Source organism: Triturus cristatus, chromosome 9, assembly GCF_964204655.1.
Source record: "Triturus cristatus chromosome 9, aTriCri1.1, whole genome shotgun sequence".
NCBI lineage: Eukaryota > Metazoa > Chordata > Amphibia > Caudata > Salamandridae > Triturus > Triturus cristatus.
Window position 1 is genome coordinate 779356186 of NC_140592.1, and position 1153433 is coordinate 780509618.

General features: G+C 44.5%; 1 protein-coding gene and 1 long non-coding RNA gene across 2 annotated transcripts; one reads left to right on the plus strand and one right to left on the minus strand.

Moving 5' to 3' along the window:
* The first annotated feature begins 53445 nt into the window (after positions 1–53445).
* On the plus strand, positions 53446–651264 carry LRRC9 (leucine rich repeat containing 9). The gene is made up of 33 exons (XM_085626156.1): positions 53446–53491; positions 142047–142132; positions 167828–168046; positions 179722–179862; positions 196542–196605; positions 206918–206988; positions 212939–213121; positions 230618–230773; positions 239596–239822; positions 247955–248086; positions 267175–267351; positions 280796–280913; positions 281018–281150; positions 295776–295922; positions 298549–298670; positions 309047–309259; positions 309349–309468; positions 340995–341186; positions 369680–369805; positions 399734–399874; positions 403718–403895; positions 416396–416616; positions 442796–442918; positions 467243–467373; positions 510258–510366; positions 544459–544598; positions 589808–589944; positions 607340–607557; positions 621064–621132; positions 627069–627194; positions 629920–630100; positions 643852–644032; positions 647889–651264. The coding sequence occupies exons 2-33, from the start codon at positions 142085–142087 to the stop codon at positions 647920–647922; spliced, it is 4578 nt and encodes a 1525-aa protein (XP_085482282.1). The 5' UTR covers positions 53446–53491; positions 142047–142084; the 3' UTR covers positions 647923–651264.
* Positions 651265–699494: 48230 nt separating this feature from the next.
* On the minus strand, positions 699495–817842 carry LOC146798838 (uncharacterized). The gene is made up of 3 exons (XR_014969205.1): positions 817585–817842; positions 753030–753175; positions 699495–699820 (listed from the first exon to the last, which is right to left on the minus strand). It is a non-coding gene; the product is annotated as an uncharacterized LOC146798838 (long non-coding RNA).
* Between the last annotated feature and the right edge of the window lie 335591 nt (positions 817843–1153433).

Here is a 1153433-nt window from a genome sequence, read left to right on the forward strand (position 1 = left end):
ATCACTCGAAACTGGTAGTGGCCCTCGGGGGTGGAGAACGCCGTCTTCTCCCTTGCTCCGTCGGCCATGGCAATCTGCCAATATCCGGATGTCAGATCAATGGTGCTGAGGTACCGGGCTGCTCCCAGCTGGTCCGCCAGCTCGTCTGCACGTGGGATGGGGTGAGCATCTGTCTTCGTGACAGAGTTCAACCCCCGGTAGTCCACACAGAACCGAAGCTCCGGTGTCGTACCCGGTGGGGCCGCTTTCGGCACCAACACCACTGGACTAGCCCACGGGCTGCTGGAAGGTTCTATCACCCCCAGCTCCAGCATCTTTGCCACCTCACGCTGGATGCTATCCTTCACTCGGTCAGAGAGCCGGTAAGACTTGTTCTTCACCGGGGGGCTGTCCCCTGTGTCCACATCATGGCTACACAAATGAGTGATTCCAGGCGTGAGGGAGAACAACGAGGCGAACTGTCCCAGGACACGGTGACAGTCCCTCTGTTGCTCTGGGGTCAAGGATGGGGAGAGGACTACACCTTCCACCGAACCATCCTTTTCTTGCACCGCTAGAAGGTCAGGAAGAGCCTCACTCTCTTCTTCTTCGCTCCCATCCGTCACCATAAGGAGAGCAAGCTCTGATCGCTCATGGTGCGGCTTCAGGCGGTTGGCGTGGACCACCCTGAGGGGCTGACGGGGGGTTTTCATATCGACTACATACGTGGTCTGGCCTCGCCGCTCCACAATGTCGAATGGGCCAGTCCACCGGTCCTGGAGGGCACAAAGCTCCCCAGGTTCCATAACCCACACCTTCTGTCCAACGTCTAACTCAACCGTCCGAGCGTTGCAGTCATACCACTCCTTCATCACGGTCTGGCTAGCCTCCAGGTTCTCTGTGGCTGCCTTCCACAGCTTGGCCATCTGGCTGCGGAATGCCAGCATGTAGCTGACAATGTCACGGGGAAGCTTCTGTGAAGTCTTCTCCCACCCCTCTTTCACTAAACTGAGGGGACCCCTAACGGGATGGCCATAGAGCAACTCAAACGAGCTGAACCCGACTCCCTTCTGCGGTACCTCTCGGTAGGAGAATAACAAGCAGGGGAGGAGGACGTCCCATTTACGCCTCAAGCCCTCTGGTAGGCTTCGGATCATCCCCTTCAATGTCTTATTGAAGCGCTCTACAAGTCAGTTAGTCTTGGGATGGTAAGGAGTGGAGAACCGGTAGGTCACCCCACACTCCTTCCACATGGCCTGCATGTAGGCCAACATGAAATTGGTGCCCCTGTCCGACACCACGACCTTGCGGAATCCCACTCGGGTAAAAATCCCCAACAGTGCCCGTGCCACCACCGGTGCAGTGATGGTCCTCAGAGGAATAGCCTCTGGGTACCTTGTGGCGTGGTCCACCAAAACCAAGATGAACCGGTGTCCTGCTGCGGTCGGAGGGTCCAATGGCCCAACAATATCGATACCGACCCTCTCAAAAGGGGTTCCAACCACGGGGAGCGGTTCCAACGGGACCTTCAACTTAGTACCAGTCTTGCCACTGGCCTGACAAGACTTGCAGGTCTTACAAAAGGTGTCTGAGGCAATCCTCATCCTGGGCCAATAAAAATGGGGGACCAACCGTGCAAAGGTTTTGTCCTGACCCAGGTGTCCGGCTAAGGGTATCTCATGCGCTAACTCCAGCAGGAAGGCCCGGTAACATTGGGGGACCACTATGGCCCTCGAAGATCCATGTACCGGCACCCTGGGCTCACTGTATAGGAGACCATCCTCCCAATACACGTGATAACCTCCCAGTTCCTGACTGGCCACTTGGGCTTCGGCCTACCGCCGCATGCCTTCAAGCGTGGGGCACGCCCTTTGTGCCTGACAAAATTCTTCCCGGGTTGGCCCTCCTTCCACATGCCAGTCAGCAAGGGTCGGCAAGTCCTCCACAGGAACGACATCTACCTCCGCGGACTCCGGGGGCACCTCTGCGGCCTCCCCATCCGTCTCACGGGGCATGTTCTCTACCACCTTCTTCTTTCCATGTTTGGCTGTGGGTTGGGCCATTATTCCAGGCTCCAACCCAGGGTGAGTTCCATGCCGGGCAGCCATGGACCGCGTGCTTACGCAAGTCCACCCTGGTAATCCCAGCATCTCGGTGTGAGCGTGAAACTCGACATCTTTCCACTTGGTGTGCTCCAGGTCGTTCCCTAGCAAACACCCGACAGGCAAGGCAGGGCTCACAGCAACTCTCAGTAGGCCTCTGACTCCTCCCCACTCAAATGGAACACGAGCCACTGGATAGTGACTCATACTGCCGTCAGCCAATACGGCCGGATGGAACTCCTCGGGGACTACTTGGTCTGGGGACACCAGCCGCCGCACGACAGTGGTCATGCTGGCCCCTGTGTCCCTCAGAGCTTCCACCTCCTCCCCATTAATTCTCACCCTCTGCTGATATTTAGCAGTGTTCGGGGCAGGGACACTATGGGGACCACCTCTCTATCCCCGAGTGAAACCAGCGTCAGGCCTGTCCACTCCCCTTCCCTATCTAAGGGCAGCTCCACCCCAAGCGCTATACTACTCACCCCAGGACTTTTCCCGCCCGTTGGGGCTGGTGGTCGCTTGCGACACTTGGGATCTCCCCTGTAGTGTCCAATCTCCCCACACTCGTAGCACCGCACAATCCTTGGCTGCTGACTCCTGTCAGGGTAAGTGGGTCTTGTGGAATTGGACGGGGGTGGGGTTCCTACTCCCTTCCCAAACTTATTTTGGGGACCTTTCGAGAACTCCACCTTTTTATCTCCCCCCTCTTTCTTCTGGGGGAAACCCTGTCCGCCTTTCGAGCCATCTCCCCCGGGGCCCTTGTGAGACACCCGGGTGCTCACCCAAATATCTGCCTCCTCCGCAAGCTCACGGGGATCCATCAACTTGCGGTCCACCAGATGTTGGCGCAGCTCCGGAAAGCTCTTATCCAAGAGGTGCTCCCTTAAAAAAAGATCGTACAACCCTTGGTAGTCCTGCACCTCGCTGCCACGCACCCAACCATCTAGTGCCTTCCTCGCATAATCAAAAAAATCTACCCATGTCTGGGTGGACAGCTTATGGCTGCCACGAAACTTCTGCCTGTACCTCTCGGGGTTGAGACCAAACTTTTTTAACAAGGCCTCTTTCATGGGGGCATACCTTACCTGATCCGCCTTGGCCAAATATAGTAGGGTGTCCCTAACATTGGGAGGTATATACCGGTATAAACCACCTCCCCAATTACTCTCGGGTACCCCATGGGCCGTCAAGGCTACCTCGTATGCCTCCAACCATTTCATGATGTCGTCCCCCACTGTGTAATTGGCAATTACCTCTTTGGGTAGGTAGAACTTTGATTCTTGAGGTTCCTTAGGTATGCTGCCACCATTGTCCTTATTGGACGCGTTCAATTGAAGGGCGCGTAGCTCCAGCTCTTTTAGCTGAAGCTCGTGCGCCAGCTTCTTCTCCTCCATTGCCCATTTCTTGTTCTCTCTTTCCCTTTCTCTTTCATGTTCTAATTTCGCTAGCTCCCATTTTAATTGCCTCTCTTCCCTCCTGTCCTCGTACTCCTCTGGAGACGCGCTCCTTCTAGACCCTGTCCTACTACTGGCCCCAGAACGTCTCCCTGGGGGCACATTTTCCGACATATCTACATTTAAGATGTCTAGTACTTCCTGGGCGCTCTCCTCCTGAGGTGCATCTGGCGCCTCCTGTTCCTCATCCTCTTTCCCTTCTGGGTGGGCCTCTACCCATGCCCTAATGGCGGTGCGGAGTTCCGGTCCTTTGGCCCTCCGTACCCCAGGCACCCCCATCCCCTGCCCGAACTCCCTTAGTTGCTTCACACTGTACCCCTCGAGGTCAGCTAACCGGAATTCTATTCTGGCAGGTGGGGACCTAGACACTAAGGAAAAAAAAATTCCTAGGGGATAGGCAACAGTTCTCAGCTAACCAGGCTTCTTGTACTTTCAACCTGGACAGTGGAAATAACAATGCAGCAATCAATGGTTTTAGAGCTCTGGAACAATTAGGCGTTTAATTGTGGCGCCCTCCGTCTCACGGAAGGGTGCTGTATGGTCACAGGTCCTAAGGATCCCACCGCTCGCCAACAATGTAGGACCTGGGGTCTCCAGGCCCTATGGGGGGCGGTAACGTGACACGAGCGGTCGGGCCACCAAAGGTCTGTGTGTAAAGCAACCATACAACACGCACCTCACATGGGACGAGGAACACACACAATAAGTGACGCCACACTGGAGGAGTTATGTAAAGACTCAAGTTTATCCAAGTAGATCACGTTAGATGCAGTTCATGAGGTAGCAGTACATTTCATAAGCTGATAACACAATTCCTAGCGATATACCTGTCAGTCAGGGGCTATAAAGGTTGGTCACCCCCTAAATGCAATTCATAGAATATCAGTACTGCCTGAGATACAATTACAATTCACATATATGTACTCGCGCGCTTCACTTTCCTGTAGCGCCTTAGGGGGGTGATTATAGCGCTAGGCGCGCTAATCGGTGACGACCTCAGAACGGGGCATCTAGCACAGAGAGCTACTCGTGATCAAGGACATTTAGCACTTCAATATGGAACATGAATAACAGAGCGCTACTCGTAATCAATAGCACGTAGCACTTCAATATGGAACATGAATAACAGAGCGCTACTCGTAATCAATAGCACGTAGCACTTCAATATGGAACATGAATAACAGTGCGCTACTCGTAATCAATAGCACGTAGCACTTCAATATGGCACATGAATAACAGAGCGCTACTCGTAATCACTAGCACGTAGCACTTCAATATGGCACATGAATAACAGAGCGCTACTCGTGAGCAATGACATTCAGCATTTCACTACGGAGCATAGATAACATAGCGCTATTCGTGAACAATGACATTCAGCATTTCACTACGGAGCATAGATAACATAGCGCTATTCGTGAGTTCGGGTGTCTAGCACTTCAAGTCAGAACCGGGCTATCAGAGCGCTACTCGTACTCCGGGCAGTCAATGCTTCACATGGGGGCTGTCCGCAGGGAGCGCACGGGACTTGCAGAGCGAGTCTCCCAGCTCCGGTGCAGTTCGTAGGGCACCACGCTTCAGTACTGTTCAAGGGGGCACAAGGAGAGGATCCCTCGGCGGGGTCTCTCCGTCGCGATGACAGGGGGGGAACTCCCACGGAGAGGGGACCCGGGCTGAGGGTGCGGTGTGGCTCCCAACCAGTTGGGGGCGCACCAGGGGCAATCCCAGCCTCCGGGCTTACCTCGTTCTCGGCGTCAGCAGGCGTCCGCTCCAGCGACGATGGGGAAACTCGGCCCCAGGCCTCGCGCACCTTCTCACACAGCTGCGACGGCAGCGGCGGGGCCCCGGGCTTCTCACGGGCCTCGCGACTTCTGCAGGGCACTTCTTCCGGCCTCCGGGCCGCGGCGGTGAGCGCGCTGGCTCCCACGTCACAGGGGGGTGCTCAAGTTAAGGATGGGGGTTCCGCGCTCAGCGGAGCACGCTGCCGGGGGTCCCAGACCAGGTCAGGGAGCGCAGGGGTCACAGCGCTAATACCTGGTCGATCCCCGGTGGCTCTTCAATCTGCTTTGCATACGGCTTCAGGGGTCAGTCTGGACACGCAGTCTCAGCGCTTGGCATATAAGTTTTAGAGTTCAATCTGGACACGCAGTCTCAGTGCTTGGCATATAAGTTTTAGAGTTCAATCTGGACACGCAGTCTCAGTGCTCGGCATATAAGTCTCTGTTCTCAGATGTTAGATGAAGTCTTGTTGGCGCAGATGTATCTGGCGCCCTTAAAGGGGTTCTGTTACAGGGGGGTAGGGATGGAGAAGGCGACTAGGTCCTTCCTAGTCAGGCTGGGCAGAGGTTCTCTGGGTCCTCCTACTGCTGGGCAAGATCAGTGGGTTTCACAGGGTCCCTCACTCACTTAAGAGGCAGCACCTAAATCCTGTCACTCTCAGAGGCATAAGTCCCTGGCTAGGCCCTACCGCCTACACTCCTGGTGGATTCTTCCAGCTCTGCTTCACCCCACTGGCCAACTCACCACAAAAAGTTCCCTCCCTCACTTAAGTAGCCCTAGGTCAGGTGACCTCTGGCCAAGACGGCAAAAGAAAAACCACACCTCCCTTCTAGAAGGTTCCAGCACATTCCAGGAGCTTCCCCACTCTACCTATGGGACAAAAAGGCGGGCTGGAGTCGCAACATTGTTGTGGGGTTCCAGCCAGCTCCTGGCAGCTAGGGTGCTACTATGAAAGACCACTCTGCAGTAGCAGGGGCCTGTGGCAGCCATCTTGGGAGAAGGGAGCACCTGCACCTTAACACTGATTGGCAATGAAAAGGCGCCCGGAGACCTAGTCCAACATAAAAATGAGGGTGGAAAAAATGAGGCACGATCAAAAATAGACGGGGAGACCACCCTAGGGCTGACAGGTCCAACAGGTACATACCCAAGTCTATCCTCTACACCGCTGAGATGGGAGCGCTTTACACGTGCGTGTTAAGGTGAATGGGAAGCTAGTAAAGGCCCTGTTAGATTCCGGGTGTAGACAGTCCGTGATACAGGGGTCCTTCTCCAACCCTCCCAGATCGTACCTGACACCATAGTCCACATTAGGTGTGTGCATGGGGACGTTAAGCCTTACCCCGTGGCTTCGGTGTCCCTTGCCCTACCAAATGGTAGGTCTTATCATGTCAAAGTGGGTGTTTTGGAAAGCCTACCTGAGGAGTTGATAATTGGGACAGACAACCCAGAATTCCAGGAGCTGTTCTTGCAAACCATGCATACCCAGAGAACAAAGGTGGGGTCAGAGAGGCACACAGACACCCCAATTCCTGCCCTTATAACACCCGAACCGTGGTTGTTGGATAGAAACTTCAAATTTGCGCAGGCAAATGATGGAACACTTCTCAATGCTTGGGAGCAGGCACGCAGAGACCAATCCTACCCCTACCTTTTCCCGGTTCATTATGAAAGAGGATCTATTGTATCGTCAGGGTTCTGCCAACGACCCCCAACAACTACTGGTTCCCCTTTCTTTTAGAGACCAGATACTCTTTTTCTCCCACTCTCATCTTACTGCTGGAAACACGAGGCGGAAAAAACAACCCAAAATGTGCTACGCCATTTCTTTTGGCCTGGGGTGTATAAAGACATAAAAACACACTGCCAAACATGTGTGATATGTCAGAAAAAGAACACACACCACCCCCCTGCCATACCTTTGCAACCACTTCCTATAGTAGGTGTATCTTTTGAGAGAATAGAGATGGACCTAATAGGGCTACTACCAAAAACCCAAAAAGGAAACCAGTATGGTTTAGTAATAGTCGACTATGCCACTCGTTACCCAGAGGCATTTCCCCTGAGAACACCCACCACTCGGTGTATCACAGAGAAACTCTTAAAACTGTTTACCGGGGAGGATTAACCAAAGAGATCCTAATCGATCAGGGTACCCCGTTTGTGTCTCGGCTCATGAGAGAGGTGTGCCGAACCTTGAATCTGCGTCACATCAGAACTTTGGTATATCACCCTCAAACGTACAGTCTCGTTGAGAGATATAATGGGACCCTAAAGACCATCCTGAAGAAAATTATTGCAGTAAACGGCAAAGAATGGGACCAGCTTTTGCCTCTGGCGTTGTATGTCATCAGAGGACAAGTACAGAGCAGCCTGGGCTGCTCGTCCTTTGAAATGTTGTATGGGCGACAACCCCGAACATTACTAGAAATTGCATAAGAGACCTGGGAAAGGGAGGAGACAAAAAACTAAGGGATTTTGCATATTCCAACCTAGAGAAGAGACAGGGGAAACAGAAAGTCTTCTACGACAAGGGTAAGAGGTGGTGGAGGCTGGAGCTCCACGATTGGGTGCTGGTGTTGTTACCCTCTTCCACAGAGAAGATCCAGTCGGAATGGATGTGACTCTACAAGATCGTCGGGACCATCGGGAGGACTACCTATCGGGTACAGATAACACCTAGGAGAAGCCAGACGTACCACGTCAATCTACTAAAAAAATGTCTGGGTCCCCCACCTAAAACTGCACATCTCACCCTACCAACCAATCCCCCTACCGCCTGCACCTTTGACCAATTGGTGGTCAACGAAGGTTTGAGTACAGAAAAAGGCATCTTTCTCAGAGCGACCCTTGTCCCCTTTTCCTCTCTGTTTTCGGACAGCCCTGGAAGGACGACCTTAGCAGAGCATTGCATCGAGACGACACCCGGCAAAACCATAAAACAGCGTCCATACAGAATACCAGCTGCCAAAAGAGCTACCGTCCAGAAGGAAGTCCAAGATATGCTATGAATGGGAGTCATACGGCCCTCAAAAAGCGAATGGTCCTTGCCAATTGTTATGGTCCCCAAACCTGATGGCTCCACGAGATTTTGTATGGACTTCAGGGCCCTCAATGCAATCTCCTCTTTTGATGCCTATCCCATTCCCCGTATCGATGAGTTGATCGAGAAGTTGGGGGAAGCCAAGTACATCACAACACTCGGCCTCACCAAAGGTTACTGGCAAGTGCCCCTAAGGGAAGAAGACCGGAAGAAAACAGCCTTCGCAACACCTGATGGCCTGTATGAATTTACAGTGCTCCCCTTTGGGCTACATGGCGCACCAGCAACATTCCAACACCTTATGAACACAGTGCCTAGGGAACACCAGTCTTTTTCCTCCGCCTATATCAACGATATAGTGGTCTTAAGCCCCGAATGGAAAATCCATCTGAAAATCCTACATACAGGCCTTACACAATGCGGGTCTGCACATTAACTCCAGGAAGTCCCGGGTGGGGTATCAGAAAGTGAAGTATTTAGGCTATGTGTTAGGGCATGGTATGATCGTCCCCCAGAGGGAAAAAGTCAGGGACATAGCCGAAACCCCGTTTTCCCAGTACAAAGAAAGACATGAGGGCGTTCCTAGGGTTAATAGGTTACTATAGGTGCTTCATACCACAGTTCTCCGAGGTAGCCGCCCCACTAACTGACACACTACGGAAAGAAGTGAAACCTCAGTGCCTCTTACAACCCACCGAACTGATGATGAGCGCATTCTTTTCCTTGAAGAAAACCATCACCACTAGCCCCGTACTGTCCTCCCCTGATTTCACACGACCCTTCATCCTACACACCGATGCCTCTGATTGTGGGGTAGGAGCCGTCCTGTCACAATGCACACCTGAGGGGGTAGAGCATCCCGTGCTATACATCAGCCGGAAGCTGTTTCCCAGGGAGTTGAAATACTCCACAGTTGAGAAAGAGTGTCTAGCTATAAAATGGGCGGTCGACAAACTTAGATATTATCTAGAGGGCCGTCCCTTCACCTTATACACGGACCACACTCCCCTCCAGTGGATTAGCTGGAACATTGCTCATAACCCCAGGGTGCTGCGCTGGTTCTTGTTGCTACATCCCTTCTCTTTTTCAGTCAAACACCGCAAAGGCTCAGACAATGGTAGTGCTGATTTCCTATCCAGTGTGTTCCCTCTCCACGACCGGGAGAATCCAGGGGGGGGGACGTGTGTCATGGGGTGAGGGAGATCAGGGAGGACAATGGACATACGAGGGACTGGTGGAACGTGACATCCCCCTATTCCCATCTTGTTTCTCAACAGCAAAGTGACTGGAATCGATCCCTTGAAGACACTCAGGCAGGTGATGACGGAAATTGGTACTGCTCCTTTAACTGGGAGGCAGCACCCGAGGAGCACTCCCCCAGCGGTCACATCATGGAGTTCCTCCCAACAAGAACGCACAGAATCCGGAAGGAGGCGTGTGGTATCACCGGAGTAGGAGTGGAAGGCAAGTTGGAGAAGGAAGTACGAGGAGAAGTGTGGACGCGATCGAGCCAGGGAGGAGAAGCGGTGTTGCAGAGTGGAGCACGAAAGCCAGGAGGCCAACGACACCACGAGTTGCCCAGCCACGCTACTGGAGGAACGTAGCTCTCGCAGGTACGCGAGCGGTTCATGGGTTGGGTGGGGAGGAGGCAGAGACCTGATGCTTAGGACATAAGCCGCCTGCTGGGATTCCCCCCTGGTAACCTTTTCCCGAACACCTCCCTCTTGTAGATAGTCGCTGCACTTCTTAAGTGGTCCTTCACCCCCTTCCTGATTTTGTGTGCTAATTCCCCACACTTACACCGCCCTTTCTTTTTTTTGTTTCACGACCCTTGTTTCGCCGAAAACCAACGACCCCACGAGATTTCAACCAGAACGGATGAGAAGGTGGAGATCGTCAGAGGACGCGGAGGACGGGATAAAAAGACATTTCCCCCACCGTGTCTAAAAGGACAGGCTACCAGGCGAAGACGTGTGTTACACCTAATAAGACCATCCTTATCACGATCTAGTCTCCTGCCCCGTCATTCCACCCCACTACAATGAGTCAACTGCAACAGGTTGTAAACCTACAGAGTCAATTGCCACCTGCCCCTTTGCCAAATTTTGTGAGTCAAGCCAAGTTCAGTGCGGACACCGGATTTCAAGAAGAAAGTGGTAAAAAAATTACCTAATATCACAGTTTCTTTTGCAGGATTCATATTTCGAAGATCAAGATCAATGACGGTGCCTGAGAGGGGAGGATAAGGAGTGCGTGCTTGGCTCATCCTTACTGGTAGATCAGTCAGGTCCTTATATTGATGGAAAGGTAGAAGGAAATGACATTACCTTTTTGTTGGACACTGGTGCTACCCGTTCTACTGTGAGAACAGCAGACATCCCAAACCTACCCCTCTCGGGAGAAGCGATCCAAGTAGTGGGCATCTCTAATAAACAAATTAGGACCCCTATTACAAAACCAATGGAGGTGTGCATTGGTAACTTTAAAGAGATGCACATGTTCATAGTATGTGACTTGAGTCCTGTGAATTTATTAGGGAGGGACGTGTTGTGCAAAATGAATTACACCATCTTTTGCACACCAGACGGTGTTGCCATTCAAACCCCAGATGAAGATGGAATATACAAAATCATGTTAGCTAAACAAGGAGCAGAAGTAAATGAATTGTTTTCTATGATAACCCAAAATGACCTACCAGAAGAGGTCAAAACGACAGTAGATCCTGAAATGTGGGATTTTACGGAAAAAGAAGTAGGGTTGATGACACATGTAGACCCTATTAAAGTGACAGTGAAAGAAGGTGCAGTCTACCCGAATACTCGACACTACAAGATGAGTCCCGAAGTAAAAGCTGGTGTTGCAGCAGAAATAAAGAAATTATGAGTAGTCCCTGTAATTCACCTATAATTGGCATTAAGAAACCAAATGGAAAGTATAGGGTCGTTCAAGATTTAAGAAAGATAAACAAGATTGTTGTGCCCGGTAGTGCCCAATCCTGCAGTGATTTTGTGCCAAATACCATGGAATGCAAGGTGGTTTACCGTAATTGATTTATGCCATGCCTTTTTCTCAATCCCATTGCATCCCGATAGTCAGTTTTTATTTTCTTTCAAATTTGAGGATCGTGTTTATGTTTGGAATCTCGTTCCTCAAGGGTACACAAAAAGTCCTTCGATCTTTAACCACATTTTGAAAAAATGTCTTGAGACATTAGTGATGCCCAGGGAGTCAGTCCTGGCGCATTATATTGATGACCTTCTGGTCGCATCCAAAACAAAGAGTGACTGTGTAACTGATGCCATTACCTTGTTGAACCATTTAGCCAAAGGTGGACATAAAGTGTCCCCTGAGAAACTACAATTTTGCAGAAAAGAAGTAAACTATCTGGGACACCAGATAGAACGAGAAGAAAGGAGAGTGACCACAGAGAGAATAAAAATAATAAAACAAATGAAGCTACCGCAAACCCAAAAGGAAATAAGAATGTTCCTTGGTGTTGTGGGGTATTGCAGGCAATGGATTGTGGGGTTTTCTCTACTGGCAAAACCCTTGATACAAATGACAAAGAAATGAGCAAAAGACCCGATAGAGTGGGATGATCAGATCATGAAATCCTTTTTTGAATTGCGAAAATGTTTGTGTGAAGCACCTGCCCTAGGTATGCCAGATTATTCGAAAGAATTTGCATTATTCTGCTGTGAGAGAGATAACTGTGCCCTCTCAGTCCTAACACAGAGACATGGCCTAATGCGACGTCCTGCGGCATATTTTTCTGGTACCTTAGATCCTGTAGCATCCGCCTTGCCGGAATGCCTAAAAGCTGTGGCTGCCACGTGTGTGAGTCTGGAACAAAGCGAGTCAATTGTGATGGGACACCCAGTAAAGGTGTATGTTCTACATGCAGTTGTTATTCACTTAACAAGAACTCAAACTCAGTATCTTACTCCAAGCAGATTAACAAAATATGAGAGGATCATACTAGGAGCACAAAATGTGACCATAATCATATGTACTGTTCTTACCCCAGCTACTTTGTTACCAGATCCATACAATGAAGAAGTGAAAGATGAAGCTGAACACGAATGTCGTGACGTAACAGAACTCAGTACTAAACCCCGTCCAGACATACAGGATGAGCCCTTAAAAGATGCTGAGCATGAGTTTTTTGCAGTTGGTTCATGCATGCGCCACGAGGAGGGAGGTTTGAGTGCTGCTTATGCTGTGTGTACATTGGCTGGAATAGTCGAAGCATCCTATTTACCAGGAGTCAGTTCTGCACAAGTAACCGAATTGATTGCTTTAATTAAAGCTTGCAAAAAGGGGAAAAATTGGCGAGTAACCATTTACACTGACAGTATGGTTACGGGGTTGTGCATGACTTTGGCCAGCTTTGGATCCAGCGAGACTTCCTGACTTCTTCAGGGTCTCCCATAAAAAATTGACAATTTGTTAAAAAATTGCTTGAAGCAATACAATTACCAAAAGAAGCAGCAGTGGTCAAATGTGCCGCACACCAGTCAGGAAATGACCGTGTGACTGCAGGTAATCGTTATTCTGACCAGGTTGGCCAACACTGAGCAAAATTTCAAATAGCAGTAAACAGGAAAGTTGAAAATTGTGGAATCAGCTGCCAACTTATGCTATTGTTAGGTTTGCAAACATGGAGAGAAGTAAGAGAACTACAAGATGAAGCAGAGACAAAAGAGAAAGAAGAGTGGGTGAAAATTGGTTGTACGAGAAGGGCAGAAGATGGTGTATGGGTTTACTTAGATGACAGACCTGTATTGCCAGACTGTATGCTTGCACCAATGGCTAGACAGTTATCATGGAGACACCCACATAGGCAGAGATGCAATGATCAGACTTTTCAGATGAGATTTGGTTTAATCCAAGGTTTAGGAATATTGCAGAAAGCCTTTGCCAAAGGTGTTTGACATGCCAACAAATGAATCCAGGCAAGAAAACAATAGTCTGTATGGGGAGAATTGGAAAGGCTGAAGGTCCCTTTATAAGACTTCAAATTGATTTCATTCAGTTGTCTGTTTGTCGAGGATTGAAATATGTACTTGTCATTGTTTGTTTATTTTCAAAGTGGGTGGAGGCATACCCCACCAGAAGAAATGACAGCTTGACAGTGGCCAAACTCCTATTGAGAGAACTTATACCAGGCTTCGGTTTTCCAGTAACTATTGAATCAGACCGAGGGTCTCATTTTAATAATGAAATAATTCGATTAATTTGTGAAACATTTAAAATTAAACAAAGGCTGCACTGGGCATACCGCCCAGAGGCATCTGGAGTTTTAGAACAATTGAATGGCACGATTAAGTCAAGGCTGGGAAAGGTGTGTGCATCCACTCCACTGGACTGGCCTGATGCTTTACCTCTTGTTTTGATGGGACTTAGAAGTATTCCAGACAAGAATACCGGATTGAGTCCCCATGAAATAATCATGGGAAGAACAATGAGACAGGCATGTATACCAGGACACAAGCTGTTGAATATAACTCATGATTTGGTACTGGAATATTGCAAAGAGTTGGCTGACCAAGTGCGTTCTATATCTCACCAGGTTGGAGAAGACGCAGTTCCCAGGCAGCCGAACCAAGCGCATGATCTGAATCTCGGTGACTGGGTTGTAGTGAAGAATCACACTTGAGAATCGTGCCTAGCACCAAGGTGGGACAAACCACATCAGGTTATATTGGTTACAACAACAGCAGTAAAGTGTGCAGGTTTGCCTAATTGGATTCATGCAAACCATACTAAAAGAGTACCAGCACCTGACGAGGAGGAACCTCAACTGACTCAAGCAGTTGAGGGGGTTGAAGGTTGCACAGCTGAAGGATCCCAAATAACAGATCCTGAAGTAGCTGACCAAGAACAACCGAGCACCAGTCAGGATGATTGGATCCCAATAGAAGAAATACCAGAAGTGATTGTAAGAACCAGAAGTCAAACTAGACTAGCTAGTCAGGAAAAGAGTGAGGACCAGATAGGTACAGAAGAACGCGCTCGGGAAATAGAAAACACGATTGTTGGGAACCTGAGCAGGATCAGATAAGGAAAGCGCCATTTACTCAGACAGAAGAAATCGAAGTCACAGGCCCAGAGTCTGAGGAGGGACAGTTCGGTTTTAGAGAACACATTCAGGCAGAAGAAAATCAAGAGACAGAAAGACCTAAGCAGGACCAGATAGGAAAAGTCAAACAAGTTTGGGTGAAAGAAGAAGAAAGACCAATCAAAACTGAACCTGAACAGGGTCAGGCTAGGGAAGAAGACCGCATCCAGGCAAGGGACATTAAAATAATAAGCCCTGGACAAGGTCAGATAGAGAGAGATTTTGAGGACGAAAATAACCAAGTTGTGCAACAACCTAACGAGAACAAACGAACACTTGAAGAAAGTGAAAGTGCAGTGCAAGCTAAAAGAATCAGAAAAGGTGATAATCGGCCAGTTGTTATCAAGAGATTGAAATATCACCTTAAAACCATAACAGAGGAACCAGAGCAGGTGGACGAAGTATCCAGTCGATCTGGACCATCAACTGAAAAACTAAAACGAAGAAGCCCAAGAGCAAAATTTATAAATAATAAATTCAAAGGTCCTGAGTGGACATACGTAATTCTCGAAGATTTCGAGAATTTGAAAATAATTGAAGAGGAAATTGAAAATTTAAATGCAGAGCAAGTTGACGAAGAAGTGAGACCAACCTGAAACAAATTTCCCTTTTTATATTCTGTCACAAAGTTGAAACACTAAAGTAAAGAAGAGAAATCTTCGTATCCCATTTGAAAATGGCTGACAATAGAGCTACTGGCAAACCGAAATGTTTAAAGAAATGTTGTAGAATATGTATATGTAGCATATTTTTAGTACTCGTAATATGGTTAGCACTAACAGTGGCCATTCCCTATTTGATGGTTACGAATGTACAGAATAGCACTGGTACACATGAAAAGGTAGCTACCATCAAAGGAGATAGAGTTGAATTAGAAGCACCAGATGAGTTAGATTTACATCACACTGTGAATAAAAATGATACTGATTTAAATGTTTTTACAAACCTGTTAGTACAATATGTAGAAACTATGGAGGTTAGTGATTGTTATGTCTGTATGAAATGACCAGCATCTGTAGCAGAAGGAGTGACCTATCATCATTTGCCATTAACGTATGGTATTTCCTGTAGTGTTTTAGCAAGTTTTTTTTATAGAACAGGGAAATTGCAATATTATTATTCTAATATAGATGTGGTTTTCTTCCGAGGTTCCTATGCGAAAGAGCATGAACACTGTTCTTAGTACGAGAGACTCAGAATTTATGGGTGAATATTTCTTAACTATGAAAGCAATAGATATGGCCGAAGCACATAAGCACAATTTAACCTGTAAATTGCATGAAGAGGAGAAAATATTTTTTAATTTAGTTGAACAAAGGAGACAGGATTTCCAAAGAAGAGCTTCTGAACCTAAACCTCAGATACCTAAATGGGCTGAGGAAGAAGAGCATTATGCAAATAGCAAGACTCATGCTGCTATGTCCTTGGATTTTGAAAAGAAAGGGAAAATATGTCTCCATAGGTTAAAAACAGAGTATAACAATGTATTTATTGGTTCCAGTGAATGTGAACATAATTTCTTAGTAATTGGGGGATGGGGACTAAAAGGAGGGACAGATCCAGTATTTCCTGGAATCTATTATGTGTGTGGCAATAAAGCTTATTTTAGGCTGCCAGACCATTGGTATGGGAGTTGCTATTTTGGAAGTTTATCATATAAAAAGAATCACTGGAATCAATGAAGACAATGATGGACTAACACGTGTAAAAAGAGCTAGTTTTACAGAAATTGTAGGTGACATTTTTGGTGCATTGATACCTTCAGTGGGAGTTCTTCTAAATTCACGAAACATTTGCCAGTTGTCTACAGTAGTTGATCGGTTATCTACTGACACTGCTGGAGGATTTCTTCTGATTAACACTGAATTAGTTGCGGTTGGATCTATGGTTATGCAAAATCGACTTGCTCTTGACATATCGGCAAAAGAGGGCGGAGTCTGTAAATTATTGAAAACGCAACATTGTTGCACGTATATTCCTGACAAAAGTGTTGAGATTGGATGATATATTAAAAATATTACGAAATTAGAAGAAGAGTTAAAACCACTGGAAGCTGAAAGTGTATGGAAGAAATTGACAAATAGCATTTCTAACATAGATAGTTGGTTTTCCAACTTAGATAAAGGTCTTGTAGGTCAAATAATACTGCCCATATTGGGAATAACACTAATAGTATTAGCAATGATGTTTTGGCACAAATGCTGCAAAAGGAGAAAGAAATATGAAGTTAATGAAAGGGGAAAGAAAAGAACATTTGAAGAAATACAGTTAGAAGAATTAAAAGCAGACTTTTACTAGAGAATGAGAGGCTTACAATGCAAAAAGGAAAAATAAAGAAATGAAAGGGTTGAAGAAGAAATTGAGATGTGCTAAAGTTGGCATCTGATTCGGTAGAAATTAGTGATGGCAATAAATGCCATCAGAGAGGGGATTGATGGAGCAAGGTTTCGTATAAAAGAAACTTGCTTAAATGCAAGCCTCTCAAATAACATGTAACCACGTAACCAACAAGTTTGTTAATACTAATATCACATTACACACAAAATACTGTACCTAGGGGAAGCTCTTCTATGTGAAATTACTAACAAGTAACCCGAGTGTCTAAAAATGGCCGCCAAAAACGCGGGAATTTTACTGCGCGTGCGTCTACTGCATATACGTAGTATGATGCCGTCTATGCTTTTGGGGGACAACTTTGCAGCTGCGCAATTGCACTAAATATGGCCGCTTGAAACTCACATGTTAACACATATGCTACTGCTTAAACTAAACCTTGTAAGTTCTATTAAACACTAATGCAAAAGATTAAATCAAGTAAATGGGGCTAGAGTACAGATAAGTGGTATACAGTGAAATCATTTGTTTCCGCATTCTAATGTGTCTTTTTCTGACTTTATTATTAGTTTATATTTGGACCTCGGAGGGTGACTGAAATCCCTACCCCACCTGATGTCCACGCAGGTGCACAGGAACCTGCTGAAAACCCATGATGGCATAATTGAAACTCAGCCAAGACCACACTGGACTAAAACGCCTGGGAACTCGAACTACTGACCCGGACGAAGGAAGAACATATATATATTGTATCAAATATGTATTGATCATAACGTGAAATGCGGGTGGGAATACAGCTTGGAGAAAATGAATTAAGAGGCGGGAACATAGAACAAGGGACCCTCATGAAATGATAACATCTAGTATGGTGTGATGACCTCCTCCCCTTGCCTTGCCCAATCAGAACTAGGAGTTTTCACGAAACTGAAACATTGGGGGGTGGAACATACACGTAGAATAGTATAATTGAGGTAAGTTTAGTTAGTTGCGCAGAGAGAGAGAGGGAGAGAGAGACGCTTGATAGATGACTGATGACACTTTCATCAGACGCAGGGGATAGCTACAGACTTTATGCTGACTCCAGAAACCCTGCTTGAGAGAACGACATACTGATCGAAAGCCCATCATCTAGAAGGGGAGTTGCAGAAGAACTATTTGAGGAGAGTAGTGCCATAGAGGGGTGCGACGCAGGAGTTGCACTTATAAGAGGTCACCTTACCGGTCCTGAACCTGTCTTGATCTTCATCTCCCGTCCTGTTTGGGAGACCTTCACCAGACTCCTAGGCCAGGGGATCAGTCATCGCATTCTCCTAGCTAAATATAAATCTGTGTAGTATGTCCATGAACTGCTCTCTGTTTTCTCCCTTTTCAGGTGCCGTCATCATTGATCTATTATTGTGACTTTGCTTGTACTTGATTTTAATCTTCCTGAATGAAAAGGTGGTTACTGTAATTGATTCTGACTCACAAAATTATTGATTTAGATAAAGGTTTTAAAACTTCTTGAGTTTGAGGTTATTTGAAGGTAAAGTTAATGTCATTTCTATCTTAAACTAACTCAGCAACCTGATTCATTGAGTAAAGGAAATGTATTTACAAGAAGACCGAGTTGGTAAGATTGGTAAAAGGTGAATATCAACTTACAGGTGAACCCAAAAATTGATGCCAGTGGGGTTTTTAACTAGCTTACTTGTGTGAATGCTATGGGCCCAGGTGAGTATATGGTATGTGTGATTAACCCAAGCTGGTAACCCGCTCCATCAATAGTACACTATGAGCCATATGGCATTGTTAAATCTCATGTCAGCTTTTTATTAGCATAAAATACTCTTAATAACATTTTCTTGTTTTTCTTGTGTTCATTGAGATACAACTGTCTTATACTGTATGTCTTGGATCAGAGTTAGAGCTGCGTCAAACTTAATCTGGGTACAAATGGAATGGTCACTGTGCTGATGAATAACCGTAGCCAGTAGTCGTTCGAAATAGCCTTTACTAAATCCTATTTAATCTTAGTCAGGCATTCCCTGCTTACATTAATCTTGAACTTCTGAGGGGATAATGGAAATCTTTGGATTGTAATTCAAACTTTTTCCAGCAATACATCTGCCTTCCTGTACACAACTCACACTTGTCCCTGTGTATAAGGAAGTTAACTTACAAATAAAGTTTGCTTCAACCCTTCTCTAGGTAGTCAATGAATCTCTCATCACAAACAGCCTCTTAAAGTCATCTCCTCATACATCTTGTCTTACCTGCTGATGTCCTGCCAGCCTCAGGTACCACCTCCTCCACTGTCACTCAAAAGGGAACCTTGTGGGTCACATGTAACCCTGAGTACAAAGTCTGATTGTTGTCAGCCTCAGAGCCAAGCTGTACTAAGGGTTTGGCCTCGCTTAAACTGATTATGATTTTGTGAGCATGGGACCGCTTGCAGTGTAAGGCTCTACAGCGGCCCCAGATATTGCTGTAAAATATGAACTACCCTGGAGATTAAATGTCTGAATGCTTTTGCAGGAACTCTGGTGAGAAGAAACCCCTGACCTCTCACCCTCCTGATTCACTCACTTCTTACCTCCCAACTGTCACACACTCAACTCTCTATCACTAGTCCTAATATTCTATGCTGACATCACAGGCTCTCCATAGTTCTGGAGGAGACTAGCAACTTCCTTGCATGGCACGGTTTTCACAGATTGTCACACAGAGAACACAACAAACCCTCAGTTAAATGCACTCTCAGAGGAAACACAGACGGCTGCTCTGAAAACATTCAGACCGAGATGAAACCAATAACCCTGCATCGAGGGCCCAGGTCCCACTTCGGCCATGCAGCTTCCAAATCAAATAGTCTAACTGTAAGCCTGCCAGAAGTTACACCTCTCACATTAATTTTCATATGAGTGTGCATGCTTGTGGATCTATTCTCGAGATGTTACATTTAATTAATCAATGTTGCAGGTGCTTTAATGTGGCATTTTGTTTGACTTATAACTAAAATGCATAAGATCCTTATTAAAGGTTAAGGTCCTGTCAGGCCTCACAATTTATTCCTGGACGTCCCATCATGGGAAATGTATCAACTCTGAATATGTCAGCTGAATGCCAGTCAGTTGGAACCCTGTAGGAAATGCTGACATGTTCATGCATTAGTGTATTTCCACTTAACATTGTTGGAATCTGAACTAGAAAAATACTTAAAGAATCTAGTACTGAGACTGTACAGAAGCATCGTTGGTTCACGTGGGAACAGATGTATTTTTTGTTGCAAAACTATTTAGCCTGAAAGAGATATGGTGCCCATCCTGAAAGAGTGATAAGATAACCATGTTTTATGCAAGGATTTTGTGCATCTTTTAAAAACTTTACATAAACAACAGCGATAAGTGGACTGATGTTCATGCTTATGAGGATGCAAAAGTTACATCAGTTGTGCATTTTTAATCTGAAACTGGTGGTCAGTCTCTGTTTCCATACTAAGGGGCATCCTATGGTTCTGAAGCTAGTGGGAGGAAGTGAGAATTATATTATTTTCAATATGGAGAACATAGAATGGGTGTAAACTGTGTAGACATGGTGTTATATCAGGATGGGTGCACTTTCAAAAAGTCATAAACTGAAACATTTGCCTTGAGCTTGATGGGATTGGACATTTCTGGGAAAGTCACAATTCTAAAACTGGTGGGCTAGTTATGGTTTCATAATCCTCTCAATATTCTATAATTTTCTGAGTTGTTTGGGAATTCTAAAACTAGTGTACATTCAATGATTTTGGAACTGGTGTATATGCCATGTTATGTTATGTTAATATATTTATTAAGCGCACGAATACCCAAAGGTGTCTTGGCGCTGAGGTCTGGAGTAGCAAGTTCATGTAATGCACAGGTCACTATTTACTGAACAACCACGTTTTCAGGGCCTTCCTAAAAGCAAGCAAAGTTGGAAGTGTTCTAATGGAGAAAGGAAGTTCATTCCAAAGGTTAGGGGCCGCCACCCTAAAGCTTCTCCACCCCAACTGGCTTTAGAAAATCTCGGAGGTACTAGCAATTTAACTCCTTCTGAGCGCAGGTGCCTTTTTGGGACATACCAATATAAAAGGCGTCTCAGGGGCTTGGGACCAGAGTCGTGGAGTGCTTTGTAGGTAGTGCAGATGACCTGAAAGATGATTGGGCTCCTAACTGGGAGCCAATGCAGCTTTTGCAAGTGTTTCCGAACTGAATGATGTTTAGGAATTCCCAGCAGAAGCCTGGCAGCCACATTCTGGATCATTTGCAGCTATTAAGTTGTTTTTCTGGTACTCCAAGATAGAGACAATTAAAATAGTCTAATTTAGCAAGAATCAGTGAGGTTATCACCGTTTTCCTGCTGTCTATGGGGATAAAAGGTAGTATTATTTTGACTATTTTAAGCAAAAAGAAACTGAATGAGGAAAAGGCATTAATTTGTTCCTCAAAGTTCAGTTTATTGTCAATTATCACGCCAAGGTTCTTTGCCTTGGCGGCTGGAACTGGTGCCGTCCCAAATTCAACTGGCCACCAGTTCTGTGACCAGTTTGGCAAAAAATTGCCAGAGATGACTACTTGAGTTTTATCTGAATTCAATCTAAGGTAGTGAGAGCTGACAGCCCGCATGCAGTTCTTAAAATTTTGCATCAGTGGTAAAGAATTTTTTGACACAGACAAAGACAATTTGTGTATCGTCTGCATAAGACGTCAAACCCAGTCTGAAGGATCTAATAAGTGTTGCCAACTCGGAAACATAAACATTAAAAATGTGTTTAGAGAAGTAGGAGCACTTCTCTACATTATCAGATTTTGTATATTCCGCCAATAAGGGCTTCTAAATGGCGAGTTGGTGGATATTATAATTAGTTCTCCAGCGTCTCTCCTGATGCCGACACTCCTGTTTTTTGGCTCTAAGTGTTTCCGAGAACCAAGGAGCCGAGGGCGAATGTCTTTTTATTGAGGCTTTTTTAACAGGGGCTATCTTATCAGCCGTGTGTGAGAGCCAATTGTTAAATTGATGTGAAGCTACTTCCATGTCATCCGGAAATTTAATTTGAGTATTAGACAGTTGATCATTAAGTATGTAGCTGTTGACCTGTTTCCAACTACGGTAGGTCCTAATGGGTTGCTTTGGGCCGGTGATCTTGTCCTTGAGAAGATCATGCAACTCAGTGATCTGTCAATATTAGAGGCAGAATTTCCTTGATCATGATTAGTTTGTTATTAGTGAATATACCATCAAGGGTATGACTGGCTTGGTGAGTAGGGCCTGTAACTATTTGGTTAAACCCTGCATAGTCATGAGATCAGTTAGTGCGTCGGCGTGGGCATACCATGATTCTGGTACTAGTAACATTTTAGGATTTTTAAACCTGAGCACACACCACAGCAAATAAGTAAAACATTTAAAATATTGTTTTAAAATATGCTCCCCCTTCTTCCCTTCAAACAGGCATTGCTATTTGACATTTGTTGCGAGGAAGGCCAAACTGTGGCCTGCGTCCGCTGCATAACGCCAACGGTTAAGTGCTGCAGAGTTTTACTTTGGTTATGGGTCAAAGCATATAATTAAAAACCAAAAACTCTATCAGAAAACTTCATTGAAGGGACATAATGGGATTTCCAGCAATGAAAAATTGGCTTGTATTATTAAAAAACTAGAAAGGAGAAGTACAAATTCCCCTACAATATTTATGTTGGTCGAATATTATGGTTTTAATGTAAAATACGTACAAATAAAAATAAACTGTAAACATAGGTAGCAACGAATGAGACTGTATCTGAAATCATTTCTTTCCGAACTTAGGGATGGTGAATAATGTGCACTAGAATTTCCTCAATGCATTGGCATGGGATTATCTAAGAAGTAACTGGAGTGTTTCAAGGTTTTTGGTTGGATTTACCGTCCTTTTTCTGTGGCACATTCCACAATCCATAAGAGGGTAAGTGGTCAATTTGGTAACTGAAGATAAAGGTGCCTTAGTCTGAACGCATGCAAACCAGCTATTCCTGAGGTCACCAGGTCACCGTGGCTAGGGATGTAGCTACTGCAGGGGGAGGTCTTTGGAATATCCACCCCCTAATGAATACATTCTCCCCCAGGTAGTTTGGTCCAGGGACACTTGGTTGGGTGGGGTAGAGTATGTGCCATGATTCAGCTGGGTTCAGAAGCACTGGGGGTGGAGAATCTTGTCTCTCTGAACTTTTGAAGTATTAACATGGGTGTACCACTTACAGATATTGGAACCCTGTGACCTCAAGGTTACACACAGATCACTGAAAATGAGACTCAAACTTTTGAGCTATTTCATTGGATTGGTGTCTGTAACCTACTGCCTAGGCACAGGCCTAAATCTAACTACCACTCTGCCATTCCTTCACCAAGGCCACCTATAGTAATTGCCTTTGTTTACAGGTAGCTGGCCCATGGTAGGAGAATGGCAGAGCAGTGGTCCACATCAGCATGACAGTTCAAGCACCACAGTACCAATGGCATTGTTTTTTGCCACAGCCATTATGGCTTGCCTGGTGAATCAGCACCTGGTGGATATCCCCAATCCCTGGAGAATATCTGGCATGCATTGGAAATCCTGGAAGTTTACCAGGGTCCAGGAGTCTCAAGACACCATGTTATCTCAAGGATTACTTTCCTTGAAGTGCGCAGGCACACCTATTGACAAAAGAGAAATTGCCCCTCATTGATACCAATCATGCACAGGTAGTCTAAAAGGAAGTGAGAATGTAATCATGCTATTACCATGGTGTCTTGGAGTGTCTGAGTTATGGTGCTGTACCTAAGAGAATCTGATTCTTGGGATGACCATGGTGTCAGGAATGATGGGGGCTGATTCATCCTCCTGGGGGCTCAGAAATCCTGGTGATTCCACTGGCCTACAGTGGTGTGGGTGAGAAATGCGGTAGATGCAACCTCTGATCTGGGGTAGGTCCAACTGTCAACATTCTGCCTCACCAGACCATGGAACAATTGATCCCTACATAGTGGATGTTGGTGGTATTTTGGTGGTGGCAGAGGCAAAGATATTGCTATCTGGTTGGCAATTCTTCTGCCTTTACGTTGTAAGTGGTGTGTGGGTGGTGATGACTGGTACCTTGGTGAAGTACGGCTGCTGTTACTCTACGGCAAACGTAAAACTTGGGCTAATGTTCCAATACCAGATTATGTCGTTTCACAAGATCTTTTTCTATGGTACGTGGATGCCACTCAGAGTTAGGATAGGTTTGACGGTCTTCAAGAGTGCAGTTGCATTTTCAAAATACTGTTTTTCCACCCACTGATACCTCTAAAGCATCCAATCTGCTCCCATCCCCAACTCCTAATAAACCACCCTTCCCATTGTGTGTTGCATTGTATTTTTTATTAAGGTACACCACAGTGTTGTTGGGAAATCAATAATTTACATGACGAAAATGATAGCATAGAAAGAGTAATTTAATGTGGATAAGGTGTTCTCCATCCAGCGTTCAGTAACTCTTGTAAAGTGACCTTGGCAGAGCCACTGAGGGATTATTTCTTTAGGTGGTGGTAAATGAGGAAATACTTAATTTCCTTTTGTTTCAACCCTACTGTCCACATCAATGGGTGAATTCAGGGGAACTTTGTAAATCGTTTTCAGTATTTACATGCTCATTTGCTTCCAGTGTGGGCTTAGCCTGTGCGTTGCAGAGATAATCATTCTATGACATGACTCGAGACAAGGATTATGCTTTCTCTTTCCAAAGCTTTATTGATAGGAGTCTGTTAAAACAGAAAATTACAGCTCCCAAGAGTAACAATGCCACCAACTCCAAATCATATGATCAAATGCCACCAATTAACGACACAGTTCTTAACATCCTTTGTTGCTGACATTTCCTGTTTTCCTTGTTGCTTTGTGTTACTTAAGTACTGCTGCAACACACATATGATGTGGCTCTTTAGATCTATGTGAGGTCAATGTGGAAATGACGCTCACCGACGGCGGTCTGTCTTTACTGTAGTTAATAGTGGCCATTTTAAGTTTGGCTCGGCACATTGGGTGGCGCTCGCAGGCTTTGACTCTGTTCATTACCGGCTGGGCTCTTTTTGAGGACCTGATCCACGGCTGCTGAGGACGCCACGCTGTTTTAAGAGGAAACGCTGTTTTTACTTCGAACCTCCCACATTCGGGACTGCGAGGACCAGGGTGCCTTGTGAACTACTAACCTGCTGCACCTGGTTCCTCTTCCCGACTCCTCCCCCGCCAGCTACTTCACGCCTCGCGGCCCCCGCTTCGCGGGAGCTGCTCGCAGGCTTTGATCTGTTTATTACCGGCTGGGCTCTTTTTGAGGACCTGATCCACGGCTGCTGAGGATGCCACGCTGTTTTGAGAGGAAACGCAGCTTTTACTTCGAACCTCCCACATTCGGGACTGCGAGGACCAGGGTGCCTTGCGAACTACTAACCTGCTGCACCTGGTTCCTCTTCCCGACTCCTCCCCCGCCAGCTACTTCACGCCTCGCGGCCCCCGCTTTGCGGGTGCCGCTCGCAGGCTTTGACTCTGTTCATTACCGGCTGGGCTCTTTTTGAGGACCTGATCCACGGCTGCTGAGGACGCCACGCGGTTTTAAGAGGAAACGCTGTTTTTACTTCGAACCTCCCACATTCGGGACTGCGAGGACCAGGGTGCCTTGCGAACTACTAACCTGCTGCACCTGGTTCCTCTTCCCGACTCCTCCCTCCATCTATTTAACCCACACGTAGTCTCGCGTAAGCGGGACGTAGACCGGGGCGAAGCCCGAGCAAAGGGCGGGCCTGTCTGAGCCCGTCCGAGTACGGTAGAGGACGGGACGGGGCGCTACTCTTGGCTTTTTGGTTTCGTGGGACCTCATTTGGTGCATTGTGCCATCGAAGGATCTCCTTAGAGTGGATCCCTCTTGTTATTGTGTGTAAGGCCGCTAGGCACCTTGTGTGTGTCTGCTTGTCTACATCATACTATTACTGGTAATGGCTACTGCAGGCTTGGGGAAGGGGAGGAAGTCTCTCACTGGGTCAGGAGGGGCTGGTACACTGGATAATTTCATCATTAGGGCCACCTCCGTCCTCCAGAGGGAAATTGAGCTAACGGAAAAAAGGCTCTCGCTTGGCCAAGAGTTTACTAAACGGTCCTCTTTGGGCACTATTGCTTTAGCGAAGTCACCTGTAAATCATTGTCTTGCCAATCCAGCCCTAGCCCCTAATCTCCATTCTGGCAGGGCTGAAGGTAACCTACCTACAGTTGTAAATCCCAATGCCCGCAGTTCGTTTGGGCATGGTGACTCTATTGGTCAAGATCCCTCCATACCCGTAACCAATGTTGGAACAACTAGATCTGGTTTGCCAATTCGTATGGAGGATTCTAATGGCAAAATGACAGATCGGGTTGTTAGACGTAAGCGGGGAGGCACAGTTTTGCCCAATAAAAGATCAAAAATTCAAAAACGGGCAAAACCAGGAAGTTCAGATTCTGCAGTGATAACAGACTCTGACCACCTGGTGACACAAAGCATTGAGCGCACAACGGGTATGGAAATCGGAGGAGAATTTTGGATCAAAATGGAACAGTTACTCACTGCGATTTGCCTCCCTATGTGTAACAGACTTGATTCAATTGAAAAACGACTTTCTAATTTTGAATTAATGTTTGCTGCTTTGCCGGGGGTTAATGAGACAAGTGATGGGGAGGGTCCTAACGTTGATTCAGTTCTACTTATTGCAGATTCAGGGTCAAATGGTACCGCCCCCAAACCAGCTAATACACCGATAGATTTAATAGACCAACCCACCTTGCAGCGGGATAGATCAGGAATCACTGCCCAAATAGCATCAAATGGCCCAACTCCATTGGCTTTATCAGGGAAGACAAGGAGTAAGGTAAAACATGTAATTGTTAATCCTCCAGAGTTGATTTTAGTAAACTTAAAAATAAGTGTATGCATTGGTTGAATTGCAACAAACCCCTTCCCAACCAGTGTAGGAGTGAAATACTGTTTGCAAGACGGTTAGATTGGGTAGGACCTAGAACTAAGGACATACAGGGTGACTGCGTTGTAATTCATTTTAGAGATCCTAGAACAGTTAGATATATCTGCACTACGCAGTCACGTAGCCATGGTAGTCCTGAACCAACTATAAAAGCTCTCCCACTCACTTATTTTTATTCGGGTCCCTCTTTTCATGGGTGTGAAGTTCCTCGGGGGGGATGGACGGATGGTTTGGGAAAGACACAGGATGGTCTTTTTCCCTACCCACCCAATGGAATCCAAGTCCACAACCAATTTTGCCCGCCCCTACTTGAAGCATTCCACCATAACAACAGATACAGTGTTTTGGATCAGGTGGATTGACGTTTGGGTCCCAGTGTCGTCACCACCTTGACTGGAGACCAGAAAGGGCCACATAACATCAAGGTTGGTCCTAAGGATAGGGGGAATAATTTCTCGCAGCATGTGTCATCTGATCCACTGTCTAGTTCCAATGTCAAAGAAGATCTATCATTGAAATATCCCAGTGGATCACTGGAAGAACCACCTGCATTGACACTGTTGGGTGGGATGGAGTATGAACATGACCAGGAAAGTTTGGGTAGGGCAACCATTTCCCCCAGTGACCTGTCTACCAAAGGAGAGCCTAAGATAGATATCAACCTGCTTTCCTGGAATGTAGCAGGCTTAAAGAACAAATTGATTTGTGAAGAGTGGGGCAATTTTATAGACACCTTTGACATTTGTTTAATGCAAGAGACATGGGCTCTGGAAAATTACCAACGGGCTGGTTTTGTTTCTTATAACATTCTTGCACTATCAAGTGGTAGGGGGAGAACCTCAGGAGGCCTTAGCACCTGGGTGGCTATCCACCTGGGTGTTACAGCAAGGCAGCTCCAAACGGGCTCAGATGATATCCAATGTGTTCTACTCGATCTGCCTGGAAACAAACATTTAGCTCTCTTGAACGTCTATTCTTGACCCTCACCGAGTGGCCGGGAATCCAAGGTCATACTACATTTGAATGACTATATCTTGACTTTGAACTCTGAATATTTTGTGATAGTGGGTGGCGATTTTAATTGCCAATTTGAGCCACTAAGCCTGTTGGATTTGGAAGACCCAATGGCGGAAGACGCACAATGGAATATCCCTGAGCCCTTGATTCCTATGGTCAAAGCTTGGACCCCATTAGTGTTACAAATCCTCGCTCTCACTCTTTCTTTATCCCTGAGGGCTTGTAATGGCAGATTCAAATCTGACTGCCCTGGACAAGCCACCTTTAATAGAGTGGGACAAACATCGATTTTAGATTACATCCTCATTGAAACAAGATCCTGGGACAAGGTACTTGATTTTAGGGTGATAGTTCGAGATGATAGTGATCATAACGCTCTTACTATGAAACTAAAATCAGGAAGTTGGGGATTCACAAGTTATGATATTGTGGCGTCTATACCACCCCAACCCCTAATTCTGCATAATAACAGATGCAGAGTTAGGTGGCCCTGTATCTTTGCCTGCCCAAATAAAATGGCAGAAACTTACAGACTGGCACTGCCCTGTCTTAATGATATGGCCGAAGCAGCGTTTAACTGCATCTCTACCGAGAGAAAATCCAGGCCTGTTAAAATCCATAGCCAGTTAGTAACTCAATTTTTGGATGTCTTCTGTCCGGTTGGGACTAGGAGGGTCCACTCGGCTAATAGACTAATGTGGTATACTGCCGAGTGCAGGAAATTAAAGAGTGAACTGATTTTGGCAATTAAAGCCAAGGATAAAACCAGGACCAAATTATTACGGGCACAATATAAGCAATTGATCCAAAGGGCAAGAAAGTCGTGGGAAGACGACAAGTAGGAAGAGCTAAGACTAGCTCTGCAGAATAAAGACTTTAAAGTCTTTTGGGCCATTGTTATTAATGGCAGGAAAGAACCTGAGACTACTACTTGTTCTAACAGAGCCCCTGCAGCCTGGAAAGACCACTTTGGGGGTCTATACTCAGATATAATCTGTAATACACCCTCTTTAACTGCCTCCCCTCCAAACATAGATTGCCGAGCCGAGGATATCCCGATGATCACGATCAAGGAGGTTGAAAATGCCATTCATATGCTCATACCCAACAAAGCGCCGGGTCTGGATAAAATTCCAGGAGACCTTTTTAGGTCGGAACCTAAGGTATGGGCACCGTATCTGTGTGTTCTGTTTAATTCCATCTTGTTTGGCGCAGAACCCCCAGAAACCTGGCGAGGTGCTGAGATTGTGCCAATACATAAAAAAGGCTGTCCACTGCAGCCCTCGAATTATAGGCCCATTAGCTTAATTGACACGACTCAAAAGTTATTTGGGCGCATAGTCCTGGATAGATTGCAGATGTGGGAGGCAGAAAACAACATTTTAAGTACCCTACAGACGGGCTTCAGAAAGGGTATTTCAACCCTCGATCAGATCTTCTGACTCCAGGTTTTATATTGGAAGACTGTGAGTGTGGAGGGTGGCAGCCTCTACCTCATTTTTGTCGACTTGAGATCAGCGTTTGACCTGGTTCCGCGTGAAAACCTGTGGAGAGTTCTTCAGGCACTCAATGTTCCTACTTATCTTTTGAGTGTCCTAAGAAGCCTCCACACGGGTAATTTCGCACAGGTCAGATGCGGGAAATATGGAGAGCTATCTGAACGCTTTCCTGTTAACCGAGGAGTCCGTCAAGGATGTGTGTTAGCGCCCACGTTGTTCTGCCTATACATCAATGGGCTTATAAAACACCTCGAAGGCATCAAGGACACTGACATCCCTAGACTTGCCTCGGGTAAGGTACCAGCTTTAATGTTTGCTGACGATACCTTGTTGTTGTCTCGTACCCCCATGGGAATCCAGCGTATTTTAGATGGTTTTGTAGACTTCTGTGGGGAAAGGGGTCTTGAGATTAATTTATTAAAAACGAAATTTATGATCCTTAATCCTCCTAAACATACACGTCCGAATCCAGCACTGAATGGTATTCCCCTTGAGCGGGTAAAGACGTTTGGATACTTGGGGATCACACTTCAAGAAGACCTAGGATGGGGGGGCAAGTTGCTAATTCCGCTTTAAAGTTGACCCAAATCACAGGGGGAATGGCTAGATTGTTCAAAGGATCGGTCTTTAAGCCAGCTGCACCAGTAATAGAAATTTTTAAATCACAAGCAAGATCTGCTATTACTTATGGAGCAGAACTTTGGGGCCACTCTAAAACCGATAGTTTAGCAAGGATTGAAAATTCCTTTATAAGGAACTTGCTGAGTCTACCATCTAGTACCCCGCTGGTTCCTATCAGGTTTGATTTGGGATTGTTGCCCATGAAAGACGTGGTGGCCCTGCGGCCAGTGTCCTACTGGAAGAGACTCTGGTCTAACCCGGACCTGGAATCCTACAGAGATGAATTTATGGGGGTTTGGCCTATAATTAAAAATAAGAACATCCCTTGGTTAATGTATGTCAGGGACACTTGTGTTAAGATTGGCTTTGCAGATCTATGGGGTACCCCGGAAATCTCATGCTTGGCTGTTTCCAAAGCCAATCTGGCTGAACAGTTTAGATACTTTCACCTTTTGCGCCAGCACATGAACCCAGATGTTGGTAGGTTGACCGCCCAGTTTCTCCAGATCAAACCGAATTACGGGAGGGAGGTATTTTTAGACCTGATCTTCCCCCCTGCTGCTAGGAAGCTGTATTTTCAGCTGAGAATGGGCAGTCTACCGCTTAGGTCTTTTACCTCAAGATGGGACCCTAACAAAAATACTACCTGCCCTGCCTGTGGATATAAAATGGAGGATGAAAATCATGTTTTTTTCTTTTGCCCAACGTATTATCTGCAAAGAAAACGCTGGGTAAAACCCATCTGCAGAAACCTTGGTTTTAGAGAGTGCGATAAAGCTCTGCGAGTTTTGAAATATGACACCCATCCCCCAATTGTTTTTGCAGTTTCACGTTTTTTAAATGCTATGTGGTTTAAACGTAGGAAATTCTGCACTAACTATTAATTATCTGGTTTAAGCATAATTTTTAACTTTTGCTTTGATTTCGGCAGTTCTTATATTTGTGACTTGATCTTGATGTGTTTTTTTTACTTTTTTCATTATTAATTCTGTTTGTAAAAATGTTGTCACTTTTATGGCCCTAGTGGCCGAAATAAAGTTTATGATGATGATGATGATGATGATGATGATGATGATTATGCTTTCTCTTTCCAAAGCTTTATTGATAGGAGTCTGTTAAAACAGAAAATTACAGCTCCCAAGAGTAACAATGCCACCAACTCCAAATCATATGATCAAATGCCACCAATTAACAACACAGTTCTTAACATCCTTTGTTGCTGACATTTCCTGTTTTCCTTGTTGCTTTGTGTTACTTAAGTACTGCTGCAACACACATATGATGTGGCTCTTTAGATCTATGTGAGGTCAATGTGGAAATGACGCTCACCGAAGGTGGTCTGTCTTTACTGTAGTTAATAGTGGCCATTTTAAGTTTGGCTCGGCACATTGGTGCGCTGCATTGAGAAGCCGGATGCAGACCTGCTAATTTCTTTGCCAATGTAACACCTAAAATGCCCCTATACCTCCTACTTAGTCCTGATAAACTGGTTGTAAACTTCTTCAGCAGCTCTGCTACAGGGTATTGGTTGAACGTACTCCTCCAGATAGGTGTGCCCAGTCAGATCTCGGTCCACAGCCATCCCTTGTTGGATTCCATAAAAACGTGCTTCTCTAGGAACACGCCTCTTGACAAGGTGGGTTGCTGTGTACCATTTAAAAATATCTTTAGCAGGGCAATATTGGCACAGCCAGAGGCCATCCATTGTTTAATCTAAACCAATATAATAGCTTAACAAAAGAGTCCAGAATCAGAGGAACCTGTTTTTTTCCTTGACTTAGGATACAGTCTGTCCCAAATAATTAATGCCGCTGTCCATGATACACTCCAACAAACAATGATCTTGGCTCTACAACCCATAAAGAAGTTTTTAATAGAGGTTACGGAACTTGCATGGATTTTGAGGACTCTGCGAGTAGTGCACATAAGCAGGACCCTATCCCAAAGGGAGACCCACTTTACTAAAGCCCTTTAGAAGATCATAAAGCAGCATTCCTGGCCAAAGGACAAGTGATGAGGACAAAGACATGAGACCTCTTGTTCTAACCACCTGAGCCAGCTCCTGACTTCCTCCCTCTAATGAGAAAGACACCAACTGAACCAGATCAATCTTTGGACCCACTTTCCGACCACTTTAGCACCCGAAAAAAGGCTCTATGTGGAATGTTTTTTCCAGATGATCTTGTTCACCACAGATCATCTAAATGGGTCGTACTCTCAGAACTTCCGCTTACATCCAGACTATGTTATAAAAGCCATAGGAAATTTTTCAGTCAGGGAATTTTTTAAAGGCCCAGCCAGGACAGAGGACATGAAGCTGGCACCTCAACTAGCAAGCTCCTGCGAGTCAGAGAAATTCCGGAGCCCAGACCCATTTTGCATCCTTTTTCTGCACAGAGGCTAGAGACAGCAGAACATACAGAGGGGGATTCAGGGGTGCTGGTGTGTACCAGGCAGACTGTCCGGTAAGGATCGTTCCAATATATCAGGTACCTCTGATGGACAAGAACCATGAAATTAATCCCGGCCTGGAATGTGATCAAAGTGTGATGGGTACAACAAACCATTCTGGAATTGCAGTTGCAGTTTTATTCTACACCTGTTTAAACAGCGCGGCCATGATGCATAGTATTTTCACATTAGGTCATAAAGCAGTTGTCCTCAAACATAGACCTGATAAAAAAAAGGGCCGTTATGCCTGTCCAATTCCAGCACAATTGATTTATCCTCACTATTTAATTTGAAAGAAAGACCAGAGGTTCCGCCTTGTGGTAAACCAGAGGGAGCTGAATCCATTTTACCCGCAAAGTAGAGGAAGGTCACCTTCCTGTAAGATGTACTGCTGCAAAGAGACCAGATGGTCCGATTGTATTTTAAAGATAACTATCTCACCATCCCAGTATTTAAGCCCCACTACAGATTCTACAGTTGCTCTGGAGCAAACAGATGTACAAGTTCATAGCCCTCAGCTTTGGCTTTTTCTTCACCCCGTTGGTGTTTTACTCAGGTATGGAGACCTGTGTTAGCTGATATCTCAAGGAATTCTTCAGTTAATCTTGTACATTGACAACATGATTCTTAAGTCACCGTCAAGACAGATGCTTCTTCATCATCAATGACGGTAGTCTTGTTATAAGATCTTTGATTTTTATTATCAACAAACTCAAATCAGCCCTCCTACACTCTCAGTACCTAGAGTTCTTCGGTTTCAAAACTGACTCAATGGCAGCAATGCTGATGCTGTAATCTCAAAGTTAAAAGGCTATTAAGAGGGACTTATGAAGGATTCTGCCTCACAAGATTAGCTCACTCAGACATCAAGCGAGATTAGTGAGCCTGTTATTGGCTTCTGTCCAAGATATTTTCTCCAGACCTCTTCAAATGCTGACGATTATGCATCTGAAAGGACGTTTATCATACGAACATCCATTAACTCTGTCCCCATATGCTAGGCTAGATATGAAATGGTAGCTAACACACATGGATTCCTGAAATGGCATAGCCATATTTGGGTCTTCTCCAGATCTCATCACTGAGTCTGACGCCAGCAAGTCGTATGAAATGGGGGGCCTGCAAGTTAAATCTTTTTGCCTCATGGCTAAGCCACAAGTTGTCAAAATTCTTCAGTTGGTGTCTAGATCCAGAGATTCTGGCCACAGATGCATTTCTTCTGAACTGGTGGGAACACCTTCTTCATACCTTCCTATCCTTTTCATGATGTCACAGGAGGTAGCCCAAATAAAACCACCATGAGCCGAACTGGTTCTAGTTGCCCGATTGTTGAGCTTCCAGGTTTGGTTTCTGGTATTGCTGGAAATGACAGTGGCACTTTTGGCGCTTCTAGTGACATTGTAGCGATCACCCACCTGGCTGTTCACCGCGACACACAGAAGCTAGCTCCCGGGCTTAAATCACGAAAAGGCTCCATGAACTACAGTTCCCAACAGGCAGTGGGGCTAGTTACAGGGCAGGCCAGATATAAGCACCTCCTCCGTAGGCGGAAGGTGCTTGACAATCGTTGTGGAGAATTATCATGATGGCGGATGGTGCTCCTCGCCGGATTCCAGCGTGAAGCCTTTTCAGCATCGTTTCCAGCGTCTTCCCGAGGCCCGTTTCTGTTCCCGTTCAGCATACCCGTGCATTGGAGTACCGTGGATTGCCCTGGAAACAGTTCCATCAGCTATACAAGTATTATGGGAAGAAAAGCCGGTGCGCTTCCTTCCTGTACCGATTCCTCTTGCATTTCAGTTGTTCGGAGTCGCGAAGGAAAAACGCTGGGGCGTTTTTCCTCGCTACCGCAACTCTTGTTAAGTTACATTTCTTTGCCCAGCATTGCTTGGAAAAACGTCAGAGCGCGTTTCTGTAGCACCGCGACCTTTTTGGCTGTTCTTGGTCGCTGGTGCCACTGTCTACCTTTGTTTATTGGATTTGTGGGAACGAGGACAAGACTAGATTCCTGCACACATTAACACTTGGAGTGCTGTATGATTTATATCGTTTGGCTTTTCAGCGACTGACATTACCGCTTTGTACCACAAGAGTGCAGTGTTTAGCTAAGAATGATTACTAACACGCATTGCCTTCTTGACTTCCTCCTGCAATGCCGATTTAGAATTATCAGGAGAAATCACCGTGGACTTATTAGGGATCGTAGTAGTATCTCTAGACGGTGTGCCTTGGTGGAATCCTTTAGGTAGTTTGTATTACCACATTTTTGTAATCCACCCCATTGTTTTTGAGGAACGCGTTATCCTGCGCCAGGTTCCTATACAGTGGTGATTTAGTGGAGTATCCTAGCTGCTGCACTTCTGGTGGGTAGGTGTAACGATGAGTAATTATACCTTCAAGTAGTAGTGTGAGCTCCCATACATCTGTTGTGCCTTTTTCTCTCTCCTGTCCTGCAGGGTTACATCCATACAGGTATTTTACAGTCTCCCAGACCAGACCCTGAAGAGACCAGAGGACCTGCAGCATTTTTGTTATTTTATCCCCTTCCCTTTTTCCCCTGGGCACAACCTCACGCAGAAGGGTTTCTTTTCCTCTGCTGGAGGTTACGTTCAAGGGAATTGGGGGAATGATCGACTACCATCGTCTCTGCTGGTCTCGAGAGTAAGGTTAGTGGCGTTTTATATTTTCTTGTGCTACTGATAGCCTGACAGATTGGACAGATTGTCAATCCCAAGTTTAATGCCCAGCCCGAACGACGGATACCAACGCGATGTTGACCTCGCTGTTAGAGAGCCTGACTGCTCTACAACAGGAGGTTCAAACCTCTTGTTTAGAAAACCAGAACATACAGAGAGAGATGAGCACGTTGCGTAGAGAGGCGTCTCCCGCAAGGGTCATGGGGACGGTTCTTACATCAGACCAGCTACCTTACCCCCCTCCTGTTCCTACTGCACACCCCCCTTCCCCTGTCACCCAAGGGGGTGGATTTTTAGCTGCTGCTCCTTTTCCCCCCACGACAACAGACACTGTTCCCACCGTTCATGTGCTAAATAACACAGGTATTCCCTTAGCACCCCATGAACGTTTTTATGGGGACCCAAAAAAGTTTGAGACCTTCCTGAATCAATGCCGGCTTCATTTTTTATGCAAACCAGCCGTATTCCAGCAAAAACGGATTTTATATTGTCATATATGGGGGGTAATGCAGCCAGTTGGACCATCCCACTGATGGAAGGAACGATCCAGTCCTGCATCATTTTTCAGATTTTTGCTTAGCACTGAGGAAATGATTTGATAGAAAATCACACATGATGACTTTGGACCGAGAACTACTCACCTTACGACAAGGGTCCCAAGATTTGCTGTCATACATTACGACATTTACTTGACTAGTGGTTGAAACGGATTGGCCCTATGAGAAAAGAATAACCCTATTTTACCAATGGCTACGAGGAGAATCAAAAGATGTCCTTTCCCAGGTTGTTCAGTTACCACAGACATGTGAAGAGCTAATAGATCTAAGCGTACAATTGGACCATAGACTCCAGGAATGAAGAGGGGACAAGACCAGAGGAGAAAACGGTTTTCGTATACGAGACCAAAAAGTTCAGTGGAAGAACACTCCAAATCCGTAGAGGGACCCGAACCGATGCAATTGGGAGGGATTAGAGGTCACCTTACCCCTGAGTAGAGGGACAAACACCGGAGAATGAAACTGTGCCTGTACTGTGGCAAAGGAGCCCACTTCATTAGAGAGTGCCGTGCTCGGAATACTGTCACTGGCAGAACCTCCGTTCCTTGGGTACAAGCAACCATGAGACAAGGAGAACCGGCGGAAAACTGAAGAGCCCGAGTCAGGATGAGGTCTCTGATTTGGGTAAACCCTATCACAATGATCTCGTCGGTACTAGCAAACACCCAGCAACCTGCCGTTGCGCACTTGAACGTCGGTGTATCCCTGTGGCTCACATCAAAGGATGTATTGGAGGTAGATGCCCTGCTAGACTCTGGAGCAACAGGTAATTACATCGACCAGGAGTTCGCCCTGAAACTAGGGGTTCCCTGTGAAAAGAAAGAAACCCCAGAACACGTGAAAGCAGTGGATGGGACTGCCCTATCTTCTGTTCCTGTGACGTACCGCACCCTTTCCCTTCGGATGAAGTTTGCTCCTGATCACTCTGAGTATATCCAATTCGACCTTATAGATGCTCCACAGTTCCGTCTAATCCTAGGAATGCCTTGGTTGACGCTTCATGATCCTGTGGTTAGTTAGGCGGCCTGCACAGTTACCATGGCTTCTGTCTCCTGCCAAGAACATTGCAGACAAGAGGAACAACATCATATGGCCCATGAGGAAACACCCTCTACGTACCTGGCAACGGCCTGTGCCCAAGACAGTTATTGCTGTTCCACCGTCCTGCCTGACACTTACAGCGAATACCAACCCCTTTTTGACAAACAAAAGGCGACTCGGTTACCACCCCATCGGGTGTATGATTGTCGTATCGAGTTGATGCCAGGAGCTAACATACCATGCAGCCGAGTGTATGCCTTGACTGAACCAGAGACAAAATACTTGAAGACATACCTTGAAGAAAATCTTGCATCTGGTTTTATTAGACACTCCTCCTCACCAGCGTCCTATCCTCTTTTCTTCATTCCGAAGAAAGATTGCGAAGAATTGAGATCATGCATTGATTATCGAGCCATAAACCGAGTGACGATAAAAAACCGATACCCTCTGCCTTTAATACCGGTGCTTTTGGACCAATTAAAGGGCGCTAGATATTTTACAAAGCTCGACCTCGGAGGAGCCTATCACCTAGTGCGAGTCCAGAAAGGCGATGAGTGGAAGACTGCCTTCAGACCCAAGTTCGGTCTTTTCGAGTATAGGGTGATGCCTTTTGGGCTCTGCAACGCCCCCGCGGCCTTTCAGTTTTTTATGGACGAGGTACTGCGAGGTTACTTGGAAACATTCTGTGTGGTCTATATTGATGACATTTTAATCTATTCACCTACCCTCCGGGAACATGTGGCCCATGTAGATAGGCTCCAACAGCATTCGTTATATGCCAAACTCGAGAAATGCCTTTTTCATATCCAAGAAGTTGCCTTTTTAGGTTACATCATTAATGCCCAGGGGTTTCAGATGGATTTGAGCAAGGTTGAGGCAATCACCCAATGGCAGACCCCCCAGAACATCAAATCGGTGCAAAGCTTCCTCTGCTTTGCCAATTACTATCGGCGCTTCATTAAGGATTTCTCAAGAATAATACATCCTATCTCCAGTCTACTACGAAAAAATGTCCCTTTCGTATGGGGAGAAGAGGCAGCTCGGTCTTTTCAGCTGTTGAAAGACAAGTTCACTCAGGCTCCTATCCTGCGCCATCCTGATCCGCAACTCCCTTTTATCCTCGAAACAGACGCCTCGCAACATGCAGTGGGAGGAGTGCTGTCCCAACAACATCCAGAAAACGGACAGCTACACCCTGTGGCATATTACTCTAAGAATCTCACTCCCAGCGAAGTCAATTATACCATTTTGGACAAGGAGTTACTGGCTATAAAAAGGGCTTGCGAAGAATGGTGACACTATCTTTTGGGAGCACTGCATACGGTGGAGATCTACACGAACCATAGAAACCGACTGTTCCTAAAAACCGCAAAAGCCCTGACACCCCGTCAGTTACGTTGGACTCTGTTCTTTTACGATTATGATTTTGTAATAAAGTACCGACCAGGACCACAAAATGGGAAAGCAGATACCCTTTCCCGTATGGTAGAATCGGAAAACGCGGCATCGAAAAACCAGCCAGAACCACCATTTATTCTAACCGAAGCAGACCCTCCCAAGCAAACCATAGCGCTACTCACCTCCCAGGACTTTCTTGAGGATGTGCGAGTGTCACTGGCGAATCCGCATGTACAAGCCTGGATTAAAGAAGAACCAGAACACCGCTCAGAAGTCGAGGAGTTAGCCTACCATCACCATGCGTTGTATATACCTCACAAGACACTGCAACAACAAGTATTGACATGGGCTCATGACTCAGTATTGGGAGGACACATGGGAATATACAAGACTTTCGCCTGTGTGGAACGCTCCTTTTGGTGGCCCGGGTTACGAAAAGACGTCCAAGAATACATCAAAAACTGTGCAGTATGCGTACAGGGGAAAGCCTGTCATGCTATACCCGTAGGCCTACTCCGATCCTTGCCTACTCCCCACGACCTTAGCACACCATATCGATGGACTTCATCATGGAAATGCCCCCCTGTGAAGGAAAGACCGTAGTACTGGTGATAGTTGATCATCTAACGAAGATGGGACATTTTATTCCGTTGGTGGGCCTACCCACATCCTCAGAGCTCGCCTTGGTTTTTCTCCAGCACGTAGTCCGAGCCCATGGGATCCCTTGAGTTTTGATCACTGATCGGGGTACTCAGTTCACTTCTCGCTTCTGGAAGGCCCTCTGCAAAACATTGAACATTGAGGCTCGACTCTCCTCTAGCTACCATCCGCAAACAGATGGTAAAACGGAACGTCTGAATCAGACTTTGGATCAGTACCTCCGTTGTTTCACCATACAAAACACCCTAAACTGGCCTACGTTGTTATGGATGGCAGAGTTCGCCTATAACAATGCTACACATACCACACTAGGCTGTTCTCCTTTTTTCTGTGTCTATGGTCATCATCCCAATATGCTCCCGTTTGAATGGCCGGTCCAATCCCCATTGCCCAGCATACACGAACACCATGCTCATCTTAGGGCTGTATTGATAGAGGCCAAACTGAGCCTTGCCACTGCTCAATTCGCACAGAAACACTTTGCAGATAAAAAGAGAACAAAAGAACCCAAGTACCAGGTGGGGGATAAGGTATGGCACTGAGGAGAGCGGTCCCGCCCTGGGCCTTTCCTAGTTCTCACAGGCCCTTCCACATCACACCTGGACAGGCGGCGGCTCCCTTGCTTCACTCCTCCTTGGTCGCCCTGCGAAAACCTGCCTATATGGTCACCGCCGGGGGCATGCCGGCCCTCATACCGGCCCTTAAAAGCCCTACTGCCTAACCTGTGGCATATCCAGAGCCTGCTAACTTCCACACCGTGGCCTGCCTACAATCGGACCCAGAGAGGAGTGAGTTGGTCTGCGCCTTAAGCTGCCCACCTTTGGCCCACATACCATACAGGTACCTGTGCCATGTGCTCTATAGCCCCGGCAGGAAATGGGTCCTTCGCGACAAGATAGCGTGAAAGAGAGGCCGACGAAAGGGCCTAACCTTCATGGCTTCCAGGGGTCAAAGCGACCGCAGCCTTCTCCTCCTCTGCATCATGAGCCCCGGCGACAATCTGGACTCTAGCACTGCTCTCTGGCTTCTCTCCACGGAAACCAGGGGGGCACCTCACAACAGGCTGCGCACAACTCCACCCCGACCTCTAGGGACAACTCCTTTACAACCGTCCCTGACCCGGAGGAGGTCAACCTCTAACCACTGCTTCCTAGGCCTTCTCCTCATGCAGGCTCCAGGTACAACGGCACAGTAGAGTAGAGCACCACTCTTCAACTGCAGAGAATGTCAGCTGGCAAGCACACATACAAGGCCTCAAGACAGCTCTTATTCATGGAGGAGCTAAAGTAGCTACGCATCATGGCCACGAAGGGTAACACTCCCTCCATGAGCAACCCATCCCAGCCCTCCACTGCCTCTACACAGGGTGAGACCATGGATCGAATCCTGCAGGAAATCTCGGCAGTGAGCCGTCGGTTGGAAGACATGGATACCAACATCTCCACACTAGCAGAGGAGGCAAAGTCAATAAGATCGGATATAGCGGTATTTCACACACGAGTGGATGGATTGGACCAAAGGATGACAACGGTGGAGGGCCGGTATGATTCGGTACTGGACAGGGATCGAGAGCTCCTCTTCCTATGTAGTAAGTTGATTGACTTGGAAGACCGCAGCAGGAGAGACAATGTCCATTTTTTTGGTTTCCCAGAAACAATAGAAGGGTCAAATACCAAAGCATTTCTCAGGGACACCCTCCCGGGACTTACAGGCATCACCTTTGACTTCCCGCTGGAGATGCAGCTCACGCACGGCATCGTCCCTCCACGCAAGAATTCCGCAACGCGCCCTCGACGCCTCATCGCTTGTTGCCTGCATCATGAACAGTTGCGGCAACTGCTGTCAGTAGCACGTACACAAGGACCATTCACATATGAAGGACACCAAATCCGCGGGGCAGTGGACTTCTCTAGGGAGACCAACGATCGCCGCAAGGCTTTTCTTTCTCTACGACCCGACTACGCCTAATGGATATTAAATATGGTCTCTTTGAGCCTACACCCTTCCGGATCACCAATGATGGCATATCCAAGGATTTCTACGACCCAGAGGATTTGCGCCTGTTTCTGGACAACATAGGACCGCAGGACATGGGCATCCCTTGTATCACGTCAGGACAAGCGCACAACAACGAATCCCCCCCGCCCCACGCAGCAGGCGGCGTATACCCAGCGGGTCACCGAACCGTCGTAGAGATCAAGAGAGGTTTGCCCGCACCCATGAGGACAAGGCCCTGGCCCTTCAAACTGTAGATTCTTTCATCCATAAGCAAAAACCAGACAAATTTTGCTCTCCTTTAAAGCCCACCTCAAAAGCAGAATGATGGGGTGAGGACTTATGCTTTTGCCCCACATCAGAAACATTCCAAGGTGCTGATACCACACTGAGGGACTTGACGGCTACCAGACTTCGGACAGCTGAGTATCACTCTCACTGTATTGGTTGCTTGTATAGTTGTCCACGCTGCCCGATGTTGATTGTTGATAATGACAATGTAATAACAATTTAATGGGTTTTGTTGTTCTAATTGAAATAGCTGTTTGTTTCATGTTAAGTACCCCACAAATTTGCTCATGCCCCCACTTACCCTCCTCCCTTCCTGGTGGCAACGGCGCCACCATACCGCCTTAGCCCTATCACCACCCCGGCATATTGCATTATGCCCCCTGGATCCTCCATCCCTCCCCCCCACTCCCTCTCCCCTCCTGATCACTAGCCCAGAGCTCTAAGTATGGCCCCCCGCACCTGGACACATACAGGGCCGGAGAGATAGAAGACCCGTGGTATTCTGGACTCCCCGGAGACCGCGTATGTTGGAAAGCATGGCCCCTCCACCTCCTCTTCTCCTCTCCCCCTCTCCGACCCTGGCTATGCTACTATTTCACCCCACCCATTCTGAACGCTACTATATGGCCAAAGTCTACTCTCCTGTACCCCCCTCCCTCCATCTCCAGTGCCCCCAGACCACCCAGATAACCTATAGCCCCACCTCAGGCAACGTCCTGGCTCCCCAGAAGGGCTCCCCTCGGAGCGATGCGTAGCGTGTTTAGACCTGCTGTAAAAAGTCCAGAGCCCCTAGTACTGCGCATTAGATAGCAGCCACCTTCCCCCCTACTCTCCCTCGCCTATCCTACCCTTGTCTATCCCCTCTCTCTTCTCCTCTTTGACCGTCACTCTTACCATCTATCACATCACAAGGACTTGAGCCCGCCTACCACAGACACCGGCCACCTCCCCAGCACATCTCACACGTGTGTTCCAGGGGTCGCCCCCAAATCCCCATCCATCCCCTACACCTGTATAACCTCCCTATACCCCAGACCCAAACCCCACCTCCTCTTGAAGCCCTTTATCTCCCTCTCTACAGTGTTTACTTCTGATCTCCATTTTCTCAAATCTCCAACTTCTCCCTCATGCTTATATCCTCAGACAACACCCTCCCTCCACCTCCACTGCGCATGAGCTCTGCTCTTACCATACCTCATCGCGCTCAATCAACTTGAGAGGCTCTAACAGAATCAAACAAGAGCTCACATCTTTTCAGCCACTTCAGATCCCAACATGTGTGCCACACACCCCTTGTGTGCTATATCCTGGAATGTGAATGGACTCATATACTACATCAAAAGAAATAAATACTCTCTTACCTCCAATCCAAATGGGTAGACGTGACCCTACTACAGGAGACCTACTTGGACACCCTGGAGTCTGACAAACTACTTCGAGACTGGGTGGGAAGGGTGATTCGCAATAGCGCGCACAGCGAAGGCGCCCCAGACGGAGCCCCCGCCCTCCCGTAAATGTGGCGTGGCGATCCTCCTTCGCAAAATCCTACCGGCTACTGTAACAAAGATGTGGTCGGACCTGGGTGAAAAATATGCGTTCGCTAAACTGCGTATGGGAGACAATTCTATATGCGTAGGGTTGGTCTGTGTCCCGACGGGGGAAAAATGGTAATTCTTCCTTCATTTGAATCGTCTCTTGGTAGAAATAGTTGCCCAGCAATATCTCATTGGCGGAAACAGGACCTCTTGACAAAGGTAGTGACGCAGACAGAGCTTTGATGGAGGATGTGAAGTCGGATAACGGGTTGGTGGACCACTGGCGCCTTAGTCACCCGACAGACACAGAATTTACTTTTACCTCCCTGGTCCATGGCACACTCTCCAGGCTGGATTACTTTCTGGTCTCCCACAGGACGGTAGCGCTCATCCAAGATGTTCAAATACTGGAGCCAGCCCTCTCTGACCACTCCCCGGTTCTCATATCTTTGGAGGTAGGGCTGGCCCAACCGGGACATAAGCCTTGGCACATGAAAATACAGCGCCATCGGACCCCTCAGGGAAAATCCCAACTAAAGGTTAATCTCACTGAATATCTTTCTGATAACCAAGGGTCAGTGACCTCTCACAGGACCCTTTGGGCCGCAGCGAAGGCCACCATCAGTGGCCAACTCATGAGGAATGCAGCACAGGCCATCAGGCAGACAACCACCCAACAGAAAGAACTGGAAACTGACATCTTGTCCTATACCCGCCTCTACTCCACCCACCCTACTCTGCAGCACCGCAGGTCCCTAGAGCAGGCTGAAAGGCCCTAAATAGCCTTTTCACCTCCAAAGCAGAGTATGCCCTGCAACAGAAGAAAGGGAGACACTATGAGCAGGAGGAAAAAAGCAGGATGACTACTAGCAGCACTGCTCCGCCAGTGAGAAGCAACAATGGCCATCCCTGCTATAATATCAGCAAGAGGTGAGACTGCCCAGGTCAATGGTGGGGGCTTCTTATCAGAACCTTTCCTTATTCGTCGAGGTACACGTCAGGGCTGTCCCCTCTCCCCGCTCCCCTTTCTATTGGCCATGGACCCCCTGGCTTCTACCATATGCAACGCGGCCAGAAGAATTAGGTGCATTTCCCTCTCCACTGGCAACTCCAAACTATATCTTTACACAGATGATATTCAACTTACTCTCACAGACTTGCACTGCTCCTTACCGTCTCTGCTTGACATCATTGCTGATTTCTCGTCACTCTCTGGATATAAAATAAACTGGGATAAGAGCAAAGCTCTTCCCATCTCGCCAGGCACCACTAAAGCAGCCATACACAGATATCCCTTTCGTTGGCAACCCTCCCGTCTTAAGTATCTGAGGATCCTGGTGAATAAAGGCAAGGTGAGGATGGTCCCGGGTAATCTGAACCCACTGCTCGCCCAGATGAAACGTGACTTCGGGAAATGGGATGTGTTGGGTTTTTCAATGTGGGGCAGAGTACAAGCTGTGCGAATAGTAACACTCCCACGCTTTATACACCCTCGGAATTCTCCCCATCCAGGTACCCCTCACCATGCTTCGTCTCATTGATTCCAGGTTAAGATCCTTTGTATGGGGCTCTTCGAAACCCAGCTTAGCTGCATCCAAATTGAAGGCCCGCCCTACCAACAGAGGCCTCTGCCTCCCATCTGTGGAACACTATGCCCTTGCCCTCCAGCTCTCTCAATTGGCATATATACTGCCGGGGGTCCTAGATCCGCCACAGTGGGTACATATCGAAAGACACTTGCTATCAGCGGACACAGGCCTCTCTGCTTTGTCCGAGGCAGGGACATGCCAGCATGACCCAAATCACCCGGTGATACAAGCCATGCATAAGGCCTGGCAACGCACACATCGCTTACTAGGGACACACCCTTGGATTCACGGGAAAGCCCCCCTGTGGCGAAATGCCGGCATATACATCAATGGACGGATACTATCCTGGCCCAGATGTAAGTCAGCGGGCATACACACTCGACCAGCTCCTCGATAATGGAGACCTCAAATTGTTTGAACAGCTAAGGGAGGAGTTTGGCCTCTGCACCACAATCCTGGTGATACATCCAACTGCAACATTCTCTTTGGGGATGCTTGGGCCCATTCCCGTGGACACTGCTGGCTTCGCCGGTCACGTCATATCTCTACATGTGGGGGCGATATCAGGACTATACAGTACACTCTCCTCTTACCTCTTCTCACAACCTCTATCGCGAGCTCTCTATACCAGATGGCAAGCCGGACTACTAGTCTCCTATGAAGAGGATGAGTGGACAGATGCTTTAGAAGCACTGGACAGCGGTACCAGAAAGACACAACTGAAGTTTTGCCTTTTTACGACACTGCATGCCTGGCCTTGGACCCCAATGAAACGAAGCAGAGCAGGCTTACTCCTGCATGCAAATTGCTGGAGATGTACGAACACTCGCTGCGACACAACACACATCATATGTGAATGCCCATCGATACTACCCTTCTGGTCCTATGTAGGACAGGTCCTGAGCGGCTCCATGCCCCTCCACTTACTGCTCACCCCCTCAGTTATTCTGCTTCATGGTTTACGGCACTCACCGGAGCTATTGAAACCACAACGCTGCCTCTTCTACATGGCTTTGGCTACACCCAAGATCTGTATCCTCCGACAGTGGAGGTCCCAGACACCCCCGTCACAGTAGGCTTGGCTAGTTGTCATGATCCACACCGCTTCTCACGAACGTGTCATTTACAATCTACAAGACCAGTCAGATCTGTTCCTCCAGACATGGGCACCCTTCTTATGCAAAGAGAGCGACGGTTGAAACCCTACCTCTGGCGGCCTAGGGCCCCCCCACCTCTCTAACCTGCCCCAAACCCCCCTCACAGTAATTGTCATAGATATATAGACCAAAATGGGCAACATCACTTTACACAACAGCCTGACCCCCCCATACAGCCAGTTCACATACTTCTTTGGAACCCCCCCTTTTTTCCGGCACGCCCCGTGCCACTCATGCACTCAAACTTTCCTCTATTTAACCACTCGTTGCTTCTTCTGTTGCCCTATCCCACTCAGCCACATCTCTCCCTCTTCGCTTCTCCGCTCCCCTCCCATAACTCTAAATATGACCAACCCCTCCCCCTTACAACCCCTCCCGCTACCACCCCCTCCCCCCTTTTCCCCCTCTTCATCCCTCTACCAACACCCTTGTCACGCAGATCGACAACCGCTCAGTTAAAGGAACCCCCTTTTTTCCCACCCTTATGGCAACTGAAGAAGACCACCGACACAGATGGATAGAACCACACATACCCTGACCTCCACCACCGTCCCCACCCGTAGCCCGCACTCATTTCGGCGGTGGAACATACCCATACCAATAATAGCAGTCACGGTGGATATGGTCGCTATTCACCACTAACCCCCCTCCTTATAACTCACATGCTCCTTTACCCACCAAGCTCTCACACTCCACGGGAAACAGCGTTTACAATGCTGTCATAACATCGCAGTGCTTTCACAACATGGTCGTTACAACGACCGCGTTGTTAGTACGCGATACCTTTACATTGCAAATCATTCGAACGACATGCTGTCGGGGGCACTAAGGTATTGGATATGAAATCCAACACCTTCCCTGCTGTTGCGCAAACTGATGTAGGAATAGTAAATAATATTATACGTATGTCCAGCGCGCCCCCTACAGCAAGTCGTTCTAATGACTGGCGATGTAAAGGTATCACGTACTAACAACAACCGCGTTGTAAAAGCACGGGATGTAATAGCATGCGTTGTAACATGCTATATTCACACTCCACATATGCATGAAACTGCACGGCCTCAACCGCACCACAAATGCCCTCCACATCCACGCTAAAAAAAAGACATCCTACAGCAGTGTTTCCCAAACTGTGGGTTGCAACTAGAGCCGATTTTTCGTGGGTCACGAAAGTCTAAGCAATAAATAAAGATGTCTTTAAATTCTGCATTATCTTGACACATTTGCTGCGCTTCAAAGACATGAGGTCAAATGTCAGACCTTCTAGGATTTTGTGATTTGCAAAATTCACAAAATATAGACTTTTGTAAAAATGCTGGGATTTTTACAAAAGCCCCCGCAAAATCTTAACTCCTTTTTTAACTCTCTTTTAATTTACCCTGTGCTACTGGGCTGGGCCAGTAAATGGAGGGTTAGCAGGAGAGAGGCGTGTTCAAACTCTCTCCTTGCTGCATGTTGAATATGCAGCACTTGCCTCCGTAGCCAGGGGCAAAACAAAAGACAGCAGGAAACTGAGACTAAACAGGTATATTAATGTCCCATCCTCCTTTGGCAGTCTTTGGCACCAGCACCCCTCACCGTCAATGTTCCCTCCAGGGTGCACGCCTGCGCGTGCGCACACTACTACCCTGAAGTGTCCAAAGTCTTTCATGGAATGCGCACGTCGCATCAGCAACCAGCTTGGTGGGCTACACTGCAAAAACGATCAAAGAACTCAGCAGTTAAGGAGGTCGGAAGTGTAATTAGCCTGAAGGAGAGAGATTGAAAAGACAGCTCTCGCTAACCTCGCTTCATTCACAAATAGCCTTAAGATACTTTACTGATGTTTGTCTTCCATTTGCCCATCGACCTCCCAGCAAACCCGAGGTGTGAGGTGTTGTTATAACCTTGCCATAAACTAGCACACATTTAAGTGAACAATGCATAGAGAGTGAAAACAGGCAGGCATTTGGTAAAGCGAGATGTTGAGAAAGGCCAATCCTGAAGGGCCGTTCGAAGTAAAATGTATTTTTTCCTGCTGCCCAAAGCTTCCTGGTTTCGGATAGTCATATTAGAGACATATCCATCAAAAGGAATAGTTTTAAAACTTGAACTTTGACACATTCAGTCCTCAGGATCCGGCAACAATGCAAGAGGCAAGTCAGTGTCACTTGTACCCACCTTATGGTGTAGGTTAAGTGAAAAAGTGTAGTTATATAAATATGTATTTATTATAAACACACAATGGCACATTGCAATATCTCCTACCCGGAGATATAACCACAATACACACAATACTTTGAAAATAGAACACATAAGTAGCACAAATACACAGTGGTCTCCAGGGGGAGACCAAACCATATACTAAAATAGTGGAATGCGAACCATGACTTAAGTTGACTGGACCCAGAAGATGTAGAAGAGTCGGGGACCCAAGGAATCACCCGAGGTAAGTACCCAGGAACCCGACTGAGGCCGTGTGCAGAGTGGGAACACGACATCGTGTTCAATACAAGTCAATGGGTAAGTCGTGGTTGCAGTTTCAAAGAAGGAGAACCCTTTCCAGCACACCCTGAAGAAACCCCATAAAAGAGAGAAGGTTGGAGTGTCACCCCACCCGTGGATACCCCAGGAACCAGGATATCTACACCAGGGAAGCTGGGTGCATAGGTGCGAAGTGACGTCGGAAACCGCTGTAGACCACAATGGAGAACTTCAGTGAAGATGCCGCTGGCGAAGAAAGTAAAATAGTCCAGTGGAACCCAAAGGCGGATTTAAGATGAGAGGTACCTGCAAGCAGAGGGGACAGAGTCTATGTCACTCAGGAGTGACCAGGAGGCATGGAAGAGGAATGCCCACCGATATCAGGGATGCAGAAGAGTTGACAGCTCACCAGAGGATGATGGCTCACGGTGCAGTGGATGCAGTGCAGGCAAAGATCTTGGCTGCAGGAGATGCTTGAGGCTGACGCTTCTTGGAGCCCGAAGATCTCTGGTGAAGAGAGTCGACAAGCCTTGGCAATGGTAAGGGATACTGGCTTCAAACTTGCTGGGAAGATAGTGCAGGCCTTGAGGGAGTTGCAGAATCACCACCTGTGTTGCTGAACCTTTCAGAGTCTGTAGGAGCTCAGGAACAGCAGTTTCATTGCGGTGCCTGCAGATGCAGGGAAGTGACTCCTTCACTTCAAGGGAGATTCCTTCAGGTGTCTTGGATGACCACAGGCCTTGTGAAGAACCTGTATGGAGACAGGCAGGAAGACGAGACCAGGAGCAGCAGGAGTCTTCCCAGTTGCTGTCTCGGTTCCCAAAGCGAAATCCAGAGTGCCCAGATGGGCGAAGTTGAAGTGGTTTCGGATCTGAATCTTGTCCCATGACGAATCTAAGGAACCACCCACAGGAAGGCCCTCAAGTACCTAAGGAAAGGGTTGGGACGTTTCAGGGGTCCCTCCCACAGGAGGGGCTGGACAGTGGGGAGGATACTCCCATGTCCTTTGTCCAGTTTGCACCAGAGCGGGAGCCAACTGCTCCCTGAACTGGTTTCATCTGGAGTATGAAAGGAGGGCACCAAATGTGCCCTTCAAAGCAGTCTAGTGGCGCTGGTAAGCACCCCCACCCTGTCCCAATACACTAATTCCTGTCTGGGAGATGATCACACCTCCCTGAGACGGGAAACCTATTTTCCTGCCTTTCCCTGCTCGAGCTTGGTTCAGCATCAGGAGGGCAGAATCGTGTCTCTGGTCAGCAGCAGCCGTAGTTTGCTGTCTGTGTCTAGAAGACTGGTACCGGGAGCACTGAGGACCTCCAGGAGGAGCTTTACAGTGCATGGAATCATACCTCCAACACCCTTTACGGTGTTGGGGTATGATTCCAACATGTTTGATACGAAACACGACAGGGTTCGTTACAGCCAGGTTAGAGATAGCCATCGCGTAATGACGCATGGCCATTCTAGGTATCGCAATGGCTGATGCACTTACAACCCAGAAGGATAGACTCTGTGGATTGTAGGGTTGTCCTGCTCATGCAGGGGCATCCTCACACTTATAACCTGTCTTCAGGATTGAAAGGCCTGCCTTGGGGGTGACTTATAGGTTTTAAGTCAGTGACCTCAGATATAGGGAAACTTATTTCTGTTGTAAGCGGTGCTAGCACCAGCTTACGCAGGCTGCAATGGCAGGCCTGTAGTTTCAATTTGAGTAGCCTCCCATGGGTGGCATAATACATGCTTCAGCCCATGGGGGACCCCTGGTGTACCAATGCCCTGGGTACCTTAGTACCATACACTAGGGACTTACAAGGGTACATCAGTAGCCAATCTGGGGGGTACCCAAGTACCTGCCATGTCCAATTTAGGGAAGAAGCACAAAGACTGGGGTCCTGATTAGCAGGATCCCAGTCAGACTAGTCAGTAAAACATAATGACACCAGCAAAATGTGGGGGTGACCATAAAAGCAGATCCTACTTTCCTACAGGAGGCAAGTAAGTTGTCATGTGTACCTTAAACATGGATCACAATCTTATTATAAATAGAGCAACATTTTAGGTTATTACATCAAATTCATTGAGGTTTTTGTTCAGAGCTCATCCTGAATGGACTTATTCAAAGGTGCTCTCCTATATTATAATGAACAAAAAGGAGGTTTGGTGAAATAAAATATTTACCTTTGACCACACAATTTGGTCGAGCAGGGAAGCTGGGATTGATTCCAGATTTTGCAGAATCACACTGCAATTAGACCAATAGATGGGTATCTCTGACATCAAAGGTTAATGCTTTGTTCGTAATTCTTGGAGGATGAGAATTGAGAGTAGGTGACAACCAGAATTAACATTTTAGTTTTGGTTCATACAGTTCACACCGCAAACCTTACCCAAGGACATAAGAGCTCTTCACAACAGAAACCGGCTGCTAAACATTTTTTTGGCAGCTCAGTCAGATTTGAACCCTGTTTCTTAATGACATGGTCGGCAGTTATAGCTACGAGTCCACATTGTCTCCTGCGAAAGTTCGGCTCATTTTGGGCTTGAGAGTCCAAGGGGACCTTGAGCTGAGCCAGAGCTAGGCACTTGGCTCGAGCTTTCAGTGGCTCGCCCACCTCTAGAGCAAACTTATAGTCTATTAAAACAAATACAGCAGGATTTTGTCCAGAGCACACTCACATATTTGAACGTGCTGTCATCTGTAATAATGAAGAAAACGGAGGCTCAATGAAGTAAAATATTTGCATAGAATCACATGATTTGGTGACATAGGGGAGCTGGGATTGAGCCCAGGCTTTCTAGATTCACATTGTGCAGTTCAGCCACAAGATGGGTGTATCTTCCTCTTGCTTGCTTTACATCAGAGTACTGCGTTGTTTCTTAACTCTTTGTGTATGAGGTTAGAGCATATTGTTAGGCAAAAACCTCATGAAAGCTTTGCTCTTTTTGGGCACCAGGGTCCAAGAGGTCCTTGAGCTGAACCAAAGCCAGTCATCTGGCTTGAGCTTTCATGGCTCATACACCTCTGCATCAGATCACAAAGTGCTAACCTACCGCAGTCCACTGAGAGGAGTCAGGCTGTGTTCACATGCACTTCACCTCAGGGCCAGAGAATTATGAAGCCCACAGAGAAGGGGTTTCTTAAGTGAAGGAGAGGAAGCACAGAGAGATGCCTGTGTTTATGCTTTCTTTTCCAGGATGCGCTGTTGTATTTGGTATCATGGAGACCTATTAGTAGGCTAGTGCCTTTCCTAAGCCAATTGTTATGGTTGGGATACATCAGTACCAGGTAAGATACAGTATGAGGCATAGTCTCACATGTGACTGACTCATCCTTAGCACTATTGTTATTTAAAACATGTGTTTGGTGCACGCAACCTTGGCTGTGGTGCACGGAGATATTTTATTGCCGCACACAGAGGAATACAATTAGAGGGGACATTGCTCACCGTGGCACTTAAATTTCTACTCCCACCCCAGCCTCCTGCTCCTCCCCCTTATCCCCCTACCACTAGTCATCTTCCTTTTCGCTCCCACTCCCATGGCTCCCATCACTCACAATCAGTAGTGTGAAATACACAGTGCAGGAGAGGAGCAGTTCCTTTCGTGCTCTCTCCGCCCTCTTATCACCTTAATTTTAAGGTGGGCTGAGGGGGCTAAAGTAACATCTCTCTTCAGCATCATGTTTTTGAGGCTGGGAAACAAGACGGCGGGTGGTGACAGAGAGAGAGAGTGAAGCTTAAACATTTAAATGTGCAGTCTCTCTGGCACCAAACACTTGCCTTCCCACCTCGATCATGCTGTGCAGTGCTAGTTTGCTGGCCCTACATCTGGGCCATTGTACTTTTGTGACAGGCACATTTTGTGCCTGTCACAAAAATACAGCAAATTTTGCTTTTTTGGGCCACAATTACTTTTTCTTGAGGTCACAAAATTTGCCAAAACTGACTTCAAAATACTGAGGGGTCTGAATGTCAGGCTATGTCTTCTGACAAACAGCTATTTTATTTTTTTAACATGGGGTTTGGTGTTTACAAACTCCTTTCACTTTGCAGTCAGAGAAAGAAAAGTAAAGTGAATTATGTGACACCAGAGGCTCAACTGGAGCCACATTTCGGGGGGGGGGGGGGGGCTAATTCTTCCAGCGATAGTCAGAGTGGAGATGCAGGGGCTCAAGAAGGGGAGAAAAAACAACAAAGCCTTGTTAGCAAGTAAATGGTCTTTTAAAGACCTGTGAAGTACTCTGGTGCGGCTGTGTGTGTGCCCGGGAAGCTGTCTCAGCCCGAGCTGACACACACGACGGGGGGGCTGAAGTCCTTTCAGCCCAATGGGAGTTGCGCACCTGTGTGACACTGTTGCTGGGGTACAAAGAGTATGAAAGAAAATGAAGTAGGATGTCATTTTTGTAACACACAACAAAATGTAAATACCTGTAAATGAACTGTACACATTCAGCAGTTAGGAAAGCAAAAATGCATTTATATTTGGCAATTCTGAAGTGTGATGTAAACAAAGATTTTAATAGGATCAAAACAAATTAAGGCACTTTACTTTGTGATGCACAAATGATAAATATTCGCCAAAATACACTTTCCACACATTATCATTTGTGTGCGATATAGTATGATCAGTAAAACTGTATGTCTGTGCAAATTTAATGGCCATTTCAATAGAAAATTGGCTGTTTGTAAATGACAGTGCAGTACACTATGCGTACGTTACATTAAAAAAACACCCAACTCATGTCCATTAAAGTTGGGTGGGTCACAAAAGTTTGTCATTATAAAAATTGGACCCTGGTACTAAAAAGTTTGGAAAGCACAGTCCTAAGGTCATTCTTTCACAGCACCAAGATTGCCACATAGTTCACTTAAGTCCTCTCCCTCTGCAGATAAAGAAAAGTGAAAATCATTGTCTATGATAAAAGAGTAAGTAGCAATTGGCTAGAACACATAACTTGACATTGACCTCTCTTCTCTAAATGTACAGCAAATGTCTCAAGTTAAAAATATTTAAAGGGATCTTTATGGCTTTATCTTGAGGGTGCTCTAGCACCCGTACTTCCAAGTCTTATGGACTGCGATGTTTTCTTACGGATTTGCGTATCGCTTGCGCGTCAGCTGTCTTTAGAAGTGTATTGTATGGCTGGATAGCTCAGTCAACTCTAGTATATCCCCGCTTTTACTATAAGATGCGTACGCAACAGACAAAAGCAGCCGCGCTCTGACGGCATTAAGTCATCAAAACTAAGCAAGCCCGCTAGCCGCCATCTTCGAACGGAGCGTGGAACAGAGCATTTACTTCCGTTATTAAATATGGCATAAACTCAATTGTGAAAACGAGTAAGAACGATAACATTAGTGAAGGTATTAGTTTAAATGATGGGGACACACCGGTGGGCACAAATAACGGTACTACTTTATGCCGTGACATATCGGGATTTTGAAATGACAGTCTGGTTCTATTTTTCTTACTTCATCTGGAAAGAAATCATTCGTAATTCATTTTATTGCATAGCTTTCAAGCCAATAGATGGTTGTTTATAATTTTCCAAACATCTTTTTTGTGTGTTTTGGGGGTTGGGCTTGTTTTGCATTTTTTTCAGAGGAGGTTGTGCACGTTTTCGATTTCAACCTGGCAACGCTGTTTGGTTAGATACGAACGCCAAGCAGCGAGTCCCGGGTTTTTAAACATCTCGGTCGGGAGGTGGGAGGTAAGGCACACATTTGGGAACCTCTCGCATGAGTAGTACGTGTTTGCTTGTTTCGCTTGCGTAAAATTGTTAATTTGTAACACACACAATAAAGGCTTTTGTAAGATATGATGTGTATGGACGTAGTTCTTAAGACAGAAACAAATAGTTGAAAAATACGGGTCCCAGATGTATGATGTATATTTTATAATTTCCGTCTGTATTAACTCCTTTTATTATTTTGCTCAATTATTCGTTTTTAGGCATATTTATTTTATACTCTGTTAAAACAAATTGCAACTAGTGTATCTCCACACTTATTTAACCGATAAACGTGCGTTCACAATTGGATGCCTGTTGGGTCTTATCCCAATGAGGCGCCATACATATTGCAACACTAGATTTAAAGATGGGCGTTATTGTATTATAGTTTGGATTTATACAGTGCGTACTACCCCTGATGAAGTGTTGAAGTGCTTTATGGCGAGTAACCCATGGTTAGTGGTTACTTTAGTGATTACAGTATAGGCACCTTCACTACTGCAGTTATTTGTGAACATTTGACCCCTTTTTGATAATTCCAGGTCCTATCAATGAGGCCTAGGTGGTGAACTCCGCTGAGTTTGCAGAGTTGCAGGAGGGCGCTGGTCCCTTCGCGGAGTTCCCTATGCGGAACTCTGCGAACTCCGCCCAGGTCTACTATCAATACTGACAGACAGTGGCCTGGAAAATGGCATACTTTATCCAATCACTAATTGTGGAGATGGAAGTGTTACTGCCTTCGTGGCCTTGAGTAAAAGCAACAAAAAAAGAATCTTATTTACCGTAAGATAAAGTACTAGAAATGTAAATCCAAATCATGTGGCCCACATGCACAATGCAATTTTTACAATGACAAACTTTTGTGACCCACCTAACTTTAATGGACATGAGACAGCTGATTTTTTTAATGTAACTAATGCTTTATGTGGTAGTCCATGGCAGTCCAATCAGAATCATCTAAACGACAAGTGTTATACCCCAACTCCTGGACCAAATTAAAATATGGTAAAATCTTAGGATGCAGAGGGGCAAAACACCAAACCATCAGGAAGAAATCTCAGATAAGAAACTGTACATAGACTGGCTGCTACTTCACCCTAGCAGAGGTAACAGCAACCAGGATCGTCAACCTTGGGGTAAGAAATTTCAACCCGACTGGTTACAAGGGTTAAATAGTAGCTGTTCTAAAGGCACTAAGTAGAAGGTGCAGATCTGAGGAGGAAAGAACAGAATGAACTAGAGTCTAGCTGTTGGATCAACAACGCATCTTGGTGGAATCAAAATGTAGCAATCAGAATCACTGAGGCCACCACCTGATATATTTTTAGAAGAATCTTCAAGAGTAGAGGAAAGGGGGTAATGCATACTCTAGACTTCTCAGCCATGAGAAGGGCATGCCATCCACCTCTAGGCATCCTTTGACCTACCACTAGAGCAAAAAGCATGGAGTAGTGAATATTGTTTGGTTCCAGAGAATCAATGTCAGTTAAAAAATAATGCTTTAAACTAACAAAACCACCGAAATTCACCTGTTATAGTTATTGCAAGTAAACATAAATTGTGCCCTGAAGTAACTATAACTCGCACCTCCACCATTCAGTGTTATAAATGTAATTTAAGATGTTGCAGTGATGTTATCAATGATGTCATGGAAGATATATTGAGTGATGTAATATGCAAGTAAAAATCACCTTAAAAAGTTGTCCCCATACAAGTATCCTTTGGCTTTTTCTGCGAAATCGTTTCTGCCATTTCAGTCAATGTTATGTCAATTCTCATTAGCAAAGACTTAAACTGCTCTGCTGAGATTGCTGCATTTGCATTGCCCAAAAGGCAAATGGCTAGTTGGTTGTGCCCTTATAAAACAGGTAAATAAAGAGGCTGCTTATTCTCGTGAGCTCCAGAATGTGTGTTAAAGAATCGAACATATCCACAAGTTTCTCTTGGCAAGCTCATAGGGCCTTGTCTATCCCTTTCTTGAGATCTTTCCTCTTCTTAGGTAGGAAAGTTATCATAAAGATATCAGTGCATTGTAAAGTGCAGCTATCAATAAATAACACGTCAGACAACTTACTTGGAAGGATTGTCTTTTGCATTCACTTCAGTATCTGTTCTTGTATGGTTTTTCGCCTGCAAGATTTACGTCATTCTCCACAGAGGACTCTCTGATCATCTCTTCCACAATTAATGTAGACTAAGCAAGTTTGAACATCTTCGAACCACTCCTATCGGTATCCCCTCTTAAGGTGAATCAATGAAAAAAATGTGAATCACTATAGAATCCCTTTACAGTAATCACTTTCAAACACCATTTTATGTACTAAAGATTGACAGGGATTCATTTTTATGAAGACCCATAAAAAATTAACAGCCTGCCCACAATCACTGGAACCTGCAAAGCTGCCTTTATAGTATGCAGGCGAATTAATAGAACAATTTAAAATACAAATTCTTCTTTTCCACTTTTTAAACTGTACTAATAAATAAAAGGGAAAACCTCAAACGAAAGGAACCCAAAGGTAAAAACACCCTGACTTAGAAGGGTTAAATGTATCTTAAGAGAAAACAATTTTAAGAAACAATGTAGCATACCTGATGCAATGTGCCAGTGAGGAAAGTATACATCTCACACCAAGCTCAGCCGCTGGCTATAGAAAACAAGGGAAATATTACAAGCTACCCTCTGCAAAACTTCAAATTGAAATGCCCAGGTTTGTGAGAGGATGATCAATAATGTGTCTACATACTTCTATATGTGCCCCCTTCCCATTCTTAAAACACTGAATACAACACAAAGCTGCTTCTCTGGGGCTAAACCCTGCCAGTGCAGCATCGGTTCTGAAGATGCTCTTGCACCCCCTATCCCTGCTCGATACGCAGTTTGCAGTGAGCTAAACACCTCTTACGCACCCATCACCAACCTAAACATATATCCAGCCATATCTCATTTATGGAAGTATGGTTATTTCACTTGAGATACAAGATATTTGGCTGTCTAAAACACTTAAGAAGATGATGGCACAGAGAAGGCTGGAGCTTTAATGGAGGAGACTATTGCTGCAGCAGGAATCAGTGTACATGAACTCGGTTCACTATCACACTACCAGAGTTGATCCATGCTTGTTGAATTTCAGCACAGTCAGCCGATGCACCTTTGCTGTTGTAGCTGAAAAAGTTAGGAGCTGTAACAATATATACAATAGCATATACAATTTCTACTCTAAGTAAAATCAATAATGAGAGTTAATTTTTAGTTCCAGAACCTTTTTTTCCTAAATGTAATAAGTTATTCCTTATTAGGCATCAATTTCATCTCATTACAGAATTGGTAAGAAAAAATGGTTAAGTCAAACATATATAATGCATTTAGCATGTTCCATAAAGGAAAGAAATCCCTATTCTACGGAAAGGTACCGAAATAAGGTGTTAGTCAAACTCATAGAGTCAGAATTGAAAAAGAGTGAAATCAAGCATAAAGCACAAATCTCAATATAAATATTATCAATGTTGATCATAAAGAGAGTTCCAAGAAGCTCAGTAGAGTCTCCGAAAAGCAAAGACACAAGGTATATCGAGAATGCAGCCGCTGTAGTAAAATGCGAAAACAGGAAAGGCATGGGTCAGGGAAATGGTGGATAAAGAAATGGCGATGGTGGGAATATTAAATTACTGTAGGAACATGTATACTTATAAACAAAATGTTGCAGTCTATGTTACATCTTCTCCTCCTCTGGTCCAATCATCATTTGAAGTTTTCCTGGGAAACAGGACTTCTCTGGCGTCTAGACAATATCCCTTCCCACTGTAATCTCCAAGAATGTAACTTTATCTGCTTTATATTGAACTACATATAAGCTTTATGTTGACAATGTCCTTTGTCACAGATGAGACTACAGCTTTAAACTTCTAAATAATGCAATTGTGTGTAGCTAACAATGACTATTCAGAGAAATGAGGCCTACAACAGTGTGAGAACATTACTCAGTAATTGAATCACCCTTCGAAATATTAAAACAAAATATGTTAAAAGGAGGTCAAATACAGGGTAATACATCATTCTCTACATGACTTTCCTCCTTAGTTCTGTTAAACAACGTCTCAAGAGGCCCCCACTATATTTTAAATCATGGAAACATATTAAGACTCTTCAAATCAATCCCGGACTTGAGCCCCCTGCAGTCCAACGACATAATCGCCATTCAATTCATTCCATCACTAGGAACCAAAGTGGGAGAAACAACCCAATTAATATTGGCAACTCCAGCAATTAGAGAATTGGTCCAGTCAAAAGCCGATCAATTTAAAAATTGGGGCATAATAATATCATCATTTAGTGCCCCTTGTTATCCATGAATTTTGGAGATCAATCAGGCCCAGGTTCCCAGTGCAAGTCCGGCCCCCTTCTCTGTATTAAAAACAGCAAGAAGCCGCTCTCCGACAGCAACTCTGAAGCACAAACCGAGTCAGCAAAACTTGGCAACAGTAGACTGGTCCTGGCTCCCAGGGGCCCTAGCTGGAAGCCAGAATGATTGAAATATTCCCAATCCAGGTATATCAATATGTTCTTAGAACATCAATGGCCTAAGGCAAAAAATTCAATCAGCAGCTACTAGCGGCTTCCTAAAGGAGCACAATATTATTCTACTGCAGGAAACCTGGACAGTAGACAATATACCCATAGAAGGCTATCTTGAATTTGCGTCTTTTGCAACAAGACAGTCCAAGTTTGGTAGGCCAAGTGGTGGCTTAGCTACTTACGTGTCAACCAAACTATCTCAGCATACTAAGCAGCTGAAATTTAAGGAAGATTGGCTCAGTGGAATACTCCTGGGAAGCGGACAGACCGAAAGTCAGCTGCTTCTTCTTAACGTTTATATATCTCCGCGTACCACTGAGAAAAAGTCCAAACTGGATAGCCTGACCAACAACGTATGCTAACATGCTTAACGAGTATGGCAGTATACCAAGTATTATCACAGGTGATTTCAACATCAACCTTTACTGCAATCCTTTTGAGGATTCAGAGACCACTCCGCAAATGGTTCCATTACACTTAGCTATACAGTCAATTCCCACCGATAACAGACCATCAAAATTGGGGGAGTATGCAGTCACCCAGCTCACCAGTATTGGTTATACCGTACTGAATGGTCGTTTCCCTACGAATACACCCCCAGCCTGGACACGATCTGACGGCCGAACTTTCTTTTTTTTGGATTTTTCCCTAGGGAGCATAGAAATTCCCCCATTGATTGAGAATTATTACATTGCATCACAAGGCGAGAGTGATCATCGGCCTCAAATAATAACAATTCTCGCGAAAATCCCGCGCCACCAGGAGCTAGCCTACACCCACGCAGGCACCCACACAGAGAATTTCAAACGATTTAAATGGTCTGTTGATATGGCCCCCTCCCTGATGGAAAAATGCAGAGCATTGTTAAATCAACAATCAGACATCGACACCCCAGCTATTAGTAGCTGGGCAAATCTTATCAAACAATTGTTACACGCAGTGCCACCAAAGAGGAAAACCGAGCAGCAGGCATTTCGATCATATACTTCAACTGCAATAAAAAAACTAAAGCTTCACAGAAATCGAGCCCTTCGGCAATCAAGGAAGAGCCCAGACAACAAAATTAAATTTCTCAATTAATTTATAAGCAAGCTCAAGCAGCCTTCAAGTTTGTCGTTCGTAGAGAAAAACGAGAGGCCGCTCATCACTTTTGGCTGAAGCTCTTCCATGAAAGTAAGAAATAAAATTCAAAGCAATTCTGGTCTCTGGTAAACAGGGGCCAGCGAGGCGGAAACAGCCACTGCAGTGCAAACATCAGTGCTGATGAATGGATTCACTTCTTATCCTCCCATTTTAAGATCGCCCATCACAAAGATAATTGTCCAATCTCATCAAGCATAAACAATGTACCAATACTTTTACCGAAGGCCACGAATCCAACATGGTTACGCCCCAGCCTTTTATCCATTAGCACACTTGAAGAGCCCGCATATACAAGCAGGAATAACATCGACTCACCTACTGATAAGACTATAGTGACACCTGAAGGAATAAAACACAGGATCCTACGCTCCATAAAGAAAGCTAGGGCTGACTGCGCACCCGGGCCAAACAGTCTCCCCCAGGCAATGTTTAAATCAGAACCCGAATTTTGGTCAAATCACTTGACCCCCCTATTTCTTGAATGTCAATTAAACAACAAAGTTCCTGAGTCCTGGAGAGGAGCTATCATCCATCCCATTTACAAAAGTGGGAAGAGAAATAACCCCAGTGACTACCGAATGATAGCCCTCCTCGACGTAGAGAGCAAATACTATGCCAGCACTCTATTGGAAGATCTTCTGACCTGGGCTAATAAAACAAAGCACCTTCCATTCAATCAAACAGGTTTCGTGGCCAAATCTGGCACAACAACCAATCTACTAACAGTATCCATTTTAATAGAGAAAGCAACTGTCAAACAAACTAACTCAGTTGCACTGTTGCTTTGTGGTTTTCAAGGCAGCCTTCGACCGTGTGCCTCGGGACCTATTGTGGCAAAAACTAAAGGGCTGGGGAGTTCCTCAGTCCTTGTTACTAGCAATAGTTCAACTCCACTCCAAAACATGGATAAGAATCAAGCTGGGTGAAGGCTCTCATGTTTCCAGGAAGATTGAGTCCAGCAGTGGAGTAAAACAAGGTTGCGTGCTGGCCCCTCTCCTTTTCAACTTGTTTATATCGGACCTTTCGCCAATTAGACGGAGTGCATATCAGCAACCTCCTATACGCCGACGATCTGGTGTTGCTCAGTCACACGAAGGTGGGCTTACAGAGGCTACTTGACGAACTGCTCCCCTATACTAAAAATATCCTCTTAGAGCTGAACCTATCAAAAACAAAATCAATCACCTTTGGGAAATCTAAGAAGACGCGTGGAGGGTGGCATTTTAATAACGTAAAAATTGACTCAACCCCTCACTATAAATATTTGGGAATATTTTTAGACTCCAGAAGCTCATTTGCCAAGCAATAAGAAGCACTGAGGACTAACACACTGGCTTTAGAGGCTGCAGCAACAAAACTGTCATAAAAACTACTTGGTCCCAACTTAATCCCATTGTAAAAAGTGATGAAGGCAAAAATATCTAACTCACTGATGTACGGCCAAGAGATCATGAAGGGAACCACAAACATTCTTCTAAAGAAATTGACAATTAAAATCTTTAAACGTGCATTCCATCTGCCAAATTCAGCATCACCGGCACAAGTCCGTCTCGAATTTGGCTTACTTGACCACCACGGCGTAGAGGCTGGGGCCTTTATAAAGTTTTGTAACAGATTGCGTCAAGCCCGGGATGACACACTGGAGGTCAGACTTTGACTAGAAATTCAGAAAAGTCACGCCAGCCACAAATATCGGCTCCACCTGGATTATAGTCTACAATTACTCGGAATTAAGGAATTTTGGGGAACAAATCCGCCCCCCGTCGGCATTAAAGCTAGTTATCAAGAAGAGTGTCAGGTTGTGGTCCTTTCACTCAGACAGGGCAATACTGTCAAAAAGGAAACACGCCTGGGCGGTAATCACCAACTTTAATCCAGGAGTTAAATCCCTTCATTTATCAAGTACCTCGGCACTTTATTTAAAACGAAAGTTCCTGGCGCTGAGGTTGGGTGAATGGCCTTTCTTGAAAATTTTTCCTGAATGGCGCCGGAAAGACAGTCGCATTCAATGTAGGTGGTGCGGCTACCACACCGAAGGAATGGAACATATAGTTTGCCTATGCCCAGCAATGCTTATTTTTAGACGTTCATTACTGCAAGAAGAATGGATAAGACTTGGATTCCGATCCTGCCGCCAAGCCATAATAGCAGCCTTCGACCCGGACAACACGAAGCTGAATATGGGGTTAACAAAACTTGTTATTAAGGCATTAGACCAGTTGGAAGCTATCGGAGCCGCTAATCCTGTCCAATTATAGCTGCGCGATATCCCTCCACTGGACATATCAACGGCTTGTTGATCATCAACAAACTGTTGATTTGAACCTGGTCCTCGAGTTTAATAACAGCAGCTATGAAGCCAAGTAGAGTTTTAACCAAAAAGTTAATCATCATCCCGACAATTTTAATCAATATGTGTATATATATATATTTTTTTTTTTAGAAAATGACGTCAGTGCTTTTTTATTGTAAGGGTTTTTAATTTACCAACCATAAAGATCTTATTACCACTACTATAAACAAACCAAAAACAAAATGTTGCAGTCTATGTTGCATCTTCTCCTCCTCTGGTCCAATCATCATTTGAAGTCTTCCTAGGAAACAGGACTTCTCTGGCGTCCAGACAATATCCCTTCCGACTGTAATCTCCAAGAATGTAACTTTATCTGCTTTATATCGAACTACATATAAGCTTTATGTTGACAATGTCCTTTGTCACAGATGAGACTACAGCTTTAACCTTCTAAATAATGCAATTGTGTATAGCTAACATTGACTATTCAGAGAAATGAGGCCTACAACAGTGTGAAAACATTACTCAGTAATTGAATAAGCCTTCGAAATATTAAAACAAAATATGTTAAAAGGAGGTCAAATACAGGGTAATACATCATTCTCTACATGGCTATCCTCCTTAGTTCTGTTAAACAATGGATTCCTATGCTGACTTCAGCTATTTTCCAAGCACATAGAGAGATTCTGCAAAACAATATGTAACTTTCTTTTAGTAAAACATGATCATAGAAAAATTCAAGAGTTTGGCTTTTGTGCTTACTCATCATCTTTATTTTAACTATTCATAAACAATGCTGCATTAATATTTTGAGGCATAGTATGAGTAGTTATCAATACTTGGTTCATTTGCGTTCTTTTCAGCCCTTTAACTATTCACTTAGATTACACGTTAAAGTTACACATTTTTATATTCGCTAAGTTAAGTTTGCAGTCTTTTCTAAAACTTTTTCACTGTGAAGGTTTTCACGAGTGACATTTTAATTTATTTTATTGATCTATACTTTTTGTTGGTTTTCATGTGGAATGAGTGTTTGTATTTCTTTGGCTCTTGAGATTTTCAGTAAAGAAGGTAGTTGTAATTGAGACTGCAGCCTGAAAGATAATTCTTTCCACCTGCATGAAGCACACTGTTTTACCTTGGAATCATTGCACCACAAAATGTTGATAATATAAATCTGAGTGACTGATTTCCTTGCCTGGACTCTACAGATATGCAACCACAGGACTTCAAAGGCTAGAGGAATCTAATAAAAAAAAACACACACACACCCGAAAGTGTGATGAACCCCCCCAGGAGACAGTGCAGCTGGGTGACTTACACATGTTCTGGGGGAAAATCTCATACAAAACAGTAGATTAGAGTCAAAGTGCAGAAGCGATGGGCAATGCAAAGAAAGTCGTCCACCGAAAGAAGGTCTGATACAGTACAGTGCATATGGATGTTCACTTCCAAAGTCATTTTAAATAGCTTGGGCTGAGATGACTTGATCAATGGCAGACATTTTAAGAGAGATTCACAAGTGCGACAACCAAAACAACACCAATGACATGACTTCTAAGTCCTGTCTACTGCAACAAGAAGCCACTAAGAAGAATACAATGCTGGAGTATCAGCAGCCCCAAAGAAAATGTGAAGATTTTAGCAAACCATTCCAGCAGCCAGTATCTATTAGCCTAACCTATAAACAAAGGAGCCTTAAAAAAGAAACCCATGGAATGTTTATAAACTTGCTTCAAAGATCTATTTAGAGAATTGTGGAATGGGGTACATTGTCACAGAGAGAGAGGTCATATGATGTGTCATCTTTATAATGAAAACATTTGTAAGTCATGGACAGTAAAAATGTCCTCTTAAACAAAAAGAAAGATCCTGCGAACTGCACGATCACAAGCTCCATCATGCTGTGTGGATTCAGACATAGAATGGCACGCTTGTGCTTCTTAAGACTTAAACACTACATGGTCTCACAGAAGAGCTGATTTTCATGTGGGCCACAAATCCATTTCAGGAACAGATACCACACTTGCCACTCTTGAGGAATGACATAATATAAGGCAGATTCCAACAAAAGAGAATCCTATCTCACTGCAGTACCAAGTAAAACAGACCCACCTTCCGAGGAGTGAAAATAAGTTGTAAAAGGTTGGAAGGTCCCCAGTGATCTGTAGAAGTAAAAAGCATTAGAAGAATGGACTAACATTGAAAAAAGCAGGTGACTTCATAACACCCAAAGTGAATATTAGTCCCTTATTGTGTATTGATGTGCACTTTGAATCATGATTCAGTTGCTTTCCTGTTTAATTCGATTTCATAACATCTTTGCACAAAGCAAACATATAAATCTAATTAGTAAGATTAGTTTGTGAGACCTAGCCCTAGCTACAAAAAATAAAAACCTCGTGGTCAAAGGCAGTGATCGTGCCTGTGTTCAAGAAGTGGAGGAAAGACAATCCCCAGTGTTACCTCTCCATTTCTTTGATAGCTGCGGTAGTGAAGGTCCTTGGGGGGGGGGGGGGGGGGGATAATCCTTAACGGCTTGATGAGGTGGTCTAATGCTAATGACATCCTGTCTGATGTCCAAGATGGCATCTGTCCAGGTAGGTCAACATCTGACCAATGTTTGAATCTCTATTTGAGTATTAATAAGTACACTGTAGCCCGACCCGAATCCCCCACCTGGCATTCATGGACCTCACATCCACATTTGATAGGGTTAGTCACGCAAAAAATTGTGGGCTCTGCTTCTTGCGATAGGGGTGGACCCGAACATGGTGGCTCTTTTAGCCAACCTACTCTCTGACACCTCCGCATCTGTCTGCTTTTCGCTAGGTGCATTCTTGCACCTTTTCTGTTCATCCTATATATTAATGGGCTTGAGCAAGCTCTCCTTTTGGCACAGACAGACTGCCCAAGGGTAGGAGTGAGATGGCTTTTAGTATTGGTATATGCTGACGATGCGGTTGTCATGTCCCGTACGGCCAGTGGGTTGCAGCTGCTTTTGGATACGTTTATTGCCTTTATGTGGAGACTGGATCTGGCCGTAAATTTTACTAAATCTTTTGTCATGGTTGTTGGCCTGGGTTGTACCAGTTCTAAGACCTTTAAAGTGGCCACCCGCTCCTTAGGAGAAGTCACGGAATGTCCCTATTGAGGGGTACTATTTGATGTGAAAAATAACTGAAAGCTGTTGCTCAAGGAATGAATGAATGAATGAAAGAAAATTTATAAACGCGCAACTAAGCCCGAAGGCATCAAGGCGCCTAACCAAATAAAATCATAAAAGGCAGATCCAAAACTAAGGGTAGGCTTTGGCAAATAGCCACGTCTTAAGGGCCCTCCTAAAGGCTGGCTTTGAGGGAAGGGATTTAATTTCCGCTGGCAGAGTGTTCCACAACTTGGGAACCAAAGTTGAGTAAGCTCTGCCACCCCACTTGGCTCTACGAGCCCGGGGGACTGATAGCAAGGATTTATTAGCGGAACGCAGAGTTCTGGAAGGGGTATAAGGGGCCAACAGGTCCCTTAGGCCTCCAGATCTATTATTAGCCAAAGCCCCATAAATCAAACACAGGGATTTAAAAGAAATCCTGGCCTCAATTGGGAGCCAGTGCAGTGTCTTTCTGGCAGCCGACGCAGAAGCCCGCCTAGGCAAATCTAATATAAACTTAGCGGCGGCATTCTGCACCATTTGAAGTCGCATTAACAGGCCCTTATTAATGCCTAAGTATAAGGCATTATAGTAATCAAGTCTTGAGCCTATTAGTGCAATAACAATTTGTTTTCTGGCTTGATGGGACAGATAGTGCTTAATCTTCCGTAAGATGTTTATTAAACTCCAGCAAGTGGAAATAGTCCTCTTTACTTGCTGACCCATCCCCAGGGTAGAGTCAATCATGACTCCTAGATTTCTGGCCAGGGTAGTAGGTATCGGGCACACACCCAGCGAAGTGGGCCACCAATCCGCCGACCAAAAGTCCTCCTTTCCTCCGAACACCAGAATTTCTGTCTTTTCGCCATTAAGCTTCAATGAATTGCAAATCATCCATTGAGCAACTGCCTCCATACAGTGTCTAAAATTGGAGGCAGCAGAGATGGCAGGTTGGGCGAAAGACATCAATATCTGCGTGTCGTTGGCATAGGAGATTGTCTCCATCCCATAGGATCTAATAAGCCTGGCAAGAGGGGTCACATAGATGTTAAAGAGGGTCGGACTTAGTGCCGACCCCTGAGGGACCCCACAATGCACAGGAAGGGATGGAGATAAAAAGTCCCCCAGCTTAACTCTCTGTTCCCTCTGGCTAAGAAAGGAGGCCAGCAAACTGAGTGCGGGCCCCTCCACCCCTATATCCCTCAGCCTAGATGTTAAAACTGAAGGAGACAGGGTATCAAATGCAGCCGTAAGATCAAGCAGGATAAGGAGAGTGGTCTGACCCTTATCTACTCTGGTGCGGATGTTATCGAGTACAATGGTAAGGGCAGACTCCGTACTATGCTCTCTCCTAAATCCATGCTGCGAGTGATCTAGCAGGCCAGAGGTTTCCAGAAAGGCTGCAAGATGCTGATTAAGATGGGTTTCCAGCATCTTTGCAGGGGCTGGAAGCAGCGAAATGGGGCGAAAGTTTTTAGAACCCCCGGATCTAAAGTAGGTTTTTTTAGCAGAGGTTTGACCACCGCTTTCTTCCACTGAGAGGGGAAAGTCCCATCCCTCATTGTCCTGTTCATAATATCCTATAACGGAGGCAGAAGACTCTCCTTACATTGTTTAAGGAGCTTCAGGGGGCAAGGGTCTAGAGGGGACCCCGACCTAGTCTTAGTCAGGAGGACTTCAAGTTCCTGGAGGGAAAGGGGTTGAAAGCTGGACAGACACCCTGAAAGCACCTCCTCGGGTAATGTAGACGATGTAACAGGAGAGCATGTAGAGGTAGATAGTATTAACCTCTGACACTCTAGGGCCGAATAAATGTCAACAATTTTAGATTGGAAAAATTGAGCAACATCATTGCAAAGCTGCTGTGAACTAACAACAGGATCAGGCACCTTCAATGATGTGAGCGTGTCTACGATTTTAAACAGCTCTTTCGGCGAGGAGAGAGAGGAGGTAAGAGAGGTGAAATACTCTTGCTTAGTTCTTATCACCTCCATCTTATAGTTCTTTAGGAGGGTTTTATGACTATCCCTCTCACGTAAGTCCCAGCTAGTCCTCCAGAGACGTTCCTGTCTCCGTAGTCCCTGCCTAAGAAATCTTAGTGATTCAGAGAACCACGGGGCCGAAGGACTTTTCCTCGCACAGTAGCGCAATGAGGCAGGAGCCAATTCATCAATAGCTGTTTTAATGACACTCTCCATCCTCACTACTGCAGAGCTTACGTCCTCCTCTGGGGAAATCGCTCGATTAGGTAGTCTAGGGGCGAGCGCGTCATTGGTTATATTTTTTAAGTTACGTCTCAGTTCCATCTTACTTGGCTCGTTCCCCTTGCTACTAATAAAAGCAGTCCTTAGTTCTATAGGGATCGCATAGTGATCGGACCAAGAGAGAGGGATGGGAGTCTCAATGGTCAGCCGAGTATCATTGGAAAAGACCCCATCAAGCGTATGACCCGCCTGATGGGTGGGACCCTTGACTAGCTGTTTCAACCCACAACCAGAGAAAATATCCAATAAGGATAAAGTTTCGGTAGACTCCAGATTTTCCAAATGGAAATTCAGGTCCCCAAGAACAGTAAAGTGCTCACAACCAAAATGTGACTCTAAAATGTTGAGCATTTGATGGCCAAAATCAGTTCTGGTCCCCGGAGGTCTATCGATAAGCAAGCCAGTAAACAGCACTGCATATGATCCATTAATGGAAAACTGAAGGGCCTGAAAAGTATCTTGAAATTCATCTAGTGGGGTAATATGGCAGAAAAGGCAGTCTCTATAGAGAATACCAAGCCCTCCCCCCATACGAGCCACTCTGTCCATCCTCACCAACGTGTAGCCCTCTGGTACTGCCTCAACCAAATCAGGGCCCGAGGAGTCCTTAGCCCAGGTTTCCGTAATAAAGACCCAGGCGGGTCTTCTAGCCAATACGAAATCCTTGAAAGCAAGATTGTTCTTAATTAATGACCTCGCATTTACGAGAAACCCCTTATCACTCCTCAGGCTAGTTCCTGACTTGAGACTCAGATCTGAAGATGAGACATCAGCAACAGGAGCCAACATCAAGGAAGAGGACCGGAAACAGTGGCAGCCAGGGGAGGTCTGAAACGCCTCCGGTGCAAACCCATGATGACAAGGGAGCTTTGGAGGCTTTAGAGTGATCAAGTCCTGCCAGGAATAACCAATTCTTGTGGTAGCACGGTCGGTATGTCGTGTCTCCCAGCCATCCAGCCCGTCCTTAGCGCGGACAGGCGCAGACGGGCTGGACTCTGGCGTGACTCCGGCGTTACTGCGGCACACACGCCGCGCGCACACGCTGCGCGCCTGCATGTGAAGCCTATATAGGGCTCTAGTGAGTCTACCTGACTGCAAGAGCGCTACCTGGCCTAGCGTCCTGTCAGCGTCCCCTACCCAAGATGGCGCCAAGATTCACCAAAGAGCGCGAAACGCGCTAGTAAGGACCCGCTGAAGCCGCGGTGAGGGCACAATTTATGATGCAAGTAAGTGTGACTTTTTTAAAAGCAGGGGGAAATAGATAAAATAAATTTAACAAAAGGACAAAAGCGGGTAATTTTAAAATTAAGCACAGCACCTAAATGCCACATCGCAGCGCTCAGTAATGTACAGCCTTAACCGGCACACCTACCTTCCAATGCCCCTTAAATACTTTTCGCTGGTAATTGCCTCTAGCCAGTCCACCTGACTGCTAGAGCGCTACCTGGCCTAGCGTCCTGTCAGCGTCCCCTACCCAAGATGGCGCCGAGATTCACCAAAGAGCGCGAAACGCGCTAGTAAGGACCCGCTGAAGCCGCGGTGAGGGCACAATTTATGATGCAAGTAAGTGTGACTTTTTTAAAAGCAGGGGGAAATAGATAAAATAAATTTAACAAAAGGACAAAAGCGAGTAATTTTAAAATTAAGCACAGCACCTAAATACCACAGCGCAGCGCTCAGTAATGTACAGCCTTAACCGGCACACCTACCTTCCAATGCCCCTTAAATACTTTTCGCTGGTAATTGCCTCTAGCCAGTCCACCTAACTGCTAGAGCGCTACCTGGCCTAGCGTCCTGTCAGCGTCCCCTACCCAAGATGGCGCCAAGATTCACCAAAGAGCACGAAACGCGCTAGTAAGGACCCGCTGAAGCCGCGGTGAGGGCACAATTTATGATGCAAGTAAGTGTGACTTTTTTTAAAGCAGGGGGAAATAGATAAAATAAATTTAACAAAAGGACAAAAGCGGGTAATTTTAAAATTAAGCACAGCACCTAAATGCCACAGCGCAGCGCTCAGTAATGTACAGCCTTAACCGGCACACCTACCTTCCAATGCCCCTTAAATACTTTTCGCTGGTAATTGCCTCTAGCCAGTCCACCTGACTGCTAGAGCGCTACCTGGCCTAGCGTCCTGTCAGCGTCCCCTACCCAAGATGACGCCGAGATTCACCAAAGAGCGCGAAACGCGCTAGTAAGGACACACTGAAGCCGCGGGGAGGGCACAATTTATGATGCAAGTAAGTGTGACTTTTTTAAAAGCAGGGGGAAATAGATAAAATAAATTTAACAAAAGGACAAAAGCGGGTAATTTTAAAATTAAGCACAGCACCTAAATGCCACAGCGCAGCGCTCAGTAATGTACAGCCTTAACCGGCACACCTACCTTCCAATGCCCCTTAAATACTTTTCGCTGGTAATTGCCTCTAGCCAGTCCACCTGACTGCTAGAGCGCTACCTGGCCTAGCGTCCTGTCAGCGTCCCCTACCCAAAATGGCGCTGAGATTCACCAAAGAGCGCGAAACGCGCTAGTAAGGACCCGCTGAAGCCGCGGTGAGGGCACAATTTATGATGCAAGTAAGTGTGACTTTTTTAAAAGCAGGGGGAAATAGATAAAATAAATTTAACAAAAGGACAAAAGCGGGTAATTTTAAAAGTAAGCACAGCACCTAAATGCCACAGCGCAGCGCTCAGTAATGTACAGCCTGATCCGAGATTGTTAAAACCACGGGGTCAGTGGCGAACTTCACACTTAGGTTGGGTTCTTTGTCACCGAGTGTCCTACTGAAGATTTACATTTCAAATGTGCGTCCCAGATCGGGTATAGCAGTGAGGTTTGGGGATATGCAAAAATTCATAAAAACCAGGAGACAGAAAATCAGTTTTTGATATGACTTGTGTATGTCCGTCAATGTACCTCGGCCATCTCAGTTCACGAGGAGCTTGGAATAAGTTATCTAGCTGACACGGTTGCCCTTAGCTCACTGCTGGGTTGGGTTAAGATCTGGACCAAGGAGGTTCTGAGACGTAACAGACTGATTCTCGCAGACTGTCTGTCTCTTGGCCTGGCACATCGAATCCCCTTGGATTGCTCATGTGAATGGAGCTTTCGCCTCTCTAGGGAGAGCAGATATTTATTCTGATCCCCATTCAGTGACGCCCCAAGAATTTAAAGGAGTAAAGGTCCTGTTCCTTGAGCGGTATTTGGTAACCAGAGAACAGGCTGAGTTGCTGAAACCTTTGGTGAGGGGATAGATACTTTTAAAGACCGTTCAGGGTATGGGGCATTACTTGGTGCAGGTATGCAACATGCGTGATAGGTTTTTATTCGTCGGGTCCAGATTTAACTTACAACAAAACTTTAGTTAATAAAAACCATAAAAGCAGACATATGACAAATACACAACCGTAAAAATACATTAACACACAAAAGTTAAAAGCGCATAAAAATTCATGAAAAAACGGATATACAAATTCATAGCCTGTGCACATAGCATAAAATCATCATATCAGCCAGGCAGCCTCTTCCTGATTCAGAGAGCCCCTATCAATAAGCTTGCTAATTTAAAACTTATTGAAGGACTTGTCAACATTTGTAAGTATACCAGCGCTGGACTCACTTGCTCAAAGAGCTGCTTCTTAAATAAAGGCAGTATATAATGATTCTACAAGGCTCTGTAGTGGTCACAGAAAAAGATAAAGTGCAAATTGTCTTGCTGAGAGAAATTGTCACACGAACAAGGACCTCTCTCTTCCACCTTATGTCTACCTTGCGGGACTGCCAAGGTCCAATGTAAGAGGTTTTGTCTGAATCTAGTCAACATAATTAAATATGGCTCCACTGAGGGGCAAGTTTTTAACATTATATAGGGCCGAACTGTAGGTTTAATGAGTTCCTGCGCCTCCCTTTCTGATCCCATCATGCGGACGAAGTGCTCCTTCGCCCAAATCGTCGAACAAGGACCTCTCTCTTCCACCTTATGTCTACCTTGAGGGACTGCCAAGGTCCAATGTAAGAGGTTTTGTCTGAATCTAGTCAAAAGGTATCAGTGTTGGGATAATGTTACTATAATTAAATATGGCTCCACTGAGGGGCAAGTTTTTAACATGATATAGGACCGAACTGTAGGTTTAATGAGTTCCTGCGCCTCCCTTTCTGATCCTATCATGCGGACGAAGTGCTCCTTCGCCCAAACCAAATCCCTCTTTGTGATACCATACGGGTTCTCAAATGAATAAAGGCGACACAATTTGAATTTAACATCCTTGATATATTTGATCCATGGGATGTATAACGCCCTGTGCTAGCACCGTGTTACACAATACCCTAATCCATGTAAGCAAGGGCGCAAGTGCTAATTGGTCACCTATATACCCCAACCCCAGCTCTTCATGTATTATATATGCGGGTACTGACTGTGGGAAAGCCAACAATTTTCTTAAAAATGTTCTTTCAACAGTCTGGAGATCTCTCAAGTCCAAGTTAACCCAAATATCACAACCTTAGCTGGCAATTGAAATACATTTGGCCTGATATACTTTGATGAGTGCCTGCACTGGTTTAGCCCCCAACCTTTTAGCAAAATCAAAGGTCGCGGATGCATCTTTCAAAAATGAATTCCTTTTTGTCTTCCTTTGGTGGTCCATGAACCTCTTTCGTCGAAAAGGACCCCGTGATATGAAAAGGTTGGTACCCTTGCCAACTCTATTTCCCCTCCAAAGCGTTTTTTTCTAGTGTTTCCTGAAGCCAACAACCATAGTAAGTGATTTGGAATAGTTAGTGCTCAAATCTAATGCACTAATAAAGCCACGAAAGAATCAACCAGCTGTTGCAAACCTACTGTGGTCCTAGAAATTAGAACAGCGTCATTGGCATAAAGAAGGGCGGTCACTAACTGTGAGCCGAAATTCAGGGTATCTTTACAAGGTGCAAACAATACCCAGCCCAGCTCATTCATATATAAAATAAATAAAAACAGGGCTAGGATATAGCCTTGTCTGACCCCCCCATGCATATTCACAAACTCAGACAAGCTCCCTGTCTGATTTTACCTTATTGAGGGAGCGAGATCCAGGTGTACTTCACATAGGAAATTCACTATATAATATATATATATATTCTCCATGACGTTCCTTCCCCAGCTAAAGCGACTACATATACAGGGTGAACATGGACAGCGTTTACCGGTGGACTGGTAGGCTACTAGGTCTCCAGCTTTGGGACTGGCGGTGAGAAGTAAGTTGACGCAGGGTTGCTATCCCACTATGAACCTTATAGCCTAACCGATACCTGTACTGCAGTTTTAAATGCTTCCTAACCTTTGCAGTCCCGTTGTATTTTTATCCCCTTTTATCCCTTTTACAGCTTTCCTGCCCCTCTCTCCCTCCTCTTAACGAAGAAGCCTTATCCCACCCTGGCAATGGTAGGACATACGATATTGTAACCACCGATTCAGTTGTATCGTTTCACCAGCGTTATTTTTTGTGTGGTTCTTTATTTGACGCCCCTTTACTGCTCTGTTGTTGGGTCCCGCACCACACGACACACCGGGCTCTGCCTTTAACCATCTCCCGCCCCCGTTGCCAATACTCTATCAACAGATGTATCGGTTACCCCCACCTAGGCAATGATTTAGCGCTCCTATTATCAAGCGCCTTGCACATTAACGTTCACTTCTCCTGATTGTGGACTCTGTACCTGTCACGTTCCGTCCCCAGTCCAGTACTCCTCAGGATTCGAGCGATGCTATATGGTATCCACCTCTGGATATCCCCAACTCCTGCACTAATGGCACGGAGGATTTAGGGCGATCAAGCGAGGGAAGGGAAGGAAGGGAACAGCGGGGAGTAGAACCTGTAAAGAAAAATACACAAAACAAACAAACCCTATAGGCACATCATGCTACTCTCATGAATTCTCGCTAACCTCAGACCCGTCTATGGGCTATACATCTTGAAGGGTACTCTGTCCTCCACAATATTCCATCATAAGCTTACAGACAAAGAACTCATGAATACACCCAGATACATCATTCATTCATGACATGAGACATAGCATTGGCAAGAGGGTGACAACATTCATTCATGGCATGAGAACATAGCATTGGCAAGAGGGGACTAATTCTGATGGGCTGATCAGTGTTCTAGCAGAGTCTCTATTTAATATCCCTTACGGAAATCTCTCTAAACGTGGTATGTACCGCTCGTATTTAACAGTCTATCAAAGTAATCAAACACGCCGGGCAAATTCCCCCCCTTGATAGCGGGAATTTGGCGTGAGGGTTTCAGGCGGGTTCTCTGCCCTCTTGGACAGCTCAACAGCTCTCAAGTAACGGCTCTCTCTGTTGCGCTACAGAACGCCGTAGTACCTAAACTAACATGCTCCCATGATTCGGAGCCGGGGCTATGGGTCTGAGACAGTCCTCCCCCGTCAGGGAGGATGGTGCACTTATCTTTCACTCCAATATGAAGTCCTCCGATACTTTCTCGGTCGTTAGGGAAAAGCCAGCCTGCCTGCCGCCTAGAAGCCCACTGACTCGTTGCCTCGAGCTGCTACGGAACCAACGGATCCCGTTCTCCTCTCGGCGGTAGAACGCCAGTGTTGGGACGCTTCCTCTTCAGGCTCGACGACGGACGTGCTTCCGGGAATTACGCACAGCGTCACGGATGCGTCTCGTCGTTTTTGTACTCGTGACTCCTCCCCCTCTGGACCTCGGGCATGCTGGGGGTTGTAGGCAATGCAGGCGCGCGATCCCTGCTTCCTGACAGTACCATCAGACTATCACTGGTTTTTAATGGTTACATCAGCGCTAGCTTCGTTGCTCGATCATCTCTCTCATGCACCCTGCTACTCGCCCAGTTGGGACGGCGTTTACTAACCAGACCTATCAGATTCCTCACATGAGGTAGATCTCTTAATTTCGATTCTTGCAAGGACGTTTGTCTGACATCGGGGTCTCCACCACGACCCAGAACTCCTTAGCAACAAGTTGGGCACACACATTCGTATTAGAGTGAGTGCAAAAATGTTTTTGAGTAAGCACCCTTATTTACCACTACATATGCCAACATTCATATATCCATTACAGGGGACGTCATTGACAATCCTATATCTCCATGTTGCCGCTAATGTATTTCTGCATTTTTTACTTTAACTTTGCCAATGACATTAGATTTGTCTTTGTGTTTTCCCCTCCCTTCTTTTTCCCTCCACTAGGTTTGAAACAGAGTATACGTATAACCCGTTACTCATTACCTATCCAGGTATACGCTACCTCATCTACAGGTTTTTTGTAGCATTACAGGGTGTCTTACCCTGACTCTACTTTCCTTCACAATTTCCTGACAGTCCTGATGAAGCGCTGCGGGATCCATTAGGGACCCATGTAGAGCGCGAAACATGTCGACCACCTTTTATTGACAACTTCACTAGAACACCACTACACAGGTCGAGAGTAGAGGGACCATATTTGCTGAACCCTCTCTTTAACCAGCATAAAGTGCAGCTCCATCCCCGCCCTGTGTTTTTTAACCTAACTCAGAGGACCCACCAATAAATCGACATGGTACCGACGGGTTATTTTAATCACACGCACTATCACTAATTGGCCCCCACACCCTCATGCACAACTGCGGCTACTCCTTAAAAAATCTCCGACAGAGAGCCCTCCAGTAGGGCCCGTGAGGGACTGCAGCACCACCCCCACGAGGAGCAGGTTCCAATGATGACGCTCTACACCTGTATAGGTGTGTGAGGGTACGACATACTTTGGAGTACCACTCCCTACTTGCACCCTTCTCATCCCTTGTGGAACAACACCCTACCTTCCTTTCCCTGTGCCCACTGCAACCGCAATAGGCTACTGCCCCTTTGTTACTTCCCTTTAGGAACTGGTACCACCTACATTTTTGTTATATGTATCCTTTGGAGCATTGGTCCAGGACCTCTTTCTAAGGCTCCTTGTCCCTTTTCTTGATTTGTGATTACATATCTTTCCTGTAAACAGCATTACCTACCTGGGTTAGGATTTAAATAAATTTGGGGGCACCCCATCAAGGCCCGGAGCCTTCACATTGGGTATTGTTACAATGGCATCAAAAATCTCCCCCTCAGTTAGACCTAATGTATAAACCCTGCTCCATTCAACCAGATCCAAAGTTTGTGTCTTGACCGTAGCGTTATCATAAATTCCCTGGCAGTGCGAGACCCACATATCTGGGGCGATGATACAGTCCATCGCATCATTTCTGTATTCCTTAAAAAATGGCCTGTTGACCCCCTCCCAGAACCTCACACTATAATTCAGGACGCTATCCTGCAGGAGATCATCCCAGGCTCTCTGTCATTTTTAGTTTCTTTTTTTCGTAGCAGTCAGGGATTGTTTGTATGCTTTCCTCCTCATTGCTATCTCATTTCTGCCCCTAGGGATATGGCTCATTGCCCTCATCAGGCCCTGGTAGGCCTTAGAATAGATTTGAAGAAACCATCTCTCCCCCTCTATGATCCTCTTGCCCGCAGGCTTGCTGAGGTCTTTAGCAACCTGCCCGCAAATCCTGTGAAAAGCGGACAGAACCTCCTCGTCATTCTTGTCCATGCCTAGACAGACATTAAAATCAGATTCACATATACTATGAAGATTATTGACAAAGATCTCCGGTATAATTGTATCCCTCTTTATCCGACGGCCCTGATCTTTAGTCGATATCTTCCTGCCCCATTCCCTCACATTTGGCCTAACAACTGCCCCTACATCCCAAACTAATTTGAGCACAAGGGGATTATGATCACTGAATTGACTCATCTTAATCTCAAAGTGCTTAACCCTTTGGATCATGGGAGCAGAAATTAAAATATAATCAAGTATTGAATTACAACCCCTCCCAGTGAAGGATGGGATGGAGTCCACTACCCGCTAATTAAATAAGATACTGCAGATTGCCATCCACAAGGATGGTCTCTAATAGTTCCCCTTATGGCATGTGTTCAAAATAAGTGTTTCTAAATTCTCAAAAGATGGGTCATCATTAGTTACACAACCCAGCGGGCACATACGCACTTTAAAATCAACTAGGATAAGCACCGAGTATGAAGAGTTCTGCCCTTCATCATACAAGTCAAGAAAGTTTTTAAGACTATACATGTGCTCATTAACATTAGCCTGCACAAAAGAATTGTAGAAGTTTAGGACTACTAAACCGTGTTGCTTTCTTAAAGTCTAACTTGACCTCTAACAAATGTTTAGAGCCATATTCTATTAAGCAAGAGGAGCATAAGATATCCAAGACGAGGGTAATTCCCCCCCCCCAGCTGTTCCATGATTCAAAGGTATAGCCGCAACAAAAAAAAATGAATACCCATCCATAAAAACCAAATTGTCCATGTAGGACTTGGCCCTTTTTCCCTCAGTTGTTTTCATTTTTCGTGTTGCTACAGATTCAGGGAGCCATGTTATCTACCCCTGAAACTTCTGTCTGAGGGCCTGGAGCACAAAATGGTGGCCACCTGTGACATCACCAGCATCCACTGGAACCTACCAGCACCTTCCAGAACATTCCAGGAGATTCCAGAACCCTGTGACCGTTGGAGGCGGTTTAGAATGTTGGGAGGATAAGAGAGGCAGTTGGCAGTTGGAGCTGGCAGTTGGCACCTGACTGGTGAAGAGAGAGGAGCACAACAGTGAAGGAGGAAGGAGTGAAGCAGCAGGGGTGGAAACTTGTGCCTGGAGTGGGGTCCATAAACCCACCCTTGATACTTGTCCCTACTGATGGATCCCAGCCTATAGCCCTGTGTGGGAAGAAGACAGAGGAAACTTATCCTAAGGACCTGGACAGCAGGAACAGGCCTTAGAACCAAGAAAACAGCAAGATCCTGACCTGAGAACTGGTTCCCCTGGAGTCCGGCGTCGAGTAGCCTGAAGACCTGGAGCCCGAGGTGGAGAAGCGGCGCTGACTGAAGTAGCAGACGTCGTACCCGGAGCCGCCTGAGGTCGTGAGAGGGCGCCGACGGAGGTCGTGAGGAATACCAGAGGTCGAGGAGGAAGTGAACCGAGGTCGAGCGAGCGGCGTCATCGGAGGAGTGAAGTCCGCCCTCCGGAGTCATCGGAGACCGAGGTAGAGGAGCACCGGAGGTCGGGAGTGAGGATCGCACTCCGGAGTCGCCCGGAGCCTGTGAGGAGGAGCACCGGAGGTCGGGGGTGAGGATCGCACCCCGGAGTCGCCGGAAGTCGACATCGAGGCCAGGCCGGCCGACGTCATCGGAGCCGAGAGCGCCATCGGACCGGAGCCGCCCGAAGTCGACATCGTGAAGAGACTGCCCGACGCCGTCGAATCGGAGGTCGAGATCGAACCGAGGCCACCGACATCGGACCGGAACCGCCTGCCGGCGTCGTCAAAGAACTGACATTGTGCCGAGGCCGCCGAGACCGAACCGGAACCGCCTCACGGCGTCGACACGACTCCAGCGGCGTCGGAACATCAGAAAAAGGGCAGTAAGTGGAGTAGAGGGCGCCTAAGGCCCTGTGGAGACCTGAGAGACTACTCTAAGGGGCTAGGGAGGTGCTGAAACCCACCTGACTGTGCCTGGGGTGAACTGGGTCTAACCTAGAGAGGTTGTGTGGAGAGAGAAAGCCAGGGCACTGGTATACCCCCCTTGGATCTACCTCAGATTAGGCCTCAGCCTTGTCCCAGCCAGGGAGTAGCCCCCCCTCAAGCCTTCCACAACCCTACAAGCTGTGCCTGGGCCATATCAGCCCTTAAGAATTGAAGTGTCATCTGATTATATGAGGGTTGCTGTATACTTTTAATTATTTATTGGGGATACTGTATTTATTGAGTTTTTTTACCTATTTATTGCTGCACTATATTTATAGGTCCACAGGACTTGATGGTGTACAATATTTATTGGTACAGTATTTATTGCCTCAAAGTATTTAATTGTCTGTATATATTGCACTTGTATTTATGCCCTGTTATTTATGATCACCCCTATTTATTTCATCAAACAGCCAATATTTATTTGACCTGCACTAATTGAAACTTGTATATTGTGATTGACCTATTTATTTTTCCAATCAGCAACTAAGAGAAAAAGATAAAGAGAGATATTTTCATAATTTTTACGGTGTAGAGTCGTTTTTGGAACGGATGCACGCATGGTTATTGTATGGGTATATTGTATGCTTAGCACTGCGCCTGTTTCCTGACCACTCGAGCCAAGCTACCACAGTGTGTCCGGAAGACCACCACCACCCTTTCTAGTGTGGGAGTGGTTTTCCAACATAAATTGGTGTTCAGTGGTGGGATAGAGCTGTGCCTACATATACTCAACAATAACTGTGGGTAGTCCATAGGCCTACACCGGGAGTTTTCTCACAGCGGCCTTCCTAATTGTGGGTTTTTGTTTTTTCCAAATTTACTCTGGTGGTGGGAGGAGGTATTACTAAAAGGTACCCCCCTGCATTGTTACTGCACAAAACCTGTCCTCTAACCTGAGTGGGCAAGATGGAGTTTGTACTAGAAAATCTAAAAACGTACACTGTGGCCCAAGTCAGGAAGTTAACAGACCGGAGGGAGAAAAGACAGCTCGCATGGGACTTAGCAAGGCTGGAGAAAGAGATGGAGGAGAAAAGGATGGCGCACGAGCTTTGGATGAAGGAGATGAAGCTGCGTGCCCTCCAGATGAGTGTGTCCAGCGAGGACACTGGTGGCAGCATACCAGAAGCTTCACAGGAGCTAGAAGTTTATTTACCCCAGGATGACATCACCAGGGTGTCTGAGGAGGCATTGGGGTGTGAACCTGAAGGGGGTAGTGCAGGGATCTCCCAACCCAGCGAGGTGAGAGAAGTGGCAGCTAGCCCAGCTAGGTCCCAGGGAGAGAGGGTTGTAGGGCCTTACGACCTATCTGTAGGAAGGCGTGAGACGGGGAGGTGTCCCGAGGTGCCCCAACCGAAGTCTCAGGGCCTGGAGAGTTCCGCAAGGGAGCCCCAGGTTGGGAGCCTAGGCTGTCCCGATGTGCCCTCCAGTGCAGGGGAGCCCCTAGTGTCAGGAGGACCCAGGGCGACTGTAACCAGCGCCCCTGAGGTTCTGGGGTTGGCCCAGTTTCAGGGTTTAGGTCCTGGGCTGGGATGCCAGGCTCGGGGGTTGCCTGACCTGGCGGGTGGGGCCTCTGTTAACAGGGTCCCCCCGAAATTGACTTCCAGGGGTACTTTTCCCGTTAGGAGGGTGCTGAAATCTGGAAGGGGGTGCAGAGGGAGGAAGGTCTCGCCTCGGGCACCGACTCAGCCTAAGGGTTTAGACCCTAGGTTGAAGGATCAGTTGAGGGGTCAAGGCCCTAGACTAAGGAGGAAGTGTTGGTCTGAGGGTGTCTTGCAGGCTAGGGTGAGGAACCCCAGAAGGAGAGTTAGGGGGAGGAGAGCCTCGCCCCTGAAGGCTGGTCAGCCTAAGGGTGTGAACCCCAGGAGGAAGGACCAGAGGCAGTTTAGGACTGCAAGGAGGAGGACCGGAGTGGTCAACAGGCACTACAGGCCTGGGGCTACTGCCCCCCACTCCGCGAGATCACCCGGGCCAGAGACATCTGGATGGCCCAGGGGCCGGTCCTGGCCACAACTAGCTAGGGAGCCCCCGTGGGGTGGTTTTGTTGGTCCAGGGAGGTTTGTTAGGGAGCCATTGGGTTCCAGAGCGGAGGAGAACTTGCGGGTGCTCCTGCCGTTGCGGGCCTGCGTCCACCTTTTCTCGCCCCAAGCAGGGAAGACCATCAAGGCATTGATCGGTCTACCCTGGCTTTTGGCTGGAAGGGGGTTATGTAGGACTTGGCCCTTTTTCCCTCAGTTGTTTTCATTTTTCGTGTTGCTACAGATTCAGGGAGCCATGTTATCTACCCCTGAAACTTCTGTCTGAGGGCCTGGAGCACAAAATGGTGGCCACCTGTGACATCACCAGCATCCACTGGAACCTACCAGCACCTTCCAGAACATTCCAGGAGATTCCAGAACCCTGTGACCGTTGGAGGCGGTTTAGAATGTTGGGAGGATAAGAGAGGCAGTTGGCAGTTGGAGCTGGCAGTTGGCACCTGACTGGTGAAGAGAGAGGAGCACAACAGTGAAGGAGGAAGGAGTGAAGCAGCAGGGGTGGAAACTTGTGCCTGGAGTGGGGTCCATAAACCCACCCTTGATACTTGTCCCTACTGATGGATCCCAGCCTATAGCCCTGTGTGGGAAGAAGACAGAGGAAACTTATCCTAAGGACCTGGACAGCAGGAACAGGCCTTAGAACCAAGAAAACAGCAAGATCCTGACCTGAGAACTGGTTCCCCTGGAGTCCGGCGTCGAGTAGCCTGAAGACCTGGAGCCCGAGGTGGAGAAGCGGCGCTGACTGAAGTAGCAGACGTCGTACCCGGAGCCGCCTGAGGTCGTGAGAGGGCGCCGACGGAGGTCGTGAGGAATACCAGAGGTCGAGGAGGAAGTGAACCGAGGTCGAGCGAGCGGCGTCATCGGAGGAGTGAAGTCCGCCCTCCGGAGTCGTCGGAGACCGAGGTAGAGGAGCACCGGAGGTCGGGAGTGAGGATCGCACTCCGGAGTCGCCCGGAGCCTGTGAGGAGGAGCACCGGAGGTCGGGGGTGAGGATCGCACCCCGGAGTCGCCGGAAGTCGACATCGAGGCCAGGCCGGCCGACGTCATCGGAGCCGAGAGCGCCATCGGACCGGAGCCGCCCGAAGTCGACATCGTGAAGAGACTGCCCGACGCCGTCGAATCGGAGGTCGAGATCGAACCGAGGCCACCGACATCGGACCGGAACCGCCTGCCGGCGTCGTCAAAGAACTGACATTGTGCCGAGGCCGCCGAGACCGAACCGGAACCGCCTCACGGCGTCGACACGACTCCAGCGGCGTCGGAACATCAGAAAAAGGGCAGTAAGTGGAGTAGAGGGCGCCTAAGGCCCTGTGGAGACCTGAGAGACTACTCTAAGGGGCTAGGGAGGTGCTGAAACCCACCTGACTGTGCCTGGGGTGAACTGGGTCTAACCTAGAGAGGTTGTGTGGAGAGAGAAAGCCAGGGCACTGGTATACCCCCCTTGGATCTACCTCAGATTAGGCCTCAGCCTTGTCCCAGCCAGGGAGTAGCCCCCCCTCAAGCCTTCCACAACCCTACAAGCTGTGCCTGGGCCATATCAGCCCTTAAGAATTGAAGTGTCATCTGATTATATGAGGGTTGCTGTATACTTTTAATTATTTATTGGGGATACTGTATTTATTGAGTTTTTTTACCTATTTATTGCTGCACTATATTTATAGGTCCACAGGACTTGATGGTGTACAATATTTATTGGTACAGTATTTATTGCCTCAAAGTATTTAATTGTCTGTATATATTGCACTTGTATTTATGCCCTGTTATTTATGATCACCCCTATTTATTTCATCAAACAGCCAATATTTATTTGACCTGCACTAATTGAAACTTGTATATTGTGATTGACCTATTTATTTTTCCAATCAGCAACTAAGAGAAAAAGATAAAGAGAGATATTTTCATAATTTTTACGGTGTAGAGTCGTTTTTGGAACGGATGCACGCATGGTTATTGTATGGGTATATTGTATGCTTAGCACTGCGCCTGTTTCCTGACCACTCGAGCCAAGCTACCACAGTGTGTCCGGAAGACCACCACCACCCTTTCTAGTGTGGGAGTGGTTTTCCAACAGTCCACGTTCCAGGTTTCCTGATAGACTATAATGTGGTGACCACCTAAATAGTCATCTTTTGTGTTGTTAAGGTCAGCTATATTCCAACACACTACTTTGACAATAGCACTGAGGGTAATTTCAGTCTCCGGCTGGGGACAAACCTTAACAACCTCCCTACTTTCGTCTGTCTGAATCAACCCATCACAGCTGGAATTCAGTCTTTCGATAGAATCCAGACCACTTAAAAAGGTTGAAACCTGTTGGTGAGACAGAATCCAGATCACTCAAAGGTTGAAACCTGTTGGTGAGACAGATCAGCCTGGGATAGTCCCTTCTCCCCCCTCCCCACCCCCACCCCACCATTTGAGCTGAGCCTGCTATCTATAGGGAGGGGTCTACTGTGAGGGTAGAAGTATCCCAAGGGAAAAACTCTAAGGCCTGTGGCCGACCTATTACCACTTGGCCTATGTTGCAATATACTCCTCGCGAGACCCTGATGTCTAAAATCTAAAACAATACAGTTCCCATCAAGGTCTTTTTCCCTAGCCAACCCACTCTTCTGGCCATTATTTTGTGTGGGGAGACTTGCTACCCCTGCACCATAAAGTTGTCACACCAGTGCCTCACCTTGCACATCAGTTCAGTAGAGGGTTCTTCCATCCCACCTTTCAACTTTGTGACACCCCCCAGGATGAACATTAATGGTGTCGACTCCGGAGGGAGCAGCAGCTTCGTCGAATTACCAGCTGGACCTTTGTTTTTAATGGAAAATTGACTTCTAGGCTTCTTATGATCCCTATGGGCCTAGGAGCTCACCTCTCCTATACACTGGGACTTATGAAGGACAGGCCCTTGATCCACCACCTGTTTCACGGTTTGGATTTGTAAGTTACAGTGTTCTCTGAGCGCTTATCCCTGCCCGCCCCCCTCCTCCACCAACGTTCCCATCTTCCATGGAACGAGTGTCAGCAGAGCCCAAACCAGAGCGGGTAGAGTAGGTTGGAGAACAAGGTTAATTTAAAAGACCCCAGTGTACTCTGCTCACTAGGGGACAGTTTTGCACCCCACTTCTTATAACCAGGGCTTTCAGTTTACCCACAGATGATTCAATAGCCCCTAACTTTGTATACAAGCCCTCCATGGAGCCTGATAAGATTTGACCAATATCATCGCAGAGAGCTTTAAGCGCGGACTCCTGAATAGATTTTAAATATAATTCAAGAGCATTCAAGTCCGCTAAAGTGGTGCTAGGGGCGACAGTCGCTATGTCAATACCTGAGCCTGGGTCTATGTTACACATCAAAGAAGAAGCAGCCAGAGCACCTTGATTTCAAGGACTTCTCCCTTTCTTATGACCCCCAGAGGTCTGACCACCCTTTTGGATTCCATCACTCAATTGATCCTATTCTCAAGTCTGTACTGGAAACTGTCCTGTCCCCATGAAGTCGGTCGTCGCCAGGTTACAGCACACCTCAGTCGGTGGTAAATTATTTCCCTCTTCCTCAGTCCTCGCACCATTGTGAGAGTCAAATGGGCTGGGGTTTTAGGGCAGTTGTTTACGGCACAACACAATCTCTGTTCAGTATGTTGAATTCTCGGTCAAAGCCTCCACTGCTGAGGTAATCTAAGAAATGGTGGATGAGCACTTAATTGGGTTTCTTGAAAGATCCAAATCTGTGTCCTGGGAGCTTGTTGACTTTCTCTTGCTCATCACAGCACCCTCAAAGCAAAATTAAGGGGGGTGGCCCTGCCTCTTTCTGGTGCTGTTGGGCACAAGATGGGCCCGGCCTTTGTCCAGGCTTTGCCTGGGTGCTTCTCATGCAGCGGGACTGCCACATGCTTAAGTAGCGCTGATGAGCCACAGGTGATAATCTAGGAGGGGATTCTGGGACATGTAGTCCGCAACAGCACCCCTTTAACTGTAGCAAGTGATCGAGATGGCCAAAAGAGCGTCCCCCAGCGATGGCACACAGGAGGAAAATGTAGTGGTCGCCCCAGCAACCGGATGTGGCAAGATGAGAGAAAGTAAGCACCAGCACAGCCTTAAGGTTTAACTTGTTACACAATCTCCTGGCATCATCTAGTGAATTGGTAAAACCTGGTCTTAGGTTGGCCTGCAGTTGTGACAATAGGTCTCCTCAGGACACTTTACATTTTGTAATGTTATGCAGTTATTTTAGCAGGCCTAGAAAGCAATTTTTAACCCCTCTGTTGAAATCACTGAACTTCATTCAAGTACGCCCTGCTATTGTGTATCTGCAGATGCTCCCCAATGAGCATGTTTTATTTGCTGTTTCCTATTTTTTTATGAGGAGCATTGATTACCAGGCGATCAAGACCTGCCTGATTATTGTATCGCTGCACACAGGGTGCTTCTTATCTGTTTTTACTGTTATCTGGCTTTTAAAATATATGTATTTTATGTTCATGTGTTCTATAAGTATGATTTTATGCAATGTTCTCTGTGCTCTTTTATGGTGGTTGTTGTCAACCCATTAAAGATTTTATGATGATGATAAAAACAAATTAGTGACAGTGCCACTGCAATATCTTGATTAACCACAATATTAATCTAATTTAAAATTTCAGTCAGTTTGCTAATAAGCATTTGCAATGCAATCGGTCTCGCCTTAGGTACCTTATATGTATTTAGCTACGCAGCACATTAGCCTGGGCGCTCAAACATCTATTGTTCTTTAACATGGAGGGAAAGTAAGCACCAAACTGCGTGACACGCCAGGTATGGAAACACATGGAGAGAAATATTGCCTTTCAGCTGGAAATGGTATAGTCCTAAGCTCTGTTTTTAATATAAAATCGGGGCTTTCGGTGGTCATATCACTGAAAATACAAGATTTGAAAAAAATATTATTGTCTACGGGTGCTTGTGGAAGACAATTTCTATGGACTGGAATCTAGAGAATGCTAAAATGATTCTGGTATTTTACTGACCTCTGCTGGTCGTTTTCTATCAAGAAAGTTAAATAGAAGCAGTTGCCAGAAAAAAAGAAGTCTGTCTCTTAGCAGAGAGCAATTCTGGTATTTTACTGACCTCTGCTCGTCGTTTTCTATCAAGACCGTTAAATAGAGGCTGGTGAACAGAAAAAAAGTCCCTAAGTGGAGGCAGACAAGTCCTAAGGCTGATCTCCAGATTTCAGGTCTTGATCCCAGAGCAGTAGCAAGACCAGTATCCTGAGGAGCGAAGACAGTGTCCCAACTCTCCCACAAGGTACATTAACCAGTCTGTACAGTAAATACCCCAGACTAGAAACTGATACCCCCAAGGAGAGAGGAGACCACCACAGGACTACGATATCTTGAAAATAGCAGACGTGTTATTATCTCAAGAAAAGGGAGTAGGAGGAGGCTCGATTTTCTGGACTGTAGCAGACAAAATAATAAACAGGAGAAAAAGAGACAAGGGCAGTGTTAATTATAGGTGCGGTAAATGTGGTTGCAGGGTATAACCTCAGTGATAGCCAAGGTTGTGTACTCTCTCATACTTACACAAGTGCAAAATGTGAGACTCCTTTTATGCAAGGTCTCCTCTTGAAAGTAACTTCGTAAGAAATAATAAAAAGGCTCCTGTAGTATCAGGCTAGGAGAAGTACTCAGGCACCAAAGGCATCCGTCTGCCTATCACAAAAATAATGCAGCCAAATAAATGAATCCAAGTTTAGAGGAATGTTATTTTGTGTGTTTCTCTCAACAGTTATCAATAAAGGTTTTGTCCGTTGAACACCAGATGTTCTCCAAAACTAACACAGGGCAGGCGCTAGTCTCTACTATTATCATGGGCTTTTGTAGTCCTCTCACAGAAGCGGGTGCTGTGCCAGTATACAAAAGATATCTCTAGCATTCAAGAAGGTCGAGCATTTTCCAAAGCCTACGAGCCTTGGTGAATTTAATTAACGTCAGTCCCAAGCAGAGTGTTTGAAACGACAAATCAAATCTGTGAGTCAGGTAATTTACTGGTGACCTCGCGTCATGGAGGAAACGTTGGTAATACAAAAAAAAGGAAAAATAAGTTGCTTACGTTCTGTTGTTGATATCCACGAAAAGAATCAGGAGCGAGCTCGAGCTACACCCGCGGGCGAGGTCCGTGAAGTTCTGGGAGTGAGCACGTACAAAGCAGCTGAGTCTCGGAGCAGGCGGGGTCCGGGAGCTCCGGAGAGTCATGAGTGAACGCACTCCACGTGACAAGGGTTCTAGGCAGGCATGGTCCAGGAAGCTCCGGGGATGTGGAGTGAGAGCGCCCCGTGCGGCAGGGAATTCAGAGGAGACGAAGTCCTGGAAGCTCCGGGAAGTTCCGGGGAAGGACGGGGAGCCCTTCGGTATCTTCCTTTAAAGAAGCAAAATGAAGCAGCAAAAACAGGAAGGTATTCAGGCAAAACAAGTTCCCAAACTGCAACAGAGAGCGCAAGGTAATCCAAGGAGTCCAATACACCGCGTGGTCCACCGCAGCTCAGTAAGCCAAGCACCGGCCATAGAGAGTGCGCCCAGTTTAAACCTTCGTCGCATGGCAGCATGGGAAAGCACACAACCCCTCCCCCAGAAACAGATCTTTATGGTAAATGTAGTGTACCCATACGGGAAAGTGACAGGAAGCTGGACGGGTAACACCAGAGCCCACAAAGTACATACACATATAAGTATATAAAGAGGTCTTGAATGCTCGACCTAAAATGGTTAACAGTCAGAGCTACTGGGATGAATTCCATCATAAATAGAAAATGAAAAGCATTTTGAATTGAGCTCTTATTACTTTGCTTTCATATTACTGGTTTTAAAAATTATTTTTGAGGATTATCTTTTCTGGGCAATTTAACAAAACATTGCCTTAATCTTTCCAGAAGTGACATGCAGATTGACAAAAAAAACCTTTGCCATCCCAAAATCCCAAATTAGCTTTGCAAATGCTCTGGATCTGCCCCACCTTCAATAACAACAAGCAGACTATTCAAGATTTTCATTTTGCAGTACGTAAATGTGACTATAGTTGTGTTACTCATTCTACAAAATACTGTTCACAAACCCATGGGTGGAGCCCTCCGCCTCTCCTATCTTTCTGTGTTGAGATCTCTACCAAGGTCACAGAGATTTCCACACATGCAGGTATACTATATAGTAGTACATGTCATAGGGACCAGGGAAGGGATGGTAAAATGGGAAATAGCTACTATTAAATGGGAGGGGGGTTAGAGGAAATTAAGGAGGGGTTTATGTAGGCACATGACAAGGGACCAGACAAACACACGTCCATAAAAGAGTAACACCATGGTATTCACAAACTACACTTCTAGAGTTACTACAGCCTTATAGGTGACAGAACAGACTGAAATGCACTCCAGCCCAAGTTTTGAGTAAGTGAAGTACCACACATGGGTGAACCATTGGTACTGCAACACAGCAACACATTCCCTTAAAAACAACGGAAGCAGGAAAATAAAATAATACCCCATAGGAAGTAATGTGAAATTAGCTGAAATTATTTCAGCATTTTAAATTATATGATATATATTTTAGTGATACAATTACATATAATTATGAATTATTTCATTGTTTTAAATTTAGTAACCATAACAAATAAATTAAACCGTTATTAAAAAAATAAATAATTTAAATTAATTCAACGATTTTTTAAACAAAATGTAGTAAATATGAAATAAAAATAATATTAGTGGGTGTAGGGATTGTTTTTTATAAATTGCATTACAATTATTTATAAAATACATTAATATACTTTAAGTAATTAATTAGTCAATACACAATTCTAAAAGTTATTTCCTGTAACATTGTATTAGTTCTAGGTTAATATTTACAGTAAATTAATTTACATTTATTATACATTAAAACATTTTTGATATTGTTTTCCTAAAAAAAAATACACTGTACCAATTTTCCCCATACTTTCCCATAGGTTGATCCAGTAGTATCTTTATTCTCATAAATACTGTTGTACGAGACTCCACCCTCTCTGATTTGTTAGGGTGAAGACATGTAAGTCTACAACTAGTTGTAAATCTATACTCGGAAAAGGTACATTACAAAAAAGTGTCGATTTATACGTTTGCAATAGTAAATATACACAAGAATCCTGGCCAATTTGTCTTCTATCTGGGGAAGAAATATAAATCGAATAATTAATAATATCTACCTGTGTTTTTAAATGATATAGTTGTGTCAGTAAAGTATTCCTAGCAATATTCTCCAAATAATTTCTACATCAATATTCAAAAGATTTACTTCTAATGTATGCTTTTTAGGTCTCTCCTGGCGTTGCAGCGCAAAGCGCTGCTCTCTGGGCGAGAGATTTTGTAGGAGAGTAGATTTGAGATGGGGACTTGAAGCCCCGCCCCTTATTTTCATTGGCTGGTGTCACCGTTTATGCTAAACGGTGGCCTGCCATTGGAAATGAGGGTTTTTTGTTGGCGCCCTTTCGCCTCCGATCCGGCCTGGGTCGCCTGCTTTGCTGCTGTCGCAAAGCACTTTCTTATCTTTATGGGGCCATATGTTTCTAATTAGCGTGGAGGAGCGCACTGCCCCCGACCTCTCAAAGGAAAAAAATCTTGGTTTCGTCAATGCGCGCCTCCACGCTAATTAGAAACACATGGCCCCATAAAGCTAAGAGATCAATGCTTGTTTTAGAGAGAGGATTCCGTCCTCTGAGGCCCAAGGAGGCAAAGAGGCGTCACCTTGTGTCCCAGCACTGCAGCTGCGTGTATTTGCAAACACAATGGATTGGTGTGAAATCTTTAATCCCCTTTCCCACTGGCGGCATCCTCTTTATTCGTGAGTCCGTGAACCTCTCCTCTGAGAAGATAGCCACGCCATTAACCCTTCTATCGCCTATTCAACTTCAAATGCGTTTGTGTGCTTGGAAGCAGGATGAAGAACGTCAGCAGAAAACGAACACACATTCATTTAATAGCAAGTCGTACTGCACCAAAAATACACCTAGCCAACTCATCAAGTTGTTACTCTTTGAACGCAGTTTAAGTATGTCCTTGCAAGTTCCACGCCTCTGTTTTAAAATAGTGCTTCTTTCAGCTGTTTCTGCACTCTATTACACAATGATATGTAGAAAGTATTCATGTTATTCACAAAAAAAGTAAAACGGGCCGAAACAAGCAAAAAAGGGCTTTTTTCAAGTGACTGCGTGGCTATGTTAACTTGCTTTTGTCAAATAGACAAGCTCTATTTTATCAAAGGAATATTATAAATCACAACAGCATCATTTCTTCCCGAGACGTCATTGTAAACCACATGTGCTAATTATACCCCACCCCCACACTTTTTAACCTGATCTTCAGAGCAGATCTTTAGAGCTAGCAATGTGTGGTGCTTCCTGTCGCAGCCACAGAACGTTGCATATAATCCATAGTAAAATGCTGTTTATCGCGGCGGCGGATGAAAGGCCAGCAAGTCCCCCCTCGATTCAAACTGGTAACCCACATGGGACCCACAGCAGCATTATACATTTCGCACCAGTTTATTGTTTTGAAAAGTTTGGAGTATCCAACAGGCCGCTGAAGCATGGGGCTGCAAGCACGCCTCAGGATGGAGGTTTCTTGAAGAGACCTCAGGAATTGTGTAAATGAGTTCTAAAGTTCTGTTTGGAATTGTATGATCCGGGCTTATGTGTTTGTATAGCGCTGTTAGCGATAGTACAAGATCCCAGTTTATGCTCTGTTCCTGCTCAGTACCTCTGAGACCCTGGGTAGCAAGAGCAACGTCATAAGCAAGTGCCATGGGGCAAGCCAGGCGTAGCAGCTACCCCTTGTCATTCATTTTCTTGGCACTACTGTCTTTTTGTGGCTGTGTTTCTTTCCTGCTTTGATGTAATCCAAGGAATTTACATTGCTGAAACACATCAGTAGCACTGATCCTCTTGGACCTTACTGCGGCTTTCGACACTGTGTCTCACAGCAAACTACTACAAATTCTGCACGAAAAAGGACTTTGTTCAAAAGCTCTAGCATGGTTCGCGTCTTTCCTTAAAAACCAAACCCAGATAAATCAAATGGGTCCTTACTCCCCAAAATCACAAAAGCGTACGAAAATGTGGCACGCCGTCATGATTAATGCAATGAGTTTCACTGACGGAATTAAAATGTGCCAAACATGATACAAGTGTCACAATAAAAAGAAGCATTTGCAATGCAATAGGTCTCGCATTTACGCGAGTTTGAGCTATTGACATTGCAAATAACAATGCCTTTTATTTTTGTTTTTGTTTTAAAAACATAAATAAAAGGCATTGTCATTTACAATGCCAATAGCTTAAACTCACGTAACTGCGAGACCTATTTCATTGCAAATGCTTGTTATTTAATGATACCTCGTCACTGCCTGCCATCCAAGTTTCAAGTTAGGGTCCTACGTCATGTTTTGCAAATAATTATTGAATAAACTTTTTGGAAAGCCTTGCCTGTGAATGGTCTAAAGACATCTGGTCTTAGAAATAATCTGTGGCAATATAATCCCCTGTTCTCCCAGTTAACCTTACACAAATGTTTACATTTAAAGTTTGGACCGAGAAAATACAGTCCCACTGCCTTGTATATTAAAAGCACTTGTCTTCTATAATTTGTAACTCTATAGTTCTTTATTCCAAGGCAAGGGCTACATCTCCATATAACAAAAGTGGTGAATTCTTTGGTGCATAGACTTTAAACAATGGTCTCAAAGACATGACTCCACGCAATATTGAATCGGGTAATTCCCACCATCGCAGCAAGAGCATTGGCCGATACATTTTGCAGGTGTGGTTTCTAATTCAAGCTACTAGGACTGTACCATTGTTTAATATCAATTAGCCATCAAGTATAGTTAACATTCCATCTGCCGAATCTCATTATTTGTTTTCTGTCACTATTAATAAAGTTAATTCAGTTCAGAATATAAACTCGGGGCATCTAGTTGACATTGTAGACCAATCAGAGTATGATCTAAGTTGACTAAATCATCAGCGTGCAATGTCACGGGTTTCTGATTCTCCTCAGGATCAGGGCGATGCTCAAAGGGGTCCACCTCCCGACATCCCCAAACTCTGATGCAAGATATCCAGAGTATTGAGGCGATCAGGCGAGGGAAGGATAGGGTAGGGGCAGCGTGGGAAGGGACACCTGAAAAACAAAGCACGTATGTTAAGAACCTCTCACATGCTCTCTACTCTCATAGGGTCTCACTAGTTCTTCCTCATACCTGCCAAGGCGTCTCCCTGACGATAGTCCCTCTAGCGGATACCAGTCGTCTCTCAGCGACTGCTGGGCCTAATCTGTACCAAAACCAAAAGCACAACAAGGTTAACCCGGGATACCCTAACGATTCACTCCCCACTATAATACCACACTCCCTCGTTCACATACGTACCAAACTCCTACCCCCCACTCTCTTTTTATCCAGAGTCTGAGAAAAGCAGGAGAGGTGCAAAGAAAGAAGACGAGAGAACCCTTTTAGTCAGGGCTCCTCCAATTGCCAGTTGAGGAATCACTTGCGGTTCCTTACGTAAGTTCCCAATGTCTGCCTCACTCGTAGAATGTCTCGTACCCTTTTCCGTTTGGGGCCCGGCTCCACCTCCTTGGCTGCCAGAGGGCCGATGAACTCAAACTCCCAAAAGAAAATAACTGGCCGGCTCCACCCACATGGCTGCCAGATGGCCGTTAACAAGACTCCAGTTTTAACAAAAACTGATAACAAAACAAACGTAGGCAATGACACCTGCCACCATCGGGGCCACTGTGCAATCCCTCACGGCTTGCTTGCCACTGTTTGCTGGTGTCATGCGCAATGCTGCGCCTGCAGCGGGGTCGCGGTGATTCTTGCCACTCACCGGCTTCTTTACCTCGCTAGCGCTGTCCTGTAGTCCGCTCCGCAGACGCGACCTGCTCTGCGGCGCTGCCTTTGAAAACTCCTGCCGATCACCCTCGGCAGAAACGGGAACGGGTATCCTCTTCTCGAGGCTCTCCTCCCCAATACCAGAAGCGCGGAATGATGAACAGCCACACGAAAACCTTCGGCTGCTCTCAGGTTCCAGAATCACGAACAACGTTCTGACGCGTTGTTCGTGATTATAACGTCTTTCGCCCCTCCCCTCGTCTGGGGTTGCTGGGATATGTAGTTCCGCTAGATATCCGCGCAACTACGTAGGCGCCCTGGCCCTCAAACCCTGACATGCAAAGAGACATGAGTTCACCCTCGTTGTAGAGAGTACAATGTTTTTATTTTTTGAAATTTGTGATTTCGTGGGTTAGATGGAAGTGCAAATCACATTTACTTCTGCCCTGAGAGAAGCATGAACCACATGTGTTTTACTATTGTATACAGCACTGTGCAGTGTGCAACGCTTTTTAATATGGGCTTATTTCACTATGGAGAAATATTTATGGAAAATGATGTTATGAAGAAACTGCTAAGAAGTCAAGTAAGAAGTAAGTAAGTAAGAAGAAACTTGAGTTTATTCAGTTTGATAAAAATAACATTAAAACAGGTTTATTGCCACTATCAATAAAAAGTCTGCCAGAATGGGTTAAGGGTGTACAAAAGGGTGAAAGTTAGGTTTTTAGGATTAAAGTTAGTGTGGGGCCCCAATTACAAGTCGGACGGAGCAGTATCCCCCTGGTGGGAAACCTCCTAACATGATGACATCTGTCCCTGTATTCCTACATCTGCAGAAACACTGGGTCTCATTTTATCATCCTGAAATATAAGTTGGTAAAATTACAGGAGGAGTGGACAGGGACTGCATGCACATGTCCCTTTTGGCCCCTGCCCGTCTTGATCCTATGGAAGGTGGAGCATAGATGACTCTGCCCTGCTTAGCTCCATCCTTCCTGGCCACTCTCCGCACCAACCACCTTTCCCATTTACTACCTGCTCATAGCATTTACCATCTGCTGTTGGAAAACTCATTCCTATCACACTTACTACCTTGAAACAGCGTCTGCTGTGAGGTTACACAAACTTAATTGAATATTGGGCACGAGAAGACCCTTTTGCCCACAAACTGTGCTCCATACTCACAACTAGACATTTCCCTAAGCGCATTTATAGAAAAAGAAATAAAATCATCCACAGGTAAGATAATGTTAGCTGATGACATTAATTTTATTCTAAATCCAGCTTTAGACAGATCCAGTGGTGGCAAATAATTGAGTAATTACTGATAATACACACAAACATAAATCCAGACCCCTTGACTTGTAGAATATTTGGAAAGCCCCAGGCGTTCACCTAATAAACTTCTCTCTTTTTCTCCTATGCACATTGCACCTACCTGCAGAAATTGCATATCTATTGTATTTTTTTGGTGTGAAGGATTTTTATAGTGCTTTATGCCCCTGAAGATAATGCAGAACTTCCCAATTTGCATTGAGCTCCTTTTTTTCTTTCGGGGTGACAAGTTGATGGATGTAGTTTGGCCTATGCAGGATGTGGTGGGTGAAGTGATTAATGTTCAAAGATATCTTTCAGACACGGCGTGGAGAATGTCGTTCTATATAACCATTAGGTGTTGAGGAAAGTGTGATAGTAAATTCAGTCAAATATACTTCCCATTTTTAGGTCTCGCCGAAAAAGACCTTTAGCCATCGGCACAGCTTTGCGGGCAAAAACGTGCACGCGTTGCATTGCTTCCAATGGCAACACGTGCATGTCTGGCGATTCCCTTGCGGGAGCGAGCTTTCAAACCATATGTTTGTAATTAGCTCGCTCGCTCCCGCAAGGGAAATAGGCCCAGGCTCCCTCCTCTGTCCCCTCCCCCTGCTGCGGCTTGAACGATCGAGTTTGCAGAGAGGAATCGCTGTCTAAACAGACCTCGTTCGCTCATTTCAAAAACCCGAATTGCATTATTTCCAAGAACAGCGCGTTGCCAATTGATATGCTTTTACTTCCAAACAGATCTCAGTAAAATCATATTAGCAACAAGTAACTATTTTTCGCAGGCGGACAATTGTAATGTTCAACGACCCCTGCGCTGTCAGTGAAAAAACACAGAAAGGAGATTTGCAGATAACGATATAAGCAAAGGTTTGCTTACGTTGAGAGGGGGGAGTCTTCCGGGTGTACTGGACTCTTGCACCAGCAGCAGAGTAAGTTGACAAGGGAAGGCATCCAGCCCCGGAATCTCCTGCGGTTTAGATACAACAATACCGTGACGGTGCAAAAAGCAGGATACTTCCAGTTCCAGGTGAAGAGCAACTGTAGCATGTTCCGGGGCCTCTGAGCTATGGCGGAGATTATAGTGAGATTAACGCCGCAGGTTACTGCCCCAATATCGGAGCCGCCTGTCATCTGAAAGCCGCTGCGTCCGACTTCTCCCAGTAACGGGGCTTTCAGTTTCATTTTGACTTGGACTTGCTGGGGCGGTCGGAGGACTGGACTTGCTGGGGTGGTCGGAGGCCAGGGCTTTCAGTTTCATTTTGAATTGGACTTGCTGGGCGCTCGGAGGACAGGTCGGGGCAGAGTGCATGGCAGAGATAGCGACTCGGAAGAGGATTGTGTGCCCTAGACATTATTAGAGAGATGGACAGGCCGGTAAATTCTTAGAGCAGTGTTTCCCAAACGGGGGGCGCGAGACTATTTTTGGTAGGTCGCGCAGGTCCAAACAATAAAGATGCCTTTACATTCAGGAAGCGGGAAGGATTGTGAGATGAGTTCCGCTCCGGCTTCTGTTTTGTTCACCTTAAAATGCTGCATGTTAAACAGCCAGATTGGTTGAGCTCCCATCTTCAAGCTGTCTGAGTGAGTAATTGACAGCCAGGCACTGAATACAGCCCGGAGCTCGCGTTCATGCGCTGCCAGGGGCAGTATTCCCTTTACTCCATCTTCAGGCAGTTTTTCGACCTTCCCTGAACGCCTGCCAGGTCACCTGTACCCGTGCCAGGTCATCTGTGCACCTGCCAAGTCACCTATGCGCGTGCTAGTTGACGACATACGGAAGTAAAGTGAAAAGATGTGGCTTAATGGCTAGAACGCCCGACCTTGATCTTGGGGGAGCTGGGTCGAGTCTCGGCGAGGGACTCAACAGACTGTGATTCTGGGCAAATGACTTAACTTAATCACTTATGCCTAAAAATGAATGTGCCCATATGGAATGCAAATAGTGCTTGTGTAAAGCACTCCGATACTTTCGGGTAGAGTTTGCGCTATATAAATTTGCGAAAAACATATACATCTATAATTGTAATTTTCAAAGGTAACTGATACAATGTATGAGGTCTCCAAAGTTGACCGGCAGTAAGATATACATGGTATACAATTGCGGGCAAAATGCTATAAGGTCCTAGACCTCTTTCTGTTTCAAAGCAGAGTGTTGTGTAGTGCACCAGGCTCTGTGCGTGGGATGTACTATTCCAAAGAGGCATGAGCAGAGTCCCACTATGGCTTCGAGCAGGTCATTTTTGGCAGATACCGGACACGGAGAGCAGGAGCTGGATACCAACTCAGCACTGATGGAGTTATCACCAGTGTCATGTGGAGGTATGTTTGTTGTGTTCAAGACTACCCTAGTTTTTGTAGGGGTATTTGCAGTTACTCTGTGTATGTTTGGCGTTCTCCCACTTGAGTTCCACTGTATTCTCACTGCATACATGATGTGGCTGTGTGGATGTATTTTTTACCAATCACTTTACATTTCCTCTACAAAGGACGGTTGGAGAGTATTCATCCCTTCTTTTGGGATAGCGTCATGGGCTTGATTTGCCCATTTTCTTAGTTTAGCCTGGGTTCCTCTTACGTGAGGGAGTTCCCAGTGTCCTAGTGGGTGGTCTTCACCAATTTCTTGGTCATACGTTACACACCCTCACATTAGGGTGGTCTTAATGTTTTATTGGGTAGCATAGCCAATAGGTCTCGCCTTTGGGACCTTTTAATTATTTAATTATGCAGCACAATATCCTTGGTGCATGGCTAAACACTTATAATGTCCCAAAGGCGAGACCTATTGGCTATGCCAATGCTTGTTTTGTTTAGTTATTTGTACCATGCTGTAATGTGGTTTGAAGAGCCAGGTTTAGAGGGATCTGTGAAATGATAGATTATTGTTCTTAATATTCTTGCAGGAAGTGGGTGCCAGAGCTTAGGTGTCTGAACAAACCATTAGGTGTTGAGGAAAGTGTGAGAGGAAATGCGGTCACATATTCCTCTCATTTTTTTGTTTAGGTATTTGTACCCTGTAGTTATGTGGATTGAAGAGACAGGTTTTGAGTGATCTTTGAAATGATAGATAATTGCTCTTAATATTCTTGCAGGAAGTGGATTCCAGAGCTTATGTGTCTGAACAAAGAAGGAACTTCCACCAGTTCCTGATATCTGAAAGGAGGAATGGTCAAAAGGGGAGCTAACCTAGTTTATAGTGGTCATATCTAGTGACGGGTGTGGAGTTTGTTGATTTCACTAAAGAGTGGTCCCATACAATACTTTGTGATGCACCTTAATTTAAGGGTGACCAACAGCCTTTCCAAAAATCTGAGAGCTGGGGTGATGCGAGTCTGAACTGGTAGATTGAGGAATTCTCTGGTGGCTGCATTCTAAATTATGTGTAGCTTGTGAAGTAAGAAGGTAGGGACTCTAAGGTGTAACCCGTTGGCATATTTTAGGTGATAGAGCACTAAGGCAATTAATGGTCACTTGATATTTTTGTGGGATGCTTGGATATGAGAAAAATTCGGTGCAAGCACCTCATCACATAGAAGGTCGCTTTATTTGTGATCTTGGTATTTTTGTGGGATGCTTAGGGATGAGAAAATTCAGTGCACACACCTCATCACATTGAAGCTTGTTTTATTTGCGAACTAAGGGAAAGGTTGGAGTCCATAATTATCCCAGAAGTCCTTGCACCCTCTGATTGTAATGGTAGTGGACCTAGTTATTATGCCCAGATGATCTAAGGATGATATTCAATCTATTAATATCTCATTTTCAACATGTTTACCTGAGTGTGGTTCACTAGCATCCAGTGATAAACACTTGTAGCCATTGTCTGGTGATACAGAAATTAAGATATGATGGATTTTCAAACTTTGACATTTGTTTGTCATCAGTGAATTTGTACCTGTTGAGAGTAAGGAGGTCAGATAGAGGACTATGGTAAGCACTGATGAGGAGAAGGGCACCATCTGTGAAAATGAATGGTGCCAAGTAGTAGAGAGAGAGTAAACTGTTGATGGATTTGTCAGTGAGGAAAGAGGCAATCCATTTCACAACAGTTCTATAAATTCCTAATTGAGAATCGAAAAGATCAGCGCAAACAGTACACTATTACATTATCGTCTTCCCTTCATCCCTTGACACCCAAAAAAATCTCTTTTGCGAAAAATAGGGGAAGGTCTAGTGTCCGCATAATAATAGAACCGTAGCACATCAAAGACCTGACATATATTAAACTTACATAAGAAATTATATCATTGAAAAACAATATAATTTTAAAGGCTCTATCTAGGCGCATGGAAAGGACAGCTGAATTAACAAAGTACAAGAGCAGAAATGTTGTTTCTAAAATTCAAACAGAATTTCTTTGAAAGTAGCAGCCATGCAGTTCAGCTGCTACCCTTTATGTTATGGGTTAAAATAACACTCAGTATAGTGCTCTCTCTCTATCTTGAATCCACTGTGTTAACGTACTACTACATTGGTTGTAAACACTCCATAGAAAACAATACTACTGAGAATGCATATGAGTTACGGTAAGGGATCGGGCTAGGTTTAGCATCAAGATTAGTGAAGGACTAGGTTTAAGGTTAAAGTGGTAGGGTTTGATTTAGGGATAGGTTTATGGTTTGGGCAGGAGTGCAGGGCAGGGGGTAGACATTGGGTTAGGGTAAGAGATTACTGAAAATATATACCATCTTACTGAGAGACTGGCCAATCTCCTGCTACCCAATGGGTACCATAGCATATTTTGTGGCCTCTCTCTATGTAAGGATTGTCCATCTACTCGATCTGCCCCAGAGACCTATCTTACAGAACTGACATGAAATCACTTGAATACCATGTGACAATAAAATGCTTAAGATCTGTCATGATACACTACACTCATGTTTGTTCTAGAATCTTACTTAATCTCATTGTAAAGTTGTCCGAAGGCAGTATGCAGTTCTTTTCCAAACTGCTAAAATATATGAGACACTTGGTTAAGCACCCAACCAATAGAGAGGAGGTAGAGAAGCATTTGTCAACTTTAAGAAACAAATTGTTATCCTGGGACAAAAACTAGTGACTCATTTTAAATTGAAGTGCAAGAATGAAACAAAATTTGGAGACAAGGGGGATTTTTTTCTACAATTTCAAACTGGTATTATACTCATGCAGAAGGAACAAGATATACCCTAATGCATGCTGGAGAGATTGTAGGAAGAGAGGAATCTCATTGCATATGTGCTGGCCTTGTTCCAAGGTGAGATTTTTCTGGAAGGAGATGCCACGTGGTGTAAGGGGGCTTATAGAGTACTCCAGCTCTGAGGACATGACTGTGCTGATGCTAGGCCTGAGGGACCTTAAATTGGTCAAAATGAGTAGGGCATGACATAAGTTTGGTAGTCACAATAACACTTGCTGCAAAAATATTAATAGCAACACCAACAGCATACAAGGAAGATGATCCACCTGCACACCTGATGACAGTACTTAAATCTAGGAACATCCTAATGATGGAACTGATTTTTGTTGCTGTTCATTATTGATAGTTTGCTAAAAAATGCAATTTCTTAGGGGAAGTTATCAATATGGTCCATTAACAGTTATCATGCCAGCAGACTGCTTCACACTCCATATATTTGATCAATATGTGAACCACAGCAGGATTTGTTTCTTACAATACAAAGGAATTGTAATATAGTATTGGGTATGAAGCTCTCAAGTTAGGTATATCAAGTAGAGCACTAAGAAATAATTTGGGATGGGTTTGTTGAAGATGGGTGAGTTGGAAGGATTAATATTTGGACTCTTCTTTTTTGTTTTCTTGATTTCACATTAACAGGATTCTTCTGATCCTTCCCTTTAGTTTAGTATCTGATCATTGTTCCAGTGGGATCAATTTTCAAGATCCTCATAAATTTCCGTGAGGATTTTTGTTTAAGCTTCAAGGGGCAGATCGTAGTAGGTTTAGTTGGTTCTCATTGGACACACTCTGCAATTGTCTTTAAACTGATTATGGTCAAATGGTGATATTCTAGATATGTAACTTAATTTCATCAAATGTTTTGGTGATGTCATATCTTAATTTGGCAAGGTTGTCCACCTGGGTTTTCTCAAAGTCTGATTTTAGGTCTATGAGGCATAGTTTTAAGTCTTCCTTTGTGGGGACACCCCCTGTTGTTGTTACTCTCTCTTTATCAGAAGAATGCTCCACTTGGCTGTGCTTCTTCATGGGCTGAAAGAAGGCCTTACCTTTAGGTATTACCTTTTTTATTATTGGTCAGTGGTTGCTACATAGAGGGCAACTGCCTAGTGCAGCCTCAGTCACACCTGATCTTCTCTCAGTTGTGGCATGTACAGGCCCCTCCCTCTCACAGTTGACATATTTGTCTGCCTCCCCTGCAGTTCACTAACAATAGGCACCCAGTTTCTACTATTTATATTGATTGCTTCTACCATCTGGGGCACATAGCCTACTGTGGGTCCCTGCAAAATATTAGGTTGACAGTCATATAACTTCTCCCAGCATTTGGTTAGGTTATTCAAGTTGGGGTCAGAGGTTACTTTATGATAGATACGCTTATTTTGTACTGACCCAGCTGAGGGCAGCTCACAACTTCATAGTGTTCACACGAAGGGCCCCATCCAAATTAATGTTTTTTCCATACCCATGACATGGGGCACCAAAGAAGCATACGTTGCTGCGTTGCGCGTTTTATGGGTATTTTCGGATCATCAAGCGTCAGATCTCAGCCAGCCTGTGGGTGAGGACTTCCCTCCAATTTCATATACGCTCAGCATTCCATAACTATGTAAAGAAACTTAGCCTTTGGACTCATTCCTCTATATGGTCATTGAACACTTTGGTGACTTGCAGTATTCTTATAATGTATGGCAGGGGGTACATTATCACATATATAATGTGAAAATCACGTTGCTGTGCCCCTAATACTTGGCAGAAAAAACACGTCAGCCAATTATATTGTTAGCCCCTGACTGAGAGAAATCTTTTGAACAGGTTGAGGGACATATATTTGGGTAGCTCAGATAGGTTTGGTACACCCCCTACGTTTATCACCTACATTATAGAACTTCATCAGTCTTCCTAAGCTACCTTATCAGAAATGGTTCCCTGTCCACAACCTTTTCCGTTCAATGTGATATGCACCATGGGTGCTAAGTCGCCTGGGTTCTTTATGCTCTGTTTATGGAGTCAATTTTATTTCAGCATGCCTTAGCCATAAGCGCAATACAGTTTGAAAATGTATGTCCTGGTTATGGGGACAGTTTTTGGATCTCTTCGTCTAACCCTAGCATCACCACCAGCGAGACTGAAACCTGCTTTCCAATTCAGTCTCTATACTGTGCTGGCTAAAATTTAGATTCTTTTAGTGGGAGACATGTACATTCAGGATACCATGGCAATAGACCATTTTGGATATCTAGAGTTACAATTACAGACCATATATTCAGAAATGTTGCTCTAAAAATGATCCCTTTAAATGCGTAAAAAGCATTAAAACTTTCAGAAAGTGAGGTCACCACTTACTCTTTTCTGGGATGAGTCAACCTCAATGGCACTGTTAAGTTCTTAAGATTTAATACGTATAAAGGGCTCTCTTTTTCTATGTTCTTCCATCATTTGTTTGCAAACTTAGCAGATTTATATCATGCTTTATCTGGGGTTTTTGCATACTCTCATTTTCAACTTTACCATTTGGCTACTATGCGACACAGGATCATGCTTCTAATATAACTAGCATCTCTATTAACCACATTTGTTGATATCTTTTGCCATCCTAGTACCAAACAGGGTGACCACATTTTCACCCTCCAATTTGCTTGCCAGCTTTTTCGACATAGGGAATGTTATTTATTTGATGAGTTTTATATAGTGCTGGCTAGACCCGGAGGTATCGGAGCGCTTTACATGAGGTTCTGCAAAATTACAAAATTACATTAGTTACAAGTTACATCAGTTGCTAGAAAAACATTACAGGAGCATAGAAGACGAAATAAGGGAAGTGTAGAGGGGAAGGGGGGAAGGGTAAAGGGGTAGGAGGGAGAATATGACGGAGAGACGAAGGAAAGTCTGCCCAACGTCCGGCTTGGTAGGAGACGGTCGAGGGGAAGTCCAAAACCCTTCCTCCTCTATAGCTATCAGGTAGCTCCACCTGGCATCGGCCAAATAGCTAGGTCTCAACGGGAAAACATTTAAAGAACATAGAGGACAAAATAAATGGAGCATAGAGGGGTAATGGGGTAGGGTAAAGGGGTATGAGGGAGAATACGACAGAGAGACGAAGAAAAGTCTGCCCAACGTCCGGCTTGGTAGGTGACGGCCGAGGGGGAAGTCCAATAGCCTCTCACCTCTTTAGCAATCAGGTAGCTCCACCGGGCATCAGCCAGAAAGCTAGGTCTCCACAGTCAGGGGTAAGTTCACAGATTCAATGTCCTGTTAGGTAGGCAGAATGGGGGAAAGGTTTGAGGTCTGGTCGATGTCAAGTTTGTCCCATAGTAGTAACACCACGTGGAAGGGGCAACTGTGGCAGCCATCTTGGGGTCAGGTAAGGGGTTCTGACCTTGGTGTTACTTTTAGCCGGTCCCCATCTTTATCTTTCGTTCAATAAGGGGGGGAGTTTGTTGTGCAGAGGAGCAGCTTGAGGGCAGAGCCAGTGTCCGCTTGCCTCCCGAGGAGGAGAGAATTTTCGAGTTATAGCTGCCAAGGTGAGAGATGGCTGCCATTTTAGGATCAGGCGGGGCGCCTCCAGTGTCTCTCTTGGTTTATCATAGAGCTGATCGTGGTCTTCCCTAGAGGCCGGAGCTGCTATTACCATCTACTTTGCGGCCACTACGCTGTATGTGCTAAAGGAGGCCTCTCTTGAGGTGTTTCTTTTTAGACCCCTGACGATGATCTTCTGCAGGCACCATTTTGGGGTTAGGCCCGTTAAATAAAGGCTCTCGAATAGAACTGAATCCTTTGCCCTAAAAGACTAAGGAGGAAAGTGTTGGGAGCCCCCAGCCTCGCGGGCTCACCTTCGGGTATCCCGGCGCTCCCGGCGATGTCCCCGCTCACCGTCTTTCGTCGTGCGGTGAGTGTCTGCAATGGCGGGTGGGATCCTCATGGGATCGGTGTTCTCTTCCCCGTGTTGTGTTAAATCCTTCAGTGATCTTTAAGCCACGTTTGCAGTTCAGTGACAAAAAGTGTTTCGCTGCCTACAGCTTAGGGAATACTTGACATAAATCTAAGCGAGTAACATGGTCGGAGATCATATTAGTCTGTATTAGTTGTTCTCTGGTGCTCCGAAGAGAGATAACTTTTTATCAATTCTTTCCCCACTGTGCAGAGGATGGTATGGAAGACTTGGCAGCCAAATGGGCTGTATGGTTGAAACCCCAGATAACATACAGCATGTTTCTCTGATAAGTTTCCATGATGTTTGAGTTTGATTTTTCATTCTAGATCTCTCTTTTTGATTTTTACTTTATGTCATAGAGAGTACATCAGTGACATTTCAGGGTTGACCACTCATCAAGCTGTCCACAGTGAGGCTCTCTTGTGGTAGTGCTTAATGTTCTTTTCAATCCTGGAGGCACACATGGTAGAACCATGCCACTCTAAGGATCATAATCCACTGACCCGAAAAGAATGTCACATCCAGATTCTAGTTTCTTACCATATGAGAAATTAATGGGACCGGCACACACAACGTCACACTGTTTGTGGTAAGTGTGGGTTAAGTTTGGCCTAGAGGTTCCCTAGGCACAGGAAAAATATGTTCTTTACCTATGCGGAAATATAGACACATTTGGATTAACAGAAATACCTGTTTTGCATGCACTAGATCTTTATCAATGTAACAAAATTGAATCTTGGATCCATTATTTATGTTTACATTTTTTATTGTTGCCGCAAGAAGACCTCAAAATATATTCCTGATTCGGCGTCAACATTCCCCCTTGTCAGGTGCATTGCAACATTTTCATATAACCAAATAAACTTGTGAAAGATAACGAACCCCCTCCACCTGCCCTAACTCTCACCTCTCTCTTCCCCCCCGATCTCCCCCTGGGTGCCTGCCCGTTTCGGATTCAAAGGAGATTTAAGTATCGTCCGCTGCTTTTCATTCACTGGGGGTGATTTCTAATTGAGGGGTTCCCGTCTGCCGCAACATTCTAAGGTATCGGGGGCATGTGATCTCATTGAATTCCTGTGATAGAAGGGCAACGAACTGTCCCCATATGTCCCTAAATGTATCGTCCCCTGGACTCAATGCTGAGGACAGGTGTTCCGTACCCAGTAGACCCCAGATCCTATGTAGCCAGTCTAACCTATGTAGTATTCTATCAGTGCCCCAACACGCTAGAATCGCTTGATGTGCTGCTCGGAGTGCTAATGTGAATTGTCTACCTTGTCAGGATCGGAGTGGATAGGTGAGTGGATTTGGGAGTCCTAACACAGTGTATGATGGAAATCTAGGTAACTGTGTGGATAAGTATGTATCAATGTCCGTGAGTGCCTCCTCCCAGAACCGTGACAGCTTTGTGCAATCCCACAGTATATGTGTGAGTGTGCTACTCTCTGTGAGGCATATCCAGCATTTACCTTCTCGTGCAGGATCTATTTGATGGAGGCGGGCTGGGATCAAGTACCATTATGTGGCTATTTTCACCGCCGTTCCTGCTATTGCTGTGTTAGGTCTTGTACGCCTAGCCCTGTGGTAGATTACCCCCCACTCCTTTGAAGTTAGTTCTCTGCCCAGCTCTCGCTTCCATCTCCGTTGAGATGCAGACTTGCCCCCCGACCCAGGGCCTAGTAGCATTTTGTAGAGGTCTGACACTAATCGTTTGTCCGAGGTTCTGCTAAGGAGCCACTTCTCATATGCAGTGAGGTGTCGTTGCGCTGCTTCTCTAATCCCGCGACTCAGGACCCAGTGCCTGACTTGGGAATATCGGAATCTCTCTTTTTCTGGTAGTATCCCCTCCATCCTCAGGGAGCTAAATGGAATGGGACCATTTGCTTCAAAAAGATGTCCTATGGATCTGCACCCCTCCTGTTGCTGTATTCCAGGTGTAAAATCTAAGTTCCCTACAATAGGGTTCAGTGGAGACGGCTGCGTCGTAAGTCCCTTCTTCACCCCACTAAGTCCCAAACCCTGAGAGTAGTAGCCGCCACAGCAGATGAATATAGACTAGGCACGCAGATCATTCTATTCAGAAAGGGGACCTTCCACACAGAGGTACCGGCCAGAGCCCTGTCCATAAACCGCCAAGTCTTCTCCGATTCCGGTCTGGACCATTCGACCAAGAATCGTAGCTGTGCCGCTTGAAAGTAAGTGGCTATAGATGGAATCCCTCCATGGGGTCCCTAATACTAAGCATTCGGACAAAGGAGTGGAACGCCCTCTGGAGCTCCTGCAACACCCCAGGCAAGGGCCAGAGAGCAAAGTTAAAAATACATGCAGTATCTTGGGGAGGGCAGTCATTTTCAGGGCTGCAACCCGCCCCAGCCTCGAGAGCGCATAAGGGTTCCATCTGGCCAAGTCCGCCTTAATGCAACTAATGGCATAATTAATTTTTGTGGTTTCTGGAATGGTTGGAGCTAAATGGGTCCCTAAGAATGTGATGTCTGGCCGCCATGCAATGGAGAATGTATGAGAAAGATAAGCCTGAGTCTCTGGGGTGACCGATAAGCTCAGTGCCTGAGATTTGGAGATATTAATGCGAAAGGCGGACACCTCGCCAAACTGCTCGATTTCCGCCAAAAGGGGGGCAACGTCGTCCTCGGATCGTCCAACGAGGCAATGGCATCATCTGCATACAGGGTAATGCTATGTTCTGTAGTAGGGGGTCTCTGTGTATAGTCATAATCTAGTGAATAGTCCCGCCCATGTGCGCGGACCCCGGAGCAATAAAAATAATCTCTTAAATTGTCAAGCCATGCAGACCTGCATCTACACTTAAGAGAGAATTTCAAAGACAGATAATGCAGCCTATATCCACAGGCTACACTGTCCAGTACTTCAACTAGAAAGAATTCCACCAGCAGCCACCAACAGCACTGCCTGTCCAGCTTTTTCCATAAAGAAAAACCTGCCTCTTCCAGCAAAAGCCTCTGGAATGATAGAGAGGAAGGAATGGACAGACAAGCCCCATAGGCTGCCATTATGTGGCTCAGAACCGGATACTGTGCCTTTAAGAAAACTTTCCAGAACTTTTCCAGTATCCCAGAATGCACAGCAGGTCCCTTTTACAGTTTTTTCCGGCTCCTGCTAGCAGGACCCTGGAGCATTGAGCTCTCCCTTTTCAAGGGTTTATTGGATTTTTGTCAATTTTTCAAGTGTTTTAGTGTTGGGACTTCCTTCTGGTGCTGTCAACATGCCTAGCTTGTTCGACAAGTGCCCAGAGTGCGACAGGAAGAAGGCTAAGTCAGACCCTCACAAGGTGTGTATAGGCTGCCTTCCCCAGTCCCATGTGCCTGAAGAGTGTGATATCTGCCACTCGTTCTCAGCCAGGACCCTGAGGGAAAGAATGAAGATCAGACTCCAAGTCCTGGAGGACAGAAGGCTGAAGGTGGGTCAGGAGGGGCTGATTCTGCCCATGCTGAGGCCTCTGGGGGGCTCCCCAGGGGCACGAAGACCGGCAAACGCCCCCACTCTCCACCGGCGTCGATGCCGTCGACTAAGGCGTCGAGAGGGATGACCACGGTGTGTTCACCGTCCCCCCAGGGCTCTGGGGAGAAGCGACGTCGATGTTCGACGTCGAGGGATCCGCCGTCGACGACTTCGGCATCATCTGCGTCGACGCCGTCAACGTCGCCATCGAGGCATCGACGTCGAGATCAGGCCCGGCATCGGCACTCGCCGTCGAGGGGAGGCCGCCGTTCGCCGTCGGCAAAGAGGAGGGGTTCGCCGTCGAGGCGGCACATGCCGTCGAGGCGGCACTCGCCGTCGACGTCGAGGAGGCGATCGAGGTCAAGGAGGCGATCGACGTCAAGGAGGCGATCGACGTCAAGGAGGCGATCGACGTCCGGAGGCGATCGACGTCACGGAGGCGGTCGCTGTGACGGAGGCGGTCGACGTCGAGGAGGGATTCATCGACGTCGAGGAGGTGCAGGGAGTCCCCGGGCTCGGGGTACTCAGTGCTATATACGCCGCCTCCTCCTCCGCCACCGCCACTAACACCACCACCACCGCCAACTCCTCCTCCTCCTCCTGCTATTCCGCCTCGCAGGCCTTCGGGCCCACCACCGGTTCCGACACGATCGGTCTCGTTGCCCAGGTATCCGACGCCGCCGCAGGGAACGCCTAGGCCGCGGCACCAGGCTAATCCACCGTCGCCGGGCCCGGCGAGGCCGGCGGACAGACCGAAGCCGAGAAGATCGCGCTCCCGCTCCAGACGGAGAGGGAGATCGCGTGGGCGTTCATCGTCTACATCGAGATGGCGCCACAGGAGGCGCAGATCCAGATCGCGCACTCGATCATCTGCCAGGGACTTCTCACCAACGCTGTCGGACTCGCCCGGGACGAGGGTGTCGCCGGTTGACGATCTGGTCTCCTTCCAGGAGGTACTGCTGAGAGGTGCAGCCAAGTTGGGAATCACGGTGATGGTACCGACACCTACGACGTCCGTGATATTCGAGACGCTGCACAAGAAGCACCTGCCTCGCCCCCTGCTGCCTCTCGTGCCGGGACTGGTGGAGCCCGCGATGGAGTTGTTCCTCACTCCGGTAGTGACAAAATCCGCCCCCTCCCGGCTTATGAAGAAGTATCGGGCCCCGGACTCGGACCCGACCTTTTTGAGGACGGACCCTAAATCGGATTCAGTCATTGTGACGGCGGCGAGGAAGCAGCATGCTACCACCCCTTCATCGACAGTTCCGCCCGACAAGGAGAGCCGCTGGCTGGATTCGGCGGGCAGGAAGGTCTGTGGGATGGCTGCCACCACCATGAAGGTGGCGAGTGCCGGGGCTCTGTTAGGGCGTTACGACCGTGCCCTGTGGGAGTCCCTCCAGCAGTATGCGGAGCTGCTGCCTCGCGACAAGAGGGAAGACTTCTTGGAGACGTTGCGCGAGGGGATGCTGGTCTCAAACCAGGTGATCAGTGCGGCAGCGGATGTGTCCCTGCTGGCGGTGCATGGGTACTGTCATGGCGTCCACCAATGACGGCACGCGTGGCTTCGCCTTACCTCGCTCAAGCCGGAGGCTCAGCATAGAGTGGCCAATCTGCCTTTCTGGGGGGAAACCCTGTTCGGCCAGCATGCGGACGACGAGATGGCCCGCATGAAGACGGAGGCGGAGACCCTGACGGCTGTCGGGTTGGAGAAGCCAGAAAAGAAGAAACGCCTCTTCCAGAGACGGTTCGGGTCTGCGGGCAGAGGGCGTGGGCAGGCCTCAGGACAGCAGCAAAACCAGCAGCAACAGTTCCGTAAACCCTTCCAGAAACGCCAGAAACGCCAGAAGGGTAGAGGGGGCCAGCAGTCCGCTACTGCTACCAAGGGCCCGGCTGGGTCGCGGCCCTGAGCATTTACTTCCCCTGCAACCGTTACCCACTCCAGTGAGGGGAAGCATTCAATTTTTTCCGGCAGAGTGGAGAAAAATTACTCCGGAGAAGTGGGTGCTGAATATTGTTTGCAATGGATACAGTCTTCGATTCATCAGGCCGCCTCCAGCGATTCCGACGGTAAGCTCGCGGTATCAACTGCGAGAGCTCCAGGCGGAGGCAGACATCCTGTTACGGAAAAAGGCGGTGGAAGACGTACCTCTGTCTCAAAGGGGAAGATGTCTGTACTCTCGTTTCTTCCTGGTTCGCAAGAAGGACAAGAACGAGTTCAGGCCAATTCTGGATTTGCGTCAAGCAAACAAATGGATTCGCAGAGAGAAGTTTTGCATGCTGTCGTTGCATCAGATTTACCCTCAGCTGCAACAGGGAGACTGGGTCTGTGCCATAGACCTACAGGATGCGTACTTCCATGTGCACATTGCACGGAAACACAGGAAGTTCCTGCGATTCCAAGTCGGCGCCAATCATTATCAATACACAGTACTGCCATTCGGGCTAAAGTCTGCTCCAAGGACCTTCTCAAAGTGCATGGCAGTGGTAGCGGCGCACCTGCGAAGGAACAAGGTGTTTGTCTAGCCGTACCTGGACGACTGGTTGATCAAGGCCTCATCTTTTTCGGAAGCGCAGGCGCACTTCCGGAGGACGTGCGTCCTCTTGAACAAGCTGGGGTTACACGTCAACATGTCCAAATCTGTCCCGACTCCGGTCCAGTGCATACAGTACCTGGGGGCCTCCATCGATACACGGTCAGCAAGCGTGTCTCCTTCGGAGGAGAGACGGTTATCGCTCCTTCGGAAGGCTCAGGACCTCATGGCCGCTCCATCGGCGACGGTGAGGAAGGTGTCTTCGCTGCTGGGGTCGATGGCCTCCTGTATCTTCCTCACACCGCATGCACGGCTGCACATGAGACCACTGCAGGAGTGCTTGGAGGATCAATGGGAACAGAGAACAGGTTCTTGGGACGACAAGATCCGGCTGTCTCTACATGCTCTTCAGTCTCTGAAATGGTGGTATTCGGCGGAGAATCTCCTCAAGGGGGTTCCCTTCCACAAGGACATTCCCGAGACGACTATTGTGACGGATGCGTCTCTCCAAGGTTGGGGAGCGCACTCCGGAGACTTACAGATACAAGGAAAGTGGTCCCCGTTGGAGTCGACGTACCACATCAATTTCCTGGCACTCAGAGCAGTGTACCTGGCATTGAAGGCCTTCCATCCGTCCTTCCAGACCACCTCGTTGCTGATACAGACGGACAATACAACCACGATGTATTACCTCAACAAGCAAGGGGGGTCGAGATCGCGCACTCTGTCGCAGGAGGCGCAGGCCATCTGGCGCTGGCTTCTGGCCCACGGACTGATGATCACGGCCACACATCTGCCGGGGGTGCAGAATGTTCAGGCGGACGCGCTGAGCAGGCTGCTTCAGGAGAACCACGAATGGGTCATAAACTACGAGATACTAGGAGAAGTCTTCGCAAGGTGGGGGACTCCAGACGTAGATCTGTTCACCACCGCCGAAAACAGCAAATGCCGAGACTTCGCATCCAGGTACTACCAGAAGGGGACGCTGGGGAATGCGCTATGGATCGACTGGTCGAACAGCTTTCTGTACGCTTTTCCACCCATTCCCCTGATTCCGGCAGTGCTCATCAAACTGTCCAGGTCCGGGGCGCGGATGATCCTGATTGCTCCGGAATGGCCCAGGCAGTGGTGGTTCACGGACCTGCTTCACCGGTCTCTCCTTCCTCACATGCGGCTGCCGTGCAGGCTGGACCTTCTCACGAAGTTCGGGGGGCGGATGGTGCATCCCAACCTCTCGTCTTTGAGTTTGGCGGCATGGCTCCTGAGATAGTGCAATATGGCCATTTGAATCTGCCAGAAGATTGTATGGGCATACTGAAGGAGGCTAAACGTCTTTCCACTAGGACTTCCTATGCTTACAAGTGGAAGAGATTCTGTATCTGGTGCAAATCCAAGAACTTTGACTCGACAACCTGTAAGGAAGATGTCATCCTTCCATATCTTTTACATTTGGCACAGTCTGGCCTTAATTTCCACTCCATTAAGGTTCATCTCGCTGCTTTGACTGCTTACAGGAAATGCCCTTCACAGACTTCCTTCTTTCAGATCCCTGTGGTCAAGGATTTTTTGGAAGGCTTGAAGAAGGTGTTCCCTCCGGTCAGACTTCCCTCTCCTTCCTGGGAATTGAATGTGGTGCTGTCCAGATTGATGAAGGAGCCTTCTGAACCTATTCACAATGCTTCGTTGCAGCACCTGTCCTGGAAGGCGGCGTTCCTAGTGGCCATTACATCGGCCCGCAGGGTGAGTGAACTTCAGGCGTTGTGTTGCCGAGAACCTTATACTGTATTTCATGCTGCTAAGGTTGTTATGCGTACTCACCCTAAATTTCTTCCTAAGGTTATATCTGATTTTCATGTCAACCAGACCATAAATTTACCTACGTTTTTTCAGAATCCTTCTTCTCCAGCGGAACGGTCTCTACATTCCCTGGACGTTAGGAGGGTGTTGAAGTTTTATCTTGATAAGACCAAAGATATTCGTAGGTCAGACCAATTGTTTATCAATTATGGATCAGTCAGGACCGGTCTTGCTACCTCCAAACAGTCCATCTCTCGGTGGATTGTGTCCTGTATACAGTTGTGTTACCAAAAGGCTAATAAGACCTTAGGGGGTAAACCTAAGGCTCATTCCACCAGGGGCAAAGCTGCCACGACTGCTTTGCTGCGTAATGTTGCGATTGCAGAAATCTGCAAGGCGGCCACTTGAAAGTCGGTCCATACCTTTGCTGCGCATTACTGTCTGGACGCGGATGCCAGGGCAGATGCTCAGTTTGGGCAGGCTTCGCTGCGAAATTTGTTCGCACAGTAGTGGTCTTATTTTGTACTCTTCTCCACCGCTCTTTTTGTGTGGGGATGGGCTTGCCATTCTATTCACTAGATTATGACTATACACAGAGATCCCCTACTACAGAAGGAGTAGTTTCTTTTCTGTAACTCCAGTTCTGTAGTAGGGGTATCTCTGTTATAGTCATAAGTGCCCGCCCTCCTCCCCGGTGGAGAGATGAATGTTAATATAAGGAATGCTACAGGTCTGGCGTGCTACGCCTTCAAAAAGAACTGAAAGTAAAAGGGACCTGCTGTGCATTCTGGGATACTGGAAAAGTTCTGGAAAGTTTTCTTAAAGGCACAGTATCCTGTTCTGAGCCACATAATGGCAGCCTATGGGGCTTGTCTGTCCATTCCTTCCTCTCTATCATTCCAGAGGCTTTTGCTGGAAGAGGCAGGTTTTTCTTTATGGAAAAAGCTGGACAGGCAGTGCTGTTGGTGGCTGGTGGTGGAATTCTTTCTAGTTGAAGTACTGGACAGTGTAGCCTGTGGATATAGGCTGCATTATCTGTCTTTGAAATTCTCTCTTAAGTGTAGATGCAGGTCTGCATGGCTTGACAATTTAAGAGATTATTTTTATTGCTCCGGGGTCCGCGCACATGGGCGGGACTATTCACTAGATTATGACTATAACAGAGATACCCCTACTACAGAACTGGAGTTACAGAAAAGAAACTACTCCATCTTCCCCCCCCCCCCCGAAGCTCATTCCTCTCACCGCTGGATTATCGCGGATGCGCTGAGCAAAGGGCTCCATATACAAGGCAAATAACAACGGGGAGAGGGGACATCCCTGCCTTGTACCTCTCCTGATGGGGGAAGTGTTCGATGCCCTGCCATTAACCCTAACCGAAGCTGTAGATAGGTCATAGCCACTCAGCACCCACAAGCAGAACCTGTCCCCAACCCAAAGTGCTTGAGCACTGCTCAAAGGTATGACCAGTGCACCCTGTCGAATGACTTCTCGGCATCGATTGCTAACAACATCCCTTCCTGCTGTTTACGCGTTGCCTTGTCAATCAAATGGAGGAGGCGTTTGGTGTTATCTGCGCATTGTCGATTGAGGACGAAGCCCGACTGGTCCGGTTCAATTAATCCTGGCATGAGAGGGGCGAGGCGGGTTGCTAGAATCTCAGTGAGTAGTAACTTACCTTCTACATTTAACAATGAAATGGGTCTATAAGACCCGCATGCCATTTTATCTTTACCCGGTTTCGGTATAACCGTGATAGAGGCCTGAAGCATAGAAGGTGGGAGTTGGCCTGCGCTTACTACTGCGTTAAAGACTTTGGTCAGGAGAGGAGCCAGAACTGTGCAGTATGTTTTATAAAATAATGCAGAAAACCCATCTGGGCCCGGGGACTTATCGAGTTTCAGCTTAGAAATGGCAGTTATTACCTCTTCTATTTGAATCGACGATCCAAAGAGGCCGCCTGTTCGGATGTTAACCTAGCCATGTTACCAGTTTACAGATAGGAGTCTATGGAAAGGAAGGGTACGTCCTGTGCCGTATATAAATCTCTATAAAAGGTACCAAACCTATGTGCAATGCCTCTGTCTTTGGTAATTGTTCCCCCCGTCCAGCTTCAGCTCTTCAACCATGTTGGCTTGTCGCTGTCCCCTTAATTTGGAGGCTAGGAGCTGCCCACTTCTATTTCCCCCCCAAGTAATAAGCTTGCTTAAGCCTCAATAGAGAGTATTCCGCGTAGTCTAGGTCTAGAACTGCTAATTGCTTTCTCGTGACTTCCATTTGTCTCCACACCCGGGGCGCTGCAGTGTGGTTTTGTATGCGCTCCAATTCCCTGACTCTAGTCTGTAATCCCTTGCGCTTCTCCCATCTAATCTTGTTATCTGCCGCTGAGATACCTATGAGAACCCCCCTAACAACAGCCTTTAGAGCGTCCCAGACAACAGATGGGGTCATATCTGGGTGATCATTAAACTCTAGATATTCTGCAATGGCTTTCCCTACTTGCTGAACTGTCTCCGGGCGACGGAGCATGAATTCCCTTAATCGCCAAACCCTGGGAGGTTTCTGGGTGGGGGAGGCTCAGGTCTACCTGTGCCGCCGAGTGATCCAATAACGACCGAGGCTCTATGGTTATCGCCTCTACCACTTGTTGTGTCTCTCTGGTGCCTAAAAAGTGATCCAGCCTCGCATAGGTTCTATGTGCATGCGAGTAGAAGGTATAGTCTCTCGACCTAGGATGGGCCTCGCGCCACAGATCACGAATGCCTACATCGCCTAACCACTGGGCCCCCTCCTCGCTAATCGACCCCACCACTCCCTGTCTCTGCACCGACCGATCCAAGGCATTATCAAATATTATATTCCAGTCCCCTCCAACCAGTATCCGGTTACTCTGAGCCTCTGTGGATCCATTATTTGACAAAATGAACAAGTCTTCAATGATTGTATTGGTACATATTGTAACATAAATTCATTAGCAGCCTATCTTACTGGTAAAGTGAAATACATTATTTTTGTATATTCTAACAGAGTCACTATGTTTGGGGATCCACTTAGAACATGCATTGAAACTTCCACAATCAAACAAATAAACTTTCTACCACAGACACCTAAAGAAAAGCAGACCCAGTAACACGCCCACAGTGATATATGCACCAAAGATGCATGCTTTGCTTTGTTTAGCAATAAGCTATCACGAGTACTTGGTAAGGCCATGTATCTGTTGTCTCTACTCCCAAGAGACTCGCCTATCCCAGTGGCATGTACCTGTGTGAAGCACTTTAAAAAACAAAAACAAATTCCAGCCACAATACAGGAGCAAAAAGGTCTACCATCAACAGATTGATTAGGTGGAGTAGAAGAAATCAGAACGTAGAAAAACAAATAAAACTTGCCACAGCACTACCATGAATAAACATGTATTCAATAATGGAGATTGCTAGCCACACTATATTATGCCATTAACTAAATTGTTTACAGAAAAATGATGGTAGAGGCAATTGTTTACTTGCAGGCCAGTACCTGAATCTAAATGGAAACCAAAAATTTCTGGTATTCCAACAACGAGGAGACTCTAGAAAAAAAAATGTGGCCCTACCCTCACCAATATATTCTTGAAATAGAAAAGTCTTACAAGTTTCAACTAACTGAGCATTGCTTGCTTAAATGTAGGGACTGCATTGCCCATGTGGGATTATAACAATCCAGCCAAGAGGATTGTTATCTCACATTTACTAGTAGTTATTTATTTGGCTACTGTCCTTGGGTTGCAAATGGTTATAAAAACAATGGCTGCTCTTCTCAGTTGTGAGTATGCTGTGCTCTCTCACCAAGGAAAACTTGCAGTAGTCTCCTGTGCTCTGAGAGCAAAAAACATCCTGCTTGCTGTTGTACTGAAATGACTAGATCCCTCAAGAAAGATTTTCTGGAAATAGGGAGTGATATTACACCTCTGGGAATATGAATGCTGTCATTTTAAGTTTGCAGGTCTTAAACGTGTCCACTCATATTCTTAGTTCATGTTTTTTTGTATACATCATCTTCGTGTTTCTCCCCCCCATCCCCTTCCATGTTCTTTATAGTTATATTCCTTTATCATGTCTCACTAGGAGGCATTACCCTTGACCAAATCCTGTCCCTTGCCATACTGACTGTACCGATTTAGTTATACTAACACTCTCTCCCCCCCCCCCCCCCCCCCAACCCACCCTAGTCGTGTCTCGGTCTCGAAAATCGTGTTGACCTCTCGGCAGGCTATTATTTACACAGCCTCTTCCCTATCCTGTCTCTTCACCTGACTTCCCCTTCTTCATCTGTCTCATCCTTTCCCTCCCCATTCGCCTCCGCAGTAGAGGTGGGTGGGTCCCTTGCGTCCACCATCATGAGTCACCAGGCTAGTGCATCTTCATCTTACTTTTCGTCTTTCCTGGTCAGTTTCATTCGAACTAATTCTGCGGGCGCCCATTCACTGAGATCTTTCAGCCATCCCTCCATTGTCGGGGATTGGAACTTAACCATCTGATTGCTATTCGCCTCTTTGCTAGCACTAGCCCCAGTAGCACGAACCCTCTACTAAGTTTTTTAGATTTGTGCATAAGGAGCAGTCCCAATGTTACTACCTGAATTGTTTTAGGAATTTTCCACCCTGTGGCAATTTGTAGTCGATCTACTATATTTTCCCAGTATTGCGCAAGTGCTGAACATTCCCATATCACGTGGATGAAATGTGCTTCTGTTTGACCACATCTGGGGCATGAGTTTGTGCGTTCCGGGTAAATTTTGCTTATAGTCCGCAGAGTCAAATAAGTCTGGTGTATGATGTTGTTTTGTATAACTTTAAATCGTGCATTGGAACTCACCCTTTTAACTTCCTTGTGTATTTTTGTCCACTCCCTGTCCGTCAGGGGCTCGTCTATTGCCTCGTCCCATATTCCGGAAGATCGTCCTGTAATGCTCTATATATATATGCGAAACTAATCAGTGGCTCCCAGTCAGGCTCTTGTGGAAAAGAGGGCCACCGTTTGCCAGCCACCGCTGATATATTTCCATATTGTAAGAACTGTCCTCTTCCCAGTTCAATTGTGTGTTCATCCTCCTCTCGAGTTATAAATTGTCCATTGCTGTATAGGATTCCCATTGAGTGGCAACCTTTCCTCCACCGATTGTTTGATAGACATTGAGTCTGCTAGCTTTTTAAAGGGTTTCACCACCTATAATGGCATATCTGCGACATAGACAACCTTCTAGACTGCTCACTCCCAAACCACAGCTACACGTTGAATGATATACGGGTAAGACCGGGGCACCCCGGCCTCAAGCATGAGGAGTTACAGTAGGGAGGCATCTCCATGCGTACCTGCCAAAAGTAGTTTCTCCCAATTATCATCCTTATCCTGCCAGTGAACTGCATGCTGGAGTTGTGAGGCCATATAATACAGTTCTAATTATGGCACCTTCATTTCTCCCGCCTCCCATGTTCGTTTTGCCCATTTTCGTTTCTTTCTCCATAACAGTACAACCAGCAGGCTATCTAACTTTGTGAAATATTGATTTGGAATTCTATATAGAGAGTGCTAGAGGGCATATAGATACCTCGCAGAATAAACATTTTTATTAGTGCTATCCTTCCCATCAGGGAAAGTGGGAGCTCCCTCCAGAGTTTTATAGAATTACCAATACCCACTACCTTCCCTATGTTATTCTCTAGATAGGTGGTGGATGTGTGTGTCAGACGTATTCCTAGGTACCCGATGCCGCCAGGCACTCATGGAAGGCCCATGTTGGGCAAGTCATTTTCCGGCTTGCCGCCAGCCTCACCCTAAGGGAACAGTTTTGATTTCCCGGGGTTGAGATGAAGACCAGACAATGCCCTGAATTCCTTTAACTCTCTCAGGAGAACCGGGACTGCTCTATCTGGACGACGCATATACACCAGTGTATCGTCTGCATATAGTGAGACCACATGGTTCGTGTTCCCCACTTGAATTCCCTATCTCCCCTGTTTTTTCCTTAATGTTGCAGCCAAGGGTTCCATTGCGATCACAAATATAACTGGAAAAGGAGGCAACCCTGGTGAGTGCCCCTAGTCAGTATAAATTGTTCAAATGCCTGTCCACGTAGTCTCACACTAGCTGTTGGATTGGTATATATTAATTGAACCCAAAGAATAAACCCCTGTCCCAAACCCATCTTTCGTAGAGTTCGCCATATGTATTCCAACTCTACGGAGTCAAACAATTGTCTGATGTCTAGCATTCCTAGTGACTAATCATCAAAGTAGGAGTAGCTCCTCATAAGCAAAGGGGTCACAAGGTGGCGAAGCCACAAGGCTGGCCAATATCATTGTAAGGGAACCATAAGGCCAGATCTTAATGCTCTCACACACCTGTAGGGGTGTTAGGTTTCATCATTGGGCGCTCCTTGTCTCACCGGCACTGCAATGCCTGATGGGCCTGGGGGCTCTTTGTCGCAGATCTTTTGATCCAAAAACGCCGTTTGGGTGAATGCATGAGAGGGGACAGTTCAGAACTGTGTCTAGTAATAAGTGAAGTGTCTAACATAGACTCTGGTGCCCTAAAGCAATTTGTTATGGGGTGAGGGTACCAGGACTAAATAAAAACAGTGTGCTATCATATGGTCACAATGTACCTAGACAGCCATCAACAAAGTGAGGTCTACATGTTTCATGCCTTGATTGCCCAAAGGGCCAGTTGGCATTTCATCAGGACCAAAAAATTTTAGATTATTGTCCCCTGAAGGGCAGGAGACCCCCTTTCTAGTAAAGGATGGCCACTCAATAAATACAAACCTGCACCTGAATAGTTGCAGCACAATGATTCCACCTAAGGGAGAAAGAAAAACACAGGTGGAAAAGAACATCAATCAGAATTAGTATGGGAACCTATAACCTCAATGCAGTAGTACAGATTCTTTTGTTCATTAACATGTGCACTCATCAATAATGGTGCGTCTTCACAATTAACAGGTGAGACGAAAGTTTAAAAAATCTCAAAGCAAGCACTCGTGTTAAAACTCTGCGACACATGAAGGTGAAATAATAGGCGCAGATTAGACATATTCACGTGGTGTAATTTATAAATACTTCCAACTGTTGTATAAACTTACCCCAAGGTGAGTGGGAAATAACCCCTTTGGCAAGCCGGAGGATCCCAGAGAAACTACGAAACACCTTAACGAGAAGGAAAGAGAGAGGCACAAACACAGCCATATATATAAGAAATCCTAGATAACCACACACAGACGTGTACTTGAGGACAACCCCTGTTACTGAGATTCACAGCCCAAGAGTGCACATTAGTGAAGCTGGCACACATTTACTTAACAAGGTCCGGGAATTTGTCAAAGATAAACACACACAGACGTGTACTTGGGGGTTTGAAACAACCCCCATTGCTAAGGGCCCAGGAGTGCGCATTAGTGAAACTGGCTCACACTTACTTTGCGGGGTCCAGGACATTGTTATGGATAAATAAAAACACGTAAACGTGTACATAAAGATTTTAGACAAACCCCATTACGAAGACTCGCCGCCCAAGAGTGCACATTGATAACGCTGGTGCGCACCTACTTATCGGGATACAGGAGATTGTCATAGGAACACACGGACGTGTATTAAAGGATTTAAAACCAATCCCGATACTTGGACTCATAGCTCAAGGATGCTCACAGATCAAGCTGGCGCACACTTAGTGGGGTCCAGGACATTGCCGCTTGACCTACCCTCCTCCGAACTGTCTGGAAACGTCAGGGTAGCGTGAGTTGGCACGTAGTATAGTGCAGGTCACGTAACATCTTGTGGACGGGTCCTCATAAAGGCCAGAATAGTATGCGAGGCAGGTAGTCACTGTTTCTCAAAGGCTCTGAGCCATCTTGGTGGCCATAGTCTAATTTGAGCGGACGGGCCTCATTCGAATGAACAGATCAGACTCTCTGATCACTCGCAGTCTATTGTTAAATATAGAAGGCCAGTTGTAAAGTGGAGCGGTATTTTATAAAGAGTGTTGAGAAAGACATAGATGCTCAGTGTGTAGTTGGGCACCATAGGTAGACATAATGCAAGTACTCTAAATTCAGAATTGGTTGATCAAGGGGACAGACCCGAAGAGTCACTGTGTAAAAAGCTGAAAACCCATATGATGTATGAGGTATATAGTCCAATACCCGCTATAGCACCCACTATGAAGCTGGTAAAGCAGTCATTGCAGATCACACACCAGACAAGTCCAATGTTAATGGGTATATCTCACAGCCAACCTTCTAGATGGTTTACAGAAGATGTCTGTGTGTAGGGAAAATTATCAGAAGTGTTAGTCTACTGGTTCAGTTCATGCCACGGAATTTCATTGTTCAAGCCATTGGTCTGTATAGAAACACGAAAGATCCAACGTTGCTCCATTTCAAAAAGTTTTCTTTTATGCCATGAGGTGTTGGTTTCCAGAATGGTCCAACGCATGTCATCTGGGGTATGGTGTTGTTCGATGAAGTGCACACTCATTTTGGTTGTATTTCTCTGGCATTGAATGTTGTTCCGGTGTTCGATTATCCGTGTTTTGACCGATCTTGAAGTCATGACAATGTTTCTGAGTGGGCACGGACATTCAATGAGAAATATGCAATTTCTTATATTGCTGTTTATATGGATTCTCTGAGTCCAAATCTGGTCGTTATTCAGGGTGACTTCTTTGGATAGTTCCGTCAAATGGCACACACCGCACTGGTCACAAGGAAAGTGACCTGTGACGGGTGTCATATTCCATAATGTTGTCTGAGATGGTCTGAATTTGGCTCTTGGACGTGTATGGACCAACATGTCGCGGAGGTTGCTAGTACACTTGAAGGCAAATCGTGGCATAGGGATGTTCAGGGTTCCTGATTGTTCAATCCTCCAGTATTTACGTTTCGCCTTCTGGATCCGATTGGAGTTAGGAGTAAATGTCGTAACGCAGGTGATCATATCTTCCTTTTCTTTGGTCCTCAGTTCGAGAAGAGCGTCTCTATTGGTAATTCTAGCTCTCTTCTGTGACTTATTAAGCACATGTTGGATAGTTCTGGGCCTCTAAGTTCCTGCTGAGAAGTTCTGCCTCTCTGTCAAAGTTGAATGCTGAGCTACAATTTCTGCGTGGGCGTAAAATCTGTCTGAAGGGTAGGTTGTCCCAAAGGGCCTTAGGATGATGACTGTCATAGGGCAGGAAGTTGTTACAATCTGTTGGCCGTTCCTTAGTGAGATCGTCAGGTCTAAGAAGTTGTTCGAGACAGTGTGTGTAAACTTCAGGAATGGGTTGATTCAATTGATCCATTCGTAAAAGGAGTCACAGGTCTCTTCATCTCCATGCCAAAAGATGATGATGTCATCGATGGAACAACGCCATGTCTTGATGTTGGTCAAGTAGGGGTTTGTCGTTGTGGATGTAGAGGCGTTCAAATTCAGTCATGTAAAGAAATGCCAGACTTGGGGCAAATGTACTGCCCATGGAAGTCCCCTGGATCTCGTGGTAGAGGGTATTCTGGAATAAGAAGGAATTTCCTACATGGCTATTGTGGCATATTCTATGGTAACATGCACACAGGTTTGCGAGGTCCACTTCTCAGCCAACAGGCATGTCTCCACTATAATTAAAGTGGCTTCCTGAGGGATGTTGGTGTATAAAGCCTCTACGTCTAAAGCGATCAGATGGGTAATCTCGTTGTTCCTGTCTCTGTCAACGATCAGATTGAGAACATCTGTCATGTCCTATAGATAGAATGGAATTGTTTTCACAGGAGGTTGAAGGAAGTGATCGCAGAATTTGCTCAGCGGTTTCAAGAGAGATCCTATGCCTGAAACGATGGCTCAAACCAGAGGCGGGAGGATCCCCTTATGAATTTTGGGTAAGATGCAGAAGTAAGGAACCCTTGGATCCATATTGATCAGGAACCCCGCTTCGTTTGAAGATATCCAGCCCTGTGATTCAGCCGAATTCACAAGGGACTTTATGCTGGTCGAAAGAGTGTCAGTAGGGTCAGTAGCAAGGCGTCTGTAGTATCTATCTTCAGACAGTTTGCATAGGCATTCATTATCATAGTCTGTTGTCTGGAGAATCACAATGGCACCCCCTTTATCGGCTGGTTTATTGGAAACATCATCAGCCAATTCCCTGATAGCTAATGCGCATCTTTCAGTTGCCAGACATGGGGCATGCCACACATGCGCCAGTCTCCATAGGTTATGTGTAGTGTTCCGCCTTGGTATAAACCTGGCTTGGCCAGGGTGTATAAGCTGGGACACGTATGGCATTAGCCAGGCCGCTAGTATTCCACTGAATATTTTTGCATCTAAATTTAGGAGGGAAATCGGCCTATAGGAGTTTGGTAATAAAGGGTTCTTATCCGGTTTTAGAATCATAGTCACCACCGCCTCCTGCAAAGTCACAGGTGGGGACCCATTTTTTAGTGTCGCGTGGTATACTTCCAATAGGCGGTCAGTCAGCCATGGGGCAAACCTCTGGTAGAATTCCGCCGGAAATCCGGCGCATCCAGGGTATTTCTTCGGTTTAAGTGTTCCAGTAGCTGCCAGTATTTCTGTTTTGGCAATCAGCACCCCGAGGGTGCTGCGGCCTCCCGCTCTTGTCTGGGTAGGTCTGAGTTATCCAAAAAGTTCCGTAATGCTTGTTCGGGTGGGGAGAGATTATTTTTGCATACCTCTTCTAAGTGCCTGGCTAGTCCTCCTAGAATCACCCTCTGGATGCACACGGTGTCTCTGTCTTTATTTTTTAATTGGAGTGTCGTCCATTCCCCTTCCATATGGAGTCATCTGTATGCTGTGTATGTACATTTTTCTAAGCTACGCCATGATTCTATTAGTTCCTCCCGGGCTGTGTTCCATTTAGCCACATGTTGGGGCGTGATGTGGACTGTCTCTTCCAGCTTCTTCAGCTGTCGTTCTTGAGTTTGTATATCTCTTTCTAATTGTTGTTGTACCCCATATGTTGTCCTCATGCACATCCCCGTATGACCAACTTCATAGCTTCCCACTTCGTGGATCTATTAGACGTTTTTTCCCTGTTATCCTCAAAGGAGTGTTTTATGGCCTCTGAAACTACTGCAGCATAGGGTAGGTTTGTGAGCACCTCAGCCCGGAGGTGCCATAATGGTATCGCCGAACGGCCCTCACTACTTTTCAAGGTCAGCAGGAGTGGCGAATGATCAGACAGACACCGGGGTAGATAAGACACTCCATCCACCGCAGCAGATAAGACAACAGTGATCTATACGGCTAAACGTGGTAGTCGCTGGGGTGTGGTAACTCTCTTCTTCTCTTTTTAATGGGTTGCGAGCCCTCCATTCATCTCGGAGATGCATGCCCTGCTTTATAGTCATCAAGGATGCTAGCATTCAAGGTTTTGTGTTATTTCTAGGGGGTTCCCTATCCAGTGTTGCAACAATAACACAGTTAAAATCCCCAGTGAGGATAACCTCTGCATCAATGTATGGTGTTGCTACTTTTATGAGCACCGGGAAGAAATCGGGGCAATCCAAATAAAAAAACAAAAACATTTTATTGGCATTTTGTCATGTAAGATTCAAGACATTAATGGGTAATTCCACAGTACATACAGTTAATAACATATATATCAGTGACCACTAGTACGTCTTTACATTAAACAATATGTTGCATCTTACATTTAGCGTTTTTTTATCTATTTTGTGTTGCGTCCCTAACCCTGATTGCCCCATTTTTATCAGCTAATCACTATCTTCCGACATCTGCCCCTCTTGAGGGGGTTCGCAAATGTTACCACGAAATGCGTACCACTTTCCCCACACCCAGGCTCATTTTTTGGGCCAACCTCTATGAACATAAACAGACTTTTCGGCTGCCATTATTCCGTCCATATCTGTGCACCATTTTCGATAGGCCGGAGCCGTCCCTGAACCCCAATGTTGTGCTATATTGCGTTTCGCCAACACCATTCCTAGAGCCACCCAATCTTGATCTGCGTATTTGAGATCTGTGGGTTCCCAAATGTTAAGCAAACATCTCTTTAGTTCTGGTGGGACCTCTACTCTAGTCACCTGTGAATATGCATGATTGCCTCCCAATAGCGTGTAATTGCCGGGCATTCCCAAAGTGTGTGCCAGAAGGTGCCTATCGCGCTGCATTGCCTGAGACAGAGTGAAGTGTCTGCCCTTCCTAGCTTACGGAGCAGGGTTTGTGTGTAATACACGCGGTGTAGGATTTTCAATTGTATTAGTTTAAGTGTGGAAGGTATAGCTACTACTTTAGGAGACTCCAGGGCCACTCGCGAGTCTTCCTCAACTAAATCGCCTACGTCTGCTTCCCATCTTTCCTTAATGGCCATCGTGGGGTCCAGCTGATTGTTGATTATCTTCTGGTATGTTAGGGAGATGGCTTTTTTGCTTAGGTGTTCTGCAAGCAGTCTGTCCTCCAGAGGAGTGATTTCGCCCAGTTGATAGTATAACCTAAGGCCCTGCCGTATGCCGCGCAGATATCAAGTAAGCAATTAATAGAGCGTGCTGGGGACGTCAAATATAGAAATATATCATCTGCGTACAGTGATATTCGATTTTCCCACTCCATAGTCCACTTCATCCCTCGAATGACCGGGTCTTGGCGTACCCAGGCCGCCAGCGGTTCCAGCACTATGGCAAACAGGAGCGGTGAGAAGGGGCAACCTTGCCTCGTCCCCTTACCGAGGGGGAAGTCTGTCGAGATGCGGCCATTGGCTACGACTTGTGCCAGGGGTTTGTTGTAGAGTAGGCGTACCCAGTCGCAGAATTTGGGGCTGAAGCTCATATGTTGTAGGACAGCGAAGAGGAAGACCCACTTGACCATATCGAATGCCATGCGCGCATCTAGGGAAAGTATAACTGCGTTTTCCACAATAGCGGACCTTGGTGCCATAACACCATGGAGCCTCCGGAGGTTTGAGGCTATGTTCCGGTTTAGCATAAAGCCTGATTGATCATGATGGATCATTGTTGTGAGATAGGGCTGTAATCTCATCGCCAGTGTTTTAGCCAGTATCTTTGCTTCTGCATTTATCAGATATATGGGCCTATAGGACATATATTCCTGTGGAGGCTTACCTGGCTTGGGAATCACTACTATCTTTGCAAGGCGCTGATCTCTGGGCAATTCTCCAACATGTAGACTTGTCTCATACATGTTAAGTAGGTGTGGTGTAAGGCAAGTAGCTGCTCTCTTTTAGAATTCCATTGGGATACCATTACGCCCCAGGGCTTTTCCAATGTGCAGTACGCTTATAGCTAATGTAAGCTCATCTGTGGTCAAATCAGTGTTGAGCGCCTTGGCCGCGTACTGTGATAACTTGGGCATACGAATATCTTTCAGGAAGGCTAGATTATCCTCTACGGTGTTATTGGCTGTGGGCTTGTGTATAGTTTCGTAATGCGAGGCCAACGCGTCGACTATTCGCTGAGGGTCTGATGTCATATCTCCGTTTTCCAACCGAAGTTGGGCTATCCATCGGCTAGCTTTGTCCTTCTTATCTAACCAGGCAAGAAGCTTACCTGCTTTGTCGCCCAGCTCGTAGACAGCATGTTTAGTAGTTGTGAGCTTGGCCTTAGCTTCCTCCCATGCAAATGTCTTGTATTCCTTCTGCGCTAGATTTAGCCCATGTGTTGTGCCATCGTTAATGTCTAGTGCATTATCCGCCTCTGCCTCGGCTACTCCCTGTTTTAATGCCTTCATCTGTTGTTTTTGTGTCTTTTTATGTCCAGCGATTAATGAGATTGCCTGGCCTCGTAGTACTGTTTTGTATGCCTCCCACAATGTCAGAGGGGAGACCACTGACCGTTCGTTCTCGGCAAAATATTGCTTTGTGGTTTTAAGAAGCCCCTTTCCTATCTGTCGATTTTTAAGATATCCTGGATATATTGGGAACATTCTACGTCGAGTGGAACTGTGGGTTGTGTAGGTCATGTACACTGGGGAATGGTCTGAGATGCCCCGGGGTAAGTGTTGGATCTCTGATATCCCGTCTAGCCCTGTCGCTAATGCGAATACATAATCTATTCTTGATAGGCTATTGTGTACCCCTGAGTGAAACGTGTATTGTCGATCCCGCGGGTGCTTAGCTCTCCATACGGCAATGAGACCCAAAGCTTCCACAAAATCTACCAATTTGAGGCTTGCGCCGCTAGAGACCCTAGGTGGTTTTCCGTCTATGGATCCATCGATTGTGGCATTAAAGTCCCCACCTATAATAGTTTCTGCCTGTGGAAGGGAGAGTAGAAATTTCTCCAACGCTGGGAGGGTTGTTTGCTGTAGTGTTGGTGGGATATAGACTAAAACTATGTTGTATGAACGCCCCTCCCATTGACAGGTCAGCGCTGCAAACCCTCCCTGGTCATCTATCCGTGAACCCCATACAAATCAAAGGAGGAAGCGGAGAGAGAGATCGTGTCCACATGGAACCAGGGGGCGGATTCAGTCTCCCCAATTACAGTTAAAGAACACAGAGAATCCACCCACGCATGATAGGCGAAGGAGAAAGGGAACCGGTTCTAGAATGGCAGGCGTATCCTACAATGGTGGGAAGCACTTAGTGTTTTTTAAATAACCCTCACACACCAAAAGGGCCCTTGGTGTCATGCTTCATCATAGGGGTCTTTGCGTCCCTCTACGGAACGCGGCGTGCTACTAACTAACGAATACGCGGGAGCACTGATGTAATCACTATGTGTGGTGTGTGAGGTTGGTGAGTGGTAGGGTCAGATGTGAATGGATTAGTGAGTGTTAAAAAATACCTGGCAGGTGAGGACTAAAAAACGTTTAATATGCCTCCGTGCTGGTATTGTTGAAAAGGTGTGATGGAGGTTTTATGTGTATTTAATGTACATAACCTCCTGTGTGTGCGTTGACATGTTTCGAAGCGTAAAGCTTCTTCTTCAGGACGGGTGCACAGATCCCTACCTTACTCACATGTGACAGACTTATGCTGTCTTAACATAAACAATATTATGTGTGGAAAATAGCCAAATGTGCCTATTATGGTAGAAATGGCCTGAAACAAGGTACTGCCTTCAGTGTCCATCTGAAAAAGAACACAGTGGTGCAAAAGGGTATTGAAAACAGACATTCCTGGTGTGGAAATCATGACCTGTAATGGTGAAAGTTACACAGTGTGATGGTTGACCTATCAATATCCGTGTAGTGCTCTGTAAAAAAGACACATACAAAACAGACCAAACACTTAACATAAAACACACTCTCAATATAAATTCCAGCGTTTGCCGTAGTCCTCCCCTAATGAGATCAGAACTAAATAAAAACCATGTGAGGGGAAGAGAGGGATGCATACTTGCTAAGATGAAGTCAAAGGCATCGAGGACGTTGTGCTGACTAGCACTCTGCAAGGGTAAAAAGAGTACAACATTTAGCATCAAAGGAGGTACTCACTCGATCGTAGCGGTGATGATCCTGCGGCCCTGACATCGGCTATGCCGTACTTACAAATGTAGAGGTACTCCCTGCTACCAACGATCCTATGTAAATCCGTGGTGTAAATGGAGTCTGCAATAGTCGCTTTTTATCCTGCCACCGATTGAAACGAATTCCCGCCTAGCAAAGAGGATGTGCCAAACATCGTGTCCGTATCGGGTCAGGGCTTGACTATGTTCACTGCGTCAGGGAAGACAGAGTACTTTGCTGGTCATGCGCATTACTAAGGAGGTCCTGCGGTAACAGAAAGCTGTACCGCTAACTCATTGCTGATCTGTGGATGACACTGCGTCGGTGCAGAGAGAGGAGCTTGCCATTATAGGAGAAAAATGCTGATTTGTGACAGCCCGTTTCAATATTAAAGTCGCTATGTATTTGGCAAATGAATAAAGCTAAACAAAAAAACGGGAGAGGCTTAATTAAACAGTTATGAAGAAAAGTGCAGATCAAACACTCCTAAGTATTTACAATATCGTTGATGAAAGGCTCCATAAGCTGGCTGCAAGGGTATTTACAATGAAAACGTTGGTAAAGTGGGTGCCAAATTCCAATATGGTTATAAGTAATAGTTATAAAGAAGGGGGGTACATACCCGCTACTGAAAAAACGACATTATTTCTAAAACGAGGTTCAAAAAGCAGGTGGGGGTGTGTGGGGGGGGCGCTCAGGAGAAAAGTGTAGTGGAGCCCATTGGTTAAAACAGAAGCCACTTCAAACCACTGTTGGCAGGCTGGTTGTATGCCCCAAGAGATTCATTCTGTTTAGAGTCTCTAATGCTCTTAATATCCTAGACCATTTCAAGTGAATTGATTCCAGGGGATATTGTCGTTAAGCCCTGTAACACTCGTCCCCAGACGGAATACCCAACGCTGTTCTTTTTCCAGTAAACCAGTCTCTGATGGCAGTTGTTCAACGATCGTCCAATGTTGATCATTCACTGTGTGCGTTTCGTTTAGGAAACGGGAAGCCATTTTAGTGGTGCTCTTCTTACATCAAACGTTGCTTTTATGTTCACCTATTCGAATTTTGACTGGCCTTGATGTCATGTCTATGTATTCGAGCCCACAGGGGCACGTGATCATGTATATGACGTTGCAGCTGTTACAGTTGGGGAATTTCCTCTGCTCCCATTTACTCCCGTTCCCGAACTCCACCCATCTGCTTTTCTTGGTAAGGTGGCACGTGCTGCAGTTGCCACAAGGGTGGTGGCCCTGGACAGGGTGTACAGATGGGTTGTTGGTAGGTGTGGTTTGACCTGTGCGAGGGCGTGTATGGACCAGCATGTCCTTGAGGTTCCTGCCCCTCTTGTGAGCGAACAAAGGTTTTTCTAGATGGAGATCACCACAAGTGAGGGTTCTCCAATGTTTGTTCACAATCTTGGAAATCACATCTGAATGGGTGTTGTAGGTTGTTACACATATAGGTCTGGCCTCTGGATCTTTTTTAACCCTTTCTTCTAGCAAAGCCTCTCTGTGGTTATTGCGTGCCCTCTTCATTACCCTGTCTATGACTGGTGCCGGGTATTTGCGATGGGCGAGTTTTGTCTTGAGGTCAGTAGCTTGTTCTCTGTAATCAGTGAGATTGGTGCAGTTCCGCATGAGGCGGAGAAACTGCCCATATGGGAGATTGTCTCGTAGGTGGGGTGGATGAAAGCTGTAATATCTTAACAGGCAGTTTTTTTTATGTCGGTTTAAAGTGTGTGGTTGTCTTCAGTAATCCCCCCTCCGTGTAAATGTTGAGGTCTAGGAACACCAAATTCTCACGAGATGAAATGCTTGTAAATTTCAGGTAGGGGTTCTGTTGGTTGATCCAGTCCATGAAATTTTCAACGGATTGGGTATCCCCCTCCCAGATAACCAGCACATCGTCAATGTAGTGCTTCCAGGTAATGATGTTACACCTGAAAGGGTTATCTTAATGGATAATTTTACTGTGCTCCAGTTGGTGGACATAGAGACCAGCCAGGCTGGGAGCAAAGGTGCTCCCCATGCTGGTCCCATGTCTCTGCAAGTAGAGAGTTGTCTCGTAGAGGAAAACGTTTTTTGGTAAGTGCTAGGGTAATACACTCCATTTCAAGGTTTCTTGGTGTTTGGTACTTCCATGCGTTAGAGAAAAGGATTTCCTCAATTATCTCCAGGGTTTCATTATGGGGGAGGCTTGTATACAAGCTCTCTACGTCTAGGCTCATGAGTATCTGTGTCTCTGGGTTGAAGGTTAGATTTTGTAGTAGTTGTAATACTGCTTTAGTATCTTTTAAGTAGGTGTCAGTTGTCTGAACCAGAGGGCGTAGAAAGGCGTCCGCAAATTTAGAAAGAGGTTCTAAAATCAAGCCTATGCCGGAGACTATTTGTCTCCCTTGTGGGTGTTCAAGGTCTTTGTGTATCTTGGGAATGGTGTAAAAAATAAGGCTTCCTTGGTGATTTTTGGACAAGGAACTCTGCTTCCTTCTTTAACACCCACTCGTGTGCTACAGCCTCTTCCGCCATTCCCATAATCTGGATCCGTAATGATTCAGTTGGATCCTCTTGTAGGATGGCGTAGTTCCTCATATCTGACAGACGTCTTCTGCATTTCTGGTCGTAGGCTGTTGATGTCTGTATCACTATTGCCCCTCCCTTGGGTTTTATAGTGATCTCCTTATTGTTTGATAGTTCCTGGATGGCTGTTTTTTCCAATCTGGTGGTATTGTGAAAGGTGGGATGGTTTTCTGTCGTCAATTGTCCCAGGTCACCCATTACCGCTTTTTCGAAAGCCAACAATTCGACTGGTATGGTGGAATCCGGTGGTGTGAACATGGATTTCAATCTTAGGCCTGTATCTGTAGACCCTGGGTTTTCTTTGTTTTGAAAGAATGCCTGGAGTTTAAATTTCCTTATGAATTTATGTATCTCCACGTGGATCTTGAATGTATCCAGTCTATTTTTAGGCACAAAGCCAAGTCCCTTTTCAAGGACATGTTTCTGGGTTTCCGTTAATTTGTGTGATGTTATGTTTACCACTAGGTGCCCCTCTTGCTCGTGGATGCCTGGTTGTTGAGTGAGCCTGTCATGCTCCTCGTCGCGACCCGGAGGTCTTCGGTCTCTCCCATTGGCCAGTGGACATTGTTGCCTCTCCTGTTCCTGCTTCGTCGGAGTCCAGGGCATAATCCTAAAAAAGGCGGTGGGCCGTAAAAGTTGTAATCATAATCGTGAGCCCATTGTTGAAAAGGGTCTCCCATGGGAGCGGGTCGATATTGGTATTGTTGAAAAGCTGCAGGCCCTGGTATCCACCCCATCCTCTCTGTCTGGGATTGTATGGTCTTCGGTATTGTGGGCCTCCCCTCTGGTTCCTGAAGGAATTCATCCTACTGGAATTGGATCTGTTTGAACTGTTGTCAGAGAAATCGCTGTCCTGGTCACTGTTATAATGCTTTTGTATGTAGTCATCTCTCGTGTAGGGGTAAGCCCTCTCGTGGGTAAAGCGTTCCTTGTCCTTTTTGAGTTTATTGAATTTACTTTGCTTGAGAGTAACTTTGAATTCTGTCATTTGTTGGTTTAGTTCCTCAAGGCGTTTCTTTAGGACAGCGTGGGATTGGTAGGATTTCAGTTGTATCTCTAATTTTTTAATGTCAATTTTTAACTCTTGTGCTATCCTCGTGGCAGTTTTTATGATTAAAACTAACCAATCCCTGGTACAGTGCCACGAGATGAGTGACCAGTCCTTTTTGAATACCTTATCGTTCTGAAAGATGAAAGGTTCGTTCCGAACAATCAACCCCTGTGGTGACGCATTGGCCCGCAGGTACTCGGTCATGAACAAGCCATGTAGTGCTATTTTGATCTGTGTTCTCCTTAGATTGGTGAGTTCATCCCAATCTGAGCTACTAGGGCCCGGGTCGGAGTTGCTCAAGCCCTCGAAAGGATTGATTGCTGCCAGGATCCTGTCAATTTCTTCTTCCCCAAACGTGAGGCCAGTTTCGTCGGTCATGTTTCAGAAGGCGTGTGGTGTGATAGATCAAGGGTAAAGTGTGTACTATGTGTCAAAGAAAGTTAGTGTGTTATTGTTTAAAAAGGTTAGGGAAATGGGTAACTAGCTCTGATCAAAGCGGCACAGTGTCTACTCAAGGTCAGTGTGCTAGTTGAGGTAGTAAATATACAATGTATTACTAAGAAACCAGTAATTCTGGCTAAACTCCCACAGCTGTGCGCTGTCTGGATACCATACAAATCAAAGGAGGGAGCGGAGAGAGATCATGTCCACATGGACCCTGGGGGCAGATTCAGTCTCCCCAGTTACAGTTAAAGAACACAGAGAATTCCCCTACGAATGATAGGCGAAGGAGAAAGGGAACAGGTTCTAGAATGGCAGGTGTTTCATACAATGGTTGGAAGCACTTAGTGTTTTTTAAATACCCCTCACACACCAAAAGGGCCCTTGTTGTCATGCTTCATCATAGGGGTCTTCGCGTCCCTCTACGGAACGCGGCATGCTACTAACCAACGAATACGCGGGAGCTCTGATGTAATCACTATGTGTGGTGTGTGAGGTTGGTGAGTGGTAGGGTCAGATGTGAATGGATTAGTGAGTGTTAAAAAATACCTGGCAGGTGAGGAGTAAAAAACTTTTAATATGCCTCCGTGCTGGTATTGTTAAAAAGGTGTGATGGAGGTTTTATGTGTATTTAACGTACATAACCTCCTGTGTGTGCGTCAACATGTTTCGAAGCATAAAGCTTCATCTGCAGGACCGGTGCACAGATCCCTACCTGACTGTCACATGTGAGTAGCGAACCTTTCATCTTCAGGAACCAGAGGGGAGGCCCACAATACCGAAGACCATACAATCCCAGACAAAGAGGATGAGGTGGATACCAGGGCTCGCAGCTTTTCAACAATACCAATATGGACCCGCACCCATGGGAGGCCCTTTTCAACAATGGGCTCACGATTACGATTACAATTTTTATGGGCCACCGCCTTTTTTAGGATTATGCCCTGGACCCCGACGAGGCAGGAACAGGAGAGGCAACAATGTCCACTGGCCAATGGGAGAGACAGAAGACCCCCGGGTCGCGACAAGGAGCATGACAGGCTCACTCAACAACCAGGCATCCACGAGCAAGAGGGGCACCTAGTGGTAAACATAACATCACACAAATTACCGAAAACCCAGAAACATGTCCTTGAAAAGGTACTTGGCTTTGTGCCTACCAATAGACTGGATACATTCAAGATCCACGTGATGATACATAAATTCATAAGGAAATTTAAACTCCAGGCATTCTTTCAAAACAAGGAAAACCCAGGGTCTACAGATACAGGCCTAAGATTGAAATCCATGTTCACACCACCGGATTCCACCATACCAGTCGAATTGTTGGCTTTCGAAAAAGCGGTAATGGGTGACCTGGGACAACTGACGACAGAAAACCATCCCACCTTTCACAATACCACCAGATTGGAAAAAACAGCCATCCAGGAACTATCAAACAATAAGGAGATCACTATAAAACCCGTCAACAAGGGAGGGGCAATAGTGATACAGACATCAACAGCCTACCACCAGGAATGAGGAAGACGTTTGTCAGATAGGAGGAACTACGCCATCCTACAAGAGGATCCAACTGAATCATTACGGATCCAGATCATGGGAATGGTGAAAGAGGCTGTAGCACACGAGTGGGTGTCAAAGAAGGAAGCAGAGTTCCTTGTCCAAAAATCATCAAGGACGCCTTATTTTTACACCATTCCCAAGATACACAAAGACCTCGAACACCCACCAGGGAGACCAATAGTCTCCGGCATAGGCTCAATTTTAGAACCCCTTTCTAAATTTGCGGACGCCTTTCTACGCCCTCTGGTTCAGACAACCGACACCTACTTAAAAGATACTAAAGCAGGATTACAACTACTACAAAATCTAACCTTCAACCCAGAGACACAGTTACTCATGAGCCTAGACTTAGAGAGCTTGTATACAAGCCTCCCCATAATGAAACCCTTGAGATAATTGAGGAAGTCCTTTTCTCTAACTCATCGGAGTACCAAACACCCAGAAACCTTGTAATGGAGTGTATTACCCTAGCACTTACCAAAAACTTTTTCTTCTACGAGACAACTTTCTACTTGCAGAGACAAGGGACCGGCATTGGGAGCACCTTTGCTCCCAGCCTGGCTGGTCTCTATGTCCACCATCTGGAGCACAATTAAATTCTCCATCAAGATAACCCTTTCAGGTGTAACATCATTACTTGGAAGCGTTACATTGACGATGTGCTGGTTATCTGGGAGGGGGATACCAATCCGTTGAAAATTTCATGGACTGGATCAACCAACAGAACCCCTACCTGAAATTTACAAGCATTTCATCTCGTGAGCATTTGGTGTTCCTAGACCTCAACATTTACCCGGAGGGGGGATTACTGAAGACAACCACACACTTTAAACCAACATCAAAAAACTGCCTGTTAAGATAGGACAGCTTTCATCCACGCCGCCTACGAGACAATCTCCCATATGGGCAGTTTCTCCGCCTCAGGCGGAACTGCACCAATCTCACTGATTACAGAGAACAAGCTACTGACCTCAAGACAAAACTCGCCCATCGCAAATACCCGGCACCCGTCATAGACAGGGCCATGAAGAGGGCACGCAATAACCACAGAGAGGCTTTGCTAGAAGAAAGGGTTCAAAAAGATCCAGAGGACAGGCCTATATGTGTAACAACCTGCAACACCCATTCAGATGTGATTTCCAAGATTGTGAACAAACATTGGAGAACCCTCACTTGTGGTGATCTCCATCTAGAAAAACCTTTGTTCGCTCACAAGAGGGGCAGGAACCTCAAGGACATGCTGGTCCATACACGCCCTTGCACAGGTCAAACCACGCCTACCAACAACCCATCTGTACACCCTGTCCAGGGCCACCACCCTTGTGGCAACTGCAGCACGTGCCACCTTACCAAGAAAAGCAGATGGGTGGAGTTCAGGAATGGGAGTAAATGGGAGCAGATGAAATTCACCAACTGTAAGAGCCACAACGTCATATACATGATCACGTGCCCCTGTGGGCTCGAATACATAGGCATGATGTCAAGGCCAGTCAAAATTCGAATAGGTGAACATAAAAGCAACGTTCGATGTAAGAAGAGCACCACTAAAATGGCTTCCCATTTCCTAAACGAAACGCACACAGTGAATAATCTACATTGGACGATCGTTGAACAACTGCCATCAGAGACTGGTTTACTGGAAAAAGAACAGCGTTGGGTATGCTGTCTGGGGACGAGTGTAACAGGGCTTAACGGCAATATCCCCTGGAATCAATTCACTTGAAATGGTCTATGATATTAAGAGCATTAGAGGCTCTAAACAGAATGAATCTCTTGGGGCATACAACCAGCCTGCCAACAGTGGTTTGCATTGGCGTCTGTTTTAACCAATGGGCTCCTCCTACAAAGGCCACTACACTTTTCTCCTGAGCGCCCCCCCCACACCACCCCACCTGCTTTTTGAACCTCCTTTTAGAAATAATGTTGTTTTTTCAGAAGCGGGTATGTACCCCCCTTTTTTATAACAATTACTTATAACCATATTGGAATTTGGCACCCACTTTACCAACGTTTTTATTGTAAATACCCTTGCAGCCAGCTTATGGAGCTTTTCATCAACGATATTGTAAATACTTAGGAGTGTTTGATCAGCACCTTTCTTCATAATTGTTTAATTAAGCCTCTCCCGTTTTTTTGTTTAGCTTTATTCATTTGCCAAATACGTAGTGACTTTAATATTGAAACGCGCTGTCACAAATCGGCATTTTTCTCCTATAATGGCAAGCTCCTCTCTCTGCGCAGATGCGGTGTCATCCACAGATCAGCAATGAGTTAGCGGTACAGCTTTCTGTTACCGCGGGACCACCTTAGTAATGCGCATGACCAGCAAAGTACTCTGCCTTCCCTAGCGCAGTCGCAGTGAACATAGTCAAGCCCTGCCCCGATACGGATGGGGTGTTTGGCACGTCCTCCTTGCTAGGCGGGAATTCGTTTCAATCAGTGGCAGGATAAAAAGCGACTATTGCGGACTCCATTTACACCACGGAGCCGCGATAGGATCGTTGGTAGCAGGGAGCACCTCTACATTTGTGAGTACGGCATAGCCGATGTCAGGGCCGCAGGATCATCACCGCTACAATCGAATGAGTACCTCCTTTGATGCTGAATGTTGTATTCTTTTTACCCTTGCAGAGTGCTAGTCAGCACAACGTTCTCGCAGGCTCATGATGCCTTTGACTTCATCTTAGCAAGTATGCATCCCTCTCTTCCCCTCACATGGTTTTTATTTATTTCTGATCTCATTAGGGGAGGACTACGGCAAATGCTGGAATTGATATAGAGAGTTTGTTTTATATTAAGTGTTTGGTCTGTTTTGTATGTCTTTTTTACAGAGCACTACACGGATATTGATAGGTCAACCATCACACTGTGTAACTTTCACCTTTACAGGTCATGATTTCCACACCAGGAATGTCTGTTTTTAATACCCTTTGGCACCCCTGTGTTCTTTTTCAGATTGACACTGAAGGCAGTACCTTGTTTCAGGCCATTTCTACCATAATAGGCACATTTGGCTATTTTCCACACATAATATTATTTATGTTAAGACAGCATAAGTCTGTCACATGTGAGTAAGGTAGGGATCTGTGCACCCGTCCTGAAGAAGAAGCTTTACGCTTCAAAACATGTCGATGCACACACAGGGGGTTATGTACATTAAATACACATAAAACCTCCATCACACCTTTTTAACAATACCAGCACGGAGGCATATTAAAAGATTTTTAGTCCTCACCTGCCAGGTATTTTTTAACACTCACTAATCCATTCACATCACCCCCTACCACTCACCAACCTCACACACCACACATAGTGATTACATCAGTGCTCCCGCGTATTCGTTGGTTAGTAGCACGCCGCGGCCCTTTGGTGTGTGAGCATCTATCCGTGAACCCAGGAGTATCAGTGGGAAACATTTATTAATCAGGATTCCCACTCCTCGAGAGCCAGATGTAAATTGAGAGTGCACTGCCATCTTGTACTCCCATATATCTAGGGCCTTGCATGCTGTGCCCGTCAAATGGGATTCCTGTAGCAGTGCCACCGCCCGACCTTTACGTTTAATGTATTGGACGACCAGCCCCCTTTTAATCTTGTCCCCCAAGCCATTCACATTCCACGATAATACAGTACAAGGAGGGGACAGCCCTCTGGGGTTCAGGGGAGGGTCATCCGCAGCATCCCTTGGCGAGTCTAGATGCGCCATTTACGATATTGGCCATGTAAGGGCGTGATGTACTTTGTGTTACCCATTGTACTCTATCACATTGCATGCCTTTGAACAAAAACATCAATGCATACAAACTGAAAACTTTAAACTGTTCCTCGTTCCCTTCCCCCCTCCCTGCCTCCCTGCCCGGCCCTCGGGGGTCCTCCCTTGTCAGTCGACTGCAATGGCCAACCTTGTACTTGCAAATCCATAGTTCACAACCGCATAGGGCGGTGTACTTATCTTTGCATTCTAGACAAAGCAAGGCATAGACCTTGCACAGTGCAGCCCCGTGAGTTTAGTTCATTGGATTGTTTGTGCGATGCTTAAGGGACGTCCTAGTGTTGACTGAGTCCGTTATCATGCCCAGTGGTGTCAGCCGTGATGCTTGCCGTTTGTTAGTTTATTCTTCCTTTCCGCTGGAGTCAGTAGACCTGGACCTCTGTGAGGCATGTTGTCGATGTTGCTGCTGGCTTCTCGGCTTACCGGGTCTTGCTGTAGGGCGCCATCCCTCTCGGGCTTCTTCAGGTGTGGCAAAGAACCAGGTCATCCCTTCGGCCTCCACTCGTAGTTTCGATGGGAAGAGCATGGCGGGGCAATCCAAATTTGAGGTATAGACATTTAAAATGCATAATTCCCTTCCCTCCCATTTTTTGTGTAAGATGACGTATCTCCCTTCTGGGTCTAGAACGTGGTTTACATACAAGGTGGCAAAGAGCTGTCCCCTCCATCTCTTACGCACACTAGTGATCATGCCCCCCCCCCCCCCCAAATATGTGTCTCTTGCAAGCAGGCTATCGCCGCCCTGTCGTGTTTCAGGAAGGCATGTATCCGATTTTATTTTTTCTAATCCTGCTAATCCTTGTACATTCCAGTTAATGACCTTCATTATTTGTGCGGCCATTTGTCAAACATCTTCCACCGCACTCTACTCCCGCCCTCCTTGAGAATGCAAGTTTCCTCATTCCAGTCCCTCTGAGTTTGATTTTGAAACCAGGGTCTTAGACACAACAATGATAACTTCTCCCAACATTTTATAACGTAACCAACTAAACATTCCCTTCCTACCGCCTCCCCCTGGGCAGTAGTGTGAGTCCCGTTTCCGTTTTTGTAACCAAAACATTAACCAAAAAATGCCGCCCCATTGCCCACCCCCCCACCAAACATTTTCATCTTGAATCCGCATCATTAGTTGTTGAGTGCTATGCTCATCACATATGACTAACTTAGGGTCCCCTGTCTGTGTCTCTGGAAGTTGGTGCTGTGCCAGTGGTCTGGTATCCACCGGGGCGCGAGATAGCTCCTCAAGCTCCCCAATCGAAGCCCAGCCTCTGTTTGGGGGTGCACCTCCCCCAAGCCCGACTTCCATGCTAAGTATACTATCTTGTGCACATAGTGAGCTTCTCAGTCCCACTCTATCCTCATTCTCATACTTGTCCCACCCCTGTGAAGTCATAGTCGTTGGTCACTTATCCGTACGTTGTCTCTTTGCCCTTCCTCTCTCAGTCAATTATGTCTGCACCCTGAGCCGCCAGGTTCTGTTGTGTGTTCCTGTGACACCTCTTCGGACTCTGGTACCGTCTCCGAGTCCTACTATGTCTCATCGGGGCATACCCTGATCCGCCCAGGACTGCTGATTCTCCCTTGTTGCTGATATCACTTTTTTTTCCGTTGTTCCTGTGTTCCTTCCCCAGTCGCCGATATTCTTGTGGATCCCGTGGATGGTCCTTGCGTCGCCCCTAGTGTCCAGCCATTCACTCACTCCATTTGCCGAGGTAAAGAACATGGTGCGCCCTGCACTCTCCACTTGCAGCTTTGCTGGAAACATGGGACTGTATTTTAAGTTCAACTCACAGAGCCTACGCTTGACCATTATAAATGTTTTTCTTTGATTCTGGACTCATTGGATATATTCTGGGTATATTGAGATATTGAGATGGGATGACCCTCTTACAGGATCTGGACTCTAGTGCGGAAGGCTTGCAGGATCGCGTTGCGGTCCCTGTAGTTGAAGTACCTGGTGATAATGGCCCGAGGAGGTGCGCCCGGGGGGGGGGAGGCAGGGGGCAATACCCTATGTGCTCTTTCCACATTATAAAACTTGGATAGTCTCTTTGGGGCTAACTCCTTGACTATCTGGTCTTCCAAGAAGAGTTCCGTAGAGGGGCCCTCCACCTTTTCTGGAAAACCTATAAATCGCAGGTTATTCCGTCGCTAATGCCCTTTGAGTCCTCCGCCTTCTCATCCAGCTGTATTACTTTCTTTTTGAGATCAACTACAGTGGCATTGAGGTTCCGTATTTCCTTCTGTAATGCATCCACGTTATTCTCTGTGATGGTTACGCGGTCCGCCACCTTCCGCAGGTTTCATCGCAATAAGTTCACATCGATGGCTACTGCATCGATTCTATGGACCATGTCATCCCTTGTCGATTGGATCACTTGCATCACATCTGCCAGCATAGGGTAGTTTTCATTTCCCTGGTCTTTAGGGCCCTCACACCCATTTGTACCCTCCTCTCTGGCCTCCGGCCCTTGGGGCAGTGGTTGCGCATAATTCAATATTTTATTAGTTTGCGAGTTGGGTGCTTTGACTTTCACCATTGTGTTGGATTATGCCTCTCCCCGCGCCTGCAAGTTCCAAAATAGGGACTCTCCTCTTTGTCCCCTGTATTGCTGTTCTTTGTACAGTCTTTACGTTTTTGTGTTTTTGTTGCTGTTTCCCTACTTCTTCTCATAGGGACTTCCCGGTGTCTTCCCTGGGTCTCACCTTAGTTCTTATTGTCCACATTCGAGCCCCAAGCTCTGAAAGGTTTGAGTCTGATTTCCTCTACGGGCCTTCTGGATCCGCCTGTGTCATTCACAGCGTTCGGTCCAGGCACCTTCGTGCGGTACAAGCCACTCACCATTGCTTTTGTGTGTATGTGCCTCTGTGTTGGGACCGTCTCCCTGGTTATCTGGTAGGTTCCTGTATGCCTCTGCCCCACCAATCTCATCTCCTGGGTCGGTTCTTTGGTCTTCAGGAACGTTCTCCCCCCCCCCCCCCCACCCCCCGGTCCTGCTCGTCGATTCCACTTGTCGGTGTCTGCCGTCTCTTTGGTTTTGTTTGGGCCCTTACAACATTCATAGCCCACCTGCCTGAGTCATAGGCGAGCCCCTCAAGTCCCACAGCACCTCTCTGGATGCATCCAGGCTGTGGCGTTACCTCCCCCTGGCGTCCGGGCCTCCGGTCTGGATTGGCGTGGGTTCATCCTCGGCCTCCTTGGTCTCACACCAACCCTCTGGTCCGCAGGTGATTCTGGGCTCTTCCAGGGATGCCTCCGCTTCTTTTTCCAATTTGACCATTTCTCCGTCTCCCCCAGGCTTCCTCGTATATCCTGCTGTACTCAGTGTGGTCGGCACCTGTCTGGTATCTCTCTTCACTGGTGAGAGCAGGCGTTATTACCCTTCTCAGTCGGTCAGTTTTTTGGACCAAGATACTGTAGGATGCGGTCAAATTATCGGGCTGCCGGAGGGAGCTCCAACAAAAATGTCTATGCGGCGATCTTGTTAGGCCACTACCCCATTCCTAGTTCATGGGTGTTAAGGCTTGGGGTGGAAAGGAACAGCAAGCTGTTGCTTCATCTCTCTCCAATTAAGCTTTGGCTTCTCCCTAAAGGCTGCAAATGGCTGGGATGGGATTTTTAAAAAATCAGAAGCACCAATTTTTATGATTTTTCCTGAACTGGCCGGTCAACAAGGAGATGGAACATACCTAATGACAGACAGATCCCTTATAGCTTGGTCAATCTATATTTTTTGTTTTTGTTTTTCATTGATACTGAAGTTGATGTCTGTCATCAAAGAAGTAACCGTACGTCACCACTTTTCTTGTCCCGCCCAGCACCCCCCCTCCCCAGCTCCTTCTTAGCTTGTGACAAATCCTCTCTCCAGTACATGCACATATATCATTAACTACTAAACACACGCTGGCTCGTTCCGCCAAGGTGTTCCCTCGGACTGAGTTGAGCCATTTCTCTAGGAATTTGAACTATTAAGAGTATCACTACCCCACCCCCCCTTTTTTTTATGATCCTCTGTTGTTCCTCCCCCTCATACCATTATAAGGAATACTGATGCGAAGGACCAAGCTACATTTGACCTTTTCTATTACTCAATCTAATACTTTTATTAAAAACACTGCAATCCCTTTCGTCTATGCACCAGAACCTGATTTTCAGAGTGCTTTGTATTTGTATTTGTATTTATAATTAAATTTGTAAGGCGCACAGCTACCCGCAAGGGGTCTCCCGGCGCCAGTCGAGTTAGTGATTACGCATACTGTTGTTAGCGAGAGAATAGCCAGGTTTTAAGGTCTTTGCGAAATTTTAACAGAGATGGTTCGTGTTTCAGCGTGGTCGGGAGAGAATTCCATAGCTTGGGGGCGACGCAAGAGAAGGAGCGTCCGCCCATTCTCACCAGTTTAAAACGAGGAGTCCGGAAGTTGCCATGAGTGGATGACCTGAGGGGACGAGAAGGAGAGTATTGTTGAACAAGGGCCTTCAGATAGCCAGGAGCCGATTGTTTGATTTTATGCAGAAAGCAGAGGCCCTTAAATTTGACACGGCTATCGATACGAAGCCAATGAAGGTCTCTCAGAAAAGGCGAGATGGAGGATCGCCACGGGACCTTACAGAGAAGGCGGGCAGCAGAATTCTGTACGAGCTGAAGTTTCCTCTGAAGCTCTAGAGTAGCTCCCAGGTACAGCACGTTGCCGTAGTCCAGGCGAGAAGTGATTAAAGCCTGGACCACCGAGCGTCTGGTCGATATTGGGAGCATCCATAAGATTTTGCGAAGCCACCCTAGGATAGAGAAGCAAGTGGCTGCCACTTTAACCACTTGGTATCGCATGGAGAGCGAATCATCCAGGACAAAACCAAGATTACGAACCTGGGTCACTGGGATGGGTGGAGGGCCCGTTTCTGATGGCCAATGAGCAGGACTCCAGAGATGCTTTTGCTTGCCCAGAATGAGCACCTCCGTCTTGTCTCCGTTCAGTTTCAGGAGGTTCGCCTGCATCCACTCAGCTACTCGGCTGAGTCCTGATTTGAGAGCAGATGGAGCGTTTACTGCAGCCGAGGAGAGGGAGAAAAGGATCTGAGTATCATCGGCGTATGAGTAGAGGGAGAGACCAGAGTCTTCCACGATGGTAGCTAGGGGTCTCACATAGATATTGAAGAGCATAGGGCTCAGTGAGGACCCCTGCGGAACGCCGTACGCAGATGAACGAACGGAGGAAACCACCTGAAAAGTGCGATGATTTAAGAAGGAGGCCAGCCAGGCAAGAGCAGAGCCAGACACTCCCGCCGATCTCAGGGCTTTCATAAGGATGGGATGTGAGACCGTGTCGAATGCGGTGCTTAAATCTAAAAGAATAAGCGCCGTGGTCTCGCCATGATCAAGACGGGAGCGTAGATTCTCCGTGACCCCCAGAAGGTTGGTTTCAGTGGAGAAATGAGAGCGGAATCCCGATTGGGACGGATGTAGAAAGCCGATGGTCTCCATGTGAGATGTAAGATGTATGTTAACATGCCTTTCCAGGATTTTTGAAAACATGGGCAGCAAAGAGATGGGTCGAAAGTTGGCAAGCGTCTTAGGGTCTGCACCAGGTTTTTTTTAGAAGTGGCACTACCAAGGCTCTTTTCCATTCCTCCGGGACTAAAGATTCTCGCAATGAGGAGTTCAGGAGCTCCTGAATGATGAGTAGAGCATCAGGGGAAAGCAGGCGGAGGATGTTCATAGGAATCGGGTCGAGGGGGGCGTCTGAGTTGACCTTCATTAAGCAGGCAGACAGCGTGTTGGAGTCTAGCAAGGGCCATTCTGAGATCTGAAATGCCTGAGATTGCAAGCTCGGTGAGTCCAGAGTAGAAAGGTCGGAAGGGGGTTTGGAAGGGGGGGAAGCGCGAGATAGAGCACTATAGATGGTTTCGACCTTCGATATAAAAAAGTCAGCAATTTCGTTGCATTCTGCTTCCCCTAACGCAGGTGGAGTGGGAATGGTCTTTGAGCCGGCTAACTTTTTGACCATAGAAAAGAGGGCTTTTGGGCGATTGATGGCCTTTTCAATGGACTCAGAGACGAACCGGGCTTTAGCCTTTCGGCAGGCTTGATGGTATAGCTTAAGTGCTGAACGATAAATCAGTTTATCATTCAGAGCATAGGTTTTCCTCCAGGATCTCTCCAGATGTTTACATTTAGATTTAGATGCCTTCAAATCATCTGTGAACCATGGGGCAGGGGCGAGATGTGGGGTCGGTGGACTCAGACGCGACGGCAGATGGAGATTAATATTAGAAGTTAGCCAATCAGACACTTCCTGAGCTAGGGAGATGCACCCAAGATTGATGTCGGGGCAGGAATCCATAAGAGAGGCATTAAAAGCCGGAATGTTCAGCTTAGTCCAGGATCTATAGTTATTCCTGAAGCCAGGAAGGGTCATGCACTTTTTAGTGTCAGCGGGCAAAGTGAAATATATAGCAAAATGGTCGGACCAGTCTAGGGGAAGAGCAGGAGAGGAACAGTCGAACAGAATGTTAGAAATGACAGGATCAAGTAAGTGTCCTGCCTGATGGGTGGGGCCAATATTGCGTAGTATGAGGTTGATGGCCTCGCAATCGGAAAGAAACATTCTGCTAGAGCCGTTCTTTGAATCCTCTCTAGATGGAGATTTAGGTCTCCCAAGATGGTGAATTCGCTGCCTTCATAGCAAGGGGGGCCACAAGCTCAGCGAATGAGGTTAGCCACTGTGTAGGCTGATCAGGGGGACGGTAGATTAGAATACCCGATAGCGTCAGTCGAGGGGAAACTGCTAATTTAAACAGAGCGGCTTCGCAGTTCGGAAAAGGAACAGCATCCAAAGAGCAGGAATGGAATCTTTGAAAATAATCGCAATCCCTCCACCTTTCCCCGTGCTTCTATCTAGCCTGACTATTACGTATCCCGGTGGTAAGGCGCTTGCTACGTCAGGGCCAGAGCTTTCTACTCTTTAAATTTCCCTTTTACATTTGCAGAGTCTCATGGAGTGTTTTAACTGGATTCGCACCAGTGTGCAGTGCACACCTATATTTTGCAAAACATTTACCTTATTCTCAAGACCATGTGATCCCCAATGGAATATTAATTGATTATTTTATTATTTTTCCTTTTTGCTCTTTTCTTTTGTTGTTTTGGATGTAATTACATAATGCCACAGCCTTGAAAACACCTCAAAGCTATTATCCACAATGGGTGAAACACGTGTTATCTGTTTCTCGTACACCTCCTCCATCAGAATAAGAAAAAAAAGAAACACAAGAAAAGAAAGGAGTTAATCTGATTCTGATTATTAATAATCTTTACCCTATCTGTGATCATTTTGAATCTACAAACTTTGTGATAGATTTTATGGAATGTACTGACTTTTCCTGCATTATTCTTTAATAAATAAATATATAATGTATGTTTAACTTCATCCAACCTTTATAATAATGGCAGCAAACAGTTGTTAAGCATATAAAGAGTGCCGTTGCCTTCATTGCTGTTTATTTAATTCTGCAGGCAACGTTTGTGGTATTAACATCATTCACACTAAGAAAATGACCCCAAATGAAAACTATCAAACAGAAGAAATAATAAAAGAATTGGTAAGTGTTCCAAAAATTGATTCTAATCATTATTCATTGTTAATCAAATGACTTCACTGTTAAGCGTATTTTTAGAATTCTGTCAAACAATTTCCATTCTCCTTTAAAGATTTTTTTCAAAAAAGATCAAATTGAAAGAATAGAAATGTAACCTGGAGCATTGATGAACAACTCATATAAAGACTGGTAGGCAGCACCTGTTTTCTTTTCTTTTGACCACAGGCTAACTTTTTAATTGAGATATAGTAAAGCATTTTCTTCAAACTATGAAAAGCTGATACATTTGAAATTAAAATATGTGCTTATTTTGCCTGGTTTTCACACTTCAGTAGCAACATAGGCCATGGGTAGGGCTGTTTTTTTCCCAATATGCGAGTGCCTACTGAGCCTAGGGAACAAGGGGATAAAGCTTTTTAATGCTCACTGAGCATAAATAGGTGGTGTAGTAATGTCTCTGGGGAAATGCTGATGTGGTTGATCTTGAACTGTGAATGTTTTTCCTCAGGGAATGGGAGTGACTGGCACACAGGGCTAGATGCCTAAAGTTGTAGGTCTACAAGTGTTGAGGGTTATTTTTTTTTTTATATAAGCACATTTTATTATTTTAGTTAATGCATGTTAAGCCACAACTGTACATTGCACCCATTGCACCACACAGCTTCCATGGTCTGGGTCCTCCCATCACAGAGCAACCCCTCACCACCATCATCATTAATTATCCCGAAGAGTTCCACCAGCACCCCTATGTTTTCTCTTGTTTACTGATGGGGCAGCCCCTGGCTCTGTCTGTTTATGGCTTCTTCAGGCTTAGCACACTAGTCTATTGCAGCACTCCATGATGAGATGTTGGAGGCTGCCTTAGCATTCCTGTGGTGTGCTATATTTCTTTTAGCCAGCAGTGTGGTGATACCCACCGGGGCGCGGTCACCCCGGGAGCCACTCAGATCCTCCAGGATTCCCAGTAATGCCACCCTAGGGGAGAGCTGCACAGGCCTGTCCAGGACCTCAGTATCGTCTCCATGACTTTCCAATATGTTATCATCACTGGGCATGCCTAGAACACTTGGTAGACATTTGCATCAGGAGAGAAATAGCTGGGGCAGTTTGATGTGTCTCCCTTTCCCACTTTCCAAATCCGCTTGGGTGTAAGATAGGTTATGATAGTATAGCTGGATTAGTCTGAGGCTGGACAAAATTGGGGGCCATTGGTGCTTCTCTCCAGTCCGCCTCCTTCAGCTGTCCTATCCAGAATTTCAACTTCTGCTTAAGGGAGTAAAATGTGTTTGTGTAGTTAAGGATGAGTGACATATATTTGGAAGATACCCCCTGCCCTTGGGAGCCCTGAAGGAGTTTGGCCTCTAGGGGACTATATTCAGTTGGACCTATAATGCCCTCTTTACAGCAGGAGAGTACATGTCTCAGTTGTAGGTATTTGTGTAATTGGGTGTGGGAAAGGGTGAAGTGGGACTGGAGGTCTTGGAATGATTTCATGCAGGTACCGTGCAATACGTTGCCTAGGAGGGAGAGCCCAATTTTGTCCCATTTAGCAAACCCTTGAGAACTGGACAAGCCAGCATTCCTTTTGAAGCATAGTTTGTGGTGTGGGTCTCCTATCCCGGCCTGTCTTCCGCAGTGTAGCACGCCACACCTAGACCACCATGCTTGTGGGCTTTGGGAGTTGGTGGGTGAGAGTGCCCCCTTACAGGATATGTAGGATGTTATCTAATCTAATCTGAAATATTTCCAATCATTGTGTCTGGTCTCCACAGCCTCTGTTGAGCCAGTCATTAATACTAGAAGCTGGGAAACCCAATAATAAAGGCAAATGTCTTTCATGGCCATGCCACCACCATTCCAGTTGGCAGCACCTGTTGAGAGCTATGCAGGGGGGAATAGGAGGGTGTCCAGTCAATAGAAAGGTTTGAATCAGGGTAGGGATGGTCTGGAATCAGGATGCAGGGATCCCCAGTGGGAAGTTCTGTATGGTGTAGAGGAAGCAAGGTTGGATCATCATCTTGAACAATGCTATCCTGCTCAGAATATGTAGTGGGAGCTGTGCCCAGGTATGGAAGTCTGGTTTTATGTGAGCCAATACTTGAGGCAACTTGAGGGATCAGGTCAACTTGCGCATCACCGAAATAGGGATGCCGAAGTGCTGAAAGCTGAGCCTTCGGATGGTTTATCGTCGATTGCTACTCTATGACTTCCAGGCCCCCAGTGAGAGAAACTAGGAGAAAGTAAGCCCAGGTGATATGGCCATATGCCTCTTCATAAAGAGATAGTATCCACCAGTTTTCTGGTCCCCAAATCTTGTGGATTGCGAATGTAGAGGAGTACATCATCAGCATACAGTGAGATCCGATCCTCCAATTAGACGTCTAATGCAATGGCGTGCACTACGTCCTGGCATAAAGCCACATTGGTCGGGGTGAACCAGATCTGGCAGCACCCACAGGAGATAGGTCTGTAGAAATGGCAGTGGCCAGGGGGAAGTCCTGGTTTGTGAATATTGCTTATGGGTCCCATGTCTGATCCCTTAGGGAACTCTCCATTGGCCTAAGCCTCCAGGTACAGGTCAAGCAGACAGGGTGAGTGCATCTCCTGAAATTTCCGGTAGAATTTACTGAAGTAGCCATCTAGGTGTCTTGCCCGCATTCATTTCAGTTAATGCTTCCCCGATTTCCTCTAAACCGAGGAGGAAGTCTAAGTCCTCTCTTTGGGCAGGAGATATGGCTGACAGGCGGATGTCGAGTAATAGGGTGTTGCCTTTGGTGTTGCCTTTTTGCACGTGAGGTCGTGTGCAAGGAGTATATAGGGTGCAGTAATAGTCAGCAAAGGTTTTGGCTGTGACTGCGAGTCTCACCTTTGCCCAAACGGTCCAGGACCTCAGGCACTACTCTGGATGTCATGTCTCTGGTGGCCAGCCAATAGAGCAGTTTAGTTGATGTGTCTCCATGTTCATGGACTCAGCGAAGGGAGGCCAGCTAGCACTGTCAAGATTTGTCCAAAGCCAGCTGACGGAGTGAGGTTTTGTCTAGGTTTAACTGACGTTTGAGGGTGGGTGGGGGGATCGTGTATTGGAGCTCAAGTCAAAGGATGCGCAATTCTTATTCAGTTATCTGGTCCTGTTTCCCTCATGGTGGGTAAGTGATTTAACAGAGCCCCTGATCATTGCTTTGCTGCTAGCCCCAGAGGGGACTGAGCCATAATTGGTGTCGAAGTATGCCCTAATCTCCTTCTTCAGGTCATCTGCAGACTGGGAATCCGCTAAGCACTGAGCTGCCAGGGTGGCTGGCATGTGGTCCCAGGATCCCTAGATGCAGGAGAATTGGTGAATGGTCAGAGATACCCCATGGGAGAATCTCCAACACAGTGGTGTGTAACGCATCTGTCACAAGGAGCAGGAGAATGTCAATTCGGGATAAAGTCTTATGTGCATCAGAAGTGTGAATAAATTGTTTGCCTTTCGGGTGCAACACAGCAAATATCGCAAAGTCTCAAAGAGGACATCCAAGACGTTAAAGATCGAAAGGTGGTCACTCGACTTGCTGTTGGGATTCCTATGGAGTTTCCCAGTCAGGGACTGCATGAAAGTCACCACCTACTACTGTGGCTCCAGGGGAAACTCCCTGAATAATCGGTCGGCAGGCTTGCAGAGCCAATTTGGTACTAGGCTCCTTCCAGTGTGTCCTCCAGTCCTACACATCTGCCCATAGGCTCTAAGGTCATGGTGGTGACGACGAAGAGTACGCTTTTATGTAGGATTATGACAACACTCCTTGTACCCCTGGAGAAGCTGGCATAGACTGTTCTGTCATACCCATAGTGAATAAGGAAGGGGCATCTCGTGCCCATAAGGTGGGTTTTTTGAAGCATACGGACCGCTGGGAGCTTCCTTTTGGGATACTGAAGGATAGCCGTCCTCTTATTCAATCCAAAAGGTTTTAACATTCTGGGTACGTTTCGTGAAATTAGTCATGGCAGTCTGGTTGGCTAAGCAGCATTGAGGGTTAAATTGAGCCCTTCATTAGGGTATGCCACTTGTTCTGGTGATGGTGCCAATGGTGATAATATTTCATTGGGAAGTTCGACACAAGGGTCATGGTTAGTAGATATACCATAGTTATCTCCTTATATGTGGACAGTGTGTTGACCTACCTCACGGATGCAGAGAGGGACATAGGTCAATAATTGGGGCCTTAAGGAAGTTAACCCCTTCGCTGCGGCGGGAATTCCGCCGCAGCGCTGGGGGGGGGTTTGGGGGCAGCGCGGTGGCGCTGTGCTCATGACGGAGCCACTCCGTCATGAGCCACGGTTGAGCTGTGCTCATGACGGAGTGGTTCCGTCATGACTCCGCCCACTGCGCTAATCGCCCGCACAGGCGGGGAATCAGCGCAGCGTGGGAGGAGCGGCCGCCAACGGCCGCGGCATGACGGAACCACTCCGTCATGAGCACACGGCGACCGTGGCTCATGACGGAGTGGTTCCGTCATGAGCAGGGAAGGGGTTAAAGAAGATATCATTAAGGCCTATAAGTCAGTCTTTGGGACCCTAAGGTCTACTGGCCAAGCGGAAATAAGACTGGAGTTTGGTCTCCAAAGACAATCCATGGTGGCGCAAGGGTCATTTTTAAAATGTATGTATTCCCTATTCCTGTCTGATCGTGACTCTTTAGCAAATTATTGTTGCCGTGAAATAGCCCATTCTGCTTATGCATACGCTTGGCAGTCCCATATTTCATCGTGCCTTCAGAGTTTTGATTTGCGGACAGGGCTTACTGGCCAAGAGGTAAACATTTAAAAAAAAGAAAAGATCAGAGGTCATTCACATAGTGCGGATAAGGCAGCTTTAGTGGCAAAAGTTCATGCCTGGTCTGTGATTAATTCCTATCATTCCTAGCAAATCCAGCCATATTTAAATGCCAATTTTACGGCCCAAATGAAGGAAATATTTTTTAAATTAATACTTGGCATATACCCAACTAAAGAAGGTACACCAATATGGATACAACAATAGCCAAATATGGAATGTAGACTGTGCGGGTGGAACTTGAAACTTTGTTACATATTGAGTGTGTGTCCTAAACTGCTTAAAATATGCCGTGCATTATTGAAGCCTCTATACCTTAAGTCAGGGGTTAGATCGGCCTGCCAGGCTCTTATTTTATTTTTATCAGGTGAATCAATTCCACTACTATGTCAGATGATACATTTTTTATAATTTGCGGAAAGATTGCTGGTACCTGCAGTGAGTAAATGAGGACAAGGTACATTTTAGAAAATATATGGATGCTGTTGCCAGGTTATTCGCACTTTGAATGCGTTTGCAGTTGTATTTTATGATTGGGTCTTAGGTCATTTTTGTGACTAGCACCTAAAGAGCATATGAAAGCACCTATTTTTGGTTGTTGTTTTCATTGCTTATTTGCACAACGACTTACAATGTCTACAGTTTTTGCACTTTGACATTTGAATGAATGAATGAAAAATAATTTCTTGAGCGCGTAGCTACTCGAGGGCATCCTAGCACTAACAACAGCACATGAGAGAGAACTACTAGCAATATTAAGGAAAGAGCCATGTTTTGAGAGATTGTCGGAAAGCCAGATAGTTAGATTCAAGACGGAGATGGAGAGGGAGGGAATTACATAGCCTGGAAGCATTATAAGATAACAGACGGCCCTCACTTTTTGCCTTTCTGATTCTGAGGACTACAGCAAGGCGGCAGTTGTCCGAGCGCAGGCCTCTGTTCAAACAATAAGGTGAGATGATGGACCGATTAATAGGCGGTCCCTTCCTTACTAGTGTCTTGTGTGCAATACAGAGATACTTGAACTTAAATCTCTCCTGTATGGGGAGCCAGTGGAGAGTGGCAAGAGCTGGTTTCGCTGAATGCCGATTCGGGATCCCCAAGAGCATACACGCTGCGCAGTTTTGTACAGTCTGTAGCTTATTGGTGGTGGCACGCGGGGCTCCTAAGTAGAGAGCATAAGCATAGTCGAGGCGAGAGAGGATCAATGCCTGGATCATAAGTCGTCTGGAGGGAAAAGGTAGAAGAGGGAGAATTTTTCACAACATCCTGAGAATACCATAGCAGCTGGATGCAACTTTCAAGGCCTGCTGCTTAAAATTCAGGTTGCGATCAAGCCAGATGCCCAGACTTTTGATCTGGTCCTTAGGCGTGAGGGCAGGACCAAGACAAACTCACCATGGTACTCCTACGTTAACGGTGGAGGAGTTACCTAGGAGCATCAGCTCCGTCTTATCACCATTCAGTTTCAGATAAGACTGTTCTATCCAGATTGTGACCTTCTCCAAGCGAAGGCCTAAGCTCAGTGAAGAATTGGTTAAGGGCAACAACAAGTTTTGTGTCATCAGCGGAGGTGACAATTTGAACCCTGAATGGCCTCACTATCTCCGCTAGCGTGCTCATATAAACTTTAAATTGAGTGGGGCTCAGAGACGACCCTTGTGGAACACCGCAGCCAAGGTGCATATGTTTCGAAGTGGGGTCTCCTTCAAAGACCTGGAATGACCTGCCAAAGTCTCGGACTTGTTATGGGGTAAAGAACATGTTCTTTGCAGTGTTACTAATTTCACTCTTCTACGTCGATTACCCTATAACAAGTCTAAGACTATGGCATCCAATGTTTTAAAATAGTGTTGTGGTACCATATATATATATATATATATATAGAGTGTTGTGATGCATAGAGGCAGCGGGTAGGATGATCATTTTCACCAGAGCAATTCGCCCCATCAATGAGCATGGTAGCTTGTGCCAGAAGCGAACGGAACCTCTAATTCCCTTGATCACACTCCCAATATTTAAATCTAGGTAAGCTGAGGCTGTGTTTGCCAGCCTTATCCCCAGATAGCGTGTTCCCTCTCCTGCCCAAGGCAGCTCCACCTGCGGCAACTCCACCCATGCCAAGTTGACCAGTCATTCTCTGGGGGTCAATTTAGATTTCCCAGGGTTTATATGGAGACCCGAGGCCTCTCCAAACCTGCGCAACTCTTCAAGGAGGACCGGAACTAAGTGAGCTGGGCTTCTGAGATATATCAAGGTGTCATCTGCATATAGGGAGACAACATGGTTTGTCTCCCCCAGATGAATTCCACAAGGTTCCATTGTATTCCGAGGGGCGGCAGCTAAGGGCTCCATAGCCACTGCAAATAGCAGCAAAGACACAGGGCACCCCTGCCGGGTGCCTCAACACAAGGCGAGCTGATTGGATACAAACTTACAGAGTTTGACTCTCGCCATTGGGGATGAGTAGAGCAACTGGACCCACTTAAGAAATTTCCCACCCACCCCTACCTTCCGGAGAGCCTGCCACATATATTGCCAGTCTACAGAGTCAAAGGCCTGTTCTATATCAAATAGTGCCAGTGCACAGTCGTCCTCTGCCAGGTCCGGGGTGTGCCATTTATGTGCAATTCGCCGTACGTTATGGGCAGTGCTGCGTCCCGGTATAAACCCTGCCTGATCTATGTGAATGAGGTGTGTCATACTGGTAAGAAGGCGTGCTGCTAGTACACCGCTGAGTATTTTGACGTCGAGATTGAGTAATGAAATTGGTCTAAATGAGTTAGGAAATGAGGGGTCTCTATCAGGTTTTAAAATCATTGTAACTAGCGTCTCCCGCATAGATGGGGGCAAGTTCCCCAGTTGAATTGCCTCATTATATACCTCTAGTAGTCGATCGACCAATAGAGGGGCACGTTTCTGCTAAAATTCTGCTGGTAGCCCATCTTTGCCTGGACTCCTGGACGGTTTAAGTTGCTGAATAGCCAGCATCAGCTCCTCTCACATTATTGGGGCATCCAGGGCATCAGCTGTCTCTGGGTCCAATTGGGGGAGTGTTACTGAGTCCAAGATATCTTGAACTGTTTCCTGTCGTAGTGACGTTTTCCTCCCATATACCTCTCCGAGGTGTCCCGCCAAGGCAATCGCATTTTGGGAACACACCATCCTCCCACCCTTATCCGGAACTGAATAATAGGGTCAGCAGGGGTCTCTTAGCTTACCAAGCGTGCCAATAAGGCCAATAAGGCTCCTGTTTTATCGCCCTCTTTATGTAGTCTTTGGCGATAATTTGTATAAATGTGCTTCTCTAACCTGTGTAAGTCAGTCAAGAGGGCTTCCTTTGTATTGCACCACTCTGCCTTCATATGGGGGGCTGTGGGGATCTCTCCTTCCAACCTGTCCAATTTTACTTCTTGTGTAGCTACATCTTTTTCCAATTGCTGGCGGGCACCATACGATGTTTTAATACAGACCCCTCGAATTACCACCTTCATAGCTTCCCATTCCACCGCTCATGATGAGGGGTGCTCCAGTTCTCCTCAAGTACCGCTGTCACCTCAGCCACGAACAGGGGGTCCGTCAATGCCTCAGCTCTCAGGCGCCACAGGGGAATCCGCAATATAACCCTGGATCCCTCAAGACCAAGTAGTAACAGCGACTGATCAGGAAGGTATCTGGGTAAATATATTATCTCCTTCACCTCTGGCCCAATTTCTGTGGGTAGGAACCAATAATCTAAGTGGCTAAAGGTACCGGAGGCTGGAGAATGGCATGAGAATGTTTTGGATGTCGCTCTCCCCATATATCATGCAGCCGAATTCCCTTTAGTATATCATGTAATGCTCTTGTCATTTGGGGTTTGGTGTTCTGTAATGGGGGGGGGGTCCCGCTCTAATAGGCCATTCAGCACACAATTAACATCACCCGCCAATATCAGAGGAGCCCCCATGTAAGGTGATGCTGCTTCCATTAGAGCAGAGAAAAACAGGGGACAATTATCATTAGGGGCATATACATTAATGATATGTATTTCCTTGCCATCTAATTTACCATGAAGGATAATGTATCTTCCTTCCGGGTCAATGTTATGATGTATATGTTGAAATGGGAGACCCGGGGCCACCCAGATGAGAACTCCCCCTAGCATAACCGAATTATGAGGTGGCATATAGAAACCGGTCCCAGGATGCTTGTTTCCGGTCCAGGAAAGACATGGCTTGGCAGTTCGGGCTGGACTGTTCCCATGAGGCACATGGTCAGACTGATTTGCATATGGCCATGTCTGGACTAGGGTGGCGGAGTGATCTAAATAATGATGATGGATTAAACCCAGATCTGTAACTGGGGGTGAGTGTCTGAACAGTGTCAGCGCTCCGTCCATCATCTCCTTGTGTTTGTCATATATCTGACCTCTCCAGCGTTTTTGGAGAAACCGTAGAGTCTCCCCATACATGTGTCTCTTGGAGGCATGCCACAGCAACATTATACCTCTTCAGATAAGCAAACACTCTCCTTCGTTTTTTAAAGGCGGCCATACCACGGACATTCTACGTAATCATTTTAATCATGGTGACTGCCATGACATTCTAACACCATGCAGACCGCCAGTTTTCTCAGGCATTGGAGGCACTGCCACCTTCTTATAGCTTCATTTTAATCAATGACCCACTATATACGTACAGAGAACCCCACCCCACCCTTCCCCAAGCCAGATTCAACGCCCCCCCTCCCTCTGGGCAATAACGACCCCCCCCCCCCTCAGAGCCAGGGGAGGGATTACATGTCTGACCCCATTTCCCAATGAATGCCATAACTCAAGACAACAAAAAAACAAACACTCCTGACTGAACATGCACCTGCTCAAGTGGCTGGTCAGCCAGTGGGATGTGAGGGTGCGAGGACATGCCTCCAGCCTCCCACCTGGGTTCAAGCCACTCGGGGGCCCTACCCTTCCTCCAACTGATTAACTGGAGCGTAAAGACGACCCCCCTCCTTTGTTACACCCCGTTTCCTGGATTTTCAAGAGGGGTGCCCCGGTTTCAATCGATATCAAGAATAGTTGACACCAGGGGCGTGGCTACGGCACCAAGAGCTATGGCTGCACCGTTGTAGAGCTCCATAATTAACACAACAAGTAGAGTCTGCGGGTCTAAACCAATCTCTCAAAAGAAAAGAAGCGGCATGTCAGCACGTTCAAACATGAAAGAAGTCCTCATGAAGAGGGCCAAGTCCCATCACCCACCGAAGTGGCATGCTTCATCATCTGGGACCTCCCATAACTACACCTGGTGTAGTTATAGAGCTACAACTCCTTCGATTACTATAACAAGGAGGAGCTCAGGGATGTTTTGATTCCTGTAGTTGGGAGGACGAATTATCTCAGAATGAGAAAGACTGTCATGAGTGTGGTGAATCTAGATGCAGTGTGTGGAATAGAAAAGTGGTTTAAAATTGATTATCATTGGAAAATAAATTTTATTCTGTATCCAATGACACCAAACTAAAAACAGCACATTCATGTATTATTATTCTGTTTTGCCTCCAGGTGATTAAGTTACATCACTACGGTGCCACATATCCACAGATAAGTAGGTACTTTGGTAGGTTGTATTGTTCCCTTTTATCTCACTCATCACTTACTCACATTTTTGCAGTAGTGTTACCTTTTGGTCCTGACGAAAGCCACAGTCATTGGGTAGACACAGGTTGGCTGAAACATGTTGACCCACGAGGGAGCGGCCCTATAACGTTTGTGGACGCGTTCCCCTCATAATTTCTGCTGTTTTTAGTTTGGTGTCATTGGATACAGAATAAAATTTATTTTCCAATGATAATCAATTTTAAACCACTTTTCTATTCCACACACTGCATCTAGATTCACCACACTCATGACAGTCTTTCTCATTCTGAGATAATTCGTCCTCCCAACTACAGGAATCAAAACATCCCTGAGCTCCTCCTTGTTATAGTAATCGAAGGAGTTGTAGCTCTATAACTACACCAGGTGTAGTTATGGGAGGTCCCAGATGATGAAGCATGCCACTTCGGTGGGTGATGGGACTTGGCCCTCTTCATGAGGACTTCTTTCATGTTTGAACGTGCTGACATGTCGCTTCTTTTCTTTTGAGAGATTGGTTTAGACCCGCAGACTCTACTTGTTGTGTTAGTTCAAGTGATTTGGGGATTTGTCTGCGCAGGTCTTTAAAAATTCCCTTAGACCCTATGACCAGTTGTTTTGTATTGAGCTCCATAATTCCCTGGGCTTCTGCCCCTAATTAATTCGTCCAATCATCCATTAAAGTGACAGAATCGGGGCGCCTGTGCATCACGCCATCACGGAGAGCAGCGGGGAAGTGGCGACGCAAGGCGTTTGATACGAGCTGCGTGTCTTGGGAGTGCGGCCCAGCAGAGAAGAGACGCACCGGCCTCGATTTCCGGATGTGACCAGACTGAGCAGAAGTAGAGCCGGAGGCAGAGCAGCTAACCTCGAGCAGCTACTGGCCTGAGGCAAACCTAGCCTTCTTTGCTGCGGATCGCTGTTGGGTGGGGACTGAACATCACTACCACCTGAGACAGGAAGCCAGGTACGCTGCACACGCGGGATGCCTCCACCCTGTGAGTAGCGGCACCGGGTGGGCAGCGGGCCGCGGCGTGGGACTGAGAGAAATCGGGACAGCGTGGAGTGACCTCCTCCCCTAAGCTGCACATTGATAGTGCTCGAGGCCTGGCAGCAGCTCTGAGAGGTCGTGGTTTTCCGCAGTGCGTGCCCCAGAAGAATTTATAGAAAGGAGCCCTCGCTGGCGAAACTGGCACCGGGAGAATGTTGATCGGGAAAAACCAACTGGACGCCAGGTAGAGCGCCACGATAATGGTGCGGGCCGTCATCTGCCGAGTACGCGCATACTACTGTGGAGAGAAAACTGAGGTGTGATCTCTGACTAGAGTAGTGAAGGCAGTAACCAAGCGTGGGGGCAACCAGAAGAGCTGGGGGACAACCCACCCCCTGGGACACTCTATTATGAGAAGTGAGTGCTACCTCCCGGGAATTCCATACTGGCCCACGAGATGCCTATAGCCCAGTAACCAACTGCCCAATAGAACGTACCATCTCCAAAGGACATCTCGCATGTATCAACCCACAGGAACGCGGTCCCTGGCCCCACAGTGACTGGGATCAGACAGGGAAACAGAGTACTAGATTACAGCGGCCTTCTAGACGCAACAATAGATCACCAACGAAGTGCTAGAAAGCTTGTGATACGTGTAATCTATAAGACCAGACCCACCCTGCGAAAGCCAGCGACCAACACGTCGCAATGTCTGGTGGGAGAGGAGCGAAAGGAGCTCTCCAGACTCAACTCGACAAATTTGCCTCGCAGAAGCGGCTTGACTTAGAGGTTCCAAATAAAGGAGGTGAGGACATGACGAAAGGCCTGGAGAGTGACGATCCTTCCCTGAAGGATTTAATGGAGGCATTGGTCGGAACACGGACATCGCTGGAGACAAGAATGGATACGATAAGGACAGAAGTGACCCTGATGAGAGCCGCCCTCCACAACATTAGGGAGAAAGAAAGAAACGTGGAAGTGGTCACAGCGGAACTAAGTGGAGATAGTAAAAGGATGCAACGAGAAATAAAAGAACTTCAAGACACTAGCCAAAAACTGGAGCGACTTTTGGAAGATTATGAAGGGCGGTCATGGAGAAATATTGTAAGGATACTTGGGATTCCGGAAAATGCGGAGGGGCAAGCAGCTTACCTCTTTGTGGAAACACTTATTTGCGACTACCTCAAACCGAAGGCGCTATCAACCTTTTTTACTGTTGAGAGAGCGCTGAGGGTTCCCAGGGGTAGACCAAGGCCCGGGGCCCCGCATAGGCCGATGTTGGCCAGACTGTTAAACTTTAGAGATCAAGACAGTATATTGCAAACCACCCGCACGGCTCCACCAATACGGTTCGAAAATAGTGAAATTGCCTTTTTATCCAGACTTTACCATAGCGGTACAGAGAAGAAGGAGGTCTTTTCTTGAAATCAAACAGCGGCTACGAGAGAAAGGGATTAAATACTCCATGTTGTTTGCGGCGAAATTCAGGGTCGAGGTGGATGGTAAACTATGTTTTTTCGATACACCCTAATCAGCAGCAGACTGGCTGGAGGGCTGGTGACCGGCTAAGGACCACAGTGCCGGGAAAGGGAAGGGGCGCAATGGAGCTGCAAAGCCCCAACACCTCCTGACAGCGGCAAGACTCGGGGGCGACGGAGATCGAAGATGACGGTGTATATGGCTGAGCACGAGAGACACTCGGAATCGCCATGGACCTGAGACAAACTGAACAATAAGTGACTATATTTGTGCTGGTTCGATGCATGGGTGACCTTGGTTAAGGATGCTTTGAAGTGGGGTTTAGTGCTTTATGGATTTCAAGATGGGTGCATAATTACTGTTATATTTGAAGGCAGTGAGAATGACATAACATGAGCAACGCCCAACGGCTAAAATGAGGCCTATTGCACTCACCAATTTATTGAAATCCAGTAGATTATCTGGAAGAAGAAAAAACAAAAAACAAAAATGTACACCTATTAATAATCTGTGTTGAACTTCCACAATTAGTGACATCTATGAATATCTAGGCTAATATGATCTATTCCATTATACCAAGGGTTAAACATGATAACGTGTCCACCCCTGCATGGTGTGTCTGTGTATCTTATTACACCCGTGTTGCTATAATATAACTCAATTTCTCATTTCTGCTTCCAAACAGTCTTATCTTATCTATATGTAGATTCTTACATTCAATCTTTTGTCAACATGATTAACTGTTGTGGGTGCCCCGATGTCAACTATTTGTTAAGGGGTTCCATGTGGTGTGTTCTAGGTGGCATGCTCAGTGATGTTAAATTACACTCCCCTTTTATGTACATGCTCCTATATCTAACCCAATTAAAAGAGTTGATGATCCTTAGATACGCTAGCCTCACCTACTGGTCAGTGCTATTTTGCACCATGCGGGTCTCGTGACTCAGGGTGCCGTCTTGTAGTCACGCACTGGAAAAAATCAAAAAATTTATATAAACATAGGCATCCGTGGAAACCATATGCTCTTTTCCTGTCTATTTGATCTGATCTTTATATAGATTCAAAGTCTAGTTGGTAGTTTTGCTTTTTGATGTAATAGAGAAGTTACCTAAATTCTAGGCTATGCGTTCTTTTTTCTTTCGCGATAGTTGGTATATTTCCCTTGTGTCTGGTAGCAAGGATCAATACTTCTTGTGAAGTAGTACTTCGATTGTACGATACTCAAGAACATGCAAACACTCTACTCATCATTGCTTGTTCCTCTCCCTGGCCTCCGGTGCCTACTAGTTTTTTCAGTGTCCTTTAGTTGTTTTTATTAAAAAATAAGAAGTCACATCGCTATAATTCTATGTCCCATACAAACCATTTCGGGTACGTCTAGGTTGTTGTATGCGTCCCGACTATGGATTTTTAACTTGTTCTACTGAACTCTCTCAATCCTGCATGGCAGTTCTTAGGGATCTCAACCTTGCTGCTCTACACATCCGTGTTCGTCAATTTAAACCACACAGTCCCACTCTACTTTTTTTGAACTCGGACTGGAACACGCGCTGACAATTGTACAGACATCAGCGTGTGTTGCTCTATACCATTCATCCTGCGTTCCTTTATATCAACATACATGTTTAAGACCACCACTCTCTCTTTCTTTAGGCCCCAAAATGCCCTCGCCGGGCTTACTTCGTCAAAGATCGGTCACCGTGTCTCCACCTAGGTTTTTCACTGCCCGCCGCCGTATCGATCCGGTGGCAGGGCAGTGGTTTAAATAGTTCATTTCTACCGCGGCGTTGCAATGGGCTCTGAATCTAACGCGTCCTCTGATAGGAGGCGTGCGTGTGACGTCCTATTAGGGCGTCATGTAGACGACGTCCTTTAGGTTTTCTGGGAATTGTAGTGTGTTAATCAAGGAGGACTGCTATTACAAATAAAGTTCCCCACTTCTGCCATTATATTCCAAGCGTGTTTTTTTTTTTACCAAAGTATATTTGGTACTGTTCGCATGAATCAAAGAAGCTATATATGGGGGCAACGTTCTTATAGATAGAAACGGATATACTGTTGCTATGTGTATATGTGTTTTACTGTTGGCTCCCACCTCCTTGTTCAGGGGTTAATGTATACATTGCTGTAATCGTCACTTCGTGGTTCACTGCCTACAACATGAATCAAGCCCCATTTTAAAAGTGCCTGTTTGCAATCATTGATGTTATTGCAGTGTTTTTGAATATTGAATCATGTGATTCACCTTTCGGTTCACGAATTTTAACAATTATATAATCTACTTTGAAGCCTCATAATCAGATGTCTTTAATTTCTTAATAGTCTCTAAATGTTTCTGGTTTATGCGCACCAGAATTACAGCATTAATTACTAAGTTCGTACATGTACCAATGCTCATTTGACTGTTTGTTATGCAAAATGTATATGCTCACATGTAGATGATGGCTTAACCGACAGTAAACATTCTCTGTTTGATCACTGTTTGGGGGCAAACTCATGTTAACAATGACCATTGGATTTCTTCATTTAGCCCGTTTGTGACACTTGAGGTAGGATAAATCCAACGTTGTTCTAATTTCAAAAGTTGTTTTTCATTACAGTTGCTTGGTAGTCTCTCGATGATTGACCAAGAAAAGTCATTCTCATTGTGTCCTGTAGTTTGAAAGTGCCGCATCATTTTGGTGACCGTTTTGCCACACCGAAAGGTGCTCTGATGTTCATTTAATCGCATCTTAACTTTACGTGTGGTCATACCAATGTACACCAATTTACATTTACAGGTCATGATATATACCACATTGTGGCTGTTACAATTGGAGAATGTCCTCTGTTCCCATGGTGTTTTCAAACCCAGATCAATGTTTTTACTTGCTTTTGTTAGGCAGCATACATTGCAATTCCCGCATGGGACATGTCCCACCACCACAGGTAGATTCCAGAGCGTGTTAGTGTTGTCTCTGGTTCCTATTTGTTTTTTAGGATGGGTATGTACTACTGAGTCACGTAGGGATTTTCCACGTTTGAATGCAAAGAGTGGTTTTTCCATTTTAAGGGTTCCTGAGTTTAGAGTCTTCCAATGTCTAAGTATGATCCCCTTCAATTTGTTGGATTCTGTACCATTTGTGGTTACACATACCATTCTCTTATTGTCTGGTTATTGGTGTATCTCCAATAGTGCTTCTCTTGGGTTGTTGATTGTCCTTTTATATGCTTGTTTTATCAACCTTGGTGAATAAGATTTTGCATGTAATTTTCTTGACAGCTTTTTAGCATGGACCACGTAGGTTTCTTTTTCTGTGCAATTTCTACAAAGTCTTAGAAACTGTCCTACTGGCAAATTGTCTTTCAAGGTTTTTGGGTGAAAACTGTCATATCTCAATAAATTGTTCACGTCTGTAGGTTTGTAAAAGACTTCAGTTTTTAATTTTCCCTCGTCAGGCCAAATTTCCAGGTCCAAAAAAGTAATCCAGTCTTTTTTTATAGTCATTGTGAATTTGAGATATTGGTCTCTCGAGTTTTGCCAATTTAGGAAATCTTTAGCTTCTGTTTCGTTCCCTTTCCATATGAGGAAGATGTCGTCTATGAATCGCTTCTACACCGACATTTTGTTGTAAAAAGGGTTGTTGTCGGTTTAGATAAACTTCATTTCAAAATCATGGACATACTGGCAGGCTATGCTGGGCGCGCAGATCATGCCCATAGAAGTGCCATGGGTCTGTAAAAAGTATTCACCTTCATACTCAAAATAGTTTTTTGTTAATGCTAATCTAGCGCATTCAATTATTCACTTTATAGGAGTAATGGATGTCCATTGTTCATTTTTCAACAATGTTTCTATTACTTCTAAAGAGGCTTCTTGGGGAATGCTTGTATACAGCGCCTCCACGTCTAGAGTAATGAGGAGATCTGTGGATTCATTAAATGATAATGTTTGGAGTTTGATTAAGATATCTCAGGTATCTTTCAAGTATGATGGCATTCTTTGAACGATAGGTCTTAGAAAATGGTCTGTAAATTTGGACAGGGGTTCCAGAATCGATCCGATCCTGGATACGATTGGTCTCCCAGGAAGTGGATTAGTATTTTTATGAACTTTAGGTAAAATATAGAAGTAGGGAACCTTTGGATTTGTTTCTACCAAAAAGACTGCTTCTGTTGTCGTAATCCATCCCTCTTCAGCTGCTACATTTACCAAATTCACTATGTTTTGTTTCAGCATTTCCCTTGGATCTCTCTGTAAACGCTTGTAGTTGCGTGGATCTTCTAGTAATTTTCTACATTCCTTATGGTACATTTCCACTGGCATGACCACTGTAGTGCCCCTGGTCAGTCTTCTTGTTGGCATCGAAAAAGGGTATATTTGAATCAAATAGTTCATAACAACCCCATCAAAACATACGTTTTTTTATCTGATACCCCAGGTACCCCATGAATAAAGCAAAGCATTGGGGTATACCTGAAGGTATTTTTAAATTTATTACCAAACTGGTTCCCTGCATAACCAGAACATTTTTTATATAAGAACTCTCATAACATCTTTTGGTTGAGTCCGCCCAGGTAGTACCATCTTACCTGGGTGTGGAAAGACGCCTATGATGAAGCATGTCACTACCAAGTGAGTGAGTCGTCTTCTCCAATATCTGTGGATATCCAAACATTTAGAATGGTTATGTTTCAGGATAACATCTGTTACATAGGACTATCGGGACTAATTCAAAAATTGATTCCGGGGATCTATTGAACAACCTTTGGAAATAGATATCAGCAGTTGCATTTTGTGAAAATATATATATTTGGGAGATTGCAACTGTACTGCTTCTCTCACTCTCTCTAGTAATATAAAATAACATGAGCAACACCACTACCAACACTCATATACCCTCAGAGACATAGGTAACCACCAGTGGGGGGGAGGCAGTTACATAGTTCTCTTTTTTTTTCTTCTTTTTTTCAAATGAAAACTACAGTTATTGTACAGATATGTATCAAGCATCATGAGTGCTGAAAATCGTATTATGAACACTGCAGGTAATGTTTTCGAGATTAAAACTGTGTATGAAAAATACGTTTATCAGACCTTGCTGTCCGAATTGAACTATGCAGAGTGATAATATCTCATACTGCATGTGATTAAGAAACACCAATAAAGTTTGTACAAAAAAAATTTGAAGGCATGAGTTCCATGCCCCTACTGTTTAGACTGAGAAGGGGGTTCTTTCGATACAAGATTTATTGAAGGAAATAACAGATAGAGCGGAGCAAACCTAAATCGAGTAATTTTCGCTTAGTGGTAGTTACGAAGTTTTGATGGAGCAAGTGGGGAACTGAGCAATGCTCAATGTTCGATGCACATTGCTGTGAATACGATTTGTCTTGCTACAGGTAGCCAGTGTAAAAAAAAAGTGTTAAGGAATTTTCTTGCAGCTATCTGTTGGATTTTCGGTACTTCAGAATTGTTTGGTGGGATACTTCGAAGTAATCACGGTTGGTGTAATCAACAGAGAAAAGTATTACGTACATGGTGGCTTGTATGTAATGGTGAAATCCTAGGGAAGGGAAGATTCAATGTAGGCCTTTCACTATGTAATAGGATCTCCTTATAAATCCCCCTGAAAAATCAGGGAAAGGTTTGCATCCATGATTATACTAAGAAGCCTTTCTTGAAGTGATGTGTTAGGTGGTGTGCCAAGCTATTTTGCTTAGACGGTGGACAGGCGGAAGGTGCTCCATTTCCCACAGGCTAGCATTTCAGTTTGTGAAGTGTGTAGATGTCATCTGTTCATATCCAATGATCTGCTAATTAGAGGAATTTAACTCGGGACTTCGAAGTTGTGGTCTAATTTGTGTCATTTTGTATTATTTTAGCAGTAGAGCACGAAGGAGGAGATCATTTCAGTAGTGTACTAAGAAACTTGTTAAAGAGGAGGGAGGGATGGTGGAACCATAAAGGATTCTTCTAGTCGAAGGAAAAGGATCAGAGTAGAAGACAAGCAAAGTTAGGATGTTGAATCTTTTAATCAGGAATGAAGCGTGTCTGCGAAGGACACTGTTGTATCCTTATAGCGTGATTCTTTGGAGCAGAGTGGCATAATAGACCATATCAAAAGCAGTGGCAAGCACCTATACCAGAAGTACCACAGTTCCATTAACATGCATTGTAGTCTTAATGTTGTCCCATGTAGCAATAGGTGTCGATTCTGTGCTCCTACCTGGGCACAATCCTGTTTGGGTGTCAAAGAGAAGATTGTTCTTTTCCTTGAACGTCAATAATTGTACATAGGCAGCTCTCGTTAACAGTTTGCCTAGGACAGGACCATTGTAGATTGAATGTTTCAGTTCCTCGCCCTTATGATTTCTTGGAAGACTGGAGTGGCCTCATTGATTAGCCAAGATTCAGTGATGAAAAGTAAGGCACTGTCTGAGTCCGACAAGATATCTTGGATGTTAGTGGACTTCTTCTGCATAAAATCTCAGTTAAGGAGGACATTGCAGCGTTAATGAGTTGTCCTCAATTTAAAAAGAAATATTTTTATTGAGTTTTACAGCATTACAAAACATGAGTTCTACTGTGATTTGATACACTGGACAGTATTGCAACAGATACTCAGCAAGCAGTACATATATATCTCATTATGGAATAAGAACTCAGGGACTTTGTAAAAGTTTGAAAACACAGTAACCAAGAAACAACAACATTGAGCCTTTGCCCCTAATGTGGGTTAATGCATCATGGGAGTTTATTTTGATCTGCGGCCACCCTGGCGAGCGTACCGCTTCCTGGATTAGGGTGTTGGAGTGTTGCCTAGGGGAAGTTAATGTCTCATACAACACTATAGTCCTCACCGTGCCGGAGGCCTCACCAGTGGCTACTGTGGTCTGGAATCATTATCCAGGTCAGCTTGGAGCACATGAATGAGTTAGTCCCAAGCTGTTGCTATAGGGTGTCTGCATAAACCACGCATTTCCTCTTGTCTCAACACCGCAGATTCCACCATTGCCCATTTAGTCAAAACAGCATTCCAATAAGAAGCCCCAGGGAGTATCTCCGCTTTCCACCACATGTTGATCGCGTGTCAAGCCAAAAACATCACCAAACCAATTAAATGGGCCTTGGCCCCACTCATTCGTTCATTGACACTTGTAAAGACCCAAGACACAACTGTCAATGTAGTTTAGGTTCTGCTGACCCGTTATTCACAGGAGTGTCGAGCAGACTGTGTCCCAAGGGGCTCTTGCAACTCGACAGTCCCAAAACCTATGTAAAATGTCAGCATGAGGAGCTGGGCAATGAGGGTATTTGAGTGATACAGCAGGATTAATCCTGTGGAGCTTGGACAGTGTGTGATATGCTCTATGGAGGATATTATGTTGAATATATTGAAATTGGCCATTTTGGGACACCGTTTTTGGATGTATGAGTGCCCTTTGCCATTCCTTGGGAGTCAGTGGGTGCCCCTGGTCCTGCTCCTATTTGCGCTGCAAGCCATCAAAGGAGTCAGAGGTCCTGTCTGGGATGGTTCTTACTATCCAGAATACAAGCCGCTTTCCGTTGCTTAGTGAAAAAAGTGTTTGTGTTAGCAGGTGTATTGGGGTTCGCTTTTATTACTCTCCAAACTCATTTTAGTTTGAGGACAAGGTGTCTTTGTGTTAAAAACTGTCCTGTTGGGAGGCCGGTCCATTCTGACAATAAGTCAAAAGGTGTTAGTTTGCCTTCTTGAAATTAGTCACCCAGTGTACCCAGACACAGTGATTCCCACATCTTCACTCCCTCCTTGCCCACCGCTTCTCGAAACGTTGTTGGGGACCAAGGTGTTATTTCTGATGTAAAAGGTGTCACTCCTGGTCATGGTTGCTGGTAGCTGGCATGCGCCACCCAGAAAGTGTTTGAGGTTGCAGGCAATGATGTTTTAAGAAGGAAAAGCACTTAGATTTTGTTCAGCATAGCCTCACTGACAACAGTTGAAATTCAGTCAGATTGGGTCTCCCTAGCTAATGAGTCACCCATTAGAGTTGGGCTGCAAAATAGTAATGCTTGAAAATCGGTGCCCCCAGTCCATCTCTGTCTATAGGCAATTGTAACCTGGACAGAGCCACTGTGTCTGCCAGCACTCCATATCAGATCGCCAGCATTTAGTCCAACATTCAGAACACTTTACGAGGGATGGGGATGGGTAGGTTTGCGAAACAATATAGTAACCTCTGGATCATCACTATTTTAGACAGCCCAGCCCAGTACTGTGATAGGGAGTGATTTGTGAAGTGCGATTTGAGGCCGGAGGGCAGAGATAGCTCTTATCAAATTAGGAGATCAGGAGTCGAATGGTATATATTAATGCCTAAGTATCGGAACGCTTGAGGTTCCCACTGAATCTAGCGGCCGTTCACTATGATTGGGAGAACTAGGCAAACCTGATGCAGTTGAAATAAGCAGATTTTCGACCAATTAACCCTCTGACCTGAGGCAACCTTAAAGCTCCTGTGCTATAGCATCCACACCATTTCAGACATCTCAAATATATTTGAGTATGTCATTGTCGTACAATGATTCTGCATGGGTTACACCTCATAACGGAATACCCCATGCCCCTTCAGAGTGGCACAGCCGCTGAGCCAGGAGCTCCATAGCTAGGGCGAAGAGCAACGGTTACAATGTGCATACCTAGAGTGTTCTTCAGCCCATTGGAAATGGAGCAGATATCAACTGATCAATACTCACTCTGGCTACAAATTCTGTGTAGAGCAGTCTGACCAACTGCATCATCTTATCTCCCATGCCCCCACTGGAGCACTGCGAATATATAATCCCAGTCCAGTATATCAAACGCTTTCTTAGGATCAAAGACCAGGCAGACAGAGGAAAGCCAATGCAGTGGATCTTCCAGTAGGATCTGATGCAAGCACCTGACCTTAAGGGAAGCAGACCTGCCCGGTATGAACCGATTCTGGTCGGCATCGACCAAATGTGGCATACTTTCCAACAGCCGGGTTGCGAGAATTGCACTGAGTATTTTATAGTCTCATCCCCATCAAAGCAAGGAGGCAACTTCCAAGGGGTCTCTGCCTGGCTTGGGGAGGGAAACAAGCAGGGCTTCCCACATAGTGTGTAGCAAGATCCCCGCATCAGGATGAATTATACTCCCGCTAGGGAGTATAATTCAGCCAGTTTAAAGCAGTGGCAAGAACACAATTATTACCCCCCCCCCCCCCAATATCCAGGATAGGTGTGACCATTACAATAATTGGGCCAGCAGTGCAACCAAATGTATTTTGTCCATTATTAGGCAAGTAAACACTGCCCAATAATACTCCAATGCTGTCCAAGATTCCCTCAGCCAGAATATACCTTCCCTCATGGTCTTTCTCCACCACAACGTGGCAGAAGGCTCTGATGGTCAGATCCATATGAGCACTCCACGTGCGTGTCCAGAGTAGTCATTTTTGGAGTTTCATATCTTCACCCCTGGCAAGGTGAGTTTCTTGCAAAAACAAATGTGTGCTCCTCATCTCTTAATAACTGATACAGAGAGAACCAATTTTCAAAAAAAGGCAGTGGGGTTATTGACTTCTATGCCCTCTGGGAAGCCTATGATGCAGACATTTGTGCGTCTAGTCCATCAGATCATCCGACTTCCTCTCCAGGAGTTTAATTGAGTTTCAGCCGGAGTGCTGAGAGCTTGAGTTTTGGGTTGCAAATCATGTAGAGCAGACTTGGTGTGTTTTACCCTGCCTGAACGCATTTGCTGATCCTCCCTTAGGATGCCCATTTCCAGGGGCACCACTTCTACTCTGCCCCAAGGTCCAACCTGGTATCTGTACTGGATTGCAGAATGATGTCCAATTTCATGCTGAACCATTCCCAGTAATGCCTGGAGTTTCAATATTAGCACAAATTGTGCTTAAGGCTGGCCGAAAGTAAGTATCAATAACAGAGGCCTGCTACCCCCCAACTCTACTCTCCGGGTCTGCTAGATCTCAGGAGGCACAAGCAGCCCTGCGGTGTATATTGTGCTCTGCATGTCTCCAGGGACGAAGGGCACTGGAGGGTGCCCAAAGGTGTTCCCTAAGGGACGTGGGTCCATGGCATTGCCGTGGCCTCTTGCTGCAGCATCAGTTCCCACTTCACACTGATGGGGCGACAGGGCTCCCTCAGAGCCTCTGAACCCTCCTGATGTGTCCCGTAGCAGCAATGACCACAGTAGGCCCACCATCCCCAGCACCATATGCTCCTCCCAATGGGGTTTGAGAGGCACGAGCAGCCTTATGGCATGTCCTTTATATCACCCTGTACTCTAATTGCAGCAGTGAAGGTAAGGGGTGATGCAGGAGAAGTTCTCACAGTTTGTGGTATCCCCAATTCATGCCCCTCCTCAGTTGTGGGGGCCTAGGACTCTTTGCATTTTCAGTGCCCCCACCACGGCGGCCCCAGGGCTAGTCTTGCCCTTGCCGCCCAGGTCCTAGCAAGCAAACAGGCAGGCCCCCGATCCACCCCACTCTCCTCTGGCCTCAAGTCCAAGTTGTAACCAAATACCACCTTCCAGCCAGCACAAGACACAGGAGGACTCTGCAGGAGGGAGAGGAAAACATCCGTAGGTCTGCCGGGCTGACCACAGATTTCCTAGAAGGAGGACGGACCTCTTCACCAGCCATCCCGCCGCTGTCAGTGCTGGGGATTGCCCTACCGCAGACTCATGCAGTTCAACCATAGCAGGAATCGGCCTGACAGTTCTCTGCCAGTGTCAGGAGAAAGGGGGGGGAGCAGGTATGCTCCAATCATCCAGCCATGACTGCTTCTGGTGCGCACTAGCCTGCAGATTCAGTCGGCACGTCCTTTCTCTGCAGGTGTTAATTCAGCATCTCACCAGCTCTTCGCTATAGCTGCCCCATTAAGCACAGCGACTCCTTTGTCTCCTGTTAGCGAATGCTGCAGGCAGCCACCTGAATGAAGTGGATTTCAGCCCCATGTTGCAGAGACCTAAGCACCCATGTCCGCCATCTTGCTGCGCCAGGCCACACCTACATAAGCGATCTTCAGTGGTATTCGAACAAAAATCTTAGGGAAGGTAGTTAGTTGGGATTAGAGGGAAACTGTGGTATGGCCATTCTCAGAGTCAAGGATTGACATTTCAGGTTTAGTAGGGGTGAGGAGGAGGAGGAGGGGAGACTAAGAGGAAGGAAGGTTGAAAGAGTGTTGTTTGAATGAGAGAGGAGATATGTGTGGTCCACTACTAAAGCAAAGCGGCATGGGGTTGAAAGATAAGATAGGAGTAAGAGGGAAAAATTGAATGGAAGTGAGGTAGACCTGTTACAAGATCTGGAGGCGACAGAGGTGTAAAAGGTGGAAGAAAGAGTTTATTATAAAGCTTGAGAAAGGATTTACATGCAAGGAAAGAGTGAATGCCAGAGAGATGGGTAGATGAAGAGGAAATAAGAGAAGTGATTGTTTGAAAGTGAGCAGTAGTCAGATGGAGAATGAGGTCTCATGTGATTGCATGGACAGGTAACTCAAAGGAAGTTGAATGCTATTGGAGGTGGAGATTAGCAGAGAGTTTTAAAGTTGGTGTGAAAACGTTTCCATTTTTCCAACATAGTAGGCGGTATGTGTTAGCATATTTTATGCTGGATGGTGAACGTGGCTTCCAGTATACTCCATTGTCCACGGATATGCTTTGCCTAATTGGAAATAAGTGTCAATAGTAACTGTGGGTCACTTACCTACCCAATATACACAGGTGAAAGAGTGAATTACAAGTATAAAAATGTAATTCTCTAAAATTGTAAAACAAAATAAACAACATAACAGATGGAAACCAGGAGGATAAGCTGATAGCATGGCATACTAATACAATAGGACAAAGTAGGCCACCCAAGTGAGATAGAGGTAAACTCAGAGGCCGTTACAGAAAACTACATATAGTTATTTTGTGAGTTACTTCCATCATGTTTTCCCAACCCTTCCCCTTGACAAAGAGCAATTGGTTGGGGTCATGTTATCATTTTGATGCTGGGCGGTCATGGCAGAGGGTAGTTTCAGTTGCATGTTAGCCTGAAGTTTAGAATGCACATATTTCTACATTTCCATATAAGAAATGAGTGGATTGTTAGGCAAGAGTTATCCAAGATATTAAGGGGTACCTATTAAGTTTCTTGTTCTCCAAACAGATCCTACGGAAGATCAAAATTATACAAACCTCAGACACCGACTAGTAGATGACACCTAGCATACATTGTACCAAGAAAATCTAGATGTATGTATCCTTGTACAGCATGACCAGCCGTGAATTATTCCAGAAGCCATACAAGATGGGAACAAAGCAATTATTGAAAGCTATGTTGACACTATTGATGCTGAGGTGGACATGGAATGAATTAGATGGCAGCAAGAGTTTCTAACGGTGGAACGTTGGAGTGAGAATTATTAATTGAATAAATTTGATGTGCAACTCAATTGAAGTTGAGGGCTGGTATGTTAATTGGGGGCAGTTAAGAAGTATTCTGCTCTGACTGATTCAATTGGTCCATGTCATTACTCAGTTGAAAACCATTGTTTTTGTCTGATTTTATACAAGGGTAAATAACTGGCACATTACTTTATAACTGTTTCATTATATCTTTGACTGCAGTATAATTATACTGTGCCAGACACTAATGAGAGAGCGAAACAGGGGCAGAAAGAAAGGGGGGGGGCACAGGAGAATTGCACCGATTTGACTCCTGAGGGAATTAAAACTGCATAAAACTCTACTCGTCCCTACATGATATAAATACCTATATTCCAAACTAACATTGTTTTTTTTTCCAGTGCATGGGCAATGGCTTATGTTTTGAGAAAATAGAACAAGAAGGACCCAAAACTGCAGTGCTAGAAATGTTCTTCTCAGGATATCCTGGAATGGTTGGACTGTCATTCTTCCCAAATCTAACATCACTCATTCTTGTTGGGCAAAACATTCAGAAGATTGCCAGCCTGGAAGCATGCCCATCGCTGAGAGAGCTGTGGATTGCAGAATGCCACTTAACAGTAAGTCAACACGTCACTTCAGGTTTTTATGCATTTCCTTCATAGATTAATTACATATTAGATTGTACACTGCATGTGTGCCTTATAGAGGATACAGTTTGTGTAGAAGTTCCTACTTGGGGAGTGGATTCCCAGTTACGTGTTGGGTAATTCATCATCCTAAGTACTTTATTTCAGCGTACATGCTATTAAAGTTTTCACATCTTCAATATCCATGCAATGGTTAAAGCACATAACAATTAAAATCTAGGAACATGTATCATAATTAAAATTCAGAAGAAACATAACTATAAAAGCATGTCCTAAAGATTAAAAAGGCATAAGACCGTTTAAAAAGTAGGGATACATTTGTGTGCAATTGATACACAAATAATGTAAATAAGCAAATTTTAGACTTTGCAATTATCTCTTAGCTCCCCCCATAAATCCCTGGATTTTAGCAACAACACAACGCAACGGCCGAGATCACAACATAAGTTCACAGGACATAGGATACATGTGTTAAAAGCTTGTCCATGTGGTGAATGGGCACTGGATCATCTAAAAATATAGAAGGTGTAGTTAAACGATATATACTAGGATTAGCATACTCCAGACTTTTCAGCTTTTCTCCTGATACCCCACATATGTCCAAGGTTAGTGAATTTGATCTGGGGATCTATCTAGTTTGGAGGAGCTGTGGCGTCCTTAGAGTTGTAGTGTACTGGCATATTTGGTATTACAGTGGGTCTGTTGTGACCCCCTCTGTAATTCTTCCATGCACAGGAAGCACACAAACCAATGCAAAACCTTGTTTTAAATTCTGGTCCCAGTGTTCAGGCTCCAGCTTCATTATTATAATGCTGAATGCCTGTTTTAAATTCTGCTCCTAGTATTCATGCCCCATCTTCATTATTATAATCCTACTTAATGTGAGCAGTATATGCCTTTTGCGAAATGTTAAATGAGTTAAACAAGCGTCTAACGCTTCAATCTGAAGACAGTTACTAATTTGATTTACAGGAATGGCAAACATGCATTTAAGAAAACGATCTTTACATGCTCTCAATAGTCACAGGAGGACTAGTTGAAATCATTGAGCATGGGGCAAGGCTAAAGGAGTGGTGCAGTTCACAGCCGCTCCTGTGCCACAATTGCAGGTGCATATGTGTGTTCCACTGCTCCTCTGTGCACCGCAGCTTGTTGGAGAAGGGCACACTCTTTCACCCTTGGCAAGGCAAAGGTGCAAAATACTTTTGCCCCACCCTTGAGTATGTCAGGGATGTTCTAAAACGTATACAAAAATGCCCCATGGCTGTGGGCCAGGGATGGCAGGTGTTTGAAAAAGTTGTATACCCCACACCCTTGAATGATTTGGCAGGAATATACCCCCACACCTTTAGTCAGGGGTAGGGGATAGATTCACTGCTCCTCCATATGCAAGTTGAGAGTAGTGGGAAAATACAGAACCATCTGCCCCCTCTATCCTTGCCAAGACCTAGACAGATCTGATAAACAGCCACCCTCTAAACAAAACCAAAGGAAATTTGCCCTTTTACATGGCCAACTTAAATCCCACAGAATGAATTAGTCATAAAGATACTTGCTCCACCTACAACAGTGCTTATATGATATAGGAGATAAAGTAAGTACACTGTTAGAGCGCAAAATTAAGCTCAATAGAGGCAAAACCCACATCGCTCAGGTCAACACCCACAGCGACACCTGGGCATTAAAAGTGGTGACGACGCAATGTTCTTTTCATGACTTTTATCAAAACCTCTATAGTCAGGGTGACGAGAACACAATTGACATTGAGGTTTACCTACGTACTTGTGACTGGACACCTATCTCATCAGCATACAGAGAACCTTTGGAGGCCCGATAGAACTGGATGAAATATTCAAAGCTTTGAAAGGCATGCCAGTGGAAAGGTCCCGGGGCCCACTGCCCTCTCTGTAGATTGTTATGAAGCCTTCCCTCCCCCCCCGTTAAGGGATCAGCGTGTTGCATTGTCCAACTCCTTCAGTCAGTCCACAAGCCTAATCTCAACTATGTGCAAAGCTGAAATCATTCTGCTACTTGCACAGGGCAAAGTTCCATCTAACAACCTGTCTTACCATCTGATCGCATTTCTGAACACCAACACCAAACTCTTCTCTAAAATTCAGGTACAAAGGAGGGAAACCCTTCTCCCAAGCCTTGATCAGGTCAGCTTTATTCGCAATGCCAAGGAGCAGACAACATCCGACACATGTTGCATCTGGTAGAAAAGGAACATAGACGCAACATACCTTCTCTGCTCCCTTTGTTGGACGCAGAGAAGGCACTGTACCTAGTCTGTTGGGCTTTTCTTAAGGCAGTCTTGATTGCACTTGGGCCAAAGATGATTGACAAAATCATGGTAGCTTACTCCTACCGAACCGCCATCATTTGACTTAATGGCTAATAGATGGCCCCTATCAAAATCGAAAGGGGTCAAGACAGGGTTGCTGCACTGCCCTCTTCCCCTGCCTCACTTTTACTCAACCTAATGCCGTAACCCTTAGCCATTTAGGTTAGGAGTTCACCTAGGATATCTGAGATCCATTCGGATATCACCCCCCAGGGTGAACTTGTTTGTGGACTACCTCCTATTTACATTGACAAATCCTACTGAGTCCCTGCCAGAATGTTTTAGCTACTGTACTTGTTTGAACAGGTATTGGGCTTCAAGGTTAACAGAGATAAGTCACTGTCCCTCAACCTCGCGTTCCCAGACCACTCCATTGCTCACCTCCTCACCTTGCTTCCCTTTCGTTTGGCTATTTAAACCAAAAAGTGCATACATTGCACCCCCAACAAAAACCGTGGTCGATCTTTGGGATCAATTGGACTTAAAGAAGGGTTTTGCTATAAACCCCTCTCCCAACACCCTCTTGGTGAGCCACCCGGACTTTTCCGACTTGTAACCCCAAATCTTTCATATAATGTATAGAGAGTGACTATAGGACACTTAGCGACCATTTTCAAGTTACAGCCAATACATCTTTTGACCAATGCAAATGGGAATTTCGGTTTCCTCAGACTTCTCAGCAATATTGCAAACTTCGCCACTGGACTCTGCAACTTTCAAATGTTTTGGCCACTGACCCCCATTTGAAAAATTGGTTCAATCATTTGCGGGCATATAAGGACTAATCTCTAGGAACGACAGCACGATTAAAGAATATAAATGTTCTTCTACACATCTGTTTCAGTCTCACTGTGAAAGAGACACTGGGAAGTCAATCACTGATAAACAGTGGCAATTCCTATGGCCGTAAATCCCCAAAACAGATAGAGTAGTACTTCACATAGAGAATCGGCCAAAACGCGATGTTTCAATATACCTAAATCCGGTTAGGTTATTTTACATGTTTCCCATATCGTCCACATCTCAAAGGCAATGTACCCAAGCTACTGGCAAACTCATATATATATGGTGGTCCTGTGCAGTGATTCAAACATTTTGGAAAGAAATTCTGGGCCATATCGCAGGGACACTGAAATATTCGATTGAAGTTGACCCCACTTCCTGATAGTTGGGATAAAAACAATTGACATGGAAGGTATCGCTTCTATGGACTGGGTGCTGGTGCTGCTAAGCAGTTTATTGTGCTCTTCAGGAGAAAGACTGAACACCCCTCCACCCCAAAAGAAACATGCTTGAACAACCTGTGGCTAACATTTGCTATGGAATGATTCTGTAATTTGGACATTTTGTTTACTCCCAGTGTGATTGTTTTCACGCATAAAAGGATCTCCACCTCTTTGGGTCGCAGCCTTTTGTCATTGCTACATCCTCTGGGGTCCTGTCTCATAACCTTCAGACTTATCCATTTAATGTCACTTGCCGTGTTTTGTTTTTTATTCAGAAAGTGATTGACAAATAGAACACTTTCTATCTTGCACTTGATTCTCGATTTATTTTTTGCAATTCTCTTCCTAATTGCTTTTTTTTTCTTTTTCTGAATGTATACTTTTTGGCTGAGACAGATGATACTATTTCACGTTTTTGGTTTTATAGTTGACGCCTGGGTCCTAGAGTGAATGTTGGTATGTGAAAGTGACACGGCTAATGGTTAAGTCACAGCAGGAACAGTTGCTCTGTCATTGGTGTCCTACAAGATTTAGTTTTGTGGTTGCTTAATTTTGTGGTTGGTAGGTTAGCCCACCAGCTAACGATAAACAGCAGTTTATCCTGGATTGCCTCTAGTCTGCACAGTGTGTCTCAATTACTGTTAATGATTCTCATGAAATCATTGATATTTGGACAGAAAGTGATACACGCTAACAGACTAATTTCTTTTTTATATTTTCTGGATCATAGTATTTCTCGGGTAACAAAGCATGCTTTTTGACTTCACTGAACGAATGGCATTACACAAAGTGAGTGGAAGGCTGCTACTAAGCATGTTGCTTTGCTGAAAAGTGTGGGGCATTATTTGGTCATAGATTGGCCAAAGGTAATGTTGGAATCACCTTTACAAGTTTTTCTAGAAAATTTTGGATGAGCATTCTTAGAGTGGGAATATTTGATTGCATTGTGAAAAATGTATACCACCAGGGAATTTGAAGAAGAAGTTCATTGTAATAGCCCATCCGAAGTATTCAGGTGAAATTGTTTGGTGAAACAGGCATTGATGGGTATTTAATGGTTGTTAGTCATGTGCGGAGTTGTGCTGATTGCTAGTTATCCAATAAACGCTGGTGTTTTAGGAATCTCCCCATAGTTTTTGTCCTTTCCCAGTGCCCTTGAGAGTATGTAGGGGTGGACTTCCTTCGGTCATTTGATGTCTTGATAACATACAAAAACCATACAAATGCACTGATTGATAATTCTTCAAATTGAATTTCTGACATGTTTTTGAGTGCACGTACCGCAAATTATGGTGTGTGTTTTAACAAGATGCGTTTACCAGGTAAGCTATCATTGTTAATCACCTCAGACGATGTACAGTTTAAGATCTGTGACACAAATGTTTTGCTCATAACATTTTTGTCTATAATGGAGGATCTTTTAAATAGTAAAATGCACAGAGGTCAATTAAAGAGAGTAGATTATCTTGTGTGTGAAGGTTTAGAAAAACCTGGGATATGTGGACAGGTGTTACATCTCTGAGGAGCAGATGTAACACCTGCTCACAGACTTGCCAACAATGGTGTGTTTTTTCGGCATTGCAACTTGTGAAATGAAGACATCATATTTCTGATGCATGCACTAGGTTCAAAATGTGAAGTTTCCCATCACTTAGCTTTACCGATTTCAGTTTCTCCATGGTCACACTCCCTTTGTGGGCCATATAGATCCCTAGGTGCAGGAGACGATTGGTAAAATATGGTGACATAAGGGAATGTCAAAAAGGGATTCTTCCTTTGCAGGCAACTATTGGAAATGTCAGATTCCTAGAAGAGTACGTGCAGCTACGCATCTCCATGATGACTATCCCTCTTATGTTTGCTGTCTGAAAATCCCAAATCAAGATGGTCTCTACCTTTCTTCCTGTGATATCATTTCTTGTCTAGAGCATATGCAAGCAGTCTTGGCCTTGAAAAGGGTGTGTTCAACTAATTATATCCCTGATTATTCATTGCACTCATCGCTATTCATTTTTGTTGCAGACTTTGTGTTTTTTCAAACAGGTTTTTCTTGTGGGTTTGCCCTTTAGGAAGACCTTCGATGAGCTCTTTTTTAACCCTGATGCAGGGCTATTTGGTGCCTTGCTAATCAACCTTAGTCTTTGTCAATGAAGGTTTTGCTCTTGTGGCCTTTTCCTCCTAGCTGGGACCCGACCTTTAATGTATTATTAAAGTGCAGGATGGCACCGTAGCTGCTAGAAGTAGTCATCCACTCCTCAGGCAATTAGGAGGGAAAGTAGAGAGACCTTCTTTGTATTCAGCCCTATATAGTAGTGTGATGAGAGGTTTTTGAGGAAAAATATTTAATTCTATTATTGCACTCTCTAAGGAATCACTTGTTTTTCTCCATTCAAGATGTTACAGTGATGTGTACATTTAAATATACTAAAAGGAATCAGAAAATGTGAGCTGACGGCAGGAAATGAAAAGTTGGTGAAAGATAAATAGGTGAATTGAGATAGGATTTAGAAGCCTAGTTTGGTCGAATGATAATCATAGTGCCTAGTCACTGAAGTTTCTAAAAATGCCATTCATGTAGAATGAGTATAAAACATAGTCATCCTATGTTTTCTGGTAGAATTGGGATAGTATTAGTATGCATAAAATGCTTTTGACTGAGTCGGAAGTGAAACGTTAAGTCATTGTTCCTGTATAAACATATTTACACATACTTATTATTCCGATTGTGTTGTCTCAAAGTGCCCAAGTACAAGCACTTGTCTCAAATTTAAAGACAAAAAGGGATTACATACCCCGAGGAACTGTTGTGACTCGGCTTCCAAGTACAAGAATGTGAGTAGGACAAGGTACCAATGTCATTCGGCTTTAAAGTATTGAGACTTACTTTGAAGCTAAGGCATGGACAAGGGCACTGGAATTATTTGATTTTGTGGTTGCAGCGATTTCATCTTAAATATGGATTTGCCAAATAATCCGTCATCTGCTGCAAAACCTGCAAATTTCAGCCAAAAATGTTTGGTTTTAGATCTAACGTATCAAAGGTTACAAAAAACGCAATAACACACAGTGGGAACCCTTCGTAAAGATTGACTGTTGCTTATTTCTGTATTTGGGTATCAAAGTGGACTAATAAGGTGAAACATTTGTCCAAAAAGTGTCAACGAGTAAAAAAGGCAAAATAATGAGGTAATACTACAATAAAAGTGTTGCTTTACGTCGCATGATTTACCTTTTCTTGTTGCATTGTTTAGTCAACATTGCTACGTAATTTGGTCTTCCCCTGCTACATAATTCCAGAGGTGCATAATTTCTGAGGCCCTAGGTATAGAGACTTAACTTTGATGCTGTGCCACATATAGAAACCTTTCCTACAACTGACAATGTCAACTCTATCACTCATTAATGCAATACTCATTAATCCAACAAATTTCATTTGTACTGGCTATGAAAAGTATTGCCTTTATCTATCAGACGCTGTCACCAGCAAATTAGAGGCACAAAGAAAAAAACACTAGTGGACCTCATTGATGGAAGCTCCAACAGATGCAAACAGACTTTGATTGATAAGGATTTCACCTTGCCCTCAACCACTGTCAACAACTTTGCTGCCTCCCAACAACTCTGTGACAACCTATCTAACTTCTCTCACAGCAAACTTGCCTACATCTAAAGCAACTTCGCACATCAACCCAACGCCAGAGAACTCATCACTGACCTACCCACCACCAAGTAGGATGGCCACCTGATTGAATGGACAACACTCACCAGAAATGAAACAGCAGCAATAATGCGGACCATCCACTCAGGGGGCCCATCGGACCCATACACCAACCACATGTACAACCTGAGAACATCACCAATCAGCACCACCGTGACCCACAACATCAACACCTTCATCATGTTCGCCACTTTCCCGGATGAATGGAAACTTGCAGAAATCTCGCATTCCTCAAGAAGCCCACAGCCAACCCAAATCAACTGAGCAACTTGTGACCCATCTCCCTGCACCCCTATCCAGCCAAAGTGATTGAGAAGGCCATTAACAAGCAACTCACAACGCACCTTGAACTTCACCATCCTGTAGACAACATGCAATCAGGATTCAGAAAGAACCACAGCACAGAAACAGCACTCATCGCGGCCACTGACAACATTCAAAACATCATGGACCGAGGAGAAACAGCGACCCTCATCCTGCTCGACGTCTCTGCGACGTTCGACATGGTCTCCCTCAACACCCTTGTCTGAAGACTCCATGAGATTGGCATACAAGTATCTGCTCTCAAATGGATCTGTTCCTTCCTCACGGAAAGAACCCAAAGGGTCAGGCTTCCACCCTTCACATCAGAGACTAAGAAACTGATATGTGGTGACTCTCAGGTATCGTCCATCAGCCCCACTTTTGTCAACATATACATGACACAGCTCGCTAACACCATCCGATCACAAGACATCGCTGTCACTTCCTGAACATAACTGCTCCAGTTAACACAGTGTGCACCTCCTCCTTCCACACCCTGCTGTGAAAGATCTTCAAATGGTAGTCTCAGAATACCAGACGGCCTTTCACACAAGCACACATCACCAGCAGACTGGACTATGGCAACACTCTCTATGCTGGATTCTCCAAACAACTCCTACACTGACTACAGACCATACAAGGCTCATACTCGACCACTTAGGCCGCAACCACATCACATAGTATCTCAGGAAGCTTCACTGGCTCCCCATTCACAAGCACAGCCAATTCAAACTTCTCACACACACATACAAAGCTGTGCACAACACAGGACCAGAATACCTGAACAGCTACATACCTTTTCACGAACCCACCAGACACCTATGCTCTGCCTCACTCTCACTCGCACACATGCCCCGCATCTGCAAAAGCAAAACTGCTCATTCTCATACATCGCACCCAAGACAGGGTCTCGTGGCTTAGTTGAGTAATGCGTTCACTATGAGGACCTGTATTCGACATCATGGTCACAGGTATAAATTCCGGCAGGTCCACTCAGCCTTACATCCTTTTGATGTCGATAAAATAAGTACCATTGAGTTGGGTAGCAATAAACATCTGTTATACAGCACCAAGATACCCTTGGGTGAATGTGTGCATTACAAATACATATGTTATGTTATGCTATGTTATGTTAAATTGAACTCCTCCTCACGTATTGAGTTCCGCAAGAAGCTGAAGACCTGGCTCTTCATGTAAGTACCTTGGGACCACACACCAACACATCTTGCCCAAGCGCCTGATTAATCTCTTGGGTAATTAGTGCACTATACAAATCAACATAACATAACTAAACACTTAATTTCCAGAAATACCTAAATAGAGCCACACAGCCAACACATTTAAAAATGAGAATCCTCTTTCTCAAGGCTTACATTATACAGTACTTATACAGTCAAATACTTAGTATAATATCATGTTCCGGTGCATTTCAAGCTCCTGACGCACGTCTACAAAGCCCTCCAGACCCTAGGACCGACCTACTTGAACCACAGTCTACACTTACACTGTCCACCCAGGAACCTCTGTTTTGCACACCTCATCCCTCGTATACGCCGCTGCCGCGCCGCCAATGCCTTGAAAACTCCCCCTACGCACCTCAGCCTCGCTGATCGGCTTCAGGAAGGAGCTCAAGACCTGGCTCTTCGAATGAGACCTACAGCCGGGTCCTGGATACCCTCTCAGGTGACAAGCACCACTTCAGCCAAAGACCATGCTAGCAAGTATATCTAGGTCGGGCCCTCAGACAGCTTCTAACATCTTGTTGATGGACAGTACCAATACTTTTCGAGGGCTTTAGGCTAGTCCAGTATTTACCATTTGCTTGCTTCTTGACAATCTCATTTGCTTACTTCTTATTTAATAAGTTTGCTTCTTCTTGTGTTTGTCCCTCCCCTTGAATCATAGCCTTTTCATTATCCTTTTGAATGGTTAACTATCATCCTCCCAATGCTTACATTCAGGCGACTACTTATAATTTCTTTTTCAGCAGTCCATAGGGGTGCGTGCATTTTCTTGATATATCACTCATGTGCTGCTTCACTTCCCACATAGCCGCTCCCCTCTGAGTACACCATGTTGCTCCCAACTTCCCATCTCATCTGTTCCTTTCCCCACCACTTAAAGCTCCTCTGTTGCTCACTAGTCATTCCACTCTACATTGTTCACCCTGTGTTTCCACCACCGACTCCTCTGTTCTTCCACCTTCCTTCCTATCAAGTGCATACATTTGTTTTTATTTTCTGGAGGCCTTGGCAACTGCAATTTGCTCCTGGACTGCTATTTTGTTTAAGTATGAGCTTTCCTGCACATTTAACTTTTTTGCATCCGCAATCTTGGAGCAGTGAGTAAAGAAAAATGGCGGACGTTTCGACGCCATATGTGCACACATGGTGAAGCATGTTTGCTTATATGTCATCATGTCGATATAGATTCATGATTGATATGTGCACTTGAGGAATAAAGCAAGTGTGCGCATAGGTCATCACTCTTACTTATTTTGCTGACGGCAATATCGCCCAAAAATATTCAACTTCCACTACTGAGCATCATCGGCAAAAATCATTGCCGAAGCCAATCAGTCTGCTGAAGTCAAGACCTATTGACTTTGTCAATGCTTGTTTGTTATTGCATCTTTATTTCTGGGAACTGCGCTGCCTTAGCATTGGTGCCACTTCTGAAGGGCACTATTCCATCCTTTCATGGATAAGTTCTCAATTTGCCCTTTACTGTCAAGAATTAGTTCAGCCCCTTAATGGATGAAGTGTTGAAACAATACAAAACATGACTAGTTATGGCTTAATAACTACGTTCCATCCAGTTGGTACAAGCCAGACACCAAACCTCATTCTATGAAGACTTTCTGGTCCCCCAAACCCAGAGCCTTCTACTACTACTATCCTCCAGCCAGCTGCTTTTGTTCTGCCTCTCACCTTTCATTCCAAGAGGAAGTGCTTCTGGTGGTAAATCTTTTGCAGTCCTCAACTGCTGACTTTGAGCAGGGAATCTCATTGAGCCAGTTTCCCAGTTGCACACACACCATTCTTGTGAGGAGTAAACTTTCTTGTCACTGCAAATGGACCCAAAAAATAGACTCCTTGGTCCTCTGGTTTTTCCTTTGCAGCTCCTTCAAGTGCCACCATCAAGGCCACTCTTCTCACCTCAGGCCACCATAGAATTTAATGAATGTTCTTCTCTTCACACGTGGACCCCTCCTCTCCTTCCCCTCCAGGCGAGTGCATGGCTTTTAGGCACACCATTTCTTCATCCAATTTAAGAGAGAGATGGGCTCTTCGCAATTCTGAAGACAACGGGAATCCAGAATGCTTAATCTAGCTAAAGTACCAGGTGCTGTTTAGGCCAACAACTGGTTTGTGCTCTAGGGACCTACAGAACACATGCTTCTATGTTGACATATGGCAAGCCACAGAGTCTTCCTAATGTTCACCATGGCAACAGGCACTGCAGATGCAAAATGTTGCCATTTGGGCACAACCCAACTAAGTTTTACCAACATTCATGCCTACTAACACCACAACCTGGATAACGGTCTCCTGAGCACCTCTGCAACAGCCTTGGTTGTGAGCAGCTTTATTGTACCACTATGAATCCTCTACAACATCCGTTTGTCAAGTAACTACTCAAAATACTCTCCGATTACAGACATCGAGATTGAGTAATTAATAAGGGTAATTCTAGATTCAAAGCTGTCCAAGATGTTTCTTCCATCCAGAACAATTGTCTTCTCATCAGGGAGAAAGCAAAGCGGGTCCCTAAGCTCAACACCTTTGACCAGATTTTTATGAAAAGGGTATTGGAGAGGTGTGCTGGTTATGGGAAATTAACCCAGAAACGGACACTCATATTGATTGATTGTGTACAAAAGCATTTTTGAGTGCCTTGCTACTCTGTTTCTGTCCCTTCCACGTGGTGGTGATATATTTCACACACATTTGTGAATGCCCAGAGCTTGAGGATGGCAGTACGAAAGTTATCATGAGATGTTGCAGTTGTAGAAAATATGTTTATTAACCATCTTACCTTTGTTTTTGTACAGAAAATTGATGGTCTGCAACACTGTAAACATCTGGAAAAGCTTTATCTATATTGCAATGCAATTGATGTGATTGAAAATTTGGAAGAACTAACTCAGCTGGAAACCCTGTGGTTGAACAATAATCAGATCACATTTATAGAGGTGAGTACATTCAAACTGCTGTGCACTGAAATACACAAACATATTGCATTTCCTGTATGTATTTATAATTTTACTGCATGTATTATTTTTATTCCATGCTCGCCAATTTAAAAGGGGATTCGGGCATTGTATAAATCCTACAAAACCTAATTTCCTCAAGAAATACAAGAATTCCAGAAGTATAATGTACAGTACTCTTAAGTCCAGCCTCCCTACCATTTACATTTCTGGAATAGCCTTTGGATTAGAACCTTCAGTTTTGGATGTTCTGTCCATGGTCAGACAGGGGCTCAGACATCTAGTCCCACTTCTCCCTTCTAATTATCTTCAACATACTCATGGATGGTTCTCTTGTGGTTGGCAAATAGAACACCCAAGGGTTCTGTGTATAAGTTAAAGAATACTGGGAACAGGCTGAGTATTCTCAGATGCCATTTGTGAGGGTCAGTGGGGGGTGTTACAGGACCTGGATTTTATTTTATCTATGCATATTAAAAAATAATATTTGGCTGGTGGAGCACTGAGTTTCTTGCGCCAGTTTTTAGAAGCTTGCTTTTACATTACGAAGCTCACAATACAGTGATACTTAAAATTCATCATTGAGTGTGCCTTCGTATTTTGGAAAATTCTCTGGATGATAGTGACTCTGCACTTCCTTACCTTCTAAAATGGTCAAGCATGCTCTACCCCCTTTACCATGCCCGCCATATTGATCTGCACTTCAAGACGATTGCTGCTCAGGTCAGAAACTTTTCTGCAAGGAATATGGGGCCTGCATGGTTGCAGAGACTTGACACACACCACACTGTGATCCTCCGAGAAGGAAACAAGGAGTAGGAGCAGCTGTGCAGGGAGGTCACAAGGTCAAAAATCCTACCTGCTGCTTTATTTCTCCTAGCTATGTAGCTGCAGTTCACAGGCTGCTTGGCAGTTGTACATATCGCCCTGCACACATAAATGATCAGTGGAGCATAGAAACTCCAACCTTAGTCTCCACTGGCACTGTCACCAGCCCTAGCAAGTTTAACAAATAAGAAATTCAGGGAACCTTCCGGCAAATGCACATTAGGGAGCCTAGCCCTTAATTAAGGAGCTTGACTGCTGTTAATCTTGAACCTATCATGTGCTCAGTGCCCAGGTAGCAAGACAGTGTGTTGAGAAGGGCCTAGCACTCCATAGTGTCTAACAACGCGGACAGATGAACAGACGGAGCAAGGAGAATTAAGAACCCACATTTTTTGATGCAGAACTTTTCTTTGCTTACTTAGAATTTTGACATTAGGGTGCTCACTGTTGCACTGAATTCTGACTTGTACATTTAGGAAATGGTTGTGTTAGGTTAGTTTATGCCAGCCGGAGTCTTTTTCTTTTTAAACACCTTTTGTTGTGTTTCACTGTTAATGATTGTTGTACAGGTACATTACTTTTGAGTGTAAAAAACTATTGTACAGTCACTTGATTCTGGGTTTCGTTCAGTAGCAAGGACAAGATAGGGACTGCACATTTGCTTCGGTGTCATTACATGAATCACATGTTTAGCAACAAGCTGTTTTGTTAAATAACAGCATAAAACAACTTGATAGATATGTAGTCTATCCTACATATGATAAAATCACATAATCTTTGCAAAGATTCTGCTCAATTCTGCATGCCCCATTTTTTAGCCGTTCTCCACCTCAAGATATAATTGCAATTCAGGACGAAGGGTTGACGCGCATCTCCCACTCCAGTAGTAATTGGGGATACCCAGTTGCTATAGAGCAGGCGCAATTCCATCAGCAAGGGGACCATTGTCCCCACCTGTCTTCCTCCACAAACTCAGCTACAGATTCATACAATTTCTATTTCAATCCTTAAGTTTTCAAACATATACCCTCATTATATGGCAGTTTCCATTTTATTATACACACCCTTCAGGGCAATTTGTCGTTAAATGTATTGGCAAATGCAAATGTCAGTTCATCCCAGGACAAGGCTGCCTCTATTTTACCCCTACCCCCTCAGGGGGAAACTTAGTTACGTTAAGCTGTTTAGTTCAGTCCATTGTAGTTCTAGCTTTTTCTAGTGTTTGATGTCCAGAGGCCTTTTTGAGATTCAATCATGCATTCCTAGAAACCCTAGATTTCGATCTCAGCATCATGTACCCTTCCTCATTCCTGAGCTGGGTCCCCTGCCATTGTCAGTGGTCCCTTACTCTTGTACCTCTGTCAAGGGGCGCTGTGAACTTTTTCAGCAGGGCTTCATAGAGTCTTGTCATAGCCTTCCTTCCCATTCCTAATGGGAGCATTTCACTGAGCCGAGGATTCCAGATCCCTAGTTCCCCAAATGTTTTTCATCTCCTTTTTGTGCCCCAGTATCCTATATTAGCTTTTCAGAGTGGAAACACGTACATCTAGGATCATAAGTAGGTTACATTTTACAACTAGAGCAATAACACAGTACATGTCGCAATCTGTATGACTTTGAGTGCTCCCACAGTTCTCGTGGTTCCTGAGATATGTTGATAACCACACTATATTCCGGTAAATGCTCACTGGGTGGGGGCATCATATCATGGCTCACACATAATGCATCGCATATACTACAGCCTGTTACACTAATCTAAGAACAATGCAACCTCGCTCAAATGGGGCTTAATCTATAATGTCAGAGGTGTGCACTGTGAAGCGTTCATGATCATCCTTCTAGGGGCATTAGTTCGGTAGCTATCTTGGCATGTGTGAAGGATGGGTGTGGAGGTGAAGGACCCCCATTCTTGTAGGGTTGTTTGGAGACTGGACTACTGATTTCCTCTTGCGTGGAGGGGCCAAAGAGCGCGAAAGGGGAGGCCCGGGCTCAGCATTGTGCCTGGGCCCACCACAAGTGTGTTGCGCATTATTAATGCTTTACTCCTGCCTACTACCACTGAGTGCTCCGAGGGGTGCAGTTCAACCTATTTTGGATCTTAGGGTGGTCGTTCATCTGTCTTCGCTGCCAGTTTGCCTTTTTATGCATCCCATGCTGTCTTTTGTGCCATCTCCCCCAGCCCCCCCGCTGCAGTGGGAGCAAGCGCCAGACTGGGGTCTCAGCGGTGGCCCAATTGTGGATATCTCTTATCTACTGTGCTGGAGTGGGAAGGGGGTGGGAGGTGTTGGGACTGCAGATTTCCATGCCAGCGCTATACGGAGGTTTAACAGAATCAACGCCAAATCTGTACATTGCGTTGCATATATGTTCTTAGGAGTACGGGGAGTCATCCCAAGCAAACAATTAAGGGAGTCTGCACGCAGGGGTCATCCCATAATGTCCGTCAGTGTCATCAGTGCTTCTTTCTAATATTGCCCGATTCCTGGGCAAGCCCAAACTATATGGTAAAAGTCTGCTCTCGGACATGTGGTCCACGGTCACTTTATGTCCAGTCCAGGGTAGATACGGTGTAGCCTTGCAGGAGTGAGATATGTTTGATGGAGATAGTTTCATCGCATATAGTTCAGTTGTGAGATCCTGGAGATCTTCCGACTTCTAGTGCGAGGGACCACTGCCTGTCTGTGAGCTTCTGTCCGAGTGAGAGGGCCCATTTATCCCTCCGGGTGTGTAAATTCGGGCCTCTGGACTCTAATATTCCCCTGTATATCAGTTTGACCGCACGCCTGCCTCCTCATCGATAACTAGCGTTTTCTGAAGTTTTGAAAGGTCAACAGTGTTCTGTGTTAGTACAGGTTGCCTATGGTAAAATCAGCCGACTCCGTCCATGGTTGTGCATTATGGCAATCCGACACTGCGGAAAACTGTTTGTGCCCAACGTGGCAGGGCAGGAGCATATGGCGTGGGGTACTCCCTAGAATGTACAGACATATCAGCAAATATGGCTGTTGTGGCAAGGCGCCCCATTTCCTGGTGTCCATGATCCACTCCAGTGTGTCCTGGGGTGCCATAGTCTGTACTAAGAACACCCTTTCGGGGCTGTGCGCTGCCAACAACCAGCGGAAGGGCCGCTATAGCTGTGCTGCCGCATAGTACAGCTCATAATTTGGAGCTCCTAGGCCCCCTCTCTCCATAGAGGCATACGATTTGTGGAGGGCCACCCTCTTCCTTCCTTTACCCTGTATCAAGTCAGCAAGAACAGTTTGTAGTTCATTGAAAAAACGTTGGCGGAGGGGTATCAGAAGCTCCAAAAAATTGTAAAGCTGACGAGGTAGTATCAGCATTTTTGCTTTTGCTATTGCTCCTCTGTCCAACAGGGAGAGTGGCAGGGACAGCCAGAATGCTAGGGACTGACGCATACCAGCCGTCACCAACCCCAGGTTACCCTGTATGAGGTCATCATCCAAGTGTAGATGTTAATTTCCAAATAACAGAAGGAATCGTATTGCCAGGACAACCCCATTTGATGGGGTTCGTCCCTCTCCAATTCTGTGAGTTTTCTGAGAGCAAAGAAGCATGATTTAGTCCAGTTCTGTTTCATGCCCGAAACTGTTCCAAATTCATCAAACACTTCCATCATATGTGGTAGATCTCTATGGACCTCTCACAATTGCCTCCCATGTGTCTCCGCTCAGTGTCCCCCACTGTGGACCCTGTTGTTGGAACAAGCCAGCCAGTGCCTCCATCGTGATGGCAAATATGATTGGAGAAAGTGACAGCCCTGTCTGGTGCCCCTGCTCACCTGAAAGATTGTGGATATTTCCTTGCCCATGTGTGCCTGAGCATTCAAGTCCGTATTTAGAAGCTCCATCTATTTCAGTATCTTTGGACCTAAGCCCATTCTAAGCAGAAGTCCCTGGAGGTAAGACCAGTCCAGCGTATCAAAAGCTTTTTCAATGTCAAGGGAGATAACGACATGTGGAGGTAACCCTGGAGGATTTCCTCCATGAGCTTCAAAAGATGTTGAGAAACGTGTTCCTCCCAGGAACTAAGCCATTTTGGTTGTTTTGGACCAACACCATGAGGCAGGGCATTAGCTAGTTCACAATTATCTTACAGTCCAAGTTAAGTAGTGAGAGTGGTCTGCAGGATTGCACATTTAGTGGGTCTAAGCCTGGTTTAGGAAGGACCACTATTAGCACCTCTCTCAAGGATGCAGGCAGTATGCCCCTGTTTCGGGCAGACTCAAACAACTGTAATAATTGCGGCGCATGAGTGGCCTTATACGTCAAATAGAATTCAACAGGGAACCCATCTGTCGCCTGGGTTTTATTACGTGCCACCTGATGGATCGCTAGCTGGACCTCATCGATCGTTAATGGCTCAACAAGTGATTGGCGTTGCAAGGGATCTAGTTGTGGGATTGGCCAGCTATTTAGGTAATCCTGCAATGGTCGCCCCTTTTGTCTCTCCCTCGATACAGGGCTCTGTAGTAACTGAAGAAGGCTATGTTATGTCAATCTGTGTAGTAAGGATGACTCCAGTCTGGGTTTTAGTAGTGCTCAGTGGCCTTCTATCCCTTTCCGTGTGCATTAGCCAGGCCATTACCCTCCCTGCCCTTTACCCCTCTGCATGCTGCCTGGCAATATGTTCTGCGTAGTTCATTTTTCCCAGTCTGTCCACTAGTGCCCTATGTTCAGCCCTGAGGGCAGATAACTGTGCCCGCTCCTGCCTGTATCTCCATTTGGTGTCTAGTATCTTTCCTGTCTATAAGTGCACATCGTAATGTGAGCTTCACCCCATAGTCACTCTTAATGTACAAGCCCTGCATGACCACCATAAAGTAGTTCCACTCCACCTCTCTATCAGCTGTAGTTTTCAGCAAAGTACTAGGTGACTTGCATGCCCACAGTCTCACAAAATGTGTTGTCATGTAGGGCCCTGTGTGTGCAGGAATAGGCCACGTTACATCGCATGCGTTTACAACGCATGCCATTACAACGACCGAGTTGTTACATCGCATACCATTACAACGCAAGTCGTTACAACGACTTGCTGTAGGGGAGGCACTGGATGTTGGAATAGTATAATTTACTGTTTGAAATCCAGTCTGTGCAACAGTAGGGAATGTGTTGGATTTTAAATCCAACACCTTCTCTCCCCTACAGCAAGTCATTGTAACGACTTGCGTTGTAATGGTATGCGATGTAACAACGCAGTTGTTGTAATGACCACGTTGTAATGGCATGCGTTGTATCGCATGTGTGGTAAATTACGTTTAGCATATGCAGCCTCCAGGTGGGGAACAATGCATGCCGCCGACCCCAGTATATCATCATCTTAAGGGGTCTATGGTCAGAGGTCATGCTGCCTAAGTACTCGGTAGATGCGACGAATAGGACCATACTTGAGTTGCAGAGGAGGAGGTCTATTCTCGTGTGTAGTCGGTGGGCAGGGGGAAAAATGAATATTCCCTTGTGAGGAGATGCATGGAATGCCATATGCCATGAAGAGTTGGTGTTCCAACCAATCCGCAAACGTGCATACGCCGCGGACCACAGGGGCTCTACCCAGTTGGGGGTTGAGGGGTAGAGCTGCCCATAGTGGTGTTATGTACACAGTTAAAATCTCCACCGCATAAAGTTGATGCATTTAAGTCTTGTACCATTGTGAGGTTCAGGGCCTCTAGAAATTGTATTTGTCCATTATTATGGGCATACAGCACTACAAGTACAATGGGGGCGCCATCCAGCCTCTGCTCCACCAACACATAGAGCCCTTCGGTCCCACGATTTTGCGCATGATTGCCAGTGGAGCTATAGGTGCCACTGACTAAGAGTACCCTTCTAGTATAGGCCAAATAAGAGGTGCCAACAAGCTGGCCCCTCCACTGGTGGTGTTGCTTAAGGAGCTCCGTTGCTCTCATGCGCACTTCTTTTAAGCTGGCTAAATTAATTTGCCGACTTCCCAAGTAAGAGTACTCCTTTTTTTGGCGTCCCAGGTCAGTATGAAACTGGAACCCTGTGGATGCATAGACTCTGGCTGATTCCGTTTATAGAGAAAATCCACCCCATGATTTGTTGTTTCAAGAACAAGATTTCTGTAAAGGATGGTAACCACTGGTGAACTACGTCTTGGCTGGACAGTATAGTTGTGTGCCTTCTGTGTCTTTACAACTGTTTTCAAAATAACTCTGTGGAGACAGTGGCCGACATATGCTTGTTATTATTGAAGCTGCTCGGATTGACTTTTGTTCTGATTTTTCAGATGTTATGTTATGTTATGTGAATTTGTAGAGCGCTGCTAATCACCCGTGAGGGTATCCAGGCGCTGAGTAGGGCAGACCTGAGGGGTAGAGGAGATAATGATAGTTAAGTCTGGAAGAGCCATGTCTTGAGGTGGCCCATCTGTAAAATGCCAACATGTTACAAATGGGGTTTTGTTTGAAAGTAAGGACAGGGCAAACGCATTACAAGTGTGTATTGCATACTTTGGTAATAGTGGAAGCAGCCATATCTTTATAGGAATTTGATAAATCAGGCAGAGCAAAAGAAACAAATTAACACTTCTTTTAGTTCAAAAGATTTTTATTAGACAAATAAAGGTGTCAATACATAAGAAAAACTAAAACATAGCTTCAGTATGAGAGAGAGAGTAAAACATGGCGATGGAAATATACATTGAATTAGAAGATAACAAATAATTGAGGCTATATAACAAAAAGCAGTACTGGAAATATTATGCAATAAAATGGATTATAAAAAAAAAATGCAAAGGAACAAAAAGGTCAATCAAGGAGGCTTAGAGACCTCTTGCTGAATGGGAGGCAAATGAGAGGAACGTTTAGCACAAATATCTAGGTACAGGGTCACAGGAAGCCATAAGTCATGTCGCTTTGTAGCCAGACTAAGAGGGTATACGAAAACAGTATCTAGTCTATGATTGTGACATACATTGTACCACCATGCTCTGAAAGAAATATTAGTGAAATTTTTCCAATTAACAGTAATTTGCTGGAATGCAACAGCTAACAACAAGTCAACAATTTGCGTATTAAAATCAGTATCTGCCCAACAAGGAGAAAGACTCCCTAAAAAAATATTAACATAGGAGAAGGGGGATGCAATATGAAATATGGCATTAATTTGGGCCCAAACTTGTTTCCAAAAATTGTGCGTAACAGCACAAGAAAAAAGCATGTGAAAAAGAGTAGCCTTAGGTGTCGAACAAGACCAACAAAGATCAGGGACTGAAGAAAACCTCTTATTCAACATATGGGGTGAAAAGAGAAGTCTGTTATAAATAAAAAAAAGGATTTGTGTGAGAGAAGCAGCCCTAGATGACTTGCGGAGCTTGGTCCACAGTTTATCCCAAAGAGAAATGGGCCAAGAAATGGCAAAGTCAGACTCCCATTGTTCCTCTACCTTGGATTTTGGCCTAGGAGTGAGAGTCTTTTGAAATGAGTGGTAAATTGAGGAGGCTGTGGGATGGGTACGCAGCAAGGAATGGAGCTGCAAGGTAGGATTGGGAGGGTCAGGGTGGATGGGAGAATTAGAGAGATGGGCATAAGTGGACATAACTGCGATCTTAAGCGTGAGATATTTACGGGCAAAAGAAAGAGGAAGATTGAAATTTTGGCTAAGAACGGAGAAAGGTAAGAAATCGGAACCAGAAAAGAGTTGAGATACCCAGATCAAACCCTTTTGTCTCCAAGATTTCCAATAAAAGGGCTTGTGGTTGATGAGGATACTGTTATTATACCAAATAGTGGTATTGAGAAATTCGGCTACAGAGGAAGGAGGGCCTGGGGAAGTGGAAAGAAGTAGTTTGGTAGTAAACTTATGGATGGGAGTGGAGGTAAACTGGGGCTTTCGGGAAAAAGAGAGATATTCAGCGAAAGTAAAAGGGGATAAAGAAAGACGTTCAATGACAACCCATAAGGGGGAAGACTCAGCAGGGTCTCGCAACCAAAGGGAAGCTTGCTGCAAAAGGAATGCCTTGTGATAAGTGGGAAAATCTGGAAAGTTGACCCCACCCTCTGATTTGGGAAGTCGCAATCTGAGCAAGGACATGCGTGCTTTTTTGCCGGACCAAAGGAATAAAGAGAGAATAGTATTGATTTTCCTAAAAAATTTAGTAGGGATAGGAACTAGAATATTGGAGATGATGTAAAGGACTATTGGGGAGAGCATCATTTTAATCGTGTCGAGGCGACCCCACCAGGAAAGGTAAAGCGGGTGCCATCTAGAAGTGAGGTCGGACAGTTTCTGGGTACATTTATTAAGGCATAACGATACAGTATCAGGAAGGGAGGGAGTAATGTGCAAACCAAGATATTTGATATGTGCGGGACTCCAAGTAAAATTGGACGCCGCAAAATCAGGTTTAACAGTAAATTTTGTAAGGGGTAAAATTTCACATTTGTCATTGTTCAACTTATAACCAGAAATCTGGGAGTATTCATGAACTTCAGCCAGAAATGCGGGAATAGAAGTGACGGGATTGGACATAAAGAGTAGGATATCATCTGCATAAGCAGCAAGTTTGACGTTTGTTTGGGAAATTTGGAAGCCATGCAAGTTAGGATTCTGACGGAGTTTTGAGAGAAAGGGTTCTAAGGCCAGGTTAAAAAGGAAGGGGGAAAGGGGGCAGCCCTGACGAACTCCTCTGCCTAAATTAAAAAAAGAAGAGACTAGGCCATTAGCACAAACCGCCGCTCTGGGACTGGAATAAAGGAAGGAAATGAAGGAGATAAAATTAGGACCAAACCCAAACCATTTGAGGGCGGAAAAAAGGAAAGTCCATTCTACTCTATCAAACGCTTTTTCTGCGTCTAAAGCAATTGCTGCAAGCGAATCCTGGAACCGTGGGGATTTGGACAGGACATTAAACAGAAGTCTAGTATTATCTGTGATGAAACGGCCTTTAACAAATCCAGATTGTTCAGGGCCCAACAATTCAGGAAGAAAGGGGTCCAATCTTATGGCAAGGGATTTAGCATATATCTTGTAATCAATGTTAACCAAAGAGATTGGTCTATAGTTCTTACAATACTGGGTATCTTTCCCTTCTTTGGGTATAACACAAATGTGGGTGTCTGAGAATGTGCCAGAGGAAGTGCCACTAAGTATGAAAGAATCAATAAGGGAGTGCAGTCTGGGTAATAGTAATTTAGAAAAGTGCAGATAAAATTCAACTGTGAACCCGTCCGGGCCCGGGGCTTTGTCCTTCTTGAGTGACTGAAGTGCGGTATGTAATTCACAGCTAGAAATGGGTAATTCAAGAACGGATAGATCAACAGTGAAATTGGGAGGTGCCTGAATGCTGGAGAAAAAAGTAGCAAGAGAATGGGCAGTAGGGTGAGTTTCAGAAGAGTAGAGTGTGGAGTAAAAACTGGAAAATTCCTCTAAAATGTCAACATCCGTATGCTTTAAAACAGAATTAACATCATAAACAGACTCAATATTCAATTTATTTTGCTTGACTCTTAAGTAATTAGCTAAAACCTTCCCCGCTTTGTTCTTACCCCCATAACATTTTGAACTGGATTTCAACAAGTATAACGAAGCATCATCAGTGGATTGTTTGTTAAATTGCATCTTGGCATCAATGAGAGCAGTCAAACTTTCCTGCGAATGGGAAATATAAAAAGAATGTTCTAATTTTTTAATCGTAAGAAGAAGATCGCTAGTACGTTTGCGAGCAGTCTTACGTTTTCTAGCCACATGACCAATGATGAAACCCCTGGCTGCAGCCTTGTAAGCGTCCCAAATAGCGTGTTTGGGCAAAGTGGGTGTATCATTAATGGCAAAAAAATCTGTGGTGGATTTAACAAAGGAAGTGGTAAATTTGGGGTCAAGAACTAAAGTATTATTAAAACGCCACCTTTTTGGCCCAGTGGGCTTGGGTAAAATGTCAATGTTAATCAAAACAGGAGCGTGATCAGAAAACAAGATGGGGCCAATATCAGCATGGGTGAGGGATTGAGAAATATGATGGGAAAGAAAGATGTATTCGATGCGTGATTGTGATTGGTGGGTCGGGGAGTAAAAGGTAAACTCTTTAGAAGTAGGGTTACAGAGACGCCAAGCATCAATGAGTTTGTGTTGGAATATCGCTTGAGCAAAGAGCTTATGAGACTTATTAGGGATAAAAGATGCTTTAGAGTGTCTATCTAAAAATGGATCAAAGGGTAGATTGCAATCTCCTGCCATAATAAAATTATCATCAATGTATTCAGTAATACGAGAGGCCATTGTGCGCCAAAAGGTGGGGTCACCACCAGTAGGTGCGTAAATATTGAGAAGGGAGATGGGGATGCCCTTCGAGGAAAGTTTGACATACAACCATCTACCTTCGGGATCTGACTCAGAAATCAAGAGCGAGTGAGAGAGAGATTTGCGAACTAATACAACTACACCATTTCTCTTACCATCACCGGGAGCCGAAAACACAACACCTACCCATCCCCTTCTGAGCTTAGCAGCTTCAATATCAGACAAATGGGTTTCTTGCAAGAAGGCAATGTCTACATTCAGTTTGGCTAAGTGAGAGAGAATTTTTTGTCTCTTGATGGGAGAATGAAGACCTTTAACGTTCCAAGAAACAATACGCACTGACATTAAGGATTAAAAGAAGAGTAATGCAAAGAAAAAATAAAACAACAAGAGAAAGCCTCACGGAAAGTAAGAACGTAGGTAAAAGAAAAAAAGAAATGAGGATAGAGAAGAGGTAGAATGAACAAGAGAAAGAGAAGTAAAAGAAGACTCAGAGATGTCATAAAAATAGAAAAAAGCCAAGGAAATACTGAGAACGGTGAGAGAATACAGTAAAGTCCAGAGAGACTGGTAAGTAAGGTCCGAAGGGAAATAAAATATGTAAAGAGAAAGAAGCATGACCAAGGGAACCAATAAGCAATGGAGAGAAGAAAGGAGAAAAAGAGAGAAGAAGAAAAAAGCAGCGAAGAAGGTAATAACACCAATAAACCTGAAAATATTAAGGGAGAGAACAAAGTAAGGAAATACAAAACAAGGACAAACATGTCAAAAAAGGGATGGAGAGTACTTACGGAGGGTAGCAAAGGAAAAATACGATCAGGAACAAGGACAAGCGAAAACGTACGTGGAGGCGAGGGGAGGGAGGTAGGGCCAACTGGAGAAGGCAGGACACTCGGGGTCAGTGAGACGTCCAACCAGAGAAACAAGACGGAACGCAAAACATTGATCTGTGAAGGAAGAAAAATAACAAAGTTAGGCGACGGCATACGACAAAGGCACAAAACAAGCAAAGAATAGGATATACTAAGGAACCAAAACTTCAATAACAAAGGCTAAAATGGAAAACATAAGCTCGCCAAGAGAACATGAGAACTTAAGAGCAGTTGAACATGAAAAACAGCAAACATAACAAGCTGGAGTATCAAAGTACATCTTCAGAAAAAGTCACGGTGGGAGAGAAGAGGAAGGACCAGAGAGCTCCATATCAGCCTGGCCGCAGGAATTCAGGAAACTCCGAAGTCGTGTAGGATCCTCATATGTCGTAGTCTTATTATTGTAGGTGACTTTAAATAGGCAAGGATGGAAAAGACCATATCTGGCACCAATGGAGCGAAGGTCAGGTCTCATGTCCAAGAAGGCCTTGCGACGATTTGCAGTGGTTCTGGCGTAATCCTGTGCAAAGAACGAGGTGGAACCCGACCATGTAAGACGAGGAGAGGCTCTGGCTGCTGAGAGAACTTTCAACAAGTCTGTGTATTCTAGAAAATACATTATTACACCTCTGGCACGGAAAGAGAGGAGGAAGCTCGACCAAGCCTGTGAGCAAGTTGGATATTGAGTGAGGTATCTTCAGGCAAGTGCAAAAGCTTAGGAAGAAAAGACTTGAAGAAATTGATGGGATCACTCCCCTCACAACCTTCCACCAGGCCATAGAGGTGGAGATTATTGCGTCTGTTTCGGTTTTCAAGGTCCTCTACCTGCTTCTGGAGAGAAGAGATCTGCGCATGCATATGAGAGACCTTGGTTGCAGAGTCCTGAAGAGAGGAGACATCTCACTCCACCGATGACACTCTTTCATCCATCAAAGCCCAGTTGTCAGTGAGAATCTGCAACTTAGCATTGGTTTCTTCCATGTAGGGGCGCAAGACCCGTATCTCTTCAAGGAGTAACTCCATCGAAATGGCCGAAGAGGACTTAGGAGGTGAAGGTGGATCTTTTTTTAACCCCTTAGGAGTCATTTTTACTGAAGGCTGTGAAGAGGCTTCCATGTTCGGCGTCGTCTCAGTAGTAGGGAGAGATTGAGAGGCTTCCAAATGAGCCAGTGCCGTGAACAGCTTGGAGTTTTTAATATAGTTACGTTTTTGAACCTTACTGGAGCAGTCCGCCATCAACACGCCTGTGGAGCGCAAGCTCACTAAGAACACACTGCCAGACTGGAGATGAAAACGGGCACTTTACGAGATCCAGAAAACGTGGAGAATAAAAGAAGTGCAGTAAAAGAGCTTTGTATCAGAGGCGTTTTAACAGAAAAATATGCCAGGCCAAAACACAAGAGTCATAAATACCAATGAGCCAGGAGACATAGATTGGAGTCTTAAAATGGCCGCCAGGTTTGAGGAGAGCAGAAAATGCCAGTTAAATCTATGAAGAATGCCATAATGAATAGAAAAAAGTCACCTTGAAATGAAGGCCTGTTTCATCTGTGCCTCAGGGAGTGCTGGGAACACTGCAATATAAACGAGGCAGCCGGGAATCCAATGCGCGGTAAAACGCGCTGCTGAGGGGATCGCGGGCGAAAATAAACAAAATGGCGGTCGCGGCCGATGTAGAGCCGCGACCGGAGACATAAAAGGCTGCAGGATCCAAAATAACTTTGCCGCAGCGCCGGAAATGAACTCAAAACGCGCCCGGCATCCTCCGTCACCGAAGGCTTCCCTCCATTGCTCGGAGTAGAAGCGCGAACCGCCGGTGAGCTCTGGTGTAGACGGAGCTCCTACACCAACGCCGCCATCCTCCACGGGCGCCTAGCCACGCCCCGAAATTAACACTTCTTCACTATCATTATCACACGGGTACACAGCTTTCCTGGGTTATCTTTTTGATTTTGTTATGTCTCCAGCAAAAAGTTTAGCTAGTCAGTGGTAGAACTCTTAAGCTATACTGCTGTAATGAGTGTGCAGTGGCAGTGATTTAAGTAGTTCAATCCTAAATCCGTCGATGCATTATTTCTTGTACTTCCCAAATTTTCCTTTATCTCTTGCATGGTCTCCTTATTGAATAAATGTGGGTGTCCCCTAAATTCTCTATACCGAATCACCAGAGGCGTTTACTTTTAATAGAAAACCATAGTAACTTCAAGGCACCCAGGGTAGCTAGTATCAGCTATTGGGTCATTGTTGAGTACCAATGTAACTTGGCTCACAATTATATCCAATAATACACACTTTGGAGGAACCTGCTTTCTGTTACCTACAGCATTTGTAAGTTGTGCATTTATTTATTTTTTATTTATTGACCTAAAATTGTGTAAAGTTCACTTCACGTTTGAAAATTGCTTAAAAATCTATAAAGCTAACATTTACAATACCAGAGCATACAGTAAATTAAATGTTTCAGTTACAGTGGTTATGCTACTCTAAATGAACATTGTTTTTAATAGTAACGTCCTATGAATATGAAGAACAGGACACATAAAATCAATTTGTATCTAGTCAGTTGTGTCCGTGCTGGAAATTACTTAGTTGTTTACCCTTCCCACTCAAGGAATAAAGCATAGCTTAAACCTGGATAGATGCATTACTGTATGGTTTCAAAAACATGAACAATTACTAGTCTAAACAATATTGTTATAACGTTCTGTACCAGGGGGAATAGCTAAAAGTAACCTGGCTCTTTTAATGTTAGTTCAAGCTATTCTTGCTAGTCCATTAGTTCTCTAATGACAGAATATCATTGTCAGGGTAAAATGATCACTTTAAAAATCCACTTAACATACTTCGAAGAGTGCTTCGTATCTAGAAACATGAGTTTTCTTTAAGACGACTCGCTTACATGAGTAGTTGCCAGTCAACTGCTTCTGTTCTGTTTGAGTAATAAGGACCACGTCATAGGTGACCAGCAACTTTGGGCTAGACAGTCCTTTGAGCATGTAATCTTGTTTTATCAGCATCACATGCCGCTTATTATCATTAAGGGTTCAGTTCAATAAAGCATAACCTTATAGTTTGTTCTTCCCTCAAGATTACTAGGCATATGTTAGCTAGAATACCTTTTTTGGTTATGAGTAACGTTTAATGAAACCACTTTGCTGTATTGTACTAGCCTCAGTCTTTACCCACTTTAGCTTTCCACAATGGTGGCTTTAGCCTTTCTTTTCTGGTATAAATTATTTATTATTGGAATGACCATGAGGGCTCCATCTCTTCTAATTCTCCTCATTCAGCTCACTTGCAGAAAATAGGCTAAAGAGCTCAGTTTACTATAGAGTGTAATTTGAGTTTAGTAATATGAAAGACATCTGTATTTGCTCATAAAAAATTATTTATGGTGGTTTATTTTACACATAATGAAGGCACGTCTAAAGTTAGATGGCAATGGTCCATGGTGGGGGAGTCTGGGGCAGTGCACTCAGAGGTCGGAGACCTCTAGCTCCAGAATGGGGACCATGCTGAATTAACATCAACATCCCACAAGCCAATATGGCCACTGCTTACTCTCGGCATCTGCTTCAAGGTTTATGCTAGTTTTACAAGTGCTAAATTTGTTAGTGATGGAAAAAGTTTCTCCAAGATGTGTTACCATGTGCCTGAAATAATCGTCTGATTATTTTAGGATATGATTTCGACTTTGGCAGACACAGTAAAGGCACTCAAGATGCCCGAGGACCTTATGTCCACCACCCTGCCTTTACTCTGCCTGCCAGCCCTGTGGTGAACTTTCTGGGTTTGTATGAATTGCTGTCACAGTGGCTCATACAAAGCCATTTAAAAGTTTGATGTTTGTCTGTCATTGGTAACGGATACTCGCGCTAAACTTTAAAAAAGTTTTTTTATTGGCAGAACAAACTCCAAAAATGAGAGTTTGTTGATGGAAAATAAAAAAAACGAAAATGCCCGACAACATGGGAGCTTTCCCCAATGGTGTGGGGTTAATTTTTTTATTTTTACTATTCCTTACTTCCTGAAAATTCCTGGCGCTGACAGGCAGTAAAAAAACAGCCATCCGACTGCCCACTCTAAATAGGCATACGGTTGGACGGTTTACCTTAATTGCCCATACTCCCTTGGGTTGTGTGGAAAGGTTTACATTAATGGAGTAAGTTGTTTCCATCAGCGTAAACCTGGTGGTCTGTCTGACTCTAAACCGGCAGGCAGACCAAGAGATTGCCGACCTGGTTACTCCATCGCCATTACAATAGAGTAGGCCTATATATCTATATTGTAGACTCTAAGCTAACCTTCCTCTGCCAACTTTTTATAGATTTATAAGGACATAAGAGTAGCTTATCCCTTTTCTGCTAAGCCACTATTTTCTTTAGGAATGGCAGAAAATGTGCACATTTCAGCAAACTCCAAATGATCGGAGGACATATTGGCAGTGTAAGCCATCGTAGGATTTTCTGTTTCTGCAGAAATTACTATGTTTTATGGAACTTCAAGACCTCAACGTTTTGCCGTCTGAATAATTATATCGATTAATTAAATTGGTTACATTTGCAAGGAACTATTATGATTTCCCTTTAATTATTTTGTCACATCTAATACTGTTTGTTCAGGTAAATCAAACTTTTTTGTCCTAACCGAATATTTTTAATGTGTTTATTTTAATTTGTTTTATCAGGGGCTGCATACCCTGCAGAATTTAAAGGAATTAAATCTCGCTGGAAACGTAATAAGTATAATCGGTAAGTTATTGTAATGTAATATAAAATATTGTCAAATCTGCACATTGTTAAGAAATCTATGTGAACCCAGCCTAACGATTGCCAGTAGCCATCCTTATTCGGTTAGGTTTCAGAGGGTCTTGATGTTTTACTAAATATTTTCAGTTTTGTGCATAGGAATATTGATTAATAACAAATTAACGCTTGATACATATTAAGACTGAGAATCCTTGAATGTTTCCTTTATAGTGCAAAACATGATGTTACCTGTTACTGTGTGTTGGAAATGGCCCTTTTTGCAGGGTTATCCTCAGACTTTTTGCTTTTTCCTCCTATTTTTTTCCTGACCTTTTTGTGTTGGTTTTAGGACTCTGGGAACTTTACCACTGCTAATCAGTGCTAAAGTGCATATGCTCTCTGTGTAAATTGTGTTATGGATTGGTGTTTCCATGATTGTATGTTTGGTTTACTTGTCATTCCCTAGTAAAGTGCACTGAGTGTGCCAGGGCCTGTGAATCAAATGCTACTCGTGGGCCTGCAGCACGGATTGTGCCACCCACGTGAGTAGCCTGGAAAAGGTACCACAGACCTGCCATTGCAGAGTCTGCACGTAGTTTATAACTGCCGTGTCGACTTGGCCCGTGTACACACTGGTCAGTCCCTAACCTTTCCTTTTCTTACATGTCAGGCACCCCTAAGGTAGGCCCAAGGTACCCCTGTGTGCAGGGTGCAGTGTAAGCGAAAGGTAGGACATGCCCTGGTGTGTGTGGCATGTCCTGATAGTGAATTACAGTCAATTTCGTTTTTCACTATTGCAAGGCTTGAACACCAACAATTAGACCTAATCTGCTCAGACAAAAATCCTATATACTTCATGAGTGGAATTGGATTTTCTTCCTCAACAACAACCATTCACTTTTTTATAAGTATTGTCCCTACTCATAATTGCCTTATATTTTAATAATAAAAGAACCAACCTAGGAGTCAACAGTGTCTTAGGTTGGTTATTTTAATAATAAAATATAAGGCAATTATGAGTAGGGACAGTACTGAAAGTGAATGGTTGTTGTTGAGGAAGAAAATAAACTTCCAATCCCACTCATGAAGTAAATAGGATTTTTGCCTAAGCAGATTAGGTCTAATTGTTGGTGTTCATGACTTTGAGTGGAGGGCGACCTAATCTGATTGTTCCCTCTCTAGCTCCTTATTGTATAGAAGACTATTGCAAGGCTATCTGTTCCCCATAGGACAGAATGGGAAGTTTGTTTATAACATCTTATAAACATAACTGGCCCTAGGAACTAGGTAGGAAAATTAAGTTTATTCTGCCTGGACTCAGAATCTAAAGATGCATCTTTTAGGAAGGTTATTTGTACATTCTGTGTATGAAAATACCACTTTTAGAAAGTAGGTATTTTCTTGCTCAGTCATCCCGTGTGCCTCTGCTGGAATGTGGATTGCCTGTCTGGGTTTTGAATGACAGTAGGCTGGGGAGCAGGAGTGACTCCAGATAGTCTAGGTAGGGTCAGGAAAGGGCTTAATAGACCTGGGCTGTAATGGGGGAAGGGGGAGGAGATTTCCTTGCACCTCAAAGGGCCTGGTCTGCCTCTGACAATGCCATCTCCACCTCCTGCCAGGAACTCACGCCAGAGAAGGCAGAACTGGTTCTGGCTGGGCACAGACACTCTCTGCCTAAGAGATCAAAGGATTTTGGGATATACATATTGAGGCCCAGACCTTTAGAACTCTTTTGGATCAAGAAGACTGCCAAGAAGAAGAGCTGGAGAAGCTGTGAGGAGGAACTACCACTTTGCTGTGTGCTTTGCTGTGTTGGCCTGCAGTGGCTGCTTCTGTCTTGGGCAGTGTCAGGACTGGACTGGACTTTCTGCAGTCTACTTTTGTGAGTTTCTCCAAGGGCTTAAGGTAGAGCTTCCTCCCTGTTCAAGAAGTCTCAGGAACAGCAAAGACTTCAAGCTCTTCTGATCGCAGCACTGGGGACTGTGTGTTTTGTGCTGCAACAGAGGAAAAGCAACTCGATGACGTCTACGACGCCACTGCCGACTCCGTGTCCTGATGGCACCGCAGAGGGCGCTGCTGCAACGACGCACCGCGACCCTGGTCTCACCGATGACGCCTGCTGATGCCGCCACCGAGCCGCTGCTCGCACCGTGACCTGTGGGTACCGCACTCCACACCGACTTGCTTCACCACAACGCCTTGGCACCGCAGAGGGCACCGCTGCAACGCCGCACCATGACCCTGGTTTCACCGACGATGCCTGCTGACTCTGCCACCAAGTCACTGCTCGCACCGCGACCTGTGCGCACCGCACTCCGTACCGTCTCGCTTCACAACGATGCTTTGGCACCAGAGAGGGCACCGCGTCCACTCCGCACTGCGACCCTGGTCTCACCGACGCCGCCTGCTGATGCCGCCACAGAGCCGTTGCTCGCACCGCGACCTATGGGCACCGCACTCCGCACCGCCTCGCTTCTCAACGACACCTTGGCATCCCCGACGACGACGCTCCATGCCGAAATTGACGCCGCTGCTTGCACCGCGGTTCAAGGGCACCGCTCGTAACGTTACACGATGCACCGCCCTCATCCCGCACCACAGCCTTGGCCTACCGACGCCGGTGCCCTCGACTCCAGTTCGTCAGCCGACGACAGCACTTCAGCAACGACGACGACACTGCTTGCACCGTGACCTGCCAGCACCGTGACGAGCACCGCCTTCATCTCGCACCGTGACCCTGGTCTCACCGACGATGCCATCTGATGCCACCACCGAGCCGCTGCTCACACTGTGACCTGAGGACGCCGCACCGCTGCCCTTCGCACCACAGCACCCGACGCCTGCCGACGCCAGCGCTCCTGACTCCATCAGAGAGGAGGTCGACCTGCAACGCGTGTGACTTCGAGGACCCCGACGACTCCTGCACCGACCTCCGGATCCGATGCCTGCAGACGCCGTGTTTTCAGAAGCTCAGTGAGAGGTCATCAACGCCCTGCATTTCTAAAAGGTACTGTTTGCGGGTCTTCCCGGCACCGTAGCTGGCCCGCGACGCTGCGGTGAGCCAGAACTGTTTGGATTTGTTTCCTCACTACGCCGTGAAAGCCCCGGACGGAGCTATCGACATCAAGGGACTATTTTTAAAGCCTGTTTTGATAAGTGAAGATTTTGAAGTGCTGTATTGTGGATTTTTATCGTTTTTGGTCTTGTCTTAAGTATATCTAAATATTGGATATTTTTCTCAACTGTTATGGTGTCCTTTTGTAGTGTTTACACTGTATTACTGTTGGTTTTGTGCAAATGCTTTACACACTGCCTCTAAGATAAGCCTGACTGCTCGTGCCAAGCTACCAAGGGGGTGAGCAGGGGTTATTTTAGGAGTGTAACTCCCTTACCCTGACTAGAGTGGTGGTTTCTGCCTGGCTTTGGCACATGCCCTAGCCTGCTAAAAATCCCATTTCTAACACTGTGTTATAGCTATTCTTTCATTATGTTGTGTATAAGGGCACATGTTGCCATGCAAGCCAGCTATCGCCTCAGAATGACAAAAAAGCTACCCCCCTCAACACAACACCAATAATCTTCTTTTTCTCATTCCACTTTGCTGTTGTGTGTTTATTACAGTAGCTCTCCTATAGAACTCATAAAAAATCAACACGTGCTTCAAACAAGCATTGGCAAAACCAATAGGTCAGGCAATGGTCACCAGCCTTTTTGGCTTTTGCAGTTCTTGTTGTGTTCTGTCACAGTTTGTGCAAAATGTTTTTTCTGGGGAAGCAGCTGGCTCTCATCAATCTAAAAACATCATTGACTAAAGGCAAAAATATTACAAAGCTGCAACGTGCCTGTCTCAAAACAAACCCCAACCAATACAAACTTCGCCTACAGAAAATTAACGGATTGTACAAGTCGGCTATCAAAAAAGTGAAAAAAAATACTATTCTGACAAAATTCAAAATGCTAAATGTACAAATAAAGCATTCTAAAAAATTCTCAATGTATTTTGCAAACCAAATTGCCTAGAAGCAGCTCATCCCTTTACTCAAGAGTTCACAGACAAACTGGCAAATCATTACGGGGACAAAGCAGGCACGGTGGACTCCTACTTAAACCAGAGACAAAGCATCGGTGCTAACCCTTTTAAAAAGCTACAATCCAACAATACTCTAACCCAGCCTCTCCGTTCCTTCCAACACATTTCACACTATGAATTTATGGACCTGGTCAAAGCAAGCAGGCCTGCTGGCAGCCCTTCTGACCCATGTCCACCGCAAACCTTCAAGATAATTCTTCTAACAACCTCTGCTGCCACTCCAGTAAGGAGAATCATTAACAACTTCTTAACTACTGGAATATTTCCAGAAGAACTCAAAAAGCCATACATACGCCCATTACTGAACAAACTTGGAACAGCTGAACCCTGACAACTACAGACTGATTTCAAATGGTTCTTTCCTGGGCAAACTGATAGAAAGAGTAGCTTTCACCCAGATGTCACAATTCATTGAAGAGAATGCTATATTTTCAGACTTCCAAATGGGATTCTGTCCAGGAACAGGCACAGAATCTGCCCTCCTTGCCATCTGGGATGATCGGAAGAACACAGTTGACTGCAATGGGGTTGCTGCGCTACTTCTCTTGGAACTCTAGACTCCCTTTGACACAGTTGACTATGACACTCTGATACAAAGACTCCACAAAGCTGGCATAGAGAGGACTGCTCTAGACCCGATTACGTCCTACTTTTGCAACAGAACTAAGTCTTCCATACCCCACCTTTCTCGTTCATGCCAGACTTCACAAAAGCAGGGGTTGCTCAAGGCTCCATTATCTCACCCATGCTTTTCAACATCTACATGAAGTCATTACCGGCATTGATCAATCAATTTCACATCATGTGCTATAACTATGCAGATGACACGCAAATACTCATTCAACTGCAGTGGCCCAAAGATATTAGAAACCCCCCAATTTTCAGCTTCCCAATTGATGACGTGTAGCCATCTCAAATCGAATGCTTCCAAAATGGAAATACTCACGTGTGGCAATTGGAAAGATTATGACCCACTCGTTATGTGGCCTGATGATCTGGGAACACCGCCTAAAATATCGAAGAAAGTAAGAAACCTCGGAATGACCATAGACTCCAAGCTATCAATTAATGCCCATGTGAACAAACTAGCAAGATCAAGCTTTGTTGCTATAAAACCTCTGCGACAAATCTTTCCCCATTTACGCCAACAGCATCTACCATAGATCACCTTTAACGACCATGAAAAGACTACAATGGATTCAATACTCAGCTGCCAGACTCTTCTTACCTATAAAACCACGGCACCACATCTCCACTGCCTTGAAAGCCCTGCATTGGTTACCGGGTGCCAGAATATCCACATTCAAGCTGCTTTGTATTACTTACAAAGCGATACATAGAACGGGACTGCTCTTCATCAGGAATAAAATCACCAAACGCATTCAACAAAGGAACCTCCACTCTAGAGTGGCCCCTCGCCTCAAAATCCCAAGATACTAGAACAAAACAATTGGTGGCACATCATTCTCTGTTCAAGCAGTCAAACTACGGAACTCTTCACCCCCAACATAAGATCCACAGATAACCACCTTATCGTCAGAAAACTACTAAAGAATTGGCTCATCCCCACATAACCACCATAGGCAAACAGATACATATACTGCATATCTCTCTGTATATAAGCATTTATTTGTACTATAGATATGTACCTATATATGTGTATTGCTTTGTATAAATGTGTAGAATATGTATGTTTAAAAAAATTATTGTATATAGATGTTCATTAGTTCTGCTTAACAAATGTATATATTACTGATAGTTACATTATTCTGTTTTTAACATGTATATAAGTGACTGCATAAATAACTAAATCTTTTTATCATAACTGTTTATCTACAATTGCTTCACTATTGATCTTCAATACAAATATATATGTGTATATAAAAAAAAAAAATATATATATTTTTTTTTAAGTACAACAACACTTGAAAGCCAGAGTTTATTTAATGCATCTTTAATCTCATATACTATCTTCCTTTATGCACCTATATACTTTCCATATACTTATGGTTCTATATCTTTATCACTTTTGGATCTATATATTTATTACTTTAACTTATTTATTACTTTTCTTCTAACTCAGCATATCTAATGCACTACCCTATTTTCACCCTATACTGCTCTCAATATATCCTCCAGCTCAACTCTGACTAATCTCAAACCTCTTTCTACTACTCTTTCCAATGTACTAGCCTTTTTCTCACCCTATGCCTCTATCAATATATCCATTACCTCCACTCTCTCATTCATCGCAAAGCCCATACCACTACTATGATCCCCCAAATAACCCTTTTGAGACTCTTCCCTACTCCATCTCTCCTTGCATCATCTAATACCAATTTTCACTATTCCGATCCCCCAAAACAAGCCATTTAAAGCCCCCCCTCTGACTATTCCCCCTCAACTTCCCTTTTACTCATCCCCCTCCACCTCCGTTTAACTCACCCCAAGTCTCCTCCTACTGCTATGAGCTCCAAAACAAAAAGAAAACAACAAAAAAATCGAAATCTATCCCTCCACTACCCTTTTCATGCTCCATTGGCTGGATGCAAATTTTTGAAAGACACAAAAGACTAACAGATAGATAGATAGAATTTCATAGATAGATGGATAGATTGTATAGATGGGTATATAGAGATTTATAGATAGAATTGTATAGATAGTGTTGTGTGTATATATAGATAGATCAATATGGATAGTTAGATAGATAGGGCTGTATAGATAGATATATATTTAGGGCTGTATAGATAGATATTGTTCATTAGGTAGATTGGGGTGTATAGATAGATAGGGTTGCATAGATAGATAGATAGATAGATTTGCAAAATGGGGCCTGCTCAAGTAATGGGTCCGCATTTGAGCTCAAATTGGAACCAAACACCCCATTGTAGCACTTGACTCTCATAGGGTAGCGTTGCAGAGCAGTCCAAGGTTGACTCAAGGGAGGTGGTGTTGGCTAGTAATCACCATTCACAGATACACCGTAATAACACTCAATAAATGATTGTTGAATCTGTGCTTTTTCTTTTGAAAAAGGAAAAAGTACATTTATTACACACACTCACACATTACTCAATACTATGCAGCAGTTTACAAATATACACAAGCTGATGGAAATGCGTTTGGATGACATTGCATAATCATTCTTATCCCTCCCAAAGGGTGGTCTAGATCTACAAATCATGTCAGAACCTTCACTTGCATTAAAAATGCAATAATGGAGGAACACTTTGAATGAACACACTTACTATTGGCAATAAAACATGTTTACTGGACCTGAGTGGTTGTCAGCATCATTACTTCCTTTTTTTAAATTGAATTTTGAATCATAAACATGCAACAATCGCTTTTTCCTAGTCCATCAGTGGCATGATTAGCATGTTACATGTTTACACATCCCAGTGATGCAACACAGTTTTTTACGCAGAGAGGTGTAGCTGATAATTGCTGATACATCGATACCCTGTGATACAGTTTGAGCACATCTAACCCTCCGTACCTGCAAGTATTTCATCTTGGTTGCGTGGCATATACATATGTCACTTTAGGTCACAAGCGCATAAAATAATACATTTAATGGTCAGAGACGATCAGCCAGGTGAAGCATACAGCTCCTGTAATCACAGAGCAATGCCCTGCGGTCAAGGGCGTGCCGTGTTGCACAGGTTATTTCTATTGCACTTCACCATGCTGGGAGCGGAGCCAGCAAGTAAACGGAGACCAGATATCTTTTGGGTGGGATCCGACCTGCATGAGCTCCTAATAGCATGTCAGTTGTTCATTACAATATGCCACATCTTTTAACCAGGTTTTTATGTATGGGGTTGCCCCATTCCCCTAGTGCATAGCCACCTGTCGCTTTGCCATCAGGAGTAGCATCGCTATGAGCCCTCTTTTTGTCGTGGGAATGTCATGCACATATCCCAGTATCGCCACCAGTGGCGATCTCGGCAGCTGCTGACCAGGTATGTCCTCTGTGTCTGGTCACCTCCACCCAGAACTCGGGCACACGTGGGCAGTCCCACACTATATGTAGAAAGGTTGCTACAGGTGTTCCACATCGCCAGCATCTAGTGTCGGGCCGTAGTCCATGCGGTGTAATTGAACTGGGGTGCGATATATACGGTGTAGGAACTTAAAGTTTGTTAGTCTGAAGCGTTTGTTCGGGGAGAGCTGGTCGAGTTGGCCGCAGCAAAAAGTCCATTGAGTGTCTGGGATAGGAGACCCTAGCTCTTGGTTCCAGACGTTGCGTGATCTAGGGGTAAAATTGGATGCAGGCTGCAATGGCAGACCTGGGACATGTTTTAAGGGACTACTTAAATGGGTGGCACAGCACGTGCTGCAGGCCCACTATTAGTATTTAATTTACAGGCCCTAGGTATACGCTATAGCACTCGACAAGGGACTTAAAAGTAAATGAAATATGCAATTTAGGTGTAAGCCAATATTACAATTTTTAAAGGAGAGGACAAGCTCTTTACCACTGGCTAGCAGTAGTAAAGTGTATTGAGTTCAAATTCAGCTAAAATAGGAGGGGTGAAGACAACATGTTTGGGGGAAGACCACCCTATGGTTGTCACATGTCTAACACTGTGTATTATATATTAAATCCGATTTGTAGACTCTTATCCTCCAGATTTTTAATTCCCTGTCATCAGATTCTCCTAAGTGTCCATAAGCAGTAGAATGTCTTCAAGCATGTGCAGGTTCCCCAGAACACCATTTTTAAGAAACGATTTCCAATGAAAACACCCCTATACCTAATTTTCTTTGAGCAGTTTGTTTGACTGTGGCGACAACCCTCTGAACTTTTCTTAAAATACAGTGGTGACTAGTTATGCTAAAACTTATTGGTCTCTCTTTAATTGGTGGCCAAATAGGCTTTTTCTTTTGGATTTATTCTTAGTGCAGATTACACATGACTAAGTTTCTCAAATCTGCATTTAATATATTACATTCTATTACGGATGTGCACACCTTAATAAGGTCCAGTTTTTTGTGAGCATACTTCTACATTACGTAGCTTGGTTGGATCCATTTTTGGGTATGGCTATTGTAATAGGTAATGGATGTCAATATGCTGCCTCTTTTTACATGTCTTGATATTTTGGTATTTTGTGTCACGTCTTCCATATTTTTGGTAAAAGTATTTCGACAGGGCTACTGTGAAATTGTGTGTTTTAAAAAACGGAAAAATAAAGTAAAAAAAAAATATTTCAATGGAATTCCTTCATTTGTTAGAAAAATTGGGACCCAGGAGTGTTTGGCTCTGATATTTGGAAAAAACTGCAGCATGCAGGTTTGTTATACTTGATGATAACTACAGCCTGACTTCTTATCGTGATTGAGATTTGGACAGACCCAGATGCTAGAAGTGGTTGAGAATAGTCACTGCTAAATGTTTAAAAGACTGTTCAATCTTACGTTTCAGGAGTATTGGCAAACAGAAGGATGTATTTTGATTTAGCAAGGTTTAACAGAACTTCTTCTAAACACCAATCTCAACCCCTTCCGGAACTCAATGTTAGGGTTCTTCAAAAATGGCGCCTGTGTGCATTAACACAACTGTTAAAAACTGATTATCAAAATGATTTCTCCTGGATTCCAAGGGTACTGCCATTTTCTGTTTGTATGGACCTTTCAATGAATTGTTTCATTAGGCACACATTTGAAACGTTATAACAATGTAGGAGAAGTCATTTGCAATTTCTGCGCAGATTATTATTGAGTAACAAGCCTTGTTATAGTCCTGAAATATCCACCATAGTATACCATGTATGGCTGTCCATTTCCCCACTGCTTTCAACTAAAGTCCATACTACGTGCTTTGAAGGTACAGCATTTCTGGGCAAAATGTGCAACAACCCAGTAAATTAAATAATGAATTGCAGTTTTAAAACTATTCTTATTTTACATATTCACTATTATTCCAAAGTAGATGATTTTATTAAGCAATTCTAATAAAAGAAGCTAACAATCAGAGTGCAAATCAGAATGAAGTAAGCATGATAATTTAACACAGCACTGTCAATTGAAGTTAAGTTGTTGCTTTTCCAATATTTTATGTTTGATCCATGGCTAAGAATTTGAGAAGGAAAAAACACGTTCATTGTTATCTTGCGTTAGCTATACTTTGATTGTACTTGTGTTTTGTCCATACTTTGTTTGAGGTCATATTTTATTTAATATCTTGATGTTATACATCATGTGTTTTTTTTCTTTCAGGGAACTGCTTGGATCCAAACGTAGAATTACAGATATTAAACCTTTCGGGTAACAGACTATGTTCTTTTAAGGTATGCAGTTTGTAGTTTATGGCATTTGCGCATCAAATAACTTATCTAACCAGTTCATTCATAACTAATTAAAAAAGAATATTGGTCTGTAATTTCAAATATTTATCCATTGTAATGACGATCAAATCCGTTTTGCTGTGATTTTATTCAGGCCCTCCTCTTTGGTGGTTTTAAAAAACAACAGCCATTCAGCAGCCACAAAATATTGATTCTAAGTCAGATATGTGAAGCAATTCAATAGCTGTGCTTTAATCCAAATAATGGGATAAGGAGTGATGAATCTATAGTGGTTGTATAAAAGAAGTGCAAGACATGCTCTTAATATGATCTTTCTACACACAGATGTTTTTCATTTTAAATAGTTCAGTTTCCTCAAATTCGTTTAGCGAATAATGTCAACTTTCTTTCTTGCTAAACATTTAGGTTCAGTAATTCTGATGCCTCTTATTTAGTTTTTTCATCCTTGGATTATTTTCTTAGTTTCTGCTTTTGTCATAGCTAAGTATGGAATGTTGAAGGAACTGGAGCAGGGATTCCTAGAACTAAGGGACAGGGCACTATGTGCAGTGTACTCATGTGGTCAGTGTTGCAGCTGGTATTAAGCAGAGAAAGAATTAAATCAAAAGAAGGGAATGCTGAATTAATATTATTGGTCAAGTGTTGTCAGATTTTGGAGGAGGTATAATGAAGTCATAAATGCATTCGGAGGAACTTGTTGTAAATGCATACATTGGAGAAATGTGTGAATTGTAAAATAGGCCTAGGTGTAGAATAGTAGGATAGTGCTACCATTTGTATGGTCCTGAGGTGGTTTTCAAGTCTGAGCACCCATTCTGGTTCTAGGATTCTCTTCAATTGTATTCAGGGTGTTTAATTCCATTGTATTTTGTTGTCTTTGTTATGATTTAGTAGTGAAGTCAGGTTCCTTTTATTTGATTTTTTTTGCTTTAAACAAAAGCAAAAACAAATTGCAATAGGAGTTAGTTCAATTGCCAAATATAACTAAACTATTTCTAAACATTACAATTGTATTGCACACTCAAAACACATTTTTAAAAATGTTTAAACCTTAAGAGTCTGTGATTTTATGTTGCTGGTAGACACATTTCAGTACATCTCTAATTGTCTTTTTATTTACAACTTGAAATACTTTTAGGAGATAACATCACAGCAGATGTAAAAGCCCTGGGCAAATAAGAGCTATGTGAACAATATCCTATATAGCAGCCTCGCTCATTTCCATACATGTTTCTCGTTCTGTTAGCTGTCAAGATTAACTTGGAACAGTAATCCACATGTTCTCACATTTTTTTTTTAAAAGCCACAGGTAAGATTATTTCGAAATATATGTTCGTTCTAAACTCACAAACAGTGGAAACAACTGTTTCTAACCTCTCCTTTTTACTGTGTTTCAAATCCTCCTGAAACTATGAATCTTAGTCGTCACTTTAGATTCTGATTTGCAAGTGGCCTAATGTTCCAGGTGTCCAGAGAGTTCCCAAGTTGAAGCAAATTAATTAGGGATATATTGAACATTTTTCTTATATTTTAGCCATACTAGTTTGACTTACATAACTAGTTACACGTGTCTACTCCTATTGTATTCACCAATGAACATTTCAAAGTTTTCCCTCTTGTTATTTTGAAATAAATTGCCAGAGCGTTGCTAAATACCCCAGGTAGACCCACGTCTAACTGCAATCCTAAGTAGAGAGAAATCTTTCCAAGATGTCTGTATTATATTTCATTACATAGATCATAATTTCTGGGCATTGTATTTGGTTGTGATTAATTCTAGGTGGTTGGGCATAAATCCTGGGCCCAGCATAGAACAAACATGCCCTGTTTTTATTATACTTGTTTCTTTATTGCTTCAAGTTTAAAAAACAATGATAAGTCTGCATGTATTTCATTATTAAGAAAACAGAACTGTTTCTAGGCAAGTATGGAAGAAGCTCTCTATGTCACTTGCATTGTGAAGCCAATATGTATCAAAAAGATCCTAAAAATGATTCTGCAAGTCATTTCTTGTATCTTGAAAGAGAAATGGGAAGTTTTTTTAATTAGATTTATTCACATGATTTTAGTCTCTATAAAAGAGAGCTTAATTTTCCCAAGGCTGTGTTGAGAATGGGGAGCGTTAATCACTTCTGATGATAGTGAAAGGGGAGTGGTGGTGTTAACCACTAGAGAAAACCGATAGAAGGTGGCAGCCTTGGTAAACGGTTGAGTCCTGGAATTTCCTTGAGATCCAAGGAGTATGGAGGTATATTTTGGTGTTTATGAATTCAATCTTTAATTGCTCAAATTTTCTGATTGTTGTGTTTTGTTCTGTTTGGTTTTGTTTAGTAATGGATCATCATGGTAGTTGTACCAGCATATAAATGCTTGGGTAGAACTGAATTACGTATTGTTTCGTAATGGTTCATGTTGAATAGTGTCCAGCTAGATCCCACCATAGATCTGTGTTGTTCACTGTGTGTATGGATGTCTGATGAAGGAGTGTGCCACTCTGCTTTGGTGCGTTTTAGTACATTGCTGGGCTTATGGAGGTTTTGCATTCAGAAGGCAGCGCTCTATGGCATGCATGTGTATATGATATATTTAAGTTTACATGTTCTGAAGAGTTGATATGCAGGCGATGAGAGGATATTCATGTGCTGTTGATGGACAGTGTTTGGCCAGTGCTTTAGGTCTGCTTTGCGCACATGATAGTGTCTAGTTGAGTGTCTAATATGCTCTGTTGGTGAACATCAAAGCATGAGTACATCTTGCTATGATTGTTCTTGTGAGATAAGAACACCTTTCTCACTCATTGCTCTCATTTCCTAGTGTGCACATGATGCAAACATGTGTCTCTAATGTGTTCTGCATGTGTAATGGGAAATACTAAGATAGCTTGATGTTGATGTGCAGTCCAGATGTTTAGCCAAGTGTGGCTTTGGTACTATATTCTGTGCATGGTAATGCCTAGTGTTGTATCTAATTGTTCTTTTTGAGTGGGGTGAAATATAAATATATCTAGATGTGCTGTTTAGGTTGTTGAAACCTTAGCTGTTTAGGTGGATTATCGAAATTTGAAGGAACAGTATGTGGTTGCTGGGATTACAGTGAACTTCTCTCCCTGTGTTTGCAGTAGAAAACATGGTGGCTGCATATGGGGCCTCCTACACAACAGAGAAATACAGCTACCTAATTTGAATTTGAGGCAGGACAGAGACTGGAGTTTCGGGTAGCTACCAGAGCTGCAGCAAGTATGCAGCAGGGGGCAACTCAATAGAGCCTGCTGAGAGTTGTGAGAGTGAGAGGCCTTTGACAGAGTGGAATAGAAGGGAGGCAGTTACTCCTGAATACTCTGTATCACCACATATGGTAGGGATTTTCTTTTTCCTATGTTGAGTAAAATAATTTATGCGAATAAATTTGATTTATGTATATCACTTTGACTGGAAGATTTATGGAGACTGCTCACTTCTGAGCATCTACAAGTAAGTCACAAAGTTGTTTTTAATAAAAACCCATGTGCATTCCAAAGGGGACAGTAATATGATTGAGATTTTATTAATAATAGTTTTATGAGTACATTTTACTCGTATAAAAGCAGAATATTTTGTCCACATGTACAGAAAAATATTATTCCCTATCTATAGGAAACCTTCATTTTGAGAATTCATCTGTACAAGTAGCTTAAAATCAAGAGTAATAGCACTAAGCAGTTGCAAACAATTAATATGTTATGTGATCAAAAAGCTCCTGTTCTAGCTAATCAATCTGTTGAAATTATTATTTATAAATAAATTAATATTTCCAAGTAACTAAAATATTAGACACAGTAATGTCATACATACCTACATAGATGGCGTCTGCGGGGGATGAGAGCCACACTGATGACAAACATCATCTGTTACTCAGTTCTTACCATATCCCTCAGATAGGGTCCCATGTTTTAAATAAATGCCCAAGACTCTTACTGGGGCAGTGGCAAATAGGAGTTTGCACACTGGGCACAATTTTCTGACCAACTCTTAATGAGGGTCTGTACAGTAAGCCAATTTATTTATGACCATCACTTATCAATTTTATGAGGATTATTTTCTTAGCAACCATAATTTAGTAATGGCTTTACATACATTGGTATTCAAAATCTTAATACAAACATGTATTTAGTTGTTCCAATAGCTAAACATTTTGTGATTTTCTGACAGTATTAGCTAATTCACCTATATTTTGTCAGACAGATTGGACTGGACACAAACATGAATGAGATTTAGCGAAGAAGTGCAGCCTTACAGGAGTGTAGTAGTGATGGGGGATACATGTATAACATAGCTGTCCAAAGTTATTGTCATTCTACCTACTTCACTTATAAACAGAAGAAGCAAAATTATCACATATATCCAATTATCTACATAAAACCATACAATTACACTGCCAGCTCTTTCTGTGTATTCTTTCTTTTGTTATTTTATCTAAGGAATTTGTAACTTATTTTAACTGCTTCACCAACTTTCAGGTCTAGATGTTTGATACCCATAAACATAGACTGCAGTATCTCAAATACAGATGTGTGCTATCTGAAAATCCCTTTTTGATCTTTTCTATGCCAGATGGTGCCAAATAACGATTAGACCACACAATTATGTATTTCTTCTGACCTCCTTGTTTCTACTGTCCTTCTCCCTACCACTTGCACAAACATTTTCCCCTGCTTATGTTTGATGACCTGATCGCTCCCCTTTGTGGTGTGTGACCTTCCCTCCTTGTCTTGTCATTAATTATCTCTAGTGCATTTATTGGCGTTGTTCAAACTGCACATCACGTGTGTTAGAAGGCCTTCCCTCACATTTATTGCCTTTAACATTTTCATTGTGCAGGTCTGTATATTTCTTCTCATTCACATGTTAAATGGCCTTCTTTAATGCTTGTGAACTATGGCATTTCCATCTTACATGTGTCCACTTGTTTTACTCACACTCCTTCATGTATCCTTTAGAGACCTCCATTTCTGCCATGCTAGTTTCCCATTCTCTTCTTGATGTGCCAGAAGGCCTCTCTCCCCTTTTTACTTATGATGGGCTTTACCACCTAGAACCTAATTATGACTGCCCCAGTATTTTAGTGATGTAGTATTGTCCAGGGAAATAGTGATACCATAGAGTGCAGCATTTGCCCAGGTTGGTACTAGTGCACCATCCCAAGATGAGGAGATCGCAGTATTGGAGTTTGTGATCGCTATAACCACATGTGCAGCTCTTTCTGTCCTGTTTCCACATGCATATTGTAGCAGGTTTTTCATGGCAAAATAAACACTGAAAGAGCATTTTGGAAGAGGGGTAAATCCACAATACTTGTAATCACAATTCAGGAGCAAACGTTGTGCCTGAATGACTATTACCAGAGCACCTATAATGAGCCCCTCTAGTCATGTTGGTTAGGCTTCCTTCTTCCGACTTCAAACACTTTTTGCTATGGTGAAGTAAAACATCTTGTCATTAATTGGATACCTAAAACAATGTAAAGATAAATCTAGTATATGAAAGAAACCCTAATGCCTCCATCATCGAACCTTCTCTGGCCAAATTTTATAAAAAATATGTGCCACCACAAGCTCAACCATTATCTGTTTTAAAGACGGCTTTGAAGTTTGTGAGATTGAAGGAGGAGCTTATTTACAGGGAGACTCCATTTTTGGTGAGGTATCTGACTTTTTGAGTAAAATTGTGTATGTAATTTTAAATTTGGTATCTTCCCATGCTTATATATTTTAACTAATGCATCACCCTGAAAGATATTTCTTAAAACTATTTTTATTCCATGAGTGTAAAAAAAATTGTACTAGCTAATTATATTTCATGTATGAATAAATTTCAATTATTCATGGGTAGTTTGAGTGTCTGTATGTGTGTCCTGTTGTATTCTTAATTCATTAGATGTATTATATTTCTTTCAGGAGCTGACAAATTTAGCTAGGTTGCCAAACCTTAAGGATTTGGGTCTAAACGATCCACAATATAGCTCAAATCCTGTGTGCCTTCTCTGTAATTACGCTACACATGTTTTGTATCATATGCCTCATCTTCAGAGACTTGACACATTTGATGTGGACCATAAATCAATAAGGGATCTAGCAGAGGTAAGTACTGTGCCATATTTTAGCTTATGTTGTTATTGTTTTAGCTCCTCTTGCATCTGTTCTGAAAGTGTGAACCCTGTCACTTATTGGTAGTCTATAAAGAGGTTCAGAAGTAAAATAAAATGAGGGCAAGGCCAAATAGTGTAAGATGTTTCCTCATGACCGCTCTTTAAATCAGCTAAAACAGACATTTCAACAATACACCTTTTCTAATCTATTTAGCAATTCGTTAACAGTGACAGATTTAAAGCGTATGAAAATAGTATTGTAAATCATCTTGTGTATAGTAAAAAATGTGTCAGTTTTAAATGCTTGTGGTTGTGATATTGTTCAACAATGTGGGAACAGATATCAAGCAGAAAGTTATGTATATGACCACAAACGCAAGTGCCAGCTGAACTACAACAAAATGAGTGCCTTACTGTCCCTGCTCTGTGTTTGTTACAGTTGTCATAAAGTGATGGGCCTTCTAAGTACTGCCTTCCATTGGTTGTCCAGGACATTTGGAGGAGGGTGCATTATAAAACAGAGCACTAAGATTTGTGCATCAGGATCGATGGGGTACAGGGACACAAGACAACACACAAGTAAATTGCTATTCTCACTAGTGAAACTTTAACAGGAAGATTGTGAAAATAGCAAAATAAGCTACCGTACATTGAGGCTGCAACCAATGATAATTTAACAAGTATTGTCAAAGCTAATAGGTCTGGCATTGGCCGCCAGCCTTTTGGCAATTCTTGTTTTGTTTTGTCATGGTTTTTGCAAAAACTGTATAGTTCAGGAAGCTGACTAGCCCTCATCAAATCTAAAGAAGAAAACAAAAATGGCTAAAGGCAAAAGTGTTTTTCTGGTCTAAAAAAAGCACCGATTACCATGGTACACCTGGCTCTGATGGGAACTGCCCTGTATGTGGATGTGCCCCTTGTGAAAGGGCAGCATGCAGTAACTCATAGTGAAGCCAGTCAATGTCTGGAGTGGGCTAACATTGCCCTTTGATGCAGGCTGGAGTAGTTGGAAGACAAATGTGAATGACACATTCACAGACTAATGGATAAAGTCTGGCTGAACGCCCCTATAAGCAACTATGTTATAAATTATTCTAGTAAAAGCAAAAGGTCTCCGGCTAACGCATACATAAAAAAAGTAATTGTTCTGACATTGACTGCTAACCTCGCCTTTGAGAAAGAAGGCAAGAAAGAAGCGAAAGATGGAAAGAAAAAAGAAAGGAAAAAGGAAGGAAGGAAGGCAGACAAAAAAGGGAGGAAGATGGTCAAAAGGAATTCTGGAAGGCAAAAAGAAAGGAAGGAAGGGAGGTGTGCTAAACAGGGAAGGAAGGAAGGAAAAAAGAAAGTAGGGAATAAGGAAAGAAAAATGAAAGAAAGCAAAAAAGGAAAGACGACAAAAGAAATAATGAAATAAGGGAGGAAATATAGGAAGAAAGATGGCAAAAAGAAAGGAGGGAAGAAAGAAAAAGAAAACGGCAAAAAAGCTAGAAGGAAATAAGCTAAGAAATGCGAAAACTAAAGAAAAGTAGAAATAAAGAATGACAGAAGGAAAGGAAAAGAAAAGAAGGCAAAAAAGCAACAAAGGAAAGATGAAAAAAGGAAGAAGAAGGAAACAAAAAGGAAAGGAGGCAAAAAAGAAAGGAAAGCAGAAGAAATAAGGAAAGAAAGAAAAAGTAAAGAAGGCAAGAAAGAAATGAGCAAAAAAGGAAAGTAGCAATGAATGAAGAATTAAGGTAGAAAAGAAAGAAAACATAAGGAAATTGGGCAAAAAAGAACAAAGGAAAGAAAGAATAAAAGACAGCAAAAGAGAAAGAAAAAAGAAGGAAATGAGGAAAGAAGAAGGAAAAAATTAAGGAAAGAAAAAAGAAGGAATGAAAAATGAAAGGAGGCAAAAAAGAAAGCACAAGAAGGAAAGCGGAAGAATGGAAGAAGGAAAGAAGGTACAAAAGAAAGAAAAAAGAAAAGGTGAAGGTGAAAAAATGAATGAAAAAAGAAAGGAAAAGAGAAGGAAAGAAAAAGAAGGCAAGAAAGAAGAAAAGGAAAAACATGAAAGAAATTTGGAAAGAGAAAAGAAGGTAGGAAAGAGGGTTAATGGTTTAAAATATTAGATACTAAAGCCCAAATTACACCTCACCCATGTTTAAAAAAACTGTTAGAAGAGTTCTGCAAATTAAACACCGCACAGTTTGGTTTCCTCCTGGGAAAAGTTTATCAAAGAACCATTGGTGAAACTGAACACAATATGGTATGCTGTGAAATAGCAGCAGTCCACTTCAAAAGGAATTTACAACGGCATTGAAAGGAGACGAGAACTGATAAAGCTGGAATGTGCCCTGTACTAACTTCAGATGCATTCTGCTATCACATAAGACAACACTGGGACTAAAGGGAACTCCTTGTGTGTGGATGTGCGCCTTGTGAAAGAGCTAAATGCATTCACTCAAAGTGATGGTAACCAGAGGTTTAAGAAACCCACTGCCCCATGTTGTGTGCTGTAGTGGGATGCAAAACGGAAATGACACAGCAACAGACCAACGGGTGAATAGAGGTGGCTGAAAGTCCCTTTAAGTGTGTATTATAGTAAAATCAAATGTTCTTGGCTAACACCAGACTTAAAAAGTGCTGTCTTAATGGGCGTGGCCAATTGTGTTGCACTTTACAAGCTCGTACTTGCATTCAGCTTTTACTATTCGCAATCATAAGCTATGTGAACTGTAATTTTTTTGCCTCGACTGATATACTGTATACTTAGGATGACTGTTCTGCATCAAAATATTTCCATTCTGTTTCTGTTCTTACAGTAGTAGTTAACATAAAATGACTATAGAAAAACATTGTCTGTTTTCCTGAGATATTTGTGCTCTGCATACCTCCGGTCAGGGCTGCAGTGTGCAGCAAACAGGTTAAATATTTTTTTGCATTGCAACAAACTCTGATGGAAATATTATATTACTGGGGTTCCAAAATAAGGTATGCTATAGATTGCTACAGAAAACGTAAACATCTTGTCCCAAAACAGACACTGGTGAAACCAAAATGTTTTTTTAAAACATTCTGCTCCCGTTTGATGCTGCTAGATTTATTCTTTTGCTTAACAGGTTAATCTTGCATTAATTGGTGGCAATCAGTATTATTCACAAAAACATATAAAACGTAAATCTTTCAGCTTGCAACCGACTTGCGCGATCAGTCATACATTGCTTCGTAAGTGATGCATGCCTGAGGAGGGAAGAAGACATGAATTATAGACTTTTAATATTGTTATCAGTGCACCTATTAATAAAGTATATAGACTCAAAAAGTGAAGATGTGCGCTGGTAAATTGAAATTGTTCTTAACATATTTACAGAAAATGCTCAATATGCTACATTGTCATCCTTGCAGCGGAGCAAAAGAATAAAAAGAAACTGAAGAGATGCTCAAGATAAAAAACATTCAAACAAGACTGTAAATTTATAAAGTTGCAATATATAGGAAAAAAATTATCTATATCTGTCATAGCATGTAAGCTTACAGTATAAAACACCTTGAAACAGACATACCAACTGAATTAAAAAAAAATCAGTGTGATAAGGAAGCGGGGTCTTGGAGTGGGCAGTTACTCTTGCAGAGAAGTACCTAGGAGGCATTTCTCACCCCACCCCAAGCCCCCTTCTCCAAAAAAGTGAAAAAAAAAGCTTGCTGAGGCTGCTGCCGATGGCCTGGGGTGATTCACACCCCTTAATCGACATCGGCAGTTGAAAGTTTCCCAAAATTAGCTGAACATCCATTGTTTGTAGTGGTTTTCAGCTCGTTTTCCTTGCCGCCATGTGATATTGGCTCCTGACCAGGTGACCGTGTGACGATAGCCGATTCATGTGTCACAGGGTGTACTGAGTGTAATGAGGGTATACTGAGCTCGCAGCAGTAAACACATTTTTGGGAATATAGTGTAAGCTCATTTCCGCGGACCTTTCTGTTTCTGCCATTTGAGAAGCATGCGGCAACCTGATCCAATAAACAGGGAAATCATATATATTTTATATATATATATATATATATATTATATATGATTTCCCTGTTTATTGGATCTTTATTGGATATATATATATATATATATATATATATATAATATATATGATTTCCCTGTTTATTGGATCAGGTTGCCGCAGGAACACAGACGTGTTTCGGCAGTACAACTCCTAAAATTGTTTGCCACATTGGAGCTCCTTTTAAAATTAAACTACAATAAAAATAGCCAATATACCCTGCTAATAGCAGCACCTTTTCTTTAAAAACAAAATTTGGGACGACTTGCCACATATAATTATGAATACCGCACTATATTTTGCTTCAACAACTGTTGACCTTAAACTCTTGAGTAAGTCTTTTTTTTAAAGTCAAGTAAATACCGCTTTGTGCTTCTTCAATTGTCAATAAAACATTTGTTATTGCAGTGTTCCACAATACATCACATTGGTGTTTTCAAAAACTGGACTGGAATATATCACTAGTCCTGTGCTGCCTTCTACGAAATGAGCATTCAAAAAAGACTTTCATACCTGCCAAACCACCTTTCCTTTTTCTAGAGACTCATAATTGATTTATATGTTTATGATTTATATATATATATATATATATATATATATATATTCAATGAAAAACTCAAAGGTTAACGATAAGTTATAGTTGGGAAACCTTTATTTATTCTTTCTAAGCAAACACAAACATTACAAATTCTATAGTTCTAGTTATATCTTAATTTTATAAGTCACACACTTCTGTACACAGTCTGGTCACCTCACTCGCCACACTACATTAATTATAACTCTCAGTTAGAAATGGGGGTCTCTAGTTGGTAATAGTTTGCACCTTTGTCCAAGTAGGGACCCTTCTTCCTAGTCAGGGTAAGGGGGATACACTTCTAAAATAACCCCTGCTTACCCCCTTGGTAGCTTGACACGAGCAGACAGGCTTATCTCAGAGGCAGTGTGTAAAGCATTTGTGCATGCATACAGTAACACAGTAAAAACACTACAAATGGACACCACACGAGTTTAGAAAAATAAGTAAAACTTTATTTATACCAAACAAGACCAAAAATGACAAAAAAAATTCAACATACAATATTGTAACAATAGTTACTTTGCAAGATAACCTTTAAATTGTCAAAATAGCTGAAGAACACAGTTCCTCAGAGTCGAAGGCTCCGTCCTGGGCTACCGCGATGCTGAAAACGACAGAGTAGCAATTCCAGCTGACCTCGTCGGTGCGTGGTCAGCTAAAGCAAAGACAGACTCGAAAACAGTACCTTTCTTTTTACGGCCGACAAGATGGTACGAGCCAGTCGGGGTAACCGTCGCGGTTGCATTGCAAAAATGGAAGCGGTGCAGGGTGCGGTTTCCTCACAACGCAGTTCAGGCAATGGCTCGGTGATGATCATCCAGATGGGTTTGGTGAGGCCAAGGCTTACGGTACAGGGTGAGGCAGTGCTTGATGCGGTGCTGGCAGATTGGGGTGCAAGCGACATAGCCGGTTGATGTTCTGGTCGAGCAGCAACAGTTTCAGTGACGTCCATGCAGGGTGAAGCGAGGCGTTGCAGAATGCGCTGTCCACAGGACGCGGTGTGAGCAACGGCTTGGTGACGGACATCAAGATGGTGTTGGTGAGACCAAGGACACCCTGTGAAGTGCGGAGGTGCCTTCTACGGGGCCTTCAGGACCCGAAATCCTTCAACGGACTCGGTGACAGAGCAGATTGCCCTTTTCTTCTGCGGCGACTGAAACCAGTGGTTCCAGAGACAGTGCACAGAAGGATGGTGAGGTCTTTTCTGTTCCAGAGACATTGTGAACAGGGGCAAGCTCTACTTCCAAGCCCTTGTAGATACTGCTCAAGCAGGATAGACACACAGTTCCTCTCCTTGGCAAAAACAGCTACTACAGTCCAACCCCAGACAGCAGACAGTAAAGGGGAAGTACTCGTCCTCCAGTTTCTTCAAGCTCTGCTCCTTGGCAGAGGTTCCTCGTGAAGTCCAAAGTAATCTAAAGTTCAGGGGTCTGGGCTCCACCTTTTATAGTACAAAAGTCTTTGTTCTCTGAGGCAGAGAGTGTCTGTGCACAGCCAAAATCGGTTCTCTCCTCTCTGGTGTAGTTGCCTGGCAGGAGGTGGATACAGCATTGTCCAAGGCAGACCAGGCTCATTCAGGTGAGAAAGAAATCTCCTCCCCCTTACTCTAAATGCAACCCAGGCCTATTCGTCCCAGCCTTGACTCACCCTGGAAAGGCAGGACACTCCTCCATCCCCCCACCCCCACAAGTGGCTGTCTGATCAGAATGCACATCCTCAGCCCCTGCCACTCCAAAACCAGACAGTCAATACACAAACCTAGCAGAGTCACACAGGATAGCTACGCAAGAAAATACATATTTTCTAAAAGTGTTTTTTTCAAACACACAATATAAAAATCATCTTTACCAAAAGATGTATATTTATATTCTCAGTTCAGGCAAGTTAACTGCCCATTCTATCCTATGGGACAGATAGCCTTGTAACAGTGGAAAACAAAATTGGCAGTATTTCACTATCAGAGCATGCCAGACACATCAGGGCATGTCCTACCTTTCACATAAATTGCACCCTGTCCACAGGGGTACCTTGGGCCTACTTTAGAGGTGATTTGCATGTAAGAAAAGGAAAGGGAAGGTTAGGGCCTGGCAAGTGGGTGCACTTGCCAAGTCGACATGGCAGTACTAGACTGCACACAGACACTGCAGTGGCAGGTCTGAGTTACCTTTGAAAGGCTGCTTGTGTGGGTGGCACAAGCAGTGCTGCAAGCCCACTAGCAGCATTTTGTTTACAGGCCCTGGGCACACACTGTGCACTGTAATAGGGACGTAATAGTAAACCAGATATGCCAATCATGGAATCACCAATCCATAACAACAATTTACAGAGGGAGCACTTGTACTTTGGCACTGAACAGCAGTGGCAAAGTTCCCAAAGCATCTAGACCAGCAAAACGAAGTCCAACACACAGCAAAACACAGGAGGCAAAAGTCAAAAAATTGCATGGGAAACCCACGCTAATGATGCCAGGTCTATCACTCCCCACTCTACCATGTCCTATGTTCTCACAAATCATGTAATTTCAGATGTCATCTACATGTTTTGAATGCTATGATTTCACAAGCTAAACGTTATGTCAATCAATCAAATGATTCTTTATTTCGGCCAATTAGGCCATAAAAGATACAGATATACAATAGCATCATAAAACAGACACTTGTAATAAAAACCATGGATAATATTAATAAAAGCAATATATAAAAAATATCAGATTACAGGGGAAAATTTGAATTCCTTGCCACAAAACTCAAACTTTGAGTAGTTTAGACCTAATCTGCCACATAGCCATTAAAAATTTAGCAACTGCAAACACTATGTGGGGGGCAGTGCTCGTTTTCAGTATTCTAAACGAGTGCAAATGACTCCTTATGCCAAGGTTTCTACACAGTGGTACTATCCAGTATTTCCTAGGTCTATTATAGGCTGAGCAAAAAAACAAAATATGAGTTTCTTCCTCATTGTGGATACAACAACCTGGGCAGATTTTATCAGCCCTTTTTGACCAATTATAAGTAAAGGTTTTAATAGGGAGAGTCCCTAGCCTCCACTAACTGGCTAAAATAGGGAAGATGATATCCATAAACCCTTCAAACTGATAAAAATCCTTGAATTCCAAGAATCGATCAGTCAGAATACCTTTGTTGGAGGCAGAGACCAGGGAAGCAAAGCATTTCTCCCTATATATACCCACAAGGCCGTTTGCGTGAGACCCTGTGGCAGCCTTGTTCAGGGGACTCCCATAATTCAGGGAGCCCCAGCCGGTAAAATTCTTTCTTTATAGAGGCCAGCCACAGGATTTTATTGCAAAGGTTCAATTTCATAACATGAAGGAGCTCTTGACTATAATATATGAGGTCAGCAGTAGACCAGAGCCTGTGCCAGAATCTTAATGGCATTAGTTCCAAGTCATCTCTTATGGAGGGTAGACCCATATCTAATCTGAGGGGGAGAAGGGGTGTGCCATGAGGGAGGGCCAAAAGGCGCCTTAGAAAATTATTTTCTACGTTGGCAATTCCTACACCCGCTTTATACGCCCAGAGTTCTCCTCCATAAGTTGTAGCTGCTTTCGCTTGGGTTTTGTACATCTCAACTGCAGGGCTAATAGGTTTGTAAGTAGAGGAATTTGCCACCTTCAAAATTCCCCCTGTCAGTTGGGACAGCTTTAGCCGGCTTCTAATAACCTGGGGTTCCCAAGATAAATTCTCATGAAGAGTTACCCCCAAATACTGGAAAGTTTTCACCCTCTCCAGTCTTTCTGAGCTCAAAATTGGATTAGGTCTGGTTTTAGGTGATGGATTAAATATCATAAACTTGGTCTTCCCTGTGTTAATTTCTAAGCCATATTGCCTACAGAAAAGACCAAATCCATCTAAAATCCGTTGTATCCCCATCGGGGATTTGGACAGCAGGAGGGTGTCGTCCGCAAACATAATAGCGGGTATCCTCCTGCTTGCCAGAGATGGGGCATCATTGTCTTTGACAATGCCGAGATGTTCTATGACTTTGTTAACATAGAGGCAAAACAGGGTTGGCGCGAGGACACAACCCTGTCTGATCCCTCTAAGGACCGGAAATTTTGATGTCCGTGCTCCCAACCTCCCATACCTGACCTGCGCTAAGTTGTTCTCGTGGAGCCTGATGATGGCATTCAATAGATGGATCGGAACACCCAATTCCTTTAAAGTCTCCCATAATTTCTTCCTGGGAACCAGGTCAAAGGCTGACCTCAGATCCACGAACACCATGTACAGCCTTCCCCTCTCGATACTCACAGTTTTCCAGTAAAGGAGAACGAGACGGAAGATCTGGTCCATGGTGGACGTGTTTTTCCTGAAGCCAGCCTGAAGGGGACTAAGGATTTTATTTTCCTCCATCCACTGAGTAAGGTGGTTCAGGAGGAGGCGTGAATACATTTTTTGGGGGACGTCTATGAGACTTATCGGCCTGTAGTTGGCTGGGAGAAGAGGGGAGCCGTTATGTAATATGCAAGGATATAACCAGGGAATAGAGAAGTAGTGAGTTATAGTTAATGTAGTGTGGCAAGTGAAGTGACCAGATTGTGTACAGTGGTGCGCGACTTAAAGTAAATTAAAGTTGTTGCGTAAATTATAAAGGTAAGTTATAAATATGACAGTAATTTGAAGGTGGTGTGTATATTTGAAATGTAAGTTATAACTAAAACTTTAGAATTTCTAATGTTTGTGTAGTTTAAGTTAGGTATGTATAGAATGAAGAAATAAAGTGCTTGTGGTATGTGTGGCTTTAGATACACATGTTGTGCAAACTCCTGCCATCTTGTGCTAGGCCCGGATTTGTGCTAGTTATTTTTCGTTAAAGAATTCTTCTAGAGTCATGAGGTAATATGACTCCACTTCTTGCTTGTAATACGCATGCTCATCAGCTCCATTGTTAGTTTGTTATTTCTGCTGTTGGGCTCAGACGTGTGTTCCCGTGCTCGATATCGACGAAATTGTGGTGTTCTTTTCAGCGTTCACCGTTGCGTTCCCCTTGTCTCATATCGCATCGATGGCTATAGTTTTGTCCGGGGTAGCCCTCTGGTCGACTTCAGCCCCTTGTGGGGCCATGCCATTTGGGGCTTTTATTACCCTTCTAGTTAGTGCGCTCTCACAATGGTTCTCCTGTGATGAAATGGGTGCCCTTTCAATACTACCCTCGGTGTCATGTGAAATACCCTTGGCCAGACTCCCCCAGGTCTGTACCTTTTGCCTCTTAACCGCACAATCAGGTATCCTGCCACGCTTACAGATCCTTCTAGTCAAATAAGACTCTTCAAGACTGCCAGGCCCATCGACTTGAGATGTTGCGAATGAGCGGCAAAGTCACCACAGTCCTCTTCGGCACCCAAGACCTTCAGGGGGTACATCAGCCAGTCATCAACCACCGATGAGGAGACTTTCTTGCTCTATGCCAGCTCTGGGTCCGACTTCGAGATCAAAGACCTCCTGCCTGCTCATGCTCCTCACTCCCTCCACACCGCTCGCACTCCGCGTTTCAACATGGACAGGCCTCTGGGCAAACACTGTCTTTGGGACATGGTTGGCACTGATGCCCACTTTAAATCCCATGCCCAGCTTTGGCTCAGTGCCAAAAAAGATCCTAAAGCCAACCCTTTTTGCAGTGCCCGCTCCCTGTTAGTGCCCATACGACCTTCAGATCCGAAACCGTTGGAGGTGAAACTCAAATTGGCCCGTAACATTCAGTGGCAACAAAAAAATCGACAGTCTGGCCCATCGAACCGGTCCTCCATAAACTGTAGTATGAACTTGATGCTTATCAGAGACATATTCTCATCTATCCTGAGACTGGCCGAATTCTTAGACAGCCTCTGGCATCAGGCACTCAGCATTCAAAGACCCCTTGGAGCTCCCACCACCACCCAAGCAGTGGAAGAAGTAAGACTTGGCCACCAGTCCTCCTCCTGAGCCTCTACTGCCTGTTCCCTCCACCACTTCACCCAGGCCACCAGAATCACCATCCCTACCTTCTTAACTTGACCTGGACTAAAATGGCGGGGGAACTATATGACATACCTCCACAAGGAGACCCATGGGATTCCTATGATGAGGATCCCCCAGTGGATACAGATCCTGAACTACCCTCTCAGGTCCACCCCTCCAGACTACTCTACCTCTTACCAAGAGGTCCTAGGCAGGGCTGCTTCATACCATAGGGTGGTCATGCACAAGGTACCCGTTGAAGAAGACCTCCTCTTCTAAGCTCTTTACTCTGCACACCGTTCCACGCAGTGCTTGCCCATGTTAAAGGGAATGCTCAAATCCGCTCCTGACATTGTTAAACCTTGATTAATCTCCCAGAGTCGATAAGAAGTATATGGCTTCAGTTCAGTGTACACCCGCTGGCTTGGTCTTACAACATGCCTTGGCGTACCACACTTAATAAGGCCAATCACTTCCCACTTATCACTGAGCTACACCGCCATTTTAGTGACATAACCCTGAATGTGTTCACTGATTTTTTTGTACACTACCCCCCACTCCATCATGGCCACCCGATTCGCTAGGGAAACCACATGATCTACGGGCGGGTCCTACTTCCTGTTTGGGATCCTGTGGAACATACCCTGGGTGCTACTTAATGAGGAGGGACACGACCGGCTTTCCACTATCCGGACCCGGTGAGATGGGTAGGCTTGACTGGCCCTGACACGAGCAGTAGAAAGTAAGTGTACCGCCTTCTACACCAGCAGGGATTTCCAACCCATTATGACTAAAACCTCTTTACCGCGCTGCAGGGTCCTATTGCCTGACTATTTTCTAACTATTTTCCTGTTTTTCTTATAGCGGCCCTGGGAGGAACAAACAGCAGTTTTGAATTGTGCGCTTTTACAGCGACCAGGAATTAATATCCGCTTTTGACCAGTACTCACTGCGGCGCATTAGTGTCCCATGACTCGGGTCTAATTTTACTATATTTTTACTCTATCTTTGCAATATCTTTATAATACAACTACAATGGGAGCGTCTACCCATTGTTAGCTACCTAACATGTCCGCAAACCCAGCCCAGTCCACCATCTATTAACGGGTCATTACTGGCTGGATAGAGGAAATTTAGATTACTCCCACATAGTGCCATGTAGCGCCTCAAATACATACTACTTAGCCAATATTCCACCATTTGGCTTTCTACCCCGTAGACAGAACGTCTGCACCGAGGCAGCAGGATACATATGCGCCCAACATTTGAGTTTACCACTCATCTCAATACCATCCCACTTTTGTCCTTTTCTTCCCAGCCTGAAACTTTATGGCTTCTCCCTTGATGTCGGATCCACCAGGTACTGTTGACACCCTATAACTCTAACCCTTAGGTGAGTAACAGTATCACCGATTCCATGGGTGCGTGAAGTAGTTCAAATGGATACTGATGCTACCAGTTTTTAACTTGGTTTTAATCACATACTAGTCACTATCTGCACTAGTATGTCACTTCTTCACAGTGTGTTCACGGTCACTACAGGGTCACATGTTGTTACTTACCTGTGGTAATGTTCTCCTTTATCTTCACTTTCTAGGTAGGAGCAGTGTCATACAGGTAGTACAACGTATGTGCTGTATTTAAACTGATACTAATCATTAGGTCATGTTTTGTAGATTGTAGTTTTTTACTAGGTCCTGAAGAATCGCAGTCAATGTACTAGAAGCGAGAAACATGTTGACCACACCATTTGCACTCTAGCCCTGGTCCATTCCGGGAAACCATAGTCCCCATGAGCACCGGCTATCCTTGATTTTACTTGTGGCAGAGGACTACCAGAATAAAAATTGCTTTCCGGTACCTTAGGCCACATTTTATCCTCACCCACACTATCTACTCTGTCCTGGCCCCTCACCCCCACTTCACCCATAGGCAGTTGGATAAGAGATCTCCGATAAAGAGCCCCCCTTAGAGGTGAGCCCGTTGGGCATTGCACCGCCTGCCCAACGTGGAGCATTGCCGATGATGAAGCATGACACTCGCAAGGGTGTGTGAGGCCATTATATCCAACAAATTGGATACCCAGGGGTTGTCCTCCATTGAGCACTAACCCTTTTTTCCTAGTGATCCTTTCCTCTTTCCTTTCCTAAGGAACAGCCCAGTCATCTCTTTTTGTTGCTTTCACCATCAGACCACCTCTACATTAGGGGCTAACTCTTCCCAATTCCCTATTAGTGCATACCGCCCGCATTGTTTATCCGTCAGAATAAGAAAGCAAGTGCATAGATGTTGTTGGCAGCTGCATTGGTGCGCAGTCCGCCAATCATTGGGGCATCGCCAACTCCATCGGACTGCTCTCCAGGTCAACCGGGCCCACTGAACCTAGACGGAGGAGCTCCTTCAAAACCTTCCAGAATAGCACCATAAGAGAGGGCATGAGCTAGTCTCGGAGGGCATGCTTATCTCAAACACCACCATTAGATGTGCCTTAGATTATGCTGGCACGGCTGCCCAGGGCATTAAAATGAGCATGCTCCTCCACAGACATGCCTGGCTCAGTGTCTCCGGCTTCTAGACAGATGTTCAACAACCTCCCTTCAAACCTGCACTTTGACAGGGAACATCTCTATGGACCACAGGTTGAAGAGATGTTGGAGAAGATAAAGAAAGACATGGAAACATCAAAGGTTATGGGTGCCTTACAAACCCTGCCTCGTGTGTCCTTTTGCAGCTCAGCTTATCATGGAGGCTCCAAAACCTGAAGCCTCTACATCCTTTCACCATCAGCCAGCTCAGCAAACCTCCACCAAAGGCTACTTCAGAGGTGGCTACTGTGGTAACAACCCCAAAGGTAGAGGCAAAGGTGGCTTCTTCAAAGGAGCACCCTCAGCTAAGCAATGACTTGCCACTCCTCCCCCCCACATCACAACACCTGTCGAGAGGTCAGCTTCAGAGGTTCTTTCCTACCTTGCCGCACTTCCCCTGAGACCACTGGGTATTAGACCATCATTCAACATGGCCACTGTTTTGGAGCTCACTTCCACACCTCCCAGCACACCACCCCGCAGACAAGTCCCCTCACGAGAACACCAGCGCTTGCTTTGGGAAGAGATTCAAGCGCTCCACCTGGGAGGGGCGATAGAGCCTGTGCCACAACACCTACAGGGCTCAGTCCAAAGAAAGTAGAGTCCCTCAGGCCCATTCTGGACCTCAGACCCCTCAATGAGTACATCCTGTCACAAAACTTCCACATGGTCACTCTCCGGGATGTAATTCCGGTGACACAGCAAGAAAATTTCATGACTGCACTTGATCTCAAATATGCCTAGTTCCACATCCAAATTCACCTAGCACATCTGACCTGGGATTTGTGGTAAATGGCAAACACTATCAGTTCAAAGTGCTGCCTTTCTTGGTCATCACTACACCTCAAGCTTCCAGAAAATGCCTTGCAGTAGTGTGAAGACAGGCATCCATGTATTCCCATACCTGGATGATTGGCTAATAAAAAGTGCAGCACAATAGCAGTGTCGTGTACGCACCTAAGCCACTATAAATCAGCTTCACGAACTGGGTTTTACCATCAGCGCTGTAAGGTCTCATTTCCAACCCCTTCAAATCGAACACTATTTAGGGGTCATCCTCAATGCAGAGGTTGGCAGGGCCTATCCCAATCCGGCATGGGTCCAGTCCTTTCATGTATTTCTCCCTCTTTTTCAGCCAGATCACCAGGTCACAGTCCAGACAGTCATACTCCTTCACGGCATGATGGCCTCCTACATCGCCTTAGTTCCACACGCAAGCTTATACATGCGCCTGCTGCAGGAATTCCTAACGCATCAGTGGTCTCAAGTGGAGGGTCATTGAGAAGATCTATTTTTGATCAGCCGCCACCACTCTCTGCAGTTTTGGAACTCCAACAATTTGTTGCCTGGTCAGCCTTTTCTAGACCTAGTTCATTAGATTACCATTATAATGAATGCATCTCTCAGTGGGTGGGGGGTGCATTTACAAAACCTGACTGTTCAGGATCAGTGGGCTCCCAGTCACAGGGACCTCCACGTCAACTCTCTGGAGATGTTAAATATCCATCTATCGCTCAAGACCTTCCTTCACCACAGAGTAGGCAAGGGTGGTCCTCATACGGTTTGACAACATGACAACCATGCATTACCTACAGAAGCAGGGAAGCACTCGTGCTCACCAGATTTCTTAGCTAGACCAGGCCATTTGGCCTTGGACTCTTCAACACAGGATCTACCTGCTGGCGGGGTACCTTACGAGGATGGACAACGACTTTCCCGACTTCCTCAGCAGGATGCAGTAATGAGTCCACGAGTGACAGCTGTACCTGAGTGTCCTGCTTTCGGAAGTCTGGCGATGGGGGTTTCCAGATGTTGACCTTTCTGATACAGCAGAAAATACAAAATGCCTAAACTTCACCTCCAGATTCCCACACCCCCAGTCCATGGGCAATGCACAAAGGATTAATTGGTCAGGGATATTTGGCTACACTTTTCTGCCTCTCCACTACTACCATTTTTGATTCTGAGGTTGCAGCAAACCTCCCTCAACCTCATCCTAGTGGCTTCCACCTGGGCCAAACAGCCCTGGTTAACCACTCTCCTCTAGCTGTCAGTGGGTCTGCAAGAGAAACTCCCCAACAGGCTGGAGCTTCTCACGCAGAACCATAGAGAAATTAGGCACCCCAACCCTGGAGTCTTAACTTTACGATCTGGCTCCTAAAGTCCTTGAGTTTGGTTACCTCAATCTACCTCCCAAATGCATTAATATACTTATAGAGGCACGCAGGCCTACTACTCATGCCTGTTATGCCGCCAAATGGGAAATGGTTTGTCTGCTACCGACTCTAAAACCACATTGACTCTTTAGTGGCTAACGCCCAAAACATTGTTTTTTACCTATTACACCTACAAACCTGTTGACTAGCCTTCACATCCATTCAACTACATTTGACTGCTGTGGCCGCTTCTCTCCAAAATAGGCAACACGTTTCCCTCTTTAGCATACCAGTCATTATAGTTTTTATATAGGGACTCAAGGGGACCATTCCATCGTGGGTCCCAAATGGCACCGGTGTGGAATCTCAACATAGTCTTCACAAGACAAATGGGTCTTCCCTCTGAGCCCCTCCATTTCTGTCCCCTTCAGTTTCTCTCTTGTGGCTATCACAGCACTAAGACATGTCAGTGAGCTCCAAGCTTTAACATTGGAAGAACCTTTCTTTCAGGTTCATAAGGCTAGGGTTGTCTTCCCACTTACCCTAAATGTCTTCCTAAGGTAGTTACTCCTTTCCACCCTAACCACTCTATAGAACTCCCGGTTTTCTTTCCTCAGCCTGACTCAATTGCAAAACGGGCTTTTCGCACCTTAAATGTTAAACAAGCCGTAATGTCCTAGGTGGGTAGGATGAAACCCTTTCGTGAGACTCAACACCTTTTTATTGCTTTTTTCTGAACCGCGTAAGGGGAAGACTTTATCAAAACCAAATGTATCTAAACATGTTACTAAAAGCTAAAAGGGTTTTGCATATTTCTCAGATAGTCCACTCTACTAGTAAGAAAGGGGCTTCTGTGGCATTCCTGAGAAACATCACCATAGCTGACATCTGTAAAGCAAATCAGACATACTTTGAAATTTTCAACCATGAAGATATAATGACCAGCCTTCAACACACTGTCTTCCAGTTAGAGAAAAGTGAATGAAGTGTAGCTAGCTTCTCTTGCACCTTGCTTCCTCCCCCGCCTCAATCAGCTTGCAGGATACAGCTAGAGGGTGAGTCAAACAGAATAGACTGTTGTGGAGTCAGGTACATGCTTCAGCTGTGAGTAACTGAAGACCTGCAAAACCAAAGCAAGGAAGGAGGAATAGACAAAACCCTGCTTAATGAGGCCCATTGCCCGAGGACCTGATGAAAAGGAGAAAAAAACAAAAGTGCTGGGAAGGCATACAAGTGTGTACTGTAGCGAAGCGGAGCAGGCCCAGGCCCATCAACCACTGCCGTCCAGAGGGAAATACAGTCTCTTGTACTCTTTTAGCTCATGCTCTCCATTCTACTCCCAGTGATAAGTGATATTCGTGATCCCATACTCTGCTTTCATCGCCCGGAAGTATTATTTCTCGACACCAGTACCAATGAGCCTTTCTACTTTCCAGTTTACCGTCTGCCACAGTTTTCATGCCGGTGTATGTTTACCCCAATGACATAACTTTTTGTGGGAGACGGGTAAGTGTCTTCTGAATATGTAAAAAACCCTTATTTTGCTCCTCTAGGTGCAAAGTGACAGTTCAGCAAACTTGAGTATTATATTGATGTATCCTCAATACACTAGAACCAGTTTTGAAAACTTTAAAATTCTGCCTTTTTTGGCAATATAATGTCGACAAGTATATTATTACATTGATAATCTTGAAAATAGTGGCAGAAGGATAACAACATGGTCAAACCTGGTTTAGTGAAAGAACATAGAAGGGTACAGAAAACCTGCTTTATGGTGTCATGGAAGCACTGAGGGATGCAAGCATGATCCGTGAGTAGGTTTAGCCTACGCATTAACTTTGACTGCAGCAATGTGTTAAAAAGTCACAAATATATGAATTTTGGAAACGTCCATGTAGAAAAAGTGACACAAATAGCCGAGGTGCATGCGACCAATAGATATGAGAATGTGTCATTCGGTTCAGGTGTGCAAAGTTATTACAAATTACTGTTGCAATTTTGAAAGTGTGCAATGCGTTTGTGGATGGTAATCAATTTCATATATAGAATCTGTTGAATGGTGTATTTGCAGATAATTATCAAGGTGAAATAATGTGCAGTATTTGATCAATATATCAGGAATGCTTTAAAGTTAAAGAGTCAATTACATTTTTTTAAAGTATTTATTTTTGTACATTGTTTCCAGTCTACAGTTTTGAAAAAAATTATATACTATAGCATGCGTGTAAAGACCGTTCACAGGCAATTGAGTGAGAAACTTCGACATTTAGAAGAAGAGAAATGCAAACGACAACAGTTGCCAAAAGCCCAAATAAAAATCCTCAGCTTCATCATAAAAAGTGTAAGTTTCAATAATTTTTTATGTTTCACTTTAATTATGCCAGAGTTCTGATCACATCAGAGTTTTGGATAAATCATTGCCCTGATCATACCATTGCTCTCTTTCTTACTTTAACTTCTGTGGAAGTGCCTTGTGAATTGGTTTAACAAATTTGCATCCACTCAATATCACAAAATGTTACTGTAAATAAAACAAGATTATACTTGTGGTCCAGCGAGTAGGCTGGCAACAGATAATCAAAGAGACCACTAGCAATTTGACTTTCTCCACTTGAGACATTGTATAATTCTTAGGCAAATAACTTCATGTCACTCTGCAATTTTTTTCTAACCCGAAGATTTTCATGTGCAACCATTTAGTCACAGGCAGTGGATGCCAGTGGGAACACCATTCTCACTGGTTAAACTACAATGTGCATTGTGCAAACTCACAAATTTCCATGTTTAAGAGCATTCACCATTGACATCAAATACCCAAAATGCCACTGCTAGCAGAATTGACATCATGTGCTCTTTGGCCCTGAATGATTTCACAGGAAGTTAAGTCATAGGTCATTTACCCCAATAACATTAAATGACATCACAGTATGTGACGTCTTCTGAACGTATAGCATCATAAAATCACAGCAAGTAACATCATGGAAGTGGATGGTAAACCTCTTAATAGGACCAATTAGAAACTCCAAGTCCTGTTGAAAGCGCTCCACTTTTGTTGCCAGTGTCAAACAATGTAAAACGCTGCCGGGAAATGAAAAGGTGTGAAGGCTTTGATCAAATGTCTCACAGTCAGTTCAAGCCCTTAAATGACATGTGCAACAGCTCAGTATATGAAAATACATATACTTTTGTGAGGCAAGTGGGCAACATTTTGACTTCTGGACCCCGGGGTTGCTTCGGGTAACCACTGGCAATTATAACATATATTTGATATAGCTCATCATACTACAATTCTGATGATGCTAAATGCTACACATAAGTTTTGGTAATACCAAATTTAATTTTACTCGATTTTCTGACCTCAGGATGATGGATGGCTGAGTCTCACTGCTGGGATTCAAACTTTTCAAAATTGTGTCCTGAAGATTATGCATGGTTAACTATTAAACATTCAACTAAATGAGCTATACTGCCAGCTAATTATTATCAATGTAAAACAGAGAAAGAGATGAAGTTCGATTTGTCTATGGCAAAACCCAGGTAACTTATTCTGAATTTGACAAGATAGGTTAAATTCAGAAAAATTATATTGAGACTGAGCTGTTCAACACTTTCTTTAAATAGGCAGTTGACTGCACTATTATCTAGAACAATGGATCCCAAACCTTTTACAACCACAACCCACTTTTTAGAACAGCAAACATTTGTGACACGCCTACCTTTAATGGACGTGAGGTGGGCAATTTATTAATGTGGCTAAAGCATCGTGTGGTAACGCATTATCATTTACAGACAACACATTTTCCATTGAAATGGCCACTAAATTTGCACAGACATACAGTTTTATCGGCAAAGCTATGTTGCACACAAATGATGATGTCTGGAAATCGTGTTCCTGTGAATATTTATCATTTGTGCATCACCAAATAAGTGTCTTGATTTGTTCTGATCCTTTTGAAATCTCCGTTTCCAGCACACTTCAGAATTACAAGCAAGTGCTTCATTTTGCTTTCCTAACTGCTGGATGCATCTCACTTTACAGTCAGAGAAAGAAAAGTAAACACCAAACCCCATCTTAAAAGAATAAAGCAGCCTGACATTTGACCTCTATCTTTAAATCACAGCAAATGTGACAAGTTAACCTCTTTTGTGCCCATGACGAGATGGTCTCGTCATGGAGCACAGTCGCGCTGTGCCCATGACGAGACTATCTCGTCATGACACCCACCCACTAGGGAAGTGCCAGGCAAAGGAGGGGAAAAGGCCTGGCACCCAAGGGGTTAACACATAATTTAATGGCATCTTTATTTATTGCTCTGACTTTCTGTGGCCCACCAAAAATCATGTCTCAATCAACAGAATGGGGACCCCTGCTCTAGAACAAAAACAAGCTTTGCATTTGTGAATGACTCTAAGAATTAGTATCATCGCATGACCCACCAATATACCTCTTCCTACTTAATTATCTGTAACAGGCCCCTTAAGCCTTGCCTGTAAATGGAGAGTTCTGGTGAAACATGATTTAATAAGTATTTTAATTCAACTCCAAGGAGCTATGATTAATTTCAGATGCAGAGCAAGTGTGAAAGTGAGATGGGTCACGGTTTTGTGAAGTGATGGGACTATCATGATCAAAGAAGAACTTTGAATATATGTCAGGTACTAGGGACTGCATTGGCATGAAAGTAAATACTGATAATTCCAATGACATTTGCTGCGTGCCTTACATTTTTCTGGACATTTCATAACTCATTCAGAACTACTCTCTAAGTTATCTTCATTTTTAATATCTGTTGAAATGTACATTCAAAATAAGTTGTTTTTCCAAATTATGTATTTGTGAAAGCCAGGTGCAGCCTTTAAAATGAGGAAAGTTTAATGATTTGTGCACCACTCTACATATTGCTGGCAGTCCCCATATATCCAAACACCATATCCTATCTAAAATCGTGTAGATCGTTTTCCAGATAGATTTGATGATTAAACTTTAGTCTCTTGGTTACCTTCCTGTCCTTGGCATGACCCACATGTACATAGTATGCATGCAGCAGATAGTTGGGCTCAACACCTAAACTCATCTAAGTCTGTTTGCACGATTACAAGCTTCCCTTTTTGTTAGAGAACTGTGCTAATATGCCCTTATTGCCCACCGTAGCAGGCTATACCGTCCATTAAAGGCCTGTTCCATTCGTCTCAGGACTTTATCAAGGGAGCGGGACTTTAATGCTGGTATAGCCCAGCTGTGGAGGGCTATAAAGCTACTAGAACATTCCATCAGTAGAGGGCAGAATGTCCCAACAAATAAAACGAAGGCCTCACGGAGCCCGAGGGGATTGAAATCCCATGAGGCTCTGTGAGGCCTTTGTTCATAGCAACAGCCGGAAGGAAAACAATAGAATGTTGGAGCTCTTGGCTTCTGTCAGCCATTAGCAGCCCGGAGCTAATGGCCGATTGTTTTCAATGGAGCTTCCAACATTCCACTGTTTCAATGAGGTTATGAGGACGTGTGAGGTCGATAAGCAGCACAGCTTCTCTTTTCCCGAGATTATACAAGACCTGGGTGGAAAATAATTTGCATTGCCCTAACACGTTGTCAGCAGCCACTACCCCTGAGGCAGTACAGTAGACTGACTGCCTGTGAGAGTGACAGACTCTTCCCCTCTCCTCCCCTAACCCCCCACAAAGGTGAGAAGGTCTCTAGCAGAAATGTAGCTGAATAAATATGTAACAAGGAAAACGGAATCGGCTTCCACGTGCTGTTTTGGAACTGAAGAAAGTTTAACTGAGAACAGGAGACACAAGCAAACATACCAAGTGTCCCAAACTGACGATGGGGGTCGCAGCTTCGACCTCTGGTGACCCCTAAATGATGTCTGTGACATTCACCAATTCCTCTCAAACCCATTCCAATCCTAGAAAAAATTGTAAATGTGTTACTGATAAGGGCAGGAGTAAAACATTTTAGAAAGGAACTAAGAGTTTCTCTATGGGGCCAATGCTTTCTAACCTGTGAAGAAAGAAACAACAAGAGAATTTGCATTTATTATGCAAGTTTTCTTGAGAGAAAATATACAACTACATTTGCTCATGTTAAAATGGAATTCACAAACGTTTGCTAGGAGTATGGTTTTGAGCCCTAATTGTGTGAACTCTTGTAAATTCCTGAAAGTCATTAATCTGTACCAATGCAAAGTCATAGATCTGCAGGTGCATTTTTGTGACTTTCTTTAAGAATATGACTATTTTTAATGCTCCCCATAATAGTTTTTTGCATTGACTCTCCAATATTATTATTATTTTTTAAACAGCCTTGTGTCACGTTTTATTAAATGGTTTCTTTGAGAATTGCTATTTAAAGTTTTCCTTGAAAATTGCACATTAGTTAAGCAAAACAGCATTTCGTTCTTTTTTTTTCCAAATTGCAAATATTGTTTGGGCAAATTTTATTTTGAAAACAATCCCCAATCTTTTTGTGATCATTATGCATGTATGTTCATATAATCACGAAGAATACAGCAAGCCACAAAATATTACATTTTACAAACATGACGTCATGTTTTCATATCAAAACCATTGTCGGTAATGCAAGCTAAGCTAATGCCTCACTGTATTTCTTTAGAATGTGTACCCTAATAGTTAAGACTTTTCATTAATGCACCATATATTCGAAACTGAACATTGTGTATGTATATAAATGCATGTATTGCCTTTGCAACAGCAATCCTGTTTCTCACATCCACATTTCACAATATAAATTGGCTGCCAAAGGATTTGTGCCGTAGAATGTTGGGTTTGCTTGTCCAGTAGACAAAATACACATGAAAACCAATGTGTTGGGAGATAGAATTTACACCGTTGCATAAAGGATCTCATCCCATTCAAATTTTTAAAAAGATGTGCTAAAGAACAGTTGATGTATAACAAAAATAAATTTGGTGAATAATGAATTCCTTTATAAATACACAAGAAATATGCATAGTAAAAAGCTAAAGTTCATTACTGAAAGATGCAATTCCTTACCTCTCTCGCTCAATCAGTCAGAAAACCAAAAATTACAAACATCCTAAGAACCCTTATTCGTATTATTCTTATTGGATTCCAAAAATGGTCTGACATACGCAATCATAAATCCTATTTTGTGCCAGCATTTTACAGGGTTGTTTGCACAGACGTCTGCCCTTATTTTATCAGGCTGTGTATAGCCTTCTGAAAAATGTATGGGCAAAAAACTTTCTCTAACCATAAAGCCCTTCTGCAAAGACAACCAAAATATAGATATATTTGTTACTCTCGTGTTCTGCACTCCCACTTTTCCAACTGGTTGGGTATTGCGTGCCCTGTCAGGCAGGATAGCAAAAAAAAATTCTAAAAGAATGTAATCTTTTAAATAATGTTGGAGGCATCCTTGTGTGATCTTCCTTCTGCCCCCTTGTCAACAACTGTTACACTTACTTCCTGTGGCTCAAATTATCTTGCAGAATGTCAGTACTTCCTCTTTTTGGTAGAACTGCCTTCATCTTCATACTGTATGTCTTCTAGAAGAGATGTGTTTTCTAGTTCGTTGGATTGAAAAAGTATGCCTCTTTCTACCATGTTCAAAATAAATTGGGCAGCACATGGACACCTTGTATCCCCTATTCCTTAGTTAAACATGCAAAAGATTTCCAGAAGCCACGATATCTCAAATTATACTCTTTGTTTATTTTGTCATGCAATTTCAATAAATCGTGTAAATGTATTTCATGAAAGTGCTTTTTCAGTGTTACAAATTCAGTCTTAATGAGAGTGATTATCTTTCATATTTTGTGTTGTATTTTCTGTGCCATCAATTCATTCAAGGTTGTGCAAATGCTGTTTGTTGTTGATGTCCAACTCTACAGTTACTAAACCTTTACTTTGTAGCAGGACAATACTGTCACAGTTAGTTAAGTGACATTCTGTATTAGGCACTGTATCTGAAATGGCAGTGGTTGCTGGTGTCTTTGAACAGATTGATGATTCCTTTGGGACCTTTCACTGCCCATTCAGTGTGTGAATCTCTAGGAGCTTGCATTGTGAGTACCCCTTGGATGGGAAGCACCATGTCACAAGGATGGGTTCCTGTGACAGTGGTTCACTTGCTCATACCTGACCAAGCCAAAATAGTACTGCAGAAGGCTATTGATGCTTTGGAACTCTACAAACAGGTGTGAGCATCCTGTGAGTAAATCAGGTTACATCGACCACATCTATCAATCTCCCAGATCTCCTTGTCGGTGAAGAATGTCTCCATTCATGTACACCGTAGCAACATATCAGTAGTAGATGTACCTGCGACTCATGAATTTTACCAGATGATACTAAATCACATAACCCTACCCTTAAGCTGATTAAGGGTACATTAACGGATAAGAGAACAGGGTTTACAATAAAAAATGGCCCTTCTTTGGAGCTAAAACATGCATCAGAGACACTGTGTCATCTTACAATAATCCTAAGAAAGTGGATAAAAGGATAAGGAGAATAATAGGAATAAATCAGTGATGAAATTGATAGTGAAGGAAATAGAAACTCAAAGAAACTCCCTTCATTTCTCAGGAAACAGTCCCTTATGTGATCCCCAGACTCATTAATCACTTGTCACAGAGACAGTACACATTTCCGAGGATGAGAAGTTTGACTAAACTAGATACTTAATTCTCTTTAGGACCAGATGTAATGATCTATGTGGGGGAATTTTTAATTCTTCTCCTTCTTTGCATTTTTTGTCTACCAATGTGGAATCTTTTCATTTAAGGTGTACCTTTCAGAGCAAGAATTCAATTTTCCTTTGTATTGTCCACTTTGTCTTAATATGTGTCCGGTTCCATTTGTGATTTTCACCAAAGACTGCTTTGTAGCCCAGTTATATACTGTCCAAGAAGCATAGGTTTAATTTCTTGGTAAAAGCCTCTGCCTTTGTGCCTTCCACAGTTGTATATTCCTTCAAGAAGGCTTATCTCGTGTTGGTGTTGCAAGAAGATTTAATAATCATCTTGAAACATGAATGCTCACTAGGTGGACATCTAACATCCTTTTAGCAACAGTGGACCACTCAGGCCAGTTAGGAGTGCATATCATTAAAAAGAGTCATACTTGAACCGCTCTCAAGCCCCTGCCCCAAATCCTCTAATTTACTGGGTTCAAATCCAGATGTTTTGTAAGAGATTCAAACACGTCTTCTGGGTGTAACTGAGTTATTCCTAAAGAAGGAAAAGGACATAAGGTTTTATTTCAAGGGCTTTATTATTTCCCGGATGATCTACATTGGAATCTGAACTTCACAGGATAAACTATGTCTCCATGTTGGGGCTCTTCTATAAGGTCACTGCATCTCTCATATTCAAGGTTATGGGTGTAGGCGACTGGACAACATCTGTAAAACATTAAGGTGCATACTTGTACATCCTCAAGAAGGAAAAGGATCATCAGTTTCTTAGCTTCGCAATTGGGGACTAGCATTATCAATACAGATATCTAAATTGTGTCTAAATTCTATGATGAGTTACTCTGTGATTTAGCAGAGCAGAGCTTGAGCAGACAGTGTCCCATTTATCAAGTTCTCCTTTGACTTTGGCAAGGGATACCCAGGGGTTCCTCGGTCTAATGACCTTTTCTAGTTAGGTGTTATTATTTGACTTTGAATGTGAGTTCTTCAACTTCATCTCACCAGACACTGGACTTTGCCCCATACCTTACTGTCCTCAAACATCACAGTTCCCAGGCGGTATTCGGTGTTTCCTCAATCGTGATCGTTAGAATTCAACAAGTTGAAGTTAGGTCTAATTTAGAATCTGTCTTCTACAGCCAAAGGGTCCATGGACTTTCCTCACTATGGATGGGGACATCACTGTAGGCACTTGCAATTTCTAGCCTGTGAATGGCCCTCTTCACCTAGACTGTGTGATGCAAAGATGTGCTTTTCTATTCTAGTTTCAGAACAAAGTAGCTCATAAATAGTTTTAAAAAATTCTGTTTTGAAACATACATGTTTTATTCATTTTACAGTTTTTTTTTTTATTGAAGCAATGGTCCTTTCCCCCCTAAATCCTCCCTTGTAGTATGCCTTGAGATCAGTCCATAGTACTACAAGGTATCAAAATAATACTTTTTGACAGGATCCTTTTCGAGTTCTCCTTCCATACCTATCAGGTTGATTTCTTATACGGCATTGAAGGAGAATATTTCTGTGGGTGCCTTTTCTCAAATTAGGGCCTGATTACAATGCCCGTCCACTAGTCGGAATGCTTTCAGTAATCCCAAGCGTGGCTCTTTCCTCCCTTGGGATTACGATGTCGGGTTTCGCAGCCATTTTGTGCCGGCCTTTCTGACACAGAAAGGCTGTCGGAACTCGACTTTGGAGGCCCCCAGTAGGGCCCCCATGGGTGCACGGCCTCCAGATGGAGGTCGAGGGGGCATCTATGGTACACTTTTGTTGTTCCCTGCATCCCGTGGCAGGCACCTTGAGGTACTTGCCACGGTCTGTAGGGATAAACTGCACCTCCTATCTTACAATGGGTGCATGTATTCCGACCGTAATACATGCTCCCATTGTAAAGTATAGGAAGGCGACCAAACAGTGTGTGGTTGCATCGACCCTGCTCCAAGGGCGTGTGTTCACTCTCTCTCTTGCTTCGTGTGGTTGCATCCTAATTAGTCGGTCAGGACCACCGACAAGGTGTCGGTGGGTCCCTTGACCAAGACGATGTCAGGCAGAGGAAACTACACCCGGCATCGTAAAAGGGCCTATAAAGTTTGGGTGAAAAATACAAAGTTGTTGTACATATCATGAATCTCCCATTTGGCCTGGGGGCACGACATACAAAGGCTATAAACATGTTTGCAAAATACTATAAGCCCCTGCTTTATAACCTCTCCTTAAAAGGGTTTAAGCCTTTCTCGATTTGTTAGGCTTGCATGGTAAAGTTATTGCTTTGTTATTTGTGTGCAACTATTGTATTTAGCTCTAATCAGTTAAAATACGGTGATGTGCACCCAAAGGATTAATGTTGACAATCCGTATTTACATTTCTTATATGGTATATTATACATTTCCTGGTTAAAAAATATTTGCATATTGTAATCAATAGAAATACTACATTTATTTTGACTTTATTTAATGGAAATTTGTTATGATATTTTTTACAGCTAGAACGGGAAATGGAAGAACTGCGAACTACAGAAAAAAACGGAAACAATCTGTCAGGTGTTATTAGCCAGGATCAGTGTGACCCGGAAAAAGAAATTGATGGATCAGGAGATCATGTGAAAAGGATTGAAGACTTTACAGAAATCACAAGCTTAGAACAGCAGATCTGTAAAAAAATGAAACTCCTGAAGGAAAGGATTCAATTTTGGACCACAAAACTAGATGAGTATGTGAAACTGTCAAAATGTAACCACAAAAAATAATGTATAACAAAAGACAGCAGGTAAAAGCCCTTCTTTTTTTTGCAAGAAAAAATAAATCCTCAGCCCTTGCACTCTGTAGAAAAAGTTTGACCTAGATACTTAGAAGCTGCATCATTACTCATTGATTCGAAGAAAGGAATGATCTCGGAGACTGAGAACGGACTGAAGGAAGGGAACAGGCGGGTATTTCACACAGCAGCCGTTGCTGTCCTTGATGCATACAGAACAAAGGGTCCTCTGGGAGGCCTAGAAAATGTACACCCCACCCTACTAGACAGGGCTGGGCCCTGTGTGTCACAGTAAGGGAAGGTGAGGCCTCTAGGACATTGGCCTGCTTGACAAGGCCATTTGTGATAAACAAAGACTAAAAAAACATAACGGCTTCGTAGCACATTTCAAACAGTGCAAAGTAATATGAATTAAAAAAAACAAGGAAAGAAAGGAAACTAGATACAGAGTAGAATCCATAGTTAGTGCATGGTCTGTTTTAGGGAAAGAGACAACAGGACTTCCAGGTGAAATGTAATGTAAGGTGGATTTGTAGAGTGATGTGTGTCACCTGTGAAGGTATCCAGGCACTTAAGATTAGGTAGTCTATGTTCTCAGTTAAAGAGGAAAAGACTGAATGCTTTTGATAGCTTTAAAGGGCTGGCCTGTTTTCCTGTTGAAGGCTCACCCTCATATTGTACAGACTATGATGAAGAAGTGGGACCAAATGATAATGTATATCACATATGTCTGCACTGTTCAAAACGAATGGTGAGCAAGATTGAAAAGGCAAGTGAGTGGTCATGCAAAGTTCAGTCTGGTTGAAATTGATGACCTCAGAATATAACCATGACCCCGCTGTTGCAAAACTGGCATAGCAGTGTTTTTAGGACTGTGAGGTGACACAGAGTAAGTGGAAGTAGCAGAACGCCCATACGGTTGGTAGTAGTGAGAGGATTCCACTACATAGTTTGAGGAGGTGAATCTAGTGCCTCCCAAAGATGAGTCTGCAAAATGACATTATTGCTGCATGCTGCCTCCTGATACAAATCTCTTGGAAGAGATGAGGGTGGTGAGCCAGAGGAGCTCTTTGACAGTAGTGATTGGTTAAGAAGTGTCCTTGGTAAGGTTTTTGCTGAATCCATGTGTGCAGCATCTTAAACCCTCCAGACTGATCCTGGAAACACCACAGAGGTGCAGAAGATGAACTGGGGTCTGTCCACTCTGCCACAGAGGGTGTACATTTTTTACAGCTGTGGGTCTGTGATGAGGAATATTTGCAGAGCTTCAAGAAGGCCTCAGGTGTTAATCCCAAAGGTCTGTTCTAGATATATGAACTGACATACGGGTGCAACAACCTTTGTTGAAGTTATGATTAGCATGGCACCTCACTTTGAAACATGCCAAGTTTTTACAAAAAAAAAGTACGTCTGAAAATTCCTTAGGGACACTGTCCATTTAGATCACTATGCTTGCTCGCTCAAGCCATTCCATGGCTGTTCAGCACCCAACAGACCTGCTGATCAGGAACAACTTACACGTCTGTATGAGAACCTTGCATGAAGATCATACATCATGCATCAGCCCTTGGCAGTGCCAGCTCCTGACTGGCTTTTATTATATTTAGAGATTTTCATTGCAAGCTTGTATGCATTTAGCAAAAGTCCGAAATACAATGCCTAAATGCCTTTACACTCTGCCACTTTTACCTCACTAGTCACTTCATCACACAACTATGCCCCAGTGGTAGAACACTTGCTGGAGCAGCTAAAAGTGGTCATCCTCCACCACTACACTTGAAAATGTGTTGTTTTTTGAAACCTTTATTACAAAATGCAGTAGATATACAAGTATGGGCCTACAACCTTCAGGCCGGCCGCTAGCAAAACAGTGAGGTCATAAAACACAGTTATAAAACACAAGCGGCAAGTGGTAAAGGTCCCAGGAATCGAAAGAAGCGTTTGCGGCCACACTGCCCAGACCTCCCAAATGGCGGTTCCATTTTTAATGAAGAACTACAAACAAACCCACAAGGCGGCAAAAGTCTAAGCAACATTATGTGCTCCCCTCGGGAGGACACCACCGATCTACAGGAATAGGAGGGGGGACGGGCAGGGACAGAAACAAAGTGGGCACAATGACACAGAATCAAGGGAACGAGCAGACTAGGGAGACTGGGCCGCCGCCAAGTCAGGCGTCAATGGCGGGGTACAGATCCCGCCACGATAGGAGTTCCAGGGGCCCCACACTTTCACCCATTTCCCAGGCTTACCTCTCGCCACATACACTACCTTTTCCCGAAACATACACCAATCCATGTTGTCCTTCCATACCGAAACCGTTGGTGACCTCTGGGAGCCCCACAATTGTGCTATGTCACGCTTGGCCACCATATATCCCAGTGTCACCCACCACGTTTGCGTCACCGTGTACTCAGTCGGCTCCCACACATTCAACAAACATCTCCTAGCCTCGGGAAATAGCGTCACATGCGTGACCGCTTGCAACACCGCATGTACACCACGCCAGAATCGAGCCACCTCCGGACATTCCCACAAAGTATGGAAGAAGGTCCCTAACAAACCACACCTACGCTTACACATCCCATCCACGGCATATGCCATACGCATCAGACCCGGTCCCGTAACGTAGACCCTGTGGAGTATTTTGAGCTGGACGAAACGAAGGCGGGCCGGTATGGCCACCTCTTTCGGGGAGGCCACCGCAAATACCCAATCCTCGTCATCCAGCTCCAATCCGTCGGCAACCCATGCCTCACGAAGGCCAGCCAGCAGTCCCGATCGATCGTTGATGAGCTTTTTATAAATCAGTGAGATAGTGCCATCCGGTACATGCCCGTCTAGCACTCTATCTTTCAAAGGGGAGCACTCCGGGATGGACGCCACATCCGGGAATACGGAACACAGCGCGTGACGAACCTGTATATACCGGAAGTACTCCCTGTCCTGCAACTGGAATTCCGTTTGCAGCACATCAAACGTTTTAAATCCCCCCCTCGTCCAAAGATCGCCCACCCTGCTGATGCCAATCGTGTCCCACTTCTCAAAGCCTTTCGTAGTCCACAAGCAACCCAATCGCTCAGATGCATACAATGGCGTCGCCCGGGTCAACCGATCCTTCCACCCCATCGCCAAGTTTGCCGTGTGCCACACCCGTACCGCGACCCGTGTAGGACCCGTCAAACGTGCGTCGAGCGATCTAGAGTAGAGCGCACGATTGTAGTCGCCACCCGGCAACAACAATTTGTCCATTTCAAAAGCCGGGTTAAGGGCGGGCCCATAAAGCCCGTGGTTTATCGCAGCCAGCTGGGAGGCCCAGTAATATCGTTTGATGTCTGGGAGGGCGACCCCCCCGTCATACCACGGGAGCGTCAGCTTCGCGAGGGCGATACGCGGCCTCCCATCCCAAAACAGTTGGCGCTGCAGACCCTCCACCTCCCGAAAGTAGCGAGCCGGGACGACGTCCATCGTGTTTTGTAGAGCGTATAAGAACCGTGGCAACGACATCATCTTAAACAGCGCCGCCCGGCCGAGCGGCGAGAGCGGCAAGCGCCTCCAACGCGCCACATCCTCCTTCAGACGCTGGAGGGGGGGGAGTAGGTTCTGTTTATATCGGGCCGCAGCGTCCAGGGTGATAAAGATACCCAGATACTTAAATCCCTGTGGAGCAACCTGGATAGGACAACCCCGCGGAAGGATAGGAGCCTCCCCTGAGAGGACATATACACAGGATTTAGCCCAGTTGATGACTAGGCCGGAGTTGCGGCCAAATGAACACAGTACATCCACTAACACAATCAACGATTCACGTGGGGCAGCAAGGTACAAAAGAATGTCGTCCGCGTAAAGGGAGACGCGATCCTCATACTCAGGAGTCCATCGGAGACCACGGATCGAAGGGTGCCACCGCAGCCACTCCGCCAGGGGCTCCAAGGTGAGCGCAAAGAGGAGCGGCGACAGCGGGCAGCCCTGCCGCGTGCCCCTGCCCAATTCAAAAGGAGCCGATACTCTACCATTCACCACCACCTGCACCAGCGGTCCGGAATACAACAATTTCACCCAGCCAATGAATCCCGGGCCAAACCCAAACTTCGCCAGCGTCGCCCAGATATACGGCCTCTCGAGCGTGTCGAACGCCATAGTGGCGTCCAAGGACGCCAAAATGGCTGGCTCACGTATGAACGGGACCCTCGAGAGCACCCCATGCAGACGCCGCAAGTTAAGCGCGGTGTTGCGATGAGGGATAAAGCCGGACTGGTCCTGATGGATCAGATCGCACACCACGCTGACCAGCCGATTAGCCAGCACCTTGGCCAGAATTTTCGGCTCCGAATTCAACAGCGAAATGGGCCTGTAAGACGTGACCCGATCCCGCGGCCTCCCCTCCTTGTGAATAACCACAATAGTGGCTAGACGCTGGTCCAGCGGGAGGGAACCCGCCGAACGGGCCGCGAGGAACATATCACGGAGATGCGGAGCCAGTGTATCCGGCCGCAATTTGTACAATTCGATGGGAAGGCCATTAGGACCCATGGCCTTGCCAGAGGCGACTGAACGAATGGCGAGGGCAATCTCCTCAGATGTCGGAGCCGCGTCCATCAACAATTTATCCTCTTCCGAAAGGGAAGGCAGCGCAATATCTTTAAGCAGGTCGTGGGAATCCTCTTCCGAGCGGGAAGATACCAGGGAATACACCCCGCGGAAATACTCTGCGAAGCAATCAACAATTTCCTCCGGCTCAGTGACACACACACCATCCAGTCTCTCAACCGACGGGACAACTCGACCCGCTCTTTCCTTTTTATCCAGCCACGCAATCAGTTTTCCAGCCTTATCACCCACATCATACAGTCGCCCCTGTTGCTCCCTACTCAGGCCCGCCTCGGTGACTAAAGCCTTGTAGTCCACTTGTTTGAGTCTGAGAGCATGCAATTTGTCGTCCGTGACACCACAATCCAGATCACCCTCCAACTCAATTATCTCAGATTCGATACGGGTCACCTCCTCCCGCTCGCGCCTCTTGGAATGGGAAATGAGGGATAGGGCCTCCCCCCGGATTACCGTCTTGAACGCCTCCCACAGAGAAACAGCAGACAACACAGATCCCACATTATCTCCAAAATATTGCTCAAGGGATTTAATCAAATCTGCGCGAATTGTGGGGTTACGCAGGTACCAGGGGTTGATCGGGACCACCCTCCCCTCCCCCCTCGGGACAATATCGAAGTGTAACAAGAGCGGGGAGTGGTCTGAAATACCACGAGCAAGGTGTCGCACCTCCCCAACCCTCCCCGCCTGTGCTGCTGGCATCAGAACATAATCAAGCCTCGAAAGACTACCATGAGCCCCGGAATGAAAGGTGTATTGTACCTGCGCAGGGTGTTTCAGCCGCCAACAATCCACCAGTCCCAGGGTATCCAAGAGGCTAGACAACCAAGTTTGGGCGCGGGGGAGATCCCTGGGTGGGTGACGATCCTCAGTTCCGGAAATTACAGCGTTAAAATCCCCCCCAACCACTAGAGTCCCCTCTGGCAGCCCAAGAAGAAGGCGCCCCAAATCAGCGAAAGTAGTCATCTGCAACCCCGGCGGGACATAAACAGAAACCAAAACAATCACTTTACCCTCCCATCTACCCACTAGAGCCGTATACCGTCCCCTATCGTCATGGAGCACCTCATCAACCTCCAACGGGAGCGAGGTTTTAACCATAATGCCCACACCCCTCGAACCAGAGGTGAAGCCCGAATGAGCTACAAGACGATAGCCCCGCCTGTTCATAGCACGGAAGGAATTACCAATAAGGTGTGTTTCCTGCAGGAATACAATATCAGGTGAAATCCGTATTAAAAACTGCAGGACCACCCCCCGTTTTATCCTGTCCCCCAGTCCATTAACATTCCAGGAAAGAAGTCTCAATCCCCTACCCCCCATCACAGCCAGAACCGATCAGTCTCCCCCCAGAGAGCACTTTAGATACAGCACAACAATACTTCTGCCTTGTGGTACAAACAAATAATACCCAACCCCAACCCAACATCCCAAACAAAACTCCCCCCTCCCTGCACCCCTGCATGAGCCCAAACAGCCCCCCCAACTTGCATTGTGCCTGTCGCCCCTGTAAGAACTAAACTACAAAGACCCCCTAGAGGAGGAAAGAGAACCCCCTCGAGACACAGCACAACCTCCAATGGAGGGGGAACGAGACACGACAGTCAAGAAACCCTGAGCATGGCCGAAAAGTGGCATCATCAGGAATTAGCCCCAGTGTCAATACCTCAGACCCGGTCCGGTGGGCACTCTCCTCCCGCTGCCCCCATCCCCTCCCGATCATGTCCCCTAGACAAAGTGTCCAACCAGTCCCCGGCCGTCTCTGGACGGTCAAAGAAGTGAGTGCGACCGTCAGACTCCACACGCAGCCTGGCCGGGAAAAGCATGGCATATTTTAAGTTCATATCTCGAAGCCGCCGCTTGACGCCCATGAAACCCAGTCTCTGCTTCTGGACCGCCTGCGTGAAATCAGGATAAAAGTTCACCTCCATGTTCTCCAGCTTAAGCGGCCCCCGCAGTCTAGAAGCTTGTAAAATCGCATCCCAGTTGAAGATACGGGCAATAAGAGGCCGCGGGGGAGCTCCGACCTTCGGCTTGCCGCCAGGAACTCTATGGGCCCTCTCCACCGCAAAGAATTTACTCAGTCCTCGAGGCTGGAGATGAGTAGAGATCAGATCCTCCACAAAGAGATCCACCGCCGAATCCTCCAGTCCCTCAGGCACCCCGATAATGCGAACGTTATTCCTCCGGGCCCTGCTCTCGGAGTCCTCCAGTCGCCGATCTGTGAGCGCACTGGCCTGCCGGAGCCGACGTACCTCCGTCTGGAGGGCCGCCACCTCAGTCGTGAGGCCCGACGCGGTATGGGCCAAAGAGTCAACCCGGTCATTTGTCTTGGAGAGATCTGCTCTAACAAGGTTGACATCGATGAGAACCGCGTCGAGTTTGTGCGCCAGGGTGTCAAATTGTTGACCCACCGAGGTCTTCATCTCAGCTATGGCGCTCATGACGTCCTGCAAAGTCAGATCCGTCGGCAAATCCGGGGCATCCGCGGGGCACTCAGAAGACTTATGCGACTTGCCGGGAGAACCTTTCGGTAGGGTGTAGCGATCCATAATGTTGACTTGCAGTGCGGCGCCACGCCGGGTCGATTTGGCCTTCAGCCGATCTCCATCCTGCTTCGTGGCCATCGTCCTGTATCTCGCACCCCCACGAGTCATGCAGCAGAGAACGAGCAATCGAGGCCGAGGACCCCAGAGGTCACCTCAGGAAGGCTGAGCAGGTCCCCGCAGGCAGGCAGGATCCCCCAGCGAGGCAACCACCACACAAACAAGCGCCGTGATCCCACTCGCGATGGTGGCAAGGGGACTCAAAAGCGAAAGTGAAAGTGTGGGGTACGCGACTCGCCAGGCTCGTCCCGCCGTTGTTATTCACTTCTCCACTGGATCACCCCCCAACTCAAGTCCGGGGTCAGGAGAGGAGCAGGCCGCAAACTTCAGTCGATGCTCATCACGGCACACGGGGTCCGATTCAAAAACGGAAAACGGGTACCACCTCGGCTCAGGTTCACCCACACAGTCCCCTCAACCGAATCAGGATGAAGACAGGATAAACGTAGGAGGTCGCGGAGGTCCTCGGGAGCCTCGCACCTACGCGGCCATCTTGGTTGCGCGCTAGGCTCCTCCTGAAAATGTGTTTTAACTTGTTAAAATCTTCAGTGAAACCCAGATACATTTCCTTGAAGCCAAATGACTGATGCACACCTAGCGTTGCTTGTAACTCATTAACAGTCACATGACAGGATTAAAAGTTTGAAAAGAAGAGAATTTTGATAACGTTGTCAGGTTGGTTTTCCAAACATAAGTATGGATGTATTTCTGTTTTGAATAATAGTAATTGTAAGATTCATGCAACAGTAACAGTGCCTCTTGAAATGCCTTTAAGTCTGCTGATTTTGTTTTTATTTTCAGTTACATCAGAGCTTTATTTGATTCAGCTAGGTAACTTGTTATATTTTCTGCTATTTGTGTTTTTTTAACCAGAGCAGAGACGCTACACCAGAAGGATGTTACGAAGCATAAAGAAAGTACTGACATAATGTTCCAGTTCCTGCTGACTGAATTAGAAACAGTTGGAAATATTCGATTTGAAGAGGGCACACCATCAGATGCTTGGTATAATGGTTTCTTATATTCATTTCTGCCTAGCATGTTTTTGTCATTGTGGCAGGTACCTTGATTCATAGACCCCTGCATTGACTGTTTATGAACTTTAAATAATTTCTCTTTTTTTCTGGAAATCGTTCTAAAGCTTTCCTTCCATTAAAAGGGTATGCCACTCTAAAATCTCTCCACAGGCATACAGCTCTCTGTTGCATTTATGTTTCTGGAAATCAAATGTGCTTGTAAGAGGTAGTCAGCATTGTTTTTACACAAAGACGAATTACCCTTAGTGCACCCAAATGAAACAAAAAATTGAATAAAGACATTATCATTTCATTTTGGATAAAAAATGTAGGTTTCTTCGGTATGTTAATACGCTTCAATAACAGATTTATTTGTCAAATGTAAGTTTGCAAAACGTTTATTGAACCAAGATGACATTCTCAAAAAGATCTATCAGAAGAAAACTAAAAAACGTAGATTGTTGAAAAGAATATCATATAATTTCCGTGGGCTAGGAGGAATGAACTAGATCATTAGTATGGTTCAAATTTTAAGGTTTACAAATCATCTATACTGGTTTAAGTTGAAGGATACCAAACATGATTACCAACAGTTGCAAGGTTTTAAAAACACAAGCATAATTTTCAGATTAAGAAGCAAAGAATTTCAATGAGATAAACAACTCATAAGCTCACATGAAAACTGTTATGAGGCATGGCATGCATAAAATAATACATATTTTGGATAAAAGTTTAAAAAAACAAAAATCCCTCATGCTTTATAATGGTTATATTCACCATTCTAAATATTACCTTCTTTATAGCAGACCAACAGTTGTCAAATTTCGGCTTATGATTGTATGTACATACCTGAACATTGCCATTATCAATTTATCATTACAGTAATATTTGTCTCATTTTCAGATATTGATAAGAATTGGGTTTACCAGTAATAAATAATATCTCATACCTGACAAAATACACGGTAGATGACAGATTTAGTTTTTTCACATTATACTGATATTTCCATTTTTGGGTGGACTTGCACCTAAGGATACGTTAAGAGTATTTAGAAACATTCATCATGGTTAACATCCATTTTGGCAGAAGATAATTCTTATATCCTTGAACAGTGGGCCATTCGTCCTCTGTTCCAATTTATGTGAGGTTGAATGTCAGAGAAAATAACACCGTATCATGTTTAATTGTAGGATTAAAAAGAAATTGGAATAATTTGTACCCGTTACTATAGGCTCTGTATTCTTTAAAGTTCACTGATGACAACTGTGAGACCTCCTGACGATATGACCCTTGCAGTAAGCTAGTAACCATTGCTAATATGATTAAACAAGATAGTCTCTCGATCACAGATGTGCCGTAATAAGATGTGGACCAGCAGGTTATGAAACCTCTGGACTACATACCAGGTTCACCATCTTCTTGTGTTACAAAAGTTGCCATGCATACTTCACAACTCCATCAGTCTTTCTCCATGTTTTCTACTCAAAAGCATCCCCGAAATTTGCAGCTTCCATTTCTTATCTTTCAGTGTTTATATTCCCAAGTAGTTGACTGGAACACAAAATAGCATAGGAACACTACATTTCCTTTAGTAACATATCATTCACAAATGTAAAGTGTTGTGCATACCAGTGCATCTCCTCAGCTAGCCCACCTCCAGCTGCTTCCTAACCTATGTGTGTCCATCAAACAGTAGACACGAGGGCGCAATTTAATATACAATGCGACAATTACTTGTATCCTGAAGTACTAACGAGAGCATTTCTCTGCTTACAGCAACTAAAATATGTCTTCAAAACCCAGCAATCTGTGGTCACGTTGCACACAGTCCTGTTCTTGGTATGGCACTAGTCTATGCTTTTTATCATGCAAAATCTGCTACAAACAAAACGCTGTGTGAATTTTTAATCGAGCGTTTCAGTAAGGCCATTTAATTCTTTAAAGAGTAAATGTTCTTTGTTGTTCATGTGACTTGTTAAACAGCGTGGTGATAATATAATATATGGTGTATAAGAGTGGCAACCCCTGCTCCCTTTAGGCTAAATTGTTTCAGTTTACAAGAAAGTTAGTTTTGCTTGGGGAAGCAGCAACCAGCACAGATCATTTGGGGTTGTTTTTTCCCCATAGTGTTAGGAATTCTTTATTTTTATTTTATTCACAACGTTGGGACATCTTTGGATTTATTGGCAATACATTTTTGAATTTTTTTGATCATTGTTGATGTATGTGAATGGGAGTCTACCGCAGAGCTTGCCATGGAGTTGGACAGTCAGGGTTGATCAGATGAAGAAAAGGTGGTTTACATAAAATCCTGATTTATTAAGGGGTGGTGATTGTGGGAGGTCTGTGGCAGCGGCTGATGAAAATGTTTTTATATATCGCTAGACATCATCACACCTCTTGCAGTGCTGGTAAAATCTTTAAATCACATTCTGAAGACCATTGAAATTCAAGTTCTAGTTGCACCAACAATTAAGATGAGCACAGGTACACTTTATATATTTTGTTCTGAAGAGGACGAGATGTGGGTCCTGTGCTCACTGTGCCATGGGACATAAACTGCACCTCACTGATGAGGCCAAATAAGGCTGAAACTAGACTGAGGTTGCTTGTGGTCCTTGGAAATATAGCTTAACAGTGTAGGCTTAACTGTTCCTTTTGTAGCTTGATAAAGGTTGATTTGCATATGGTTGATCTCTGCCTGTAGCGCACAATGAGAGAAAATAGAGTGGACTGGAATGTGGTCCTCTTAATTACCAAATTAATTACCAATTGCCAGTGATTTACATACTCTAGCATTCCACCCATCAGGTTTATGTTTTTCTGGAGTAGGCACATGATTACATGGAAATAATGGCTTCTAGGGTACTGTGTAATGTTTAGAAACCTCCTAAATGTTGTTTTTGCAAAGACCCTATGAACATTGACTATACTACCTAAAATGTCTCATAAGAGAGTGTCATCAAAGGCACTTGTCTCATCAATATTGTGATAGATATCTCAAAGGTTTTAGAGAATGTGATGTGACTTGAAATAATCATTAATTGAAATAAATCTTTGTGTCAAAGCATTGCTCTATGTTGATTACCCCTTAGACATATGCCATTGAGAGCTTACCATTAATGGCAGTATTGACATTCCAATGTGTCACTATCTGATAGAGACATCTAGCTGCAGATTCCTTACCTTTGAATTTCCCAGGTGTCAGAGTGGATCTAGAAGATTTTTCGTGAGCAGTACCCCTGTGCGTCAGTAGATGGCATTGGTCTGCTCCGTGTGGCGTCACCTGCACCAGAAATTACGTCAGCGGCACATATATAGGCACCACCTTGGCGCACTGACGTCAGTTTTTTTCTTTCCACACCAGCCAGTGCTGATCCAAGAGGAGAGCTACCCCTTTGACATTTTGCCGTTCTTTTTTTGAGGTTTCCTCCTGGTGTATGGAGCATGTCACTGAGGAAGACAAGTTTTAACTCCTGTGGCACCTGTCACAGCGCCATGTGGGTGACGGACCCACACCTCATGTTTGTGGTGCTTGTAGTGCGACCACGACTCCAAGTTGTGCTCCGACTGCCGGGCCGTGGCACCAAAGGCTTTGAGGGTGTGGTCCCTGAAGCTGCTAGCAGTCTGTCAGGTGACTCCATGGATGTCATGGTCCCACTCAAGAGGAAGGTCTCAGGGCCATTCCAGGAATCTGAAGTCCTCTTTATCCCACTCTAAACCGTTGGGGGACTCAGATAAGAGGCACAAAAAACACTAGAAGTCGAAGCTTTCTTCGACATCTTGTCCATCGGCTGATGCGTTGATGAAACATCGGCATTCGAGGTCTGTTTCCTCGGAACCTGTGCCTGGGCTGACTCCGCACCTCCTCAACTTTCCGGAAGCCAGAGCAACCTCTGTTAAAATCAAAGAATACTATGAGGACACATGCCTCATTTTTGAGTGGTCGACCCAGCGCATCTTTTGGGCCCAACTTGGTTGGATGGGGCCCCACCTGGTTCTGCGGCGGCGGCTCTGGCTCCAGCTCTGAGGAGCCCCCATGGATCCGGACCAGCACCAGTCATGCCACTACAACCTTCCCTAGCACTGGCCCCAATGCCAATGCTCCAGTTTCCGGCAGCGCGAGCCCTATTCTAATCCAGACGACACGGAGCTGGAGCTCCGCTGACCAGTGGCAATTCTGGCACCGACAGGACCTCGTGTCCTAGGTCGGAGCCTTAGCCGAATTGTAAAGGGCTAGGCCTTGGGGAGGCATGGGAGGGGGTCACTGGACCCTTTCGAACACCAGTATGGGCAGGATATGGACCACTGTGAGAAACTAGATGTTGCCAGCGCTTAGGACACATCTCTAGATACTGGCATGCTTACTCCCCCTAACTTGGCTATGGAAGATGGAGCTACATATGCAATGGTGGAGTGGAGGGCGGCTGAGATCGTCGAACTTAGTTTGCCCTCGGTGGCAGTCAAGACTAACATCTGTCTCCTCCTCTGAACCCCTACTCCCGGTCAATGAGGCCCTCACCGACGTCCTTCTGGGGACCTGGTCCAAACCTAGCACAGGGGCTCCTATCAATCGGACGATTGCCGGCCGCCACCGCCCCACTCCAGGAGACTCAAATTGCGTCACCATACACCCTACCCCAGAGAGCTTGGTGGTCCTAGCCTCTACTTCCCATTGCGCGTTCCCTGCTGCTCCCCCTGACAGGGAATCCATGTGGTTCAATCGCCAGCCTTGCCTTGCAGTCAGTGAACACCGATTACTTATTGGGCCGCTATTTCCACACCCTGTGGGAAACAATTGTGCAAGTGCTGTCACCGGTCCTGGAGGACATTCTCTCATGCACTTGCAGATGGGAGAGAGATACAGCGAAATTCACTATACACAGTGCCTTGGATATGACCGTATTGCTGGACAGAGTGGTTTCACCGACGTTGGCCCTCATAGGCCCAGCTGAGAACATCTGGCTTTTAGGAGGATGCGCAGCTTCCCTCATGGACATGCCCTTCAATGGCACCCATCTCGTCAGAGACAAGGCAGATTCAGCGATGGAGCGCTTTCAAGACTCGTGGATTACGGCCAACTCCATGGGCCTCTCAGCTGCCCAACATCCCCAGTCTGCCTAACACTCCTTTCATGGCTACATAAAGGGGTTTCAACTGTGCCTACCTTTCCCAGCCACTGAGACATGCAAGCTTCCCAGCCTCTGTGTGGACAAGGGCATGGTTCCTACCAGTCTTGTGAGTCGGATAACCAGCGGTGTGGTCCAGCCACCACCCCCCGGCAGCCTCTAAACCTTCAAATCTTTTAGATCATGGGCTTCCAGTTGGTGGCAAGATCCACCATCACCTCCACCACTGGCAGTCACTAACATCAGACAGGTGGGTTCTGCAGATCGTCCAAAGGGGCTGCTCCATCCCCTTCGAGACTACCCCTTCCTCCTTGCCTCCATCTTACGACCGGCTGCCAGAGGATCATCTGCTCTGGGAGGAAGTCCTGGCTCTCTTGGTTAAAGGAGCCATAGAGAGTCTTCCTGTGCCAGAAGTAGGCTGCAGTTGCTATTTCTGCTTCATTCTGGTCCCGAAAAAGGATAAGGTTCTAAGTCCCATCCTAAATCTCCGAGCCCTCATCCACTTCCTCAAAAAGAAGAAATTCATGATGCTCACATTGGCTCAGGTCTTGTCTGCCCTGGACCCAGGAGACTGGATGGTACCATTAGACTGGCAGAACGCCTATTTTCACTTTCCAGTCTTGCCTGCCCATCGGCATTATCTGTGGTTTACGGTAGGCCACAAGCATTTTCAGTAAACATGCTTCCTTTTGGCCTTACCAGCGCCCCTCGAGTGTTCACCAATGTGATGGCGGAGGTTGCAGCTCATCTAGGCAGATTAGGGGTGCTATCTCAATGACTGGCTGTTGAAGGCACGCTCACACCAGGCTGTCGTCTCCCACCTTCAGAATACAGCGGACCTCCTGCATTCGCTGAGATTCAGTATCAACATGCCGAAGTCACACCTGACTCCCTCTCAGACACTTCATTTCATTGGAGTTGTTCTGGACACACTGAAGGTTCAGACTTCTCCTCCCGAGCAGCAAGTCCAGGATATTCAGGCGATGATAACATTGTTTTTGGCCTCTATCCTGGATTTCAGTGAGACTGACTCTGAGGCTGCTGGGCCTTATCGCCTCCTGCATCCTGCTAGTGTCACATGCCAGATGGCATATGCGGGTTCTGTAGTGGGACCTGAAGTTTCGGAACAGCACCAGAGGAATCTCCCCATCATGCTCCAGATCTCAGAGGGAACTGCAAAGGACCTGCAGTGGTGGCTAACGAAACATGATTGGGTCAGAGGTAGACCCCTGTCCCTTCTCCAACCAGATCTCACAGAAGGGACAGATGCGTCACACCTTGGATAAGGCGGCCATCTGGGAGAGGTGAAGATCAGAGGACTCTGGTCTCCGGCGAAATCCGGACTCCATATCAACCTGTTGGAGGTCCGAGTGATCCGATTGGCATTGGAAGTCTTTCTACCCTACATCAAAGAAAGGCTGGTACAAGTGTTCATGGACAACACTGCTACCATATGGTACTGCAGCAAACAGGGCGGTATGGGTTTGGTGACCCTTTGTCAAGAGGCCCTGCGCCTCTGAACATGGCTGGACAAGCAAGGCATTTTCCTGAACGCCAGGGCTGGCGACATCAGCCGCCGATGCCTAGCGGGTCAAGAATGGCGTCTTCACCCAGAGGTGGTGCAAGGTCTCTTTCAACAGTGGGGAGAGCCTTGGTTAGAACTGTTCGCCTCCACTGAGAACGTGCAATGTCAGCAGTTTTGTGCGCAGAAGTTTCCAAGGTGGCACTCGCTCAGAGACGCTTTTGTCTCGAATGGAGCTTAGGCCTCCCGTATACCTTTCCGCCCGTACCACTCCTGAGGAGAGTTCTCAAGAAGATCAGGAACGAATGGGCCCAAGTCATTCTTGCGGCTCCGGACTGGGCACGGAGGGTCTGGTATCCCAAGCTTCTGCAAATGAGCATCGATCCTCCGATCAGGCTGCCCCTTCGGGATTACCTTCTATCACAGCAGCAGGGGAGGGTCCTCCACCCGAAGCTGTCAATACTTCTTCTTCTTGTGTGGAGATTGAACAGCGGCAGTTGATAGCTTTCGACCCTCCTCTCAAAGTCTGTCATGTTATTCTGGCAGCCAGGCATCCCTCCATCAAGACTGTATATGCCTGCTGATGGAAAAAGTTTGTATCTAATTGTACAGAAAAGTCTATTGACCAGCTTTCTGTCTCTCTTTCTGATATTTTACTTTTTATTTTGACCTTTGCCCAGCAGGGCTCTGCTCTGTGCACTTTGAAAGGGTGTCTTTCTGCCTTGTCTGCCTTCCTGTGACTGCCTAAGCAACCCGCCTTATTTAAATCTCCCATTATAAATAGATTACTCAAAGGACATGTACATATGTTCCCACCTTCCCTTTTCATTGTGCCTCAGGGGGACCTTAATTTTGTTCCCACGTTTCTGATGTGTGCTCCCTTTGAACTTTTATACAATTTTCCCCTCAGGTTGCCCACCATCAATGCAGACTTTTTTAGGTCTCGGCTCGAAGGCTGCGCTTGCGCAGTCTCGATCCGAGATTTAATGACTTGGAGAAGAGGGGCTTGAACCCGCCCCTCTTCTCCTCTGTTCTCAATTGGCTGGCCTCTTGAATGCTGGCCAGCCATTGGAGAAGAGGTCCCGTCACTCCGATCATGCCCCGTCCTTTTCGGATCGGGGGGTGTGTTTTTTGCAGAAAGTCTAATTATCTCCTCCAGCAAAACACGCCCCCGAATCCGAAAAGGACGCTGCGTTTCTCCGAGGCATTTCTGCTCTGCCTCGGAGAAAGGCGGTGGTGTGCTTGTTCCCTCTTGTTTTTATTGCGTGAACTCGGGGGAAAAGCACTGGCGTGCTTTACATGAGAACCAGATTACGTTACACAAGGGCAGACACTTTTTGGACCCGGCGAGATTATGTGTTTTGCCCAGAATCACAGGATGTCGAAGCGATGGCCGATTTGGAACCTGGCGTTTTATTTTTGCAGTTTTATAAAGCACGAACTCGACCCGAAGGTAGTGGAGCTCTTTACATGAGCACCAGGACACGTTCATTGTTGCCATGAACCACACAGCTGTTGAGCCGACGTCCGAAACTCGAACCTGATTTCACGGTTCCAAAGTCACATTCCCTTTAATGCTGTGCTTTGGCTGTAACTGTTTGTATTCTGCTTCAAAAATTTCGTCGCTTCTGGTATTATTCCTGTCCGTCTATGAAGTAAGTCCTTCGTCTCTGTTTACTTTACGATTGAGTGTACTAGTCTTTCTTCGGATTTGTCCTGTGCTTTCTATGGAGTAGGACGTCATCCATGCGCCCAATGCAGTTGTTTACAAAAGTCTCTCTTCTGTTTCAGCAGCAACGGTCTGTAAAATATAGTCCCTCTTCGATTGCAAGGTCCCCAGAATGGCTCCTGTGGTGCGCATGCGCGGGTCCCTGGCTGTAGTAGCTGTATCCCTGAGAACTGGGGGTCTGCTGCAGCCAAAGGCTGAGTCTGAGCAGGGGAGGGGGCAGCAGGGAGCAGGGGAGACGGACAGAACAGCAGCAGCTGCAGGAGCAATCCAGCACTCACACAAGTGCCCCATCACTTAGGGTATATGGGATGGAAGCAGGACCCTCCACAGCAGGTAAGGGTGTATATGTTTCGCTGAGAGCTACTCATCTCAAAGGGGTGTGGAGGGGAGAAAGGAGTTTCAGAGCGCCCTAAAACACTCACAGGTGTCACATCAGCGCCCTTAAACACTCATAGGTGTCACATCAGTCAGGCTATACATGGGATGGAAGCAGGTGGTGGGGCGGAGGTATAGTGTGTACATCAAGAAGGTATCTGCTTCTGCCAAAGAGAAAAGGGCATCTGTGCATCCCCAGAGGAATGGAACGAGAGTGCACTAGTATCCAATCCGAGGAGGAAGGAAGCCCTGCGTATTGAGGTTGAGAGGCAAAGGCTAACTAAATGCTCCAATGGGTCACATTTGGAATGTGTGTACGACCACCAATGCAGTGTAAATGGGCAGGTGCAACTATTGTAAGCAGAGACACGTGCACCCTCAGTGATGGTACTGCATAATGGTTCAGTACCCTTCTGGAGTGACGACTGTGCATCCGATTTAAGGTCGGTATAAACGCGACATTCAGTAGGTTTTTGTTACATCTGTGCCCTAATTTGCTGTATCCTTGTTCGTGGACAAATGTGCAATAAGTACACCACCACTGGAGATGACGGCATTACTAATGGGCAGCCCTCTAGCACACCTTGGGCGAAGACGTCCGAATTTGTGTGGGTGGGCAATGGCGGTTAGAGAGAAGAACCTACCATTAATGTATAGATTCTTTGGATATTACGGATCTATATTCTGCTGAAACACGGGTTTAATGATGAAAACTATCCGAGAATGTGCGGCTGGCTTGGCGATAACCGCCTGTAATGGGGAGGGCACCTGTGGCAGGATCCTGGCATCTTAATGCCGGGCACCTCTGGAAGGTACTCTACCCCTGCCGTGAAGTGTGGAGTCACCGATGCAAACTAATTTCCTGTGAGTAAAATGCCGGTCTGCTTGCCAGCAAGACATTACATCCCTGATGCAACTCCAAACAAGCATTTACAATGCAACGGTCTCGGCATTGTTAAAGTTGGAGCTATTGGCATTGCTCATGACAATGCCGTTTCTTTAAATGTTTTAAAAACAAAAACATAAATAAAAATAATGTCATGAGCAATGCCAATAGCTCTAACTTTACCAATGCCGAGACCATTGCATTGTAAATGCTTGTTGTTATGATTAGATCGGCCAGGAGGGTGAGTGAGCTGCAGGCTTTAACATCCAACCCTTCTTTCCTACCAGCTTTTCCTAACAAACTGGTTGTTCACACTGGGACCTCTGTCCTGCAGAAAGTGGTGACACCATTTCATGTGGGGCAATCTGCTACCTTGTCTTGCTCCTCCGCATCCCTCTGAAGATGAGCGACTCCACTGTCTGGACCCAAAATGAGTGTTGTCGTTCTACCTTGACTGCACAAGAGAGTTCTGGGTGGACGACAAACTCTTTGTAGGCTATGTTGGTTCACAGAAAGATGGGCCCTTCTCTGCATCAAGATCTGCTATGAACTGGCCAAGAAGCAGCCTCCTGAAGGCTTAAGAGCTCATTCCACCAGAGCTAAGGCTGAGCTCACTGCGCTAGCCCGTGGAGTTCAAGTCCTGGACATCTGTTAGGTAGCAATGTGGGCGTCTCTGCGCACGTTTACCAAGCATTACTGATGGGACAGTCAGATCCGCAGGGATAGGCTCTTCGACCATTCAGTCCTGCCAGACTTCTTAGCCTAAATTTGTCAACATACCTATCACCAGGGATGGTATTGGTTGAATAGATATTCAAGGTAAGGAATCTGCGGCTAGATGTCTCTGTCAGATGAACAAGTTACTTACCTCCAGTAATGCCTTACCTGGTAGAGACAATATTCAGCCGCAGATTCCTTTCTGACCCACCCATCCTCCCCGCTCTGCAAACAGATATCTAGAGTCGGGGCTGATCAATTTCAGGGCCCTAGTGTGGACACGCCAGTGTCAGTGCACTTCATGTCTCCGCACTTTTGGCGTGGAAAATTGTGAAAAGTAACTTGTCAGCGTGCAGAGGTGGTGCCGGAATAGGTTACCCAGATGTCATTTCTTGCACGGATGATGCCGCGCGGAGCCGACAGACGCAGCCTACCAGCGCATAGGGCTACTGGTCTAAAAAAAAATCTTCAGAATCCAGTCTGACACCTGGGTAATTCAAAGGTAAGGAATCTGCGGCTACATATTGTCTCTTAACAGATAAGGCGTTACTGGAGGTAAGTAATTTGTTTGATGGCTCACGTTTGGAAATTAATTTTGAGGACGCTAGAAACAAAGGACTATTCAAAGAGGTATACAATCTATCTCCCTTTAGAAATTCAGAATTTGCAAATCCTGTAGGTCTAACTTTAATTTGCTATTCCATGCAAATACAGGGATGCATCCATGCATAGAGACTATTTGTGTGTTTCTCTATGCAACCTTCATTTTTCTGTGTCATGCTGTTTATTTCCCAGGGTTATGATGCTGTGTAGTTATTGCATATTTTAAGGCATTAAATCCAGACCATTTAGCTCTGTTTTTATTCTGTGTTATTTTCCTCATATATACTGTGAGTCCTCTGAGGTGCCCCTGCTCCATGGTTAAGATTGAGATAAACGGGTGCACAGACAGCTGGCACTCAGGTGTGCATTGGAGGGATTGGACGATGAAAGGCCTCCCGGGCCCTGATCCCTACAGCCCGCTAAGTAGGGATGTTTCCTGAACACCCTAATAACTTTGCCCCCCTTAAAGCACAGTACGAGGAATCAGTAAGCTTGGTGCTCATCTCAGCACAGTCTCAAGACTGGACCACCAATGGGTTCTGCATTTGTCAAGCAACTGTGTTGGAATTGGAATCCCTTAAGCGGTGGACAAAGGTGCATACTGTTGTAATTTCAAAAATAACATGCATGTTTAAAACCAATAGGTTTGGCGTTTATGCAGAAACACACAAAAACTGGTATTCACAAATGCCGCTGTTGTAGTAATGGTGTTCCTGATAATGATGGTGTTAATAGTGGGTGCGTGTAATGGTGGCAAAGGTAACGGTGTTTAATGGTGATGTTAGTAAAAGCTGCTCACACTAGAGCCCTGACAAAAACATTTAGAAAAGGTTATTGTAATAAAAGAAGAAATTCAAAGAAGAATTACTTTTTGTCTAAAATGTATGTAAGAGATATTGATGTAAAATAATCCCCATGCATTCAATGTAGCCACAAAATAGGGGATGGAATGATGCACCTAACATCCAGTAACATGAGCTGAGAGAGTAACACTCCTCTCAGTGGGACCAAATCTTATTCTATGTATATATATTAAAGAGTTGGTAACAGTGAGGTCAATTTACCAGGGCATTTATGAATATGTGAAGTAGCACTCCCATTGCACTTCTTCATGTACTCATATGCTTTTGTGAATTAACCCCAAAACATATAAAATACGAATATTTATGGAAAACTTACATACAGTTAGTAAAACAGAAAGGACTGTGACCTCTTTGCACTTTCACTAACAAGGTGCTGGACATTGCGGGCCCAAGTCATAAAGGCATGTAGGAATACATTAAGTAGTTCTCTTGTTAGTATTACTTTGCATTCTCATTACATGCCTTTGTTGATTGGTATCTATATATCTATGAGACAGCTGCGCAGACAGCCAGACCTAAATCGGAGAAAGGGAACAAATAAATTGGTATTATTCTCCAAACAGATATGAGACTTAATAGCTCTCTTCTTTGCTTGAGGGTGCATTGCTTCAGATTTGATAGGAATGCGGCAGATAAGGAGTAAACAAACCACATATGGTTGTTGTTTTACAACTTAGCATTCTATTAAACAAGGGTTATCTTCAGATATGTTTTTGTATTGTCTTAAACCATCACAATTCTCATGTACTGTTTTCTCTGTACCTTATTTGCTCTGTTGAGCAGACATCTGGAATAGATCTCTATTGAAAATTCACATTTACATTTTTAGACTGTTTTTAAATAATAAACATAAATTCTTCAAATCATACAGTCAACACAATAATTAGAAGATACTATTAGTGCACTGGGGACATTCTAAAGATACTTTAAGTACAGTATTTCATTATGTGAGACTTCATAGCTTTAAAGCAGTTAAACATTGCAAGAGCTTTATTTTTAGTGAACAAAAAAAGTTTGCTTGAGTTGGCTACTCATCTTTTCTCCTTGAGTACTGGTTCTTAACATTTTGACTTCTGTGGAACCCCACTGAATCACTAATGGAAGCCAGGGACAGCCTGATCATATCTCTGATTGGAACCTCAATACAACACAAAAACAAGTGTACACCAAACCATTACACAAATTATGAAATATTTTAATCACAAAAAAATATTAATCAGAAGTTTAATTTTTAATGGGAAGGTTGGAGCTTTTCACTATTTCTTTTCAGTTTTTAAAGATCAAATGATGTGCTAAACTCCAGCATATCATTTTGTCTTCTTTTCTGCTGAGGCTACCAATCGCCCATACTAGATTAAGTTGCTGTACTTGTGATGTTCCCACGAATCAAGCTAAGGAAACCAAATTAAGGTTTAACCTCTGATTTCTAATTCATTCACATTCATTGATTGTTTAAAATGTACATTTTTACATTTTTATTTTTTATGTATGTATACTGTATTAACCTGCTAAAGTTATTTAACTTTCTATACAGTTGTGGACCATGCGTGTGAGTATCTCAAACTCCTAGGGTTTTGCAGACCACAGGTTAATAATAACCGCTTGCTGTCGTAGAGCACAGCAAGGTTTGTATATCAGCCAAATCCCAAATAAGAGTTTTATCTTCTGACACCTGTGTGTGACAAATCTCCCCTATATTGATGGTGGTCGTATCATTCTGATACTGCCAAACATCATGAACAGATCAGAGATCTCCCCAACGCTTCAGACCTTCTTGGTTGAAGTGAAAACACATCACTATGCAATCCACAGGAACAAAGCAACATTCCTGCATTGTGTGTCTAATAAGTTTTCTAAACCTGGCACATAAAAATGGCTGATTAAAAGCATGTTTTCTGACCGATTTTATCCTTTGGTGCACTTTCATTTAAATATGTTATTTGGCTTTTCGGTAATTGGATATTGGGTTCTATTTGATCAATAGCACCTAATTGAGACCCTTCATGTGGCTCTGTGTTTAAAAAAACCCAGATTTTCTGGTGACCATTTATATAAATAATACACGAATGTCAGCTCATCATGAAAGCAAAAATACATTCTGCAGTTTGAAGTGAAATTTGTGAACCTGGCATGGAGCTCACCCCTTGGAAATCTCACCCTACCAGCATGTAAATGGCTTTCTGTGATACCTCTTCAGCTGAAAGGAAGGAGTGAGCCCTTTTTAGGTCTCGCCTAGCGATGCAGCACGAATGTGCTGCCATCGCTTTGCGAGGCCAGTCACACCGGTTGTCTCCAGACGTTTCCTTCTGAAACGTCTGGAGACAACCGGTGTGACTGGCCTCGCTCTTGCATGGTTCCAATCCTTTCTTAAGGATAGATCCTTCAAGGTCTCGGCTCCTCCTTTCCTCTCTAAACCCCACCCCATCGCTCAAGGTGTCCCCCAGGGCTCAGCGTTGAGTCCCTCCCTCTTTAACCTTTATGTTCAGCCACTTACGGACGTGGCTAGAGAGTGGGGACTCACGCTGGTCTCTTACGCTGATGACACCCAGCTGGTGGTCACCCTCTCGGAAAGCCCGTCTCTCGCGGCATCCAGGTTTAAAGAGGGTATGACTGCAGTGGCCCGCTGGATGACGGACAATTACCTCCAACTCAATGCCGGAAAAACCGAGGTACTCCTCCTAGGCCGGAATATCAGCCTCTGGAATGAGCACTGGTGGCCGTCATCCCTAGGCGCCACTCCACTCCCTAAAAATTGTGTTAAAAACCTGGGAGTCTGGGTGGATGCCAACCTAAGCTTCCAATCCCACACTAAAAAGGTAGCAGCCACCTGCATAGGCCTTTTAAGGAACCTCAGGCCCATACTTGGGCTCTTCGATTCTAAGGCCCGCCAGCTTATCGTCCAGGCCACCATTTTATCGCGCCTGGACTACGCTAACGTTCTCCTTCTGGGAGCCAACAAAGCGGAAACAGCAAGGTTCCAACGCATTCAAAACGCGGCAGCCAGAACGCTGGTTGGTCTCCCACGCAGATGCTCAGCCAGAGCTACCATCCGTAAACTCCACTGGCTGCCGGTGGAACACCGAGTTAAATTCAAGGCCTTAGTCACAATCTTTAAAATCGTCAAACAAGGAAACCCCCCTCTGCTTCGTAGCCTTGTCCAACCTTACGTCCCTGGCCGTGTTTTGCGCTCTACCAATCAACTCCTCCTCACAATCCCCAGGATTCGACTTTGTCGATCTGGAGGCCGCTCCTTTAGCGTCCTCGGCCCTAAATTATGGAATGATCTCCCCCTCAGCATTCGCTCCATTGATTCCCTCCCAGCCTTCCGTAAGGCAATCAAGACTCACCTTTTCCCCACTCCCTAGTTTTCTCCCCCTCTCTCCCCCCCCCCTTCTTTCCCTCTGTCTGCGCGCCTGTCTCTTAGCGCCGGGACACCTCTTTGCCGGGGTAGCTGTTGCGCTTCACCAAATCTAGAAAATAGAAATAGAAATAGGCATGCAGTATACACTGTAGTGTGGAAGCTTCGTGGAAGCTCCGCCCACTCTCTGCCCATTGGCTTTTGTCTAAAAAGCTGCCTTCTGATTGGTTTGAGGCTTTTTAGTCCCTCCTCAGTCATCATTTGTATCCTTACACGGCTATCAGCCCCTTTACTGCACAGACTACTTTTTACCATTCTCTCCCCCTCCCTCCATGACTTCTTGGTGGCCCCACCCCCCTTCAGGCACTCCCGGTAGTACTTGTGCCACTACGGGGCCCAGCCTTTGCCCCTGTCTGCAGGAGGGAAGCGGGAGCCCACCCCGCTGTTACGTGCCCGGTGTGTTAAATTACAGTCCTTCTGAGCGTGTGCACGTTGTGCTGCTAGTAGCTGTGTGGAGCTGCTCGTTGACGCTCTTCCCCCGTCTCCCGCAGTCTGTGACTTCTTGTCTGCCCCGCCCCCTTCCATGCACTCCCGGTCGTTCTTGTGCCACTACGGGGGCCCAGCCTTTGCCTTTTTTATATTATGTGCAGAGAATATATGGACAGAAGATAACATTCAAATATAATATTGTCTGCGCAGGTGAGGAGCGCGTTTACTTTTGCACTCTGAGAACCGTCGTATAGCTCCTTGCATAGACTAACATTGCGAGCCTCAAATCACTACACATTGGGACGCTGTAATCCGGGTAATGGTATTTCTTATTCAAACTTGGTTTTCAATAAATGCACATTAACGTATAATTCGAAATCTAATCTTTGTTAGAACACTAAAAAAAAATTGCTTTATTGTGAGGATACATCTACTCTGCATTCAGAAATGGCCGCCACGTCAACGTATTCCACAGTCGCACCTCCAGCGGGCACTCTAGTACGTTGTGGATCTCTATCATCCGTGACCTGGGCAAGGGGCGGAGTCGTCAAAGGGGAAGATGTCTGAGGTGGGGAGTATCTTTATCTCCGGCTTCGTAGCACGTATTGGTGGGGCTATGTCATACATGCCAACGTTTCAGAAGAGCAAAGTGGGAGAGCTAAAAAAATATAATCGGGAGAATGGGGCCTTGAATCGCGTTCCTGTCATGTATGGGACTTGGAAGTGTGCTCCTGCAGGTTTGGACATTTGATACGCAATTGCACGTTCTTTTCTTAGCTTTCAGAAGCATGGAGCGCAATGGTAGGCAGAGAGAGGGTGATGCACTGACTGGCCTGGTAGGTTGCTGGCACTGCATACACCCCTCCCCCCCGTGTGGTACCCCGGGCAGAAACAGCTTCACGGACGCACACACTGTAAACTTTGGTCAGGCAGATTTCCCCCTGAATACATACTGTGCAGTTCGTAGCCACCTACGCGCTCTACATAGTTTTGTGCAGCCCGACCCATGTATCCCTGCTATCTGTATCCTGGCTTCTGTGCTCGCCTCGCTCTATAATTTTATCCATGAGCACGCTGCTCAGTGTTACCTGTCCCAAATTGGTCACATTCAAACTCCGTATACACTACCGCTTGCCTCATCCACAAAACGCTAGGCATAGTGACCACACAAGCATGACCAGTGCAGCCATACCGTTCTTAGTTTAGTTTAGTTTAACTTATTTGTAGACACTGCCCTGTTTAGCTATCCAAATCTATATATTCGCTTGCCTGTGCAGCTTCATTCACGTGTGTATTGCACTCCGTGGTCTAATCCATATGCTCCCCACCCATCGCCGGCTGCTTCACATACTGAACACAGTGCCCGGTGTATTTATGAATTCGACACATTGACTGCTTCTGGTTTGTTTAATACTTCTTAGGTCAGCCTGCCTTATGCTCCATATCGTATGCACAGTTTCATCTTCAGCCTTTCTGCCCTAGGTGTACACTGCCCTTTACGTTTTGGCCCTTCTACTTAGATTCATATAAAGTGTGACCAATTTACAGGGCTTATCCTGTACAGCTTATTTTAATAAAGCCAGCCTGCTAAAAAAACACGTTGGCCTGAACAGTGTTTGCTTTTCGTGGCTCCTTACCCTCCCCCAGCCGCATACCCCACAGTCCTACAAACAAAAGTTCCCATGTTGCTTAATCAACAGGCCCCATAATTGTCTTACCGGGCATCCATGTACTGTGTGACGGTATTGTAAATATGCAAGCATAGCTGTTTATGTATTCAAAGCTTTACAGCAACTCCATGGCACTGCTTCCAGGTCAGTTAATTTCCCTCTGTCTTTCCCCAACAACACCTCCCTCCCCTTACAGCATGTTATATTACCAGTATGACTGTTTGTAATCATGCCACTACACCCATTTTCTGAAAAGCCCAGACTCCATTGCATAAAGAACAGAATGCTGTGCTGCAGGAGATAAATCAACTGATTGCACGCTCGGGAGGTTGAGCTGTGAATTCATATGAAGTCCAGAGTGAAACATATTACAGAGATCACGAGCAGAACAGCAGCGAGCTTTCCCACTCTACCTCCATGTGGTGACACATTATTATTCGGCAGCTTACAGGCGCTCCATACTGCACTGGCATAGCAATGGAAGCTTTCCATGCACTGGTACCTGTCCTGGTTTCAGTGACAACAAAGTGACAACTGCCTTAGCTGTACTGTACTCACACTGAGCTCCTTGCACTAAATGACCTCACATGGGCGCCACCCTCACTGCAATAAGAACCATCACTTCTCCCCATTAATATGCTCTCTCTTCTCTCACTTTAATTTGTCCACTCTTTCTCTTGTTGTATTTCTCCTCCCGCTGTTTAGCCCCTCCTCTCTCCTATTACACATCTGTTCCCCCAAAGCACGCCATCCTGCTCTAATAATGTCTGCCTTTCTCTTCCTGTGTGCACCTTAAACACTACATAGCATACCTGTTGATTTCCACAAACGTCTTTGTAGGCTCCACTTATATATACATTTATTTAAAGTGTATCAATAATTTAATGTATTCTTCAAACCACTCATAAGAGCTCAAATACAATATTCACTGCCAAAACTACTGCCACAGTTATAATCACTGCCACACAGTCCATTGCAGAAATATGCAATAATATACTGCATGGCTATACACTTATAAGGTCCCAAAGGCGAGACCGATTGCATTGCAAATGCTTGTTCCTGATAGCAGTCCTGGACGTGACACTTTCCCTGACAGTGTGTGAGCAGCTTCTTATTTTTCTGATGTGTTTATTTGCTGGTGCTAAAGAAAGAGACCACATTAAAGTAACCAAAGGTGATGTTTGGAATGCCTGCAAAGGTCTCAGTCACTGGTGACAACTGTGGCCACATACCAGCATACTTATTCTCTAATGCACCATTCCAGACTTGAACCAACCATATACAAATGAGTGTATGCCATGCTTCAGTAGGACCAGTCCAGGCCATACTGCGAGGCCACATCCACACTAAATGGGGACACAAGCAATCGGAGACCGGTTTCAGCTCTGATGGGCTTTATCAGTGAGGTGCAACTTAAATCCTGTGGCACAGTGAGCAATGGACCCGCTCCTGGGCATTCCCATCATACCGATAGTGTTGCATTACAACAAAACAGAAGCATCATTTGGGAAGCTAGACTGTGAAGGAAATATTTAAAAAAAGGAATGAAAAATACATTATCGGGACTTAAGAAAACAGAGCAAGATTATGCTGGTGATTGCCAGCAACATCAAAATGGCAGAAATTCATGTATTCTGTGTAACAATCTTTTCAAAATCTGAATTTGTTGTTGTACTACAATTTATTTACTATAGTTGTCAGTGTTTTGTTTATCTTACTTAAAAATTTTCTTGCAGGTTTAATTCCTGCTGTGATCTGATTTTGTCACGTTTTTGTGCTTTGGATTTTAAAGCATATGGCATCACTGGAGTGAAAATAAATCGTATTATTCGAGTTCACAATCGTATCCTGCGACAAAAATTTGATGAGAAATTTCAAATGTTTTTGGATAACGAAGATGATCGCTTTACAGAGTAAGTTCCCAAATACATTAGTACTAAAAACAGGAAATGCACAGTTTATTCTAATCTGGACTTTTAGTATATTGTATTGTACTGTGTTGTAGTTGCACTTGTATAGTGTTGTAGCCATCCAACTGTGCAGCTATGACTCAAACACGCTTAATTGTGCAATTGACCCTCTTAATCTAGGGTGTGGCAAAACACAGGTATCATGGTTTAAGTTGAAATGCATAGGAAGCAATGCTCCCTCTTATTATTTTCCTTTGTGTGCGGCAACGAAGGGTCTTTGTGCACTTCAGCCTATACTTTGTGCACCAAAGACATAAAATATTACAATGCAAGTGAGTGCATCACATGAGGTACTAAAAATAAGTGGTGTTTCTCCCTCCAAAGATTTATTTAAAAATCAAAGTAAAATGGTGCATTAAGGTTCAGTTTAGTTGCATGTAATAGTCACATATGATACATAAATAATTTCCCATCCAACATGATGCTAAAGATACTGCAGCAATGGAAAGCTTTACAATCTCTCTGTTATGGAAAAATGGGAGTTCACACAAAATACCTGAGTATTTCGACATCTGATCTAAGATATCTCCTCATTCACTTCCGTCTTTAGGTTCCATGCATTCATTGTATTGCACAGAATCTGTCTCCTAACGTTCACAAACATGTTATTAAAAGTAGTCTTAGATACAATCCTCAGAGCAAGAAGTTACTCAACTTCTGGTGGGTTGTGGACAACAAACTCACATGTCACTTCTAATCAACATTAGCTGTAGCTGGTATTTGCCTGACAACTATTATAGTTGTTTTTCTATTCCCGCCAATAATCGTCTGTCTTACTTTGGCCTATATACATTTAAAACCTTTATTAGAATCAAAACAACCTCAGCACATCCCCTTTTCTACAAAGGCTCCAACCAAACTACTAGTTATTGTAATTTACCTATTGAATCAGATGTGCTGTTATCTATAGTTTAGGTTTTGGAAGGCATGTTTTCCAGCAGACATGCCATCACCGATGAAGTTGAAACACATTGCTTTTGTACCTCAAAGTAAAATTGCTTTTGCCCTTGCAAGAGCACAAAACAATACCCAATGCAAACTACACACAAGCTTGCCATTTAATATTTGTCTGCAAACGACAGAAAGAGAAAAGAGGAACGTCATAGCATAATAGAATTTTGCTTAGCCTGTATGCAGTCTGTATGCTGCTTCCAAGTGCTATGTGAGAATAGAAATAGGAACGAAGTAAATGGAGAGAGCAAATATGAGGAGAGAGAACAGGGAATTGTTGGGGCATTCCCTTGGCTGCTTTCAAGGGAACAAGGGAAATTAAGAGGGAGGGTGGTTGAGGTATGTGGAGGAGGAGAACAATACAGCATGTTGGGTGCTTGTTTAATTGTTTTTCTGCCCCAAGACTACTTCCAAGTGCACAATGGGGAAAAGCACCTGGGAAAGGGATCATGATCGAGAGGTAGGTGAGGAAACATGGACTTATATTGTTTCATATATAGGATTACACTTCACCTTTCACTCTCTCTTATGAGTTCCCTAAGTAGCTTTTTGAAGCAGACTTAGGACCACATAGGAGTTGTTGAAGTACCCAATCAGCCAGAATGTTCCTCACTTTCCTCTTCCTCTGATTCTGTTCCCTTTCAGCACTTTAAAGAACCCTTAAGGTGGAATGTTATGTTATGTTATGTTATTGGGGTTGCTTATATAGCGCACGGCTACTCCAGGGAGTGTCCCGGCGCTTTCTGACCCCAAACTGAGAAAGAAGATGGAAGAAAACAGAAACATAACAAGTTACTGCTTGTAAAGCCAAGTTTTCAGGGCCTTTCTAAAGGCAAGCAGATTAGAAGTACGGCGCAGATCCACAGGCAAGGAGTTCCATAGTTTTGGGGCAAGATGTGTAAAGGAACGACCACCTATCCTGACCCTTCTAATGGGAGGAACCGTTGCCAGGCCAAGACATTCAGATCGGAGAGATCTGGTGGGTTTATAGAAAAGAAGCCGTTTTGTTCATACAAACAACTTGCTTATTCCTCCACTCATCTGTCCTGTACACTCCTTGAAATATCTGTTCTCATTCAGCTCTTTAAGGCATTCTTTTGATGTACATAACTATGTTTTATTACGTAATATAAAGATTGATATTTTTGACACCTCATCAGGGGTAGTAAGTGCTATATAAATGCAATTTAATTTAAACAAGCCTTCCTTGCAGCCAAAGGTAGAACCCTATTGGGCTTCAGGGGCTGTTGACTGCTTAAAGTTCCTTTTTAAATTTTTTCATTGTTAGTGATTATTGTGTTCATCAAGGAAAGTGATAGGTAAGCAGAACATTACCCCATCCATTCCAACAGTCTTAATTACTTCGAAGCTTGTGTAAAAAGAACACTCCCCCATGAAGTTTCTTCAGTTGTAGGCCTAGCATTTGTGTTGCTGCCCCTGGGGGAGGATCAGCGCATAATGATTAAAGATCCTGCTCCGTATCGCAAAGGGAGGTTGAAGTGGATTTTTTGAAATGTGCCTCATGGAAGGCAAAGATCATACCTGTCAGTAGAAAGTCTGGAGGAATAAAAATGCCTTCTACAGAAATGTTTGTGTTTAAATCTTGTCCATGATTTAAATACACGCATATTTCAAGAGAAGGAATTTTTATTTCTGCACTTTCTTACACACATGCATTTCAGGACAAGGCGTTTTCATTTCGGCAGACTTTCTATAGCGTGACCTTTGCCTTTCATGAGGCACATTTCAAAACATCTACTTCGTCCTCGTTTCAGATCGGGGGACGTGTGCGCTCCAGGAGAGACACTGGGCACTGGAAAAATTATGCTGCGCGCACGCCCATGCGTACAGCTTAATGGGAACATAGGTAGGATGTACCTTCTGTTGATGTCTTTTCTTAAACATATATGTCAACTCTGCTAACACGTTTCAGTTAAAGAGCATACAAAACTGATTTCCTCTTTTAACATGCTCATTAGCGGCCAGAAGAATATTTTTCTAATGGGTGCCTTCAATCTAAATCTGGCCCACATTCTAACGAACGAGCCATCCTTTGTCAATACAGACTCCATGCGGGACATTCCAGCAGTGACTCTTCCCCCTGCAAAGCTGGGATCCAGAGGGCAGCTTTTGTTCAGTTTTTTATGCTCTTTGAATGGCAGGTTTCCAGGTGACAGGCCCATGAAGTACTCAGATTCTCAAATCAGAAAAATGCAGCAAGAATTTTGGCTATTTCATCACCTTTTGATATTAATATAGGACTCAAGCGTGATCCCACTGCCTAACAGATACAGCTCATTGATATCAGCCCTACATGGATATAGGTAATCTAATGGTTGTCGCTAGTTAAGACATCCCTTGGGTCAGTAGATAAATTAAACAATTGACTGCCTGCAGAGGACTGCAGTGAACGAATCCAGATCGTCGGTTAACAAGGGCATCTCAATCTGGCTGCCGCACTGTTGGGAGGATAACATAAAGCTAATACTTAACTTGAACTTCGTCATCAAACCACAGCTCACATCTACAAGTCAGAGGAGCAGTTCAAAAGGGCTGGCTTAATCAAACTTTAGGTCATCAGAAAAAATAAATATATTTTTAAGAACAATTAGAAGCTTACAGGCGTAATTTACTGGCTAGGAAGAAATAGATATGGAGTAGAGATCTTGCTTGGATTAAATCTCATAATTGATGGCAATTCTTTGACTTTTCAAGAACTACTAGCTGGCAAGATGACAGTTATAAAACTTAGAAATAGAAATATCATCATAAAAAGATAAATAGCAGTGCAAGGATAATATCTTAAAGATAACCACGTTTTGTTACAATCATTTGATAAAAGGTTTTATTTATTTATTATGTATTACTGCATTGTATCATTGACCTCAGTTGAGAGCTAAATCAATTATTTAATAAACTTGAAACTAAAAGCTTTCCCATTTTTCCCTGCACTTATTCTAGGGGTTTGAAGTTTAAGGAATCAAGATAAACAGCAGCCTTGGGAAGCAAAGGGGGCCCACACAGAGAGTCAATGGCTAATAATAATTAACTTTAGCAGGTTAGGTTCTCCAAAGGAAATGTTGACAGTTTATTAACAGCCTTGACTCCCATTACTCAATTGAGCTGGGCAATTCAATCACTGAGCAAAGTTGAGGTGCTTACATTACCTAATATGTGGATGATTCAGTTAGAGGGGATCCTCCTATGGGGTCGATTTCAATGAGGGTCGGAAAGCATTCCAACCGAATTGGTCTCGGAATGCTTTCCAGCCGACTCGGATCTGAGGGTCCGACTGACCGACTACGATGCATCTGGATGCTTCTGGATACGATTTGGTCGGACTCCATTGAATTCAATGGGAGCCTGTGTTCCGAACAAATACACAGGCTTCCATTGAAGGTAGGTGTGGCTGTGGAAAAATCATACACCCTGTGGCGGGTACCCCATGGTTCCTGCCACACTGTTCATGGTCTGAAAGGGTGGCCACTCTTCACGGGGCCATTCGGAAGGCCCCGTGAAGGGTGGCCTGCTACGGGCCCCCAAAGTCGGATTCCGACAGGCGATCCGGGCTGGAACAACCGATTCGGAAGGGCTATTAGAATCTGACATCGTAATCATTTGGTCGGAAACATGGCCCGTAGACACACAAGTTTGGCCTCCGAACAGCTCTGACTTTCCGAATGCTGTCCAGTTCAGATTCGAAACCGATTAGGAAAATCCAAACATCGTAATGGGCTGTTGGGAAAGGTTTCCAAATCGGTCAGAAACAGGTCTTCCGAATCCGATTCGACAAACCCGCATCCAATTCTGAGCCCTTCCGAACGGCATCGTAATTGACCTGTTAGTCTTAACCCATGCAGCAGTTTATGTTAACCTCAGTCTAATTCTGAACATTATCAAATCTTCCAAATCTGATGGAGCGCCAGGCCTTAATGGTCTTCGTGATATACTCTACATGTCTAGTACCAACTTCCCTCCACTTCACACTACTTCACGTTTGGACCCAGATTGTACCATCTGACTGACAAGGATCCATTCTATACCTTTTATATAAAAAATACATGATCTCACGAGAGCAACAAACTGCGGAATGATTGCTGCGCTTGATGTGGAAGCCAAGTAATACCCTAGGATTTTGCCAAAAGTATCAGTGCTTTGGGCTGAATTAAACAGCTTTATTCCAGTAACAAAAGCAGGCGGTTTCAGTTGCAACAGCAACACTACAGATATTTATTTGTTTTATCGATTCTAATTTATGAGACTGTGATAGTTAAAATATTTGGTTTGTTTGTGTACTTCTCTGACTATCGGATGACCTTAGATGAAGTAGACCACTCTACTTTTTGGCCAAAGTTAGCTAGATGGGGGAATTTCTGCTTTGTTTTTAAGTGCCGCCCAGTCACTGTATTCGAACACATGGGCTCCGGTTAGATTAACAGAAAATGATGATATCTCAAGTAAGATATGGAACAACAGAGAGCTCAATCAGGGCTGCGTAGCGACGCACTACTTTTTATATATCAAACCTTGCAGGTCCCATTAAAGCTCATTGGATCTCACCCTCCAAAACTAGGTACTCTCTAGCTTCCATCACTGCAATACACAGACAGCATGATTATTCTAGATCACACAGCAACCAGTCTGAGAAGTCCATGGCTGCCCTGAACTAATACAACATTGACAACAAACTAAAAATCAACACAGATTGTGCAAAATGATGAGCAAGCACTTGGGTGACATTCTGGTTGAGAAACATAGGAAATGTTGTTACTTTGGAATACGGATTGATGATCGAGGTTTGCTGAATGAACAGTAGGTCTCTTTAATTTATGGCACTTGCTATCTTAACAATTTTCTGGAAGTGCCTTCGATTCACACACGCAAAATGACTTTCGTATTTTGACTAATGTTTTCATGCCTTCCACGGGAAGCTGGATCCCTGGCTAGACAGACTACAGTGCACTGTGCAATATTCAGGCACATTTTCCATTTATCCAATCCCACTAGCCAGCCAAATTAGACCAGATTTCAACCTGCAGCAAGCACCACTCTTATATAATGTAACATGCTAAGGAAAACTCTTTCAAATGTATAATCTGACAGATTCTTTCACTAATCCACTTCAGTCACCCCTTGGGTAAATTATTTTAAAAATGCTCTGCACACTCTATGGTTAGAAGCAGGTCTGGGGGATTTTAAACATTCTGGGCAAAAAAACTGTTAAAAGGTGTGTCGTTTGTAAGAGACACCAAGGAACGGTATACAAAAAAAAATCACCCAGGCTACATTTTCGGGAGCTGCTCGAAAATAATATCTCACGTTATATGCTAGGCCCCTTTGCTAAACCAACAAGTCACTTTACTCTATCATCCAACCCATTTCATTTTTTAACCTTACCTAGTGTTCCACTAATAAAGGTAGAATTTCCACGGGGACACAATGGTATTTTTAAAAAATGTATCTGGATCCCCTGTTATATGGTGTTGTCTAGTAAGATTTATGCAAGAACTCCCTCCTATCTAGTCATTCTTCAAGGAGGTCGAGTCTGCTCTGGTGGCATTGTCCTACTGGGGTGGGGAGAGGACTCCTATGATGAAGCATGACACTAACAAGTGTGTGAGGTTTCCTCTTCTATTAAGGACGACAGGAATCGAAGGTTTTAGTCCTGCAAAGTCTGCATATGTGCCAGAGCCAATAATTTTGGGATACTGAGTACATGGTTCTGTTTTTCACTGTCAGTGTACATTTACGTTGTGTTAGAGCATGTCATGGATCACAGCATTAATTAGGAAGGACGGATAAGACCTAGAGAGTGGTCAGGTTACATTAGCTGGCTGCTATAGGTTACTCTACAAGTCCAAAGTTGGGCTTATAGTGACTTCTAAAAAAAATTCAATCCACCTTCTGTGGTGGATACAGCATTTTGATCATCCACTTTCTAAATCTTGTAGGTCTAGAGGATAGGGAGGACAGAGATCTATTGGTAGTTGCCTGACATTATTCGTGGAGTGCATTGTACTGAGACCCTTTAAAGGAACACCTTTTTCCTAAAAAGTTTCTATTTCATTGTGTTTTTTTAAAAGATAGAAACCACTCATAATAGAAAGATATTGAATCATTTATTGTATATGGCAGCTTTGATCGGACAGCATAGCTTAATATTAATCATCATATACATTAACACAGACATCTCACCACCTGATTGTCCCATCAGTAGGAAATCCATATGACTTTTCCAGATATATCTGAAAGTTGACCTCCGGAGTGCTGGTGGTGGTTTTACAGTATGGGCATCAAGTCTTTAATAATTTTTCCAGCGACCCCATTTTTGTTAGTATTTTTATGGGCAGCCTCTGATTTTGTTTATTTTTCTCATGGGCCATGTATTGGTGCATGCCCCCACACCATCTCCTATTGTTAAGGCAAATATTATTAGAAAATTCCTGAGCGAGATCTCATTTTGCAATCATTCGTTTTAGGGAACATAGCGTAAGCTTGCTCCCAGGTAATTCAACATCATTATGCATGGCCACTGTGACAAAATGCGAGGTCTTTGGAACTAAAGTGTCTAACACTGCGGAGAGCTTGTCAACTATTTGATTCTACTGTGTTTGAATGATTCTATACTCCCAGATGTTATGGGCAAATGTACATTCACTTGAGTTACATTTCAAACATTTGTGTTTTGTGAGCAGGCCCATTTTGAATAGTCTGCTCCTGTTATAGTAAGCTTTGTGTATGAATTTTGGCTAGATCAATCACAAATCTGGTTTTATGCTCACTACTCTTGGATGCATCAGAGCAAGCCTCTCAGTCAATGTCCTTCATGGGAACTATATCCTTGTGAGCCTCTAAGATAGTACTCTGCATTCCAGGGGCATCAATCTGGTAGGTCAGACCAGTCTATTGTACTTGTCCTCAGTTGCATATATTTGAACGTTGAGCGGGCAGATTATGTTTGCACTGCATTTGGGCAAATATTTCTTTTCTCCCTCCTCCTGTTAGTCTCAGATTCTAGCCATACCTTTTGTGTCTCACCCATGGAAAACAGTCAGTTTTGGTCCCCTCATACAGTACCCGCCTACAGTGAAGTTTCTTTTGTGAGCCTACCATGCCAGCCAATTAATGTTGTGGCCTCGTTCCAGATTTTTAACACCACCTGTGTCACTGAGGTTAGTGTACATATCCTATTCCCTCCATAGAGGAAATGAGTAATTTCCTTCATAGCCAGTCTATCCAATTATATTGATGGGTTTTGTCTTGGGGAATGCATCCAGTCATTAAAGACAAGGATCTGGGAAGCTCAGTAGAATATATATACATTAGAAAGTCCAATGGCTCCTGGTTAATCAAGGGTATTTTGGCTAGCAATATCTGTGGGGTCCCAATGTCCCATAGCAGAAAGCATATTTCCATCTGTCTTCATTGGAAGAAGGCATCCGGGACAATCTAGAGAGAACTTTCCAAAACAACCTGGAGCTCGCTCAGTGTAATAATTTTAAAGATAGCAGAGCATCCCAGGAGTGAGATCAGCAATTTTTGCAATTTTTACATGTCTAATAAAAAAAGTAGATGTTACCACTTCCAGGTTGTGGGTGAGGAAGGTATCTTCGTCTCTGGCTACTTGGAGAGTCGCCCCACTGCTCTCAGAGCAGAAACAAATAATAGAATGATAATAACCTCGTTATTATCATTTTATTTTTCATTGCTACAGGGCTGGGTTAGGGTGGTGCGGGGCTGGTGGCAGAGGGGGAGGAGTGGTGTGCACACACTAAGTGCACATGACCCAGGCCTGGACACTGCGGTGAAACCACCCCACTCAGGAGCACTCCCAGAGAGGGGGTGGACCCCACTAAGGAGCACCCTGAGAGAGGTGATAAGGTATTCAATAGCAGTGGTGGGCTCCCTGTCCAAAGGTCAGCCAATCGCGGGCCCAGTTGGCAGCCCCTGGCTCGGGATCTTTCCAACATTTGAAGCCTCCTACATGCCACCCAGAGGGGCCCAGCGTGCCACGTGCCTACTCTCATCACCAAGGCCCCTGCAATCTCATCTGGAGCACCCAGCATCCTCCGCTCACCATCTTAGTCCCCACGGATTGCATGCCACAACCTTAACACTCACTCTGCGTTGGCCCTCAACGGGAATGGTCACTAGCTGCCACGTGTGGGACCAGGCTGCCCCTCCATGGCAACAGTATATTGAGTTTTGCTGCACCACCCTTCTCCTCTGCAGTATCATCAGGTGCAGCAACACGTTGGGTTCTAGTCACCTCTATTCTTGCCACCATTCCATTCCACTACATGGATAAATGCTGGATTGTCAATCGCGCTGGAGTAACCTCCCGCCTCGTGCATTTTATTAGTAATCGATCACAAGACTTAAATTACCAGAGACCATGGTGTTGAGTTAAATAAAGTTGACAACAGAACATGCTTAAAAGTGTGTTCTGCCTTCTGAGAGGACTGAGAAAGATTCAGAATCAAAAGTAGAACAGCTTCAACTATGAGAATAGTTGTAAAGTTTCCAAGGGCAATCCGACTTTAAAGAGATAAGATTCTGAATTAGGGCAAACCTAAGCAGATTAAGAGTGCACCATGTTGGGAAGTATCATTGGGTGCATGTCTATACAGCTGAGAAAGCAGTCATTCTAATCCTGTCACCAGTTTTATAGATGTTTGGATCCGAAAAGACATCAAGTTGTTCACATGGCTCTTGAGAACAATGCAAAGTCATAATGTAGAACGGAAAATATTTCAGTTCCTTAACCATCTGAAAAATATCTTTTCTCATGTCTTGGCTTCAAAAGTCCTAGGAGAAAAGTGCTTGTTTCTGGCATTAGTATAATTTTGAAAGGCGGACCAAGTCATCCGATGCCTCTCAGCAAGCCTACCAGAGAAGACGAGAGCGAGAACACAGGGAAGAATTGCCAATCTCAACGTGGCATTGTTCCCCAATTGGGCAATCCTGATTAAGGGGGATGTCAGTGAATCTGACATGAACATAGGCTTCATAATAGATGTTCACTGAAGCAAGTAGTGTGGTGCTGCTGAAGTTTGACTAAACAAATTTAAGTTTCTTGCAGTTCATAGACTGAGACACATAAAGACTGAAACACATATCTAGGAATGGTGGGTATAGCCATACAATAGGACACAATATTAAACTTGGAAAACTTGTGCAAACTGAATGTAAAACATCCTCAAAACTTCCTATATTTCTAGGTAGCGTAGTAGGAAAGAATGGCCTAAGGAAAATACTTTCATGAGGAGGAAACAATGTGAAGTTGCAGTTTCTAACCATAAATTGGCAAATGAGATTTCTATCTAGTGTATGGTTAAGTATATACATGGAAATCTACAATTCTAGCAGATTTACACATGTAACCCATTAGTTTTTCTGGAATCCCAACAAAAGAGTGTTTTTCTGATAATGGCGCCAATTGTGATTCCCAATTTCTTTTCTGGTACTTTTGAGCTGTAGCCCAACACTCCTTATCAAGGTGTATTCCATGGACACTACTAATACCTCTTAACAGGCCCTCGTGTTTACCTGGAAAGCATTAAAACCCTCTTAGCAGGTCTGCTATCAATTGATAATACCATCAATTTTCCATCTTGACTGCTATACTTTTATTGCACAGTGCCAACAGGGATACCATACCTTTATTGAAATGGTTGCATATAACAAGGCATGATCCTTGATAGCCCTCGGTTGTTAATGGTTTAGGTCAAATCCAGTAACGCTAAACCCAGTGAGCAAATCTCACTCAGCTGAGATCAACAGTGGATCTACTTGTAATGGGTCTAAATCTGACAAAGGATGATTCAGCATTTTATCCTTTGCAGATTGAATATGAAGTCAGAATTTTGCTTGTGATATAGCTCTATGTAAATGTTTCCTATGTTACACTTATTAAAAATGTACAACTACATAAACATATTATTATTGTTTCTTATGTTGATCAGATTTGATTTGATGAGATAAATGCTCGTTATCCATTCAGCCTTCATCAGCAACACAGCAAAATAACTTAGGCAGGCTAGTCTGCAATGTTCCATCTCTTAACTAGTGATTTTTCTCTCTACAAATGCAGCAGCATCTGAAACAATCAGTTGCCCCTCCAAAGGTGGTACGTTGCTCAAAGTTCTAATAGGGTGTGGATAGAGAAAAATTAGCAAACCTTTTCGATGTCATTTTATTCAGGGCCACTAGAATTATGCTGCAGGAAGGGACCAAATTATGCTGCCGGATTGACTACATTTTGCAGCAGGTTGACTAAATTATGCTGCAAGACAAGGTAGATTATGTGGCATAGTGTGGTATATTATGTAATTATAATATTTCGTTATTTTGTCTTTTCTACAAATGTTACGACTGTCTGGGAAAGGTTTCACCCTCATTACTATCAGTTTAACACTTAAATACAGCAATTGGCAACTGAAAGGTGCTCAGTTAACCTTTGCAAAAGGACTTCCACTGCGTGGCAGCGTTTTTAGTAAAAAGAATTGTTAAAATGTACAAATTATGCGGCATGTGATTGATTATATGGCAAGTGTGAAAAGCCCATAATTATGTGGAAAATTCCATACTCAAATGTTTGAGGTAAATCTACCAAGTTTATGGGATCCACAAATGATCCCAGGAAAACTCATGGAAATCTGCAAGAGTCATTGGTGTCATTTGTAGTCAAATGCATAGGATGTACACATGTAGATTTTCCATCCGGTGGTACGTTTTGTACATGCAACACACATAGAATCTTTTCCGTTGTTTGTCTTTATAAAAATGATTTTCCCTTTGTAGAGACCACCTGCGTTACTCCGATATTAAAGGTGGGGTGTGTCCCACCTTTGAAAGAAGTGTACTACTCCCCTTAAAAAGACTACATTTGCCTGCTCTTCTAAGGTGGGAAATTATTCCAGGAGGTATCTTAATACCCACAGTTTTCCAAGGGGGCCACCCAGAAACAATGGGCCACAAAACCACCCCAATACCAAATTTTTTAATAGGTTTTCAGAGGGGAAGTGTCAACCCAAAAAAAAACACTTCTAGCAGTAACAACTATTCTTGGCTGATGGCAGGTTTCTTAAGGCCAGATGTACGACACATTTTTGCATGGGCAAACGGGTTTGCAAACCCGTTTGCACATGCAAAAACATCATGGGTCATGTATAAATTTATTTGCAACTTGCTAAATAGGTTTTGCGACTTGCTATTTGGAAAGGGTGTTCCCTTCCAAATAGCGAGTCTCAACGCCATGTACTAATGTTTTGAAATTGCGGTCGCAAAACACTTGCGACCTACTACTTCAAGTAGGTGGTAATGCATTCGCAAATGCATGCAAAAATATTTTTTAAGGGCAGGCAGTGGTCCCAGGGACCACTGCCTGCCCTTAAAAAATGAAACGAAAACGTTTCATTTTCATTTTTTTTTTTTTTAATGCATCTCGTTTTCCTTTAATGAAAACGGGCTGCATTAAAAAAAAAAAGAAAAAGGTTTATTTCAAAGCAGTCCCAGACATGGTGGTCTACTGATCCTAGCAGGCCACCATCGCTGTGAGGGCATGTCATTCCCAATAGGCTTGCAAATTGCGAGAGGCTCATTAATATCAATGAGCCTCGCAATTTGCAACCCCATTGGGAATCGCTAACAGTGTTAAACACACTGTTGAAGAATTTTATTTTGCGACTCGCAATTTGCGACTTGCAATTAGTCGCAAATTGCGAGGCGCAAAATAAAATGGTCGTACATCCGGCCCTAAGAGCTGCCTCCTAGAATCATTAGATTTTTTAATTCTTGCTTTGCTTCAGCTATCCTTTCGGTTGATGTACGTGTACTGAAGGCATGATCATTCAAGAATCCATGGGCTACATATGCAACCGATTTTTTGTGGTGAGGAAATCATATTGACTTATCTTTTTAGATCATCAAATTCTAAAGTTAGGTCACCAATCAAAGAGGTTTGTGCCCTTCATAAATAGAAAAATGAGGGATTTAAGCAGGGGGGTAACTATATAGCAAACTGCCATTATGTTTTTTGAAGACTTATGCACCTACAAAGCCCAGTGATCTAATGGGGAACCAAGTGTGTTTTCTATAGATGAACTCTGATTTGCACCTTGCTTAGTAATAGGAAAAGAGGCAATATACCATTAGGAGTATTAGAATAGCATCGTCTTGGGCACAGGTTGGGCCCTCACAAGTAACATGGCTCGTATAGGATGCAAAACCCACAGCCTCTAGCACCAGTCACATTTTGGAAGTCTGCTGCAGCAGTGAGCAGTTAGCAAAATGCAAAATGGAAAAACTCTTTGGAAAATGTAATGTCTGTTGTCTGTTCTTCCCCTGGGTGACAAATGGTATAAAAGTGTGTAAATTAAGCTGTTTTTAAAACATCGGATCCATTTTAAATCAGATATCTCATCTTTTATACAAGAAACTATAGGAAAATGCTGGAATATCTGTTCTGCATATTTGACTCCAAATCACCAACTGGGAAAAAGGAGCTCTTAACAATAATTGAATATGGATTCCAAAAGACTGACAGTGGCATGGTAAGATACATTTGTTGTGGGAGTGAGTATTAATCGGGCATACATATGCGTTTTATGTACTTTTTAAAGCATGATATAATCATAAGTTGTTGTATTATTTGCAGTTCAGTGAGGAAGAAGAGGCTGTTTTGCTTTCCAACAGTTTAAGTCTCTGTGAAGACGCCAAAATAGAATTTTTGCAACAGCAAGCTAAAAAAGAAGGGAAAAACATAAATGATTGTGAGCCACCTAGAGACGGTAATATAATAATATATAAACCTAAAATATTGTAATAATTATACTTGTTACATTAAATTCCTTTTTTAGTAGGTAACATGTGATCTCTGGTATACGTTTTGCAATTTTATATCCATGTCATTTCATTTTCATACCATTTCTTTCAATATCTGCAACATGATAAAGTGTCGAGGTTGTTGATAGCAGCACTAGAGAAAGAAATCAGCCAGACGAATGTCAAAAAAAGAAATTATAACCAGGGCTGCAGCAATGATTAACAGGAAGTCAGAATGAAGACCAGGTTGTCCGAAACAGAAAGATTGGAATGTATGCCCTGGTACAGTGAAGTTAACGGGGAGTCGGATGTAAGGATGTTCTTAGCAGACAGTAGGACAACTACTGCCCTCCTGCACATGGGAACTAGAACACAGATTCAGATGTACAGCACGGCGACAAAAAAATAATTATAGTGAGCCAGGGATTGGTTGCTTGGAGTTTCTTTCTGAGAAGCTACCTCTAGGTCAGTTGCTGGAACCACATCCCCAAAAGTGGATTATCGACAGCAGCCAAAGTTGGGACACCAGTTGGATCCTCCGAGGAAGGTGGGAAAGGCGGAGGCTTTCTAGCTGGCGCAGATATTCTTCAAATGGGTCTTATTGTCTGAAAGGCTTTAATGAGCTTAAGAAATACCACTTAAATCAGTAAAGAGCAAGTAACTAACCTTTAATGTTTTGTATGGTCGAATAGTAAATGGGGTGTTAAAGATTACAGGCCAAAAAAGTGATAGCAAAAAAATCAATTCATGCAAAGGTTTCAAGAGAATATTTTTGTACAGTGAGAATGTTAGGTGAATTTATTTAAGCTTTTAAAGAATTAATTTAGGGGAAACAGTGTTGTTTCTCCAGTACACTGTCAGATGTGCTATGTAGTCTTTGTTTGATGAAATATTAGCATTCCTTAATGCATCGATAGTTCACCCCACGCTTGGGAAATGGAAAACCAATTCTCCTTATCCTCATACTGACAAATTTTGGTCGCTCTCAGGGATTGATTCAGATTCTCAGGACCGTGAATGCTAGTGCAGATGTGAACTTAGCTTAGTGCAAGTTAAATCTGTTTCTATGAAACTAAAACCTTCTAGCTGAGGAAAACCCACCCCAGCCACTAAATGTGTCGCCAGTTGCCACACAGGAATCCTCAGCTCCCAAGGAAGTGCGTAGGCCATCAACATTCTCTAGGTCTTCTGTACATTTGACCTATCTGAGAATGAAAATACCAATTACTTCGGTATGGAGAGGAATTACCGACTTGCACGAGGAGGGGGAAGAACTCTCTCTTTGTTTAACATGATCTTGAACAGGCCTTGGTTTCCAACATTTACAGCCATAGGGCATTTTACTTTACATGAAGGGATTTTAATACTGTACATTTTACCCTGTAAATGGCAATTCTCTTCAGAGTTATTCACTTAAAAAAATTGTAACAATGCATGTTTAATCAAATGATATCAAGGTCATTATTTTCCCCAAACATTTTTTGAAGTTGTAAATGCACCCACAGTATATTTTGTGTGGAATGATGTGAGAAAATAGGCAAAAGAGAATTATTTTGTTCAGACAATATGTGCTGTGCAAAATCTTATGTGAGTAAGGGACAGAGGTTTCTTGCAAAAAAGGCATTTTCACACGAAATAAAATGACTTTCTACTGAGCTTTCTTTTACCGGTTCAGTTAAAGAAGGAATACATTTTTCATCATAGTTTCATCATTTTTGGTCAATAGTTACTCATTTTGCAATTCAAATACCTCGGCATATATAAACTAGACATATAGAACTATTCCTTGAAATAAACTTGTACCACTTATTAGACAGATTTAAAAGAGACTTGAGGTACTGATGTGCACTACCAGTGTCACTACTGGGTAGACCAGCCTTGTTTAAGATGACCCTGCTCAGGGTTTTATATGGCCTACAGAACACACCCCATTCCGTATACCAGTAGCTTTCTTAAAATTGGAAGCTGAGCTACAGCTGTTGCTATGGGAAGGAGGCCGTCCACGCATAGCTCTACACAAGTTAACCAGGAGAGTATATGATGGAGGCGTAGTCTTAGGTACTATTGGGCCTGCTAGTTAGAGATAATAAATGACTGGGTGTTCGCACCGGTCAGGGTAGCTTAAATGTTTAATGGGAGCCTGGGGCTACCCAGCTATACTTTACAGTACTAGTCCCAGACGGGACCTACCAGTCCATAAGTGCACTGTTGAGTCGGTCTGGAGGGAGGCAACGGAGTACCTGGCATGGAAAGAAACTCTTATGGAACTAACTCCTCTATGGGACAGCAATACACTGTGAGAAGTGGGAAAACCGGAGTGGTTTACAAAATGGGACATGATTGGTATTTCCAAATTAGGAGATGTATGGACAGAAGGGAGATGTGATCCCAGTTGAGACCTCCAGCAACGAGTACTGACTAGCATAAACCAAAATATATTGATATCAGCTGCTTAGACATGCCTTGTCCTCACGCATTAAAAAGGGACATTGTTGTTAAAATCAGCACCCCTGGAGGACAGATTGTTAGCTGACCCCCGGATCAAAGGTGCAGTGTCAATAGTTTATAAAAAGATAAAGAACAGTTCTCCAGATGCCCTCCAGAAATTGAAGATGGACTAGACAAGAGATGTGGGAGAATTTGAGGAAGACGAATGGGATGAGGCATTGTGGGGTCCATGAGAAATCGCCCTAAGATCGGGTTTTCGACTTGTACAACTCCGTAATCTTCATAGGTCTTATTACTCTAGAATACTCCTGCATAAACTGGGAAGCTGTATCTCACAGATGTATGTGGGGAAGTGTAACCAGGAGGGCTTCCAAATCCATATCCGTTGGTCCTGTCCAAAATGCTTGCATCCTGGTCTGATAAGTAGCGAAACAAAATATTGCTAGATGACTGGGGACTAGGGAGATGCCGGACATCACTGACTGGGAAAAAGGACATGAAGTGGTGCATGCTGGCAGAGAAGAAGGTATATGATTGCAGGGGAAGCCCTAAGAAATGGGAGAAAATATGGGATGTATAGATGTCCAATTAAGGGTTATAGAGAGGCACATAAAGGACACAAGGCCGTCAACCAAATCTCATGCCCGCGACTGGTCAATAGATGAGACTGATAGGAAAGAAAGGTGTATGGGTTCTATGGGAGCCTATGGATGACTTGCATCTATATCGTTGGTTGAGAATGCAGCAATGTTGGTGCCTAAATGTTAGTTTTTCACTGTCTGTTTACAAAATCGCAAAATGACTACATTTTCATAGAGTAGACCAAACCCGTCTTGGCCACAGGTATCTCGCAAGTTGGTTTTTGCCTTTGGGATTATCAGATACTCAAGGAACACTTTCCATCCACACACACACTCCTGAAAACTACAGGCTTAGGCGAATCTAGTGAGATTGCTAATACTAGCTTTAACTTTTTTTCTCATAAAATTCCCTACCAACCTCAAACTACAATTATGTGCTGGAAAAGACCAAAATAAACTGCCAACAGTAAATTAATACCATCATTCGTTCCCATTATTCTCTGGATAAGAAAACCCTTTCTCTCTCATGATCCCACTATGTGGATGAGCATATCATATGGGAGAGTATTAAATCTATACCGCTACTATGTCAAGTATTTTTTTTTTTAATTTGCCATGTGGGTGACTGCAGCAGTTGGCCTCAGAGTTGCCCTATCAATCAGCGGCAATTTTGGATTCTTAGGATCCTAGGAGCCAGCGAGGCCGGACTTCCACAGATTGCTAAAGGTTTTTTATTTATGTCCATAATGATCAATTCTCATTGTTCTAAGACCCGTAGAGGCATGCAAATTGCACTCAGAACAGAGCCAAGGGGCAGGGAAATTGTCTGTTCATGCAGAAGGGCTCATATAAGGGAGATAAAAAAGAAAAAGAAAGCTTTAAGCGAGGTTCTCCAGTATTGGATCTTTTATAGATTCATATGCCTGAATCATTCCCTGTTGTCGAAGTGAAAGTCCCACTATATAATTTTAAAGCAGTACAGGATATACACATACGTACATTGTTGGACCCCAGACATTAACCCCTTCCGTGCTCAGGACGGCTCCCGGCCGTCATGAGTCACGGTAGTCGTGTGCTCATGACGGCCGGGAGCCGTCCGACCGTTGCCGCTCCACCCACGCACGGCGCATTCCCCGCCTGTGCGGGCGAATCAATTAGTGGGCGGAGTTCGGACGGCTCCCGGCCGTCATGAGCACACGCCCACCGTGATTTATGACGGCCGGGAGCCGTCCTAAGCACCTGAGCGCCACGCCCAGCCCCGCCCCCCTCGCACCGCGGCGGAATTTGCCCCGCATGGAAGTGGTTAAGAAGTCAACATTTAGGCTCAAGCGGGACATGTTTCTCTGTGATTGTCCCCACCACTGCCTCCCAGTACGGTACTATTTTTGTGCAGTCCCATAAGGTGTGATAGAATGTACCTATGTCACCACAAAGGCGCAGGCAAAATGGGTCAGAAATCCTTCCCATCTTGTGTAGAGTAACCCGTGTGTAGTAGGACCTATGCAATATTTTAAACTGCACCAGTCGTAGTCTAGAAGAGATTGCCACCTCTTTAGGCGAGGCCATCGCCTCTCGCCAGTCGGGGTCATCCATGTCTCCCACCACTGATTGCCAGTTCTCCCTAAGCCGGTCAAGTGGATCTGTCCGGTTGTTAATGATTTTTTTGTATGTCAGCGAAGTCGCTCGTTTGTGTAAATAGTCGGTTAGCAATCGGTCCTCTAAAGGGGATGATTCTGGGAGCGTCTCAGCTGTAGGAAGGACTGCTTCTATCGCATGTTTAATTTGCATATACCTGAACAGTTCACTCTGGGCCATTACGTAATGCTCTTGTAAGTAGGTGAAACTGACAACTTCTCCGTTTTTCCAGAGGTCCCCAAGTCGGGAGATGCCAATCAGGTCCCATTTTAGAAACCCTTTGCTATTACCCAGTTTTCCTAGTTTACTTGTGTCCCACAAGGGTGTATGTCGTGTAAGTCGGCCTGACCAGCCCAGGTGTTTATTCACCGTATGCCATATGCTGACAGTGTGCGTCGCTGGGCCTAGAAGTGTACGGGCTTTCCGATTATTATAAAGCGTTCTGCTCACACCATCTTTTCCTAGGGTCATTCTGTCAAGGTGGTAAGCAGGGTCCGTGTCCGGCACATGAAGCCACTGATTGATGACTGTGAGTTGTGTAGCCCAGTAATATGCTTTGATATCAGACAGGGCTATCCCGCCGTCGTACCAACTCCGTACCAATTTATTCGCTGCTACCCTTGCTGGTTTAGTTGCCTAAATTTTAACCACTGTACTGTTGGCATCTGATATTCTTTCTGTAGACAGTCAAAGGGGACAACCCCATTTGCATCCCACACCTCCGCCAGTGTGTTTATGCATATCCTGTCCCTGTCCCAGCCTAGGAATCCCTTCAAGTCAGCCACCATTCTCAATTGAGTGCCCTCCCTTAGGAGTGACCCACTTAATTTCCCTCAGTCAGCTGTTCCAGACGGCCCCCATAGAGCGCATGTATATAGCTATGATCTCCCATTCCTCACCTGTCCATTCAAACCATCGGGTCATCCTCGTCTGCATAGACCCAGTCATTGCACTGCCTCGTAATTCTTCCTGATGTTAGGCAGAGCAATGCCCCCATCATATTTAGATTGTTGTAGTGTGCACATTGCTATGTCCCCCCACCCCCCAGGAGCGGCACCCTCACTTGGGTGTCTGCTCATGAGAAGAATGTTTTTGGCAGTCAATAGGGACAGTCCTGCAACACATATAGCAATCAAGGCAATGCTATCATTTTGAACATAGCCGCTTTACCTAGCAACGACAGAAGCATTGTACTCCAATGCTTAATGTCCACCCGTAACAGGAATGACATTGGGCCCATCTATTTCCAGCCCGCCATAGGGAACAGTAATGACTTCTCTCAATTAATTGCAAACCCAAAAATTCTCCAAATATCTGGAAAATCTTGCGGATGCAAACCAGTGACTTATCTGTATGGGTCAGATAATGCAGAATATCCACCACATATAATAATACTCCTTCTTCCCATCCAGAAACCCTGGTCCAGCCCCATATCCGGGCGTCTACCCTCATGAGGGTTTCCCGGGGCTCTATCTTCAAAGTGAAGAGCATTCGTGAGAAGGGGGTCAATCCTGCCTCATGCCACGCCCTATAGAAAATTCCCTCAATAGGCAGACATTTACTTTTATTCGGGGTGCAGGGTTTCTGATAAAGTAGTCTGATCTAATTAATGTGCTGGGGTTCAAAGCCCATCCTCTCCAGGTGTAGGAACAGAAAAGGCCACTCAACCGAATTGAACGCCCAGGGATCTTCCCCAGAGTTGAGCTGCGCTAAGTTAATATGGAGTCTTCTCAGATTCAGTCTAGTCGAATGACAAGGTATAAAACCTGTCTGGTCCAGATTTACCAGATCTGCCACCACTTCACGGAGTCTGCCCGCCAACAATTTATCCAGGAATTTCACCTCAACGTTGACTTACAAGGTTGGTCTATACGAATTGCGCCTCAGTGCTGGTTTTCCTGCCTTAGGTATAAGGACAATGGTAGCCAAGCGCAGACCATCAGGCAAATGACCCTTTGTGCAGGGCATCCTTATACATAAGTAGCATTGGCTTGGTCACTTTGCCTGCCATTTTGCGTAAATACTTAAGAGGCAACCCACTATGGCCCAGGGCCTTCACCACCTGCATCTGCACCAGTGCCTCCGTTATTTCTGCATCAGTGAGGCTCTATTCTAGTCTTTCCTTCTCCTCCTAGGTCAGAGCTTTAATTGGGCAATCTTTCACAAACCTTATCTCCGACTCCAAACTCCTATCCCTGGGGGCATATAATGCCTCCATAAATGTTGCAAATGTCTCCACAGTCTGCTTACTGCCCCTCACCACCTGCCCGATTCTTTTTGCAGTTGGTTAACATGCACGGATTCCTTTTTTCTGCTGCCTATCCAAGCCAACAATTTACCTGCCTTACCTCTGGCGTTATACATGCGCTTCTGTTTGGCCAGGAAGGAAGTTTTCACTTCATGTCTAGCTACCGTTTTGTATTCCATGCATTTGCACTCTAGCGTCCCAGAAAGTGATGTCCTCAGATGTGGGGCCAGTTGTCACTCTAAATCTTTTATTTCGAGTTCCAACTTCTCAAGGGGCTGCCTTCTTTCCATTTTCCCTCTAATTTCCCCAGCAATCATCACCCCCCTAAGTTTGGCCTTGTATGCCTCCCAAATCACACTGGCGCTATCAACCGTGCTCGTGTTTGCAAGCCTCCAGGTGGCCATCCTCCGTGGGTGAGGTTCTCTCTCTCTAGTGATTTTTATAGTGACCTGTAGGGGAGCACAATTTGATATCCCTCTTGCTAAATATGTAGCCTCCAGGAACTTCCCTACACTATCTCTGGTTGGCAGGATATAATCCAATCTGGAGGAAATGTTATGTGAGACTGAATAAAATAAAAAGCCTCATTTCTGTCCATATAGATACCTCCATATATCCAGGAGTCCAAAAGGCCTGCAGGAAGCCATCCAGCCCGACCCTTGTAGTCTCCACTTCCAATCTGGTACTCATTCTGACTGAGCATATATAATGTACCAGATTAAAATCTCCTCCAATCATTGTAAAGGCCCTCGGGAAACTCGCTAAAAGCTACCCCACTTTTTGTAGTGTGAGTGATTGGAGACCCGGCAGTACATAAATGTTAAGGAGAATCAGCATTTTACCCTTCCATTCCCCCATTATCCCAGAGTAGCATCCCGCCGTATACGACCTGGTGCGGAGGAGATGAAAGATCAGAGTTTTATTTATTAAAATGACCACCCCTCTCAAACTTGAGGTATGCTGTGCAGAGGAAGGTACCTTATATCTGCCCCGCCCTAGGCTATTGTGTTGCGCGTCCATCAAGTGAGTCTCATGGAGGAGTATTATGCCAGCCTTCTATGTAGTGAATAGTGAAAGCTCGCGTCACCAAACCTCTCTTCAGTTTATTACCTAGCCTGTTTATATTCCACAAGACTAAGATTAAGTTATGTGACTGAGCCATAGCATGATCTCCTGTCCCATGCTTAAATGCATAAGGGGGTGCCACTGCTGCCGTGTATCTTGGTGTTGTGCCCATGCGCCAATCCCTGTGTGAACCATAACAACCCCTCCCTGCTCCCCCTGCCTTACCTTACTGTGCTGTAATCTAAAACTCAACGATCCTCCCAATTCATGGTATGTGTGATCCCTCAAACCGTGAAATATGTTAACCCTCCAAATGTATACACTTCTCATGCGTGAGGCGGTACCTCCACGCACTGAGTGAGATACAATGAAACAACCGTTCATAGTCTGTCATCCCTCCCAGTCCGGAGCAGCCGGGTCTCGCCAGTCTCGCCAGTCTCTTCACGCGCCCCTTGGGCCTTGTCGTGCAGCATGTACTTACAATTCATGTGCACAGTTGAGCACCGGTCAGATAATATGGTTCGACTACATCTAGGTAATCATCTGCAGGTGCTCACTGTCAGCCTCCATGCCAGAACCTGCAGAATCTATCCCCCCCAGCCCCTGCAAGGGGACTCCAGTTGTTGTTGATCAGGATGCCTTTACACTTCTTGACGGCGTTCACCTCCGGCAACTGTTCCGCCTTCATCTGCTCCTTTGTAGGGGAGGGTCTGCTGCCTGCATCTCTTAATTTCCTGATCTTCCATTGCTGCCATTCTGGATCGCCCCTTGATGAGACTTCGGGTTAGCATCCAAGTCCTTGGCCTCCAGCCATTGCTACGCCTCATTCACAGAGAGCAAAAAGTGCACCGTCTCTTAATACACCACTGTGAGAAAGCGGCTCTGTATATACTGTTCCCAAATAGGTACAGGGTGTACAGAGTCCACAGTCCCCAGAGGTTTGGCAGAGGCTAAAGTTAGATATAACCTTACTCTCTAAAGTGGTAGCTTGGTCGAGCAGTAAGGCAGTATTAGAGGACAGTGTAAAGCATTTGTTGCACACACTCAGCCAGCAAATGGTCTCAAACACTCAATAACTGAACTCTAGGCCAATGGTTTATATATAAAAAATATATGCTTGTTTTATTTTAGAACCAACAAAAGGTATTAAAATATACTTTCTCAGAATGAGATGCTTTGTATAAATACTTTTGCAATATGCTTTTTGTAGAAAGTTACAAGTGGTTGCAATAGGCAACACAATTCTAAACACAATAATGCATTGAGTTCAATGGAAGTTTCAAGTTATTTGCCACAGATTACTTTTAGGATTACTAAAACCACCACCACTTCGAGAGGTAAGTTGGGTAGTTGGAGGATAGGTAGGTACCCCGGGATTGGGCACAGGGGGCCGCGGGGCGCCGGGTGCAGGGGTGCCTTTTGGTGTTGGGAAATCTTACCCTCTGTTGATCGCGGTTGGGGGGGCACCTGGTTCTGAGGCTGCAGGCTTCTTCAGGAGTGTCGAGGGAGGTCCTTGGGTGCCGGACTCGGGGTCACAGTAGCCGTGGGGTCGTCCTCTTGGTCTTTGTTCACTCCGGCACAGGCCAGGCTTTGCGGGTGCAGAGTGTGCTGGTTTTGCGGGTCCGGGCTGCTGCCAGGGATTAGAAATAGTTTTTGAGTAGAGCCTCTAGTCATGGGAGTCCCAGGGGGCTTAGAGTCAAAAGGTAGCCAGGTCCTCCGGGGTTTGTGAGGTTGCTGGCCACAAGAGATGCCGGGTTGGAGCAGGAGCAGGTTTGAGGGTCGACAGGCTGGTAGGTCTGGGGCCAAAGCAGTTGGTGTCTTCCTCTTCTTAGCAGCTGCAGGGCAGGTCTTCTTTGTTCTAGCTCTTCTTCGGATTTTGGAATCTGGAATCTGGGGAAGGAAGGTTCAGGGTGCCCCTAAATACTAGATTTAGGGGCGTTACAGGTAGGTGAAGGGCAGGAACCAATGGGTCCCTGTCCTGGGGTGAGTACACCCCCTATCCTGCCTCTCTCCTGTGGGAGGGGGGCAGTAGCCTAGTCCTGATTGGGCAGGGCTTTCCATCTTCAAGATGGCGAGAGCCCGGAGATGTGCTTCACCTCGCCTCCCGCACCTAAGGGGTGGGGTTGGCAGGCTGGCACATCCCCTGTCCTTATTTGGGGTTTCCGGCCAAGCTTCCCGCCAGAGTGGGGGGTTGCAGTGGCCTGGGGAAGCTCACAGAGGTGGCATGCCTTTGAAGCTTCCCCCTGCCCATCCTGGGGGAGGAGATTTAGCATCTCGCCCAGGATGTGCATTGTTGCAGACCCAGGAGAGCAGGGGCTCTCCTACCCAGGGGTTCAGCAACATGTCTGCTGTGTGGCAGCCTAGGCAGCCTCAGAACAGACGTGGATTGTAGGTTAGGTTTCAGGGGGCATCTCTAAGATGCCCTCTGGGGTGCTTGGTAGATTAAATCCCACACTGGCATCAGTGTGGGTTTAATGTGCTGAGAAGTTTGATACCAAACTTCTCAGTCTTCAGTGTTGCCATTATGGTGCTGTGGAGTTCGTGTTTGACGAGCTCCCAGCACCATATACTCTTAAATGGCAGCACTGCACTTAGTGCCCAGGAATGGACCTGGGTACTGTAGGGGCACAGGGCTCCTGCTCCTGTGCCCACACCATTGGAATAGGGCACCCAGCTAGAGGGGTAGCTGATGTATGCCATGGCAGTGTAGGTGGTGGGCATGGCACACAGGGATGTGTGCCATGTCGACTCTTTGCTTTGTCTTGTATCCAGACACTCATCCTGCAAGGGCAGTGTGTGTGTGTAAGGGTACAGGGCCTCTAAGGGTGGCACAATGAGTGCTGCAGCCCTTAGAGGCCTTCCCTGGTCACAAGGCCCTGGGTACCTAGGGTACCATTTACCAGGGGCTGACATGTGGCCAGGGTTTGCCAACTTGGGTTTTGTGTTTTAGGGAAGGAACATAGGCCCTGGGCACCTGATTGGCAGGAGTCCAGGGCACACTCAGTCAAAGTACATTCAGCAATTCAGCAGAAAGTGGGGGCATACCATGCAAGAAAGATAGCACTTTCTCACACCACCCGCAGTTGTGCCGAGAAGATGAGGGCATATTTGAGGTCCAGCTGGTACAGTATCTTCTTGATGGGCGTGAATGCCTCCCTCTGCCTTTGGATTAGGTACGTGTAATCTGGGTAGACATTGACTTACTGTTCCTCCAGCATCCACGGGCTGTAACACCGAAAGAGTTGCAGGATATTGTCCCTATCCCTAAAGTTCATTAGGCGCGCAATTATTGGACGGGGTCTTGGGGCCGGGGCTGTTGCCGGCATGCTCTCTCCACCAAGTTAAAGCGCAAAGGCTTACTCTGCAACACTGTCTTCTCCAACCATTCCTCCCCAAAGAGTTCAATGTTCTGGTCCTTCACTTTCTCAGGGACCCCAACAAGCCTTACATTAGGCCTCCTAGATCTACCCTCCTCTTCTTCGAAATGATTCGTGAGAGTAGCCATGTCTTTCCCTGGTGTCTCACAGCGCTTTGTGAGTTCTTGAACCGCCGGGTGAGTCGTATCCAGTTTCAGTTCTGTGGCACGGACCCTCTCTGTTAATTTCTTATGGTCTGCCCAGAGTATGCCAACTTCATTTACTATTGATGCAATTTGCGCCTCCAAAGCCCGCATAGTGTCCCTGATTGCAGCAAGGATGATTGCGTTATGCACCGCAAGTGAGCCCTCCTCCGTGTCTGTAGACAAGCCCTCTCCTCCTTCATCCTCCACAGGCATGTCTGATGATTTGACCTTTGCAACCTTTGGCTTCCCCCTATTTTGCCAGGCGGTGGTATGGCACACAGGTAAGGGGGCTCTCGGTCTGTCCGCAGGGTCCGTTGAGTAACAGCACCTCGTGGTGAATATGTCTCTATTGTCCAGCTATGGATGTCACAGTGCGCTGCTCAGCTCCCTCCCCATTAATTCGTACCTCTAGCAGTGTGTTCCCTATTTCCCAGTCAGGCACGTAAGGAGATTACTGTACATCTGTGCCACCAATCGGTTATCCATGGAATGTGTGGGGGGAGGGCAGGTGTCTGTGCACTGCTCTATGCTGTACTCCAATCTCCAGCAGTGCTTGCTGCCATCCCCACGTAAATCAGGGCCTGTAGCTGCCCAGTATCACTGCCCAGCTGCACAGTATCCACATTCAGGACGGTGGGAGGGAAAAAAGACTGTAGAGCGCAACCTCCACCCGCCAGTTCTTTGGGCTCACTCCTAATGGTAGGGTACCCCCACCTCCAGTTTTTTTTTCTCCACAGTTTTAATAGCGCAAACTTGACCCAAATCCAATCAGGTATCAGAGTTCACATTCATTTTTTGTTGGGCACGGGGAGATTAAGTGATTTGCCCAGAATCACAGGATGTTCAGCGACATTACCGAGACTCGAACCCAGTTTCCCAGGTCCGAGGTCAAGCGCCCTAGCCGTCTATGCCACAAGGGGTTCCTCCACCCGAATATGTCCTCAGGTACTGGGCCCCAGAGAAAACTGAGCCAGCAGTCGCAGAACACCACTATTGTCAATATCTCAGGTCAAGGGAGGAGAAACCATCAAACACGACCTCCACCTGGCCAGGTCTTCAGGCCTGCTCCCATTAGTAGTGCGCCTCCATCTCTGGTTCTCCTCCGCTCTATGCCACTGAGTGTTCCACTACTCAAATATGTCCACAGGTGCTGGGCCTCAAAGATATCGAGGCTCACAGCCGCAGAATGCCGCTAGTCTCAATCAGGACGGGGAGGTAAAGAGGACTGCTGGCCATGAATCCTGCCTCTCGGACCCAGGCCAGTTCTGCGCCCGCGGCTCACCTCCGGGTGCCGCGCCTCCTCAGTTCACTTGCGCTGGGATCCGCCAGCTGCACAGATCCTCGGGTGCTTGGCCACTGTCCCCCTCGATCGCGGCTCTCCAAGCAAGCTGATCCGCAGTTGAGGCGATGTCTCCTCCATCACGACTGTCCAGGTGCCATTTTGGGTGTATCTCACCTGCCGTAGTCAGGTCTGTTATCAGGGATTATGAAGAGTTCGGCGGGTGGCGACCAGCCGTCAGCATGGCTTCGGCCGCCACCCCCCCATCCATTCCCTCCGACGCCTGCCCAACCAGCACTGCTGGTATCGCCTAGTGGGCAACAGAATAATCGTCTCCAGGGCCTCCCGGACGGCAGGAACTCAGCCAAGCACGTCCGCCTCCATTGCCTACCAGGCCACACCTCATCCCAGGAGAGTTGGCATTAGACAGCTAGCAAAAACATTCACTTGCCTGCAGTGTCTTTCGGTGTGGAGGCCAGTTTTTCAGACCTCCTCACCACTGGTGGGTTCCTATAATGGACCTTTTTGCCACTCTTCAAAACGCAAAATACCAAAACATATCCATCAGTTACCCACACCCATAACTCATGGGCAGTGCACCACGGACAAACTGGTCAGGAATATTTGCCTCTGCCTTTCCATCTCTTCCCATCATACTGTATGTGGTCACGAAGATGAGGCAACATCCCATGACTCTAATCCTAGTTTTGCCAACCTGGTAAGTTAGCCCTGGTATTTAATGGTTCTCAAGATGTCAGTAAGTCCTCTTGAGAAGCTTCCTGTCATGCTGGACTTTCACATTCAGCATCAAGGTAACTCACCTGGTTCCCAAACAGTTTAATCTTGCAATTTGGTACCTAAGATGCTAGAGTTTGGCTACCTTACCCTACTGTAGAAACCCACTACATGTGCTTGTTATGCAGGGAAGTGGAGAAGGTTCAAGCACTGCTGCATTTTTAAACAGGTGTACCCATTTACTGTCTCTGTGCAGGAGTTTGATTTCTATCTTCTACATCTTTTCAAGGCAGGCCTAACTTTAACTTGCATTCAACTACACCTATCTGCAATTGTAGCATATCTCCATAACATCACTAATCTGTTTTCATGGTCCTGGTCATTAATGCTTTTATGGAAGGTTTAAAAAGGGAATTTCCACCAAAGATACCTCCTGCCCCTGAATGGAACCTGAACGTAGTACTTATGTGATTTATGGGCCCACCTTTTGAGCTTCTCCCTCTATTTTCCTTACAGTTTTTGTCTATGAAAAGCACACTTTCTAATTGAAGTTATTTTTTCCTGTTGGTTTGTTGTAATTACGTTTTGTGGTTTTTGCTATGCAGTGTTTCTTAAGAGACCTAGAATGGACAACGTAACTTTGTTGACCCCCTTTACCTTTTTGTCCTTTCACGGAATAGAAGGAAATTTGGCATGCGGAACCTTAACCACTTGCATTTGGGCTGTCCAAAATGTCATACAGATTTGTCCAGCAATGCCAAGGTTATCCAAGAAATGTGTTTTCAACTAAAAGAGAAGCTGGATCATTACTACAGAGTAACTCTTGCTGAGATAGATAGATAGATAGATAGATAGATAGATAGATAGATAGATAGATAGATAGATAGATAGATAGATTGATATGACCACATTATTTGTAAATGTTATAACAAGATTTCAATTAAGTATGTTTTTTTGCTAAAACAAGTATATTGATGCATTTCAATACAATACTTTCTATAATTTTCTAAAACCTATAATTTTTGCTTTTTAATTTAGGGTGGCTTGTTGTTGCAAAAACATTTCTTGGTCGTTGTGTTAAGGCTTCTGATAAAAGGCCCATCACTCAATCAAACTATCGTCCTGCTAATTCGGTCTTCCGACCCCGAAGAAGTGCACAAAGTTCTACATCGCTCAACAAAAATGGTATTAAAGTAATCTTTTTTCATTAAACAAATTTCTGTAGCCTTTCTTCAAAAGAATACTTCTTTTTTCTTCTCTGTTAGTTTTATGTCAGCATCTAGCCTCTGCATATTTTAATGCCCTATTTCTTTAACAGTTAATGGAATTATGATTCCGTTTTTAATGTATGCAGCTTTAAGCTATATTATCATTGCAGTGGTAGTGTTGCAGATTGCTACTACAAGCGGAAGCTGTAGTGTGATGTTCGAAATGGTACTCTCTTTCAAATATTTTCTCTAGTCTTCCTTTTACCCTCTAACCTCCGACAAAAAAGTCATCAGAAATTGAAAATATTACATAAAACATGCCATTGATAGATTCTTTCAATCAAGGTGAATGCATCATTGAGTTTTCCCAAAGGGACGACCTAACTCCTGAAATTAAAAAGGGTCAGGAAACAGTTTTTCGATCTCGATTGCATGAACGAGGACTTAACACACCACAACTTCAAAATGGTGACTTTGGCCCACAGTTTGGTAGGAAGAGTGGATTGTGCCATTAGGCACACAAGGTTGTAAATACTTCACAGACAAACTATTGATATAATATGTCTTTTCACCATAGTGGTGAAATCGAGACCTAATATTATTTAATAGCGTTACGTAGAAAGGAAAGATACCTCTTTTTTAGTTGTATGTTGGCACAATATTAATATTATATTAGTCCTTTATTTATGGGACCTGTTTTTATCACTTTTTATGCTTTGTGGCTTGTACCTGAAATATACGCAAACTTCAATATTCATTGTAAACTATGGGTAAGCTTAATCTGGATAGAACAATGTAGCAATTATCTAAATGCATTCTTAATAAAATCTGAGTTGTGTCTAGTTTAACTGTGACCACGGTGGGATAAGCATGTGCTGGATGCTTTACATAGTCCCTACACATTAGTAAATGCATACCATTGCAAGTAGTGCACCAGACATATTTTTTGCAAATTGAATAATGTAGTGTCAGTGCATGTGTTGCTGTAAAACATAATAAAAGGCATTACTGTGCGGAATAGGGATGTATTTGTGTTGGCGATGTCAGGTACAGTGCTACAGAGGGAAGTATTTTGAAGCCTGTTTCTTATGATTGATGTTGTGGATGTAAATGTAAGGCTGATCAAGATTTCAAGGTATGTTATGGTAAAGGGAGGAAAGCAATATCAGCATAACCTTCCATGGAGCAGATGTTACCACTGCACCTTTCATTGCCTGAGGATGCACTGAAGTGTCAATTGGCCTAGGGCAGCAATAATCTGCAGAGCCACAGACTGAAGGAAGAGCCAGATCAGGCATTTGTACAGTTACCTAGGTCACAAATGAAAACACACTTCTCATTCTTAAAGCTAGGGGCCTATTCTCAAATGCATGTTGATATACATAAAGTAATACTCTTGTAGTACTCTTTTATGCCTTTGGTATTTGTGCCTAAAACATCTAAAATGGGAATTCTCATATTCAATCGGTACACATAGAAAGGATTGTGCCCTCTTTGCACTTTTAGTAATCGGGAGTTGGATGTGTGGGTCCGATTCACAATGGCATGTAGGAGTACGTAAAAAAAGCATTTCTATGGTACTACTTCCACACTCCCAAATCCTATTGTGAATCATCCCCATTGATTGGTGTTTAGCCTTAATCACCGGCATTCGAAACAGTAATCTACATGTTATGCAGACAGCCCTTCAGGAGGTGCTGTAACCCACTGAGAAGGATGAAACTTTTCAGGGTCAGATGTGATCTAACAGACCTTTTCATTCGTGGAAGAAGGACAACCAGTCACCAGGTTGAGAATGTAGTTCAATATCCTGTATGTTTTTGTTCATCTCTACCTATATTTAGAAGCTCTTATAATGCCGAAGTTGTACTATTCAGCAAAGTAAATACACTATCATATGTGATAGTTTGACTGAAATTCGTTATATGAAAACAACATTTGAAGGTTCAATTACAGTGGCAGCTCCATGACAAAAAGACTTTAAATTGGTAGAGGTAGCATTTGAGTTATGAATACGGACATGTGCAACCAAAATATTGCAGTTATGTGGTAAACCATCTTGTCATAAAGGTTGTTGCTTGATCCTGTCATAGTTTTGGTGCTACCTCGAATGGCTTCTTGTGTAAGGTTGCTGCAATGAAAAAAACAAAACCAATTGCTTTCTGTATATGATGAAATTCTGTGATTAAAGAATTCAGCATCTTATGATTTAGTGTACTTTTGAGATATAAAGTACCCTCTCATGCATTGCAGTGCGAGTGGTTCATTGGCGATAGAATTATACACCTAATAGTCATCAGAGGTGGAATGATATGCTGATTTTGGTGAGAGAGATATTTTTCAGTGGTTGGAGCCAAAGGTTAACTATGTGTAGTGTTTAAATAAATCTTAACAATAAATCTTGCACTCTGCTGTGCTGGTCAGGCCATACCTAGAAATTAAATGTTTAACCAGTATTAATGTACTTGGAGAATTATGCAGCAGAAGGAGACTACGATAATCGAAAAGATGACAGCATACTCCATTTAATAACTAGCAACCATTTCAATAGTTACGATTTTAACCTTCTAAGACTATATGATTGTATTGTCTTTCCCTTTCAGACACATGTTCTTCCTTGGAACTTGGGAAATGCGACTGCTCTCTGCGGCAGTGTGAGTGGTTTGTGTTTGACCATGAACTTGTCTTGCCCGAATACATCATTGAATTGGAGTACAGTACGCTGGTACGTTTCTTCTGTTTCAAGTGACAAATTATTTCACACTACAGAAAATAAAATAAACCGTTTCAATCTCCTACTACTCTTAAAACATTGACTGTTGATGCTCAGTATGCTGTTGTGGATGCCTCTAACATAAAAGTTCGGATGGATACTTCTGCCTGTGGATTCCTCACCTTATGAATACCCCCTGCGCCAGCATTCTGCGGAAATTCTTTCCTAGCTCTCCCACGTCGACGAGGACGTCACAATAGCACGGCTCCGCTCGCGACACCGTATGACGACATCGGAGCCATAAGAGGACCTTGTTGGCGTGCTGACGTCAGTACCCTTTTTTCCGTGCCGTCGATGCTTAACGGTTTTTCTAGGGGCTCTCCATTTTCTTTGAAGAAAACTTTGTATCTCTTGTTGTTTTCTTATGGCTACTTCCAGGAAGACCAACTTTAAACCCTGCAGAGAGTGTGGCGGGCATATGTCAATCACGGACCCGCATGAAGATTGCCTCTGGTGTTTATCTTCGGATCATGACGTCGAAGAATGTTGAAGCTGCAGGAAGATGAATCCCAAGGCTATTAAGGAACGTGAAGCTAAGTTGTTTATGGCCAAAGCCAAAAAGGAGAAGAGGGGTCGAAAGAGGGCGAAGTCTTCGTCTTCCCTTACAACGAAGTCGAAAAAACATAAGAAGTCCAAGAGGAGACATGGCTCTCGCACCGTTCTTCAAAGACCAGGGCCTCGAGGTCAAGGTCGCTGACTCCGGCTGAGCAGCCTCGAAGAAAGGACTTAGTTTCTCCATCTCCTCAGGTGACGCCGGTTCCATCTCTGGATCCGGTATCGCCGGCTTCGGAAAGTCTCTTCGCTGCATGAAGACTCTCCGGCTCCAGAGATGTCTCTGGTGCCTAGGGAGTCATCTCCAGGCCGGGTGGCTTCACCTGTGCGGGCGCCATCCCCGGCTCCGCAGCCTCCACCTCGACCTCAGGAAGTTACGGATCCATATCCTGCTTTTCCTGCTCCTGGGTCATATTCTTCACATTTACTTAATGCGATGTTTGGCATGTTTGCCAGGGCCTCTGCTCTATCCGGTGCGCCTTCGGGCCCCGTGGGTCCTTTGGCCTTTAACTTGGGTGTTCCTCAATTATTTCCCCAAGCACCCTTAAGGCTTTTCTTGCCGTCGACTCCGGCTTTGCATTTCCCGGCGCCGAGTCCTCCACTCTGGCAACTCGGACTCCTTCGGCTGTTGACTCGGCGCCACCTCGAGTTCGATCGACGTCGAGGTTCGAAGCTGAGGCTCCTCCGTCGATATCGTTGATGCCTTCACCGGCGTTGCGTGTGGCGACGCCGATTCCTAAGCAACACTCTAGGAGAGAGGCGTAGAGGCTCCTTGAAGAGGAGGAATATGCAGAGAATCAGGAGGAAGGAGAGATTGTTGATTCTATGGATGAGTTTGAAGGCCTTCGCAAGGCTAGTGGCTTGGATACTTCTCCTGAGTATAATCTCCCATCTGTTAATGCTGGTGTTGTGCAAGACATTGCTCCTTATCATGTGGTCATAAGGAAGGTGGCTGATTTGCTTGGTCTACAGCTTCCCTCAGCTGAGGTGAAATCTAATATTCTTACGGAGGTTCTTAATACTTCTTCTTCAAATTCTGAACCATTGCTTCCCTTTACGGTTGCTTTGACAGAACCAATAATGGAGGTGTGGCAGAAGCCTTTATCTGCTCCTGCGGTTTCTCGTTCCATCTCTAGAAGGTACAGGCCTGCTTCTGGTGATCCGGCTTTTTTATCTTCACATCCTACGCCGGAAAGTTTAGTTGTACAGGCTTCTTGTTCGAAGTAATCTTCTGGTTCTTTCTCTCCCATTCTTGGTGATAGGGATTCTAGAAAAAATGGAGCAGGCAGCAAAGAAGGTGTTCTCCTCTGCAAGTATGGCTCTTAAATCCACTAATGCAACCTGTCTTCTTGGAAGGTATATCCATGCTTTGATGGACTCAGTCATGCAGCTAGCTCCAAAGTTGCCTGAGGAGGATCGGGCCAATTTCTTGGAAGTCCTTTCTGATTCACAGGCTGCGGCACGTCAGGTTATTCAATCGGGCCTGGACACTGCTGACTCTGTAGCTCGTGTGATGGGGTCTTTTGTGGCTGCAAGGAGACAGGCTTGGCTTTGATCGTCTGGTTTCTCACCTGATGTTCAACCAACTTTGCTGGATTTGCCCTTTGATGGGTCAAAACTCTTTGGTTCAAAGGCGGACTTAGCCTTAGAGCGTTTTAAGGACAGCAGGGCTACTGCAAGGTCTCTAGGCCTCCAGGTGCAGTCCAGAGGATACGGCTACAAGCGGTATCGTGGATTTGGGAGATCTGCTTCCTTTCGTGGCTGCCAGCAATCTCAACAGGGTCAGCAACAGCAGAATTCCTTGTACAAGTCATACAGAGGGAAGAATAAAAGAGGCCTCAGGGGAGCAGCTCGACAACAATCCTCCTCCTCTTCCTCTACTTCCCCTCCCGCCACCATTGGTACATCAGGAAAGCAGTTCTAGATCCCTCATCTTAGAACATGTTGGTCCAGTTGGAGGTCGGGTGTCCCTCTTTCTACAAGAATGGAGACTGATCACGTCAGATCGTTGGGTCTTGAATCTTGTAGAGAATGGGTACGCCCTTCCCTTTTTGGAGTTTCCTCCTCCTTACCCTCCTCGCCAGGGTTGGTGCTCAGAGGACCACTTACTGCTTTTACTGCAGGAGGTTCTTACCTTGTTACAGAAAGGTGCGATAGAGGTGGTTCCGGAGCAGGAAAGGGGTCAGGGTTTCTACTTCCGGTATTTCCTGATCCCCAAAAAGGGCGGTCGCTTAAGGCCAATCCTGGACCTCAGGATTTTGAACCTTTACCTCAGACAGGAGAAGTTCAAAATGTTGACCTTGGATCAGGTTCTTCTTGCGCTGCAACAGGAAGACTGGATGGTGTCCATCGATCTACAGGATGCGTATTTTCATCTTTCCATCCTGAGGTCGCATCGGAAGTATCTACGGTTCACGGTAGGGTCGCAACATTATCAGTTTGTGGTTCTTCCGTTCGGTCTTACTTCCGCACCTCGAGTCTTTTCAAAGGTGATGGCGGTGGTAGCGGCTCATCTCAGAAGGTATGGGGTTCCTGTTTTCCCCTACCTGGACGACTGGCTGTTGAAAGCGGAGTCTCCAGAGTTGGTTTCACGCCACTTGTAGGTAACAGCTCATCTGTTCAAATTGGGTTTCTCGATAAATGTACCCAAATCTCACCTGGTGCCTTCTCAGCGCAGCCTGTACATAGGGGCAATACTGGATACTTCTGTGTGTCGAGCTTACCCTCCTCCGCAGAGGATTCTCGACATTCAGGAATTGATTCCTTTATTTCATGATGGAGCGGTTGTTCCAGTCCTGAAGGTTCTTCGCCTGCTCGGTCTGTTCACTTCCTGCATTCTGTTGATCAACCATGCACGCTGGCACATGAGGGCACTTCAGTGGTGCCTCCGCAGGCAGTGGTATCCGCACAACGGAGATCTTGGGGAGAAGATCAGAATCTCCAAAGAAGCTGCAGCTGAGCTGATTTGGTGGAGTGTGCAGGGCAACCTGTCTCAAGGAAAGCCCTTTCAGCCTCCTCCACCGGTGGCCACAGTGATCACGGATGCCTCCACTCTAGGGTGGGGTGCTCATCTGGGGAATCTGGAGGTCAAAGGTCTTTGGTCTCCAGAGGAAAGGTTGCTTCAAATCAACCTGCTGGAATTGCGGGCAATTCGTTTGGCACTAAAGGTCTTCCTCCCTTCCCTTCGCAGTCAGTCAGTTCAGGTCCTGACGGACAACACTACCGCGATGTGGTACATCAACAAACAGGGAGGTGTAGGGTAGAATCGTCTCTGTCGAGGGGTTCTGCGACTCTGGTCCTGGGTTCAGAACCATCAGATTTGTGTGTTTGCAAATCATCTAGCCGGTGTGCTGAATGTTCGTGCGGACAGTCTCAGTCAGCATTACTCGGCTGATCACGAGTGGCGGCTTCATCCAGAGGTGGTCCATCACATCTTTCAGATGTGTGGGTCTCCTTGGTTGGACCTGTTTGCCACCCACGAGAACGCGCACTGCCCGTTGTTCTGCAGTCTCCAGTCTCCAGTTTCCGATGCAGGGGGTGCTGGGGGACGCGTTGCAATTGGATTGGAGCTCGCTACTCCTTTATGCGTTTCCTCCCATACCCTTGATCCCTCGGGTTCTGAGGAAGATTCGCCAAGACCGGGCCCAAGTCATATTGATCGCCCCGGATGGGCCAAGAAGGGTGTGGTACAAAGATCTACTTCACCTCTCATCGCACCCTCCGCTCCGTCTACCTCTCAGGGCAGACCTCCTCTCGCAGTTGCAGGGGCAGGTTTTACACCCCCAGCTCCAGAGCCTGCACCCTCTTGCCTGGAGATTGAACGGGGCAACCTGAGTTCCTTTTCTCTCCCGCCGGATATAGGTGGATGTTATTTCATCGTCCAGGCGACACTCCACTAAGTCTGTTTACTCTTCCAAATGGTCCAGATTTGTTAGGTGGTGCGGAGAGAGAGACATTGACCCTTTGAAGACCCGTTTGTCTAATATTCTGGATTTTTCAGTTTCTTTGGCACAGCAGGGATGTACTGTAGCCACTGTTAAGGGTTATTTGTCGGCCTTGTCGGCTTTTCTGTGTTTGCTGGACCAGCCGTCTTTGTTTAAATCCCCCATTGTCATGAGGTTCATTAAGGGTCTTACAAATAAGTTTCCACCCACACGTTTCATTATGCCTCAGTGGGATTTGAATCTCATTCTTACCTTTTTAATGGGTTCTGCGTTTAAGCCTCTTCATACTTTCCCATTGAGGCTTCTTTCTTTTAAAACGGTTTTCTTGATTGCCATTACCTAGGCTAGGAAGGTAAGTGAGCTTCAGGCTCTTAGTTCGAAACCTCCTTTCTTGACCATTCATGCGGATAAGTTGGTTTTAAGAACCAGGGCTGCTTTCCTTCCCAAGGTGGTTACCCCTTTTCATTTGGGACAGTCCATTACTTTACCTACCTTTTATCCTCCCCCTCACCCTTCCAAGGAGGAGGAGAGACTGCATCGTTTGGACCCTAAGAGAGCTGTCTGCTTTTACTTGGATCAGACAAGAGATCTGAGGCTGGACGATCAGCACTCTGAGGGCTATGTTGGGAAGATGAAGGGCAAGGCTGTGCACAAGAGGACTCTCTCCAGGTGGATTATCTTGTGCATCAAGATTTGCTACGCCTTGGCCAAGAAGGACCCTCCTGAAGGTATCGGAGCTCATTCCACCAGAGCTGTCTACTTCTTCTGCTTTGGCTAGAGGTGTTCCTGTTGTTGACATTTGTAAGGCAGCAACTTGGGCCTCCCTCCACACCTTTGCGAAGCATTAACTGCTTGGACTCTGAGGTTAGGAGGGATGGCCATTTTGCTCGTTCTTTGGTCTAGTCAGGTGGACACCCTCCTCCAGGAGAGGTTCGGCCTTGGGAGTCTATTCATAAGATGAGGAATCCACAGGCAGAAGTATCCATCAGAAGAACAAGTTACTTACCTTCGGTAACGCTTTTTCTGGTGGATACAGTATCTGCCTGTGGATTCCTCACTGTCCCGCCCGCCTCCCCGTTGTCCACCTGTTTCTACCAAAAAATGTTTTATTTTAATATGTCTTAATCATGTTGATATTTTAATAATGAGAAATGCTTATTCAGTTGCTATTTCTCTATGTCTTTATTGATTAGCATTGGTGAGTTTATAAATGTGTAAAAATTTGGTATGCTATGTTTACATTTGAAAATGTGTCGGTCCGCCCGTTCGCCGCGGTGGCATGGCAGAAATGGGTGGAACTGACGTCAGCATGCCGACGAGGTCCTCTTACCGCTCCGATGACGTCATATGGTGTCGCGAGCGGAGCCGTGCTATTGTGACGTCCTCGTCAACGTGGGAGAGCTAGGAAAGAATTTCCGCGGAATGCTGGTGCAGGGGGTATTCATAAGGAGAGGAATCCACAGGCAGATACTGTTACCACCAGAAAAAGCGTTACTGAAGGTAAGTAACTTGTTCGTATGGTCTCTTGTATTACATTAATAAAAAACTTTAGGGAAAAGAACATAAAAAAACAGTGGACCACCTACTGAAAAATCCGGAGGCTGCAGTTGTGGTTAGTGTTCCCAGAGGATGGTACAGAGTCCATCTTATTTGCTAATGCAAACCCTTTTAACCAAAAAGTGGTGGCGTATTTGCCAAAGTGGGGAGGGCATATATTTACAGCTCATCAACAATTGATGATTTAAAATGATATCCTGGGAATAACAAAATTAAAATAGCTGAGCTTAGATAAAGGAGAAGAGGGTAAAATAAAGACACAGGTGTAGTAATAGATTATCGGCAGACTTTTCTATTTCTGTTGGTAAATTTTCCTATATTACGTGACCTCTCACTGAACACTCTTCTTCTCCTATTGTCAGCGTTACAGGGCATGTTAGATGCTTAGCAAAAGAATGATTTTAGCAAGCTAAACTTCTGTGTAATCTCGATAAGAAGCAAGGTGTATCCTGATTCCGCCAGAATTAGTCCAGCTGCCCTGAATAACAATACTTATGCTATCTGCTAGTCTGCAAGCTACATTGAAGTATATTTCTCAAGTCCCCCTAGATTTGTAAGGAATGCTCAAAGGTGAGTGTTACTAAGGGAAAGCAGTAAAACAGTTACTAGCAAGAATGTTGATAGAGATCAAAAGAAATAAAAGCCAGAGAAAAAATATGCACTAGGATATTAACAACTGAGTGCTCCATTTTACTATTTAAAGAGACCTTGCTACTACAGCCTACACATTCGAATGGTTTTCTTAACCATTGTTGTTATTACCTATTCTGTGAACCATCCCTTAGGGGCCTTTGTTATACCTACCTATTTGCCTCCATAATTGTTCTGAAAAGCTACATTACAGTTGCAATTCATGTTATCCAAAGGTGGCACAAGATGGAGAGCTTGTTGCATTTAATACTTTTTTACATAGGGCAAGGTATTTCCTTGTTGACCAGAAATCTTCAAATTGTGAAAGACGTTGAGTGCATTTCATTACAATTCTGAAAGCATCAGTCATCTTAGGGGGCATGCTTAATGAAGAACATGCCCCCTAAGATTACATTTGGATTGAAAACGATGCCAAATGGGAATAGGTAGAAACATTTTCTTCTATTCCCTGCATAATTGCAAAATGATCTTCTGATATAGGTCTCAGCACTTTGAAAGGACACTTTATTGCTGGAAAACATGCATTGAAGAAACACCTTTTCACTGTATCTCACTAGATTATTGAATTCTTAGGAAGTGTGCAAGATGTTGTGTAATTCCTGGCCTCTTGCCAGCTGGTTTGATGGAAGTGTTTGTGAGGAGATAAAATATCAAGGAGATGAAGAGGTTTTCTGGGGAGTTGCCCTGGCCAAGATTCAATAACTTCAGTTAGTGACTTAGGAGCGCCTAATTAAGTTTGAAAATAAATAGAAATTATAGTGCTAACTTCATCACTAGCTCCCGCTTCTCATGTGAGACCTAACTGTAAGGTATTGTCCAATGAGAAATGGGGTCAAGCAAGAAGTAGTCTACTTAAATAACACAAACATAACACAAACAATATTTACATTAAAGTATACATATAACAAAGAATGCTATAAATAATGTTGAATCTGAACTATTCTTTGGTCTCAGCTGGTTCAAACCAGCTACTTGGTGACCCTACTATAATTATTTTATTAAATTTTGATGTACTTTTTAATGAACTCTATTAAACCCCCGATCCTTCCCTTTGTAAACTTTTTGCAAGGTGGTCATCTAACTTAGGGTTATGAAGTTGCTTAATGACAGCGTTGCTTCTGGCCTAGTTGGAATCCTGAACGTAGTAATTAAGAAGGTGGCAGGATTTTGGGCTGCATTGTACGTACCTCTTTTTACAGAAATCACACAAACATGTGAAATTCGTTCCTCAGGGTTATGCTTATCAATAAGCTGATGTATGGAGAAAGTATTAAGAGTGAATCGCGGTTATACCAACTAATATCCCTGGTCGACACTGCTTCCACAATTTGTTTGGCAATACTTCTTCAGTGCAGAGAGGAGTTGAGTCCCCGTCTGCTCAAGCAGGCAGGATTTCACTGTGATTTTGCACAGACCACCAAATATTTGCTCAGTGGAGCGTGACTTGGAAGTCATTGATTGAGAGCAACTAGTTTGCCTGGTGGTTAATCTATGTTGATGCAGTATTCAGTAAAGTCCATTGGAGATGTTTGTGGCTTCATCTACATAATATTTGTCATTGTTATGCTTGGATGTAGAATTTCAATGATTGACATTGACAAAGAAGCAGCGAAATTCAAAGCAGAGCTATGACAAGTGGGATTAATATTAGAAGTTAATTGTATTTTTGCCCCCTTCTTTTTGTATTTTTTATAGCTCGCCCACCAGTGGCTCAGAAAAAAGCCATAGCATGTCACCCAAAAGCTTTAGAAAGGCACTTACGTGGTCTATTATATGCAGACAACATTGTTAATTTAACCCTATTGGTTATGACTTTAAAGAGACACCTCAATGAGTCTTCTATATACTGTAAGAAATATATCTTGGCTGTAGAGACGTTAAATTGGAAGCTGGGCAATTGTAATTATCATTTAATGAACATTGTAACTAATTGGATTGTTGTTAGAAGGACTTTGAGCTGGGAGTTCCACTGTGAAAAACAAAACTGGTTATGCAGATGCCGTCAAAAATGAGTTTCAACATTTTAATTGCATATATGGAGGCAAGTGTGTCAAGCCTTGGATTAATGCATATTAGCAAGAGACAATTGCTAGTGCTCTTTACGGACCTCCTTTGCTTATATAAGGAGCTCTTCTGGACTTTAAATTATTTTCAGGGTAAATGCTGGATTGAAGCCTTATACCTCCTTGTGACAGCCAGTATGTCTTGTGGCTCACGTTTCTTTGTAAACTGTTGAATAAAGCTAAGGGGCAGAAGTACTAACATTCAATTTGCAAAAATTGGTCACCATAGATTAGTTCACAAAATTCCAAATCAGATTGGATCTCAATCTGATCCACCTCATTAATCTTCTTGAGGTTGGTCGCAAATTGCGATTCACTGCGATTGGTGACCATCGAAGGGTTGGTGGCCTGCTAGAGTCAGCAGACCACCAAGTCTGTGATCAACTTTCAATAACGTGTTTTTTAATGCAGCCCATTTTTCTTAAAGGGAACAGGGCTGCCTTACATAGAAAAGTTTACTTGTTTGTAATTGCTTGTTTAGGGCTGTGGTCCCGTAAACCTCTACTTACTCTAAAACAAACATTTCTTTTACATTCACAAAGGGAAAGGGGCCCCAAAAGGACCCTTCTGTTTGGGATCATCTTACCACTCCAAATACGTTTTCAATTTTGCAAAACGTCAGTGAGATCATGCAGTGGTCACTGCCTATGCCAACTGAAGCTGTCTCACCGATTCCCAAAGTGAAAAGGGGTCCAAAGGCTATTCCTTCCCCTTTGGAAATCAATTACCACCCCAACTTGAGAGTTCGCAACAGATCAGATCAGAACCAGAACAATTATGATTGCAACTGCTGATACATACCTCACTGACTTGCACTTTGAAAGTAGGCCTTCAACGCAGCCTTTCTAAATAAAAGCCTTTGGTTGCTTGTGCTTTTATGCAATAAGTGGACTGCAGGAGTTAGTAAAAGCAACCCTTAAATTCTGCTCTTTAGCATTACTCCAGCAAATGTCCCTGTTGCTGTGCTTTAACAGACCTGTTCGAAGGGGTGGATGCAACACAGGTGGGGGAGTGGGATTAGCTAGAAAATATAGGCACTCTCTTGGAGTACTGAATAAAAAGTACCTTAAATGTCAGCAGTGAATAGCTACAAGTCAGCCAATTAAAACAACATTGAAAAGAGACTACACTCCAGGGCAGGAACAAGCACTGGAAGAGGAGGGTAAGTCATCAAATAGGAAGCAAGCAAATGAGAGCGACAATAAAGCCAACCCGTGGAAAATAATTGACAGGCTGTAAGTGCATTATAAGTTTACTATGTATTTTTCACAACCAAATTGCTTCCACTTACTTATAGTCGAGACCTAAAAAACCTCTTGACCAGCCCAAGATTATTGACTAACGATTTGTGCTTTTTAAACCGACTTTGTTTTGAGTGTGTCTTGTGAAGCTAGGTTTTAGCCACTATTTCTCTTGGGAAATAAAGAAAGGAGGGATCGTTCTCTTCATATAAAACTATTGTTTTTTTAGTTGCCATTTAGAAACTGTACAAAGGTAATAATTGTATTGGATATCAAATACAGGAACAATTCAATAATTGTACTTCTATTTTTTCCTCTAGGGAAAGTCTCAGTACTTGTTTTCAACAATGACTGTAATTAATGCTGATGAAGGAAATAGTGACGTAGAAGACGCAGCTATGTCATGTGAATTAAACCACGACAGCGATGTGATTAATATGGAGCCAGCAATAAAACCGAAACCTAAAATTATCTGCTTGGATGAACAGACAGTACTTTCCGTTGCAAAGGCCATTCTTCACAGCCAAATAGAAGTGTGTGGTATTCAGTTGTTTATTCACAAGATTTTGTCAATTCTTCCCTTGATATTGTTTTTTTAACTCTTAAAATTTGTCTAATGCAGGTGCTGAATTTGCATGGAAATGGTTTAAATAAGTTAAAGGACCTATCCAAATTTAAATGGATTCGAAAACTCATTATTAGCTTCAATGAATTCACTAGCTTGGAAGATGTGTCCTACTTGGTAAGATGTACTTTCCTTTACTGCAGTTTCAGTAACTAGTATTTGCTTGGGATACTACACTATACAGTAGCTATTAGCAGAATTGAAGAGCATGCTTGTTTCCCTGTTTTCTTGCCTTTAACCTTTTGTGTTTTTTCTAATGGCCCCAACACTAGGTGACCCCCATCAGAAGCTCTCAAAGTAAGAAACCTAATAGCCATCTTTGGCTCCACAGAATCATTAATTCCTGAAACGAATGCTGAGGTGAGGAACACACTCCTCCACCCTAATATGCTAACCAACGTTACTACACTGTTATGCTTTCATAACAAACTCAAACCTGCCCAGTCACTTAAACGTTCTCTTCATGAATATTGTAGCAGTATACACACATGTCCACAGAAGAAGAGCTAACATCAACTTTAGCTGGTCTAAAATCGAGCAAGAAAATTAGCCATAGGTGTAAAAGAACAGTGGATCACTCTTTCCCTTCAGCAGTGTGTAGCCTTCAAGCATTGCATCGTCCACACAGCATAATGTTCTCGGTGGCCAAATTCCTGGCTAAATTATTCCCCAACTACAAGCCACCTTGTAGCATGAATTTGGCATCAGGTAACAGAATCACCCCGCTTCAGTGGCATGACGCAAAATTGATGATGAATGCTTTGTGTGTTTTATGTTTACAGTTGCTAAAAGATTTTTGGTTCAAAAAGCATGTAAGTACAAACAATCTTTTTATTAGACATGGGAACCCAATTGAAAGAAAAAAACAATTGCTACAAAAAAAATCACATTTCTTACGGAAAGCTAAATTTATCTAGCTTTCTTTGCTATATTTTAGTAAAAACTCCTTTTTCGCACATTGTGGTGGACAAGGTTACCATGAACACACACTGTGTTCTAAATGGCATTGCAGTGAGTAATAATAAGGTCTGAAGTGCAGGCCATATCTGCATTAATTGAATAGGGAACTTTTTTATCTGAAAATATCTGCTGATGTGCATAAGATGGTTGTAGGTGGACGTGTGTGTCCCTTCTATCTTCATCAATCGCACTTTAAACTTTGGGTATTCCTGCTGGTTGTCTTCGGAAGGTGATGAAGAGGATTGTGTTGGTGTCCAAAAAATACACTTTTAATATTTTCTCTTAGGATATAGATGTGAAATTGCGTTCTCTTAAATAGGGAACATCTCCTTGGGCACAACAAGGCCCCCTGAGGGGTTTTCACAGCTTTTTGTTCTGTCTTAGTCGTTTTTATATGAAACGAAGGTTTTCAATCAATGTTCATATCTTCATATTTATTTTTTCTTATGAATTAAATCCAGTTTCAATCCTATACAACTTTAGCAATTCATGGTTGATCAACACTCCTCATGTTCCAATGTATTTCGGGTTGGACACCCTTCGTCAGGGAACAATACGCTGTGAATTAATGTATACCATAACTTAATACATGAGGGGGCTCATTATATATGTTAATAGGTGTTCGTGCTCGGTGCCTCTAAGTGACTATCATGCTGTGCAAAGAAAAATGTACTATACTTTTAATACGTGTTACAAGTTAATAAGTAGGTGCCGGTTTTGTGATGTTTAGCCGTTGTCTGTTGTATTGTGAGGCTTGTGTATTCACTCAGGTCTCCACCCTTGATAAATGTAAGGGGTCCGGTATATTTGTGCTTGGAAATTTAACGTGACTAAATCTCTAGCGAGTGATTCGCTAAGTCGTGCATGCTTATAAAATGAATCTAAAAGTACAATAAATGCTCCAAGTAAACTTACGGTATTAATCGTCCGTGGCGTGCCCGACGGATCAACTGTTAGTATGTTACCGCGCTGGTAAATGGGTGTTTAAGTGACATGCTCGAAAGTTGACATCAATGATGGACTAGGAGTCTACTCGTCTTTTTGGCGGTCATATTAGCATGGTCTGGAAAGACCGAAACATGATAATGCTGTTTGGTAGTGTTAGACCTGGCATCATTGGCATGAGTCTCTCCTCCATTTTTTTCCGTTTGCCTCCTCTGTTTACGATGTTTTTGCTGGAATATTGCTTTGGGCACTGTGCCACTGCTGATCAGTGCCACAGTGCAAGTGCTCCCTATGTTAAATTGATACATTGATTGGTGTTACCATAATTGGCTTGGTTGACTTACTGTTCAGACCCTAGTCTAGTGCGCTGCGTGTGCCAAGGGCGTGTAAGTTAACTGCTGCTGGTGGGCTTGCAGCACTGGTTGTGCCACCCACAGAAGCAGCGTGTAAAATGTGTCTCAGGCCTGCCATCGCAGAGCCTGTGTGCAGTCCCTGACTGCCATGTCGACTTGGCCAGGAAACCTACTTGCCAGTCTCTAAAACCTTCACTTTGCCACATTTCAGACACCTCGATGGTAGGCCCTAGGGCTGGGTGCATTGTGGGTAAAAGGTAGGTCATGCCCTGATGTGTGTGGCATGACCTAATAGTGAATTACAGCCATTTTTGTTTTTCACTATTGAAGGGCTACCTGCCTCCAATAGGCCAGACTGGGCAGACTGATTATTAACTCCATTATAATCTAACTGACTCAGGGAGCATGGTAGCAGGTCGAGTTTAGTATCCCTGAACTCAGAATTTAATAACACACCCTTGAGGATGGATGGTTTTTAAATTCTGTGTTTGAAAATAGCCCTTTTAGAAAGTGGCTATTTTCTTGTCCAACTATCCACCGGTCTCTGCTGGTTTGGTGTGTGTGTCAGGGGCTGGGTGGCTCCAGAGGTCTGAATGAGTCAGTGTGGGGTGAATGAGGCATCTACACTTAGAGTGGGGGAAGAGTAGTCCCTGATAGCCTGCCCTGCCTGACACAATGCTGGCTCCACCTCCTGCCGGGCGACTGATAGCCCTGCTCCTGCTAGTGACAATACTGACTCCGCCTCCTGCTGGGCGGCTGAGGACCCTGCCCTGCTCAGTGAATAGGCCAGGTGCCTCTGCCTGGCAACACCCACAACAAACCCAGGATGGGGGGAATTTCCCTGCCTGGACAAAGGGAACAAAGCAGAAAAGGGGTATAAGAGAAGGACCCCTGAACCAAGAACTCAGATCACTTCTGACAAGGAAACCTCTACCAAGGACAAGAAGCCTGCTGATCCAAGGACTTGCCTCCTCCTTCTGCCAATGTGCTGTTTGCTGGGGGGAACCTGAAGCTGCTTCTTTATTTTTGCCAAGGGACAAGGAGAGAGGAACTTAGTGTGTACTCTCAAGCCTGCAAGAAAATCTCCAAGGGCTGGAAGAGTGCCAGCCTCCTGTTGAAGTCAAAGGGCCAAAGGACTTCACCCTCTGCTGAATTGGTGGTTGCTGGAAAGTGTTATTTCCAGTGCACAGGGGAAATCTGCAGTCTCGACGTCGCCGATGCCGCCGAATCCAGCTCGACATCGTGAGTAACGGCTCCAGTGTTCCGAGCCTTCGACGCCGGCCGCTGGGCCCGATCGACGCCAGTAGCGACGCCAGGAGTAGTGAGTATTGGCTCCAGCTCCCAGTGACCCCGTCTTGACGCCGGTATCGACGCCAGTGAGTAGTGAGTTCGGCTCCAGCACTAAGCGACCCCGTCTCGACGCCGCTGCTGATCGCATTGACTCGACGCCCTTCTCGACGCCGTGAGCGCTGCTCCGGCCCGACACCTCTCGACGCCGCTGCGGATCGACCTGAATTCGAGGCACGCTCGACGCCGACCTCGACGCCGACATCTCAACGCCATGGATCATCGTTTTCTTCATTTCCAAAGGTACTGTGTTTGTGGGTTCTGCTGCAACTCCAGGCTCGACGTAGCGCTCCTCGCGGTTGACGCCGAACCTTGGGAATATCGTAAACTCGACGTCGTGTGACTCCTGTGGGGGTCACATTGTTGCCAAGAACTGTGTTTCAGAGGAATACTTACTTTTGTTGCTAAAGAACTATTTCCTAAGAAGAAACTTTACCTGAACTATTATTTTTCCTTCCAAAGAGTATTTATTTAGATTGTGGTATATTTTTGTCGTTATTTGGGCTTGTGCTAAGCCTTATATAAAAATACTATTTTTATAATAACTTCTGTGTTGTGTCCATTTGTAGTGTATTCACTTTATTACTGTATGTGGTCATAAATGCTTAACACACTGCCTCGGAGATAAGCCTGTCTGCTCTGCCAAGCTACCAAGGGGGTAGCAGGGGTTATCTGAGTGTGTAATCCCCTTGCCCTGACTAGAGTTGGTAGGTCCCTATTTGTCAGAAGTGTATACCTCTGCCAACTGGAGACTGCCGGTTCTAACATTGGTGGTCAGCGGTGAGGATTGAACTCTGCATTTATGACTCCTGTGCAGTGATTAGTGTACGCTACATAGTGAAAGCAGACCATAGCGCGGCCACAATCTGTTTTTGGTAGGATATTCTATTTTTGTTCTCCGCTTTCCTGGAGCTTATTTTTTAAACACTGCCAGTTTTGACCATGGAGGATGCCGGAGCTGCTACCCCTTCTCTTATTGTTGGGGAGGAATTTGATAAGAAATTGATAAATAAGTACAAGTTAAAGGAGCTACAGCAATATTGCAAGCAGTTCAAAGTTCCTACCACAGGTCTCAGATTGAGAGACGACTTCCTCAAAGCACTGAAGGCCTGGTTAGAGGCCAGAAATCCCTCTGATCCGGGGGTGGTACCGGAAGAGGAAGAGGAAGTGGAAGAGCCCATGAATAGGCACGTGGCATCTCCCGGCAGCAGTGTGTCCTCAAAGAGCCTTTCTCCTGAAGAGTTGGAAGACAGGGAGAAGGAGAGGGAATACAAGTTAGAGATTGCAAAACTTAAATTAGGAGGGCAGTTGGAATTAGAGAATGCAAGAAGCAAAAGGGAAGCTGAAATGGAGAGCCAAAGATTAGTTTTTGAAAGAGAGAAATTAGCGTTTGAACGTGAGAGGATGTTGAGGGAGATGGAGCTTAAAACTAAGAGTTTAGAGTTGAATTCCTCTGGTGGCAGCACTCCATCTGTGCCTGCAGAAAGTAGGTTTTATTTTCCCAAAGATGTGATAAATTATTACAGTAGAAATGAGGATTTTGGTCAATGGTTTAAAGGATATGAGTTAGCATTGTTGGCCCACCGGGTCCCTGAGAAAGATTGGGGAGCGGGGTTGTGGGGTCGCTTTGTCAATGAAGGGAGAGATAACTTGTTGGACATGCCTGCTGAGGAAAGGATGTCTTATACTCATATGAAAGATGCTTTAATGTTAAGGTATGGCATAACTCCAGAAAAGTACCGACAAGCCTTTAGAGAATGTAAGAAGTTGCCTGGTACTACGTGGGTTGAATATGTGTCCTTCTTTTGCAGAGCCATGGATGGTTGGATAATGGGTAGCAAGGTGGATAGTTATGATGCTCTTTATGATTTGTTTGCATGGGAGCACTTGTCTAATAACTGTTTTCCAGAGCTACGCCAGCACCTTATTGATAGCAAGATATCTAACCCTAGAAAACTTGCTGAGGAGGCGGACCGCTGGGTCAGTACCAGGGTCCACAAGGGTCCAGTGGGAGACTCAGCCAAAGGTGGGCAGGGTCCCCAGCAGAAGAGTGGGGGGGACAGGGGTAAACAGAGGGAGTTTCAGAAAGGGCCCCAAAGTAATCCCCAAGGGAACCAAGGGAAGGGTTCCCAGCCTCCCCCTGTAAAGAAGCCAGAGGTCCTGACAGGTAAACCTGTTCCCAGGGGCCCGATGACCTGCTACGTTTGTAAGCAGGTGGGACACTGTTATTATGATCCCCAGTGTCTCATGAAGGATTCGAATGCACCACCGCGTGCACCCCCCGTCAGGTAGTGAATGTAGCCCTGGGAGGGAGTGAGATGGGTGCCCCCGGTGGGTGGGGTCCCGCAGAAATTTCCCTGGTCTCTTTAGGAGACGTGGAAATGGTCCCTCCAACCCCTCTGCCTAGTAACACTAAGAAATATAGGCAGTGGGTGACCATTAATGGCCATAGGGTGGAAGCTCTCAGGGACACTGGAGCAAGTGTGACAGCTGTCAAGTGTCACTTGGTGTCCAGAGAGCAGGTGGTCCCTCATGCATTCTGCCCCGTTGTAGCTGCTGACAACTCACAGAGTAAGTGTGAGGTAGCTCAAGTTCCTTTTGAGTGGGGGGGGTCTCAGGTACTCTTCAGGTTGCTGTGAGGCCCGCCATGCCTGTTGATTGTCTCCTGGGCAATGATTTGGAGGACTCCCCTTGGGCTAAGGTGGAGCGAAAAGCGCATCTGGAAATGTTGGGTCTGCCGGAGTGGGTGTGTGCGACCACCCGGTCCATGTCAGCTAGTAAAGGTGTTGATGGGGTCCTGGAGCCTGAAAGTATGGCCCAGGTCCCAACCGTGAAGAGAAGAGGCAGGGGGCGCGGGAAACCGTCCTCCATCGTTCCCACGGTCCAGGAGGGAGCAGACCCTGAGGGGGATGCCCTGGAACCTACAGGGGAACAGGTGGCCGAACTGGGAGACCTGCCCGAGCTGACCCATTGGTAGCAGGATGGTGGTCCCTCCAGGGAGGAATTTTGTGCTGAACAGAAAGTGTGCCCTTCTCTTGTGGGTATGAGGCAGCAGGCCTCAGCCCAAACGACAGGTGATCAGTCAGGGTCACATTGGATTTACTGGGAGAACGATCTCCTGTATAGCGAGCCTAAGGCTGCTGAGCCTGGGTCAGCCCGTGTGCTGGTGGTACCCCAGCGCTTCAGAGCCTTCCTACTGGGGTTGGCTCATGACGTTCCGTTAGCTGGACATCTGGGACAGGACAAGACCTATGACAGGCTTGTCACCCATTTTTATTGGCCCCAGATGAGAAGGGATTCAGACATCCATTGTAGGACCTGCCAAACTTGCCAGGCAAGTGGGAAAAGTGGGCGGAAGCAGAAGGCTCCCCTCCAACCTTTTCCTGTGGTCAGTACCCCCTTTGAGCGAGTGGGGATTGACATTGTGGGGCCACTGGACCCCAAGACAGCCATGGGCAACAGGTTTATCCTGGTCTTGGTGGATCATGCCACCTGGTACCCGGAAGCCATCCCTCTCCGCACAGTGACGTCCCCCGTGGGGGCACGGGCACTGATGGGTGTTTTCTCCCGCATGGGGTTCCCCAGAGAGGTGGTGTCAGACCGGGGCACCAACTTCATTTCTAATTATATGAAGTCTCTGTGGAAGGAGTGTGGGGTAACCTACAAGTTTACCACTCCTTACCACCCTCAAGGTAATGGGCTGGTTGAGAGATTCAACCAGACCCTAAAAGGCATGATTATGGGTCTTGAAGAACCAATGAGGCGTAAATGGGACGTCCTCTTACCATGCCTGCTGTTTGCTTACCGTGAGGTGCCACAAAAGTCTCTTGGGTTCAGTCCCTTTGAGCTTTTGTATGGACACCCGGTAAGAGGGCCTTTGAGTCTGGTCAAAGAAGGCTGGGAGCAATCTCCCAGGAAACCTCCCCAGGATGTATACAGTTACATGCTGGCCTTTAGGAACCAGACTCGGCGCTTCAGAGATTTTGCTCAGGCAAATCTGGAGGCCAACCAGGACGAGATGAAGCGGTGGTACGACCAGAATGCCACTCTGGTTGAGCTTCAACCTGGTCAGAAAGTTTGGGTCATGGCCCCTGTAAAACCTTGTGCGCTCAAGGACAGGTGGACTGGACCATTTGAGGTTGTGGAGAAAAAGAGCGATGTCACCTACTTGGTGGACTTGAAGTCTCCCAGGAACCCCTTGAGGGTCCTGCATGTCAACCGGTTAAAGCCCCACTTAGAAAGGTCCGAAGTGGGCATGCTCCTAGCCACAGATGCTGGAATGGAGGAGGAGAGTGAGCCTCTTCCTGACCTCCTGTGTGCAAAAGAGCAAGATGGGTCAGTGGATGGTGTTGTCCTCTCTGACACACTGACCCCTGAGCAGCAGCAAGATTGTCGCCATCTGCTGGGACAATTCCCTGATCTGTTCTCCTTAATCCCTGGTGTCACTCAGTGGTGTGTCCACGATGTGGACACCGGGGACAGCACTCCTGTGAGGCACAAGGCCTACAGGGTGACTGACAAGGTCAGAGCATACATCAAGGAGGAGGTCTCCAAGCTGTTTGCCTTAGGGGTGGTTGAGTCCTCTAGCAGTCCTTGGGCCAGCCCAGTGGTCTTGGTCCCAAAGGCTGCAGCGCCTGGTGCTTTACCAGAACTTCGGTTCTGTGTGGATTACCGAGGACTCAATTCGGTCACCAAGACTGACGCGCACCCGATCCCCAGAGCTGATGAGCTCATAGATCGGTTGGGGGCTGCCCGGTACCTTAGCACGTTTGATCTAACGTCTGGGTACTGGCAGATCGCCTTGACCGATGGGGCAAAAGAGAGGTCTGCATTCTCCACACCAGATGGGCACTACCAGTTCCGGGTTATGCCCTTTGGGATGAAGAATGCCCCTGCCACATTCCAGAGGTTGGTCAACCAGGTATTGGCTGGACTGGAGGATTTCAGCGCCGCCTACCTGGACGACATAGCAGTGTTCAGCACCAGCTGGGAGGAACACTTGCACCACCTCCAGGAAGTGTTGTTGGCCCTGCGCAGAGGAGGCCTCACAATCAAGGCCAGTAAGTGCCAGATTGGGCAGGGTTCAGTGGTGTACTTGGGGCACCAAGTAGGGAGCGGCAAGGTGGCCCCCCTACAACCCAAGATAGATACCATCCTGGCTTGGGAACCGCCCAAAACCCAGACTCAGGTGAGAGCCTTCTTGGGTCTCACGGGTTACTACAGGAGGTTTGTCAAGGGGTATGGCAACATTGTGCACCCCTTGACCTCGCTGACTTCCAGGAAGCAGCCGAGACTTGTGATCTGGACTGACTCCCGTCAGAAAGCCTTTGACACCCTGAAAACTGCAATGTGTACAGCACCGGTCCTCCAGGCGCCCGACTTTTCAAAAGAGTTCATTGTCCAGACAGACGCTTCAGAGCATGGTGTGGGGGCTGTTCTAGCACAGATGAATGAAGAGGGCCGAGACTCACCTGTAGCCTTCATCAGCCGGAGGTTACTTCCCAGGGAACAGAGGTGGAGTGCGATAGAGCGTGAGGCATTTGCTGTGGTCTGGGCGCTGAAGAAGCTAAGACCCTACCTGTTTGGGACTCACTTCCGGGTTCAGACAGACCACAGGCCCCTCAGATGGTTAATGCAGATGAGGGGTGAAAACCCAAAACTGTTGAGGTGGTCCATTTCCCTACAGGGGATGGACTTTACGGTGGAACACCGCCCTGGTACAGATCACGCCAATGCTGATGGTCTGTCCAGATTTTTCCGCCTTAGTGATGAGGACTCCCTGGGTGAAGGGTAGTTCTCCCCACATTTCAGCTGGAGGGGACACGTGTTAGACCTGGCATCATTGGCATGAGTCTCTCCTCCATTTTTTTCTGTTTGCCTCCTCTGTTTACGATGTTTTTGCTGGAATATTGCTTTGGGCACTGTGCCACTGCTGATCAGTGCCACAGTGCAAGTGCTCCCTATGTTAAATTGATACATTGATTGGTGTTACCATAATTGGCTTGGTTGACTTACTGTTCAGACCCTAGTCTAGTGCACTGCGTGTGCCATGGGCGTGTAAGTTAACTGCTGCTGGTGGGCTTGCAGCACTGGTTGTGCCACCCACAGAAGCAGCGTGTAAAGTGTGTCTCAGGCCTGCCATCGCAGAGCCTGTGTGCAGTCCTTGACTGCCATGTCGACTTGGCAAGGAAACCTACTTGCCAGTCTCTAAAACCTTCACTTTGCCACATTTCAGACACCTCTATGGTAGGCCCTAGGGCTGGGTGCATTGTGGGTAAAAGGTAGGTCATGCCCTGATGTGTGTGGCATGACCTAATAGTGAATTACAGCCATTTTCGTTTTTCACTATTGAAGGGCTACCTGCCTCCAATAGGCCAGACTGGGAAGACTGATTATTAACTCCATTATAATCTAACTGACTCAGGGAGCATGGTAGCAGGTCGAGTTTAGTATCCCTGAACTCAGAATTTAATAACACACCCTTTAGGATGGATGGTTTTTAAATTCTGTGTTTGAAAATAGCCCTTTTAGAAAGTGGCTATTTTCTTGTCCAACTATTCACCGGTCTCTGCTGGTTTGGTGTGTGTGTCAGGGGCTGGGTGGCTCCAGAGGTCTGAATGAGTCAGTGTGGGGTGAATGAGGCATCTACACTTAGAGTGGGGGAAGAGTAGTTCCTGATAGCCTGCCCTGCCTGACACAATGCTGGCTCCACCTCCTGCCGGGCGACTGATAGCCCTGCTCCTGCCAGTGACAATACTGGCTCCGCCTCCTGCTGGGCGGCTGAGGACCCTGCCCTGCTCAGTGAATAGGCCAGGTGCCTCTGCCTGGCAACACCCACAACAAACCCAGGATGGTGGGAATTTCCCTGCCTGGACAAAGGGAACAAAGCAGAAAAGGGATATAAGAGAAGGACCCCTGAACCAAGAACTCAGATCACTTCTGACAAGGAAACCTCTACCAAGGACAAGAAGCCTGCAGATCCAAGGACTTGCCTCCCCCTTCTGCCAGTGTGCTGTTTGCTGGGGGGAACCTGAAGCTGCTTCTTTATTTTTGCCAAGGGACAAGGAGAGAGGAACTTAGTGTGTACTCTCAAGCCTGCAAGAAAATCTCCAAGGGCTGGAAGAGTGCCAGCCTCCTGTTGAAGTCACAGGGCCAAAGGACTTCTCCCTCTGCTGAATTGCTGGTTGCTGGAAAGTGTTATTTCCAGTGCACAGGGAAAATCTGCAGTCTCGACGCCGCCGACGCCGCCGAATCCAGCTCGACTTCGTGAGTAACGGCTCCAGTGTTCTGAGCCTTCGACGCCGGCCGCCGGGCCCGATCGACGCCAGTAGCGACGCCAGGAGTAGTGAGTATCGGCTCCAGCTCCCAGTGACCCCGTCTTGACGCCGGTATCGACGCCAGTGAGTAGTGAGTTCGGCTCCAGCTCTAAGTGACCCCGTCCCGACGCCGCTGCTGATCGCATCGACTCGACGCCCTTCTTGACGCCATGAGCGCTGCTCTGGCCCGACACCTCTCGACGCCACTGCGGATCGACCCGAATTCGAGGCACGCTCGACGCCGACCTCGACGCCGACATCTCAACGCCGTGGATCATCGTTTTCTTCATTTCCAAAGGTACTGTGTTTGTGGGTTCTGTTGCAACTCCAGGCTCGACATAGCGCTCCTCGCGGTCGACGCCGAACCTTGGGAATATCGTAAACTCGACGTCGTGTGACTCCTGTGGGGGTCACATTGTTGCCAAGAACTGTGTTTCAGAAGAATACTTACTTTTGTTGCTAAAGAACTATTTCCTAAGAAGAAACTTTACCTGATCTATTATTTTTCCTTCCAAAGAGTATTTATTTAGATTGTGGTATATTTTTGTCGTTATTTGGTCTTGTGCTAAGCCTTATATAAAAATACTATTTTTATAATGACTCCTGTGTTGTGTCCATTTGTAGTGTATTCACTTTATTACTGTATGTGGTCATAAATGCTTAACACACTGCCTCTGAGATAAGTCTGTCTGCTCTGCCAAGCTACCAAGGGGGTAGCAGGGGTTATCTGAGTGTGTAAACCCCTTGCCCTGACTAGAGTCGGTAGGTCCCTATTTGTCAGAAGTGTATACCTCTGCCAACTGGAGACCGCCGGTTCTAACAGGTAGCTAGTGAAAACTAATCTTAGATCCATATCGATTGTGCGGAATGTGTTGTTAGTACATACAGAAAGTGTAATCTAAGCCAAATAGTAAAGTTAGAATCCGACTTAATGTGAAATATAACTCGGAGCTACATAAAGGGGTACAAAGAGTGTATGTCTATCAATGGTGCCCTCCCAGTTAGTGTGTGCCTATATTTAATAATATACAAATGTAGCTGTAAGTAAACACTGTTGCAGTACTAGTTTAAAAAAAATAACATTTTAAAGGGAAATCAGAGTCTCTGCATATAAACGTGGATCATCCAGTAGCTAGTTTTAAAAATATTTCCTCGAGAAATCAGTCTCTCTGAATATAAACGTGGATCATCCAGTGGCTATTACAAGTAACACGTATATTCCATTCTGTCATTCATTCCGAATGGTTTCATAGTTTCCAGACGTTTTATCCAACAGTTTTCTCGTTGCAAGAGGATTTTGTTATTGTCACGACCCTCCTCTTTTGTAATTACTTCAAAAATTAAAAATTTGAGTTTACTGATGTTATGCTTGTCTTCTGTAAAATGACTGGCTACTGTGGATTTTGGATTCTTATTTCGTATGTTCGATTTGTGTTTGTTTTTTCTGATTTTGATCTTTCGTTCTGTTTTACCAACATATGCTTGCCCGCAGGGGTATTTCAGTAAGTAAATAACGTTCATTGTGTCACATGTAGCTGTGACTCGTAGTTTGATCTTATGACCTTTGCATGGATGTGTTATGGTGTTTTCCTCTGATTATTTTGTTGCAATTATTGCAGTTGTGACATGGTGCCGTACCCTTATGGACTGTACTTTCGTCTTTGTTTACATGTTTCAGTATTTCTCCTAGATTATGGTTTCTTTGGTACGCAAATAATGGTGTTTCATTGAAAAGACTGTTGAATTCATATTCCTGTGCTAAGATAGGCCAGTGCTGTCTGATTATTCGTTGGTATGCCTTACTCATGGTGGAAAACTTAGAAACTACAACCATGCGTGTGTTTTCCTTTTTCTTGGTTATTGCGAGTAATTCACTTCTGGATTTTTGAAGGCTGCGCAGTTTTGCTTGTTCCAATACTGTTTTAGAATAACCCCTGTTGATAAATCTTTGTTCCATTTCATTTATTTGTTCTATGGCTACATTGGGTTGGGACACTACTCTTTTGATTCATAACATTTGTGAATATGGCAGGTGTTGTTTTAGGGTTTCCTGGTGGAAACTGTTGTAATGCAAAGTATTGTTGCGATCCGTGGGTTTTCGATAGAGGTTTCAAATCCGATATCTGTTCTAGTAATTTCAACGTCTAAAAAGGTGATACGTTGTTCTAGTATTTCTGATGTGAATTGTATTCTCTCGTTTATGTTGTTAAGGTTATGGAGTGCTTCGATAAGCTCCGTTTTTGGTCCATGCCATAACAAAAAAATGTCATCAATATATCTGAGGATAAGATTACTATTCACATTCCATGGATGTTTAGTTAAAATGTGTTCTTCCTCGAATCTTTCCATAAACAGATTGGCATACGCCGGCGCGGCGGAATTGCCCATGGAAGTTCCTGATTGTTGAAGAAACCATTGTTCTTACCATTTAAAGTAACTTTGAAACAAAGTGAAATGCAATAGTTCTATCAAAAATATTTTCATATCCAGATCTATGTCAGTTTGTAACAATGTGTATTCCACTGCTTCAATACACAACTGATGAGGTATTGAGGTATATAAGGATTTTACATCCATAGTGCACAGTAAGATCGACTCTCCAGTTTAATATTTTGACTTGTTGTAATGTTGTCAAAACATCCGTCTTATCTTTTACATAGGTCTTCATTTTCATCACACTCGGTTGGAGATACTGATCCAAGAATTGTCCTATTGGTTGGTGTATGCTTCCCTTGGTGGATACTATTGGGCGGAATGGTGGGGGTTGTATATCCTTGTGAATTTTGGGTACCATGTACAAGATGGGACTTGTTCGATTTTGCTGTATAAGGAATTTCTTTGTTCTGTCATTGATGGTGCCATTTTCATAACTTTTATTGGTGATGGATTTCAACAAGTTGGAAAATGGTTCTATGGGATTGGTATCCAATTTCATATAGATTGTTTCACCTGAAACATGTTTATCCACTTCCCTTTCATAGTATATTGTTTTCAGAACCACTATGGCTCCTCCTTTATGAGCCTTCTGGCATATGATGTTCGGGTTATTGGCGATTTTGTTTAAGAATCCCAAGTTATTTTTGCGTGAGGTTGCTTTTAAGGCTTTTTGAATGGTTGAGTTTGTTTAAATCAATCTTGACCAGATTTTCAGGGTCTTATGACTGGCTGGTGGCATGTATGTACTTCGGGGTGTAAGGCCCCGCAGTTGATCCTGTTCTCCGCTGCGGCGTTCTTGCACAATATTTTCGAAGAAATGTCTAAGGCATAGTTTTCTCATAAATTTAAAAAAACTGATCTCAAGTTCTAGGTTGTTTGTGTGGGTCGTGGGAACGAATGACATACCTCTTTGTAAAGTCCTTAATTCTGTTTCTCCCAATGGTTGATTGGAAATGTTGATTCATTTCACTTATGTTTTCTTTCCTTTGTCATTCTTCATTCCAGCTGTAGTGCTCCTGGTATTTGGAACTTCTTTTTCCTTTGCCCCTCCTGGGTCTTCTTTTTCTTGTGGGCCTGATTCTAAAAAAGGCTCCCCTGAAGTATGAGGTTGTTCGGTGCTAGATGTAGTTGGATGTTTTTGAAACCGAGGTTTGTTGAATATATTACTTGGACTGTTAGATATATCACTACCTGAGGATGATGTCTCTGATTGTTGTGTATTTGGTTTATTTTGTCGGCAGCGTGCGTACACCTCTGCCCAGGTGTATACCTCTCCCAGCTGGTATTCGACTGTGTCCCGTCGGAACTTAAAGCTGTGAGAACCCCTCAGGGGGCCTTGTTGTGCCCAACGGGACGGTCCCTATATAAGAGAACGCAATTTCACATTTTAAATAGTGTACTGGACTGGAGTACACACCCAAGGAGCACATTGAACTTTTCATACTCATCACAAACCACAGAGGTTGTGCGCGAACAAACCTACATTAGCTCCTAGGATATTGCACATAAGTCCACTTGAATCCTATAAATGTATTATTTTTATGGCCTCTTATTAATTTGTCCTTGAAAAGCTTAACATTGCACTGTTTTTGTTTTCAGACAAAGCAGATGCAAATTGCGGAGAAAACCAGTAGCTAGCCTTCTTTTAACGGTCTTAACCTGCCTCCCAAGCAATTTATAATAACCTCCAAACGATAACTGTACACATTTCAATGTATAAAGTGAAAAGAATAATCACTATTGCTCATATACCTTCTAGAGAAACAGTTAATACAGTTGTCTGTATATGGCATGAGAATAGGGATGTAGAATGCCTATTTATTTATTTTATTTCAACATTTGTATAGCACTGAATGTGCCCTTTAGGTAACTTCAGAGAGCATAACCTAAATCAGCACTATGTTTAATCCTTACGATCCTTGTCTCGAATGCCCAGTGATCCTGATATAATGGATATCAGAGCCATGTAACTTGGTTTGGTGTTGGGATATGACCATTCATAGTGAGGTAAGATAGGCTCCGAAACAAAGAGGAAATCATTCTTAGTGTAATCATTGGTTTATTTATTGTGAAAGTTTAAAGCCCATCTAATAGGAGGGCTGCCTCAGATAGTACATAAGAACACTTGCAGCTGAGATGGTAACATGGAAGTGGAGACGTTCTCTATTTGCACTGAGGATCTGTAATAACGTTCCAACAATATAGGAAATGGCCCTTGCATCCTGCAATTCAGGAAGGAATTGATGACTCATCTTCAAAATGTGAAAAGTGAATTGTGTCCTTGGGCCCATGCCATCTGTTCAGTGCTTCATTACACCTGTAGTAGGCTTGCACTATGCAAATGCTATTGTATAAATACAAAGTGGATTGATGTAGAATTGTGGTTGAAAAGAGAGACATGGACATTAGGAAAACATTTTATATAAACTATACGCTTGCAGCTGTGTTGCATGGAGAAAAAGGGCAATTAAGTGATAGAAGTACTTGTAAAATAATTGAACTAAAATAGATATTTGAACAACAAAATAGCCATGTTACAAAGCATGGCTTTAGACAAGTCATTTAGTACTGTACATAGTACTTTCAATGTTTATAATTTCAGATGATGTAAAATGTTCATGAATATTCTGATTTTGTTTTTTAAATGCTGTGTGATTCTCTCCCAACTCCGTTGGGAGTGCTCTTTTGAGTGCCATGACTAGGTTTGATGAATGCCTGCCATTATTAAGAGTGTGAATATCCTGCTGTTAATTCCTCTTGAGCCTTTTAAGTGACATTTCCTTCACACGCTGCCGTGGCCGCAAGATAACAGGAGTTTCGGCTAACAACAGAAGGATGGCTTGATGGAATAGATGTGCAGAACCTGACTTCCAGTGTGCATAGGTTGATCACCAAGACCACATGGACGGATCGGCATGGCTGATGTCTGCCTGTGCCAGAATGGGCTGTGAAAGGGACTTCCGGCCTGATTTAGATCTTGGCAGACAGGTTACTCCATCACAACGGTGACAGATATCCTATCTGCCGAAATATTAATCCCATAGGATATAATGGGTATTATATTTAGCTGGACGTTGTGAAGGAGTAACCCATCCGGCAAGATCTAAATCAGGCCCTTATCCATGTGTTGAAGTTCCTTTAGAGGAGGTCACTAAATGGCAGAAGTCCTTTCTGGGACTAGGCCAGGACTCTGTGGGTAGTCCAAGAGTGGGACAGCTGAGCATTAAAACTGTGATGAGCTGCTTATATGGCTCTCCTGATTCTCTGCTAATCAGAATAACTACAGTGACTCATACTCATCAGCACAACAGCACCTCAGGTGCTGGAGGAAATACAGTATGTGGACAAACATAGTTTGTCACCACTATATGTTCACTATGTCTGGTGTCCCCTGTGATATTTTGGGTCTGTGTTGGCCCCTAGTCTTGGTACCATGCCTACTGTAAGGCTCAACAGATCGAGGTTTAGGAGTCTTTCCAGCTGGGCATTGTCATAAGATACTTTCCACAGAGCTGGAAAATGAGGATGAGCTCTATCTCAGTACAGACCCACAGTTCCTTTCCTGTCCAGCTTGCAAGGATTTTCTGTATGCCTCTTGCATCAGGAAGGCTTGATAGGAAATGTCCAACGGCCATATTAGTATGAGTGCCCCTCCATGAAAAAATCCAGTTTGGGCGTAGGAACATCCCTCTTCCACTACCATGTGTTCCACATGTGTTCAGTCCACCATGTATATTTATTGCACAATTTTTGACTGTTTTCAGGACTTCTTGGTGCCTCTCGTCCATGAATAAGGGATTCTCCATGCATGAGAATACAAGATGCCCCCATTCAGGAGACTAATTCCCTTAATTGCTCAATTTTAGGGTTATGCCTTACAACATGATTTGTTTACTAAGGACATTCAAGTTTATTAACATGTGTGGCTGCATTAACCTTTTATCTAATGGATATAAAGTACAACTTTTAGACCTGACATCCTTGGTGTGCTCTTCCCCCAAATTATTTGCTTTCACTCCACCTCTTTTCTGAATTCATTTTTGTTAGCATTGGGACTCTGTACACTTTGCCACTGATAACCAGTACTATTGTGCTTGGGGGCGCTACAGAGCCGGCAAGCAAGATGGCTGCACTTATGTGAGGCTTCTGCTGTCCGGGACATATTTCCGGCATAATCCTGTCTCAAATGACCACATCACACCATCACATCATAATATAAAACACCTAAACACTGCTGGGAGCTGTTTGCCAACAATCCAAGCAAAAACAAGGGAAATATCAATTACAGGCTTGTGACCCTGGCTGCCTGCTCAGGCGCTGCATGACTGTAATGGCGCCTGATTTGCAGCTGCATTGAGTGGCAAATTGGGTCGTCGTTGGGGACCCTAAAATGACACACTTGCTGGCCCTCCCCACATTGCTGGGGGACTATTCCCCCCATGTCCATCCTTGTGTGACACTGAATAAAGGGAGTACCTATGAGGCCTAGCTGGTGAAACTTTTGCCCCCTACAGTAGTGAATTCGTCCGAGAGACGCCACGCATACTGAAAAACCATGCTACAACCCACCCCTTTGGAAGATCCCGGGTCGCACCGCCTGATAACAGTATGGGAAAAACAGACAGCAGTCAGACCAAATTGCAATTTGATGTTTGCACATTTACTTGTGCCCCCGGTGGACTTCCACATTGAGGAATCGACCAATGCCGCTGATGTAAAATCATTGCTTCATGCTATGTTGAAAAGCTTCACCTCTATTTAATCCAAAATGGACACAATGTGTACCAGGATAAACTCTATAACACAAAAGTTGGAGAAAGAAGATGGCCGCATAACCGAAACAGAACACAGGATATCTTCGACTGAGGACACTGTCTCAAACAGAAGTGAACAACTTCTCAACATGGAGAAAAGTACTCAAAATATTCTCTGGCAAGAATGGGGACTTGGAGGCGAGATCCGGTAGGAATTACCTGTGAATGATGGAAAATCCCTAAATCCACCCATATGGCCCAAATGGAGGACTTTGTGGAATGCCTGCTTACTGCGTTGTTTGGTGTAGATTCCTTCAAGGCGGATCATTGCCATATCGCTAACCTCTCGAGATAGGGACACTGCTCTTAGGCTAGCAAGGGAGAAATGCACGTTACAATTTGAAGGCAACACAATTGCTATATATTCGGACATTGCCATTGAGGTTCAGAAAGCTCATAGGAAAGTAATGCCTATCGAACAGAAGCAAAAAACACCCAATTGATGGACGGAATTCAGAACAAATCAAAACATTCACCCCCAGTCAAGAGATCTGGGTTAAATCCATCATTCTTTTGCTCACCATGCCATCCCAGTTTGGACCTGACCATATGCAAATCAGTCTTGACCCTGTGCCTCATGGGAACAGTCCAGCCCGAACTGCCAATTCAGGTCCTCCCTGGACCAGAAGCAAGCATCCTAGGACCGGTTTCGGGGTTTTACCCTTCATCAGCCAGAATAGCTTGATTACAGTGGCACAGTGCGCCCGGGACCCACGTCCAGGCATACCCGGCGCACTTAGGGCGAGGAAGCTAAAGGCACACAATTGATGGACGGAATGCATGAACAAATCAAAACATTCACGCACAGTCAAGAGATCGGGGTTAAATCCATCAATTTTTTGGCTCACCATGCCACCCAGTTCATATGCAAATCAGTCTTGAGCCTGTGCCTCATGGGAACAGTCCCGACCGAACTGCCAAGCCAGGTCCTCCTTGGACCGGAAACAAGAAATACCTGGTCCTGATGGATCAGACACGCATTGGGATGAGGAGGTCCCTGGACATACTACATACGTACAATACACGCAATGGTCTCCTGGCTTATGCTGAAAAAACTTAAGTCCTGGTCTTTGGCCACAGAACCAAAAAACTCCAGCTTAAATGGCACCTCGGCCCACTAAAAATAGACACAGCTTCCAAATACAATTATCTTGGAGTTTGGCTGTTGGACTCGGGCAAACAAGACATTGCAGGCGAAGGCATTAGGAGGAAAAGCTGAAGAAAACTACGTATGTGCTGTCAAAGTTATATCGCAAATTAAACAGTCACTCTGTAGAGGCAATCCGAAGAGCCATTGGGGCCAAATTTATACTTACAATAAATTATGGCCACCTTACTTACCCAGGAAGGGTAATTCAGAAATTGGCGCGCTGTCACACAGTATCATACAAGAAAATATTCAGCCTGCCAAATAACACTCTGCACACGTTAATCTGGTTAGATTTCAATCTAGTAAGCATGGATATAGAGTGTAAAAAAGATATAATCAAACTCTACTTCCAGGTGATCTGGGCCGATTCTGAGTCACTGCGAGTGCCCTCAAGGATATGTTTTCAGATAAGAAAAGTGCTTGGGCGAAATACCTTGACTCAGCTAAATCAGCGCTAAATATGGAACCAGTGCACTTGATAGACCTCCCAATCACAAAAGCACAACTAAAGAATAAATTAAAAATACACGCCAGGACGGTCACAAGGGAATTGGACATGAATCAAGTAAAAAACATCAGAGGTGCGGAGGAGCTTGCAGCATCACATGAAGCCTTCCCCTGTCAACCATACTTAAGAGCAGCGATTGGAAAGTACACTTTCAAGAATATCTTAGCAGCTTGGCTCCTATAAATGCCCATAAGGGAATGCAGGGCACACTGGAAGACCTGGGCTCAGGGACAGGAGCAATGTAGGCTGTGTCATTACCACTCAGAATCGGTTGCCCACATTGTATGCTCCTGTGTTAGCTTAATACAACAGAGACGAAGATACTTAAAGCCAATCTTTGTGTAGCATGGAACAAGAACATGTAAGGAGGCCCTTTCGCTCATCTATACCTCAGTGACTCCAAAGGAACTAGCACAGTTTGGCAAATTCTTCTCTGATACCGGCAGACTCCTACGAGTGGTTGGACTAAGAACGAGGGCTGCCAGTCAGGGAACTACTACTATTTCTTAAATATTTTAAGGTTTTCTTTATTTGAATTGACCAAAGTACAGTTTCATTCATTTTAACGTAATTAATTTACATAGGTGCAGTTCGGTCCAGCTAAGATCATATAAGCGGAGAAAACGCTAGACTAGTTTACTGCCCCTCAAACTCAGCACAATATGAGGCCTCTTTATCTCATGTAATACAACATGGACTGAACTTACAATTAAATTCAGGCTATAGGTGCAGAGTTTCACATGGATGGTCCGTTCATTTGCTCATTTGCTCAAGTTTTTATCTCAATCCAGCTAAGTTTGCACATGTCACTCTGGCTCTATCTTACACAGCACTTGACTGAATTATATAATGAGATGTGTATTTGTACAGATTTTTTAACGTTTGGTTTACCTGTGTTCTCACTATTGTCACTTTGTACCAGGTATTTTAATGGACTTAATTGTCTGAATAAACTATTATTACAGACTCCACTGTTGTGTGTACAATTGAAGGCTCTTACTCCTGACTTTCCATAGGAACCTCCCACATTCAACACCCTACATACTTTGCTTAACATCACAGGTCCTAGGTATTTGGTCTCCATTCTATACCACTCAGCTCAGATTGGGATACTGGAACTCGTGCGGAGTGCACGGGTAAGAGGGGACCTTCAGTTGGGGACACCACTTTCCGACAAACAGCGGTTGTATCACTGTCAGCAGACAAGTCATATATGGTCGAGTAGTAGGCTTCATATTATACACTTTCAATTTTTACCTCGGCTGAACTACACGTCTGCCAGGCTTCACGGATATCACCTTCGCCCTGACGATAGATGTGCCAGGTGTGGCCCGGTGGGGGCAGACCTTCTCCATCTGGCTTGGGCACGCGGACTGATACAGGCTTATTGGGATGAGGTTGCTGAGGCGCTTGCCCTCAGGATTGGTCAAACTGTAACCCTCACACCGTTAATGGCAATACTGGAATGTACAGAAGAAGCAGAGTCGTGTTTCAGAAAATATGTAGTGCTCAGTCTTCTTTTGGCCAAGCGTAGAGTTGCATGCAAATAGGGTAGGGCTGCATGCCAAAATGTAAGGAATGGCTGCAAGACTTAATCTGTTGTAAAGATCAACTGACTACCTATGCTGAATTGCTACCACATAGCTTGTGGCCTCAAGATATCTGGGGCACTCTACTGGCTTACCTGATAATACAGACACCTCACTCTGAGGTTGAGACAAGTTCCGTTTAAATACTGTTGGCGATTGCCACCACGTGGTTCAATGACTGAGTTGGCCCACCCCAGTCTCCACAGGATATAAAACACTTTTTAATGTTTTGTAGCTTTCCTGAAGAACCAAGAAAGTCTTTTATTATTCCCATTCTTAAAAAAAGCAAGTTTTAGGCAGGTTAGACATGCTTTTTTCTTTTTACAACTACTTTCAAGTAATTCTGTTTTATATGTTCTTAGCTTTTTAAGGGCTGCCTTTAGGCTCAGGTCCAGCTGCAACAAATTGTTATGGACACATCTTGGGCACTGTGGTGATATGAGATCGTTTTCAACTTAGTCTTTGCTATCCACAAAGTACCGGATGGGGTCGCGGTGGATGGTTTTATTGTTCTTGATATAGTCCTTGCTGTTAATTATGTATTTTATGGGGCAGTTATGATTTACTTTTTTATTTTTGGATTTTTTTGTTTTTTTGCAGCTCTTATTTTTTTTATTTTTTATTTATGGGGTCATAATGGACACACTATACTGTTTGATGAAAATTTGTAACTGTGTTTGTTTGACTTTTATGATTTTCTTTGTAAAAACCAAATAAAGTTGATGATTATGATGACTGAGTCGTGCTGTATACCATACTCTGGTGAGCAGATATTGCTCTGGGGGATACCCATTGCAGACATGTAAAGAAGTATGTCAGTTGCAAGCCTGGCAAGTGCGGCCTAAACCTAGTGCCTTCATTTATCTATCCTCATGCTCAAATATTGCTGGTTTACACTCTGACTTTTTAATATCTCCTTTTCATGTTGTCACAAATGCTGGAGGCTAGAAACAGGCCCTAATCGGATGATGTGATCAGCTATAATAGAGATGTTGCACAGTGTTATTACATTTGAAAATTGACCAATGTTGTTTAACCTTGTAATGTGTCATTCACGAAAAATTCAATAAAGAAATATAAAAAAAAAATAGCTTGTGCTTTCTTCCTAAAACATGGTAAAATTGGCTTAAGCCTGATTAACCCTAGTAAATGGTACTGCATGTACTCATGGGCTTTCAGCACTCATTGTGCCACCCACTAAAGGAGCACTTTAAAACTTCTCTCTGGCCTGCCATTCAGCCTTTAGTAGTTTTAAACTGCCAGTTCAACCTGACAAAGTACACTTTTGCCAGGCCAAAACCTTCCTTTTTAATACACATAAGTCACCCCTCAGGTAGGCCATAGAAACCCATTGAGCAGTGTGCATCCTATTCAAAAAGTAGGACAAGTGGGTTTACGTTTTACATATCCTGCTAGTGAAACACTCCTAAATTAATTTTTTCACTATTGTAAGTCCTATCTTTCCCATTGGATAAAATTAGGTTGCCTTATTACATTTAATAAGTGCTAACCTTTGATTGGCGACAGGTAGAAATGTCAAGTCATCCGGCTAAGATGGCCCTGTAAAATCAAAATCCGACATCCAGGGAGCACCAGTGCATGAGGAGAGGTTGGGGATCGACGCGGTGTACTCACCGAAGAGCTATGAGCCCGAATGACGGAGAATTCTGACGACGGTCGTGGGAACTCGAACGGGTAAAATCATGCCGACCCGTCGGACCTAAGGATAGCGGAGTCCTGGCTGGAAAACTTGACACCGCCCGAGATAACAGCTGATGCCAAAAGTCCTGTGTGGGTGAAGGAACCACAGAGGCTCACCCCCGCTCGTGATCTGGGGGTGGCAAGTCAAAGAAGCATACGCTGGCTGAGAGGCGCAACCTGATGGGCCGTCGGCGTTGTGGTTACGGAGCGCTCTACAGGGGGCCCGAGATTGTCAGAGGTAGGGGTGCCGGCTATACACCTACTGCTGCGGCACTTGGAGCCGGGAGGCTGGTCCCCTCCCCCGCCCCCCTACTCCTCTGCTGATGACCAGAGATTAAATGTGCAGCTGGGCCGAGAGGCCGGACCCAGTGGTGAGTGGAAGCACCGGATACGGTGATTCTGGACATGAGCCCCGCAAAAGCCAACGGTGCCCGAGAGGTGGGCCCCTGGTTTCAGACGTGGGTGAAGAAGCGCCTGCCTGACTGGTGAGCCTGCAGGGCGAGCCATGGTGATTCCCCTGAGCCTTCACATGCAACTGGAGTCCCAATAGTTGAACCAGGGATTCGCGAAGAGGTCCGGGGCCCGGATCCAATAGTGAGTAGGACGCAGCTAGTGAGGGGCTGTAGTAGATCCCGACAGTGGAAAGGTTGGGTCTGCCCAAAGAAGCCGCATCAACGGGTAATCCTTAGGAGCCCCAGTCGGGGTGGGTGAGACGTAAAAGGCTTCCCAGAGCAGTGGAGGCAAAGTTGATCTGAGAAGCACCATTAGGGAGCCTTGCGCCCAAGAGCCGGCGTGGGGCTGACACGACAGTCAGGCCCCTCCCGGCGATTACAACTCAACGCATCAGGGCCAGGGAGGAAGCCGGCCTGCTGAAAACACCCCAGGGCTGCCAGATGGGGCGCACAAAGGGAGTAGGATCAGGCCAGGCAAACCAAATTGATAAATATATTGCATGAGCTGTGAAGATGGCACAGTGGAGGAACGCTGATGAACAAGGGGGGATGATCAAGCCCCGGACCCCTCGCTAAAAGATATAATGCAGGTGATATCGGACTTCGTGGGACCCTAGAACCAAAACTAGACTCAGTCACAGAAGAAGTCAACCTGCGCAGAGCTAACGTCAGGAAGATGGCGGGCAAGATCACATCGGCAGAGACCAACATAGGTGGACTACAATCCAAGACAAAGCATCTAGGAGAACAGGTCTCGAAAGTGACCGAAAACCAGGCAGACATCCTGGCCTGGCTGGAGGATCAGGAGGGCAGAGCACGTCGTAATAATATTTGAGTGGTGGGGGTGCCAAAGGGTATGGAGGGACCGTCGGTGGACCTCTTTTTGGAGGAACTCCTCCTGAACAAACTGAAGCCAAAACGCTTATCAAAATTTTTCGCCGTTGAGAGGTCGCACTGTGCCCCGAGACCTAGGTCTCATCCGGGCCCCCCCACGATAATTGCACGAATGCTCAACTACAGGGATAGGCGTGCAATCCTACAAGCTACGGGCCAACATGGGGATCTGCAAAATGAAAATGCCACAGTCTGATTCTTCCCCGACTTCACGCTCCAAGTACAGCGCCTACGACGCACTTTGGATGCGGTGAAGAGGGCCCTGCGCAATCAAAACATCAAGTATATGATGCTATTTTCAGCAAAGATGAAAATCATCGCGGAGGATAAATCCTTTTTTCAACTCGTCGGAAGAGGCTAGCAACTGGCTGGAGGGCTATAGAACGGTTGGGCGGAAATGTGCAAGGGCCCAATCACACGGTACTAAGGAGTGCGACGGGGAGCAAAGAGAGGTGAACAGCATCCCAGAATCCAACTCAGCGACAAAGACCAGATAAATCTGGGGCACCATGACTGTCAATGATGATCCTATACCTATGGTGGATGGGGTGGGGGTTGAGTCGAGTCTGTTAATGGACTGATGTAAAGTGACTTTTACATTTCTGGAAAACTGTCGCAGAGACTTTGAAGCTGGCAATGCTGGCAGACATTGGCCTGGGGACTTATGCACAGAGGTGTACTCCAAAAAGGAAATGGGGTATAGTTTATCCACTTGTTAAATGAGGGAAAGATTTAGGCTGGAGGCTGGCTCATGCCCCTCACTATTTGTTACCATTACACAGTTAGGGCGACAGGCACTCTGCATGTTGGGGAGGTGGGGGCATTCTACTCACCGAGCAGGGTTGCAGGGAGGGGGGTTGAGGTACTGCTCAATTTTTGTTATTTGTTTTGATGTTTTCAGCTCAAGACCAAAAGAGATATATCATTCAGGCAAGAATGGTGGGGACCGGGGGTTAGATACACACAGCGGTTTTCAGGGAACATGGCTATGACCGTAGATAGACTAACGCAAATCCGGGCCTGAACTTGCAATGTGAATGGTCTGGGAAATAAGATTAAACGCACACTTGTCCTACAGCACATTAGGAGGCTCTCCCCTGACGTCTTAATGATACAGGAGACACATTTCAGAGGCAACAAATATAAAGCGTTAGATCGCTTTGGGTATAGATTAGTTGCGCACTCGGGGTATGCTTCTGTTGCCATAAGAGTAGGAATGCATGCCCGCTCGTCATAGATGGGGTCTGGTCGGACGATGCTGGCTGCTGCGTGGCGGTGGCAAGGAGATGGGAGGGACTAACCGTAAACCTCTGTTCGGTTTATGTACCCCCGAGGCTTCACAAGATCGTCTTCCCAATGATCAGCAAAATTCTTATAGACCTCCCAGAGGGCACTTTCTTGATGGGGGCGATGCAAATGCGGATCTATATCCGGAGTTGGACCGCTCGAGTACAATCATAGGGCAAGAGGGGCGAAACTCTTCTCTCCAGTTTCTAGACTGTTCTGGGATTGGTAGACATCTGGCGTGCGCAGAATCCCCAGCAGCAACAATACACATACTACTCCATGCGCAACGGTTCATTCTCTAGAATAGATTATCTATTTACGCATAGCGACAAGGTGGGGGATTTTTTAGCACCAACGCCTGGGGCGTCTCGGACCATTCCCCGGTGGAAGTTACACTTTAGGGTCCGCACATCAATGGGGGGCATTCCTGAGGATAGACCCATGGCCGCTGAGGGACCCAGTGCTCAGAGACAAACTCTGGGAGGGAAAGAATTTGTATTTCCAAGAGAACGCGGGATCGGTAGACTCTCATCAAACAATATGGGAGGCTTACAATACAGTACTGTAGCTCAGGTGCTAATAGGGGCCCAAAAGAAGGAAGAGGCACTGCACATGGGCTCATTAGAGCATGGAATACTTCGGATGGAGGGAGAAGCCACGGCACGAGGGGATGCAGACCTGCAACATGCCTTGGCCTTGCGTCAGCACGAGCTAAGAGTGGTGGCCGAAGGCGTGGCGCATGCGCACGCTCTGGCAGTCCAACATCGACTGTATGATGTGGGGGACAAGGCGTCCAGGCTGATGGCCTGGCTGGAGAGGCATGATAGAGAGCGGGTATGGGTGGCAGGTATTCAGGATAAAGACGGCACACTCCAAGAGTCCAGTATAGATATTGCGGAGACGTTTGCTTCTTATTACGAGGGAGTGTATTCACCAGTGAGTACGAGATCCGACAGTGACTGTAATGAGTTACTGAGAGATTTCTCATTGCCCGTAGTGTTGCAGAGGCTGGTGAGGCTTTGAAGGGCGAGATAATGGAGGAATAGTTGTCAAGTGCACTGGGGTCCTTAAAAGCGGGAAAGGCGGTGGGCCTGAATGGCCTCCCAGTGGAGTTATACAAGAGCCTGGCTTCGAGAATAATTCCACCACTACGTAGCATGTTGATCGAGGCGCAGGAAGAGGGCCAACTACCTGCGGATCATCGAGTGGCCACTTTTGTTGTTATGCATAAGTCAGCCAGGCCCCCAGAACAGTCCAGTTCGTACTTGCCTATCTCCCTGCTCAATGTCGAGGTCAAGGTGTTGGGCAAGGCCTTGGCAAATTGGCTGATACCCATCAACACCAAGTTAATTCACAGGGACCAATTGGGCTTGATGCCCAACAGAAGCACCGGACATAACTTAAGCAGATTGTATGGAATGCTGCACATGACACAGGACCACCCCGGCCAGCAAACATCTCTGATGGCGCTAGACCCCTCGATGGCTTTTGATAGTATTGAATGGCCCTTCTTGTTTGCGGTGCTCACTAGATTAGGAGTTAGCCCCAATTTCTGCAAATGGGTGAGACTTCTCTATCAAGGTCCGATGGCTCAGGTACGGCTCAATGGTACGCTATCACGACTATTCCATCTGCTTAGGGGCACGGTTGCACCTTGTCTCCGTTATTGTTTGCTTTGGCGCCGCTGGCACACTGGATCCGGAGGGACCCTATGATATGGGGTATTGAGGCACCGGTGGGCTGGGAGGATTGGATATCACTGTATGCCGATGATGCCGATGATATCTCATGAGGCCCTATCACTCCATCGCAGGGGTTCTCCATATTTTTTAGCTATTTGGGAGCTTCTCTGGTTACTCAATACATTGGGCCAAATCAGTGATGTTCCCACTGTCAAGCCTCCCCCTGACATTGCCAGCGAATTGTGCAGCATCCATAGTCACAGGGAGCTTCAAATAACTGGGCATCCAGATTGTTAGGGACAACCAGTTGTTCATGGAGAGGAATCTTACCCCCCAGCTGGAGAGACTCCAAATGGACGTACAACATTGGCGAGCCCTACCACTGTCCCTAGCGGGCAGAGCGGCTCTTTTTAAGATGATGGCCCTGCTGCGCCTGCTATACATTCTGCAGAATACCCCCTATCCCGTCCCCCGACGGTCTTCAAAAAGATTGCCCAGAACACCTGGAAATTTGCTATGGCAGGCAGGTACACCTAGAATAGCACTTAATAAGCTGCAAAGAGGTGTGTATGACGGAGGCCTAGCAGTTCCGGATGTTCGGCTTTACCACTGGGACGCGCAGCTGGTGGTGGTTAATGATTGGGTATACGCCGAGAGAGACTAGCAAGCGTACAAGGTGGATTGGGACAGCATGCCGGCAGGTAACTGTGAACCACTGTTGTACGTGCAGAAGCCTGACCCAAAATGGCTTGCACACACTGCGGTAATTGTAGTGTGTTGGCGAGAGGCAAATCGGGCACTGGGGTGGCAGAACAAACTGACCAGCAGGACACCCCTTTGGTTGAGTGATGGGCTTAAGAAAGTGGCTGCACTACGGGTCTTTGCTGGTTGGAAAAATATAGGAATTGAACATTTGAGAGAAGAGTGGAGAGAGGGGGCCCCAATCCCATTTGAGGACATGCAGCAGGAGTTTAACATGTCTGAGACCCAGAGATTTCATTACTTGAGACTTACACATGCCCTCCTGACTCATCTCCAGCGAGGTACACTCATTCCCGACCATTCACCCTTAGAAGATAGACTACTTATTGATCCCATTGCCGAAAAACCAACTTCAACAGTATACCGTAAGCTCATGAACACCATGCCTGATCCACTGACGGCTCTGCGGGCTGCTTGGATCGACGACCTGGGCAACATAGATGATGAAGAGTGGTTAGAGACGCTCCAGGGCCTAAGGGAAATAGCGATACGGGTACGATTCCAACTGGTCCAACTCAGGATATTGCATCTCTCCTATTATCCCTCTACGCTTTTACACAAGATTGGAAGGGCACCGTCGCCACTATGCATCAGAGGCTACCTGCAGGAGGAAACCTTCCTTCACATTCTTTGGGAATGCCCTATGATTGCGCAGTTTTGGTGCAGTCTTACGGCAATAATGGCCAGAGTGTTGGGAACAGACGTTCCACTAGACTGCTCATAATCAAGGGAGAGACCGATTGGACACGATATGTAAACATCTGGCTCACGCCAGCAGCGGGGATAGTCAGGCATAATATAGCCAAGGGGTGAGGGGGCGCCGCATCCTCCGTCAGTGGCGGAGTGGCAGAGAGACTTAGACTGGTGTCAGAAGGCGGAAGAGATGGTGTACAAAAGCAGGTGTGCCAATAAATGGGAGAAGGTGTGGGCACCTTGGTGTGCCTATAGGGCGATATGAGAGAGGCTGAGGGTGAAGCTGTTCCCCGTCCCTCTTACATTTCAAAATGCTTGCCTCCGAGAAACACAAAGGAACCTGACGTTAGTCATTTGTCAACTCTGATGTCCGGGAGCCTTGGAAGGGGAAGGGAAGACCTTTGTAGAACCAAATGTGGGGTAATATAGGGAATCCCCCTACTTGAAAGGCTGGCACTAGGTATTGATATTTAACCCTCAGACCACCTCTAGCATACACTCTTGGACCTGTGGAAGACTTCAGAAGGACTACCTGGACCCCAAAGTATTGCCCTGCTGGTGCCCAAGGACTGCCCTGCTGCTTGAAGGCATGCCTTGATGCTTGAAGAACTGGGCCATCTCCTTGAACCAAGGACCACCAGAAGTTACTCCAAGGGCTAGTTGAAGGGCCTCCTGTGTGAGCTACAGGGGCCTAACAAGCTCCTCAGGCATTGAGCCCTGCACCTGGCCTCTGCTGGAGTTAGTCCTAACCCCCAAAGTGGTGTCTCCCAGGACCTTGATCTTTGGAAGTGGTGTTACAGGAGCTGCTTGTGCCTGACCCTAAAACTTGGGACTTAGAAACCTTTCCTCCAAAAACTTGCCAGACGATCTTCGCAAGGGACTTCTCCCGCCGGACTGACTTTGTGGTAGCACCATCTACGTTCTTCTCTACCGCCAACAAATCCTGTTCAGCTGGTCCTCTCAGCATCGGCATCTGGCCTCTTAGTGCCCTCTTTAGCTACAGCCTGCAGCTTTGTCCCACTTGAGGTTTTCAACTTCCAAAACGTTGTCTAAAAAACCTTCACCGGGCTCGATAGTGACTTGCTTCCCATTGACAAGGACAACCTCCTCTGCCTGTAAATCCAGCTTTTCCTGCTCTGAGTTTTTTCTCGTCATTATCAACAGCTTCACCAAGACTTTATCCAGCGGCTCTCCAGTGATGAATGACTTTTCCTCGGACAAAGCCTGCTGCCTTTCCCCACTGAACTATATCTTCATTTGGACTTGTCTTCAAGAAACATCTCAAGTCCGAAGGTAAGCCAAGACTGGACCCACTCCACTCCTTGTATCCAAGCCACGCTCCATAACGGCATGCCTTAACTCATGACTTTGCTCTTGTCTTGCAAGACCAGATACGTATGATTAGTGATTTGATCTTTTCCAGGAAACTTTAATAATTCATAACTTTGATTTTACTCATTGAATTTGATTTGTTTCAGCGTCATATTGTTTATTAAAACTTTCTCTGTGTTTCTAAATTGGCTTGGGATTTTTCTTGTGCTGTTTTTTCACTTTATTACTGTTTAATTGCTGCATAAATACTTGATATAGTGCCTCTGAGCTAAACCCGAACAAAGGCCAATCTACCAAATGGTAATTTAGTGACTTTTGTGGTTCACCCTGACAAGTATTGTGGTTGTTTCTTGAGTAGGGGTTTCACTCCCCTTAATCAATAGCCCAGTTTCTTACAACAACGTTAAAATAATCTGACATAAATGTGAAAAGGAATGGTAAATATAGGGTAAGTGGTGAAATGAAGCTAAGGTTAAATGTATTTAAATGTCCATTCAAAAAAATATGGAAAGTCTGGAACATGAGAAATGTAGACATTAATATATTTTTTCTGTAGTAACTCATATCTCAATCATGGGACAATGGAGTAGTGAAAATGGGAAACCACAGATGCAAATATTGTCTGTATGATGTCACCTAGTAATTACTGCTAGAAGAGTGGACGTCTTATGATGTTAACGGTAAAAGAGGTTAAGGAGTGTGGTACTATACAAATTTCCTTCAAGGTTAGGTCTGGCTGTGTGACTTCAGGGAAAGTTTTAGCCTAGGGCTAACAGTAAGTAGCAGCCTGGGCTTTTTTGGCTAATTCTCTGGTATATATAGAAATCCGGGCAGGTATCCTGATACTTCCTCGACAATGATGAAGCCTTTATCAGCCCATTAAGAAATGCGGATTTGCATTTTAACCTCCATACCACCCCTTATCCAGTATAATCCTTGAACCATGCAAGAAGCTTATTCCTAGATGCCTCAAAGGTTTCTCCTGTGAATTTTAGTACATTCGTTATCACATCGCACACCACTTTCACTCACCCACACCTATTATGTCAGCACAGATTCACAAATCTTTGGGCAGCATTTATTTCCTTTTAGTCCTCACTGTCCTCAGGTAGACTGAGTAATAATGAATGGAAGCAATGCGTTCTAGGGATGACAAGAATATATTAAAATTAAAATCATTTGTTTATTGTAAAATGCAATCAGGACATGCCATTCAGTATTTATATTTTTGCATACAGATGTAGATCGCAATGTTTCTGTTTAGCTTATATGGCATTTATAAGAAGACTTACTCATCAGTTAAACTGTCAGAAGCTCCTATATGGATTCGAGTGCAAAATCTTTTAAACTATGGATAAAGATCATTCAGCACGATTTAGCCAATATTTATCTTTTCAAATATCTTTTTGATTATTATTTTAGCCTAATTTGGAATATTTGGATGCCAGCCACAACCGAGTGATAACACTGGAAGGATTTAAAGGCATGGGAAAGTTGAAACACTTAGACTTGAGCTGGAATCAGTTGAAGAAGACCAAAGAAGAAATACAGTCCTTACACAAACATGCTTCAAATCTACTAACTCTGCATTTAGGAAACAATCCATGGCATAAGGTATTTTTTTCACACAGCTTAAAATGTTGTGAATAAAATAACGCAATATGGTAAATCCTTTTGATCATGTAATTTATGTTCATCATAATTAAAGTAAGGTTCAAATTATGTTTACCAGATAAGCCATGTGCTACGTAAGACCTGCAATGTTACAAAAATATATTTAAAAAATATTTCTTAAGTTCAAATGATTTTATTGATTTTAATAAAGTACATGAACATTGAAATGGACAAAAAATATCAGTAGGAGTTAGAGTAACAATAATCCAATGGGTATGCTGAGTAACCTTATAGTAACAAAGAGGTGAAAACAGTTAAAGAAATGTAATATTGAGAAGCAAGATTAAATAGTAAAACACATTTGCAATTAGCAGGCAGAAATATATGCCTTCAGAGTATTCCATATAAGTGTCTTGATTGGAGATGGTTTTTAAGACTGGCTAAACGAAATTTCAACTCCTTTCTGTAAAGATCCAATCCCACTAGTATAGATAAAAGGTGAGCAGATATCCAGTGCATTATATTCGATTTAATAGCACATGAAATTAATACATCAAAAAATGTAATATCTGTATATTGTAAAGAACGAGATAGAGTGGAGTATTTACTTACAATTTAAAATGTTAGTGTAATAGTAATATGGAAGATTAAAGAAATGTTATCCCAAACATGAGACTAAAATTGAGATATAATTGGACATTCATTGAACAAATGCTTCAAACTACCAGGTTCCAGTGCCAAAAATCCGAAGTGTCACATAAATGTGCATCATATAATTTGACAGGAGACCAATAGATGTTATTTATTATAAATGAGTTAGGTTGACAAATAGAGAAAAGTAACCTACTAAATTATTGCAAAGCCAAATGTTCTTTATTTGTAGTGGAGTATACTTAGTACCAAAAATAGGATTCCAAAATTTTGTACAAATTGATTAGGTGAGAAGAGTTATTAAATAACAATTTTGTTATAATTTTTAGAAGCAGTGCGACCGGAAAAACTGTGAATAGTAAAGAAAATTTTCATTTGACAGTAGTGAGGGTGATGAAAGGAGGAGTTATAAGCATTTAGTATTGCATTGCATAATATAACATATTTATGATAATCAGAGGTTAGAATTTGGAATTTCACTTGTAAATCTGAGAAGGGCAAGAATATATTGTTGTGACAAATGTCAGGAATGTAAAATATTCCTGCATCTATCAATTTATTCCAATTGGATACTGATGAATGTAGTTTGGTTCTAAAATTATGCCATAATGATACTTTTTAGAGGACATCATCTTATTGATAAATAGAATATCCACATAAACTAAGGCAAGCTTTGTTGAGACTGGGAGAGTGAGACTTTAGTTTTCGAACGTCCATGGGAAGAATAGCTGATTAAGGAAAAGGTGCAGCAAAATTCCTCTCTATAAGAACCCCTTTGGGAGTGAGATATGGTTCTGGGTATGAGAACCAATGGACCCCTTGTGCAGTTAAAAAGGAGATGTGATATTTCTGAAAGTTAAGAATGCCAAAACCGCTTTCCAATGTATCGACTTGTTATATTTTATAGTAGATCCTTGAAGGTTTATTATACCAAAGGAATTTAATGAGAATTATATTAACATTTTAAAAAACGGTCACTGGAAATGACACAGGTAACATTGACAGTACATATAATATTTGTGTGGTTATAACCATTTGCATAGCGTCAAGCTTGCCCCACCAAGACAATTGTAAGGATGACTATGTGTCTAATTTCTGTGTAAGTTTAAAAGTTATTGTTTACAGTTAATATCAACAGCTCCCTTTATTGACTTTTGAAAATAAATTCCTAAATACTTGTACCCAGATAAGTTCCATATGATGTTAGTGTCACCTAAGATGTCACCTGTACAGTAAACATTTAGACGAAAAAATTCAGTCTTATTAATGTTCAAGGTATAACTGGAAACCAAAGCGCAATCTTCAATTCGTTTCGGTATAATGGGTATGGAGGTGATGGGGTCACTAATACACAGTAGGTTATCATCTGTATAATCAGAAATTGTAATAGCTGTGGTACGAATAGTGACACCTTTATTTTCTGCCGAGTTACATAAGTGAAATAGTAAAGGTTTGACAGCTAATAAAAATAATAGGGGGCACAATGGACTAGTACCCGTCCACAAAGGTAAAGATGTAGAGATAATACCATTAACATAATTGCTATGGGTGAGGAATATAATGCACTAACCATTGAAATAAATGTGATAACAAAACAGAGCGTTTACATAGTTTTAAAAAAAAATTCCACTTATCTTTATCAAATGCTTTCTCAGTATCTAATGATAACAGACAACCAAGAGTTTTAGTGTTTTGTAGGGAGACAATTGCATGACAAACAAGTCTGTTACTGTGCGCTGATAGTCTTCCCTTCATAAAACCTGTTTGGTTCAATTGAATATTAGCATTTAGTACAGAAGACAATCTAGTTGCAAGAATATTGGCATATATTATACAATTGTGCTTAATAAGTGAAATGGACAGTAGTTTGGAAGTAGTTTGGGGTCTTTATCTGGTTTAGGGAGAACAATAATTGTTGTATTTTTAAAAAAGCCTTCGACAGAGGCATTGGTAACAAAATCCTGGAATAAGGATAAAAGCACTGGGGCTAATTGACTGGTGCAAGTTTTGTAGAATTCCGTTGGAATGCCACCAGGCCCTGGTGATTTTTTTAAATTTAGAGATTTTACTATAAAGCATACCTCCTCTATAGTTAAAGGGCTATCAAGGGTAATTCTGTCAGAGCGTGATAGTGTTGGTAAATTGCAATGAAGAAGAAAGTGATCAATTGTTGCAACTTGAGCATCCTGGGGTTTGCTATAGAGATTTGAATAAAACTGTTGTAATTCTTAAACCATTTCTGTGGCAGATAGTATGAGTTGTCCCGTGAAGTTATGAATAGCATGGATCTGATTCGCCACCTTTTAAATTCGTAAAAAATTACCAAATGTATGACTGACTTTGTTAGTATTAAGTTGGAAATTGATTTTTTGTTTACAGAGATTTGTGTTTTGTTATGTAAAGCACGACAGCTGCCCCAACAAAGAGGCGTCCCGGCGCTGAATAGCCGAGAAATGACCACGCACAGAAGGTCAACAAGAAGGCCTACGGAAGGGGGAAGAGAAAAGTTTTAATGGCTTTTCCGAATTGGAGGTAGTTAGTGAGCCCCCTGGATGTGGGCCGGCAAAGAGTTCCAAAGGATGGCAGCTCTATCCCGAAAGGAACGGCCTCCGGCGCGAACCCTTATCATGCGGGGGACCACTGCCAGGCATTGTCCCATAGAGCGGAGCAGACACGTAGGAGTGTAAGGTAGAAGTAAGTCGGTCAAGATTTTCCGGAGATGCACCTTTCAGGATTTTAAAGGCTATACAAAGTGCCTTGAACTCAATGCATCTAGCGACAGGCAACCAGTGGAGACGGCGAATGGCACTTGTCACTGAGTAGGCTCTGCGCAGGTCGAGTAGAGCTCTTGCGGCCGCATTCTGGACTCTCTGTAGCCTTTGTATTTCTGACTTGTTGGCTCCCAGATACAATGAACTGGCGTAATCGAGTCTTGACATAATCAGAGCCTAGATGATGATCTGCCAGTAGGGGCATCAAAGAAGCCCAGAATGGGTTTGAGTCCGCGCAACAGACCAATGCAAGTTCCCGTCACCTTTTTGGTTTGAATCTGAAAGTTGAAGCGTCCATCCAAACCCCTAAGTTCTTCACTACAGGTTTTGAGGCAAGGGTGATGCCTAGACCCTTTGGCCACCAGGACTCGTTCCAGCAGTCATGGTTCTTTCCCACCAACAACACCTCTGACTTGTTGGGATACAGTTGGAGACAGTTGGTGGTCATCCACTCAGCGACTGCCACGAGATCACCCTGAAATTTCATGACGTCCTGCTCAGGGTCGCTCGAGAGAGCCACCACCAACTGTGTGTCATCGACATAAGAGACCATGGTCAGCCCTCTGCTCTTGGCTACTCCGGCCAGAGGTTGAACATAAAGATTAAAAAGCAGAAGGCTCAGGGAGCACTTGACCTATAGAGAGAGTGCTAGAGTCAAAAGGGGGGCCTATCACCTGAAATGTCCTGTCCGCGAGGAAAGAGGCCAGCTACTTAAGTGCAGAGCCAGTGACTCCAGCTTCCTCCAGACGACTTAGCAAAATGGCATGAGACACCGTGTCAAAAGCGGAACTGAGATCCAAAAGGATCAGTGCCGACGTTTGCTCTGCGTCCAAGGCTTTCCAAAGATGTTCAGACATGGCCAGAAGCACTGACTCAGTGCTGTGGCCAGGGCGAAAACCATTTTGAGAGGGGTCAAGCCTATGATTAGAAGTAAGATATTCTGTAAGAAGAGAATTAATGTAGGCCTCAGTAATCTTCGCAGTCCAAGGTAGCAAGGAGATAGGCCTAAAGTTTTCTGGTTTTGTTGGGTCTTAGGACGATTTTTAAGCAGCGGTATTACCCTGGCCTGTTTCCAAGCCTTAGTCACGACCGCAGCGCCAAGGGACCCATTGATCACCTGTTCCAACGGAAGTATGATAGTGGGTAGAATTACCTGGAATTTGTTGGGCTTCAGAGGGTCAACAGGAGAGCCCAACTTAACTTTAGAACAAAGTGTCAGAAGAGCATCTTGAGTGATGGGGGAGAAAGACTCAAGAATACCATTGATATGATTGCAAGATGTCTCAAGGGGGCCTATCTGGACCATAGGGAAGCTTTTATAAATGTCTACCACCTTCCTAACAAAGATGGCTACCAACTCATCACATTGCAGGTCAGATGTAATCAGTGGACCTGCGGCATCTTTCTGGGTTTTAAGATCTGAGACTAATGAAAAAATACTCTTGGCGGGATTGGTGCTCTTGCTGATTTTCTCGGCGTAGAATGCTGCACGCTCAACTTGGATGGCTCTATGATCTCTCCTTACGGCAGCACGGTAGAGATCCTTGGAGGTCGGATCAAGGTCCTCTCCAGCTTTTTACAGATTTTACGTAAAGCAGCTAATTTAGTATTGTACCATGGATTAGATTTAGATTCATGTACAATTTAGCTGGGGAAAAGTAGGTCGCACACTGCTCGTCACACCAGCAAGTTGCCCCAAAGGACTGTGGGAAATGTAGTGGCGACGGCGGGTACGCCTCTGCCACGAAATGTAAATAGAACAGTATGTGTTGTGTTAGCCATCCCTGGACACGTGTTTCGAGGTAGTTGCCTCTCGTCAGCAGGGAGCAGGTCAGTGTAAAGGGGTGCCATGTGGACTGCCAAAATGTAATTAAAAGCAGGTCAAGTACCTCTCCTGGCGCGCAGGTGCAGACTCAAGGCTCGTCAGCCCGTTAGCTTAAGGAAGCCGTTTAAATTGAGGAAAAGTAGGTCGCACACTGCTCGTCACACCAGCAAGTTGCCCCAAAGGACTGTGGGAAATGTAGTGGCGACGGCGGGTACGCCTCTGCCACGAAATGTAAATAGAACAGTATGTGTTGCGTTAGCCATCCCTGGACACGTGTTTCGAGGTAGTTGCCTCTCGTCAGCAGGGAGCAGGTCAGTGTAAAGGGGTGCCGTGTGGACTGCCAAAATGTAATTAAAAGCAGGTCAAGTACCTCTCCTGGCGCGCAGGTGCAGACTCAAGGCTCGTCAGCCCGTTAGCTTAAGGAAGCCGTTTAAATTGAGGAAAAGTAGGTCGCACACTGCTCGTCACACCAGCAAGTTGCCCCAAAGGACTGTGGGAAATGTAGTGGCGACGGCGGGTACGCCTCTGCCACGAAATGTAAATAGAACAGTATGTGTTGCGTTAGCCATCCCTGGACACGTGTTTCGAGGTAGTTGCCTCTCGTCAGCAGGGAGCAGGTCAGTGTAAAGGGGTGCCGTGTGGACTGCCAAAATGTAATTAAAAGCAGGTCAAGTACCTCTCCTGGCGCGCAGGTGCAGACTCAAGGCTCGTCAGCCCGTTAGCTTAAGGAAGCCGTTTAAATTGAGGAAAAGTAGGTCGCACACTGCTCGTCACACCAGCAAGTTGCCCCAAAGGACTGTGGGAAATGTAGTGGCGACGGCGGGTACGAGCCTTGGATCTGCACCTGCGCGCCATGAGAGGTACTTGACCTGTTTTAACTACATTTTGGCAGTCCACGCGGCACCCCTTAACACTGACCTGCTCCCTGCTGACGAGAGGCAACTACCTCGAAACACGTGTCCAGGGATGGCTAACGCAGACACATACTGTTCTCTATACATCGTGGCATAGGCGTACCCGCCGTCGCCACTACATCTACCACAGTCCCTTGGGGCAACTTGCTGGTGTGACGAGCAGTGTGCGACCAACCTTTGCATAATTTATTACGGCTCCCACGAGCCAACGGGCTGACGAGCCTTGGATCTGCACCTACGCGCCATGAGAGGTACTTGACCTGTTTTAACTACATTTTGGCAGTCCACGCGGCACCCCTTAACACTGACCTGCTCCCTGCTGACGAGAGGCAACTACCTCGAAACACGTGTCCAGGGATGGCTAACGCAGACACATACTGTTCTCTATACATCGTGGCATAGGCGTACCCGCCGTCGCCACTACATCTACCACAGTCCCTTGGGGCAACTTGCTGGTGTGACGAGCAGTGTGCGACCAACCTTTGCATAATTTATTACGGCTCCCACGAGCCAACGGGCTGACGAGCCTTGGATCTGCACCTGCACGCCATGAGAGGTACTTGACCTGTTTTAACTACATTTTGGCAGTCCACGCGGCACCCCTTAACACTGACCTGCTCCCTGCTGACGAGAGGCAACTACCTCGAAACACGTGTCCAGGGATGGCTAACGCAGACACATACTGTTCTCTATACATCGTGGCATAGGCGTACCCGCCGTCGCCACTACATCTACCACAGTCCCTTGGGGCAACTTGCTGGTGTGACGAGCAGTGTGCGACCAACCTTTGCAAACAATTTAGCTGGGATTAGGCCATCCAAGGGCACATTGATCCAGTTGGCGAAGACTGAATAGGCCTCATTGGGGTCAGCCGGGGAAGGCTGGAGAGGTGGCGGCGAGGTGGATTCGGAATTAGTCCCAATTCAGTTTATGCCAGGGACCTTTAAGAGAAAAGATTTTTGCTAAATTGCGCGCCGGCGTGATACCATGGATAGACATGGGGACTAAATAATGATTGTACCAGCCCATCGGAACAGGGGGTAGAACCGTGAGGGAGGGTAAATTTGTAAAGACAGGGTCTAATAGATGGCCAGCTGAGTGCGTGGGACCTAATACTTGTTGAACAAGCTGACACGCAGCGAGATCAGCCAGAAAGATCGTCACTTCAGGGTCAGAGAGATTGTCCAGTTGTAAAATGAGGTCCCCTGTGACTGTGAAGTTAGAAGCATTGACCGCCAGGGCACTGACTGTCTCAGTGAGAGCTTCTCTAAACACTCTGGAAGGGCCCGGGGGTCGATAAATTAATAGGCCCGTCATAGTGTAGTTGAAATTGAAGGTAATTTTAAAAAGGGCTCATTCGCAATCAGCAACTGGTTGCTTTAAAAAAGTACAAGGATAACCAGTTTTAAGAATGACCGCGATGCCCCCACCTCTGGTTGCCCTGTTGAGGGTATGAATCGCATAGCCTTCCGGTAAAGGTGCACTCGCTTACTAAGCAGAGTATTGAATTTGTCACAAAGATTGTGTAGTTCTGTTTTGAATTGCATATCTGAGGAAGTTATAAAATGTTTCTCAGCAATGACAATTTGTTGTTCTAATGCTTGTAATATGGCATTAAAAGATTTATAGTCGTGCTATTAGTGACACATTTTATAAATGCTTTAAACGCATCCCAATTAATAAATTATGATGTATTGTTAGTGTTATTGTTCCTTAAATATTCATTGATAGCAGATAATATTTTATGTTGATTTGAGTCAGAGAGTGCAATATCAGTGTTCATTCTCCATCTGTATGTATGTTGAGGAATGTCAGTTAAAATTAGAGAAAAGGAAATTAAAGTATGGTCTAATATGGTAATAGGTTCTATTCTGGGATTAGAAATCATATGAATTACATTTCGGGACGATAACATACAATCTATACGCGAGTATGTAGAGTGTGCATTGGAAAAGAAGGTAAAAACTATTCGTAGGGTGTGTGAGTCTCCACTGGTCCACTAATTTAGTATTTGTTAGAAATGCTTTAAATAAAGCATGGCATTTTGTGGGGTGGAAGTTAACAGTGGAGATTCTATCCAAAAGTGGGTCAAGAATCATATTAATAGGGGCAGTGCCAATAGCTAGAATCTCGAATCATCTTGTTAAGGGGCATAGACATTAACTAAATGTAGAGAATGTTTGTATATGAACATGAATATAACGACCATTTGAGTTCAAATTACGGTTTAAAATGCTAAATTACAGCTCACAAGAAGAAACGATAGCCCCTCCATTTTTGCGATCTTTTGCTGGTGAAGAAACTAAAGTCCGACCCAGGATTTGATCATGGAGCCCAAAAGGTTGTCATCCATATGGGTGTCTTGTATGAAGCATAGGTCCGTATAACATTTATGCAAATAATCTAAGATTTTCCGCCTTTTTACTAGATGACGTAAACCTTTAACATTCAGCGAAGCACTACCAGAATACCATTGATTGCTTTTGGGTTTTATGGGAGGGCTTTGGTTTGTGTTGTAGTGAGAAGAAAAGGGACCTGCAAACCTCAGATGCCATTTATCAGAAGGACTGTCGCTTCTGGCTCCCAAATTGGATTCCATTCGATTACTACCCTAGCACCTTCTTGCAGCCACCATGAGGGAGCTGCACGAAGTCAATAATAGCTGCTTGCTCAGTGCTTGGCATGCTTTGTTGCAATATTGGTTACATAACAGTCAAGCAACTCCACTTACCATCTGCACATTTTAATATAATTATGATTAATCTACAGTGCAGCATGGTTCAAACCAATGTGGTTGTGAAGTTGCTGGGAGGTGTTGGAGTTTGATGACACACTGGAGACTGATGTATCTCAGGTGAGGCTCCTCGGCTGGTTGATTGGGAACGCGCTGGAATCTTTGCAAACACCATGGCCACATAGAAACAAATGGGTAAGCCCTTACTTGAGCAGCTGTACCTCTGGCAACCCAGTAAAAGTCTGATTCATCCTGGAGTACTTGAGCTCACAGTTTGAGACATACAGCGTGGGTTACTCTTGTGAGGGAGGTGTCAAAAGAGATATTGAGTGCAATCTCCGTCTTGGTGCAAAGCGTCTTCATGTCGGGCTGGAAAGTGCAAGCAGCACCCACACTTACTTCTCAGTCATACTCCTCTCTTCTAGGAAGCAGGTTCTTGTGGCGTCTATCAAAGCAGCTGAGCCTTCATGGGTCTGTAAAAGAGTTAGAGCATGGTATGAGAATGCAAGACAGCCTGCCTATTTTTCTATTTTATAAGAGACTTCTAGCCGCAGATTCCTTACCTTAGAATTATCCCCAGGCATCAGAAGGGATCTGGAAATTCTTGAGCAGTACACCTGCATTGCAGTAGGTTGTGTCATTCAGCTTTATCCGTGCCGGGTGTGCCCTGCGCAGTGGGTGTATAGGTGCCACCCTAGTGCCCTGACATCAGTTCTTTTTTTTCCGATCCAGTTAGTGCAGATCTGAAAGAGCTACCCACAGTCTCTTTTTTGCCTGAGCTTTTTTCAATGTTTTGTCAAAGAATTTTTATGAGAATCCTTTCTCCTGCTGTGCGAGGGATTTCACCCAAAAAGCACAACAGATTTTCAACCCTGTTATGCCTTTCACAGGCAGATGTCTGTGACAGACCCACACTTGGTTTATTTGTGGTGCTTGAAGTGGGCCCATTACTCCAAGCCCTGCAAGGAATGTTGTGTCATGTATCCCAAGGCGCTAAGGGAAAATTCTCTTAAAATCCATGTTGTTCGGCATCGGATGATCCAGCAACACTCTCAATCCCGGTTGTGCGTAAGGTCCCAGGGTTGCTTGTGGGGCCGTTCCGTTTGATCTTTGTTCTAGTCTAAATTGTCAGGTAAGTCCCATAAGAGCAAGAAGTTGAAGCCTTCTTTGAATTCTCTGCACTGGTCCAAGTCAACGGAAGAGGCACAGGAATGATGACATGCTCGAAGTCTCTCTCCACCTTGGAGCCTGTGCCTGGGTCCGCTCCGCACCTCCCAGAGTTTCCCGTAGCCAAAGCGACCCCCACCCAACTCAAGGAGTTCTTTGAGGCCATGCACCTCATATTTGGGCGGCCCGACCCCTCTGTAGTGCTTTTAGGCACCACGGGTTCGGGAGGGGCCCCTACTGCATTCCAGCTGGTGGGTTTGCTCTCGACGTCCGTATGCCCACGTGGATCCGGTGTTGGGTCCCGCGCTATACCACCTGCAAGACTACAATGTGCCACGGAGTCCGCTCCAGTGCTGCCATTCCCAGCGCTGCCGAAGCCCTGCTGCAGTGCCCATCCCATCATCATTCCAGACTCTGATATGGAGCCGGATCAGTGTAGTACGACGTAGACTTCAGCGCTGGTCAGTACCATGCCCTCCAAGTTGGAGCCTTTTTCTTTTGATAGGCCTGTAGTCGGGTTGTTTACTGCATATTTTGCATCTTTGTCTGCTCTGATCGGTATATATTAAAGACAGCACCTAGACACCCTAGGGTATTTGTCACGCTCTATAAATCCCTCATCATCTTCATCATCATCATCAATTGGGAGGTGTTTGAGGACACTTACTTGTTCCTTCACCCTGTAGATGAATAGATACCTCACCAGACACTATCTTGATCTTTCTTCCTACTGTGGCTGTGGAGGAGGGAGCCTCCTTTTACAACGGTGGTGTGGAGGGCAGGTTACGTCCTCGTCCTTCAGTTGCCCTCAGTCGTAGTCAGGACGAACGTGCTGACTGAGGTGCTTCAGCTGGGAAATACCTCTTCCAAATGACTCATTCCATTTAACAAAGCCCTCACCGATGTTCTACTTGGGGCCTAGTCCAAGCCCTGCACAGGGAGTCCTGTGCATAAGACGATTGCCCCCCGCCATCGCCCCGCTCCTGAGGTTCCCAGTTTCCTCACCCAGCACCTCACCACGGAGCTTTGTGGTCCAAGCCTCCACCTCCAGAAGCCATCTCGGCACGTGCCCTACCACTCCACTGGATCCGGAATCCAAAAGGCTGTTTAACTTTGGCAAGGAGGCTGTCTTCCACCAGCCTAGCACAGCGGTCAGTAAACACCGTGTGCCTTTTGGGCCGATACACCTGCACTGCAAAGGAATCAGTTGTGCAAGTGCTGTCCATGGTCTCAAGTGAGGCCCAAGCCATACTCACCCGAACAGTGGATGATGGACAAAATTCAGCAAAGTTCACCATCGGATGGGGACTGGACACTACTGACTCGCTAGGCAGAGCGATTGTCTCGTCAGTGGCGCCATGCCTGGTTGAGAACCACTGCCTTTTCAGGGGATGTCCAAACTTCCTTTATGAACATGCCCTTTGATGGCTCTGGCCTTTTAGGCAAAAAGATAGACTCCGCTCTGGAGAGTTTTAAAGACAGCAGAGCTACGACCAGGTCTTTTGGCCTCTCCATGGCCCGCTGCCAACACCAGTTTGCCTTTCGCCTTTTCTGTGGCTATTGGAGGGGCTACGATGTTGAGGCCGTGTTGTCGGACGATGGCTGCGGGGCCCGGCATGTAGATGTTGAAGAGGGTGGGGCTCAGTAATGAACCCTGTGGGACTCCGGAGGTGATTTTCGTGGGGTCGGAGAGGAAGGGTGGGAGTCTGATCCTTTGGCTTCTTCCGGTGAGGAATGATTGGATCCAGTCCAGGGCTGTTCTTTGTATGCCTGCGTTGTGTAGTCTGGCGATTAGTGTGCGGTGGGAGACGGTGTTGAAGGCTGCTGATAAGTCGACTAGGATGAGGCCTATGGAGGGGCTTTGGTCCAGGAGGGTGCGGATGTCGTCTGTGGTTGCTTCGGAATCCGGATTGGGATGGCTCAAGGACGGCGTTCTCTTCAATGAATCGTGTCAGTTTCCTGTTGACTGTTTTCTCTACAACTTTGGATGCGAAGGGGAGGAGCGAGATGGGCCGATAGCTCTTGAGGTCGGTGGGGTCAACTGTGGGCTTCTTGAGCAGGGGTCTGACTTCTGCACGCTTCCAGTCGTCTGGGAAGGTGCCTGTTTTGAAGGTGGTGTTAATGGTGCGTTGTAGTTCGGGTGCGATGGCGGCCGTGGCTCTGTGGTAGATGTGAGCGGGTCAGGGGTCGGTGGGGGCCCCCGAGTGGATGCTTTTCATGGTCGAGGCGTTGTCTTCGGCCATGATCTGTGTCCAGTTCGAGATGGTGGGCTGGCTGGTGTTTCTGGGGGGGCCGTCTGAGGTGCCTGGTGGATGAAGTTGTCGTAGAGGTTTTTGATCTTGAGGTGGGAATAGGTTCCAAGCTTGTCACAGAGGTCTTGGGATGGGGTGATGTCTGTGGCTTCGCTGCATGGGTTGATGAATTCTTAAATGACACTGAAAAGTTCCTTGGAGTTGGTGGAGTTGGCCAGGATTTTGTTGTGGATGAAGTTCCTCTTGGTGTCTCTGATCTGGTTATGGTAGTCCATCATGGTGTTCTTGTAGGTGGTGTGGTTTTCGGTTGTCTTGGTGTTTCTCCAGTTCTTCTCCAGGCGTCTGCAGGTGGGTCTGGCTTCATGGAGAGCGGTGGTGAACCAGGCGGCTTTCCTGGGGCATTGTCTGTCGGGGTTGTGTAGCGGGGCGAGCTCGTCTGCGCAGTCGGAGATCCAGGTGTGGAGTTCTTTGGCTGGGTCGTTTGCGTCGGGTGCCCAGGTGTGGTTGTCTCGGGTGAGGGTGGAGTTAAGTTGCTCGTCGGTAACCTTGCTCCAGTTCCTTCATGGTGGGTGTGGGGCTGGTTTGGGTGCCTTGGGTTTGTTGATGGGAAGTGTACGTAGTGGTGGTCGGTCCATTTTGGCTGCATTGTGTGGCTGAATTAGAGCTGTTTCCTGCCGCAAAGATGGGGTCAAGGGTGTGTCCTGCTCTGTGGGTCGGTGTGTTGACGAGTTGTTTAAGTCTGATGCTGGCGAGTTTGTCACGAAGGCTAGTGGAGTTGGGGTCACCTTTGTTGTCGAGGTGGAAGTTCAGGTCTCCAATGAGTATGTAGTTTGTTGAGGCGATGGCGTGGGGTGCGATGAAGTCGGTGATGGTGGTGGCTAAGGGTGTTCAGGGGCCTGGGGGTCTGTAGATGAGGACTCCTCAGAGTGTGGCTTTGGGGGTGGTCTGGATCTGGAAGTGCAGGTGTTCGGCGGAGGGGAAGGTTTCGCTGGAGGTGGTGCGGTGGAGGGTGCTCTTGTGGGCAATGGCGAGGCCCCCCTCCTGGGTGTTTGGGGCGGTCTTTCCTCTGGATCTTGTATCCGTCTGGGATGGCTGTGCTGATGTCAGGGGCGGAGGATGCGTTGGTCCAGGTCTCTATGAAGAAGGCGATGTTGGTCGAAAGAGAGTCGAGTAGGTTCCAGATTTCCATGGCGTTTTTGTGTACAGAGCATATGTTGAGGAGACTGCATTTCAGGGTGTTGCCGGTGCTGGCGTCGGCGGTGTTGGAAGCCGGGGTGGTGGTGAGGGTCTGGCGGCAGTGGAGGCAGGAGAACTGGCCGTGGGTCGTGTTCGGCAAGGCCTGTTGGCATACTCTAAGTCTTCCAGGGTTGAGTGCGAGGAGGGTGGTGGTGTCGTAGCGATGGGTAGTGGGAGGTCCAGGGTTCCTGGCGCTGGCTACAGTCGGTTCGATGACGGGTGCTGACGGACCTGCCTTTGGCGCGCCGGCGGCGTGACTGCTGCGCGCGACTGCCATTAGGTAGGGGAGGTGGGAGGGAGGAGAGGCTGGGAGGCCGGAGCTGGGGAATTCTGGCGGGGAATTCTGGGGGCGAGGGGCTGCAGGGGCAGCAGCGGCGAAAGGAACAGGCATACACAAGAAAATAAAAACAGGGGTGGAATTAGTGCAAGACACAGATGGGCACAATAACAGTGGCACAACAGGGAAAATTTCAGAAAAAAAAACGGCTGAGAAAGGTTACGGTGGCTGCAGTGAGTCTGTTCCAAGTTGGAGCGGCCAGCAGGCGCAGGAGCGGGCAGCGGTCTCGAACCTCCCAAGGAGGAGGTCAGGGTCTGGAGGCAAGAGATGGCACAGCGGAGCTGCGGGGAGAGAGTGGACCTAGACCGAGGGTCGGAGGTCTTACTCAACTGGCAGTCCATAACAACGTGCAGGTGGGTTTTACAAATCATCCATAGGGTCTACTCTATCCCTTTTCTGGAACCCTCCCCACCCATGCCACCCACTTCAAAATGGCTGATGGAGGGCCATCTCTCCTCGCTCTCTCAGGAATGTTGGCATAAAAAGTAGGTTTTGGTTGCTATTTCTGCTACTTTCTGGTGTCCAAAAAGGACATATACCTTCATCCTATTCTAGATCTGTGCCTTCTCAACTCCTTCCTGAAGAAAAAGGTTCAAGATGCTCACCTTAGCCCAGGTCCTGTCTGCCCTGGATCCTGGAGATGGAATGGTAGCATTGGACATCAAGGACACATTGTTCCACATCCCTGTCCTGCCTTCCCATAGATATTACTTGCGGTTCACAGTAGGCCAAGAGCACTTTTAGTTTGCTGTGCTTCCCTTTGGCATTACCAGTGCCCCTTGGGCTTTCACCAAGGTGATGTTGGTGGTTGCAGCGCATCTGCAGAGGTCAAGGTTTCCAGACTTTCCCTACCTCAGCGATTGGCTGACCCCAGGCAATCGTCTTCCACCTCCAGACTCTGGCAGACCTCCTGCTTTCTCTGGGGTTCACTATAACATGCCTCTCATAGACTTCCTTTCATGGGAACTGTTCTGGATACAGTGCAGTTTCTAGCCTATCCTCCTAAAAGGCAAGTCCAGGATATTCGGGCTATGATTCCGATGTTTCAGCCTTTGTCCTGTATTTTGGTGATTTAGGCAGTTGTACCTAATGGCCTCCTTTATCCTGCTAGTGGCACATGCCAGTTGGCATGTGCAGATTCTGCAATGGGACCTGAAGTTCCAGTGGGCGCAGTATCAGTGGAATCTCTCCAACCTGGTCCAGATCTCAGAAGTAACTGCAAAAGACCTACAGTGGTGGGTGACAAACCGGATTTGGGTCAGCGGCAGACCCATCTCCCTTCCTCAACCAGAGATAACTGTAGTGACAGATGCATCGCTCCTGGGCTGGGGCGCCACCTGGGAGAGGCAGAGATATGAGGATTCTGGTTTTGGTGGAGCTTGCAGGAGCTTCTGGTGATTCAGTTGGCATTAAAAGCTTTTCTTCTTCAATGAAGGGAAGGCTGATTCAGATGTTCATGGACAACACCACCGCCATATGTTATAGGGTGGGGTCATTGGCCCTGAGGCCCTGAATCTATGGACATGGCTGGAGCATCAATGCATTTCCCTGGTGGTTCATCACCTGGTGGCATTCCTGAATACTAGGGCGGACAAACTCGGCTGTCGATGCCTAGCAGATCATCTTGAGTGGAACTGAGGCCTCCTATATGCCTTCTGTCGATACCACTCCTGTCCAGAGTTCTCAAGACGTTCAGGATCGACCGGGCCCAACTCATTCTTTTGGCTCCAGATTGGGCACAGAGTTTATGGTATCCCGAATTCCTGAGCATATGTCCTCCAAACAGGCTGTCCCTCTGGGAGAATTTACTGTCGCAGCAACTGGGCAGTGTCTTGCACCAAAACCGGCACAGCTGCCCAATTTGCCTGCTCACCATCAAACCTGCTTTTCTGGTGGCCATAACATCGGTCACGAGAGTCAGCAAACTGTAAGCACTCTCAGCGCGCCCTCTTTACACAACTTTCTATCCAGACAAATTGGTTCTGATGACTGTCGCCCCCTTCCATCAAAAGATTGTGACACCTTTTGACGTACGCCAGAATATCACCCTGCCTACCTTCTTTGCTCCACCCCACCCTTCTAAAGAAGAGGAGAAACTGCACTGCCTGGACCCAAAAAGAGCATTGTTGTTCTACCATGATCGTACATAAATGTTCTGGATGGATGATCAACTGTTCGTTGGGTATGTCGGGGCAAAGGAGGGAAAGACTGTGCAGAAACATATCATCTCACGATGGATAGTGCTTTGCATAAAAATCTGCTGCGCATTGTCAAACAGTGTTGGAGGTAGGATTCCATGCCCTGTGGGGCCACTCTGGGAAGCCCTTAGTGCTCCCAGTACCAGTCTTCCAGAGTCTGACAGCAAAGTATGGCTGCTGCCGACCACAGACACAGTTCTGCCCTCCTGCTGCTGAGCCAAGCTTGAGCGAGGAAAGGCAGGACAATAGGTGTCCTGTCACAGGGAGCTGTGACCACCTCCCAGACAGCACTTTGTGTATGGGGCCAGTGTGGGGGGCTTGCCAGCGCCACTAGACTGTTTTGAAGGGCACATTTGGTGCTCTCCTTGCATAGTCTAGTTAGAACCATTTCAGGGAGCTGTTGGCTCCCTCTCTGGTGTGAAACTGGACAAAGGGCATGAGAGTATCCTCCTCACTGTCCAACCCCTACTCTGGGAGGGACCCCTGAATCATCCCAACCCTTTCTTTAAGGTACTTAAGGGCTTACCTGTGGGTGGTTCTTTAGATTCGTCGTGGGACAAGATTCAGATCCGAAACCACTTCATCTTCAATTGTCTGGGCACTTTAGACTTTGGTTTGGGAACCAAGACTGCACAGGAAGAGTCCTGCTGCTCCTGGTCTCTTTGTCTTGCCAGTCTTCTGCTTCATCTGTGCTCCATACAGGCTTTTCTCTAGGCCTGTGGATATCCAAGACAGCCAAAGGAATCTCTCTTGGAGTGAAGTGTCAATCCCCTTCATCTGCAGGCACCCCAACGATGCAGACCAGTCTGCTGTTCCTGAGCTCCCACAGACTCCAAAAGGTTCAGCAACACAGGTGGTGGTTCTGCAACTCCCTGGAGGCCTGCACTGTCTTCACAGCAAGTTTGAAGCCAGAATCTCTCGTCGGAACCACTGGAGCAGTACTCCTGTGCACCGCCTCAACCTGCCATTGCCAAGGCTTGTTGACTCTCTTCTCCAGAGATCTTTGGGCTCTAAGAAATTTCAGCCTCCAGCATCTCTTACTACCAAGATCTTCATCCTCACCGCATTGTCTGCACCGTGGGCCTGCACCATTGGTGAGCTGCTCGAGGTCCTCTTGCTAATCCTGTTTCTTCAGCCCGTGGGTCCTCTGCGGGTCTACTTTGGCTCCTGTGGGCTCCCCTGTTTGCTTGGGGCCTACTCTGACTTACCTGCACTTGGTGAGTCCCTTGGACCTGGCTCTTGACATCCGATGTGTAACAGCTCATTAACAGCTGCTGGTCTTCCACAGCATCACCTGGTCCGCACAGCTACAGCACCAAGGTCCCCGTCAACTCTCTTGCATCTTCCAACATTAGTGGACATTGGTCTTCCGTGCCTCCTGGTCACTCCTGAGTGGCATAGACTCTTCTATATCCCTTCTTTTTTTGTGTGTTTTAATCTGTTTTTATTAATTTTTCAAAAACACAAGTACAGGAATTCGGTTCACTGACAAATGAGTTCCCCTGTTGAAACAGCATTATATAGCGCACATGATAGGAACATAGTTGCGTCGCAGCATGGAAACTCCACCCAGTTGTACGGAACCCCTAAGGAAGTACAAATCTTAAACATTGGTATGTGCGGCCGATTATTCCCATACATGAGCACGTCAGGATATCCAGTTGAGTCCCTCAGCCGTATCCATATCTACTTTCACAAACAATAATGAAACAAACATATAAAACCTCAACCACCTCAAAATTAGACCAGCTCCGTTGTTCATATCACCGTCTCTGCCCCCGTATATTCCCCTCCTCCCCTGGTGATGTGCAGTGAGTAAGGTGCGGCACATAATCGTGTGTTTAGCTGCGTATTCCCACATCGCCCAATCTAGGTGTAAGTCATATGTGGAACCCTACGAGGTCACTCCGACGGATCTCCTGTTGCCCGTCTTGGCGTCAACCCCCCCCGCTGCCTGCTCATCCCTCCCGTCTCCCTCCTCAACATGTCTGAGTGCCTGAAGTAGCTCCTCCCACTGCGCGGCTATGGGCATCTTCCTCAACCCTAGTGTCTCCTCCCGTCTGATGGCAGTCCCCTCCGCTCCGGCCCATGCAGCAAGTGAGTGCCTCCATGCTTGTGGATGAGGCGGATCTTGCGCCTTCACCTCCTGGTGATGAGGCGCTTTGCGACCGCGAGCCCTAAATCCAGAAACCTAGACGTCACCTTAGTTGTCTGCGTCCTGCAAAGTGGTGCAGTAGGTAGACCACCCAGTCAAATGATATATCCCGTCCCGTTATAGTGTGCAAGGAGTCATGGATTGTACGCCAGTAGGAATGTAATTTGCAGCAGCCCCACAGCATGTGTATGAGATCAGCCCCCGATTCAGCGCACCTAGGACACCGTGCGTCCGTGTGACGGAAATAGCTGTTAAGAGCCGCGGGGGTGAGATATGCCCTATGTATGACGAATAATTGTATCTGTCGGAGGCGCATATTTCTAGGTATACGCACCGGGCCTTTCAATATGCGTTCCCAGTCTTTATCTGTCAGCTGCCTCCCCAGGCCCACTTCCCATTTGTGCCTGAGCGGCTCTAGGGTGATCGCCGTGTGTATCCTCAACGACTCTGCAAACCATCTAATCAGATGGCGGCCTCGTCCCAGGACGTGCAAGTACTGTATAGTAAGGTGCTGGCTGGGCTCCGCGTCCATGGCTCCCCACCTACCAACCAAAGTCCTAACTAAGGAGTGATAAGTCAGGAATTGTCCCGGTGGTAGTCCCCCCTCCTCCACAAGTAAGTCACACGAAAGGAGCACTCCATACCGGTACAGATCTCCTAGGGTCTGAATATCTGCCTCTCGCCACTGTGTGAGCGCGAGGGAGGTAAGCGGCCCCGTCCCACTGGGGGTGCCCTCTAATGGCAGCGCTGGCGCATACGGGAGCACGTGCCGAGTAAGGAATAGGCTCCTGCAGAAACAGCGATACGCCACAGCAAGGAGGAGCGGGGCTGGGATTGCACTCCTGGAGGCTGGATGGAAGAGCACCAACAACTGCTCAAGTGAGTACGGCGTGCCCACGGACGCATTGTCCTTGCGACCCCTATCCGCGAACCAGCGCGCTATCCACTGCAGCTGGGCCGCTAGGTAATAATGCTCGAAGCAGGGTACGGCCAAACCTCCCTGGCCCGTGGGGAGGTAGAGTTTCTTGAGCGACATCCTGTGCCGGCTATTCCCCCAGATGAAGTCCCTAAGAAGTTGTGACAACTTAGTGAAGAAGGTTGCTGGGACGTAAAGAGGTAGGTTAGCGAAATAATATAGAAGCCGCGGGAGGATCACCATTTTGGACAGCGCCACTCTACCCGTGACCGTGAGCGGCAGCGCGTTCCAGAAGCGTACCTGGGATTTAATGGCCGTGAAGGCCTTACCCAGATTGCCATCTAGTAGGTCCGCCGGTTGACGGTAAATGCGAAGTCCCAGATACCTGAAGGTGTCACCCCTCCACTGTACTCTGTTGCCATTTAAGATGTATCCAGGGTCCTGTCGCCCCTCGCCGAACGCATAGAGGCAGGATTTACTTGCGTTCACCCGGAGTCCCGAGAGGGCAGTAAAGTCACGCAGAATATGAGCCAGCTGAGGTTGGATGTCATCGACGTCTCTTACGTATACCAACAGGTCGTCTGCATAGAGTGACACCTGATTGACGGCGTCCCCCAGTGGTATGCCAGCCCCCATCCGTTCTCGTATAGTCACTGCCAGGGGCTCCATCGCCAGGGCGAACAGGAGCGGCGACAGTGGGCATCCCTGTCGGGCTCCCCTACAGATCGGTATGGCGTCGGATATATACGGTCCCAGCCGCACCCGCACCATAGGATCTTTATAGAGGAGACCCACCATTGGCAGAAACCCCAAGCCAAGGTCGTATCTCAGCAGAAGCGCCGAGAGATACCGCCATTCCAGGCAATCAAATGCCTTTTCCAGATCAAATATTAGGCAGCCCGCCCTTGGCCACTCCCGTGTACTGTCTGCCGCCACCCTAAAAAATCTCCTCAGGTTCAAGGACGTACTGCGCTTTGGCACAAACCCATTCTGGTCTTTGTGGACTGAGTGCGAAACCACTGGCGCCAAACGCTCCGCCAACACCTTGGCTAGGATCTTGCAGTCAGTGTTAAGGAGCGCTAGCGGGCGGTAAGAGCCTAGGTCCGTTGGTTCCCGATCCGGCTTGGGTAGAGACACCAAATAGGCTTCACGCATCGAGGGAGGTAGTGCGCCCGCCTCAACCGCCGCCCTATATACCTTGAGGAGGTGCGGCACCAGATGTTCTCGGTAGGTTTTATAGAACTCCGTAGGTAGCCCGTCTGGGCCCGGAGTTTTCCCCGATGCCATGGAGGATACGGCGTCCCCTATCTCCTCCAATGTAAGAGGACAGTTGAGGGCCTCCACATGTTCTGCAGTGACCATAGACAGTTGTGCCTGTCCAATAAACCGCTCGAGATCGTCTCCCGAACAGTGACCTCGCGCACGATACAACTGTGTGTAGTGATCTGCCACGACCCTGTGAATTTCCCGTTGGGTGCACCTGAGCTCTCCCTCCGGCGTGCGTATCGCTGCGATCGGGATTCGGTTGGTTTCCTGTCTTAAGAGCCAGGCAAGCAGCCGGCCTGCCCTGTCAGCCGAGGCGTGCGTGCGGGCCGTGTGTGCCGCATAATTCAGACACCTCAGGCGCTCCATGAGTTCAGCGTGATTGGCACGCAGATCTGCCAGCTGCTGTGTTCGTTCACCGCCCCTCTCCCCCTCCCGCTCGTACCGCAGCAGCCGGGATTCGAGACGGGTAAGCGACCCCGCTAATTGTCTCCGCATATTCCACGTGGTTGCTAAACAATGACCTCGAATCACTACTTTAAGCACGTCCCATTCCACCCTTGCATCGCTCGCCGTGTCCTCATTGAGTTCGTAATAGGAGAGGAGAGCGTTTTCCACTGAGGAGCGAAATTCCGGATCCTCTAGCGCAGTAGGTTGGAGTCGCCACGTGGGTATGGGAGGACGACCCGCCTCCAAGCTAAATTGAAGCCACAGGGGGTTATAATCAGAGTGCGTGCGCCCCAAATATTCTGCATTCGCCACTAGCGGCAGCAGCGCCGGGGATCCCACTATCCTGTCTAAACGCACGTGTAGATCATGTGTGGCGGAGTAATATGAATAAATTCGATCTGCAGGGCACAGGGCTCGCCAGATATCCAGCACCCCCCACTGTGAAAGCCAGTCAACCAATGCGCGGGCCGTGGAAGCAGCAGACATCGCACGGAGCGGAGGGAACGACCTGTCCAGGTGCACATCTAGGACAGAGTTAAAATCCCCTCCAATCAGCCAGGGGAGTCCAGCGTACGGCGTCAACGCCAGTGACAGTCGTGCGAGGAAGGGTATTTGGTCGACATTCGGAGCATAGATCGAGGCCAGTAGTATAGGTTGGCCATTCAGCGTTCCCCGTACCAGTGTGTACCTATCTTCAGTGTCCACAGACACGTCTTCGCTAACGAACAGAACGCCCGCTCTGACCCACACAAGGGTACCCCTGGCGTGTGCCGAGTACACTGTGCCGTACACCTAGCCTCTCCAGCGCCTTCGCAACTTCTCTAACTCGGACTGTGTCATGTGCGTCTCTTGTAGCAGTGCGATGCCAGCTGAGTGTCGCTGTAGATAGGCGAAAATGGAATACCTCGGCATGGGAGTGTGCATTCCCCGTATGTTCCACGTAAGAATATTAACGCGTGTCATAGCGCAGCTGTGTTGTGATTGGGGTGACCGGGCTCGGGGCTTGTGGCAGCCGGCATGCGCTGTAGTAAAGGAAGGGAGCTGTGGTCTGAGGTAACAATATCAATATAACAATAGCAATTGCTTAACGGCTGGGGCGAACCTCGCAAGTGTGTCCGTCCAAACTTACACAACCCTACGCAGATGAAAACTAGGTCAGGGTGTGAGCTGGGGGGAGTAGCGTGTGAATGAAAGCTCGCCATCGCTGTCCCCGTGTGTCTTCCAAGTGTGGTGCACCGCGAAGAAGTGTTACCCAGTGGTGTGTGGTGAAACCAGTGAGGCACAGGCAATGTCCCCAGGAACCACTCCCGTCTACTGTTCCCCCCTGGGATGACCCGACATGGGCGAGCAGCTGTGATCGCAACAATTCCCCCTCCCAGATCGGTAGGTCTGCTAGGCTAGATCCAGGACCCAGTCTCTCCCTCTTCCCCACCCATGTGCATCAGCCAACTTCAAGATACTTGCACGAGCGGTAGTCCCCAGGCCATCTCTCAGTCCAGGATACCATCCGCAGTCTGTGGGGTAACCACCGGCCCACCGAAATCTTCAGAGTGTGTAGTCGACAGTGACGGTGACCTGCTCACCAGCACCTCGGGCCGCTCCTCCATATCCAATGAGTCTACCTGACTCGGACTGGCAAGTGTCGTGACCGCCTGCAGTACATTTTGACGCTCCTGCCGCATTTTCTCCGGCGTTGGGGCCGCTGACCGCACCGGCATCTCGCGTGTTTGTCTGCGCCGTTGCGACGCCCGTCTCTCCTACTTGGGCGGGCTCCGTCCCCTGGGTCAGCCGGTCTCGGCCCCGTCCATAGTCCCTTCTCCTCTAGCCAGTTCCAGACCTCCGCAGGGGAGTCAAAATAATGCGTCTTCCCTTTATCCACCACATGCATCTTAGCAGGGAACAGCAGCGAGTACGGCAACGCCAGTTCACGAAGTTGGCGTTTCACTGCCATGTAATTATTTCTGCGGCGCTGCACCAGCGCGGTGTAGTCCGGGAAAAGCATCACTTGACTGCCGCTCACTGAGAGACCACTCAGGTTACGAAATTCTCTGAGAATGGCATCCCTGTCTCTGTAATTCAGCAGCTTTAACAGGAATGGGCGCGGCCGGGCTCCTGGTGGTGGCTTTTGGGCAGGCACACGATGAGCTCTTTCCACCGCAAAGTGGGTTGACAGCTTCCCTGGTGGCATGACTGTGCGTAGCCAGTCCTCCACGTACTGCTCCGGGTTTCGCCCCTCCTCTCCCTCCGGCAGGCCCACGGCGCGAACATTATTGCGACGGGAGCGCCCTTCTGCATCTTCCGCCCTGTCCTCTAGGGCGTGGATACGATCCAACATGTCTTGTAGAGCAGCAGCGTGACTGCGAGTGACTGGCTGTAGTTCTGTCAGTGTTTGCCCTTGGGTGGTGACCGTGTCGGCCAGTTTACAGTGGTCCACGTGGAGGAGCTTAAGGTCGGAAGTGACTTTATCTATGCGGTTCTCCAGTGACGTCCTAGTGTGCTCCAGAGTTGTCCCAATTCTCTCCACTGCAGCCAGCACAGAATCCATCTTGGCCGCCAGCGCCGCAGACGATGTTGATCCCTCTTCCATCCCTTCTTGATGGCGGGTGCGATCAGAAGTCGGTGCCTGCAGCGGGCCCTGCTGCAGCCTGGCGCGCATGCGGCCCATCACCAGCTGCTGCGCCGTGGGCATCCGCCACCAATCGCCAGAAGACTAGGTGCACCCGCGACGTCCTCTCGCCCACCTCCCCAGGACAGTGGCAGCCGGTCTGTAGTTGATGTTCGCTTAGCCAGCGCCCCCAGTGAAGGCTCTCAGGTTCCGTCGTCACAGAAAATTCCATACGCGTCCAGCCACAGGCAGAATCTGCCAGTGGAGCCCACGACTGGTTCTAGAGGCTGGCCGGCGCTCACCTGCGCTCCCCGACACTGCCCTCCGTGTCCGCAGTGTATAGCAGGCGCGGGCGCTTCCTCATTCGGGGACCACGATCCAGCCCCCCTGCTCGTCTTCCACGGTATGGCACCCGGCAGGAGCCAGACGGGGCAGCACACCTTGGTGCTCAAGGGGCAACCGCACCCCGAGGCGGCAGGCAGCGGCCAGGCAGGAGCTCCGCAGATGGAGGCAGTGGCACCCCCCACGGGGCAGATCTCCAAATATAGCCTCGCCCTCCACCGACTTCTCTTCACTGCAGGCGTCAGTCCTTCAGCCTCCCACGGCAGCATGGCCAGCAGTGCCCATCGCAGGCTCAGCGCTCGCGGCGTCGCACCGGGACAACAGTAACCGCTACCCAGCGCTCCCCGCCGACTCCCTCTTCCAGCCTGAGGCGCTGTGGCGGCGGGCCCACAACTATGTATGTCCCACGATGACGAAGGTCTTCGGGCTCCCCACTCAGCCCTGCTTCCCGCGCTGCACTCAGCTGGCAGCGCTGGGCATTCGTGGGGGGTCACCTCTACCCGTTCCTTCTCTCACGGCAAAGGGGTCCTCCGCGGCCTCTCCCGCCGCGATCCAACCGCCTCCGGGTCATCCTGCGGCCTTGTCCGTGTCCTGCAACCCGTGGCGCCCCGCGTTGTGCAACCCCAACAGGCAGGGCGCAAAATGGCCGCCGCCGCCCAGGTCCCGCGCCTTCCAACGGCACCCAGCAGTCCGCGAGCGTGCGGATTTCTTCAGCCCCCGGCAGGCGTCCGTAGCTAATCACCACCGCAGATCACAATGCACGAGTGCGCCGCTCACCGGGCTGGCCTTCAAGTCTCCCTTCACTGGGGCGCCCCCCACAGCGGCAGTTCGTCGCAGGGCGCTGCCCAGCGCCCCCAGCGCCTCAATGTCGGTACGCCCGCAGCCCCTTCCACCGCATCCACGCTGCACCGTTTGCCTCCGGGGGATCTCCCTTGCCAGCCACTCATCCTCGCACAGTATGTACCTCTGCCCTGCATCTATCTCCGGCCACCGCAGCTCCGAGAGCGAGCCCCGCGGCCCTCCCGGCTCACCGCCACTCACATTTCTCTGCCGGTATTTGGAACAGGGCAGCACCTCAGGATCTCCGGTGACAGGATAACTCGGGGAGAAGGTAGCGGAGCTCTACAAGGTTGCGTCTGCCATTGTGGCTCGTTAGCCACGCCCCCCTCCTCTTCTATATCCCTTCTACTTGCAGATACCTCTCATCCTGAACCCACCTTTGGGTTCCACCTGACTCTTTCAGCTTCTTCGCCACTGGCAACTATGCTGAAAGCCTCCATTGTGGTCTACGTTGGTTTCCGACTTCACTTCACACATATGCACCCGGCTTCCCTGGTGTAGGTATCCTGGTTCCTGAGGTATCCACAGGTGGGGTGACTCTCCAACCTTTCAGTGGGTTTCTTCAGGGTCCTCTGGGAAGGGTCCTTCTTCTTAAAAACTGCAACCGTGACTTCCTCATTGACTTGTGTTGATCACACGGTCATGTTCCCACTCTGCCTCCGTGGGATTCCTGGGTACTTAGGTTCCTTGGGTCCCCAACACTTCTACGTCTTCTGGGTCCAGTGTCAACTTAGATTGTGGGTCGCATTCCACTTTCTTAGTATATGGTATTATCTCCCCCTGGAGACCACTGTTTATTGTGCTACTTATGTGTTCTATTACTGAAGTATTGTGTGTATTGGGATTATATCTCCGGGGAGGAGATATTGCAATGTGTTAGTGAGTGCTTATAATAAATACATATTTTTATAACTGCACTGTGTGGTTCTTTTTCACTTAGCCTACACTATATGACTAGTACTGGTAAAACAAGCTGCTTCACACTTCTTCTGGACTAAGCCTGAAGGGTGCTCTTCACAGGTACCACTTAAACAGCTTTCTAAGGTTGTCTAAAATCACCATAAGGGTTGTCTGGATTAGTGCAAGGTGCTCCACTTACATACGTGTGCACCATACACTAAGCCAGCCTCCTACACAACCTTAGCTACATTTGTCTCTGACGAGAGAAAGAAAGCAGCAAAGAGTGCATGGACCTGTAGAAAGAGAGTAGGAGGCAGCAGCTATAAAGGCCTGCTACAGTCTAACTTAGCAGTCCTCCTTCTTAGTGTTGCACACAGAAGGGTTCCCTCCGAACACATCCTATATTTACAGTGCAATCATGCTACACAAACAGATTGCTCTCACAAGCTAATGTGATGTAAGTGCTCCCAGTGTTTGCTGAATGCATAGAGTTACCAGCCTGGGCCTTTTGTCCACTTTATAAACATGATGTAATAGACAAGCATGTTCCCATGGCTAACAACCAGGTGCCACCTATGTCGGCGCAGGGGGAACTCACAATTTTTGATACCACAAAATTAACCTCAACAGCACACCCAAAATTCAATGAATCGGAGATTATGTTAAACCTCCGTTTCATGAGGCAGTGTGTCCCTGAGGTCAAGCGCCTCACAGCACATAAAAAATATCAGGAAACAGTCAAGTAAGTAAAAGGGCCCACTCAATAACTGAGTTCTAGATTAGCGGAATAATTCAATGATTTTATTACAAAACTCAAAAATAAGACAATTATAATTAATGCCATGAAGGCTCTCAGCAATATGGGCATTAAAAAGAAATGCAGAATCAAGCTGATTGTAAGTCCCAAGTGGGCAGGAAAATCAAGAGAGAAATGGACCGAATCCCTAACAGCACGGGAAAAATCTCTGACTACCCACCCCCCCCCCCCCAAAAATCAAGTTTTTTTTTATAAATTACTTTGGCAAATTAGCAAAACTCCAAATTTATTGTGGAATGATCGAATATGTTACTTTCACAGCAAATCAGAGCGCAGTCCCTTTGAGCATCAAATTGCCTTAACTCCTAAGCACTGTTCCACTACATGAATAATTATTCTGCCCACTCTATTCTACTGCCACCCGGGGATGGTGGAACAAGCTGAATACACAAACAACGGCAAGCTACTATGAATGAAAATGGTACAGTAAGCTAGTGGAAAGACCTTGAAGCAATAGTTGCAGTTTTGTGATTGAGCCGGCAAAAATAAAAAAAAAACAGCATGAACAATAGCAATGGAAATAAATAAACAGGATTATACTTGACTGGGTGCTACAGAGATAACAAACAATGATACATGCAAGGTGTGACATTCATTTTGAAAAAGATGGCTGCTATGCCCAAATTGAGACCTAATTAACAAGGGTCAGGAAAACACACTTCTACACAACATAGGAAACTTGTTTTGGAAGCTATCATACTAGATCAGTGTGTACACACATACTCAAGTGTGAAACTACATTCTGCACATTGTTATTAATGTAAAAAAATATAAGTGAATTCAAATTTCTCACAACTATGACACTAATGTCTTGGCTTGGACACAAGGAATAAATTAACTTATTTTACAAGGATATTTACATGGGGGTAAACTCCTTTTTCCATCAGAGTCAAATACTCATCTGCGGGAGGGATGTGGCCACATAGTGGAGCCCAACTACCAGGACACTTGTAAGATGAGTCTCTCAGTTAGAAAGGCATAGCGAGTTTGGCAGAATCAATTAAATCAGTAGGATGATGGACTTTTGAGCCCGAAGCTATTCTTTTTTTTTAACCCTTTTAGCACATCTTATATATCTTTCATTCCCATGCAACAGCATTTTACAATTGAATAGCAACAGTGTCTGTAACATTTAATTGTTTTAATGGAATATTATAATGCCCCATTGTTGTGGCCCCAGATATCTTTTTAATTTTCCATCCTTTTTTTTTTTACTACTGCTCCTTATTTTGTTTATCATTACCTGACATTTCGTTTCCTCAGATTTGTCCAAAACGTAGTTAGTGAAGGAATGGAAAATCTGATACCACTTTAAATGTTAGATAAACAATTATTTATTGTTATCAACTTACTAGTAAATAATGAATAAGCGAATATAATTGATATCACTTTTCTGGTCTTTGGTTGTTTGTCAGTGAAAGAATGTAGATAACAGAACGGTTCTTGAACTCTTGTTTCCATGACGAACTCTACAACTTGTATAATTGGAGCCCTCCTTCCATTGCTGCTTTCTAACTGCAGGTATCCTTACTCTTTTCTACCACCATCAAAACTACCAGATTGTGCGAGGGTGAGTGGAAAGGGACTTGTATATGTTTCCCTCCAAACCCCCACAGTCCCTTCCCCACTATCTCTATTTTTAGATGACCACTACAAGACACCTCCTCCATTTTAATTTTCTGTCACTGAACACTCTTCCTTCTCGTATGACTTCTTGAGTATGAAGGCCTATGGTCTTCTGCCACCACTGTCACCACTGTCATTGTCAATGGTCACAGTGCCAAGAGTTGTACTGGAAGTGGTTTGCATTGTGTATGTTTTGGTATGTCCAACAACTGTTGTATTCGAAATGTAAGGGGCTATCCTAGAAACTACTCATATGCTTCATGTTTTTTTAAATCTAGAAAGCCTTTATAAAGCGAACTATGCAAATAACTAGTCATCCAGTATACGTTTTAGATTTTAAATATTGAAAGCTGTATTAAAGCCATCTATGGCATAAATGACTACTGTCAATTTGACCATGGACTTTGAAATGCATGTTACATTTGCACAGCAAGTGCAGTGGTGTAACCCTCTGTGAATCATTAAAGTTAACTAATGTTTCTGTTTATTACAAGCCAGTCTTGGTGCGCTTGACTGCTATTGGACGACTGAAGGAGCTTATATGTTTAGACGGAGTCCCTGTTTCTGGAAATGAAACTGCAGTTGCCCTGCGTTTAACTTCCGGATCAAGAATTACTCAGGTAAAAAGGCTTTATGCTAAATCTTCTGACATTGTTTCTGAGGTATGGTGTACAAGACCTTTGGATTTTAGTAAAATTATTTACATAATATACTTACTAATAGGAGTTTTTAGAAAACCCTCTTCATACATTGGTTTGTTGCATCTTTCACACTTTTCTTTTACCCACTACAGCATAAAAGCATAGGGAAATTGGTCTGCATACTACAGCCATTGGCTAACTTCACTGTGAAGGACAGCCTTTTGCCCTTTTACAAGGAGCACACCCACATACAAACTAGTTCAGTGACTACTGATAATGTGTACTTTTTGAGACCACCCAAATATTTTTTCTTTTTTTCTTTTTTCTTTTGTTATTGGTGAGAGTCCCGCAGCTCTCACACCAATGTTTTAGTAAATGCTACCTGTGTAGTGTGATGGTTGCAGGTTTTGAACCTCTAGATAGACCTGTCAAACTAAGCCTTTTTGACAGGAGAGAACCCTACTTTTAAATATTAAGCAAGTCACCGCTAATAGGCCTTCTAGTCCACATAGTTAGGGAGTCTAGTATTTAAAAGCAGTACATGCAGGAATTTAGTGTTGGCATGTAATTACTACAACAAGCTCCCAAAAGCCTTTTTCACTGTAAGGGCTGTCGCTTTTCCTATGGGGAAAACTAAAGTTCATATAAAATATGATATCTGCCAACTAGAATATTCAACTGAAATGATTCAACTACTGTTTTTAATATTTCTTAACAATTCAATTCCCTGATGGTCTGTTTTATGATAAATATTTTAGAAAACTAACTTTTAAATAAGTAGACACTGTGTACCTGCCTCCAATAGACTAATTAGCATTAGACTGCTATTGGCTGGCCCTGTCAATGCTTTCAATTAATGAGGCCGAACTACTGCTCCTAGGGCAGAAGCATTTGTTAGCCCTTTTGACAGGAAGGCCTGGCTGTGAAGTATGTGACTCCACACAGCTCAAGAAGGATAGCTGGTGAGCGCTCAGGAACGTTATTAACATAAAAGGAACCAGGGTGAGGCCTGTCAATTCATAGTTAAGTGTAAAGGGTAACCTGGTCAAGAGAAGCCTTTGTTCACTGGGGCCTCTGTGCTTGGCACCAGCCCAGTGGAAGGGGGAGCTGGTCCCAGACCATTTTGGTGTGGTTGAGTAGGAGGCGACTGCCACTATCCACAGGCACATATCTGGCTGGGAAAACTATCCACCTCTAAGGGCAGAAGTGAGCGGCAATGTTGGATTTTACTCAATCATGTGGACTGTGGAATTGTTTACAGTAAGGCAATCAGGATGTGCTGCAAAAGTTGGAATGTTTACCCTGGGAGTTTTTTTCTAATTGGTTAGGTAGTGTCCAGAAGTCACCAAACACATCTGAAGCTGTGGAAGAAAAGAAGAGGACTGGATGTGCTGTTTGTGACTTATGTGGAGACCTCAGTGGCTGTACCCAGGACTAAGACGTGGACTCCAGGAGTCAATTGACTGTCCTCCTGTCGGGCTACATACAGGGACAAAGCAAACTGATGGCATCTGCTTAGTGAGCACAAGTGTCCCTGAAGTCCTGAGAGCCTTAGAAGAGACCAAGAGGAACTGCTCTAGAAAGTCTCAGAAGTTGGGATTTAGAACAAGACCTCCAGAGTGTCAGTAGTATCTCATGGCAAAGTTGTCTGGGTTCAAGTGGATTGTATCAGATACCGCTTCCTGTCCTACCTCATTGGAGAATTTTGAACTACAATAAAAGAGACTAAGGGCCTAATTTAGAACTCGGTGGACGGTTTAGTCCATCACAACGGTAACGGATATCCCATCCGCTCAAATATAAGCCGCATAGGATGTAATTGAATTCGTATTTTGGTGGATGGGATATCCGTCACCGTTGTGATTGAGTATCCAGTCCACCGAGTTCTAAATCAGGCTCCAAGTCCAAAGGTAGAAATTTTGACTGGATAAAGGCGCAGAAAGTATCCAACCAACGAGAGGACTTTGGTGGGTGCAAAATTAGAATTTCCTTGCTGTGAACTTTGCCCGTCAAGACCAACAGCTTCAGCTCGACCTCATCCAATGTTCACCCAACTTCAAGGCTTCGAGGGACACAGCCGGCAAACTTGCCTTGCTAGAATATTTCAAATTCTATTTCAGAGACTAAGGGCCTCATGTAGGTAGCCAAATACCGGTCGGTAACGGCCGATTTTCGGTAATTATACCGTTACCGACCGGTATTTTGGCTTTTGAGATGTAGGGGGAGAATTTCTGTATTCGGAATTTACCGAATCGGTAAAATTACCGATTCGGTAAAATTACCGATTCGGTAATTTTACCGATTCGGTATATTCCGAATACAGAAATGAGATGTAGGGGGACTGTGTGGTGTGTGTGGGGATTCGTTATTTACCACCAACTAATAGTTGGTGGTAAATGACGAATATGTGTGTAAATGCAATATTTTGCCCGTAGATGTGTGCAATGTGGCAGACACACATGCCCTCAGGGCATGTATGTGTGCCACATGTGCACACATGGCCGAATCAGGGGTGCAACAGGGTGTCAATGTGACACCCTGCCACCCTTGCATGTGCTCCCCCATTACCGAATCGGTATTTACCGATTCGGTAATGAGGCATACCTTCCCATCAATGGGAAGGTATGCCTCATTACCGAATCGGTAAATACCGATTCGGTAATTACCGAATTTTTCCGATTCGGTAATATTTACCGACCAATTACCTACATAGCATTTACCACTTCATAAATACCGAATCGGTATGATTCGGTATTTATGAAGTGGTAAATGCCAGCCCACCTACATAAGGCCCTAAGTCAGAGATAAGATCTTTGGCCGCAATGCGCAGCTAAATGTATTAGGATGAACTCACGTCTACGTTCGGTCAACTGCGAACAGTGACTTTTGATTGGTGCTTTACTTTTTCTAAGAGGCTTATGCTATACAACTTTAAAAACTCATATCTCCAGTTCACCTTACTGTATATTAGTCATTTTTTGCCATTTTTCTAATTAACATTTTCTCTATTTTTAGAAATTGGTTGTGGGATTTATATTGTGTTATTCTTTAAACTGTTTAATTGTTTTAGTACTCCTAAACACTTTACATAGTTTTCCTTATATTAAGCCTGTCTGCTCCGTGTCATAACAACCATGGATTGAGCATAGGTTTGTTTATTGGACATGTATGGCGGACCTGACTAAACCTTAGACTCACATCCTGGCTACTTAATACCCATTTTCGTACAAAAAGTGCCTTTGAACAGCTAACAACCTGAGTTCTCATCTTTACGAGAATACCCTTGTTTCATTGTAGAGATGTGTTCCTCTCCGTCACCCCTTTTCTACCCCAGATCTCCCTAAGTCATGGTTTTTCTTTAGGAGGCATTCTTACTCTTTATGATCTTCCTGTGAGACCAACCCAGACTTGCCTATGGCTCATCATGGACCCTAAGTACTCTGCACTATTTTCACACATTGCCCCCCCCCCCCTTTTTCTCTGTTAATGTTTCTTGGCAAATACCTTTATTATCACTATTTTGAAGCTTCACCCTTTGCCAAAACAATTTTTTCCATCCTCACTCATTAGTTTGACCGTCAGTGCCACCTTATGGGTCCTCAATGTGTTTTGGCCCTAGTATTTTCTTTGACTTATTTAATGCTTCTGATAATCACTTCTTTTCATTTGACATAAATATTATGCAAAGGGTGCCTCCACTGAAAGAGGACATTTTGGAGAGGAGGAAGTATGTTACAGGTCTAAATTATCTTCTCCTTTGCTGCTTGGAACTCGGTAGGTCCCTTGAAAGTCCAGTCAGCGTTTGCTTAAGCTAATGCTATCAACTCTTACTTTCTTTGAAATAGTTCTGAGGGGAGCTGTTTTCTCCGACTGCTCAAGCTCACCATATGAGTACTATGCAGTCTTAGCGGAGGATCATCTGGCCGGTCTCTGATGAAGCATAATAGTCCTCATATGTTGCCCTGTATGTCTTGAGGCAACATTTGATGCCACTTTTACAAATAGTATTTGTTTGTGAACTTTTATCAAGATTCTCCAGTTTTAACTGCAGTTCTCCATTCTGGTCCATCAGTGTTTTAGTAATGCACCATATCGAATGTTTTCCCTTTTCTGTTACATGTTCTTCTCAAAGTCATCCACTGTAACTCTAAGAGAGGTCAAGTCACTTTTGAGTTTCTGGAAGCATCACTTGATGTCAGATTGATTATTCCCACCTTCGATTTGATCTACTGAAGTGGTATTTTCAGATAATTTGCTCGTAGAATACTCAGAGAAGGATTTTTTGTGTTTGAAGGTTAGCATTTCTCTAACGGAGGGTTTTCTCCTGATCCTGCTTGATGCCACTACAATCTTGTTTGTCACAGATAGGAAATCTAGAACATGTGAGGAATGCATTGTACCAAGTCACAATAATAGATGTAGCTGAAGTTGGCAAAGAAAGGCAAGATTGGTAGTAGTGGTATAGTATTCCGCACATCTTGGTACATAGGGTGTGTGGGAATAATTGCAAGTGATATGTGCTCAACAGGTTAAGCACTATGGTACCATGATAGTGCATAATATACATGAAGAAGATACCTTATTCACATAATACAAATGTAAACAAACACCCATGGCACTACAACAAATACTTTCAGTGGTCTGCTATTGGAGCAGGTCCGATTTTATTGGTGAAAGTTCTGATCCAGTATTGTTCGTTTTGTGTTTTTAACATAATAAAAACAGCCAGCACGTGTTTCGTCTTGGACAACTTTTTCAAGGTTTTCCAGGACACATGGGCCGGGCTTGTTACTCAACTCTGCGTAAATCTCGGTCTTATCATCGCCCTCCACTGCTAATTGCTGGTTTCGCATCCAGCGTCCCAGTACTTTGTTTTTATCACAAACTTACCTTGTTCCACCGAACATTGTATCACTCTGAATCTTGGGAACCGTCTATCAATTTTGGATTCCCGTCGACTGTGCCGGGCTCTCATGTTCCATATTGACTATCCGGTCTTTGGTACTATCTTTAAGCTTTGAGAAAGTCATCTAAGACAAAATACGTATATGGCTATTTTCTTATGTTAAGAACACAAAATGAACAATACTGGATCAGAACTTTCACCTAACAAATCGGACCTGCTCCAATAGCAGGCAATTGAAAATATTTGTTGTGCTCTGGGGGTTCGTTTACAATAGCTGAAATTGGGACCAGTAGCTGGTGCAGGACTGATTGCTAGTGCATGTTCCATATATTAGTTTCTTCAAAACCGATTAGAGAGTGAACATGGCAACCCTGCTTTAAGAATATTTTGTGCTAAGCTGAAGGAGCTGAATAGTTTTAGCCAATGTGGAGTACAGGCTACTATGAGTGATAGCTCTGATTTAACCACCAAACCTCTCTTCAATAAAATGTGTAATTTTTTTAGCAGGTTCATAAATAGGGCTCTTTTACTGCAGGTGATAGTCACAGAGTTTTATTCAATTTCCTTTCTTTTAAATACAAATATGGTGCTGCCTTAGTAGGTGTGATCACTAGTCCCTGTTTAAATCCGATAGAGCTTTACAGATTTAATGAATATTTGGATGGGCAACCGTCTCTAAACTTGAGCTTCTGTCAATTTAATCCTGCTTTCCAATGCTCCCCATGCTCCTTAAGGGCTTTAGATCAATCAGAGCTGTCTACATAGTCCAACTGCAACTCAGTTCAGCTTTGAGATGCTGTTCTAAATTTGTGTTATTCCAAACACACTGACCACAGTCTCTTGTTCTGGTGCCACCTGGACTCATGTCTCCCCTTGGAGCTCCTGTGACATTTACAATTGGGTGTAGTGTATAGCGATTTCAAGGAGGTTCCTCCTTGGGCTTATATGCCCTCTATTTGACAGGACCAGCGCATGCTCACAGCAGGAAAGCCATTTCATCTGCCATGCTAAGCGAATCTTATCCATTGCACACGCGCAATATACAAGTCAAATTGACATTGAGTACAGGTAGTATCATAAATAACGGATACAAGTTCATGCGTTTTCTTGTTTTTTGTATTTTCTTTAATCCAACGAATGCCCAGCCAACACGTGTTTTGTCGCTCGAGGAGGACCCCACGACTTCTTCAGAGCTAAGGACAATATGATAAACTATGCGTCAACATGACAAGCAGTAGTGGTGAAAGACATTTCACCAAAGGTGGAAACCCAACTCCAGTGCTAAAATGAAATCTCACATCCTCCAGTTATAAGGAGGGGGAAAGTCAAACTGGGGTAAAATTCCCAGCTGGGTGCTAACAACCTGTGCGGGGCATAAAGCATGACGGTGAGGAATCATAGTGATTGAAAACTAGACTAATCAATGTGAGGGTGAGTCCCAGAATATAAAGTGCACCTAAACTTCTATCCAATAATGAACCGTGCATGGTGGTGTGTGTCCCCTATGGATATCTACACATGCAAGTGCCAGAAGTTATTGAGTATCATTGCCTTCGAGGGGCAGTCCCCCTACCTGTAAGGATCTTCAGTTAAATGTTCTTAATCCTGTAATTAAATGGCTAGGTGTAAGATTAAAGTTAAAGTTCTCAAGTATACACCACCAGGAAAAACTGTGGGAAGAAACAAAATCCAACCTCTCTCCCGGTTGTACTTCTGAACCGGCTGGTCAATGGGTATTAAAACAAGATATGCCTCAGTAATCAATGTGTCCGGAATGTTGCGAACCTTAAAAGAGAAATATTCAATAATTACTATTCCTCAAACAATGGTCTCTCTCTCTCTCTATCACAGTATCCAACAACAATGTGCTCCGATCTCCCTTACCTTATAAAAGGCACGCCGAATCAAGTAAGGAGGCAGTCAAACAAATATAGCCCCAAATGGCAAGAATCAAATTCTGTGAACATAATGGACAGGGGTTACTGTGCTGCAAACCTAATCACTTGTAAACCAGACCCACAAACAGTAGCTATGTAACGTGACCTGAGTAATAGGACCTGTAAACTTACCGAAGCGAGTGCGCTCCTGCTGTCACCAACGTTCCGAGATCACGTCTGAACCAGAAGTGAGCCGGGACGCGATCCGGACGTTTAAGTGTCCGTCCTGCATTCCAGAAATAGTGCGCGGACCGCGCATTACCGAGTTCACATGGAAGTGAGTATAAAGTGGCACTCAAGCATATATGCCTCATGTAGGGGTCAGGTTAAGCCCCTATTTTGAGTATACCGAGGCACTCAAGCATATATGCCCCATGTAGGGGCCAGATTGATCCTCTATTGTGAACATTACAGGGCCAGTAAGACCCGATGAAGAAATACGCTCTCCTATCAGTATCACGGGACCACTCAGACCCGGCCTTTATAACTTGAATGTAGTAGGTGAACCCGACCTCTATAACCGTCATGCTTTATGCACCGCACAGGTTGTTAGCACTCGGCGGGAAATTTTACCCCAGTTTGACTTTCCCCCTCCTTATAACTTGAGGATGTTAGATTTCATTTTAGCACTGGAGTTGGGTTTCCACCTTTGATGAAATGACTTTCAGCACTACTACTTGTCATTTTGACACATTGTTTATCATATTGTCCTTAGCTCTGAAGAAGTCGTGGGGTCCTCCTCGAGCGACAAAACACGTGTTGGCTGGGCATTCATTGGATTAAAGAAAATACAAAAAAATAGAAAACACATGAACTTGTATCTGTTATTTATGATACTACCTGTACTCCACGTCAATTTGACTTATATATTGCGCGTGAGCATAGGATAAGATTTGCTTAGTAATTTAGCCTTAGGGACCAGTGATTTGAGGTTATAGGGTGTTTTCCCTCACCTTGTTGCACCGCAGAAATCATACTATCAGATATTTATGCTGACTCTATTGGCACCATTTCTCCTTTTCAAATAACACCCTCATGGTTATATTCATCTGCCATGCTGCTGCCAAAGCCCCAGCGTGTGTCTGATTGACAGCCTCTGCCTTACAGATGGCTGATGCCTTTGCCTTTTTCAAGTGAGGGGTGACTGTGGGCCTCCCTTCCTCATCTCCGCATGTCACAGTGTGTGTGACAGCTGTCTCTACTACTGGCCCGTGATTCATGAAGTTATATTACCAATCTCTCTTGACTGAGAATATGCTGTGGCAGTCACCAAGCAGGGCTGTTCATGCCTCCTTGTGACTTCAGTCTTGCAGCTTCTTTGCGATAGGTCTGGAGCAGCACTGAGTATCTCCATTGAATGGGGTTAAAGTGGAGAGCAATTCCAATGTGCCTGCTCCATTTCCCTGAAACACATTTTAAATACATACATAAATATTTTTTACAAAGACAAAATTATCAGAAATGGCAATATCTTTTTTATTTAAAAAAAGCTCCATGAAGCAAATAGGTCTGAAGAAAAAGTACATATAACATATAACTTATAATATTAATCCAAGATAGAAAATATAAAGTGGGGATCGTGTTCCTATTTTTAGGGTGTAACCTGAGTGTACCCTGAGACTGCCACACTAAAAATTCTAGAAGCTAGTCTACCCCATGGTGCACGACCCCTCACTAAATAAGGATCCTGAAACTCTGTACCTTTTCAAGATTTCATTTCAACTGAAAATGTGTTTCCACTCTTGATTTGTTCGGCATCTCAGAGTGTCTGCCTCCTAATTAGATCAATTCCCTAAGATAGGAGTTATTTTTGCTTAACATGAACAGAAACATTTCCTCATTCCACATGTACTTCACTTCTCTTTTACTGATTAGCATTTTTTAAAAATGTTTTTATTGCAATTTTCATAGAGATAGTAAAACAGAACAAAACAAGATGGCTCAAATGTGTACGGCAAGGGAGACAGCAACCGGTACATAAGGTAAAGCAGCAATATATGGATTTACTTAATTGGAGTGAGACTGGGACAACAGCACACAAAGTTTGTACACTCGAATGGTAGAGATCCAGAGGCATGATAATGAAGGTCACCTTACCAATTGCATGCCACATCCACATCCCTCACAACAGTCAAACTGTTAGGGACCGGACTGCAGGGGTGAGGTGCCGGAGTCTGACAAAGGAACCACAGAGAGCCCCTCCTCCACCACAAACTGACCCTAGTCATCTATTCCCTGCAGGCCAACAAAATGGCATCGCATGCAAGTAAGATCGAGACTTTTTGCACCCTTATATCCTCCTCCTTCCTATTCTCCTCCCTTTCACAATCCACCCACTTGGTCAGCTCCTTCCACCATCTATACAGGTCAGGGCCCGGGCAGATTTCCAACTCATTGTCAGTTGCCTACAGGTAAGAATAAGTGCCAAGTTGGCAAACCTGTCTGTCATTCTACTGGCAGCACTACAATTATGAAAGCCTAATCAGCACAACTGTCGAGAACACTCCAAGAGGGTCTGTCCGTGGCCTGGCGGATAATCTGCAGGACAGTCTCCCAGTATGGGGCCAGTACTGTGCAGGTCCAGACCATATGATAAAAGCCTGCATCATCTGTGTTGCATCAAGGGATGGCTGATGAAACCTCAAAAAACATGGCATGGATGCGATGAGGGGTAAGATACCCCTGGTGCATGAAGTAAAACTGGATTAATTTAAACCTAGCATTACGATATATCTTGGGGATGCAGACCAGGGTCCTCTTCAAAGCTCTTTCTTCATACGATTGCCCAAAATCTGCCACCCAGTGATGGGGCAACTGAGAGAGATTAATCTTTGCCCCCTTCAGTAGAGCCCTATAGAGGAGTGTTGTAGCCCTCATTCTCCACATTATGAGGAATATATATCAAAGGCATAAATGTACATGGGGCTCTGCAGCTCCCAGCCCCCATCAAGCATGAATCATACCCAGCAGAGCCCCATGCAGCAAGAAATGGCAAGCCGAGACATCATAAGTCTCTCTTAGATCCTGAAAGGAACTAGGCTCACCCCCATAAATAAATCACTCAGACTTGAGAGTCTGGCCTCAATCCAAATCTGTAGACCACTCCAGCTCCCACGTGCGGCCTGTTCTGAATGGTCATCAAGGGGAGTTCACAGGTTTATGAAACCCTTATGTGCCCTCACCCAGCTGTATCTCTCAGCACTAACTAACACATTCTCTAGATGCACCAATGCCGCTGGGCCAGGTTTCAGCAGGATCCGGGTCAAATGGGCGCAGGGCGGCATCCTGCGCTCTTTGTCACCTGCAGCATCCCAGGTAGTCGATCACCACTGAGCCACCAATTTTAATTGGCCATCCAGGGAGTAACGTTCAAACTCTATAGCAGCCATTCCTCCCTCGTCCACCGGGAGCTGCAATTTCCGCAATGCCAGCCTATGCCTCCATGTCCCCCAGTGTAATGTAAGAAAGATGTTATCCAGTTCCCTAAAAAATGTTCTAGGTTGTTCCACTGGTAAAGCCACAAACAAATAGAGAGCAACAGTAAAATTACCATTTTAGAAATGGCTATCTGGCCACTGATGGAAATAGGGCGGGCACTCCAAAATGTGACCGATCGTCGCACAATGGAAATAGCCCAGGCATAGCTACCCTCAAAGAGCAACTCTGTGGTCCTATATATGGCATCCCCAAATATCGAATGATAGTCTGTTCCCAGCGCACCACCGGAGCAGCCGCAGAAGACCGATACTCCCTAAGTCAGGATGAAGGGAATAGGCGCAGGCCTTATTCCAGTTAACACGAGACCTGACATATCCCCAAATGCACACAGAGCTGTCATCACCCCTTCCAAGTCAGATGTCTCGCCACGCGTATACAACATGTCACCAGCGTATAGTGAAATATAGAGACAATCTTTCATGATCTGCACACCACAGTACTACCCACCTTGCCATAGAGAAAGTGCAAATGGTCCCAAAGCTAGGGCAAACAACAGGGAGGGACAATGGGCATCCCTGCCTGGTGCCACAATCTACTATGCAGGCATCAGATATTAACGACCCAGTTCTTACATTCGTCACCCGTAATATGTACAACAGTCTGTTACATTTAACAAATTTAAGCCCAAATCCCATCCCAAGTTAAGCAGCATTTAAAAACTCCCAATGAAGTGACTCAAACGCCTTTCTCATATCAATGGATAGTACTAACGAATCTGGCAGGAGGTGCTCTTGCATGGGCAGGATATGAATCAACTGTTGTATATTAGGCAAAGGGCTATTAGTAGGGAGGAACCCTGTCTGTATCAGTTTACCAACATGTGGAAATATTCCATTCACCAGAAGGTGGGAGCCATCCTTTTGCTTTTGGCCCCCTTTTGCTTTAACCCCCCCCCCCCCTTTTGCTTTAGCCCCGTTAAAGACTTTCTCTGGTTTAGGGGCAAGGACACCAGAATAAGTTGCATAAAACTCCATAGTCAGCCCGTCAGATCCGGGCACCTAGCTGCGGGCCATCTCGTTTATTGCACCCCATACCTCCTGGTCGGAAACATCTGCACCCAGTTGCTCTGCCATAGGGCCTAGGACCAAAGGAGAGGAATCCTATCATGTATTGCAACATGTCCGCCTTGTTAACTGTGGCACACACAGAGTATAACTTGCGGTAGTAGTGAGTGAAGGTCGCATTAATTTTCCCCTGGGTAAACACGTACTGACCGGCTAAATCTCGAATCTGGAGAATAGTGTGCCCCCCATGGTCTCCTCCCGGAGTAGCCTAGGCAACATGCTCCCCAACTTATCTCTATCCTTTTTCTTTTTTTTTTTTTTTTTTTTTTTTATCTCTATCCTTATGGGCCTGTGCCATAGAGGCCTTGCAATCACATTGCTTCAAGCGTTCCACCAGTACAAGCAACTTCTCCTTTTCAGCAAGTAGCTGCTCCCTGCCGTCTGCCAACTCTCCCCAGCTCTTGATGCAAACCATTCAATACCTCCTCTCATTGCTCAATGTCAGCGAGCAGCTGGGTGCGCACACCCAACTTATTAGTGATACAATAACCCTACATAGCCACCCTTAGGGCTTCCCCCTCAATCTCCAACGATGATGCTCTTCCCGAGTTCTCCAGCCAAAAAGTATGAATTACTTTCCCAAGGAAGGACCGGAAGGCCGGTTCATCAAGCAAGGCCGAGTTAAGCTTTCAAGTTGGGACACAAGGTCTACGAGGTGACCAACGGAAAGTTTATAACAAAGGGTTATGGCCAGAATAGGTTCTCGCCAAATACTCTGCATCCACCCCTCATTCAAACACTGTATCACAGCATGGTACCCCATTTAGGCGAACATCCAAATAGCGCAGGCCAGAGCGAAAGGAGTAAGCCCGTGCCCAATGGTTCTGCTCTCTCCAACTATCAATAAGACCCCATTATTGAATCCAAGTACGGAATGCTCCAGCCAACTATTTGAAGGCAATGATTGCAACGGGATAAGACCTATCTAAGGCAAGGTCAGCCACGCATTTTAAGTCCACCTCCAACAATCTGCATGTAATGCAGCGCTGCTGCAAAGAGGTGTGTCCGGCTATTCAGAAAGGATGGCTAGTCCGTATTTGGGGCATATATATTCAGCAGCACGACTTCCCTGCTATTTAAGCGACTCAGCACCAGGACGTAATGACCCTCAGGATCAGAGACCACCATATGGAATTGGAATAAAACTCCGGGCCTGATCCAAATAGGAGCCTCCCTCGCAAACGCAAAGTAAGCAGCATAGTACAGCTGACCCCTCCAACTCTTATGAAGAGCCCTGCCCTCAGAATCTGTTAAATGCTTGTCAGGCTTTACGGCTACGATGAATATCGGCGCACTGGGACACGCCGCGCGTCGCTGGGAAGGCGGTAGGGTTAAGACTACAATACCCATCACCCCCAGCGAGCGCGCGAACGCACTTCCTGAGGCGGTACAAAAGCCGCGCACACGGAAGAAACAGGGCTTGTCAATCAAGTCCCTTCTGGTGTATCTCGAGGTAATTGACCTCGCTGGACTGCTTCCCGAGAGTTTCTAGCTGTGTGAGCCACTGCCCGGTTCACCTTCGCGTATTCCGTTCCGACAGACCTACGGGCTCGCATGAGCTCACCCCGCACCTTCCGCTTGCTTATTCCTTTTGAGTGGCACTTCTCTTCTCCTTTGACACTCCTGCCCGTGACCTCGAAGCGTTTGGAGACCGGACTAGAGTTTCTCCGCTTCGAGACGTGCCCTGCCCGCACCCCCGCTTGGAGCCGACTGAAAGGCTCGGAGAGCTCCGGTGCGACTCTGAAGACACCTGCGTGTGCTGTTCCTGCGCTTGGAGCCAACTGAAAGGCTCGGAGAGCGTCCGCTCTTCCTCTCCTGGAGGCGTGAGTACCCTGGTCTGAAAGCGACTGCCTGTGCGACACAGGGAACTGCCTGAGTGAGTGTGAGGAGGAGATCACCCTTTATGTACAGTTATCTTGCCTTGCTGGGTGGGTCGGGGTTCCTGTAGCTCATGACTGTTCCTTCTCTCTCGATTTGGGAAAAAGGGGGTGGTGATGGACAGAGTTTCTGAATGATGCAGAATACTCTTACCAAGTCAAGAGATCATGGTTTTAATCCATCACCGTTTTTTAGCTCACTGCACCATCCCAGCTCAGAACCTGGCTACATGCAAATTAGTCTGTACCTGTCCCAGTGCATGATGGGAACAGGGCAAACCAAACTACCAAGCCAATTCTTATACTGGGAAGGAAACAAGCTTCCGGGGACCGGTTTCTGGCATCACAGCCTTCGTCGGCCCGGCTTGCCTGAATCCTGATGGTGCAATGAGCAAGGGACTCACGTCTGAGCATACCCTCCCACACTGAGTGTGGATAAAATCGATTTGGGAAAAAGGGGGTGGTGATGGACAGAGTTTCTGAATGATGCAGAATACTCTTACCAAGTCAAGAGATCATGGTTTTAATCCATCACCGTTTTTTAGCTCACTGCACCATCCCAGCTCAGAACCTGGCTACATGCAAATTAGTCTGTACCTGTCCCAGTGCATGATGGGAACAGGGCAAACCAAACTACCAAGCCAATTCTTATACTGGGAAGGAAACAAGCTTCCGGGGACCGGTTTCTGGCATCACAGCCTTCGTCGGCCCGGCTTGCCTGAATCCTGATGGTGCAATGAGCAAGGGACTCACGTCTGAGCATACCCTCCCACACTGAGTGTGGATAAAATCGATTTGGGAAAAAGGGGGTGGTGATGGACAGAGTTTCTGAATGATGCAGAATACTCTTACCAAGTCAAGAGATCATGGTTTTAATCCATCACCGTTTTTTAGCTCACTGCACCATCCCAGCTCAGAACCTGGCTACATGCAAATTAGTCTGTACCTGTCCCAGTGCATGATGGGAACAGGGCAAACCAAACTACCAAGCCAATTCTTATACTGGGAAGGAAACAAGCTTCCGGGGACCGGTTTATGGCATCACAGCCTACGTCGTGATGGCTGTGATGCCAGAAACCGGTCCCCGGAAGCTTGTTTCCTTCCCAGTATAAGAATTGGCTTGGTAGTTTGGTTTGCCCTGTTCCCATCATGCACTGGGACAGGTACAGACTAATTTGCATGTAGCCAGGTTCTGAGCTGGGATGGTGCAGTGAGCTAAAAAACGGTGATGGATTAAAACCATGATCTCTTGACTTGGTAAGAGTATTCTGCATCATTCAGAAACTCTGTCCATCACCACCCCCTTTTTCCCAAATCGATTTTATCCACACTCAGTGTGGGAGGGTATGCTCAGACGTGAGTCCCTTGCTCATTGCACCATCAGGATTCAGGCAAGCCGGGCCGACGAAGGCTGTGATGCCAGAAACCGGTCCCCGGAAGCTTGTTTCCTTCCCAGTATAAGAAGTGGCTTGGTAGTTTGGTTTGCCCTGTTCCCATCATGCACTGGGACAGGTACAGACTAATTTGCATGTAGCCAGGTTCTGAGCTGGGATGGTGCAGTGAGCTAAAAAACGGTGATGGATTAAAACCATGATCTCTTGACTTGGTAAGAGTATTCGGCATCATTCAGAAACTCTGTCCATCACCACCCCCTTTTTCCCAAATCGATTTTATCCACACTCAGTGTGGGAGGGTATGCTCAGACGTGAGTCCCTTGCTCATTGCACCATCAGGATTCAGGCAAGCCGGGCCGACGAAGGCTGTGATGCCAGAAACCGGTCCCCGGAAGCTTGTTTCCTTCCCAGTATAAGAATTGGCTTGGTAGTTTGGTTTGCCCTGTTCCCATCATGCACTGGGACAGGTACAGACTAATTTGCATGTAGCCAGGTTCTGAGCTGGGATGGTGCAGTGAGCTAAAAAACGGTGATGGATTAAAACCATGATCTCTTGACTTGGTAAGAGTATTCGGCATCATTCAGAAACTCTGTCCATCACCACCCCCTTTTTCCCAAATCGATTTTATCCACACTCAGTGTGGGAGGGTATGCTCAGACGTGAGTCCCTTGCTCATTGCACCATCAGGATTCAGGCAAGCCGGGCCGACGTAGGCTGTGATGCCAGAAACCGGTCCCCGGAAGCTTGTTTCCTTCCCAGTATAAGAATTGGCTTGGTAGTTTGGTTTGCCCTGTTCCCATCATGCACTGGGACAGGTACAGACTAATTTGCATGTAGCCAGGTTCTGAGCTGGGATGGTGCAGTGAGCTAAAAAACGGTGATGGATTAAAACCATGATATCTTGACTTGGTAAGAGTATTCTGCATCATTCAGAAACTCTGTCCATCACCACCCCCTTTTTCCCAAATCGATTTTATCCACACTCAGTGTGGGAGGGTATGCTCAGACGTGAGTCCCTTGCTCATTGCACCATCAGGATTCAGGCAAGCCGGGCCGACGAAGGCTGTGATGCCAGAAACCGGTCCCCGGAAGCTTGTTTCCTTCCCAGTATAAGAATTGGCTTGGTAGTTTGGTTTGCCCTGTTCCCATCATGCACTGGGACAGGTACAGACTAATTTGCATGTAGCCAGGTTCTGAGCTGGGATGGTGCAGTGAGCTAAAAAACGGTGATGGATTAAAACCATGATCTCTTGACTTGGTAAGAGTATTCTGCATCATTCAGAAACTCTGTCCATCACCACCCCCTTTTTCCCAAATCGATTTTATCCACACTCAGTGTGGGAGGGTATGCTCAGACGTGAGTCCCTTGCTCATTGCACCATCAGGATTCAGGCAAGCCGGGCCGACGAAGGCTGTGATGCCAGAAACCGGTCCCCGGAAGCTTGTTTCCTTCCCAGTATAAGAATTGGCTTGGTAGTTTGGTTTGCCCTGTTCCCATCATGCACTGGGACAGGTACAGACTAATTTGCATGTAGCCAGGTTCTGAGCTGGGATGGTGCAGTGAGCTAAAAAACGGTGATGGATTAAAACCATGATCTCTTGACTTGGTAAGAGTATTCTGCATCATTCAGAAACTCTGTCCATCACCACCCCCTTTTTCCCAAATCGATTTTATCCACACTCAGTGTGGGAGGGTATGCTCAGACGTGAGTCCCTTGCTCATTGCACCATCAGGATTCAGGCAAGCCGGGCCGACGAAGGCTGTGATGCCAGAAACCGGTCCCCGGAAGCTTGTTTCCTTCCCAGTATAAGAATTGGCTTGGTAGTTTGGTTTGCCCTGTTCCCATCATGCACTGGGACAGGTACAGACTAATTTGCATGTAGCCAGGTTCTGAGCTGGGATGGTGCAGTGAGCTAAAAAACGGTGATGGATTAAAACCATGATCTCTTGACTTGGTAAGAGTATTCTGCATCATTCAGAAACTCTGTCCATCACCACCCCCTTTTTCCCAAATCGATTTTATCCACACTCAGTGTGGGAGGGTATGCTAAGACGTGAGTCCCTTGCTCATTGCACCATCAGGATTCAGGCAAGCCGGGCCGACGAAGGCTGTGATGCCAGAAACCGGTCCCCGGAAGCTTGTTTCCTTCCCAGTATAAGAATTGGCTTGGTAGTTTGGTTTGCCCTGTTCCCATCATGCACTGGGACAGGTACAGACTAATTTGCATGTAGCCAGGTTCTGAGCTGGGATGGTGCAGTGAGCTAAAAAACGGTGATGGATTAAAACCATGATCTCTTGACTTGGTAAGAGTATTCTGCATCATTCAGAAACTCTGTCCATCACCAACCCACTTTTTCCCAAATCGATTTTATCCACACTCAGTGTGGGAGGGTATGCTCAGACGTGAGTCCCTTGCTCATTGCACCATCAGGATTCAGGCAAGCCGGGCCGACGAAGGCTGTGATGCCAGAAACCGGTCCCCGGAAGCTTGTTTCCTTCCCAGTATAAGAATTGGCTTGGTAGTTTGGTTTGCCCTGTTCCCATCATGCACTGGGACAGGTACAGACTAATTTGCATGTAGCCAGGTTCTGAGCTGGGATGGTGCAGTGAGCTAAAAAACGGTGATGGATTAAAACCATGATCTCTTGACTTGGTAAGAGTATTCTGCATCATTCAGAAACTCTGTCCATCACCACCCCCTTTTTCCCAAATCGATTTTATCCACACTCAGTGTGGGAGGGTATGCTCAGACGTGAGTCCCTTGCTCATTGCACCATCAGGATTCAGGCAAGCCGGGCCGACGAAGGCTGTGATGCCAGAAACCGGTCCCCGGAAGCTTGTTTCCTTCCCAGTATAAGAATTGGCTTGGTAGTTTGGTTTGCCCTGTTCCCATCATGCACTGGGACAGGTACAGACTAATTTGCATGTAGCCAGGTTCTGAGCTGGGATGGTGCAGTGAGCTAAAAAACGGTGATGGATTAAAACCATGATCTCTTGACTTGGTAAGAGTATTCTGCATCATTCAGAAACTCTGTCCATCACCACCCCCTTTTTCCCAAATCTGTTCCTTCTCTCTCAACAGGAGTGGAGTACCAGTCCCGTTTAGTCGCCTCTGCCCTTCCCTGTTATCCCTTTTCCCCGGGGGTGGTGTTGCTTGTAGTGGGGGTTCTCCATCCTCTAGGGTGATACTGTTCTCGGGGAGAGAGGACTCTAGCATGTTGGATCGCCCCTGCTGTATCCGGCTTATAAGGTTAGTGAGCAGGATTGCCCGCTGACAGATTGACAAGCCCACGGATAACTACAGCCCGGGCGATGGATACCGCTACAGTCTTGGCCACTATGTTGGACACCTTGAACGCTCTTAGAGTGGAGGTGGACGCTGTTAGAGCGGAGAATCATGAGCTTAAGAACGAGATGGGCACCATGCGAAGAGAGGTAGCCTGTCTGTCCCGTCACCCTCCCGCTGGTCCAAAAGGGGGTTCATATATTCGAGACTGGACTCTGCCTCCCCCTGCAAAAACCCAAACGCATGTAGTGGAAGGAGGTACGCAGGCATCTGGCGGGGGTTCCCCTAGTCCCGGGGTCTTCCCGAATCACTCCTTCTCTACGCCTCTCCAGTCCGGTTCTCCCCCGGTCCAGATAATGCAACCCATGCAGATGCCCCTTGCCCCTCCGGAAAGATTCTATGGGGACCCCAAGAAGTATGGCATCTTCATGGGTCAATGTCGGCTTCATTTCTTATGCAAACCACAGGTCTTCCCAACAGACTAGGCAAAAACGGCCTTTGTGATGTCGTATTTAGGAGGCAATGCGGCGAGCTGGTCCTTCCCGTTAATCGAACGAGACGACCCTGTCCTGTACAACTTCCCCGCTTTTTGTGTGGAGATGCGGCGGCTGTTCGATCGCAAGGCGCATCAGTTATCGTTGGATAAAGAACTCCTAACCCTAAAACAGGGTTCACAGGACCTGCTGCCCTACATTACCTCCTTCAACAGACTCGTGGTAGAAACGGACTGGCCAATGGAAAAAAGAACTTCCTTATTCTATCAAGGGTTGAGAAGCGAGCTCAAGGATGTTCTGGCTCAAGTGGTGCATATGCCGGCCACTTGCGATGAATTAATTGATTTAACCGTCCAATTGGATCACCGGCTCTTAGAGCGGAAAGGGGACAAGAACCGCAGCGACGCCCGGTTCCTTCCTAGTAGGCCCCGATATGTGCCGGAGGAAAAACCTTCCCAAGGGGATGGAACAGTGCCCATGCAGATCGGTGGCATCCGAGGCCCCTTGAGTCAAGCAGAAAGAGAAAAAAGGAGAACTCAGAAACTCTGCTTATATTGTGGCAAGCCCGGCCACTTCATCAAAGATTGTAGAAGCCGAACCAAGAACACCACTACAGGAAGCCCTGGACCTAAGACGGTGTCTGTAGTGGATTACCCGACTGAGGACCCGGAAAACTGACGAGCCCAAATAAGACGAGGACCGCTTGTTTGAGGCCTAGCAGTAAAGAGGTCTTCCCTGCTGTAGCCAATACTATACAGCCCTCTGTCGCTCACATGAATGTGTGCGTCGTGTTGACCTTGCCTCGTGACATATCTGTGGTGGTCCATGCTCTGCTGGATTCCGGGGCCACTGGAAATTTCATGGACCAACGATATGCAAAAGAGTTAGGCATCCCTTTAGATCAAAAGGACACCCCAGAGAAGGTGAAGGCAGTGGACGGCTCGGCCCTAACCTCGGGTCCGGTATGTTATCACACAAAGCCCCTAGTAATGCAAATAGGGTTACATCACTTCGAACAAATACAATTCGACCTGATCGATGCCCCTCATTTCACGCTTATTCTAGGAATGCCATGGCTAACTCTCCATGATCCCTTAGTGAGGTGGGCAGCACGCACTGTGACATTAAATTCATCCTTTTGCCACGAACACTGTACCGAAGAACAAGTCAAGACGTCGGCCCATAGGGGGAGTCCAGCTGGATTCCTTGCCAGCACATGCATCCAGCCACAGGCAAATCCTGTTACCGTGTTACCTCACATTTACGAAAGGTTTAGAACTGTCTTCGACACCCAAGAAGCGAAAAGATTACCCCCACACCGGGACTATGATTGCGTCATAGAACTAGAGGCAGGAGCCAATATACCCTGCAGCAGAATCTATGCCCTTACCGAAGCCGAAACCTCGTATCTCCGGACCTACCTTGACGACATGCTTGCTACCGGGTTCATACGTCAGTCTTCCTCGCCTGCCTCCTCTCCGATCTATTTTATTCAGAAGAAAGAGGGAGGATTAAGGGCCTGCATTGATTACAGGGCAATCAACAAGGTCACCGTAAAGAACAGGTATCCCCTGCCATTGATCCCTGTTCTTTTAGACCAACTGAAAACCGCGACCGTATTCACCAAACTGGACCTCAGGGGAGCCTACCATCTGGTACGGGTACGGCGCGGCGATGAGTGGAACACAGCCTTCCGGACCAAATTCGGCTTGTTCGAATACACGGTCATGCCCTTCGGCCTGTGCAACGCTCCCGCTGCGTTCCAGTACTTCATGGATGAAGTACTGAGGGGCCTCTTAGATGTATCCTGCATCGTGTACATCGATGACATCTTGGTGTACTCCACATCCCTGGAAGAACATGTGAAGCACGTGGCTGAGGTACTGGAGCGCCTACAACAGTATGCGCTATACGCCAAACTGGAAAAGTGTTTGTTCCACGTTTCGGAAGTAGAATTCTTGGGATATGTCATCGGTCCCGAAGGCTTGGTCATGGACGAGAAGAAAACGCAGGCTATCACCCAGTGGGAATCGCCCACCACCGTGAAATCCCTACAAAGCTTCTTGGGCTTCGTGAATTTCTATTGCCGATTTATAAAGAACTTTTCCGGTATCATACAACCGTTGACACTTCTCCTGAGGAAAGGGGCCTCCTTCGAGTGGACGGCCGCGGCGGAAACGGCCTTTCAGACCTTGAAGAACTGCTTCATGACAGCCCCCGTGCTTCACCATCCTGACGCCACACGTCCTTTCGTGGTTGAAACCGACGCCTCCCAATATGCAATAGGGGGAATACTATCACAGAGACACCCGGACACGGGACAATTGCATCCCGTTGCCTTCTTTTACAAGAAATTGGCCCCTTGTGAAATAAACTACAGCATTATGGATAAGGAGCTCCTAGCGATAAAAAGAGGGTGCGAAGAGTGGCGACATCATTTACTCGGCGCCAGACACACCGTAGAAATCTATACGGATCATCGGAATCTCTTATTCCTCAAAACCGCCAGAGCTCTGACCCCGAGACAACTACGTTGGTCGTTGTTTTTCTCTGATTACGACTTCGTAATCAAATATCGTCCGGGCCCACAAAATGGAAAGGCCGATGCTCTGTCCCGGCCCCAACCACCCATCAGTACGAGCCCTGTACCCGTCTCCGACACTCCCTTGATTCTAGAAGCCGCATCATTCCCTGATGAATTGACGGCAGCCGCAACTACACCCGACTTCATAGAAGAAGTACGACGCCAAACCTCCGCGACCGAAGAAGTAGTTTGGGTAGCCAAAGACCCACTACACAGGTCCTCTAGGCAACGTCTATTATTTCAGGATCAACGCTTGTATCTGCCGACCCCTTCCCTACAACAACAAGCCTTAAGATGGGTTCACGATTCCACCTTGGGTGGATACCAGGGAGTACTTAAAACCACACTAGCCATGAAGCGCCATTTCTGGTGGCCTACGTTAAACCCAGATACAGCGGCCTACATCGCGGGATGTGCTATATGCACGCAAGGGAAGTCTCAGCACAAACGACCAAGTGGGTTGCTCCATCCTATTCCAATCCCTCCAGCTCCGTGGCACACTCTGTCTATGGATTTTATAGTGGATATGCCCTCTAGTAGAGGAATGACTACCATCCTGGTCGTCATCGATCATTTGACGAAGATGGGCCATTTTATTGCCATGGAGAAACTCCCTTCAGCCGCAGGCCTAGCCCAGCACTTTTTACAACATATCGTACGGAGTCATGGAATCCCAGCGGTTCTCATTACAGATAGAGGCACACAGTTCACGTCGAGATTTTGGAAGGCCTTGTGTCAAGTCATGAAGGTGGACGCCCGTCTCTCCACCAGCTACCACCCCCAAACAGATGGCAAGACCAAAAGACTGAACCAGACATTGGAGCAGTACCTCAGATGTTTTACGTTGCTCTACGAAGAAGAATGGAGTACACTACTATGGATGGCGGAGTTTGCCTACAATAATGCTGAACACTCATCGCTGGGATGCTCCCCCTTCTTCTGTTTAACTGGATACCATCCAAACATGCTGCCCTTTGAATGGCCTGCACAAACCAAACACCCTTCTATCCAAGAACATCACTCGCACCTGAAAAGGGTGTTACAGACAGCCAAGAAACAACTGGAAACAGCCCAAGAAAGAGACAAACGCTACGCGGACAAAAGAAGAACCCCTGAGCCGGACTACAAAGTAGGAGACAAGGTGTGGTTAGACACACGACATCTACGCATAAAGGGGAACACGCGCCTGAAACCAAAATACATGGGCCCATACCCCATTATCAAAGTGGTGAACTCTGTAGCTATGAAATTGACACTCCCTTCCACGTGGCGCATTCATCCAGTGTTCCACGTCTCTCTGCTCCGACCATGTCTCCCTCTCACTAGACTCCCCCCAAAACCTCCGCCACTACTTGTAGATAACGAGGAGTAATACGAAGTCAAAGGGGTACTAGATTCTAGATACATCAGGGGCAGGCTACACTACTTAATCGATTGGAAGGGGTATGGTCCCGAGGAGAGGTCCTGGGAACCTCTGTCCAATTTACATTGCCCTGCACTGCTGCGCCGCTTCCACGCGGCTCATCCTACAAAACCCAGGGGCCCGTCGAGACGCCGGCCCTAGTCGGGGGGTTCTGTCAGGCTTTACGGCTACGATGAATATCGGCGCACTGGGACACGCCGCGCGTCGCTGGGAAGGCGGTAGGGTTAAGACTACAATACCCATCACCCCCAGCGAGCGCGCGAACGCACTTCCTGAGGCGGTACAAAAGCCGCGCACACGGAAGAAACAGGGCTTGTCAATCAAGTCCCTTCTGGCGTATCTCGAGGTAATTGACCTCGCTGGACTGCTTCCCGAGAGTTTCTAGCTGTGTGAGCCACTTCCCGGTTCACCTTCGCGTATTCCGTTCCGACAGACCTACGGGCTCGCATGAGCTCACCCCGCACCTTCCGCTTGCTTATTCCTTTTGAGTGGCACTTCTCGAAGCGTTTGGAGACCGGACTAGAGTTTCTCCGCTTCGAGACGTGCCCTGCCCGCACCCCCGCTTGGAGCCGACTGAAAGGCTCGGAGAGCTCCGGTGCGACTCTGAAGACACCTGCGTGTGCTGTTCCTGCGCTTGGAGCCGACTGAAAGGCTCGGAGAGCGTCCGCTCTTCCTCTCCTGGAGGCGTGAGTACCCTGGTCTGAAAGCGACTGCCTGTGCGACACAGGGAACTGCCTGAGTGAGTGTGAGGAGGAGATCACCCTTTATGTACAGTTATCTTGCCTTGCTGGGTGGGTCGGGGTTCCTGTAGCTCATGACTGTTCCTTCTCTCTCAACAGGAGTGGAGTACCAGTCCTGTTTAGTCGCCTCTGCCCTTCCCTGTTATCCCTTTTCCCCGGGGGTGGTGTTGCTTGTAGAGGGGGTTCTCCATCCTCTAGGGTGATACTGTTCTCGGGGAGAGAGGACTCTAGCATCGTGGATCGCCCCTGCTGTATCCGGCTTATAAGGTTAGTGAGCAGGATTGCCCGCTGACAATGCTTCTCCTAGAGAAATGCAACCTGTGCCCCCTCCGTTTTACATATGCCTGAACATTATAACGTTTGGAGGGTGTGGCCAGCCTACGAACATTCCAGATGATCAATCTGACCCGGTCAGCCATCGAAATGTATGTATGTGCAGCCAAATGTACCATGTCACTTCACGCCATATGCTCAGTTGGAGCTCCGGCATCCAGCCACTTGGAGCAGTCTCACCAGTCGCGCACATACAACCAGAGAAGAAAACAAAAGAAAGAATCAAGAAACAACAACAAAACTATGGTTGATGTGTTTTCTCTAAGCAGTGTGATTGGTTCATCCATTTTCATTGAGAACCCAATTAGAGACGAGCAGGCTTGCCGTTTTTTCACCCTCCATAGGAACCCCATGGAAGGCCCATTTTCATGTGACTCAATTGAGTTCGTACATGAAACCCACACTGCTTAGAGAACAGCACCAACCATATTTTATGTACACTCACCCTGTCCTTAACCAACTAGTTGTCCCTCCCTGATGAAGACCCCATGAGATGGTTTCAAACTGCCACTAATATCTGGGTCGAAATGTCAACAATATTCATTGTCTGCACCAAAGCAATAAGCTCCTTTGGACTTCTAAGAAACTTCTAGAGCTCCCCTGGAAGAGGATTCTTTCATTTTGTGCTGGGCAGTCATCTTGCAAGCTGCTGTAGTACTGTATTGCATATTTTATTGAATTTTACATGTACAGTCGCTTTTATCTCCCACATGTTCACTCCACGCGAGCACTTGTTTCACTTTGTTTCCACTTTTTGGAGCAACCTTTAATCTATTGTGCATAGATATCCTCATGTACTTGTGGTAAAATATGCAAAAAATACATTCATTTCTGCAAGTAACTTATTTTTCCTTGTTGTGTTTTGTTTTTTCTTGTGTTGTTGTTCATCAGTTCTCCATTTGACCTTTAATTCATTTTGGTTATGTATGCAATTGATTACTGACAGGATTTTTGTTGATCAATTTGATAAGATCCCCTTAATAGGGCCCCCTTTCTGTGATGGGAAGAAGTCTTGGAAGGATGAACATAATGTTTGTGTGATCTCCATTCTACTGCCTTAAATTATACGGAGACATTCTATTTTTGCATTACTGCTGAAATGATACACCCACCTAAGCATTGTGGGGGGATTTGATCTGACACATTGTGGGTTTTCCAGACAAAGACTTACATTACCATTCGTAATCATGGTTGACATCGTTGCACATCGTGGCAACCTTTGCTGCTAAGATCTTGACTTCAAGGACCACATTAATGATCGGGCCGTTGACCTCAAATGTACGTGTGGAATCACCTTAAGCAAATGCATACCATCCGATAAGAAGATACATGCCATTATATTATCTATATAAATGGAAGAACCCTTGCATGATGACCTCATGGCTCTTCAGCAATGAAGGAAGAATCAGAACCCCACATAGTAGCAAAAACCATGACTTGGGGAACCTGCAGCCTCCCTACTAGTGCCTGGCACACCTTAAGCACCATAATGTATACCTGTCCCTCTACCTCAAAAACCACGAAGGAAGAGGTGAAATAACACCTATGAATAACAACATAATGGTCAATAGAGGGAAGCCTGAGTGAGGAACGCTCTAAGGAAGAGTGTACAAGAGAATTGAGCACTATAGAGGTAGGTTTCAAGGAATTATACCCCAAGGAAGAGCATTCTAGTTATGTGTGATTTATTGGAAATTGTCATTGGAAGGAGTGTCCTGGAGAACAACTTCTCGAGAGACACATCCAATAGAAGGTTATTTTAGGGAGATAACACTTTACAATCAGCACCCTGGAGAGAGACACAGAACAACAGCTAAAAATTCCTTCTCAGGTTGTATTCCTCACAGTTCCTGAAATCTATTACTTCCTAACTATCACCATTTATTAGTATAATTTGCTTTCATGTGGTATAGAAAAAGGGCTGCAAAGGAACCAAACATCAATGCCATTCCTTTGTCATTGTAGACATTGTTGATCTTTAAATCCCTCCAACCAAAACCATGAGCACAACCTGTACCCCGATTGTTTCAAGGGCATTTGCTAACACTATGGTCTACCTTCTAAGTTCCTTGTCCAAACACCCCACTAAGATGATGTGATATTATAAGACTCATGATTTATAGCCTTTCTATTTAATGGAGAACCCTCCCTCTAACACCATACTGGTGCAACTGGCCAAATAGAAAATAGCACAGATTCAATGTCCATGAAGCCACGGGGGAAGAAGAGTAGACAAATGGATAATGGTGTGTCATATTTCTGTCACTTCCCTGATCTGATAATGTCACACCCATTTCAGATTCACTGGATCAGTTTAGTGAACATCCACCCAGAGAAAAAAGGATATTAATGAGACATTAAAAGAATGGATGATTACTCCCATCCAGCTTACAAGGACAGCTAGGATACAGCCAAGTTTTATTTGCTTGGATGTGAAACCTATTTTCTGGATTCAATTTACCTTTTTTACCCAGAGGCTTAACATAACATATCTGATCTCTCTTTTTCTGTATTGTCTCTTTTTGATACTCCTACCACTGATGAAAATCAAATAATGAAGACCAAACCAGAGACCCTAAAATTGTTGGGCTTGCAAATGAGAAAATATTTTTCAAATAGTCCACCTCAGAGACTATATTATTGGACAGAGGTAGCAGGTTAATAGACCTCAGTGGCAAAGATAGGTGCAACAGCAGCATCAATCACAGGCTCAACCCCAGAAGCCATATTTCTTCCACCTGAGGAAAGCATCAGCCTTTCACTGCCACAGGAAAACTCACTTCAACTGAATAAATCCTTCACCCACCTTCCAGAACCCCTGAGAGAGATATCACCTCCAAATATTCCCAGCTATGTGAGAATGTAGCAAAACACAGATGGATGAGAAATATATGGAGTATAAACAAAATGAGGTTTTCAGTTTTCCATCCAACATTCCCATGATTGTCAATTCTTTATGTTCTAGGTTGTATCAGGAGGTTCAATCCATACTAAAACAAAAGTGGTTGCGTACACCCCCAAACAACAGAAGAACAAAGACTTTTACTTACTACTGCTAATAAATCAGGAGTTGAAATACAAATACCTACCAGTTCTACAGCTAGAATAGATCAAGGGGAAGAAGTGCAACATGCTCAGTATGCTTAATGATGAGACTTTTTATTCCAAACTAAAATCCAATCCCACACACAATATAATACATAAAATTCGGTATATAACGAATCAGGCATTAGATTCAGGCAGTATCACTAGAAAAGAATATGATTATCTGAACACATCAAAACTCAAAACCTCTTGCATATATGGAGTTCCCAAAATACACAAAAACACAGAAGACCCCCCCTACCGCCCTATAGTTTCCACCATAGGTACCCCCACAGAACCTGTATCTAAATATATAGACAAAATACTAAGACCATTTATTCCACTCACTGAATCCTATATTAAAGATACAGGAGAAATGATACAACAAGTAGAAAATATCAGATTCAACCCAGACACAGATCTATTGGTAACTCTAGATATAGAGTCTCTTTATAGCAACATACCTCAGAAAGAAGCTCTAGAAGCAGTAGACTGGTTCATAGATAAATTTAACATTCCTTGCTCCAAATCGTTCATTCTAACAGGACTACATCTAATCCTCACTGAAAACATCTTTGAATTTGGGCAACAATGCTATCGTCAAACTAAGGGAGTAAGCATGGGTGCTTCTGTAGCGCCATCTATAGCAAACATCTATATGGCCCACTATGAAGAGAAACATATCTATAACGAAGTAGCACCATTCTTTGAGTCTGTTTCCCATTGGTCCAGATACATTGATGACATCTTTTTTGTCTGGACCAATGGAGAACAGACTCTCAGAGAATTTCTGTCCTGGTTGAACGTAACAGATGTTAACCTCAAATTCACTGCCAATATAAGCTCAGACAAAGTAGAATTTCTAGACATCTGGATTAGACATAATACAGGAAAATTAGAAGTCGACCTTTTTGTGAAACCAACAGCAAGAAACACCCTGCTGCATTTTGAGAGCAATCACCCACGAAGCCAGAAACAAAGTATTCAGTTTTCTCAATTTCTGAGAGTGAGGCGTAACTGCACAAATCTTTCAGATTTTGATATTCAAGCAACCGTTATGAAAAATAAATTTCTAGCAAGAGGTTACCCACATCGTCTTATAAGAGAATCATACAAAAGAGCCCGTTTTTTCGACAGGGATCACCTTTTCAACAAAAATAAAACTAATGCAAATCAAAAACTAGTATGCATCACCAAACATTCCACCCTGAACCAACAAGTTAAACAGATTATCAACTCCAACTGGCACCTCTTGAACTGTAACCCAGATCAGAAAAAGATCAACAAACCAGTATTCGCTCATCGTCCAAATAAAAACATTAAAGATCTGATAGTACATTCCAGATTTACCCCTAAAGAAACAAAATCCTCTTTTGTGCAAAAAAACATTGATGGTAGGCCATCATCTCACTCGTAAACCCACTATCTACACGTTCCGCCGCATCCGAGTAGTTGTCAGAATACCATCTGACACTATTAGCAGATTAAGAGTCACAGATTTTATCTCTCCCATTAAATATATTTCTGCAAGACAAATTACGGTCTGACATATGAACATCAATTTCCCAACCTATTGGGTTGAAAACGAATAAAAATACCCCTTTCCTTACCAGGAATCACCTAATAGAAGAAGGGAACCAAATAAAGGAAAGGAAGAAATAATATTTCTGGTCGATATTTCCCCTACATACATATGTCACTGATCTACCTCCTGTTAACTACATAAATTTGTTGTGGCTACTCCTGACGAAGGCACTCTGTGCCGAAACGCGCGTCGTGAAGATTTTTTATGTTTTGCCACTATGTGTAATCTATATCATTGAATTGTATTATTGAAAATTCCAATTTTATTGTATATTGTTATTTCACTACATGTGATTTTATATGTCTTTTTTTAATTAAAATTGTGAACTGCATTATTTGTTTGTTTTTCCATTTCTGTGCTTTATCAATTCGAACTATTAGTCGTATACGTTTGCCTGGGAACTATATTTTCCATTGTGTTTATACCCTGTCCCAGGAATCAGATTATTCCACAGGGGGTCCTTGATACTCACATGTAACATGTTGGTGCTACACCAGATGCTTCACATTTTGCATGATTGAAGATTTCATGAAGGCCTTAAGTAAGTTTTCTCTTCAATGAAGAGACCATCTCTGCCTTAGAGAGTGAACATCAAATTAACTGGATCCCCTACTAAGCTTATACACATGATAGCTTACTATCACTTATTTTGGAAGGTTGTCTTCTTAGAGGACCTACAGGAGATTGATGTTCTCTTGTGACGTTAATCAGTAGATGTACACATTGAACACCATTAGTGACATACATGGTGCTTAGTCCTCCTTTCAGTATAGGAAAATGCTGATGATGATACAGCAAGCCAATTGGTGAGCAATAGCCAACTGGCTTATGGTGGTTTCTTAGTGGGGCACTTTCTATAATTTGTTAAACATGTTTTGAAAATGTATGTGTATTACTCTGAATGAGTTAGAAAGTCCCTAGGCACCATTCATAGAAAGAATCACAACGTGACATATGGTCTGAGACCGAGGTGTTGCTGGAGCATGACTGGGCCATCTATATGATGTTGGCTTGAGGTAAGTGTGTTGTGTAGGTTGGTGTGACCGGTACCAAGGGCCTGTTTGTGGTATTGGCTTTTTGAGTGTAGAGCGCTCCTGGTACCTTATAGTCCCTCCGCAGCTTCTATTGTTTTTGAATAGCGGATAGTGCAACGGACCCCAAACGTTTTTAGAATTAGCTGCCTTACCTGATAAATACATCAAATGAATTAAAACAAATGATTTTGAGCAGTTGATGAGTTCAGAATTGTTGCACTACTTTCGTAATTAAATTACTGAACTGTGATTCTGAGAGCTGATGGAAACTATGCTCCACACGCAACCTAAATTGTTTTAGCAGCGGCACAACAATGATGTTAAAATGTTTTGTGGAAGCTTTATGCAAGACAACCCTGACATCAGAATTGGTTTACATTTACTGTTTTAAATCATTTGCTCTATTTTGTTTTTATATAGCGGGTGAATCTAATTTTTTCATCTGCAAGTGGGTATTCAAAATATGAATTTCTAGCAAGATACATTTGTGCACAAAAGCTATCTGGAGGTTTTGCAGTATACGGTTAAATGGTATTTGTAACTTCCTTTCTTTGTGAATGCCAGTGGACAGCTACATTGATATACTACTGGACTGATTTTATTAACATTGCAAATCAATCATGAGACAATGTTTTATTTATTGTTATATTTTACATTTTTGCTAGGGGTTATTGTTACTCCATTCCAGAACTGATCAAGCCAGGCCACGCTGTCTTACATTACTACCAGCCGCTCAAATTCTTACGAAAATTAGCAAAAACAAGCTTGACATATTAACTGATTTTGATACCACCTGGTTTGCAAAGGTAGGTGCTTGTAAAGATTGTCAGTATTCATTTTTTATGTATGAAGTTAATATTTGCTGTGAGAGTTTAATGGAATATATTCAGAGATAAAGTTTTTTTAAGGAGGAGTGATTTGATTTGTCTTTTAAATAAGTATTACAAATTTTCTGTCACTTCCAGGTACGGCTAGGGTATGACTTGGTGAAGTTCACCAGTTCAAGACGGGAGGCACCATTAGCAAATTTATTTTACCCCAAGAGCTTTGTTAAAAAAATGCAGGAGGTGTTTTCGCTTGCTTTTTGCGCTCTTAGCCTTAAGTAAAATAGAGCAGCAGTTTTAACCATCTCTCTTAGTTTCACTGCTGGACTGCGTCCACTGCATTCCCTAAATCATCAAGCTACCACTTGCTCTATAGATTGTGCATTTTTATGTAATCTGATGCATAGTACCTGACGACAGGAGCCACACTTAATGAGAACGAGCAGTGGAGGAAAACGGGTTCATGCACCTCATTACGTAAGTTAATATCTTGTTAATGGCAGTGGAAGGCAACATAATCCAATGCATTGTTACGGCCACATCTGCTGGTAGTATGCTTGTTAAACTGAACAGGTAGTATGCATGATTACATTGTCCTTGTTGATGCTACAGGATTGTACTATGATTTTGCTGTGCTGCTCTTTGTGGTGGAGGATCATCTTCATAGTCTTCCCAAATCTTATCATGGTTTCTCCTCAAAATGGATAAGCATAAATGAGGTTGTTTTCTAAAAGATTTCAAACTCTCCCTGAAGTGCAGGTTTCTGCTTCTCAGTGGAGGCGGAAGTATGGCTGTTTTCTCTGCCATTTAGATATTGGCATCTTTGGAGTCAAAATGTTTAAGCCTTCTTTAAACAGCTTAAAGGTAGGTCAATATCAATTATTCTCATGTGCTTGAGGACAGTTGTAACATTCTGACTCCTGAAGAAGGGTGTAATATCTAAAATGCTTGAGTGGTAGAACAAACAAACCGAGGGTGCTGTTCACAAACGTCAACTTACACATTAGTTAATCTGCATGTGTAAGTTTACATACTCTTACAGGTTTGAGTAATGTACTGTGTCAAAAGTGTAGATTTACATGTCTCCTCCCCCTGAATTCAGGGGTGGAGGTTAATTTACAAGTGTAAAATTACTGTTTGTAACTTTTCACACGTAGGCCGAGGTATTTGCTATCCAGCACAGATCCCTCCCCAATGGTAAAGTATAGGGAAAAGTTGAAAAATGTATTAAACTGTTATTTTTTTAAAGTAAAAAATATTTTTTTACATTAACGATTAATGTATATTAATTTAAATCTTTATTCAAAATGTAGAACACATTGTAAAAATGTTGAAGCATTATTACCTTCATTTCGAGATAAATAGTTAATTATATATTAAATGAAACATATTTTTCTTAAGATTTAAATTTGACAAATCCCACATAAAGCATAACATTTATATTTAGTTATTGTAGTAAAAATTAAGTTATGTGCAACATTAATTTGAAATAACTTAAATAGGTTATTTCAGTGCCTTAAGCTGAAAATACCGAAGGAAAGTTCCACCCCTGTAGAAATACTTCTCCTTTTAAATATCTATGTTCCCCCGGGCACAGAACACAATATAATGCTGGGTCATATCTTTGATTTAATCGAATCTACCTTAGACTCAGAAATCAATACACAAATCCTCCTATTGGGAGACTTAATGCCAACATTTACAATAGGCTGGTAATAGCTTCTAGCAAAAATTGCTTAGATGATTATTGGTCTCTGCCAAACCCTGTCTTTCCAGAGTGTATAATAGGCAATAAAATAGGGAAATTAATCTTACCACTGGTCTGTGGAAGTAATGGAGTAATCTTGAATGGTAGGATAGAAAGAGATGTCCCTGCGCAATTTACAAGAACGGTAGTCAGTGGACAGTCCATTCTAGATTACATCATTTGCAGCTACAGTTTATTTCAGAGATCACAACACTTAAGTGTACACTTTATACAAAGCAGCAATCGTGCAATACTGATATTAAAAATTGAGCTGTATCTCCCTTCTCTTGGTCTCTATTACAAATGAATGGAGATACCCTCACAGCTCAGAAGAAGGGCAGAGTTATATGGAACACCGCCAGTCAGAGAATAAGCTGAATGTTTTGATCATTACACAACAGCTGCTTCAATCCAAAAAGGAAAATAACCCAGTTTTAAATTTGAAACAGACTCTTTTGGTGGTAGTACAAGCTGTTCAGGATTCTGCTGCCCTGGATTTAAAACTAAAACCGCCAAGAAAATCATGCAATCCCATAGATGATATTGCAAGACGTTTAAACCGTTTAATCAGACAGCAATTTCTAAGTTTCTCTGTTCTCAGGAAAAAAGAGATTTCTAATTTACGGGAAAAAAAGGAAGAAAATGAATTCCATCAGAAAAAGAGAAACTATGGGCAAAAACTGGATTGCTCTGCAGTTAGTTATCTCTAAAAAAAAATAAACAACAGTTTTGACGTCTAATAGCAAAAGCAACCAGAGCTAAAAAATCTCTTACGGCATCTCCGGTCCCTCAAAATGAATGGGAAAAGTATCGCCTAGAGCTCTATAAGGCAAACCTAGAAGAATCCTGCCAAAGAGCTCCTTGTAGATTGATGATTGGTCAAGAAGCAGACGAAGGGAATAGTGTCCCGGTGGAGGAACAAATAAAATCTTACATCAGGAGGTCTAGATCCTCTGCATCGATGGTTCCAAATAAGATCTCAGTTATAGCTCTCAAAAGCAACCATGAAGCCTGGAGCGAGTATTTGGAGCCACTGTTCAGCCGCATTTATAAAACTGGTTTCCTAAAATCCCACGCTGTCAAAGTTATAGCTCTAGGACGAAACAATGATATAAAGCTAGGCGCACATTGCATACAGCAACCATCCATATAACCAATCTCACAACCCCTTGTTCACATCTAGCTTCATTCCCTTGACTAATTCATGCAATGCATTAAAATGCAAATGGATGGACGTGGAATGGTCAGACTAATTAAAACTACACAATCTTTCAAAATCTGTATAACCATGGTTATTTTTTAAAAGAAAATAATAGCAGCCTTATTTTGTAAAGCGGCTTTTCCTGTTCCCTGAACAACCAATAGCAATTCAGCTAAAGCAGTAGAAGTTTCATTTATATTTTACACCATTAAACTTGCCAGCTTGTTTATTACCCTAGTATACTACACAGTTAACCCAAGAACACCTACTATGGACGTAGCTAGACTAATGTATTCAGTTTTGGATTACAAGGTTATTTCAGAATCACAGTGTTTACACAGTTGAAATGCATTTCTAGCATAGCGAGAATGAAACATTTTTAAAGCAGAATGAGTGTTTCTTCGATACATACATATATTTTCAGAAATATTTTGACTCCTTTGTTCTTTCATGGTATGTCATAGCTTAATTCTGACAGTCTTTTATGTTAGCCTGATCTCTGTCTCTCAGTCTGAAAGAAAGCAAATGGTATGGTTTTGGTCTCTATTATGGAAGCTGACTGTACCTTGGATGTTTTCATACTGGATTAAGGTTACCAGATGGCTTCATTTAATAAAATATGCTATTTTTCAGTTCTGGGGTTTAGTGTAACTATGGAGTGCATTCTGGAAGTTAAAGTGGTTGTTCATTTTTGTTTAAATTGATGCAATGGCATACATTTGTAAATTACAGTGGTTTTATAAGAGATAAGTAGAGTGTAATATGAGGCCCATATGACTGAGTCCTCTGGTAACCTTACATTTACAGTTATAATACACACATTTTGCTTTAATAAGTTTTGCAGAGTTTCAAATAACTACTTAAATTTAACTTACAGATTACAACATTAAATCTTGATGGACAGAATCTCTACAAACTATCCAATTTAGAAAAATTAGAGAATTTACGGTGGGCATCATTAAGCAATAACTTTTTAACCAAAATTGAAGGACTGGAGAACTGCCTTAATTTAGAAGAACTTGCATTAGATGAGAACTGCATTACAAAACTGGAAGGTAAGCCATCTATCTCGAAAGCATTAAGTTTGCTTAGATGTGTTTACACACTGCAGCCACTTTAGGGTGTAACTGGAAAAACACAGTTTTTACTACCTAACTCATCACACCCCTCAACAGATTACCCTGTCTTCCACTCGTAGTCCATTTCTTTGTTTTCCGCTGACTATGGTCCTAATGCTAGTTGGAGTCTTATGTGGGAGTTTGAATTTGTTACTCAGATAATGTGACTGGACTTGAAATGAAAATGACATGTTTAAATGATTAGAATGTGAAGAATTCAATTAGATAGTAATTATTTGTTAGTGACCAAAAACATGGACTATGTATAGATTACATGAAGTACAGCCTTGTGTACAAAGCAATTTTGCGATCCCAAACTCTATGGGTTTGTGACTGCAAAATAGCTTTTTGTTAATTTTGAAACCCATTCTGCAAGTCAGAAAAACATTTCCAAATCACAAAATTGCATACTGAATTGGAGTTCGGTAGGGGCAGGGAGTGAAAGGGAGTGAAAGAGGCATTCTTTCCTTATTGGAATGGACTGCAAACCTTGAATAGTTACCAATACTCCAAAGGAGATGGTAATGAATTTCCAAAGAAGAAGGTCACCTTCCATTTTGTGAATCCTCTCAGGCGACCTTGTTGGGAGCAGTCAGTGGTTGGAAGGATCTCTGCTGCTCCCACCAATGTTTTTCTAGAGGTTAAGAGGGTGAACTTTTTTTTTTCCCAGTTGAGAAGGTGGTCTGCTGTTCCTTGCAAGCCACTAACTATCCTTGTGTTTGTAGCCAATCTTAAGGGTCACAAATAGCGACCTGCATAATTAAAATGCAGTACGCAGGCCATTCTGTGACCACCTGTGACAGGTAATTTTGCAATGTGACCTATTAGTACAAAGGTGGTATAGCAACATTAAAGACTGATTGTAAAAAGTTGGTGCACAATTTGTGACCACTTTCTGCAACCAGTATTTTGATGCACCTGGCCCTTAGTGTCTTATGTGTTTAACAAGTTCTGCAAATTTATACAGAAAATGTTCAAGTGAGGCAGTCCTTCTAAGAGTTTTCTCAAAGAGCGTCAATAATAGGAAAGTGGAATTTAATTTAAAGGCACCTTCTTGATATAAACTTCTTTAAAGTGGACGCTTTCAAAAAGTCTTGCAGTAATGCCTTGTTATAAAGTTAACCCTTTGAAAGTTTATGTTTTCTCAGTTTTATGTTGAGATGATTGGTTTATTTATATATAAATTATTCAATACAATTAAAAAAAACGTTCTTTTGGTTGATTTGACCATAAAAGTGCATGTGCAATACAATAACATTTCATTAAAACAATCCATGTAGGCACGTGCCCAGACCCCATAGCCCTTGGTTAAAGTAGCCAACACAAGGGCCAGCACACCCATAACGAAGATGTAAACATATATAAAACATTTCTAAAAACAAGTATCTATCATATTACAATCACTAAAAGCACACTAAAAACCATGGATATTACAAACAAATTAAAATAAACCAGATCTAGTTTAAGATATTATGAGGTTATCAGCTAGAAACTATGGATTGGTATTCAAGCGCGCTCTATGTACACACCACATAGAAAATAAAAAGCACGACACTGAAAATACAATAGGCAGATGAGTGTTATATTTCAGTAATCTTAAAGCCTCTACGCAGTGCTGGGTTCCCAAATTTTTGCATAGCTGGATCAAGCATTGATGCCTGCTGGCCTTCCTATAGCCTGGACAAAAGAAAAATACATTGTATTCTGACTCCACTGCATTGCTACAGGCCAGACAGCCCAGAAGGGGTGAAACAGCCCATTTGTTTGTAAAGGCACGCATCGGGAGGACCCGTACCTAAATTGCAGGTATAGCTTCCTGGCTTACATGGGTTGAATGTCATCCAATACATGCTCTAGGCTAACCCTGGGCGTAGTTCGCGAAGTAGCGCTACGCGTAGGAACACGAAGTGCACTTCGCAAGCTACGCGTAGCACTACGCGAACTGCGTAGTAGCCTGTTCGGGGATGATTGCACAGTGCCGGATGCTTGTCCGCACTGTGCAATCATTGAATACGGCATCTCGCAGAGTGCGAGCTGTCATTTTCTGCCGCTCGAGTAGATTTTTACTCGAGCTGCAGCTTTCTCAATGTGGACTGGTAGTTTCTTATCGCGAGCGGTCGCGAGCATACGCGACCACTCGCAATGAGAAACCTGACCTCCCCGCATTGAGAATCTCGCTGGGAGGTTTATTTTCCACGCTTGCGTGAACAGGTAGGTCACTTTGAACAGAGGAGGCATTGGAACGCATGGGAACAATCCTACCCAAATTCCAGATGTGCCCATCGTCAAGCTTCACAGCATTGCAAAACAGTTTGGTCACCTTAAAAGGAGGGGAAATTTTCACACCAGCAGACTTCTGGGGAAAACGTACTTTCACGCGGCCACCCACACGTACCAATCGTGTGAGAGACAGCCTGCCTGGCATCAAAATTAATTTTCCTCTTGACTGAATTGAGATGCTGAAGTGCCCGCCACTGGGTATTTTCATGAACAACAGTATCAGCACCTTTTCCCCTCATCGAAGTCTGGAACATATAAGTGTTAGGGATGCGCCCCCAGAACAATTTAAAAGGGATTTTCTCAGTGGTGGAGTGAGGAGTCAAGCGATAGACCATAACTCTCTCATGTATCACAGATCTCCAATCCTTACCTTGATTTTTGGCCAGTTGAATTGACTCCTTCAGTACAGGGTTAAACCTCTCTACCATTCCGTTGCACTCTGGATGATAGAGAGAACAACGTTTGTGTACAATCCCCTTTCTGGCCAATAATTCCTCCATCTCTCTTGACACAAGTTGAACACCGTTGTCTGTCAGAAGGGATTTTGGAAGCCCTTCCCTGCTGAAAATGTCTTCCAAGAATTTGGTAATGTCCCTAGTTTCTATACTCTGTGTCACCTTAACTTCAGGCCATCTAGAGTACATGTCAATTAAGACAAGAATGTAGGACTGTCCAGCTTTACTAGGGACTGGATCCAAGGCTACATGTTGCCAACATTGTGAAGGTGTTTCTCGAATGATCATAGGTTGTACTCTAGTCTTGTAAACCTTATCGCAGGCATTACATTCTGTGCAGTCTCTTATCATTCGCTCAACAAGAATATCAATGTCTGGCCACCAAAAATGTAATCGTACCCTTTCCTTGGTTTTGGAAATACCTTGGTGTCCCTGATGGGCCAAGTGAACACTTTTTTCCCTTACAGGTGATGGAGGGACAAGCCTGGTGTCCCTCCAGAGCAAATTTCTGGTCACAGAAAGTTCATTTCAAATGTTCCAGAATTTCCGGACACCTTCACTTAAAGTCCTGATGCCTGTCCAACCCTCAGACGCCAATCTGCACGCTTCATGCATATCTACATCTCTCTCCATGGCGTCCTTTCACTCAGCCTCAGAGACTACTCCTTCAACTATTTCACACACTTTGAAATCATCAATCTCCCATGAATCTTCTGGGTCAGGTAAGTGTTCCCTACTCTGTTTAGCACTAAGCGAGTGAGACAGTCGGCGACCCTATTATCTGCCCCAGGAATGTTCTTGATGACAAAATCAAAAGCTTGCAGGGCAATTAGCCCCTTACATATTCTAGAGGAAACGGTGTCAAGATCCTTCTTGCAGAAGACATCCTTTAACGGTTTGTGATTCGAATGAACAACAAAAGAGCTACCCCAGAGGAATTTTTTTAATTTCTTGATGGCCCAAAAGATACAGAGTGCCTCCTTCTCAATCACGGAGTACTGAAGCTCTGGACCGACAAGAGCTCTGGAGAGGAACATGATAGTCACCTCTTTGCCATCTCTCACTTGCTTAAGTACGGCAACCAGGCCTTTTGAACTGGCATCAGTAACTAGAATTGAGCTTGAAGAAGTGTCGAAGCTCTGAAGAGAGGCAGCCGAACTCAGAGCCTTCTTGACACCCTTGAATTCCAACTGACACTGAGGAGACCATGAGAACTTCACACCCTTCTTTAAGAGTGATCTCAGCATGAAGGTGCGGCAAGCAAAACGAGTAACACGTTTATTGTAAAACTCCGCCATCCCTAAGAAGGTGACGAGTACTTCCCTAGATTGTGGACCGGGAAGTTCCTCAATTGTCCTAACAAGGCGATCCTTAGGTCTGACTCCACCCCCTGTCAGGCAGTGACCCAGGTAATCAATTTCCGAGAGATTTAACCTACATTTGCTCTCACGCAAAGTCAAACCTCTCACACCAAATCGCTCAAGAACAGCCCTTAGTCTCGCATCATGTTCCTGTTGAGACGAGCCATGATCCAGGATGTCGTCTTGATATATCTTAACTCCTTCCGCACCATTCAACACATCTTCCATGACTCTTTGGAACACAGAGGCTGCGGAATTCAAGCCGAAGGGAAGACAAGTGAATTTGTAGGTGCCAAAAGGAGTTATGAATGCAGTCAGGTTCTTGGTTTCTTCATCAATTTTAACCTGATGGTAGGCCGCCCTGAGATCAAGAGTGGAGAAAACACGTGCTTCACTTAACTGGGCCAGCATTTCCGTGATGTTTGGAAGCAGGTACTTCTCAGCAACAACTGCGCTGTTAAGGGCACGGAGGTCCACACACAAATGTACTTCTCCGGAGGCCTTGCGTGCAAGAACAACCGGAGCAACCACTCACTCGCCTCTGTCTCAACAATGATCCCCTCTTTTTTCAACTTTTCAAGTTCAAGACGCATGGGTTCCCTCATGGTCAAAGGTACGCTGCGCACCTTACACGTCACAGGAACAGCGTCAGGCTTAAGTATGATTTTGTGGGTATATCCCGAGAGACAACCCAAATTCTCATTGAAGACCCCTCTAAATTCGTTACGTAAAGTACAGTTTGAATCAACTTCACTCGAAACAACTTTTGAACTCATCTCACTTGAAACAACATGGACTGGATGCAGAATAACGTCTCTGAGAACAATGCATGGATCACAACCAGGAAACAACGACACTCCCAGATCAGTCTGGTGGAACCAGCTAATAATGCTGTCACCTCTGCAGGAGATATATATTTTCCCAGCAGTAATTCTCCCTTTGTATTCAATATTCCCTAGGAAATAACCAAACAATTTTATGGGTTGACCACCATAGGCCAGAGGCTTGATATCAGGTTTGTATACCCTCACTTTCCCATGAAGTTTCATGTCAAATAACTTTTTGGGTATAAGGGAAATTTTTGCACCTGAGTCAAAAAGCATTTTAATGTTGCAATCATTCATGTGTACTTCATCTACAGGTCCTTTAGCTTTATTCATTCCCCCTTGTAATAAGACTTCACCACAGTGTAGTTCATCATAGACGGAATCACTTTCATACTCGGGAGAAACTTCTTTGACCCGTCTGCCCTTTTTGTTCCTTTGAGCTCTACAAGCTTTGGCTAAGTGACCAATTTTCTCACAATTGAGACACTTTGAAGAAAGTGCAGGCACGACTTGTCATTAGCAAGATGACTAATCGAGTCACATCGATAACACTTCATCTTGAAGTTTTCCTTGAGTTTAGAGGCAGAAGAGGAGTGCAGAGGTTCACGTTGCTTCCGAGAAGGCTTTACAGGGTTCTTCGTAACAGAGTGAACCTTCTCTTCTTGGACCCCATTTTCTTTTTTAATTTCCTCAATGCAATCAAGAGAGCGTTCTATTCTCTTAGCTATAGCAAGAACCTCATCAAGTTTCGGGTCATCTTTCTGCCAAAGTTCATCTTTAATTTTCTCTATATTGCATCCTAGCATAAATTTATCGCAAATGTGTTCTTCAAGAGACACATCAAATTTACAGGTGGTACCCAGTTTGCGTAAAGAGGTAATGTAGGCTTCGACAGATTCTTCGGACTTCTGTACCCTCTTTCCAAAATGATACCGCTCAAGAATGGTACTTTCTTATGGAAGATAGTGCTTTTCGAGTTTCTTTAGGCAAATCTTGAATTCATTAAGACTATCTAATTCACTTTTACTTAAATCAGGAAGGTGTTCAAACACCTCCTGTCCTTCGGAGCCTAGACAGTTCAACAGTAAAGCTGATTTTCTCTCTGCACTAAGAGATACACCACAAACCCTTGCATAATTAAGGAATACTTTTTTTCCATTTCGACCAACGCAAAACTGGATCACCAGGGTTAGAAAGAAAGAACGGAGGAGGTGTAACATTTTGCAAGAAACAAGTTGGTCACTTGGAGAGTATATAACGTCTGTGAAACAAAATTGTGAAAGTCACCTTTTTATCATCAAGAGTACTATAAACAAACAAGGATTTGAATTAGTAGAGAAAGTATTTATCTTGACTTAAAATTTGCTGAGAGTAAGATTCAGGATGTGCATGTCCGTGCAGAAAACACCTTGTGCCAACACGCTGTGACAGTAAAAATTAAAGTTGTATTTATTTTTTACTTCAAGTTTTCTGAGAGTAATATTCAGCCTGTGCGTGTTAGCACAGAAAAAACGTTGTGCCAACACGCAGGGTTTGTTCTTCAGTGTAAATAAATGAAAACATGAAGAAACTGAATATTCAATAATACCAAATGTAAATAAAAATGCTGAGCGTATCAGCGTGATAATGTATATTTAAATTGAGTAGCTGTGTGCATCAGCGTTTTAAGAAATAAAATAGCAATGTACATATACTGTAGACTCATGTAGCTTGCTGAATTGTAATTCAAAAGGGCTGACATGCAAAATGCTGTGCGTATCAGCGTAAAGACAGCAACTGCAGAAAAATGAAAAGTGCTGTGCGTGTCAGTGAGTTGGGTGAACCAGAATGCTGAGTGTATCGGCAAAAACAAGCATAAAAGTAACTTTTGAAGTAGTTGACACGCAAAACGCTGTGAGTATCAGCATAAGGACGAGAATTATGCTGTGCGTGTCAGCGTGTTGTCAAGGAGACAGAGAAGCTCCGTATGACGGTCGGTTGCCAAGTTACAGAATTCCAACTTCCGTCAGGATGCGTCAACGTCTTGCGACACAAGTCGCACAGCAAAAGCATCAGGCTATGCTGTAGAATGAAGCATGAATGTGATCGCAGGGGAATGAAGAGAACGTTCTGCGCGAGCAGGTAACAGCGCAGTTTGAAAAATGCTCAAAGATGGCTCACGCATTTGTTAGAGAAAACAGAGCGTTCAAATTGAAATACGCGCTGTGGAGTAAATACAAATCGCGCTGTATGAGGGGTGCCCTGGGTACTTGCCGCGCTGGTTTAGCGAAGGGGAGTTGGTAAAGGCCGAAGCCAGGGAGTCAAAAGAGACTTGCTGAGACTAACTTCAGTAAGCAGGTCATCAGGTATGAAAGATGAAGGCCGCAAAGCACAAAGAAGAGCTGGGGAGGAAATAAGCAGCTCGGGTATATATAAAGTCTTGGCAAAATAAAGTGGGCCCAGTACCTTGTAGATTTCAAAGAAACTTAGCTGTGTTAGGATGTTTGCTGTTCACTACGTAGGAGACCTCTTCTTGTCTTCTTGTTAGTTGATCATGGTAGGGTTCAATCTTCTTCGCTCGTTGCCAGTGTGAAGAGGTATGAAGGAGGCAGAGAGGTTCTTCATATTAACTTCTTTATTCAAGCTTGAGATACGGCAATGTCCCATCCACAGAGCACCTCACACCAACTGACCATAAGCACTTGGCAACAGGGATCAAGCACTCTACATTCTAGAGTTACAGTGGAAGAGTGTTCTACATAAAAGCAGCCCACTGTTATACAGTAATAATACAGTAATACATAAGGCAAATACCACAGGTGATCCCAAGATACTCAAATATGGACACCCTCTCCAGAAGGGTGCCTTGCAGACATGGGTTTGGCCGGGTACTACTAACTGGATTGAAGGCCACATATTTGGTCTTCTGGATGTTGACCCCTAGCTCCCTGCATTTACAAAAGGCATTGAAGTTGTTGAGGATCCTCTGTATGCCCATAGTTGTTTTTGAGAGCAGAAGAGTATCGTCGGCAAACATCATTGCCAGTACTTTGCGATTCACCAGCTTAGGTGAATCTATATCCTTCCCCACAGTCAATGTCTCTACAAATCCATTTATGAATAGGTAGAAAAGGGTGATGGCATGAACACAGCCTTGTCGAACACCTCTGTCTATGAGTATGGGGGCAGTGAGTTCTCCGTGTTTGCCAACCTAATTTGGGCATAATTGCCTTCATGGAGCCGCTTTAGCAAGTGGCAAAGATAAGCTGGGGCCCCCAGATCCCTTAATGTTGCCTACAGTTTTTCTCTCAGCTCCAGATCAAATACGGATTTTAGGTCCGTGAAAATTAAATAGAGACTGCCACAGATTTTTGGGCTGATGTCTATAGTTTGTGGGGAGGAGTGGTGAGCCCTTTTTATATACTTGGAGGATTTCTGCACCAGTCCTAGTAGCAGGGTTCGCCATTCCCTGTAGAATAGGTTCCCTTCGAAAGAGGTCCCTTAGGATCTTGGCTTTAGGCGGGGCTACTTTACTTATGGCACTGGTAATCTCTTTGAGAGTTATCCCGGGGGCCTTATTAACTGTGATGCCACCCTCATCCTCCAACCTTGAATAAAGGGTCTCAAACTATGTCTTCCAGACATCTGCCCCAGTATTAGGCTCTATGGGCTGTTTTCCTTCAGAGCAGTCCGTGTTTACTGCACTCCAGAAGACCTTCATGTCGTGGTTGGCTAAGGCCCTTCTCAGAGAGCCCCACTTATCAAGCTCACACCTTTTATTGGCATTGGCACTTTTATAAAGCGCCCCTTTTTTCTCTGATTAAGGGTCTATCCTTGACTTTAATTGCATCAATAAGAGCTAGCTTGGCCATTCAGCAGCTGTCACTAAACCATGAATGTCGGGCCTTTTTATGCTTGCTTATTTTACTTATTGGGAAAAAGGTATTGGCCAGTGTGGACATCAGTGCTTTGTGAGTCTCAGCGACTTGTGTAAGGGAGATGAATGTGCCATTAATAGAAATAGAGTGTTTTAGTTGCCGTTAGGAACGGAATGATGGATTCATATAAAGTGGACAGCTTGTCAAGGGATTGATGTATATTCGTCCATCGGACTCTCCTCCTTGAGTTAGTAAGTGTTAGTCTGTCATCGGGCGAGGATTTTAGGTTGGGGGCAGTCTCAGGGGTTGGCATTGCCGTCTCTAGGATCAGAGCATTATGATCGCTATCGTGGCGAGGCACAATCTCGAAATCAACCACCCTATGCCAAAACCTCGTATCTACCAAAATGTAGTCTAGGATGGAGGAATGCCCTATTCTGTTAAAAGTAGGGTTCCCCGGTGAGTCCGATTTGGTACTGCATGCCCTTAAGGAATGTTTCAGGGTATGGAATCTAATCTGGAGCACCAGTGGAGTCCAGGCCCTAGTTGGCAGGATATTAGGCTTCGGGATTGCGTGGTGTAGATCCTCTTCACTGGGGTTTCCTCCATTCAGGCTGTCCATGGGCTCAAACTGTCAGTTGAATTCACCACCAATGATCACTGAAAAATTGTTAGGAATGGTGGATATAAAGGTGGTCAACTGATCAAGGGTTGCCGATTCTTGACTATAGCTTACCGGCCCAGAGTAAACATTGACCAAAGCGCTTCTGACCCTTGATGGAAAAATAAGAATACATAGAATGTCACTGGAGGATGACTCTATCTGCTTTGCTGTACAGCCCAAGTGCGAACCAACCCAAGTACAGAGCCCCCCCGAAGGACTACCCTTTCCCCCAAAAATGGCAACTGCTCAAAATGACGAATATCCCAGCCGTTGCGGATCCTCCCAGGCCCAAGTTTCTTGAAAAATGCAAACATTATATTGCTCTATAAATATCCCCCAGTCAGGATTATCCAGTTTGGAGCGAAGTCCCGCAACATTCCATGATAATACCCCATCCTAGATGGATCCAAGTGTCTGCCTGGGCTTGGGGACCGGGTATCTATCATCGATGGACCAACTACCTGCTGGCAAGCGCTGACCCTCTTCACCCTCTTTGCCCTATATCTAATGCTGGCATAATTTTTGCCATCTGCGGAGGGTGGGGAATGTGGGGCCACTAAGATGAATGGATCGATGGCCTGCGCTGCCCCATAGGATGGACTTATTGGAAATGTACTTATTGTAACCTTGGGCGACTGTCCCCTATTAGCCCCTCCCTCCATTACTTTGGGGTATGCCTTCCTTCCACCACCCCCCAGCCGAGGTAGAGCGCTAAAATGATGGAACTCCCTAGTTGGTATAGCCCTCTCCCGTGGCTCCCCCTGATGATAGAATTTCTCTTCCTGACAACACAGGGAACTGAGTCAATAAACTGCCTCTAGGGACCCATATATGTTTGCTGTTGGTATACTAAATAATAAAGGTATGGGGTGCACCTGCCACAAACAAATTGGCTGACAGTTCTGGTTCCACACCCACATCTCCAGTCTTGTTTACTCTCTGGTTAATGGAATTTGACCTGGGGAGTAAAAATATTCCAATGATAGAGACCTGATACCCCCTTCCTGCCTATATTGGTTCCTGCATAAGCTGACTTGAACAAACATTGGATTTTTTAAATTGCTCGTCTTTCGGTCCATTGCCCACCCAGCTAACCATGCGCGTCGGGAGTATCTCACCTGTATCTTTATAGGCAAATTGCCTCTGCCTGGCCAACCAGAACATGCACTGATTCCTTAGTTCATGGTGGGATTCCCTTTGCCCCCTTTTAAGCTCAGGTATGCCTGCTAAGGTAATAACATACGGGTATGGAGAGGGAGATAAATTGATACAGGGCAGGACTGACCTCTCTCCCTGGCTTCTATGCTAAGTACGGGACCAGCCCCCTCCTTGCACTTGGGCCCCTGACTGTGCATACTATCTTGCTCAATCGGCGTATCGGGTTGTACCCTGCCTCTGTTTGTAGCTTCATAATAGGCCTGATTGGTGTCGGTGGTGGTAATCTTTTTTTGAGCAGGCGTGGGCTCCGGTCTTACTCTAGGGGAAGCGGCCATCAGATCTGCCTGGCAACTAACATCCTCTCATCCCCTTGTAGTTGTTGCTAGGCTGCCTACTCTTGCCTCGAGCAGTACAGCCAGCGTGTCTACCCGTGCTAGCAAAAAGCTGAGCTTGTCCTTTACAATAGACCTAAATTGGACCTGAAGATCCATCATCAGATTTGTCACCTATACTGGGTAGTCCATGGCTGTTTGTGGACAGCCTGCCGATCCCCTATCCAGGATCTCCAGAGTCCGGTGACCCATCTGCATACTTTTTCTGTTTTGCCCCAGACCTAACTACTTGCTTGGCTTTTCCTTTTTTGGCAGGGCCTTGAATAAGAGCCCCTTGGCGCGGGTAGATGCTGGAAGCTTCGCCTGCTGTTACACGGCCCTTAGGCTGGGCCTTGGGAGAGTTAATAACCGGGGCCAGGGAGGTACATGGGGGTTCAGGGCCCGTCAGATAAATGTCTAGATCCGGGGTTAAAGACAGCCGCCTTTCAGTTAGTTCGATTTCGGTGGCCACCACACCAGGGGGCCTTGGTATCATGCATTCGGTACGATTGTTTTTTTTAATTCGGTGCTGCAAGTCCTCAAATTCACTTTATGTTAGATTATGCTAGCTGGATTTGGCGAAACACTTGTCCACCGTTAAATGTCTTTGCACTGTAAAAGAGTGCAGTTTATAACAGGATTAGAACTGAAAAGTTTTTCGATGCTTTCTAACGCAAGGTGGGAAATGGAAGATCTTAGGAAAAGAGGAAATATGTTAAAGGGTTTGGAAGGTAGCTAGGAGAATGAGTGCCCTCCCATCGTGGCTCTACACATTTGAGGGACTCTTAGCAACGGAAAATTTGAAGAACAAAGAAGATGAGTTGGGGTGTAGGTATGTGGAGTTACTGAAGTAGTCAAAGGGTGGGCCAATTGTAGATCTTTTAGTGCACTAGACATAGGATCTTAAATCCAGTTGTGGGGCTAATAAGCAACAAATGTAGTTGATGGAGAAGAAGGGATGATCCAGAAAAATGAGACACTAAAATAATCTAGCAGCTTAATTTTGTATGCATTGAAGCCAGTGAGTAAGGGATCTGTTAATGCCTGCAAAGAGTGAGTTGCATTAGTCTAATTTTGACCCGATTAGGACAGCTACCTTGCAAATGTACATCATTTATACTTACACAAAGTATAAAAAGTTGGTCTTTACATACCTTTTCTGTAGCTCATGGCATAGCAATTCTTACTAATTCTACTTTATGCAAGAACAAATACACTGGTGATGACATATATGGTTCTCATATACAACATCTGCAAATAAAATGCAAATATTGCATTATTATCATTCAATTCACAGTATTAGAACTTACTCCTCTCTAAACCTTATATATGTTCTCTATTCATAAGCTTAAAAATACTTTATTTTCCTTAACCCTCAAATCTATTTTATGTATTCTTGCTTGTGTTGTATATATTTGTCTATTTTAGTTCATTGTTTCAAGTCTTTGTTTTTTCTTCCTGTAGGTCTTTCAAAGCTGACAAAGTTGATGCGTTTGAGTATTAATAACAATCAGCTTACAGGCCTGGATCGGCAAGCTATTGATTGTCTTTCTCATCTTCACTTCCTCTCTGCGGAGAACAACAGCATAACTTCACTCTCTGGTTTGCAGAAAGCATATACGCTAATTGAACTCTATATCAGTAATAACAGAATATCCTCCAACCAGGAGATCTACCATTTGAAAGTAAATAATGTTTAATTTGTTAGTTTCTGTATACATAATGCTGTGTCGTGGTTTGTGATTGGGTATCTGTCAGATAACATGGCTACTTACGAAGGAGCAGAATGGTAGCCAACGCCACCCTTACCTTGATGCAGTAGCCACAAACGAGAATAGTGGCAAACCACAGCTAAATGAAGGTGGTGGTGTTTAGGAAAGGAGCTTCAGGAAGTAGAACCTGCAAACGGTAACACACATTTAGACCCTGACTTGGCAGATGAGATGCAAAGGGTACTTGGCATAAGGGCATATAAATTCTCCTACCTCAGATTCTCAGATTTCTAGGCATACGGATGAGATTGAATGCAGTTCTTAGTGGAGCAAGGTTGAGGGAAATGAGGCTGGATAGGAAGAAAGGACTGAGCTTAGACCCTGTAAAGGAAAGACAGAGTTAGTGCATAAATGTTCATATATATAATTAAAGAACTTTCAGTACTTTAAACAAACATTTGTTCCACCTGAGAGCATTCTATAGCAAGACGTTGTACTTATCTCTGGAAGCTCCTATCAAACAAGATGTCAACATGAAGCCGCAACTCCAGCTCGGGATGAACCAGTTCCTTCACTGGAGCAAAGCTGGTAATCCAGTTATTAATTATCCTGGGCCAACTTCTGAAAAGAGTTGTTCGGGTTCAAATTTCAGAGAAAATCTCAAATAAGGTTTTCACTTCAGACAGTGTAATATTGTCTCTAACACCAGTTTCAGACGAGAATTACTTGGGTCCAAAATCTTAATAATATTCCAAAAACGAGGTATCTTCAAATTGCGCAAGACTGTCCCATTATAGGGCATGGCCAGCCCTCCAGTTGAGTTTAAGTTCCCATATAATAAACTAAAAGATGAATTTACCTCCTTCTAGAGTGCGTGAAATAAATCTTTGTATAGTCTCTTCTTTGAACACTCACTTTGTAGAAGAAGACGTGAAAATCTGGAAAACTCTGGAACATCAAAGCTGAAACCCTACTGCTGGCTGGGAGTCTCAATAACTAGCCGTTAGGTACGGGTATGGACCCCCTTTACAGACGGGCCCTGCCCAAGATGGCTGTTGCCTCCTTTTGAGAAAAGGGGAGGCCTCCCTTTGGCAGTTGGGAACGGGTGGGGCTTCCTTTTCTAGACAGATCTTGCCCAAGATGGCTTTTCTGGATAGTGCAACATAGCAGGACAACATTTGATCCCACAATTAAGAGGATTAAAGTGTAGTCTCCCCCCACTACAAGATTTGTGAGGGAAAGAGGCATGGAATAATCGTTCTAAATGTGGTTCATCATAAGTGTGGCCGGTTCCCATGATCATTGTGTAGGGACTACACCAGTTCAAGCAGCCAAATATTACACTTGGCCATTCCATAAATGAGAATCCAACAGTTTAGAAACTTTTGGAGTACATTTCCTGAGGTTGTCATAGCTGTAGTGAAGGTCAAATGGGATAAACTGAGATGAGCCTTTTTGAGCAATGAGACATGAAAAACAGGTTGAACCCATATGGTAGTGTCAATGATAACTGAAATGCGGCAACCCAATTTGCTTCAGACTAGGGAAAGGGCCAATAAACATGCCCTGAACTCTCAGTTTCCTGGAAGGGCAAGGTGGTATGTGGGCAACCAAACCAAATCTCCTTGGCCAAAAGCAGGGCATCCTGTCAACATTTATCGACATTTTTCTTGTTCACAAGTTGTGCTTGTTGAGCTTGGGCCAAGTTGTTACAGATTAATTTACATCTTTCATGGGATGCAGGGCAAGAAGGCTCCGTAGACCAAATTTTGGGGCAACTCTGAGGATGGTTGCAAGTTACTCATAAAATGGAAAAAATTCTGTGGAGTACTGCCTGACATTGTTGTACACAAACTCAATTAGGGTTACACTTTCCAACCAGGTTCCCCCAAATTTGAGGGTATGACAACGTATGTATTGTTCTAAGGATTGAATAGTTCATTCAGATTGGCCATCCGTTTGGGGATGCCAACTGGTGGATAATTTCACTGGGATTCCTGAAAGCTTGCAAAAGGCTTTCTAAAAGCAGAAAGTAAACTGAGAGACGCTGCCTGACACAATACTAAGGGGAAGTCCACGAAGTTGTACAATGGGCTCAAGAGGGTTGCAATACGGGTAGCAGAGGGAATTCCCTATGGAGTAACAAAATGTTTTATCTTGGTTAAATAGTCTACTATAAACCAAAGAGTACTTTAACCATGTTTAGACTGTAACTCCTCAGAAACTGGAGCGAGGTATTACTCCAACGCCGGACGCACTGCATGCAGTGTGGTTCATAACCAAGATACTCCACTTAATCAACGTTTTTAATCAATTTTATTACATGTCCTCCAAAATTTCATATAGTTCATTGCTTTTTGTCCTGTCACATGTGAGGCACTTATGTATTCAAATGTTTCTAGTGCAGCAGATATGCCAATCCAGGTCTTTTTCTGAAGCATGAAGCATACATAAAACATCCTCAGTAGCTGATCTCTTTTACCCAATGCATTTCGGGCTTTTCAAAGGCTTTCTTTAGGGGTTCACTACAAGTTTAAAACATTGACATTAGATTGTGTTTTCGGACATCTACGCATAAATAACATACATTACTAAAATACATCAAGCAAATCATGCCATGTTTATCAACTGTCCATAACTGACATTTTCCCTCTAAATGCGCAACCATACGCAAAAAAAGTACCCAAAGAATGTCTATGGAGTTTTGTTCATGGGTTTTGTTCATGGGTACAGGGTAACTTGAAGCAGTGTTTAGCTCTAGTAGATGGGGAACTCTTATTGGGGGTTCCAAATGATAATGTGGGGGTAATATAAGGGTTGGTAATGTAGGTCGGGAGAGGTGGACGGAAATTACATGAACTTTTGTAATCAAATAAGTGACCAGTTAGCACCCTTAAAAGACATCAAAAAAAGGGGTAGACCTTCTGCTCCCTGATATAATGATAATTTGAGACTTTTGAAAAAGAGATGTAAACAGGCAGAGCGGAAATGGAGAAGAGCATATAGAGATGAGGATAAAAATGCTTGGAGAGAAACAATAACTAGTTACAAAAAAGAAATTACTATGGCAAAAGCGGAGTACTTCGCTGACTCCATTCTGAAATCTCCTAATAGTGCTAGGAGTATTTTTAAAATAGTGAATGATATCACTAACCCTGTCTGCACAAAAAAGATTCCCCCACACAAGATCTCTGTGATGGTTTGGCCACCTTTTTTGAGGATAAAATCAGCAAAATCTTTAAGGGGCTACAAGTGGGAATTATTCCCACGAAGGAAGATCAAAATGGAATTTCTCAGGGGTATCTAGCCACCCAGAAACTAGAGCAGGAAATGGCAGAGACTTCTGGCAGCCTTGGTCATTTTGACATACCATCAGAGGAAGACTTTACCAAAATAGCTCCTAGTGTCTCCTCAAGCTCCCCGTTGGATCCGCTACCTCACAAAATATGGAAAGCCTTAGGAACAGAGCTCTTCCCAGTGCTCAGGCTGATTTGTAAGCAATCTCTGGAGAGTGGAATAGTGCCAACATGCTGGAAAAAAGCAATAATCATTCCTCTTTTGAAAAAAGCTTTGCTAGATCCAGCATGTCCAAAGAACCATATACCCATCTCCCTGCTACCCTACCCAGTGAAGATCACAGAGCGACTGGTCAGTAGAGCACTCTCCCAGTTTCTTGAAGCCAACAAAAAACTGGAGGATGTGCAATTTGGCTTCCCCCCAGGACACGGGACAGAGATTGCTTTAGTGACCGTATTGGACGATCTTCTAATGCAGGCGGACAGGGGACAATCAGCAATTCTGATTTTGCTGGACCTGTCTGCCGCATTTGATACGGTCAATCACAAGGTACTACTGACCAGGCTCGCAGGAGCAGTAGTAGGAGGGCCGGCACTGGAGTGGATTCAATCCTACCTTTCTGATAGACAACAGGCTGTTGCTCTTCCCCGTACCAATCACAGTTCATGAATGTCCAGCATGGTGTGCCGCAGGGGTCTGCCATCAGTCCAATTTTATTCAATATCTATATGAGGCCTTTGGTTGCTGTCATCAAATCACATAACATCAGTCTTGTGAATGATGCCGATGACACTCAATTGATTTTGTCACTAGAAGGCCACCATTCACTTTAGCTGGAAAAATGTCATGACTGTCTGCAAGATACCGCATTATGGTTATGAAATAACTATTTACAATTTAATGAGGAAAAAAATGAGATCCTGTGTTGTTCAGCTGGGAAGGTTCCCCTCCCACTACCTTATGGGTTTTGGCCACTCCCGGTGACAGCTCCACTGATTCCTGTCAAGGCAGTACGCAATTTAGGAGTCAGCTTTGATTGTAATTTGAGTCTAGAGTAAATAAAACAGCTGGAAGCTGTTTCGCTCTGATTAGAGTACTCCGAAGGATCCTCCCATTGCTTCCCACACAGACCAGATCATTGGTAGTAAGGAGTATCATTCTGAGTCAACTGGATTACTGCAACGCATTGTTGCTGGAGTCTCCTAAATATCTGATTGGGAGACTCCAGAGAATCCAGCCAGAGAATCCAGTCGATGGCAGCCAAGCTAGCTCTAATGAGACCACGTTAATCATCCGCATCTCAGGCCCTCTCTGAGCTACACTGACTTCCAGTTATGCAGAGGGTACAGTTTAAGTCGCTATGCATAGTTTTTAAGGCTCTGCATGGCCTTGGGCCCAAGCCATTTCAGAGCAGATTTGAATGGTATGTCCCCTCACGTAACCTTCGCTCCTCCTCAACTAAACTGTTGAGAGTGTCCAGGTTTAGAAGAGTCAAATCAGGAGGAAGGGCCTTCAGCAGTGCAGCAGCTTCGGCTTGGAACAAACTCCCAGCCTGTAATAGCGGGTAATGAGTGGAGGAGACAGATGGATATTTGAAAGCGAATCTTTATTATTTTAATGTCTCGTCTACTGGTTTTAGTCCAGTCTATATAGGTGGGGATAATACGTCTTATCTCCGTTTTATTTTGGGACTGGTTGTGGGTTAGTTCAGCTCTGGGGAATAGCTTCTTCTTGTCCACTTTTCTCTTGGTCCGACAGCAGGGTGCCCCCTAACACGTCCGTTATCTTTCCTGGGTCTTGATACTGGTGAAGGGTTCGATGATTAGAGGTATAGGGAGAAAAGAAAGAAAGAAAGAATATGGCATACGTGAGGATTTCGGTAATCAATAAATGTATTAGGGGAAAAAGGAGTAAGGGACCACCGGTGCAGAGCCACACACACAATCCTAGGCGGGTGATAGTGCAGGGAGTCCGGGGTATGTGCGGGATATCGGGAAGAGCGCTACACAACAGGCTTCCTCCCCACCCACCCTGCAAAGCGCTCTCGTACCTTTGAAGCCACGTCGGTACCACTTTCACATAGAGTGATTGCAGCGAGGTCCGAACTCTCTGTCTCGGACTCCTCAGCTCCTTCGGTTTCTCGACTCTCCAGCTCGCACCTACGTTTCCGGGTTCCTCCTCTTCCTCCTGCGAGCGTCTCTCTAATGGCCAGCTCTCGTCGACGTCATCCTGACGTTGTTCCTCTCCGGGTTCCTGCCTCCAATTAAAGGGACCCTGTTCAAAGTATACAGTGTCCTCTTCCTGCAGACTCCTTCTGGAACACTGATATCCTTCGGGCTGCGGAGACATAAAGGGACTCGGTCGGTGAGTCTTCTCCCACCCTACCCCATGTTCTTTCAATGAGTCTTGCACAGAGGTGGCCCCGCGACACAGCCAAACTTAGGCAGATGGAAAACCTGCTGCTATTTAGAAAGCAGCTGAAGACTTGGCTCTTTCCTAGGGCATAAGTTGTGGTCGTGGTTCTTTAGTTCTACTGACCCCGTGCCCTCCAATGTACTCAGAGTTTAGCTCGTCTCACGTGTTCATGCGCCAGGATACCCGTAGGATCACAGTGCGCTCTATAAATGCTGATTACAATTACATAGTGTTTATGATTTTCTTACTTTCCTTGTATGCAGATGATTCATTGCAATATTTGTTCTGTGACACCAGTCATTAAGAATTCCTACCAAAAACTTTGTTTGATTAAATATAAAGTCTCAGTGACCACAGTGTGAGCTGCTAGGGAACTATTGTAGTGCCAGGTGAGGATTTGTTCTTGTAGACTTTTAGGGACATAAATTAGCGTTCCTTCATAAGGAATACCTTCCTCAAATTTCCTAGTGTCTTTTTGTGCTGCCCAATCATTCAATTCCTGTTTGGGTAACTGTAGGGTTAGTGCTGACAGAAAGGAATCTTTGCAAGTTTTGGCTGTAATATTCTCAGTCCCTATGATAGGTTTTGGTTGCTCCTCACATTTTAGGTTGGTTTGTAATGTGGGCAAGTAAACAGCTTTGCAATTACATGTACCTGGCCAATAAGTGATTGTGAAAGGGAACCCAGCAAAAAATAGTGACTATTGTAGTTGTCAAGGTGTCTGAGTTTTGGCAGATTTTAAATATTGCAAATGACACTGCTCTGTGTATGCTGCGGTTGTATGAGGGGTTCCCATTAAGTATTGTCTCCACAACTGAAAAGTGTCTTGGATTGCAAGAAAAATCTTTATCGCAAAAAGCGTAATTCTTCTTGTAAGGAGATCATGTTCTTGAATGGAAGGATACAGGATGTAATTCTGCAGTAACAGGATCTGACTGAGACAAAATGGCCCCAACCCACGCATTTATGGCATCATCCTCCACAATAAATGGTAACTGGCATTGTGGGTGTCCTAGGACTGGTGCAGTGATGAAAGCGTCTTTTAATTTGAGAAGTGTTAAATTGGCATCTTTATTCCAGATAAAGGGAACATTCCTTCATAGTAAATTGGTGATGGGGGGGACACAATTTCGGAGAAGTTCTATATATACCTTCTGTAGAAATTGGTGCACCCTAAAACAGATTGAATGTCTTTGAGCGATGTTGGAGTTGGCCAATTCATAACTGCATCAATCTTTTTTGGCCCATCAGAACTCACTTGGGCAACTGTATGAATCCAAGAAATTCAACCATAATTACATCAAATGCACATTTGCTCAATTTTGCAAGTAATTTGCTTTCTCGTTGCTTTTGTAAAACTAATAGCATGTGTGACATTTTCCTTTTCATTTTCAGAGTAGTTTAAAATATCATCAGTGTAAATGATGACAAATATGTTCAGACATTCTTGAAAGACCTAATGCACAAGGGATTGAATCACATCTGGTGCGTTGCAAAGCTCAAAGGGCATCACAATGTGCTCATGCAATCCAAATTGTGTTTTAAAAGCCGTCTTCCACTCATTTCCTTCTCTTACACGAATCAGGTTATACATTCCACAGAGATCCAGTTTGGTGTAAATAGTCACAATTTTCAAAAAATCTAGTAAGGCAGAAATGAGTGGAAGCGGGTCAGTTTTTTTAATGGTTACCTTGTTTAAGGACCTGTAATCAATGCAGAGTCTCAGCTAACCACTGGGCTTGGGCACAAAAAAGAGTGCAGCCGCTGCAGGGGAACAGGATGGTCTAATGAAACCAATTGGCAGATAGCCATCAAGATGTGTTATTAAAAATCATTTTCTGCAGCCCTTAGGGCATATACTGTACTAGAAGGGTTCTACACTCCTTTGACCTATTTGATCCGGCAATCAAAGGGTCGATGTGTAGTGAGAGTATCATCCTTTTCTCTTGAAAACTCCTGAAAGCAATTATAGCAGTCTGGTAGTTCCCAGACCTTTCTTCAGTGCCATCTGTCACATGCTCTGCCCTTTGAACTAAATTCTTGGCTACAGAGGAATCTGGTATATCCCCACTTAACTAATACTCTCTACCGTATGGCGATCTAAAGATCATGGATCGGGCTCCAATGAATATCAGGATAATGGAGCATAAGCCTACCAAAATCTTGAACTGTGGGGCATGAATGACGTCAAAGGTAATAACCTCTAGATGGGCCTGATCTAGACAGCAGAATAGTATATCTATAGTTTTGAATTTATTTTATTAGGCCAGAAGATAACTCGGTTTTATCTATTGCTCCCACCATTTTGGACTGCTCCTTCTTATCTATAGAGCAACTAATGGAATGAGCAAATTGAGCATCAATAAACTTTCCTGTAGCACCCACATTATTCATGATGTCGACTTTGACTTCATATAAAGTGTCATTGAAGATGGTAACGGGTTGTCAAAATTGTGGGAGGAATGTCTTCTATAGCCTTCCGCCCCCCTCTATGGATGGGAGCTGGAGCTTCCCGAAGGATTAGGCATCTTGAGTTTAGTTAAGCACTTGTGTACAAAGTGCCCTTCCTTACAGCAGTATAGAGATAATTTCTCTTTTCAACTGCGTTCTTTCTCTCCTTAAGTCAGTGGCCCCTTAGCCCTGGCACTTATTTGCATTGATTCTGCCTCTGAGTCTTTCTCTGTTTTTGGAACAGAGAAGTGGAGATCACCTCGTCGATGTTCCCTGTTCCGTTCAGAAATGAGAAAGGGCGTCTTTCAAATCATCCCTTAAACCACTATAGAATACAGAAGCTCACTTCTGCTCTGGCCAAGGAGACACTACAACTAGACAATTGAAATGGTTTGAGTATATTAAAATATCCTGAGGCCCTTGTTTCAAGTCTATAAGCTTGTTATCTAGAGACTGAAAGGCTAGTCAGTTCGTCATTAGCTTGAACAAATGGTACAGTCCAAGAGTCTGCATCCCCTGATAAGAAGAAAAATCAAGAAAGCCACCAGAGCTTGGTTGTTGGGAAATGAAAGGGGCCTACATAGAAAAAGAAGCTGAGTTTGTGTCACAAATTGTTGGAACTTCTTGCCTTCGCTAAGATATCATTGGGAGTGGCCAAGGGGACAGGTAGAAAACCAACCACAACGGGGTTTTATATGCTTGTTTTTTCAGCAGGTGCTAGGAAAGTGACTGGAGGACTTCCCCTTGGACCCAGATTCTGGCCATTAAGCACTCCTGGATGATACTGTGAGGACATAGGAGTGAGCCTAGAGTTTAACCAGTCAAAATAATTTTAGAACAATAAGATTTTATTCTCGAGAAGCTGCTAAATCAGTTTGAACCTTGTCTAAGAGATAGAAGCCAACATGGCAAGTTGACTATCTATTCTGCCCGGGCATAAATGATTTCTATGACAACTATTTTGTCAGTAAACTCGGATACTTACACAGGAGCACAATGGTAGCCAACGCTACCCGTACCTTGATGCAGTAGCCACAAATGAGAACAGTGGCAAATCAAACAGGATGAAGTGGAGGAGGTTAGAATGGCACTCCAGGGAGTAGAACCTGCAAACTTTAAAACACAGTTAGACCATGACTTGGTAGATATAATGCAAATAGTGCTTGGCATAAGGGCTAATAAGTTCTCCTACCTCAGATTCTGAGTTTTCTAGGCCTACCAATGCAATGGAATGTGGTTGTTAATTGAGCAAGGTTGAGGGAAATGAGGTAAGATAGGAACACAGGACTCTGAGCTAAGACCATGTTAAGGAAGGACAGAAATAGGGCATCAATATTCAAATATACAATTAAAGAACGTTCAATACTAGAAACAAATGTTTGTTCCACCTGAAGGAACTCTGTAGCAAGTCTCTGTATTTATTGCTGGAAAGTCCTATCAAATAGGATGTTGTTGTGAAGCAAAAACTACAAATCTGGATGAACCAGTTCCTGCACTGGAGCAAAGCTGGTAATACAGTTATTGTTTATTCTTTGTCAATGTCTGAAGATAGCATGATACCATAATCTCCAATTGCTGACAGGATTAACTCCAGAGATTTCCCAAATAAAGTTTTAACTTCAGACGGTGCAATATTGTCTCTGTCACCAGTTTCTCACAAGAGTTGCTTGGGTCCAAAATCTTGATGATATCCCAAAAGAGACCCCTTCAAACTGCGCAAGCCTGTCACATTATGGGTGTGGTCAGCCCTCCAGATGAGTTTAAGTTGACCACATAATAAACTAAAAGATTAACTTAACGCTCTCCTGGAACAAAGCTTTGCATGGTCTCTTCTCTGAAAACTCACTTTGTAGAAAATGAATATCTGGAAAATGTTAGAGCAACAAAGCAGAGATCCTACTGCTGGCTGGGAGTGTCTTGCTTGCACCTATCAGATAATACAGCTCCCACACGATGGCTCAACAACCGGCGAAGCAAAGACTTTAACAAAGCACCTTTAGAAAAGGGTTTTATTTTACAAAATGCAAGGACTCGATCTTTTATAATAAGGCTTGGGGTTTTATTTTACAAAATGCTCTCTAACAGAAAGGCTTTCCCAGATGCCAAATGCACAAGATTCAAATACACAAAGATATATATCTAGGCCACTCAGCTGGCCGAAACGCGTCATGTTCGAGTTTTGCACTAGATTGATGGATTAATAAACCACTACTGCGGCTGGCAGTATCAGCGCAAGAACAGTTGTCCGTCTCTCCTTTCGGTGCCGTAATGCACCTCTGAGCGGTAATTGGATGTGTATATATATACATATATATATATATATAGTTATCACAAACAACTACGACTGACTACTGGTTTCGCACTTCAAATCCTCAGGTTTATACAGTGTTATTAGATTCCTGTGCACAAGCCTTCCGGAGTGTGTCGCAGAACCACTCCACTGCGATTCAGTTGGGGAAGCAAAAAACAAAAAGGAAGGTGCACTAGGTATAGATAGTCCAATTCAAACAGAAGTCCTTAAAGTTTCCTTTTTATTTTCTTCAAATGTGAAGAGATAAAAAAACAGCCAACGCGTTTCGTTCCACACTGGAACTTCTTGAATGCTGTAGACAAGTGACATAACAACAAATAAATAACGTATACAACATATAAAAAACCACATACGTTACACCAAGTATAATACATGTAAAAAATGTAGGTACAGGGATCATATAGCGCACACAAAAGACAAAAAAAAAACATTTTTTAACACATAAAGACATTTGCAAAGGAAATTTGTTTAACATTTATAAAACATTAACCAACAAACGTGTATCTTTGTTTGTCTAGAAATATAACAAGTGTCAAAACTATGCTAATGGGGCAAACATTCACTGATTACTAAATAAAAGAAAAACCCAAAAGAGCAAGAAACGGGGGGAAGCAAAGACAGAAAGTGGTAATGAATTTACAATAATCCTTTTTAAGAAAGTGTTACGCACAACAAGTACACCTGAAGGATGGGAATAACAATAAAAAACAGTAACGGGGGAGGGGAGAGAAGGAAACAAAGAAAGAGAAAAAGGATGTAAGTATAAAGAAAAGGTAAGACAAAGATAATAGCAGATGTAGAAAGAAGAAAAAATTACTCAGAGAAACTAGTCATGAGAATCTTAATGAGGAAAGAAGCCACTCACCACAAAAATGCGTATTTTGTTTAGTTCAAAGGCAAAGAACACTTTGGTATCATCCCGTATTCATGGGAAGTTCCCGAAATCATAAGTCTAATGTAAAGGAATAATGAGCAATTGTTTGTAAACGCAAACTAAGCATGAGACAGCAAAGGACAGACACTAAATAGTCCTGGATACAAGAGGTATCTAAAAGCGCTGACAGCGCAGTAGTAAAAAATCATATTATAGGTTTAATTTGCCCTTTTCCAGAGCAAAACCCAAACATCAAGGGCTAATTTGTACATTATAAGATCTCAATAAAAAAGTTGGAAGCCATATACAGTTTCTAAAGCTAGTCCATAAGTAATGTAATAAGAGGGTCAGGTAGGTCTAATGGTAAGTATTATAAAAACAAATTGGGCTTCAAAAGATATATATATATCGCGCATTTATAAAATAACAATTTAAGATACACCTACCCACAGTATGAGTATTAAGCTTGTACTGCTAAGCATATGACACAAAATTTCAGAGTGACCGAGTTTGTCTGCTTAGATACATTGATTTATATGCTCCATAATACGAGCAGAGGTAGAAGGGTTCCCCAATTTTATTGGAAATAATAACATAATTAAAAAAGACCCCTGAGACCTTCTCCAAGATCACAAATAATATACATGAGGCGTGGCACATGTGCATAATATTAGAAGGACAACTGGAATACATTCACATGTGTGCCATGGATTGTACATGACTAATATATGTCCAAGGGATAAAGTGCGAGTGCACACATCGCAAATCCCATTTATAAGAAGTTACCCAAAAAGACGGCAAGGTTACCCGTTTCTTAAATAGTAGAAAAAAGAAGCGTTAAAAGGGGGCCAATATCGTAAACACTATCTTGTGAATGCCACCCACAATTAAAACGAAAAACAGAAAGCCAGCCCAAACGCTCCGTGCAAGGTTCAAAGTACGAGATAAATGGCTGCCAAACCTCGAATCGAAAGGGTACATAGCAAGAGAGACAGACCTGAAAAGTAATACTACTCCTTTAAGATCGCGGGAATGAAATGACCCGTTCAGAAGTTAAAAAATAGTAATGAAAATCGCAACGGGTGAATCCTACGTACGGAAACGCCACCCTTACCTAGGAAGTCCCGTATGGTCACGTAACCAGGAAATTATTCCATTCCTGCCGCCAAGAAAGAGCCATGTCGCGCCACACCGATATATATAAAGAAACTGAACACAGGAAGTGTCAGTCAGGTGATCGGCCGGCAAGGTGCATGCCTCCCGATCTCTGAAAAATCTAAAAAAGAGAGAAAGGAAAATGAGAAAGGAAGCGGGGAGAGAAACAAGAGGAGCCATGATAGAATGGTAAGCAATTCAAAGGACAAAAGTCAGATGATTGTCCAGGCAACCATTAGAAGCAGGGGGAGTTGTTATTAACCAAAAGAAAAGTATATTTAAGTATTTAAGTATTCAATATTAAATATTAAATAATCGTCACGCTGTAAGTCCCATTCCTCAAGCTATATTAAATAGAGAGCTTATCATGTATTAATATGTTCTCCCCATTCTTTGGAAAACATTTCAATTTTTTCACTTATTACACATTGGTAAGGAATTCAAAGCCTGCATGGTAATGAGGAGAAGAAAAAGCCCGCTGGTTTCCGCCTGGTAGGGAAAGAACAACAGGTGAGCTATCGGCCCTAAGCCTCATGTAATCCATATATCGCGGTCGATTAAAAAACAACAAGCAGGGCCTCAAATATAAAGGCCAATCTAAATTAGACACCAAGGGAAAATAGAATAAAGATTTTTTTAAACTACAAAAAAGAGAAAGTAAACTCTCAAGAGAAACAAATGTTTCAAGTTTCAAGACAATAATTAAAAAAATGATTGATTTGAATGGGTGTCCCTACATGAGAGAACAAAAATGTACTGGCAAGGTGCAGTTAGAAGAGTTTTAGAGTTAGCATATAGACCCAGCAGAATGGCCCACAAGCGACACAGCTACTCCAAATCCAATAAGTCTCAAGAACAAAAAGAGGGAATAATGCTAACAAGGTACAGCTTAAAGAAAAAAATGCATCTCGGAGTCAGAATTATGACCTTGCGTAATTGCCCGCAAGCGACAAATCCATTTCGACTCTAATTGCCTGAGTACCAATTCGCGGTTCGAGCTCCTCTTACTTGCAGGTACATGGTCGATACCGTAGAACCAGAAATTATTACTACCATTATGTTTATTATTGTAGTGTTCAGTAATGGGGTATCTTGTGTCCCTCTTGATTAATGCTCTCCTGTGTTCCTGGATCCGAATTTTTAAACAACGTGTAGTACTCCCCACATATATGATGTTACACTCACATCCCAAGATATACACCACGTAAGTGGTATTACAGTTGATAAAATGGGTAATATTGTAGGTCCGTGGACTATTGAAGGAAAAAGACGTTGTTTTATTTTTTCCATTGCTGCAAATATTGCAAAGGCTGCAAGTGAAAAAACCATTAGGTTTCTTAGGTATCCAATTGCTATTTCCTGAGAGGGTAGTGACATAGCTTGGACAAAGTTGTTTTCTCAAAGAGGTCCCTCTTCGATATGTAATACTTGGTCTCTCCGTAATACATTCTTTTAGTCCGGAGACCGAGGAAAGGAGATGCCAATTTTTGCGCAAGGCATTAAAGATCTTATTACTGTAAGTGGTATATTGGGTAGTAAACCTCATTTTATTGTTATTTTTTGAAGAATCATCAGGAGAAATTGTAGCACTGAAGAAACCTTCCTGTCTAATATAAAGACGACCAGGGGGAGATTTGAAAAAAGGGGTTATAGCAACAAATTACTAAATAAAGCTGAACAGAGAATCCTTGGTACAAGCAGGGATTCCACGTTACTTGACACACACACTGTACGGGACTCTTCAAAAAATAACAATAAAATGAGGTTTACTACCCAATATACCACTTACAGTAATAAGATCTTTAATGCCTTGCGCAAAAATTGGCATCTCCTTTCCTCGGTCTCCGGACTAAAAGAATGTATTACTGAGAGACCAAGTATTACATATCGAAGAGGGACCTCTTTGAGAAAACAACTTTGTCCAAGCTATGTCACTACCCTCTCAGTAAATAGCAATTGGATACCTAAGAAACCTAATGTTTTTTTCACTTGCAGCCTTTGCAATATTTGCAGCAATGGAAAAAATAAAACAACGTCTTTTTCCTTCAATGGTCCACGGACCTACAATATTACCCATTTTATCAACTGTAATACCACTTACGTGGTGTATATCTTGGGATGTGAGTGTAACATCATATATGTGGGGAGTACTACACGTTGTTTAAAAATTCGGATCCAGGAACACAGGAGAGCATTAATCAAGAGGGACACAAGATACCCCATTACTGAACACTACAATAATAAACATAATGGTAGTAATAATTTCTGGTTCTACGGTATCGACCATGTACCTCCAAGTAAGAGGAGCTCGAACCGCGAATTGGTACTCAGGCAATTAGAGTCGAAATGGATTTGTCGCTTGCGGGCAATTACGCAAGGTCATAATTCTGACTCCGAGATGCATTTTTTTTCTTTAAGCTGTACCTTGTTAGCATTATTCCCTCTTTTTGTTCTTGAGACTTATTGGATTTGGAGTAGCTGTGTCGCTTGTGGGCCATTCTGCTGGGTCTATATGCTAACTCTAAAACTCTTCTAACTGCACCTTGCCAGTACTTTTTTGTTCTCTCATGTAGGGACACCCATTCAATATCAATCATTTTTTTAATTATTGTCTTGAAACTTGAAACATTTGTTTCTCTTGAGAGTTTACTTTCTCTTTTTTGTAGTTTAAAAAAATCTTTATTCTATTTTCCCTTGGTGTCTAATTTAGATTGGCCTTTATATTTGAGGCCCTGCTTGTTGTTTTTTAATCGACCGCGATATATGGATTACATGAGGCTTAGGACCGATAGCTCACCTGTTGTTCTTTCCCTACCAGGTGGAAACCAGCGGGCTTTTTCTTCTCCTCATTACCATGCAGGCTTTGAATTCCTTACCAATGTGTAATAAGTGAAAAAATGTAAATGTTTTCCAAAGAATGGGGAGAACATATTAATACATGATAAGCTCTCTATTTAATATAGCTTGAGGAATGGGACTTACCGCGTGACGATTATTTAATATTTAATATTGAATACTTAAATACTTAAATATAATTTTCTTTTGGTTAATAACAACTCCCCCTGCTTCTAATGGTTGCCTGGACAATCATCTGACTTTTGTCCTTTGAATTGCTTACCATTCTATCATGGCTCCTCTTGTTTCTCTCCCCGCTTCCTTTCTCCTTTTCCTTTCTCTCTTTCTAGATTTTTCAGAGATCGGGAGGCATGCACCTTGCCGGCCGATCACCTGACTGACACTTCCTGTGTTCAGTTTCTTTATATATATCGGTGTGGCGCGACATGGCTCTTTATTGGCGGCAGGAATGGAATAATTTCCTGGTTACGTGACCATACGGGACTTCCTAGGTAAGGGTGGCGTTTCCGTACGTAGGATTCACCCGTTGCGATTTTCATTACTATTTTTTAACTTCTGAACGGGTCATTTCATACCCGCGATCTTAAAGGAGTAGTATTACTTTTCAGGTCTGTCTCTATTGCTATGTACCCTTTCGATTCGAGGTTTGGCAGCCATTTATCTTGTACTTTGAACCTTGCACGGAGCGTTTGGGCTGGCTTTCTGTTTTTCGTTTTAATTGTGGGTTGCATTCACAAGATGGTGTTTATGATATTGGCCCCCTTTTAACGCTTCTTTTTTCTACTATTTAAGAAACGGGTAACCTTGCCGTCTTTTTGGGTAACTTCTTATAAATGGGATTTGCGATGTGTGCACTCGCACCTTATCCCTTGGACATATATTAGTCATGTACAATACATGGCACACATGTGAATGTATTCCAGGTGTCCTTCTAATATTATGCACATGTGCCACGCCTCATGTATATTATTTGTGATCTTGGAGGTCTATGGGGTCTTTTTTAATTATGTTATTATTTCCAATAGAATTGGGGAACCCTTCTACCTCTGCTCGTATTATGGAGCATATAAATCAATGTATCTAAGCAGATGAACTCGGTCACTCTGCAATTTTGTGTCATATGCGTAGCAGTACAAGCTTAATACTCATATAGTGGGTAAGTGTATCTTAAATTGTTATTTTATAAATGCGCGATATATATATATCTTTTGAAGCCCAATTTGTTTTTATAATACTTACCATTAGACCTACCTGACCCTCTTATTACATTACTTATGGACTAGCTTTAGAAACTGTATATGGCTTCCAACTTTTTTATTGAGATCTTATAATGTACAAATTAGCCCTTGATGTTTGGGTTTTGCTCTGGAAAAGGGCAAATTAAACCTATAATATGATTTTTTACTACTGCGCTGTCAGCCCTTTTAGATACCTCTTGTATCCAGGACTATTTAGTGTCTGTCCTTTGCTGTCTCATGCTTAGTTTGCGTTTACAAACAATTGCTCATTATTCCTTTACATTAGACTTATGATTTCGGGACCTTCCCATGAATACGGGATGATACCAAAGTGTTCTTTGCCTTTGAACTAAACAAAATACGCATTTTTGTGGTGAGTGGCTTCTTTCCTCATTAAGATTCTCATGACTAGTTTCTCTGAGTAATTTCTTCTTCTTTCTACATCTGCTATTGTTTTATTTTTTCCATTGCTGCAAATATTGCAAAGGCTGCAAGTGAAAAAACCATTAGGTTTCTTAGGTATCCAATTGCTATTTCCTGAGAGGGTAGTGACATAGCTTGGACAAAGTTGTTTTCTCAAAGAGGTCCCTCTTCGATATGTAATACTTGGTCTCTCCGTAATACATTCTTTTAGTCCAGAGACCGAGGAAAGGAGATGCCAATTTTTGCGCAAGGCATTAAAGATCTTATTCCTGTAAGTGGTATATTGGGTAGTAAACCTCATTTTATTGTTATTTTTTGAAGAGTCATCAGGAGAAATTGTAGCACTGAAGAAACCTTCCTGTCTAATATAAAGACGACCGGGGGAGATTTGAAAAAAGGGGTTATAGCAACAAATTACTAAATAAAGCTGAACAGAGAATCCTTGGTACAAGCAGGGATTCCACGTTACTTGACACACACACTGTACGGGACTCTTCAAAACTGTGCGAAACTTAGATTTTATGAAGTTCATATCCGAAAATGCTGATTCACAAAGATAGGTAGAGCCAAATAGGGAAAAAAGTTTCAATGCATCTGTGTGGATGTTCTTAAACTTTTCAGCATCCACAAGACTCCAGAAATTAATGTCAGATTTCCTTGATTTCAATTCAATGTCATTTTGAAGTGTGACAATCTCCATTTCCATTGTGGCAGAGTCAAGGTTCAAAAGCACACTAATTTTCTCTGAAATGTCACTAACATCCACTTCCATGAAGGGGTTTGAAGTGAACATCACACAGGGCTCCAGTTGGTCAAAATCACTAAATCTGTCACTGAACTCTTGATTAAGCCTCATGAGGAGGCTACTGTATTTTTCTATTTCCAGGACCTCAGCCTCAGCTTTGTTTTCTGAAAGGATTTGGAGCACAGAGGGAAAGTGCTGCATCTTTCTTTTCTGCACATGCTGTATCAAAAGGTTAAGTTTTGATTTGAAACTTTTCACAGAACTTACCATGTTGGTTATTGTCTTGTTTTTGCCTAGCAACTCGTAGTTCAATACATTTAACTTTTCTGTCACATCTGTCAAAAAGGCGAAATCGAGCAACCATTGAGTGTTTGATAACAGTGTGGTATCTTCGTTTCTAGACTCCATAAAAGCTTTGACTTCTGGCAATAGCGAAAGGAATCTTCGCAGTATTTTTCCCCTGCTAAGCCATCGGATATGAGTGTGCAGTAAAAGGTCACCATACTCGGCTGATAGTTCTTCAAGGAACAATTTGAAGGTTAGGTGCTGCTTGGCCTTTTCACAAATTGAATTAATAATTTTAACAACAGGAGTCATGACATGATCAAACCCCATTACCTTGGCACATATTGCCTGTTGATGTATAATGCAATGGTAGTTCAATAACGGAGGGAAATCTGGATCTGCTGTACAATTGGCAATGAAGCCAGAATGACGCCCTATCATTGCGGGTGCACCATCAGTGGTTATCGCCACTAACTTTTTCAATGGGACATTTTGTTTCACAAAATAATTTTTCACCTCATTGTGAATGTCAGATCCTCTGGTTGTGGTTTTCAAAGGCAACAATGTTAAAAATTCCTCTTTATCAGTAAAATCTTCAAAAACCATTCTAACGACCATTGCCAACTTTGCAATATCGCTTGCATCAACAGATTCATCACATTGAAGAGAAAAATATTTTCATGTCTTTAAATCGCGCTCTAACTGCTCCATCATGTTGGTCGATAATGCAGATACCCTTCTTGCCATAGTGTTTGACCGTAACTGCACATCTGAAATGGCAGACATAATTTCAGGGCTATTTTTAAAGTCTTTGAATATGGAGTTGGCCATTAGAAGCATTGCTTCCTTCACAACGGCTCCATCTGAAAATGTTGCTTTGTGCTTAATCAAGTGATGAGTAACTACAAAGGATGCTTCAGTAGCCACAGTGGCTTTCTTCGTGGGCTTCGTAAAAAATGATTGCTGTGTCTGCAATGCAGATTTCAGTTCTTTTACTTTTTGTGACCTCAGGCTGCTTCCTTTAGGGAACTTCCCCTCAAAATGCATGTTCTTGGTTGAAAAATGCCTCTCAACATTGCCCTTTTTTCCCACTGCAACGTTTGCTCCACAGATTAAACATACACAGTTGTCTTTAATTTGTGTAAATAAAAATGTGTTCTCCCACTCTTGATGGAAGTAGTAAGTCTTGCTCTTTGCCCTTTTGGAGGGACCTGGCTCTTCGTCCATGTCCATGATTAGCGGTTAAGGCTGTAAGCAAGAGTAAAAATGTTGAGTATGTGTGCCCTACCTATGCTAATAATACTGCAACACAATGCCTCCCCTTTCTTCATCATCACACATGACAGCACCTTGAAATGCATAAGATGAAGGTGCACTGTACAAAATCTATGAGGCCACACAAAGCCACCCTGTGTGGCCTTTAATGGCCTCATAGATATGGAGGCAAGGCAGTGCAAATCGATGTGCTGCGTTACTCTCTACCTACCGAGTCTACCCCAGCGAGGCGTTCTGTGAGTGGACCATGGGTGCCCCTTCCTGTATATAAAAACAAATCTGTCTGCAACACAGGCACCCTTGCACCATGGCACGCGGGGTGCCTGTGTTGGCACTAGGGGGCAGCAGTTTGTGTGCCAGTGCAGGGAAAGAATAGGAATGCATCATTTTATGTTAAAATTTAAATGCAGTGCATTCACTTCCACAACAGTGAGACAAAAAACTAAAGCACAAGCCAAAACAGTGACACAACAAAAGCACAAGCCGTGCAAGCGGAGGCCAATGCTTGTCGGAATGGGACAGGAAAGCGGCCCTGGCACCAAATTAGAAGTAGCCCCATAAGCCGGGCCTGGTGGCTCAGTGCACTAAAGCAGCCACTGCAGGGGCCTGTGTCCGACCTCATGGTCACAGGTTTAAATTCCAGCGGGTCCACTCAGCCTTTCATCCATTTGAGGTCGATAAAATGAGTACCATTGAGTTGGGTAACAATAAACATCTGTTATTCAGTGCAAGGACACCTTCGGGTAATCGTGCGCTTTACAAATAGACCTGTTATGTTATGTTGTTAATATAGGGCAGGGCGGCAGGCAAATCAAATAGTCCCAGCCAGAGAATACTTGTCCACTACAAACACTATACTACAAGTACCTGCAGATACAAAAGAAACTCTGAGTAACTTGGAGACAGAAGGCAATATGATAAAATGATGGTAAAACCTTTGAGCTGATCAAACAAAGCTACCATATCTGAAAAGAAGAGATTAGCTCCCTTGCACTGATCATACATGACAGCAAGTTGGCTAGCTTTTGTTTTTGCAATTACAACATGCCTCTGAGCATGACTGGAGTCTCTCCCAGGCCACACCACACCAATGACCCAGCCATGGAAGTGTAACATGGTTTCAGTGCTTATGAGGAAAACATTTTAACACTTGGACGTGATTAGGAACCCTAAAGTTAAACTTACATAAGACATAGCCTCTGAAAGTGCGGAAGGGTCATGGCACAAAGGGACAGATTTTGATTGTAGGGAAGCAGACAGGAAGACAACTTTAGACATGAAGAGGTCAGAAAGGTCTGCAAATACAAAGCAGCGATGAGCTGAAAACGAACAGAAAAAGTATTGATTGAAGATGCATGATTTCTCAAAGATGTAGTAGTGTGCTGGTGGCTTCAATGAGATACTGAATGTTACTTGTGGGATGGTGTATTATTCTTTAACATCCAGTAGAATTTTACACTGTGCTGTGTTCTCGTTGCAGAAAGTGGAATCTTTAAAACAGGTCTTCCGTTGTGGGGCTGACACAGGCTCTCCAGATGTCCCTGCTCCACAGACTCAGAGATATCTCGCTACTCTAGAACTGAAGCCCCCTTCTGTGCTGCAACCACGTTTCTCTACTCAGGCTTGCCCCCTGGTCTCCCCACCAAGGCCCTCATTCCAGATTAGTGTCAAAGAAGTTACACAAGAAACTGACCACAAGCATATACTGAGAAAGCAGATCAATCAAAACCATTACAAAATTGCATGCCATTAAAAATAAACGGTGGAATGAACCTTTGGTATTCTACTTACTATGCTGTTGGCGCAAACGTCATTCCACTGGGGCGTATGTGAGTGAGGACATATGACCATACATTTGTCTACAGTCAAAGCGCATGCACGCACCAATTAGGGTACATAGGCGCTGACCTAGAATCATGTGACAAACCTCGTGGCGCTGTATATGCTGCAAAAACCTCTGGAAGCAAAGAAGCAATGCTATGGAAAAAAATGCCTGGGGAGCAGAGATATTTTAAATTAGAAATAGACAAGTATTCTAATCCTTATGTGTAGGGTAAAAGCATCCAGTGTGGGTAAATATCTATTCTAGAGAAAAATCCGATTGGCCGCACTCTGCTAGTCCTACCAGCGTGTTACCCCAAAGAATTGTGGTCCATGAAGTAGCGTCGGCGGGTACGCCTGTACCAAAAGTTTAAAATGAAAATGAGTGGCGCGTTAGCCATCCCTGGACACGTGTTTCGAGGTAGTTGCCTCTCGTCAGCAAGGAGTAGGTATGTGTGTAGGGTTGCTGCGTAGGCTGCCAAAAAATATTCTCAGGTAAAGTACCACTCAAGGCGCGCAGGTGCGTAGCCATGGGCTCGTCAGCCCCACCGGCTCAAGGGAGCCTGAATATAAACAAAAATCCGATTGGCCGCACTCTGCTAGTCCTACCAGCGTGTTACCCCAAAGAATTGTGGTCCATGAAGTAGCGTCGGCGGGTACGCCTATGCCAAAAGTTTAAAATGAAAATAAGTGTCCCTATTCTAGAGAGTAGAGAGGTAGGGCACGTATGTACAAAATTTGTATACATAATTTCATGATATTCGATTATCCGACTCAAATTACTAAAATGTGTAAGGGAGACAATGAAAGACCCTAGAACAGAAGACAGAGCAATTTCACCACGGATTTCAAGATGCAGTGACAGAGCAATACAGCACACAGCCTCAACCCGCAGTACTATTGACCTGCTCATTATGTTCACATTGTCAGTGCCCCATTCACGACTGGAGAGGAAGTGCAAAAGGAAAAGAAAGCAAGGCTGTAGGCTTCTCCATTAATATAAACTTATACCAGAATCCCCATAACTTCTGACAACCCCGGCCTAATCATATGCTCCCAGGTACCCATTATATCCCATCTAGGGTAGCTTCCTGAAATATTTGTATTCCAACCATGCATTTTCTTATGAGTGTAATAAACTACTAACCACTGTGAATATATCCGCATCCACTAAAATGTTCCCCCCCTATAACTGGGAATTAAATGCCGATATCTAATGGTAGCAGCATGTCCTCCAGGTAAGTCGCTTATTATTCAGCAGTCTTCAAAAACTGCATGGATAGTTGTCTGGGAGAGAGTTTGTTTTATGGAGCTTTTACAATTGTTGCATGCACACAGTTAATGCGTGCACCCGCGGGCACTGGGTAAAGTTAAACTGATTCTAAGCTTTTAAAGATGGGTACGCGCTTTGTGAGCGCTGTCATGCGTGGCTAGATTCAGTGTAGCAGGCGAGGTTTCCCTGACTAAACCTTGTGTGGTGGTCGGGGGGGTTCTTGCAGGGCGGAGGATTAGGTCAGCTCTCTTCTCTCGCTCCTTCTAGTAGAGGTGCCCTGGTTTAAATTAGCAGCTCCCCTCACAATGTGATCTCCACTGCCAGGGCAGACACCTCCTCCTTTATATACGTTCATACTCGACCTCAATTATCAGTGTCGGGAGCCGTCTACCATTCTCCCTCAACCAAATGTCGTCTACTTATTATGTGCAAGACAAAACGTTTTGCCAGCATAATTATGGCACCCTCTAGTAACGCTTCCACCTGGGGCCTCTCGCACTTATAATCTGCCTGCCCTGCCTAAACTAAGAGTGTTGTGGCTTACCTGCTGCGAGTCTGGTGCAAGGTTGTACGCGCAGGTGCGGCAGTTTCTTTCGGCCTGCAAACTGCTTCACAATGCTCCACCCTGCCACGCCTGCTTGAGCTCCGCACTCGCACAATGGACAGTGCGTGCCAGTGGAAAAGGCAGGGGGCGCGTAAACACGAGTCACGAGACTCTGCGCGCGCCCTGTCACAAGACTCAGGAGAGGAACAACAACATCCTCTTTGGCCCGCCCCACCCCAGCTAAGCTCAAGCCAATCGGAGCAGCTGCTTTGGGTGAGGGCGGGCACCGGACACTGAAAAAAGCCTAAATAGCCCAAATAACACTAATGGGCTACTAAATTGAGCAGCACTCGGCGCGAGGTACTCACAGGGTCTTGGCGAGCTACCGGTAGCTCGCGATCGACCGGTTGGAGACCCCTGCACTAGAAGGTTGGGGAAAGACCTCCACCTTGGCCAGAGGAATCTTACCAGAACTGGCCAGGTTCCAAGCAAGCATTCCCACGGCAGGAAGGAGTTCTCACGTCCCCTTCTCCAAATCTTGCATGTTCCAGTCTGTATCTTGACGAAGCTCACAAAGCCTTTCAGAGTACATTAAACAAAAAACAATCCTTGAACGTGAATAACCCAAACAACTTGCAAGCACTGCTGTGCACGCAGAAAAGCTGAAGCAAGGCAAAGTCAGGAAAAAGGATGACATGAGGCCATGTCAAAGCCAATAGTAAGAACTTCATAATTCTCATCAATGTACAACACAATGCACAACTGTGCACAACTGCTTATAGATTCACATACTTCATCTCTCAATGTACAACACCGAGTACATGTGTGCATCACTGCCCACAACACTGCACTTCTAAACCAAAAAGTAGGTTCCACACCTCTCTCTCCCTTTCACGCTTTCAAATGCACATCCCACACTTTCTGTTCTTGGCAAGGCTGTTGTACTCCGTGACAGCTCCCACTGTAAGACAGCAAGATTACAAGAAAGAAAGTAACTTGTAAGAGAAGCAAGGCATATGCAGGACATCGTACATCCAGGCTAGGATAAAATAACACACTAAAGTCAGTTAAAATAATGGTAGTCAAAGGTCATCACAGGGTGTCAAACCACAAGAGAGCCTCTAGCACTACAGGGAGTATCAATAACTGGTAGTTAAGAACAGGTGAGGCCTCCCTTTATAGACTGGCCCCGCCCAAGATGGGTGCTGCCTAATTTGGAGAATGGACGGGAGCTTCCCTTCTTTGGAATGTGCGGGCCCTCCTTGGCAGTCGAGAATGGGTGGGCCCCCCCTTTTATAGACACACTCTGTTCAAGATGGCTTTTCTGGATGGGCAACGCAGCAGGACAACATTTGACCCCGGAAGTGTTTGAGGACACAGTGGTTTCTTTTGCAAACAGTTGCCTTGCCAGATGGAAGAAGCCTGACAATGCTGCAACACATGATGAATGCAGTTGGCGACCAGGCCCCTTGTGGGTACAGCACATTTGAAAACACAATGAGGTGCTGACAATGGGGGTCTTGACAGTATCAGAGAATTCTGATTATCTGTAGTTTGGGTTTTACTTAAACATTTGTGGTGAAGATATTTAGTTACGAGAATTGATTCCTTGGGTTGAGGTGCTGCTATCAAATACTAAGGTTAAGTGACGGAATTTATCTTAATGTTGTGTTTTGGTGCCCCCAAAGGCTTAACCTCAAGCAATTATCTTACCTACAGCAACATAGGAGTACTAGTTCTAATATGACTCCCCTGTTCTTCTCTGTGACTTACTTTTGACAACTTAAGAAACTGTTTAAATCTCTTGCCTTCCTTCACTGCCCTGAACTGGTGCATGGGATGTATGTAATGCTTCTTTGGCCTGCTTCCATTAAAAAACTGCTAGATCAGCTAATCATTTGGAGGCTAAGCTGGACATGCATTGTCTCATGGTGGAACATCTACATTTAACCTATATCTGACGTAGAGAAACTAAAGAAACCTATTGTCAGTCATGTAGTTCAACATAGTTTTACAAAAATAGAAAACAAGAAAAAGCCTGTAAGACAAATAAGTGTGTCTAGCTTTAGTAGGACGGCTTTCCATTTCTCCCACATATATTTTCTTTGCTGGTTCCTCTTCAAGTGCCTATAGATACTGATATAGAAGAGAATGGCGAAGCATTTAATACTGCCACATGACTGACTGCCCAGGATTCTTTCAGTCAAAAAGCAATCCATGTGAGCAGCAAGGTATATTATTACTAGTTCCTTCTTCAAGTCCTGAAAATTTGTGAGCATTAGTTCTCAGACGACAAGCTCTTGGAAAGTGAAGTATGACATTTTCATCCTCAGGATCAATGCTATATGGGTCCATCAGACATTTTTAAAAGTCTTTTCACTTATATAGTCAGGAGATGCACCCATTTATAAGCAGAGCTATATACAGTTATTTGCACAAACTAAATCAGGTGGTGGCAATGAAGGGCCTGTATTCATCGCTACACCTTTGGGTATCACAGAGCCTCTTTCTCGGTCTATCTGGACATGCACATAATGCTGCTTGTTTTGTCTTTGCATCATCAGGTCTTTAGGGCCGCCTTTTGACCAATTTCTGTCTGTGCAAATATTATTGTTTGCTTTTGACATAAAAGAGAGTAACTTACTTCCCTCAGCTGCCTCTTTTCTCTCCATCATGGGAGCAAAAAAGAAAGCTTCTATCCCGTGGCACCTCTGAAAAACAAAAAAACATAATCATGTGATTTATCGACTGCCAATACTTTGTTTGGTATTTAGCTATGCTGGAATGTCAAAAACAAGGCAAATCCGGAATTAAGTTTTTTTTTTGTGAAACATAAATTGATTTAATGCTAGATTCCAATGCCAGAGTTGGAAACAAAGTTTTTATTGGCTTTGCAGCTAGATATTCTATTTGAACATGTAATGCTTAAACTAGTTTTTATTTTATTTGTCTCCATTAGGTTGCATATTTAATGTTCTAAATGTGTTACAAAAAGAGTATACATAACATCATAATAATGTGAAGTATTGACAACATTGCAAACCTTTTTAAAATACCTCACTGATACCAATAGACCTTGCATGAATGTTATTGTATTCTTTGATTTGTGTAATATATTTTTTAAGTTAGTGAGTTACTCTGCTGACAAGACTATTTCAAAATGCTTAATTCATGTGTTTTATATCCTAGAATTTAAATAATCTTGTAATTCTGGACCTGCATGGAAATCTCATATCAAAAATACAAGATCACTATAGATTGTTTGTAATCTTCCATCTTCCGGCACTGAAAGCTTTAGATGGAGTCACAGTGGTAAGTTACCTATCATTTGCAATATACTTTACATACATGCATGGCACAGAAAACTAAACAATTTACATACTAGTGCTTAGGTTTAAACTTTTTCATTCACGTTTGCCATGTTTCAGCTCTTCAACCAGGAAGCTTAACTTTTGTAAGGCAAATATGTTTATTAGTGGCAAAGAGAGTATACAAAACACTATTGGGAGAGAGAAAACATTAAGGCGAAATTAATTCAGTAACCATCAAATAGCAGGATTATTCAATGCATTATGATGGACCACCTTTGCATCGATTTTTTCAAGTTCCTTCTGAGTGAAGCCCAGTTTTCCCTCGGTAAATTCTGGACGATTTTGCTTCCCTACTCCGTCCTCTCGACTCCCACAAATATTTGGAGAGACAGAGGCCAACATGGGCAAAGTGATGCATTTATCTCTACGTTTTCCTTAAGAAAATGGGTAAGAACCTATTCCAATACTCCACAGTGTGACACCAAGAAATATCATTTTTTTCAGCAGTAAATACTATTCCATGTGCAATAATATTGAGCACTTTTCATACTCCATCAAGCAGTGTTTCTTCTACCCTCAACGCGTGGTAGCCTCTACTGCATAATCTGGCCAACATCCAGAGAAGGTGGATGTACAATACTCAAAATATAGAAGACCAATTTATGGCTAATAATAGTGAGCCTTACAAAAGTAACGTTTAACTTACGTGTTTGACAACCAATGAAAACAATATGTTGATGTAAAGATAAAATGTGTTTATATGAAATCAATCTGTACATATATTTGTTCATGTCAACATTTTATTTGGAGCGTGTCTCTCAATAATCATACGTTCAGACATGTATTACTATAATGAAAATTTGAAACTTCGTATTACTGTTGCCTTAGTACAGACTAACCAAAGAAAATATTACTTTTGGCCTCACAGCTTCCATGTTGCAATCCTTTTATAGACGGAAACTACTGTACAACTGAGAATGCCTATTTAATGACATTTCCTCTTATTGCACAGTTTTACCTACACAGAACATGCACAGGCCCTTTGCAATCTGAAAGGTACACAACAGCACACCACTGAGGGAAAAAGAATATTATTCAGTGACCCCTTGTGTACTAATTACTAAAACAAAAAAAGTTGATGGGTGGAATGCTTGCAAAAGCCACTCTCGGGTCGCATTCTGTTTTTCTTGGTCATTGCACCATGGGATTCATCAGTGAAGTTCAGCTTGAATACTATAGACTGATTACTATATGTACAAAACAAAATAGGGTGTACCCATGGACGTTGATTCACCAAAATCCCACGTTAGCGGAAATTACATCCTATATCCTTTGACCTTAATGATGTTATAAGAAGTGACATCATAAGACCTTTGACCTGGCTTCGTCCCAAGAAGTGATGTCACATAACCTTAATCCGGATGACATCACAATAATTAACATTGCTGAAGTTACATAATTGCATAATTGGTATTATATAGTCTTCTAGTGGTTAACAACGGGTGGGGGTTTCTCTTCCCTGAAGATTATTTTAACAAAATGGGCTTTACCAGTGCATTTTAATGCACAATTTTCACATAAATATGCTAAAAAGCCATAGTCTATTCATGGTGTGCCAAGCTACTAAAATCTGACAGTCCCCATGAGTTCACCCAAGTATGTTTTTAAAATGTTCTATTGGTGCCCCCTCATGTCAAAAATTACCTCCATTGTTAGGACCAGCATTTTGCCATGGTGGCCCCCTTTGCCCAAATATTACATACAATATGCCAGTGCCAGAATGTAATCCAAATACTGCTTCTCTTGCACTATGGAGGTACCTTATGTCAAAGGTTATGTCTTAATATGTAATGGACCACATTTTGTCATGGATGGCCCCATGACCTTGCCACAGTTGTCTTCCCATATGCCAAGAATTTGCTCCAATGTGCCATCACAGTAATTTGCCACAAGTACTAACTATGCCAAGAATTTCCTTCAGGAGGCCTGCACTGGCATTTTTTCATGAGTGCTTCATGCCAACATTTACCTAGAGTGGCAGTAGTAGCATTATGTAGAGGGTATCCCAAATGCAAGTATTGCCTCCAGTATTCCAGTGCCAACATTTTGTCCAGTGTGCTTCTATATGCCAAGAAGCATGCCAGGTCCAAGACTCTTTGGTATAAGCAACACAATTGTATGTGGAATATCGACAAGATAATTAACACAAAAAACCTCTCTTAATGATGGTGTTATATAGGTTTGCACTAGCACTTTAATAAATTCATCACCTTCTTTTTGTTGTAGTTTTGGACAGAGCACGATGAACATTTTATAAGAATTCTCCACCGCCATACAAAAGAACTTCATTTCTCAACAGCAAGGGGAAAAATACGGCAGTGACGATTTTGTAATGGGGAAGATAAACAGTGGTGATGCACTAAGCACCCTTATTCCGTGATTCATGTCCATGGGGAACAAATGCATCGGGCGTTACATTCTCTGTTTTTAGCAATAAATTAAGCAGAATAAATTTCCTTCTGGAGTGTCTTGTCTTTGCTGCTATTTGGCGACAATTGTGAGAAATATTGACTGGTGTGGCCCTGTAAATATCTCAGTTCCACGTATGAACACAAATACGGTACTCCAGGCTGCTCTATAAGTTGCAAATATATTTCTTAGCACATAATACATTTTCAACTTATAAAGCAGCCTGGAGTGCTGTATTCGAGTTCATACATGGAACCGATAGTTGGATGTGCGATTGCGCAGGCGCATGTTGAGGGGCAACCCTGATGTTCAGGAAACACACCTGCAGCCGCACCAAAGAAGTGTGTGTATATGTATGTGTGTAGGTGTGTTTTTTCTTATTTTTTAACTTTTTGGGGGTCCCTCAAGGACCCCATTTAAAAAAAAAAACTATATTTTTACGGGAGCGAACCCTTAAAAAGCCCCCTTTTTTATTACTCTTACCACCCTATGCTCCTATCCACCCTAAACCCTAAAATACCTTTACCACCCTATACCCTTACCACCCCTAAATCCTAAAAATACCCTAACAAGCCAATACCCTTACCCACCCCTAAACCCTAAAATATGCATACAAACCAATACCCTTATCCACACCTAAACCCTAAAAATACCCTTACCACCCTACACCCTTACCCTGGCCTGAACCTAAAAATGCCCTTACCATCCCTAAATGTATATCTATCTATCTATCTATCTATCTATCTATCTATCTATCTATCTATCTATCTATCTATCTATCTATCTATCTATCTATCTATCTATCTATCTATCTATCTATCTATCTATCTATCTATCTATCTATCTATCTATCTATCTATCTATCTATCTATCTATCTATCTATCTATCTTAAAAACCCTGACGTGTTTTGGAGCTCCTGCTCCTTATTCATAGGGAAAGATGACAGTCCATGGATGCACTCAACACGCCTTTCCTCTCTTCTGCATGCTGCTAATTAGTTGCCCTCCGGTGAGCCTCACCGGTGAGTAAAACATTATGTGCATGCTGGGAGTTGTAGTGCATGTTGGTGCCGATTCAGCCCCACCAGTGGGGTCCGCATTCTGACAGTTATTTATTTGATTGATTTCAATGCCCTCCAGTAGGCCTCAGAACAAAAGGCCGGTTTTGAATAGTGCATCTTCCGTACTGCTGTTAGGGTTGGAACAGTACCAAACCCCGCAGACCCATGTTACCTTCTGCAGGTGGTGCAGTACTCCACGGCCGGACTGCTGTGTTGAAATATTATTCCAAGGTGCCCTGATTTGAGGACGCACTCCACAGAAGATGATTCAACTGAAACTTTATTGGCAAAATCAGCACTTGTGTTCCAATTCTTTAAAACACTGACGCGTTTCGGAGCTCCTGCTCCTTATTCATAGGGAAATCTGACTGTCCACAGATACTCTCAACACGCCTTTCCTCCCTTCTGCATGCTGCTCATTAGTTGTCCTCCGGTGTGCCTCACAGGTGAGTAAACATGATGTGCATGCTGGGAGTTAGTTGTAGTGCATGTTGGTGCGGATTCAGACCCACGAGTGAGGTCCGCATTATGACAGTTATTTACTTGATTGATTTCAGAGCCCTCCAGTGCGCCTCAGAACGAAAAGCCGGTTTTGAATAGTGCATCTTCCGTACTGCTGTTAGGCTCGGAACGTGGTAATGCATGTGTGGTAAAACCTACGTGGTAAAGGCAATGCGTAGTTAACCCTGTCACTGTGGAGTTTTGTAAAAACGAAAAGAAAATGGCCTTTGTTTGGGGTTTGTTTTATAACGTGTCATTCAGGGAGAGAGACTGAAAGAGACAGGTACAGACTGTCTGTCCCTATTAAAGTCCGGGTGTCAAAGTAAAAGGGCGCATGAGAAGTCTGATATATGTTTATTCTGTGAATTCTCAGCAGTGGCAGCCACCACATAGAAAAAGTGGTGGGGCGAAGGCGCGGGGGAGGAGCACGGGATGGGGTGTATTAGAGGGGGACTATAATAATATAATACGACTCCCTGTCCAATCCCCGCGCTGCTCCGCTCAAGTCAGGGAGTCTGTGGGGTTTCACTAACTCTGCTGTTTAATACAGCTGGGTTAGAGAAACCTAAGTGTGCATGTGTGTTTTGGCCGTCCCTCCCTGCATATGCTGGCTGAGCCACTGGCTTAAAAATAAAACGATAATGAAATATCATTTCATTGTTTTGCTACTGGCTCTGAGCCAGTGGGGCGATGCTCCTCCGCCATTGCAGATTCTCAGAATAAAACAGTGTCACATTCTCCTATGAGCATTAGTAATACATTAGTAATGCTCCCTTCGTTAATTCACAAACTTAATGTTCGAGGCATATGAGCTGCTGCAGTCACATTATTGCATTAGATCGCCGTCTAGTGTTGGGTCCGGATGTTGCCCGTTGTTGTCTTGGAAGAGTCTTCGAGATCTCACGAGATAGGTGACTCCTCCCCTGGACTACAGTGCGCATGGACAGCTCCTCCATCGTCAGATTGTTTTTTTCCGCCATCGGGTTCGGATGTACTTCTGCGACGCCAACTTCGATTCCGAAGTTTTCAACTTTCTTCAAGGCAAATCCAAGTATCTTGACGGGATTGCTCTCCGGTCGATACCCTAGAACTTTACAGACTTTATTTCTCATATTTCCATTGACGCAGGCCTCCGGGCCTATCGACGCCACTCGGACCTCGGGCCCATGGAAAGGCCCCCTTCAAAAAATGCCCCCAGTGTGGTGCTAAATACCCACACACGGATCATCACCCGGTGTGCAACAGATGCCTATCTCCGGAGCATAGAGAAGAAGACCGCTCAGCCTGCGCACTCTTCCGTTCCAAAAAGACAATCAGGAACCGAAGGGCCCATCGACAAGCGATGCATCGGCAAGGAGCGGCACCGGCACCGGAACTGGACGATATCTTCGACGACCCCTCGGATGCCGAGGACTCGGACGATCTACAGCTTCGCACAGTCGAAGAATCGGGCTCAGATGACCCAATCCCATCGGGGCAGCACGTGAGTACCGATGCCCCTGTCCCAATCACCCCACATAAGGCTCCGGTCAAGACATCGCCACAAGGCCTTCGTCACGATCGAAACATCCCTTCGGAAGCCCCACCCTCGGGCCCGGCTCCGAAGATAACAGAAAAGTCTTCCGGTAGCTCGGGACCGGGCAAACCGTATCTCCCTACACCCAAAATGCCTTCGGCGGCGAGAAAAACACATCCGGCGCCGAAAGACTCGACTGTTCCCAAAAACGTCGAGCCGAAGCTTCTCGAGTCGAAAAAGGTCGATCCCAAGAAAAATATCGACCCGAAAAAGTTAATCGACCCGAAAAAGACTAACGACTCCAAAAAGGTCACCGAGCCTAAAAAACAGATCGAACCCAAGAAAACGGTCGATCCGAAAAAGGACGTCGAAGTCAAGAAAGCTCCCGAACCGAACAAAAACAAGGTTCCCGAGCCAAATAAGTCGAAGCCGAAGCCTACAAATCCTTCGACTCCCAGCAAAAAACACCAAAAATCTTCGGTGCCGAAACCACCAAATACAGAGGAGGAGCTGTTTTTTCCGGATCCTGTCAATCCAAAACAGAAAAGAATCATCATAGACCCTAACACAGGTCATGTGGTGCTCCACAAGAGGAAAATTCATCCTGCATTACCCTCTCCTATTCCTCTAAAAAGGAAGGACATTGCTACTTCTCCTATTAGGCCTGTCACCCCTCCTCCTCTCTCTCCTGTTCTGCCTTATGTGCCATACACACCCCCCATGCCTCCACAGCCTGTTGGGGACCCAGATGACGACATAGATAATGATCCACAGGACCCTTATGACGATCCTGATGACCCAAATCCCAACCTGGACACATGGGGAAATCCATACTCACCAGACAATAACACACCTCTTCTAGACCCCCCACCATACCCTTCAAAACCATCCCCTCCTGATGACACCATTGCATTTCATCAGTTAGTGGACAGGGCTGCTAGTTTCCACGGGGTAGATATGCATGCTGACCCTCTGGAAGAGGATTTCTTGCTGGACACCTTCCCAACCAAAGAAAGAACTGTCCGCACTTTACCCATGCTCAAAGGGGTTCTAAAACATGCACCAGAAATATTCAAAGACCCCATTAGGGCTAGGATACTCAACCCTAGACTGGAAAAGAAATATAGAGCAGCACCCTCCGACCCTACATACATCAAGGGTCAACTACAGCTGGACTCTTTAGTAGTTGCCAACGCACGAAAGAGGGCAAACTCACAAACCACTGGCGATGCCGCACCACCAGAAAAAGAGTCCAAACTACTAGAGGCATCAGGGAAAAGGGTGGCTTCACAAGCAGCCAACACCTGGAGAATAGCTAACACACAAGCATTGTTAGCTAGATATGACAGGGCACACTATGACAAACTAGAGGAGCTGCTACAACATCTCCCTGACCCATATAAACAACAGGCAACTGATCTTATCCAAGAAGGAAAGTTCATCACTAATGCCTCGATAAAGTGTGCTCTAGATGCAGCTGACACAGCCTCTAGAACAGTCAATACAAGCGTAATGTTAAGAAGACACGCCTGGCTTCGCATATCAGGTTTCAAACCTGAGGTGCAAACCACTATTCTCAATCAACCCCTTAACCAAGAGTTCCTGTTCGGGCCTGAAACAGATGTCCTACTAGACAAAATGAAAAAGGACACTGACACCGCTAAATCTATAGGTGCACTGCAGTCTTACCAATCCAAACGTTCCTTTCGTAAATCCTCCTATAGAGGTACAGGGAGAGGGAATAACACACAAACCTCTCAACCTTTCCAAACTACCTCTCAAAACACATTTCAAAAAGGCAGAGGAGGATATAGAGGAAACAATTCTAAAGGCAGAGGTAGAGGTAACAACAACAACCGTACCTCCACCACTCCTAAACAGTGACCTCCTACACCTGCCTCCAGACCACTTAACACCAGTCGGAGGCAGATTATCACAGTTCCTACCTGTCTGGGAATCCATCACAACAGACAGGTGGGTGAAGCAAATGATCCATTCTGGTTACTGTCTGGAACTTACATCTACCCCACCCAACATACCACCCAAACACAGACCAATGTCAGAGGAACATTCCATACTATTGCAACAAGAGGTCTTAGCAATGCTACAAAAGCACGCTATAGAACCAGTTCCTCTGCAGCAACAAGGAAAGGGAGTTTACTCCCTCTATTTCCTAATCCCCAAAAAAGACGGCTCCCTCAGGCCCATTCTATTTTTTTTTTTTTTTTTTTTTGAAAAACCTTTATTGATATTTCAATCAATTACACGTATGGGCCTATAACCCCCGGGGCCGGCCGCTAAACAGTCCGAGTCACAGAAGGCAATTTTATCACAGTCAGCACCTCGGGGAGCAGAATCTCCACGCTAGCCTACTCTCAGTCTCTGAACAGCCCAATTAGGAGATCAGGATAATAAAGGTTTACATTTTATAATAGAGGAGGATGGAAGGATCAGGTGCCAAACAGTTTCCCAGCAGCGAAAAATGGCAGGCAGAATGATGAACGTAAACAGTAAACAGCAGTCTATCTAAGCAATGGCGCTGAAACAGGAAGTTCAGGATGTGGAGGAATATCAAGGCCATTTGCGCCTGCAACCCCCTGCCCTAAGACCCAGGAAACACCACGGAAATTATGGCACACAGGAAACAGCAGTGATTAACGACAAAGGAGTTCCACCATGCTGATCCCAGAAAAAAACAAAGAAGAATAAGAGAAGAAAAGGAGGCCATGGAAAAAAAGGGGTTAAAGACTAAAGAATCCCCTCCCCCAACCCCCCACCCTGCACCTCTGCAGATGAGTACGGCCCCCCCCCCCCAGCAGTGTGCCTGTCGCCCCGGAACCAGACCCGAAATATAGAAGAAACAGAGAAAAAGGAGTAAGAAAAGAGCCCCCACCAGACGGGGGGGTAGAGAGAGTATTAATAAACTGGAGGAGGGCCTGCAAAACATGCCCCCGGCTTCTCCCTCCTGCACCATATGTTTCCCCGCAAAGCATACAATAAACAACACAAAATCGATCCTGTCAAAGGAAAGTAAGGAGCATTATGCACTTAGTACACTAACAATTATGCCGTGAGAGCACGCAACCCCCGAGCCCGCCCGCCTATTAGATGACCACCTCTGAAGGATCAGCCTTATCCTTGGCCACTCTTTGCAAATCTACCCATGCATACCCATCTACCCAGTGCCATGTCCAATGTTACAAGGAAGAGGAGCGTCCAATAAAGATCAGGAAGCGACACACACAGGTAGGGTAGAAAGCTCTGAAGCTCGACACAGTCAGCTCTATGGAGGGTCGTCTTTCCCAGTGCTGCCCCAGGATTTACACTGCACACCAGGTCAAGGAAGGCGGAATCAGCCTGAGTCGCCGGAGGCCGCGCACGGGACAAGGCCGCCACCCCCCACTCAGGTCCAAAACCTCCGGAACAGACCAGACCCACAGCCCGCTGATCACACGTTAGTATACCGTCCGGAGTGTCCAGTTGTGCACTATTCACAGGGGCGGCCACGACACTGTCCTCCCGTGTGCAGTGTAGGAAGTCCCAGCGTACCTGGGGACAGGCAGGCCGCATCTGTTCCGACGCTGTTGTCACTCCATCGAGCTTACTCCCCAACACCCAGGCGCCGTGAACCAAGGTGGAATGAAGGGCACCGAGAGCTTCGAGAAGGTCACCGTACCCCAGTACAGCTCCCGGCGCTCGCTCCGCTACGCTCCTCAGAGTCGCACCCTCCCTATCCTGCTGCAACCCAGTGTACAGGATGGTGGACTCTGTCATACCAAAATGGCCGCTGGGTAGGTCCAACCCAGATTGGGACCGGGACTCAGGCACAAGCGCCTCGGGTTCCATGGCACTGGAAACAGGGTTCCGGGGGCAGGCAAATAATGTGTCCGGTGTGTGGTCACGGGCCACAGTCATCCCCACCACGGACCAGCGCCCGCGAAAATCCAGGAGCAGCCCGCAAGAATCGGGGCGAGTTACGGGCGGCGTCCGGGCAGCTCACCGGCGAAGGCTGAGGCAATCACCGGAGAGTCTTGGAGTTGCCACCTCGGGCATGCACTCATTCCGCTACGCTTAGTGGTAGGAACGACCACTGCGAAATGTAGGCCGATATTCGCACCGCTCCGGTAGTCCGACTCCACCCAGTCACCAAAGGCCGCTGTTGTTGAACTGCCGCCCGGCCATGGTGTCCACTCGAGGTCCCGGTTCCAGGGTTGCACAGGCCGCAAACTTCAGACGGACATTTCTCCGGCGGTACCGCTGCCAAAAACTTCGGGGTCACACGATCGGGTGCCACTCTCGTTCACCAACACGGGCAGATAGCGCAGGCTAAGGATCTCATGCAGGATATCTGTACGGGGTGCGGAGGTTCGCGGAGCCGGGAGCCTACGCTGCCGTCCCGGTCGCCATCTTGGCTCCTCCTCCCTTAGGCCCATTCTAGACCTTCGTCCCCTCAATCACTATATACACTCCGATCATTTTCACATGATCACACTCCAACAAGTACTACCACTACTACAGCAAGGCGATTTTCTCGCCACGCTCGATCTCAAAGACGCATGCTTTCATATACACATTCATCCCGCGCACAGGAAATACCTCAGATTCGTAGTGCAGGGACAGCACTACCAATTCAAAGTCCTACCCTTCGGGGTAACAACAGCACCAAGGGTGTTCACAAAATGCTTAGCAGTAGTGGCAGCACATCTACGGAGACAACATATTCATGTGTTTCCATATCTAGACGATTGGCTGATAAAGGCCAAATCACATCACCAATGTCTGCAGCACACTGTGACCACAATCCATCTTTTACACAATCTGGGATTTTCCCTCAACTACCCAAAATCCCATCTACAACCCTCCCATATACAGCAGTATCTGGGAGCAACAATAGACTCCACAGTAGCAAAGGCTTACCCAGCTCCAGCCAGGATACAGAACATTCAAGCAATGATCCAAAAATTCCAACCTCAGACTCTCTTGACAGCAAGAGTGTTTATGCAACTCATAGGCATGATGGCATCTTGCATATTCATAGTCCCACATGCTCGGCTACAAATGCGTCCCATACAAGAATGCTTAGCAACACAATGGAACCAGGCTCACGGGAAACTAAAGGACCTAGTGTTGGTAGACAGTCGTACCCATCGCTCTCTGCAGTGGTGGAACACACAAAACCTTTCAAAAGGACGACTGTTCCAAGAGCCAGTTCCACAGGTAGTGTTGACAACAGACGCATCACTCACAGGGTGGGGAGCCCATCTACTTCTACATACAGTGCACGGTCTATGGACACCGCACCAAAAGATACACCACATAAACTACCTAGAATTACTGGCAATATTTCAGGCAATGAAGGCTTTTCAAAAACACATAGCCAACAAGACTGTCCTAGTCCGGACGGACAATATGACAGCAATGTTCTACATACAGAAACAGGGGGGGACACACTCTCTGCAGCTTTCACGCCTAGCGCAAAGCATATGGAGATGGGCCATTCCACAAAACATCAATCTTCTAGCAGAACATCTCCCAGGAGTAAACAACCAGATTGCAGACCTATTGAGCAGACACAGTCAACAGATCCACGAATGGGAACTTCAACCAGAAGTCTTACTCCCGTTCTTTCAGGCATGGGGACACCCAGACATAGATCTGTTCGCCACAAAAGAAAACGCAAAATGCCCATCCTTCGCCGCCAGGTTCCCACACCCGCAGTCGAAGGGCAATGCAATATGGATGAACTGGTCAGGCAGATTTGCATACGCTTTTCCGCCAACCCCACTCATTCCATTAGTGGTACGCAAACTAAAGCAACAAACACTTACGATGATCCTGGTTGCTCCCACATGGGCATGACAACCATGGTACACAACACTCCTAGAACTCTCAGTCGTCCCTCATCAACGACTACACCTCTCTCCAAAACAACTCACACAGAACCATGGAGAGATACAACACCCAGACCCCAATCAAATGAACCTAGCAATCTGGCCCCTGAAGTCTTAGAGTTCGGATACCTTAACCTGCCTCCTGACTGTATGAATATCATCAAAGAGGCAAGACGTCCCACTACCAGAGCCTGTTACGCAAACAAATGGAAAAGATTTGTTATTTACTGCCAAAATAATCAAATCAATCCTCTAGACGCTTCTGTCCAAAACATAAATTGTTATCTGCTACACTTACAAAGATGTAATCTAGCATATTCATCTATAAGATTACACCTAGCTGCTATTGCAGCATACCTTCAAAACAGACAACACGTGTCTCTCTTCCGCATACCACCTATTAAGGTGTTTATGGAAGGGCTCAACAGAGTAATCCCTCCAAGAGCTCCACCTTCTCCAGTCTGGAATCTTAACATTGTACTTACTAGACTTATGGGCCCACCTTTTGAGCCTCTACATTCTTGCGAATTACAGTTCCTAACATGGAAGCTGGCATTTCTAATAGCAATTACTTCACTCAGAAGAGTAAGTGAATTGCAGGCACTGACAATTCAAGAACCTTTCATGAAAATACACCAAAATAAGGTAGTTCTCAGGACAAACCCTAAATTCCTACCAAAGGTCATAACTAGTTTTCACATTAACCAATCAATTGAGTTACCTGTCTTTTTTCAAAAACCACAGTCAGTAGCTGAAAGGGCACTCCACACACTGGATGTCAGAAGGGCCCTACTCTACTACATAGACAGAACTAAACCATTTCGAAAGACAAAACAGTTTTGTGTCTTTCTGTCAACCTCATAAGGGTAACCCTATCTCAAAGGCAGGGATAGCCAGATGGATAGTTAAGTGCATACATATATGTTATCAAAAAGCTAAACGCACATTAACTATTCCCCCAAGAGCACATTCCACGCGCAAAATGGGGGCATCCATGGCTTTTCTAGGGAATATCCCCTTAGAACACATTTGTAAGGCAGCTGCATGGTCTACCATACATACCTTCACTAAACACTATTGTGTTGATGTGCAAGCCAAAGAACAAGCTTCTGTAGGTCAGGCTGTCCTTAAAACACTTTTCCAAACTACTGCAACTGCCACCAGTAACCACCACTAGAGGAGGAACTGCTATAAAGTCTATGCAATAATGTGACTGCAGCAGCTCATATGCCTCGAACGGTAAATGCTACTTACCAGTATGCATCTGTTCTTGGCATGTAGAGCTGCTGCAGTCACATGCCCACCCTCCTCCCTGGTGCCGGGCACAGTTGCAGTACTATCTTATTTAGATACATTTACATGGACACCTTTCTTTCTATTACTATCCTCCATCTTTGCCACAATGGCGAAAAACAATCTGACGATGGAGGAGCTGTCCATGCGCACTGTAGTCCAGGGGAGGAGTCACCTATCTCGTGAGATCTCGAAGACTCTTCCAAGACAACAACGTGCAACATCTGGACCCAACACTAGACGGCGATCTAATGCAATAATGTGACTGCAGCAGCTCTACATGCCAAGAAAAGATGCATACTGGTAAGTAGCATTTACCTTATAGTATTTGGAACAAAATCTAACGAACATTATGTGTTAAAGTTTGAAACATTACCCACATTCCGTCGGGAAAAAGGAAGCAAACCAGATACACATCACATTAGCCTTCAAATTTTACAAGAAGAAATACTTTGTCGCTCCGCTCTAAACGTTGGTCTGCGCCAGAGTATTGAAGCGTGCCCTATGATGACGCATGACACGATTGAGTGTGTGAGGGCCTTTTTTATACCATGATAGGCTTGCCATTGGGTAGTTAGGTGGTTTCTAGATATTTTATTCCCCTTCCTTCTTCTTGTGATTAATGTACTGTCAGTATGGGGGAGGAAAGGAAGGGAAGTACCTCTCTCCTCCTTTCTTCTTTTGTGTGTATAATGAAGAGGTAGGGTTCCCACAAAAATGGGTTGATTAACAGTTCGGGCCCTATTAAAGATAGGACGCACTTTTCCTGCTTACGCCATGGTGCACTTTTAGGGAGATGCGCCGAATGCAGATAGGGAAAGTGTGCCATATTATGTTGAATGCCCTCTAATCAGCCGAAAACTCGCAGGAAGAGAAAAGAGAAATACAGAGCAGTTGTTTAAAAGATGGTCCGTGTTTCTCTGTGCAGGTGATAACCCACCTGCACTTTCAAAAGGGATTAGAAATCCCCTTGCAGGTGGGTGCAGTGAGTGAACGAGTGCAGGGGTATATCTGGGTCTTTCATCCCTTGAGAGGGCTCCCCTCAGGGGGCGCACTCACAGTGTGGCACCTTTTTCTGGCACACTTTCAGTGCACACCCTAAGGGCATGTTTGCCTCTGCGTCCACGTAGGTAATGCAGGGTGGGCGCAGAGGCAAAGTGATTCCCTCATTTCCATGAGGCCATGCCCCCATGCAAATGAGGGAACGTCCTCTCTCGATAGTGCTGGTGTTATATTTGCGCCAGCACTATCTGTATTACAGAAGGGTTCGCACAAGGGTCTGCAGCCCTTCTGTAATACCGAAGTGCCCCAGGGGCACGCAAAGTGGGTGCAAATACTCGTTGTGCCCCGGGGGAACTTTCTGTAATACTGCCCCTTTTGTACGGCAGTGAGCGGATGGAGATATATGCAGAATTGCTCCATCCCTCCAGGCTGAAGGCATATGGGGACATCTCTGTAGCTACCTACTCTTAGCAGATAATGTGGTACAATCTGACCTATCAGACACATAGTCATCCACACCTTAGCCTATTTAATTGTTAAGCGTCAACAGTGTTGTGTAATTTTACAGCTGTTATAGAATATATGATGGAAATGAAGCCAGCGCTTCCTTGTAAGACCACTACCTCCAATTATTGCCTTGTTGTCTTGGTGTGTCATAGGTACTCTTATTTAACTTATGATATGTAATTTAATGGACTTTATTGTCGTTTGTGTGGAGTGCATATCTATGCCATTATTGAGAATGTATTGTACATATTGTTATATATGTTTCAATTGAAAATGACAATAAGAAAAATAAATCCTCTGCAATGTTCCACTGTTACTTGTCACGGTCGTGGCACTGGAGTTCGTGCCCACTCTTCTTTCACCTCTCCAGATTATATCCACAATGAAACATCATGCAGAACAAATACATTGAGAAAATGGGGATGTACATGGCATAGTTGTGCTTCACACAATGCTATGACGGCTATCATGTGGTGATGCATTGCCCTCACAGCCATACTGAAGGTTGCCACTTGTGTATAATGTTTTTGACATACCATGTGCTGTACATGGCGAACAGGTGCAGTCTTCTACAAGAACATGTTGCATTGATGTTGCATGCAGTACAGGATAGTGATACGGGAAGTTCATTTCACTTTCACTGTCATTGCTGTAACCATTGAAGCTCTGCCTCTTTGGTCTCATGGATTATTGGGCACTGCTTGGTTAATGGTGGCTATATGCATTCATTCTGAGGCCTTTCTTGAACAGAAAAGCAGATCTGGTGCTTGACAGCTGTGCCCACAGGTCTACCCAGAGGTAAAGTAACTCTGCTCTGTTTATAATTTGTGCAAGGCCCTATTCACAAACTTTGTCCATGTGTGACCCATCATGATTGTGCTCTGCTAAGGGCTGACTAGAAATGATAGAGACCCTATTCTCGAAGAGACTTCTAACCACAGATTCCTTAGCTGGCTGACGCCTCTCTTGACACTGGTTTATCACGCCTCCAGGTCCGGCCACAGAGGAAATGCCATCTTTTGTAATGATGAATAGTCTGGTAGTTGACACCCTTGAGCTCCAGCTTCTGATGTGGAAGTGAAAACAAACTTATTGATAGAGGTCCTCCAGCTCAGAACCCATGCTTCCCTTTAATGAGGCCCTTATGGATGTGTTTCTGGGATCCGGGTCCAATCTCTTTTCAGAGGTCCCAGTAAACCACCAAGTGGTTTGCTGCCATCGCTTGGGTCCAGAAGATCCCATGTTTCTGACACCGCAACCCATTCCTGAAAGTTTAGTGGTGCATGGCATCCTCTGTGTGGGCCAATCCAGGGGCTTTCCTCACTGCCCCTCTGGACAGAGAGTCCAGAGGCTGGATACATTCAGCAAAAATATATTTTCCTCCACCAGCTTGGCCCTGTGATCGGTCAATACCTCTTGCCTTCTGGGCTATTATTCCCTCACACTATGGGACTCGGTGGCACAGGTGCTCCACATCCCTGACATAGCCCGAACGATTCTTACCCAGGCTTGTGTCTGTTCAGTGACCAGGCGAATGTAGAGCTGGAGCGCTTTAAGAGCAGAAGAGTCATGGTTCACTCCTTAGGACTGTCCGCTGCTCTGCTTCAGCAGCATTTCTCCTTTTGTCCCCCCATGGCTATGATAGGGGACTTCAACATCGCCAATGATATGATATGAAGTAGCATTTATAGAGCGCATGGCTACCCATAGGCATCCCAGCGCCAACAAGTGCGAGAAACTTCTGAGGCTCATCTGGGGAAGAGCCAGGTTTTCAACAGCTTGCGAAAGATCAGATGGTTAGTTTCTTTTCGCAGCTGAAGGAGAAGAGAGTTCCAGAGCTTGGCGGCGTTATAGGAGAAGAGCCGACCTCTGCTTCTGGCTCTTTTGATCCTTGGTACAAAGGCCAAATGCAGTTCATCTGAGCGTAAAGGCCTATTGGCTTGATAAGGTTTGGCCAGGGGGGAGATGATCTTGGGTCCATTCCCTCCAAGCAGTTTGTGAGTGATACAAAGAGCTTTGAAATGGACTCTCTCCCGCATGGGCAGCCAGTGTAGAGCTTTCATGGCAGGTTTGGCTGACTGTCGGTAGGGAATTCCCATGAGAATTCTTGCCGCGCCTTTCTGGATCATTTGAAGTTTGGAGAATACTGCTTCTGGGGCACCTAGGTAAAGTACATTGCTAAAGTCCAAGCGTGATAAAATAAGCACTTGGACTGCGAGTTTCTTAGCTTGAAAGGGGAGCAGTGGGAGTACTTTACGTAGCATTCTTAGAATGCCAAAGCAGGCGGAGACTACCTTTTCGGTTTGGACTTTGAGAGTAATGTCTGAGTCCAGCCAGAACCCCAGGCTTTTTATATTTGACTTGGGAATGGGTGCTGATCCCATTGTAGTCGGCCACATCATATTAAGTCTGAATAGTGACGGGTTACCAAGGAGCATAAGCTCTGTCTTGTCGCCATTTAGCTTCAGGTAGGAATGGTTCATCCATTTGGCCACTTCTTCAAGGAAAATACAGAGGCGGGATGAAGATGTATCTGGGTGGTTAAGTGAAACCACTAGTTGAGTATCATCAGCGTATGTTACGATATTCACTCCGTAGGGCTGTATGATCTCTGCCAGTGGAGCCATATAGGCATTAAAAAGCGTTGGGCTTAAAGAGGAGCCCTGTGGGACTCCACAAAAAAGGGGCCAAGGTTTGGACGTGGTTTCACCCTCAAATACCTGGAGGGATCGCCCTTCCAGGAATGAAATCAGCCAGGTTAGGGTTATTACAGACACACCCAGATATCTGAGTCGGTCAATCAAGATACGGTGATTAACCGTATCGAAGGCCGCACTCAGGTCCAGAAGGATCACGGCAGGTGATCCTCCTGAATCGAGAATTTTTCTTGATTCTTCCATGACAGTTAGGAGAGCTGTCTCTCTGCTGTGACCAGGACGAAATCCTGATTGGGTGGAGGAGGTGGTTGGATTCTAAGTAGGCGGAGAGTGTGATATTTACATATTTCTCTAGGATTTTGCTAATTTTCGGGAGGAGGGAGCTAGGACGATAGTTGGTCAAGCAGTCAGAGTCTAAGGTAGATTTCTTCAGGAGAGCTTTGACCATGGCTTTTTTCCAGGAGGAGGGGACTACTCCGGATGAGATGGATGAGTTAATCGGGTCTAAAATGACCGGGCCTACTTTCTCTGTTACTTGTTTGAGAATCCTAAGTGGAGCAGGGTCGTTAGGTGACCCGCTTTTTACTCGATCAGCAGTGGCTAGCAGGCAATTATAGTCCATTGTAGGAAAAGCTACTAAGCACATATCCTTGTCCTCTATGTAGGGCTTATCGCAGTGGGTGAGATTGAGTTCTTTAGTGGAAGAGACGGATCCGTAGATAGTCTTGATTTTGTTGTGGAAAAATTCTGCCAATTCATTACAACGTTGGTCTGAAATAGCGGGATAGTCGGGGAGAGAGGGAACATTCATTAATTTCTTGACAATTTGGAATGTTTCACGGGGGGAGTTGGCAGAAGAAGCTATGGTCTTCTCTTAGTAGAGAGCTTGGGTATTTCTAATTTCAATTTTATAAGTTTTGATAGCATTCTTATATTCCTTCTTCTTGTCTGGGGAAAAATTCCTTCTCCAGCCTCTCTCAGTCTTTTTACAGATTTTTTTTAATTCTCGAAGTTTGGGAGTATACCAAGCCGGTTTATTAGGACCTTTATGCAACTGGATTATTGTTTTGGGAAGGACTAAGTCTAGTGAGCTGTTAATCCAGTTGCCAAATTTCTCATTGACCGCTATTGGATCGGAGTCTGGAGCAGGCCTAGATCTCTCCAAGGTTGATATCAAGGTGTCCAGTGGAAGTTTTGACCAGCATCGGGACATAGTATGTACGAGTCGGGTTGGGGGAGTGGCCTGGGTAAAAGACCAGGAAAAGGGGAAGAGAAAGTGATCTGACCAAGGAATGGGTATTGGGGCTTGACAGGATAGCTCCTTCAGACCCGAGAAAATGGGGTCTAGGAGGTGTCCTTTTAAGTGTGTTGCGGACAGTATTTTTTGAGTGAGCTGTAAGGCCGCTAGGTCTGAGATCAATTTGTTTGCAGTTTTAGAGGTTAAGTCATTGAAGTGAATATTGAAATCTCCAAGAATGGTGAAGTTAGTAGTGGAGCTTGCTAGTTTGGGAACCGTTTCTGCAAGTGAGTAACAGAATTGACCTATAGATCCTGGGGGGCGATAAATCAGGATCCCTGATAGTTAGCGTAGGTGTGAATCCTATTGAAAAATGAAGGTTTTCACAGTCTAGAAGAGGGCTTCCAAAGGTTCTACAAATGAGGTGGTTCTTTAGAATGATAGCAATTCCACCTCCTTTACCATTAATTCGATCTAGCCTCTGGATTATGTAGCCGGGAGGAAGAGCTTGAACTATGTCAGGATCTGAAGCTGTGTTTAGCCAGGTTTCCGTGAGGAATAAAGCATCAGGGCTTTCCTCCATAAGCAGCAGGTACACTTTCTCAGCATGTTTTGGTAAAGAACGACAGTTTAATAAAAATAGCTTAAAAACTTGGTGTGGTATAGCAGCATGTGGACTAATGGGAGTGGGGTGCTTAAGACTATAAGAGCAATGCTTACAATTGTAGTTCCAGCAGTCCAGAGCGATAGAGTGAAGACAGGCGAGAGCTGGGGTTAAGTTCAGTTGTTTGAGTTGGTTTGCGCTGTACCGGTGTATTTCTAGTGTGAGACGGGCAGGGGTTCTGGCCCCTGGTCCCGGATGGGAGCAGGCCGGCTTGCCTTTGGCGCGTCTTCGGCGCGTCAGCGGCGCACCCGCTGCGTGCGTCCGCTGCGCGCGGTCGCGTCAGTGGGCTTAATATAGCCCTGGTAGGCTCAGCGACTAGAGCGCTGACCTACAAAGATGGCGCCCAAGTTATGCGGGCAAAAGCTCCCCCCTCAATTCCCACACAGTGCAAATCATCTATCAGTGCAATAGTACCAGTTTAAAAATTAGCAGAGTAAAAAGATTTTAAATGTTCAGTTTGCGATATTTCTAGTCAAAAATGCTGCTCTCGCGCCAGGAGCGACTCACGCAGCTTCTATCACGCTGCGCGGTCGCGTCAACGGGCTTAATATAGCCCTGGTAGGCTCAGCAACTAGAGCGCTGACCTACAAAGATGGCGGCCAAGTTATGCGAGCAAAAGTTCCCCCCTCAATTCCCACACAGTGCAAATCAGCTATCAGTGCAATAGTACAAATTAAAAAACTAGCAGAGTAAAAACGATTTTAAAAGTTAAGTTTGCGATATTTCTAATCAAAAACGCTGCTCTCGCGCCAGGAGCGACTCACGCAGCTTCTATCATCAATGCTACCCATATGGCCACGCACCACAGACTTTTTAAGGCAGAGGCCCAAACAGGCTCACATGGACACCAAGGGAATTGTTTTGCCCAGTCCTCCACCCCCCGTGCTTCCGTCTCTGCAAAACCTCTTTATTGTGCCCCCCTTGAAACACAGCCATCCTGTAGGAGGCAGGATAAGACACTTTCTACCTGCATGGCAAGCAGTCACCTCTGACAAGTGGGTGCTGCAGATTTTGCGGCTAGGTTACTCACTCCCATTTCTTGAGATATTACCACCAATTTCACCGTACAATGGTTAACGGAGGATCATCTGTCCTTGTTGCACCAAGAAGATCTAGCTCTCTTAACAAAGGGAGACATCCAGAGGGTTCCGACACTAGAAGTAGGCAGTGGATTTTACTTCTTTTACTTTCTGGTGCTGAAAAAGATGGAGGTCTCCATCCTATTCTGACTCCTTACCTTTTCAACACCATTCTAAGGAAATACAGGTTCAAGATACTCACCCTTGCCCATACCCTGTCTGCCCTGGTGACTGGATGGTAGTATTGGACCCCCAAGATGCTCATTTTCATATACCCATCCTACAGGCCCACAGTCATCTGCAGATCATGGTAGACCAAGAACCCTTTCAGTTTGCAGTGCTCCTCACCAGCGACACACGGGTGTTTACTGAAGGAATGGCTGTGGTTGCTGCTCACCTTTGGAGGTTGCCTTGCCAATGGTCTATGAATGTAGGCTCACCCCAGGCAGCCATCACTCACCTTCAGACTATGGCAGACCTTCTTCATTTGTTGGGGTTCTCCATAAACATGCCCAAGTCACACCTGATTACTTCCCAAACACTCCCTTTCATCAGAGCTGTTCTGGACTCAGTACAGCTTTGTGCCTTTACTGCACCACAAGGAGTTCAGAACATTTTAGAAGTTTCAGTCTCAAGCCTGGATTTTGGTGCAATTGACTCTGAGGATGCTGGGTCTGATGGCCTCCTGCATCCTTCTGTTAAAACACACCAGATGGCAAATGCAGTGGTATCTGAAGTAGCAGTGGCTGCAACACCAGGGTAATCTCTCCGACCGTCTCCAGATTTCAGAGGAGACTACAAGAGACCTGTAGTGGTGTCTATTGAATCGCAGTCTGGTCAGCGGCATACCCGTCTCCCTTATCCTCCTAGAGTTAACAGGGATGACAGAGGCATCACTTCTGGAGTGGGATGGCCCTCTGGTAGAGGTGAAGATCAGAGGGTTCTGATACATGGCGGACACCCACCTCCACATCAACCTGTTGGAGTTGCGAGTCATCTGCCTGGCGTTGAAAGCATTCCTGCCATCTATCAAAGGGAGACTAGTTCAGGTGTTCATGGAGAATACTACAGCCATGTGGTACAGCAAGAAGCAGGGCGGGGTCCGATTGTGCACCCTGCCCCAGGAGGCCTTGCACCACTGGAAATTATTGACACATCAGGTCATCTTCTTGGTCGTACAATACCTGGCAAGATCTCTGAATGCCAGGACAGACACACTTAGTTGTCAGCACCTTGCGGACGAGGAATGGTGTTTACATCCATAGGTGGTGCAAGGTCTCTTCCAAGAATGGGGTGAGCCTTGGCTCGATCTATACCCCACCTCAGAGAACGTGCAGTGTCAGGACTTCTGTGCGTTGGAGTTTCCAAAGTGGCTCTTGCTAGGAGATTCATTCTGCTTATAGTGAAAAGTGGGACTCGTACGTCTTTCTGCTAATACCATTCCTGTCCTGGGTCCTCAAGACAATCAGGACTGACCAGGCCCAAGTCATCCTAGTGCCTCTGGACTGAACATGAAGGCATTAGTATCCAGAACTCCTAGGTCTTAGCATTCCTCATCAGATCATGCTGTCCCTATGGAATGATCTCCTATCACAGCAACAAGGCCGGAATTTCCACCTCAACATGCGCAATCTTCCTCTTCATGCTTGGATATTTAGAAGCCGCAGCTGAGTACTTTTGACCTTCCTCGAGAGGTTGTGGATGCTGTTCTGGCTGCTAAACATCCCTCAACCAAGTCAGTATATGCCTGCTGTTGAAACAAATTTGTGGCTTGGTGTTCAGACAAGTGAATTGAGCAACTTCATGTTCATGTGTCTGAGCAGAAGCACATTCATATCTGCCCTAAGATGCTACCACAAAAAGATCCAGACCACCAAATGTGCTGCTCTGGTGGACTGCACTGATGGCAACACCAACAAAAGCAAAAAGAATATCCGTCATTCAGCTCTATGACCCCCTCACAGGACCTTTGCAACAATCCCTCTCAATTCATCAGCAAGAAAATCACCAACATTTACAGCAACTTCAACTTCCACCCGGACCCAGCAGACCTTGCTAAATGCCTCCTGATCTTATTCAAAGAATCAATGCTAACCACATGGCCCATCATCACCCCCAAAAAAACTGCAACAGCCATGAAGTCCATCCATCCAGGGGCACCATCAGAATCATTGGCTCCACCATGCCTAATCCAGAGGACTGCAACCCATAAGCTCTATGCTCACACCAATTCTGAATGCCTTCACCTCTTGCATGATCTTTCTACATGCTTGGAAACTCTCAACTGTTCTCCCATTGCTGAAGAAACTCTCTGCAGTCCCTTAAACACTCACCAACTTCAGACCGATCTCCCTGCTACCATACCTGGTCAAGGTCTTAGAGAAAAGCATGAACAGATGCCTCACCAAATGCCTCAACAACCACAAACTCATCAACATCACTCAGTTTGGTTTCAGACCCAACCACAGCATGGAACCTGCACTCATCACCGCCACAAACGACAACTGCTTGACTCTGGACAGAGGAGACAAGGAGGCCCTCATCCTCCTGTACCTCTCTGCAGCATTTGATGCAGTCTCCCACACCATTCTTGTCCAACTCCTACATGACTTCAGAATCTAAGGACATGCTCTCTGGTTGATCTGCTCCTTCCTGACTGCAACGGACCCAGTCAGTCACCCTGGCACTGTACACCTCGGATGCCTGCAACCTCATCTGCGGATTTCCTCAAGGATTCTCCCTGAGCCCGACCCTCTTCAACGCATAAATGATCCCTCTGGCCGGCATCACCTGCTCTCATTACATCAACTCCACCTATGCCGATGACACTCAACTCATTCTCTCCATCGCAGACAAGACTCCAGGACCCGGATCAAGTTCAATCCCTGCATGACTGAAATCACCCACTGGATGAAAACAACTGTCTAAAGCTGAACAAAGACAAGCCTGAAATTGTGATCTTCAGGAAGGGCACATCACAGTGGGAATTCACCTGATGACCAACAGAACTAGGACTGACCCACCCCTACAACGCATGCCAAGAACATTGGGTTCATCATTGACAGCAAACTCATCTTGACCACTCAAGTCAATGCCGTCACCACCTCATGCTTCTATACCCTGAAGATGGTGATGAAAAGATTTTCAAATGGCTCCCAATCAGCACCCGGAAAACCATCATGCAGGCCCAGTCACAAGCAAGCTTGTCTATGGGCACACCCTGTATGCCAGGATCAACAAAAAACTCACCATAAGGTTGCAGACTATTCAAAACACGGCAGCCAGAATCACTCTCAACCTCCCATGCCACACTCACATCACACCACATTTGAAGGAGCTCCACTGGCTCCCCATTCACAAATGAGCACAATTCAAACTTCTCGCCCAGACTTTCAAGGCACTAATTAACACTGGACAATCATACCTCAGCAATCGCATCTGCTTTCAAAAACCTTCCAGTCACATTTGTTCATCCGGACTCCTGCACAAATCCCACACATACGGAATACCAGATCTCGTGGTCGAGCCTTCTCCTACATCACTCTTAAAGCTTGGAATGACCTCCTACTATACATTAGAGCCTCCTCCTTGTTTCTTGAATTCTGCAGGAAGCTGAAGGCCTGCCTTTTCGAGCAGTCCCACTAGGCCCTAGGTGTGGCTATACTCACACCTCCTCAGCACCAGGATACCCTCCCCGATGGGGCGCTATGCAAATATGTATAACATAACAGGTTCCTTAATAATCACTTTGTCATAAAGAATCTGAGTTTAGACATACTACCTCCTCGAGGATTAAGATGAAGGCTGCTCAACCATTTTAGCAGTAGGGTAAAACCTTACTGGCTCATAAAATGGATTGGGTACATGGCCGCGCAATTGTTTGTGGTCACAAACTCCGAATAGGAGTATTTACCACAGCAAAAGGTTTAGTGTATCTTGCCCCTGATTTCTTGTTATTCTTGACAAGATCAGTAACTGGTTAGAAGCCACCACACCGGTCATAATCCACTTGTAATGTAGGTTAGTTGCACCAAGATGGAGAATTGATTTGATGCCAGAAAAAGCAGGGGTTCTGGCATGAATTACATTGTTTTCTGAGAATGAGGAAGTTGCAAAAATGTTCAAACCAGCCCCATACTGTAGGAGGCTGCAACAAGAATGGGACATTGGTGACTTTCTTGGTGAGTGATGGCAGCTCATCCAGCTCTGAAAGCAGCTCTTTGGCCTACAGATCACCAAGAAAGTGCCAGAGTGCAGAATGACCATTCCAGCACTGCAAACCTCTTTCATGGTCTATATTTGAAGGCTTCCTCAACTTCAGTGAAAATGTTATGATATTTTATTGTACTTCTTTTTTTAGTAGTCATCTTTTTTGGATGTGGACTGAATTTATAATTGTTGGGTACTAGACCTGAAATCAATAACTGTATTTATGTGTCATTCTGCAGGATACAGCAGAAAATGAAAATGCCAAAGATGTGTTTGGTGGCAGACTTACCTCAGATATGATTGTTGAACAACTCGGACATTCAAACTTCAGTGAAATGCATGAGTTAATTTGGACATCATCCATAATCCGGTAATATACATTACAGTTTCCTATATCACAGTTTTCATTACCCTGTTTCAAGTGAACCAAAGATAAGTCAATCAGACGCCACTTAAATGTTTTAATATCTGAATAATACCTTCTTGCAGTACCTGAAGCACATGAAGATAAGTTTGGTTCGGATCTCAGTTTTGAAGTTGGGCATTTCATAAGCTAGGACCCTGTACTCTGAGAGTTTTCCCCATTGTAGGAAAGTAAGATCTGCTTCTGTGGCTACCCCCACTTTTTGCCTGGTGCTAAGCTGTTATTGACTAGTCTGACTGAGATACGGCTAACCAGGACCCAGTCTGTCTGCTTTCTCCCTAAATTATTGTGTTCAGTACTTGGGTACATCCCAGATAAGTCCCTGGTATACGTTACTAAGGTACCCAGGGCATAGGTACCTCAGAGGTCTCCCATGGGCTGAAGCATGTATTATGCCACCCATGAGAGACCATTCAAAATGGAACTACAGGCCTGCCATTGCAGGCTGTGTAAGTTGGTGCTAGCACCACTTACTAAAGATATAGTTTTTCTATATCTAGGATCTCTGCATTTAAAAACCTATAAATCACCCCTCTAGCAGACCTTTGCAATCCTGAAGGCAGGGTGCTTGGTTCTAAGTGAGAGGGTGCCTTGCATGAGCAGGACACCCTTACAGCCTATGGAGTCCAAGCTCCCGGGTTGTCAGTGAAGCAGCCATATACCATATAGAAGGGCACCATGTAATTACGCGATGACCATCTCGAAACTGGCTGCAACGAATCCTATGTATCAAACCTATTGGAATCATACCCCCACATTGTAAACGGTGTGGGAGGTTTGATTCCAAGCACTGGAAGAGCTCAGCGTTAGGCTCTCAGTGTTCCCAGGGCCAACCTTCTAGACCCGGACAGCACAAAATGGTTGCTGCCGACCAGAGACACATTTCTGCCCTCCTGCTGCTGAGCAAAGCTCTAGCAGGGCAGAACAATAGGCATCCTGTCTAGGAAGGTGTAACCACCTTCCAGACAGGATTTAGTGGATTGGGACTGGGTGGGTGCGCTTGCCAGCGCCACTAAGTGTGCATGATGGGCACATTTGGTGTCCTTGTGCATAGTCCAGTTCAAACTAGTCCTGGGAGCTGTTGGCTCCTGCTCTCGCGTGAAACTGGACAAATGACATGGGAGTAACCTCCCTCCTGTCCTGACCCTCCCCTGAGAGGGTCCCCTGAATCATCCCAACCCTTTCCTTAGGGTACTTAAGGGCTTACCTGTGGGTGGGTCCCTAGATTCGTCGTGGGACGAGATTCAGATCAGACACCACTTCTTTATCTACCGTCTGGGCACTCTGGACTTCGTTTGGGCTCAACTTCGTCATCCCTTCTAGTCTGCTGCATTGTCTGTGTATGTGCATCATACATTAACCTACCAAGGCCTGTGGGCATCAAACACACCTGAAGGAATCTCCCTTGAAGTGAATTAGTCACTTCCCTGCATTTGCAGGCACCGCAACTAAGTCAACTGATCTGCTGATCCTGAGCTCCCCCAGACTCCATAAGGTTCTGAAACAGGTGGTGGTTTTCCAAAGTTACAGAGGCTGCCCTGCCCTCTTACCAAGTTTGAGGCCAGATTCCTTGTGGGGGCTGCAATAACCGAACCCTTGTGCACCGCGTCAACTTGCAGTTGCAAAGGCTTGTTGGCTTTCTTCCAGCAAGATCTTCGGTCTCCAAGTAGCCCCAACCTTAAGCCCCTCCAGTGACCAGAATCTTCAGCCACACTGCATCGTATGCACTGTGGCCTGCATCTTTTGGTGAGCTGCTCGAGGTCCTCTTGTGACTCCAGTGCCTTCAGCCTGTGGGTCCTATTGAGGGTCACCTTTGTTTCTTTTGGCTCTCCTGATTGCTCGGGGTCTGCCCTGACTCCCCTGCTTGTGGTGAGTCCCCTGGAACTTGTGGGCCCGACTTTGCTCCTTTTTCAGCTCCTGCTTTGGTTGCATTTGCCAAGCCTTGTTGGTGCTCCCGCCGGACACCGACCCGTCAGCACTCCACATTCTTCGCTCCTGGTCTTCCTTAGCGTCGCCTGGTACTCGCAGCTGCAGAGCCAGGGTGATTGTCAACTCTCCTGCAGCACCCAACATTCGAAGGCATTTGTCTTCCGAGTCTCCTGGTCACTACTGAGTGACATAGAGTCTGTCCCCTCTGCGTGCATGTACCTCCCAACTAGAATCTACTGTCAGATTCCACCGGATACTTTCTCCTTCTTCAGCAGCGGCACTTTCCTAAAGTCCTCTATTGGGTTTGACGGCGGTTTACGAAACCACTTATGCAGCTGGCTTCCCTTGTGTAGGTAACATGGGTACTTGGGTATCCACGGGGGTGGCTCTCCAACCTTCTGTCTTGCACAGGGTTTCTTCAAGGTCCACTGGGAAGTGTCCTTAATCTTTACAAATCCAACCGCAACGTACACATAGACTTGTATGGAGAACGCGGTCATGTTCCCACACTGCACAAGACCTCCGTGGGGCTCCTAGTCTCTCACCTTGGGTGGTTTCTTGGGTCCACAGCACTTATAAGTCCTCTTGACATCGTCCTGACCTTGGTGGTTCTTATAACACTTTCTTAGTATATGGTTTGGACCCCTCCCCCAGGGCCCACTGTATATTCTGTGCCATTTATTGGGTCTCTTTGCAAAGTATTGTGTGCATTGTGCATATCTCCGGGTAGGAGATATTTGTATGTGTTAGAAAGTATTATATAATAAATACATATTTTTATAAATACTTTGTGAATTATTTTCACTTAATCTATACTATAAGATTGCATTCTGGTAAAACGAGCTGCTTTACACTTCTTCTGGACTAAGCCTGAAGGCTGCTCTCCACAGCTACCACTTAGAGAGCTTTCTTAGGTTGTCTAAGACCTCTTAAATCACCATAAGAGTTGTCTGGACTGGTGCAAGGTGCCCACTTACATAAGTGGACATTATATACCAGGCCAGCTTCTCACACCCATGCTCCAGTCTTTTGAATATTCTTTGGGTGATGAAGTGTGCAGTTATTAATTGCTTGGTCTTGTGTGAGTCATATTGGGGAGTAAGCGTCTGTATATATATGTGGCTCTCAAGCCAGTATTCGTTGTGTACAGGGTAGAGTACAGAGAAACCTGAATGTAATTCTGTTCTCTTCTGAGAACAGTGGATTGTTTTTGGGCGGTTTGATTTGGTGTCTCCAATGATGGTTCAGGAATATTCTGGCAGCTCAGTTTTGGAGCCCTTTTAACCTGATTGTGAGTTTCTTGACATGATCTATTTAAATAATGCTGTGATATTCTAGGCGTGCCATGAACCAGGGTCTTGCCAACTCAACTTGGTAGCTCATTTGGAGAAGTGAGAGGAGTTTTGTAGGAGAGTAGGATCTGCACTTATGTTGCCCCCACTTTTTTTCTGATGTATACACTGGTTTCTGGGTATAGTCAGGCTGGGTCGCTGCTAATCAGGGCCCCAGTCTCTCTGTTCTCTCTAAACGACTTGGTGTGCATATTAGATGCACTAGTGATTGGATATTGTGGTACCTTATGAGCCCCTAGTATATGGTACCTTAGGTACCTAGGGCATAGGTACTTCACAGGCCTACCAGGGGCTGAAGCATGTTTTATGCCACCCCTGGGAAGCATTCTCAATCTGACACCACAGGCCTGTGTGAGGTAGTGTTAGCACACCTCACTGAGATATAGGTTTCTATATCTCACCATACACACACATATAAAACTATCAGCCACCCCTATGGCAGGCCCTATCAATCCTGAGGGCGGGGTGCTTGGTTTACAGTGTGAGGGGGATGAATCTGCCTGAGCAGGGCCCCTCTGCAGCTACCAGAGTCTATTCTCTATGGCTGTTTGTGGATGCGTTTAAACCATATACTCTTAAGTGCATTAAAATGCTAACTTTGGAATGACTGCATCAAACATGTCGTGTTAGGTGTCAAACAACTTGGAATCATACCCCCACATCAGTCCATGATGTGGGAGCATGATCCCACCCTTCTAGAGGGGAAGACATGTAAAACAATAGAAATCCTATAGAGCCCTGGCATCACAAAATGGATGCCACCAGCACAGACACTGGGCTGCCCTCCTGCTGCTGACTGAAACTCGCAGTGGAGGAAGCCCAACAAAAGGCATCCTGTCACAGGGAGGTGTCACCACCTTCCAGGCAGGATTTAGTGTATTGGGGCTGGGTGGGTGCACTCCTAGAGTGCTTTGAAGTCCTGCACTGGGGGAGCAGTAGGCTCCTGTGTGCATATGCCAGCTCAAACCGGTTCAGGGGCTACCTGCCCCTGCTCTGGCGCGAAACTGGACAAAGGGAAGTGGGTGTAACTACCCCCTCCCCTGACCCTCCTAGAGGAGTGGTCATAGAGTTAGTCCCTCCCCTATCTTCACTATAAGATAGCAAGCTTCGCCATTGCAAAACAGATAACCCTGGACGACGCTCTACAAAGAAGAATGCTGGCCCTTCGACGTTCCACTACCTTTGGAAGACAGAAGAATCTCCCTTGGAGTCAAGGAGTGACTCCCCTGCTTGGCAGGCACCAAAAACCTAAATCAATGGTTGCAAACTTTCCCGATCCCGCCGGAGTTCGAAGTCCCTGCTGCCCTGGAAGTGGATTTCCTGACTTCTCGATGGCCATTGTGAGTCCCCAGTGAAGCTGTTGTGAGTGGACCCCACGAGTGACGAGGATCAGCAATACCCGGGGACCGTGCACTATTGTCTAGTGCAAACCCTAAACAACGTTCTACAAACTGGTGCATTGGACCATTTGTGGGCCAAGCCTCCAGCAGGTCTTGCACCAAAAACCAGCGGCCTACCCCGTCCCGAGTGACCGTGGGCTCCTGTGAAGCATTTCCTGAGGAGGCGTCTTCGCGATCACTTGCCCATTGGCTAGTGGGTCCCCCGAAGACTTTCCTATCGACTCAAAGGTCTCTCCTTGTTGCTCCAGGCCTGCCCTCACTTACCCTTGCTGGGTGAGTTCCTCAGACTTTGCTGGACTGCACCATCGACTTTCTTCAGTCTACACGAGACTTGCAGTTGCCAAGGCTTGTTTGCTCCAATCCGGTTGCCGACACCGCCATCAGCTGCTGACATAGTGGGACACTCCAAATCCAGCCGCTCGTCATCATCGATCTCTCCTGGACCTCGTGAGCGAAGAGTCAAAATACCATCAATGACCTGAAATCACCTGACAGCCGTGGTCATCCATCTTCCTGGCCACCGGTCACTGGCAAGTGACTTTGAACACTGTCCCTTCAATTTTCAGGTCTTCTCCATCTTGAATCAAGGCTTGGATTCCACTGGACACTTCTTCAGACGACGCAAGCAGCAAGTCTTCTTTGGTCTCCATAGAAAACAGCAACGCGACCCAACACCAAAAGACACCTATGCACCCGCTTCCCTGGGCTTGCTTGTAGTCTTCCTCGAAGTACACTAGAACTTTAAAAATCTAACCGCGACTTGCACCATTATAACCAACACTGCACGCGTCTCCCGTGGGCCTGTTACTTACCTGCTAACACTGCAGTAGTGAAGCCCTAGCGATTCCCCAGGCCCTAGGCCTTGTTATTTTGCAAGTCAACATCCTTATGCCGCTTTCTTAGTATATGGTCTGGTCTGGGCTCCAGCCATATTTGTGCTTAATTTATTGTGAAACGTTGCCATTTGAATGTGTACTTGGTTTCTAATCTCATAAAGAGATTAGTAGAGTGTGTCTAGTAATAAATACATATATATTTGATATATATACCTGTGTGGTGTCCTTTCATTTGGTAATTCAAGAGATTATAAGGTAAAACAAGCTGCTTTACATTCCTCTGAGACTTAGCCTGAAGGCTGCTCTCCACAGCTACCACTAGGATAGCTTTCTTTAAAAGGTTGTCTTAAACCTATCTACCATAAGAGTCGAATTGGACTGGTGCAAGGTGGCCACTATAACTAGTGACCAGCATATGCCGGGCACACTTCTCACAAGTTTCCAAAGCAGATATAGTTGCAAATTTAGTGCTCTTAGTCCCTTCACTCACTTGATGAGAGAGTAGGGTGACTAGGCATTCTGGATTTCCCCGACAGTCCCGGTTTTCAGAGGTCTGTCCCGGTGCCCCAAGTTTCCTTAATTTTAAATGCGTTTCACAGTTTTGGGGACAAAGCTCAATTCGACCAGCTCAGGAGAACTGAAAGGTATGCTTTCCTTAAATAATTTATCTGTTTCAGGAAGCGCAGGTTGACATCGGCTGCATGCATGCATGTACTGCAGCAGAGGGGAGACAGAGAGAAGAGGAGGGCAGGGGGACTCAGGGTAGAGGCTATAAGCCTTGTCATAGCTAATATTTTGTAAGTTTACCATATATACACTGAAAAAACCATAGGTTTCAGCGATCTTATAGTTAGTTGGACATTTCACTCGTTCAAAACCGCAGAATTTCCGCCGTTATATTTAGTCTACTAACTATAACTTGCGCCCCCGCAATGGACTGCTGATGACGTCACATATTACATCATTCATGACATGGTCAGTGACATCACTGATGACATCACTGATGACATCTCAAATCTTTTTTTTTCGCAATGTTTCCTTTTTTTATATGATTATTATTATTATTTTTTTAAAGGATTTTTAAATGTTAATTTCTAACTATAACATGCCTAAAACCTATGTTTTTTTCAGTGAATTTCAATGGTTTTTTAAATGCTAATTTCTAACTATAACGTCCCTGAAACCTATGTTTTTTTTCAGTAATTTTCAATGGTTTTTTAAACGAAAATTTCTAATTATAATGTGCCTCAATCCTATGTTTTTTTGTGTGAATTTCTAAGGATTTATAAATGCTAATTTCTAACTGTAACATCCCTATTAAGTCCCCTTGAATCCTGAAGGTCCCTGGTGGCCAAGTAGCCCAGCAGGTACCTCCAGTAAGCGCCACAGAGCTGTGTTTCAGAGAGATGTTCTTAGGCCACGCCCCTTTTACACTACGCTGCAAACGTGGCTTCTGGCCTTGTTCTACCGAGTCACAAGATGGCTGCCAACACTTCCTGGTTTGGAGTGTTGGCAGCCAATCAGAGTGAAGCTCGTGCTCGGGAGGGTTCGTGAATCCACCGCGTCCCTAGATATCGAAACTTTTTCTTTTTCTGATTTCTCAGGAACTACTGAACGGATTTACACCATTTAACAAAAAGGGATCTTTATGAACCAAGACCTACCTTTTTGCCAAATTTGGTGTATTTCCGTTCAGCAGTTCGGGCTGTATCTTTGTCTGAAGTTTCCTATGGAAAATAACATGGGGAAAACGCATTTAAACAACCCCCCTTTTTTCTCAGCCCCCTCTTGACGAATCACCCCAAAACTTTCAAGACAGGAGCTGAACAAAGCAGGCCATTAGTTTTGAAAATTTCTCGAAAATTCGTCAACCGGCGCTAAAGGTATTGGGAAAAGAAAAAACGCTTTTTGAATAGAAACTAGGTCCTAACTAGAACTACCTACTGGCGACCGCCAGTAGATTATATATAGCGCGAGGCATTGAACAGACGCTTTAGTTAATATTCACATTAATACTGAATAAAACATGCGTGAATCAGTGTTATATAAAATATACATTTAAGTTCTCATTGCTGCTCCTCATTATTGCCCCAGTGGGCATACCACAATTACTAATGCAATTTAATTTATTCTACAAGCCTGAAATTGTCATAGTTCCCAACATTAAAATGATAAAAACCAAAATATATCTAAATATTCAAACTAAATGAGTATACAGATCTTCTTCTATGTTCAGGCCATCTGGTTGTTTAGAATTCAATTCAACTATATAACGTGACTCCAATTTTCTCAATCTTTTTTCACGATTCCCACCTCTTGGATTTTTTTCAATGGCATCGATCACAAAGTAAGTTAACCCTTTCACATCCTTGTTATGGAATTTCTCAAAATGTCTGGCGACCGGATATGTCCGGTCGCCATTTTTTATATCCCTAAGGTGTTGAAGGATTCGCTTATGCACCTCTAGGATTGTGCTGCCCACGTACTGCATGCCACAAGGACACTTGAGCACGTAGACAGCATAATCCGTTTTACCGGTAAATTTGCCTCTGATTTTCTTCAGATTTTTGCTAAAACCTGGTTTGTACCTTTCTGTATTAATGCCATGTGTACAAGCCTTACATTTAGGGCATTTCACAAACCCCTGGGGCCTTGTAAGCCAAGTGATCTTCTGCTGTGGCTTTCTCAAGGCATTCTTTACCAGGGATTGCTTATAGGATTTTACTCTGCGAAATGTGATCTGAGGCCTCCGGGGACTTGTTTTAACTAGAATTGGGTCATTTTTTATCAGATGCCAGTGTTTATTACAAATGTTCCTTAATTTGTCATGTTGGTTGCTATAGGATGTTATAAATCTACAATCCTTATTTATTTCTGTTGAATTCTTTTTGTTTACCACTGGCATAAGCGAATCCTTCAACACCTTAGAGCTATACAAAATGCCAGACATTTTGAGAAATTCCATAACAAGGATGTGAAAGGGTTAACTTACTTTGTGATCGATGCCATTGAAAAAAATCCAAGAGGTGGGAATCGTGAAAAAAGATTGAGAAAATTGGAGTCACGTTATATAGTTGAATTGATTTCTAAACAACCAGATGGCCTGAACATAGAAGAAGATCTGTATACTCATTTAGTTTGAATATTTAGATATATTTTGTTTTTATCATTTTAATGTTAGGAACTATGACAATTTCAGGCTTGTAGAATGAATTGAATTGCATTAGTAATTGTGGTATGCCCACTGGGGCAATAATGAGGAGCAGCAATGAGAGGCAAAGTTTCGCTTTAGTTAGCCCACTTGGGCCAAAATGTTGAATTAAGAGAATATTTAAAATATTTATAATATTTAAAAGAGCTAATTTAAAATCTTTATTATATTATATATAAAATCTTTATTATATATTTATATATATTTTTTTAAAGAATTTTCTTAAATGTATATTCTATATAACACTGATTCACGCATGTTTTATTCAGTATTAATGTGAATATTAACTAAAGCGTCTGTTCAATGCCTCGCGCTGCATGCTTAAAGCAATGAAATAACAAAAAACTACAAGTCTTTCTTCGTATGCACTTGAATTGTAGTTTAGCTAAATCACGTGGGAAACAATGTAAAATGGCTGCTCGCTAAAGTTTCTATTGTCAGTAAACAAGAGTGCGTTGCACTCGAAACGTGTTTGGCAAAGTGGCTGAATGAAATAACTAAGGAACCGCACAAGGCTTCGTTTTTCTTCTAAGATACAAGAAGAATTTAATAGAATTTAAATAGGACCTGCTTCGGTGGGGTCCTCCCGTAACGAAGCGACTTCCGATTTGGAGGAGGTAGTTTCTACACAGAAGACACTTCTGTGTATATATATATATATATATATATATATATATAACAAGGCTACGCAGATGCAGAAACTGGGATAAGCCAGAGGTAGAAGTAAGGTTGAAGGCTCTGTGAGAAAATTATGTGGAAGAACTTTCTGATCAAACTTGTTGACTGCCTCTGAAGAAGGAACTGATCCATTCCAAGTTGGTTCTTGACAATCCAGGTTATTCTTTGAATCTACTCAGAAGTATGTTGTGGTTCATGGTGTCAAAGGCTGCTGGCAAGTCATTGAGAATGGGAGCTGAATTTGAGTTTTTACCTAAGGAAAGTTGGAGTTCTTCTCCAAGGCTGATCTATTGCCCCTTAAAGATCTGTGTTAGATCTTCAAGGAACAATGGATCTTAAAGATCTGAAACTCATTTGATGGCCATACAAGTTGTGGTTCATTTTGACATATTCTTTGAGTTTTCTCGTTACTTCCTTTTTCAGAATCTTGTTGTCGAAGGAGAGTTTAGAGATTGGATGATACCTAGCTAACTCTGTTAGCTCAGTGTAGGGTTTCAGACCCCCTTATTCAGAAGAATGCACTTTATCGGTAGTCTATTTTAAGGGACGTTTATTGAAAACAAACAATTCATGGAGGTTTATGCAAAACAAAAAGGACTAAAAAGAAAAGAAAATAATGTCTTTCTTTCTCTCCCTCTCTGCTTCTCGGTATCCTCTTTCTCTCCTTCTCCTCTTCTTGACAAAAAACAATGAGGTGGTCTTCAGTTACACTGTGCCTTGAATACCCTCTGGAGGTTGTATGGTGCCCCTTGAAGTAAACACATGGAACACCGCTTCAGTCACTGTGCTATCGCTTGACGGATATGAGTGCATAGGTGTTTTGTGCCCTTTACCAGGTGCCACACAAAAAAAAAAATTAGATTTTTTTTGGGTGACTTCTCACCCAGTGAATGACATACTTGCATTATTTGTGACCTTTTAAGACCTCCCCCTACCTCCTAAAAACTGTTATGCTCCCCGGTTGAACTTGCCTGGGACCACGGCCTTCTGGGTCAGCGGGTTTGGGGTTGCAGCAGCAACACCTCCTCGGGGCTCACTGGTACCAGACACAGTGCTCACAGAACGGTCGCCTTCTTCCTCCCTGGTGTATCCGCTGAACCTGCTTTTCTCCGCTTGATACGGCTCCGCGTTTTTCTCTCATCCCGTATGTGTTTGCCTACTCAATTGAGTTTTTCTCTTTCCGCTTGTCTCCAGAGAAAAGGGGAAGTCCTTCTTTTATGTTGTCCACAGTAGAAGGCACATGGTTGTGCACGGCTGGTGCGGGGTTGTTCATCCCCATATCATCAGCAGCGGCCATGTTAAAAGTAGACGGCGTTTCCTACTTTGTATTACAGTCAGCTTTTGCTTTCTTCCAGAGAGGCGCCTTCTGCTCCCTGGATAATAGTGGGCATAAGGGTCTTTAGAACAATTTCCGCTAGCAGGGAGTTATTGATCATGGATGTGAAATCTGATTCTAAGGAGAGGGAAAATGTTTCAGACATGATTCTGTGAATGGTACGGGCCGAGAGCAGACTTTTGTGTAGGATAGGTTTCAGTTGATCTCTGTAGGTAATTTGTAATACTAATAATAATATAATAATTTGGTTGATATTTCCTAATTCTTTATTGGAATAAAAATGAAAAATGTTGAATGTAGCAAAATGCAGCAGGGTGGTAGGGTAAGGGTCAGGATTCTTAGCTGCAGAAAATGAAGTCGTGAATTTTTATCATTTTGGACTAAACTTCAGAAGGTACTCACTCTGGTGTTTTTATGGCATCAAGAAAGATCACCTCCTGGTAAAATTGAAAGTTTTCTCTTGATTGATTTGTTGAATTGCCTTTGTGTTTGACAAAGTTTGTTTGTTTTTCTAAAACTATGGTATCAGGGATTTCTGTTTTCCTCAGGGCAAAGACAAACCCGTCTCTGCCTGTCCATTCCAGGTTCATGTGGATTACGGTCCATACAACTCTTGTCACCTCCGATAATCCTCAAGCAACCACTCAAACTACTTAGATCAGAAGAGCTTTGCCACGTTTGAACCCTTTTCAGTCCACCTGCCTTCTGTATTACCTAAAGTACTTAGGTACCTTGTGGCAATCCTACTACGCACTATTTAAATCCTCTTGAAAGCCTCTAAGATGTGCCACATTAACAATTACCTCATCCTTAACCATTATCTAGATATAATATTTACAAAGCAAATTTGATTCTCCCCTTGTTTGGCACTCCCCCAGAATAGAAAGTGCAGCATGTGGGTGGTTCTTTAGGTATGGGTAGGGAGATTGTTTTTTTCGCACATGAAAAGAGCCTTTGGGTTATCTTGCTCTCATGTAGACATGGATAGTAGAGCAGTTTTGAAGGGACAGAGAGGTGTGGAAGTTATCTGTCCAGGAGCATGGTTCAGCTGGCATATTAGGGATATTTAAATTGTTTCTGAGCTCAAGGACAGATGTATGGCTTGCACTGTAGGTGTTGCTCTGCACAGTCTGAGTGAAAAATCAGTTGCTTGGGTGGTATCTGGTCTGATGGCTATCAAGTTGAATTCACTAATGACCAGGATGTTATTGCCCAACAATTCTAAGCTCAATTTAACCAATTCATGCAAAAATAACAAGCTGCACCCAAGGAGACAGTATACCACTGTGCATTTAGTGAGCTACTTCGGTTGTTTATGTAGCCGCTAGAAGTTTAAATAAAGACTGGAAGTTGGGAAACTCTGCAAGTACTCATTATTGTGAACTAAAACCACTTTGGCCACTCTTTTTGCACCTTTGTTCTTGTAGTTGATTTAGAGGCCCACAGGAAGGAGATCCTTGAGAGATGTAATCTAGTTGTCACTGAACCAAGTTTCTGTTATTGCTGTTTACATACTGCTGTAAGTTAATAACTGATCATCCTCCCTGTCAGCAATTTGCTTGCCCCTCAAAGAGTTTGATAAAGCATTAGGGCTTCATATCAATTTATCCTAGTCCAAACTAGTACCACTAACACGGTTGCTGAATGATTACTTATTGCACCTGCTATTCCAGAGGTCACCATAGCACTTCAATATGCAATACATGGGAGGAAATGCTTACAGCCACATGCAACTACAGTTTGACAGTGTTAAAAATAAAAAGGTGAGTTTGAGACCCACTTGATGATTTGTAGTATAGGTTTACTGAAGAGGGTGATTCTCTTAGAGTTTATTCATATTCAAATCAAGGAGATTTGAATCTCTTGTGCTTGTTTTGACGGGACAATCTCATGATGCCTTGTTTTCTACCACAAGGCTGTCGGAGGACATGCCTTGAATGCTTTTCAGCTGCTTGCCTCATCATATTAAAGGTATGTTAAGGGGGGCAAAGACAGACCACATAGTAAGAGGGAACCTCACCAAGCTGCTGACTACGATGGCGAATGGACTTCAGTCCGTCCGCCATCATATCAGGGAGTGGGATCGCCCGCCTACAAGGCGGCAGCACCACAGGGCTGATTACAATGCGACCACCACCACAGCTGTCGCACTTCCCATATTTTACATTGCGGCTGGTACTGCTGGCTGCAGCACCCGCTGCAATGTAAAAACGGCACATTTCACATTTCCTTGCACTACTTGGCAGGTACCATACGATGCCTGCCACATGGTGACCGGTAATTGTTTGGGGGGCACCATAGGTGCCCCCCCACCCCCAAATTAAAGGGCCAGGGGGAAGGGGGGCCTGCTACGGGCCCCAAATGTCCATCCCCACTAGCCTTTCCATGGCAGGTGAAGCACCATGGAAAGGCTAGCAGGGATGGACCATCGTTATCCCTGCGGCGGTGCCTGATTTCAGGGATTGGGAGGCCTCTGCAGCACCGGCGAGCTCAAGTAGCCCATCAGGTTCATGGCAGTTGGAGTTTCTGATCGCCATGGACCCACCCACCATTATAATATAGCGGACGGAAAATGGCCTCACGATGGCGGTGAGCCCACCACTGACAGTCTATCGGTACCAGGTTCACCGCTATCGTAATCAACCCCCAAGTTATCACTGACCTTGGCCCTAACAACTGTGTACAAGGTCGGGAGGTTGAATGGTACTATGGTGTTCTGGTGGTATTCTTCTACAGTTCCTGTAGATCAAAGGAACAAGGGTACAGTTCAAGAAGCATGCCAGTGAGGTGCAGCAGATTGCTAGCACCTTCAGAGGTTTCTCCTTTGTTGGAACCAATGAAAATGACCTCAGATTTGTTCACAGGGGGCTTGATAAAATCTTTCAATTAACTAAAGAATTTGGTGGACTACATTGAGACTGTCCTTTCAAGACTCTTCAGTTTGGTCTCAAAATATATTTGTGTTCATAACTCAGTTTTTATCTTGAAACCCAATTTTGAAATTTGAGGGTGGGGAAATCAACTACAATTATTTAAGTTTTCACTAGGCTTTACATTTGTCCTTCCAAATGTGGACATGAAAAAGTGTCTGAGCATGTGATTACATATATTTCTGTATCTTACCAACCAACAATTTGAGTGTCCCTTTAGTTCAGTGTCGGCAAGCGGGCCAAAGATACATATGTTTTTAGTAAAAGAAAATACCAACAGAGCTAAAATTGGTATTGCCAAGTGTAAAGAAATGCCTATTTTTGCCTGTTAACCCCCCTTCATTTTTGGCCTGATGCTGCTGTGTTTTTGACTCTAAGAGGGCACTGAGGCCTGCCCACCAGAACTCAATGCCACTGTCTAACCCTATACCAGAGATATGACCAATTGGCAAGTACTGGCCTACTTACAAGTCCCTAGATTGTGGTACCAAGGGTACCAAGGGCATGTAAGACAAAGTAATCACCCAGGGCTGCAGCATTGTTTGTGCCATCCACATGCAACAGAGACAAAATGGACCCCAGCCTGCCACTGCAGACTGACAGGGCAGTGTTTTACACTGCTAGTTCGACTTTACTATTTCACCTCATGGCAAAGTCACCGCTGCTCTCAAGGATATATGTAAGTCCTCCCTAATAAAGGCCAATTGAGCCCTATGGCAGGGAGCTGTATATTATTAAGTAAGAATATAATTTTCAATATGTCTTAGCAGCAACACTTCCACATAGTCGTGTTACTGTGGAAAGGTTAACCCAGGGTTAACACTTGGATACTGGTTGGCATCACAGTCTGACTACCTAACAAAATTGAGTAAGGTATCAAATTAATTGTGACATTAAATCCGAGCTGATGCTGAGGCCCGATTTAAAGTCAATATTAAAGTTAAACAACCTTTAGAAAGTTGCTACTTTGCACTCCCACTAGTCCAGTTGCTTCACAAAGGCCCAGACACACAGACGGATTTCTGACCATGTGGGGAGATGGTTGAACAGTTCCCAGGCCTGGGAACAAAGGCTGCAGAGCAAGGTGTTTCCTCCTCTCCCAGGATACTCAGGGTGTTAGCCCAAAAGACAGGCTTCCAAGGTGAAGCCGCCTTTGAAGGGCTGCTTGTGACAACATCCCTGAGCAGGATGCCTTTTGTTCCTGCAGACAATTAGGAGACCGAGCCAAGGAAGGGAAACCTGTACCCAAACTAGGTTTCCAGTGGGTGTGTAACCCAACAATAGCCACACCTCTAGGGTGGGCTGTCCTGCCATCTTGAAACGGGCAAGAATGGGACACTCTGGGATTACCAGATGCCACACATCACATAAATTTTGTCACCAGAGAGGAAGGAGCCCAGCTGCCCATTGGGTAGTGACCGCGTGGTCCCCGCAGGGCACTTTCCTGGGATAATTAAGGCAATTTTGGCACTCTTCCACTCTGTTCACACTGGAAAAAAAGCCCTGCTGCCTTTTACCTGCACAAAGAGAGGCTGCACCTTTTGGCTAGCGAGACTGGGATTGTGCCTGCGGCTCCTGACATGGGGAAAAAGTCGATTTACTGCCTTCACCGACAGCAGTGGCTCCAAGGATCAGTCGGCTGATTCCCTGGAACCAGCTTCTGGGTTACAAGAGCTGAAAGAGCCCAAACACACAAGTTGGTAGCCACCGCAGACGTTTTGCCGCTTCCAGTCATTGGGCATGACAAAGGATAAATCCAAGATAGCCAAAATCTGCACCCCTGTTCCTGGAAATGCTATTAGAGCCAAGATTTGTCGCATCTAAGGCACACCAGCCCATACCAAAGGTTTTGCATCAAAATACGGTGCAGTGATACCAGTAGTACAGCATTGGCTGTTCGACTACTGCATTGTAGAGGACTTCAAGGGACCACGATCTCCATGGCTAAAGGCACCCCACCTCACCTTTGGAGCGAGTATTCACCACAGTGACACCCCTGTCAACTGCACCACAACCGAAGCATCCTTTTGAGCATCTTTGCAAACATCCCGAAGCATCAGGACCACTGCATTGAAGTCTGTGACCTTCATCCTGTAAAGTTTGGAACTTGCTTGAAAACAGCTCTGGTAGTCACGCAACTGTCCAAAGTATCCTTTCTGGCCCCCTAGACATTTTTCCTGCCGGATTTGGTTTCCCAACCTAGGCTGGAGTGCTGGCACTATCTCTTTCAAACTTTTGAAACGTTTACAATCTTTTTGTTGACCAATCTTTGTTTGCGATTGCATTGATAAGTGCTAAAAGCTTCTAAAATCTGTATCTACCGTGGATTTCAGTGTCAAGATCTCTAGAAATTCATTAAAAAACGGTCTATTTTTGTAAATTGTAGTGACTTTTTAGTGTTGTATGATTTTCTCATGTGGTTGTTTGGTGCTGTTAAATGCTTTACACTAAGTTGTTTGCCATGCCAAGTGTTGTAGCGGATTGTGAGGTTTGTTAGGGGTACATGGTATAATTAATTGGCAATTTTAGTTTATTATTGTTTAATTGATAATTATGTCAATGGTGTAATTATATTTTTTAAGTTATATTTTAGGTGCGTGTTGTTGGGTTTGTAGGGGTATAGGGTGTGAAGTTTAGTAATAATTGTTTCAGAATTAATTATTCATTATTTAATTGATTGTTAAATATGTAAATTGTGTAATCAATATATTTTTTCAGTTATATTTTACGTGTGGGTTGTTGGATTTGTAGTGGTAGAGGGTGGGAAGTTAATTAACTAATAATTGTTTCAGAATTTAATTGTTTGATTGTTAATTATGTAAATAGGGTAAATATATTTGTTAAGTTGTGTTTTTTGGTGCTGGTTGTTGGATTTGTAGGGGTGTAGGGTGGGAAGTGAATTGAGTCATAAATTAACTATCAATTAATAAGTATATAAATAGTTTATTAATTATGTCTTTTAATTTCTATTTTATGTGCAGGCTGTTGTGTTTATAGGGTCATAGAGTGGGGAGTTATACAAGTAATAATTAATTAACAATTATTAATGTATTAATAATTATTTAATTGATTATTAAATATGTTAATTTGGTTATACATCTTTACTTTAGATATATTTGAATTGTGGCCTGCTAGGTTTGTGGGAGTATAGTGTGGAAACTTCATTAAATAACACATTAATAACATTTTGTTTAATTCAAGATCATTTATTAACATTTTTAATAATAATGATAATGTAAATTGTTTAATTGTTTTTTATTTTTATATTTATAATTCGTATATTATGACTTTTATATTTTTAGCTTAGCAATGGGGATAAAAAATATGTTATGAGTTTGAAGTGAACTTCTTTTTGTACTGTTGCACAGACCGGAGTGGGGAGTACCATTGAGTTGGGTAACAATAAAACATCTGTTATTCAGCGCCAAGAGACCTTTGGGTGAACGTGTGCTTTACAAATACACATGTTATGTTCTGTTATAGTAAATTGAACCCCTCCAAAGTCCAACGCTTTCCCTGCTGTTGCACAGATTGGAATTAGATTAATACATTTTTCTTCTCCGAAGTCCAACGCTTTTCTTACTGTTGCGCAGACTGAAGTGGAAATAGTTAATTTAACCACTCCAAAATCCAGCACTTCCCTACTGTTGCACAGACTGGAGTTGGAATTGTAAATTTTATCTCTCTGAAGTCCAACGCAAACTTTTTCCTCTCCGAAGTCCAACTAGGTGAATGGCACCTTTATTTAAAAAAAAAAAAAAACAAAGCCAGCCCTAGTGTGGTGAACATATATAGACCAGTGACTAATCTCCTATGGCTCGGAAATACCATTGAGAAATGTAAGGCCGACCAACTTGCAACATTCATCAAGAACAAAAAACACGTGCACACTATCACTGTGAGTTCTATAAAGTATGCAGCACAGAAAAAGTCACAGTAAAAATACTGATCAATGGCTGTCACAATCATCACATAGTGGACAAAGGCAGCACCTGCATTTTCGTTTTTTAATTTGTTTTTATACCTGATCTGCTTTTAGTACAGTTACTCATAGGAGGCTTACCAACTTCCTTCAAACTTGCTTGTTTCAGTGCCATGTTCCCAAGTTGTTTACCTAGTTTCTAAGCAATTATGAATATACTGCTAGGTTGTGGAAAAGTTGATCTGATGGTGCACCTACACTACTTTTACTCCACCCCTTCAGGATTCACAGCGTCTCACGTACGTTTTATCTACAGTTACTTTGGTAGTCTCTTTTTGCAATGGACATTATAGACATTACAGGTGAGTATATGCAAGTATTAACTTAAAACTTTTTTTTGTTCTTAACCTCATCCTTAAATATCTCTCTCTCTCTCTCTATGTGTGTGTGTGTGTGTGTGTGTGTGTGTGTATATATACACATATATATAGGTCGAAACGCGTCATGCTGAAACTGCAATAAAGCACTCACCTTTAATTTACACGTTGTGGTCCATACCTGTCTTTGTTACCAGAAGCGGTAATTCAGGACTCTGTTCATATATATATATATATATATATATATATATATATATATATATATATATATATATATAATATATATATATATATGTATATATGTATATGTATATATATATATATATATATATATATATATATATATATATATATATATATATCCACAATTTACAGGAACCCACTTTGGAATCAAGCCACACGGAGGTAGATTGTACTCGAATATCTTTAATGACAGTTTGCCAGCAGGAACACTTCATGAAGATGACATCAAATATCGTGCCAGACGCGTTTCAGGAACTTAATCCTTTCTTCAGTGGCATTGTGGAAGACAAGAGGAAAAGCGTTTTCGGTTGCAAACTACTTCAATTTATCGCACCTGCCCCGATGGGCATGGCCACACGGCATTCTGGGCGATGCAGTTCACAACAATTGCTACCCCAGTGGGTGCGTTCTCTCAAGTTCAAAATAAATCCTTCAGTGATGCAAAAATTCTTGAAGGTAACTGCTCCACTTTCCAGCTGCCAAGTGAGCCTTAAACTGACATCTTCCTGCAAAGGCGTCAGCTTGCCTCCGTCCCGTTAATGGCAGCACCGCATGGTGTCGTCACGGACCCGCATTGACGCGGTGGGCTGCATCCACGACCTTGAACTTGAGAGAACGCACCCACTGGGGTAGCAATCCACTTAAGACCCCTTTTCACCAGGAGTTCAATCTAATACGCCAATCCTGGCTCAGAGGTGGCAAGAGCAAATCACCCGAAAGCAAAGACCGACAAGAAGGGGCGGCTGGAAGGGGAAGAGGAAGGGGCAAACAGACAACGCGAGGATCTCGGAACAGGGGCAGGAAATGGTAAATGACACTGATGACACAGATGATCTCACCATTGTCAACCTGACATCCAGAGTGTTGACAACTGCTGAAGAGTCCGCTCTCAAACTGGGACTATCATTCTGCCCCAATAACCACATGGAGTATACGCAAACGCGTATTGACTTATTCAAGTTCATACGTAAAATGAAGCTTCATAAATTCTTCAAATTGAAACCAACAATGACGGAAGTTAGACGACTTAAACAGCAAGGACAATTCAAAGCAACTGATCTGTTAACAACTAATGATCTTGAATTGCTCGAGATGCTGGAGGCTTTACGAAATGATGAAGACAATGTGACTACTTCAACGGAAGACCCCACTGTAAGAGCGGTTCAAGTGGGCATAGAACAAGAGACACCAATTACCACCTTTAAGCCCCCCTCTGTCTTCATCCCACAAATGCCCTTTGATGCGATTGATGCATTTTTGGACGCTGTCCTACAGGACCTTCAGCAATTTAGAACTAAACCTGCCAGTAGAAGGAACCACGGCACCAATCTCACTGAAGAACAAAGGTCCATTTTGAAGGATTTATCCAAGAATGAACAAATCATCTGCAAACCCTCCGACAAAGGAGGCAATATCGTATTATTAACGAGAGAACAATACTGTCGTGAAACTTACCGTCAATTGAATGATGAAAGACTTTATGAGGCTATTAACATCGAGCAATACAATCTCAGCGTTTTGCAATATCAAAATCTGTTAGAGAGATGGCGTAACAAAGGCATGCTGGGAACAAACTAATTTCTCTTTCTACGCAACCCTGATCCCATATTACCAACATTTTATCAACTGCCCAAAATTCATAAGGACATAAACGATCCACCTGGCAGGCCCATTGTCTCCTCCAAAGGGAGCCTTACTGAGAACATGTCTGTCTACATTGATTCCTTTCTTTTTCCATTGGTATTACAGCTTAAATCTTATGTCAAAGACACCACAGACTTTATCATGCAGATTAACAATATCAAGTGGGAACCTACTTACCAACTGATTGCCATGGACATAACCAGTTTGTACACATGTATAGAACATGGTAAAGGGCAAGAGGCGATAGCCCATTTCCTTGGTAAAAGACCTCTGAAATTCTCTGAACATAATTCAATGTTAATTGAGTTTATCCAATTTTGTCTGTCTAACAATATTTTCCTGTTTCAAGACCAATCATATAGACAGCTGTCAGGGACTGCCATGGGGACCTGCTTCGCCCCCAGCTATGCGAATCTTTTCGCAGGCTGGTGGGAGGAGCAGGTCGCCCTAAGCAATCAGATGCATAAGTGGACCAACTCTGTGGTGGCATGGCACAGGTACATCGATGACCTGTTCCTTGTTTGGAGAGGGTCGCCAGAACAGGCCCAGGATTTCATATGTGACCTCAATAAGAATGAATTGAATCTTAGGTTCACCTATGAAATGAGCCCCGTAACGGTCAACTACTTGGATCTCAAGGTCTATGTAAGGGATGGAGTCCTTGAAACTGAGCTGTACAGAAAACCCACTGCGGGCAATTCTATTTTGCACGCCCACAGCAACCATCCACCTAAACTTATCAACAGCATCCCATATGGCGAGTTTCTTCGCCTCAAACGGAATTGCTCAAGAGTTGCTGATTTTGAAAAAGCAGCCACCCGGAGTCTGAAAAGATTTCAAGCAAGGGGCTACAACCATGAGAAATTAGTTTCAACACTTAACAAAGTGAGAAGAATACCTAGAAAGGAACTATTAGTATACAAAAAGTCAGGTAATAGACAATTAGACGATCAAGAAGGGAAATTTCGTCTAATAACTACTTTTTCAGACGATGCTAACAGATTTAGGAAGATACTCACAAAAAGTTGGCATATCCTTAAGACTGACACAGTTATCGGCAAGGACATCCCTAGAGTCCCATTGATCACAGTTCGGAAATCCAGATCACTTCGGGATAAATTGGTGCAGAGCCATCTATCACCAGTAACACAACCCACAGGCACTCTGAAAGCGTTGCAAGGATTTTTCCCATGTGGGAAATGTAGGGCCTGTAAAAATAGCAAAAGGGTATTCACATACAGCATTCCAGGGATCGGCAAACCAAGACACATAGACAAATTCATTACCTGCTCCACTACCCATGTAGTATACTGCCTGATATGCCCATGCGGGCTAAGATATATTGGCAGCACAATCAACAGTGTGAAGATGCGCATTTTAGAACACCAACGCGCAATCAATAAGAATGATACCAACTACCCGGTAGCCAGACATTTTGCTCTCAAACACCAGAGCAATAGGGAGCTTATGCAGTACTTTGGCCTGGACCAGGTGCCCGCGAACATCAGGGGGGGCGATAGGGTCCAGAAATTGCGGAGGTTAGAGTCCCGCTGTATTATCGATTTACACACGAAGTTCCCCCACGGTCTCAATAGTGGTGAGGAACTAAATGTACACCTGGGTAGATGAACTGGTAACACAATGTCTTGAAAATATGATTAGGGTCATAGAAAGATACTTGGCAGCTGCTTCACTATCAATATAAACTAAGTATGAATCTAGAACATCTATGATAGTGTGCAAGCCGGGCCATCATAGGATTTGAGGAAGCTCTAGAAATCTATTGAATTTTGAAATTTCTGTGACAATGTTGAAATTTGAAATTTGACAATTCGGGAAATTCTCAACGTTCTCTTTCTTTCTCTCTCATTCCAACGCCTTTTTCTTTTTCTCTCTCTCACTCTTTTTCCTTCTGTGTGTACGTCTTTTTTCCTTTTCCCTTTTTCCCTGTCTATCATAGATTGTACTATGTTATCAAATACATATATTTTTTTATGGGATACAGAGCCATGCCTGAAACATGTTTCGCATATTGATGCATAGGGTGTGCCAATACATGGCGTTATGTCGGCTGTTTGCTATGCAGAAATATCTACCGAGTCATGGGTACCTGCAGATTGATCGCCTCATATTTGGAGGCCACTGCCGTAACATGGAAATTTGGATATAATTAGTTGTACCCATCTATTGATTTTTGGCGTAAATTTGACACCTTTGGATTTAACATAACATAAATACTGGCCATCATCTCAGTCAGCATGGCTCCTTAAGGGTTATGATTTTTGATTTCATACTACATATTTATATACTTATGTGTGTTTGTGTATAGAGTATACCATTCAAAGATGGCCACCCCAATTACAATGAATTAATGTGGGTTTGTTGCCATCATTCGTTTTGATTATGTTGTCGCGTGTAACATGACGTAATTGTATTTAATGTTCGCGCGCGATCGCTGCGACAAGACACTGATGAAGAACATTTCGAAACGCATCTGTCCTGCTGTCCGTCTTTTCTGCTGAATAAAGAAAAAACCGATACCTAACCCCTCCAGGGAGTGCTTGACTCTATCTGAAAAGTAAGGGAGTTTGGGAGCCAAATATTTACGTGGGGCACCGCCACGCTACAGCACCCGCCTGTGAGTGACCTGGTTTGCTGGTGCAAGTCTGGGAGCGTTCATATATATATGTATTACCTACTGGCGGTCGCCAGTAGGTAGTTATAGTTAGGACCACGTTTCCATAGGAAATCCGCAACATTCTATTTTGAATAACTTTGGCGCCGGTCGACGAATCCTCGCGAATTTTTCAAAATAGGTGGGGCGTTACGCTCCGCTCCTTCCCTGAAAGTCTCGGGGGGATTCGTCAAGCGGGGGCTGAGATAAAAGGGGGGTCCCAAAACGCGTTTTCCCATGCATTTTTCCATAGGACCTTTAGACAGGGCTACAGCCCGAACGGCTGAACAGAATTACTAGAAATTTGGCAGAGAGGTAGTCCTCAGGTCAAGGAAGTGCCTTTTGTAGGTTTGGTGTAAATCTGTTCAGTAGATTCTGAGAAAATAGCCTTTAAATCAATATATATATCTGAGCCAGCTTACGGTGCGCTTACGGTACGCTTACCGTACGCGTACGGTGGCGTGCACGAGCGCGATTCTGATTGGCTCTTAGATCTTAGTAAACATTCGAATCGGCCGAAACCAGGAAGCGGCGGCCGCCATTTTCTCTCTCGCACTGAGAGTGATTTTTAAAAGATAAAGCCCAAAAACATGTAAAGGGGCTGTTTAGACAGCTCCCACACACATAGCCATGTTGAGGGAGTCCCCAAAGATCCCCCAAGGCCAAAAACGGAATTTTTATTTTTTCGGTAATTTCGCCGATTACGCTTACCGTACGCGTACGGTAAAAAATTTAAAAAAAAAAAAAATTATCCACACTCTCTCCACCCCGTGTGCATTTGGTGCCCGAAGGGCACCAAATATGCATGGCTTATTACAGCTGAGATAAACTAAAATATTTAAAAAAATAATAATAAAAAAAAAAATTATCCACACTGTCACCACCCCGTGTGCAAATGGTGCCCGAAGGGCACCATTTGTGCATGGCTTATAAAATATACAAAAAATTCAAATATTACCTTTCAAAATGAAGTGCATCATATGTCCTCCATGTGCGCACGGTGCGCGAAGTGCATCGTGCGTACATGGCCCATCTAGCGTAACGTGGGCACGCGGTGCGCGTAGCGCACCGCGGCACCGTGCGTGCCCACCGTGCGTGCCCACCGTGCGTGCACGGCACTAACTGCGTAAAGTGGGCGCGCGGTGCGCAAAGCGCACCGTGCGCGCACGGAACGAACTGCGTTAAGTGGGCGCGCACGCCACGAATGGCGTAAAGTAACTTAGCATTTAAAAAACCGTACAAATTCACTGAAAAAACCATAGGTTTCGACACGTTATAGTTAGGAATTAGCATTTAAAAAACCTTGCAAATTCACTGAAAAAACCATAGGTTTCACACATGTTATAGTTAGCGGAAATTTTACTGATAAAAAACCAATGAAATTCCCCCGTTATAGTTAGTGCAGGCAACTATAACTCACGCGACCGCAATTTTCTGCTGATGACATATGTGTCTTTATGAAAAAAAAATATTTGTAATATATGTATAGCTAAAAGTGTATGGAAGAAGACATGGGCAAATAAGTGTCTAAATACAGTATTAGCATCAGCAGAGGATTGCGGTCGCGTGAGTTATAGTTGCCTGCACTAACTATAACGGGGGAATTTCATTGGTTTTTTATCAGTAAAATTTCCGCTAACTATAACATGTGTGAAACCTATGGTTTTTTCAGTGAATTATATATATATATGTATATATATATCAATTCAATGGTCCTGGATCCCTTGAAGCATACTCCACAAGTCTCACAGGTACAGACCACAACAGTGCGCCGTATAAATTTTCAACGTGCTTAATTTATTCTTCCATTTGCCAGCATGACGCGTTTCGGCTGTGAACACACAGCCTTGATCACATGACCCCCCGGTGAAGCACATGATTTATATACTGTAACAGATTGGATAATCAAAGCTGCGTGATTGTTTAGTGCATGGAGCTAAACAAAATACTTACAATTAGACAAGTAAATGTTTAAAATCCATAAATATATAAATAGCATTATAAATACATTATTACTATAACATATCTAAAAGCAACGATAAAAATACCAAATGTATAAAATCCATTAAGTAAAAAAGGACTAATCCTTTTTATATGAGCAGTTTACGTAAACAGCCTAGATCTGGAGTCTAATTGCAGTCGAGTGGCCAATTAATGCTCCTATATATGAATTGTCCTATTGCACTGTCCCAATCACGCTTGTATATAAAGTGCTAGTGCTCAAAAAATCCAAAATTACTTAAGCAAACTAAGAAATAAACAAATCCTATTTTGATATTGAAATTCATATCAAATCCCATTTGTCTCTTAAAACACAGCAAGACAAATAGTGACAGATAAACTTTAGATTGTGCAAAAATGTGCAAAATATATAACTCAATCCTAAATTCATAAATTTCCTCGATTTACGACATATGTATAAATACATTAAGAGCACACAAATTTTATGTTAAAAATCATCACATAAAATTAATTTCCTCATACGCTAAATAAAACACATTATAGGTCGTGTGAAAACTGCCTAACCAACGTCCTTCTTCAAACGATATTCAATAATCATTTCATATTGCAGTGTAAAACATCTCAATGCATCTGATAAAATCAAAACTTATCATTCATATATAACCCATCAAGAGAGCTCTAAAAACTATAAAAAGTTATGGAGATCTTCCCCTGTATTCATTCCTTTAGGGATTCTTGTATCTAGTAACAAAATATATTTGGACTCCAATTGCCTTAACTGTTTCTCTCTGTTGCCGCCTCTCAAGTTTTTTTGTACAGCGTCAATGACATAGTAACACAGCTCATTAAGATTTTTGTTGTGCACTAATTTAAAATGTCGTGCCACTGGGTAGCTATCATCTGCATTGACTATTGCTCTCAAGTGCTGTAGGATGCGATTAAAAACTTGTAATTTAGTACTTCCCACGTACTTCATTTTACAAGTGCATTCCAATACATACACTGCATGGTCTGTACGGCATGTCAGAGGCTTCTGGATTTTGATGGGGTTATTGTCAAATACACTGCAATATTCTGTAGTGTTCTTGCCAAATTTGCAGGCCCTGCATGAAATACATTTACGGAAACCTGTCTTTGTTGATAACCAGTTGCTGGTGATGACTACCTCTGGGCTAGATTTTACTGGAGCATCCCTCATCGAGGGAGCTCTTCTGAAGGTGATCAGTGGTTTTTCAGGCAAAAGAGGGGCCAGCGTGATGTCAGTTTTTAATAAAGGCCAGTGTTTGGTTAAAATACCTCTTATTTTTCTTTCTTCTGCATTGTATGTTGTAATTAGCCTAGTTCCATCCTGATCATCTCTAAGCCCATCATCTGGATTTTTTCTTTTAGATTGAACAACTGTATTGAGACATTCCTCTCTAGTGTGGCTATTGGCTTTAGTTCTAGCCAATTCTAACTCTTTTAATTTGTATCCCCGGGCAAGAAATCTATTAAGGGACTCAAGTTGGCATTTTTCTAGGTCTGAGTTTGAACTGCAAATTCTGCGCATACGCAAAAATTCACCGTATGGTATACTTTTAATGAGATGACCTGGATGGGCACTGCTAGCGTGTAAAATCGCGTTACCCGCTGTTTTCTTTCTATGCAATTTAGTTTGAATAACTTTATTGTCAATGTAAATTTCAACATCTAGAAATTGGACAGAGGATTTGCTGATATCGGCAGTAAATTGTAAATTCAAGCTATTGATGTTAAGCATGTTAACAAAAATTTTTGCCGATTCCGGGGTACCTTTCCAAATTAAACATATGTCATCTATGAACCTCCAAAATTTGATTATATTGGATTCAAAGATTACTTTATGGGTTCCTCTGAGGACATGCTCCTCCCACCATCCAACATGGAGACATGCATAGGTTGGGGAAAAGCATGCCCCCATCGCAACTCCTCTCTGTTGTCGGTAAATCTCTTTGTTGAAAAGAAAAAAGTTATTTTCTAGGCAGATTTGTATCATTCGTAATATCATGCCATTATGGTGACTAAATTCAATACTGCGCTTGTCTAGAAAGTATTTTACAGCTGCTAAAACATCCGTATGATGAATGCTCGTATATAGTGTACAAATATCCATGACCACCAGCACATAGTCCTCTTCCCAAGCCACTTCCCTCAATTTAGATAAAAAATGTCCAGTGTCTTTAATGAAAGAGGGAAGGTTTTCTACCGATTCATGTAGAAAATGGTCCACATATTTGGACATAGGCTCCAGGAGGCTTTTTTGAGCTGAAATAATGGGCCGTCCTGGTACTGGTGTAGACTGTTTGTGGATCTTGGGTATGAAGTATAGCGTGGGTATAACCGGAAAGTCATTTTTAAGGAAGCTAAATTCTTGTTTGCTCAAAAGTCCTTCCCTCTTCCATTGGTTACGTTCTTTAAGAACCTCTTCCTTTAGGTTTTTGATGTCATTAAATGATCCTTTGCTATAGCAATTCTTATCCTCCAAATGGCGCTTCGCTTCCTCCATATAGAGAGTGCGTGGCCAAATGACAATATTGCCACCTTTGTCTGCTTTGTTAATGATGAGATTGAAATCGCTCCTTAATTTTTTCATCAACTTGGCATATTGCTTTTCCATGTATTTATACCTTTTGTGCTTCCTTGATGTTTCAGTATGCAATGTTTTAAGATCTTCGATTACTATGTCATTGAAACTATCAATCACATCTTTAGGCATAAGCGGTATAAACGTGGAGGTTGGTTTAAAATGACTATAGCATGGAAGTTTATTGATTATACCCATTGATGCCAATTCTTCCTGCGTTGAACCCACACCACTCTCTTCATTGTCAGATAATGCATGTACTGTTTTAAGCACACTGGTGTCTGCTACTTGGAACTTGCTCCTAGGGCGATCTTTCAAAGTTATTGCTGATACCTGATCTTGTACTTTGTTTAATTTAAAATATTTTTTCAATTTGAGCTTCCGGATGAATTTAAACATCTATCCGTGTTTGAACATAGTTGAAGGTATTGCGCGGGCAGAATGACAAGCCCAACGATAGAAGTCGAGACTCAGCCTCAGTCAGTTTTATATCAGACAGGTTAACCACAGTGTTATCAGGTGGCATAGTTAAAGACTTATTGTTTACCATTTCCTTCCTCTGCCTCTCTTGGTAAAACCTCGCCCTCTTACATTTCCGCCTTTGTTTGCGGCATTCGTTGTTCCTCCTGCGTCTTTGTTCTGCTGTTGTTGTTGAGTCCTCGGTCGCAGGGTTTGGCGTCTGTCCTCTATTAAAAAACCCAAATATATATATATATATTTTTTTCACCCCAATTTTTTTTTCCATTAAAACATATCCCTAACCTTGCACATTGTTATTATCAGTGATGTTATTTCAGATGTTGCAATCATGTTATTAATGATGTAAAATAAAATTTCATGAGTGATGTAATATGTGAAATAATTACCAGTGAGTTAGTTACTTTAGGACTCGAGTTAGAGTTACTTTATATAACTATAACTGGTGCATTTCAGTGGTTTCATTAGTTTAAAATGGTATGGTTTAACTGATAAATTTCACCTAACTATAACATTATTACAATTCCTAATCATAATGTCCCTTTAACCATTGTTTTTCTCAGTCAATTCTTTTAACATAAAGTCCATCACCATTTGTGGTGTGGGGCTGGGTGCAAGCCCTGCCCCATCCCCTCACAAGTGCCACGCTGCTGTTACAGCCAGGGGGGTGGGCCCATCTCCTGGGGCCTCAGTAAAGCTCGAGGAGGGGGTATGCATGCTACCCTTCCTTACTTACAAGCATTGGGCCCGAGAAATGGGGTCCTCTGGCCTGATAAAGGCTTGCGGAGGGGGCAGCTTACCCTCTCCCATACATAGTAAAACCGTTCACCCCCTCCGGCCCTGGCCCACTTAGCACGGCTCATTTTAAAAATTGTCAGGAACCAGCTTTTCTTATGTCAGCACTGCTATTCTATTTTACTTGATAGTAATTATACTTGGTGATTCCCCGTAAGACTCGAGAATACACATATACTTATTTACAATGACTATTTGAGGCACTGCTCATGATCACTGAGAAGAGACAGAACTGTACCCCATGCGAAAATATAATAGAAAAACTCCATATATGATATACCAACCAGAGAAGGTGAATTCAGGAATGGATAGGAGAGAAGTGTTAGAGCAATGACTAGGAAGTAGGATTTTAGAATATTTATATAATTCATATTTTACGGATTTTTATATTTATATGCACTAATTTAAATTGAACGTTATTTTACAAATTGTTTAATAAGTGTATTATATTTATTAAGTGTATTTATATGTAATATTTATTAATTGAATTCTACTATCCTCCATCACACAGCCTAGGAGGTATTAGGACAGGTTTATATCAAATATGATCACCTCCTATACCATCAGATCATAGCTCGCACTTCTCCCTTCCTAACCGTTTTCACCCCTCACACATAGTTTTAACTTCATCCATGTCTTTCATCTCCTTCCGCTTTTGCCAAGCACTCAATATAGTTTTCATTTTAAGCCAAGCTAGTATAAGGTATTTATACCAAATACATCTAGGCAGCACTGCACTTTATTATATTATATGTAATTTTATAATATAACTTTTAATAGATTTAAGAATTCAAACACATAATCTCACTTTATTATTATAATATTTTTTTGCTCCTTCTGATTTACCATAACAATGACATTAATTTGTTATGTAAGAACAAGAAATATTTAATTTATTTATTCACTTATTCAGACTTTGCTATTTTGCACATGATAGGCCTATGACACTACACATTATATATACTCATTAACTTCAGTTAGCATTTATGCAATTAATAAATACTATATATAAGTTTGTGTATAGCGGACATGAATTACTAGTAGATTTGTATCTATGTAAAAGACATATGTATTTACACAAGGCTCGCTGTATTCTTAACAAATCATAAGTATTTTGTCTATGTCTATCATGCACAATGGAAGCACTGGCACTTTAAAAATAGCTCTCACAGTCTGTAGCGTGTCATGTGATCAAGGCCGAGGGACGGCCGAAACGCGTCATGGCGGACTAACTGGTGGTGTGTAACGAATAAAACCTATTGCAGCACGGATTTGGGTCCATACTCGTCTTCTTTCCACAGAAAATTGTGAAACGAGAAGTTCAAATATATATGTATATATATATATATGTATATATATATATATATATATATATATATATATATATATATTTTTTTTTTGTTTTTTCACCCCAATTTTTTTTTCCATTAAAACATATCCCTAACCTTGCACATTGTTATTATCAGTGATGTTATTTCAGATGTTGCAATCATGTTATTAATGATGTAAAATAAAATTTCATGAGTGATGTAATATGTGAAATAATTACCAGTGAGTTAGTTACTTTAGGACTCGAGTTAGAGTTACTTTATATAACTATAACTGGTGCATTTCAGTGGTTTCATTAGTTTAAAATGGTATGGTTTAACTGATAAATTTCACCTAACTATAACATTATTACAATTCCTAATCATAATGTCCCTTTAACCATTGTTTTTCTCAGTCAATTCTTTTAACATACAGTCCATCACCATTTGTGGTGTGGGGCTGGGTGCAAGCCCTGCCCCATCCCCTCACAAGTGCCACGCTGCTGTTACAGCCAGGGGGGTGGGCCCATCTCCTGGGGCCTCAGTAAAGCTCGAGGAGGGGGTATGCATGCTACCCTTCCTTACTTACAAGTATTGGGCCCGAGAAATGGGGTCCTCTGGCCTGATAAAGGCTTGCGGAGGGGGCAGCTTACCCTCTCCCATACATAGTAAAACCATTCACCCCCTCCGGCCCTGGCCCACTTAGCACGGCTCATTTTAAAAATTGTCAGGAACCAGCTTTTCTTATGTCAGCACTGCGGATCTGCAAGGCTGATAGTAAAAAAAAATTGTAAACATTCTTATGGTCCAAGTGTGTAATGAAATCAAAATGCATATACCACTAATTCACATAAAATATGATCAATAAAGGCTGTTGGCAAATATCCTAACAGGTCCATCCATAGCCCAGATTTATTAAAATGCCTACAAAGATGTCAATGTAATCTACTTTTCAGATAGAAATAGAGTGATTGCCACAAAAAAGTATATGGAAAAGAAAACAAACAGATTGAAGGAAATCCATATTTCAAGATTAAAGAACATTAAGTTGAAGTTGAAGTTGAAAGGGATTTGTATAGCGCTCTACTACCAAACGGTTTCTTGGCGCTGCGGAAGGAAGCTGAAACTGAGGAAGGAAGAGGGGTGAGAATTTAAGAAGAATAAGCAGAGGAGAAAAGATGAGTTTTCAGAGCTACTCGAAAGTCCAAATAGGAGGGAGTAGATCTAATTGCCAGGGGAAGAGTGTTCCAGAAGAGGGGGGCAAGTGTCGAAAACCTGGAGCCACCCGATTTCTTCTTGCGAAATCGGGGGACAAGGAGAAGGAATTGAGTGGAGGAGCGAAGGTTTCTGGCAGGAACATATACATTGATCTTATATCTAATGAATGCAGGGGCAGGGCCAGCTAGAGATATGAAGATCAAACAGCCCATCTTGAAAAGCGAGCGCTCCCTAATGGGGAGCCAGTGAAGAGCCTTAAGCAGGGGGGTGGTATGACTAGATTTGGGGAGTCTATAAATGAGGCGAGCCGCTTGATTTTGGATAAGCTGCAGGTGACGGCTCTCGTAGGCAGGGATGCCCACATACAGGGCATTGCCATAATCTAGGCGAGATAGGATCAAAGCCAAGACAATGAGTTTAAGGGCTTCGACCGTGAAGAAGCGCAAGACTTTCCGGATGGTTTTTAAGGCCAGAAAGCAGGAGGAGACTGTCAAGCTTATCTGGAGACGCAGAGAGAGGTCCTGGCTAACTTTGAAGCCCAGAGATTTAACAGAGGCAGAGGGAGACGGGGGGAACCAAGGATGGAAGGCCAGAAAGCAGGGGACCAGAGATTGGAGGGACCACCAATGAGAATCAACTCCGTCTTATCTGGATTCAATTTTAATTGATTGAGGTTCATCCAGTTGTAAATAAAAGTAAGTGTGGAGTGGACCCTGCAGACTGAATCAGGAGAGGAGGAGAGATTGAAAATGAGCTGGAGGTCGTCAGCGTAGTTGAACGCCGTGACCTCGATATCCTGAAGAGCAGCAATGAGGGGGTGTATGTAGAGATTGAATAAGAGGGGGGAGAGGGAGGAGCCTTGGGGTACCCCACAATAAACAGAGCGGGTGGGTGCAAGAAAGCCTCCCAGATGAACCGCCTGAGTACGGCCTGCTAAAAAGGAGGTGAGCCAGGTCAAGGCCGACCCCCGTAGGCCAGCGCCCCTGATACGGTCGAGGAGGATGGAGTGGTCGACCGTGTCAAAGGCGGCGGAGAGATGGAGAAGGACTAAGGCCTGGGGGGAATTGGTGTCAGCACTGCGTCTGAGCTCATCAACCACTGAGAGGACGACAGATTCCGCAGAATGTGCAGGCCGAAAGCCGGCCTGGTAGTCCGCCAGGAGATGATGGGCCTCAATGTAGGTGGAGAGTGAGGAGGTGATATGGCTTTCCAGGATCTTGCCCAGGAGTGGGAAGAGCGAAATAGGTCTAAAGTTGGAGGGGGCAGTAGGATCGGCACCGTTTTTTTTTATAATAGGAATTACCGCGGCTGCTTTGAAAACATCAGGTACAATTCCTGAGGTAATAGATGTATTAAGCAGGGTAATAGGGGGGCTGGACAATAGGACAAGATCTCCCTTAAGATATGTGCCGGACAAACATCAGCGGGGGAGCCAGTTTTGACTTTTCCCAGGGGAGTACAGAAGGCCTCTTCTGAAATCAGGGAAAATTGGTCGAGAGAGGAGGGGGGCGGGGGTAAAGGAGGGCAAGAGAACAGAGGAGGTACCATGGGAATGTTCTGCTTGATGGTGGCGATCTTCTCAGTAAAAAAGTCATTGAGGGAGTTGCAGAGGGATTGGGAAGGAATGGGTCTAGATGCAACTCTGTCGGAGGCAGCAAGCTCGTGGACGATCGCAAATATCTCCTTGGATTTGTTGGCTGCCTGATGAATTTTCCGGGAAAAGTGTTCAAGCTTGGCGGTGAGTATGGCTTTTTTATAGGCCCTAAGTAGCGTCAAGTTAAGGATTTTAAGGTCAGGGCAGTATCTGCGGCGCCACTGGCGTTCAGCCTGCAGGAGTGCCTACTTCTGGTCCTTTAAAGCATTAGAAAACCATCTGTTGGCATCGTGAGAGCGGCGCGTTCTGACCCGTCTAAGAGGCGCAACATAATTGCAGGCCTCTGAGAGCCAGTTATCGATAATGGCTATCTGCCGATTGGGAGGCAAATCTGTCAAGGTAGGGGCAGAGGAGGCTAAGGAATGGCCTAAGGCGGTCAGGTCCACCCTATTTCAGTTGCGAGCGTAGATATTTTTAGGAAGAGGGGGGGCGTTGATCTCCCCCAATGGAATGGAAAAGGTAATCAGGAAGTGATCGGACCAAACACAGGGAGATAAAGTAGGCAGAGAGATTAACAGATTGGCGGACCAAACTTGGTCGAGGGTGTGCCCCTGAGCATGGGTAGGGGAAAAAATGTGAGGGGTAAAGTTGAGACAATGGAGGGTGTCGGAAAAATCTTTGGACATGGTGTCTTCACGTGGGTCACCCGGCCAAAAGTTGAAGTCACCCAACAGAAGGACCGCGGAGTTGTTAACCACCAAAGTAGCCAGTAAGTCCTGTATGGCTGGAATAAAGTGAGGCATGGGAGGGGGGGCGGTAGAGGAGTTGAAAAGTGAGTGGGAACGCAAGATTCGTGGAGCGTGCAACCAGAAAGTCGATCGAGGGAATTCTAACATTATGTATTTAGACGTTAACTGCTTATTCTTTTAATTTATTTATTTGTTTTACCCCCACAGCTACGCAGAATTGCTAATTCTTAATCAGTATTGACGCCATTGGAAATTTTCACCAGGAGATTAATTAGAAATCAGAATTCCAATCTTCTTGCACTCTTGTCACCACCTCATGGATGTTGGTCAGGTCCATAAAATTGAATCATACCAGTATTCATTTGTGAAATGCTGAAATGTGCCTTGCCACTGAGTTTAATTAATCAGTATACTTTTATTTCACACGTTTTCTTTTACTCTCTTCTTGTACAGTTTTTGTAAGGTCAAACTATAATCAAAGGTACAAATAAATAATTTCTTGATTGCTTGTTTACCTCTGCCATACGCAACATTATATTCTTTGTTGTTAATGCTGTTTTTGAAAGCCTTGTTTTTGGTGCTTGATAAGAAGCCCTTCTTACTATTTAATCAATTTTTGCCTTTTTCATTCTATAAATTGCTTCAAACTAAATATTCCCTTAATGATCTCACCTTTCTAAAAGTGAATTATGGAAATTAATTTAAGGCATTACTTATGACTTTGTCACTTTTGAGATTATTTCAGTTTATCTTAAACATTCATGGAGTATACTAGTTTGTTTACTGTATGCGGTGATGAATATAATAATCAGTTCTGAAACTGTGTTCATTTGGTATAATATAATGATTTAGTTTGTGGAGTGTCTTCTGTCCTATGTAAAGCTTTATTCAGTACCCTCTCAGGATACCTGTGAAACATTATAACGTTACTTGGTTATGTATGTCTGAATCTTCTGTAGTACCACAATTCACTCTGGACCTCACCCTGTGATATGCTCCAATTGAGACTATTTGGATATCCACTCTAAAAATAATAATATTAAAAGATATTTACAAATAGAACTTATTTATTATTTAATTATAAAATATTATTAGGTTATTAAAACAATGGCAAAATATATTTAGACTTTCTGTGATATTTTTAAGTTCATGCAGATCCATCAAGAAGATGGGACAGTTAAAAAGGAGGGGGGAGGGAAAAATGTCCATCTGTTAATGACTTTAGCATTGTGTAATGGCAAGATGGCGTCCACGTGCTGGACGTGTGAGTGAGGAGCTCCGGAGTTGTTCCTCTGTCCCACGGAACTTTGACCAGGAGGACACAAAGACCAGGCAGAGGAAAACGGGTGCCGAAGAAAATTAATGTGGATACATGCAGATTCGATCAAAGAGCCGGCGGGACACGAGAAATAAACTGAGTATCTGATACGTCTCTTTGACACGCCTCAGCGTCCTGGCGGTTTGGCGATGTGGCATGATTGCGGCTGCTACACACTTGTGGAGGCTGAGAAGCTGCGGCGGTGGCTCCAGCGGTTGCGACGGCGGCAGTAGCTCCGAACTGTGTAAGCTCATGGGAAGGACAGAGGGAGGAAGCTGAGTGCGCCTGAGAGAAGTAAGAGCGGATAAGTTCATGTATATCTTGCAAGAACCGGAGCGGCGTTAAAGGGACTGGAGTTTTGGAATGGGCGCATGACACTGTAACTCAGACCCTTAGATTCTTAGGGGAGGGTGGTGAGACTTTGGAGATTTAGCTTTCTTTGCTGTGTAAGCGTGGCAGCGCGGAAGCAAGGGAGCAGACTGCCACATAGTGTCGTTCAGACTTGCAGCAGCTGCTACACAAGTGTTTTTTTGTATGGAGGGGACTCTGTGATTTAAAAAAAAGAAATCACATCTACTGCTGGTCATTTTTACCGTAATAGGTTTAGTCATGCCTCCTAAAACTGGATATGGAGGGAAAACCAAGACGGTTAGTGATGCAGTGAGCAGGGCTGCCCTTTCTGCTAGCAATGTAAGAGCAGGGGTTGAGGGAACCTGCTCAGAGAGTGTGATGCAAGAGCCGGGTAGTAAAAAGACACCCCAGATACCCCAGTTATTTCTACCCAAAAAAAAAACAACCAACACTGTCAACTTGGAGTGTGTCTAAGGACCTAATAGAAGATGAAGACACGGCAACAACTGAGTATGTTGATGGTGCGCAGCGAAAGGAGCACCAGGAGCAGCAGAAAGACCAAATAAAAGAAAAAGGTATAGATGTGGAGGTAGCAACTGGTGATACAGGAGAGGCAATGAAAATGCCTGAATCTGCTTTGGTGTTAACGGGCCTGCAAGAGGAGATGTCTACGGTGGGCACTGTAACTGGTTTGAGTATCGAAGGTGCTAATAGACAGATCATTCAGATCACTCGGACTCATCAAATGACGAAGAGGATGGAGAATTAGGATTGAAATTACTTCTCTTGAAGGGATCTGCAATTAGCTCTGGCAGTGAATTAAACACCACAAATCCTGAAGAGGACAATTTGGAAACTACTAGGATACACAAACAAAGGGCAGATAAGGAGACGGAAGAGGCAGCTCAGAATATTATGCTTGGTTTTCCTATTTCAACTGAGACAATCTCAGAAATGGCTAAGACTGATGAAGGAGTTGATAGAGCTCAAGCAGTGAATCCGATTAAGATTTCTCTGGAGTCAATATACCAAGGCATATCAGAGCACAGGGTTGAGACATGTACGGAACGTGCAAACACACATGCTGCCTGTCGAAAATTGCAGAATACTGTTGGCGGATAGCTAAAACTTGCACTGAATTTACAGAGAGGTTGAACGAGGCGGAAGTAAGAATCTCCACACTAGAAGATGAAATGGCGGCACATAAGGCAGTGTCAGAAGACTCGAGGCAACATAGGGAAGATGTACAAGCTAAACTCGTGGACTTGGAAAATCGACTCCAAAGGAATAATTTGAGGATCTTAGAAATCCCTGAGGGTATCGAGGGACAGGATATCCGTAAATTTGTGGTGGAATTATTCACAGAGGCCTTTCCTGAACTAACAGGTTGGAACTGGTCTAACGAAGTGCAGAGGGCACATAGGTTCCCATTCAAGCAGAGGGCCTCAAAACCTGACGATAAGGATGTAAGACCTAGAGCAATTCTGATCTGTTTGAACAATTTTTTGGCACGTCAGGCGATATACGAACTTGAACGGCCCGAAAAAAAGCAGGCTGGAAGAGAAAACAATTTTTCGTAAGACCTGATTTTTGTCACCAAATGGTGGAGAAAAGGTGGCAGCTGATTACTCCCTCTCAGGGGAAAGGTGCGCAAGCATTTTTGCTAAATCCTGCCACCCTTAAAGTGATTCTAAAGGGTCAAACACGCTTTTTCACCTCGGAGGTGTTAGCAAAAGAATATCTGGCTGTAATACAAGTGTCTGTTTAAGTATTTATTTATATAAATGTCCCCTTGGTCGTATATAATTGGGCTTGTAACTGACAGTTGTTATGATCTGGCTGTGCTAGTAATATGTGGGGTCACATGTTGGAATATTAGGCTGTTGGACTAAGATTATGGTAGTGAGCTAAGTATCCATGTAATGCATTTAATTATGTTTCTTGGAAGCCAGCTATTGTTGGGTAGGACGGGGGAACACAGGGGGGTAATTCACTCTTCATCTACAGGGCCTTGGGCCCAATTGCCTGCAAACGGGAGAGGGAGTGGGGAGGGGGGCGTCAGGTTGGGGTAGGGGGTTGGGGGCACTGGGGGGTATGTGGGTAAGGTGTAAGGGGTTAGAGGGGGAGTATAATTTACAAAAACAATCCATGCGCAGATATTCTTGTTTTATTTTACATGGTCAAAAAATATTAGACAAAGATCAGAAAGATCAGTAATGAGTCAGGCTAGATCGGACAATCACGTGTGAAATGGCCGCTAGTGGAATACATATATGCTCGTTTAATCTTTGTGGCCTTAATAATATCAATAAAAGGCGCAGGATAGCCACAGAATTACGCATTATGAAACCAGACATTTTGTGTATTCAGGAGACACACATACCTTGGTCTAAATGGAAATTGATTGAAGAGTTGGGGTATACACTTCTTGCTGCAACTTGACAGATTAGTACTAACAGGGGTGTAGCTATTCTGGTGTGGGGCGGTATTAGTGGGACAGGAAGGGTAATGTAAATAATTATGGAAGATGGGCGATTGCGGAATGTCCTATTGGAATGACAAAATGTACTGTCTGCTCAGTCTATGGCACAAATGTAGATGAAGCTGGTATATTGGAAGTGCTAAATGTAGAATTGGCATTATGGCATACCACGTTAATTTTATGTGGAGATTTTAACATTCATTTGGAGGGGCAAATTTTAAATGTAAAATACAAATATATGGGTCAAAAACCCAAGGTCTTTAAGGCTTTAATTCAACTGCTGAGGGATCACGGGTTAGTGGATACATGGAGGACTATAAAACATTCAGATCCCGGATACACGTTCTGTTCACATCTGCCCAAAAATTGGTACGACTTGATTATATATTCATGTCCAGGGCATTTATAGTCGGAGCGAAAATGCAGGTTTGGCCTCGGATTACGGCTGACCATGGTCCTTTACTGTTAGATTTGTGTACTTTAGGACAGAGGAAGGTTGAAAGGACATTTACTTTCAATAGGAAACTATTGAATGATAAAGCATTTAGTGATTTAGTGATCATATGCTTAGGTGGGCTGGGAATTTTTTGGAGATAAATCAGCCTCTAGGCCTATTGTATGGGACACTCTCAAAGCAGGAATACGTGGAGAGGCATTAAGTTTTGGGTTAGCTAAACAAAAGCAAGGCCAAATAGTAATGCAGCAATTACTGGATGAGTTACGGATTGCGGAATTGGAATTGATAACGTTTTTTAGACAGGGATTAGACTGCAAAGATATACATAGTAAGATAGCATGCGCTAAAGCTAAAATAAATACGATTTGGTGTAAGGAAATTGCCCTCCAATACAATACTTAGAAACAAGATAGATATGAATATGGAGAGACGACTGGGCATTGTCTTGCACAGAGATTAAGAGTTAGACAATCCTCTCAGAAAATTTCGGATATGACTGATGCGGCGGGTAAAATGGTTGAAACAGAAGAGGGCATTATGGGGGTTTTCCATGATTTCTATCAAGAGCTATTTAAGCAACATGATTCAGATGAACATAGAGAATTTCTGTAGAGAAATTGACCTGAATAGAATAAGTGCGGAGGAGTAAATATCATTAGACGAATTGATAACAAGCGAGGAATTGGAAGAAGCATTAGGACAGTTAGCACGTGGAAAAGCTGCGCACCAGATAAATTACCATTAGAGATATATCAGCTGCTCTTTCAGGTGTTGAAAAACAATATGTTGAGTGTTTTTCAAGAAGCCCAACTTGGGAATCTGCCTCCATCTTGGGATGAGGCTAACATAGTCATGTTTAAAAAAAAGGATAAGCCTCCTCATATACCCGGGTCATATAGACCAATATCTTTGTTGAACGTCGATGGGAAAATCTATGCTAAGATACTAGCTAATAGGTTAGTGCGAGTTATTACGCCTCTAGTTTCTATGTCCCAACACGGATTTATACCGGGTAGAAGTACCATCAATCATATTCACACCCTTATAGATTACGCTAATGCATATCATAAAAAGTTTGGTTTAATATTTCTCGACGCCGAAAAGGCGTTCGATCGTGTTTCCTCGGTTTTTATGTGGGGTATCATGCGGGGGATGGGGTTCGGGCAGGGCTTTATCAATACAATTCAGAGTATGTATAAGTCGCCACGAGCTAGAATTTATGTTATGGGCAGGGAATCACAGCAAGTCAAGATAAGTAGGGGAACAAGACAGGGATGTCCTTGCTCCCCACTACTGTTTGTGCTATATATTACCTCATTTGTGCATATGCTAGAACAAAGTGCTAGTATAAGGTCAATGGAATGTGGGCTTTTTCAGGTACGCGTTCTAGCATATGCTGATGATATTGTAGTAGCTTCGGCAGACCCAGCACAAGCAATAAGGGGGATAGAAAAGCTCGCTGAAGAATTTGGGGTGGTGTCTGGATATAAACTTAACGTGGCTAAAACCCAGATAGTATGTACCAATCAGGCCTGTCCGGGGGAGAGTCGGGTAACTGATGAAGCTCGATATCTGGGTATTAAAATTAGAATGTCTCTACAAGAATTAATTGAGGTTAATTGGAGTAGTATAGTTTCAGGGGTGAAGCAACAGCTGGATCGGTTCGAGTGCTTGCATTTTACTTTAGTGGGGAGACGAAATGTGTTAAAGATGCCTGTCCTCCCCAAAGTACTTTATTATTTTAGGGTGGTACTGCTAGAATTAACAAAAAAACAGTTGCAAGGGATTCAATCTATATGCGATAGATTCATGTGGGGACAACGAAAAGCGAGGAGAGCAGTCAAATGTATGATGTTACCATTGGATAGGGGAGGATGGTCTGTCCCGAACTTCTGTTTTTACTATTATGTTTGCTTATTGCAAAATTTGCGGATCTTGTTGACAGGGGAAGATGTGATAGATGCAGAAGCTCCGTCGATCTGTCAACTACTGCTAGGGGAGGAAGCTAGAAATGTGTTAGTGAAATTCTCTGAGCCAAGTTATTACAAAAAAACAAGGTTTAAGGTTACGATTACAGCTTATAAGGTATGGAAAAGGATATGTAAGTGGTTGGCCATCCCACAGTTGAATTACTATACTCCTCTCAATTCAGCTGTTAGGTTTCCAGAAATATTTTGAGATTATAAGATGCTGAGTTGGAAAATGAAGGGGATTAGACAGTTGGGTGATTTATTTAAGGTGGGAGTATTATGTTCATTTGCAGAATTAGCCGAAAGTTATGAACTTCAACATCAGGAATTTTTTAAGTATTTGCAACTACGTGATTATCTTGTTAGACATCATTAACATGAGGGTATTATGGTATCACCGATAGTAGAGGCAATTAGAAAGAGGGCTAAGATTGTAGTACTATATTCTATTTTAATTGAGTCTCAAATGGATGATCTAGCTGCTCACGATCTTAAATGGTCTGCACGACTAGGGCATGATGGAGATGTTATGCAGATTTCTATCGATACTGCAGGGAAAATATTGTTATCATCAAGTTTGCAAATACAACACTTCAAAACTATATTTGATTTATATCACACACCAGAGTGGATGATGAAGTGGGGTGGAAATAACGATGGAAAGTGCTTTAGGTGCAGTACCGATAGAGCTGATATCGTGCATGTTTTTTTTGATTGCATGGCACTGTTGCAATTAAGACAACAAATAGAGCTGTTCTTGCAAGAGATTACAGGAATTAATATATCAATAACAAAGGAAATGATGGTATTGGGGATATGGGCAAATGCCTCAAGTGAGCAGCCAGTATATAAATTCAGATATATAGCATCTATCGCAACAGCAGTGGCGCGTTTATGTATGGCCTCATGTTGGCTTCAGAGTGTGGCTCCCACATTTGAGATGTGGAGGGCTAAATTTTACAATGTCTTTAATTTGGAATACAGTTTGTATTCTTTGAAGTCAGTTAGACGGCAAAAGCTTGGGATGCAGATATGGGAATCTATGATGCAATACTTGAAATGATTGTCTGATCTCGGCTGTATAATGATGTTATGATTGATATATGTTTTTTGGTTTTTCATTTTTTGTTCCCCTCTTTCTTTATATTGGTTTTGTCATTAGAAATGCTACTGAATTAATTAATTTCTATGTATTGACCATAACTGAAATGTATTTGTGACATGGATTGAATTAATAAAAAATTAAAAAATTTAAAAAAGCATTGTGTAACGAAGCTGCAAACAATTTGGCAGGTCCTTGGAAGGATTGCTTTGCTATTGCTAACCAGGTCACTAAAACTTTCCTTGCTTATAAAAGTTGTACTATATGATCAAATGCATCAAATTTGGCAGACAGTTATGAAGCTGCGATGTGGTAGCACCCCGATGTTCTGACTGCAATGCATTGACTCCTGATGGAATGGCCTGTGAAGTAGTAAAATACAGTTGTTCTGAGCCATTTGTGGATGCTCTCAAGAGTCAATCTTGGCTCCCATTAAATCTGTAGATGGAGCCTTACGGAATCTTGATGAAGAAGGAAGATATCACTATTCACCAGAGTTCTGATTTCACTCGTATATACCTGACAGACTTCCTAATACTCAACACGAAAAAGACTGAATTCCTTCTTCTAGAAATCTATCCTAGCCTAATTTAACAATCTCCAAATGAGTGGCTTTATTCCCACACTTGTCCACAAAGTCAAGTCTCTCTTTTTTTAATTTAAGCTCTCCTCTCTCTGAAAGGCTGAATCAGTGGTACTGTTAAATCAGCAAGATTCATTTTTCACTTTCTCACTTTCTAGACAAGCTAAAGGTTGTCTTGCAATCAAATGACTTCCATTTAGTGGCCCATGCTCTTGTAGAATACCAAAATAAAATTATAAATAAATCTAACCTTATTGTGCCTAGTGCTAAGGAAACTACATTGGCTACCTTTGGAGACAAGAATCATCTTGAAGGTTTCCTGCTTTATCTTTACAGCCCTGCAACTTAAAAAGTCACTCCATCCTCAAGGTCTATGTAACATCAAAGCTGTCAGGAACACAGATTTTATAAAACTGTAGATAAAGGGATTCTAATCTTATGTTGCCCTGCCCCCTTCTTTTGCTAGGGTTTCTCAATCTTCCTTGAAGTATCTCCCAGATGGCTTAAGGTGACAGGGTCGCCACTCTCTCCTTTTGGTACCAGCTGTTTGATAGTTATAGGGCCCTGTCACAACTAGTTCTTTTGGCATGTTTGTTTTTGTCTTGTCTTTTATAGTATTATCTTCCATTCCCGCACCTGTCTCCCTCCTTATAATTTAATATAATATTGCAATTGAGACTCAGGTCACTACTGTAAATCACACTATGCTTCAAGAGGTATAATCATTTGTAAATAAATATATGAGGGAAAGGCATTAAAAACTAGGCTGATATAAAAATATATGATACATTTGACTGTGTTACTGTGAATGTAAATAAAAATCACAATCAGAAAGATAACAAAAATACCAAAACTGGGGTATGGATGAGACCATTTCAATACATGTTTTAAAAAACAATGCTAGGGTTGAAGGAAAATAGGTACATTGACTGAACTGCCTAAGACCACCCCAATTAAATGGCAAGTTCAAAAACAAATTGGCCTTTTGCATGTACCAGCATGGTTCTCAAAATTGGAACAGATAACCTTTTCTTTATAAATTTTAAAAGAAACCCGTATTTTCTTGACCTGCAGCTGTCTCTCTCTTAAAAAGAATATTGGCATTTGTAACTAACTATATGATGCCTACATTTGTGTGTGATAAGAGGTAATGAAATATTCTCACACATGGTTTCCGTGGTAGGTAGATTTGTAGCTATTGATCATATAGGTTTATATAATGCCATTGTACTTTAATGAATTATCTTGAAACCATTTTAAGGATATTAATATTTCTATGAGTTAAATTGTATCTTATTGTACTAAGTAAATTTGTATTTTTTTTTATTCAGAACTGTGGATCTTGTGCCAGTGGACCAGTACAGTAGTGTTCACACTGTGAATTTGGAGCACAATAACCTCACTTCTTTCAGTGGTTTAATTTACTTGCCTAATATCAAGGTGAGTTCCGCGTTATTTCTTTTTAGGTCTGAACAACTTTTAGTTGTCTGTTAAAGTCCTATTGTGAACCTTACCAGTACAGTTGATCATTGCTTATCTTTGGTGGCTGTCTCTTCAATCTCATGTACTCGCTTATCATTTCATTACTTTCTTTCATATTCTTGCATTTGTCTCTCCCCTTGTGCATAGATTTTTTATTATCAGCCCTTTGTTTGGATTACTTATATCCTTCTGCAGCTCGACATTAAGGAAGTAATTTTTTCTTTTCTTTCCGCGCAGCATGGGAATGTATGTGTTTTCATGCTCTCCGCTAGCTTGTCTGTTGTATACCTCACCCCTCCACGTACTACTCAGCCTTTTTTGCATTTAAAAACTTCTCAGTTTGTTCTGCACCCATACCTGTAGCTGATGCTTCCCCCACTTGGTGACATTTATTTGCTGTCCCTTACTCAACCCACCCGCTCAACTGTTGCACCCTCAACTGTCTGTATTTTGCTCTTTTTAAAAATAAAAAAATAACACATATTTTTAGAGACCTGGCAGCTAAAATGTTCTGCAACACAAAAAATTGATGGACTCAATGTTGAACATTGTCAAACATTGACCCCTAGTCGTAGATCTGGGTTTATTCCATTGCTATTTTGCTCGCAACGCCATTCCAGTTTAGACCCAACCATATGCAAATCAGCTTTGACCCTGCTCCCCATGGGAACAGTCCAGCTGTAACTGCAAAGCCAGGTCCTCCTGGACCTGGAAACAAGCATCCTAGGACCGGTTTCTGGGTATCACCCCCTCATCAGCCAGGCTGTCTTGAAAGAGGTGGCATAGCGAGCAAGGGGCCCACATCTGGGCATACCCTTCCCACCTAGGTTGAAAATGCAGCACAAAAAGATGATGGACGGAATGTTGAACATTGTCGAACATCCACCCCCAGTCTCAGATCTGGGTTTAATCCATTGTTATTTTGCTCGCCACACCATTCCAATTTGGACCCAGCCATACACCAATCAGTCTTGACCCTGCTCCCCATGGGAACAGTCTCGCCCGAACTGCCAGGCCAGTTCCTCCCCGGACTAGAAAACAGGCATCCTAAAACCGGTTTCGGGGTATCATCCCTCATCAGCCAGGCTAGCTTGAAACCGGTGGAGTACCTAGCAAGGAACTCACATCTGGGCATACCCTTCCCATTAAGAGCGAAAATTCAACCCAAAAAGATGATGGACGGAATGTTGAACATTGTCAAACATCCACCCCCAGTCACAGATCTCGGTTTAATCCATTGTTATTTTGCTCACCATGCCATTCCAGTTTGGACCCAGCCATATACCAATCAGCCTTGACCCTGCTCCCCATGGGAACAGTCTAGCCCGAACTGCCAGGCCAGTTCCTCCATGTACCGGACAACAAGCATCTTAGGACTGGTTTTGGGGTTTCATCCCTCATCATCAAGGCTAGCTTTAAACTGGTGGCGTAGCAAGCAAGGAACCCACATCTGGGCATACCCTTCCCACTTAGAATGAAAATCATCTTGTAGTGTTGCTGTGCTAGCTAAAATGTTCCGCCAGGCAGCTCCTTAAAAAAAAAGTGGGCTTCAGGCACTATTTTTCAAACAGCTCTAAAATGGCATCCACAGCGTCATTACGCATAGGTGCACATGCAGGATGATCCGTGCATATCTGTCTTCATAATATGATTTGTTGTGATAATGCATTAGGCCAAAAGAGTTTGGAAGAGCCCCCGATGGATATTTTGTCAGCTGTTTATGATATTCTACCTGTTTTAACCAAGGCAGGAAATACAAAAAAATCGATTTATCCTTTTGGGTAACATGTCCAGTTTGCAAACACAAATTGTGAATGTAAAGAGAACATATGAAATGCTTTTTTTCTCCCTTTGACTGTTTTTAAGTTTGCAATTTAGCAGGGCCTGCTCACAAATAGCACAACACAAATATGCAGATTTAACTCCTCCCTTTTGAGGCAGTGGAAGCTAATTTTGGAGCGACAAACTCCTGGTTTGAGAATCGCGGTCCTTCCCACCCCATCATAAAATGGTGACCTGAAAAAGGCCTGCCTAATAATCTGCTTACCCAGGACCAGAAGAGAAGAGGGATCAATAACCCACTACCTAGGGACAGGGGAGCATAGCCTCTGTGGCGGAGGACCGTTTGCCAGCTTCCCGCCTTGGCCAAAGGACAGATAGCAATGTCTGTATGTGCCTTCCTCCTGCACGTCCACTGTGATACAGAGAAGCTAGACTAAAACAAAAGCTTTAGAGGGGTCTGCCATCTTCCTCCTAGATGACTTTAAAAAAACATATAGTCACCGCAAACGATTGCTTACTGCTGTTAACTGACATTGCAAATACAGCCTTCTTTATAATATTTATTCATTTAAGGGACATCTGGATGTTGAACGTTGTACTGCAGCCTTCATTCTTCAGTTACTGTCTTTCGGAGTGTATATATAGCTATTGAGTGAAATTGCAGCCACCTTTATGATTGCTAAGGTAACATGGCAACGAAAATGACACATTTAATTAATGCCATTGATCCAGTGCCAATATTAAAAAAAAATGACCAGGGATCGATAATCAATAACTTCATAACACAATGACCCATTCACTTTCGCCCAGAATCCCTGATGAGCTGGGGTCAATTTATACGTTCCAACAATTCTTTCCCTTTTATAGATTTCAAATAAGACATCTTTTAATAACTAATCTTTAATATCAACTTTCCTTCTATTTGGTCGCTGGACCAATTAGTTGAATAGTTGATGGCAATGATAACCACCAACTTACCAATCATTTAGTTAATTAAAATAATCACAGACTCTCAGTAAGGTTAATAATGAATTTATCTCAAACATTTAAGGATGATGCTGAATTGCATTTAGTTACAAATTACAAACACTGAACCTCACGAAAGGTGAAATATATATATAAAATACAAACCCATCCAATTTAAACAATGACTTTATGCAATGAAGGAGTGGATAGAGTAAGAGACAAATGATTCAGCAAAAATTATTTGAAACATGATAAACCTAAGGGAGGGGATAGATGAAGAGATGATAGGTTCATCTAATTAATACATATCAATAATCATTGATGGAATGGATGGTGGAGAGACAGAATTAAGTTTTAGAGACAAAAATACGTAAATAATTACATTCTGAGAACAAGTTAGGCTAAATACAAACCTATTGGTCTGAAGGAAAACCACCCCCTCGGCCTAGGAGATGGTGGGGGTTCCCCGAAATAGGATCAGGGAACAAAGGGTAAAAAGGACAGGAACAGGACAGGTCAGGAACAGCTAGGCCTCTCTGCAACACGACGGACAGCGACGCATCTCCCCTCTTCTCTGCTGTCAGCCTAAACTCTCTCTCACTAAACCACACCCCTAAAGGCACCCCAATTATACTCTAAAATTGACATGTCCATCCCACAATTGTTGCAAACTATCATCAAACTCGCTAAGGGATTGGTGGGTTTTGGGAGTTAGCGTTATCACACCACCATGATTTCACTTTTAATTCAACAAATTCATTGTAATAAATGGCTTCCCAGAGTCTGAGTCTTAGTTCATTCTCACTTTCTCCACATAAGATACAAATTTTAACATTTTCTTTTCACAATTTAACATCATCTGCAGAGTGCATCTCTGGGAGTCTCGTTCCATTTCCTGGGCACATTGCACTTTAGGAGGACTGCTGAAGGAGCCTAACAGGGGTCGTTACCCTACAACGTACGGAGCACTTTGGGGAAAACTACAATCCCCAGCAGCCTTTGCACCTGGAGGCGACGCACGCCAGCACGCCCCTTGTGCTCGAGATACCGCTCTTAGCTCTTTCGTCCATCATAAAGGTTACATATCAAAGGTTGATTGCTGCCTTCTGGAACGAGGGAGATATTGAGGGTGCCACCAAAATTCTTGGATTCATGAAGAACAAAGATCTTCCAATCACAGAGGCAGTTTTCAATACATTAGTTACCGGACATGCAAAATCGGGTGTCAGAAGTTTCCTGAAAAGAGGGGTGCCGCTCGAAGGCTTCGTCAGTGTGCACTCTTTACCTGGGCTGCTTTGGAGGCTAAGAAACAACGCTTCAGGAGGACAACGCTTCTTTTAAAAACTCTGCATTTGAATCTCTGGGACTGCGAGGACCAGGGCGCCGTGCGAACTGCCTAACAGCCGCACCTGGTTCCTCTTCCCGACTCCTCCCCCCACAAGCACTTAGTGCCTCGCGGCCCCCGCTTCGCGCGAGCCGCTCGAAGGCTTCGTCAGTGTGCACTCTTTACCTGGGCTGCTTTGGAGGCTAAGAAACAACGCTTCAGGAGGACAACGCTTCTTTTAAAAACTCTGCATTTGAATCTCCCGGACTGCGAGGACCAGTGCGCCGTGCGAACTGCCTAACAGCCGCACCTGGTTCCTCTTCCCGACTCCTCCTTTTTTCTACTTTAGCCACACTCTGTCTCGCGTGAGCGGGACGCGTGCGGGGCGCAGTCCGGGGCGAAGCCCGGGCAAAGGGCGGGCCCGTTTAAGCCCGTTCAAGCACGGTCAAGACCGAACCGGGCCCACTCTCTTGGCGCACCTATTTGCATCTTATTGTGACGCCAGACGTTCCTCACAATGGATACTCGAAGCAAACCCACAAGAAGCAATTCTATGGTTGTTGGTACGTTGGACAGCTTCATTATTAGGGCAAATTCTGTTGTAGAAAATGAATTGAATGTCTTAGAAAGGCGCCTGTCCGATGGTATTACGAGCACTAGGAGGTCTTCGTTGGGTTTGATGGCACTAGCTAGGTCCCCCTCCAATTTGGATGACTCGCACACAGCTCTACTAAAGAGCATTGACCAAACAATTGATTCTGTCCTTTCCGGCCTTAGGTCTAGTACTGCCACATGTAAAGATAATCTCCAACCTATTCCTGAATCTACACTCCCTAACATCCTTCAGATACCACCTAACCCTAACCCAAAGAGTAATGCTGAGTTGAGTCGCGCTCAACTGGCTCGCCAGGGTGCATTACCTAAAAGGAAACGAGAGGGGAACCTTAATCGTGGGAAGAAAGCGAGATTGGATCATTCCCACCTAAACACTTCACCTGTAATGGCCACTAGTCCTGTTCTAGGTACCAGGTTGATCTCAAACATACCTTTAGTGATAAACTCTTCACAACCTGCGACCTTGTCGCCTGCCTCAATTCCGGGAGAGGGATTTGAAGGGGGGAATGTTCAGTTTATAAATATTTTAACTACTGCTCTTAGGGAGTTTTTTACTCCTTTGATGGCTAGGTTTGATACTATCGACGCAAGACTAAAAGAAATAGAGAGGTTCTTAGTAGTAACAGATAACCCTTTGGGGACCACTGGTAAAAGCTCAAACTTTAAACTCCCTCTGTCTTCCAAACCTAGAGTTACGTCAAATCCACCTGTTAGTACTGAACCTATCCCATCTAGATCGACACCAATTACACACAACTCTTCGCCTTCTATCACTCCTACCCTTCTGCCTGTTACAACTCAACCACCCACTTTGTTAAAGAGTCCCATTCTAGTACCCAGACAAATCCAAAAAGAAGTAGGGGGGATCTCCTAGGGATATAGGTGACTCCTTAGCTAGGGAAATGGCCAGCACCAGATGGAAAGATGTGATTAACCTTCCCCCTGAAGCATCGCCCTACGTTACAATTCTAAGTGGTGTACCGGAGCTTGTCAATCCGGACTCAGAAAGCTATGATTCTCTCAAGAACAAAGTGATTAGTTGGCTAAATACACACAGGCCACTCCCCCCAAATATCAGCTCTGAGGTTATTATGGTCAGGAGGGTTCCATGGTTAGGAAATACTATTAAGAAAATTAGGGGGGATTGTATTCTGGTAAATTTCAACAACCCCCAGACTGCGCCATATATTTGTAATTGGCCAGGCGACAACGGAGCTACTATTAAACCTCTTCCACATGCCTTTTTCTACCCCCCAACAAACATTTTTTCCCAAACTGGTAATGCTGAAAACTGGGTGAGAGTTGGACCTAGTTCATTTAGAGGAAGGCCGCGCCACATTCGTTTTGATGTCCCACATAGAGGTGACTATTTGTGTAGCAACAGGTACGCTTGCCTTGATGAGGTCGATTGACTGGGTCAAGAGGTCGCTACTTCCAACCCCTGTACTGAGGTTGACCATACTGCAAAGGATCAGCTTCCCTGTTTAGTTCCATCTGACATATCCCCAACTGATTTGATGAATCCTAGCGAACCCCTTATGCATAAAAGAATGGATACTATGGCAAATCCTGCATCTATACGAAAAATTATTTCGTGGAATATAGCAGGACTTGCCAACGAGCTTGCGTGCCCTGTTTGGGGTTCTTTTATAGACCTCCACCACATATGTTGTTTCCAAGAAACATGGGCAAGGCAAGAATATCATCGCACGGGGTTTGCCTCTTTCTCTATCCCGGCCATGTGGGGTGGTAGAGGCCGTCCTTCGGGTGGGCTAACTATTTGGGTTGCTACCCATTTGGGTTGTACGCCTCGATTCTAGAAACTGGGTCTGAGGATGTACTCTGCTTGTCATTAGACTGGCGGACAGGTACCAAGCTTGTGGTGATAAATGTGTATTCTAGACCGGTGAACTTATGTATGGAATCTGGGGTTGTAGATGCCTTATCAAATGTTTTAACTAAGATTCCCGCGGGCTCAATGTTTGTCATAGCTGGTGATTTTAACTCTCAGTTTGAACCTCTCAGTGGTTTGTCTGACCAAATAAATCAGGATGAGGATGAAATATGGCATATTCCTCAGGTAGTTGGCCCAACGGTTAGGTCTTGGGCTCCTCTCGCAGTCCAAATAACCTCACTAACGCTGGCCCATTCGATTAGGGCCTGCAATGGCCGAACACTCTCTGATATCCCTTCAAGGCCCACGTACAATAAGCCGGGCAGGGAGGCCAGACTCGACTATATCTTTGTCCAGTGCAAGGAGTGGAATAGAGTATGTGACTTTGTGGTGCTTCCAAGGGGGGAAAGTGACCACAATCCCCCGATATTGGATGTTTCTTTATTGGGTGTGTGCCCTGGTGACTCCGTACCACTATCTAAATCCACGGTACAAAATAGAGCAATCTTGACCAATAATAGACGCAGGATTAAATGGGCCAAAATGGCTGGCAATCAAGGGGAGTTATCCAAAGTATATGCTAGGGTAGGTACAGCTTTGGATGATGTCCATACTCTAACTGACCAATATCCCTCCCCTGTCTGCTATGGTAAATTGGCTGAAATTAATAAAGAGTTATTTATCAGCATAGCTGATATATTTAACCCTAACGTCCCTAGCAGGATTAGGACTGCTAGACAGTACCAATGGTACAACAGGGCATGCAGTGTGGCTAAGCGTGATTTGTTGGACGCATTAAAAAAGAAAGCCAGTAGGGATGATATCCAACATAGAAGACGAACCTATCGGAATATAATACATCATGCAAAGCTCGAGTGGGCTACTGAAAACTGGCTCAGGTTAACATCTGCCCTTCAGGCTAGAGATCCCCGAAGATTCTGGTTGATTGTGTCTACTGGTAGAGCTGAACCAGAAGCAGCAGTGAAACCAAATATCGCTCCCGAAATCTGGGAAGAACACTTCAGTATCCTCTATCGGGAGGAACATCCCAGCTTGGACCCTTCTATGCCTAACTCTGTCATGGGTGATCCTGCGGGCTTAGAGCAGGTTAATTTTGCTTTCAGCGAAGTCGATCGCGCAATATCTAAGCTTCCCGCTGGCAAAGCCCCTGGGTTGGATGGGATTCCTGGTGACTTGTATAAACATGAACCCAGAATATGGGCACCCTATCTCACGATGATATTTAACGCAATTGCAGGGGGTATGCCAGTTCCCTACACATGGCTTGGCGCAGAAGTTGTCCCTATTTTTAAAAAGGGGTCGCCTTTGCTCCCCGCCAACTATAGGCCAATCAGCCTGATAGATGTTGCTCAGAAACTCTTCTCTAGGTTAATCCTCGATCGTCTCCTGGACTGGATGGAGGAGTTTGAGATTCTGAGCCACTATCAGGCGGGCTTCAGAAAGAGCGTCTCAACCATTGATCAGATCTTTAGACTGAGTATGCTCTTCTGGAAGACAGTTAAGGTTGAGGGGGGTTCTCTTTATACAGTTTTTGGCGATCTGCGCGCGGCCTTTGATTTGGTCCCCCGCACGAAACTTTGGTCTGTGTTGCGGGAATTAGGCATCCCAGAACCTCTTTTGCAGATTATAGTCCGCCTCCACACTAATAATTTTGCAAAGGTCAGATGTGGGAGTGATGGTGGTTTATCATCTAGTTTTTCCGTTGGCAGGGGGGTAAGGCAGGGGTGCGTTTTGGCACCGACCCTGTTTTGCCTCTACGTAAACGGCTTAATTTCCCACCTGAACCAGGTCCCTAATAGGGACGCCCCAAGACTTGCAGGTACAGGAATCTCAGCAATTATGTTTGCAGATGATACCCTGTTACTTGCCAAGACACCTATGGGCGTCCAACGAGTCCTGGATGGCTTTGTTGCTTTTTGTGCCGACAGGGGGCTAGAGATCAACACAGCCAAAATAAAATTTATGATCTTTAACCCTCCTCGGATAACCCGCCCTAACCCTGTCATCCACGGTATTAGTCTGGAGAGAGTACATACCTTTGAGTATCTGGGATTGACTCTGAATGAAAAGCTGACATGGTCTCATCATCTGATCCAATCAAATTTAAAATTAACACAAAAAGTGGGGGGTATTATAAGTCTGTGGAACAAATCTTTGTCACATCCGATTGGTCCGCCACTGGAAATTTACAAAACTCAGGCGCGTGGGGCAGTAATATATGGTGCCGAACTCTGGGGAAATAACTGTGCCCCTGAAATTATTACGACGGAAAACAAGTTCTTACGTAACTTGGCTGCTCTACCAGCGAGTACACCTCTTCTCCCCCTCAGGCTCGATCTGGGTCTAAGATCAATAAAGGAGGTATCAGGTGTGAATCCTTTGACTTTCTGGAGGCGATTTTGGGTAACCCCTGAACTTTTGTGCTACCGGGCTGAATTTATGGAATTTTTTCAGCACGCAGTTCTGCGAAAAATTCCATGGTTAATTTACATAAAGGATGAGTTATCCCGTTTGGGTCTATCGGCCCTGTGGACAAATCCTCAAGAGGCCTGTAGCACGTTATCTCGTAAAGCTTTGGTCGCATTGTATTACGAACGTAATTTGACCGCTTTTTTAGCAAATGATTCAACTGGGATGATGACTACTACTTTTGTAACCATGAAGGACTACTATAAGCTTGAGACAGTCCTGGACGACATTAACCCCATTGCCCTTAGGAAACTATTCCTTCAATGGAGACACAATGCATTGCCAATAAGAGCTCTCACTAGCAGCTGACATCCATCCTCTCCTAAAAATTGTCCTGCGTGTAATGATGAGCTAGAAAATGAAACTCATGTACTGTTTTTTTGTCCATTCTACACGAAATCAAGAAAAAAGTGGATTATTCCCATCTGCAGAAACTGGGGTTTTAGGCACCATTTGGATGCCTTCCGACTGTTGAAAACGGACTTATCCCCTTTAACTGTATTTGCTGTTGTGGTCAATGATGGGCCATAGAATTGGGCAATGGAGGGCAGGAGGAGTGGACTGGTACATCTTGCTAAATAGAGGGCAGTGGCAGCACATCAGACAATGCATGGCAGGAGGGAGGAGGCTAGTCCATGGATTCAGACAACAGAGGATAGGGAGGAGGTGGATGGGGCAGCAAGCTAACTGTTCAGAGAAGGTGGGTATTAGGAACTTTATTGTTTTAAAAATGTGTGTCTGTGCGAACTACTTAAAATATGTGTGAAACCTATGGTTTTTTCACTGAATTTCTAGTATTTAGCTGCTGTATGGATTATTAGAAGAACTTTCTTGACAAAATGAAATTTAACTGTATTACATGATCTCCTGCTTCCTGGTCAATATTCTTGTAGATGCTATAACTTCTCACCAACAATTTTTAATGATGTATAATAATTGTAGTGTTTGGTTTTATTTCTAATGTTCTTCTTTTATGACTTTATGAAGTCGAAATAAAGATTAATGAAATAAGAAATAAGCATCTCTGGTCCTGCACCTGGCTACAGCATCTGGCAGTCGTTTGAAATTCTGGCCTTCACCCTTTTCATGTCATCTGCGGTGCACAGCACATCTTGTGTTGGGTCATGACAGAACGGACTCGCTCCTTGAAGCTCCCCTCCCACATTAGCTAATTTTAGGAAGATGGCTGCTTCATCCAGCATACTAGAGTAAATGAAAATGAATATTTATAAATTATGTGATAATGAAACCTTCACTGTTTACCACCCACCTTGCACTATTCCCCATTAATGTTACCTAGCATAAGCTTAGGGGAAAAGCGGCATTAATCATTACTTTAAACAGGATGCAACATGCAAAATACTGATGCAAATGCGGCCTATTCATGCAACGTCTTCGTTTTCTTCCAAAGCATAAAAGTTATTACAATATTTATTTATTTATGTGTTAGTTCAGGCATGGGCAAAGCAGTTCCCTTGTGTTCATGTTGGGTGTACATTCGTTTTTTTCTACAACTAGTTAATGTTAGTACGTATTATGCAGGTTTCATTTTTGCGAAACCCTGCTCCATTAAATCCCCCCTTCTGATGGCTTTTAGGAGCCATCATAAAAATTCCTACCATACCGAGTGCCATCTTTATTCATTTTAAAACTCTGTATTATTTTCTCCTTTTATGGCACCCTCATCTAAATCTTTCATCATGTCATAGTATTCTCCTTTCATTTCTTCTAATTCTAGCTCTTCTCAGTTTTTTCTTGCTCTTCGTTGATTCTTTGATTCTGGCACTTTCTCTCTCCCACTTTTATACTTACAACACTTATGTGATGTTATTATTACTAAGACTATTGTTGCTAATGAAACGATGGGCATTATTATTTTTCCTAATAGACCACTTCCAAAGGTAGAAAACCATTTACCTATGGAGGAGAAACTCTTACCAAGTCTCTCCCAAACACCGTCAACCTCCAGTTGGGTCAAATCTTCATGTAATTTCTTAATATTCTTTATATATCCCTCAATTCCTTTACTCTTATCACGGATATATGTGCAGCAATGTTGGACTTTCACCATACCACAGACTCCACCCTCTTTTGCCAATAGAATATCAAGGGCAAGTCGATTTTGCAAAACAATTGATCTGATTGCAACCATTTCAGTGTCAATCATCAAGAACCCACCTGCAGTATCTGTAGATAAATGATAAACCACTGTGGACAATTTTGGAATTTTGTGTGAATTCAGAACGACTCCAACTAAGGGTATCAGTGCACCAAAAATATCACCTACTATTTCTGAGAAACTTGCTCTTTTGTTACGTGTTAGTCCTTGTTTTATTTCGTTCAGTTTGTGACTACTTCGATCCATATGATATACTTTTGGAAAGACAATAGCAAAGTAACAACTTCCATGCCAATGTGCAGTCAACCTATAGTAGGCTTTCTTACCGCACACATAACAGACTCCTGGAAAGACAGGATGAGTTCCACCCTTCAATCCCCAACCCCCAGTAATTGGGAAAGTATGCTCACATTCACTACAACCAATAAAATAATTATTATGGTTAGTTTTTGTTCTAAGCAAACACATTTTTCCCTTCTGTGATCAGTCCAGAAACATTGCTTCGTATTTCTCGCCTTTCTCATAATTTCCTTCTCTAAAATCCCATGGTGGTACTCGTGACTTTTGTTAAGCAGCTTTATTTTTTTTTTTTTAAACACATTTTATTCATCAAATGACAAATATACCGCAGAGCTCTGTACCCCAGAGGCCTCTGCACAATCAATAAACAACATCATTACTTTGACTTTTTTGTTAAGGAAAAGAAATGTAGCAAGGATATAGAAATGCAATGCAGATTAAAGAAATCCCCCCCATTCTTTAAAGAAAACAAAAAGAACAAGAAAATCCCCCCAACTGACCCCCCACCCCCCAGTCGCACATACCATCCCGTAATCACAATTAGAGCAAGGCCCTGTGCTACACCCACCACCCCCGCCCATTCATGTACACAATCTAATATCCTGTGTGCCCATGGGGTAGCATAAAACTGATGGAGTAGAAACCCCCTCCACAATCGGCTCCAGCGTCAGTCTGCGATAGTCTGTCCACAGCTTCCAGAATTTTATAATGCTTCTGCGGGCAGCTTCTCGCTATAAAAATCTGGAGTTCCAATGCCATACAGAAGTCCAGACTCCTCTTCCACACGGACACCAATGGTGAAGCCGGCGCCTTCCAAGCCCTGGCGATATCACTCTTTGCTAACATAAAACCTAACATCATAAGACCTTTCTTTTGAAAAATTCTCCCTTCTATTTTCTACCATTTCTATAAAGAAAATTATCTTCAACCCGTAAACTACATGTTAGGTTGTTTTTATAAGCATATTCTTTATCTAAAGTATTAGTAATATGGAAGAATTCTCCCATATATCTTGCATTCTTACCACTTAATACTTTGTTTAGTTCTTTAATAACAGGAATTTCTGAAAATACTAAATCTATCTTGGAGAAGTGGTATTCGAGTTTACCCGTCACATAAAACAGACTTGTAAGTATACTGCAAGACACACCATAAGTTAAAGGAAGGTGGTGATAGGTCACCCCTTCTGAGACAGACGGAGGTAATTGCATGTAACAATCACTCACATTAATAGTTTCTATGTATTCATAGCGTAAGTTAGTAAAGACTTTTAACGAGAAATTATTAATTGATTTATCATGATGGAGAATGCTTCCATCAAAGGGCACTATATTAGTAATTGGGGTTTCAATAGTGACATCATTCATTCTTTCACTTACATCTTTAGTATTGTTTCATTTATCAGTTACCATTAGAATAGGTACAAGGACAGTTAATAATAACCACATAAATGTCATTAACAAGACACTACATAAGCAAGCTTTAATACACCTACGTTTTAGACTAGATTTTAGAAGTTCAGTCACTTCTGCTTCAGCCATTTTGATATTAAAAAATATAAATCTATCTAAACCTGTAAACTCCCCCCCCCCAAAAAAAAATTGTGTAATCCTACACTTCAAGGCTTTCTTCTTTACCCCCATTCTTTTTTTCTTCAGTCAGCTGTGAGTCTTTATTTTCGTTTTCTTTCAATTTGTAAAGTTTTCACCTTATCTTATCACAGTTCTTTTAAGGGTGTCTTAGTTTGTTTTCATAAACTTGCTCAGTGTCAGAATTGTCTTTTTCTTCACTTGGATCTGAGCTTTCAATTTCTTCCAGGACGACGTATGTCCATTCAGGTGCTCTGTATTTCTTACTCGGAATTCTTACTCTTCTTGTTTTTCGTACTAATTATTTTCCTGACTTTTCTTGTTCTGTTTGGCTTGAGACCTCATTACTCTGTTCTGGTCTTTTTCTTAACCTTCTCTTCACAAAAGTGTACTGTAGTCTTTTCACTCCACTTGGCCAATTATCACCTTTTCTTGGTTTCTTTGCTTTGACCACTTTTTCACCTTTTTCATCTGGTTCACAGGTTCTTTTGCTTGCCCTTTCTTCTGACTGTTTTTCTTCTTGATTTTCAGTTTCTTCGGGTTTTTCTGTTTCTACAATAACTCCCCTTTCAACTGTGAACTCACTTCCTTCTGGTTCAGATACAGTTTCATCTGTTTCAGGTTCAGCTGAAAGTTCACTTTCATCTGGATCATCAGTGAACTCACTTCTTTCTGGCTCAACGGCAGTATCTTGAATCCTAGAATCTTGCGCCCACTCTACTTGACCTGTGTTCGGCTGTTCACCATCTGTTTGTTCATCAGAATCTGTCACTCTAGATTCATCAGCTTCATACACTTCAGCCACTGGTCTTTGATTTTGATTCACCAGTTGAGGCTCCTTCGGTCTTTCAGGTGGATCTAGGGTTCGTTTGGTGTGACTCACGTGAATCCAATTTGGCAAGCCAGCACACTTCACTGCCGTTGTCGCCACCAGTATGATTTGATAAGGTTCGTGCCACCTGGGTTCAAAACACAATTTTCTTACGTGCTTCTTGATGAAAACCCATTCGCCAGGACTCGGATCATGCGCTTGATTCTGATGTATCATTGTGGCATCTTCTCCAACCTGGTAAGACACAGAACGTACCAGTTCAGCCAATCCTCTGCAATAGTCAAGCACCAGATCATCAGATATACTCAACAATTTGTTCACTGGTATATATGCCCGTCCCATTGCTCTTCCCATGAGAATTTCATGGGGACAAAATCCAGTCTTTTTGTCAGAAATGCTTCTCAGACTCATCAGCACAAGGGGTAAAGCATCAGGCCATTTCAGTGATGTGGATGCACACACTTTCCCTAACATTGATTTTTTAGTGCCATTGATTTGTTCAACTACTCCAGATGCTTCAGGTCGATAGGCTCAATGCAGCTTCTGTTTAATCTTAAATGCTGCACAAATCAGCCGGATTATCTCATTATTAAAATGTGTTCCTCTATCTGTCTCCAAAGTGAATGGAATGCCGAATCTAGGGATCAGCTCTCTCAAAAGTAGTTTAGCTACTGTAAGGAACAAGCAAACACAACTAGCATGCATTTTAGCCCGTTGCAAGGGGGAAGCTCGATAAAATCAAGGTGGAGTCTGGTAAATGGACCTCCTGCTCTCCCAATTCATCCCCAACTAACAACTGTCTTTCTGCCTGGATTCTGCTGCTGACAGATAATGCACCTCTGGCAAAGGTTCTCTGCAATGACCCAGAACTTCGTCTGCTTGAAGAGTCTGATCATTGCATCTCTTCCAATTTGTGCATTTCAATGGTAAACCCTGGCCATGTGGGAAAGTAAGGAGTCTGGTAAAACTGGTCTTTCATCCTGATAAACCCATAATTAATCATCTGCTCTCTTTCCACAGCCTGTAATTTTCTGAATTTCTTTTATCTCATCACTTACCTCTTCTTGCATCTGCCTAACTTCATCCCAAGTTTCAAATGTTATTGTGAACATATGATGGCATTCGGTATTTCCTCTTTGAATTGATCTGTTTAAAGCCATGGTATTTCGTGCACAATAACGTGCAATTTGGTCGGCATATCTGTTGCCCTTCGTCACATAATCATCTCCTGGTTTATGTGCGGCCATTTGACTACTGCAATTCTCTTGGGTAATTGCAAGGCATCCTATAGTTCATTTACAGTTTTACCATTCCTAATAGGGGAACCTGAAGAAGTCAGAAATCCCCTCTGCATCCATAGCTGGCAGAAATCATGTCTAATTCCATATTGGCTGCCTGTGAATATTGTTACTTTCAGGTTGTTGGCAATTTTGCACGCTCTTATCAGAGCTATCAGCTCAGCTATGTGGGCGGAGTTTACTCCTTTTAGATAGGATGCTTCCAGAACTCCTTCTATGGTGCAAACAGCATAGGCTGTGCATAATTCACTTCTTTCATTTCTCAAACATGATCCATCAACAAACATCTCACAATCTGATTCTTCCAACGGACTAGCTTCTATGTCTGGCCTAGGTTTGATGCATAATTCTGTCACATCCAGACAATCATAATCTGCTTCCTCTCTTACTTCCTCGCAGCGAGAATTAGGCAATAGAGTTGCCGGGTTCACAGTAGTGCGCCTGACCACTGTCACATTTTCAGCACCCAGGATCACTCTTTCGTACTCAGTCAGCCGACTAGAAGTAAGATATTGGGTCCTGGTGCGAGTCAAAATAATCTCAACACAATGTGGCACATATACCTTGACTGGGTAGCCCATCACAATTGGTTCACTCTGTTCCAGTCTCATGCAAGTAGCTGCTACTGCTTTCAAACATCCTGGCAACTCTGCAGCCACTGAATACAGAGTAGCAGAAAAATATGCTACCGGACGTCGTGCCATTTCATGTTTCTGGGTTAGGACTGAATGTGCACATCCATCTCTCTCACAACAATACAACGCAAATTCTTTTGTATAATATGGCTTTCCCAATGCAGGTGCTCGATAGAGACTGCTTCTCAATTTTATAAAAGCATTCATACCTTCATCATCCAAAACATTCGGATCTTTCACATCGTTTCGTGTCAACCTCTGTAGAGGTTTTGCAATCAGTGAGAAACCACATATCCACTGACGAAAATATCCAGCCATTCCCAAGAACATTCGTACCTCCATTTGAGTTTTGGGTGGACTCATCTGTTTGATCACACTGATTCTTTCTGGGGTTACCTTCCTAACTCTCTTTTCTATTTTGTGTCCAAGGTACTGTACTTCCTGTTTACAAAATTGTAATTTTGCTGGGGACTCTTTATGTCCTCCTTCTGCTAAATGATTCAATAGGGCAACTGTGTCTGTCAGACAGGCCTCTTGTGTCTTTGATGCCACCAGTAGGTCGTCAATGTATTGAACCAAAACCAAATTACCTGGCATAACTAGAGTCTCTAGACACTTTTTCATTATCTGATTAAAGATTGAGGGGCTCTCTGTGCCCCTTGAGGAACTCAGCACCACGCCAAGGAATGCAAACAAATACTAACTTTCCGGATGCAAAGGAATCGAAAAGAATGCTTGACACAAATCAATCAATGTGTACCATTCAGAATCACAAGGAATCTGATAAAGTATCACGGCTGGATTTTGTACTACTGGACAACAGGGTACTGCAATTTTATAAATTTTGTGCAAATCCTGCACTATCCGGTATTTTCCACTGGGCTTTTTGATAACTATGATAGGTGAATTACAAGGACTGCTCATTATTTCTTTTAGAATTCCTTGTTTAATCATTTGGTCAATTACTGGAGGAACTCCTGCAATCACTTCTGGACTCATCTTCTACTGAGGTGTGTTGGAATACACAGCACCATCCTTCACTATTACCTGAATCGGATCTACATTCGTCATTAGGCCAATTTCTTTTCCGGTAAAATCCCACACATCTGGATTCACTGCATTTTTCAATTCTTCAGGCAGATTCTCTTCTGTGAGAAGTGAAAATAACTCATCCACTTCTGTCCCTTGCTTTGCTAGCATCATTTTGAATTCAACATCCTCATCCGGTGTCTGAAATGCAATTCATTTGGTGTACAATAGATGGTGCAGTTCATTTTACACAACAAATCCCTTCCCAAGAGATTCACTGGACTTGAGTCATACACCACAAACTGATGCTTGTCTTTGAAGTTTCCAATATGAACTTTTATTGGGATTGTGACTGGTGTTCTAATATGCTTATTTGAGACTCCTATAACTTGGATAGTGTCTCCCGAGAGGGGTAGGTTCGGAATTTCTGCTGCTCTCACAGTAGAACGGGTAGCACCAGTGTCCACTAAGAATGTAATATCATTACCTTCCACCTTTCCGTTAACAAATGGACCTGACTGACCTACAGGCAAGGACTCGCCAAGTATGCACTCTTCCTCCCTCCCTCAGGCATCGTCATTGAGATGAGTCTGAATCACTCCCATTGCATTGCACACAATACTGCGAAATCACACCTTGATTCTTACCAAGCTGGTCACCTCCAAAATATCCAGTGTTCACACTGTACCTCTGCACTTGAGCATTCACATTATTTGGCATGGGAGCTTGTGGCACCTGTAACTGTTGAGTAACTATCTGCTGCTGTTGCTGTTGATTTACATCCACCTCATTCTGCATCTGTGGAATTCAATTTTGATTTCCCCCATTAATCTTTTTAACAGCTCTACACTCATTCCTCCAATGTACAAGCTTTCCGCACGCATGATAAGGAAATTTCTTCATAGCGTCTTCTTTACTCATCTTTCCCTTTCCTTTTCCTCCATTGTAAATCTGTCCATTTTTACTCTGACCACCCGCCTGATTATTGATTTGAGGGCTATTATTAGCTTCTTGCTCTTCTGCCACCTTCACCTGTGCCCACATCATTTTCTCCTTTAACTTTTTATGTCTTGATTCAATGTTGTCATTACAATATTCTGCATACCTCAGAATTTCGTCTATCGTTTTGCTTTGCCAGCAAATCAAATGCTGTTGAATCATATTACTACTTTCTGGTCTTAATCCAAACACAAAAGATACACAAAATGTCCCATATCTTTATCTCCAATGTTTTAAAATCCACTATACTGTTTAAATACCTGCAACAACCTTTCATAGTAGGCATGTACCGACTCCTATGGTTCCTGGGTAGTTCTGACAATTTTAACCCAATTTTTTTTTCGGGGAAATTTTCCCTTTCAGAAACGTGATTACCTGATTGTACTTTTTCATCACCTCCTCTGATGGAGCACCTGTTTTAGCATCTCTGGGATATTCATCCTTGGGCTCATCAACAGAGATCTTACACTCTGTCCATAAATCAGCTGGTACAACAATCTCAAACAACCCATCTAAATCTTTTAGCAGACCTTTCGAGACCTTCACAAACCTTTCTACATGTTTGTACCATTCAACTGGTTTCTCTCTCAGTCTGGGAATATCATTCATAAAAGATAATACATCCTGTCTTGACCAAGGAACATGAACATATCCACCACCTGGTACTTCTCTCATTGTACACGCCTTTTTGACTTGTTCTGCTTCTTTCATGGGAAACATAGACGCTCCTTTACTAGCTGCTTCTTCCTTCTTTTTCATCCACCTATTTTTCCAGTGGTCTACATCTCCCCATTTCTTCAAAACATTAATTATTTCCTTTATTTGTATTCTTTTTCCAGATGCATTCAAACGTTCTAAGTCTTTGTCAGTGAAAGCCAACCTGTACCATTTCTGCAATACCTTAGACTTTTCTATGTCTACTCCATACTCACTAGCAGCTTCCGATATTTTCTCATGTAAATTCTTTGCCCTCCAGGTGATACTTTTACACAAACACAACAATTCTTCATCTCAGTAGGTCCCTAATCTGTCTGGACTTATTGTACCAATAATCATTTCTTCCAAATCTACTTTCAACTGACTCACATTTATATTCTGAGGTTAAGGTTTAGGTTTTGTCATTTCTTTTATCCAATTATTTAATTCTTCTGGTGAAGGACGTGCTGAACTCCTGGTATTGGAGTGACATTTGGCCCTATTCTTCTTGAATCTAATTGTATACTTCTTTGTGAGGTCTCTGTTATCAACTCACAAACCTGGAGATCTAACAATGTATTATTCACATTTGCCTGTTCATCCTCATTCGTACCACTCCTGATGCTACTTCCTGGTACAGCCAATGCATGCACTTTAGACCCATTCTGTCTATCTCCATAAAACGGAACTACAGGACTGATTGTTACCGGTACCGTCAATGCTTCTGTATTCAAACTCAACTGATTTAATTTCTGGACCTGTTCTAATCTGGCCTTATTCAACAGTTTTGGTTCATTTTCCTTCACTACTTTCACTATATCTGAGACTTGTGGAGTCAGTGGGGTTCCCATTTGGGGGGAACCCCTAAATTTTCTTCATAAAGCGGAGGTCTTTTGTTCATGATGACCTCTATCAGTTCATCGTCATCAGAATCATTCATATCACCTCTCACACTTGGAGTCTCTATGTGGTTTCTTTTCTCTTTACATTTACCTCCAGTCTGCTCCTCAAGTGTTAAAACTGGGTATAATCCTTCCATTACCACAACTCTCCTCCATCTTTTCAGCTTTTCTTCCCTACTCTCAAAAGGTTATCTGAACATCATACTCCTGTAACCTCTGTTACCAATTCTGTATTTTTCTCTCTCAAATGCCTCTACTTCCCATTCTTCCAAGGCCTCGTACGGAGTCAATCTGGAATTTGGGACTAATGAATTCATTCGGTTTCTCAAATTCTGCAATATCTTCACATTGAATGTACCATGTTGCGGAAAAGCTAAAACACCATCACCCTTCGTATACTCTATCCAATTTTCTAACCACATACACGTGTGATATCCTCGTTCCAACATCATAAAAGAAGTAGGCGTCTTTGGAGGCGGAATCGGAATTCCCTCCCTAGTCACAATTGGTTTGTCCCTTCTAAAGAAATTCTTTCTTTTCTGCATCAACTTCATTTTCTGACTCCCTCCGCTAATGGGTTTTATCATGAATAAACAAAAACAACCTTTCCGTAATTCCACTTATTCTATTGGTCATCTTTCATCCTATACTAGTGCGACTCACACCAACTGACCAATCACGGCTCAGTTCAAGCCCGCTGCTTGACCAATATCAGCGCAGCTTTTTCTAACGTCAGTATTACTCCTTCTACTGACCCTCCCTTTACAAAATTTTACGGACTATTTTTCGGAATCTTCTTAAATCAAAATTCAGTTAGTAACATCACAAAACAATGCTACCTTGTCTGTTCCACTAAATAAAGAGATAGTCTTCACTCTTCAAGAGATTTTTCTCACTACGAGTCCTAATAACGACCAGCGTTTTTTTACCCTTGAGGCAAGCTCCGGGTGGACCAATTACTTCTCTAGGGATAAGGCCAAGATTTAACATGAGGACTTTTTAATGTGGAAAGGAGTCTTGCTATTCTCCTGGGGATAAGGCTAGAGTTTCAGAAGTGGACCCTTCGCTATTTCAAACACTCTACTTGTATACGAAAATTCCCTAATATAACACCTACAGCCCTCCGTAGCTTTTAGGTATTATTACAACAGACAAAGTACTTCTACAGTATGGCCTCTCTACCCCACTCTTCTTCTGCCTACTTCAGGCTAAATTCCATTCCTGGGATTCCTCAGGTATCTCCGTACCTGTACTTCTAGACAACATAGAACATGACACTAACTTTTCGTGTTAAGAACATATAACCAATAATCATTACCAAACTAATCAATAATTAAACCGTCCTCTGCTTCCAAGAAACTGATCCAGCACCAATACCCCAAAAAATTGATCAGGGACCGATAATCAATAACTTCAAAACATAATGGCCCATACACCTTCACCCAGAATCCCTGATGCACTGGGGTCAATTTATACATTCCTACAATTCTTTCCCTTATGTAGATTTCAAATAAGACATATTTTAATAACTAATCTTTAATATCAACTTTCCTTCTATTTGGTCGATAGACCAATTAGTTGAATAGTTGATGGCAATGATAACCACTAACTTACCAATCATTTAGTTAATTAAAATAATCACAGACTCTCGGTAAGGTTAATAATGAATTTATTTCAAACATTTAAGGATGATGCTCAATTGCATTTGGTCACAAATTACAAACACTGAACCTCACGAAAGGTGAAATATATATATAAAATAAAAATTCATCCAAATTAAACAATGACTTTATGCAATGAAGGAGTGGATAGAGTAAGAGACAAAAGATTCAGCAAAAATTATGCGAAACATGATAAACCTAGCGGAGGGGATAAATGAAGAGACAATCGGTAATCTAATTAATACATATCAATAATCATGGACAGAATGGATAGGTGGAGAGACAAAAATTTCAGAGACAGAAATATGTAAATAATTAAATTCTGAGAACGAGTTAAGCTAAATACAAACCTATTGGTCTGTAGGAAAACCACCCCTCGGGCTAGGAGATGGTGGGGGTTCCCCGAAATCGTACCAGGGAACAAAGGGTAACAAGCATTGGCATAGCCGAAAGGTCTCGCCTTTGGGACCTTATAAGTGTTTAGCCGTGCAACAGTTGCATAACTAAATACTTATAAGGTCCCAAAAGAGCGACCTATTGGCTATGCCAAGCGGCCGTGTGGCCGTGAAAGTGATCGCAAACAAACATCAAAGCGGCCGTGCGGCCGCGAAAGTGAAAAATGGGAAAAAGTGCTGCAAATGAAAGCGTCTAGGTTTTTCCCTGCAAATGGTATCAAAAAAGGGTTTGTGGGGCTGAAATCACCATTTCCCCAACTTTTAAGGAATGACAGACGTAAGTCAGTAAACCAATTTTTTTTACGCAGTTTTGGCATTTTTCTGGGACATAGCCTAGTTTTGCTATTTTTTGAGCTTTCAACCTCCTTCCAGTTAATGGTAGAAATGGGTATGAAAATAATAATGGATCCTGGAAAGCTATACATTTTGGAAAAGTAAACAAAATTCTGAATTCAGCAGGGGGTCATTTGTGTAGATCCTTCAAGTTTTCTATATAGAAACGAACAGTTAAATATAGGAATAATTGAAAATTAGTTGAAGAAAAAAACAGCCTTTTGTGTCAACGTTTTCACCTGTACCTTCTTCTAATTATGACAGCTCTTTGAAAGCAATATACCGTTACATCTGCTGGACCTTACTGGTTGTGGGGATATATAGGACTTGTAGGTTCACCAAGAACCCGACGAACCCAGAGCCAAATACTGAGCAGCGACTTGCAATGGTTTTTTATTATGTACCGGGTATATAGCAATTATTCTGGGAAAATGTATACATGGAAAAATCGGTATGAAAGGAACCTAAGTATTTCTGAAATGGGAAAAAAATATAGAGTTTAGAAACAGTAGATATTTGCACATTTCCGAAATTGGGAATACTCATACTAGCATGAGAATTATCAGTCATTTTTCAAAATTACTTCTTGTTTACACATTGTCTTTCATTTGGAAGGCAGAAATGCATTGAAAGTCAATAGGTAATAACAGTTGCTTTACAAACCTGAATTACCCTAAGTCTCCCGATACAAATGGTACCTCACTTGTGTGGGTAGGCTTAGTGCCCACAACAGGAAACGGTTCACAACGCAACGTGAACACACCACATTTTCACAGTGAAAAATTACCCTTTTTTTGCAAAGTGCCTAGCTGTAGTTTTTGAACCCTAGCTCTGCTGGCACCTTGGGAAACCTAGCAAACCCATACATTTTTTTAAACTAGACACCCAGGGGAATCCAGGATGGAATGACTTGACTTGCACACACCAGGTTCTGTTACCCAGAATCCCTTGCAAACCTAAAAAATTGTCAAACAAAAACACATTTTCCTCACATTTCTGTGGTGGAAAGTTCTGGAATCTGCGTGGATCCACAAATTTCCACCCACCCCGCATTCCCCAAAGTCTTCTGAGAAAAATGGTACCTCACTTGTGTGGGTAGGCCTAGTGCCCGCGACAGGAAACGGCGCAAAACGCAACGTGGACACACCACAATTTCACAGTTAAAAATTACCCATTTTTGGCAAAGTGTCTAGCTGTAGTTTTTTAACCCTAGCTCTGCCGGCACCTAGGGAAACCTAGCAAACCTATACACTTTTGAAAACTAGACACCCAGGGGAATCCAGGATGGGGTGACTTGACTGCCTCTCACCAGGTTCTGTTACCCAGAATCCCTTGCAAACCTAAAAAACTGTTAAAAAAAACACATTTTCCTCACATTTCTGTGGTGGAAAGTTCTGGAATCTGCATGGATCCACAAATTTCCACCCACCCCGTGTTCCCCAAAGTCTTCAGACAACAAGCATTAGCATAGCCAATAGGTCTCGCCTTTGGGACCTTATAAGTGTTTAGCCATGCAACAGTTGATGTTGCACCAAGGATATTGTGCTTGATAACTAAACACTTATAAGGTCCCAAAGGCAAGACCTATTGGCTATGCCAATGCTTGTTCAAGATGGCACGCCACTGGCCTTTACTACTTTAGCAGTGTTGTGAAACCTGATTGGGTCAGGTGTGAGCAGGACCGCAGGAAATACAATTCGCTTGCTTTGATGATTGGAGCAGCCTCCACGCTGCTCCAATCGAAGCACACTGAAAGTCACCCTCTCAGTATTTCCACTGCTTACTAGGCAAATGATCATAGAACAAATTATATGTATAGAAGTTAGCATATATTGCAAATCCAAATCGGACTGTAAACAGTGTAAAGCAGTTCATTACAAAATCATCCACTGAATTGTTACAGTTGTACCACTGATGCAATATGAGCAGTAGCTCTGGCAATTTGACAACAAGAGCTAAAGAGGTAGGACGGTGGAAAGTCAGTTTCTCCAATTGTATATTAGCCATCTTTGTGACGTGTGTGGGAAATGAGGCGGTGCAAGGGCGGGGCGCATCGCAACAGTGATCTGAAACAGAACATCAGATAATGATGCTACTCTATGGTACCTATGGTCACTGGTGCTGGAACAATTTTTGGAGTGGGGGGGATGCTGCAACTATATTACACCATTGAAGGAATAAGGATTTTGAAAAATCCAAGCGTCACACAAAGGATAAGTGAAGCAAACGAGCCACACCAGTTCTCCGCGGGAGTGGTAAGGGTGTGGTATGTAACAGTGATGCATTTTGGGGCACAGTGTCACAAAGATGTGTTATTGATGCATGGTGTTCTAGCACACCCTCATTTACAGAAAGTACTGTTGCCACTCAAGTGGCAACAAAATTCACACTGACGTAGTTTCACTGTTACAAACTATTTAGCACACAAACGGTAATGTGTGGAAATCGAGTTTCAGCAAATATTTATCATTTGTACATCACTGTGTATTGATTAGCTGTGATCCTATTACAATCTTTGTTTCCATCAAACTTCAGAGTTACAACAAGCATTGGCATAGCCAATAGCTCTCACCTCTGGGACCTTATAAGTATTTAGCCATGCATCACATTATCTTGGGGGCTACAACATCTACTGGTCTTTAATGTAGAAGCTTTGGCACTAATAGGCACATTATAACACTGCATAGAGAAGTACTTATTTAAAGTGTTATTGTTGTACAACTAGTAGTTTGAACTCACATATCTGAAAGTGCTTTCATACGCGATAATGAAGAAAAAAAGATTTCTGGTGAAAGAAATAATTTGCCTGATAACACAATTTAAGGGATGGAGCCACAATTCATCCAGGCTTTCTGGTTTCAGTTTGTACACATCATCTAATAAATGGGTATCAATGTGTCTTTCCTTACCCTAAAGTTTGTTTTTATCTTTGAGCACTTTTCGATTATAGCGCAAACTCGACCGGAAGGTTATTGGAGCACTTTACATGAGCACCAGTTCCATTACATAAACACCCTTTGCAGCTCTCAAGCAATGCACTCAAGCAACACATTTTTAAAGTGATTCAATGCATTATAAGGATAGTAAATAAATACAATATAATACCACGTTCCAAGCGGCACAGGCCATTCATTATGTGTACATGCAAAGGTACCGGAAGTTTGCTCACGGTGTGAAAGACTGGAGCCCCCTCCCCCCTTTTCTTTTTTGCAATATTATATGCAGCAAGCTCGACCGTTCCAGGTTTGTTGCATCTTCCTTCTGCTCCTTGTTTAACAAGCCATAGTTCCTGCTTATTTAATTTATGCAGCTAACAATCATTGCTAAGCCAATAGTCCTGATTTATAGGTATGATGTTACTTCTATTTTATATCTGGATGCAGTGACAGAAAGAGCAAAATACAAGTCGGCGGCACACTATGCTAAGCACAGATTTTTAGCTGTGTTTTAAGCCATGCCCTTAATTACATTGGCCACGCCCCTTTGCGAGACCCCCCAGTTAAAATGGGCATTACCAAAATATTGACTGATAACAGGATGTAGAGGACTGGAAAGTTGGGATATTGAGAGTCGCAGTGGTGCAATGCCTGCACTGGGGTAAATTTCGGAAAAAAGTGATTTTTTTCAGTGAAATTTGAGGTTTGCAGGGGATTCTGGGTAGGAGAATGGTGGGTGACCCACACAAGCCATACCTCGGCTGTCTAGTTTCCAGAAATGTGTGGGTTTGGTAGGTTATCCTAGATGGCCGCCGAGCCCCGGGCCAAAAACTCATGGGTCCCCCCTTGCAAAACCAGGTTGGTTTGTGATAGGTAATTTTGATGTCGCATGAATAGGTTTTGGGCCCTTCCCTGTCTCGGGTACTTGGCCCACCCGTACAAGTGATGTACCATTTCTATTGGGATACTTGTAGAAATGCGGGAGGGTTGGAAATTTGTTTTACCTTTCTGCAGCATGAAAATTTGAGCACAATAATGCAAGAAAATGTCACAGTCATATTTTGAGGTTTGCAGGACACTGTGGGTAAGATAACTTGTTGGGATCCACAAGAGAGACATCACCATGTACTCCCATGGGTGTTTAGTTTACGACACAATCTACAGCTGGTAGGTTATTCTTACATGAAATGTACACCTTGGCAGAGAGACCAAAAAGACAAAGATTACTGCACAACTATCTATTCCTCAAGCACACATACATACTGGTTGGATTTGGCACCAGGGCGAGTGATGGTTCAGTATATACAGTTGTGTTAACCGGAGATTTCACAAAAATTAACTGCACTGTCAATAATTGAAAGGACAAAAAACTGAACCATTGACTTACAGCTCCTGAGTTGTAAAGGCACGACAAGGCACCAACCTCTTTTCAGGCCATTCATACACCTTTCATATGTGTGACACATACAAAACCCTTCACATCGCCAGCCGTGGGCCCAGCACAACACTCACACCAGCAGACAGTGCCATTCAAAGGGCCATCACTTTCACACGCCCACATTCCTGACACAGCAACCACACCAGCTCACGGATTGCGTGGAGTGGCGTTTGGCTAGTAGTTTGTGTGGTGACCAGCAGCTAGTCACTACTTACACACCGCCAGCCAAGCGCCAGTCCACATACACCGCCAGCCGAGTGCCAGTCCACGCACACCGCCAGCCAAGCATCAGTCCACACACACCGCCAGCCAAGCGCCAGTTCATGCACACCGCCAGCCAAGCACCAGTCCACGCACACTGCCTGCCAAGTGCCAGTCCACGCACACAGCCAGTCAAGCCCCAGTCCACGCACACCGCCAGCCAAGCACCAGTCCACGCGCACCACCAGCCAAGTGCCAGTCCAAACACACCACCAGCCAAGCGCCAGTCAAAACACACTGGCAGCCAAGCACCAGTCCACGCACACCGCCAGCCAAGCGCCAATCCAAACACACCGCCGGCCAAGCGCCAATCCAAACACACCGCCGGCCAAGCGCCAGTCCACGCACACCGCCAGCCAAGCGCCAGTCCACGCACACCGCCAGCCAAGCGCCACTCCACGCACACCACCATCACATTAAGGTTTTTTTATACAAATAAGAAAACACAAACAAATTGCAAATAGATACAAATCTACTAACACAAAATCTGAAACTAAATACACTACACAAATGCCAACCTTGAAACTGAACAAAAAATATTAAACAATAAAGGCCAGGCAGTTCACTTTACCACTCATGGATGCTCCCAAAAATTATTTTGCGTGTGGTACATTCTAAAACAAGCAGGCACACACAGCCCAGAGTTAGAAGGACACTCAGGGCAGTACATATGAGTCTCCTTCCGCGTACCTCTTCGCCAACAGACTCTACATCTCCTACTGGAAAAGTCTTTTGAGGGTGTGGGAGGAATGTGATCAGGAAAGTAGCGATCTTTCAATCTAGCCACATCCTCCACCACTCCAACTCTAGGAACACTTGCCTGTTCCACTAAAACAAGGCTGCCTATTACAGACTCCTGAAACTTAGCAAAAGTCATCTTTGACTCAGGACAAGAATCCTTGAATACAACAAAATCATTAAAGGTTGCCAAATGGAAAAGATGGCTAGCCAACTTCTTATACCAAATGTAAGCCTTACAAAGAGCAGCGTAAGTTTCCAACCTCTGATCTACTCTGTCAACACCACCCCCATGTACCTATTATATTCTAAAATGCACACAGGTTTGCGCACTTCAGCAACCTGACCCCAAACAGACACAGGTGAAGTGCTTTCATCATGGATGGTAGTCAGCATGTAGACATCTCTCCTGTCTGAAAACTTCACAGCTAGAAGTTCCTCGCAACGCAACGCACTGCACTGTCCCCGCACAAGCTTTTGACAAACTAGTTCTTTAGGTAAACCTTTACAGTTAGAGCGGATTGTGCCACAAGCAACAGTGTCCACTTTGGCCAATTCCCTGAACAACCGCACACCAGTGTAGAAGTTATCTACATATAAATGGTGGCCTTTGTTAAAAGGTCCTCTACCAAGTTCCCACACAATTTTCTCAGTCACTCCAAAAGTGGACGGACAACCAGGGGGGTTAATCCTGGATTCCTTACCGGTGTACACCCTGAAATTAGAGACATATCCAGTCCTACTGTCACACAGCATATACAGCTTAATTCCATAGCGTGCCCTCTTACTAGGAATGTATTGCCTAAAAACCAAGCGGCCTTTGAACAAGACCAAAGACTCATCCACTGCTATTTCTTTCCCTGGAGCATAGATCTCAGAAAATCGATCTACAAAGTGATCAATGAGAGGCCGAATCTTAAAAAGACTGTCACACTCAGGGTGATCTTGTTGCAACGCTAAACCATTATCGACAAAATGCAGCATCCGAAGCAGAATCAAATACCTATCACGACTCAGGACTGCCGGAAATATAGCCGTTGCCATCAAGGGACTAGTAGACCAATAGGAAGACATTGATGGCTTACTTAGCAAGCCCATCAAAAAAGTTAAGCCCAAGAACTTCTTCATCTCTTCCAGATTTGTGGGAGTCCACGGGTAGCTCTAGAATGGGGCTTAAGGCTGGCATTGTTGTCCCTCAAAAAACTGTTAGGCATGCAAATTAGTCTGCTCAACAATCTCTGCCAAAAACACATCGTCCATAAACAACTGAAAAAAATGTATCGGCAAAAAGTTTTCTGTATTCACTCTACACCCTGGAACACCAGTAAACGTCTGGCAGTGCCGGCTGTACCATGCCTGGGGCAACCCAGTCATCACTTCCAACTGGAAGCCTTGCAGCCCCAGGCTGCAACCCTGATGCCTCTTGCTGCACTATGCGGTACAAAAGGGGGTGGTGATGGACGGAGCATCAGAACCAATCAAACACTCACACCCAGTCAACAGATCTGGGTTTGATCCATCACCATTCTTTAGCCCACTCTGCCACCCCAGTTCAGACATGGCCATATGCAAATCAGTCTGACCCTGTGCCTCATGGGAACAGTCCAGCCCGAACTGCCAAGCCATGCCTTCCCTGGACCGGAAACAAGCTTCCTAGGACCGGTTTCTGGCATTTCAGCCGTCTTCAGCCAGGCTTGCTTGAATCCAGTGGCAAAGTGAGCAAGGGACTCACGTCTGAGCATACCCTGCCAACTTATGGTGAACAAAGCGGTACAAAAGGGGGTGGTGATGGACGGAGCATCAGAACCAATCAAACACTCACACCCAGTCAACAGATCTGGGTTTGATCCATCACCATTATTTAGCCCACTCTGCCACCCCAGTTCAGACATGGCCATATGCAAATCAGTCTGACCCTGTGCCTCATGGGAACAGTCCAGCCCGAACTGCCAAGCCATGCCTTCCTTGGACCGGAAACAAGCTTCCTAGGACCGGTTTCTGGCATTTCAGCCGTCTTCAGCCAGGCTTGCTTGAATCCAGTGGCAAAGTGAGCAAGGGACTCACGTCTGAGCATACCCTGCCAACTTATAGCGAACAAAGCGGTACAAAAGGGGGTGGTGATGGACGGAGCATCAGAACCAATCAAACACTCACACCCAGTCAACAGATCTGGGTTTGATCCATCACCATTCTTTAGCCCACTCTGCCACCCCAGTTCAGACATGGCCATATGCAAATCAGTCTGACCCTGTGCCTCATGGGAACAGTCCAGCCCGAACTGCCAAGCCATGCCTTCCCTGGACCGGAAACAAGCTTCCTAGGACCGGTTTCTGGCATTTCAGCCGTCTTCAGCCAGGCTTGCTTGAATCGAGTGGCAAAGTGAGCAAGGGACTCACGTCTGAGCATACCCTGCCAACTTATGGTGAACAAAGCGGTACAAAAGGGGGTGGTGATGGACGGAGCATCAGAACCAATCAAACACTCACACCCAGTCAACAGATCTGGGTTTGATCCATCACCATTCTTTAGCCCACTCTGCCACCCCAGTTCAGACATGGCCATATGCAAATCAGTCTGACCCTGTGCCTCATGGGAACAGTCCAGCCCGAACTGCCAAGCCATGCCTTCCCTGGACCGGAAACAAGCTTCCTAGGACCGGTTTCTGGCATTTCAGCCGTCTTCAGCCAGGCTTGCTTGAATCCAGTGGCAAAGTGAGCAAGGGACTCACGTCTGAGCATACCCTGCCAACTTATAGCGAACAAAGCGGTACAAAAGGGGGTGGTGATGGACGGAGCATCAGAACCAATCAAACACTCACACCCAGTCAACAGATCTGGGTTTGATCCATCACCATTCTTTAGCCCACTCTGCCACCCCAGTTCAGACATGGCCATATGCAAATCAGTCTGACCCTGTGCCTCATGGGAACAGTCCAGCCCGAACTGCCAAGCCATGCCTTCCCTGGACCGGAAACAAGCTTCCTAGGACCGGTTTCTGGTATTTCAGCCGTCTTCAGCCAGGCTTGCTTGAATCCAGTGGCAAAGTGAGCAAGGGACTCACGTCTGAGCATACCCTGCCAAATTAACACCAGTAAACGTCTGGCAGTGCCGGCTGTACCATGCCTGGGGCAACCCAGTCATCACTTCCAACTGGAAGCCTTGCAGCCCCAGGCTGCAACCCAGATGCCTCTTGCTGCACTATGGGCACATCAATGTCCTCCTCTAAAACAGGCACTTCATCCGCACTAAGAGTCGCTTCATCCGCACTGAGAGTAGCTTCATCATCCGATGATTCCACGTGGAGAGAAAACTCACTGCCTGAATCTTCTCCTCCCTCCTCTGCCTCAGATGCAGAGTCTGTCTCTGAACCATGGTCAAAGGAAGACTCAAAAAGCATACCAACAACCCGCTGAGCAGTAATCCTGCGGCTAGCCATTATCCTTACTAAGAAAGGAGACTGCACAAACAAGTCAACAACAACCAACAATGTGCAAAATAAGTAAGTAAAAAGAATGTGCGCCTTTATCACAAGATCTATATACTCAAAAACTATGCGATTCACTTGCAAGAGACAGCTACACTCACCAGCACCTACTCTGCAGAGAGACAGCAAAAACGATATCCCACTAGAAAGAAAAAAACAAAACCAATTTCTCACAAGACAAAAAAATACACATCGAGCACAAATGCAAAAAAGTTTTTGACATACAAAAAACAGAAGCCAAACATACTGCTATTATTACACCATTAGCAAAAAACACATTCATGCAGAGAAATTAAAAACATTTACATAGTACAAGAAAAAGTCTCTTACCAAACACATGCAACTACACAAACAGCAGAACCACCAGTAACTAAACCGCAACCTGGAACAGTCTAAAGAGCAAAAGCCTTGAACTAGAACAAAAAGGGAGAAATAAAGCATTACAATTGCAATTCACAAGAAATAAAGCAATTAACATTATAATACGCTATGTCACTACCCATATGGGGGAAGAAAGGCCAAATAAACGAGCCGATCAGAATACACATAAAAAAATATATGTCCCCTGGAAGCGACCCTTGCCCAAGGGGTTGCTTCCAATTTATTTATTTTTAAATCCCTGGCTCTAATGGGCTTTTCTGCCCCTTCCCTGGGGCTAGAAACGCCCAAAAATACAGGCGATCTGTCCCCGGGGGGGCAGAAAAGTCTTAAAAATTATTTAGGCCCATAAGGAAACGACCCTTGCCCAAGGAGTCGCTTCCATTTAAAATTTAAAACGCTCCCTGGTGTCTAGTGGGGTTTTCTGCTTCCCCTGGGGGCAGAAAGGCCAAATAAACAAACCGATCTGCCCCCAGGGGGGGCAGAATATACTTAAAAAAAAAAAATGGCCCCTGGAATGACCCTTGCCCAAGGGGTCGCTTCCAATTTAATAAAAACAAATTCCCTGGCTCTAGTGGGCTTTTCTGCCCCCCTGGGGCCAGAAATGCCAAAACATATTGGGCGATCTGTCCCCGGGGCGGGGGGGGGGGCAGAAAAGTCTTAAAAATAATTATCCCCCATAGGAAGCGACCCTTGCCCAAGGGGTCGCTTCCATTTAAAAATTAAAAAACTCCCTGGTGTCTAATGGCGTTTTCTGCCCCCCACTACGGCAGGCCCTAAGGCTATAATAGTGCCTCTACGTACACATTCGATTCAGATTAGAACTCAAGATTGAGCTCTTTAAAGAGCATTACACCTCATAAGTTCAGAACCTTTGATTATCCCTCACCCTTTACTGCCCACAACAGCGCCTTTCCTCAGTTTTGTAAATGACCTCTGCCCATGTTGTTGGCTGATGACCTTGTAAATTGCTTTGTTGCCTTTGGTTAGATACTTAGTCTATAAGAACCCGCATGCATCAATCCTCGTCCTCCTCCTCATGTTGCTTCTTGTAAGCCTATCATGGTATTTGCTCTTTCCTTCCTTTGTGCTTGCTACTTCCTATTACTTTGGGTCTAAATCTCCACGTGGATCACTTTTCCATTTGTCTGGTGCAGACTCCTGGCCCTGCAGACTACATGAATCCAAAGGTTGCAATGATATGGTGGAGGGTAGACATGAGTTAGTGGCGAGCAGCTGTGAGTCTGATGCTGCCTCATTAACAATCATATTGAGAACAGGCTAGAGGCCTGCAGGCTTTTAGAGAATTGAAATAACCTTCAAACGTTAGCTTCAGTATGCTGTGGATAATGTACAACTAGGAAACCCGAATCTACTAAGACCCCTAGCCACAATTCCAGCTCTCCCTCTTCTCCACTCTTTTTAAACATTGTGTCATTCTGTGGTCAGTAAAGTTTCTATTTCACCACCATTCTCCTTTCTGTGATGTTCGGTTCCACTCTTCCTTTGTGCTTCTGGTCTCCTGCTTGTTTTGTTTGCAGCCTCTGGGCATGTAAGACCTCTTTGAAATTAGTTGATGGTCTGCACTTGTACACAGTGTAGCCCTGGAAAGGTAAGCTTTCATAGTTACTGCATGTGCATATGTGCACTCTTCTAAAGTGTGTGGTCAAAAACCAGGTTAAGCTGAGGGTTGTCATGAACATAAAAGCTGGGTGAGTTGAGACAAATGGCTTCACTTGCTTTGAGTAGATGAGTTTCAAGGTTGGAACATTGAAGACCCACCCTATAGTGTCACATACAGACTTAACTGTTTTGTGGGGGCAATCTGTTCCTTAGAAGCTCTAGCAGATGTCATAACATAGTGGTTTTTACCAAGATGAAATAGGTACAGAAATAGTAATGTGTGGGCATACGACTAATGTTGGCTCATCCTACTAAGATAAATAGTATGACACAAGTGATTAAACTGTTTAGTTTTCTCCGTTCAAACACTGTTATTTTGGGCATGATCAGGATATTAGCGAGAGTAGATTGCAGAGACCTTTCAGGATTGTTTTGGTGCAACTGATTTGGGTACTTTTACATTCTAATAAATGCTTTAGTGCCAATCACACCATGTGCAAACTATAGCTCTTGCATAGCCATTGTGAGATGGGTTTCCTCAATTTTGTGGCACAGGCCTCAATCTCGAGAAATTTATGTACACTATAAAGTGATAGAAATTTTGCACAAAATACAAAAGAATGAGACTCCTACACTTGCTTTTGCAGCAGCATTAAAAAACCACATTGCAGATATATGTTAAAAGCTAGACCTGATGTTCCCAGAACGGCAATGATTTATTTGATCAATGATCCATTGACTGGTTTTTGGGTGGCTCCCGCAGCCAAGATGAGTTAGAGGCCTAATTAAAGATTTTTCCTGTAGAGTTTTGTCTCTGTGACCAGTACTTTGGTATGGCACTAATAATCATTGTGGCAGTTGTAACAGAATGAGATGGACCATGTACCTAAGGAGCATGTAGTTTATTTGCAGAAGGTTGTGACTGATAGATGGATGTGCCCAAATATATAATTTAATCTCGTCTGGATTTGGCTGACTGTGTCTTGAGGGTGATGGCCACTTCTTTGGCCATTTTATGCAGTTTTCAAAAACGTAATAAAAATGCAGTGAGAAAAGGTATAGCACATTCCCGTCACTAGTGCTAGACCTGATGAAATAAACATTATTATTTTTTGAGGTAGCAAATAGGGATGTTATGGTCTAATTATATTTCACAACTGCAATTGTAAGCCATGTATGCCTCATTGCTGTTTTTTTATTGTTAATTTTCTTGGTGAATCTGGTTTTAGAGCTGTACATATACATTTAGGTCCATTTATGATTTGGTTTTGCAGATATTGTGTCTGAATCATAACCACATAGAATCAATACTACCCCGGTTAAAGCCTCAAAACCACTTAACAAATAGACAGATGCTACACCAGAAAGTGACTTCAAGTGGCTATGGCCAACAAACTGCAGCAAGAGGAGCCAGGTAAGAATATATATTTTATTGTAAAGCACTTGAATAAACATGTTCACAACTTCCTCAATCAAATGTAATTGTCAGTATAATTGATTACAATGTTCATACTTAATAACTCTCACATATTGTGCAAGCAAACATTTCTTTTTGATTGTATGTGCATATTGCTCTTCAAAAGTGTAAGTTAAAAACCTCAATTGTCAGGATTCATCTGGAAACCTTGGGATTTCATATTTTTGGTCAGAGATATACCTCTGTATTTTTTTTAGATTCTGTGCGATAATTGTTGGCAGAGTTATGAATTTTTAAAGATTTTAGTTAACATAGCACCAAAAAGCCCAAAGTGGCAACCATGGATATCAGGTCACGTTGGACCGGGACAAAGCCACAAGTTCAGGCCAACCGCGGTGGTGGGCTACATTCACCAGGCTAGGTCCACTGAAGCTTTACCTTCTCAAATCCATGCCAAGTGTCCATTATTGATGGAGCGATGGAGGGGGCCACAAGGAGCAGGGAGAGCATTGCAGAGGCTGACAGCGAAAAGCAGGCTAGGCATTGTGGGCGTTGTTAGTGCTTCACATTGGCGAACACTTGTAGCGGTCTTTGCTGTAACATGAATAGGTGGCTGCCGAAACTTCACGTTGAATTGCGGTGCGAGGTCTTGGTGCAAACTGGCCTGTTCATGGTCCTGGAGACCTCAAAAGCTTGATTACAGCTCTCCGAACCACACCAAAGGTCCAGGCCCTGAGGGGCACCGCTTGGAGGTCAAGAACACACTTCACCTGGGTCCAGGGGCTGGTGCAGGATGTTGGGGGCCTTTTATATCCCTGAGGTGGCTCAATTTAGGAGGCCAGCAGAGTAGCCCTTGGAGTCACTCTAGTGTCCTAGGTTCAAGGGCAAAGTTGCAGGTCCAGTTCTTTTCTTACCCAAGCAAGAGGGCAACAGGTCAGCGCAGCATGGCAGCAGTCCAGCAGAGTGGCAATCCTTTAAGCAGCACTATAGTCCTTCTCCTTGGCAGCGTATGCACAGGTCCAGAAAATTACTGAGGAGTTGGTGTCTGAGGTCCCCTTTTTAACCTGGTGCCCTGGATCTGAAAGGTGGGAGAGGCTTCTAGACAGTGGCTTTGAAGTGCAGGGAATTTCCTACCTCCACTGCATTGGCTCCAGGCTGGCTGCAGTGACAATGTGGGGCCTTTGGGCCCTTTGTGTGAAGGCAAAGCACAGGCTATTCAGTTGCAAGTAGGGTGTGCTCAGCTCTACCCCCTATCCATCCTGCCAGCAAAAGCACAGCCAATAAATCTATTGTGTGACTGTCAGGGAGGATTTCACAAAGTCGAACTGGGGGAGACTTATATGTAATAATAGGGGTGTTTAAGGCTTGGCAAAGGGGTTTAAATGCCAAGTCGGCATGGCAGTATAAAACTGTATTCAGGCAGGCATAGGACATGTTTTAAAGTGCTATTTAAGTGGGTGGCACACTAAGAGCTGCAGGTCCAGTGATAGCATTTAATTTGCAGGCCCTGTGTATATGGTATACCACTCTACAAGGGACTTGTAAGTAAACTAAATATGCCAATTGGGTGTAAACCAGTTTAACCATGTTTTGGGGGGAGAGCACAAGCATTTTAGCACTGGTTAGTAGTGGTAAAGTGCAGGGAGCCCTAAGGCCAACAAAAATGAATTCGGCAAAACGTAGTGGGTAAAAAGAGAATATGTTTGGAGGTGAAACTGTGCACTGGGGCCAGGTCCCACATGGGTATTCAAGTCAAAAAGTCTTATTTTCCCCTGTGAAGGAAATTTTTACCTAGAAACCCCTCGTATAAAATCCCTGCAAGTAACATGAAAGAGCCTCTCCTGGATCATGAATAGTCCTTTGTGGTTTCTGGAGGTGTACACTCCTGGTCCCTTGATAAAGCTTTCCTTAGGTGAAACACAGATGCGCCTCCTGCCATGGACAATCAGGAAGGCTCTGTTGGTACTGTAATATCCTGACTGTATCTTTATTTATTTTATTTTTACTGATTCTGTGTTGCGTTTTCCCCTGCTTTACTCTTCCTTGTTTCTGTGCACACGTAACCTACTAGAGTGATCCTTCTCCTTGGAAATTGGTGTAAGTACCCGTTGCTCGCTAAAGGGCTATTGGGGGCTTCTTCTCAAAAATAGAGATAATCTTGCCATGTGCCCTGAAGGTCATCCTAACAGATTGCTAGAGATGATGGTAACATCCCTGTATCTGATTGGCATTCCATAATCTTCCTGTTACTGAAAACTAAGATTAAACCCCCTTGATTTCTGGTGATAGCAAGCCTGGGCTATTGCAATGTAGTCTGTATTGGCGCCCCCTAGAAACTTAATGTAAAGCTTTAAATAATGCAAAATAAGACAACTGCAATGTGTCTACACTTAGGCAGAAACAACCTTACCAAGTCAGCTCTGAAAGCACTCCACTGGCACCTGGGGAGTTCTGAATACAATTTATAAAATCTATAACCTACACAAAGCTTGCTTGGGGCAGATGTTCTGGATACCTCCAAAAGTTTAATTTGCCATTACATACCTGGCAAGGACTTGAAGTTGGCTTCCTCACAGCTCTGTATATTCATGAAGTCCATGGTTTAAAATTTTGGCACAGCCCTCAGTTCCGTGCTCAGTGTAGCTACCTTCAGTTTAGGAAACTCTTAAAAATGGAACTTCACCATGCAATGTTGAGCTGTAATCGCCAATACCTGGGGGAGTAATTGATGAATTCCGTATTCAATGACTTCCTGTAAGTTTGTCTGGCTCCAACCCTACAATGCATTTTTCTTCTCTACCTATTTGAGTGCTTCCTTACTAGAACTTCAAAATGTCTTAGGGTATGTCAGCACAATAGACGTCTATGTATAAATATATGAATTGAAATGGATTACAAAGCAAAGACAATTAGATGAAGGATGGAGTGCTGAAACCTTTCAGACACTCTCCCCCAGTCACAGATCTAGGTTTAATCCAGGATTGTTCTTCTCCTCACTAAGCCACTGCATTTTGGACTCAGCCATATGTACATCAGTCTTAAACCTGTTCCTCATGGGAACAGTCCAGCCCGAACTGCCAGGCCAGGTCCTCCATGGACCGGAAACAAGCATACTGGGACTGGTTTCGGGGTTTCACCACTCATCAGCCAGGCTAGCTTGAATCTAGTGGCAAAGTGGTCAAGGGACCCACGTCTGGGCATGTTTGTGTTTGCTTTGAAATAAATTACAAGACACTGTATCCAGGGCTGGTATCAGTGAATTCTTAATTATAAAGTTTGCTAGTCCTCTTTTCATTCCTTTACAGTGCCTAATTTGAGTCAGTGGTTTCCAGTGTTTGGCATCAGGGCTTAATTGTCAGCACTAATAGCAGTCCCCCAGGTGGTGGCACTGTATGTCTAACTTTGAAATGTGCTCAACAAAAGTTGTTGAATAAATTATTATATACATTATAAAGGTCCTGCTAGCCAAGCCATTCTTGTAGCTTTGTGTGACCTGGAGTCATCTGAATTGTGACTTGTACGAGTATGAGTTTAGCAGTTGTATTGGTACTGTCATTGGAATATCTTGCAGGAGCAATGGGCCGGGAAAGCTGCAGTGGCCTCATGACGTGGTAGTTGTGATTTAGCATAGGGGTAGGGAGTGAGGGGTTCTACGCCATCCTTACTTCTTGATATTTACGGTATTCACATCCTCATGAACCTAGCTTTTCATTTAAATTTCCTAAGATGATTATGTGTGGATCTTTTTGGCCTCTGGGAGGCCTGTCCCTCACCCCATGAGGTCAGAAACATGTCTGGTGGTGGCAGGCTGGCTAGGACTAGTCAGAGACCACACCAGTTCTTGGTAGGTTTTCAGGGGGGCCTCTAAAGGGTTTCTTGTGTGCATTTATTAATAAATTCAACAGCAGCATCAATGAGGATTTATTAAGACAAGATGTTTGGTACCAAACATCTTAGGGTACAGTGAAGTTATCATGGAGCTAGGAAACTCGTAATGACATGTATCCAGGCCCTGTACTTTCTTTGGATTCCCTGTGCACTTACAATATCCAAGCATGGACTTGATATTATAGGGTCATATCTGCGTATGCAGATATGTCTACACATGGGATATAGTGCACTCTGCCTTAGGGCTGTAAGGTCAGCAGTAGGGGTGGCTTACCTATACCTCATGCAGTGTATGGGGGCATGGCACACAGGGCTGTGTGCCATGTCGACTTTTTGGTTTTCTCTGCTCCAAGACACGCAGCCTGCAATTTCAGTGTGCCTGGTCTTGGTGAGGGGCCCCTGGGGGGGGGGGCGCAATTTGTGCTGCATGCAGCCCCAGTGGACCCTCCTCAGTACCCATGCCCTAGGTACCAGGAGTGCCATTTACTAGGGACTTACAGGGATTGCTGAAGTTGTGCCAATTGTGATACAGTTTTGGGAAAGATATCTGGCCCAACGGGAACCTGGTTAGCAGGGACCCTGTGCACTTTCAATTCAAAATCATATCAGGCATCAGACAAAAAGTGGGTGCTAACCATTTCAAAAAAGGCACTTTCCTACACTTCTCATCAGCACGACAAATGCAGGGTGCTGGATCACCACTTTAATTAGAATTAATCCAACAGGTGCCTAAATATTATTATTAAAGGCTTTCTGGCAGCAAGACTGTAACCCAGGTAGCGTTTGAATTTGTGATGGACTGACAGAGGAGCGATACGACTTATTGATGTATTTGGGTGTAAAACTGTTACTCATAAGGTAAAATTATTGCCCAGACAGTGATACCATGTGGAAATATGATAAATGAATGATGTAACACTATCACATAATGCGTGGTATTACGCCATATAATTTGCCTTTTCTTGCTACATAGTTTAGTCAACGTAGCCGCGTAGCTGGGCCCTTCCCTGCTACATAAATCTAGTGGTCCTGTCTATTGGTATAGCTATACTGTGACAGACTCTGCCCCAGTCATTCCGGCTTTTTTCAGGCAATATCCTACCTCTCACATTGTAAGTCTTGTAACTCGGCCTTTTGCAATGAAAAGTCAATTATGCATTCACCAGAACACAAAGGGGAAACAACAAGAGTGGGCGAACTGCTCCCACGTGACTTTCGACAACTTCAAGAGTAAAGAATGGCCCCCTCACCTACTCCGTTGTACTTTCTCAAGGCCCCACCTTCCCACTTAAATTCAGTGCAGTGCTTTGAAGCAGCTTAGGAGCTACATGAGCAGTCAGCATGGCATATGATGCACAAAAGTGCAGCACAATTTAACTGAAGACAGTTTTGCTTAGTGACCCCACAGTTTTGTGTTGTGTTTGAGTGCCTCCTTTGGTTTGCTTGCTCAATGGCCTACACAATAGCTCTCTCTGGTATGCTGAGTACATAGGTGAGCAAGACAGAAAAGTCTGCAGCAGTAAAATGTTGCAGTGTGTGTGTGTGACAACAACATGTGCTATGACAGCAGGAAACTGAGAAAGCAGACATGTTGGCAGCAGGACAAGGTAGGAGAGGTGACCTATTCCACGATGGGTCTCCGTGCACTTGACAGCTCCTTCCTCACTCCTGCAGAAGACCCCTGGACTGCCCACACTGGCCGCGGCCTTGTCCCGCAGCACAAGAAGGAAAGGAAGGCAGGGCAGAGTGCTGGGTCAAATACTGGCTGGGTGGCCATCCTTGTCTGAGGGTGTAGTAATCTATCAGTGGCCAGTGTGTGTGTCTGAGAGGGAAGTATGCACCAATCTTAATGCTGTAATACAAAGTGTATATAGTTGTGCAGTAGGGGTTCTTGGCTTTCCCTTTCATAACAGGCTGGGGGTTCATTCTTAGGTCGTTCCTGCCTGCATGAAGTTCGTGCATATGTTGCCCTCCTCCTCCACGCCTTACTTTCCAGGTGGGCAGCCGCTGCTGGCTGCAAGTTAGTTATCTTTAATATGCATGCGCCCATTGGTGCCCAGTCACGCAGGCCACCTTAAGCCAGTCATTCCTCATTTTGTAGCCAAAAGCTAGCATTGGATTCTGGGAAATGTAGTTTCACTTTCCCCATTAATCTTTGAACCCTAATATACACCATGAAAGCGGCTGGGTCCATTTGGTAGCTATGAACCAATCACTGCACGTCAGTCATGTTCAAAATAAAGGTCACAAGCTATCACCCTATTACAAAAAACTGATTTTGGACTGGCCTGTTTATAACAAAGTGGAGCCCCCAAAGAGCCTTAGTACAGACACTGGAATTTACAAGAATATTTCACGGCAATGATTTTCTCTAGAGAGTGTATAAGTAAATCCAAACTATCACGCCTTCATTCATAATCACGCACTTGGCCGCAAGCACCTGCCTTCTGCTCAATGTTTATAACGGATGCACTGCTCAGGAGTTTCTTATTTGAAGTTATGACCTCACCTCCCTCAGGCCCTGTCCCACCCGTGATTCCTGAGCCAATCTAGTGCTGCAAGAGAGCAGCGCGAGGATTGGCTTGGTCAGGCGGTGGCAGCAATCATTTGGAGCCTTGGGGGCTGTGACAGAAATCATAAGGGCTCCTACATTGCCAAGGTAGGCGAGGGTTCAAGTGTGCATGTCGGGCTGGTCAGAGCAACCCGACATACACACTTCACCCCAAGGAGGACCAGGCCAGCACCTGTCAATCATCAAGCAGGCTTGGAGCGGAGGCTCCCCCCACCTCTCTCTCCTGTAACTTTGCCTGGGTTATGCCGCACACGGCGGCAAACAAACAAAACATATATATGGAATAAATAACACAATTAAGCATTTAATATGGCAAAACACACAGGGAGGCGACGTCCCCAGGCACCAATAAGAAACGCTGCTGGTACAGAGGGTTACTATGCCTGCTGCAAAGAATGGGTACCACGCAGCTCACTGAAGTGTGTATTTTATGTGCATGGCTCTGAGTTATTGCTTTTCTCATAGAGATTCTCTTGTGCAGTTCATATTTTACAGTAGTAATCTAGCACAGTGAGCTATGAACTGCATGCAAACTGCATGGTACAAGTTAGAAAGTTATGTTTTTTCAAGTCTTTCATTAACCCAATGTTGCTAAAAATGGTGTGCTTATGTAGAAATAAATTCGTATTAGTAACTGTAACCCTAACCACTGTGTTACGTTTTGAATCCTGAGTTTGTACTTCACCAGCCCTTTGTCTTATGTAACATTTTCTATACACTGACTTACACAAGTATAGTGCGCTGACACCATCATCTAGTATGAAAGGCTCTATAACACAAATTAAATACTTGTGAGAGAGGGGCTATGGAGAGATGAGGAGCACTGCTGGAGGGTGATAGTGAGGAAACCAATGAAGGGCACAAATAAAGTTTGCGTATCCTGGTGCACTTTAAGCCCATCCTTTACTATGCTTTGGAAGCTAATGCAATTGAATCTAGATTGAAAATTGCGTTGTGGAATGCACCATTTTTGCCATTTTCCCCCAAATTTTCTTGGGGGGAGAACCCCACAAACCCACCTTGTAGTGGTTGAGCTCGCTTGTTCGCTATGCAGCATATAAGGGCTGGTCTGACAAAATTTGCCAGGGCTGCTTTGGGTACCCAGTACGGCCCTGAGCATGACGGTAAGCCTACAATGCTCCTCTGTCCTGATGTAAGATGTGATTGAAAATGTCTTAAGCCAATGGCTGGAGGGATTACGTTCAAGAAATGCAATAGTTTGAAAAGGGCTGGCCCAAAGTGCGCTTTCCATGTTTTGAACACAAGAGTTTGGCTATGCAAGGTAAAAAATACTCGCCTTAAGTGTGAGAACTCTCTCAAAAGTGTACCTACTGAAATAAAGCCAAACAAGCAACTTAACAGTTAGAAAGTATCTTAACCATGGTATTAAAATAATTGAGCTGTACACAAAGAGTTTGAACAAGCATTGACAAAGTCAAAAAGTCTGGCGTGCTTTACCAAAGAAAACCTTTTAGCTAAATTTGTAGTTCAGCTGCAGCCCACTAGCAGCAGCATGCGACCTGTCGTACACACTATGGAGGTCATTACAATGTTGAGCGGAATCACTTCCGCCCGACACCGCATCGGTCTTGGGACCGGCCGACACCCGGTCATCTGTCTGGACCGCCTCATTAGGATTGTTCGGTCGCATTCCTACATTTTACTATGGCAGCATACATTCCAGCCATAAACCGGATGTAATGCATGCTCCCATAGTGAAATGGGAGGTGCGGTTCATCCCTGCACCCCGTGGCAGGCACCTCAAGGTGCCTGCCACAAGGTGCAGGGATCACCACTCGGCCTCCAACCGAAGGCCGTACACCTAAGGGGACCCTGCTAGGGGCCCCAAAGATGCTTTCCGACATGGTGTGCATGTCGGACAGACCAGCATGGAAACCATGTTAGAAACCGTTATTGTAATCTCAAGGGCGGAAAGAGCCGCCCTTGAGATTACAGGCTGCATTCCGACTGGTGGACAGTCTCTCCGAAACTGTCGGAAGCCAGCCATAATGACCGGCTGGTTTCCTTTCCGACCATCTCCATCGTAATGAGGCGGTCGGAAAGGAAACCGAACGGCCCATTACGATGTGGCTGTAAAGGCTCCGACTACAGCCTGTATCTAAACATCAGCCCGGCAGCTGAATGTAGTTTCTAGGGACAGAAGAGGTATGGCTTTTGGCATCCCACGCAATGAATTAGTTTTGATATAAAGTGAGCAAAAGTGTTGCAGTGAAAAAATTATAAGGGCTGCCTTTTATATGCAGTGCATGTACGAGAGTGATTTGAATGTGGCCGAAAGTGTGATGATACGTAAATAATAGTGATTCTCCTAGAGTGAGGTGAAGGTGAATTAAACTGTGGAAATCACTGTCCTAGAATTGCTAAAACCTAAACAAAAACAAAGTCACATTGTATATATATGTATACACTCATTAAGGCATGCTCATTCATTAATGTGCAATCTATGCGCGTTTTTTCCTCTGTTAACAAGATTTTAACCTCCGCTGTTTAGAAACGTTTATTTCACTTATTTATTATTTCTGTGAGAGCACGTATTAACTGAAACCATTATTCTTTAATAACACGGTTTCATCACGCTTATTGACTCCACCACCACAATACCCTTGAGCTCACAGTCTGTTACCCTCGATTTAGTGCTTGTTTGTGGGATAATAGACATCCATGGATTACAGCATAGTATTTTGTCTATTTTTTAAGATCACTTGTACCTACCCTGAAGAAGGGCTTAGTCCTGAAATGCATAGGGATTCACAGCATTGAATGAAGTGCATTGAATGAAATGCAACTTCATATAAAGTGATGCAATGTACACCAAATGAAATAATTGTGATGCAACAATGAAGAAGATGATGCATTATACATGACAATTGAATTGAATTGGGATGTAAATGAAGTTTACTGTTTTCATTACATTAAACAGATCTACACTACAAACCACCCCAGGAGACTATGTCTCACAGGAGTGCTTAATGGGCACACTATTATTAATTTAATAGTGCTAATTTTTGTTGATACAGAACTCAACTCTCGAAGGTCAGAGGGAGATACCCATCAGCACCCAAAAGTATAAAGCCATTAATTTAGCTACACAAAGTTATACCATTGAATTGGAGTGTGCCACACACCATTTAATACCATCCAATAAAAAAACATAGGGTAATAGTGCAAACCTCTTGCTGCATTAGAATATCTGTAACAAAAAGTGAACTCAACAGAAACAAACAGTGCCATGCTAAGCTATATAAAAGCGTAACCTGGGTTGTCCTGTATCGATCTCAAACACACGTCTGCACTCTTAAGTTAGTAACGGAAATGGAAGAAGGAGGGGGATGGGGAAATGGGCTGGGACTGCCATACAGCAACACGCTCCTCCTCACTGTCCTCCTCCTGTCTGTGTTGCTGCAAGAAAAAAAACAAGCAACTTCATTATCTAATTATCTATGAGGTGTTGTTAAATAGCATGGTAGTGGCAAGTGTGTTACCAAGGACTTTATGTGGGCTGGTTCCTGTCAGTGCTCAGCACCAGCAGTTCTAAAAAGCAGGTGCTGACATGGGTCCCTATCGGGCACCCCATTTTTGCCCTCACCCTCAGGATGAAAAAACAAATCTTATCTCTGCAGCTGTACCACCCTTCACTGGCTTTGATGTAACTTCAAAGAGACTCGTTATAGTTCTTTCACAGTCTCATCATGTCAGAACCTAAGCATTTTCAATGTTATATATAACAAAGCCATAGTTGTTGCTAATTTATCTTATTCAACTAACAACCATTGACCAAGCCAACACTCCTGGCTAGTTGTAGGTGTAATGTTACTTGTATTATATATCTGGATGCAATCACAAAAGTATCAAAATACCAGTGGGGTGGCACACTAATCCATGCAAATATTTTTTAGCTTAAGTGGTTTTAAGCCACTCCCTTAATTACATTGGCCAAGCCCCTTTGAACCCCCCAAATGTTTTCATCCCACTTAAAGCCCAGGTGTTACCTAAAGGGCACGATGCATCCCCATAGCGCAATATCTTGTCTTGACAAAGAGCTAGCCACAGCGGCCTGGAGGTTAAGCCACTTTCTGTGGAAGCACGCAGCTGTTGTCAAATCAAAAGCTGTACTCGGGTGAACCAATATCTGGGTGGTACTCCTGAAATCTCTTTTTTGTTCACATAAGGTTATGCAACAGCTGCGCTACCATGTCAGACCTAAAAACAGTCCTAATGCGATTGGAAAGAAAAAAATTTAGTGTAAATAGTTCTGATTACCTGAAACCAGAAGGAACTGAGTGGTAAAGTATGTCCTCTTTCATTTTTTGCTGTTTGACTATCATAACAGGTGTTTATCTTGTAAGTCAGTGAACAAAGAAATACATAGGATTAAAGTGTAGGATAAGAAAAATCTGATGTTTGTTTTTTCTCAAGCAGCAAGCAGCCTAAAAGCAATACTTTTGCATATTGGGGAAAGGCAGTGTTGTGATTTGAGGCAGTGCTCCCTTAACCGAAAATGGCTGCATATTGTCTGCTAAAATAAAAGTTGTCAAAACAGTTGCTGCTTTCCATCTTGGGGAAAGGTAGTCGTGCTACCAGGGTTGGGAGGGTATGGTGAAGCAGGGACATTGAGCTCGCATTATGACGAAAACCTATCAAGCATATTAGAATAGCTGCCAGTTGGTGTATGTGTATATATATGTGTGTATATATATATATATATATTACCTACTGGCGGTCGCCAGTAGGTAGTTATAGTTAGGACCCCTTTTCCATAGGAAATCCGCAACATTCTATTTTGAATAACTTTGGCGCCGGTCGATGAATCCTCGCGAATTTCTCAAAATAGGTGGGGCGCTACGCTCCGCTCCTACCCTGAAAGTCTCGGGGGGATCCGTCAAGCGGGGGCTGAGATAAAAGGGGGTCCCAAAACGCGTTTTTCCCATGCATTTTTCCATAGGACCTTTAGAACGAGCTACAGCCCGAACGGCTGAACAGAATTACTCGAAATTTGGCAGAGAGGTAGTCCCTAGGTCAAGGAAGTGCCTTTTGTAGGTTTGGTGTAAATCTGTTCAGTAGATTCTGAGAAAATAGCCTTTAAATCAATATATATATCTGAGCCCGCTTACGGTACGCTTACCGTACGCTTACCGTAAGCGTACGGTGGCGTGCGCGAGCGCGATTCTGATTGGCTCTTAGATCTTAGTAAACATTCGAATCGGCCGAAACCAGGAAGCGGCGGCCGCCATTTTGTGTATTTCACTCTGAAAAAAAAGAGTGAAAACAAGAAAAGGGGGCAATGAGGAGAGTTACAGACCCCCTAACATTTGTAAGAGGGTCAAAGAAGGACAGAAAAGTACAAAAAAAACATTTATTGATTTTTAAAAAAATCACGGGGTACGCGTACGGTAAGCTTACGGTAAGCGTACGGTAAAAAAAATAAAAATAAATAAATGAAAAGCAGATTTAAGAGTTTAGATATTAGGGAGCTCTAAAAAGAGCTGTTGTGTTTATGAAGTCATTTTTTTAGTGGTACCTACAAGTAAGTACCGATGCAGAGTCTAAGGTTCAAAAGGAAGACTCTGTTCCCTTCATCATTGAAGTGCACACCATCTCCTCTATAAATGTCTTGCATGTCATAACGCAAGTTGTTGTGGTAAATGGCACCCATACCATAGTCACGGAGGAAAGCAGAAACAGATTTGTTGACGTGCTTTCTTGCTTTGTCAATCTGTGGACAGAAATGATTGGACCAGTTCCATTTTTGCCTTTGGCATATGTTGGAAAACACAAAGGCAGTTTTAGGGAAAAGTGAAAACAGTTGTGCAAAGGTGTCCTTCATAAGCATTTCCAGACCTACCCCAGTCAAAGTGCCTAGGTCATTGCCACCACAGTGCACTATTATGAGGTCAGGGTGTTGGATTTGCATGAAGGATTTCACCAATGGCATCAATTGGTGCCACTTTAACCCTCTCTGACCAATCCATTTAATGTCTACATTTGGCAAAGCAAGGTCTCTCACCATATCTGTTTTCTCTGCAAACTTTTCACTCCAGAAGACATAGCTGTGCCCTACAATCCACACTGTGAACATCTTCAAAGGAGATCTGGATGCACTCAGGAGGTGTCTTTCAGTAGAATGGCAATATGAAAAGAAAGACAGTTTGAAAATGGAGGCATACATATTTTTTTCAAAACAAAAAGAACTGATTGGCTGTTTCATACCATTCTAGAATAAAAACTAGGCTGTATGTGTAAATTAATAGAAGCATGTTTTGTATTGGTACAAAAAAATGTGTAACCAAAGAACAGTACTATGGATTTGCTGTTAGGTTTGAAAAGTCAAGCACTCTTGGAATTGAAACATTGTTTGGCGAACTTCTGACCTAACTCAACACAGCAGTGTTCCATGAGCTGTTGCTATGGTAGCAGGCAGAAGTCAAGTTGGGGGAAGGGTACTAGGCAGAAGTCAAGTTGGGGGAAGGGTACTTTTGGAAAAGGGTTGGTTTTCAACCAATAGAAATGTGTGATTACATTTGAAAAAAAGGGGGAAGCACTGAGATTTGAAACTTACATGTATATGTGTGGAAAAATAGAGGGAAAGTTTGCCATTATCTGGTTCTGCTGAGAGGAGAGAGGTGAACACAACAGAGATCCTGGCTCTGATAATCTGCTGTTTGAGTGTCACATTTCTTTCACAACTAACTAATTTTAAAGGTGAGTTTACAGTTTGAGAGGGGATGTATGTGGTAACTTAAGAAATGAATAATAGAAATGGAAATTGTTTTTGTTGTAGTTGCGTTTATCATTTTCTGTTTTGGGAGAAATTTAAATGTGAGGAACATGTAAAATAATATGGAGTATGTTTTCACAATAAATTAAAGTGTACTGGAAAAAAAAAGAATAGTTTAAGGGTTTGAGGATGGACTCAGTAATGCAAATACATTCAGCATCACTAAGGCTGGTTGCCCTTGCTGGAGTGTAGGCAGTCACCGAGAATACACATGGTGGTGGTCTGAAAAAACAGTTTGGACATGTGCATTTAAAAAAATCAAAAAAAGTGGTTTCATAATGTGTCAGTCTGTAAAAGTGATTTTCACTTGCCCCGAAAAAAAAAGAGCAGTAAGTGTGCTTTCAAATTGGCAAAGAAATTTCTTTTTGGGACTAATGTGAAAACATGACTCTGTGTGCAGAGAGGAATTATAGGCAGAGATTTATTGCGTATTGCTCTGGTGATTTCACAGTTGCATTAGATGGAAAGGGGGAGCGAATTTTTGGGGGAAGAAGCAGACTCTTAGCACACACCCATGTGCTTGCCATGTATAATCATGCACAGTATTTACAAGCAAGTGGGGTTTTCAGGTTTCAGTCTGTAATGCAAATACATTCAGCATCACTAAGGCTGGTTGCCCTTGCTGGAGTGTAGGCAGTCACCGAGAATACACATGGTGGTGGTCTGAAAAAACAGTTTGGACATGTGCATTTAAATAAATCAAAAAAAGTGGTTTCATAATGTGTCAGTCTGTAAAAGTGATTTTCACTTGCCCCGAAAAAAAAAGAGCAGTAAGTGTGCTTTCAAATTGGCAAAGAAATTTCGTTTTGGGACTAATGTGAAAACATGACTCTGTGTGCAGAGAGGATTTATAGGCAGAGATTTATTGCGTATTGCTCTGGTGATTTCACAGTTGCATTAGATGGAAAGGGGGAGCCATTTTTTGGTGCAGAAGCAGACTCTTAGCACACACCCATGTGCTTGCCATGTATAATCATGCACAGTATTTACAAGCGAGTGGGGTTTTTAGGTTTCAGTCTGTAATGCAAATACATTCAGCATCACTAAGGCTGGTTGCCCTTGCTGGAGTGTAGGCAGTCACCGAGAATACACATGGTGGTGGTCTGAAAAAACAGTTTGGACATGTGCATTTAAATAAATCAAAAAAAGTGGTTTCATAATGTGTCAGTCTGTAAAAGTGATTTTCACTTGCCCCGAAAAAAAAAGAGCAGTAAGTGTGCTTTCAAATTGGCAAAGAAATTTCGTTTTGGGACTAATGTGAAAACATGACTCTGTGTGCAGAGAGGAATTATAGGCAGAGATTTATTGCGTATTGCTCTGGTGATTTCACAGTTGCATTAGATGGAAAGGGGGAGCGAATTTTTGGGGGAAGAAGCAGACTCTTAGCACACACCCATGTGCTTGCCATGTATAATCATGCACAGTATTTACAAGCGAGTGGGGTTTTCAGGTTTCAGTCTGTAATGCAAATACATTCAGCATCACTAAGGCTGGTTGCCCTTGCTGGAGTGTAGGCAGTCACCGAGAATACACATGGTGGTGGTCTGAAAAAACAGTTTGGACATGTGCATTTAAATAAATCAAAAAAAGTGGTTTCATAATGTGTCAGTCTGTAAAAGTGATTTTCACTTGCCCCGAAAAAAAAAGAGCAGTAAGTGTGCTTTCAAATTGGCAAAGAAATTTCGTTTTGGGACTAATGTGAAAACATGACTCTGTGTGCAGAGAGGAATTATAGGCAGAGATTTATTGCGTATTGCTCTGGTGATTTCACAGTTGCATTAGATGGAAAGGGGGAGCGAATTTTTGGGGGAAGAAGCAGACTCTTAGCACACACCCATGTGCTTGCCATGTATAATCATGCACAGTATTTACAAGCGAGTGGGGTTTTCAGGTTTCAGTCTGTAATGCAAATACATTCAGCATCACTAAGGCTGGTTGCCCTTGCTTGAGTGTAGGCAGTCACCGAGAATACACATGGTGGTGGTCTGAAAAAACAGTTTGGACATGTGCATTTAAATAAATCAAAAAAAGTGGTTTCATAATGTGTCAGTCTGTAAAAGTGATTTTCACTTGCCCCGAAAAAAAAAGAGCAGTAAGTGTGCTTTCAAATTGGCAAAGAAATTTCGTTTTGGGACTAATGTGAAAACATGACTCTGTGTGCAGAGAGGAATTATAGGCAGAGATTTATTGCGTATTGCTCTGGTGATTTCACAGTTGCATTAGATGGAAAGGGGGAGCGAATTTTTGGGGGAAGAAGCAGACTCTTAGCACACACCCATGTGCTTGCCATGTATAATCATGCACAGTATTTACAAGCGAGTGGGGTTTTCAGGTTTCAGTCTGTAATGCAAATACATTCAGCATCACTAAGGCTGGTTGCCCTTGCTGGAGTGTAGGCAGTCACCGAGAATACACATGGTGGTGGTCTGAAAAAACTGAGATTTATTGCGTATTGCTCTGGTGATTTCACAGTTGCATTAGATGGAAAGGGGGAGCGAATTTTTTGGGGAAGAAGCAGACTCTTAGCACACACCCATGTGCGCAGAGATTTATTGCGTATTGCTCTGGTGATTTCACAGTTGCATTAGATGGAAAGGGGGAGCGAATTTTTGGGGGAAGAGGCAGACTCTTAGCACACACCCATGTGCTTGCCATGTATAATCATGCACAGTATTTACAAGCGAGTGGGGTTTTCAGGTTTCAGTCTGTAATGCAAATACATTCAGCATCACTAAGGCTGGTTGCCCTTGCTGGAGTGTAGGCAGTCACCGAGAATACACATGGTGGTGGTCTGAAAAAACAGTTTGGACATGTGCATTTAAATAAATCAAAAAAAGTGGTTTCATAATGTGTCAGTCTGTAAAAGTGATTTTCACTTGCCCCGAAAAAAAAAAGAGCAGTAAGTGTGCTTTCAAATTGGCAAAGAAATTTCGTTTTGGGACTAATGTGAAAACATGACTCTGTGTGCAGAGAGGAATTATAGGCAGAGATTTATTGCGTATTGCTCTGGTGATTTTACAGTTGCATTAGATGGAAAGGGGGAGCGAATTTTTGGGGGAAGAAGCAGACTCTTAGCACACACCCATGTGCTTGCCATGTATAATCATGCACAGTATTTACAAGCGAGTGGGGTTTTCAGGTTTCAGTCTGTAATGCAAATACATTCAGCATCACTAAGGCTGGTTGCCCTTGCTGGAGTGTAGGCAGTCACCGAGAATACACATGGTGGTGGTCTGAAAAAACAGTTTGGACATGTGCATTTAAATAAATCAAAAAAAGTGGTTTCATAATGTGTCAGTCTGTAAAAGTGATTTTCACTTGCCCCGAAAAAAAAAAGAGCAGTAAGTGTGCTTTCAAATTGGCAAAGAAATTTCGTTTTGGGACTAATGTGAAAACATGACTCTGTGTGCAGAGAGGAATTATAGGCAGAGATTTATTGCGTATTGCTCTGGTGATTTCACAGTTGCATTAGATGGAAAGGGGGAGCGAATTTTTGGGGGAAGAAGCAGACTCTTAGCACACACCCATGTGCTTGCCATGTATAATCATGCACAGTATTTACAAGCGAGTGGGGTTTTCAGGTTACAGTCTGTAATGCAAATACATTCAGCATCACTAAGGCTGGTTGCCCTTGCTGGAGTGTAGGCAGTCACCGAGAATACACATGGTGGTGGTCTGAAAAAACAGTTTGGACATGTGCATTTAAATAAATCAAAAAAAGTGGTTTCATAATGTGTCAGTCTGTAAAAGTGATTTTCACTTGCCCCGAAAAAAAAAAGAGCAGTAAGTGTGCTTTCAAATTGGCAAAGAAATTTCGTTTTGGGACTAATGTGAAAACATGACTCTGTGTGCAGAGAGGAATTATAGGCAGAGATTTATTGCGTATTGCTCTGGTGATTTCACAGTTGCATTAGATGGAAAGGGGGAGCGAATTTTTGGGGGAAGAAGCAGACTCCTAGCACACACCCATGTGCTTGCCATGTATAATCATGCACAGTATTTACAAGCGAGTGGGGTTTTCAGGTTTCAGTCTGTAATGCAAATACATTCAGCATCACTAAGGCTGGTTGCCCTTGCTGTAGTGTAGCAGTCTGGACATGGGCTTTTTAAAAAATCTGAAAAGTGGTTTCATAATGTGACAGTTTGTAAAAGTGATTTTCACTTGCCCAAAAAAAAGAGCAGTTAGTGTGCGTTCAAATTGGCATAGAAATTTCGTTTTGTGACTATTGTGAAAAGAAATGTAGTAATATATTTAAATACAATAAAGGAATTTTTTTTTAGTTTTTTTCAGGTATTGCTGAAGAGCAGTGAACAAAATTTAAGATGCCTACAAAATCCAGAGTTCAAAAAACGCTAAAAAAAAAACTATATTTGAAGACAACTGGAGGACCAAAGTTAGTAGAAGATGCTCATGTTGGGAAAAAGAAAAAATCTTCTGGTAAGCAGAAAAAACAATTTCTTAAAAATATATTCAAAACAAGGAAAAATGTACAAAATGTCTGTACTGGAAAGAATGTTACGAAACGAACAGAACAGGAAAAAATTGAGAATTTAGTTAATGCAAATATACCTTCTGCAACTGAAAAGATTTACATAAACAGAAAAACAGCGTTTAAAGAGATACGTAGAAAAATGTTTCAGAGAAGAGTTATGTCCAATTTGATAAAGGATGTGAAGAAATATAAGCAAAAGGCAAAATATTACAAGAGAAAAAAAGAAATTGAAGCCATTGCAGCAAAGGCATTAGAATTAAAAAGGAAACTATTCATATTAATTTTGAATAGGATGCGTACATTAGACAAAATGGTTAATGTACTGAAATCACATAGCAAAAGGAAAAGAGTAGTGAACAGAACAAACTTTTGTAAAGTGTTTTTAGGAAAGTGGATGCATAGTTCAAGTAGTGAACCTTTTTTTAATGAAGAGAGCTATTTTCAAAGTAATAGTTTGCTGCATGCAGTTGACACCAGAGGTCGTTCATACGAAGTAACAAATGGTTGCATAATGGAGAAGGAGATAATGGTTCCAAGAGATGAGGTACAAGTGATGGCAGATGAGGCAATGGGGAGACGTCCTAAAGCCCCAGTGTACACTTGGAATTGTAGTAGTATTTGCACTGTGCGTCAGGAATCTATTGACAAATTTCGAGAGTTTCTAAGAGAATATAGTAAAAAAAGTGTAAAACAGAAGATTAAGGTGCTTCAAAGTCTGGATCCATGCAGAGTGAGAGAGAATACTGGTTTGCAGGGTCATTCTCTGGCTTGTCTATCTAGAAAAGTGTGCAATAGTGTTTTCCATCATTTTAGGATGCTGGCTGTTCATCATACTGAAATGAGAAAGTTTGTGAGACGGTTGTATTTTGCCAAAAGTCCAGCAATAAAGTTAAATGAATTGAATAGGGCTCTGTTCCGAGGAACAGTATCAGATGTAGAGAAGGTTGTTGATGAAATTCAGTTTTGTTACTTTGGTCCTGAACAAAACAGTGCAGAGAAGGACACAGTAAATGAGGAAGAAGTGGAAGAGAATGTAGAACCCTCTGTAAGTAACACATTTAATGATCACATAACAAAATTTGCAATAGTCTCTAATGAAAGACCAAATTTTACTTGTATTTGTTGCCGCAGAACTCATTATAGAAAACAAACTAGGAATGTTGATCTCTACAGAAAGAGTGAAAATGAAGATAATTATAAGTGGAAGGATTTTGCCACATATATATTTCTAGAAAATTGTTTTGAATTGGGTGAAGATCAGCGTATTTGTAAATACTGTTACAACAAGTTAGAGGAAAATAGAATGCCGACCAGAGCTGTACATAATAATTTAGAATTGGATGCTATTCCTGCTGAACTTTCTGAATTAAATACATATGAGTCTATACTCATTCAATGTGTTCATCCGTTCCAGACCATAGTACGTATGGAGCCCAAAACTGGTAAATTACCTCCTTCAGATTTACTGAGAGGTTTAAAAGGTAGAGTGGTGTATTTGCCCTTGGATTTGAAAAAAAATATGGAAACTATTGATGCGGATACTTTGGAAACTGAACCATTAATTATTCTGGTTAATGGTGTACCTACAAAGAATAAGAAGATTTGGCAGGAGCTGGTAGATGTGCGGAAAGTACAAAGAGCAAATTTGTATTTGAAAAAAAATAACAAATGGTATGAATCAATTTATATAGAAGAAGAAGAAGAAGAAGAAGATTTACAAGAAGACACAGAAATACCAACTGGACAAATTGAAAAAGTGGACAAGTCAAAGGAAGAAGAAATTTATGAACATTTTAGCATACATCCTCTTCATTCGAAAGAAGTTATGGGAGACAATATTGATCTCTTTCAGATGAAGAAAGCAAAAGGAACTCCCGTGAGTGTATGGGAGGAGAGCTTGGAAGCTCGATGTTTTCCCCAGCTGTTTCCTAAAGGAAAAAGAGGACGATACGATGAACGTCCAGAACAGATTCCAGCTTCTGAGTATCGGACTACAAGACTATATGCTGAAGATCCCAGATTTCGACAAAGTATTCCTTATTTGTTCCATCTTTTATTTGAAAGCGACTTGTCTGCACTGTCTTATGCAGTAAATCACATTTTAAAAAGTGGAGTACATTTACAAAATGTGTCTGCTAAGGATTTTATGGAGAAAGTGCAGCACCGAGATGATCATTTGGAAACACAACTGATCAATCTGATGGCTTGTCAGCGTGGGACAAATGAATATTGGTACCGACGCCATGGTGAACTAAAATGCATGTTACGGAATTTAGGAACACCAACATGGTTCCTTACCCTAAGCTGTGCCGAGTACGCTTGGGAAGATTTACTGGATTTTCTACGAGAGGCCAATTCAAACATTAAAAACATCGAATACAAGACAGCAGGAGAACTGTGCTCATTGGATCCGGTTAATGTTTGCAGATATTTCAATCATAGATTTGAGGCTATGATGTCCTTCATCTGCAATAAAAAAAATCCACCCCTTGGAGAAGTAGTGGATTTCTTTTGGAGAAAAGAGTACCAGGCAAGAGGTGCTCCTCATATTCATATGCTGTTGTGGATCAAGGATGCCCCAAAGTTTGGAACAGATGCTGATGAAGCAGTGTTATCTTACATTGAAGAATATGCAACATGTGCTATACCAAAAAGCACAGAAGAGAACAAGTTAAAGGAGCAAGTTTTACGTTTCCAAAGTCATCGGTGTGGAAAATACTGTCGACGGAAATACAAGAGCAAAGAAAAATACTACACTAAATGTCGATTTGGATTTCCTAGACCTGTTCTTTCAAATGGAAGAGTAAACAGTTTTATGTCAGCTGTGAGACATACTATCACAAGAAAATCACCTAAGAATACCTACAACCTTAAAAGAAAAGAAGAATCAAAAAATATAAATGACTACAACCCAGTCATTTTATCCATGTGGAACGCTAACATGGATATACAGTATGTAGCTGACAATTCCATTGCTGTTGCACGATATGTAACGTCTTACATTACGAAATCAGAAAAAACAGAATTGAAGGAAATGTGGGAAGAGATTTCTCACGAGAAGACTGTCAGTAAGAAGCTGTACAGTTTCAGTTTGAAGATGTTATCGCATCGAGAAATTGGATCCTACGAATGTTCAGATAGGTTATCTTCTGCAAGTCTCTTCTCGAAGTCAAGAAGAATAATTTGGGCAAGTTTAGGCCTTGCAGCAATGAGAAATCGGGTACTGAAATCTGTAGGAGAAATTGAATATTTGGCCGAGAATGACCCAGAAAGTACAGATATTTTGAAAACAAACATGTTGGACACATATTATCCCAAGAGAAGTCAACATCTGGAGAACATGTGTCTCTATGAAGTGCTGCAGAACTACATTTATTCACGGAAAGCCACAGAAGACACCAATAATGGAAAATATAAAGTCGTTGGTGAAGAAGGATGTTTGGTGAAGCAAACAAAAGGAAGTTTGATAAATCACCGGAAGCTGAGTTGCGACACTACTGACAAGAAGGAATTTTACTACTTGGCTCTTTTACAGTTGTTTAAACCATGGCGTACAGAGGATGAACTACTGGGAGAATTCCAGTGCTATGAAGATTCTTTTAATGCTTGCAAAGACAGCATACAATGCAGTACATTCTCAACTTATCTGCAAATGTTAAATGAAGAAATTGATCAGGAAACTACAATTGCAGCAGAAATCGCTAGAGATAGTTCTCAGGACAGCCAAAGTTCAGGAACACTCAGTCAAGATCCCCTAGGACAACCAATCATTGAAAATGAAGCATCAATAGCCATGAATGAAGTGGAAACTGCTATGAATCAAGCTCAAGAAGAATTTATAGACTTAGAAAATTTGGAAAGACAACTGAATCAAGAGCAGCAACAAATTTATGAAGAGATCAAAAACAAAATTGATCACGGATTTCTACATGAAAAAAAAGAGTGCTCATGCACATCATTTCATCCAACCAGGATGTATGTAAGCGGACAAGCTGGAACTGGAAAAAGTTTCCTAATAAAAGTCATCAGAAGCTACCTAAAGCAAAAAACGGATTCTACTTTGTCTTGTGTGGTTACTGCTCCAACTGGGTTAGCAGCATATAACATAAAAGGAATCACTTTACATTGTTTGCTAATGTTACCAGTGGAGCATGAGAACAAAATACAATTCAACAAGCTAACTGGAGAAGCATCCTTGGAAGTTTCAAGAGTATTGAAGAAGATGCAAGTTCTCATTATTGATGAGGTGAGCATGGTATCAAACTTAATGCTTGCCTTTGTGCATTTAAGAATGCAGCAAATTTTGAAGACAGACTATGACATGTTATTTGGTGGAAAACACGTCAAATTTTTGGAGATCTTTTGCAACTTACTCCAGTTAAAGGACAACCAGTGTTTAATACTGTCACACATGAAGACACGAATAAGTCATTGGGAAGCATCGGAAATACAAATATTTGGTCCTTCTTTGAGTACAAGGAACTTACTACTAATATGAGGCAAGCAAACGATGAAGAATATGGAAGTATTCTGAAAGATATCAGGATTGGACTACTCACAGAAGTTGGCAAAAAAACATTACAGAGTCGGCTGCTACATAATTTATTTCCAAAGGAAGAAATAGTTGCAGAGAAGATATACAAGAACATTGCAGAAAACAAAAGTGTCATCTGCTTAATGCCAACTCTACGTGAATGCTCAATATTCAATGAGGAGCTTTTGAAATTGGAAAAGGAAGAGATCAGGAAATTGGAAGCAGTGGACAAAATTGAGGATGGAAGAATTAGTGTCACAGTAACAGGCAAACTGAAAAATAAATTGGACCCACTAGAGAAGAACATCTCCAAAACAGCTGGATTAGAAAAAAATCTATATGTTTGCATGAACTGTAGAGTATTTTTAAGGAGAAATTTGGATGTTGAAAAAGGTTTAGTTAATGGAGCGATGGGAAGAGTTGTGGGTTTTATTAATTACCAGAAAAAAGAAGGAGTTGAATGTTTAAAAATAAAATTTGATCAGATAGAAGAAGTTAAAGATATTTGTCGTTGTACAGTACGTTTTATGCTTGTGAAAGACTTATATGTACGTAGGAAGCAGTTTCCGTTTTCTCTAGCATATGCTGTAACTATTCACAAGTCTCAAGGATTGACTGTAGATTGTGCATTTGTGAACATTGGTTCAACTGTGTTCAAAGAAGGTATGGCATATGTAGCTTTGTCACGAGTGAAAACATTATCAGGTTTATTCATGATAGACTTTGATGACTCAAAAGTTAGTGCTGATACAAACTGTGTAAAGGAGTATAATAGATTAAGAAGAAGCTATGCTCCTCATTTAGGTCAGTATCCTGTGTTGGAGAAACGTGTAGTTTCTCGTAAAAGAAAAAATGAGAATATCTGTAATGAAGATGTAGAGAAGAGGAAAAAAAAGAGGAGTGATGTAATTGCAAGCAAAAAGAAAAAGGAAAATGAAGAACAGGTTGTAGGATGTCATTTTGAAAATAGCTCTGGTGTCAACTGCTACGCAAATGTAGTGCTGAATGTTGCATTTTATCTGAAAAGTTTGCAAGAGCAGATAATAGTAAATCAGGGAAAAAGATTCTGTTCAGAGCTGAGTCTCCTTTTTCAAAAGCTGAGTAAAGATAAAACTCAAATAGAAAGTGCTACTGAAATTAGAAAACTTTTAGATGTATGTTCAGGACGAACACAGTTTTCTCAAAATGAACAGCAAGATGCACCTGAATTTTTGATGTATTTTCTTCAGGTAGTGGAAGAAGAAGGAGTTCCCATTGACATTTTTTTTGGTCTCTCTTATAAATGGGAACATAGTTGTGATAATTGTTATAATATATGTGGCTCTATTGTTGATAATGAAAGATTTATTTATTTGACATTGCCAGAGAGTAAAACAGTCACTTTTGCAAAATTAGTTAAAGATGCTAATCATAGCATGAAATGTAGTGAGTGTAATTCTGACATGTTTTCAACATTAATTTTAAAGGAATACGGACAGTATGTAATTTTAATGATGCAACGATGTAGAGCTGATGGTTCAAAATTGGATACTTTAATAAAGAAGTTTACAGGACAGCAATTATCAATTTCAGGAAAAACTTTTGTAACTGTTGCAATAATTTTCCATGATGGACCTACTGTTACTTCTGGACATTACACAGTTTATCTTAAATGTGAAAAAGGCTGGACACTGTGTAATGATTCCCAATTGATTTTCAAACAACGTTTGCCTTTTGATTTAGCAAATTCCTATCTAATCTTCCTGAAACCTAAATTTTAGACAGATTTGGCAAGATCTCGACAAAATAATTTTACCATTTTACTGGATTACCATTGCAATTTTGTAGAAAAAAGATTTTTTAAATTATCATTTGGCCTAATGGAAAGATAACCAATTGTAATGTGGACTTTTTAAATTTTTAATGAAACTTTGAAAAACCAATAATTTAGAGATTATCGGTAACTTCTGCACATTTTAAATTTTTGAATGTTATTGGACTGCCATTGGAAATTTTTTCAAAAATGATTTAAAAAATTACTATTTGGCCATGCGGAAAAGTAACCAATTCTATTGTGGACTTAATAAATTATTCAAAAAATTTTCGTGAACCAAAATGTTACAGAGAATCGGTGAGATCTGGACAAATTAAACTTTAGAATTTTATTGGATTACCGTTGGAAATTTATTCCAAAAAAAAATTTAAAATTACTATTTGGTCTAAAGGAAATGAAATCAGATGTATTTTGGAGTTATTTGAGATATAATATTGTGATTATACTTCTGAAACAAACATATCAGACGGTATTTTAAAGAAATAAGTATTGGTATTAGATGATATTTTTTTAGAATATTATGCATTTCTATAATGTTAAGTTTAAGTAAAAAAAGAATCAGGGCTTTTTTAATACAATCTTTGTGATTGTTATTTTTTTTTGCCCGCTGTAAAATGATGAATGCAATTGCTTTCACAATTTATAGTGAAATGCAATATATTCTGAAAACAGCAAAAATAAGGCAAAAATATTTTTGGGAAAAAAATGTAAATATGTGTACTGTATTATAAAATGTTTTAAAAATATTAATACTTTTTTCTTTTTTTCCAGATAGATATAGAAAAATTTCGAAAACTAGAACCATTTTTAAAACTATTTTTTTTAAAAACAAATGAATAAATATTTTTTTGAGTGAGTATGGTAAGTCAATAATAATAATTGTAGTCTCTCAAGGACCTTGTAATGTGATAATTGATTTTTAGTGTTTTTTTAAAAAAATAAAAAAAAGTACGCGCACCGTACGCGTACGGTAAAAAAAAAAAAAAAAGTTTTTAAAAACATATGTAAAAAAAAGATGAAAGATAAGGTTGGCTCTTAAAAGAACCGTTGTGTTCATGCAGGGACAGAGGAAAGGAAGCATGGGAAAATTATTCAAAGCGACAAATGTGCTGATCTATTTTGTTGTTCACTAGGGAAACACTGGTCTCCCTATAGCAAATTAGATCTTGACAAAATGTGCATCGAATATCAACCTTCCGAAATCGAGGGTTGATTTCCAGAGGGCCAGCAAAAGGAGATTCTCCCCCCACAGATGAAGGGCTCACCTGACCTGCAGAAGAAGGAGTCAGCCCTGCAGATGATGGTCCAGGCTGAGCTGCTGTTGATGTACTGGCTTGTCTTTCTGAAGAGTTACCTCCAAAAAGATGACCATGTGTCCTTCTGTGTACATCCTGGAGGTGTCTCTTCATGGTGTGATTCCCAAAGGAATACTTCCTGTTAGGATTACCTCTAGAAAGTACACGCTTACACAGCTTACAAGTCACTAAGGGTGCATTTACCTTTTGCTGGCCTTCAGGAAAAGTAAAATAATCCCATACATAAGAGGGCTTTTGTTTCCTCGATCTCTGCCTCAAGACAGTGCTGCTAGTGCTAGCCTCACTCTCAGAAGAGCTCTGCTGTTCTGCCATCGTATCCCAAAGACAAACCAGCTCCTTCTCCCAAGGGATCACAAGCAGAAATGAGGGGAATGGGTGTGGTGTAGGAGAGTTCTAGAACTGAAAGTAGTTTCAACCAATCAAAAGTTGTGTTTCATGATCACATGACCTACCGTACGCTTACGGTACGCTTGCGGTACGCTTACGACAAAAGTGCGCATGCGCGTAAAAAAGACACGCGCTTGCGCGCATGCGCATAACAGTCACTACCCGACACTTCCGCGTAACGTGCGCGTGTAGCGTACACGCGTACGCATCCCACGCGGAGTACGCGCGGCTACGCAAATTGCGTAACTATACGCAAGCAGCGTAGGAAAATTACGGACGTTGCGTAAACCGTACGCTTACCGTGAGCTTACGGTACGCGTACTAAAAAAATAAAAAAAAAAATAGAAAAAAAGTACTGCAAATAAATTTTACATGTTTATTTTAAAAAATATATAAAAAAAAACATATTAAAGAATTTAAAAAATTAAATCATAGTCTTTATAAAAGGTAAGAAAATTAAAATAAAAATATGTTAGAAAAAATAGAAGAAAAAAAAAAAATTAGCATTTAAAAAACCTTGCAAATTCACTGAAAAAACCATGGGTTTCACACACGTTATAGTTAGGAATTAGCATTTAAAAAACCTTAGAAATTCAGTGAAAAAACCATAGGTTTCACACACGTTATAGTTAGGAATTAGCATTTAAAAAACCTTAGAAATTCAGTGAAAAAACCATAGGTTTCACACATGTTATAGTTAGCTGGACATTTTACTCGTAAAAAACCAATGAAATTCCCCCATTATAGTTAGTTCAGCTAACTATAACTCGCGCGCCCGCAATGCACTGCTGATGACGTCACATATTACATCACTCATGACATGGTCAGTGACATCACTCATGACATCACTGATGACATCTCAAATGACATCACTGATGACATCACTGATGACATCATCCTTGTGATAGAGTGGCAGACCTCCTCTTCCCCTAATATAACCTTTGACACACACATTCAAAAATAGAGACTAAAATTTACAAAACAATGGACATACCAATAACAGTTACAACAACCTCTTCAGTAATTCTAAGATCCACATACACATCCACTCATTCACCAACAGTCCAATACAGTCACTCATACATGTACTCACTTATCATATGTACTCATACACCTATACATCCTGTTACACAATGCCACTCATCCATAGAGCAACTCACACACATAGTCACTCATGCTAATAAAGAATCAAACATACATTTACTTGCATATACAGTTATACACACACCACCACACTTACTTCTACGGAAACTTACACATACTTAGTCTTTTAAACAATCACTTATAGAAACACATACTTATTCATACAGGAACTCTTTCAATCTCTCACTCTCACATATACTCACATATGTACACCAATAGTCACATATACTAGTTTTAAACATATGTAGTTACTCATAAAGACACTATTGAGACAGTCATTCACTCACTAACACACCCATACACACACTCATCCACCCATGCAGTCCTGCACACATGCTCTGTTCAACACATACAAACAGTGAGTCACTCATTCATGCACCTATGCACTACGTAATACCCCCCACCGAACCATGCAGACACTCAGACTGATACTCAAAAAACCAACTAATAACCTATATAGACACCCATGTAGCTACTCACCAACCCATGCAGCCACTTATACACAAAGTGAGAGACTGATACAGATATTTACATATTTAAACATTACTCACTAAGCCATGTATTCACTATGATACACTTAATCAGTCAGTTACACAATCAATTTTTCAAAAACAAATCATCCATTTAGACACTTATATACCCATTTATTCTTCCATCGACCTTGAGATATACATATATAAAACATATTTAATTTTCAGAAAAACCCACATTCACTGGATGATGTCATCAGTGATGTCATTTGAGATGTCATCAGTGATGTCATGAGTGATGTCACTGACCATGTCATGAGTGATGTAATATGTGACGTCATCAGCAGTGCATTGCGGGCGCGCGAGTTATAGTTAGCTGAACTAACTATAATGGGGGAATTTCATTGGTTTTTTACGAGTAAAATGTCCAGCTAACTATAACATGTGTGAAACCTATGGTTTTTTCACTGAATTTCTAAGGTTTTTTAAATGCTAATTCCTAACTATAACGTGTGTGAAACCTATGGTTTTTTCACTGAATTTCTAAGGTTTTTTAAATGCTAATTCCTAACTATAACGTGTGTGAAACCCATGGTTTTTTCAGTGAATATATATATATATATTACCTACTGGCGGTCGCCAGTAGGTAGTTATAGTTAGGACCCTGTTTCCATAGGAAATCCGCAACATTCTATTTTGAATAACTTTGGCGCCGGTCGACGAATCCTCGCGAATTTCTCAAAATAGGTGGGGCGCTACGCTCCGCTCCTACCCTGAAAGTCTCGGGGGGATTCGTCAAGCGGGGGCTGAGATAAAAGGGGGGTCCCAAAACGCATTTTTCCCATGCATTTTTCCATAGGACCTTTAGACAGGGCTACAGCCCGAACGGCTAAACAGAATTACTAGAAATTTGGCAGAGAGGTAGTCCTCAGGTCAAGGAAGTGCCTTTTGTAGGTTTGGTGTAAATCTGTTCAGTAGATTCTGAGAAAATAGCCTTTAAATCAATATATATATCTGAGCCAGCTTACGGTACGCTTACCGTAAGCTTACCATACGCGTACGGTGGCGTGCGCGAGCGCGATTCTGATTGGCTGTTAGATCTTAGTAAACATTCGAATCGGCCGAAACCAGGAAGCGGCGGCCGCCATTTTCTCTCTCGCACTCTGAGGGGGGGGCTGTAAACAAAGGCAAAAAACATATAAAGGGGCTGTTTAGACAGCGCCCATGCACATAGCCATGTTAGTTGAGTCCTCAAAGATCCCCCAAGGCCAAAAACGGTAAATTTTTATTTTTTGAAAATTTCCCCGATTACGCTTACCGTACGCGTACGGTGCGCTTACGCTAAAAATTTTAATAAAAAAAAAAAACACTCTCTGTGCATGGCATATTATTGTCATCACTTACAAATTAAATTTAACAGATTACCTATCACAAGGAAGCGCATAATATGTCCTCCATGTGCGCACGGTGCGTAACGTGGGCACGCGGTGCGCGTAGCGCACTGCGTGCCCACCTTGCGTGTACGGCACTAACTGCATAAAGTGGGCGCGCGGTGCGCGAAGCGCACCGCGTGCTCACTGTGCGCGCACGGTGCGCGAAGCGCACCGTGCGCACACGGAACGAACTGCGTTAGTGGGCGTGCACGCCACGAATGGCGTAAAGTAACTTAGCATTTAAAAAACCGTACAAATTCACTGAAAAAACCATAGGTTTCACACACGTTATAGTTAGGAATTAGCATTTAAAAAACCTTGCTAATTCAATGAAAAAACCATAGGTTTCACACATGTTATAGTTAGCTGGAAATTTTACTGATAAAAAACCAATGAAATTCCCCCGTTATAGTTACTGTAGGCAACTATAACTCACGCGACCGTAATCCTCTGGTGATGACATATGTGTCTTTATGAAAATAAAAAATTTGTAAAATATGTATAGCTAAAATTTAATGGAAGAAGACATGGGCAAATAAGTGTCTAAATACAGTATTAGCATCAGCAGAGGATTACGGTCGCGTGAGTTATAGTTGCCTACAGTAACTATAACGGGGGAATTTCATTGGTTTTTTATCAGTAAAATTTCCAGCTAACTATAACATGTGTGAAACCTATGGTTTTTTCATTGAATATATATATATATACACACACACATACATACATACATACATACATACATACATACATATATTCATCACCAACTTTTGCTTATCCAAAAGAAATCCAGGACACCCAGGTGTTGTTTGTTGCAAGATAGCGCCTCACCAACGCGTTTCGCTTTGCAGCTTTTTCACGGTGTGGTTAACATAATGCACTTCCTGTTTTTACATCCTCCCTAATTCAATGACATTAAGGAAGGACTTCAAGGATAGACTATGCTTACTGATACACATAGCAGCGCCATCTTAGAATGTTGTGAAATACAATATCTAGTTGTTACAGTAGCCGAATGTTATCAACTACGAAAGCAAAAAAATGATTATAAAACATCATCTAAGGCAATGAATTATTATAGCATCGTGCTCATGAAATTTCATATATTAACACCGATGCTAGCAAAAACACAGGACTTCATTGTGTTTTAAACTAAAACATTAACTGTCAACACATGGTTCTGCTTTTATACATGCATGAGTGATTCATAGATTAATAATAACCAAGATAAATTGAAATCACGTTAGCTCCGGTGGGCTGCAGTTCAAATGCCAATTTATTAAGCATCGCAATGTATGTGCAGAAAAAAGACGGATCTCGCCCCAGTGGGCCTGAATTTCATTAAATGAAGAATATATAATCCAACAAAATAAATCCAATTGTATCCAAAGAAACATTATATTGACAATCTTGCGCATAATTGTCTAATTGGTATCAGCTAAAAATAACTATCCTTGAAAAGAAAAAAAGAAACACATGTTCTTATATACAACACAACTTTGATGTTATGATGCAACAACTAGTTGTATCCTCAATAGAATGCTACTTCATGTACTTTCATACACACCAAAAAATATCATCTTTTTAGTAGAAACCTCTCAATGGTCACAATTACAGATGTACAGCCATCTCTTCACTGGAATTGAGTCCTTCAGGCATCATTGTGTCAAAATCGATAATGTACCTTGATTCCAAACATCTTAGTTGGTGCTCTCTGTCACCGCCTCTTTCCTGTCGCACAATTACATCTAAAATAACATAAGATACTAGTTTTTCATTTTGCTTGTGTACATCAAAAAAATGACGAGCTACAGGATATTGGATATCATGTTTTTTGATTGCACGTAGATGCTCCAGGACTCTTTTCTTTGCTTGATGCACTGTACTGCCTATATAAAACTTGCCACATGTGCAGATTAAACAGTATACACAATAGTCTGTTTTACAATTAAAATTCCCTCTGATGACAAAATCTCTTTTCGTCCTGGGCAAACTCAATGTTTTACAGTCCACACTATGAGCACAGACCTTACAGCATTTACAAGTCTTGAAACCTGTATAGCATTTGGACTGGCCTGATTCTTTTGTAGTTATGGCATTCTTACATAAATCATCTTTCAATGATCTACTTCTTCGAAACATAATCTGCAGATTATCGTTTAGATATCCACTGAGAACTCGGTCACTTTTTAGAATATGCCAGTTTTTTTCAAAAAGTTGTCTGATCTTAAACGCACTTTTTGAAAAGGTGGTTATAAACCTAACTGAGTCAGTAGATTCAGGTAGCACTGGTTTCTGGCATAATAGATCTGATCTGATCAGTGCATCTGCCTTGGATATGGCTTGTTTAATGGTCTTTTCGCTATACCCCCGTTGCTTAAATCTGGCACTCATCGTTCTTTTTTCCTTTTCATATTCTTCTGATGTACTGCAGTTCCATTTGGCTCTGATTAATTCCCCATAGGGGATACTCTGGATTAAGCTAGACGGGTGAGCACTTTGGGCATTTAAAAGGCTGTTGCCAGCAGTTTGCTTTCTGTGTAGTTTAGTAACTAGTGTATTGTTCAATACTGATATTTCCACATCCAAAAACACAATATTGCAATGACTGATCTGGGAAGTAAAATGTAAATTTCTGTCATTGTTGAGGGAATCAATGAATGATTTAGCCGACTTTTCATCACCTCTCCAGATGAGGAATATGTCGTCTATAAATCTAGCCCAAGTGACAATATTGTCCCCTTGGGCTTCCCAACAGTGGGACACCTGCTCCTCCCACCAGCCCATGTATAGATTCGCATAGCTGGGGGCGAAGTAGGTGCCCATCGCTGTCCCTTGTGTTTGTTTATATGTGTTTTGATTGAACAAAAAATTGTTGTTTGTCAAGCAATATTTTATCATCTCTAACAACATTTCAGTATGTGCCAGTAAAGAAATCGATCTAGCTCTTAAAAAATGCCTTATGGCCTGGATCCCCAGGTCATGTGGTATGCTGGTATAAAGGCTGGTTACGTCTAAGGTAACCAGCAAGAAATCTTTCTCCCATACTACACCATCAATTAGTGTTAGAAAGTGAGTGGTGTCCTTGAGATATGCAGGTAAAGCACTGACAAAAGGACGTAAATAATGATCAATGAATTTAGATGTAACTTCAAGTTGGGAACCCATAGAAGACACAATAGGTCTACCCGGGGTTTATTGACCATGTTTGTGTAATTTAGGGAGCAGATACATAATTGGTAATCTAGGATGTTTACAATACAGGCTACGAAACTCATCCCATTCTAGTAAACCTTGATCTTGCCAGTTCACCAGCATTTCATTATATTGGGAGTACGAAGCTAACACTTCTGATTGGCTAACACTTCTGATTGGTTACTGGATATGTAACATGTGGCATCGCTCAGTTGTCTTAAGCCTTACTTCAAATATTCCGTCTTGCTCCATACCACCACATTACCCCCTTATCAGAACATCTTATGACAATGGAGCTGTCGTTACGTAGATTTTCAATTGCTTTAAATTGTTTTTGATCCAGATTGCATCTAGAAGTACCATTAGAATTAAACCTCATTTTCTTGAGTTCTTTGGTAACACTTTTCTAAAACACCTCAATTGCTTCACAGTGCACAGTTGGCGTAAATGTCGATTTAGACTTAAATCCACTTGACTCAGTCAAATCAACTGCTAAGTCTAGTATGTTTAAATTGCTCACACAATCTTCATGGTGCACTATATCTTCATTGAGCTGTGCCAAGGTATGTAGAGTTTCAATATCAGAAATACACAATATCTCAGGATCCACATTGGGGATGTTTTTACGCTTGGAGGCAGTATGAGTATGAAACCATTTTTTCAACTTGAGCTTCCTCAAAAAACAGAAAATGTCAATACGCGTCTGTACATAATCCAAATGTCTAGTTGGACAAAAAGACAATCCTAGGGAAAGTACATTCATATCAGATGATGATAACTTACGATCTGACAAGTTGACCACATTCATTTGGCGCCCCTCTTCGCACGTGTTGAAAATGCTACTGTTTTGATTGGTTCTCCTTGACCTGGCTTCTTGGTTCCTACGGTTCCTCCGCGCCCTCTGGTTCTTCCTCGTGTGCCACGTCCTCGGCCCCGTCGAAGATCCTGGTCCTTTTGTGCTGGATTCATTTTGGCTCTCGTCATCATCTGGAACTGTTTTAAGAAATTATTTTTGCCTGCATCGCTGTCTTGTAAATTGCGTGCTAATGTTTCTCCTGAGATCTCGGAACCGGTGCTGTCAGATATATCACTCTCTTCTGTTAGTTCTTCTATTATCGGTTTCCGATGAATCTCCATGGATTTCAAAGCTGTTGACTCGTTAAATGAGTGATCATATTTCTTATGAAACCTCAGAGTTCTCCGAGATTGATAGTCTTTAAAGTCTCTGATAAATTTTCTTTGTTCTTTACTTGTGATTTCATCTTCCAGTTTACTGAGTTTAGATTGTATTTTCGCCATGAACTCTTCAAAAACTTCTTTGGATATTAATTTCAATAATTCTTCACTGATTTTCTCAATGTCTTTGAAGATTTCTGCCCGATCTTTAAGGGCATACTTGATAAGAATCCGCATCATGACTGTAGAACATTCTTTAGAATTCCCAGCCCACTCCTCCAGCATTTCCGGGTCCGGGTTTTCATGGGTTGGGACTGTATAAATACGAAGTCCTCTTGGGACCCGACCAACATCGATGTACTTCTGAAGGGATTCAGCTTCCCACCATTTGGAGAGTTCTTTTTTGTGGAGTTTCTCCAATTTGTCATAAAGTGCTTGAATCTGCATCTCCTGCCTGATTAATGTAAACATGCTCTTGGCTGTGTAGACCTGCATTGAGTTGTCCTTCCGTCATCTGTGTAAAAAATAACTTGTTGGAGGTTTCTTTTCGTTTCACTTCTATTGAAGATGCCATTCTCAAAGGGTGCTTACGAAACCCAAAACGTCTTATTTCAGACACTCCTGTGCCAGCTGGCTAGCTTGTCAGCTTACAGTCTGCTGGGCTCCGCTCCGTTCATCCCAATCGAACGAGATCATTCAGAACGCACCATGCTTCCACCAGGATGAGTACACCTCCGTGACTCCACCTAACGGTTGCGTTGCGTTTGTCCGTGATCGTTGATCGCAATAAAGTTTGTTGAAAATTACCGTTCACGCGGTTTTCCACAATGCTTCAATGTTCGTTTGGATTTTTAAACGCAGCCAATTCTGCCGTCAGACGGCCGCTTCGGGAATGAGCGGGTAGCTCCGGTCATGCAAAATAATCCACAGACACAAGTTACGGGTGCACCGGACTCTCGTAACTTGTGTCTGTGGAGATATATATATATATTACAACCAATCCCGACTTAAATAAAAATCGGGCACCGACACAGGAGTTGCTTTCGCTATCCAGCTTGGGTTTATTCCTCCTTACGCTGACGCGTTTTGGCACAACTGCCTTGTTCACATATATATATATATATATATATATATATATATTCAAACCAAAGTCTCTCGTTACTGGAGCCCCAACCCTTCAGGGCAGCCTCTTCACAATGGGCACGGAGAAGCCCATCAATCTCCAACACGAAAAACACACAAGAGGCCCATTGCTGGCGAAACATCTACGTTTATTATCGTCTGGCACAGCAGATTCCTTCCTGCTCCTAACGTTTCAGCCTCATCCGGCCTTGCTCACAGGTAGAAGGACAAAATTCAAATGCTGATTGCAATCTGCTGTGCGCTTTTTAAATTCAAGTTGCCCACGTGACCAAATAAAGAATACACATCCCAGAGTGCACCGCCACAATGCTATTCACAAAAAATAAAGTCAGTACCTGCATGGCGGTGTCACTCGTAAGTGGAAATAATTTTCAAAGTCAGGCGAGTTGATGTTCTCATTGCGCATTGCTGTACATTATTCTTAGGACGTGAATAAACATGAAATCCAGCCAGCACGATCACTAATGAAAATATTTCACCTTGAATCCCTTCCAGCACGCGTGCCCTGTTTGCCAAATTAGCATCTCCTCAGTAGGCAGGGGCGCGTGAGTGGGTCCTGCTCCTCATTTTAAATTCAAACCAAAGTCTCTCGTTACTGGAGCCCCAACCCTTCAGGGCAGCCTCTTCACAATGGGCACAGAGCAGCCCATCAATCTCCAACACGAAAAACACACAAGAGGCCCATTGCTGGTGAAACATCTACGTTTATTATCGTCTGGCACAGCAGATTCCTTCCTGCTCCTAACGTTACAGCCTCATCCGGCCTTGCTCACAGGTAGAAGGACAAAATTCAAATGCTGATTGCAATCTGCTGTGCGCTTTTTTAATTCAAGTTGCCCACGTGACCAAATAAAGAATACACATTCCAGAGTGCACCGCCACAATGCTATTCACAAAAAATAAAGTCAGTACCTGCATGGCGGTGTCACTCGTAAGTGGAAATAATTTTCAAAGTCAGGTGAGTTGATGTTCTCATTGCGCATTGCTGTACATTATTCTTAGGACGTGAATAAACATGAAATCCAGCCAGCACGATCAATGATGAAAATAATTCACCTTGAATCCCTTCCAGCACGCGTGCCCTGTTTGCCAAATTAGCATCTCCTCAGTAGGCAGGGGCGCGTGAGTGGGTCCTGCTCCTCATTTTAAATTCAAACCAAAGTCTCTTGTTACTGGAGCCCCAACCCTTCAGTGCAGCCTCTTCACAATGGGCACGGAGCAGCCCATCAATCTCCAACACGAAAAACACACAAGAGGCCCATTGCTGGCGAAACATCTACGTTTATTATCGTCTGGCACAGCAGATTCCTTCCTGCTCCTAACGTTTCAGCCTCATCCGGCCTTGCTCACAGGTAGAAGGACAAAATTCAAATGCTGAATGCAATCTGCTGTGCGCTTTTTAAATTCAAGTTGCCCACGTGACCAAATAAAGAATTCACATCCCAGAGTGCACCGCCACAATGCTATTCACAAAAAATAAAGTCAGTACCTGCATGGCGGTGTCACTCGTAAGTGGAAATAATTTTCAAAGTCAGGTGAGTTGATGTTCTCATTGCGCATTGCTGTACATTATTCTTAGGACGTGAATAAACATGAAATCCAGCCAGCACGATCAATGATGAAAATAATTCACCTTGAATCCCTTCCAGCACGTGTGCCCTGTTTGCCAAATTAGCATCTCCTCAGTAGGCAGGGGCGCGTGAGTGGGTCCTGCTCCTCATTTTAAATTCAAACCAAAGTCTCTCGTTACTGGAGCCCCAACCCTTCAGGGCAGCCTCTTCACAATGGGCACGGAGCAGCCCATCAATCTCCAACACGAAAAACACACAAGAGGCCCATTGCTGGTGAAACATCTACGTTTATTATCGTCTGGCACAGCAGATTCCTTCCTGCTCCTAACGTTTCAGCCTCATCCGGCCTTGCTCACAGGTAGAAGGACAAAATTCAAATGCTGATTGCAATCTGCTGTGCGCTTTTTAAATTCAAGTTGCCCACGTGACCAAATAAAGAATACACATCCCAGAGTGCACCGCCACAATGCTATTCACAAAAAAAATATGTGTGTGGAGGCAATTCGTCAAAACGCGTCGATCCTTACTGAAGGGAAATTAGGACTGTGTGAAAAAATGCCTTGAATATGTGCAATCAGCAATAAACTAATTTGACTCACCAAGAAAGTCATGTAGCTGTTTGGATCTGTGTGTCGCTGAAACTGACATCCGTGAGGAGGATGCCAGGAGGGAAACATATATATATATATATTACCTACTGGCGATAGCCAGTAGGTAGTTATAGTTAGGACCACGTTTCCATAGGAAAACCTCAACATTCTATTTTGAATAACTTTGGCGCCGGTCGACGAATCCTCGCAAATTTTTCAAAATAGGTGGGGCGCTACGCTCCGCTCCTACCCTGAAAGTCTCGGGGGGATCCGTCAAGCGGGGGCTGAGATAAAAGGGGGGTCCCAAAACGCGTTTTTCCCATGCATTTTTCCATAGGACCTTTAGAACGAGCTACAGCCCGAACGGCTGAACAGAATTACTCAAAATTTGGCAGAGAGGTAGTCCCTAGGTCAAGGAAGTGCCTTTTGTAGGTTTGGTGTAAATCTGTTCAGTAGATTCTGAGAAAATAGCCTTTAAATCAATATATATATCTGAGCCAGCTTACGGTACGCTTACCGTACGCTTACGGTAAGCGTACGGTGGCGTGCGCGAGCGCGATTCTGATTGGCTCTTAGATCTTAGTAAACATTCGAATCGGCCGAAACCAGGAAGCGGCGGCCGCCATTTTGTCTCTCGCACTGAGAGTGATTTTTAAAATATCAAGCCCAAAAACATGTAAAGGGGCTGTTTTGACAACTCCCTCCCACATAGTCATGTTGAGGGAGTCCCCAAACATCCCCCAAGTGCAAAAACGGTTTTATTTTTTTTTCGGCAATTTCGCGGGGTACGCTTACCGTACGCTTACCGTAAGCGTACGGTAAAAAAATAAAAATAAAAAAAACACTATCCACACTTACCCCACCCCCTGTGCTTTTGGTGGCCGAAGGCCACCAAAAGCACAGGGCTTATGTTAAGGGCAAAAAACACTATCCACACTTACCCCACCCCCTGTGCTTTTGGTGGCCGAAGGCCACCAAATGTACAGGGCTTATTATAAGGGAAAAAAACTTAGCATTTAAAAAACCGTACTAATTCACTGAAAAAACCATAGGTTTCACACATGTTATAGTTAGGAATTAGCATTTAAAAAACCTTGCAAATTCACTGAAAAAACCATAGGTTTCACACATGTTATAGTTAGCGGAAATTTTACTGATAAAAAACCAGTGAAATTCCCCCGTTATAGTTAGCGCAGGCAACTATAACTCACGCGACTGCAATCTTCTGCTGATGACATATGTGTCTTTATGAAAAAAAAATATTTGTAATATATGTATAGCTAAAAATGTATGGAAGAAGACATGGGCAAATAAGTGTCTAAATACAGTATTAGCATCAGCAGAGGATTGCGGTCGCGTGAGTTATAGTTGCCTGCGCTAACTATAACGGGGGAATTTCACTGGTTTTTTATCAGTAAAATTTCCGCTAACTATAACATGTGTGAAACCTATGGTTTTTTCAGTGAATATATATATATATACGATATAACCGACTTCGGTTGGATTACATAAAGCGTAATTTCTAAACAGTACTGTCAACTTGTACACTTTGCACATAATTTTCTTAAAGTCCTATCAAAATATGTGTATTACTTTTATTGTTTTTAACTCGTGTTAAGTTTAATGACTCACATTACACTTTGCGGGCGATAAGACTAAGGTGTTCAAGTACTCAGCAAGCCTACTGTAATGTCAAAAATAGACGTTAGGTATTTATATCAGAATTCAGTGGCTAATCTGTGAAGTGAGACAACTACAATCAAATGTCAATGAGTAAAATGTTTTTTCAGATTGTAAGGTCAAAAACTGTGTTCACATACAAATGTGACCGACACTTTGTTATGTTTGTCTATATATGCACTGTCTCTTTAAATACTGATGAAAAAACGGTATAAAAGAGATCAGCTGACTAAACAGCGTGTCATGTGATCAAGGCTCTAAGGAGCCGAAACGCGTAATGGCCGGCATGCTGATGGGACAATAAAAATATTTGTCAGCACCTTATATGTGGTCCGTGCTCCATTCTTCAGGATTGAAGTGCCAGTGGCAGTGGCAAGTGGAGTGCTTGGGATATTGAAAACCGGTTTTGTTTTCTCCGGTTGAACGTGGACCCCCTCTCGACGTGGGCAGGCAGCTCGCAAAGAAAACAGAGTCTGGAAACGGACACAACTTCACAATCCAGGAGGATTTACGGTGACCTGCCCCCCAGCAGCACTAACACAAACAGCTACGGGCTCCGTGCCAGGATAGACTCGAGTCGGAGGACGCGGGGCAAAACTGACAACGGAAACAAAGTAGGATTGCGAGAAGCGATACGCTGGGTAGAGAGGTGTGCTAGTGACCTCGGTAGGTTTTGACAAAAAGATTTCAAACGCTAAACCCGGAACGAGCACTAATAACGATAAACAATCCCTTAACCATGTTGGCCGATGCGCTGAGAGACCGCGAGGCAGCCGCAGCAGAAATGTTCAGTGTCACGCATACACCCAGTATGGACTCAATAGTCCATAATACACCAGTAGGAGCATGAAACACCAGTCTCAGGGACAAATACAAGACACTAGAAAAACTGATGAAAAATTAACAGAGCAAGTGGTGGGAGGGGAAGTCCCTCCAATGATACCTCGATGTTGGAATAATCCCAAGAGGTCTAAGAATTCTTATAGCCCCGAGCTATGAGACACCAGATCCCAGAATGATGAAAGAATGGGCTGCGATTAATTTAGAATCATCAAGAAAGTTAGTAACTATACTGGTGAAATATGCAGAATCCGACAGACTCAAATTACAAGAACAAATAGAAGCCCTTAATGAAGACATAAGTGAGATGGGACGCAGTGAGGAGGAAACCAAACTTAAAGAGGAGATGATCAAACGCCTTAAAAAGGAGGAGGAAAATAATAAGAGGATGAAAAACATACAAATATCACAGAGATAAAGCTGACTACGAATGTGGGAGAATATTTACATTCGAATCGATGAAGAAATCAAAATACAGCAGTCTCTCCAAGACTCAACTTGGAAGCAACAGAGGCAGAAAAGTAAACTCCGCAACTTCAGAATTAAGCTCAGCTATTGAAAGTGAATCCGAAATGGAAACTAGAAACAGGGGAGGCATTCAAGTCCCAGCAGCCATCTCACTGGAAGAAGAGCTGAATTTTTTAGTGGAGGAGAGAAAACAAACACTACGACCACGGCGGCAGCAAAATGTACAAGGAATAGTAACACCATCAAACGCAGCAAAAGGAGACTTGCCAAGCGAAGGAGAACAGACCAAAAGATATCAAACACGTCGATGGAACCGCAGATAAATCCCAACACAAAGCTGGCAAAGACCAATAACATCACGGTAACGAATCTAGCTCATATAGATCTCAATAGAGCTGAATTGAAGTTACTCTGCCTTGGACTCTCTTTCTGCCGTGACTACGCTGCAACCAGGATGGATATATTTAAAGGCATTAGAAAACTCAAATTTAAAAAATATCACCTCCTCAAAGAAAGAACTAATGATGAAGTACAAAAAGAGGGGGATATGGAATCTGGACAAATCTTATCGCCATACAACTTAACCACAGAAGATATGCCACTTCTAAGTGACTTACAGGACATGGCTCAGGAGAATACAACACAAGAAACCAGCAGCCAAATGTCCTCCACAGAGGTAACAACCAGACCCAAAACTCACGCAAAGATGTTCAAAGCAAGATCTACATACATCCCCTTCATGCCCAGGGATGCAATAGATACATTTTACGAACAGATCACGCTGGGGCTTAAACAATTAAACCGCAAAATCAAAAATACCAGAAGGATAAAAAAGAACAAACAAGAAATTGAATGCCATCAATTAATGGCCAAACTTAAAAACAATAAAGACATTATCATAAGAAATGTGGACAAAGGTGGCAACTTGGTCATTTGGGTGAAAGAAGATTACGTAAAAGAAGCCATGGAGCAATTGGCTGACAGACAATGCTATCGAAAGAATTATCCAGCTTCCTTAAAAGCCACATATAACACCTACTATAGCAAATTAATGGCTTGGAAAAGCATGGGTCGAATTTCAAAGGAGGAATACAAATTCCTAAGAAATGATACACCAACAACTCCAGTAATCTACTTTATCCCTAAACTCCATAAAAATCTGTTGAAACCACAAGGCCGCCCAATCATATCCGCCATGAATAGATTAACGGAAACAACCTCCCAGTATGTTGACCACTTTCTTCAGGAGTTTGTTCAACAATTATCATCATTTTTAAGAGATACGGGAGATTTCCTAGCCAAAATTCACAATTTTTCCTGGCAACCAGATATTTGCTGATCACCATGGACACCACAGCACTCTATACGAGCATTAATCATAAAGATGGGCTGAGAGCTGTACAACATTACCTCATAAAAAGAGAGGTGACAGAAGAACAGCACAGCAAAATGCTCTTGGACATGATAGACTTTTGTCTTAATAACAACATTTTTTTTTATTTCAGAGCATTCTATATCAACAGCTCCGTGGTGTAGCTATGGGGGCAAGCTTCTCCCCAGCTATGCTTGTCTCCACGTGGGCTGGTGGGAGGAGCTGGTTCTACATAGGAAATTTGAAAAAATCCTTAATACCAATATAAAAACATGGCTGAGATATATTTATGATCTGTTTTTAATTTGGCAAGGGTCAGAGTCTGAAGCAAGGAATTTCATTGAACAACTCAATGTAAATGAAATTAATCTGCAATTCACCGCGAACATCAGCCCAGTTATCGTCACGTTTCTAGACACAGTAGTATACATCCAGAATGGAAAACTAGAGACCAAGGTACACAGGAAACCGAAAGCGGTAAATTCTGTCTTACATGCCTCTAGTGCACACCCAAAGCATCTCATCCAAAGTATTCCCTATGGGGAGATGATTCGACTAAAAAGAATCTGCAGCACTGAGATGGAACTACGTGCCGCTCAGGAAATCAGACGTATACGTTTTCGGGAAAGGGGATACACCAAAAAATGTATAGATGCTTCCATACTCAAAAGCCAGAAGTTAGACCGGGCTACCCTACTAAAACTTGAAGAACCACAACCAGACACAGCCAGACTACAAAGGGCTCCTAATATAAACAGTGAACATACACCAGGGGATACCTTCAGAATGATAGTAGGGTACAGTAAACAAGATAAAACCATCAATCGAATTATCCAAAGAAACTGGCCAATCATGTGCAATGATCCTGTGATTGGCCACCTACTACCAAACAAACTGTCCATCACCCACAGAAGGGCGCCCAACATGAAAGATCAGTTGGTGCAAAATAACCCCATTGACAGACAGAATGGTAACTGACTGAGTAAAAAAAAAGGGTTTTACAAATGTAAATCCTGTAAAGCCTGTCAACATGGCACCAACAAGATATCCTACAAGACAGCTTTCAACAATAAAGACCAGTGCATAACTAAGGCACTGGCATGTAAGACAGAATATGTTGTATATGTCCTGGAATGTCCCTGTGGGCTTAGGTACATGGGAAGTACCAAGCTACAGGGACATAAAAGGATATTGCAACGTATCAGAGCAATTAAAAAACCCTGACTCTGTGTACCATGTAGCCCGTCATTTTGAGGCACACGATCACTCAGACCCCAAAGATCTAAAGTATTATCTTATAGACAGTGTACCAGCTACCAAAAGCGACAGTGACAGGGTGAGAGCGCTACGCAAGCTAGAAACAAGGTACATACTACAATTTGACTGTAAACATCCAGGAGGGTTAAATACCACTGAAGATCTGTACACATGTCTCTGATAGCTATAAGCCATGAATAAGATGATACAGAAACTGAGAAAGAGCCACTTATTTCATCAGGGGGATTGCTGCTAATAGCCAAACGGCAACAAAAGTCAGTAGAACAGTAATGTTTTTAAGTAACTATTTTGACATCAATTATTTATATGTACACTTAGTAATATATCGGCACCAGCACTTTTCAACATAATTGCACTTTTTTTACTTTCATGGTCATATGTTTACACTGATTTTATTGACAAAATTGTGTACAATCTGGGGGGGTTATGATATAGCGCCCAAGATAGAATAGTACTGTATACCATGCGTAATTTGCACAAGAAATAGGTATGTTCATGCAATTTTAATTTAGGTTTTATACATTTTTACCAAAGTTTTTAAGGCATAAGTACATCATAGAATTTCTAGTTTTTATTGTCAAGGTTATAGGTAATGTAATTGCTGGTACAAGGTATTTAAACCTGTACGACGATACAACCGACTTCGGTTGGATTACATAAAGCACTATTTCTAAACAGTACTGTCAACTTGCACACTTTGCACATAATTTTCTTAAAGTCTTATCAAAATATGTGTATTACATTTATTATTTTTAACTCTAGTTAAGTTTAATGACTCACATTACACTTTGCGGGCGATAAGACTAAGGTGTTCAATTACTCAGCAAGCCTACTATAATGTCAAAAATAGACGTTAGGTATTTATACCAGAATTTAGTGGCTAATCTGTGAATTGAGACAACTACGTTCAAATGTCAATGTGTAAAAAGTTTTTTCAGATTGTAAGGTCAAAAACTGTGTTCACATACAAACATGACCGACACTATATGTTAAGTTTGTCTATATATGCACTGTCCCTTTAAACACTAATGAAAAAAACCATTATAAAAGAGATCAGCTGACTAAACAGCACGTCAAGTGATCAAGGCTCTATGGAGCGGAAACGTGTAATGGGACAATACAAATATTTTTCAGCACCTCACCTTAAATGTGGTCTGTGCTCCATTCTTCAGGATTGAAGTGCCAGTGGTATATATATATCTATCTGTCTATCTATCTATCTATCTATCTATCTATCTATCTATCTATCTATCTGTCTGTCTGTCTGTCTGTCTGTCTGTCTGTCTGTCTGTCTGTCTGTCTGTCTGTCTGTCTGTCTATCTATCTATCTATCTATGCGCGCACGGTGAAAAACCTGAAAAAAAAATTAATAAATACATAACTTAGCATTTAAAAAACCGTACAAATTCACTGAAAAAACCATAGGTTTCACACACGTTATAGTTACGAATTACACATTTAAAAAACCTTGCAAATTCACTTAAAAAACCATAGGTTTCACACATGTTATAGTTAGCTGGACATTTCACTCGTAAAAAACCAATGAAATTCCCCCGTTATAGTTAGCAATCCTCTGCTGATGACGTCAGATATTACATCACTGATGACATGTGTGTCTTTATGAAAAATAAATATTTGTAATATATGTATAGCTAAAGATTAATGGAAGAAGACATGGGTAAATAAGTGTCTAAATACAGTGATGTAATATCTGACGTCATCAGCAGAGGATTGCGGTCGCGTGAGTTATAGTTGCCTGCACTAACTATAACGGGGGAATTTCATTGGTTTTTTACGAGTGAAATGTCCAGCTAACTATAACATGTGTGAAACCTATGTTTTTTTAAGTGAATATATATATATATATATATATATCCTCCCAAACAGCACATAATTTGATCCAAAAAATACTGGACTCTGTCTGGTAGAGGGTGTAAATATTATATTAATTCGGTGTTTATTACAGCTCTTTTTGTACTTACCAGCTGACCCTTTGCCGTAAATTGGCATTCTGTAATGGATATAGCCCCAGTCCCCAACATTATGTTCACAGATCTACTATTTTTTTCTAACTACCTTAAGATACATCACTAAAGAAAGATACTTGTTCACGCCACAATGAGCAGACAATACCAACACTTAGAAATCATAATTTGTACCGAATGGGATTGGTAGCAAAAGGAACCATTCTTATACATATATTTGCTTTTAACTTAATTTGTCTTGGTTAGTAATTAATAAATCGCCTCTTGTTTATTCAAATACCGCTTGTAAAAATCCACTATGATGAGAGATGCTACATATAGCCCCCAAGCTACTTTGTAATTTTAAAAATTGTTTAATTTGACTGCATCCTCATTCCATTTGTGCTCATTTCCTTGCTACTGCTACAGGAAACTAGTCCACTGAACATAGCGATCATTCCCAATACTGAACCTGTATGTTTTCTTTCTTGTTCTAAAGTGATGGCCTGAAAATTGTCCCTCATCAAGATGCATTGCTACCCTCTATCAACCCTTTGTGACATTTTGTCAGACAACTAGCGAAGAAAAAATGTATACATAATTTATAATTCATAAACTTCTGTAAAATGCTCAAATCATTTGGGAGGCGGTCTGTTTTTCGAAAGAACAGAAATGCTTCCCCAGTCCTCTGTGCCATTGCATTCTACATTTTGTATATGTTAATGCTCCCCAGTATTAAACTTTTATGGGAATGCAGCTGTCTGAAATATTGCACTTGGCAGTTTTCTTCTCTCCTGCCAGGATAAGCCAATTAGGGGAACACAGGAAAAGATGGGTATTAATATTTTATGTGCCAAGGAGACATTTCCAGCTTTTGCACTCCGATGTGAAGTTAAATATGTTTTCCAGGACTATATCGCATTTCTGTGAGTACATGAAGCGTGGGTAAATGTCCGTGTATCCAGGATTGTGTCTGTGCGAATTAAGCTGTGAAGACAGATGGCATAAGATCCTTTGCTGAATTTTAGGGAAAATTGTAAAAATGTTACCTACTTATACTAACCGGACTTTTCTTGAATCTTTGCAGAGATGCAGGTTGTTCTGAAACCCTGTCCCCAATAATGGAAAGCTTGGAAGTACTTCACTTGAACTGCAATGGAATAAGTAACTTGCCACACCTTCAACTAGGCCGACTCCAGAATTTAAAATCTCTATTTTTACAAGGTAAAAATTGTAGTGTGTTTTATCATTTGTATGGGACTTCTTTATGCCTTAGTACTCACAGAGACTGCTTGAGCCCAAGGTTTTGCATGCACAGCGCTTATTTCTCGCTGCCCTTCCACGTGAACATCACCCACGCTGCTCTGATGTGATACAGTTTCTGCCGTGGCTTTACAGTGTCCTGGATGTACATGTCCGACGGGCCGTGCACTGCATGCGGTAACAGATTTTATATATGAAACTACCTCAAGCCGTCGTTGTTGTCAGCAGTGGCAACCAACTACACCCACATGCCGCACATATTTGCCTGTCAAATGACACCGGGCTTGCAGGATCTGCCTCGTGTTTTTAGTGGCGGCTCCTCTGCTAAGGTGGAAGAGCGTCGTCCCACTGCTCAAAAGGAAAAATAAAATAATAACGTTTCGTTATTATCATTTTAGTTTTCCTATTGCAGTCAGTAAGTGGATCTCGTGGTGGGGCTGGCCTGGCCAGAACAGGGGGAGGAGTGGTTTGCACTCCCTCAGTGCTCACAACTGCTTGGCCGACCTTCTTGGGCCGGCCAAACAGTCATGCACACTATGCATCTTCCCCACCAGGCTGTAATGCACAGCCTGGTGGGAAACATGTGCAGCCTCCCATTCCCTGTCTGAGCACCAGTGGCGTAGGAAGGGGGGTGCGGTGGGTGCAGTCCGCCTCGGGTGTCATCACTGAGGGGTTGACAAAATGGCAAAAATATGTGTTTTAAACACATATTTTTGAATTTTGTCAATGCTATTTATAAAGGACAGTGTGAGAAAGGGGCTTATTTTGCCAAAGTTATATATCTGGAAAGAGAAATGTTGGATAGGGAGCATAAAGGCGAGACGTAAAAAGATGGAGTGGAAAAGAAACAACAATATAAATGTGCCTGTCCTTTTCTACCGAAGGCTCTCTGCGACCCTGCACTGATTTCTCCGCGCCTGGTGATGTCATACACCCAAGGGGACCCGAATATGCATTCTGTGCCTTCGGGTGTATGACTTCTCTGTGCTGCTGGTAGGAGCTTTTCCGAGTAGTGGTGTAGCAAGGGGGTGGTCCGCCAAAGGCAGCACAAATTTTGGGGGCGGCGGCCGGTGACCCCCCTGCCCCTTGCACTCTTATGACGGCAGCCGCAGGAATCGCCAGAACCACCCCCCAGCCTCTTCGATTCGTCCGCCATGGGCGGCAAATGCAGGGGCCGCCCCTGGCAGCCCAATGCCTAGCTACGCCTCTGCTGAGTGCTAATCCACGGCACTCAGACCAATCACCACGCTGCATTGCAACATTGTGATTGGCTCAGGGGAGTCTGGGAGCCCGGAGATAGGAAGAAAAGGATGAGGAGGGGCGTGGCCGGCCGGCCGTTTTCTGGTACGTTTTTTTTTTCTTTTTTTCATAGCCCTGCTGCGCAACTACCCGGGTCCGGTAGCAGCCACTACTGCATGTTTTATGCAGAGCTTGTCTCTGCTTATCTGTTTGAGTTCAAGGGCTGAGCTCTGAAGTGTATGGGAAACGTGTTGAATTTCAATCTGAATCCCATAGGTGAAACCTAATGCATTTACAAATGTTTGTTTACAACGGTCAATCAGCACCACCTTGCTTGTGTAGCAGGATTTTACACAGCAATACATCAAATAGGTTCCCCCTTCAACATACCCTGACATCCACCAGAGCTCACTGCATAACGGAGAGCTGAGCCTCTGTAGGGGAATAGCCGACCACTCAGTACGACTGATGTGCTGAGAACAAAACAAGCACTGAGAAAGCCAATAGGTTTGGCGTTAATTTGCTAACACCTTCAAAACACAGGGATGCCAAAATGCTGTTTGCTCATACAAATGCAGTTTAACACATTAACGCCAGACCTACGTGCTTTGCCAGTACTGGAGGAAAAAGAAGCAAAAGATGATAGCTTTGTGTTAATAAATGATAGCAATTTGAATGTGGCAAACACGGGGTGATAATTGGGTGTACTTTTCAGATTTAACATAGCCTCTACTGAATTCCAAAGGGAGCGCTTTCTAGAGGGTGGACTGCTACATCAAACAGCCAATAGCATGGGTTGAGGAAGAGCGATACTCCTCCGGGTGGAGCCCAGTGCTTCTAATGGAAATATGGAAGTGCAGGTATTCTTTGTCCCAGTGTACATGTTTGCTGCTGAGAAGTGCCAGTACTCTGCAATTAGATTAGTGCTGAGAAACGCCGGTACTATCACTTACAATTTAAAGAAGTGCAGGTACTGAGTACCTGATAGCACCTGCCCATTTAAAGCACTGGTTGAACCAAAAGCAAACCTATATATATTTTAGGAAGCTGTTTTGTGAAGTCAGATCTAATGACCCATTACCCTAAAAATATGGCACTGTGTGCAAAGGTGGGTTGTGTGATGTTTTCCACTGTCAGCCCACCTTTTAAAAAAATATATATATTTTTATTGACATAAAGAGACATTTATATTTACAATATACTATATATTTTTGAAATACTGAGAGGCCCATTAGTATATCGGGCGGATTGCCACTGCCCGCATGGCGGTGGCAATCCGCCCGACATTTCCTCCCGCCCGCATGCCAATTCCCCCCACCATATTACTATGGCGGGGGGACCCCGGCAGATGGAAAGCCCGTCCGCCGGTTTTCCGCCGGTAGGCAATCCGCCCGATTGCCTACCGGGCGGAAAAGCAGTTAATATGGTGGCGGTGTCTGGTAGACACCGCCATCCATATTATGATGCCAGCGGGGTGTTGCCGTTGCCGCCACAGAAAGGCAGGCGGTCATCCACATTGGGGGCCCGTAGCGGGCCCCCAGGGATTCTGGGGGCTGCACATGGCTGCATTTCAGTATACAACGTTGTGCATTGAAAGGCACAACTTGCTTCTGTGGCATTGCGGTGGGCGGTGTTGAAAGCACCGCCCACCTCAATGTCGTGAATGCGGGATGCACATGCCAGTGTAGCGGGCGCATCCTAATTGTAGATGCGGGACTGCCGCATGCATTGCGGGTGGTCCGTTTTCCCGGGGCTATGGCAGGCGGGCAAAGTCCACCCACCATACTAATGACCCCCTGAGTGAGGTTTACACAGCAGAGCTGCCACATTTTCAGTCTGCCTAAGTCTTACATTTCTATGTTTTCAATATGCTTATTTGTGACATTTTAATGTCTTTTGTATGATACTTTGAATGACACTTTATCATGAGTAAGCAGCTAAGTCCATGTCATAAAATAAATATTATGATTTAGACACTTAGCTCACAATTCAAAGTGATCTCGAATAAAAAGCAAGCGCTGGTAAAGGTTATGAGTAACACAATACAGGGATCTGCTTGGCAATTATGTCATAGGCTTATCACTTCTGCTTCATTTCTAGCCCTCCCTATCCGTCTTCCCTCTCCTCTCTGACTCATACTTTCCAGCACTGCAAATGGTTCTGTGTAGTTTGCTTTTGGAAAATATAGAACCTGCAAACAGCTATTTATTATCAGTGAAAAAATTGTCATTAGTATCGCAAATGAAGTAAACCAATGCTACAATTGTCAGAATGCAGTATGTTCTAAAATGACTGGCGTGAACTGGGCTATGCATTTGACAATTACACCGTCTAGGAACTCATCCCCCCAAATTACACTCAAAAGACAAAAATTACAACACACACCCCTTAAACAAAGGGTCAGAGATTTGTAAGAAGTAGCATATACGCAGGCATGAACATGCGATGTCAGTTATGTTGCTAAATCCATGAAGCAGATATTAAAACTTGACCTGTCTGTACGAAAAGTAGCACAGAATCAGTGGCGGCTGGCACAGATCGGGGTATGAGAGGGGCTGAAGAAGAAAAAAAAGTACCTTCTTGCCGCGTCTCCCCACTCTCTCCACTGTCCTCTCCGAAACAGGAACACAGAGCACCCAGGAAGGACCCAGACTCCCCTGAGCCAATCAGAGCGCTGCAATCCAGCATTGTGATTGGTATGAGTGCCGTGGTTCAGCGCTCAGACGGGGACTAAGGGCCTGGGCATGTTCTCTACGCAGGCTGTAAAGCCCTAGACGGCTGGCCAAACATTCATTCGCACGTAGGGAGTGCAAACCACTCCTCTCCTCCACTGCTCTGTCAGCAGCCCTGCCTGCAAAGCTGCTGCAACAAGGAAAGAAAAATTATAATGTTGAGTTATAATTTTATTTTTTACTTTATTTATTTATATTGTTTAAAAGCAGTGGGGCGATGCTACTCCGCCTTAGCCGAGGAGTCGCCCCTGCACAGAATCCCTTTTTTTTGGTGTAGTATTATAGCATAGTGTCATGCCTGCCGGTCCCGGTCGCTTTCCGGACTACTAAAATGGCCGCCAAAGGGGGCGCGCATGCGCAGAAGCCCATGATGAGGCTAAAGCGCAGCTGCTTCCAAGCCCAGACGCTTCGCGTTCTTTCTCGCGAGAGTACACTTACCTTCCGGTTCCGGTGCGTCTCCTGAAGCGCCAGGTCTTCCTCCTGTGTTCGGCTTGTCCCGGCGTCTCTGCTGTTTCTCTCCCTGCTGGTTTCGCTCCTCTGCGCAGCCCTCGCTGGCGTTCTTCCGCTTATGAAGTTTCTGGCGTCGCGCTGCTGTTCCTTCACCCTTCGACGTCTTCTTCGTTCTCCAGATCCTTCCCTGGTGCTTCCTTGGTGTACTTCGCTTCGTGCTACTCCTCCTGCACGGACTTTGGTGTTCCCTCCTACAGATACCTGTAATGAATAAAAGACAAGAAAGGCTACAGACTGTACACCGGTAACAGTGCTCTGCGCTGCCTGACATTATTTATATTTTCCTGCTCATTATAAAATATACTTATCTGATCCTGTGCTGTCGTCTCTGTGGATGTCGCTCCTTCAGCCTGCTAGACATGTTTTCTGACTAAGATAAAAGAACAGTAGTTTGCCTGAGTTAAGGATATTATTTATTTGAGACAGAACAGAACATTTATTTTTGGTATTCTCACAAGAATAGAAGTCTAGCACATAGGTAGGTGTATTAGCACAGTATGTTTGCATTTTTTCTAAATCTATTTTAGTTATTTAAATTGTCTTAAAGTAGTCTTTTATCACTTCCTTCAGGTCGGAGTTACACACTTAGAATCAGTCAGTGGCATATATAGAAGAAGGGAAATTAAGGTAGGAATTAGCGCATTTAAGATCAGACAAACCTTAGTTTACTCTCTCTCACCATACTTACCAGTTTGTTCCCTTTGTGTTCGTATTTACAGCTTTATCTTGTCCCTGCCTGGTTCTGTTTTTGCCTGGGATCCGACAACAGACCTTTATCTTTCCTTGTTTTGATCCCTTGTTCCCCGGGTCACTTTGACCTTGTTGGGTGCAATAGGTGATTACGGGAAGTAGAGGATTATCTCTTCATGTTCATGACGTTCCTGCGGAAACATATTGAAAACTGGCACACAACTCCCAAGTGATTTATATCATATGTGACATCAGACAGCGCTGCCTTTTTCTGCCAAGAACTCTTAGCATGCTAGGACATGTAATCTGGTTTCCTATTAAAAGCATGTGCTTCCCAGTCTTGGCATTCAAGTGGCGTTCTTGCAAAATGCATATTTGAGTGGCACACATGCAACCCCTGAAACTATTCAAATGCGTTTAGGGCTTAGTTACAAATAAGTGAATTACATTCTCTGTTCAATGCAAAATGATCTGTGCTTGTCAAAATACTGCTTAATAATTTTACGCCTAGAAGTACACATTTGCTGACAAAATAATCTCCATAACGACTTTGTGGCTTCCTCTAAAACTTGTATTGCCCCCAAATATACACTGTCCAAAAATATTCAAAACTATCCCTTAAAAATGCCTCAGACTGTACAACTAATGTACTTGAGGCCGCACCTCAAAAATGGACAAGACTGACCCTCAATGAGCCCCAAGCTGAACCACCAAATGCCCTCATTATGAGTTAAAGGCTAAATTCCAATCCATAAGTTGCATAATAATAATCACACCTTTGCTAAAATTTATTGGGTAAACACCCAGAAAAAAAGTGAAAACATGGAATTCGGTGTGTAAAAATCGATTCTTTATGTTATGCCTCATTTTCTGATTTAAAACTCAGAGTAGGAGGTGTTTACACTATGTTCAGACTATCGAGTTTAAAATATCGAGTTGCACAAATATCCAGTCAGAAATATCATGGTTCAGAAATATCAACAGCAAGAATATCGTGGTCAAGAATATCGACTTAAGGGAAGTGATATAGATTGAAAAAATATGTAAGTGTTTAATATCAATTGCAAAAATATAGTTGTTAAAAATATCGATTTTTTTAAAATAATGTTATGCATTTTAGTATATATTTTAAATTTATGTCACGTATGTTTTTTGTATAAGAATGATTAAAAGTTTGCGTTTTAGTTCCGTAGCGGGATGTGGGATTATAGGGGATTAGGGTGGGCAGTAATCTAATTATATTAAATTAATTGATTATTTTGTATTTATTAATATTTGTTTAATTGAGATGTTATAGTGTTAAATGTGTAAAGTAAATTACTACTAATTAATAATTAGTTGTTAATAATTATTTAATTTGTAATTAATTATGGTAATTTTGTAATAAATTGTAGGTGTGTGCTTTGGTGTTTATAGGTGTAAAGGGTGGGAAGTAATTTGTAAAGGGTGAGAAGTAATGTATTTTTAATTGATGACTTAATAATTGGTTGTTAATTAATTTAAATTAATAAAGGTAATTGTGTAATTAATTTTAGGTGTGTGGTTTGGTGTTTATAGGTGTAAAGGGTGGGAAGTAATTTATTTTTAATTGATGAATTAATAGTTGGTTGTTAATTATAATTAATCAATTGGTAATTAATTATGGCAATTGTGTAATTAATTTTGGGTGGGGGTTTTGGGGTTTATAGGGGTAAAGGGTGTTAAGTAGTTTATTTTTTCTTGATAATTATTTGTCAATTGATATTGATTAAATTACTAAAAAATGTATTATGGTAATTGTGTAATTAATTTTAGGTGTGTGTTGTAGTGTTTATAGGGGTAATGGATGGGAAGTAATTTGTGTTTAATTAATATATCGTTGTTAATGTTAATAATTTAATATTTATTTTGGGTAATTGTTTATTTTTGTGTGTGTTCACATTTAAGGGGATTGAAGGTAGGTATTAAACACATTTTAATTACTTTATAATTAGTTGTTAATAGTAATAGTTTTTAATTTAAAAATAAGTTTTAATTGTGTTTTATAATTTCATAGTTTAATTTAGCTGTGTGTTGCGGACATTATAGTGTTAAAGTGTGTGTCGTTAATTCATGTTTGTTTTTTATCAATAATATTTTTTAATTGATTATTAATTATGTTAATTATGGAAGTAAATTTAATTTAAAATGTTGAAGTGTTTTGTTATTGGTGCGGTGTTATAGGGTAGAAAATTAAATAAATACATTTACAAATTAACCCTCTGTTGCCAGTCCCACCAATTGAGAAGCACTCGAATGCACACACAAGGTGGCAAGCCTTTTAATTTCGGGATACAGGTAAGCTCAGTTCTTGGTATCAATCACACAGCCAGCATGCGATTCCCCTTACGCGTTTCGAAAGTCTCTGCTTTCTTCCTCAGAGGCCATCGCTATGATGGATACATGCTCCGGTCTCCATTAATCACTGCCCGATCACGCCCCCAGATGGGCCGGTCCATTCACCGTAGGCATTGTGGATATTGGAGTCCCGAAAAATCCTTCCTCAAATGGTGCATTAATTTCTGTGAAACATTTCAAGCCCATAGATGGGCCACCGCAAACTGCGCTTGCCTTCAATTCCTTGTGTGCATACCATTTAGCGGCGTTACAGATGCTCTGCCGCCTAGCCCCCATCTTCGTGGGGTGGTACTCCTCGACGGCCGGGTCGCCGCCATAAATCAACGCTCTGTTGCCAGTCCCACCAATTGAGAAGCACTCGAATGCACACACAAGGTGGCAAGCCTTTTAATTTCGGGATACAGGTAAGCTCAGTTCTTGGTATCAATCACACAGCCAGCATGCGATTCGCCTTACGCGTTTCGAAAGTCTCTGCTTTCTTCCTCAGAGGCCATCGCTATGAAGGATACATGCTCCGGTCTCCATTAATCACTGCCCGATCCATCATAGCGATGGCCTCTGAGGAAGAAAGCAGAGACTTTCGAAACGCGTAAGGCGAATCGCATGCTGGCTGTGTGATTGATACCAAGAACTGAGCTTACCTGTATCCCGAAATTAAAAGGCTTGCCACCTTGTGTGTGCATTCGAGTGCTTCTCAATTGGTGGGACTGGCAACAGAGCGTTGATTTATGGCGGCGACCCGGCCGTCGAGGAGCACCACCCCACGAAGATGGGGGCTAGGCGGCAGAGCATCTGTAACGCCGCTAAATGGTATGCACACAAGGAATTGAAGGCAAGCGCAGTTTGCGGTGGCCCATCTATGGGCTTGAAATGTTTCACAGAAATTAATGCACCATTTGAGGAAGGATTTTTCGGGACTCCAATATCCACAATGCCTACGGTGAATGGTCCGGCCCATCTGGGGGCGTGATCGGGCAGTGATTAATGGAGACCGGAGCATGTATCCATCATAGCGATGGCCTCTGAGGAAGAAAGCAGAGACTTTCGAAACGCGTAAGGCGAATCGCATGCTGGCTGTGTGATTGATACCAAGAACTGATCTTACCTGTATCCCGAAATTAAAAGGCTTGCCACCTTGTGTGTGCATTCGAGTGCTTCTCAATTGGTGGGACTGGCAACAGAGCGTTGATTTATGGCGGCGACCCGTCCGTCGAGGAGCACCACCCCACGAAGATGGGGGCTAGGCGGCAGAGCATCTGTAACGCCGCTAAATGGTATGCACACAAGGAATTGAAGGCAAGCGCAGTTTGCGGTGGCCCATCTATGGGCTTGAAATGTTTCACAGAAATTAATGCACCATTTGAGGAAGGATTTTTCGGGACTCCAATATCCACAATGCCTACGGTGAATGGACCGGCCCATCTGGGGGCGTGATCGGGCAGTGATTAATGGAGACCGGAGCATGTATCCATCATAGCGATGGCCTCTGAGGAAGAAAGCAGAGACTTTCGAAATGCGTAAGGCGAATCGCATGCTGGCTGTGTGATTGATACCAAGAACTGAGCTTACCTGTATCCCGAAATTAAAAGGCTTGCCACCTTGTGTGTGCATTCGAGTGCTTCTCAATTGGTGGGACTGGCAACAGAGCGTTGATTTATGGCGGCGACCCGGCCGTCGAGGAGCACAACCCCACGAAGATGGGGGCTAGGCGGCAGAGCATCTGTAACGCCGCTAAATGGTATGCACACAAGGAATTGAAGGCAAGCGCAGTTTGCGGTGGCCCATCTATGGGCTTGAAATGTTTCACAGAAATTAATGCACCATTTGAGGAAGGATTTTTCGGGACTCCAATATCCACAATGCCTACGGTGAATGGACCGGCCCATCTGGGGGCGTGATCGGGCAGTGATTAATGGAGACCGGAGCATGTATCCATCATAGCGATGGCCTCTGAGGAAGAAAGCAGAGACTTTCGAAATGCGTAAGGCGAATCGCATGCTGGCTGTGTGATTGATACCAAGAACTGAGCTTACCTGTATCCCGAAATTAAAAGGCTTGCCACCTTGTGTGTGCATTCGAGTGCTTCTCAATTGGTGGGACTGGCAACAGAGCGTTGATTTATGGCGGCGACCCGGCCGTCGAGGAGCACCACCCCACGAAGATGGGGGCTAGGCGGCAGAGCATCTGTAACGCCGCTAAATGGTATGCACACAAGGAATTGAAGGCAAGCGCAGTTTGCGGTGGCCCATCTATGGGCTTGAAATGTTTTTCAGAAATTAATGCACCATTTGAGGAAGGATTTTTCGGGACTCCAATATCCACAATGCGTACGGTGAATGGACCGGCCCATCTGGGGGCGTGATCGGGCAGTGATTAATGGAGACCGGAGCATGTATCCATCATAGCGATGGCCTCTGAGGAAGAAAGCAGAGACTTACGAAATGCGTAAGGCGAATCGCATGCTGGCTTTGTGATTGATACCAAGAACTGAGCTTACCTGTATCCCGAAATTAAAAGGCTTGCCACCTTGTGTGTGCATTCGAGTGCTTCTCAATTGGTGGGACTGGCAACAGAGCGTTGACATTTACAAATTAATTAATGTTTTTGTTTGTAAATGTTTTCTAGTTTAAAAGTATTCATTATTTTATTTATATAATATTTGTAGGTATTTGTCATATGTAATTAATATTATAATCTGTTTTCTTTTTATATATTTAATATATTTGATTTTTAATTATTTTAAATATTATTTATTTGTATCATTTAAAAAATATATATATATATATTTTTTTAACTGTTTGAGTGTAAATAGTAATTTTTGCCTCTCCGCTATCCAACACTTTCCCTACTGTTGCACTCACTGGAGTGGGAATAGGAATGTTTACCCCTCCGCTATCCAACACTTTCCCTACTGTTGCACTTTTTGGAGTGGGAATAGTCATTTTTACCTCTTTGCTATCCAACGCTTTACCTACTGTTGCACTCTTTGGAGTGGAAATAGTAATTTTTACCCCTCCGCAATCCAAAACTTTCCCTACTGTTGCACTCACTGGAGCTGGAATTGTAAATTTTACCCCTCAGCTATCCAACACTTTCCCTACGGTTGCACTGACTGTATTGTGAAATGTAATTTTAAATATGTTTTAATATTTTAATTTATTACAGTTTGTTTTATTTTAAATCATTGATATATATTTTAATTTTTATATAATTTTAAACTTTTAACATAAATTAAAAATAATAGTTTATTAATTGTTTTAAAGTAAATATATACGTATAAATAATTATGTTTGTGTGTATATCTTTTTTTATTAAGTTTATTTGTTATATTTTATAAAAATGTATAGGAGGAAGTTGACTGAAGAAGGAATGAAGGAAGTGATGCCGCACTAGTGATGTTATACAGAACTCTAAATAGGTTTAAGATGTGTACAGGAGAATTGCTAATATGTTGTGAATGCAATGCAATGTTGTTTTTGAAATAAAAATATTTAAAACAAATGAAAAATTATATATATTAAATGCATTTTATTTTGTTAAAATTACATTTAATATTTAGTTGCCGATTCCGATCCGTTAAAAAAAAATTCCGTACGACTCGTATCCGTATTTTTTTCCGTACGGATCGCACAAGTCACATCCGACCCTCGATATACGATTTGTACGGGAAAAAGTACATCCGAATCGTAGCGGGAAAAGTTGTACGAGACGTACCTGGACACTTTTCCATACGATTCGTAAAAATACATTCTGAGCATAGAAGTACGATCCGGACCGGCTATCTGATTTACGAATCGTACGGAAAACGTCCCGTACACGGGGAATGACTCTACCCGCTACGAAGCGAAGTTTGTATGACTCGTAGCCCGGGAAAAGTTGTTCCCGGGGTACGAGTCGTACAGGCCCCCCACACCCCACCTGCGTATGTACGCACTGTACCCCCCGTATGTACACACCGTACCCCCCGTATGTACGCACCGTACCCCCGTATGTACGCACCGTACCCCCGTATGTACACACCGTACCCCCCGTATGTACGCACCGTACCCCCGTATGTATGCACCGTACAACTCCCGTATGTACGCACCGTACCCCCCGTATGTACGCACCGTACCCCCAGCGCGTACGCGCTGGGGGTACAGTGCGTACATACGGGGGGTATGGTGCGTACATACGGGGGTACGGTGCATACATACGGGGGGTACGGGGCGTACATACGGGGGTACGGTGCATACATATAGGGGGGGTACGGTGCGTACATACGGGGGGTGGTACAGTGCGTACATACGCGGGTGGGGTGGGGGGGCCTGTATGACTCGTACCCCGGGAACAACTTGTTGTCTATATTTTTTACTTGATGTTTTGTACATCAATATTTATTACATCGATGTTATGTCAGTGAATTGTTTACCACATGTCCTAAAAACCTCACCATGGGGTAATTGTATTTAACACAGCTAGTAATTACCCTACAGTATTCCGACAAGCTATTAATATGGGCCTCAAACTCCCCTTGCAAATACACGAGGAACTGTATCCGAAATATCCAGACTGCCTTCCAAATATGCAACAGCATGCTAATTAGCTGCACATGGAATCAAGATTAATTGCACATGTTTGCACCTCAGAGTCCCATTCACCTGGGCTTAACTCCATTGGTCATACTTGTAAAGCATTCTGACAGGTTCTGACTGTCTTCATCCGGAGGCCATTGACCAAGTAAAGCGACTGGCTGGGTGCTCGGGGGGTGGGGGGCAGCAGGACCTAGCGAGGCTGATAGGCTCTGAATCTCTTCACTCTGCCCACTTATCGCATGGAAGACGGGAGGCTGAGACTGCAGTTCCATGGCTGAGACACAAGTTTCCAAAAGCCCACAGTTTGCAAATAATCATGGCTGAGACCAGGCCCGGTTCCAGGAATTTTCATCTGGATGGGCCAAGGTACGTTCGGGCGGGCCAATTTAGGCCCAATTTTATCAATTCTGGAGGTAGTTTACAAGCCCAATATTTACTTCACTATTCTTCCAAACAGGCATACAGTGCATGTAGAGAGTTATTTGAGAGTAAGAGCAGATGTCTATACTCATCAGCCCCAACCCTCATAATTTCCAGCAGGTCAGGCTTCAACACAAACACCACGATCCCTGGCAGACTATACTAGTAGTTCAAGTTTAAGGATGTCCCTGTTACCACAACTAAGCCTTGACATTTTGCACTAGGGAGACTGGCTATTTACTCCTTGTAATGTGCCCAACACCTGTTTCTTTGCACACTATGAACTTTGTAACTCTCTATTTTCGTCATACTTTTGTGGTGTACTTGCATTGATATTTCATAGTGACAATGTAGACACCCACAATAAAATGTGTTATGCTAGCCTGACTTGTGGGTTGCAACACCTGTAAAACTCTTGAGGAACTTAGGGAGAGTCCTCCAGACATGTCAGCGCGTGAAGTGTTCCTATAGTACAGAATTCGGTAGATAATGAGTGGCGCTGTGGCAGAAATGCCTAAGCGTTCTTTCTGACTCACATACCTGATATAAACTAGTATAGTACCTCTAGACTGCATAAGTTGACCTGGAGCACTGTGCCCGAATGCGAAAACTTGGCAAGTTTGAAATGGGACCAGGATTTGAAATGAACCATTTCAGATGAGCAGTGGCTATGTTGCAGGGATTCTGCTTATGCGCAGGAACCCAGGCCCTCCGTGAATTGTGGTGTACCAAAAACTCCCCCCAGAACCCCTTATCCGGCAAGCATCAGTATCCCATTCGTTATCCGAGGTTTAGCTCGGCGGTCCCAATGTATAGACAACCCAGAACAAGCGACTTCTCAGGAATGGTGGGAATCAGAAATACCTTTTCATAATTATTCTCGTACCAGTCCACAACAGAATAAACAGACACGGTAAAAGTGTCCTAAGATGCAGCAGTTTGGCTAACATTAGCAGACAAACGATTAAAATCAAAACCATCAGCATAGTTACAATACCATAGAAAATGAAAGGAGCAATCATACTAAAATGACAGTGGGTCTAAGCCACCTTCCTTTCTCTAAAACACTAATAGTATTATTAGACTAATAAAAGGTCTCTAGGCTTGAATGGGGGACCCCATACCGTAAAGATCAGCTCAGAGAGTTCACATCACAGGATCAGCTATGCTCTGCTCCTAGGAACGCTCTTCTTCCGAATGTGTTGAAAACATGTAACACTGCAATATTAAAAGCACTCGACTTTCAGGTATTTGCAGCTGCGTGCGTGTTATGGCTAAACTAGTGGGCCGATCAACCTGAACTCAACAACATGCACCGTCTAGCGACCCAGACTGTTTCTTTTACACTGTGTACAGACCAAGGTCGCTGCTCACTGTTTGGGATGTTAACAACAGACAGTTCTCATGTGAAGCAAAGTCGAGTAAGCATTTCTCAATTTAATAACATGTGACTACAGTGTCGTGTGCAAAAGCAGCAAAAGCGGCAAGATGGCTTTCTAACATCTAACGCGGTTATGCTAACTTAGCATTGTACATATGTAGATAACGATCTTCACTACAGCTATACTGCTGTTCATGAATTAAGAGTTTTTCTCTCAATAGCAGACTCATACAATTGTAATTCATGCAGCACTATTATACACCTGCTACACTGCAAAAATGTGGGATAACTGCTGATGCTCGGTGACAGAGATGTAAGTGGGAGGGGATGGATGCATGTTACTTGATGATGTCTAGATGTACAAATGGATTTCCTAAAGGCCTTGAATGATGATGTTATAGACTAGAACGGCCTCCTGTGTTTGCACTGCCGTGGTATGATAAGGAAGTCCCTGTTACAGCTATAAAGGGGAGCAGGGTCAAGACTGATTTACTTATGGCTGGATTCAAACTGGGATGACGAGGCGAGAAAAATAACAACGGATTAAATCCAGATCTGTGACTGGGGGTGAGTGTTTGAAAAATGTTAGCAGTCCGTCCACTATTTTATGTCATTTCATTTTGTGATACAACTATAAAGTATACACCGCTGGCACTCCTGCTTGCTAAGCATTGGCTGATGATGAGGTGGGCCAAGTACTTGTTCTCTTCCATACATGAGTAGATGTAAGATATCATTTATTTTTTCAATGCAGCAGACACATACACTTCATTGCTACCAGTAAAATCTAGGCCCAAAGATATTTGGTTCCACCTGCATCAGTATCTGTTGTTGATATCGATAGATGTTGACACTAATTCAGACTTTAATGACAATTAATATACTAAGGGTAGATCCCATTGCTGCCTTAGTTTGAATGGTTATGCTACAATTGGAAATGTACCTAATGCTACCGTACTAGTTTAGATGTGATGGTATTTTACATATGTTGAGTGGACATTGGTGTTGTACAATGTATGATGTAATTCGCAGGTGCTTATGCTTTGTTACATTGTTTTTTTAAATATGCAAATAAAAACAAATCACAAATTGTCTCCAGGGCAACATAAAGCTCCACTTGACTAGTGAAGCAACAACAACTTTCTAATTACAGCGGCAATGTTTTCGAAGGACAAACAAGACATTTCGACTGTTGAAAGAGGGACTCTCCAATATTGGAAAATGAAACACTTCTTTATGTGCAGACTATATGTTAGATTATGCATAATGTATAGAGGGTATGAGTGTAGACCAAAAAAGATGTGTGGGAAAAGATACAAAATTATTTTTGTATGGAAAACAATTAATTAGTCCCTACATGAGGGATCCCAGTCCCCAGGCTTATTACTTAATTATTTGAGCACTCACGAATCAACCCCAAGTTGGCTTTCAAACCAAAACTTTATATTTCCCTGAACATACATAAGACACATCAAACAAATAATAATAACCATCAGTATTTCATGATTCCTTCCTCCCCATACAATCTAATAACAGTTGTGAAAAAACAACAATTCATATGCAATCTGTGTAAGAGATAGTCGCGTACACATTTAGGAGGATAACTTTCAACCTCCAAACAGTCCTGAAAGTGTGTATCCAGATGTCTTGCATATGACTTTTAATCAGTCAGACTTCTCCAATTCATGAAGTCTGAACATACATAAGATACATCAAACAAATAACAATAATAAAATAATCATCAGTAATTCATGATTCCTTCCTACTCATACAATCTAATGACGGTTGCGAAAAAAAAAGCAATTTATACACAGTCCGTGTGAGAGATAGAAGCCCACTAGGAAAACCCGGTCTGGATCCGCAGAGCTAGGAAAGTGGCTGACAGGAGTGTACCCGTATGGAAACAAAGTACAGCATAATTGTTTCAAAGTCTTTCGAAGAGTGTGCCCTTGGAGGAAGGGACGTTCCATTAGCTTCTACGTTTGTGTGGAGGCACGAAGTGCGGCCAATGTTACGGAGGCTTCATTCTGCCCTGCTGGGCGTTGGCCCTGTTCCAGTGGCCCGCACTTTATTGCATTTTTTTTGTCCATGTCCTGATGAGGCCCGACTTAGTGGGCCGAAACGCCTTGACTTCATGAATTGGAGGAGTCCGACTGATTAATGTTCTTTGACAACATCATCACTTCTGATCTTGATTATAGAAGCCTGGATGTTTGAAAATCTTTGTAACTCCTCTTTGTAGGTATAATCATGATAATTACACATATATGACTTTGACTTTAAGATATAGGGATGATTAACAAGAGAGTAAATTGTGAAAATTGATAATTTTCTTTAATGTTTATTAAAAATAGTTTAATTTTGCCACTGAGGTCTTTAACCAAATTGTTAAAAAAAGGTAAACGCTAAGGGGCCTATTAGAATGTCGGGCGGATTGCCACCGCCCGCATGGCGGTGGCGATCTGCCCAACATTCTCCTCCGCCCGCCACCCATTTCCCCCGCCATATTAGTATGGCGGGGGGGACCCCGGCAGATTGAAAGACCGTCCGCCGTCCGCCGGTTTTCCGCCGGTCACACAGGTGACTGGGCGGAAAAGGGGCCTGATATGGTGGCGGTGTCTGCTAGACATTGCCATCCATATTAGGAAGGCAGCGGGAAGCAGACCCAACGCTGCCACGGAAAGGCATGCGGTTTCCTGAGTTGGGGGCCTGTCTCGGGCCCCCAGGATGTTGGGGGGTGGGGGGGCACGGGGGGTACCTATGGTAGCCCCCTGCATTTGCATGGACAACCTGGCAGGCACCGCGTGGTGCCTGCCACGTTGTGCATGCAAATGCACACATGCCTTGTTTGTATTGCGGCGGGTGCTGCTGACAGCACCGCCCGCCTCAATACAAAAAATGCGGGATGCGCCCACCAGTGTGGTGGGCCCATCCTAATTGTCCATGCGGGACCACCGCATCCTTAGCGGGTGGTCCCATTTCCCGGGGGGATGGCGGGCATAATAGACCCCTAAGTTCCTCATTACAGAGTTTGTGGGAACACAACGGGCACAGTGTCTTTCACCCAGAAATTCTAGTGTCTGAAACCAGATAAGATCCCTGGGTCAAAAGCTGCAAATTCCCTTTCGGAGTCAATGTAGTTTTCCTCATTTCTCCTGTAATTGCGTTTTTCTGTGGGGGGGACTCTCAGGGTCCCACTTGTAATCCCACTGACGTTTCACTGGAAGAGTTAACTTCTCAAGAGAAAGGCTGGACAAACATCCAAGGACCTCTTAAATAGGCCTTGAATCTGGATCTTTTAGTTTCCCAAAAATCGGTATTGGGCCTAGAGATTGAATCCTAGCATTTATCATAAGCAGAGTTGCCTACAGTGAGTAAAATAAAAAAATGTACATTAAAAAAAATTCTTAGTAGTATTTATTTATTTTTATTAGGCAATGAAATCAGTCAACTTGAAGGATTAGAAGGCCTACAGTTTCTGCAAAAGCTTGTTCTGGATCACAACCGTATCAAAATGGTCACAGAAACCTCTCTGGCTAAGCAGAGGTGCCTTTTGGAGCTTCATTTGGAAGAAAACAGACTGCGAGAACTGAACAATTTGCAGCATTTGCTTCAGCTGAAGAAGCTATTTGTTGGATTTAACAAAATTCAGGTACTATTTATTTGTGATAAATACCATTGAGATGTTTGCATTTAAATGCAGTATTTTACGGACTGCTTGGATGTGTTAGCACAGAGTGGGGCTGTTACGCCCTTCGATGTTCTCTCTATGTCCAGTTTATCTGCACTCCATCAATTCCCTGCCTCATGCAGCTTGATACTTTTTAATCATCCACATCTTGTGACTCTTCTCTCACTCTAGGTGTGTTTTTTACCTTGACATAATTCTCAGGTAATAAACCATCACATAGTCTTCATTCAGCTATCCCACCCCAAAACCTTTTCTCCATTACGTCTTTGTTCTGCATATAGAGAAGGTATTCATTCCTCTTCGAAAAACCTTTTCTCACCTTAGCATGAAGTGCTAAATTATTACAATAACTTGTTGTTATATTCTGCTTTATACTGCACTTCTGCCATTTTCAAGTTCCTTACAGAACAACAGTTACTGTTATCAAATTTAATGGTACCCATTAAATCTTACTTTATTTATAATAGCTTCCAATACCACACCCATAACCCATACTACCATCACTACCAGTATCACTAATCCTAATGAGAAAGCCTGACAACAGCCCTTGCTGCCCTACTAGTGCCCCCTTGCCCAGTAACCAAATAAGCAGTGAACTTAACAGTTGTTTGCGTATGAAATGAGTGCATTATGTAGACCACTTTGACATGTCTTGGTCCTCTCAGTTTTACGCATCATTCAAAATGATTTTTGATGTTCTTTTAAAGCTTTTCTGTAGTTGCCACTCACATGGAAACAACTTAGTAGTTCTGGTATGCAAATAGGGTAATACGTGGCCATCAAAGTATCGCAATGCTCACCAGCTACCCATGCAATCTTTTGCAGTTATCACTGATAGCCATCTGTGCTCCTGGGCCCACATTCTTGGCAGCATTATTCTTGTTTGCTGCCATCATGTGAAAGGTTGTGCTTCCAGGTTGTTTCTCACTTGGACACCGTGATTCTGCAGACTTACTTAACTGTGCATCATTTGATCCTCTTCACATATTAAGTTGTTTTTAGGGCCCTACTATCTTAACATATTTTATATTTCCAGCCACATTGTTGGTGGTGTAAGTTTCTGATAGATGATTCTTACTGCAGATTCTTCACCTTAGGTACTCCCCAGGTGCCAGACTAAGTCTGGAAAACGTTTCTTCTGCAGTGATCTGGTGCACAGCTAGGTGGCACAATGCAACTCTGCATTGACTGCTAACCATCCTGGAAGTGATGGAGCAGAGCCGTATTTAAATGCCACACCTGCGCCCTGATGTCAGTTCCTTTCTCTCTGTGCCTTCCACGAAGATCCAGAGCTTCGCTCCCATTGAACGTTAGATGACTTCTAAAAATTAGTTCCTACAGGTTTTCAACCATGCTGTGACTGTAGAAAATAGATGTCGGTCATTGACCCACACAAGGTGTGTCTCTGGTGCTTGGGCTCAGGCCACGACTTGAAGTTGTGCTACCAATGTGCCCTAATGCACCAGAAAGCGAGCTGGGACCAGGAGGCTTAGTTGTACATTGCCAAATACAAGAAGTCAAATCCTTTGCACGATTCCTGTTCCTGCTCCAAGTCTTGTTCCTATGAGCAATCAACATTATGCTTGAAGTCCTCCTGTAAGTTAGAATTGAACACCAAGTGCAAATATAAAAAAGCAAAGCTAGACTCAACCCCATCCCACCACTTTGAACCCAAAGAGTAGGAGAAGGTTGTCATAATGTGAGTCATTCACCTTCAAGTTTGGTCACCTGATCCCATTGCGCCCTGAGTTTCCCAGGCAATTGGCAATGCTTCTGCAGACTGAAGCCTTCAAGGAGGCCATGCCGCAGATTTTTGGCTTGCTTGAGTTCCCTCTGTTGCACCTTCGGATCCCAAGGAAGTGCAGGGGCTCCCAATTCAGATACCACCTACAGAACCTTCCTTAGTGCCATCTGACCCCTTGGAGCCCACTTTCGGACTCATACCATCATGGATACTGGCTTCCACTTCATCTACAAGACCTGCGCTGATCCCTTCAGTGTCAATCTCAGTGTTGATGGTGCCGAAGAGAATACGATACTGATACAGGTATCGGACACCGATCCGGCTTTGGCTCAATCACAAATGATGTCACGTTATGAGATTAAAAAAACGCAACCGATAGTCATGTCCTTCTGACCTGGCTCCTCTAATAGGGGGTTCATACTATCAGAAGCACCGTTTCCTTTTTTGCTCTGATAAGGATCAAGGAACAATGCAGGATGTAGATGAAGATGGTGGTAATGGGGATCACTTTGCCCCTCCTTGCCTTTTGCATGGATTTGCAAGAGGTCAGTGGGTTTGATGCCCTTTCTGAGGCAGGACTTGACTTGCCACCTGGGCCTCCAATGGCAGAAGGCAACTCCTTTGCAATGGTAATCCAGAGGGAAGCTGAGGTTCTAGATTTTCAGCTGCCCTCAATCTAGACCAAAACAAACACCCTGACAGAAATGTTGCCACTTGGGCCAGCTACTTCTAGACGTTGCTCCCTTTTAAAGAGGTCTTCACAGATACCTTGATGACCACTTGGTCAAAGCCCTGTTGATGGCCACCTGTAAATAGGTAGGTGGGCAGGCATCACAAGCTGGCTCCCGACGATCCTGATTTTCTTTAAAAATATCCTACTCTAGAGAGATTTGTGTCCAGGCCTCAACCAGTAATGTGAATCTCAATGCAATTCCCGCAGCATCTCCGGTTAAGAAATCCAAGAGAATTTCCCCAAGTGTAAGTTTTCCTGCTCTAGTTTGGAATTCATGCCAGTTAACGCTGTTTGCTCATGGGACTATTATACACTTTCCTTTTAGGACGTGGTCAACAAGATCTTCCTGGTGTTCCCAGAAGATCTCATGGCCTCTTTGGTTCGCATGATTCATAATGGACAAGATGCAGCCAAATGTGTTTTCTGTGCAGGTCTAAATACTATTAATTTAATGTAAATAAAAGGGCCCCCTGCGAATGGGTCTGAGTTCCTCTAGGAAGGGACAAATTAACATAACATAGCTTTACATGGACATATAGGGACAACAATACCATATTATAGACAAGTAGAAATGTTAACTTATTTAAGCAATACAATAAATATTAATTTATATAATTCACATGCATACTTCAATCATTGATTGTTACTTGATTATATTATCTCTTGTCTTTACAAACCAGTGTCTTTGGTGAAATGTTTATCATGTATTAGGAAACATGAGATACTAACAGTTCATTATAACTTTGTTGCTATTGTCTTGTCTGTGTACCTTGTTCCTATTGTGTAGAATGATTTCAGAGTGAATGCAGTTATGATTAAAGTATGCATGTGAATTAGTAAATTAATATTTATTGTATTGCTTGAATAAAATAACATTTGTACTTGTCTATAATCTTGTATTCTTGTCCCTATATATTTATGTAAAGCTATGTTATATTAATTTTGAACATATTTGAGTTGCCCTAGGTGTTTGCATTCTAAATACTACTGATTGCCTTGGGAGGGCAGTTGGCACTGGTGTTGTGCTTCATCAACACAGGTGGATGCACTCTATGGGAATCTCTGTCACTATACAGACTTCCCTCATGGATATTCCACAGTTGCTCGCTGTGCCTCCCGATTTTGAGAACTGTCTTCCTCAGCGCAATTATGTCAGCTCATTGTGTAAGTGAACTCTGGACACTTTCAGTGCAACCACCTTTTTTCCCACACATGTTGGTGCTGAGGACTTGGGCTGCATTCTTGTCTACAGTTGTGACTCTTTTTCACTTTGGGCAATGCATAACTTTGCCAGTGCTTCCCTTATCCTTCGAAAAAGAAGAGAGGCTCTATTGGCTGGACCCCAAAAGGGCTTTAATGTTTTACATTGATAATACCAAGGAATACAATGTGCATGATCAGCTTTGTGTGGGGTTCTCAGGGCGAAGAAAGGGAAGGCTATGCAGAGGAAGACCCTATTGAGGTGGGTAGTCCTATGCTTTGTCCAAGAAGCAGCCCACGGTAGATCTGAGAGTCCATTCTACCAGGGCTAAAACTGCAACCACTGTGTTGGCTCTTGGAGTACCTGTCCTTGACATCTGCCAAGCTGCAAAGTAGGCATCAGTGCACACGTTCACAAAGCACTACTGCCTTAACAGACAGGTCTGGTGAGAGGAGCACTTTGCAAACTCAGTCCTGCCGGACCTTTTGGTCTGAGACCACTACACAAAATCTCCACCTGGCGAGTTACTCCTTTGGCATCTATTCTAAGGTGAGGAATCTGCAGTAGAAGTATCCATCAGAAGAACAAGTCAGTGATGCTCTTTCTGGTGGATACTCTACCTAACCACAGATTTCTCACTGAATTCCTACCTCCCTGTTCTGTGCGTGGCATCTTTTTAACATCAAAAAATGACCTTAGTTAGTATTCAGCACACTGGTACTAACGATTGTTCACACTCTACATCTGAGAGTGTGTAGAATGAAAAACAAGAAACTTATGTCAGCATGCAGGGGTGGCCCTTATATACAGCTCAGCTCCATCACTTCTGGGGCAGTATGGAGCCAATGCTAGTGGAATTAGGACCACTGCTGAAGAAAAGATTTCTAGATCCAGATTGGTTCCTGAGGAGTATCCACCAAAAATAGTGTTACCAAAGGTAAGTAGCTTGTTCATCCAAACCTGTGTTCTAGCATGCCAACATGCTGGTGACAGAGTTGGATTAGACTTTGAGTTTGACCTATATCTTACCTTTTGCTTTGGTGTTTTGGTTGTTATTTCAGTGAGGATTACAAGTGCCATGGTAATCCACTACCTCAGCCCAAACACCTGTTTGTTCAGGGGTAGAAATTACTACTGAGTTGGAGTTTACTAAACCTAGTAAAACTTCAGATACATTTCAGCAGGTTAAGGCTGCTGAAATTTAATTTTAGTAAAGAGCTACTAAATACAGAGATATTCAAATTTTGGTGCGGAAAACTATCTTTTGTGCTCCATTTGTGGAGATTTAAGTTGTGCTGGGTGCTGGTTATCACACCCACTAAATTCCAAATACCATTGTACTTATTTTTAACAGGTATGCTAAATAGCATACTACCCTCAGAGACGCTTGTAAATCATGCTTTAGAAGAAATGATGTTGATGGACTCTATACTGTTCCTAAAAACAATTCATGAAAATGAGAAGAGCAGTAACCATTATTAAAAGAGTTGCTTTGGTGGCCGGAAAACGACCTCTTTCAGAAACCTCACTTCTGAACATTTTACAATGAAATGTCTTTTTAATGATGGCACCTAATTCATAGTCTCCTTAGGTTACAGTGATACTTTTCAAGAATAGTGACTAATGTTAAGTCGAATTTGGACCTGTGCCAGGATGTTGGGGAATTTTTAAATCAGAGGGCAAAATGTGTAATCATCCTCACACATAGAGGTAGATAATTTGAAGGGAGCAGGGAACCATTGCCTCAGTCGGGAACTGCTGAAGCCCATATAGGAAAGTGTTTTATTCCTAGGTCACTTGTGAATCTCTTCTTTTGCAATTTTGCTGCCCTGAGCAAAACTGATAATAACTGTCGGGCACTCCCGGATTCTTTGTCCCCTAGACATCAAGGATAGTCACCCTGCTTATGCTGTACCACGTGAACCAAAGGAAGTCATTAGTCAGAGGTGACAGCCATATATTCTTTTCCCATAACATTCCTTATCTAGACTCCTGAGTTTGCACTGATCCACTTAACACTCAGCATTCCTTAGAAACAGGAAGTTATGTGATGGCCATTTTAATAGCATGTTCTTTATTCCCCAGTACCATTAATCTGAATAGGGCAGCACCACTACATGTTAATTCTACCAGGCAGTTTACAGAAAATACGCCTGACAGCTTTTAATATACACATTAATTTCACCAATATGAATTGGAATACTTAAACATTTGGCAATCATAGCATAGCTTACTTAGAAATTTGATGACAATAACAATTTATCTCGTAATTAATCAGGGGAGAGAGAAGCTGAGATCCATTCGGCTTCCAAGTGATAAGCAAATAATCAATAGAGAATGGATCACTTGTCCTGTTTTATAACCAGGGTCTTGGGTTCTTACGGTCTAAAAAACCCTCATTCATGTGAAAGACATAGGAGCAGTATATCTTGATTATCCGCTTCAGTGGTTATGTGAAAAGCATCATCATAGGGTCTTAATTATGCTTTCCTCGACCTAGTGGGAGACCAACTGGTGTTTCCAGTAGTGATCAGAGACAGTGAAGGTGGAAGTGAAATGAGTTTTTTTGATAAATACATTTTTATTCAGTTTACAGAAGGAATGCACCAGCCAATCAGCACCGTATTTCAGTAATCGAGGATTACATTCACAAGTTCTCGTTACCCAATGTAAAGACATTAATAAAGCAAAAATGAGATGAAAACAGTCAAGCCCCTCATGATTAGACTCCCCTCCCAGCCACTTTCCCCAAATTCGGTGGTATTTCTTAGGGCAACCACATGCCATGTACATAACTTTCTCCTGCGTGGCGCACCAATCCACCCCATTCCGCCAACGTCCCACACTTGGTGGTTCAGGGCATTTCCAGGATGCCGCAATGTCTCTTTTAGCTACCACCATAGCTGTAGTAAAGAACAGTTTTTCGTTGCGTGACCCGTCCAGCCCATCAGTGATGCCCAGGATCGTGTGCTTAGGGCCGTGTGGAATCCCCCACCCTAGAACCTCAGAGAGTTCTTCTTCGATGCCCTCCCAAAATCCCGCCAGGTGGGGGCAGGCCCAAACCATGTGAAGGAAGTCAGCGGGGTCATAGCCGCACCTAGTACAGGCTGAGGACGGACTAAGCCCCGCACGATGAAGGTTTACAGGGGTGAGATATACGACATGCAGGTAATAGAGCTGCACCAAGCGCAGCCTAGCGGAGGCAGTGACCGTTCTGGGGGCCATAAGGGCGTCACGCCAGTCTTCTTCTTCCAAGGGGCCCATCCAGTCCTGTGAAGTGAGTTTAAAATTATAGTTACCTCCATTTCTCAAACTTAGTTTTATTCTGTTGGAGATAGGGCAAGATTAAAAAGGAGGGTAGTGCATGAATAGAAGGGCTACTGTTCTATTGCACCTACTTTAAAAAACGTGAGTGGTCGACATGTTTCTGCCCCTTTGGTGCCCCGTCGGGTCAGAGGGCTCTCTTCAGGACCATAAGGAGGCATGTAACTTGTTCGTAATGTGCGTCGGTAAGCTATGCACTTACCCTTCTTCGTAGTGAGCCTATTAAAACACTGGATGGTTACTGGTCAATGGTACCTATAAGTAGAAGTAGAGAACATAGAAAAAAAGACCGTTAAAGCAGAACATAATGTCACTTTACCACATATGTCGATCTGTTATAAATGATGCTAATAAATATGGTGTCACGTTTATAATTAGGCGGACAATCAAGATATACCGCCTGATCACTTTTGTACGTGAATGAGGGTTTTTAAGATGGCCAGAATACCTGACCCTGGTTACACAGGTACAAGTGATCCATTCTCCATTGATAATTGATTACTGTTAGGAAGCAGAATGGATCTCAGCTTCTTCTTCCTCCCCTTTTTGATCATATGCTAGTAATTGGTAGTTATTAACTATATCCTGCCCTACTTAGAGATTTCGTGAGGGGAATAAATAAAAGAGGATAAGAACTGCAAACACCAGTTCGTCTCCCTCCAGGTGGAGGAAAATCAAGATATACCCCTCCGACGTCTTTCACGTGAATGAGGTTTTGTAGACAGTAAGAACCCAAGACCCTAGTTATAAAACAGGACAAGTAATCCATTCTCTAATGATTATAACAATTTCTCTGCATCGTCACCTGGCACATATGAAAATATCTTGTCTGCCATTTAGATACTAGTGGCACTCCTTTCACTACCTGCTATTAATCAGTTTTACCGTTGGTACCCATTTCACTGTCTTGCTGGCGGAAAAATGCAGGAACGTCCTTTCTAGGTAGCAAACCCTAGAGGCAACCCGGTGCAGAAACACTTGTTTTTCCCCCTTTGGATTGTCATAGAGGATGTACTGAAGCTACTACATTGTCGAAATACATTTGCTAACTCAGGACTTTCTGCTCTTAACTCTTCTGAGATTATATAACTGTGCTAATTCAATATTTTCTGCCCTCAGCGGCTCTGAGGCTACGGAAAGCACAATTAAACTCCTTTAAGTTCCTACATTTATGCAACCCCTCAAACCATACTAAAAAGAAAAACTCAAACATAATCATCCTCATTCCTGCATACAAGCCTCCTCTCCTCTTCCCACTTGTTATTTTCTGTTTGGCCTCAACCTCACTTTTTGCTCTACTAACTCCTCCCTAATGTATACCCTGGACTGTCTTTATGCCCACAAACTTTGGCCCCCTCTGCACTCATCATAGTCCAACCAACACTGCAACCTGTGCACCCCATGAGTCCTCCCTAATTATCTTCTCTATTACTTTCTCTCCCACTGATTCAACAGCAATCTCCTCACTTCATCCTTCACTCCAAGACCTTTCCTCCCACCACATTGAGTCACCTTCCCTGCTCCACTCTCCCTCACTGTGAGGATGACCCAAAACACCCCACAACACTGAAACCAATCCTTATGGCCGATCCAATTCAACCTCAAGAATGATTAGGGTAGTCCAAATCAAATGAAGGCTCCTACGCATCACAAGCCTCAAAATATATCCTTCCAGTGGCAATCACACTACTATCAAACCCTTACCCGCAAAGCTTTACATGTTATTTGAGGAAGTCAAAATGCTCAAAAACCACCTCACTGACATGAATGCATATTGGAAATACCAAGCCTATATCTTTTAGATAAGTCCTCCGCCTTTCACACACATACTCCACTGAAAACAATGTTTAAAGCCGAACTATGCAAGAACAAAGAAAAAAAACACCAAGAGAACCAGGAAACCTTTGTCTGAGAAGGACATTGAAAATCTACTTAAATTCTACAATTCACGTTCATTTTCAAAGTTCTTCCAAAAAGGCAACAACATCCTGATATTTACAAATTCGAGGAAAAGAGCAACCTCCCTTAAGGGAAAAGGTGATGCACTTGGACAGTCTTATAGAAATAAACACACTACCACACCATGCATACCAGACTTTGCCACACTCCACTCCATTCTACTCTGCACCACTGCAGTCTGCTCCGCACCACTCCACCCTATACCACTCCACTCCACACTGCATCACTTCACTGTACTCTGCACCACTCTAATCTACACCAGTCCACTCTAAGACGTTCTACTCTACACCACTTGTACTCCGACAATGCAGTCTACCCCACACTACTCTACTATGCACCACTGCGCTCTTCACCACTCCAATCTGTACCACTCCACTCTTTGCCACTCTACTCTGTAACACTGCAGTGTATGCCACTGATATATATGCCAATGCACTCTACTCTGTAACTCTCCATTCTACGCCGGTGCAGTCCATGCCAAGCCACTGCATGTCATTCAAATCTACTCTACACTATACTATACTCTGCAACACTTTACGCCACTGCACTATACACCACTGCACTGCAAGTCTCTGCAGTCTATGCCACTCTATTCTACTCTGCACCACTGCACTCTACCCCACTGCACTCTACCCCACTGCACGCCACACCAATGCACTCTACTATGCACCACTGCACTCTATGACAGTCTACTCTGCAACACTGTACTCTGTCACTACACTCTACAGCACTATGCTCTATGCCACTGCACTCTACTCTGCACTACTCTACTCTATGCCAATGCACTCTACACTACTACACTCTACCCCACTACACTCTACATCACTCCACTCCACACCACTCTACTTTGCACCACTACACTCTACTTTGCACCACTCTAATCTATGCCACTCTAAAGCACTCTATGCCAATGCACTCTATGCCACTACACTCTGCTACTGTGCACCACTGCACTACCCGCCTCACTACTCTACATATCTCTACTCTGCTAGTGCATTCTATGATGCACCACTGCACTCTATGATGTGTCGCTCTGTGTCACTCTACTCTGCAACACTGCACTCTACGCCAGTGCACTCTATGCCACTGCTCTCTACACTGCACCACTCCACACTACCCTGCACCGCTCCACTCTACACCACTTCACTCTATTATACTCTGTACCACTGTACTCCACTCCACTGCACTCAGTGCCACTCCACTCAGCCACACTCCAGTAAGTGCCACTCCACTCTTTGCAATGGCACTCTACTGCACTCTACTCTGCGCCACTGCACTCTACTCTGCACCACTGCACTCTACTCTGCATCACTGCACTCTACACTAATGCACTCTACGCCACTGCACTCGGTGTCAGATGTACGACCCTAAATTGCATGCGCAAACGGGTTAGCGACCTGTTTGCGCATGCAAAAACGAATAGTGCCATGTACAATTCCTATTTAGGGAGTCGCAATTCTTTTGCAACTCACTAAATAGGAATTGCAACTCGCTATGAGGAAGGGGCGTTTCAAGGGCGTCCCTTCCTAATAGCGACTCTCTACCCCATGTATGAATGTGTTGCGACCACAATGCGGTTGCAAAACACTCGCAATTTACCGCCCTCTTCTAGAGGGTGGTAATGCTCTCCCCAGGGGACCCCTTCCCCTTTGCAAATGCAGGGTAAAATATTTTTTAGGGGCAGGCAGTGGTCCCAGGGATCACTACCTACCGTTAAAAAACTGAACGAAAACATTTCATTTTTTTACAAATGCATCCCGTTTTCCTTTAAGGAAAACGGTCTGCATTTAAAAAAGAAAAAACTGCTTTATTTAAAAGCAGTCCCAGACATGGAGGTCTGCTGAGCCCAGCAGGCCACCATCCCTGGGAGGGCCAGCCAGTCCCAATGGGGTCGCAAATTGCGAGTGCCTCATGAATATTGATAAGGCATGCAATTTGCGACCCCATTGGGAATAGCAAACAGTGTCCCAGACAGGGTTGTATATGGCATTTTGCGACTCGCAAATTGCGACTCGCAATCGAGCGCAATTTGCGAGTCGTAAAATGTAATGGTCGTACATCTGGCCCTCTATGCCAATCGACTCTGCACCACTGTACTTTATGCCACTTTACTCTAGTCCACTCTACGACAGTACACACTATCAATCAATTTGTATTTATATACCATGACTTATCCAGGCGCTGCACTGCAGCACTCAGTTGAAGAGCCATGTCTTGAGTCCTTTCCTGAAGTTGTTGAGCAAGGGAGAGGTAGGAGGTGTAGAGGGAGTGTGTTCCAGGCTTTGGCGGTGAGGTGAGAGAAGAAGTGTCCTCCGATGTGGCTACGGCAGATGGGTGGCATCTGTGCGAGTGCAAAGTGAACGGAGCAAAGGTTTCTGGATGGTGGTTCATGTAGTGTGGTCCTAGGTTGTGGAGGGCTTTCTAGGACTGGGTCAGGAGCTTCAATTGGCATCTCTTCTGGACCGGGAGCCCGTGGGGGTCTTTCAGGTGCTCTATTCTCTTGGGCAAGTTTAGGATCAGTCTGGCTGCTGCGTTCTGGATTATCTAGAGTCTTTGCTTGAGTTCGGAGTTTGTACCGTCATAGAGTGCATTGCTATAGTTGAGCCGGCTGGTGATAAGGGCCTGCGTCACTGTTTTCCTGTTGCTAATGGAGAGCCACCTAAAGATTTTTGGGAGCATGTGGATCGTGTGGAAGCATGAAGAGGTGACATCATTGACTTGGTATTTCATGGAGATTTTGCTGTGTAGTGCGATGCCAAGGTTGTGGGCATGGTCTTTCGGTGTAGGGGTAGGTCTGAGCTCTGTAGGCTACCAGGAGTCTTTCCAGAGGGCGGTGTATCTGCCGAAGATCAGGACTTCCTTCTTGTCTGTGCTCAGTTTGCGGTAGATGTCTTTCATCCATATTGCTACGTTCTTCATGCAGTTGTGGAAGTTGGTCTTTGTCTGGGTGGGGTTCGATGAGACTGAGAGGCCTAATTGGGTGTCACCAGTGTAGGGGATGAATGTTGATGTTGTATGCTCTAAAAATGTCTGCAAGTGGTGTAATGTAGATGTTGAAGAGGTGAGAGTGTTACTGAAAGATGAGCCTTGGAACTGTGAAACTTCACTCTATGATGCTCTACTCCATTAAACTCTACTCCAGTCTATGCCACTCTGCTCCACTCTGTGCCACTCCACTCTATGACACTTTATGCAACTCCCTCTATGCCACTCCATGCCACTTTACTCCACTCTATTCTACAACACACTACTCCACTTTACGCCACTACACTCTATGATACTCCACTCTATGATGCTTTATTTCAGTAAAATCTACTCCACACTAAGATACTCTTCTCCATTCTATGCCACTCCAATCTACAACACTCTACTCTATGCCACTCTGCAACACTACTCCACTCTATGAAGTTCTATGCAACTTCCTCTATGCCACTCCATGCCACTTTACTCCACTCTTTTCAATGACACACTTCTTCACGCCACTCCACTCTATGCCTCTTCACTCTACGCCACTCGACTTTACAACAATCTATTACACTCTGCGCCATTCCACTCTCCTACTCTGCTCCACTCTATGCTACTCCACTCTGTGACAATCTTCTCCATTTTTTCGCCACTGTACTCTACAACACTCTGCTCCACTCTACGCATTACCCTCTATGCCACACCACTCTACGCTCTACACCACCCCATGACACTCTATGCCACTTCCCTCTACAACACTCTACTCCACTCTGACAGTACTCAACTCTACTCCACTGTATGCCTGTCCATTCTACGACACTCTACTTCCTCCACAACAGTTTACACACTCAGCACCACTCCGCGTCACTCCACTCAACTCTGCTGTACACCACTCTAAGCTATTCCATAACACTGCACTCAACTCCACTTTACGACACTCCACTCCATGCCACTCTCCTTAACACCACTAACTTTTAGCCATTCTGAACAGTAACCATGCCGGTGTGCAACATGGCTAAAACATATTCGCAAAGTCAATAGCTCTTGCATTGGCGAGACCTATTGGCTTTGCCACTGCTTGTTTAGCCTTGTAAGTAAAGTCAGATAGTTAATCCTTACTCTAGGGACTTTAACTCTTGATATATGGAAATAGGGATATGGCTATCATCTGAAATCATTATCCCTGGTCCCTGTTTCTCCACCCCTTAATTCTGGCATCTATAATGAGGCCCTTGGTGTCTGGAATGCAAACTCTTCACATTTACTGTGTTCTTTTAGTGGCAGAGAGTCAGTTCTACCTCACAGGGGTCTTTCTCTCTTGTTCAAAGTTGCAAAAGTAGTTTTGGGTAAATATCACCACAGCCTAGCAGTGTTCTTTAAGTGTTAAGTCTTTAGAAACACAGGAAATACAAGATAGGTCACATCTGTTTCTAATACATTTCCAACCAAAACATCAATTGCCCACAGATTAAATCCTAAACAAATTAAAATCAATGTGCCTAGGACATTTGAAGTCTGTTAATATGTTTTTCTTTTGAATAGGAAACAGCTGAGCTGGATAAACTGGAATCATTTCCTTCCATTACGGAACTTACCATACTTGGAAATCCAGTGAGTACATTGTACTACAAATTATAAAGTGTGGAGAAAATACATGCATTGTCTCTATCATAGTTGTTATTGTGTACATATTTATCCCGAGTTATCAATTTCCAACATTCATCAAAAATGCACATCTTGAGGGCCACTTGAAGGGCAGAGGCAATAGCCTCATCACGATATTCAGCAACCGCGACACGGTTCTGCCTCATCCAATTGAAAGACATACATAGAACATACCTTGCAAGACACAAACTGGAAAATGGGAGTAATTGCCTTCCTCAGCTGCCTCTGGTGCATAGCAACCGAAGGGAGACTACTCCACACAGTATGGGGCTACGTCAGACTGGTACGGTACTCCAGGTGGGTGCATATATGCCTGGGGATTTTCTGTGGTGCAGTGTGCCTCAAATCGCAATAATGGTCCTTCTAGATATCACCACAGACACTGATGTAGATCTGAGCACACTGACACTGTATCACTGGGTCTGATAGTGGCTAAGAGAGACATAGCCCGCCATTGGAAGGACACGAAAGGATCCTCATAAGCCAGGACATTGGACATGAAAATTCATACATACACGAGTATTTGGCCAGATTTAGAGGGAGTGAGACACTTGTAGCATTGTAGGGAAGTCTGGCTGGGAGTAGGGTTGGGGGGGCTGACTAGGGGTTACCAGTAGACAAACTCCTAAGTTATATTCTTGTCTTTCTGTTTTCAACTCAGAGTTGGAACATGTACTAAACGGATATATATATTTTTTTAAAGTAACAAAAAAAAATCACACCTTCATTTTTGCCAAACTTTTTAACATGTAAAATACATATGCATCACACCATAAAACGTAACGCTTTCAAGATGTAATATAAATAACCTATGGTGGATAGGATACTCCATCACAAAGGTGGTGGATGCCTCATCCGCCATATTTAAAGTGCAGTATTGCCTTTGATGTTTGTAATGATTAGGACGGGATATGCCCCATGTTTGGGAGCAGTATGCCATCTGCCACACTTTAAATAAGGGCCTATGCTTTACTGGCTTCAGTTGCAGAGCTACTTATTGTAGGTATGGTTTCCTAATCATTACATCTGTAATGGTTTATCTAATGGTCACTGATTTCTTGAGCACGACAGCTAGAAACAAACATTTGCAATGCAATCGGTCTCGCCTTTCGGACCTTATATGTATTTAGCTATGCAGCACATTAGCCTGGGTGCTGAAACATCTACTGTTCTTTAACATGGAGGGAAAGTAAGCACCAAACTGCGTGACTCGTCAGGTATGGGAACACATGAAGAAAAATATTGCCTTTCAGCGGGAAATGGTATTGCCCAAAGCTTTGTTTTTAATATAAAAGCAGGGCTTTCTGTGGTCATATCACTAAAACCGGTCCTAGGGTGCTTGTTTCTAGTCCAGGGAGGACCTGGCCTGGAAGTTCGGGCTGTACTGTTCCCATTGGGCACAAGGTCAAGACTGATTTGCATATGGCTGGGTACAAACTTTAATGGCATGGTGAGCAAAAAAACGATGGATTTAGGCCCAGATCTCTGTAATGGGGTGAATGTATGACGTTGTTCTGCATTCTGTCCATCAATTGTTGTTTTTGCATCATATCACTGAAAATACAAGATTTGAGAAAAATATTGTCTACGGGTGCTTGTGGAAGACAATTTCTATGGACTGGAATCTAGAGAATGCTTAAGTGATTCTGGTATTTTACTGACCTCTGCTGGTCATTTCTATAAAGAAAGTGAAATAGAGGCAGTTGCCAGAAAAATAAAAAAAAGAAAGTCCATCAGCAGAAAGCAATTCTGGTATTTTACTGACCTTTGCTGGTTGTTTTCTATTAAGACAGTTAAATAGAGGCAGTTGAACAGAAAAAAAGTCCCTAGGCGGAAGCAGACAAGTCCTAGGGCTGATATCTAGAGCTCACAAAGTACATACACAGATAAGTATATACTAAAGTATATATACTAAAGTATATACAAGGGGTCTTGAATGCTTGACCTAAATTGCACTTCGACAAAACAGCTGTTTGCTTTGAAGTGTGAAACTACACTACATTACGGCTAACAATTCAAAAAACACACAGAATGAAGGTAGCAAAGTAATTTGTATGCTTTTATTGTTCCAATATAGGGACACTTATTCTCACACTGTGTAGACAGGTGCCATTTTCCACTCCATTCCGCTGACCTTGTGTTTTTACCTCAGTGACTTCAATATCTTTGAGCCCACTGGAGGTGCTTCACATTGTGATTTGTGCTTCACCATAGAGTTCGCAGCTCCTTGAATGAATGAATAAAAGCTTTGTAAAGCACAAACTTAGCCCAGGGGCATCAAGGCACTGCGGAAAGGGATCAGGGTACAGAGATGCCCTTAGGTAAAAGGCTTACAGATTTGAGATGGTGAAGAGCCAGGTCTTCAAGGCCTTACGGAACAATAAATGGATTTCCAGAGCCGTGATTGGAAGAGGAAGGAAGTTCCAAAGTTTAGCCGCAGCCAGCGAAAAGGCCCTACCCCCCATCTGGCTTTCCTAAACCTGGGAACTATCACTAGGTTCTTGCTTGAAGATCTTAGCTGCTTAGCGGGGACATATCTCAGAAATAGTTTTTTAATGCCTTCTGATCCCAGATTGTAGAAGGCCTTGTGTACCAAGCACAGGGCTTTAAATACAATTCTCCGGCGCAGCGGAAGCCAGTGCAAATTGCTGATGGTTGCCGAGACAGAGTGGTATTTAGGAAGGCCCATCACCAGCCTGGCAGTGGCATTCTGCACTAGTTGAAGTCGATGCACCACTTAAAGAGCATTACAATAGTCTAATCTAGACAACACAAGGGCCACAACTGCCTGTTTCCGCGGGGGGAAGGAGAGAAATTGAGAGATCTTTTTAAGGGTCCTTATCATCGCCAAAACAGGTGGAAACCGTACTATTTATTTGAGGGCCCAGAGAAAGGGAGTTGTCAATTATGATGCCTAGATTTTTGGCGCTAAGGCCAGGGCGGGGGCAGGATCCAAGTGTATCGGGCCACCAGGCCTCTGACCAAATCTCCTGTTTGTCTCCAAAAATGAAAACCTCAGTTTTATCCCCATTGAGTCTTAGATAGTTCTCTACCATCCATGAAGCCACTGCCTGCATACAATTTTTAAAATTTGCCGCTGATGCTTCAACGCTCTCAGTAATAGTAATCATAATTTGAGTGTCATCAGCGTAGGATAACTCTTCTAGCCCGAAAGATCTTACAACCCTGGCAAGCGGGGCTACATAAATACATAAATATTAAAAAGGGTAGGACTCAATGAGGATTCCACAGAACAACTGATTGGGGGCTGAGAAGAATTGGCCCATCTTAACTCTTTGCGACCGATCCATAAGGAATGAGGTAAGCAAATTAAGGGCGGAACCCTCAATCCCTATTTCCCTGAGTCTCCCAGCCAATCTTAAAGGAGAGATGGTATCGAAGTCCGCCGTAAAGTCCAGAAGGATCAGTAAGGTCCAGAAGGATCAGTAAGCTCCTTTTTATTTGGGATGCCCTCTAAAATACCCACACACATAGGGACTGCAGCCCCTCCACCTAGCTCCAATTGGTGGCAGCTGATTGCCACTTGCTTAGTTAGTAGCACCTATGAGAGTGGTGACCACCACCCCTCTTAAGTGAATAATTCCACATGTTAAACCCAATAGAGTCCACTGTCATTGGGATCCTGGCTCTTTTGGCTGCAGTATACATTGATCCACGAAATCTGCCAGCAGCAACACAGAGATTAAAATGTTTTGGCTGCTAGAGAAGACCAGGTTCCTGATCTCTGTCGTCCACTAGCTGCTTGATTCAGCTTCGGCTGAGTGGCCTGTGTTGCTGCCTACTGAATCTTCACCATAAGACAGTCTGCTTCGATTCCTAGTTTTCTAGTGTATGTAAGTATGGCGCACTTCCATGTTTCATCTATCGCTTATTCTGTCTGTTTCGTCATATTTTATAACAAATCAACCTTTTACACTGATATATAAAACTAAACTCAGTCTTTAGTAATGAGACTCCTGTCTCTCCATACGATGTGCTTCTAGATTTCTTCCCAAAGTTCTTTCTGTTCTTTACACCAAGCTTAATATATTGTATTTCTTTGGTCTGAACCAGTCAGTAATAGTTGACATATTTCCTTTTAATGTATCACCTGAAATCCTAACTCCTGAATAATGTAGTGGAAATTTAGGCTCTCAGAACACTCCTAAAAATGTCCTTCTGTAACTGTACTTCTTAAAACAGATCTGCATCCCATGTCAGTGCAGTGAAAAGCCTAACCACGGGGCTCATCAAAGCCCACTGAACAGAGGCATCTGTCTCATTACTTGATGCTTGAAGTGTTTTGATAATTTAGAAACTGAAGAAAAAGATGTCATTTTAACAGTATTTTTTCACAGCACCTATTTATGTATGTATTTATTTATTTCTTTAGAGGTTTTTGAATAATGCAAAAAAATAATTTGGGGCATTTTGGTGTGCATTTGCCTTGGCCATATGCTTATGTGACAAAATTGTAAGACAATTGGTTCTGCCCTCTGGTCTCATCCATAGCAATTCATCTCTTATTAAAGCAAACACATTTAGGGGCATAACTCCGCCCTTTCCTGACCGCACAGCTCCATACCTGACTTATATATTCCATGGAAACCAGTTGGAAAGTTACCACCCCCCCCGCCTTTGTTCCAGCATTCTTTTGTTCTGAAGCAGGGCACTGGATATCCAAGAGATAAAAGTGGATACCCTTCCCAGATAGGCAACAGGCTTTTGCATGGGACCAACATGAAGAGTCTCACCACCGCAAAGGCAAAATAGAGACGAGCCTCCAGTTTCTACGCCAATAATTCTGTCCTCATGAAACAAACCACCCACACAGCTCAAGAACACATAAACATGTGGTTTACAACCACGGTTACACGACTTATATGCCACGTGTCACATAGCTCACCACAGGCACGCACAGCAAATTGAAGTAGCCCAGTTATGGGACAACTGTTTGTCTAGGAGAGGATCAGTAGGCCCACGGGCACAGGTAAAATACCTTGCAATCAACCACGACAAACTGTCAGCCTAGTAAGGGCATAGTAGTTACTCTCTGCTCCTCGCGGTCATATGGTTTGGGGTAATCATCTGTCAAGCAGAAGCTTGTGCTGTGCTGTGCTGTAATTGAATACAGAAGCCACAGAGCATCTAAAGTGGGCTCACTGTTGTCAAGTTCACTGTGAGAAAAACATAGGGTCAGCCACAAAGTCAAAAGAATGGGCGAGTTGGTACCTCACTCTACATAGCATGAGGCCTGCGGTTCCTATCAGGAGCCAGAGAGGATCATTACCATGCCAGTTGTCTGCTTCCTCTCTCCTAAGTCAAACTAATCTAATGCTGGTTTAAGAATTAATAATGCGCAGCCTGTTAAAAATAGCATTTATGGTATTGATATAAATATGTATGAAACTTTCCAACATTTATGCACTCTTGGTGATGAAGGCAAACTATAAAGTTGAAAATAATGATTTGGGTCTGCAAAGGCCTCACATTGCACATTAGGGAATAAATACCGTATTTAGTACTGATTTTTCTTTACCACAAATGAAATTACACTTCATCACCCATCACTTCTTATTCCTTCATTTTTGTCACTGCGGTGCATACCATTGTAGCTCCAAAAGGCTATTACATTTAGCTTGGTCATGTGCACCAACATTTAGAATGTACTCTACATTTACATGTATTCTCCATGTTTTTAAATTTGTGTACCACTTTCTACTCATGTGTTTTCCTCACTGTGATCTGGTATGCAGTGATTTTCCTCGGTATTTTAAAGCTGCTCTTTGTAATTTAATCTGTATGTGAGATATTTGTAAATACTAAAATAAGCACTTGGGCTGAGACAATTATTAAATTCATGTTATGCTACATTTTTTCAGATTTCCCGTAAAATGCTTCATCGTCCAATTCTTGTTTTTCGGTTGCCGAGCCTTCAGATATTGGATGGCATTCCAGTGACTACAGAGGAACGTACACGAGCTGAGATTTATGTTTTTGAACAACAAGTAAGGAAATCCACAGCACATTACATTCTACTACTTTACTCAGTAATATGTTATTGTTTGTCTAAAACTTTATTACTTGAATATAATTGAAATGCCTACAAGAAAATATATTTCTATCCTCACCAGGCATTAGTTTATCAGACTCCGAAGGAATGAGAAATTTACATGGGGCATCAATGTCATTTTAAGTGTATTTTTAATTGAAATGTTAATATTTGATGGTCAGGGGCGTAAACTATTCCTAGTTGTGCATCAGAAGCTCTACCCTAAACCTTTTGCCCTGATATACCTTAGGTCAAGCACATTATGATCATGTTGGCATCAAACACTTTATTATTTTTCAAGTTATTTGGGAGTTAAATTAGAGTTAATAAATTCATGTGGTACCTCTAACCAGTAGAGGGTGTTTTCAAGTAACATTTGTTTTAATGTATTTGTAGAAGTTGTTCGAAATGCTCTATTTAAGCATTGAATTGTATCTGGTCAGTTCTGTTCTTGGGGGTATGGGTGATAATGGTATTTTTATTGGGACGATTGTCAGTGTTGTTTAATGGTCTAAATAAACTGTCTTTAGAGGAGTATTTTCATTGTAGGAAAAAATCAAAAGCTGCAAATTATGAAATAGCATGATGAACAACCTTGTGTAGAAGAGATTAACGTTTTTACATGAACATTCAAACACATGAAAGAGTAAACCAGTAAGACGCTCAATCGTCAAATAAATGAGGTGTAAAATTGTTTAAAAACGGCTTTACTTTGTAAATAACAAAAATGATCAAACATCACAAATGCAAAAAATGTATTTCCACCAGAAAGAGCAATTCTGAGACAGAAGAGAAGCAAAAGCAGATTTGTCACAGGGCACTATACATCACCCGTAGCAGTTGTACAATTTTTGTCGACCTTGTATCAGCAGTCTCATAAATTTGTCTCTGCCATTGACGTTATTACAGGGTTTCAGTTGCATCCAAGAGACAATACTGTGAATTTTGGTTCAGTAGGGTCCTGGAAAAGATCATATATTTTGCAGTTTAATTGATGGCGCTGCTACAATGGAAAACACATTTGCTCATCCTATAGTTCTGTGGTGTCTTTCATGATTAAGCAAAATGGACTGGATGCATGAACAAGGGATTTAAGGAAAAAGACTGATGACTGATGCACAAAACTTCTACAGACTGATTCACCATCTCAATCCTTCTGCTGCTAGGGAGCCTGCGGTCAGTCTCCTTCGTCAGTCATAGAGTCTCTTTTCTTCTTCATATACAAGCCTGTCTCAGCTTGGAACCACTTTTATCAAAGCGGCAGCTGGTTGATCCTTGAACGCCTTGGATTCCCGAACACCCAGGAGTGATTGGCAGCAGCACAGTGCACGGTGGAGCGCTTGACTTACCCTTTCATTGCAAGGAGGGCGATGAAACGCTTCATTTAGGCGAACAGCATGGAAGCAAAAAAACGCAAGAGCATTATTGATCAAAAAGGAGGATGGAGGCTTTTTCCATTCAGTGAATGGCGGGATTCCATGCAGTGAGGCAAGCAAACAGCTTTTAGACACACAATAGTAAAATTCCACTACACCACAGGGAAAAAAGTGCAGCAGCCATTTTCCAATTTAGCGTACAAAGCCACGCGCCACACACATGAAGAGAATGTTGTCATCTGCAACTACTAAATATGTTCATTTTTGGTACGTTAGAAAGATGCATTTATTATTTATGTATTTACTTCATTTCACTAGTCACTATTATATATTTCATTACGAGTGCGTTACAACATTATTGAGCTTGTAAGTAAATAAATGCAAAACATAGCAGAGTACAGCGAAAGGCACAAGAAAGAAAAATTATAAAGAGCTAAGATGAGAGGAATAAGTCCAAAGTATCGTTAATACTACCATGCAACAGACGAAAGTGAGTTAATATGAATAAAATATGCAAGTGTACGTCACACAGGCCCTGGCCTAATGAAGTGGGGAGCAACCACATCAAACGATGGGAAATGTAAGTGCTCACCTGTTCCTGTTGCCACAATCCAGTATCTCAAGAGGGATAAAAAGATACATGGAAAGAATGGACGACTGCAGAAAGGGCTGTAAAATCAAATGTTTCATCCACATGGCCCAAAGCTAGTCCACCTTTGCTCCGCGTCACCAGAACAGAACCAGCGGCAGAACCAGAACTAGACTTCACCCACCAACATCATTATTGTGCGAAATAGCAAGGCCCTCCACTAAAGAAGATGGGGTGCGGCTGTAGCTGTTGGAATCATGTGGCGGCCTCTGAAGCAGACTATATGGCTTAGATGCAGCACCAAGCTGCAACACCGCCACCCAAGGTGGGAGCATGAAACAGGAAGCAGCAGGGTGGAGCCCATGCATGTCGACACCATTCCAGATGTGGCTTCCACGTCTTACAACTGCAGGTCTTTTTCCAATACTAAATTGATAATCTGCTAATGAACCTCAAATGGTATTTTGTTGATTTTCCCTTTAAAAAAAAATAAATTAGCATCTCAAATACATCTCCATCTATAATGATTGGGTTTATAATGTCCATTTAGCTGATGTTTTCGATGCTTTTTTATTTTGTGACCATCTCTGTTGAACATTGAAACTGCCAACTGGATATCGGGAATAACTGTAGATAAATTAAATCGTGCCTCTTTATATGTTATGCTATTCTTTATTGAATCTGGGGGTTTTAATTGTGGTTCCTTTTGTTGGTAGGTTTTCCCTGTTACAACTGGCCCTCTGGACATCGGGCTTCCTAATTCAACGACGGTTCTGACAAAACCTCCACCGATGCGCGTAACAAATGTGAACCTGGGAGGAATCCCCCATATCCTCGGGTCTGATCTAGTGTTCCCTCATCCGCATGATGAAACTTTGCCAAATGAAGGAAATAAGCGTGAGCACATACATTTTATTTATATTTCATGTGTGTTTATTTTGCTACTTAAAACAGCCTGTAATTTACATGGATAGACTAGTTCATAGAGATACCATTTTCTAGTCCTGCAACCATGTTGAGTAGACTCCAGGCGTTCTACCACACAAAGTTAAATGATAATTCAGATAAATCACAAATAGCCATTGTGGTTTAAGCTTTGCCCTCTGTCCACAAGTGGAAGGTCATTAGTTATTCTCCTAGGCTGTAACTAGCTTAAAGGACTCAGACCATGCTTTTCTTATCAACATTTTTTGCAAGGAATAGTTTTTATAATCATCTACATTTATGTGGAAGTTTCTTTTTGACGGTAGGATTAAGTACTGTATTTTTCTTACATTTAGATTAGTATTTGTATTGGTTTTTATAGATAGCTACCTATACTCACAGGCTTCTTGACCACAAGTAGATGACCACAGGCAGAATCATCTAGCATTATGGAATCAACCAATGGCGGCACGGCCATGTCTCTAAACTCTTCCTAAGTTTCTATAGATCTGGCTGCCTGAGTAATTCCACTGGAAGAGAATTCCAAAGCATAGCAGCTTGAGCTGATAAAGTTCTGCTCCCAAGCATCAGTGGCATTGTTCACTGTCAGCAACAGTGACACATAGGGCCTGATTCACAAACGTAAATGTACACTTTTGTGTAAGTTTACGATTGTTTGCTAGTCACAAAATTTTACAAGTAGTATCTGTACAATTGTGGACTATCCTATCTTTTTATGTGCAGAGACTCCACACTCCTAAAGATACTACACGTAAAATACCTTTGTGAATAGCAATAAATTGTAAGTGTACACAAACATGCAAGTTCACCCTTGTGAATCAGGCCGGAGTGTTTCCCTCCTTTTAGCAGTACTAGTGTTGTCATTTAGCATACAATGAAGACGAGAGTCCAAAGGGCTGAACTAAAGAGTTAAAAAGAAAAGAAGAAAGGACTGAGCCCTGAGATACACATACTAAAGGTTTTGCAGCTGAGGCAAACGGAGAGAGGGATATTTCCTCTTTATCCATTAACGTATCCGGTTCAGGGCATGACTGTGAACTACTATGTGTTGGAGGCAAGCAAGAAGGATCTGATATTGCATTGAAATCAGCAGAAAAATACAAGTGTGAGATGTGCAACACCACCACCATCATCAGATTAAAGCCTTTGGGGCCTATTAGTATGGCGGGCGGATCGCCATCGCCAGACCGGCGGTGGCGATCCGCCCGCCAAAACACCCCACCGGACGGCCATGTACCCCCACCTCATTAGCATGGTGGGGGAACCGCGGCGGTTTTTCCAATGGTAGGCAATCATCATGATTGCCTGCCGGGCGGAAAAGGCCTATAACATGGTGGCGGTGCCTGCATCCATATCATGATGTGTGCGGTGGAATGCCTTTCCATGGCGGAGACTCCGCCATGGAAAGGCATGCGGTGTTTACTTTGGGGGCCCGTTGCTGGCCCCCGGGGCGGTGGGGTGGGGGCTGCCTTGGGAAGTACCCATAGTGCCCCCCTACATTGGCATTCACAAAGTGGCAGGCACCGTGCGGTGCCTGTCACGTTGTGCATGCCAATCACAACATGCATATTCAACATTGTGGCGGGTGCTGCTTACAGCACCGCCCGCAACAATGTTGAATATGCGGGATTCGACTGCCAGGGTGGCAGTCACATACTAATTGGCAGTGCAGGACTGCCGCACCACTGGCAGCCAGTGCCAGCACCGCTAGGGTGGTGGGCGGACTGAAGTCCCCCCGCCATCCTAATGGGGGCCTATGTTTGTCAATAGCCCACCCCACCATAGACTTAGTACTCAAACCTAAGTGGAAATTCACCCATCAATTGTGAAATCTTCTATTGGAATCAATATAATCCTGTAGCTAGCTTCATAATCCTTTCTCCAGTAGTTTTAGAAATTTAAGAAGCAACAACATTTTCCAACAATTGGCAGGACTACAGGAATCCAAGGAGGCCATATCTCGCAGATAAATTATGTTTAAAAGATGGTAGCATTATGCCTGAAACCATGAAGGAATGTATGATATTAGTAACATCTGTTCTCTACCTCAGACATAAGAGATTTAGAAACCTGGCAAAGATTAAGGGCCCAATTACGATGCGGGCTGGAACGGCTCGAACCGTCGGTCGGAGCCCTCCAGCCCGCATCGTAATAGACCGACCCATTTCGATGGCATAAGTCGGAAGGGAATCTGAATCGGTTTTCTGGATGGCCTCCGACTGGCTCGGAGAGCCCGTCCTCTATTCGGAAACCCTACAGTAATCCCTTGGCCGGATCTGAGAGATTACAATGGCAGATTCCCACTGCCTTTCTGTGCCGGCCTTTCCGACACAGAAAGGAATTAGGAATCTGTTTTTGGGGGCCCCCAGCAGGGCCCCCATGGGTGCAAGGCCGTCGAATGGCAGCCTAGGGGGCAGATATGGTGACCCCTGTTGATCCCTGCACCCTGTGGCAGGCATCTTGAGGTGCCTGCCACTGGGTGCTGGGATGAACTGCACCTCTGCTGTTTGCAATGAGAGCATGCATTCCGTTCGGAATGCATGCTTCCATTCTAAAGTAAAGGATTGGGACCAAACAGGTTTTGGTTGCAATCTTCTTCCTGGGCTGGCACCGACGACAGGAGGTCGTTTGGTTCCAGTTACAAACCGATGTCGTACGGACTTCTGTCCGTCCGACATCGGAATCAGGCTCCAAGTCTTGTGGCGAGCATGAAGGACAGCTTTTATTGTTGACTCTCTAAACGTTTGCCCATCTATAAAGGCTAAGAACTGGTTAAATTTGGCAGCTGGTTTACAAATAGGATCAAAAGTTCTACATAGGGAGGGTGCAAATTATGCTGCAACTTCTACCTTTTCATAGAAAAATATTTTGGAGTGAAAAAAGCACCTAAGAAGTAACAAAAATCCAAATATGATTCCATTGATTGTGGATACTTCGTAGCATATAGGTCTTCTAGGGCAGGTAATATTTCTATAGGTAATTTCGGGTAACTGAATATCTTGTTCTCATAATATGCTGATTCTCTACCTTTAGTAGATGTTTGTAGAGTCGGGATTTTTTAAGTGAGGACTCTTTTGTGAATCATTCATAAACCGAGAATATCATTTCAGTAGCTGTTTGATTGCAGGCTTTTTCCCGGCAAAAGGTCAAATCTGTGATTAGTAACGATGAGTTGCACTGTAACACCTGGATTAACAAGTTCATCAGAGTAATTTTGTCAACATTGAATAGCTTCTTTACTTATTGTTTTTCTGCTATTGACGGTACAGTGATCAATCCACAGGAATTGCTTGTGGAGACCATCTTGAACAGACTTAAATGTGAAAATAATGTAAAGCATGTGTCCTGTAAAGAGCCATATATATTTTGCATTAAAGTTTTAATTCCATATTACTTTGTTGATTTTGAAGTTTGTGACTGAGGAAGGTATACGCCTAATACTAGAACTTTGTTCCTTTTTAGTGAAAATACTTTCCTTCAAGCATAATACAAAATATCCCAGTGTAGAAGATGCCTGCCTTTTCTCCTAGCGCTCCACTGCATTTTCCCTTATCAATTGGGTCAATTCCCATGTCCTTAACAACAATTCTTCTAATTGTACAGGGCCCACAGTGCCGTGCCTCTGATTACTCAGATGCATCACAGAGAGGACCCACCATTGCTAACCCGTTGAAGGTGCTGAAGTGTTTATGAAAGCTGCCCCTCCTCTGTGCCATCCAAGCTGTCAGATGCTATGTTTAGGGAGTGAACTCTATATGACTGGAGCTCGTCCACTAAGGGACTGACCTCTGGCACAGGTGTCTTAGTGAGAGGCATCACCTAAAGCCTCAGGCTGATGGAAAACGTTTGGAGAGCTCTTTCTGGGGGTGGTCAAACTTGCATGACCCAATCTGAGCACTCCTTTCATTGGTTTTCTCTCCATTTACATGTGGAGCATAATGTGGGCACTTCATGGGTTGAGGGCCTTTTCCCACCTTATCTCTGGTTATTGCATCACTTAAAAAGACCCCACCTTCCTGAGTCTCTAGACTTCCTCAAATTGATTGTAGGCATATTTAAGACCCAGTTAAGGGAGACCACAGGGGCTTGTTGGCACTACTGGGCCTCAATTGTGAGGGTTGATGTTGTTTGCCTCTGATGTTTCAGGGTTAGTCCTACAAACTGGGTACAACCACTTGTGCACTTGACTCCCAGTGGTAGTGATGGTGAGCAGTCATACACTTCTCAAAGTGGTAGGGATAGGGTGCTAGAAATCATTGTCAGCAAGCACACATTAATATACAGTACGTGATTTCCAATCCAGTGCTTGACATTCAAGTAGAAAAGCACTTTAATGCACACTAGAACTAAATACCACCCACCTGAAAATGTATACAATGTATTTCAGTGTCTTGGCAGTAGAATTATTCTTTGCCTCTCCCTGTTATTGGTACTCAACTCCTCTTATGGTCCAGGTGGATCCTTCCCTGGGGCAGTGCTTAGAGAGATTAGGCTCAGGTGCAGATAACCCCAATGCTCTTGTAATTGGGCTTAGTCTCTTTTGCAGTTACTCCTTCTCATCAACGTGCCTCCAGTCCATGTTACAGTTGGTGTTCTTGGTGGCTGCTCTGTTCCTCCTCTACCACCTCCCCCATTCTTTGGTGAGTGCTAGTCAGCATTTCCCTTTGGTTTCCAAAGCAGTTGTGTCTGCAGTGATGCAGTGCCACAGGCTTGCTTGTGGCTGCTCGGGGAAGTTCTGTGTTTTCTATACCCTGTCTGGCAGGTTAGTGGTGCAGCCCTGCTCAGCTTTTTTGGAACCAGATGAGTGCAGCCATGAGTATGGTAGGCTCATGCAGAAGGTAAAGCTTTGCACAGGCCTGATTAACTGGGTGGGGACCATAGCCTGGGGTGGCTCCTACGTTTGCACAGAGGAGCGTCGCTCCACAAAGAAGAGCCCCAGGCCAGAGCTGAAAAATAAAATGGTAATAAAGTTTATTTATTGCCATTTTATTTTTCAGCAGGCAACCCGTTGCGAGTGGCAAGACGGGACAAGGCCCACTGTGCGCTAAACTTTAAAATGTGCATGTCTCTTTGGCCAGCCGTCTTGCGATGGCCAGCCAGACATGCACATTTTAAATTTCTCTAACCTAGCTGTCTTAGACAGCAGGGTTAGAGAAAGCGCAGGCCTCCATTGCTCTTGAGAGCTCTGAGTGAGGCTGTTCCATCCAATCCTAGCACGGTTCTCATGCTGGTGAGACCAGCACCATGATTGGTTAGGGGGTTGGCCAGCTCCCGCATTGGAACCTGCCTTGAGAGAAGACCGAAGGAGGAGGACATTGTGTCGCGCAGGAAGGTGCGTGTATTTTATTATTTTTTTGTGTCACTCCACCCCACTACCCGTGGTACATGCTAGCCACCACTACCCATAGCTCTGGTCTCACCACATCTTTACAATTTGGATACAGTGGCTCAGGTTATGCCGCAGCTGCAAAATGCGGGCACATCAGCTCATGGCACACCGTAGCTTCACACTTCAGACACAGCAGCTCAGATCCTGCTGCAGCTTTGCTCTTCAGGCACAGTGGCTCAGGTCATGCCACAGCTTCATCTTTTCCCATTGTAATCACCAGAGAGTCTGGGACATGTTGGTACTGAGGCACACATATCGCTGTCTGTAGTCTACCACATATGCAGACCCACAATACTGGGGGTCATGCTGCATCTCCCTCTTCCTGGACAGTTGTTACATCTGTAGTGTTGTCTGTGTCCTTCCTTCTCTTAGTAGGCAGGCAGGCTAGCTTTTAGGTGCTTCAGTACAGGTGAGTAGCTCTTCAGCAAGGGGTAGATTCAGATGATGCCTCCTCAACTGTGGAAGGCTGGTTTTCAAGCAGACACAGGCACTAGTTATACAGTTGTCTTCTGAGCACTCTACAAATCACCCCCTTCCTTGGCTATAAAAAACTTAGAACTGGAAGATGAAGTGCACCAGTAGGTCCCACGTTTGTACATTTGGAGCAGACAGGAGCTGGAAATCCACTGTCTGGCCTTTCAGAACCGGTTTGGGGTGGTTCTTCTTTCAAATGTCCTCTTTTGGCTGCTTTCCAGACACAACTTTTGTGTAGAGTGATACCTCTCTCTGCAGGGTAGTCTGCAACCTGGAGGACCCACATCAGCGGCACAAACAGTTGTGCATTTTACGCACCTGGCTATAAACAGAAACACTGAAACAGTGATGAGGGAAAGGTAAAAGACGGCCTAACCTAAGTGGTCCCATTCATCTGTAGCAATAGAGACTGCAGTCCTATCCTTCACCCTCACCATCTACCTGATGGGAGTGCTTCGGGAAAACTAAGCAGCTCCGTTCTCAGCAAAAGCTAGTTTAATATCTTAAGGAGCCTTATCTCCTCTTCCCCCACTTCTTTGTGTAGGTCTCCTCCCTCCTGTTTCAAGAATGTCAGAAATACAATTTCACTCTCTGGGAAAAGACCCCCTATTTCTCCTCCCATCTTGTGCAATAGGCCATGCCTGTGTTATCCTGAATGGATCCCATTGGCATCCTTTATTCTGGTTTGCTCATACATACCATGTACACAAACATACATTTCGGGATGCTTGCGCTAACATCTTTGTTTGCACATAGGAGCAGAACTTTACGTACATGGTCAGTAGGCCTCCACTTCAGTGAGCCAGATAAGAAAGCTCTAGTCACAACTAGGATTCACAAAACATGGTACACTGCCACCACCACTCCATGTGCTTAATCCAAATAAAGTTGCACCACTTGATGCACCCCTCCTGGTCACAGGACAGGTACAGAACCTTACTCACATGCCTGGACATGCCTAGGTTTCTGCACGCAAACTAGACTAGTGTAAGGTTATGGCCAAAATTAAAAACCAGGTCACCAGATACACACAGCCAGGCACTTAGGGTAGGGGAACACAATTGTACATCATGCAGGGGACACTCCACTCCCAACAACATGGAAACAGAATCATGGGTATCAGTCTCTCCTCTAGTTCTTTTGAGTGGAGCACCACGGATGGCCTCGCTAAGGGCTTGCATGCAAGGGCTTATATCCTGAATGGACCTACTGTGCTCGTTAGAATTTCAGGTCAACTTGTGTGGGGGCGAGGTGCAGCTGGAACTTGAGGGGTGGTTTTGTTGATTGCATTGGTGCATGAATGATTGTACACCCCACAAAATTTGGAGCATGGTGATCATCACCACTGCACATGAAGGGGGAATCCTCAGTACAACATCATGCATCAGTCCCTTCTGACTGCAAATATTTCATTTCTATTTTGTAAATGGTTGAAGGGGTTTTCACTTTGTTCCTGTATTCCCTCTGGCAATGGAAATTTAAGCTTGTATACCTTTCAGCTGCAACCATTAAAAATGTTTAAGGTGCTGGTGGATAAGCTTTCAGTCCGTAATCAAACATTTGAGTATGTAGAAACAAGACAGACAGCAAGATACAGATTCAGAAGGGTAAGGCGAAGTCTGTGGCACCAAAACCTTTGGACCTGAAGGGCTGCACCTGCTGAAATAATTTCTACTTGGTGAACTTTTGTGAAAATGCAGGAGGTCTGGGCCCAGTGGAGCACTACTGCCACAAATTAGTTTATGAGGCCTTTTACATCCTTGAAGCAAAATGTCTTATGGAGAAGCCAGGGTCATCACTCTCATCATCATCTGTTAATCAGCTAGATGCACATAATAATCATGTACAAGAAGCATGCACTGTATACAGATATCATAAGCCCCGTGAAAGGTGGAGGAAGCAGTTGCCTTGTTCTTCTAAGGACTTCATTACGATTACCCTGATGTTGAATGCAATCATTATTGCACCAGATAAAACCCCACAATGAGGTGTTCAGAACTGATAGAGTGCGATAATTATTGCCTTTACTGAGTTTTACCTGGAAAATGGGTTATAACATGCAGATTTCGGTGCTTACCACAGCAGAATCTACATGTCCTGGAATTTACCAGACATTTGACCCTGGTGAATTTCAGATAGTGGGGCCTGCCAAAATGGGCCAGGGGATAACTGCATGGTGCAGTCTTTGTCGCAAAACTCGTAATTCCAATATATTTTGTAGCACAAGTTGCTATACATGCCACAGTTTAACAACACACTCGAAATGTATCCTCAAACATTTTGGTTTCTACCTCCCAAGGATATAAGGAATTTGCCTTATTCTTTGAGACACTAAAGGAGGAGCACAATTTTTATGATTATGGCCTAGTGGCTGGCAGCCTTAAATAGATTATCTTAGAACCAAAGGCTAGTAGGACTAAGTTAGAATTTCCTCAACCTTCATGTAGGAATAATTTTTCTATTATCCTGTGCTGCTCCATATTAGGGTAGTGCAGTGTTCACCGATTACTTAGCCCCTTAAGACTTTCAAGTGCTAGGTAGAAGCAGAGAAGAGGCAGAGTTGATATGAGGAAACTTGTTCTTTGTATATGGTAGGCAATGATTGCTGTTAGAGAGACTCCAGGGCACGTACAGTCAGATGAGGTGGCAATAGCCTCCTGTTATCCTTTGCTACGTATTGTGGTATAGTATGCCTGCACAACTCGAATGGTAGGTTGGGGTTGGGATTAGGCGCCTATAGCTATTTGTTAGCATTATTGAAGAGGAACTGTTTCTCAATGGCTTTGGTTGCATCTCATTTTTTGTAGTTTCCATTCTGCTTAATTGAATCCATTTTACATTATTTTGATAGGATTCTTGCTCTTATCCTTTTCTGCGCATGAAAGGCTGCAGGCCAAACGTGTTAATTGAAAAAAAAGTGGTTTTAGTTCGTAGTGGCCTTTAATATTTTTATCTGTGAATAGTGACACAGTGCCCTTAGGAATGCTGATGTAGTACTCTCTTCTAGACAGCAAAAACAGCAAAGTATCTACTTGTAGTACAAACAGGACATTTTGAGGGTATATAGCACACTCCAGATGGGGGAAGGGAAGGGTTGTAAAATTGAGGAAAGGAGAAGTTAAAATATTTGAAAATTGTGATTCACGTATCCAATGTAGTGATAATATTTATGCACATCAATGTAAGTATGGTGAAAGGGTCTATTTGTAGGCACACTACTACCCTATCTATGAGAGGGCAATGTATATCCGAGTCTGCCAGACATTTTACTATGCAAACAAGAGTCACACTGAGAGTTAAGGGCATTCGGTGGTCTGTCAAGAGAGAAGATTCCAACTTATCACGTAGACTTTTTATTGGTAGTGATTTTTCAACAGGAGACACACACCTGACACACCAACAACAGGATCACCACCTCCCACTTGACCCGCTTCCATGGCCCAACAACTACATCATACATTTCAAGATACCTGCCCACCAAGCCACCTCACCAAAATAACCCAAAACGCCATCAAGACACAGGGACAAAATATCTGATGAAAATGACGACTCATTTACACTGGGAACCTTGATGAAGACACCAAGTTCTTCAATAAATGTCTCGCCGACTGTGCCAACCGCGTTGCTCCCAACAGACACAAGAACTACAAAAACAAGAAACAACCCAGCCAATACACGAATAACCTCAGAGTGTCCAAACTCCACTGCAAACAACTTGAGAGAAAATGGAGAATCAACAAAAACACCACTGCAAGATCCAAATGCAAGAAAAATGCCCTAATTCTCAGACTCAAAGCCAGCTCCAACAACTGTGAAGGACGCTTCACCATCATCAAGGAGTTCTCCGATCCCGCAGCAGCCAACAATGACATCATCCCCTCCCAAGCACTCTGCAACAACCTCTCATACTTCTTTGAACAGAAATTTGCCAAGATCTACTACACATTTGACCCACAGCGCACTGATATGAACTCTACCGACCAGCCAGACACCTCCTTCATTGCCAGACAGCAGCTAAGCAAGTGGAAGCCCCTCTCAAATTAGGAAACCACTGCCCTGATGAATACCATCCACTCAGGAGCCCCCTCAGACCTATGCCACCACTCATATACAATCTTGCAAGAACCATCATCTCCCCTGTGCTCACTGCTATCATCAACACCTCCATAACAATTGCCACCTTCCATTCTTGCTGGAGAATGCCAAAGTAAACGCCTGATTGAAGAAACTAGCAGCAGACCCCAACACCCTCAGCTGCTACAGGCCCATCACGCTACTGCCTTTCCCAACTAAAGTCATGGAGAAAGCCATCAATGCCTAACTCGCAGATCACTGAAAACTCCATCAACTCCTAGACAGCTCTCAATCAGGCTTTTGCAACAACCACAGCACAGAGACAGCCTCACTACGTCCACTGATGACATCAGAAGCAGCCTCGACCGAGGAGAAACAATGTCACTCATCCTCATCAACCTCTCCTCAGCGTTTGATACTGTCTCCCACAAGTCGCTGATCAGAAAGCTTCAGCACTTCGGTATCTGCGGACCGGCCCTGAAGTTGATATTGTCCTTACTCACGGACAGAACTCAACAAGTTAGACTTCCCCCTTACACCTCCTAACCCAAGAAATTTATTTGCAAGTCCCTCAAGGATTGGTGCTCAGCCAAATACTCTTCAATGTCCCTTGCAGACATTGTCAGAGTCCACGGCATCAACATAGTATCCTATGCTGATGAAACACAGCTCATCCTCTCCCTCTTACTGACTCAGCAAGCACCACCAAAGCAAACTTCGCCAACTGCATGAGCAACTTGCTGTTTGGATGAAAAACAACTGCCTCCAGCTCAACACAACAAAACCAAAGTCCTATCCCCCTGTGATGTCTCTTGGTGGCCCTCTGAACTTGTCACCCCACACACCCTTGCAGAACATGCCAAGAACCTAAGGGTCATCCTGGACACCAGCCTCTCCATGAGCAGACAGATCAAAGTTGTCTCTTCATCATGCTTCCACATCCTGCGAATGTGATGCAATATTTTCAAGTGGATCCCACTGGACATCAGATGAACTGTCACCAAGGCTCTTATCTCAAGTAGACTTGATTACGTAAATGCCCTCTTCATAAGAATCTCAGCCCATGTCCTACGCTGGCTCCATACCATCCAGAACGCCCGTGCCGCCAGACTCATCCTGAACATCCAGCAAAATCTCTCCACACCCCAATAATCCCCTCTGGCTCCCAGTCCATGAAAGATGCAAGTTCAAGCTACTCACTCATGTCCACAAAGCCATTGCATATCATTATTGCTTTACCCTGTAACTGTCCCTTTTTCTCCTATTCAGGTAGAATTGGAAGACTTGCCTCTGCACAGACCATTATCCCCTCTCCCTTTAGGTATCCTTTGTCTCTTGTTATCTTGCCAACTATGTCTGCACTATATAAATACCCCAACATAAGTAACACTAAATACATACTTCATATACCAGCAATATAGAATACCTACTCCTGAGTCACAAGGACTTAGTTACATTTAAATCTTCATGTTTTTTTAAGTTAAAAGCTGTTCCTTCTAACTGTATGAGCCCATGCACATTCCAGAAGGTTTATCTTTCCCTCTTACCTCACCATGGACGAGCATGTAATACACAACTCAAAATCGGTCAACTACCAACTTTCCCTGAGAAACAAGGAGAAGTATCTTTTCTCTACATGACTTTTTGACATGTGAATGTCACATGGACTTTGGAAAAGCCACCCGGCTGGCCTTCCCAAATCTACCTAACAAGCAATTCCTCATTAGGTGTCTAAACTCACCAGGGCACCACAGATATGAACACATTTGACCCCATTACCGTGATCCTCAGAGTTCTTCATTGGCCAGAAACAATTTCAGACTAGCCTGTACATTTACACAGCTCTCTCACTACCCTTATTAATTCTCTGCTTTGCTGTCCATCTATGGTGGCTTCAGTGGAAGCAAACACTCCATTATATAGGACTCTCTCTAAATGCCTCCAGAAGGCTTGTGAAGGAAACAAGCCTCAAGTGACTCCATCCCTGATGCAGCTGCCAAAATGTGGAACTCTTTGCTTTGAAACCTATAAACTCATCCATCACTCTTATTCTTCCAGAAAAACCTAATAGCTTTCCTCTTTTGAAGATTTCTTAGTGGATGATCAGATAGAGAATGGGGAATGAGAGGAATGGATAGAGTTAAGAAAAAGACAGTGGGAGAGACCGAGAGAGTGAGATAAACTTACCACAAAATAAACTCATGAAGCCTCTTGACATAGAACGTGGGTATGTTAGGGGAATGAACTCACAAGAAGAATGTTTAGACAATATCTACCCTTGAAAGATACAGGGAAGCATACCCCTATCAGGAGCCGTGTCTTATAGAGTGCCCCGGGGGTGCAGTGGGCATGTGCACTCGCTTTCCTATCCCCAGGGGCAGCTTGGTTTTACAGAAGGGGCTGCAGACTCGTGTGTGCTCACTTCTCTAATACAGATTCAAAGGGAGCATTCTCTCATTAGCATGTGGGCGTGACCGCATGCTAATGAGAGACACTCTGACTCTGCACCAATGCCATAGTCAGTGCAACCCCTTCCTCACCCCAGGGACCCCTCTGAAAGAGGGAGAGGGTGCCCCATGGACCCCTCCAAATATCCCCTACAGGCGAATGCAGTTGATTTCTGTACCCGCCTGCAGCGGGATCTCAGTCCCCCTTTGTAAAATAGAATGGGTGATGCCTCCAGTGGGAAAGATGGACCACCTGCTGCAAGCACCCAGACTGCCTTTCCCAAATACGCTGCCCCCAGGGCAGAAGCATGAGTGTGTGACTGACCTGACGGCAACACATTATCTGTAATAGTGCTCACAGTCCCTCTTTACTCCCTGCAACCCAAGTTAAGGGTGCGCCCTGCCTCAAACAGGGACAATATATAATATAGCAGCTGGAGTGCTCTGTATAACACCTGGCTAGAACACAAAATCTGACTGGGGGATGGAACAGGGCAATCATCTGGCATTGGCTTTCTCTTTTAACCTTCTCCTGACATGTATGTACTGTGTTTTCTCTTGGCAGTTAGAAGTCTCAGTACTCAAATCGATAAAGTGAGAAGAGCTGATCAGTAATAGCCAAGTTAAGGCACCGGATGTAAGGCATATGTATAAATTTCATCTCTTAAAATCCGTGCTTCTTGATCCTTGTTCCAGCTGGGGTGCATGGTGCAGATTTATTTTCCTTTCCATTTTCAATTAAGTGGGTAGTCAGGCCTAGTATCTCACTCCTCATACGTAGAGTTTACTGAAGCCAGCAAGTTTCCTGTTTTTACACTGTTTTGGGCATTTTTGAGGCTGGTAGACAAGACCATAAACAGATATTGTTTTGGATAAATTCTTCGCAATGTTATTTCTAAAGTGAGCTTGCAAAACATTTTAAGCCTTTGGTGTATCATACAACTTTGTAACATCAAATCTGGATGTGTGCCATTGCTCGAAACATGCTTTGTGTTCCCCCAGCTTTGCACACACAATTAGGGAAACATATTATCCCTTCTAGTTAGTCGCTAGAAGGGATAATATGTTAGTCAAAAAATAGGTCTTTCAGTCTTTTTTGCTGTCTATCAAATTATACTCAGGAGAGGTATACCCATATAGTAGTCTGTCCTAGCCCAGGTTGAGCAAAGCTACACCATAAAGCAAATGGAATGGGGTGAGTCAGACATTTTCACAAGCTGAACCGATTTATTGAGCTATGTATGTGTGATTTATTTAACAAAAGCTGAATTTTGTACTATCGGCAAATAATATGTATTATTCCATTTGTGTTTTTTCAGAAAAAAGATCAAAGTTTCAATCTGTCATGGGCCTGATAAACCATCCCCGAAGCGTTCATGGTGAAATGGCCTATCGGCAGCTTAGAGGAGGGCCAAATATATCTCCAACGTACATAGCACAGCAGGGTGGCTCTTTGAGAAATGCACATATTCAAGCTAATAGCCAAGAACATGATGGCAGGTAAGGATTCTTAAGCTGGGGTACAACATCTTACTGGTTCAATGAAGGCTGTCTAACTTTAACACACCATTATCCTTTAAATTACAGCTGTAAGAGGTTAGTTTATTGCCTAAGATGGAGTTGGGCTGGTATGACCTTCTGCAGGATACTCTTGTTCCCTCTTGACTTCATAAGCCGCAGTAAAGTGCATTGGTGCAGTCCCAAAATTACGCAGAAACACCAGTGTGTGTGTGTGAAAGACTATAATATGAAGTCGACATAAGCGTTTTCTCTGCATTTGTTCAATTAACAAAGAATATGCTTGTTTTCCAATGCATTGTGACACATACTCGCAAGCTTCATCTGTATGCTGAAGAGCATGTTTGCTTTTTAGCTCTTCAATCGTTGCTTAATTTATTGCTAACATTTTCAAATCAAAATTGAGCAAAACAGAAAATTTAAAATGACTTGCACCTGTGTCATACCATTTTCTTAGAATATCCTTTTATTTTAGTTTAATTTAGCTTCTTATCTTCTTTGTGGAGCACTCTACACTTCCCCAGTACACCCCCCCCCCCTATTAATTTTCCTGACCTAATACTGTTGACTTGCACACCCCTGATGGCTGAGCCTTTTACTTGGTGGGGGCTAAGTAACAGGACCATTGAAAGATGCAAGCTTTTGTAAACTGTAATACGCTCTACTGCTTATCGCTGAGCATAAGTGTACTGATTTATGTATTGAGATTTCTCTACTATTTGATGACTGTCAGTCTAGATTTGGGCCACTTGCTTTATATCACTTGGGGAGTGGCTATTGGGCTGCTGTGTTAGCTGGAGCACCATTAATAGTGGCGCCTAAAACACTTATGTAGCTTCAAGCCCGATGTTGTTTGTATATGTGTTGATGAATGTATGTACAGCTGTAACCACCCCTGTGATCAGGGCAGTTAATGTGATGGAGTTGGAGATTGCCCCATGAACCCCTCTATACTACTCCCCATCTCCACCCTCCTCTGCTTTTCAGTTGGCCATTCTCAATCCCTAAACCCATGATGGAGTTCAGCATGCTTGCTACTGCTCCTTGTAACCCTACTCTGCGACTATTCTGTAAGAAAGTGGATTATTATATGGGGTTGGGAGTTGCCAACCTCAAGGCATCATTACACTAACTTGTCAGGGTGAACCCCAAAGTCACTAAATTAACCTGAGCTCAACCCCCTAGTAGCTATGGCACAGTGCAGACAGGCTTAACTTAGGGCAACATGTACAGTTTGACTCAAGTACCAAAACAGTAATAATGTCAACTCACCAAGCAATAACAATCTGAAACTAAATTAGTATAATAGAGTAAGATTTGGTAAACAAAATGATATGAAAATGACAAAAATCCAATGAGGAGAACCAGAGTTATGAATTTTTCAAGTTAAATCTTTTAATAACACATTTTACTGAAGTTTTTAATCTGCCCATAGAAGCAGCGTATTTTTGAAGGTTTGGATAAAAATAGCACCAAAAACCCCAATGACAGCCTATGGAAGCGGTAGATTTTTCTGATTTAGTCTTTCTTATGCAGCTCAAAATCCAGTGGGGCAAGTATGACGCTGCACCAGAGGAAGAGTAATGCAAATGGGGCTTGGAATTTATAAAACAAAGGAAGTTGGCTCTATGTATCCAAGGAAGGTGCAACAAAATTGGACACCTTTGCCATAAGGTCCCCTAATGACTCTGGTGGTCTTGTAAGTCCAAAATGCTTCTAAGTCCCTGCTTTTCAGGGTTTTTGGAGAAGCTCCTCTAGGTCACTTTTAAGGCTCCCCCTACCTTAATAACAGCACTTATGGGACAGTACTCACTCGAGCAGAGACACCTGCAGGTCCATTCCTGGTCCAGATGGTAGTGGTCAACTGGTGACTTCAGGAAAAAGGTGTCTCACAGCTTGTGTCCTTGTAGCTACGTAGGAGCAGGGTTCCACACCTGTCTAAAAGGGTTATTTTGACAGTTTGACAACAAGTTTTTTAGGCTAAGCAGTTGGGCTACACATGGCAGGCCTAAGCCATAGTTTACAGGTCAGACTTGTGGAAGGCACCATATGTGCTGCAGTGCACAGGTGGAATTTAACTTCCAGGCTTTGAGGGCATTTCTCACACCATAAACTAGGAACATGTAGGCAAGTTAAATATGCCAGTCAGGGTTAAGCCAATTTAACCATGTTTTAAAGGGGGGTCACAGATACGTTACTCCTGTTTAGCAGGGGTAAAGTGCACAGAGGTTTAAAAACACCACAATTAGTGTCCAGAAAAAGGCATCAGGGGAAACTATGCAGAAATGGCTATTTCTCCTCCCTTTTAAAGACATGACCTCATTATTTTGGATGGTATGATACTTCTTTTCTCTACTGATCTTCGTTTATGTTCCTTTGAAGTCGAATCACGTAATATATTCCTCTGACTGCTTCTAACTTTTATGCTGTTACTGGATACACTAATAAAGAGGTATTCCAGCAAAAACAAAAAAATACAAATTTGATAACCAGTGCTTGGATCACTATTCGAGATACAGAGATAACCCCAGCATTATTTGTACAGAGGGCTACTTTTATGCCTTCAAGTCCTCAAACAGGTCTGGGAAAGTTGTGCACTGTAGTTGTCTTCTTCTTCTTCTACTACTACTACTAATAATAATATTAATAATTCTAAAAATAATACTAACAAGGCATTGTTATTATTATTAACATTAGCATTAGTGGTATTGGTATTATGATGATAGTAATAATAATAATAATAATAATAATAATAATGATGATGTTGATAACAGCTTTAGGTGATAGCTTCATCAACACTTGAACTTTATATTAACAGAATACTTTTCAAAATATGCTTGCTCTGCTCATATTAAATAACTATTGTACTGTTTGATTCTGGTATATTCTTGTGCCTTCATTTGCAATGTATAAAACATGTGAAAAACCAATAAAGTTACGTGGAAAAAAAATGTTCAAAATTGTTAACTTATTAGAAATAAGCTTTGTTCTTATTTTATTGGTGATGGTACAGATGCTCTTTCGTTAATCCATGTATCTACTTAAAGAAGAGGACATTTATATAGCCCTAGATATGTTTATTTTCAAGTTCATGTCTTTTCATACAGCTTTCATTCTGTCCTTTTTGTGAGATGAATGAAGTTTTGACATAGACAAATCAATACATTTAATGGCATGACCTGCCAGGCCTGTCTGCCATCTGTGTCCTTTAGGGAGGCCATACAAATATTTACCACTCCCCCCACCTTTCCCTGCACATAGCTAAGGCCTTGGTCTGGATTCTTCTGTGACTGTACCTAATGGAGTTAGGTTTTCAAAATGAAAATTAGCACATTTTATAAAACTGAGACCATTCAATAATTGCTGTCTATTCAGTGCACTGAACCCTCTTTTATCTGATGAACTCAGGGCCATTAATGTTGATGAATTGCGTACAAATGTTTGCAGTCTCTGCCTCAACTGTATTTATCCTATATTCCTTAGATTTTAAACAACTTCAGTTTTTGGTGTTTCCTGTCTGGTTTGTTTCACAAGTTGTAATATCAGAATAAAAAATAGATGCACTATAAATGGTTAAAAGTGCACCAGGACATTTGTGTACTAAAGTTATTCATCATGCGCTGAACATCACAAAACTTTCCCCCAAATGTTTAGCTTTTCACCATACGTAGGTTTGAGTCATCATTCTTGTGACTTGTAAATGACAAGCAAACATATTTCTTTTATTTTTATTTTGTGAGAACTTTTCTAATACTAAAGTTCTTTTTCATGTAATATATATTGTTTATTATTACACATTGTATTTGACTTTTCAAATGTTATTTTTCTTTTTTTACAGATTGCCGAACAATGGATATTCTAGACCAACCTGAGCCAACTGCAGTGAATGTGGATAACATGCTGGAAGGCTCTTCTTTATTTAAAGACTATTACAAAACCTTTGTGGTACTGAAAGTATATTTTGTAATCACACTTTTTGGGTTGATGCTACCAGTATTTGGCATATATGCTATGCATGTTCGGTTCATTCTGGATGAAGTTTCCAACACTTTGTTTCAAAGCCATTCCTAAAATAGTTTTAAATATTCACACAGGAATTGACTGAAATACAACGATAACAGCTCAACTGAAAAGACATTCACTTTGTCAAGTTCTAAATGTCATTTTACATGGTCTATCCATCAGAATATAAATTGTATATTGAAACATTGCAATTGCACTGTATTCCTCAAGTAGCTTGGCTAGTTAGCAGTAAACTCAATGTTAAATGAAACTCCATTTTAAATTAAATAGCCGCAGTGTGCAAATAATTTACAAAAGATATTCCTAACAATGAATGTATAAAAGAAATCTCTTTTCCACAATTAAAAAATGAAATGTAGCTGCCTCACTTTTCTCGTTGGCCAGCATGGAGAGTTTTTTAACCTCCAAATGTTGAACTCTTTATAAAACAATACTAGTAAATAGCATTTTCTGGACTTGTTAGGTCACATTCTGCTTATTAAAAAGCAGAATAAAACCTATTTTGAGTAATATTCTCTTCCCAAACCCCATTTCTCAGGGTATTCTAACAGCAAGTGCCATTACAACTATTCATCGAAATAACATTGCTTACAGTTACAGTGGCAACACATGTATTCTTTTATTCATTGTAATAACATTGTAAAAACATGTGCTTACAGCTACAGTAGGAACACAGATATTTTTCAACAATGGCCATTTTCCTTTCAGGGTTGTAAGCTTTACAAAGAATTAATGTTAACCTCCATGTGAAATGCTAAAAAACGTCCATTTGTAGAAATGTTGTTGTTTCAAAAATGATTTTGGTCAATCTATGCAGTAAAACTAGTACCCCAAAAAATGGTTTTCAAACTCAAGTGATTAGCTTGATTAAGGGATGATGGGAGACATGCCTTTTATTTCTCTTCTGTGCCATCAGGTATACTACCTTTGTCTGCAACTTCGAACAATCTGTGCATCATATATAGATGTCTAGTCATCCAGCTACTATTCAATTTCTTTTTGTATAATTCCAAGTCGTTTTGTAGCTTCATACTCTTTCTCAAGCACTTGCCAAGAGCAAATATTCTATTTGTTCTTGATTCTTATATGTCACACTGAACTTTGAACTTCTAAGAATGTTTATGCACTCAACCTTGCAGCCAGCCATACATTGTTCTCTCTCAAATAAACCATCTTATTTGTAGAGGGAATTAAAATGTCTGGATTAAAATGTCAATTGTGTTAGCTGGTCCTTAAATTAATTAGCCAGTGACCTGCCCATATTTTATTCCAATTTGAATGATGTAAACCCTCCAACATTGATTCAGGGAGAAAGCACATCTGAGTAAGAAGGAAATATTTCCTGAATGGGTGTTGTATGATGCCACATGGCTCCTTTTTGAAAATTGAAGTTTCAACAAGATTTATCTTATTTGGAATCTACCCCTTGGGAGGTTACATTTGATTCTCTTCTATGTAATATTAGCAAATATTGTCTCTATCTATATCTAAATGGCAAACGTTTTCTTCATAATGTCTACCAATCACTCTACTGTTTTTTTGAGATTCATTTTCTCCTGTGATGAACAGTGATGTGTTGCTTATTCTCCTTACTGTGGTTAGGTTCCATACACAGGAGCTGCTCAAAATAATTTTAGAAATAAGAATGTGCTACTGCATAGCCATATATATAGTTTGCTACAAACAGTTTAATAAAAAGCAAATAAGCAGTAGCTTTAAATGCCTAAATCCCAAACTGCAATTAATGCTCAGAAAGCAACAGTGTCTTATTTGCTAGAAGACTGTTAAATGTTTATAAGGGTTGTGGGAAGAGGCCATGACCAGAAGAAAGGATGAGGAAAACATGAAAGTTTAAACTGCTTTTTAAATGGCATGCAAGTTCAAATAAACAAATATCTTAGTGCAAGGAATTCTAGTAGGTCGCAACAGCCACTGACAAAAGCGGTCACTCTCTCTCCTCTACATGAGACTTTGCACTGCTGCTATTACAGAGTAATGGACTCTCAAGACAGTGTTGGATGAATTGAAGAATTCCAACTGTAAAATATGAAAAGCGATACCAGGCCTATGGAGAGACTAAGACATGATACATGTATTTTCCTCTGTTTGAAGATGATCTCTTGAGGCCAGGCAAATGGCTGCTTTCTGGGGGGACTGCAATCTCCTATTTAGTTACTTTACCAAACTGGCATAATAGTCACAATTGTGAAGTAACAGTGGTCATAATTAACCTTATTTGATCTCAAGATGAGATTAGACCTTGTAATGCATAAAATGTTTTAAAGATGGGTAGAAAGTATTAACTTTCGTGAGTGGCCAGCATTGAACGTAAACCCTATGTACAGAACTCGTTGTACAAGCTTTGGTCATATTCTCATTTTTGTTGCTCAGAAATGCCATGTCTAGAGATGCATTGCTCAACCAATGACTAATCCATTGGTTGCCATACTTACAACAGCACTGAGTTGTGTTTCTTTATTTGGGGATTTGGCATCAGGTCTTTGTAATATCTAATAAGTTATAGTTTCCCCATAGCAAAATTATATGGTGTGTACAAAAATATCGTTATTAAATTTAAAGAAGAGGGTCTATGCTATTTTATGGTCCTTTGCTCCTGTTTTGATATAGGGTCCGTGTAACATCTACATTATGGTTTCTCTAATGCTTTGATTTGTAGACAGTACTTACAATTATTTAACAAATAAAGGACACGAGAGGAAAGAAGGTATCTAGATGGTGTTGAGTCCATTTCAAGTTTGATCTGCATTTCAGCCAGTTAGTGGAGTATGTTTATATTGTTAGTGTTATTTATGCCTTGTTTTAAAATATACAACAGTTGTTCAAATTTCTTAATTGTATAAAGTACTATAGTTTAAAATGCACTTTCTTTAACCCAGTGTTGTTATTGAGCAATTGTTAATGAATGTGCAGTAACTTGATTTTATGCACTTTTGTACAAGGATTACTGCCTAAACATTTCTGAAAGTGAATAAAATCGTATAAGGAGAACATGTCTGTTTTATTTTTTATTCTGAATTACCATTTGCAAATTCTTATGTTATATCTCTTGGTCATGTGGAGAGAGGAAAGTTGGTTCACTGAGATCCTTCATATGTAGAAACCTAATTGGTTGATACCTCGGCATTAAATGTATTGCTGTTTTCAAATAATTTGTTGGTGTAGCTCACCATTGGATGGATACATCAAAGCATATAGCTTGTTAAAGAAACCCCTACAAATCCAAATATTTGTAAAGCTATGTTGGTGTTTTTTTATTTGTATATGTGGCCTGTACTAAGACTTTGCATAAAAAAAAATTCTGATCATCCTTCTCACATCTCCTATTTTTTATGAATGATTTATTTGCTCAGCACATTTGTGTTGTACATGCTTTTCTTTCTGACACTCTAGTTCTTTACAATTTACAGTAAAATACCCAGGAAAAGTTACTAAAATTGAGATCTAGGATCTGGTTCAGATGGGTATTTACTGTGTCAAAATGTCTTCTAATCATTATGGAACTACCTATTTGATTTCTGTTGTCTCACTCTGAAGGATAGAAACATATTCATGAAGTTAAAGCCTTGAGATTAGTTCTGATGTCTTTATATATATTTAAGTGATCTTTCCAATTTTGACTTGTGCCAAACAACCATGTAGATGTTAAAATAGACCGAGTTTAGAGTTTATTCTATTGCAGCTGTGGATGCCACCAAACTGTGTACAGCACGAACAGAGTTAAGGGGAAAAACATAAATCCAAGCAAAAATTGCAAGGCTAAGTGCAAAGAGTCTTTAAAAAATAGATTCTCTAATAGTGGTGTTACCCATATGTAGAATTAAACATATTAACAGACGATGGAGTACTCTTACAAATCATGATGCCTCTTCAAATTTCAACCCTACTAATTTATTCTCGACTAATTCAAGCATTGCTGAGGAAAAATTATCAGATTGTGTTGTTGTCAGTCATATGTTTTTGTTCGTGTTCCTGCCTTGGTGTCCATCATGTCATTGGTCTTGAATCTCCAAATCCTAAAATGGCTGCTGCCACATAGTTGTTGATGTGGTGGCAGCCATCCAGATCTCATATTGAGATCTGTTGGCTCTGTGGATACTCCGCGGTGTGAAATGTACAAAATGTTCGATCCTTAATAGCTCAAAAACTATTGAACGCATTTGTCTAGTTTTCAGGCAAATTTGGAGTAATTCTGTTGAACAGTTTATGCTGTATCACTGTCCAATTTTCCCTACTGAAAAATAAATGGAGAAAAGGTATATTGGGACCCTCCTTTTTCTCGCCCCCCGCTTGATGGACCACCCTGAAACTTCCCAGGAAGGAGCTGAGGTGGATGAGACTTTTTTTGGGAAAGTTTTGTGAAGACTCAACAAACTGCGGCAAAATTATAAGTAAACCAAACAATGCTTTTCATATGGAACATGGCCCTAACTATAACTACCTTGTGACCACCATCACTGGATTATATATTTATTTGATTCTAATATATATATATCTATATATATATATATATATCCAAAGCTCAATTTCCCCTTACTTGTTGAAGAAATACCGCACTCCGGGGGGACATTCACAGTTGTTGTTTATTCAACGGTAACGGCAAATGGCAAACAAACGCGTTTTGGCGTAGGCCTTCTTCGGTGTTCATTACACTTCCGAGGAGGCATGTTTAAAAAGCTGTCTTAGTGCTTCAAAGATAAAGAAAGGACAAACATTTTTAACTAAATAGCAGTGCCATTTTGGAGTGGTAATTTCACACATTACTTCCGGCCGTGTATCGGCTTACAGTAAATCGACGCTAATGCGATTCAATGCGTCATCACATATTAAGCATTTATCAAACACAATCAATTATACATTATAACCAGCCCATGGCACTCACATTGCACATAGTTAATCCTGCCGTGTATCGGCTTGAGTCCCTTCATGAAGCACTGGTATCAACACATTATACATGTTTAGAATCATTTGTAAATTCACAATACTAGCCGTGTATCGGCTGTGTGATAGAGATATCAACACACATTATTTTTTACTTTTTACATATCGACAATACTCATTAATGCCTAATAATCAGAATTCAAAATTCAGAGAGAAGTAATACAGGAACAATTTGCCGAATATCTGTAGGTGAAACAGCGAACGAAAGAACCCGAATTCATGGATATTCAGACTAGAAATTATCTGATTTATTGACCTAAATGGACCACTAATTCCTCCCCACTATTTAATCCTCGTGGGTACTTGGTCTGTAGATCTATAATAAATCTCGACTCAAGTCTTCTCAGCTTGCGTGTTCTATTGCCTCCTCTTACACTTACAGGAACATAATCTAGGCCAAAATATTGTAACAGATTTCTGTTACTTTGATGACACTCTGCAAAGTGGCGCGCGACTGGATATGCCGCGTGCGATTTGTCTATGGCCCGTAGATGTTCTAGGATCCTGATTTTTAGTTGGTGTATAGTGCTGCCTATATATCGCAGTCCACATGGACACACTAAACAATAAACTGCGAAAGGAGTACTACAAGTTAAAAATTTATTGATTGGTCTTATTATTGTGGTGTCTGGTATGTTATAGGACAAAACTCTTTTACTGGTGGAGCAGGCTTTGCATCTTTTGCATGGGAAAAATCCCTTCATTTCTTTAAAAGTATAGCTGCGTTCTGGAATTTTTTCAAAGTGACTTTTCACAAGCATATCCCTTAAGGACCTGGCCTTTCTAAAAGTTACTAAGGGAGAGATTGGAATATCATCACTGATTACACTATCTGTTTTTAAAATATGCCAATTTTTCTTTAGCATATGTTTCAAATAATTGGCTTCGGAAGAATAAGAGGTAATCATCCGAAATTTACCTTTACCAACATTCTCTGGTTGTTGAGGTTTCTCTAACAGAAGTTTTTCCCTTGGGATCTTTCTAACCTTATGTAAGGTAGTTTCCAGAATCTGAGGTTTGTACCCCCTCACAGTAAACCTGTCTATACATTCTGATGCTGCCGCCTCAAAATCTTTTTCCATGGTGCTATTTCTCTTCAATCTTAGAAGCTCACCGTACGGAATGCTTTGAACTAATCTAGGTGGATGGTTGCTGGTAGCATACAGGGTAGAATTACCAGCTGTCGCTTTGCGAAATAAAGCTGTCTGAATCTTTCCATCTTCAATGAATACCCGTAGGTCCAGGTAGTCCGCTGCCACCGGACTCACTGTACCAGAGAAGTGTAAGCTCATGCAGGAAAATGCACTGCTCTGATTGGCTGCAAACACTTCAACCAGGAAGTGTTGGCAGCCATCTTGGGACTCGGCTTCACTGGGACTGCCAACTCCCTGGGGCACATTTTTCATTATTAATGCTATTGGGTTCACAGGACTCGCCCGCAGCCCCAGAGACTGCCACTTCTCTGAGGCTATTCTTGTGTAGGTGGGGGCCCTCACAGACCTTCCCTGCCCCCGGGACCTCCACCTCCCTGGGGCTAATTTAAACAATATGGAGGACGGGCTCACGGACCGTCCGCCCCAGGGATCACCACCTCCCCGGGGCACTCTCTTTTATAACGTAATGTGGGGGAGGTCCTAAATCCTCCCCCACAGCCTCAGGAACCACCACCTCCCCGGGGCACAAATACACTAATTAAGGGGGTCCGTTGCAGACCCCCGGCAACCACCACCTCCCCTGGCAAATTTGAATGTTGGATGGGGGCTATGCGAACCCCCTCCTGGATCACTAGACGGCCCTGGGGCCTGCCACCGCTCAGGGCCAGCTCCCTCAATGTCCTGAGGTGCCCACCCCTGGGACATTGCAGTTTGCCATGGCATGGTGGGAGCACTGCTCCCGCCATGCCATAGCAAACAGTGTGCTCCGCTTTGAGCAAACAGAGCATTTTTCTCTTGCCTGCTCAAAGCGGAGCACACTTTGCTTTTTACACACAGGGAGCTGCATGTCATCAGCTCCCTGTGTGCAAAAAGCAATACTGGCTCCCGCAGGAGGCGGGTGCTGGCCGGGACCGTAGGGGCCTTGAGGCTCCCCCTCGGTCTCCAACAAGGTGACTATGCTCCTTGGGATCTGGCCCCCCTCCCCATAAAAAAGATATTAAGTCCTGGCTCCAGGGGGATGGGGTTCTGGGGGACTAATCGGCCCGGGAGGGGTTTGCGTGGCCCGTATTCCTTTTTATTTCATCCGGGGGGTGGCATCCTCAGGGCCCAAAATGGCCCATGGAAGAGGGGCCATGCAGCCTCTCTTACTAAAAAATATATAATTATTTTGAAAAGTCGGCAACTAATCTGTAGGCCCGCCCACTTTTTCCACTACTCTGTAAACACACCTCCTGGTTGAGGGATGAAGTCACCTGGCTCCTGAGGGTCCTTAGGGGCCAAAAAGACATCCTGTTAACTCCAGTAAGCCAAGTGGGTTAGCTGAGAGGTGGTCGGAGGCCACCTCCCCTTCTCGGCCACCCTGCAAAGTCACCTCTCGGCAAACTCTTGTGGGCGATGAGGTCACCTTGCCTCCTGAGGGCCTCAGGACTAAAGGGTACTTCATTCCCGAAGCAGTAGTGTGCCAGGAGCTGCTTTTGCAGAGTGGTAGAGAACACCGAAAACCTCCCAGCAAACCCACTGTGTGGGATTTATTGGAGGTAACAGGAGGACTTGTTGGCCCCCGAGGACCCTCTGGAGCTATGGGGACTATATCCTCCAACTAGTAGTGCTCCGGGAGGCTCATTTGCAGAGTGATGGAGAAAGAGGGCATGGCCTCTGACAACTTCTCAGCAATCCTGCTATGTGGGACTTACTGGAGGTAACAGTAGGGGTAGTTGGCCCCCAAGGACATCCTATAGCCACTTAGATACCAACTGACAAACTGATCCAGGCATTTGCATATCCCAGTCACTCACCCATACATTCACTGAGACACCTAATCACTCACTTATACAGTAAGTCACGCACCCACTGAATCATCCATACAGGCACTTATACACCCACTGATTCACCAATACACCTTGGTATATATATTTACCACTCATGAACCTTTTAAAAACACACACAGTCACTGGATGATGTCATCAGTGATGTCACTGACCATGTCATGAGTAATGTGATAAGTGAGGTCATAAGCAGTGCATTGCGGGGGCATGAGTTCCAGTTAGTTCCGCTAACTAGAACTGTTGAATTTCTTTTGTAACAGTGAAATGTCAGCCTAACTATAACGTCTGTGCAACCTTTAGTTTTTTCAGTGAATTTCTAAGGTTTTTTTTAATTAGATTTCCTAATTATAACATCCATGTAACCTTTGTTTTTTTCAGTGAAAAAAAAATATATATATATATATATATTATATATATATATATATATATATATATATATATATATATATATATATATATATATATATATATATTACCTACTGGCGGTCGCCAGTAGGTAGTTATAGTTAGGACCCTGTTTCCATAGGAAATCCGCAACATTCTATTTGGAATAACTTTGGCGTCGGTCGACGAATCCTCGCGAAATTTTCAAAACTAATGGGGCGCTACGCTCCGCTCCTACCCTGGAAGTCTCGGGGGGATTCGTCAAGCGGGGGCTGAGAAAAAAGGGGGGTCCCAAAACACGTTTTCCCCATGCATTTTTCCATAGGACCTTTAGACACAGCTACAGCCCGAATGGCTGAACAGAATTACTTGTAATTTGGCAGAGAGGTAGTCCTCAGGTCAAGGAAGTGCCTTTTGTAGGTTTGGTGTAAATCTGTTCAGTAGTTCCTGAGAAAATAGCGTTTAAATCAATATATATATCTGTAAGCGCGCTCCGAGCGCGCACCGTAAGCTTACCGTACGCGTACGGTGCCGTGCGCGAGCGCGATTCTGATTGGCTGTTAGATCTTAGTAAACATTCGAATCGGTCGAAACCAGGAAGTGTCGGCCGCCATTTTCTCTCTCGCACTCGGAGGGGTGGATGAAAAACAAAGTTGGATATCATAAAAAGGGGGCAGGCTAGACAGCTCCTAACCACCCAGCCCTGGTTATGGTTTGCCAGAAGGCCCTCCAAGGCCAAAAAATAATTTTTTTGTTTTTTTTGAAAAAACGCCGATTACGCTTACCGTACGCGTACGGTATACAATTGAATAAAAAAAAACAAAATCCACATTTCCCCCCCCCCCCCGTGTGCAAAAGGTGCCCGCATGGCACCTTTTGCGCATGGCATATAAGACATTCATTGAACATTTAATAGAAAACCTTTCTGAACGAAGCGCATAATATGTCATCCGTGTGCGGACGGTGCGCGAAGGGCATTGTGCGTACATGGCCCATCCAGCCTAACGTGGGCACGCGGTGCGCGTAGCGCACCGCGTGCCCTCCGTGCGTGCAAGGCACTAACTGCGTTAAGTGGGCGCGTGGTGCGCGAAGCGCACCGCGTGCTCACTGTCCGCGCACGGTGTGCGAAGCGCACCGTGCACGCACGGAACGAACTGCATGAAGTGGGCGCGCACGGCACGAACGGCGTAAAGTAACTTAGCATTTAAAAAACCGTACAAATTCACTGAAAAAACCATAGGTTTCACACACGTTATAGTTAGGAATTAGCATTTTAAAAACCTTGCAAATTCACTGAAAAAACCATAGGTTTCACACAAGTTATAGTTAGCTGTACATTTCACTCGTAAAAAACCAATGAAATTCCACGTTCTAGTTAGTGCAGGCAACTATAACTCACGCGACCGCAATCCTCTGCTAATGACATATGTGTCTTTATGAAAAAAAAATATTTGTAATATATGTATAGCTAAAATTTAATGGAAGAAGACATGGGCAAATAAGTGTCTAAATACAGTATTAGCATCAGCAGAGGATTGCGGTCGCGTGAGTTATAGTTGCCTGCACTAACTATAACGTGGAATTTCATTGGTTTTTTACGAGTGAAATGTACAGCTAACTATAACTTGTGTGAAACCTATGGTTTTTTCAGTGAATTTAAAAGGCTTTTTAAATGCTAATTCCTAACTATAACGTGTGTGAAACCTATGGTTTTTTCAGTGAATATATATATATATATATATATATATATATATATAGATAATGGCAACTCTTTCCAGCACTTCCTTGCGGCGAACATGGAAAACAACGACCACCAGGGAAACTTGCAAATAACAGGAAGATTTATTGCTCACTCCTCACATGACGCGTTTAATATATATATATATATATTTATATATATATAGTTAATAATACACTGCCAGTCGCCAGTCTCTGGCTATAGCCATATGTACATTTCCTTAGAAAGAATTTTTTTTTGTTTGCTAATAACTTTGGTGTAGTTTAATGAATCTTCAAGAAAGCTTCCCCAAAGAATTACTGAGCACAGCTCCTTCCTGGAAAATTTGGGGGTGATCTGTCAAGCAGGGGCTGAAAAAAAGGGGGGTCCTAAGAGCAAATTTACCCATGCATTTTACATAGACTTTTCTGAAAAGGGCTGCAGGCATAATGGCTGAACTGAATTACAACAAATTTGGCAGGAAGCTAGATCTTGGTTGAGAAAGCCTGCTTTTTGACTTGGTTTAAGTGTTTTCAGTAGTTTAGGAGAAATAAAGAAACAGCATTATTTGTATATCTGGACGGTTGGGTTTGAGGGGCTCTCGTGTGAGTCCAGCGGGAGCACTTAAAAAATAGAGGGTTCTGATTGAGTAAAAGGGCTTTTTCCCTTGCGCCATCTTGGTCGCCGACTTGTGATGCACCGAGTCGCCGATAATAAAGAAAGACATCAGAACTCAACTATTATAAGGTTATTGCAGTCAAGTTCTGATGTCACAATGCCTACTAACGGAGCAAACAGCTGAGGTGAAATGCAGGTCAGGTCATGGAGCATTTTGAACTATTTTAAATATCTGCTTGCAACAAATATCTAACAGTTTTTGGTCTGCTTAATTTTTCACTAGATGTTTAATTTTATTCTTCCCGGTTGCAAACATGCTCGCTCTTTCATATGAAAGAGCTATGCACCAAGGTTTTAAGTGGTTTGTATGTGAAGAGATGGTGTGACCATGTATTATAAGGGATACATGATAAAGATATTGCAAGTCACCTTGAGTTCCATAAAGGAACTAGGCCTTGTTCCTCTGTATGGTTAAGGACAGCCGCGGTTCATTCAGGTAACAGCGGTGGGGCCAGGTAAGGGGGTATTTCGAGGGATGATGCCGAGGGTAAATTAATTATTTATTTAATTTCCCCTTTGCATCGTCCTTTGAAATACCCCCTTCCCCGGCCCCATCACCCCACCGCTGTTACCTGCACAGAGCGCGGCTGGTTAAGGACCTTCTTGGTGACTTGCAATATCATTATATTGTGCATAAGGTGGTACTTTATCCCTTATATTATTAAACATTGCATTGTGTGAATTACTGAAATATACATTTGATTCCCAATATTGGTGATTTTTGGTGAAAGCTGATAGATACTCCTTATATCTATATATTGATTTGATCTCCCTTTGATAAAGCCAATAGGCACACTTTTTATACTTGAATGTTGTCACTCTTTGGCAAAGTTGGAGTGCTGTGAAGCCTGTGGGACAAGGCACATGTGGCATGGGGTTGCTTGCCTGCAGCCAACTTTTCGCCGTGTATTTCACTCGTACAAAACCAGAGAAATTCCACTGTTATAGTTACTTGAGCTAACTATAACACGCGCACCCACAATGCACTGCTCATGACGTCACATATTACATCATTCATGACATGGTCAGTGACATCACTGATTACATCACTGATGACATCTCAAATGACATCACTGATGACATCATCCCGTGACTGTATTTCTGTAATTTTTAAATATGTTTTATATATATTCCTAGGTGTATTGAAAAATGAGTGGGTGTATACGTGTCTGGATGGACGATTTAGTAGGTGGGTGACTGACTGTATAAGTGAGTGATTAAATGTGTCTTACTGAATGCATGGGTTAGTGACTAAACTGTGTGAATGTCTGTATCAGTCTGTCTGTTGTTGTGCAAGCTGCTGCATGGGTTTGTCAGTAGCTATATGAGTGTCTATATAGGTTATTGATTGGTTGCCTGGGAGACTGAGTGTGTGTGTAGGTGCGTGGGAGGTGTGTGACTCTGTGCATAGATGTGTGATTGGTTGATTCACTGGGTGTATGGGTTCAAGAGTGCATGTGGAAACACCTGTATGGGTGCGTGAGTGTGTGTATCGGTGTGTTGGTGAGTGAATGGATGTCTCAGTGGTACATGTCCAAGTAACTACATATGTAAAAGGCAGTGTATGTGAGAGTTGAAGTATATAAAGGACTCTACATGATAGTTGGTGATTTCGAGACTGGCTGCATAGATGAGTGTGTACTTGTATCACTGATTATATAATAGAGTAAGTATGCGTTAGTATCTGTATGAATAAGTGAGGTTGTGTGTGTATAATTGGATAGGTGAGTAAATGGGACTGTGATAGATTCTTTGCATGACTAAGTAGGCGTGTGAGTAACTGCATAGATGAGTGGCGGTGTGTGATTGTCTGTATAGGTGTATGAGTGCATATGACAGTGTTGTATTTATGAGTGACTGCATGTATGAGTGATTATATGGATGAATGAGTAGATGTGTGTGTAGACCTAGCAATCAGTGAGTGTGTATGTAGTAACTGGTATTGGTGTGTTAACGATTTTGAAAATGGTTGTCTGTATTTTACAGTGGGTGTATTAACGGTTATATTAGAGTGTGAGGTGATGCATCAGTTTTTCTCGTGGATGATGTCATCACTGATGTCACCAGTGATGTCATTTGAGATGTCATCAGTGATGTCATCAGTGATGTCACTGACCATGCCATAAATGATGTTATATGTGACGTCATGAGCAGTGCATTGTGGGTGCACGAGTTATAGTTAGCTGAAGTAACTATAATGGTGGAATTTCTCTGGTTTTGTACGAGTGAAATGTCCAGCTAACTATAACGTCCCTGAAACCTGTGGTTTTTTCAGTGAATATATTTATATATATATATATATTTTACCTACTGGCGGTCACCAGTAGGTAGTTAAAGGTAGGAACTAGTTTCCACAGGAAAAGCGTTATTTGACTTGCCTAGAACTTTGGTGCAGTTTCAAGAATCTTCACGAAATTTTCCCCAAAAAGTGCACTGTTAGTTGTGCATGGAAGGTTTCGAGGTGATGGTCAAGCAGGGGTCGAGAAAAAGGTGGGTGAGGGTAAAAGTGAGTTTTCCATGTTCATTCTCACAGAGATTTTAGACACAACTACAGACTGAACCGCTGAATGAAATTTCACAACATTTGGCAGAAAGGTAGGTTTTTTTCCAGAAAGCAAAGTTTTTAGTATTTGGTGTAATTTCGTTCCGTAGTTTTATAGTTATTATAAGAAAACCAAATTTGTATAACTAGGAACGCGAACCCTCCACAAATCTTCCCGCTCTTCTGCAGAGATATGATTGGCTGTCAACACTTCAACCAGGAAGGGTTTGCAGCCATCTTGGGACTCTGACTCAGGCGAGTCCCAAACAAAAATTTTATCAAAAAGAGAAGGGGGCAGGGTTGGAATACCCTGGCTCCCTAGTGCTGGGGTCCCCCAGGGCCAATAAGTATTTTCTTTTTACATTTTTTGCTGCAAATACGCAACAGATTAGCAAATTTGTGGCAAAAATTTAAAATAAAACAATCACGGTCTCATGCATTTGTTTACAGTATAGCCCCTGTGTGGGCTAGGCCTTGGGGCATGTGGGTATAGAAAAGAAAAGGAGAGAGGCGCACGGGGCCCACCTCCTAGCCTCTTTTGAGCCCTGGGGTCCACCACCTCCCTGGGGATTTTTGTATACATTAGTGGGGGTTGCGTGCTCCCCCTTCATGGGCTTATTTGTACCCTAGGGACAGTCACCTCCCTTGGGCTTGATTTTTTTCAAATGGGTGGACTTCCCTCCTGAGGTTGTTTGAAGCCCGAGGGATCACCACCTCCCCAGGGCTAACATCAAATATTTAAGGATCAGATCCAACCACATGCCCTAGGAGGCACCACCACGGGGCCTATGAAATATGTAAAAATGGGAGGGGCCATGGGGTCCCCCTCCCGGGTGATACACAGCCCAGGGATCATCACCTCCCTGGGGCAAGCCAGTGCCAGTTAAAGGAGGGGGGCTGCACGGCACCACTCCGGGAATCATGATTTGCTATGGGGACACCCACTGCCCAGGGCAGGCACCTGCTATTTCCCGAGTTGCCCACACTCTCTAGGTAGCAGTTTGCTTTTACTTAGTGGGAGCCGTGAAGCAGAGTTTCATCTGTTTCATATGACAGAATTGCTCCCACATGCAGGGAGCAGCATTTTGGCTGCTTCCTACATGTGGGAGCAGTGCCAGCTCCCGCTGGAAGCGGGCAGCCATCAGGGACAGTGGGGTCATAGAGGCTCTCCCTGTGGTCCCCAACAGTGGTCACTGGGTGCCCTGGGTAGGCTACAGGGCACCCAGGAGCAAAATGATGGGCCCCGGGGAATTGGTCATGAGTGATGCCACTCACCATATCATGAATGATGTAAAATGTGAAGTCATAATCAGTGCAATGTGGGGGCGTAAGTTATAGTTAGCTCGGGTAACTATAACTGCTGAATTTCACTGGTTTTGTACAAGTGAAACCTGTGTCTAATTATAACATCCCTGTAACCTTTGTTTTTTTCAGTGAATGCATATATATATTCACTGAAAACAACATAGGTTTCAGGGACGTTATAGTTAGTTGGCCATTTCACTCGTACAAAACCATAGAAATTCCGCCGTTATAGTTAGTTCAGCTAACTTTAACTCGCGCCCCCACAATGCACTGCTGATGACATCACATATTACATCATTCATGACATGGTCAGTGATATCACTGATGACAACTCAAATTACATCACTGATGATATCATCCAGTGACTGTGTGTTTCTTTAAATTTAAAATATGTATTATATATATATGCCTAGGTGAATAGAAGAATGAGTGGGTGTATAAGTATCTGGATGGAGGATTCAGTAGGTGCGTGACTGACTGTTTAAGTGAGTGATTACATGTGTCTTACTGAATGCATGGGTTAGTGACTAAACTGTGTGAATGTCTGTATCAGTCTGTCTGTTGTTGTATAAGCTGCTGTATGGGTTGGTCAGTAGCTACATTAGTGTCTATATGGGTTATCGATTGGTTACATGAGTATTTGTATGGGTGCCTGAGTGTGTGTGTGTGTGGGTGGGTGGGAGGGAGGTGTGTGACTCTGTGCATAGATGTTTGAATGGTTGATTCACTGGGTGTATGGGTTCAAGAGTGAATGTGGAAACAGCTGTATGGGTGGGTGAGTGTGTGTATGGGTGTGTTGGTGAGTGAATGGATGTCTCAGTGGTACATGTCCAAGTAACTACATATGTAAAAGGCACTGTATGTGAGAGTTAGAGTATATAAATGACTATACATGAGAGTCCGTGATTGTGAGAATGACTGTATGGAGGAGTGTGTACTTGTATCAGTGATTGTATAAGAGAGTAAGTATGCATCTGTTTCTGTTTGAATAAGTTATGTGGTGTGTGTATAACTGTATAGGTCAGTAAATGGGAGTGTGATTGATTCTTTGCATGACTGATTAGGTGTGTGAGTAGCTCTGGATGAGTGGTGGTGTGTGAGTGTCTGTATAGGTGTATGAGTGCATATGATAGTGTTGTATTGATGAGTGACTGCATGTATGAGTGATTGTATGGCTAAAAGAGTGAATGTGTGTGTAGACCTAGGAATCAGTGAGTGCGTATTTAGTAACTGGTATTGGTGTGTTAATGGTTTCGAAAATGGTAGTCTGTATTTTAAAGTGGGTGTATCAAAGGTTATATTAGAGTGTGACGAGGTGCATCCGATTTTCACATGGATGATGTCATCAGTGATGTCATCAGTGATGTCATTTGAGATGTTATCAGTGATGTCACTGACCATGTCGTGAATAATGTAATATATGACGTCATCAGCGGTGCATGCGGGAGCGCGAGTTATAGTTAGCTGAACTAACTATAACGGCGGAATTTCTATGGTTTTGTACGAGTGAAATGTCCAACTAACAATAACGTCTCTGAAACCCATGTTTTTTTCAGTGACTTTGTAAGGTTTTTTAAATGCTAATTTCTAACTATAGCGTGCCTGAAACCTGTGTTTTTTTCAGTGAATTTCAATGGTTTTTTAAATGCTAATTTCTAACTATAACGTCCCTGAAACCTATGGTTTTTTTCAGTGAATTTCAATGGTTTTTTAAACGGACATTTCTAATTATAATGTGCCTCAATCCTATGGTTTTTTCAGTGAATTTCTAAGGTTTTTTAAATGCTAATTTCTAATTATAACATCCCTATTAAGTCCCCTTGAATCCTGAAGGTCCCTGGTTTCCAAGTAGCCCACCAGGTACCTCCAGTAAGCGCCACAGAGCTGCGTTGCAGAGAGGTGTTCCTAGGCCACACCCCTTTTTACACCACGCTGCAAATGCAGCTTCTGGCACACTGCTGCTCGGAGGAAGAAGTCCACTTGTGTCCTGAGATCCTCCGGACACAAGAGGACCTCATCGCCCCACCAGCAGTGCACCAGAGCCTACCCTGCCCCCTTTTCTTGTTTTTTATCTTTGTTTTACTGTTTTCTTGTGACTCGGTTCTACGGAGTCACAAGATGGTTGCCAACAGTTCCTGGTTTGGAGTGTTGGCAGCCAATGAGAATGAAGCTCGTGCTCGGGAGGGTTTGCAAACCCACCACGCCCACAGAGATCGATATTTTTCTTTTTTTAATTTCTCAGGAACTACAGAACAGATTTACCCCATTTAAAACAAAGACTCTTTCTGAACCAAGGCTTACCTTTCTTTCAAATTTGCTGTAATTCCGTTTAGCAGTTTGGGTTGTAGCCTTGTCTAAAGTTTCCTATGGAAATTAACATTGGGAAAACGCGTTTTGGGAGCAGCCTTTTTTCTCGGCCCCCGCTTGTCGAATCACCCTGAAACTTTCCAGACAGGAGACGACTGGAGGGGGCCACTAGTTTTTGAAAACTTTGCAAAGATTCATCAACCGGTGTTATTGGGAAAAGAAAAAAACGCTTTTTGAATAGAAACGAGGTCCTAACTATAACTACCTACTGGCGCACCCATGTGAACAGGAGCAAGGATCCATTTCTTCAAATGTAAAGAACAAGTTAAAATCCAGTGAAATCGTCACTCAAGAATTAGTTGTGCTCAATTCATTCCTTTAATTGTCAGATCACCGTGGCACGTTTTGGCTTCCATAGAGCCTTTGTCCAGCTGATCCCCACTGTTCTGTTATAGTTCTGCTGCATTCCCAATTTAAAAGGCATTTTTTTATTTGACTATGAGTTTTGAGCATGTGGTTGGATCTGCATGAGAAATCACGAGCTTTGTCATCAAACATCCGGCATGCTAATTTTCGTGCAGATATCTTCTGGGGCAAAAAAGTTAAACCGTGGGTTAAAAAAAAAGTGATTTGCCATTTTAGCTCTCATAAGACATTTTGCTCTCACCCATAGCTAAAATCGCTAAACAGATTTACACCAAACTTTAAAGCATTAAATTAGAACTTTACTCAGAAAGTGTGCTTTTGTTAGTTTGGTGTAAATCTGTTCAGTAGTGAGTGAGATAATATCATTTAAATAAGACCTCGAAAGAAATTCCTGTCAGTTACATTTTGAATTGTTTGAAAAATGTGATTGGCTGGATAAGTGCTATAAATGTTGTTTTTTGCCCATATTGAAACTCTCGAGTCTGTTGTGACTCAAGAGGTTCGTGCTATTGAAAATTATTTGTACAGCTAAGCGGGATCAGCCTCAAAGGAGTCTGGTTCCAGGAAATTGCGAAGGGGTACTAAGAGGCATGGAGAAATGAAGCTTCACACCAGGAAAGGACACCAAAACCAGTATGTGACTTAATTTTGTTTTTGTAATGCTGTTAATTGATTCTCAACAATAGCATCCAAAAGTGCAAGTGCAATATTGTCCACAGTAAACATTTACTGAGCATTACAGAATTAAAGTTACTTCTGACTTGAATGTATCATGCTCATTTTCAAAAAAGCAAAGGAAAAGGCACATACTTTAACAAGTGTCTGACCGCAACAAAGAGCAAGCCCTTGTGCCCAATCAAAAAAAAAACCTGTTACATTTACTGATAAACCACAGTTAAATGTTGAGTTATGATGCTGGCTCAATTATGATTAACTCCTGGAATTCGCCAGTTATGGTTACCAATGAATAATCACATCTAACTTTTTCTGGCTGCCATGCTCAAAACCCTAATTTGCAAACAGTTCGGAAACAAAAGGAAAGAGCAAAAAATAGAACAGCATGCAGGGTGGCACAAGTTATGGCATGTGTTGGATGTGTTGGTAACCATAACTCATGAATTTGAGTGGTTTGAGACGTTTGAGCCAGAACCATTACTCGGGGGTTTCAACATGAAACCAATATTAACATCATTTCCCGACGTGGTAAAGTACTGCGACTATAAAGGTACTAAAACTTACCTGTGATGTAATATCTCCTCTTACGTAGTGGGCCACAGTGTTACACACATGTTGCAATGGTAGCATACCCCATTGACGCTCTAATGGTGTCTTCATGATGTTGAAATAAAGGTTTATATTTTCATATGGCTACCAAAATGACAGGTAATGCAGTGCTGCTGCTGTGTCATTAGTATCTCTCTTCCAGAAAACATTGTCAGTTTCTAAAGAACGTATAGTATCAGGAGAAAAACATTCATTTGCAAAAAGAGTGCCTGATGATTTCAATAGTACTTGGAAATGTCTTCTTGAGAAGGTATTGTGAGGCGCATAAATGAAGTATCTTGATCTTGGATATCACTCAACTCCTGTCCCACAAACCGCATTTCGTACCATGTCCAGCTGATGATCAGACTTAGATGACATCATAAATTGGCTTAATACATAGTCCATCTCAAGACCGAGCCATTTAAGGCTTTTGGATCTCCTAGTGGCCCACAATTTCCAAATCATTAGAAATGAGCACTTCAGAAATGTAAGAGCTGTAAATTTCCAAAGAGGGAGCCATTATGAAAGAAAGTATCACATGGGTTGCATATGTGTCCATTACCCCCAGGTTCCACACACTTAAGAGATTTCCTTTCATGAGATATGCAAGACGGCAGTGTGGTCACTGCTCCACTTGTGTGCCAAGCACTAGTGCCTAACTTTAGCTCCTTAAACAAAGGGTAGGCCATGTGCAGGAAGTCATACATGGGTCAAGTAATTGATATTTTTAAAACTGTACTAAAACTGTAATATTGCTGGAGAACTGCATGTGGACTTAGGACACAGTTTTTCTCCCTGTCTCCGCCATTCCTCCCTCATCATTTTCTGAAACTCTGCTTTTTCCTTGTCTCCTATCTATCTATCTATCTATCTATCTATCTATCTATCTATCTATCTATCTATCTATCTATCTATCTATCTATCTATCTATCTATCTATCTATCTATCTATCTATCTATCTATCTATCTATCTATCTATCTAACCGATGCCCGATGGAGCTACCATGAGAGCTAAAGGGGTGATTGGCTGTGGATTCCTTCCTCGGCCGTCACCTACCCAGTCGGCCATTGAGCAGACTTTCCCTTCGTCTCTCATACCTCTACCCCCTCTTCCTTTCCCTTCTCACTCCCCCTTTCCGCTCTATTTTGTCTCTCCTTCTCGCTCTTAAACGTGTCGCATATATTTGATGTAATGTGTAATTGTTATCATAGTTGTAACATTGTTGATCCTTATGTAAAGCGCTCTGATAACTACGGGTCTCGCCAGCGCTATATAAAACTCTTAACATAAATAAATAAATAAAAAGACTCGCCAAATAATATCGCCCAATAATCCGCCAAACTGCATGGAAGTCATTTCCTGGGCAATGGCTGTATGTTCCTTAAAAGAAACATTCTTGAGCAATTCTCAGATTGATACAATCTTTTGTAATAATTCTGGTTACTCACAGATTTGTTTGTCACAATTTCCTTTTTATATTTACTCATGGGCAATGTTGTACCTGGCACTCTCTGCACGGTCACCTCCAAACCTTTTGCCTTCAAAACTCCTGAATCCATTTTTGTTGGATTTGGGACTCTATGAACTTTACCACTGTTAACCAGTGCTTGTGCTGTCCCCCTAAAACATGGTAAAATTGACCTACACTTGATTGGCACATTGAATTTACTTGTAAGTCCCTAGTATATGGTACTGCTTATACCCAGGACCTGGAATTTAAATGCTACTAGTGGGCCTGCAGCACTCATTGTGCCCCCAACTAACGAATTCCTTTAAAAACACGTCTCAGGCCTGCCACTGCAACCAGTTTTAAATTGCCAATTCGACTTTGCAAAATACAACTTTTGTCAGGCCTAAACCTTCCTTCTTAATGCATATAAGTATTCCCTAATGTAAGCCCTAAAAGCTCTTAGGGCAGGGTACATTGTATTTAAAAAGTAGGACATGGAGGTTTAACTTTTACATGTCCTGAAATTGAAAAACTTCTAAAATCGTTTTTCATTGTTGTAAGGCTTATCTCTCCCATTGATTAACATTGGGTTATCTTATTACATTTAATAAGTGACAACTTTTGACAAGGAGCAGAAAGAGATGTGTTTACACAAAAATGAGTTGTAATTTTAAATCCTCTTTAATGGTAAAGTCGGATATTTAGTCACAATTCTGAAAATATCACCTTCACAGAGTTTGCATTTTCTTGTCCTAACTCCTAACCATTTGTACCTTCTGCCAGTCTCCTGGGTCACATGACTGTGAATTGCTCTGCTGTTGGGGTTTGTATGTTCCTCCCAGACAGTGACAAAAAGGGGATTAGGGGTGAACAAGATCGGCATCCTGCCAGGATGGCTGGTGGCGGAGTTGTTCCCTGCCCCACTTGCACTTCAAAGGGGCTTACCTTCAGTACATGCAAAGAAACCTGGCACCAGTCTTTTGTAACCCAAAACGTCTTGGAGCCTTGACAGGGGAAGGAAAGAACTTTCCCGAACCAGATGTGGGAGTTGGACAAGGTGTTAACTCATGCACAAAGGCTGGTAACAGGTATAAATATTGGAACTCCAGAGCCACTCATCAGTGCACTCCTGAGCCTGTGGACCTTCCAGAAGGACTGTCCTGCCACCATATGACTGCCCTGCTCCTACTTGGGGACTGCCCTCCTACTACCAGAGGACTGCCTTGCTGTCTCAGAAGGAAAAAGACCTGCTTGCCTTCATCCCAGGCTAGACTGAGTGACTCAAAGGGTCAGTTGGCTGACCTGATTGGGCTACAGGGACAGAACAAGTTCCAGAGACCTCCCCGAACTGCCCACTGACTTGCTGCAACTGGACCTGCCTGAGCTTTGCTGCTGTCCTCTTCCTGGAGTGAGTTCTGACCCCGGCAAGTGCCCCCCCCCCCCCAGGGCCTGGACCCTTGGCTGGCATCGAGATGTATTCCTCCCTGCCTTACTGTGGACTCCACCAGAACTGCCACAACCTGATGGAGTACCTTGCAGCTCCTGAATGGCAGCCTCACTGGAATTGACACAGCGCAAGGCAAATCAACGCTGGACCTTGCACCGCAGCTCCTGATGAGTGGCCTCATTGGAACCCATGCAGCATGATGCAAGTCCAGGGCAAGGATATTACCGCAGTTGGTGCTTTGTGCTTACAAGAGCTATTTTTACCTAAAACGTTGAAATTGCATATCTCTGGTTCTACTGATAAGATTTTTGTTGTTCTGGTATCATTTTATGTGTTAGAATTTACTCTTGTTCTGAATTGGTTTGGGATATTTCTTGTGTTTTGTTTTTCACTTTATTACGTTATTTGGGCTGCATAAATGTTCTACAAATTGCCTCTAAGTTAAGCCTGACTGCTCTTGTGTCAGGATACCAGAGAGTTAAGCACAAGTTAATTTAGTGACTTTTGTAGTTCGTCCGGACAGGGATTGTAGTTGTTGACTGAGATGGGCTTCCAATCCCCACAGTAAATATTGCAATTTCATACAAGTTAGCATTGGATTTCTAATTTTATCCCTCACACAATGATTAATGTGTGCCAATAGTGGCAGGTGGGTGACACCACCTCCTATTTGTGGAGACCGGGACGTATTCTTCTTGATCAGTCTTTGGTCCAGAGCAAGTCATTAAACATCTCTGTGCCTAAAAATTGTGCAACATCTGGTTCTCATGGAAAACACGTTAATGCCCTTGGGCAAAGCTTGTGCTATATATGTGCAATAATTGAAAGAGAGAGAGAAAGGCAGAAAAAAGGAAATAAATTAGGAAGAGAAAGATAGGAAAAGAGTAACAAAGGGAAAAAGCTGGAATGAAAAAAAAAATCTGCAAGTCTCAGATAAAGAGACACAAAGCGTAGGGTGGTAGAAAAAAGAGGCATGGGGTGGAATCAAAAATAGGCAGCAGTGCTTTTCGGCATCAGTGTCCTAAGAAACACTTTGGGCTACTGTACGTGTTTTTTAAACAAACAGGCAGACAGATCATGTGTCCCACCCAGGGCGCAACTCACGAAGGTGTGCAAATAATTTTTTAAAAAGTAGTTTTTGCCTCCATTGTTACCCCCTGAAGACAATTTCAGAATTCAGCTGCGCAAAATATATTTTTTTACATAATTTTTACTGAAGTAGTTGGTGTCAACAATACAATAGTACCATAGTAAGATAGTGATACAACGAAATTCTAAAAGTGCAGAGACATAGTGGTATTTGTTCAACAGTATGCATGAAAAGAAGACCACTTACCGATTTCCGTTATGTATAAAGACAGGAGCAAATCAAGAAAAACATAGCAACCAACCCACGCTTTCCAACCAACTGCACACAATATGTTTTACAGAATATCTTGTAAAGTAGAAATGTTTGTTTGATTGAAAATGAGAAAGTCCCTTATACAACTTTCTAGTGAGTTAAATGATAAACTATATACACTGTTAAAAAAGAACGGACCACATAGCTAAACACCATTATACTTATAAGCATGTCTTATAATTTGACCATTCGCATTACATTTTATAACTCCATTTCGCATACATGATCTAATAGTGAGAAAATTGGGGTACACGTGTTTTTATGAACAAGGGATTTTATTTTCTTTCGAGTACGTTGTTTTCAAAGAGTGCAGTTCAAGCAATAGCCACAAGATGCCTCTGTTGCGCTGTGCATATTTCTAAAATATGAATGTATCGTGCATACAATTAAATAAATATAGTTTTACTCATACAATTCTAGTTACTGTTTGTATACACAGCTAAAATAGCATGTTAGAATTTTGATCAAATAAAAATTAATACTCTCTCATATGTTGTGATGCTCATCTAATAACTTAAACCGAAGACAACAACTGTATTAAAAATCTTCACACCTGATCTCGTGATTGTTAAAGATCCTTCACTTCATAATCTGTTCTTTCTGAATCAAGGTTTTTTTTCTCCAAAAGGCCTGTTTTTGAACGTCTTGATGTTTAAATAAGAATAAGGATTTTTCATCTAAATCTTTAGCTCTTGAAAAATTCGCTTAAAATGTCTTAACTGCCATAAATGAACAGAAGGAAATCAAAATAGCTCTGTTTTCCCTGGTTCTACCAGCTCTCTTTTCTGTGTTCAGTGGGAATGTTACATCACCAGCCCTGCTGTGAGCAGTGGCATCTTTAAGATTTGAGGGGCGCTTAGCAATATATGTTTTGAGGCCCCCTCTTTGGAGTAACTTTGAATTTATTAACCCTTTTCGGCTCATACAATTCACCAGCCCAATGGCACCAAAAGAAAGCTTGAAAAAGAATTGATGAAACCAATTCTTTTCGAGTTTGGATCTAGGTTCTTTTTTTTACTTACAACAGCAACATTTTATGTGAAATTCAATGGCTGATACGGTTGTTACTACCATTGTTGAACGCACTAATACCCGAGGGTGTCTAGGCGGGGCAGCTCTGCAGTGTTGGCTAACCTGAGGGGATGTTAGATTTTTGCGATCGGGCTAGTTGTTAAAGAGTCTGTTTTTCAAGCTCTTGCGGAACGCCAAAAGATTGTTTTCCATCTTGAGTGCCAGGGGGAGTGAGTTCCAGCAAACTAGCTGTACCCGCAACAATCCACCCCCCCCCCCTCCCCCATGAGGCAGTTTTGGCCCTAAGGATTACCAGATTTAAGGAGGTCGTCGAGCGGAGCTGCCTCTCTGGGACATACCACCTGAGACTGCGTGTAAAGTAATCGGGGCCAAGACCTTGCAGCACTTTAAAAGCGATGCAGAGGGCCTTGAATTCGATTCGTCTTTTGACTGGTAACCAGTGCCACAACGGAAGGGCATGAGCCACTGATTGATGTTTCGGATGGCAAGCAGAAGACGAGCTGCTGCATTTTGGAGGACCTGCATTTTATTAAGGAATCGTGATAGTATATTAAGGAACAGCCCGCTGCAGTAATCCATTTTTGATAGGATAAGTGCTGCAACCACGGCTCTTTGGAGCTCCATTGGAATGTAAGGTAACATTTTCCTGACAGTCTTAATAGTGAAAAAACAGGAGGAAGTGACCGCATTCATTTGCCCCTCGAAGGACAGCTTAGAGCCAAAATAAACCCCTACGTTTTTCACCTTGGAAACTGGAATCAGGATTTCTCCCAGTTGCTGTGGCCACCAGCTAGGCTGCCAGAATGAGGTGTCGTCCAAAAAGAAGCACATCAGTTTTTCTTGTGTTTAGCTTCAGCTAGTTTTGGGACATCCAGTGTCTGACCTCACACTGGAGTTACTGGATGTTTATTGGACTAGTGCATAATATTAAAATAATACATATGCACAAAGCGCTTGAAACTGTAACCTTAGTTGCCAAATACATGTATTCACAAATATATCCATCTTTACTACTGGTGTTCTTGCTGCAACAGTGAAAATCAAACTGATGTTCTAAGGATTTTCACCATTCCATTGACTAAAATCTTACAACGTTTTCTTAATTTCTCATGTAAAGAGGGACAAGGCGTTGCTTGAGAGATTAAGAAACTGCTATTTGATTATATTAAATTACTTCTCTGGCTGGACAGTCATCTGTTTCCCTGCTGAGTAAAAGAAAGGAGATGAGGTATGGTGCATGGAATGAACAGAGGCATGAAGGGAAGTCGAGAGGATTGAGGTAGAGGGGGAAATAGAGATGATGCAGAAATATGTGAGGTAGGGGGAGAAGTAATGTAAACAGAGAAAGGTGAGGTGTCCAGAAGTCAGAGACGTTTTAAGGCATGGGCAAAGTGAGCTCTAACCCAGGGCCCCTGCTTTTCAAGGGGAACCATGATAGAGCCAGCTCTGTTCTGTAGAGTCTTGCCCTCATGACCTTAAATAATTCTTAAATAGTTTGTTTTACACACCTTTTTAACGCAACCTCTAAAAATCATTTAGATCAAAACAGGACCTCACATATGCAAAATAGAAGGGTGTCACAGAGATTATTTGCAGTTATATTTGTGACCTGCTGTGGCATTACAATATTGAAAACACACGTCACTATCCTTGAATATTAGATGCAAACACATTTAGAATTTGGAGAAGTGTGCCTGGGCACTGTCAGTGAGATGGCCAAAGAGCGTATGAAAGAGCTGAAATTGAATCATAAATTCAAAACTGTTCTGATCAGGGGCCCCCACAATACGTTTGGCCCAGGGCCCAAAAAATCCTTAAGATGTCCCTGCCAGAAGGAAAGAAAAGGCAAGAGAGAAAGAGTAAATGGAAGTAAAGAAAGATGGAGCAATAGGTAAGGTTTTGAGAGAACGCTAGAGATAGTGTGAAGGAAATGTAGAAAAATGGAGAAGAGTTCAGTACTCCTAAGGGTTAGGTAGAGAGAGAGGTAATGTAGGAAAAGAGGTGAATTAGAGATAGGTAACAGCAGCAAGAGGTAGACTTGACAGAAACACTTGAGGAAAAACAAAGACAAGCAAGGTAGAGAGAGAGCAAATGAGAAGAGGTATAAAAAAGCAGGTCAGGCAAAGGGAGTAGTGGGGAAGAAAGGTAGTTAGAAAGAGTGGAAAGAGAAATGTGGTGTGGAGTGAAAACAGGAAGCAGAGAGGCATGTGTGAACTAGAAAGATGTGAAGTTTATATAGAGGTCAGGAGTAGAGTGACAGGAAATGATGTGGTGAGGTAGACAGAGCTCTAACTAAAGAGGTTGAGAGGGAGTGTTGAGTTGTGGGTGAGGTGAAATGGAGAAGGTGGTCCAGAGAGAGAGAGAGTTGTGTTGGACAGAGAGTGGATGATAGAGAAAAAGGGGTAGAGAAATAAAGTTAGCTAAACAATTGAGTAAAATATTTAGAGCGATGTAGGATAGGGTAAAGTGGTAGCATGAGAGAAAGAGGAGCTGGAGAGGTGAGGTGAGGTAGTGAACTATTGGTGAAGAAAATTAAGAGCTTCTGTAGTGAGAGAGCGGTGAGCAGACATTAGTGAGATAGAGAGAAAAATGAGATAGAGAAGGCGGGGATGGGGAGGTTGAGAAAGAGCTGCGAGAGAGAGGTAAGGTAGCAGAGACATGGAGAAGAGATACGGAGGTGAGGTAATGAAAGAGCTGAGGTTGTGTGACAAGTAAAGTAGGTGGAGAGATACTGGAGGTCAGATGGAGAAGGTGCAGTGAGGTCAGAGAGAGAGAGAGGTGAGGTAGAGAGGGGATCGAGAGTGATAGGCACAGAAAGTGCGAGAACAAGGTCATGAGAGACAGGTAGTGAGATGAAGTCAAGTGAGATATATTGAAAGACAGCTGAGAAGACAAAAGTGATGGAGCAAGGAGAGAGAGAGAGAGAGAGAGTATGAAGATACATAAGGAAGTAGAAATAGAGAGGTCAAGAGACCGGTTTATTTTGAGGTGAAGTAAGGAAAGATAAATTACACAAAGATTATTTTTTGATTTAATTTCCACCAACACCTTAAGAGTGTGAGGTTGAGGCTAGGCAGGCCAGCCATGCACACTCAGGTACAGACGTATTATTTTGCAGAGCAACACAGCGAAGCAACCACAGTTTTTGTGTGGTGTTGTGCAAGGGGAAGTAGCAGCACAGAGCCCTAGTCAATAACAAGCATTTACAAAGCCAATAGGTCTCACCTTTGTGTGGACCTATTGACTTTTCCAATGCTGTTTGCCAATGCTGTACACAGAAAAATGTAAGGATACAACACATTCCTGTCCAAAAGCATGGTGCGAGGGCAATGTCACAGGAATGCGACAAACAGCATATGGAGGAAAGCGGTGAATCCAAAGCAGAATATTGAAATAGACCAGAAAGAAATCCAATGCAAGATCCTATTGCGTACAAGGGAAAGTATGATATACAATGCTATCCGATCAAAAAATTAGAGAGTTACCCAGGTTAGACCAAAAGGGACCGGGTCAATTCACACTAGCGAAAAACAAAATTCCCTTCTGTGTCGTAATATATTTCAAATGCGGAAAACTAAATTAGTTTGCACTGTACCAACAGTTTAAAATTTTAATTCTTATTTTTTATCACACAACGTAATTCTTTTTGCCCACTATTGACTTTATTCATCACTTTATCAGTCAGAGCATAGCGTTTAGAGACCATTCAGTTAAAAACACATTATAAAAACATTCAATAATAATCATTTATACAAATAGATCTGTTGTTTTAAAAAAAATAACCGATGTCAAAGCAAATATTAACTTGATATTATCTTGTATCACATCCAGGTTTTTCTATTTCGACAAATTCCTGCTTATATCCATTCTACATCAAAGGTATTATCATACTTTACAGTGTCAGAAAACTTTCAGGTTCTATACTCGACTCCAATATATACTTCTTTGCAGGATGTGCAGTACTATCATGTGTAAATTACATATATTCTATTAAAAACAATGGTTTATTGTTGTCCAAATGTCGACGCGTTTCGGTGTGTTTGAGAGTTCTTAGAGACCTTCCTCAGGACTCAGATTAAAAACATGAACTTATTTTTCCAAAACCAGATCAAGTATCTACAAGAATAAATAATAAATACAATTAAATTCAAAATATACGTGTGTGAAACTAATACAATTATTATATTGGTTCAGTGCCTCCTCAATATATTACACATATGACATGCTCCTTAAACAGGTTGCAAACTAGAGGAACAAAAAATTGATGGTTCCTACGTCCATTTTTAACCAAAGTTTACTATAGTTCCTTATTTTTACTATGGTTAGTAAGGTCTCTCACCCTCAGTATTCTTTATAAGGGGATCTCGATAAAACGGATGGACTTGTATCAGTACGCCATCTTCTCTCCTCAATTTTCTTCAGTTAGTGAGGAACACCCACCTAAAAACGTATTTTATTTTATTATTTGCACTAGGTGTCCTCTGTGTGAGAGACCTTACTAACCATACTAACATTTTTTTAAACATTTTTTAAAAATATTTCCCACATTTTTCTATTGGAGTGAGTGGGTGAAATTGTCCTTCTTTTCTGTTTACTTTTACAGATGACGTATGCGGTTGAGCTTTTGTTTCTACAGTCCGTTGAGCATCGAGAGACAAGATCGGAAGCAAGGAAGAGCTGCAGTCAGGTAAGACACATTTTATTTATTTACTAGCGATTGTGCATGGCATACTTTATTGTAAGGAGAGAGGAGTGAGGCAGTTGGATAGATGTTAGTATTTGAATGCATGTTTTTACGTTTTAACCACAATTATACTCCTATACAGGTAGCAGTTGTAGACACACATCGGGTTGATTTCTCGTTTTACACTCTTGGTTTAAAAAAGATAAAGTATGTGGATAGAATTATTAATATTTCTTTAAACCAATGTGTAAAGGAAGCAAAAACTGTTATTTACTTCTTGGTGCATCGTGTTTTTAAAAAAAAGAACAGCGTATTCATGGATATTCGAGCACGTGAAATTTTGGAGAGCACAGATGGCATGGGTGGCCGAATGGATGTTTTGGACAATTTGGAATTTTTTGGTAAATGGATTTTAAAATAATGCAGGATTTTCTCTGCATTTTAAAGTTTGGATTTTTTTTACTTTTGTCACACCTTGGACAGACAATTGATGGAAAGAGGATTGCAACGATGGATTTCTTGTTGTGTTTTTCTCCCAAACTATTTTCTTTTTTCTGGATTTTTTTTCTGGAATGAGTTTTTTTTAGTTTACACAGTTTATTTTGCAGCAGATGGTTTGCTGTAAAGTATTTTTATGCCAATCTGTCTCTCTTGATAGATATGCACGTGCTTTCGATTGGATATTGGATTATGGATTTGAGATTTTGGATATTTGGTGAGCTGCAGACTCTTGCTGAACTTTGGAATTTTACAGAAGAACAAGAGTTGAAGAAGGAAGACAACTGAAGGCAGGAAACCCGTTTCTTTTTATAGTTTTGGAAAAATGTATTGAAAAATGTCAATTTTATTGAAACAAAAATATGCAAAACAGGCAAGTAAGATAGAATAGGTGTTAGTGATAGTTAGAAATGTAGTATGTGGGCAATATTGTCTAGGTAGTCTGAAGCCACCATCAACCAAAATTGTTGAATTTGCCCCAATAGTCTCTCAGACATTTCTTTTGTTCTTTAGGAAATCCGTGGGTTCAAACTACATGTCAATAACTGCACTATTCTCATTTCTTGTAAACTTTGCTCCTTCTTCAAAATTTCCGAGAAACGTTTGGGTGAGGTTTTCCGATTGATTTATTGAAGGAGTTCTGCCATCCCTCTATGGTATTATTGGTCTGTGCTCCGCCCTCTAAGCAGGTTGTGTAATAGTTCCACCACTTTACAGGAAACCTTGGATTTCCTCCTGCGACCCAACCTGCTTAGATGGCCAATCCATGTGTCCTCAAAGTAATTTAGTAGGGCGCCCAATTTGTCTTCATTTGTAGAGAAATAGTCAAATTCAGTAATTGATGTGTAGTATTCAACCACACAGTCAAGAGGAGCAAAGCACAAGGTAGTTCGTTTTTTAAATTCAAATTGCAGTTTATTGTCTGATATGTAGTCCTCAACTAAGGATGTTTTTTACATTTTCCGCCAATACACTTGTGAAAAGTGAAAAAGAAATCATCCTTGACTTTGAGTTTCGGGATACATTTTGGTTATGGTGCTAATCATTGATAATTCTAAATCATTTATCACTTTTCTAGGACTTTTATTTTGTGCTTTAGATTTTAGCACTGTTAAAAATTCAGTGTAAGTTGAGGTTTGCTTATCAGGGAGTAAACTGTACACTAAGGGAACTACAGTGTAATTAATGTTTCACATGAATAGTGTATATTCGGGTGAATGAATGGGGTGTGGAATTAAACGTGCCATCCATCATCCAAATATCACTAGTCTCCAATTTTACAAGGTTACGGTGTGCTAAAGATTACTATTCTTTTTTTAGCTTTTTTGTTGTCATGCAAAAGAAAGATTTCATTAGTAACAGTGACAGTTCAGGAGGAATGTTATTATCAGAGTGTCTTTAGTGTGTTACACGTTGAGGGTTACTTGCCTGTTTTTTTTGTTGTTTAACTCTGCGTAAATTTGGGATTGTGGGCATACAGCTTGCTACATGCATAGAAATGTTTTAGTATACCGCCCTCATAACTGCGCCACAGGGTTTATTGTAGATACATGCAAGCTCTTTTATTTGATTTATATTTTCTCTAACCCCAATCTCCATTGCAGACACGGAGTGGTTATCTTCTGTGGTCCTTTCAACAGTGTCCCCAAGAGTAACCGCTCTGCCTGTGACTCAGTTAATCTCTCCTTACAATAAATGTAGCCACCATGTTTCAGGAGTCAGTTTCCTCTTTGGGATTTCACATAAGTAGTTTGTCATACTGATGCCATTTATGAAATGTCTGAAATAGAAAGAATTCTTTTTTTTTTTAGTTTTATGTTTTTCATTGAACATGTAATCTGGAAGAAAAATGTATTAGTTAAAAATGTTTGACTAGTGACATTTCAGAGAAAATGTTTTTTTCAATGTATAGCTGCTAATATGTGCTTTTGCAATTCGATATTGCTTAGTGTTTTGAACCTGGAATAAAAGGTTAATAGTTATTTAGTTCTCAATTGAGTTTTTGAACAACATGTTCTTTGTTATATGTTTGTTTTGGATTTTGCAACTTGTGATTTTCTAATATGGTTCGAAGTTGATTCCTGTTATAAGAAAAAGAGGCATTTCATTTAGTTGAAGTTATTTGCCTCACCTTACTAAGGTTCCCCTTGTTTGCTTGCTTGTCTTTTTTCTGTTCTAGAATTGCTTACTTGGCTGTTTTTGTGGAATAAAAGTTTTGTCCCTTTTGGGTGATATTGGGATGGTCTAAAAGAAAAATTGGTTTTTAATGATTGATGTTTGCCTAGCTTTTGTCTTTGTAAAAAAATGTTTTGGTTAGTTTATGTTGCAAGATTAGATTTTTGGGTTATTTTACCTGTGAAAGGCTCTCCCGCTGTCGAACTACTGCTGGAGATGTTTGCAGTTCAGATTATGTTTTTCTGTTTATGTCAGCTTTGCAAAAAAAAAACCTAATTTTCATTGGTTAGATTTATTAAACCAAAAACTGATGAACACCTTCCCTGAGGCAAGCAACTGTTTGAGTTAGAATAGTAAATTTGACAACCCCCACTGACCAGCACCTTCCCTGAGGCAAGGACATGGGGGAGTTAGAATAGTAAATTTCCTCCCCTGCACTGACCAGCACCTTCCCTGAGGTAAGCACCCTGTGGAATTACAATAGTAATTTTGCCCCCCACCAGTGACCAACACCTTCTATGAGGCAAGCACCCTGTGGAGTTAGAATAGTTATTTTGCCCCCACCACTGACCAGCACCTTCCCCGAGGTAAGCAGCCTGCAGAGTTAGTACAATAATGTTGCCTTATTTAACACTTGAAAAATATTTTTTTTTGTAATGCAAACACTTTACAGTGTACTTACAGAAGAATTTCCTCTGAAATGTCTTTCAATCTTGATTGTTGTATGAGTATGGTCAGAGTCTGTAAATGATTTAAGAATTAAAATTTAATTTGTAAGTTTGGCTATTTTTCCACTGAAGATTAATTGATAATTATGTTAAACATACACCTACGTTTGACAAAATATAGGTATTGTATTATTGGATGTCTTTTTCAAATTCTGAAAATATATTAAAAATGTTTTAAAAAATTTAGGATTTTCAATTAATAGTTTTTAATCTAAATGAGCTTTGTTTTCAACTTACACTTACTTCTGTCAATAGATCGAAGCTGGCAGTTTTCTCCTGTTAATGTAGATGCCTGTAGTTACCAGGGACGTGAGTGCACCACTGAGCACAAAATGGTAGCCAGCTTAATTTATACGCTTGTTAGGGGTAAACGAAAATTTAAATGAAAATATCTTTTGAAATCTATTTTTACGCATGATGCAGAACCTGACAGAATGTGTATTTTTTATGTAGTGTGTGAAATGTTGTTTTTAACGTTTCCGTTCAGAATGGCAGCCATTTTGGGTATATGAAGGTTAGGCAGATGTAGTGGAAATGGTGGAAGGACACCATTTTCTCTAGAGTCTATAATGACTAAGATGTTTTAGTGGAAATACAGGAAAAACTTCATGTTTTTATGCTTTGTATGTATATGCTGGTTTTGGTAATGAATCCACACTGTTTTTTTTATTTTGTTTAAATGTATGTATACGTCAAAATATTTTAATTGAAAAAAATAATGATTTGGAAAGTATTATTGTTTCTATATTTTTTAACTGTTTTTGCACGTATTATATGTGCACGTATAACATGGTATAATTATTATGCGTTCTAATGGTATTTGTTGTATTGGTGGTGCAATGGCACTTTTTTTGCATCTCTATCAACATGCATTCTAATGGCTTGCATTGTAAAAATATGCGTAGTAATTGTAGTCACGTTGTAAAATCTGTGGTGTAAAAGTATGCGTTGTAATGGGATGCGTTGTAAAATCATATATCCGCTTGCAAGGCTTCTTCCAGTCGTTGCTAACAATTTCAGATGTCTCTTATATAACGCTCTGATCAAGGTCAGGACAGGAAGCAACTTTCTTCATTTCTTCTCCAGCAATCTTAATGATTACCTTTCCACATATAGATCATGTGTGAACCAAGCCAAGAGACAGAAGGTTTCGGTCTGTTCTTTTTGCTCTTGGGCAGTGCTAGGCCATTGAGCAGTTGGAGAAAGAGATGTTTGGCGCATGTGCAGTAGAATTGTCGAGGTAAAGGTTATTGTTGTTGCAAAATCATGTACTCAAGGTTAGCCACAAGCTACAGAATGTGAGGAGCAGCCAGAAAGCGAGATATAAGATGACGATCTGACCAGGCTACCTTTGGAGAGCAGACCCCTCTGAGGTATGATCATGTCCAGAGCGGAGCCTTCGGTATGGGTTGGTCTAAGGTAGTGTTGAACCAGATTATTTCCAGAAACGAATGGGGAAAGAAGACTGCCTGCTGCATCATCAGGGTTGGCCCAGTGAAGAGCAAAATCTCCAAAAACCGCTTTTACCATTCAGTAAATTGACTGATTAGTGATTAGCTCAATCTACTTACTACTCAATAAAAGTTTAATTGTAACCAAGAGGATGTTAAATAACATTCATTCTAGTAGGGGAATCTTGTGTGGAGTTCTAAGTCAAGCTCTGAAAAGATTACAACAAATCATTGGTACCACTTTGCACCTAATAGCATTAGAGTAAATTACTGCAGCACAGTCCCTTTTCCTTCATTCACGATCACATTGGTTGATGAAGTACTCAGAAGAGAGTGGGAGATTCATTGTGGGGAGTGTTACTGAACCAAGTCACAAGGAGTGATAGAAAATCAAGGTTATGAATGACAATAGTGTTGCAATTTCCAGTCTCTGCTTCACTGCTGACGTACAGCTCTGATGCAAACAGGGCTGAGTCAAACTGATTTCTGATGCCTGGTGTGGCCAAGGCCTCAGCTGGAATTGGTATAAGATTACTACATACACTTACCCCTGTGGAGTGAATCTGCCATTTAGCTGTGTGTGAAGAAACCGTCGGGATTGTAAAGTAGTAGTAGTCATTGGGACAACGTCAGCAAAAACCTAGGCAGCTGAAGGGAAGTGGATGTCATATTCACTAGTAGGTTAGTAATGTTGTCATTGGAGAGTTAGGGACTAAGCCTATCTGGAGGTGATTGGAGGTTGCGTCTTGGTATGGTATGTCATGCTTGTTGATTCCCCTTAGTGCGTAATGACTTTGTGACAGAACTGAGGTTAGACACTAAATGTTCCACATGAGCAAGATTGTATGCTGAAGGAAGTGAGAGAGGTGGAGTTAAGCATGTACTACTCTCCATTGCACGCCTTTGCCTGTGGGTCATTTTAGACATTGGATGGGCCAGTCTTGGATATATACATCACTGAGATGAGTAGTGCAAATATTCTTACAGTTGATCAGGTTGCCTCCTTCAGAACTAACTCTAATAAATCTATTATGGTCGCCCATTATTGCCTCTGAATTTTTTCTGAATCAGTATTCCTGGGCTCACCTAGGCAGGCCTCTGGAGTCAGATCTTAGAGAGGAATTTTGTGCTGGGCTCCTCTTGCCTTGTAATTTAGGCCTGTGTCACATGTGGCTTTCACTGGACTAGTATCTTGACCAAAGAGGAAATCCTGAATCGAGGAATGCACTGAGGCAACTTCTGCCGGGGGAGGTGAGAGATGTGAATGCATGGGAGAGGGTAAGACAGTAGACAGGGAGCAAAGGAGGAGGTGCCAGCAGGATAATTTTGGGGGGTAGACAGGACTAAAGCAAAGACGGGCTAGGTTGCAGATGGGGGAGGGAGAGGTGAAAAAGCAGCAGGAACTATTGAGATGTGTAAGGAAAACAAAGGAAGCGTAAGCAGGAGAACATGGTCGGAGAGAATGTTTTGGGATACAGCCAGTAGGTAGGAGTCTGGTAAGGCAAACTAATAGAGGCTTCATATTTCAGGAGCAGGAGTTAAGGTATCCAAAAGAGAAGAGTAGAATTTGAGAATCATTAAATGTGGTCCAAAGTGGGCCTACGAAGTGTGGAGCATGTTCTGCTTCCATATGAGGGGGAAGGCGGTGGAGTAAGCAATCCACAGAGTAGTAGGAAAATAAGTGGGTCGGCGAGCTGGAAAGAAGCTCAGGAGGACCGGGTCTAGAGAGAACAGGGTTCATATTTAGTGGTGGTGGGGCTGGTGGAACAGAAAGGACGACAGACAAATGCGTATGCTCCTTACCAAATGTGATCCTGATAAACTAGTGCATTCTGAAGATGAAACTGTGTTAACCGGGGAATGGAAGAGCCATGATATAGAGATTTGTAAGAAGTAAGAGATGAGGATGACGTTGCTAAGATGGGAGTCCAGTTTCATAGCCCTGAGAAGATTTGGGAAAAGAAGATCAAATGAAATCAGATTATATTTCAATGCACAATTGGCAATGTCCCCATTAATATGGAAACGGTGATTGAATCACTGAAGGGTGACAAGTGAGATATTTTTAGTTGGTGGCTATGGAGACTACTCGAGACACAGGAAATGTTAAAATCCCTCATGAAAGTAGTGGACCATGGAGCTATGTCATGAATCTAAACACCAAGATGGCAGCTAAGACGGATGCTCGACCCTGGGTTCCTAACGGTGGGGATTCAAATCCTGAAATATCCCTGATTACCTTGTCCATCTCAACTGCAGAGATTTATTTGCACATTTCTTCTTTTACTTGTGTCCCTGTTGGGGTCCAGAGAATTCAAGGATCAAGTAGTGGAAAGAACCACACAGGGACTGTGAGGGATAGAAGGATCTTAGGATTGCACTGTAGACAGTGCATAATTAGTAAAAAAAATAAAAAAAGAGCCAGGGTCCTCGTTGGTCGGTCACTGCAGCTTGCACCACACATTGCCCCTGCCAGTGCTACCTATGACAGTACTAACACAACTACTTGCCGTTATACTCCTAGAAGTGTGCTATAAGAATGACTTGGGCAGCTGGTATTAGTAATTTGTAATGTATATTGTTGTGCTCATCTCTAAATTAGACAAACATTGCCACCATGTGGCAGACTGTCATAAGTGCCGGTGTTGGCAATTAAGTGCTGGTGCCAAGCACCGGCAACCGCCGCCGCAAATTAAGTACTGACTGTAGACAGGCTGCAATTGGATGGTGGAAGTCCTGCAAGCTGGTCCAAGCAGGGTGCAACTGCTGAACGCACCCAGAGCTCCTGAACCTGGTTTGGCAGGTTGTGATGTCCAGTGAACTGCTCCATCTCCTATGCCCTTTCCTTCACTTGGATCTTTACTTGGGGGGAGGCTCATGGCACCAGCCAGTACTTGTGGTTACAGCCTCTATGCATTTTAATGCTTGCATCATCTATCTTGAAGTGATTGTTCATTTAACTAATGTCCCTCTTGTTTGAACATGGTAATTGTGGGTGCCAATGGATGTGCATTTCCAGTCTGGTCCCCTGTTTTCTGGGCAATTGTGTGTTTGTGGTGGTTCACAGTTGTTCGCCAGTTTGAGCGGAAGTAGAGGGGACAGGAAGTCCCAAAATTCTGTAACTTCTGTGAAATTTCATGTTCTATGAAATTCCTCAAAGTGCACCCAGTGGAAAATGTGGCATATGTGTTCCATCGGCAACTTTTTTCTCCACTGACTGATCTTTGAAGCCCACTGCTACTCGCCTGTTATTCACATTGGCAGCCTATTTTTGATTAGGACAAAGGAACAACTTTCTGCCAACACCTTTTCCTGCCACCACCCTGCTATTGTAATTGTAAATTGTATTTTTATACCAGTTACTACCCTCACTACCCCTGCAGTAGCCTTGAAGCACTTACTGCCCCTGCAGTGGTGAAAGGTGCTGTAGCCCTGGCCCTTACAACGTAATCTCTCAGTCAGGTCATTATAGATTTTTCCCATTGGTCGTATGAACCTTTGATAGCTGACATAAAGCACTGAAAGGGAGAAGCATCAACAATACATTTCTAATATGTGAAGCCAATATGACTCCTCAATAAGGACCAGGAATCAATGAATAGAGTTAAAGGGTTTTTTTGGATTACCAATCAATCCAGTAAATATGCAAGTCAAAAGTAAATTCAATAAGTACATTACTACAAAAGGCAAAGTGAAATATCTCAGTTGATTGAAACGCAACAGAACGAGATACAGAACTGTGATAGACACAATTGTACAGTAACAAATAACAGTGAACTGGTGTTCCATAAAGAAACGTCCCTTCTCTGTTCTAAACATCCATAACATAAAGGGTCATCTACCAAGGGTCTTTAATTCAGGAGCGTACAAAAGACGGTGTCAGCATGATCAGACATCAGTAGAAGTCCAAAGGAAAAGGAAATAAGTATTTAGCATAAAGCTTCAGACTTGCATGAGTTATGCAAACACCGAGATCCGTACCTCTCAAAGTCTAAGGGGAATATCTTCTAACTCTAACTATGAGAACACCGATTTAAAAGTAACAGGAGATTCAGAAATGTCTTATCTCCATTCACACCACCAGGAACCAATCAGAACACAATTTGAATGCATCTGCAACATTGCTCTGAATTCCGAATGCATCGAACTGAGACTGCGGTTCTCAGCCTTGAACATCTTGCCATCCCGGCACATGATGAACAGAAAGCTCCTTTCGATCATTGTTTGTCCACATCCACTGCCAAGTTTCTCACAGATCTCTCTATCAGCCATCGAATACAGACAATGAGCCTTTCTCTAACTAACAAAATATTAAACCTGCAAGAAAAGGAAATTATGCTGGCAAGCAAAATGAATGTGATCTGCGGCCTGTAGTCAGGCTAACTTTAGCTATGCATTTAATGTGCACTTCGAATACATGGTTATACAAGCACATGTGTAACTCTAAAAATAACTGCAAAACGTGAGCAAAAGAGTACATGTAAGTATAAAACATGAATAAAGAAATACATGATTTCATGTCTAAACTGAACATTTGTGCACACACGTATATAATTCTCTAGTCTCTATAGTGAATGCATTTCAATAATACATTTAAATGCTTCACACACATGAATAAAGTTAAGTCCCACAGTGAATATAATGTCAAATTCACGTATATCATTGCATTTCTGTGACTCCCAAGCATGGAGTCTAAATTGTGCTGCTCTATTGGCGATCTTGCTTCTTGATTCAGGAGTTGGTTAGGTAGAGTGGTAGTGATGAGGGCCTTGAGAATGCTGGGATTTCTATATTAAGGATATGGCTCTACTAATCGTCAGAGTGATGTACATAAACATTTGACTGCTGTGTGTAGTATTACTGTGCCTGTATGGGCATATAGAGGAGGAGCTTGTTCCTGGATGAGTTTGAGAAGTAGATGAGGAGAAGATGGGAATGTCACATCATAGCCAGCAGTAGTAAACTTTAGTCTCCCCCCCCCCTTTTCTGAAGTGAGAGCAGGTAAAGGAACTAGTCTCACTTGCATGTCAAGACAGTTCCACAGACTTGAGCTATAGGCATTGTTTCTTTTTTCCTGTCTGGTATCTCAAGGAATAAAAATGGCTGCCATGGTGTCTGGAGCCTGCCTTCAATAGGTAAAGGTACATGTAAAGCCGATTCCAAAGGAAGAACCAACTATTTCTCTGCAAATAAAAGCACTGAGCTGCTTCTAAAAAGAGCAAGTGAACTGAGCATTTGGCCGATAGGGCACCTCCCAGTTTTTGGAGTACCCAGTTACAGCTAACCTGAGGCTCTAAGGGCCAGATGTACTTACATTTAGAATAACGATTTCCAAATAGATATTTTTTTCTGAATCGCTATTTGGTAATCATCATTCTAAATGTATGAAATGTCTATTTCTTAATTTGCGATTTCTAGTGAGTAACAAATTGACCTACCTTATGAATATTAATGAGGAAGGTCGCAGTTTGCAACCCATTAAGAATCGCAGCCACAAAGGGATGGTGGCCTGCTGAGGTCAGCTGATCACCATGTCTGTGATTGCTTTTTTATAAAGCAATCTTTTTGTTTTAAAATTCAGTCTGTCCTCTCCTTGCACTGGTGCACAATGTGCTGCCTTGCACAAACAATTAAAAAAAAAAAACACAAGGAGATGATGGACTGAGTGCTAAAACTTTTCAGACACTCACCCCCAGTCACAGATCTGGGTTGAATCCATCACCATTCTTTAGCTCACTTCGCCACCTCTGTTAAGACCCAGCTATATGCAAACCAGTCTTGACCCTGTGCCTCATGGGAACAGTCCAGCCCGAACTGCCAAACCAGGTCTTCCCTGAACTGGAAACAAGCATCCTGTGACCGGTTTCTGGGTAACACCCTTCATCAGCCAGGCTAGCTTGAATCCAGTGGCAAAGTGAGCAAGGGACCCATGTCTGGGCATACCCTGCCAATGTAGGGCGAACAAAGCAAGCACAAGGAGATGATGGACGCAGTGCTGAAACTTTTCAGACACTCACCCCCAGTCACAGATCTGGGTTGAATCCATCACCATTCTTTAGCTCACTTCGCTATCTCAGTTCAGACACAGCTATATGCAAATCAGTCTTGACCCTGTGCCTCATGGGAACAGTCCAGCCCGAACTGCCAAGCCAGATCTTCCCTGAACTGGAAACAAGCATCCTAGGACCGGTTTATGGGTAACACCCTGGGTCCAAACTGGAATGGCATGGCGAGCAAAAAAACGATGGATTTAGGCCCAGATCTCTGTACTGGGGTGAATGTATGACATTGTTCTGCATTCTGTCCATCAATTGTTCTTTTTGAATGTGTCACCCCGAGTGGAACGGGTATGCCCAGACGTGGGTCCGTGCTCTCCATGCCACTGGAGTCAAGCAATCCTGACTGATGAGGGCCAAAAGCCCGAAACCGGTCCTAGGATTCTTGCTTCCAGTCCAGGGAGGACCTGGCCTGGCAGTTCGGGCTGGACTGTTCCTATTGGGCGCAGGGTCAAGACTGATTTTCATATGGCTGGGTCCAAACTGGAATGGCATGGTGAGCAAAAAAACGATGGATTTAGGCCCAGATCGCTGTACTGGTATGACATTGTTCTGCATTCGGTCCATCAATTGTTCTTTTTGCATTTGTCACCCCGAGTAGGACGGGTATGCCCAGATGTGGGTCCCATGCTCTCCATGCCACTGGAGTCAAGATATCCTGGCTGATGAGGGCTGAAAGCCCGAAACCGGTCCTAGGATTCTTGTTTCCAGTCCAGGGAGGACCTGGTCTGGCAGTTCGGGCTGGACTGTTCCCATTGGGTGCAGGGTCAAGACTGATTTGCATATGGCTGAGTCCACTCTGGAATGGCACTGTGAGCAAAAAAACTATGAATTTAGGCCCAGATCTCTGTATTGGGGTGAATGTCTGACATTGTTCTGCATTCTGTCCATCAATTGTTCTTTTTGCCTTGCACCAACATAGTCACCCTTGCACCATGGAGCAAGGGTTCCTGCGTTGTAGGGAAGATTGTTTTCCTGCATAAAAACAATTCTCAAAGGCATTTTCATCTTTCTAAGTGTGCTGCACAATGCAGCACACTGAGAAAGAGGAAACAACGTGGGGAAATAAATATATTTCTCCTCGTTGCCCATCCCCTAGGAGGGCATAGCATTTTGACGCATTCCAAAGTTTTAACAGTGTTGGTGAATCTGAGAATGCACCAAAATCCAGGTGTGTGTGTGAGAACACAATCCACCCATGGAACGCCTTCCAAGGGCAGAGTAACGCAAGCAGCCACTTCTGCTGCCTTGTGTTACTCCAGATTTACTAAGCAATGCATGGCCTTGGGTTGCTTGGTAAATCTGACTTAGGAATTGAGTTGCTTTTGCGACTCCTTGTGTGACACAAGGGCAACGCAATCCCTTGTTAAATCTGGCCCCTGGTCTTTTGCCTTTAGCAATTCGTCCGTGCTAGCAACCGTACATGCTCAGGTTATAGGATATTTATTCCATACTGGAATGACAACAGCTAAACATTCAATTGTTTTTGCTAATGCCAATTATTGTAACTCATATTATATGCTTCATAAGTGTTCTACTACAGAACAATCAATACACACTTGTAAATGGCTCCTAGCAGCATGTCTGTTAGGGAAATAGCAAACGTTAATTTAAAGTATTATTAACCGAAACGTAAATAAATCCACTTTATTGTTCAAGAAACTACTTTTCAGTTATTCAGCAGAGGTACATGTGGATAAGGAAATAGGAATGCGGCCTGGTTTGATAAGATTGCATCTTCAAGGTCGCTGGAAAAAATGTGTGCTTGTAATGAGACTACAGTAGTAAACACTCGAGTGCTCTACACAACACAGTTCTTTGTAGTCTATACAAACGTTATGCAATAGATTTGATTTTCTATTGTGTACAGTAAAGGTGTAATATAAGCTATCCTTCACCTGCATGACAAGAAGCTCAAACCCCCTTTGTATATGAGCCTTCTCTTATTGTGATCTTTTGCCTAATAGAAGGGTGGGGTCTACGTGATGACACTTCTGGCGTAAACTCCTGGAGATGTCAGTAGGCTCTGGAGGTCTTTCAGCTGGCTTCCAATAAAGACAGAGCTCTGTGATGCCAGTTCCTGTCGGCCAATGAAGGCAGCCTGATTGTTGGGGATGGGTAATCCACTGACAGCTCGAGCCAGATGCTTAACTCTGGCTCATCTCGAGGTCCTCTCTGACCCTTGGGTCCATCTGGCTTCTGCCTTTCCCCATGTCCAAACAGCAGGCACCAAGAATTAACCCAGTGACCTTCGATGTAAAATGGGTGATAGAAAGAAATACAGATCTAGTGGCTGAATCACCCAATGTGAAACCAGAAAATTGTGTTCAATCAGGCTTCCCTGCTTGAAAAAATGGCATGAACTTAGGCACATATTTCATTTCACCAGAACACTGAATAAATTGTGTGATACTATGGAAATATTTCACTGTGCAGTGTTCTCCCCAGCCTGGGTACCCGCCAATGACTACGTCTCACACAGAGAACAGTATTACACATCATTATTCTGCTGCATGTAACTGCATACTCAACATTCTAAAAAAAAGTTTCACGGCATCGCAACCTGAAACCTATGTCACCGCTCTACGAAATCTGTTAGTAACCAAAAGGGTTCTGTTATCAAACATCGCGAGACTTTACATCTTGCCCTCTGTTAAATTTAAAAGAAAGAAGTTCTTACACATCAGTATATATTTTTTATATGTATATATATCTATCTATATATATATATATATATATATAAATTATCTACTGGCGGTCGCCAGTAGATAGTTATAGTTAGGACCGTGTTTCCATAGGAAATCCGCAACATCCTATTTTGAATAACTTTGGCGCCGATTGACGAATCCTCGCGAAATTTTCAAAATAGGTGGGGCGCTCCGCTCCTTCCCTGAAAGTCTCGGGGGGATTCGTCAAGCGGGGGCTGAGAAAAAGGGGGGGTCCCAAAATGCATTTTCCCCATGCACTTTTCCATAGGACCTTTAGTCCAAGCTGCAGCCCGAACGGCTGAACAGAATTACTTGAAATTTGGCAGAGAGGTAGTCCTCAGGTCAGGGATGTGCCTTTTGCAGGTCTGGTGTAAATCTGTTCAGTATTTCCTGAGAAAATAGCATTTAAATCAATATATATATCTATAGGCGCGCTCCGAGCGCGTACCGTAAGCTTACCGTACGCGCACACTGCCGTGCGCGAGCGCGATTCTGATTGGTTGTTAGATCTTAGTAAACATTCGAATCGGTCGAAACCAGGAAGTGTCGGCCGCCATTTTGTCTCTCGCAGTCTGAGGGGGTGAAAAACAAAGGTGGATAACGTGAAAAGGGGGCAGGCTGGACAGTTCCTGACCCCCTAGCCTTGGTCAGGGTGTCCCAGAAGGACCCCCAAGGGCAAAAATGTATTCCCACAGCGCGCGCACGGTGCGCGAAGCGCACCGTGCGCGCACGGTACGTGCACGGTGAAAAAACTTTAAAAAAAAATAAATAATAAATACATAAATTAGCATTTAAAAAACCGTACAAATTCACTGAAAAAACCATAGGTTTCACACACGTTATAGTTAGGAATTAGCATTTAAAAAACCTTGCAAATTCACTTAAAAAACCATAGGTTTCACACATGTTATAGTTAGCTGGGCATTTCACTCGTGAAAAACCATTGAAATTTCCACGTTATAGTTAGTGCAGGCAACTATAACTCACGCGGCCGCAATCCTCTGCTGATGACGTCAGATATTACATCACTGATGACATATGTGTCTTTATGAAAAATAAATATTTGTAATATATGTATAGCTAAAGATTAATGGAAGAAGACATGGGTAAATAAGTGTCTAAATACAGTGATGTAATATCTGACGTCATCAGCAGAGGATTGCGGTCGCGTGAGTTATAGTTGCCTGCACTAACTATAACGTGGAAATTTCAATGGTTTTTCACAAGTGAAATACCCAGCTAACTATAACATGTGTGAAACCTATGGTTTTTTAAGTGAATATATATATATATATATACACACACATATATATATATATAGAGAGAGATATATACACACAATTACATCTCTTCAGTCAACCTTCTTAGTACTTTAAATGTTCAACATGATATGGTTACTGGAAGTTGCCATCTTCAATGTTAGAGATTTTCAAAGACAGTGAAGAGGTAACAACAGTCAATGAGTTTTCAGGTTCAATCTTTCCTTTGCCATCTCGATCAGAAGACTGATGAATCCAATGCCGAAAGTGAGAAGATTCTCTGGTAACAGATTTCCAGAACGCTAGGAAGTCACCATGTATCCTTTGGTGGACACTACGTGGATAGGTTCAGCATCATATGGAACCTCAGATTTCCTCCTTCACATTTGTTGGGCAATAACTAGATCCTTCGTACAAGTTGTGTTCTCATTTTTTCTCTTTTTTTGTCAATTTAGGTAACTTGGTTGTCATTGCTCTCTCCAACATCAAAGTTGCAGGACTTTTGCCTGTGGTCGAGTGAGGTGTTAAACGATAGGCTCATAGGGTGGAATTCAATTAGGTTTATATACTGAGCCTCTCAAGAGTTGCACACTGTACTGTTATTTTAGCGTACTCCTAAAATGCTCAATGAGTCCATTGGGTTGCGGCCACAAAGGAGCACTATTCTGATGCTTTATGTGCAGAAGCTCAAGGAAACCCATGAATTTTCAACTGTTAAACGGTGGGCCATTATCAAACTTAAAAATGGCTGGAATGTCTTATGTCACAAAGATGCCATTTAGTCTCTCAATGACTAGTGAGTTGTGGATAGGGTATCCTCTATTAATGAAAAACTTGAGTACTTGTCCACAATTACCATCAGATGATGTCCTTTATCAAGTGAACCAAAGAAATCAATAGCTATTCTCTCCCGTGTATGCTTAGGGTGTTCTGACATATTAAGAGTATGTTGAGTAATGTTTGTAGAAAGGCAGGGGCATAGATGACAGGCCTTGATTTCCTGTTCAACCCTCTAATTTAAATATGGAAACTAAACTCTGTCTTGTAGAGCTCTTTTGGTAGCAACAATACCACAATGTCCTTCCTGAGCCACTTCAATTATTTTCTGTTGCAATCTCTCTGGAATTAGGATTCTCGACCCTCACAGTGTAACTCCTTCCTGAGTGGTAGACAGTGCATCTTTAAAGTTCTTTTTATTTTTGGTACTCATCATCACTGGTACGAGGTCGAGTTTTTCGCTGCCATGAATGATGTGTAATGTATATCTTTCAACTATCATAGCTCATGGCAGTGAGGATCTGGGTTTATTATATAGCAGCTGGATTAGCGGATTCTACAATGAAAGTAATGTAGGCTATGGCTGTTTTGGATGGAGTTCCCTTTCCTTGTATAGTCACTCTGCAAAAGTGTCCAGCAGGGTTTTGATCTTTCCCTGGATGATGCACATTGGTATAATTGTACTCCTGTATCCGTAGTCCCCACTGTGCAATGCGAGGAGGCATCTTGGTTTTTGGATTGCTCAGGATAGTCAGTAAAGCTTGATGATCAGTTACCAGCATAAAATGATTACCATACAGGAATACATGCAAATGTTCACAAGTCCATACCATGGCTAAACGTTCCTTCTCAGGTTGTAAGTAGGCATGTTCTATATGGGACAAACTTCTATGGCATATGCCACAACATGCCTTCAAGCATTTGGGTGTCCACTGTGCTCTGCAAAGATAGTGCCTAACCCAACTGGGCTAGCGTCAACAACAACCTCTGTACGAAGCTTTGGATTGAAGTAGGCCATTTCAGCAGAAGTTTCAATGGCTTGTTTGATTTTTTGAAACTTCTGCCACATTCTTGTGACCACTTGATTTTCTTCGTTAACTCTCATAAGGGAGTACTTATAGTAGCAAAGTCTTGTATGTATCTTGAACAGTAACTGGCCATGCTAAGAAATGAACGTAACATAGAAACGTCTTGTGGAGGATCAGCATTTGACTGGATTTGTACTTTTGCAGGATCAAACTATGCCCAAAGAGCTTTAACTTTATCTTGTGGAACTCACACTTGTCTGCCTTGTGGGTGTGCGTCCAACATTGCTTCTGGAATGCTCTGGCGGCCATTTTGTCTTTGTGCCATGATGCACTTGATTTTTCCTTCACTTTACAAACCATCACTAAATGGTTCTCTTTCCCACAGCCTTTACATATCTGTCCCATGGCGGGACATTTATCTTTGTGTGGAAACATAATCCACATCTCAAACATACCTTCTTTTTACAGGTAGACACCACTTTGTGTCCTTCAGTGTTTTGTTTTGGCTTACTTTTTATACTCATGACCGATTCACTCGGGGCACCTCTGGCCTCCATAGCAGCAGCTTGTCTTTCAGCACTCAGCTCTGGCAGCCATGAACAATCGCTCCAGACTAAGAGTTTCTCTCAGCATTCGTCGTCTGAATAATTCTGATAAGCATCCATTAACAACAATAAGACGCATAGCTTTTACAGTGTTTGATGAGTGTATTGATTCTCTCCACAAATTCATTAATGTAGTCAACGTTTCATACTGGATTGAACTTGCAATTCAACGTTTCTTTAATCTGACAGTATGTCATTTCTTCGTCAGTTCGCAACATTTTTCTTTATGACTTCATTCTGGCCATCACCAGCAAGATTTTTGAGATACTTGATAATCTTTTTGTTGTCAGTCTCTTAAAGTGCATCAATAAAATCATCAAATGTCTCTATCCATGCAGTCAATCTATCACCAATATTTTGCTTTTTGGCGCTATTGAAGGGCAGTGGTGGTTTCAGGAAGGCAGCAGTGATGTAGACTAGGGTAGAACTTGCTGACACCACTGGTGGACTACTTTGACTTGGTGTAAGCAACTCATTGGTGACAACTTGTGATGTGCTGGCCTCTAAATCATCTTTAAAGATAAATGGAAACGTGACTTTCTTCACTGTCATCTGAAAAATTTCACTATTGTGAGAGTCGCTCTCATCTGTTTATTCTTCGAAGATCTGTGAAGTTGATCTGAGCCCCACTCTGCAACTTTATGAATGAAATGCTTCGGGTATGGTTCGCTCCGTAAGCACAACGCCGAACACTTCTCCTTGAGCCACCTCACTGAGTGCTGTGCTATGGTGACTCACTTTAGTGTGTTCAGTAAGTCATTTATTTCTTCTCTTCTAAAAGTCAATTTGTATTTTCTGACACCTGGTTGAGCTCCACCTTGCAGTCTTCTGTTCACAGCGTTATTTTGCAAGGTAGGATTATCAGCAGCTCCGCTTTGTAAACCAAGTTGAATCCGCCTTCAGCGCTAACACTCCAAAAAATGTACAACTTTATCTTGCGTGGCAGCACAGTACCTTTATGTATGGCTTGACCAACAAGTCCTCACGCCTTGACTTGTATATTTATTGCAATACTTTCGTTGTTTTCACCTGCTTTTTAGCGGCTGGAGTTGTGCTTTGACTACACATGCATGAAGTGTTGATTCTGTTCTTCGACAGTGACACACGAGGCATGCACGAGCAGTTTGTTTGGACCACAGCAAACTCTCTGGGATAACACCGTCTATCTTCAGGTTACTTATCCCCTATCTCGTCACCATTTGTAGCATTCTACCTAGCCTGGGTACCTGCCAATGACAATATCACACATCGAGCTCAGTATTACACGTCTTTATTCTGATGTGTGTAACTGTGAACTCAAAGTTTTAAAACAAGCTTTCATGGAATTGCGCTCTGACACCTATTTCACAGTTCTACGGAGTCCGGTAGGAGCCAAAAGGGTTCCGTCATAAAACATCGCAAGACACTACACACCAAGCCTCCTTTTTCTTCACTTTAACATACAAGAGTGCCTTCCGGTGCATGAGTTCTTGTGTTTGATTTAACAGACTATAATGTTGCTCCATCTATAACAAGAATCTGGTTCATGTTTTAAAACTATCAATTTTAATAACTACCTGTCAATGCAGTGATTTTATCTGATATATTAAGGTGAAATGCTTCAGTATGATAAACAATTACACCTTTTTGTAATTTTGAAGCGACCTTATAATAGTTTTACATGATGATTGTTGTATGATTTACATGGCAAATATTTCAAGACACGTCTCATGCATAGGCTCTTATAGACAAGCCAGACCCTAGCTTGGTTCTGGCTCAGCCCTCTCTGTTAGATTGTTGTCTCACCCACCTCTACCCAGCCTGCAGAAACAGTGAATTAATGTTACTGACACTGCAGACAACGGGGACTGTCACTGCTAGGCCATGACCCAACTATGAAATTATTAGGGGAGTGTCCCACCCCATTATCCCCCTAAAGTCCCTGTGAATAGTCTATGCATTGACATGCAATTTCAAGTAGAAATCGCTTCATATACGTACTAAAGACTCAACATGTGTGTGATTATAGCGCCTGCAACCATTTTTAATATTCATAAAAATTCATATTTGGTTAGATTACACCAAAAAAACTCAGTCAAATATTAATAATAACGGTATTTGGATAATTAAATGGTAAAACAGTAAAAGGAGATCCCGATTACCAATCTAGAAAGGAGAGACTGCCCACTACCCTTTACACTACATAGTCTGCGCAGATAAACTGTAAATCCTTTTTGCAAAGGGAATCCTCCAAATAAGAGCTGCGCCGGTATCTACCTCCATCAAAATACCACCTCCATCAAAATACCAGTTAGTGCCACGAGGTGGCAGACTAGTACTGCTAATCTTAGTTTTAAATGTATAGTCTTGTGCTTGTTAAGAATGGGGTGGGGCGCCAGATTACCGTGGCATAGAGATCGTCCGACAAAAATATTGCCTCTCAAGTTTTTCTATAAAAATATAGTTCCCCTGGTGTTAATCACAGAAAATCCACCTCCAGTGAGAGGAGCGATATTTTATGTAAATTATATTTTGGGCCTGATATTTATATTTGTCATTGAGAGGTTTGCAGTGTAAGAAAACCAACATTTGCTTTCTTCATGCTGATGCCAGGGTCGCTATGTTACAGAGGGAAGCTCAGCAGTTGGGAACTGTCCCATTGCCCCGTACTCCTATTTGACCCTTTGGACTTTACTATGGGAAAGGGGGAGGGGGGGGGGGGTGTCAAGTAATTGGACATTGAAGGCACGAGGTAAACTTGCACACCGTGAGTGCCCAGCCGACGAGCAGAACCGGAATAGCCTATGTATATTCACATTAAAACACTGTAAGTACATATTAAAATACCAACACGTTTATAAAACCTTCAATGTCTATAAAAGGTTATATATGGAGGAATGACACAAAAACAAATGAGTGGCATTAACCACCCAAGGGAAAGACCAAATGGCGATAGCTGCCAACTTTGGAACTGTACATCCAGATTTACATCCTGTGTTCTGTGATTCTGTTCAAATGACTTAGGGGCTTATTACGAGTACTCGCCGTGGCGGTCTGACCACCGCCACACGATGGGTCAGTCCACCATATTAGGAGTGTGGCTGTGGGACTGCCACAGGACCGCCACCTCGACCTGGTTGAAGGATCCCGCTGCGCGTGCAATTTGCAAATGGCCCAAATATGCTGGTGATGATAATGTCGGCACCGCTGATTATATTACGACCTGCATATCCACTGCCCTTTTAATGGTGGGGACACCACCATGAAAAGGGTGATAGACGAATCTGGGCCTGGGAGTGCCTGCGTGGGGGGGGGGGGGGCACATGTTGTGCTTCTCCCCCCCCGGAATTGCCTACTCGTGCCTGCACGTTATGGCATGCATGACATGGTGCATGCCACAGCTTGCAGGAACGTGCAGTAGGCACTCTCACAGCAGCAGTCTTCTTCCATAAGCCTAAAAGACAGCCGATGTGACACCGCTGCCACATCGCCCGCCGGTTCATGTCGGAATCTGGCAAGTGGGCTCGTCACGGGCTTGGCGGTCTTCCTAGGACTGCCACAGTAGCGGTCCTATTGGAAGACAGCCAAACTCGTTATAAGGCCCTTAAACTCCCTGTGCCTTTTAAAACAGCCTGAATCTGACCTTGTGGATCGTCATCTGCAGTGGTGGCTGGTGACATTTGAAAGTGGAGTGGTGTAAAAGTTCTGTATGAGTGCCCTGTGGCAAGTGTGTCTTCCTGACTGCTGTAAGGGGGATTCGGGGGGCTCTTCCCCCCTTTGAAAAGTTTGGAAAAAGAGTGGTCAAATGGTGCATTTTCAAGCATTTCTGAGAAAGCAAGAAGGTTGATAAAGCAATTGTGAAAGTCTAGTTATGACATCAATGAAGAGATTCCATATGATAATGACGTAGGTAGCTACTTATTCAGTATAACCACAGGATTTCTTAATAAACTGTGAGATAACAATGCTGAGTACCTCACAGATTTATTTATTTATTAATATACCTTTACAAATGAAATCTACTTAGGAAATACAAGAACATTTGTGCAAAAATGGTGCATTATATAACACATTTTACATTATGTATTCAATTGTATTAGCTTTTAAAGCATAGTAAATGATGACCTCACTATGCACCAGGATTCCACAATCTTTGTTGGGGCTCGTAAATGATTCCCTCACTATCACCCTCCAACAGTCTCCCTCATCTCTCTATAGTCCCCTCTCTTGCATGTATTTAATTTGTTTTTTAGCACCTCTCATACCAGTCTGGGGTGTCGGAGCACTTAACATCACACAAAAATAGAGAGACAATGAGTCGTATGTGTGTAAATCAGTGTATAGAAAATATTAAATAAGACAAAGGGGACTACAAGGTGTAGTATTCATACCATCCATAGTGGTAGGCATTTTTTAAGATTGCTTGGTCTAGAAAAGCACAAACCCAGGATTCAGAACGTAACACAGTGGTTATTGTTAGCTTTGGCAATCAGAATTTATTTCTACTCACACAAACCCTTTTTAGCAACATTAGGATAATGAAAGACTCAGAACAAACCATAACTTTGTAACCTGTACCAGGCAGCTTGCATGCAGCTCTTTGATGGCAATTCAAAGCTCACTGTCCTAGATTACGATTTTAACTTATGAACTGCACAGTAACAAATGGTGCGCTGTGAAAAAAGCAGTAACCCACTAAGCTATGCACATAAAATACTGTTCTGTGATCTGCAGAGTATATGTTCTTTGCAGCAGGCATGTTAACCTTCTGCGCTACCTTAGATGAATCAAAACTGCCACTAGACAAAACTCCCATCTCTCTCCAGTAGGTACATTATTCATCAGAGTTAAGAGTCAAGTTATCTCAACACTTTTATTGTTGCCTGAAAACTACTGGATGTATGGCTGTTGACAGCCGAATAAAGAGAATTCCGATACTGGATGTACAGGGAACACTGCAGGAAGTGCTTTCAAAATGACTGCACTGCTACAAAACCAGCTCCCCACCCTTCCAGCCTCCTGGGGAGGTATCGCCAGTCCGGTCTTGAGCACAATCCTCCAATATTTAGACATGCAGTGGTATAAAAAGCACCTTTCATCTCCTGCATTCTGTGCACCTGGTGTTGATATGATGGTGTATAATTAAGCAATGGACTAGAGCAGTGTCTCATGAAGTGTTGGATACCGTCTCGGAAAGGATCCTGCCATTGTCAGTGTCTTAAACGGGCCAGTACTCACAGGTAATGAGTACTGGCACTTCTTATTTTTATCACTCTGAGTACCGCCACTTCTGTATTGCCCTGGAGAGTACTGGTAATCATGAAGGGTAGGCGCATTGGCCTCTAGTGGTGGTAGCCTGTCTCTTTGGCAGCCAAAGCACTTTTATAGCCTTGAGCTGAGCCCCCACTGACTATTCAGTGTGGGCTCATTTGCATGATATCCGGGTGTTCGCCGTCATGCTGTGTTGCAAGGAATTCTAAATTTGCGAACAAATGCAACAAGAATTTTCAATTCTATTAAGAACACGGAGGCAAGGATTATGCTTCTCATTTCTTTAATGTTTATTTTCTCAGCAGCCAATAAAAACAAAGTAACTAAAAATACTACAATACGCATGAATACACATCGGGTTACATGACCAACCATAGAGAGTATCCCCTAAATAAACTCCAGTCATGTTGACAGTATCCTCTTTCTTTGAACAGTTAAGTTCATAAACAACAACTTGATCTTGAAGAACCATCCATAACGTAGAAGAACCTCTCTAGCCGAGATAACGTGCAGCCCAACGGGGCTCCTTGTTCCAGACTTGGTTTCTGAATAAACGTGTCACAATCAACCTCCGTGGAAACGCGAAGACCATCCAATAAAGTGGACCATCATGCTTTACTTGAGATCAGCACCTGAAATGAAAAAGGATAAGACCGTAACACCGTTCACCCTCTGATATCTCACCAATACATCAGAAAGGGAAGGGAAAACATAAGAACATATATGCAGTATGAAGATACTCAAATAACCATACAATGCAATTTACAATGTAAAATACATGTCTTTGGCTGGGATAATGCTCGCCTCCGTGTCCTCAATAGAATTGAAAATTCTTGTCACCTATGTTCGCACATTTTGAATTCTATGTCAGGACCGGAGGCACTGATTATGCTTGTTTCAAGCTTAGCCACCACTACTGATGCCACATCCACAATAGGCTTATATTAAAAGGATTTAAACGTGGTTTCAGTTTACCAATCAGCTGCATTCATAATATCTGCGAGGCTTACACCTACAGAGAAAGCCTTAGATGCCATAGCTCCATGAGCTGAATGTGCTCCAAATTTCGACTCATCAATACCCGCTCCGCTCATGAACCAATGCACCCATCTAGACAAGGTAGCTGGAGTCACTGGGCGAAAAGGTTTTTGCAGCACAATTAACAATTGACCACTCATGTCTTGCCGAAACTCAGCAGTACACACCTCATAATCTTTTAAACACTGTACTACACACAGTTTACGATTGTTAGGGAAACCTGGATAAGCTATTTAAGAGGTATTACATTTAGTACGTCTTGTAATTGCAAAAGTCACACCCTCTGGGGAAACCCTACGACCTGCTAGATCTAAAGCACAGACATCTGAGACATTTTTGCATGATACTAGGCAGAGTAGCATTGTCAATTTAGCAGAAAGCTGTTTTCTTGACAAATACTTATTGGAAGGCCAGGCCTCCAAAAATCTCAGGATGGAGGACACATCCCATAACTCTGAATATTTGGGACAAGGGGGTTTGACCATCCGCATACCCCTGAGCAGTTTACATATCAAAGAATGCGCTCCTGCCGGTTTGCCATCCACTGACACGTGACCTGCTGGGATGGCGGACTGGAAATTATTCACCGTTCTACAGGCTAAATCCGATGCCACGTTAGAAGCTAGAAAGTTTACAATGAAGATGACATGTGCTTTAATGGGATCCACATCCCGTTGAGAACACCAACTACACCATCGTTTCCAAGCCGAGGAGTATCGCTTGTGGGTGTTAGTTGACCATGCCTCACTGATAAATCTGTCAGCGTCTCGCAAAAGGCCTGGGATCTTCCATCTGTCCCTGAAACTAGCCATGCTACCAGAAGGAGTTACCCGTTTTTTGTGGATTTACAATAAAACCGAGACTCTGTAAAAGATTGATCGCTCATTCTAGATGGGTCATGTTAGACCTGGCACCATTGGCGTGGGTCACCCTTCCATTTTTGTCTGTGCCTCAATGTGTTTTGTGTTGGTGTTAGCTGCTCAGGGCACTGTGCCACTGCCATCCAGTGCCACAGTGCAAGTGCTCCCTATGGTAAAATGTATTATGTGAATTGACTTCCACGTTTGGTTTATTTGGTTTACTATCAGTCCCTAGTAGAGTGCACCAGGGGTGCCAAGGGCTTGTATATCCAAATGCTGCTAGTGGGCTTGCAGCACTGGTTGTGCCACCCACCGAAGCAGCGGGGTAAAATGTGTCTAGGGTCTGCCACTGCAGGACCTGCGCGCGGTCTGGTACCGTCGCGCTGACTGAGCAAGTGTCCCCACTTACCAGTCCCTAAACCTTCCCTTAACTACACGTTAGTCACCCCTCTGGTAGGCCTAAGCACAGGGTGCATTGTAGGTATAAGGTAGGACATGTCCTGATGTGTGTGGCATGTCTTAGTAGTGAATTACAGCCATTTTCGTTTTTCACTATTGAAGGCTACCTGCTCTCCATAGGCCAGAATGGGCTGCTGGGATCGCTACACGCTGTGACCCCAGTGGACTCAGAGAGCATGGTAGAACGTCATGTTTAGTATGCCTGAACTCGGGATAATAAAATACATCTTTTAGTAAAGGTTATTTTAATATCCTGGGTTTGCAAATGCTACTTTTAGAAAGTTAGCCTTTGCGTGTCTGACCATCTCAGTCCGCCTCTGCTGTGTGTGTGTGTTCTGCCTAGCAACAGTACAGGAGCAGGGCTGGGGGATTCCAGGAGACAGGTTGGCTGCCAGGTGGTGGGTAGAGAGATTACACCAGGATGGGTGGGAGGAGTGCACCCTGACTCTTGAATAGACCTGTGCTCTGCCACCACAAAGCCGGCGCCGCCCCCTGTGGAGCGGCTGATGTCTCTGCCCTGCTGCTGAAAGGAACAAGCCGAGTCACCACAACAGAGTGCTCCAAAACTGGACTGAGCCAGGCCCAGGCCCCCTGGCGCTAAAGAACAAAAGAATCCCTGTATAAAAGTAGGAGCCTGGCGCCTAAGAAATCAGATCCAGATTGAACCAGGAAGGAACTCTGCCCGACTAGAAGGACCTGGAAGAAGCTGAAGGAGGAGTAACTTTCCCTGACCTGAGGGACTGGCCTGCAGTAGGTGCCTTGCTGAGGAAGGAGAGGAAAAAGACTGAAAGAGACTTTTGCACTTTGTTCTTCAACTATCTCCAAGGGCTTGGAAGAAGAGCTTGCCCCCTGAACTGAACCCCAGGACCAGTGGGTTCACCGTGTCTCCGCTCGTCTGAGAATTCGAGCCGTGTGCTTTCTCCCGCCGGAGTGCCCTGCGCACCTTCGCCTCCCTCCTAGGGCCGTGACACCCAGAAGCCTGGCCGCCTCCACTCGCCGAGAGCCCCGCTCTACCTGAGTCGCTCTGGACCCATCGAGTCTGGCCGTCCCGCTTCCCTGTCACCTGCCTGCTACTGGAGCGCGCTTGGTGCCCTCTCGCCCTCCCGCCGGATTTCTAGTGGGGAAGTGAAATCCAGCCTCGGACGGCCGCCCGTACGTCGTAACGTATCCGGCCGCCCAGCTTCACCTCCCAGCCTGAGTCTGACCGTGCCGCCCTCCACAGTGACCTCCCGCACAGTCCGTGTCGGGGGCCCTGGGCCGCACCTGTCTACTGAGAGCCGCCCGCTGAAGTCTCGTTCCGGAAGACCCGCGAGGTGCAGAACCTGCATCTCCCCCGAAGACTCGTCCAAGCACATCGCACGTTCCCAGGTACAGTGAACTCTTTATCGGACTCGGGGTCCGCAACGTTCTGATTTCCCCGTATCACTGTATCCCGGGTGCCCTGCGCATCATCGTGACTGGACCGACTCAACCGAGCCCTGTGAAGCGCTCGTGATCGAATAAGTTACCAAAGACAAGAACAGTGCCTAATTATCATCTTGTGGCCTCCAGTTCGCAACCGTTATTGATGGTCTTGTACATGCCTGCGTAACAAAGAATCTTTTATATAAAGCATCCGTATTTTTGATACAACTTACGCCTGGTGTCCATTTGTGGGGGGATCATTGTGGTTTACTGTGTGTGATCATAAATGCTTAACTGACTAGCGCCCTGAAGTTTAGCCCTGACTGCTCGCGCCACACTACCTATAGGGTGAGCAGGGGTTGTTCTGAAGGGGTAATTCTCTCGCCCTGAATAGAAGAAGGGACCACTGTTTGTCACAGGTACCTACCTGTGCCAACCCGAGGTTCCCCATTCTAAGATTGGTGGCAGCGGTGGGATCTCGAATTTGCATTTATGATTTACATACAGTGAATTATTGATCACCACGTAGAGCAGACCTATAACGCAGCCACAGATTAATTGACAGTTGTTGCTAAAGAAGAATCTCCACCTTAAGAAACCATGCCTAGCTCAGTCGGTGGAGGCGGAGCATCCTCTGTATTCTCTGGAGTGGATGACATCGATTGGGAGCCCGAGGCACTGAGGAAGTGCACAAATGATGTCCTGAAAGGATATCTCTCCAAGTACAGAATTAAGCAAAGTGGACTAACGACCAAGGATCAGTACGTGAAGGCGCTGAGAGCCTGGCACGAATCAAAGTTTCCAGAGAATGCATGAGAGGTGATACCCCCAGAAGGTGCTTTTGAGCCTAGCAGAGGCCTGTCGCCCGAGGAGATGGCCGACAGGAGTGCTGCACGAGCACATGAGGTGGAGATGGCAAAACTGCAAATGGAGATGGAAAGGCAGAAACTGGCCATGGAGCATGAGGTAAAAATGAGGGAGTTGGATCTCAAGGCCAGGAGTTTAGACAACTCACCCTCTGGTGGCAGCAATTCAACAGAGTCAAGGGTGCACATTCCTAAAGATGTAGTCAAAGAATATTATAAGCAGGATGATATTGGGCAGTGGTTCAGGGCCTATGAAGTAGCCATGTCCTCCCACCGGGTCCCTGAGAAGGATTGGGGAGCGGGGTTGTGGGGAAGGTTCCTGAGTGAGGGGCGGGACACACTGCTAGACCTCCCCTCTGATGTCCACACATCCTATCCCCACATGAAGGAGGCTCTTATGACAAGGTATGGGTTGACTCCTGAATTGTACAGACAGAGATTTAGGGATTGCACCAAGAAACCTGGTACCACTTATGTAGAATATGTGACCTTTTTTTGCAGAGCGCTGGATGGTTGGGTGAAGGGTAGCAAAGTGAATGATTACCAAGGGCTGTTTGATTTGATTGCATGGGAGCACTTGTCGGATAATTGTTTTCCTGAGCTACGCCAACACCTGATCGATAGCAAGCTGTCCAACCCGAGGAAGCTTGCTGAGGAGGCGGACCGCTGGATCAGCACCAGGGTCCACAAGGGTCCCGTGGGAGGCCCCGCCAAGGGTGTTCAGGGTCCCCAGCAGAAGAGTGGGGGGGACAAGGGTAAACAGAGGGAGTTCTACAGAGGGCCCCAAAGTAATTCCCAAGGGAACCAAGGGAAAGGTTCTCAGCCACCCCCACCCCCGAAGCAGACCGGGGCCCCGACAGGTAACCCTGTTCAAAGAGGGCCCCTCAGATGTTACAAGTGTAACAACCTGGGGCACATTTCCGTGGATCCCAAGTGCCCCCTGTATGGTAAACCAGCACCCTCTGGTGCTCCACCCCCCAAGCAGGTGAATAGTGTAGCCTTGGGGAGGGAGATAGATGTCCAAGGGGTGGGGGATCCCGTACAGATGACCCTAGTCTCATTAGGAGACAGTGAGATGGTCGCTGAGGCCCAGCTGCCCCCCAATACTCAAAAGTATGGGCAGTGGGTGACCATAAATGGCAAGAGGGTGGGGGCTCTTAGAGATACAGGAGCCAGTGTGACTGCTGTCAAGCAACACCTGGTGTCTCAAGAGCAGGTTGTCCCACACGCATTCTGCCGTGTTGTCAATGCCGACAACACAGAGAGTCAGTGTCCGATGGCTCAGGTTCCCTTTGAGTGGGGGGGGGTCTCTGGTACTCTGCAAGTGGCTGTGAGAGAGGCCATGCCTGTTGATTGTCTCCTAGGTAACGATTTGGAGAGCTCCCCTTGGGAAAAGGTGGAGAAGACAACTCACCTGCGGATGGTGGGCTTGCCTGATTGGGCGTGCGTGACCACCCGGTCAATGGCAGCCGGTAGGGGTGTTGAAGGAACCCTGGAGCCTGAGGGAGAGGCCCAGGAACCGGCCTTAGAGAGAGGGCAAGGGAGGCACGGGAATCCGGCTCCTGAAGTTCCCACGGCCCAGGAGGAAGCAGACCTTGAGGGGGATGCCCTGGAGCCTACCGGGGAACAGATAGCCGAACTGGGGGACCTGCCTGAGCTGACCCATTGGCAGCAAGAAGGAGGCCCCACCAGGGAGGAATTCTGCAGGGAGCAGAAAGAGTGCCCCTCTCTAGAGGGTATGCGGCAGCAGGCTGCAGCCCAGGCCAATGGTGATCAGTCCGGAACTCACTTGATCTACTGGGAGAACGACCTCCTATACTCAGAGCCTAAGGTTGCTGAACCTGGGTCAGCCCGTGCGCTGGTGGTACCCCAGAAGTTCAGAGCCTTCCTACTGGGGCTGGCTCACGACGTACCGTTAGCAGGACATTTGGGGCAGGACAAGACCTTTGAAAGGCTTGTCACCCACTTCTATTGGCCCCAAATGCGCAGGAGTTCTGACACTCACTGCAGGACATGCCAGACTTGCGAGTAGGATTCCCTCTAGAGGTGGTGTCTGACAGGGGGACCAACTTCATATCGAAATATATGAAGTCCCTTTGGCAAGAGTGTGGTGTAACCTACAAGTTCACCACACCTTACCATCCCCAAGGAAACGGGTTGGTTGAGCGCTTCAACCGAACCCTGAAGGGCATGATTATGGGTCTCGAGGAACCCATGAGGCGTAAGTGGGACGTCCTCTTACCATGCCTTCTCTTTGCGTGCCGCGAGGTGCCACAAAAGTCTCTAGGGTTCAGTCCCTTTGAGCTTTTGTATGGCCACCCAGTACGAGGACCTCTTAGTCTGGTCAAGGAAGGCTGGGAGCAATCTCCCAGGAAACCTCCCCAGAATGTATACAGTTACATGCTGGCTTTCCGGAACCAGACTAGGCGTTTCAGGCAACTTGCTGAGGCAAACCTGGAAGCCAGCCAGGAGGAAATGAAGCGGTGGTACGACCAGAACGCCACTCTGGTTGAGCTTCAACCTGGCCAAAAAGTGTGGGTCCTGGCCCCTGTGGAGCCTTGTGCACTCCAGGACAAGTGGACCGGACCCTTTGAGATTGTGGAGCGCAAGAGTTCTGTCACCTACTTGGTGAACTTGCGGTCTCCTAGGAACCCCTTAAGGGTCCTACATGTCAATCGACTGAAGCCCCACTTGGAGAGGTCCGAAGTGGGCATGCTCTTGGCCACCGATGATGGGACGGAAGAGGAGTCCGAGCCTCTTCCTGACCTCTTGGTAGCCTCAGAGCGAGACGGGGCAGTGGATGGAGTTAACCTCTCACCCACCCTGACCCCTGAGCAACAGGGTGACTGTCGCCAGCTGCTGGGGCAGTTCCCTGACCTGTTCTCCCTGGTTCCTGGTATCACAAATTGGTGCGTCCATGATGTAGATACAGGAGACAGCTTACCTGTGAAGCACAAGGCCTACCGGGTAACTGACAGGGTCAGAGCCTGCATCAAAGAGGAGGTCTCGAAGATGCTTGCCCTAGGGGTGGTTGAGTCCTCCAGCAGTCCTTGGGCCAGCCCAGTGGTCTTGGTCCCAAAGGCTGCAGCGCCGGGTGCCACGCCCGAACTCCGGTTCTGTGTGGACTACCGAGGACTCAACTCAGTCACGAAGACTGACGCGCACCCCATCCCCAGAGCTGATGAGCTCATCGATCGGTTAGGGGCTGCACGGTACCTCAGCACGTTTGACTTAACGTCTGGGTACTGGCAGATCGCCTTAACTGATGGGGCCAAAGAGAGGTCCGCATTCTCTACACCAGATGGGCATTACCAGTTCCGGGTGATGCCCTTTGGGATGAAGAATGCCCCTGCCACCTTCCAGAGGTTGGTCAACCAGGTGTTGGCTGGGCTGACCGAGTTCAGCGCCGCCTACCTGGATGACATCGCAGTGTTCAGCGGCACATGGGAAGAACACCTGCAACATCTCTGGGAAGTGTTGATGGCGCTGCGCAAGGCAGGCCTCACGATCAAGGCAAGCAAGTGTCAGATCGGGCAGGGTTCAGTGGTGTACTTGGGACACCAAGTGGGGAGCGGCCAGGTGGCGCCCCTCCAGCCCAAAGTTGAAACCATCCTGGCTTGGGAGCCCCCAAAGACCCAGACGGAGGTGAGGGCCTTTTTAGGACTCACCGGGTACTACAGGAGGTTTGTCAAGGGGTATGGCAGCATCGTTGCCCCCTTGACAGAGCTGACTTCGAAGAAGCAGCCCAGAAAAGTGATATGGACTGACACCTGTCAGAAAGCCTTCGACACCCTGAAAACTGCCATGTGCACGGCGCCCGTGCTCTTGGCTCCTGACTTCTCCAAAGAGTTCCTGGTGCAGACGGATGCATCAGAGCATGGTGTAGGGGCTGTTCTCTCACAGATCACTGAGGAGGGCTTTGACCAACCCGTAGCCTTTATTAGCAGAAGGCTACTTCCCCGGGAACAACGGTGGAGTGCGATAGAACGAGGAGCATTTGCTGTGGTCTGGGCGCTGAAGAAGCTAAGACCCTACTTGTTTGGGTCTCACTTCCGGGTTCAGACCGACCACAGGCCCCTCAGATGGTTGATGCAAATGAGGGGTGAGAACCCAAAACTGTTGAGGTGGTCCATCTCCCTACAGGGTATGGACTTTACGGTGGAGCATCGCCCTGGCACAGATCACGCCAATGCTGACGGTCTGTCCAGGTTTTTCCGCCTTAGTGATGAAGAACTCCCTGGGGTAGGGTAGTTCTCCCCACTTTTCAGCTGGAGGGGACACGTGTTAGACCTGGCACCATTGGCGTGGGTCACCCTTCCATTTTTGTCTGTGCCTCAATGTGTTTTGTGTTGGTGTTAGCTGCTCAGGGCACTGTGCCACTGCCATCCAGTGCCACAGTGCAAGTGCTCCCTATGGTAAAATGTATTATGTGAATTGACTTCCACGTTTGGTTTATTTGGTTTACTATCAGTCCCTAGTAGAGTGCACCAGGGGTGCCAAGGGCTTGTATATCCAAATGCTGCTAGTGGGCTTGCAGCACTGGTTGTGCCACCCACCGAAGCAGCGGGGTAAAATGTGTCTAGGGTCTGCCACTGCAGGACCTGCGCGCGGTCTGGTACCGTCGCGCTGACTGAGCAAGTGTCTCCACTTACCAGTCCCTAAACCTTCCCTTAACTACACGTTAGTCACCCCTCTGGTAGGCCTAAGCACAGGGTGCATTGTAGGTATAAGGTAGGACATGTCCTGATGTGTGTGGCATGTCTTAGTAGTGAATTACAGCCATTTTCGTTTTTCACTATTGAAGGCTACCTGCTCTCCATAGGCCAGAATGGGCTGCTGGGATCGCTACACGCTGTGACCCCAGTGGACTCAGAGAGCATGGTAGAACGTCATGTTTAGTATGCCTGAACTCGGGATAATAAAATACATCTTTTAGTAAAGGTTATTTTAATATCCTGGGTTTGCAAATGCTACTTTTAGAAAGTTAGCCTTTGCGTGTCTGACCATCTCAGTCCGCCTCTGCTGTGTGTGTGTGTTCTGCCTAGCAACAGTACAGGAGCAGGGCTGGGGGATTCCAGGAGACAGGTTGGCTGCCAGGTGGTGGGTAGAGAGATTACACCAGGATGGGTGGGAGGAGTGCACCCTGACTCTTGAATAGACCTGTGCTCTGCCACCACAAAGCCGGCGCCGCCCCCTGTGGAGCGGCTGATGTCTCTGCCCTGCTGCTGAAAGGAACAAACCGAGTCACCACAACAGAGTGCTCCAAAACTGGACTGAGCCAGGCCCAGGCCCCCTGGCGCTAAAGAACAAAAGAATCCCTGTATAAAAGTAGGAGCCTGGCTCCTAAGAAATCAGATCCAGATTGAACCACGAAGGAACTCTGCCCGACTAGAAGGACCTGGAAGAAGCTGAAGGAGGAGTAACTTTCCCTGACCTGAGGGACTGGCCTGCAGTAGGTGCCTTGCTGAGGAAGGAGAGGAAAAAGACTGAAAGAGACTTTTGCACTTTGTTCTTCAACTATCTCCAAGGGCTTGGAAGAAGAGCTTGCCCCCTGAACTGAACCCCAGGACCAGTGGGTTCACCGTGTCTCCGCTCGTCTGAGAATTCGAGCCGTGTGCTTTCTCCCGCCGGAGTGCCCTGCGCACCTTCGCCTCCCTCCTAGGGCCGTGACACCCAGAAGCCTGGCCGCCTCCACTCGCCGAGAGCCCCGCTCTACCTGAGTCGCTCTGGACCCATCGAGTCTGGCCGTCGCGCTTCCCTGTCACCTGCCTGCTACTGGAGCGCGCTTGGTGCCCTCTCGCCCTCCCGCCGGATTTCTAGTGGGGAAGTGAAATCCAGCCTCGGACGGCCGCCCGTACGTCGTAACGTATCCGGCCGCCCAGCTTCACCTCCCAGCCTGAGTCTGACCGTGCCGCCCTCCACAGTGACCTCCCGCACAGTCCGTGTCGGGGGCCCTGGGCCGCACCTGTCTACTGAGAGCCGCCCGCTGAAGTCTCGTTCCGGAAGACCCGCGAGGTGCAGAACCTGCATCTCCCCCGAAGACTCGTCCAAGCACATCGCACGTTCCCAGGTACAGTGAACTCTTTATCGGACTCGGGGTCCGCAACGTTCTGATTTCCCCGTATCACTGTATCCCGGGTGCCCTGCGCATCATCGTGACTGGACCGACTCAACCGAGCCCTGTGAAGCGCTCGTGATCGAATAAGTTACCAAAGACAAGAACAGTGCCTAATTATCATCTTGTGGCCTCCAGTTCGCAACCGTTATTGATGGTCTTGTACATGCCTGCGTAACAAAGAATCTTTTATATAAAGCATCCGTATTTTTGATACAACTTACGCCTGGTGTCCATTTGTGGGGGGATCGTTGTGGTTTACTGTGTGTGATCATAAATGCTTAACTGACTAGCGCCCTGAAGTTTAGCCCTGACTGCTCGCGCCACACTACCTATAGGGTGAGCAGGGGTTGTTCTGAAGGGGTAATTCTCTCGCCCTGAATAGAAGAAGGGACCACTGTTTGTCACAGGTACCTACCTGTGCCAACCCGAGGTTCCCCATTCTAACAGGTCATCACTAGTTGAGGACAACGAGCCATGATGATGATGTTGTCCAAATATATAATCAGATGAATCCCCCCCGCGCTCTCAGTTTTTCCACAACTGGCCGCAGAAGTTTCATGAAGCACCAAGGTGCTGACGAGAGGCCGAAGGGAAGGACTCTGTATTCGTACCGCACTCCTTGCCAGTGGTACTGTAGAAAACGTTGATGCAGTTTGTAAATGGGAACAGACAGATATGCATCTTTCATGTCCAGACAGACCATCCAGTGCCCCTCCTGAATGAGGTTGCGTAGAAGATGAATACCCTCCATCTTAAAATATCGATATACTACCCATCCATTGAAGTCCTTTAGATTTAAAACTAGCTTGGATCCACCCCACTTCTTCTCTACTAGAAACATGCTGCTGATAAAGCGTCTGGGATGAGGGTCTGTGGCCACTATGGCCCCTTTCTTTAGGAGAGAATCTATCTCTTCGGAGATGAAGACCTGATCTTGTCGGGAAAAATACATTTGGTGTGGAGGAAAAACCTGATTGGGAGAATTGTAAAGCTCTATCTTGTACACCTGCACGGTCTCTAAGATCCATGCATGCTGCGAGATCGTGTGCCAATTGTGCAAAAAAAATGGTATCCTGCCCCCCAACATTACTTCCGGAGACTGAATCAGTCTCACCTGAATTTCCGGTATCTTGTTGACCGCCCTGATGTCCTCTGTATCTGCCCTTCCAGAATCTGTTCTTGGTTCGATGGGTCGGATAGAAGGAGGAGTTACCATTGTAGCTGGACTCCTGGTAGCCCCCTCGTTGTTGCTGGTACTGACCACGCGGGGCGCCTTGACTGTAACCACGGCCGAACGACCGCCCTCAGTATCGCCCGGCCCAGCCAAAAACCGGGCGGAAAGCACATTTAAGGGATCCCTGCTCCTTATCCAAACCTCTAAAAGTGGCGACAAACTTCGTCAGCTCCTTGAGAAAGGGTTGACCGAAGAGGAGGCCCAGAGCTAGTGGACCCGATTCGGAAGAGGAGAGCTCTGCCAATTTAAGATCAAATTTTAGAAGTATTGAGCAACACTGTTAGCTGCACATAGCGCAATTCACATTACCCAGCTGACAGACCACTCTTTGCGTCCATCTAATCAATTCATCCGGGTTAATAGCCATTGCGGACTCCTTGGCTCGAAAGCCCAACTCCAAAATCTTAGTGAGGGGACCTATCAAGTCTAAAAGTTTGTCTTGGCATGATCTCCATGCCCGGTTTGTGCCGTTTTTGGGGTCTTTGGAATACTTTTTAAGATATGTGAGAATAGAAGGATTCACCTTCGGCGTCTCCGCCACCTTACCTACCAAGTCAGGCCTTGGGCACTCCGATCTAAGCCGCGCTCTCACATCCTTGTCGAATGCCTGTCTAATGTGAGATTGAACATACTCGGCCACCTCTGGAGGCAGAAGCCAGGCAGTGGAATTTGAATGAACTATCTCCGTTGGCTCGAAGGTTAGGAGCTTAGGTTGTGAAGGTGTGTGAACATAAGGCTCTTTCCTTAATTTTTTGGAGGGTCTAGGGGCCTCCTCCTGGTCAGACGCTTGGTCCGAGGAGTTATCATTTCCATCTCCCTGAGGTAACTCAGTGATGGTTGCTTCCTTAGCGGAAGTGCTATAATCATGGTCACTAGCCATTGCTTTAGCCAACTTTGCAAAATCTGCCACGTGGAGATTCTTGGACCCTTTCCCACTGGCACTAGGGCGACTGCCTGTGCTGGAGAGCCAGCCTTGCTGTTGGGCGTAGGTGCATAAATTGGGCTTTAGTGGCTCTATGGCCCTCACCAGGTCCCTCTTTACCGAGTGCTGCACTCCTGCGTCCAGCGCATCAACAAGCTCCTGTTCCGTGGACCCAGAGGGCTCCTCCTCATAATAGTCCTCCTCAAAATAATACTTCGACATAATGGCCCACCTTAGTGACCCACTTTCCCACAGGAGGACTGTCTGTCCCTCACACGAAGGGTTAATGCACATAGGCGAAGGCTTTAACCAGTTGTAGCTGATATTCAATAAGGGGGAGTGGAGAAACCCCAGGCAAGCCAAAGTATTGATATACAAACAGAAATGTGTAAACTGTTTTGAAACATTTTCAAATGTGGAGGTAGGGCTTGCCAGAACCACTGTAGGCAGAGTCTATGCATAATTATCCAGCCCCACTCAAAAATAAGAAGGGGTGTCCCCGGGATCCTGCCGCGAGCAAGTGGGAAAAAGAGCAATGAAAAGCGCTGCTCCCGAGCTCATGCAAGCACTGATTTTGTAACGGGCAAAATGGCAGCTGCGCATGCGCAGTACAGGCCGCCCGTCAACACAGAAAGAGGATTACGCGTTGGAGCGATGCGTGTCCTCACTCTCTTAATCTCCCTCTCCACCGGGACTCAAAATGGGCGCAATTGTGCCTGGTCGGGGAGGCAGAGCACTCCCAAAATACAAGCGCTATAAAGATACTGAGAAATAGGCATAGAAAGCTGCACTTTTATTCAAAAGGAAAATGTGCATCAGCGTAAGCGCACAATCAATAAAGTTGTGTTGCAAAGTAAAGCAAAAGCAATAGCAGACAACATTAAACAACAATAAACCATCAGTATGAATAAATATACCCAACTCAGATAGAACAAATATAGTAGATGGGAATGCACTTAACTGGCTGCAGAGCAGCAAAGAAATAGGATACTGTCAACATGACTGGAGTTTATATAGGGGATACTCTCTATGGTTGGTCATGTGACCCGATGTGTATTCATGGGTATTGTAGTATTTTTAGTTACTTTGTTTTTATTGGCTGCTGAGAAAAGAAACAGTAAAGAAATGAGAAGCATAATCGAGGCAGCCCAGTGATAGCACAATGAGGAAAGCCATGGGAGGTAAGAAGGTTAAAAGGGCTTTAATCCCACCTGATTCTTGTGTGTGAGTGTCTGCTTATGTTTGTCTGTTTGCCTGATTCTGTGTGCGTGTTTTTGTGTGAGAGAACATTTTACAAAATAAGGAAATGTTAAAATTTCACTGTGTTTGACTTTCGTTTAGTATAACAAATTAACCTGTTTTGTTTATAGAAACAAATTTCTCGTGTTTTGGTATGTGCTGCAACTAGTATATAAGTCAATAAGCTTTGCCTGTCTTGCCTTTATCCCCACCCCTGGCCTTCCCACTCACCACATTTAAGAGTACCTGCACTATTTTTTTCCCATTTAAATCACTGGCTTTTGTTAAAAGGTTTACTTCCAGTCACCACCATCAACTTCTTGCCTTCAGGCAGGGAAGGCGTGCTTTCATCAATTGGAATAATGATTTAGAGACAAAGGGCCATATGTAGGTAATTTCTATTTACCGATTCCTAAATACCGAATTTTACCGATTCGGTATTTAAGAATCGGTAAATAGAAAGTAGGTAAAAAAATCGGTACATTTTACCGATCCGGTAATATTCGTGATTACCGATTCGGTATTTACCGAATCGGTAATAAGGCATACCTTCCCATTCATTCCTAAGGGCCTGGAGGCCCATAGGAATGAATGGGAAGCCATTCACTATTACCGATTCGGTAAATACCAAATCGGTAATAGGGGGAGCATATTCAAGGGTGGCAGGGTGTCACATTGACACCCTGTTGCACCCCTGAATCATGCATGTGTGCACTTGTGGCGCACATACATGCCCTAAGGGCATGTATGTCTGCCACATGGCACTTTTAAAAAAGCACAAAATTGCTTTTGAAAAGGTATTCGGTATTTACCATCAACTTGTAGTTGGTGGTAAATAACGAATCCTTAAATCAAAAATGCACTCACTTGAGTGCTCCCTACATAGGATTTATAGATTCGGTAATTTACCGATTCGGTATTTTACCGATTTCTTAAAATACCGATTCGGTAAATTACCGAATCCTTAAAACCTGCCTCCTACATTAGAAAGGGCTAAATACCGGTTGGTAAAGGGAAAATTACCGATTTTCGGCTGTTACCGACCGGTATTTAGCTATCTACATATGGCCCAAAATACCTTAAAAATCAGGAAATACATGCAAAAATCCGTACAGCAACACATTTTGTTGTTAGTAAACACTTCCCGGTGTCGTTAAGGACCCTGCTTCATGTATGTGATTCTGATTGGGAGTAGAACAAAAAAAAACATTATTAATCTGTTAACCAAAACTCTCACTTTTGAGGAAACCACTATTTTAGAGAAAGGTTTAGGATTTGCAATTGCCACCCATGTTGATTAATTTAATCTGGAAAAAGACCTCAGGAGTTTTTTCCGTAAAATCAGACTCTATAGATTTTTTGAGGGCAAAGAAAGAATTGTAACTGAAAATAAATCAGACTCAAACCTAAGTCAAACTGGACTCCATTGGGCCGTATGGTAAATAAAGATATAGAAACTTTTGAGAGAGTAATAGAGAGAGGAATAGAAAACATCTTAGATAAAAAAACACATGGTTTAAACACAACTTGACCATGGCACAACATGATGCTCTTCGTAGTCTAGAACAGAATAAGGAGTTAACCATCAAACCTGGTGACAAAGGTGGCAGTATTGTCATCATGGACACTTCAGGCTATGAGAATATAATAGAAAACCTCCTTATAATTAACTTCAGTACAGAAAATCTAACAAAAAGGAATGGATTGAATTAGGAAAACAAATAAGGAATCTCTTTAGACTCGCAAAAGATGATGAAATAATTTGTCAGGATGAGTATAATTATATGTATAACGAAAACCACTGGTCCCGATTTATAGACAATGTCTGTTTTATTTGGCAGGGCACACAGGAAAATTTAGACACATTTATAGAGTGGCTTAACTTAGGAGACAACAATCTAAAGTTCACCTCGGCATACAATAACAAAATGTGTGAATTTTTGGACATCACAATAAAAGACACAAGTGGCACACTATCAGTGGAGCTATATACTAAACCCACAGACCGCAACACCATGCTGCATTTCGAAAGTTATCACCCTTTAAGTCAGAGGAGTAATATCCCCTTTGGTCAATTTCTTTTAATCAGATGAAACTGTACAAGCATAAAAGATTTTGAACTCCATGCCAAAACACTCACTAGGAAATTGACAGACAGAGGATACCCTAAACAACTAGTCAAAAAAGCCTACAAACGAACTAAGTACTACAATAGAGATAGTTTATTCAAACCAAAATCAAGGAACACTAAAATATTAGAACAGATAGTATGTGTCACCAACTTTATGAATATCAGTAATAAGATTAAAAATCTTATTAACAGTAATTGGCATTTACTAAATAATGCCAACTCAATGCATTTGCCAAAACCGCTCTTTTCCTTCAGAAGGAACAAGACTATACGAAACTGTTTAGTACATACATATCCCAATTCTACTAATAGAAAACCCCTATGAACAATTGATGGTTCTAACCCTGTAGGCAATTTCCCCTGTGGATCCTGTAACAACTGTGATAACATCCTGAAAGAAACCACGGTAACATGTAATAAGATTACCCACTTTCAAAAATGTTTGGTCAATTGTCGGACTAAAAATGTTATTCATCTTGTTCTGTGTCCCTGTGAGAAAGGTTATATTGGTGAAACCTCCAGTGAGATACGACTGAGATTAAATGAACACAAGTCTGCGATCGGTACTAAACGGAAAAATGCACCCTTGGTAGAACATTGGGTTGAAATGGATCACAAAATAGAAGATTTAAAGTGGTGTATCATAGAGGCCATACACATGAGTACAAGAGAGGGAAATGTGACAGCAAAAAGAAAAGGTCAAGGTTGTGCCTGATCTAGCGCTGCAGCGAATGGGGAGGTGAGGGCGGAGTCACCACCCACATAAAACATGACGTTTCGGAAGCACAGGCGCTTCGCGTTCTAGTTGTTTTCCCTTGGCCTTTGATCGTCCGGGTCACTTCTGCCATTTCCGGGTCACAAATTCCGGTGTTGGTGCGTCGCTTCTGCTGGAGCCGCCACGTCTTTGGTGGTTGCCGAGAACTTTCGCCTGCCTGCAGACTCCAATTCCTGTTAGCGTCGCGGGGTTCTTCTTTGGCCCGTCTCCGCTCTTCTCAGCCTCTATGACAGAATCCTCATTGTTTTGGCGGTAACGCGCTGGCGCTAGTTTAGGTGGCTCCCCAGGGGATGTCCTTTCCGCTTGCTATGTAGGGGCTTATTCTTGGTGTGCGCATCGAGGCATCTGCATTTTCCTTATGTATTTGACACCATGTTTTTTCCGCTTGTTATATAGGGGTTAATTCTTGGTGTGCGCATCGAGGCATCTGCATTTTCCTTACGTATTTGACACCATACATGGTGCGCTCGCACATTGTTGGCATTATTGAAGGTTGAGTGGTACAAATTTACTTATGGACAGCTAAATCGACTCATGAGTGAAGGAGCATATAGCTGCATACTACAGAGCACGGAGCTTGCAGAGGAAGTCGCTTGCTTCCACCCCCATTGCATGGCACTATATGGACCTGCAGGCTCTACTGAATAGGTGGCTGCATATTTTGGTTTTCATTTTCCTCTAGAAGGTTGTGCTGCTAACAACCTACAACTACATACTTTCTTTATTTGCCACCTTGCATTCAAGTTCCTCACATGTTTGGGGTAAGCTGCTCACCTGGACTACCACATGACTGCACAACTTTGAATCAGTGTCATTAAGTATTAACTATTATTTTTATCTGTGTTTAGGAAGTATTGCATCTGGTTGTGCCTTTTTCTTTATCTGTGGACACAAGCGGAAGAGGGAAGATTTCCAGGTAGAATATTTTGTAGAACAACAGTTATGTACGCTTTGAACCTAGTCTAGCCGACTATTAATTCAGCCTTCTGTTCACAGGAATTCCTCCGATCCCAGTGGTGCTTCTGTGGTGTGGGACGTGTGCTGGACCTGCCTCTACCTTCTCCTTCCCTTGTCTCCCCTCTTCCCCCTATTCACTGGTACTGCTTTGACCTTGTTGGGCGGACTGGTGGTAGAGGGAAGTTGGGATCTTTTCATCTATCTCCTGCCTCTCATCCCTGCGGAGACCTCAGGTGACCCTGACAGAAAAAAGAGGGAACAATTTTATATGTCGAAATTTAATACATATAAAAGCGGACTTAATAGTAAGGAGGAATGGGAAAAAATTATCTAAAACTCGCCGGCCAATCAGGTCCTAGATTGGACGTGATGGAAGATTTATAATTCAAGTCACTGAGACATTTTACATGAGACAGTTAGATATAAGGAAGAGTAGGAATGTGCAATAATCGAACACACTATATTGAGGTCAATGACCTTCATAATACAAATATACTTAAAGACCAAACTGGAGAACATGTTTGTATAATGATTAGTCTATCCTCACACTTGGACCAGCGGTGTTTCTTTGGTTAATCAGATATAAGCGGTTTGATTGAACCATTGTAGCACCTGCGATCTCCAACAATAATAAAAATTCCTTTTAATTTTTTGATTGACTCAAATTTATCATCACTAATTTTAATCAACGTACTGAGCATATCTAATCACAAAGGTGTAACGCTATGGAAATTGGCAACTTTTAAGAAACAACAGTTTTTTTTATAAATGTTGTTCCTGGCTATGGTTAAATAGCCGCCGTTTTTATCAATGCGAAAATACGAAACTGAAAAATAATTAGAACCTTTAGTTCGGTTACCACATTAATCCAAACCACATAAACAATACAAAAGAATTGGAAACATAAATTCAAATCGAACGAGGAGGCTTGCCTACAGTACAACTATGAATATGTGTGAAGACATAACCCATTACAAGATGGCTGCCGTTGTTTATAAACATAGAAGGAATGGTTTTCGTACCATGAGTGTAGACAACTGATTCAGGTGTATCGAATCAGACCGTGACGTCAATTGCAAGTGACGTTTATTTGTGCATTTAAAAAGCTGCACGCACTAGTTCACTTGTCAAACATTGACAGTGGACAGGCGATACGGACGGTCGCTATCTCTTGTAACCCTTGGAGGTAAGTCCACACTTAACAACAAGCCGGGCAGCAGGCAACATGCAATTCTCTGAAGAAAAAAACCAAAGGGAAGAGTTAGGAGGCATAGCAACATTTTTATCTATGGAGTTGCTCTTGTAATATCTTTAACATTACAAACCAAGCCCGCACTTATCAGTGAAACAGGCAGCTGGCAACATGCAATTCTCTGGGTCAGAAAAACCTGAGGGAAGCGTTAGGAAGCATAGCGACATTATTATCTATGGAGTTGCTCGTGCAATATCTTTAATGTTGCAAACCAAGCCCGCAATTATCATCAATAGGGACAGCAGGCAACATACAATTCTCTGTATAAAAAAAACAAAGGGAAGCATTAGGAAAAAGAGTGACATTATTATCTAGGGGGTTGCTATTATAATATTTTTAATGTTGCATATCAAGACCTGAAAGTTAATAAATACTAACAGTTGAAGTAAACTTTGACTAGGCTGAGGGATATAATGAATCGGCCTCGTCAGATAGGTATGTGTATAACAATTCCAATATACTTATCTATTGCCTTTGTTTACTTTTAAACAGCTTGATACACTGGTGTGGCGGCGATACATACCACTTACAAAAAGACGGGAGAATTGATAAGTTTCCGAACGAAGGTATATCTTTTTTAACAGTGCTAAGTTAATAATTTAGATTTTATTTAGTTTATCTAAATGATTACTCAAGGTCGAGGTTATCTACAAATAGAAGATTATGATTGTCTTTCACAACTTTTCAAGAGTTTTATCCAAAATACTGAATGTTGAATATGAAGTTTTACTAATCTTAAATCCGTTGAGACGTTAGTTTGATGCAATTCAATGATAAATAAATTAATAACGTTTTTTTAATTAAAGTTTTTAATGAAAGTTCTTGCGTTACGGCGTACCTAAAAAAAATTAAAAACTGAATAGCCCACGCAACATCCGCAAAGATCAATTTAAGCGAGAATACAGGTGGGACTATGCTCCCTTTTATTCAAAACTGATATTTTTAATCTGTCCCATAATATGATCAAAAATTTGTAACATAAATAAGGACCCTTATAATACTACCATACAAATGTTTATATCAATTTGCAGTATATTCTCTACCCAGCGGGGCCGATAATATGAAAAAGAGCGCCGTACGGTCAAGAAATATAGACCTCTAAGGTTGGTTTTAACTATATATAAAAAATGGTCATTACCTTTTCAGTATAGAAATATACAGTAATTTTGGGGTTTTTGAACTATAATTTTTATTCCCTCCAGAAATGATTGCATTGTCCTCATAATTTAAGATGAAGACGTGTGTATGACCTTCGTTGAAAGCATATACTACACCAACAAAAGGAACAGTAGCATCTTGCTTTCAGGTATACATAATGGATGGTCATACTAAATACCCAAAAGATGAACCCATTGTCTGGGATATAGCCAGCACGGTGGAGGGGATATAAGGTAATACAAGATCCCATTTATAAATTCAGAATAATTTCTTGTCACTAAGAATAGTACAGCATACGTAACTAGTAGACAGCATAAAATAATGTGACAAAAACCCATTGCTAAATGAAGGTTGCTTAGCAGACACCCTGAATATATGAAAAATAGAGTTGTAAAAAGGGAATGTTGTTAGTTAACTGTATTCAATCTGATTTCTAACAAAAGTTTTTTATATTGTTTGTTTCGATTTTTTAATAAATGAACTAATGTCCTGAAGAAGGTGATGACATAAACGTACACCGAAACGCTGCGTTGACAGTTTGTTTTTTGTCTTGCTTTTATAATGTATTTTTAAACAATGTTTATGAATTTTTTTATTGTTTTTGAATATTGTGAATCAGTCGAAATTCCATGAACTTTGTGCAAATGTTTTTATGTACGATATATGAATTTCATTAAAAAACTTTTTATACAACATTCCCTTTCAGAATGTATTACTTCATATTATTGTTTAATTTATTTTGAGTGTATATCATTTTATAATTTAGCGACTTGGAAATACCTTTTTGGTTAAAAATTGTTTTCCAATATCTTGTTTTATCTCACGGATAGATTGATTGTGTCTGTTATGTCCATTGAGTCTTGGAACTAGTTGTATCTAAAATCCTACATTTAAACTTAGGAGAAGGGAACTTTGTTTTGTTTTATTCTGAGAGGGTACCTTACATTTCTTTTCTTTTTTCTTTTGTGTGCATGTATTCCACATGAGCAGAACATTTCTGTCTTCTCTGTGTGTAAATAGAATTTGCTGTTATTTGGTGACATGATTTGCTCAGATTTCAGAATGTTTTTTTTTGCTAGAGAAGCAGTCGCCTAATTAGTCACGGTCATCATTCAAATTAACCTCTTTCACTATTAACTGTGCTTTCTTGCTTGGCTCTCAACAACAGACTTAATGCCCTTCTGTTGAGGACTGCGATAGAGAGCTACAGAAATTCATGGTTCAGAAAGAGGCAGTCACTGCTGTGATGGTGCCAGGAGGTGACCTGTGAACACAAAAGTGACCCCTGCTTCCTCATGTCATTCACTAGCAGCAGTGAGGGCGCTAACCTTCTTTTTGCCCAGGACGCTATCATTGGACATGTTATGTATTGCAACCAATAGGTCCTTAAAAGGGGGGTAGGTGTTGGGTGAACACCTATTCTGACACTTTCTATATATGCTTACGGGCAGCAATAGGCCCAACGCACCATGTTTAGAGGAGATCTCTGACCCTGCACACATCACTCAACACCTTTCATATTGGCCTAACTACAACCGGTGCCCACCCATGCACTCCAAAGAAGGGCACCTAGAAAGCTGATGTGAAGCGCTATGTAGACTGTGCAACACAATAGATAGAAACACCTATGTGACAATGATCGATAACGTGTCGTTGGCTACTCTGTTTTTGATAGATCAATCGAGAATGACTAGTGTAATTAGTGGCTCCGTGTTCACTCTTTTCTTCACCTGGTACAAGTGTCTGTGGCCAGGCAGTGTGTGAGGGTGCAGCGCTGAACTGTCCGGTGGGGGCCCGTGGGAAGATGTTGAACAAGGAGACTCTAGCGGAGGCTTCAGGATGTGGAGACAAAGCAGAGGTGGGGATGAGATGAGTCCTAAATGCCACAGATGGCCCTGGGTAATAAACACTGCTCTTGGGCACTTTCTGCTGCTTCTAAGAACCATCTTTGACTCGGATCTGGTCTGGTTGGTAAGGGGGACGGGGGAGGAGGGAGGAGTTTTGGTGGTGTCCTGACAGCACAGAGCAGGAGGAGAGTTAGAGGGCTCTGTTCTTTGGAGTCTGTTTCCTTGTGTGGCAACAGGCACAGTTATAGCTAATCACACTGTCAACATGTTTACCATTCGCGATCACTCGCTGGAATGTTACTTCGTTCCTCTGTGACTCTTAGCTACTGTCTTAGAAAACTAGGGCGAGTTAAAAAGGCGCTGTGGCCATTATACACTAGAGGAATTGAGGTAATGATCCTACAGCATATCCTGTTCAAACCACGGGCACTGCTCTTGAATCGCAGGCACGACTGACAGCAAAAGGCTGAAATGGAAAGTAACTACTAACATGTATTATGAAACTTACCTGTGTGGAAGCAGGAAGCTCTTTTAAAAACAATGTGTGGTGGTGCCAAACTAGCAACAAATGCTGCAGCCTGTCTCTCTTCATGCCAGCACCGCTTGTAAAGGAGAGAGACACAGCCTCCTCCCACCCTGAGGTGGCCCACACATACTGCACAAGAGGCCCCACGCAACTACTACCGCATCTCTAAGCCAATCCAGTCACTACTCCTGCTGTTACAGCAGCATCTGGATTGGCTGTGGCAGACAACCTCAATGCTCATTACTGAGCCCTGGGGCTGTGGCTATGAGTCACACTGGGCTCCAGTTTGCACAGGGGGAAGAGAGTCTGCGCATGTCGGGCTGGCCGGAGAAAGCAACCGTCCAACCAGACATGCGCAATTGGGCCCCTCTGACACGAACAGTGTTTGTCAATAATAGTGTTAAGCTCCAGCCCCTCAGGCCCACAATGGCTTCTCAAGAATTGAAAACAAATTGAAAAATTAATTAATTTTTATTGAGATGCAGGAGCCACTTATTTATTATTTACTGCTCCGGCTTAGGAGTGCACTATAATACCCTAGGGTTTTTCTTATTATTTAATTTCTTGCTAGAAGGGTCAGAGGCACTAGCAAACCTTTTGTAATGTTGTTGGGGGCTGCAGGGAGTGCAGCAGCTCCCCAACAGCATTTAAAAAACACAGTAAGTCTCCTGGGTCATTCTATCCATGCATGTGTGTGTATGTATGTGTGTGTATATATATATATATATATATATATATATATATATATATATATATATATATATATATATATATATATATATATATATATATATATATATATATATATATATATATATATATATATATATATATATATATATATATATATATATATATATATATATATATATATATATATAACTCCAAACTTTTCTTATACAAAAAGTAAACACGGACTCCCAGGAGATTTGCAGTTCTAAAGCTTGTTTAATAGACTGCACACAACACAACGCGTTTCAGCTTTCGCCTTGTTCACGCTAAAGAAAATACTGTTTCAATAAAGTTAAATACAATTATTTTTGCGCAAAAATAGACAACAGACTAAACCACATAATGTTACAGGGAGATGGTAACGTGGCGGCCATCTTAGCCTAGTACAAAATTCATTCAAAGAGACTTGTAATGTGAAATAACAATACAAAAATTCTTTAAATAAAGTAGCAATGGTTGAATTCAATAATCACAAATTCATAATGTATTCAGTAAATGTGAAAAGCAAATCGCATCCCATACCATACGTAAAGACGTATATATATATTAATCTACATCAAGCACTGTACACTATTATAGCCCTAGTGGGCATATCACAGGTGTTCAACCACCACAATCATGAATACCTAATATACAAAATTGCTAGCCTAATTGGCAAGTCTCTATTGCTATATAAGCTGGAGTCATCAATGTACAAAATTACTCCTAAATATAAAGCCCCAGTGGGCAAAAGGGAAGTAGAGTACTATAAACAAGTTACTTAAGCGTGATGCGAATTTCAAGTTCATCAAAGGGCCTCAGCATGATAATGGTACCACTCCCTGAAAGATATAATAGAACAAAACAAAAACAAATTTCAATATAGCATAATTCCAGCCACAATATGGAAAATAACGAAAAATTAACAGTTTTAGTTATGCAAATGTACAGATAACTCTTCACTTGAATTCAACCCTTTGGGAAACATTGTATCGAAGTCCACAATAAATCTGGACTCCAATTGTCTTAAATGATGTACTTTGTTCCCTCCACATACAGTGTCCATAACAGCATCTAATACCACCATTTTAAGCAGTCGTTCATTTTGGGCGTGTTGCTCGAAAAAATGTCGTGCCACAGGGTATTGTTTATTGTTATGGCGCAGCGCCCTTACATGTTCTAGCACTCTTTTTTCGCACGATGAATGGTGCTACCAATATATGCCTTGTTACAAGGACATACTAGTGCATAAACACAACTGTGTCCTGTGGCTCCGATATATTGACGACATCTTTTTAATTTGGAAAGGTGACCTCGACTCTGCCAGTGCATTTGTAAACAAATTGAATGACAACCCATACAATTTGGTCTTCACCAAACATGCTAGCAGGATCTCTGTTGAGTTCCTAGATGTTAGGGTGGAGATCAGTGATCAAACCATACATACACACCTTTACCGTAAAAAGACCGCCGGTAACAGCATCCTAAGTGCATCCAGTTCCCATCCTCATAAATTGGTATGCAGCATCCCATACGGGGAATTACTACGCGCCTAGCGCAATTGCAGTACAGAGAGTAGCTATCAAAATGAAAAAGCTAATATGGTACAGCGCTTTAGAGACAGAGGTTACAATTCACATACCATCAAAGAAGCTTGTAAAAAAGCTGATGCTGTTGCACGGAATGAGTTGTTACATCCAGCACCACGTACATCAGAAATGGAAAGTCTCCGTTTTATAACCACATTTTCGGGACAGGCACATGATTTGCGCCGTGTTCTGGATAAACACTGGCATGTGTTGTTGACTGACAATAATCTCAAAAAGTATTTGACGAACCATCCGCAAGTCACTTTCAAGAAAAGCAACTCCTTGAGGGATGAGCTAAGTCCTAATGTAATTACCAGTGACACTACCTTAAAGAGTATTGGCAGGCCAGGATTTCGTTGCTGTAAAAACTGTAAGGCTTGTAAATACAGTGTGGATTGTACGGAGGTACAATTCTGCAGTATGAGTAAAAAGTTTACCATCAAAAAAGCTGTCACATGTAACACAATGTACTGTGTTTATGCACTAGTATGTCCTTGTAACAAGGCATATATTGGTAGCACCATTCATCGTGCGAAAAAAAGAGTGCTAGAACATGTAAGGGCGCTGCGCCATAACAATAAACAATACCCTGTGGCACGACATTTTTTCGAGCAACACGCCCAAAATGAACGACTGCTTAAAATGGTGGTATTAGATGCTGTTATGGACACTGTACGTGGAGGGAACAAAGTACTTCATTTAAGACAATTGGAGTCCAGATTTATTGTGGACTTCGATACAATGTTTTCCAAAGGGTTGAATTCAAGTGAAGAGTTATCTGTACATTTGCATAACTAAAACTGTTAATTTTTCGTTATTTTCCATATTGTGGCTGGAATTATGCTATATTGAAATTTGTTTTTTTTTGTTTTTTTTTTGTTTTGTTCTATTATATCTTTCAGGGAGTGGTACCATTATCATGCTGAGGCCCTTTGATGAACTTGAAATTCGCATCACGCTTAAGTAACTTGTTTATAGTACTGTACTTCCCTTTTGCCCACTGGGGCTTTATATTTAGGAGTAATTTTGTACATTGATGACTCCAGCTTATATAGCAATAGAGACTTGCCAATTAGGCTAGCAATTTTGTATATTAGGTATTCATGATTGTGGTGGTTGAACACCTGTGATATGCCCACTAGGGCTATAATAGTGTACAGTGCTTGATGTAGATTAATATATATATATATATATACGTCTTTACGTATGGTATGGGATGCGATTTGCTTTTCACATTTACTGAATACATTATGAATTTGTGATTATTGAATTCAACCATTGCTACTTTATTTAAAGAATTTTTGTATTGTTATTTCACATTACAAGTCTCTTTGAATGAATTTTGTACTAGGCTAAGATGGCCGCCACGTTACCATCTCCCTGTAACATCATGTGGTTGAGTCTGTTGTCTATTTTTGTGCAAAAATAATTGTATTTAACTTTATTGAAACAGTATTTTCTTTAGCGTGAACAAGGCGAAAGCTGAAACGCGTTGTGTTGTGTGCAGTCTATTAAACAAGCTTTAGAACTGCAAATCTCCTGGGAGTCCGTGTTTACTTTTTGTATAAGAAAAGTTTGGAGTGTCATAATTGGGGCTGCCGATTACCCCGACTCGGACCGCCCTATCTGACAGCCTTCTCCATTATCGGGATTGTTGGTGATATATATATATATATATATATATATATATATATACATAAATACCTGGATTTTTAGATGATTTTATGGATGCCGCAATATTTAATACTTCAGGGTTTTAGCACTTTTAAGGCACAAATCTCATCTACTAGACTACTCTTTTTTGCTGCTCTAACTTTGCAATTTGCACATGTTTTGCTGAATTTGCACATGTGCACTTGCACATTATGATATGTGCAGTTGATTTTATCTTGTGGTACATTAATAACTTTTGGAGAATGTTTTAAAAATCAATATGTTTTTAGCTTGATTCAACACCAATATTTATTGCACTTTATTGGGTATTAGCACATTCCCATCTTCAATTCATTGTTAGTGGATGAGATATTTTATGCTACAATCAGCTATCTATTGAGCATAGTGATACATATATATATATTTTCATGCTCTTCATGTTTAGAATTTGGTTATAAACTACATGAGATCCATCAATATACTATTACTGTGCCCTGTCACAAGCATCATGAAATCAGCAGTATTAAGCGATATGACAAAAAATGAGTGGGTCTTGTTTAAATTTACTGCCTAATTTAAATAATAAGTTCTTGGATTTGAATGTTTATTTGAGAGGAACGCTATGGCCTCATATACCTTCTTTACTTATTTTTAAGTTTTTTCCTTTCCTCCCCCTTTACATGTTCTTGTATATTCAGCTTTTTACTCTTTGGACCTATCTATGTAGGAAATAGAGGCCAATTTATTTTTACCTGTGGAATTGTGATCAGTGTAAAATCAGAGCTTTATGATATTAATTTTTAACCACTATGGTATTATTTTGAATGATTTCCAACTAGTTTCTATTTGGAACAACAATGTACTCTATGATTGAGTATTTCTTCTATTTTTTTGCCTTGAACTCACTTGTAGTTTGCTGTTTGTCTGTCGCAATTCCATTGGTTTATGTGGGAGGAAGGAAATCAGCTTGCACTATATCTCGCATGGTTGGTTATCAGTGTGTCATGTGATCAAGGCCGTGGCAATACGGCCGAAACGCGTTATGCCGATCCATATGGAATAAACTTGCACTAATATCTACTTCCAGCGTGCTGTGGTCTGTACCTGTCTTCCTCTAAAAAGTTGGACTTATGGGAACTTGCTTTCTTCATATATATATATATATATATATATATATATATATATATATATATATATTCCAACAGAAAAGGTTGCCCTCGATGAAGGCGCCTCAGGCGCAGAGTAACACCTTTAATTGAAGACTGCAGAGTCGAAGTCTGTTACTCACGATCTTTATTCATAGCCCAACGCGTTTCAAACATGACTGTCCTTGATCACGGGCTGAAGTGCAGAGCAAACCGGCATTGGGATGGAACACCTGATATACCCCAAGTCCCGCCCTTGTGGGCGTGTGCACAGCGTGCATGATGGTACTTGTGGTTCCATCCATTCTTCCCCAGTGGGTTTTGGCGTGCCTGAAATGATACAAAGTTTTACCCAGGGTGGGTTGGTCGTGAGCACACAAAGACTGCCACTCTGTTGATTCTGAAGTCATTCAACACGGACCTCTGCGCTCCTTTGAGCGGATTGGCTTCAATACGCAGGATCTGCGGAGCAGCAGGGCGCCTTCGCGGCTGAGCCAGCCGCTAAAATTCCAACAGAAAAGGTTGCCCTCGATGAAGGCGCCTCAGGCGCAGAGTAACACCTTTAATTGAAGACTGCAGAGTCGAAGTCTGTTACTCACGATCTTTATTCATAGCCCAACGCGTTTCAAACATGACTGTCCTTGATCACGGGCTGAAGTGCAGAGCAAACCGGCATTGGGATGGAACACCTGATATACCCCAAGTCCCGCCCTTGTGGGCGTGTGCACAGCGTGCATGATGGTACTTGTGGTTCCATCCATTCTTCCCCAGTGGGTTTTGGCGTGCCTGAAATAATACAAAGTTTTACCCAGGGTGGGTTGGTCGTGAGCACACAAAGACTGCCACTCTGTTGATTCTGAAGTCATTCAACACGGACCTCTGCGCTCCTTTGAGCGGATTGGCTTCAATACGCAGGATCTGCGGAGCAGCAGGGCGCCTTCGCGGCTGAGCCAGCCGCTAAAATTCCAACAGAAAAGGTTGCCCTCGATGAAGGCGCCTCAGGCGCAGAGTAACACCTTTAATTGAAGACTGCAGAGTCGAAGTCTGTTACTCACGATCTTTAATCATAGCCCAACGCGTTTCAAACATGACTGTCCTTGATCACGGGCTGAAGTGCAGAGCAAACCGGCATTGGGATGGAACACCTGATATACCCCAAGTCCCGCCCTTGTGGGCGTGTGCACAGCGTGCATGATGGTACTTGTGGTTCCATCCATTCTTCCCCAGTGGGTTTTGGCGTGCCTGAAATAATACAAAGTTTTACCCAGGGTGGGTTGGTCGTGAGCACACAAAGACTGCCACTCTGTTGATTCTGAAGTCATTCAACACGGACCTCTGCGCTCCTTTGAGCGGATTGGCTTCAATACGCAGGATCTGCGGAGCAGCAGGGCGCCTTCGCGGCTGAGCCAGCCGCTAAAATTCCAACAGAAAAGGTTGCCCTCGATGAAGGCGCCTCAGGCGCAGAGTAACACCTTTAATTGAAGACTGCAGAGTCGAAGTCTGTTACTCACGATCTTTATTCATAGCCCAACGCGTTTCAAACATGACTGTCCTTGATCACGGGCTGAAGTGCAGAGCAAACCGGCATTGGGATGGAACACCTGATATACCCCAAGTCCCGCCCTTGTGGGCGTGTGCACAGCGTGCATGATGGTACTTGTGGTTCCATCCATTCTTCCCCAGTGGGTTTTGGCGTGCCTGAAATAATACAAAGTTTTACCCAGGGTGGGTTGGTCGTGAGCACACAAAGACTGCCACTCTGTTGATTCTGAAGTCATTCAACACGGACCTCTGCGCTCCTTTGAGCGGATTGGCTTCAATACGCAGGATCTGCGGAGCAGCAGGGCGCCTTCGCGGCTGAGCCAGCCGCTAAAATTCCAACAGAAAAGGTTGCCCTCGATGAAGGCGCCTCAGGCGCAGAGTAACACCTTTAATTGAAGACTGCAGAGTCGAAGTCTGTTACTCACGATCTTTAATCATAGCCCAACGCGTTTCAAACATGACTGTCCTTGATCACGGGCTGAAGTGCAGAGCAAACCGGCATTGGGATGGAACACCTGATATACCCCAAGTCCCGCCCTTGTGGGCGTGTGCACAGCGTGCATGATGGTACTTGTGGTTCCATCCATTCTTCCCCAGTGGGTTTTGGCGTGCCTGAAATAATACAAAGTTTTACCCAGGGTGGGTTGGTCGTGAGCACACAAAGACTGCCACTCTGTTGATTCTGAAGTCATTCAACACGGACCTCTGCGCTCCTTTGAGCGGATTGGCTTCAATACGCAGGATCTGCGGAGCAGCAGGGCGCCTTCGCGGCTGAGCCAGCCGCTAAAATTCCAACAGAAAAGGTTGCCCTCGATGAAGGCGCCTCAGGCGCAGAGTAACACCTTTAATTGAAGACTGCAGAGTCGAAGTCTGTTACTCACGATCTTTATTCATAGCCCAACGCGTTTCAAACATGACTGTCCTTGATCACGGGCTGAAGTGCAGAGCAAACCGGCATTGGGATGGAACACCTGATATACCCCAAGTCCCGCCCTTGTGGGCGTGTGCACAGCGTGCATGATGGTACTTGTGGTTCCATCCATTCTTCCCCAGTGGGTTTTGGCGTGCCTGAAATAATACAAAGTTTTACCCAGGGTGGGTTGGTCGTGAGCACACAAAGACTGCCACTCTGTTGATTCTGAAGTCATTCAACACGGACCTCTGCGCTCCTTTGAGCGGATTGGCTTCAATACGCAGGATCTGCGGAGCAGCAGGGCGCCTTCGCGGCTGACTGTCCTTGTGCACACGCCCACAAGGGCGGGACTTGGGGTATATCAGGTGTTCCATCCCAATGCCGGTTTGCTCTGCACTTCAGCCCGTGATCAAGGACAGTCATGTTTGAAACGCGTTGGGCTATGAATAAAGATCGTGAGTAACAGACTTCGACTCTGCAGTCTTCAATTAAAGGTGTTACTCTGCGCCTGAGGCGCCTTCATCGAGGGCAACCTTTTCTGTTGGAATTTTAGCGGCTGGCTCAGCCGCGAAGGCGCCCTGCTGCTCCGCAGATCCTGCGTATTGAAGCCAATCCGCTCAAAGGAGCGCAGAGGTCCGTGTTGAATGACTTCAGAATCAACAGAGTGGCAGTCTTTGTGTGCTCACGACCAACCCACCCTGGGTAAAACTTTGTATTATTTCAGGCACGCCAAAACCCACTGGGGAAGAATGGATGGAACCACAAGTACCATCATGCACGCTGTGCACACGCCCACAAGGGCGGGACTTGGGGTATATCAGGTGTTCCATCCCAATGCCGGTTTGCTCTGCACTTCAGCCCGTGATCAAGGACAGTCATGTTTGAAACGCGTTGGGCTATGAATAAAGATCGTGAGTAACAGACTTCGACTCTGCAGTCTTCAATTAAAGGTGTTACTCTGCGCCTGAGGCGCCTTCATCGAGGGCAACCTTTTCTGTTGGAATATATATATATATACATATATATATATATTCACTTAATAAACCATAGGTTTCACACATGTTATAGTTAGGTGGATATTTCACTCGTAAAAAACCAATGAAATTCCACCGTTATAGTTAGTTCAGATAACTATAACTCGCGTGCCCGCAATCCTCTGCTCATGACATCACATGCCTCACTGACAACGCCCACTGGGGCGGGACTCATATCAAGCTAATAAAGCAGCGTTCCTGTAAACCAGGTTCTTGCCCCTCTATGCCAGTGATCAAGAGCTGCTGAGCTCGAAACGCGTATGGCGAATGGAATGCGGAACGCCCGTTGTGTGCACTTCCACCCACGTGTTGGTGTGAGTCTGGAGGTGTGTGGCTCCCCTCATGGGAAACCTGTGTGTTTTGAATTGTAGCAGCTCGCTCGGCCGCGGGGAGCCCCGACGTCGGTTTGGCGGATCCCGAGTGCAGGGAAACTACCGGCACTCCTTGGGACTGACAGAGCCTCGCACATGGTGATATTGGAGATGCACATCAGCGGGATGTTTTCAGCCTTCCTCCTGATTGGGGATTTTATCATATCGAGTGGCAGGACTGGGGCCACTGGGCAAGAGAACATCAGAGTCCTGGGCAGCAATTTGGCACTATCATAACCAGCATGCCTCACTGACAACGCCCACTGGGGCGGGACTTGTATCAAGCTAATAAAGCAGGTTTCCTTTAAACCAGGTTCTTGCCCCTCTATGCCAGTGATCAAGAGCTGCTGAGCTCAAAACGCGTATGGCGAATGGAATGCGGAACGCCCATTGTGTGTACTTCCACCCACGTGTTGGTGTGAGTCTGGAGGTGTGTGGCTCCCCTCATGGGCAACCTGTGGGTTTTGAATTGTAGCGGCTCGCTCGGCCGCGGGGAGCCCCGACGTCGGTTTGGCGGATCCCGAGTGCAGGGAAACTACCGGCACTCCTTGGGACTGACAGAGCCTCGCACATGGTGATATTGGAGATGCACATCAGCGGGATGTTTTTAGCCTTCCTCCTGATTGGGGATTTCATCATATCGAGTGGCAGGACTGGGGCCACTGGGCAAGAGAACATCAGAGTCCTGGGCAGCAATTTGGGACAATCATAACCAGCATGCCTCACTGACAACACCCACTGGGGCGGGACTCGTATCAAGCTAATAAAGCAGCGTTCCTTTAAACCAGGTTCTTGCCCCTCTATGCCAGTGATCAAGAGCTGCTGAGCTGGAAATGCGTATGGCGAATGGAATGCGGAATGCCCGTTGTGTGCACTTCCACCCACGTGTTGGTTTGAGTCTGGAGGTGTGTGGCTCCCCTCATGGGCAACCTGTGTGTTTTGGATACGTATATATGTGTATACCGTTTGGTGAATTTTATTGCGCAAGAAGAGCATGCAGTACAGTAGAGGAATATGACAAAGTTAAGAGAGAGATGAAGGAAAGCTTTATACAGAGAGGATATTCTCAGCCTTTATTGGAAGCACCCTGAAATATAGCGAGGCGATTAAATAGGGAGGTTGCTCTCTTTAACCCTTCAAAGACAGTGAGAAAGAAATAATAGTCTAAACAGAGAATCCCCACAGATTCATCACTACATTCAATACTCAACACACAAAAGTCCATCAGATACAGTGTAAACAGTGGCACTAAAAGAAGGAAGACCCGATAATTGGCCCTGTGGTGACAAAACACCCGAGATTACATATATAAAAAATCAAGATCTCTGAAAGATTATCATGTTTGAAGCAAATTCACTGCAGGAACTCCCAGTAGGACATGGATTAGAACAAGGGAAGGTTTCAGAAAATGCTCTAAACGCAAATCATGTAAAAGTAGTGAGAACATAATACAGTAACGACTTTCAATTAGACCATCAAAGTGAAGGGGAATTTAACATGTAGATCAAGCTTTGTTGTGTACATTTTGAAATGTCCCTGTGAAAAATTGTATGTAGGGAGCACTACGTTACCTGCACCCAAAATAATTTTGCAGCATATAAGGGCGATTGTCAACAATGATCGCAGTTATCCAATAGCCAGACACTTTGAGAAATACCATCATAGTAATCTCACAGAACTGAGATATATTTGTATTGCACAAACCCCAAAGAAAAAAAGAGGAGGGGATAGGGAAAAGGAGCTAAGAAAACTGGAGACATTCTTCATCCTGGAACTGGACAGTATAGAGCCAAATGTCTTTAATATTGATGAAGAAATGTATACTTGCTTATATTAAACTCATGTTCCTTAGCAAGCACTCCCCAGAGAGAGCATAACAAATGAATAATTTTTTCTAAAAAATACTTTTTTTTACACAGTTTAAAGGGTTTATATGAGGGTCATTTTAGGGCATTTTTAGTTTTTCACACAATGGATATAGGACCCATCTGCAGTTTCTGCTTCATTTATTTGGGTAATTTAGAAACCCATTGAACACATGTGACCAAATATGATAGTTATCAAAAAAACATCTCCCAAGCTCCAAGATTAGTAATGAAATGAAATAAGGATATTAATATTCAATGGTGAGTTAACTAAAAACTGCTTCAAGACTAATAATGTCAACAAATATTATTTTAAAAAATTGTTTTAAATAACATTTTAACCACATTTTTCAATAAGAAGCATAAATAAGTTTTTAGACTAACACTAACTAATGCAGTTTGGTGGAAGAATGGTGGAATTACTGCAGGGGAAACCAGGTGTACATTGTTTACTAGCACTATGCACTTTAGCAAAGCTACACTTTATTCTTTTTGAAATTGCTTCCTTTTTTTTATAAGTAGTTCTTGACACTATAACTGGCATTCACCAAGTAATGAGGATCATGAATAACATGCTTTTTGCCATTTTTCCAACTACTATGGTAGGCTAGTGAGGGAATTATGCCAAGAAAGAATATTGTGACTTGAAAAATATTTCTGCTTATTTGAAAAATGAAATTACTGACACAAAAGTTCATTAAGTAAGAAAAATTAATTATTTATGAGTGTTTATTGTGAGATAAAATGAAGGAAGAAAATTTATAAACAGAAAAGCCACAATATATTGAAGAATGGAGGCATTTGCATGTTACAAGATTGCGTTGATTTATCTTGCCACAGTGTATGATCTTGATATTTTTTCCTTATTTTATGTTTACTATTGAAAAGAAACAAATATAATGATTTATAATAATGGCGCTCGTCATCGTGAACAAGGATGCCCCTGACAACCAAAACAAGTAGATGAATTTGTTGTTTCCTTGAATAAAAATTGGTGAATTCTACTGGAGTGCTGACAGCGTTCTTGAGGGAGAACTTTTCAGCAGAATATATATATATATATATATATATATATATATATATATATATATTCACTGAAAAAAACATAGGTTTCACACACGTTATAGTTACGAATTAGCATTTACAAAACCTTGCAAATTCACTTAAAAAACCATAGGTTTCACACATGTTCTAGTTAGCTGGACATTTCACTCGTAAAAAAACAATGAAATTCCCCCGTTATAGTTACTGCAGGCAACTATAACTCACGCGACCGCAATCCTCTGCTGATGACGTCAGATATTACATCACTCTATTTAGACACTTATTTACCCATGTCTTCTTCCATTAATCTTTAGCTATACATATATTACAAATATTTATTTTTCATAAAGACACATATGTCATCAGTGATGTAATATCTGACATCATCAGCAGAGGATTGCGGTCGCGTGAGTTATAGTTGCCTGCAGTAACTATAACGGGGGAATTTAATTGGTTTTTTACAAGTGAAATGTCCAGCTAACTATAACATGTGTGAAACCTATGGTTTTTTAAGTGAATTTGCAAGGTTTTTTAAATGCTAATTCGTAACTATAACGTGTGTGAAACCTATCGTTTTTTCAGTGAATTTGTACGGTTTTTTAAATGCTAAGTTATGTATTTATTAATTAATTTATTTTTCAGGTTTTTCACCGTGCACGCGCTGTGGGCGCTCGGTGCGCTTCGCGCACCGAGCACCCACGGTTCGCAGTGCGTGCTGTGCGTGCGCGGTGTGCGCACCTCACGATTTAAAAAAAATATATATTTTTTTTTTCCCTTGGGGGTCCTTCTGTGGCCCCCTGACCAAGGCTAGGGGTCAGGAACTGTCCACTCTGCCCCCTTTTCACGTTCTCCACCTTTTTTTTTCACCCCCTCAGACTGCGAGAGACAAAATGGCGGCCGACACTTCCTGGTTTCGACCGATTCAAATGTTTACCGACATCTAACAACCAATCAGAATTGCGCTCGCGCACGGCAGGGTGCGCGCACCGTGCGCGCGTATAGATATTTATATGCTTTTAAATGCTATTTTCTCAGGAAATACTGAACAGATTTACACCAGACCTGCAAAAGGCACTTCCTTGACCTTATGGCTACCTCTCTGCCAAATTTCACGTAATTCTGTTCAGCCGTTCGGGCTGTAGCTGCGACTAAAGGTCCTATGGAAAAATGCATGGGGAAAACGCGTTTTGGGACCCCCCCTTTTTCTCGGCCCCCGCTTGACGAATCACCCCGAGACTTTCAGGGTAGGAGCTGAACAGAGCGCCCCATTAGTTTTGAAAATTTCACGAGGATTCGTCAACCGGCGCAAAAGTTATTCAAAATAGAATTTTGAGATTTCCTATGGAAACTAGGTTGTAACTATAACTATCTACTGGCGACCGCCAGTAGAATATATATATATATATATATATATATATATATATATATATATATATATATATATATATATATATATATATATACATATATATATATATACATATATATATATATATATATATACATATATATATATATATATATATATATATATATATATATACATATATATATATATATACATATACATATACATTACAGTCCGGACCGCTGAACAAAAGTACACCAAATATGGCAGAAAAGCTAGATGTTGGTCCAGAAAGTGTTCTTTTTGTGATTTGGTCTAAATCTGTTCAGTAGTTTCAGAGATATTTAAGTTTAAAGAAAATACAGATATGTGGGGATGTGAGTCTTTGCAGTGGGCTTGTGGATCCTATTGAAATTTGATTGGCTGTCAACACTTTAACCAGGGAGTGTTGGCAGCCATCTTGGGACTCAGCTTGAAGCCGAGTCCCACAAAAAAGGTTAAAAAAAAACAAAAGAAAAGGGGTCAGGGCAGAAATACCCTGACCTCCCCCAGATATGGTGAGGGGGTCCCACAGGGTCGCCGCCGGGGGTTAAATGCATTTTGTTTATTGAATCATGCCGCAAATTTGTGACAAAATGTAAAAAAAAAAAAAGTCTTTTTGATGAAGCCCCTAGGTGCGCCAAATCCTGGGGGCAGTCTTTATAATAAAGCTGGGGTGCCCATGTGGCACCCCTGTACCCCGGGGACCATCACCTCCCTGGGGCTACTGATTGAATTAGTGTGGGAGAGGCTCCTCTGGCCTCTCCCGCAGCCCCCGGGACTGCCGCAGCCCCAGGGACTGCCGCCTCCCCAGAACTAATGCAATGAGGGGCCTTGTGGACCCCCTGCCGCCGGGACCACCACCATACCGGGGCTTTTCATTTTTGAGATGGAGCCTCATGGACCCCACTGGCCCTGGGGACCACCACGTCCCCGGGCCCAAACTACTTTTCCTTAGAAATGGGAGGTGGGCCGGGTGGCCCACCTGCCGAGCTGTTTACGGCCCTGGGGACTGCTACCTCCCGGGACAGGCCCTAAAACAGGAAGGGAGGGGGCGTGCGGTCTCCCTCCTGGCTACATGTTAGCAACTCCCTATATTTAAAAGCAATGCTGTCACCCGCAGGAGGTGGGGAGCCAGCAGGGACCCTGTGTACCTACAGTCTCACCCTGCGGTCCCCATCTTTGGTGAGTGGGGGCACTGGGTGGGATCAGGGCACCACATTAGAGGCCGGACCCCAGGAGACGGGGTCCCCAGGGCTGACATTGGCCCTGGGAGGGGGGCTGCGTGACCCACCCCCCATTAAAAAAAGTACTGGCCCGGGGGGGATGGGATCTGAGGGCCCAAATCGGCACAGGGAAGGGGGGACATGTGGTCCTCCTCCCTTAAAACAAAAAAAAATGTGAGACCGTAAAGTCACTGGAGGTCCTGCCGTCTTTCTCCACTACTCTGCAAACACGCCTCCTGGAGTACTGCTGGTTGGCGTATGCAGTCCCCTTGGATACCGAGGGTCCTTGGGGGCCAGAAACCCCTTCTATCACCTCCACTAAATCCCAAACAGAGGGATTGTTGAGAGGACTTCAGAGGCCAGGCCCCCTTTCTCCACCGCTCTGCAAATGTGCCTTCTGGCACACTGCTGGTTGGGAAAGGAAGTCCCATTGGCTCCGGAGGGTCCTAGGAGGCCAATAAGACCTCCTGTTACCTCCAGTAAGTCCCACACAGTGGGATTGCTGAATGGTCTTCAGAGGCCACTCCCGCTTTCTCCACCACTCTGCAAATGCATCTCCTGGTGCACTACTTGTGGGGGATGAAGTCCTGTTGCCTCCTGAGGGTCCTTGGTGGCCAGAAAGCCCTCCTGTTACCTTTAGTAAGTGAGTTAATTGAAAGCCAAACACCCTTTCTCCACCAGTCTGGCAATCTGCCTCCTGGCGTGCTAACGGTTGGGGAATGAAGTCTCCTTGGCTGCTGAGGGTCTGTGAATCCCTCTTGTTACCTCTAGTAAGTATGATACACCGGGAATCGTGAGAGCTGATCGGAGGCCCCACTCCCTTTCACCACCACTCTATTCGACTACTAGTTGAAAAACCATATAAACTCACAGAAAAAAAAATGGTTACAGGGACGTTGTAGTTAGGAAATAGAATGTTTTTTAAACATAGAAATTCACTGAACAAAAACACAGGTCACAGGGATGATATAGTTAGACTGACATTTCACTTGTACAAAAACTGAGAAATTCAGCATTTATAGTTAGCTGAGCTTACACCCCGCAATGCACTGCTTATGACCCCACATATTACATCACTGGTGACATCTCAAATGACATCACTGATGACATCATTCACACTCACAAACCTACTCACTGATTCATAGAGCCACTCACATAAAATCTCACCCATACAGACACTAACACAACCGCTAATTCACATATACAACCACTCATGTACCTATTCACTGACCAATTCAGTGGCTCACACATCCAGCCATACAGTTATACAGACACTTACACACCCACTCGTACACCCATATAGCCATTCTCATACTCAGTCACCTGTACAAATATTCACATAACTACTCACTCACCCATACATTCACTCACACATCTACTCATTTACCCATATAGTTATTCAAAACATCCAATCATTAACTCATAGATAAACCAACACATCTACTCACTCATCTATACAGTCACTCAGAGAAGTACATACTTTGACATACAACCTCTCTCACACTCACAGATACAGTCACTCACACACTCACCCATACACTCATACAACTACTCATATAACTCACTCACCCAGGCATTCACATACACACCCATTCATGCACCCATACAGTCACTTATGTACCCTGTCACTCACCCATACAGATATTTATGTACCTGCTCAGTCACCCATTCATCCACCCATTCATCCTCATTCAACATTACACCCACTTAAATGCCAACTCACTCACCCATACAGATACTCACACAGCCACTCACTTATTCATACACCCACTGACACACCCAGTCTCTCACATACCCACTCAATCTTGTCTACACCACTTACACACCCACTTACTCACTCACCCATATAGAAACTGCCACAGCCACTTACCTTAGTATATATTTTTAACACTCATTACATTTTAGAAAACACTCACAATGACTGGATGATGTCATCAGGCATGCAATCAGTAATGTAATTTGAGATTAAGTCCCCTTCCCTCCTGAGGGCCTCAGGACTAAAGTGAACTTTTCCCTTCAACCAGTAATGCGCTAGGAGGTGCGTTTGCAGAGTGGTGGAGAAAGTAGACATGGCCTCCCACAACATCTTAGCAGTACAGTTGTGTGGGACTTACCGCAGGTAACAGGAGGAGTAGTTTGCCCCCAAGGACCCTCAGGAGTAAAGTGGACTTCATCCCCCAACCAGCAGTGCACCAGGAGATGCGTTTGCAGGGTGGTGGAAAACGGGGTTGCCGCCTCTGAAGACCTCTCAGCTATCCAACTGTGAGGAATTACTGGAGGCAACTGGAGAGGTAGTTGGCCCCCAAGGACCTTCTAGAGCCAATGGGACTTCATACCCTAGCCAGCAGTGCACCAGGAGGTGCATTTGCAGAGTGGTGGAGAAAAGAGGCAAGGCGTGTCACTGACTAGGACATGAGTGATGTAATAGGTGAGGTCATAAGCAGTGCATTGAGGGGCACGAGTTATAGTTAGCTCAGCTAACTATAACTGCTGAATTTCACTGGTTTTATATGAGTGAAACCTGAGCCTAACTATAATATCCCTTTAACCTTTGTTTTTTCAGTGAAAAATAAATATATATATATAACAAAGGTTACAGGGACATTTTAATAAGGCTCACATTTCACTCGTATGAAACCATATAAATTCAGCAGTTATTGTTACCTGAGCTAACTCTACGCGCTGCTTATGATCTCACATATTACATCACATCACTGATGACATCATCCAGTGAGTGTGAGTGTTTTCTAAAAGTTTCTGAGTGATAAAGACATATAGCGAGATAGTACAAATGTTAAATTAATACATTTTGTGTACTACTGAGTGATACTTTTTGTAACACATATGTCGGTGACTGTGTGTATCCATGTGTGAGTAGGTGTCTGAGGGTGTGTGAGTGGTTGTATGGGTGGCTGTATTGGTATGTGAGTGGGTATGTGCCAGTGGCTGTATCGGTGAGTGAGTGGGTGTGTGAGTGATTGTATGAGTGAGTGGGTGTGTGAGTGGCTGTATGGGTCAGTGAGCAGGTTTGTGAGAGGGTGTATAGGTGAGTGATGGGGTGTGTGAGTGCTGTATGGGGGAGTGGGTACATATGTGGTGTGTGGGTGAGTGAGTGGGTATGTGAGTGGCTGTATGGGCGAGGGAGTAAATGTGAGAGTGGCTGTGTGCTTATGTTGGTGACTGTATAGGTGAGTGAGTACATGTGTTAGTATATGCTTGAGTAAGTGAGTGGGTGTGTGAATAATGGTGTGTGAGTGGCAATATGAGTGACAGTATAGGTGAGTGAGTAGGTGTGTGAGTAGCTGTATGGGTAGCTGACTCATTGTGTGAGTGCCTCTGTGGGTGTCTGAGTGGATGTGTAAGTGTCTGTATGACTAGATGTGTGAGTGGGTGCATGCGTGAGTGGCTGTATGGGTGAGTTAGTGGTTGTGTGAGTGGCTGAACGAGTGAGTGGCTCTATGGTTGAGTGAGTGGGTATATGGGTCTGCAAATGGGTATATGAGTGGTTGTTTGGGTAGGTCAGTGGGTGTATGAGAGGTTGTGTGGGGGCATCAGTGGGTATGTGAGTGGTTCTGTGGTTGACATCATCAGTGACATCATTTGAAATGTCATCGTGATGTCACTGACCATGTCATGAGTAACATAATATATGACGTGATAAGCAGTGCATTTCGGCGGTGCACATTATAGTTAGCTCAGGTAACTATAACTGCTGAATTTCTATAATTTTGGATGAGTGACATGTGAGCCTACCTATAACTTCCCTATAACTTTGGTCTTTTTCAGTGAATTTTTAAAGTTTTCTAAATTATTTTTCCTAACTGTAAAGTCCCTGTAACCTTTGGCTTTTTTAGTGAATTTCTAAGGTTTCCTTAATTTATTTTGTAACTAAAACGTCCCTGTAATGTTTTTTTTTTCCAGGAATTTCTAAGATTTATTATCATTTTCGGTCAAAATTTGTATCTGTTTATTTATAAATATATTTCCTAACTATAAAGTACCTGTAAATATTAGACTTGTGACCCTTTGTAATATTTTGTGGGGAAAAATATGGGCGTCGCGTACCAGTCATGCACCTGTCATAGTGGGTGTGTGGACCCGGTGTGGTTTTTGGAGAATTTATACTTTTTTGATTAAGATATATAGTTTCAAGTATATCAATATAAGTACAATGATTAGAATGTGAAAATATTTTAAAGGTGGTTGTAATAGCTTTTTATGTGCTACAACAGCTCTGTGCACTGAGGCGCCATTTTCTTTCGGGTGCGCGGCTCCGGTGTGCCTTTTTAAAATAGGTATTACATATTATATGTAGGTTTTGTTTGATAGATGTAGTTTCCTAACAAAAGTAATAAATGTAATATTCTCATAATCAATAAACTTTTTAAAGTCATTGTAATAGGTTTATTTAAGCCGCGATGTCTCCGTGCACTGTCGCAGCACGTATTTCCGGGTATGTGGAGGGTGCGAGACTTCGGCGTGATTTTTATAGTGCAAAAAAACATATTTCTCCAATTTTAAAGTTTGAATTACTGCAAGAGGTTTTCTTTTAGAGTTTTAAGAGTAGTATGTTTCTACGTGGTATGCATTGTAAATGTTGTTTTAATGTATCTTGCGGTGTTGCGACAGAGTCGCGATGGATGCTCGACTGGTATGCAAACACCATGTGAGTAAAAAAATGAAGAACAGCCTTCTATCTTAATAATCAGAAGATCCCACTAAATTTCCTTCTTTTTTCTCTTCTCTGTGTTCGGTGAAGAGCTTTATGTATTTTCACTGACTATCTTATTTGTTTTTTTGCTGTTTGTGTTTTTTTTTTGCTAGTCAAGAAGACATCCACTACACCACCTGCAAAAGATCTGGAAGAAGAAAACCTAAAAAAAAAAAAGATTGCATAGTTTGGGCTTCCTTTTCAATTCCAGGAGGCCAGAAAAAAGGATCAATGGAATGAAGGTGACGTATACATGATGTCACATGGTTCTGTCTCATGGTTATGAGAAATAATATTCATGTGAAAGCTCATCTATTTTAAAACATCTGCAAACTATGCACTCAAACTGGCTTCTAAGAGAGCAGAGAGAAAGTGAAAGGAGAGAGCGTACAGAAAGTGGCGATAGCACTCAATCAAGCACTTCTTCAGGTTCAGTGTTAACATCAGAACCACCTCTGTTTGTACCAGATTTTGCTGCACTTGACAAGCATTGTTTGAGATGCAAAACTGTCTTGTGTGTAGGGGCGCAGTCAATCCCAGTGATTCTTGAATAATCAAAGAATCACAAATGTTAGGTTTTTTTGGGCTGAGTATATGGTGCAAGTTCTGTTTTCTCTGAGAATGCACCATATTTGAACATTTTTGAGAAGAAACTAAAAAAAAAATATTATTAAAAAATACAAAAAAACGTAAAAACAAAAAAACAGTCTTCTCAGAACCGCCTATTCTGGTTAAAGAAAGACTAATTATGTGTTATATGTATGTTTGTACTTGTTTGTATGACTGGCTATATCTTTGGGGGAGAGTGTGCATGAGTGGCTGTATAGCTGAGTGTGTGATTGTTGAGTGGAGCTATCAGTAAGTACATGGGTATTTGAATAACTGTATAGGTGAATGTGTTTCTGTGTAAGGAGGTGTGTTAGTGAGTGAGTGGGTATTTCAGTGCTTGTATTGGTGAGGGCCTGGGTGACTTTATGTGTGAGTGAGTGGGTCTGTCAAGTGCTGTATGAGTAAGTGAGTGGGTATGTGAATAGGTGTATGAGTGAGTAACAGGGTAGATGAGTGGAGTATGGGTGAATTAATGGGTGTGTCTGTCCCTGTATGGCGGAGTGAGTATATAAGTAGTGTATGGGTGAGTAAGTAGAAGTGTTACTGGCTGTATGGATCAGTGAGTGGATGTGACAGTGGGTATAAATATCATTTTGGTATTTTACCTAAATGAATCTATACATCAGTTTTATTTTAAATTTGGTCTTAAATAAGTTAAACAACCTTATTTATGGCAGAATTTGTGCACATTGAATTATGCACTGTTCAGAAATGTTTGAACCTCTAGATGTATGTTGTTTGTGTCTATGTGATTCAAACATCACGTGTGTGTACACTAGCACTTTAAAAATACTTTGGTAACTCCCTAGCGTCATGTGATCAAGGCCGAGTGAGGCCGAAATGCGCCAATGGCGAAAATGGTGGCAAAATAAATAAGATTTCATGCACAAAATTGAGGTCTCGCAGCCTGTTGTGTTCCCAGAAGAAGTGACGTGTGGTGGAACGGCGTTGTGGAAATATATATATATATATATATGAGAGTGGGTGTGTGGGTGTGTCATACATTGTATCAGTGTCTGTGAGTAGACAATGGATGAGTAAGTGTGTGTGTGTAAGGAGATGTTTGAGTAAGTAATTGAGTGTGTGAGTACTTTCGTGAGTGACTGCCTGCATATGTGAGTGTGAGTGCATCAATGATTGAGTGTATATGTGCGCAAGCAAGTGTCTGAGTGGCTGCGTAGGTAAGTAAGTGGGTGTGTTAATAGCAATTTGAGTCACTGACAGGGTGCCTGAGTGGAGTATTTATGAGTGTCTGCATGTGTGAGAAACTGTATGTATGAGTGAGTGTCATTAACTGTATAGGTGAGTAAGTGGGTGTAAAATTTGGTGTATGGGTGAGTGAATGTGTCCATTACGGTATAAGTGGATGAGTGGATGTGTGAGTGCTATATGTGCGAGTGAGTGGATATGTGAAGATTTCTATGGGTGAGTGCCTGTGTGTGTGAGGCTCTATGAGTGACTGAGAAGGTATGAGAATAGACTATGGGTGAGTAAATGCTTGTGTTAGTAGGTGTATGGATCAGTGAATGAGTCTATGTATGAATGGTGTATGGGTGAGTTACTATGTGTGTGAGTTCTTATAGGGATGACTGAATAGGTGTCAGAGTGCATATGTGAATGAGTGGGCGCATGAAGCACAGTATCAGTAACTCAGACTGTGTCTGAGTACACTATGGGTGCGAGACTGGCTGTTTGAGTGAAGGATTGTTGGTGTATTTTGTACTAGAGGTGTGAGACTAGTTCTGTAATGTGACATATGGGTCTGTAACTGCAGATGGGAAAGACTGAAACTGGACAGTATACGTCTTATGATTTAAGCACACATCTCACTGCCTATGGCCTGCTTACAGTGTACCTTAGAGCTGGCTTATATGTCAACTCTGTGTAGCAGTTACATTGGACATATACGCTGTCCAGTAGTAGGTCTGAAACATGATAAATGGTTGAATAGTCTGCATGGCTGAGTTGCTGGTGTTGCTTCTTCAGCACATATTTGAATGAATGTCTAGGTCACTATTTGTGTGCAATTGTATATTTAAAGAAGTATATTGGTGTCGGAGTACCTTTATTAGTGACTCTATAGATCTGTAAACGTACATGGAAGCAGGCAAATGGATTAGTTACAGGCTATGTTTCAGAGTATTAGGGTATGTAAATCTGTGTGCAACTGCCTTCATTATGGCTATTTACATAAGAGGTGTGTCTGTCTGGGAGTGAATGGTCAGTGTCAGTGTTACAGTCAAGTCTACTTAGCAGATAGACTGCACACACTCACTATCCAGTCCTAGGTGTGGCACATGATGAAAGGGCAAGTAGTCTGCATGGCTGACTTCTTAGTGTCAGTTACTCGCCACGTGTTAGACTATATTTTGATGTGATTATATATTTAAAGAAGTATATTGGTTTTTCAGTGCATTCTGTCCGTGACTGTATGACTCTGTAAATGTGCATTAATGAACTATATGAATTAGTTACTGGGTATGTTACAAATTACTTGGGTATGTAACTCTCTAAGCAACTGTCTCCATTAGGCCTAGCTACCAAAGATAATTGTTTGTATTACACCTGTTATGCTGGAGTGTCTCTGTCCATGTGTACTAGGGTGTTACAGAGGCTGTATTCTTTTCTATATAGTTATGTCAGCTCTACAGGTGTCTGACTGGATATATGACTAGACATATAGGTCTGTAAGAGAAGATGTGTGACACTGAAACTTGATAGTATATGACTTATGTTTTAAGCACATAGCTCACTACCTATGGCCTAGTTGCACTCTAAAATCTGTATTTAAGGGGGACATGGATGGCTTTCAGGCTGTGTTAGTGAGTATACAAGTGTGGAGCTGTGTGTTCAGAACAACCCCAAGTAGGCCTGATACATATGATGCATCTGTATATCTGAATGAATGCTTAGGAGCTATTGTAAGTGAGTGGCTGGGTGTATTAGTGGTTCTATCCCGTTGCAAATAGGTATGTGAGTTGCAATCTGACTGTCAGACTGGATGTATAACTGGATATAGGGATCTGTAAGAACAGTTGTCAGTGACTGAAATTTGAATCCATATGTGTAAGTTTTTAAGCAGATAGATCACTCTCTATGACCTACCTACTGTCTATCTTGGGAGTGTGTTATATGTAATAGAAGAGGAGTTTAAGACGTGGCAACCAGTTTCTAAAGTAAATTTGGGCTACTATTAAACTGCACACAGTGGTTCTGCAGAAGGAGGTCTGAGACGTTTGAAGATGCAGTTGTCTATATGGTTGCTCTCGGTAGGGGTAGATACATATGATGTATTAGTATGTGTGAGTGGCATCTTAGATGGTAATGTACCTGAGTGAGTGAGTGTATTAGTGACTCTTTTCAGGGCTACATACATATGATATAGCGCTATTTCCGAGCACTGAGTCAGTAACTGACACTGTGTGTGAGAACAGTATGAGTGAGTAAATGGGAATATTAGTTGCTCTTTCAGTAAAGAAGTGATGGTGCGATATACAGTATAAATGGAAGTAGTGGGCACATTAGTGTTTGAAAGAAAATCTGTTTGAATGAAATGTGTGAATAACTGTAATTGCGCAATTTCACATTAAAATATTTACTTACAAAATAGGGGAAAGAAAGTTATGAGAAGCTATCGCAAGACCTCTTTATGTATAAAACATTCTTCATGGATTGCTCCAATCAATATATCTCTGGTAGAAAACATATTTTGGACCATTTAAAACATTGAACTGTAGCCACTATTGAAAAGAAAAGGACAGAAAAATATATTATTATGTGATGTTAAAAATGACTGTATTATAACCATACATATTTCTTATATTCTAACACTGTATTACTGTGTGAAAAGTATCACTTCCCTTTTTAACTGTTCTCAGCTTTCATAATCCTTCACATACACAGTGGTCTGTATCTAGCATCATCTTTGAATGGTAGAGAAAAAGCAATTGTATGGATTATACAAAAAAAACAGAACTGCACAGTACATCATGTAAATATGTGTTACTATGCTTTACACTCACTACAATTTTCTAATCAGTTCTTTTAGCTACACTCATTCTACTAATGTAAGCAAATGCATCTGAAAACATGTTCTATTATTATTATACCTGGTACAATATTTGAAATAAAGATATGCCACTCTTGAATTCTGAAGATCCTTTTGAAAATATCACCCCTAGGTGACCAAATGATGTCTAAAACACTGGTGATCCATGCTGATGAAATCCAGTACATTTATTTTTTTGTAGAAATAGTATTTAGAACTTTGGTTGAAAGAAGAAAACATAACAATTGCATACTTCCAAACACATTTTTGGTTTAAATTGAAGGTTGGTATAGTTACCTTCTTTTTTCAGTTTTATAGTTTAATTAGACAGTCTTTTATATACATGTTATATGAAATCCTTTGCAGAAAATAAAAGGACTGTTGTATTGTAGACAACCTTTTAAGGACATCACTCCAGTAGGCCGAATGATGTCCTTAGAACTTTGGTAGATGAAACAAGAGGTAAGAATTTCGTAGTTTGAATGACAGTTTAGCTTTAAATTTAAGGTTGTTATCATTGCAATCTGTCTACACACTGTCACTCTTTAAATAGACTGTGTAGTGTCCAGATGTTATAGTAAGTCCTTCAGAAATTGATATTTGACCTGCTTTAAAGTTTGTAATTTTGGTTTCCAATATAGTTTCATCTGCTCTACATCATTGCAGCATTAGTATGAGGTATTTTCCACTTCTTTGTATTTGCAAGCTAGACATAACCTCTGATCTACAATCTGGGCAGGTCATATTTTGGTTTGTTGTTTTAATCATTCTGTCAAACGACACATTTTTGCAATCTGGTAGTGATAAGAACATGAATCATTCAGCATTTATTTCAGTGGTAGATATAAATGAGCAATCTTCACTGTAATGGTCCCAGGAAGTTAGTCCAAATAAGTCATCAATATTTACTTCTTCTTCGATTAAAACTGTAAGCATTACCATTATAAATTATTGTGCGTCTTGTTGAATGTTGAGACCATGGAGCTTATTTACAAGTCCCTTGCGCCACCGGTGCATCACTTTTTGTGACGCACCCGCAGCGCAACCTGCTGCCCCACAATTACAAGGACACGTAAAGCCACCCTGCATGACTTTTCGTGTCCTTGTAAATATGGCCTCTTTACACGCAAAACTTTGCGTGAAAGGGGTGTGCCATGGGTGTTGCTGTGGGTGGTCCCAAACAACACCCATGGCTCCTGTGGCATTTCCAGATTAACGAGAAATTGTAAACCGGGAAATGTGTCAGAATGCTACGCCTCCCCAGGGGAGGCGTAGGGAGACGCAATGAGGAGAAATGTTTTCATTTTGCCTTGTTTCCTTTCTCTTTCTATGCGTGCTGCATTCTGCAGCGCACATAGGGAGAGGAAATCACCTCTTGTGATTGTTTTGTGCAGGAAGGTGTGCCTTCCTGCAGAAAAACAATCATCCCTGTGACACAGGCACCCTTGCACCATGGAAGCTAATTATGCACCAGCTCACGGGAGAGCAAAGGGATCCCTCATATTGTTGTAGATATGACGCATCCCTTTGCTTCGGAATTAACGCAGCGTGTCGCAGCCAAATGGCTTGCGGCACTGCCCTGTGTTAATTCCTTGTAAAAATAGCCCCACATTTTTAATGATCCGGTACATGTATCCAAAAGATCTCGAAGCCTGAAGTAGAATGTATTAAAGTTCTGTCAATGAATTGGAGTAAATGATACAGTGCAGGACAGAACCATTTTAAAGAAAAATTTGAATCTGATTAACAAGATGTGGTAAATGAAGCACTACACTGAGAACTGCATTTGCATAACAGTTGATACCTGAACTGCTTTCTATTTGGTGTCCTTCAGTATCTCCCTGAGTTTCCACTTTTTTTTCTTAGCACTTTCTACCTTATCCTCTATTCCTTTCTTTTCTTGGACATCAGTTGAGTCTTTTGTATGCTTCCATTTTGGACACATTATCCATTTCTCACAAATAGGGTATTGACCTAAATGAGCAGCATATAGACTTCTTAAGCAATTTTAATCTCTTACACAACTTCCATCAGCACTAACTTTTTAGTTATCAAATTCCATCATATATAAACCGGACAATGATCTTACTCGAGACAATGTAACATATGCCATGCTTTCTTTAAACACACTACTACCGCTGTTCGCAAAAGCTCTGTCTACACTTAAACCTTGCGATTTTTGGATTGTTACAACGTATGTTATGGACACTGGGAACTGCTGTTGTTGGGCATACAAGTCCTTTACAAGCAAAAAGCATACAGCACATTGCTCAATCTGCTTTACACCATCAGTCTGATCACATTTTACAGCCAAGAATTCTATCTGAACCCTGTTTGAGAAACTAATGAAATCAATAACTTTATCCATAGCACCATTTACTAATCCTTCTACTTTCAAATTATGCCGCAAAATAACTCAAGTTTTTACACAAGCGTAAACACTTTTATAAACCTACAGTCTTTGATACAGACTTTTCCAAAGAATCAGAAAGAATAAAGAAATGTTCTTTATTAAAGTTGGAACACTCTTGTAGTGTAGGCATTAAACAAAATATAGCTTTGTCTTCTGCAGTGAAATTATGCATTAGTTGTGCTGTGTGTTTTGAGATGAATACAGTTTCTTGATTAGTCGAGTTTCCAAAGCTCGTTTACCGTCTTTTGTCAAAACTCTTATTCTAATGTTCTTTAGAATATCTCCATATTTCACATCAAATGCTTGACGCATATTCTTCACTAGTTCTTTGTATTCGAAGTTTAACCAAATATTTACTTTGCCAAACCTTCACAAAGAATTCCTTGTTTCATTATGTAGGCGTGTCTTGAAAGCAGGTTGGCCTTTAATGGAGGTAAGTTGGAGTAGGTCACCAAAGACAATTAAATGCTTTCCACCAAACAGCATGTCATACTCTGTTTTTAAAATATGTTGCATTCTCAAGTGTGCAAAGGCAAGCATTAAGTTTGAGACCATGCTCACTTCATCAATGATTAAAAGCTTCAGTTTCTGCAGTGCTCATGAGACCACATGGCAAGCTTCTCCAGATAACTTCTTATATTCCAGTTTAGTATCATGTTCCATAGGTAGCATAAGTAGGCGATGGAAAGTAATTCCTTTAATGTTGTGTGCTGCTAATCCAGGAGATGCTGTTACTACACAGGATACATTTGATTCTGTAGTCCTGTGTAGATAACTGGTGAGAAGTTTAATTAATAAACTTTATCCTGTGCCAGTTTGACCACTGATGTATAATAGGATAGGTTGAAATCATGTGCATTGACATTCTTTCTTTTTGTTAAGGAATCCATGTTCTATTTTCTCTTTTACTTTTATATAGATTTCTCTCTGTTCAGTGTTTAGCTGTCCTTCTAACTGTTCAAAGTCAATAGCGTCCTGTCTTGCTTGTTCCATTGCGGTTTCCATCTTATTCATGGATATTGCTGCTTTATTTTGAATTATTGGTTGTCTAAGAGGATCTTCACTAAATGGTCCTGAACTTTGACAACTTTGCAAATTTTCTCTAGCTATTTCAGCTGCGATAGTTTCTTCTTGTTCAATGACATCATTTAACATTTTCAAATAAGTAGGAAAGGCTGAACACTGAATACAGACTTTTACTGCATTGAAAGAATATTTGTAGCAGTCATAGTCTACAAGTAATTCTGTTTCAGCACGCCAACGCTTGAAGAGTTGTAGAAGTGCTAAATAGAAAAATTCTCTCTTGCCTGAAGTATGGCAACTGAGTTTTCTATGGTTGATTAGATTTCCTTTGCATGTATGACCAAATATCCATCACATCCAACTACTGCATACTTGTCTTGTATGTTTTCTGTTACATTCTTTTTATATCCGTAGTGTTGAAGTACTTCATAGAGGCACATATTTTCCAGATGTGGACTCCTTGGCTAGTATGTATCCAACATATTTGTTCTGGCAATATCAGTACTTTCTTACTCTCTGCTAAGTATTGGATGTCTGGGAAAGACTTCAACACTCTGATCCACATACTGTCTAGGCCTAGACTTACCCAAACAATTCCTCTTGACTTTGAGAACAAACTGGCCAACTCTACTGATCCAATCACTCATAGGATCCTATCTCTCTATGCGAAAGCATCTTCAAGCTGAAGATGTACAATTTCTTGCTGAGACTCTTTTCTGACGAAATCTTCTCCTACATCTCTTTCATCTCTGACTTATCTGATTTTGTGATATATGATGTGACGTAACAAGCAACAGCAATCAAGTCGTCTGCAACAAACTGTATATTCATGTTCACATTCCACATTTTCAGAATGGCTGGATTATAGTCATTAATATACTTTGACGAATCTGTTCTTTTTAGGTTGTACGTGTTTTTGGGGGTTAGCTGAGTTACTGTATGTCTTACAGCTGTTTCCTCTATTTTGTGAAATGACAGGCCGTGGGAATCTAAAACGACATCTTGTATAAAAGTTTCCTTTGCATCTGTATTTTCGATGACAGTATTTTCCACATCTGTGACTTTGAAACTTTAGAACTTGTTGTCTCAAGCTTTTTCACCACCATCTTTTAAGGATGGCATATGTGACATAGTGTTAGATGAAAGACAGGACAGAGTCATCACTATCTGTCCCAAATTTTGGTGCATCCTTTGTTTATAACAGCATGTGTGTATGAGGAGCACCTCTTGCTTGTTACTTTTTTCACCAAAAGAAAAAAGTTACTTCTCCAAGAGGAGGATTTATTTTGTTGCAGATAAAAGACATCATAGCTTGAAACCTGTGGTTAAATATCTGCAAACAGTAGCAGGAACCAAGGAGAAAAGTTCTCCAGCTGTCTTCACTTCGATGTTCTTTATGTTTGAGTTTGCTTCTAGCAAGAATTGAAGCAGGTCACCCCATGCATACTCAGCACAACTGAGTGTTAGAAACCAAGTAGGTGCTCCTAGATTTCTCAACATGCATTTGAGTTCACCATGACAACGATACTAATACTCGTTGGTACCACGTTGGCACGCCATCGAATTGATTAAACTGTATTCCAAGTTTTCATCCCTTCCATGAACTTTGTCAGTGAATTCCCCTGCAGAACGCTTTTGGAGATGAAGGTCTGTCTGATATATGGTTAACAGCATGTGAAAGTCCAGACAAGTCACTCTCAAACAGAAGATGAAATATGGAGGGAATGCATTTGTAGGGAATGCATTTCCAAAATCTTGGATTTTCTGAGTATAATCTTGATTGGTATTCGGATGCTGTATAAAGAGGTCATCAAAGCGTCCAACTTCTCAAGTGGGAAAAAGTTGTGGAAAACAGTGAGCTTCTAAACTTTTATCCCATATACTCATGGGAGCTCCTCTTACTTGCTTCATTTGAAATAGTTCAATGGTATCACCGATCACTTCTTTAGAATGTAGAGGATGTATGCTGTAGCGTTCATAAATATCTTCAAATCTGGAACAATCAACTTTTTCAAACTGTCCACTCGATGGTAATCTTTCATCCTCTACATATGATGCATCAACAACATCAACATTTTTATAATAAACATTCTTTTGCACCAGGTGTAATGTTACTATTTTAACTTTACTAATATCTACTAACTCTTGCCAGCTTTTTTTATTCTTTGTAGGCACACCATTTACTAGAATAACAAGTGGTTCATAATCCTCTCTGTCTATACCAACAGTTTTTATATTCTGTTTAAAATCTAAAGGTAAGTACACAACTCTTCCTTTAAGGCCTTTTTGCAGGTCAGATTGTGTCAGCTTCCCTGTCTTAGGCTCTGTACGAATTATGGTCTGGAATGGATGTACACATTGTATTAGAATGGACTCAGATATAGTTAAATCTGTTAGTTCTTGAGGAATAGATTCCAATTCCAAATTGTTATGTGTTGCTTTAGCTGGCATTTTGTTTTCTTCTACCTTATTACATATAGCTTGATGACAGGACAAGTCAAACCGCTCCTCTACAAATAAGTAAACAGTAAATTGTTGTCACTTATTATCGTTCTCTTTTTCATTTTTTAAATACAAATCAACATTCTGAGTTTGACTTTTGTAGTGAGTGCATCGACAATGAATACAAACACAGTTTGGTTTTTCAGAGGAAACTGTGTTAAATTTGTAATCTCTTCAAAAAACCTAGCAACACTAATCCCTGTCTACTGTTCCAATACATCTGCACAGGGCAAATCCTCATTTTCTGTGCACTCCTCTTCAGAACCAAAGAAACTAAACTCAACATCTTCACAAACTATTTCTACCACCGCTTCTTTACCATGTAAAAGAGCTATATTAATTTCTCCTAAACAGTATGCAAGAGTTTTAACATAGTAAAGTTCCTAACTAACTTCCGCATTTCTGAGTGGTGAACAGCTAACATTCTGAAATTATAAAAGATACATCAGCACACTTTCTTAGATAGACATGCTAGTGAATGTCCTTATAATTTACTATACTTTCTCACTTTGTATGGGTCTAAGCCCTGCAAAATTGCAATGTTCTTCTTCAAACTTCTGCATGGAACTCACATAGAAAATGTTTCATTATATCGATAGATTCTTGCAGAACACTACAAATACTTCCACAATTCCAATCATATACAGGTGCCTGTCTACACCTTCCCTGTACCTCTTCAGATATCACTTCCTCAAAATTCCTAGGAACCATTTCCTCTTTTGCAACAGGAATATAACCCTTTACCTCATAACATCGACCTGTTCTTTCAACTGCATGCACTAATGAGTTCTCTTGGCAGTAGATTCCTTCATTAAAGAAAGGTTCAGTGCCAGATGTATGTTTCCATTCACCTCTAAAGATTTTTAAAAACTTATTTGTATTCATAAATCTTTTGTTCTGGCTTTTTCTCTTCATACTCAACACTGTTTTATCCAGTGTTTTCATTCTATTTAATATTAATATAGACAGTTTTTGCTTCAAGGCAAATGCTTTATCTACTACAGTTTCTATGTGTTGTTTTTGTTTATAAGCTACTGATCTTCTCTTATATTCTTTTAAATTTCTTACAAAATTTTGTATTACCCTATTTTTAAACATTCTTCTTCTCGTCTCCTTGTACTGTTTCTGTCTTGCTGTTAGATTGCTTCTTCTTTTAGTTTGGCTTTCACTTTCAACATGACTTACTGCTTTTTGTTTCTGAGATGTTGGTAAAGTTTTCTTTTTGTTGACATCATACTACTGTTTTAAGAAACTGTCTAATTCTCTTACCAACAGATTGTTTTTTCTGTAGAACATTCAGTCCATTATCCTCTTTTTTTCTTCTGAGTTTTTCAAAGTAGTACTGCTTTTTTATGCTGTTCTCCTCCGTTCCTTTCTTGACATCATAATTCTTCTGTTTGAACTGAAGCAGATATCTTAAAAGAAAATAGAATACAAATTTACCGTCTATAATTAAACCATCTAAAATCATTACTAAACAATTATAGATATATCATTATTTTACTATTTTATTCAATTCTGGACCAAAGTACTCAGCAATGTGTTGTAGGACTAGCATAATCAAGGGCCTAGCTACAGCATACCTTAGGGGTGAGTTTTATGTGGTAGAACAGCAGGTTACGGCTTGTCAAGGTGTTTTAAATAGCAAGTAGGCCTAGCAATAGAACTAGATGCACAGCCTCAACTGTACCATGCCAGAGACATGTTGTAAGGGCTACTCCTCTGGATGGGTGACTTGGTAGGCTCAGTTCTTTACCAGATATCCTAATGAGTGTCTTAGTCCCTATGTGGTGGTCTGTTTCCATATGTAAGAAAGCTTCTTGATACACCGTTGTCTCTGTTTGGGACCTTATGGGTCTGAAAATGTATTTGTAAGGGCAGCATAGATTGCCTCTTGTGTGTGTTAGTCACTAAGTGGGTTATTTAACTGAGTGTGTCACAGCCTCCATTAGTGGTAGTTACATAAGAGTTGTGTTTGTGCATTTGAATGAATGATTAGATGCTTGAGACACTGTCTGTGGGGTATATTAGTGGTTCTCCCATTTTCTATGTGCTTACATGAGATTCAAGAACAGAACAGTGGATGTATCACTCAGCATATGGGTCTGAAAGTGTGAATGTAGCTCACTGGAACTTCTAACTACATGTGTTAGCTTTTAAGCACATTGCAGTGTACCCTAGAGCCTGGGTTCAAGCTACCTTAGGGTTGAATTACATGTGTGAGAACAGCAGGCTAAGGCCTGTCAAGTGGTTTTAAATGGCAAGTCAGCCTAGCAGTAGAACTGGATGCACATCCTCAAGTGTACTAGGCGTCAGTCATGTTTAAAGCGCTACTTCTCTGGATGGGTGACTTGGTAGTGTCAGTTCTTTATTAGATATCTGAATGAGTATCTTAGTCCCTAAGTGTGGGTCTATGTTAATATGAAAGTACATTTGCTAGTATATCGCTGGCTCTGTTTGTGACTGTTTGGCTCTGTAAATGTATATTTAATGGGGCAGCATGGATTGCCTCTGGGTGTGTAAGTTACTATTGGGTTATTTATGTGAGTGTGTCACTGCCTCCAATAGTGATAAATACACAAGAGTTGTGTTTGTGCATTTGAGTGAATGCTTAGATGCTTATGACATGTCTAATGGGGTGAATTAGTGGTTTTCCCCTTTTGTATGTACTTACATTAGATTCAAATCAAGGGGGGAACATTTGATTTATAACTCAGCATATGGGTCGGAAAGTGTGCGTGTAGCTCACTGAAACTTCTAACTACATAAGTTGGCTTTTATGCACATAGGGACATATCCTCTGGCCTACCTACAGGCTACTTTAGGAGTGAATTGTATGTGGTAGTACAACAGCTTAAGGCTTATAAAACGGTTTTAAATGCCAAGTCAGCCTGGAAGAACAACTGAATGCACAGCCTCAACTGTCCCAGACCTGAGACATGTTTAAAGGGCTACTTCTCTGGATAGGTGACTTGGTAGTCTCAGGGCTTCACTAAATATCTGAATGAGTGTCTCAAGCCCCTATGTGGGAGTTTGCTTCCATTTGTAAGTAATTTATTAAACATTTCGCTGACTCTGTTTGTGAGTGTATGGGTCTGTAAATGTATATGCAAGGGATGGCATGGATTGCCTCTTGGGTGTGCTAGTCACTATAGGGCCATTTAACTGAATGTGACAGTGCCTTCATTAAAGGTAGATCCTTAAGAGTTTAGTCTCTGCGTGTAAGTGAATATTTAGATGCTTAAGGCAATGTCTGAAGGGGTGTATTAGTGGCTCTTCCCTTTTGCATGTACCTACAAGAGATTGAAATCAGCGTGAAACACTGGATGTATAGCTTGGCATATAGGTCTGTAAGTGTGCATGTAATTTATAACTACATGTGTTAGCTTTTATGCATATAGGAGCATACCATATAGCCTAGCTACGACTACCTTAGGGCTGAGTTACATATGGTCGAACAGAAGATTAAGGCTTGTCAAGGGGTTTAAAATGCCAAGTTGGCCTAGCAGTAGAACTGGATGCACAGCCTCAAGTATACCAGGCATGAGCCATGTTTAAATGGCTACTTCACTGGATCGGTAACTTGGTAGTGCCAGTTCTTTACTAGATAGCTGAATAAGTGTCTCAGTCCCTAAGTGAGGTCTGTTTCCATATGTAAGAAAGTTTCTTGAAACATCTCTGGCTCTGTTTGGGACTGTATGGATTGCAACTTGTAAGGGGTGTCATGGATTGCCTATTGGGTGTGTTAGTCGCTGTTGAGTTATTTAACTGAGTGTGACTGCCTCCATTAGTGCTAGAAGCATAAGAGTTGTGTCTCTGTATGTGAGTGAAGTTTAGATGCTTTTGACACTGTTTGAGGGGGTGTATTGGTGGGTCTCCCCTTTTGTATATACTTACATGAGATTAAAATCAAGGTGATACACTGGATGCAGAACTCAGCATATGGCTCTGAAAGTGTGTATAGCTCCCTGAAACTAACTACATCTGTTAACTTTTATGGACATATGAGAGTACCCTATGGCCTACCTACATCCTTCCTTAGGGTTGAGTTTTATGTGATAGAACAGCAGGTTAGGGCTTGTCAAGGGGTTTTAAATGCCAAGTCAGCCTAACAGTAGAACTGGATTCACAGCCTCAAGTATACCAGGGGTAAGACATGTTTAAAGGGCCACTTCACTGGTTCAGTGACTTGGCAGTGTCAGTTCTTTAATAGATATCTGAATGAGTGTCTCAGTCCCTATGTGGGTCAGTTTCCATATGCAAGAAGGTTTCTTGATACATCTCTGGCTCTGTTTGTGACTGTATGAGTTTTTAAATGTATTTGTAAGGAGCGGCATGGATTGCCTCTTTGGTGTGTTAGTCACCATTGGGTTATTAACTGAGTGTGTCACTGGCTCCATTAGTGCTAGACACATGAGAGTTGTGTCTGTGCATGTGAGTGAAAGTTTAGATGCTTGGAACACTGGGGGTGTATTAGTAGCTCTCCCCTTATATATGTGCGTACACGAGATTCAACTCAAGGTGGTACACTGGATGCATAAACCAGCATCTGGGCCTTAAAGTGTGCATATAGCTCATTGAAACTTTAAACTACATGTGTTTGCTTTTTTGAACATAGGAGTGTACCCTATGGCCTAGCCAAAAGCTACCTTAGGGGTGACTTTTAAGTAGTAGAACAGCAGGTTAAGGCTTGTCAAGGAGTTTTAAATTCCAAGTCGGCCTAGCAGTGGAACTGGATACACAGCCTCAAGTGTACTAGGCGTGAGACGTGTTTAAAGGGCTACTAATATGGATGGGTGAATTGGCAGTGTCATTTCTTTACTAGATATCTGAAAATGAGTCTCAGTCCATATGTCGGGATCTGTTTTCATATGTAAGTAAGTTTGTTGGTGCATTGGTGGCTCTGTTTGCGAGTGTATGATGCTATAGATGTATATGTAAGAGGTGGCATGGATTGCCTCTTGGGTTTGTTAGTTACTACTAGGTTATTTAACTGTGTGTCTAACCTCCTCCATTAGGGCTAGATACATAAGAGTTGTGTCTGTGCATGCGAATGAATGTTTGGATGCTTGTGACACTGACTGATGGGGTGTATTAGTGGCTCTTCCCTTTTGTATGTGCATATATGAGATTCAATTCACGGTGAAAGACTGTATGTATGACTGAGAAAATTGGCCTGTAAGTGTGCATGTAGCTCACTCAATCTTCTAACTACATGTGTTATCTTAAAAGGCGCGTAGGAGTGTATCATATGGTCTAACTACATGCTACCTTAGGTGTGACTTATATGTAGTAGAAGAGGACCTTTTAAACTTGGAAACACATTATAAATGTCAAATCTGACTAGTGGTAAAACTACACACTTGCTCTGCAGTAGCAGGCCTGACCCATGTTGAAAAGGGAACCGGTCTGCATCACTGAATTCTTAGTGTCATTTCCACAATACATATTTGGATGATTGTATCAGTGCCTACATGGGCCTGTCTTTGCAGATTTAATGAAGTATGTTAGTATATGACTGCCTCTCTTACTGACTCTATGGCTCTGTAAACGTGTATGGAGACAGCTGTATAGATTGATTACTGGGTGTATTACAGGTAATTGGGGTATGTAAAGTGGTGTGCAAATGCCTCCATTAGGCCTAGTTACATAAGAGGTCTCTGTCTGCAAGTGAATGTTGTAGTGCCTCTATGAAAGTTTGTATTGCTCTGTAAGTGCCTGTATCTTTTTCCACATAGGCATGTCAGTTGCAGAATAGGTGCAGGTGTGAGACTGCATGTAATGTTAGGCACATGGGCCTGTAAGTGCATAAAAAAGACACTAAAACTTGAAAGTATATATGTTATATTCTTACTCTGAACTCTGTTTGCATATTTGAAGAATTATGGTAGTATCTGAGTGCCACGGTTACTGGCTCTGTAAACATGTATGGCGAAACCTGCATGGATTTCTCGCTGGGTGTAATACAGAGCTTTAGGGTATTTAAGTCTGTATACAACTGACTCCATCACTCCTACTTACATAACATGTGAATGTGTGAGAGTGAATATTGAAGTACCTCTATGAATATCTTACTGGGTGTTTTAGTCACTGTATCATGTTGTAGATAGGTATGTGAGTTCCAGTCTGGGTGTGACACTGCTTCTAAACCTACACCTATAGGTCTTTAAGTGGACATTGAACGCACTTACAATTGAAACTATATAATTTACCCACATATCTCATTCAGTGTCCCTTACGTACAACCTAGCTAACAGTTCACTTATATTTTCTACAATAACCCTGGGCGTAGTGGGCATAGGAGGGCTATGCGGAGGGCCACTGAGGTACGAACAAACTCTGTGGCCCTCCTAGCCCTGCTACGCCACCCACCTCCACCCCCCTTATATTAACAATGAATTTTATAACTTAAAAATAAATTAAAACCCACTTACCTGTACTGCGTCGTCCCCCGGCTGCCCTCTTCCTCTTTGCAGCGGTTTCTTCTAATCCAAGTGAAAACTGCACAAGCGCGCGCACCCGTGCATGTCTCACAAGAAATGCACCGACGCGCGCGCATGTGCAGAATCCACAAGGATTAGAAGAAACCGCGAGAAAGAGGAGGAGGGTAGCCTGGGGACGCCACAGTACAAGTAAGTGGGTTTTAATTTATTTTTAAGTTCTAAAATTCATTGATAATATTGGGGGGTGGAGGCAGAGGCTGGACAACTCTGCTACGCTGCAGAGTGTGCGGAGATTTGCCTTCTCCGCATTCTCCGCGGAATGCAGAGAAGGCAAATCTCCGCACACTCCGCGGGTTGAGCGGAGGTGTCTGCCCGGGCCTATTCTACACCAGTAATTTAGGATTTGGCAATGTTTTTTAAATCACAAATGAAGCAAGCAGTAGCACTTCATACACATGGTTTACATTAGCAGATCCTACTACAAGAAGAGCACTGAAGTACAACTTTACAAACAAATAAAATATACCAATTGCAGAGAAGATAGCAAAACTATAACTAGCACATAAAAATAATCACTAATCCAGCAACTACGTTTTCAATCATCAAATTCGAAACATGATTGAGAGGATACATGTTATTGCTGCTGACTGTTTCACTATCCAAATACCTATCTATGAGACTCTTTACATGTATATACCAGTTACTATTCAAATGGTTGACTAGTTCCATTTCCATTTCACTTTATCTATAAACAATCATTTCAAATCCTATACATGTAGGTTATACGTTATATAAGTAATATTCTAAATTTTGTACATTATATATATATTCACGATTTTTCTGCTCATGTAGAACAAGGCGTAATGTGAGCAAGGCGTAGTGCCAAAACGCATCTAAAAGTCATTAAATTGAGGATTGAGCATACTGGAGCATCTAAGTTTATTTGTTCTACCTGAGCAGAAAAATTGTGGAAATAGTGAGTGGTTACCGGTGACCCGTGAAGTACTGTATGAGGAAATGAGCAGTTCCTAGGGATAGCTGACTAAGAAGGGGGGACGGGGAAGAACAGGTCTTTCTTCAAAATGCCCTCACACACCCCAAAGGATGTCATGCTTCATCATTTGGGCATTTGCCCCTCGTCAGGCCGGCGCTGCAATGCCTGACGGGCTCCCTAAACCGGGGCTATTTATCGGGGACCTTTTGAAGAAGCCGTAAGGGTGCGTGTAGGTGTGAGGGCTGGGTAGTGCACCAGGTGTGAGGTAAGTAAAAAGGTATAGAGCCGTCCTACTTAATTCAAGTTTTAATTATTGAGGTAGCTCCAGCCTAATTAAAAATATGTGGAAGCCCTGTATAGGAGTAATGTTCCTTAAGGGCTAATCAAGAGTGGATGTGGTCAACATGTTTCGTGACGAGGGGCAAATGCCCAAATGATGAAGCATGACATCCTTTGGGGTGTGTGAGGGCATTTTGAAGAAAGACCTGTTCTTCCCCGTCCCCCCTTCTTAGTCAGCTATCCCTAGGAACTGCTCATTTCCTCATACAGTGCTTCCTTGGTGCCTACGAGCAGGACCTCATAAACTTGGCTCCTTGTCCCTCCTTGGTTAAAAAGTTTACCGGTGACCCGTCTCAGATCGCCACTCAGCAGCCTTGCGGTAACTTGAATTTTATATACAACATCTAAGGGCCATAGTTAACAGCGATGCCACATATCCTGTGGCTCGGCATTTTAAGGCAGTACGTTCCCTTCTTTTTGCCTTACCAAAGAGGAGGAGGGGCGTTTGCGGTGTTGGATTTATATATATTATCTACTGGCGGTCGCCAGTAGATAGTTATAGTTAGGACCGTGTTTCCATAGGAAATCCGCAACATTCTATTTGGAATAACTTTGGGGCCGGTTGACGAATCCTCGCGAAATGTTCAAAAGAGGTGGGGCGCTCCGCTCCGCTCCTACCCTGAAAGTCTCGGGGGGGATTCGTCAAGCGGGGGCTGAGAAAAAAGGGGGGTCCCAAAACGCATTTTCCCCATGCAATTTTCCATAGGGACCTTTAGTCCAAGGTACAGCCCAACGGCTGAACAGAATTACTTGAAATTTGGCAAAGAGGTAGTCCTCAGGTCAGGGATGTGCCTTTTGCATATATGGAGTCAATCTGTTCAGTAGATCCTGAGAAAATTGCAGTTAAAAGCACATACATATCTATAGCTGCGCACCGTGCGCGCACCGTGCGAGCACCCTAACATGCGCGAGCGTAATTCTGATTGGTGGTTTCATGTCAGTCAACGTTCGAATCGAAATCAGGAAGTGTCGGCCACCATTTTGTTTGTTTTCAGTGCGAGAGTGAAAAAGGAAGGTGGCGAACGTGAAAAGGGGGCAGGGTAGAGAGTTCCTGACCCCCTAGCCTTTGTCAGAGGGTCCCTGAAGGACCCCGAAGGGTGAAAAAAACATTTTATTTTTTTTTCCAAAAATCGCGGGGTGCGAGCACCATGCGAGCACCGTGCGCGCACGGTGAAAAACCTTAAAAAAATAAATGTATATATAAAAAATATAATAAAACATACATAACTTAGCATTTAAAAAGCCGTACAAATTCACTTAAAAAACCATAGGTTTAACACACGTTATAGTTAGGAATTAGCATTTAAAAAACCTTGCAAATTCACTTAAAAAACCATAGGTTTCACACATGTTATAGTTAGTTGGATATTTCACTCGTAGAAAACCATTGAAATTCCCCCGTTATAGTTAGTTCAGATAACTATAACTCTCGCGGCCGCCACTCTATCACAAGGATGATGTCATCAGTGATGTCATGAGTGATGCAACTGACCATGTCATGAGTGATGTAATATGTGACGTCATCAGCAGTGGATTGCGGTCACTGGCATTAACACAAGCCCCCACAGCTGCTCAAACTTATAGTCTCCGCCCTCATAGCAAGTGCATTATGGGTTAGGGAGTTCTTTACCATAATGGAGTGTTTCTTTTCAAAGTGGTAGCGGCAGGTGCTGTGTCCTTTTAACAATATATCCCAAGTGGGCTGACATGGAGGAAAACTGCACAGTCTCGCAAAATAACCATGCCCACAATAGATGGACCTCAGACTCCACAAGACCCCAATGACGGGTCCGTGGTCAGCAGGATATGCGAGGAGCGTTCTCGCGACGAGGAGCGCCGCTTTTAAATTCCCAACAGAAAAAAGTCACCTTACTTGAGAACGCCAACACAGTCAGAGGTAAACCCTTCTTTATTGCAGGTATGCCAAACAGCGCGTTACTCCTCCATGACATAAAGCGCCATACGCGTTTCGGGCATCTGCCCTTGATCACTGGCATTAACACAAGCCCCCACAGCTGCTCAAACTTATAGTCTCCGCCCTCATAGCAAGTGCATTATGGGTTAGGGAGTTCTTTACCATAATGGAGTGTTTCTTTCCAAAGTGGTAGCGGCAGGTGCTGTGTCCTTTTAACAATATATCCCAAGTGGGCTGACATGGAGGAAAACTGCACAGTCTCTCAAAATAACCATGCCCACAATAGATGGACCTCAGACTCCACAAGACCCCAATGACGGGTCCGTGGTCAGCAGGATATGCGAGGGGCGTTCTCGCGACGAGGAGCGCCGCTTTTAAATTCCCAACAGAAAAAAGTCACCTTACTTGAGAACGCCAACACAGTCAGAGGTAAACCCTTCTTTATTGCAGGTATGCCAAACAGCGCGTTACTCCTCCATGACATAAAGCGCCATACGCGTTTCGGGCATCTGCCCTTGATCACTGGCATTAACACAAGCCCCCACAGCTGCTCAAACTTATAGTCTCCGCCCTCATAGCAAGTGCATTATGGGTTAGGGAGTTCTTTACCATAATGGAGTGTTTCTTTCCAAAGTGGTAGCGGCAGGTGCTGTGTCCTTTTAACAATATATCCCAAGTGGGCTGACATGGAGGAAAACTGCACAGTCTCGCAAAATAACCATGCCCACAATAGATGGACCTCAGACTCCACAAGTCCCCAATGACGGGTCCGTGGTCAGCAGGATATGCGAGGGGCGTTCTCGCGACGAGGAGCGCTGCTTTTAAATTCCCAACAGAAAAAAGTCACCTTACTTGAGAACGCCAACACAGTCAGAGGTAAACCCTTCTTTATTGCAGGTATGCCAAACAGCGCGTTACTCCTCCATGACATAAAGCGCCATACGCGTTTCGGGCATCTGCCCTTGATCACTGGCATTAACACAAGCCCCCACAGCTGCTCAAACTTATAGTCTCCGCCCTCATAGCAAGTGCATTATGGGTTAGGGAGTTCTTCACCATAATGGAGTGTTTCTTTCCAAAGTGGTAGCGGCAGGTGCTGTGTCCTTTTAACAATATATCCCAAGTGGGCTGACATGGAGGAAAACTGCACAGTCTCGCAAAATAACCATGCCCACAATAGATGGACCTCAGACTCCACAAGACCCCAATGACGGGTCCGTGGTCAGCAGGATATGCGAGGGGCGTTCTCGCGACGAGGAGCGCCGCTTTTAAATTCCCAACAGAAAAAAGTCACCTTACTTGAGAACGCCAACACAGTCAGAGGTAAACCCTTCTTTATTGCAGGTATGCCAAACAGCGCGTTACTCCTCCATAACATAAAGCGCCATACGCGTTTCGGGCATCTGCCCTTGATCACTGGCATTAACACAAGCCCCCACAGCTGCTCAAACTTATAGTCTCCGCCATCATAGCAAGTGCATTATGGGTTAGGGAGTTCTTTACCATAATGGAGTGTTTCTTTCCAAAGTGGTAGCGGCAGGTGCTGTGTCCTTTTAACAATATATCCCAAGTGGGCTGACATGGAGGAAAACTGCACAGTCTCGCAAAATAACCATGCCCACAATAGATGGACCTCAGACTCCACAAGACCCCAATGACGGGTCCGTGGTCAGCAGGATATGCGAGGGGCGTTCTCGCGACGAGGAGCGCCGCTTTTAAATTCCCAACAGAAAAAAGTCACCTTACTTGAGAACGCCAACACAGTCAGAGGTAAACCCTTCTTTATTGCAGGTATGCCAAACAGCGCGTTACTCCTCCATGACATAAAGCGCCATACGCGTTTTGGGCATCTGCCCTTGATCACTGGCATTAACACAAGCCCCCACAGCTGCTCAAACTTATAGTCTCCGCCCTCATAGCAAGTGCATTATGGGTTAGGGAGTTCTTTACCATAATGGAGTGTTTCTTTCCAAAGTGGTAGCGGCAGGTGCTGTGTCCTTTTAACAATATATCCCAAGTGGGCTGACATGGAGGAAAACTGCACAGTCTCGCAAAATAACCATGCCCACAATAGATGGACCTCAGACGCCACAAGACCCCAATGACGGGTCCGTGGTCAGCAGGATATGCGAGGGGCGTTCTCGCGACGAGGAGCGCCGCTTTTAAATTCCCAACAGAAAAAAGTCACCTTACTTGAGAACGCCAACACAGTCAGAGGTAAACCCTTCTTTATTGCAGGTATGCCAAACAGCGCGTTACTCCTCCATGACATAAAGCGCCATACGCGTTTCGGGCATCTGCCCTTGATCACTGGCATTAACACAAGCCCCCACAGCTGCTCAAACTTATAGTCTCCGCCCTCATAGCAAGTGCATTATGGGTTAGGGAGTTCTTTACCATAATGGAGTGTTTCTTTCCAAAGTGGTAGCGGCAGGTGCTGTGTCCTTTTAACAATATATCCCAAGTGGGCTGACATGGAGGAAAACTGCACAGTCTCGCAAAATAACCATGCCCACAATAGATGGACCTCAGACTCCACAAGACCCCAATGACGGGTCCGTGGTCAGCAGGATATGCGAGGGGCGTTCTCGCGACGAGGAGCGCCGCTTTTAAATTCCCAACAGAAAAAAGTCACCTTACTTGAGAACGCCAACACAGTCAGAGGTAAACCCTTCTTTATTGCAGGTATGCCAAACAGCGCGTTACTCCTCCATGACATAAAGCGCCATACGCGTTTTGGGCATCTGCCCTTGATCACTGGCATTAACACAAGCCCCCACAGCTGCTCAAACTTATAGTCTCCGCCCTCATAGCAAGTGCATTATGGGTTAGGGAGTTCTTTACCATAATGGAGTGTTTCTTTCCAAAGTGGTAGCGGCAGGTGCTGTGTCCTTTTAACAATATATCCCAAGTGGGCTGACATGGAGGAAAACTGCACAGTCTCGCAAAATAACCATGCCCACAATAGATGGACCTCAGACTCCACAAGACCCCAATGACGGGTCCGTGGTCAGCAGGATATGCGAGGGGCGTTCTCGCGACGAGGAGCGCCGCTTTTAAATTCCCAACAGAAAAAAGTCACCTTACTTGAGAACGCCAACACAGTCAGAGGTGAACCCTTCTTTATTGCAGGTATGCCAAACAGCGCGTTACTCCTCCATGACATAAAGCGCCATACGCGTTTCGGGCATCTGCCCTTGATCACTGGCATTAACACAAGCCCCCACAGCTGCTCAAACTTATAGTCTCCGTCCTCATAGCAAGTGCATTATGGGTTAGGGAGTTCTTTACCATATTGGAGTGTTTCTTTCCAAAGTGGTAGCGGCAGGTGCTGTGTCCTTTTAACAATATATCCCAAGTGGGCTGACATGGAGGAAAACTGCACAGTCTCGCAAAATAACCATGCCCACAATAGATGGACCTCAGACTCCACAAGACCCCAATGACGGGTCCGTGGTCAGCAGGATATGCGAGGGGCGTTCTCGCGACGAGGAGCGCCGCTTTTAAATTCCCAACAGAAAAAAGTCACCTTACTTGAGAACGCCAACACAGTCAGAGGTAAACCCTTCTTTATTGCAGGTATGCCAAACAGCGCGTTACTCCTCCATGACATAAAGCGCCATACGCGTTTCGGGCATCTGCCCTTGATCACTGGCATTAACACAAGCCCCCACAGCTGCTCAAACTTATAGTCTCCGCCCTCATAGCAAGTGCATTATGGGTTAGGGAGTTCTTTACCATAATGGAGTGTTTCTTTCCAAAGTGGTAGCGGCAGGTGCTGTGTCCTTTTAACAATATATCCCAAGTGGGCTGACATGGAGGAAAACTGCACAGTCTCGCAAAATAACCATGCCCACAATAGATGGACCTCAGACTCCACAAGACCCCAATGACGGGTCCAGCTCTGAAACTCCACTCGCAGAATGAAGGGGACCGCACACAAACAAGGTTCTCGGATTACAATTTATTATTCGGAGATGATCGCCAGGACGCATTTCGGCGTTCGCGCCTTTTTCGACTGTTTACAGATTGCAGTTCATTTGGTACAATTATATCCGGTTTACTAGTAGTGTTTCCGGTTCACATGTGATCAACATGAAAAAAAGACTTAAACATGAACAAAAATATAAGTGCTGATCTCGTGCAAAAGCATCATTATGCCGCCATTGTAATGCATTTCAAAATTAACAGGTGTGAGGCAACGAAATAGTACAATACAATAAGTGATAATCCAACTCTTGATGCTGTGCTTATAAAGTTAATTAGCGGACATCAAGTCATCATCAAGCCCTGTGTGGGCAAACAAAATCCATTCAGTAATAATTAAACTCCTGATGCCATGTTTATAAAGATAATTAATAGCGGCCATCAAGTCTGCATATTCCATAATTTCATCAGGCCCTATATGGGCTGGAAAAGCGTAAAAAAACACAATGTAATGTAAAAATGAAAATAACAATAACAAGGTGAATATCCACCTAAGTTCCATGCTTATTGCAAAAAATGTTATCCACAAAGATTTCTAATCTCAGAAACACCAACTTGATTGGTAATAAATTCCAAAAGAAAGCACATAAATCTTCAGCATTCCATAGATCATGATTCAATAACTTTACAAGCAAAACTAAGTGACTGTAAACTACCCTAGGTGACATGCCAGTTCTTCTTCAGTATTTAGGCCATTGGGGACAGTAGTTTGAAGATCAATTATAAAACGAGATTCCAATCTTCTTAAATTAAGTTCACGGTTTCCGATCACTAATTGGAACATGGTCCAGACAAAAGAATGTTAATACATTTCTGTCACTATTATGGTACTTTGCAAAATGTCTGGCCATGGGATAGGTGGAACCTTGATGTTCAATGGCTCGAGCGTGTTCCAAAATACGTCTTTTTGTAGGGTGAATCGTACTACCAATATATTGCTTGTAGCAGGGACATGTTATGGAATATACGCAATAAGGAGTGTTGAATGTTAGAAATTTGTTTATAATCCTTGGTTTTTCCATAATTGGAATACTATATGTAAAAACCTTTTTACTTTTTCTGCATGCCTTGCATTTGAGACAAGGGAAGAAACCAGTCAAGTTACAAATACGTGGAACGAACGGTGTTGGTTCATAATGGCTTTTAACCAATTTATCCTTTAGGGATTTACTCCTTCTAAAGGTTGATTGTGGGTAATCCGGTAGAGAATCACCTATTACTCCGTCTGTTTTAAGGATATGCCAATTACGACAAAGGATCTTTCTTAAAGGGCCAGTCTCATTAGAGAAAGTGGTAATAAATCTACAGGTCTCTTGTCCTGTCTTATTTATGTTTTGTCGAATCCCTAATAAAGATTGCCATGATATTTTATTGACTTTAGTGAGAGTTTTTGTTAACAGATCGGTGCTGTAGCCCCGCAATTTGAATCTTTCAATGGCTGCTAAGGCCTCACGCTGAAAGTCAACATCTCGAGAACAATTTCTTTTGAGACGTAATAGTTCCCCATAGGGGATACTATTTTTTAATGATTTTTGATGGCTACTATGTGCTTCCAGTACTGAGTTACCTGCAGTTTCCTTTCTAAAAAGAGTAGCACAAATTTTCCCATCACTCACAAAGACTTAAGATCTAGGAAAGAAACCTATGAACTACTTAGATGTCCGCTGAAGTGAAGGTTCAAAGTATTGTCATTTAATGCTGCAATATACCTCTCTGCCTCCGTTTTAGAACCCTTCCATAGAATAAACAAATCATCTATGTATCTATGCCATGAAATGATACATTTGGTCCAATGATTGCCACCTGCTTCTCCCACCAGCCTACGAACAAGTTTGCATAGCTGGGGGCGAAGCAGGTGCCCATAGCCGTCCCTTGAATTTATCGATAATGTTGTTTATTGAATAGAAAGATGTTATTCTCTAGACAGAACTAAATAAATTCAATGAGCATGGCATTATGTTCAGTAAATTGCAGGGATATGCCTCTAAGGAAATACTGTACTGCATGAACTCCCTTCTCATGTTTGATGCAAGTATAGAGAGTTGTGATATCAAGAACAATCATAAGCATATCAGATTCCCATGGTGTATCCATTATGTTTTTAATGAAATGTGTGGTGTCTTTGATATACGAAGATAATGTTTGTACAAATTCTGATAGGTAAAATCAATGTACTGAGACATGTGTTCTGTGAGGCAGCCCTTTGGATTTTTATGTACTTTAGGTAGATGGTAAAAGGTGGCCGTGACAGGATAAGGACAGGTTAAAAACTTAAATTCATTATAATTTAGCATATGTCGATCAAACCATTTTTGATATTCATCAATACTTGCAATATACTCAGATTTAGAAATTGGAAGGCAACATGTCTTATCCGAGAGTTGTTTTAGTGCCTCATCTACATAGAACTTGCGAGTCATCAACACCACATTGCCTCCGTTGTCAGAAGGTTTACAAACTAAATCAGGATCGCTCATTAATTCTGAAAGAGCAGTCCGTTGTTTTGTGGTGAGATTATTTTCTAAATTCTTGGAGGTTGTAAGTCTCAATTTCAAAAGGTCTTTTCTCACTGATTCTTCAAAAATGTCTATAGTGTCAAAGGAAAACAATGGTACGAAAGTAGATTGTGGTCTAAAATTCGCTCGCTGTTCTATGCCAAAACTTCTGATACAGGGAAAATCCTGGGTCACATTGGATGCATCGTAATCTTTCTGACTGGATAAAATTCGTAGCGTGCTTAAATCTTCCCCTGTAAGAGCAGTTGATAAATTTGGTGATGCAGAGACTACACTCAGTGAATTATACTGATCACCGGTGTCGTGTTCTGTGCACTTGAGCTGAATTTTTTTTTGCAATTTTAGTTTCCTAGTGAAAAGATATAAGTCAATACGGGTTTGTGTGTACTCACATCTTTTAGATGGACAGAAGGTCAATCCTTTCTTTAGTACTGATTGTTGATCCTCCGTTAGCTTTCTCAAGGTTGAATTATTGATGGTTAAGTCTTCATTGACTCCTATTTCTTGAACCCCCTCTTGCTGCGTGTTTGCCCCGCAACTCCTTGGCCTAGATCTTGACTGTGCGCGGCCACCCCGTCTCGGTTTCCGGACACGTTTTGTCTTCTTGTCATCTGGGATCTGCCGCGTCCCCCTCGTTGTCGCGAATTCCGCATCAGATGGAATTCTTCTAAAAAACGACTCTGTACAGAGAAGGGCACTATAGTATCCATAGCATCATCACCTGACTGTTCCGCGTCGGTGCTCACATTAGATTCCGAAGTATCTCGTGTTTCTAGGTAATGGGGGGCTGCATTTTTTAATGCTCTCCGTGGTCCATCAAATTTCCGTGCAAAGGTAAGTATTCTGCCCTGGGCATAGTCTCTTGCATCTCTGTTAAATTCGGTGTGTTTCTTTGTCTTGATATTTTCCTGGTAGTTAATTAAACGTTCCTTCATGCCTTGTCTCAATTCTTCTTTTGTCTTGGTATCTGGATTCACAGCTATGATAGCTTCTAGCTCTTCAATCTCTTTTAGGCATTTGTCACGGTCGCTCCACGCAAATTTAATCAATATTCTCAGCATACCTACAGAGGACTCTGTTGTATGTTCTGCCCATTCCTCCAAAAGCGCTGGGTCAGGATTCTCATACGACAGGATTGTGTATATTCGTAAACCTCGTGGTATTCGTTTAACGTCAATATAGTTCTGAAGGGAAGTAGCTTCCCACCATTTGCGTGTTTCGCGTTCCAAGAGTCTTTCGAGTTTTGCAAATTGACTGCCAAGAGAGCTGGGTGTACTGGTGTCACGTTCACGCTTAGTCTGCTGTAAAGGGAAGCATTTGAAGACTTGCGCTGCCTCAACGCTCGTACTGCCGTTGTCAAATTCAAACACTAAATAGTCTTTCGTAAGATAATTTCAAAATATCGGCTGGTATAGAATCGACTCACCCAACCAAGTCCACACAAATGTGACAACGGTACAGCGGTGCTCGTTGCGGAAAATTAACGCTCAAAATGTCGTCCAAAAAGCCGCCGTGAGCACTCAAGAGCGGGTGCAGGTCCGAAGCGTGGTTGTGGCTCCACGTCAATATCCAGCTCTGAAACTCCACTCGCAGAATGAAGGGGACCGCACACAAACAAGGTTCTCAGATTACAATTTATTATTCCGAGATGATCGCCAGGACATGTTTTGGCGTATATATATTCACTGAAAAAACCATAGGTTTCAGGGACGTTATAGTTAGTTGGTCATTTCACTCGTACAAAAACAGAGAAATTTGAACGTTATAGTTAGTAGAGCTAACTTTAACTCGCGCCCCCGCAATGCACTGCTGATGACGTCACATATTACATCACTAATGACATGGGCAGTGACATCACTGATGACATCCCTGATGACATCCCAAATGACATCACTGATGACATCCACCAGTGAATGTGTGTTTTTGTAAAGATTAAATATATTTTATATATGTTAATGCCAAGGTGTATTGAAGAATGAGTTGGTGTACAAGTGTCTGGGTGGAGGATTTAATAGGTGTGTGACTGACTGTATAAGTTAGTGATTAAATGTCTCTTACTGAATGCATGGGTTAGCGACCAAACTGTGTGAACGTCTGTATCAGTCTCTCAGTTGTTGTATAAGCTGCTGCATAGGTTGATGATTAGGTACATGACTGTCTATATGGGTTACTTATTGGTATCATACATATTTGTATGGGTGGCTCAGTGTTTGTGTGTGTAGGTGGGTGGGTGGTGTATCACTTTCTGCCAACATGTGTGAGTGGCTAATTTACTGGGTGTATGGGTTCAATAGTGCATGTGGAAATAGCTGTGAGTGAGTGTGTGTATCAGTGTGTTGGTGAGTGAATGTATATCTCACTGGTGTATGTGTGAGTAACTACATATGTGAAAGGCAGTATATGTGAGTGTTAGAGTATATAAATGACTATATGTGATAGTGAGTAATTGTGAGAGTGGCTGTATAAACGAGTGTGTGCTTGTGTCAGTGATTCTATAAGAGAGTAAGTATATGTTAATATCTGTATAAATAGGTTAGGTAGTGAATGTATAACTGTATAGGTGAGTAAACGGCAGTGTTATAGATGCTTTACATGACTAGCTAGGTGTGTCAATAACTCTATGGATGAGTGACGGTGTATAAGTGTTTGTATAGGTGTATGAGTAAATATAATAGTGCTGTATTGATGAGTGACTGCATGTATGAGTTACTGTATAGGTGAATGAATGAATGTGTGTGTATAACTAGGAAGTAGTCAGTGGGTATATAGTAACTGCTATTGATTTGTCTATGGTTTAGAAAATGGTAATCAGTATTTTAGAGTGGGTGTATCAAAGGTTATATTAGGGTGTGAAGAGGTGCATCAGATTATCATGTGGATGATGTCATCAGTGATGTCATCAGTGATGTCATCAGTGATGTCATTTGGGATGTTATCAGTGATGTCATTTCGGATGTCATCAGTGATGTCACTGACCATGTCATGAGTGATGTAATATGTGACACCATCAGCAGTGCATTGCGGGGGCGCGAGTTATAGTTAGCTTCACTAACTATAACGTTCAAATTTCTCTGTTTTTGTGAAATGACCAACTAACTATAATGTCCCTAAAACCTATGTTTTTTTCAGTGAATTTCAAAGGATTTTTAAATGCTAATGTCTAACTATAAGTTCCCTGAAAAACTGTGTTTTTTTCAGTGAATTTCAAAGGTTTTGTAAATGCTAATTTCTAACTATAACGTCTGTAAAACCCATGGTTTTTTCAGTGAATTTCAAAAGTTTTTTAAATGTTGAATTCTAATTATATAATGTTCATTAAACCTATAGTTTTTTCAGTGATTTTCAATTATCTTTCCATTCTCAACCTGGTTAAAACAGCCGATATTGCCAGTTTTCCAGCAATAGCTCCCGCCCAAAATAATTGCCTCAAATGAGAGCAACAACTAACGCAAATAATGTGCAGAGTAGGCGTTCCTGTACAAAAATAACACGAAAACACCACTTCCCGATATTTTCAACGAGCAGCCAAATCTGTGGTGCATTCCAAAAACAGGCGATAAGCAGTTCGAATGTAACATCTGCCTTTTACTGGTGTAAAGTAGGACGACTACCTACAGTGTGAAAGGGAGCCCAGCCCAGAATCACATCTGAAGACCAACACACGTCATAGAGCTACTGGTCATGCACCTCCGACACCCAAGGAAGCCACAAATCCCACTGCCACCACCCTAAGGATCTACCCCCGGACCACCGCCCCTATTACCACCGAGGCAGCGCACAACAGGACAGCAGACCTTCCATAAACGGCATGGCCCCTCGGCCACACAATAGCTGGATATAGCGAGATGTGGCAACCAAACATGTGTGAAGAACGCAAATTACCCACCAATAATAATGCACACAATACCAAGACTACAAGGTGACACATTGGCGCTTGCAGCCCGGGTGGCGGCAGCACTACAACAGGGACACCCGCATGAATTGATTCCTCATACAGCCCAGGATGGAACCACACACAGAGCTCCGGAGTCATTGTTCACAGCCTCATGCAGGACTGGCATATGCCACGCCAGCCCAATCCATTTACACATACAGGGAGGGACAACAATGCTACATGGCCCAGCTTTTCATTGTAGTGATCTGCTGCTCACAGGTCTAGTTGTCAGCACGCCACAGCCACTCCCTGATGGCTGGTTTACACTCACACCCATCAAGCACAGGAGTCACAGGACACGTGACCCTGCCAATAAAAACGACCGGACGCACGTGCTCCATGCCATTTCCATTTTAGACTTGGTGCACAGGATGTACTGCGACTGGCACAGGCACACTGCCACGAGACGGTGAATTTCGGTCCACTGAGGTAGGGGCATTGTAAGTGCTGAGCGGGTGTGCAGCCTGCGATGATGCCCCGTCCCGGTGGTCCGGACAGCTCATGTTTTGTGTGCCCTGCTGAACCGCAGTTTAGGCCTGAGCCATCGAACTGCGTGGCCTCACTGGTCACTGAGTTAGTGGCACTGCGAGGGCTGAGTGGGTATGCAACCTGCGATGATGGTGGGTGCACTGGTATGTCCTCTGCCATGGCAAAATCAAGACGCAGCACCAAATGTAAGACCTGTTGGCTTGAGGAGTGGGGCTGCATGATGTGGAGGGTGCCCAGTCTGCGAAAAGGTGAGCAGTGAGGCCTGGGTGCGCAGGGATGGGCAGACACCTCTGGGCGGCAGGAGTGGATGGGGTGCAGCAGCCTGGGTGCGCAGCGGCAGGCAGACACCTCTGGGCAGTGGAAGTGGATGATGTGCAGCAGCCTGGATGCACAAAAGCGGGACAGCGATTTAGGTGTGCGCAGTCGTATATACTCTGCCATTCCTGATTCTGTACTATGTTTCGGATGTGGGAGCTTGAGGGCTCCACTAGGTCCCGGCACGTGGTTGGAGACACAGCGGTGGCGTAGCGGTGAGCTGTGAGGGTTTTGTCTACAGTGTGGGCACTCACTGTCTCTCCTCATCTCTTCCTTTCTCTCCCTCCTACTCATTTTCTCTATCTTCCTCTCTCTCACACAGTTTCTCTCTCTTCCTCTCTCTCTCACTCTTTCTCTCTCTCTCTCACTCTTCCTCTGTTTCACTCTTCCTCTTTCTCACACTTTTTCTGTTTCTCTCTCTCTTCCTCTCTCTCACTGTTTCTCTCTCTCTTCGTCTCTCTCACTCTTTCTCTCTGTCTTCCTCTCACTCTTTCTTTCTTTTTCTCTCTCTCTTCCTCTCACTCTTTCTTTCTCTCTCTCTCTTCCTCTCTCATACTCTTTCTGTCTCTCTCTCTATCTCTCTCTCCTTTGATGGACGCATGACGCACAATCTTATCTTGCTTTTTGTCTAACAGGCTGTGATTCATGGATTGACGTCCCCCCAACACGGAACTCCCGCCACTCAGTGCCACCAGAGCTGAACGCGTGTGCAGCCTGCGATGATGCGTGGCCATCCTGACAATCAACCCCCAGTCTGAATTGTGAGCTCTGCTTTACTGCGTGTCCGAACTGCCTGAAAAGGTTGCTTCGGCACGTGGTGCACCCTCTTACACACACACCAGTGGCGGAAGGTGAGCAGAGAGGCTTGTTTCTGCAGCAGCGGGCAGTCACCTCTGGGTGGTGGGAATGGATAGTGTGCAGCAGCCTGGGTGCACAAGAGTGGACAGACACCTCCGGGGCACTGGGAGTGGATGGGGTGCAGCAGCCTGAATGTGCAGGAACGGGCAGTCACCTCCGGGCACTGAGAGTGGATGGGGTGCAGCAGCCTGGGTGCACAGCAGCGGGCAGACACCTCTGGGCAGTGGGAGTCGATGAGGTATATCAGCCTGGGTGCGCAGACGTGGGCAGACACCTCTGGGTGCCAGGAGTCGATGGTGTGCAACAGCCTGAGTGCACAGACCAGACAGACACCTCTGGGCGACGGGAGTCGATGGGGTGCAGCAGCCTGAGTGCGCAGGGGCGAAACAGAGAATTACGCGTGTGCAGTTGTATGTACTCTGCCATTACTGCTTCTATACTATGTTTCAGATGACTAAACTTGAAGGCTGCATTATATCCCAGCACATGGTTGGAGACACACCGGTGGCAGAAAGGTGAGCTGTGAAGATTTTCTCCACAGTGTCAACACTCCCTCTCCCTCTCCATCTCTCCCTTTCTGTCACTCACACTCTTTCGCTCTCCTATTCTCTATCTCTTTCTTTCTCTCTCTCACATTTTCTCTCTTTCTCTGTCTCTTTCTCTCTCTCTCTCATTCTTTCTTTCTCTCTCTTCTTCTCTCTCACTCCTCTCTCTCTCTTCGTCTCTCTCACACTGTTTCTCTCTTTCTCTCTTCCTTGTATCTCACTCTTTCTCTCTCACTCTTTCTCTGTCTTCCTCTTTCTCTCTCTCATTCTTTCTCTCTATCTTTCTCTCTCTCTTCCTCTCTTTCACTCTTTCTCTCTCTCTCTCTCTCCTTTGCTGGATGCATGACGCACCATCTTATCTTTCTTTTTGTCTTGCAGGCTGTGATTCACAAATTGTCGAGAGATGACACGCCATACCTGTACCTACTTTTATTTTGTTCTTTTGTTTAAATAAAATGTTTTATATGTAAATCCATACATGACTAAGATTCTTATTTGTCCAACCTCCCAAGCATCTTCTTAATAATAATTGTACGACAATTTTTTACGTTCCAGATTCCCTAATGGGACTGTCACATTTGTTTGTGTGGGGTGGGGGTGAAGGAAGATGGCGGACAAGGAGCTGCTGCTGGGGGGTGTCGGAGCAGTGTTGGGTGTCCAACCTGCATGATCGTTGGCTCCATTGCATCTCTTCTCAGAGACTTGCGAGCCGGCGGGCTGGCTTGTAGATTAAGGACTGCGAGCTGACTGGCTGGCTCATAGAGGGAGAGCCGTGGCCCGTCAGTTCTCAAAGGGAGAGCTGCGGGCCAGCTAGCAGAGGAACAGCTGCGGGCCGACAGGTATAGGGAAAGGTACGGGCCGTCGGCTTCCAAAGGGATAGCTGAGGAACAGTGATGTGGGGAGAGGGAGCGTGAAGGGGGTATCTCACAGAGAGACCTGCGCTATATTTCCAGTCTTGGCTTCACAGATACAACTACGGGCCCGAGAAGTCACACCCAAAGAGGTGCGAGCTGACCGGTGAATCGCAGAGGGAGACTTGCGGGCCCAAGAAGGTTGTTGGGGGTATGCTGGTGATATGGGGAGAGGCAGTGTGAAGGGGATATCTCGTACAGACAGAGCTGCGGTATGTCTTCAGAGTTGCCTCGGACAGATGCGAGCTGACGGACTGAATCACAAAATGGCTTTTTAATGCTCACATAGTGTGACTTATAAACAGTTTGCACCCAGGCTCGCAGAGGGACAGCTGCAGCCTGTGGGCTCGACTCGCAGAGGGAGAACTACGGGCCGTCCGCTCCCAAAGGAACAGCAGCGTACTAGCTCGCAGAAGTAGAGGCACAGCAGCGTACTAGCTCACAAAGGTAGAGAGCTGCGAGCCGACGGACTGGCTTCTAAAGGTAGAGCTGAGAAGTGGTGATGTGGGGAGAGGGATCATGAAACGGAAATCTCGCACAGACAGAGCTCCGGTATATGTTCAGTATTGCCTCGCAGAGGTAGAACTACGGAGAGATATGAGCTGCAGGACTGAATCACAAAATGGCTGCTAACACTTCCTAGTCTCAACAGTTTGCAGCCAATGAGCCGCAAGCTCATGCTCGTAACGCCTCAACCAATCAGATGTCAGGATTCTCAAATATCGATATCTGTACAATATGATATTTCTCAAAAACTACTGAATGGATTTACCCCATTTAAACAAAAGCATGCTTTCTGGACCACGACCTTTCTCCCTGCCAAATGTGGCATGTCTGCTCACAAAGAGGCACAGCAGCGTACTAGCTCGCAAAGGTAGAGAGCTGCGTGCTGACGGACTGCCTTCTAAAGGCATAGCGGCGAGCTGGTGATGTGGGCAGAGGGAGCGTGAAAGGGGTATCTCGCACAGACAGATCTCCGGTATATTAATTTGCCCCCGGCAGCTTTGTTTTATATTTTCACTCGATGTGAGGCACAAGATGGCTGCTAACACTTCCTGGTTTGAAGAGTTAGCAGCCAATCAGAGGCAAGCTCGTGCTCGGGAGTTAGGCTCCGCCCAGATATATATATATTTTTTCCATTTAATATCTCAAAAACTATTGAACAAATTTACACCATGTAAGCATAACTGTACAAGTGATTTTTATACCATCTTATTCACTGCGTCCTTGTGAGCACATTTGTAAACATAATTGTACACGTTATTTTTATACTGATAACAATGTTTTTGCATAATAGTTAAACATCTCCTGCTACTCTCAGATGACCGGTCCAAGGCGCCAGGGTAGCTGAGATTCATTAGGAACCAGAGAGACTCGCCCTGTTACCTGGCAACCGAGTTACCCATGCACGTATGTAGCATGCACGCTGACTCCACTTCAGCGCGCTCTCCCCATAAGAGTCATCCATCACCATGGAGACTCACTGGCGTTCCGCAGCGGCAGTACAGGACTGATGCTTGTCTGCCCCTGTCACAAGACTGATTGAGTCTACACGAGTAAGGTGAGCTTCCACTGCGCTGCGATGGCCAGCGCCCCTCAACCATACTCCCGGGCCCCGCAACCCCCCTCAGGATCCGCCGCAATCCTTCAGAGTCGTCCGTAGAACTTATGATTTAAACATCGGTTTAGGCGATGTAGTCATGTACCCAGCGCGCTAAGCTGTTGCACCGCACAGCCACCGCTTGACTTTTGCGCCACCCACGATTCTTAACCCATGCCCTCCATACATCGATCCATGAGCACTGTGTTGAAGTCTTCACGCCGCACCACTGCCATGCTTAGTTCACTGGGTTGGCGTGAGGCCGTCTCTCTCGATATGACCACATTGTACCCCTCACGGCCATTGATTTCAGAGGTTCACATTAAGCGATGTATTTTAATAGGGGTTTGCAACCTGGGTGCTTATACTTCTCACGGCCATCCTTAACGGCGGTTCACTTTAAGCACTGCGCTGGTCCTTCCACTTGAATAGCGCTTCACGTAATTGTCCCGCAAGCCCCACAGTTGGCCTACCAATTCAATTGGTCCAACTTGTGAATAATATAATATTATAGGAGGTGCGGGGTATGTAATTCTAAACACAACCACCTCCTTCCCCATAGAGAAACCGACGCTTGGGTCCAACTTGAGTCTACCGTCAGTTGTCCTTCGCTACATTTGCCACCGCAGCCAAGACTGTGTCCGGCTTTCCTAGGGTGAGTAGTCCGCCCTGCCTCTCATTCCGTATCTCTCGAGCCATTTAAGAAACCCAACAAGCATAAACACGCGCCTGTTTTCATTTTTAGGCTGTCACTGCCCGCCCTGATCCCCCACCCTGTCCTGATGAAGACCCTACGTGTCTACCGAATGGGGCACATTATGGGTTGAACCCAAACGTCGATGATCACGCAAGGCCCAGATTGACCAAGGCTGTGCACATTGCAAAAGAACATTATTAGTGAAAAGAGCCATTGGTGTTACATGATTATCTAGCCTATCCCTCACATGTATATAAAACCTTGACCACTTTCTATATTGTACACTCTTTGGGCACTGAACACTTATGTCACATGATCACCTTTATATGTAAATATTCTTTGTATGTTGACAGCCTCCAACTACTACATTTGTGAATATCTATGAATGATTTAATTTTGATAAACAAAAACAGTAGAAAGTATCTTGAGTCACGTTTCAGTTATTTATAAATAAATTGTTTCCTTGTCCAGGCGTTAGAGATACGGTTGCTACAAATTGAAATTAGGTCATACAGTGCTCTAGAAAGTAACCACCTTCTACCCGACAGAACCTTCTTTTGCTTACTCATATATACCCACGTTCTGAGTGACACAGGGTCACCCCATTGTTGTTAAACCTGCATAAATACTTAACACATTGACAAAAGTTGAGCCTGACTGCTTTTGTGCCAAGCTACAGGAGGGTTAAGCATAGTGGCTTTTTGTGGTTCACCCTGACAGGAATTGTCTGACAGGAATTGTGGGTGTTGCTTGAGGAGGGTTATCACCCTTTTCAGCTAAGTACTCAATTTCTAACATGATACATATGGCTTTGGCAGGATTATGACCAATCAAACCATTCCTTGTATTATGATAGGCATGTTGAAGTCTGATGGGGCAATTCTGTTGGCAGCAATTTTTGAGGTAATTCCATTGGCAATATTCCACTGATGGTTTGCTAGAAGCATCTCCTAGAAAATCACCACATTTTATGTTAATGTGGATTTTAAAATCAGGGCTCTAGATGAGTGGTGTAGTTGTTCGGAGAATGATAATTGGTTGCTGTTGCTGTGTTTCTATGAACGCTCTATGGGTCCTATTAAGAAAGATAAATTAATTTGTGAAAGGTAAATTTGGTGGCAAATGTAAGATTACCTTTATAGGGCTAAGAGGAATTTACAAATAAATTCTTGGCAGGCGTAAGCCCATTTATATATGCAGAGATCTCTGCCGTAAGTGCAGAGTTCTCTGCACCTGTAAATTCTACTCAAAGTGTAGAAGTATGAGCGTTTCAAGGTGTGGTTAGCCTAGTGTGTGACCTCCCTTAAAAACATGAATGTTTCCCTGCATTTACAATCTCCTCTCATTCCCCTTTCAACCCTAAAAATGGTGAGTAGTACTTCCACCAGGGACATGCGTAAATCTCTTCCTACAGTGGGAAGGGGAATAGATCACCGCTCTAGCTCCTACCACTCCTTTTCCAGACACTTTCTGCCTGTACAGCACAGATTGATAATTTCCACAGCTTTCTCCCCAGAGTTGGTAAAACCACACAGTAAAGTAACCAATATCTCTACGTCAGTGTGGTTAGTCTCCATTCCAATAAGAAATCTGGTAATAGATGGGGTTTAGGTTTGGTGCAGGAACTCTATCTGGCATTGAGAATTATGGCCCTCCGATATTCCAGCGCCAAAATCCACAAACACATATATGAGGGCCTAAGAGGGGTCTATTGTGTTGTAGTGGCAATTTGAAGAAGAGGACTAATTTGGATAAGTGGTTGACAGCAGGCCTAAATACTCTTTGATGGAAATGTCTACATGTTTATATCTGTAGTGTTACATATCTATAGCTGAATTATATATTATTCATATTTACACTTACATTTTTACCTATAATCTTAGCATGACATTAGCATAGACGTCATTTAGGAGTTGCCGGGGTCCTATCTGCTACCCCTGACTTCTCCTTTGCGACCCCTGTCATTACCCTTGTGACCCCTTGCTTAGATCTGTCAGGAACTCAGATTAAAAATGGGCTCAATATTAAGCCCTGCTTTCTTCCCATTTTTCGCCTTTTGCCTCTGCTAATCTTCCACTTTCATTGTGCAGACCCATTTCATTTTTAATTTTGAAAGTGTCCACATGTGTAATACTTTCAAGATAACAAAGAAAAACATTTCCAGTATAAATGTGAAAACTGACAGAGGTAAGAGAGTCTTCAGCAATCCTGTTAGATGCTGCACTAAGGCATTTTAACCTTTAATTTTTCAAACGTCTAGGGGAAAGCTGACAGTACAGCCCATGCACCGTATTTGGGTATTGATGGCCCAGCAGCGCACCTCCTGTAGAGATCCGGCATTTTCCATGCAAAATTAAAAATGGTTGCATTCAATATCATTTGGAGGATTTAGCAAATAGTATTTCACTAGGCTTTACCTTAAAGGGCCATACATTTAAAACAAAAAAACATATTTTTTCCTAGCCCTACATTACTAACATTAATCAACCATAAGCAGTCTAGAATGTAGGTTTGTTTGATGACATATATGGGGGTTTTGAGTCTGTTGAGAAGCCCCCTTTAATGTTTAAAAGGGTCCACGTGGTGATCACTGCTGTGGGTGTATTATATGGTATGGCTGTGGGGCCATACTGTGTAATACACTTGCAAAACCTGCCTTGGATCCAGTCAGGCTTGTTTGTGAAACCTTAAGCTCAACCCTGGGTACAGCAAACAACAAAACACAAAAGCCACACGACATGAAAGAAATCCAACACCAATATATAAAAATAGATTTTATTTTATGAATTTTTAGAATCTAAGATGAGCAGAATCAACCAGAGGGTTCCTTATATACAGATTTTTAAAGAAAACATAACTCTCAGTTCAACCGCCAACAAGCATTAGTAACCATAAACTTTGCAAACTTTTTAAAAGTTTGTAAGAGTTGAGTTTGACTACTCCGGCATGGCTTGATTGACCAGATCCGACAAGGAGAAGGTTTGGAGGGCCAAAAAGGAGTATTTGGAAAGTTACCTGCCCCACCAAAGCATTTTCCAGTCCAACTGTGGATGCTAAGCAGCCGACAGGGATGCCTTTGTAGTTATTCCTCCATCCACGGCTCAGGTGTAGCAACTTTGGCCACAGAGGTCAGTGTCCCGCAAAGTCCTCTTTAAGACAGTAGAAGGCCAGCTGGGGGTAGGATACCATTCTCTGTACACACTGATCCAAGCGATATACTGTGGTGGAGGCTGGGGTCCCTCTTGGGCAACCAATCTAGACACAGTCAACACTCCCAGGTTTATCTGACTTAGGTGCAACATTGTGCCATCAAGGATCAGTCTCCTGTGGTGCACAGCAGCAATCAGTGGTAATTCTTCAGGAGTGGCTACTGACTTGCTGAGTTGGGCTACATCAGCTTTGTTGGCCCTGGTGCTGGTTCCAGGTGGTCAGTCGAAAGACCCAAGGCAGGAGCCATAGCACAGTCCTCTCTTCATTAGTCTACAATGTGGCAGGTGCAGTCCAGCAGATGGTGAATCTTCTCTTTGCCAAGTCCATTGGTGAACAGGGCAGTCTGTATTCGGTCCTTTCCCCAGTTCTGGCATTATCTGAGGTACAGGGTGCCAGGGATGCCATATTTATTACCAGAAAGTGCCCTTGGGGATCATGTGGTTACTAGCCAATGGGCTGCCAGGCCCCCTCCAGCTTGATGATGACTTTCCTATTATGTGTGGCATCCAGCATTCCCAGAGTGCGCTATTCTGCCCACTCTTAAGATGTCGGGACCCTTCCTTGGAAGTTAGGAGCTTGGTAGCTCACCCTAGAGGTGTGTCTACCCAATGACTATGTGCCCACCAGAAAACAGGTTTGATACTGAACTTCACTCTCCGTTCCCACTGCCAGCCTGTCTACCTGAGCAAAGGGCAGCCCCTCAATATTGTATGCCATTTGCCCACCAAAGGCCGCTTCCCCTTTGAAGGTCGCCTTTTGGGCTGACACCCTGAGTGGGTTCCTGCACAGGGGAGGTAACATCTTGTCTCATAACAATAAGGAGCTCCAGGGGAAAGGAAGATTGGGTCAGCCCCCACTCAAAATAGCTTTATAACACAACAGAACCAATCTAGTGAGTACAGAAATATTTTATGTATTGTGTAACATCAGGATTTGCGAGGTATCAAAACTACCCTCTTTATAACCACCCCCAATTATCTAAATACATGGGGTGGATTCCCGATTTACCAATATCTGTACTGTATTTTTTTTAAAAAGGAGAGATTTATGCAAGAACCCTCAACTTGTAGTCACTATTTTCAAAAAGAGATCTACCATCCTCCACCGTGATAATTAGTGAAAAAATGTGCAGAACAAGGTAGCACCTCACGTGCGCAACACCTTAGCGGGCTGAAACTGGTTCGATCATCACCAGTACTGCCACGTTTCTCATCATAGGTTGCCACCTTGTTCAAAGAAAAAATGGATAACTGTACCAACAAAATTCATGAAAAAGCAAAAGGTGAAAGAAAAGTGTGAAAGTTGCACACGAAAGTCCTGTTTTAAAATTGATAAAGAACCATGATTCCCATAACTTTATTCTCTACTCATGGGTCAATTCAAAAGTAAAAAGTGCTGTATTTCAACAGACACGAAGCCAATACGCCAACATGTTTCATTGCCTTACTTGTACGGCAAATTCTTCAGGGCAGCAGAACTTCATTCACCAGGTCAGCATATTTCATGCTGCATTATTTGTGACTACAAGATATAAAAATAGCAAAGGGTTCTTGCAATTACACACTGAGTGCCAGGGCACAGTCACACTTGATTTATAATCTTCTGCTTGTATGTGTAAGAAGTATATATTATTATTACCCGTTGTCAGCCAAGATGTCTCATACCGGCTTGACAGCGTCTCAACAGGTACTGTAAGCGTTGCAGTAATCCTGTGTTTCACACGCCCTATTGTACTTTGGGGCATTCTGTAAAACAATTTCAGAGATGTCCTGTCTCAAAAACCAGTGCTAAGCCCAATTAAATCCCACACACGTTCTTACTCGTTTGTATATATATTCGAAGATATCTATGGCATTATCGTTTTTATCCCATATCCTCGTTCGAGCCTACACTCCAACTATTTTCGCTCGCTTGTATACCACATTCGCACCCACACTGTAGCGTATATCGGAGTTTTACATCATGCCAAAGTAGCAAAACTCCCGATTTTATATCCCTTATGATCGGACTCACAAAGTGAACAGGGGAATATATCTAAATCCAAACCCTTCCCTCACTCATACATCTCACCGCGTAAAAGTGGCATCCCGAGCTTCGTCTCAGCCGTTAAGGGCACTTCAAACCGGCCAACTGATAAAGCGTTCACCTGCCACGGTAACTCCCATCAGTTACATTCACGATGACGTATCTAGTCACGTAAATAAATGCGCCATTTTGAAATGGGCAAATCTCTGATCTCCTCATATTATAAAGGTATTTATAAAGGGTTCCACAGTTCGCGCCTCTCATAACAACGACTCACATCCTATCATGTTAATTGTTGCTCTTTACCACACTTTGTTTACCTCATAATGCGAATTGTGCGCATACATCTCACCGCATTAAAGTGGTATACCGAGCTTCGTCTCAGCCACTACGGACACTTCAAATCGGCCATCAGTTTCATTCACGATCACGTGTCTAATCACGTGAATCAATGCGCCATTTTAGAATGGGAAAATCTCTGTTTTCCTCATATTATAAAGATATTCATACAAGGTTCCACAGTTCACGCCTCTCATAAAAGCGCCACACAGCCTACCATGTAAATTGTTGCTCTCTGCCACTTTCATGTCTATTACTGTGGACATTTCCTATTTCAACATGAATTTTCTTCACAGAAAACAGGGATATTCCCCGTTCTCTCAATATACATATCAAGGGTATTCAATATACCCTGACTCACACAGTATGGACACATCGATGATGTTAATTCATTATGGCATTTTCCATGGTTTCCTGAATTAATGGGAACGAAGCCCATATTCATCGCCTTAGCATCAGCGTCACCAGGCACAAGCAGCCTAATTATTGCAGTACATCCAGAGGATATGCTGACACAAAGGACACAATGACCAGCCTGATCATCATAAGGAGATTTTATTCCATTCTATCCCGTCATTTAACCCAATTGTATCAGCCTTTTCAGAAAAAATCCACCGGCATTTTATATACTTCCAAAGATTCACAAGGCAGCCAGGCCACCCCCTGGCCGCCCGATAGTATCGGGAATACAATCTGTCCTTAAACCCCTTTCGCAATTTGCGGATTTTTTTCTAAGAGAATCAGTCATCAAACAAGCCTCCTTTGTGCAGGATACCAGAGACATTTTAAATGTATTGGAAAATGTAAATTTTGACACACAATCTCAATTTCTAGTGACGATCGACATTGAGTCTTTATACACCTGTATCCCCCAGGACGCGACGCTGGTGGCAGCGGCCCGCGCCCTGGAGGAGCAGGAGTGGTTTTACGATACACCTCAGTCCTTCGTCCTGCAATGCATTGAAATTGCACTAACCAGGAACTATTTTTGTTATAAAAATGACTTGTTCCTGCAGGTCTCTGGCACCTCAATGGGCGCAACTTTTGCGCCGAGTCTGGCCTGCATTTATGTAGGCCAGTTTGAAGAACACCATATTTACCACCTTGGCAATCCCTTCCAGAGGAATATTTTCCTCTGGAAGCGATACATTGATGACGTGCTGTGTATTTGGGAGGGCACTGAAGATGACTTGTTGCTCTTTTTGAATAGACTAAATACATTAGATCAAAGCCTCAGGTTCACTTGGACCTATAATCGACACTCTGCAACTTACCTGGATCTTGACATTCGGGCTGAACAGGGGCAATTGATAACGAAGGTACATCAAAAGACAACTGATAGAAATTCGTTATTACTGTTCAACTCGTTTCATCCACGGGCCCTTAAAGACAATCTTCCGGTGGGACAGTTCCTTCGCTACAGGAGGAACTGTTCCTTCACAGCGGACTTTATGCAACAGTCAGAGGATCTCTGTGACAGATTGATTCAGAGAAAATACCCGAGGAAGGTAGTTAAAAATGCGAGGAAAAGAGCACTCAATACACCTCGTAGTGCCCTTTTGGAGACAACTCTAAAACCAAAAAATGATTGCCTTCCTGTTGTTATGACTTTCGATCCCCTAGCAAATAAACTGAGACAGCTTAGGCGAAAGAATTGGGGTCTGTTATCTACAGCAGAGTTTAAGATGCCCTCCCCTAGGTTTGCGTTTAAAAGAGCAGGCAACCTAAAGGACAGACTGGTGCACTCCCGAGTGGGAATAGAGAAATGTACATCTAGCCTCCCGGCGGGCCACTACCCATGTGGTTCGTGCTCCATGTGTGGCTTGACTGCCAAGAGTGACAGAGTGGCCTTATTGGGTGGTAGAACATGGTACTTAACTCAGTTTACAAACTGCAATACAACAAATGTGATTTATCGGATCACATGTGGATGTGGTCTACACTATATAGGTTTTACCTCAAGGAAAGTTAAAATAAGAATTCAGGAGCACCTCAGTACTGTCAGAATGGGTAAATTAACCACTAAGTTTGTACAACATTGTGTCATTGAGAAGCATGACCCCAGATCACTAACTTGGACGGTCTGAGAGAAGGTCAAAGGTGATGCTTCTAACATTGAGAGACTGTTAATCAGTAAGGAGGCACGTTGGATTTTTACTGAAAAGGCTGATACAATTGGGTTAAATGACGGGATAGAATGGAATAAAATCTCCTTATGATGATCAGGCTGGTCATTGTGTCCTTTGTGTCAACATATCCTCTGGATGTACTGCAATAATTAGGCTGCTTGTGCCTGGTGACGCTGATGCTAAGGCGATGAATATGGGCTTTGTTCCCATGAATTCAGGAAACCATGGAAAATGCCATAATGAATTAACATCATCGATGTGTCTATACTGTGTGAGTCAGGGTATATTGAATACCCTTGATATGTATATTGAGAGAAGGGGGAATATCCCTGTTTTCTGTGAAGAAAATTTATGTTGAAATAGGAAATGTCCACAGTAATAGACATGAAAGTGGCAGAGAGCAACGATTAACATGGTAGGCTGTGTGGCGCTTTTATGAGGAGCGTGAACTGTGGAACCTTGTATGAATATCTTTATAATATGAGGAAACCAGAGATTTTCCCATTCTAAAATGGCGCATTGATTCACGTGATTAGACACGTGATCGTGAATGAAACTGATGGCCGATTTGAAGTGTCCGTAGTGGCTGAGACGAAGCTCGGTATACCACTTTAATGCGGTGAGATTTATGCGCACAATTCGCATTATGAGGTAAACAAAGTGTGGTAAAGAGCAACAATTAACATGATAGGATGTGAGTCGTTCTTATGAGAGGCGCGAACTGTGGAACCCTTTATAAATACCTTTATAATATGAGGAGATCAGAGATTTGCCCATTTCAAAATGGCGCATTTATTTACGTGACTAGATACGTCATCGTGAATGTAACTGATGGGAGTCACGTGGCAGGTGACGGCTTTATCAGTTGGCCGGTTTGAAGTGCCCTTAGCGGCTGAGACGAAGCTCGGGATGCCACTTTTACGCGGTGAGATGTATGAGTGAGGGAAGGGTTTGGATTTAGATACATTCCCCTGTTCACTTTGTGAGTCCGATCATAAGGGATATAAAATCAGGAGTTTTGCTACTTTGGCATGATGTAAAACTCCGATATACGCTACAGTGTGGGTGCGAATGTGGTACACAAGCGAGCGAAAATAGTTGGAGTGTAGGCTCGAACGAGGATATGGGATAAAAACGATAATGCCATAGATATCTTTGAATATATATACAAACGAGTAAGAACGTGTGTGGGATTTAATTGGGCTTAGCACTGGTTTTTGAGACAGGACATCTCTGAAATTGTTTTACAGAATGCCCCAAAGTACAATAGGGCGTGTGAAACACAGGATTACTGCAACGCTTACAGTACCTGTTGAGACGCTGTCAAGCCGGTATGAGACATCTTGGCTGACAACGGGTAATAATAATATATACTTCTTACACATACAAGCAGAAGATTATAAATCAAGTGTGACTGTGCCCTGGCACTCAGTGTGTAATTGCAAGAACCCTTTGCTATTTTTATATCTTGTAGTCACAAATAATGCAGCATGAAATATGCTGACCTGGTGAATGAAGTCCTGCTGCCCTGAAGAATTTGCCGTACAAGTAAGGCAATGAAACATGTTGGCGTATTGGCTTCGTGTCTGTTGAAATACAGCACTTTTTACTTTTGAATTGACCCATGAGTAGAGAATAAAGTTATGGGAATCATGGTTCTTTATCAATTTTAAAACAGGACTTTGGTGTGCAACTTTCACACTTTTCTTTCACCTTTTGCTTTTTCATGAATTTTGTTGGTACAGTTATCCATTTTTTCTTTGAACAAGGTGGCAACCTATGATGAGAAACGTGGCAGTACTGGTGATGATCGAACCAGTTTCAGCCCGCTAAGGTGTTGCGCACGTGAGGTGCTACCTTGTTCTGCACATTTTTTCACTAATTATCACGGTGGAGGATGGTAGATCTCTTTTTGAAAATAGTTACTACAAGTTGAGGGTTCTTGCATACATCTCTCCTTTTTTTAAAAAATACAGTACAGATATTGGTAAATCGGGAATCCACCCCATGTATTTAGATAATTGGGGGTGGTTATAAAGAGGGTAGTTTTGATACCTCGCAAATCCTGATGTTACACAATACATAAAATATTTCTGTACTCACTAGATTGGGTCTGTTGTGTTATATAGAGGTAACATCTTGCCCTGCAGCAGGCTGCTATTGTTCCTAAACCTGAAAGTAATTAACACTATTCCCTAGGCGGACAGAAAGCTGTCTGGTGGCCAGTGGCTGTGTGAGGCCACTGGACAAACTGGGTTACAGAGTGGCAACTTTCCAAAAGTTGTGTTTTGTTAATAGTGACATTACATGTATCATGGTCACCAATCTGTGTTTAATGCCATGATTAATTTGATACCTTATAGTACCCATCTCAGTAGTCCCATTCAGAAGTTATTCGAGCTGTGTGGTCAGCTGGTAACCCTGTGTTAGCCAATGGCTCTACTAACTCTCCCACAGCAAAACGACAATTTAGGAGTTGTGCTGTCAGGACATATATGTATAAAATACATTTCCTACTTAATATTATACCGCTCCCTGCCTCAGGGCTCGATCAGCCTTCCTTAGGGGAGACTTACATATATCGTTAAGGGCAGTGGGGGCTTTTCCATTGGTTGGAATGACAAAGCCAAACTAGCAGTGTAATCACTGCCCTTCCAGTCTGCAGTGGCAGGCTGGGAGCCATGTTATCCTTGTCATACTCAGGGTGGTAGCTGAGCTGGTGCTGAAGTCCGGGTGGACACTCTATCTTACATACCCTTGGTACAATATACTCGGGACTTTAAGTTTGTCAGTCTCGGCCAATTGGGGGTAGCCAGTTTTAGAAACACTTTGTAAGGGGTTAGAACATTGGCATTGAGGTCAGGTTAGCAGGGTTGAAAAAACAGCATCATCGATCTAAAAACGTGGGTGTGAACGTGCAAAAAGAGACATTTCCTTACAACTGCACAATACAAGTGGACTGCAGAGACAAAGAACATGTGGTGTCATTTTCAGTAATGTGACAAATGTTAAAGTTTGGATGATGTCATACTTCCTGTGATTTAGTTAAGGTCTATGGTAATGCAAGCTCACTTCATGTGATGTAACTGGGGGTCATGTGACCTGTGATGTCACTTCTGCTACCCTTGGAATTTTGGTCAATTGACTTTTATGAACATTAGAGGAACGATACACCTGGAAACAAAGTGCAGTCAGTCTGTGGTGTTGCAGAAGTCAGGGTTTTGAGCAAGCTAAGTCAGGCTCATATTTGCCTTTATTTCCTACATCAATGTTACTGCAGCCAACAATAGTGAGGTTAAAATAGCTCAGAAGTATCTCTCGACCTTCAATGCCTATTCATCCATGCAGACACTCATAATGCTGTCATAGTGTGAAGACAAAAACAAACCTGAACCCTAAGTATGATGTGGGAGCAGACAGCAGACTGTACAGGATGAGAGGCCATACAAATACAAAAATAGGCAACATTTTTCAACCAAAAAATAAACAAGACCTCGTAAGCAACACTCTACATATTTACAATAACAAAAAGGCAAACTTGTTGACTTTGCCACTGCTTGTTTTGGAAGGGTCTAGCAATCGTTCAGTTGCTTCAGGACAGCGATGGGTATTTCAAGAAAAGTAGTGTCAATGCAAGAGACACAGACAGGTGAATGTAATGTATACTTTTCATTTAAAGAAAAAAAGCTACACGCATTTGCAGAACGGATCGAAATAAAATACGACTTGGTAGTTAAGTGGCCAAGAACCTGAGTTTTAATCAGAACCATATGCTAGCCATGTTTTTAGGCTGGCGGTAAAGACCATATAAAAGCTGCAAAAAAGAGGCTCGGGTTTACTACTGAGCAGCCCGAGAGCTAGCGATACGCTAAGAGGTGCAACCTGCTGCAACACCGACCAGCTTTTCATGTGCAAAAGCCAGGGCTTTACGTGGGATAAAAAAACTGTGGGTCTCTCAAAGGGGCGTGGCCAATGTAATTAGGGGCGTGGCTTAAAACACATATGCCAAAAATCTGTGCTTAGCATAGTGTGCCGCCCTACTTGTATTTTTCTGGTTCTGTCATTGCAACCAGATATATGACACAAGTAACATCATACCTACAAGTCAGGACTATTGACTTTGTCAATGGTTGTTAGTTGCAAAAGATAAATAAGCAGCAACTGTGGCTTGTATATAATATTGAGAAAGCCTTAGTGACACCACGACAATGTTGCTGCTTCTGAATCTCAGAAAGAAAAGAGAAATCCAGAGAGAAAATGACTCTCTTTAAAGGATTTCCCTTCCCCTACAAGCTCACCTGGCATGACTTCATTCCGTAACTTCTCCACTAGTGAGAAGTGAGCAGTGTCAGCAGCGCACATGATGTGACTGCTGTCTCGAAACGGGTCTCTACCGGGCTTTGTTTTGTGCCCTGGCACTTCTTTTCCGGACTGCAGTGACAGCAGGCAGCTGTCACTGCTAGGGTGACCAACTGGCATTGGTGCAAATTCAGGACGGTGAGTGTAAAAATTCAGGACAAAGGGTCAAAATTCAGGACACAAATTCAGGACAGGAGGTCAAAATTCAGGACAAAACTTCAGGACAATAGGTAAGTTTTACAGACACATCAGAGGAGGTCGCGCAATAGTATATAAGTAAGCCCAGCCACATCCAAACATATTCAACCATTTGCAAACCTATCCATCATGTATCCTTCCATCTATCATTTCACTCATCCTTTCACTCATCCATCCATTATCCATCCATCCACCCTTTCACCCTATCCATCTGTACACTCATCCATTCACGCTTCTACCCATCCATCCATTCACTCATCCATCCAGCCATTTACCCTTTCACCCATCCAGCCATCCTTTCACTTACTCATCCATCCACCCAGTCACTCATCCTTCCACCCATCCACCCTTTCTCATCCATCCATCCTCCCTTTCTCTCTCCATCGACCCTTTCATTTAGCCATCCTCCCTTCCATTCATCCACCCACCCATCCATCCACTCATCCACTGATGAATCCATCCATTGACCCTATCACTCATCCATCCTTTCTCTCATCCATTTAGCCTTTCACTCCTTCACTCATCTATTCATCCTTTTGTCTACCTACCCTCCCTTTCACTCACTCATCCATCCTTACATCCACCCTTTCACTCATCCGTCTATCCATTCACCCTTGCACTTATCAATTCATCAATCCATCCATCATTTCACTCATCCATCCACCCACTCACTCACTCATCATCCACCTTTTCACTCATCCATCCTTTCACTCATCCATCCACCGTTTTACCCATCCAGCTACCCTTCCACCCATACATCCAGCTATTTACCTTTTCTCTCATCCATCCTTCCACTCACTCAATCCATCCATCCTCTCTCATTATCCATTTATTCAATCTTTCATTCATCCATTCACCCTTTCACTAATTCATCCAGCCATCCACCCATCCCTTCACTTACTCACTCGCTCACCTTTTCATATTAATTTTGAGCTGAGCCTTTTTGAGAAGAGGCCCATCAAGAACTTCACCCTAACTGCAGGAGCCGTTCCAGGACTGTGACAGAAGCCACCCAGGGCGGAGACAGGATCCACCACAGGGGGGGGGACAGGAGCCATCACAGGCGGAGGGGGGGGACAGGAGCCACCACATGGGTGGACAGGAGCCATCACTGGGGGGGAACAGGATCCACCAGGGTGGGCACAGGGGTGGGCATGCAGTATTCTAGTATCATCTTGGTCTCTTCCAGAGTGGGGTAGGGCTCCTCACCTCCTCCTGGACAAGACAATGAGACCACAAGCTCTCTTTCTAAAATGTTAGTTTTGCCATCCCCCACTGTGATGTACAGTACTTAAAGGAGATGCTCCAAGAGAACTGATTTAACTGATTGTCCTCCATACTTTGTTAATCAGTGTGTGTGCGATTGTGCTATTTCTTTATTTTATTACATTATAGACTGCATGTTTGAAAAACCGAGGTTTGCTTACAATTTAGTAACAGCAATTGTACTCAGGGCCGGTTCTACGATTTTTGGGGCCCTGGGCAGGAAGGGAATGTGTGAGGCCCCTCTAAATTGCAGAGACATGACGCATTCAGGGCTGTTTGCATCTGAATAGATGCCCCTGTGCCTGAAGCTGCAGCCCCTCCCTCTCAGTCACCTTCAAGCCCCTCTTAACAGCTCATCAAGGGCGGAAGGTGTGAGGGTGGCCATCCCGCTGTGCCTCTCCAATGCTGCTGGTATCTGAGCTTTGGTACTGCATCGGAGTCTGTTACACCCGACCTCAGCAGCATCGGAGTCAAGCCGGGAGGTGGGTGGAAGCTGTGCCGGCTTTAGGGTGGTGCGATCGGTGCCCGGTTAAAATTACGGACAAATGGCGTCCGTTAAAGAATCCTTCACGGACAACGGATTGACGGCCGAAATTATGGACTGTCCGTGAAATTTACGGACGGTTGGTCACCCTAGACTCACTGCATTCCGAGAAAAAAGACTGACCGTCTGTGCTAGGGCACAAAACAGAGCCAGATAGAGACCCGTTTCGAGCCCCCCTTTAAAAAACTGCCGGTGCTTAGCACCGGTGAGACCCGGCCCACCTAAAGCCCTGGCAAAAGCTATCTTGCACTGAAAGTGTACACAAGCGCAGCACCAAGAACAGTTGTGTCGCAGAACGCCAAGCCTAATATCATATGTAAAGTGGGTGCAACAGAGCAGGAAGGGCGCTACCTCTCCAAGGAATCCATGCAAATCCCGATCTACTAAACTAGCGTGACCCTGATGTGTGTAAAATCCAAGCACAAAATAACAAGCATTGAAAATGCAATAGGTCTCGCCTTTGATTAAGTTAAAGCCATTTGCTTTGCTAATTTTTTATTTTTTTTTTGCATCTTTTATATAGCGCAAACTCGACCCGAAGGCACATTCCGGCACGGGGAGATTAAGTGATTTGCCCAGAATCACAGGATGTGGACGCGACCTTGAGGCTCGAACCCTGGTTTCCTGCACTAAAGTCGGCAGCGCAGCCGACGGACCACATCCCCTCCCCATATAGCAAAGCAAATGGCTTTAACTTAATGAGAGGCGAGACCTATTGCATTTGTAATGCTAGTTTTCTTTGCTTAAAGTTAATCAGGAAATTGGCACGGGTGTTCTTTTGTGCGAATAACTTTCATTTAAATTGCCGATGGGCAAGTATTTGCAACCCATTAGGTTTTAGTCACCTTTCTGCCCTCACTAAGATAAAGAAGACACCGAGCAGCAAACCCCTTCTCTCAGGACTCCCACAGCAGCGCACGCCGCACGTAGATGTCTCTGTCCTGGAGTGAAGAGCTGTTGCTCCCTCTTGTCCCAGCTGAGCCCGGGCCTCGCCCTGTTCTCAGCAGCACCTGCGTCGAAGCTGGGCCCGCGAGTGCCGATACTCTCCGGTACTCTAGGGTTGAACATGAGAAAGAGCCGGTCGTCCGTACCGGTGAGCACCGGTACATTTAAAGCACTGGGCACAATACAGCAGGATGCAAAAACGTATTCAGGAGCAAAAATCAAATACAGGTGCCTAAACACAATTTGCTTAGGGTGTGCGAAATGTATGCAATTAGCTTCAGCTCAATTACGCAAAGTTGCTCGCTATTACGGGATGTTTACGCGTAAGTGCGAAATCGCATTGCGCTGCAAAATCACTATTGGTGTGAAACCACCAGGAGAGTAGAGATACTGCACAAATTAAATTTGAGAGCAAAATTAGTCAGGAGCAAATTCACATTGTGGTTCAGAAGTATTATTGGTGGAACATCCACAGGGTATGGAAAGAACACTACTACAACATTGACGCGCACAGATGCAGTGCTTCCCAGCGGGAGGCGCCCTTTGGGCAGGGGGGCTAACACGTCAAGCAGTCAGATGCAACTTGCAGATCATACATCTTGCATGCTCCAGAATGCGCACACACATGCAGTAACATCACAATGCAAGCATTGTACCGAGAATTTCGAGAACTGTTCTGCAACATTATTCTGTATTTCTGTGACATGCTAAGGGCATTTTTTATGTATTTATTTATTTTATTCTAAAATGGAGACATCACATTTGGACAGCACCTTACTGCCATTCGTTTGGCCTAGTTGCACTTGAAATTGAGGATTCCATTACAGGTTGAATTAAAAGTGAATGTGTGAATACACTCTGAGCATGTCTACAACTTTAGCCACTTAAATCAACCACCTCCACGTGCTGCGCAGCAAACATAACGCTGAAATGAACCCATATGTTTTGTTAGAGGTACACAACTGAAAGTGTGTATTCAACATAGAGCATGCATTCTAACCTCAAGCGAATACTCCTAAGCTTTTATTTGTGAAAAATAAGACAACAGCACATGCAACAACACTTTGGCTGCACACTGCAAATAGAAGCCTTACTTGAACAGAGTTATTAACTATAACCAGGGCCACTGCAATTATGTGGCAGAGAATGTATAAATTATGCAGCAGTGGTAATGAAGTTATGCGGCAAGAAAAGGCAAATTATGTATCATAATGCAGTACATTTAGGATATTATTACTTCAATATTTTGCAATTTTCACACGTTATTACTGTCCAGGCAAACGTTTCACCTTCTCAATAACAGGTTAACATCCAAATGTAGCAATAAGCAACTGAACAGTGTCAACTCAACCTTTGTGAAGAACCTTCTACTGCGCAGCGACATGTTTCATCGCATTTTTTGTAACTTTTTATCTGTTTGAGTTAAAAAAAAAAAAATTAAATGTGCAGATTATGCAGCAGATAGAGGATTATGTGTAAATCCATAATTAGGCGGTTAAAACCGCATAATTCTAGTGGCTCTGAACATAATGGTTATCTACTGCAATGGAGGACCAAATTCTGTGGCAAAGTTGGCTAAATAATGAAGCACGTTCCGTAGCAGTATTATGTTACTATTTTGACATTTTAACATACATTGATACAAAAGTGACCCCAACACTGTGTAAAAGAGAAAACATTTTCTAAAAGGAGGTGTATATACTCATTGACCAGATCTCACTGAAAGAGCTACTCACCAACAAATAGTGATTTTCACAGACTGAAAGAATCTGTGTAAAAGATACGATAAGCAGGAAACAAGCCTACAAGGCACGTTTCTTGTAATAAAAAAGGTGAGCCTTTCTATTCTGTTTTTTCCAGTTCGGTTTTAGAACGTGTCTGCAGTTTAAGGCTTCAGTGCGTCGTCACAGCCTCTAGAATCACCTTTACCATCAGGAGAAAGTACCATAAATAAGGCATGTAGGATAGAGACACTAAGATATCAGTTTACAAAAAAGGAGCGGGGAGCGGGGGGGGGGGGAATGTTTGAACTGTTTTGTGCTCTGAGTGCCTTCCTGAAATAAATGCTAGGCTGGGAACGGTGTGTTGTGTTACATGAATTTGCATAAATAGGGCAATAAAGTATTTCTGTGAGAAAGAATCATTGTTCCAACTTCTTGAATTACATTTAAATATAGGCGATAACTTTGTGCTTGTTGCAAAGGGCCTTCTTCAGTATATCACTAGGGGACAATAGATTTCACCACTATACTACCAGTTTCAAATATGCATACAGCAATTGACAGGTGACCAGGTAACATAAAAAATGTCTGCCTCTGTGCTTTCTTTAACATGTGTCGTTCTTACTTTGTAATTTTCAATCTGGTTTTGTGAGTGAACAATGCATTATGCACAGTAGGTAGGCCGGGTCCCTCCAAGGTGTCAGGCCCGGTAGTAATTAAAAATAAGCATTGAAACGGGTCCCTATATTCATGCCCTTAACTTTACTGGCAAAAACGCTGACCTGTTTCTGAACATTGAACGTAATGAAAAACGGGAAGGTAATCAACGTCCTCGATTTAGTGCCCGTTTTATATTTCCTATGTTTAACACTCTTAGGGCATGCACGATTAAGTGAGTTATTTCCAGGATGCTGTGTTTCTCCTATAGCATAATGCTCTTGTACAGGGCATACTTTGAAGTGAGTCGACTCCAGGTGTATATGAGGCCCGGTACTGGAGTGGAGGCTGAAGGCATCGCAAGTCTGTCCCAGTGCTGGTCAGTGGGTCATAAAGATCTTGGGATTACATGATCATCCAGTCCTTGGCCCCTTAGGAGAGCGCAATGGTCAAGTATTTCTGTTGCAATTGTGATTAAGTGCAAATGTGTTAGATGAAGGTACACAGTTGTCAGAATATTGACAAGGCGAAAGTAAAATAAAATGCAGTGCTTACGTGTGAGTGTGTGTGTTTAGGAGGTGAAGGAGAGGTGAGGGGAGGGTGCTGAAGATGGGAGAGCTGAGCAGGGGCGTAGCTGGGGGTGGGGGTGGGGGGGGAGAGAGAGGGTACACCCCCCCCTAATAAAAGGATTCTGTATTGAATAGTTCGGTACAAGTGCTTCCAGTCGGGTATAGAGAGGCGTCTGTCAGATTTCACTTGGGATATTTACATACACACGCAGATGAAAACACACTCGTCTCCGTTTTAAAAATCTTAAAAAATTATTCTACAAAATATTGAGTTCAAGTATTTCTCAAAATCTGCACTCCTCTCCCTTCCTACTGCTCCTTAAGTTCACCTCATTCCCTGAGTCTAGTAACCCCTCCCCCATCCTACTGACCAAGCTTCGCCCCTGGAGCCGAGATGTTGATGGTTTGGGGGCAGAGTCTGGGGATACGAGCGGGGGTTCATGCGTTCTGTTCTGTTTGTACCTCGTGACACAAACTTCATGAATCAGAAGGAATAGAAATCTCCTTCCACCAGGTGAGTTGATCCCCATAAGAGACCCCTGGGACGAGAGCTTCATGACCCCCAGGTCCCGGGGTCGGTTGTGATGGGACAGCTGTCTTCGATCCTCTAGAAGGGGATCCAAACAAACAGCTATGATAAAGAGCGGCACGAGCTGCCCCGCCACCAGAGCACCAGAAAGAGCACCGCACTCAGATGACACACAGGTACTCCAGGGCATTCGCACGTCGTTCAGTATTATCCCTGGCGCCCCTAATCAGAAACCAAGTGCCTCGCGAAAAGCACGCCTGCCCTCAAGTACCTTACAGAGAGAACCTGGGCACCCCAGAACCCATGCAACTCAGAGAGAGGGACGCAGGGCCGACAGCAGGGATGCACTCGCGAGAAGAAACCCCTGTGCTTTGGAGCACTGAGACCCCCAACGAGCGCAAGAATTCATCTTTCCAAAGCAATGGATCACTTTCGCCCATCGATGTCTGGGTGGGCTCTGTGTTTACCGCAGTGCTAAGCGCGTGTACATTGCCAGCCCCTCGGTGCATGTCTATGTAGCTGTGTGCAGTGCTGGCCCGCAGTGCCCTCGCGGCCCTCATTCCAGTGACCTCCTGGGAGCAGTGCTTCTGGAGAGCCCTGTGAGGGGCGGCCCTTGTCATTCTCAATCTTACTAGCATTAAGTTCACTACATTGGCGGCCCGCTTTTGACTCTGCCGGGTGGCCCTAGAATGCATCGTTCCTGCTCTTCCTCGGGCCTGGAACTGGTGATGCTCGCGCCACAGCGCTGCAGAAGGTAACGGGTGTAACAATAAAGCGGAGTGTGGGTGCTGACGTACGGTACCGCTGGTGCTTCCAGTGCTGGGTGTGTTTAAGGGAAGCCTCTGCTGCTTCTGCCGTGTTATGTACACCGGGTTCACACCTGTGCCAAGACTCCTGTGCTGCTGCTCTTGTCATGAACCTGGTATGTCCTGCTTCATGCCACTTCTGCAGCTGTGAGGCGCGTGAGTAGAGCTGGTCTTGTCTGGTAACTGTACCTTGTATGACCCGCAGTGACGCTTGTATTGTCACATGCTGCACCTGAGCTTGTGAAGCTTGTACTGTCACGTGTTACACTTGTCCTCTGCGCTACGGAAGCTTCCCTTGTCACATAGAGTGCCAGTGCTGTGTTCTAAAGAAGCTCAGGGCTTTAAATGGGCCGGGTCCGGCCGGTGCTCAGTTTTTAAAAGAAGGTGCTGAGATGAAATATCCCAACTCTTGAGCAGTGACACCCTTCACTGCCTTTGATGAATAGTTCTTTAATAGTCTCTCATGTCAGAACTGAAGCTTTTCAATGTTGTGTACAAAGAAGCCATAGTTGGTGTTTATTTATCATATGCAACTCACAACCATTGACAATGCCAATAGTCTTGGCTTGTTGTAGGAGTAATGTCACTTGTTGTATTATATATCTGGATGCAGTGACCGAAACAACAAAATTCCAGTCGGGCGGCACGCGATGCTGAGCACAGAATTTTAGTTTAGGTGTTTTAAAGCCACACCTCTTTGAGAGTCTCTACCGCCCCCAATAGTTTTTTCATCCCACTTAAAGCCCCGAGAAAGCTTGTCCTGCATCATGCTACACTTGTGCTGAATTTTAGGGAAACGGATCTTATCGCTTGTCATAGACCATGTGCAAGCTGTGTTCGTGCAGTGTTTGAGGGAGCTCTCTGTGCCTGTGCTGTGTTTTAGAGGTTTGCCTGGCCTCTGCAGCAGCTGACGGTAGCAGGAAGTCGTGTCCCGGGTCATCCCCTGCCGGAACGGGGCCACACGCTGACAGTAGGTGGCGAGGGAAAAATATGGTCCTATATAGCCTGCGTGTGAATGGTCCGGAGCGGCGGCCGCTGCTCGTCTCCTCGCACCGCTCCCTCCGCGCCCTTATCTCCTGGGCCGCAGGAGATGACACTGGGGGCAGCAGGGGAGCCGGGCTCCCACGCTCTGGGGCAGGTGTTCTGAGCACATGCACAATGGCAGAGATTACACTGGCCCTGGGAATGGCCGCCGAGCAGCCTGTGTCATTTTATGGCTGCGCAGTTTTATTTGTCTTCACTTTGGATTTATGTTTAAAGCGTAAACGAAACAGACACCCGATAGCCCCAGGTCTCATGAAGCAGGGCTAAAGCGCTAAGACCCCTTGGACTCACCATCCCCCGGCACCGCTCTTTTGCTCTGCCCCTGCTGCTCCTCTGAGAGACTCGCTCCTACAGATCCTCCATAGACGCCCCCTCCACACTCTGAGCCCTGACGAGCAGCCGCGGCTGTCTATGAGCGTCCAGGGCCCCGGGACTACCGCGCTCAGCTTTAAAGAATAAAAAAATAAACGAAACAGAAAGCACGGTGACTCTGAGGCAGACACCGCGTTTATCTTAAAAAAAAAAAACTGAAATCGAAAGTGCAAGCACCCAGAGTCTGCCAGAATCCCTTGTCTTCCCCGTGACCCTGTGCGTTACACCAGCTGCAGGTTCCTCCCCCCCACATTGAACACACTAATTAAACTTACCTGCTGTGGAAGGCGAAGATCGTCGCGGTGGGAGTGGGTGGGGGAGTGAGCGCGGCAGCGTGGTGAACGCGCGAGGGGGGAGTGAGCGTGGCAGTGTGGTGAACGCGCGAGGGGTGAGAGTGAGCACGGCAGTGTGGTGAATGCACTATTTAGACAAGATGGCGTCGGACTGTCCACAGTCCGTACGGACACATGCATGCTGTCTGCATTGGACAGATGGCGAGAGCAGCCATCTTTGTCCATGCAGACGCGTGCATGCAAGCGTTGGGGAGAATTGATTCCAAAAGGTCCTCTCCATGGCGAGAAGCAGCGCATGCGCTGCTTTCGCCCAGGCGAGACCTAAAAAAAAATTTGCAAACAGTGGGCAAGCGGGATATCACGTGATGTTTCCCCACGTAACGTGTAATTTTGTAAAAATTACCCATTTCACTCAACTTGCCCTTGAGCGGCTTTCTTCACGCGGACTTTTATACTGGAGGGTGTACCTCAAACAGTACTCCCCAGCAAGACATCTCTGAATTGCTTGCCACTTGAGCAGAATGCTTAGCTGTGCACTGATAATTTTTTACACGAGGCACAAGCACAGGCAATGACGTCATCAACGCAAAATATAGCGCCGTTCTATTTTTTTTCTTACCAGTTCTCATAATTCAGCGCTGCAGATTTTCACGCAGCTCAACGCAAGGCTTAGTAAGTGTGCACCATGTGTAATCCTGCAGGCCTGAAGTGAGATTTGGTTAGAGGGCGGAAGGATACACCATTTCATGAAACCGAAAGAATGTCATGAACGTTATACAAACAATCTAAAAAATATTATGACGCAAATATATATATCATAATATATATTATAACACACAATAATTGGCGACAATCCAGGGCACAGGCATAAACTGAAATGGGTAGAGGGTAACTCTGCTTTGGTAAATGTAGGTAGTGTACACTTGGAAGAAAAATGAGTGATATTTGACACAAATCAGAGGATCCACAGATCAATTACATGGTATCTGGATACCCATTCCCAGTGCTGCATTTCCCCTGCATTCTGGGCCCATCACTAGCATAACAGTGGCAAGTTCTAGCATTATGAGATCATATGTAGAACGATGGTGCTAACCATGATTTATTTAATAAAGCATTTCTCCTCGTTTTGCCAGAGTAAGTCCAGGTTTTTCCTGGTCTTAATTTTGGCACTGCCCCATATTTACGCCACCCTTGTAAATATGGGACAGCGTCAAAACCAATGGGTGTTACGGCGGAACACTCACCACAACACCTATTGCGGTGAAAGGGTGCCTTATTCACAAGGCAGCGTTAAGCCATGTTAAGTGGCTTAACGCCGCCTTGTGAATAAGGTGAAGCCCCTATCGCCACCACAGCGTTGAGAAACGTGATGTCGTGGTGGCGATATGGGCTTATAAATATGCCCCTTTGTTTCGACAAGATACTGATTCAAACTGTGGCAGGGGCAGGACAATTCCCCCATAAGGAAATCAATTTTATGGGATCTATGGGATGAAATCGTGACTAATATGTAACTTGTAAAAATAACTAAAGGGCAATATGATTTGAAGTTTTTATGCAGAACTATATCATATTAGTTAATTTGGTTTTGAGCACTCCAATTTTTGCTCACTCTTTTGGGGAATTGATTTTGTGGCATTGCTTCGACCCTTTCCACTTGTTTTTCTACTTATTTGATTCTAGCATATTTTTACTCTCACCCCTCTACTGCTGCTGTTTCACAGGAGAATCTTTTGTGCTTGAAATGGATATAAACATTGATAAAACCTCCTGGATTGGCTTCTAATAGTACAAAGAATTCCTGTGTTGGATTCGTGGTATTATTTATGATTTAAGTTTAAGCCTGATTCAGGGTTGGCAGCATTTTAAAAGTCACTAGTTCCCGGCAGATGCAGTAAATATGTCTTTGGCAGAATTACGGCAAATCAAATTATTTCCTGCAGTTTGATAGGCATGTTGAAGCCTGGTGGGTGTAATTCTGTTGGCAGCGATTCTCCACGTAATTACACTGGCAATATTCCACCGATAGTTCATTAAAAGCATTTCCGGAAAGTCACCAGATTTATGTTATTGTGATTTTCTAAATCAGGCCTTTAAATGGTTTATTTGTTTTTTGGGGCAGAATTGTTCGATGGTAATGTGTATCTATGCCTCTCTATGGGCCCCTTTCAGAAAGGTAAATTCAGTCGTAAAAGGAAAAGGTACATTTGATGATAAATGTAAGTTTACAACAGATTACTTTTTTTTAGGACTAACAGGAATTCACAAACCAAGTCCTGCCAGGGTAAGCTCATTCACATAGATGAGGTTCTCTGACACAAGTGCAGAGTGCCCTGCACCTGGTAAATTTCAATCTAAGGGTGAACATATGGGTGTTTCAAGGCATGGTTAGATTTGGAAGTGTTTGAACGCCTACAAATGCAGGTTTGTTGGCATTCACAATTTCCTCTCATTTCCGTTTACATTCTGGGGGTAGCAGGAGTTTTACTCCAATCAAGGGCTGCTGTAAATTATTTTCCAGGGTGAGAAGGGAAATAGCTCACCTTCAGATTTGGTTGGGTCTAGAGGAAGTTATTTCTCCATAGTAGAAAGGAATATTGCCCGTCCCAGTAATACACATAGAAACCAGTGCTTGGCACAGCTTTCCAGTTGGATTCTTGAGAATGATTTAAATTCCAGAGTGTAGTAAATCTTTACTTGTATGTAGGTGTAAATATAGAAGAATAGATTTACTACTTTCTTTGTGCATTGGACTCTATTTTTATAGCTAAACAATGAATCATAGCATTAGAGCAAAGACAGGTCTGTAAAACAAAGGGTGGAGACAGGCAGCGGCGCCAGTCAGATTCAACCAATTGGAGATATCCAGTTTTGGTCATTGTCTTTTTAACAATGACTAACCCTATATACAATGGATTGATAGTTTAAGATTACAAACCGAACTGAAAATGTAGGCCCTCATTACTGAGCAGTAACTCCCAGTGGAATCAGGCGAACTGCAATTTCAAGTGTCTATGGGCCCGGAATTAACAGATCTGCAAACTGTGGGTCCCAGAAATTCTAGACCCGGGGACACCAGGCTTGTCTTTGATGCTGCCGGTGGTGCAAGCTGTTGAGCTGTGTGCCCCGTAGCAGATGCACATGTGGAAAATCCTTACACTGGACAGTATGATGTGAGCCTGGACCTCCACTACCCTAACCCAGTGCTTAATTTGTAAAAATAAAAGTGCCAGGGCCCTCGTCAAGAGGACATTGGAGCTGGCATTACCCATTGCCCCGCCAGTGCTGGCAAGGACAGAACCAATATAACTACCAGCCATCACACTGCTACAGTTGTGACAATTCAGACGATTCCAGGCTTCCAAACTATAAAAATGGCTAGGGTGGCAGGTATTAGTCATTTTTAATACATATTGAATTATTTTTTTGTTCTTATCTCTAAATAAACTAGACAAACAGCGCCACCATGTGGCAGACTGTCATAGGTGCCGGTGTTGATAATTAAGTGCCGGTGCTGAGCACCGAAAACCACCAGCTCAAATTAAGTACTGCACAAAACCACCACTCCATCTCCTACCAGCCCTTTTTCAGACACTTTCTGTCTGTGCAGAGTAGGTGGAAAATGTCTGCAGTTTTCTCCTCAGAACTGGGGGAAAACACACAATAAAGGATCTCGTATCTCTGCTTCTTTGTGGATATTATCTATTCTGATATGAAAACTGGTAATAGGTGGATTTTGGCGCAGAAATACTAGCGGCCATTTGGAATTCTGGAGCTTCAATAACCCTGCACTAAAATCCATGCACTTGTAATGAGGCACTAAGTGGGGTCTATTATGTTGGAATGGAAATTGTAAAGAGCAAACTAATTGGGGTAAGTGGTTGATAGCAGGCCAAAATACTTATTATTGGCAATATCTATATGTTATAGTTATATTTACACTTATATTCATATCTCCATTCTCATCATGACATTAGAGCAAACACAGACCTGGCCAAAGTGCAGTCTGTGGTGTTGAGGAAGTCAGGGTTTTGAGCAAGCAAAGTCAGACTGCCATCTTTTATCAGCCTTTATTTCCTACGTCTTTGTAACTCAGCACACATGATAGTGTCAAAAAAACTGCTGAAACAAGCAAGGTTGTTGTCTGTTTAAGATGATTTACACACCATCAGCACAAAAAGGAATGCGCATCTCTTTGAAAATGGGCCTCTCTGCAGCGTCACCCCCAAACATTTTGTTTTCCTCCTCCGCCTTTGCTGACCTTGTTTTTGTTGGCTTTAGGACTCTGAGCACTTTACCACTGCTAACCAGTGCTAAAGTGCAAATGCTCTCTCCTCTAAACATGGTAATATTGACTCATAACCAATTGGCATATTTAATTTACTTATAACTCCTTAAAAAAGTGCCCTACATGTGCCCAGGGACTGTAAATTAAATGCCACTAGTGGGCCTGCAGCACCGATTGTGTCACTCACTTGAGTAGCCCATTAACCATGTCTCAGGCCTGCCATTGCAGAACCTGGGTGAGCAGTTTACACTGCCATGTGGACCTGGCAATGTAAACCTTTTGCCAGGCCTAAACCTTCCCTTTTTTACATATACGTCACCCCTTTGGTAGGCCCTGGATAGCCCAGAGGGCAGGGTGCAATGTACTTAAAAGACAGGACATGTACATTTAAGTTTTGAATGTTCTGGTAGTGAACAACTCTCCAATTCGTTTTCACAACAGCAAGGCCTAGCTCTCCCACAGGATAAAATTGAGATTACCTTATTGTATTCTATAATTGTAATTTCCAATTGGGTAGAGCTAAAACCCCTAAGTCTGGTGTCTCTGGAATCACTCATTAAAATCACAACTTATCTTGAAGTCAGAGTTTAAATTGCTATTCTGAAAATGCCAATTTTAGAAAGATGGCTTTAGCCATTTGGTTCCTGCTGCCTGTCAGTGATCACATGTTTGGGTGGGTGACAGTTGGGCTTTGTATATTCCTCTTAGACAGCCACACACAATGGGAGCTTAGGTGTGACTTGATAGTCCATCCTGGCAGGATGGGAGGGAGGTGCTGCACCCAGCATCACTTACACCTGAAAAGGCTATGTCCTGTCCCCGCACAAAAGGCTGCATACCCCCTGTAGTGAGTCTGGAGCCAGGGCAGGAAGGGTAAGGACTCTGTGCAGTCAAAGGCATGTCTTTGAAGACTACCCCCTCTTCAAAGTCACAACTGGGTAAAAGTACTGGACCTCTGACACCACCACTTCAGTACACCTCTGTTCCTGTGGATACTCTGCCAAGAAGAATAAATGCAGTGCTGCTGAAAGAACTGCCACTCTGCTGGACTTCCACTGTGAAGGAGCTGCTGTTTGCTGTGCTGACCTGCTGCCCTGTTGCCTGGAGAGGAAGAACAGGACCTGGAACCCATCTTGAACCCAGGACTCCAGAGGTTCTCAAAGGGCTAGTCTTCTGGCCTCCTGATCTGATCCTCAGGGACATAACAGGCTTCCCACAGCTCCTGGACCCATCTTCAAAGAGCTCCTCACTCCCAAGAGGTGCCTTTCAGGTCCTGGACCCTTGAAAGTGGTCTTCTGCTCTTCAAGTTAAGCTTTTATGTTCTTTGGGAACGTGAACGGGGCCGCTCGCTCCGGAACCTCATTGCTCACCTGGAAATCCAGCACGAGTTGCCGCAAGTTCATCTCTTCACACAGCATTGTGACCATGAGGCTCCAGTTTGTCCATCTGCGATGTCCGGCTGACTCTTTACGCCCCGCTGACCATCACCAGTGACGCTCTCCTTGCTCCTGGCAAACTTCTTACCTGTGAAAGGGACTCTTGGCAGAAAACTTGAGAAAGTAAAACTTCAACTGGACTAATCTAGGACTGTATCTGACCCACGCTTTATCGCAGTTGGCCTGAACTTTTGGATTTGACCCAGTCCAACGAGGCCGTATATCCCCTGTTGGCACTTTATGCTTTGAAGAACTATTTTACAGTTTAATCTTTAGAAATTCCTAACTCTGGTTCTTCTTATTGGATTCTTGCTGTTTTGGTCTAGTTTTATTTATAAATTAAGCTCAATTCTTCTAACCAGGTGTGGGGTCTTTTTGTGTAGTGTTGTCACAGTTTTACTGTTTGAAGTGTTGCACACATACTTTACACATTGCTTCTAAGTTTAGCCTGACTGTTCTGTGCCAAGCTACCAGAGGGTGAGCACAGGCTAATTTAGGGTGTGCTTGAGCCTTACCCTGACTAGGATTGTGGCTAATGCTTGATCAGGGCCTATACCCCAGTCAAGCAGGAGCCAAATTCTTTCAACATCCAACACCGGGCTTATATCAACCGCTATCTTTCCCGCCATATCAATCGCTTCCAAATAAATTTATCACAATTATTTTGCTTGCGGCTCAGCCTGAAACTGCTTAAAGCGTATGAGTATAGATGTTTAACAGGCGATCAAAATGTCTTGTGCAGGGGCTGTCATACTACAAAGGAAACTCTTTTAGACATCCTCTGCTTGTGCCCCTTCTTGTCTTCTCTTAGACAATACTGGCTTCTACCTTTTTTCAGACAATTGAACATGAGCGCCTGCAAAGTTGCAGTTGAAGAATGCTTGAAAGTGGGATCGAGTAAATTAACAGCACGATTTGTAAAATTCATGGAGGCAGCGTCCACGATGATGAATGCGGCAGCACTGTGGAGTTAGCAGGGCGTTCCTTTTGCATACTCTTCTGTCCTTTTGATTGGTTGGTGCTTTCACGTACTATATTGAATAATCTTTTTTGACTCTCTAGACACTTTGTTCCCCTACGTTATCTTAGGTAGCAGAGGTCACTGATTTCACCTTTGACTATGATTGGAATTGCAATGAACTGCATTTGGGCCACCATCTTGCATGCAGCACCAGATGTGAATTGCACGGAATCACTCAAGCAGTTTATATCCACTGTTATATTCCTTTCTTTCCATGCAGTTAATTCGCACAGTAACAAAACAATAGGTTGCACTTCCCCACTCTGGGGTGGAGGGTATATTCTGGTAAGTATGTGCACTTTAACTGTTTGAGACATGAGATGATGATCTTCAATTATTATGGAATTATTCAATTAGGTCTTGAATTCATAAGGAGTTTATTAATGAACCTCCAGGCAGCATGACTTCTGACCTATCTTTGGGTTAATCATATCTGTTCACACAGACTGCACTTGCTGATAAATGAAGATTCATATTTTAATTAGAATTCCCCCTGTAAGTGTTCTTAATTGAGGTTCCTATGACTCGTTTTAACTATAGCTTTTGAGATATATGGCAACTTATCTGTATTTGTCTCCTAGTTTTTCTTTTGCTTTTTCTTGCTTACATTGTATATTGAATGCATTGTTTGCATTGATTTTAATTAATCGTGCAAAGAATAAAAACCTTCAAACCTTCTCAGCACACATGATAATAGGTAGGCTATAATAGCCCAGAAGTATCTCTCTTCCTTCAATAACTATTTATCCACGCGAACATTCATAATGCTGTCATAGTGTGAGAACAAAGACAGACTTGGATCCTCAACATGATGTGGGAGCAAACAGCAGAAAGAACAGAATGAGTGGCCATACAAATACAAAACCATGCAAAATCGTTCAACTAAAGAATGAATACGACTTCATAATCGACATTCTACAGATTTACATTATAAAAAGACAAATGTGTTGGCTTTGCCAGTGCTTGTTTTGGGAAGGACCATCAATTTTGCAGTTGCTTCAGGAAAGCGATAGGTATTTCGATAGAAAGTGTTTAAAATGTAAGAGACATGGTCAGGTCAATGTGATCTGTACTTCATTTGAAGAAAAAATACTACACACATCTGTAGAGGGGATCAGAATAAAATACGACTGCTAGTCAAGGGGGTCAGAAAACAGGTTTTAAATGGAACAATTTGCTAGGCATGTCGTCAGGCACGAGGTGCCAAGTTTTAGTACATACATGTATATATTTTGTTTGTTTTTGGTCATCTTGTTATCATTTCACTAAAAGAAAAGTAGAATGGGGGGAGGTGTTGTAATGTAAATAGGTATCCTCTGGTGTGTTGATTTTTATAGAATTCTGATCTGAGGTTTGTAGAATGGAGAAGAGGAGACCAGAGAAAAGTGATCTGCCAGGGGTAGTTTGAGCTCTTTGACTTTTTATTAATAAACCACATATAAAAGGTGATGCATGAACTATAAAACATGGCATCTCCTGTCAATTCTCTCTGCAGTTCTAGGCTCTACAGATGAATGTATCAGTTAGTGAGAGAAAGTCCTACATACCAACACTCCTTTAACTGACACAGATTAGGTGCAGGGCCTTAAAATACAAACGTCTTCCTCAATACAGAGCACCTCACAGAGATAACCAATAATTTAGGTTTTACTCACTCAGTTTGGTTTGGACGGTTTTAATCCCATGGACATCATTTAGGGGTCACCAAGGGATGCATCTGCAACCCCCAGCTTGTCACTTGCAACCTGGCCTCAGAGATGTCACAGTCAATTGCCAGAACACTGAGGTGGCTCTGCATTCCTTATTTTTTCCCTGTTTTTATTACACTAAACGTGAAAATATTCTGTTATTCATTGTTAGTGTACTAATAAATAGAGCACACACTTAGATGGAACAGGAGCTTTGGTGGCAGCTGTGGTGAGTAAAAATGGTTTCAAATGTATGTTGTGTGCGTGCTTGCGGGTGAGAGAGTGTTTATGTGAAAGAGCGTGTGTATGTGTGAGCATGGGTGCCTGTATGTGTAAGCATGTGTGTGTAAGTGAAAGTGCATGAGTCAGTAACAGGTAGTGAGTGAGATTGTGTGTGACTGAGGCCCAGAATGAGAGCCAGATTTATCAAGGGGTTGCATCAATTTTGCACCATGCAACATGGTGTATAAGCGATGCAACCCCTAAGATGTGATTGATCAAGCCACGCAAGGCCCTCTTGTGTGGCCCTGAGTGACTTGATAGATTCAGAGTACTAATAAGGCCCCCTTTCAGGCAGCACTTAGTGTGAAAGGGGTGGGCAATGGGTGTTGTGGTGGGTGTTCCGCTGCCGCACCCATTGCTTTTTGTTGGTGCCCCTATTTACAAGGGTGGCGTAAAGAAAACCTAGTGAAACAAGGAGAAATGAGTGCTGCATAAAGCAGCACACATAGAATTTCCAAATCGCGATTACTAATTGTTTATGTGCCGGAAGAGACACCTTCCTGCACTTGAATAATAATTTCCTGCAACGCAGGCACCCTTGCACTATGGTGCAAGGGTACCTGTTCTGGGGCTAGGCAGCAAAATTTAGATCCAGCGCTAGGGAATATGCAGGGGTGCACCGCATTCTTGCAAATACGGCACATCCCTGCATTTTCAGAATGGCGGAGAGCAGCGTAAGCAATTTTGGCTTAACGCCGCACTCCTCCATTCTCTTGTAAATATGCCCCCAAGTGTCCACCATAACATATGTGGTATCTAAAAGAGACGATGTCAATTGTTGTGATATTAGAATCAAGTGACATGCCTTCCTAGTAAAAATCAGGGTCAAATGCTGTTGCTTCCTATGATATTATTAATGTCAAAGGGTATGTGATGTAACTTCCCCTATCCCTGGTATTTTGGTAAATTGACACCCATATGGAATCCTTTCATAGGGAAAGCACTGTTCCCAACTACACCACATTTTCTTGGGCCAGAGCATAACTGAAATGCTGCACCTGCCCTCAATGCATACCCTATGAAAGGTAAAACCACAATCTGAGAAATTAGTCTGTCCAGGGTGATGTGAATCGTTGTGAGGTGAAGTGATTGATTATCGTATGCTATTGTCAAAGAAGAGATGTAATTACAAAATAGAGACACATGAATGTAGCCTACCGGCTAGAGCGGTCGACCTCGAAGCTGGGGAACCGGGTTTGAGTCTCGGCAAGGACGCTTAACATCCTGTGATTCTGGGCAAATCACTAAATCTCCCCGTTCCTAACAAAATGAATTTGTCCATCCGTATTGCAACTGGTGCTCATGTAAACCGCTTTGATACCTTCGGGTCGAGTTTGTGCTATACAAAACTCTTTTAAAAAGTGAGACACAGGAATGACAAGGTTCACGCTACTCTGAGAAAAATACAACTAGCGCGAGGATTACATATTTAAACCGACCTGGACGATAAATTAAAACCCTTAATTTTGGATTTCATGGATCACTGACACAGCGTCTTTATCTTTGAATCAATTTAAGCACTGCTAACAATACAATATCCTTATACATCACACACACACTCACTCATGCGAACACTCCACTAACAGCCAGCAGGTTATAATTGTATCCCAAACGGCACAAGGACCACCAAGATCCCAAGTAGACAGACTACTTGACACATCTGACACACTGGAGAGTCACATAACCCATGTCCCCAATGTGATACACCCACCAGACATGACCATAAAATCACATCACACAGCTCTGGCTGCACAGCAGCAGACACACACATCTTCAAGTAAAGGCTCTTATGGGCCAAGTAATTGGCGGATGTACCCTATTTAAAAAGTGTGTAACATTACATACTGAAATGAAAATTTGCTCCTGTCATAGGGAGGATTAAGTGCCTTTCCAGGGAGGGACTGAAATAGCCCAATATTTTAAAGGTGTCAGAGAATGGGGTTTCTCTATAAGTAAACATTCTTGCGGTAAAGGAAAAAAAGTTAAAAACCTTTAACCTGTAAACAATCTACCTCAGCATATTTTCCAAAGTTGATGGACTCCTGAACGTTTTCAGTTGCACTCCTAGGATTCCTTGTACATTTCTTAAAAGTCTGAAACGTATTCGAAATAGAGGGGGGGGGGGGGTTACATGAGTAAATGTGTGACAATTGGAAACTGAGATTTGTTAAATGACCACTCTTGTATTTTCTGAGGGAAGATGGAGCATTGGGCCTCAGAGTTTACAACCAAGAAAAACATATCAGAACCAGAGTCTCTGCACATTTTTAATGTATGACACCTATTGAGTGCAGTATGCAGATGACTTGTTAACCTGAGAATATATTGTTATGAAAATGGACAATTCCAAAATAAAGTGTGTTAACTGACTGAAAAGAGGTTAGTGTGCCTAGAGGTTTGGAAGAATATTCTTCTTTTTCAGAAAACAAGACGGTTCAGTGACTAAAATGCTTATTGCGGACTTATACAGTAGTATGCCAGTCACAAATTTAAATTTTGGCACTGTCTTCTTAGACTTCCCTTTGTAATAATAACAAGTAGTGTAGTATGAAATGGTGCAGTGCTTAACTTGTCTAAGAACAAGTGCAGGAGCTCACATTTATGCTCAGAAGCCTTCTGGTTGCTGAATGTTGAGGTTGACGAATACCAAGCCTGTGTCAGCCTGATTTCACTTCATACCTATTTCTCCCAACAATATAATCGATCTGTCTCTTTATCTCACTCTCCCAGGTTAATTTTCATCCCTGCTTTCTGTTCATCTGTCTTTCCCTTTCTCCTTTCCTCCTCTGCTGGGTTAAAGCCTGATGATAAGTCCAGGAAATAAGGGGGATCCAGTGGGATCTTGGATCCAGCAGCTGTATTTGAGCAGGATCCGGGGGCCCCTATGAAATATGCTAAATTTGTTTCTCTGTAATGTAGATTTTCCTAATAAGTTATGACGGAAAGTCTTAATTTTTATTAAAGACACTGAGGCGAGTATAATGCTTTCTTATCTTGCATTTATTCAAATAGCAGCCTAGATAAGTACTAAAAACTACAGTTCCCAGAGGGCCGAGCAACCCGCTGGCCAATGGGAACACACAAAGTCACAGAACCATGAACGAATGAGAACGTAGTCACAGGTATAACGTCATAACTGACAGCGAACAGTCCTCTTTTCGCTGGCGAGCAGCTCAGATAGAATCCATAAACAGAGGAACAATGGAGAAAACGAAAAAAAAAAATGCCAAAGTCCAGGAAAAAATATCTTGACCATAATCCAACAAAGTCGATCGAAAGGCAGGAATCACGGTGGTAGAAGCAGAGTAGGAGGAAAGGACATCACGAAGAGGAGAAAAACTCTCTTGAAGATCATCAATCCCATCACAAAGACGCGGTAGGCAAAGCTGGAGCCACTGTAGGGAGGGAGAAAACACAAATTAGAAGTGTTGTGGCGGGATAATACTCGCCTCCGTGTCTTTAATAAAATTAAGACTTGCCGTCATAACTTATTAGGAAAATCTACATTTTATGGCAAGACCGGAGGCTCCTATTATGCTTTTTCAAAGCATATCAACAACCAAAGAAGCAGCAGTAACAACAGGTTTGCAATAATATATTCGAAATACATTGTCATTAGACCAAGCCGCAGATCTCAGAATGTCCTCCAAACGGGAGCCTGCCCAAAAACCTTTGGAGGCCATGGCTCCTCTGGTGGAATGAGCCCCAAAAACTGACACATCAATGCCCGCAAGGGACATGAACCAACAAACCCACCGGGCCAGAATGGCCTAGGAAACAGGGAGATGGGGCTTACGGAAGGAAATGAGAAGTTGTGAATGAGAGGACGGTCTGATATCCAAGGTTCTTTGCTCGTATACTTTGAGGCATTGACCTACACATAACTTAGGATGGGAAGGAAAATAAGGATAAAAAACAGAGTTCAAATTTGCTTGTACGTTTGTTAATCTGAAACAGTACTCCCGTAGGAGAAAACTGACGACAAGAAACATCCAATACTTTAACATCTGAAACACGTTTAATAGAAACGAGACACAATAACATGGTAAGTTTAGCAGAAAGCATTTTCAGAGAAAGAGCTGAATTATCTGGCCAATCAGAAAACAAATTAAGAAGCAAATTTACGTCCCATAAATTAGAATACTTAGCCAACGGAGGTTTTGAAAATCGTACTCCTCGTAGCAGGTGACAAATCAAAGGTTGAACGCCAACTGGTTTGCCATCAATAGGAGAGTGATTTAGAGAAATGGCTGATCTATACAAATTGACCGTTCTGTAGGACTTACCCTCATTGGCTTCGGAAGCCAGGAAATTGACGATAAAGTTCAGAGGGGCTGAAAAGGGATCGATATGTTTTCCCAGACACCAGCTTACCCATAAAGACCAGGCAGACTTGTAAACTTTGGATGTACCTGGGGCCCAAGCTTTGCTGATTAAGAAAGAAGCCTCTTGCGAAATGAAGAGGTCAGGATAGACAGACTGGAGACCTTCCACGCTGACAGTACCAAAGTGTTGTCCAGAATGAGACTGTGCGGTTGACCGAAGCAGGTCGCTGCGAGCAGGGAGGAGAACTGGGAAGTCTACCGCCAGCTCCAGAAGAGATGGGAACCAAATCTGTGATTGCCAGAATGGAACCACAATGATCAGGGAGGTCGATTGGCACCGTACCTGGGAAAGAACCCTGTTGATCATGAGAAAAGGAGGAAAGGCATAGTTGAGATGGAGGAACCAATCTTGGAGAAAAGCATATGTAGCTAGGGCCAAAGGATCCGGGCACCAACTGAAGAAAAGAGGCAATTGGGCATTGAGGCGAGAAGCAAAAAGATCAATATGAAAAGGGCCCCACTTTTTTGAGAGAGATAGGAAGACGGATGGAAGCAGCTTCCAATCGCTGGAATTTCGAAGATAGCGAGAATGCCAATCTGCTATGGAGTTGAGATCTCCAGGAAGGTACTCTGCTTTGAGAGATAGTTTGTTTGCCAGGCAACATTCCCATAGACTCTTTGCTAACTCTGCGAGTGGTTTGGACCATGTGCCACCTAGATGGTTGATGTAGCGGACAGCAGAAACATTGTCCACACAAAGCAGAATGGAACACCGAATTTTGCTCTATGTGAGGCTTAGGATCGCAAAGGAGCCTGAAAGCATCTCTAAACAGTTGATATGCAATCTGGACTCCTCGCGAGACCATGTACCGCCAGTCGATATTGGTCCACAACGGGCGCCCCAACCTGACAGGCTTGCATCGGATTCTAATACAATATCTGGGGCCGAAGCGAAAATATTTCGCCCGTTCCACGCACCTAAATGGTCTATCCACCATTGAAGCTCGATACGAGACTCCTGATCCAAAGCGATGAGGTCGGAGCAGGCCAACCCTTGACGAAGATGTCAGATCTTTAGATGCTGCAGGGCACGATAATGAAGAGGCCCTGGAAAAATGGCTTGGATAGAAGTAGAGAGCAGACCGATGATCCTTACAAGAGATCTGAGAGAGACCAGAGAGGTCTGAAGAACGTGAGAAATTTCTGACTTTATGGCTGAGACTTTTGACTGCGGAAGAAGAAGAGAAGCTGTGGAAGAGTCCACAAGAAAGCCCAAGAATTCTATGCGTTGCGAAGGAATGAGCATAGATTTTTTGGGGTTGAGAAGAAAACCCAGATCTAGAAGCAGGGACCAAGTGGTGTTCAAATCGGACAGAAGATTCTGTTTGTCCTTGTACATAATTAGAATGTCGTCTAGATAAATGATTAGTCTGATCCCGAGGGATCACAGGTAAGAAACCACCGGCTTCATGATTTTTGTAAAGCACCATGGTGCTGACGACAGGCCGAAAGGATGGGAACAAAATCGATAGGTTACTCCTAACCATTGGAACTGAAGAAACTTGGTGTGAGAAGCGTGAATAGGAATGGTAAGATATGCGTCCTGTAAATCTATCCGGACCATCCAGTCGTTCAGGCGAAGGGTATCTTGTAAGGTAATGATAGTTTCCATTTTGAAGTGGCAATACACCACAAATTGGTTGAACCATTTTAGATTTATCACTGGGCGCATCTTCTTGTTCTATTTTCAAAAAAGGAAAATGGAGCTGAGGAAGCCTGTGGGATTCAGAGGATTAATCTGAATAGCCCGTTTTTGGAGTAGGTTTTGGACCTCTATTGAAATGAGTTAAGTCATGTCTGCCGAAAAAACTAGAGGAGGAGGGAAAACTGTTTGGGAAGGTGGCGCGTAGAACTCTATAAGATAACCTTGCACAGAGTTTAGAACCCAGGGATCTGCGGTGAGACTACGCCATTTTTGAATGAAGAGGCTTAAACGACTCCCAACCGGGGGAAGAGTTGAAGGACCTACCTTGTTGGGTGTTGTTGCGGAAGTTCTTCTGTCCTCGACCTCTGTAGCCACGACATCTTTGTTGGTAGAATTGAGGTTTGTATTCTTGGTAACCTGCATTGGAGGATCCTCTAGAGCCTTGATTTTGATGGGAGCGGGAGGTAGAGCGACCCCTGCCTCTGCTGGCCCGCCCAAAAGCCCGAGGGCAAAACCCTTTTTTTAATGGATTGTTGAGCCTTATACAGAGAGGCGAAAGTAGTGATGAAGTTGCTCAAGTCCTTGGCAAGAGAATCCCCAAACAGAAGGCCGTCCGCCTTGATACCAGGGTCGAGTGGAGGTAGGTTAGCCAGCTTGGTGTTGAGTTTAATAATGAGACCTTTGCGGCGTTCATGAGGGATAGCGGCATTGGCATTTCCTAAGAGACAGAAGGCTCTTTGAACCCACAATGAGATATCTTCAGCATTTAATTCAGTCCCATCCAGTCGAGCAGATTCTGCAAGGTCAAAAATGCGAGCCAAAGGACCCACAACATCAAGAAGCTTGTCCTGGCAGGTGGACCAAGCTTTATCCACCGCTTTGCGGGGATCCTTGCCAAACTTGGAGAAAAACGTAAGTAAAGGCTGATCAATGGAAGGGGCAACAGTAATGTTCGAAGGCAAAGAAGGTTTGGGACATTCAGACTTCAACTTTGACCTGGTGGATTTGTCTAAGGGAAGACGAAGTCTGGCAGAAATATTCGCCAACATGAGTGGCCGGGAACCACTCAGTGGAATTGGGATGACGAATGGTAGAAGGGTCAAACATAGGAGCACCCTCAGTGTCCAAAAGAGGAGCAAACGCAAAAGAGTCAGATTTAACTTTCTTAGCAGGGGGGAAGGATGGTCTGATACATCAAAAAGGTCGAATAAATCATCTGCATCACCCATATCGTCATCTGTGTCCACAATATTGGAAATTACCAATTTTTTGGGTACCTCTACGTGTTTTGACTTAACTTTTCTCTTTCCATCGGAACTTGAAAATCCCTCCTTGGAAGGAGGCCTGGGAGGTACTAAGTCCTCAGTCAAGTGCAAGGGAACCTCGCTAGTCGAGCGTGACACATTCTTTGAAACACTCATAGAAATAGAGGGTACTAAATTTCTTTTTCTGCTATCCCCCTCAGAATGGGCCAAAGCTTTGGACAACAGACTTAAAATAGAGATTTCCATACCCTTGGAAAAACATTTCATAGAAGCTTCCACAGCATTCTCAACAGAATTGTTAATAAACATATTCAAATCACTTTTGAAGGCTTCACCTTCCTCAGTATGCATTGCAGGCCCATGGGAGCTGTCAATCTCCATTGAACAAAAAAGGAGAGACGCAAGGCAAACCAAGGGTTAAAAGCTCTGGGCTGGGAGTGCCAGAGGCTTGAAAGCGAGAAGGACAAACCCAGAAACCACTCCCACCAAAGGTGGGGCGTTATCAAAGCAGGAGGAACGAAGCTCCAAATGAACAGAAACCAGCAGCGCAGAAGGAATTCACAGGCGCGTTCTGGTGAGAGGAAGAAACGGAAGAAACAGCCGCAGCGCGATGCATTGGAAGCAACCGTCAACGCGCGGGAGCGGGGGGGAAACCAAGCGCAGAGAACAAAGCAGAGCATTTATGAAGGCGCCAGGTGGCAAGAGCGGGTAAGCTCAAGGGCGACAATATTTTGAATCATAAACGTTAAAAACACCATTAAATTAACACAATAACAGCCATATAATGATAAAACATATCGAGAAACGAAGAGAAGGTACTTATCTGACTGCGAGCAGCAAGAAAAGAGGACTGTTCGCAGTCAGTTATGACGTTATACCTATGACTACGTTCTCATTGGTTCATAGTTCTGTGACTTTGTGTGTTTCCATTGGCCAGCGGTTTGCTCTGCCCTCTGGGAACTGTAGTTTTTAGTACTTATCTTGGCTGCTATTTGAATAAATGCAAGATAAGAAAGCATAATAGGAGCCTCCGGTCTTGCCATAAAATTTGAAGACAATGAGACACATTCAGCGCATTGTCTATTTTTTGTTTCGAATAGTAATCTTCAGGTGATGAGGGTTATTTTTTATTTTCATTTCTAGCTGGGCACAACACAAAGGCGTGATTAAAAGGGCCATCAATCCTCCTTTTGTTAGCATATCATCCTAGCTAGGGGCTTTCTGGAACCTAACACCTAGATGCTAACTTAGTGGTGGAAACAAAGTCAAACAGCTTGTTATCACTTCACAAGTGCTTAAAGGAAAATATGATTGGGGCAGACTTTTAACTTTGTTCAACCCCTGTATGTAAGAGATATGAATGACAAAGAGAATGTTAGATATGTCTGTTTGAGTAATTGCACATATAATGATTTAAATAGCACTGATTAATTTTTGTATGTAACTTTTTATAGCTTTATTTGTCAAATGCATGGTGTCAGAGCGTGTTACATCACACGCACATGTTATACAGAGGCAAAATATTGTACAGGTGTGTAAATCAATGCACATGATATGTGTCATACAACAATGGAAGTTACAAGGTGGAGGGGTCACATAATCAGCCTTACTGATAAGAATTATATATGTAAAGTGTGTGTATATGGTCAGAAGAAACACAAGGTCAGGATTTAAAAAGTAACACAATACAAACAAAAATGTATTAGCACCCACCAGAGCCATTTTATCAGCTTTAGAATAATACCAGATTAAAAAAAACAAGTGAGGTTCTAAACCCATGCCTTGCAGTTTACATGCAGCTCCTTAATGTCAGGTCATAACTCAGTGTGCTACAACTACAATGGTTTTAAATTACAAACTGCAAGTAAAACAAGCATTTGCAATGCAATGGGTTTCGCATTTGTAAGCGTTAAAGCTTTTGGCGTTGTAAATGACGTCTTTTTGCCTGCGAGTCACACGTTATTCAAAAAAGGCAAGTTGTATACATTCCTTTTTAGGTGCAGGGCTATTAAGAGGAAAGACATTATCACCAATATGGCTGCAAACATGAAACCAACACAAAAACTACACAGAGATAGATCTGGGCTCAGCGGACAAGGTTTCCTATGATCACACTGAGGTCTAGGAACTGAAATATACAAAGCATTATGGTATGGAGTAAAATGGAGGTGAAAGACTACACATTTTGGGCAGCTAAGGCACATTCTGGGCAACAGTCGCGCACACTCAAATTAATGTATGGTCTGCACTGATCCACCAATGAAAAAAAGTGTTGCACTCACCTACCAATGAACAACTGTATATTAGGCAACGGTTTGCAAGTCACAACAATACATGCCTTTGAATTGTTTTCATACCCTCTTCTATTTTAATCACAATACTGTATGCCATGAGACCGCTATAATTGCTCTCCTTCGGATTTAAAAATACGCATGAACTACGTCTAGATGTTTACAGTTTAAAATGTGACAAAAACAATAACTACCTACCAGGCTTTTGGGGAAGCATTTTGTTATTCCACATTTAAAAAGAAACGTGTTTTGTGAGTAATCACATTGATGCTACGATTACGTAGGAACCGCTAGGCGTTAACTGACTTGTTTTCCAGCATTTCCAGCATTTAATCCCACACCAAAACAACTGACGCGCGCTCTCAAATAAGCATTCATGGTTTATTTCGATTTCTATAAAATATATTTTGTTAAATATAAACCCGTGTGTTGAATTTTGCTGAAGAAAAGCAGGTTGTACGTTTCAGAACTGTTTAAGTGTGGTTAGACTAGTGTTTACTTCAATAAGCAAACGGAAGTGCAGTAAACAAATACAAAGTTGAAAACATCCACTTAAGATCAGGAAGGACTGTGAAAGAAATGCTTAATGTGTACATAGATCTACTCAAGTCCACCCATTTGGACGACCCTTCAATCCCATCCCCTAAAACTAAATAAAGATAAGAAACCCCCTCTCATTGCCAGGCCAAATAAACAAACAATCTGTAACTTTTAAACAAAATGAATCTTATATTTACATAAAAATCAATAAAGAAAAGGCTGATTTACTCAATGTTGCCTAAAAAACAACTTTTCACAACTGGGACACAGCCCGTTTTATATGTGAAACTTTCACATTTAAACTGCAACACTTTAAAACAACAGGAATTAGTGGAAGTTGGCCATTTGCACAAAAATGTATTAAATCACGTGGGTCAGTCGCCCCTCTCCGCCTCCCAAGTATGTCAGAGGACATACAAACATATGCCTACCTGTTGCACCCATATAGCGATCATTTTAAAGTTTCGAGAACAACTGCAGGTAGCAGCCCAGGTGCGCGAGGCGAAGGCAGGAATCCGCACTACCATTAAGGGTTAGACTGAAGTCCAGGTCACTGGAAAACAACCATCTTTATTGGCTAATAATAAAGCAACGGAGGGAAGAGAAGTTAACGAGGCAGATATCGGTAAACTGGAGTGCTTAACCCATTCTAGTAAACCTTACTGGTGTCCACGTCTGCCGAGCTCACTTTTTTCGCGTTCCAGTTTTAACAAGAAAAGAACACCGGAGTGAATGCCTGCTTGTGCCCCGGGGGGACCGTAGACTACGTGCTTGTACAGGAGCACTGTAGTCGGTCCCTGCTTGTGCCCCCGGGGCACTGTAAAGTGCAAGGTACTACATAGCAATGCCGAAGACACGCGTTGCGCTGGGAATGGAAATGCAGGGATAGGATTGCGTGGGCGTCGCCGCTTATTCCCGCGTGTATTAAAAGGTGTTATAGAGTCAGGCAAAAAAAGTCGTCAGCAGCGCGACATCAAAAAAGAGTGCAATCAGCCAGCCAATCCCACAACACACAAGCATTTCTTAATGCAATAGGACTCGTATTTACGTGAGTCCTATTGCCTTGGAAACGGGAGGGTGGGGGTCCAGGAAGGCACGAACGGAAGTGAGGGGGGAGAGGAGGGGCTGAAAAGTCACGGGCTGCGGGAGGGGGTGGGGGGGAACACAGGGCAAAAATAGTTTTGGAGTAAAGGGGCCAATAGCCAGGGAAGGATATAAATGAGAACATGGCCGTCAGGAGGAGGGACTAAGAAGTTGAAAACAAATCAAAAGGCAGCATTTATGAGTCTCGCAAAGCGAGCAACGCATTGCGCTGCAACGCTATGCGAGACCTAAAAATGGTCTCTGTGTCAAAAACATTTATCCACTTACCTATCTGCATAAAATACAAATCTGTGATCTTCATGTTACACAGTGTGCTTTTCTGCTGGTCCACTAAACCTTTATGCTACTTCATGAGTCAAACTAGTACTAGAAAAAAACACTGATCTCTCCAGCAAGTGCATTAACCACCTGAGTTATGGTTAAATTTTTAGCCCATGAAAATTGCTGGACATGCAAAGATCTCTGCCGCAGGTGCCTCATCATGACTCTGTCCCTGATGACTCCACTCCCCTTCAGCTACCACACCATATCACCCAATGTATGGGTTTCCCTAGCAATTTTTTTCCAATTCTAGCACTGCTCATGATCAAAAATATGTCCCTGTCCCTAAAAAAAAGAATGCCTATAAGTCTCACCAGCTCAAATGAAGCACTGAAATGGGATATAAAACAAGATAATTGTTGCCTTTGCGAAAGACATATATTATTGGCTATAAAAACTATTTAAAGAATTATTACTTTTGGCACATCCTCTGTGTTGGCCTCCACCATGGCATCAAAACCCCATCCTCCAACCTTGCCATCCCGCACCCCTTGCAGCCTAGCGATCCGCAGGCATACCCTCCCCTCTGTACACCCACATTTCCCTGCTTCTCATGGCAAACTTCCTCCCCCTCTCCTCTCCCTTCTCTCAGCAGCTAGCCCTCCAGTCCTCCTGTGCAGTGGACCATCTCGCCCACCCTACTTGTCTCTACGTTCTGCCATCTCACCCCTCTTTAGAGCTATCCCCTGCTTTACAGGTAAATTTACGCTCTATAAATCACCAACCTACATACATAGCACCGCTAAAGTGTGTTGTACCTCCAGTTCTGAATTTCATTTACTGTGTATTACTGAATGAGAAAACAAAGAAATGTGTTTATATAAAAAAAAATCCATAGATTTTTTTTTTACGTCGTGTTAAAATGGAGCCAGTGAAAAACAGTAACAAAACAGCCAAGGAATAAACAAAAAAGACACCCAAGAACCCTGTGATCACACAACCACCCTTCCTGTAAATCCTATTTATCACTTTAAGACTATTGGTGAATTAGTGGGTCGGCAGCAACACGCCAAAGATTGTTCTTATGATGAGAAATATCAGGAAAAAAATCAACAGTAGAGGGAGAATTTCTCAAAGTGCCCAAGTAATCACCCTGGACAGCAGAGACGTATTCCGCCTTCGCCCGCAATTGCAACAGCAGTACAATGAGTCTGATGTGCAAAATTGCCAATTTTTATTCTCAAAACAATCTCCCCGGCTCATCAGCATAGGCAATCATGCCATTCAGCTGGGCTGCAACGGGAAAGTTGCTAAGCGATCTGTTTTGATTGCAGTTGGACTTGAAAATGACTCGGGCATCGCCAGGGGCGAGGGCGGGGCCTGTTTTGAATACAGCTAGAACTGAAACGTAACGTGCAGTTTCACGTGGAGGGCAGAGGGAGGCACTTGTCCCGGTTCTCTTAATTACTCGTGATTGCTGTTTGTGCTGCCCGGTCACTTCTGTCTCTTCGACATCACCTTGAAGGGCCCTCGCGCCGCTCGACGGCTGGGCTCTTAATCAAGGAGGGCGAAACGGCAAATCACGGTTCCATTGCCGCGAAGGGGGGCGTTATGAGGCCTGACATTACGTTAAGCTAATTGCCTGAAAGAACATTCGAGCAGAGGGCGCAGATGTGGCACTCGGCGCCGGCTGATTAATGCGATCCTTAACCAGACAGTAAATATTTGTGCAACTATTAATTTATGATAGCTGAACCTCGGCTGGACTGAAGCTTTTTGCATAGTACGGCAACAGTTTGTATTATTAAGAGAATATTTTAATAGCAATAATAGTTATTAAGAGTCCGATCGGCTTGCAAAGATCTCTCAACTCCCTTGTAAGCTACATTTAACAACAAGAGCTAGAACTGAACGTGCGCAAAACCAAAGTCTTGCGTCTAGTGGATACCAAGTGTAAGTCGTACAAGTGGGACAGCAAAGGCGAGCAGGCGGAGTCAACCCGCTCATATAAGTATTTGGGTATTAATCTAGTATTTGGGTATCAATCTGGGGCGCCAGATGTCTTTAATCCAACACATTGGAACAGTTCAAGATAAAGAGCAGTCTTTAATTTTTACTTTGAAGCAATTTGAAAAAGAAATTGAGTTGCCCTTCCCACAGCCATATCCTGGCCATGATGGCTGCCAAATTCATACTTTCTTTGGCGTATGGTCTGGAAATCTTGCATGGTAAGGAGATAGACAATCTAAACCAGTTACAAATAAAAGCCTGCTGAAAGCAACCCCTGCATCTGGAATTTGGCCTTAAAACCTCTGCAAAAGACACACAATTGATGGACGGAATGCAGAACAAATCAAAACATTCTCCCCCAGTCAAGAGATCTGGGTTAAATCCATCATTCTTTTGCTCACCATGCCACCCCAGTTTAGACCTGGCCATACGCAGATCAGTCTTGACCCTGTGCCTCATGGGAACAGTCCAGCCCGAACTGCCAAGCCAGGTCCTCCCTGGACCAGAAACAAGCATCCTAGGACCGGTTTCAGGGTTTCACCCCTCTTCAGCCAGGATAGCTTGAATCCAGTGGCACAGTGAGCCCGGGACCTACGTCTAGGCATACCCGGCGCACTTAGGGCGAGAATGCAAAAGATACACAATTGATGGACGGAATGCAGAACAAATCAAAACATTCTCCCCCAGTCAAGAGATCTGGGTTAAATCCATCATTCTTTAAATGGGGTGAATGTATGACATTGTTCTGCATTCTGTCCATCAACTGTTGTTTTTGCATTTGTCCCCCCGAGTGGGAAGGATATGCCCAGACGTGGGTCCCGTGCTCTCCATGGCACTGGAATCAAGCTATCCTGGCTGAAGAGGGGTGAAACCCCGAAATCGGTCCTAGGATGCTTGTTTCCAGTCCAGGGAGGACATGACTTGGCAGTTCGGGCTGGACTGTTCCCATGAGGCACAGGGTCAAGACTGATTTGCATATGGCTGGGTTCAAACTGGAACGGCATGGTAAGCAAAAAAATGATGGATTTAGGCCCAGATCTCTGTACTGGGGTGAATGTATGACATTGTTCTGCATTCTGTCCATCAACTGTTGTTTTTGCACTTAAAACCTCTGCGTCTGGAATTTGGCCTAAAACCTCTGCGTCTGGAATTTGGCTTTAAAAATCTGAAATTTCAAAGTATGAACACCTTTGCTAAACTCTGCTGGAGACTCTTCGCCTCAGAGGGTGGATCCCTAAACATTTTATGATGGCTTGACAAATAGGGAAAAAAAGTAAACTCATGAAGAAATTACCTGGAAAAAGTATTAGCAGAATTAGGCATACAGGAAGCATGGGAAAGTTGGATGGAACAAACAGCCCTTAGCCGGATAACCAATTCCTCAACAAAAAAATTGTCACACTTGCATGATAAAAATAAATTTGCAAAAAGGCGGCATGCTTGGGCAGTAATAAATCCTTACAATAAACTGAGCCCACAAGCACACGTCGCTGCGCATTTCCCCCGACTTAAAACAAAGTTTAATGCTTTATTGTTTTGGGCACTTTGACTCCAAAGACTTGCTACCGACATGGAAGGGCAGACCACTAGGATCAAATTGTTGATTATGGGGTTATAAACTGGAGTCAATATGTCATCTCATGTGTACATGCCCAACAGTTATGGATCAAAGGAAGACCCTTCTCAAACCAATTACTTTTAAATTGAATATACGCACCTGCAGGCAAGCAGTCATCAGCTGGTTGGGTGGTGCCTTGATTCCTCTGGCATGCTGAGGAGTAAAACTTTTAAAGCTGGTCAATGACCGCCTCCGAAGTGTTAAAACCGAGATAGGTTAGGGATCGATAGATTCGTCTACTTTCAAAGAACTAGGGGCCAGATGTAGGTAATTTCGAAATACCGAGTCCTTAATAGCGATTTTTACCAAATCGCTATTAAGAACTCGGTATTTCCGATGTAGGTAAAAAATCGGTAAAGAATACAGATTCAATAATAATCGCTAAAAAGTTCCGATTTCATAGAAATCGGTAAAAAATATTACCGATTCCACATTACCGATTCGGTAATTTTAAAAAATCGGTAATTGTCGAATCTGCCAATCCTGTGCATCCACATGACCTCCCAACCTGGAAGTGGCCACACCCATGCAGGTGCACTGAATCTGTAGCTGTTGGAGAGACAGGGAGCAGGACCAAGAGCAGAGGAGCTGCACAGCCACCACCCAGATACTACATAGCAACTGCACCAGGCCTCACAAGAGAAGGGAAAAGATGCTGCCGGAAGGAAAAGGAAGCAGAAGTTCAGTGAGGGGGAGTTGGAGGTCCTCATTGAGGAAGTAGTCAAAGACCATGACCAGCTCTTTGGCAAGAGATCACTGAACGTCCCTGAGTCCCAGAAAAGGAGCATCTGGCTGGCAATTCAGGAGAAGATCAACGCTATAGGCATCACACATCGCACAATTGAGGACTTGAAAAAGCGATGGTACGACCTGAGGGCACGTGCGAAGGAGAGGGTGGCTGACCGTCAGAAACAAGCGGGGAAGATAGGCGGGGAAGCTCCACTGCACCTGCACCAACTGCCCTAGACCAACTTGTAGAATCCACCCTCCTGCCAGAGAGCGTCAGCGACGTGGATAGCTCAGCAACAGCATCCAAGAGACAAAGTAAGATGCATGCACAGCATGCTGTCTCCCCTCCCTTACCCCAATCCCCCTGCAAAAATTCCCACTCCAGAACATGTTTTGTGTAAGATCAGCAATGCATCATGGGAAATGTAGTCACTAACAACTGGTAGCAAAGCAGCCAGCCCCCAATAAGCACAGGCATGTCACACACAGCAATAGATGAGTTAGCGGAGGACAAACAGCTAGAATGTCAGTTGTGAAATTTATTTGCAGACAGATACTGTGAGAAAAGTGAGTAATAGTACATTCTGTATCCACAGGCGGAACAGCGCCCCGGGCTGCAGAAGGGGAGACTGGCGAGGCCTCCAGGGAGGAACAAACAATCGCAGAGGAAGCCATGTCACCTGCAGACAGTACACCAACATCTCCACCACCATCACCAAAGAGGTACACAGTGGCCACACTCCAGGAGATGGATGCCACAGAGGAGGTCAGGCAGGAAGCCCAACAGCCCACACCGGGCGATGACACCCAGACATCTGGGGCAAAGTCCCCCGTGGAGGCAACCACCACAGGCGCACGTAGACGGCGACAGAGGGAACAGAGTCCTGACGCTGATGGATCCAGTGTCTTCTCTGGACTGGAGTGGCAGATGCTCAATGTGCAGCGCCTGGAGGGGAAGAGACTGAGGGCCATTCAGCAACAAATGGTGGCTAACAATAGGAAGGTCGACGCCATGAAGGAGGCCATCTACTGCCTCAACAATACTGTGTCAGAGGGATTGAAGGAGGTGTCGGAGGCAGTGAGGCAGTTATGTTGCAGGATGGATGGCAGGTACTTGCAGGCTTCACCAAGTCCATGAACAGGCTGTACAATGCAACGCATGTGCTCGGTCGCAGATCTGTGGCCATGCAGCTTGAAATGGCTAAGTGCAGCCGTGAGGTTACTCAGGGCCTGGTGACAGTCACCAGTGCCGTGGAGGTGATGCAGACACAACAAATTGCTGCCACTGCTACAGGGGATGTGGACGACAGTGAGGAGGCAAGCAGTTGTTGCACTGTAACTCCCCCCTTGCCAGAGAGAAGTAGGCGCAGTGTGAGGCATGGGTCTGCTGCAGGACACAGCGCTGGTGAGGACAGTGAGCATGCTGAACGCAGCACTGGTGTGCAGGGGCGCAGGAGATAGGCACGGCCCTCTACATTCTTTCGGTTGTGGGTGACGTAACCCATTGGACACATAGCTGGTGTTACAGTGTGCTGGACAATTGCCTGCTGTAAAGTCTATTAAACACCGTGATACAAATGCATTAACAGGCTTTGTCTCATTACTTACTCAGAAATAATTTTGTGTGATCTCTGACTGTCTCTGTCTCCCATCTGCTGCAGCAGCGCCGCCTGCTGCGCTGTGCTGTGGCTGTGTACCTTCCTCATCCTCCTCTTCAGAATCACACATTTTCACAGGTGTCCCCTCTTAGTGGCAAGGTTATGCAGCATGGCACATACAGCTATGATTTTGCAGCAGACCAGGGGCTGGTACTGCCGTGCACCTCCACTTTTATGCAGGTAGCGCAACCGGCTTTTGAGGAGTCCAAATGTTCGCTCAACCACAATGCGTGTCGATCTACGTGCAACATTGTATCGCCTTTCACTTGGGGTGGATGGGTGCAGGTACGGAGTCAGGATGACAGAGCGCACCGCATAGGCACTGTCACCTGTGTCTGAGAGGTAAGTAAGTAATTCACAGTCTACAATTGCAGCAACAGGTGATACTTGAGGGGGTGTCACATGTACTTACCTAGCAGGTAGCCTTCTCCAAATTCCCCTGCAAGGAGACGGGTATAGATCCCACTGTTCCTGAATATGTATGAATCATGGGTGCTCCCTGGAAATTTTGCAACTATGTCGGTGATAATGTATGATGCATCGCATATGACCTGGACTTTAATCGAATGTGCGGATTTGCGATTGCGGTAAATGTACTCAGTCGCAGCAGGGGGGCAGAGTGGTATATGTGTCCCGTCAATGCAACCAATGACGTGTGGGAACTGGGCCTTCTGATAAAAGTCCAACTTGGTCTTCAGCAGTTCTGCCTGTGTGCTGGGGAATTTGATGTAGTGTGGCATCCTTTGCAACATGGCGTCCAGGAATTTCTTGAGAAGAGGCGACAGGCAACTCTGTGAGACTCCACCTGCCACAGCTATTACCCCTTGGTAACTGCCAGATGCCAGGAGGTGCAGGCAACAGAGTAGCTCTACATGAGTGGGTATTGCGTGCGCCCTTGGTGTCTGATGCTCCAGGAATGGGTGCAGGTCCCGTATCAGGTCCAGGATGGTGTTTGGGTGTAGCCTGTACCTCTCATGGATCTCAGCCTCAGTCAGTTGGAACAGTGTAATGCGCACTCTGTACATGCGCTCCTCCCGTCTCCAGGTCCTCAGTCCTGCTGCTCGCAAACGTAGACGCCTTTCTATCTCGTAGAGGGCCGCCATTGTGTTCACACTGTTGCATTTTGGGGCTGTTTATATGCAGTGCACCTGATTACCACCTGCTTTGAGTCAGTGCTATTTACAGATTCTTAAATACCGATTTTCAGCAAATTCAGTATTACCGATTTTTGGTACATGGCAGTTGCGATTTTTTGCCGATCCCTTATTTTCCGATTCTGTATTTTTGTCTGAAAATCGGTAAATAAGGAATCAGTAACTGCTTTCCCTTATTTTTACCGATTCCTTATTTTCCGAATCTGGATTTTTGTCTGCAAATTGGCAAATAAGGAATCGGTAACTGGTTTCCCTTATTTTGACCGATTCCTTATTACCGATGGCGTTCGGTAATTCCTACATCGAGCATGGCTAAATACTGGTCGGTAACACTGAAATTTACCGAATTTCACCGTTACCGACTGGTATTTAGCCACCTACATCTGGCCCTAGATTAGGAAGTTTGATCTACATTTAACGTGCATCTTATTTTAAAATAAAGGAACATCAAGCCTGAGTACTTAAAAAACCAAGGCTCTGCAGAGCTGTAATCCACTGTTGGAGTACCAGAAAGTCAGTTTAACCCCTAAATGGACACCGCACTTTTAAGATAGGGGAGTCCCAGAAACTTGGGAACTGTCCCACGCAGAGGAATTTTAGAAAGTGATCCTGAGTCATGAGTTTGGTAGTGTAACCTCAAAACAGTTTTAGCGTGGACCACACGCTCCTGTTTTATATTAAGCTGAATGGTTTAAATGAATATTGGGATTTAGGAATTGGGATTCTATACATTTATTTCGTGTTTTAACGAATTATTGCATTAGTCATGTACTTTATGGTTAGTAATAACTGATTAAAGTCTCTTTTTTTCTCTCTCAAAAAACAGAAGTCTACGATATATAAAACTGCAAAAAAAAAAAAATAATGATTTATATATTTATTTTATCTAGAATCCAAAAATCCAGCTGGTATTCTCCATTTCTCAAATTTAAGGTTGTGATGTTTACATGAAGCCAAGTGAAAAATGAAACCAAGAAATTAAATAGCAGAATACACAATTTGCGTAAGAACTCACATTGGACAGAAACAGTTTCTGCATCTTTATGAATTTGTGGGGGGTGGGGATGGCTGCTGCTAGGTAAGAAATTATGTACCTGGTCTGTAGGTCTCAAAAAGCATCTTTGTTCAGAGCCCACTTACATTATGTGGCCAAACGTTTACAGTCTTAATGCCGTTGTCATGGTAGCACCAAGTACCCTTTCCAGTGCACAAAAGAGCTCTGTTAGTATATGAGTTAAAATTGCTTCCTTTTCTGTAAGCCAGGCTAACCACTGTGTTTATGCAACATGGCAGGGGGAGTCTCTCTACAGAAATTTCCATAACGTTTGACTTGGCAGTCTTAAAATAAGTCTTAAACACCTTCTTTTCCCATGGGATCACACCCCCTGATACCAATAGACTATTGTCAATTGTATTGTCTAAGTGTGGCTGTATACATGCTTTTTATGTTTTTTTGTGCTGGCACCACATAATGAGGATCTATAAGTAAACAGAGAGCTTTAAGAGAAATTCATATATAGAAAACTATTTCATTGGCCTAAATTAGTATAGAATAATAGTAGTGCTACAAGAAATGTACCTGAGGAAAAGTTAATTAACATTGCACAGGCCCACCCACATGCATGGGGTACAGTTTCAGTGTAACCTAAAGGTGAAAGGAGGGCTGATCCAGCATCCTACCCTTGAGTGGAGGATTTGGGGTTGCAAGAAGGGTAAGAGCAGTCTAGGACTCAACCTGCCCTTGTTGGGGCCTCCAGACACATCCTTAAGTGCCTGGTGAGGAACTTTCATGATAGTGAGACGTCAGTGTGTATTGTTTGGATCATTGTTTTTATCGGTTTTATTGGCTCTTTTATTTCTTGTAAGCCTTGATACAGTCAATAAGCCTGGCTATTGAGTTTTATGGTGATTACATACAATTTTCAGTCCTCCTCCTGTGGTATTTATAGCAATTATACCCTCTGTCCTGTGAACCATGTGAATCCTCGCATCATATCGTAGGCAAAATTCCAAAGACTAGAATATCGTGGAGGTAAGGGCATATAGGTGAGTATAGATTTATTAGTCAAAAGCCCACAGTTAAATATCTTGAAGAAATATATATTGTTAAGGAAAATAAGTGAAGTATAGTAAACCAATAAATACTTATCTTGTCAATATTTTTGTCCTCTGTATTTTGCCTAAGTTATTATAGTAGAATGATATTTCCTCTTGATATTCTGGACCTCCTACCTGCACTGGATATCGTCAGCCAAGGTACAGTGCAGCTGTGGGAACTCCTGTGACATTTGGGTATCACTGTCTTCCCAGTACCAATGAGAGTATAAATGTAATCCAGCCGGCACTTATTATAGTTGGCTTTGGTATATTCCAGTGCTGGTGGTTCTTGTGACATTTGGGCACCATTGTTTTTCAACCTGTACTGATTACAGTTGGCCATGTTAGTGAGTAGATGGATGAATGGGCTGTCCATCTACCCACACTTATGAATTTATCTCACTTCCTGTCTATATTAACCCATCCACTTACACATGCTCAATCCTCAATCAAGCTAAACATTCATCCGTATGCTCTTCCATCCATGCACACACCATCACTATCATATATGCATTTATCATACTCTTTCATTTATCTATTTGTCCATGTAACCACTCATAGAAATGCATCAATTGGTCATGCCCCTACACACTCATGTATTAATTACCCCCACCTGTGTGTGCAAGTGAGTTTGTAAGAATGTAATCTGTGACTATATGCATGCCTGCTTGTGTTCTGGCAAGTTATATTTGTCCTATGTGCTATATGTTGCTTGTATGTAAATGGGTGTTTATACATGTGTTGGGCTGTGTGCGTCTGAAGCGTTTAAGTGCATTGTTTGACTGTCCATATGCCTGCGCGTTCACATGGGTCTTCATGTATGTTATGCGTTGTGCATTGGTACCTTTATGCATGTTGGTCAGCAAGTGGGCATAGATGCCTGCAGGTGCTTTGCTGAGCCATTGGATTTGCACATGGATCTATGCTGTGTGTGCATGGATGTCTGCATGTTTGTCAATATGTGTGTGTGCTCCTGGTTGGATTATATATAAATTTGCCTTCTGTAACTGTAAGCAGTGCATTTATGTGGCTTGGTCGTGTGAAGCTCCTGGGTGGACACTTAGGGGCAGATTTACGAACATTTCAGACGATGAAATGCAGCAACCAAAGTTGTTGTACTTTGTTGAATGAAGGGGAGAGAGCAGAACAGCGCCATATCTATTCAGATATGGTGTTGTTTTCTCTTGCTCTGCTGTTTTTATCTCTACTTTTAGGCTGCCATCTTAACACCCACACTCTTGCACCATAGTACAAGAGTGTGTGTGTTCTATCAAAGATAGATTTTGTACTGGAAGGGAATGCTTGCACTAAAAAACTATACTTTAATACTTTTCCCACTTTGTGTGCGTGGTGTACAGTGCAGCACACATGGAAGTTGGAAAATGTGGAGAGTTTTAAAACTACACTGTTATGCCTGCCTCAACCTTCGGCTCGGGCCTTTAACGCTGGAGTGGGCCTTTATTACCCAGTATAGCCCGCTAAGAAGGGCTATAAGGCTATAATAAGTCTGCCTATTAGGGTCTAATTTTGAGTTTAAAGTGTAAGTGCGGTGGCTGTCCTGTCTGCCATATGTAGAGTGACTTTGACTAAACTGAACTTGTAATATAGGGGCCGAGTGATTTGCCATGATTTCGACTTAGTACCTTGTCCACCAAACTGTGTAAGTAAGGCTCATGGTATAATAAGCAGGCAGAGAAGGGCAAAGACTGCAAGCAGAGAAGCCCATCATTGTTGCCACCTCTCCCTTGTTTGGTTCTTAACTGCAAAGACTAACAGCAGCATCGGATGGCTCTGCCATAAGCTGGAGCGCAGTCCTTAACACGCACCAAGATGAACTGCCTTCGGCAATACAGTTCACTTCATTGTTCTATTCCACCAGTTCCAGCTTGAAAGCAAGGCAAGGTGGTATAGAAAAGCAAACTGTGAACAAGAACCACCAGAACTATGATGTGGCCGGCTGCAAAGGCCAAAAGTCACTTTCATAGGAATGGAGTTCATCAAGACTCCTCCACGAGAGCTCACTTGCTGCCTTAAGGATAGCAGCCAAAGTAGAAGGGTTTTAATTTGCATTTCTAGTTGAATCAATAGCCTAAGGTAATCGCAGAATGGGTGGCAATTGTAGATAAATGCACTTTAGTACTGTATTGCTAAATTTAAACACATATCATTGTCTTTTGTAACAATTAACACCAAATTTATCAACAGTTAAAAGAAAATGTGTTTGTTGAGTGTGTCCCTCACAAAGATAGCGAGTGAGCAGGCTGGCTTGCCGCTCAGGACATGTTGGGGAGTGTAGAGGCACTGGTGCAATCGTGCGATCAGTGGCCCACTGGCTGGGCCACTGGCTGGGTTCCTACAGGGAGCAGGGCACTGAAGCAAAGATTGGTGACCCGGGAAATCATCCGATCCACAGCATGCCCCTCAAAAACATGTCTGCCAGACAGGAGGTCAGTTCATCCTGCCTGGCTGCACTGTGAGGAGAACAAGACTTTGGTCAGTGTGCTGTGTTCCTCCCATGCTCTACCCATGCAAAAATAAATAATACCAATGATCTTCTATTGCAACGCAAGAACTCTTTGCAGTTCGTGCATTGTTATGAATTTACTCCATAGACGGAAACACACACCCAATGCACTAATCAAAATGGCCAAACTGTCGTGAAAAAGGAATACTGTTCTGGGCTGATTTAAAATGTGAAAGACACTTTATTCGAATAAAGGCTGAAAGGGGTCGACACAAAGCAACCGCTGGGTGAAGGGGCAAAATATCTTGGCTATGTCGGCCTATACACAGCTATTTATTAGGTTTCAATAACAGGCACATAATTACCAGTGTGTGATCTTGTGATTCATTAGTTTATTCTGTTTTAGCTGTTTACCCTTAGGAAATGCTGGATATATTCTTTAGGGAAAGTGGTTTAAGGGTGGCAAGAAAATAGTTCCACAGCAGTCACCTTTATAGTTATATTTAATTTGAGTGATTCGCTCCTGGTTCCCTACAAGCCTAGAGAAGCATTTATGTTGAACTCAGATGAAACCCGAGTTTACAATATCTCTTTGGAGTTCATATCATAATTCACTTATGCGCAAGCTGTGCTCTAGTTTTTAAGAAACCATGCAGCAGAGATGTTTTAAGGCAGTGATACTCAAAGTATGGCCTGGGGGCGCTGGGCTCCTGTTTACTTTATTTAGCATTCACATGAATAAAAATGTTAAAAATACAGCAAGCACTAATTTAAAGGTTAATTGCAGTTAGGGAAAGAAAGTAACTAGGCCCTTAACTTTAGAACACCTTCATTTTTAAAGACAGCAAATGTGTACAAATACAATAGTCTTTTCCAAATTCAAAAAGTGTATTTCATCGACCTGTAGAACCATTTCTCCTTAGTAAATCAAATTATAGCAGTGCATTCAGAAGTATTTTTCTTAAAGTGATGGTTTTTCAAACATGAATTTAAAAACATTTATGCTCCCCCTCACCCTGACAACAATGCCATTAGTGATTACATCCAAGCACAGAAGATGGTTTTGAGCAGCACACATACTGAATTCATGTATTTCGAGTTCCTCTTATATTTGATAATGCAGAAAAAGGAGGGAAATTGAAACAAAACAAATCCTCAGGGTCACACAATTTTGTCAATTGGAGAAGCCTGGATTCATCCTAGGTTTTCCGATTTCACATTGCGCAATTGAGTTCAGCCACTAAATATACATGCTCTGCTTCCCCCACACCGACTTTACACCCCCACTGGCCTCAGTGCAGCCCTTGGTAACACCAAAGACCAAACTTTGCAGCCCCGGGAAAGTTTTTGTGAGTACCCTTGCTTTAAGGCATGGGCAGTGTGGACAATTGCTCAGACCACCCACCTTCCTAGGGCCCACAGAGGAAAGTGACATTTTTCTCTATTAAACCTCTGTTTATTATGTTTCTCCCTCTAAACCCCTTACCCTCTCTGTCTACATGTACCCCTGACTCTCTCTACCCAGTGTCATTTAAATGATTTTTGGGGTACTGTGCAAGACACATTTCAACTGTTTTTGTGGCCTTGCTAAAGTTGAACATATAATTCAGAAATGTTTGGCATCGTGCTGCTTCAATTTGATGAAAATGGGTATTAACATTCACATTTGACTCGTACAGGGGCTGCCGAAACATGTCTTGCCCGAGGCCCCTAAAGTCCTTAAAATGACACTGCCATGCGGCCTGTAGCACATGCACTAAACTATCGCTGTTAGAAATTGAATTTTTGGTAGGCTAGGGCATGTGCCAAAGTCAGGCAGAAACCACCACTCTAGTCAGGATAAGGGAGTTACACTCCTAAAATAACCCCTACTCACCCCCTTGGTAGTTTGGCACGAGCAGTCAGCCTTATTCTAGAGGCAGTGTGTAAAGCAATTGCACATAACCAACAGTAATACAGTGTAAGCACTACAAAAGGACACCACACCAGTTTAGAAAAATATTCAATATTTTTATATATTTAAGACAAGCCAAAAAATAATAAAAATCCACTATACAGCACTTAAAATTCTTCAATTATCAAACTATGCTTGAAAAATAGTTCCTTGATGTCGATAGCTCTGTCCGGGGCTATCACGGCGTCGTGAGCAAACAAATCCAAACAGTTCTGGCTGACCACGTCGTCGCGGGCCAGCTACGGTATCGGGAAGACCCGCAAACAGTACCTTTTAGAAATGCAGGGCCTCGGCGACCTCTCATTGAGCTTCCGAAAGCACGGCGTCCGCAGGCGTCAGTTCCGCAGGTCGATGTAGGAGTCATCAGGGCCACGCATTGCAGCTCGATCTCCCCTCTGTTGGAGTCAGGAGTGCTGGCGTTGGCAGGCATTGGGTGCTGCGGTGCAAAGTGCAGTGGTGTGGCGTGCGGAGCCCTCAGGTCACGGTGCAAGCAGCGGCTCGGTGGCAGCGTCAGATGGCGTCGTCGGTGAGACCAGGGTCGCAATGCGAATGCGGTGCTCGTCGCGGTGCTGGCAGGTCGTGGTGCAAGCAGCAGCTTTGTCGTTGCTTAAGCTTTATCGTCGGCTGACAAACTGGAGACAATGGCACCGGCGTCAGTAGGGGAAGGCTGCGGTGCGGGATGAGGGCGGTGCATCGTGTAACTTTACGAGCCGTGCCCTCGAACCACGGAGCAAGCAGCGGTGTCTATTTCGGCGTGGAGCGTCGTCTTCGGGGAGGCCAAGGTGTCGTCATGAAGCGAGGATGTGTGGAGTGCAGTGCCCACAGGTCGCGGTGCGAGCAGTGGTTTGGTGGCGGCATCAACAGGCATCGTCGTTGAGACCAGGGTTGCGGTGCTGCGTTGCGGGGGTGCCCTCTGCGGTGCCTTCAGGACACGGAATCGGCAGCGGCGTAGTAGACGGCGTCGGGTTGCTTTTTCTTGTGTTGCAGCACAAAACACACAGTCCCCAGTGCTGAGGGGAGAAGAGTTTGAAGTCTTTGTTGTGCCTGAGACTTCGTGAACAGGGGGCAAGCTCTACCTCAAGCGCCTGAAGAAACTCAGAAAAGTAGATTGCAGAAAGTCCAGTCCAGTCCTTTCACTGCCCAAGACAGAAGCAGCCACTGCAGGCCAACACAGCAAAGCACACAGCAATGTGGTAGTTCCTCCTCACAGCTTCTCCAGCTCTTCTCCTTGGCAGTTTTCTTGGTCCAAAAGAGTTCTAAAGTTCAGGGGTCTGGGCCCTAATATTTATATCCCAAAATCCTTTGATCTTTTAGGCAGAGAGTGTCTGTGCCCAGCCAGAACCAGTTCTGCTTTCTCTGGTGTGACTTCCTGGCAGGAGGTGGAGACGGCATGGCCAGAGGCAGACCAGGCTCGTTGAGGTGCAAGGAAATCTCCTCCCCCTTCCCCAATTGCAGCCCAGGCCTATTCAGCCCTTTCCTGACCCACCTAGACTATCTGGAGCCACTCCTGCTCCCCTGCTTTCTGTCATCCAATACCCAGACAGGCAATCCACATTCCAGCAGAGGCATATGGAATGACTGAGCAAAAAAATACCTGCTTTCTAAAAGTTGTATTTTCAAACACAGAATGTAAAAATCACCTTCACTATAAGATGCATCTTTAGATTCTGAGTTCTGGCATACTGAACTTTATTTTCCTACCTATTTCCCTGGGCCAGTTATGTTTATAAGATGTTGTAAACAAACTCCCTATTCTTTCCTATGGGGAACAGGTAGCCTTGAAATAGCGAAAAACGAAATTGCCCATAATTCGCTATCAGGACATGCCAAACTCACCAGGGCATGTCCTACCTTTAATATACACTGCCCCCGGCCCACAGGGGTACCTTGGGCCTACCTTATGGGTGGCTGACATGTAAAAAAAGGGAAGGTGAGAGACTGGCAAGTGTGTGCACTGGCCAAGTCGACATGGCAATTACAAACTCCGTAAAGGCAGGTCTGAGTTACCTTTTCAGGGCTACTCAGGTGGGTGGCACAATCAGTGCTGCAGTCCCACTAGTAGTATTTGATTCACAGGTCCTGGCACACTCTTTGCACTTTACTAGGGACTAACAAAATAAAATATCCAATCATGGAAACACCAATCCATAACACAATTTACCACAGGAGCACTCCGTGCACTTTACTCGGGACTAACAAGTACATAAAATATCCAATCATGGAAACACCAATCCATAACACAATTTACCACAGGAGCACTCCGTGCACTTTACTCGGGACTAACAAGTAAATAAAATATCCAATCATGGAAACACCAATCCATAACACAATTTCCCACAGGAGCACTTGCACTTTACCACTGATCAGCAGTGAGAAAAGTGCACAGAAACACTACGCCAGCAAAAACAGAGTCAAAACCGAGAGGTCCAAAAGCAAAATCTCAGGGGAAACACGCCAAAAGATGCCAAGTGTAACACATGTCCCCTCCAGCCGAAAGTATGGACAACTACCCACCCTCCTGGGAGTTCTCTTCACTGAGGTGGCAGAACCTGGACAGACCATCTGCATTGGTGTGTTCTGTGCCAGGACGGTGTTCCACCGTAAAGTCCATTCCCTGTAGTGAGATGGACCACCTCAGCAGTTTTGGATTCTCACCCCTCATTTGCATCAGCCATCTGAGGGCCTGTGATCTGTCTGAACCCGGAAGAGGGTCCCAAACAGGTATGGTCTCAGCTTCTTCAGTGCCCAGATTACAGCGAAAGTTTCCCTTTCTATGGCACTCCACCTCTGTTCCCTGCGGAGTAGTCTCCGGCTAAGGAAGATTACAGAATGGTCTAGGCCCTCTTCGTTCATTTGCTAGAGCACCGCTCCCACTCCATGCTCTGAAGCATCAGTCTGCACGACAAATTCCTTGGAGAAGTCGGGTGCCTAGAGCACGGGTGCTGTGCATATGGCAGCCTTCAGGGCATCAGAAGCCTTCTGGCAGGACTCAGTCCATATTACCTTCTTGGGCTGCTTCCTGGAAGTCAGCTCTGTTAAGGGGGCAACAATGGTGCCATACTCCTTAACAAACTTCCTGTAGTACCTGGTGAGTCCTAAGAAGGCCCTCACCTCTGTCTGGGTCTTGCGAGGCTCCCAAGCCAGAATGGAGTCAATCTTGGGTTGTAGGGGCGCCACCTGGCCGCTTCCTACCTGGTTTCCCAAGTACACCACCGAACCCTGCCCGATCTGGCACTTACTGGCCTTGATCATGAGGCCTGCCCTCTGCAGCGCCTTCAACACTTCACCGAGGTGCTGAAGTGTTCTTCCCAGCTGGAACTGAACACTGCAATGTCATCCAGATAGGCGCCACTGAAATCCTCCAGCCCAGCCAACACCTGGTTGACCAACCTCTGAAAGGTGGCACAGGCATTCTTCAACCCAAAGGGCATCATCCGGAACTGGTAATGTCCTTCTGGGGTTGAAAATGCTGACTTCTCCTTGGCCCCATTGGTTAAGGCAATCTGCCAGTACCCAGACGTTAAATCAAACATGCTGAGAAACTTGGCAGCTCCCAACCGATCAATGAGCTCATCAGCTCTGGGAATGGGGTGTGCGTCAGTCCTGGTGACGGCATTGAGCCCACAGTAGTCCACACAAAACCGCTGTTCTGGAGTGGCACCGGGTGCAGCAGCCTTTGGGACCAAGACCACTGGGCGGGCCCAAGGACTGTTGGAAGGCTTGATCACCCCTAACACCAACATCTTAGAGACCTCCTCTTTAATGCTGGCCTTGACCCGGTCAGTCAACCTGTAAATCTTGTGCTTCACTGGATGGCTGTCACCGGTGTCCACGTCATGGGTACACCAGTGAGTAACACCTGGGGTCAGGGAGAACAGTGGGGCAAACTGACCCAACAGCAGGTGACAGTCGCTCTGCTGCTCTGGTGTCAGTGTAGGGGAGGGGATAACACCTTCCACTGACCCATCGCGCTCCTTGGTAGACAGGACGTCAGGGAGAAGTTCACTATCCTCTTCCACCCCATCATCTGTTACTAAGAGCATTCTCACTTCGGACCTCTCGAAGTGGGGCTTGAGGCGGTTCACATGGAGGACCCTCAAAGGGTTCCTTGGAGAGTGCAAATCCACCAGGTAGGTGACATCCCTTTTGCGCTCCACCACCTCAAATGGCCCAGTCCACTTATCCTGCAAGGCACAAGGTTCCATTGGGGCCAAGACCCACACTTTTTGGCCAGGTTGAAATTCGACCAGAGTGGCATTCTGGTCATACCACTTCCTAATTTCTTCCAGGCTTGCTTCTAGGTTCACCTGAGTGAGTTTCCTGAAGCGGGCAGTTTGGTTTCTGAAGGCTAGCATGTAACTGAACACAAACTGGGGAGTTTTCCTGGGATCTGCCTCCCAGTCTTCCTTCACCAAACTCAGAGGTCCTCTCATAGGGTGACCATACAAAACTTCAAAGGGACTGAACCCAAGAGACTTCTGTGGTACCTCCCTGTATGCAAAGAGAAGGCACTGCAAGAGGACGTCCCACGTACACCTCATGGGTTCTGTTAGACCCTTAATCATGCCCTTCAAGGTCTGGTTGAATCTCTCCACCAGACCGTTACCTTGTGGGTGGTAAGGGGTGGTGAACTCGTAGGTTACACCACACTCCTTCCACAGGGATGTCATATACTTGGATATGAAATTGGTCCCCTATCAGAAACCACCAGTCTGGGGAACCCCACTCGGAAAAAGATCCCCATTAACACCCGGCCCACCACTGACACAGTCGTTGTCTTGAGAGGGATTGCCTCTGGGTACTGGGTGGCATGGTCTACCAGGACTAGGATGTACCTGTTGCCCATGGCTGACTTGGGATCCAGTGGTCCCACAATGTCCATCCCTACCCTTTCAAAGGGCGTTCCAACCACTGGAAAAGGTTGGAGAGGAGCTTTGACCTTCCTCCCACTCTTACCACTTGCCTGGCAAGTTTGGCAAGACCTGCAATGTCCACCTGACTGCCTTCACATTTGGGGCCAGAAGAATTGGGTGACAAGCCTGTGAAAGGTATTGTCCTGCCCCAAATGTCCTGCCAAAGGCACGTCATGAGCCAGACCCAGTAGGAAGGTCCTGAAGCGCTGGGGCACCTCCAGCACACGGGCTGACCCAGGCTCAGCGACCTTAGGCTCACTATACAGGAGACCGTTCTCCCAGTAGATCCAATGTGATCCAGACTGATCACCAGCTGCCTGGTCTGAAGCCTGCTGCCGCAGACCCTCTAGAGCAGGGCACTCTTTCTGCTCCTTGCAGAATTCCTCCCTGGTGGGACACCCTTCTTGCTGTCAAAGGGTCAGCTCAGAGATGTCCCCCCAGTGTGGCTACCTGCTACCCTGTAGGCACCGGGTCATCCCCATATGGTCCGCCTCCTCTTGGTCCGTGGGAATGTCAGGGGCCGGTTTCCCGCACCCCTTGCCCTTTCTCTTGGCAAGGACTTGGGCCACTGTTTCAGGCTCCAAGTCCTCTTGATCACCCTTTCTGGCCACCATTGACCGAGTGGACATGCATGCCCACTCTGGCAACCCAAGCATCTCCAAGTGAGACCTGAGCTCAACATCCTTCCATAAGGACTGCTCCAGGTCGTTACCTAGCAGACAATCTACAGGCATGGAAGGGCTCACAACCACCCTCAAGGGACCTGAGACCCCCCCACTCGAAGGGAACCTGCGCCACCAGACACTGGCGCTCGGAATTGTCCTCCGCAATTACTTGGTGGAATGCCCCTGGGACTACCTGCTTCTCAGAGACCAGGTGACACCGGACTGAAGTCACACTGGCTACAGTATCTCTGAGAGCCTCTACCCTTTTCCCATTGATGGTCACCCAGGTGCTGTATTTCTTTGTGTAAGGGGACACTGGGTTTTCTGGGACCATCTCACTGTCCCCTAGTGAGACGAGGGTAATTTCTGCAGGGTCCACACCCTCCTGTGGGTACTCCTCCTCCCCAAGGGCTACACTATTCAACATCTTGGACTGCCCACCGGTGGGTGGTTGTGCCCCGTTAAGGCACTTGGGTTCCCCCTTCATGTGACCCACCTGGTCACATGCAAAACACTTGCAGGGGCCGGTCTCAACCGGCTTTCCTGACGAGACCCCTTGTTTCTTATCTCCTGGGGAAGGGAACCTTTACCCTGGGTGTTAGTTTGGGACACTTTAGAGAACTCCTGTGTTTTACCCTTGTCCCCCCACTTTTCTGCTGGGGACCCTGCCCACCTTTTGCTGGGTCTCCCCCATACGCTTTCCTGGGGACACTGGTACTCACCCAGCGGTCCACCTCCATAGCAATCTTCCTGGGGTCAGTCAGCTTACTATCAACTAAGTGCTGGCGCAAATCTGCAAAACATATACTGGACAAGTGCTCCCATGCAATCAAATTGTAGAGCCCCTGAAAATATGTCACATTATTGCCCTTCACCCAGCCATCCAGTGACCTGCAAAACATATCTACACATCCCACCAAGTGTTGGCTTCGGACATCTTACTGGACCTGAACTGATCCCTGTACTTTTCAGGAGTAAGATCATACTTAGTGAGAAGGGCAACCTTCATGTCTGGATAGCAGAGGTGATACCCCTTACCCAAAGCTACTAAAGTATCCCTTGATTCTTCTGGGAATAGAGGCCACAATCCTGCTCCCCAATTCTCCTCAGGAACCCCATTCATGTATATCGCTGCCTTGTAACCCTGAAACCGCCTTTGTAGGTCATCCCCTTCTTGAATTCTTTGCCTACATTCTTAGGGATGTGCACAATCCTGTCTGCCTGTCTAGACGGGTTGCTGCCACCATCTGAGCTGGCTCTACTCCTCTGATCCTGAACTCATGCTCTAACATCACCCTTTTCTACTCCATGGCTAAATTAAGCTTTTTTAAGTTCTACTGCAACTCTCCTTGCTTCCTGCCTGTCCTCCAGCTCTCCTGGGGACAGGCCACTGCTGCCTGGCCTGGAGGTCCCCCCCCCCTCCCAAAAGCACATCCACTCTAGGAATAGGCTCCTCCACCTCTCTACTGAGATCACCGGACTGCTCGCTGGCATGTCTGGCTACTACCCAGGCCCTCAGTGCCTTTTGTAGCTCTTCCTTCCTCGTGAGGCCTCTGACTTGGACTTTTAGGTTCTTGCAAATTGATTTCAATCCCTAACATTGTAGGATTCCAACCTATCCTCCTAAAATTCAATTTCCAGAGATGCAACAGATGATGCTCTTGATTCAGGCATGATGACGTAGCAAGCTCAAACTGGCAAGATCAAAAATAGGCCAAAAAGATAAAGAATCAGTATGTGGCACGTAATGGTCTGCGATATGGTAGTAGTGCACACCAATCACTATACGTCAAGTGCAAACACAAGTCCTATTCTCACCGCTAACAACCACTGTTAGAAATTGGATTTTTGGTAGGCTAGGGCATGTGCCAAAGCCAGGCAGAAACCACCACTCTAGTCAGGATAAAGAAGTTACACTCCTAAAATAACCCCTGCTCACCCCCTTGGTAGCTTGGCATGAGCAGTCAGGCTTATTCTAGAGACAGTGTGTAAAGCATTTGCACATAACCAACAATAATACAGTGTAAGCAGTACAAAAGGACACCACACCAGTTTAGAAAAATATCCAATATTTCTATATATTTAAGACAAGACCAAAAACATTTAAAAAAAATCCACATCCACGTCGGGGAGGCCAAGGGGTCGTCGTGAAGCGAGGCAGTGCAGAGTGCGGTTCCTACAGGACATGGTGTGAGCAGTGGCTCTGTGGCGGCATCAGCAGGCGTCGTCGGTGAGACCAGGGTCGCGGTGCGGGGTTGCGGCGGTGCCCTCTGCGGTGCCTTCAGGACAAAGAATCGGCAGCGGTGTTGTAGACGGCGTCGGGTTGCTTTATCTTCTGTTGCAGCACAAAACACACAGTCCCCAGTGCTGAGGGCAGAAGAGTTTGAAGTCTTTTTTGTGCCTGAGACTTTGTGAACTGGGGGAAAGCTCTACCTCAAGCCCTTGGAGAAACTCATAAAAGTAGATTGCAGAAAGTGCAATCCAGTCCTTTCACTGCCCAAGACAGAAGCATCCACTGCAGGCCAACATAGCAAAGCACACAACAATGTGGTAGTTCCTCCTCACAGCTTCTCCAGCTCTTGTTCTTGGCAGTTTTCTTGGTCCAAAAGAGTTCTAAAGTTCAGGGGTATGGGCCCTAATATTTATATCCCAAAATCCTTTGATCTCTTAGGCAGAGAGTGTCTGTGCCCAGCCAGAACCAGTTCTGCCTTCTCTGGTGTGACTTCCTGGCAGGAGGTAGAGACAGCATGGCCAGAGGCAGACCAGGCCCGTTGAGGTGCAAGGAAATCTCCTCCCCCTTCCCCAATTGCAGCCCAGGCCTATTCAGCCCTTTCCTGACCCACCTAGACTATCTGGAGCCACTCCTGCTCCCCTACCTTCTGTCATCCAATATCCAGACAGGCAATCCACATTCCAGCAGAGGCACATGGGATGACTGAGCAAACAAATACCTACTTTCTAAAAGTGGTATTTTCAAACACAGAATGTAAAAATCACCTTCACTAAAAGATGCATCTTTAGATTCTGATTTCAGGCATACTAAACTTTATTTTCCTCCCTAATTCCCCGGGTCAGTTATGTTTATATGATGTTATAAACAAACAGCCCATTCTGTCCTATGGGAAACAGATAGCCTTGCAATAGCGAAAAACGAAATTGGACGTAATTCGCCATCAGGACATGCCACACACACCAGGTCATGTCCTACCTTTCACATACACTGCACCCAGCCCACAGGGGTACCTTGGGCCTACCTTAGGGGTGGCTGCGATGTAAGAAAAGGGAAGGTGAGGGGCTGGCAAGTGTGCATTGGCCAAGTCGACATGGCAGTTACAAACTGTGCACAGACTCCGAAATGACGAGTCTGAGTTACGTTTTCAGGGCAACTCAAGTGGGTGGCACAATCAGTGCTGCAGGCCCACTAGTAGTATTTGATTCACAGGCCCTAGCACACTCGGTACACTTTACTGGGGACTAACAAGTAAATCAGATATCCAATCATGGAAACACCAATCCATAACACAATTTACCATAGGAGCACTTGCACTTTACCACTGATCAGCAGTGAAAAAAGTGAGCAGCAACACTACGCCAGCAAAAACAGAGTCAAAACCGAGAGGTCAGAAAGCAAAAACTCAGGGGAAACACGCCAAAAGAAGCCAAGTCTAGCAATTGCTATAAGGCAACAAACTAATTACACCAAGGAAAGAGTAAGCAGCAACTACAGCTCATTGTTCTGAGTAGTGTTGTCTGCAGCACATGCACTTACCTTGCAGAATTACTAAGTTACTACATGCACTGTAGACAGCACAATTTCTTTAAAAAAAAAAAAATGGCACATGGCTCAGTTTTACACTTCTGTACAGGTGAAGAATGGAACCAAGATACATGAATGCTGTTTACATTTGCATTTGTATGTATGTTCCCAGTACTTTGCAACCCCACAGTAGTTAACCTTAGTGCAAAAGATTTTTTTCTTAAATGCGAAATGTGGGTGGAGCAGATGGCTATCCCATCTGGCAGGCACTACAGTGGCTGCTGCTTTTGGATCTAGACTCAAGTTTGCTCAGCGATGCAAATGGGCCTGGCCTTTTTAGGGACCGTGCTGTCTGTTTCAGTAGCCAGGTCCCTAGTGCTTCTGCACCACTGGTATGTTGCTGTTGTGGCAGATCGCATGCACTGTGTCTGCTTCCGGTCTGTGCTGGCTGGTTGCCTACTTCTCTGAACGGTATCACAAACCATCAGACGCCACCTCCTCTGTGCTGGTGTTTCTCAGTGATGGTCAGGGCCACTGGAATTATACGGCAGGAGAGGGCCAAATTATGCGGAAGGATTAAGTAAATTATGCTGCCAGAAAAAGGCAAATTATGCTGCACGTTTTGTAAAAGTATCACTTTATTTCGGTATTTTTTTAATTTGGTAACACTGTCTGGCTTTTTTGCACCTCATTAGTACCATTTTAATTCCCAAATATAGCCATAAGCAACAAAAGGGTGACATGTAAAGGGCCTTTCACTGTGTTTTTATAGTAACTTCTGAACCATATGAGCTAAAAACCAAATTGTTTTTTTGTTCAAATCTGCAGATTATGCAGCAGATGATGGATTATGTGGCAAATGCGGCAAGTCTATAATTATGCGAAAATCGCCGCACACTTGCATAATTTCAGTGGCCCTGGTGATGGTATAATTTTTATCTGTCTAGTGAGGTCTCTTGCTCTTCCTGCTACTCTGAGTTTCTGTGGCTCCGCTTCAGAGTTTGTACTTTATCTTCAAGCCTTAGAGTGAGAGGGGAAACATATACTGATGGGGCACCCCCTTTCTGCCCTCCTGGGTGAGCCAACTATACCCGCCAAAACCTTTTTTCAGGGAGGGCACAAAATCCTCTCAGACCACAAGAAGTAGACATCACTCCTCGGACCACAACAGCCATTCAACCACAAACCCCTCATATGATAAACCAAGAACATTTATGCATCTCTGCCGGCAAGTGCAGGAAACATTCACATTATATGGCTTTGCACATGGTGACTCAGGGGATGCCCCTTGCTCATGTGGTGGATGGCTAGGAGAGTGAACAAGCAACTGAACTTGAAGTTCTAGACGTGATTCTTCTGGAGTTTTACATCTATACTTCATACAAGAGTTCTGAGCAATGGACATCCCTACCAGTGAATCCCTGGTTGAGAAGAGAGTCAGACGATTAATATATCGTATTTCTATGTTGCCATACTTTTCTGTATCCTTCTATTCATTGGGCTCTTCCTTGTATTTTTCTGTTGTTCCCTAAACGAGCATCCTTAGTTCGTTTCAACAAAAGCATCTATAGGTAAGATTACACCCACTGTTTGGGGCTGCATGCTCGAATCAGAAGACCGAGCCTCGTCAATCTTTGTAAAATTAAAGTGCATGATGCACCTGGATTCAATGTTCATTTGCATCATAAATTATGCATGTCACTAGATGGCATCTGATTGCTTCTGAGCCAGTGAATGTTGGGTGGAGGTAAGGGCATAGACCACCATCACGCCCATCCCATTTGATGCCACTTAACGGAGGCTGTGCCAGGTGCCTCCATTCATGCTTCGCTTCTTACCATAGGATGACCCAGAACAACACACAGGAAGCAGACGACCCTTGACCTTTGAGGGATGAGATCAAATGGCAACTCATATGGCTCAATTAACAGATATAGAAGCACACTGCAAAGACTCCACACAAGCACAGACAAAACATGGTATTCCAGTAGCGAAATAAGAACCATCATGCTGCACACGGACAAAACAGATCAATTGTTACAGAGTCGAGACACAAGGCACTATTATGAGATGGCCAGGTTTCTGCCTGGTATTTCCCCCTTCAGGACTTAAAAGACCTGAGTGTAGCAATAAATATTAGGGCTAGACATACTCCTGGGTGGGGGAATATCGTGTGAAACCGTAGCTGAGTTCTCTGGCTGAAATGCTCCCCAAATGTGGAGTTAGGGTGGATCTTAAAATTGCGAGGAAGCCACTAACGCTGTTTCCTCTTCACATTACTTTCTTCACTCTCGCCACCTTTTGCTCCTGTTATTGTCTTCACTTACAAAATACCTGTTTCTTTAATCTCAAGTGTACTGTAGGGCCATTTCTCATTTTCCGTTCCAAAATTCTAGATGCCATCTTTCTCTCACAGTGCTCATTGGGAGCCTGGGGGGCAGCCGAGCACCGCGAGGTCTGCCGCCCGGGCAGGTTGGGAGGGGGGAGAGGGGGGCGTGGCCGAACGGCCATTTTGTAGTAAATTGGGCTACATTTGAGGGATAGCCCAAATGTAGCCCAAATCCAGGGGCAGTAGCCCAAGAGGTATATAAGTAAAACGCGCGATATCCCAGCCACCATTTTAGACTTGGTGACCTGGTGGCTGGGTGCGGGGGGATCGTAGGGGTGGGGGGAAAACACAAGGGGTCAGGAGGTTATTGTATAGCGAGGCGTTAGTTTTGTAAGGCAGTGGCCAAGGAGTTAAAATTGTGATATGCACCTGTTTCAATAAAGCGGCCTTTTTCACACACAATAAAGTGTTTGGTGTCGGATTGCCCCCCTCTCCCCCCTTAATCTCCCAAATTTTCTTGGCGCTCTGTCTTTCTCCTTCCTTAAAACAGGTTCCTAGACGGGAAACTCCACTGGGATTGCTGTTGTCTTAGTTTCTAAGTGCATCTCTTATGGCCATGATCACCATACTTTTCCATACCTCCATTGTGCTCCATCTTTTGAATGTATTATCACTGCCGACCATTTCACCCTCCTGCGTTACCTGAAGGGCTTCCTTCCATAAAGGTACGCGTGAGTGTGTAATAAGAACTAGAGTAGTGCAGCAGCTGCCTTGTTTGCTAGGCTCCAAGCACCCCACACCGTTTGAGGTCGTAAGGGCATTTCAATGGGCTAAGGAGGCAGGGAGATGGAAACGAGAAGCCAGTGAAGAGGCAAAAAGGGGGCAAGCAAGAAGCAATGAGAGGGTGCCCTGTGGACAAAGTAGTGTTCCCCAAATTCTAATATACCACAAGGCAAAGAGATATTGTATTGTGAGGGAAACAGCCTTACGCGTCTGACTGGCAAATATGGTTCAGGGAGATGGAGTGGTGGACAGGAGAGAGCTGCAGGAAAAGGGAAGGGAGCGGACAGGGTGAGAGTGAGCGAAACCAGACCCTGACAGTGAAGTACAAATGATGACTGTGATAGAGCATCATGTTATTCTGAAATTTGTAGGGGTGCACCATATTCACAGTTAGTCAGCACCCGCATATTAATCGATGTAGGCTAAGAGTGCCATAGAAATGTATTACTAGAATCGTTTAACATAGAGGTGATTAGAACTGTAACCATGCTTTTCATGACAAGTAATGCTGCAGATTACCGTGAATGTATTTTAGTAATGCATAATGATTAGTTTTATGTAATGCAATGTATTAGATTAAACGTGTGCCATGCTAAAGTTACACGTGCAAGTTGTTTATTCACGTATACAAGAATAATGAACTAATGCTTAGAGTGTGATTTAGTAATGTGTTTAACAGTGTAAAGGCCTGATCGCATATACGTTTGAAGAGAAAGGCCTGTTCATTTTCTTATGTTAGCTGAACGTTGTAGGTCGAAAATGATTTCCCTTAGTAAAGGCTTCGGATTGTAGGATGATGAAGAATCTTAGAGAAGAGAAAAAGATTTCGTTCCCATGTTTCTGTTGCAGGTGCAAGGACATTTAGCTTGTTAGTGAGACTAGGTCTTTGTTTTAGGATTTAGGATGCTACGAGAAGCCAACAGGGGAGTACGTTGGAATGTGAGGATGATACTTTCAGCGGAGAAGGTGCCTGGGACCCAAGGCCAAGCTAACCGTCGTTGGAAGAGAGACAAGTTTCGTTGGAAAAGTACTGGAAGAAGACCTGGCTGAAGAGGGGTGTCGAAGGGCGTGTTCTACGTTTTGGGGATTTAGTATTAGGGACAGTGCCCGAGGGTTGAGCAGTTGAGGTTTAGATGGGAAGCTAGAAGGAGCATCTTAGAACGAGCTCTGACTAAGTGAATGTACTTCTTAGGAAGTCTTCACTTCTGACACCTTTTATTCTCTGGCCTGGGCTTGGGAAATGCTAAGTAGGGATGTCACCTTAGAGATAGAGCAGGGAAAGACTAACTGGTTTTCTTTTAGGCTAATGATTCCTAATGTAGATATTGGTTTGACTATTGCATTTCTTATGCTTTTAGAGCGTGTTATTCTTTTTGTTCTGAGACGTATGAGACTCTTGCGCAGACTTGCATTTGTTTTAGTGCCCATTTATCTTCTTCACCTTGTGCTAAGGTGTTTGTATGTGCAGTTATTTTTGGTTGTAATAAAATCCTATAAATTTTTGATTCGGAGTCAGTGGTCCTTCCTAAATGAGATTTGATTTGACTGATTATGTTCTAATGATTGGATTTCCTCCCCTCCACACTATTTAGCAGATAAAAAGATCCTGGCGACCAGAGAGGATTTTTGGAGATAATCAGGTAGTCAAGGACCCGGCCCCGTCAGTTGGTAGCAGAGTAGGATGGTTATCTCTGATAGTGAGGGGAGATCTAGATCAGGATAAGAGACTCTATAGGCCCATAGAAGTCAAGTGATGGTGACTCATCGAGGGGCGAGCAGCGGGCGACGGCGGTTGATGGGGACCGATGGAGAGTAGCAGTGAGGGGGAGAGCAGCAGTTTGTGGAGAAGTGAGTATGAATAGGGTAGATTGCGGTGTTGATTTGTTGTGTGATGTCTTGCGGAGTTGGAGTGAGTTTTGAGTGATTGTGAGATCAGGCAGTGAGCGCGCGCAGCCCGGGAAAATCTTAGGCTCGACAAGTAGCTTAAGTGATTGTGGTGTAGAAGACACCCAAGGTAGATTTTGTTGACCACTGAAAGGGGATCGTGAGACGTCATCGATTACCCGGACCGAGATAGGGGGTGCGAATGTGTGAGTGTGTGAGGAACCGACGCTGGTCGTGGGTTGTTGTATATGGAATTTGAGCGATTAAAACCTATCAGAGAGGTGATTGTCTGGTCGTTTTACGGACAGGCAGTTGCCAGTTGAGGTCGATAACTTCGAGAGAATGTGGACGGACAGTCAGAGAAATAACTTGTTTGGGACAAACGGTTATTTCAGCGTGTGAATGGGACGAATTCAAGGGTGAGACGTGAATTGTAAAGGAGGGGAACTGCTGAGAGCAGAGGAACAGTGACGTCAGAAGGTGTTGCGCTGCAACAGGTCGGTTGGTGTGAGTCGCGCTGCAATTTGTGGATTTGACATCAGGAAGTGTACGAAAACATTGTGTGCGAGCGAAAATCTGTTCATCATGAAATGTTTTAAGGTTTTCCGAGAATTATGTAGAGGTGATAAACGTGGTTACTCGAGGGGGAGAAGAAGCCCCTCCAGAGGATACTCCGGTGCATTATACGGCAAGAAATGTGAGGTTGCATACCATAATTTGGCTTGAAAATTGGCATAAAATGACCCAAGGCGAGGGAGAATTGGCTTTCCCACGATATGGTTCCTTCAGGTTGGAAGTGTTGTATCAGTTGAAATCTGTAATGGCGGCACCACGACCAGACAGTGCTAAATCAAAGAGTGTAGATGACGACGACAGTGATACAGATGACAGTCTAGTAGAGAGGTTGTTGTCTGAGAGACCACCACCATACAACCCAGATTCCTATGAAGGCAAATCGGCTCCAGCAGAAGGGACTAGTGGATTACAGACTCAGTCAGAGGTTAGAGTAGAAGGGAATATCTCGACAGGAACTGAGGGCATGAAAAGTCAGTCTGTAGCAAGCATAGAGGTTGGGAGAGGTGTGAGGTTACCGGATGTTCTAAAGGTACTGGTTACCATTGGACCTATTGTTTCAGTTTACGACCCAGATCAAGAGAGAGTTGAGAGTCTAGCACAGTCAGCTGTAGAAGCGAGGAGTGTGGTCGAGGGAAATGGATCAGTGAATGGAATGGAGCAGACTCCAAAACCTATAGAATGGAGTACGCCATTGCCACCTACAGCAGATTCTTCAAGGGGACAGGTGGAGGTGAGATCAGGGAGGCCGAGGTCTTTGGCCGAGTCAAGATCAGATTTGCGGATGTGGGCACCGCAGTGAGAAATCAGAATCAGAGTGAGAGGACTGTAGAAAGTGTACGAGGCACTGTAGTGAATCATTCTGTTCCTATGAGCATGTCAGAAGAGAGTAGATCTCAGGAACAGGAAAGCGATTATGATGAACAGAATGGAGCAGCTTGTCGAGAAATATTGAAGGGAGCTCTGAAAGGAAGAATGGTAGATGTTGTAAGGTTGAAAGCAGAAGTAGATGAGATAATAAGTGGGAATTGCCTCTTGAAAGAACGTACATGTACGAGCAAGACAAGTTACTTTTTGTAGCGAAGGATGTGACTCGCAAGGCAAGAACTGCACATGAGAAGTTGTCGGAACTGGCTAAAAAGTATGATGTGGACCTGTCTAAAACGAAATCATTACAGGGAAGCCAAAGGTTGCAGTACAGCGACCAAGAGTTGGAAGAGAAGAGGGTCTTGGGATTGAGGACCCATATCAAAGATTTGATTGTAGCAATGCGTGCATGGATCATGCTTGACAAGTGGGAAGAAAGGTGGTCCAAGAAGAAGAGTTCTAGAAGGACGATAGGAGAGACGCCACCTCCAGATGGGGGGATGATGGATGTAGGAAATTTCCCTTTACGAGAGGTACAGAATGGAGGGTATGTGCATGTGCCTTGGAGTAGGGGTGATTTGGCTGCATTTACAAACGATTTTCCCCGCTTGAGGGAACGACCTGTCGAGTGGTATAAACAGGTTGATCGGTTTGTCAAAATCTCGAAGGTGCTGTGGAATGACTTGAATACGTTGTTTGACATTGTGGTTCCGAGTGATTTATGGTCGGCATGTAAGATTGCTGTTGAGTGGCCAGCTTCAGAGCCTGACAGGGATCCAGTTTCAAATAGTCCGTCACCCATAGTCATGAAAAAGTTTGAACAGGTGATTACGTGGCTGAAGTCGAAAATTTAACCTCAGGATATTGATTGGGTCAAGATAGATCGGACAGTGCAAGAGCCAAAAGAGACAGTGCATGAATTTTATGAAAGACTCTTGCAGGCCTTTAAGCAGTACAGTGGATTAGATGTATTGGATACAAAAGACATGGGACAGTTTGTTTCGAAATTTGTGTTGGGATTGAGGCCGGAGGTTAGTCTCATGATACAGCAGCATTTGATTTGTTGGCAGAACAAGCCTGTGGATGAGATTTTGCGGTATGCCAGGTACTGTAGTGATGAGATAGAGTCGAAGCACAGGAAGTTGAAGGACAAATTGATGCTTGTTCAGATGCAAACGGCTCAGGGACAGCCTAATGGAGGGATGTTAGTAAGGATGCAGGGAAATAACCAAGGAGGAAATCAGAATGTCCAAGGTCAGGGAATACCAAAGTCAGTTGATCCTAGGACAGGAATGGATGTGGCGACATTGAAAAAGACCACTGCGTGTCATCTTTGTCACCAGGTGGGACACTGGAAACGCGAGTGTCCCTTGAATCCGATGAATCATGTACAGCAAGAAGTGGAGATAGTTCAGGTACCTGTACCTGACATGGTTCCCACTGTGACTAGACCTAGGATGGTGAAAGGGGGGACTAATAGTCCGCAGGTACAAGTTCCTCAGCCACCTAGGGATCAAAATGTTCAGCAAGGAGTTCGAACTTACCAACAGATGCCTTTGTTCGAAGGGTGTGAGGAGTTCGGTCCAGACCCGTTGGCATGACAGTGCCTGAGAGGGGAGGAAGACTGCATGCTTGGAGCAGTCTTGGAGGTAGACCAGAGGGGACCATTTGTAGAAGCAGATATCGATGGTCACCCTACCATCTTTTTGGTTGACACTGGTGCTGCCCGGTCTACTGTAAGATCAGCAGTAGTCCCTAACCTACCCCTCTTGGGACAATCCATCCAAGTCGTTGGCGTAGAAAATAAGAACCTGACTAGCCAACTGACAGAGCCAATTCCTGTGAGAATAGGAACATTCAAAGATCGACACCAGTTCGTGGTGTGTGACTCGAGTCCAGTTTGCTTGTTAGGAAGAGATCTGTTGTGCAAGTTGAATTGCACCATCTATGGCACACCAAAAGGAGTTGAAGTACAGACAAAGGATGATGATGCGACCTTTAAGGTTGCAAATCAGCGTGTGTGTATAGAAATGTACCCGGCACTGACAGTAGAGGAGCTTCCACTTGATTTGAGGGATTCTGTGTCAATCTATGTGTGGGACCTGAGTGGAGAAGAGATCGGATTGGTCAAAGGTGTAGATCCAGTGAAGATATAGGTCAAGCCGAATGTAGAATTCCCTAAGACACCCCAGTACATTTGTCACCTGAGACAATTGCAGGGATCAAACCCGTAATTGAGTCTATGATCAAGCAGGAAATTCTGAAAGATATCATGGGTAGCCCATGTAATTCACCTATCATGTGACTACAGAAACCGAGTGGGAAATTCAGGATTGTGCAAGCCCTGCGAAAAATCAATGATATAGTTGTTCCATGTTGTCTGGTGGTACCGAATCCATCTGTGATCCTGTTTCAAATCCCATGTGAAGCTGAGTGGTTTACAGTGATTGACTTGTGTCAAGCGTTCTTCTCGATCCCACTCCATGAGGAAAGTCAATTTCTTTTTGCTTTCTGGCTGGAGAATCATGTGTTAATGTGGTGTTGTATCCCACAGGGGTACACAGAGAGTCCATCGATCTTTAATCAGATCTTGAAGAAGAATCTTGAAAGTCTTGTGTTGCCGCAGAACTCCGTTCTGGTGCAATACATCGATGACCTGCTCGTTGCTTCAGAAACTGAAGACGCTTGCAGGATCGATACCATTGCTTTACTGAATCATTTGGCAGAAAACGGACACAAGGTGTCTCCGAGCAAATTGCAGTACTGCCTGAGTGAAGTACAGTATTTGGGTCACAGAATTAAGAAAGGCAAGAGGAAAATGTCAGCAGATCGTATTGAGGCCATTATGAATATGCCTGTGCCCACCACTCAGAGAGAAGTCAGAATGTTTTTGGGGATGGTTGGCTACTGTCGCCAATGGATTCCCAACTTCTCCTTTGAAGCGAAGCCTTTGCAACGGCTGACGCACAAGGTTGTGAGTGATCCGGTACCATGCGACAACGACTGTTTGATGTCATTTTTGAGGCTGAGAGAAGCCCTCTGTCGCACTCCAGCTTTGGGAACACCTGATTACAACAAGGCATTCACATTGTTCTGTTGCGAGAGAGAAGGTTGTGCATTGTCAGTCCTGACTCAGAATCATGGAGGTGTCCCTAGACCAGTTGCCTACTTTTCAGCTACTTTAGATCCAGCAGCTTCTGCGTTGCCCGGATGTCTTAAATCCATTGCTGTAACAGGTGTCAGTATTGAAAGATGTGAGAGCATTGTAATGGGACATCCACTTACAGTTTATGTGCCACACTCTGTTGAACTGTTGATGACACGGACTAAAACACAGCACCTCACGAACAACAGGCTGACACGTTACGAGCAAGTCATACTTGCCGCAGAAAATGTAACTTTGAAGAGGTGTTCTGTTTTAAATCTGGCAACATTGATGCCTATTCCAAATGTGGATGATGAAGATTGTGAGGATCACGATTGTCTCAATGTGACTGAACTATGCACCAAACCGAGACAAGACATTGTTGATGAGCCGCTCCTTGACCCTGATGAAATCTTCTTTGTGGACAGTTCATGTCTAAGAGACAATGTCGGTCGATTGAGAGCAGCGTTTGCTGTATGTACCATCACAGGGGTGGTTGAAGCTGCTTGTTTAGAGGGAGTACACTCCACACAGGTAGCTGAAATCATTGCTTTGACCCGTGCATGTTTGGCTGCTGATCAGATTCGGATAACGATTTATACCGACAGTCAGTACGGGTTTGGTGTTGTTCATGATTTCGGACAGTTGTGGTCACAGAGAGGGTTTATGACATCTTCAGGTTCGCCCATCAGAAATAGGGAATATGTGAGACAGTTGTTGGAAGCATTGCAATGTCCGAAAGAAATTACAGTTGTCAAATGTTCTGCCCATTCTAAAGGAAGTGACTTTGTGTCTATGGGGAATAACTATGCGGACCAAGTTGCCCGATTCTGTGCAGAACAAGGATGTATATTTACTGGAGGGTATACTGGAGAAAGGCAAGAAAGAACCGATCTCAGCATGATGTTAGCCGTGGCCGATACATGGGAGGAGCTAAAACGATTGCAGGATGAGGTTCCTGATCAAGAGAGGGATGACTGGATAAGATTGGGATGTGAAAAGGGAGATGTGGATGTGTGGGTTTCGAGTGATGGACGAGCTGTGCTACCGGAATGTCTGTTGAGTCCAATGGCAAGATTGATACATGGTGCAGTACATCTTGGCAAAGATGCGATGGTTCGAGTTTTCAGACAGACATGGTACAATCCGAAGATTCGTGCAGTTGTCGAAGCAGTATGCCAGAGGTGTGTTACATGTCAGCAGATGAACGCAGGAAAGAGAACTGCCGTGACTTTAAGTCACATTGGGAGGTCAGGAGGGCCTTTCAATATGAAGCAATTGGACTTTATTGAGATGCCGAAATATAATGGGTTGAGGTACATCTTAGTTGTGGTATGTGTCTTTTCAAGATGGGTGGAGGCTTACCCAACATGTAGATGTGACACACTCACTGTAGCTAAACTGTTGTTGAGGGAGCTTATCCCGAGGTTCGGTTTTCCGACCTCTTTGGAGTCAGACAGAGGGACACACTTCCATAGCGAAATCATGAAATTGCTTTGTGCTGCCTTGAATGTGGATCAGAGATTGCATTGCAGTTATCGACCAGAGGCTTCTGGGATTGTGGAGCAAGTTAATGGGACTTTTAAAGCGCGGATGGCGAAAGTGTGTTCTTCGACATCCCTGAAATGGCCTGACGCACTGCCCTTGGTCCTCATGAGCCTTCGTAGTGTTCCTGATAGGAGGACAGGGTTGTCACCACATGAAATCATAATGGGGAGGGCAATGCGAGTACCAGCGATACCTGCCACTGCTTTGATTAACATCACTGATGACTTGATTCTCGACTACTGTAAGGGACTGGCTGATGTAGTCCGTTCTGTGTCCCAGCAGGTGCAAGCAGCCTGTGTCCCAGCAGGTGCAAGCAGCAACTGTTCCAGCCGCAAGTGACCTGTGCCACGACTTGTGCCCATGGAGACTGGGTGCTTGTGCGTAAACACGTGAGGAAGAGTTGCCTGGATGTTCGTTGGTGTGGTCCGTACCAGGTGATACTGGTCACGAACACGGCAGTGAAGTGTGGGGGATTGCCGAACTGGGTGCATGCCTCCCATACCCGCAGAGTTCCAGCACCCTTGGAAGATACAGCCCCTCTCATAAATGAAAATCCAGCTGAGGTGGCAGGGTCACCTGAGAGGGCAAGCCAAGCTGTAAGGGTTGCTGATGCAGTTGGTTGTGCACTAGATTGAGCTGAAAGGGGTTGTGCAAATCGAAGCCCCGAATTTGACTCAGATGGAGAAAGTGTTGCTGTCGGTGGAGTAGAGTCAAATTCTGCTGAAGAAGGAAGTAGTGCACAGGGTACCCGAAGGGAGAGTAGAAGTGTCACAGAAGCAGAAAGAGTTTGGCCCGTGAGTCAGAGGTGGCTGAACCTGAGATTGGCACCTGAGATAGATCTTGCCCCAGTCTCTGAAATGTCTGAATCTGAACCAAGTGACGAAGAGCAAGCTCGAGCTAATCTGAGAAGGTCAAGGAGGATAAGAGTGCTGTGTCAAAGGTACGCCTAACCAGAGTGGACATACGTTGTGACTGATGCCAGGTGTATTGAGCACGGGGAGGCTGAGGTCCTTGACGCTGGTCAGCAATTTTCCAAACCTGAAAATAGATGTGCTGTTACTGGTTCCAGGGGTGGAAATCGAAGGAATACTGACTCTCAATATTCCGAATCCACCACTTCTGAGCAAGATTCGTGAATTGATTTTGGAGACACTGGGTTTTCCAACTTTTGGTATTGTACCACCGCATCAAGAGTTAGTGGTACTTTGTCTTGAAATTTTGCAAGGTGTCTTAGAGATTTTGGGAGCTGATCTTGTTCTGGACTAAAGGTAAAAACTTTGTTGTACATAAAAGTCCAAAGAAGAAGATAACCTAGGCCCGAGTGGAAGAAGGATAAAGTTAGGGACTTTCCGTCAAGACGGCGAAAGAGGGGTAGGGAAGTCTTTTGTGGACTGTGTAAATAAGGAACTGAAAATTGCAAGGGGACTTCCAGCTTTTGAAGTGTCGTCTGAACTGGTTGACGAGCAATATCTGAAGGAGAATGAGACTCTTACTTGTTGCTGTCGAGCCAAGAACTTTGAGAACTTCGCAAAGATGGCAGATGCTGGAAATACTCACCGTAGGGCTAAATTAGTGATAGGTACACTCTTAGGGTTGGGGATAGTTTCTATAGTTGTAATAGTTGTAGCCTCATATATCGTTGCACATGAGCAGGAGGGGGAGGTACAGGGGACACCTACACCTACCACTTCTAACCAAAAGGAGGTTACTATAGGAGCTAAAAGAGCTTTGCTACTCGAAGAGAGTCATAGATTTCACATAGATATATCTAGAAGTCATTTTAAGCTTAATGCGTATTCAAAATTGTTGTATGAATATGTGGATGCGATGGATGCGAAAGACTGCTATGTGTGCATGCAGCTACCTTCTTCTGTAGAGGAGGGTATTAGATACCATCACCTTACACTAACATATGGAATTTCCTGTAGTTTGTTGCTCAGTATCTTTTATGAGAGAAAACAGTTTGAGTATTTCTTTTCCAATTATGATGCAGTACTTCCTGAAGTTCCAGCTTATAAGCATTTGAATAAATATGATTATTAAAAGTCAGAAGACAGACTCCAGAAGTATTTCATACCGTCTTTGGAACTGGATACGGATTATGCTCACCGACAAAATTTTACATGTTCATTGTCAGATACAGAGAAGAAGTTTGTAGGTCAAGTAGAGGATAGATATAGAAAACTAACACAGACACGAAACACAGGAGATGGTCCAGTAGATTGGACTGACGAGGAGAGATTACACAGATCTAAAGGGAGTTATGGTCCCATAGCATTGGACCAGGTGCAAAAGGGGAAGTTGTGTGTGAGACGTCCTCAGACCTACTATGAAATGTCTTGGTAGGACAAAGTACGTGTGACCATATCTTTACAATGGAGGATTCTGCTAAGAACTTTTTGCAAGGTTCGGTGCAAGTGATTCCAACTGTTTATTATGCGTGTGGAAGGAATGCCTATGTGAGGTTGCCAGCAAATTGGTATGGTACATGTTACTTGGCTATTATTTTCCCAAAAATCTATCATGCGGAAGATTTGGAGCTTTTAGAGACTGGACATCATTCTAAAGTACGGAGAGCTGTGAGTGCGGTAGCAGTGATTGGGGATGTTTTTGGAGCAATGATACCAAGTTTGGGTGTGGTTCTGAATGATGTGAAGATAAGAAGGTTGGCATCTGTGGTTGATGAGTTGTCAATGAACACCGCAAGGTCATTGATACTGGTGGATGGAGAGATGTTATCGATAAGGACGATGGTTTTGCAGAATCGCCTTGCTTTAGACGTACTATTGGCAAAAGAGGATGGAGTCTGTAAATTATTGAAAGTTCAGGAACGTTGTACGTATATTCCAGACAATAGCAAGGATCTGGAGAGATATATAGATAACATTACCACGATTCATCAAGAGATTGAGGATTTGACTGAAGAAGGGGTGTGGGAAAAGATTGTTAAAGGGTTTAGTCGTGTGGGAAGATGGTTTGCGAATTTGGGAAAAGGTTTCCTTGGGTTTGTACTCAAGCCTCTCATCATTGTCGTGAGTTGTGTGATCCGCTTGTGGGGTCTCATCAGAGCTTATAAATGGTACAGAGGAAACAGAATTGAAAAAGCTCTCAGAGCGAGTGAAGTGCGAATGGCTAGACTGCAGGACATTCAATATCAGAATATCAAGAATATGGAGAGGTTCCGACGGGGGAGGATGGCAACAAGTACTGTTTAGGTCGCTTCTTTCTCCAAGGGAATTCATTGTGGGATGGTGTGATGACATTTGTCATCAAAGGGGGGAACTGATAGAGTGTCATGTTATTCTGAAATGTGTAGGGGTGTACCATATTCACCGTTAGTCAGCACCCGCATATTAATCGATGTAGGCTAAGAGTGCCATAGAACTGTATTACTAGAATCGTTTAACATAGAGGTGATTAGAAATGTAACCATGCTTTCCATGACAAGTAATGCTGCAGATTACCGTGAATGTATTTTAGTAATTCATAATGATTAGTTTTATGTAATGCAATGTATTAGTTAAACGTGTGCCATGTTAAAGTTACACGTGCAAGTTGCTTATTCACGTATACAAGAATAATGAACTAATGCTTAGAATGTGATTTAGTAATGTGTTTAAAGGTGTAAAGGCCTGATCGCATATACGTTTGAAGAGAAAAGCCTGTTCATTTTCTTATGTTAGCTGAACGTTGTAGTTCGAAAATGATTTCCCTTGGTAAAGGCTTCGGATTGTAGGATGATGAAGAATCTTAGAAAAGAGAAAACGTTTTCGTTCCCATGTTTCTGTTGCAGGTGCAAGGACATTTAGCTCGTTAGTAAGACTAGGTCTTTGTTTTAGGAGTTAGGATGCTACAAGAAGCCAAAAGAGGAGTACGTTGGAATGTGAGGATGATACTTTCAGCGGAGAAGGTGCCTGGGACCCAAGGTCAAGCTAACCGTCGTTGGAAGAGAGACAAGTTTCGTTGGAAAAGTACTGGAAGAAGACCTGGCTGAAGAGGGGTGTCGAAGGGCGTGTTCTACGTTTTTGGGATTGTGTCTTAGGGACAGTGCCCAGAGGGTTGAGCAGTTGAGGTTTAGATGGGAAGCTAGAAGGAGCATCTTAGAACGAGCTGTGACTAAGTGAATGTACTTCTTAGGAAGTCTTCACTTCTGACACCTTTTATTCTCTGGCCTGGGATTGGGAAATGCTAAGGGATGTCACCTTAGAGATAGAGCAGGGAAAGACTAACTGGTTTTCTTTTAGGCTAATGATTCCTAATGGAGATATTGGTTTGACTATTGCATTTCTTATGCTTTTAGAGCTTGTTATTCTTTTTGTTCTGAGACGTATGAGACTCTTGCGCAGACTTGCATTTGTTTTAGTGCCCATTTATCTTCTTCACCTTGTGCTAAGGTGTTTGTATGTGCAGTTATTTTTGGTTGTAATAAAATCCTATTTTAAAAAGTCCTATAAATTTTAGATTGGGAGTCAGTGGTCTTTCCTAAATGAGATTTGATTTTACTGATTATGTTCTAATGATTGGATTTCCTCCCCTCCACACTATTTAGCAGATAGAAAGATCCTGGCGACCAGAGAGGATTCTTGGAGATAATCAGGTAGTCAAGAATCTGGCCCTGTCAACTGTGAGTGTAAAGCTAAAGAAACAACACACAAGAAAATTCCAATCGTGTAATCAGGAAGAATGTAAAGTTTAGTGGCGGCAAAGTTGACTAGGGAAATATTTTCTGGCTGTTTAAACTTTAAAATGACATTTGATTATATTGAGAACGTTTTTGGGGAAGTGAGAGTAAAAAAATAAAAAATAAATGTTTTTTATAAGGTCAATGAAGAAGTCTTAAGTCCTCATTCAAAACCCCTATGCAGAATAGTAAACAAAGAGATGCTATCAAAGACAGTCAGTGAACAAAAGAAAACCAACAAATGGCCTCTGTGTCATCATCAAAGAATTATAAAAGATAAAAAGTTGAAGATCTATGAATTAGGGCGATTCTGTGTCTAAGAAATTGTGTGGACCAAGCAGAGGTCCATGCAAAACTGTGAAGAGTGCGGTAAAAAACGGTGGATGAAGTCTTCAAGGAGACTGAGCAGTGATAATATACAAGGTGAGTGTCAGACAAAGAAAGATGTAACCTGATTTTAACGCTAAGAGCACTATTAGACTCCAGGGTGGCTGTTTTTGTTGTGGTTCCAGCTGCTGATACCTTTACCAAAGTGGGTGCACTACTTGGTCGGTGCTTAAGGACATAGTATGTTAATTCTAAACCCAAGTGCCTCCATTCTGGTTCACAGGTCAATACCCACCCCCACTGTATATATTCTCAAGAAACAAAGTCACATGTTGCCTGTGTGCCGTATTCAGGTTTATTCAAAGTCCTTGTTGCAGCTGGACAAATGAAAAGGAAACATAACCAAGGATCTACAGAAATCCAGGTCTAGACTAAGCACACATTTGAGGTACATATACACAACCATAAAATTCCACCCTCATATGATCTAAGTGACTCACACTAGCTACAGAGGTAACATATCCCAGTGCTCCGTTTGGGAAGGGGCACCTCAGCCCTCAATAAGTGGCAGTAATCGTCCCAGGCAGCTTCCTATACCTTCCCAGTCAGTGAAGAGTGAGCAGTGAGACCCATCTCTTTGTCTAAGCAGGGCGAGGTTGGCTTCCTCTATATGCTGTGGCGGCTGGAGGCGCGGGTCATGGGGGGTAGGGGATGAAACAAAATAATTAAACACTTACTTGTGTGCAGGGCAGGAACCACCTGGCTCCCTGGCAATACAGTGCTGTGATTGGTCTGAGTGCTGTGGTTCGGCGCTCAGCCAGGGAATGGGAGCCTGGGAATGTCCTCCACCCAGGCTGTAATGCAGCCTGGGTGGAGAACATCTAAAGTGCGCATGATGGTTTGGCCAGCCCAAGACGGCTGGCCAAAGCCTCATGTGCACTTGGAGTAGATAAACCACTCCAGCCCCGCACCTACCCAGTTGATCAAGGACGGAAAAATAAAATGATAATAACAATTAGTTATTATCATTTTATTTTTTATTTTTAACCTGCTCAGTTGGGCTACGCCCCTCCAATCTAGCGGAGAAGCCGCCCCTGCCTAAATGTCCAGTTATTACAACAAGCTATGCCAATGCTCCATTTTGTGGGAAAAGTGAAGGTATGTGCCATGGTAGTGGGCACAAGTCACTTTGTGAAGGTGTAGTAGTTAGGGTAGTATCTCTTCATACTTATATAGTATTCTTTCATTTGAATGTTTTTTGTTTCTTGCTGTCTACATATAGATGTTGGATTGCTGGCACTCAGTGCAGCGCTTGTTATTGCTTAAGCTTATACTTTGCTGGCTCAAGACTGAACATTCCAGCATTGTTTACTTTCCAGTGTCTAGTCTGTTGTCTGTGTGCCTTGTATTCCAATAAAGCGTCTTTCTTCTCTTAACCACCGCCTCTAGCCCTACTTCATATTGGCAACAAGCTCTGGACCCAATCCCAGACATACTATACTGCACTGCAGCCAGCTTTATTGGTTGTATGTTTATTTTCTTGCCTTCACCAGATGCATAGATAAAAATGATCTCTCTGCTGTTCTCTTCAAAGATGAAAAGAAATACCCATGTCAAAGCGCCAATCCTCCTTTTATGGAGGGGTTGCCATTTGCTTTGTTTCTGGCAATCTGTCTTTGGAGGAACAGTGATGCTCTCTCTGCTTGCATCATAGCGGTTCCCACGTCAGGCTGCCAGCACTGAACACACCACCGGAAGAGAGTCACCCGGCTGATAGTGTTAACCTCAGTGTTTAAAAGAGAAAGAGGCAGATGTGTAGCGAGCACATAGTTCAGGTACTAAGGGGTAACTAGGATTAATTAATATATGTACAAGGAATGGCCTAGCTGGGAGCATGATAGCTTCCCTACTCAGCCTCCAACTGTTTCCAAGTGACTCCTCACACATGCCTAAACTTCCACTTTCCATGATGACATCAGCAGAGTTCTAAGCACTCTCCTCAGTCAGGCCAGCAGGGCTCAAAACCAAAATAAGAAGTATAGAAGTATAAGTAAATTACATCAGGGAACATGACTATGTAGCAGTCGCGTAATGAAACTTGAAGGGCCTCCTCTGCAAAGAACATGGAACCCCCCCCCCCAACAACATGCTCCGGACCTAGTCCGTAACTATCAGCTAGGGGCCTTCTGCCCATGTGCAGTGCCGGAGGGGGCCCCCTGGAGCTCGGGGCCCAACGGCACCGCAGGGGATGCGGGGGCTATTGTTGCTACATAGTGCAGTCCTTTACTGAAAAAGGTACTTGCCCCAAGCGTAATCTTCTCTGTGCCATTGAATGCATGCAGGCTCCTGCAACAAAGATCTGTTAACATCTTATTTAGGATTAAAGGGTTCGTTGATAAATGTTCACAAAGTGTCAAAATATTATTGGAGTCAAGACCATCAGTTAACTTTTGGAAAACCTAAAATGTCCAATATTAATGTCCCTCCGCTGTCTCCTTTTAGTCACGTTGGTCAGAGGACTGCTTATGTAGATAGTAGAAACCATCAAAGATGGGTTGGGTGTGGTTTTATCCTAAAAAGAAAAAGATTGTAAAAAACTACAGCCTTTGCATCCAAGGCCCAGTCAAGTGCAGAGATTTGGCAATTCACAATAGAGAAAGAAGCTTTAGCTTTTTTAATGGGCCATTGAGCATTTCCAAACTTGTTTATGGGGTAAAAACCATCTCAATTGTAATGGTACAGAAATGCCATCCCTCGGTTTGTAAGCATCCTATCAAAGTTGTAGGAGTACAATTTAGTGAATTTCATTCTGAGTAATTGCAATTCGATTGTCAAATGTTTATTCGATCTACCAGATTGCTTAGAAAGGGTTAAAGACTTTGAAATAATTGAAGATAGCATTGTTGCATCTATTAATGTTGTTCTAAGTCTTCACAACCATAAGTATACCAAGGAAGGTTGGAGGGTGACTATACTAAGAGATGATGACTTGCAAAGAGTAGGAAGTTCTCTATTAAAGGTTGGCCTTGTGTGAGAATATTGTCCTCTGAGATTTTAATTTTTTGAAGGATAGAAACATTATTTCCCTTAATTTTCACAAGAAGGAATGTATTATTCCTCCTAAGTATACAGATAGTTGTATTTTAATACTGATTCATTGTGGGCAGTTAGGTGATACTCTAAGAAAAGAGTCAGCAAAAACTCTTAGTCATATAAGGATTCACAGATATCCAATTGTGTTAACAAATGTTACATTTCCTTCTAATTCTGACAAACACTTCCTTTGCGTGAATGTTAACAATCTTAAATCAGAATTCCCTAAGGGAACATATCAAAAATTGGCTTTTGATCTTTTTGGACATTAGATCATTTAAGGTGCTGGAAAAATGTTTGCCCTCATATTGGTAGATTATTTCTCCCAAGTGAGCAGAGGTGCAGTGGATTATTTAGCAGTAATTGACTTTCTTAAATGTTTTCTGAAAGTGGGTCTTCCTGAAAGCATCATTACTGATAATGGGACTCCGTTTACCTAATCCAAGTTGCAAATATTCATCAGTGGAAATGAAACCTGCTTTACATTCTTCGTACATGATGAGCGTATAGATAGATATAATAGGGTAATTCTAAGAGCTGTTAAATCTGCCATTGATAACATCATTGATGTTAAACATTTCTCTCAGAAAAATATCTGGGTGTCATTGTTCACCACAATTGGTTACAGGATTTCTCCATTCCAAATGTGGAAAGGCATGATATCTTGCATGGAGGTAAATCCATTTTGGGACTCATGTGCAGTACCCATTCTTGATTTGAAGTCCATTAATGAGAAGGTCAAGAGTAATGAGAATGAAAAGCACAAGACAATTAATACTCACCCGGTCAATAAACATCACAGGAAATTGAGTATAGGGGATTTAGTAAAAATAAAATGTGCCTTTTCATGTTAAGAGAGGGGTTTCCTGGTTTTTAGGAAATTTAAAGTCACCAGGTTAGGTAAAACGTAGGATAAGCTCAACCATGGTTTGAGGTCGAGTCTAAGCACACTAGCTAGACTCTGTAATTGCTAGGCAAATTCAAATGTTGATGGTATTGAGGAAATGTTCAACTATTTAACTTGTGACGTTGGAAGGGGGATTAGTAGCTAATCTACTCCTTGTTCCGAAGCTACAAGGTGTTGGAAAATGGATTATTAGTAGTGGTAAATATGCATCTACCACTTGCAAGAAGGCCACTAACACAGCCTAGGGCTCAGAATAGGTCTCAGAAATGTTTTTCCATGCTGAACCCTCGGTAGCTTGACTGCGAGCAGGCCGGCTTAACTTCAGAGACAGGTATGTAAAGCATTTAAAAACAGCAATTCAGTGAAAAATGTAAGACACACACAATAAAAATTCAACACCAATTTCTAAATATAGAAAATATTTTTATCTTTAAAATTACACCAAAATTAAAAATATCCAATGTAGGGAACAGGAGATATGAATTTTCAAAGATTTAGCACTATATAGCACACAGAAACCTATAGCGCCTATTCGTACATCAGTTCGCGCTGGACCAGGACAAAGTCAAAGTTTCAGGCTGACCATGATTGAGCCCTGCGCTGCTACCCCTCGCTGTAAGCCCCAGTCAAAGTTTTTACCTTCTGACCTAGAAACTTTCCTGGAGCTTTTTCTGCTGGGTTCCCTCGATGCTCTCCACCAGTCCGTGTTCAGTGAGGGTTCGCAGGCTTGCCTTTCTTCGAGCTCTTTGCCAAACAATGGAAGTCAGACTTCCAGAGCTTTTTAGCGGGACGAACCAGGGATCCAGGCTAGCTAGCAGTTGAAGGTGGGCTGCTTGACTCTCATGGTTGGAGCCGGTCAAGTCTTTTACCTTCGGACTTATAAACTTTAATGGAGCTTTTTCCCTGGGGTCCCTCAATGCTCTTCACCGGGCCGGGTTTGTGAGGTTTCACCGTCTTCGCTTTTGACGAGCTCCCAGTCATACTCTGGAAGTCAGGCTTCCGGAGCTTTAAAGCTGGACGAACCTGGAGGGCAGGCCGGCTTGCGGTTTGGGGTTGCCAGCCAGGTCAAGTCGGTCAACTTATGGAGCTTTTTTCCAAAGTTCTCCAAAGTTCTGGAACTTCTTCCTGAAGTTCCTTTTGGGTTCCCAGAGGGACCAAAACACAGTCCAAGGGTCTGACATCTCCAAGATGGTCCTTGAAAGGTTGGGACTTCAGTTCCCACAATCCATTTGGACAAAACCCTTACAAATCCACTGGACACATTGCAGGCTGGGAAGATTTGGTGGTAATGGTCCAGGTGACCTCTGCTAACCTGTAGCTTGCAGGGAGTCCATGCTTTAGTCTTCTTGAGACATGGTAGGTCCACAGGGCTGTAGTTCCAGATTGTGCAGCAGGTACAGCCAGTCAGAATACAGGGCCTGGTTGGTGCAAATCAAACTTCCAGCATGGACCCTTCTTTTTCTCTTATTTCAAGCAGCAGATCTGAGAGGCTCTGCCCCTCTCAGATACTTATTCAATGTTCACTGGGGTAAAGCAGGAGGGCACTCCTGTCCAATGAGGTGCAGGGCAACACCCCAGAGCATTACCATTTTCTCCAAAGTGTGGCACTATGGTCTCCCAGAAAGTACTATTCTTCTAAAATTCAATATGGCTGAAGTCTCAGCAGAAAAGCAAGAGCTAGCTAAACCAACCTTCAGGGTGGCTCATTCCATAGTCTTCCTCCCCTGACATCTGCAAATGCATTCCTTAAGTATACTATCTGTCTGGGTTCAGAGTGGAATGGGGTAGATGGACCTGGCTCTCTCTGCCTGTCCCCTTCTACCATTGAAGCTGATGCTTTACGACCACTCCCCCTGCTCTGGTATTCCTGTGGAGCAGGGCCCTCTTACAAGAGATAGCCTTTCTCCCTAGGTGCCACTTATCACTTCATCAAAGCAGCCGGCTAATCCACTTTAACTCTGACCACTGGAAGGCTGAAGTTTGGCTTATAGACAAGAAATTCTTATAACTTTTTCTCTACATTTTAGGATAAATTCAAAAACAGCATATTGTTGGATTTAGCAATACCATTCTCCTAAGTCCTTGAATGATATTTTTCGGTTGTCCCTTGCGGTGGTTATACATTCATAAACAATTGCAATGTTAACCTATGTGGCTAGGGATCTACAATGGGGGAAATGAAATATCCAAATTCTCCAACACCAGAGCCTATAAAACTGCTTTTATAAGGACCCTGCTTATAGCTACATGACCCCCACATCTGGGATGCCTTGGGGAGACTTTAGGGGTCCTGAATATGCAAATATAATGTTGATCCTCCATCCACAGTGCTCCTAGCACAAAAGTCAATTTTGAGAAGCACTTTACTGCAATGAGGGAAGTGAAATGCGCACTTTTGCTATTCCCAAGGCATATAAAACCTCTTTTACAAACGTCCTCTCTATAAGTACCTGACCTCCCCCCCCAACCCCAGGACACCTAGGGTAGACCCTGGGGGCACCTAATATGCCAAAATATTGTAGTTTATCAGTTTTTAGTGGCCCCTTACACCAAAGTCGGTATTAGGCACAATTTACATTTAAAAGCAGTTCTGCAACACAGGGCTTCTTTTACAATGACCTTGGGCTCTCAGCAGTGCACACATGCAAGTGCAGAAAGGGCTGCTGGCCTCTAAACTGCCATGCCCTATTATATACTAGGGACTAAAAAGGAGTTTTAATCCCCCTGCCCTATTATCTACTAGGGCCTCATAGAGGATGTCATACCAATCATAGGGGTAACCATGGTGCAGTCTAGAGTGTGTAGGTGTTTTCACTGTATGTGAAGTGTTTTCAACATGGCACTGGCCCTGGGCCTGGTGAGGAAGAGCCCAGGGACAGTCAGAATCAGTTACCACCAATGTTCCCTCTAATTTCTTTCCTCTGTGTGCGGCAGTGGAGGGTCTCTGTGCGCTGCAACCATGGCTATGTGTGCCAGGAACCAGACCGCACGTGTGCACGGCGCCAAATGTCACTCAGAACGTTTACTTTAAAAAGTGAAAAGATGGTGCATTTTCACACATACAGTGCCACAATAAGGGTCTTAAGGGCAGTTTCCAAATTGGATAAACACGCCATGACATGAATTGATTACACAGGCAAGTACACTTCAAGTTTAGAAAAGCACAAGACTTAAACGGTGGTACCATCATAAGATTTTAATAAATATTCTTAACTTGAGCACTGTTAATTGGGTGGGGAAATGTTGAGAGCCTATACGATATCACATATAAACAATAAGGGAGACATGTCAAGTGGTATCACTAGAGGGGTGACAGGGTTGCTTCTCACGGCGATCTTTGGCATTTCTCCAGTGGTGATCAACTCTATCTAGGTCAATTTTCCCGTTCAGGAGGTAGGCCTTTGTCCTCATCAGCATATCCAAATGCTTCTGCTCTAGTCTATTCCTCAATTTACTCTTGATAGTATTCATGAGGCTGAATCATCGTTCACAATCTGCACTAGATGCTTGAAACGTTGCACAGACATCAACAAGCTGAGACACCACACTATACTGAGCAGCATTGCGTACAGTGAAATTCACCATGTCTTGAAAGGTGGTAAATAACCCACCCTTTACATGTTCTGCCACCACATATTTATAGTCTCTGTATTGTCGAACAACATCTTCTGGTGTTTCACAATCAGCCAGGACCAAGACATTTTTATACTTTTCTACAAGTCTTTGTATATTCTCAGTCCCAAAATCAAAATGTGATTGTGCTGCCATTGCCTGAATTTCAAAACTTGTCCATTCTTTCAGCTCATCTTCAGGGACCCTTTTGTGCATGTGCTCACAAAGAAGGGAAACAAAAGACAAAATAGGCCCACTGTCAAACTCTTGCCTTTCCTTGTACAACACCATCAGATCTCTTACATTGCTGCTCCAAAAGACAGTGTCCCCAAATACTGTTGCTTAACTTGGCCAATCTTTGCTCTTGCATACTACACAGCTTCAACAGTAGTCAGAGAACTTTTTTGGAATAGTTTGCACAAAGATGCAAATTCACCCAGAATGTCATTAAGTACTGCCAGTGAAATATGGTAGTTGGAGTTTGATAGCTTTTTGTAACAATATTTAGCAACTGGATAATTCTCCTCAACTTTCTCATGCTCAAAGTACTTAAGAACAGCCTCATAATTACGAATTAGTGCACCAACAGCAAAATGCCTTGAAAGCCACCGGACTTCATTCAGTGGTCGAAAAGAGACCACTTCACATTCAGTGACCGATGTAATTTCATCCAGCTTGGACTTCCTTGCTGGAGATCTGGAGAACACAGTGTAGACAGTCCTCAATAATGTCTCCATGTCTTTAACCATTGGAACCCTTTTCCAGGCATCATCAACCCCCAAATCTTATCGATGGGCGACACAATGCTGCTCAACTAGATGAGGTAAGGATTGTTTTAAGGCGAGTAGCAACACCATTATTCTTACCCAGCATCACGGACGCACCATCAGATGTGAACATGACCATTTTCATAAGGTCTAGTTCATTGGCAGTGTAGAATTCTTTCACAGCAGGAGTGATAGCCTCAGCATTACAACTAGTCAGCTTCACTATGCCCCCAAACTGTGTTTTTTGCTATGTTGATATTACAAGTTGGACCTTGAAGTACAGGATGAGCATTTTTGAAACAGAAATATCTGTGCTCTCATCAATTATCAATGTGTGATACAAAGCATGCCAAAGTTCTGCCATAGCTTCACAGTGTATCACGCTATTGATGGCCTCAAGGAACTCAAAGGCATAGTTCTTGCTCCTCCAGCTGTCTGGTATCTTGACATACAAAGCTAGGTGGTCATGGATGTCTTGTACAGAAAACATTGAAGTATTCATCTTGACTGCCAGCAACACGTTGTTGATGAGAATCTTTATCTCTTCAGGCATAGATCTTTAGCGTTCAACTACTTCCATTCTATTTGCTTTGTCAGTGGCAGTTTCTGTCAGCATTGCCCGCACTCCATAACCAAACCTGGCAGCAGCACTTCTGTTTCTCAATATCACCATGGCAGACTCGTGTACTTTGCTAAGTAGATGGCGTTTCATGTAATCCAGTTTCCAGCCATCACTCCATTTCTTCCCTGTGGAAAAGTCCCCAACAATCTTGGCTTCGGCACATGCTTTGCAAATCAAGCCCACGTCTGGACTGTATTGAAAAAGTTCCCAGAGTTGCACGCAAACCTTGCTTCGTGATTTCTGCGTCTCAGCCTCCACAATTTCTTTCATCCACTCTTCCTTGAATACAAGGCAACATTTATTCCTTTGTGGTGAAGCACTGCACTCTCCCAAAGTGACAGCTTTGCGCTTGAACATTTCCGTGCCCGCCGGTTGGATCCTGCTGTGCCACAAAGCCTGCAAGATAAGGGAACATGGCTTACGTTGACGCCTAGCTCATGAATGCAATCCGTTATACTACAATGTACAAGATGCACCACAGTTTAACTCTACCAAACAATTACCTCTTCTGCTTGAACTCGCGTACGCCTGTTTAAATGTATGGGGTTCTGGCTGCGAAACCTGCACCGGAAGAAAACATGGGTAAGTATATTATACTACAATGTTCAAGATGCACCACAGTTTAACTCTACCCAACAATTACCTCTTCTGCTTGAACTCGCGTACGCCTGTTTATATGTATGGGGTTCTGGCTGCGAAACCTGCAGCAGAAGAAAACATGGGTAAGTATATTATACTACAGTGTTCAAGATGCACCGCAGTTTAACTCTACCCAACAATTACCTCTTCTGCTTGAACTCGCGTACGCCTGTTTAAATGTATGGGGTTCTGGCTGTGAAACCTGCAACAGAAGAAAACATGGGTAAGTATATTATACTACAATGTTCAAGATGCACCGCAGTTTAACTGTACCAAACAATTACCTCTTCTGCTTGAACTCGCGTACGCCTGTTTAAATGTATGGGGTTTTGGCTGCGAAACCTGCAACAGAAGAAAACATGGGTAAGTATATTATACTACAATGTTCAAGACGCACCACAGTCCAACTCTACCAAACAATGACCTCTTCTGCTTGTACTCACGTACGCCCGTTTAAATGTATGGCGTTCTGGCTGCGAAACCTGCAACAGAAGAAAACATGGGTAAGTATATTATACTACAATGTTCAAGACGCACCACAGTCCAACTACCAAACAATTACCTCTTCTGCTTGTACTCACGTAAGCCAGTTTAAATATGTGGGGTTCTGGCAGCGAAACCTGCAACAGAAGATGCACTACTTTAACTCTAGCAAACAATTACCTGTTTGTTCTGCCTGTACTCCCGTCTGCCTGTGCAATTGTATTCGTAGTATGGTCTCAGGAACCTGCAAAAGAAATGGGGTGCAGATTGTGAATCTATTTACCCAGCAACCCCCAACCCAATGAGGAACGTAAACAGAATTACCTTTTCTTTGTGGGTACTCACACCTGACCACTCATATCCAAATACCTTACAGAATGGAAACCTGCAATTGAAGACAAGATAGTCAGCAAACGCTTGAAGAATCACAAACTATGAATGGGACCAGTCTAGAGACCCCAATAGGAAAAATGACCAAATAATTACCTGGGATTCCAGTCTAGGACAAACAGGCGTATGCCCATGTGTTTCATTATTAGCATTCATTATAGTATTTATTTTCCCAATCTTATAGAGGTGAAAGGTTGTGTCGGCCTTCTACACATTCGAACCTTTGATCTGACGGTTCTACTGGGTGGTGGTGGCGGCATCACTCCAAGAAATATTGTGGACTTCCAAGGTGATCTTTTATTTGAGAGGAGTTTGAGGGGTCTGTACTAAACTGCAGGTGCTTGGTCTAGATCAATGGTTCCCAAACTTTTGACTCATGAGGACCCCCACTGACTCACCACTGGAATCCGGGGACCCCCAGAAATGTGTATGATTTAAATTTCAAACATTAAAAGAGTAATTCGAAAAAAATAAACACGGGCACACAAAAACAAATACTCTAATTACTAATTTTTTTTTTTTTTTTAAACATGTTTTTATTGCAGCATTTTAAGCAAAACAACCATCGGGGCAACCGGCACCCACGTACAATCTCCGATCACAGCCTGCGGTTTAGCAATGCACACAGCCATTTAGCCCACATCCCGGGGGCCGGGCGGCATATTTAGACAGTTAAGCAAATTAACACCACTATCGCCTCATAGCGATGCCCGGTCCATGCCCCATGAGAGCCTCTGCTTTCTGTCCAATCAGATTCTCTCCCCCAATCCAACTCGTTATAACACTACCCTCCTACCTCATGAACTCCCCCCCGCCCACCCCACCCCCCAACTGCCGCTGATGTAGGCCCCTCCAGTGGTCCCTAACTCTAATTCGTGCCAGTCGTCGGGGATTACGTCTATTTTCCCCAGCCTCAAGGAACCCCGCTCTCCTCGCGCTCTCGTTCCGCCCGCTCCAGCCGGCTATCCTGCAGAGCCTGCCCGATCATCTCCCAAGCCCTCACCCACTCTAACCCCTTTTCGTTATCCGCCTTAGTCGCCTGCCGCCGTCTAATCTCACTCTCGCATCTAGACCATTTTAACAACTCGGATATCCACCGCCCGACTGACGGGCCCTCCCGGGACTTCCAGTGCCATGTGATTTCTCTCTGAGCCAACATGAGCCCCAAGTCAATGAATTTGCTCGTTACTTTCGTCTTTGCTGTGTGAGGGAACCAAAGCAACAAACACGCCCCCATGTCAAACTCCACCTCCCGGTCAGTTATTGCATTCAAGATCTCCCCCACCTCAGCCCAGTACGACCCAAGCTTCGGGCACCCCCACAGCATATGGTCTAGTTCAGCTCCCAGTGTGAAGCATCGCGGGCAAGCGGCATCCCGCACCTGAAAGTATCGACTAATCTTTCCCGGGGTCAAATATGCCCTATGGAGGATGAAGAAATGCACCTGCTGAAAGCGGGCATTCCCACTACCCTTCCATGTCCTCCGCAGGATGTGGCTCCAGATCGTGTCCGGAATGGGTTTGCCTATGCTTTCCTCCCACCGCTCCTTCAATGCCGCGAGCGGCTCCAGCCCCTCCTGCAGCAATCTAGCCTGGAGGCAGGTCACCGCCTTAATCGTTCCCGCCGCCATCACAACGTACTGGCAGGTCAGGGCCGCAGTGGGTTCCGCCAGCCCCGCCCTCCAGTGTTTTTGTATCGCCGCGCTCACCGCCGCGTGCAGGAGATAACTCCCGTCCGGGAGGCCAAACTGCTCCTGCAAAACCCCGAAGGGGGCCAGCGCCCCGTCTATGTAGAGGTCCCCCACCATCTGCAGCCCCAGCTCTTCCCACTCCGCCAGCGGGGACCAGTCGCCTCCATGCGGCAGTGCCGTCAACATCCCCAGCGGGATCTCCGGTGCATAAGGTCGCACCGCTTTCGCCCTCTTCATACCCCTCTGCCAGCATAACCGGAGAGTTCGCTCTTCGATGGATAAATCTCTCAGGTCCAGTTTCTGTTGCATGACTATGTAGGACAGGACATGCCTCTGGATGCCAGTCCCCCGTCCCTGCTCCGGGCCTCTGAACACTCTAGCAATATTCTGTGTCAGCACTTGTAGCTGTGCCGCCAGGTAGTATAATTCAAAATCGGGGACCGCTAGTCCCCCCTCTAATTTAGGCCGCATCAGAGCTGTCAGGGCTACCCTTCGCCGTCCCGTCCCCCATAGGAAGCCGATGACCTGTGACTTCAATTCTTTGAAGATCCTCTACGGGATCCATATTGGCAGTGTGCGGAAATAATAGAGCAGTCGGGGCAGAGCCACCATCTTCAGCAACGCAACCCGGCCCAGCACCGATAGCGGGAGGGCAGCCCAGAAGGCCATGCACCCCTTCAGGGCCCTTATACAACGCCCTATATTACCGTCCAAGAGATTCACGACATCGTGGTATATCCGGACCCCCAAGTAAGTAAAGCACGTAGCCTCCCACACCACATCCCGAGCGGGAGGGCAATATGGGACATCTGCCCGCAGCGGGAAAACACAGGTTTTGGTCAAATTGACCTTGAGGCCCGAGAGCCTGCCGAAGCGCGACAGCATCCCCACAGCCCCCTCCAAGGCATCACCGGTGTCCTCCAGGTACAGCAGGAGGTCATCCGCGTACAGGGAAATATGATGCCTCTCCTCCCCACAGCGAACCCCGCCGTACACCGCTCCTGTTCGTGCTTGTGCCGCCAAAGGTTCCATCGCCAAGGCGAACAACAGGGGAGACAACGAGCAACCCTGCTGTGTACCCCTGCGCACCGGATAAGCTGAGGATATGACCGCTCCCAGCCGCACCCTAGCCGTAGCAGAGGAATAAAGGACCCGTGTCCAACGTCCAAACCCCTCCCCCAGGTCGGACTTCTCGAGCACCGCATCGAGCTACCCCCATTCGAGGCCATCGAAAGCCTTCTCGATATCCACGGAGAGCACCGCCGGCCGCTGCTCAGGGTCCCAAACGCTGTCTATGATACGGACCAGGCGGCGAATGTTCCAGGCCGTGCTCCTGGTGGGGATAAAGCCGGCTTGGTCCTCGTGAACCAATTTGGTCATATGCGGCAGTAATCTAGTGGCCAATATGCGGCTCAATATTTTGTAATCGACCGTCAGCATAGACAAAGGTCTATATGACGTCACATCCGAGGCGTCCCTGCCGGGCTTCAACAGCGGCACCACCAATGCCTCCCTCATCGACTGGGGAAGTCTCCCCAGCTCCATGGCCTCAGTGTAGACCAGCAAGAGCCTGGGCGCCAAGGCATCCACAAACTGCGCGTAGAATTCGATCGGCAGGCCATCTACCCCCGGCGTTTTATTTCTGGCCATCTGCTTAATGGCCACCCGAATCTCCTGCAGCGTAATGGGTCCGCCCAGCACCTTCGCAGTTTCAGCATCCACCCGAGGGAGGCAAAGAGTCGCCAGATAGTCAGTTATTGCGGAGTCCTCCACCCCAATTGGCTCTCATAGAGGACCGTGTAGTATGACCTGAACCGCTGTAGCACCGCCCCCTGCGAATAAACCACCTCCCCCGTCTCCGTCCGAATGCTCATGACCGGGCAACCTCGGGGTCCCGGGTTAGCTAGTCTAGCCAGCAGCGTTCCTACCTTGTCCCTTTCCGCATGCACTCTGACTAGATACCGCTTGTAATCAAAGCCCCGCAGCCGCTCAGTTTCAGTCGCTACCACCTCCTTCGCCTCAAGCAGCCTGTCCTGTAAATCTGGCCGCTCAGGCCTACGCTGCTCCAGATCCCGCAACACCCCCTCCGCCTTCTCCAGAGCCGTCAGGATGGTAGTCCTTACATTCGCAAATTTACCCATGCAAATGCCTCTGGTCGCCACCTTCATGGCATCCCACTCCATCTTCCTCGTGGCAGTGGAACTCTCATTCTCCCTAAAGTACTGCTCTACGCCCCGCTGGACCGCATCACTAAACACCGGGTCTTCCAATGTCTCCGGTCGCAGGCACCATGTCGGGACCGCCGACCGCGGCCGCCGCCACTGCACCGTCAACAGCAACGGGTTATGGTCCGAGATAGTTCTAGTGAGATACTCCGTGTGGGCCATCACGGGCGCCAGGTCCCCGCTGCACAAAATGGCATCTATCCTGACGTGCAGCGCGTGCAACGCGGAGAAGAAGGAATAGTCCCTGTCTCCCGGATGCTGCTCCCTCCACACATCTATCAGCCCCCACCTCTCCTGCCAATCCGCCCTGTGCGCCGCTACCCGGCGCACCGGCGAGTCGGCCAATGGCGGATGCGACCGGTCCAGTGCCACATCAGTGATTGAGTTGAAGTCCCCTCCTATCAATATGGGGCCCGCCAAGAAATGCGCCAATGAGCCCGTCAAGCTAACAAAAAAACGGGCCTGGTCCGCGTTGGGAGCATATATACTGCATAAGGCTACGTCCTGACCATAGAGCCTCCCCCCCATCGCCACAAATCTACCCTCCGGGTCCACCAGCTGATTCGTGGCCTGGAATGGGACTCCTGCCCGCACCCATATCAACACTCCCCTGGCAAACGCCGAACACGTAGTCCCAAACACCTGGCCACGCCATCTCCTCTGCAGCGCAGTGAGTTCCTGTTTAGTTAAGTGAGTTTCCTGCAGGAGTGCGATTTGTATGCCACGCCTCACCAGGTGGGCGTGTACCTTGTATCGTCTAGTCATAGTGCGGAGACCACGAACATTCCACGTGAGGCATTTCAAATTAGGTAACGTCCCCATTGCAACCAGTACCCCCCCAGCACACCAATATCCCAGGCCCACCTACAGCAGCGCAACAGAACCCCACAACCAAAACATCCCCACAAACTCCCCCCCTCCCACTCCCCAGAACAGGACCCAATAATGCACTATCAGCCCCCATCCAAACCTGCAATCCTCCAAACCTTCTCTACTCTGTGGTCGTCTCCACAGAAAGCCTTAGGGGCAGCTCGAGGGTGATTCAGAGCCGACCCAGGGCAGGCCAAGCCCCCCCGCCCCGCACCCACAATCCCCGGAATGTCTCAGCACCATACCTGCGAGTCCGCCGAGCACCGGGACCCCCAGCCAGACCCGGATTCGCAAATGTGGCCCCACCCTCCGTATCACCCGTTAAATAATCCATCCACCGTCTGTGGGGTGACCACCGGCCCCCCGGAACTGTCAGCCTCCGACACCTCTCCGCCGGACTGCCCGGCCTCCTCACCAGAGTCCGAGCCCACTGAAGTCTGCTCCCCTTGAGAGCCTGTGATGATCGCCGTCGCAGCTAGCGCTCTCCGCCGGTCGTCCGCCATCTGTCCATCCCGCTCCGCTCTCTGGAGTTTGTTGCGTTTGCGGATACGTTGAGATTTCCGCACTTGGACCGGTTTCTGTCGCTTCCTGTCCTCCTTCCCCCCCCGGGCCGTGCCAGCGCGATACGACTCCAGCCACGTCCACGCCTCAGCAGGGGCCTGAAAGAAGTGGGTCGTCCCGCCCAAGATAACCCGCAGCTTCGCTGGAAACAGCAAGGAGTATTGTAGGCCCTCGGTCCGCAGTTCTTTTTTCACGGCCAAAAAGGAAGCCCTGTTCTTCTGTACCTCCTGCGTGTAGTCTGGGAACACCGTGACCGAGGTGTTGGCCACATGAAAGGGGCCATCTGCGCGCGCCTTCTGGATCAGCAGGTCCCTGTCCCTATAGTGCAATAGTCTGACCAGCATGGGTCTGGGAGGGCGGCCCTGCGCCGGCGGGCGAGCCGGGACCCTATGCGCCCGCTCAAGGGAGAAGAAGGGGGAGAGGCCCTCCGGGGCCACAGTCGTCTTAAACCAGTCCTCCATGTATGCCACGGCGTCATCCCCTTCAACTTTTTCCGGCAGGCCCACTACCCTCACGTTGTTCCGCCGATTGCGACCTTCGGCGTCCTCCGCTCGCTTCTCCAGCATCGCCAGACGGCCCAGGATATCATCAAGTTTGCGTTCCGTGGTCACCGCCGCTGGCTTGAGCTCCCGGATCAACATCTCATTGTCTTTGACTCTGTCCGCCAGTTTGGCATGATCGGCCCTCAAGAGTCCCAGCCCAGTAGCAACCTGCGCTATGTCCTGATGCAAGGCCTCCTTGGTCGCCGTGATTGCCTCCAGGATCCCATCCAGCCGTTTGCTCAGGCGCCGTTCCTGCGCTGTGTCCCCCGGGTCATCGTGGGAACAAATACTCTAATTACTAAGGATTTTAGTATTTTATATTGGAAGAGTTTGCAAAAAACGGGAACATGTAATGGGAAGGTTGGTGCTGCATCTCGGTGATTAACTTTTAAATAGTTAGTTTTATTTCACAGTACAAGGCTCCTGCCAGGGCCAGAGTGAAAACCCAAAGCAGCCCAGGCAAGAGGTTTCAGACCAGTCCCCATACAGTGCACACTAAGTGCAGTGAGTGGCCTCTCCTCCCAAGAAAAGTTAGGAATCAATGGTGCATTCTACAACACATTTATCATTATATATTGAATTGTGTTAGCTTTTAAGGAATAGTAAATGATGATCTTACTATGCACCAGCATACAACAATCTTTGTTGGGATTCTTCAATGATTCCCTTAATATCACCCTTCAACGGTGCCTCTCCTTCCTGTCACATGTATTTCATTTGTTTTATAGCATCTCTCATACCATTGTAGGATGTCAGAGCACTTTACATCACACAAACATAGAGACAATGAATCATGTGTGTAAATCAGTGTTGAGAAAATGTTACATACAAAGGGGACTACAAGGTGTAGGAGTCGCATGTCATTCATATTGGTAGGCATTTTTAAAGAGTGCTTGTCTGGAAAAGCACAAATTCAGGATTCGGAACATAACACAGTGGTTAGCATTGACTAACAATAAAAATGTATTTCCACCCAAATAAACCCCTTTAGCAGCATCAGGAGAATGAAAGACAGGGAAAATAATAAGTTACTAATTTGTACCATGCAGTGTGTAAGCAGATCTTTGATGACAGTTTATAGGTCACTGTGCTAGATTATGATTGTCTCTTATGAGCTGCAGAGTAACAAAAGAATCTATGTGACAAAAGCAGTAACCAACTGACCTATGCACATAAAATACTGTTTTTTAAAATACATGGTATGCGTTCTTTGCAGCAGGCACATTAACCCTCTGTGCTACATTAGATAAGTGAAGTCCCAGTGTTTTTTTTTGCAAATTTCATATAGCGCGAACTCGACCCGAAGGTATTGGAGCGCTTTACATGAGCACCGTATTTACATTACATATTCAGGCACAGGGAGATTAATAAAAAAATCTGGGCAAATCACTTAATCACCCCGTGCCTAGCAAAAATGAATGTGTTCTTGTGTACCGGAACTGGTGCTCATGTAAAGCGCTCCGATACCTTCGGATTAAGTTTGTGCCATATATAAGTATGGGAAATAATTGATTATACATGAGCAGGTGTCCAAAATATGCCAGTTTGTGCATTTGACCAAATTTAGAGTGCAGCCACAATACCACATCTCTGATCCATGATTATGCCCACTATTTCCAGCTCATTTGAAATGTACTTCTACATAATGTGCACGTGCAGCGAAGACAACATGCTAGGCATCACAGAATATCACTTCTGCTTACTTTTGTGAATTAGGCTTGCTTCATTCATGCATGCATTATGATTTTTCAGAGTCTTGAAGTTTTCGTTGATTGCAGGGAAGCTAACCTTAAGGGATTGCATATCTAGTATTAATTAAGCATTATTTGAACTTCCAGGTAATCTTAAAATAAAATCTTGTGGTCAAACAACTGTACGCCTCCCCGCCAACCAAATTCCAACCATTGTACATATCTTTTGCATTCATTTCATTTTTTGACTTGATTCTGTATTTTTTCAACCGTAAAAGTATACGAAACATAGGTGGATATACATATAATGAATACATTTAAAAATCCAGTTAAAGACATCAAAACTTTAACTGCCAACCCATCATACATTACAAGTTCAGCTCCATAGAACAAATATATGAAAATGTATACTAAAACAGCGAATCTCAAAGTTGAGCTATAAAAAGGGACATATCTAGAGACATAACAGAGTCCGCACAGGGAGATTAAGTGATTCGCCCACAATCACAGGATGTGGACGCGACCTCGAGGCTCGAACTCGGGCACCAAAGTTCATCAGATAATATGCCCCACGGTGTTTTGGGAGCTGGACAAGTTCTTAACTTCCTTCATGTGGGCCGGGGGTCGAAGCAGGGTCTGCCTGGAGTTGCTGAAATTAAGTAGAGCGAAAGGGGGACTCGGTCTGCTGGATCTAGGGCTTTACGACATGGCATCTCAACTACAGCACGTGGTGGTGCAATGGTGCGCGACTGAGCCCAACTAGGAGAAGCATCTTATGAGCGGGCTGGTGGAGGTGGACATACACCCTGTCTACCTAATGAGTGGTCGGAGACAGGCTGCTGGGGTGATGCTGGTGGTGGCACAGGTTGCGGTGGTATGGGACAGGATGGTCTGTAGAGCACTTAGGACTACCTTTCAGTAGTTCTCTCTCGCCGAACTGACGTTGGCCGTACCAACATATTAAGGAGATCATGACACTGCACGAGTGGATGACGGGAGGATGCCTCCTGCTGGGGGACTTATATCCGGCAGAAACGTTCATCACATTCGAAGAGGCCAGTTTGGGGTCAAAGTGGGGCAAATCTTGCAGTTTGTGAAGACGGTGACGATTGTGGCCTTTTGTTTAAGTATTGATGGTAATCAGAGCCCCTTCACGGGCTGTGATTACCATCCAATACGTAAACAAAAGCCCACAATCTGCCCCGCGCTCTGCAGCCACATGCCCCCAAGCCGCCACAAGCCCCCAAGCCGCCACAAGCCCCCAAGCCCCCACAAGCCCCCAAGCCCCCTTACCTGTACTCGTCACGACTCCCCCGGCACCGCATCAAAAGTGCCTGCTTTTCGCGCCGCTCGCTTTTTTAAAGCGGCGCGACTCTCTTCTCTTGCGGGACGTCCTGGCTGCGTTGTGCGCGGTCCATAGATGGCAGTGCACGCTGACGTCAGGGGAGGTGGTTACCACCAGTACCAGTCAGAAGAAAATGAGGGTGCCCAGGGCACAGGAGGACTTTGCAAAACAAGGGATAATGTTCTTTCTCCAAGTGAAGCGGTTTTGCAAGATTCATCGGGTAATGAGTCCTCGTTAAGTGAAGTTGGTATTCTGCAAGGGGTCAATAAGTGAAGTTGGCAGATCGATGAGAGATAAAACGTTACTCAAAAAATTGGAAGACTGTTTAAAACGAATCTTCATTTTATTTAATATATTTATTGAAGGAGGGGTTGTGTAGTTGCTTGTGTAGTATAATTACATGCTTGTGTAGTATTCTTGCATTGAAATGTTTAGTGAAGTATCCATTCACGCTGGTGTAGTATTCTTGAACATAAATATTTCTATTCTTGGTGCTGTCACTTACCGCAGTGCCCGGATTCAATTTGTATTGCCTAAGGAGGGCCTATGCTGACTCAGGCCATAGTACTGGCCCAGTGCTTGGTCATCCAACCACTCTGCCTGCCTCAGGTTCTCTCCTTCTTTGAGGCTGGGGCCCTGGGCTGTCAGGGTCATCTCTCCCTTCCTGGGGGCCAACATGTTTCTGTCAAGGATGCCAGTCCACTCACTCCAGAGACCACCACTAGGCTAAACTAACTAACATAACTGAATATTGAATTTTTCCTCTTTAGCCAGTTATCCTTGTTTATGTTCTCTTAAGGTGTCCTCACTTGGGCCTTGCACACATTTCAGCTCACTTACCTTGCTGTACAGAAAGCATTTGATCAACTGCTGTAAGCTTTTCTACTTTCCTTCTTACAATTTTTTAATGTGCATTTTAACCCATTCTGCCGCCTCCTGTTTATTTTCTTCACTCTGTGTAGAGTTTAAATTTCCAGATTTAGTAAAGTTTTGTGAAGCGCAAAATATAGTGTTGCTGGGGCCCAATTTTCTTCAATCATTTATCTCAAGAACCCACTCTGGTCGAATGAACCTTTTTACTTGCCCAATAGCGTGGAGGGAGCAAACACAATTATCAGAGAATACCTTCCGCAATTTGACATAATTGAAGACTCAGAAGTCAATTTCTATTCCTTTCGGAATTTTATTATCAGGAAAAACATCTGCAGATACAAGCACCTTAGCACAAGGTTCAACAAATAAATGGGTACTAATACAAATGCCACTCTACGAAGAATCCGCATACGACTGAATATGAACAAAAGCACAGCTTCTAAAAGCATGAGGTAGATAACTACCAAGCTAATGTCGATATTAGGAATCATTAAACCAAAGCATTTCTGTCCCTACTCTATGCTGGATGACATCCCTGCTTACCATTCCCTTGAGACCCAGGATCCCGTAAAAGGTGTCAGAAGTGAACTTCCTAAGAAGTCTTCACTTGGAGAGCTCGACCTAAAACGCTCCTTCTAGCTCCTCGCCTACCTCCTCTCTGCTCAACCCTCGGGGCGCTGTCCCTAATACGAAACCCCAAAACACAGAACACGCCCTCTGGCACACCTCCTCGTCCAGGTCTTCTTCCAGTAATTTTCCATTCGGCTCCGTCCATCTTCCCTCGTCCATCAGCTTGGCCTTGAGTCCCAGACACCGTCGGCACTAGGAGTTACGATTGGCACATTCCAATGCACTCCCATGTCAGGCTTTCTCCATAATTCAACAGTTAAACAAAGACCTTTTTACTAACGAACCAACTGTCCTTGCACCTGCGGTGAGATCACAGAGTGAAGAAATACTTCGTATACCTTACTTCTACAATTTACTGCAGCCTAAAACCTCTACTAAATAAATCACTTGCGGCCTACCGCATGCAGCTAACATAAGAAATACCAGGCCTTTCTCTTCCACGATATATGTGACTTCGGGCCTCTACTAGGTTAAACACACTATTAAATTACATTCTAACATTAGTGCTTTTACTTTCACATACGTGAATAAACGCCATACATGAATTAATCCAATCGAATTACACATTTAGTCTAGTACATTGCTTTAAACAGAAACTTATCATTATACATTTTCCTAAATACATTCATTATATGATTTCCATGCCTCCTAACGCTTCTGCATTGCGACATAGCTGAATATATTTCTTAATACATTTCGCACAGCACAACTAAAGATACATTCATTATACGCGGGTGCCAACTAACAGTTAATATGATGCACCCCTACAATCTTCAAACCTTTAGACGCTACATCAGTTCCCCCCTTTGATGACAACTGTCATCACACCATCATCCTCATTCCTCCTGGACTAAAGCTGACCTAAACTGCAGTGGCTACCATCCCACCATGTCGAATCCCTTCCATTCTTTTAAGATTCTGATACTGACGATCCTGCAACCTCTCCATTCGCTGCTCATTTGCTCTGAGGGCTCTTTCGGCCTTATTCCCTCTATACCACTTCCAGGCCCTTAAGAGTCCCCACAAACAGATCACACATACCACAGCAATTATAATTGGTTTCAACACAGAACCCAGGAATCCCATTCCTAAGTTCGCAAACCAAGTCCCCACTCGACCAAGTCCTTGTCTAATCTTTTCCCACACATTCTCTTCCGTCAAATCTTCTATTTTCTTATGGATCGTGGTGATGTTGGCGATATACTTCGCCAGGTCCTTACTGTTGTCTGGAATATACGTGCAACATTCTTGGACCTTCAACAATTTACAGACTCCGCCCTCTTTTGCCAATAATACGTCTAACGCAAGTCGAGTCTGCAAAACCATATTCCGTATCGACAACATTTCTCCATTCACCAACAGCAATGACCTCGCCGAATTCATCGACAATTCATCCACCACAGTCGCCAACCTTCTTATCTTCACATCATTCAGGACCACTCCCAAACTAGGTATTGTCACTCCATATATGTCCCCAATCACCATTCCTACATTCGCAGCTCTCCGCACTTTGAAGTGCCTTCCCGTCTCTAACAATTTCAAATCTTCAGTATGGTAAATCTTTGGGAATATAATGGCCAAGTAACACGTACCATACCAATTCGCAGGCAATATCACGTATGCATTCCTTCCACACACATAATACACAGTCGGAATCACCTGTATCGACTTCTGCAAGAAATCCTTAGCCGAGTCCTCCATGGTAAAGGTATGTTCACACGTACTATGCCCCACTAAAACCTTCTCCTTAGGAGTTTGAGGCAGAGCAACACACAACTTCCCCCTCTGTACCTCATCCAATGCAATCGGTCCAGAACTTCCCTTGGATTTATGCCTTCTCTCCTCATCCGTCCAATCTACTGGACTATCTCCTGTATCCCGTGTCTGAGTCAATTTTCTATACCTATCCTCTATCCGGCCTATGAACTTCTTTTCCGTTTCGGACAACCAGCATGTCAAATTATGTCTATGAGCATAAGCTGTATCTAGCTTCGCAGTCGGCCTAAAATACTTCCGAAGCCTATCCTCTGTCTTATAATAGTCATATTTATTCAAATGCTTTTATGCCGGAACTTCGGGAAGTACTGTGTCATAATTCGAGAAGAAATACTCAAACTGTTTCCTTTCATAAAACAAACTAAGCAATAGGCTGCAAGAGATCCCATATGTCAGTGGGAGATGATGGTACCTAATACCCTCATCTACCGAAGCAGGCAACTGCATACACACATAACAATCTTTCGCATCCATCGCATCCACATATTCGTACAATAGTTTCGCATAAGCATTGAGTTTGAAGTCGGCTCTGGACAAATCTATGTGGAACATACGATTCTCCTCGAGCGTCTGAGCTCTCTGATCCCTGTCAGTGACCCCTCCCTGTCTTGGAGTGGTAGGTGTGGGTGCTCCCTGAACCTCCCCCTCCTGTCTATGGGCCACCATGTATGAAGTCACTACTACTGCAAATATAACCGCTATCACTACTCCTAACAGTGTGCCTATCACTATTTTGGCTCTATGATGCGTATTCCCAGGATCCGCCATCTCTGAAATGTTCTCAATGTTCAGTACAGTCTCTGCAGACACAAGTCTTTTTTTTCTCATCCAAGAAGTTCAATCCAGCTGCTCTCTCGAACTAGGGAACTTTTAGCAATGATCAATTTCTCGTTTCTTCTGATCAGCAAGGCTTCCCTAACTCTTCTTTGTCCTTCAGCAGAAAATCCCTAAATTTATTCTTCTTCCACTCGGGCCTAGGTTATCTTCTTTTCAACTTTAATATACATCAACTCCACAATCAGTCCAGAATAACTGCCGGTCCCAACAGTTCTAGGACCGCCTACAGTATTTCAAGCTTAAGGGTTGTCAGTTCTTGGGGTGCGGGTATAACTGCAAAGGTTGGGAAATCTAGCATTTCCAAAATCAGACCACGGATGATACTCAAGAATGGAGGATTCGGAATATTGATGGTCAATACTCCTTCGATCTCCAAGCCTGGAATCTTCAACAACACTTCCACTCTCGGAAACGGGAGACTGTTGACCAGTGTGATCGATCTCAATCTTCCTGTGTTCAGTAAGCTTGGCATCAGTCACTGCGTATGCCCACTCTGGTGAGGCGTACTTTTGGCTCGGCACTCTTGTTCTCTTCGACCTTCTCAGAGCACCCTGGGGTCGATCTACGTCCTCTTGCTCTGCTTCAGATTCTTCAGAGACTGGGGCAAGATCTGTTCTGGGCACTGGTTTCAAGTTCTCCCGCCTCTGATTCACGGGCCAAACTTTTCCTGCTTCTGTGGCACCCCCGCGCTCCCTACTGGTACCCTGTGCACTGCTTTCTTCCTCGGCAGAATCCGACTCGGCACTGCCCCCTGCAGCTCTTTCTTCTTCTTCCGAGTCTCCTTCAGCGTTATTTTCACGTTCTTGGTTCAGTGCACAACCAGCTGCGTCAGCAACCCCTACAGCTTGACTTGCCCTCTCAGATGGCTCTGCCACCTCAACTGGGTTTTCGTTCTCAAGAGGGGCTGTTTCTTCCAAGGGTGCTGGAACTCTATGGGTATGGGAGGCGTGTATCCAGTTCGGCAGTTCCCCACACTTCACTGCTGTATTTGTTATCAAGATTATCTGGTATGGCCCGCGCCAGCGAGCATCCAGACAACTCTTCCTCACGTGTTTGCTCACCAATACCCAGTCGCCTGGGCACAGGTCGTGGCACAGGTCGCTTGCGGCGGGAACCGTTGCTGTCTGCACCTGCTGAGACACAGAACGGACCACGTCAGCCAGGCCTTTACAATAGTCCAAAATCATGTCATCAGTGATGTTAATCAAAGCAGTAGCAGGTATTGCTGGCAAGCGCATCGCCCTCCCCATTATTATCTCGTGGGTGACAATCCAGTCCTCCTATCGGGTACACTCCGGAGACTCGTGAGAACTAAAGGTAATGCATCTGGCCATTTCAAGGATGTCGAAGAGCATACCTTCGCCATTCGGGCTTTCAAAGTTCCATTAACTTGCTCCACAATCCCTGAAGCCTCTGGTCGGTAGCTGCAGTGCAATCTTTGGTCTACATTTAAGGCAGCACAAAGCAGCTTCACGATTTCACTATGGAAATGAGTCCCTCTATCTGATTCAAAAGAGGTCGGGAACCCGTAGCTCGGGATTAATTCCCTCAATAGCAACTTAGCTACGGTGAGTGTGTCACACCTACGTGTTGGGTAAGCTTCCACCCACCTGGAAAAGACACATACTATAACTAATATGTACCTCAACCCATTACACTTCGGCATTTCAATAAAATCCAGCTGCATCCTATTAAAAAAGGTCCACCAGACCTACCTATGTGACTCAACATCACAGCGGTTCTTTTTCTGACATTCATCTGCTGACAGGCAACACACCTCTGACACACAGCCTCAGCTACTGTTCGAAACTTCAGATTATACCACGTTTGGCGAAACACTCGCATCATTGCATCCCTGCCAAGATGCACAGCACCATGTATCAGTCTCGCCATGGGACTCAACAAACATTCCGGTAACACAGCACGTCCATCACTCGAAACCCATATATCCACTTCTCCTTTCTCACATCCCGCTCGTATCCAACTGTCCCGCTCTTGGTTGGTGACCCCATCTTGCAACTGCTTCAGTTCCTCCCACGAGTCTGCCATAGCTAACATCACAGTGTAATCCGTTTTCTCTTCGCTTTCTATAACATGATTTTCAGTATAATTACATCCCTGCTCTGCACAAAATCGAGCAACTTCATCTGCGTAATTATTACCTAATGACACAAAATCGGTTCCCTTAGTGTGTGCAGAACATTTAACAACAGCAATTTCATCTGGGCTTTGCAAGGCTTCTAACAATTGTCGTACATAATCCCCATTTCTGATAGGTGAACCAGACGATGTCATAAACCCTCTCTGGGACCATAGCTGTCCGAAATTGTGAACTACACCAAACCCATATTGGCTATCTGTGTAAATCGTTACACGGATCTTATCAGCGGCCAAACAAGCACGGGTCAGCGCAATAAGCTCAGCCACCTGTGCGGAGTGTACTCCTTCGAGACAGGCGGCTTCAACCACCCCTGTGATGGTACACACAGCAAACGCTGCTCTCAGTCGGCCGACACTGTCTCTTAAGCATGAACCGTCCACAAAGAAGATCTCATCTGAAACTGGGAGCGGTTCATCGACAATGTCAGGCCTCGGTTTGGTGCATAGTTCCGTCACATCGAGACAATCATGGTCCTCACAATCTTCATCATCATGTACATTTGGAATCGGCAACAAAGTAGCAGGGTTTAAAACAGAACACCTCTTCAACGACACATTGTCCGCTGCGAGGATGACTTGCTCATAACGAGTCAACCTATTATTCGTGAGGTGCTGTGTTTTAGTCCTAGTCATCAGCAATTCAACAGAATGTGGTACATGAACAGTAAGCGGATGCCCCATCACAATGCTCTCACATCTTTCGATACTGACACCTGTTGCAGCAACGGATCTGAGACATCCGGGCAACGCAGAAGCTACTGGATCTAAAGTAGCTTAAAAATAGGCAACTGGTCAACGGACTCCTCCGTGACTCTGAGTCAACACTGCTAATGCGCAACCTTCCTTTTCGCAACAGAATAAGGCAAATGCCTTGTTATAGTCTGGCATTCCCAAAGCTGGAGCGGTGCATAAAGCTTCCCTCAGCCTCAAGAATGACCTTAAACATTCGTCATCCCATGGTACCGGATCACTCACATCCTTTCGCGTCAGGAGAAGTTTGGGATCCACTGGCGGCAATAGCCCACCATTCCCAAAAACATTCTGACTTCCCACTGAGTCGAAGGGACTGGCATTCTCAAAATCGCATCAATACGATCTGGAGACACCTTTCTCTTTCCCTTCTTAATTCGGTGCCCCAAATACTGTACTTCCTTCAAACAGTATTGCAGTTTGTTTGGTGACACCTTGTGGCCATTCTCTCCCAGGTAATTCAACAAAGCAATTGTGTCAATTCTGCAGGCGTCTTCCGTTTCTGACGCAGCAAGCAAATCATCAATGTATTGCACTAAAACAGAGTTTTGTGGCAACACAAGACCTTCAAGATTCTTCTTCAAGATCTGATTAAAGATAGATGGGCTCTCCGTGTACCCCTGTGGGATACGACACCATGTTAACACGCGATTCTCCAGCCTGAATGCAAAAAGAAATCGGCTGTCCTCATGCAAAGGAATAGAGAAAAATGCTTGACACAAGTCAATCACTGTGAACCATTCAGCTTCACATGGGATCTGAAATAGAATCACGGATGGATTCGGTACCACTGGACAACATGGAACAACTATTTCGTTTATTTTTCGCAAGTCTTGTACAATCCTAAATTTCCCGCTTGGCTTCTGAAGCCCCATAATGGGCGAATTACAGGGGCTACCCATAATCTCCATCAGTATTCCCTGCCTAATCATGGACTCAATCACAGGTTTAATCCCTGCGACTATTTCCGGGGATAACTTATACTGGGGTGTCCTCGGGAATTCTACGTTTGGCTTAACCTGGATTTTCACTGGATCCGCTCCCTTGACTAGACCAATTTCCTCGCCACTAAGATCCCATACATCAATAGACACTGAATCTCTCAGATCGAGTGGAAGTTCCTCCACCGTTAAGGCTGGGTACATTTCCACGCATGCGCTCTGATTTGCAACCTTAAAGGTCGCATCATCGTCTCTTGTCTGTAGCTCCACTCCTTTCGGGGTATAGTAGATCGTACAATAGAGTTTGCACAGTAAATCTCTTCCTAACAGGCAAACCGGACTAGAGTCGCACACCACGAACTGGTGCCGATCACTGAAATTTCCTATCCTGATTGGAATTGGCTCCGTCAGCGGACTAACCAGCTTCTTATTTGCCACTCCAACGACCTGGATACTCTGTCCAGAAAGGGCCAACCGTGGAACCACTGCCGACCTTATAGTTGATCTAGTAGCTCCCGTATCAACCAAAAAGGTCGTAGGATGACCGTCAAGATCTGCTTCCACAAAGGGTCCTGCCTGATCTACTTCTAAAATGGCCCTAAGCATACAGTCCTCGTCCTTGTTAGACCCTAATTGGGCCAACAAGCTTATCTCATTTTCCTCACTCACTTCAAACATTTGCATCTGCAAATAAGTGCGAGCTCCCTGCTGTACAGTCTGTATTCTGGGTGGCTGGGGAACCTGCATCTGCGGGACGCCAGCCCCCCCTTTCACCATTCTAGGTCTGGTTACTGTCTGTACCGTCTCTGTCCCAGGGACCTGAACTACCTCTCTTTCCGGCTGCGTCTGATTCCAAGGATTCAGGGGACACTCGCATCTCCAGTGTCCAATCTGATGACACTGATGACAAGCTGTAGTCTTTTTCAATATTGCCACATCCATCCCTGTCCTAGGGTCTATTGGTCTTGGCCTTCCTTGCCCCTGGACGTTCTGATTTACTGCCTGATAATTCTCCTGTCTCCTTACCACTGCTCCGCCATTAGGCTGTCCCTGAGCGGTTTGCATCTGAACATGCATCAAATTATCCTTCAATTTCCTATGCTTAGATTCAATCTCATCAGCACAGTACCTAGCGTACCGCAAAATTTCGTCAACCGGTTTATTCTGCCAGCAGATCAAATGTTGCTGTATCATAAGGCTAACCTCTGGCCTCAATCCCAACACAAATTTTGAGACAAACTGTCCCATATCCTTTGTGTCCAATGCATCTAGACCACTGTACTGCTTAAAAGCTTGCAAGAGTCTCACATAAAAATCATGCACCGTCTCTTTAGGTTCCTGCACTGTCCTGTCTATCTTTACCCAATCGATGTCTTGAGGAGAAACCTTCTCCTTTAGCCAGGCAATCACTCTCTCATACATCCTCATTACTGCCGGTGATGGACCATTCGTGTACGCATTTCTCTCAGGCTCTTGAGTTGGCCAATCAATGGCAGTCTTACATGCCACCCACAAATCTCCCGGGACCACGATGTCGAACAAAGTATTCAGATCGGTCCACAATACCTTTGCGATCTTAACAAAACGATCAACTTGCTTATACCACTCTACCGGCTTCTCCCTAAGCCGGGGAAAATCATTGGTAAAAGCCGCCAAATCGCCACTACTCCAGGGTACGTACACGTATCCTCCATTCTGCACTTCCCTTAAAGGGAAATTTCCTATTCTTACCTGGCCTCCACCCGGAGGTGGGGTCCCTCCTATCATTCCTCTAGAATTTTTCTTCCTGGACCATTTTACTTCCCATTTATCAAGTGTCATCCATATTCGAATGGCTAGGATCAATTCTCTACTATGAGCCCTTAATCCGACGACCCTTTTCTCCTCCAGTTCCTGGTCACTGTACTGCAACCTATGGCTTCCTTGCAACGTTTTAGTCTTAGACAAATCTACCTCATATCGCCTAGCCAATTCTGACAATTTCTCATGTGCCGCTCGTGCCTTCCGAGTCACATCCTTCGCCACAAAAAGTATTTCGTCCGGTCCATATGTTACCACTCTCTCAAGGGATAAGCTTCCGCTTATCATCTCATCCACTTCTGCTTTTAACCTTACTACATCTATCATTCCAGCTCCTAGGGCTCCTTTCAGCACCTCTCGGTAGACCACCCTTCCTCTACCGTCTTTCTCACATTCCTGGTCCCGTGACCTCCCTTCTCGGAACATTTCCCTTGGAGCGGACCGATCTCCGTAGCTGACCTGCTCTCGCTCTGCCATTCTTACTCTCGGGTCCTGGCCTCTCTGTGGCGGTACCCATGATCGTAAATCTGATCTTGACTCTATCAGGGACCTCGGCCTCTCTGGTCTCTGCTCTCTTTGCTCCCCTGAGGAGTCTGACATGGCTGGCAAAGGTGTACTCCATTCTATAGGGTTCGGATTCTGGGTCATTGCACCCGCCAGGCCACTTTCCGCGACCTCGCCCCTAACCTCCTTGGTTATCCGCTCCGGGTTTTCACCCTCCCCTGTATCTGGGTGGTAAATCAAAACAATGGGTCCAATGGTAACCGGTACCTTAAAGGCATCCGGTAAACTCCCCTCTCTCTCTACCTTTATGCTTGCTTCAGACGGGCTCCTCGTACTCTCTGTTCCTATTGAGAGTCTTCCTTCTACTCTCATTTCTGGATTGCTTATTACTCTTCTCGTATCTTCTATTTGAGCCAATGTCCCCTCTGGGACCTCTGAGTTATACGGAGGCGGTCTCTCTGACAATAGCCTTTCCAATAAGTCATCATCTATCTCACTCTCATCCTCTTCTTCTGACTTTACGTTCCTTACCCCCTCTGATGTAATCAATAAGGGATAAAGTCTCTCTTCCTCTATCGCCTGCACTCTCCATCTTTTCTCCGCTGCGTCCCATCTAGCATCCTGATAAGCCCTGATCGACTTCTTCACTCTTTCCTGATTCCTCCCTCTATCCCTATCATGCGCTGCTCTAATCCCCGCATGTAGTGCTTCAAACTGTGTGGGCCTTGGCAAAGGTCGTAACCCCACCATTACAGATTTCAACTGGTACAACACTGCCAGCCTGAACGAGCCATACCTCGGGAATGCTAATTCCCCTTCACTTTGGGTCATTTTATGCCAATTCTCGAGCCAAATAATCGTGTGCAAACACACATTCTTTGCCATATAATGTGCTGGAGTATCCTCGGGAGGGGCTTCTTCTCCCTCTCGAGTTACCACTTGCTTATCTCCTCTACACATTTCTCGAAAAACTTTAAAACACTTCATGATTGACAAATTCGATCTCACACACTGTTTACCTCTTGATATCCAATCCTCCAATAACAGCGCGACTAACACCAACCGACCTATCACAGCGCGACACTCTCTGACGTCACCTGTCTTCGTTCGCAGCAGTTCCCTCTCCTTACCGTTTACCTTTCACACCCGCACTCGTCCCATTCATACTTCCCTGGCTGTCCGTCCACAGCCTCTGACTGTTCGTTCACAGTCTCTCGAAATTGTTGACCTCGGTTGGCAACTATCTGTCGCCTCTGATAGGTTACAAATACTCAAGTCCACATGCAGCAACTCACGACCAGCGTCAAGTTGCCATGCACTCACACATTTACTCCCCCTATCTCGGTCCAGGTGATCGATGGTACCTCACGATCTCCTTTGGGTGGTCAACAAAATCTACCACGGGTGTCTTCTACACCACGATTCCCGGGCTGCGTGCGCTCACAGCCTGATCTCACAAATACTCAACACTCACTCTAACTCCGCAAGACATCACACAACAAATCAACACCGCAATCTACAACATCTCATCCTGTTGATACTCACTCCACGAACTGCTGCTTCCTGCCGTACTGCTACTCGCCGTCTATGTTCATCATCCGCCGTCGTCCGCTGCTCACCATCTGATGATTCACCGCTACTTATCGTCTATGGGTCTCGAGGATCACTTATCTTATCTAATCGTCCCTCGCTATCGGAAGTAACCATCCTACTCTGCTACCAACTGCTGGGGCCCAATTTTCTTGAATCATTTATCTCAAGAACCCACTGTGGTCGAATGAACCTTTTTACTTGCCCAATAGCGTGGAGGGAGCAAACACAATTATCAGAGAATACCTTCCGCAATTTGACATAATTGAAGACTCAGAAGTCAATTTCTATTTGTTTTGGAATTTTATTATCAGGAAAAACATCTGCAGATACAAGCACCTTAGCACAAGGTTCCACAAATAAATGGGTACTAATACAAATGCCACTCTACGAAGAATCTGCATACGACTGAATATGAACAAAAGCACAGCTTCTAAAAGCATGAGGTAGATAACTACCAAGCTAATGTCGATATTAGGAATCATTAAACCAAAGCATTTCTGTCCCTACTCTATGCTGGATGACATCCCTGCTTACCATTCCCTTGAGACCCAGGATCCCGTAAAAGGTGTCAGAAGTGATCTTCCTAAGAAGTCTTCACTTGGAGAGCTCGACCTAAAACGCTCCTTCTAGCTCCTCGCCTACCTCCTCTCTGCTCAACCCTGGGGGCGCTGTCCCTAATACGAAACCCCAAAACACAGAACACGCCCTCTGGCACACCTCCTCGTCCAGGTCTTCTTCCACTACTTTTCCATTCGGCTCCGTCCATCTTCCCTCGTCCATCAGCTTGGCCTTGAGTCCCAGACACCGTCGGCACTAGAAGTTACGATTGGCACATTCCAATGCACTCCCATGTCTGGCTTTCTCCATAATTCAACAGTTAAACAAAGACCTTTTTACTAACGAACCAACTGTCCTTGCACCTGCGGTGAGATCACAGAGTGAAGAAATACTTCGCATCCCTTACGTCTACAATTTACTGCAGCCTAAAACCTCTACTAAATAAATCACTTGCGGCCTACCGCATGCAGCTAACATAAGAAATACCAGGCCTTTCTTTTCCACGATATATGTGACTTCGGGCCTCTACTAGGTTAAACACACTATTAAATTACATTCTAACATTAGTGCTTTTACTTTCACATACGTGAATAAACGCCATACATGAATTAATCCAATCGAATTACACATTTAGTCTAGTACATTGCATTAAACAGAAACTTATCGTTATACATTTTCCTAAATACATTCATTATATGATTTCCACGTCTCCTAACGCTTCTGCATTACTTTTCAGTCATCATCAAGTCACAAAGAGAAGGGTATTGAGCAAGCAAGGAAATTGAAGTGAAACACGTACTGTTCAATAATAACATATATGTGAATGAGGATGTTTAATATAAACCTGTATATTGACAAGATCTTGCAGAAGAACAATCATCACAAAAGATGTAATTTTAATACATCTGCTTATCTCTATTAGATGCATACTTTTGCCTGGAGGCAGAAAATTTCAGCTTCACTGGATATAGCATCTGGGACGTTTAATGGTCAGTAAGTATTACGCTGAGTAGCCCTGGTTAATAAATATTACCCAGAGTGACCTCAGAGCATGTTCTAACGTGAACTGGTATGTTAGAGCCTCTTTATAAAGATAGTCCACATTTGTCACATTATAAGGGTGTAGTATCCAATCTTTACTTGTATAAACCTGTTATCCTTAGTATTTAATTATAGTTCATGAGATGCTCATAGTAAAATCATTTACAAATGCATTCTGATACAAATGAGTTGCCTTAGATACCTAAAAATAATAAAAATGAAACCAATAGATATACAGTCATTGTACATCTTTTGCTGTTTTATACTCTAAGGATAAAAGTACCCGACAAGCTGCGCAGCAGATTCCCCTGACATTTTTAGGTCTGGAATGACAGTTATCTGGACAACCTATTGCTTGCAATATGCATTGAGTGGGTTTTTGTTCAGACCCTTTTAACCAGCAGCCTATTTGGATCTTCCTTTTTCAGACATTGACTTGAGAAATATCAACCACATCTTAGATCAGCCCAAAAGGAGTAGGAGTCAAAAGGTCAGGCTTGTGGCTTGTGGGTGTATGAATCTACTTTCTGTGAAACGCTTCCATTGTAATGCTTCAGGGTCTATTTTTCACTATTTTCCACTTAGTCAAGCTGCCCCCTTGTGATAAAAGGCAATTAGAAAGTGTGCATATGCATACACATGATACTTGGGCACTTGATCAAAGCAAGGAGTACAACCCAACCATCAATACTACATTATTGCACAAATGAATACCACCTTCACATCCACTAAAACACCACCACCAATACCAGCTCAAACAATATCACCACAAAAATGACAATGCCATATTACCACTAATGCCACCAGCAGGACCACCACCCAAAAACCACACCACCGCCCAAAAAACTCCCATTAATGTCACCACTAGTAGCAAAATGACCAATATCCGCATCTACACCACACCACCATCAATACCACCCTTACCAATACCACCACCACAATACCATTCCCAGTACCACACGAAAATAGCCCCAGTACCACACCACAATAGCAATACCACCACCAATACCAAACCATTCTCATAATACGTCCACTAATGCTACAACCACCAATTACGCTTGGCTCTGTGCAATATTCTTTTTTCATACTCATGTATAAATTAGATACTTACACCTAACATTGGATACCTTCCCTTGTCTGGCATTGTTTGATGAAGGCATGAAGCTTGTTATCGTCCATCGCATATTTTTTTAAGTGTTCTAGAATATAATAGTCTATTGCAGCATCGAACATTTGGAAGCATGTTGAACGCACAGCTGGCAGCATTGTAAAATATAAAAAGAAAATAAAGTGTCACTTAGTGGTTTGTCTTTCACTGACTGACCAGCCAATTAAGTGCTCTGGTGCCTTCAGCTTTGATATGTAGACGATCATGTCCCATGCACAATCATTCACAAGGTTACTGGAAACTTCTTCCCAAGCCATCCCATGCCTTCCTTAAAGCTAAAGAATAAAATACATAAATGTATTTGATTGATGCATGTTCAAAGTGTTTCCTCGTGCTAGTGACGGCTCTGACTACCAGAGTCTAGGGGCAGAAAGGCGCGAGTCAGAAGGCTGGCTGGAAGGCCAGAAGAATAAAATAAATAAGCATTGCAACAATCACTGGTTTGGCATTGGCTGAAAGCTGCTTGGCTTTGTCATTGCAAATTTTGTTTTTCCTTTTTTTTTTTGTGCAAAACTTTATTCTTGGCGAAGCTGCCACCCCACGTCAATCTAAAAAAAAATGTCTAAAAGCAAAAAAAAAAGGTTGGTCTAAAAAGCACACATTGCCGTAGTAGATCTTTGCACTTTTTGTGTGGAAGTGTTCTTTGTGAAAGGGCTCAATGCTTGTCCCTCGCGGTGAAGTTAGCCAATGGCTAGCGTGGCTGATCCATTGCTGCACGCTGTATACTGTAGTGGCAGTAAGAAAAAGTGAATGAAAGAACAAACAATATTGGATTAAGAAGGCTGGATGAACGCCCCTAGAAGTGACTATATTATTCATATAATTTTAGTAAGCCTCAGCCTAGTAGACCTAAAAATATGTAGCTCTCTCGGATGGTGGTGTCTGAGAGAAACTGTTGTTACGGGTGCTCCGTGGCCACCTCTTTCCTTCAGCTACCTCTACCTGTCACAAGATACAGTTGGCCCACATCTAAGGCCGGCCCTGCTTGTTTAGATCTGTGAAATTCAATTCTCTAAATCCTTTTGCCATCTCTAGCATAAAAAGGTTAAACTAAAGATGCGATAGAATGAACCTTTATTTAAGCCGATTATGCATCATTATTCGCCTCTTTCTCTGTTTTGCTTTCTTTGTCTTTCCTTCATCTTATTTCACCCATACCGGCCTTTCTTTTTTTGCCTCATTTTCTGTTCTCTGATCCATGCCCTCCACAGACGGGGCTCAGAAACAAATAAGTTATATTGCACTCTCTAACACCTAGTTGGATTGGATAAGCTATTATGAAAGGACAATAACATTTGTTAAATAATGTCATGACCTAATGCCTATTCTTTTTTTAAACACATTCTCAACCCGAGGAAAGTAAACTGTTATATAACACTCAGGAATGAAGGTAACTGACAACTTCTCAACAGTGTCTTAAACCCTTCAGGGCGCTTTTATCGAAAACACAACAATCTTTAAGATTTTCCAGCCATTTAAGCTCAGCTGAAAATAACTTTCAAAACTGAGCTTTTAATGTGTGTAAAGTGGTACAGCACCATCATAGGCCTGGAGGTGAAAAGGAAAGCATCGACTAAAAAAAAAATGGCGCCTCAGAAAAATGTCGTGACAACGAATCCTGGATCCCGCCATTCCAAGTGGCGCCCTTCACTACAAAGAAGGCCATTACTTCACATAAATTGCAGTGGCGTTTCTCTTCAGATGTGCAATTTGTCTTCAGTATAGTCAATCAATCACCGCAGGTACCCATTTCTTGATTTAAAAGAGGCTTCTGTTCAGACACAACACTTTCCGGAATCTATTAAACGTAATCACTCAGGACTGTAGCTTGATTTCCTTTATTTCAATTCAGACGTCTTAAATATACAAATATATATTGCGCGCAGCAGGGATTTATGTGGGTGGAAAATATCAACTCCCTGTGAGTAGTTCAAATAAAAATGAAAAATTACACGCCTTTGGTAAAATAATAAAAAATGGATTTCACCTGTCAAAAAAATATGTCAGGATAATTTGTAATCAGAGTGAGTCGAATAGTATGCTGCAATCATGATAAACCCCTGAAAGCCAAGATAGAGTTTGCGTTAAATATCCTCAAAGAAGTGCCTGTAACACAAACTGAAATGGAAAAGTACTTTAAGACTTCAATATTTTTCTGTACTGCTACGTCGTAATTAAATCCTACAATACTTCTATTATCTAGTTGTGCCAGCACATGACATTTTAATTAATTTTGAGGGCTCGGTCTGGTTGCGTGTCTGGCAGTGACAGCCCCACATCGCGGAGAGAGCACAAATAAGCCAAGTCATTTGTAAAAAAAAAAAAAAAATAGTATTAGGGTAGTTCCCTTTTAAGAAGTCTTTCTGAGTCTAAAGGTTGAACTATGGAGCATTTTACAAGCCCCTGACGCGACCACAACGTCGCTTTTAGTGACGTTGTGGTGGCAATAGTGGCTTCGCCTTCTTTACAAGGCAGCCTTTAGCCTCTTAATGTGGCTTAACGCTGCCTTGTAAATAAGTCACCGTTTCACGCTGTACTTAGTGTGAAAGAGGAGGGCAATGGGTGTTGCGTTGGATTTGCCAACACCCATTGATTTTGACGCTGCCCCCTTTTTTTTTTTACAAGGGTGGCACAAATAGGAGTCAGTGCCAAAATTAAGACCAGGAAAAACCTGGTCTTAAACAAGCGAAACGAGGAGAAATGCTTTATTTCTCCTTGTCTTTGCTGTTAGCATGTGTGCTGCGTTGTGCAGCACACATAGAAACAGCAAATTGCTATTGATTGTTTATGTGCAGGAAGGTGATCTTTCCTGCACATAAACGATCAAAAGACAATCATTTGCAATGCAATCGGTCTCGCCTTTGGGACCTTATATGTATTTAGCTATGCTAAACATTAGCCTGGGTGCTGAAACATCTACTATTCTTTAACATGGAGGGAAAGTAAGCACCAAACTGCGTCACACACCAGGCGTGGGAACACATGGAGAGAAATATTGCCTTTCAGCTGGAAATGGAATAGTCCATAGCTCTGTTTTTAATATAAAATCAGGGCCTTCGGTGGTCATATCACTGAAAATACAACATTTGATGTTATTGTCTACATGTGCTCGTGGAGGACAATTTCTATGGACTGGAATCTAGAGAATGCTAAAATGATTCTGGTATTTTACTGACCTCTGCTGGTCTTTTTCTATCAAGAAAGTTAAATAGAGGCAGTTGCCAGAAAAATTTAAAAAAAGAAAGTCTCTCAGCAGAAAGCAATTCTGGTACTTAACTGACCTCTGCTGGTCATTTTCTATCAAGACAGTTAATTAGAGGCAGTTGAACAGAAAAAAATTTCCTAAGCGGAAGCAGACAAGTCCTAGGGCTGATCTCCAGAGCCCACAGTTCTCCAGGAAAGGCATTTTCTCCCACTCTGCTTGGAATGCCAGCTGCTGGAATCTTGTCCACGGAGAGTGACAGCTACCACATTTAAGTTATCACAATCTGGCATATTTATAGCCCTAATTGCTATGTTGACACACATCCGGCATCTTACTGGGCGATGTAGCAGACCCAACACCCTTGGCAGTGTGCCTCACCTAGATTCAATGGCCGCACCACTGCGTGATTGTCCGACCACAGCGTTACCTTGTTTGCAAATGTAACTTTCCACAAAGAGGAGGGTACTCAACTGGGAAAGAGTTCCAGCAGTCTTATATTTTTTGTCAGGTCTTTTTCCAGCCACAAGTCTGGCCACCGGGCTGCACACCAGACTGTGCTCAGAATGGCCCCAAAGCCTTGGCTCCCCGCTGCATCTGTGAACCGTTGTTCGGATGCTATCCAGGGCTCATGTCAGACCAATGTGCCATTTAAAGTGGTGAGGAGGTGGAGCCATTTCTGCAGATCCTGTTTGAACCCCAGAATTTAGTCTGAGACTATAGCGTTTTTTGCTCAGACCCCTTGATAGCCAATACAAATGCCTGGCAAATGTTTGCCCAGCTGGGATCACTATGCACATAAAATTCAGTTTGCCCAGTAACTGCTGAATTTCTCTTAGGGTAATCCTTTTGGCCAGTAAACCCTCAATTATCTGTCTCAGTTTGTTGATTTTCGGGGGTTGACTCCTACACACACCCTCGACCGAGTTCAGCTCTATACTCAAGAATGTTAGATTGGTCATAAGCCCCTCGTGTTTATTGTGTGCTAACAGAACTCCCAGCTTAGCTGTCAGGAAGATGTACTGACCTAACAGCAAGCAACATGGGGCAATCCTGGGGCCCCTATGAAGACGAAATCATCAAGGTAATGTAACTGCCACACTACATTAACTATAATTCACCACTACCTATACTCTTGCACATTACAGACATCAGAGCATGTGGAATGATTGCATTAATAACAGCACTCATGACATCTGAAATTATATAATGTGTCAGAACGTAAGTGCATGGTACAGTAGTGTGGCGAGTGAGGTGAGGACTCTGTACAGAGTTGCTCGAGTTATATGAATTTTAAAGTGATGGAAAAGTTTAAGTGTGAGTTGTAAGTATGACATTAATTTGAAAGTGGTGCATAAATGATACATTCAAAATATAACTATAACTTTAGAATGTCTAATGTTTGTGTAGTTGAGCTTGTATAGCATATATATATATATATACATACACACATATACAAATATACATACACACACAAAAACATGCAAAGTTATTTAAACAGACTATGAATTATATATTACTAAGGTCTGTGGAATGAGCAGTGATCTTCAGAGTACCTTAATGACTCCACTTCTCTTAAACAAGGCAGCACTGCCCTGCATCAAAGGGAGAGAGAAACAGATGAGCCATATCTACTAAGATATGGTATATTGTTTCTCTCCCTCAGTGCTGGTGGCCCTTTGACTGCCATTTGCCATGTAAACATGCTTGTGTCATCATGCAAGGGCATGTGAGTTCTCACAAGCCCAGATTTACAAACAAGTCACGCAACGCAATGCAGCAAGAGACTGGGCTGCACTGCATTGCTTGACAGAGAGAGGGCAGGAATGTGCCATATCTAGTAGCCTAGATTGTTTTTGTCCCGAAAGGAACAACCTGGCAAGGAGTAGCATTTTTATGCATTCCCAGGTTTACTTGTGTATTTAAATCTGGGAATGCGCTAGACACCATGGGTGGGTGTGTGGGAAAAGCCATGCTCCACTTTCCAGGGCAGAGTAATGCAAGGCTGCTGACTTGCATTACTCTAAATTTACTATATCATGTAGAACCACGCAAGATGGCTCTGCGTGGCATAGTAAATCTCACATAATGGCTTGCGTCGCCATGTGTCTCCTTGCGTGATGCAACAAAGATACAAGTCCTTCGTAAATCTGGGCCCAAGTTTTGAAGTTAAAGGGGTCCATTCCAATACAAACTATCCTTCAATTATTTTCCGACTCTGTGTGTGTGCTCCATAAATAAGGAGAAATGTAAACATTTCTCCTTGTTACTCCTGCCTCGAAGAGCCATGCAATATTGGCACAAGTCTGTGTCTATGAAAGTTAGGAGATAGGGATTTGCATCAAAACCCATGTGTGGTTGCATGAGGACGCACTTGCACTACCCACTTGATGCAAAGTAGCACAATGTAGCACATAGTGCAAGTTTGTGTTACTTTTTGGGACTTTACAATGCAAATTGATATTATTAAAGACAAGGAGGCAAATATTATACACTTTCTCTTCTTGCTTCATTTTCTACAGCACTCAAAAAGAACATTAGAGTTCTCATAAACCTGATGTTCTAGTCAGCAAGTTATTAACAAAAACAATGAACATCTCCACCTATAAATAGCAGTAATCCAGACACCATTTCCTCTTTTCTTGGTGCTAGAGATAGTTGTCTTACAGGACGCTGTTTGCTACCATTGGAGTGGGAGTAACTGTAGATGTATTTATTGTTTGTTTGGTGTTTGAACTGAAATTTTGACTTCTTTAGGTCAATTTCACACAGGTGCCTGCTTTCAAGGCTCTTTGTTAAATTGTTACTTTGTTTTGAGTCAGTGTCACGTGGGCCCTGTTTTTAAGTCTTGCCAGTGAATTCGTACTTTGTTTCACCAGGTTGTTGCTAGTTTCTTTATTTAAATTCAATTTAAGCTGCTTATAGAACTCACTTGTGAAGAATTACATCCTAGCAGCGCAAGGCTGCTGGGACATTGTACCTATATTATTTTCATGATCAGATACATTGTATTATTTGTTGTCAACCAGATGCTTGTCTGGGGAAGTGTTTATGCCAACAGCTGGATGGGTTTATGCAAATGGCATTTAAAGACACATATTTTTTTTCTATGCACTTGTTTAAATATATTTGCTATAACTTGTGTAAAGAAAATATTATGGGGGTTCAATCCCCTGGTGACTGCTGTTTTGATGAGATCTTTTTAGAAAAGCGTTTATGAATGTTTGGACGAATCAGTTTCTAATTCTATTCTATTCGTAAAGCAGACTCTTAAACATTTAGAAGTTAACTCCAAATCTCTCACAGGCCGAAAAGGTGTCTAAGCAGTATGTTGACCAGTCCGCCAGTACCAGAGCAATGTGATTTCCTCTATAACGCACAGTGATTGAAAGATAATCCACAGACCGTAGAGATATTTTGGAAGCAATAACAATTTGGCAATATGTGATGGTTGTTTGTTAAAAAACGTGAATAATTGTTTAAGTGTGATAAAGTACAGTGTGCATACTTGAATAACAAGTATTTGTGGGTTTTACATTATACTGGAAAATACTCTAAAATGGTGTAGTGATTGAATTACAAAGTTATCATGTTATTTACAGTGAAGCGAAGGCTAATTGTAAGGACTCATCAATGCAGTATCTAGAAAAGTAATTGACTGATTTTATTTTGTAGAGAGAGAAAGGTAGAGAGTATTAAAATATCAACCAGGTGTGACATTCGCATCAAGGAACAAGACCCGCTAAGAGAAGAGACTGTGATATAACTCCAAGGGTGGCTGGTATGAAAGCAACTGGAAAAATCGAGTATTGAATTCTCCCTGAAATCTCTTAGGGCAAGTAAAGATTATCAGAGCAAAAAAAGGATTTATTTTACCCTTGGCCAAAGGAGAGTAAAGGTTTGACAGTGTCTGTTTCCCAACCGGTGTTCCATACGTTATACCCGAATTGATGAGAAGGATAGTCATAGCAGTGAAAACCCAAGCTACCTGAAAGTGGTATAAAGATTTCTCCCACAAGATAAAAGAGGGTTCAATGAATGAAAGGCAAGGAAGAAGAGGATACGTCTTGGAGGGTAGACTATCTCGTTTTAACTAATTGTGCAACATGTTTCTGTTCCTTACTTTTTTTTCTCAATGTAGCTTATTGTTTGGTCCTGACCCACTTCCCCTTGGGTTCATCCAGTCGTTATTGAGTGTATAAGATTTGGTGATGGTTGTATAGGCACGAGGCATGGAAAAATCCATGCTGCCTCTACAATCACCACAGAGAGAAGAACTCATCTCTTAATGCTCTGACAGAATGCAAAGCCAATAAAATATGATTGCACAGTTTTCTGGTTCGAACTCCTTCAATTTTGTAAAACAAATTCAGGAAATGCATAGACAGCATGATTTGTCTCGTATAGACATTCTGACCGTAAAAGACCATCATTTTGGGTTAGCTCTGCCACAACTTAATCAAAGCCCAAATAGATAAGGTCCCGGTAGAGGGCAGCAAGGAGTTTTCACTGCAGCTCCTTGTAGTGCACTTCTAGCTTGTTGATAGTGCATTCCTGGGCTACTCTACAATTTATATGTAACCAGTTAGCTATCCATTTTGCAGGCTCTGAGAGATTCTTGGGAGATTCAGAAAAGGTGAAAGTTTTTCTTACTCAATGTCACTTGCAGTTTTTGTGCCGACTTGTGGCCTTCTTGATGTCTTAGAGGGAATTGGCTATCTCTTTTTTCCCCACAGGGATACGTACCACATGTTTCTGTTTCTTATCATGCCTTTCTTATTTTAGCATATTGTTTGGTCCTCGTCCCCTTTCCCCAGTCGGTATCGAGTGTGTAAGATTGTGGTGTTGGTTTTATGAGTAGTTAGGGCTGAAGGATTAATTTTGTCCCACTGCAGAAACAAGAACGTTTCTCTAAAGGGTTTGGCAGACATAGTGTGTCACAATGATGCTAGGTCACTACAGAGATAGTGTGTGGTTATAATTGATGTCCAGGTCACCACAGAGATAATGGGTGGTTATAGGTATGTTCCACTCCCCACAGAGATAGTATGAAATTATGGTGGTGGTCAAGTGTTGCAATGATAGCATGTGATGGCAGGGTCTCTTTTGAATTATTGTTTTAAAAGTCTCTTGAATAAATCCCAAGAAACAAAAGTATATGCAGTCAAGGAGGAACACAACCTTACATGTCATGGATTGCCTACTGGGCCATCGCCATTAAAACACTCCTTAATAATTTTCAAGTTCCAGCCAATTCTCAAAAATGTGCAGTAATTTTAAGTAACAAGAATCCAACCCTGTCTCTCAAATACTGTAGTAGGAATGAATAATTCTACATCTGTAGCAATGGTTTGGAGCTTGGCGGGCAATTACTTGAGGAAACCTTTCATGCATGACCAATCCAGGACCAGTTAGTTACAGAGTTGTGTGATGGAACTAAGTAAGGGTGGCTGTGAATAATATTTTATATCAGTACATACAAGTCATCTAACCTCAGGAAGGTCCCAATAATTGTTTTTATCAGCTGCCGTGTGTAGGTTACCCTAGGCTATTAGATTTTAATTGTCAAGGGAACTGCAATTAACTTATCTTGCGAGACTCACGGAATGGTGAGATGTTTCATGCCCGATGCTGAGGGGTGCATTAATGCCTATATCGTACATATTAGTGCTAAAATAAACATTGTTACCCTGCCATCCGTGTTTCTTAATCCAAGTGCCTCTGTTTCCAAGTCCCTTTCCTCACATCACCCAGTCCTATGGTCTTTGTCTCCCAGCTCATGTGACTCATTCTCTCAGACTCAGAACCCCATCTTCAAGATTCATTCTCCATAGCACATGAACTTAGTCCTTGTTTTCAAGTCTCAGGATCTCTGTTTCATATTACTAGTTACTTCTATCCACTCCTTGTACCTATGCCTTCGACAAAATGTCCCATAATTCCGGATATGCCACAGACCAATGATCTCCCTGTTGTACTGTCATTGGTAGTTCAGGTGTTTGATTTGTACATCTTTATATGAATGTTGAAGATTTGCTTGGCAGATGAGGAACCTATAACAGGGTTGGTGAAGTCTACTGCTCCCTTCTGTTTGCTGCAAGGTCTTAAGAAAATACTAATAGATTGTGCACACATTATGGTGTACGTGGTAAAGAATAAGTGATATTCTTACAGTGAGGAAAAGAAGAGCATTGTTGTCTACAATGTATACATTTGACGATGTGCCCATTTTTTAAGCTAGAGAGGGGATTTATCTGAAACAGAGATACCCCTGTGCCTTCTGTTTTTCTTTCTTGCTTTCCTTCTTTCCTTCCCTCTCTATTGCCTTTCTTTCCTTCTTTCTTGCTTTCTTTCTCACTTTTTCTTTTTCTCTTCTCTTTCTTGCTCTCTTTTTTCTTTCCTGCTTTCATTCCTTCTTTCCTTATTTCTTAATTTCACTTTCTATCTTTTCTTTCCTTCTATGTATCCCTCTTTCTTTGTTGCCTTCTATGTTTCCTTTCCTGCCTTTGTCCTTCTTTTGTTCATTTTTTATTTTCTTGTTTCTTGTCTTCCTTATTTTTTCTTTCTTTCCTGCAATCCTTCTTTCCTTCTGTCTTTATTGCCTACTTTCTTGCCTTCTTTTTAACTTGCCTTCTTTTTGCCCTTCTTTCCTTCCTTTCCTCATTCCTTCTTCTTTTCCTTTCCTTATCCCTTCTTCCCTTCTTTCTTTCTTTCTTTCTTTCTTTCTTTCTTTCTTTCTTTCTTTCTTTCTTGAGACTGGCAGCCAACGGCACAACAATTGGCTTTATATAGGTCTGTGTTACATAAGACCTTTTGATATTACACAAATTAGGTGTATTGCATAGTTACTTATTGCTTTTTTCAGCCACACTGAATCCATTTGTCTGCGGTTGTGTCATTCACATTTTTCACCAACCCCCTCGAAAACATGTATCAGGGCGAAACACGTCACCCCACTTAGGCCATTGATTGACTTCACCACGATTTACAGCATACTGCCATTTCAAAAGGAGCACATCTACACATAAAAGTAGGTCATTTTAGTGCCAGGGAGTACTAAGGTAATGTGGGTTTTTTCGACACAAAACAAATTTATGTTTTAGTTGATTTTTTTTTAGGTGATAAAAACATAGCGGCTTTCCAAACAGTAAAGTTTTGCAAAAGCCATGTCAAAACAAAACAAGGATTGCCAAAAGGTTGGCGGATGATGCCAGGCCTATGGCTTCGTCAATGCTTGTTTATTCTTTCAGTTCAACTGCATTTGACCCATGTTTCAGTGCACGTTTGAGTGCACATCTGAATGTCATTCAAAAGACGATGGTTTCTAGTTGACAAAAATGAACCCAAGCATTTTCTCAGTAAAGAAAACTGGAAACCGAAAAGCCAAATTTAATTAACAACTATAGAATTACATTTTATTTACCAGGATAATGGTTATGCTGACAGATGTAGTGAAAGAACAGGGCAGGACGGTGGTGTCACTAAGGCCTGTAAGCAAGTTCTCTTGTTGTCTGCTGGGGGACATGAGCCCCAATAGTGACTGGTATCTTCCACTTCCCTTGTTCACAATGCAGTCAATGGCAGTGGGCATGAGGGGAAAAGCATCGCCATTGCATCACTCTCAAAGAAATATGACCAATCACTGTGTGGCTTTAAAAAGAATGCCACACAGTGACTGGTCATGCCGTTTAATCTTCCTGCCCCGCACTGTCTTGTAAGTGTGGGCCTGCAGGGACAGAAAACTTGACCAGAACTAACCCAGACTTTCCTCTCATGGTTTGTATACTTAAGGTTTCATGAGGGCAATGCAAGAATTGTTTGGGGCAGGTGAACTCAGCACTCAAAATGAGACCAAGGGTTGGTGTTGTGTTGCCCCTCCTCATAACACAGTACGAGTTTGAGAAACCTGAAGTGTGCATGCCAGGTTGGCCACAGTCAGAGAGCTGTCCAAAATGACATGCGCACTGGACTTCAACCCTGCTGCCTATGCTGCCATTGTCGATCAAGAGGATTGGCCCTGTCCTGCTGAACTTCTCAGACGAACAAACAAATCAGCCAAGGCCTGGGGTGAGCATGGAATGCATTCAAGAAAAATATTTGGACAGCCAGGTACTTTACATTAGACAATCATGATGGCTTACAGTTGGAGGCAATGCCCTAGTAGAGGAGACCCCACTGGAATTACTGCGTGGGACCAGATTTACCAGTCATAAAACCAGGTGACATTCTCAATTACATGGGGCTTAATGCATACATTTACTATCTGCACTGAGCATGTGGTAAATGTATGCTGGGTGCTTTGTGTGGGGTGTTGGTAGAGAGAAGGGTGTGATAAAGAAATGGGGAAAGAGCCTTGGCTGCTGCCGCAACCAAAGCCTAATGTAACTTTTCAGGGCAGAATTACTATCTGATGGTCCAGCACCAGGGAAATCGGGTGCAGTAACACCTACCCACTCAGTATCAGTTGGATTGGAATTCCAGACAGCAATCTGCACGACCTGGCTTATATACAGGGCCTTTATGTCTGAGAAGAGCCCATGTTTGTCACTCATTACCTTTTTTTTGTGGAGTTTTATATAGTGCAAACTAGAACCGAAGTTTTACATGGGCACCAGTTACGTTACAGACAGACACATTCATTTTTGTAAGGCAGGGGGAGATTAAGTGATTTGCCCAGAATCATAGAATGTTGAGTGCCCCTGCCGAGACTCGAACTCTGTTCTGCTGCTCCGAGGACGACCGCCCTAGCCGTTAGACCACATTCTCTCCCCCATCTGAACAGGCACCTGTTCATCATGCATTCTTTGGTCGCCATTGTCAAAGTGGTGTGATATCCCTCTAATGGGTACGGGATGGGCTTTTGTGTGCTGGCTCCCGGTCTAAAAAACAATCTACTAGGAAACTAATTCAAGGTAGAGAAAGTGAGTATTGTTTTAAATTTTAATATGCTTACCCAAAGCACTTTAAATGGAACTTGTTTTGTGTGCAATTATTATTAACCAAATAAAAGCAAGTGATTAGCGAGTACAGCTGTGCAGTGGCACAGCATATTCGGTAATGAAGTTGTCCAGCTCCTAACTCTGACTAAATAGTGACGTTAAATTAGTACGTGCAAGTGCAAGATTAAATGCTCAAAATGAGAGAGACATTTCACCTTCAATGGGCCCCTGCACTCTTCACATATTTTCACCAAGATTATAGGAGCTGTGAGTAACCCCAGTCACTGATTTTACACAGCAAGCCAGCCTACCCATTCTAAAAGAAATCTTTAGAATTATTTTCCAGGAAATGTTTTGAAAAATGTGCGCCAACAGTGCTTTTTACAGCACGTTTCCAAATATATTGTAAAAACCTTGAGAGGAAAGGGCAATTCTGCATTCCATCTGAAAAACTTTCAAAAGGCGACAGTAGTGAAAATATTGCTAAAGAAGTGGTTTTCTGTTTAGTCAGAATCCTACCAATCCTGGTGATGTTATTCTGTTTATTTAATGGTTCCTGTCTAAATATGTGGCCAAACATACAATTCTTCATATATAAAGCTAAGGACATACCACACCCCTCATACATTTATATTTAAGTTAACTGATATAGGACCCCTAAGTATGCACCAAAATTCACAGTATTGGCTCCTCCGCTAAAAGGTGGAGGAGCGTCGCCCCACTGAGCAGGTCAAAAAGGAAAACATTAAATGATAATAAATCATTGTTATTATCATTTTATTTTTCCGTTGTTGCTCAACTGGGTAGGGGCGGGGCTGGGCTCCCACAGAGGAGCTGGAGGAGGGGTGGGTCGCACTCTCTTAAGTGCGCATGATGATTTGGCAGGCCATGCTGTCATGTGCACTTTGTATGTTCTCCACCCAGGCTGCATTACAGCCTGGGTGGAGAACATGCCTAGGCGCCCAGACCAATCACAACGCTGCATGCAGCATTGGGATTGGCTTGGGGGAGCCTGGAAGCCTAGGTGCTTCCTGTTCCTGCTTCCTGCCCTTGATTCCTGGAAGCAAGCAAAGAGGTCCGAGAGGCGGCGGCGGCACACAGTTTAGATTTCAATTTTTATTCCATCCTCCTGCGACCCGCCCCCTCCCCGCCACCGTTAAACAGCAGTCCCCACTGTCAATTTCCTACATTTTTCAGTTTGTCATAATCCAGGTTACTTAAGGTGTCACTTCAGCGAATCGAGGTTTTATTTTTTGGTCTTAAAATGCACACATTGCCATGGTAGTCCTGGCACTGATAGGAACTAGTTTGTAGCAGATGCGCTGATGTTAAAGACCAGAATGCAGTCACTCACAATGAAGTTAGCAAATGGCTTAAGAGGGCTGATACGCTGCCCAATGCCGGATGCTGTTGTGGGTAGATGAAAAATGTGAAAGGCACAACAGCAAACCAATGGCGGAAGAGGGCTAGTTTAAAGCCTTGATGAGAAAGTCGTCAGCTAGGGTTGGCTGCAAGCCCTGTACCGAACCTGCCATGCCTGCCCGTGCTCCACTGCACATGGCCTTTTGCCATGAGCAGTGGGGTTGGGCACAGGGCCTGGCCCGTGGATGTTGCACCTCACCTACTGACTTCCATGCAGAGCCATACACTTATTTTACTGTTTGGCTTTGCCTGTTTTTTTTTTTTAAACTGCATGAAATGATTGTTCTACTAAATATTAACTCAAAAACATGTCAAAGATAAAATATCAACATCCATGATATTGGCAACCCTATATTTCTAACTAAAATAAGCAAAATATCAAATACAAAATCTCATTATACAAAAAAATTTAGAATTTAAAAATAATATTACAAGTAACCAAAATATCGAAAACCCAACTTTAGACTAAGCACATTTTTAGGATTTTTTTAAAACTAAAAATAATTTTAAACTTGTAAATTTACAATATTTATACAATATATTAATATAAAACAATTAAATACGTTAATAATGTAATTATTATAAATATATATATAAAAACATTTAAATATATTAAAATATGCAAAATATATTGCATAGACTAATAAAAAAACTGTGTGTGTGTGTATGTATATATATATATATATATATATATATATATATATATATTTATATATATATATATATATTATTTATACAAAAGGATGCACCGCACTCCAGAGAATGATTGTGAATGCTTAATTTATTTTAAGCACAAATTTCACCACCTTCCACCACCCACCAACGTTTCGAACAAGAAATGTTCTTTCTCACGGTGTAGTGAGTCCGTTTTTAGTTTCTTTTTTAAATAGTGTGTGTTACATTCTTGCCACTGCAAAGCATTATGGTATTCGTAGTGTATGTTCGAATCATAGTTATATACAAGAGTCTTTTTGTTAGTGCATTTAGTAGACAGAGTAAATGATGTAAATTAATTAATAACAACATGATTTCTTATGATTTGTATCATGGTTAAGACTTAAACAAGTACGCCCCTTCTTATAGCTGAATCGTCAGATATCCAATCAATTGTATTCGGGGAGATATTTCCATAGGATATAGTATCCCTTTATCTACATATTCTACAGTCTATAGATGTACATACAATTCTTCATCCCCATTTAAACCAAATGGGGTTTTTGTTTTAAAGCGAATAATGAGGCGTGATTCCAATTTTCTCAGTTTCATTGTGCGATTGCCTCCTCTTTCATGCATGGGTACAGTTGCGATTCCAATATAGCGGATGTCCTCCCAGTTGGTCCTATGTTGTGTATGGATATGTTTGGAAATGGCATATGTCATGTCTTTATTGTGGATGGCTCTTAGATGTTCTAGTATTCGTTTTTTCAATGGACAGATGGTACTTCCGATGTAGCTCATTCCACATGCGCATTCAATCATATACACAGCATAGGTTGTTTCGCAAGTATTTTTCCAATGATGTTAAAGATGTTTCCTCTAGGATCTTTGATGCTTGTTACTGATTTCCCAATTTTACAAGCTTTGCATTTCCCACAATGTTTAAATCCTTTTTGTTTCGCTGATAACCATGTTGTAATTTCTTTGGTCATAAAGTGGCTTTTAACCAGTTTGTCTTTTAGGGAAGAAGCTTTGCGATAAGTTATATTCGGATTTTCTCCTAATGTGGGTCCAATATCTGGGTCTTTCTCAAGGACATTCCAGTATTTTTGGAGGATTTTGCGGATCTTGAAACTCTCTTTACTGTATGTTATAATCAGTCTAGTCGTGTCTTCTGATTCTTTCTTGTTCTTGTTAATCAGAGTTTCTTCTCGAGAGACTGATTTCGCCCGTATTAAACCTTGTTGTACATCCCTATATTTGTTTCCTCTTTCCAAGAATCGTTTTTTACTTTCTTCAAGACTTTTTAGCGCCATGTCATCTGTTGAGCAGTTTCTTTTCATCCTTATGAATTCTCCATATGGAATACTCCTTATTAGACTAGTAGGATGGAAACTTTTTCCATGGAGAATGCTATTGGTAGCTGTTGGTTTACGATGTACTTTAGTTTGTATTTGCCCATTTTCAATATATAGCTGCACATCAAGATATTGAATTGATTTCGAACTGATGTTGTAGGTGAATTTTAATCCCACTTAATTTGTATTAAGGATGTCAAAGTATTGTTTGAATTCACTTTGACTCCCATTCCAAATCAGAAAAAGATCGTCAATATATCTTAGCCACAGTTCTATTTTGGCTGTATGTTCTTCATTTTCTTCCTGCCATGCAATAAATTTCTCCCACCATCCCATAGTCAGATTGGCGTAGCTCGGTGAAAAAGAAATTACCATGGCAGTACCACGTTTTTGATTATAAATTTTGTGGTTAAAGAGGAAGATATTGTTTTTGAGGCATAGTTCCACCATTTCTAGTAGCATTTCTGTATGTTTCTTTTCTTGAATATTTCTCTGTCGTAAGAAGTATTCTACTGCTTTTAATCCGATTTCATGGTCAATGGATGTATATAGGGATACCACATCTATAGTAACCAGTTGGAAATTTTTATGCCATCCCATGTTGGACAACGTTCTTAAAAAATCACCAGTGTCTTTGATATATGAACTGAGGTTCATAACTATTGATGCCAAATATTTGTCTACATGGATAGAAATGTTTTGATAAAGGGATTGGCAACTTGACACAATGGGTCTGCCCGGTGGATTGATGAATGTTTTGTGGACTTTTGGAAGAAAATATATAGTGGGCATCACAGGATTTTCATTGAATAGAAAACGAGCTTCATCGTCATTTAGAAGTCCATTAGATTTCCATGTTTGGATTCTTTTTTCTAGATCCACTGTTAGATCATTGATGGGATTTTTCGATAATTGAGCATAGTTTTGTTCATATCCCAATTGTCTCATGGCTTCTTTCATGTAATCAGATGTATTTAGGACCACTACATTTCCTCCTTTGTCCGCTGGCTTTATAGTTATGTTTTCATTTTTCATCAGATTTTCTAATGCCAAGCACTCTTTTTTTGTTAAGTTCTCTTTTTTGGTTAATGATGTGGTATTTTCCATCTTTTCCAGTTCATTTACGACTAAATCGTGGAATTGATCAATTCTATTGCCTGGACTCAGAGTCGGACAGAATTTAGATTTAGGCTTCATTCCAGATTTCAAATGTTGGTCTGTATCTATATTAAGATCATCCAATATTTGTGTTTCTGTCATTTCTTCTTCGCTTTGGTTAAAAGCTAAATCATATATATTTTTGAGATTAGTGGTGTCTTGAATTGACAGGGTATTTTCCTTTATACTAATCATTGATTGGTCCTTTTCTGGTGTTGGTACTTGTTTTGCAAAAAACTTTTTTAGCTTCAGTTTCCTGGTGTATTTGTATAGATCTATTCTCGTTTCGACATAGTCGTGATGTTTTTCTGGGCAAAATGATAAGCCCTTATTTAATACACTTGTTTCAGCGTCAGTTAGTGTATATTCGGAGAGGTTGATGATCAAATTTCCTTTCTTTTTGATGCTGTTTATTTTGCCTGTTTTTTTGCGATTCTGTTCCGCAAGGGGTAGTCCTTTGTTCTTTCCTTTTCCTCTGCGTATCTTTCTCCTTCGTTTATTTCCCTGGTTTGGCTCTTGTCTTTCCCTCTCCCTCGACCTCGTCCTCTTCCTCTTGTTCTCGGAGTTCTTTGTTCCAAGTAGATCAATTTCATTTCGTCTAAAAAAGTTGTGCGGCCTCCGACTCTTGATGTTTGTTCCTCTTCACTCAGGTCTGATTCCGATTCACTTATGGGTGGTTTCCCGAGTTCCGTCAGTGTTAGTTTTCCTGCATGTAGTTGTTTTTTTAGGCCATCAAATCGTTTTGCAAATGTTAAGATTGAGCCTGTCTCATAATCTAATTCGTCTCGTCTGAATTTTCTTTGTTTTCGTAATTCCAGTTCTTCTTCATATTTGTCTAATCTGATGCATTTCGCGGCTATTTGCCGCTTTTTCAAAAGCAATTAGCAGACACGTGGCGCAATAGACGCTTCCTTCATTTATAACATAAGATTTATTTTCATTGGCTGTTTAACCCTCGTGGGACTTGCTGAATTTGTGTTTTCCATTATACAGCCTGATGGGACCTGTAGTCCTGAAGCAATATATTCCCTAAGTGAGTTCCATGCGCCACGCTATTGTAAACTTTTTAATATCTTTAGGAGGTCCAGAGATATTTAAGGCAAGCACTTTTCATTCCGGCTCACTGTGCTGACAGGCATCGATTCGTTCCATACCTCAGCCTCTCCACATTATGAGATGGTGCATTCCATCACGGCTGGGTGCCGTGCCAATATGTATTCCAACAAAATGGCCAACAAGCTCAGGGAAGCACTCGACATTTCGCCACCATCTGGCTCTTGCAGTCAGCTTGCCTTAACAGTCCAGTAATTTCTGCCTGACGCGTTTTGCGGCTATGCGGTGCTTTTTCAAAGGCAATTAGCATACACGTGGCTCAATAGACGCTTCCTTCATTTATAACATAAGGTTTATTTTCATTGGCTGTTTAACCCCCGTGGCACTCGCTGAATGCGTGTTTTCCATTATACAGCCTGATGGGACCTGTAGTCCTGAAGAAATATATTCCCTAAGTGGGTTCCATGCGCCACGCTATTGTAAACGTTTTAATATCCTTAGTAGGTTCAGAGATATTTAAGGCAAGCGATATAAATGCCTTGGATTGACCAGGCTGCTCTCAGTGTCCTCCGACTCCTCGAACCATCCAAGCCGCTCCTTCTGGATACGCAGTTAAACCACTGCAGCCGTGAGCTTCTTTCCTCGTGTGACTACGGGGGGCTGGCTCCAAATACTCCTTCCGAGTTCAACACAGATCGCCGAAACGATATCAGCTGTCGTCAACCAGCCGCTTGCGAAGAGAGAGTCCGTTTGAAACAGCGGTAACAGCAAAACCGCCAAATTAGTATCACGATCACAATCCTGACAGCAAACTGTTTCCTTCAAAAACATAAGCAGGAACGGACCAACACGTAGGCAGAAATTCTTTTGAGTGCTTCTTTATTTTCCCTTCAACAGCAACATGACGGGTTTCGACCAGGCTTCCCCGGTCTTGATCACATGACATGTCGAGACCACACTGTGATTAAGTAAGGTAGCACATAAAATTAGCTCCTCCCATTTCATTCATAGAATAGAACAACAGACTATAGGTACGTGAAATAATGACAGCGTTAAACCTATATTAAGAAACAAAGTCAGATTTAAAAACCTTTCCTACTGGTAATCATTTTAGTATCTTAAAATTGTCAAATATAGGTTATTCCATTTGAAAAAACGCTTTATGTAAGATTAACATATGATTAATACATATATATATATATATATGTATATATATATATATTCACTGAAAAAACCATAGGTTTCACACATGTTATAGTTAGCTGGACATTTCACTCGTGAAAAACCAATGAAATTCCCCCGTTATAGTTAGTTCAGCTAACTATAACTCGCGCCCCCGCAATGCACTGCTGATGACATCACATATTACATCACTCATGACATGGTCAGTGACATCACTCATGACATCACTGATGACATCTCAAATGACATCACTGATGACATCATCCAGTGAATGTGTGTTTTTCTGAAAATTAAATATGTTTTATATATGTATATCTCAAGGTCGATGGAAGAATAAATGGGTATATAAGTGTCTAAATGGATGATTTGTTTTTGAAAAATTGATTGTGTAACTGACTGATTAAGTGTATCATAGTGAATACATGGCTTAGTGAGTAATGTTTAAATATGTAAATATCTGTATCAGTCTCTCACTTTGTGTATAAGTGGCTGCATGGGTTGGTGAGTAGCTACATGGGTGTCTATATAGGTTATTAGTTGGTTTTTTGAGTATCAGTTTGAGTGTCTGCATGGTTCAGTGGGGGGTATTATGTAGTGCATAGGTGCATGAATGAGTGACTCACTCTTTGTATGTGTTGAAGACAGCATGTCTGCAGGACTGTATGGGTGGATGAGCGTGTGCATGGGTGTGTTACTGAGTGAATGACTGTCTCAATAGTGTCTCTATGAGTAACTACATATGTTTTAAACTAGTATATGTGACTATTGGTGTATATAACTGAGTATATGTGAGAGTGAGAGATTGAAAGAGTTCCTGTATGAATAAGTATGTGTTTCTATAAGTGATTGTTTAAAAGACTAAGTATGTGTAAGTTCCCGTAGAAGTAAGTGTGGTGGTGTGTGTATAACTGTATATGCAAGTAAATGTATGTTTCTTTCTTTATTTTCATGAGTGACTATGTGTGTCAGTAACTCTGTGGATGAGTGGCATTGTGTAACAGGATGTATAGGTGTATGAGTACATATGATGAGTGAGTACATGTATGAGTGACTGTACAGGACTGTTGGTGAATGAGTGGATGTGTATGTGGATCTTAGAATTACTCAAGAGGTTGTTGTAACTGGTATTGGTATGTCAATTTTTTTGAAACTTTTAGTCTCTATTTTTGAATGTGTGTATCAAAGGTTATATTAGGGTGAGAGGAGGTCTGCCACTCTGTCACAAGGATGATGTCATCAGTGATGTCATTTGAGATGTCATCAGTGATGTCATGAGTGATGTCACTGACCATGTCATGAGTGATGTAATATGTGACGTCATCAGCAGTGCATTGCGGGGGCGCGAGTTATAGTTAGCTGAACTAACTATAACGGGGGAATTTCATTGGTTTTTCACGAGTGAAATGTCCAGCTAACTATAACATGTGTGAAACCTATGGTTTTTTCAGTGAATTTGCAAGGTTTTTTAAATGCTAATTCCTAACTATAACGTGTGTGAAACCTTTGGTTTTTTCAGTGAATTTGTACGGTTTTTTAAATGCTAATTTTTGTATTATTTAATTTAAAAAAAATTTTTTATATTAAAAATAAAATTCCTATGTATTCATTTATATATTATCTGTATCTTTTTATTTGTTTTTGCTTTTTAAAAAAAAATTCAATTAGGATAAAGTTGAACAGTTTTTTTATTTTTTGCAATTAATTTTTCTCCACTTTTTTTTTTTTATATAAATTCTTGGAGTGCGCGCTCTGAGCGCGCTCCTAGTACAATTTCGTAAGTTTTTTATGAATACCGCCGTACGTTATTTACGTACGCAAATATACGTTATAGTGCGCGCTGGGAGCGCGCACCCAGTACGTATGCGTACGTACGTACGCATGCGTGCGTGCGTCCTACGCGCTCCACGCGGTTTACTTCCGCATACGCTAAAATTACGCGCAATAACGGTCGCGTATACGCGTGTTCAACGTATGCGCGCTAGGTACGCGCAAATGACGTATGCACATGCGCTCCTACGCGTTCGCGCATACGTAATCACGAGGTGCGCGCTCGGAGCTTGCGCAGTGCGCGCACCTCGGGTTTCTGCATAATAAAACAGCACTTCTTATTGGTTATCATTACTTTCAGTTTCTAATTGTTTCAACACCACACCCAATCCCCTCATGGCAAGTCATGTGATCAAGAATCATCACTTTTGATTGGTTTGAAGTACTTTCAGTTCCAGATTCTTCCCAAACCACACCTACTCCCCTCATTATTAGTTCTGATTCCTTTGGAGAAGGAGCTATTCTGTTGTTGAGAGACAATGGCTGAACAGCAACCATCTTCAGACAGTGACCAGGACACTCTTGAGAGGCAGAGGAGCAGGAAGCAGAAAGACAGCTTCATATGGCAGTTTTTCACTTTTCCAGAGGGACTTAAGAAGGTAAATGCACCTAAAGTTACATGTGTACTTTGTCAAAAAGTCTTGTCACGTGGGAATCCTAACAAGAATTCACACTATGTTGAGGCATGTTGACAAAATGCATCCAGTGACTTTTCGTCGAGCTTCTGGAGCAAACCCTCCACCTGCTCTACCGACGACATCTGCAGCAGCTCAGCCGAGCACATCTTCGGCAGCTCAGTCGAGCACTTCTTCTGCAGTGGTGCCTTTGCCTTCTTCTTCACCTCGTTTTGGACCACCTTGTTTTGCTAGGTTGTTCACACGCTGCACTGATTGCGGTAAACTTATTTCTGTGGGTGAGACCAGTCTTGATCTCATTCAGAGAAAATTTGATGCCCATGAGTGCAGTAGGCCATAGATGTTTTTTCTTTTTTTTCGTTTTTCTCTTCCTGTTTTCCTCCATTAACTCAAGGGCTCTTTTAAGAGCCACTTATAAACTAAACCCCAATAATTTTTTTTTGAGGGATTTTTTTAAATTTTTTTTTGAGGTGCGCGCACCCTGCGCGCACTCAAGGTTTTTTTTAATTTTTTTTTTTTTTTTTTTTAAATTTAATGTACAAAAAGAGGTGAAGAAATGGAAGCATGAAAAGGGAGGATTGAGTAATACTAATATTTTTCACTTATTTTTAAAAAAAAAAAAAGAAAATTTCGAAAAAAAATGTTTTAAAAGTATTTTGCAAGGGAACAAAAAATGTTTCTTTTTTTTTTCTTTCCAGTTCTGCAAAAAAAGAAAAAAAGTATTAATATTCAATCATACATTACAAAAAGCATTACATGTTTTTACATATTTTACAAAGCAATTTTTTGCCCTTTTTTTGCTGTTTTCAGAATTTTTTATTTTTCACTTAAAATAGTGAAAACAATTGTATTCATCATTTAACAGCGGGCAAAAAAAAACCAATCTGAAAGATTGTTTAAAAAAAGCCCTAAAACTTTCCTCACTAAAATATACCTTGTTAGAAATATTACATATATATTACAAGTACTTTTCTAGATGAATACAAATTTTCTAGACAAACCGTCTTTAAACCTTGTGCAAAAGCACACATGCCAAAATAATTTCTGTCAAAGGAGTCCACAATTGTTTTTATTACTTTTCCTTTAGGCCAAATAGTAATCTCAAAATCCTTTTTAAGTGATATCTTCAATTATAATCCTTTAAAATTACAAAAAATGCTTTCTTCAGATGCAGTTTTTAGTTTTCAAAATTTAGGTTTCAGAAAAATTAAATAAGAATTGGGTAAATCATAAGGCAAACGTTGCTTGAAAATCAATTGGGAATCATTACACAGTGTCCAGCCTTTTTCACATTTAAGATAAACTGTGTAATGTCCAGAAGTTACAGTAGGTCCTTCATGAAAAATTATTGCAACTGTAACAAAAGATTTTCCAGAAATTGATAATTGCTGTCCTGTAAACTTCTTTATTAAAGTGTCCAATTTTGAACCATCAGCTCTACAACGTTGCATCATTAAAATTAAATACTGACCATATTTCTGTAAAAATAATGTGGAAAACATGTCAGATTTACATTCAGAACATTCCATGTTGTGATTGGCATCTTTAACTAATTTACTAAAAGTCACTGATTTACTTTGTGGTAATGGTAAAATTATGAACCTTTCTGAATCAACATGACTACTACATGTGTTCATACAGTTTTCACAGCAATGTTCCCATTTGTAAGAGACACCAAATAACTTTTCTACTTCTACTCCTTCATCTTCAAGTACACTCAAAATATATATTAAGAATTCCTGAGCATCTTGCTGGACATTTTCTTTAAACTGTGTAGAACCACAACATACATCTAAAAGATTTCTAACATCAGTAGCACTTTCAATTTCAGTTTTATCAGTATTCAGCTTCTCAAAAAAGAGACTCAGCAGAGAACACAATCTTTTTCCATGATTTACTATTATCTGTTCTAGAAACTTTTCAAGATAAAATACAACATTCAGCACTACATTTGCATAGCAGTTGACACCAGAGCTATTTTCAAAATGGCAACCAACAACCTCTTCAACACTGTCCTTTTTCTTTTTCCTTGCTATCACATCACTGTCCTTTTTTTTTTTGTTCTGTTCATCCACATTACAGATATTCTCAAATCTCCTTTTCCGACAAACAACATGTTTTTCAATCACAGGATACTGACCTAAATGAGGAGCATAGGTTCTTCTTAATCTGTTATACTCCTTTACACAGTTTGTATCAGCACTAACTTTTGAGTCATCAAAGTCTATCATAAATAAACCAGATAATGTTTTCACTCGTGACAAAGCAACATATGCCATACCTTCTTTGAACACAGTAGAACCAATGTTTACAAAAGCACTATCTACAGTCAATCCTTGAGACTTGTGAATAGTTACAGCATATGCTAGAGAAAACGGAAACTGCTTCCTACGTACATATAAGTCTTTCGCAAGCATGAAACGAACTGAACAACGACAAATGTCTTGAACTTCTTCTATCTGATCAAATTTTATTTTTAAACATTCAATTCCATCTTTTTTCTGATAATTAATAAAACCCACAACTCTTCCCATAGCTCCATTCACTAAACCTTTTTCTACATCCAAATTTCTCCTTAAAATCACTCGACAATTCATGCAAACATATAGATGTTTTTCTAATCCAGCTGTTTTGGAAATATTCTTCTCTAGTGAATCCAATTTATTTTTCAGTTTGCCTGTTAATATCAAAGTAATTCTTTCATGCTGAATTTTGTCCTCTGCTTCCATTTTCTAAATCTCTTCCTTTTCCAACTTCAAAAGTTCCTCATTGAATATTGAGCACTCATGTAGTGTTGGCATTAAGCAGATTACAGTATTTTTTTCTGCAATGTTCTGGTATATTTTCTCTGCAACTATTTCTTCATTTGGAAATAAGTTATGTAGCAACCGACTCTGTAATGCTTTTTTGCCAACTTCTGTGAGTAGTCCAATTCTGATATCTTTCACAATACTTGCATAATCTTCGTCGTTTGCTTGTCTCATATTGGTAATGAGTTCTTTGTACTCAAAGAACAACCAAATATTCGCATTACCAATGCTTCCTAATGACTTCTTCGTGTCTTCATGTGTCACAGTATTAAACACTGGTTGTCCTTTAACTGGAGTGAGCTGCAGAAGATCCCCAAAAACTATGACGTGTTTACCTCCAAATAACACGTCATAGTCTCTCTTAAGAATTTGTTGCATTCTTAAATGCACAAAGGCAAGCATTAAATTTGAAACCATGCTCACCTCATCAATAATGAGAACTTGCATCTTCTTCAACACTCTTGAAACTTCGAGGCATGCTTCTCCAGTTAGCTTGTGGTATTCTATTTTGTTCTCATGCTCCACTGGTAACATTAGCAAGCGATGTAAGGTAATTCCTTTTATGTTATAGGCTGCTAACCCAGTTGGAGCAGTTACCACACAAGACAAATTTGAAGCTGTTTTTTGCTGTAGGTAGCTTCTGATGACTTTTATTAAGAAACTTTTACCAGTTCCAGCTTGTCCACTCACATACATCCTGATTGGTTCTTATGATGTGCATGAGCACTCTTTCTTTTCATGTAGTAATCCATGATCAATTTTTTGGATGACTTCTTCATACATTTCTTTTTGTTCTTCATTCAGTTGTTGTTCCAGATTTAGTAAGTCGATTGAATCTTCCTGTGCTTGATTCATAGCCGTTTCTACTTCAGTCATGGCTACTGCAGCTTCATTTTCTATGATCGGTTGTCCTAGGGGATCTTGACTGAGTGTTACTGAACTTTGGCTGTCTTGAGAACTGTCTCTAGCTACTTCAGCTGCAATTTTTGCTTCCTGTTCATTTTCTTCATTTAACATTTGGACATAAGTTGAGAAAGTACTGCATTCTATACTGTCTTTGCTAGCATTAAAAGAATCTTCATAGCTTTGAAATTCTCCCAGTAGTTCGTCCTCTGAACACCATGGTTTAAACAGCTGTAAAAGAGCCAAGTAGTAAAATTCCTTTTTGTCAGTAGTTTCGCAACTGAGCTTCCTGTGATTTATCAAACTTCCTTTTGTTTGCTTCACCAAACATCCTTCCTCACCAATGACTTTATATTTTCCATTGTTGATATCTTCTGTGGCTTTCCGTGAATAAATGTAGTTCTGCAGCACTTCATAGAGACACATGTTCTCAAGATGATGACTTCTCTTTGGGTAATATGTGTCCAACATGTTTGATTTCAAAATATCTGTACTTTCTGGGTCATTCTCGGCCAAATATTCAATTTCTCCAACAGATTTCAGTACCCGATTTCTCATTCCTGCAAGGCCTAAGCTTACCCAAATTATTCTTCTGGATTTCGAGTAAAGACTTGCAGATGATAACCTATCTGAGCATTCGTAGGATCCAATTTCTCGATGCGATAACATCTTTAAATTGAAACTGTACAGCTTCTTACTGACAGTCTTCTCGTGAGAAATCTCTTCCCACATTTCCTTCAATTCTGTTTTCTCAGATTTAGTGATGTAAGATGTCACATACCGAGCAACAGCAATAGAATTGTCTGCCACATACTGAATATCCATGTTAGCATTCCACATGGATAAAATCACTGGGTTGAAGTCATTTATAAATTTTGACTCTTCATTTCTTTTTAGGTTGTAAGTATTTTTGGGAGATTTTCTGGTTATAGTATGTCGCACAGCTGACATAAAACTGTTGACTCTTCCTTTTGAAAGAACAGGTCTAGGAAATCCAAATCGACACTTTGTGTAGAATTTATTTTTCGTCTTGTACTTCCGTCGACAGTATTTTCCACACCGATGACTTTGGAAACGTAAAACTTGCTCTTTTAACTTTTTCTCTTCTGTGCTTTTAGGTATAGCACATGTTGCATATTCTTCAATGAAAGATAACACTGCTTCATCAGTATCTGTTCCAAACTTTGGGGCATCCTTGATCCACAACAGCATATGAATATGAGGAGCACCTCTTGCCTGGTACTCCTTTCTCCAAAAGAAATCCACAACTTCTCCAAGAGGAGGATTTTTTTTATTGCAGATAAAAGACATTATATCTTCAAATCTATGATTGAAATATCTGCAAACATTAACTGGATCCAAAGAGCACTGTTCTCCAGCTGTCTTGTATTCAATGTTTTTAATGTTTGAATTTGCCTCTCTTAGAAAATCCAGTAAATCATCCCAAGCGTACTCGGCACAGCTTAGGGTAAGGAACCATGTTGGAGTTCCTAAATTCCGTAACATGCATTTTAATTCACCATGGCGTCGGTACCAATATTCATTTGTCCCACGCTGACAAGCCATCAGATTGATCAGTTGTGTTTCCAAATGATCATCTCGGTGCTGCACTTTCTCCATAAAATCCTTAGCAGACACATTTTGTAAATGTACTCCACTTTTTAAAATGTGATTTACTGCATAAGATAATGCAGACAAGTCGCTTTCAAATAAAAGATGGAACAAATAAGGAATACTTTGACGAAATCTTGGATCTTCTGCATATAGTCTTGTAGTCCGATACTCAGAAGCTGGAATCTGTTCTGGACGTTCATCGTATCGTCCTCCTTTTCCTGTAGGAAACAGCTGGGGAAAACATCGAGCTTCCAAGCTCTACTCCCATACACTCACGGGAGTTCCTTTTGCTTTCTTCATCTGAAACAGATCAATAGTGTCTCCCATAACTTCTTTTGAATGAAGAGGATGTATGCTAAAATGTTCATAAATTTCTCCTTCCTTTGACTTGTCCACTTTTTCAATTAGACCAGTTGGTGTTTCTGTGTCTTCTTGTAAATCTTCTTCTTCTTCTTCTATATAAATGGATTCATACCATTTATTATTTTTTTTCAAATACAAATTTGCTCTTTGTACTTTTCGTACATCCACCAGCTCTTGCCAAATCTTCTTATTCTTTGTAGGTACACCATTAACCAGAATTACTAATGGTTCAGTTTCCAAAGTATCTGCATCAATAGTTTCCATATGTTTTTTCAAATCCAAGGGCAAATACACCACTCTTCCTTTTAAACCTCTCAGTAAATCAGAAGGAGGTAATTTACCAGTTTTGGGCTCCATACGTACTATGGTCTGGAACGGATGAACACATTGAATGAGTATAGACTCATATGTATTTAATTCAGAAAGTTCGGCAGGAATAGCATCCAATTCTAAATTATTATGTACAGCTCTGGTCGGCATTCTATTTTCTTCTAACTTATTTTAACAGTATTTACAAATACGCTGATCTTCACCCAATTCAAAACAATTTTCAAGAAATATATATGTTGCAAAATCCTTCCACTTATAATTATCTTCATTTTCACTTTTTTTATACAGATCAACACTCCTTGTTTGAATTTTATAATGACTTCTGCGGCAACAAATACAAGTAATATTTGGTCTTTCATTAGAGGTGATAGTAAATTTTGTCATTTCATCCTCCAAATTTTTAGTAATAATGAGTTCTACATTCTGTTCCTCATTTTCCTCATTTACTGTGTCCTTTTCTGCACTTTCTTGTTCTGGACCAAAGTAACAAAACTGAATCTCATCAGTAACCTTCACTACATCTGATACAGATCCACGGAACAGAGCATTATTCAACTCATTCAACTTTACTGCTGGACTTTTAGCAAAATACAATGTTCTCACAAACTTTCTCATTTCAGTATGATGAACAGCCAGCATCCTAAAATGATGAAAAACACTTTTACACACTTTTCTAGATAGACAAGCCAGAGAATGTCCCTGCAAACCAGTATTTTCTCTCACTCTGCATGGATCTAGTGTTTGAAGCACCTTCATCTTCTGTTTTACACTCTTTTTACTATATTCTCTTAGAAAGTCACGTAATTTATCAATAGATTCCTGACGTACAGTACAAATACTACTACAGTTCCAAGTGTACACTGGGGCTTTTGGACGTCTCCCCATAGCCTCACCAGCCATTACTTCTTCCTCATTTCTTGGGACCATTTTCTTTTTTTGCATCACACAACCATCCTTAACTTCATATGCTCTACCATTGGTGTCAACTGCATGCAACAAACTATTACTTTGAAGATAACTCTCTTCATTAAAAAACTGGTTCAGTACTTGAACTGTGTTTCCATTCTCCCAAGAACACTTTACAAAAGTTACTTTTTTTCACTTCTCTTTTCCTTTTGCTTTGTGACTTCATTGCATTCACTAATTTTTCTAATCTACGCATCCTATTCAAAATTAGAATAAAAAGTTTTCTTTTTATTTCCAAAGCCTTACTTACAATATTTTCTATACATTTTTTTTTCTTAATAAATTTTGATTTTTTCTTATATTTTTTCACATCCTTTAGCAAATTTAACATCACTCTTCTCTGAAACATTTTTCGACGAATGTTTTTAAAATCTAATTTTCGTGTTAAATCTGTTTGACATACTTCTGATTGTACATTAGCTTTTTTTTTGCTGTTGACTGTGTTGTTGCTTTGTACATAAAACTCTCTTTGTTTTACAGTTATTTTTGCCATTTTTTTGTTTTTTGAAAATCTTTTTTAAGAAATCTCTGCTCTGCTTACCAGTAGACTTTTTCTTTTTGCCATCACCAGCTTCTCCTGCTATTTTATTTTCCCAGTTTTGTCCAGATATACTTGTTGTTGCTTTTCTTTCCTTTTTCTTGTCCTTAAAGGCATTTGTTTTCACTGTTGCTGACCAAAACCTGCAAGGAACTAAAAAAAAATCCTTTTTGTAATTATAATTCATTAAAATATTTTTTTTTAACTTTTCATTTATTTCAAATGTATTTCCATTTGTCTCTCATTTGTGATTTACTAATTTGTGCACAGTACTAACCACCACATAGGAAAAAAAACAAGCTACCCCTTTCCTGCAAGTGCATTTTTTAACAGAACAACTGCAACACAAATTATATCTGTGGCCACAATTCCTGTGCACACACAGCCTCATGGTGTGCTTCTAAGCAGAAAACAGAATTTGATTTGCAAATTCAAAGCACATTTACTACTCTGGTAGATCAAGTGATAATTGCTGTTACAGCCTTACACATTTTACCTGGAAAATCACAGAGGCAGAAAAGAGCACATTTCCTAACAGCTTCTTCATACCATAAGTATCTGCAACCTGGGTGAGTGTTTAGAGTAGAGCAAAGAAAATGAGGCCTTGGTGACGTTGAATGTGTTTGCATTACACACAGACCTGAGTAGTACGCATGAGAGTGTTGGAGAAGCTGCTGCATGTGTGCCAAGAGTGTGTTTCTGAACACTGTGTATTGTCTGGTGCAAGACAGATGAGCAAAGAGACTTCCAGAACTGCATGAAGACTGCAGGGATGTACGTAACAGTGCATGTGTGCTAAGGGATAATTTGTGTAAACACAACAGGCTGCCCCTTTCCTGGGACTGCATTTCTTACTGAACAACAAATTCATAAATTAAATCTCTGCCCACAATTCCTGTGTGCACACAGACTCATGCCATCTTTTTACGCACATAACACAGGCTGCCCCTTTCCTGGGACTGCATTTCTTACTGAACAACATCTTCACAAATTAAATCTCTGCCCACAATTCCTGTGCGCACACAGACTCATGCTATGTTTTTTGGAACAAAACAGTGTCCCTGAATAGTACCAAATTACTGTTACAGCCTGATACAGTTCCCTTATCATTTACAGAAGCAGAAAACAGCACATGTTCTAACAGCTCCTTAAGACAATGACCATGTGTTACAGGGTGAGTGATTAGACTAGATCAATTTAAATGAGGCCTTGCTGACGTTGAATGTGTTTGCATTACACAGTGCTATCTGAAACAGCACACAGAGCTGAGTACTACACATGAGAGTGTTGGAGAAGCTGCTGCGTGTGTGCCAAGAGTGTGTTTCTGAACACTGTGTATTGTCTGGTGCAAGACAGATGAGCAAAGAGACTTCCAGAACTGCATGAAGACTGCAGGGATGTACGTAACAGTGCATGTGTGCTAAGGGATAATTTGTGTAAACACAACAGGCTGCCCCTTTCCTGGGACTGCATTTCTTACTGAACAACAAATTCATAAATTAAATCTCTGCCCACAATTCCTGTGCGCACACAGACTCATGCTATGTTTTTTGGAACAAAACAGTGTCCCTGAATAGTACCAAATTACTGTTACAGCCTGATACAGTTCCCTTATCATTTACAGAAGCAGAAAACAGCACATGTCCTAACAGCTCCTTAAGACAATGACCATGTGTTACAGGGTGAGTGATTAGACTAGATCAATTTAAATGAGGCCTTGCTGACGTTGAATGTGTTTGCATTACACAGTGCTATCTGAAACAGCACACAGAGCTGAGTACTACACATGAGAGTGTTGGAGAAGCTGCTGCGTGTGTGCCAAGAGTGTGTTTCTGAACACTGTGTATTGTCTGGTGCAAGACAGATGAGCAAAGAGACTTCCAGAACTGCATGAAGACTGCAGGGATGTACGTAACAGTGCATGTGTGCTAAGGGATAATTTGTGTAAACACAACAGGCTGCCCCTTTCCTGGGACTGCATTTCTTACTGAACAACATCTTCACAAATTAAATCTCTGCCCACAATTCCTGTGTGCACACAGACTCATGCCATCTTTTTACGCCCATAACACAGGCTGCCCCTTTCCTGGGACTGCATTTCTTACTGAACAACATCTTCACAAATTAAATCTCTGCCCACAATTCCTGTGCGCACACAGACTCATGCTATGTTTTTTGGAACAAAACAGTGTCCCTGAATAGTACCAAATTTCTGTTACAGCCTGATACAGTTCCCTTATCATTTACAGAAGCAGAAAACAGCACATGTCCTAACAGCTCCTTAAGACAATGACCATGTGTTACAGGGTGAGTGATTAGACTAGATCAATTTAAATGAGGCCTTGGTGATGTTGAATGTGTTTGCATTACACAGTGCTATCTGAAACAGCACACAGAGCTGAGTACTACACATGAGAGTGTTGGAGAAGCTGCTGCGTGTGTGCCAAGAGTGTGTTTCTGAACACTGTGTATTGTCTGGTGCAAGACAGATGAGCAAAGAGACTTCCAGAACTGCATGAAGACTGCAGGGATGTATGTAACAGTGCATGTGTGCTAAGGGATAATTTGTGTAAACACAACAGGCTGCCCCTTTCCTGGGACTGCATTTCTTACTGAACAACATCTTCACAAATTAAATCTCTGCCCACAATTCCTGTGTGCACACGGACTCATGCCATCTTTTTACGCACATAACACAGGCTGCCCCTTTCCTGGGACTGCATTTCTTACTGAACAACATCTTCACAAATTAAATCTCTGCCCACAATTCCTGTGCGCACACAGACTCATGCTATGTTTTTTGGAACAAAACAGTGTCCCTGAATAGTACCAAATTACTGTTACAGCCTGATACAGTTCCCTTATCATTTACAGAAGCAGAAAACAGCACATGTCCTAACAGCTCCTTAAGACAATGACCATGTGTTACAGGGTGAGTGAATTGAATTGAAATAAGCTTTATTTCGATAAAAGCATATCTTAAAAAGCACATACAAATGTAACATACAGAATAAGCACAAACCGGAAAAGTACAGTAGCATCCATAGATCCCAGGTTATACAGCAGAGGTTTAAAAAAAAAAATACATATAAACTCAATAAATAAGACAATTTAAAAATGATGGAGTATGTACAGGAAGGGATCAGTCATCCAGCTTAGCTAGAGTCTGTGAGGGCTTTAGTTCTCAACAGCCAGGACCACCTCAAAAATTTTGCCAGAGCACAGGCATAAAGGGGTCGAGCATCTGATTTAAGGATACGCAAAGCTATGCGGTGGTCACGTGTTCCCAAAGTTTTACATAAGGGAGTGAGCCAATAGGATCTTGGGTTTCTGTATTTCGGGCATGCAAATAAAACATGCGCAATCGATTCAATTAAGGACTCACAGAAAGGGCAATATGGAGATGTCTGAGAAGGGGGTTTCCATCGTGCAGTCAACTCACGGACCGGAAGAGTGCCAATCCTAAACTTAATATAGAGGGATCGGTCATACGGCTTTTGTATTACGTCAAAGTAGGGTTCATAACACACTACATCTTTAATCGTGAGGAATTCAGTAATTCTACTGCCGCCAGAAGGATTAGAGTCTCTTTTTGCAAACACCCATCTCCAATAAAGCTTCTTGAGTTCAGCTTTTGGGGGGGAAGTTTTCTTGTCCCATGCTTCTTTAAGGCCAAGATCCATAAGTAAAGTCTTGACTTCTTTCAACCACTTAATTTTATGCCAAGAAGGAATAGATAAAATATCAGATAGACCCTCTGCGTATTTGGCTAACTCAGGGGTCCGCCAAATCCGGGCCCATAGGAGTAAGGGGCGTACTTTTGCCAAGTCTTTGATTGAGTGGCACCCTAAGTCCATTAATAATGGAACCAAAGGTGTGCTCTGTGGGAGTGCCAGTAATTCTTTGAAGAAGCTGGATTCGGACTTGCCAAGCTCATCAATATTAGTTACGCCCCATAGTTCAGCACCGTAGAGTGCCGAACTCACAGCTTTTGCTTTATATATATCCAAAGCAGGAACTATAGGCCGGGATGTGGAGGATCGATGCTCCCTGAGGAGGGCGCCGGTGACCCTCTTGTGGGTTATTGGCATTTTTTGTAGATGGGATGACCAGGACATCGTATCCGAGATACGTATACCCAAGTAGTCAAATTCTTTCACCCGCTCAAGGGGGACAGAGTTCAGGACTGGTGGCCGCCCTAACTTCCTTGGTGGATTTAGAATTAAGTACTTGGTTTTAGAGGTATTTATAATGAGGCCTCTAGCACTACAGAAAGCCTGAAAGCTGTCAAGCAGGATTTGTAAACCCTTTGGCGATTTAGATAGCAGGAGAGTATCGTCCGCGAACAGGAGAGTTGGAATACGATCGCCCGCCAGGGATGGGGCGTCAGCTGGAACTTTTTTCAGATGCTCCACCACACCATTCACATATAATGAGAATAGTGTAGGGGCAAGGACGCATCCCTGGCGGACGCCCCTGTTCACTGGGATTCTCTCCGTTTTCTGACCCTGGGGCCCCCAGCGCACTTGGGCATAGTTTCCCTCGTGTAATTTCTTAAGTAAAGCCAACAGATAGGAAGGGATATTCATGTTGGCCAACACTCGCCACAAAGTGTTGCGGGGGACAAGGTCGAAAGCTGTTTTCAGGTCGATGAAGGCAAGATAGAGACTGCCCTTTCCAAGGAGTACGACCTTCCAATAGAGAAGAAACAGCCTAAAAGCCTGCTCTATAGTGCCTGTTCCGACCCTGAAGCCTGCTTGGTAGTCAGAAATAATATTGTTCTCATTGGCCCAGGATAGAATCCTCTCCGGGATCACTTTCCCGATCACCTTCTGGGATGAATCAATAAGACTGATCGGGCGATAATTCGCCGGATCGTCTCTAGCTCCCTTTTTAAATATGGGAACAACCTCCGCCCCCTTCCAAGACTCGGGAACCGAGGCACCATTATCGATGGCATTGATTAAGATAGAGAGAAGCCTCCCCCACCGGGATGGTTCAAGTTTTAATAGATCTCCAGGAATGCCGTCTGGGCCAGCAGCCTTCGAGGGGACAATAGACTTGATAGCGAGGACTACTTCCCTTTCGGTAAATGGTGTATGATTTGGAACTTTTGCAAAAGGGGGGGCATTGTCAATAGAGGATGTCCCCAACTCTTCCGACTGGAAGGAGTAAAGTTTGGAAAAGGGTTCGGACCATGCCGTGGCCGTGATGTTACATGTTAGAAGTATATGGGTTGGCCTGGTTTTATTTCTGATTATTTCCCAAAAGGAACCAGAATCTCGTTTGTAAGAAGCCTCTCTAAGTGCCTGCCAATACTGCTCTTCCCAAAGTTTTTTGGCATTTAAGATGGTAGCCTTATAGTCCTTCCTGGCCAGCTGAATCTCGGGTATAATCCTCGTTTTTATGGCTGCAACTAGGGCAGATTTTTTCTTCCTACACGTTGATGAATACCACCCATCAGTGGGAATACGTTTGGACCTACCACAAGATGGGCCGCCCTTGCCCTCTATACGAAATAAATTGCCCAGCTTGCTTATAGTATCTTGAGAAATCAAGGGGCTTTGTCTAGGTTTGACTCAAGGTCGCTTAATGGAACCAGATCGGCTTGTACTTCCTTTAATATTGATCTAATTAAATCGATTTTTGCATCATCTAGGCTCACATTATGCCATTTAAGGCGTCTCTCGCAATTAGCAGGACGTACCTCGTGGGTTTGCATGGTGCTAATTGCTGAAAGAGCTGAAGGTCCATGTATGTCTTCCCACAATGATTTTATGGTAAGGGATAGCTGATTGTGGTCGCTATCATGTGAGGGGAGTATTACCATATCTATCACGTATGCCCAGAGATTAAGATCAAGTAGTATATAGTCGATCCGAGAGGAATGGTTGGTCCTATTATAGGTGTGCATGCCTTGAAGGTCAGAAGATGTTCTACCATTAGTAGCCCTTAAACCGAACTCAAGTGTCATGGTGTTTAGGAAGATAGCTGTTTTCGTCCATCTCTTAATAGGAGTTAGGGATAGCAAAGGGATGCCTCTTTTGGAATCATCCTCAAAAAGATCAAGGAGGTCCAGTGAAGCAAGGGGCTCATAGCAACAGTTGAAATCGCCGGCTATTAATGTATGTGGTATGTGGTGGCACTTGCGTAGTTCACTCTCCAGAAGTGAAAATACAGGAGATAGTGCGCCACCATTGAGGCCCCTGGCATAAACATTGAAGATCACAATAGACTTCCTTCCATTAGGACCTCCTAGAGTTAATTTTAGGATGTCAGGGGAGATAGTACAGGCTTGCCTTACAGAGCACCCCATAGAAATGTTAACCCAAATCAGGAGGCCTCCCGAAGGGCGACCTTTTCTTGTTGGCGGTGGAATGGCCGGTATAAAAAAGGTGGTAAAACCGACCATATGATGGGGCACTATACTCCATGTCTCCTGGAAAATGCAAATAGAGTAAGGTGTTATTAAGGAATTCCAATCAGGTAGATCAAGTTTGCTGGAGAGACCAGCTACATTCCAGCTAAGCACCTTTAGGGTAGATGCAGCGGGTGCTATGCTTTGCGTTGTAGCAGGACCAGGGGAATTAGAGGAATCCCGTAAAGAGTTATAAGGTAAGGGCGACAAGGGGTCAGCTATATTCAAACTAAGCACCTCTAGGGAGGAGGCCTCAGATACTGTGCCTTGCGTTGTAATAGGGCCAGGGGAGTTGGGAAGGTCCCGTAGAGGTTTATGTGGTAAGGACGGCAATGGGCAGTTGCTAGCCTGATGAGTAGGGGTAAGCTGTAGGTTACACTGCTGAATATTTAGGTGAAAATCCTTGATTAGGGTGGTAGACATGGTTACTTCTTTACTTTTCTGTGCTTCTGAAAAAGGGTAAAATCTGTCCCCTGGAGAAAAAGATTCATGTCAATAGGAAGCAAAGCGCCCATAAGGGGCACAATACCTATTTTGAACAAAAGGGAAATGGACATTTCCACGAGGAACCCGGTTATCCAAAAAGGGTTCCACCTGGGGCAAGTGAAAAGAGGGGAAATGTGGATAATAAGGGTACACAGGATCAGAATAGAAGTAACTTAAATCTAGGCATTCTATCCCGTTGATGTTAGGGCCTGGATGTCCTTTATTGCAGATTGCCTTGGTCACATAAGGGTCCCTAAAATTTATAACAATACAGTCACCAGGCGTTTGCTTTGGTCTAGTCCCCACCCAAGCAACCCTCCTGACATGAAGAACATGGCCATCCAAATGCCTAGGGAGTGGCCTATTGTTGTTCAGCCAGTGTGTCGTCTTGTTTTTAAGCTCAGAAAAGGATTCTGACTTGCCTGCCTTGAGGTGTGGGACACCTGTTAGGACAACAACAAAAGGCTGGCATTCAGGTGGAAGATTAATGTGGGGTAATCTATCCACAGGGTCGCTAGCGGCACTATTTAGGGAATCTTGGACTGGGCCTATATCCAGTGTTCTAGAGGGGTTCTGCGCGGATTTTGCTGCGCAAGCTGGTACTTCAAGAGTTGTGGAACTGGCATTAGAAGAAGTATCTGGTTTCTTCCCTTTGGATAAGGTACCCAGTTGCGGTGTGGGTGACGGGGATTTAGTGCCCGAAAGAAAGGTACCTTTATTTGCCTCTGGACGTAAGGCCACATTAGTGTGCAATGAGCCATTTTTGGGAACAGGGTCGACATGGCTAGTATGCTGGGGGTTGGTAGTTGCACAGTTTTCTTGGGCCATTTTTGAGTGTAACTTAATTAAAGATTTAAGAGAGAAAAAATTATCAAGAGAAGACTGCTCGAACTTCTCAAGCCTCTCTGACAATGTTCTCACTTTTTCCATCAGAGGTAATAAGAGGGAATTGATAAGTGACTTAAGCTGATCAACGAACAAATGTTGGGAGTCTGGGGCCTCTAGTAGATCAGAGGGCAAAGAGCACTGCTCAACAGTGTTAACAGAAACTAAATTAGGGGTCTGGGCAGGAGATGATCTTGGCTTCTGGCGTGAGAATTGGGAAGAAACTCTACAGCCAGCTCTCTTTCCAAAAGTATTACGTAATTTCCCTTTGCATTTCTGGGGAACTTTTGGTTGATCCTCTGGTGTTCCACTGCCCACCCTTTTGCTTTTATTTGAAGTAAGGTTCTGGCCTGCTTGGTTAGGTGGCTCAGAAGAGTCGCAGGCTTCAAAAGGAGGTGATATAATGTTAGCGGTGGATTCAGGGACAACTAATGAAGTAGAAAGAAGGGGGGAATACGACAAATTAGACTGTGAATTTGAACAATGGGCTGTAGATCTCACAGGTGATGCAACCACAGTAGGTGACATATGTGGTGTATGCCCCAAAGGGGTTCCATCGAGTGTAATAATGTTATTGGCTAAACCAGGGGATACAACGGAAGCAATATTTCCCAGTGAAGAACGTTTGTCGTTAAGCAGACCAAGGGAAACACGTCGTTCAGTGAGGGCGATTTCTTTCTCAAGGACCGAACAGGCACGGATTATAAAATGATCTAGAGTGCCACTTATTGATGATGAGCCTCCTGGAACGCCTCCTCTACCTGACCGGGTCAACATAGCCATTTGCAGGTAATGAGGTAGCAATGTAATACGTGCAATATGACTAGCAGTATAATGTAGAGTCAAACAGCCAAGTTCGTGGCAGAACAAACAAAAGAAAAACAGTCAGCAGAGTGACAAATTACCGTCCAGAAGCTGGAACACCAATCTTAAGGGAATGGCCCTGCCCAGCCGCGATCGGCCCCGGACGGCCACAGACGGTCCCGCCCTTGTCCCGGGCTTCTCCCGGCGCCGCCCGCGCGCGGTCCCGCGACGCGGAGAACGAGCTGTGATTTTGAACTCCTCCAGGCGGGAAATCCGTGCTGGCGGTGGCGGCTTCCTGCCGCTAGGGCTCGTGGGATTTGTAGTTCCTCCCAAGCTGCTGCGGCCGCACTGGTGACAAGAATTGCGGCGGCAGGATGGCTCCTTCGATAGCGCCCAGGGGAGCAATCATATAATCTAGTCCTGTATTTCCCTTAGTGACTTCACTTCCTTTTCCTCTTTCTTCACAAGGGGATCTCAGCTGTTGTTTCTTCTATTGATTACACTTTTGGTCTGCACCGTTTCTGAGGAGATGCGAAGAAGATGATAGCGTCCCGCCCTGCACGATAAAAGTTGGGTTTTTCGCTAAGCAAGTCAGCGGGTGTAGTTCTTTTCCAGGTGGACGACGGGAAATGAAGTTGCTATTACAGGGTGAGTGATTAGACTAGATCAATTTAAATGAGGCCTTGCTGACGTTGAATGTGTTTGCATTACACAGTGCTATCTGAAACAGCACACAGAGCTGAGTACTACACATGAGAGTGTTGTAGAAGCTGCTGCGTGTGTGCCAAGAGTGTGTTTCTGAACACTGTGTATTGTCTGGTGCAAGACAGATGAGCAAAGAGACTTCCAGAACTGCATGAAGATTGCAGGGATGTACGTAACAGTGCATGTGTGCTAAGGGATAATTTGTGTAAACACAACAGGCTGCCCCTTTCCTGGGACTGCATTTCTTACTTAACAACATCTTCACAAATTAAATCTCTGTCCACATTTCCTGTGTGCACACAGAGTCATGCCATCATTTTAGGCACATAACACAGGCTGCCCCTTTCCTGGAACTGCATTTCTTACTGAACAACATCTTCACAAATTAAATCTCTGCCCACAATTCCTGTGTGCACACTGACTCATGTCATCATTTTAAGCACATAACACAGGCTGCCCCTTTCCTAGGACTGCATTTCTTACTGAACAACAACTTCACAAATTAAATCTCAGACAACAATTCCTATATACACACAGACTCATGCTGTGTTGGTAGGCACAAAACACAGGCTGCGCCTTTCCTGAGTTATCAATTCTTACAGAACTAATGCTTTTTTCAAATGTGCTGCCATTTTCCTCTCTTTTCTTTCAAAGTGATTTCTGCTAAATGCTAACCATCACAATTAAAAACAAGCTGTCCTTTTCTTTCAACTGCAAGTCTTACTTTTCAACAGCAACACAAATTACATCTCTGTCAACAATTCTTCTCTGCACACAGACTCATGGTTTGATGGTAGGCACAAAACAGTATTCCTCATTGTTACCAGTACACATTAACTTATGGTGAAAACATACTCCATAATTTTTTACATATTCAAAACAGTTAAATATCTCGCAAAACAGAAATTGTAAATCACAACTTTAAACAAATAATCACAATTTTTTTTTTTATATCTAAATTAACCACAAACACCCCCTCTCAAACTCATAACTCACCTTTAAAATTAGTTAGTTGGGAAAGAAATGTGGCAGTCACACAGCAGTTTATCAGACCAGAATCTCTGAGCTGAACGCCTCTCTCCTCTCAGCAGAACCAGTTAATGGCACAGTTTCCCTCGCTTTTTTCACACATATACATGTTAATTTCAAATCTCAGTGCTTCCCACATTTTTTCAAATGAAATCACACATTTCTATTGGTTGAAAACTTCAACCCCTTTCCAAATGTACCCTTCCCCCAACTTGACTTCTGCCTGCTACCATAGCAACAGGTCATGGAACACAGGTGTGAGCAGAGAGGTCAGAAGTTCAGCAGACAATGTTTCATTTCCAAAGAGCAAGAGTGCTTGACTTTTCAAACCTAACAGCAAATCCAAACTAATGTTCTTTGTTCACACATTTTTCTGAACCAATACAATACATGCTTTTTAAAATTTAAACATACAGCCTAGTTTTTAGTGTAGAATGGTGTGAAACAGCCAATGAGTTCTTTTTGTTAAAAAAAAAAGTATGTAAGCCTCCATTTTACAACTACCTTTCATTTCATATTGTCATTCTACTGAAAGACACCTTCTGAGTGCATCCAGATCTCCTTGAAAGATGTTCACAGTGTGGATTGTAGGTCATAGCTATGTCTTCTGGAGTGAAAAGTATGCAGAAAAAAGAGGTATTTTGAAAGACCTTGCTTTGCCAAATGTAGACATTAAATGGATTGGTCAGAGAGGGTTAAAGTGGCACCAATTAATGCCTTTGGTGAAAACCTTTCTACATCTCCCACAGCCTAACCTTATTATTGTGCACTGTGGTGGAAATGACCTAGGCACTTTAACTGGGGTAGGTCTGGAAATGCTTATTAAGGACACCTTTGTGCAATTGATGTCACTTTTTCCACAAACTGCCTTCGTATATTCTAACATATGCCAAAGGCAAAAGTGGAACTGGTCCAACCAATTTTGTCCGCAGATTGACAAAGCAAGGAAGCACGTAAACAAATCGATTTATGCTTTCCTCATAGACTATGGTATGGGTTCTATATACCACAACAACTTGCGTTACAACATGCAAGACATTTATAGAGGAGATGGTGTACACTTCACTGATGAAGGCAACAGAGTCTTCCTCTTGAACTTTAGACTCTGCATCGGTACTTACTTGTAGGTACCAAAAAACAAACAATGAACACAAGGGCTCTTTTTAGAGCGACCTTATATCTAAACACTTAAATGCGATTTTTTATTATTTTTTTTTTAAAGTTTTTTTTCGTGTGTGCGCTACAAGGTCCTACTGTGACCCCCTTACAATGCCTAGTGGGTCAATATCTCCCCACTCTGCCCCCTTTTCAAGTTCTCCCCCTTTGTTTATCACCCCCTCTTTATGCGAGCGACAAAATGGCGGCCGCCGCTTCCTGATTTCCACCGATTTGAATGTTTACTGACATCTAACAACCAATCAGAAGCGCGCTCGCGATCGGCAAGGTGCGCGCACAGGACTTGCTCAGTGCGCGCACGGTACGCGCGTACAGATATATATATTGATTTAAATGCTATTTTCTCAGGAAATACTGAACAGATTTACACCAAACCTGCAAAAGGCACTTCATGGACCTTATGGCTACCTCTCTGCCAAATTTCACATAATTCTGTTCAGCCGTTCGGGCTGTAGCTGCGACTAAAGTCCCTATGGAAAAATGCATGGGGAAAACGCGTTTTGGGACCCCCCTTTTTTCTCGGCCCCCGCTTGACGAATCCCCCCGAAACTTTCTGGGTAGGAGCTGAGCGGAGCGCCCCATTAGTTTTGAAAATTTCGCGAGGATTCGTCAGCCGGCGCCAAAGTTATTCAAAATAGAATTTTGAGATTTCCTATGGAAACACGGTCCTAACTATAACTACCTACTGGCGACCGCCAGTAGGTAATATATATATATATATATATATATATATATATATATATATATATATATATATATATATATATATATATATATATTCGCTGAAAAAAAACATAGGTTTCAGAGACATTATAGTTAGAAATAAGCATTTATAAAACCTTAGAAATTCACAGAAAAAAACATAGGTTTCAGGGGTGTTATAGTTAGCTGCCCATTTCACTCAAACAAAACCATAGAAATTCCTCCGTTATAGTTAGTTCTGCTAACTATAACTCACGCGCCCGCAATGCACTGCTGATGATGTCACATATTGCATCATTCATGACATGGTCAGTGACATCACTGATGACATCATCCACTGGATGTCGTTTAGTTTGAAATTTAAATATGTATTATATATATATACCAATCTGTATTGAAGATTGAGTGGATATAACTGTCTGGATGGAGGATTTAGTAGCTGTCTGATTGTCTTTTTAAGTGAGTAATTAAAAGTGTCTCACTTAATACATGGATTAGTAACTAAACTATGTGAATGTGTGCAGCACTGTCTCTGTTGTTGTATAGCATGCTGCATCAGTTGGTCACTAACTACATGAGTGTGTATATTAGTTATTGATTAGTTGGGTGAGTATTTGTATGGGACACTGAGTTTGTGTGTGGTTGGATGGGGTGTGTGTAACTCTATGCATAGATGTGTGAATGGTTGATTGACTAGGTGTATGGATTTAAGAGTGCATGTGGAAACAGTTGTTTGGGTGACTGAGTGTATATATTTGTATGTTGGTGAGCGAATATATGTTTTAGTTGTACATCTTCAACAAAGTACAAAAATAAAAGGCATTGTATATGAGAGTTGGTGTTTTTAAATAAGTATGTGTAAGAGTCAGTGATTGTGAGAGTAACTATATGAATGAGTGTATATGTGCAATGGTGATTTCTTAACATATTAACTATGAGTTACTATGTGTTTGAATAAATGAGGTGTTGTTGGATAATTGTGTAAGTGAGTAAATGTAAGTGTGATTAATTTTTTTCATGAGTGAGTAGGATGACTGCATAACCGACTAAGATGACTGCTGATGTGTCAATGTCTATATATGTGTATAAGTGCATTTGATAGTGTTCTATTAAGTAATGACTGCATGTATAGATGATTCTGTTGTTGAATGGGTAGTTGTGTGTGTAGACTTAGGAATCAGTGAGTGGGTATGTAGTAACTGGTATTGGTGTGTCAATGGTTTCAAATATGGTACTCTGTATTTTACAGTGAGTGATGAAAGGTTATACTAGTGTATGATGAGGTGTATCAGATTGTCAAGTGGATGATGTCATCAGTGATGTCATTTGAGATGTCATCAGTGATGTCATCAGTGATGTCACTGACCATGTCATGAATGATGCAATATGTGACATCATCAGCAGTGCATTGCGGGCGCGTGAGTTATAGTTAGCAGAACTAACTATAACGGAGGAATTTCCATGGTTTTGTTTGAGTGAAATGGGCAGCTAACTATAACACCCCTGAAACCTATGTTTTTTTCTGTGAATTTCTAAGGTTTTATAAATGCTAATTTCTAACTATAACGTCTCTGAAACCTGTTTTTTTTCAGTGAATTTCAAAGGTTTTTTAAATGCTAACTTTTAAGTGTGATAATAGTTATATCTATTTTTTTGTACTGATTTTCTACAGTTTTGTAACTGTTTATTTATAAATATTTTATTCATTAAATAACATTATATATTTTTCAGAAAATTACAAAACACATTTTTTTAATTAAAACTGAAATATTGATTAATTTTCTTGTTTTCGTTTTTTATTTTAATATATTTATATTATTTGCTTTAAAAAAAATACATTTTTTTTCGGAGTCGCGCTCTCAAAGCGTACACATCATGGTGGGTGCGCGCATTCTAGCCGCCATTTTAGAAAAGTCATGAAGGATCCGCGTATGGTGTGTGACGGCTGCGTGTTTTTCAGTTACATAATATACATTTAATATCACGTGATATGCGCGATTAGTATGCGACCAGTCTGCGATTCCTGCTCCCGTGCATTCACGACACATGCGCATTATGGTAAGAGATGTTTGCGCGGTTGCGGGTCCCGCATGACATCATATACGTGCTGGGGCACGCTGGGTGCGCGACTCCCGCAAAAAAAATGATGTTCCAAAATGATATGTATGTGTCTTTAATATACATATTAAGGCAAGAGATGATGTAAGAAATATATTTGGTCTTATGATAAACGTATATTTTTTTAAAATATATTTTCGCGAAGTCGGGTGCGTGCATCGTGAGTGCAGAAAACCAGGTCAGCAGAGCTGCTGTAGAGCCAGAGAACCAGGTCAGCAGAGCTGCTCTAGAGCCTAAGAACTAGGTCAGCAGAGCTGCTCTAGAGCCAGAGAACCAGGTCAGCAGAGCTGCTGTAGAGCCAGAGAAAACAGGTCAGCAGAGCTGCTTTAGAGGGAGAGAACCAGGTCAGCAGAGCTGCTTTAGAGCCAGAGAACCAGGCCAGCAGAGCTGCTTTAGAGCCAGAGAACCAGGTTAGCAGAGCTGCTTTAGAGCCAGAGAACCAGGTCAGCAGAGCTACTCTCGAGCCAGAGAACCAAATCAGCAGAGCTGCTTTAGAGCCATAGAACCAGGTCAGCAGAGCTGCTTTATAGCCAGAGAACCAGTTCAGTAGAGCTGCTCTAGAGCCTAAGAACCAGGTCAACAGAGCTGCTCTAGAGCCAGAGAACCAGGTCTGCAGAGCTGCTGCAGAGCCAGAGAAACCAGGTCAGTAGAGCTGCTTTAGAGGGAGAGAACCAGGTCAGCAGAGCTGCTCTAGAGCCAGAGAACCATGTCAGCAGAACTGCTTCAGAGCCATAGAACTGGGTCAGCTGAGCTGCTTTAGAGCCAGAGAACCAGGTCAGCAGAGCTGTTGTAGAGCCAGAGAACTAGATCAGCAGAGCTGCTCTGTAGCATAAGAACTAGGTCAGAAGAGCTGCTCTAGAGCCAAAGAACCAGGTCAGCAGACCTGCTGTAGAGCCAGAGAAACCAGGTCAGCAGAGCTGCTTTAGAGAGCGAGAACCAGGTCAGCAGAGCTGCTTTAGAGCCAGAGAACCAGGTCAGCAGAGCTGCTCTAGCTGACACTGACTGACTGACACTGACTGATTGACACTGACTGATTGACACTGACTGACACAGATTGACTGACACTGACACTGACTGACACTGATTGACTGACACTGACTGACTGACTGACACTGACTGACTGACACTGACTGACACTGATTGACATTGACTGACACTGATTGACTGACACTGACTGACTGACACTGACTGATTGACACTGATTGACTGACACTGACTGACACTGATTGACTGACACTGACTGACTGCCACTGACTGACACTGACTGACTGACACTGACTGACTACTCTCTACTACTCTACTACTTTCTACTACTCTCTCTCTACTACTCACTCTCTACTACTCTCTACTACTCACTCTCTACTACTCTCCTACTCTCTATTACTCACTCTCTACTACTCACTCTCAACTACTCACTCTCTACTACTCTACTACTCACTCTCTACTACTCACTCGCTACTACTCTCTACTACTCACTCTCTACTACTCACTCTCTACTACTCACGCCCTACTACTCTCTACTACTCACTGTCTACTACTACTCTCTCCACTACTCACTCTCTACTACTCTCTACTATTCACTCTCCACTACTCAGTCTTTACTACTCACTCTCTACCACTCACTCTACTACTTTCTACTACTCTCTACCACTCACTCTCTACTACTCTACTACTCACTCTCTACTACTCTCTGCTACTCACTCTACTACTCTCTGCTGCTCTCTACCACTCACTCTCTACAACTCTACTACTCTCTCTCTACTACTCACTCTTTACTACTCTCTCTCTACTACTCTCTACTACTCACTCTCTACTACTCACTCTACTACTCTCTACTACTCACTCTCTACTACTCTCTCTCTACTACTCACTCTCTACTACTCGCTCTCTACTACTCACTCTCCACTACTCACTCTCTACTACTCGCTCTCTACTACTTTCTACTACTCACTCTCTTCTACTCACTCTCTACTACTCTCTACTACTCTCTCTGCTACTCACTCTCTACTACTCACTCTCTACTACTCTACTACTCTCTACTACTCACTCTACTACTCACTCTCTACTATTCTCTACTACTCACTCTACTACTCTCTCCTACTCTCTACCACTCACTTTCTTCTACTCTACTACTCACTCTCTACTACTCTCTCTCTACTACTCACTCTCTACTACTCACTCTACTACTCTCTACTACTCACTCTCTACTACTCACTCTGTACTACTCACTCTCTACTACTCTCTCCTGCTCACTCTCCACTAATCATTCTCTACTACTCGCTCTCAACTACTCTCTACTACTCAATCTACTACTCACTCTCTACTACTCTAATACTCTCTATACTTCTCACTTTCTACTACTCACTCTCTACTACACACTCTCTACTACTTGCTCTCTGCTACTCGCTCTCTGCTACTCTCTACTATTCACTCTCTACTACTCCACTACTCTCTACTACTCATTCTCTACTACTCACTCTCTACTACTCTACTACTCTCTACTACTCTCTCTCTACTACTCACTCTCTACTACTCTCTCTACTACTCTCTACTACTCACTCTCTACTACTCACTCTCTACTACTCTCTCTCTACTACTCTCTACGCTACTCACTCTTTACTACTCTCTAATACTCTCTCTCTGCTACTCACACTCTACTACTCTCTACTACTCACTCTCTACTACTCTCTACTTCTCACTCTCTACTACTCTCTACTACTCACTCTACTACTCACTCTCTACTACTCTCTTCTACTCACTCTCTAATACTCACTCTCTACTACTCACTCTATACTACTCACTCTACTACTCACTCTACTACTCTCTACTACTCACTCTCTGATACTTTATCTACTACTCTCTAATACTCTCTACTACTCACTCTCTACTCTCTATTACTCGCTCTCTACTCTCTACCTATCTACCTCTCTCTACCTCTCTCTACCTCTCTACCTCTACACCTCTACCTATACACCTCTACCTCTCTGTACATGCACACATATGCACATATATATATATGCATATATATGCATATGCATTTATATATATGTATGTGTATATATATATACATATATAAACATATAAATATAATCTGCATATCTATATAAATATAAATGCATGCAAATATATACATATACATAAATGCATACATATGCATGGTATGTACATGAAAGTTTGAAAACCTCTAATACAAGCAAAGCTAAAAAGCCACCTAATTACAAACAGAATTGCTTTAACTTAAACGAGGGTGAGACCTATTGCATTTTCAATGCTTGTTTACTTTGATTCCATCAAGAAGGCATTCAGATGTGTCACACATTTTCCATAAATTCTGAATGGTAGCACTCTAGTTGCTCATTAGATCACTGTAGTAAAGCGATTGCTCACCAGGGAAGTCTGCTGCTGGTATTCAAAGTGCATGTTTCAGTCTGCATGTCAGAATATTTAAATGAAATGGAAGAGGATTTGAGAAGTCAAAATGTGCCCTAATCTTTCTTTCTGCAGCACTAATCATAATTTCTATGGCAAAATGAACCCCCTCATTTTGTTCCTTTGCAAATTGAATGTTTTAAGTGTTATCACTTTATTCCAATCAAGATGGCATCAGGTGTGCCATACTTTTGTCATAAGTAAGGCTGTTAGCGCTCTAGTTGTTCTTTAAAACACTCTGGGACATTCTGGGCTATTCTTGGGCTACATCTCGGTGATATTTGTGCTACATTTGGGCTCTTTTTTCTCTGGTGGCCATCTTGGGAGACTTATTTGTTTTGAAGTTTCCTAATTTCCTCATTTACAACAGTCTACTCAGTAGGAAATACTTTCAGGTTTTTTACTTTCATTCCATCAAGAAGGCATTCAGATGTGTCACACATTTGCCATGAATTCGGAATGTTAGTACTCTAGTTGCTTATTAGATCACTGTAGTAAAGCTGCTGCTCACCAGCGAAGTCTGCTGCTGGTATTGAAAGTGCATGTTTCAGTCTGCATGTCAGAATTTTTTAATGAAATAGAAGAGGATTTGAGAAGTCACTCAAAATGTGCCCTAATTGTCTTTTTTCCGCACTAATCATAATTTCTATGGCAAAATGAACCTCCTCATTGTGTTCCTTTTAAATTAAACCACTCACTCTCTACTATTCATTTGCTACTACTTTCTACTACTCACTCTCTACTACTCTCTCTCTACTACTCTCTACTACTCTCTACTACTCCTCTCTACTACTCACTCTCTACTACTCACTCTCTACTACTCTCTACTACTCACTCTACTGCTCTCTACTACTCTCTACCACTCACTCTCTACTACTCTACTACTCACTCTCTACTACTCTCTACTACTCCCTCTCTACTACTCACTCTACTACTCTCTACTACTCACTCTCTACTACTCACTCTCTACTACTCTACTACTCTCTACTACTCACTCTCTACTACTCACTTACTCTCTCTCTACTAATCACTCTACTACTCTCTACCACTCACTCTCTACTACTCTACTACTCACGCTCTACTACTCTCTACTACTCACTCTCTACTACTCACTCTCTACTACTCTACTACTCACTCTCCACTACTCACTCTCTACTACTCACTCTCTACTACTCTCTACTACTCAGTCTACTACTCACTCTCTAATACTCTACTACTCTCTCCTACTCTCTCTGCTACTCATTCTCTACTACTCTCTACTACTCATTCTCTACTACTCACTCTCTACTACTCTACTACTCTCTCTACTACTCACTCTCTACTACTCTCTCTCTACTACACATTCTCTACTACTTGCTCTCTACTACTCACTCTACTACTCACTCTCTACTACTCCCTACTACTCACTCTAGTACTCACTCTCTACTACTCTCTACTACTCACTCTCTACTACTCCACTACTCTCTACTAATCACTCTCTACTACTCACTCTGTACCACTCTCTACTACTCACTCTCTACTACTCTCTACTACTCACTCTCTACTACCCACTCTCTACTACTCACTCTCTTCTACTCTCTACTACTCACTCTCTGCTACTCTCTCTCTACTACTCACTCTCTACTACTCACTCTTAACTACTCTCAACTACTCTCTCTCTACTACTCACTCTACTACTCTCTACTACTCACTCTCTACTACTCTACTACTCACTCTCTACTACTCTCTACTACTCTCTCTACTACTCACTCTCTACTACTCCCTACTACTATCTCTCTACTACACACTCTCTACTACTTGCTCTCTACTACTCACTCTACTACTCACTCTCTACTACTCTGAACTACTCACTCTCTACTATTCCACTACTCTCTACTAATCACTCTCTACTACTCACGCTGTACTACTCTCTACTACTCACTCTCTACTACTCACTCTCTACTACTTTCTCTCTACTACTCACTCTCTACTACTCACTCTACTACTCATTTGCTACTACTTTCTACTACTCACTCTCTACTACTCTCTCTCTACTACTCTCTACTACTCTCTACTACTCCTCTCTACTACTCACTCTCTACTACTCACTCTCTACTACTCTCTACTACTCACTCTACTGCTCTCTACTACTCTCTACCACTCACTCTCTACTACTCTACTACTCACTCTCTACTACTCTCTACTACTCCCTCTCTACTACTCACTCTAATACTCTCTACTACTCACTCTCTAATACTCACTCTCTACTACTCTACTACTCTCTACTACTCTCTACTACTCACTCTCTACTACTCACTTACTCTCTCTCTACTACTCACTCTACTACTCTCTACCACTCACTCTCTACTACTCTACTACTCACTCTCTACTACTCTCTACTACTCTCTCTACTACTCACTCTCTACTACTCACTCTACTACTCTACTACTCACTCTCCACTACTCACTCTCTACTACTCGCTCTCTACTACTCTCTACTACTCACTCTACTACTCACTCTCTAATACTCTACTACTCTCTCCTACTCTCTCTGCTACTCATTCTCTACTACTCTCTACTACTCATTCTCTACTACTCACTCTCTACTACTCTACTACTCTCTCTACTACTCACTCTCTACTACTCTCTCTCTACTACACATTCTCTACTACTTGCTCTCTACTACTCACTCTACTACTCACTCTACTACTCACTCTCTACTACTCCCTACTACTCACTCTAGTACTCACTCTCTACTACTCTCTACTACTCACTCTCTACTACTCCACTACTCTCTACTAATCACTCTCTACTACTCACTCTGTACTACTCTCTACTACTCTCTACTACTCTCTCTCTACTACCCACTCTCTACTACTCACTCTCTACTACTCTCTACTACTCACTCTCTGCTACTCTCTCTCTACTACTCTCTACTACTCACTCTCTACTACTCACTCTCAACTACTCACTCTCAACTACTCTCTCTACTACTCACTCTACTACTCTCTATACTCACTCTCTACTACTCTACTACTCACTCTCTTCTACTCTCTACTACTCTCTATACTACTCACTCTCTACTACTCTCTACTACTATCTCTCTCCTACACACTCTCTACTACTTGCTCTCTACTACTCACTCTACTACTCACTCTCTACTACTCCCTACTACTCACTCTACTACTCACTCTCTACTACTCTCAACTACTCACTCTCTACTACTCCACTACTCTCTACTAATCACTCTCTACTACTCACTCTGTACTACTCTCTACTACTCACTCTCTACTACTCTCTACTACTCACTCTCTACTACTTTCTCTCTACTACTCACTCTCTACTACTCACTCTACTACTCTCTACTACTCACTCTCTACTACTCTCTCTCTCTCTACTACTCTCTACTACTCACTCTCTACTACTCATTCTCAACTACTCACTCTGAACTACTCTCTCTCTCTACTACTCACTCTACTACTCTCTACCACTCACTCTCTAGTACTCTACTACTCAGTCTCTACTACTCTCTACTACTCTCTCTACTATTCGCTCTCTACTACTCACTCTCTACTACTTGCTCTCTACCACTCTCTACTACTCACTCTACTACTCACTCTCTACTACTCTACTACTCTCTACTACTCTCTCTGCTACTCACTCTCTACTACTCTACTACTCTCTACTACTCTCTCTACTACTCACTCTCTACTACTCTCTACTACTCTCTCTCTACTACACACTCTCTACTACTTGCTCTCTACTACTCACTCTACTACTCACTCTACTACACACTCTCTACTACTCCCTACTACTCACTCTACTACTCACTCTCTACTACTCTCTACTACTCACTGTCTACTACTCCACTACTCTCTACTAATCACTCTCTACTACTCACTCTGTACTACTCTCTACTAATCACTCTCTACTACTCTCTACTACTCACTCTCTACTACTCTCTCTCTACTACTCACTCTCTGCTACTCACTCTCTACTACACTCTACTACTCACTCTCTACTACTCTCTCTCTACTACTCTCTACTACTCACTCTATACTACTCTCTACTACTCACTCTCTACTACTCTCTCTCTACTACTCACTCTACTACTCATTCTCTACTACTCATTCTCTACTACTCAGTCTCCACTACTCACTCTCTACTACTCTACTACTCTCTCTACTACTCACTCTCTACTACTCTCTCTACTACACATTCTCTACTACTTGCTCTCTACTACTCACTCTACTACTCACTCTACTACTCACTCTCTACTGCCCCCTACTACTCCCTCTAGTACTCACTCTCTACTACTCTCTACTACTCACTCTCTACTACTCCACTACTCTCTACTAATCACTCTCTACTACTCACTCTCTACTACTCTCTACTACTCACTCTCTACTACTCTCTACTACTCACTCTCTACTACTCCCTCTCTACTACTCACTCTCTACTACTCACTCTCTACTACTCTCTACTACTCTCTCTCTACTACACACTCTCTACTACTTGCTCTCTACTACTCACTCTACTACTCACTCTACTACACACTCTCTACTACTCCCTACTACTCACTCTACTACTCACTCTCTACTACTCTCTACTACTCACTGTCTACTACTCCACTACTCTCTACTAATCACTCTCTACTACTCACTCTGTACTACTCTCTACTAATCACTCTCTACTACTCTCTACTACTCACTCTCTACTACTCTCTCTCTACTACTCACTCTCTGCTACTCACTCTCTACTACACTCTACTACTCACTCTCTACTACTCTCTCTCTACTACTCTCTCTATACTACTCTCTACTACTCACTCTCTACTACTCTCTCTCTACTACTCACTCTACTACTCATTCTCTACTACTCATTCTCTACTACTTAGTCTCCACTACTCACTCTCTACTACTCTACTACTCTCTCTACTACTCACTCTCTACTACTCTCTCTACTACACATTCTCTACTACTTGCTCTCTACTACTCACTCTACTACTCACTCTACTACTCACTCTCTACTGCCCCCTACTACTCCCTCTAGTACTCACTCTCTACTACTCTCTACTACTCACTCTCTACTACTCCACTACTCTCTACTAATCACTCTCTACTACTCACTCTGTACTACTCTCTACTACTCACTCTCTACTACTCTCTACTACTCACTCTCTACTACTCCCTCTCTACTACTCACTCTCTACTACTCACTCTCTACTATTCTCTACTACTCACTCTCTGCTACTCTCTCTCTACTACTCTCAACTACTCACTCTCAACTACTCTCTCTCTACTACTCACTCTACTACTCTCTACTACTCACTCTCTACTACTCTACTACTCACTCTCTACTACTCTCTACTACTCTCTCTACTACTCACTCTCTACTACTCCACTACTCTCTCTCTACTACACACTCTCTACTACTTGCTATCTACTACTCACTCTACTACTCAGTCTACTACTCACTCTCTACTACTCCCTACTACTCACTCTACTACTCACTCTCTACTACTCTCTACTACTCACTCTCTACTACTCCACTACTCTCTACTAATCACTCTCTACTACTCACTCTGTACTACTCTCTACTACTCACTCTCTACTACTCTCTACTACTCACTCTCTACTACTTTCTCTTTACTACTCACTCTCTACTACTCACTCTACTACTCTCTACTACTCACTCTCTACTACTCTCTCTCTACTACTCTCTACTACTCACTCTCTACTACTCATTCTCAACTACTCACTCTCAACTACTCTCTCTCTACTACTCACTCTACTACTCTCTACTACTCTCTACCACTCACTCTCTACTACTCTACTACTCAGTCTCTACTACTCTCTACACTACTCGCTCTCTACTACTCACTCTCTACTACTCGCTCTCTACTACTCTCTACTACTCACTCTACTACTCACTCTCTACTACTCTACTACTCTCTACTACTCTCTCTGCTACTCACTCTCTACTACTCTCTACTACTCTACTACTCTCTACTACTCTCTCTACTACTCACTCTCTACTACTCTCTACTACTCTCTCTCTACTACACACTCTCTACTACTTGCTCTCTACTACTTGCTCTCTACTACTCACTCTACTACTCACTCTACTACTCACTCTCTACTACTCCCTACTACTCACTCTACTACTCACTCTCTACTACTCTCTACTACTCACTGTCTAATACTCCACTACTCTCTACTAATCACTCTCTTCTACTCACTCTGTACTACTCTCTACTAATCACTCTCTACTACTCTCTACTACTCACTCTCTACTACTCTCTCTCTACTACTCACTCTCTACTACTCACTCTCTACTACTCTCCACTACTCACTCTCTACTACTCTCTCTCTACTACTCTCTACTACTCTCTACTACTCACTCTCTACTAGTCTCTCTCTACTACTCTACTACTCACTCTACTACTCACTCTCTAATACTCACTCTCTCCTACTCACTCTACTACTCACTCTTTACTACTCTCTACTACTCTCTACTTCTCACTCTCCTACTCTCTACTACTCACTCTCTACTACTCACTCTACTACTCTCTCCTACTCACTCTCTGCTACTCTCTCTACTACTCTCTACTACTCTCTCTCTACTCTCTACTCTCTTAATCATCCTCTACTCTCTACCTCTCTACCTCTCTCTACCTCTCTCTCTACTACTCTGTACCTCTCTCTACACGCACACATATGCACATATATGCATATGCATTTATATATATGTATGTGTATATTACCTACTGGCGGTCGCCAGTAGGTAGTTATAGTTAGGACCCCTTTTCCATAGGAAATCCGCAACATTCTATTTTGAATAACTTTGGCGCCGGTCGACGAATCCTCGCGAATTTCTCAAAATAGGTGGGGCGCTACGCTCCGCTCCTACCCTGAAAGTCTCGGGGGGATTCGTCAAGCGGGGGCTGAGATAAAAGGGGGGTCCCAAAACGCGTTTTTCCCATGCATTTTTTCCATAGGACCTTTAGACAGGGCTACAGCCCGAACGGCTGAACAGAATTACTAGAAATTTGGCAGAGAGGTAGTCCTCAGGTCAAGGAAGTGCCTTTTGTAGGTTTGGTGTAAATCTGTTCAGTAGATTCTGAGAAAATAGCCTTTAAATCAATATATATATCTGAGCCAGCTTACGGTACGCTTACCGTAAGCTTACCGTACGCGTACGGTGGCGTGCGCGAGCGCGATTCTGATTGGCTGTTACATCTAAGTAAACATTCGAATCGGTCGAAACCAGGAAGCGGCGGCCGCCATTTTCTCTCTCGCACTCTGAGGGGGGGGCAGTAAATAAAGGCAAAAAACATATAAAGGGGCTGTTTAGACAGCGCCCATGCACATAGCCATGTTAGTTGAGTCCTCAAAGGCCAAAAACGGCAAATTTTTATTTTTTGAAAATTTCGCCGATTACGCTTACCGTACGCGTACGGTGCGCTTACGCTAAAAATTTTAATAAAAAAAAAAACTCTCTGTGCATGGCATATTATTGTCATCACTTACAAATTAAATTTAACAGATTACCTATCACAAGGAAGCGCATAATATGTCCTCCATGTGCGCACGGTGCGTAACGTGGGCACGCGGTGCGCGTAGCGCACTGCGTGCCCACCTTGCGTGTACGGCACTAACTGCGTAAAGTGGGCGCGCGGTGCGCGAAGCGCACCGCGTGCTCACCGTGCGCGCACGGTGCGCGAAGCTCACCGAACTGCGTTAAGTGGGCGTGCACGCCACGAATGGCGTAAAGTAACTTAGCATTTAAAAAACCGTACAAATTCACTGAAAAAACCATAGGTTTCACACACGTTATAGTTAGGAATTAGCATTTAAAAAACCTTGCAAATTCACTGAAAAAAACATAGGTTTCAGACATGTTATAGTTAGTGGAAATTTTACTGATAAAAAACCAATGAAATTCCCCCGTTATAGTTAGTGCAGGCAACTATAACTCACGCGACCGCAATCTTCTGCTGATGACATATGTGTCTTTATGAAAAAAAAATATTTCTAATATATGTATAGCTAAAAATTTATGGAAGAAGACATGGGCAAATAAGTGTCTAAATACAGTATTAGCATCAGCAGAGGATTGCGGTCGCGTGAGTTATAGTTGCCTGCACTAACTATAACGGGGGAATTTCATTGGTTTTTTATCAGTAAAATTTCCGCTAACTATAACATGTCTGAAACCTATGGTTTTTTCAGTGAATTTGCAAGGTTTTTTAAATGCTAATTCCTAACTATAACGTGTGTGAAACCTATGGTTTTTTCAGTGAATATATATATATATACATATATAAACATATATATAATCTTCATATCTATATAAATACAAATATAAATGCATGCATACATGTACATATATGCATGTTATGTACATGAAATTTTGAAAAACACTAATAAAAGCAAAGCTAAAAAGCCACCTATTTACAAACAGAATTGCTTTAACTTGAACGAGAGCGAGACCTATTGCATTTTCAATGCTTGTTTACTTTGGTTCCATCAAGAAGGCATTCAGATGTGACACATTTGCCATAAATTCTGAATGGTAGTACTCTAGTTCCTCATTAGATCACTGTAGTAAAGCTGCTGCTCACCAGGGAAGTCTGCTGCTGGTATTCAAAGTGCATGTTTCAGTCTGCATGTCAGAACTTTACAATGAAATAGAATAGGATTTGAGAAGTCACACGTTATAGTTAGGAATTAGCATTTAAAAAACCTTGCAAATTCACTGAAAAAACCATAGGTTTCACACATGTTATAGTTAGCGGAAATTTTACTGATAAAAAACCAATGAAATTCCCCCGTTATAGTTAGTGCAGGCAACTATAACTCACGCGACCGCAATCTTCTGCTGATGACATATGTGTCTTTATGAAAAAAAAATATTTGTAATATATGTATAGCTAAAAATGTATGGAAGAAGACATGGGCAAATAAGTGTCTAAATACAGTATTAGCATCAGCAGAGGATTGCGGTCGCGTGAGTTATAGTTGCCTGCACTAACTATAATGGGGGAATTTCATTGGTTTTTTATCAGTAAAATTTCCGCTAACTATAACATGTGTGAAACCTATGGTTTTTTCAGTGATATATATATATATATATATATATATATATATATATATATACATATATATATATGTATTCTTCAAGGTTGCCCACCAGGTTGGGGAGCACTCCAGGACCAGCAATACCTCATGGACCAGGCAGCTTTTGTGGTGCGGCCTGACGCGTTTCGCTTGAATAGCTTTCTCAAAAGCCGATCACTTCAGTTCTCCAGCGACATTTAAATCACTTGTGCTGCCTGCTGATAGGCCAGGTATCTCCCACTGCATTGCGGGGTATGTAGTGTCCATGCTGCGCTCATCAAACCTTGTATAGGTGCGAGGAGACTGAAGATCTCTGATGCTTCCCTTGTATGGGTCACAAGGGCTGGAAAGTCCTTATTTCTGGTGCCAGGCCTTCTGCAGTGAACCGGGCGGATTCCCGACTCGGCGGCCCGCTGTAGTTGATGCGGTGGTGCTACCCCCATGGCAGGGCTGCCGCGTGTAAATAAATGGTCCAAGGTTGCCCACCAGGTTGGGAAGCACTCCAGGACCAGCAATACCTCATGGACCATGCAGTTCTTGTGGTGCGGCCTGACGCGTTTCGCTTGTATAGCTTTCTCAAAGGCCGATCACTTCAGTTCTCCAGCAGCATGCACAGACATTTAAATCACTCGTGCTGCCTGCTGATAGGCCAGTTATCTCCCACTGCATTTTGGGGTATGTAGTGTCCATGCTGCGCTCATCAAACCTTGTATAGGTGCCAGGAGACTGAAGATCTCTGATGCCTCCCCTGTATGGGTCACAAGCGCTGGAATATATATATGGCTATATATCTGTATCTCCTACTGGTGGTCGCCAGTAGGTAGTTATAGTTAGGACCTTGTTTCCATAGAAAGAATGTGCCAATTGATGAATCCTTGCACAATTTTCAAAACTTGTACGATGTTCACTTCAGCTGCTGTCTTGAAAGTTTCCATCAAGCGGGGCAGAGAATAAGGGGATCCCAAAATGTTTTTCCCAATGCAAAATTCAATAGAGGTTTTAGACACAACAAGAGCCCGAACTGCTGAACCGAATAACACCAGATTTGGCAGAAAGGTAGCTGTTGCTTCAGAGTGCGACCTTTCTGTGAATTGGTGTAAATCCATTCAGTAGTGTTTGATGTATTAAAATAAATCTAAATTAAGCTATATAGGGATGCGGATCCTCTGAGGATCCAACAGTCCACTTTCTAAAATCTGATTGACCGCCAAAACTTCAACCAGGAAGCGTTGGTAGCAATCTCGGTACTCTGCCGATTCCCCCAATAAATGTATTTTTTTTAAATAAATCAATCAATCAATCAAAGACATTTATATAGCGCACTACTTACCCGTAGGGTCTCAAGGCGCTAGGGAGGAGGGGGGTGCCGCTACTGCTCGAACAGCCAGGTTTTCAGCTTCTTCCTGAAGGAGAGGTGGTCTTGGGTCAGGCGCAGGTCGGTCGGGAGGGAGTTCCAGGTCTTGGCGGCCAGGTAGGAGAAGGACCTTCCTCCTGTAGTCGCTCTTCGGATGCGGGGGACGGCGGCGAGGGCGTGGTTGGCTGATCGGAGGTGGCGTTTGGGAGCGTAGAAGTTGATTCGGTTGTTGAGGTAGCTCGGGCCTTGGTCGTGTAGGGCTTTGTGTACGTGGGTGAGGAGGCGGAAGGTGATTCTTTTGTTGACGGGGAGCCAATGCAGGTCTCTCAGATGTCCGGAGATGTGGCTGGTTCGTGGGATGTCGAGGATGAGTCTGGCTGAGGCGTTCTGGATCCGCTGGAGTCTCTTCTGGAGCTTGGCGGTGGTACCGGCGTAGAGGGCGTTGCCGTAGTCCAGTCGACTAGTGACGAGGGCCTGGGTGACGGTCTTCCTGGTCTCGGTGGGGATCCACCAGAAGATCTTCCGTAGCATGCGTAGGATGTTGAAGCACGCCGAGGAGACGTTGTTGACTTGCCTGGTCATGGAGAGGGAGGAGTCCAGGATGAAGCCCAGGTTGCGTGCGTGGTCTGTCGGTTCGGGTGCGGTGCCCAGGGCGGGAGGCCACCAGGAGTCGTCCCAGGTGGAGGGTGAAGAGCCCAGGATGAGGACCTCCGTCTTGTCTGAGTTCAGTTTCAAGCGGCTGGTTGTCATCCACTCGACTACCTCTTTCATCCCTTCGTGCAGGTTGGCTCTGGCGGCGGCGGGGTCGTTGGTCAGGGAGAGGATCAGCTGGGTGTCGTCGGCGTAGGAGATTATGCTGAGGTTGTGTTGGCGTGCGATGGCCGCGAGGGGGCTCATGTAGACGTTGAAGAGGGTGGGGCTCAGCGAGGATCCTTGAGGGACGCCGCAGATGACTTCGGTGGCCTCTGACTTGTACGGTGGTAGGCGAACTCTCTGCGTTCTTCCGTCGAGGAAGGAGATGATCCATTCCAGAGCCTTCTCCTGGATTCCGACGTTGCTGAGGCGCTGTACTAGGGTGCGGTGGCAGACAGTGTCGAATGCCGCGGAGAGGTCTAGGAGGATGAGGGCCGCTGTTTCTCCGGTGTCCATCAGGGCTCGGATGTCATCGGTGGCGGCGATGAGGGCGGTCTCGGTGCTGTGGTTGGCTCGGAAGCCAGACTGTGTGGGGTCGAGGGATCCATTCGTCTCAAGGAAGGTGGCCAGCTGCTTGTTGACGGTCTTCTCGATGACTTTGGCTGGAAACGGGAGGAGCGAGATGGGGCGGTAATTCTTGAGTTCGGTGGGGTCCGCTGTGGGTTTCTTAAGTAGAGCGCTGAGTTCGGCGTGCTTCCAGCTCTCAGGGAAGGTGGCGGTGTCGAAGGATGTGTTGATGATGTCTCGCAGGTGGGGTGCGATGACAGCGTCGGCCTTGTTGAAGACGTGATGAGGGCAGGGGTCGGTCGGGGATCCGGAGTGGATGGAGTTCATCGTGATGATGGTGTCTTCGGTGTTGATCGGAGTCCAGGCGTGGAGGGTGGTGGTGGGGGGTGGTTGTTCGGTCGTGGTGTGCGTTGGTTGGTTGTTGAAGCTGTTGTGTATGTCCGCGATCTTGTTGTGGAAGTATGAGGCGAGGGAGTTGCAGAGGTCTTGCGATGGGGTGATGTCGTTGTTTCCTGCGCTGGGGTTGGATAGCTCTTTCACGATGTTGAAGAGTTCCTTGCAGTTGTGTGCGTTGTTGTCCAGCCGGTCCTTGAATGCAGTTTTCTTGGCGGCGCGGATCAGCTGGTGGTGCTTCCGGGTGGCAAGCTTGAAGGTGGTCATGTTGTCCGGTGTTGGTTCCCTTCTCCAGACTTTCTCGAGGGCTCGGCAGTTCTTCTTGGAGCTCTTGAGTTCGTCGGTGAACCATGGGGCTTTCTTGCTGCCGGGTCTGCTGGGCGGGGTCCTCAGCGGGGCGAGCTCGTCCGCGCAGTTGCTGATCCACTTCGTGAGGTTGTCGGCAGCCTGGCTGGGGTTCGCTGAGCTGGCAGGAGGGTGCTGGCTCAGGGAGGTGGCGAGCTGGTCGGCTGTGATCTTGTTCCAGCTTCTGCGGGCAGCCTGTTGCTGGTGGTGGTGGGTCGTCGTTCTTTTGAAGGTGAAGTGGACGCAGCTGTGGTCCGTCCATTGAAGCTCTGTGGTGTGGCTGAAGTCGATGTCTGTGCTGGATGAGAAGACTGCGTCGAGTGTGTGTCCGGCGAGGTGGGTGGGGGTGGACACCAGCTGCTTGAGTCCAAGATTGGCGAGGTTGTCGAGCAGGGTGCTGGTGTTGCGGTCGTTGTTGTTCTCCAGGTGGAAGTTGAGGTCCCCCAGGAGGATGTAGTCAGCGGAGGGGAGGGCATGCGGGCTGACGAAGTCGGCGATGTCCTCGCTGAATTGGGTGCGTGGTCCTGGAGGTCGGTAGATCAGGGTGCCTCTGAGGGTGGTCTTCGGGTCGGTGTGGATCTGGAAATGCAGGTGTTCGGCGGTGGTCAGGGTGTTGTCGGTGCTGGTCGAGAGACGGATGGTGTTCCTGTGGATGATGGCGATGCCTCCTCCCATCTGGTTGGCGGTGCGATCCCTCCGGGTGATCTTGTAGCCCTCTGGGATGGCGATGGCGATGTCGGGAGCTGAAGAGGCGTTCATCCAGGTCTCCGTGAGGAAGGCAACGTCTGGAGCTGTGGTGTCGAGGAGGTTCCAGAGTTCGATGGCGTGTCTGTGGACGGAGCGGGTGTTGAGCAGGATGCACTTGAGGTGGGTGCTGCTGGTGTTCGATTTGGCGGGTGCTGGTGCGAGGCAGGTCCGGATGCAGGTGAACTTGCAGGTGAGGCAGCTGAAGGGTCCGTGGGTGCGTCTCGGGGTGGCTTGGTGGCATCCCGGGGTTCGGCCGGTGTTGAGTGCGCTGAGGTTGGCGGCGGTGTACGTCAGGCGGGTCGGTCGGGGTCCTCGTGGGCCCGGGGTCCTGGCGCTGGGCGCGGTCCAGACGCGGACGGGCGCAGACGGGCTTACCTTTGGCGCACCTTCGGCGCACAATCAGCGCGCCCGCTGCGCGTGACCGCTGCGCGTTCGCACGGTCGCCATATATGGCGCAGTGCGCGGGTGGGCGGAGCAGCTGGGAGGCGGGAGCGGGGAGGGTACAGAAAGAAAAAGGGGCGGGGTCAGCGGTGGTGGCGGGAAGCGGGGAGCGGGGAGGGATGAGACGGGGCGGCTGAAAGTTCAGGCAAAACAGGCAGAAATGGGGGGACAAAAGTACAAGATAACAACAAAATCTATTCACAAACACAATACAGGCAGAGGCAGTGGCACAGGGCAAGAAGCGAGCACAGACCACGCCGCTCGAAGTCAGGGGGCGTGGTCACACGTCGGAGCCGGGGCAGCGAAGCAGAGGCTGGGAGGCACACGCAGCAGCTGGTGGCTGTGCGGCGCGGGGGTGTCCTAGAACTAGGTCACACTCACCTGCGTCGCACGGTCGCCATATATGGCCAAGTGCGCGGGTGGGCGGAGCAGCTGGGAGGCGGGAGCGGGGAGGGTACTGAAAGAAAAAGGGGCGGGGTCAGCGGTGGTGGCGGGAAGCGGGAAGCGGGGAGGGATGAGACGGGGCGGCTGAAAGTTCAGGCAAAACAGGCAGAAATGGGGGGACAAAAGTACAAGATAACAACAAAATCTATTCACAAACACAATACAGGCAGAGGCAGTGGCACAGGGCAAGAAGCGAGCACAGACCACGCCGCTCGAAGTCAGGGGGCGTGGTCACGCGTCGGAGCCGGGGCAGCGAAGCAGAGGCTGGGAGGCACACGCAGCAGCTGGTGGCCGTGCGGCGCGGGGGTGTCCTAGAACTAGGTCACACTCACCTGCGTCGCACGGTCGCCATATATGGCCAAGTGCGCGGGTGGGCGGAGCAGCTGGGAGGCGGGAGCGGGGAGGGTACAGAAAGAAAAAGGGGCGGGGTCAGCGGTGGTGGCGGGAAGCGGGGAGCGGGGAGGGATGAGACGGGCGGCTGAAAGTTCAGGCAAAACAGGCAGAAATGGGGGGACAAAAGTACAAGATAACAACAAAATCTATTCACAAACACAATACAGGCAGAGGCAGTGGCACAGGACAAGAAGCGAGCTCAGACCACGCCGCTCGAAGCCAGGGGGCGGGGTCACGCGTCGGAGCCGGGGCAGCGAAGCAGAGGCTGGGAGGCACACGCAGCAGCTGGTGGCCGTGCGGCGCGGGGGTGTCCTAGAACTAGGTCACACTCACCTGCGTCGCACGGTCGCCATATATGGCCAAGTGCGCGGGTGGGCGGAGCAGCTGGGAGGCGGGAGCGGGGAGGGTACAGAAAGAAAAAGGGGCGGGGTCAGCGGTGGTGGCGGGGAGGGATGAGACAGGGCGGCTGAAAGTTCAGGCAAAACAGGCAGAAATGGGGGGACAAAAGTACAAGCAGGCAGGCAGAGCAGGCAGGTTAGGAATACCCTGACCCCCTAACTATGACAGGGCTATAAAGCACTTTAAAAAAAAAAACTGTTGCTGCAGAAACACAACAAAGACACGAATCTGCGGCAAAAAAGTGCAAAATTGATTAGAGCCTTTTGGTGGGCCAGCTCCTGGGGGCATTTATTAAAAAAAAGAGGGGGATGTACCGGGACCCCCTCCTAAGGCTCTTAGAGCCCTGAGGACCACCACCTCCCCAGGACATTCTTTTATATTGGAGGGGGGGCCATGCGGATCCCCCCCTTCTTGGGCTCTCTTGAGCCCTGTGGACCATCACCTCCCCGGGGATTAATTTAAAATACTGGAGGGGGGCCGTGCGGACCCCTTGCCGTGGGCTCTTTTGAGCCTACCTCACCTGGGCTTAATATGTATAATTAGCAGGGGGCATACGGACCTCCGTGCCCTGGGGACCACCACCTTCCCGAGGCAGGAAGTAAAATACTTGTGGGAGGAAGGGCGCGCAGCCTCCTTTCCGGGCCATATACTGCTGCACTGCTTGCTCTGTGTGGTGTATTGTGCTGCTGCAACCCCTGATGCATGAACTGTAAGGCCAGTTTGAGGCCCTTGCCCATCTCCCTCCTGTCCTCTGTTTTCTGAGTCCATGTCCTTACCCCATTCCTCCTGCCCTCCGTGATCCACTGTACTTTACTTGCCAACATTTTAACATTGGTGAGAGGGAGATTTTGAAAAAAAACTAGGGAATTGATTTTCCTCATTGACTTACATTGTACAAGAGGAGATTTTAGGCAGGTGACAGATAAAACACAGCCGTTTTGGGCTTAAAAACATCGGGAGTCTCTTACCTGAATCATGTCTGTTGGCATGTATGGTTGTACTGCTATTGGCCCGTCCTTCTACCCTTAATTGTCTTTTATATTGCCACAGCCTCTCTTGTCTGCCCTGCATGATTGGTTTATTTCCCCTGCCCCCTTCCCCAGCCCTCCACTGTGCATTGTGCTGTCACTGCCCCTCCCGCCTGCCCAGCGTGGTCAACTTGTTGCCTCTGCTCCCTCCTCCATGTTGATCTTATTTCCATGGTCAGTGCTCCAAACAACTAAAACAATGACATATTTCTGAGTTCTCAAATAGCGACAAAGCACTTTTAAATAATTTACTATCTTTATGTTTTTTATCCAGTTGATCACTTAATTAGTTCCTTTTGCTTTGTGATAACCCATTTGTCCTTGTATGGTTGCTATGTAGCTATTTATTTATTGTGTTAGATGTTTGTGAAGTGGTTATATGTTTTTGATATGTATAATGTACTCTATCTTTATGTGTAAATGTATGTGGTTGTATGTATTTTCTTGCAGCCCCAATAAAGTCCACGTGTGTGAATGAAACGTGTTGGCTATCATCAATGGAAAATAAAGATGGTATATACAACTTGGAATTTGACTTGTATATAAATGGACTGTAACTTTGCTGTGCACCACCATTTGTGTTTCGAATAACTTGATTATATGTTACACTTAAGGGAGAGGATGTGGTGTTACGGCCAGAGCTGCATACTTTGCAACTGGGAAACTAGGTTCGAGTTTGGGCGTTAGCTCAATATCCTTTGATTCTGGGCAAATCACTTAATCTCCCCATGCCTAAAACCAAAAATGAATGGGTCCTTGTGTAATGTAACTGATGCTCATGTAAAACACTCCAATACATTCGGCTTAAATCTGTGCAAAAAGAAAAAAGAATTTAGGGCCATATTTACACTGAAAGCGACTTTGTGCATGCCGCAAGCCATTTGGCTGTGCTGCACTGAGTTGCTTTCAAAGCACAGGGATGCAACATATGTACTACAATATGTCGCATCCCTGTGCTTTCCACTGCACTGGCGCACAAGTGACTGCCATGCGCCGGCGCAGGCACCCTTGCACCATGGTGCAAGGATGCCTGCGTCGTGGGGAGATTGCTTTTGTGCAGGAAGGAACACCTTCCTGCATAAAAACAATCAATTGAGGTGATTTCCTCTTGCTATGTGTGCTGTAGAATGCAGCACACATTGAAAGAGGAAATAAAGTAGGAGAAATGTAAACATTTCTCCTCATTACACCTCGCTACGACACCCCTGGGGTGGGGTAGCATTCTGATGCATTTCCAGGTTTACGATTTCGCGTAAATCTAGAAATGCATCAGAATACATGGGTGTTGCTTGGGAACACCTGCAGCAACACCCATGTCACGCCCCTTACATGCAAAGTGTTGCGTTAGAAGGGGCGATATTTACAAGCACACGTAAAGCCACGCAAGGTAGCTTTAAGTGTCCTTGTAAATATCGGGCAGCAGGTTGCGCCACCGGTCCGTCACGCAATCTGACGTATCGTCGGCTCAAGGGGCGTGTAAATAAGCCCTTTAGTGTTTTGCACACTTCCGTCATTGGCTATACCTGGGTTACAGTTGGGTGATATTTGTGCTATATTTGGGTTCTTTGTTTTCTGGTGGCTTTCTTGAGAAAGTTATTTGTTATGAAGCTCCCTTTTTTCTCCATATAATGCAGTATCCTCAGTAGAAAATGGTTTCAGTTTTCTACTTTGATTTCATCAAGATGGCGTTCAGATGTGCCACACTTTTGGCATAGATTCAGAATGTTAGCACTCTAGTTGCTTATTAGAACACTGTAGTAAAGCCGCTGATCACCAGGGAGTTAACTGGCAGTCTGCTGCTGGTGATGAAAGCGCATGTTTTAGCATAGATGACAACCCTCCCGATTCAGGCGGGAGACTACCAATTTCAAGGTTAGTCTCCCGCCTCCCGATTCCTGCAAAGAAAAACACGATTCCTTGGCAGGCTACAGTTGACAGGGATTGTTATGTGCGACTCAGAGTATGCACTGCCAGTAACCTGCTCCTTCAGGCGAGTGCACATTTGTAACGCTCTCTCTGACTGCCATATCGCTTTCTCTGTGCTCCTTCCTGACAGGTGAGGAAAACGTATATTTGCATTTCTCATATCCGATCCTACAGCAGTAGACTACAAAGTCCCATACATGCCAATAGACCCGATTAAGGTATCAATTGAAGTCAATGGGAGAAACACATTCTCCCAATTATTATTTTTAAATCTCCCTCTTTACTCTTCTAAAATGTTGGCATGTATGGTTTCAGTCTGCATGTCAGAATGTTTTAATGAAATAGAAGAGGAAGATATTAGAGAACTCACTTAAAATGTGTCCTAATTTACCACAACTTCTGTGACAAACTGAACCCCCTCCTTTTGTTCCTTTACAAATTAATTGTTTTCAGTTTCACCAGTTTAATTCAATCAAGATGACTTCAAGTGTGTCGTATTTTTGTCATTAATAAGACTGTCAGCGCTCTAGTTGTTCTTTAGAACACTCTAGGAGGCTGCAGTTGAACACAAGGGAAGTACATGATTTTATGTCGGGGGCAGAGGCGAGGATTATGCATTTCTTTCTTCATTCTTTCTCACACTGCAAGTTCAAAGATCCCAAAAAATAACTGTGAACACTACATATTCCATGAACCAAAGGGAGAATATGTCCATGACAACCATTAACCAATCATAATACAGTCTGCTTCTCCATATAAATCCATGCTCCTTGAAGTAGTTCCTCTCTTTCTTCACTGCTGTGTCAGTTAAGACCCTCGCTTTCCTTAACGACTCTTGGGTTGTGTAACGGTTTCTGGGGATATGGAGTGCTTTATTACTGCTTGTTACAGTGTGCTGACAGAATTTACAATGATTTTTGCTGGTGTTTATTTTGTTGCAATCACGCGGTAGGCTTCAGCCCGAGTGCTTCTTGATACCAGACAGGTCCAATTGGTGTCACTTTTTTGCTCCGCTGAAGGCTCCTGTGAAGTGCGTTGTGGCCAGTTGAGCAGCGCACTTAAAGTAGCGCTCCACAGGATCACAACACGCGTTAGGGAGATAGAGGTGGTTGTCGTGACTAGACAGGGAATCCCCGCTTCGTGCACACTCCCTATTATACTGACGTCACATGGTGACTGCTTGGCTCATTCATAGATACTGAGCACCTGTGAGGGGCTGCCCATTTTAGTCTATTCACTGCTCTTTTTGTGAATTGGTGCTCTCACCCTTTGATAATAGAATACTTCCGAGTGTAGGAAGTTAAAATCTGAGTTGATTTTGGCTATAAAAGCTAAAGACAAAACTACAACAAAATTAGCACGGGAACAATATAAAAAACAGATTGTCAGGGCAAAGAAATCATGGGAAGATGATAAGTGGGAGGAGTTGAGACTATCACTACAGCATAAGGATTTTAGAACTTTTTGGGCCATTGTTAGCAATGGCAAGAAAGATCCCGATACCATCACTGGCTCTAATATAGCTCCTGCAGTATGGGAAGGGCACTTTGGGGGCCTATATTCTATAGCAAATTCTGATCCATCCTCTTTAAGTGATTTATTTTCTAACCCAACTCTTTGTGCTGAATCTATTCCACGAATCACGATCCTGGAGGTCGAAAATGCCATTTCTACGCTTATTCCCAATAAAGCGCCGGGTTTGGACAAAATCCCAGGTGACCTTTTTAGGTCCGAACCCGCGATATGGGCGCCCTACCTATGTGTTCTTTTTAATTCCATTCTCTGTGGGGCAGTACCACCATTAACATGGCGAGGGGCGGAGATAGTGCCTATCCACAAAAAAGGTTGTCCCTTACAGCCCTCGAATTATCGCCCGATAAGCTTAATTGATACGACCCAAAAATTATTCGGGCGCATAATTCTGAATAGATTACAGGCTTGGGAAGAAGAAAACAACATCTTAAGCACTTTGCAGGCTGGTTTTAGGAAGGGCACCTCAACTCTGGACCAGATCTTTCGTCTCCAGGTCTTATTCTGGAAGTCTGTGAATGTAGAGGGTGGCAGCCTCTACCTCATATTTGTTGATTTAAGATCTGCATTCGATCTGGTCCCTAGAGAAAAGCTTTGGGCTGTGCTTCAGTCGCTAAATGTTCCCTTATATCTTCTAGAGGTCCTGAAAAATCTACACACGTCCAACTTTGCCCAGGTTAGGTGCGGAAAGTACGGGGAACTTTCCGAACGCTTTCCAGTTAGACGTGGAGTACGTCAAGGATGTGTGCTAGCGCCCACCTTGTTTTGCCTTTACATCAATGGGCTCATAAACCATCTACTAGCTCTAAAAGACACTGATGTTCCCAGGCTTGCCTCGGGCAAGGTACCAGCGTTAATGTTTGCTGACGACACCTTGCTGTTGTCACGCACTCCTATGGGCATTCAGCGTATTTTAGACGGCTTTGTAGATTTTTGCAGTGACCGGGGTCTTGAGATTAATCTTGCAAAAACAAAATTCATGATCCTTAATCCTCCTAAACGTACTCGCCCCAACCCTGTTCTAAACGCTATTCCTTTGGAACGGGTGAAAACGTTTACTTATTTAGGGATCATACTGCAAGAAGACCTGGGCTGGGGAGGCCAGGTCATTAATTCCACGCTTAGGTTGACTCAAACCACAGGGGGCATGGCCAGACTATTTAAAGGTTCAGCTTTCAAACCAGCTCTACCAGTAGTTGAAATTTTTAAAACGCAGGCCAGACCGGCTGCGATTTATGGAGCCGAACTATGGGGTCATTCCAAAATAGGTAGTCTATCAAGGGTAGAAAATTCCTTTATAAGGAAATTGTTAAGTTTACCCCCTAGTACACCGCTAGTCCCCATTAGATTTGATTTGGGACTGCTTCCAATTGAAGAAGTGGTGGCGGCCCGACCTGTGCAATACTGGAAGAGACTTTGGTCCAATCCGGACCTGGAAGTCTACAGAGATGATTTTTTGGAGCTCTGGCCAGTAATTAAACACATGAATGTCCCTTGGTTAATTTATGTCAGGGATATTTGCCGCAAGATTGGTCGTCAGGAACTCTGGGAAACTCCTGGAATTTCTTACCCAGTTGTTTCTAAAACCAATCTTGCCGAGGAAATCAGGCATTTTAATCTGCTTCGTTTGCACATGAATCCAAATGTAGGTAGGCTGACGGAGCAGTTTCTTTCGGTCAAACCGAATTATGTTAGGGAGTCTTTTCTGGACGTGATTTTCCCCCCTGCTGCTAGGAAGTTATATGTCCAGTTTAGAATAGGTACCCTACCACTAAGATCATTTACTTCTAAATGGGACATTAACAAAAGTATTCTATGCCCTGCATGTGGCTACAAACAGGAGGATGAAAAACATGTGTTTTTTTTCTGCCCAACATATCGTGCGCACAGAAATCGCTGGGTAAAATTAATTTGTAAGAATCTTGGTTTTCGTGATTGTGCTAATGCCCTGCGAGTTTTAAAATATGACACCTATCCTGCAATTGTATTTGCTGTCTCACGTTTCTTAAATGCTGTATGGTTACAGCGGAGGAAATTTGCTACCAACTGTTAATCTTCTGGTTATTTTAATTCAATTGATTTTTGTATTTTGCTTTGGTGGCTGAAATGTGTTGTGCCTTGTACAAAAATTATTGTTATGTATTGTCGCTTTTATGGCCTTTGTGGTCGAAATAAAGTTTTTAAAAGTAAAAGATAATAGATTTCTCCCGTGACCATGACTACTCACCTGATTTAGCTTCTGAAGAAGAATGGCCCCCCGAAGCCACCGTTCTGCAGATGTTGACAAGCTCCTCTCCCAGGCTATTGCCAAAGTGCTTGCACCCCTGCAGGAAAGTGTGAACAGGTTGACGTCTCATGTCTCTAGTGGCTCTGGGATCCTTTGGGACACAGGGCAGGGCCTAGCGGCCTAACTGCGAATTTATCTCATAAAGCACCAAAACGTGACATGGAGCACCTGGAAGGCTACAATCCCTTGAAAGAGGCCTTCCGTAAGGGTGCGTGCACATTGAAGAAAGCACCCTACCTTTAGGAAGATTTACCTGGGGAAATAAGCAACGCCGTCACACCGGACTTTGATTTCGAAGAGGGTCCCCCAAACAAGGTTAGGGTATACAAATGAGGATGGATCCTCTGATGAGGGGCAGGACTCTGGGAGACACTTGCCCCCCGGTTCGCCTCCTCTGGGTCCTATGAAGGGGACTCCACCCCAACTGATATGTTCGATCCTGATGGTAACTATCATCCAAGATCATCGGAATGGTTCCCTGACAAGAAAGTGGCAAATTATGTGGCCTTTAATATTTGCCAGCCCTTGGATAAATGAAGCAAAGTCCCCTAGACCTGCCTTGGGGGATAAGGTGGCAGCCACCCTGGACATAGATCCCAAGCTGTATACCTTTTTGTGAAATAAATGAAGCACCCTAAAGAGGAATGACCTCTCCTGGAGGGCGTGTCAGGATAAGTTACTAGACGTTGTGGGGCCTCTGACTAAGATCATCGAACTGATAGAACAGGTGAGGCAGACAGGTACTCCTTTACCCACTGATATTGTGATGGGTTGGGCACAGCAGGTGGTATGCCTCTTAGGTAATGCCAACTGTTCACTTTCCGTGGAGCGACAACGCTCACTCTTTATTAAGATAGACCCTAAGCTGGGGGAGTTGTGGTCGTCTGAGGCAGGGTCAGTTGCACAAGGCAACTTGTTTGGTGAGCCCTTTTTGAAAGAGCTGGGAAAATGTGTGGGCACCCTGGACTATGTTCTTATGTATGATAGCTAACCCGCCCCCTCCCTTTCAAGTTCAGTCTAGCCTCGCAATAAAATAGCTGGGGGGCAATGCTTGAACCATCTCAGGAGCAGAGCTGTCTTGGAGCCAAGTCTCCACAAGAAATAGTGCATTGGGTACTGATTCCAAGTAATGGAGGAGGTGGGGAGGATGCCCCGTTCAAGCTCATTTTACCCGAAATACCCGCTATACCTGATGCCACAAAAGTAACAAATGTCACCAAAGCGGGTGTAATGGAGGCTGCAGAGACCTGGGGGGGAACGAGTGGAGAAGGGCATAATGGATGGTGCTGATGGCATTGATAACGTGGTGGGGGGCAAGATGTAGGAGAACAGCCACAGCAGGCAGGGGACTTGTGAGCCCAGCATAACGATAATCTAGCTCATAATCTAGCCCAGGTAACTCTGGCAGAAGCCCACCTGAATAAAAAAACTTATGTAATGCTAGGCCAAACCATCTGTAAGGGGACAAGGGAAGAAAGCTCCATGCAAAAAAGAAAAACACAGACAACAGTTGCTATGATTGGTGACTTACCTCAGGCACAGCCCAAACAAATTGCGCAAAAAGTCCACCAGGGGAAGAAAACCGATATAGAAGCGACAGACTACTTCTATTCACTGTCAGAGGACATAGACTCACTGGTTGGATCAATTTCCTCAACGAGTGGTAGCGAAGCAGAAGTAGAAGACGAAAGCGAAAGTCCTCATGACACTAGTGGAAGGGATTCCGCTGCAACGCTACAGAGGTCAATGAAATCAGAAGGTCTCTCAGCTCGAACAAAAGTGGGAGAACTAGATTTGAACTGGGACTACTCACCTTCTAGCCAACTAATGGGAGACACAACTAAATCTCCCATTAACATGGAATCGGTGACTACAACAACCTTGGATGCAATTTTACAATCAGTCATGGCACATCGGGACAAGTCTAGACAGGATAATAGACGTTCCCAAGCAGCTATGCAAAAGATCCAAGGCTCAGTTCGCAAAATATCCAAAGTATGCAGTGAAATTTCGGATCGCTTATCAGATCTCGAGACAAGAACTGGTGTTACTGAGATTGAAATGATGTCAACGCAGCTGCAGACTACATCACATGAGCCTAGACTCATAGACATACAGTGGAAGCTTGAAGTTCAGGAAACCGTAAACGAAGAAACAATCTGCGGTTCCTGGGTATCCCTGAAGACAAAGGGGGTTCGGATATCCGTCGCTTTATGTCGCTTTATAGTCGATCTGCTAGCCAAGGCATTTCCAGAGGTGGAAGGGTGGAACTGGGCTCAGGAAGTCCAACGAGCACACCGGGTCCCTATGGTGAGGAAGCAGCAGGCAGGTGTTGACGCCAGACCAAGAGCAGTGCTCGTGTTTTTTGGAAACTATCTCCTTCGACAGATCATTTTTGAAAAAGCCAGACCAGACCATATTGCAAACGGCGTTTGGAGGACCTGATTTCTGCCATGTAACTGTTGAGAGACGATGGAGGTTTAGGCAGTTGATAAACCTATTTCAAGAAAAAGGAGCTCAGGCATACCTCCTGAACCCAGCAAAGCTAAAAGTTATAATTGGTGATAGGTTCCGCTTTTTTACATCAGAAATCAAAGCAAAATAATTTTTGGATGAATTAAGCAGGAAAGGTTAGGGTGGTTGGCCCGGCTTTGGCAACATGAAAGTGAATAAGAGTTGGAACAAAACCCCCTTTTTTATTTGTTTTGTTGTTCAGGGTGTGGTTTGAAGGCAGGTGTTTTTTGTTTTTTTTTAGATTCCCCCCTTCTTCTTGGATCTGGGATCCTTGGTCATCTGAATAGTAGCGGGTGAGGGCAATTAGGACGAAGGGTGTCTTAGGGTACAGGGGTATGGTTTAAGCGGTGTTCTGATATAAGAAGTGGGTATGAACTGAAGGTTTTGATTTATTGATTAAAATAGGGAGGGGACACATGGATCACGCCAAGAGCCGCATCATCCTTACTAGACCATTGGTCTAGTGGCTTTCAAGGGTGGGTTGAGGGGTGGGAGAGGTGGTAGGGGGGTAAGGTGGGCGGGGAAAGGGGGGGAGGGGAAGAAAAGTCTATTTAGGTACATGAAATCAAGAAAAGGAAAGAATAAATAAAAAATGGAGTGGTAGGCTACAGAGATGGTTCATCTTGGTAGTAGGTAATGGATAAATTACGAATTTGCTCAGTCAATGTGGCAGGTCTAAATGACAGAGCAAAAAGAGCCAAAATATTCGAGATCTTGCAGTTCATAAGCCCACATCCCATTGAATAATAGGGGCGTACTCCAGATAACAGGGTACGATTTGGAAGTATGCTCCACACAGACCCCCATGATTAGGGGAGTAGCGATATTTATCAAACGGCAAGCGGGTATTATCAAACGTACTCTGGCGGGTAAATGTGGTGGATGGGCTATTATAACGCTAAGTACAGGGGTGACTGTAGTGGTAATCTATGCTTCAAATCAGGATGATCCAGAGATTTGGGAAGAGCTAGAGGTGGAGCTTGCTGCATGGCCAACCCCACTAATAGTATGTGGAGATTTTAATATCCACTCTGAGAGCTCAAGTGTGATGGGACAGAAATATAAGGGGAGAAAACCGAGGGTCAATCGGGCCATAAATAGCCTTAAATCTAGCCATGGTCTGGTAGATGTGTGGGCAGCTAAGAACAATTTAGATCCTGGGTATCATATTTCTCATGCCCACATCAAAAATATGTTTGTTTAGATTACTTTCTGGTCTCAGCCAATTTGTTGGGGGAAGTTGAGATTACAAAGCTGCAGCAAATCTTTTCAGATCACAATCTACTTTTGCTCGAAATACCACGTCAGGGCTTGGAAAGGGAACTCTGCTCATGGTCGTTTGATAGGAAATTGCTAATCGATGAAGATTTTATAAAATATATTATAAATTTGTCCAGAGGATTCTTTGAAATCAATCGATATAGTGCCTCCTGTACGATTGTGTGGGATACATATAAAGGGTGTTTAGGGGGGGAAATAATAAGCTATTTAGGCCAACAGCGGAAAATAAGGAGGAATCAGATCTCCTCCCTTATGACTCGTTTGGCACAGCTAGAGACAGAGCATACTAATTTGTTATCTCAGGGGGAAGGTGCCAGATCGACGACGGTTAAGAACCAGATAATCATTGCTAAATCAGAGTTAAAAAAAATTTTCAGACGCAAGTAGCTCAGGCATATCAAACACATCGCAGAGAGCTATATGAATATGGGGAAAAGACGGGTAGACTTTTGGCCCTTAGGATTAGACAAAAGGTCTCTCGTAATAACATAACGGAAATTAAAAATTCCGAGGGGCAAATGGAAACTACCTCTGCTGAGATAATGGGGTTTTCGAACAGTTTTATAGTAAGCTATATCAACTGGATCCCAGCGATATTCAACTAGGTTCTGCAGGGGAGTATCCACAGTTTAGCAGATTAGATCCTGCTATATGCCTGGAGCTGGAAGAAGAGATCACGCTGGAATAAAACTGTGTCTGCTTTAAATTTCCTCTTCTCAGGGAAAGCTGCAGGCCCAGCTAAAATTCCACTGGAGCTATACAAAATACTCCAAACTGATCTGGCCGTATTACTTCAGGATCTTTTTTAAGATGTCCAATATCGAGGGATCCTACCTAAGTCATGGCAGGAAAAAGATATAATAATATTTCATAAGAAGGGGAAACCATTGACACTGCCTGGCTCATATCGCCCCATTTCATTGATAAATTCGGATGCAAAGGTATATTAAAAGATTTTAGCGACTCGGCTTCAGAGGGTCATAGCCAGATTGGTTTCACCATGGCAACATGGCTTCGTACCTGGTAGGGGAACAACTGATCATATCAGACGGGCAATATTTCTGTTAGATATAGCTGGGGCTAGGGGGGATGGACTGTCTGTGATCCTCTTGGACGCCGAGAAGGCTTTCGATAGAGTGATGTGGCAGTATTTGTGGGAGCCTTAGAGGAGAGAGGGTTTGGCCCTAAAGTGATTGCAGCTATTCAGGCGCTGTACCATAAACCATATGTCAGGTTACAGATGATGGGAAGGACATCAGACTCGATAGTGGTGGCAAGAGACACTAGGCAATGATGTCCATGCTCCCCAATTCTCTTTGCCATATATCTTGATCCGTTCATCAACCAGATAATCCAGAATTCTGTGATCGAACCCTAGAAAATTAATGGTTATGAGACAAAAATACTTGCATATGTGGACGATATCGCTGTGATTATGTCGAATCCAGCAACAGCAATATTAGAAATTGAGAGTATGGTGGAGAAATTTGGGAGTATATCAGGTTACAGTTTGAACAAAGGAAAGACGCAGATAGTTTGTACAAGACAGTGCAATCTACAGGATCAGCAACAGATGGACTCAGCAACGTATTTGGGGGTAAGGATAGGACCTGATCTGGATATATTATGGGCAAACAACCTTGAGCTGGTGCTGGAGGAGGTTACCTCTGAGCTCCGACGGTTGGATAAATGGATCTTTCCTAGAATGCTATACCTATTCCGATCTATCCCCTTAGAACTGCCTGGTAATACATTCCAGAAAATGAATTCTATCTTTTCAAACTTTATTTGGAACTATCAAAAGACAAGACGCGCTTTGAGGACATTAACCCTACCACGGGAGAGAGGTGGCTGGGCTGCTCCAAACCTACATCTTTTTTATGTGGCAGCTTTTTTTCAACAAATGGGTGACCTGCTGGGAGCAGATAGCTCTGCGATGGAGGATGGCTTACCATCTATATATCAACTAGCTATTGGGGAGGAAGCAACAGGACTCTTTCTTAGACAGCTTGAGCCTAGCTATTTTAAAAAAGTTCGCTTCAAGTGCTTTAAGGCAGCCAGAATGGCATGGATCAAAGTCAGTAAAATTATGAAAATCCCCAAGTGGAACTTCAATTTTTCCAGCTGAGCTATCGGATGGTATGGCCAGAGAGTGGGCGCAGGCTGGTATTCATCGGATCGAAAGCTTACTCGGGATTAATAGCAGATCGTATTTTAAATATTTTCAAATAAGGGGGTGTTTAAAGAATCTAGCTGGCAGACAGGATAACCTTCAAGCAATACCACTAATGGGTAAGCTATATCGGGGGGATGGGAGGATCGGGGACTTTTATAAAATACTGATGGAAACAATACCCGATGATTTAAATAAAACCAAGACAAGGTGGGCGTCAAAATTAAGGGATGATGATATAGATCTAGATATGTCATTAAAACTGTAGGAGAATATATTTTTGGTGGCAAACCTTCAAGCACAACACTATAAAACCCTATTTAACCTATACTATACCCCAGCAAAACATTTTGGTTGGGGGAAACGAGAGACTGATAAATGCCCTGGATGGCAGCATAGCCCTGCCGATATTACTCATATGTTTTACGCATGCAAGTCCCTGATTCCATTAATAAAGGGTATAGAGAAATTCTGGCAAGAATCACTTCACTGCGCGATTGTTATCAGCTCGCCGTTGATGCTATTTGGGTATGATAGACGAACTGGGTTAGCATCAGCACTTCGGGACTTTGTGTTCGTTACAATAGAGGTAGCAAGATTACTGATGGCCACAGCATGGAAAGACTCGGAACCACCGGTATATACAGCCTGGCTTCATCGGTTATTGAGTATACATGCTCTGGAAATGGCTCACTACAAGAACAAGGGTCACAAAGGTAGAGTGAAAGGGGTTAAGATCTGGGCAGCCATGATAAACTAGCTCAAAAGAAGTCACGGAATAGGAATAGGAATTGGCTAATATATGTTTGTACCCGTAAGAAAAGTGAAAAATAATCTAACCTGTCGTTTTTCTTTAAAGTCTTTTCATGAACCTGAAGAAAATATTGTAATATAATGTATGAATTTAGAAATGTAAATACCTTTTCTTTGTTCCATATTGATGTACCTGATGGCATAAAAAAGGGTAATGATTCCATAAAAAAAAAGTATATATCTAGTTTATGAGCAGCCAGGGAGTGACAGTCGACCATGTATAAATACAGCACTGTGGGAATTTGGCGTAAGCTGAAAGCCATACTTCTCACAAGCTGAGGTAGGAGAGCTGGGGTCAATGGAATGGAGACATAGGTCCGCAAAAGGAGTTTGAAAAGTCAGCAGTTGGCCAGCTGTGTAGCTTACCTTAATTTTGGTGGAAGAGGCATAGTCGGGCCCCTGGTCCTGCATGTTCATGGATGGGAGCAGACGGGCTTGCCTTTGGTGCACCAAAGTGCGTCCATGCTGCTTCCTTCATGTATAAGAAGCAACCGGAAAACTAGAGTGGGTCGGCACCCAAAGATAGCAGTGGAGAATGTTACACGAAACAAGTAAAGTCTTGGTTCAATACAATTCCCCTTCTTGCAGAATTGACCCCTCACATTAATTTAGAACTAGCACAAGGTAATTATTTTTTTTTAGCAGCAAACAATTTATCCAAAGTGGTATTTAAAAATATGGAAATAGCAGTCAAATCACTCCAACACAATGTTATAAAAACTTCTTACTGACACTATCCACTAACCGTCCCTGATCCCTAAAAACTATTCACTACCACTATTCCCTACCCATCACCGAAAACTAAAAACTCTTTTGTATCAATATTCTCTTCCCATCCCTGAGCCCTCAAACTCCTCACTACCACTATTGTCTACACACCCCTTGGTACTAAAAACACATTTTTAAAATGGTGCAATGCCCATCCCTGCACCCTAAAACTGAATCAGTAGTCTTGGTGCAAAACTCATCCCTGCACCATAAAAATGAATCAGGAAATCTGGTAAAATAGTCTTCAATATGCCCTAAAAACGAATTAGTAACCTGGTGAAATACCCACACCGTTGCCCTAAAAACGAATCAGTAAACCTGTGCAATACCCATCCCAGGACACAAAACGAATTACTAGCCCGGTACAACACCCACACCAGCGCCCTAAAAACTATTCAGCAACCCGGTGCAAAACTCATCCCTGTTTACTAACAACTAATCAGTAATCTGGTGCATCACCCATCCATGTGCCCTAAAAATGAATCAGTAAACCGGTGCAATACCCATCTCTGCAACCTAAAAACAATTTACTTCCCATTGTAATAACCAGACCAGCACCCTCAAACCTAATCATTAACCCAGTGCAGAACCCATCCCTTTGCCTTAAAAAATATTCAGTAACCTAGTGCAATCTCCATACCTGCTCCATAAAAAATAATTTGTAACCCGGTACAATACCCATCCCTGCACCCTAAAAACTAATCATTAATTTGGGACAACACCAATTCATGTGCCCTAAGAATCGTTATTAAAACATTGTATCACCCATGTATGACTCCCTGTGAAACCTAAAAAACAACATAAATATTTACATATTTAATTTAGAAAGATGGGTAATACAAATTGAAAATTTTAATAATGAACTTTTCCCCCAAACAAAACCTCTAAAACTCAACACAGTGACAAAAATAATATTGATATTTTATACAATATTAATAAAAACATAAATGTTAACACAATTACAAATGTAATATACTACTCACCCAAACACCTATAAAACCCCTAAACTCGAACTATAAATAATATAATAGCATTTAAAAAATGTTAAATTATAAAAATTGAAAACAAACTTTTCAAATACAATGGAATACATTTCCTAACCCAAACCCAAAAATAATCAACAACCCTGAAAATAAATACCAGTAAATTCTTTTTTTAATTAAATCACTGAAAAAAATTACAAATTAAAATAAAATTATTAAACAAAATGTAATAAAGTATTCACCCAAAACTCCTACAAAACCCCCAAACCCATCCAATAAATAACAATTAAAATTTTCCTATGAAAAAAATATTATAAAAGAAATATTTTTATGAAAATAATAAATAAACTACTCACCCAAGCCTCAAAATAGCAACAACCTGAATAACAAACAACAAAAATAATGAATAAACATTTCAATCAATCAATATCTTTATTCGCTCACTTTTCAAAGCAGGTCATAAAAGATACAAAATACACAAAAGTTCATAGGACACAAGAAAAGAATAAAAGAAAAACATGCAAGATCAGTAAAACATGATAAAATAATTATCAAAGCTAAAAACAGGCATTAAAACATCATTGAGTTGCGCAGGTAAAGTGCATTTTTCAAAAAAAGCCTACTGCTATACAGACATCAAGGCAATCTAATTGCAGCAAATATAACAAGGCCACTCTACACTTGCTATATTTATGCTTCTTTAAAGCAGGCAACAGATAATGTGAGGGGAAGGTAAAATCTACAAAAAAGATCAAATGTATCAAGGTGTAGGGTGACATCTAATCACAAAGTCATGTACAAATAGAAGAGTCAAACTGATCTTGTGGGAAACAGAGTAACCACCTAATTTAGCCTAGCCTAAAGCGGGATAGTAACGTACGTTGCAGGTACCCGGTAACACACTTAGATTGGGTGCCATCCCCAGCGTAGTTTGTATGATACAGTAATCTCTGACTCAGGGCTTCAATAATTCTCTACCATCTCTCTAAGTCCTTCAGTGAGCGAGAAAACACTCTCTGATCCGCCTCTATCATTTTTACTAATGTCTGAGGGTTTGTCATAGATAGACGGGCAACCCAAAGCCGAAGTTGTTTCGCGAATATATTTAAGCCAGGGTATCCTATTCCCATAGTCACATGAAAGACAGTCCAAAATAATTTCCCTATTCAGACTAACTTCCTCCTTGTACCAAATTGTGCACCGCAACAACTGTGGAGCAAGATTAATCTGGTCCTCAATGTACTCCACGCCCATTTCCTGATGAATAGCAAAGTGAGATGTTGATAAATGGGCCCCCAAAAGATGGCGGCCCTAATTTCATGAAATTGTGGAACTGATATTAAATAATTAAAACAACTAAGAAAATCAAACATTTTTAAAAACATAAATTATATATAATGCACTAACCACTCTAATTTCCTACAATGCGCAACATCCCCCAAAATGTTGTTTTTTAAATTTTTATAAATTATAGAATAAAGTATAATTTATATAAGAAACAATACACGCATATACACACACACACACACACACACGCACACACACACACACACACACACACGATTCCGATCTCGGTCGGAAGGGCACCGAATCGGGTTCGGCAGTAGCGGATCCGATTCGGAGTCGTACACAGGTCTGGACAACCAAGTACTATGCGAATGAACACATAAGCGCCGCCCGACCCGTATCCAGTTCCAAACTGCTCTATCCAACCCGTACGGGCACGAATCGTACCGCGCAATGGAGACGTTTCACGACCGAGCCAGTACGATGCTCGATTCGGACAGCCGGATCGAGTCGGAGCCTCCGGCTCGCAAAACGTCTGGGAAACTGCCTTTGGGGGTCCGCGTCGGAACCCCCGTCACCCGCAGCCTTACGACTCAGACACCGGGGGAGACCCAAGGGTCTCCCCAACACAGCCATGTACGGTGCGGATGGCACCGATGCGTACCCACTGTAGGGGGCACCCTTGTGTGAGATGTACCCATTCAGTCAATGGGAGCCCATGTACGCGTCGTACGACCGACTCCCATTGACTTCTATGGGAGTCCGACCGAACCGAGTCCGGCGGCATACGGCTGCTTCGTACTCGCTTGGTCGGACTGCAGGAGTCCGGCTCGGTTGTAAAACACTCTGGATCCGGCTCGGTCGGAGAGCTTTCTGACCCAGATCGGAATTGGCCCCATAGTGTAACAAACATATTTAAAAATATATAAACACATTTAACATTCAAATAAACATAAACTGTACATATAAATTATACATTAACAACACTTAAAACAATAAGATTTAGACATATAAAACTTCGATATTATTGTATAAAATAGCAACATTTTGGGGCCGATTCCGATCCTGTATTTTTTTTTCCCGTACGACTCGCATCCGTAGTTTTTCCCGTACGAATCGTACAAGTCCCGTCCCATCCGTGAAGTACGATTCGTACGGGAAAAATACATACGGATCGGCCCGATCCGTATGAATTCGATAGGGAAAAGTTGTACGAGACGGACCCGGACACTTTTCCGTACAAAGCCTAAAAATACAGTCCGACCATACAAGTACGATCCGGACCAGCTTTCCGATTTAGGATTCGTATGGAAAACGTCCGTTACCCGGGGAATGACTTTACCCGCTACAAAGCAAACTTTGTACGACTCGTATCCCGGGAAAAGTAGTTCCCGGGGTGCGAGTTGTACAGGTTCCCCCATGCATATGTACGCACCTCACAACAACATCGCGTATGTACACACTTTACAACAACATCATCGCGTATGTACGGTGCGTACCCCAACATCACAACATCATCATCATAACTTTATTCGACAATTGAGTCATCAAAGTACATTTAAAAAAAAAAAAACATCAATCATTCATAAATACATCAAATTCCATACCCAGTTAAGAAAAGTATTAAATTCAATAAGACAACTCATGAGGAATAGGTTTAGAACACAATAACTAAAAACTTTGTTTTGTAAATACAATAAACACTGTTTCATCATGTCTAAAACATACCAATAGCTAATACATAATTGATGGGTGGAAGGTGTCAATTCTTCGCAGGAGGGTACAGAGGGCTTTGCAGTTAAGCTCTGGGCAAGGAAAGTAATTTAAAACAAATTGACCAAGCCCAATGCAAAAATTTCGCCATAGCAATTGCAAATATGAGTTTCGAGTCTGACCTTAAAATTTCTCAGAGCGTCAGCATATCTCCGAGTACTCAGGAGTTTACAGATAGGTTTAATCCACGTCCGGCGTGGTACAACATATTGGGGACATCCAAACAAAATATGACCAACTGTCTCTTGTTGGCCAGGGCACCAGGGGCATCTATCCCTTTGGGTCCCATCCCATTTCCTCGTAAACTGTCTAGTTGGTAATGTACAAATCCTAAATTGGAAGTATAGTTTACGGTCGTAGGGACTTTCAATTGCGTCCCAATATTCTTTGAAAACAGGTGCATTTTTAAATTCGAGAAACCGACCCGTGAGATTTACAGAAAACTTTTCCTTCTTGGATGCATAATGCACCATTTCCCAATATCTTACTTTCATAATTTTTTGAGATGGGAAACTTGCATTTTGGGGATTGTTCCACAATTCTGACATGCCCATGTTCCCTAAAAGTGCTCTGATCTCCTTCAACCACTTTATTTTATGGAAGGGGTCATTGTTAATGATATCCATAAGGCCCCGAGCATAATGCATCAGTTCCTCCGTAGTCCATAATCTACGCCAATATAGCAATGGGCGCAGTTTTACTAAGTCTTTGACCCCTTTTTTCCCTAGATCCCATAATAAAGGAATTAAGGGGGTACTTTGGGGGACACCTGTCAACTTGCGCAGAAACTCATTTTCCACCTTAACCAACCGAGTTGTATTCTCAAAGCCCCAGAGTTCGGATCCATATAAGGCCAAACTCAATACCTTCATCCCGTAGATCTCCAAAACTGGACGCATAGGTTTTGTTTGTGAGCTTTTAAATTTCTGCAATAAACAACCACCTTGTTGCTGGTGTTTCAAGACAGCCAAATCAATATGTCGATTCCAGCACATGCCCCTTTGTAAAGTTACCCCCAAATAAGTAAAGGCATCCACCTGCTCTAGGGGGCAATTATCCATAACTATATTGCCTCTAAAGGATCTATGTTCATTAAACGCCATGAACTTAGTTTTGGCCGTATTTATTTCCAGCCCATGCCGGCGACAGAAATCCTCAAAACGCAACACAGCCTTCTGTAGGCCACTGGGAGTATTAGAGATGATTAAGGTGTCGTCCGCGAACATGAGAACAGGGATGCGAATGCCATCCAGCGCCGGGGCGTCCGTGGGACACAGAGCGAGGTAGTCCACCACCCCATTGACAAAGAGTGAGAACAGGGTAGGCGCCATTACGCACCCCTGCCGCACTCCTCGTTCAACAGGGAAGGCTTCAGTAACCTCCCCCTGTAGCCCCCACCGCACCCGCGCAAAGGTGTTCTCATGCAAGCGGACAATCAGTGTCAGTAGATCCGGAGCCATCCCAAGATCTTTCAAGACTTGCCATAATTTAGCCCGCGGGACTAGATCAAAGGCTGCCCTCAGATCCACGAACACTGCATACAAAGACCCCTTTCCCAGGACCACAGTTCGCCAATACAGATTTACAAATCGGAAAACTTGATCTATTGTGCTAGTTTTCTTGCGGAAACCCGCCTGTAGTGGACTCAGGATGTTGTTTTCATCAATCCAGACTTGTATTTTAAAAAGAACTAACCTGCCCATTATTTTTTAGATAGAGTCAATCAGGCTAATAGGCCTGTAGTTACCTGCTACTGACTTCTCCCCTTTTTTATAGACTGGCACGATTTCAGCCCCCTTCCAGGAAGGTGGAATTGCCCCACCCTGAGCAATTGCATTAGCCAATAAAACTATATACTTCCGCCACATTTGCTTGTCATATAAGAAGACGTCAGCGGGGATACAGTCCATCCCTGGAGCCCGTCCCTCTGTAACAGCCTCAAGAGCCCTATCCACATCTTCCAAGCTAAAAATAACATCTTTAAAAAACATGTTTGGAATGATTTCTCCACACTCGTACCTTCTATCACATGCATATTGTGGCTTGAAAAATTCAAGCCACTGGTGTTGAGCTACATTATTCTGTACACGTTCAGGACACCCTCCCATGTCCCATTTAAATATATCCCAAAACAATTTTGGGTTCTTGGCTTTGCAAGCTTCTTTTAGCTCCTGCCACTTACATCTATCCCATTCTTTCTTTGCCTCCCTCTGAGTCTCCCTGTACAGCTTCCTCGCCTCCCTTACCTGAATGGGGTCCCGTTTTTTTATTGCTATCCCCAGATTCAATCTGGTTTGCTTACAGACCCCATTGTACCAGCCTTCTTCCTTTTTATTATTTTTCACCTTTCCCCGACTCAGTTTACAAAAATGGGTCTTAAGTTTATCAAAGAGTGTACCATGTACCTGAATGGTACTAAGTTGGAATTCAGGGGTTTGTTCGTGGGATCCCAGAAGTAGCAACACCTTAGCTACTTCTTCCCTGATTAAAAGCAAGGTCTCAGGATCCCCAACAACCCTACTCCATTTTAAATGGCACTCATCATTTGCAAGGACTACTTCTGGAGCTATGCTCTCGCCATTAACCGTTCCTAGTCTGACTACAGCCAGTTCGAAAGAAGAGGCAAGCGGGTTATGATCACTCTCTACACGCATGATAACGGCCATATCCCTAAGGCAATGCCATAATCTTAGATGGACAAACATATAATCTATCCGACTAGCCCTACAGCCATTATCGTACGTGTTACTACCCTGCCTATCTGAATGAGTACGTCCATTAGCAGCTCTCAAATGGTTCCCCAAGAAGGAAACCCTTTAATTGGATGGCCGCTTCGGTCCATTTTTTTATGGGAGCCAGATCGAGCTGAGGAACTCCCCATCTCGAATCTTCCTCTTCCGATATATTTTGATCCTCAAAACCCAAGGGTTCGAATGTGACATTAAAGTCCCCTGCAATAAGCGGCAATGTGTTAGGTGGTAAAGCCTCAATTAGATCTCCCAAAGCGGAGATTACCGATGATTTCTTCCCTCCCGGGAGGCCTCTAGCATACACATTGTAGATATTTAAATTTCCACCTAGTGAAAAGCAAAGCCTCACCGCCAAAATGACTTTGTTAAGGGTCGGTAGTTGACGTATTTTGCAACCTAATTGCAACATCATCACGTATGTGTGGTGCGTACCCCAACATCGCGTATGTACGGACCCCACAACAACATCATCGCGTATGTACGGTGCATACACCAACATCGCTTATGTACGCACCTCATAACAACATCATCGTGTATGTACGGTGCGTACCCCAACATCGCGTATGTACGCACCTCACAAGAACATCATCATGTATGTACGGTGCGTACCCCAACATCGCGTATGTACGCATCCCACATCAACATCATCGCATATGTATGGTGCGTACCCCAACATTGCGTATGTACGCACCCCACAACAACATCATCGCGTATGTACGGTGCGTACCCCAACATCACGTATGTACGTACCCCACAACAACATCATCGCGTATGTATGGTGCGTACCCAAACATCACGTGTGTACGCACCCCACAACAACATCATTGCATATGTACTGTGCGTACCCCAACATCGCGTATGTACGCACCCCACAACAACATAATCACGTATGTACGCACCTCACAACAACATCATCGCATATGTACGGTGCATACCCCAACATCGCGTATGTACGCACCCACAACAACATCCTCACGTATGTACGCACCTCACAACAACATCATCGCGTATGTATGGTGTGTACCCCAGCATCGCGTTTGTACGCACCCCACAACAACATCATCACGTATGTAGGCACCTCACAACAACATCATCGCGTATGTACGGTGCGTACCCCAACATCGCGTATGTACGCACCCCACAACAACATCCTCACGTATGTACGCACCTCAAAACAACATCATCGCGTATGTATGGTGCGTACCCCAACATCGCGTATGTATGCACCCCACAACAACATCATCACGTATGTACACACCTCACAACAACATCATCGCGTATGTACGGTGCGTACCCCAACATCGCGTATGTACGCACCTCACAACAACATCGCGTATGTACGCACCGTACATAGGCAATGTAAAACAGCACAAGGAGGGTCTATTCGACTCGCACAACACCACAAAACACGTCTACAGTGTACAAAACATGGAAATGACTGACCTGGCCACATCCAAACAGGTAAACAGAGGGGCAAACTCACAACCACCCCTTATAACACACCCACCAAAAATTCAAACTGAGGCCCACCCACAAATGGACCAATAAAAAGGGCTCACACACACAAACCATGAGCCTTTGCAACAGCCTCACTGCAGCTAGAGAGCACACACCAACAGCTGCACCCATCCACCTTAACATATACACCTTCACACAACCTCCTTCACACATACCCCCTCTTCACATTCAGACCCATAACTTCACATTCACACCCACAACCATCCACACCCTCACCCCACAACCATCCGCACCCTCACCCCACACCATGCCCACAGACAAGACTCCAAAGTTCACAAGGGAGGAGCTGGAGATCCTTGTCAATGAAGTCATCAGAGTCGAGCCACAGCTGTTTGAAACATTGGTCAGACAGACCAGCATAGCCAAAAAATCACGCCTGTGGCAGAGGATCGTCGATAGGGTGAATGCTGTTGCACCCATCAGAAGGACCAGGACTGAATGCCAAGCCAGGTGGTACGATCTGCGGAGGGTGGTGAAGCGAAAAATGAATGACGACTACGCCCAGAGCAACATCACTGGAGGGGGTGGGCCCCGCAGACCAGTACATTTCCATCCCTGGGAGGAGAAGGTGATGGCCCTGCTTCCGCCGGTGGGAGTACATGGACTTCAAGGACTTCCAGAGCCTGGTGAGTACACAAACAACTTACGTAACATGGGGGTAATGGCATCCACACTCCAACTACACAAAATGCACACAACTACCCCCAAGCCCTCACCGGCCACAACCACAGTCAAAAACAACTCTAATGCCAATAACATGTGTATGCCCCATTGAGAAAGCAAGGCCATGCTAAGTCCCATGCTACACGAAGCACAAACCCAAGAATGGATATCCCGTATGCTGGGAGGGTGAGTGTCACAAAACACATTGTTGAACTTCAAATTAGACACAATTGCCCTCATCCCGTATGGCCCAGGTACATACCCATGCACCATGCGCAATGCACAGGGATTGGGAAAGTACTGACAAGCTAGCTGGCACTTGGCCCGGATGTAGGCAGCACAAGGCCCTCCTGTGACCAGTGCAAACACAAACACCAAGACAACAAGGTCAGATATCTAAGACAGGAACTCACACTCACTGTCATGGCAGCATGCTCCATGGGGGGACAGCTACATCACCTGGGAGCCCGAGTGCCAAATCACACTACACCCACCTGTCACGCACACCCCTTACATAAGCAGACACCCCCAGGACAGGCAATGGATTTACCCACTGTCACAATGGACATGTAACACAACAACACCAATACATAGCCGAAGAAGCATCCAAGCCAAAAATCTACATGTCAAAGACTCAGGAGAACATATCTATCTGTCCCCCGCAACATACCCATCCACAAGTGAACATTGAGGAGAATGCTAGGCACATTCAACTACCTGGAGGAACAGTGCCAACTTGAATGTGTATCAAACATGGATGTTGCATGAAACAGCATTAACATTGTCTGTCTCTCACACACACAGGGCAACGTGATGATTCTTCCCCCAACAATGGGGATGAACAATCACAGTCCCAGGCTCGGGAGGAACCTGATCCCACCGGTAGCGACGCCTCTCAACACTCCACGGATGACCCCGACCGACCTGGACCCTCTGGTGTCCAAGCTCCTGCAGCACCTGGTTCAGGAACATCTGTGCCAACCACCACCCCCATTCCTGCCACATCCCAGGAGACACCGAGGAGCCCTGCCCGCAGTGAACACCTGAGCCAGTCTGACCAGGAGGGACAAGGTGCACCGGGTACCCAGGAGGAGGCAGACAACACTGCCACTGCCATCCCTCAGGGGTCCCGTAGACCCGATGCGCCCACAACGGCAGCCCAGGCTCATGTGGGCAGGGGTGGTGGGAGTGGAGGCAGGCGGAGGTGAGAACCTGACCAGCCAGCTGAAGGGACCAGTATGTCACACATAGACAACATCATGGATGCATACCGGCGTGACACCAGGGAGTTCAGCCAGGTAGTGGTGACCCTCACAGAGATGAAGAACCAGTAGGCCGAGCAACATGCCAGTCAACAAGAACACCAAGGACGGATGGAGGCAAGACTGGCTGAGCTCCTGGCAGTGCAAAGGGACATAAGCCATTCTCTCCGTCGGCTCGCCGACAACATGGGCAACCCTCCCTGTGCCACCAGACGAAGACCACCACCAGCCACAGGGAGGGAGGAGGAGGAGGATTTGTCCGAAGGAGCGTCCCAAGCATCGTCAAGGCCTGCATCTGAGGGTCCCCGGAGGAAGGTGGGTCATCCACGGAAAAGACCGTGAGAGGCAGCGGACCATCCACATCTCCCAGGTCACCTGGCATGGCACCTGGCCTCCATGTGCGACAGCATCACCTCATTGACTGACATCATCTGCCACATGGACTTGCTGGTCACAGTCTGACCAATGATGCCAAACACTGTGGCCTGGACTCTGATGACTTCAAATGCCAAGGATCCCATCTCCCCCTGTGAACTTTGGATTATATGGTCCCTGTATAGCACCTTTTTCTGTGCACAAATCACGCCCCAGACCTATAATAAAGAAAATTATAATTGTAATTTTATGTTGCAGTCCTTTAGCATGAGTCCACAACATACGTGTGGGGATATGTCAAAGTAGGCCTGAGTGTGGAACTAACTCCAGCCATCCATACACTTGGATCTGAGTCCGGTCGAGGACACACATGGGTCACAATGTATCACCAAATACAGACATGGAGCACAATCCTCACCCGTGATGGCCTCAAGCTGATGAGGAGGGGCTTGCAATACTGCTCAGACAGACCAATTTGCCAGAGTATCATGAAGGTGTAGAGGTCATGGGTCATGTTGAGGTGCCCGGGGAGGGAGTCCCAGGTCTGTTTTGCGAGGAGGGAGAACTATCTCCTGCATGCAGTTGTTCTGTGGATGTGATGAATGGTTGCCAGGGCAAGGTGGGCTGCACGAAGTTGGGCCAACGGGGTGTTGGATGACAGACGTCCAAGGTCGGTTTTGGGTCTGGGGTTGTGGACTGCCTCCTGAGTGTGGTTCAGGAGTCTGAAGGTGATCCTGCAGCAGACAGTGAGCCATTCTAGCTATCTCAGGTGGACGGTGATGTGGCTGGGTCGGGGGATGTTGAAGATGAGGTGTACGGATGCACCCTGGATGTGGACAACTTCTCCTGCAGTTTTGCTGTTGTTCCTCCGTAGAGAGCGTTGCTGTAGTTGACCCGGCTGGTGTTGTGGACCTGGGGGCCGATCTGTCTTGACTTGGAGTGGATCTATCTGTGGATCATTTGCAGCATGCGGAGGGTGTTGCAGCATGAGGTACAGATGGTGTTGAGTTGCATGGTAATTGTGAGCGATGAGTCCATGATTAACACCAGCTTGCGTGCGTGGCCACTGGGTGCTGGTGCGGTGCCCAGGCTGGTGGGACACAAGGAGTTGACCCAGCCATAAGGGGACAATCCTCAGATGATGACCTCAGTCCTGTCCAAGTCCAGCCTCAGGTGGCTGATGGTTAGCTATTCGTCAACGGATGTCATGCCTTCTTGAAGGTTGGATCTGGCAATGGCTGGGTCTTTGGTGAGGTTGAGGAGCAGCTCGGTGTCAATGGCATACGAGATGATGATGAGGTCATGTGCGCATGTGATGGTGGAGACATTGAAGATCGTCACGCTGAGAGATTAGCCCTGGGGCATGGGCCACATCACCCCAGTGTACTACATGCTGCAGGATGGAGGCCGACTCCCTGGGCCTTGCTGGTGAGCTACTTGGTGATTTAATCCTGGGCCATCCTCTGGATACCAGTGTTGGAGATGTGTGAGCTGACAGTGTGGTAGCACATGGTGTACAATGCCGTTGAGAGGTCAAGGGGGGTGGTCTCACCATTGTTGAGTAGGGCTAAGTTGTCGTTGGTGGTGGCAATGATGACGGTTGCAGTGGTGTGATTACTGTGGAAGATGTTCTGGTGCCGGTTGCCTGGAGCTGTTTGCGCGGAGGAAGTTTGTCAGTCACTCGTTGAGTGTCTTCCTGATGACATTTGCTGGGTAGGGAAGCAGGGTGATGTTCCAGGAGATCCTGCGGTACTGCCATCCGTTGTTGAAGAAGGGCCTGGGTCTCTGCATGCCTCCAGCTCCCATGGAATGTGGCAAACTCAAATGAGACATTCAGGACGCCCTGGAAGTGGGCTTCAAGGATGGGGAATGATGTGGTTGAGATGTTGATCTCTATTGACCCATGCGACTGGTCTGACCACCACGCCATCACCTTCCATCTACCTGGCACCATCAAGACAAAAGCACCGCAACCAACGATTCCTAAACGCTGGATCAGAGACACCAAGAACTTGGACCGAAATGAACTGGTGGCCCGCTGTAAATCCAACCTCCCACCCCCTTCGCATCTCTCATCAGTCAGTGACCTCAATGATCACTACTCTGCGACCATCTCAAACATCCTGGACGATCTAGCCCCACTAAAACTGAAAAGAACCCAAATCAAAGACAGAAACCCCTGGTTCACGGGTTCCCTTAATGACGAGAGGAGAGCCCTCCGGCAAGCTGAAAGAGCCTGGAGGCAACACCCCTCTACTGCACACCTACAACTCCTCCGCCAGGCCAGAAATACCTACAACAGGAACATTCTCAACTCAAAAAAAGACTTCTTCAGAACAGAACTTGAGAAAGCTAAGAACAGACCCCACAAGCTCTTCGAATTGGTCAAACACCAATCTAACAAACTGGCCAAATCTTCTAAAGAAACCCCCAAATCTCTTATATCCTCTGAAGAATTCTCCTCTTTCTTCACTGACAAAATCTTGGCCCTTGGAAACGAACTCAACACCATCACATACCCCCAACCCCCACCTGACCCGTCTCCTCCCACATCGACACTCCCACAGGCCACTCCCAAAAATCACGCTCACTGGTCCATCTTCAAAGACTATGATGAAGACTCCATCTCCAAAATCCTCTCTACCTTAAAACCGAACAACCATTTCAATGACCCGCTCCCTGCCAACTGCCTTACGGTCGTCGCCCAATCCATTATTCCCAGCTGGACTTCAATAATCAATGCCTCCCTTCAGCAGGGAATAATGCCAGACTCTCTAAAAGCCGGCCAAGTCCTCCCCATCCTGAAAAAGCCATCGCTGGACCCAGCCTCCCCAGACAACTTCAGGCCCATCTCCAACATCCCCCTCTTAGCCAAAGTGTTGGAGAAATGTGTGCAACAGCAGCTTAGTCACCACATCAACAACTTCCACCTCCTTGATGACTTTCAATCCGGATTTAGACCGGGGCACAGCACAGAAACCACCATGCTTCACATAGTCGATGATGCCCTCCAAGCCCTCGACCAAGGCAAAACCTGTCTCCTAATCCTCCTGGACTTATCCTCGGCCTTCGACACAGTCAACCATGAAAAATTACTCGAACGCCTCAAACTCAGAATGGGCTTAGATGGCACTGTTCTAGATTGGTTTAGTTCCTTCCTCCATAACCGGTCACAGAGATTCCTGATTGATGGCAACCTTTCTTCACCATCGCCGGTCACAGTTGGAGTCCCCCAAGGATCAACCCTGTCCCCCACCCTCTTTAACCTCTACCTAGAACCGCTTACCGAAGTATTGCGCGCAGCTAACATCTCCTATCATATGTATGCCGATGACACCCAGATCTACATCAAAACCTCTTCTCTCGAAGAGATTATCTCCCTGAACGAAGCCCTGATACTCACCGTACAATGGCTCGCATCCAACCAACTTAAACTCAATGCAAAGAAAACAGAATTTCTCCTGATCTCCCCTCCCAATGCCAACTTAGAGATTCAATCATGGATCAAGGCTATTACAGCCTTAAACTGCCCACCGACCATTGTGAATTCGGCTAAATCCCTGGGCATTACCCTTGACACAAACCTTAACATGAGGGACCACATAAATTCTATGGCTAAAACAGCCAGATTCCATCTGAGCTACCTTAGGAAATTGAAACCCTTCCTTGATGCCCCTGACCTAAAAATGGCAGTTCAAGCACTCGTCATCTCTAGACTGGAATATGGCTGCTCAACCCTCTCGGGCTTACCCAAGATCTCCCTGGCACCTCTAAAAGCCTGCCTCAACGCGGCTGCCAGACTACTGACTGGCACTAGGAAATATGATCATATTTCCCCACTCCTGAAAGCTCTCAACTGGCTTCCCTTGGAGGCAAGAATACAGCTCAAACTAGCATGCATCACGCACAAAGCTTTACACTCTAACTCCCCCGCATACCTGACACAGAAACTCATGATCTCCGGAGGAACCAGAAACTCCAGATCCGCCAGGGATTTCCTGCTCCAACCTGCACGTTTTCGGAAAAATAAAACGTACAATCGGGCCTTCTCAGGGGCTGCTCCACGAATATGGAACTCTCTCCCACCCCACATCAGAAGAATCCCCTCACTGTCTCACTTCAAAAAGGATGCCAAAATCTTCCTTATGGGCAAATTTCTCGTCTAACACTACCTCAACTACTTCTTTGGCATAGCCTATGACGGCCCACTACCTCCCCCCTACCTACCGGGTCTCCCGAAACACCAGAATCTTGGGACCGGGTTAGAATTATTGAAAATGTACTCTGTAAATATGGTTTGTCGCTCTTTGTAATCGGTTATGTAAAATGTAAATACATACGTTGTGTATATATATTCCTGCACTATACTGCTACTTGAGCTGTAACTGGTTGACTCTAAATCTGTCTGTATATTGCTTTGCTCCCCTGTAAAGCGCTCTGATACCCTAACGGGTCAAGTTCGCGCTCTATAAAACACATAAATAAATAAATAAATAAATAAATGTTGTGTGGGAAGGGGCCTGATGGAGAGCCAGAGTGGATGGTGCACATGAGTCAGGTGGTGTATTTGTTGCTGACGGGAGTCCAGAACCTGAGGGAGGTTTGTGACGCGGAAAATAGTGCTGTCTGCATCTGTGTGCCAAGGCTGTCGTGCATGGCCATGAGCTTGCACTGGTAGAAAGTTGCAAGGGATGTGATCTGCCTTGCAAGGGTGGGGTGTCTTTTGGATGGAGATCTGCTGTCAGTTCACTCACAATGCTGATGAGCTCCTTGATGTCGTGTGTTTTGGTGCCTCGGCCCTATCTGAAGGATCCCCACTTGTCCTTGCTGATGATATGGTGATGGCTGTGTGTGGCGTTTTCCAGGGCTGTAAGGTAAATGAAGGTACACAGTGTGTGAGGTTGCAGGGTGTGGCGGTGGTGTTGGTTCGAGTGTCCCACACAGCTTGACTGTGGTGACTTACATGAAGCCTCTTTGGGGGATCGGTAGCGGGGTGTGGGGCAGTGTGTTACTTGTCGGAGACGTGGATGCAAATGTTGATGGACCAATGTTGGATGGTGGTGTGGTTCTCCTGCAGCAAGAAGTTACTGGCCCCCAGCCACATGTAGCCTGTGGAGGTGAGGGCGTGCGTGCAGATGTACGTGTTGATGGCTTTGCGGGATTGTGGATGTAGGTCTGGAGATCTGTAGATGAGTGTTACTCTGAGGGTTGCCAGGTGGTTGGAGCAAAACCGGATTTGTGACTCTGAGGGAGTACTTGGGAATAAATTGCAATTCATCCTCCGGGATTGTTGTTGCCGTCCCTGCGTGTGATCTTGTATGCGTCTGAGATGGCAATGAAGAAGCTGTGTGCTAAGGATGCTTTTGACCAGGTCCCTGATGTGTGGGGCCATTGTGTTGAGGAAGTAACAGAGTCCAATGGCGTGCCTGTGGACGGAGCGGGTGTGGAGTAGGAGGCACATGACCTGGTTGTTCTGACAGGGTCTGGTAGGCGGGGCAGCGCTGTGTAGGCAGTTGGAGTTGCACACTCAGCATGCAAAGGTGTCGTGTGTGCACTTAGAGGTTGCCTGATAGCAGGCGATTGATTGTCTGGAGGACATTGCTTGGAGGGTGGCTGCAGCATGAGCCTGTTGTGTGACGTGGGTCATGCAAGGACCAGAGAGTCGTGCACTGTGCCCGTTGCAGGCGCAGACGGTCCTGCCTTTGGCACAGCGTTGGTGCAACAGTGGCACAGATAAGCTGCTGGCTGCATTTAGAATGGGTGGAGGGGGAAGGGAGGAGCATTTTGTAGGCGTGTGGGTTGCCTAATCAGAGCACTCGGGGGGCGGTGCCACAGGTGAGGCAGCAGCAGGCGGAAGGGGTGAGAAACTAGGCAAAAAGTAGCACACAAAGACAAGGAGGTCACAAAGGCACATTGCAACAGGTGTATGTAAAGGAAGGAGTGTCAAGTTACTCATGGGTCACTTCGAGAAAATGTATGAAGAATCAACAAAAATGACGGCCACAGGATCAGGCAACAAAATGCGGAGCTGCGCACAGGAGACACACCGTCAGCAGGCGTTGACATCCCGTTGTGGGGAGCAACCTGCACAAATACATACACAACCAGGTACTTCATGCACAATAGAGATTATTAGCCATGAAGAAATGCATGCATGTTGCCGAAGTACACATACACTCATATGCTCAATCTTTGACAATTATGCCTTAGATGACACATGCAAACTGGCAAGAGATATGCAGTGACAGAGATGAGGCACTTTGGATTGTGCAGAACACCTTTATTGCACAAACTCACACAAAGGGAAATGCATCCATACGAACAGACTCACAGGTCAGTTGACAGAACATGTGGGACATACGCTGGACCCCCCCTTCACAACACGGATGTTGTGAATCCCAATGAACTGGCACACAGGCCAAGGAGATGAGCCAAACACATCCTGCTGCACACGGAGATGCTGCAAATCACCATCGAGCCAGTGGTTGTGATGTCCCACACTATGTCCACCGTAGCATCAGCAATGTTTCAGAGGCAAGGTTTACGCACATTGATGCCTTCATCAGACTCCACACTCCACTACAGATGACTGTCAAGAAGGGTGACTATCATGTCATGGGAGTGATGCTACATGTTATATGCTCCATGGTGAGAAGACATGTATGCATGGTACCACAACATGCACAGAGCAGTCCCCAGACATTCCCAACCCGTACCACCACCAAAAAGCCTTGCTGCAATCCTTACCCAAACTGACATTTCCACATGTCCGTGCATGGAACGCTGATTCAGCACACGTTGCAATCCTCATGAGGAATAGCAGGAGTACAACGATGACACGAGCAGACAACAGGCGCAAAAACCTGGGAATGACAGACACACAAGAAGTCACCTAAAACAAATTTTGCCGAACATGAACAATGTTGGACACATGCAAATTTCAAAGAAAGTCTCTCTGCAAAACTGTGTGGCATGACATCATCACTCGAGTGACACATCAGTACACACATCAAAGTCACTTTGTATTCAGTCAGCTGGACACACACATTGCAACACATGCCACTAAATGCTACAAGCTTGCACACTCATACCCAGTGACTCACCATTATGAGAAGAAGTTGCGTATGAGCTGACTCCGGATATCATCCTCCTCATCACTTGCCTCGTGACCAAGCCCTGGATCCTCCACGGGTGGGTGTTGCTCCTCATCAGGATCAAGGCTGAGTGGCACTGCCTTCTCAACGGCCATGTTGTGCAGCATGCAGCACACAATGAAGATTTTGCACACCTTCTCCGGTGCATATGGGAGGGACCCGCCTGTCTTGTCAAGGCACCTGAATCGGCTCTTCAGGAGGCCAAACGTCCTCTCAATCACTCGCCTGGTCTGCCCGTGTGCATTGTTGTACCTGTGATCTGCAGCTGTTCTTGGGTTGCGGAGAGGTGTCTTTAGCCATGGCATGTTGGGATATCCAGAGTCCCCTACATGGAAACATCATGTAAATAAGTGGGTCAGGAGATGCCGTAAGAGCCAAAGATACCGCAACACACAGGACCAACAGAGTATACCCACCAACAAGACATGCTCGTTTGTTGTGCAGCCGCAGCATCATTTGTGGCACCCTGCTACGCCTCATGATGTAGGCATCATGTGCTGATCCTGGAAAAACGTGCACAGACATGTGAAATCAACATGTTAGCAAGACACACCACAAGGGCATTTATTGAGTGGTAATGTTTACTGTTGCGATAGGCTTGCTCCTGTGCCTGTAGTGGTATCAAAGCCACATGTGTCCCATCAATGGACCCAATGACATGGGGCATCCCTCCCAGGGCATAGAAATCACCCTTGACATCTGTCAACTCCTCAGGAGTAGGAAATTTGATGAATTCATCAAGGTGCTCCAACATGGCTGCCAAAACATCACGCAGGACACAGCTGAACATTGTCTGTGACATCCCACCAACATCAGCTATGGTCAATTAAAACATACATGTGGCAAAAAAATGTAGGGCTGCCATCACCTTCATCTTTGGGGTCAGCGCAGTAGGATACCTGTGTTGCGGTTGGAGGTGTGGTGCCAGCCTGTCAGTCAAGTCCTCAATCAACTGTTGAGTGAATCTGTAACATCGGATGCGGGCACGTCCCCTCATGGCAGCCAAGTCTGGCATTGTTCTTGGGACAGGCGGTGCCCTGCAAGACATTGTTAGGAATCATGAAGATTGAGAGTCTGCCAACATCAATGTCAATGAACATAGCACATGCTAAACTGCTACTACACATCAGGTAACTATGGAGTCTGGTGGGTGAAATACATCCAGGACACATATGCCACCTTGCTGGCACTCCTACGAAAAGCCAGATACACCTGTTGATTTTCAAGTCTACATGAAAGGCCCTGAAATGAGCTGGGGGCAAGTCTGAGCGAACTGCCAGAGATATCACCGGAGTGACACACATCCACATAGCTGCATTGGAAGGATGTCATCTCATCCAGACAGTTGACTGCAAGGCACACGCACAGGTCACATGGAATGTCAAATGTACATATGACACACATTGCGATGAAGGGGTACACGTGACAACAATTAAACACAGCCATTGAGACGACGCAGACATGTATGCCTGGGAAAATATGATGTCCGATGCACACAGACCCTACAGCCATGGGAATCCACATGTGGCATGGTGTGCGTAGATGTGTGCCATGCCCATCTCCACACAGACCCATGTTGGATGCACCAACAGCAGATGCAGTTGACGGAACACTAACAGCAAGCTCATGGGAACACATGACACACACCTGACATAGTCACATAGGGGCACGCTGATCGTGACATGTCAGTTAAGAGAGTGTCCCTGTCCCTGGCATCAGCAGACAGGTGCGGGTGGTGATGACTGTGCCATCCCACTGCGGCTGTGCATGACACAGTTGGACTACAGACACACATGTGGCAAGTGTCAAGGTGATGTGTGCCACATAGTGCCCCATCACACATGACATGTGTACACAGGTCATCACACATCAATTGTGCAACTAGATGAGATGACATGTGCAATATCACTGGCTGACACACCTAGGGCCTGCACATGAAAGTATGCAATGACGAGTACTTGATGGACATCCTTGTGCGACTCGTAGCCCTCCATTCCTGGCATGTGTATGCCTGTATTACCATTGTAAGCATGTGAAACTCACCGTACACCCGCAATCATCGCGTGTGTACGCTTCATTTCACTATTGTACTTGTGCCGTTGGGGTACGTGTGAAACGCACTGTACACGCGCAATCATCGCGTGTGTACGCTTCATTTCACCATTGTACTTGTGCCGTAGGGGCACGTGTGAAACGCACCGTACACTCGTAATCATCGCGTGTGTACGCTTCGTTTCACCATTGTACTTGTGCCGTAGGGGTACATGTGAAATGCACCGTACACCCGCAATCATTGCGTATGTACGCTTCGTTTCACCATTGTACTTGTGCCGTAGGGGTACGTGTGAAACGCACCGTACCTGTGTGTGGATTTCAAAATTACATAGGGGACACATAAGGGACAATTATTAGGCCCTAAATGCATGCTGGTTGTCATGGATACTGAGTTTTCAGTTGAAATGTGTCCATCAGGTGTCCTGGAACAGTCAGTTGGCCACAAAATACAATGTTGCAAAGTGGTTGTTGACTTGACATGATGCTCAAAATTTGAACTATGCGAATGCGTGTCATAGGTGTATGTTTAAAGGGATTGGAGTAAACGTACGATGCAAATGTGTCTGACCAATCACTATGTACTCCTCTAAATGAATGCCCCTCAGCAAGACAGATATAAGGCAGCCAGAAGCCATGAGAGGGCACTTGCCTGCACAACTTTCCAGTCGACCACACTGCTGCTGTCTCTGCTTCCTCTGGACCATGTCACGTACTGTGGAGAGGGCCCAGCCATTCACCCTGGGGGAGAATGGGGCGTTGCTCACAGTACCCCAAGCTGTATGACTCCACTACCTTTCCCTATGCACCTGTTGTGTGACTGTCACTTCTGGCATTGTGTCCAGGTGTGACAGATATGCAATGTTGTTTAGAGTGGGTCCCGGGGGGGGGGGGGCATGCTTATGTCTCTCATGCAGAGCATGAGGTAGTTCCTGTGTGCACTCCTCACTTGCATTGTGCTTACTGTGACATTCACTGCATAGTGCATGACACAATTAGCCTGGGAAATCCTTGGTGGCTTTTTTTCCTATTGTCCAGAGGTGATTCAGTGGTCCCCCCGGTGTCACAGGTGACTGTACCCACAGATGTGTGTGAGTTGAGTGGACCTGTGGTGAGAGTGTCCAAATGATGTGTACGACCTCATGGATATTGATGTGTGTGAATGTTCCTTGTCATGTGGGTGAGTGTCTATGTGAAGTGTTGCACCACAGCTGCATGGAGGAGGCAACAGATCTACCCATCTGATGTGACAAGGAAGCTGTGCTGTGTGTCTGACTTGCAGAGCTGGCACGACACCTGTGACACCCCACTGGCAAGTGGCACATGTGGAGAGTGAGGGTTGTATCCGCTGTTGTGACTGACAGGCGAGTGATCGGTGCCTGGGTGTGTCTGTCTAGTCTGCTGAGGGTGCGTCAGTGGAGTGGGACATGTGACTGCTTGACACGTGCTGGCCATCAGCCTGCTGTTGCATGTACTGCACATTGTGTGCCATGATCAGTGAGTGTGTCGCATCCCTCATGCCACCTATTGACTTTCAATGCCTTGTAGTGCATTGGGGCTTGCACACAGGCCAATTTCTTATTGTGAATGATGCAATTCCTGTCAGCATCATATGCCCTGTTCAACATTTTAAAGATGTTCAAATATGTGTCTCTGGGACATGGAGCAGGTGTATTGATGTTGTGTCACATTGTCATCCTGACAGGTAACTGCCTACAAGAAGGGGGAGATCTGGAGGGACATTGTCAGGGCCGTGAGATCTGCGGGGGAGCGTAGTCGTAGCCTGCCCCAGGTCTGCAAAAGGTGGCAGGACATCCGGTGCTGGACCCGGCGGATCGCCCGGGTCCAGCTGGGGATCGACTCTCCTCGCCCCCATGGCGGATGCCAATGCCTGACCCCCCACATGAGTCGTGTCCTGGCAGTGGTATTCCCTGACCTCGATAGGCAGTTACAGGAGAGACTGCAGCAACGAGGGGATAGGTACATGGCTGTTTGTTGTGTTATGTGTCACCAGCTTTTGGAAGTGCTCTGTAGCCTGGATACACTCCCCCAGAGTTTATATGTGCAGTGCATTTTCTGTTCCCCAATGTCACCTGGTGCTCTTTTTCATCCCTTCCCCTCCTTGACATGTGTCCCCTGGTCTGTGTGTAATCACATTTGCACATGGTCATCTAAGGTTCCAGTAAATCTAAGTGCACATTGCTTTCTGCATCATGTGAGAGGGTGGTCTGTGACTTGTGTTGGTACCTTGCCTGTTCCATGACCTGTTCACTATGTTGGGGGTCCATATTTTTTGGCACTGATGATGATTCTCAACATAGGAGTGTGAGGTTTCAAATGAACACCCTTGCAGCATGCATGACCAATGTTGTGGCCATGATGTGCATGACTGTGAGATATGCATAGTGCCATGACGGTTGCTCATGGTACAGTCAGCTCATTCCAGGAACACGGAGCAGTATGACCACTACAGTCCCCTGAGACACCCTGGCCTCCTAATCATGTGTGTCATCCAACACATGTGCACATTCTCTGTTGGTTCAGCATAGGTCTGCCTCTGTGGCATTGGTCCCTGGCCTAGTTTGTATTTTTCTAATGTGTGCTACATGTGTCCACTGGACAGGGATACACCATTTTGCTTGTGCATACTCACACTGGGCAGTGCCTGTGTGGCTATTTACAAAAATCTGTTGCTGGTTGTTTGTCACAAATATGTGTTGCCAGCCCCAGGAGGTGATGTTGTGTAAATCTAGCAATTTTTGCTGCACAGTTTTTGTTACCCTGAATAAGAGGTGTCCGTTCTTGATCTGTATCAATCACATTGACTCAGGTATGGGTGGTTGTGCGGGAGAGGCCTACATGGGCACCCCCGATTTTTCCTTGCCAGGTCTGACCTGTGTGTGAGAATTGGCTGTACACAGAATCACCGTGCAGTGCCCCTGTGATGCTGGCCAGTGCTTAATGTTCGTGTTTTGCAGCCTGTGTCATTTTAAAAAAAACATGATTCCTGCTCATACATTTTTGGCACCTGTGTGTGGTTCAGATGCAACGCAGTTTAGACTTTGTGTGCTGACATCTGTGTGGACATTCTGGCTTGCCATGAGGGCGTCTCCACAGTACAGCTATGCTTTTTAACAACCCAATTGCAGGCCCAGTAGCTTATGCATTGTCCTGGGTGTGGACATTGGTGCCACTCCAGATGACAGGCAGTAGGTCATATGTGTAGCCAACTGTGTAATCAGGTGACGGATGGCCATGTGACAACTGACATAATTCAAGTTGTTACTCTAAAAAAATTGTACCTTGGCACTCACAGCACTTGTCAACAGTTCTTCATGCTTTAAATGTGGTAATTTGATGATTTGTGTTGAGAACACTGATGTGCCTGCATGAAAGATGTCTCCCAAGGAAGTGCACACCAAACGACATTTCCACTTTCATGGAACACGCTGGCACCTTTGCAAAGAAGCCACTGTTAGAATTAAATGGTGTTGCAGATTCTCCATATACATGTTCACACAGTGGTCTGGATTTTGTGAGACTCCTTTGTTGTTGGTGATACAAACTAACAAGTCTCAAGACATCCAGACCTCCGTGGGCCCATGTATATGTACTTTTTGCAACACCATTCATTTCTAACAGTGGCTTCTTAGAAAAGGTGCCAGCTTCTTCAATGACAGTGTAAATGTAGTTTTGTGTGCACTGCCTTGTGAGACATATTTCATGCAGGCACATGAGTGTTCTTTTCGCGAAATGGCGAATTGGCACATTCCAAACATGTCGATTGTGTAAAGTATTGTGAGTCCCAAGGTACCAACATTTTTTCGTTTTGTGTTCCAAAGTACTTATAGGTCTCTGAGTGTGGTGACACCTTGAGTATTGAGGTGTGTCAGTTTACGTTGGGTGCACCACTACTGTTTCTTTCAGGGTAAACGAGGTGGCATGACTTCATTGTATTGCTGTGCTCACCGGTTCACAGACACTAGCTTCTCAGTGTATTTCTCATTCAAGTAGTGGCTTGGTGTGTTCTTTTTTTCCTTGTGTCCAAGTGGCAAAGTGGGTCTACCAACTGGGCAGTACCGGGCTTACATATGTGCGGAGTAATCTAGCTGTTACTCGTGATGCATTGCCTGATATGCACTGTGACCAATTGTTTTTGTGCTCATGTGTCAGATGTATACAGGTGACTGATGCATTTCGGTTTCGTCTCCTTGAACACAGCATCATCATCCGCAACGGAGGGAGACACCTGCACGGACCTGGAGGAGGGACCCAGCGACAGTGCCACCAGTGCTGTAGAGTCAGGAGGAGTCAGTGGCACGGAGGGCGAGGGGAGTCAATCAGAGGGCCTGTCTGGACACGATACCAGCCACGACGCCGACGGGTCCGACGCTGACCTCCTGGGGGAGGTAGAGGCTGCGACACCACCTGGCAGCATCCCCACATCTGTCCCGCCTCCTCAGGTACCATCTCCGCCCTCCCAGTTGCTCCCATCCCTTCTGTCCGTGCAGAGGCCCACCATGTCTCCTTCGGCCCAGGCACCGCACCCCCTGCCCCTGTTACCCCTGCTGCCCTCAGTGAAGAGTCTGTGGACATACTGCAGCAGTTGCAGGTTGGGCAGGCATCGGTGCTGGATGTCCTCCATGGACACACTAAACTGCTCACACAGATGGTGTCGTTTATGGAGGGCATGTCAGCAACGATGTCTGACCAACGCAGGATTCTGCGGTCCATGGACTCTTCCCTGATGGCAGCAGTTAGTCTACTGAAGCGCTCCATCCCCCCCTACCCCAGACCCATCCACACTTCCCTCTCCCATGCCTGTCCAACGCACACACAGACAGTCACAGGCACGCACCCCACCAGACACAGCCAGCACCCCCCCAAGTAAGGCAAAGCGCACACCTCCTGGCACGCACATTCAGGGGGATGTAGGCACACCCACAGGGTCTGGGGACAGACGACATACACGCAGCCACAGTTGCAGTCCGCAGTCCTCACAACCCTGTTCCTCCAAAACCACTCCCCTTGGCTCCCCTGCCAAACTCTCACCCAAGAATATCTTTATGGGTGAGCTGGACCTCGCCCCCCACTGAGCGACCACCCCACAAGTGGGTGAGGAAGTTCCCGGGCATGGGAGTTGAGTCCCCCACCAGGTCGACCCCCTCCCCCAAGAGCGCTGCACCCCATCCCTCACCCACCACACCCTCTGTTGACCCTGGGGAATCCTCAGGTGCAGGGGTTCGGATGGAGGCACTGGCAGAAGGTGTGCAGCGCCGAGCTCACCTCCACCTTCGGCGCTGCCCCACCCCCTGTGGTGGAGACATCCCCCCTGCACCCGCAACACCTACCCTTCCCACTCCTGTCCCTGCGGTGCCTGGTACTACCACAGATGATGCCCCCCTGGTCGACAAACCTTGAGGTTCCTTTGTGCAGGCAAGCTAGGGGTAGACGCGGTCCCCTATGTCCCCCCTTGGACTTGAAATATGGACTGGCCATTGGCTTCTGTACATAGTCTATTTTTCGTTGTTTTTTTTAGTGCTGAATAAAGCCTTTATTTTTACTTTCAACACTATTGCATTTCAGGTACTTGATGTTGGTGCTGAGGCTCCTGGAGTTGGTGTTCTGGTAATGTTTTAGGGTTCAGAGAAATGTTTTTGTATGATGGTCATGAGGTGGACCATGGTGTCTGTGTGCCATCACAATGTCTCTGCAAAGAATCATTGGTAGTGTGTGTTAACTTTGTTTAGAGACATTGTCCCAAGCAGTGTTCCTTCCTCTGTGGCACCTGACACCTTCCCTGCAAACAGTTGCACAATTGTTGTGCTGACCTGTGTCAACATTTCCTTTGTTGGTAACAGATCCCTTCAACAATGGCCATGCCTGCTCACCGATGTCTCCTGCTGAATCGTCAGTGCCATCCTTGCTAGTCTCTGTACTTGTGTTTTGAGTATGTCGAAATGCCTTCATGGACAAATTCCCCCTTTTCAGCACTATGCATGTGTGTAATCACGGCCTACCACACAAATGGTACTTGTTATGCAGGGTATTTGGGCACCTGACTGACAATTGTGGGCATTGTATCTTGGGGACTTCCACCCTATTCCTTCCATGAGAGACAACATCTTGGTGGCTGGACCAGCACCTGGACATTCCTATCAGTCCTGGGATGCGCGTGACAGTGTGTGTTCCCTTTGGCTATCTTAGTTTTGTAGGCAGTTACATGACTATACAGTGTTGATATCAGGGTGTGTATTGTGCTGCATCCACCATGGGTGGGTATGCATGTGTTATATGTCCTCACACCCACATGTGGTGTGTCATGCAGTGTGTGAAATACATCCATCCTCCTAGGAGTGGGACACTGCTGTCAGTGATGTGTTGTTATAGCACTATCATCATAGTCCAAAGTTAGGGATGTGTCCATACCACCATGTAGGTGTGGTCATCTGATGATGTACACCCCCCATATCTCTGTCCACTGCTGGGAGTCATCTGCACCCACCCCCATATGTCTGGACACTGCTGGTATTCATCTGCACACACCCCTCATATTGCAGGCCACTGCTGGGAGTCCTGTGCACCCACCCCCATATGTCTGGACACTGCTGGTATTCATCTGCACACACTCCTCATATTGCAGGCCACTGCTGGGAGTCCTGTTCACCTACCCCCATATGTCTGGACGCTGCTGGTATTCATCTGCACCCACCCCCATGTCTCTGTCCACTGCTGGGAGTCCTCTGCACCCACCCCATGTCTCTGTCCACTGCTGGTATTAATCTGCACCCACCCCTATATGTGTGGCCACTGCTGGGAATCCCCTGCACCCACCCACCCCCTTGGAGCAGTACACTGCTGGCCTGGACCTACACACACACCAATATGAAGGTAACATGCAGGGCCAGTCCGTAAGCCCACATTCCTGGCATGTGTACACCTCGTATCCCAAATGTACTGGTGCCATAGGGGTACGTGTGAAACGCACCGTACCCATGCATTCAGTGCGTGTGTACGGTCCGTATCACTGTTCTATTGGTGCCGTAGGGGTACGTGTGGAACGCACCGTACCCACGCATTCATTGCATGTGTACGGTCCGTATGACTGTTCAACTGGTGCCGTAGGGGTACGTGTGCCACGCATTGTACCCACGCATTCATTGCGTAGGGGTACGTGTGGAACGCACCGTACCCACGCATTCATTGCGTGTGTACGGTCCGTATGACTGTTCTACTGGTGCCATAGGGGTACGTGTGGAACGCACCGTACCCACGCATTCATTGCGTGTGTAGAGTCCGTATGACTGTTCTACTGGTGCCGTAGGGGTATGTGTGGAACGCACCGTACCCACGCATTCTTTGCATGTGTATGGTCCGTATGACTGTTCTACTGGTGCCGTAGGGGCACGTGTGGAACGCACCGTACCCACGCATTCATTGCGTGTGTACGGTCCGTATCACTGTTCTACTGGTGCTAGGGGTACGTGTGCAAGTGACCAGACCCTGGTGATAATTTATGGGCTCCATATTATAGGTTTTGCTTTGGGTATGGGGTATGCTTCCTGCCCCTCACCCCCCCCCGGCCCCTGGGTGTTGTTCTCACTTTCTGCAGCGTGTGCGTCGGGTCTGGTGCACCAGGTCGTAGGTTAGGAGGACCGGGATGACACGTACGATGGGGTTCATGGTGTGTACGTCGCGTACCGGGGCTCCGTTGCGTAGCAGTTCGCATCGGACTCTGCTTTTCCGGCTGTGTTTGGCTCCCGGAAAAAAAGAGCCGTACGGAGTGACGTAGGGACGAATCGTACTTGCCGGGCTGGAAACCGCTGCTTGAATGCGTCCGGATGTCGCGTACAAGCTATTCCGGATCAGAATCGTTGTTTTTTTTTACCCATACGGTCTTTTGTACGAAACGTACGGAAATAGACTTTCTGTACGAATCATACTTCCTAGGTTGTACGGACAGTTTACCGGGTACGAGTCGTACGGAGAAAACGCTCCGTACAACAATTCGTACAGCTTTTTCCCAGGATTGGAATCGGCCCCTTTATACTTTCCAATGATAATATTTACATCGATATAATGATAAAGTCAATATTCTGTTTACAAAATTTAGGGCATCATTAGGATGGCGAATCTGACGGAAAACGGGACCGCCCGCCATATGTGCGACGGTCCTGTGGGGGATATTAGGATGCGCCCGCCACACTGGCAGGCACATCACGCATTACATTGTGGCAGGCAGTGCTTTCAGCAGCACCCGCTGCAATGGTAAAACTGCATGTTGTGCATTTGCATGCACAAAGTGGAAGGCACCGCGCCATGCCTGCCGCATTGTGCATGCAAATGCAGGGGGGTACCATCGGTACCCCCCATGTGCACCCTCCACCCCCCCAATACCCTGGGGGCCTGCAACAGGCCCCAAAAGTCACTGTCGCATGCCTTTCCATGGCAGCGTTGCCACCATGGAAAGACAGCTTCCCACTGCCTTCCTAATATGAATGGCGGTGCCTAACAGACACCGCCACCATAGCAGGCCCTTTTCCGCCCGGTCACCTGTGTGTCCGGCAGAAAACCGGCGGACGGTCTTTCCGTGCGCCAGGGTCCCCCCAGCCATACTAATATGGCGGGGAGAAATGGGTGGCGGGCGGGGAAGGATGTAGGGCGGATCGCCACCACCATGCAGGCGGTGGCGATCCGCCCTACATCCTAATGGGCCCCTTAGTATCATTGATATTCTGACTTCAATATTAAGGTTGCACACCCATGAAAATTGTGAGCTGAATCAAGAATCAGGGACAAAATGTGGGTCGAATCCAACACTTAAAATGATAGCTGACGAGCTCATTACTCAAATCTGAGCTGACCAGCAATTTGTCTAGGCACTGCCTTAAATTGGTTCATTAGACTTTCAGGTAGCTCCACAGCCTCTCATGGCTGTAGAAAAAAAAAGTTCACAGCGCATAAGTCTTGAGTTAGTCTGACATAGACTTTTTCATATTCAGTTCAAATTCAGCCAGTCACATTCTGTAAAATATTCAAAATTTGATTGAAAGAATTAACTTGAGAGTTTACACAGCAGCGCTATACAAAAGTGTTAACCTTCAAAATCCCATGTGGCACCTTTTTAAATATGGCTAACTCAAAAACTAATGAGCAGATTTACATCAAATCAAAGAGAGCATGCTTTCTGAGTTTACTTTTATGCCAAGATTTGGGGAAATTTGTTGCAGGTTTTGCTCTATCTTTCGACAAAATGTCCTATTCGTGCTAAAATGGGAAATGACACCCCCCTCAACTTTTTTCCCATGGATAGATATTCACAAAACTTTGGTGACCAAGGTAGTAGATTAGCAAATTTCGTGCAATGTGTCCATGGGGTCAAAAGTTAGATATGAAAAACATACAGGGGATTTTCAATGTAAAGTGCGGCTGAACCATAGCTATGCAATGGCAACAGCCAAGTTAATGTTGTCGTAGTAAAATTAAAAATAACGCCAGACCTAAAAACACATACAGTTAGCATAGTATTTAATTTTGATGGAGAAAGAGTGTTTTAAAGTATTTTTTAGAACAAAAGAGTGTTTGTAGCATTGTACTTGCACATGGCTTCTGCAGCACCCACCTTTCACTTCCTCCACATTAAGAGATCAAAAGACAGATTTGTGTACTGATGCGTGAATCTTCCCCAGGTCATGGAGAGTGGGAAGTGACAAGTGCTCCAACCAGTTTTCTCCTACTTAAAAAATAGTGTTACTAAGGCCAAAATAAATAGACAAGAAACGCTTTTAAATGGATTAGAAAATGCTGAATGGAATGTTCTAAAAAAAGTGAAGCAACAATGTGTAAGTGTTTAGTAAATAGAGTTTAAGCATGAGTGAGACTTATTTCAAAGGTTACACAGTGTGCTGTTCCTCCTCCTTAGTCAATTTGGGTGTATTGGTGACAGGGTAAAATCACACCGTAAAAGTAAATGCTTGTAATTAACTTAAATATTGTGGGATTATTTTAACAAGGCAAATGTAAGCTAGTGTAAATGGTGGATCACTGACAGAATATCGACAACACTAATATTGACCTACAGAAATATCGGGGCATAAATATCGTTGTCAAAAATATCGACCGCCTATCTTCATAATGGTAAGTACAAAAACATAGGAAAAAAAATATCGTTAAAAATATCGAAGTACAAAATATCGTTTTTATATGTATAAAAAATAATGTAAAATAAATTAAATAATACATTTAACTTACAAAAATTAGATTCATTTGTAAATGTTAACAATTATGGTGCCGATTCCGATCCGTTAAAAATAATTTGTGTACGACCCGTATCCGTATTTGTTTACGTACGAGTCATAGAAGCACCGTACAACCGGCCAAGTACGATTTGTACGTGAAAAATATCTACGAATAGCGTCGGGAAAAGTCTACGAGAGTGCGTCGGAAAGATTTTACGTCCGAATATCGTCGGGAAAAGTGTACGAGAGTGACCCGGACATTTTTACGTGCAAATCGTAAAACACAAGTCCGAGCGCGCAAGTACGATCCCGACCATCCGTCCGAATACACAATCGCACGGAAAATGGCCCGTATGGAGCGAACGCAGTAGCACACATGTACACGGGTAAACCCATAACCCGTGTACGAGCCGTACAGCCCCCCCGCCCCCAAATCTGTCAGCACCGTACACCACCCTGTCTGCACTGTATCCCAGCCCCGCAACTGTACGCGTCATCCCCCCCATGTACGCGCATCACCCCCGCATGTACGCGCCGTACCTCCGCATGTTCGCGCCGTACCCCAGGGCCGCACGTGTACGCACCGTACCCCCACCACATGTACGCTCTGTACCCCCAGCCCCCCCACCGCATGTACGCACCGTACCCCAGCACCGCATGTACGCACCGTACCCCCTGCCCCCCACCGCATGTACGCACCGTACCCCCTGCCCCCCACCGCATGTACGCACCATACCCCCTACCCCCCCGCATGTACGTACCGTACCACAGCACCGCATGTACGCACCGTACCCCAGCACCGCATGTACGCACCGTACCCCAGCACCGCATGTACGCACCGAACCCCCTGCCTCCCCACCGCATGTATGCACTGCACCCCATGTACGCGCCGTCCCCCCCTGTACCGCCGTACCTCTGCATGTACGCGCCGTACCCCAGGGCCGCACGTGTACGCACCGTACCCCCACCGCATGTACGCGCCGCACTCCAACACCGTACCCCAGCACCCTCACCCAGCATCGCGTATGTACGGATCGTACCTACGCGAAAAAGACTCATACAGAACCAGGACACTGTAAAACAGCACAAGGAGGGTCAATTCGACTCGCACAACACCACCAAACACGTCTACACGACAAAATACATCTCAATGACTGACCTGTCACATCCAAACAGGCAAACAGAGGCCCTAAATCACAACCACCTCTTATAACACACCCACCAAAATTCAAACACAGCCACACCCAAAAATGGACCAATAAAAAGGGCCCACACACACAACCCATGAGCCTTTGCAACAGACCCACTGCTGCCAGACCCCACTGAGAAACAACTCCACTGAGAAACAACTCCACATCACTCATACCTCCACTATACCTTCACTCACACACCTTCACACAACCTCCTCCACAAACATCCCCCTCTTCACATTCACACACACACACTCACATTCACACCCACACACCCACAACCATCCACACCCACACCCACACCCCACACCATGCCCACAGACAAGAATCCAAAGTTCACTATGACAGAGCTGGACCTCCTTGTCAACGAAGTCATCAGAGTCGAGCCACAGCTGTTTGGAACATTGGTCAGACAGACTAGCATAGCTGAAAAATCTGCCATGTGGCAGAGGATTGTGGATAAGGTGAATGCTGTTGCGCCCATCCGAAGGACCAGGCATGAATGCCAAGCCAGGTGGTACGATCTGCGCCGGGCGGTCAAGAGGAAAATGAATGAAGAATATGCCCAGACTAACATCACTGGAGGTGGGCCACCCCGCAGACCCGTACACCACCATCCCTGGGAGGAGAAGGTGATGGCCCTGCTACCGCCGGTGGGAGTACATGGAGTCGAAGGAGTCGCAGAGCCTGGTGAGTACACAAACAACTTACGTAACATGGGGACAATGGGGCCCACACCACATATACACCAAATGCACGCAACTTCCCCCAAGCACTCACCGCACACAACCACACTCAAAAACTACGCTCATGCCACTAACGTCTCCATGCACCCTTCACAAATCAAGGCAAGGCCATGTCCAAGGCAACAACAACCACAAACACAAGACTGGATGTCCAGGAGGCTGGGAGGGTGGGCCCCACACAACACATTGTGGAAATGAGATGCAGATAACAATGCCCACAGCCCATATGGCATAGGTACATACCCATGCACAATGCACAGGGACTGGCAAACTACTGACAAGGTAGCTGACACTGGGCCCTGCTGTCTGCAGCACAAGGCCCTCCTGGGACCACTGTACACTCAAACACCAACTCCACAAGCACAGGCATCTAGCACAGGAACTCACACTCACTGTCATGCCAGCATGCACCATGAGGGGACAGACACATCACCTGGACCCAATGTCAACTCACACTACACACAACAGCAGGCCCGGTCACCCCCCCCCCCCTGCCTAACACAAGCACACACCCCCGGGGCAGGCAACAGATTTACCCACTCCCACAATGGACATGTGACACAACAAGACCAATCCAGAGCCAAATAAGCATCAGAGCCAACAATCTACAGGTCAAACACTCAGGAGAACATCCCAATCTGTCCCCCGCAACATACCCATCCCCAAGTGGACATTGAGAGGAATGCTAGGGACAACTAACTACCTGGAGGAACTGTGTCAACTTGAATATGTATGAAACATAGATGTCGCATGAAACACCATTAACATTGTCTCTCTCTCACACACAGGGCATCGTCGTCGATCTCCTCCCAACACTGGGGGGGGAAGAATCACAGTTCCAGGCTCCGCGTGAAGACGATCCCACCGGCAGCGACGACTCTCACCACTCCGTGGATGACCCCGACCAACCTGGACCCTCTGGTGCCCAAACCCCTGCAGCACCTGTGTCAGGTACATCTGTGCCAACCACCACCCCCATTCCTGCCACATCCCAGGACACACCCAGGAGCCCTGCTCACACTGAACAACAGAGCCAGTCTGACCAGGAGGGACAAGGTTCTCCGGGCACCCAGGAGGAGGCAGAAACCCTGCAAATGCCATCCCTCAGGGGTCCCGTAGACCCGATGTGCCCACAAGGGCAGGCCAGGCTCAAGTGGGCAGGGGTGGTGGGAGTGGAGGCAGGCGGAGGCGAGAACCTGACCAGCCAGCACAGGACACCGGTATGTCACACATACGCAACATCCTGGACTCATACCGGCGTGACACCAGAGGCATCAACCAGGACGTGTCAAGACTCTCCGAGATGCAGGGGACCCGATGAGATTAAGAACCTGCAGGTCGAGCATCATGCCAGTCATCAACAACACCAAGGACGGATGGAGGCAAGACTGGCTGAGCTCCTGGCGGTGCACAGGGACGTGAGCCAATCACTCCGTCAGATCGCCCAAAGAATCGGCAACCCTCCCTGTGCCACCAGGCGTAGACCAGCACCACACACAGGGAGGGAGGAGGAGGAGGAGGATTCGTCTGACGGAGCGTCCCAAACATCGTCAAGGCCTGCATCTGAGGGTCCCCCCAGGAAGGTGGGTAGTCCACGGAAAAGACCGTGAGAGTCTGCGGACCATCCACATCTCCCAGGTCACCTGGCCTGGCACCTGGCCCTCTGGCGCAACAGCAGCACCTCATCCAATGACATTCCCTGCCACATGGACTTGCTGGTCACAGTCTGACCAATGATGACCAACACTGTGCCCTGGACTCTGATGACTTCCAATGCCAACGATACCATCTCCCCCTGTGAACTTTGGATTCTATTCCCCCGGTAGAGCACCTTAGCACATCTACCAAAAGACTCACCCCAACAACAATAAAATCTTATTTTTCTTCACATGAGATGTTGCAGTCATTTGGCATTATTCAACGACATATGTGTGTGGAAATGTCTAACCATGCCTGAGTGTTGCACTAACTCCAGCCATCCATACCCTGGGATCAGAGTCTGGTACAGGACACACATGGGTCACAAGGTATCATACAATGTAGGCATGGAGCACAACATTCACCTGTGATGGCCTCTGGCTGCTGAGGGGGTGCTTGCTAAACTGTGCGGAGAGACCTATTTGGGAGATTATCATCAAGGCGTAGAGGTCATGGCTCATGTGGAGGTACCCGGGGAGGGAGTCCCAGGTATGTGTGGCCAGGTGGGAGAACAATGTCCTGTATGCTGGAGTACAGTGGATGTGAAGAACGGTGGCCAGGGCAAGGTTGGATGCACGGACATGGCCCAACAGGATCTAGGATGACAGACGTACAAGGTTGGTGTGGGGTCGGGGTTGTGGACTGCCTCCTGAGTGTGGGTGGGGAGTGTGGAGGTCATCCTGCAGCAGACAGTGATCCATTGCAGCTATCTATGGTGGACGGTGAGGTGGCTGGGGCGCAGGGTGTTGAAGCTGAGGTGTGCAGACCCCCCCTGGAAGTGGACCAGTTTCCTGGGAGTTTACTTGCTCTGTAGAGGGCAGGGCAGTATTTGACACGGATGTTGTCATGGACCTGGGGGATGGTCTGTCTTTACTTGGAGTGGATCTATCTGTGGATCATGTGCATAATGCAGAGGGCGTTGCAGCATGAGGTACAGATGCTGTGGACTAGCATGGCATATGTGAGCGAGCCAAACATGATGCACACCATCTTGTGTGTGTGGCCACTGGGTGCTTGTGCAGGGCTCTTGCGGGTGGGACACAGGCACTTGACCCAGCTGAAAGGGGACAATCCTGAGATGATCACCTCAGCCCTGTCCAAGTCCAGCCTCAGGTGGCTCGTGTTCAGCCATTCGTCAATGGATCGCATGCACACTTGAATGATGGAACTGCCAATGTCTGTGTCTTTGTTGAGGGTGAGGAGCACCTGGCTGTCAATGGCATACGAGCTGATGATGAGGTGCTGTGCGCATGTGATGGTGGAGAGGGGGGTCCTGGACACTCTGTAGATTGACATGCTGAGAGATGATACCTGTGCCATGTCCCAGACGATGACACCATACTACATGCTGAAGCCTTGAGTCCCACTCCCATGCCCTTGCTGGGCTAGAGAGCCGGTGGGGAGTATTAGGGACGTGACCTGGTTGGTGTGACAGGTCCTGGAAGGCAGGGCAGCGCAGTGTAGGCAGTTGGAGTTGCACACTCAGCATGCAAAGGTGTTGTGTGTGTGCCCAGGGTATGTCTGACAGCAGGCATTAGATGTGCGGATGGACATAGCTCAGAGTATGGCTGATACATCAGACTGTATTGTGATGTGGGTTATGAAAGGACAGGATGGTGGTTCAGCCTATGGCACCGCGTTGCGGCAACAGTGGCATAGACAAGCTGAGGACAGCCAAATGAATGGGTAGAGGGAGGAAGTGAGGAGCATCTTGGAGGCGTGTCTGTTGCCAAATCTGGATACTCCGTGGGCCCTTGCTGCAGGGGCCGCAGCAGCAGGCAACATCTCCGTGCAAAATGACAGAATCTGCACACAAAGACTAGGATGTCAGAAGGACAACTGCAACAGGTGCATGTGGAAAGTAAGAAGTGTCCATTGTCACATGGCACACCCAGAGACAATGCATGCACAATCACCAAATAAGCATTACACCGGATCATGAAACAGAAGGCCGACCTGCGCACAGGAGACACACCCTCAGCAGCTGTTGATGGCCCAATGTGTGGACCAACATGCCAAAATACATACATGACCATGTACTTCATGCCCAATAGGGAGCCTAATCCTAAGCTACTGCATGCATGTTGCTAAACTACACATGGACTCCTATGCATAATCTTCCCCAACTATGCCAGATATGCCGCATGCAAAGTGGCAAGAGACCTGCATTAACAGAGATGAGGCACCTTGGAGTGTGACTAACACCTTTATACTAATGCAAATGCATCCATTGGAACAGACTCACAGGTCATTTGGCTGACCATGTGTGACCCACACTGGACACCCCCTTCAACACACAGAAGTGGTAAATCCTACTGAGCTGGCACACAAGTGAAGGGGTTGAGCCTAACACCCCTTGCTGCACACGGAGAGTCTGCAATTCCCCATTGAGCCTCATATGGGGATGTCCCACACTATGTCCACCATTAGCATCCCGTATGTGCCTGAGGGACGTTATACACACATTGATGCCTTCATCAGAATGCTCAAACCATGACAGATGACTGTCTGGAAGGGTGACTATCAATTCATGGGAGCCATGCAACACGTCATGTGGCCCATGGTGAGTCGACATGCATGCATGGTAACACTACATGCACAGGAGCAGTTCCCACATATCACAAACACGTACCACCCACAAAATGCCTTGCTGCACTCCTTACCCAAAATGACTTTTCACCATGTCTGTGCATATAACTCCGATCCAGCACATGTTGCAATACTCATGAGGAATAGCAGGAGGGCAATGATGACATGAGCAGACGACAGCCGCAAGAACCTGGGGAGGACAGACACACAACAAGTCAGCGAAGAGCTAGTAATCCGCAGACATGTACATGTACTCTACAGGAATGATGTTGTCACCATGCCCTTAATAAATTTAGTGTCCCAGCTAAAATGTGGGGACTGACATCATCACTTGAATGACACATCGGAACACACCTCCAAGTCTTTTAGCACACAGTCAGCTGGACACACACATTGCAACACATGCCACACAAGGCTCAAAGGGTGCACACTCAGACACAGGGACTCACCATCATGAGAAGAAGTTGCGGATAAGCTGACTCTGGATGTCTTCATCCTCATCCTCATCCTCACTTGCCCCGTGCCCGACCCCTTCATCCTCCATGGGTGGATGATCCTGCTCATCCGGATCCAGGATGAGTGGCATGGCCTTCTCTACTGCCATGTTGTGCAGCATGCAGCACACAATGAAGATTTTGCAGACCTTCACTGGGGCATATGGGAGGGCGCCGCCGGTCTTGTGGAGGCACCGGAATCTGCTCTTCAGGAGTCCAAACGTCCTCTCAATCACGCGCCTCGTCTGCCCATGGGTGTCGTTGTACCGGTGTTCTGCGGCTGTTCTGGGGTTGCGGAGAGGCGTCATCAGCCATGGCATGTTGGGATAGCCAGAGTCCCCTACATGGAAACATCATGTGAAGAAGTGGGTCAGGAGATGCCGTAAGATACAAAGATAGCGCTGAACACAGGACCAACAGAGTATACCCACCAACAAGACATGCTCGCTCCCTGTGCAGCTGCAGCATCATTTCTAGCACCCTGCTACGCCTCATGATGTATGCATCGTGTGCGGACTCCACTGCGGTGTGTTGGGCTTTTTGGGGCATCGTGATTCGACCAGCGGTCTTCACCACATTTCCCACGGCGGTACCTCTCTATTGGCTCCGTCCGCTACAGGGGCAGACAGAGATTACTGGTGGAATGACAAACACTGCAGCGGATGCAAATTGGGCTATCCACACCCATCATAATACGGCGGTTGCAATGACCGCCGATGGAGTGCGGAAAAAGGCATTTTATGCCGCCAGCAGCACAGAGGTTGTGCTTCCACCCGCCATCCTAATGAGCCCCTTAGTTTGCGAGACTGTGGACACAAACTGGCTTGTTAGGGGGCAGCAAATATTGGAATAAATGTTCTTTTAACAAGGCACAAAATCTTAAATGTAATTAGTTCACGGACGGGAACCCACTCTAAGGACCTCAAGAAGGATGTAATAGGATTCCAATTTGTGACTGTAATAAAAGTCTGCCAGACTCACTATTTGTCACCTGTAGCGTCCATCTTGATGAAATAAAGGCACTTACAATTGTTAATTTATGAATAAAACTGCATAAGTTCAGAATTTTTCAACACATGTATAATGTAAGAGGAGGCACTGCTAACTGCACTGAGCTGCTTTTGCAAGTGTAATTTGGGATGAATTTTTAGTACTAGGTTTTTCAAACAATTTAAGATAGTGAAGCTAATACCATGCAGTGATACAGTAGCATAGGAGGTTGCTAAGTCATGACTGTTGATAGGCTAGTTTGCCTGAATAGGGGGGGTGTAGTAACCCGACCAATGTGCACTAGATGATAGAGTGAATGTTTATAGTGCGACCAATGTGGGAACTCTTGGCTGCCTCGCACAACACTTGCAGGGGTGACGCCTTCATGCTGCTGCAGACCTGGTACTATGACTAAACAATTTAGTACATAGGGGTTGATTAGGATGGCGGTCGGAAAACCATTCCGACTGCCGTGGTAGCAGAAATGAATCATCCGCTGGTACCGCGGCAAAACCGGCGGTCCGATTAGGATCAACCACCAGAAAAATCCAACCGCAGCGGATCAATGCCACAAAAGACTGCCGCTAGCCTGCGGAGCAGGTCAAAATCCGTCTGCGCTGATCGGATTTACAGCGGAAAACTCCAAAAGCGCTGCATGGTCAGCGATTCACTGCACGTAAAATTAGGATACCAGTGAGGTGAAAGCGGAACGATATGCTGTTTCCGACCGCCGCGATCGCTAGCATTGATGAATGGGAGAAGCGGCGGAAGGGCGGTTGTATGCTCACCGCCGCGGTCGCTCCGGAACAGTAATGGCGGTCGACAAACAAAATACACAACAAGGCTACCAAGTGTACCCATTAACCTATCTCAGCCTAAACAAACACACAACACACCATAATATCACATCCCCATGGCAAGTAAAAGAATACAAATCCCAGGATCAACCCACACAACACACCTGACAGGAAGACTCCATTTTGACACACCCACATAGCTGAGGGTAAAACCAGCCCCTTCCCTTGCCAGAATCCTTTGCAAAACTCCACCACTGAAGTAACCAACCCCACAGCACAAAGGAGAGGCACATCTCCACACAGCACACCATCACACCAATACACACACAACACACACCACTTTCACACCTGCTCCTTTAACTCATTTGCACATCACACATCATCACACAGAAGAAAATGCCAAAATTCACTGATGAGGTAATCAGAGTAGAACGACATTTGTTTGGAAGGCTGGTCCAACAGACACCATTAGCCACCAGAACGCGAATGTGGGCAAGGATAGTCAGCAAGGTCAATGCAGTAGGGACCGTCCCGCGCACCAAGAAGAAGATTGTGAAGTGGTGGCATAACCTCAAGAGCAAGGTGAAAGAAAAGAACCTTAAGCTGACTCAGATGCCTGGCGGTGGCCCTCCCATTCCACTACGAATATTCACTGCATTGGAGGAGAAGGTGTGTGGCATACTGCATCCAGAGAGTCTCACAGGAATAGCCGGGGGAGTGGAGGCTGGTAAGTACCAACAAGTGTCTACCATCACAATGCTATGTACTGTCTTGCACAACTACAAAGCGACACCTCCTAAGCCAAAATGCATTCATGTGCACCACACTCTCACTAACACATGTCTCACAGATCCAACATTTACTCCCTCTGAGTCACCCCAAAGATAGCTAGCAACATTACCATGAGGGCATGTGTACAGGCAGGCAGCACTACAACTCATACCAGGCCCCCCTGTCCCAAAGCTCAGAAGGATGGAACACTCACCCCCCCAGCCAGAAGCATGTGGCAGCCATTGCATTGTTCACCTTCACCTAACAGGTAGGTAGCCATCTTAACAGGGAGGGGAGTTTGTGGGTGGGAGCCAGCACTACAACTCCCACCAGGCCACCCTGTCCCAAAGCTCAGCAGGATGGAACACTCACCCCCCCAGCAAGTAGCATATGGCAGCCATTGCATTGTTCACCTTAACCTAACAGGTAGGTAGCCATCTTAACAGGGAGGGATGTTTGTGGTTGGGAAGCCAGCACTGCAACGGCCCAACAGGCACCCTTGTCCCAAAGCTCAGCAGGATGGAGCACTCCACCCCACAAGCACGTGTCAGCCATTGCATTGTTCACCTTCACCTAACAGGTAGGTAGCCATCTTAACAGGGAGGGGAGTTTGTGGGTGGGAGCCAGCAATACAACTCCCACCAGGCCCCTTGTCCCAAAGCTGAGCCGGATTGAGCACTCCCCCACCCACAACCATGTGGCAGACATTGCATTGCTCTCTACAAACTCACAGGTAGGTAGCCATCTTATGCTCTCTTGTCCCACCCCTGAGTAGGATGGAACACTCCCCCATCCAAGAGCCATGTGTAGCATATTCCCTTCCTCTGTTCCACTTCACAGGGAGGAAGCCATCCTAACAGGGAGGGGTATTTGTAGATGGGAAGCCTGCACTACAACTCCCTCCAGGCCCACTTGTCCCACAGCTCAGCAGGATGAAGCACTCCCCCCACACTCAGAAACATGTGGCAGCAAGTGCCCTCAACTGTGTCACAGAACAGGTAGGTAGACAGCGCATGCACCCTGCCATTCCTCTCAAAAAGCATGGAGCCATATGACCACACGAGCCCTCAAATGTCACCCAACTTGGCATACATCCAATAGCCACTTCCAATGTGCAGGCAGCTAAGCAGATGTAACTGTCACTGAAATTAAACTTTGACTCACCAAATCACAAGTTGAAGAAATTCAGGGCACACTCATGCACAGCACTGAGTGCCATGGATGCAGAGCATCAAGGCCCATATGAACACAAAACATGCATGGTTAATTGTAAAAAGAAAGCAAAGCACATAACATGACAAAGAGCTGCATGAGATCACAATGGCTAGTACATGCTCAGATGTAACGTCTTCCATGCAAACAAAAATAACGCTTCACATAAAGTTGTTGTGCTGCTAGTCGTCAGATGATGGCATGTCCTTGTATTCACACAATCTGTATGTGGAACATGTTCTCCATTGACTTGTCACACCATGTACAAATAATGTATGTACCTCCACATCATGTCATGATGCTCAGTACCGTGCAGCCATACAATGTGATATCAATGTAAACGGTGGTGTATAACATGTAACAACAAACCATCTAACACCAAGCTTGAGGTGTGCACTTCAATGACCATTTAATTTCTGTCCAACAGGTGATCAACATTTGACTGCTGCACATGACAACACCAAGCTGCAGAGCCAGTCTCCCCCCGGAACATGGACCCTTGGATGCAGACTCCCCAAGTTCCTCAGATGCAGAGCCCAAACCTGGCCCATCAGGACTGCCAGGGCACACCACATCCCAGGCCCCCACTGTCCCCACCACCACCACCTCAGCAACAACAACTGCGCTGACCCCTGCTGCAATGACCTGTGCGACCTCAACCACCACCACCACCAGTGCTGCCTGCAACACTTGCCCTGCCTCAGAGCATACCCACACCACCCCACAATCTGAGGAGGGCAGAGAGAGTCAGCGGGTGTGTCACGTGGTGATGCCACAGGTCCGGAACAGCAGGGCAGGTGGGAGGGCAACTGGGCAATAAAATCAACAGCACACTGGGACCGAAGCCCTGGCCAACATCGCCAGAGACCTTGGGGCATACCAACAAACCCAGGGACACACAGGCCAGGCTCTGGACGAATTGTGTGAGCTCTGCCTGCTGCTGAGGTCCATAGACACGCATATGGGCCAAATTGTGGGCCTCTTATGCCAGCTTGTGGGTGTTCTGAGGGACAGGCCTGCGGCCCAAAGGACAGCTCAACCTCCCTGCAGAGGCCCGCAGGATGACAGTCCCACCACCTCACCTGCGGCCACAGAGGGGGGTGAGCTGAAACAGGATGACTCCTCAGACACCCCTGAGCCCTCAGCAGAGGCCCCCCTGCCAAACGCTCAAGGGGCCATCCGAGGAAAACCAAGGGAGGATCACGTGGCAAAGCACCAGCCAAATGCCAGTCAAAGAGCAAGCCATGAGAGCACCTCTCTTCACCTTGACATTGACTTTTTTTACTATTCCTACCCACACTGCCATGTTGATGGCAGGTGTCTGTTGGACTGTGTCACCACATCAATGTGGTGTCTACTGTATTGTCTCGTCTACCATCACTGACAACTCATTGATTCACTTTGCACCTTTTTGTAAATAATCACTTCTGTGTCACATATACTTATTGTAAATAAACACTCTTTACACACCTATGTTTTTTTGTCAGCTCCATTTTTATCACAGGATGTACAATGTTGACTATGATCACAATGTACCAGAAGCACTGATTGTTTTGAGGCATTTATAGGCTGAAGCGACCTAGATAGACAGAAGAGAACAACATTCACTTGTCAGGTGATGACATTACAGCCATTACACAAGACTTGTTTGCAAGATGCACAAACCAGCACACATTGCAATCAGCAACACTATTGACATAGACATCATGTAGCTGGGCATAACTACCCTGTGCCCCAAACATTAACCATCAGCACAGAGCCAACAACAGGCAGCACTCAAAAAGCTCTCCTAGGCTTTTTCACCAGCATCAAAAACAGCAGACATTGGCAACGTTGTACAATGTCACTCACCTTCCACGGAAGTAGTGATTGATGAGCTGTTGATGCAGGTCTACACCTTCATCCTCTCCACTATCCTCCACAGTAGACATGGGTGGGTTTGCAGGTGGTGGCAACTGCTGCTCATCATCATCCAGGATCAGGGGGATCTCTTTGCACAAGGCACAGGTTGTGGAGCATGTACAAAAATAACAGTTGATGGACAGAATGCATGCTACATGCTCCACATGCAAAAATAACAGTTGATGGACAGAATGCAGAACAATGTCATACATTCACCCCAGTACAGAGATCTGGGCCTAAATCCATCGTTTTTTTGCTCACCATGCCATTCCAGTTTGAACCCAGCCATATGCAAATCAGTCTTGACCCTGTGCCTCATGGGAACAGTCCAGCCCGAACTGCCAAGCCAGGTCCTCCCTGGACTGGAACCAAGCATCCTAGGACTGGTTTAGGGGTTTCACCCCTCTTCAGCCAGGATAGCTTGATTCCAGTGGCATGGAGAGCACAGGACTCACGTCTGAGCATACCCGTCCCACTCAGGGTGACAAATGCAAAAACAACAGTTGATGGACAGAATGCAGAACAATGTCATACATTCACCCCAGTACAGAGATCTGGGCCTAAATCCGTTGTTTTTTTGCTCACCATGCCATTCCAGTTTGAACCCAGCCATATGCAAATCAGTCTTGACCCTGTGCCTCATGGGAACAGTCCAGCCCGAACTGCCAAGCCAGGTCCTCCCTGGACTGGAACCAAGCATCCTAGGACCGGTTTCGGGGTTTCACCCCTCTTCAGCCAGGATAGCTTGATTCCAGTGGCATGGAGAGCACGGGACTCACGGCTGAGCATACCCGTCCCACTCGGGGTGACAAATACAAAAACAATGTCATACATTCACCCCACTAAAGAGATCTGGGCCTAAATCCATCGTTTTTTTGCTCACCATGCCATTCCAGTTTGAACCCAGCCATATGCAAATCAGTCTTGACCCCGGTCCAAGGATGCTTGGTTCCAGTCCAGGGAGGACCTGGCTTGGCAGTTCGGGCTGGACTGTTCCCATGAGGCACAGGGTCAAGACTGATTTGCATATGGCTGGGTTCAAACTGGAATGGCATGGTGAGCAAAAAAACGATGGATTTAGGCCCAGATCTCTGTACTGAGGTGAATGTATGACATTGTTCTGCATTCTGTCCATCAACTGTTATTTTTGCATGTGGAGCATGTAGCATGCAACTACGATCTGACACACCTTTTGGTGAGAGTACAAAATCCTGGAAATTTGGCACAGACATGTGAGATTATCATGTCTGCCTGGCATATCACTTGCACATTAATGGAATGGGTATGCTTCCTGTTCCTGTAGATATGCTCACATGCCTGTGGTGGAACCAGGCCAACATGTGCGCAGTCAATGGCACCAACAACATTAGGAATGTGGGCAAGGTAATATAAATCACCCTTCACAGCTGCCAATTCATGTCTCCTGGGGAAATGGATGTAGCTGTCCTTGTAAGTCATCATAGCGGACAGGACATCACGTAGCACCATGCTGAACATAGGTTGCGACATCCCAACTGCGCTGGCCACCGTGTACTGGAATGAACCAGTAGCAAGAAAATGCAGGGCCGCCATCACCTTACACGTTGGTGTCAAAGCAGTCGGATAGGTTCTGCGCGGCCTCAGGTGGGGTTCCAACTAAGCACATAGGTCCTGAAGGGTAGGTCGATCCAAACTGGAATTTCCATACGATGTCCTCATCCTCCATGTCTGCAAGCAATGTGAATGGACGATGCACATTTGGTCGCCTCCTAGGTAGGATGAAAGGGGACACATGTCAAATCTATCCCACTCTGAGATGTGTCCAACATCTTACATTTTGACTGACACAGCACCAACAATGAATGGCTTGAAACTACAGCTTGCAGCACAAGTCACACGTTGAGACACCTTGATCTAAAGTAGTTGTACACTTGTCCAGTATTTACACAGTAAGTGACCCCAAAACAGATTCAGACTATGCGAATGCCAATAAGTACATTCCAACATCTTGTGTCACCAGCCCTGAGAGTAGTTGACACAGCACATGTCTGAAACTGCAACACTGCTGGCTTATATGTAGCTGCTGTACCTGACACACCTTCTTGCGTAAGTCAGAAAGGGCACACATTACCAACACAATGGGCACAGTATGAGCATTAAGATCAAGTATTAACATGAGTTCAGAAATCTACACAGTGAAAAAGGCACATTATGTGTTCAGAGCTTCATTGCTGTGGGTTGCTTAGCCATCTCCCACATTGACCTGTGTACATATTTGTGAGTCCATCACACCACAGATTTGGGTACATCCACAACATTATCATAAGTGACATGTGAGGGAGTACATGCCAATGCATGTAATCCTGTGCACTGTCATGGCATGTGTAGTCATCAGTGATTTAAATGTCACACTAGCATTGAATTACACTGTCTGGTGGCATGATTCATAGTAAGTGTCTACTCTTCAATGCTGAGAAATGCCCATTGCCATTGCCCAGCATGATGTGTCCATAGGTGCCATAAACATAAACTGCCACCGTAATCACGTCCCTAGGCACCAATGTCAAGCTGCCCAATTGCGGTAACGACCGCCTGGCCCCTGCGGTGTGACACCGCCAATGCCCATTCAACCAATGTGAACCACAATCGCGGTAGTGAAACACACATTTGAAAATCGCGCTAGGCGTACACCGCTACCGTGGGGCCTGTCATAGGCACCAATGTCAAGCTGTCCAATCGTGGTAGCGACCACCTGGCCCCTGCGGTTTGACACCGCCAATGTACATGCCCATTCAACCAATGTAAACCGCAATCTAGGTAGTGAAACACACATTTGAATATTGCGGTAGGCGTTCACCGCTACCGCGGGCCGGTCATTGCATGCAATTGAAAGATGCACGACAGCGGTAGCAACCGCCAGGCCCCTGCGGTGTGTCACCACCAGTGCCCATGCCCTTACAGCCAATGGGAACCGCGATTGCGGTAGTGAAACATACATTTGAAAATTGCGGTAGGTGTGCACCGCAACCGCGGGCCGGTCATTGGATGCAATTGAAAGATGCACGACAGTGGTAGTGACCACCTGGTCCCTGCGGTGTATCATCGCCAATGCCCATGACCTTACAGCCAATGGGAACCGCAATCGCGGTAGAGGAATGCACTTTTGAAAATTGCGGTAGGCGCGCACCGCTACCGAGGGGCTGGTCATTGGTCACATTTGAAAAAATCGCACCTGGAACACCAGTTGCAGAAGCTGAGTACCACTGAAACAACCCCAGGGGGCTAAATATGTGTGGGAGAGAGCCGCACATTTCCACTGCTTCCAGACACTGCTGACTGACACTCTTCACCACCAACTGGTGCTGTTTCTGTCTCCTGGACCCAGTGATGGCGAGAACTGAGAACATCAGGGCCCGTACCTTCACCACAGATGAGCTGGAGGTCCTGGTGGACGAGGTGCTCTCACAGTATGGGAGGCTATATGGTGCTCCTGATGTCATGGTAAGTGTGTCAGAGTGGAAGTAGGAGAGTGCAGGGAGTGCACACATGAAGTTGTTCTGCGGCAGTATGTGCCTGAGAGTGTGGGTTTGCGTGATACACTGCCTAGCATGTTGACTTCAGGTAAATGGTGTTTGTAGCCTAATTTCCACAGAGCCCAGGCTGCATTTCAGGATGGGAGGGACATGCAGTGTTTTTGCTGCCATACAGTGTCACTGCTGGTTTGGAAAGTAGAAGTCAGAACAAGCATTGCCTGTGCTTATGGATGTCTGAGTCCATTTGGTTTTCACATGCTCTTTTGTGACATTACAAAGACTTTTCGTCCAGAGGGTACTGATGGAAGTGTTTTTTACTTTATATTGCCACCATGGATCTGTGAGCCTTATGCACAAGAGTGAAATGCCTGAAGGTGACACCCTTGGTGGAAATTCCCATATGACAGCAGATTGTTGTACTTCTGACACATCCCCCTTCCATTCGTTTCATAATGCGTCTTGACTCGCATGTGTAGGCACTGTTTGCCCTCTCATATTGTACATGCATGTGACTGTTCTGATGGCCCCTCTTGAAACTCAGTGTGAGCCCCCCAGGCCTGCACATGTGCTGCCCAATTTGACAGGGAGCAAGCAATGAATGGACAGAGTGAGACATATGGGTTGTCTGCTACCCTATTTATCAATGAGCTATCTTAGGTCTGTGGATTGCACAAGACAGACCTTGTGAGAAGGGTGTGAGATTGTAAGATCATGTCCCTAAATGTGACCTCCATGACATAGTGAGCCATTCACAGGCCAAGGACATTGAGGGGCGTGTAGCGTTGGACACAGTGAGTCTGCCCCGACACATCATTTACAATGTAATGTATGTCTTGCTCACTCACAAACTGCATCGCAGATGTGGGCCTTCTTCACATTGCTTTCTGTGCTGGCATTCTGCATGTGTATGAGATGGCCAGGTACTGTGTCCATCCTCATACCTGCATGCATTTAGGTACGATTATCTCATGCTAATATACTATGGGGCAGATTTATGTTTCCTGGCGCATCCCTGCAAATCAGCAGGGATGCGCCAGGAAAGATGCGTCACAAAAGTTTACCCTTGCGCCACAATAGATGCGCCGCATTTACAATGCAGCGCATCGTGGCGCAAGGATAAACAGATGCATGACGCATCTGATGGCGGAAGGTTGGCGCATTGCTGGAGTTGCGTCGCAAGCGCGACGCAGCTCCAGCAAGGCTCGGGGGTGCCCTATCGTTACAATGCTGCATCAATCCTTACGCCTGCTTCAAGCAGGCGAAGGGTTTTGACGCAGCATGGCCGGAAAAGTGACTGAGTGAAATCTTGTAGATTTCACTCAGCTACTTTTCGGAGGCGTTCCTGCGCCGGGACGCCCCCCCCCCGTGCAGGTACGCCCACATGTGGCGCAAGCTTTACAACGTGATGCATCTCCCTAGATGCGTCACGTTGTAAATGGGGCGCAACATGGCGCAGGGTTTACACCGCTGCTGCGTCACAAAAGTGATGCAACGGCAGCGTAAAAGTGGCGCAAGTCCGATATAAATCTGCCCCGATGTGTCATGCTGTATGGCCTCTGCTAAACATATCTGAATAGCTGTGCTGAGTTTGTGCTTGCTCTTGTACTGACACATAGTGGTACATAGCCCAGTGTCACTAGAATTTCCTCCTCTTGTCTCCCATGCCTGCAGCTCAAAGTCCACCAGCGTAAGGCTGTATGGAGGGCCATTGCATGCAAAGTGCGGGCTCTGGGTGTCTCCAACTGACGGCACACACACTGTCACAAGAGGTGGGATGACATCTGCCAGCTGAGCATAAACATGGTAGAGATTAAGCTGGGGCTGCTCCCTTGGACTGGCAGGTTGGCGCGCAGGAGCATGACGCCACTAATGGCCCACATCTTGGCTGTGACACAGCCAGAGCTGGATGGACTCTTGAGGGCCCATCAGCAGCAAGTTGGGGGTGAGTATTCTGGGAAGGGTGACTTTGGGTGTGAGTGACTGCATGTATCCCAACCCTGAGCCAGTGCGGAGCTTTGAGATGTTTCTAGTGTGATGCTATGGCTTGTAAGTGGCCACTGTGTTGAGTGCAGCTGTCATGCATTTACGCTACATGTACTTTCTCATGTCTTTAATGTAATGGCCCTTGACATTGCATGCAGAGATGTGGCCTAATGGCATCGGCTGCATTAGGTGAGTCATGGCAGTGAACGTCTGTGTGCCTCATCTTAGTGGGCTTTCGTTGATGTATGCAGCACCTGACCTCGAAAGTGGGAGAACTACACATCTGACATCAATGTGCAACTGTAGTTGTGCACCAAAGCACAACATGGTGGATAGCAGGAGCTTACGGCCATTGCAAAAGGACATTTGCGAGTCTGTAACTGTGTTGTCCCATTATGTTGAATCCATATTTGACTGTAACACCATGTTGAGATGTACATCTTATTCACCTACAGGGATGTAGGTATGCTCTCAGGAATCTGTATGTCAGGTTACATGGAGGAACGGGCAAGCTATTTGACTGTGTGAACATCACATGGGTCATTAATGCCAAGTGTGCATGTTACCATGTATCATTGATTTTTGTATTAAGGTTGCCCATGCAAACTGCACAGGGTGGTGTGCAACATGGGGGTATCATCATCTTGTTTTGTACTCTTCTTGCATATGATGTTTGTGAGTATGGCACTAAATTGAACCTACGTCTCTGTCTCTTGCAGCATCTACCGAGGGCACAGAAGGACAGGGGGCTGACACCAGTGGTGAGGTATCTTGCACGACTGCTACACATGAGCTCACTGACACTGATGTGTCCAGCGCCTCGGAGGGGGACAGGAGTGCCCTTGAAGATTCACACCCAGAAACACCAACCTCAACGTCATCTGATGCCAGCGATGACTCCTCGATGTTGGCGGGCACAGGGAGTGGGAAATCTGCCTCTTCTTCCACCACACATCATCCAGTGCCCACCCTCCCGGCTACTTCCACAAGTGCTGCCCGTGCCCGCAGCAGTAAGAAGGGTAGAGTGTCCTTCCCCCCAGGCACCGCTGCCCCTGCCTCTGTCTCCCCTGCTGCCCTCCGTGTTGAGGCGGTGGACCTTTGCGCCAGCTGTGTGTGGGTCAGACTACTATCCTGAATGCCTTTCAGGATCATGACAAGAAGTTGGCACCGGTAGTTGCCTTCATGGTGGGCATTCATTCTGATGTGGGTGGGCTACACAGAGCTGTTCAGTCTTTGTCCTCCACAGTAACGGCAGCCATTCAGCTGTCACAGGCTCAGAGTCCAGCTCCAGTCCCTTCGGCAACCACCCTGCCAGTGGCAACATCTGACGAGAGTGACCACACACCACAGTCCTCAGGCTCCACGAACTCCACACGAAGCACAAAACGGCAACACTCCAAGCAGGCCAGAGCGCAGACACCATCTCCAAAACTCAAAAAAGTCACACAGGAGCGCAAAGGCAAAAGCCCTTCAGGTGACACCCAGGGGCATCAAGCCCAGAAACAGGCCTCAGGCTCACATGCATCCAAATCAGCCCCATCCAAGGACACTCCCGTCCCAAAACCTGCTCCCAAAGACAGGCAAACAGTTGCCGTGCCTGCTGTGAAGCTGGTGCCTGCAAAGAGTCTGCAGAAACAGCTCTCTAAGGCAGATTCACCCACAACCTCAACTCCCACCCACACCCCTGTGAAGCTGGGACAGGAGGGCACTGTGGGGAGTTCACATGGTCAACAGGGGATGGATGGGAAAAGGCAAGGCCAGGCCAAGCGTACAACCAGATCCAGCAGATCACCAGAGGGAAGGCCACCACCTGCATCTGATGCACGTTTGGTGGAGAGTGAGGCTGTTGTGCCAGCCCCACTTTCCACTCCTACCAAGACAATTATTACCTATCGAATCCCCAGGAAGTGAAAAGGCAGACCTCCATATTCTCCCTTACACACTGTGTCTCACAGCAGCATGTCTCCCCCTCCCCGTGCCACCATGCCCCCCGGTCCAAGCAGCCCACTGGCTACCAAAGCCACTGATGCCTCTACCTGAGCTGCTCCTCTCTCCCCCAGGTCCAGTCCTCCAACTGGCCCCGACAATCAGCCACCTCCCAGTTCGACTGACAGCCAAGTCTGAGGCAAAGTCCACCTCTCAAACCTATCTCCCCCACAGCGGTGCCTGGACTGAGCATTTGTATCCCCCTAGCTGTGTTGATTCCCATGGCATTGTACGGTGTCACCCATTCCCTGTGCAGGTTCTCATGCACACATGTACCTCCTTTGAACTATGGACTGGCCACTGGCCTTGCTGTTTATCACTTTGAATGCCCATTCCCGGTGCAGGTTCTCATGCACACATGTACCTCCTTTGAACTATGGACTGGCCACTGGCCTTGCTGTTTATCACTTTGGATGCCAATTGCCTGTGCAGGTTCTCATGCAAACATGTACCTCCTTGGACACATATTATTTGTGGGTTTTCTCATGCATTGCTGTCAATTGACCCTTTTTTGGCTCCAGAATGGTATGTGGTATGTGGTTTGTGGAGTCATGCCATCCCATATAGGTGCTCCTGATGCCTACACATTGTGAGTGACTCCTCAATGTGTTTATGTACAGTACACTCCTCACCTGTCCACTACTGAAGTACACACCACTTCAATCTCATGTCTTCCACCCCATGGCTTGCCAGTGTGTGAGCATCCCCGCCACTTCATTTGTTACACTATGCTTAGTGATGTTGAACTGTGTACTGGACCAATGTGCTGCTCAGGACAGTTTGCTAATTAGTTATGTGTTCTTTTCTTCTACTGGTTTGCTGTCATGGTTGCTCATGTGCAGTGCATGTGTTTGGGCAGCACAATCCTCTGGTCATGGTGTTTGCACCTGGGTGTCCCTGAGTTGTGCATCTGTGGGTGATGGGTAAGCTGTATGTGTGTTTGCTGAGGTACTGCTACCCTTCTTAAGTGTGATGTTCTCTGTGTACTGTGATGATTTGTGTTGTGGCAGTGGCAGTACATGGTGTGGCACTCAGAAGTGTGTACTACTGATTGGGTTGGTGTGTGCACAGACTGCTTGGTGTGCATGCAGTGTTGTCAGTGTATGTTGCCTTGTACTTGCTTGTTGTGCATCCCATCTGAAACGCTCAAAATGACAGATAGCCATCTCTCAGTCCTGCAGGACATGAGGAACGCACACGCAGTTGTTGGTCAGGTACAGAGTGAACCATTTCTCAACTTTTATTTTCTTCCCCCAAATAAGACTTGCCACACACAAACATTAAATCCAAGTCCGCATTGCACCTCGTCCACTTGTGCTTTACTTCACCACCTGGAAAGTTCCTGCATAAGCTTTGACCAATCAAATTCATTTTGTTCCCAGACCATGATGCTGTGTAAATAAACATACTACTGGACGTTCGTGTAGCGCCGCTCTGCCCCTTCTGGGTCTCTGGGTACATACTGTATCTATATTTGGGTTCGCCGGGATAGATATTTTCTATCGCTCCTATTTTCCAGTGCCTCTTAATCTGTGACAGTTGTGATGCTTGGCATTTAATATTAACAATGGATTCAGAACATACTAACCTACATGTATAGTTGTAAGGCTTCCAGCTTAAGTAGCCCATTTCTGTTAAAAAAAAAAAGAAAAGAAAAATTAGACTCCCCTGGGAGTTGTAGCAACGCTGCTGCCGGCCACACACCTTGGCATTGGTAACGCATGTGCGCAGATTGTTATAGTGTCACTCGCATGGCTGGCAATCTGCCTACTGTCTTTACAAATACCCCACCGATCCTGGCAATGCTCCGAGGCCTCTACACCACCCCTCCCCCTTTTTATCTCGACTACCCCTGCGTGCTCTGTGTTTATTCAGCAGCAGAAAAATCGGTGCTCGTTTAGTGCTGAAGGCACAAAGAGGCTGCCCTTTTAAAGTTTCATTCCCAAACTGCATCTAAAACATAACAGCTGATTACATCGTTGGCCTTTTCAATTTGAATATCAGTACATGCCTACATTTATCTATAATGTGCATTGGCTTTATAGTTGTAATTCTCGTGTCAGACACAGAGCACCATCTTCAAAGCTGGATTTTGTTTGTCTTTTCAATTTAACCATGAACAGCAGATCCCATAAAGCTGCTTCTTGGACCATGATAAGCTAACAATATAATAGCTCTTCTGTGTGCATCATGCTGGAGCTTGGGCAGCGCTTTTACTGCCTTTCTGTTGCTTCAAAACTCCAAAGTGACGCAGAAGGGGGAAGGTAAATGATTTTATAATATGTTACTTCATGATACTTTGCAGTCACACAGAGAATTTTTTAGTGCTGTTCACATGCATGGAGGCATTTGTCTTTCAGTCGGCGTATTAAAAAGCCTTGGAATGTGTCTATAGATCTTTCCTTAGGCAAGCATGTATTTCTGCATCAGAATGCATGACCCAGTGTGTAGTAATCGGATAGCTCTTCAATCGCTGATGGCACATCACCCGTAATATTATGCTGCATAGCTAAACACTTATAAGGTCCCAAAGGCGAGACCTATTGGCTATGCCAATGCTTGTTAAGGGTTGGAGGTAGTTTTAGGGCTTGTGGGTCGGTGTAGTGTTTAGGGCTCGGGGCAGGTCGAGGTAGTGTTTAGGGCTCTAGGGGGTTCGGGGTCGTTTTTAGGGCACAGGGTGGGGGGCTGAGGTGTGACCTGTACCACACATCCCTTTACCAGTCATGCCTTCATCACAAAATTACATGGTAAAGGCGCATGTGTGGTAAAGAAATGCGTTGTCCTGATGCATTCGTTCTTCAGCCTGCGTTGTAGAGGCACGCGTGGTTTAACCATGCGTGCCTCTGTCATACAACCCATAGACACCAGTGAGTATGATGATTTGTGCACATCAGCCCATACTGAGGACTGGAATGTATGTGCATGTTTGCATGTAGCAGCGTAGCTCTGCATCTGCTTGCATCTCTGTGCATGCATGGCCATGTGTGCCTGTAGAGTATCTGTGAGTAGCTGCACATTGTAGTTGGTTTTAAATAAAGTGAATTTAGCAGAAGAGGGTAATGAAGCTCGAAGGCTCAGTGGGGAATCACACATGCATCGAGGTTAAAATTGCAGACTTTGAGCCGACGCTTCATAGCAGCACTTCAGGGGGATTCGTATGCAGCCCCTTCGCCCTTTACAAAGCAACTTAAAAAGGAATAAACATCATAAACGGTACTGTCTTTTTTTTGTCCTCATTTAAGAAATAGAGTGAGAACACGTAAAACGGTATCATGGCACCCTCTTGAACCCAACAGAGGGGGAGACGTAGCCCAATAATGCTCTTTCCACCTTGTGGGTTTTTAGGGAAACCAACCGCATAGCACTTGGGAAATTTCCAAGGGTAGTATAGCATCCATGGTTACACATAAACCATTTTCCCCAAGACTCACTTGTTTCATAATCATTGGACTTTTTTGATTTACTAGGAAGTTGCAGGGTTCGAGTTGTTAGCCCAATTATCCCAGAGCCCCCAAAATCTAGTACTTTTCTTTGCCTCACATTCGATATCCAACTTATGAGTTCTTTTAACAGATGACACCCAATCTAAAGCCTTTGGAGAATTAGGAGAGATCCAATTTAAACAGATTTCTCTCCTTGCCAAAAGGATTAAAACAAACATTAATGAGGTTTGGAAATTTGACAATTTGATAGTAGAACTACCTTCAGGTAAGATCCCAAAAATAATTAATGTCAGGCTTACCTGAAATTCAAGGCCCATTACATCTGAAATGGTCTTACCAACTTGCCTCCAGAAGCCCTGAATCTACGGGCACTGCATCTGCTCTTCTCAGATTGCATTTCAGACAGGAATTCTCTCCGCCTCCCAGCTTAGAGAGCCTCTTCGGGGTCCAATAAGCTCTGTGGAGTGTGAACAGATGATTTCTTCTCAATGACGCAGCATTCACTACCTTCCACAAAATGCTTAAAGATACTTGCCATAAAGATTAAATATCGCTGGAAGGCAAGTCTCTTCTCCAGGGCTCCTCCATAGGCAGCAGTGGCAGCTCTCCTTTAATCAATATCCAGTACCATTTCGCCACTTCTTTTTTTTGATCACACGGGACCAAAAACCTGATCTCCAATTCCTCATGTATAACACCATCTTTGCCATGATTTTTAAGCCAGGAGGAGAGTTGATAGAACTTAAATCTGGATAAGCTTTGATTTGTTTGAGAATTAAGCTCAATCCATGGCAAACGTTTGTTATCACGCAGTAATTGGCCCCATTTCTGAAAGCCATAATCCCATCAAGGGGCTGATAGTCTATCATTTAGGCATTCTGGAGTCCCTGGAGAGTTCCAAATGGGGGCACTAACACAATAATATGGAATTTTGAGCAGTTTCCTCATCTGGAACCATAGTTCACAGGCCGCCCGTATCACCTTCAGTTTAATGTTTTAAAAATATTTGGGGTGTCCAAATTTAAAAAGAAAACCATCACCCCCTTGCGGTACACTATTAGACATAGCTAAGAGATAGGGCGTAAAGCTGGAAGATTCAAGAAGAAGAGATCTAGTGTTCTTGAAGAGAAAAACCCAGCTGTAAAACCCAAGGTCAGGGCTGGCTATACCCCCAGCTTTTTTTTCACATCTCAATTTCTTCCATGCAATCCTGATCCCTTTATCAGCCCAGAGAAAACTGTTTATGTCAGACTACAAGTTTTTAAAAACTGCTGAACTGAATAATAGAGGGATTGCATCACAGATGAAAGTCATTTTAGGCAATACCGACATTTTAACCAGGTTAGATCGACCAAGAATAGTTAATGGAAGGTTACGCCAAGATTTCAATAAGGCTCTAATCTCCTTCCGTTTGACCTCTAAGTTAACCTGAGCCAGTTAATTGACGTTCTGGGCTATTTGAATACCCTAATATCTTATTTGATGGTGTACCAAAGGCGAGCTAAATTGCCAGTTCCACGACATAATCTCGTTTTTTTGGGAGTTGACTTGGTAGCCCGATATCTTCCCAAAATCTGTCAACAATTGTTCTAAACTTGGCAAGATTGCAGGTGAATCCTTTTTTTTTTTTTTTTTTTATCCAACTTTGTTTTTATTTAGAAAAAGAGGTGAGCTCAAAGTACACAGCTGTGTGCCTACAACCATCCTGGCCGGCAGCGAACGAAGTCAAGTCCCATTAAACAAAGGCCTTACAGCATAACATATCACAAATATTCCCCCTCCAATTCTCTGCCTTCAGCGTATCGTACCCAGAGCGCCCGCCACCCCATATCCTACCTAAAGCCGTGTACGCACCCGCTGGGGGGTCGGGTAAGGCAAGTGTAGCTGGTGTTGCACGGCAATCTCCGACACGGGTCCCGTAGCTGAGGGCCACCCAACCTCTAGGCCGGGGCTAGTGCGTGCCGCGTGCGTATACAATGTGTTGGGTAGCTCATGTATGGTAGTGTAGTGTCCCGAGGTAAGCGCGTAAAGTCGGAAGGGGTTGGATGGAGGAGCGTCGCGCCACCGCGCTGGGTTACCAAGGCCCTATCACCGCACTTAACCTCTACACGTCCTGAAGACAGGACAAACTAAGTAAACAGAGGGCGGGGGGGGATGTGGCGGGGGGAGGGGGAGGGCGGCGGAGGAGGGGAAGCAGAACGGCAAGCGCCGCAGCGGGGTGGAAAGGAAAGTCTAAGGGACGCAGCCTGTGGGGAAGCATGCCTGCACCGTGGGAGGATCCGACCCCGGCGAGCCCACCCGCAGCTAGGGACCCACCAACGTCGAGGGTGTCAACGCCACCGGCCGTGTGAGAACCTCGGAGCGCGTCAGGGAAATCTCGTCGTCAAACAGTTTCAAGGCCCGCAGTCTCGGCGGTTGCAATCGCGCGTGCTCTATCCTGCCCAAGTGGTCCACCAAGGGAGACCAGAGGGTCTTAAACCTAGTATCTCTAAACTGGAGGCGGGCTGTAAGCCGTTCCATCGCCAAAACCTGCCAAAGGCGGGCGAACCACACGTTGATGGACGGTGGCTCCGCCTTCTTCCAGTACACCGCCACCGTTTGTTTTGCAGCACCTAGCATATGAAGGCTCAGGTGCCAATCACGGCCTGTCATTGCCCGTCGCGACGTCGGCCGAAGGCCCAAAATAATCGTGAGGGGGTCCTCTGGCAGGGGGTAGCCCAGCACCCTCTTGATGTGGCTGAGGACTTCCTTCCAATAAGTAGTCAGACTCGGGCATGTCCACCAAATATGGATAAAGTCTCCTGGCGCCTGGGTACAGCGCCAGCACAGCGGGGACACCTTGGGGAACATCTTCTGCAGTCGGACAGGGGTGTAGTACCACTGGGTCATCACCTTGTAGGCCGATTCCTGTTGGGGGATGCTGCGGAAGGTTTTAGGGATATCGCTCCAGAGCCTTGTCCACTGGGCGGAATTAATCCCGGAGCCCGAAAGATTCTGCCATCGCTCTTGGTACGGGTGTAGGCCTGGCCGCTGGGAATGCTGGAGCACTTTATAGACTCGAGAGACTAGGCCCTTGTATGTGCCAAACGTGCGCGCTAAGTGCTCAAACTGGGTGAGAGGTCTCGTGGCCGCCTGCACCAGCGAAGAGCCCTGCACCCAATGCCGAAGCTGTGCGTATTGGAACTTGTCCCTGTCAGTCAGCCCAAAGTCCCTTTGGCATTGCTGGAAGGATTTGAAGGTCCCTCCCTCAAAAAGATCTCGGATCGTCCGGCAGCCACTTTCCGTCCAGTTCTCAAAGTATGGCGAGCGGCAGGCCGGCGGAAACTGGGGATTGCGAGCTAGAGGGGTGTGCGGTGAGGGGAAGGTGGTGAGGCCCCTGCGGACCGCCACCTTATCCCAGATCTCTAAGACCGTCTTAGTGGGGACCGCCATATACGCACTACGGTGACGCACTGCCCGGGGCAGCCAAGCGTGATCCCAAATCGGGCGACAGGTAACTGCCCTGTCCATGTGGAACCAAATTTTCTCGCTTTCCCACGCCCCCCACTCCAGGACATATCGGAGGTGTGACGCCCAGTAGTAATCCAGTAAATTAGGACAAGCAAGGCCGCCTCTATCCCGAGGGAGCTTTAGGATTTTGTTAGAGAATCGCGGCTTCTTACCTCCCCAAATAAAGGAGATCAAGTCCCTTTGTAGCCCCTGGATGTAATGTTCCGGGATGGGAGTCGGCAGGGTCTGAAACAAGTAGAGAATCTTTGGCAGCACGGACATCTTAATTGCATTGAGGCGACCAAGCCAGGAAAGCGGCAGTGCCTTCCAGGTGCGCAAGTCGTCCAGGACAGAGCGCCTGCACTCCGGCCAATTGGCCTGCGTCCAGGTGGCTAGGTCCGGCGTCAAGTTGAGACCAAGGTATCTCACGGAGTCGCTCGCCCATTGATATGGGGTGCTCGTCCGCAGCGCCGCCGCCTCCGCCTCCGGGATCGTGAGATTGAGCACCCAAGACTTGGTGTGGTTAATTTTAAGCCCGGAGGCCCGCTCATAGGTGCGTAGCAGCGATTGCGCGGCTGGGAGCGAGGTTGAGGGCGCAGACAGCGTGAGGAGGAGGTCGTCAGCGAAGAGCGCAACCTTATGGTCACGTCCCCGAAGGGAGATGCCCTTGACATCCGGCGACTGGCGAATGAGAATAGCTAAGGGCTCCGCTACCAGGGCGAAGAGCAGAGGCGATAGGGGGCAACCCTGCCGCGTGCCCCTGCAGATGGGGAATGGCTGTGTAAGTTGGCCATTTACGCGCACCCGGGCTGCCGGGGCAGCGTATGGGGCCATGATGCGTGCTTCCATTTTGGGCCCAACCCCTACTTTCCGTAGAACCGCTCGAAGGAACTCCCAATCTACCCGGTCAAACGCTTTTTCAGCGTCTAGGGACAACAGGCAAGCCGGGATATCCCAATGCCTGGCCTTTCCCACTATGTGGGCAATGCGACGAACATTGTCTGCCCCCTGGCGTTGGTGGATGAACCCCACCTGATCCGGATCCACAAGGTGCGGGAGGTGAACACTGAGCCGTTTGGCAAGGATTTTAGTATATAGTTTAAGATCTGTGTTCAACAGGGCTATGGGCCGGTATGAGGAGCAGAGGGTGTGGTCCTTCCCTGGTTTTGGGATGAGGGCAATCTCAGCCATCGCCATGTCCGGGGAGGGCCCTCCCGAATCTGCGAAAGAGTTAAAGAGACGAAGAAGGTAGGGTTGCAGCTGCGGCAAAAAGGCACGGAAGAACGCCACCGGTAGCCCATCCGGCCCAGGTGTCTTGCCTAGCGGAAGATCTCCCAGGGCTCCCGCTATTTCTTCCAGTGTAATGGGCTCCTCTAAGAGCTCAGAGTGATGTTTACTCAGCGGCTCCCATTCACATTTACCCAGAGTCTCTGTGATCAATGCAGGGTCCGGCGGGTCTCTCTTGTATAGGGAGGAATAGTATTCATGGAACGCCTGAAGTTTCGCTGCTTCAGTGGTCACCCATGCACCTCCCACCCCCTGTAGCTTCGCGATGTGGGCCCTGGCCGCCCTCGCGCGCAACCGCCGCGCTAGCACCGTTCCCACCTTATCCCCGCCGATGTAAAAGCGCTGCCGGAGCGCAAGGAGTGCCCGTTCCGCCTTATTCGTCCTGTGTGCCCGTAACTGACCCCTAAGGACCGCCAGCCGCCGCTTATGGGCCGCCAATGGGCGGGTCTGGTCCATCTTCTCCAGCGTCTTGAGTTCGCGGGTGAGTCTGGTTTCGTACAGTTGGGCCTCCCGTGTCCGCGCGGCAGCTATAGCCGTGAGGGTACCCCGTATCGTGGCCTTGAAAGCATCCCATAGGAGGGGGAGGGGAGTCTCCGGCAACTCGTTGTGCTCAAAGTATTCCAATATGGCCGTCTTTATTTCCTCCCTGTCTACCGGATCCCGTAGGGCATGATCCGGGAACCGCCAGCGGCGTGGACCGGAGGTGCGAGTGGAGCGCTCGTGGAGTAACATCTCCACATGGGCATGATCGGAGACCGAAATGCTCGAGTGTGAAGCCGACATAGTGTCTGGGAGCAAAGAGTGGGAGACAAAGAGCATGTCGATGCGAGAGTAGGAGCGGTGTGCATGTGAGTAAAAGGTGAAATCCTTCAGCTCCGGGGAGTGATAACGCCACACATCTACCAAGGTCAAAGCAGTAAGGGATTTTTTCACAGTGGCCGACAGGGCCCCCACGCCATGGAAACCTCCCCCACAGCGATCTAGCTCCGCGTCCCAAACCAGATTAAAGTCCCCCCCCACTATGAGGTCCGAGCCCACCGGGTCAAGATACTCCCGGATGACCCCGCGCAGGAAGGCGTCCTGCCCCTGATTGGGTGCATAAAGATTACATAGCATAAGCCTACGGTGCCCCCTCGTGAGCTCCACCCTCAGGACCCGGCCCGCAGCGTCTCTACGCACCTGTGTGTCCCCATGACAGAATCCCGCCCGGCAGAAAATAGCAACCCCCGCTGTCTTAGTGGCCGCGGATGCCCAAAATCTATGAGGAAAGCGCGGATGGGCCATACGACCCACATCAGCCCGTAGAAGGTGCGTCTCCTGCAGAAATACTACGTCTGCACCCTGTTGGAGCAGGTACCTCCAGATCTGATGTCGTTTGCTAGGTGAGTTGAGCCCCTTCACGTTCAAAGAGACGACCTTCCAGGAGGGTACAGTAGTCATAGACATGGGTCAACATGTGCAGTTGTCCCCCCTGCTGCCCCCAGCCCCCCCATAGAGCCCCCCCGCCAGAGGGTTAGGAAGTAATGAGGGAGAAAGACAAAAAAACAGGGACAAACGAAAGAACCAGAGTCACAAAACGGCCAACATGGCCAACAAGGACTATTCCAGTCTAGGGAGTGGCCAGGCACTTCGGCACAGGCTATCCCAGAGATGTCACTCTCCCAGGAATAGTGGTGGGGGTCCGTCGGCACTGCCGCCATTCTCCAAGTTAGAAGGAGCCCCGGGCCGCCGCCCGGCATCAGGAGCTGTAACAGCGATCACAGCGAGAGGGCCACAATCTCCTCCCCCACCAACAGCCGGTAGCCCCAGAGCGGGCCATCTCGTTTTCTCAAGGAAGAAGGAGCCCGAGTTGCAGGCCCGGAAGTTCACTAGGGAGCGGGCTCCTGTGATCCCGCCGGCGATGATCCGGCCTCCAGGGACCGAATGTGGCGTATGATGTCTTGCTTGTCCCTCGAGGAGCGACTAGCAGCAGGGGAGGAAGAGCGCCCCGCCCGGCGCACCCTGGACCAGCTAGGCTTAAGCGAGGCACGAGGCCCCGCGGCACCGCGCACCGGGCTGGCCGGAGGGGAGTCTGGGATCTGGAGTAGCTGCGCGGCCTCCCTGTAGGACCGCAGCACCCGTCGTCTGGACTCCCAGTGGAAGATGAGGGCGAAGGGGTGTCCCCATTGATAGCGAATGTTGAGGTCTCGCAACTTGTCCGTAACCGGCCGGAAGGCCCGCCTGCGCCGGAGAGTCGTGGGGGCCAGGTCCTGGAACAGCTGGATCGTAGCCCCGTTGAATTTGATGTCCGTCCTGTCTCTGGTCGCCTTGATAATAGCCTCCTTTTCGACAAAGAAGTGGACCCGCGTCAGGATGTCGGGAATCAAACCTGGCCTCCCGGGTGGGCCTGACACTCTGTGGGCCCTGTCCAGAGTCGGCGGAGAGGCGTCATCATCCCCCCGGAGTTCATGCAGAAGGTCCGCCACAAAGGTCATGATGTCTGCCCCCTCCGCGCCAATCGGGACGCCCCGAATGCGAATGTTGTTGCGGCGCCCCCTATTTTCCAGGTCCTCCTGCCTGATCTGCAGCTCAACATTCTGCTCCTCCAGGGCCGCTATCCTCTGCCACAGGCGTTCCTGGTCCTCCGAGCGAGCGTCCAGGGTCTTCTCCATGTCGTCGACCCTGTCTCCAAGCTCCCCCACATCTTTCCGGAGCTCCTTGACGCAGGCCTGGACCTCCGTGCGCAGCGAGCCGATTTCGGACTTGAGGTCCTGCATGAAGAGCGCCATGAAGGACTGTGTCACTGGCTCCGCCGACCCACCAGCCCCTACCGTCTGCGAGCCCGTCGGCGCCCCTCCAGGCTTATTCCAAAGGTCCTTCACTGTGGCATCTTTCGTGGGCGCCGATGACTCTTTTCCCGGCTTGGTGCGCGTCATTATGCAGTTATACGCCGCCTCTACAGGGAGACCCCAGCCGCAGGTCGGCCCGTCCACTCAGCGCCCCCGGAGGGCCAGCCAGCGCCGAAGGGTGCACAAGCCAGGCCGAGTCGCGTCCAGCGTAGGGCTGTCCCACACTCCAAGTCGCGGGCCCTATCGCAGCGCCGCAGCGGATGTGTCTCAGGTGCAGCAGTTGACCAAGGCCTCGCGGCCCACACCGATATGATTCGCCCTCAGGGCACGGACGCCGCCAGGTCGCCGGGCCCACCAGACTCCGACCTAGGGCCCTCCCCACTCTCGCAGGCAGCGAACAGCACAACGTCCGGTGCTCCGAGGAGCGCGTTTTCCCCGCAGCTCAACAACCACTTAGGGGGGGTCCGGCAGCCAAGCAGTCCCACTGTCCCAAGTCCCGCTGACGCCGCACCGCTCAGCCCCGCTCGTCCTTAGTGTCCAGCAGGGGGGGCGAGCCAGTATCCAGGGCCCAGTCCGGCTCTCAGGCCCACGGCCACAACCCGCGAGGATCGACCAGCCAGGCCGCCTCCGGTCCGGGGCTCAAATTCAGGGCCGTAGTAACATCCCCCGCTCTAGGCCTCCAAGCGCTCCCACCGCAGCCGCCGCCACCACGAGGACAGCGCTCCCAGGGGTACTCCAGCGCCCGGGCCCACCGCTGCCAGGGCTCCCCCCGCTACCTCAGGCTTTCCGCCCCCTCTGGTGTCAGGGCGAGCCGCCCCGCGGGCCGATGCCTCCCGCCGACCTCCTCACCTCAGGCGGAGTCCAGCGCAGCAGAGTCCAGCGCTCGCTTGCAGAGGCCGCAGCTTCAGCGGTGCAGGGTCCCAAAATGGCGGCCTCGCCCACCGGAGCAGACGTCCCAGCGCCTCTGCCCTCAGCCGGTACCAGGGAGTCTCGGCCCCCGCTCTCCGACACCTCCGATCACTCCCAGGCCGGCCAAACAGCTCTCTCGGCAGGCTCAAGCTCCCGGGCAGTCCGCGGGACCCAGCAGTGTTCCCAAGCGCAGATCGAGCAAAATGGCGGCCGTCTCCTCCGCGCCCGGGAGCGCCCAGCGTCCAGCCTCCGGTGCCGCCAGTCGCACTCCCCGAGCCCGCCACACTAGGCAGCGGCAGCCCCCTCCAGTTCCGCCAGCCTCTCGCACCAAGGGGAGGCCGTATACCGGCCGTCGAAGTGCCTTAGAAAGCTCGTTTTAGCCGGCGGCAGCCCGGAGCTCCAGCAGCCCGCGTCCTACTCCATGCTCCATGCATCTGCATACAGGGCCAGTTTTTTAGACCATCCTCTAAATTCGAACGGGGAAAATAACTCACTGGACCTGATTATTTGTGCAAGTGGTTCTATGTAAAAATCAAAAAGAAGAGGGGAAGGGGACATCCCTGCCTAGTGCCTCGCTCCAGAGAAACAGAGTTGGTTAGGTTCCCATTAACTATAATCCTTGCTGTTGGGGATTTGTAGATCTTCCTAAGAGTTCTTGCAATATTTTCTCCTAAGCCAAACGCATGGACTAGCTGATGTAAGCAGGACCAATTGACCCGGTCGAAAGCTTTGGCCGCGTCAAATGCAAAGACCGTAAGTGGCATATTATTAGTTGAAGCAATGTCAATAGCACCAATTAACTCATGAGTTAAATCATGCAAATGGAGCCCTCTAATAAACCCCTTTTGATCGAGATGGATTACATTACCTATTATGTTGTTCAATCTCCCTGCTATGATTTGCGCAAAGATTTTATAATCAAAATTGAGCAGGGAGATGGGTCTGTAAGAATCACATTTTAAAAAAATCTTTATTGGGTTTCAGAATCAAGGTGATCGCTGCCTCGTTCCAGGAACTAGGAATTGGGGAATTTTTTTTAAAGATACTATCAAAAAGTTCCTCCATGACTGGGACAAGCGTCCCATTTAGTGCAATATAAAACTCATTAGGGATTGCATCTAAACTTGCAGCCCTCCCCCTCTTTAAATTTTTTATTGCAGCCCTGATATCAGACAGTGAGATCTTCCTATTAAGCTGTTGAGCCTGCTCTTCAGATAACGACTGTATGGAGGTATTATAGTGACATCCAGATCTGCAGTATATAGATCCTTAAAAAAAAATCCAAACTTTTTCTCCATCTTGGCCCTATCTGAAAATATCTCCCCTGATTCTATATTGTAGATCTCTTTAATGAGATTTCTCGTTAGATTGACTCGAGATTTCCAGGCCAGGAGTTTCCCACTACCTTCTCCATATTCATAGTTAGCCAGTTTACTGTCATCCCATCTTCTTTTAATAATGCTATCTAAATAATCTGCCATATCCTGTCTTTTAGCTAATAGCTCAGGACTATCCCCCCTCTGATCTACACTATTCCAATTAGTTGATTGAGCAAGCGAGGCTTTGTGAATTTCGGCTGCCACTATCTTCAATCTTTCTGTATTAACCTTATTAATATTAGCTGAGATGCCAATAATTCTGCCTCTAATGAAAGCCTTATAGGCATCCCATATTATCTCTAAAGGGGCAGACCTGTCATTTGCTTCAAAGAAAAATAGAGTGTTCATTTTTAACTGTGCAACCACTGACTTATCGTTAAGAATGGACTTGTCGAAAGTCCATCTTTTGGTTTCTGATTGATTAAAGAATTTTAAATCCATCCGAACAGATGAGTGATCTGATAGATGTTCTGGAATGTGAGAAATTGAACCAACTTGTTCTATTAATCTATGATCTATCAAAAAAAAATCTATTCTAGAATGGTGTTTATGTTTTTTATTATGAAAAGTGAAGTTTTGAGGACCAGACATGGTCCTCAAAACTTCCAGATATCTACCAGATTTAGATCCACCATCAGCGTTTTGACCAATGAGCCCATTTTCGTATATAATAATCTACCCCCTTTAGATTTATCCAAAGATGGGTTTAAAAGAACGTTAAAGTCTCCACCCATAATAATAGGGTAAATTGAATCAAGTAGGTGATTGTAAATCGTTCTAAGAAAGGACTCATCGTCAGTGTTTGGGCCATAATATCCCACCAAGGTCACCCACTTATTTTTTATTTTTAAATCCGTTATGATCCAGCCCTCCTTATTGTCTACCTTATAGGACCGTAGAACCACGTTGGCCGATTTTTTCCAAATAATAACCACGCCCTTAGTACAAAAGGGTTGTGCGGTGTGAAGTGAACCCTCTATCCATCTTTGTTTAGCACTAACCAATTCCCATTCATCAGCTGTGAGATGGGTCTCTTGTAGCATCATAATATCAAAGTCTGCTTGCCTTAAATATTGAAGTATTCTCCTTCGCCTACTTGGGACCCTTAAACCATTAATATTTCAAGTACATTATCTAGCTTTAATCATTTGTACCAACCCAACGAACCTCGACTCCAATCAAGCGGACTGCACTCTGGATGTCATCCTTTCCTATCTGGTTAGCAACTTCCTTAAAAAAGCTGTAAAAATGAGGACTTTTTCTTTTTTTCCCCCTACTTTGCTCCCCACCTAGTGAAAAATTAAATTTGTGGTCTTCCCGTGTATCCCAAACCCCCCCTCCCCTGGGAACCCTCCTATTCCACATGGGGTTTGATAGAATAACCCCTATGAGCTCATTACCCACCCGGCAACCTATACTTGCCCTGCTTTTTCTATGCAACCTTATCCCTGAGCTTTAATTTGATCAACAAAGATCCCTACCTCCTTAGGGTCCCTGAAGTTGTGCATTTTATTTCTCCACATCACCATAAGTAAGGCGGGAAACCTCAGCTGTACTCTGGCGCCAAGTGATCTTAAAATTGATATAAATTTCCCCAGTTCCCATTGTCTGTCTTGTGTGATTCTGGAGAGATCCGATCTTATCCGAAAGACCCAGCCCCCCTTTGTGAAGGTCTCGGCCGTTAAGGCTTCCGAAAGAACCCGTTCTTTTAAAGCGTATGTTTTGAAAGTAACCAAAATTCGCCTAGGATGTTTCCTGTTTGGGTTCTTGGAGAAAGGGTCTCTGTGAATTCTCTGGATATCAGCTTCTAGTTCCTTAACGTCTAGTACGGGGATGAATTCTTTTAATAGACTTATTACATAGGTTTTAATGTCCTCCCCCTCTGTACCCTCCGGAATATTCATGATTTTAATATTATTGCGCCTGGCATTGTTCTCCAAAGTTTCCAGTTTTTCTAGCATTTCCTTTTCTCCCTTTTTTAATGCCTGAATTTCAGTACAGTTCAGCTCCACTTGCTTATTTAGAGCTTCAATTGAGGCCTCCATTACACATATTCTTTCAGTAATGGGCGACATTTTAACTTCTAAAGACTCACATGAGTCTTGGATCTTAGCCTGATTCACCTCCGAAATGGCGAACTTACTCCGAATGTCCAAAGAGAGGGAGTTTAGCAATTGCACCAAGTCTGACTGGTCGGAAGTAGTTGATAGTGCTGGAAATATTGGAGGGGACGGTATAGTGTTGGTGATTTCAAAACCAGCTAAAGGTTCCAGGCCATTTTCACTTAGTGCCTCAAACATATTTTCTGTTGTAATATTAGGTAGATCCACCCCTGCAGAAGCCGAGAAAATTTCCCTTGTGCCCATTGTGGCCTCAGCTACCTTAAATATCTTAGTTGATGTTATTTTCCCCCTGCCCTTACTTGTAGTAAGCCGGGACTCCTCCAGTGGCAGTGGTGGGGTTAAGTACGTTTTCTCCTGTACCTTAAAAAACGATCATAAGGATGGCTTAATTTTAAGATTTGAAGATTCTTTTAACTGTCGTAAGGACCAAGAGGAGATAGTTTGCTGATCTCCTTTTGAATTCTTGCCTGATGTTTTAATAGATTTTTTAGAAGCTAAGCTAGTGGTAAGGATCCCTGATGTAGAATGACAAAGAGAGGTAATATGGGGACCCTCCAACTGGTCGTATATTTTATTGCGAAGAGTATATCTGTTAGGATATTCTAAATTAATTCGCCCTTCCTCTGTGGCCACTTGAGAGGACTGACTCTCCCGAACTTCCTGCAAATCAGCTGGGTTATACAGATTTACCTCCGATGGGGACCCTTTACTTGCACAGTCTGTGGTGCGTGCTTGAGGGGGTATCTCAGGCAGAACCCTTGCTTTAACTTTTTTTCCTCTCTTAGCTGGGAGGTTTGAAGAAAAGCTCACATCACAATCCCCCTTATTTAATTTTTTAGATCGTTTAACTCGTCCGGGGGTCATAGGTCGAGACAGGTTACAACACTCCTTTGTACTCCTGCTGTAGGAACTATTAAAGGGCGAGGATGTTTGCTGCAGGGTTCTCTTCTCTTGTAAGTGTTGAACGTAATCCTGTAAGTGTAATTTTTTTAAGTCTTCCTGTTGTAAATCAGAAAAGGATTCAAACAAACAAATACTCCTGCTGCTAAAACCTAAGTTTGTTTTTACCCCAGTAATTCCCCCAGTAATGCCGCAGTTACTATAGGGTGAATTCCACCTAAATAAAATCCTACCTGGTGTTCCTCAAAGGGAAATCCTGGCGGTTGCACGCCTGTCTGAACAAACACAAGATGAAGCCTGCAGCAGTCTTCCCCCTCCACAAGCAACCGCAGGACTCCCACACAGCCCCATCAACTTTTGATTCAGATTGCAGCAAGGAATTCCCAGTCACCAGGAACCAGCACTGGGCACCGCCCCCGCAGCACAAAAGCATGGAGCGGAAAACAGCCAGAGACAGCAGGATCCAACAAGACCCAGCAACCAGCAGCCAACGCGTCAATCCTCAGAGCCAAACACCCTCACCACGTCAACTCGCCCAAGGCAGCAGCCCGAAGCAATGAAGAAACGAGGCAGTGAGAGGGGGAGGAGGCGGTGGCGGCGACGGCAACCGGCACCGCGGGACTCCAACAAAAAGAACGGAGCCCGCGCTCACACACAGCGCACAGGACCGAAGACGTGAGACGTGAGACTCAGAAAACCGGCATCAGGAGGGCACCAGCTCCGTAAGTAAATATTCAAAATTTCGGCATAGTTTCTCTCGGGGATAAAGCCCAGTAGTCATACAAAGGCGCCGGGAGGCGGAGACGAGCTTGCGACGTGACCTAGTCAGCCGCCATGTTCCCAAATGGCCCCATAAATGGTACTGTCGCGGCCCTGCCGCTGCCCGCGTCCCAAGCAGTGGGACATCAGCAGGGCAGCATGTTAGTGGCCGCCCGTCGGAGCCTTCCCCTTTGCTGCCTCGCGCGCGAGGCTACGCCCACTAAGGTATTACTCCCTATAGTTGGAGCGGGAGGCGGGCCATTGGGGGCGGGGGGCGCGGCTTGCCCCCCCTACTTAGGAGGCCCCCTCGCCCAGTTCCTCCTCTGTTTCCTGCCGCTCCAGCCTGGACACGCGATTTCTGGTCGGCGATCGTGTTCGTCTCCGTCTTCGTCCTGGCAGCGTCGCGTTGATTGGGAGCTGCGAGATCGGCCTCTGCCTCCGTCCCCTCGCCCCGACTCGGTCGTGTCCTGTCCTCGGAGCTGCTCGCTTAGGTGGTGAGTGATCTGGAGGGCCTGGCAGTGCCCCCCCCCCTCCTGTCTGTGTCAGCACAACTCGTGCTGGGTCAAGGGGCACTGAAGCGTATGGGCGGTGTGTCCCGCAGCTCCGGGGGTGAGGGGGGGCATTTTCGCATTTCCCACTTGTCCGGGAGTTGCTCTTTCGACCCTGTGTGGGGGAGTCCAGCAGTCCGAGTCTCGGCCGGTGCCCCCCTTTTTGGTGGTGTCCTTGTGGGTCGAGGCAGCGGTGCCCGCACTCTTGTGCGGTCTCACCGATCTGTTGTTTGCGGCCCGATTCGCGTGTTGGCTGGGGCTGGTGTCGCGGGTTGCATGCGGTGAGTCTGCCCCCCCCCCGCCATTGGTTGCCATGTTCTAGCGGAAGACTTCCGGATCCGATGCGGCAATAAGTGGCGTCTGAGACAGACGAGCATCGGTTACAGATCCCGATCGTGGAATGTTGAGGCACCGACGTGCTTAGTTGGCGCGGTTATTGGACTATTGGATAGCTCAGTGGGTTGGGAGTCCACCCAGCAGAGATTTGCGCGCTACCTGCTGGCAGCGGTTTCCACTCTCAGCAAGTGACCCCTCTTTTCAACCTCTCGAGGTAAATTGGGTGAACGTTAATACATTCGGTGGTGGTGTATGTGTCTTGCTTGCGCTGGAGGTGGGAAGAGGAGGAGTTGTTTTTCGCGCCAGTTCCTCCTCGCCGCCCTGCACACCGGGTTTCTTCACGCCGTGCCTTTTGTTTGCGGTGGGTGTGGTTCTGTGGGCAGCAGACTGTGTTGAGTTGGTCCGTTTTGTTGATGGCAGCGGGGGGTGTTTCGCGGGCGGTGGGAACTGCACGGTTTGGTGGAGGGTAGTGCGGTCTCCAGGTTCCGCCTATAAACACCGTGAGGAAGGTTAACGTTGGGTGTAATGTTGGAACTGCGTCTCCAAGCTGTGTAGTCAATGGACTTCCATGGTGGGTGTTGGGGGCTCGGGCAACATGGCATTGTTCTACGGGATTCCCAGCCTATTGAGAAGCGAAGTTAGATATATTCCGCTGATGTGTCCGTTGAATGTTTGGTTCTTGAATGCACCAGCGATCGCTACAGTGAGTGCAATAAATATGATGGTGTCCTCTGTTGTTTGCAGACTGAGACCACTGGCCACGTTCATTTGGACCGTTCGCCACCTTGTTTGCCGGAGTCTGTTGGTGGCCTTGCGGTTTACGAGGATGTTCAGTTTCTTTTGTGGTATTTGGGGGAGATATACTCCTAGCGGCTCTTGTGGGTTCGCTGAGGTCGGCAAGGATGTTTTGGTTGTTCCGAGTGCTGCTCTACTCTCGACCGGGTCGGGCCTGCATGGCTGATTGCATGTCGATGATTGTACGCATTTGCGCGTATTCTATTTTCGGAATGGTCTATTTCTATTGTGTTCCATGCTTGCATGGTGAGGTTTGGCGAACCAGCCAGCGTTTGCAGTGGTGCACAGATGTTTATTGAAGTCGAATATATAAAACTGCGCTTGGTGGTGTATTGCAAAAAAAAAAAAGAGGAGAAAAGAACACAATTGTGATGGGTGTTCTGGCGGTGGCTCGTTGTTTTGCGGGAGCGACCCTTCGGCTTCGTCTCTATTTGCTTCGGCCGTGCCTGGCGGGGTGTGGGGGCTGCTGACCGCGAGTCGGGCCTCGGCGGCGCCCTTGCTCCCTCTCCGGGGGAGTGGGCGCGGGGCTCGGCGTGTGCCCCTATCGGCGGCGCTGCCGCCTCTGGGGCAGCAGACCAGGGTTGCTTGGGGTCGCCTGGTCTCTCCGTGCCTGCTGGTGTCGCTTGGATGCCGTGCTCGGGGGAAGCGCTCCGCTGCCTTCGCTGCCTCCGCATGTGTCGTTGGTGCTGTGGCGCGAGCAGGAATTCAATTTGGTTGTAGCCTGGCTGCGGGGACGTTCGGGCAGAGGCCATACGCCGACTGCGGGTGAGTGTCGGGTCGATTGCAGTGCGTGGGGCTGAATTTTGTTTGTTATTGTTACCTGATAAGAGGTGCCCCCCCCCCCCTTTTTTGTCGTCATGGGCTACACCGGCACTGACCTAAATATCCCCTTCAATGTTTGACGAGGTGACCCTCTTTTCTTCAGGTCTTTTCATTTCTTGTTTTCCCCGCGCCGGGATGTGTATGTAATGCGGTGCCATGTGGGGCGCTCCTTTTCCGTGGGGCCGAGTGTGGATGCGGTGTCATGATTAGCCCTTCGGTGCCTTCGGATCGAGTACGCGCTATGTAGGCTTGCGGCAAGGGCAGAATGCCTGCCATGGGGAGGGTGGACATTGTGCCTGAAGGATTTGGGTTAATCAATTATTCTCGCCGTGCCGGAATCAGCGCTTCAATACCTTCGGGGCAAATTCGCGCTATAGATATGATGGTGCCGACCAGCAAATAGAAGACGACATATGCATCTGTGGGTGTGGTGTTTTGTGCTTATGTGGATGCTGCATTTGCTAAACGTGTACGGCATCGATAGACTGGTGCGCATTTACTAGGATAGACCGATGGAACGTGTCAGCTTGCTTATAATTCCTCAAATGCCAGAAGCTTCTATTTATAATACCCTCCTTCAATTTCTAATGTGATTTACCCACCCATCTTCAGGGAGAGTCAGGTGTGTTTGTTCGAGTGTGGATACACTCCAACAGAGACTACTGAAACTTATGCTTTCCATGCACAACTAGCTTGTGCATGGCCCACTTCGATATGCTGGAGAGAACCAGGCCCGTAGTCTCTGCGCCTTCTTAATATGCAGTGATTCTGGGCAAATCACTTAATCTCCCCGTGCCAAAAAGAAACGAGTGTGTCCTGGTGTAGCGTTATTTTGTGCGCAGGGTGTATAGATCAATGCAATTATCCTGCATAAGTTGTAATTTGGACTTCAGCCCGCCTGAATGAGATTGTTTACTTTTGTTACAATGCAGGACAGGGTTTAACTTGGTAAAGACTGTCTAGATAGCACCATCTTATTATGGTAGAGGAGCACAGTTGAGTAGTCTGCCTCAGGTCTGTAGTTTTGACTAGGCACTATTTAAGAACTCTGCTCCATGTGTGTGATTTGAGTTTCATCTGGCAAGGAAACATAGGGACAGGGCTTTTAGGGGACAACATATTCAGTTTGGCACAAATTAGAAATAACTTTAAGGAGGAAGGTAGGGGTCATGTTTTCTCATTGCCTTGTTTTTTGTGAAATATGATATATGGCTTAATGAAACATAGGGGCTGCATCACACAATTTGGTACTGAAGTAGTCGCAACACAAACTGAACTGCAGCTATATGCAGGGCCTTGAGTCTTGAGTTGGAAGGCATTTCGTGTAAATAGCTCATTGTTAAGATCCCTGGGAGAATCCAACATATTTGGAGAGGAAACCTTGTACAAACTTCCTTGAATTCCTCACTACTGGGAGAGTGAAGAAAGAGGTAGGGGTACAGCTTTGACTCTAGGTAGCAAGAATTGCCCGGGCTAACAAACTTTCGGAGTGCACGTGGTGAGTCGGCCACCTTGGGGGCTATGTCCTGTAGGGGTAATGTGTTAACAGCATCCAGCAGGGGGTAGGTGTCCTCCGCCGCAGTAGATTACCTCGTGGGCACGAGTCGGTCAATGGCACAGGGTGGGGGGCCCGTTTTGTGGTGTCCATCAACGTCCCTTGTCTGAGAAGGTGTGATTTCCCGGGTATTGCCTGGGTTGGGCCAGGCAGGTTGACCTATTGTGTGAGTTCTTAGTGGCCAAGTGCAATATCTCTCAGTGTCCCTGCTTTACCGGCCTGTTTGTGTAAGTCGTCCATCGCCACTGGCCCAGCATCGTATTCTGGTGGTTATGCATTGCAGATGCCCTTAACATTTTGGTATCTCAGTAAATGGGGGTAATTAGACCGGGGGAAGCAATGATCATCCTGACTTTGCCTGGGTCACCAGTAAGGACTACGGCTCTGTTTCTTTCGAACCACGGGCATAGAGGCAGCCTAGTCTATACAGAAAAATCAGCAGCCTGCGCTGTTTTGGGACAAACTGAAGGCCTGGGTGTGTGGGTCATACAGAACGTCTTGAAGGTATTTAGGTTTGTGAGTTCCACGCTTAAGTCAAGAGATGCTGCTGCCTTTCATCCTTAGCCTTGCTATCCGGAAACAGCTGGTGTAATGTTTTTCGGCAACTCACAGCCATAGTGGCAGCTTAGTCTATACAGGAAAGTCAGCAGCCTGAGCTGTTTTGAGACATGTGGAAGGCCTGGGTTTGTGTGTCACACTTAACATCTTTAAAGTTATTCTCCCTGTTCCACAGGGAGGCACGGGAAAGCCCAGAGTGACATGGTCTACCGAGACTTAGCCTGGCTTGCCTCTTCCGCGACCTTTGAAGTTCGTTGGTTTCTGTAGGGAGGGCCAGAGGCTGGCAGTTGTTTGATAGGCACCAGGGCCAGATGACATGGAAGTGCATTGTGTGCTGGAAACTAAGGAGCGGGTCCATCTTAGTAAGCACAATGAGCTGTGAACGTGGTGTCGCTCATAGATGCCCTGTGTGGGGTGAATGATATCTGACGTGGAATGTCCACCTTGGCCACGTCACGGCCCCCCCCCAAGATTCAAACTACATGTGGTGTGCCCCCAGGGATACTTTAAATGGGTACACGGCAGTGGAACAAGGTTTATCACATTAGGTCCCAGATGTTGGAACTCCCTACCTCTAGAGACTAGGTCCTCATGAGTTCCCGCAAACTCCAAAAAACCTGGTTGTTGGACAGGTATGTGAGTAACATACCACCCTAGCGGGTTTCAGAGCAGCGCCAGGAAACAAACTTGGTACGTGTGCCCTACAAATTTAGTGTAACATAAATGTTGGTGTGGATTTCATGATCTTTTGGGAGCAGAACAGAATGTGATTATGCACAAAATGATAACTCCGAAAAACGGAGCTGGAGGAACCACACAGGAGGTGACACAAGGTGACAGCAAACCACACTTGTTGGAATAAACAATGAATACGAAGAATTTACACTATTGGGAAATTAATTAAATAAAGCCCACGAGTTTACCAATAGTTTGGACTAATAGCTATAGTTCAAGGCGAGATAAGGTTACCTCATCTTACAAATCATTTCTAAGTCATTTTAGTTCAATGCATCAGTTAATAACATTATCTAACAAACACCATATAACAAGCAATAAACAAACAGTGGATATTTACAGTGCCTGTAATATGTATTTGCTCCTATTCAACAAGCAAAGAAATTGGATACGTTGTCGCAGTGGAGAGTAAGAAAAGATTGGAATAACCGCGGGACTAGTATAAGACTATCGCCCAAGTTAATGTAACTTAATTTACAAGTAGAAAGGCTCAAACGGGGAGATTTTGCTAAGATATGGATCATTTTTGTAGTAAACAATAGGATAATAAGATGTGAAAGGAAGGGAATTGAGATACCCGTGTTGTCAGCTTGTGTTTATATACATAGGTAAAGTGGTTAACTCACACGTACCTTCACCCTGCTTATTGTGCTGTAGCTCTTGGGAACACAATTTCAAGCCAGGACGGCACCTAATATGGCCAATTGAAAAATCTTAAAAGGATTGCAGGTCCATAAGCGCCTATTTCACCAATGCCTTGTGACCCAAGCCATATTTTCCAGCCTGAGAAACAGATTTAGGTGTTGCTCCTCTAGCTCAGCCTTTCATTGGAGCCAGGGAGGAACGAAATCATAACTGGGGCTCACAACAAATTATTTGATAGCAATGAGTAGTTTCCTTTTCAAGCCATGATGTCGGTGCCACGACTTACCTACAGCACTGCAACACCGGTGTAACAAGGACTGTAGGCAAAGATATTAACTCCTTTCAGCAGCAATAGAGTCCAAAGCTAGCTGCTATTCAACAAGCAAGGAATTGGATACGCTGTCCCAGTGGAGAGTAAGAAAAGAGTGGGAGAACAGCGGGACTAGTATAAGACTCTATCGTCCAATTTAAGGTAACTTAATTTGCAAGTAGAGAGGCCAAAACCGGGAGATGTTGCTAAGATATGGGCCGGTTTGTAGTAAACAATAGACTAATACGATGTGAAAGGAAGCAAATTTAAGGTAACAGTGATGTCAGCTTGTGTTTATATACGTAGGTGAAGTGGTTACTCACACGTTACCTTCACCATGCTTATGGTGCTGTAGCTGTTGGGAACACAGTTGGCCAATTAAAAAATCTTAAGGGGATGGCAGGTCCATAAGCGCCTATTTCACCAATGCCTTGTTACCGATGCCATATTTCCAGCCCGAAAATCAGATTTAGGTGTTACCCTTCTCGCCCAGCCTTTCCTTGGAGCCAGGGAGGGGGGGGAAACGTTCACAAATTTGGGTCCTCGAGCTGAGCGATGTACCTTCGGCAGCTCAGTCAGCCATATCGGCTTTATCCGGAGTCATGAAAGAAGAATACGGCCATTTAGCAGTTACATAAAAATCTTCTGTCCTGCTAAAGAAATCATGCAATCCCCCGCAGCAGCAGCTGCTTTTCAGGTACCATGACGCTATCTATACATCACCTTTGTAGACAAAGCGGAAATCAACACCTTAGTGCTAGGATATGAAGGGAGGCGATGGATTGACGAATTCAGCTATGGTTTAGTTCTGACTCCATATGTAGGTGCTAGATCTTCCCATAATTACGATAGGAAGATCTGCAGTGGCATCGCTTATAAGGCTTGTAACTCCAGTCACGCCTAAACTGAGCGGCATTGGGGCCAAGAGTCATTCGTGGTTAGTCTGCCCTGGGCTTCTGAGTAATGTTGCAACTTAATGCCGTATATTTACGGTTACAGAACAGGACCCATTATTTAGCCCACTAAAAGCTGGCTCGCAGGGGCGGGCACCTATAAACAGCGAAGGGAGGAAGGGGGGCTCTGGCAGCGACGGCAGCCTCCCCAGAGCTGTGGCGGAGTTACAGGGCGATCTGGATGCAGACGGGTACAGTAAGGGTACCTCTGCGACAGGCGGTACAGTAAGGGTACCCCTGTCCGGCACAGTAAGGGTGCCCGAGCCAAGGTCCAGGAGCCGAAGGGGGTTCTGGGAAGACCGCGACGGCGCCCCGTTAGTCCTTCGGGCGGTTGGGGGGCCTGACCAACCGGGGGTGTGCCACAACACGCTCCGCCCCTGTCGGAAGGGGCGGGAGTAGGAGACAGATCACGTGACCCAGTGGATGATCTGTAAATAATTATGTGCCACACTGCCGGGCATCGACCCACCGTGTGTGCTGGCTCACCAGGCGGGCGGAGCAGCAAGGGGCTGCCTGCCCTGGATCGCCCGTAAGATAACCCAATTTTATTATCATACTATGTTGTATGAAATAAACCTGCAGCAGTTCTTCACCCACAAATAAAGTGTCAGTGTAATCATTGGGTGACGTCTGTGTATGCGTGTTGACTGAAGCGGATGACGGTGTGGTCACTATGCCGCTGCCCGCGTCCCAAGCAGTGGGACATCAGCAGGGCAGCATGTTAGTGGCCGCCCGTCGGAGCCTTCCCCTTTGCTGCCTCGCGCGCGAGGCTACGCCCACTAAGGTATTACTCCCTATAGTTGGAGCGGGAGGCGGGCCATTGGGGGCGGGGGGTGTGGCTTGCCCCCCCTACTTAGGAGGCCCCCTCGCCCAGTTCCTCCTCTGTTTCCTGCCGCTCCAGCCTGGACACGCGATTTCCCACCCTTTCCACTTACCCCACGTGTCAGGCACAGCGCGTTATTTGGAATGTTTTTAATGTTTTCTTTTGCGTTGCAGGCGGAGTTACAGGGCGATCTGGATGCAGACGGGTACAGTAAGGGTACCTCTGCGACAGGCGGTACAGTAAGGGTACCCCTGTCCGGCACAGTAAGGGTGCCCGAGCCAAGGTCCAGGAGCCGAAGGGGGTTCTGGGAAGACCGCGACGGCGCCCCGTTAGTCCTTCGGGCGGTTGGGGGGCCTGACCAACCGGGGGTGTGCCACAACACGCTCCGCCCCTGTCGGAAGGGGCGGGAGTAGGAGACAGATCACGTGACCCAGTGGATGATCTGTAAATAATTATGTGCCACACTGCCGGGCATCGACCCACCGTGTGTGCTGGCTCACCAGGCGGGCGGAGCAGCAAGGGGCTGCCTGCCCTGGATCGCCCGTAAGATAACCCAATTTTATTATCATACTATGTTGTATGAAATAAACCTGCAGCAGTTCTTCACCCACAAATAAAGTGTCAGTGTAATCATTGGGTGACGTCTGTGTATGCGTGTTGACTGAAGCGGATGACGGTGTGGTCACTATGCTTTGCAGTCTGCTGCTAGCGCCTTGTCACATGCTGCAAGGTGCATGGCCATTCCTTCTCCATCTCTGTGACTGTCAAATAATCACTAAAGCAAATTGACAAAAGGGGAGGCCTGGTAATAAAAAAACCACACACGAAACAGTACTGTAAGTCTTTTGAAGTGAAACACTGATGAATGGGCATAGCTAACGGAAGAATTTCAGGTCCCTGAGGCAAATATCAAAACCTACAGCACACACCAAAAATATCCATATTTCTAAAGCAAATGTGCTTTTGCATCAGTCCTAATATGAACGAATTGAAAAGGGCATATTTAGCATGAAAAGGTCTCACATCCACTGTGGCGGTGAGGCATTACAAAGCCATTTGAATTCAGAGCAGCCTGGTCTCAGGTTAAAATAGCTGAGATTTCAAGATCTCTGTGTCAGTGGAAGCAGTGACCTGAAAGGATATCAAATGAAAGTTTATTACATCGAGTGTAAGTGGCAACTCAAGCTCGCAGTGTAGAGCCACGGGCAACTCACTAAAACCCAAAGAGCTCTGCGCTTTGATGCTCCACTTAAAACCAGGTCACTCCTTCAGTGCAAACCTCAGCAGTGCCAGCGGTTAAAAGGTTGCATGTTTACATAGCTGTACCCGAGTCTTCTCAGGATTACAGTTAACTCTTACGGCGCTGGAGTGTCAACTGTGATGCTATGATATAGGCCCAGCCTGTCAGAGGGTCCTAGAGCCGTCTCAGCATCACTTCACTGCTCACAAAGAGAAGCTTCGAATTAAACCTGCGAGATTTGCAACAGAGGCCGCCGACGCCGCAATAACTCAAAGTGAGAAATATATAAAGTTTTAAAGACAAAACCTATATGAGTGCCACTAACAAGACCTGGGTCATCGGCGGAGGCAGTTTAAACAAGCGCGTGCGCCTCGCGCTCAAAGTAAAAAAAAAAAAAAGTTTGACGAGAGGCAGCAGGGGGAGGGGAGAGAGGAGGGGGCCTGCGCCTGTTTCCCTTGCGGGAGTGAGCAGGAACCATCTGTTAATTACATTCAGATGGTTTGAAAGCTCGCTCCTGCAAGGGAATCGCCAAACGTGCACACTTTGCCATTCAAAGCAATTGAATGCTGTAGTGTTGCCCGATTCGGGCCCGACCACCTATTACAGGGGTCCCAGGCGAGGGGTCTTTGAAACCTCCCCCTGAGTGTGTACACGGTGGGCGTGCCTGACGTGCTGACGGAAGGCACGCCCGCGAGTGAATAACGAGCCCAGGGCACTGGGCGTGGGAGGCATGTTGCTGACCACCACCATAAGCACACGTGTGGTCCAGTTTATTTCTAGGCCCAAGGCCTGAATACTACACTGGCGACGAGGTGGTCTCGCCACCCCATCGCGTGCATCGCTACATCACGCTCTTGCCCAAGGAGCGGATCGACGCAGCCCCTGCAGCCTCCCTCCTCTTTGCTGCCAGTGCCTGTCTCTGCCGCGCTGCGTCTGTGCGTGTGGCCCCAGCTGCCCCTGGGCCGTGGACACCTCGCCCAGCATCCCTGCCTGCCCCACCTATCTGGCCGAGCTCGCGGCAGCCCCTGGCCCCCAGCGACCGCCTTCTACCTGCCCGGAAGCCTTCTGCCTCAGCGGAGCCTGCTCCCGCGGAGCAACGTGGCCGGCCTGCCGTTCCTCACGCTTCTCGCGTGCAACGAGTTACCGGACCCTGCCCTTTCTCACGCATCTCACGTGAGGTACCGTTTTGGCCGTTTGAAGACCCCTGGTCGCCCCTCCTGCGCTCCCAGGTGCCCCTGGTCGTCGAAGCAGCCCTGTACGCCCGCGGACACTGCCTGAACAGCTGGTGTACCTTCCTCAAAGTGTGCAGGTGAGACCCCTGCTGCCCGCACCCCTTGTCAGCGGCCATGGCCACGCGCCCCCCTTGGAGCCGTTTGCAGTAACCGGCACCCCCCCGTCGCAAGCTGCACGGTGGAAGAAGGGGGTGGAGCGACTGGAGAACTACTTTGTGGCGGCGGAAGTCGCGGCTGAGCGGCGGCGTGCCATGCTGCTACACCTAGGAGGAGAAGCGATTCACGACATATCAAAGGACGTAACCGAGGCTGGCCCGCCCAGAACATACGCCACGTTGCGCGACGCTATCACAGCGTATTTTGAACCTTTCGCAAGCGCGGACTATGAACGATTCCTGCTCCGCCAAGCCCGCCAGCTCCCAGATGAGTCAGTTGACGTTTTTTACGCAAGATTGAAGAAGCTAGCCAGCACGTGCACTCTCCCCGATGTGGACAACGAGATCCGCGCCCAATTCATCCAAGGCTGCGCGTCTTCGAAGCTGCGCAAGAGGGTATTGGAGGTGGACAACATGCCCATGCACGACATCCTCGTACTAGGGCGGTCAAAGGAGCTATCCAAGGCCAGAGCGGCGCACATGGAGCCAAAGGCAGCAGTCACCGTCAAGACAGAGCTGGTGTGCGCCCTTAAGACCGCGGCCACCGAAAATCGCACGAAACAACCCAGGCGAAGAAACCCAAGACCGGCTCAGCCCTCCCCCATTCGCTCCTGCGCGTGGTGCGGAGGCGCGATGCCCCACAGAGGAGCATGCCCGGCACAAGGCAAGATCTGCAGCGCATGTGGAAAAGCTAACCATTTCGCGAGCGTATGTCTGTCGACACCAAAAAAGAAGCAGAGTGGCCCGCCCTGAAGGATAAGACAGCTAGAGCCACTGCCCAGCACCTCTACCAGCAGTGACATGGACGACGATGAAGCGGACATGGCCTCCGTCCATGTTGTGCGGGTGCTCAACACCCTGGTAGCAACGCCGTCCGCTGAACCCATGTGCACAGTCAACGTGCAGGACCAAGCAGTAGCGGCATTGATCGACACAGGCGCGTGAATCAACCTGATGGTCGCCAGCATGTACCGGACACTGGATAATGCACTAGCACTCCATCCCACGAGGTTGCAAGTCTACGTGTACGGCACCAGTCGCCCACTACGCCTATGTGGGATGTTCCGGATGGACCTGTCCCACGACGCCACTCTCCTGCAAACCAAAATCTATGTGTCGCAAGAAGGATCAGGATTCCTGCTGGGTTGCAGAACAGCCCAAGACCTTGGGCTGATCCAATTTGCACTCACAGTCCAAGCCCGCAGCCTTGACCATGTAGTACTAAAGCACACGCCACTATTTGAAGGAATCGGCTGTTTGAAGGGACCCGCCATCCACCTCCACATAGACAAATCGGTCGCCCCAGTGGCCCTCCGGTACCGACGCATTGCGTTCCACCTACGACCCAAGGTAGAAGCGGAACTGCGAGTACTCGAGCAGGCTGGAATCATCGAAAGGGTAAGCGGGCCCACTCCCTGGGTGTCGCCCATAGTGGTAGCCAAGAACCCGAAGCAGCCAGACGCCATGCGGATCTGCGTGGACATGCGCATCCCCAACCTCGCTATCAAGCGTGAGCGCCACCTGACACCAACCATAGATGACATTGTTGGAGAGTTGTCTGGCTCAAAGTGGTTCTCGAAGATGGACCTGAGGTGTGGGTACCACCAAATTCCCTTACACCCGGATTCGCGCCCGATTACCACTTTCTCCACTCACGCTGGCCTCTGGCGGTACACCCGGCTCAACTTCGGGATATCGAGTGCAGCGGAGGTGTTTCAAAATATCATCCATTTGAGCCTTAGACCTAAGATTAACGTGAAGTATTAAACATGAACTCTGTAGTGGTCAGAGCAGGCATCAACAGGAAGCAGAGATGAGGTAAGGTGAACAAAAATGATTTATTAATTTAATAAAGTGGCAGGAGCTGCCACACAGGTCTACATGGTCCCCTCCACAGCCTTCACCTCCTCAACTGACTCGACAATACGTCCGCATTCTAAACTGTTAACATTCTCCACTCTGTTATCATTACATTCCAGAGTGGAGAATGCCGACAGCTTGGGCGGAATATTACTAACTCCAGTACCCTAGAGTCAAGGTATTACTGGAAAATCTGTTCACTGCACATTTAAAATATGTCTTAAACCTTGTGCAGTTTGTAACTTCATACACTAGCCGATCTTAGGGCCAAGGCACTCTTCCATTAGATCCACTAACCTGCTGAGAGCAACTTTCAAGAGATAAGAGAACAGTCCCAAAAAGTGGTCAGTTGGTGTCATGCTCATGTGTGTTTCAGAGACCAGTGATCCAGAGGCAAAGCATTCCTTATGACAGTGCCTGGGGTCTACAGGCAACTACCATAAATCAGTCATGATAGGTTTCTTTGTTCCCAGAAGGACATGTCCTTTGAGCCTACCTTGATTGCAGTGAACCTTAGAGCTCTTTGTAGGCCATCCGGAAGGGGTATGATGTAGACTTCAGTTCTCTTTGGAGGCCATCCAGAAGGGGTATGATGTAGACTTCAGAGCTCTTTGGAGGCCATCCAGAAAGGGTATGATGTCTCCCCACCCAGTAAAGGAAGTGTCATTTTGCTTTCAACCTGTCAACATCCTTCTCCTTCCCCTAGGACATGGAAATTCACCATTCAGCGTTCCCGAGGTGACGAGTGGCTAGATTCAGCCAATATCACTGAGATGGAACAGAACATTGAAATGCTTAGACACTCAACCATGGCGCCCGAGTTTATGCTCTTATACATTTGCTCAATCTGCTATCATGCCACATCTAAACAATTGTGTGCAATACTTATAAAATGCTCCACATCACCACACGAAATTATTTTGAACATAAACTCAATACATCTACTGGTATTAGGGTTCTTGCAAGCAAACTCCCTGTCTTAAAGAACGATTATTTAACATCTAGGGGAATACAGCAAAACATCAAATAACAAATTCACTGATTTAATGGTGATCGGTCATTAAATCAACTGATTAACTCTTTTCAGTGTCACTGATATCAGTCTGATACCATATCATTTAATTTTATGCTTTCTTACACCATAAGTGCCACCCATCTTTAACAACCACAACAATTCGTCTAAACAACAAGGAAGGCAAAGACTTCTCCACACTAATAATATTTGTCTGTGTCTGCGTGGAATTGCAGAGATGGGCAGTCACATGATCCCGGGACCGTTCCATCCTTAACTTCAGTGCCAGCGGATGAACCTGATGGCGACTCCATGAACAATGGGCTGTTACCAACTAGTGAAGGGGTAGACTGTATACCTTGACACACACACCCTGCTGGGGTGACATTGGTGACCTGAGTATAGACTTTGGTGAAGTGATGTATATTTGTATATTCGGATACATTACATGTATCCCCATCACACAGCTCTTAATGCAGATAGTTTGCTACTTCGGCTAGCAAATATAATTGGTTCATCCACTGTGACCATGTATGCTACATCTCAATCACCAGACCACCACTCACATGTAAGTTGGTCACCCTATGTCCGCACAAGTCATTATGGGCACACCTACACAAACCAACAGCACCACTGTGCCCAGACTGCAATCCCTTTCTGTCCAATATGCATCCAACAGTACACACTCACTGCACATTAGCACAAATTACTGATCCTGCATCTTATGGCACAACCTCAAATGCATCTTCACATACGACACAAACTGAGCTAGAACACACATAAAGGATGGGTGGCATTGCTTCAGCAAACACCTAGACTCTTTAGATATCACTTGCTGCTCCACAACCCAGGAAACCACATATGCATGAAACAAGCCTAGAGGACTGTGTTGTAAATTCAACTGTACAATACAGGATTACCCATCACTGCAATTAAGTATACCCAATTAGCACATATCAAATTGTGAAACAGTGCTGAGGGGCACAATGGTTTTGGACACAAATTATTCTTCCACAGTATAGTGTTACACTATGGAGTGGTGGGGAGTGGTGGGGAGTTTGAAACACTGGCATGGCATACAGTAGAATGTTGTTGAGTGAATTGGTGTATACAAGAGTACTGTACAGGTGAGGAGTGTACAGAGCAATATGACATAGTGGAGTATCTCACATTGTCCTGGCCTTAAATGGTCTTATGTTGTCTGTAGTGTCATACAGTGGCAACAGTATCACGGTAACAGCACACAGTGGGGTTCCAGAGACTGGAATTGTGTACAGGACTAGTATGGATTGGAATACCACATAGTTGAGTAGACATAGTGTAATGTGACAGCAATATATGGCTAATGGTACATATTAGGCATGTTTACCTGAGTCAGTCAGCACAGTGATTTCAACGGTAAGCAAGACCTATGTCTGATCCCCAAACTCTCACCTCACACATTGGAGTAACACACTCACATGCTCCCAACTGATGTGGCCCACAAGTTGGTGTACCCTAGGACATCGAGTTCACACTGACACACTCCACATTGCACCTGCACCAACTTCCACATGCACACACAATCTGTTGCATGTGTCTGAGCTTGCAAACAGACAGGTACTCACAACCTTATATGTGAAAGGGTCATGCTCATGTCCACAATCCACATTAATAGAACTTCTTTTGACATGTCAATCACACTACATGAGTAGTCAAGTGCACACATGTAAATGAACACCTGTGACTATGAAGCCATACCTATCAAATATAACTTCACTCCTACCCTGGTGTGTACACATCAAGATAGATCCATCACATATGATGCACCCTTTCCACCCCTCAAGTCATCCTGTAAATCAAATAACCCGTTGTTGATGTACAGGATCCAAATTATATGTGTACAAATTCAGATCCCAGACAAATAAATGTAGAGGACAATAGTACACCATCACAGATGAGCATCATGTCCCTATCAAGCCTCTGACTCAGTAAGCACATTACCTGCCCGAGCTCTGTGGACACCTACAAATGCAAATTAAGTACATGCCACTGGGAATGTTGCACTTAGCACATGGAACAGATGATCATGTACATATACATTATTCTGCATCATTAGCAAGGCCAGTGACAAAGTTCTGAACAAAAATATAACTTTAATATATAAGCCTTGTTGGTAAGTAAAGTGCCAAACAACAAGGCCAATGGCCAGTCCAAATTAGAGTCCGCACTTGTGTGCATGAAAACTTGCACTACAGTCCACTGCCATGGGAATCTTTCCAGGATAGGGGCATCAAATGGGCAGTTCAGGCTCCGCTCAGGGAGGATATGGGTGGCAAGGGGGAGGCCAGGTCAAACTTGGGGAGAACTTGAACTGGGAATGGGATGACTGTCTGGGGAAGTTGTAGGACTGCACCTGATAGTGCTGATGCACTGGGATCACTGGATGTGGGAGGGCTGTTTGGGCCTGGTAGAATTGTGGCTCGGGGAGGCAGAGGGCTGCCGGGGGGAGGGTTAGTTGTTGATGTGGCATGCGGATGGCTGGGTTCAATGTAAATGTAAATGTAAATGTAAATGTAAATGTAAATGTAAATGTCAAGGTACTTATAGAGCGCACTGTCACCAGACGGCCACCTTGCGGTGTCACCTTTTGCGGTTTCCTGGCGCTGATACTCATACCGCTGTGGAACCCCTCCTGGCTTTCCCTGTGAAGTGTCCACTCCTGGGCACCCCCAGAGTGAAGCCAGGCATCCTTAGCGCTGTTGGGGCCGGTGTGGAGGCTAAGCAAGCTATTGCCCAGAGTTGCAGCGTGGGGCCCGTGATTAGAATAGGCACCTAGGCGAGAATAGACAGGTCCGAGGAAATTGAGCCCGAGCCCCGCCGAGGCAGGAATCGAACCCTGGTCCCTGGCCAGAATTCTGCTTCAGGGTCTGCCGCTCTAACCATTGAGCCACACTCCTCCACTTTGCTTTGCTTTGGTATACGATACCCACTCATCAGTTTGGGGCAAGGGAGAAGTGAGGTGACCACAACAGACTCCTTCTTCCCATAAAGTGGTGCAGGTGGTGGTGCTTCTTTATGGGGAGATTTCCCAGATCTGGTGGTACGCTCTGGGGTGGGTGGCCTTTTCCCCTTCCTCCCCTGTTGGGGAGGGGCCTCCACCTGTTTTGCCTTGTGGCCACGCTTCTCAGGGGGGTGAGAAGGAGAGGAAGCTTTGGCTAACCTAGCCCTCTTAACTTGGGGGGGGGCAGTATTGGTAGGCCAAATGTCCTGGGCAGCCAGGGTAAGGGTCTTGGAAGCTGTAGGATGAGGTGTGGGGATGGGAGGGCTCTTGGAGGGGTAGGAATCGGAGGTATGCGATGTGGATGCCTGTTTTGTGGCTTTATGTCTCTGAGTGTCCTGTGATGGTATTGTTGGTGTGATGTCATGTGTGATTTGAGTGTGTTTTGTGGATGGGGGTTGTGTCTGTGTTGTTTTGAGTGGTGTTGATGTGTGGATGTCTGTGTTCCTGAGTGCTCTGGTGTGTGCTCTGGTCAGGTGGGTGAACTGGGAGGGTGGAGGTGGAAGTGACAGGAGCTGGACTGTGAGGTTGGTATTGCTGAATGGCTTCCGTCTCTGTGGAGGTCAAAGACTGGACAGTTCTTTGCAGGTCACCCATGCCCAAATTCAGGCCATCTAGGAATGCAACAACCTGTGACAACTTGTTGCCTTGATCCTGGGGGACATTTGCGACTGCAGTCTGACCCACAGAGATCTGCCGCAGGAATTCTATGGCCTCTACACTGAGGGCACCAGGGGAGACGGGCAGCGGTAGCTAGGGTGAAGGAGACTCTAGCCTTCTTAGGGCTGCAAGTCTGAATAACAGTTTGGGGAGCAGCAGGGAGGGTGGACACAGGACGGGGTGTGGCGGACGAAGAATCAGATGTCAAACTTCCTGTGGCTGCCAACACCATGGAGTCACTGCTGGTGTGTGAACTGCTTGAGCTCGGTGTTTCTGCTTCTGACTCCTCAAGGGCACTCCTGTCCCTCTCTGAGGCACTGGTCTCCTCAGTGTCGCTGAGCTCATGTTTACCACTTATGCTAGCTTCTTCCCCAATGGAGTTGGGCCCCTCTCCTTCCCTGCCCTCGGTAGATGCTGTAAGAGACAGAGACATGGGTTCAGTACAATAGCCTGCTCACAAAAAGGACATGAAATACAAACAGAAATCAATTCACTTCAGAACCGCAATATACTTGTACATGTACTGGCTGCATAAGCACAATCTTTCGCCAGATTACATGATGTATAGACACATGTCTTGTGTACATGCATGCACCATGAGTTGTTGACATTGCCAAATTTCTGTGCATGTTTCAACATTCCAACATCACATCCTATTGTGTGTAGCTACACCAACATGCCTTACGTCAAGAGAGCTATACATCCAATTGTGTAGTGGTTTTCTGACAGGAAGAAGAAGTTCCTAAAACACCACACATACAAAGTGAAACTTGCAAATAGGTAAGTGACCTTAACAACCTTACGCCAAATACTATTGGTCCTGCAGCACACCTTCTGGTGATCATTGACTTCGGATTTGTAGATGCATCACTGACATGAAAGTGCACACTACAAATACCTAATTCCCCCTACCACGATGCTCACTGCTGTTCACTGCCAGTTGATGTCTTTGAGATTTACACTTCTATGTACTTCACATTGATGCATGTTTAGGGATAAACTTCTACGAAACACCATGTACGAGTTCTGACAAAAACATGGCAGGAATAGGGCAATGTGATGCAATGGCCTTGCATGTGGTGAAATGTCACATACCACACATATTTCAATGTCAGGGCAAGACTGGAATGATCCAAGACGTCAGAATGACTTATTAGGTGAAGCTTTGATTGGCTTCCATAAGGACAGAGAATGTGTTGTAAAAGCTAGTGTCTGGCGTCTGTCATCCCTACATTGTGCTGACTGCTGCCACATCAATGTCACAAGAGCTCACTCACTGATGGAAATCAGTAGCCACAACTTGCCCATGCACTGATGCATATGTACACACCTCCTCAATGCACACACAGTAAGTAGTGCCACTCAGAGTGACATTGATTGTTTGTCTCTGATTTTACAGTACAACTATTCAGATATATCACAATTTTCCATACACACTGATCACATGCAAACATGTAAAGCCATAGTGCAAACACAATCTACCAATAGCCACATTTTGCTCCATAGCTGTAACCTACCAGTATCATAAAGACATGTTGCCATGTGTACAATGAACAAATGTAAATCATCCAATGCATCACTGTACTCATCACCATACACACCATCAGCGTATGTGTACAGTTGCTGTCATTGTGGCATGGAATGAACTGATGTGATGCCATGCTGCTGATAGTTGCAAAAACGTTTAGCTGTGATGCTGTCATCTGTATCATTTGGCTCTATACAACACATGGGACAAGTGTAACCCCTGCTAACTCCCTGCACCCTGAGTCCTCATTTGTCCACCACTCAATACACTGGCACATCAACACATGAGGCACAATACTCTGGGAGCCACACAGCACACACAAGGCTGACAAGTGTACTGTGCTAGACAATTCACACAACTTCTTTCCATGTGTAGAAATGGGTCAGTTCAGACATCATTTTCCTAATGGAACATCCAAACATGCCAAGATGATTTGCCCTGACACTGGTCATGTAATTAATACATGAGAATCAATCAATCAATCAATCAATCAATCAATCAATCAATCAATCATTTGTAAAGCGCACTACTTACCCGTGAGGGTCTCAAGGTGCTGGGGGGGGGAGTGCTGCTACTGTTCGAAAAGCCAGGTCTTGAGGATTCTTCTGTAGGTCAGTAGGTCTTGGGTCTGCCGTAGGCGGATGGGGAGGGTGTACCATGTCTTGGCGGCGACGTGGGAGAATGATCTGCCGCCGGCGGTCACTCTTCGGATACGGGGGACTGTGGCGAGGGCGTGGTCGGCGGAGCGGAGCTGGCGGGTGGGGGTGTAAAATTTGAGTCGGTTGTTGAGGTACGCTGGTCCGGTGTTGTGGAGTGCCTTGTGTGCGTGGGTGAGGAGCTTGAAGGTTATCCTCTTGTTGACGGGGAGCCAGTGCAGGTCTCTCAGGTGAGGTGTGATGTGGCTGCGGTGAGGGATGTCAAGGATAAGGTGTGCGGAGGCGTTCTGAATGCGTTGGAGCCGTTTCAGGAGTTTGGCCGAGGCTCCTGCGTAGAGGGCGTTTCCGTAGTCCACTCTACTGCTGACGAGGGCCTGGGTGACCGTCCTTCTTGTTTCGGTGGGGATCCACTTATAGATCCGGCGGAGCATGCGGAGGGTGTTGAAGCAGGAGGAAGAGACGGCGTTGACCTGCTTCGTCATGGAGAGGGTCGAGTCGAGGATGACCCCTAGGTTGCGTGCATGGTTGGTGGGCGTTGGAGCAGTTCCTAGTGCGGTCGGCCACCAGGGGTCGTCCCAGGCAGAGGACGTGGAACCGAGGATGAGGACCTCCATCTTGTCCGAGTTCAGCTTCAGTCGGCTGTTTCTCATCCGTTTGGCGACGGCCTTCAAACTGTTGTACACATCCAGCACCTCATGCCATTCCTACTGAGGCAACTTTGAACAGATTGCATCACACCTGAGACATCTCCGAAGTCCCTGGGTTGCTAATGGCTTGGATTAAGGCAGTCAGTCATGCACAAAGCCCAATACTCACCCCCGAACTTTCTGCTGTTGGGCCTTTAAGTGTCCATGCAGCTCTGGCTGGTCACCGCCAGGATGCGGGCCATTAGTGGGGTCATGTTCCGGCGTGCCAACCTGCCGCTTCGAGAGGACAGCCCCAGCTGCATTTCCGCAATGTTATTGCTGATGCAGCAGATGTCATTCCACCTCTTGTGGCAGTGGTTCCTGCACCAGTTGGAGACCCCCCAGGGTCCGCACCTTGTGGGCGATGGCCCTCCATATGGCCTTATGTTGATGGACCGTGAGCTGTAGGCATAGGAGACAAGAAAAATAATTTGTGAACAATATGTAGTGGACCATTGTTTGCCAGTCCAGAAGCATTTCTACACATAACACACACATAGATCAATGTACAGCAGAGTCTATTGAGCATGTCACATACTACGCTCTGATCGAGCTTGATGAGTACAATGGCAACATCTATGAGGATGGACCAACTACTTGGGCATCACATACACATGCAGAGGGTGTGCACCAACATCAGAGTGAGCAAGGGCCTCATCTGTGGTGCATGATGTGAGTGAGCCTGACAGACAGCACACAGTAATTGATACGTTTTGGAAATACTCACTGTGTCAGACACTATAAACACCTTTACGGCCTGGACCATTGCATAGCAACACGTGTCATGGAGGACACACTAAGGTACTTGACACTACATTCACTCACTTATGTGACAATGTTTAGGCCTGTCTTGTGTATACTTCATACCTCTATATACTTTTTTCAAAATAGGAAGTTGCACTACTCAGATGTCTAAGAAAGTCATTTGTGAGATGTGGATTTTATACATTGTGCATTCACAGGACATCCCTTTAGCCTATTTAGAGTCCCGAAATGTGGGCCAACACAAGATTCACATGCATGTTGAATGAGAATGATTACACAGTGCATACACATGTGAGACTCAACACATTATCGCACAAAAGCAAGGATGACATGTCCACTGTATGTTTCAGGTGTGTAAGAGGTGAGTTTCAACTAATCTAGACAGATACAGGCCTTGGAGTCTTGGGCAGACCAGACTCCTCTCTATTGTGTCGCCGTAACCTTAATTTATTCCACTTATCTGTACCCTCTGCCCAATCGACGAATGCCATCTTCCTAATGTATAGAAGTTAACTTAATGATGTGTTTACGTGACATCTCACAGGCAAAAGGTGCTCAAAGTGACAATTGCTCCAGTCATCAGTGTAACTGTACAATTGCTAAACATTGTTGCTGGACTTGGCCCTTTGTGGCTAAAGTTCCTTAAACTTTTTGCCTTCCTCCTAGACTTTTTTCTGATTATGTTGCCGACTTAGATGCTATGGGCACTTTGCCACTCCTGATCAGTGTCAAAGTGCAAGTGTTATCTCTATAAAGTGTTATGGTAATTGGTTGACCATAATTGGTATGTTTGCCTTACTAGTAAAGTCCCTAGTAAAGTGTACTATGTGTGCCAGGGCTGGTAATGCAAACGCTACTAGTGGGCCTGCAGTACTAATTGTGCCACCCACACAAGTAGCCCTGAAGAGAGAACTCAGGCCTGCCACTGCAGAGCCTGCACGCAGTTTGCTAACTGCCATGTTGTCCTGACAAGTGCACCCACTTGCCAGGCCTTACCCTTCCCTTTCCATGCACATCAGACACCCCTATGGTAGGCCCAAGGTACCCCCCTGGGCATGGTGCAGTGTCTGTGAAAGGTAGGACATGTACTGAGGTGTGTACCATGTCCTAAGAGTGAAATACTCTCTATTTCGTTTTTCACTGTTGCAAGGCCATCTTGCCCATAGGACAGAATGGAGAAGGCTGTGCAATATGTTTCCAGCCTATCTTCCAAGAGGCTTAAGATGGAGAGGTGAAGTTTAGTGTGCATGAACTCACAATTTATTAACACATCTTTTTATGAAGGTGGTTTTTGAATTGTGTGTTTAGAAACCACGCTTTTAGAAGTGGCTGTTTTTTTTTGTTCTAACAATTCTGTGTGTCTCTGCCCGGTTGTGGATTGACTGTCTGGATTTGAAAGTAATAGGATCTGGGAAATGTCTTGACCCAGGGGAGGAGCAGGTGAGACAGCAACAGGCTGACCTGTATCTGGAGTGTAGGGGCCAGGAGTAACCCCTGGAGGTGAAGAAGCCTGGGCTGCTGCCATAAAAGAATGCCCCCCCTCCTGCTGAGTGATTGAGGAACCAGACCCCCACTATCAAAGGAAGAAGGTGTCACTGGCAGGGAGACACCCAGAACTTGTTTGGACAGGGGTCAGTGCCCCTTGAACACAAAGACTTCAAAGACACTTAGGGGTATAACTCTGAGAGCTGAAACCCCTGAACATTGGACTGATCAAGACTGAAAAGGATTGAAACTACTTTGTGGTCAAGAGGAACCTCTTCCAAGGAAGAGACTGAAGAAAAGGACTGACCCTTGCTGTGTGTTCTGGGGCTGGCATGCAGTTTGCTGATTTAACCAAGTAGACGCTAAGGGACTTTGCTGTGTGCTGTGCCCCCCTGCTTGAAAGGACTTTGTTGTGTGCTGTGTCCTGAAGTAACTTGTCCCCAAGGGCGCGAGGAGAGCTGGCTCCCTGTTGCAGGAACTCAGGAACACAAAGGTTTCCAAGTGTGTCTCAGCGGCTCTGTGTGCGTGTGCTGTTTGCAGCCTGAGACCTTCGTAAGCATTGCCCCGTGACTGTGTGGCCCGAAACCCAACTGAGTCTCAGCGACACTTTGTGCCTGTGAGTGTGCAGCCTGAGACTGTCGTGGGGTCCGTGGTGCTGGTTGAAAAAGTGCCCCGTGACTACAGTGCCCCTGCAGCGTGAATTATCATCCATGCTGCTGTGTAGCCGTTTGTGGCCCGAGCCGTCATCGTAATGGAGGCTGCGGATCAAGATCGCCGCTGCAGGCCCGAGCCGCAACGTGCTGAAGGATTTTGTAAAGCTAAGGAAGTTGTGAGGTAATCGTGATCGTTGTTCACAAGAGGAATCTGCCCAAGATCGTCAGCAACGGAGAAAGGCAGCGCTGTAACCTGTCCGGCTACAGCGTCGCCTTGCATCGGAGCTGCGTCGTCATTGGGAGCACCCAGCAGGACGTCTGACGAGCGGGGAAAGAGAGAGAGAGCGAGACAGCGCATCCCCTAGGTAAGGCTTGGATTCCGGTCGGGAGCCGCAAGCATGTGTGGCCGGGGAGGTGCAGGAGGAGTACAGGAGTTCACCCGTCTCTCCCCCGCTGCATCGCGTTAGACGCGGTGAGTCCTCGAGCCGCCCGGACCTGCCCGGCAGTACCGGGGCTGCCCTCGGAAGTTCAGGACTGTTGTCTGTGATTGGGGCCTAGTTGTGCCCACGCTAATCGCATCGATTGGTCTGGTATTATTCCTGCATTACGAACTGCCTTATTACTTGCATTAAGGAGTGTATTGTTCCTGCATTAGGAAGTGCCTGATTACGTGCAATGGGGATTGCATTATTCTTGCATTATGAACTGCCTGATTACTTGCATTGAGGATTGCATTATTCTTGCATTACGGACTGTATTAGTCTGACGATACGAACTGCATTACGAACTGCATAACATTGCATTAGGACTGCATTTGAATATCGTGAACTGCTCATTAATACCACAAGAACCTACAAGTGTTTGTTGGCATGTTAACCGGCAAAGTGAAATATTATGAATACGCATATGTTGGATCATTATTGTTTGGTCTTACCGTATTTTTCATTTTGATAAAGATACCGCTATTTTTTTTCAAACTTATGTTTATTAGTATTTTAGTATATACTGCGATACAATATGACAGAAGAGACATCAAGATAGACTTACAAAGTATAGCAGTAATAAAAGTCCAGGGTCGATTTGCTATACAAGGCACATGTCCAGGCCCTCCCTTGTAGAAACCTAAAATAACAAGTACAGTGTCTGGTATTGTGAAGGCACGGCATGTGTCTACCTTAAGAAGTATACGTTCGGGGCGTGGCTTGCGACTGACGAAGATGACCGCAGCCTAAGAGAGCTCCAGAGACCACCGAGCGTGCACCGACAATCCTGGCATTTATCCTGCTATCTGCACCATCAAAATTGTAGGCGGTGACGCCGTAGCACCTCCGGCGGCCTCTGCCGAAGTTTGGGAAGAAAACGCGCTACTGGAGCCGCCGGAGATCGAGGGGCGGAGCTGCGGCCTAGACCCTGCGGTGAAGCCGGGGACTAAAGTGATCACTGAAGCCACCCACAGCAAGAACGCAATCGGCGGCAAGCGAGCCGGTCCAGGGCGGACTATGGACACACAATCCAGACGGCAGCTAGATTAAAAGTGGGACCGACCGGACCACCAACAGAGCAAAGGTGAGACGCAGGCAAGGGCCTACGTCACAACAAGAACTGTGGTGCGGCAAAATCGCAGGAGTGCCCTGTGAGGGTTACCTTCCTGGGAAAAAGCGGCGTATTAGCGGGGAATAGCAGAGGGAAGCAGCCCCATATGACCCGCACTCCACGCAGAAAAGACGACCGGCGGGAATCATGCTAACCGGGAAAAACTAACGCATGGTGTAGTTGAGGCGCCGCATAGGCGGTGAAGTGGAGCAGAAGTGGCAGCGCTATAAGACAGAGGTGCGGCGTAGACGCCCCGGCTACACGACAATCGCTGGTGGAAGCAGCGGTGGGGCCATCAGTTGCCACAAAAGATGATCATTGGCGGTGAGTGACAACTGCCTGGTTGGGGAGAAATTAGAGGCAAAGCCACACAGACGCTGCAATACCACTTAGCGCCAGCCCACCTAAAACTAATAACTCCCTTTAGCCCCTGCGGATTGCTCCCCAGCAAGACAGAAGCAAACTCTGGACTGTGGAACACCACGCTATATAACCGCAATGCCGAATCCCATCTATCCAGGACCACAGCCAGGTACCACCGATGAGAAGCTACAGGCACCTACCCCCAATACTGGTCCAGTACTAACTGTAATTGACTGACGCAGCCTGCCCTCCACCGTCTATACGGGATCCACTCGCCTCAAACTTGAAGCGCCATGAGCGGCAGGGGACCAAGATCGGTGCAGAGCAATCGCATAGACAAATATGCAATCGCTAAAGAACAACAAGAAGCGCCCACCACGACGCCAAGCGCTACAAACAGTCAACAGGCAGAACAACCAAAAGAGATTACCCTACATGACGTGATGACAACTCTTCAGCAAATGCAAACTTCCATTGGTACTATCTCTTGTGACATAACGCTGCTCAGAGCGGACATTTCCAAAATGAGCACGAGAATGGCGGAGGTCAAAGCCACTACGACGGCCCTCTCAACAGACACGGCAACCCTGCAGCGGCAGGTACACTACCTAGAACTCACGACCAAGCAGATGGCGGAGAAACTGGACGATCAAGGAGGGCGCTCACGGTGCAATAACGTCTGCTTGGAAGGTGTGCCGGAAAGTGTTAAGGGGCCAGCGCTGGATCTCTTTGTGGAGGAGTTGGTCCAAACACAATTACAACCTCGTGGACTCTCCAAATTCTTTTCGGAAAGAGCCCACCGAGTACCGGGCGGACGACCCAAACCGGGAGCCCCCCCGCGGCCTATCCTGGCACGAATATTTAACTTCAGAGATAGAGACGCGATCCTGCAAGCGGCTCGAGTAGGACCACCCCTCCGGATTGACAACAGCGAGGTAACCCTCTACCCGGACTACACAGCTGCAGTCACTAAACAACGGCAGAATTTTACAGATGTTAAACGAGAGCTCCGTAACAGAGAACTTGAATATGCAATGCTCTATCCGGCAAAGCTAAGAGTCGAAGCAGAAGGCAGAAGCTGCTTCTTCGCGTCGCCGGAAGAGGCGCAAGACTGGCTGGAGGGTTGGCGCCCAGCTAAAGGAAGCAACAGGCAGGAGGCAAGAGGACGGCGACAACCCTCGCAAACTGCCCATCACGCCGGGATGGAAGGAACGCCAGGTCTGACTGCTGGTGTAGTGAACGGGAGTGACGTAGAATAACAATGTGAAAGAACTACTTCAAGGCCATGAGACGTGACCTGAGCAATGCTGCCAAGCTTGGATACACCCCTGCATCTTGTCAGGGCCCAACTACTGACCTACAGACAGACTGCTAAGCAGTGGAAGGATCGCTGCACCTACAGGTTACAAGACGAAGACTGCAATAGATTTTGTGTGGCGACGTATAAACGGGAAGGAAGCTAGGTGTGGATCGCACATCGTAGACTGCAAAGACGCTTTCGGGGGTGCACGGGGGTAATGGAGCGACTCTCCCCCCCTCACGCAAGTACACAGTTATGGGACTTAAGCACTCTGCTGCATTGGGGAGGCGGGTAGTTTTAAATCCGCTAGGCAGGGAGGCAGGGAGGGGGGTGAAGGGATGGGATCAGTTAATGTTAGATTTCTCAGTTCTGACTGAAGCCTTTTTTTGTAAAGTTACCTCAAAGAACATCATAGAACACTACACGGCAGACAGATTTGGAGCAGGCCAGTGCAGATTGACTATTAAAGATAACTATGACAGACACAAACCAAGACGATAAGGGTAATGTCTCACAGACACAAGACACCCAGCGGCAAGGCCCCCCCACTGATTGTGATCTTGTGGAACGTGAATGGGTTAGGGGACACAATTAAACGTGGGTTGGTGTTGCACTACCTTAGATGGAAGAATCCGGCGGTAGCGCTCCTCCAGGAGACACACCTACAGGGGACGACTGTTAAAGCCCTGGACTGGTGGGGCTTTCGAATTGTAGTCCACTCCAAATTTACCTCCAGGTCCAGAGGGGTTGGGATCCTCATAAACAAGCGCTTTCCTTTGATAGTAACCAGGACACACCAAGACGATCAGGGGAGATTTGCGGCAATCACAGGCCAATGGGATGGCAGACTGTTGGACTTGGCCCTTTTTTCCCTGAAATTTTTCGCTTTTAAGGGAAATCGCATGTTAAATAAATGCAAAGATTGAAGCTGTGTGATGGTGTACGCAGACTGAGTTTCCCCATTTTAAACATGTAACTTAAAATGGATGCCATAGCTGTGTGGTTGCGCCGTTTGACTGAGCTGGGTTAACAGTCTAGTGGTTATTTCCCAGCAACCCCAGCTTTTGGAGGGAAGCCTGGCACCCAGGGTGCTCTACCCCTCCCCCTAGGCCAGTTAGACCCAGTTTCCCCAGACGCTTCTAGAAGCCTTTGGCACTGTCTGGTAGGTGGGGTGAGGGGCGTATAAAGGGCGGAGCTGGGCTGCCATGTGCTCAGTCAGAGGGTGGACCTGAGATGGAGGGGACCTGCTGCCAGGGGTTACCGCCACATGGGCCTGTGTGCTGGGCCCTGAGCCTACCTACCCCCCTCTACTGTCCACAGGGCGAGGAAAAGCTTTAGTTGGGGCGAAGCAGACCTGGAGAAACCTACGCAGGAGTTTTAGGCGGTAGGGCTTGGTCAGGGACCTATGCTGCTAGAAGTGACAGGGCTTAGGTGCTGCCTTTTAAGCTGAGTGAAGGATCCTGAACTAACCCACTGATCTGGCCCGGCGGGAGGAGAACCCAGGGATGACCTGCAGAGACTAATTAGTCCATCTTCAGCCACCAACTCAACCCCCCCATAAGACACCCTCAACTAAGGGCGCAGGAACCAGCAAGTGCCTCGTGGGACCCTGACTGCAGTCCCTGCGGAGAGAGAGCGCTATATACAAGCTGCCTGTGGAAGGGGAGCGCTAAATCTGGTGGGCGCTACATTGGAATGGACTGTGCTCTGCTAGGGAGGGCTGTAACCCCAGCTACCTGCTACTTCGCTCCTGGAGAGGGCGGCGCTGTCTGCTGATTGCCCAGGAAGAAAGGAGCTGACTGCCCAGGAGGTGAGGAGCGTGTGTGTCCCTGCAGCGCTGTGCTGCCGAAGTGCCACGAGGACGTCCCAGCATGGGGGATTCCTCCCTGCTTGCTAGGGGGAAGAGCGGGTGCCCACCCCGCGTTTGTGCCCTTCTGCACGGGTGCCAACTGCATCGGCGCTTATTTATAATGGCGGGAGCCCACCCCGTGTATTGCCGCCTTTGTCCGGATTGAAACCGGCGGGAGCCTACCCCGCGGGTTGTATGCCCAGAGCGGGTGCCTACACCGCACTTTGGCCCCAGCCAGGAGTTAGCGCCGCGCGGGATTCCCCGTGACAAAGGGGGGAGCCGTGCTGGGATTGGCGCTGGAAGGAGTGTCCCGGGGGGGGGGGGGGGGGAAAGTCCCGCCCCGCCGGAGGCAGTCAACCGGAAGAGGAATTCAGGCGGGAGCCTACCCCGTGCTGGACATCGGCCAGAGGACGTCGGCCCTCCCGCAGGGCTCCCATGCCGTGAGGGGAGCCCCGCGTATCCGCCCAGAGAAGTCCTGGGTCCCAGGAGGGGGCCCGGGTGAAGCCCCGCAAGCGCAGCTGCCCAGGAGTGTGGTGAGAGGGGGGGGCCCGAGGCGCACTGTCGGCGCCTGCCCCCTCTGCCTTGGAATTCCGCCGTGTCACGGGAGGAGCCGATGCCCCAGGAGCAGCCCGGGCAGAGCTCTGACCAGCCGGTGAGTGGGGCTGCATGTGGAGACCGACAGGGGCCGCTCGAGGTACGGGGTCGGTACCTGAGGCCCCCGAAGCCGAGCGAGGGCCTGCACCAGCCCCTGCCCTCACAGCTACACCGCGGAAGCGGGCGGCTACAACAAAGGGGCCCTTTTGTTTTTAGAGTCCCGGAAGAGGGGCTCCAACAGGCCAGTATTCGGTTGGGGGCAGTGGCGACTGTTGCGGCCCCGGAGTGGGGGGGGCCCACCTACGTCCCTTGATGCCAGGGTCCTCTGGCTCATCCCAGTTGCACCGCGAGAGCACAGGGAGCTGCACCGAGGTGGTAACACTGCTCCTGAGTCCCAGAGAGGGGCTCATACCCCGCCAGTAGCCTGTGAGCCTCATTTTTGGCACGCCCACAACGTTGGGGACTGTTATAAGGTGACTCCCGCTTATGTGGCTGTGGCCACTGCCAGTGTGGCTTCTGCCTGGTCTGATTTAGGCCAATGTGACTTATACAAATGTCCGTCCGCATAAGGGGCCTGTGGTTCGTGATAAGGTTTCTCCCCTAATGCTCTTATGCCTAGTGAGATACATATTGTTGTGAGGCCATGATGTCCCCCTAATGCAGGTGTTTATAATGCGACGGGGTCTTTTCCCTAGGTCTACCGGGTTGGTGTTCTGCCTCGTGAGCTCTGCCTAATCTTTATATCCACAGGTCCAGGCTCGAGAGTAATGTCTTTACATCTGCTAATGCCTAATGTTTTCCCCTTACAGCTTTCCTGCCTCAGGGGTGTTCATGTCACTTACACTTCTGGTGGTATCATGATGTTTTAGTACAGGTGTTCCGGCCTCATGCTAGTTTTGCCTAATGTCATGCATAGGGGGAGGGTCTGCCTGATGTCGCATCTATGCCTCTGCCAATGCCAATGTGCATGGTTAAGGTTGATGCCTCCATGCCCAGGTGCATTTACGTAAAGTGTACGGTTAATGCTGATTTATGCTTAAGTGCCATGTTTTGGAGCGCTATTAATTTGCTATGTGCAGCGCTATGCCTAAATGCCATGTTTTGAAGCGCTAGTGATGTGCTATGTGCAGCGCTATGTTAAATGCCATGTTTTAACGCGCTATTGAATTGCTATGTGCAGCGCTATGTTAAACTGCCATATTTAAAGTGCTATGGATTTGCTATGTGCTGCGCTTTGATTCCATGCCAGGTTTTGCTGTGTTAATGAACTGCCCAAGCTAGTCCTAATGAAATGCTTTTGATCCTAATGTTGATCCAGATAAAACTGATTGGTTTTATTCAACCTACTGGTGTGGTGTCAATTATTGTGTGCGTTTCCTGTCTCAGTGGATGCGTGTGCTGTATGGTCACTTTACACGTAAGCCCTTCTATGCCTACCTGCTCGAGTCACGCTACCCCCATAGGGCCTGGTGACACCCGGTCCTACATTGTTGGCCAGCGGTGGGATAAGGACCTGTGACTATACAGCACCCTCCAGTGAGACGGTGGGCGCCGCAATTGGACGCCAATAGTAATTGTGATATCCTCCTGGAAGTGTGGTTTAAATTGTGTTCCCCTGTTGCACTGTGGGTGGTGTGTCCCGGGTGTACCTTGCCAGGATGGGGTTGACCTATGAGGAGGTTTGCCTTATGGAGTACACGGAGCAGGAAGTGATGTATTTCTTCAGGGAGAGAGGGATACCCCCAGTAGGCAACACATGCCGGAAACTATTTCTCTATGAGGCCCTCAAGAGGGGGGAACCCTTAGAGATCGGTGGGGACCTGTCAGATTACCCCTCCGCATATTTAAAGGGTGGATTTAGTGGAGACCCGGAGGAGAACCGCCAGAGAGGGGAGGACTCCGAGAGTGAGGGCGCCCAGTCGATAACCCAGGAGGGTGGTGACACTGACGAGGAGGAAGAAGATGACCGGGGGAGAGGCCAGTAGCAAGTGAGGACACCAGAGTTAGGGAGTCCCGCGCTAGGTCCAGTCCCGGGGGCACTGCCCCGTCCCTTTCCCTGTCCCCAGAAGAGTGCGTGGATAGGAGGGAAGGAAGGGAGCATCAGCTGGCGCTGGAAAGGCTCAGAGTGGAGCTAGCGTGGCTGAGTGTGGAGGAGAGGAGGCTAGAGACTGAGAAGGTCCTAGCGCAGGAAAGGATGGCTGAGGCAGAGAGGGCCTTTGCCAGGGAGAGACTAGCTTGGGAGGGTAGATTGTCCCCTGAGAGTGGTTTCTGTGGTCTGGATTCACCAGTGAGGGTGGGATCCAGTGGTGGCAGCGGGAGTGGATCCAATGTAGGGTGTCCCACTCCCCGAGCCCAGGAGACGGTGCCTGATTCCCAGAGGGAGGGGGACAGGTTAGAGTTCAGGGGCAGGGGAAAACTGTCCCACCAGTCCTGGGGGAGTTTGCGGAGGTATGTTGGACTGCATTGGAGGATTGGGTGGTGAGGAGTGCAGTGAATGATTGGGAAGGGCTGTGCCAGGTAGTCATCAAGGAGCACATGCTCAGGAATTGTTTCCCAAGGTTGCGTCACCACCTGTTACAGTGCGGGTTCTCTGACCCCAGGGAGCTTGCACGGGAGGCGGACCTCTGGGTGAGTGCCAGGGTGTCTGAGGAGGCATTGGAGAGTGACCCTGAAGGGGGTGGTGCAGGGATCTTCCAACCCAGCGAGGTGGGAGAGGTGGCGAATAGCCCAGCTAGGTCCCAGGGAAGTGAGAGGATTGTAGGGCCTCACGTCCTATCTACAGGAAGGAGTGAGACGGGGAGGTGTCCCGAGCTACGTTCCCTTTAAGGCGTGCGCACGCGCACCTTCCCCGAAGGCACCGCGCACTCCCGGATGTGGAGCGCGCACAACGATTCCAGGACGCCCCGGCGGAGAGGCGCTGGCCGCGCCGCCGCTTTAAGAAGCGAGCGGCGCGAAAACCAGGCACTTTTTTCTGCGGTGCCGGCAAGGAGACGTGGAGAGTGCAGGTAAGGGGGCTTGGGGGCTTGTTGGGGCTTGAGGGCTTGTGGGCTTCTGGCAGCTTGGGGGGGGGCTTCTGGTGGCTTGGGGGGGACGTGTGGCTGCAGAGCGCGGGGCTGATTGTGGCCTTTTGTTTATGTATTGATGGTAATCACAGCCCGTGAAGGGGCTCTGATTACCATCAATACTTAAACAAAAGGCCACAATCGTCCCCGCGCTTTACTAACAAAACAGTAAAGTCAGTTTAAAATCACAGCGTGTACCAAAGTACACGCTGCGTTTTTAAACTGGCTCTACTCTTTTGTTAGTAAAGCGCGGTGCGGGGATGATTATGGCTTCTTGTTTAAGTATTGATGGTAATCGGAGCCCCTTCACGGGTGCTTTACTAACAAAAGAGTAGAGCCAGTGAGAGCAACATAGAACTGGAGCGGAAAATTAAAGTACTTTAATTTACACACACACAGCTATCAAAAACAGGTATAACTCTTGTTCAGGCACTAATACTACTGAACCTCATAGTCTGCCCCACCGTCGTCCTCAATCTAGGGAACTGGATTCGAGCCTCGGCAGGGACGCTCAACAGCCTGTGATTCTGGGCAAATCACTTAATCTCCCTGTGCCTAACAAAAAATAATGTGTCTGTCTGCATTGCAACTGGTGCTCATGTAAAGTGCTCCGACACCTTCAGGTCGAGTTCACGCTATATAAAATTACCCAAAAACAAATCTCTTACGTGTATCCTCTCTTTGGTTACTCTAAGTAGGCTTAGATGTCCACTGAACTGTCCCTTAGTTGAGGGGCTTACAGAGGTGTTTGGCCTCACCCATGACAAAGAATATTTGACAAAATGGTACCAAAATAGTGGACTTTAGAGTGAACTTTTCAACACAATTTCCATAAATACCGTCGACTGAAGAGCTATATGTATTTGGGGCAGTAAAACAATCTGTTTATGCAATTCTGCATTACACATTTTCCAAAATGTATTTAGCATCTTTATTTGCTTTATTTTTTCATCCTCTCTCTTCTCTGTAGATTCTCAGTCATGTGTTATGAATAACTTTCAACATTGAAGGACCCTGGCTGTAAAATCAAATGTAATACAAACATGAGATAAACAACTCATACAGCAATGCCACTGTTCGGTTATATAGAGCTTACATGATCTGACAGGGCACACCATGTTTACATGTTCAGTTATTAGACAACAGTAGTGATAATATCCTAGGAAACCATATCAGTATAAACAATGAATTGTCTTCACACAAGGGAAAAAGTAGCCAACGCAGTAAGTGCTCTCTGACATCAACCTAGCAATATTAGCCAGAAGTCATTGAACTAAGCAGGAACTATCCCACAAATACCAGCTTTAAAAATATCTGAAAATACAATAATTTTGGCTGAAACAACAGTTTGCAATGCCTGCACCATGGGATTCCTCTAAGCGCTTTTAACGTGCGGCATTGGAAAGCAGCTGTGGCAAGCTCCTTCTTGCTTTCGGGGACAGCAGGCTGGGTAATGTAGTCCTGCCCGGGACCCCAGCAAAGCAGTTCAGAGTCCCACGCCGCAAGAGTACTCTAAGCGCTTTTAAAGCACTGCAGCAAGAGATGGCTGATGGCAAGTCCCTCCTTTCCTTCAGGGCACAGCACGCTGGGTGATGTAGTCCTTCGTGGGCCCCCAGCAAAGCAGCTCACAGCATCCTATGCATTACTCCAGCCCCTGACTAACCGCATTTTGGAAAGTATTGAATTTCGGAGTGTTACAATTTACTATTTCAACTCCAAGTTTAACCACATTGGGGTTTGGGGTGCCAGATTTAGCATTTCCACTCCAAATGTACCCACATTAGGAAAAGTGTTGATCTTTGGGCGGTCAAAATTGAGGAAAGTGATGGACTTTGAGGGGGGGCAGATTGACTATTCACATTCCACCCTGAACTGAATTGTGGAAAGTGTTGAACTTTGGAGGATTCAACATCACTATTCCCATTCCTAACTTTACCACATAGGGGAAAGTGTTGGACTTTGATAAGGGTAGAGCCAGTTTAAAAACACAGCGTGTACTTTCAGAAAGTACACGCTGTATTTTGAAACTGTCTCTGCTCTTTTTGTTAGTAAAGCGCGGTGCGGGGACTATTTCAGGCAGCAACTTTGGGGCCAGAGGCCAGAGTTCGAGCCTCGAGGTCACGCCCACATCCTGTGATTGTGGGCAAATCACTTAATCTCCCTGTGCCTGAATATGTAATGTAAAGATGGTGTTTATTTAAAGCGCTCCAATACCTGCAAGATGTCGCACTCAGGTACTCCTACTATGTACCAGTGTTTGCGTGTTGCTTTTTTACAGCTAGTTAGATGTTGCCTCCCGTGGCAGATTTCTTGGTAGACTCTGCTTAAGACACTTATTGTGGCACTGTATGTGTGAAAATGCACCATCTTTTCACTTATTAAAGTAAACGTTCTGAGTGACATTTTGCGCCGCGCACACGCGCGGTGTGGTTCCTGGCGCACATAGCCATGGTTGCAGCGCACAGAGACCCTCCACTGCCGCACACAGAGGAAAGAAATTAGAGGGAACATTGGTCCCGAGGTGCCCCAACCGCAGTCTCAGGGCCTGGAGAGTTCCATAAGGGAGCCCCAGGTTGGGAGCCTAGGCTGTCCTGATGTGCCACCCAGTGAAGGGGAGCCCCTAGTGTCAGGAGAACCGGGGGCGACTGTAATCAGAGCTCCTGAGGTTCTGGGGTCGGCCCAGTCGCAGGGTTTAGATCATGCGTCTCCAACCAGTCGATCGCGAGCTACTGGTAGCTCGCTGACACCCTGTCAGTAGCTCGCGACCTGACTTTCAATTTAGTATCCTATCGTTGTTGTTATATTTATATTTTAGGCTTTTTCAGCCCTCTTAATTGTGTCCTCCGTCATAGGAACCTGCTGCTCCTACTGGCTAATGAAGCCTATCTGCGGCGGGGTTAAGTGGCTGATGCAGGCCAAGCATGAGCAGTGTCCGCCTGCCCACGAGAACCACGAGGCCTGCCTTATGCTGCCTGCATCATGCTGTGATCCTGCCTGACTTGGAGGCGGGAACGGGAGCCTTGCAGGCACAATTGTCTCTGCATACAGCAGCGCAGGAGCTGCAGCACTTCCCACATTCGGAACAACCGGACCTGCATCAGGTTTGTGGACAAGATAACTTTTTTTATTCGAATGCGTGTACAATGCTTTGTTTGTATTTTGGGCTTTTTAAGCCCTCTTAATTGTGTCCACTGTCATAAAAACCTGCTGCTCCTGCTGGCTAATGGAGCCTATCTGGGGGAGGGTGAAGTGGCTGACGTACGCCCGGCACGAGCAGTGTCAGCCCGCCCACGAGAACCACGAGGCCTGCCTTATGCTGCCTGCATCGTGCTGTGATCCTGCCTGACTTGGAGGCGGGAACGGGAGCCTTGCAGGCACAATTGTCTCTGCATACAGCAGCGCAGGAGCTGCAGCACTTCCCACATTAGGAACAACTGGACCTGCATCAGGTTTGTGGACAAGATAACTTTTTTTTCCAAATGCGTGTGTACATTGCTTTTTTCTGGCATCTGAAACACGAGCCGTTTCCAAGTCTCAGGAATCTTGTATACCTAAAAAAACACTTGAGGTGGGATTATGTGATACAATTTTTCTGGGTAGAATAGATGCGCATTGAATTTAATCAATAACAACTTAAGTTTCAAATCACTAAATATCGTTTCTCAATTTCTAAATGTGTTTGGAGACAAATCTTTCAATACCTGCAATTGCATCTGCTACTACAATCTGTCATAGATGGAGCAGTCTGTGCTCGACATCCTTCCAAACGTGGCGATGACTAAGATTACATCATTATGTCGAGTAATTGGGAAGTTTCTCTTTTGATAGCCATGATTGCTCATGTGTGGAGTAGTCCTTGGATAATGGCTATGCTTTGTCTGGTTTAAAATGCGATTTGTATTGTAATGCAATTGTGGGTGTATAATGCAATGGAAAGCTTACAATTGATATAGTATTATTTTTATTAAATCCATTTGAAACACTGTTTTAATTTCATCATTACAATTAAGCACGATTTCATCGGCATCTTTTATTTTTAAATAAATAATGTCCCTTGCACATTATGACTGGCCACAAACCGGAACCAGGCCCATAATTTTACGTGTCTATTCACTAAATTTTAATGAAATTATGGGAGAAATGTAAAATAAGGTTCTTGACTCCAGTTTGTGCTCATGAAGAACTTCCAAGTCCAAGAGTTACTTTATTTAATAAAAAAAATCCAAGTAAAATGGTGCCTTAAGTTAATGACATAAAGGGAAAAAAATTAAATGAAGTGTTAATTTTATGACACAATGAATATAAAAGGCTTGACACTTCACTTTAAATTGATCCCTTTTAAAAAAGTAGCTCGACCCTGCAGAGGCCATGTGTTTCTGTTGTAAATGGGGCCAATAAATAACATGTAGATCTAAGCATGGGCCAAGTGAAGGATCTGTGGCCCATACCTTCAATGAGCAAAGACTTGCAAATAATGCAAATAGTGACACAAAAGTCATACAAAAATATGATGGCGTCTTTTTAAAAATCACTGTGTTGATTTCTCCTACATGCAGGAGCATTTCACATGACAATCAGATCATATCACTACATTGAGAAGCATTATTAGAAGTAATAGCTTTTGAACATGAAATGATGGACTCCCACCGTCCATGATGACAATGCTATACTAATAATAATAACTAAGTGGCAATTCATGTGCACCATACATGTGGCATAAGTTATTATTACATGGAGCAAATGCATAGTCTGGCAGGGGGCATTTTTGTACAGCGCACACCCTGAACTCAGGCATTTCAAGGTCCCGGCATGTGAGAATTTAGAAAATGGAGGCATTATGTAATAAAATAATTGTATTGCAGCATTTATATCGTCATGTGCTTACTACCCTTATGTAGGGCACTGAAGCACTTACCTACATAATCCATGTAGGTAGGCTGTGTGGTTAGAAAGGTGTTATTTTTATTTTGTGATTCTATGTGGTAAGTGTTTCCATGTTGTGCTTGATGACCACCGAGGTGCAGTTACAGAGTTATGGAACATAGTAGTTTGATGGATAAGGAGGTGTGAGAGGCAGATGTGAAGTTTATGGTTTTTAGTACGCTGGCAGCCGTGAACAGCACTGCAGGTCTGTATGGTTTCTTATGATTGTAGTCTTCTTATAGGTTACTGCAGAGGTCAGGCACACACAATGTGTTGAAGAAGAAAGACGGGACTAATATAGCTCTCTGGTTTCATATTGTGCATTGCAGGCACTAAATGAGTATCTCTTTATCCCTAGTTAGTGAAGCTGGGTGTATGGGGGACTTTGGAAATAATCGGCACATTACTCGGCTTTTAGTAGCTCACGATGATTTTCACGGATCAGAAGTAGCTCTCGCTATAGAAAAGGTTGGAGACCCCTGGTTTAGATCCTGGGCTGGGATGCCAGGTTCAGGGGTTGCCTGACCTGGCGGGTGGGACATCTGTTAGCAGTGTCCCCCCAGAGTTGACTTCCAGGGGTACTTTTCCAGGTGGGAGGGTGTGGAACTCTGGAAGGGGGTACAGAGGGAGGAAGGTCTCACCTCGGGCACCGGCTCAGCCACAGGGCTTAGATCCTGGGTTCGGAGGCCAGGGATGGGTACTGCCTGACCTGGCGGGTGGGACATCTGTTAGTAGTGTCCCCCCAGAAGTGTCTTCCAGGGGTACTTCTCCAGTTGGGAGGGTGCAGAACTCTGGGAGGGGGTGCAGGGGGAGTGTGGACTCGCCCCTGGCACCGGTGCATCCTAAGGGTTTAGACCCTAGGTTGGGGATCCAGTTGCAGGGTCAAGGCCCTGGACTGGGGAGAGAGTGGTGGTCTGAGGGTGCCTCGCATGGGAGTAGGGTGAGGAACCCCAGAAGGAGAGGTAGGGGGAGGAGAGCCTCGCCCCTGAGGGCTGGTCAGCCTGAGGGTGCGGACCCCAGGTGGGAGGACCAGTGGCAGTTTGGGACTGCAAGGTGGAGGAGGAGAGTGGTCAACGGGTACTGCGGGCCTGGGGTTACTGCCCCCCACTCTGTGAGACCACAAGGGCCAGAGACATCTGGATGGCCTAGGGGCCAGTCCTGGCCGCAACCAGCTAGGGAACCCCTGGGTGGTGGCTTAGTCGGTCGAGGAAGGTTTGAGAGAGGGAACCATCGGGTTCCAGAGTGGAAGAGAACCTGCGGGTGCTCCTGCAGTTGCGGGCCTACGTCCACCTTTTCTCGCCCCAAGCAGGGAAGCCCATCAAGGCATTGATTGGTCTACCCTGGCTTTTGGCTGGAAGGGGGTTATGTTGGACTTGGCCCTTTTTCCCTGAAATGTTTCGCTTTTAAGGGAAATCGCATGTTAAATAAATGCGAAGATTGAAGCTGTGTGATGGTGCACGCAGACTGAGTTTCCCCATTTTAAACATGTAACTTAAAATGGATGCCATAGCTGTGTGGTTGCGCCGTTTGACTGAGCTGGGTTAACAGTCTAGTGGTTATTTCCCAGCAACCCCAGCTTTTGGAGGGAAGCCTGGCACCCAGGGTGCTCTACCCCTCTCCCCTAGGCCAGTTAGACCCAGTTTCCCCAGACGCTTCTAGAAGCTTCTGGCACTGTCTGGTAGGTGGGGTGAGGGGCGTATAAAGGGTGGAGCTGGGCTGCCATGTGCTCAGTCAGAGGGTGGACCTGAGAGGGAGGGGACCTGCTGCCAGGGGTTACCGCCACATGGGCCTGTGTGCTGGGCCCTGAGCCTACCTACCCCCCTCTACTGTCCACAGGGCGAGGGAAAGCTATAGTTGGGGCAAAGCAGACCTGGAGAAACCTACGCAGGAGTTTTAGGCGGTAGGGCTTAGTCAGGGACCTATGCCGCTAGAAGTGACAGGGCTTAGGTGCTGCCTTTTAAGCTGAGTGAGGGATCCTGAACTAACCCACTGATCTGGCCCGGCGGGAGGAGAACCCAGGGATGACCTGCAGAGACTAATTAGTCCGTCTTCAGCCACCAACTCAACCACCCCTTAAGCACCCTCAACCAAGGGCGCAGGAACCAGCAAGCACCTTGTGGGACCCTGACTGCAGTCCCTGCGGAGAGAGAGCGCTATATACAAGCTGCCTGTGGAAGGAGAGCGCTAAATCTGGTGGGCGCTACATTGGAATGGACTGTGCTCTGCTAGGGAGGGCTGTAACCCCAGCTACCTGCTACTTCGCTCCTGGAGATGGTGGCGCTGTCTGCTGATTGCCCAGGAAGAGAGGAGCTGACTGCCCAGGAGGTGAGGAGCGTGTGCGTCCCTGTAGCGCTGTGCTGCCGAAGGGCCACGAGGACGTCCCAGCGTGGGGGATTCCTCCCTGCCTGCTAGGAGGAAGAGCGGGTGCCCACCCCGCATTTGTGCCTTTCTGCGTGGGTGCCAACTGCATCTGCGCTTATTTATAATGGCGGGAGCCCACCCCGCGTATTGCCGCCTTTGTCCGGATTGAAACCGGCGGGAGCCTACCCCGCGGGTCATATGCCTAGAGCGGGTGCCTACCCCGCACTTTGGCCCCAGCCGGGAGTTAGCGCCGCACGGGCTTCCCCATGACATAGGGGGGAGCCGCGTTGGGATTGGCGCTGGAAGGAGTGTCCAGGGGGGGGGAAGTTCCGCCCCGCCGGAGGCAGCTGACCGGAAGAGGAATCCAGGTGGGAGCCTACCCACCGGGTAGGCTGGACATCGGCCGGAGGACGTTGGCCCTCCCGCAGGGCTCCCATGCCGTGAGGGGAGCCCCGCGTATCCGCCCAGAGAAGTCCCGGGTCCCAGGAGGGGGCCCGGGTGAAGCCCCGCAAGCGCAGCTGCCCAGGAGTGTGGTGAGAGGGGGGGGCCCGAGGCGCACTGTCGGCACCTGCCCCTCCGCCTGGGAATTCCGCCGCGTCACGGGTGGAGCCGATGCCCCAGGAGCAGCCCGGGCAGAGCTCCGACCAGCCGGTGAGTGGGGCCGCATGTGGAGACCGACAGGGGCCGCTTGAGGTACGTGGTCGGTACCTGAGGCCCCCGAAGCCGAGCGAGGGCCTGCACCAGCCCCTGCCCTCACATCTAAACCGCAGAAGCGGGCGGCTACAACAAAGGGGCCCTTTTGTTTTTAGAGTCCCGGGAGAGGGGCTCCAACAGGCCAGTATTCGGTTGGGGGCAGTGGTGACTGTTGCGGCCCCGGAGTGGGGGGGGGGGCCCCACCTACGTCCCTTGATAGCAGGGTCCTCTGGCTCATCCCAGTTGCACCGCGGGAGCACGGGCAGCTGCACCGAGGGGGTAACACTGCTCCTGAGTCCCGGAGAGGGGCTCATACCCCGCCAGTGGCCTTTGAGGCTCATTTTTGGCACGTCCACAACATTGGGGACTGTTATAAGATGACTCCCGCTTATGTGGCTGTGGCCACTGCCAGTGTGGCTTCTGCCTGGTCTGATTTAGGCCAATGTGACTTATACAAATGTCCGTCCGCATAAGGGGCCTGTGGTTCGTGATAAGGTTTCTCCCCTAATGCTCTTATGCCTAGTGAGATGCATATTGTTGTGAGGCCATGATGTCCCCCTAATGCAGGTGTTTATAATGCGACGGGGTCTTTTCCCTAGGGCTACCGGGTTGGTGTTCTGCTTCGTGAGCTCTGCCTAATCTTTATATCCACAGGTCCAGGCTCGAGAGTAATGTCTTTACATCTGCTAATGCCTAATGTTTTCCCCTTACAGCTTTCCTGCCTCAGGGGTGTTCATGTCACTTACACTTATGGTGGTATCATGATGTTTTAGTACAGGTGTTCCAGCCTCATGCTAGTTTTGCCTAATGTCATGCATAGGGGGAGGGTCTGCCTGATGTCGCATCTATGCCTCTGCCAATGCCAATGTGCATGGTTAAGGTTGATGCCTCCATGCCCAGGTGCATTTACGTAAAGTGTACGGTTAATGCTGATTTATGCTTAAGTGCCATGTTGTGGAGCACTATTAATTTGCTATGTGCAGCGCTATGCCTAAATGCCATGTTTTGAAGCGCTAGTGATGTGCTATGTACAGCGCTATGTTAAATGCCATGTTTTAACGCGCTATTGAATTGCTATGTGCAGCGCTATGTTAAACTGCCATATTTAAAGCGCTATGGATGTGCTATGTGCTGCGCTTTGATTCCATGCCAGGTTTTGCTGTGTTAATGAACTGCCCAAGCTATTCCTAATGAAATGCTTTTGATCCTAATGTTGATCTAGATAAAACTGATTGGTTTTATTCAACCTACTGGTGTGGTGTCAATTATTGCGTGCGTTTCCTGTCTCAGTGGATGCGTGTGCTGTATGGTCACTTTACACGTAAGCCCTTGGATGCCTACCTGCTCGAGTCACGCTACCCCCATAGGGCCTGGTGACCCCCGGTCCTACACAGACTATACAATATTGTGTCAGTGTACATACCTCCGGCGTTACACCAGATCGCCTTTTCAGACCTTGGGAAATTCCTGCTCACACTTCCCTGTGGCGAGCTAATTATTGGTGGAGACTTCAACGCCATTATGAATGCAGCTGTAAACCGACAGCCCCCTAGAGACCCATGTGGACCTACCCATAGGTTGCATGAATTTGTATACGCGCTTGGACTGCTAGATGTGTGGAGGACCAGATATCCGAAGGGAAGACAATACACATTCCGTTCTGGGGTACATAATAGCCTCTCCAGGCTTGACCACATCTTTACCTTAGCCACAGGGATGCTAGGCATGACAGAGATTAGACATTTACCCAGAGGTATATCGGACCACTCCCCAGTCCTCGTTGCTTATGCACCATTTACCCCACAAAACCAAAGACTGTTCCCAATCCGACCAGGGTATCTTAAGAATCGCGAAATAAGAAAAGACCTCATTAGGGTGACAAAATGCTATTTTGAAGAAAATCTGCACTCAGTTCCCTCTCCTCCAACACTCTGGGAGGCATATAAGATAGTACTCCGTGGGCACACCATCTTCCTAATTGCGGGGCAGAAGAGAGAACGCCAAAAACACATTGACGGACTACAATTAGCAATCGCATTAGCGGAGGCGGCCCAGGCAGCAGACGCTACTGAAGAGACGACAAACAGACTACACTTGACAAAGCAGGAATATAGAGCATTCACGCGTGAAGAGGCCTCCAGTAGACTGACCAAGACACAACACACGATCTATGAACAGGGAGATAAAGCAGGCCGATTGTTGGGAAAGAAAGAAAGAGCGAATAACTGGATAACTCAGATAAGGTCAAACGACGGAGACTTAGTCACTACGCCGCAGCAAATCACTGAAGCGCTAGCGCAACATTACAAGACAATATATATACCAGTTGCCACTGCAACGGTGGAAGAGAACCTCGCATTCATACATGATATACACATGCCTACGCTTGGTAAAGATGCCATAACAGCCCTAAATGAGGACATCACACCAGAGGAACTTACACAAGCAATTAGGGCGCTGCACTCGGGAAAGGCGTTAGGGCCCAATGGGATTCTGGTTGAATTTTATAAACAAGCAGCCCCTCAACTAGTACCACACCTCTTGGCCATGTACGCTGAGAGTCTAGACAAAGGGATCCTACCTAGAGACCAACGTCTTGCCACCATAGTTGCAATACATAAGTCCGGTAAGCCGGCACAAGAGTGTACATCCTACAGACCGATCTCCCTCCTCAATGCGGAGGCAAAAATACTTGCCAAGACGTTGGCAACTAGGCTGCAGCCACACCTATCAGCGGTAATCCATCCGGATCATTCCGGATTTCTGCCACACGCAACAAAGCGCTTAATCTTAGAAGACTGCATGGCGTAATGGAGCGTAGATCGCCTATAGCAGAGGACGCAGTCATACTCCCGCTTGATGTGCGAATGGCGTTCGACTTAGTGGAGTGGCCTTTCCTTTTCGCAGTCCTTAAACAAATGAGATTTTGACCAAAATTCTGCGCATGGATCCAACTACTATATACACGACCAATGGCGCAGGTAGTAGTAAACGGCCATTTATCTGCTGAATTCCCGCTGGGTAGAGGGACAAGACAAGGCTGTCCGTTATCGCCACTTTATTTGCAATAGTGCTTGAGACTCTGGCGTCATGGATTAGGCAAGACCTTACGATACAGGGGCTAAGATGGGCCGGTGGATGGGAGGATCGTATTTCGCTTTATGCGGATGATATTTTATTATATTTAATGTCACCAGCACGATCCCTCAATTGTCTCTTAGATATCTGTGCAGCCTATGGGCGGATGTCAGGATACACCATCAACTGGGAAAAATCGCTACTCTATGTCCTACATGGCCCCCCACCGCGGCTTCCACGTGGGTGCACACTTCAAATAGTCTCGGACGGATTTAAGTACCTTGGGATATTCGTAACACATGACCATGCACAATTCACCGAACAAAACCTGACCCAACCCCTGACAAGATTAAAAAAAGACGTCAATCATTGGCGCACGCTACCTTTGGCGCTCCTGGGAAGAGCTGCCCTCTTTAAAATGATGGCACCCCCCAGGTTTCTATACGCGTTACAGAACACACCGCTCCCTGGCCCCTCTACATACTTGACAGAGGTCAATGCAGAAGTGACAACATTGCTTTGGGATGGGAAAACACCCCGTATAGCACTGCACAAACTCACCAGAAGCTGGTATGATGGAGGGATCTCTCTTCCCGACATCAAAGTATACTATTGGGCTTCCCAGCTAGTGGCTATTAACCAGTGGCTTGATGTACCCCAAGAGGACCCAGCATTCGGGTTAGATAGGCACCTCCTAGCCCCATCAGGGATCATGAGTGCCCTATACAACAAAAAGAAACAACACAATATTACAGGTCCAACGCTGCACACGATACGCATCTCGTTTGAGGCGCAATGAACACTAGGTTGGGAAAGGGTGGTCACACAAACAATGCCGCTATGGGATACAAAGCAACTTGGGATGCTACGCAATACCAAGGGCTTTCACAGTTGGGACTTAATAGGAATATCAAAAGTTGGGGATTTGTGGCAGAAGGGAGTGGCTACCTTTGCCCATCTACAGGCCACTTATGGCCTAGCCCAGACAGAACTATTTCGGTACATGCAGGTCAGACATGCACTTCAGTCCCTACTACCACTCAAAGAATCCTCCTCGTTGGAGGATAGGCTTTTAACGAACCACCTACACAAAAAGGCAATCTCACTGACCTACCGGAAAATAGTCAATAATCGCTCGGACTCCACAGTGACACTGAAGGCCACGTTGGAGAGTGAGTTGGGAGACACTGACAAGGCTGACTGGCAGGAGGTGCTCACGTCCCCCAGGGAGGCTGCAATTCCATCAAGACTTAGATTAGTGCAATTAAAAAATTTGCACTGCACGTTCTACACTAGGACACTCCTACATAAGATACATCGTGCAGACACACCGCTCTGTCTCAGACAATGCGGAGAGACAGGCACATTCTGCCATACAATTTAGCTATGCCCCAAGACTGTACACTACTGGATGGCGGCGATGCGAACACTCTCCCAGGTCACACATGTTACCATACTGCCAGACCTGAGGTGCTGCCTACTCAATATATGGAAACCAACAGATTTAAATACGATTGCTCAGGACTGGGTTACTTTCGGCATGACGGTAGCAAAAAGAAACATTGCACAATGCTGGGGATCCAGGGTTAGCCCCACTCTCAATCAATGGTGCAAAGACATGGACATGGCGAGGATGGCAGAAAAGTCAGTATATATACATCAAGGGTGTCCGAAAAAGTGGGGGAAGGACTGGGGAGGCTGGAACACCTATTGGCGCAATATATGTGAACCCCCCCACTGGAAGAATCAGAATCTGATACTAGTACATGAACAATCTACGATGAATAGTTCCTTAATATACGTATTTTTGAGATGCACATGGGCACAGGGGATGGAACTGCGGGGTCTGTACTTTGAGACACATAAGAATGAATATATGTATAACACTGGATTTGTGTCTGTATGCCATGCAAAATACACTGTAACTTGAATACTATGCAAAATGTTGAATAAAAATTGTTTGAAAAAAAAAGAAAAAAAAAAGTATACGCTCAGCCCTTCTTTCTTTTGTGACAGGTTTTAACTCTAAACCTTCCAACTGGGAAGGTGCCCCCTAAAAGAGGAAAACACAAGAACAAGAACCCAAGAAAAATAAAGAAATAAATTCCTACCCCCCTCCCTACCAACATATTAATGGTGGCGGTAACAATATTAGATTGTTTCAAGGTCTAGTCATGTACAGTCAGATTAAAATTGAAAAAGGTACATATCTCTGACAGAGGGAGGACAGACTGCTAGCGGTAATCCCCATGTAAGAAAGGCAACCAACGGACCCCATTTGTATTCAAAACTTTTATAATTGTCTCGGAAGATGTCCGACATCCTTTCGAGACATAACGATTTCCAGAACCTTGAATGCCACAGCGAGATAGTAGGAGCCGCCTTCTTCTTCCAGGCTGCTGCTATCACTACTTTCGCAGCCCCTATGCATGTCCACATAATGGCCTTGTCTGCCTTGGTTTGGTGTTTGAGAGATGGGTCATGAAGGCCTAGTAGAATCTCTGCCATAGTAATCAGGATGGGGTAACCCAGCATGCTTTTAATTTGTGCGAGAATTTCCTCCCAAAATGGTCGTATTATGGGGCAGTCCCACCAAATGTGCTGGAAATCTCCCAAAAGCCCACAGCCCCTCCAGCATTTATCAGATGTGTTCGGGAATATTCTTTTAAGCATAACAGGATAAAGATACCAATCCATCATTGATACCGCTATTTTTATACATCAGTGTGGTGTTATCACTGTGTCACTGGGAGTGCTGTTGCAAATACTTTACACATTTCCTTGAAGATAAACCTGGCTGCTCATGCCAAGCTACCAGGAGGTGAACGGCGGTTATCAAAGAGGGTGTTCCTCCTTTCCCTTGCCCGTCCTCAAATGTCATTGTGATCCATGTGGGCATGTACAAACATTTCCAGTGGATTTGTGTTTCAGTGTTGTGATTATGGAAATGTGTGCAAGGCAGACTCCTCACACAGGCATGATGGTCTGCCTACGAAATGTGCATAGATGCTCTACACAGTGCTGTGGATTAATGAAGTCTTATCCGATTTTCAGTCACTGGCAGCATATTGGTATTATGTTGTTCTTTTTTGGCCTCAAGGTGGGTCTGGTCAAGTGACAGCAGTTATTCACCACTTTGTGTTTATGCTGTTTGCCACCAGTGATGTGTCACCTACCCACAGGGCTGTGTACACATAATTTAGCAATGTACCAGATGTCTTACACATGGCAATTTTTGAATGTTTTATAGTTAGTATGTACACCCTAGCTACCTAAATAACTACAGGGTGCAAAAGTGTGGATCCATGTCACTTGTGCATTACACTAATTCAACAGGTCTGTCAATGCTGTGCTTGTCCGAGTCATTGTGTACTCTGTTACAAACATCTAATCTTTGCCTGTTTCCACACATGTCCCCTGCCAGAGTGCCAAGGAGAAAACCACCTCTCTATCGGTCTTTCCCAGACCTGTTGAAAATGGAGGATAGAGATGTCATCAAAAAGTTTCATCTAAATCGCCTTACTCTTCAAGAGCTATGTGGTCAGTTGCAGCCCCACTTAAGGCTTCTTTGAACCTATCCAATAGCTTTAACAAGAACAGTGAAGGTGATTGCCGCCCTGCATTACTTTGCCACTGTTTCTTTCCAATACACGGTGGCCATAGCAGGTGGGATATCTCAACCAATGTTCAGCATGTTGTTGCGTGATGTCCTGTCTGCATTGTTAACATACATGGACAGCTATGTCCAGTTTCTAAGGAGAGATGAATTGCCAGATGTGAAGGGTGAATTTTCTGACCTTGGTCCCATCCCACATGTTGTAGGAGCCATTGACTGCACACATACTGGCCTTGTTCCACCTCAGGCACATGAGCAAATCTACCGAAACAGAAAATATTACCATTCTATTAACGTGCAGGTGGTATGCCTAGCAGAAATTCACCATATCCCACCTCTGTGCCAAATTTCCCGGCTCTGCACATGAATCCTATATAATGCGGAATAGCAACATACCACAGTTGATGGTAAATCTTCACCCAGAAAGGGCCTGACTTGTTGATGAGTTAGATGGGTAATCTTTTGGTCATATGTGTGACATGCTGGCCTCCTTCTCCTCAAATAGTTCAATTAGATTGTGCGTCTGTGTCTCACAACTAGGTGACTCTGAGTATCCAAACCAGCCTTGGTTGCAGACCACACTGAGGAATCCAGGGATGCCAGGGGAGGTCTGCCTCAATGATGCCCATGGGCCGATGCGTCGGGTAGTAGAGCAGACTTTTGGGCTAATGAAGGCAAGATTCAGGTGGACAAGAGCGGTGGTGCACTCCTCTACTCCCCCCAGAAGGAGTGTCAGATCGCAGTTGCATGCTGCATGCTCCACAATCTGGCATTGTGCAAGGATATCCCACTGATTCAGGACGATGATGACCAGCAGGAGCCCCCGGCTGCAAATCCTCATATGTCCAGTGAAGATGATAATGGTGAGGAGGAAGGTCTTGACCAGCGTCAACAGATCATCAACAACTACTTCCCTTGAGTGTAAGTATGCATTGAGAGTGTATGACTGTGACATTTGGTTTTGGTGTTGGGGCAGAAGCATTGATGATGTTTTGGGATGCTGGCTGTTGTTAGCACACTACTGTGGTGTACTTTGCGCAGCTCTGTATTTGTATTTCCACTTCACTGATGTCGATGCTGTTGGTTAGTGTTATCTGATGTGATTCTTGTACAGTGTTGAACAGTAGTGTATTGTTGCTGTAGTGGCATCATATGATGACTGTGAGAAGGTGGCCTGATATATGCTGTCGACTAGTTCTAGTGGGCACCTTGTATCAGTCCAAACAACCCCTTATGGTGATAGGTTAAAGACAACCTTTATTGAAAGCTATCCTAGTGGTAGCTATGGAGAGCAGCCTTCATGCTAAGTCTTGAAGGAATGTAAAGCAGCTTGTTTTACCAGTCTATAATCTCTTGAATGATCAAATGAAAGGACACCACACCAGGTATATATTCAAAATATATGTATTTAAGATAAAACACACTCCTCTAGTCTCTTTATGAGACTGGAGTTCGAAGTACTTAGTTTACAAGTGAGCAATCAACAGTAATAGCACAAATACACATTTGGGCCCTAGGGGCGTACCAAACCATATACCAATAAAGTGGTATAAGAACCACAACTGAACTAGACACAAGGCCTAGAGCCTGTAGAATCGCCGGGACCCCAAGAAACCACCCAAGGTAGTGATGCAGGGGACCCACGGGGCCGTGTGCAGTATGTAAACACAACCACGGGTTCCCGTTAGCTTCCATGGGCAATGTCGCGGTTGGAAAATTAAAGATTAGGTACATGTAGAATCGAGTTAGGACCAAACCCCTTTGGACTTAGGCAGTTCTAGGGCTAGCACCCACGGGAGCACCGGAGTACTCGTGTTACCTCACCCAGGGAAACCGGGTGCATAGGTGTCTTTTGGTGTCAGGTCGTGTCGTCGATTTCAATGGAAGCTGGCGAAGAAGTGCTGCTGCCGTGAAGAGGAGAAGTGTCCAAAGCGATCCACGCCAGGATCTAGGATGGAAGGAACCTGAAAGCAGAGGGGACAGAGTCTGGGTCACTTACCAGTGACCAAGGGCAGGATGGACCAATGCCCACAAATGTCGGGTGCTTCAGGTGAGTTGACGGGTGTCTTGACTCATCAGCCACGAGGTCCAGGAGGTGCCAGGAGCTGGATTCAAGCTGTCCCACGAAGTCTGTCGAGTGCTGCGGTGTTGGCGACCAGATTGGACCCAACAAGCCTTGGCAACGGCAAGTTACTTGACAGCAGAGAAAGGGCGTCGGTGCAGACCAGCAAGTCTGGGGGACTCACCCAGCGAGGGTAAGTCGGGGCACATGTGGAGCAACCAGGAAAGCCCAATCAGAAGAGGAGTTGCCTTCGTGGGGACCTACTAGCCAACGGGCTAGCGATCGAGAAGGAGCCTTGAGCGGTCGCACTTGAAACTGGCCCATGGGTCACTCGTGGAGTGGAGGCCAGCAATCTTTGGTGCAGGAGGTGCTCAAGGCTGGGGCTACTCGGAGCCCAAAGCACAACTTCGAGGAAGACCCAGAAGATAGAGTTGCTGCAAAAGTTCACGGTGTCTAGGGGTCACGGTTCCACGTCACCCATGAGAGCCATGGGCCTCAGCTTTGCTGTGGACTCAGGGTAGCCTCGGGGAAGTCTGGATATCCACCTCTGGTGATGCAAAGACTTCGGCGTCCGGCAGGAGCTTCAGCGATGCAGCCCGGTCAGTTGCTTCTTTGGTGCCTGCCAAGCAGGGAAGTCCCTCCTTGACCCCAAGGGAGATTTCTTCAGTCTTCTAGTCAAAGTAGAACGTCGAAGGTCCAGGATATATATTGCAGAGATTCGTCCAGGGTAATCTAAAGTCCTAGGGACTGGATTCCTATTCCTATAGTAAGTTTAGGGCATGGACTAACTTCTAAGGCCCCACCTATGGGTGGGCCAGGAAAGAGGGGTGGTTACACCCATTTCCTTTGTCCAGTTTTGTGCCAGAGCAGGGGCAGGTAGCCCCTGCAACCGGTTTGAACTGGAGTATGCAAGTGTGCCCCCAGTGCAGGACTTCAAAGCACCAGAGAGTGCTCCCGCCCAGCCCACAATACACATCAGCCTGTCTGGGGAGGTAGTTACACCTCCCCTCAACAGGAAACCTATTGTCCAGGCCACCCTGCTGGAGTTTTGGTCAGCAGCAGGAGGCCAGTCCCGTGTCTGTGGCAGAGGCATCCATTTTGTGATGCCAGGGCTCAGGAAAGTCCTACCGGGTTTAGCCAGTGTGAACATGTCTCTCCCTCTAGAAGTGTGGAATGCTATCCCCACCGCCAGGACTGGCGGGTGGGTAGTATTCCAAAGCGTTTGACACCAAACACAACATGTTTTGATGCAGCCATTCCAAAGTTAGCATTTACCGCGAGGTTATAATGTACTTAAGAGTATATGGTATGGCTGTATCACAGAACAGCTATGAGGAAGTATTTCCGAAAACTGCAGAGGGGCTCAGCTCATGCTTGGGCACCCTCTCACATAAAACCAAACACTGTGCCTTCAGGATTGTCAAGGCCTGCCATAGGAGTGGCTTATAGGTTTATATGTGCCTGTATAGGGTAGTGATATAGGTAGCCTATACCACAGTGAGGGGTGCAAGCACACCCTTACCCAGGCTGCAGTAGCAGACTTGTGGTGTCATTTTGGAGTGCTTCCCAGGGGTGACATAATACATGCTGCAGCCCCTGGTAGGCCTCTGAGGTACCTATGCCCTAGGTACATAGTATACCATATACTAGGGGCTTATAAAGCACTCCAGAATCCAATAAGATATGTACCTAATGTACATGCAAACCATTTTACAGAGAAAGCAGATAGACTGGGGCCCTGAATAGCAGGATCCCAGTCCAACTAAGTCATAAACCAAGAAAACACCAGGAAAAAAGTGGGGGCAACCATATAGTCAGATTCCACCTTCCTACAATGACTCAATGTCATCATCTTGTTGTGTCATTCTAGGTCCCTCTGCCCTATCAATGGATTGTCACAATCTCATTTGGTGGTACATTCACATTGAAGATTACATTGTACTTACTCTGATGAACTTACAGCTTACTCAAAGGCATGGGTGATATTTTTGTTTATTTTCATGCATATGGTGTTTAAAGAAAGAGTGGATGAATATTGATTGTGAATACACAGTGGTTCAGTTGTCAGTGATGGTAACAGAGAAAGTTAGAGTAGTAACCACAATAGTGGAATTCCACAGTCCAACAGACTCCTGCCATCAACATGGCAATGTGGGACAGGATGTCAACAAAGTCATTGTTCTATGCAACGCTGGTGACATTATGGACTGTTCAGCTTCCTGGCTCGGCTTGGTGCTTTGCCACTAGCTCCTCCAGTGGTGTTCCTCAGACGTCCCCAGCAGCATTTGGTGGGGGGGGGGGGACACTGCTGCAGACTCGGAGGTGTCTGAGGACACATCAGGTTGCAGCTCTTCCCTCCCAGTGGCTGCCGCAGAGGTGGCTGGAGTTTCAGCAGGTTGGCCACTGGAGTGGGGGGGGGAGGCGTTGCTTGAGCTGCATGTATGTCCCTCAGAACACCCATGAGCTGGTCCATCAGATCAACTAATTGTCCAAAACGGTTGTCCATGGACCTCTGCAGTAGGCGGATCTCACTAAGTTCCTCTAAAACCTGGACCATCTGTCCCTGGTTCTGCTGACACGCCCCAAGGACTCTGACGACAGTGGCCAGGGCTTCAGTCTCAGTGTCCTCCTGAGATTGACCCCCAGTTGCCCTCCCACCTGCCCTACACACCTGGACCTGTGGCCTTGGCTGAACAGGCACCTGCACACTGTCCCCACCTCTGAAACAGGGACAGTGGTGCCGGCAGCGGTGGTGGTGGTGCGGGTTGATCCATAGGTATTTGGTGCAGGGCTCTGCATTGTTGTTGCAGATGTGGTGGGAGTTGTGATGGTGGTGGGGGCAGGGAGGTCCTCTGACTGATTATGCCCTGGCAGGCCAGAAGGGCCAGGTTGGTCATCTACGTCCGAGAATTGGGGAGAAGCAGCATCTGAGAGTTCCTGTTGCTGGGGGAGACTAGCTCTGCTGGTTGTAGGTGATCTCACCGGCTGTTGATAGCGATCCGCCTGTTGGATAAAGGTTACATTGTCATGATGTTGAGTGCATTACGCAACATTGGTGACAGTAATTGATGTATTAGTGGATAATAGCAATATTTTGAGATTGAACATACCAGTCATATTTAATAGTCTTTCAGCAGTATGACATGAATTACGGGTACATCCATTACTTGTTGATGATGTGACATAGAGAATGTCAAACATTTGACTTGTTGTGATTGGCTGTTTCCAAGGACAGATAATCAGCTAGCAACTTTGTGCTCAGCCACTTTATGTTAGGCATGTTTATTGTTGATTTTGCAAATCCATGTTATACATATGCAGGGATTTTCAAATTTGTGTTGTGCTTTTTGCCTTGACATTATTTGGGAGGTGTTCTTTAAATGAGAGTCCATGAATGCATTGTGGCCCTATCAGCTCTCATGCTCTTGCAGATTAGGATTTACACATGGAATTGTGCACATCTTGCGACTGGTCTATGCATTTCTTTGCATGGGCCTTTGTGATTGGAAGTGTAAGTTATCTGACATGTACGTAAGCATAGCTGGGTGTGCAGTGAATGTGACATATGGAGCATTGTAGACTTGGCTAAAAAGTGAAAAATGTGGTGAGCAGATTGTTCCATCCTGTTCAAAGGTGAGCCAAGAGGGCCTGGTGGGAGTTGTAGTGCTGGCTGTCCCCATCACCCCTGTAAAGATGGCTAGCTACCTGTGAGGTGAAGCAGAGGAGTGAAATGGCTGACACATGGCTCTGGGGTAGGGGGAGTGTTCCATGCTGTTTGTGGGTGAGCCATGAGAGCCTTGTGGGAGTTGTAGTGCGAGCTGTCCCCATCCCCCATTGTTGAGATAGCTATCTACCTATAAGATGAAGCAGAGGAGTGGAATGGCTGTCACATGGCTCTGGGGTGGGGGGAGAGTTCAATCCGTTCAGAAGTGAGCCAAGAGGGCCTGTTGGGAGTTGTAGTGCTGGCTGTCCCCATCACCCCTGTAAAGATGGCTACCTACCTGTGAGGTAAAGCAGAGGATTGAAATGGCTGACACATGGCTCTGGGGTGGGGGGAGTGTTCCATGCTGTTTGTGGGTGAGCCAAGAGGGCCTGGAGGGAGTTGTAGTGCTGGCTGTCCCCATCCCCCTTGTAAAGAAGGCCACCTACCTATAAGGTGAAGCAGAGGAGTGGATTGCTGCCACATGGCTCTGGGATGGGGGGAGTGTTCCATCCTGTTTAGAAGTGATCCAAGAGAGCCATTTGGGAGTTTTAGTGCTGGCTGTACCAATCACCCCTGTAAAGATGGCTACCTACCTGTAAGGTGAAGCAGAGGAGTGATATGTCTGCCACATGGCTCTGGGGTGAGAGAGTGTTCTATGCTGTTTGTGGGTGAGGCAAGAGAGCCTGATGGGAGTTGGAGTGGTGCCTATCCCCATCCCCCTGGAAAGAGGTATAGCTACCTGTGAGGTGAAGCAGATGAAGAAAATGGCAGCCATGTGAGTAGTGTGGTGGTAAGAGTGCATTCTACATAAATGTCTTTTGGTATTGAAAGTGTAGCTCAATGGTTGTGCAAGACAGTTCATGACATTGCGATGGTATAGATTGTTTGCTACTTACCAGTCTCCACTCCCCAGCTATTCCAGTGAGACTCTGTGGATGAAGGATGGCAAGCACCTTCTTTTCTCATTCAGTGAATGTCACTCAGGGAACGGGAGGGCCACTACCAGTCCTCTGATCCGCCTCATGGATCCTGGTGGATGGGTATTTCACTAGGGCCTTGAGGTCATGCCACCGCTTCTTAATGTCATGCAGTGTGCGCAGGGTGGTCCCTACTGCATTTACTTTGTTGACTATCCTTTCCCACATTTTGATTTTTTCTAGCAAGTGGGGTCTGTTGGACCATGCCCCAAACAAATGTGGTTCTACTCTAATGATCTCATTTACCATCACTGACAACTCATTGTCAGTGAATTTTGGCATTTTTTTGTGACTTGGTGAAAAGTGTGCTAAATAGTATACTGTTGTAAATATGAAGGTGGTAGTGGATGTGTGAAAGGTGTGTCAGGTGTGTGGGTGAAAAGGCTTGGTTCATGCAAATGGGTGAATGTGATGGTGTGCAGTGTGCCAAATCTGCTCGCTTAACAAGTTTGCCTTTAATGCTGTGTGTTGTGTGCTCCTTCAGTGCTGGCTTTTTGCAAAGGATGCTGGTCAGGGAAGGGGTTTGTTTTATACTCTGGTATGTGGGTGTGTCCACCTGAGGAATGACCACCAGCTGTATTTTTCTGTTCTGTCTTTGCTATGGACCTTTTTTTATGTTAGGTTCGCGTGACCGCAGTGGTCGTAACTCAAAGCTCGTTACGACAGGAGCACTATCTCATTGTAATTTCCCCTGTGGTCATGCCACTGGTGAATCAGCGTTTGTGTGCCTGAAAACTGCATTTCCATCCGCCTCAGTTGGAGTTTCTGGATTTACGACCATGGCGGACAGAGCTTTGACAAATCCCACCGCAAGGTCAGATTTTTCTGGCATTCAATTGTAATCTGACCGTCGGTTATTCCACAGAATCTGTGGGCGGGTTGTTTCCGGAACCACAGCGGTTGGAGGGCTTTTCCGTCCGCCATCGTAATCGCCCCCATTGTTTTTTTAGGTCAGTAATATCGTTTTTAAGAATATTGTTGTTTTAAATATTGTTTTCAATAATATAGCTGGAAAAAATATTGTGTTTCAATTATTTTATGTGTTTTAGGTCATACTTTAATGTTATGTGTTACTATTGTTTGTGTAATTGTTATTCATTTTTTAAATATCATTTGTAATTTTGAGTGAGTTAGAATTTGTAATTTAATTGGTAATAGTAACTTGTAGTGTTGTGGTTGTTGGGGATATGGTGGGAAGGTAATTAAGCAAAAACTAATTATTAATGAATCAATAATTTGTAATTAATTATGTGATTGATATTAATTATGTAAAATATGTAATACAGGTTTAATTTAGTTTTATTTTAGGTGCGGGCTGCTAAGTTTGTCGACATATAGATTGGGAAGTTAATTAGGTAGTACCTATTAACAATTAATGATTAATTATTTAAGGCAATATTGATTATTCAAGTTGTGCTATACTTATTTATTTTAGTTATATTTTAGGTGCAGGCTGCTAGGTTTGGAGGGTTATAGGGTGTAAGTTAATTATATAATAATTAATTAACAATTCATCATTATGTGATTATTTATTGTGTAAATGTTTTAATAATTATATATTTTAGGTATATTTTAAGTGTTAATTACTTAACAATTAATTATCAATTGTTGCTGACACAGAAGGAGGTGAACTGTATATCACGTCGACATATCGCCAGGACATATGGGGAGGGGGGCAGACCGGGTAGGCAACTGGCATTTAAGATTACGTTTCGAGCTGATCATCACGACATCTCTAAAACTGTAGATGCTCAGGGAGGCGAGCATTTTGGGACCCAGGACATAGTGGACCAATTTTGGGACTACTACACATCTATGTATACCTCTCACGGGAGTCTCAGTGAAGACACCCTATGGACTATCTCTCTGACATTGCCTGTGCGTGGCTGGGAGATGGCCAGCGTGAATATCTCAGCCTACCTGATGGGAAGGCTGGTGTAAGAACCACGATCCTCGCCTTACCGAACAAAAAAGCGCTGGGACCAGAAGGCCTGTCAGCAGAATTTATAAAGCGTATGTAGATCTGCTGGCACCCTACCTGCTCGAAGTGTATGCGGAGGCAACCAAGACTGGTAAACTCCCGCCCTCTCTTCGGCAGGCCCTGGTTATAGCTCTGCTCAAAAAAGACAAACCTCCAACCATATGTGTAAAGGAAAACGCGCCTGACAGTGGAACCCTCTATTCGACAGCACCTGAGCTGCTATCCCTCTGTTATTCTAACCCCTCTATAATTGTTGGGGTCTTTGTACACACTTGATCACACCCACTGTCACAATGTAAGTCCCAATAGGAACCTAACAGTTTAAAACATAAGCACAGGTGCACCACACATCAATGTCAAGGAAGAACAATTATAAAGTCTGTATCCAATACGGATGTTCTTCCAAATTTCCTTTTTATTCCAAATTCAATAGCTTTTTAAAACGAGGTCATAAGCATCACTGTTCACAACGGTACAACCAACGCGTTTCGTCCTTGAAACGGACTTCTTCAGGGCTGTTAGATTCAAACAAATAAATATACACATCAATACGCAAGACTAAACATACATATGACACATCACATACTGTACAAACATTTAAAAACATTTAAAAAGGCTATTCTTTCTAGGCAGATTTCTACATTATTAAGACATTTGTACAAAACAATCAAAAGTGAGAAAACAACAAAGACAGACCGACATTTTTATACTTATTAACATTGTAATTTTCCAAACCTGTAGACAATATTTTTACAAAATGTTCTTATCAATAAAATGCTTTTAAGAGTATGACCAAAAACAAGAATCCTCTCACAGGCTCATATAAACTATCAAGTAGAAACAAATGACTAACGATGCCAGGAGGTAGAGAAAACAACAAGAGCAAGATGATTCAAGAGATAATATAAACAGAGAAAGTCAAAGGCCAAACGCTTGATAGTCATGCGATTGAAAGTATACAGGTAGAGGTTATATCAGACATATATGCCAAAATAGCCATATTGGCAACAAGTCGTGCAATTAAGTCAAAATAAACACAATAAAGTACCCTCCACTGAACATTTGAATAGATCAATCTCATCAGGGAAGGAGCCAGTAAATAGCCAGTTGCTTAGTCTATGAGTCGTTTCCCATAAAAAATAGGGTTATCTCAGGGGGGTGGGGCCAAGATGGCGACCAAGGCGGACGCAGTACCTCGAGGCTCCTCGCAGCGAGCTCCCTTCCCCAGTCGATTCAAGCATAACAGTCCCCAGTTGTGCACCAAACTTGGCGGAATGACAAGGGGAGGTGAGGAGCCATGAGAGAGAGCCATTTCGGAGGCAACACGCTTCTAAGAGACACCACCACGGCCCGGAGTTCGTAGCTGCGAAATGGCGCCCAGGCTGAGTGGGCACTAACACAGACTCGTTCGCGCCTAACCAGCGGAGACACCAATGCTCTTGTGACAGCCTGCCGACCACCGGCCCTGAAAGACAGTGAGCGGGCGGCAGCGGCGACAGGGAGGCGAGGAGGAGAACAGGCATCACGCCACGGACTGCTGAGGGGCGAGCCCGGGCGGCAACGTGAAAATTGAGGCCAGGGCAGTTGGGCCTACATGGGTGTGGGTTGGGCGCCACCAGCCTCGGCGGCAGAGCGCGGGACTCCAACACAGGTCCCCAGACAGTGCACACCAGAGGCCGCATAGCAGAACCAGAGTCAGCAACCTGCAGCAGCGCTACAGGCAGTAAGAGCCACGAACCTGACATGGAGGGGAGGTGAGGAGACACGTGACCATCGGCATCCGGCGCCAAGGTCCTAGCGCGCCATACTGCACATGCACGGGACGAGAGCAACTCTCCCTGACAGCAGTACCCCAGGGGCGTTCAGCAGAGGGAACATCATGGGTGCGGGGACAGCACAACCCAGGGGGCGCCCCACGCAGCGGTGAGTGAAAGCCGACCTTGATGACGGGAGCGCCCGGAGATCTCTGTCGTGACACAGGCAAGAACTTAGAGGGAACAGCTGGAGGGCTTCCACGGGAGAGAGCGTGGTGCCCGCAGCAGCAGTGGGCAGATGACCTGCATTTTGCAATTCACTGGTGGCGCACGGCGTGAAGCGCTTACACCTGGGGGCGCCCACACCCGGTATTGGGACTCATACGCACGGAGGTTCGGGATTCCCTAAGAATCCTTCCAGGCGAAAGGAACAGTGCCGGAACCCCCTCCCACGTGGCGCACTGTAACGGTCACCACAGGGGGGGCACAGCCAGACACATACGGCAAGAACTCCACGAATCTGGAGGGGGGCGAGCCCAGCAGTTACTTCCCCCAAGGTCTTTAGTGACATTCCCCCTGAGGGACCGGGGACAGGCAACCAGGTGGGGGAGCCCGCCATGTCCACAATGCGTAAGAAAGGTGAGCGCTCACTGAAAGACATGCTTATCAAAAGCTCCGCTTCGGGGGACAGAGGAAGTCATACCCCCCTCACCCCTAAACAGCAGGCAGAACAAGGGGACGGGGAAGTGCCGATCACCCGAGCGTGATTAGAGTCACTGTTTAACACTCTTCGAGAGGATTTTCTCACGCTCAAGCAAGAGGTAGCAGGAGAGGTGAGGGAAATACGCCGCAATGTTGTTGAACTGGGGGAGCGAGTAGCTCCCATTGAAGACACTGAACATTCCAGAAGTGAGGAGCTGAAACACCTACAACAGGAACTCATCTGCCTTAAGGACCAACAGGTGGACCTACAAGCGCACGCAGAGGACCTAGAGAACAGGTCACGGCGCAACAACATCCGAGTCCGAGGTGTCCCATCGAAAGCAGAGGGAACAGATGTAGCCCACTACCTACAGGGCTTATTTCGGGAGATCCTCGGCGAGGGCCCAGACTTCGAGATTTGCATCAATCGTGCGCATAGGGTGGGCCTAGCGAGACGTACACCTGCTCCTCCCCCAGACATTCTGGCCTTCCTTCCGGACTTCCCATTGAAGGAGCGCATCCTACGGGAGGCAAGATCGAAACAGCCTCTTCAAAATCAAGGTACTCTGTGGCGCTTTTTCAGGACTTGGCCTCCATCACTCTTCAAAAGAGGAAAGCATTTAAAGAGGTGACAACCGTCTTGAGAGACAAAGGAATACCCTATTCCTGGGGCCACCCTTTCCGATTGATCTTCAAATGGAACGGCGCTCTTCACCAAATGAGAACCCCCGTGAAACTTGTGCACTCTTGGTCATAGAGCATCATGATGCGGATGCCTCCGCTAGCCTCTCACAATGATCTCCGGGGGAAGGATGGCAGAGAGTAGGCCGCAGACACTCGCCCACAGCAGAATTGATACCAGACCATGCAACTATGACGCATGAAAGGGCATAGGCCCTAGAAGCTGTGTCTCAGGAAACCTCATCTCCAGAATGATCTTAATCCGCACATGGGGACACATGTGCACTGACTTTTAGCTGGCTGGGGGGTAGGGGGTGGGAGGCCGGGGTTGAGAGGGTTACACGTTCTTCCTGATTATTCACCATATGCCCGCGACCATGGAAGGTGGGCATTGGACTATGGTAATTGGTTGGGTTTGTTCAGTTGGGGTTAGGGAGGGGGAGGGGAGTGGTGGGTAGAGGAGGCATGAAAGAGATTCACTTTGGGAGGGGCTGTTGGGGTTTGGGTTGGGGGGTGGGGGAAGGGGGGTGGGTGAGGGGGGATAGAACCGGTGTGCCACCTATGGAGAGGATCCACGAGAGGCGCCTAATGGGGGTAGACCCACAATGACAATTCCATCCCTCTTCACGCAGACACTATGACGGGACCTACCATAAAAGTTATCACCCTTAATGTAAAGGGGTTAAATACCCCATCAAAAGACGAGCCATCTTGTCATAATTAGAGAACTCCGGTGCCTCGATTTGTCTCCTGCAAGAAACTACTATCCAAAGATTGGCATAGAATGAGTTCCCGGGCATTTCCCCAACAGTTTTACTCCTCTACTACTGATAAGAAAGCGGGAGTAGCACTATTGTTTGCTAGGCACTTCCAGGGCAAGGTGGGTGTTAAGGTGGCGGAGATTAAAGGCAGGCTGCTGGCATACAGTGTGAGGGTGGGTGACACTCCCATGGTCATAGGGTCCCTATATGTCCCTAACTCAGGTCAGGAAACTTTTCTTAAGGGAGCCCTGTCAGAGATTCTATGTCCCCAAGATAGGTACATCTTTGTGGGAGGCGATCTCAACCTAGTCATGGACCCGGATAAAGATAGGTCGGGCCACCGTTCTTGCTCCACAGGAGCCCTTTCAACAGAGGGGAGTAACTGGATGAATTGCCGAGGCCTAGTGGATCTCTGGCGGGAGTCACACCCTCAGAGCACACAATACTCTTTCTACTCACATGTGCACCACACATATGCTAGGCTTGACCACTTTATTGGATCCTCGGAACTCAACACACTAGTAGACGAAGTGGACATCACCCCGGCTGCACTTTCTGACCATGATGCTGTGTTAGTGACCATAGCGGTCTCCCGGACTAGGACGCCTGGGGGGAGGTGGCGACTGCGGGAGACCCTACAGCAAAGAAAAGGAGTGACCCAACAGTTACACAAGAGCATCACTGACTACCTCGCCACCAACGATAAGCCTGACACGCCTTTGACCGCGTTATGGGGGGCTCTTAAAGCAGTAGTGAAAGGGGAATTGATAGCTATCTAGGCAGTGGAGTCCAGAGAGCGTAAAGAAAAGAGGGAAACACTCACGGCTAAGGTGGTCAACTAGAGAGAGTGCATAGTCATACGGGCGCTCCCAGGATTTGGAGGCAACTAAAGGTGGCCAGGGCGCAGCTAGCGGGCCTTGATCTGGACAGGGCTTAAGTAAACATACTATGTGGGAGGCGACAAAACAGGGCGTTTCCTCGCAAGCAAACTCAGAGCTCGAGTTCAACGGTCTAAAATCACAACCATTTACAACGCTCAGGGTGAGAAGGTGGGCAACGACGTCCAGATAGCTGAGGCCTTTAGGGACTTCTATGCTTCTATCTATAGCGAGGACTTGAATATTGACAAGGACGGGGAGTCCTACCTACGTCAAGTGGCGACGACGGCTATCAATGCAGCCAGAGCCGCCACATTAGATGCTCCTATTAGGATAGAGGAAGTGGTTGGAGCGATCTCCCGCCTCAAACCCTTGAAATCTCTGGGCCGGATGGCTTTTCGGCCGGTTTTTATAAATCTTTTTGTACGCTCATAACACTGATTTTAACCCGACTTTTTAATTCATTTCAGGGACCCGGCTCTATACCTCCAGATATGCTGGAGGTCGACATAATCGTATTGCCAAAGCTAGGGAAGTACGCCACCCAGTGTGCCGCTTACAGACCGATCTCCCTACTTAATCTGGACCTAAAACTTTTTACAGGAGTCCTCGCAACTAGACCTGGACCACGGTTACCTGGTATCATTGAACCAGATCAATATGGCTTCATTCCGAACAGACAATGCAGCGACAACACTAAACGCCTCATGCACCTAATCAACAAGGCCCACTACACAGGGATGGACACCATGCTGCTGTCTGTAGATGCCGAAAAGGCGTTTGACAGGGTAGACTGCGGTTTTCTAGAGAAAACAATGGCACATTTTGGTATCGGGGACCGCTTCAGGGCCTGGGTCGCGAGCTGCTACGATAAACCGAGGGCAACAATCTGAGTTAATGGTATACGCTCACGGCCGTTTGATATCAGACGGGGCACAAGGCAGGGGTGCCCGCTGTCGCCCCTCCTCTTTGCACTCTACATAGAACCTCTAACACAGAGGATTCGAGACAACCCGGATATTATAGGCATTTCCTTTGGTGGGGAACAACACACAATCAGCTTATACGCAGACGACATCTTAGCAGCGCTAGATTTACCCAAACGTTCGGTGCCAGCCTTCCTGCGGGAACTAGAGGCCTTTGGGAGGGTGTCCGGCTTTAAAATGAATCTGGGGAAGTTGATGCTTCTACCTCTGGGTGACAATGCGAACAAGCTAAGCGGCGCATCTCCCGATTATGGGGGCCTGCAACCCCACGCCACGATCCCATATCCCCATAGTCCTAACCCCATCTACTGAACAGACAGTCACCCTGAATTATACAATTCTCACCTCTCAAATACACGGAGACTTGAGGAGATGGCAGAATCAACCGCTATCACTTCTTGGCCGGATAGCTGCGGTAAAGGTGTCCATCTTACCCAAAATACTATACATTGTTCAAACCATCCCTGTAGGCCCTCCCATGGGAACCATACGCAATCTCCAAGACGCAGTGCAACAATTTATATGGGCCGGGAAATGACCAAGGATGCACAGAGACCTATCCCACCGGCCCCCGGATGAGGGAGGACTGGGGATCCCTAACATACTACGATATTTTCAAGAGGCGCAACTCTGATACTTGGTGGAGTGGAGCCGGCCCGAATCGGAGAAGAGATGGCTCTTCCAAGACAAAGTGATGGCAAAGTCATCGCTCTGGAAGATACCCTTCCTGAGGCGATCTGACAGACCGACATACCTCACCAAATCCCCAATCACCCGCACAGTGATGCTCGTATGGAACGCGGTTGCGGTTGAGAGGGGGCTCACCTCCTTCCCTTCACCGCTCACGCCATTATTCGACAACCCTTAATTTACACCGGGGATGGAGAGGCGAGCATTTTCACAGTGGCGCACCTCGGGTTGCAAATCCACAGGCCATTTATTCGACCTTGATGGGTTCCTTCAGTTCTCCGCTCTACCACAGTTCTATGACATCAAAGATCCGAAACGCTTTCAATACTTCCAAATTAGGCACTGGTTGACCCGGCCGGAGATATACCCCCTGGTAGGTAGAAAGCTGATGACCTATGAGAAGTGGTTAATTACCAAGCAGTCAGACCGAAAGCTGATCACAGAACTCTATAAGATGATCTGTCCTCCAGCTCCCTCGCGGCTTTCGGCCGGTCAGAAACGCTGCAAAAGAGAGCTGGGGAGAGACCTCTAGGAAAAGGAATGGCAAGCCATATACTACAGGGCAAACCACATGGCCAGGAACACGGCTAGCAGAGAAGCAGCGATTAAAGTCGCAACATATTGGTACTTAACACCAGTCAGATTGAATAGGGGTAATCCTAACCGCAGCCCGACCTGCTGGAGAGGCTGTGACTAAGAGGGCACACTGACTCACCTATTATGGGAGTGCCGGGAAGTAGAAGGATATTGGACGGAAGTTCTCAACGACATCGACAAACAATTTGACACTGAAATTCCCCGCTTCCCTGCCTATACACTCTTAGGGCTGCCCAACGCACTTACATTCCCACTGAAGTCCCTTAGAGGGAGGCAGATGGGACTGGCTATGGGTGCAGCTGTTCAACATATTCTATCGCTTTGGGGTACACAGACTTGCCCCACACACACTGGCTGGCTGCACAAGCTATGCTACGTTGTCGGTATGGAGCGTATACAAGCCAATCTTACCCAATCTACGGCCTCATTCAACACCGTATGGCACCCCTTAATATCCCTATTGGCGCTGGAATTCAACGAAATCACATGCCTGAAATATCTTCGTCACCTGCGACTTACAGACAGCTCGACACCAGAAGAAACCACTGCAGGATAGACATCTCACAGTCCTCACACATGGAATCCAAATACGTCAAGGCCAAGTCACACCGGTTCGGGGGGGTGGGGGGGGGACAAGGGGGTAGGGATTATTTTTTTGTCTTTCTGAGTTACTAAATTGTTTATCTAGCGGGAGCCCCAGCCCCGTCATGCAGCTTTGGACTCTTGCAACATCAACAAACTCTTGTTTTGAATCGCAATGATGTCGGGTGGCGGGGTTGGATTAGAAAAGAGCCTTTATTGTTCAAATACGGGACTATATGGGACCGGTATTGTGTCTATTTCACTGCCAAAACTCAATAGAACAAAGTTAAACAAAAAAAAAATAGGGTTATCTAAAGTGTCAACAAAATATATAAATATAGGTTACGCACCAGGCTCAAGATGTCAGCCACTAAATGCCATAAGAATAATAAGATGAGACCTGCCCAGCTCAAATGATCATACTTACTCCATGTCAAAAATACACACCGACATCCTCTTGATGATGAGGAAGCAAAAAGATATAACATTCTAGAGTATCAAATAGATCCAATGATAAGTCACAGATAACTGTGAAAATGTATGCAAAAGCTCACGTCAGGATTGGTCCATATTATAATCTAAAAGAAGGGAATAAAGAAATCAATAAGTACACTCCCTCTGGTTATGATAACCGATCTGTAAAGCCCAATGTAGCTAACATCCCAATCATACTCACTAGATATTAGCCGAAATATACAGATTCCTTATCATGAAGGGAATATGCCAAAGATATACAAAGAATCCCAACGGCTTGGGTAGGCATCAACGTACGGCTCTTATAAGCCAGATTATTGTCCCCGTGCGGAATAACCTATAGAAACAGAGACAGATTTAAGGCATTTCATAATGTCCCCCTGTCCCAGATCATGTCGGTTGTAAGGAATTAAATTAAGACAGTCCTCTTACTAGCTGGTACATGCCATGCTGAGCAGTATAAACTTCCCAATGAGAATAGCCACTGTAATGTGCCTCTCACCTCTATAAGGGGAATCTGGCACTTCATATATAATGCAAAGAGATACCCCTTCCCCATCATCATAAGAAACAATCATAACCTTTAAATCTATACTTCGATATGGGCTACAAAACATAATTCTAAACCATACCACAGTTTGACATCTGTAATAAATGCTGTTAATTACTGCCAGTATGCCCCACCATTAAACTTCAATACTTACATGTAGAGCAGTATCATAGGTCACCACAGTTTGAATGGCCGACCCAATCTGTATCCCTTCACACGTTTACTAAATTATATGCTCAAATTCAATACCTGCAGTCTATAAATGAAAACAAGGGGTGATAATGAGCAAGGAGGCTAGTAAGCATAGCCCCCGAGAGATAAAAAAAGGGTCATCCCCCAAGGTCATGTCAACCATCTGATCGATCCCACAGTACTCCGGTTCAGATTCCCCCCCAAATCACAGTGTACCTTACTTGGTGTCTTAACATAAATTCCAAGACACCCCCCTTTTTCCCAAAAGATATATCAAGGCATCACCCGGCGTTAAACAATCTATAAATTAGAAGCAGATAACAAACGCTTCTAATGCGGAAGTGAGCATATTGTCCTGCTGACAACTTGGTATTCATATGATTAGTCCCACAGTACTACGGCCTATGTTCCCCCTCAAACAATGACAACATATCCAACGTCCGGGCTCTTATCGTGGGCTCTGCAGCACCTCCCCCTCAAAGTTATTAAGCGGGGTTACCACTCAGTTAAATAACAAATCGGGCAATTTAATAAAAAAGTTTAGCGAGATTGTAGCGAACCAAAAACAAAGTACCCTCCCAGACGGCTTACCAAAATCAGAGTGTCATGATAACTTCAACATACCAAACGTCACGGCAGGAGGTAGAAGGAGGAAGAAAAGATGGGAAGCCATAAGCGCCCCCATACCGGTTTAAGTACTCGCGGTAACCGGTATCCATTGGAATCCCCTGCGTGTCAAGAAGAGAGGCAGCCGTCAGACGTTCTGACGTGCCTTTCCCTCCTGGTGGCCATCTTGAAATGGTGCTTATATCCATGCCGGGACCCATATAACTTATAGCAAGGCTTGAGCCAACGGCATGTCAAGAGTTTCCCTATTCAAAACTGTAATAATAATCAGAACCGGAGATGTTGTGTAACGTCCGAAATATTATAATTGAAAGAACGAAAAAATATATATCTCTCAAGTTGATCCCCCCTAATTAGAGGAGAGAACGATCGTGATTCAGGGAGCATATTTTTAAAGAGGGACATGTTCTGCATTGGTCGCCAAATTGAGCAGGCGAGTGTGTCCACTGAGAGGATTCTTGTTTTTGGTCATGCTCTTTGAAGCATTGTATTAATAAGAACATTTTGTAAAAATATTGTCTATAGGTTTGGAAATTACAATGTTAATAAGTATAAAAAATTTGATCTGTATTTGTTGTTTACTCACTTTTGATAGTTTTGTACAAATGTCTTATTAATGTAGAAATCTGGCTAGAAAGAATAGCGTTTTTAAATGTTTTTAAATGTTTGTACAGTATGTGATGTGTCATATGTATGTTTAGTCTTGCGTATTGATGTGTATATTTATTTGTTTGAATCTAACAGCCCTGAAGAAGTCTGTTTCAAGGACGAAACGCGTCGGCTGTTCCATTGTGAACAGTGATGCTTATGACCTCGTTTTAAAAAGCTATTGAATTTGGAATAAAAAGGAAATTTGGAAGAACATCCGTGTTGGATACAGACTTTATAATTGTTCTTTCTTGACATTGATGTGTGGTGCACCTGTGCTTATGTTTTAAATTCCAACCACATGTGATTCGTATCAACCTCTCTCATTGATTAATCTGGATGCGAAGATTCTTGCCAAAATCCTGGCTACCAAACTCCAGCCATTGATGCCACGATTAATTCTACCAGATCAATCTGGTTTTATACCCAAAAGGTCCACGTCCCACAATTTAAGGACCATCTTCGCTATGTTTCATGTGTTGAACCCGGACCTTCCCACGGCGGCAGTCATGCTTGACGCGGGTAAAGCATTCGACTCGATTGAATGGCCATACATGTTCCACATCTTAACTCGAATGGGGGTTCCGCCTGTCTTTCTGGGATGGGTACGACTGATATATTCGGACCCGACGGCGATGGTGCGAGTTGGAGGGTTCACTTCCCAACCTTTCCGTATTGAAAGAGGCACTAGACAAGGATGTCCTCTGTCACCACTATTATTTGCCATCATGCTCGAGCCCTTGGCTTGTGTGATCAGACAGCGCCATAGAGAGGCTGGGTTAAATTTTCATCATCGCCCAGTTGGCATATCTCTTACGCTGATGACATGGTGCTGTTTATTCGAGAACCACAGCAGTATCTTGCCCTTGTGCTACGGGAATACATACGATTCGGCTTGTTCTCTGGTCTCACTATAAATTGGGACAAATCGGTGGTAATACCATTAACGACAGTGACCGCTCCTCCGACTATGGAATATCCTTTAGTATGGTCAACAGAGCCGGTCAAATACTGATCCTGAAGTGGTCATAAGGGAGAATTATGGTAAAGCATACATGGACCTAGAGCAACAAGTTGATAGATGGTAGGCACTACTATTGTCCTTAGCAGACCGAATTGCTCTGATAAAAATGGTCATTTTACCCCGCTTTTTATATCTTTTTAGTAATATTCCTCTCAAGCTGACTGCCCAATTTATTAAGAAAGTGCGCACTCTGCTGATCAAACTGATCTGGAGAGGTAGTCAAGCTAGAGTGGGACAGAACACGCTAACATTGGATTACGTCAGAGGGGGGTGTAACGCTCCAGATTTCTACCTATATTACCTGTGCGCCCAAGCTCAATATACATACCACTGGTATCGTCCACATGCTTTTACACCCCACGTTGCAGAAGAAGACGGGGACGTACACCCCATCCCTCTGGACGGATTCCCAAAACACACATAGAGGCACGCCTAGATTGAAAATCAACACCTTAGATGTCACCATAGGTGCCTGGCAAGCGATAGGGAGAATTACAGATAAACTTCCCCTATATGCCCGGCGATGCCATTGACACATCACGCAGCGCTTATGGTGACACAGGAATGGGGCTCGATGAGATTACTCACAGAGGCTGGCATAGATCAAATGCAGGACGTTTATCCTGATGGACATTTCTTAACAGCTGAGGAAACACAACACATTACTAACCTATCCCTGCTATTTCAATTTGCCGTGCATCACCTGAAACTCGCAGTTAAAATGCATTACACGACATTCCCTGCCAAACCACCTGCGTCCAAAGCCCTACAGCTTCTCCTGGTAGCGCCCACAAGATGCCAGATGGTCACCAAACTATACAGAGCCATGAGAGAGGAGAAAGTGATAGGCACGGATAGAGGTATGAGACGCTGGAATGAAAGACTTGACCCCCACTGACGCCAATGGAATGGGAGCGCATCTGTTCGATTACGGGCAAACTCACTTCCAATGGCAATTTGAGACTCATACATTTCAAATATATTCATCAGGTATATCACACACCACTCAGACTACATACATATGGCCTCAGGGACGTGAGTGACTGTAAGAGATGTGTGTCACTCAGACGCAGACTTCTGGCATCTTGCATGGTACTGCCCGCCAGTGGCTCATTATTGGGAGGACATACTGAATTGTAGTCGGCAAGTGTCGGGAGCTGTATTAGAGTGCACGCCCGCAGTCTGCTTGTTGACTTATGTACCCCATCTGAAAGGGGCAATGGGCAAATTTGTGAGACTTGCTCTGGTTTTGGCAAAGCGACGCATAGCAATCACATGGGAAAGTAAGATGACCCCACATCTTAAACACTGGATCAGGGACATGGTATACTGTAAAGACAACCTTGAACTATACGCTGAGGAGCTCCCTGCAGCATCTAAACCAAAAGACATATGGGAACCGTTGCGTCAGCATCTTCTGGTGAAAACTCTAGAGGAAGCAGGCCCGATACTGAGGAAGGAAGATATGAGCACGAGTAATTGTCCGACAAATGTTAGGCAGGAATATTGTGTTGTCCAGGCAAAAGAATACCAAATGCAATGTAATATCACAGTGGGTATAATGTGATGATCTGTTGATTTGTTAGCCACAGAATCCACCCTGCGTGGCGTTGAAGTTTTTATCCATTTTGAATATCAATTGAAAAAAATAAAATAATAATTATCGATTGTTAATACAAGATTTGATTGATAATCATCTATGTAAATTGTGCTATACCTATTTATTTTAGTAATAATTTAGATGTGGGTTAATAGTTTAGTAGGGGTATATAGTGGATAGGTAATTGAGTAATAATTATTTAACAATTTATGATAAAGTTATTAATAATTATTTAATTGATTATTAATTTTGTGTAATAATTATATACTTTTTACTTATGTTTTAGGTGCATAAAAACTCAGCACTCTTTCAGATGTGTAATGCTATCTTTATCAATTTATTTCATTATTTATTTTGACAAGAGCTTTAATATGCATTCAATTCCATAGATTCTGGCTTCTTATAAGGTCTTTTTTTGTCGTATCCCAGGTTGGACCGGAATTTCACCTGTCATTTTCAGGTTTTGATACCTCAAATTCACTAACTTAAGCTCTTTAAAATACTGTGCTCATTATCAGTTTGATTATCATAGTCCCCAGCCCACACCACCCATCGCTCCCTCCCACCTCCATTGCCAGGACAGTAATTGGTCACGCACGTACCTTAGCCACGCTCTTCCGGGAGCATGGCGGGTTGTAGCATCCTGTAGGTGGTTTTTCCCATCAACTGCACTATTCCCCCTCTTCTCCTTGTCACCCTGCACCAAGCGTGGTGTATCGGGCTCTCCTCTGCTCCTTGACACGTCCTGCATTTCTGCTTTGGCTACTGTGTCCACTTCAGTGTTCTCTCTCCCACCGCGGAGGTTCGCTCTGGGTGAAGACTCCTCCTTCTTCCTTTCTAAGAAACTGAGACTGTCTCCGCTTTCCCTTATGTTTTCCTCAGTTGTCTGTCTTGTCTCTTGTTGGTTTCCATTTACTGCTGAAGTTCTTCCTTTAAAATAAAAACATTATTTTCTTTCCTTTTCAGGTATGCTGTGTTCATTGCAGCAGTGGCTGAGTCCAAGTAAGTCATTGTCCTGTTCGCCCGCACACTCCTCAACCTAGCACTTTCACCTCCCCAAATTTTCCTGATCAGGGAAAAGTGGAAACTGGGAAAGAAAATCAGCATTACTGTGGTCCTTCCCTTTCCTGTGTGTGATCTCAAACTGAAAAGTTTGAAGGGGAAAGAATCCATCTTAGCACCTGGGGATTTTTACCTGCGTTTCAACTCATCCAGATTTGAGGAGCATGGTCAGTGATAAAATTAATGGACAGCCTTCTAGGTAGTACTGTAGCTTCTCTATGGCCCATTTTATAGTGAGACATTCTTTCCCTTTAACCAGATAAGCCTGTTCTCTGCTAAACTACTTGCGAATGATGAACAGCACTGGATACTCCTCCACATTGTCATTACACTTTGATAAAACTTCACCTAGTCGCACATCTGATGCATCTGTTTGTAATATAAAGGATTTCTCAAAGTTAGGGGGCCTCAATACTGGGTTTGTGGCTATGGCCTGTTTTAACTGCAGGAAGTCCTTCCTTGTTTTTGGAGTTCTTTTTGAGGAGCTCTGTTAAGGGACTTGCTATGTCTAAATAATGGGGTATGAGCCTGCGATAAAACCCTAGTAGTCCAAGGAAGGCTCGTACTTCTCACTTATTTTTCAGGAAGGAAGTTTCAGTAATAGCCAAGACCATCTCTGTTTGTTGTTCAATACACCTGTTTCCCAGGACATAGCTTATGTATCTAACTTTGCTGTATGCAACTCGAGATTTCTTAGCATTAATGTGAAGGTTGGCCTTTTTTAATTCCCCTAATACAGTCTGGCGGTGCATAAGATGGTCTTCCCATGTTTTACTAAAGATGACTATGTCATCTAAGTAGGCAGAGGAATACTTTTGGGGATTTTTTTAGAAGGACATTCGCTAGCCTCTGAAAGGTTGTGGGTGCCTCATGTAACCCAAAGGATAGAACGGTAAACTGGAATAGTCCATGGGGGTTTGAAATGGGTGCTTTTCCCATGATCTTCTGGTTTGCGAGGTACCTGCCAATAACCTTTCGTGAGGTCGATAGGAGTAATTAACTGCGCCTTCGCTCATCTTTCTATCAACTCATCGATGCGTATAATGGATACCCGTCAAACTTAGAGATCTTATTTACTGTTCTGAAGTCTATACAGTAGCGTATGATTCCGTCCGGTTTTGGAAATTAGTACAATGGGTGAACACTAGTTACTATTAGACAACTCAATTATGCCCATCTTTAGCATTTGTTGTATCTTGGCTTGTAAGGTTTATGTTCGGGTGGTTGTAATTCAGGATGGCTTTTGTTTCAATCCCACCCCTTCTTTAGTGGGAATAGAGTGCACCCTGACAGGTGGGTTTTACCAGGTGAGTCCGAGAATTTCAGAGAAAAGGTCTCCAAGGTTTGTAGGAGTTTGGTCTTCTGGGAGATAGAAAGAGCCTCACTTATGGGCAGTTCTCCCAAAGTGCTGGGAGGGGTTAGAGCTATGGGAAGAGTGGCATGGATTCCTTTTGGAATTGGGCCTAGCCATTTTTTTAACAGGTTAATCAGTTCTTTGCCATTTCGTTAACAGATGTATTTGTTTTTTGCTTTGTATTATCTTTAATTTATATCTGACTTTCCAATTGTTTGGATAATTTTAAAAGATCTTTAGTACTCATTTTCTTTTCTGAATTGGGCAGGAACACCAATATCCAATCACCCACTTGATATTGTGCCCACTTTTTACCCTTATTGTAAACGTACTTCTGTTGTTTTTGGCTCTTTTCTAAATGAGTGTGGGCCAAACGTCTTAGTTCTCCTATTCAGGTTTGCAATTGACTGGTGTAATCTAGTAGACTACCTGCTTCTTCCTCGTCATTCTTTGCCCAGGCTTCTTTCTTAGCTTAGAGCAAGGCACGTGGTTTTCTCCCAAAAAGCATTTCCAATGTGGAGAAGCCCAGGCTGCATTGAACTTGTTGCCTTAGCACAAATAAGCCAGGGGTAGCAGCAGATCCCAATTCCTTCCTTCACACATATAACATTTTCCTTAATGTAAGTTTAAGGGTCAGTTGTATCTTTCTGCCAGACCATCAGTCTAGGGGTGGTATATGGAGGTCTTAATGTGTTTGATGTCTAACTGTTTGCAACTTTGTTTCATTAATTGTGACACAAAAAGACTACCTTGATTTGTTAGGATTTCCTTTGGAAACCCCGTATGTGAAAAGATTTCAATTAGATGTTGAGCTATTACCTTAGTTAGTGGTAGTTCTGAAATGGACGGCATCAGGGTATCATGTGGCATAATCCACCATCACCAGGATGTATTGAAACCCCTTTGAGGACTTGGGTAGAGGTCCAATAATGTCCATCCCTAATCTTTTGAAAAGTTTCCCTATTATAGGCTTAAATTGCAACAGAACCTTGGGAGGATGAAATGGATTTTCATGCTGGCAGATTTCTTTTTTCTTGGCAGTTTTTTTTAGTTATGCCATTATTCCAGGCCCATAGAAATGTTGTAATATGCGAGTGATTGTCACTTCGTCAACTGGATTGTCTGGATTAGTCTCAGAACTGTTCTCATTTTAGTGTCTCTTACAGTGTCTTTTTTGTCATGGAGGTTCTTTGGTGTCAGTCAAGTAATCTAAATCATTGAGGTCTACAGAAAGTAAGTCCAGTCAGGACCTGGGAATTTTCTGTTTACTTTCCTCTCCCTTTTTGAACATTTAGGTTCTGTCAGATCCAAGCCATTTTCACTAAATTCTGACTGTTACTGATTCTCTCATACTTCTACCTTACTAACTTCTGGAATAGGTTTTGTTTTCTTAGTCTTAGTTGTCTCTTTCATCAACATCCTGTTGTGGAAGCTAAGTTTAGATAACAATGGTGGCATCCATTTTGTATAATTTGACATTGTGATAATTCAATGATGATGGGAATTATATACAATATATTAATTGTTTGATCTCATGTGACAGTCTTAAATAAGAGTTTTCACTTTGATTTTAGTAAGTTGCCTGTAACGCGACACATTGCAAGGCTTGTACAAAAAGTACATTTCCATGTTACTGTATTCTGCCTCCTTGCAACAGGCCCCATGGGCCTCAAAAGTATTCAGCCACATTGGCGATTGTAGATCATTATGATTGCGTTTGGGCGTAAATGTAAAAGTTAACTGTCTGGCTTTAGATACAGAGGACTTGTCACGTACACATGGGTGGTTTCCAACTTATTCTTGTGTGAAGATGTACTGTAAGTTTCTGAGCACAAAATGTTTCTTCACCACCTGCCGGGACATGAGAGCCCTGACATGACCTGTTACGCAGACAAACTATAATGAAATGTTGTGGTTTGTGACTAAAAATGCTTGTGTTTTACTTCTGCTTATTGGAGCCCTCAGTACCCAACTGAGTCTCCTGTGCATGTTAAATACATTTTCTTTATCTCACTCAGGTGGTTGTGACGGAGTTTGGGTCTTAGAGATGTTTTCCATTTCTACACTGTCTTTGGCCAATTGTCTTCTCATGCTCTCTCTTCTGGCATACTAGTAATTTCTGAATTATAAGTCTGTTCTCGTCCTCAAGAGCTGGGTTTTTCCTGGTTATTTCTCCAGCTCCACTCTCGGTTTCTGAACCAATTGGGGAGAGGAGTTGGCCTAATGGTTAGGGCGCTTGACCTCGGGTCTGGGGGAACTGGGTTCGAGTCTCGGTAATGACTCTAAAACATCCTGTGATTCTGGGCAAATCACTTAATCTCCCCTGTTGCAGGGATTCTGCTTATGCGCAGAACTATGCGCAGGAACCCAGGCCCTCAGTGAATTGCGGTGTACCAAAAACTCACCTCAGAACCCCTATCCGGCCAGCATCAGTGTCCCATTCGTTATCCGAGGTTTAGCTCGGCGGTCCCAATGTATAGACAACCCAGAACAAGCGACTTAGTATATTTCTCAGGAATGGTGGGAATCAGAAACACCTTTTCGTAATTATTCTCGTACCAGTCCACAAAAGAATAAGCAGAGACACGGGAAAAGTTTAATGAGTTTATTTTATAAACCTCGTGTCCTAATATGCAGCAGTTTGGCTAACATTAGCAGACAAACGATTAAAATCAAAACCATCAGCATAGTTACAATACCATAGAAAATGAAAGGAGCAATCATACTAAAATGACAGTGGCTCTAGGCCACCTTCCTTTCTCTGACACAATAATAGTATTATTAGACTAATAAAAGGTCTCTAGGCTTGAATGGGGAACCCCATACCGTATAGATCAGCTCAGAGAGTTCACATCACAGGATCAGCTATGCTCTGCTCCTAGGAACGCTCTTCTTCCGAATGAATTGAAAAACATGTAACACTGTAATTTTAAAAGCATTCGACTTTCAGGTATTTGCAGCTGCGTGCGTGTTATGGCTAAACTAGTGGGCCGATCAACCTGAACTCAACAACATGCACCGTCTAGCGATCCAGACTGTTTCTGTAACACTGTGTACAGACCAAGGTCGCTATTCACTGTTTAAGATGTTAACAACAGACAGTTCTCATGTGAAGCAAAGTCGAGTAATCATTTCTCAATTCTAATAACATGTGACTACAGTGTCGTGTGCAAAAGCAGCAAAAGCGGCAAGATGGCTTTCTAACATCTAACGCGGTAATGCTAACTTAGCGTTGTACATAGGTAGATAACGATCATCACTACACCCCGTGCCTAACAAAAAATGAATGTGTGTCCTCATGTAACGTAACTGGTGCTATGTAAAGTGCTCTGATTGGAATCGGGTCAAGTTCACGCTATATAAAACTCTGCAAAAAAAATAATAATAATAATAAATTGCTCCAGGATGATCAGAATCAGTTCTACAAGTGCCTCTACTTCATCTGCAGATATGTAGTCTCAGACCAGAGATTCGTCCTTTGCTGTCTGCAGAACTTGAGCCCTCACACTGTTTGTGAGATTGCGGCTTTTGTGCTGGAAGATTGTGAATTTCCTGCTTGGCCCTTGTCCTCTTCTTCCTCTGAGGTGTCCGATACTTCAAAGTGAGGGCATTGTGGTAGCATAGTAGAAGTTGGCTCTTCTTCTTCCACTCGTCTCACTCTCTTGAGGTGCAAATTGTGTACCCATTTCGGCAGACCGTCACCATTGACAGCAGTGTTTGTTGTCAGGATGATCTGATACGTGCTTCTCCAACATTCTTATAGACATGACCTCTGAATATGTCACTTTAAGTGAACCCAATCTCCAGGGTCTATATCAATGCATGGGGCAGCACTCAAGGATGGGGTGGGAACTTCGACCTGGTAAGAGACAGAATGTACCACATAAGCCAATCCTTTGAAATACTCAGATTCTAAGTCATCTGTGATGTTCACAAGGGCAGCTGCAAGAACAGTTGGAATTTTTATGGCTCTCCCAATCATACCTTTGTGGAGGGAGAGTCAAGTTCTCATACGCGAACTGCTTTGGATGCTTATGAGTACCAGAGGGAGAGCGGCAGGCCATTTGAGAGACGTAGAGGCACATGTCTTGTCAAATTTTGCTTTGATCCTCCCTGGTCAATTAAATCTCTGGCCAATCACTAGTGTAAACCCTAACAACTGCATTACTTTGTTCTCGAAGAGACTTCCTTGGTCTGATTCGAGATGGACTGGCATCCTGAATTGATGGATTAACTCCCTCAAAAGTAGCTTGGTGACTGCCAGACTGTCACATCTCTTGGTGGGGCACACCTCCACCCAGCAAGAGAACAAACAAACAATAACTGGCACATACCTCAGCTGGTTGCAGCAAGGCTTTTCAATGAAGTCAATTGAAAGGCCCCTCAGATGTGCCTATGTGACTCATGGTCACCACAACTCTTTTGCCAACATTCTGGTTCTGGCACACAACACACCTTTGGCAAAAGCTTTCAGCCATGTTTAGAAAATGAGGGTTATACCAATAACTTGTACGTCAACACCCTTCCATCTCTTCCTACATGAGTTGGACCATGCATGTGTCTCACCTTGGAAGGCAACATGAAGTTGGGAAAGGCAGATTTACCCTCACTTGAAACCCATACATCACTAGCAACTGTTGTGCGCCCTGTCTTTTCCAATTCCTCTTTCTCGATTGCAGGAGCCTCATGGTGCACCTTCCTCAATTTATTGAAAGTCTGAACAGTATTTAGCAACATGTTTGAAACAGTTACTTTCTCTTTGAATGCTTCACCAAAGTGAAATGTGCTCGTCTCAAGTGCACAATAGAGTGCCATCTCATCCACATATGTATTACCTCGAGTGACAAAGTTATCACCACTCTTGTGGGCAGCACGCTTAACAGCTGCGATTTGTCAATGCAATTGCAAGGCATTTAACACATTCAAATTGTACATGCTGTTCCGAATAGGCGAGCCAGACGAGGTCAAGAAACCTCTCTGGGACCACCATTGGCCAAAGTCGCACACAACTGGATGTCAGTGTAAATGGTGACTTTTGATCCATCAAAGGTACAACAGACAATCAATTCAGCTACTGGGGCGAGATTACATGCACAAGTGGAATGCTACCACAACACTGTTCAATGTGCAGACAGAATAAGCTGCTCTTTAGATACCACGTCTGTCTGTATAGCATGAGCCATCGACAAACAGGGTTTGGTCTGACTCAGCGAAGGGCACATCCAGTATGTCAGGTCTTGATTTTATGCCCAACTTGGTTACATCCATACAATTGTTGTCTCACTCACTGTCATCATCTTCATCAGGGGTTGGCAACAGGGTGGCAGGATTGAGGACATTGCAATGTCGTAAGGGTCAATTCTCTGCAGCTAAGATGATTCTACTATATCAGGTTAGGTGGCTGTTTGTGAGATAGTGCAGACGTGTATGAGTCAGGAGAATTTCAATAGAGTGGGGTACCATGAAAATTATTGGGTGACCCATCACAATGCCCTCAGTTTGTTGCATACTTAGACTAACTGCTGCAATGGCTTTGAGACAACCAGGTAACGCTTCGGTTACGTGATCAAGCTTTACCCACAGGTAGGTAAGAAGACATTTTGAATCTCCATGGGTCTGAATCAACACAGACAGTGCTCACCCATCATATTCATGACAGAACAGCACAAAATCTTTGGAGTAGACTGGCATTCCGAGTACGGATGCACTGCAAAGTCAGTTTTTGAGCCCTTGGAAGGCTTCCCTGCTTCCATTGTCCTTTAGTACCAGGTCATTGACATCTGTGTGCGTCAGACGCTGTAAGGTCTTCACCACAAGAGAGAAGTTGGGGATCTATTGTCGACAGTAATCAACCATACCCAAAAACATGCACACCTCAATTTGTGTGTTCAGGAATTTCATTTTGAGGACTACATCAATGCGCTCGTGGCACACTTGCCTCGCTCCCTTCTCAATTTGGCATCTCAAATATTTGACTTCTTTCTGGCAGTACTGCAATTTCTCAGGGGAAACCTTGTGCCTATTCTTGGCAAGGTGGTTGAGTTTGGCAGTTGTGTCTTGTCTGCAAGGTTCCTTGGTGATCAAGGCCACAAGCAGGTCATCGATGTATTGAACTTGGGTGGGACTGCATGGTAACTTTGGTGTCTCTAGATTCTTCTTCAGGACCTGATTAAAGTAGGAAGGGCTCTCAGTATATCCTTGAGGAGGGCAACACCACACAAGGGTTTTCTCTTGGAAATGAATGGCAAAGAGATAATGGTTCTCTTTGTACAGTGTAATGGAAAAGAAAGCCTGATATAAGTCAATTACCATGAACCATTAATCTTCTGGCATAATTTGGGACAGGTTCATGGCTGGATTTAGTATCACAATATAGAATGGAATGACTATTTGGTTAATTTTCTAAGGTCTTGAAGATCCTCCACCTCTTGTTCACTTTTTGCAAGGCAATAATTGGAGAGTTTCATGGACTTCCAATGACCTCCTTCAAAACTCCCTGTTCTATCATATCATAGATGACTGGTGTAATCCTACCTAATGCTTCAGGTGACAATTTGTAAGGGCGGGTCTGGGGGAAAACTGCCTCAGACCTATGTGTGATCTTTAATAGGGCAGCATCCTTGACCAGCCCAATCTCTCTTCCTGTGAACACCCATACTTTCTGTCTGACTGTTCTCTTTAGCCCAATAGATAATTCTTCTACAGTGAAAACGGGCAATCATTGAATGTCAGATCTTTGCAACTTTAGTTTGAACGCAGAAGCTACTGCATGCGTTTCCAATTCAACTCCCTTAGGCATGGAATAGATCACACGATTTAGATTGCAGAGCAAGTCTCTTCAGAGAACATTCACCAGGCTGGAATCTCAAATGAAAAATTGATGTTGATCTGCTATCTTCACTGGGACAGGGGCTGAGAATATATTTGTGTGCTGCTGATTTGAAATGGCTACAACTGGGGCCTCTTTTGCCAAGAGGGGAAAGTCTGTACAGTTGAACAAGTGGCACGAGTATCAATCAAAAATGACACCGATGACCTTTGACCTCTCCCTAGACATAAGGACCACTCTGATCCAGTTCCAAAGCTCTGCCAAGCAGGCAGTCCTCCCCCCCCCCCCCCCCCCCCCCCCCCCGGCACCATCATTGTTCAAGTTCGTACAAGTGCCCAAACATGAGGGGAATCTGTGTAGCCTGATTTTGGAATGAGACTTGTTGATTTTGCAGGTTGGGGTGAAAATGTGGGAGTTACCACTCTGCATCTGTGCATGTATAATAGGAGCTTGCGACTGTCCAGACTTTGGGAACTTGGGGTTTGTTGGGAATCCGGCATCTGAGGAATTTCCACCTGTGCCACAGGGTTTGGTACTTGAGCATAAACCTGCATCTGTTCAGGATTAAAATGGCACTCCCTCTTCCAATGACTGACCTTGTTACAACTTTGACAGAGGGTAGCTGTCTTCAGAGCATTAATGTTTTCAACATTCACATTTCCTTGACCTGTACTGGCATGCTTTTCGCATAGGGTATAACATCCCCTAACATACTGGATCCACTGGTATCATCAAAGTCAAAATCCATATTTGCCATGCTCACCCCTGTCCTTCCTCTATTCTGTGTGAGCTTGGTTTGAGCAAGCATGAATCTTTCCTTCAGATTCTGCCAACGTTTGGGACTACCACTTCAAACGGTAGATCAAAGTCTTCCCATTGCCCGGAGAAGCTCACAATCCTGTTTATCTGAGTATACTGTCGGTCTGAGTGTTCTCTTAGTTTTGGGGGAGTATTTGTGAAGTGAAGCAAATCAGCTTGAGACCACAGAGCATGCACAAAACCTCCCCCCTTTACTTTCTTTAGGGGTTACTCTCTTATGGCTCCCTTTGAGTTCTCCTCCTTCTCTTCGCCTATAGTTACTCATTTCATTATCACTTTGGACCGCTGCTTCTTTAACCTCTGTTTCCTGAACTTTTCCCACTCATTTGCCTAAAATTCTTCCACTGCACCAAATCATATCCATACTCACCCGCCAATTCTTCCTTCTTAAAATACCCCTCTCACACCAACCTTACAGATTTTTTGCTCAAGTAAATTAGTTTGCTCTCAGTGTAGTGTCCCAGGAAATCTAATCCCACACCTTCCTTAATTATATCTTTGAGCTCTGTTTTCAGCTGGATAAAGTTTATTGTCTGTGGGGCTGATCCACCAGAGGCTGTTGCTCCAGGGGCAATAGCTAATACAGGGGTCACTTGGATACCTTCTGAAGGGTCCTTCAAAACGGTGATATCCCTGGATTTCAGACCTACCTGACTGATTGGGGTGGGCTGAACCTGCGGGGTACTTAGGGCTATAGGAGCTGAAAGGGGGCTTAGGAGGTCATAGGTTGAAATGCACTGGGGAAGTCTGAACGCTTTCTGCTTCCATATAACTCGAGGGTGTGCTTGCTTCTACAGGAGTTGTGCGATAGGCTAATTCTTGGAGGAAGGTTGGAGTGGGGGTCCTACTTCTGGGGCTGCGTTTTATGGGGGCAGTCTGGACCTCAAAAGCTCATCCATGAGAGCATCCTCGTCATCGCTCTCTGAATATGATTCTTCCTTGGACTTTTTAGAAGGAGCAAGATTCTCTTTTCCTAGGGTTTCTCTATTCCTTGCAGTGTGAGTACCAATGTTCTCATCGGATTCTCTCTCCACCTCCTCCTACTATCATCACCCTGAATGTTCATTAAAGTACAAAACTTCCTTCGGGTCCTGAGAGCAAACCTTTTTCAATGCTTTTCGCTCTCCATCTGTTCCTAAAGATTCAGCGCTTCAAACTGAGTTGGTCGAGGCTGTGGGTTTACTTCAATCATTCTCCTCCTCAAATTTTTATTTATAGATCTGCAAAAGATTCCACATAAAGAAAACAGTAAGCTTCTCTGTATACTGATGCTATTGTTTGAGCCAAACGCACTTGTGCAACCCTTTCTTTGCCAATATTTCCCTAGCTGGTGTGCCTTCGGGTGGCAATTTCTCTTCCTTTTCTATGTCTTTCTGGGTTTTCAAGGAAAGGATACCCATTTTCTATGCTCTTGCTACATCTCTATCGTCTTTCTCGCTCACCATCTGTCACTCTTAGAGCTCACAGTTATTTCACCAATAGTAGCATGACCAACTCAAAGGTCAAACAATGCAGTACGGCTCTTGGCATCTACCAGCCTAGCTCTGCACGGCACCCTATGATGTAACAGCCCATTTACAGTCAGACATTCCTGAACGCTCTCACTCTCACTCTCTATTAAACTTTAACGTTGTCTGCTTCTTCTAAAGAGAATATTTTCTATGACAGCTTTTGCACAAAGCATACTCTTTGCCCTGAGGAGTTTTTAGTTGCACCAATATAGAAATAAACTTTCCTGTAGAAGGGTTATACTAAGTAACGCCAACTATCGTTCTTTTCTTAGTGCACAGAAGTGGATATCTTTGGTCAGGGAAAACGCTTCTCCTGTCATGCTCCGGAGCATGGTCGCCATTTTTGGAACCTTCGACTCATTTTTTTTTCTCTGAGCAACGAACGCACCTTTAGTTCTCCGCATGTTTTTCGGGGTATATGGTGGAGTTCAATATTTTTTATAGAGATGGCTCATAAATTTGAGCTTTTCTATGTTATTTCTTCATGCTCAATATTCACTGAGTAGTTTTTAGAGAAATTCTAACATTGGCACGGTTTGTTCATGGTGATTACATAGTGACCCAATATGAGACTTTAAATCAGCTCTTCTAATATAGCAGATCCTTATATTCTAACACTGTGCCTTGGCTTTCTTTTCCTTATTGCTCTGGGATGTCTTTATATGTCACTTCAATTCTAATCCTAGTCAATATGGAATCTACACATTCATAAAAAGCAGAGGCTCCTATTACCTCTAATGCTAATGGTTGCAAGGAGTCTGGAGGAAATGTGAATAAAAGGGTGGAAAAAGATCATTCCTCTCTGAATAAATCACCATTGCCTCTAACATTAGAAAATATTATGGATGAACTAAGAAATATGAGACCATTTATGGCAGACATCAGTGTGGCGCTTCAAAGAATTGAGGAAAAGTGGTCTTGTCATGACTGTAGACTTTCAGAGGTTGAGCACAAAGTTAGTGATGCTCAAGATGTGGTCTCTAACGTTGATATATTATCTAAAGAGGTAGTTCAGTTGATAAATGTAGCGGAGCTCCTTGAAAATTGTAACAGGTGCAATAACCTATTCGTATATGGCACACCAGAAGGTTGTGAAGGCTCTGATATGATTAATTTTTTGAAGTTGCATATTCCTAAAATAGTTGCCCTATAATAATCCGTTGATCTCAAAATTCAGTGGCTTCATAGGATTGGTCCTTCACAAGCATCGACCTCGAATAGACCAAAAGGGGTTATTGCCTTTTTACTCCAGTATTCCGATCTTATGATGGTTCTTACAGCAGCTAAACAATGCAAACAAATGATTTGGTCTGGCCACAAAATGTTCTTTAGTCAGGATGTCTCTAGGGCTGCTGCTAATTGTCAGAAGGAGTTTCTGGACCTCAGACCAATGCTTCATTCCATGAATGCTCGCTATGGCCTTATTCACCCTTGTTTTTTCAAGGTCACATACAAGGACAGATCAACAACCTTTGAGGACCCTGCCGAGTTCAAGAAATTCATTAATTCTCATAAACGATAAGATATGGAACTCAGTAAATCTTAATTGTGCATCATTAAATTTCATTGTTCTTTGAAGAAGGTTCCCAGTCTTCCACTGTCTAATGGATTAAGTTGTCTCTTTTCCTTAATGTTTCCCTGTTCCAGTGTTCCTGTTTTGTCCATCCACACTGTCTCCTGTAGCGTTTGGTAAGTTCTTTTGGCTCCATGTTGGATTGGTCTTAATATAGTTCTGTTTTTTTATTTATTGTTCCTCCAATGTGTGTTTCTTAATAGACTTATTTATCCTTGGTGCTTCTCCTAGAGAGTTTCTTCTATATTTTCCCGTCCCCTCCTTTCTGCATCATTGTTTATTTTGTTCTTTATCCTCATGGCTAAAGTCTTTCGACTTTTTATATTCTATATTTATCTTGGGGAGATCATTCACTGTCCTTCTTTCTTCCTTAGTCCTTTTTTCTATTTCTTCAAATCTTTTTATATCATTTACTCTTGGTTTCCTACTCTGTGCTTTCTAATAGCTCTTTATGTGTTCCTTCGGTGAGTGTCTTACGTATTGTCTCCTAGAACGTTAAAGGTATACGTAACCAGAAGGTTCTGAAGGCCCTGATATGATTAATTTTTTGGAAATTGCATATTCCTAAAATAGTTGCCCTATAATAATCCGTTGATCTCAAAATTCATTGGGTTCACAGGATTGGTCCTTCACATGCATCGACTTCGAATAGACCAACAGGGGTTATTGCCTTTTTTCTCCAGTATTCCGATCTTATGATGGTTCTTACAGCAGCTAAACAATGCAAACAAATGATTTGGTCTGGCCACAAAATGTTCTTTAGTCAGGATGTCTCTAGGGCTGCTGCTAATCGTCAGAAGGAGTTTCTGGACCTCAGACCAATGCTTCGTTCCATGAATGCTCGCTATGGCCTTATTCACCCTTGTTTTTTCAAGGTCACATACAAGGACAGTTCAACAACCTTTGAGGACCCTGCCGAGTTCAAGAAATTTATTCATTCTCATAAAGGATAAGATATGGAAATCAGTAAATCTTAATTGTGCATAATTACATTTCATTTTTCTTTGAAGAAGGTTCCCAGTCTTCCACTGTCTAATGGATTAAATTGTCTCTTTTCCTTAATGTTTCCCTGTTCCAGTGTTCCCGTTTTGTCCATCCACACTGTCTCCTGTAGCGTTTGGTAAGTTCTTTTGACGCCATGTTGGATTGGTCTTAATATAGTTCTGTTTTTCTGTTTATTGTTCCTCCAATGTGTGTTTATTAATAGACTTATTTATCCTTGGTGCTTCTCCTAGAGAGTTTCTTCTATATGTTCCCGTCCCCTCCTTTCTGCATCATTGTTTATTTTGTTCTTTATCCTCATGGCTAAAGTCTTTCAACTTTTTGTCATTCTTCTTCTATATTTATCTTGGGGAGATCATTCACTGTCCTTCTTTCTTCCTTTGTCCTTTTTCCTATTTCTTCAAATCTTTTTATATAATTTACTCTTGGTTTCCTACTCCTGCTTTTTAATAGCTCTTTATGTGTTCCTTCGGTGAGTGCCCTACGTATTATCTCCTAGAACGTTAAAGGTATTTGTAACCCAGTTAAAAAGCAAAGAGTGTTATCACATCTATCGAAATTGAAATGTCAAATAGCTTTATTAAAAGAAACACATCTTAAAGAACAAGATATAACCTCGTTGCGTAGGCAACGGGCTAGTGGTGTTTTTTGCTTCTCTGCTGTAAATAATAAGAATGGTGTTATAATATTGTTTCATAAATCATTATGTATTCAACTACTGAATGAGGTTAAAGATGACAATGGTCAATGGCTTTTGTTAAATATTAAGATAAATGATACCCAGTTTTCTATTTGCAATGTTTATGGCCCTAATAGTGTGGATTTTGCATTTTGGAATAATATTTCCACTCTCTCATCTTCCCATGCATCAGAAAATCAAAGAGTGGGTGGCGATTGTAATCAACTTATGGATCCTTTTTTATATCTGAAATCTCAAACCAAAATTATTCCTAACAAAATGCATAAGGCATTTCATAGAGCCATTTCTTCTAGAGTACTGATAGATGTTTTGAAAACGTTATATCCTGATGTTTTAGAATGAACTTTTTTCTCTTATGTTCACAGACCCCATTCTACAATAGATTACATGAAACTAGAGGGTTAACAATCTGAGGTGTGAATTTTTGGTAATTTGAGGCAAAATGTATTTTTAAATTGTTAAAAAGAGTGAAAGAGAGATATCTGCATAAGTACAGCATCCCCTTTCTACATCAGTTTAACTAGCCTACCCATCTTCTCAGTCGCTTAACATCTTCCTAATCTTAATATAGTAACATCTTGGTAGTGAAATGTGTGTGTGTGTGTGTGTGTGTGTGTGCGCACATGTGTATGTGTGTGTTACTATCCTTGTGAGGACTTGGGCATGATAACACACTCACACTGTGGGGACTTGATTGCACTGTGGGGACCTGAACCCAGGTCCCCACAAGGCAATGTCTCTCTAAATTATATAAAATGACTTCAGGAACATCTTCAGGAACAGTGTTAATTTTTACAACTTAAAAAATAAATGCCTTGTGGGGGACCTGTGTTTCATCAAGTGTGTTTATTTTCTTGCTCAGCTCTGCCCCTATAGGCAGGCGGTGGTACTGAGGAGGTGGTACTGCAGTCTTAAACACACTTTGCATTTAAACACACATTGCTCACTAGAAACACATGCTAGCAGCAGAAAGACAGATTTTCTAAAGGGAAAGCTGAAAAATCCTGCATTTATCCAAATATATTTCATGCAAATTAAGCGTGCCTCTATTTATTAAAGTAATATTTTATTCACATTTAACTTTTTGTGTCTGAAAATTGTTAGTGGTTTTATAAGCATTGCTAAAAACGATTTTTTAGCAATAGTCGCCAGTATATAGTTACAGTTAGGACCTATTTTCCATAGGAAATCCGCAACATTCTATTTGGAATAACGTTGGTGCCGGTTGACGAATCCTCACAAAATTTTCCAAACTTTTGGCCAGCTCCGCTCCTACCCTGAAAGTTTTGCGGTGATCCGTCAAGCGGGGGCCGAGAAAAAAGGGGGGTCCCAAAACGCGTTTTCCCCATGCAATTTCCCATAGGATCTGTTGTCGCAGCTACACCCCGAACCGCTGAACGGAATGACACCAAATTTGGCAAAGAGGTAGTCCTCAGTTCGGACTCGTGCCTTTTGCATATAGGGTGTGAATCTGTTCAGTAGTTCCTGAGAAAATTAGGGTAAAAAAGTTAGTGATATCTATGGCCGGGGAGGATCCGCGCGCCCTACCCGCACCGTAAGCGAACCCTCCCTGAACCAAGCGCGCACCCTCCCGATTGTGCGCTGAATGCTAATTGGCTGTCGAGTGTCTCTCAACATTCGAAACCAGGAACTGTTGCCGGCCATTTTCTGCCTCGGTAGAAGTGAGGCTGAAGATGCAAGTGGAATAAGTGTGTAAAACATATAAAGGGGGCAGAGTGGAAATACTCTGACCCTCTAGAGGTGCTTAGGGGGTCCCAGAAGGACCCCCTGGGGCCCCCCTTTAAAAAAAAAAAAACACGGGAAAATGCGCGCACGGTGCGCGCATCCTATCGCGTTGGATGCAAGGATTCTCTCGCGGTGGGTGCGCGGATCCACGGCAACGTTTTTTGAAAAACGACAAGAAATCATTGGTTGTTTGACAGCTTTCTAAACTGAAAGGTAGGGTGTATATTTCTGTTTTTTAAAGGTATGATTGTTATTGGTTAACAAAAACAGATTGTAATGAACATTATATATGATAAGCTGATATGTTGAAAAGTCAAGCACACTTCCTGTCTTGTGTAGGAACATTGTGTGCTGAACTTGTGACCTGTGAGCTCAGTGCAGTGTTCCATGACCTGTTTCTATGGTAACAGGCAGAAGGCAGATTGGGGGAAGGGTTGAAATGTATTTCAGTTGGAAAGGGTTGAAATGTTTAACCAATAGAAATGTGTGTTTGCTTTTGAGTTTATGTGCGAAGGATTGTGATTTGATGTTTACATGTATATGTGTGGAAAATGAAAGGGAAACTTTTTCATTCTTTGCTTTTGCTGAGAGGTGCACAGTGCAGAGATTCTGTAAAAGAAAATATGGTGAGTGAATGATATACTTCTTAATCTACAAAAGAACTTGAAAGATGAGTTATTTAATTGTGAGGGGATGTATGTAGACTATTTTGATTTTAATCAGACTAATGTATTTTTCCTGCTAAAGTGTAGGGAGTACTTTTTTTCTCTACAATGTGTGTGCATGTAGAAACCATTCTGTGATAAGCATTTGTGTTTTTCATGTGTTTGTAGACAGATAACTGTGCTGTTTTTAAATTTTGGTAGAATTAGAAACCAGTCATTGTTTATGAATTTGTGAAATGAGTTATGTTATGTTTCAATACTAAAATGTAGTACTACTTCTAGATGAAGAAATGTGTTTTGGTATAGTGCAAGGGATAGTGTTGTTTGTCTAGAATCACACAGTGAGTCTGTGTGCATTTGGGAACCACTGTGAGAGAAGCATTTGGTAACATCGTGTATTTGCTGAAAGATAACTGTTTTAACTTGTCATGTTGTGAAGTTTTAGTAGCATTAGAAGACAGTTATGGCTTATGATTTGATTAAATGAGTAAGGCTTTGACAGAAAAGTGCAGTCCTGAAATATGTAGATTGTGTGCAGTTCCCTTACCAGTTGCACTGTAGTGAATGAGTTTTGGTAAACTCCTAGCGATAGTGGTGCATGTCTAGAATCACAGTGTGAGTTAGGGTGTATTTGGGATCAGTGTGAGAGAAGCATTTGGTGATATCATGTATTTGCTTACAGATAACTTTTTAAAAACCTGTCATGTTGTGAAGTTTTAGTAGCATTAGAATCTAGTCTTTGCTTATGCGTTGATTAAATGAGTCATGCTTTGACACTGATGTGCTGTACTTAAATATGTAGATTGTGTTCAGTACCATTAACTCTTCCAGACTAGTGAATGAGTTTTGGTAAACTCCTAGGATAGTGTTGATTGTCTAAAATCACACTGTGAGTCTGTGTGCATTTGGGTAAGGATTGTGAGAGAGGCATTTGGTAACATCGTGTATTTGCTGACAGATAGCTGTTTTAAAACCAGTCAGGTTGTCAAGTTTTAGTAGCATTAGAAGCCAGTCTTTGCTTATGCGTTGATTAAATTAGTCATTACAACAAACAAATGATGGACGGAATGCTGACAATGCAGACATTCTCCCCCAGTCAAGAGATCTGGGTTAAATCCATCGTTCTTTTGCCCACTACGCCACCCCAGTTTAGACATGGCCATATGCAAATCAGTCTTGACCCTGTGCCTCATGGGAACAGTCCAGCCCGAACTGCCAAGCCATGTCTTCCCTGGACCGGAATCAAGCATCCTAGGACCGGTTTCTGGCTATCAGCCGTCATCAGCCAGGATAGCTTGACTCCAGTGGCGTAGTGAGCACGGGTCCCACGTCTGGGAATACCCATCCCACTTAGGCGAAAAGCATTACAACAAACAAATGATGGACGGAATGCTGACAATGCAGACATTCTCCCCCAGTCAAGAGATCTGGGTTAAATCCATCGTTCTTTTGCCCACTACGCCACCCCAGTTTAGACATGGCCATATGCAAATCAGTCTTGACCCTGTGCCTCATGGGGACAGTCCAGCCCGAACTGCCAAGCCATGTCTTCCCTGGACCGGAATCAAGCATCCTAGGACCGGTTTCTGGCTATCAGCCGTCATCAGCCAGGATAGCTTGACTCCAGTGGCGTAGTGAGCACGGGTCCCACGTCTGGGAATACCCATCCCACTTAGGGCGAAAAGCATTACAACAAACAAATGATGGACGGAATGCTGACAATGCAGACATTCTCCCCCAGTCAAGAGATCTGGGTTAAATCCATCGTTCTTTTGCCCACTACGCCACCCCAGTTTAGACATGGCCATATGCAAATCAGTCTTGACCCTGTGCCTCATGGGAACAGTCCAGCCCGAACTGCCAAGCCATGTCTTCCCTGGACCGGAATCAAGCATCCTAGGACCGGTTTCTGGCTATCAACCGTCATCAGCCAGGATAGCTTGACTCCAGTGGCGTAGTGAGCACGGGTCCCACGTCTGGGAATACCCATCCCACTTAGGGCGAAAAGCATTACAACAAACAAATGATGGACGGAATGCTGACAATGCAGACATTCTCCCCCAGTCAAGAGATCTGGGTTAAATCCATCGTTCTTTTGCCCACTACGCCACCCCAGTTTAGACATGGCCATATGCAAATCAGTCTTGACCCTGTGCCTCATGGGAACAGTCCAGCCCGAACTGCCAAGCCATGTCTTCCCTGGACCGGAATCAAGCATCCTAGGACCGGTTTCTGGCTATCAGCCGTCATCAGCCAGGATAGCTTGACTCCAGTGGCGTAGTGAGCACGGGTCCCACGCCTGGGAATACCCATCCCACTTAGGGCGAAAAGCATTATGACAATGCAGACATTCTCCCCCAGTCAAGAGAACGATGGATTTAACCCAGATCTCTTGACTGGGGGAGAATGTCTGCATTGTCAGCATTCCGTCCATCATTTGTTTGTTGTAACGCTTTTCGCCCTAAGTGGGATGGGTATTCCCAGACGTGGGACCCGTGCTCACTACGCCACTGGAGTCAAGCTATCCTGGCTGATGACGGCTGATAGCCAGAAACCGGTCCTAGGATGCTTGATTCCGGTCCTGGGAAGACATGGCTTGGCAGTTCGGGCTGGACTGTTCCCATGAGGCACAGGGTCAAGACTGATTTGCATATGGCCATGTCTAAACTGGGGTGGTGTAGTGGGCAAAAGAACGATGGATTTAACCCAGATCTCTTGACTGGGGGAGAATGTCTGCATTGTCAGCATTCCGTCCATCATTTGTTTGTTGTAACGCTTTTCGCCCTAAGTGGGATGGGTATTCCCAGACGCGGGACCCGTGCTCACTACGCCACTGGAGTCAAGCTATCCTGGCTGATGACGGCTGATAGCCAGAAACCGGTCCTAGGATGCTTGATTCCGGTCCAGGGAAGACATGGCTTGGCAGTTCAGGCTGGACTGTTCCCATGAGGCACAGGGTCAAGACTGATTTGCATATGGCCATGTCTAAACTGGGGTGGTGTAGTGGGCAAAAGAACGATGGATTTAACCCAGATCTCTTGACTGGGGGAGAATGTCTTCATTGTCAGCATTCCGTCCATCATTTGTTTGTTGTAACGCTTTTCGCCCTAAGTGGGATGGGTATTCCCAGACGTAGGACCCGTGCTCACTACGCCACTGGAGTCAAGCTATCCTGGCTGATGACGGCTGATAGCCAGAAACCGGTCCTAGGATGCTTGATTCCTGTCCAGGGAAGACATGGCTTGGCAGTTCGGGCTGGACTGTTCCCATGAGGCACAGGGTCAAGACTGATTTGCATATGGCCATGTCTAAACTGGGGTGGTGTAGTGGGCAAAAGAACGATGGATTTAACCCAGATCTCTTGACTGGGGGAGAATGTCTGCATTGTCAGCATTCCGTCCATCATTTGTTTGTTGTAACGCTTTTCGCCCTAAGTGGGATGGGTATTCCCAGACGTGGGACCCGTGCTCACTACGCCACTGGAGTCAAGCTATCCTGGCTGATGACGGCTGATAGCCAGAAACCGGTCCTAGGATGCTTGATTCCGGTCCAGGGAAGACATGGCTTGGCAGTTCGTGCTGGACTGTTCCCATGAGGCACATGGTCAAGACTGATTTGCATATGGCCATGTCTAAACTGGGGTGGTGTAGTGGGCAAAAGAACAATGGATTTAACCCAGATCTCTTGACTGGGGGAGAATGTCTGCATTGTCAGCATTCCGTCCATCATTTGTTTGTTGTAACGCTTTTCGCCCTAAGTGGGATGGGTATTCCCAGACGTGGGACCCGTGCTCACTACGCCACTGGAGTCAAGCTATCCTGGCTGATGACGGCTGATAGCCAGAAACCGGTCTTAGGATGCTTGATTCCGGTCCAGGGAAGACATGGCTTGGCAGTTCGGGCTGGACTGTTCCCATGAGGCACAGGGTCAAGACTGATTTGCATATGGCCATGTCTAAACTGGGGTGGTGTAGTGGGCAAAAGAACGATGGATTTAACCCAGATCTCTTGACTGGGGGAGAATGTCTGCATTGTCAGCATTCCGTCCATCATTTGTTTGTTGTAACGCTTTTCGCCCTGAGTGGGATGGGTATTCCCAGACGTGGGACCCGTGCTCACTACGCCACTGGAGTCAAGCTATCCTGGATGATGACGGCTGATAGCCAGAAACCGGTCCTAGGATGCTTGATTCCGGTCCAGGGAAGACATGGCTTGGCAGTTCGGGCTGGACTGTTCCCATGAGGCACAGGGTCAAGACTGATTTGCATATGGCCATGTCTAAACTGGGGTGGTGTAGTGGGCAAAAGAACGATGGATTTAACCCAGATCTCTTGACTGGGGGAGAATGTCTGCATTGTCAGCATTCCGTCCATCATTTGTTTGTTGTAACGCTTTTCGCCCTAAGTGGGATGGGTATTCCCAGACGTGGGACCCGTGCTCACTACGCCACTGGAGTCAAGCTATCCTGGCTGATGACGGCTGATAGCCAGAAACCGGTCCTAGGATGCTTGATTCCGGTCCAGGGAAGACATGGCTTGGCAGTTCGGGCTGGACTGTTCCCATGAGGCACAGGGTCAAGACTGATGTGCATATGGCCATGTCTAAACTGGGGTGGTGTAGTGGGCAAAAGAACGATGGATTTAACCCAGATCTCTTGACTGGGGGAGAATGTCTGCATTGTCAGCATTCCGTCCATCATTTGTTTGTTGTAACGCTTTTCGCCCTAAGTGCGATGGGTATTCCCAGACGTGGGACCCGTGCTCACTACGCCACTGGAGTCAAGCTATCCTGGCTGATGACGGCTGATAGCCAGAAACCGGTCCTAGGATGCTTGATTCCGGTCCAGGGAAGACATGGCTTGGCAGTTCGGGCTGGACTGTTCCCATGAGGCACAGGGTCAAGACTGATTTGCATATGGCCATGTCTAAACTGGGGTGGTGTAGTGGGCAAAAGAACGATGGATTTAACCCAGATCTCTTGACTGGGGGAGAATGTCTGCATTGTCAGCATTCCGTCCATCATTTGTTTGTTGTAACGCTTTTCGCCCTAAGTGGGATGGGTATTCCCAGACGTGGGACCCGTGCTCACTACGCCACTGGAGTCAAGCTATCCTGGCTGATGACGGCTGATAGCCAGAAACCGGTCCTAGGATGCTTGATTCCGGTCCAGGGAAGACATAGCTTGGCAGTTCGGGCTGGACTGTTCCCATGAGGCACAGGGTCAAGACTGATTTGCATATGGCCATGTCTAAACTGGGGTGGTGTAGTGGGCAATAGAATGATGGATTTAACCCAGATCTCTTGACTGGGGGAGAATGTCTGCATTGTCAGCAGTCCGTCCATCATTTGTTTGTTGTAACGCTTTTCGCCCTAAGTGGGATGGGTATTCCCAGACGTGGGACCCGTGCTCACTACGCCACTGGAGTCAAGCTATCCTGGCTGATGACGGCTGATAGCCAGAAACCGGTCCTAGGATGCTTGATTCCGGTCCAGGGAAGACATGGCTTGGCAGTTCGGGCTGGACTGTTCCCATGAGGCACAGGGTCAAGACTGATTTGCATATGGCCATGTCTAAACTGGGGTGGTGTAGTGGGCAAAAGAACGATGGATTTAACCCAGATCTCTTGACTGGGGGAGAATGTCTGCATTGTCAGCATTCCGTCCATCATTTGTTTGTTGTAACGATTAAATTAATCAGGCATTGACATTAAAGTGTAGTCATGAAATATGTAGATTGTGTGCAGTTCCTTTACCACTTCCACTGTAGTGAATGAGTTTTGGTAAACTCCTAGGGATAGTGTTGTTAGTCTAGAATCACACTGTGAGTCTGTGTGCATTTGGGAACCACTGTGAGAGAAGTGTTTGGTAACATTGTGTATTTGCTGACAGATAAGTGTTGTAAAACATGTCATGTTGTCAAGTTTTAGTAGCATTAGAAGACAGTTCTGGCTTATGCTTTCATTATATGAGTCAGGCATTGACAGTAAATTGCAGTTGTGAAATATGTAGATTGTGTGCAGTTCCCTTACCACTTGCACTGTAGTGAATGAGTTTTGGTAAACTCATAGGGATAGTGGTGCTTGTCTAGAATCACACTGTGAGTTAGTGTGTATTTGGGATCACTGTGAGAGAAGCATTTGGTAACATCATGTATTTGCTGACAGATAACTGTTTTAAAACCTGTCATGTTGTGAAGTTTTAGTAGGATTAGAATCCAGTCTTTGCTTATGCGTTGATTAAATGAGTCATGCTTTGACACTGATGTGGTGTACTTAAATATGTAGATTGTGTGCAGTATCATTAACTCTTCCAGAGTAGTGAATGAGTTTTGGTAAACTCCTAGGATAGTGTTGCTTGTCTAAAATCACACTGGGAGTCTGTGTGCATTTGGGTAAGGATTGTGAGAGAAGCATTTGGTAACATCGTGTATTTGCTGACATATACCTGTTTTAAAACCGGTAATGTTGTGAAGTTTTAGTAGCATTAGAAGCCAGTCTTTGCTTATGCTTTGATTATATGAGTCAGGCTTTGACATAAAAGTGCAGTCCTGAAATATGAAGATTGTGTGCAGTTCGCTTACCACTTCCACAGTAGTGAATGATTTTTGGTAAACTCCTAGGTATAGTAGTTGTTGTCTAGAATCACACTGTGAGTCTGTGTGCATTTGAGAACCACTGTGAGAGAAGCATTTGGTAACATTGTATATTTGTTGACAGATTACTAATTTAAAACCTCTCATGTTGTTAAGTTTTAGTAGCATTAGAAGCTAGTCTTTGCTTATGCATTGATAAAATGAGTCAGGGTTTGACACTAAGGTGCAGTACCATGTTCACTGTGGCAGAACTGAAAATTTTAAAGTTTTACCTAAGCACTGTCCTAGAAGTAGTCTGATTATTTAGTCAGTTTCTAAATACCAAATAGACTGCTTCAAATGTCTATGCAGTATGCATGTAGTGTTCTAACATACTATACACTTGTCTTTTACATCTTCAATTCCCTAGTCAGTATCCATACACTTCCAGGAAACATCCTGTCACTTCCTTTGCAGTCCTCTAGAGACCCATTCAACAGCATGTACTAATCCATTCACTGTGCCAAAACCCAAACACTTATAAATTCACCAAGACACTCTCTTTCCAGTACTCTAATGATTCAGTCACTGCCTAAGTATTCATGCACTGAGCCAGGTCTTAGCACATGGACTTCTTCAAACCCCTATCCACTATGCATGTAGTCCTCTAAGCACCTACACACTTGTCTTTCACACCTTCAATTCCCCAGTCAGTATCCGTTCACTTCCAGCTAACACCCTGTCACTCCATTTTCACTCCTCTAGTGACCCATTCAGCATCATGTACTAATCCATTCACTGCGCCAAACCCTAATAAATTCACCTGGGCACTCTCCTTGCAGTACTCTAATCATTCAGTCAGTACCCAAGTACTCATCCAGTGACCCAGGCCTTAGTATATGGACTGCTCCAAACCCTTATCCACTATGCATGCAGTCCTCTAACCACCTACACAATTGTCTTTCTCACCTTCAATTCCCTAGTCAGTATCCATACACTTCCAGGAAATACCCTGTCACTCCCTTTGCAGTCCTCTAGTGACCCATTCAGCGCCATGTACTAATCCATTCACTGTGCTAAAACCCAAACACTTATAAATTCACCAAGATACTATCTTTGCAGTACTCTAATGATTCAGTCACTGCCTAAGTATTCATACACTGAGCCAGGCCTTAGCACATGGACTGCTTCAAACCCCATGCACTATGCATGCAGTCTTCTAACCACCTAGACACTTGTCTTTCACACTTTCAATTTCCTAGTCAGTAGCCATACAGTCCAGCACTTGTCACTACATTTGCAATCCTCTAGTGACCCATTCAGTACCAAGTACTAATCCATTCCCTGTGCGAAAAGCCTAGCACTTATAAATTCCCCTAGGCACTCTCCTTGCTGTACTCTAATCATTCAGTCAGTACCCAAGTAGTCATGCAGTGAGCCAGGCCTTAGCACATGGACTGCTTTCAATGCCTATGCAGTATGGATGCAGTCCTCTAATCACCTACACAGTTGTGTTTCACACCTTCAATTCCCTGGTTAGTATTCATACTCTTCTAGAAAACACCCTGTCACTCACCCAGTGTGTCTCCTTATAGTACTGTAATCATTTAGTCAGTTAGCATGTAGTCTTTTAGTGAGGTAGGCTTTAGGGCATGAACTGCTTCAAAGTAGTATGCACTATGCATTTAGTGTTTTAACGATCGTCACACTTGTGGTTCAGGGCTATAGTTTCTTAGTCAGTTTTTATATAAAATGTGTTTGTACAGTAATGGAATAGTATAAATTTGAAAGTTATTAATATACATTCATTTGTGATTCTTTTTTACAGATACAGAACGGGAGTGTTTCTCATCTGTTTGCACTCTTCTCGTGCAAGATTGTTTGGATGAAGGGTCCTTAGGTGTTACATCATACTTGCTGTGCCGCACGAGTATTTTTTGTTAGGATCCCCTCGTAACAGAACTCTTTGGCAAATCTTGCTAATGATGAAGGTGGCATTGGTCTTTGTTTGCCCCTTGGAAAAAGTTTAAACATTTCTTCACCACTGAAGAAAAACGTTGTGGGCGTGGTGCCTTCTGCAAAAAATTTTCCTCAGATTCGGTAAATATTTTAAAGCGGCAACACTTACAGTTTTTGTAATTTAAACTTAGAAAATTTTGTTAGCTGTATGCATTTTATATATCTGTGATTTGTTTCTTGTGGTATTTTGTTGAGAATACCATGTTGTTGTTTTTTTAACGATCTTTCTGATTTTCCAGGTCTGTCGTCGACATCCGTGGTTCCCACAGGAGTGTTCCGCCTTGTTGTTTTGTATTATTGTTGTTACATTTTGTTTATTAGTTTATTGTTTATATTTATGTTAATAAAAAAATAAAGTTTGAAAAATAAAATTAATAATGTTTTTGGTTGTTCTCTTAACTGCTGTGTGACTCTTTCTTGTTCTTATTACTCTTATTTGATGGAGTCCACCATGGTGTTACATTTTGGGGCACTTATCGCTCGAATACTGGTGATATCTGCAGTTTGCACCAACTTCTGAATAGTGTGTTAGATTTATCTCAACTTTACTTCCGTTAAAGTGCTGATAATGAAATGGAGCGTAGCCGTTCCCGTGCAAAAAGACACGAGGTGCACCTTTGCGATTTATTCTAAATACTAAAATCCTGTATTGTATTGCACTGAGGTATTGGCTGCACTTACAGTGTACACACAAAATCTTTTAAGAAATCTCATTGTATTTATATTGATTGAGAATAGTGCGTCAGGTGCTGGATCTTGACGAGATACACTGCTCAGTTCGTATATTGTTGTGCACACGAAAAAAATCACATCACAACTTTCACACCAATTGCAATGCGAAACAAATTCTGGCGATAAGACACGTTAGCACCAGGGATTGTACACCTGCTTTCTGCTGGTGTTAAGCAGGACAACTACCTGCACCATGAAAGGGAACACAGCCAAGAGCCACACCAGAACACCCACAGGTGCCATAGAGTCAATGAGCATGATACAGGGATACCCATGAGGGCCAGAAGACTCATCTCAACAACTCCAGGACCCCCAATGCCCCCAAACCCACATCTTAGTAAGTGTGTACCCTGTGGTCATTGTCTTAGCATGATAGGCACAAGCCCTGCAACATCACAGTGTGCTGTCACCTCAGCGTTGGCAGTGAGCCTGGATGTGTAGCTACGTACGCATCCTCCTGCATGCACAACTGGCATGTACTGGTCTGTCGTTCACAGGTCAGTGCAGGGGTGTGCCTATCCAGCAAGGGGAACGGGGTGTCTCGGACATGTCCGTGTACAGAAAGTGCGGTAAGTGTGTCTCTGTGTTCTGGTGTGGCCTTTTACAAGAGCCGCAGCAGTCGATGTTGTAAAGTGGCATGCACCACCTCCAAACGGCACTGAGATGTTGTAGTTGGAATGTAGCAGGACATGCGCAAATAGGCATTACAATGGTGTGCTGTACGAGTGCACGAGATACAACAGCTCCCCGTACAAAAGTGTGGGGGCTCATGGGAGGGAGGAGCAGCCGTTTGGCAACATAACACACAGTGAACTCGACCATGTGCCACATGCTGGGCATCTCATCCATGATGACCACGGTCGCAGACATCCCACAACACCAACGACTGGCCTTTGTACACATCCTGTATGAATGCAGCATGGTTTTCACTTCTATGCTCGTTCAGTGGTGTGATGTTGGCAGGTTGTGTGACTTGTGCTCCTTGTTGGTGTGTTTCATTTTGGCCATTGTTAGTCTATATGTGTGTTGTACTTAATTGTGCATGTGTGCCATTCTGCCCATCTCCCCCCCTTCCCCCACTCCCTGCTTCTTCCTCTTCCTAGTGCTGTTGTGTCTATAATTTTGTTGCTGCACACATAAATACATGTAAAGAATAAATTAGAATAGTTCCTTGATTCTTTTAGGTTTCAAAACTTCTCTATTGGTTTCTTTTTAATTTTCCATATGAACCATTTTTTTAAATATTCAACAACACATAGAAGTCAGAAGTGCAACGTATTCTATCAACACACTTTCTAGAACATTCTACAATACGTGCAGGTTAAAAGTTCATACATTTTAAAAAACTTTACGATATTTTTTTGTAACATTTTCTTGAACATTTAATGACACGTGCAGGTTAAAAGTTGACGATTGTTTTAAGTTCGAACAGTGCCTTCCAAATGCAAGTAGCAGGGGGGGTTGAGCTGAGCAAATTTTATCCTATGATATGTACTCCACTTTGAAACTGCTTTTTCTTAACCAATCACAAAGATGCTTTTCCACAAAACTAATGTGCACCCCACTTTTAAAAAAGAATGCTTTTCATGATATCTTCAGAGATAAGTTAAAGATAGGAATTAGCATTTAAAAAACCTTTGAAATTCACTGAAAAAACCATAGGTTTCATGCACGTTATAGTTAGGAATTGGCATTTAAAAAACCTTTGAAATTCACTGAAAAAACCAAAGGTTTCAGGGGCGTTATAGTTAGGAATTGGCATTTAAAAAACCTTAGAAATTCACTGAAAAAAACATAGGTTTCAGGGGTGTTATAGTTAGCTGGACATTTCCCTCATACAAAACCCTAGAAATTCCCCTGTTATAGTTAGTTCAGCTAACTATAACTCACGCCCCCGCAATGCACTGCTTATGACGTCACATATTACATCACTCATGACATGGTCAGTGACATCACTGATGACATCACTGGTGACATCTCAAATGACATCACTGATGACATCACTGATGACATCATCCATTGAGTATGTGTTTCTGAACAGTTTTATTCTGTTTAATATATAGGGAAAGGCCTGTTGAAAAATAAGTGGGGGTACAAGTGTGTAAATGGATGATTTTCTAGGTGCGTAACTGAGTCTATAAGTGAGTCATTAAATGTATCTTACTGCAGACTAGTGACTAAACTGTGTGAATGTCTGTATGTGTCTGTGTGTTGGTGTATAAGTGGCTGCATGGTTTTGTGAATAGCTATACGAGTGTCTATATGGGTAATTGATTGGTTGTCTGAGTATCTGTATGGGTGCCTGAGTGTTTGTGTGGGTAGGGTGTGTGTGACTCTGTGACTAGATGTGTGAGTAGGTGATTCAGTGGGTGCATGTTTTTAAGAGTGCATCTGTGATGGACTGTATGGTTGGGTGAGTGTATTTATGGGTGTGTTAGTGATTGAATGTATATCTCAGTTGTACATGTGTCAGTAACTACATATGTGAAACGCAGTGTATATCTGTGTAAGAGTACATAACTATCTATATTTGAGAGTGTGTGATTTTGGGAGTGGCTGTATGCGCCATAGTGCAAGGACATCTGTGTCATGTGCTGTTTGTTTTTCTGCAGGAAGACACAGAATTTGTTAGTATTTTTATGAGTAAGTGAACTTGAGTGTTTTTAACTGTATAGGTGAGTAAATTTTTACTGTGATTAATTATTTGCATGACTGACTAGATGTGTCAGTACCTCAATGGATGATTGGCGGTGTGTGAGTAACTATATAGGTGTATAAATGCACAGAGTGACTGTAAGTATGAGTGACTGTACAGGTGAGTGAGTGGAGATGTATGTAGACCTAAAAGTCAATGAGTGGGTGAGTAGTTACTGGTATTGAAGTATCTATGGTTGTCAAAATGGCCGTCTGAAATTTTGAGTCAGTGTATCAAAGGTTATATTAGGGTGTGAGAAGATGCACTAATTTATCACACGGATGACGTCATCAGTGATGTCATCAGTGATGTTATTTGAGATGTCATCAGTGATGTCATCAGTGATGTCACTGACCATGTCATGAGTGATGTAATATGTGACGTCATCAGCAGTGCATTGCGGGGGCACGAGTTATAGTTAGCTGAACTAACTATAACAGGGGAATTTCTAGGGTTTTGTACGAGGGAAATGTCCAGCTAACTATAACACCCCTGAAACCTATGTTTTTTTCAGTGAATATATATATATATATATATATTGTCCCCAGAGATTCACTTCGCAGTGAAACAAGTAGCACGCACTCACAGTCTGTTGAGTTTCCCAATTACTTTATTTTCAGTAATTCTCCAGTCTCCAAATTAACCAACGCGTTTCGCCATCCACCGATGGCTTGGTCACGGTTAGCACAGTACATTGCATTTGCCCAATAAAAACATTTGTTGTTAGTCATGTGGGTGTTGATGTCACATCTTCCTTGGAAGCATGGAATTCTGGTATATGCAGTTTTTTAGTTTTTTTGTTATTTTGTATGTTTTTAAACCAACCATCATTTACACAGTGTTCATAACTTCAACCAATTATCAATAATTAATTTGGTTTGTGACAGAGAACCGGTTCTCAATAGGGTTCGCCACGAACCCATTTTTTTGGTGATTGGCATTTCACTAATTTATGTATACGATCACATTTTGATGTTGGTTGATGCTCCCAATGTCACTGTAAGGTACATTTATTTATCTCCCCTCTAGTGGGGATCGACTCTCATTGGTCTCATATATGATCATTCTTACCAACTGTGAAGATGTATCTGTATAGTTATGACGTTCCATTAGCTATGTGCATGGTCACCAGTTAAGTTTGTCTGATGTCTTTCAGTGAGTTAATCCTCCCGATATCAATCTGAAAATACATTTATTAGTCTCCCCTCTAGTGGGGCACGACTCTCGTCGGTTTGATACATGGTGGTTCTTAACTCACTGGAATGATATCTATCTCGTGTCGACCAAGGGTGATTCTAACGTGTGTTATTTACATGTGTGTTTTTTTAACTATCAGGTATGTGGGTTATGTGTGACTATATGGATGTGACTAACAAAAGATTTATTAAAAACTTTACAGAAAAAACATTTGTGCTTGAAAGCGGCTTTCTCTCCTGTTCACAGGTATCTTACTCATTGAGATGGCATAGTGAGTCAATGTTTCTACAAATGGACGTACAGTTCCTCACTTTGATTGAGGCCCCATGGCGTAAAGGTCCTGAAATTGAGAATCTGGTATGATTCTCTCCGTCTTAGAGTCTTTTCCCGGTCACCCCCTCTTTCATGTAGGGGTATAGTCTCCAGGGCATAGAAACAAAGGGATTTCCAATCTCCCCCATGGTTGGTCTCCATGCATTCGCCACAGCATTGCTCCTGTCTTTATTGACTGTGGCTCTGACGTGTTCCAAAATTCTCTTTTTAAGTTCGCATTTCGTGCTTCCTATATACTTCAGCGAGCATGGACACTCGATTACATATACCACAAACTGGCTTTTGCACGTGATTAATTCCCTTATCTGCCACATTTTTCCGTTTGTTAGTTTTACTTCTGTTGTATTTTTAGCAATCTGGCAAACTTTGCACATGTGGCATTTCTTAAAGCCTTTTGTTGTTAACCATTGCGTGCCTCTCTTTTTAGTGTGATCTTGATGGTGACTATGTATCAGTTTGTCTCTCAAGTTTTTCGCTCTGCGATAGGTGATTTGGGCATGTTGGCCCACAATTTCTCTCACTGTCGAGTCCAGTTGTAGGATATTCCAGTTTCTCCGAAGAATGTTTGATATTTCTTTTGATTCTTTGGAGTAGTCCATAATTAATCGAATTGTTGTGTTTTCTGAGTGATTCACATTTCTGTTGGATGATTTCTTGATCTTTTGCTGGTTCTCATCTAGGGTATCCTCCCTTCTTTTTTCATGGGCTCGCTTCCAACATCTTTGGATATTTCCTTTTTGGTATCCTCGGTGCGTGAATCTGTTAGCTGTCTTGTTGCTGTGTTTTTCCCACTCTTTTTCTTCTGAGCAAATTCTCCGTAAACGTAAGAATTCCCCATATGGGATATTATTCTTGACCGAAGGTTGATGAAAGCTGGTTGCATGCAATGTTGCATTTGTTGAGGTTTCTTTCCTATGCAGCGTCGTCTCTAGTTTGTTATCCACGACGTAGATTTCCGTGTCTAGGAAGATCACTTTTTCCTTGCTGATGTTGTATGTGAATCTTATGTTTGCTTCTGTGGAGTTAAGAATTTTAAAATATTCCTCAAATTCAGTCGAAGTTCCATCCCAAATAATTAAAAGGTCGTCAATATATCTCAACCATTTCATTACTTTGTTGACATATTTGTCGTTTTGGGGGTGCCATGCTATTTCTTGTTCCCACCACCCCATGGTGAGGCAGGCATATCCGGGACTGAAAGAGAACCCCATAGCGCATCCTTTAATTTGTAGGAAAATATCTTCTCCAAAAAGGAAGGTATTTTGAGTGAGGCACATATTGATCATGTCCATTAACATCTGGTTGTGTTGTTTTAGTTTGATGTCGCGCTCTCTGAGAAAGTAACTGCAGGCCCGTAATCCAATGTCATGCTCGATGTTTGTATAAAGTGACGTGACGTCCATTGTGATTAACATGTAGGATGGTTGCCATGGTAATCCTTGTAGATGTCTCAGTAGGTCAGTGGTGTCCTTTAGATATGAGCTTAGGTTAAAGACAAAAGGCATCAAAAAATGGTCGACATAGTTCGCTACTGGTTCCATAAGAGAGCCTTTGGCAGACACAATTGGTCTGCCTGGTGGTTTCGATGGGTTCTTATGTACTTTTGGCAGGAAATAAATCGTCGCCATTGTAGGGTGTTCCGTGCTCAAGAATTTTCTTTCGTCGTCATCCAGTAAATTCAGTTGTTGCCATCTTTGTATTTCTTTGTCTAGGTGTTCCTTGAAAACTCGTGTTGGATTCTTGTCTAGTTTTTTATAGTATTCCCGATTTTTTAATTGTGAGAAAGCCTCTGCCACATAATCTTGGGTGTCCATTATGACGATGTTTCCACCTTTATCCGCCATTTTGATGGTTATTGACTTGTCTTCCATTAGTGTTGTGAGGGCTATTCTTTCAGTTTTTTTCAGGTTGTCTCGAAAATTAGTCCCTCTAATTTTGTACATATCCTGTACAACTGCCTCCTGAAAGATGTCGATTTTATTGCCGGGGGGTAGTTGGGGGTAGAAACGTGATGTGGGTTTTTTTCCACTTAGGCCTGCTCCAATCTGTGGGCATGCCGTAGATTCTTCAATGGTGTCAGCTTTCTCCATTACATCTAGATTGACCAACGTTAGAAGGGCTGTCATGTCCGTCGTTTTTAGAATTGGTTCTTCCATTTTAGAAAGTGTTTTGGTTTTTCGTAGTGTGGTGTCTTTCATTAGCTCTTGATTTTCTTTGAAGAGTTTGGCTAGTTTGATTTTCCTTACGTATTTGTATATATCAATACGTGTTTGCGCTAAGTCCATCGACTGAGTTGGGCAGAAATTGATCCCATGCTTCAATAACGATATTTCGTTGTTAGATAGGGAGCGTTTAGATAAATTCATGATGACTAGCTCCTCCTTGTCATCTAATTCGTCTGTCCAGTTTATTTTGATGTCTTCTGACGCATGCTCCTGGTCTTTGTCCCCATTTCTTCTGATCCAGCTTTGCCTTTTTCCTCTTCTTGTTGGTTTCTTGGTGTTGATGCCGGTGTTCGTGGAGTCCATCTGCGTCCTCTTCCTCTTCCGCGTGTGGTTCGGAACTGATTTTGATTTTGTTCCCACGATCTCTGTTGGAGGACCAGTCTCATGTCTCCTAAAAAACTGCTCGTCGTTTGTTCCTCAGTTGGTTCCCCATCATTGTCACTCGCGCCTGTTGATGTTAGTGACGTTAGACTTGAGGAGCTTGGTGCCTCCGTCGATGTTCTGCCCTGATTTTTGAATATGTCGAATTTTTTCGCATACGTGAATATGCGCCCTTGCGCATAATCCTCCTTGTCCCTTTGGAATTTCGATTGTTTCCTCATTTTAACCAACTCCTCATGCTTTTCTACATATTTTTCCAGGTCTTCTTTTAATTTGTTCATTTCAGTATTCATTTCTTCAGACGCTAGGTCTTTTTCTAATTGAAATAATTCCTCTTTGATTTTTAGTAGCGCGACTTCAATGTGTTTAATCAAGATGGCGATCAGGCCTAGTGATGAATTCAACACAAACTCTCCCCACTCCTGTAGTAACTCATTGCTCGCGTCTTGTTGGCTGGGCATTAGTGATATCCTGAGTCCTCTTGGGACCCTCTGAACTTCCAGGTATTTTTTTAAAGTGGTCAGTTCCCACCATTTGTTGATTTCCTTTTTACTCAACCTTTCCCACATCTTCAATTTACTCCGTGTGTCCATTTTCTTTGGATCACCATTTGTTTCTTTCGACATTCGACCATGTGATATTGTTTCCTGTTCAAAAAAGGAAGCCAGGCTTTCATTCCGTTTAGCATCTCGTTTTTCCATAATTCTTTATGAGGTGGCTGAAGAAGATCTCAATTGATGTAAAGGTAGCTTTACAGGGTTATATAGACTGTCCCTTACGAGAGCGATACTGATTAACTGCTGATTGTTTTATTCGCTACTTCCCTTTGGATGTCGATATTGCGATTTTTCTACCAGTGTCAATCTTAGCTCTCAAACGGAAAATAACCAGCTAGACGTCCAAGGACACATCCTTGGATTAACGTGGTTTACTCAGTCGGTTGCCTAATGCGGTGGGAAAAAGCTTACCTTCACCCTCCGATGTCGGTTTGCAATCCCCTCCGCTTCGGCGTCCCAGGCTGTTCCGTAAATCCACTGCAAGACAGGTAGCTGGCGTGCGCCGGGTCAGACTTCCTGATATTGACCCAATTCGGCTCCGTTCGTAGGACCCCTGGCGCGTCTAGATCCGGTGCTGTGCTAAGGCAGAGCCATGCCGTTTGGTATTGTCCCCAGAGATTCACTTCGCAGTGAAACAAGTAGCACGCACTCACAGTCTGTTGAGTTTCCCAATTACTTTATTTTCAGTAATTCTCCAGTCTCCAAATTAACCAACGCGTTTCGCCATCCACCGATGGCTTGGTCACGGTTAGCACAGTACATTGCATTTGCCCAATAAAAACATTTGTTGTTAGTCATGTGGGTGTTGATGTCACATCTTCCTTGGAAGCATGGAATTCTGGTATATGCAGTTTTTTAGTTTTTTTGTTATTTTGTATGTTTTTAAACCAACCATCATTTACACAGTGTTCATAACTTCAACCAATTATCAATAATTAATTTGGTTTGTGACAGAGAACCGGTTCTCAATAGGGTTCGCCACGAACCCATTTTTTTGGTGATTGGCATTTCACTAATTTATGTATACGATCACATTTTGATGTTGGTTGATGCTCCCAATGTCACTGTAAGGTACATTTATTTATCTCCCCTCTAGTGGGGATCGACTCTCATTGGTCTCATATATGATCATTCTTACCAACTGTGAAGATGTATCTGTATAGTTATGACGTTCCATTAGCTATGTGCATGGTCACCAGTTAAGTTTGTCTGATGTCTTTCAGTGAGTTAATCCTCCCGATATCAATCTGAAAATACATTTATTAGTCTCCCCTCTAGTGGGGCACGACTCTCGTCGGTTTGATACATGGTGGTTCTTAACTCACTGGAATGATATCTATCTCGTGTCGACCAAGGGTGATTCTAACGTGTGTTATTTACATGTGTGTTATACTCCAAGTGTGGCTCCTCTCGTCAGGTGTAGCCAGCGCTCTCTCAATGGTGCGATATCCAACGGCAGAGCCAAGCCGTTATAAATCGAAAAGCCTGATTTCCCTCCAGCGCGGGAAGAAAAAGAACGGGTCGCACTCGCGTCTGAAATGTTTAGCAGTTTTCCGTTTTAATTTTCAATTACAAATCCACAATTAGAAAAGGCAGATGATGTACGCGTTTCGGTCTTAGCATAAGACCTTGCTCACGATCAAGGTGGTGATAAACACAAACAGTATTAATACTTTTTTTTACAACTTTGTTTTAACAAAATCAACTGATGTCATTTCCTGTTAAGTTTTTTGGGGAGTATATGTGTGTCAACCTCCCAGCGTATGGCGAATTTCTGAGGATTCGGAGAATTTGTACAGAACCAGAAGAATGGCAAAAACATAGCATGGCAAGAGCAAAGAGATTTGAGAAACGACAATATAGCAGAAGCATCATAAAGAAATGCCTAACAAAATCTACTGCGAAATCAAGAGAGGAATGCTTAATCCCGAAACATTGTAAAACATCAGAAGAATCTGAACCAATCAGATTGATAATGGACTTCTCTGAGGAATCAAAGGATATAACGTCCATTTTACGAAGAAATTGGAAAATACTACAAATGGATAATACTATGAGTACATTTATTGGAAAACATCCAAACATCACATACCGCAGAGCAAGCAACCTAAAAGATCGATTGATTCATAGCCATTATAAAAGAAACACCCCAAAAAATCAATGGCTAAAAACTTAGGGGTTTGTAAAATGTAATAACTGTAAAGCTTGCCAAATTGGCAAACCAACTACTCAAATCAAATTGGCAAACAATACATTCACGGTATATGTAATTGAATGCCCATGCCCTCTAAAATATGTGGGCAGTACCATATGCGAACTTAAATTAAAAGAATTCTGGAACATGTAAGGGCTACAATCAATAAGGACAAAATGAATGCAGTGGCCAAACATATTGAACAATTCCACGCAAGTGATTGGAAAACTTTGAAATTCTACAGAATTGAGACAGTGCCACAAACCATCCGTGGAGGAAACAGAGAATGGACTTTGCGACAGAAAGAATCGCGCCATATTTTGAACCTGAGAAGTCTCGCACCATATGGATTGAATCAAAGTGAAGAGATGTATATACACTTATAAATTGACAAACCTGACTCATTAGTTGCAAAAACTCCTCAAAGCAGAGAGAAGAGAAAGGAAAAAAATCTTTTTTGAGCGTAGAGAAGAATTAAAATCTGACACTCTTATAAAATCATATGGAACAAAAATGTAGAATTGAAATAACCGACCAACATATACCCACTGGAGGGTTAATATTGTTATGAAATAGAAATAGAAAAATTGTATTAGACATAATTTTCAGAAAAGAAATTAGCACATAGATAAATCGAAAATGTGGACAATGACTAAATCATTGGTTGGAAACAAGATCAAGTAAAATAGAATTAATTTACGTTATGAATATTTCTTTGAAAATTAGGTGAAAAAATTATTAATTTTTTGATTCCATATGCATTTTATGTTCACACAATGTTTCAATTACTATAATGATGAATTTTTCTCACTGAGCACAACTTAATTTAATTTAATTTTAAAAATAAGTAATCAGTACTACATATCCCAGAATGCTAGGAGGTTGACACACATATACTCCCCAAAAAACTAAACAGGAAATTACATCAGTTGATTTTGTAAAAAAAAGTTGTAAAAAAAAGTATTAATACTGTTTGTGTTTATCACCACCTTGCTCGTGAGCAAGGTCTTATGCTCAGACCGAAACGCATAGATCATCTGCCTTTTCTAATGATGGATTTGTAATTGAAAATTAAAACGGAAAACTGCTAAACATTTCAGACGCGAGTGCGACCTGTTCTTTTTCTTCCCGCGCTGGAGAGAAATGAGACTTTTGGATATATATATATACATATATATATATATATATATATATATATATATTTTTTCAAACGCAAGGTTGTCCTTAGAGGATGTCACACACCTCCGGATTCCACACACTACATCGCAGGCGGCTTCACAGTGGAAAGTGCAGCACGCGCTTCTGGGCCATACGCGTTTCGGGCTCCCTCGAGCCCTTGATCACTGGCATATATATATATATATATATATTTACATATTTAAAGAGGCGTTTCTTGTTTTACTTGGGATACACTCTTAATTATTCCACTCAAAATGAACCGCCGAGTCGGTGATGCTGCAAGCGCAAAGTAGGTGCTTTTATTGTTTATTTCTTTTCTCTCGACTTTCCAGTCATATGTCATACTCCACTACACCTCACCCAGCCCCGCCCCTGCCCGCTTTCCTGTCCCAGAGCGTTACCTGTGCAAGCCGCCACTGCATAGCACACATTCTTAAAGTATACTCAGCAGTGAAAAATCGAAGCTGCAACAATTTAATGTTTCTTAACTTAAGTAGTTGAAAGGCTAGGCCCCAAATAGGCAAATGCCTTACAAAACAAATTTCTATTGTAATCTGAAATGATAATTTTTTGAAGCAGAAACAAGGCCAATAGCTCTGACTTAAATATGAATTTATGCACAAATGTTGACTGTGTGCCAATGTTTGTGTGTTTTTAAGCAAATCCTTAACAATCAAATCGAGTCTAGTTGAGCTAAATTGAGCTAATGGTCTTCTTTTATATATATTGACAAGAACACGCATGAGCAGCATTTCTTTTAGTCCGAAATCTTTCAGTGGACTAATATTTCCACATCTCATAGTGTTCTGCCTCAAAGCCAATGACATAATTGTACATTAGTAGGTAGTAAATAGGCCTTTAAAAGGTGCATGGCTTCTGCTCATATCACCTACTCCAATTCTTGCCAATTTGGAATACTTTTACGCATTTTGCAGGATCTTTGCCTTGTGAAAGTTACCAACTAGACCTCTGATTACAGCACTTTTTTGAAGCACACGCATTCAGCCGCCTGCAGTCTCTCCGACAAGGCTTATGTTTTGTTGCTGCCTACATGTTTCAGTCCAAACTATATTATAATTTACCTGTCTCTCACAGCCCCTGTCCATCCATGGGCACTGCACCCCAAGACAAGATAGGAGTTTGTCTATGATCACAATAAATGCAACATTCTGCCAAAGACACACTTTCATGGTTCAGCATGCTAGGGGTATGCAGCACTGTGTAAGTGCTACAGTGCAATGCAATACAGTGATAGCAGCATCCCAATCCTTATGCCTGGGACAGGCTGTTGTTGGCTCTTCATCATGCAAGTGCCCAGTACCACTGCACCTACTGCACTTATGATAACGGTACATTTCTGAGTCATGCTTGGTCTAGGATTAGCCTATATTAATTGTGCCAACAGACATTTCTCTGCCAGCACTGCAGCGCTTAATTGAACAGCACTGCAGTTGTAGATGGCAAAATGCATGTAGGCACAGTGGGGTGGGCAGCAGGGACACGGGTAGAGCACATCCCATAAAAAGGAAAAAATGCCAATCACCGAGGGGCAAATACCGGTGTTCAGAGTGTGTCATTGTTTGTCTCATGGTGAAATGTGTGCAAATCGATTTGCAGTGGGCTACAGTGGGCTATTTACCCCTTCACCTCTGGTGACACTGTACTTGCTGAAATAATGATAGATAAATCCCAGTGTTCTATCCTAGGAGTAGGTTGCTCTGGGATCTACTCACCCATAGACCTCTGTGTGACTACACCTGCTGCACTAATACTAGCTGGCTGCGTTCCACTGCCTGGCACATGCTGCAGAGCTCTCCTCAAACATCTGAGCTCCGGTGCTTCTGCACCTGCTCAATTCCTATCTCCCAGGCTTCCCAGTACTTCTCTTAAAAGCACACATTTTAAGAACAGTGTTGATTTGGGTATTGCTGTTACATCTGTTACCATATACATCCTCATTGCACACTCATGGCAGATCCTTGGGTGATTCTACTAGCAAGATTCTCCTTGCAGCTGATTGGGCTATTATAGATGTGCTAATTAAACCAGGGGTTTGTGAATTTAGTGTAATTTGGTTTTGAGTAATTATACAAAATTTCAGAAAAATTATGAGAAATTATACATCAGTACACACAATGCAAATCCAGCATTTTGCACTATATTTTAGTGCAAAATGCTTCCTTGCATTCATTTTGGACACATTGTGTGCTATAAAAAATAGAGCAAACAAATAAAACTGCCTTGAACAACAGCCTCTTGAGGTCAGGGTCTTTGAGGTGTTTAATGCTCTTGCAATAGGAGTGTAGTGTGATCGGTGTGTAAGTACACAACATGGTGGTATAGCATCATATCAGGAATAGGAGCAGTAATCAAAACATGTAAGAATAAGCAGATGTTGTGTATTCTTAAAAGCGTTATTACAGATTCAAAATCTCCATGATAACTGATTAAACCACCTACTGTCGAACCAACCAATATGGGCTATGGTCTTTTCACACCTTTTTACCTTGGTGGAAACTTGAGTCTTGGGCACCCGGGTTAATCAAGCAACACTGAATCGCTCCTGCTCAAACATCTGCCATTCAAGCAAGAAGACTATATGAAACAATCTTTCCATTTTAGTACTACAAGGGTCTGCAACTCTCTCCCACTCTCTCCCACCAGCCGTTCGCACAACTCCTTTTCTGATTATTTTTAAAAGGAATTGTTTTCTGGTACTATTTGTTTGTGAATATGAATGCCTACTCCTTTTGGTTTTGCATTTGACGGTTCCCTGATGTTTTTGTATCTTGAACAGATGTATTTCTCTCTTGTAAAGCACTTAATTGCCCATGATTCATGTCCATATGTTACATACTTCATTGTACACTGGATGTTTATTTTCATTTGTCCTTGCCTAGATTTAATGGAATGTTTTTGCTGTGGGCAGTTTTGCCTGGGTCCTGTTGCCAGCAGGTCCATTTGTACTGTGCTGCAAATACATAAGATTTCAAGTTATTTACTTACATGGAGTGGACAATCTTTACAATGGCGACGAGTTGAAGACGTATTTGCAACATCTGCAGCACAGGAGTGATATCGTCTTCATTTGGGAAATCGTAGTTGTTCCCTGCCGTTTTGTTCTTCTACAACGATCGCATTGAACAGATATCCTTTGTGGAATATTGGTGTTTCTGTTCTGGAATTCTGAAGATGCTCGCTGGAAGTTTTAATGGTTGACCATTTTCATGTTTTCCCGCAACTCTCTGTCACAGGAGCTCGGGTCATTCACATATGCCTATTGGCTGTTTGTTGCCAAGCCACGTAAGTACTGTTCGCCCTTGAGGCTCTTAAGTGAAATATTTACTTCCGGTCTCTAAATGATGACTGCACGCTTTATTACCTGTGTGTTGTGTAATTCGCAGCTGACAATGCTGGCACAGTTTACAATCTGCACAGCTTCCGCTGTTATACAGAACTCACGAGCTACAAAACTATTATGAAATATATTAACTATGGGCCTGATTCACAGAACTAACTTAAGACAAAATCCTAAACTTACTACCATTTTGGTATTCACAGAAGGCACTTACTCATTTCGGTATTCACAGAAGTTAGGAGTCCTAACTTTAGGACTCCTAAATGCCTTCTGTGAATACCGACAGTTTTAAAATTAGGATTTTTCGCAGTTTAGTAGTAGTATAGTTAGGACTCCTAACTTTAGGACTCCAAAATTCCTTCTGTGAATACCGAAAGTCTTAAAATTAGGATTTTTCTCAATTTAGTAGTAGTAAACTTAGGACTCCGAACTTTAGGACTCCTAAATGCCTTCTGTGAATACCAAAAGCCTTAAAATTAGGATTTTTCTCAGTTTAGTAGTAGTATAGTTAAGACTCCTAACTTTAGGACTCCTAAATACCTTCTGTGAATACCGAAAGTCTTAAAATTAGGATTTTTCTCAATTTAGTAGTAGTAAACTTAGGACTCCTAACTTTAGGACTCCTAAACTGAGAAAAATCCTAATTTTAAGACTTTCGGTATTCACAGAAGGCATTTAGGAGTCCTAAAGTTAGGACTCCTAATTTCTGTGAATACCTAAGTGAGTAAGTGTCTTCTGTGAATACCAAAATGAGTAAGTGCCTTCTGTGAATACGAAAATGGTAGTAAGTTTAGGATTTTGTCTTAAGTTAGTTCTGTGAATCGGGCCCTATATATTTACTTGTAACCCAGTGAGCCATACAATTACTGGATTCCTCCCGTTCCCGGCGAAAGTAATCGAGAAGGTTGTCAACAAGCAACTGACCTCCTTCCTCGAAAAGAACAACATTCTGGACCCGTCCCAATCTGGATTCCGCAGCAACCACAGCACCGAAACAGCCCTCATCGCTGCCACCGACGACATCAGGGCCATGATGGACAACGGAGAAATCACGGCCCTCATCCTCCTGGACTTTTCGGCTGCCTTCGACACCGTCTGCCACCACACCCTCCGCACACGCCTCCACAACGTAGGTATCCACGACAAAGCACTGGACTGGACCACCTCCTTCCTCACCGGCAGAACCCAGAGTGTCCGCCTCCCCCCATTCCGCTCTAAAGACACCAAGATCATCTGCGGCGTACCCCAAGGATCGTCCCTCAGTCTGACTCTCTTCAACGTCTACATGGCACCGCTCGCCAACATCGTTCGATCGCACAACCTCAACATCATCTCATAGGGTGATGACACCCAGCTGATCCTCTCCCCCACCAAGGCCCCCACCACCGCCAAATCCAACCACCATGAAGGAATGAAGGCCATCGCCGAATGGATGATAAACAGCCACCTGAAACTGAACTCGGACAAAACGGAGGTCCTCATCATTGGATCCACCTCATCCGACTGGGATGACTCATGGTGGCCGGCCACACTAGGAGTTGCACCGACGCCCACTGACCACGCACGCAACCTGGAAGTCATCCTGGACTCTGCGTTGTCAATGACCCAGCAAGTAAACGCAGTGTCCTCCTCCTGCTTCAACACCCTCCGCATGCTCCGCAAGATCTACAGATGGATCCCCACCGTAACCAGAAGGACGGTCACCGAGGCCCTCATCAGCAGCAGACTGGACTACGGCACCGCTCTCTACACAGGAACCTCAGCCAAACTCCAGAAACGACTACAACGCATACAGAACGCCTCCACCCGCCTCATCCTCGACATTCTCCACCACAGCCACATCACAGCCCACCTGAAAGATCTGCACTGACTTCCCGTTAACAAGAGAATCACCTTCAAGCTCCTCACCCACGCTCACAAATCACTCCCTAACACCGGACCAGCATACCTTAACAAACGACTCACCTTCTACACCCCGTACCGCCAGCTTCGCTCCGCTGACCTCGCCCTTGCCACCGTCCCCCACATCCGTCGAACGACCGCCGGCGGCAGATCGTTCTCCCACCTCGCTGCAAAAACCTTGAACACCGTACACCCTCCCCATCCACCTACGTCAGACCCGGGACCTGCTGGCCTTCAGGAGACTCCTCAAGACCTGGCTGTTTGAGCAGTAGCAGCACCCCGCCGCCCCCAGCGCCTTGAGACCCTCACTGGTAAGTAGTGCGCTCTACAAATGAACTGATTGATTGATTCTGGTAAGCATTGTTCGTAAACTGTATTGCTTTGCACTATATAACTATTTCCTCCGTACCTTGATTAGGCCATACACTATTTATTCAAATTCATACCAGCTTTACTGTTATTTTATATAACCTTTGTGGATTGGTGCTCATAATTTTCTTGTATGAGACTCCTAGCTCAAATTCTTTGGGAGTAAAGGGGGTACTGCTAAACATTTGGCAGTGAATTATTTCTTCAAAAGTTTAGACTGATTTTTTTCGGCATCATGCAGCTTGACCCCTCTTCCAAGTTTCTACAAAGCAAGGGTGAACCGCCCATAACGTGGATGAGGTGGAAGAAAGAATTTATAACATATCTTAAGGCCATTGGTGAAGAAAGAATGGCTGCAGAAAGGAAAAAGAAAAGTTTGCTGCATTGTTTGGGATCGGAGGGTCAAGTGGTATTCAGGACTTTACCACCAATGGAAGGCCAAGGTGATAGGACTGTTTACAAGGAACCCCTGTTGAGGATGGAGCATTGGTTTAATCCCACATGAAGTGTTGCATTGAACAGGTTCAAATTTTATACACGTGCACAAGAAGAAGGTGAATGTTTCAATGAATTTCTCACTAGTCTTCGAGCTCTTTTTACCAATTGCAACTTTGGGGCCATTACTGACGAGGTGATTAGAGACCAATTTAGTGTTCATGTTAAAAGTAAAAAGGTTCAAGAGCAACTATGGGTGTATAGTGATCCCAACCTACAAGTGGCTATTACCACTGCCAAGGCTTTGGAACAATCAGAGTTGTGGATGAAGCCTTTGAACAAAAGTAGTAGATCTGGAGGTGCGTGTAGTGTAAATGATGGTGGTGCTCATAGGGGTAGTCACACCTTTAATGCTGGAAGTGCCCATGAATTAAATCAAAGTACAAGTATTGGAGGGACTCAGTTCTACAAGAGAAGTGCCAAAAATATTCACTGTTTTAGGTGGGGTAGCCTTAGCCAAATTTGTCATCTTCACAATGTCCTGCTATGGGTATAAAATGTAGTAAATGTGAGTGTTTAGGACATTTTGCACATGTATGTAGGAATTTTAAGAAAAGTACTCTAAATTCTAATGTAAACAGGAGGATATTGTGTGTGGGTAATGAGGGTTGTTTCCATGAGGAGGGTGAAAGCAGTGTGGGAATTGTACTGTCCATCAAAAGGCACAGGTGGAGGCTTGCAAGAAGGAAGTATAAGACCTCGTAGGTGATTTGTTTGCATTTTAAGAGAGGAATTGGAGTTGATGGCTAATTCTGGTTCACCTTGAACCATCATTACTAAGAAATATTGTGTGCAGAGGTTTGGTGACAAAGTGTGTTTGGATTCTCTCAATGAGTCAGAAAGCTTTGATGGGACAAGAATAGATGTGATGGGGTACGTGGTGGTGAATGTTGAATTAAAGCAGAGATCTGCTCAAGTTAAGTCGTATGTGGCAACTAAAGTTGTTAATGTGTTAGGATGGAAGGATCAGTGGAAGTGGGGAATCATTCTTTTTTTCTTTTTTAACTTTGTTTATTGGTTTCGATCACAGCCATACATAGCATAAATGGACGACATGTATACAGCTTTCAAAATAGAGTAATCATACATAGTTTTTTAGATACATATTAAGCATTTCCTACCCTATTTGCTGGTCTATGCATCTCCATGGCCACGGTAGGCGATACACAGGGGTCCCCTCGATATTTATTCCAGTTTGACCACTTCTTATCCCATTTCTTAGGACATCCCAGCGCCTTAAAAACCGCAGTTTCTGCCAACATACATCTATCCATTTCATTAGCCCATACGGTGAGAAGTTGTGGGTTCGCTCCCCCCCAACCCCTAGCTAGCTCTCTTTTCACCAACGTGTATCCCAGCGTCATGAATTGTTGTTCAACCTCCGTGAGATCAGTCTCCTCCCACACATTCAACAGTCCCAATAGTGGCGTCAATTCTACCTCTTTCCCAAGGGCAGTGTTCATGTGTTCTGTGGCTCCCTCCCAAAGGGCACGTATCCTTGGGCAGCTCCACAGGGTGTGATAGAATGTGGCCTGCTGTCCACAGCCCCTCGTGCAACCGTCGTCAGGTCTAGTCCCTATTCTAGCCAAGGTTATCCCGGAGATGTATGATCGATGAAGGATACTAAGCTGGATGAGCAGGAATCTCTGTGTTATAGCCGCCTCCCTCGGGGACATAAGTGCCGTCTGCCAGTCCTCCTCGTCTATCGGACAAATGTCAGCCTGCCACCGCTCTCTGAGCTTCAGGAATGTGTCCGGCAGGTTATTACTCAGCTTTTTGTAGGTGAGAGATATTGCTTTTGAGATGAGGGGCCCGTCTAGCAAACGGTCTTCCAGTGGAGATGATTCCGGTATATTTTTGAGGGATGGACACGCCGCCTGTAGCGCATGTCTGATCTGTAAATACCTAAACACTTCTCCCTGCGCCAGACAGTATTGCTTCTGAAGCTCACCAAAGGTGAGCATTGCTCCCTTTTTTACCAGATCCCCTACTGTGGATATTCCGATAAGGTCCCACTTATCAAACCCGTGCTGATAACACAGCATCCCTAATTTCTGGGTGGTCCACAACGGTGTGGCCTGCGAGAGAACGCCCTTCCATCCCAACCAGGCGGAAACCACCCACCATATTTCCAATGTGTGTTGGGTGGGTCCGAAGAACTTCCTCCTATTTTTCCTGTCAGTGGTGTACAGTGGCCCCCTAAATCCGGAGTGATCTGTTTGATAGCGGTCCAGGACATATGCTGGATCATCCGGGGGGTGGTATTTCCAGTGATTAATGGTCACCAGTTGTGCCGCCCAGTAGTAGCGTTGTAGGTCCGGTAGTGCTATGCCCCCGTCGTACCAGCCTCTAGTCAACTTCTGCAACGCTATTCTAGAGGCCCTACCATCCCAGAGCAGCGTGCAAATCTCCCCTTCAATCGCCCTGTAATAAGAGTCTGGGACTCTTTGGGGACAGTTATGTAGTATAGAAAGAAAACGGGGAAGGGCTAACATCTTAAACAGTGCCGCCCTCCCCACCAGTGTTAAGGGTAAAGATCTCCAATGTTTAACATCTGCCTGTAGTCGGGTTAAAGGGGGGGCCAGATTGGAGCTATAGAAGCAGACCGGGTCTGAGGTAATAAAGATCCCTAAATACCGAAAGCCTTCTGTAGCAACCGCTATGTTACAGTCCGCCGGAAGGCACGGGACTGCACCTCTCAACATAAACAGTACCGACTTGTGCCAGTTAATCGCATACCCAGAGTATTTGCCAAAATTCGCGAATATATCCAGCATAACCCTAATCGAGGTATACGGGGATGCCAGATATAGCAATATGTCATCCGCATATAGGGATATTCTATCCTCCACGTCCTCTGCCCATATCAACCCTCGCACCAGCACATCATTACGCACCCAGGCCGCGAGAGGTTCCAGGACAAGAGAAACAAGCATTGGCATAGCCAATAGGTCTCGCTTTTGGGACCTTATAAGTATTTAGTTTTGCTGCACAATATCCTTGGTGCAACAACAAGTGTTGCATGGCTAAACACTTATAAAGTACCAAAGGCGAGACCTATTGGCTATGCCAATGCTTGCTATTTAAAGTCATGTGTAGAAAACAAATAAACAGCCGACACATGTTTTGCCCACAGGCCGGCAGGCCAGGGCTTTCTCAAGGCTGATTTTAAAAAACAGTGAAATGATACAATTATAGGGTAGTGAAAGTAAAGAGAGAGATCAACAGATAAGTCATAAACAGTAGAAGGCGGAGAGAAAGAGATGTGAGAATACGGAATGGAGTGATGCAAATACGAGTATGTGAGACATCAGCATATATAGATATATATATATATATATTTTTAGGGTAGTGAACAGACAGAAAGAGATCAGAGAGTGAGTCATACACAGGTGATAGAGGAAAGGAGAAGGAAGAAGAAAGAAAAGTAAAGGGATAAAGTGGAGAGGAATGGGTAGAAAAAAGAAAAAGAAGGATTTTAGAATTGTAAGTTGCACCCAGTAGAACATATTGTGTGTGAGGAGAATATTTTTAGAATAGAAATGAAATGAAAAACAGAAAGGTTACGACATATCAGAGTGGGTCACAGGTGAGCAAACAAATGGGCATATAAATAATAGCGATGATTGAGAAAGCGTAAGACTCCTCAGGTAGGTACATGAACACTCGTGAATACAAATAATTGTTATGCAATTGTAAATCCCTTCTGGTGGGTTGCATGAACATACAAAAAAACAATCAGATTAGAGTTATGTTCGGTTTTGTCATAAATAGATTATATACATTCCAGTCATGTCACATGGAGGTAACTTAAAAAGAAAAAAACAAGTAATGTTGACATTTAGAGTAGCGTGGAGCCTAGCAAGAAAAAATTCTACAGACGGTGAATTATTTCAAATCATCATTGTCTATACATTCTGTATGGACCTCATCAAGGACATACGAAATAACAGTTGTTAAAAATTTCCTAATATCACGTGCTTAGTGTTATTTCCGGCATAAATTGAATTCAATTTACCAGATGAGTCTCTTTGCGTTGGTTGTGTTAATACCTGTGAAGTATGAAAGTCAGCGTGTAAGCCAAGGAGTCACAAAGATAGCCAAACACCAGTAGGGATGAAAAAAAAAGTCGGGATCTGATGGGAGTGAAAACGGCGAACCTATGTGCGATTACACAGGGTGTGCAAGGTGGGGCAATTGCTAGGCCCAGTGGCAGCCACGCATTCAATAAATTGGTTGAGAGGTATCTTTGCGTCCCTTTAGGGAAGGTATAATTAGCAGCGTGCAGTTCGCAAGAGATGGAGAATTATGCGTCCAAAATTGAGGATCTATAACTAGCTGATTATAATAATTGGGCCACATGGGATTAAGATAAAATGTGTCTCTTAAGTGAAATGGGCGAAGAACTGCATTGATGCCTAAATGCAGGCGCAAGACAAAGAACACAGGTTAAGGAGTTAACAAGTCTCCAGATGGGGGTGAGTAAGCGTCATGTGGCAAGGTAAAGTCCGAGCGCTGATGTAGGGACAGAAAAAGTCACAAGTACTTACAATCGATAATCCGGAAACGTGAGTAGGTGCTTCTTCTATGAGGCGGGTAAAATGCAGTCTGAAATAGCTGGCAGCAGCTCCCACCGTGTTATTTATTATCACACGGATACTGGAAAAGAACAAAAACAGACGGCACAAGGCAGAAGATCGTAAAAGTGTCAGGTCATTGGTACCTGCTAGAGCGGTTCGCAGTCAGATTTGTGAAAAAGGAGATGTGATTATTTACACCAAACAAAATAGGTCTAAAATTGTAGCCAAACAAAATTAGATAATAATATAATTTAATTCGGGTGGGGAGAAAAAGTAAAGTTATCGGAGAAGGGTGACATTTGCGTCCTATAATAATCGGACGACAAGACAATGCAAATATGTGAAATGGGCCGCATGGGTAAGGAATGAAATGACCTCGTAGGTAAAGTGAGAAAAGAGCTGTGGAGTAAATCTAATACATTGTAGGTGAGGGGTAAGTAAAGGTCATCAAGTAAGTGTAATTTGGCTCGATATGAGTGACGGTGAAAAAGCAAGGGTGGAACTAAATGGCGAAGATCTGATGTAGTAACAGAAGGCCATTCAGACAAGCATTGGCATGTGCCCGCGAAAGTGATCGCGATCGCGATCAAACATCAGAGCGGCCGTGCGCCCGCCAAAGTGAAAGTAATCACGTCAAGCGCGGCGCGCGCGCCCGCGCACTTGCACTGTATCGCTAGGCTGGCCTGGTAGCACTTTTTGGAGCCCTCTCAAGAGGTCTCGCAGAGCATCGCTTACGCGATAGCTCAGGCGAGACCTAAAAATCAGCGGGGAAAGCGGGTACCCCTGCCTAGTGCCCCTACGTAACTCGAAGGTTCTAGATGTAAAACCGTTTACCCTCACCTGCCCCATCACTCGTGTATAGAAGCTTTATCCAGGCTATACATTTGGGGCCCAGTCCAACTTTCGCTAGGACCTCGAAGAGGTATGGCCACTCGATAGAGTCGAACGCCATTGACGCGTCTAGGGACAGCACCGCCGCATCTTCCTCGATGTAATTCCTTCGGGCCATCACATTGTGTAGGCGCCGTATGTTAAGGGCCGTATTTCTACCTGGCATAAAGCCAGACTGGTCTGGGTGAACCAGCGACGCAATGACCGACACCAATCTATTTGCCAAAACTTTAGCCAGCACCTTCGTCTCTACATTAAGGAGAGAGATTGGCCTATATGAACCACAGTGATCCGCTGGCTTACCCGGCTTATGTATGACTATGATGATGGCTAGCCTTTGATCTACCGGTAGACTCCCCACTTCGAAACTTTCCTCATACATGGCTCTCAGGTGTGGCACGGTCAGAGAGGCATTAGCCTTCAAAAATTCAATTGGAATGCCATTGGGCCCCATCGCCTTTCCGGATTTAATCTGCCCCAGGGTCTTACTTATTTCCTCGTTGGACAGGTCCGCCTCTAGGGCATCACGCTCCACATCCGAGAGGCCTGGTACGCTACTATCCTGAAGCAGCCGACGTGAGTCCTCTGCCGTGTATAGGGTAGAGGGGGAGTACACAATTTCGAAATGGTAAGCAAATTTCTCTGCTATGTCCTGCGGATGAGTTACTATTTCTCCCCCTATCGTCGTGAATTTTTGTACCCCCCTGGACCCCTCTTCTCACCGCTCTAACCACGCCAGTGTCTTGCCGGCCCTGTCTCCCAACTCATAGAGTCTATGCTGAGTGGCACGATGCTGAGTCACCATTTGCTCCCTTGTTTTTATCTTGTACTCGTCTTGTTTCAGTAGGAGTCTATGGCTCGTGTCCGGTGAGGGATCTCGTGCATGCTCCTTCTCTAATTCAAGGAGATCGGTCTCCACCTGAACCAATAACTCACGTTTTTTTGTGATATAGCCCGTCTTTAATGACAGAGCTTGCCCCTTTATAACCACCTTGTATGCCTCCCAGATTACTTGTGCGGAATCCACTGAGCCCACGTTTTCAGTAAAGTAATTCTCCGTTTGAGTATGGAGCTCGCTTTTTATATCCGGTATGTGTAAGAGCCATGGATTCAGGACAATAGTGTGCCGTGGTTGCCTTTCCCAGTGCGTATACTCTGTCCATACAGGAGAGTGGTCTGAAATACCCCTGGGGAGAACCCTGTATTGGGCAAAACCTCCTACCGAGGATATATGTGTAAGGAAATAGTCAATACGTGAAAGGCTGCGGTGGACACTCGAAAGGTACGTGAATAGTTTATCAGTTGGGTGAAGTGCCCGACCCACATCTGTCAGTCCCATCGCCTTTACAAAGTCCACCATTAGAGCGTTTGATTTCTCCCTTGACCTCGGCGGATGGCGGTCAGTAGTATCATCTAGGGTCATGTTGTAGTCTCCCCCCATTATAAGTGCTCCCTCTTGAAGTCCCGTGAGTCTCTTGCCTAAATCTTCCAATGCCCCCTTTCCCAGAGCTGGCGGCAAGTACACAGACACTATGTTGATGACTCTCCCATCCCATTGGGCCTCTGCCCCCACAAAGCGACCTCCTGTATCTGCCCAAGTCTTTTGAACAATAAGGGGCGTAGTTTTCCTCACCAATATAGCCGTCCCCCTCGAACCCGTGGTGTAGTCTGCGTGTATCAAAAGTTTGTAGCCCCATCGAGTAAGGGACTTGGATTTATGACCCACCAGGTGTGTTTCTTGCAGGAGGACCACATCGGGTGAGTGTCTTTTCAGAAATTGTTGCACTATGCCCCTTTTAATTTTGTCCCCAACCCCGTTAACGTTCCAGGACATCACGGTAAGGGTACGGTCTTTATCCTGCCCCATTCCCGTGTATCTTACCCACTACTTCCATTCGGATCAATTCAATGTAG

Coding starts and splice junctions, on each gene's coding strand:
- LRRC9 (XM_085626156.1), top strand. CDS start 142,085: ATGACCCCAAATGAAAACTATCAAACAGAAGAAATAATAAAAGAATTG. Junction 607,558..621,063: donor TTGGATTTAACAAAATTCAG/GTACTATTTATT, acceptor TCTTTTGAATAG/GAAACAGCTGAGCTGGATAA. Junction 627,195..629,919: donor TTTATGTTTTTGAACAACAA/GTAAGGAAATCC, acceptor TTTTGTTGGTAG/GTTTTCCCTGTTACAACTGG.